This window comes from Bubalus kerabau, chromosome 8, assembly GCF_029407905.1.
Source record: "Bubalus kerabau isolate K-KA32 ecotype Philippines breed swamp buffalo chromosome 8, PCC_UOA_SB_1v2, whole genome shotgun sequence".
In the NCBI taxonomy this organism is placed as follows: Eukaryota; Metazoa; Chordata; class Mammalia; order Artiodactyla; family Bovidae; genus Bubalus; species Bubalus kerabau.
Window position 1 is genome coordinate 84,362,182 of NC_073631.1, and position 1,153,433 is coordinate 85,515,614.

General features: G+C 39.9%; 5 protein-coding genes, 2 long non-coding RNA genes, 2 other non-coding genes and 1 pseudogene across 16 annotated transcripts; 3 read left to right on the plus strand and 7 right to left on the minus strand.

Moving 5' to 3' along the window:
* Positions 1-44,103: 44,103 nt before the first annotated feature.
* LOC129658604 (proteasome subunit alpha type-7-like) lies at positions 44,104-45,621 on the minus strand (annotated as a pseudogene).
* An 8,389-nt stretch (positions 45,622-54,010) lies between these two features.
* RALA (RAS like proto-oncogene A) lies at positions 54,011-115,718 on the minus strand. Of its 3 annotated transcripts, XM_055590759.1 has the most exons (6): positions 115,579-115,718; positions 100,132-100,233; positions 65,460-65,612; positions 63,109-63,317; positions 59,258-59,432; positions 54,011-55,985 (listed from the first exon to the last, which is right to left on the minus strand). In XM_055590759.1, exons 3-6 carry the CDS (start codon positions 65,571-65,573, stop codon positions 55,863-55,865), a joined length of 621 nt encoding a protein of 206 aa, XP_055446734.1. In that variant the 5' UTR covers positions 65,574-65,612; positions 100,132-100,233; positions 115,579-115,718; the 3' UTR covers positions 54,011-55,862. The 3 variants fall into 3 exon arrangements, with proteins under 3 accessions (XP_055446734.1, XP_055446735.1, XP_055446736.1); XM_055590760.1 differs by lacking the exon at positions 100,132-100,233 and having other exon boundaries at positions 115,579-115,717; XM_055590761.1 differs by lacking the exons at positions 100,132-100,233; positions 115,579-115,718 and adding an exon at positions 81,401-81,520.
* On the plus strand, positions 78,557-78,917 carry LOC129659423 (cytochrome c oxidase subunit 7C, mitochondrial-like). Its single transcript, XM_055590762.1, has one exon. It carries the CDS (start codon positions 78,648-78,650, stop codon positions 78,837-78,839), a length of 192 nt encoding a protein of 63 aa, XP_055446737.1. The 5' UTR covers positions 78,557-78,647; the 3' UTR covers positions 78,840-78,917.
* Positions 115,719-151,402: 35,684 nt separating the features above from the next.
* On the minus strand, positions 151,403-155,638 carry YAE1 (YAE1 maturation factor of ABCE1). The gene is made up of 3 exons (XM_055590758.1): positions 155,435-155,638; positions 153,882-154,003; positions 151,403-152,005 (listed from the first exon to the last, which is right to left on the minus strand). Exons 1-3 carry the CDS (start codon positions 155,561-155,563, stop codon positions 151,576-151,578), a joined length of 681 nt encoding a protein of 226 aa, XP_055446733.1. The 5' UTR covers positions 155,564-155,638; the 3' UTR covers positions 151,403-151,575.
* Positions 155,639-199,291: 43,653 nt separating this feature from the next.
* On the minus strand, positions 199,292-199,398 carry LOC129659768 (U6 spliceosomal RNA). The gene has a single exon (XR_008718237.1). It is a non-coding gene; the product is annotated as a U6 spliceosomal RNA (small nuclear RNA).
* Positions 199,399-233,573: 34,175 nt separating this feature from the next.
* On the minus strand, positions 233,574-734,950 carry POU6F2 (POU class 6 homeobox 2). The gene is made up of 10 exons (XM_055590763.1): positions 734,846-734,950; positions 618,504-618,675; positions 499,251-499,339; positions 495,984-496,212; positions 354,714-355,072; positions 286,030-286,176; positions 256,740-256,946; positions 247,164-247,332; positions 237,621-237,789; positions 233,574-234,116 (listed from the first exon to the last, which is right to left on the minus strand). Exons 1-10 carry the CDS (start codon positions 734,948-734,950, stop codon positions 233,612-233,614), a joined length of 2,151 nt encoding a protein of 716 aa, XP_055446738.1. The 3' UTR covers positions 233,574-233,611.
* A 6,713-nt stretch (positions 734,951-741,663) lies between these two features.
* LOC129658605 (uncharacterized) lies at positions 741,664-763,185 on the minus strand. Of its 2 annotated transcripts, none has more exons than XR_008717441.1 (3): positions 762,365-763,185; positions 750,253-750,506; positions 741,664-744,012 (listed from the first exon to the last, which is right to left on the minus strand). It is a non-coding gene; the product is annotated as an uncharacterized LOC129658605 (long non-coding RNA). The 2 variants fall into 2 exon arrangements; XR_008717440.1 differs by lacking the exon at positions 762,365-763,185 and adding an exon at positions 761,328-761,527.
* A 46,561-nt stretch (positions 763,186-809,746) lies between these two features.
* LOC129659739 (small nucleolar RNA SNORA44) lies at positions 809,747-809,877 on the plus strand. Its single transcript, XR_008718214.1, has one exon. It is a non-coding gene; the product is annotated as a small nucleolar RNA SNORA44 (small nucleolar RNA).
* Positions 809,878-831,757: 21,880 nt separating this feature from the next.
* VPS41 (VPS41 subunit of HOPS complex) lies at positions 831,758-1,043,361 on the plus strand. 5 transcript variants are annotated; one of them, XM_055590765.1, is made up of 29 exons: positions 831,758-831,980; positions 843,788-843,826; positions 873,953-874,060; positions 883,299-883,376; positions 924,727-924,801; positions 944,063-944,125; positions 947,474-947,539; positions 968,973-969,092; positions 970,319-970,465; positions 978,760-978,826; positions 994,407-994,504; positions 998,148-998,277; positions 999,929-1,000,044; positions 1,001,609-1,001,665; positions 1,003,978-1,004,039; positions 1,004,876-1,004,957; positions 1,007,369-1,007,461; positions 1,013,606-1,013,733; positions 1,016,410-1,016,554; positions 1,018,669-1,018,710; positions 1,018,849-1,018,899; positions 1,023,723-1,023,860; positions 1,029,930-1,029,984; positions 1,030,626-1,030,766; positions 1,032,002-1,032,138; positions 1,038,999-1,039,098; positions 1,039,487-1,039,531; positions 1,041,923-1,042,002; positions 1,042,597-1,043,361. In XM_055590765.1, exons 1-29 carry the CDS (start codon positions 831,960-831,962, stop codon positions 1,042,675-1,042,677), a joined length of 2,565 nt encoding a protein of 854 aa, XP_055446740.1. In that variant the 5' UTR covers positions 831,758-831,959; the 3' UTR covers positions 1,042,678-1,043,361. The 5 variants fall into 5 exon arrangements, with proteins under 5 accessions (XP_055446740.1, XP_055446742.1, XP_055446739.1 ...); XM_055590767.1 differs by lacking the exon at positions 831,758-831,980 and adding an exon at positions 832,402-832,424; XM_055590764.1 differs by lacking the exon at positions 831,758-831,980 and adding an exon at positions 841,723-841,809.
* On the minus strand, positions 1,038,361-1,042,722 carry LOC129659426 (uncharacterized). Its single transcript, XR_008718067.1, has 5 exons — positions 1,042,584-1,042,722; positions 1,041,121-1,041,209; positions 1,040,407-1,040,468; positions 1,039,368-1,039,540; positions 1,038,361-1,038,498 (listed from the first exon to the last, which is right to left on the minus strand). It is a non-coding gene; the product is annotated as an uncharacterized LOC129659426 (long non-coding RNA).
* Positions 1,043,362-1,153,433: the final 110,072 nt, after the last annotated feature.

Below are 1,153,433 nucleotides of genomic sequence, written 5' to 3' on the forward strand. Positions count from 1 at the left end.
CCACACCTACCCTGGAGATCAGTATACTGCTACTGCTAAGTCACTTCAGTCGTGTACAACTCTGTGTGACCCATAGACAGCAGCCCACCAGGCTCCCCCGTCCCTGGGATTCTCCAGGCAAGAACACTGGAGTGGGTTGCCATTTCGTTCTCCAATGCATGAAAGTGAAAAGTGAAAGTGAAGTCCCTCAGTCGTGTCCGACTCTTAGCGACCCCATGAACTGCAGCCTACCAGGCTCCTCCATCCATAGGATTTTCCAGGCAAGAGTACTGGAGTGGGGTGCCATTGCCTTTTCCGGGAGATCAGTATGGTAGATCATATTACACTGTAATTTATGCTATTTCATATAATTATGGCATATTCACAAGCCACTGAGACTTAAAAAATATATATTGACATATATGTTTGGAACATAATAATTGTGTAATTAAGACCCTAAAAAATTAGCTTCATTTCCCAATCTCATCAAACCACTGGTGACTGTCAGGAATTTAACTTACTTTTGATTAAGATAATAACCCACTTCTTGGCAGAGGGTATAGGTGGTTCCAAAGAGAAGCAAAGGACCCAACCAGGAGCCCAGACCAGAGGCTGGCAGCAGGGAAAATTTTCATTTTTTCATTTTACACAATGTAAATATTAAAGACAGGAGATTGCCTGAGCAGGGTATTTTTTTCCCCTTCTGCTTGACAGCCAGAGAAAGAATGGTGGGGCTTCCCCAGTAAAAGTAGGCTGTACCCCATTGCAACAATTTAGTTAAACTGGAACTGCTGCTGTTGCATGGATGTTCAGTCATGTCTGATTCTTCCGGACTCCAGTCTCCTCTGTCCATGGGATTTCCCAGCAAGAATACAGGAGCAGGTTGGCATTTGCTCCTCTAGGGGATCTTCCCAACCCAGGGATTGAACCTGCATTTCCTGCATTGGCAGACAGATTCTTTACCACCAAGGCACCTGGAAACTATACTTCTCCAAATTCCCTTCCCTGCACAGTTCCAGGTTGGCATGGGCCACTAGAGACATCTGGGATGGAATCTGGAGGGCAGATAGGGAACAATAACAATATTTGCCCCATCACTTACCAGCTGGGGTACTTAAGCAAGTTACTTAAATACTCTTCGTCTCAGTTAACTCACATGTAAAATGGAGATGATAATATTGTGCATAACTCACATGTTGCTGGGAGGTTTACATGAGTTATCATATATAAAGCACCTAGAATAATCCTTTGGCATATAGTAAGCACTATCTTACTTTATTCTCTATTTATAAGAGATATTCATATTCACAGGTAAGGCTGGTTTTCCAGTGTGTTCCTCAGAGCAATTTTCCACATGTTCCTCTGTCTTCCTTTCCCCTGCCATTTGCTCCAGAAATTCCCCTTGTCTCCCTTGCAAGCATTTTCCTTCTCATCCGCCTCACTGAAAACCCCACCATCAGCCCTTACGGAGGAAGTCTTTGAGCAGCCTACCAACCCTTCCCGGGGCTTCTCTGCCCCGATCTCACCTTGTGTGTGCTGTCACTTCCATCGTGTCCGACTCTGCGACTCCTCTGTCCATGGGATTCTTCAGGCAAGAATACTGGAGTGGGTTGCCTTGCCCTCTTGCAGGGGATCTTCCTGACCCAGGGATCCAACCAGCATCTCTATGTATCCTGTTTTGGCAGACAGGTTCTTTACCACTAGCGTCACATGGGAAGCCCTGCCAGAAACCAAATATCAGCATCAAAAATCCAAGGCGCAAATGGCCCGGTGAGGTCTGAGTGGGCATGGTGGGGAATGTCGGGGAGGCAGCAATGAGAGGCTCTTGCTGCCTTCATCACTAACTTATTGAGCATCTGCTGTATACCATGTGGTCCACCAGGCCCTTCATCTACAATTCTTCAGTCTTCCCATCTGCGTTTGGGGCGATACTATCTTTGTTTCACAGTAGCTTGATGCCAAGAGAGGTCAGGTAATTACCAAAATCACATGGCCAAAGAGTCATGGGATCAGGATAGAAAATCAGGTGCCTGTGGGCTGCCAGGCCCAGCACTTCCCACTAAAAATCCTGCCCTTCGGCTCCTGAGTCACTGCTGGGAAATCTAGAATGACGCTGTTTTAGGGACGGAAGAGAAGGGAAGATGAGGTGAGGCTTCATTCTGGGGGGCTAAGAGAAGAGGAGAGAAACAGGGATGTGTGGGCAGACTCCAGAGGAGTGTGCCCATAATCACTGCTTCCAAGGCTTCCTCTTCCCTCGTCGCCTGTTTTGGCCTTGGGCAGAAACCACCACGCTCAGATAGTACAAAATTAATAGTCCAGGGCAACAAGAAGGGCAGGCAGTTCATCCCAACTCCTTATGAGGTGGCTACTTTTATTATCTCCATTTTCACATCTGTGTGAACTGAAGCAAAGAAAGATTAGTTAAATCCTGACTGTGCCTTCCTGTTGCTTAATAGGGTGTCCTGCTCTGGCTTTCGCTTTCAGAACTTTCAGCTGAGGAGGAGGAACCACAGAAACCACAAAGAAATACTCTTGAATATTTTGTAGCACCCAGCTCTCCCAGAGTGCTATCCAGCATGAGACATAACTAGTCTCATGCTGGATACAAAGGAGCAAACTTAATTCATTACATGCACAAGCCTCTGGGTAGGAAGACTTGTTTCTTTCAGGAAAAGGGCGGTTTACCTTTTGTTACATACAGGAAAATGGAAAGAATAGTACAATGTACACTATAACAGAAAGTGAAGAGGAGCTAAAAAGGCTCTTGATGAAAGTGAAAGAGGAGAGTGAAAAAGTTGGCTTAAAGCTCAACATTCAGAAAACTAAGACCATGGCATCTGGTCCCATCACTTCATGGGAAATAGATGGGGAAACAGTGGAAACAGTGTCAGACTTTATTTTGGGGGGCCCTAAAATCACTGCAGATGGTGATTGCAGCCATGAAATTAAAAGACGCTTACTCCTTGGAAGGAAAGTTATGACCAACCTAGATAACATATTAAAAAGCAGAGACATTACTTTGTCAACAAAGATCCGTCTAGTCAAGGCTATGGTTTTTCCAGTAGTCATGTATGGATGTGAGAGTTGGACTGTGAAGAAAGCTGAGTGCTGAAGAATTGATGCTTTTGAACTGTGGTGTTGGAGAAGACTCTTGAGAGTCCCTTGGACTTCAAGGTGATCCAACCAGTCCATCCTAAAAGAGACCAGTCTTTAGTGTTCATTGGAGGGACTGATGCTAAAGCTGAAACTCCAGTACTTTGGCCACCTCATGCAAAGAGTTGACTCATTGGAAAAGACTCTGATGCTGGGAGGGATTGGGGGCAGGAGGAGAAGGGGAAGACAGAGGATGAGATGACTGGATGCCATCAACAACTTGATGGATGTGAGTTTGAGTAAACTCCAGGAGTTGGTGATGGACAGGGAGGTCTGGTGTGCTGTGATTCATGGGGTCGCAAAGAGTTGGACATGACTGAGCGACTGAACTAAACTGACTGAACCCTAAATAATTCATATCTAATGGAGAACTAAAGTCCTAGATTTTGTGGGATTTGTAATACCTTACAAGGCTGACATAGTAATTTTGTATCTTTGTGTATAGAGAAAGCCACGTATCAGTGTATTATATTTAATATGCATATTTTATGCTATATTTTCTACATAGATTTAGCTTAGAATTTTACAATACATTTTATCTTTTCTCAGGATTTATACATTTTTGTTTCCTTTAAGTAATTTTTTTTCCTTTACTCTAGCTGTTCTCTGGCTAAACTATGTAAGTTGTTCAGTCTATCCTGTGGCAAATTCTTTGTCCTTGTAACTTTTAATTTTTTTAATAGTAAAACATATATAACATAAAGTATATCACCTTAACCATTTTTAGGTGTATAGTTCAGTGTCATTAATTTTGTTGACTCTGTCGTGCTACCATTAATGCCATCCATGCTTAGAACTCTTTATCATGCAAAACTGAAACTTGTGTCTATTAATCAATAACTCCCCATTCTTCTCTCCCCACTGGTCCCTGGAAACTACTACTTTACTTTCTGTATTCCACTTTCTGTTAATTTCACTACACTAGAAATCTTATGTAAATGGAACCACAAAGTATTTGTCCTTTTGTGATTGGCTTATTTCACTTAGCATAATGTTCTCAAAGTTCATCCATGTTGTAGCATGTGTCAGAATTTCCTTTCCTTTTAAGGCTGAATGATATAATAATAATAATATAATATGTAATATAATATATTATATAATAATATATAATATAATGTATAATATAATAATAATATACTATAATAATTTTAAGGTTGAATAATAATAAAATGTGCCTGTATATGCCACATTTTCTTTATCCATTCATCCATCGATGGATATCTGGGTCACTTTCACCTTTTTACTATTGCAAATAATGCTTCTATGAGTATAAATATCTCTTTGAGATCCTGGTTTTAATTATTTTGGGTATATATTGGACTGTATGGTAATTTTATGCTTAAGCTTAATTTTTCGAGGAATTGCCATATTATTTTCCATAGTGGCTGCATCATTTTACATTCTCACCAAATGTACAGAAGAATTCCAATTTCTCCACATGCTCACTAACACTTATTATCATCAGTTTTTTTTAATAATAGCATTCTAATAGATGTGAGGTGATATTGAGGTTTTATGTGCATTTCACTATTTATTAGCAATGTTCAGCATATTTTCATATACCTGTTGGCCACTTGTATGTCTTCTTTGGATAAATATCTATTCAAGTCCTTTATTCATTTTCAAATCAGTTTGGTTTTGTTGTTGTCGTTGAATTGGCCCTGTAATTTTTTTTTTTCTGGCTGCACCACACAGCATGTAGGCCCCCAGTTCCCTGACCAGGGATCAAACCTGCATCCCCTGCATTGGAAGAGTGGCGTCTTAACCAATGGACTGCCAGGGAAGTTCCCATCCATGTAATTCTTTATGGTTCTATTTCTTTATGTAACTTTTGTCCATGTCCTCCACTTCTTTCTTTCAGCAAAGCATGTAGCCTCTTAGAACTCTGGTGTGTCATCTCAGTGTTCATTTAGAAATGAAAATGAACAAGTGGGGGGAAAAGAATGAAAAAAAGCAAAAGAAACATAGTAACTTCTGGAACCTGGTGAATGATACATTTCGCAAGAAATCTTTTGAAGAGGAATCATTTGACTCATGCAAGCTGAAATGTACAGAGGCAGAGCAGACCAGCTAGTTTACATCTTAACATAGGGCTCAATAAAATCACCTGGATCCACCTCACACTGCTGCTTCTGGGTCTATTCCATTCTGAGACAGCCTTTCCCAGTGTGGTTTTAAGGTGGCTGCCAACAGTAATTTTCTTCTTTTTCCTCCTCTGTTGCCACTTCCTCCTCCCTCTCCTGCACTTGCTCGAGTAAACTTTGTTTTGACATAATTACAGATTTACAGAAGTTCCGAGAATAGCAAGACTTATTTCTGTGTCTGCTCTGTAAAGGAAAACTCACTTCCTCTGTGTGTCCTTCACTCCCCTACTCATGCACTCCACTCCACTTCTGACACCAAGTGTGTGATGGGTTTTTCCCAGACATTAAGCAATTCTGCTACACAAGCTGGGTGTCCTACAGTTTAACTCGATTCTGACACTAACTACTCAAAGATAGTGTCAGATCCCACAACTGAAGGGCTCAGTCCTATGAGATTGCATCTGCCTTTTCAGATGCCAACAGAAATTCCAGATGCTTCTGACCAACTGGCTGTAAACTGGAGATTCTCATAACCCTGTTTTTAAGTTCAGTTGCCTTGCTAGAATGACTCACAGAGTTCAAAAATATTTATTTCCAGATGAACAGTCAGATGAAGAGTTACATGGGCAAGGTCTGGAAGGGTCCTGGGGAGAAGAGTTTCTGTTCCCATGGAACTGGGGTGCACCACCTCCTTATGTGTGGAAGCTTTCACCAACTAGGAAGCTGATCAAATCTTGTTGAAGAGCTTTTGTAGAGCTTATTGCCAGCCTCCTCACCTTCCCAGAGGTCGGTAGGTGTGGCTGAAATTTCCAGCCTACTCATCCCTTTGCCTTTCTGGTGACCGGCTCCATCCAGGGGTTATCTTGGGACCCAACCTCAGTCAACTCATTAGAATGTACTTAGGTGTGCACAAAGGGGGCTCCTTATGAATGACAAGACATTTCTATCATTCAGGAAATGCCAAGGGTTAAAAGTAGTGCGGTGGTAAAAGATCTACCTGTTAATGCAGGACATGCAAGAATCATGGGTTCCATCCCTGGGTCAGGAACCACTGGAGGAGGAAATGGCAACCCATTCCAGTGTTCTTGCCTGGGAAAGCCCAAGGACAGAGGAGACTGGTGGCCTACAGTCCATGGGGTTACAAGGAGTTGCACACAATTGAGCACGCACGTACACACACATACACAAAACCCTCCTAAAGGAGCTCAGAGTCAGGAACTATGACAAGAACTAAATATATGTCTTGCTGTACCACACCCCTTAATCAGGTTCCCCAGTTACTTCTTCTCCCATTTTCTTTTTCATTCTTTTCCTGTCCCCTACTTTATACATTTACAATCTGCATGTGTATGTGTATAATGGCTTTTTTTTTCAACCATGGGCAATGAGTCATAGATGTAATAACTTTTGATCTCTAAACACATCAATGTGCATTATCTAAAAACAAGAATACCAACCACAATATAGTTATCAAAAAACAATGATTAAAAACAAGATATTAGTTCAGTTCGGTTCAGTCGCTCAGTCATGTCCAACTCTTAGCGACCCCATGAATCACAGCACGCCAGGCCTCCCTGTCCATCACCAACTGCCGGAGTTTACTCAGACTCACATCCATCGAGTCAGCGATGCCATCCAGTCATCTCATCCTCTGTCATCCCCTTCTCCTCCTGCCCTCAATCCCTCCCAGCATCAGAGTCTCTTCCAATGAGTCAACTCTTTGCATGAGGTGGCCAAAGTACTGGAGTTTCAGCTTTAGCATCATTCCTTCCAAAGATCACCCAGGACCGATCTCCTTCAGAATGGACTGGTTGGATCTCCTTGCAGTCCAAGGGACTCTCAAGAGTCTTCTCCAACACCACAGTTCAAAAGCATCAATTCTTCAGCGCTCAGCTTTCTTCACAGTCCAACTCTCACATCTATACATGACTACTGGAGAAACCATAGCCTTGACTAGATGGACCTTTGTTGGCAAAGTAATGTCTCTGCTTTTGAATATGCTATCTAGGTTGGTCATAACTTTCCTTCCAAGGAGTAAGTGTCTTAATTTCATGGCTGCGATCACCTGAAGATATTAAACTTGATATAAAAACTCAAGTTTTCTTGATTTCGCTATATATTTCACTAAAAAAGCTATAGATTTCACTAAAGGTCCCAATAACACCTTTTATAGGGGAAAAAAATCATGGGTTATGAATTGCTTCTATTGTCAGTCTCTTTAGATATGGCTGAATTCCCCGTAAGCTTGTAACATTTTGCATTCTCTGCCAGGAACATATTATAGCAGTAGGTGTATTCTTACTCACACCCAAGGAGAAAAATTAGGTCCAGGTAACCCACCAATGGGCTCAATTTCTTGGTATTGAATCTTTTATGCCCTGATTGGTCTCATTTGATTCATGTGTTCTTCTCTGAATCAAGAACAGTTGTCAGGGGACATAGGTATGCTGTTCAACTTAGCCTGGATCACATACTTCTTTCCAGGAGCCATGGTGGATTCACCTGAAGCATGTGGGCTCAAAGTGTGGGAAAGGGGCAGTCCCCCAAAGCAAAATTCAGGGTACCATCACCACAGAGTAAAACTGTGTAAAAACAACAGCAACTACAATAAATATCCAATACATTCTCCCCTTAAAGGATGTCCAACATCTGTACCAAAACAACAAATGTTTACTGAACCCGGCAAAAGAAGAACAAATATATCAAAAGTCGAGTGTAGGTAGTTGTTGTTTAGTCCCTAAGTCATGTCTGGCTCTTTGCAACCCCATGGACTGTAGCCACCAGGCTCCTCTGTCCATTGGATTTCCCAGCAAGAATACTGGAGTGCATTGCCATTTCCTTCTCTAGGGGATCTTCTCAACCTAGGGATCGAACCCACATCTCCTGTGTCTCTGGCATTGGCAGGCAGATTCTTTACAGCTGAGCTGCTAGGAAAGCCCAGAGCTAGGTAGACTCCAACCTAATTTTTCATTTTCACATATTAAAATTTTAATTTTATTTATTTATTTAGGCCACACCATGGAGCATACAGGATCTTAGATCTCTGACCAGGGATCCAACCCATGCCTTCTGCATTCGGAGTGCAGATTCTTAACTACTGGACCATCAGGGAAATCCCTCATGCAGTAAATATTTTCATCTCTCTTCTTTTATTCATGTTGTTCAGTCACAAAGTTGTGTCCAACTCTTTGTGATTCATAGCACAGAGATATTTTGACCTAGCCACCGCCTCTGTTTTGTTTTATTTTGTTTGTCAATTTAATTGATTCTCACAACAGCTCTAGGTAGCACCAGGAAAGGTCCATGCCCCACCTGACCAGTTCTGCTTGCTTCACCTACACCATATTAACCTGACTGACCCTACATACTTGCCCCAGGCTCTAGCTAGTAATTTTTCTTTTCAAAGGATTGGTGGTTTCCTAGGTAACCCGTGAGCCCACAGACAATCTCCTCTTCCCCCAGGAGCAAGGCCTGCTGCTGTGTCCTGCCCGCTGTCGGCTGCACGCAGTGAAGACTCGCTACAGGTCCAGGACCCTGCTTCAGATGTGCAAGCTCTCTCATCCATTAAACCACTGACATCTTTGTCACTGAGTTGAGACTCTTTCTTTCTCTTTAAAAATTATTTTCTCCATGCTGTGTGGCATGTGAGATCTTTAGTTCCCCGACCAGGAATTGAACCTGAACCCCATCATTGGAAGCTCAGGGTCCCAACCACTGTACCCTGAGAGGCAATTTCCCTCTTTCTTCTGTCTTAAACCTGGCAAGTGCAGTCCCTGCAGGCCCATGGGGTGCAGCCCAACACATATTCTTTCTACTTTTGAAAAGTATGTCTTAGGAAAATAAAAGTATGCGCTTAAAATCACTTTACTAAGTCTTACGCAAGTAAATAAACTTAAACCAGGTTTTTTGTTTGTTTTGCTGTTGGTGCAAGCCACAGCTCTTCAAAGATTGTGACCTTTTTAAAGTAGCTTCGATGCTATTTTCATCCCTGTTTCTCACAAACAGAAAATCTTAAGAATTTTCATCATTAGAATGTTTATTTTTTTCTGCCTTTTCAAATGACAGAGAGTTTTCATCTTTCACAGAAACTGGAGGGCTCACTGTGTAGCATGGTGATCTGTTGCTGTTCCATATTTCTTCTCAAGCTCATTTTTCTTCTGATTGTACAGCTTCTAAATGGTCAGTTGCTGTCACAGCAGGTCTTCACATTCTTGTTGTCCTGCTCTCAGCCCCGTCTTCTGGGCAGTTTCTTTAAGGTCAGAAACATTAACCCTCCCAGACATGTCACACAAGGACAAGGTGAATTCTTGTTTTAGATCGAAAGATTATTTGGCAAAGTGTTTTCTGAACCTAAATGCTTAGTGTAGTTTGGAAGTGCACACATCTTATTCTCCTAGTCACTAAACCTCAAAAAATATCCTACCATTCCTTAACATAGGAATGAACTCCTTTTTATTTTGTATAATTAACTTCTAACTTTCTGCCTAACAGAGACCAGAAATACCATTAAAAAAAAAAAAAAGTCGCATTTAAATGCCTCTCTCCATTCTTAGCCAACAACCAGGCTAATAATAACCAGGGGAAATTCAGTGGTGGCCTGCCTGCCTCTTCTTGTATTTGAAGAGAGAAAATGCAGGGGTTCCCTGGTAGTCCTGTGGCTAAGACTTTGAGCTTCCAATGCAAGGAGTGTGGGTTTGATCCCTCGTCAGGAGACTAAGATCCCACATGGTGCACAGTGTGGCATAAATAAATAATAATTAATTATGTATTTTTGTATGAATAAATGTGATCACCCCAAGGAGACAAGGTGAACCCAACAATCAGGTATCAAGCTGGTGACTACTACCTAGTGTCTCTCTTCTCTTCCTTTGGCTTGTTACCTGGTGAATGAACTATTTGTGGGTATGACTGGCACTTGTTACAGGAGGAGAGAGAAAAGAATAGAGAAAATCAGAGCTATCACATGATAGATGGAAACTATTATCTTGTGAGACTCTTGCTTCATTTTTACACAGATATGCCAGCGGCTCTGTCGCCTGCTGGCGAGCATGCGTTCTGAGCATTACAGGCTGGCTGGCCTGTGTGCTTCTTTGACCTGTTTCTGTCTGCTGGGGCACTAACACCCTGAGCTGTGCTAGTTTGTGCTGCATTTGCTGAGTCCTCCCAAGCCTCCTTCACACTTGTTTGTTGAAAGTTTTGATCATTGATGTTTAGGGCCTGGAGAATGGCTTTAAGACCCCCTTTCAGGTTAGCCGTGGGTCAGATGTCTCATAGCTTTTGCTAGATGTGACCATGCTGGAGGAGGTCACCCCTCTCCAGACCCCTGTGGCTACTTGGGATCCATACAGTGAATAGCAACGGAAGTTTGAATGGTTTACAGACAGCAATGCAGTCGGTACACAAGACGGAGCTTGCTGGAGAGTTGCTGCTTTTTTTCCCATCACAGAGTCATCCCTAACTAAGGATGGGCACAAGGATCAGCATAATTAGCTATACTTCAGGCAGTCATCTTAGCCCTGGCCCCAGCTGCACATGTTTACAGACATGTGAGTCATTCATTTCCAATGGTCAGCCATCTGGTCCAGCTGATGGCAGCAACAATTCCTGATACAAGGTTGCATCCTTATAGGTAAAAACTCTAGGAATCTGTACCTTCACTGACACATAAATATATAAACCAAGGTCACACATACCTCTGCACCTACAAAAGCCACAGTGTGAGGGTTCACCAGGATACTTCTTACCTCATTATTGCAGTTTCAACTATTATTTATAATGACCAATGCACACATTTCATTTTGCGAAATATACAACACTGAACTCAAACAGATATTCAACAGAACTCTCACCTCCTAAACCAATCTCAAGCTGCAGGCTTTGTAGAACACCATAATGGACTATTCATTACAGGTTCAAATTCAATTAAATGAAGCATGGCACATTTCAGTCACTGGTCCAATATCAGGAGTGAATTTTAGTAAGGAGTCTAACTCTGTCATTGCTATTTGACTGTTGACATCTTTCAACCTCTGTCCCTTACCCGGCCCTCTTGCCCTACAACTGAAGGCAATAACAAAGCGCAATGAGCTGCCTCCCTTTGTACCAACAAAAAGTTCAGGCCACAGACAATTTGGCCTAGCTCCACCCCCAACCACCAAAAAACTCCAAATCCGTCACCTCTCTCTGGTTTCGTAAGCTGTGTTTGGACCTTCCTCGAGAGCCTGCCCTGCTCTTCCCAGAAAGCTTCATTATGTGCAGTAATAGAATTCTTTATACCCTCTTGGTGTGTGTGGTGTGTCAAATTGTGAGCCAAATTTTTCTACATTAATGTATTTATTTTAATTGGAGGCTAATTACTTTACAAGACTGTAGTGTTTTTTGTCATACATTGACTTGAAGCAGCCATGGGTGTATGTGTGTGTCCCCCATCCTGAAGCCCCCTCCCACCACCCTCCCCATCCCATCCCTCAGGGTTGTCTCAGTGCACCAGCTTTGAGTGCCCCGCTTCATGCATCAAACTTGCACTGGTCATCTATTTCACATATGGTAATATACATGTTTCAGTGCTATTCTCTCAAATCATCCCACCCTCACCTTTTCCCACAGAGTCCAAAAGTCTGTTCTTTATATCTGTGTCTCTTTTGCTGTCTCACATATAGGGTCATTGTTACCATCTTTCTAAATTCCATATATATGCATTAATATACTGTATTGGTGTTTATCTTTCTGTTTTATTTCACTCTGTATAAAAGGCTCCAGTATCATCCACCTCATTAGAACTAACTCAAATGTGTTCTTTTTAATAGGTGAGCAATATCCCATTGTGTATATATACCACAGCTTTCTTATCCATTCATCTGTCAATGGACATCTAGGTTGCTTCCATGCCCTAGCTATTGTAAACAGTGCTATGATGAACATTGGGATACACATGTCTCAGTTCTGGTTTCCTCGATGTATATGCCCAGTAGTGGGATTGCTGGGACGTATGGAAGTTCTATTTCCAGTTTTTTAAGGAATCTCCACACTGTTCTCTATAGTGGCTGTACTAGTATGCATTCCCACCAACAGTGTAAAAGGATTCTCTTTTCTCCACACCCTCTCCAGCATTTATTGTTTGTAGACTTTTGGATAGCAGCCACTCTGACCAGCATGAGATGGTGCCTCATTGTGGTTTTAATTTGCATTTCTCTGATAATGAGTGATGTTAACAAACACTTTTCATGTGTTTGTTAGCCATCTGTATGTCTTCTTTGGAGAAATGTCTGTTTAGTTCTTTGCCCAATTTTTTGATTGGGTTTTTTATTTTTCTGGTATTGAGCTTCATGAGCTGCTTGTATATTTTTGAGATTAATTCTTTGTCAGTTGCTTCATTTGCTATGATTTTCTCCCACTCTGAAGGCTGTCTTTTCACCTTGCTTATAGTTTCCTTCATTGTGCAAAAGCTTTTAAGTTTAATTAGGTCCCATTTGTTTATTTTTGCTTTTATTTCCATTACTCTGGAGATGGGTCATAGAGGATCCTGCTGTGATTTATGTCAGAGAGTGTTTTGCCTATGTTTTCCTCTAGGAGTTTTATAGTTTCTGGTCTTACATTTAGATCTTTAATCCATTTTGAGTTAATTTCTGTGTATGGTGTTAGAAAGTGTTCTAGTTTCATTCTTTTACAGGTAGTTGACCAGTTTTCCCAGCACCACTTGTTAAAGAGGTTGTCTTTTCTCCCTTGTATATTCTTGCCTCCTTTGTCAAAGATAAGGTGTCTATAAGTGCATGTAGTTATCTCTGGGGTTTCTATTTTGTTCCATTGACCTATATTTCTGTCTTTGTGCCAGTACCATACTGTCTTGATAACTGTGGCTTTGTAGTTTAGTCTGAAGTCAGGCAGGTTGATTCCTCCAGTTCCATTTTTCTTTCTCAAGATTGCTTTAGCTATTTGAGATCTTTTTGTATTTCCATGCAAATTGTGAAATCATTTTTTCTAGTTCTGTGAAAAATACTGTTGGTAGCTTGGTAGTGACTGCATTGAATCTATAGATTGCTTTGGGTAGTATACTCATTTTCACTATATTGATTCTTTCAATCCATGAACGTGGTATATTTCTCCATCTATTTGTGTCATCTTTGACTTCTTTCATCAGTGTTTTTTAGTTTTCTTTATATATGGGTCTTTTGTTTCTTTAGGTAGATTTATTCCTAAGTATTTTATTCTTTTCATCTCAATGGTGAATGGAATTGTTTCCTTAATTTCTCTTTCTGTTTTCTCATTGATAGTGTATAGGGATGAAAGGGATTTGTGTGTATTAATTTTATATCCTGCAACCTTACTATTTTCATTGATTAGCTCTTGTAATTTTCTAGTGGTGTTTTTAGCATTTTCTATGTAGAGGATCATGTCATCTGCAAACAGTGAGAGTTTTACTTCTTCTTTTCCAATCTGGATTCCTTTTATTTCTTTTTCTTCTCGGATTGGTATGGCTAAAACTTCCAAAACTATGTTGAATAGTAGTGGTGAGAGTGGGCACCCTTGTCTTGTCCCTGACTTTAGGGGAAATGCTTTCAGTTTTTCACCATTGAGGATAATGTTTGCTGTGCATTTATCATATATGGCTTTTATTATGTTGAGGTATGTTCCTTCTAGGCCTGCTTTCTATGCCTGCTTTTTTTTAAAATCATAAATGGATGTTGAATTTTGTCAAAAGCCTTCTCTGCATCTATTGAGATAATCATATGGTTTTTATCTTTCAGTTTGTTAATGTGGTGTATCACATTGATTGCTTTGCAAATATTGAAGAATCCTAGCATCCCTGGGATAAATCCCACTTGGTCATGATGTATAATCTTTCTAATATGTTGTTGGATTCTGTTTGCTAGAATTTTGTTGAGGATTTTTGCATCTATGTTCATCAGTAATATTGGCCTATAGTTTTCTTTTTTTGTGGCATCTTTGTCTGGTTTTGGTATTAGGGTGATGGTGGCCTCATAGAATGAGTTTGGCATTTTACCTTCCTCTGCAATTTCCTGGAAGAGTTTGAGTAGGATAGGTATTAGTTAGCTCATATCTAAATTTTGTGAGCCAAAATTTAAGCGTGGGGTCCATGTACTTCCATGGGAAAGGCCAGAACAATACCAATAATAAACCCATTTCATGTTAGGTAAAACAGTAACACATTTTTTAAAAAATAGAAAATAAACATCTTCAAAATAGAAAAGCATTTAGTGAGAAGAATGGATTTTTAAAATTAAAAATGTTTTAAGGCCTAATAGAAGATAGTTGATCTTAATAGAAGATATTTGATTCTCATCTGATTCTTTATTCAGTTCAGTTCAGTTCAGTCACTCCATCATTTCCGACTCTTTGCAGCCCCATGGACTGCAGCATGCAAGGCTTCTGTGTCCATCACCAACACCCAGGGTTTACTCAAGCTCATGTCCATTAAGTCAGTGATGCCATCCAACCATCTTATCCTCTGTCATCCCCTTCTCCTTCTGCCTTCAATCTTTCCCAGTATCAGGGTCTTTTCAAATGAGTCAGTTCTTTGCATCAGATGGCCAAAGTATTGAAGTTTCAGTTTCAGAATCAGTCCTTCCAATGAATATTGAGGACTGATTTCCTTTAGGATTAACTGGTTTGATCTCCTTGCAGTCCAAGGGACTCTCAAGAGTCTTCTCCAGCATCACAGTTCTTTATTAGTCTGTTGCTATTTGTTGCTCTGATTAAAACGTTTGAAGAAAATTCATCCTTACTGTTATGCAGTTTGAAAGGGGAATATATTTTGTTTTAAGGTGATTTTTATATAATTGTGGCTGTTGTTTCATACTACCCCAACACTACACAAGTGGTAGTTTCCCAAATTGTAATGTGTAATCCAAAACTGTATCAATGAACTTTTCATATTCTGCTACATTAAAACCCATTTTGTACTTCAAATAGATCTTTTTACCCATGTGTGGTTTCTTAACATCATGGATTGAAAATGCGGAAAACACTGATTTACTGAGTTCTTCAAATCTCACAAAATTTGACACATTTCATTATGTAATATAAAAAAATCACCTTTGTTAATACGGCTATAGATCTTATCAGAAAAGTTTTTATATGTTGGGAAAACTGTCAAGTGCATGGTGGTAGGCACAAGTGTCCCAGACTTCTGATTGTTATTTGAAGGATCAGATTTTATCATTGGCAACAAAAGCTGTCAGTTGTCTTCATTTATTCATTTTTGTGGAAATACCTGCTAAATACTCAAATGTGAATAATTCTAGTTTGGCAGGTGTTCTTTTTAAGTAAAAACAATGTTCCATGGAAACGCAATTCAGTTTGCAATTCAAACAATAGCTCAACTGCTCTTTGTGGACAATCACTATACTTCAGTATGCCATAAAAGTGCTTTATACATGTTTATTTCATACACAGGATATTAAGAAGATGTGTAGGCAAGTATCAAGACTTGATAACATTTATGACTTTATGCTGCTTTATGACTTTATTGGCTTTTTTAAAAAGTGTATGGAAGACTTCCTGGCTGTCCATCTGTAACCTGTGAACATAACCTTGTTTGGAAATAGGGACTTCGCAAATGTAATCAAATTAAGATGAGATCCTGCCAGATTGGGGTAGGGCTTCTGATAAGGAGAGAGACATTTGGAGACAGAGACACAGATACAGAGAGAGAAAGGTTATGAAGCTGTGGGGGCAGAGACTGGGGTCATGAAGCTTCAAGCTGAGGAATCTGAAGGATAGCCAGTAGCCCAGAAGCTAGAAGAAGCAAGGAGAGGTTCTCCCCTACAGGTTTCAGAGGAAGCCTGGCCCTACCAACACCTTGATTTCAGACTTCCGGGCTCCAGAACTGAGAGGAAATAGCTACTCTAAGCCACCTCACTTATGGTACTTGGTTACAGCAGCACTAGGAAATTAATGCAACATCTTAGAAAGCAGCCATTTGAGAAAAGTGAGGGTCACTAATTCTGAATAGTTCTTAGACATCTCTAGGTCTGAAATTTAGGTGGAAACATGGCCTTGTGCATGTGACCTTTACAGATATGAGTTTTTTTTTTTCTTTTATTGGCTGCACAACGCAGCATGTGGGATCATAGTTCCCCAAACAGGGATCAAACACCCCTAACAGTGAAAGCGTGGAGTCTTAACCACTGAGCCACGAGGGAAGGCCTAAGATACGAGATTTTAAAGATAACAGTGAAAACTCATTGAATTGCCATGTTGTTTAAGTCAAGAGGCCTTATGGATATAACCTGTGTTTTTCTGACATTGGCCACTAGCTCCAACTCCCTGGAAAGACCTATTTTTCCTCCACACATTTTTAGGAGTCTCTAAGGCAGGGCCTTGGCTTCTCTGGTGGCTCAGATGGTGAAGAATCCTCCTGCAATGCAGGAGACCTGGATTTGATCCCTGGGTTGGGAAGATCCCCTGGAGGAGGGTAAGGCAACCGACTCCAGTATTCTTGCCTGGAGCATCCCCATGGATAAAGGAGCCTGGTAGGCTACAGTCCATGGGGTTGCAAAGAGTCGGACACAGCTGAGCAACTAAGCGCACAGCACAGTGCAGGGCCTGGACTGGGGTGAGACAAGGGGGACAGGGCAAGTGCTTCCCGAAGTGCTATGCCCCAGGGCTTGCTCTTACTCTACTTCCAGCCCTGCCCCAGAGTGCTCACAAGTGTGCATGAACAAAAAGACATACGTCCAAGGGTGTCCAAAGACACCCTGGACGAGACTTTCTGGGTGAGAAGTTAGAATCTGCATTTTCTTGACATTTTCTGGGTAACTCGGAGGCTGACTCAGATTGGGGAGTGGGTCACAGCCAGGCCCAGAAATATGATTTAAAATGTTTCTTTTTGCTTTAAGCTGCTACATTTATATGGGTTTACAGCATAAATTTTCCAAGGAAAGATAACACAGTGTCATGTTTGTAGCAAGGAAGCCTGGGGGACCTACGGAAGAGGAGAGGCTGGAAATAAAGAACAAATGAAATCAAGACTGAATAATAAGGAAAGTACAAAGAATTAATGAGATTCCATTTGTATGAAATATCCAGAATATGCAAATCCATAGAGACAAAAAGTAGATGAGCATTTGCCATGGGCTGGGAAGACCAGGACTTGCAGAGTAAGTGTTTAATGAGTACAAAATTTCCTTTTGGGGAGATGAAAAAGTTCTGGTGAATGGATAAATTATGGTATATCAGACGAAATATAATTCAGCACTGTTAAGCAATGATCTATGAAGCTGTGCAAAGAAATGGAGGAAACTTAAATGCATATTACTAAGTGAAAGAAACCAACCTGACAAGTCTACATACTGTATGATTCCAAGTACAGGACATTCTTATGGAGATGGTAGAAGATCAGTGGTTGCCAGGGGTTAGTGAGTAAGGAGAGATGACTGTGTGGAGCACAGAGGGTTTGGAGGGCAGTGAAAACATTCCAGATGATACTGGAATGTCTTTGCGACCCCGTGGACTGTAGCCCACCAGTCCATGGGATTTCCCAGGCAAGAATACTGGAGTGGGTTCCCATTTCCTTTTCCTGACATAGGGATCAAACTGGAATCTATTGCATCTCCTCCATTGGCAGGCAGAGTCTTTACCACCGTGCCACCTGGGAAGCCCGCTTTGGTTTGGTACTGCCCAATTCAAACTGATGTTTGCTGAAATAAACTTTTCAATGGTGTCATGTGCATTAGCTTATCTTTTAACAATCTTGGTGTGCTCAGTGTGCACAGAGATGGGAAGAAATCACTAGGACACCCTCCAGCTCCAGGATGCTGTGATAAAAGTGATCAGACAACCAACAAGACTCAGAGGAAATCTCAAGTTGTTATTCAGGTTTTCTGAATCCACAGATACTTTCTCCACTAGCTTACTGAGATGCAGCACTTTTTTTTTTTTTTTTTGCACCTTGGTTATTTCACTCTACAGTTTATTTCAAAGGTATTTTCACATCAGCACATTCTTAATTATGCATTGCAGTCAGATCTGCTGTAAAAGGCACAAATTTGTGCACACAATTTATATATTAGGGAACAATCTGAGCATAATGGGAATTTTGCATTTGCTTATGTGTGATTTCTTCTGTAGGAAATGCTAAATGCACACAGAAAACAGCACACTGCTGGACTGAAGCCATGGAAGGGAACTGCACACGGGTACCCACCACAAACATCCTTCAGGACTGCAGCTTTCTGCTGCGCTTTGAGTCACACCCTGGCAGATGCAGTGCTTCTGAAGAAAGGACTCCACTCAAGGGAGAAGCGATCCACCCAACCTGCATTTCACTTTTACCAAAGAAATGCCTGAACCTATTTTTCTGGAGAGTTCATTCCAAAACACCGGAAAGGCAAAATCACAAGTAGCTGAGACATTTAAAGAGACACTCAAACTTCTTAAATGCAAGAGAATCTCATTCCCTTCTGACATTAAAAAGATTCTGAACACAAATGTGGGAGGATGAGATTAACACCACTGGAGAAAAAAAGTGACAAAACTATGTGGCCAGGAGGTGGCGCTTGGCGTGCATGTGGCTAGGACTCTGCCAACCCAGAAGCTGCTTTCTGGAAAAGTGAGGCTGGTAAGTCATGACCTTCCAGAGAACTGAGGTTTCTCCAGCACTGCTGGTGGTAAGGAGACTAAACCGAGAGCTTAGTGGCCCAACAGCAAAACACAACAATTAAGAATGACTTGTTTTTTCATCTTCCACTCACTCCTCAGCATAAGTTGGTGGTTCTCAAACTCCTTGGGGTACCCAAGACTCACCCAAGATGTATTAAAATGTATAAAAATGCTGTATTAGAGACACTGATGCTGGGAAAGATTGAGGGCAAGGAGGAGAAGAGAGTGACAGAGGATGAGATGCTTGGATGGCTCAAACTCAATGGATATGAGTGAGGGACAGGGAAGACTGGTGTGTTGCAAACCATGGGATTGCAAAGAGTTGGACATGACTGAGCAACTGAACAACAACCCAAGGTTCAGAACTACTGAAGTCTGCATTAAAAGAAGCATCCCAGGGAGTCCTGATGTAGGTGAGGTTCTTAGGTCACAGCCATGATAATTTTAGGAAAAATAAACACATTTTACAATGTTAAGTTTGGGCATGATAACTGACATTGAGTCTCACCTCTCGGTTTACACATCACAGGTATTTTTTTTGACCCAGAATGATCCTTGTCTCTCTGTTGTTGTTTTTTTTTTTTGGCCTCATACCATGTGGCTTGTGGGATTTTTGTTCCCTGACCAGGGATTGAACCTGGATGGACCTTTGGCAGTGAGAATAAAGTCCTGACCTCTGGACTCCCAGGGAATTTCCCCAGATGACCTTTTTATTGTGATAGAAAATGAGGAGTCACTCAAGTCAGCCCACAAGCACAGTTCCAGCTTCCGAATTCCCCATCCTTCCTCAGCTGCAAGGCCCCTGTCAAAGAGAGGCCAGACCTGGGTCACTTCAGTTCTCAAAATATGAGAACCAAGATAGGCAATACGCTCCAAGGATATATTGCACAATACAGGAAATATAGCCAATATTTTCTGATAACTATAAATGGAATATAACCTTTAAAAATTGTGAATCAGGACTTCCCTGGTGGTGCTGTAGATAAGAATCTGCCTGCCAATGCAGGGGACACAGGTTCAATCCTTGGTCTGGGAAGATTCCACATACCATGGAGCAACTGAGCCCCTGTGCCCCAATTACTGAAGTCCAAGCTTCTAGAGCCTGTGCTCTGCAATAAGAGAAGCCATTGCAATGAGAAACCTGGGCACAGAAACAAAGAGTAGCCCCTGCTTGCCGCAATTAGAGAATGCCTACATGCACCAATGAAGATCCAGCCTAACTAAAAATAAATAAATACATTTAAAAAAACTGTGAATCATTAGAGCTCCCCGATGGAACAGACTGGTTCCAAATAGGAAAAGGAGTATGTCAAGGCTGTATATTGTCACCCTGCTTATTTAACTTATATGCAGAGTACATCATGAGAAATGCCGGGCTGGAGGAAACACAAGCTGGAATCAAGATTTCCAGGAGAAATATCAATAACCTCAGATATGCAGATGACACCACCCTTATGGCAGAAAGTGAAGAGGAACTAAAAAGCCTCTTGACGAAGATGAAAGAAAAGAGTGAAAAAGTTGGCTTAAAGCTCAACATTCAGAAAACGAAGATCATGGCATCTGGTCTCATCACTTCATGACAAATAGATGGGGAAACAGTGTCAGACTTTATTTTTCTGGGCTCCAAAATCACTGCAGAATCACTGCAGATAGTGACTGCAGCCATGAAATTAAAAGACACTTACTCCTTGGAAGGAAAGTTATGACTAACCTAGACAGCATATTAAAAAGCAGAGACATTACTTTGCCAACAAAGGTCCATCTAGTCAAGGCTATGATTTTTCCAGTAGTCATGTATGGATGTGAGAGTTGGACCATAAAGAAGCTGAGTGCTGAAGAATTGATGCTTTTGAACTGTGGTGTTGGAGAAGACTTTTGAGAGTCCCTTGGACTGCAAGGAGATCCAACCAGTCCATCCTAGAGGAGATCAATCCTGAGTGTTCATTGGAAGGACTGATGCTGAAGCTGAAATTCCAATATTTTGGCCCCCTGATGTGAAGAACTGACTCATTTGAAAAGACCCTCATGCGGGGAAAGATTGAGGGCAGGAGGAGAAGGGGACGACAGAGGATTAGATGGTTGGATGGCATCACTGACTCAATGGACATGAGTTTGGGTAAACTCCAGGAGTTGGTGATGGACAAGGAGGCCTGGTATGCTGCAGTCCATGGGGTCACAAAGAGTCAGACACAACTGAACAATTGAATTGAACTGAACTGAACTGATGGTTCATTGGTTAGGACTTTTGGTTTCCACTGCAGGGGGCACAGATTCCATCCCACACATTGCATGTGCTGGGTTCAGTCATGTCCGACTCTTTGAGCTGCATGGTGAGAGCAAAAAAAAAAATTGTGAATCACTATGTTGTACACCTGAAATTTTTATAATATCATGCAGCTAGACCTCAATTAAAAACAAACCAAAACAAACAAATAAACAAACAAACCAACCCTGAAAACTGGATCACCTGGGAACTTGTATACAGTTGAGTTTTGGGGGCTCTACCCCAGACCCATAGACCTCGGAGGGGTGCCTCAGTAATCTGTGTTTAACAGGGCTCCTCAGGTGATGCTGAGGCTTGAAAGCCCCACTTGGTTACCTTATCCAGACCCTAAAACTTACCAGCATCCTCAGTGTGTAGATCTCACCACACTGCTGAGCACAACCAGCGGTGGGAGACATTGTGGAGGGTGGAGCGGGTGGGACGGGTAGACCGGGGCCAGCCTGCTTGTTGCTCAACCTTGCTCCCTAGTCAAGCATGAACCAGTGCCTTGGAGCCTGCCTATCTTTTCTGCTTCTTGGAAAGGCCACACTCCAGTCCATATTTTCCACACTTTTCCCCAGGAAGTGTATCTGATAGCAGATCAGTTTTTTCAGAGCCTGCCTGATTTGCAGCCCCACCCTTCTCTCCCTCAGGCCATCTGGATGCCCAGACATACAGACCTAGCCCCAACTTAGGGCCTAGTACAAGCTGTCCCTAAGAAGGTTTGGAAGGAGGACCAGCCCCACCCTCCATGGACTAAGTCATCTGTGTTCTCATCTGCCTGCCTGGGTCCTACTGCTCACACAGACTTTTTTTTTCAATTGGAGTATAGTTTCTTTACAATGTTGTATTGGTTTCTGCTGTAGAGCAAAGTGAATCATCTATCAGATCAGATCAGTCGCTCAGTCGTGTCCGACTCTTTGCGACCCCATGAATCGCAGCACGCCAGGCCTCCCTGTCCATCACCAACTCCCAGAGTTCACCCAGACCCACGTCCATTGAGTCAGTGATGCCATCCAGCCATCTCATCCTCTGTCATCCCCTTCTCCTCCTGCCCCCAATCCCTCCCAGCATCAGAGTCTTTTCCAATGAGTCAACTCTTCGCATGAGGTGGCCAAAGTACTGGAGTTTCAGCTTTAGCATCATTTCTTCCAAAGAAATCCCAGGGCTGATCTCCTTCAGAATGGACTGGTTGGATCTCCTTGCAGTCCAAAGGACTCTCAAGACTCTTCTCCAACACCACAGTTCAAAAGCATCAGTTCTTTGGTGCTCAGCCTTCTTCACAGTCCAACTCTCACATCCATACGTGACCACAGGATAAACCATAGCCTTGACTAGATGGACCTTTGTTGGCAAAGTAATGTCTCTGCTTTTGGATATGCTATCTAGGTTGGTCATAACTTTCCTTCCAAGGAGTAAGCGTCTTTTAATTTCATGGCTGCAGTCACCATCTGTAGTGATTTTGGAGCCCAGAAAAATAAAGTCTGACACTGTTTCCACTGTTTCCCCATCTATTTCCCATGAAGTGGTGGGACCGGATGCCATGATCTTCGTTTTCTGAATGTTGAGCTTTAAGCCAACTTTTTCACTCTCCACTTTCACTTTCATCAAGAGGCTTTTTAGTTCCTCTTCACTTTCTGCCATAAGGGTGGTGTCGTCTGCATATCTGAGGTTATTGATATTTCTCCCGGCAATCTTGATTTCAGCTTGTCTTTCTTCCAGTCCAGCATTTCTCATGATGTACTCGCATATAAGTTAAATAAACAGGGTGATATATAGGTATATATTATTTTTATTCAGTGGCTTAGTCATGTCCGACTCTTTGTGACCCCATGGCATGCGGCATGCCAGGCTTGCCTGTCCTTCACCACCTCCTGGAGCTTGCTCAAACTCACATCCATCGAGTCAGTGATGCTATCCAACCATCTTATCCTCTGTCGTCCCCTTCTCTGCCTACCTTCCATCTTTCCCAGCATCGGGGTCTTTTCAAATGAGTCAGTTCTTCGCATCATGTGGCCAAAGTATTGGAACTTCAGCTTCAGCATCAGTCCTTCCAATGAATATTGAGGACTGATTTCCTTTAGGATTGACTGGTTGGATCTCCTTGCAGTCCTAGGCACTCTCAAGAGTCTTCTCCAGCACCCCAGTTCAAAAGCATCAATTATTGTGGGCTCAGCCTTCTTTATGTATACATATACCTATATATATTCCCTCTTTTTTAGATTTCCTTCCCATATAGATCACCACAGAGTATGGAGCAGAGTTCCTTGTGCTATACAGTAGGTTCTCATTAGTTATCTATTTTATAATAGCGTATATATGTCATTTCCAATCTCCAAATTCATCCCACCCTCTCCCTCCTTGGTATCCATACATTTGTTCTCTACATCTGCTCACACAGACTTCTGATCCTGGTTGTTTGGCTCTTCAAAGCTGAGAGTCCTCTGTCCCTTACAAGGAGATCTGTGATACCTTGTCTTGCCTGCAGAGCCCAACTCCAGCAATGCCTTTGTGACAACTTTCCAGGTACCCATCTCAACCCCTTCCCAGGAAAAGTGAGCCAGCTTGCTCTTCCTCTGGGCTTCTGGAACACCTTGGGCTTAATTCAGGGCATTTACCTCACTGTATTATGCCATCCCCTCTCCTGAAATCCTTTTCTGATTCCCAGTATCTGTCTACTCCTGGCCCAAAGGAGAATATCAGTAAATGTTCCTTAGATGAGATGAATGTCTGATTCCCTTTGATTGGTATACGGTGCTTTATGTATCTGGAGTGCTAGTACTCAGGGTAACAGAGCTGGCACTCAAACAAGGATGCCTGGGGCAGGGAGGTGAGCCAGAGCATTACCATTCCTTCTGCGTCCATCTTATGTTAGGCCGAACAGTTTGGACCCTCCGCTGCTCTCCATTCCTTTTACCTTTTGGGAACCAGTCCAGTATCCCTGGATCCCTGCTCTTCCAGACCTTAGGCTTCCGTGTCTTGCTAACCATTGAGACCCTAGTTGGGTTTGTCAACTCAAAATATTTTCACAACCTAAAAGTTGAGAGTTCTGCTTCATTGAAAGTGAGAAAGAAAGTGAAGTTGCTCAGTCATGTCTGACTCTTTGCGACCCCATAGACTGTAGCCTACCAGGCTCCTCTGTCCATGGGATTTTCCAGACAATAGTACTGGAGTGGATTGCCATTTCCTTCTCCAGGGGATCTTCCCAACCCAGGGCTTGAACCCAGGTCTCCCGCATTGTAGACAGATACTTTACCGTCTGAGCCACCAGGGAAGTCTTCATTTGGCTGGAATTTTTAGGACTTCAAACCAGGAAGTCAGCATCTCAAGTAACCCTGAGAGAACTGCTCCATGGAGGTGAGTGGGGAGCTAGGATGTATAGCAGTTTTGCGACAAAGGACAGGTAGTCTCAACATCAAAAGATGATTATAAATTTAAAAAACCTAGATATCCCAAATTAAGGAATTTCACACTTTTCTGTGTATGGGAAAGATGCAAGAGTCTGGACTCACTGACATTATTCCTTTGCTATGAAAGTGAATCTGTTAGTTGCTAAGTTGTGTCCCAGTCTTTGCGATCCCTTGGACTGCAGCACACCAGTCTTCCCTGTCCTTCACTATCTCCTGTCCTTCACTATGTCCTTGCTCAAATTATGTCTAATACATTTCCATTACTGGAAACTATATCATGTTTTCTTTTTTCAACATATTTTAAATATAATTTTTATTGCAGTATAGTTGCTATACCACATCATATTAGTTTCTGCTGTAGTACAAAATTTTGGCTGTGGACAGACCAGCTTAGGAAAAAAATTGAGTTTTACAGGTCTTCTTTGCCTTCCAGCTGCCTCAGTCATCTCCTCAGTTTTGGCATTTCCTCCACTTTCTTGGTCGGTTACCTGTTTCCCCAGATGCTCAGGGGCCCCAGAAAGACCCTCAACCTGATTATAACCCCCAGCCTGTCTTGCTCTGCAGTTAGAAAGCATTTCCCCATGCTTTATCTCTTTGGCATCACACAATAACTTTCTGGGAGGGGAGTACTTGGAATGCCTGGGTGTCTGTCAGAGAAACACAGGACACCACAGAGTGTGAATCAGAGGAATTCTATGTGTACAAAAATACCCTCTCCCTCACTGGGCTGCCTCCTCCAAGACAGAGCCATTTACTTGCTTACTGAAACTATGTAACTCAGATTGGGACTTGAACCCACAGTCTTTTAACTGAGATCACACACCTGATCTCAAGACTTCAAGAAGCTCAGGTTCTTGATGTCTCATGGCAGAAAGAATTCAGTGAGAGATAAGTGAGAGGTAAGAAGTGGATTTATTTATAGAGAAACATAGACAGTATGGTCATCTCAGGCAAGAGTGGCACCAGGGTACAGAGTTGTCAGTTTTTACAGGGCTGGGTAATTTCATAGGCTAACGAAGGAGAGTACTCCAGCTGTTTTAGGGAAGGAGTGGGAATTTCCAGGAACTGGGCCATTGCCCACCTTTTGACCCTTTATGATTGGCTTCAGATCTCTCATGACACAGGGGGTTGGGCAGTCATTTAGTGTGCTGCTGTGTTACAGTAGTTTTATACTGAGGCTCAAGGTCTAGTGGAAGTCAACTCGTCTACCATCTTGGCCCTATTTGGTTCTAATCAGTTTATGTTGTGTCCTCTGGCTATGTCATTCTTTCAAAGGTTGTGCTCCACATCCTTCCCTCCTGTTTCATTGAAAAAAAGTGAAAGTCAAAGTGCTCAGTCATGTCCAACTCTTTGTGACCCCATGGACTATACAACCTTTGGAATTCTCCAGGCCAGAGTACTGGAGTGGGTAGCCTTTCCTTCTCCAGGGGATCTTCCCAACCCAGGGATCAAACCCAGGTCTCCCACATTGCAGGAGGATTCTTTACCAACTGAGTCACAAGGGAAGCCCATGAACACTGGAATGGCTAGCCTATCCCTTCTCCAGCAGGTCTTCCTGACCCAGGGATTGAACCGGGGTCTCCTGCATTGCAGGCAGATTGTTTACCAACTGAGCTATCAGGGAAGCCTCATTACTGCATCAAATTGGAGGGTGATGTCACTCCCATGACAAAAGGCTTGCCCATATTTCTAAAAGGTCCTTTGAAGAAGCTGCTTCTCATGTACTCACTTACAGGTGGTTAAATGCTTAACAGGGAGAGGAACCAAAAGCTGCACTGTTCCAATTTGCTGCTTATTGTAAATGTAATTTAAGAATAAGATAGGACTTCTCTGGTGGCTCAGTGGTAAGAACCCACTGGCCAAAGCAGGAGACATGGGTTTGATCCCTAATCTGGGCTTCCCTGGTGGCTCAGATGGTAAAGAATTTGCCTGCAATGTGGGAGACCTGGGTTCCATACCTGGCTCGGGAAGATCCCCTGGAGAAGGGAATGGCAATTCTCCTTCTCTTGCCTGGAGAATTCCATAGACAGAGGAGCCTGGTGGGCTACAGTCCATATATGTATATGTATATATACATAAATATGTATATTCTTTTCCATTATGGCTTATCCCAGAACATTGAATATAGTTCCCTGGTCTATACAGTAGGACCTTGTTGTCTATCCATTCTATATGTAATTTATCACCAGTAATATTTTTTATGGAATCAAATAGGAAGCTACAATGCCAGATGTCCTGTTCAATATGGAGCCCAGGGAGAATTCAGCCACTGGGCTGAACTGCCAGTGCAGGAGAAGTAAGAGATGGGGGGGGGGGCGGGGGGGGTGCGGTGATCCTTGGGTTGGAAAGATCCCCTGGAGGAGGATCCACTCCAGTATTCTTGCCTGGAGAATCCCATGGACAGAGGAGCCTGGCGGGCTATATAGCCCAGAGTTGGACAGGAATGAAGCGACTTATCAGGCAAGCACACCTCATTCCCACAGCTAGAAGGAGGCAGCCCTGGAGCTAAAGACTCAGTATCTCTGGATCCACACCACCTTTCAGCCAGGGCCGCCAGCTTGCCAGTCCCCAGCTTGTTGCATTCATTTGGGTCTCTTCCAATCAGCTAGAGTGGGAAGAGCATTGTGTCAGCAGATAATCCTGCTTACGCGTCCCCATTCATGACTTGTCTCTGGACACACCCTTCTCTCACTACAGCCAGCAGCATTCTTTTCCCTTCTCTGAATGTGCCTCCCACCTCAGGGCCTTTCCCTTTGTGGGTATCCTGCTGGCAATTTCTTGCCGTTACCTGGCTTACTCTTTCTCCATAGGAAACTGAAAGTTCTATAGGTGTCCAATAGGATCAGCTATCTCTCTTCTTCACACTTAGTAATACCTGACACATAAAAAGTACCTGCAAAAGCACCCAGGCTTTAGGTGTTCTTCCCCATCAACGTGAGTGGAAAACTACAGCGACTCCTGAGATGGGAAAGCTTCCAACACCACCATGCAATTTTAGAGTTCTTCAGAATTCTATGTTGTGTTTGTACCACCAGGAATAAAAAGCCAAGGGGACATGTTGCTAAGCAACTAAATGGTTGTTCTAAGTGGTCATTTACAAACAAAGGAGACAAGTAGAATTCCTCTCATTTCTTTTTCTTTTTTTGGTCACTCAGCATGTGGGATTTTAGTTCCCTGACCAGGGATTGAACTTGTGACCCCCGGCACTGGAAGCACAAAATCACGACGACTGGACTGCCAGGGAAGTCCCGAGGTGGGTAGAATTTCTGTAAGATACTGAATTTCTGAACAGTATTCATTTACTTCTTTTGTACAATGTCATTGAAAGACCTCCCTGGAGGAAGCTTTCATTCACAAAAGTGATGAAAGGTATAAACTACCAAGGAATAAATTTTATTTATAAAAATAAGTGTGTAAAAGTGACATGAAGAAAACTATAAAGCTTTATTAAGAAACATGGATTTTAATAAACACAGGGGAATTCTGAAAATTAAGATATTAAATTAACCTGTGCGTCCTGCACTATCCAAATCAAAATGCTAACATTCATTTCCCTAAGATTTTTAGCACATGATACTAAAGTACATCTCTATGAAAATAACATGCAAAGATACACCAAGAATTGGGAAAATGGGAGAAAGTTCCCCTTTCTGGAAAGAAATGACTGATAGAAAGCACAAAGTTTGCTTCTGGTATGATGGCTTCACATGAGAATTCATTTGCAAAAATTCACTATTAGCATGAAAAAAACACATCAGTGAAAAGTTACTGCTGTACTTGACCTCATAAGCTCACAAAGATCATACTGAGTGAGAGAAATCAGACACAAATGTATGTACACTGAATGAAAACGTTTACATAATGTTAAGAGTCAAAATCAATCTGTGATGTTAAACTTTAGAAGAGTGGTTACGTCTGGAAAGGTGAGAGCAAGGAAGGTTGAGAGGAAGCCTGAAAGGGGTTGGGGGTTCATAGTTTTCTGTTTGTTGTTCTGGGTGATATTTACACAGGTGTGCTCCTTTGTGACGCTCGGTCAAGCTGTCCACCTATGATTTGTGAGCTTTGTGTATACATGACATGTGCATGTACATGGTAACTCGCTTTAGTCGTGTCCGACTCTTTGCGACCCTATGGACTGTAGCCCACCAGGCTCCTCTGTCCTTGGGATTCTCCAGGTAAGAACACCAGAGTGGGTTACCATGCCCTTCTCCAGGGGGTCTTCCCCACCCAGGGATTGAACCCGTGTCTTTTATGTCTCCTGCATTGGCAGATGGGTTCAAGTATGGCGCTAAAAGTTTGTTTTTGGGGAATTCCCTGAAAGTCCAGTGTTTGAGACTGTGCACTTCCAATTCAGGGTACAAGGGTACCCTGATTCCTAGTTGGGGAACTAAGATCCCCCATGTCACACAGTACAGCCAAAAAATTGAAAAAATTTAAGTTTGTTTTTGGAGCCTTTCTGTTTGCCTCCTTGCATTCGAGAAAGCAAAACAGGTCACCAGCAGCTCTACTGGAGCCATCTAAGAAAATTCAGCCAAGGTTCTTGCTCTTGCTGCCTCTGCTCAAACCAGCACAGTCTGATCCATCAGTACATGAAGGATATTGGGTTCATTATGGATACTGGACTAAGTGAACATCCTCGAATGGTCATCCAGAACATCCTCATGGCCAAAACAACATAGAATAAAAATTTTTTAAATCTTTCAAAAATAAAATCAAAAGTTTGTTTTCCAAGAAAGTTCTGTGCATTCCCTTTGACTTTGCAATTTCCAGAAATTTTTCCCCCTAAGAAAGCTATAATAAAAGCACCCAAATATGTACAAAGATATTCATTGAACACCATTTGTAATAAATAAAAATTAGAAACCATATAGATGTCTAATGATAGGGAAACTAGATGAATAATTTAGGAGACATGTGTATACTGAGATACCACCCAGCCAACTGTAGATGATATAAATCTGTATTTATTGACCTAGAAAAATAACCTCACTATAAAGGCCCCCATGACAAAAACAGGGAAACATTAATATTTTCAAATATTAATACAACCCCAAAATGTTTTCTGTGGTAACTTGGATGGTCATGGCAAATGATTATTTTTCCAATTGCTCCTATGTATTTTCTGACTTTTCTAGAAAACCTTATCTTTAAAAAGACATTTAGTCATTTTATTCAAGGAGGGCATGGTAACCCACTCCGGTATTCTTTCTGGAGAATCCCATGGACCGAGGAGCCTAGCAAGCTACAGTCTATAGGCTTGCAAAGAGTCAGACATCACTGAAGCAATGTAGCATGCATGCATTTTATTCAACCTTAGACAGCCTCATTGTCTTGGGTAAACAGATGACTTGCCTCCCCTGAGAACTCAGGGTCTATGGACAGATCTGGAATGATGTTCCGGCCCCAACCGTGTGTTAGCCATGCTACTTTGGAGGTGTTACCTCAGTATAAGAGCTTCCTTTTACAGACAAATAAAAAATGAGATACTTTTTAAGGGTTAAGAATTAAGAGGATTTTAAATGATTCACATATGTAAAGCCTATATCCTTGAGCAACACACACAAAAAGACACCAATAATTGTCACTGCCCTGCTTTTGCTAGGTTCCAGGAACTTAATTTCAGAATTTGGATTTCAGGTACAAGAAATCATTTCAAAAGATGCCTACTTTTTCACGGGATTAGAAAATAGTCTACAGTCTCTCTTGCTCTGATCAAGTTTGTTTTTACCCTGTGTCAGTAGCTTTTAATCAGAATTGTTGACAGTTCTCGGGCCGTTTTTCTTCATGAGAGAAATGGGATTGCCCTTGGAGGGCGGAGTATTCTAGTTTAATTCTGTCAGCAAGTGGAGTGGCCACGCTTGTGTTCCACATTTCATACCTGAAGAGTCAATACCACAAGGGGCGGAGGAGGTGCTCTGGTAATACCTCAGACCCGATTTGTGTAGGTCAACATCCCTGGAGAGCAGCAGGTGGGTGCCTTCACCATTGTATCTCTCTATGGGACAGGTAACCTAGTGACCTCACACAGACAGGACCTGCCATTCCCCACTGACCTGGCCCCAAAATTTCAGCCTCTTTAGTGTCTTTTTTCCAATAAGCTAAATAAGAAGGCCAGGCTGAAGATATAAGCACAACATTTGGTTGGTAGAGAGAAACCTGGGTTCCTTCCAAACCCACTCCATGGATCCAGCATGTTGAGTTGCACTCCCCAACACAGCAAGACTTTGTATAAACCCCAATGCCTTGCTGATGTTCCAAAGAGGAAAATGCAGTGATCAGAAGCTTGCCAGAACAGGAAGCATGTTAGGACATGAAAATTACATGATTTATGAAGCTGAAGTTCATTTGCACTAAGTACAACATTACAATTTTTTTTATTATGATAGGAACTAAAAACAATGTAAACTGTGAACCTCTTCATATGAGGAGATTGGCCAGGGAAGAAATATGTGTAAAAAATCTTATTTTATCCACTGAAACACTGTCCTATTTCCTCACTGTTCCAAACCACAGTAGCAGTGAAGACTTATATACCCCTTAGTAACATTTCATATACATTAAATTGTTTATTCTATGTAACTACTAACAAGGCAGGTAGTATTTATTCCATTATAATTTAGTACAGGATATTGAATATAGTTCCCTGTGCTATACAGTAGGACTTGTTGTTTACACTTTGTTTATATATAATCATTTGCATCTGCTAATCCTAAACTCCCAATCCGTCCCTCCCCCACCCCTCCTTTGGCAACCACAAATCTGTTATCTATATCTGTGATTCTATTTCTGTTTTGTGATTAAGTTCATTTGTGTCATATTTTAGATTCCATGTATAAGTGATATCATATATTTTTCTCGGACTTACTTTGCTTAGTATTGATATCATAATCTTTGGGTCCATCCACATTGCTGCAAAGGGCATTATATCATTCTATTTTATGGCTGAGTAATATTCCACTGTATATATTTATACCATTTCTTCATCCTTTCATCTGTTGGTGGACATTTAGGTTATTTCCGTGTCTTGGTTATCGTAAATAGTGCTGGTCTGAACATTGGGGTACATGTATCTTTTTGAATTACAGCTAGGGTTAGAGTTGTATGTATGCCTAGGAATGGGATTGTTGGAACATATGGCAATTCAATTTTTAGTTTTTTGAGGAACCTCCATACTGTTTTCCATAGTGGCTGCACCAATTTACATTCCCACCAAGAGTGGAGGAAGGTTATCTTTTCTCCACACCTTCTCCAATATTTATTATTTGTAGACTTTTTGATGATGGCCATTCTGATCATTGTGAGGTCATTGTAGTTTTGATTTACATTTCTCTAATAATTAGTAATGTTGAACATATTTTCACATGCCTATTGTTCTTCTTTGGAGAAATATCTATTCATATCTTCTGCCCACTTTTTGATTGGGTTACTTGTTTTTCTGTTATTGTGTGAGCTGTTTGCCTATTTTAGAAATTAAGCTCTTGTTGGTTGTGTCATTTGTCAATATTTTCTCCCTGTCCAAGGTTGTCTTTTCACTTTGTTTATGGTTTCCCTTGCTATGCAAAAGCTTATAAGTTAAGTTAGGTCCAATTTGTTTGTTTTTGCTTTTATTTCTATTGCCCTGGTAGGCTAACAAAAGTAGACATTGGTACAATTTATGTCAGAGAATGTTTTGCCTATATTCTCTTCTAAGAGTTTTATGGTGTTAGGTCTTACATTTAAGTTTTAAAGCATTTTGATATTGTTTTTGTGTATCATGTGAGGCTGTGTTTTAACTTCACTGATTTGCTTGTGACTGTCCAACTTTCCCAGTACCACTTGCTGAAGAGACTGTCTTTCCTCCATTGTATTAATATATTCTTGCTTCCTTTGTCAAAAACTAATTGACATAGATGTGTGGATTTTATTTCTTGGTGCTCTATCCTATTCCATTGGGCCATATGTCTGTTCTTGTTCCAATACCATGCTGTTTTGATTACTGTAGCTTTGCAGTATTGTCTGAAGTCTGAAAGGGTTATAAGAGAGGTAGTATTTTTGTTTGTTTGTTTCACTGGGTCTTCATTGATACACAAGGGCTTTCTCAAGTTGTAGTAAGTAGGGGCTACTCTTTCTTTGTGGTGTACGAGCTTCTCATTGAGGTGGCTTCTTTTGTTGTGGAACACAGGCCCTAGGAGCACAGGCTTCAGTAGTTGTAGTTTGCAGGCCCTAGAGTGTGCACGCTTTAGTAGTTGTGATGCACAGGCTCAGTAGTTGTGACTTGCAGGCTCTCGAGCTCTGGCTCAGTGGCTGTGGTGCATGGGCTTAATTGCTCCTTGGCTTGCAGAATCTTCCCAGACCAGAGATTGAATCCATGTCTCCTGCATTAGTAGGCGGGTTCTTATCCACTGTACCATCAGAGAAGTCGTGGGTAGTATTTTTATCAACATTTTAAAGCTGAAGAAACTGACATTGACATTTGCACAAACCTGGGCAGCACAAGCCTCCTTATTCTGCTTTGTCCTTATTCAGCTCTTGCAGCTGCTTTTGTAGTCTGACTGAAGATCAGTCTCCCTTTCTAGGCCTCTTGGTGATGAGACCAGAGCTGGTTTTCTGCCACCAGTTGAGGTTGGTGATCCTAGGTTACCTGTAGTTGTCTAGAACTGTTATTGCAGAGATTGCTGGCACTGCTCACTGCCAGTCAAATTGCCAGTACCAGTAATGTGTCACCCAAATGAAAACCCACTCCATTGTTCCACCAGGGCTGTTATCACAAGTCTGCCAGGAGGGAACACTGATGATGCTCTACTTCAATCTGACAGGGATTCTCATCTTTAGCTGTACATTGGAATCACCTGAGTAACTTTCAAGAATCTGTTGCCCAGGCCATGCCCTAGACCAACTGCATAGAATTTCTGGGGATGAGTATTTTTTAAGACTCCCAGGTGAGCTACAGTTGAGAATGACTGTTGGTTGTCACTGGAATAGGGGAGGCCAGATCTCTATGGAAACAGTCTTCAAACTGAACTGTTGGCAAACCCAACACAGGGCTGTGATCTGGCCTCCCTTTTTTTCTAATTTGTCTATAAAAAGTACAAAACTTTGAAAATGGGCTGGATTCCCATTTTCTTGTTACAGAGAACATAAAGATAAACATTCTGTAATAAACATATGGTATGCATTATTCCTTCAAACTAGGAGGGACAAAATAAAAGATAACACTGTCTACTGGATAGTCATTATCAGAAAGAACAGTCACAGATTGACCATTTAATTGTTTTAATTTTTTTTCCTGCACTGCATGGCTTGCAGGATTTTAGTTCCCCAACCAGGGATCAAATCCAGGTTCATAGCAGTGAAAGCGCTGAGTCCTAACCACTGAACTACTAGGGAGTTCCTCATTTACAAAAAACTATTATTTATTTGGCTGGACCAGGTCTTAGTTGCAGCTCTCAGGATCTTTGATCTTCGTTGTGGCATGTTAACTCTTAGTTGAATGATGCGGGATCTAGTTTCCTGAGCAGGACTGAACCCAGACCCCCTGCATTGGGAGCGAGGAGTCTTAGCTACTCGATCACCAGGGAAGTCCCCTCCACCATTTTTTAAATTTAACAAGTATTTATAGAGCATCTATTCTATGCCAGGTATTATGCTTGATACTGGGGAAGACAGATAAGCAGTTAGTTCAGGAAGCCTTCCTAGAGGAAGTGATGTCTAAGCTGAGATCAGAAGGTTGGAGAACAGCAAATAGCCTGGTGAAAATGTAGGTGGCACAGCTGGAACAAGGAGCAGGGTAGAGTCTAGGCAGAGGGAAGAGCTTATACAAAAACTTCAAGGTACATTTTGAGGAGAAAGAGATCCATGAGAGATGTGATGATGTAAACTGTGGCCCTTTCATGAAAGGTTTTGTGAGCTTTGGGTTCCAGAAGCCATAAATTAACTAGAAGAGTGAGGAAGGTGAACACAGCACAAGGAAAGATTTCTCTGTTCCACATGGACCCCTCTTGGACCAAGGCTTCATTGCTCTGGGGTCTACTTTCAGTTGATGCTGAAGCTCCAATACTTTAGCTACCTGATATGAAGAGCTGACACATTGGAAAAGACTCTGATGCTGGGAAATATTGAAAGGAAAATGGGAAGGAGGCAGCAGAGGATGAGATGGTTAGCTAGCACCACTGACTCAATGGACATGATTCTGAGAAAACTCTGGGAGAGAGTGAAGGACAGGGGAGCCTGTTGTGCTTCAGTCCATGGGGTGGCTAGGAGTTGGACACAGCTTAGCAACTGAATAAAAACAACTGAGGTGGGAAACAGAGTCCAGTGGTTCTCAAAGCATCATCAGAATCAACAAAATGTGTATTTTAGGGGACTTGGATCTCTTACATAGCATCCTTATTCCTGTTGGCAGAGGTAGATTGGTTCTTGCCTAGTTCATCCCTCTCCAGGCTGCTAGATCAGAAATGGGCACTGGACTTTCACTGGCTTATTCCTTGCAAGACCTACCCAGAGAAGTGGAGAGAGACACATGTTCTTGAGTGAAAGAATGAAGACATTACACAGTACACAGTTGAGGCCACAGGTCAGGAGAGATCTGAGCTGGCTACAGAGATTCAGGAATGACCTGTAGAGATGGCATTTGAGCTGAGAAGTGAGCCTAGGCCAGTACCAAGTGGGATGCCTGGCAGAGGAGTCATGTTTCATCTTGGTATCATTTTCCTGAGCTTTGTAATTGTCCTGATTCCTTTTTTTCTTGTCCCCAACTGTATTCCTATAGTAAATGTTGTTTAGTCGCTAAATCATGTCTCTTTTATGACCGAATGGACTGTAGCCCACCATGTTCCTCTGTCCATGGGATTTCCCAAGTAAGAATACTGGAGTTGTCATTTCCTTCCCCAGGGGATCTTCCCAACCCAGGTATGGAACTCAGGTCTCCTGCATTGCAGGCAGATTCTTTGGCACTGAGCCAGTGGGAAGCCATTTATAGTATTTATAAATGTAAATTTATAGTATTTATTTTATAGTATTTATAAATACTATAAAAGCCATTTATAGTATTTATAGTAAATACTACAAAATCCCTAATATAGTAAAGTTGTGTGGCCTTGCTTTGAGCATAGTGAAGACAAGAAGAGAGATAGGGTTTAGGGACTTCCCTAGCTGTCCAGTGGTTAAGATTCCATACTGCCAATGCAGGAGGTACAGTTTCCATCTCTGGAAAGGAACTAAGATCCCATACGCCTTGCTGTGTGACCAAATGATTAAAAAAAATAAAATAAGATATAGGGTTTTATTCAGCTCTACAGCAGGCTGGAGTAAAGATCTCAAGGAGGGGGCTGTGAAGTGACCCAGATGAGAGAGAAATAAGCTGAGTCCCTAGGAATTATAGAAATGGGGGAGGGGTGGGGGAGAAGAACTGGAGAAGCCAGACTAGACAAAGGGAAAAAATAATTAACAGAATAAGCTTAGGGACACAACACTGAATACACTTAATAAGAATATATTTTCTTTATTAAAAATTAAATACACTTTAGTGATTTTTTTTTATTAAGTGCCGTGTACTTGGCACTTACTCTACACGTTTTTTCCTAATTATAGGGACACACCATGGAAGAGGGGTTCACAGTCCTCAGTCTGAGTCTGAGTGACCTTTCAGAGCCTCAGTTTCCTCATTTGTAGACTGAAAGGTCACTCAGTGTCTTGCTCATTAGAAGCACTGGAAATGACCTAGGTTCTGATTCAGTTTCTTCCTAAGCAAGTGACTGGAGGCTGGTCCCTTCATCTGAAACCCTCAAAGACAACTGGCCATTGAAAGAGATCCCAGGCTTTGAAGACAGGCTGGAAGGGGCTCTAATGACCCTCCACCCCTTCTCCCATGTTCCAAGTCTCAACACTCATATTTTACAGATGAAGAAACTGAGGTAGGATACAAGGCCAGGTCAGGAATCCAGGCTCCTGGATGAACCGCTCATTCTCTGATTCTGAAGCCGAAACTGCTTCTGGATCATCTCCGACAATATCTTCTCTCTGATTTGAGGAGAGACTAATCCAAGGCCACGATGCGAAAAACAAAGCTAGTGGCCACAGACTCGAGCGCCGATGGAGGCTGAGTGCCTCCTTTCTGCGCTGGTGCTGCGGATGCACTAGGGAGCAGGGTGGATCCGGTTTCCGGTTTTCAGGCACGACAGATGGAGCAGTCTCTGCCCAAGGAGATCCCATCTCCTAGAGAGGGCTGGGGGAGGCCCACGTGGGCGCCTCGGGTGCAGCCAGCTTACAGTCACCAGGGAAACAGCCTTCGAGATCTCAAGGAACCACGGCTCTCCCTTCTTCCCACGCACGGGCAGAGGAATATCGACCAATAAGATAGCGGGAATCCCGAGACGTCGATGGTATCTAGGCAGGTGTGGAAGAGTAGGCCGCGAGCAGAGGCAGACGCCGGAGCCGCTAGTCAGGAGTTTGGAAAAATAGTACCTGGCAAGGAGTAAGTCTGAGATGCGCAGCTTCCTCTCCTCCTAGATGTTCCACAGGCACCTCCTCTCATGCGGTCCCCAATTTCACTTCTCCCCTCCTCTCTGATAATCCTCTTGAATTCAGTTCTCAACGCTGCCCGTCCGTTTACCCTAGGAGCGGTGGCCATGGTACCGGAGGGTGGAATCCATCGCTGTGTTTTGATTCTGCCTGGAAAAGCTGAGTGGGGTTCAGATGGCCATGGGAGAGGGGCCCTTTTCATGAATGTGGATGTCAGAGGAGGGTAGTACCATCCTGGGAAACAACAGACTAAAGTGTACCTGAGGGGAAGGAAGGGCTAGTTAGAGCCAAGTTGTAGGGAGAGGAATGCCAGCTGTATCCACTTTGTCCTGCTAGACATGGCCAGCACACAGTGGAAAATGTGGGTATGTAGCCACAAGAGGCCAGGCTGGACATTCCTACATGGCATGCATCTACTATTTGTGTGTCTGTGGGATAGAGATGGGGGAGTGGTATCTTTTGGACCCAAAAGGCCAACGTACTATTTCTCAAATGACTACAGAACCTGGTTCAGCCTAATCTGGGGAGGGTTCCTGAAAGGAGGTAAGTCCTCTTCCTTTCCTTTGTTCAGTGTGTATTAAGGGTCATCTTTGCGCCAGGCTTTGTTCCAAGGACTGGGGATACAGTAACGAATAAGTCAAGGTTCTAGTCCTCAAGGAGTTTGGATTACCAGAGGCATTAGGAACTGCAATTCTAGACTTTATAGCTCAGCTGCTGCTTTGATATAGCTTCAAAGTCAGAAATCTAGATCAGATTTTTTGTGTCACTTTTGTGTCTTTTGTACTTTTCTGTCACTGTACAACTCGGCCCCACCCCCATTCTCTGGGACTATGAGCCCAGAACGTTGTAGCTGGGACCCGAAGAGGGAAAGGATCACAAGGGACCGGGGATGTCCAGGAATGAAGACATGTTCACTAATTTATCGGCTATAACCGACCCATCTATGTCAGTATTCACCTAGATGGTGTGCCCGAAAATGCCAGCACTAGAAGTCTTAAAGAATTTCCCCCAAAAGAAAAGTTCTAAGTTCAAAAAGTGTGAGAAACAGAACTTTTTTTTTTTTTGAGTACAGTTAATTTTCAATGTATTAGTTTCAACTGGATAGTAAAATGATCCACCTAAATATACATATATATTCTTTTTAAGTGGAGTAGGAAATGGCAACCCACTCAAGTATTCTTTTTAAGATTTTCTCATTATAGGTCATTACAAGATAATGAGTATAGTTCCCTGTGCTATACAGTAGGTCCTTGTTTATTTTATAAAAAGTATGTGTTAATCTCTTAATTTATTTCCCCCTCCTCTTTCCTCTTTGGTAATCAAAAGTTTGTTTTCTGTGTCTGTGAGTCTGTTTCTGTCCTGTAAATAAGCTCATTTGTATCATTTTTTTAGATTCCACATATTAGTGATATCACGAGTATTTGCCTTTTTCTGTTTGACTTACTTCACTTGGTATGATAATCTCTAGGTCCACCCTTGTTGCTGCAAGTGGTTCTATTTCTTTTTTTGTAGCTGAGCAGTATTCCATTGCGTGTGTATATACCACATCTTTATCCATTCATTGTTGGACATTTAGGTTGCTTTCATGTCTTGGCGATTGTACTGAATAAATAGTGCTGCTATGAACATTGGGGTGCAGGTATCTTTTCACATTAGAGTTTTCATCTTTTCTGGATATGTGCCTAGGAGTAGGCTTGCTGGATCATACGTCCACTCTATTTTTAGTTTTTTAGGCAACCTCATACTGTTTTTCATAGTGGCTGCACCAATTTACATTCCCACCAACAGTGTAGAAGGGTTTCCTTTTCTCCTCAGCCTTTCCAGCATCTGTTTGTAGATTTTTTTGATGATGGCCATTCTGATCAGTGTGAGGTGATACCTCATTGTAGTTTTGATTTCATTAATGATTAGTAATGTTGAGCATCTTTTTATGTGCTTTTTGGCCACCTGTATGTCTTCTTTGGAAAAATGTCTATATCTTCTGCCCATTTTTTTATTGGGTGGTTAGGGTTTTTTTTAATATTGAGCTTCATGAGCTTTTTGTATATCTTGGAGACTAATCTCTTGTGGGTTGCTTCATTTGCAAATATTTTCTCCCATTCTGAGGGTTGTCTTTTCGTTTTGTTTATGGTTTCCTTCACTGTGCAAAAGCTTTTAAGTTTAATTAGGTCTCATTTGTTAGTTTTTCTTTTTATTTTCATTACTCTAGGAGGTGGATCAAAAAAGATCTTGCTGCGATTTATGTTGAAGAGTGTTCTGCCTGTGTTTTCCTCTAAGAGTTTTATAATGTCCAATCTTACATTTAGCTCTTGAATCCATTTTGAGTTTATTTTTGTGTATGGTATTAGGCAGTGTTCAAATTTTATTCTTTTATATGTAGCTGTCCAGTACCGCTTATTGATGGCCGTTCTGACTGGTGTGAGGTGGTACTTCATTTTAGTTTTGATTTGTATTTCTCTAATAATTAGTGATACTGAGCATCTTTTCATGTGCCTTTGGGCCATTAATCCCTTCTTGGTCATATCATCTGCAAATACTTTTCCCTATTCTGTGGGAGATCTTTTCATTTTGTTTTGTTTGTGGTTTCCTTTGCTCTGAAAAAGCTTTTGTTTGATTAAGTCCAATTTGTTTATTTTGGTTTTCATTCTCTTTACTCTAGGAGACAGATCAAAAAAAATATTGCTGTGAACACTCAGAAATTTTAATATGCACTATGCAGTAGATAGGGTGCAGCATATCCAAATGTTTCTTTCTCCCCAGAAGCTTTTACAAGCACATTAAATCCCACAAGGGTCTGTGTCTTCTAAAATGCATCTCTACATGAGTATATGTGTGTGTTATGGCAGAGAGTGTTTGGGAGGAAAAATAAGCTGATACAAATGGTGGCCTCAGGACTTTCCTGGCAATCCAGTGGTTAAGACTCCATGCTTCCACTGCCATGGGTTCAATCCCTGGTTGGAATGAAGATCCCATATGCGATGCAGCAAAACAAAAACAAAAACAAAAACAAAAAAAAACAACAACAAAAAAACAAAAACCAAATGGTGGCCTTTGGGGAGCTGGGTGGGAATTAGGCTTTGTTTACACTGAACAGCTTTCAGTGCTTTTGGCTTATGTTTACTATGTGGCTCAGATGGTTAAGAATCCACCTGCAATGCAGGAGACCCATGTTCAATCCCTGGGTGGGGAAGATCCCCTGGAGAAGGAAATGGCAACCACTCAAGTATTCTTGCCTGAAGAATTCCATGGGTGAAGTCCTGACAGGCTTCATGGGGTCACAAAGAGTCGAACATAATTGAGCAACTAACACTTACGTTAAAATAGATACAATAAATTTGTGGAAGCTTAGATGAGTCTCCAAGCTAGATGTCTGGTTGACATCATATTTAACTGAATCCTCCTTAGGAATGACCCTCCTCTGAGAACCAGCGTAAGAAATATGCCTCAGAAACTCATCATCCAGCCTGATGTAAGAATGACATTGAGGATGCTATAAAATAGAAAAGCAGAAGTGAAAAAGAACACTCCAAACTGATTTAACTATAATGGCACCCCACTCCAGTACTCTTGCCTGGAAAATCCCATGGGCAGAGGAGCCTGATAGGCTGCAGTCCATGGGGTCACTAAGAGTCGGACACGACTGAGCGACTTCACTTTCACTTTTCACTTTCATGCATTAGAGAAGGAAATGGCAACCCACTCCAGTGTTCTTGGCCTGGAGAATCCCAGGGACAGGGAGCCTGGTGGGCTGCCATCTATGGGGTCGCACAGAGTCGGACACGACTGAAGTGACTTAGCATGTAGTATAAAACTGGATCTGCCATATTTCTAAAAGCTCTGATGTGCTGCCAGAGTTGAGACCCACAGGGACTGGGAGTGATATGTAAGACATGCTCATCTGCTAGCCATTCCCTTGTGTTGGGTGAAGCCCTGGGCATGGGGAATTCTAGAGGGAGTGAGATTCAGTCTCTATCTTCAAATGGCTCCTAGAGCAGGAAGTTGCTTTTTATCTTAGGAAAAGATTTTCCAGACAGAACCTCAGCTTCACTGGAGCTGGGTTTGCCCAGAGAGAACTGAGTTTGTCAAGTCAGCCTTGGGAGATAAAGAGCTTTGGGTCACCTGGAACCAGAGGGTAGCCTGGCCCATCCAGGCATTTCTGAGAGCCTCCATGTCCCAGACCTCATTCTCAGGCCTAAAACTGTAAGTAGGGACAGGGCTGGCTTGTGTAACAGCTGGATCTGGAATTTGCCGTGGAAAAAAGTCTTTTCAATTGCCAGCCCTCTACAATTTTTAGTATCCCAGATACAGATTCACCTAACCTTTAAAAAATTTATTTATTTTTATCTTATTTTTTACTGAAGCATAGTTGATTTACAATGCTGTGTTAGTTGCTAATGTTCAGCAAATAATATATTTGTTTCCATTATGGTTTATCATAGGATATTGAATATAGTTTCCTGTGCTCTACAGTGAGACCTTGTTGGTTATCTCTTTTATATGTAGGGTAGTCTGTATCTGTGAATCCTAATTTATCCCTTCCCCACCCTCCAAAGAGGGGAAACACGTTTGTAACTTTAAGTTTGCTTTCTATGTCTGTGAGTCTGTTTTTTTTTATAAATAAGTTCGTGCATGTATGTATGCTCAGTCGCTTCAGTCGTGTCTGATTCCTTGTGGTGCCATGGACTTCAGGCTGCCAGGCTCCTTTGTCAATGGGATTCTCCAGGCAAGAATACTGGAGTGGGTTGCCATGCCCTCCTCCAGGGGATCTTCCTAACCCAGGTCTCCTGCATTGCAGGCAGATTCTTAACCCACTGAGCCACCTGGAAATCCTGATAAATAAGTTCATTTGTAACTTATTTAAGTTACAAATAATAAGTTCATTTCAATCTAACATTTTAGATTCCACATAAAAGTGATATCATACGGTATTTGTTTTTGTCTGACTTCACATCCTATGATAGTCTCCATGTCTTGGCTACTGTGAATAGTGCTGCTATGAACATTAGGGTGCGTGTATCTTTTTGAATTTAGAGTTTTATCTGGATACATGCCTAGGAGTGGGATTGATGGATCATATGGCAACTCTATTTTTAGTTTCTTAAGGAACCTCCATACTGTTTTCCACAGTGGCTGCACCAGTTTACATTCTTATCAATACTGTAGGAAGTTTCCTTGATATCCACAGCCTCTCCAGTGTTTATTATTATTATTATTTAAATTTTTTTATTGGAGTATAGTTGGTTTACCATGCTGTTTCAAATGTATATATACATATGTACATATATATGTGTACATGCATGCTAAGTCACAACCCCATGGACTGTAGCCCACCATGCTCCTCTGTCCATGGGATTCTTCAGGCAAGATCACTGGAATGTGTTAGCTGGGCCCTCCTCCAAGGGATCTTCCTGACCCAGGGATCAAACTCATGTCTCTTATGTCTCCTGCATCCTCAGGCAGGTTCTTTACCGCTAGTGCCATCTGGGAAGCCCGCATGTACATATATCCACTTTTTTTAAGATTCTTTTCCCATTTAGGCCATTACAGAGTATTGTGTGGAGTTCCCTATGCTATTCTAGCATTTATTATTTGTAGAATTTTAATGATACCAAGGCTTTTAAAAAACTCTGGCAACAGATAAATCATTCCATGGGAGAAAGTGTTCCAATTTTGGACAACTGTAATTCTATCTTAAGTTTTTATCCTGAAATAGTTATAGGCTTGTAGAAAACTGTAAAACTAATCCAACAAGCTTCCTATACCTCTCACCTATTTCCCCCAGGTAGTGACATCATATGGGTGTAGTACAGTGTCAAAGCCAGGAAATTGGTACATTACTGTTCTAGACTACAGGCCTTATTCAGTTTTAACCACTTGGAAAAAAAAAAAAAGAAACACTGTATTCATTTGTGTGTATATATATCCACGCAGCTTGATCGCCTCTGGAAATTTCTGTCATCACCACCACAATCAAGATACAGAACTGCTCCATTGCTGAGAAAGAACTCCCTCCTGCTGCCTTTTTGTATTTATACCCACCCCTCCCCCTCCTCTTCCTGGAAACCACTAATCAGTTCTCCATCTCTAGATGGAGAATGTTATATAAATGGAATCATACAGTATGCAATCTTTATTTGAAAGATATCAGCTTTATTGACATATAATTCCCATACCATGCGTTTCATCCATTTAAAGTGTTCGGTTCGATAGTTTTTTTCACATATTAACATTTGCACAACGATCACCACAGTCAATTTAGAACCTTTTCATCACCCTCCAAAGAAACCTTATCAGTCACTCCCTGTTTTTCCCAAACCCCCAGTCCTAGGCATGCGCTCATCTACTTTCTACCTCTATAGATTCACTTATTTTGGACATTTCATATAAATAGAATCATATAATATGTGTTTTTTTGGTGACTGACTTCTTTTACTTAGCACAAAGTTTTCAAGTTTCATCCACGTTGTTGCAACTGTAGGAAGAGCTGAAACAAGTCGTACTCTGTCAATAATAAGATACTGAGCTGTTTTTCAAAGACAACAGAGCAAAACCATAAATTATGCACAGAAGAGAAAGTTTTGACCTTTAATAACACTCGGAACTAAAGTTCCCCCCAACTCCCTTGTGTTGGGTGAGGCCCTAGGCATGGGAAATTATAAAGACAGTGTGATGCCCCCCAAACCCCGGAACTAAACTATGGAGACATGACTGGAACTTGAATGCTAGAACCCTTTCAGAACCCAGAAGATCCACTGCCGAAGCCTCCTCCCATATCTTCCCATAAATGCCAAGTTCCAAAGCCCTCCTTTTGAAACCTGTCCCACCAGCATATCTGCATACTAATCCATTCTCCCCCAACTCATAAAAGTTTGCCTGAATCCCAGATTTGGGAAACAGATTTGAGCTAGGCCTCCTGTCTCCTTACAGGTTCATGTTGCAATAAAGCTTGTTCTTTCCTCAAAAGCCAGTGCCGCAGTATTGGTTTCTATGCACATGGGGCAGCAAGCCTTTGGCTCAGTATCACTATAGCATGTACTTCATTCCTTTTTATTGCCAGGAATATTCCCTGTGTGGATAAACCACTTTGTTTATCTAGCCATCAATTGATGAACATTGAGTCATTTCCACTTTTTGGCTGTGATGAATAATGCTGCTGTGAACATTTATGTACAAGTTTTTGCATGGACATATGTTTCCAATACTCTTAGGTATACCTGAATGAAATTATTGAATCATATGATCACTCTGTTTAATCTTCTCAAGAATAGCCAAACTGTTTTACAAAGCAGTTATACTATTTTACATTCTCACCAGCAGTGTATGAAGATTCTGATATCTCCACAACATCACCAATACTATCTTTTTGATTACAGCCATTCTTTTCTAGTGAAGGTGAAGTAGGATCTCATTGTGGTTTTGATTTGAATTTCCCTAATGTGTAAAGACATTGAACATCTTTTTGTTTCACTTTAAAAAAAAAATAGGCAAATTTATTGTAGGACACTTGGACAGTGAAGATAAATGGAATGGAAATACCTATGTATCATTTTGGAAATCAGCCATGATTTGAATTTTAAAATTGTTACAAGCAAAATTTAATCTCATCATGATGCTTTCTTTTGTTTCTTCTTTTCATTTTCTTCTTTTTTTTTTTCCCAATCTCAGCAATGTACTTCTCAATTTCTTCAGGATTTAAAATCTTGAGGGGTTGATCTCGCCTCACAACAGCAAGCTCTATGTTTTTGCCACCTGACTGAACCATTTCCAGAAGGACCCTGATAGCCAGCTTAATAGTCAGTTCGTTTCAATGGCTTCCTCAGTATAATTCTTCTCTAGGAATTCACGCACTGACTTGGCAACCCGGCCTATGGCATTGGCTTTCCAGGCATGGTATGTGCCAGGAGGTCAGTCTGATAGAGTCAGGGGGTGCCATGAAAGTCAAAACCCACAAGGAGGGCAGAGATGCGAAACCCCCGGCACCCCTTGCTCTGTGTGTAGCGCTGCTTCAGACTGGCGATATAACGGGTAATGTACTCCATGGTGACTAGGTCCTCCACAGTCAGCCGGTGGCTCTGGCATTCCACCCGGGCCCTGTTGGTGACTATCCTTGCGTTAGCAGTGAGCCGGCAAATGCCATGCAGACATTATCATCCGGAGCACAGACCTTCCGCACTGTCCTTTCATCCTGCAGTTTGGCCACTGACTTCTTCTCCACACCAGGAACAACAATGTCTTTTCCTCGAACACTGATCATGGTCCAGCCCTTCTTCATGGCCTCCTGCAAGTACTCCACTTGGAAGAGGTGGCCGTTGGGAGAGAAGACGGTGATGGAGTGGTTATAGCTCATGTCTGTGGAACGTCGCTGTTGGGCTGAGAAAAGCACCCACTCACTGCCACGGAGCCAGCGATTCACAACGTTGCTGCGCCAGCCCGCCCCCCCCGCCTTTGTTTTGCTTTTATCAAGACTTTATTTCCATCAGTAGTGTATCAGACTTCTAGTTTCCATATAACTTTGCCAAGCCTGCATAGTATATATGTGTATATATTATATATCCAGTATAGTTGATTTACAATGTGTTATTTTTTGGTGTACAGCAAAGTGATCCAGATATATATATATATATACACACACATATATATATATATATATACACACATATATATTCTCATATTTGCTTTCATTATGGTTTATTACAGGATACTGAATATAGTGCCCTGTGCTATATAATAGGACTTTGTTATTCATTCATACTATATAATCCTGAATGCCCAATCCTTCCTTTCCTTTGCCCTTGGCAACCACAAGTCTGTTCTCTAGGTCTGTGAGTCTGCTTCTGTTTCATAGATAAATTCATTTGTGTCATATTTTAGATTCCACATATAAGTGATATCATATGGTATTTGTCTTTCTCTTTCTGACTTCACTTAGTATGATAAGCTCTAGATCCAAACATGTTGCTGCAAATGACATTATTTCATTCTTTCTTATGGCCGAGTAGTATTCCATTTATATATTCATACCTACACACACACACACACACACACACACACACACACACATTACATATTCTTTATCCATCATCTATCAAGGGACATTTATGTTGTTTCCATGTCTTGACTATTGTAAATAGTACTGCAATGAACATTGGGGTACATTTTGTTATTTCAAGAGAATTCTCTTGATTTTTAAAAATTTATTTTTGACTGTGCTGGGTATTTGTCGCTGCCCATGGGCTTTCTCTAGTTGCAGAGAGCTGGGGCTCCTCTCTAGTTGTGGTGCAAGGGCTTCTCATTGTGGTGGTTTCTCTCGTTGTGGAGCATGGGCTCTAGAGAGCACAGGCTTCAGTAACTGTGGCTCCCAGACACTAGGGCCACAGGCTCAATAGTTGTGGCACATGGGCTCAGTTGTTCTGCAGCATGTGGGATCTTCCTGGATCAGCCTGCATTGGCAGGTGGATTCTTTACCATCAGGAAGCCCTTCTTTTTATTTTTTTAAGGTTTTTTTTTTTTTTTTTTTTGGTGTGGATTATTTTAAAAGTCTTTATTGAATTTGTACAATATTACTTCTGTTTTATGTTTTAGTTTTTTGGCTGCAAAGCACATGGGATCTTATTTCCCTGACCAGGGATCAAACAAACCTATAACCCCTACATTGAAAGGTGAAGTCCTAACCTCTGGACCACCAGGCAAGTCCCAACAATGAGATTTCAGTGGCCGTGTCAAGCCCACTGTGAGCCAAGAGCAAGGCTCCAGCCCCTTCCAGCTGTCTCCGTGCAGCCCATCCCAGTCTTCTCCCCGTGTTTGTCTGCTGAAGCCAGAGTTTCAGCATCCAGCATCCAGTGTCCACATGCACTAGCCGATGTGCGTCTCAGTCTGGAGAGTGCAGGGAGGTGGCACAGACCACCTATGCAGGTCTTGCTCTGTTCTGTGTGCTGCGAACTGCCTGTTTCACTGAGCCTCTGAAACTCCTTTTCTGTCCTGACTGATCACCCCACTGGTGAAAGGCCTTCCCTGGCTGCGGGAACCTTTCGCCTTTCACAGCCCCCTCCCAGGGGCATAGGTTCTGTCCTGATTCCTTTCTCTCCCCTCCTTTCATCCTACCTGGTTATATGGAGATCTTTCTTGCAGTGTTGGGTGTCTGAGTTAGGCCAGCATTGAGTAGGTATTAGATGTATTTTGATGCATTTGTGGGAGGAAGTGACTTCCACATCCTATTGCACCATCTTGATTCTACCTCTGAGCATCTTTTCATGTGCTTATTGGCGATTTGCGTATTTTCTTGGGGGAAAAAATGTTTACTTGGAACTTTTGTGCATTTTTAAATTGGGTTGTATTTTAATTGTTGAGTTGTAGGTTTATTAATAGTCTAGATGCAAATTCCTTATCAGATATAAGATTTGCAAATATTTTATTTTGGGGGTTGTCTTTATGCTTTCTTGATGGCATTCTGTGAAGCAAAAAAGTTTTAAATTTTGATGAAGTTCAATTAATTTTTTTGTTCTTTGTGTGTTATAGCTTAGTAGGCTTTGTTGAATCTAAGGTTAGAAAGATTTACTTCTCTTTTCTTCTAAGAGTTTTGTAGTTTTGTCCTCATATTTTAGGTCAGGGATCCATTTTGAGTTAATTTTGTATATGGTATGAAGAAAGAATACAATTTCATTCTTTTGTTTGTGGATATCCAGTCTCAGCACGATTTTGTTGAAAAACTACTCTTTTTCATTGAACTGTCTTGGCACCTTGGTCCAAAACAGATTGACTCTAAATGTGAAGATTTGTTTTGGGACTCTAAATTCTGTTCCATTGATCTATTTGTCTATTCTTATGCCAATACCACAGTTTTTTTTTTTTTTTTTTTTTTTTAACAGTTACTAAGACCTGCAGGAGGTCTTAGTTGCAGTCCGTGGGCTTACTTGCTTTGAACCACGTGAGATCTTAGTTCTCCCACCAGGGATGGAACCCATGTCCCCTGCATTGCAAGGAGGATTCTTAAACAATGGATCACAAGAGAAGTACCAAAACTTTATTTATAGTTTTGGAAGAAACCACCAAGCTGTCTTCCAAAGGGTCTATACCATTTTGCATTCCCACCAGCAATGAATGAGAATATGTACTGCTCCACTTCCTCACCAGCACGTGGCGTTGTGATTCCAATAGGTGTGTGGTACTATCTCCTTCTTGCTTTAGTTTGCATCTCCTTGATGACCCATGATGTGGAATGTTTTTTCATGTACTTGTTTGTTTTCTGAATATCTTCTTTGGTGCGGTGTCTCTTAGGGTCTTTGGCCTATTTAAAAAAAAATTGGGTTATTTTCTTAATGTTAAGATTGAAGAATTCATTGCATATTTTGTACCACAGTCCTTTAACAGATGTGTCTTTTGAAAATATTTTCTCTCAGTCTGTGACTTGTCATCTAACTCTTTTGACAGTGTCTTAAATTTGCATTTCCCTAATGGCTAATGATGACGAACATCTTTTCATGTTTATTTGCCACTTAGTGAAATGTTTCTTTTGTCCATTTTCTAATTGCTTTTTCTTTAATGTTGAGTTTTGAGCGTTCTCTATATATTCTAGGTATGAGGACTTTGGCTACATGTAATCATATATTTAAGAAAATTAATTTCAATTATGTGGGTAATGCATGAATGCATCCTTCATTTAAAAATGACAGGATAGGACTTCCCTGGTGGCTCAGTGGTAAAGAATCTACCTGCCAATGCAGGAAACACAGGTGTGATCCCTGATCTGAGAAGATCTCACATGCTGAGGAGCAACCAAGCCCGTGCACCACAGCTATTGAGCCTGTGCCCTGAGCCCGGGAACCGCAACTGCTGAAGCCTGCACGCTCTAGAGCCTGTGCTCCACAACAAGAGAAGCCTGTGCGCCACGACTAGAGAGTAGCTCCTGCTCACTGCAATTAGAGAAAAGTCCATGTAGCACAAAGACCCAGCACAGCCAAAAATAAATAATTTTTTTAAAAAAGCAGTCAACCTGACAATCCCCCAGGTTGACTTAAAATTTTTTTTTTTAAGGATAAAGTTTAAACCCTCAAATCTGTTCCCTTTTCATCATTCTCTCATGAGTAACCATAAATTATGTGTTTCAGGTATATTCCTCTAGATTAAAAAAAAATAGCTTTCTCAAGATAAACAAACTCGTACAATGTGTATGGTGTTGTTTGTATATGGGTTTTACAAAAAAGTTATAATGTTTGTACCATGGTCAAAGATGTATTTTTTAATTTAAAAATTAAGAAAGCTTTTGGCAGCATTGTGTGACATATGGGATCTTAGTTTCCTGACTAGGGATTGAACTCATGCCCCCTGCATTGGAAGCACAGAGTCTTAACCACTGGACTGCCAGGGAAGTCCCAAAGATGCATTTTTAACCCAAGAATATTGTAAAGACTTCTCTATACTGATAAATCTCTCTAGTCTGTTCCTTCAAACTGTTGTATAGTATGGATTGTCTATGTTTCTTCAGCCATTCCTGAGTTTCTAGACATTTAGGTAGTTCTCAGTGTTCTTCTAGTAAGCAGTGCTACAGTGAACCACCGTGGGCATGACTCTGGGCACATGTGCAGTTATTTCTTTAGAGAGATATAGAAAAAGGGAATTTTATGAATGTTAAGGTATGTGGTTTTCATATTTGAAGACTCTGCCATACTGCCCCCTCCCCTACCTGGATGTGTTTACCCACATCTTGGACAACAATCACTTATCTTTTGACTACAAAGTCCACCCACTATTTTATATCCCAACTATCTACTAAGTGCTGCACTCAATATGCCAGCAAATTTGGAAAACTCAGCAGTGGCCACAGGACTGGAAATGGTCAGTTTTCATTCCAATCCCAAAGAAAGGCAATGCCAAAGAATGCTCAAACTACCGCACAATTGCACTCATCTCACATGCTAGTAAAGTAATGCTCAAAATTCTCCAAGCCAGGCTTCAGCAATACGTGAACCGTGAACTTCCAGATGTTCAAGCTGGTTTTAGAAAAGGCAGAGGAACCAGAGATCAAATTGCCAACATCTGTTGGATCACTGAAAAAGCAAAAGAGTTCCAGAAAAACCTCTATTTCTGCTTTATTGACTAAGCCAAAGACTTTGACTGTGTGGATCACAATAAACTGTGGAAAATTCTGAAAGAGATGGGAATACCAGACCACCTGACCTGCCTCTTGAGAAACCTATATGCAAGTCAGGAAGCAACAGTTAGAACTGGACATGGAACAACAGACTGGTTCCAAATAGGAAAAGGAGTATGTCAAGGCTGCATACTGTCACCCTGCTTATTTAAATTATATGCAGAGTACATCATGAGAAACGCTGGGCTGGAAGAAGCACGAGCTGGAATCAAGATTGCTGGAGAAATATCAATAACCTCAGATATGCAGATGACACCACCCTTATGGCAGAAAGTGAAGAGGAACTAAAAAGCCTCTTGATGAAAGTGAAGGAGGAGTGAAAAAGTTGGCTTAAAGCTCAACATTCAGAAAACTAAGATCATGGCATCTGGTCCCATCACTTCATAGGAAATTGATGGGGAAACAGTGGAAAAGTGCAAACAGTGGAAAAGTGGAAACAGTGTCAGACTTTATTTTTCTGGGCTCCAAAATCACTGCAGATGGTGATTGCAGCCATGAAATTAAAAGATGCTTACTCCTTGGAAGGAAAGTTATGACCAACCTAGATAGTTATATTGAAAAGCAGAGAGAAATTACTTTGCCAACAAAGGTCCATCTAGTCAAGGCTATGGTTTTTCCTGTGGTCACGTATGGATGTGAAAGTTGGACTGTGAAGAAAGCTGAGTGCCGAATAATTGATGCTTTTGAACTATGGTGTTGGAGAAGACTCTTGAGAGTCCCTTGGACTGCAAGGAGATCCAACCAGTCCATCCTAAAGGAGATCCATCCTGGGTGTTCATTGGAAGGAATGATGCTGAAGCTGAAACTCCAATACTTTGGCCACCTCATGCGAAGAGTTGACTCATTGGAAAAGACCCTGATGCTGGGAGGGATTGGGGGCAGGAGGAGAAGGGGACGACAGAGGATGAGATGGCTGGATGGCATCACTGACTCGATGGACTTGAGTTTGGGTAAACTCTGGGAGTTGGTGATGGACAGGGAGGCCTGGTGTGCTGCGATTCATGGGGTTGCAGAGTCGGACATGACTGAGCAACTGAACTGAACTGAACCAGAGACTAAGGAGACCTGAAGACTAAGTTCAAAGTGAATTCCAAGCTCCTTCTAAGCCAACTTCCAGGTGTCCAGGAAAATCATCCAAATACCTTTTCACCAAATTGGCACCTTTTGCAAAGATCAGTCTGTAAACAAGAGTTGGTATCAGTTCAGTTCAGTCGCTCAGTTGTGTCCGACTCTGTGACCCCATGTACTGCAGCATGCCAGGCTTCCCTGTCCATCACCGGCTCCCAGAACTTAACCAAACTCATGTCCATTGAGTTGGTGATGCCATCCAACCATCTCCTCCTCTGTCATCCCCTTCTCCTACTGCCTTCAACTTTTCCAATGAGTCAGTTTTTTGCATCAGGTGGCCAAAGTATTGGAATTTCAGCTTCAGCATCAGTCCTTCCAATGAATATTCAGGACTGATTTTCTTTAGGGTGGACTGGTTGGATCTCCTTGCTGTCCAAGGGACTCTCAGGAGTCTTTTCCACCACCACAGTTCAAAAGCATCAATTATTCGGCACTCAGCTTTCTTCACAATCCAACTCTCACATCCATACAGGACTACTGGAAAAACTATAGCTTTGACTAGATGGACCTTTGTTGGCAAAGTAATGCCTCTGCTTTTTAATATGCTGTCTAGGTTGGTCATAAACAATAGAGTGGCATGTAATGGTGCGATGCTGAGGGCGCCAGCATACAATTCCTCGGCAAAGGCCCAGAAGTTAGCTCTTATACCTGCTCCTTTCCCTTCTAATTCAGCAAGTCTTGACTCTTCCTTTTGGGTTGTTTCACTTTGCCCTTAGGAGAACTTTCTAGCTGCTAGGAGCTTGGAAGCAGCTGTTTTCGAGAAACTTCAGCTGTTCTCTTTCCTTAGGGCTTTTGATAAAAGTGATCTTGTTCTTCTATCAGATTAGCTGTGTAAGTTATCACAGTTCTCACGGCTTTTTTTTTTTTTTTTCCCCTTGGCTGCACTGCATGGTTTGGAGGATCTTAGTTCCTTGACTGAGGACTGAACTTGGCCCCAGCAGTGAAAGCTCCGAGTCCTAACCGCTGGACCGTCATGGCCTTTCTTAAACAGATGTTAAATGCTCTCTGGGCCCCTCACTCTCCCCAGAAATGGTGCTTCTGTAAGGACTGAGAGTACTCAGATGGCTGAACGTCCCTCCCCACCTACCTTCATGCGTCTCCAGGCAGCTGTCCACAACAGCTGCAGGCAGTGCTGCTGGAGCAAATGACTAGGAAATTTTTTGCAGTTAAAGAAATGTAGGATACAGGCTTCTTGCCTGCCAAAGAATGCTGCCTCTAGACTGATGTTATGGAAAAAGCACTGTAAGGCTGACTCCACAGCTGAGCTCTGCACAAGGTTTCCCCTCCACACTTGATTTCTCTCTTAGCAACCAGGCTGCATGCCCAGGAGGCCTCTTGGTTCACAGCAACCTCTGCAAGCTCTCTGAAGGAAATCAGCCTGGGGAAAATCCTGGCTGTTTCCCCCTGTAGTACAGGCCCCTGTATCATTAACTCTATCCTCTACTCCTTCACTGTGCAGGGATTCAGAGCACGGACTCGGGACCGGACTACTTTGTTTCCTATCTGCTAATAATTTTGCCATTTTTTTGGCTCTGGGCAAGTTATTCAACTTAGTTTTTCCATCTGGAAGATAAGGGCTAATGATAGCAAGTACCTCAAAGAGTTAATATTAAAAAACTACAGTATCTTGCATATAGAATGCAGTGTTTGCTATTACTGTATGAGTTTACAATCATAAGAAACAGGGTGTCTGGCCCAGGATAAGGAGACCTAGACTTAACCTCTATTTAAAACTTGCTTTCCGTGTAACACAGAGGTACTTTCCTGTGTGAATCTCTATACTTGTCCTGAACGCATCATGCCTGTCCTTCCACCTGTTATATTCGCAGCAGTGCCCACAGTAGAAGGTCCACAAAAACCTATCACAAACTAAGGGCATGAATGAAGGCCTCCATTGGTCTGTCCACTCTTGACTTTCAAAGCAATTTGCTAAAGGGGACTTCTAATGATGGATTTTTTTTTAAAAGGATTAGTTTGAAAACTGTTCAATTCTGGTAAATGCTTTAATAGTTTTAAATTTTACGTTCCGTTATAAAATTTTGAAAATGACATTCTGATTCACTTTGAGACAACTTAGTCTAACCTTTGTTTAGTATATAATGTTCAACATCATGCCCCCGATTGGTGTTAAGAATGGGTCCATACAGCGAGATTAAAATTATGCCAATTATAAATGTGCTCACTGCTTAGGAATTAAGAAATTAAAGTGAACTGGATCTTGAAGGGTTGTGTTCAATGTTGGGGCAAGATCATTTCCAGCCCAGGGGCTGTGTGACAGCTAGTAGCCCACTGTTTTCCAGACATCAAATGTGAGTGAATGCCTGAAGTATGATGAGACGGCAGGGGGTGGGGGGATTCCTCCTGCTACAGTTTGGAAATGGAATTGTCTCTGGGGATCAGTCTAATTTACAAAACGAAGATAAAGCTACCACCTGCCCACTCAGGAGTCGAGTAGTATTCGAAAAGTAACGTACAAGGGAGGACTCTCGTGACAGCAGAAGAGTGCCTTCCGTGCAACTGCGCATGTCGGGGCTCTGCCATTTCTGAGCCTTGTTTAAACCTGAGTAATGATGGCCCTGTGACCGAGGACATCTGGCTCAGGACTCTTCTCACACAGAAGTCCCTAAACTGATAGCTCAAAAGACTGAGGTGTTTTCAAGTCTCTGGTAAGGATGCCCAGGTTGAATTTTACATGTTCTATTGTAAACATCAAGTAACACCACAAACATTTAAAAAAAGAAAGTTTATTGGTCTTTAAATGGCTCAAATTGCAAATAAACCAGTCGGGTAGTGGCATCAGCCTAAGACATGTGATGCATCTTTGTCATTTGGCTTCATAGCACCTCAGTACCCAGGAGAGGAAAGGTCTCAAAGCAAAGTCACGACATTAGTGGTCAGGACCCCTGGTTAAATGAGACTGCAACAAGTACACGTGGAGACTGCTGGGCCCGTGGGGCGGCGCTTATATGGGGAACTTTAATTCTGCACACGGCACAGCCTATGAAAAATAGGAAATGAAAGATGTACATCTCAAACCCTTTAGGGACAAATATTTAACATGACAAGCTGGATGTAGTATCTAAAGAGTTCAGTTCCTAAATAGCCTATTTGTGTTAACTTTACGTACACATCTGTTATCTGGAATGCCTGAACACATCTTTGACTTGCTGAGATTAAGACTGAGCATAAAGAAAGCAAAACTTTATTGAAACAACTGCCCTAGTCCCATTCCAAAGAAAAGAAAAATCTGATAGTGGTATTTTTCCCATTGAAATTATGTCCCTTCAGTGGGCACGCCGTACAACAGGGACAGAGCCTACTGTTTGGTGGCAAACATGTTTTCTGCACTATCCTCAGGTTTGGCTGTTCGATGTTAACTTTAGGAAAATGTAACTACAGTGTTCTTCATTATGAACACAGACTACAAACACTCCTAGTAACTCCCGCACAGCCAAACTGCAACCTCAGGAATACAAATTTAGAAGTTAACAGATGGCAAGCACAACTATTTTCCCGAAGTGGTCTAGTGCAAAATGCATTAGCACCGTGGACACTTTTCCTATGCCCTGCTCCAAAGAGATCAAAATCTTAACACATATTCACCACTTGCATAAAAGGATTTCCAGGGATCAGCATCTTAAAGAATAAGGGTTCACTGAGACATACTGAATCCTCATAGTCTAAAATTATCTTACAAGTATATGCTGGTCCTTCATTTTTAAACTACCTTACAGTTAATTAAAAGCAATCAAGGAGCTCTGGAACTTCATTTTCAAGAACCAGAGTATGGCACACATTTTACATTTGGACAGACTCTAGCAGTTATTTCTTGAGCATCTTCTATACAAAAGTTGTCCCCCATCCTGACATATATTCTCTCACCAGGACACGTGGGCAGTGGGCCCACCGCACCATGAGGATGCCAGATACAACCCAGAATGATGTAACCAGGTATCTTTCAGTTTCTAAATTAAGGCATATTAAAAAATTTCCATGTACAAGTTTACACCACTTTTCTAAGTTAATCACCAGGTAATTAATGCAGGTTCACAGATGAATTACTCTCAATTGAACTATATGCAACAATCATGCCAGTCACTTTTTCTTCTATATTTTGCATAACAATGGTTAAAAAAAAGTGGTACAGTTTAACTATCATGTTCACAATTGTCATTTCTTTTTCAAGGCAGTAGAAGACCAAGACATTTTAAAATGATTATAAAATTTAAGCTTTATAATAAACCAGAGGAAGTAGCCTTTCCTCCCATTGTCCACCCCCATTCTCACCTCTCGAACAGTTCAAGAAAGACTGCCGGCAAAACACAAGCGCCCACGCTACATTCAGGACCGTGATAAATGTAGGCAATTATGAAATAAGTTGAACTTTGCTTCTTGGTGAAGCCACATTAATTTCTTTTTAAGTGAATTTGACTTTCAGTGCAGTTCCAATTCATGCTTTTAGAGATACATAACAATTTCCAAAATGTTAAAGTAATTTCAGTCAATTGAGCCTTCAATGGCAAAGCTTATAAATTATATTTATTAGTATGGTCAAGATAAGAAAGGAGTTTGGGCTCTGATTATAAAATGCAGCATCTTTCTCTGATTCTCTTGGCTAAACTTTTCCTCTTCTTTTTTCCATTCTTTTCTTTGCTGTCTTCCATCTTTCTGGCCCGAATTTCCCTCATTAAATCAAAAAATACCTACAAAAAAAACAGAATAAAGCAAGTGGATAATTTGTGCCTGGTACATCTCTGAATCACAGCAGTAAACATTGGGAGTACTATATGAATATTAAAGAGCTCTTATTTGGGGAGTACAGGGACAGGAAAGTATAGAACTAAAGTCTGCTTCTTCCAAGTATGTTAAAAAAATGGGAAAACAGGAAGATTTTCTGAATTACACTTTCGGGTAAAATCTGCTTACATAATATAACCTAATCTTTCATCTGAATTTTCAAGATAAAAATAAACATGCACTGCAAGTGATAGCTCCAAAGATGTAACCCAATGGATTACATTTGAGTAATTAATAATTAGCAAATATATTTTATCAATTACAATTTTAAACTAATTTAATAAAATTTTCACTTATTAACCTTTCTTCAGCCCCACTTTTAAAAACAGCTGTGGAAAATGACTGCTTCCTTTATTATTTTGATACCAGGCACTAGAAAACAATTGCTTGTTGCACAGTATTTTAGGATTTATCAATTTTTGTCTGTCTAGAAATTGGCAAGTAATGGGAGATATTAGCATAATAATTTAAAAGCTATTAGTGTAATAATTAAAAAGTTCAATATCACTAACAAGTGTCTGTGCATGCATGCATGCTAAGCTGCTTCAGTTGTGTCCGACTCTGTGCAACCCTATGGACTGTAGCCCACCAGGCTCCTCTGTCCATGGGATTCTCCAGGCAAGTGTCTGAGTGCACACTGAGTAGGGCCTGAAGGATGTGGACTCATGCTGTGGCTGAAGAGTTGCTGCACGTTACTTTTCTGCAGCCACTGAGGTGCTTGTGAAAAATGCATCTACCTGGTGGCAGTCACAGGCACTAGATTCTTGCATATCCCCGATACACACAGATGTGTGCTTGTGTGCATGATGTGTTTCAAACACAGATGGCAGCAAACTACAGTTACTGCTACTGTTCTGTATTTCATTTCCTAATGCTGAAGATCAGCACATTTAGCTCTACCTTCATTTTTAAAAAAATACTTATTTTTGGCCTCCTGGGTCTTCACTGCTGCTCGAAGTTTTCTCTAGTTGTGGTGAGTGGGGACTACTCTTGGTTGCGGTGCACAGGCTTTTCTCACTGCAGTGCGTTCTCTTGTTGGCGAGCACAGGCTCCAGGTGCGCGGGCTTCAGTAGCTGCAGCTCCCAGGCTCAGCAGTGGCAGCACACGGGCTTACTTGCTCCGCGGCACTGTGAGACCTTCATGGACCAGGGTCGGCCTGTGTCCCCTGCACTGGGAGGCAGTTTTTTATCAACTGTGCCACCAGGGAAGTTCTCTTCATTTCTTTTTAATGGTTGTACAGTATTTCATTATATGGATGCACCAGCCTTTAAAATAGTCTCTTATTGGACACTTTGATATTTCCAGTCTTTTGTTTCTACAGATAATGCTTCAGTGACTACTGCTACATGGATGTATGACTTTATATAAATTTTAGAACTTGAATTGATGGGGTCATAATTTTGATAATTACCAAACTGCCCTTCTACGAACTATGAGAGTTCCTTTCCCCTCCTCCCCATACTCCTGTCAACAGTATTATTATCAGTCTTGTTGCTTTATTCCCCAATGTAACAGGTAAGAAAAAAGTCCTATTTTTAAATTGTGCTTCCTATTATAAGTTAGACTAAGCCGCTTTTAAACTTTAAAAGCAATTTGTACTTCTCTTCTATGACAAGGGTGTCTATATTTTTTGACTGTTTTCCCATTGGGTTGCTGGTCTTTTTCTCACTGTCCTGTGATAACTCTGACAATGTGCATGACCGTACTTCCCCCGGGCCTCTGATGCCAGCAGGTGACACCACAGGACTGCTGCAAGCCTCAGAGCCGGACAGTTACTGTTCACCTCTCCTCCCCACTCCCCTTAGTTCAAATAGGTTTTAGTGTGTGTTCTACCATCTGCTCCAGATATTAAACAGGAGGAAACAAAGTATATATATGCTATGATACTGTTCTGTGGTGCCTTTCAAAACCCCATACACACTGAATCTTAAACTATATTTCATTAGTATTTTGAAAAACATTTGCTGTAACTAGCGGAAACTGGTTTACTGAGTAGAACTCTTGTAGCATGTTGTAAAGATATCCTGGACTTAAAGGAATCTGACTGTGTGACTGGAAAAAAAAAAGTGAGCTTAAAATGACAATGTCTTTAAACCTACAGTAAACAGGCAGAAAGAACCTCTAAACTTTTAACATCATGATTTCTGGACCAGGGTTATGGATCTACAGACACAGCAGACTAGTTCACAAATGCCGGCAGACACCTAGGGCAGCGTTACTTCAAGTGCGGCCCACCACCCCACCTGCACACCCAGGAGCTAACGAGATCTACAAATTCTTAGGACTGACCCCAGAGCAAATGAATCCAAGTCTCTGGAGAAGACCCAGGAACCTGTGTTTATCAGGCTTTATAGGCAATCCTTCTGCATGTTAGTTTTTCTGAGGCACCTGTAGGGCCGAGATAGTCGGGGACTGAAAAGGTCTCCCTGGAAGGGCTCCCACCCAGAGCTGCTCCAGCCCCACCAGCGGGCTTCCTGAACGCTGACAGTGGTGTCGGCGGGGCAGATGAATGGCACCTGGGAAGGCTCCAAGGTGTTCCTCCCCTGGTCTCCAGGAAGGGCCAATCCGCACAAAGTGCAAAGATGAGGGAAGAGGGCAGAGGAGTTCTCTTCCCCCTGGGTGGAGAGCGGGGTGAGGGGGTGGAGAAGAGAAGTGGAGGGTGGGGAGTGCAGCTGTGGTGACCGAGATTTCAAAACCCTCTCCCTCCGGGCTCCTTCATCTTGGGAGCCACCTTCCCTTGGGAGAACTTGAGTGGGGATGGGCAGGTGTCAGCGCAGAGATCCTCCAGCCAATCAGGAAAAGAAAAGCAAAGAAAAAAGAAAAGAAAAGATTCTCCAGCCAATCAGGAAAAGAAAAGGAAAGAAAAAAAAAAAAATATTCTCCAGCCACAGGAAAAGGAAAGGAAAAAAAAAAGAAAAAAGAGGAGGGATTCAAGTCAGGAATCTGGCCAGTGCTTTGCTGTGGCTGTCTCATGTTTTTGCACCCTTTGGGAACCTAAGGACAAGGTGAAGTCAAGAAAGTCCTAACAGCGTCCTTGAGCCTTCAGGGCTGATAAACATCAACGTGTATTAAATTTCTCTCTGAAAGTCTCAACAGAATCTCTAGACACAGATGGAGCAGAGTTAAGCAAATCAACCTGTTTTAACATGATGTTGTGGTGAGAAGGGTCCCCTTTTACCTTGTCAACATTGGCCCGCGTCTTGGCAGATGTTTCCACATAGTTAACGTTCCACTGATCGGCTCTGGTTTTCGCCTCTTCTACGGAAACCTGCCTTTTATCTTCCAAATCTGATTTGTTTCCAACGAGCAAAAATGGAACATTCTCATCTTCTTTTACTCTTAAAATCTGCTCCCTGGATAAGAGGAAATGAGCAGGAAATATCTCTATGTGTTAAAATAACCAATAACGCATGCAGGCATTTATTTATGCTTCTTAGCAATGAACTCATTTATTACACGGGAGGAAACAAGCAGCACGTCTTCCTTTAGCTACCCTCAATCATTTGAGCTTCACATTCACTTCATTAATGGAGGAAAAATACACCAAGGAAGAGTACAAATATGGCAGTAGAGGCATGAAGTGAAAGTATCAAATGCAACTTCATTCTAAATGCCTTGTTTTTAAAACCTTTTTTACGTTTTGAGAATCTCAGTTGGGATCTTAGTTCCCCAATCAGGGGCTGAACCCGCACCCCCTGCAGTGGAAGTACTGAGTCTTAACCACTGGACTGTCAGGGAAGTCCCTCTAAAGGCTTTTTCAAAACAAACTCTTTACATTAGAATGATTTCAGATTTACAGAGAAGGTGTGAAGAGAGGACAGAGTTCCTGCATGTCCCCACGCCCAGTTTCTCCATTGTCAACACACTTTATCATCATTTATGAAGTACTACTGATACAAATATATCTTGTTATACTGCAGTTACTTTACTGTGCTTTGCAGATACTGCTTTCTCTCTCTTTTTTTTTTTAACAGACTGAAGGTCTGTAGTCGCCCTGTGTCAAGCTAGTCTATCGGTGCCACTTTCCCAACAGCATTTGTTCACTTTGGGTCTCTCTGTCACATTTTGGTAATTCTCACAATATTTTAAACTTTCCCATTATCATTAAATTTGTTAGGGTGATCAGTGACCTTTGTGATGACTGTAATCATTACTGGCATTTTTGCTTAAAGTGATGCTCCCTTTGGAGTTTGAGAGACAATTATAGAATTTTAGAATAGAAAAGCACCTTTACAAACTGGTCAAGCTTCATTTTTATCTTGAGGAAAGTGAGAACCACAAAAAGCAACAGGGTTTTCTAACATTTCTATCGAAACCTTATAAACACTATAAGTTATATGCTAGCAACTGTGCCAAATGTGGGTATCAGGGATACTGAAATGGGTAAGAAATGGGTTCTGCTCTCAAGTGTTTTTACCTTGTCAGGAAAAACACACAGCATACAGAAATCAATCTCAGTGTCAGAGTGTGGTGAGTGTGCTACTGGGGCTGTGCAGAGTACATCACAAACACTGATGAGGAAACAGTGGATTCTGCCTTCGTGACAGGAGGCCCAGGAAGGCTATATTTAGGAGCTGACAATTATTAGAGAAATGCAAATCAAAACTATACTGATGTACCACCTCACACCAGTCAGAATGGCCATTATTAAAAAGTCTACAAATAGCAAATGCTGGAGAGGGCATGGAGAAACAGGAGTCCTCCTCCACTGCTGGTGGGAATGTAAATTTGTGCAGTCATTGTGGAAAACAGTATGGAAGGTCCTCAGAAAACTAAGAATTACCATATGATCCAGCAACCCCACTCCCAGACATACATCCAGACAAAACTCTAATTCAAAAAGATACATGTGCCCCAGTGTTCTTAGCAGCACTAGTCGCAATAGCAAAGACAAAGAAACGGCCTAAGTGTCCATCAACAGATGAGTGAATGCATAAAGAAGATATGGTACCTATAAAATGGAATACTACTCAGCCATAAGAAAGGATGAAATGATGCCATTTGCAGCAACGTGGATGCAACTAGAGATGATCATACTACGTGAAGCAAGTCAGAAAGAGAAATCCCATATGAAAGCACTTATGTATGGAATCTAAAATATGACATAAATGAACTTATCTATGAAAAAAGACTCACAGACATAGAAGAGAGGCTTAGGATTGCCAAGAAGGAATGGGTTGGGGGAGTTTGGGATAAGCAGATGTAAACTATTACATGTAAAATGGATACACAACAAGGTCCCACTGGATAGCACAGAGAACTACACTCAAAGCCTATGATAAACCATAATGGAAAAGAATATAAAAAAATAATTAGGTATGTAAAACTGAATCACTTTGCTATATAGCTGAAATTAACATGTCATTGTAAATCAACCATACGTCAATAAAAATTTTTTTAAAATCAACTACAATAAAAAAAATTAAAAAGAGGAGCTGACATTGTGCTACACTTTGCAGGTCAGATCATGTGGAGTGCCTACTATTCTATTACCATTCAAACCACCTTAAAAATGGCTTTCCTACTGCTGGTCAGTTACCAGGAACATTTTTTATTTATGGGAAGGGCAACACATTGGAGGTAGGACAGAATGAATGATTCACTTATTTTCTGTAATAGCAACAGCCCAAGACTTTTTCTCTTGGCATAAAAATACCTCATTCCCTTGAGAAACCACTTTGGCTTTGGTGACTATGGTGACAAAATATATTCTATTACTTAGAACAGAATCTGCTACAGAATAAGCACTCAAATATTTTTTGAAAGAATGAATAAGCACTGACACGAAACTTTCAATATGTCTCCCAGGGTTACAAGTTACCAGAATCTGCCACTCTTTGCACTTTATCACGTACAAAAAAACTTTTCCTTACAGAAACCAACAAACTTAATTTTACAAATAAATTTACATTTCCTAGGTTTCTCAGTGACATGCTCTTTTGCAAAGAAGGTTCTCTTACAATCTTTTGAGTTCTTGGGACTTTCATGTATACATGAAGAGGAATGCTTTGTGTAAGCCCTGGTTCAGTTTCCTGCCCAAACGCTAGGGATGACGTCTTTCGTCATCTTTGGAAATCCTTGTTGTCCTTCAAGGTTATCTAGCTCTTGAAGGCCTCCACCTCTCCTCTCTTGGATCCCCTGTAACAATTGCTGTCCATATCTTCTTTATCACTAACTGACACTGGGTTTCATGCCTTATTCAACTCGGCTGTGTGAACGTTGAAAACAGAGGATATATTATATGCTTCTTTCGTGCCTGCCCCCCCACACCAAAGCAGACCACGTGTACGTGGTAATAATAATAAAAATTATTTTATCTTTATGTGGTAATAAAATAAAAATACATAAAGAATATTTGTTTTTATTCATGCTGTATTTATGACACTACTCAAGAACTTATTTATGCTATATTTGTCTTATGTATAGAGAGAACATCTCTCCCCTTTTTCACTTTCCCAATCCCCTGCCCCAAATCAAGTGGAGGACAGATTTCGATTAAACAAACAGTAAATAAGATATTAAAAAGATTGTATAACAAGACAGTGTGTCAATCTATGGTGGTATTATTTCCACTAAAAGTTCAGTGTGTGTTATCAAAGTGTCTACACTGTGAGGAGGATGGCGACGTGCCTGCTGGGCACGACACAGGTTCCGAGACACCCGTGACTAACACAGAAAGACTCAAAATCTGGGTCAGAGATCGTTATGTGATCCAGGCATCTGCTTTTACGGCAGCAGCAGTACTGTACTGCAAAGGGAAACGCTTCAGTACACATAAGGAGACTGCGGATGTAGGCTGTCACACACTCAGGCTGCGCTGCAGCTGGCACTGGTAGAGCTGGCTGTGAGGTTAGGTACGGTGCACTGAATATGTGAGTACAAGCGCACGGAGGACAGAGTCATACTGATGTCAGAGAGGGACTAAACACAGTTAGAGGGAAAGACAACCAGGTTAAGAGCCTCTAGCTGTCCACTCGTTGCTGAGGAGGCAGTTGTTCTGCAGTGTCATGACACGACTCCCTGACATACCTGAAGTCGGCTGTGGCTGCAAAGGATTCCATTTCTGTAATGGAGAAGACACAGAGGAAGCCCTCGCCGCTGCGGAAGTAGTTATCTCTAATGGCAGCATAGTCTTCTTGCCCAGCTGTATCCAGGATGTCAATCTGCACTTCCTCCCCGTCCAGCACCACCTTCTTCCGATAGCTGTCGGCTTTGGTCGGCTCGTAGTCCTCCACAAACTGGGAATGAGGAAAAGCACTTCCATTTCTAAATCATCTTTACTTTTCAAAGGTTCTTATTTTGAAATACAGATTCACATGAAGGTGCCAAAATAGTACTGAGAAGCCACATGTAACCTTCATTAAGTTTTCCCTAGTGGTAAATGCTACATTCGTTTAAATTTCCTTTGTAGACAATTCAGAGGTCTTTTCTTTTACAAAAAGTGGAGGTTGAACAGCTCTAGGTCATTGACAGGTTGAAAACTGTGACTCTTCCTTAAAACGCTATACCTGCAAACACTATTACATAAGTATTTTATCAGATGTTTAAGAATCCTTTTTTGTGACTCCAAATATAAATTTTCATGTCAGAATTGTAGAAAATGACTTCAAAGTAAGTCAATATTTAGGTAAGGATTGAAAGTATGGCTAAATCTTTTCCTTCTCCAAAATGAACCAAGTCAAAAAAGTGCCTTATAACCACTCTGTAGAATGTCAAATCTTGAACTTTGAGATTTTCCCCCAGTCTTCCCATTTTTAAAAATAGCACAATTAAACAACTTTACAATTGTACTTCTAACTTTTACTCTCTAAATCTCACCTTGATATTTTTCATCAGTGTATCACTGTTGGTGTGTGTGTATATAGATTACACACATACTTTTGTGGGCTTTTAATTAGTTCCTATAAATATTTATCTGATATCTTATTTATTTGCTCAATGTCTAAATCCCCATACTAGAATTTAAGCCCTGTGGGCAGGGACCTTGACCAGTCTATTCATCAATGTCTCCTCAAAGCCTAGAAGAGTGTCTGGTACATGGAGACACTCAACAAATATTTACTGAAAAATCAAACACAGTGTATTTGTAACTGTAAAAGATATAGAACATTCTACCATAATTACATGCTATTATTTCACAGATATAAAATATTTATAAACATTTATGAATATTTAATGGATACATTCAGTTATTGTATCTGATAATATTATGACTATTAAATGAAAGCTTTACCATTTATCAAACATTAGACATATGAACATTCTTACTTTTGACTGCCTTACTGTCAAGAAGGGTACTGACTTAAGGATTAATTTAAAGAAAAGCAGCTATTCAGGTGACTAGTATGAAGAACAGAACTGAACAGATATTAGCAATTCCATTTAAAATACCATTTCAATTTTCCCCCTCCAAATTGTTTAAGCAGGACAACTGGAGGATTTAAGTGTTCTGTGTGAGAAGAAATTAATACAATATTGTAAATCAACAATAAAATTTTTTTTAAATTTCTGTGTGTATGAAAGAAATGCTGATGAGCAGGCAATGAAAAGAGACATTGGGTGATAAAAAATCTGCAGGATATTTTTCTCAGAAGACTAGGTTTAACACTGAGTTACTCATCAGAGGTCACTCTACATGGGCAGGTTGGGTAACTTCTGTTTTCTCATCTGTAAAATGAGGATACCACTACCTACCACACAAGACTGCTGTGAGGACCAGGTAAGAAAGAGTAACCATAAATCCTTACTTCTATTTGGGAGGCAGAAGAATTGAGGATAAATGCTAAAACTTAATTAGCATCTCAAATCATTTAGCCTTAATAACAAGGCTCTATGGAAAAAATACATTGCTGTATATAGACTGAGACCTTAACTTTGGGGCCATAAAGTCTAATACAAATACATGCACACAAATCTATAACCTGTTAAGTAATTTTATTTCAGAGACACAGCCTTCACCTGCTGAGTGGTGAGTGTAGTACCAGGCCAAATATACAATAAATTACTGATTTTTTTTCATTGAGTTATTAAAGGATACCTTATATATGTTGACCTCAAGTCTCAACTAGGTACTATATCTACCAGTTCTATTAATTCAAGGTGGGTCTCACTATTAAGACACTAAAAATTAAAAAAAGTCACATATTGCTCAGAGAAAGGTACTGTTTTCACTTTTGTTCTGTTTTTTAAAAGCATACGTTTTTAAGGACCTTGAATTCTCAACTTGGTAAATCAAGCTGCATACAAATGTTGGCTCTGAATTTAAAACCAGGAAAAAAATGATCAGTAGCTTTCAAAGACTCAAATACAACCAAAGCTAAGCTAGAGAAACACTCTCTGAAAGCCCAAACTTTGACATCCATGATACAATCAGCACTTACCTCATCATACATGAACTGCAGAGTCAGAGCAGACTTGCCCACACCACCGCTGCCCACCATGATGACTTTGTGTAAGGCCAAAGAATTCTGACCCTTGGGCTTATTTGCAGCCATCTTGTGTCACAGAGTTTTCACCAAAGGATTAAGAAGAATCTAAAAAGAATGAAAGAACAAGTAATGCTCAATACATTCTTTGTCAGAATTCCAGTGTATGAAAGAGATATGAAGTCCTTAGGCTTCAAGTTACTAGTTTCCATTCTGCTAGGATTTTAAACAGATGGCAAATGAAGTATGCTCATTTGTGGGAAGAACCACTTATCAGAAAACACCATGGCAATAAGACAAGTATATGACTCAAGGGCATTTCTTATAATAGTTTTCAGTCATGAGTTTGCTGACAGAAAGCAAAAACTTCCCAGGACGACCACATGCTGACAGTAATGGAGTATTAGCTGTACAAGAATATGGTCACGCAGAGTACAAAGCAGGCTGAACGATCACTTTGTTTCCACATTAATCTCTGTTGGCAATAATTATAGAGACGTTTCTCCTAACTTCAGAAAAGAAACCTCATCCTGACAACTTGGAAGTTGAAGTATAAGTAGAATCTAACACTGTGCACCCAATTCCCAAGGATCGTGTTGCTGGAACACCTGCACATACTGTGATGGGATGGGTAACCTAACTTAAATACATGAATCAGCGTGCCCTCACTTTCCTTAGAACATGCATTTGTTTACCACATTTATGTGCTCAGTGCAGAAAGACCAGGTTCCCCCAGAAGCTGGAGTGGTGATGCACACCAATGGTACCCAGTTACCTTTGGTCATGGTTACCAGTCCTTAGAAAAAAGAGGCGGTGAGGTCAGAGCAAACACTGAGTCTGTGTGGAGGCCCATGCAAAGAGACTTTTTGTTTTTAGAGGTTGGAGGGGGGTTCCTTCTTTAGAGGTACCTTCTCAGCATCTCTGACTTGTTTCAGTCACAGCACACCTTTCACAAGCTGCAACTCACAGGACCACCCCTCACGCTGCCCACTTCTCCATCTCATGCTCATTCATCTCGCCCAGGCTGGCTGCATCAGACCCACACTGGTCTCCCTTGATTCTTCATGTGCTCTTCTCTGCCTCCTGACCTTTATCATGCCATTTCCTACATTTGGCATATTCTTGGCTAACTCCTCTCAGTTTTGAGGTTTCGGCTTACCTGAAACTCTCAACCTAAACTAGGCTCTCCCCTGCTCTGTGCTCACATGATACATGATACCTTTCCTTCATGACCATTATCACGAGCTGGAACTGCTCAAGTGTGCTCTTCCTAATAGAGGTCTTCTTCCAAAAATACTGGAAGCAACTTGAGTATGGGCGCTATGTCTGCTGGTTTACTTGGCAACATCAGTACATGTGTGTCAAATGAACAAACAAATGTCGGAGTCTGACTTAACCTGGGGAGTGCTTTGGATGGTACTGGTATAAAGCAGTTACTGCTACTAGAGATTCCATCACAAGTTCAGGCGAGGACAGTCTGCTCTGGGTTTGTGCTTCACACACTGGTTGTGCAGGGCACCCAAGAGCTGGGTGCTGCTCAGGCCGCCCCAGAAATCATGCCCATATTCCTATCTGCCCAATATAGAAAAGTCTTAAGGAAAAAAAAACAACAACCCAAATCTTGTTATCCATATAACAACAGGAATAAGTTGAGACATATTTGAGAGAGTCACAGCATACCTTTCACAAGCTGCAACCTGTAAGCATAACTGAGATCACACTATATATGCAATTTTTGATCCTATTATTCTTATGTCATAAACATTTTTTAGTAGAGGCAACCTGAACTGTGACAGGTATGATAAGGAATCCACATTTGGAGGCTAATAGTTCAATTTAACTCAATAAACAAGGATCGAGTCCCTCTTTTTCCTGGACATCAAGGACAAAATCATTGGATTCTAAATGATTACCACTGCTCAGAAACAGTGAAAATTAATAGTGTACTTCAGATAAGTAGAAGTCTAAAAGACACCTCATCTAAGAAAGCGTATGGAGCATGCTGTTGCTGGCATTCCTAATGAAGGCAGGAAATGACTTCTCACTCTTATGATCTTCACTTGCTGGCAGCTGTAATCACTTCATGGCTACGTAACTACCATTTTATTTTTAAAACAGTTATACCACAAGAGCTGAGGGTGTTACTGTATCAATTAATATTCTAAGAGTTGAGTATGTATGCTTTTAAAGCAAAAAATTAGTTAGCAGTTAGACCAACTGGGTTAAAACACTTTCCCTTTCAGAAAAATTTACAATTCAGTCTGTGACTTAAAAAATGCAGAGATTCCCAAAGACATTTTCTCAAAGTGCAAACATTCCTCAGTAACTATGAGGTGCAGATCCCTTACTTTTAAAAGGCTATCCAGGAAAAGATCCCACCAAGGAGACACTCCTCAGCCCCAATGAAAAACACCTGGCTTTCCACAACTCAGGTCCCAATCCCTGGTCTAGATGTTGGAACCTAAGACAACACACACAGAAACAGACTCTTCCACTGGTGGTAAGTGCAACGGAGAACACAGGGGCACTGGGATAGACAGTGGGGACGGGCTACTTTAACCAGGATGCCCAAGGGTGACTCCTGTGATGAGGCAGCATTTGAGCTGAGATCTGAATTTTATAAAGACACCAGCCAGCTCTGAGGGAAGAGCACTCTAGACACAGGAAAAGAGGTCCAAGACAGGAGAGGGTGTGCCACATTCTCGGGGCCAGAAGAAGGCCAGAGTAGATGGAGTCCATGAGTATCAGGGAGCATAAACAGGAGGTGAGACAGAGAGGGAGCAGAGACTAAATCATAAAAAGCCTTGAAGGCCATGGAAAAGTGTTTTGAGTTTGATTATAACTGTAATGGGAAGCCTCTGGAGAGGGTGTAAGCAAGACTGTGACATAATTTCATCCATTTTTAAAAATTACCATGGCTGGTGTGTGGAGAATGAATGGAAGAGGTGCAAGGGCTGAAAGCACAGGAATCTCTCCCACAGGCCATGACTAAGTTTGGCAGATGGAGGCTGCCAGTGACCTTGGGAAAAGTCATTTCATCAATGAGATAGAAACCACAGCTGAATGGGTTGGGTTGAGGAGAAAGCAGAAGGTGCAGAAACAAACTCGGAAGACAAATGGAGAAACTGGGCCATAGATGAACACAGATTTTAGTGTAGGTTGCTTCTTAAATATTCTTAAGGGATATGACAACCATTTAGAACAGGCAGAAATTAATGATGAAGAAGAGACAGTGCCTCTAGGAGCAAAGTGACCATTAGTTGCAGACCAGAGGAGTAGGGGCCCAGGGCACACAAGAGCAGGGACACTGCTTCCTTCGTACCAGGTGTGGTGGTAAAGCAAGACGTACAGGCTGCAGGTAGATCTGGCTATTTATTTAACTGCATCTGTATTTCCTCAATTAAATAGGACTCACAGAGCAATTTAGTGAGGGAGTTGGAATTCAAAAGTAAGCCTGTCTAGATAAGATCAATGGAACATTGATCAGGATATACAGAAATAGATCCAAGTACAGACTATAGTTTAGTGTGTAATAAAGATGGCGTTTCGAGTGGGGGAAGGAAGCATGAAGGATAATTCACATGGTAATGGGACAACTGGTGAGCTCTGGGAAAAAAAAAAAAACTGTTAAGTGTATCAGAGGTTTAAATGACACAATGAAATCACGAAAGCACCAGAAAAAAAAAAATCCCACAAAATTTCCGTTTTATAATCTTAGAATGGGAAAGGCATAAAGTACTATCTAAAACCCAAGTCATAAAATAACTTTGATAAGTTTTACTACTTAGAACAATTTATATGTGGCAAAAACGTCTATAAGCAGAATAAAAAGATAAACAGAGGCAAATATTTTGTGATCCATTTCAAACAGGTAATTTCTCGACATTAAAAAGTTACTACAAATAAAATCAACAATAAGACACAAATGGCTCTAGTAGGTTCAACCTTGCTTATAAAAGAAATACAAATAATAATCTTAATAATAATCTAATCAATGGAGACTCAATTGTTTTACCCATCAGATTGCTATTAATATGTTTGCAAGGACCAGTAAACTATCGCCTCCTTGGTCTACTTTTTATATGGTCTGTGGCTAAGAATGGCTTTACATTTTTAAAGGGTTGTAAACAAAAGAAAACTAAGAAGAATATGCAACAGAGAACGTGGACAGCAAGTCTAAATAATCTTTTCTTTCCTCTCATCTACAGAAAAACCTTGTTCCTTCCTGGCAGACAAACAGGCACATTCCTTCTCTGCAGTGGAAGGATAAACCGGAAACACGAACTAATTAGTAACCACAGGAAAAGTTTGTGTTGCTGTTGTTTAGTTGCTAAGTCATGTCCAACTCTTCTGCGACCCCGTGGACTGCAGCTTGCCAGCTCCTCTGTCCATGGGATTTCCCAGGCAAGAGTACTGCAGTGGGCTGCCATTTCTTCCTCCAGGGGAACTTTCTGACCCAGGGATTGAACCTGTGTCTCCTGCATTGGCAGGCAAGCTGTTTACCGCTGAGTCACCAGGGAAGCCCACACAGAAAAACAGATGCTCTTTACCCACTGATATGGAGGGAGCCAAAATATACTGGTAAAGGGAAAAAATATAAGATGCAGAACAATACACCTTGTAAGCTATGAACTGCATAAAAAGATGAGAAAAAGGGGATTTAGAAGTTCACTTGTTTATCTACCTGAAAGAATATAAAAAATGGTAACCCAGGGTTGCCTGTGAGAATGGAAACTAAGTCACTGGTGAACAGACCTGGGATAACGGCATTTGGCTAACCACCATTTTGATTTTTGTATAATGTGAATGTACAACTTGTTTTTAAAATCAAAATTAGTCATACAATAAACTAATAACGTAAATCTGCTTATTTCCCACGTGCACTTGGTAAAAATATTATTAACTACTTTCCTGGCACATTAAACAAACTAGGAATTAGAGAACTGAACCTGAATTTTAACTTCTTGGAGAAGTTAGACTTCTCATGGAGAAATACGACTTCTCCATGTATGTGTATGCATTTGTGCTTTCCCTCTGCAAGTAAAGAGTTAGGGATCCCTGAACTTCAAATTGCTTGATTTGGTTCCTCAATTACTTTCTACCTCTTACTGTTTAAAAAAAATTATTTTTTAATTACACAACTGCCTCCTCCCTGTCACCTTTGGGGTAACATTTCATCCCCATGACTTACTTTTTTCCTGCAAGTGTGTACCTGTTAATCCCTTCACTGTTTGTTCCCTCACCCCCATCCTGGCAACCACCAGTCTGTTCTCTGTATCTATAAGCTTCATTTTGTTTTTTTCTAGATTCCACATGTAAGTGAAATCCTATAGTATTTATCTTTCTCTGACTTATTAGCATAATGCCCTCAGGGTCCATCCATGTCACAAATGGCAAGATTTCACTTTTTTTTAATGGCTGAGTAATAGATTACATTGTACATATATGCCACATTTTCTTCAACCATTAATACACTGATAAACGCTAAGGTTGCTTCCACGTCTTGGCTACTGTCAGTAATGCTGCAATGAACGAGGGGGTGCATATATCTTTTAAGTATTTTCATTTCGTTTGGAGAAATACCCAGAAGTGGAATTGCTGGATCATATGGCAGTTTGAGTTGGTCAGATGGCATCACCAGCTTGATTGACATGAGTTTGAGCAAGCTCTGGGAGCTGGTGATGGACAGGGAAGCCTGGCGTGCTGCAGTCCATGGGGTCACAAAGAGTCAGACACTACTGAACAACTGAACTGACAGCAGTTCTATTTTTAAAAAGTGATGTCCCAGATCAACACTGTAAAATCTATGGTTATGGGTGGCCTTCAAGTTTTCAACCTTACTGCATATCTCTGCTTCACCCAGAAGCTAGATACCTACACCATGCTCACAATGTTGATTTAAATGATAAATTACATGATTTTTTTCCTCCCTGTCTTCCTCCCATCCTCCATTAACAAATACACTCAGTGCTTGCCTTATTAAAATACATAAGGCACAGTTCTAGGGTCTGAGGATGTGAAGCTGAATTCCACAGGCCTAGGTCCCTGCCCTCCTGTGTTTAGTTAACAGGTACCCATATTGTCTTAAGGGACTTCCCAGGTAGCGTGGTGGTGAAGAATCCACCTGCCATTGAAGGAGACACAAGAGATGTGGGTTTGATCCCTGGGCCGGGAAGATCCCCTGGAGTAGGAGATGGCTACTAACTCTAGTATTCTTGCCTGGGAAATTCCATGGACAGAGGAGCCTGGTGGGCTACAGTCCATGGGGTTGCAAAGAGTTGGAAAGGATTGAGCAATTGAGCGCACACACATTTACCAAATTAAGTTTCCTGTCACTGTAACAAATACCACAAATTTGTAGGGGTTTTTTGGGGGGCTCCAAAACCACTGCAGATGATGACTACAGCCATGAAATTAAGACGCTTGCTCCTTGGAAGACAAGTTATGACCAACCGAGACAGCATATTAAAAAGCAGAGACATTACTTTGCCAACAAAGGTCTGTCTAGTCAGGGCTATGGTTTTTCCAGTAGTCATATGGATGTGAGAGTTGGACTATAAAGAAAGCTGAGCACCAAAGAATTGATGCTTTTGAACTGTGGTGCTGGAGAAGACTCTTGAGAATCCCTCGGAGAGCAAGGAGACCCAACCAATCCATTCTAAAGGAAACTGGTCCTGAATATTCCTTGGGAGGACTGATGCTGAAGCTGAAACTCCAATACTTTGGCCACCTGATGTGAAGAACCGACTCACTGGAAGACCCTGATGCTGGGAAAGATTGAAGGCAGGAGGTGAAGGGGATGACAGAGGAAGAGATAGTTGGATGGCATCACCGACTCAATGGACATGAGTTTGAGTAAGCCCCAGGAGTTGGTGATGGACAGGGAAGCCTGGCACACTGCAGTCCAAGGGACTGCAAAGAGTCAGACATGACTAAACAACTGAACTGAAAACAACACAAAATATATCGTCTTAAGAGCTCCTGTTGTCAGAAGTCCGAAATGAAATTTCAGAGGCTAAATTCAAGGTGTCAGTAGGGCAGGTTCCTTCTGGAGCCTCCAGAGGCAAATCTGTTCCCTACCGCTTCCACTTCTAGGGACTGGCTTTCCTTGGCTCCTGGCTGTACCACCACCACCTCTGCTTCTGTGGTCATGCAGCCTTCTCCTTCACTGCACTCAAACCTTCCTCTGCCTCCCTCTTACAGGCAGACTCATGATGAGGAGACTTGTGATTACATTTAAGGCCCACAAGGATAATCCAGAAAATCATCCCCAGATCCTTAACTTCATTACACCTGTACCCTTTGCCACAGGAGTTAATAGTCAAAGGTTATGGGAACCATGGATATCTTGTAGTTGGGTCATGATTCACCTTGCCACACCAGTAGGAAGTTGGTCACAGTGCTTTAGACCATAGATCTCCAACCGAAACTCGAAGGTCTCTATTTTAAACTTTATGAAAATTTCTAAGTGATCAACCTAGTTCTCCAATAAGGAATACTCTACCAAGTAAAGTCTCAAACAATACTCCTTGTCCACTAAAAACAATAAACTCAATGATCTTTTTATTTCCAGAGTTCATTACTACCTTTTTTAGACTTTCAAAATAGAGACACTTATCATTAGACTTTAGTTTAATAAAACCATTAGCTGGTAGAAATTCTTACTGAGAGATTCCTTGTTAAAAAGAGATTAAATGAGAAAGAAGAATGGAACTGGAGGAATCAACCTACCTGACTTCAGGCTCTACTACAAAGCCACAGTTATCAAGACAGTATGGTACTGGCACAAAGACAGAAATATAGATCAATGGAACAAAATAGAAAGCCCAGAGATAAATCCACGCACATATGGACACCTTATCTTCGACAAAGGAGGCAAGAATATACAATGGATTAAAGACAATCTCTTTAACAAGTGGTGCTGGGAACTCTGGTCAACCACTTGTAAAAGAATGAAACTAGAACACTTTCTACCACCATACACAAAAATAACCTCAAAATGGATTAAAGATCTAAACGTAAGACCAGAAACTATAAAACTCCTAGAGGAGAACATAGGCAAAACACTCTCTGACATACATCACAGCAGGATCCTCTATGACCCACCTCCCAGAATATTGGAAATAAAGGCAAAAATAAACAAATGGGACCTAATTAACCTTAAAAGCTTCTGCACATCAAAGGAAACTATTAGCAAGGTGAAAAGACAGACTTCAGAATGGGAGAAGATAATAGCAAATGAAGCAACTGACAAACAACTAATCTCGAGAATATACAAGCAACTCCTACAGCTCAACTCCAGAAAAATAAATGACCCAATCAAAAAATGGGCCAAAGAACTAAATAGACATTTCTCCAAAGAAGACATACAGATGGCTAACAAACACATGAAAAGATGCTCAACATCACTCATTATCAGAGAAATGCAAATCAAAACCACTATGAGGTACCATTTCACACCAGTCAGAATGGCTGCGATCCAAAAGTCTACAAGTAATAAATGCTGGAGAGGGTGTGAAGAAAAGGGAACCCTCTTCCACTGTTGGTGGGAATGCAAACTAGTACAGCCACTATGGAGAACAGTGTGGAGATTCCTTAAAAAACTGGAAATAGACATGCCTTATGATCCAGCAATCCCACTGCTGGGCATACACACTGAGAAAACCAGAAGGGAAAGAGACACAAGTACCCCAATGTTCATCGCAGCACTGTTTATAATAGCCAGGACATGGAAGCAACCTAGATGTCCATCAGCAGATGAATGGATAAGAAAGCTGTGGTACATATACACAATGGAGTATTATTCAGCCATTAAAAAGAATACATTTGAATCAGTTCTAATGAGGTGGATGAAACTGGAGCCTATTATACAGAGTGAAGTAAGCCAGAAAGAAAAACACCAATACAGTATACTAACGCATATATATGGAATTTAGAAAGATGGTAACAATAATCCTGTGTACGAGACAGCAAAAGAGACACTGATGTATAGAACAGTCTTATGGACTCTGTGGGAGAGGGAGAGGGTGGGAAGATTTGGGAGAATGGCATTGAAACATGTAAAATATCATGTATGAAATGAGGAAAAAAAAAAAAAAAAAGAGATTAAATGAAACATCTCTTTCCCCTCCAATCTGAACAGCCCATGAAAGGCTACGATCATGGAAGTTCAGTTCCGAGCGAATCATTACAAACCATTACTAAGCACCAGTAGGTAGAGGCCAAATTAGTGACTCATTCTCCAAGTGAAAACTGGTTCATACAGACAACTCCCAAATGACAATCCCTATCTGCATTAAGAATACCTGCTCAATAAAGAAATTTAGTAGAAAATAAACAATTGAGTTAAAATATACTTGATCAAGAAAGCAAGATACACAATTCTAATTTGAAAGGGATTTGAATCTATTCAGGTTTATTACCAGGCTCAGATACAGACAGTATCACTGGTGTATTTTTCCAACCATTTAAAGAACATGTCTTATTAATACAATTTAATATTTCTCAGCATACAGAAAGCCTCCAAATTCTTTTTTGAGAGCTAGTTAAACATTGATGTAAAGTTCCTAATAAAGAGAGACTAAAGGAAAAGCAGACTGGTGATCTATAATGTAAATATGATGCAAAAGTTCTAAATAAAAAATGTTAGAATTCAGCACATTAAAAGAATAAAAGTAACCAGGTGGGATTCAACCGGATTCAACCAGATACACAGGATATCTTTACATTTTAGAAAATCAATCTAATTCTTTACATTAATAGAAAAGTCACAGATTATACGATCTGGAATGATATCTGATAAAATTCAAAGTCCACTGCTTATACCAATGATGCTTTCACAGTGAGGCCAAAAGAATCAACTGAAAAATTACTACAAATGAGAGATTTCAAAGGTAAATGGTTATATAATCAAAACATTATGTGAAAAATAAATTTCTTTTCAAATAAGCAGTTAGAATATAAATGGAAGGCTCAATTTACAACAAGACTCACAAAAGAACACATAACTAAGAATAAAATGGACAGTAAGATATTCATGAAGACAATTTAATAACAATACTTAGGTAACAGAAAGGGGGACTAAATGAAAGTAGATCCTGTTCTTGGGATAAGATTGTATATTGGTAAAGGGATAAAACTCTAATAGGAAAGATGATTAATTTCTAATATATAAAAATTACTTCACAATGAAAAAAAATTTTGACCATTGAGTCGAGACACAAAGGACCTGACTTAGGAGTCATCTGAACTATTTCCTAGCTTTCTTCACCCTTAAATTTGTGAAGATAATTTCTGATGTTAAAAGCCAACTTTAACATTTTCTTTTAAGGCAAGCTGATTACATACAATAATATTGCCCTTTTTCTGAGCTTTGATAAATGTATACAGTCATGTACCACCACCACAATCTAAGCCACACAACAGTTCTATCACCCCAGAAGGTTTTCTCTTGCCTCTCTGCAGTCAGTTTCCTACGACCACTCCATCCCATGGCAGCCACTGTGGCAGCTACTGACCTTAGTTCCTATTTTCCAGAATGTTATATATAAATGGACCATATTGTGCATAGCCTTTTGTGCCTGTTTCTTTCACCCAGCTAAGGCTTTTGAGATATTCATATTGTTACACGTATCAGTAGGATGTGCCCTATTTTTTTTTTTTTTTAAACTGTTGGACAGTATTCCATTGTCTGGAAGTAGCATAATTTATCTATTCACATTTATTCAGGGCGTTTCCATTTTAAAAATTTTATGAATAAAGAAGCTATAAACAGAGGTGTACAGGTCTTTGTATACCTATCTGCTTTCATTTCTCTCGGAGTACCTTGGAGTGGGAATGCTGAACTGCATGGTACGTAAATGAATGAGACTTCCAGTTGCTCCCCGTCCTGGTACAGTCACAGCCTCAGGCTTTTCATGTTAGGTGGTCTATTGGATGTGTAGTCGTAATTATATTGTGGTTTTTAATTTGCATTTTCCTAATGACTAATCATGTTCGGCATCTTTTAATGTGGTTACTTGCCATTTTATGTTCTTGGAATTAAAATCTTTGGCCCATTTTTTAAAATTGGTCTTTTTTTTTTTTTAAGTGATTCATAAGAGTTCGTTGGATATTCTGGAATCGAATCTTTTACCAGAAACATTATCTTGAAAGTATTTCTCCCAGCCTGTGGCTTATCTTTACATTTTCTTAATATGTTTTCTGGAGAGTAAGAAGCTTTTAATTTTGATGAAGTCCAATTTATCAATTTTCTGTGTTTCATATTTTGGGAGTCCTAATCTTTGATAATTTTTAAATGGCAAAGAAGCTACTATAATTTGAATATTTATAAACAAAATCTTATTACTTAGTTATTATTAAAAAGAGAAAATGGAAGCACATCCAAGTGAAACATAATATAAGTAGTAACTGACACCCTGAACTCTTAGAAGGTCCTTCTTTATTTTAAGGTATTTGATCAGCTCAAAAGAAGCAACAAAGTCAGCAAGTCCCTGAGGTGTAATAACTTAATATTTTCCAATAATCCAAACTGCAATGAATAAGGAGAACACAAAATTATAACAAAGACTGAACTAAAAAAAAAATTACATTCTGTTTTAAGGGTTAAGATGACTTAACAATTTGCCTTGTCTGCACAATAAAACTTATTTATCTGACTTGCCAGACATGTTGTCAGACATCAAAGCACAGACTCAAATTCAGGGAAGGCTCAAAATTACTTTATTTCCTTCGATCTCAGTTTGTTTGTAAAACTAAGGTTAAGATGAATGGCACCTGTAAGATGTCTAAATACACATCATTTAAGTATGGGTAATGTAAACATTCAGGCATCTTTTTAGAAGGCCCTACCTTTATATGCCAGGTATATTCAGTCCCCATCAGTATTAAGTTACTACCAGCAGCACAAAGGCAAAGCCCTCACCACAGTTAAGACTAACAAAAAATGTCTAGAGCTCAGGAGACAGTCACGACTAAGTTGACATTTGAAAGACAAAGCATCAGCAGATGAGGTGAACTTTGGGGATGGTGGTGAGAGATGAAGCTGTAAGTAAAACTGACTAAAAACAGAAGTTTACATGCCAGGAATTTCGGTTTTTTCCTCAGTGATAAAGAATCTGCCTGCAATCCAGGGTTTGATCCCTGGATCGGGAAGATCCCCTGGAGAAGGAAATGGCAACCCACTCCAGTATTCTTGCCTGGAGAATCCCACAGACAGAGAAGCCTGGTGGGCTACAGTCCATATGGTCACAAAGAGTCCGACACGACTGAAGCGACTGAGCACGAACGCACTCAAAGAGAACCACCAGGAGTTTTTAAGTCTAAGAGTACGACTCAGAAGGCAGGAAGAACAGCTGCAAGGCTACAGGGCAACGGTGACTTGAGTGTGGACTAGGGAGAAGATGGTGATGGATTTAAGATGTTAAGATAAAAAACATCAATCAAATCTGGGGACAGATTAAATGCGAGGGGTGAAGGGACAATTCAATTCAGAGTACCCAACTTCCCTTTTAAGGCTAGAGTTGATCGGGGTAAGGAAAGGAAGAGAAACAAGCGGCCTTTTTAGGGGAGTGGGGGTGTGTGAAAAGAGTTGGTGCTAGGAAATGATGGAAATCGATACTGATCTTTTACTAGATCAAAATATTTTAAAAGAAGAATATAAGTATAGTATAGTATAGTATAAGCAGTTTAGTCTTATACTAAGTATAGTCTAAGTATAAGCAGTTTTCTCACTCCAGTCCCAGAGGTTTCGCTACCACGCTATGACTTGATTTCAGCAACGCTGAGAAATAAATAACAGGGTGGAACCTGAAAGGTGGAAGAGAAACACTGACCAACTATTATTTACAGCTATTTTAACATTTGTCTTTGAACCCCTAAATGTGTTTTAAAAATAGGATTATGTAGAAACATTTAATAATTATTAATTATAAGAATATATGTTTTGCTTCTGCATTCCTATGCTAACTATGGCAAGATACATAACAATAATCTTGAGTTCTGAACCAGGTGAGTATTTTACCTATTTGAAAATTCAATACAGAGTTAGAGGAGCAAGGTCGTGAGGCAAGGAGCGGTAGGTTTGCAGCCACCATTTCTTCCGCCTCCGGTCTCTGGATCTTTTGTAGAGCGTCCAACAGCGCTATGTTGGGACAGAGCATCCAGAGGTTCACAACCTCAGTGGTTCGTCGGAGCCACTGTGAGGAGGGTCCAGGGAAGAACCTACCATTTTCAGTGGAAAACAAGTGGAGATTACTAGCTATGATGACTTTGTTCTTTGGGTCTGGATTTGCTGCACCTTTCTTTATAGTAAGACACCAACTGCTTAAAAAGTAATCCATGAGACAGATAGGAAGAGGAGCATATTAAGAGGTGTAGTCTCTTAAAAGGATCAATCCCTTGAATTCAGCATCCTAGATATGTTTGTGAATAAACTTATAGCATAAATCCTTAAAAAAAAATTCAATACATATTATTTACTGAACTTAACAACTACAAAATTAGATGAATAGTCAAAGCCTAAATAGAATAAAAAACTATGATTTATGTAATTTATACCTGCTTTATATTCTATTGCATCTGAGCTATAAATTGGGTGTATAACTACTGCTATTTTGAATTTCTCTGATATATTTATAAACCTGATATTGGCTATGAAAACTGATTAAAAAAGTGGAACCAGATAAAAATAACAGAATTATCCATGTCTTAAGGATCCAACTTAAAAACAGGGCATTTGATTAACTGAATGACATTAAAGTGTAAGTTGCTCAGTCATGTCCGACTCTTTGCAACCCCATGGATGTAGTCTGCCAGGCTGTTGTGTCCATGGAATTCTTCAGACTCGAATGCTGGAGTGGGTAGACATTCCCTTCTCCAGGGGATCTTTCCAACCCAGGGATCGAACCGAGGTCTCCTACATTGCAGGCAGATTCTTTACTGTCTGAGCCCCATATCAAACTACATACTAGAAGAAATACTGACAAAAAGTTTTAAATGTAAACAGCTGTTAGCAAACGAAATACTTTAGAAGAATCTAAGCATGGCCTCTGGTTTACATGAAGACATCTGTCAGTGCCCACTTTGCAATTCATGTTTCATTAAGTTATTAGCTCTCTCTTTGTATAGTGGCTTCCCTGATCTTTTGGTTTGCTTTTGGATTTTCTTTCTGTTTCTTCTTCTTATGCCCATTTTCTGAGTCAACATATATTTATTAAGGACCAGATACTGTGCTAGGCATTGGGAGGGGCTGGTGGGTGCGTATACAGATGAGCAAGTCAGAATCCCTGACTTCAAGATCTTACAATAAGTGACAGATGTGGGGGGAGGATGTTATTAAGTTGCAACACATTAAGTTTGCCCTCTGCATCCCTTTCCACCTGCTTTTTCTATGTTCTTTTGGTTAACTTTATAGCTGCCATTTTTATTTTTGAATTTAATTTAATCCCATCATCCTATAGATATAGCAAGTCTACTTAAAAACTCTTATATAAGACATTATGGCTGTTTGAGTTCTTCTAAATGGATAACCATCTATTTCTACATTTAAAATACTTTCCATGAGGCATATTTTAAGGAACTGTAATGAGTTAATGGATTGTTTAAGGTTTATTAGATATACTGGCCAATGCTTTTCAAAAGTGCTATACAGTCATTCACAACACTCCTATTAGGAATGAAGATTCTTTTAAAAAAATCTGCTAATTATATAATGGGGGAATGATCTCACTGTTTCTAATTACACCTTTGATTACATGATGAGGGTGATCATTTTTTCCATGTTCTTATGAATTCTGTGAATCATATCCTTTACTCATCAGGCAATAGTATCTCATATTACACTTCTTATTCTTTCACGTCTCCCCTAGCTAGGCTTTCTTTCCTCTTGTTTCCCAGTTCACTGTAGCAGGTTTCTTCTGTAGCTGGGTAGATCTGCTACCATGACAGATCAGCAGAGGTAACAGACTCTATTACCACTGGCATTTTAGTGGAAATGCCTTACTTCAGGGTTCATGGGCAAGGAACAGGTTGACAGGTAGGATCATTTTCCAGATATCAAAATAAGGAGGGTATTATCTGGGGCACTAGCTCGTGCATCAGAACTCCTAGTCCTCCTTAGGCTGAGAGTTTAAAAATAAGGTTTTTTGAAAGCAGATTTCCAAAATCAGCGTGGTAACCAATGTTGCACAATCTTTGCATGGATTGGATGAGTGGGCAGCATATCCAATTAGCTCTTAATATATCCTCTTTTACTTACTACCATGTCCTAGCATCTCTTCCACTCTCTGCTGCTACAGACTCAAGCTGGAAGTCTCTTCAGGAGTCTGTGGGGAAAGAGAGACTGCATTGGCAGCTTCCCTCATGGCTATGCTTCACTGGGGCTTTCTCCACTCTGGTTCATCCACCAGTACCATCTGTCTTCTGGAACCTGGAAAGTGTCTGCTTTGCTGATGGTCACTCCATCTGTTCCCACTCTCAGTTATGGATTTACAAATTTCTGCCTGTAAATTTTTCCCCTCTGTCATTTCACAGGGAGTTGGGGCTACAGAGGAGTAGCACACATTAGTTTAGTCTGTTGGCCTTCCCTGTAAATGACTTAAAACTCAGAGTTGACTTGACTTGGAATCCTCAAATATTCCAAATTTTAAAACTATGAAAAGCTGTATTAAAGACATCTAATTATAAGAATTATAAGAATGTTCATACTACCTTACAATTACGCTCATTTCACATACTAGCAAGCTGATGCTCAAGGTACTTCAAGCTAGGCTTCAAAAGTACATGAACCAAGAACTTTTAGATGTACTAGCTGGGTTTAGGAAAGGCAGAGGAATCAGAGATAAAATCGTCAATATCTGTTGGATCATAGAAAAAGGGAATTCCAGAAAAATACCTACTTTTGCTTCACTGACTTTGCTACAGCCTTTGCCTGTGTGTAGTCGTCACTCAGTCATGTCCAACTCTTTGCGACACCACAGACTGCAGCCCACCAGGCTCCTCTGTCCATGGGGATTCTCCTGCAAGAGTAATGGAGTGGGTTGCCATGCCCTCCTCCAGGGGATCTTCCCAACCCAGGGATTGAACCTGCATCTCCAGCCCTGTAGGTGGATTCTTTACTGACTGAACCACCAGGGAAACCCCAAAGATACAGGCTGCAGATTGGTGGTGGTGGTTTAGTCACTAAGTTGTGTCTGCCTCTTTTACCCCATGGACTGTAGCCTGCCAGGCACCTCTGTGCATGGGATTCTACAGGCAAGACTACTGGAGTGGGTTGCCATTTCCTTCTCCAGGGGAATCTTCCTGACCCAGGAATCGAACCCAGGTCTCCTGCACTGGAGGCAGATTCTTGACTATGTAGATCACAACAAACTATGGAAAATTCTTAAAGAGATGGGAATACCATGCCACCTTATCTGTCTCCTGAGAAACCTGTATGTAGGACAAGAAGTAACAGTTAAATCAGACATGGAACAACAGACTGGTTCAAAATTGGAAATGGAGTACATCAAAGCTCCACTATATTGTCACCCTGCTTATTTAACTTATATGCAGAGTACATAATGAGAAATGCCAGGCTGGATGACTCACAAGCTGGAATCAAGATTTCTGGGAGAAACAACAACCTCAGATATGCAGATGATACCACTCTAATGGCAGAAAGAAAAACTAAGATCATGGCATCTGGTCCCATCACTTCATGGCAAACAGAAGGGGAAAAAGTTGAAAGCGGCAGACCTTATTTCCTTGAGCTCCGAAATCACCGTGGATGGTAACTGTAGCCAGGAAGTTAAAAGATGCTTGATTCTCAGAAGAAAAGCTATAACAAACCTAGGCAGTGTATAAAAAAGCAGAGACATCACTTTGCTAACAAAAGTCCATATAGTCAAAACTATGATTTTTCCACTAGTCATGTATGGATGTGAGAGTTGGACCATAAAGAGATTGAGTGCCAAAGAACAGATGCTTTTGAGCTGTGGTGCTAGAAAAGATTCCTGAGAGTCCCCTGGACAGCAAGGAGATCAAACCAGTCACTAAAATGTTCACTGGAACTGTTGCTGAAGCTGAAGCTCCAATACTCTGGCCACCTAATGCGAAGAACCCACTCACTGGAAAAAACCCTGATGCTTGGAAAGATTGAGGGCAGGAGAAAAAGGGGGTGACAGACGATGAGATGGCTGGATGGCATCAATGGACAGGAGTTTGAATAAACTCCAGGTGATAGTGAAGGACAGGGAAGTCTGGCGTGCTGCAGTTCAGGGGTTGCAAAGAGTTGGACATGACTTAGCTACTGAAAAACAACAACAGCTCTTTCAGAGACCACATGCTGAGTTTCTGTTTTTGTGGAATTGGGGCATCAGTCGGACACAACTGAAGCTACTTAGCAGCAGCAGCAGCTAATTCTTTCAAAGGAATAACACGGAGCTGCTGAAAAAACAGAAAGAAAGAAAGAAAGTATAAACTACTAACCTTTGAAATTCTGACCTGCTACGCATGGTACCACCCACCTCTCCAGACAGGTTAACATCTTGGTATGTTCTGTAAGATGCTCACTGTTAAGTATGGCCTAACAAATATACAGGAAATATCACTTTTTCAAATAAAAACCTCCTTTGACAATGAATATATTATCTGAACTCATTTAATGACAACCTGAATATTAAACTTGTTTACCACAGGTTCACTTCCAAGGGCTATCTATCCTGAATGCTGTTGAATACTCATCTTACCCTTAGTGTTGATCACCTTGCCACGCATGTATGAAGTACACAGGCATGGACGAATAGACTTAAGCTGCCTCATCAAGTTTTCACGATCATAAAAATAACATGTGGTCATCATATATAATGTGGAGAGAAAAGAGAAGAGGGGAAAGGTCACTTGTGTGCTCCTGTCATCCAGGGTTAGTATTTCTCAATTTTTATCTTACAGGTCTATCTTACAAAAAGCATTCAACCAGTCAAGAAACTAGGAGGAATATTCTAAGAACAGAAAAGAAGAAAAAAAAGGAGATTAAAAGACTCATAATACCTGGAAATGGTACAATAAACACTGGAGGAGAATGAATAGTTTCACTTAGTGAGACACTTTTTCAATTACCTGATTATCTCATGGAACTCTCAAAAGGCTTTATGATCTTTATTTCTGTGAGAAAATTCACAGAGTTTCAAACTAACCACACACACAGAGTTTCAAATTAACAAACCCCAAATCTCATTGCTGATATGGAGCCAGGATTTTTTAAAAAATCCAGATCCTAAGTGTTTACCATCTAAAGTTTACTACCACTATGGAAGAAAATGTAAGAATGATCTTTGTACAAGGTTTGGGGCACAGACAGGTTAAGATGCAATTTCTTTTAAACATAAAAAGATAATTTTCATGGGTGGCACAGAAAAGGTAGCCAAATCATTTTATTTGGGTAATAATAGTGGTAACAAAAGAGCAGTAACTGTACCCAAAAAAGCCATATCACAATATCACAATTGCATTTATGAACACAGAAATTTTATAAAACATGAACACCTGAATTTTACCTCTTAATAAAAGAGTAATTCAGTTGAGTCAAATGTGTTTTATCCTAGGAATACAATAATAGCTTGATACTAAGAAAGCTATAAAATAACAGTCACATGATTAGGCCCAATGAGAAAAGCCATATAATTACCCAAAAAAAAAAAAAAGAAAAGAAAAAGGCATCAGAAAAATTCAGCAGGACTTGTTGATAAAATATTCATGAGTTCAACACCAGAGGTTACCCACTGTTGGTGCACATATGTATTTCTAATGAAATGCTTCATACACAGCTTTAAGAGCCATTTTTATACAGAATTCATTTTTATACAATATACTTCTCTTTTTTTTTTTTAATATATAAAGTGTATTTGCCACTAGAGCAAGCTCATTTCATGTGCAGAGAACATGATACGGGGAGGTAGAAAAATGACTCGCAATTCTCTTTTCTGGGTTTTAATATGCTTGTCTACAGCCACCAAGGAACAAAGTAAAAAATTTTGTTCATCATTTTGGACTTACCTAGAGCCCACTTACCCAGATTTCAAAACGCTGGTCAATCATAAGAGTATAACACACAAATTACCATCCGTGAACAAAGACAGATACTTTCAAATGAAGCTGCTTCCCTTTTTGCTTGGTTACATTAAAATTATGAATCATGTAGGTATGCTACACTGTGAGTCACGTGAGTCAGGATAAGTTACTACTCAATTGTAGCCTGCTTAGTGCTGTTCATGCTCTTTTTCATGAAAAGGCAAAAGTGCATTTGAAAAGTACAAAATTCTAAGTTATATGAAAGATAATGTGGTGCTACAAACTAGGAGGAAAAAAAGATTTTGGAATTCCCTGAAAATCATGAAAATGTCTTGTAGTGCTTAGATTTTTCTTCCCAAGATTAAGTATTGATAAATCTTAACCTGAGGTTTGATCATATCTCAAAGTAAAAAAATGACCATAATTTGTAGAGCCATAAAATTAAAGTTTCAGTTAATGATCAGACAACTGACTATATAAAAAACATACAGGTCTGTATTAAAAAGAAACTTCTACATTAAAAGAAAACTCACCTGAAGGAAACATTCTCTCATAGGTGGTTTTAAGATGGAATATGAATTAGAATCATCTGGGGAGCTTCATAAAAATGTTATTTACCCAGGACCCATGCATGAAGCTTCTCATTCACTGGTCTAAGACGGGGACAGTGTATACATATTTTATAAAAAGCTGCCTAGGTTAATTCCAGTTGCATCCTAGTGATGGCTAAGAATCATTGCTCTCTATGTCTATCCATAAAGTTGAACTGCATGACACTGCCAACATAAGGTTTCCCTTTTTACATACAAAAATAGCAATTTCATATGATTCATCTGATAGAAAGTGGTCAAGTGGCCAAGGATTAAAAACAGCCAACACTGTATGACTTTGTACCAGGCACTAAGTTCTTTATCCTTGTTGCTGAAAGGTTGGTAACACCAGGCAACAGATGAGCAAAAATAAACCCAAACTTCACATGACAAGGTAAGAGGGACAGAGGGGCAGCTGAGAAAGAAGATGAACTGAGTTAGAGATGAGGCCACAGGGCAAATTACTGTTATGATTGGGATAAACAACACTGGGGTGGGAGTTCCCTGGTGGTCCAGTGGTTAGGCTCCTCTGTCCATGGGATTCCCTAGGCAAGAAAAGGCTTCAACTAACACAGAGGACAATGATCCAAGAGATAACATTTGGAAGGTCCACGCTCCAGAGAAAGTGAGATTTTTCCTGGAGATCTCATTCAATACAATATCTTTTGGTATAGTAATCTACTTTTTCCAATTTTACATGTGATATGATTTTTTTTTTTAATTTTATTTTTAAACTTTACATAATTGTATTAGTTTTGCCAAATATCAAAATGAATCCGCCACAGGTATACCTGTGTTCCCCATCCTGAACCCTCCTCCCTCCTCCCTCCCCATTCCATCCCTCTGGGTTGTCCCAGTGCACCAGCCCCAAGCATCCAGTATCGTGCATCGAACCTGGACTGGCAACTCGTTTCATACATGATATTTTACATGTTTCAATGCCATTCTCCCAATTTTAACAAGTTACTTTCATTTTTACCTAAAAGTTTTACCACAAGATATTTTTTAAAGTCAGGTAAATAAAATGTAACTGAACCACAGATGAATTCTTAAAATAATCCCCTCATTTTTACATATGAGGAAACAGGGCTTGCGAAGAGTAAAGTCACTTGCAAGAAACTCAGCAGAAACTTGTGACAGAGTTAAAAATGGCACTCACCCAGGATGGCATGATCCAGCAGATTCTATGTATCTGTGCCAGTGTAGTTAGATCAGATGTGAAATCACTGTGTTCTCCCAAATGACATTTGAAGCAAATATCCCTTATCCACTCTGATTCTTTTACTCTATCCCCAAATCTGGGGTTCAGTTCAGGGTGTGAGTTGAGCATGTTTGTTCCACTGAGTAACTGGTACCCACTTACAGGTCTCCACGTTCACCAATCCACCAAACTGGAGGGTTGAGTTAAAACTAATGGAGAAATTTAACTCACCTGAGGGACTGGCTTCAAAGTAATATAGTGGTTTTATGCTATGCCAGGTGTTCAAAAACATGGTCTTGGTTACACAGTGACAGGTGTTGAATGATGACAAAGAGACTTACTACAATAGACTCTGTAACAACAAAGCATTCTGGTTGCCAAAGTGGCTGCTGCTCATAAATTACCTTTTTTCCTTTTTGGGTTCTTGCTGTAGTTAAGAATCAGTAGTGGCCTCACAGAGAACCATAACTAACCAAATTACTGAACCTAACTCTAAAGGTTTGAAAGGAGAAACATTTTAAGGCTCTTACATGTTATTTTATAAGATTTCATATTGGGAACCAGCCAGCATGAACAGATGAGACCTGCATTTGTTCCAGTTCTAGCAGACTAAATTCTTAGGCCTAAATATAGTTGTCATTCTCATAAAATCAAGAAGTAGTCAGAAGCGAGAAAATTCAAATAGTTCTGAACTTTGAATTGCTAGTTATATTTCAGTTGACGGGCTACGACTGTAACGTACAAAGCACGGGAACAATTTATTTAAGATATAAGAATAGGGTGATCCTGTCACCCCCAAAAGCTATATACATACTAAAATACCAAATGGACTGACACAAATACTCTTATTATTAATACTGTCTGCCTTTTATGTAAGCACCACCTACCACAATAAAAAGTAAAATTAGTTTGACATGGCTTACTTAAAATTCTCCAGATCCATGCTGCTTCTGGGTTAAAATTTAAATTTCTTAATACTGTTTTACCTATATTATCTGTCCCTTTTATACTCTTCTCCACTAAACCTCATATACCTGAATCCTGATGCATTTTTCAATTTCTACGAATGAAATATGTATGGACAATTTGGGGAAGTTTGAATTAAGTGATAACGAGTGAAGTGGATTTGTAGGTAGTTGAACAACATGGTACCGAGGAAGGTTAACAGATCCTACGGGGACTGGCATGACATGTTACTGTCTTGAATAAAGAAATACAACGCATGGTTGAAGTGAGTTTACAATCATCATAACATTTTCTGGATGTTATGTTCAGACTCACACATCTGTTTTTTAAACAGCAGTAATAATCTGGAGTTCCAGTATGAAGAAACGATTGAGGAATGGGGGTAGAAAAATTGTGGCTATCAAAACTTTATCCAACTACTGTGTTAGCCTGTATCATTTTAAGAAGTTTATTTTTAACAGCTTTGAGGTATAACATAATAAACTGTACATATTCAAAAATTTGCCTTATTATAATTCCCTCCTTCCCACTCCCCCACCAATACATCAATCTGCTTTCTGTAACTATAAATAAGTTAGCATTTTCTAGAATTTCTAGAATTATGTAATATGTACTTAATCTGGCTTCTTTCGCTCAGCGTAATTTTGAGACGCATCCCTGTTGTTGCTGTATCAATAACTCATTTATGCACAGTATGCCACCAGTATGGGTACACCACAATTTATTTATCCACTCACCTGTTGATTTACATATGAATTTAGTTTTTGACACCCCCTGACAAAGGTGAAAAAGGAAGTGTGGTTTAAAAAAAAATAAAAAGCATCAACAATGATAACCACAGAACAAATTAGATATCCATATACCAAAACAAGGACTTAGATCCATATCTTCCACCACACACAGAAATCAAGTCAAAATGTACCCATTCCCATATATAAAACCTAAAACTAACTACAACACTTCAAGAAGAAAGCATAGGGTTAAATAGGTATGTGGTCTTGAGTTAGGCAAATTTCTTACATATAATACCAAAAGTAAAACCCACAGAAGAACTAGTACTAACTATATCAAGTATGAGGTTCTGGTTTTTTCTCTGACTGGGTCATCTGTATCACTACTAGCTTTTGCTCTGTTATTTAAATTATTTTTCTTGTGTTTAGAAGCAAGGCATACTTGTAATGACTGTAACAGACTAATTTGGATTCCTGAAGCTGATTCCGCTCTTGAGAATAGTGGTGTTTTTTCTCCTTTTCTTTTACTTTTGAGAGGAGGGAGGATTTCTGTTATCAGTCCTTTTATTAAAAAATAAAACAAAATACTGAACAATCTTTAACAGGAAGGCAGATTGATACTGTATTCCAATTCCTGGATCTAGTTTAGAAAATGCGTTCCCCACCTGGTGCTCCTGGGAAGGAGTGCAGGAGACACGGTATGTAACTCTGTCCTTTGTGAAGCTGCCTCTTTCCCCCACCCCCGAGTGTGTCCAGTATTTGATGAATTTCATGAAAGTAGGTGAAACTTGACTTGCCTCTTTTCTAGGATGCGCTATATATGTGACTTTCAAGGAAATTTGTTTGCCACTGGACAATCTTTTTAAAATTTCTAACTTCTTTCATTGATAAGTGAAGGACAGTACTGCACCTTCTGAAATATATTAAATGGATTAAGCTAATAAAAAAAAATTTTCCTGTCCAACAACAACAATAAAAAAGGGAAGGTAAGCCACAGACCAGGAGAAAATTTTTAGAATTTAAAACTAAAATTACTGGGTAAAGAGAAAGGCAGACTTTGGCTTACTGGCAGGAACTCAAAAATGAACTGAATTGTATGTAAGCTACCATCAAAGAATTCAAGCAGAGAAAGAAAGGGAAATAGAGGAGACTGAGCTGATTAAATTTAAATTCTTTCTTACTCTATAAATATACATTTTAGCTATTTATAAGATGACCAACTTAATGCATATTTGATATCATATTAAATCAATGATAAAAGAAGTTCTTGATCCATAAAACCTGATAAAAATGTTTTCAGTTAGAACATTTTTTGCCTAATAGGGTGATGTAAATAAATGTGTAAGTAAAGATTCTTTACCATCTGAGCCACCAGGGAATCCCTTAGAGGTTCTATCTAAACAGAACCTCTTAGTGAAGCATTCCTGGCCTTCTCTTCAGGCCTAGGTGGGTAACTCCTCACTGCTCAGTAGTCCAGAGCATTTTGGACAAAACTTCTTCCAGTGCTTCCCACCACATTAATTATTGGGAGTTTTTCGATAGCAAAGAGCTCCCCACCTCCAATTGTGTAATCTCAAATTTAGCACAGTATCTAGCAAATAACTAGTATATACATATACAGTTGAAAAAAAAATTAAATTCTTGAAAATGACCTTGGAGAATAGGTAATCAGTACTGGTAAAATTCTGAGACATTCATTCCCCTTGGAAGGCTGGCGCTAGTTAAGAACTGACTGAGGTGATGGAGAAACCAGCCACAGAGAAAGGCAGACTGCTCCCATATCTGATAACGCCTTGTTGTATTACCTGGAATTACAATGCATTATGCAGTATGGACAAACTGAACACTGGTCTCAGAGGCTAAGTTAGCTTTTATGAGACTAATGTTGAAAAAGAAACCCTGAAAAAAAGAAAATGGAACTGTCAGATAATTCTGCTGAGATGAGCTGATCTGTCATGCAGTTTTCTTAATAAATACAACCATGTCAATGTTATATAACATTTAATTACAAAGAAATTCAGTCTTCTGATGACAGTCATTTACTAAAATCACTATAGCAAATTGCAAATCTCTACAAAACTTTTGCGCTTCTTACCTTATATACATATTGCAAGGTTAGATGGATTAGACCCATGTTCTGTTCCTAAATCCAATCCAATAGTTTTACTTATGTAAGCTATGTTTACAGTAACTGAATTATTTTCACAAGTTAACTTGACATGTGAATATCCTATTCCCCTTTGAGAACTCAATAAAGTTCATGGAACCTCAACACAGAAGACCCACCATGGTTCTAGTTAAAAATTAATCTAAATGCTATAAAGCTTATACCTAGTTACTGCTTTTGCTGAATTTTTAGTGGATTATCAGCAATAACTGCTTTAAAGAAATATGGCTGGCATAGAGAATTGATAATGAGGATATTTACTGTAACATTATGTGTAACAAAAAATGAAGAATAGCTGTAAAATAGAATTATAAAACAATTATTAAAAAGTGACACTGAAAAATGTTCACAAAATATGTGAAAGTAGCTTACAAATAGGATCTATGTATAAACTTTTAAAACAGGTATGTACTAGTACAGACAGGAAAAACATTAGATAGCAAAATGAAAATCTGGTATGAGTAATCTGAGGGCTTCCCCAGTGGATCAGCAGCGAAGAATCCGCCTGCAATGCAATCAAGATGAGGGTTCGATCCCTCAGTTGGGAACATCCCTTGCAGGAGGAAATGGCAACTCGCTCCAGTTTTCTTGCCAGGAAAATTCCATGGACAGAGGAGCCTGGCGGATTACAGTCCAAGGGATTGCAAAGAGTCAGACATGACTGAGTGACTGAACAAGCACGCAAGAATAATCTAAACAGGGGAACATGAAAATTGTTTAATTTCCAGAGCTTTTCATTTATTTCTCTGCTAGTTTTTTTTTTTTTAATACCATGAATACTGCTTTTACAACCAGGAATAAAAAAGCTTATTAAAAAAACAGAAAAAATATTTAAAACAGTGTCTGTGATTGGGCTTTAAGAGACTCAAACCATCACAGGCTGCTTTGGGCAACTGTGAGGAGAGGGACACACACAGCAAAGCTGCAAGTACACAACACACTGAACTCTGTAGACAGTCAAGCCCATCTGCGGTAGGCAGCCTCCAGGAGGAGTCCCAACAACTCCCGCTTCCCGGCATTCACACCCTCATGTAGTCTCTTCCTATACCATACCAGCCTTGATCTGTGTGATCAATGTAGTACAGCAGAAATGAAGGCACGTCACTTTCTAGAACTGGTAATAAAAGACTGGAAGCCTCCATCCTGGACTCTCTTGTAATTCTCTGCATGGGAAACTATGCTGTGAGCAGTCATATGTGAGAAGCCCAAGTGGCAAGGAACGGAGGTCTCCTGCCAACAACCCTGTGAGCAGGATAGGAAGCCGACCCTCTGGACTTAGACAAGCCTAGGTGCTCGCAGTCCTGGCTGCCACTTTGATTACAGCCTCCTACGAGCCTGAGTCAGAACTATACAGCTAAAGCTACTTCCGATTCTTCCCCCACAGAAACTGTGAGATAGTTAAGAGTTTGTTGTTTTAAGCTGATAAGATTGCAGTCATTTGTAATGCAGGAAGAGCTGACTATATACAGTTAGCTTACAGCTTTGGAGACTATAGAGTCCTAAGAACTCATCTCAGGAAAAAAGCACCTAGGCTATAGCTCATTTTGCTCAAATTCATGGTTCTGATTTTTCTCTTGGTCTGACCCAAATCAGAAAAGATATTTGAATACCTTTGCAAAAGGTTCAGCTCCTTCGATTTGACTTCTACTGCCTTCCTTCCCCCACTCCTATTTCATCCCATCTTCTCCTTTAGTTACTATAAATCTAGGGTCACCAGACTCCTGTAAAGAGCCAGATAGCAAATATTTTAGGCTTCTCTGGAGCAACAACTCAAGCCTGCTGCTGTAGTTGGAAAGTAACCATGGACAATATCTAAATAATTGGGCATGGCCTTGTTCCAATAAAACTTAAAAGCAGGCAGTAGATGGAATTTGGCTGCAGAATTGTGGCTTGCCAACCCTTGCTATAAATGAAACTGATCAAGATCCTATGAGACGAATGCTTCTGCTCATGCAGCACATCCCATTTCCTCTGTTGATTCAACAGACACTGTTCCAGAAATCCCCCACCCTCCCAATTTGCCCCTCTGTACTGGATGCAAACATGTTATTCTCCTATCTTAAAAAATTCTCAACCCTACTTCCATTTCTTAAACTCACTGTATCAAATTCTGCTACTTTCCTCTCCCTAAGCCTGCTTTTACCCAAGCTTTTGTTAAGATCATCAATGATCTTCAAATCACCAAGTGAAAAGGTCAAAGTGTTACTCAGTCATGTCTTGACTCTGTGACCACATGGACTATAGCCCACCAGGCTTCTCCTGTCCACGAATTGTTCAGGCAAGAACACTAGAGTGGATACCATTCCCTTCTCCAGGGGTTCTTCCCAACCCAGGGACTGAACCCAGGTATCCCACATTGCAGGCAGATTCTTCACTGTCTGAGACACCAGGGAAGCCCAAACCCAGCCAGAAATTCTCAGTCTTCAACACACGTTGCTTAGCAGCAGCCAACGAGATAATCACTCTCTTTCTTAAAATACTTTTTTTCTTTGCCTTACAAGATACCTTAATCACATTGTTTTTTTTCCCCCTTGAATCTCTTTGGCTATTGCTCTTCCATTACCATCATTTTAAATTCTGGTGTTATCTTAGGGTTCATTTTGGATCCCTTTTGGCTAGCTATAGTCTTTCCTTTCATGCTCTCACTCAGAGTACTTTTTTACATGGAAAGACACACAAATTTATATCTTCAGATTTCATTTCTCCCCTGAACACCTGGCTCATATTCAACTACCAATTCAACATCTTCAACTGGTTGTCTTAACAGGTAGTCCAAACTCAACTGCCCGAACTCCAAACTGTCCAGACTCTGCTGCTGCTGCTGCTAAGTCACTTCAGTCGTGTCTGACTCTGTGTGACCCCACAGACATCAGCCCACGAGGCTCCCCCGTCCCTGGGATTCTCCTATCTAATTTACTTACCCCAAACTGCCTCTCTTAGTTTTCTCTTTATCAGTAAATGGCAATTCATTCTTTGAGTTTCTCAGACCAAAACTACTGGAATCATTTTTGACTCCTCTTTCATAGGCCATACCTGATCTGCTGGCAAATTTAAAGGCTCCATCCTGAGAATATATCCACTCCTCAGAAGACCTCCCATGATACTCAGAATAAAATTCTTACTATGGTTCTAACTTTTCTTGCCATTCCTTCTACTAGAAGATAAACATACGGCCCACTTCCTCATATCCTTCAGGATTCTGGTCTGTAGAATGTAAGATCCATGAGCGCAGGGAGTTTTTGTTTATTGTTGCATCTCCATTACCTCAGCAGTACCTGACACATACTAAGTCCTTAAGAAATATTTGTTGAATGAGTTAACTGTGAAGAGACTCCCTCCCTACCAAAAAAAATCCCCCAAACCAAAACCCAGATCACTTACAAAGTTGATGGAAAACTTATTAGCAAAATAAATTGTGTATATTAACTTTGTCCTCAATTTACATTCTCACAGTGTTTGTAAAACATAACCAGAGCCCCTGATAACTTATAGCAAAAAGGATGGAATATGAGTCAACACACTGAGATTTTGCCACACACTAGCCTGCAAAGACTAGTTTTTCTGACACTTACCTAACTTCTGATGACCATGGTTTTCAGATCTGTAAAATGAAGACTAACCCAGGAGCCTTAGACTCCTTTAAAATCTACAAACTTCCAAAAGTTGACATATAACTTCAGGGTTGTGTGATGACAGATGCTTCCAAACCCACAGGGAGCAGACCACAGCTTCTATAAAGGTGTATTGATAGGGAAGTACAATTCTGACTTCCTGGAAAAAATGACATGCTATGTAGAAGAAGTATCATACCAGCTGATATAACCTGGTGACACAGAAGTGAAACAAGTTTCACTTTTACAAGATGAAAAGAGCAGTGGGGATGTATGGTGGTGATGGTTGTACAACAATGAGAATATACTTAATACTTACTTAAGGGCTTAAAATGTCCAAGGTGTTAGGTTAGATATGGAAAAAACTGTCTTCTGGTTTCCAACAATAACAATGGCAAGTTGGTAGAAATTTTCATTTTTACAAATTTCAAATTGTAAATGAGTCCCTAAAGTTATGTAAGATGTGCGAGGTCACACAGCTAATAAATGGCTGTGCAAGAATTCAAATATAGGCCTATGAAACCCCAAATCTACACTATTTCCAATGTACTATATACCATAAGATTAAGTTCAAGGACACAGTATATCTGAGATAGTTGCACACACTGATGGAATTCTGATTAGACACACAATTAGTTGGATTCTACCTCTAGTATATTTACAAAAATCATTTTTATAGCTGAGTTATAGGTTATTATGAAGATATTTCCAAAATTCATGGGTAAGTCCCATAAGAGCAGAGGCTATGCAGATTTAGTACCAAAAACAACCTGCTTATAAGCTAATAGGAATATACTCAGTTATATTTCTGAATATAAACTAATAGCTTATATTAGTTTAAATAATAGAACCTTAAATAAGTTCCTGCTTATTTTTAAAGGAAAAGATGCTAAAATTTGTGGATGAATGCTTACAATATTCTAACATTTTATGATATTTATCAAAATGATTCTATAAGGTACGCATCAAACAGATGAATAAAAAACAAGACAAGACTGTACAAGGGATTATGCATCTTCAATATTAATTAATGGAGAACTGAAGAGAGTCCATCTGATGCTTCCAACTGCTACTGCTTATAATGACATGGATATTCAGAGAACTCAAGCTGAAAATGATTAAAATAGCCTGTTCTTTCTCCTCTGTTCCTCATTTCAGTGAATGACATCATCACCCACTTGGGCTCAAGAATAACTAACTTCATGGCTATTAGGATGCTGCTACTACAAACAAAACAAAACAAACACAAAACAGAAAATAACAAGTGCTGGTGAGGATGTGGAAAGGCTGGAACCCTTCTGCACTCTTATTGGGAACACAAAATGGTACAGCTACTGTGGAAAACCGTATGGTGGTTCCTCAAAAAGTTAAAAACAGAATTACCATATGATACAGCAATTCTACTTCTTAAGTATATATACCCAAAAGAATTGAAACCTCCATAAGAAAAGAGAAGAAAGAAAGAAAAACAAGGTAGGGTCTCAAAAAGATATCTGTACACTCATTCACACAGCATTCGTCATAACAGCTAAAGTATGGAAGAAACTCAAGTTCAATGGATGAAGAGATAAGCAAAATGTGGTATAAACATACAATGGAATAATACTCAACATGAAAAGCAAAGAAATTCTGCAGTCTGCTACAACATGGATGAATCTTGGGACACTGGGCTAAGTGAAATGAGCTAATCACAAAAAAGACAAATAGTGTATGATGACATTTAGCATAGTCAAAATCATAGACAAAAGGTAGAATAGTGGCTACCATGGGCTATAGGGAGGGAAGACTGGAGAGTTATTGTTTAATGAATACAGAGTTTTCAGTTTTACAATGAAAAGAGTTATGGGGATAAATGGTGGTGATGGCTGTAGAACAATGTGACTGTATTAATACCATGAAACTGTACACTTAAAAATAGTTAAGATGCTAAATGTTATGTTACTGTATTTTACTACAAAAAAGGTAGAAACAAAAAAATAATTACACAGAATTTAAAAATTAAAAAACAAGTACATTACTAGTTATTGCTCCATAATAAATTAATCTAAAACTTAGTGGCTTAAAATAACAAACACCTATTATCTTAGAGTTTGAGCAGCTTAGGTAGGTGGTGTTTGTAGTTCAGGGAGTCTCATGAGGTTGCAGTCAGGATGCTGGCAGACTGCAGTCATCCGAAGGCTTAAACAGAGCTGGACATGCTGCTTCCAAGACGGCTCACTCACATGGCTGTTGGCGAGAGACCTCAGAGTTCCTCACCATCTGGGCCTCTTCACTGGGCTGCTTGAATGTCCTCATAACATAATAGCTGGCTTCCTTCAGGTAAGTGATCCAAGACAGCAAGGCTGAAGCTGAAATGTCTTTTTTTTCCCTTTTTCTTTTTTTTTAGTTTTATTTATTCATTTTTTTACTTTACAATATTGTATTCGTTTTGCCATATATTGACATGAATCTGCCATGGTGAAATGTCTTTTATGATCTAGTCTTGGAAGTCATACAATATCATTCAGTCAATCTTACTCCCTTATTCAATGTTAAAGAGAATCACTTACAAAAGGGTATGTATGAATACCAAGAGGCAAAAATCTCTGGTGGGCATATTTAGATGGTCTTTACAGTTTCTTAGCAGTGTTTTATAGTTTTCTGTATAAAGTTTTTTGTAATTTAGAGGATAGCAACAACAAAAAACTATACAGAAAACTATAAAACACTGCTAAGAAAATGTAAAGACCATCTAAATACTGCTCTAAGTCATGTTTATGGACTGGAACTCAAATTATTGCAAAAGTATCAATCCTCCCCAAATTTATCTACAGACTCAACTCGATCTCAATAAAAATCCTGCCAGGATTTTTCTTTTTGGTGGAAACCAACAAACTGATTTTAAAATTTGTATGGAAACAGAAACATCAAGAATATCCAAAACAGCATCAAAGTATGTAGAAGGTTGTCAAACTAGACTGTCCTGCCAATAAATCTATTTTACTTTTAATGATATATACATTTAAGATGTCAAAATAATCTCAAATTTATAGAAAATTGCAAGTATAACCCAAAACGACTTTTTCCCTGTGCTATTTGATAGTAAGTTGCTCACTCTGTATCACTTGAACACCTCTGCATTTATTTCCAACAAATGAGGACAAGCATCTACAAATCATAATGCAGCCACCATCACTGGGAAATCAGCATGAACACATTTCTACCAGAGACTCCTCAGACCTTATCCAAGATTCTGCACTGGATTAGAATCATGCACTGCATTTAACAGTCATATCTCTTTGGTCACCTTCAGTTTAGAAGAATTCCTAATATTTTCTCTGACTTCCATGAAGTTGGGAATTTTAAAGATTACTGACCAATTTTTTCACAGAATGTCCCTTAAGTGAATTATATGATGATCAGATTCAGGTTATGCATCTCTGGCAGGAAGAACAAAAAAGTGATGCTGTTTTTTTTCTGCCTTCATTTCTTTTTAATAGGTTTCATTTTTTTAGAACAGTTCAGGTTCACAGCAAAATGCTTCTTTGTATATAAACATGTACTGGGACACAGTAGTTCCAAATTATTTATGTATTATCTAGGGCTGCCTTCTATTTACAGTGGCTAAGGTGTGTACTATAACGGACCATTTGGCCTGCAAAGCCTACAACATTTAACACTTGGCCCCTTATGAAAATATTGCTGACTCTTATTATATTGACTAAGAAGACTTATTAGAAAGCTATAAAGACAGTGTGGTATTAGTGAATGGATACAGGAAGAATTGATAAGCTTGTACCCTTATAAATGTAATATGCCCACTTTACATCTCACCTGAATACCAATTTGAAAATTCCTAACCTGTTTAAATCTACAGTTTCACTGGATTTTGAATACACTGATTAAACACACACACACACACACACACACACACACACACACACACACAAAGGGAAGACATTCTGATGAGTTTGTAAGAACTGACTGACATCAGGGGAAAAGAAAATGAGCAAGACAAACTTCATTAAAAATCTGTCATTAACTGCTGGATGAAACTGAAAACTGAGGCCCATTACCAAGGAAACCCATCCAACAACACAGTTCTCCCATTCTAATCTATATACTTTATAAAGCATTGATTTCAACTATGACAGCCATTACAACAAATACAAAACAAACTCAACCCTAAAACCAGGCCTTTGAATCACGAAGTGTTAATAACCTCCACTAGAAAGAAGACCCCATGTGTGTAGGGGTTCTTGTATATATTATGGTCTGGCATCATCTGGAAGAGAGCTGAGACAATTTATTTCTTACATAATTTTTCCAGCTTTATTGAAATATAATTGACAGTAGAATTATATACAAAGTATACAATATGATCATTTAATACACTGATTACTTTTATGAATGAACCAAGTCTTTTAAAAGCTGTAATGAAGTATTCAATTATACTGCTCTCACTAAACAATATTTTAGTGCAAAGTATTTTTTTTAACTACAAAGAATAAAACATTTTCATTTAAAAGTTAATAAAATCTGTTATTTTTTAATTTGTATTTACAGTTTATGGCACACATCATATAACTGCACAGTAGCACATGTACATGATTTGAAAGTAAATATACACATGAGAGTTTCCAGAACTCTGTACCGATGGAGGTACATGATCAAAAAGAGATTACTCCTCTGTAGGAGAGGTACTCAAAGCATAACTAGTTCAAGAATAGGAAAGAACCAATTTTAGAGTATACATTTAGAAACTCAAAGAGGAACTTGACAGTAATTTTATGTTTGTTCAACTTAATTTTTAAAATGGGCTTGTTTTCTGTCTTCTTAAATTTTCATTTTTCTAGTATTTTATTTTTTACTATATTTTACAAAAGTATCAGTCTGCTGTATACAGAAAACTTAAAAAATAGACCTTTATCAGAGATCATTTCAGAAGCGCTGCTGCAGAGAACACTCAAAAGGCAAACTTGATCATGATGCTTCCTAAATTTTTCCAATGGCTCCCCAGAGGCCTGAAATGAGGGGCTTTAAGATCTGCCTGCAACTCTCCCAGTCCTCTCTCCCCTGGGCCCTTTCTGGAATACCCCTCAGGAATACACCACATTCCCTCTAAAGTGCACAGCATGCATTTTATTCCCTAGTTCTGAACACTCAATGTCCAACTCAATGTGATTCATCTCCTTTATCAAAGTCCTGTTCATCCTCCTGTGGTCACTTCTGGGGAGTGCTCCCTGTCGCTTCAGTGGAGGTTAAGTGCCTTCCCTCATGTGTGTCTAGCACAGTGCCTGGCACACAACAGTGCTTTTCACTCAATAAATATTTTATTAAACAAAACTTAGGTTCAATATTCAATATACCTGTCTCCCCCAAAATGTTCTATACTTCTATTCAAAACTTTACACTGTAGTGAGAATAAATGGATGTCTATGAGCTTAAATATTAAAAAAAAAAAAACAACTATAATTTCTAAAGAAAAAAACCTCTCAATTACTGTCTTTCTTCTCTTTTTCACTTCATTTATGAGACCGTTTTTGCCATCATGTCCCAGTTTTGGAATGAAGAAAACACACATTAGAAACAAATTTCATCTCAAAATTACTTTCATATGACTGCCTTAAAAGGGAATGTTTCTTTTTGAACCCATCTGCTCAATTGTGACACTGTGACACAGATTTCAAACAGAGGTTTATTGACTAATATAACAAAAATAACCTACAAAAAGGAAATTTGCTTCTATTTATCCTTGGCCCAACAAAAATAACCTACAAAAAGGAAATTTGCTTCTATTTATCCTTGGCCCAAGAGCTTTATTGTAATTGATAATACTTTATACTGACATTAAGTTGAAAACAAATTCTGACCCAAATGATGTTACAATTATAATCAAAAAAGCACTTCATCTTTTTAAGATTTAAGGAAACCTGGTCATATCATACTTCTTGATTTATCAATAAAGAAACAGCAAAAGGCAATCCATAAGCAGAAACAGTTTCCTACATTTTGCACAAATCTGTCAGATAATGACATACATTCTACACTGCACAACAACACTGGTCTTAAGAAGTTACTAAATTTCACTAAGAACACAGATAAGCTTACTATCTTACAGTTCTCTACGGCAGTAATGCTCTGATAAGGATTACTCCTGAGTTTTAAACAACCAAAAAAGGACCCTATAAATATTCTGGACTGTACATTTTAACTAGTCTTTTTTGATTGAAGAACACATTGTCAATATTTGTATCAAAGCTTTAAAGATGCAATAAAATTAGGCACAGTTTAAACTCATAAGAATAACAAAGAGTAGTTATTTCACTACTTACATTGAAAGGACAACCAAATGGACAGCTGGGATTTGGAGGAAAATGAGATGAAGGCTGAAACTAAAGTATTTCTGGAGTAATACAATCTTCTTCCTTTACTTCCTAATTTAAGAAAAAAGCAAGCAACTGTTAACTAGATAATCTTAAAAGTATTCACATATATTTTTATTTAAAACTTTAAATTATGTTTCACTTAGTCTAGTAACAGCATTCTCTAAATACTTAGTAACTGACAGCACAAGACGTGGACCAGTCAACTTGTGATAAACCTAAACACATCCACAATGGGAAAACCCTGGGAATTCAATCAAAGCTATAAACGGTAAAGTTCAGCTCCCCAAATCACCAAAGAGCGATATCTCCTGTTTATCAAGTATACTTAACACTCAATATACACACACCTGGTGCAGTGGTAAAGAACCTGTCTGCCAATGCAGGCGATGCGAGAGACATGGGTTTAGTCCCTGGGCTGGCAAGATCCCCTGGAGTAGGAAAAATGGCAACCCACTGCAGTATTCTTGCCTGGAAAATCCCATGGAGAGAGGAGCCTGGTGGGCTACAGTCCACAGGGTTGCAAAGAGTCGGACACACATATGTATATGCACATCAAAAAAAATAGTAATAACCATGAGAATTTCTCAACAAGCCAGTAATAAAAATAAGCAACTTAGGCATCAGAAGCAGTATTTAGATAGGATAATATTTTAATTTCTGAGTTGTATTTGACAAAAATTGAGTTCAGAATTTCATGTCAAACAAATTCTTCCACTTAACTGAACAGTTAAAAATTTTTTTCTTGATAACCCAGAATCATAATGATCAACTATTACCCTGTTCTCAGAGGTGACTATGAATTTAGGGCAGTTTTCCCTAGATTCAATAGCTCTAGAAGATGGAAATCTAAATTCTAATGTTACGCTATAGTCTTTCTGCCTCATCCTTACACAGTTGTCCCTCACTGATCACTAACTGCCTACGTGCCTTCAGAGCACCCCTCCATCCCCCAACACTGTCTGGAAGCAAATTACCAGGCCTATTGCATTAGATATAAAATAAGAGTAAGTAGGTTCTGAAAGACTTATTACTATTCTCTTGAGCACCGGACACATAATGCCTTTAGCGTTAGGAGCTTACCTTTCTATTTTGGATGTTCAAAGGTATCTCCACCCCCGACCCCACATGTTTTGAAACCTTACTTTCTAATTCTCAGTGGGGAGCATCTTCTACCTCATAGGGTTGTGTTTGGAAGATTAAATGGAAATAATGAATCTGAAGTGTTTGGGTGAGGGCCTGGCCATGGAAGGAAAACTACAAATTCCAGTCATTTCCTTCTCCCTCTCTAAGTACATTTCATATTTCAAGTTGTAAAGTTTGACCCCAGATAAGTGAATGTTGCTGTATTATTTTTAGAAGCGTGTGACCAAGATGGTTAGGGAACTAACTAAATACATGAAGGATGTGTCTGAACAGGCAGACGCTTGGGAAGCTGGCAAGGGAGTTGCATGGCTGCCATCTTCAATTATTTGAAGACAAGTACATGTGAAAATGACTATTCTTGATTCTGTCAACAGATGCACTGTTTAACAGGGGCTCAAAAACTTATTTGTGCGCTAAGTGCTTCTCCAGAGAAAACAGGAATAAAGAGAAGCCACAAGGTAATAGACTACAGTTCAAAACAAGGATGGATTTTTAAATTAAGACATCCAGAAATAACACATATTTCCACAATACCACTACAAGTGGTTAAGCAATGGCTAGTGGCCGAATTTTTGAGGAGATTTTTGTAAACAGTGGAAGAATGTATTAGCTGCCCTTTGAAGACCTGTTCTAACTCTGTAAGAGATGATACATTTTATACACAGTCCAAAATCAGAAGCTCTTGTTTCTGCATTTATTTTCACACTAAAAATAACTCCTAAAGAATACTGGAAAAGTATAGACGCAACACAAGAGCCACAGTATCCAAAATTATTTATTTGACTTCATGATAGTACTTACATATCAGTTGTATGACTACTCAAGAATTTAGATTAGAAATGCTCCGAGTGATGAAAAGTATTTTCTTTTTTGAGCAGGGAAATCACAACTGCATCAACAGCATCGTCACCATCACCATACACTCAATGTCATGAAAAGGAACTGGGAACAAGCCTTACTTTAGGGAAAAAAAACCGCTTTGAAGATGAATCATGTAACATATGGACACAGACAGAGCTTGAGAATCCAAGTAAATGAAAGAAGAGAGGAAGGCAACTAATTATAAAAATGCGTTTCAGCAATCTGTAGGAATGCAGGAACTCCAAGAGAGTTGGCTATAACCCCCACTCAGAGAGCTAAAGAAAACTACATAAAAAAACACGCAAGAGAAGTACAGAAAAATAAGCCACAATTATCAAGTTATCACTGTTAATGTAGGTCCTCCCCTCATTTCCATGCGAGAGATACCTGGAATGTTTTAGCTTAAACCAAATATCACCTGTGTTTGGTTAGGTAAGAAAAAGTGCTACTAGTAAAGGCTACTTTAATCAGCTAACTAATGTGATTTCCCCCTTAAACTTCAGATATTAATATCCTATTCATTACTTTTGGTTTCATTTCATAAAAGTGAGCAAAAAATGACCCTTTGCCCCTAAAGAGGCATTAAACACGGTTTGTCTGCCAGCACGCCCTCTTCTTGTGGGAACCATTCTCTCCTATTACAATTACAATGGGACTATATATACGGGCAGGACTACAAAGCAGGACAAGAGACACAGGCCGGCCAGAGTACTCTACTCCTTAAACGAGTGAGAGAGACAGGCTCTTTGATGAATCTGGAGATGAATGTGGCCACCACACAGTCTGCCAGTACAAAAAAAGAAAGAAGCAGAGCGGGGGAAGGAGACAAAGCCTGCACACTTCTGTTGTGCTTAAGGTAGCCTAAACCGGATTTCTGACTCTGACAACTGAAAGAATGCTAACGGTTTATAGGGTCTCTAATTGCTTCTTACAGCTTAGAAGAGTTTCTCACTGCTTAATGGCAGAATGAAGATAAAGGGGTCTACGCTGTCTTTGATTAGTCTTTAATTAATCTAGTACTTCAGTACTAGACATGTGGAAGGATTATAAACAGAAGATTTAGCTTTTATTCCAACTCTCCAAAAAGCCCCATGACAAATTAGAAAAATTAAGCAAGGCTTGTGGTTAACTTCATTACACTCTAGGAGAAAATCTTTGAAAATCACAGATCTTAAGGACCTGTATCCAGGACTCACAAAGAACTCTTAAGACACAAGGAGAAAAATAATCCAATTTTTAAAAACTGGGCAAAAGATTTCAGTAGACACTTCACTAAAGAAAACAGGTGGAAGACTAATAGTAAGCACATGCAAAGATACACTATCATTCACTAAAGAAATGCAAATTAAATTCTCAACAAGATACTTATTTATACCCAACAGAATGGCAATACATTTTTTAAAACATGATTAACAATTGTTCACGAAGATGCAGAGAAACAAGAATTCTCAAATATTGCTGGTGGGAATGCAAAATGATGTATTAAACATCAGGCTACCACACAACCTAGAGATTTCACTCTACATTACCAATGAGAAATGAAAACGTATGTCCATTAAAGACTTCTACATGAATGTTCATAGCAGGATTATTCACAATAACCAAAAAGGGTAAACAATCCAAATGTCCATCAACCAGTAAAAGGATAAGCAAAATGTAGTATATTCATAGAATGGGAATTAACTACAAAGGGGTATAAGAGATTTTATACTAAAGAGATGAAAATGTTTTAAAACTGGATATGGTGATGATTTATACAACTCAGTAAAGTTACTAAAAATCACTGTAAATCTAAAATGGGTGAATTTATGGTATGTAAACTATGTCTCAAAAGTTACTTAGAAAAAGTGAAAAGAGGCTAGAGAAGTCAAAATAAGCAAGCAGAAATTATGAACCTTGACTGGGTCCTGGTTCAGAAGGAGAAAAACAGCCATTTAAGATGATAGGAGACAATTAATGAAATCTGAACTTGGACTAGATATTAGATGATGTAATGAAATTATTGCTAATTTTCTTAAATATTACAACAGTAGTATGGTAATACAGGAGAATGTCGTCATCTTCAGAAGATGTAAACTCAAGTACACAGAGGTGAAATTTCATGTCTCCAACCTTCTTTCAAACAACTCAGAAAAATAAAACCATCTACACTTAAAAAGGTAAAGCAAATGTAGCAAAACAATAACTGGTGAAAATAAAGTGATTAGTAACTACTGGCTTTCAACATTGTACTCTTATTAACTTTTTTGTAAACTTTTCAAGGCAGCAAAGACCTACCGTATAGCCCAGGGAGCTACAGTCATTGTCCTGGGATAAACCATAATGGAAAGAATATAAAAAAAGAATGTGTCTGTGTGTATATATATATATGAATTATTTTACTGTACAGCAGAAATTAACACAACATTGTAAATCAACTACACTTCAATTAAAAAAAAAAATCTTTCAAAGCACAAAGTTGGGGGAAAAGATTACTCATTTTATATTCTCTCTTTAAACATGGTTTTTATTGAGGTAATATTGGCTTACAACATTATATAAATTTCATCTGTACAACATATGTTTCTACTTCTATATCCTACAATGTGCTCATCAAGAATTTACTTTTCATCTGTCACCATACAGCTTATCCCCTTTATCTATTTTGCCCTCACCCCTGCCCCTTCCCTTCTGATAACTAGTACTCTGTTTTCTGAATTTGCTTTAGTTTGGTTTCTTCACTTTTTTTTTCTTTTTATATTCTACAAGAGTAAAATGAAAAGGTGTTTATCTTTCTCTGACTTTAATGTTGTTACAGATGGCAAGATTTCATCTTTTTCATGGGTGAGTAGTATCCTGTGGTGTGTGTGTGTGTGACTGCATGTGTGTGTGTCTGTGTACACCATATCTTCTTTACCCATTCATCTGCTGATGGGCACTGAAGCTGTTTCTAAATCTTGACGATCATAAATAAGGCTGTGATGAACCTAGCAGTGCATACATGTTTTTGAATTCGTGTTTTCACATTCTTTGGATAAATACCCAGAAGTGGAACACCTAGATTATATGGTAGCTCTCTTCTAGACTTTTTGAGGACTGTCCATACTATTTTTGATAGTGGCTGCACCAAAAGACTGGAGAAGGCAATGGCACCCCACTCCAGTGCTCTTTTTTTTTTTTTGAAAATTTTATTTTATTTTTAAACTTTACAATATTGTATTAGTTTTGCCAAATATCGAAATGAATCCGCCACAGGTATACCTGTGTTCCCCATCCTGAACCCTCCTCCCTCCTCCCTCCCCATACCCTCCCTCTGGGTCGTCCCAGTGCACCAGCCCCAAGCATCCAGTATCGTGTATTGAACCTGGACTGGCGACTCGTTTCATACATGATATTTTACATGTTTCAATGCCATTCTCCCAAATCTCCCCACCCTCTCTCTCTCCCACAGAGTCCATAAGACTGATCTATACATCAGTGTCTCTTTTGCTGTCTCGTACACAGGGTTATTGTTACCATCTTTCTAAATTCCATATATATGTGTTAGTATACTGTATTGGTGTTTTTCTTTCTGGCTTACTTCACTCTGTATAATAGGTTCTAGTTTCATCCATCTCATTAGAACTGATTCAAATGTATTCTTTTTAATGGCTGAGTAATACTCCATTGTGTATATGTACCACAGCTTTCTTATCCATTCATCTGCTGATGGGCATCTAGGTTGCTTCCATGTCCTGGCTATTATAAACAGTGCTGCGATGAACATTGGGGTACACGTGTCTCTTTCCCTTCTGGTTTCCTCAGTGTGTATGCCCAGCAGTGGGATTGCTGGATCATAAGGTAATTCTATTTCCAGTTTTTTAAGGAATCTCCAGTACTCTTACCTGGAAAATCCCATGGACGGAGGAGCCTGGTAGGCTGCGGTCCATGAGGTTGCTAAGAGTCGGATACGACTGAGCGACTTCACTTTGACTTCTCACTTTCATGCACTGGAGAAGGAAATGGCAACCCACTCCCGTATTCTTGCCTGGAGAATCCCAGGGACAGAGGAGCCTAGTGGGCTGCCGTCTATAGGGTCGCACAGAGTTGGACCTGACTGAAGCGACTTAGCAGCAGCAGTAGCAGCACCAAAAGACACTTGTTCTTTGGAAGAAAAGCTATGACAAACCTAGAGAGCATATTAAAAAACAGAGAAATCTGTTGCCAACAAACCTTTGCTAACAAAGGTCCATATAGTCAAAGCTATGGTTTTTCCAGTAGTCAAGTATGGATGTAAGAGTTGGATCATAAAGAAGGCTGAGAGCCAAAGAACTGATGCTTTCGAGCTGTGGTGCTGGAAAAGACTCTTGAGGGTCCCTTGGACAGCAAGGAGGTCAAACCAGTCAATCCTAAAGGAAATCAACCTTGAATACTCATTGGAAAGACTGATACTACAGCTCCAATACTTTGGCCACCTCATACAAAGGGTCAACTCATTGGAAAAGACCTTGATGCTGGTGAAGATTGAAAGCAAGAAGGGGATGAAAGAGGATGAGATGGTTGGATGGCCTTACTGACTTGATGAACATGAAGTTTGGCAAACTCTGGGAGATGCTGAAGGACAGAGAAGCCTGGAGTGCTGCAGTCCACAGGTTGCAAAGAGTCAGACTCGACTTAGTGACTAAACAACAACCAACAATGTGTAAGGATCCCCTTTTTTCCCCGCATCCTTGCCAACACTTGTGGTTTCTTGCCTTTTTGATAAAAGTCATTCTAGCAGGTGTGATGGAGAAGGCAATGGCACCCCACTCCAGTACTCCTGCCTGGAGAATCCCATGGACGGAGGAGCCTGGTAGGCTGCAGTCCATGGGGTCGCGAAGAGTCGGACACGACTGAGTGACTTAACTTTCACGCATTGGAGAAGGCAATGGCAACCCACTCCAGTGTTCTTGCTTGGACAATCCCAGGGATGGCGGAGCCTGGTGGGCTGCCGTCTCTGGGGTTGCACAGAGTTGGACACGACTGAAGCGACTTAGCAGCAGGTGTGAGGTGATATCTCACTGCGTTTTGATCTGCATGTCCCTAGTAACTGGTGACACTGAACATCTTTTCATGGGGCACTCGCATTTTAAAATGCAAATGTAATAGGACTCACCGATATAGTTCACTGTGCATTTCAGAAAGAGGCAGAGATGAGGTATACTGTCATCTCTTTGGCTGATACAAAGATCAAATGAAATCACATACACAAAAGTGCTAAGTGTCAATTAAAAAAAATTTAGTCACTTACACTTTGTACCTTCCTAGAACAGAAACACAGAATTAAATCTAGCATCGTATTTGATCACTCCTGTCTACAACTGGAGTTCCTCAATTTTGTAGTCAACACTGTACAAACAATTCTACAAAGCACTGTCAGTGTTCAATATGAATAGTTCCCTTTCACCACTCTAATTTGGGTATTTTGTCTTTCTACTTACTATACCACAATCTGTTAACAGTGTACTTTTAAACAATTTAGAGTTTTAATGGCTTAAATTCAGACACAGTAATGTAAGACAGGAATCCTGTTATGAATCAAAAGGACTGTTCACCTGGGAAGTTCAAACAAAAAGCACTGAATTAAACACTTTAAAAGTAAATTTATTGGTATGTGAATTATACCACATAAAATTGACAAATTCATAATTAAAAAAAAAAACAAAACAGCCTCCCCATCCCCACCCCAATAAGCAAAGGACATAAAAAGACAGTTGACAGGATTAAAAAAAAAAAAACAAAACAATGACTAATGAATGTGCAAAAAGTTCAAACAGTCGTAACCAAATATATGTATATATTTAAATTTTAACAAAACATAAAAACAAGGGTGGGTTTAATGATCTGGGCCAAAGCAAAGGACAAGAAAAGATAGAGCAAATGGTCAAGTTTTATTTTATTCTGAGGGATCAAGAAAGCTCAGTAAATAAGAATAAATGAAGTAAGAGACATAGAGAATTATTTTAGTTGCAGTGTAGACACATGAAATAGGGAGAGCTTAGAGACTGACAGGGTAGTAGTAAAGTTACCACTAGTCCAAGCACTAAGAGACTAGGGCTGGTGTCCCAGAAACTTAGGATCTCAGAGGACAGGCTGTTTCTGTCACAGGGAAGTGTTTTAGGCAGAAAGATGAAGGAAGACAAAATGTCCTCAGACTAAAAAGATGGGGGCAGGGGAAATAAGGCAAAAACAGAGAACAGAAAAGATCAGCCAACTATAAGCCCAGATATCAGGGTAGCAGCATGTAGCAGAGGATGAGACCTGAGGATCTTCGGGGCAGGAGAGCCCCCAACCACCACCTGCCCAAGGTAGAACTGTGGACTAGGAGGCAACAAGACCCACAGAGAAAAAGGCAACATAGATCCCAGGAAAAAGTGGAGACAGACGACTGGCCACAGACCAAGAGTATTCAGCTGGGGGGCGAGAGCTCCTCAACCTAAAGACCTACCAGCGTTTCTGGGACAATGAAGATGGACTTACAGGCCACAGACTGGGATTTGAGGGGACTTCTAGGGAAGCACAAGGGACAAGAAATTAATAAATATCCCATCACCCTGCACTCCTGGGAAAGGAAATGGAATGACTGAAACAGAAAATGAGATGTGGACTGCAAGTTCACAAAATGGACCTAGACAATCTTGAGATTATAAGAATCTACAGAAAATATGCTACTTGAACTTTCTGGGTGAAGTAGATAGCAGTGAAATGAACATGTTCTCCAGAACATGGGAGACTGAGGATTGGTGTGTGTCCATAATTGCCATGTGAATGGAATGTGCCCAGGATGCCAGCATCTGATTTCACACCAACATACACCTCCAGCCAGAGGCCTAGATCATTTACAAATGAATTCTGGAGGCCAAATGGGCCCAGGCCCTACAAACTTGCCTACAATTACCCCATGTCTGTGTACCATGGGCCACCCCATGGATAAACTCATCTAATTACAAGTCTGACTTGCCTTATTGACTAAGGACTTAAGCCATAATCACATCAATGCAAGGTGAGCCTAATTCATCTGCTAGGCACAGAAACCACTTAAAGACCATGAAAGCCTAGAAGGAAATTCTTAGATTTTCATAGACCTATGGCTGCTTTTAACCTGTGGCACCCATGACTCGCTGAGTGAAGATTACAATGAGGTTCAGAAGAATTATATGGAGGGGCAGGAACAGAACTCAGGAATGGTTGTATGAACTGGGAAACCAAGGATCAGTACCTCACCTCGACTATCATTACACTTTGCTGCTGCCCACTAGGTAAGTCAAGATTCCTGCCTCTTATATCTATCGACATTAGTATCGCAGAAATAGTGAAGGACTGTAGTCATAGCAAGGAATTTCCATAGTTAAATTAATATCTAGTGTAATGTTTATCTTTGTACATGCACAGAAAGATAATACAATAAACAATCAGCATCTCTATCAAAGACACTCTTAACACCACTATTTAACATTGTTCTGGAGATAGTAATCAATGCAATTAGATATGACAAACAGAAATATAAACACTGGAAAAGAAAAGGATAAAACCTTTATTTACAGGTGGTATAACTATATATCGCAAAGAGTTGGACACAACTGAGTTACTGAACAACAAGTAACTGTATATCTGGGCCAAAGAGAAGCAATGATAAAATACAATGGATAAGAAAATTCTGTTTATAATAGTAACAAAAGACAAAATACAAAATACGTAGGAATAAACATGAAATGTTCAAAACTTATGCAAAGTAAATATAAATCATTCTGCAGAGACAAAATAGTGGATTTAAGAAAGTGAAAAGATTTCACTTATTTAAGATTAAGGTGTTCCAACATCATCAACAGATCAGTTCTAAGTTAAATAGTAAGTTTAATGAAATCTCAATAAAAATAGTGAGCTTTTCAATGGACTTAGACAAACTGATGCTCTAGAGTTCAAATAAAAAAAATATGACATGCAAGACTAGTAAAGAACACTGAAGGAGGAGCAATAATGGGGAACTAGCCCTACCAGATACTGAATCATATACAAAGCCTTTATGATTAAAACAGTGTAGTACTTACTGGTACAGGAATAGTCAGACATACAAAAGAATGAAACACACCCAATTACATATGGAAATCTAGAACATGATAAAGGGGGCAATGTTTTTTCTTAAAAGTAGTATTAGAACAACTAGAAAGTCATGTGGAAAAGATAAAATTAGATCCATTCCTTACATCAAAACAGAAATATACTCCAAATGGATCACAGAACTGAATGTTCTCTATATTATAAATAAAACTGTATTAGTACTGAAAAAAGCATGGCTAAATTCCTCTCTAACCTGTGGGTAGCAAAAGGCTCTCTATGACTAAAAATCCAGATGCAATAAATTTAATATATTTTATTACACAGAAACAAATTTTTGCAAGTCAAAAGAAAAAAAACAAACAAACACACGTACCACTAGCAATACCAAAAGATAACTGGGTAAAGTATTTGCAATATGTGGCAAAGCTAAATGACTAATATTCTTAAATATAAAGAAGTTTTAAACTCTGAGGAGAAAAGACCAAAATTTATTTAGAAAGTGAGCAAATAACGTGTACAATTTTAAACATACAAAAAAATGGCCCTTAAACATATGAAAAAATGTTCAATTCACTTGTAATACGAGAAATACAAATTAAAACTACACTGAGATACCATTTCTCATCTTTCAGATTAGCAGAAGCTGCAGTACTCATATACCACAGGTAGGAATTCAAAATACTACAATCCTACAGAAGAAAAATTTGGCAAATCTAACAAATCTTACATATGTATTTACCCTGAAGACATGCTTTCAACAATACAAAGAAACAAAGATTAGCATTATAACATCATCTGTAATTGAAAGATACTAGATATTACTTGGGGCTTCCCTGGTGGCTCAGAGGTTAAAGCATCTGCCTCCAATGCAGGAGACTTGGGTTCGATCCCTGGGTTGGGAAGATCCCCTGGAGAAGGAAATGGCACCCCACTCCAGTATTCTTGCCTAGAGAATCCCATGGACGGAGGAGCCTGGCAGGCCACAGTCCACAGGGTCGCAGAGCTGGACACGACTGAGCGACTTGACTTCACTTCAAATATTACTTGTAGTGTAGTGTGTTAGTCACTCAGTCCTGTCCACATCTTTGTAACCCAATGGACTGTAGCCCCTCAGGCTCCTCTGTCCTCGGAATTCTCCAGGCAAGAATACTGGAGTGGGTTGCCATTCCCTTCTCTGGGGGATCTTCCCAACCCCAGGATCAAGCCCTGGTCTCCTGCATTGCAGGTAGATTCTTTACCACCTGAGCCACCAGGAATAAAAATGTCATTAAGAACTGAGAGTTTGGGAACTTCTGACGAAGTCCTGTGTAGGCTTTTAAGAATGCATGGGTACCTGTAGTTATGAAGTTACCATAGACTGTGGTCAACAAAATTTATACTAGGCCAATGAAGGTACTGTCCATAGTAGTATAAGGTATATTTTATGGCAGATCACAAGGGGAGTAACTAGCCCAGTCTTGAAAGTTGTTTTTTTGTGTGTTGTTGTTTTGAGGGATGGAGTTGAGAGAAAAAAAATCGAATCAAGATACAATTTTTGGAGAGGTATAAGTTAAACTTATATATGAAATTAAGGATAAAAGGAATTTGGATTTTTTAATTAGCAAGAAGGAGGTGTGAAAGGGTTTTAAGCATGGGAATATCAAGAATGCTCTAACCCCCAAACTGTGGAGAAAAGACTGGGCGGGGAGACCCCAATCAGAGGCTGAAAGGCTGCTACAAGAATCCAGAATAGATCCAGATGGGGCAGCAGAACTAAAGCATCTGCAACCACTCAGTAGTGGGGCAGCCTCATTTTCAATGGATTACTATGCTAGCTTCTCAACTGCACAAGAAAGCAGAGAGCCTGTGGTTTTAAGACTACAATCATGATCTATTTAGAAACTGGGGATCTTTGCCCCACCTTCACAGTGTATTTGGGGGTAGAAGTCATTTCATAATCTTGCTGTGTTTTATTCTCCAAGATGACACTGACAAATCCTGATATTTAGTTTCAATAAGTGAATTCTGCAATGAAACTGGATCCCAGACTTCAAAGAGATTATGTGTCAAGCATTATGTCCGTCTACTCAATCTGATACAGGACCCTAGCTGTGGTGTATTTAAGAATACTCATGTATTTTATAGAAGCCTGCTTTTTGGGTCAGAGAGAATACCCTCTGATGTTGAGAAATTAAGTTTTCACCTGCAGATGTAATAAGTCAAAGATGCAAATTCTTTTCTATAATTTATTCAAACATCTTTAAGAACTCAGAGCTTTAATTTTGTTTTTTCTATACTGTAACCAAATCCTTATGAGTGCAATAAAGTAGTAAGAAAGATGTTTTAGAGCTAAAGAAAACAAAACGAATAATTGTCACTAATGGGGGCTGGAGGATAAGTTCCCATATCTCCTTCGGTCCAAGAAAGAGCTAAAAAACAAGACTTCAGGAAAGGTCACCACAAACAAGCCTCCAATAGTCTTCTCAAATAGGGACTATTCAGCTACTTGAAAGGTAAAAAGTAAACATCAAACACCAAAGTTGAGTTCCTAATAGTTTACTCTCCCAGGACACTTACATGAACAACGTCCAACCATTTTTTCATCATGGCACATGCAGAAGGGGATGACATATGAAAGGTCATAAACAGAAGACTGGCTGCTGTCTGAAGCCACCTGGCCAGGGTCAGTGGTTACCCCAGGCCCCATCTGATGGGCAAGAATACTGAAGAGATCAGTATCTTTGCTTTCTTAAAGCTCAGCTAAATCAAAAATTTAATTTTTTTTTCTCAGTCTTTTAGGATTAATTGCAATAGCCAATGCTCTCAGCAATCATTACTTCAAAATCCAGATGATGTTATTCACTAGTGGCCCAGCTTCCAGCAATTAACTTCACTTAGCCTTAGTAAACTATGGAAAAGTTATCTCCTGTAGTGTGGAGATTAAAAATAATACAAGTAAAGTTCTTATCGCAGTGCTTGGCAGGCAATCAATGTAGGAGGACTGCTAGGGTTGTTAAAATAAGGGAAATCTGACCTCTGTATAGTGGTTATGTCACTGAGATAAGAAACTGCAGGCTTCGGTCTCCTTAGTGTCTAAAATGAAAAATTTCATAAAACAATGAAAACCATGAACCGTCTCCCTACTTCTTCAAAATCACAATCTTTTCCCCATGAATACTCACAGCCTCTTAATCCAATATTTTAAAAGTAACTGTCTTTGCAATCCATGTACATGTGCATATTACACTGGTACACACAGATACAAGAAGTGATACTGATATATTTATTTCTGTTCTGCAGAAGCTAAGCTTGGAAAACCAGTGCAGGACCAGACATGGAGAGAAAAGAAGGTATCAGCGCTTTTTTATCTGAACCTCACTACAGTGAAAATAATCCAACCATCCACAGGCAAAAATTATCTCCCTGCACAAATGGTAGACAATATTCTTTCCTATAATTAGCCCCTTTTCCCTGAAAGCCCCGCAAAGAAAGTGTTGTATGAAGAATTACTTCAAAATAACTGATACAGATGACTGCACACTCAGCAGACACACTGGAGAACAGCATCTGGATCGCTGAAAAATCGTGTGAAAGTGGTTAATTGGTAAGTCATGTCAAGGTCATAACAAGAGAACTTGTTATGTCAGACTTCATGCACCCATGGGGGGAAAAAAATGAGCCATTATAAGCAATTTTGCAATGTACCACACTATCCCACAGTGGTAACTCCCAATTCTCTCTGTTTGATTAAGATAGGGTATGGTTACAAACTCCAAACACAATTTACTATCACCAGGAAATCCTGATAATTCTGGGCAAAAAAAGCTCAAGTGTAAACATTTCCCACTGAATACAAGTTATTATAATGCTCAATCACAGCACCCCAAATATAATTTTAATCTTTCATGGTAGGATAGTTTTGGAAGGATGGCAAAGGATTCTTCTTGATTTGTCCTTTGACCATGCTAAAGAACGGAAAGACAAAGCAAAATCTGCATGTGCCCCAAAACTGGAAAAAAAAAAACACACAAAAAACACCTTAGCCCCCCAAAATAAATGACTACTAGAAGGCAACTGTGAGATCACCTATACATTCATTCACTCGGTGAAGAATTGTGTGAATAACTTCTATATTCTGGGCACATGCCATGTAAGCACAGGGATGAGAAAGATATGACTCTGACCCTGAAGAGATTCAAAAACTAAAAATAATGTTTTAAGAATCACAAGTCATTTTATAATATTGCATTAATAGAGACAAAAACGTAAGCTAATAAGACACACTGAAATACACTAATAAACATAAGCTAAGAGGAATACCTTTCCTTTAGTGGAAATGAGTTTACTAATGAAATGTGTTATTCAATATGTGGAGCATGATTAAAGTCGGAATTTATTTCCAGGACAAGAATTAACTCATGACACATATTTTATAACGATCCTCCCCCCCGCCTCCCCGCTCCCGACACAATTCGTAAATTAGGTGCTTTTTAGCTCGACAGGTAGGGCGTGGTCCTGGAGTTCTCAAACAACGTCAATGACACTTGGATGAGCTCTCACAAGTCTGGACATTCAGGTTCCCAAGAAAAGGCCAGTCAACTCCCTGATTCTCCCTAAACCTTGAAACAACACTGCCACCTCTCTGCGCCCTCACCTCCGCCCACTTACACACAGATCCCAGCCTGGAGCACACACATCACATCTTTCACTTTTGAAAAACCTTTAGAACGAACCACGGAGGAAACAACCCCTTGCTCAAAACACCCTTATCGCGTCCTCGTTTCAGAGGCTTGATTCCTGACTATTGGCTAAACCTGTGCAAGAGCCCTGGACCGGCTATTTAGTTCAGTGCGGACCATCTAATGACTTCAACCTGTAAAACCCGTTCCTTTAACTGGCACAAAACCCTAACAGAGATGTTTAAAAAGCAACTGCCCGCAAACAGACAAGGAGTGGAAGAAAGGGGAGGGGAGAGGGGCGGAGTGAGGCGCGGGGACTGCGGCGACGGGTCCCCCAGGTCGCGGGCACCGCCCAGGCGGGGACCTCGGCGCGGCGGGCCAGAGATGCAGGGTGACCTTCCGACGAGGCCAACTCAACGGGGTGCCGAGCTCGGGGGACCCCGCCGCAACCGCCCGCTCTCGGGAGGTGCACTAGTCCGCACAGCGGCGAACACGGCGCCCCGGATTCCAGCTCGGGCTTGTCCCGCAGCTGGTTCCCGGGCGGAACGCGGGAGGTGCAATCTCGGCGTCCGGGCCCTGCGCCTGGGCCTCGGATCGCCGCCGCCCAGACACACCCCCGCCGCCCGGGCGGGCGGCCCCAACCCCTCCCAGGTCGGCCCGGGTGGGCACCGCTCACCTGCACCGCAAGCCGGTCAGCCGCCCCGTGGGCTCCGGAAGCCGCGGCTGAGCTGGCTCCAGCCGGACAGTGCTCCGCTCTTGTACTCTAGGAGGCTCCGCGCCGGGAGCGGCAAAAGGAATAGTCCGACAGGCGGCTGTGGAGCCTGGGCGGCAGGAGGAGGTGGAGGAGGACTCCGGGCGCTTCGCTCTCGGGAGATCCACCCTCCTCCTGGCCGCTCTGCAGCAGCTGCCGCCGATCACTTCCGGGGCGCTGGGGAGTGGGGCGGAGCCGGCTGAGAAGCAACTTCCTGTCTGAGAGTTGAGAGGAGGGTGGGGGGCCGGGGCTGGAAAACAATGGCCGGAGGGCGCGGGCTCTCCTGTGTCCACTCTGAATGTTGAGGGCGGGCTTCACGGCCTTTAGGGCGGCTCCACCCCCGGCTCTCTGCGCCGGCGAGGTGAAGTCACCTCCCGGGGGCCCGGGAGTGGCCGCGGGCCTCGCTGAGTTTCCCGGATCTCGACGCCACGACGTCCTTGTCTCTCTTCTGGGGACCAGGAGGGGGTTTTTGGAAGGAGGGGGAGAGCGGAGGCCGCCATCTTGCTTCTAGAGGGCAGCCCCTTCTCCCGGGGCGTCCTAGGGTGGAGGCAACTCTAATGTGATCGGGGTTTCCCGAATGGAGCCGGCGACGTGGCTCGTCGCGGGCCGAATCCCGGGAGATGAGTCAGTCGCCTGCTCTGCCTGGAAGGTCTGGTGGCCGCCCTGGACCTCCTATTCTCCTGATCCCTAGAGAACTCGCATCGGCGGATAGTCAGGGATCCTTTCCTGAGGATTCCTGAGCCTCCTACGACACTGCGGCTCTGATGTCTGGTGTGGCATTGAGATCAACCTGTAGCCTCGTCGTGTAATTTGGGAACCTAAATTGGAAGTAGTTCCACTAAATCGTTTATTTAATCCATCCACAGGTTCGAAATAAGATCGTTAGACTAACATCCGTTAGCAGCTACAGTCCTGTCTCTTAATACTTAACTCCCTTCTCCTCCAGCCTCCCCACCCTCCAACTGAGTATCAACTCTGCGCTTGACACAGTCCATTCAAAGGATGCCCAGTCTAATGAAAACTAATTATGGTTGGAAGTGTAGTATATCAAGATATAGAGAGAAAAGAATGGGTGAGTTTACTGAAACTGCTTTAAGCTTTTAATGTGGGGATTTTACAGCACCAAAAGGGGTGGAGTGGCAAATCCAGATCCTGACAAGGACGTGCAGCAAAGGAACAAATAGTATTGAAAAGTCTAAGAAGTAATTACATTTCAAGCCTGGGCTGCTGAAAAAGATGAATCTGAAGTAGTAGACAGGAGCCAAACATGAACCGTCTTATGCTGTGCTGAGGCAATGCATAGAGGAATGACCTTGGACAGATTGATAATACAATTAAAGTTGGTGGATAGATTAGCTGAGGGGAGGAGCAGGGCAAGCAGAGAGCTTGTAGACCAGGGACCATTACAGAAATCAAGAGAAAAGAACCATAATGTGAGTGGCAGTGAACATCCAAAGATGAATTCCTAAAGTACAGGATGCCAAGTGAACTGGTTATGATAATTGATTCATGGGGGGCAGGTGCTTGCTGGGTAAAAGAATAGAAATGACTAGAAGTATGCCTTGTCCTGCTTTTGGGGGGAGGATAAAGGTGTATTTTACAAATAGGGAAGGATTGGGATGGGGTAGGGTGCAGAAAATAAGTGCCATTTTGGACCTGGTGGATTTTAAGCATGGATGGTGCTGTCTAATGGCAGTTGCTATATATATCTAGAGCTCTGGGTAGGATGTGGTATGAAGTAACAAACACCACAGGCTTGTATTACCACATTCAAGCCAACTATGCAGTCTCACTTCATTGAGCACAGATTTAAAACCACTTCTTTCTCCCTACTTTTTCTTGGGAAAAATGGTGAAATATTATATTTAAAAAATCCCCATGTGGTGATATATGCTTAATGGCCTTCTAAGGACAATAAAAGTTAGGCTTGTGCCAGTTGCTAAGTTGCTTCAGTCATGTCTGACTCTGTGATCCCACGGACTGTAGTCCACCAGGCTCCTCTGTCCATGGGAGTCTCCAGGCAAGACTACTGAAGTGGGTTGACATTTCCTTCTCCAGGGGATCTTTCTGACCCGGGATCGAACCCACATCTCCTGTGTCACTGCATTGCAGGCAGATTCTTTACCACTGAGCTATCTGGGAAGCCTATAAAAGTTAGGTTTGCAAAAGCTGAATATGACAATTATAACTAGGATAGCATAGTATTTTTAAGAGTCTTTGATTTTTATTAAAAGCAGATGAGTATTTATTTATTTGGCCCCATGGTACACCATGGGGGATCATAGTGCCCTGACCAGGGATCAAACCTATGTCCTCTGCTTTAGGAGTGCAGAGTCTTAACCACTGAACTGCCAGGGAAATCCGTATCTTACTTTAATTAAAATTTAAAAATTTAATAATTGACAAGGCATTAGTTAAACTGGCCATAGATGGAGGATTGAGGATGGTAGACTGCACAGATACCTGTTGAATGGAGAACTAGAAGGAGGATGACTTTCAGAAGAGTGAGCAATGGAAGCACAATGAAAGACAACTTCAAGTTAGTCAGCCTGTCTCAGCTGCTGCTTGGTTGTTTACAGCTATGCTAACTTAGCTCAAAACAGTCAGAAATAGAATGGATCATTTTTGAGCAGAGGCTTCAGAAAGCCACAAATAGCAAAAGCCCTATAAATAATAGCTACAGCAACAAACCAAAGACTAATTATTAGTTATTCTATATTCCTGTATAACAGCATTTTTTAAATACACAAAAAAATAAACTCTCACCTTTAGTTCTTAGATTATTCAAATACATTATTCTCAATTTTCCTGGAATAGAATTACATTTAGGTGTAGTAAACAACCATGTAATGGATAATATACTGAACTCTAAATGAGAACAATGATCTTGAGGTCCAAAGTTCTTTTCACCATATGACCCCAGCAAAGTCATTTAACCTCTCAGTGCCCTAGCTTCTTTGACTATAAAATAGAGTTAATAATAACTTTCTACCAGTCTGCCTCTCAGAGCTATTACAAGAAATAACATATATATTGCTTTAAAAGCTCTTTGAGGTACTTGGATGAAAGGTCATAATGGTAAGTATATGTTATTAATAATAAGCACTAATATCCAGTAGAATGCATGAGCATTTCAAAATTTGCTGCCTGAACAACTCAAAGAACATGAAGGATTCTGTTTTAAAATATACTTGGATTTCTTCTTGACTTGTTCATTTAATTTTTATTGTTTATAAACCTACCTTATTTATGAGGAAAAAAGGTAAGTTTTAGTAACTATAATTCTTACATTTGCATGTAGCTAATTATGCTTTTGGGAGAAGTATAAGGTATGTATGCTTTTGTCAGAATCACATTTTAGAATTAATGATCAGTTTACTGCAGTCATTTAACTGGAATTTTCTATTAAAGCATTACTCACATCCCCATAGAATAGTAATTTACATGTAGTTACATGTTTGAAGTATGAAGGTAAGTGCATAAATCTGTCATTTTCATCATTGTTTAATCAGAAGGTCTTGTCCAGCATCTATTTCCAAAGTAGATGAAATTTTGCCTCTTAGATTGCTGCCCTCAGTATTTCTCTTTTGAAAGGTGTATGTGTATATAAACATGCATTTAAATATATTCATGGCTATATAATGTGCATATTTCTTTTTATATACCTGCTTATATATCAATTTATAAAAAATATATTAATGTACAATAGATATAGATATAGTAAATGACAAAAGCCACCTAGATGTATTGGGAGTAAGGTGAGAAAGTAGTTCGTTACTAGCAGTTTATCCCTATTGGTGGAAAAAGAACTCAAAATACATGTTTTATTATTAGTAGAGTTGTAAATATTATCTGTAATACCCGTGGTATATTAACATTTGTATTTCATTTTGTTTTCATAACAACTTTGTAAGACATGCATTGTTAAAAAAAAACAGGCTCAAAGGGTTTGAAGATTTGCCTAAGAGCTGAAAGACTCGCTACAAATTGTCATGTAGCCAAGTCAAACTCAATCTCTTATCCTGAGACTCTCAAACTAGCCTTCTTTCTAGGACTTCATAGATTGCTACCAGCTTGATATGGCAGTTATTTGCATTTCTGGCTTATGATTGATTGCTTGTTAGAATCTCAGAAATCCAGCCAAACTTAAATTTTTAAAACTTAAACTGCTATTCTTATGTTTATAGAGATGCCTTTACCACCTTGAAGACAGACATTTTGTTTTATTCATCTTCACGGTGTCAGGCGTAAGTAATAAAAATATTTTAGGGATAAAAATAAAAAGTATATTGTGATGATTAGTTGAATATGAAAAATACGTGATCACCTTAGAAACTTTTAGGTGTGTGTGTCCATTTTTAGCACATTTAGGTAAAATTTTGATTTGTTTTTTGGCTTATGTTTATGAGACTCATAAGTTTATGAGACTCTGTTTCCTGCTTCACTTTTGCTGACATTAGGCCTAAAGGGGTAGGTTTACATAGGTACCATGACAGTTACTTGTATAATGTTTCTGCCCTAATGTTGTGGCCACTCTAGTGAGAATGCATGAAGAATGGAGGTCTGACATTTAGACTTTATAATCCTGCCCTTCATTTCCACTTTTGTGGACCACATATTTCCATACTTGTTCTGTTGGGATTAAAGGCTAAGACCACTAGATCAACGGTCCCCAAGTGTGACTGCTAACCTTCAGAACCACCTGTACAGACAGTCCCTGATTTTATGATGGTGTGGAAGCAATACATGTTCAGTGGAAACCATATTTGAAGTTTCGAAGTTTGAGCTTTTCCTGGGCTAGCCATATGGGTACAATACTGTCTGTCATGAAGCAGCTTCCAGTCAGCTGCATGAACACAAGGGTAAATAACTGCTTTATCTCCAACCATCCTGTGCCCAGACAACCATTCAGTTTTTCATCTTAACTACAGTGGTCAATAAATTACATGAAATTTATAAAATAGATTTATTATAAAATAGGTATTCATGTTAGCTGATTTTTCCCAACTGTAGGCTAATGTAAGTGTTCTGAGCATATTTAAAGTGGACTAAGCTCAGTTATGATGTTCAATAGGTTAGATTTTTGACTTATGTTATTTTCAATTTATGATGGATTTATTGAGATATAACCCCATCATAAGTTGAGGAAGATATGTTTAGCTTTAAAGCAAATTCAGATTCTTGAGTCCCATTCTAAACAAAGTAAGTCTTGGGTAAAACCTTATATGTATATTTATATAAATTTAAATATATAACAAATATAAATAGTTCTGTTTATAGCTATAACACCCTCCTTCAAATTCTAATCAGTTAGGGTTGGGAAGTTCTGGTTTACTAACTTACCCAGTGTCACCCAGAACTCTAAATAGAGCTAGAAATGGACTCAAATTTTATGAATCTGAGTTAAGCACTTTTCACTGGACTTTTTCTGTCCTTTCACTGACTATGTATGATGGGGTGGAATGGAGAAGTGAAGGAAAAAATAGCAATTTCAGTTTAAAATTTTTTTCTACGATATTCTGTTCCATGGTTTTTGGATTAAATGAGTTAATATCTGTAGAGTACTTAGAACAGTATCTGGCACATGTCTAGTACATGTAGGTGAAATGTTAAATGAGTAGGTGAAATGTTAAATGAGTAGGTTAAATGTTAAATGAATGCTGTTGTCTAATTAGAGCATTTACTTTGCTCAGGGTTAATAAGGTAAAATTGAATTAGATATAAATATTTTCTATGTAGAAAAAAAATGTGTATAAATAACAGTGGCATCCTCCACTTTTGTGTATGTGTGTTTTGGAAATCCTGAATTTGTATAGCTGAAAATATCTCTATGCTGCTTCTTTTCATCTTTTCTGACACATTAAGAGAAATGTTAGTAATTATTAAATGAACTTTGGGATTTGCAGCTGTGTAGTATTTTTATATTCTTTTATTTAAGATGTAATTACAGTTAAAGTGCATTGGATGATGTATTTTGGGCTTCCCTGGTGGCTCAGACGGTAAAGATTCTACCTGCAATGCGGGAGACCTGGGTTGGAAAGATCCCCTGGAGCAGGGCATGGCAACCCACTTTAGTATTCTTGCCTGGAGAATCCTCAAGGCCAGAGGAGCCTGGTGGGATACAGTCCATGGGGTTACAAAGACTCAGACACAACTAAGTGACTAAGCACAGCACAGCAGAGCATGATGTATTTTATACTGTCCTTCTATCACTGAATTAGCTCTAAAATTGATTTTTACTATTGTGAAATCAAGTATTCATTTTTTACAAGCCATTGTCTGCTTGGATTGATCTTGCAAATGAAATATTTCCCTTGAATTAGGGAATAGATATGCTTGGTTCTATTTAATGTCTGTCCTTCTCTTCAGGTTTCTTTCATAATCCTTCAACCTTGAATAAGTTTTTATACTTTTTAACTATAAATAAAATTGTGCATTTTTCTCACCAGTAAATGAAGAATCTATTTTGATATTTTAAAGAGCTCTTGATTACATTTTGACAAAGTCTGTGAAAATATACCTCTGGTCAGAATCTATCATTGTGAAAATAAATACCCACTTTAGTTTTGTTCAGTTTTATAAGTTGTATTATTTTTCAGAAGAATCACTGCATACCTAGCATCAATATCTAGTGAAAGTGAAAGTGTGAGTTGCTCAGTTGTGTCCAACTCTGTGACCCCATGAACTGTAGCCCGCCAGGCTCCTCTGTCCATGGAATTCTCCAGGCAAGAATACCGGGATGGGTTGCCATTCCCTTGTCTAGGGGGTCTTCCTGACCTAGGGATCAAACCCGGGTCTCCTGCATTGTAGGCAGATTCTTCATCATCTGAGCCACAATTCTTGGGCTTCAATGGCTTCTATTAATATATTCTTGTGTGTCTGTGTTTGGGTGTGCGGGTGAGTGTGTGGGTATACAAATACACAGAATACTTTCATATCTTCCTGTAGAACACAAATCTAGTCTTTAATATACTTCATTAAAATGAATTATTGTATCATAAACAAATTGATTTGTCCTGGAAAAGGGTAAAGGTGGGGATAGACTAGAACAAAAAGGTATTTATAAAATCCGGAGGAATCTGGTAGGTAGCAGGGATTACACCAGAAGATACAGATCTAAGAAACCAAAAGAAAGAATTAGATGCCATCCATTGGGAAGCAATTGACTATCTGAGTCCAGAGTCAGCCAAGGAAAGGGAATTAGATTACCATTTATTGAATATTTACCATATTTGAAACACTGTACCAGGCACCTTACAAAAGAAGGGATGTCTGGCTACGTCCCATGAATCTGGATGGTTTGAGTCTTGGGGAATCAGAGAAAGAGGCATAAATCTCTTTCCTGGTTTTCCACTGAGAAAGAATTACACTATACAAGTCAGTCCTCCTGTAAAGGTTAGTGGGGTACATATTATGGTCAAGACACAAATCGCCTGAGTGTTCTTATTTTTGCCACATTCTCCTTTCTTTGTTTTCTTTCTCTTTTTCTCCATTTAAAAAATCACCCATTAAACTTCCTCTACTTCCCATTCCATCTATTCTTCACTTCCTGTCTCTCCATCTTTACCTCTTCTCTCAAGTCATTTGCTCAAGAACTTTGCTACATGTATCAGCCCAATTTTTAACTTACCTAGACTACTGTGCTGGATATTTTATAGACATTCAAGAGATTATTGGCTATGGAAATATTTTATAAGTATAAGCAAATGGCATTTCACTTATATCCTGGGATCTTACTCAAGTGAAAAACTGCATATCTTTATACTCTTAAAACAATAGGCATTTTTGTTGACTTCAGGATTATTCCATAGTTTCATTAATTTTCTGACAGACAAATCAAGGGAGGATGAATAGATACTATGATCTTTGGGTTTGGCATGAAGGTTATTAAGGATTTCAATGAAAATGGAATCCATGCAGAGGAAAGGCCTAAAACAAAACAGATGAATTAGTTTTCTAATGCTGCTGTGACAAGTTATCATAAACTTAGTGGCTTAAAACAAAACGCACTTATAATCTTACAGTTCTGCAGATCAGAAATCCTACCCAGTGTTCAGTTCAGCTCAGTCGCTCAGTCGTATCCGACTCTTTGCGACCCCATGAAACGCAGCACGCCAAGCCTCCCTGTCCATCACCAGCTCCCAGAGTTCACTCAGACTCACGTCCATTGAGTCGGTGATGCCATCCAGCCATCTCATCCTCTGTCTTCCCCTTCTCCTCCTGCCTCCAATCCCTTCCAGCATCAGAGTCTTTTCCAATGAGTCAACTCTTCACATGAGGTGGCCAAAGTATTGGAGTTTCAGCTTTAGCATCATTCCTTTCAAAGAAATCCCAGGGCTGATCTCCTTCAGAATGGACTGGTTGGATCTCCTTGCAGTCCAAGGGACTCTCAAGAGTCTTCTCCAACACCACAGATCAAAAGCATCAATTCTTTGGCGCTCAGCCTTCTTCACAGTCCAACTGTCACATCCATACATGACCACAGGAAAAACCATAGCCTTGACTAGATGGACCTTTGTTGGCAAAGTAATGTCTCTGCTTTTGAATATGCTATCTAGGTTGGTCATCACTTTTCTTCCAAGGAGTAAGCGTCTTTTAATTTCATGGCTGCAGTCACCCTCTGCAGTCATTTTGGAGCCCCCCAAAATAAAGTCTGACACTGTTTCCACTGTTTCCCTATCTATTTCCCATGAAGTGATGGGACCGGATGCCATGATCTTCGTTTTCTGAATGTTGAGTTTTAAGCCAACTTTTTCACTCTCCACTTTCACTTTCATCAAAAGGCTTTTTAGTTCCTCTTCACTTTCTGCCATAAGGATGGTGTCATCTGCATATCTGAGGTTATTGATATTTCTCCCGGCAGTCTTGATTCCAGCTTGTGTTTCTTCCAGCCCAGCGTTTCTCATGATGTACTCTGCATAGAAGTTAAATAAGCAGGGTGACAATATACAGCCTTGACATACTCCTTTTCCTATTTGGAACCAGTCTGTTGTTCCATGTCCAGTTCTAACTGTTGCTTCCTGACCTGCAAACAGATTTCTCAAGAGGCAGGTCAGGTGATTTGGTATTCCCATCTCTTTCAGAATTTTCCACAGTTTATTGTGATCCACACAGTAAAATGCTTTGTCATAGTCAATAAAGCAGAAATAGATGTTTTTCTGGAACTCTCTTGCTTTTTCGATGATCCAGTGGATGTTGGCAATTTGATCTCTGGTTCCTCTGCCTTTTCTAAAACCAGCTTGAACATCTGGAAGTTCACGGTTCACGTATTTCTGAAGCCTGGCTTGGAGAATTTTGAGCATTACTTTACTAGCGTGTGAGATGAGTACAATTGTGCAGTAGTTTGAGCATTCTTTGGCATTGCCTTTCTTTGGGATTGGAATGAAAAGTGACCTTTTCCAGTCCTGTGGCCACTGCTGAGTTTTCCAAATTTGCTGGCATATTGAGTGTAGCACTTTCACAGCATCATCTTTCAGGATTTGAAATAGCTCCACTGGAATTCCATCACCTCCACTAGCTTTGTTCGTAGTGATGCTTTCTAAGGCCCACTTGACTTCACATTCCAGGATGTCTGGCTCTAGGTGAGTGATCACACCATCATGATTATCTGGGTCGTGAAGATCTTTTTTGTACAGTTCTTCTGTGTATTCTTGCCACCTCTTAATATATTCTGCTTCTGTTAGGTCCATACCATTTGTGTCCTTTATTGAGCCCATCTTTGCATGAAATGTTCCCTTGGTATCTCTAATTTTCTTGAAAAGATCTCTAGTCTTTCCCATTCTGTTGTTTTCCTCTATTTCTTTGCATTGATCTCTGAGGAAGGCTTTCTTATCTCTTCTTGCTGTTCTTTGGAATTCTGCATTCAGATGCTTATATCTTTCCTTTTCTCCTTTGCTTTTCGCTTCTCTTCTTTTCACAGCTATTTGTAAGGCCTCCCCAGACAGCCAATTTGCTTTTATCCCTGTCTCCTGTACAATGTCACGAACCTCCGTCCATAGTTCATCAGGCACTCTGTCTATCAGATCTAGGCCCTTAAATCTATTTCTCACTTCCACTTCCACCCAGTGTTCACTGGACTACAATCCAGCTGTTGGCCAGGTACATTCTAGAGTCTGCTTGTTTCCTTGTCTCATGGCTTCCTTCACCCTCAAGGCCAGGAGCATCATGGGCCTGCCATCTCTCTGCTTCTCACAATTCTTTTTTCTGCTTCTAAGGACTCTGGTGATTACATTGAGCCCATCTGGATAATCAAGGATAGCTTCCTTACCTTAAAATCAGCTGATTAATTCCATCTGGGACCTTAATGTCCCTTTGCTATGGAACCTAACCTAATCAGAGATTCCAGGGATTAGAATATAGACATCTTTGGGGAAATGGGTATTATTGTTTTTTATGTATTTACTTATTTTGGTGCCTCGGGCAATAAAGAATCTGCCTACAATGCAGGAAACCCAGGTTTGATCCTTGGGAAGGGAAGATGCCCTAGAGAAGGAAATGGTGACCCACTCCAGTATTCTTGCCTGGAGAAATCCATGGACAGAACCTGGCAGGCTACCTTCCATGGGGGTCCCAAAGAGTCAGACAAGACTGAGCAACTAACACTTTCACAGTTGAGTTAGAGAGAGGGGTGTTATTCCACCTACAACAAAGGAGAGGATCCAGGCAGTCCTTAAAAAAGGGACAAATTATGGCTTTAAGTAAACATCATACTTTGGAGGAATAGATGGCAACAAAGAAGTGCTAAAGACAGGACAGTTCATGACACTGGAAATAACATTTTCATAGATTGGAGGAAAGAACTTGGATATGTCATGTAATCGTTACAGAAAATAACACCAAAGTCAATTTGTACTGGCATAAAATATTAAAATTTCAGGAAAGAATTCAAAGTGTACCACTTATCTCTTGAAAGACTCAAAAATAATGACCTTGGGCAACTATATGCAAGTCACTCAAACAAGAAAGCCTGTTTCTCTGAAGTTTAATAAAAATTACAAAAAGGATTTTACTCCACAATTACACAATTTGATGAATTTTGTATTGTAAATTGCTAAACAATTTTATACTCTTCTTGTAACTCCTAGATAATGTACTCTTGGAGCTTAATATTTTAGTTCTATTTTGATATTATGTCTGGGATCTTCTAGTTTGCTTCTAAACCTAGAGAGAAAATCCTGGGCATGTCTTTGTGTATGCACAAACACAGCAACTGGGGTGTTCTTGTTCCCACCGTTTACCCCATTCTACCTCCATGCTCAGAAAAAGCCGTGAGGGTGGAGTAGATTTATGTAGCACAGAATAACAGTTTCACTTTTTCCTCTCATTCTTGCTGGGCCACAAAATTATCATTATCAGACAGAGTGAGATGAAAAGTATCTGTTCCTTTAGAATTTGCCTGAGGTTTTCTAATGCGAAAAACCTAACTACAGGTGGAATGTAATACACTAGCCTTCTTTTAGTTGCTGCCGCTGCTGCTGCTAAGTCGAGTCAGTCGTGTCCGACTCTGTGCTACCCCATAGACGGCAGCCCAATAGGCTCCTCTGTCCCTGGGATTCTCCAGGCAAGAATACTGGAGTGGGTTGCCATTTCCTTCTCCAATGCATGAAAGTGAAAAGTGAAAGTGAAGTCAGTCGTGCCTGACTCTTCACGACCCCATGGATTGCTGCCTACCAGGCTCCTCTGTCCATGGGAGTTTCCAGGCAAGAGTACTGGAGTGGGTTGCCATTGCCTTCTCTGAGGGTTTTTTTGTTACTTGCAGCCAAAGTCATCTTAATTTACAAATTCTGTCCCTGAACACTTCAAAAACTGAGTTAACCGTTGACTCATAGTTGGTGGGAAATCCAATATCCTCCCAGTTTCTCTTTGAATTTCTTCAGGCTGACATTCTCCAAGTCCAATGTTTTGATTCTATTGAATGCTTGCTGTCTCATCTCATCTCTTTTTATGTCCTTTGGTAAAGTGTTTTCTTATGCAGCCATGAAACATGACTTTTCTTCAATATTAAAATAAAATCCACTTGCATAAGACACATAAAGTTGTGTGTATGTGTGTGTGCGTGCGTGTTCCAAACATTACTGAAGGTTCAGGGTAATGGAATAGGGTTTACATTATTCCAGTAAAACATCTTAACGTGGATTATTAGACATGCTTGTTTTAAACATTCTCAGCAATTCTATCGGAATATTTCACTGGTTGCCTTCCATAGTCACTGGTCTCTGGTTTCATTCTTCAGGCTAATCTCTTCAGGAGGAAACACTTCATCAAAATTCTCAGAGCTTGTTTTCCGATCAGTTTAGTTTTCCACCTACTTAGGGACTCCAGTTTACTTTTGCATATCAAAACTCAGCACAGTTCAGTACAGTTCAGTCGCTCAGTCGTGTCTGACTCTTTGCGACCCCATGAATCGCAGCACACCAGGCCTCCTGTCCATCACCAACTCCCGGAGTTCACTCAGACTCATGTCCATCGAGTCAATGATGCCATCCAGCGATCTCATCCTCTGTCGTCCCCTTCTCCTCTTGCCCCCAATCCCTCCCAGGATCAGAGTCTTTTCCAATGAGTCAACTCTTCGCATGAGGTGGCCAAAGTACTGAAGTTTCAGCTTTAGCATCATTCCTTTCAAAGAAATCCCAGGGCTGATCTCCTTCAGAATGGACTGGTTGGATCTCCTTGCAGTCCAAGGGACTCTCAAGAGTCTTCTCCAACACCACAGTTCAAAAGCGTCAATTCTTTTGTGCTCAGCTTTCTTCACAGTCCAACTCTCACATCCATACATGACCACAGGAAAAACCATAGCCTTGACTAGATGGACCTTTGTTGGCAAAGTAATGTCTCTGCTTTTGAATATGCTATCTAGGTTGGTCATCACTTTTCTTCCAAGGAGTAAGCGTCTTTTAATTTCATGGCTGCAGTCACCCTCTGCAGTCATTTTGGAGCCCCCCAAAATAAAGTCTGACACTGTTTCCACTGTTTCCCCATCTATTTCCCATCAAGTGATGGGACCAGATGCCATGATCTTCGTTTTCTGAATGTTGAGCTTTAAGCCAACTTTTTCACTCTCCTCTTTCACCTTCATCAAGAGGCTTTTAGTTCTTCACTTTCTGCCATAACGGTGGTGTCATCTGCATATCTGAGGTTATTGATATTTCTCCCAGCAATCTTGATTCCAGCTTGTGCCTCCTCCAGCCCAGCATTTCTCATGATGTACTCTGCATATGTTAAATAAGCAGGGTGACAATATACAGCCTTGACGTACTCCTTTTCCTATTTGGAACCAGTCTGTTGTTCCATGTCCAGTTCTAACTGTTGCTTCCTGACCTGCATAGAAATTTCTCAAGAGGCAGGTCAGGTGGTCTGGTATTCCCATGTCTTTCAGAATTTTCCACAGCTTATTGTGATCCACACAGTCAAAGGCTTTGGCATAGTCAATAAAGCAGAAATAGATATTTTTCTGGAACTCTCTTGCTTTTTTGATGATCCAGCGGATGTTGACAATTTGGTCTCTGGTTCCTCTGCCTTTTCTTAAACCAGCTTAAACAACTGGAAGTTCACGGTTCACGTATTTCTGAAGCCTGGCTTGGAGAATTTTGAGCATTACTTTACTAGCGTGTGAAATGAATGCAATTTTGCAGTAGTTTGAGCATTCTTTGGCATTGCCTTTCTTTGGGATTGGAATGAAAACTGACCATTTCCAGTCCTGTGGCCACTGCTGAGTTTTCCAAATTTGCTGACATAGTGAGTGTGGCACTTTCACAGCATCATCTTTTAGGATTTGAAATAGCTCTACTGGAATTCCATCACCTCCACTAGCTTTGTTTGTAGTGATGCTTCCTAAGGCCCACTTGATTTCACATTCCAGAATGTCTAGCTCTAGGTGAGTGATCACACCATTGTGATTATTTGGGTCATGAAGATCCTTTTTGTACAGTTCTTCTGTGTATTCTTGCCACCTCTTCTTAATATCTTCTACTTCTGTTAGGTCAATACCATTTCTGCGGCGAGCAGTGGCTGTGGCAAGTGGCGGCTGCATGCCCGGTGCTGGAGCAGCTTAGAGGTGATACCCCACATCCAAGGTCACTAGTGGTGGCTGTGAGGAGATACTCCACATCCAAGGTAAGAGAAACCCCAGTAAGACAGTAGGCACTGAGAGAGGGCATCAGAGGGCATACAGAGTGAAACCACAATCACAGAAAACTAACCAATCTAATCACATGGACCACAGCCTTGTCTAACTCAATGAAACTAAGCCATGACGTGTAGGGCCACCCAAGATGGAGGGGCATGGGTGGAGAGTTCTGACAAAATGTGGTCTACTGGAGAAGGGAATGGCAAACCACTTCAGTATTCTTGCTCTGAGAACCCCATGAACAGTATGAAAAGGCAAAAAGATAGGACAATGAAAGATGAACTCCCCAGGTCGGTAGGTCCCCAATATGCTACTGGAGATCAGTGGAGAAATAACTCCAGATAGAATGAAGAGATGGAGCCAAAGCAAAAACAACAGTTGTGGATGTGACTGGTGATAGAAGCAAGGTCTGATGCTGTAAACAGCAATATTGCATAGGAACCTGGAATGTTAGGTCCATGAATCAAGGCAAATTGGAAGTGGTCAAACAGGAGACAGCAAGAGTGAATGTTGACATTTTAGGAATCAGTGAACTAAAAATGGACTGGAATGGGTGAATTTAACTCAGATGACCATTATATCTACTACTGTGGGCAAGAATCCCTTAGAAGAAATGGAGTATCCATCATAGTCAACAAAAGAGTCCAAAATGCAGTACTTGGATGCAATCTCAAAAATGACCCAATGATCTCTGTTCATTTCCAAGGCAAACCATTCAATATCATGGTAATCCAAGTCTATGCCCCGACTAGAAGCTGAAGTTGAATGGTTCTATGAAGACCTACAAGACCTTTTATAACTAACACCCAAGAAAGATGTCCTTTTTATCATAGGGGACTGGAATGCAAAAGTAGGAAGTCAAGAAACACCTGGAGTAACAGGCAAATTTGGCTTTGGAGTACAGAATGAAGCAGGGTAAAGGCTAATAGAGTTTTGCCAAGAGAACACACTGGTCATAGCAAACAGCCTCTTCCAACAACACAAGAGAAGACTCTACACATGGACATCACCAGATGGACAACACCAAAATCAGATTGATTATATTCTTTGCAGCCAAAGATGGAGAAGCTCTATACAGTCAGCAAAAACAAGACCAGAAGCTGACTGTGGCTCAGATCATCAAATTCAGACTTAAATTGAAGAAAGTAGGGAAAACCACTAGACCATTCAGGTATGACCTAAATGATTATACAGTGGAAGTGAGAAATAGATTTAAGGGACTAGATCTGATAGAGTGCCTGATGAACTATGTCCGGAGGTTCATGACATTGTACAGGAGACAGGGCATCAAGACCATCAAGGGATCAAGACCATCCCCAAGAAAAAGAAATGCAAAAAAGCAAAATGGCTGTCTGAGGAGGCCTTACAAATAGCTGTGAAAAGAAGGGAAGCGAAAAACAAAGGAGAAAAGGAAAGATATACCCATTTGAATGCAGAGTTCCAAAGAATAGCAAGGAGAGATAAGAGCCTTCCTCAGTGATCAGTGCAAAGAAACAGGAAAACAATAGAATGGGAAAGACTAAAGATCTCTTCAAGAAAATATATTAGTAGTTACTGTAATATTATACCAGTTATTTGGGAACTAGTTATTTATTCAGATATTATTCATTCTTAAAATTTTATAGTTTGGTATATAAATTGTATCTTAATAAAGCTGTTAAAGAAAAGACATTTATAGTGTATTCCAATGTCTTTTCCCCCCAGAGACCAGCAGAGTTTGGCACATAAATGTTTCTTGCATTGAGTTCAGCGTGTGGCCTGACTCTGCCCCTTTGCAGTGTCCTTCGTCTCCTCTGGAACATGTCCCAGGGTGACATGTTCCTCCTTTCCTGGTTATACCATTAGATGTGAACTTAAATCTCCTTTATTCAGAAATTTCCTGTGCAACCCTCCAGAAACATTCCATATAAATATCCTTGTCAATAAAAAGAGAACAGTTGAATGGAATGCTTGGAAATGTTCCAAGGTACTTCCTCAACCTCAGGAAAAAAATCCCCAGTCTATAATGTTTCTACTCACGAACCCAAAGAAACAGAATTGGAAGGGTAAGTCAAGACAAATATAAAAGTCCTACTGGTAGGGAGGTCTGGAGAAAAGTAGTGTGGCAGCTTCTTTTCAACAGAGAATTGAGACAGGAACACCAGAAGAGGATAAAGGAGGCAGTCCTTTTTCTAAAAAGGTTTATCTCTAAAAGGTAAAAAAAAATTTAAAGCATGTTTTGATAGGGAATAATAGGGTTGGTATAAATAAATACAATACAGATGTCTAGATATGGAGCAGATTTTTCTTGAGTAAAGAAAAATGAGGTTCTACTTCTGTTAATGGTGAGTAGCTTGTATCACATCAACCATTCCATAGGTAACATTTAATAAAGTCTGGACAAAATAGAAGAAAGCAACTACATGAAGGCACTGAAAAGTGACCAAAGCAGGCAGAAATTGGAGGGGAGTCAACAATTGGAAGAAAGGAAGGACATTGGGTGAATTCTCCCCTTTTCATAACTCTTTACCTCAGGGCAGGCTCCAGGCAGCATCATACAGAAAGCTAAGGCTCAGAAACTTGTAATCTGGAGTATTCAAAGTTAATGCTTGGAGCAACCACAGCTGAAATGTTATGGAGAATATTCCAGAAAGGAGAGAGCCACAGCAAGGTCCCCACTTAGGAGTACAAACTCTGGCTGAAAACCTGGCTCAACTCTGAGCAGGACAGAATCCAAGCAGCTTATACAAGGCTAAAAGAACTGACAGTTTTCAGCTGCTGCCCAACATGGAGAGGTAAAGTTTAGAGTTTGAGTTCTGTGAAGCGGTCAGCTAAAACAAAAATCAATATTCTTGAGAAGAACATAACAGTTTACAGTCTCTGCAATGTATTATTCACCATGTCTTGGATACAATCCAAAATTACTACACAAAAGAAGAAACAGGAAAATATGACCAGTGCTCAAAGGAAAAGACAATCAAGAGATCAATCCCAGGATGCTTCACATGTTGTAGTTAGCTAACAAGGATTTTAAGAAAATTATTATGACTGCACTTAAGGATGTAAAAGAAAATTTAATTTTAATGGGCAAATATATAGGAAATCTCAGCAGAAATAGAAAGTAAAAAGAAATAACCAAATGAAAATTCTGGAATTACATGTTAAAATATCTGATATAAAAAATTGTCTGAATGGGTTTAACTGCAGATGGTGATAGCAGAAGAAAGAATTAGTACCCTTAAATACAGGTCAATAGAGATTATCCAATCTGAAAAAAACAGTAGAAAGCTTGGGAAAAAAATGTGTAGAGCCCCAGTGAGTTTTTGAACAACATCAAGCAGACTCTGTATAACTGGAGTGTTGTAAGGCAAGAGAGAGAGAGAAAGAATAATTGATCAAAAATTTGAATAATCAATGGCCAAAGTAAAATTTTGAAATTTCAAAATTTCAAAAAAGTGAATTTCCAAATTTGGTGAAATATCCAAGATTCTTGGCAAACACCAACCAGGGGAATGAGGGCACATCATACTGAAACTACTGAAATTAAAAATGAGACAACATATTTAAAGCAACCAGAGAGTCAGTACATTGTGAACAAGGCAACAATGATATGTAATGCTGCTGCTAAGTCGCTTCAATCGTGTCCAACTCTGTGCGACCCCATAGACCGCAGCCCACGAGGCTTCCCTGTCCTTGGGATTCTCCAGGCAAGAACACTGGAGTGGGTTGCCATTTCCTTCTCCAATGCATGAAAGTGAAAAGTGAAAGGGAAGACGCTCAGTCGTATCCGACTCTTAGCAACTCCGTGGACTGCAGCCTACCAGGCTCCTCTGTCCATGGGATTTTCCAGGCAAGAGTACTGGAGTGGGGTGCCATTGCCTTCTCCAATCACAGCTGACTTTTAATCAGAAGTCAGAAGGTAACTGAATGGTATATTTAAAGTGCCAAAAGAAAGAAAACACTAGAACTCTATACCTATTTTATACCTAGTAGAAGTATCTAGAATTTTACACCTAGAAAAAATACTCTTTAAGAATGAAAGTGAAATAAAGACATTTTAATATGAATGAAAACTAAGAGAATTAATGGCCAGTAAGCTAGCACTACCAAGAATGCTAAAGAAATATTTAATACTACATACCAAACAGAAACCTTCATATTTTAAGTAGTAGTTTGTGTTTGCCAAGAAGTCAAACCTGGAACAAAGTTTCAATTGAAGTAGTTTATTGGGTAATATTATGTGCTGAATTATGTGCCATATCTCCCGCCCCCTGCCAGATTTATATGTTGAAGTCCTAATTCCCAACACCTCAGAATGTAACCTATTTAGAGGTAAGGGCTTTATAGTGTTGATTAAGTAAAAATTAGGTCTTCAGGGTAGGCTCTAATCCAAAATGATGGATGTCCTTATAAAATGAGGACATCTGGGCATGTGGAAAGACAGCAGGAATGTGTGTGCACAGGAGTGACCGCATGAGGACACATAAAGAAGCAGGCCATCTACAAGCCAAGGAGAGAGGCCTTAGAAGGAACTAAACCTGCTGACACTTTCATCTCAGGTTTCTAGTCTCCAGAACCATGAAAAATACATTTATGTGGTTTAAGCCATCCAGATGGTTGTATTATATTTTATTATGGCAACTTTAGCAAACTAACATATTAGGGGATACTAGGAAACATGGTAGAGAAGTGGGGATGGAAGAGAAAGGCAGCCAGTAAAAGGTATATTATTAAGCTCTGTGGGTACTCCTTTGTTAAGGTCTGAGGGAATGGTGCTAAAGATCAAAGTAATTAAGGGGACAAGCTTTTGGAGTCTGGCAGATATAGATTCAATCTCACTTCTTTATTTATCTGTAAAATAAGGATATCACCACTTAATGAGAATAACACAGTCCACTTAAAACCCTTAGCCAGTATTTGACATATTTTATGTGCTCAATTAGTATCATTATTTTATCATTTGATTCCATGACAACACTGTGAGATTAGTATATGTGATGACTTATTTACAGTAATTAAAAATCATTAAAATTTATGTTGGGAATCTGAACAGTATTGTGAGTGATTTATAGTGTTTGGTACAGTGTCTTAGTAAATATTCAGCATATTAAATACTTTATTACATTCAATAATAATTCATTTATATATGCATGATTGTCATGTCAGTGTAACTGAGCCATACTGAAATTATATTTCTCTGTGTTCTGAGTTTCCTGCTGCTACAATCATATTCTGTAAAGTATAATAGATACATATTGTATTAGTGATGCTTGTCAGGTCTTTCTTCCTCTAAGTGCCAAGGTTTGGAAGGGGACTTTTGGTGAGTCATCATCTTGGTGTCTTGTGGTGACAGGTGACCTTATTGTCTGCCTACTGCCTCCAAGCATGGCTTCCTAAAATAAGGCTACAGTTCCCTAAATGCTGACTGGTTGCAGTGGTTTTGTTATTGCTGTAGACGCTGCCACATTCCTGGAATTACCCTTGATAGACCTCCTGGCAAACAGGAAAATATTTTATAACAGATGTCAGGTACTCAAGTAAATTACCTTTAATTATGAAAAACACATAGACTCAGAATTAGTGATCAAAATAGGTTAATTTTTTATTAGCAGTAAAGAGGTATACAATTTTAAGTACAGAAATTTTATCTTCACATTAAAAATATTCAGATCATATAACTGAGACTGAAAAACCCAATTTACTTCAAAATTTTATTAGGGCCTGTTGAGAGCACATTTTTTAATAGTTTTATTTTTATTAAAGATGATTTTATTGATTTCAACAAAAGATAAAATCAATTTATGTATCTAACTTGTAGTAGGAATAGGAAGATTAAAAAAGGAAGGATTGGAGGGACTTCCCTGGCAGTCCAATGGTTAAGACTCTGAGCTTCCACTGTAGGAGGCACAGGTTCAATGGGGAACTAAGATCACATGCCATGGCACGGCCGAAAAAAAAGAAAAGAATTTGATTTTATGTTCATTCATTCACTGAACAGATATTTATTAAACAGTAAATACTACCAAGCACTACTCTAAGTATTATAATCACAACTAAAAAACACTAAAACAGAAAGAAAAAATTACCACCCTTACATTTGAAAGAAATGTCAATAAACAACACATTCAGAAAAAATTATGAAAGAGTAATGACCAAGAAACAATTCCTTATGTTAGCAAATGTCAAAGAAACAATCAGTTAAACCCTCAATGATGAGTCAGTGATAGCTTAATTATTTTCAACTTGGAAAATGATTTACCAAAAAACAAAAAAAATAAAAAGAGAAACAACCACATTACAAATCCTAAGAAAACCACTAAGGCACTATTCACAGAATAGTGAAAGAATGGTGTCTATTTAAAAACTTTTAAACCACATGCCAACAAGCAATCCCAATTTATTATCTATCTGTTCCAATAAGATAAGATTCCAGGAATAGAACCAAATAAAAGTTAAGAGAAAAATGTAACTGTTACTGAATATTCTCATATGTCCGGTGGGTTCCCTTGGATACTTGTTATACCCCTACTGTGTGTTCAGGAATTCTATTTCTTCATTCAGTCAGAGGAATCAGGCTCTGACAAATCGAGTCATATAAATTCAAGAGATATAAACAAGCCAGACTGATTGCGTCACTTTATTTGTTAATATCTTTACAGAGGACAAAATCCCCCTAGACATTCAAGACACCCTTCCCAGAAAAAAAGGTACTTCAATGAATTTAAGGAAGTCTCCTTAAGACTGTGGGAAAATGAAAAGAATTATCCTGTGGAATGTTGTTACATGTCTATTGAGATTGGAGGGCATCATGGACTTAATGGACATGAGTTTGAGTAAACTCTGGGAGTTGGTGATGGACAGGGAGGCCTGGCGTACTGCAGTCCATGTGGTTGCAAACAGTCCGACATGACTGAGCGACTGAACTGAACTGATTGAGCATTTACTCAATGTGTGTCCAGCACTTTACTAAATGCTGAGGAGCCAGATTTTGGTAATATCTATTCAGCCCTTCAAAGAGCTCACAAGCTAATGAGGCAACACTGAGGTGTACCTGTAACAAGCTCTGTGGTGGGTAAGAGGTACCAGGGAAACACCAAGTTATTATCTCAGCCTTGGGAGAATGAGTAATGGTTTTGCTAGTGATGATACTTTAGTTGAATTTAAAGGAGGAGACAGTAGAAAACATTCATTCCATCAACAGCAACAAATTTACAAGCACATGGAGCTTTAGGGAACAGCATTTGTTATTATCACTGATGTGTGAGGTCACCTGACAGATGATGACATTGGAAATGAAGGCTGGGACCAGTTGTTTCAGTCATGAGGAGACATGCAAGAGAACAGTAAGATCAAACTTGTGTTTTAGAAAGATCTTTCTGGCAATGCTGAGTGTTCAGCTGAAGGAAACTTCCCTGCCCTCCCCAGGACAGTGTTGGCTACACACCAACAAATACATCTGCACTGATTCTTTTTCTCAAAGCCATCCAAACAATAAGCAGACAATTAACTCCACATGTTTGTCTCTTATTAGACACTAGATCTCTGTCTCTTCATGGAGTTCAGGAGAAAATCTAAATAAACCAATGACAAGATTTTAAGAGAGTACACAGTAATAATACTAATACTACCTATTATGTATTTAGGTCTAACAATCGCCTTACTAGATAAGTATGAAACCGACCTTTCGTGACAACAGGATTCCTCAGGAGTTTGGGGGTCATGAGGATTATTCTGGAGGTGGGGGTGGAGTAGGGGGTATGAGATGGGTGGGGGATTTGAACCAACGTGGTTAAACAGAGAAGAAAATAGGATTTCTTATACAGCTAAAAACTGGGTTTGAGCTGTATATGCTGAAGAATGTGAGGGATTTTTTTTTTTTACTAACACCCAATAGGATTTGGGGTCCCCAATTATGTAAAAGAAGATCATTTATCTTTAAGTATTTTTAAAGGTTAGGACACTGCGTATTCTAATTAAGCAACCCAGGTACTGCAAAACTGACACCCCAGCTGAAGAACACATTTTAGATTTGGAACACCAACAGTTCTCTATAAACCATTAAATCAACAACTGACAGTTTCAATTTTGGATTTCAGAGTCTAAACTACATGTGCTCTTGAGGTCATTAAACTAGCTATACAGAAAACTATGTAGAAAATTTTTGGTGAAAAATAGATTTTATGTTGTCAAATATAGTCATACACTTCTTTTCTCAGCAAAGCTTTTGACTTACATGGGAACTTTTATCTATAGCTATCACTTTTCAACATTCATCAGTTTATAAGGTAAATTAGTTTCCATTTCTTCTAAGATTACAAGTGGCTTATTTTTTATTATAAAATTCCTTTAATTTATTTTTGGCCACACCTCGTGGCATGTGGAATCCCAGTTTCCTGACCAGGGATTGAACCCATGCCCCCTGTATTGGAAGGGCAGTCTTAACTACTGGACAACCAGGGAAATCCTTGTTGTGTTGTTGTTCAGTCACCATGTCATGTCCTAATCTTTTCGACCCCATGGACTGCAGTACGCCAGGCCTTCCTGTCTCTCACTATCTCCCAGAGTTTGCCCAAATTCATGTTCATTGCATGGGTGATGCCATCCAGCCATCTCATCCTCTGATACCCTTTTCTCCTTCAGCCCTCAATCTTTCCCAGCATCAGGGACTTTTCCAATGAGTCATCTTTTCTCATCAGATGACCAAAATACTGGAGCTTCAGCTTCAGCATCAGTCCCTTCCTATGAATATTCAGAGTTGATCTCCCTTAAGATTGACTGGTTTGATCTCCTTGCTGTCCAAGGGACTTTCAAATCCTTAAAAAGCCTTTTATTTTAAACTAAAACTAAAATTGTATAATGTTTAAATTTCTAAAGTAAATTCTAAAAAAGGAATGTGCCAGCAAGGGAATAAATAGGAAGCTTTGTTTAATCTGTTAATAACACCAAGTAAGTGGATATAATCAGTGAACAAATTCTACCCAAATAGCCACATACTTAATAAAAGTGGGAAAGCCTTCTCCTTTGAGAGGAGACTATTATTATTAGAAAAGAAACACTGTGGAGATTTCTGCCGCTGCTGTGCAATAGGTGGGGTAGCTATAATTTTTCCTACTTCCAAGCTTTGTCAAGCTTACAGGCTCCTTACATGTACAAAGGACTAATAACACTAACTTTTCAAAACCAAGCAGTCCAAAGTAACATAGTAATTAAATCTAGGCTGGAATAAAAGAAAGATTGGAGAAATTTTAACACCTCTAAAAGACAAGTATAGTGATTAGGAGCATTTAAAAAGTCCTGGAAATCAGCAGTGAAGTGTTAGTCGCTGAGTCGTGTCTAACTCTCTGCTACCCCATGAACTGCAGCTCCTCTGTCCATGGGATTCTCCAGGCAGAAACCAAGATAAATTGGAACCACTTAGCCAAGAAAACAAACAAACAAAAAAAACCCTGAAAGTAAATAGTGATTTTAAAAAGTGAGTAAGATACAGACAGAAGTTTGTGCTTTTAGAATATTTTATTCTAAGTTGTTATCCTTAAAGTAGTGGTTTTTAGACACAACAGCCTTTTCCTATTCATCTATTTAAAAAATTATGATAGGGCCCTAATTATAACCTAAAGGAGAAATGAAAGGAAGAATATCATCATCAAAAGAATCTGTACTTCTACACGTAATGCTTGGGCACAACTCCATTACGGCATAACAGAGGAGTCTGATGGAGACAAGGGGGCAGTCTGGCAGGTGAGTTGCACTGGTGACTTGATAACCAGGAGCAGTGTAGTTATCAGTTCCAAACACAACATAGTACAACATTCTCTATTAATGCAGTAGTCACAGCCCCCGAAAATTCAGTGTGTATTAAACTACTCCCACTCAAATAAAAATATCTCATGATTTTAAAGAAACCATGTACAAGGAAGGTTAAAAAAAAAAGGATTGTAGAAAAAAGATAGAACAAAAAGTTAGGACACCTGACTTCAAGTCCTGAATTTTCCCCTCCATAGTGGACATCAGGACTTTTGGGTACCCAGCATCTGAGTGTCCTTTCTTGATTTGGGGGTCCTCTGCAGGGTGAGGCTTGTTGGGAGACAGGACTTTTCCTCCTAGTGTGACGTACCAGATATCCCCTCTCTGGCAGAACAAGTAATTGGACAATCTTGCCTGGGACTTAGAATTGGAAGAGGTTCAACAAAATCTTGGAGTCACAGTGGCAGTGGTGTTGCTCAGAGTCCAAGTGGCTAGAAGTGTCTGGGGGAACCACTGCCCCCTCCTTTAACTTTCTGGGCTTGGTTCTCCCTTGGTTCCCGAAATCCTGCAAGAAGTTACTCTTTTGGCTTCTGCTGTCGAGAGCCAATTTGATGATCCCATCTAAGGGTCACAACAGGTTCTGTTTTCTCGGGGTCTCAGTTTCCTGACATACACAGTAATTAGAAGCCCTGGCTTATTAAGGTTCCTTCTAGGCTTGATGTTTATCAGTCAGTAAATCTCTGAAGGCTGCAGTCAGGGGTACATCCTTTATATGTAGCTTAAGCTTCAGAGTTTCCAAAGGCTTTCAAGCCTATCATCTCATTTGGCTTGGAGAGATGGGGGCACTTTAACACACTGTAAGCAAAGTATTTGCCCTCAGTGCCTGGAGATTATAAAGCCTTTAATAAATTATGGTTATCATTACTGACAGATACATTTTTAAGTGAAAAAATAAAGCTGCTTTTTGTATATTTGGTATGATCTCATTTCAGTAGGGATTTGTTTTGCATGCCAATGAAACCTCTCTGAATATAGTAGGTACTCAATAAAGATCTGATGAAAACAATGAATTTCTAGAAAATAAAACGGTGCCATTTGCTAACATGTGTACAGAAAGATTCTGGAAGAATCTGGAAGGGTGTTTTATTAGTTTGCTATGCTATGCTATGCTAAGTCACTTCAGTCGTGTCCGACTCTGTGTGACCCCACAGACGGCAGCCCACCGGGTTCCCCTGTCCCTGGGATTCTCCAGGCAAAAACACTGGAGTGGGTTGCCATTTCCTTCTCCAACGCATGAAAGTGAAAAGAGAAAATGAAGTCGCTCAGCTGTGTCCGACTCTTAGCGACCCCATGGACTGCAGCCCACCAGGCTCCTCCGTCCATGGGATTTTCCAGGCAAGAGTACTGAAGTGGGGTGCCATTGCTTTCTCCATTATTAGTTTGCCAGGGCTGCCATAATAAGACACCACAGACTGGACGATGAACAGCAGAAATTTATTTTCTCGTAATTATGGAGACTAGGTATCTGATGGCAACAGGTGTGGTTCCTTCTGAGGCCTCACCCCTCAGTGAGGGATGGAGTGCAGATGGCTGCCTTTTTGCTGTGTATTCACATGGTCTTTCCTCTGTGCACTCATATGTCTGATGTCTTTTTGTGTGTCAAAATTTCTTCTTAGAAGGGTACAGGTCAGATTGGATTAGGGCCCATCCTCATAGACTCATTTTAACTTCATCATCTCTTTTTTTAATTTAAATTAATTTATTTTTAATTGGAGGATAATTGGTTTATAATACTGTGTTTGTTTCTGGCACATATCAACATAACTTCATCATCTCTTCAAAGGCCCTCTCTCCACATATAATCACATTCTGAGGTTCTTGGGGCTAAGGTTTTGACATGAATTTTGGGGGAACACGATTCAGTCCGTAACTGGTAGCAATATGGAAGATTTACTTTTCCCAATATATTTTTTTACAATGTTTCTGTACAAGGAACCTAATTATTTTATAACTTCAAAAAGCAATGTTAGAATAAAGCAAAAATACTTTGTGTTCATAATTAAAATATAGCTGTATTCTAGGCTTAGATAATTACAAACTGCATCTTCATTTACATGAATGTCTCCAGGGCTGTGTGAAATTCGAGGGCTGTTGGACAATTCTTTGTTGCAGGACCAACCTGGCAGGGCACGATGCACAGCATCCCCTTCCCACAAGTACTGCCAAAGAGCATCCTTCCACCATCACTTTGGCAACCAAAAACTTCACTGATCATCATCACTTTAAGTAATTTTATACTAACATTTGCAAATGTTTGGAAGTGTTTTCTTCTTTCTCTCCATCTCCCCCTTTCTTTTAAGATAACATAGGGAGAAATCACACTAATTACCTTTAGCTATGTCAGTGGGAAGCTTGGCTGTGTCCCAGTCATGGCAGAGTACCATGATAGCTAAAGTTATCCAAAGACAGTTAAATCTCTTGCTGCATTTTATCCAAATTATAGGCATGATGCTCAGGAGCAAATATAATAATAGCTAATGTGTCGTGCTGAAGCTGCTGCTGCGAAGAGCCAATTCGCTGGAAAGGACCCCGATGCTGGGAAAGATTAAGGAGAAGGGGGCAACAGAGGATGAGATGGTTGGATGGTATCACTGACTCAATGGACGTAAGTTTGAACAAACTCAGGGAGATACTGAAGGACAGGGAAGCTTGGCATGATGCAGTTCACGGGGTCACAGAGAGTCGGACACAACTTGGCAACTAAACAACAACGTGTTGTGAGCACTGAATATGTGCCAGACACGGTCTTTAATGCTTTATATATAAAATTCATTTTTTAACAATAAAACTATGATAGGCACTAATATTTGAAAGATGAAGGAAGAGGCACAATAAGGTGCTGCTGCTGCTGCTGCTAAGTTGCTTCAGTCGTGTCCGACTCTGTGCGACCCCATAGATGGCAGCCCACCAGGCTCCCCTGCCCTGGGATTCTCCAGGCAAGAACACTGGAGTGGGCTGCCATTTCCTTCTCCAGTGCATGAAAGTGAAAAGTGACAGTGAAGTCGCTCAGTTGCGTCCAACTCTTAGCGACCCCATGGACTGCAGCCCACCAGGCTCCTCCGTCCATGGGATTTTCCAGGCAAGAGTACTGGAGTGGGCTGCAGTAAGGTGCAGTGCCTTGCAAATGATGGTGCTGTGCTTTGAAACAGACAATCTGGCTTCAGGGCTGCCACGCTGAGCCACCACAGGGTACGTGCCCTCCCTTACTGAGTGCTCACTGGGTGCCTGACACCTAGTAAGCACTGTTCTTACGTATTTCATAGCATGTGATCTTCACAGAAACAATGAGATTGCTATCATCATCTCCATTTTAAAGGTTTGGAAACTAAGAGGCTCAAACCTCTTTGGTGAAGTAGACAGCTTATACACAAACAATTCATTAACATATACAAAATAATGGCAAACTTAACCAAAATTATTACCGCAAGCAAATCAATATCGAGAACCAAATAAATTATGTAAATATGTATTCTCTTTCAAATCTATTTAAGTTAGCAGTCAGTCACTTCTCATTGAGCTTTCTGAGGTTTGAAGTGTCTTATTATTGGATATTATATATTGTGTAGAATTGATTTACATGTGTGATATCAGTTTCCCCCAAGAATGAGTGCAAAATAACTCAGCTGGCTAATAGTAGTCTCAATTTTATGAACTGATTGATCTTTCTCTTTTAACACAGAAGCAATATAGTAACAGATTCAATAAAGACTTCATTTTATCTGTTTTATTTTGTTAAGAGAGTAGCAGCCCCACAGATTTTTAAGAAAGCTTGTTTGCTCATGCTACCAAGAATGTACCCACATTCTCGGGGTACCACCTCAGTTACAGTTTGGTGTAATTGTTAGCATCAGCTGAAGTAAAACCTTACAGTGACTCTCAAAAAATGTACTAAGGGCAAATAGGAATGGCTTTTCTTTTTTACATAGTTGGAAAAAAATATAATCAAAATCTTCTGATTTCTTGTATTCCCCCTCCTTACCAGGTAGTTGTCTGGGGATCTTCTTCTGATCTACTGTTTTGAATTAAGTGTATCTACCTTTTTCCCAGATTTTGATTTTCATGATAAAGTACATATTGTTCTTTTTCTTAAAAACCAATGCCTCTACAAATATTTTTCTTTTCTTATTGTAAAACAGCACAGTGACATTAAAGTAAGTTCTGAAAAAGAAAAAAAAAGCCCTCTAATCCTACCATATTAGTACCTTAGTATATTTGAGACTCATATTCTAGTTTTTATCTGCAAAAACATTTTTTACATAATTTGTACACATACATAAGAAACATTTTACAGTGACTTTTACTTTTAAAATACCATAATTATTTTCCGTTTCTATAGATGTCAGTGATCATCTGTAATGAGTGCATTCACATTTCTGAGTGGATATATCAAAATACCCTTAGCAATTCTTTTACTGTTGGTCATTTAGGTTGTTTTTAATCATTATCTACTTTGCATAGGCAATAAATATCTTTTTGCTGAAGTTTCTTCTACGTGTTTAATTACTTTCTTAGATCAAATTCCTAGATATGGGTGTTTCTGATTTGATTCATACTCTGCTTATATCAAACCAGAAGCTATACTGATCTTCAGCACCCATGTCTGTCTCTCTGCTCATTCTTCCCACTAATTGAACAGGATCTGTCAGGAGTCACTCAGTTGGTTAGCGGCCTGACTTTCTCAAGTTGTCCCTTGGTTACTTCCTTGGTGACAGCAGTATCCTGTGATGAGGTCAGGAGCCTCATGTTTACTAAAGAGGTGGGGCCTGTGAGCAGCTGAGTGAACCTGGCCCACACCCCTGACCCAGCTCTGCTGCTGCCTTCATGAAGGCAGTCCTTTGTTCTAACACACAGACAGAAAGAAAAACAGTCTCTGAGCTGGGGTCACAATACTATGCCATATTCTAGACATCCAATGAACCTCATACAGGCTTATAAGGTTAAAATACAGACTAATCATATGTTATGTGGCATCTTGAATAGCAAAACAAAGTGACTTCAAAAGAAAGTAGTTTAACTGGCTCCCACCTTGGATTTAAATGTCTAAATGCATTAAATGAGTTTTGGATCATAATCAACTCTATGGCAATGATTTCTAGGATGTGTGTGTTCAGTCACTCAGTTACATCCGACTCTGCGAACCCATGGGCTGAGGCCCGCCAGGCTCCTCTGTCCATGAGTTTTCCCCAGCAAGAATATAGGAGTAGGTTGCCATTTCCTCCTCCAGGGGATCTTCCCCAGCCAGGGACTGAACCCATGTCTTCTGTGTCTCCTGCATTGGCAGGTGGATTCTTTACCACTGTGCCATCTGGGAAGGCCCTGATTTTTAATATAGCAGATAGATTAAAAATTTGTGGTTAGTTTATACAAAGTAAAGACTTCATCATTGAAGGTTCTCAAGTATGATTTGATGTTTCACTATAGTTTATCATCATAAATTAGAATCTCTGAATATTGTAGGATCTGATATTTGAAGGAAGGTGTTTTATAGTATAGTTTCCAAATAAGAAAAAGAAAGATTTTATTCTCAGGTTATTTATGTTATATCCTCATTCCAGTCCAGCTTTACTTTATTGGCAAGGGCTGTCAGTATGATTACTGTCAAATCATTCATATTATTATTACAAGGGACTTGACAAATCACTTTAGCTTTGTTAAAAATCCTTTGTAAAACCTTACACTTATTTTATAAATAACAAAGCGTATGATATTATGGTGACTCTGCAATCCATAAGGAAATAGACTTAAATATTAGCTGGAATGAGTTGTGTTTAATGTGAGGAAAATGTACCTAGTTGTGTATTTGTTGACTTAAAAAAGGAGGGTTGTGACCTATTTGATAGGCTAAAAAAGTAAGTTGCTGTCTCTACCTTCCTATCCCTAAATCCTGAGTTGTTTGTATCTGTGTATGTAAGAGAGATTAATGTTTGAAACAGTTTAGGCACAGTCCTGACAAAGTAGAAATGCTTCATGCATGTAAAATTGTAATCTTACATCACTTCTGATTGAAGGTTATATGCTTTGAGTTCTAGGCATTTATTTTTAGGTCTCAGGGATTTGGAGAATAAATGGTGCTTTTTTCCTGCCACCAGGTTTTCTTATGATTGGTTATTTTGATTGAGAAAAATTCTCAGCCTGAAGTGTGAGTTGCTTAGTCGTGTCTGACTCTTTGTAACCCCATGGACTGTAGCCCACCAGGCTCCTCTCTGTCCATTGGATTCTCCAGGAAAGAATACTGGAGTGGAGTATCCAGAACTAGGGTCTCCCTTTTTTAAAAAAAGCGGGGGGAGTGCACCTTACCTTTCTGAGTTTTTTTTTAACATACTCCAGAAACCTCTCCCTATCCTTCCAGTCTTACAAAAGACTTAATTTGTTTGGCACAGATAGCTTCAGGAATAATCACTGGCTTCCTGTCTTGTGAGCACAATAGGTAACAGGATGCACCAGCACCACCCAGTGGCCTTGAACTAATTCAACAGCTCTTGGAAATAAACCAGATCCAGAAGTTCAGGGTCAGCCTCTCAATTGTGAACTGTCTACAAAACAAACAGGATTCAACTTCTGCAGATCTGAATTCGTTGTGCGTAGTTCTAATTATACTTTAATCTTCATGAAAGAGCAGAATATAGGGCAAGAAAACGGAGTTCGGTGTATGGTAAGGACTCTAGGCTCTTTTTGGCAGATCTGTAGCAATACATATTCTTGCCAGTGGTGAACTCACACTCTGTATTTGAAAGTTAAGTAGGAAATTTATGAAAGCGAAAGAAACATTATGGCAACAAGTGACACAAATTATCCTCTCCACGAGGACTCTAGAAAGTCTCAATCCATGGAGACTTTAGTTTCTGTATATGCAGAACACACCTTTCATTAACACTTTCTAGATTATATTCTCCCAATAGCAAATGGCATTTAATTTCTTGTTTTAGATGCATAGCAAACAAATTTTTCTCTTCTTGTAAATGCTGATTACTATACATGTTATAGAAATACTTGCTGACTAGGTAAGACTGGAAAAATGCAGAAACATAGAAATTAACAGCAAGGGGGAAATACAGTTCATAGTCCCTTCACTAAACACAGTCACTGCTGCCATGTTATTATTTCATACACATTTACCCAGAGCACCAACTCTGCAGGTACAACTGCTTTGCTTTCAATCTCAACTGGCCTGTTTAATATCTGTGATTGGATAAGCCAGTCTTCTTGGGCTCTGGTTTCTTCATCTTTAGGATGAGGATAATGAATAGTCTTGATGCTTAGGGATATTATGAGGATTAAACAATACAGGTGAAATTTTCAGGACACTGCCTGTATATCCTGTATACCATGTTAGCTCTTAACTTTCCACTCCTCTATTTCCTCCAACTCCTTATTGTTGTTAGACACCATGTACCAGGCAGTCTGCCAGAAACTATTTATATATCCTTCTAGTTTTTTCTTTTGTAGTATCTTTCTGTCCTTAATAACTAAAACTGCTCAAATAAAATTTTTATCACTAAAAATTATACTGTAGTATTCATTTAGCAATTGGTAAATAATATTGTCTTAGTGCCACTATTTAGCTTAGTACAAGATAAAGACAGAATTTGTGTATGTGGATTCTTATTAACATGCAAAATGAAAAGGAAAAAAAAATTTAAAAGGCAAACATAAAGGTTTGTTTTCTCGTCTAAAAATAAAATATGTGACGCATTTTGGAATTCTAAATTTCTGATTACATTTTCATTGTGGCTAGTAGATATAGTTATTTTTTCCTCTCATCAAGCAGCACATATGCATCTATATACAGGGTGCGATGGTTAAGTGCTGGGGATATAATGATGAATAAGGTACTTCCCTGTAAATTTGAAGTCAGAGGTACTCAAATTGATACAGAGGGAACACTGGGAAGGGCAACAACCTCTGCCTAAGATAGGTAAAATTTGAGTTAGGATTGACAGATAAATAGGAATTTGTTGGGAGAGAATGATGTGGAAGGAATGTTGGGAAGGAATGATGGTCTTCTACTCTTCCAGGTAGAAGAGTCAAGAGTGAGTAAATTTAGAAGTTGGGAATGTCCACATAGAACTGCAGTATATAAAGAAGTGCCGAGTGTCTGTGTGCATAGTGGAGCAGGATGCAGGATGAGAAAGACAGTGCTGCTTGGGTCTGGAAATGAAATTCAAGTTTATAATTTACCCAGTAGAAGCTAGTAGTAATGAGCAGGACAAAGAGGAAAAGTGCTGCTGCAGAAGGCAGGTAGGGGGAATGTAAAGGTAGATGCCAGTGATGGAGGAGACCAGTGAGAAGACTAGAAACCAGTCAGTCAGGGCAGCTGTATGATTTAGCAGCCACCAGAGACCTCGGCAAAAAGATGAGGAATGGATGAGGAAAAAATAATTTGAGACAGTGACAGCAGACTCTTCTTCCAGGTTTGTTGAGAAAAGGCAGTAAATGAGGGCAAAAGAAAGAAAAGTAATTATGGCGGTGAAGTACTGATATATTAATGACAGAGACTTGAGAATTTCTATAGAGCAAGAAATCTGAATGGTAGTTTATTAACATGACATATGATATTTGCTTCATCTACTGGTCGGAAATTAAGAATCTCTCTCTAAAATACAAGTGAAAACTCATAGTGGTCAGAAGGACCATCATTAAAAAGTCTACAGATAACAAATGCGGGAGAGAGTATGGAGAAAAGGGAGTCCTCCCAAACTGTTGGTGGGAATGTAAATTAGTGCAGCCACTATGGAGAACAGTATGGAGGTTCCTAAAAATGGAGCTATCGTATGATCCAGCAATCCAGTAAATGCCCTACTCCCGGGCATATATGTACACAGAACTATAATTAAAAAAGATACATGCACCCCTACGTTCATAGCAGCACTGTTCACAATAGACAAAACATGGAAACAACTAAATGTCCCTGGACAGATGAATGGATAAAGAAGATGTGGTACAAATATACAATGGAATACTACTCAGCCATTTAAAAAATGAAATAATGCCACTTGCAGCAACATAGATGGAACTAGAGGTTATCAGACTAAGTGAAGTCACAAGGAGAAAGAGAAACATCATATGACATTACTTACATGTGGCATCTAAAATATGACAAAAGGAACTTATCTACAAAACAGAAACAGACTCACAGACATAAGAGAACGGACCTGTGGTTGCCGAGGGAGGGGATGCCAGGGAGGGATGGATACGAAGTTTGGGATTAGCAGATGCAAACTATTACATACAGAATGGATAAATAACAAGGTCCTTCTATAGCACAGGGAGCTATACTCAATATCCTGAAATAAACCACAATGGAAAAGAATTTGAAAAAAGAATCTCTCTCTATATTTATTTCTCTTTATCTTAGACTGGAACACAAAGCTTTAATTAATTTGAAGATAGGTGAAAATCACAGCTTGGACTTGGTTCAAGGCTTTTATTTTGGTGTACCACAAAAGCAGTTAATGAGCAGTGCTAAGGATATAAATGAGGTAAGGATGAGGTAGGTGAATTCAGCTGCCCACTGTCCACTTGTCTGTGTAGCACAAAGATTTTGGTGGATTCAACAGCTCTGTCAGAGAAGAATAGTATTATGGGCTTTAAAAAACCCAACAACAAAAAAACTCCAGGTATGTCAGTATCTAGAAATTACTTATTTAAGGTGAAAATTCTGTTTTTAAGGAAACCACATCACCCAAGCCTAATGTCTGGATCCTGGGTCTTGACTCTTGGCTGTTATCTGCTCTGGGGCAATCTTGCTTTACATTTATGTTTATCTAGGGTCTTTTCATGGCGAGAATTGGTAAGCCTACAATATACAAGGCAGGGTAAAAGACACAAGGCAAGGTTTCTTGCTGGTTTTAGTACAGAGGCTCAGGAAACACAGGTATAAAATGAGCATTCCATTACTTTTTCTCTGCATTTCAGGAACTTCTGTTTTTCAAAAGGCAATGTAAACTTAAATAGATGTTTTCAATCAAACAGCCTCATTTAACTCACCTAATTCTCTTGGCTCCCTTTTCTGTGAACATCTACACAAAACACCCTATTTTCAATGGCGCCAAAGGTTGTTATTCTCAGGGAATGTCAGAGTGAACCCAGATAAAATCTCTAAATTTGCTGCACTCATGAAATTTTTATTTAGGGTGACTTTCTTGAGATATATTATTAGAGATGGGTATATTTCATATCTAAGAGGCTGCTTATAGTATTCCAGGTGGATTTGAGATTTTTGCTGCATTCATACATATGGTAGTAGTATCTGTATAACAAGGCAAATTACTAAATCTCTGAAATAATAATATTTACATCTAGAGAGATGTGATCAAAACCAGATGTGATCTGGTTTTTAAAAACCAGCTATCAAATGTCACTTATCTTCAGTATGTTTTAGTAAATTCTAAACACTTTATGGTTTTCTAATTTCAAATTTGTTGCCTCAATTTCATAATGTTTGGTGAACTTTAAGGAAGTTCAAGATTGTAGTAGTACATTTTCTTGATCTCCTGAAATACCTCTTTTATCAGATAAGACTGTCTTTTAGAGTAGATGATAGATATAAGTTAAGGCTATCAATGAGGGGCAATTATTCAGGTGTCTCTGAAGTTGGATTTGTTACATAAATTTGTGTTTCCGGCAAAAAAGTGATGGAAAACTTTTTCCTGATCTTATATGCTTAGGTCCTAGAGCAAAAATTTGAATCTAATTTTGTCTATGCTAGACTAAGAATATTGCTACAAGGTAATAAAGAAGTCAGTGGCTTCAATGTTTTATTACTAAATAAATAAAAGGAAAACTGCAGTTTAGGAGTAATCTGGCACACTGTCAAGCAATACTACTAACTGGTTAAAACTTGGAAAAGCTAGGTAAGTACTTGAGCATGAAATGTAGTTTCTGTATTTTCTTGGAATTGTGTCCTTACTTCTAATCATCACAAAACTGAAACAAACTTTAACAAATATCATGATATCACTTATATGTGGAATCTAAAAAAATTATACAAATAGATACAGACTCACAGACATAGAAAACAAACTTAGTTACTAAAAAGAGAAAGGAGGTGGGGATAAATTGGGAGTTTCGAATTAACATGTACACACTACTATATATAAAATAGATAAAAAGAATCTACTGTATAGCACACAAAACTATATTCAATATTTTGTAATACCCTATAATGGAAAAAAATATATAACTGAATCACTTTGCTGTGCACCTGAAACATTATAAAAAAATTACACTTCAACAAAAAATCAGTAATACTTAAATAAAAAAACTAAAGCAAACTTTAGAATTGTTTTTAATTATCAGTATAAACATGTCTTCAGTTTTATACTTATTAGCCTCTTAATTTCAAATTACTACATCTATATATATATATCTATCTATCTGTATGTGTCTATTTACAACTTTAGCCATTAGGTTATTTTTTGTAACTTTGGTCTGATTAGTTGATGAGGTCCTAATCACAAGACAATGTGACAGGAGCAGAAAGTAGGGCTAAGTCCTTACAAAATAACAGCTGATGCTTGAACACATGGGTTTGAACCCTGAGGGTCCACTTCCACTTGGACCTTTTTCAACAGTACATATTATAGTACTATATGATCTGAGGCTGGTTGAATCTGAGACTCATAACTGCAGATATGGAGGGCCAGCTATAAGTAGTATGCAGATTTTTTTACTGCATGGTGGATGGGTACCTTTAAAACCTGTGTTGTTCAAGGGTCAACTGTAGTCTGATTCTTGTTAATTTCTGATAGTAATGAGTCCCTAGAAATTTGAAAATGAAGACAACTGGAATTTTTGAGCATATCTTAAACCACATAAAAATTACCAGTGACAAAGAAAGAAGGATTATATTACCTTTAATAGTATTAATTTTGAAGATGTTTCAACATTACATGAAGGGATACCCTTACAAGTGAAGTGTAGAAACCAGTGCAAATTTTGGTTAGCTTGTTCAGAAACAAAATGTTCTAAGAATGTTCTGAACATTGCTTCCATTATTAAAGTGAAGGTAATTTTTACAGTTGTTTGAGGTGTTGTAATATGTCTACTGATACTCCCAGCTGTTTTACCAAACTGGCTGTCTGTTCTAAAATCCAAGTGAGGCTTGGGTTTTCAGGGCATGCATGCTCCTGGGCTCTACAACATTCTAAAGATGAACAATCTACCTGACTAAGATTCTTACTACAGTTTTTGTTAAACTCAGCATTATTTTCACAGAATCTTTCATCTTTAGCTTCATCAATCTTTTCCTCAGCTGGAGCTACATGACAAAGGTCCATATCCTGAAGGGAGTCCAATAAATCTACAACATGTGGCTGTGAAGTGATTGATTTCAGATGTCTGAGCACATACTCTTCACACTGGCCAACTGCATCCAGAAGATTATTTATTTTACTGATCAAAGCCGAACTATTATCATGAAGGTGACACCAGGAGAGCAAAGCACTGAACGAAAATATAAATAAGAGTTAAAGAAGAAAAAATTAAACAATCAAAGGCTTTTAGAATTTTTGAAGCTAAGGCTTACATGTTTCTCTTCTAGATAAAATCATGCAAAAACTATTAATAATACCAATGTAAGTCATGATGTGAAAATGTGAAAGTAATGATGGTAAAATAAGATTATAAATATAAGGACATTATCTTTCAACAGAAATTAAACAACTGGAGTTAATCATATAAACTGTTTATAATTCATAACCCCTCCTTCACAGGTCCTCATCTATTTTTCCTGATTTTATTTTCCCCTTATAGCTTCTGTTGAAGATGGATACAACTCAAGAGAAAGAAAAAACCTGAAAAATTAGTTTTTCTTTTAAAGGCAGCAGCCAGCTTCTAAACTAGTGATTCTCAATCTTGGATGCACATCAGAATTACCTGCAAAACTTTTAAACTTTATTAAGGTCCAGGTCACACCCAAGACCAATTAAATCAGAATCTCTGAGGGTGTTATTTTTTAAAAGCTTCCCAGCTGATAACAAGGTGTAACCAAGGTTAAAAATCACTGTTATAAGCGTATAGCTGCTTGACATCAAAACTGAAGATGAGGGGAAAAAAAGTTTTGAGACAACTCACTTTTCCAACTTTGTTAGAGTAGACACTTTACTAACAATTTTATTGAAGAAGGTTAGAATTCTTCCAGTCCTAATAATTATTTTTCTTTACTTTTTTTTTTAGTATAGATAGTACTTTTACTTTCCTACATTCATATTATTCATGTCACGAAATAATGGTTGTTGTGAAAAGTAATAATGTTAGCAAGAATTTTTTTTTTTTTTTTGGCCATGTCACACAGCTTGTGGTAACTTAGTTCCCAGACCAGGGACTGAACACAGACCGTGAAAATGAAAACATGAGGTCCAAACCCACTGCATTGCCAGCAGATACCCTGCAATAAGCTTTCTAAGCTTATAAAAAATTAATTTAACTTGATGTGAAGATGAACACATGATCATTTTCTTACTATAGTATACTATAAATGCTGATTCCTGACAGCTGAATTTTATAAAACCTCAAATGTAACTTTTGTGTTGATAACTTTTTTCTAATTTTATTTTTAATTTTTATTTTTTTCTTGGCTGTGCCACCTTATGGCATGTGGGATCTTCATCTCCTGACAAGAGATCAAACTTGCATCCCCTGCATTGGAAGTGCAGACAGAGTCTTAACTACTAGACTGCCAGAGAAGTCTCTGTCCTGTTTTGATAACGTTTATTTCATACCTTGTAAAAATCAGTGATTCTTTGAAGCGTTTATGTTTTTCTCTATAGAGGACTGTTTAAAAGGTACAAAGCATCAAAGAGGACAAGCCTGCCGTACTCCTAGCTCCATGTGCCTTTGGACCACTTGGTTCTAATACATGCCATTATTCCTATGAAATCCTGACAGGTGTTCAAAGTTCAGGAATAAAGTAAATGGAATAATTTTTCTGTTACTGGCTATACTCTTCATCAGGTACTTCTAGTCTACACATCTGTTTTATTGTGTTCTGTCACATATGCAAGAATAAAAACGTTACCCCAAACCTGAAGATTTTTTCAATTACTTTGAGATATAGATTGGTGGTAGTTCAGGTAGCAAAAAAGAAGACACCTTTGTATCATTTCTTTGCAATAAAAGACAACATCTGGCTTACATATTAAAGCGGATAACTGCTGACTTTTTGAAGGCAATTTTAGTCTATGCTCTGCAGTACCCTTTTGTGGATTTAACACTACGGGAAACACTTCAGCTTACACTTTACTTTTACATATTACTTTCATCAAAACCCTCCACTAGTACAAAGGTTAAAATAATTCAGCATTTAAGTTTTAAAAATTACCTCAATGTTCCTCTAAGTTGTCCATAGTTTATGATGACTTCTGCACCTTCCTTATAACCTTGATTGAAGCCTTGTTGAAGAGTAACTGCTTTGCCAGCATCTATTCCATCTCTGTAGCCTTCCTAAAAATAAGTAATGAAGAATTACAGCTGTAACTTAACACCAAGTAAACCAGTGTAGGTTTTTCTAGAAAGTCACAGAACCAATTTAGAAAGTGATGAAACAGGCCTCTATTGTGTTATTTAACACCATGGAGAACCATGATGGCATATTAAACATATGGCATAATCACACAACCAAAGTAGACTATGCTTCTCATAAAAGTTTATTGTTGGTTTATCCCATTTTTGTAGTCTAGATTTATTGGACACATTTTAAAATACTGATTCTACATATTAAAAAAATAAAATCCGTGGTAGCAATAGCTCCACAGAAAGGAAACATGGAGAATTAGGTGTCTGGTCCTTTAGAAACTGGTTTGGTGTGGGTGGGTAAGGCAGGGCAGGGTTACCAAGGTCTTGGAACTGGAGTTGGGAAAGAGGAAATTGGTATAGTAAAAGGAAGATGAGAGGTCTGGTTTTAGAAATTTTGCTTGATTTAGAAATTTACCTTAATTTAAGTAAACTGAAAATCCTCTGTGCGCAAGGATTTTGTCCTGCCACAACACTCAAAAGGTGCTCAATATTTACTGGTTTAGCCTCAGCTTCACGTAAGGCATTTCTGAAGTTGACAACATTGTTGTTGTGCTAAGCAAATATTATTTTACTGAGACATTAAACAAGGGCAGATTTAATGGCAATTTAATGGTTGGCAAGGACACTAGCAGGCACAGATCTCACCATTTGGTCCTCACCCTGAACTAAGCTCTGAAAGCTCCACCTGGAGACTGGGTGTGTGGTATTAAGCTGAGACTCAATGAATAGTAAGACAAATTAGAGATGGATAATCCACACCCAACAAATAAAAAAAACACATTAATACTCCCTTACCTAGCCACCACCATTCCTTATTTTGTTCAGTCGCTCAGCCTTGTCTGACTCTGTGACTCCATTCCTTATTAGCTTTCTCTTACTGCCCTCTGACAACATTCTTAAGTTCATTTTTTCCATCTGTCCTGATTAACACTACTCCTAACTTTAGGCTCCCCACTCATTCAAGCAACCCATGTCAACCGCCTACATGTCCTTGGACAGACATAATTAGAACAGTGTAAATGTTTCTCGTCCGCCCCTTTCCCTTTGATGCCCATCAAACTGAAATCTCTTCAAAGTCTTTGACAAAGGTTATTTTGTTCGGTCCCCGGTGTCCATCCAACACACTCCACGGGCGCTCGAGGAAAGCATCCTGTGGTGTCGCACGGTTTCAAGTAACCCACTGGGAAACCCTAGCAGGACATGGGCCAGACTGAATGGTAAGGGAGAGGGAGGGCAGCGCCAGGCCAGGCCGCGACCACTCCAGCCTTCATCCGGGGACCCCACCTTCTCACAACTCCCAGCTCCAGTGCTAACAATCCGGTACAGCAATGGACCCCCGCCCCCTCCACGCAGATTTACTTTGACTCGTCTCTGCATGTGGCTCCGCCATTCCCGCTGCACCAGGAGCGACTCATCAGCTTCCTCGTCAAACACGTCCCTCTCCTCTTCAGGACCTTGGACCAAAGAAGCAGCTTGAACCCACGACATCACTGAGGCAACCACAGGGCCGCCGGACGCCGGAAGGGCCGGCAACTCCTTCCGGTCCGAGGGGCGGGACGAAGACAGACAGCCGGGCTCGCGGCACTGCTGCGCGTGCGCGTAGATGTGTGCGGTGTCTGAATATCGTGACGGGTTCACAGGGTGGTCGCGGGTCCCAGGAAGGTCCTGGTTTCCCCCTGAGGCTTTTGCTCCCTGATATTTGGAAGTACCCATTACTAAGTTGGAAATGTCACCGTGCATTTGTGGGCGAGGCGGATTCCTCCCACGTGGAACCACTCTGACCTTGACTGCGGAAGGCAGCGCCAGCGTTCAGTGAAACACTGCACTTCTACCGTGGTGTCTGCTGGGGTCTGGGTTTTGAAGACGCGTGCACTGGCAAAACCTTTCGAGGTAGTTCTTTTGAGACACTCCGTCATTTTAGAATCCCTTTCAGTGCATTTAAAGGTTTGGACTGCCCGGCTGTTTCAATTGTTAAGAGCGTGGAACAAAGGACATTAAAGAAGTTAAGATATTGCAGCCCTTTTGATATCAGTAAATATAGAGAGCGTTTATAAAATGAAATGTATTTCTCATTGATTCACAGCATCCTTCTCTGACTCCTGTTCCTTCTGAAATGCCAGAAAAGACTGGTGAGGATGGAGACTTGTCTTTATATAAGAACTCAGCACCAGCACTGTTCCAAACTGTAGTAGGTGTTGAAACAAAAGTTAATGAATGAATGGATACCGTCAGTATTCCTGTTTGGCCCTTTGCATGCTCATGTGGTAGTGTGTGTTCATAGCTCAGTCCTGTGTGACTCTGCAACCCCACAGACTGTAGCTCTACAGGCTCCTTCCTCTGTGCATCGAATTCTCCAGGGAAGAATTCTGGAGTGGGTAGCCATTCCCTCTTCCAAGGGATCTGCCCTACCTAGGGATGGAACCAGGGTCTCCTGCATTGCAGGCGGATTCTTGACAGTTTGAGCCACCAGGGAAGGCCATGTGGTAATGATGATTTACTTAGCTAACAAATTTTCTTGAACATTTGCATCGTCCCAGGCACCGTTATATGCGTTTGAGATACATCAGCGAACAACACACGGAAGTCCCAGCTCTGACATTCATGAGGAAATATAAGTAAATTATACCGTTTGTTACAAGATTATGATACATGCTATGAAAAAATGTTTAAAAACAAGCAAAGTAAAGAGAGCTATGGGTATGTGTGTGAGTGAGGGCAGTTGGGTAGTATATGTTATCATTTTAAATGTTCAGAGAAAATTTTTTGTATATATTTAATATATGAAAAATATATGCAATACTTGGTAGGTCCATGGAATATGTATACAATCATTGTATACTTTGTAACAAAAAACCTTAGTAAACTAATCATAATCCAATATAATTGATAATTAATAAGTTACTCCAATAATTTTAATTATAATTTAAATATAATATTGGACATAAGCATCTTCCTAAATAACATTTGAATCAAAAAGTAAATAAAAATTAAAACAGTAAACAATAAAAATCAGAATAATTCGTACCAAAAAAACTTGAGAACAAATGAAAGCTGTCTTATTAGGCAATTCTGGAGGCTTTAATATTTTTATTATTAAAGAAGAAAGAAAAACAAGACAGAATTACTATGTATCTTAGTTAGAAACAAACTGATAGTAAGGGAAGTGGTAAAGAAAACAATTGAAATTAATAAAATACGAACACCCAAACTTGCATAAGTAATTCCAAAAACTGGTTGTTTGAAACACCAATAAAACAGACAATCCTTTTCTGACCCTGATTAAAAAAAAAATTATACAAGATAAAAATAAGAAGGAAGGTAATGATATGGAAAAAAATCAAATATTATAAATTACTAACTAAAACTTGTGACACATTTGAAAACAGGTGATATGAATGACTTCCAAATAAAATTTATCAAGCAAGTGAAGAAACTAATTATCATAGAAAAATTGGAGATTAACTATCTACTATAAAAATAGCATAGAGATGAGAATTTTACAGTTAAATGCTTTAAATCCTTTTTAATCTTTAAAGAATGATGGATAAATAAATATCATTTTTTCACTCTTGTAGGGCACAGAAAAAGAAACTCCCTAAATCATTTCACAAAACCAGCTTTACTCTCATCTGCTAAAGTTAATATGAAAGAACTCCAAAGTTCAAGTTGGCTTATGAATATGTATTTAAAAGAGAATCCAGTATCTTATCAAAATAATAATTCAAGAGGTTTTATTTCATGAAAGCAAATTGTTGCAATATTAGGAAACCTATATTTCACTGCATCAACAATTTAAAAGAGAAACCATGTATTGTACTAATAAAAGCAAAAAAGTCAGTTGGGCTTCCCAGGTGGCTCAGTGGTAAAAAATTCTCCTGCCAATGCAGGAGACTCAAGAGACACTGGTTCAGTCCTTGGGTTGGGGAGATCCCCTGAAGTAGGAAATGGCAACCCACCCCAGTATTCTTGCCTGGAAAATTCCATGGACAGAGGAGCCTGTTGGGCTACAGTCCATGGGGCCGAAAAGAGTCGGACATGACTGAGTGCGCGCACACACACACACACACACAAACACACACTTAAAATTTTAAAAAAAGAATCATTCTTAACAAAATAATATAGAAAACACAAACTGATAAGGATTTTATAAGAAAGTCCAACAGCAAGTACTATCCTAAACATTCAGATGTTAAGCTATTTCCCTTAAAGTAGGGAAAAGAGAGAACATTTGGTGACCACCATGATTATTCAGCATTCATTTGGAGATTAGTGAATGCAAAAGAGAAATAAACAAAGTAATCTGTATAAATGTTGGATAATAAATGAAGTTATTTTTATTTTTTGCTGTTTATGTGATAGCATGGCTAAGTGAAGTGAGTGAAAGTTGCTCAGTCATGTCTGACTCTTTGAGATCCTGTGGACTCTACAGTCCATGGGATTCTCTAGGCCAGAATACTGGAGTGGGCACTTGTTCCCTTCTCCAGGGGATCTTCCCAACCCAAGGATCAAACCAAGGTATCCCGCATTGCAGGAATGCAGGTCTCCTGGATTCTTCTCCATCTGAGCCACAAGGGAAGCCCAAGAATACTGGAGTGGGGAGCCTATCCCTTCTCCAGTGGATCTTCCTTGACCCAGGAATCAAACCAGGATCTCATGCATTTCAGGCAGATTCTTTACCAACTGAGCTATTAAGGAAGCCCAAGACTAAGACTTCAGTTAAAAACAAAATGAATAAAGGAATTTGAGAAGTTCTCTGGATATAGGAAAAACAAATTGATCAATAATAGCCTCTTTAATTTTTAGCAATAACCATCTAAAAGCATAGATTAGATAAATATTCCAGTTGCAATACCAATGAATATTATTAGATATAGTGTTTATATATTCAGTATTTGGTGTTTATTAGTATAGTATTTATAAACACTGGGAATACATTTTAAAAAGTCAATTTTATTATAGTATAATTTACATGCAGTACTATGCATAGGGTCATGGAAGAGAGTTCTGACAGAATGTGGTCCACTGGAGAAGGGAATGGCAAACCAGTATTCTTGCCTTGAGAACACCATGAACAGTATGAAAAGGCAAAAAGATAGGACACTGAAAGATGAACTCCCCAGGTCGGTAGGTGCCCAATATGCTACTGGAGATCAGTGGAGAAATAACTCCAGAAAGAAGAAAGAGACGGAGCCAAAGCAAAAGCAACACCCAGTTGTGGATGTGAGTGGTGATGGAAGCAAGGTCCGATGCTGTAAAGAGCAATATTGCATAGGAACCTGGAATGTTAGGTCCATGAATCAAGGCAAATTGGAAGTGGTCAAACAGGAGACAGCAAGAGTGAACATCAACATTTTAGGAATCAGTGAACTAAAATGGACTGGAATGGGTGAATTTAACTCAGATGACCATTATATCTATTACTATGGGCAAGAACGCCTTAGAAGAAATAAAGTAGCCATCATAGTAAACAAAAGAGTCCAAAATACAGTACTTGGATGCAATCTCAAAAATGATAGAATGATCTCTGTTCATTTCCAAGGGAAACCATTCAATGTCACGGTAATCCAAGTCTGTGCCCAGATCAGTAATGCTGAAGAAGCTGAAGTTGAATGGTTCTATGAAGACCTACAAGAGCTTATAGAACTAACACCCCAAAAAGATGTCCTTTTCATTGTAGGGGACTGGAATGCAAAAGTAGGAAGTCAAGAAACATCTGGAGTAACAGGCAAATTTGTCCTTGGAGTACAGAATGAAGCAGGGCAAAGGCTAATGCCAAGAGAATACACTTGTCATAGCAAACACCCTCTTCCAACAACACAAGAGAAGACTCTACAAATGGACATCACCAGATGGTCAACACTGAAATCAGTTTGATTACACTCTTTGCAGCCAAAGGTGGAGAAGCTCTATATAGTCCGTGAAAACAAGACTAGGAGCTCACTTTGGCTCAGATCATGAACTCCTTATTGCCAAATTCAGACTTAACTTGAAGAAAGTAGGGAAAACTACTAAACCATTCAGTTCAATTCAGTTGCTCAGTCATGTTTGACTCTCTGTGACCCAATGATCCTCAGCATGCCAGGCCTCCCTATCCATCACCAACTTCTGGAGTCTACCCAAACCCATGTCCATTGAGTCTGTGATGCCATTGAATCATCTCATCATCTGTCGTCCCCTTCTCCTTCTGCCCTCAATCTTTCCTAGCATCAGGGTCTTTTCAAATGAGCCAGCTCTTCACATCAGGTGGCCAAAGTATTGAAGTTTCAGCTTCAACAACAGTCCTTCCAATGAATATTCAGGACTGATTTCCTTTAGGATGGACTGGTTGGACTCCTTGCCAGCCAAGGGACTCTCAAGAGTCTTCTCCAACACCACAGTTCAAAAGCATGAATTCTGCAGCTCTCAGCTTTCTTTATAGTCTAACTCTCACATCCATACATGACCACTGGAAAAACAATAGCCTTGACTAGATGGACCTTTGTTGACAAAGTAATGTCTCTGCTTTTCAAAATGCTGTCTAGGTTGGTCATAATTTTCCTTCAAAGGAGTAAGCGTCTTTTAATTTCATGGCTGCAGTCACCATCTGCAGTGAGTTTGGAGCCCAGAAAAATAAAGTCAGTCACTGTTTCCACTGTTTCACCATCTATCTGCCATGAAATAATGGAACTGGATGCCATGATCTTAGTTTTCTGAATGTTGAGCTTTAAGCCAACTTTTTCACTCTCCTCTTTCACTTTCATCAAGAGGCTCTTTAGTTCTTCTTCACTTTCTGCCATAAGGGTGGTGTCATCTGCATATCCGAGGTTATTTATATTTCTTCCGACCATTCCGGTATGACCTAAATCCCTTATGATTATACAGTGGAAGTGAGAAAGAGATTTAAGGACTAGATCTGATAGACAGAGTACCTGAAGAACTATGGACGAAGGTTTGTGACTTTGTACAGGTGACAGGGATCAAGACCATCCCCAAGAAAAAGAAATGCAAAAAAGCAAAGTGGCTGTATGAGGAGGCCTTACAAATAGCTGTGAAAAGAAGAGAAGCAAAAGAGAAAAAGAAAAACATAACCATTTGAATGCAGAGTTCCAAAGAATAGCAAGGAGAGATAAGAAAACCTTCCTCAGTGATCAGTGCAAAGAAATAGAGGAAAACAATAGAATGTGAAAGACTAGAGATCTCTTCAAGAAAATTAGCAATACAAAGGGAGCATTTCATGCAAAAATGGGCACAATAAAGGACAGAAATGGTATGGACCTAACAGAAGCAGAAGATACTAAGAAGACGTGGCAAGAATACACAGGAGTACTGTACAAAAAAGATCTTCACGACACAGATAATCATGATGGTGTGATCACTCACCTAGAGCCAATCATCCTGGAATGTGAAGTCAAGTGGGCCTTAGGGAGCATCACTATGAACAAAGCTAGTGGAGATGATGAAATGGCTCCAGTGGAGCTATTTCAAATCCTAAAAAGTGATGCTGTGAAAGTGCTGCACTCAATATGCCAGCAAATTTGGAAAACTCAACAGTGGCCACAGGACTGGAAAAGATCAGTTTTCATTCCAATCCCAAAGAAAGGCAATATCAAACAATGCTCAAACTACCACACAGTTGCACTCATTTCATATGCTAGTAAGGTAATGCTCAAAATTCTCCAAGCCAGGCTTCAGCAATACATGAACCGTGAACTTCCAGGTGTTCAAGCTGGATTTAGAAAAAGCAGAGGAACCAGAGGTCAAATTGCCATCATTTGGCAAATTGCCAAATTGCTGTTGGATCATTGAAAAAGCAAGAGATCAAATTGCCAAACTGCCATTGGATCATTGAAAAAGCAAGAGAGTTCTGGGAAAACATCTATTTCTGCTTTATTGACTATGCCAAAGCCTTTGACAGTGTGGATCACCACAAACTCGAAAATTCTGAAAGAAATGGGAATACCAGACCACCTGGCCTGCCTCTTGAGAAATCTGTATGCAGGTCAGGAAGCAACAGTTAGAACTGGACATGGAACAACAAACTGGTTCCAAATAGGAAAAGGAGTATGTCAAGGCTGTATATTGTCACCCTGCTTATTTAACATACGAAGAGTACATCATGAGAAATTCTGGGCTGGATGAAGCACAAGCTGGAATCAAGATTGCCAGGAGAAGCATCAGTAACCTCAGGTATTCAGATGAAACCACCCTTATGGTAGAAAGTGAAGAAGAACTAAAGAGCTTCTTGATGGAAGTGAAAGCGGAGAGTGAAAAAGTTGGCTTAAAGCTCAACATTCAGAAAACTAAGATAATGGCATCCAGTTCCATCACTTCATGGCCAATAAATAGGGAAACAATGGAAACAGTGTCAGACTATTTTTTGGGGCTCCAAAATCACTGCAGATGGTGACTGCAGCCATGAAATTAAAAGACGCTTACTCCTTGGAAGGAAAGTCATGACCAACCTAGACAGCATATTGAAAAGCAGAGACATTACTTTGCCAACAAAGGTCTGTCTAGTCAAAGCTATGGTTTTTCCAATAGTCATGTATGGATGTGAGAGTTGGACTATAAAGAAAGCTGAGCACCAAAGAAATGATGCTTTTGAACTGTGGTGTTGGAGAAGACTCTTGAGAGTCCCTTGGACTGCAAGGAGATCCAACCAGTCTATCCTAAAGGAAATCAGTCCTGAATATTCATTGGAAGGAGTGATGTTGAACCTGAGACTCTAATACTTTGGCCACCTGATGTGAAGAACTGACTAATTTGAAAGGCCCTTGATGTTAGGAAAGATTGAGGGCAGGAGAAGGGGACGACAGATGATGAGATGGTTGGATCATCACATCATCACCAACTCAATGGACTTGAGTTTGAGTAAACTCCAGGAGTTGGGGATGGACAGGGAGGCCTGGCGTGCTGTAGTTCATGGGGTTGCAGAGAGTCAAACACGACTGAGTGACTGAACTGAGTTTAATTAACTATGCATACATTTTGAGGGTGCAGTTTGATGAGTTTTGACAAATACATATATATCTGTGTAACCATCACTGAGTCAAGATATAGAAATTTCCAGGCTTCCTCGGTGGCTCAATGGTAAAGTATCAGACTGCCAATGCAGGTTCAATCCTTGATCTGAGAAGATCCCACACTTCGTGGAGCAGCTAAGTCTGTGTGCCACAAGCACTGAGCCTGTGCTCTAGAGCCCTGGAGCCGCAGCTACTGAAGCCCACGTGCCCTAGAGCTGGTGCTCAGAAACAAGGGAAGCCACTGCAATGTGAAGACCAAGTACAGCAACTAGAGAGTAGCCCCTGCTCTCTGAAACTAGGGAGAAGCCTGCTAAGCAGCAAAGACCCAGCACAGCCAAAAACAAAAATAAAATTATGATATAGAAATTTCCATCATCCTAGAAAATTCCCTCATACTTCTTTGCAGTCAATCACTAATGCCTCACAGAGGCAACTCCAATCTAATTTATATTACTCAAGAATAGTTTTGCCAGTTTTAAAACTTCACAAAAATGGAATCACATATGACATTTTATGTATTTTGATTTTTTGACTCAATATAATGTTTTTGAGATTCCTTTATTTGGTTGTATGTACCAGTGTGCACACTAAGTCGCTTCAGTCATGTCTGACTCTGTGTGACCCCATGGACTGTAGCCCGCCAGGCTCTTCTGTCAATGGGATTCTCCAGGCAAGAATACTGAAGTGGGTTGCCATTCCCTTCTCCACCTACCCAGGGATCGAACCCAGGTCTCATGTCTTCTGCATTGGCAGGCAAGTTCTTTATCACTGGCCCCACTGGGGAGCCCTGCACGCACCAGTAGGTTGTTCTTTGTTATTGCCAAGTACTCTCTTCATTGTATGGATATAGCATGGTTTGTCCATTTGTTGGACATTTGGATTGTTTGCAGGTTTTGGCTATTGTGAATAAAACTGCTATGGACATTCTTGTAGAGGTTTTTCTTTTATATACATGTTTTCTATGGGGTAAATATCCAGAAGTGGAATTGTTGAGTCATATGGAAAGTATACGTTTAACTTTATAAGAAACTGCCAAACTGTTTTCCAAAGTGATTGTACCCCTTTATGTTCCCACCAGCATTGTATGCAAGTGTCAGTCGCTCCACATCCTGTTCCTCACATGGAATTGTCAGACTTTTAAAAACATCTTTTAAAAATTAACTTTAAAAACCTTAAAATTATTTTTAATTGAAGAATTGTTGATTTACAATGTTGTATTACTGCTAGGTGTAAAGCAAATAATTCAGTTATACATATGTATATAATCTATTCATTTTTAGATTCTTTTCCATTATAGTTTACTATAAAATACTGAGTAGAGTTCCTAGTGCTATACAGCAGGTACTTGTTCACCTATATTATATATTTGCTGTGGTTGTTTAGTTTGAGTCATGTCTGAGTCTTTGCGACCCCATTGGCTGTAGCCTGCTAGGTTCCTCTGTCCATGGGATTTCCCAGGCAAGAACACTGGAGTGAGTTGCCCTTTCCTTCTCCAGGGGACCTTCCTGACCCAAGGATTGAAGCCACATCTCCTGCTTGGCAGGCAGGTTCTTTACCATTAAACCACCTAGGAAGCCCATTTTATATATAGTAGAGTGTATACATATATGTTTTAATCCCAAACTCCCAACTTTTCCCTTTCCCTGCTTTCTCTTTTGGTAACCATAGGCTTGTTTTCTATGTCTGTGGGTCTATTCTGTTTTGTATATAAATTTTTTCATATCATTTTTAAAATTTCACTTATAAGTGATGTTGTATGATGCTTGTCTTTCCTTGTCTGACTTACTTCATTTAGTATAATAATCTCTAGTCCATCATGTTGCTGCAGATCACATTATTTCATTCTTTTTTATGCCTGAGTAATATTCCATTATTAAAAAGACCACTTCAGTCTTTTTAATATTGACTCTTCTGATACGTGTGTAGTGATCTTACTGTGGTTTTAATGTTCATTTTCCAGATGATTTATGATGTTGAAAATCTTTTCATGTGCCTATATGTCATTCACATATTGTAAAAATGAAGTCTTTGGCCATTTAAAAAAAATTGGTTGTCTTATTATTGTATTTTAAAGTTTTTTTATATATCCTGGGTGTAGGTCTTTTGTTAGATACATGAATTGTAAATATGTTCTTTGCATTAGTTGTATCGATCAGATGGTTATAAAGATAGAGTTAGGAGTTCATGAAGTTCAGGAGTTCATGGGGAGAGGAAGCGTAATGCCTGTGAAAGATAAGAAAAGGAGGAAGTCTGATTAGGCAGGAAAAGCCTATGTAAAGGAGTACCTACCTGTTCCCTATGATGGGATAGGAAGGGGGGAGGAAGAGGGATTGGGCAGAAAGAACTTCGGATTGTATGTAGATCTGGCAAAGTCTTAGCCAACATGATGGGGCGCTAGAGCAAAGGGCACAGAGGAGTCCTGCACTAGGCACACACAGCCAGGCCTTGGTACTCCTGCCATGCTCGGAACTGGCTGGGGAGTGCCCTGGAAGAGTATGACCTTGGCTTGAAATCTGAGGGGCATCCTGTAGGTGCTAAGAGCTGAAGGCTGACAGCTGTACTTTTTGTCAAGAAACTGATGATCTTTCGGGTCTTTTTAAGTGTGTGCTTCTATTTTTTTCCAAAAGAGTGCTCCCCCCTTTTTAAATGAGCTTGTAAATAACAGTGACATCTCCTGCATAAATTTTGGTGTCACAGTATGAACTTACTGAAAGTATTTAGTAAACTTATCTTGCAGCTCAATATCTCTTCCATAAATACTCTATGATGAGGTCAGCCTTTGGGATTCACTCGGTTCTTTTCCTGTTCTTCTGCTTATCGTTCATCCTTGTCTTTTCTTTCAGAGCTTTCAACAATTCTTTTTTATGTCATATTTCCTATCTCCCGCTAAGTTTCATTCTTTATCTCAGTCTTCCACACTTTAGTCTCACCTTTTGCAAACTGCTATTTTGTAGTTGCTATAATAAACTCTAAGAGGGCACAGACCTTTTCTCAATTCCACTTCAAAATTTCTAACATACTGGCTTTAATCATTAAGTCTCTGGAAACCAGCCAGGAAAACTCCAGATTTCTGTATGCCAAGGGAGATAGTTGTCCATTTTTCCTTGTCCCTTCAAAACTTTCATATGGTCTATGAACCTCTATGGTATCCAGTGACTAAGTCTTTGAGTGCTATCTTTTAATTGCTTATACCAGGCCGTAAAATGTGTCTTTGAATAATAAAATTGTTGCTTGTGGTGATAATGACAGGAAAGCTTTGAAAATATGGCTTCTAAAGAAAGGAGCTTAGAATAAAGACTGTTTATAATAACAAGATCCTGGACAGTGTTGCCTCTTTTATTTTTAAGTGTTGTGTCTGTTGAAGACCCTAGTTATAATATAGCTGTCAAAGCTAAGAGAAAGATTGTTAGTCTGATATAGAATATTGTTGACTATTAGAAAGGATGAGGTAGACATTTCAGACAGGAAGCCGGATTGATCTTTCTAATGGCCTGCCAATGGATGGCTATGTCTAATAGCATTTCAGCATGTTCAAATCTGTCGAATGTTTAAAAAAAAAAAAAGTCCTACCTCAATCCCAACCTCTCCTCTAGCTATTGCTCTCTGCTTCTCTTTTCCTTTATAACTGAAATTCTGGAAAAAGTCAGTGTCTCCACTTCTGCACCTCTCACTTTTCAATCCACTGCAATCTGGCTTCCAATCCCACTATTCCATTTGAAATTAGACTGAAGGAGGAGGGGCAAGTACTACAGTATTTTTGCTGATGGCTCTCAAATCTCCTTCCAGCCCAAGTCTTCTCTGCACATCAGACTCATGTATCTTACTGTCTATAGGGTGTCTCCTAATAAACTGTCTGTAAATCCAGATTAAATTAAGTAAGAATTGATTAACATTAGGATGTAACAGGGGAAGGTAAGATAGGTGAGGCAAGACACAGAAAGCTATAATAAATAATCACATTTCATGGATTTTAAAAAACTTTTCAACTTTGTAACTGTGTTTCAATAGTAATTTATCCTAAGGTATAAATATTTAATTGATCTCAGCCTGCACCAGGGTCCCTGGTGGCTCAGGCGGTAAAGAGCCTGCCTGCCATGTGGGAGACCTGGGTTTGATCCCTGGTTTGCAAAGATCCCCTGGAGAAGGAAATGGAAACCCACTCCAGTATTCTTGCCTGGAAAATCCCATGGACAGAGGAGCCTGGAGGGTTACAGTCCATGGGGTTGCAAAGAGGCAGGCACAACTGAGCCACGGACACAAACAGTAGGCATAGTGAATCTTATGCTTCTTAGTCTTTCCCATTTTCCATCCTCTTTGATATTAGTGGAAACGAGAATAGTAATGAGAGTTGAAGACTACTGCCCATTGGAAGTGTGGTAGACATTGCTGGCACTCACCATTACCTGGTTTCTCCCATTTCTAGTTACCTACAATACTATGTTTCCAAACCTGTTAGCACTTGGGTCCAAACATGACTTATTTTGGCTAGGGGGTAGTAAACAGCAATGATACTCTTCATTTCCCAGCTTAGGCTCTTAACGGCTCCTGCCTTTGCTCCAGCTCTCTCTTAGCACTCCCCAGCAATCATAGTGGTCATGAATTAGGATGGTGAGGTCACAAGATGGAGCCAGCCTGGATCTCTGAGTTATCACTCAGAGGGAATGTCTCTGGAGAACCAAAGTGTAAGGTAGAAATGAACTCCTAAGGACTTCCCTGGTGGTCCAGTGTTTAAGACTTCATCTTTCAATGCAGGAGTTGTGGGTTTGAACCCTGGTTGGGGAGCTAAGATCTCAAAACACCAAAACATAAAGCAGAGTTAATGTTATAACAGATTCAATAAAGACTTTAAAAACGGTACACAGCAAAAAATTAAAAAATTTTTTTTGTTAAACTAGTAGGAATAAATAATTTACCTAGCTGCTGCTGCTGCTGCTGCTAAGTCGCTTCAGTCGTGTCTGACTTTGTGCGACCCCATAGATGGCAGCCCACTAGGCTACCCCGTCCCTGGGATTCTCCAGGAAAGAACACTGGAGTGGGTTGCCATTTCCTTCTCCAATGCATGAAAGTGAAAAGTGAAAGTGAAGTTGCTCAGTCGTGTCCAACTCTTCGCGACCCCATGGACTGCAGCCTACCAGGCTCCTCCGTCCGTGGGATTTTCCAGGCAAGAGTACTGGAGTGGGGTGTCATTGCCTTCTCCGAAATTGCCTAGCAGAGCCCTACAAATGTAAGTACTAAATGTGCTCTCTCTGATCTTTCTGGGTGTTTTCTTACACTCCCATGGTTTCAAATAGCACTCAGTTAATTCAATGCTCTCTCTCCGCATGGATATCTTCACACCAGAAATTGCCTCCGCTTTAGACTTGCATGCTGCTACTGCTGCTAAGTCGCTTCAGTCATGTTCGACTCTGTGCGACCCCACAGACGGAAGCCCACCAGGCTCCCCTGTCCCTGGGATTCTCCAGGCAAGAACACTGGAGTGGGTTGCCATTTCCTTCTCCAATGCATGAAAGTGAAAAGTGAAAGGGAAGTTGCTCAGTTGTGTCCGACTCTTCGCGACCCCATGGACTGCAGCCTACCAGGCTCCTCCATCCGTGGGATTTTCCAGGCAAGAGTACTGGAGTGGGGTGCCATTGCCTTCTCCGCATATTTAACTATAAACTGGACATCTGCAGAGAGGTACCTCATACTTAATGTGTCTAAAACTGAACTCATTGACTTTCTGTCCCAAACCTGGTCTTCTTCCTGTATTCTCAATTTCAGATGGTAGAATGACTGTGCCCTCCGTGTTTTGACAGGAACTGTAGCAGAGAAGTTGAGTATGGGCGATGAATTGATAAACAAAATAGATTATATACATCTATATGATGGAATATCTTTCAGCCATAAAAAGAATGAAGTACTTGTACATGCTATTACATGGGTAAACCTTGAAAACATCATGCTAAATAAAAGAGGCCAGTCACAAAAGGCTACATACTGTGATACTATTATGTGAAAAGTCCAGAATAAGCAAATCCACGGAGTAGAAAATCAATTGTTTGTAAAGGGTCAGGAGGAGGGTGAAGGGAAGAGTGACTACTATTGGGTATGAGGTTTTATTTTGTGGGATAATGAAAATATTCTGGAATTAGATAATGTTGATAGTCATGCAACTTTGTGAATATAATAAAAACTATTGAATCATATACTTTAAAATATGGATTTTTATGGCATGAGAATTATAGCTCAACTTTTAAGAATTGCCAGCAGAGAAAAATGAAATTTTAAAAAATTAATAGCTTATACTTTTAGAAAACTGAAGGCTAGTTTTGAAGATAGTCTGTTATTTTATTGCACAGACTTCATGGAAAGACCACAATGCACAATGCACAATGCTTCAGTGTTTGAAAACCATGGTGTCTCTAATAATGATATAACATCCATTTTACAGTTTTTTTTTTTTTTTTTTTGCATTTGAACATTGATTTTAACAAATATTTTTTGAATGTCACTGTTCTAGGCGTCAGTGATACAGCTCTTCAGAAAGCCAAGGTCCAAGCCTCCTGGAGTTTATATTCTAGTGAGACAGACAGAAAATTCAAATAAGTGTTAATAGATAGATGTATACCTCCAAGGAGTAATGAATGCTCACAAGCACTCACTCATGTAAAGCCAACTCAATGGTACAGTTTATACCAGACAATATTACTTCAACATGGTGAGAGAGTCAATTCCTAGATAGGTTGATAAGAAGTTCAGGGTTCCCGAGGGGAGAAAGGGGTCTGGAGCCCTTGAGAAGGAGAAAGGGGTCTGGGGCTCTCAAGGAGAAAAGGACAAATGTTCTTTTCTACATTGCTTTGTCTTAGTCAATATAACAATGTATCTTGCTCGAGGACATGTTTCTCCTTAACAAGAACTTTCTGACTAATCCTGTCATCTTAAAATGTATACTGTGGGAATGGGTCTGGTAAGATCTTTCTATTGTTCATTCTAATCTTGTTAATTTAAGATGTATGTTGTGGGAGTGGGTCTGGAAAAAGTATATAAGGCCTTGATAAGGCTAGCTAGGGGGGCACTCTCTGTCCCCCTTCTGATGTCTATGTCAGAAGCTTTCTCTGTCTCTTTTTCACTTTAATAAAATTCTGCTACACAAAAGCTCTTGAGTGATCAAGCCTGGTCCCTGGTCCCGAAGCTGAATCTTCAGAGATCAGGAATCCGACATCGTTCACCATAAGCTATCAATGGCTAGCAGAATGAAAATGGAGAAAGAGGAAACAGTGTTAAAAATGTGTTAAGTTGAAACATATGCAAGTGTAAGGTTAAAAACTATGTGATACACATTGGGAAATAAAAAATATTTTGTAGAATGTCAAAGTTATACTCATTTGTATAGTTATTATAGTTGTAAAGTTATCTTGGGCTTCCCTGGTGGCTCAGATGGTAAAGAATCTGTCTGCAATGTATAAGAAGACCCTGGGTTCGATCCCTGGGTTGGTATGATTCCCTGGAGAAGGAAATGGCAACCCACTCCAGTATTCTTGCCTGGAAAATTCCATGGACAGAGGATCCTGGCCAACTACCATCCATAAAGCCATAAAGAGTCAGACATGACTGAGCCATGAATATGCACATAGTTATCTAGTTGGTCAAAAGCAAAACATAAAAAGTATGAGCTCTAGTGTTAGACTGCCTGGGTTCAGTCAAAATTTAGCCCTCCTGGGATTTCCTTGTCGGTCCAGTGGTTAAGACTATGTGCAGGGGGTTCAGGTTTCATCCCTGGTCAGGGAACTAAGATCCTGCATGCTGTGTGACCCCCAAAAATTCAATATAGAAAAGTAAATAAAATTGCCCTCCCACTTTCTAGCTATGTGGGGCATAACTTCCCTATACTTCAGTTTTCTCATCTATAAAATGAAGATCACACCATAAATTGTAAGATGTACCATTATATTCTGTAATCTGTGTGTGTGTGTGCTCAGTCGTGTCTGATTCTTTGCAACCCTATGGAAGGTAGCCCACAAAGCTCCTCTGTCTATGGAATTTTCCAGGCAAGAACATTGGAGTGGGTTGCCATTTTCTATGCCAGGGGATCTTCTCAACTCAGGGATCAAACCTGCATCTCTTGCACTTCCTGCATTGGCAGGCAGTTTCTTTACCACGGCGCTATCTGGGAAGCATTACATCATTAATATGTACCACTAAAAGCAAATGCTGCAATCAGTAGGTATACCTACTAGATGGCTTTAATTGAAAAATAACTGAGAGACTGATTTTTGGACTGGCACATAGGAATTCAGAAGTTGCCACCCTATCCTAATAAGAATTAAAACACTGAACGAATGGAAAAATCAACAATTCTTCCCAAATCCATTAGAAAAGTGAGGTTACAGGGCAAACTGCTATCTCCCAATTGGGAGAGACAGAAAATGGTTGCAGAGAATAACAACTTACTAGAGCACAAACCCCAAAGCAGAAGCCTCCGTGGACACCAGTGCCAGGGTAGGAAAACCTGAACTGCAACCAACAAATTCCTGGAGGCGCACGGGGACCCAGTAATAAGAGGACCCTCACTTGGAAACAACCAAGATGTCCTGAAGTAGGTGAAATGTTAAACTGTGGTTCATCCAAACAATGAAATATTTCTTAGCAATAAAAAGAAATGGATTATCAGTCCTTGAAAGGCCATGGAGGGAATTTAAATGCATATTAAGTGAAGAAGTCAGTCTGAAAATGCTACATTACTCTAGTTATATGACATTCTAGGAAAGGCAAAATGATAGAGACAGTAAGGATGAATAATTGAAGCACAGAGGCAGTGAAACCATCCTGTATGATATTTTCAATATCATGGTGGATACACACCATGATAAATTTGTCCAAACCACAGAATGGCTCAGTGGTAAAGAATCTACCTGCAATGCAGGAGATGCAGGTTAGATCCCTGGGCTGGGAAGATCCCCTGGAGAAAGAAATGGCAACCCACTCCAGTATTCTTGCCTGTGAAATATCATGAACAGAGGAGCCTGGTGGGTTACAGTCCATGGGGTCACAGGAATCAGACACAACTAAGGGACTAAAACCTCTACCACCAAACCACAGAATGCACAATGCCAAGAGTGAACCCTAAAGTAAACTATGGACTCTGATAATGATGTATCCATGTAGGTTCATCAGTAGTAAGAAACGTGCTACTGTAGTTCATGGAGGCCAGGGGAGGGGCAGGAGTTACATAGTAAATATCTACCTTCTATTCAACTTTGGTGCGAATCTAAGTCTGCTCTAAAAAGTAAACTATTATTTAAAAAATACTGAAAAACTTCTTGCAGAAAGTTCGAATTTTGTAAGAATGGGAAGAGAGGTTGTAGGGAGAAAAAAGAGGTAAAAAGTTTTTCTCCTGATATGACCCTGTACCTCAACTTTTGAGGCTCTTATAAAAACATGCAGTGCAGAAGGTTAGAACAGACATTTCATCAAAGAAGATATACAGGTGAAAAGAAATTCAACATCATTAGTCCTTAGGGAAATGCAAATCAAAACCACAAGAAAGCAACACTACACACCTATTAGGAAGTAGGAAATGGCAATCCACTCCAGTATTCATGCCTGGAAAATCCCACAGACAGAGGACCCTGGCGGACTACAGGGGTTGCAAAGAGCCAGACATGATTGAGTGATTGAGCATGCACTCACACACCTATTAGAATGGCCTGTATTAAAAACACTGACCATACTAATTTCTGGTGAGGATATGAAGGAACTGGAACTCTCAAGTACTCTCCTCATGATATTACATGCTAAAAAGGTTACATGTCATATTATTTTAGGACATGATACTACTAGTAAAACGGTCTGGCAGTTTCTTTCTTTCTTCTTTTTGGGTGTGCTGTGTGGCATGTGGGATCTTAGTTCCCCAACCAGGAATTGAACCTGTGCACCTTGCATTACTGGCATGAAGTCTTAACCACTGGACCACTAGGGAAGTCCTGAAAAGTACCCTTTTAATCACATCCTACTGGGGATAAATGACATCCACCTGACATACTGCAAATGTTAACCATCATCACTTGGTTAACTTCCAGGTTTCACAATAGTAAAGGTATTATTTATTACCTGTCTTCACTATTGGAATAGAAGATCTCTGACACTAGAGATGCTATATGTTTTGTTTAATCCTATGTTCTCAGTGTCTAGAACAGTGCATGACCTATAGGCACTCAATTTGTCCGACTTTTTGTGATCCCATGGACTATACAGTCCATGGAATTTCCAGGCTGGAATACTGGAGTGGGCATCCATTGCCTTTTCCAGGGGATCTACTCAACCCAAGGATCAAACCCAAGTCTCCCACATTGCAGGCAGGTTCTTTACTGTCTGAGCCACCAGGGAAGCCCAAGAATACTGGAGTGAGTAGCCTATCCCTTCTCCAGCAGATTTTCCCGAACCAGGAATCGAACTGGGGTCTCCTGCTTTGCAGGCAGATATTTTTACCAAGTGAGTGACCAGGGAAGATCCAATAAATATTTGTTGAATGAATAAATGAACAAATGGAAGGATGAATTAGATAACCCTTAGCTTCCCACTCAACTCTTTAAAAAAATTCTTCTAACCATACCTGTGATTATGAACAGCAGTTATATGAGAGCATATAGTCTATATGCATGAATACATGTGGGCATTGGTACAAAAGCCAGGGCAAGATTATCTAGGCCACTTTGATCCAAGTTGGCAGTTAGCATACAGCATTTGAAGAAGGTAGGTTTTCTTAAGACCTAGATTTTCAATTCTCATTTCTGCCACTTCTGAGCATTGTGTTCCTGGGCAAGTGTTTTAGCCTGTTTGACTGCTTCCTCTCTGATATGGCGGTAGTTGTTCTTTCCTTGTAGATTGATATTAGGATTTAGTGAAATCGCATAGCGAGTGCCTACTCAGTGTCTGGCATTTCACTCAATAAATTCTGGTTTTTACTTCACTTTCCACAATCTTCAGAAGCATGTGGTTGAATTAATTCTTCTATTCTGTGACAATCATTTTCTAAAAAACAGCATCTTTTATCTGGAAGATCAGTGTAGACAATTCCATTTCACTAAAAAGCTGGTGATTTAATAATTTACTTAGAAACGGGTCATGGCTTCCATTATAAAACTTATCTGGCATAAGTGCAAAGAACCGCTATTATTTTTCCGACAGGCAAGAAAGCTGGTGGAATAGAAATACTTTACAAATGTGCACAGAACCGCTTACCCTCCTGCAGTGTCGGCGCCTGAAGAAATATCATATGGTGCCCTGCAGTGGATACGGCTCAACATAAAATTTGTCACTTCCCAAGCACTTGAAATATTGCCCCATTTCTTATACCCCTGCACTGCGCGTGCTTATTCGGTAATGCTGACTTGCCTCCTTATTTCAATAGCTGAAGTGACATAGCAATGTTTTATAATTTGCCAAGTGATTGAAGGAGTCAGGCGGATCTGTATTGCCCCAGTAATGTCACTGATTCCTACTTCTTAAGGAAGAAGAAAAGACAGCGAGCATTTAGCTTGAGGGCGATGTGTTCTGTGGGAATGTATATCCTCTGCAAGTGGCTTATGATTTTTTTTCTTCTGTACAGCCAGAGGAGTGGAGGGACATATTTCAAATCCCCATTGGCAAGGCTCCTGGTTCTTTTATAAAGATTTGTAAAATCCCATCCCTTTGAATCTTGTCAGTGGTCTGTGGACATCCTCCAGGCTTTCGTTTCATAAAGCTTTCAACACGTAGCGCCGGGTGGGCTGGCCAAGGGACGTGTACGTGAGAGTGTGTGCTTGCACACTGTGTGTGTGTGTCTGTATGAAGCTACCTTGATTGAAATGCTAATATGCTGTCACGTTTTGGTCAGAATTTATGATAGCAATAAAACGGAAGTGTCCCCCTGCATTGTGAAGTGTAGCAGTTGAGTCTCACTGTTTATTTAGTTGAGTCAGCTTAATGTAGATCAGTATTCTAGTCTTCCTTTTGCTTCTTTTCTTGTTTCTCTTCTCTAGGGTTTCTCACCAGCCATTGAGTTCAGGGGAAAATAATTTTCCCAGAGTTGTTCAGCAGTTCTTCATGTGGAGAGAGGCAGGGATTGTGTTCAATCTTTGGGGATGACAGGTGTGAGTGGAATTTGCCAAGTTTCATGGTTTGAAAATGTCTACATTTTCTGTTTTCAACCCCTCTTAGAAAGTATAAATCACCAAATATTGGCAAAGTTTTCACGTCTTCCCAAATCATTGGATAATGGATAATGGAGATTGCCTAGCCACAGAAGTTGGTTTGTGGTCTACGGGTTTGAGAAAGCACTTTAAAACTGCTCTCAAAAGCTTTGCAGGTTTGGGAGCAAAAGGCTAAAGCAATAATCATCTTATTAGGAGGAAAACTTGAGCTGTTTCTTTTATTCTTTGTGGGTTGATTCTGATTCAAAAGTTTCTAAACCAGGATTCTAGGCAAAAAATAAACTGAGTGGTCAGTTCAGTTCAGTCGCTCAGTCGTGGCCAACTCTTTGTGACCCCATGAATTGCAGCATGCCAGGCCTCCCTGTCCATCACCAACTCCCAGAGTTCACTCAGACTCATGTCCATCGAGTCGGTGATGCCATCCAGCCATCTCATCCTCTGTCGTCTCCTTTTCCTCCTGCCCCCAATCCCTCCCAGCATCAGAGTCTTTTCCAATGAGTCAACTCTTGGCATGAGGTGGCCAAAGTACTGGAGTTTCAGCTTTAGCATCATTCCTTCCAAAGAAATACCAGGGCTGATCTTCAGGATGGACTGGTTGGATCTCCTTGCAGTCCAAGGAACTCTCAAGAGTCTTCTCCAACACCACAGTTCAAAAGCATCAGTTCTTCGGCGCTCAGTCTTCTTCACAGTCCAGCTCTCACATCCATACATGACCCCAGGAAAAACCATAGCCTTGACTAGACGGACATTTGTTGGCAAAGTAACGTCTCTGTTTTTGAATATGCTATCTAGCTTGGTCATAACTTTCCTTCCAAGGTATCTTAACACTGCCAAATAGATTTGATATCCCCACGAACCCTGTGATGGTTAACTTTTTGTGTCAACTTGATTAGGCTTAAGGGATGTCCAGATAATTGGTGAAACATTATTTTGGGTGTGTCTGTGAGGGTATCTCAGGAGAAGACCAGCATTTCAATCAAGGGACTGAGTAAAGAAGTTTACCTTCCTCAATGCAGGTGGGCATCCTTCAATCTGTTGAGGGCCAGAATAGAACAAATTGGTAGAGGAATTTGCTCTCTCTGCCTAAGCTGGGCCCTTCATCTTCTCCTGTCCCTGGACATTGGTGCTCCTGGTTCTTGGTCTTTCTGATGTAGATTGGAACTTATCCCATCAGCCTCCTGGTTCTCAGGCCTTCTGACTGGGGCTGAATTACCCCTGCAACTTTCCTAATTTTCTAGCTTCCAGACAGCAGACTGTGGGACTTGTTAACCTCCATAATCACATAAACCAGGTCCTAGAACAAATCTCCTCATACCTCTCTCTATGTATGTATCCTTCTGGTTCTGTTTCTCTGGAGATCCCTGACTAATGCAAGCCCCATGTGTAGAAAGGAATACACCTTCTACTCCACTTAGCAATCTTCACATGTTCACTTCAGGTATTAATTGCTCTCTTTAGTCTGGTGGGTTTCACTATAGTGAGATTGACCGATTTTCATTCATGTCTTCATTCTGTGAATACTAAGCGCCAAACACCATACCAGGTTGTGAATACAAAGATAATTCAAAGATGGATCACAATATATCTCTGACTTGAGTGTGAGCTTACCCTTTCATAAAAGGGGTAAGCTCCTTGCCAGCAAAGAGCTTATTATCTAGCCAGGAAAATAAGTTATGGACTTCAGAAAACCATAATATAAGATAGAAAGTGAGATGCCATTAAAGCATACAGATAAAGAGAGGGAAAGAGTCCCCCAGTTGTATCCAACTCTTTGGGACCCTGTGGACTTCAGCATGCCAGGCTTCCCTGTCCATCACCAACTCCCGGAGCTTACTCAAATTCAACATCCATTGAGTCGGTGATGCCATCCAACCATCTCATCCTCTGTCACCCCCTTCTCCTCCTGCCTTCAATCTTTCCCAGCATCAGGGTCTTTTCAAATGAGTCAGTTGTTTGCATCAGGTGGCCAAAGTATTGGAGTTTCAGCTTCAACATCAGTCCTTCCAGTGAATATTCAGGACTGATTTCCTTTAGGATGGACTGGTTGGATCTCCTTGCCGTCCAAGGGACTCCCAAGAGTCTCCTCCAACACCACAGTTCAAAAGCATCAATTCTTTGGTGTTCAGCTTTCTTTATAGTCCAACTCTCACATCCATACATGACCACTGGAAAAACAATAGCCTTGACTAGATGGATCTTTGCTGGCAAAGTAATGTCTCTGCTTTTTAATATGCTGTCTAGGTTGGTCAAAACTTTTCTTCCAAGGAGCAAGTGTCTTTTTAATTTCATGGCTGCAGTCACCATCTGCAGTGATTTTGGAGTCCCCCCAAATAAAGTCTTTCACTGTTTCCATTGTTTCCCCATCTATTTGCCATGAAGTGATGGGACCGGATGCCATGATCTTAGTCTTCTGAATGTTGAGTCTTAAGCCAACTTTTTCACTCTCCGCTTTCACTTCCATCAAGAGGCTCTTTAGTTCTTCTTCACTTTCTGCCATAAGGGTGGTTTCATCTGAATACCTGAGGTTACTGATGCTTCTCCTGGCAATCTTGATTCCAGCTTGTGCTTCATCCAGCCCTGCATTTCTCATGATGTACTCTGCATAGAAGTTAAATAAGCAGGGTGACAATATACAGCCTTGACGTACTCCTTTCCTAATTTGGAACCAGTGTGTTATTCCATGTCTGGTTCTTTTTTTTTTTAATTTTATTTTATTTTTAAACTTTACATAATTGTATTAGTTTTGCCAAATATCAAAATGAATCCACCACAGGTATACATGTGTTCCCCATCCTGAACCCTCCTCCCTCCTCCCTCCCCATTCCATCCCTCTGGGTCGTCCCAGTGCACCAGCCCCATGTCTGGTTCTAACTGTTGCTTGACTTGCATACAGATTTCTCAGGAGTCAGGTAAGGTGTTCTGATATTCCCAAATCTTTCAGAATTTTCCACAGTTTGTTGTGATGCACACAAGGAACATTCTTAAAGAGATGGAAATACCAGACCACCTTACTGCTCAACTCTCAAAACTTAGTACAGTGAGAATTTATGCACCAGGCAACTGTTTCCACATGTAGCACAGTAAGATAAAAGGTATAACAAGTGGGATGAATGCAATTAAAGACACATATGGTAAGATAGATTAGGTGTTTCATAAAATCATTTTGGGGGAAGTTGAGTTCATGAGGTTGTGAAAATGAATCACAGTGAGAACAGGGTCCCTCTGGCAGAGGATCACTCCCTGCAGAGTTATTCCACTGTTGTTGTGGGGCTCTGTGACAATAGAATGTGGATTGATGATGATCCCTTCTTTATTGAGATTTTAGGCTCCCATCTCATTTCTGCTTATGCCAGCCAGATGGGAAGAGCCTTTATTTGTCATTTCATTTCTCAGTCGTTTCTTGATCTCTGAGGCTCTAGTGCATAGATGCTGAAGTAAGTACGCCTGGGAACTGCATCAGTAAACACTAAGAGAGAAGACAGTGAGCAGGAGCTTATGCCACAGGATAATGGAGATGATGTTAAGAAAAGGCAAGATGGATGTTCAATGTCAGGAAAAACACCCTGGCTGTTCAACTTTAAGAATAACTTCCGAAGGGAAGCTCTGAAAATCCCACCACCTGAGGCTTTTGAGAATAGATTGGGTGATATACGGGAGATTATCCTATAGGGAGTCAAATGGACTCTGGTCCAGGGAGTGAACTAAAATAGCTACAAAACCCACAAAATGGTCTTTTGTGGTTAAGAGTTGGGAGTCCAGTCAGGTCTTGCTTTATTGAATCCTTTGCTACAACTAGTATGAGTTTCCTCAGGCTGAATTGAAGAACTGAAGCATTTTAGAATTTGAGCCTTGGTGGGCATGCATGTCCATGGCTTGTCCAGTTAAGACTGTTCTGTGTGGCATTTGTCTTATGTGTTGCACTGATTGGTTGTGCAGTCCCTACCTCCTTTCCTCCCTTCCTTTCCTTCTCAGTTGATTAGAATGTGCAGCAATTTTTCCCACATAGTAGACTCTGGCCATTTATGATTGTAACACTGAAGTTTAAGTCACTTGAGTGTGATCTGGAAGTCCATTCTATATGGCTAAGTGCAAAATATTGCTGAGGCATGAATCTGAGTTACCAAACTGCAGGGTAGTGTGGCTCAGAGCCAGTTACTTCAACAGCCAGTCAACAAGCTGACAGCCAGTCAACAAGCTGACTGGACTCAGCTTGTTGCCCAGTCTCTACTTCTTATAGCAGCCCTTCCTGTCCTTTCTATGTTGTTGTGTGTGAGAAAGCTTGGAGACACATCCTTGATGAATGCTGTGATCTTTAAATGCCTTGTGACTATAAGCCATCACCCAATCTGGCCCAGCCCAACCTTCCTAAACTTTCACCAGCACAAGAAGACCCAAGGAGCTGTCAGTTGAACAAATTTGAACCTATTAAACTCTATTCATTAATCTTTTATTGCGGGCCAGGCCCTGTGTTAGGTATCATAAGAATTATAATGATAAATATGACCCAGGTTTTACCCTCAAAAAAAATACAACCAATAGGAGGGAAAAACCAGCACAAATGACTATAATCCAGGGCAGTGCCAAATAACCACTCCGGGGTGTTTTTCACACCGTCAATTCTCTGATTCTTCAGACACTAGCTTGGTGTTCAATGATTCAATTCAATTCTGATACTACTTGGAGTGAGTGCAGACCCCCTAATTCAAGGACTCTGTCCCATAAGTCTGTGCCCTGCTTTAGATGCCAGTCACAAATCCTGGGCCTCCCATACTCCTGACCTACTAGCTCTAAACTGGGAGTTCCTACAGCCTCCTCCTTAGGTTTGGTAATTTGCTAGGATGGCTCACAGAACTCAGGAACACACTTATATTTACCAGTTTATTATAAAGGATATTATGAAGGATACAAATGAATACCAGGTGAAGAGGTACGCATGATGAGGGTTGGAAGGGTCTTGAGCATGGGAGCTTCTGTTCTGTGGGGTTGGGGTATATCACCCTCCCAGCACGTGGATATATTCACCAACCCGGAAGAGCTCTGAACCCCATTGTTCAGGGATTTCATCACACATGAATGGTTAATCATTGGCCTTTGGTGACTGGACTCAGTCTCCAGCCCCTATTCTCTCTCTGGAGGTTGAAAGGTGGGGCTGATAGTTCCAAGCTTCTAATCCAGGCCTGGTTTTTCTAGAGTCCAGCCCCCATCCAGAAGCTAGCTAGAACCCCTTCTTTCATTGCAACAGCCTACAAAAGATATTCTTATCACTCTGAGGATTTCAAGGGTTTTAGGAGCACAGAAACTGGGGACAAAGACCAAATATTTATTTTTTATTACATAAAAACTGCCATAAGGAAATTACAAGTAAAGTGTTACATGGCTTCAAAGAAAAGAAAGATATGATCTATTTTTTTAAGACCGCATATTGTGGTATCAGGATATCATGAAATGTGAAAGCACTTTGATTCTGGAGTCTGCCAACCCTGGTTTTGACTTCGGGGGCAGATCTTATAGCCTCTCTTTTACCCTTTCATCACAAAGCTGAATAATGCCAATTCCCCTGGAAAGAGTGTGAGTTACCTCAGATCTCTTACAGAACAGGGACTTCTTGCCTGCAGTGTTATCTTGTTTGCTTGTCTGTTCAGCTCTCTATAGAACTGTGTTGCCTTTTTTTCCCTTCTTCACAGTCAGATGAGGGAGATTACTGCTTGAAACTTGCAATCCCATTATCTGTCAGCCTATGAAAGATAAAAAGTGCCACTAGTATATCCAGAAAGTCATTTTTCAGTAGCCATGGGTGACAAGAATTACATTTCTTTACCAGGACATCTTGATGTGGCATATCATAAATATTCAGTTTTTGTAGACTTCTAAAAAAGATATTCTCTTTTTTGTGTGTGTAACACAACTTCAAGGTCAGAATCAGGATGACTCAAAAATAGGAACTAGGAATTCTTATATAGGAGAAAAAGGGAGTAGTAGGGGAGTAGGCTGAAGGAGATTGAGGAAGTAGAAACTGAAAAGTGAAGTAGAACCTGAAAAGTGAAGTAGAGCTTGGTGTGTGGGTTTAGAAATTATAGGGACAAGTGTATTATTCTTAGGCCTAGGGAGATGGGCCTCTGATCTGGTCCCATGCTTACAAGGGCCAGGTCTGGCCCTCTTTGAGCTGTACCTTCGCCCTAGGATGAGAAGTCCTGGAAGCCAAGGGAGGTGCCCACATGGAGCCCATGCCACCCTGTTTCTACCAGGGACACTGAATTCCTTGCCTAAGAACCAAGAGTTGCATGAGTTTCTTCTGCAGGTCTGTCCTTTTGAGGGTTAATGGTACTTGCTACCTAAGTACCCAAAGAGTGGCCAAGGAGTGGCTGTTTGGCAGGGGTGGTGGGATATAGAGATTGACTGAGTGAGCTGGGATATCCATATGCACATGGAAAAGGTCTTTCATGATCTGGGCAGAATCAAAGGAGGAACCAGAGAAAGGAGTGAGCTGTGGGCCAAGTGCTTCCATTCGTATTGTTACCCTAGGTCTGCAAATGTTAGGGGCAGACCTGCACTGGAGTCCAGTTATGTTATAAACAACTTTCCAAGCAAAAACACTGAACTCACAAATAGTTCCTGGTAGAATTAAACTGGCTGACCCCTCTGTCCTAGATTCAGCCATAACTGTTTTTATCTCTGTCTGCCATGTCACTAATTGGGCAAATAGTTCATGGTAATAGCATTAGGAGGGAGAGTCCTGTGGACAGAGGAGCCTGGAGGACTGCAGCCCATGGCGTTGCAAAGAGTCGGACATCATTTAGCAACTAAACAACAACAGCAACCCATAGTTTTGGTCCTTGAGATATTGGATAACTTAAAAAGGAAAAGAATGTATGGCCTAGAATTTAAGAGAATGTCATGATGTTCATTCTCTATGAGAGGAGGGAGACAGTGTTCTTTCTGGCTTGACACAGAGAGGGAAATTTCCATACAGAGTTTGGAATCAAATGCAGACCTGTCCTGAGACCTGGGCAAACAGGGTCCCTGGACCAGCGCTGCCCCTCGGGGGTGTCTGGTCTTTGAAGTTCCTACCTTGAACTTTTCTCATTTCTCACTTGATACTGGAGAGTCAGAGTTGGCAGTGCCATCCAAATGGGACTCCTTGACCCTGTACCAGGCAGGACCCATGGTGCTCATTCCTCCCTTTAGGGCATCTTCCCATCCTCTACTGTTCTTTGGGGTTGACCAGATGCCCCAGGAGACCTGAGCCTCATGTTTGTGATGTCCTCCTGGAACCAGGGACCTTTTGGGGGTGGGCTGCTTGGAGAGAGGATAGCTCTTGTTGATTGGTGTTTCTTTCACTGGATCACAAGGAACTGAGCCACCAGCTGTGCTAATATACAAGTTTTGGTGACTCAAATTGTTTATACAGACAGAGGCCCTGTAAAAAAATATTTGCCTGGACCCCACAAACCTTAGGAACAATCTGACTTAAGTGCTTATGTAAATGTCAATCTAGTCCTCTAGTTTTTCTCCTAATTCTGCTGTCTCCTAAATCCCATAAAAAGATTCAAATTCTATAAAGAGCAGAAACAAAGAGGAGGAGGGGAGGGGAGTCCTGAGTGTTTAATGCCTCTATCTTCCTTGACTTGGACGGCAAGACTTCTTGCCTTCCTAGCTGCATGTAATCTTGCCTTCAGTTTCCATGTGGATGCTGGCCTGGGTGAATCCTATAGATGGGGGCAGATGGAGGGGGGAGGCAGCAATGGCATTAGATGGCAGCTGGTAAGGGCTTTAAGGGATTGTGTCAGAACCCTGGCAGTGGGTAGGGGAGGAGTGACTTGGAAAGGTTTTCTGTCAATAAAATGGAGTTCCTAGTACCTCCTGCAAGGTCCATAATGAGTCCCGTCACCACCCAAAACCTCTGTTGTGTCAGCCCTAAGAAAGGACACATGGGAAAAAGAGGATAAACACCCATCTGAAGGATGGGGCCACGGCTGCTGCTAATGATGTTGAGAGTAGCAACTCATGTTCACAGATCACATTATATCCAGTATCTGGTTTAATTGTCATAACAAAGTTTGAGATGGGTACTGTTATTATTTGCATCTCATAAACAAGGAGTTAGAGGCCAGAGCAGTGAAATAATTTGCTAGAGATCATAGAGCTAGTTCGTGGTGAAGGTAGGATTGGAACTCAGGTCTGTCTGACTGCTTGGGGCCTGTTTGTGACCTGAAGGCCTTGCTGCTATTGTGGAGTGAGGAAGAGCTATCTTGTACAAGAAAATCTGGGGCATCACTGGGCTCCTTTCAGTGTTTTGAAAAAAGCCCTCATTTACTTTCAGTGACCAATTCCTCATTCAGAGTCAGCAGTTTTGGAGCACAACGAATTTCAGCTGCTCTTAAAAGGTAACTGAAAAGTAGGTGTGAGGTATTGACATTCAAGGGAAAAAGAGAGAGAGAGAGAGAGATGTATTATGGTTCTTTTCACCCAAGCACTTCCAAACCTTTCTAAAACACCTCGTGGGAAACCCTGTTATCATGTGTTGTACAGTAACAACTGACCAGACTCATTCAGGAAACCTGTGGCAGGTCAAGTCTGATTTGGAGAATGCAGCCAGGCTTAGGCCCCTCTCACAGCCCAAACCTAGATCAATCCTGCATCAATGTCATCACCATTGAGCCACCATGGTCCTAGGGGATTTGGAATTTATACTGTCTGCATATTTAAAAATTAGTTGGTTTATGTATTTTTTTAAGGAGTGTTTTTAAAAAACAGATTCACAGAGACTTCAAAGGATACTTAAAATATGACTGGATAGCATAGGGGTATAGGAAGGAAGTGAAACCAGAGCAGGGAACAAAAGGAGTCTGCAGTGAGGCAAACGCAACACTGCCTTCCTTCACGGAGCTCTGCGCTCAGGCAATCTCTATGTGTAGCACCCCTGTCCCGCCTCCTCCCACACAGATTTCTCAGTTCCATACTCACAACCAGGCAGATTGAGTTCCCGTCTGGTTCGGAGCTAACTGGGTGCCTTCGGACAAATGATCTAACATTCCTGAGCCTCTATTTCCTTATCTTCAAAAGAGGATAATAAATCTACCTCCTTAAATTGTTTTTAGAAATAAATGAGAGGACTAATGTAGAACTCAGTGCAGCGGACCGGATGTTCATGCTCCCCCGCATTTCAGAGGTTGAATCCCCAAGCCCCAAGGTGACGGCATTGGGGTTAGGTCTCCAGGGTGGAGGCTGGAGCTCTTACTAATGGGATTAGTTCTCTTATGAAAGGGACCCCCAGAGAGATCCCTCACCCCTTCCCAGCTTCCAGAACTGGGAGAAATAAATTTTTGTTATTTAGAAGCCACCCAGTTTGGGATATTTCTGTTATAGCAGCTTGAATGAATTTAGACCCTTAGCATAGCATGGGCACCTTGCAGCCTCTTAGTGAGGGTTATGTATTTCCCTCCCTCCCTCCCTTCTTCTGTTTCTCCTCCCATCTTTCTTTCCTCAAGTTTTGTTTTAAAAAGTGAGGTAATCAATTAGAATTGGTCAAATCTTAAACTGCTTTCTTGGAATATATAGGATTAAAAAACAAAACAAAACTTACCTGTGGCGGATTCATTTTGATGTTTGGCAAAACTAATACAATTATGTAAAGTTTTAAAAATAAAATAAAATTAAAACAAAACAAAACAAAACTTTTTTTGTACTTTTATTAGGATTTCAAGGCACAGGGCTCAGTTCCCAAGGAAGAGAAAGCCCCAGGAAGACCACTACAGGGCAAAGCACAGGCCACAGATACTAAAAGAGATGAGCTGGGGGGTGCCTAATGGAGAGGTATGAGTGTATGTGTGTGTGTGTGTGTGTGTGTATTTGTGTAAATGGGCACTGGTTGTGGGTGTATGTGTGTGAGTGTGCAGGTGTGGCTGTGCATACATGATGTTTATGCCTGAGTGCGTGAGAGTGTTTGTGTATATGTATGTGCATATGACCGTGTGTGTGTGTGTGTGTGTGCCATCAGAGAAAGAGGTCTGTCTATAGCACAAAACTTGCTATTCACTCTGGAGGTTAAGAAACTAATTAAAAAGAGTCCTTAAACTTTTGGAGTTCATTGAAGACTGCAGGCTTTTTCCCTCTCAGAAATCCCTTTTGGGAAATGAGACTATAAAAGAAAAAATGTAAAGGCTTCTTTGAGAAAGGCCCTCTTTCTTCCTTGTGAAGGGGCTCCTGGGGAGTCCCGGCAGGAACTCGAGGATGCTTCTCGCCCCTCCTTCCCTTGGTCCTTCTCCTCTCTTTACTTCAGTCGCTTGATCTCGGTTCTCCAGCCTCTCTCTCTCCCCTGCCCCCATTCAAATTCCTTCCCAGCATATCCCTTCTCTGGTTTCTTTTTCCTTTCAGCAGCCTTCTCCTTTCTCTCCTTCCCTCTCAGTTTTCTTCTTTGCTTTTGATCCAGAATAAGGGATGCTTGGGAGAATGCACCTTTATTTTTCTTTTACTCATATTCCTGCTCAATACCCCTGTGAGCTCTGAGAAACGTCTGTTTCTTGGTCTCCTTTTTCCGGAAACCATTATTTACTTATTTTCTATGGCTTAATGAAGTTCCTATTCTTCTGTGAATATTCCCACTGACATAGTTCAGAGCCTGCTGTTTAAAAGCACTGCTGTTTCCTTTTCTTCCATCACCAAACAATTGACAGCTTCCTTCACGTTAGCAAAAATGAAGTAAAGTGAAAGTTGCTCAGTTGTGTCTGACTCTTTATGACCCCATGGTCTGTAGCAAAGCTCCTCTGTCCATGGAAATCTCCAGGCTGGAATACTGGAGTGGGTTGCTGTTCCCTTCTCCAGGGATCTTCCCAACCCAGGGATCAAACCCAAGTCTCTTCCATTGCAGGTGAATTCTTTACAGTCTGAGCCAATGGAGAAGAAAGAAACACCAACACAGCAAAACCAACACCAAACCCACAGCCCCATTGTGCTACCAGCAACTCAGTTCTTTCCCAGGAAGCATGCTGGGTCAGCTGTACACAGGCTGCTAGAGGGTTATTCTGTTTCTTTTGATGGAAGTGAGTTCATATCCAGCTTTGCAATTAACTAGCAAAGTCATGTAACCTCTCTCAACAGGGAGTTTCCTCTTCTCTAAATCACTGAAAGAATACACTGCTGTTGCTAAGTCACTTCAGTTGTGTCCGACTCACTTACAGGAAAAGTTCTGAGGAAAAACTGAGACATCATACATAAGAAATGATACAAAAGAACTTGTTTACAAAACAGAAACAGACTCACAGACACAGAAAACAGTTTTATGGTCACCAAAGGGCAAAGTGGGGGTGGTTAAATTGGGAGTTTGGGATTAACGGATACACACCTACTGCATATAAAATAGATAAACACAGGTCCTACTGTTTCACACAGGGAAATATATTCATCATCTTGTAATACCTGTAGTGGAAAAGAATCTGAAAAAAGTATATTTATATATCTTAATAATCACTTTGCTGTACACCTGAAACTAACACAACATTGTAAGTTAACTATATTTCCACTAAAAAAAGAAAGAAGAAAGAAAAAAAATTAAGTGTGGAGCTCAGTGCTGGCACCTAGAAAATGTTTAATGAAGAGCAGCTATGCAATAAATGGAATGAATTTGAACCACAACTGACATCCAGCCCTGGGCTGTGATAATATGAGTTAAGGCAAGTATTCCTAAGATGGTAGTCTTTTATCTTCCTTGAAAAATGAGAGAAGTTTCCCTGAGATTCATGCCCAGTGGCTGAAGACTCTCGGAGTGGCACTGAAGGTAGATGGATCAACAGCCGGTGAATACAGCCAGACTGAAACTACAGAGCAGGGTGACTAAATGCACAGTCAGTGAGATCTGTGTGGACTCCGCTTTTCCTCTTGGTCTTTCATCTCCTGCGTTAGGTCATTCAGCAAGTTCTGCCTCTTTCTTCTTTCAAACATCGCTTGTGTTTTCTTTTTTGACATTGTTCTTGCTCTGGTACAAGCTCTGTTTCTCATTTATTATTAAAGCTTTTCCCTACTTTGACCTATTTTTCATTTATAAAGCAAATCAAAAGTAACAATTGCTTTTTATTATAGAAACAAAGAGATTCAGTGTAGAAAAGTAGGAACATAATAAGTTAAAAGGAGAAAAATACAAATAGTTTCTCCACCTAGAGATAGCAGTATCTATGATTTGTTTTCTACTTATGCCTTGATATATTCTAAGCAAAAAAGGAATCAGAGTGTGCATAATGTTTAGCCACTTGCTATACTTACTAGAGAATACATCTATTGCTATATAATAAGTTATCCCAAAATTTAGCAGCTTAGGGCAACAGACATTTATCATCTCACAGGTCTGAAGGTCAGGAGACCACAGGAATGGCTTAGCTGGTTGGTCTGGTTCAGGGCATTTCTGAGGTTACAGTCAAGATGGGGCCAGGGTCTTCCTTGGTGGTCCAGTGATTAAGACTCCACAGTTCCAGTGCTGGGGATGGGGACTGGGAGGTGTGAGGGGATTGGGGTAGGTCTTATCCCTGGTCAGGGAACTAAGATTCCCACATGCAGTATGGTGCTGCCACATGTTTTTTCTTTCTTTCTTTCTTTTTTTTTTTTTTAAAGCAAAACTTGTAGCCAAATTGTGGCTTCCTCCTACAGTTGCTGTGTGATCTTGGAAAGATTGCTTAATTCTTGGTGCCTCAGTTTCTTCAGCTGTGAAATGGGAATGATGATGGTATATGTTTCTGCCTTAATCTCACTTATCATCTACTCATTCCTGAAAGAAAAAAATGTGTTCTGAAAAATCATGTACTAAAAGTCACCTGGGAAAAGTAGGGTTGGGGCAGACAAAATATAACCTATGAAACTGTCATCACAGCTCTAACAAAAATAATAACAATCCTAATAAAATACTAGTGTCGTTCTCTACAGGGATTGGCACCTAGAATTACAGTCAGCCAATACTTTGCAACCTTGACATTCCTCCTTCCAGTTGTGGGTCCTTCAGACCATAGGTTATGCATCCCAGAGGGCATTGTTTCTGTCAGTAATGCACAGTTTTAATAAGGAAGATATATTTCATGGCTTTTTCATTAGCACCTGAAGCTTCACCAATTGCATTAACACAATGGAAAGCTAGTGTTTTGTTTTTTTTTTTTTAAATTGGAGTATAGTTGCTTTCCAGCACCAGGGATGCTGGGAAAGACTGAGGGCAGAAGGAGAAGAGGGTGTCAGTGGATGAGATGGCTGGATGGCATCACTGAAGCAATGAATATGAATTTGGGCAAACTTCAGGGGATGATGAGGGACAGGGAGGCCTGGTGTGCTGCAGTCCATGGGGTCACAGAGAGTTGGACATGACTGGGCGACTGAACAACAACAGCATAGTTGCTTTACAATGTGTTAGTTTCTGCTGTACAGCAAAGTGAATCAGCTATACATATGCATATATCCCCTCATCCTTTGCGACCTTCCCATTTAGGTTACCATAGAGCACTAAGTGGAGTTCCTTGAGCTTTACAGGAGGTTCTCATTAGTTATCGATTTTATACATAGATATGTATGTCAGTCCCCATCTCCCAATCAATCCCACCCAACTAGTGGTTTTTGAAAACTCTAAATCAGCCTCCATTTGAATGTATGTTTTCTTTTTTCTTGAAGTCTTTATTTATTGCCAAGCCTCCTCTTTCATTGTGAGAAAGCTTGTTTCTGGTCACTTAAAAACCCTAATATGCTGGGAAAAATCAGGTATGAAACAGCATAATGTGTTATACGCATCACCCCCATTCACCAATTGTGTGTGAGCTTATCAGTGACAAGGAATCAGAAGAATCAGGTGTGTAACAGCCTCATGAAGTGCTTGTGAAGATGAAATGAGATGATACATGTTAAACACTAAGAACAGTGCTGGCCAGATAGTATTAATAAATGGTTCAAAGTTCATTATATTGCTTTTGTTTAATAAACTCCCTCTTAGTCTCCACACTCTGTTTGGAACAATACATCAGGGACAAACTTATTTTTCAAATGACATTATGCTTATCATCCTATAGCTCAGAGTTGTCACTAATTTCTTTCAGACCTTGAGCCGTAGGGACAGGTTATATGTGAGAATTTGCAAATATATATTCATTTATAAAGTGCGTTCCTGTGTAGCAGAGTCTGGTTTAATTAATAGAGATGTTTGTGGCATTCAATTTTGGGAAAAAGTATAACAATGAAACATATACATTGGCTTTTGATGTATGCGTATACAACACCTTGAGTACTGAATAGTTTTGCCTTTTGTAGAAACAGTTTTATTTTCAGAATGGTAATTTCAAGGTCCCTGAGATAATTCTGAAATCATCACAGCTTCCATTATTTCTTGCATTTTCCTTTCTCATGGAGAGATGGGCACAAACATTGTATTTATGGGATTATCCTAAAATATAAAAATAAAAAGGAAACATAACTCTTTGTTAATGGAAAGCTTGCTTTTTATTAAACATTTTAATTACTTGAGTTATTATCTTCTTAACAATGCACACTATACTCATTAGATTTTCTATTAAATATTACTTGTGCCTTATCAAGTGCAGTTCATTGATAATTTGAAAAAGTTACCATATCTTAGACACATTCTCTTAAATCCCCTTCTTTGGAGTTCCGTCGGCAACAACAATGATTACACACACAAAAAATCATGCCCTGTGATTCACTGAACGGACGGCCATACTAATGTTGCAATTCAGTCCAAATTTTACCTTCTTCTGTGAGCTTAACAGACTTTTATGTAGTTGGGACTTGAAATACATAATATAAAGGCATTTTTCATTTTATTTGCTAAATGAGTGATTAGAATAGTTAGCACCAGGTGGCGCTAAAGGACTAAACTTGGAAATGGACCATTTGGTGCTCTAACCTGTGGACTGGGACAAGCATAACGATGATGCTCATTCTTTAGTGGGTGGGTTACAGGGAAGAAGGCCAAACATTGTCCTTGCTATGCCCTGTAACCCGTCGATGCTAAGGATAGCTGATGTTGAAATGTCTAGATCCCTTCTCTGGAGAGGTGACACTCTCCAGGTATGGATTACACTGTAGCTTTCCTGAGGTCTCAAGTGGTCAAAAAGTACAGTTTTTCTAAAGGAAAAAGAATCTCATGTGAAGTTGCTTTTTGGAGTGGACAGTCTTGGTCGCACCATTGTAGGTAGCTAGGAATGTAGACCTGGGAAGCCCCAGTGGCTCAAGAGGTAAAGAATCACCCTGCAGTGCAGGAGATGTGGTTCGATTCCTAGGTCAAGAAGATTCCCTGGAGAAGGAAACGGCAACCCATTCTAGTGTTCTTGCTTGGAGAAATCCATGGATAGAGGAGCCTGGCGGAGCTAGAGTCCATGAGTCAGACACGACTGAGCACGTACATGCAACAACAAGAAATGTAGACTGGATGAGGGGAGCAGGAGAAGAAAATAACACACTCTGAAATTCCATCTCCAGGAGTAGTTGTGCAAAAACAGCTTTCATCACTCCAGGCTCAAACACCATAGGGTGATGGGGCCACAGTTCCCGCCAGTTCAGCTTTTATTGTTTAACCCCAACCCCTACCCCTCCCAGAAGTCTCCAGTGTGCTCAGAATTGTTTTTCTCTAGGGTCAGGAGAAATCACATCTCAAAACTAGAGATGGTAGATTTAAAAATTAAAGGAAATGCCTTCCACTGGGCCTCCAAGAGGACAGAAAGGGGAGGAGCAGAGGTGACGTGAAAAGATCTGTTACTGAAATGGAGCAGGACCCTGCTGTCCTTTCCCCACCATGTCTTCAGCCTGCCTTTTGTCTGAGAATAAGATTAATCAGAGAAGTGAGAAATTCAGAAACACAGGAAAACAGTCAAAGAGACCAAATAATAATAGTGCTCATTAAGCATAGTCAAGTCCTTCTCAAGGGCTGTAGATAGTATTCTGAGCCATATCCCGTGAGCTGTCTTATAGATATAGAAACCCAGGTGAGGAAGTTAACTACATGATGACCAGACTGTACCCATGACATAAGCTGCCATAATTCCAAGAGTCGGCCTTAAAGAAATGGAAACAAACCGACCCAGGAACTGAAGATTAACCATACCTAAAACAACCAAGATGATGCTGGTCAGACCACCAATGACCAATCTGAATATGACTGCCAGAGATGACCATGCTATTTCTGCATGTAACCCCCTCCCTCTGTCTATAAAAGCTCTTACCCTCTGCTTATCAGGGCTTCCCTGGTAGCTCAGCTGATAAAGAATCCGCCTGCAATGTGGGAGACCTGGGTTCAATCCCTGGGTTGGGAAGATCCTTTAGAGGAGGCTGTCAACCCACTCCAGTATTCTTGCCTGGCAAATCCCCATGGACAAAGGAGCCTAGCGAGCTACAGACCATGGGGTTGTAAAGAGCTGGACATGACTGAGAGACTAAACACAGCACGGCACACCCTCTGCTTGTTGGTGGGGGTGGAGGGAGAGTCAACCTGTGGGCAGATGTCCGCATTTGCCCCCACAGATTATTTGCCTGAAATAATCTTTATTTCAGATTTATTCGGCATCTGAAATAAAGCAGACTTTCCTTTCCACCAACTTGGCCTGTTCATTGGCTTTTAAGCAGCAAGCAGCCAGACTCTACCTTTTGGTAATACTACAACGACCCTGGAAAACAGAGGCTACCAAGTTAGAGAATGATAAATATTCCTGCAGGGAGTCAATCACTTGGAAGGAGCTTCCTTAGACAAAGGTCTTGGAACACTGAGAGAGAGGGTCTATGGGAAGTTGCTTTTGGGAGTGGGATGAGCAAAGAGGGATAGTTTTAAAATGTCTGAAACTGCCACTGTCAGCTTTTTCTTTTTCTGCAGTCAAGTTCACTAAAAAAGCAGGCTCAGAGTTAGGCATCTTGCAGATTGCTTGATTTACATGCAATTTTTGTGGACTGGTTGTGGGCTCCTCTTTTAGAGGAATAGGAAGCATCATCCTCACACTTGGGGACAAATTTTGAACCAAGTAAATCACTCTGAGTGGATACTTCACCATCTTGTCTAGCCTGATCTGACCCTGGCATCCACACAAAGTGTGTTCTCGTTGTTATTTGTATTATTTTCCTCCTGTCAGAGGGAGGTTGAGAGTGGAGCCTCCTGAGTGGGGTCACACCCCCAAAAACAGTAGCACCAGGAACTGAGTTGCTGACTTAAACTGAAAAGAGCTAATCCTCTATCCTCTCTCCAACTCCTTCCTGTTTCAAGGTCATCCCTGAGACAAGGGAGGGCAGGACAGGAGGGTTAACTGTCCCGGTGTCCTTAGCTTGGTTCTAACCTTTTTGCTCAGTGTAACCTGAACAGTCATAGCGGACAACCTGTTCTTGGCTAATAGGGGACAACCTTTTCTCCTGGGCTTCTGTGTTTGCTTCATTTATTCCAACTTTCTCTTTTTGAACTGGTATTTAGACACTTAGCTGCTAATTGACACTCATTCAGCCCATGAGAGCAGTGAAACCAAAGAAGGGATATTATGAGCTTCTTCAGGAACTGAGTCTAAGGTTAGAATGTGACTAAGGTAATCTCTTCCCACAGATAGCCAATGATTCTACAAGAAAATATTCATTACTCCACACTTCTGCAATGTCTTTCTTAAAGCCCCTAAAGTGTTCTAGAAAGATGTGTTCATGTTGTCTGAGGCATAAGATAGGATTCCCCTACTAGGTTTATTGAGATATAATTGACAGATAACATTGTATAAGCTTAAGGCATACAACATAAATATTTGATATATATATATATATATATATATATATATATATATATATGCTTGTGTTGCAAATGATGACTGCAATAAGTTTCCTTCATGATGGGTTTAAGATGGGAAGATCATATTGAAAAAATAAACACAGTGTTTGTGGACTAAAGTGTGTCTTGGCATTATCAATAACTTTCTGTGCTACAAATCAAATTCTCTCTCTCTTTTTTTTTTTTTTTGGCTTGTGGAATGTTAGTTCCCCAACCAGGGACTGAAACTGTGGTCCCTACCATGAAAGCACAGAGTCCTAAGAACTGACACCAGGGAAGTCCCAACTGTGGTGCAAACTCTTTAGGTGTCAACTTCTCATCTGAAAAATGCATGTAATTCAAGAGAGGTGATCCCCTACCCTAGTCAGTACCAGGAATGAAGGATGACTCCCTTCTTACTGACAGCTCCTATTTCCCTGTCCTCCATCCAGCTTCAATCCAGGACAGGGAGATGTTCTATTTACTGTCTGGGGTGTGTTACCCCAACTCACTGGTGCTGGTATTGTCAAATTATCCTGCTCCTGATAGTAGACTCCCTGTTTCTCCAACAAGAGTGCCTGGGGCTCTCCACACCCTACAGAGAGGAGCTGGAGGGTCTCCTTTCTGGGTAAATTTCCAAGGACAAACAGTGATTCTCTGCACTGGCAGGGGCTGAACCTATAGGGCCATCCTTCCCTGACTATTGTGATAATAGGCAAAACCACTTCTCTCATAGTGGCCCTCAGGTTGTTCTTTTTAGCAGAGTTAGTCTTTTCATGCTTTTGCACCGTGGTTTCTGTTGATGCAACTTAATATTCAGTGATTTCAAAGGAACACTATTCCACTAGGGGGCAGGGCAGAAAAAGCCCTGAGGGTGTGTTATCTGGAGGTGGTCACAATCAGCTAACTTCTCTTAGTGTACCAACTTAGTGTACCAAGGTGTGAGGCACAGGCATACCATGCTGTCACCAGGAAAGGCGACTTGATTCCGACTTGTGTGGTGACTGGGTGAAGCCACTGCAGACAGTCTCAAAGGGAATGTCTTTCATTCTTTCAAACGCAACTTTCTTCATATCAGTAAACTCTGACAGAAACTTGATGTTTTTGGAGACTTCTCTGTGGGTAGATTTTGGTAAAGGTAGGACCTGCCATATGAATTAGTATTGTACCACAACACCGCTTTAAAAAAATAACTTGGTTTTCTTTTTAATTTTATTTTATGAGGGATCTTAGTTCCCTGACAGGGATCAAAACCTGTGCCTCCTGCAGTGGAAACACAGAATCTTAACTACTGGACTGCCAGGGAAATCCTTACAAATCCACTTCTACCCAGAAGGAGATTTGATGCTGGAAAATGGGCAGGGACAAAACAAAGACCTCCAAGAACATAGGCCTCCCTTTTGTCCACTTAGAGTCCAGTGGAGCAGAAGCCCCACTGTCCACTGTGGACAGCGCCAGGCAGCACTGTGCAGTTAGGATTAGAAGTACTTAGGAGGGTTCAGGATGGGGAACACATGTATACCTGTGGCGGATTCATTTTGATATTTGGCAAAACTAATACAATTATGTAAAGTTTAAAAATAAAATAAAATTAAAAAAAAAAGAAACATCTAAAGACATTGAAGGGATCGTTACAATTTAAAGCAGCACTTTGGTAGTTTGTATGTACTATCCAGGTCTATTAATAACTCTGAAGTCTTAAACATAATGTGATATTAAAAAATTTCCACATTTAAGCTACTCTGTGTATGTGTGTGTGTGTGTGTGTGTGTGTGTGTGCTTAATGCCCACTTATTATCAAGCTGCTTGTAGTTTAATGAATGTATTTGTAATGGCAGGGGGGTATATTACAGTTGCATTTTCCCTTCAGTCACAGGAAGCTTTTAAAGCGTCAGAAAATTTGAACTAATAGAGATAATGTTTTATGTATTCCCTTAGTGCATCTGTTTAACATGTAGTCAAAGGAGTTCATTGAAATAAATGCTGCAGTTGAATTTTTAACACTGGTGGCATAAATACATGGCCGTCTATAACCTTTATGCCCATGGGGGCCAGGAAAATGAGCTGTGTAATTAACCCCTTGATTGATCTGGTCTTTCAGCTGCCAGGGAAAGTCTGATTTCTGACGTAGAGTGGAATGTCCCCGTGAGGCTCAAGGTAGCACAATGCTTTTGTGGGGAAAAGCTTCTTTTCAAAGACTAAGCAAGCATCCATTCAGCAGAATCCTAAAATTATATCATCCCCTTAAATGTCTCGATTTATGCTGGAGAGTGGGGAGGTATGGGGAAACAGTCTGGGATTTCAGATTATTTACTCTGATTCAACAGGTGTGGAGGCAGATTGTTTACTCTGATTCAACAGGTATGGTGGGTAGAATCCTGAGATGGTTCCCAAGATGCCCACTCCCTTGCAGCATTTCCTGCCCTTGAGTGTGGGCAGGGACTGTGGATATGATGCTATATCATTCCCTTGACTAGTTTTTGTTGCATGACAAAGGTGATGAGATAATCAGCGCGTTACATTGTGTTATTATGCTGGCCAAAAAATCCAATCAGTTTCTGCTGTAAGATGGTACAGAAAAACCTGAGTGAACCTTTTGGCCAAATTCCCTGGTGGCTCAGACAGTAAATCGTCTGCCCGCAATGTGGGAGACACAGGTTCAATCCCTGGGTCGGGAACATCCCCTGGAGAAGGAAATGGCAACCCACTCCAGTACTCTTGCCTGGAAAATCCCATGGACAGAGGAGCCTGGTGGGCTACAGCTCATAGAGTCACAAAGAGTCGGACAGGACTGAGCGACTTCACTTTCACTTTTAAACATTACAATGTTTTCTATGTCTTCGTCTTAGCAGCCGGAGAGATTCAAAGCAAGAGCTATCCTGCTGGGCCCAAAGAAGCAAGCTGTCACAGTGTGGAGAAGACTATGTGGGCAGTCTCTAGGAGCTGGAAGGGCCCCCTGCTGACAGCCAGCATGAAAGCAACTGCAGTTCTTCAACTCTAAAGAACTGAATTTTTCCAACAGCTGGTGAACTTGGAAGAAGACTCCAAGCTTCACACAGCCCTGAAAAACACCTTGATTTTCAGCCTAGTGGTGTCCTGAGCAGAGGACCCTACCAACTTGTTCTTGACTCCTGATCCATGAAGACTGTGAGATAAATACATGTGTGTTGTTTTGAGCTGCTGAATTTGTGCTAACTTGTTAGGTAAAACTAGAAAAATTTAAACAGTAGTGCTGAGAGAGTGGGAGGCAGCTGAGAATTTGCATTTACAGGGAAGCCCGGTGTGCTACAGTTCGTGGGGTTGCAGAGAGTTGGACATGACTTAGCGACTGAACAACAACAATGAGTTCTCAGGTGATACCCAGTAGCTCCAGGGGCCATTGTTGAAAACCACTGTTATTCAGTTTCCAATGGCAGTTGATTTGATTAATGATGTCATGAATGAACACTCATGTGTACACTTCTGGACTATAACAAAGGTGAGCCAAAAGGGATTTAACAGTGTATTTTAAGGCACAAGTAAATATGAGAATTATGGATTAAGCCTTTAAAAATAATCTAAATATGGTCAACAATAATAGATACGAGACACAATATTAGAAAAGCAATTAGGTGTGGTCCAGTGACGAAGATTCCAAGTTTCCAATGCAGGAGGCCCAGGGTTCAATCCCTGGTCAGGGAACTGGGTCCCACAAGCCTCAATTAAAGATTCCTGCATGCTACAGATAACACATGGCACAGCCAACTAAATAAAATAAATAAATAATTTAAAAAAAGAAAAGCAATTAGAATTAGGGCTTAGGAAATGAAGTGGAAAAAAACATGTAAAGTGAGTTGTGAAGTTGGCATGCACACTGCATACATCACTTTTAGTTCACACTTATGTGGCAAGAGAGACTTAACTATTAATTCCTGTTTCTTTTTTCAAGAATCAAACCCCATGTATATCGATTATGAATAAACTTCATGTTATGACTCTTATAAACATTGAGTGGAGGTTTTTAACATCTCATAAGCTTTCCAGTTTTCACCACGATACAGAGGAGTATGAAAGATGGAGCACCTTTTTTTAATTATCAAAAATATTGGTAAATTCACCTGCACGGCACAATATGTGTGGTTAATAAGAGCGCCTCCTTAGTGGGTTGAAAAATAGATTCAGTGTCTCTAAGTCTGCATGTTACTATCTTCAATTGCTTTCCAACTCTTTCCCAACCAAATTCTACCCTCTTCCCGTCTCTCTCCTCATCTTCAATTTTTTTTTTTTGTTGTTGAGTAATTTTTGAAGTTAAGAACTTTCAGCTCCACTGAGGTTTTCCTAGAAGAAAACAGCTAGAGCCTTGCTTAATCCTGAGGCATTTTATTTCTCTTTTAGTAATCTCAGTCCCCCCTGGTAGAATATAGGCTTACTGCTGTGACTCCATTAGCTGAACCATCTGTATTGTTGTTGTTGTTTTATTTAATACTGTACCTACCACCCAAATCTGAAGTCTCCACTCTCTCCAGACATTTCTGTATCATAAGGAGTTTTATAGTCGTGCTAAGGGATTCCAAAGAAAAAAAATATGAAACTTGGTTTTGAACTTATTTTGAATGCTGCTTGGTGTAATCACTGCCCTGCCCAGGTCTGGTGGAATAGGAAATAGGAGTATGAGTGTGTGTGAGAGTATGTGTGAGTGTGAGTGTGTGGCAGTTGGGGTGGAGGGTAATAGTAGTCCAGTAGGATTGATGGGATACTCAATGTGATGGGACAGAGGGCCTGAGTAGCACTGTGGAGTCATGTATACTTCCAGGAGATATATTGCATCCTTTTATTTAGATCCAAAGGCAGGATACCTAGATAGGATCTTTTGTTCAGCCCCCTTGAAATGGTAGTGTTATATATATATATACACATATATTTGTCTTTTTGGAGATAACACAGATTTTTTTTTTTTCCTGCAGCTCAGACACCAGCCAGAAAGTAAGAGTCTCCAAGCCTTCAACCCTGATGTGGCCTCATGGGCTGGATTCTGTTTCATTATGATATGAGGCTCTCTATGCTCCAGCTGCCTTGTTAGAGCCATGTGCCTTATTCTCTGTGTTAGGCTAGTAACTGAATATATATATATATATATATATATTTTTTTTTTTTCCTGGATAAGCTAGGAGATAGGGAAGAAATAAACCTTAAGTGTGTTTCTATTTTAACTTTCACTGTCTTCTTCCCCTTAGTAAAACTTTATAAATAAATAAAAATATGTTTGGGACAACTCCTGGGGGCTGGCAATCATATAGACTTGTCAAACGTGTATTATTTTTTAAAATCCGAAGTAGAGGACATATATATATATATATATATATATATATATATATAAGCATTCAGAATCCTTTCACCCTTCTTTAGGTAAAATAGTGGTCTAAATTGTGTATAATTCTTATGTGTAGACCCTGTAAGGTAACTGACACGCTTGTGATGCTCTCTGTTCTGTAGATTAGGAAATGAAGGGTTTGTCAGCTTCTCAAGTTAGTGATAGGACTCTGGTCCACACTGCTAGCCTGCAGATAGGCAGGAATACCAGTAAACATATAGGGTGACTTACTTAGCCTGATATTTATGGTTTAAGTAATCTCATACATGGGAAGCTAAATTATATTTTCATTCTAAAGCAATTATGGATTCTTAATAATCATGTTTTTTTTTTTTTTTTTGGCTGTGCTGCATGAAATGTGAGATCTTAGTTCCCTAACCAGGGATCGAACCCTCACCCCCTGCAGGGAAATATGATGTTTTAACCACTGAACTGCCAGGGAAGTCCCAATAATCATGCTCTTGGACAGTGAAATTTGTCTAAAAAATATATATATTCAAATTTAAAGATATTTATCATGTTCTAACAGGTTAACAATGGTGATTTGAAGGCAAGTAGTGTTAGAGCCATCAGCGGTGGTTAATAGAGATTATATTAATAAACTCTATTGAGAAGTTTTGGGTTCTTGTAAATCCATCTCATCTAGCAGATGTAATCTTTATAGGAGTAACTTCTCAGACAATGGCTCCTTGTCAGCATTGCTCCAGGTTTGTCAAACTGTTGCCACTGAAAATATATTATCAGCTGGCTAAGAAGGATAATGGGCTTTCCTGGTGGCTCAGATGGTAAAGAATCTGCTTGCAATTCAGGATACAGAAGAGATATGGGTTTGATCCCTGGATCAGGAAGATCCCCTAGAGGAGGGAATGGCTACTTACTCCAGTATTCTTTTTTTTTTTTTTTCATTTTAACAGTTTTTAATGAAAGCTGTAGACAAGATGACTTTATTCTAAAAATATGGAGCACTTCACGAATTTGTGTGTCATCCTTGCGCAGGGGCCATGCTAATCTTCTCTGTATAGTACCAATTTTAGTATATGCACTGCTGAAGCGAGCACATTACTCCAGTATTCTTGCCTGGAGATTTCCATGGACAGAGAAGCCTGGTGAGCTACAGTCCACGAGGTTGCAATGAGTCAGACACAACTGAGTGACCAAGCACACACACAAGAAAGGTAATAGGCTATTTAAAGTGTGAGCTGGCTTTGGGGGATGAATCTCAAGTTTGAATCTATTTGTTAATCAGTCTTACAAATGGTCCATTGATCCATCAGTTCAGTTCAGTCACTCAATTGAGTCTGACTCTTTACCACCCCATGGACTGCAGCATGCCAGGCCTCCCTGTCCATCACCAACTCCTGGAGCTTACTCAAACTCATGTCCATTGAGTTGGTGATGCCATCCAACCATCTTATCCTTTGTCATCCCCTTCTCCTCCTGCCTTCAATCTTTCCTAGCATCAGGGTCTTTTCAAATGAGTCAGTTCTTCACATCAGGTGGGCAAAGGATTGGAGTTTCAGCTTCAGCATCAGTCCTTTCAATGAGTATTCAGGACCAATTTCCTTTAGGATGGACAGGTTGGATCTCCTTGCAGTCCAAGGAACTCTCAAGAGTCTTCTCCGACACCACACAGTTTCAAAGCATCAGTTCTTCAGCACTCAGCTTTCTTTATAGTCCAACTCTCACATCCATACATGACTACTGGAAAAACCATAGCTTTGACTAGTTGGACCTTTGTTGGCAAAGTAATGTCTCTGCTTTTTAATATGCTGTCTAGGTTGGTCATAAATTTTCTTTCAAGGAGTAAATATCTTTTAATTTCATGGCTGCAGTCACCATCTGCAGTGATTTTGGAGCCCCAAAAAATAAAGTCTGACACTGTTTCCACTGTTTCCCCATCTATTTCCCATGAAGTGATGGGACCAGATGCCATGATCTTAGTTTTCTGAATGTTGAGCTTTAAGCCAACTTCTTCACTCTCCTCTTTCACTTTCATCAAGAGGCTCTTTAGTTCTTCACTTTCTGCATATCTGAGATTATTGATATTTCTCCTGGCAATCTTGATTCCAGCTTGTGCTTCATTCAGCCCAGCATTTCTCATGATGTACTTTGCACAGAAGTTGAATAAGCAGGGTGACAATATACAGCCTTGACATACTCCTTTCCCTATTTGGAACCAGTCTGTTGTTTCATGTCCAGTTCTAACTGTTGCTTTCTGACCTGCATACAGGTTTCTCAAGAGGCAGGTCAGGTGGTCTGGTATTCCCATCTCTTTCAGAATTTTCCACAGTTTGTTGTGAGTCACACAGTCAAAGGTTTTAGCATAGTCAATAAAGCAGAAATAGATGTTTTTCTGGAACTCTCTTGCTTTTTCGATGATCCAACAGATGTTGGCAATTTGATTTCTGGTTCCTCTGCCTTTTCTAAATCCAGCTTGAACACCTGGAAGTTAATGGTTCATGTAGTGTTGAAGTCTGGCTTGGAGAATTTTGAGCATTTCTTTACTAGCATGTGAGATGAGTGCAATTGTGCAATAGTTTGAGCATTCTTTGGCATTGCCTTTCTTTGGGATTGGAATGAAAACTGATCTTTTCCAGTCCTGTGGCTACTGCTGAGTTTTCCAAAAAGGTAAAAAGATAGGACACTGAAAGATGAACTCCCAGGTCGTTAGCTGCCCAATGTGCTACTGAAGATCAGTGGAGAAATAACTCCAGAAAGAATGAAGAGATGGAGCCAAAGCAAAAATAATACCCAGTTGTGGATGTGACTGGTGATGGAAGCAAGGTCCAATGCCGTGAAGAGCAATATTGCATAGGAACCTGGAATGTTAGGTCCATGAATCAAGGCAAATTGGAAGTGATCAAACAGGAGGTGGCAAGAGTGAACGTCATCATTTTAGGAATCAGTGAACTAAAATGGACTGGAATGGGTGAATTTAACTCAGATGACCATTATATCTACTTCTGTGGGCAAGAATCCCTTAGAAGAAATGGAGTAACTATCATAGTCAACAAAAGAGTCCAAAATACTGTACTTGGATGCAATCTCAAAAACGACAGAATGATCTCTGTTCGTTTCCAGGGCAAATCATTCAATATCACAGTAATTCAAGTCTATGCCCTGTCCAGTAATGCTGAAGAAGCTGAATTTGAATGATTCTATGAAGACCCATAAGAGCTTCTAGAACTAACACCCCCCAAAAGACGTCCTTTTCATTATAGGGGACTGGAATGCAAAAGTAGGAAGTCAAGAAACACTTTGAGTAAAAGGGAAATTTGGCTTTGGAGTACAGAATGAAGCAGGGCAAAGGCTAATGGAGTTTTGCTCAAAGAACACACTTGTCATAGCAAACACCCTCTTCCAACAATGCAAGAGAAGACTCTACACATGGACATCACCAGATGGTCAACACCGAAATCGGATTGATTATATTCTTTGCAACCAAAGATGAAGAAGCTCTATACAGTCAGCAAAAACAATCTGGGAGCTGACTGTGGCTCAGATCATGAACTCCTTATTGCCAGATTCAGATTTAAATTGAAGAAAGTAGGGAAAACCACTAGACCATTCAGGTATGACCTAAATCAAATCCCTTACGATTATACAGTAGAATTGACAAATAGATTCAAGGGATTAGATCTGATAGACAGAGTGCCTGAAGAACTATGGATGGAGATTTGTGACATTGTACAGGAGACAGGGATCAAGACCATCCCCAAGGAAAAGAAATGCAAAAAAGCAAAATGGCTGTCTGGGGAGGCCTTACAAATAGCTGTGAAAAGAAGATGAGTGAAAAGCAAAGGAGAAGAGGAAAGATACACCCATTTGAATGCAGAGATAAGAAAGCCATTCCAGCACTGCACAGCCCCACTGATAAAGTGAAGTTCCACAGTCGTGTCCAGCTCCTTGTGACTCTGTGGACTGTAGCCCACCAGGCTCCTCTGTCCATGGGATTTTCCAGGCAAGAGTACTGGAGTGGGTTGCCATTTCCTTCTCCAGGGGATCTTCTAGACCCAGGGATCAAACTCGGGTCTCCCGCATTGTAGGCAGACACTTTTATGTTCTGGGCCACCAGGGAAAATAGGCACACCTTATTCTTAACCTTAAGCCTTGTGTTAAGTCAACACGGAATATTTACCCAAGAATAGCTTTGAGAATTTTCCTTATGAAGAGACTTCCATCAGCTTGGGTGGAGTTCAGCCTGGAGGCATGCAGTATCTAGTACATGTGAACTCTTTTGGAATGAGTATTTGATGATGTGGAGTGAAACAGGGCAACTCAGTGCTTCTCTGGTGGAGAGGGATATGCTCCAGCCTGGGCCAATCAGCCAGAACTAAGAGGAGAGAGATATTAGTATCCAGGAAGATGACTGCCACTGGGGGCACATTTAACTTCATGAAACCAGCTTGTGATTTCAGCTCTTGGTGTGCAGTGGTGCTAATGGTGCTGATTAGAGTAAGGGGAGAAGACTGTGTGGGAGAACTAATATCTCATTTCAATCTCTCCAGGGCACCATTTCCTGAACTGTATTTTTGCCAAGTATTAGGATTTCTCAAGATGTCAACACATTGCTGAGACCAAGTAAGTTTGATAGACATTTTATATAATATTCCCATTATGAAATCCATAATGCATATGAGATTCCTGATGATTCTTGTCAAAATTCTGCAAAATGCAAACCTAATTATTTTGTCTAATTTACTACACTTATCTGGCCATAAAAATGCCTTTTATTCCTAGTTGATTGGTACAGCAAGAAGACCTACAGATGTTCAGCAAGTGACCCAGCCTCTCCTGGTTTATGTTTACAATCTCGTGTTTGTCCTCTGATTGTCTCTAGATAATTCTAGGAACCACAGGCATGAGGGATAATTTGCATAAAATCAGAGCCAAAATATCTAAACATACATTAACAGTGAAAGTCACTCTTTTCTCTTTACCCTTCCAATCTTGTTGCTGTTGTTCAGTTGCAAAGTCAAGTCCGACTGTGGCTTAAATTTTTTTGCAATCCCCTCAGGCTCCATTGATGAAGAAGAGCAGAAAATTTCAAAGTTCTAGAAACTGGGATCTTTGCTATCAAACGCTATTCTAAGATGCTAAACAAGAGCATTGGGAAGAGACTATAAAGACCATTGTATACATCAAGGAAGAGTGCTTTAGTTGGGGGAGAAAGCGGTTTCTCTAACCTGTTACATAAAATATAATCTAAATGTTACCTGTCTATTACAGGATTCTAATGCTCACTCAGATTCACTTCTCTTCTTTCTGGGCACCCATGTGGATATTTGAAGTTAGTTGGGTCTACAATTTCCCAGCCAAAGTTTTTAATTGCTGGTGGGAAAATTTGCAGGCTTCTTTCTTTTCTGCTCTTTTGAGGCTTTATGTTCCAGACTATGCCTGGGACAGAGTCTCTGTGTGGAGAACAGTGGCCATGGAGAGTCATCTGGAGCCACAGCTGACTGTGTGAACAGGAAACACACTGCTGTGTGACACCAGTGAGTTCTGCTGGTTTCTGTTACTGCCTATCCTGAGTTGCTGTGAAACTAAATGAGTAATCCAGGTGAACTTTTCCAAGATTTATTTTCCCCTTTGTAAAATGTGGCAAATATTTCCTAACACACAGGGTTGTGAGGATTAAATGTCAGACAGCATTTAGCACTATGTCTGTCCCTAAAAAGTCTCTGTAACTGCTAGGTGTAAAAATATTATCCATTGGCATATTTTCTAGATACAAGTCCTTTTGTAGATATTGAAAGTGAAAGTCACGAAGTTGTGACTGACTCTTTGAGACCCCATGGACTATACAGACCATGGAATTCTCCAGGCCAGAATACTGGAGTGGGTAGCTGTTCCCTTCTCCAGGGCATCTTCTCAACCCAGGGATCTAACTCAGGTCTCCCGCATTGCAGGTGGATTCTTTACCAGCTGAGCCACAAGGGAAGCCCTTTTTATGATTTGCAAATATTTTCTCTCAGTTTGTGGCTTGTCTTTTCATTCTCTTAACAGTGTCTTCCAAAGAGCGGAAGTTTCAAATTTTGATGAAATCCAGTTTAGTTATTCGTTTCTTATGTATTGTGTTTTTGGCTTTGTAATTTAAAAAGCTCTGCCTAACTGAATGTCATAGAGGATTTTCTCATATATTTTCTTTCCAGAGCTTTGTTTTAAAGCATGCATTTAAGTCTATGATCTATTTTGAATTAATCTTTAAATATAATGTGAGATGTGGATTCAGATTCATTTTTTCTTTTTCTCTTGGCATGCTGCTGCTGCTAAGTCGCTTCTGTCATGTCCGACTCTGTGCGACCCCATAGACCGCAGCCCACCAGGCTCCCCCGTCCCTGGGATTCTCCAGGCAAGAACACTGGAGTGGGTTGCCATTTCCTTTTCCAATGCATGAAAGTGAAAAGTGAAAGTGAAGTTGCTCAGTCGTGCCCGACTCTTAGCGACCCCATGGACTGCAGCCCACCAGGCTCCTCCATCCATGGGATTTTCCAGGCAAGAGTACTGGAGTGGGGTGCCATTGCCTTCTCTGTCTCTTGGCATAGGGATATCCAATTGTTTCAGGATATTTGTTGAAAAGCTATTGTTTCTCCACCAGTTACCTTTGCATGTTTGTAAAATACTCAGTTGTTCTTGTATGTTAGGGTCTATTTCTTTACTCTTTATTCTGATCTATTTATTGATCTTAATACCAATGCCATATTGTCTTTATTGCTATAGCTTTATGCTGTCTTCCTGGAGAATTCTGGACAGAGGAGCCTAGAGAGCTCCTGAGTGACTGAGTGACTAACACTTCACTTTTACAATGTCTTAAAATCAGGTAGTGTTAGTTTTCCAAACTATTGGTCTCTTTCATAGTTTGGTGATTCAAGATAATATTAATATTTTGTACTTCTCTACGAATGTCAGAATTAGTTTTTCTATTTCTAAAAAAAAAAAAAAAAAACTGTTGAAATTTTATTGGAAATGCATAGGATTATATATCTGGTTCTGGGAGGCCAGTTGGGCAACAACTTTTATCTAGAGTTGGAGTCATCTTAGGGTATTGCTCAAGGACTTTGTATCAGTTAGGCTGGGCAAAGTTATGCTGCAATAACAAATAACCCCTAAATGTGGATGTTAAAACAACAGAAGTTTACTTCTCGCTCATGTTGTTTTCATAGTGGGCTGGCTAAGGGCTTTGTTCTGTATCACTGCCTCGTTCTAGGACTCAATCTAATAGGGCAGTTGTTTTCTAGAATACCACTGGTGACCTAACAGAGGGGAAAGAGATGATGTGGGACATCAGGGGACACAATGATGTGCATTTGACTAGAAAGGCTTTTGCCTGGAAGTGATGCAAATCACACATCATTGGCTAAAATAAGTCAGGGGACCGCACCTGAGTTTAATGGGGGTGGAGTCCTTTAGGGTGCAGAGAACACTGACAAAGAGTAATAAGATCTACTACATCTGCTGCTTTGGGGACTCTACCTCAGATGCATTCAGGCTTCAGGACATTGCTATGAGGAGGTGAAATGAGGCAGTTCTACAGATTAGTTCCAGGCATTTCTCTCTTCCTCTGCTACAGTAGTATCATTATATTAAACTTATTTTATTTTTAAGCTTATTTAGGCATGCTGTTCTAGCTGTTCCATATTCCTAGAAAGCTTTTCTCTCGGATGTTTGCAAGAATGGCTTTCTCTTGTCATTGCTTTCTTTCTTTCTTTGACTGCTCCTGGTCTTAGTTGCAGCACACAGGATCTTTAGTTGTGGCATGTGAACTCAGTTGCAGAATGTGACATCTTTGGTTGTGGCATGTGAGATCTAGTTCTCTGACCAAGGATTGAACCTGGGAGCCCTGTATTGGGAGTGTGGAATCTTAGCCACTAGACCATCAGGGAAGTTTCTCTCTTATCATTTAGACGTCAGCTTTAAAGTCACTTCCTCAGAAATGTTTATCTTGTGACACTGCCCCACTTCCCCTATTAGCTCTCATAATTTTTTTTTAGCTTTACCATCTTCTACTTTCTTTGCAGTTAAGTACTGTGTCAGCCAGAAAACACACTTTATCTGATAATTTTGGTTTACTGCTTATTTATTTATTGTCTGTATTCCCTCACCAGAACACGAACTTCATATTTATTACCCTCTGCTGTTTCCATCAACCCAGTTCACAAGCTTTTATGATGGGGTAGAAGAGACTGGGCTAGTGGTAGAAGGAAAAGGAAAAAGAAAAGGGAACAAAGGCCAAAGTCTTCATGGCTGGGGGTGGGTGCCAAGGTAACCTGGGGCAGAGTAGAAAGAGGAGGTCTATAGAGTGAAGAAGGGCTATAGAGTGCTCATGTTCCTTGAGAGAGTCAAGAAAAGCTGAAAGTGCTCTTTTATTATCTTGATTGGTATAATGTGTGTATTTTGTCATGGTTTTGTATATAAAGAGTAGCCTGGATTTCACAGGAGAAGGCACTGGCCACCCATTCCAGTACTCTTGCCTGGGGAATCCTATGGTTGGAGAAGCCTGGTAGGCTGCAGTCCATGGGGTTACTAAAAGTTGGACACGACTGAACAATTTCACTTTCACTTTTCACTTTCATGCATTGGAGAAGGAAATGGCAACCCACTCCAGTATTCTTGCCTGGAGAATCCCAGGGACGGTGGAGCCTGGTGGGCTGCCGTCTATGGGGTCGCACAGAATCGGACACGACTGAAGTGACTTAGCAGCAGCAGCAGCTGGATTTCACAACCCAAGGGCTAGGCATTGTTAGAACATTGTCCTCTGCTGAAATTCTAATGTCTGTATCTCCATCCATAAAGATAGGCTCTAAAATAATTTCTGGGTTTCTATAACTGGGCCATGGTTCGAGGATTCTCGAACAACCCTGCAGTTATGCTGCCCATGGGGCTGGAGTAGTACTGAACGCTTTCACATGATGAACCCTTTCTTCAAATGTCAGCTCCTAGAGAAGCTGTGTGTGGAGCCAGGGAGGGAGAGGGCGAGGGTGGTATTGAGAGATGGTTGATGCTCACCTCTCTTCCTGTGATGAGAGAGAGAGAAAGGAACAGAGAGGAAGAGAGGGAGGGAGGGAGTGCGTGAGGGAGGGACAGACAGAGAGGGAGGGAGGGAGAGGGGCAGAAATCTATCTTATTTGAGTAATTTAAGTATTATCATTGAACTTATACTTTTGACAGAGGACATCGATTGAGAAGAGCACATTCTAGAAAGAATCTATTTGTTGAAATAGGGACAGAAGACTTGATAAACCTTTACCCTTCACCCTTTTAACTTGTAAAGTCATGGGTTAATATGCTGGCCCATGAATTGTGGGTCTACACTGGGCATTTCAGAAGTTAAGTGTTAAGTAAAATGTCTTGATGGCCCGCATGTGGGATATTTAAGAGAGGGCCTGACTGAGTAGATGGATCTCAGCCCAATAGCCTGCTGATGAGGGAGCACTTATTTTAGCAGATGGCCAGGTGAAAAGGGTTCCAAGTCTAAGTGGCCTTGATGACTGCTGCTGCTGCTGCTAAGTCGCTTCCGTCGTGTCTGACTCTGTGCGACCCCATAGACGGCAGCCCACCAGGCTCCCCAGTCCCTGGGATTCTCCAGGCAAGAACACAGGAGTGGGTTGCCATTTCCTTCTCCAATGCATGAAAGTGAAAAGTCCCAGCCCATCTTTCTGACTGGTCTTGACCAGGGGCAGCACCCACACACCATGTACAGACACCGGTAGACCACTTGTGAATAACGGAATCAGGCTAGAAGAGGACAAAGTCTGGTAGTTTTCATGACCAGATATGAAAATAACATGAAAATGAAAGTCACGTGCTGAAGAGTTGGAGGATAATTTTATTTTAAATTCTTTTTGATAATAGCACATCCTCAAGACATCCCTAGAATTAAGTATTTTAGTCAATTATTTAGTAAGTGCCTAATTTGCTCTTGCTAGAGAAGAAAATTACATGGCTATTCCTAAATTATTAAACAATATTTTGATGGCATTGACAGAGCAAGCAGCAAAGTATTGACTAGTCACCTCAGTATAGGAAAACTCTAGTGCAGCTCGCTTTTATCTTACCAGGTGAAATTGAAGAGAAAAAAAGTCATTAACTCCTGGGAACTACATCTGCAAACTAATGAAAAGTCATACGTAAAGTTCATTGTCCTTTATCAGACAGAGTAGAAAAGCCCACAAACGAATTCCTTTCAGAAATGTCTAAATGAACTTCAAAACTGAAACTTCTGCAGGGAGATTTAGTTTGGTGAATACCAGGGGACAAGAGGTGGGAGGCATAAGCTGGGAGACTGGAGTTGATGCATACACACTACTGTATATAAAATAGATAACTAGTAAGAACCTACTGTATATGGCACAGGGAACTTGGCTCAATATTCTGTAATAACCTAAATGGGAAAAGAATTTGAAAAAGAATTGGTACTTTTATGGGTATAACTGAATCACTTTGCTATACACCTGAAACTAACACAATATTGTAAATCAACTATCCTCCAATAAAAATTTCTAAAAAAGAATATACACAGGCACTGTTGTTTAGACTCTGTTGTTAGACTCTTTTGTTATTTAGTCAACAAACATTATTAGTCAATCAAGAATGTTGGCATTAAGTTGCCTTAGAGTTGATAGAATCAGAGAGAATCAGTGTTTGGGGCCATCATTTGTTAATACCATTGAAGACTGATCACATTTGGAGAACTAACAGATCTGATCTTCTTTCATATACCTCTTTATGCCTGTTCAAGTACCACATCTTCAATGCATTGTGTGTGGAAACACCTCTTTTTCAACGTGTCTGCAAAAGGGGATACCAGAAGTTCTGAGAACAGGATTTAAAAATCTTTCCAGTTATCTGCGGTTTAGAAAAGTTCTATACTTTGTAGAAGGCCCTAGAATTCTGGAACTAGTAGACTACTTGGCCAAAGAGTCCACATTTCTAGATTCCTTATTCAGGGTTCCAGTCCCTGTGTTATACTGTGGTAAGGTTGGATATACTTCTAGTGTTTGGAGGTGATGTTCTAAGGTAGAAATAAAAAAGACAGATTTTCAGTAACTGAGTCTGAATGTTTAAGATCCTTAAGCGAAGGTGGAAATATTTGGTGTAATCAATTATGATACCAACTTCTTCAATCTTCATCTACTAGGGGAAAGATTTCAGAAGTTATGGTCTTAATTTCAGTTGAAACTGTTCTTTCATGTCTAGTGGGGACTGGATAGTCACAGTTCTCTTTCCATTTGCTAAGAAATCTTATTTTCTGATGTCCTAGCATAGCTGCAACAACACAAAAGGAATAAGCAATGCAAAAAGGATTAGTGTGTGTTACTGGAACATGTGGATGTCTGATGTGCCTTTCTCTCCCCATTTGCAAATGAGGGTGAGGAAACGTCATATAACTTTGTTTAGTTACCTAGTTTTATTTAGTTTTACAATAATCCACACTTTTATTTTTTAAGGAGTGAAGATTCACATTATCATAATTGTGCCCTGGGGTCACTAATTTGGATGCTTAAGGGGCTAGGGGCTGCTCAAGGAAATTGAACTATGGGAATTAGATGCTTTATGTGGGACTGCAGGCTGGCGTGCTATCCATTGGGTGCTTTCGTCTGTTTTTTTCCCCTCTAAGGTCCTTTTTCTCTCTGAACGTTGGATATTGTCAACATGAGCCATAGTCCGGAGGGTGAGCTGTTAAGCTGGGATAACAAGGAGCTCTCAGAGCATTTGGAGCCTTGGCGCCTACATGCCAATTTTGAAGCTTTTCTTTTTTAAATGGGGTTTCAAGACAATCTCCTGCCATCTCCATTTACTCCTGAGTAAGAGGATTCTAATGAAGTCACCGTGGGTGAGGAGGCTCAGCCCCGCGGTCCTCTCCTGCAGGGACTGTTTCTGCTGCCTGGTTGTTAGCTGCGCAACTGCTGTCTTTATCTTTGGTATCTGCAGGGAAAGACGCTCAGAGAAGGAGGTGAGCCTCACCTTGGAGATTCGTCTCCCAGCGAAATGAATACAAACATCCAATGTTGTGACCCCCCCTTCCCGTTTTACACATTCAGCATGTTGGACGCTGTTAGCAGCCGTTGTGTGGGCCCAGAGACATCAGCAAGTAGATTAGAATGTTCTTTTGCACTGGGAGATGAGGCCTATGTCTTGGCGGGAAGGGGCAGGGGCAGGGGCAGGGGGCTTCCACAGAGACGGGGCAGGAGCATCCTTCAGGGTGTGTCTGTGGATGCATGGATAATTATTGACATATTCGGTAGGTTTTGTCTTCCTTTGGTTCTCCTCTCCTATTGCCACAAGCTAACCAGGAATGTGTGCGTCTTACTAAGCAGAACGGAAAGCTTGGTTATTTGAAAACAATCCCTTTTCCTTGCCTTGGTTTTGGCAATGATGAGCTTATCAAGGAGACTCAGGGAGGAGGAGGAGAGAGGTATGTATCTTTTAGGAAAGATGGTAGAAAGCAGAGAAATGAGGGAAGTCTGATTCTTGGCAGCAGAACAACAAGGTTGGCAAAGTTGTCTGTCCCTGACTGAAAAAGAACCACTTTCAATGGACTGTGTGGGCTTGGACTCTGAGGCTGTTGGTGGTGACCAAGAAGGACAGAAAGGTGTCTTTTTTTTTATTAAAGATTTTTTATGTGGACCATTTTTAAAGTTTTTATTGAATTCATTATAATATTGCTTCTGTTTTTTTATGTTCTGGTTTTTTGGCCTCGAGGCTTGTGAGATCTTAGTTCCTCTACCAGGGATCAAACCACACCCTCTGCATTGGAAGTTGAAGTCTTAACCACTGGACCACCAGGGAAGTCCCCCAGAATGATGTGTTTGAACATGTGGTCGGTCAAAACTCATGGGCCCTTGTCATCACTCTGGGGGATGGAGAAACAATCCTAATGATGACTGATGCACCTCAGAATCTGACTTCACTTGATAAAAGGAAATAAAGCCAGTGATATTTATGTGTCTGAGGGTCCATGGAATGAACTTTAGCTCTGTTGCGGATCTGACCACGCCAGTTGGGAAAGGTCCTGAAGACTGATGACATTAGCACATGTGAAGAGCTGGAACTTGCCTCTTGCAAAAGTTTTTAGTTGAAGAAACCTAAGAGACAGGAATGGGAGGAGTGTTACTTTATATATGACAAAGGCATTACATTGTCATTAATATTGCAGGTCATTGCTTTGGGGGCAAAATCCTTGTTTTATTTTAAGATTTTTAGTAGGGTTTATTCTGAGGCTTAGAAAACTCAGGAGAGTCAGGCCTTCCAGACAAATGCACTTGTCTTGACGAAACACATTTGCAATAGCTTTCCAACAATGGCCTGGAGACTACTCCCAATTCACATCGGACTTTAGTAGAATGTATTTTTTTTTATCCTGTTTTGAAAATGGACCAGGTTTGGGGCACTAGTTCACATAGCTACCACACCCGCTCTTTCTGCCCAGAGAGTGAGGAGAATGAATGGGTCAATCAGCTGACATATTTCCATCCAATTTCAAGGATAGAATGTGTTCATTTTCTGACTAATGGCATGTCATTTTGCAGAAGTCTTTGGTCGCGAATTAATCCTGGAATCAAAACAGATTTTCCGGGGAGCAATCTTCCATCAAGTATTGATTTTTTTACACTCATGGAGTCTGTACTCCCTAATTTAACCTGACAATGATTCTGCACAATGGCCTGGGAGCACCTTGGCAGCTCGCTGAAGGAACTTTTACTGTCTTTTCTTTCTGCAAAGTAGAAGGGAAAAAACTTGTACCAGCTCTCCCAGTCAGTCACTGGGGGGTATTTACAACTTGATACTTCACTTCTGGTGATTTGGAATGGGCAGAAGACTGCCTTCTAACTTTTAAAGCAGGGCTGGGAGAGACAGCTCTGACTTGGAGGAGACTTTTCAAAAGAACATTTTTTTTTTAAACTGCCAATATTAAACAATCTCTAATATATTGTTCAGTCCTGGCTGATGTCTTCAAATGATGCCATCTTGCTGTGCCCGCTAAACAGGAGCAAATGAGGAAGCATGAGATTTTGCTTTTGAATTTCAATAAACTTTGCTACTCTTTCCCCTCTTTGGTTTCCTCAAAGGTGCTTTTGGATTTCTGCCTTCTCTGGTCTCTGATTCTTGTGAATTTAGCAAGCATCCTTGAGCAATGCTAGATTTTAAAAGGGGTCTTAAAGAGCTGAGTATGTCATAGTCTCCTCCTTCAAGGAGCTTAGGGTTTGAAAAGTGTGGGTAAAACAAGCATATTCCATCTATAGCCGAGTATACAAAAACTATGGAAAATATGGACAGGGACCAGTTGAGGTGTTGGGAATTTGGAGCAAAGATGAGACCACTTTTATTTGGGGGAAGATTGGAGAAAACCTTGTGGAGGAAAAGGTATCTGAGTTGGGCCTTGAAGGATGGTGTGTCACAGACTGTTAGTAAATGTTTGCTTAGAGTCTATGTGCTTTCTGACACTTCCCCGCTTCCCTTACAAATGGGTTGGGACCATGTGACCATTTCTGACCAATGGACTAAAGTGAAAGAGACATGAGTCCTTTTTAGGGGCAGGCAGTGAATTCTCCTCCATCTGTTCTTGACTGGATGGAGGAGAACCTTGCTCACCAAAGCAAGGACTTGTGTGAGCCAAACCTAAAGTTTTATGCTACATTAAAACCACCAAGAAATCTGGGTTTGTTTGACATCACAGCACAGGTTAGCTGAAATAAAACAGATGGGTAGAATTACTTAATGAGAAGTGATGTCATAATTTAGAGAGATGTAATCAAGAAGGTTCATAGACCAAAATTTTGGTGGACCCAGAAACTCAGAGCTCATAAAAAGTGAGTGCTTTAGTAGCTCATAGAAACCAGCGAGAGGTTTTAAGTGAAGTTGAATTATCTATTTATTGAGATATTGTTTGGGAAGATAGAATGTACATTTATTACAGATGGGAAATAGAATCAATAAACTGGCTGAATAATGCATTAAGCAGTCTTAAGGAGAGTCCCTGAGTCACAGGTATCTTGATCGATTAGTGTGGTTTGGAAGTCATATCCTCTGCATTCAACATCTTTAACCTAAAGGAGAATAAAATTATCATGAGTGCATTAATTTAACAGGCACCTGGAGAGATGGGAGAAGTAGAATTCTGGCCCTTACAGTCTGGTTGGGTAACTTAGAGAACTGACAGTCTGGTTAGGTAAGCACCATTCCAAGTTCTGTAGAGTATGATGAAAGAAAGAATGAGGAGTGATCAGCAGATCAGAAAAGGCTTTCTAGAAGCTGAGAGTTGGGTCTAGGGGAAGTGATAGTTATAGATTGCTGAAGAGGAGGTGAGCAGATAGTCCCACTGGAGTGACTGAGGGATTGAATGACTGATGGAAAGAACTAATGGAGAGTTTGTGTGAAAGCAATCCCAATTGTCCTCATCAAAGGAGGAGGAGGGCATTTAAGTAAGGGCAAGTGAGGAACCCTCCCTCCCAATGTTTTCCCAGGATAAGTTGTTTCTCGCTGACCTGGAGATCTTATGAAATGTGACACACGGTTGGCCATGACCATGCTGCACTTTGCAGAGTGACTATCCTGCCATTTAGATTTGGCTTGCTTGCTTTCTCTCCATCAGCTCTGCATCAATGGTGACTACCTGTGACAGCCATAAAATTACTCCATTAGATCGACTACCTATTTTAAATAAACCAAAACCACGGCCTAACCAATATTTTGTGTTGTGTTGGTTGGTTGATTCCTGGTTGGTGCTGTGATACACATGAGCATTAGTTTCTTTATACATAAAGTGAGAATTAAATGAGATTATTTATGTAATGCATTTAGTATAGAATAGGCATATGGTAGAGTCTTAATTCGGAGAAGGCAATGGCACCCCCACTCAAGTACTCTTGCCTGGAAAATCCCATGGACGGAGGAGCCTGGTAGGCTGCAGTCCTTGGGGTCGCTAAGAGTCGGACATGACTGAGCAACTTCACTTTCACTTTTCACTTTCATGCATTGGAGAAGGAAATGGCAACCCACTCCAGTGTTCTTGCCTGGAGAATCCCAGGGACGGGGGAGCCTTGTGGGCTGCCATCTATGGGGTCGCACAGAGTCGGACACGACTGAAGCAACTTAGCAGCAGCAGCAGCAGAGTCTTAATTATTGGTAACATCATCACCAGTCTACTGTTTTCATCATTAAAGCAGAATGTATTTGTGACCACAGAGAAAGCTCTTTTGGTTGGTGGTAAAAAAATGAAAATGGATTTTGTCTTAAACTATTTTGGGATGTGTTTATTTGCCCTGTTTGAGATAACAAAGTTTCAAGCTGTTCAGGACAAAGCCACTACTAATATTTATGGCTTTTAACAATTTACTTTCTTTGCTTTTTCCTTTCTTCACTATCAAAGCAGGAAAATTGTTTCCATGTATTATGAAAATGAGAAATGAATTTCCTAATCCAGGTTTTTAATAACTTCTCAAAAATAATGAATTTTTAAAAATGAGCAAAATACATAAAGTACTATTTTGGAAATTCTCAGAGACTCCATCTTCCTATCTTAGTGTCTTCAAGATAGGAGATTGTCCAGCTCTTTTCACCCCTGCTTTGCTGTTAGGATAGGGGAAAGCTGTAATTATGCCTGATTCTCTTGTCTTTTTTTTTTTTGCTATGCCACAAGGCTTGTGGGATCTTAAGCTTCCTGACCAGGGTTTGAACCCAGGACCTCGGAAGTGAAAGTATGGAGTCCTAACCACTAGACCACCATGGAATTCCTTCTTTTTCCTTTTAAAATTTCACTTTAGTAATATATGTTATAATGAAAAATAGATCAAAAGTCCTTTGAACAAGTGAACAGTAGAGAATGAGGTTTGAGGAGGTTAAACTACAGGTTGTAACAAATCAGTTCAGTTCAGTTCAGTCGCTCAGTTGTGTCTGACTCTTTGCGACCCTATGAATCTCAGCATGCCAGGCCTCCTTGTCCATCACCAACTCCCGGAGTTCACTCAGACTCACGTCCATCGAGTCAGTGATGCCATCCAGCCAACTCATCCTCTGTCGTCCCCTTCTCCTCTTGCCCTCAATCCCTCCCAGCATCAGAGTCTTTTCAAATGAGTCAACTCTTTGCATGAGGTGGCCAAAGTACTGGAGTTTCAGCCTTAGCATCATTCCTTCCAAAGAAATCCCAGGCCTGATCTCCTTCAGAATGGACTGGTTGGATCTCCTTGCAGTCCAAGGGACTCTCAAGAGTCTTCTCCAACATCACAGTTCAAAAGCATCAATTCTTCAGCGCTCAGCTTTCTTCACAGTCCAACTCTTACATCCATACATGACCAAAGGAAAAACCATAGCCTTGACTAGACGGACCTTTGTTGGCAAAGTAATGTCTCTGCTTTTGCATATGCTATCTAGGTTGGTCATAACTTTTCTTCCAAGGAGTAAGCACCTTTTAATTTCATGGCTGCAGTCACCATTTGCAGTGATTTTGGAGCCCCTAAAAACAAGATCTGACACTGTTTCCCCATCTATTTCCCATGAAGTGATGGGACCAGATGCCATGATCTTCGTTTTCTGAATGTTGTTGAGCTTTAAGCCAACTTTTTCACTCTCCTCTTTCACTTTCATCAAGAGGCTTTTTAGTTCCTCTTCACTTTCTGCCATAAGGGTGGTGTCATCTGCATATCTGAGGTTATTGATATTTCTCCCAGCAATCTTGATTCCAGCTTGTACTTCTTCCAGCCCAGCGTTTCTCATGATGTACTCTGCATAGAAGTTAAATAAGCAGGGTGACAATATACAGCCTTGATGTACTCCTTTTCCTATTTGGAACCAGTCTGTTGTTCCATGTCCAGTTCTACCTGTTGCTTCCTGACCTGCATATAGGTTTCTCAAGAGGCAAGTGAGGTGGTCTGGTATTCCCATCTCTTTCAGAATTTCCACAGTTGATTGTGATCCACACAGTCAAAGGCTTTGGCATAGTCAATAAAGCAGAAATAGATGTTTTTCTGGAACTCTCTTGCTTTTTTGATGACCCAGTGGATGTTGGCAATTTGATTTCTGGTTCCTCTGCCTTTTCTAAAACCAGCTTGAACATCTGGAAGTTCACGGTTCACGTATTTCTGAAGCCTGGCTTGGAGAATTTTGAGCATTACTTTACTAGCATGTGAGATGAGTGCAATTGTGTGGTAGTTTGAGCATTCTTTGGCATTGCCTTTCTTTGGGATTGGAATGAAAACTGACCTTTTCCAGTCCTGTGGCCACTGCTGAGTTTTCCAAATTTGCTGGCATATTGAGTGCAGCACTTTCACAGCATCATCTTTCAGGATTTGAAATAGCTCAACTGGAATTCCATCACCTCCACCAGCTTTGTTTGTAGTGATGCTTTTTAAGGCCCACTTGACTTCACATTCCAGGATGTCTGGCTCTAGGTGAGTGATCACTCCATTGTGATTATCTTGGTTGTGAAGATCTTTTTTGTACAGTTCTTCTGTGTATTCTTGCCACCTCTTCTTAATATCTTCTGCTTCTGTTAGGTCCATACCATTTCTGTCCTTTATTGAGCCCATCTTTGCATGAAATGTTCCCTTGGTATCCCTAGTCTTTCCCATTCTGTTGTTTTCCTCTATTTCTTTGCATTGATCTGAGGAAGGCTTTCTTATCTCTCTTCGTACTATTCTTTGGAACTCTGCATTCAGATGCTTATATCTTTCCTTTTCTCCTTTGCTTTTCGCTTCTCTTCTTTTCACAGCTATTTGTAAGGCCTCCTCAGACAGCCATTTTGCTTTTTTGCATTTCTTTCCCATGGGGATGGTCTTGATCTCTGTCTCCTGTACAATGTCACGAGCCTCCGTCCATAGTTCATCAGGCACTCTATCAGATCTAGTCCCTTAAATCTATTTCTCACTTTCACTGGATAATCATAAGGGATTTGATTTAGGTTATACCTGAATGGTCTAGTGGTTTTCCCTACTTTCTTCAATTTAAGTCTGAATTTGGCAATATGGAGTTCATGGTCTGAGCCACAGTCAGCTCCTGGTCTTGTTTTTGTTGACTGTATAGAGCGTCTCCATCTTTGGCTACAAAGAATATAATCAATCTGATTTCGGTGTTGAGCATCTGGTGATGTCCGTGTGTAGAGTCTTCTCTTGTGTTGTTGGAAGAGGGTGTTTGCTATGACCAGTGCATTCTCTTGGCAAAACTCTGTTAGGCTTTGCCCTGCTTCATTCCATATTCCAAGGCCAAATTTGCCTGTTACCCCAGGTGTTTCTTGACTTCCTACTTTTGCGTTCCAGTCCCCTATAATGAAAAGGACATCTTTTTTTGTGTGTTAGTTCTAAAAGGTCTTATATGTCTTCATAGAACCATTCAACTTCAGCTTCTTCAGCATTACTGGTTGGGGCATAGACTTGGATTACTGTGCTATTGAATGGTTTGCCTTGGAAACGAACAGAGATCATTCTGTCATTTTTGAGATTGCATCCAAGTATTGCATTTCGGACTCTTGTTGACCATGATGGCTACTCCATTTCTTCTAAGGGATTCCTTCCCGCAGTAGTAGATATAATGGTCATCTGAGTTAAATTCACCCATTCCAGTCCATTTTGGTTCGCTGATTCCTAGAATGTCGACGTTCACTCTTGCCATCTCCTGTTTGACCACTTCCAATTTGTCTTGATTCATGGACCTGACAGTCCAGGTTCCTATGCAATATTGCTCTTTACAGCATCGGACCTTGCTTCTATCACCAGTCACATCCACAGCTGGGTATTGTTTTTGCTTTGGCTCCATCCCTTCATTCTTTGTGGAGTTATTTCTCCACTGATCTCCAGTAGCATATTGGGCACCTACTGACCTGGGGAGTTCCTCTTTCAGTATCCTATCATTTTGCCTTTTCATACTGTTCATGGGGTTCTCAAGGCAAGAATACTGAAGTGGTTTGCCATTCCCTTCTCTAGTGGACCACATTCTGTCAGACCTCTCCACCATGACCCGCCCGTCTTGGGTGGCCCCACAGGCATGGCTTAGTTTCATTGAGTTAGACCAGGCTGTGGTCCTAGTGTGATTAAATTGACTAGTTTTCTGTGAGTATGGTTTCAGTGTGTCTGCCCTCTGATGCCCTCTTGCAACACCTACTGTCTTACCTGGTTTCTCTTAGCTTAGACGTGGGGTATCTCTTCACGGCTGCTCCAGCAAAGCTCAACCGCTGCTCCTTACCTTGGACAAGGGGTATCTCCTCACTTATGCCCCTCATGACCTTGAACGTGGAATAGCTCCTCTAGGCCCTCCTGCACCTGTGCAGCCACGGCTCCTTGGACGTGGGGTTGCTCCTCCCGGCCACCGCCCCTGACCTCGGGCCTGGGGTAGCTCCTCTCTGCCGCGTTATGTGCACTGGTCGCAGCCATACAAAATCCTTTGAGCTTGAAACAGATAGTGCATCTTAACAGTGTCACACAGATGTTGTTTTAGAGAAGAACTCCCTTTTTCATTCCTACAAATTAAAGAAAACTTCTGCTCAGTTGTCACCTTTTTTGTTCCTTGAAAGTTTTTTTTTTTTTAAATCAAAGTGGATCTGTACATTAGCAAAGCACTTTAATGACCTTGTGCATGATTGCAAAGTGCTCTATCATATGCAAGTGCCATGGAGGGAAATAGCACTTTTCAAAACTGTAAATTTCCAACTTTTCCTTTTTAAAAACATATCAGTGATTTTTACTGCAATAAAGACCTTTAGATTTGCATGAAGCCACTTTCTGACTCTCAGAAGATGCTAAAATTTTATCATATTTTGTGGTTTGAGTTGTGTTTGGAACCAGGCTTTAAAGTAGCGAAAGGAACTAACTATTCCTCTGAGCCTACAAGAAACGTTGAAGAGATGTAGACACTGGTTGTTATTGTTTTATTTCTTTTCCCCTGACTCCCAGGTATGAGTGATTGTCAGAGAACATATGCGACGTGTCATCTCTAGTTCCATGTAGACCTCCATGCTGGGAAATTCTAGAAGTGCCTGAAAGCTCCAAAGTTGAAGTTTTGCTTTGGGTTTCCAGTAGAATGGAGACCTTATGTCAATGACTCTGGGGCTGGAGACCCATAGTCTTGAGTGAGAAGCACTTGAGAAATAAGGAAGGTAAAACAAATACAATATGGGCCTTTGGAGAAGAGATTCAGGGCGTCGACTATTAATCAGATAGGCATGGGATTAATTTCTACTTCAGGCATTTTCTTAGATAAGTTACTTAAACTTGGCAAGCTTTATTTTTCTCATGCTTATAATGGAGGTGGTAAGACTCCTTAATGGCATTGTTATGAAAATTAAATACACAGAGGTGCATGTATGTATGAGTTCACCCATGTGCATTGACATGGCAGCCTGAATGTGGTTGGAAAAGAATTTCCAGACACAGAATATTGCAGGAAGGAGTGAGTTTATTAAGAACAAAGAGCAGAGATAACGTGGGCATTCTGAAAGCAGGTGGCTGACACCTCCTGACAGGCTAGGGAGAGTTGACCAAATACTATAAGAACAGTGGGTGGGCTCAAGGGAAAGCCAGTGCTTTCATGGGTTAGTAGCCAGGTTTTATAGTCTCAAGGTAAACAAAATTCCTGCTGGAATGGTGGCATTAGGTGACTGGTTAGAGTGCCATAGGCGAGTACTGGCGTAGGCATTTTTTACTAATATGGGGTCAGGAAGCCTGCTGGTGATGATCAGGGGGCTTTTGGCAGTGATTACAGAGTGGCTCAATCAGTTTCAGAGGTGACCTTGGTTCTGGGCTCTGCTTCTGTAGCCTTGATGCAAGGCCTTGTCCCTGTGGCCTTTGGGGCAGGACTCCACATGTGTGTACACATGGATGGGCACACACAAACACACACACACACAATTTTTGGTGAAGCATTTAGTTCAGTTCCTGGAAGGAAGAGTTTAATAAGTAGCAGCTGTTATTCTTGTTACAGTTAAATAGCTTTGTCCACACTGCTATGGTGGCACACAGGAGCATGTGTTATACTCAGATAAAATACAAAAATCCAGAGGTCTAGTCCTCAGCTAAAGTGAAATGGAGAAAAACATTTTAGATTTTCTTGGCCAGGTAACTTCTGTGGGTATGATGGAGTGCATGCTGATTTGTCTTTCCTTTCTGAAAGTTAGGATGAGACAATTTGGGAATAATTTCTCCCCCTACTTCAATACCTGACTCTAGAATAGTTTTTAAAATATATATATATTTTTTCTTTCTTTCTGAACATTTATATTAAGTATTCATCATTGGTCATGACTTCATTGATCATAACCTCACCGGTCATTGCATTTAGATTGTTGAATAAAATCAAGTAGAAAAAAGTGACATTTTGTGTGAAAGCATGGGATCAATTAGTGTATGTGTTTCAGTGAGTAAAACAAAAGGTTTAAGTTTCAAGAACTTAAAAGCCATTCTAAAAAGTGCATTAACACATACAACTGATTTGCATGGTTTCAGTTCAGTTCAGTTCAGTTGCTCAGTCGTGTCCGACTCTTTGCGACCCCATGAATTGCAGCACGCTGGGCCTCCCTGTCCATCACCAACTCCCGGAGTTCACTCAGACTCACATCCATTGAGTCAGTGATGCCATCCAGCCATCTCATCCTCTGTCGTCCCCTTCTCCTCCTGCCTCCAATCCCTCCCAGCATCAGAGTCTTTTCCAATGAGTCAACTCTTCATATGAGGTGGCCAAAGTACTGGAGTTTCAGCCTTAGCATCATTCCTTCCAAAGAAATCCCAGGCCTGATCTCCTTCAGAATGGACTGGTTGGATCTCCTTGCAGTCCAAGGGACTCTCAAGAGTCTTCTTCAACACCACAGTTCAAAAGCATCAATTCTTCAGCGCTCAGCTTTCTTTACAGTCCAACTCTCACATCCATACATGACCACTGGAAAAACCATAGCCTTGACTAGATGGACCTTAGAAATGGGAAAAAAGGAAGAATAAAAGCCTTTTATTTGTTTCTCGATCTGGTTATTTCTATGGTTTGAAATGGGTTTCCCAAGTGGCTCAGTGGTAAAGAATCCTTCTGCCAATGCAGGAGATGCAATACACCTGGACTTGATCCCTGGGTTGGGAAGATCCCCTGGAGGAGGAAATGGCAACCCACTTCAGTATTCTTGCCAGGATAAGACAGAGGAGCCTGGAGGACTATAGTCCATGGGGTTGCAAAGAGTTGGATATGCTGGAGTGTGAGCATGCACGTGGACACACACACACACACACACACACACACACACACATACACACAGTCTGAAAGGAACTTTAAAATGTAGGTTAAAAATAGCCTAAGGGCCTATAATTTTGTTCACTGTTGCCTAAAAGATTCACCTGTGCTCACTGAGTATTAGATAATAATCATTTGAAATAATGAGATTTAAAACCTCACGTTAAAAATATGTAGCCACTCAACAGTAAAGAATATCCAAATTTTTTTGTGGAGGTTTATATTGGAATGGGAGCGGTGTGATCCCAGAAAATACATTTTCAGAAAACAAAAACCAGTAGATCTTGGTTGCAGCTTATCAATATGTACAAAGCTGTATAATAATTACATAATAAAACACCTTGCAGTTGTTATACCCTGAAGCCATTTGCTTTTTAACTTGAGAATTTTGGATCCTGTCTTATCAAATAAAATTTCCCTAACAAAATTTGGTGGACTTGAGCAAATTTCTGATGTGCAGTGGGAAAACAAGAATCTCAAACAGAAAGCAAATCATCTCTGTGGATTTAATTGCCATTGACAGAAAAAGGCCATTGGGCTGGAAAGATAATCATCTTTCAGCCAAAAGGCATTATATAGTTGGAAATCAAGGAAAAAATTCTATTAAGTTAAAACAGCTGGAAAATGAAATCAAATAGAGAAAATATTTAATTTAAATGATCTGCTTTATTTTTTATTTTATTTTTTTGATCAGTGAACATTTTTACTGCAAAAGTGAGACGTATGACTAAATAGCACATGTCTAGGCTAGGCATAAACTGATATTTATTGATAAATGTCAATCTTGAGAGAAAAAATAATGGACCTACTGCTTTTAAGTTTATTGCATTTCCATACCAAGCCAATTTTTTTTTTTTTTTTTTTTTGGCCAAAGCTGAAGAAGAACCCTGGTTATCTTACCTACAGGCACCTCCCCAAATGACCTCTGAGGTCATTTTGATCTAATAGTTCACTTGTAGAGGGATTTAGACAAGGTCATGGCAGGTGGAACAACCTCTGCCTTCCTGAGTTGGACTCTGCTCTGATGAAGGCTGTTCCTCCCAGACTGGTTTGGTTCTGAGTTTATGAAGCCTGCTGCTTCTGCTGTTGTCCCTGCTGCTTCTTTTCACTTCACTAGCTTTGTAAATGTCCTTTCAAAGTCACATCCACTGCCCTTTGCAGGCCACTCCCTCCCAGCCCTCAACCCTCTAAATGGAGGACCACGGGAGGTAAGGGTTTCTCAAGTGGGTCATGGAATTAAGGAATATTGTAAAGTACTGATATAAACATGGTCTGGATTTGAGTGAGTTTTTCCCACTTCCCTAGAATCTGAGCCTCTGTACTGAAGACAGGCAGCAGCTCCTGTTCCCATATTCATGCATCTAGTAAAGTCCCAGGGCCAATCGTATTTCAACTATTAAACCTCTCTTTATCAAATCTTTTTTCTAGGAGACATCAAGTCATCATAGTTAGGAGATTTATTCATTCATGTACTCATTCATTCAGTTCTTTATCTTGCTTTTTATTGGGTGCCAGTCACTTGTACTAACACTGAAAATACAAGGGTGATTAAGAAGGAAATATTTGTTTTTTGATTTTGGCTACACTGGGTCTTTGTTTTGGCATGTGGGCTTAGTTGTTCCATGGCACGTGGGATCTTAGTTCCCAGACCAGGGACGGAACCCGTGTCCCTTGCATTGGAAGGCAGATTCTTAACCACTGGACCACCAAGGAAGTCCCCTGATTAGTTCTTTACATTGAGTTGGCATTTAGAAAAACTTACTTACATTGACTTTTTTCTAACTTTATTTGGATCAGTGAAAGACTGTACACCATGAGTTAGTATTTGGGTAGTCTTTTTGTTTTTTTTAATTGGAGGGAAATTGCCTTACAATGTTGTGTTGTTTTATGCCATACAATGACACCAATCAGCCATAATTATACATAATATCACCTCCCTCATGAGCCTCCCTCTCCTCCCCCCATCCCATTCCTCTAGGTCATCGCAGAGCGCCAGGCTGGGCTCCCTGTGTTATATAGCAACTTCTCATCAGCTATCTATTTTACACATTGGGTAATCTTAATGGCTCTTCTAAGACTATGATTCTTTGAATTTCTCAAGGCTGGGGAGAGGCAACTTTGTATAGGATTTTCATTGGCACTGTAAACATTTTCCTTTTGATCCCTGAGCAAATCTTATTTGAAAGACCTCCAGTGCATGGCATAAAGTCTGCCTTTTAATGTGCATTAAAAAGAACCCTTGAATGGCAAGAAGCCCTTGGGACAAGAAACATCCACCTCTTAATGTGACTGTCATAGAGGTGCCCTGAGACCTTGGCAGTGTGTACATGTCTATAAATCTTAAAAATCAATCAACTGATCAATACACAGGGAGGACTGGTAGTGTGCCCACTTAGATGACTGAATGCCTGGTCCAGCTTGGTCTTTCTCAGAGTTGCAGAGCCACTGATAAAGTGGGTATATGCAAAGGATCATAAACATGACCCTTCAAAATCATACATTTTGAAGACAGCTGGGATCGAGGGAATTGAATATGCACATTTTGAAGGAAAGAAACTACTGATGCATCTATAAATACCGAGGAACAATAACGGAAGGAAAAGGGACAAGTTATTGACTGTGGTTAAAAGTGTAGCACAGAGTAATGGACCTCATCAGGATGAGGGAAACTTTTCAGCTATAAGGATTCAACTTTAACAATGGGGAATGGGCTGTTTGAAGACTGAGGCTCTTCTCTGGATGCTCAGAGCCAAGCAGATGAAAAACGAAAGGGTTTTAGCGCAGCGGACAGCACAGCTTTCCCCAGGGGCTTTATGTGGCCCTAGTGGTTTGTTTTTTCAGCCCTAAGATCTATAATTCTGCTTTTCTTTGTAGATTTTGTGTTGATTCATTTTGATTCCTCCATTTCTTCCCTCTCCTTGCCCTCTTGTGCCTGTGGTTGTCTCTTTTTAAAATTTTATCTTCTGAGTCTAGTTTGCTTACTTCTTTGCGCTGATCCTTTTGGTTTATTGAATGCATGCCTATATTATTCATTCTGATGTTGTTTCTTGCAACTTTGTCTTGCTGGCGTGGATGCTAGGCTACTTGAACACGATAACTCCCCTTTAAAGAAGTCTTTCTTTTCCTCACTTTCTTAGCCCAAGTTGCCTATTGCTGCTCTTTGCAAAGCTCATGCCTAAGACAGCTGGTTAGTCATATTGTCTTTGTGTACACAGGGTGGTATTTTATATGTGGGTACATTTATCCTGGGACTATGAGATGAAAAACTGATTCCTGGGATGTCCCTGGTGGTCCTGTGATTAAGAATCTGCCTTCCAATGCAGGAAACTCAGTCCCTGGTTGGGGAACAAAGATCCCGCACGCCAAGTGGCAACTGAGCCTGCATGCTCCAGAGCCCACGTGTCACAACAAAAGGTCCCGGAAGCTGCAACTAAGCTGCAACCTGATGTAGCCAAATAAATAAATGTAAATAAATGGATAAATAAGAGAGCAAGTATTTTTTAAAAAGAAAAAAAAAAAAACCCGATTCCTAAAGAAATACACCAGCATATAAAATAGATTTTACCTACAAAATATAAACAACAAAACCAAAAAATTATCCCTCATTATAGCTTCCTTATTTCAATGCTACTGACAAAGGTTGAACACCTTCTGGACCCCTCTTTCAAATTGCTCTTTGAGCCCATCTATGAATCACACCAGAAAAGTGACTTATTGCTTATGAATCACAGGCCTGCAATCTCAGATGAAGTGCAAGATATGGAGATACAGTAGAAATCTAAGAAGTGTCAGTCTCTTTTCTGCTTTCATCAGCATCTTAAAGCATCTGCAAAAGATCTCTGTGTTACAGTTCACCAAATATGTTGTCATTGCAGATGGGCCCCTTGCTTTTTGACTGCAGTCCACTTTTGGGAGCACCTCCAGTTCTGGATCTGTGTGATTATACTGGCCCTCCCACTATTGCATATGTACACATAGCCCAGCACGCTAGGAGCATCCCCACTTACAGAGATAATGCAGCAGTGACCTCAATAATAAAGCCCAGTAGCACACACCAGGGCTGCCATGCAGATACCAGACTTGAGTGGTACAAATATAGCCATGGGAAGAGTATGACTTGCTCCTAAGTGACAATCTCAGCAAGTCTGGTTAGCAGCACAGTTAAAATCTTAGAAGCGACATTAGAGTATTAAAGAAGGTTCTGGAGTAGACCCACGAGTCTAGGTCCTGGCCCAGCTTCCTGTTTCTACACTCATTGCATGTTCTTCACTTGCCTATACTTGTGTATGTGCTAAGTTGCTTCAATTGTGTCTAACTCTTTGTGACCCCATGGACTGTAGCCCACCCGGCTCCTCTGTCCATGGGGATTCTCTGGGGCAAGAATACTGGAGTGGGTTGCCATGCCCTTCTCCAGGGGATCTTCCTGACCCAAGAATAGAACCAAGGTCTCTTAGGTCTCCTGCATCAGTAGGTGGGTTCTTTACCACTAGCACCACCTGGGAAGCCCATCACTTGCTGATGGGGTTAGTCAAATAACCTGTAGGATTCACTGACTTTCTCCTTCACTTTTCTACTGGCTTCAACTCATTTGCCTTTGGAATGATTAGAACTCTCTGCATTCTTATCTGGAGCCCCTAATATGGAAGCACACAACGTGTATGCTGCTGCTGCTAAGTCGCTTCAGTCATGTCCGACTCAGTGCGACCCCACAGATGGCAGCCCACCAGGCTCCCCTGTCCCTGGGATTCTCCAGGCAAGAACACTGGAGTGCGTTGCCATTTCCTTCTCCAATGCACGAAAGTGAAAAGTGAAAGTGAAGTCAGTCGTGTCTGACTCATAGCGACCCCATGAACTGCAGCCTACCAGGCTCCTCCGTCCATGGGATTTTCCAGGCAAGAGTACTGGAGTGGGTTGCCATTGCTTTCTCCGACAACATGTATAGGCATTTCTAATTTTCCTTCGAATAGTGTTTACTATGTCTGCCAAGTACTCATCATTCAGACTATGTTCACCTAAATCACAGTGGACTTAGTAGTTAGATAATCGGAGTTTATCATCAACAGCAGTAATACTCTCCTGAAATGTATCATATATCACGTACTGTACTCTACACAGGGGATTCAAAGATGGGTAGTGGGTGTCAGACACCATTTCACCAGAGTTTAGTGTGTATTCATCTTGGCAAATACTTTAATTACTGGTGTATTCAAATGCCAGCTTTACTCTTGTGCTTTGGAGTATTGGTTAAGTTTATTGAATTTTTAGTCTATAAAATAGAAATCATCACTTCCAAGGGCTTATGTTAGGAGCAAATAAAAGAATGTACAAGAAAGACCTTTGAAAACATACAAATATGAGATTATTGTTACTCTTATTGGACAAGGAAGATCTGCTGCACACAAATGACAACTTGCTAGAAGAATATGTTTCCATACTACACTTATCTATAAGCCGAGTCTATAGGTCATATAGCAGTGTCTGGCAGTGATGTTGAAAAACATGAGTGATTACTGATAAACATGCAGACTCAGTAGTGCTGTGATGAAGGCAGCACAGGGCCTGACACATAGCACAAGTCCGATAACTATTTGTGGAACTAAACAGAATTGAGTTTTAAAGAATGAGTAGAAGTTGGATAAGTCAATGGTGTAAAGGATGATTTTCTGAGCAGAAGGAACAGCACCGAAAGTGCTTTGAGCATTGGAGAAATTTTAGAAAGTTTGGTGAGGCTAGAATGAACTGGGAATTGATGAGAGCTGAGGTTTTCGAAGTAAACAAGGGCCAGATCATAAAAGATACTCTATGTTAGGCTGGAGTTTGTTTTTCATTCTGAAGGCAATGGTAAACACTAGAAAGATTTTAAATAAAAGAGAGATATGGTCATATTGACCTTTTAGAATGATTTCTCCCGTGGCAAGTACTTGATGGACAGAGAGACTGGGAGGAAACTATCCTGATGGTCCAGGTGAGAGGTGGGTGGGTTTGAACTAAGTAGTGGCAGGGCAGCTGGGGGCCAGGGGGCTGTTGGAGGCCAGGAGACAAGTCAAAAGAAATTCATGAGACAGAATTCCCAGACTTCCAGAGAATTGGTGTGTGTGTGTGTGTGTGTGTGTACAGGGATCAGGATGACTGGCAGACTTTTGTTTTAGAGGGCTGACAGAACTATTAATAAGGACAAAGTAAACAGAAGGAGAAAGTCCATCAAGAAGAGGGTAACTTATGTCCATAATCTAACTTAAAGAAAACACATATGTTATATAGAGTTTCATCCAATATCCTGAAAACCTCCTTAGGTGCCATCTTGTTCTCCTAAGCATGGCTTTCTACATGGTTCAGTAGATCAGTCAAATGGGTCAGAAGAGTTATTTGCTTGGACGCCTTTCAAAGGGTGGAAGAGTGAGTGGATGAGGCGTCTGGACCTGTATGTGTTAGTAAAAGGCTGGTTTCAACTATTTTATGACAGATTGCTTCTAAATTCTTTCCAACCATGGATTTTTGACAAAATTTATCCACCCACTGGACTGACACTGAATAGATTATGTGTATATGGTTGGTTTAGTGAAAGATTCTTAGTGGAACAGCTTTTAAAATCACTTAAAACATGTACTGGTGATTGTCCTGTAAGTTGAGGCTATTTCTACCCATTGATTGGCTGTTTCAAAGGCAGCTTCAAAACTTTTTTTGTAATTTTAATTCTTAAATTTATTTTATTTGTAAAATATTGCAGTATAAAAAGCATTTGATGATTCTCATTAATGGAGAAATATTACTGTTTTTCACAGAATGAATGTGAGTTTCTTGAAGGCAAGGATTCTGTTTATTTCTCTTATGTGCTATAAGTCCTCAGCACATAGAAGTTTTTGGCACATATGAAGTGCTTAGCAGATATCTGTGGAACATGGAATGATAGAATTTAAATGATGGGTTTTTTTTTAAAGAAGACATTTCAGAATTTTCTAAGTCAAACATATTTCATGGTAATAGGTATAATCGTTGGCAGGACCTTAGCCTAGAATACTTTTTAGAGTATTTTAGATGGAAACAAAGCTTGAAAATGACTGTTTTGTCTTTCTCCACCCACAAGGGCAGAAGAATCAGCATTTTTTTTTTTTCCTGCTTGTCTTTAAAGTTAGCCTGGGAGTTTCCTGGCACTTTCCTTGTCCATTTGTAGTTTATGGGCACTTGGGAGTTTTAATTCTGTTGCTTTCCCCAAAGCACTTCTTATCAACCATAATGTAAAGTTGATACATGGAGCTCTATATAGCATAAGAAATGTTTGCTAAGCATTACTAAAAGTATAGTGATAGTGATTCTAATTTAAAAAAATTCCTGGTATTTTTAAGCAAGATTTTCCATTTTCCCTTTGAATTAGTAAATTACATAGCAACATTAACTCATCTCTCCTACCCACATAAAACTTAAAGCAAGAGCATCTTCTAAATGCCAACATTTTTCCAGAACATACAATTACAAGGCATTGCTAAAGAGCAGCAAAACTCCTTTCCAGTAGAATTCACTGTACTACCTGGCAGACAACTGGCTGTTAGTCATAGACTGTGATGTCTCTGGGGTTTGCCTGTCTTTTATGGTTTCTCATCTTCTGTCTTCTGATTCTGATCCTCTTTTACCCTTGTGGTCCTTCAGGGTTGTCATTACGCCCCATCCCCACTACCACAGACAGAAGTGAGCTGGGACCCTGAGTGGCTGATTCAAGTACATCATCCCCAAAACAGTGCCAGGTTTAGAGACAGATGTGTGACTCAACGTCTGGGTGCTCTCACCTGAGAAGGAAGTCTAGGAGGACTGGCTGATGATGTTCTCGGAGCCACTGTGTCCAGCTGTGCTTGATGTCCCTGACCAGACTTCCCAGGCTGTGTTTAAATAATGTTGAGTTGGATTTCTATAATTTGCAATCAAAGGAATCCTAACTCATATACTGTGAATTATTAATAGTATGTCATTTGAAAACTTTAAATAATCATGAAATGAACTAGTATGTCACAAAACCCCTCTATAACATTTGGGATTGTACCACATACTTATTTCCAGGATTGCAATTTAAATTACCTATCTTGAGTTCAAGACACATTTAGCCTAGAAGTTCATGTCAAACAATTCTTTATTTTTTTATGGTACAAATTAAAAGTGACAGATCTGAAGCTGTTAAGAAATACACAAAGTGCAGCTTAACTGACCATACAGATATTGCTCTAGATTAAGTACAGTTTTGTCAGTTTTTTTTTTTTTTTAAAACATTAAGCAACCTGTGCAGATAAATCAGCTTTGGTTTCAATGTCAGAGCAAGTAAGGAGCTTTTAAATATCCAGTTTGGCTTCTTGGTCACAAGTCCATCATGTCAATGTCTCGTCATGATGCTTTTTTCAAAACAACCCAGTCTGTTTTCCTGCCCTCCTTTCTGCTGCCTGCTCCAGGTGCAGAGAAAGCAGCTTTCTTTGCCATGTCTCATCAGTGACTCTGGTAACCAGTCTGGATCATAGCACGTAGGACAAAAAAAAAGAAATCACCTCCTTAACAACAAATAAACAAATTGTGCCTCACAGAATTTCAAGTTGAAGACAGGCAAATCACGTGACAAAAAGCCCATTACAAAATGTTATCCAAACAGATATTCCAGTCAAACCTTGAAATGAAAATCAATTTCCTTTTTCTCCATTTTTTTTTTAAACTTGATCATTAACTGGGTACAAGTAGAGTGCTGAGGTAAAACATTGATGAACAGTTTGTATTTCTTTTTTTTTTCTTAAAATAGGAACAGTTTAGTATTGCAAGATTGTCAGCAACGTTTAGCCATATCTATACAATGTGCATATACCTACAAATATTGAGCTTTGGTCCAGCGTAGAGAAGATGAGCAAAGGCATTTTACAATTCTTTTTGGTTATAGCTTGAGTTCTTTGATACACCTCTACTTGTTTTTTTTTTTTTTTTTTTCCCTAGCTCCTTTTGCTTTTTTGTTCTCTCTTTCTGTGGAGTGTGTGTGTGCGTGCATGTGTGTATGTGTGTGTGTATTGTGTGACTACAACATAAAGAAACCAAAAACCTTGCAATGCAATTAAAACTCTCAACTGTTCACAATGTTTTTTTTTTTTGATTGAAAAAAAAAACCCCACAAACAAGTGTCAAGTATAACATCAGTCATTTTTTCTTTTTCATTAAACAATGAAGAAAATGAAGATGACAGTCATTTTAAAATACATAAGAAAAATACTGAAGCTTGAAATACAATCACATATGCCTGAAGCGGCTTTTACTTTTGTTAGTGGCAATCTTAACCTTCGGTTCATGGAAACCTAAAAGACACTTAAATGCTACTGGCATATGAAGTTGCTCACAAGTGGAATAAGAAATGCAGTAATAAAATTAAGCAGTAGGTGTGGTCCCAAAGACTTACGAGTTACACAGTATAATTTATATTCCTAAGAATCTGTTCAGGCACCTTTTTATGCCTTGTAGCAAAAAAGTTATCTGTAAAAAATTAATATAAGAAGCATTACAACACCTTATAAATAATTTATAAAACAATACAAAATTATAAAACTATAAAAAAAATCACTGCACATGAATGGTTTTACGACTGTGGGATGAATGTATTTCTTTTTTATTCCACTCTGGAAGATTATTTTATTTTATATTTTCACTGTCCTAGTTATACCCTCCCAATTATAGATCTCCAAACTGAGCAGGCCTTATGTAAGTGCTGCTGGCATATGTTTAAACATTTAGCATCCATCATATGTTATCTTGTTAACGTCTCTTCTTGGGGAGCTTTTCTTGATGGAATTTGGAGCAGGTCCTAGGAGAATACAAAATCTGTTTAATCGATACATTTTTGGATTTCTGCGTTGTTAGTATTTGTGCAGTTTTTGAGGTGGCCAAATGGGTACCAGGATGTCACTGGCACTGAAGATCAAGTTAGCTGTGGTCCAATTAGCATCAGATCAGAGAAAGGGAAACAGCTGTACAAGCTTGTGTTTCATTGAGAGTTTTCTTGCTGGTGGTCCCCTGATTCCTGAATGAATTATCTAGGCAGGGGGGCATAGGGTGGGGACAGTTATACCATTGAATTGACTCCACCAACACAGAGGTCAAACGGTAGAAGAAACTCAAACACCTTACAGGGGAGGGGAGTATGTTAGGGGAAGATGGCATTTCTAATCAGTTGGGCAACTTGAGGTTTTTTACTTTCAGAATTTACTTCTAGATAGTATTAATTATTAATTAATAATTCGGGACTATTTACATCTCAACAGCAGGGAAACTGACACTCTTCTTTGCCCACATCTATAATGGAACACTTTTTGCCTCTCCCTGAGGAAAACATCAACTGCAGGTCCCAAGTGTTCATCTGCACTGCCATCCTCACATCTTACCTTTCCCCTCTGACTTATTAGGTTATTTTCTCCCACAGATCTTTGGAGTAGGTTATTTTGAAAAGTGGAATAATCCCCTACTTCTAAGTGTGAAGGCTATTCTGATGTACTCGATAACCCACTTCTATATTCTTCCTGTTAGTGGAGGCACTTCCTTGTTAAAACTTCCTATCCCCTCAAGAACCCAGCTGCAATTCCCACTGTTTAATTCATCTGCCAACTCTCTGCTGCCTTTTATATCCCCAAATAATTGCTCTTCCCCAACTCCTGGGAAAAAGTCTACCATCGCTATTGGAACGAAAGTGGTAGCAGAAAAGATGGAATTTACAGGATGCTCGATGGCCTTTAACAGTCCGGTCATTCTCTCTCTCTCTCTTTTTGGCCTGTTTTCTTTGTGTGTATATGGGTGTGTGCATGCTATGTGTGCATTTTGACTGAAATCTTGAGACATTTCTTTGGCTATCAGACTTCTGAGAGAAATTGCTTTGCACAGAAGCATAACATAGACGTAACTATTGAACCAAATGTGCAGCTTATGTTTATATTACAAAATTAGTTTTGGTCAGCTCTCCATGTACGTGGCCAACAGACTGAGAAAAATCCCAAGCTCTGGTGTGGACAGTGAGCACAATTACAGCTTATGCCAGTGTTGATAGTTCATTGAGCAAAGCCCTAGGTATTCTGGAGTCTCTCCTGCATTTCACGGGGGTCTGGGTGGAAAGACACCGTGCCCACTCTGTGGCCTTCTGGCAGACCCTGGTAGCCACATGTGGGAGAGATGGAGGAAAGTGAGAAATTTTCTTTTCTCAAACCCACAGGTCATAGTGAGAAGAAAGAAACGGATGCTTTGGCACACGATCCAGGATGCCCCCCCCCCCAAAAAAAAAACAAAGACAAAAACAAAACAAAACCCTCCCCCCAAATAAAAACCAGTAGTGAGCCTTACAGAATGGCTTCAACAATGGCACCCACCCACAGGTGGTGACAATAGATAAGAAAGATGGGAGAAATCAGGCTTTCTATTTTTCCGTTAAGTACAAATGTAAAATCTCAGAACACAACCTGACAGGCAGAGAAGAATAGACTCATGGTCGCGTTTGCAATGCAGTGTTTCTGACTTTGGTTAATAGGTTTCATAGTGAATCAGCACTTAGAACCTGAAAGAATGCCGTCCATAGTTCCTCCTCCAGGTGGCAGGCTTGTATTCGCTTTGAACAGAGAAAAGTTTTCATTTGTTTGTTGTTGGTGTTTTTTTTCTTTTTTGGTTTAATTGTTTTTCTTTTTCCTTAAAATGTGTTCACATTTTCATAATGTACAGAAAAAGAGTTTGTGGTTATTTGGTTTGCTTTAAATCCATTAAAAAACTGGCTTTGGGGAGACAGGTGGGGGAGGGACCTATCCTCCTCCCGACACCTGCAATGTGGTGTACTCCTTGTTTAAAAATTTTCAAAAAAATTCTTTTTTTCTTTTTTGGAAAATCCCATGGAGGTGTATAAACCATCCTGTCCACTTGGTAATTTTCTTAGTCTTTTACTTACAAGGGTGATGACTGGGGCTATCTTAAAATTTATTTTTAATGTAATTTTTTTTCTTTTTGTGGGGAGGGGTTGGTAATGGGATAAAGTCCCAAGGGTGGAGTTTAGTTTCCGTGGATTTTTTTTTCTGATTTTGAGAGGGTGTCTCTTTAGGAATTTTCTTCCAGCGAGTCTGTTAAGGGTTCCAAAGGGACCGCCGTGGTCGGCTCGTGCTGTTTTAAGCGTTTAATCGTGTTCTTCAGGGCTTGCCTCTTATTGCAGAACCAAACTCTAACTACTTCCCGGTCATAGTTCAGCTTCTCGGCAATTTCGGTCATTTCCTGCCCAGAGGGGTGTGTGTTCTTCTCAAAGTGGGCATTGAGGATCTCAAGGGCCTGGGGCGTGAAGGAGGTGCGCCTCTTGCGCTTTTTGGACGGTTCACTCCCGATAAACTCGGTCAGGTTCTGCATACCTGCTCGATGGCGGGCCTCAGCCTCAGCCATCCACCGCTCAAGCACCGGCTTGATCTTCTGGGCACTTTTAGGAGTGATGTCCAGCTTTTCAAACCTGGCAGGATACAAAAGGCCAGGGTTCAGTTTGGCTGTCAGACTGCTAGCTATAGTGTTCTCTTGGGCTTCCTGTGGTAGGAAAAAGTGGCTTCTCAGGATGGTGTGTCTGGGGGGAAAATTGAGAAAGAACAGTCTTACACTGAGTCCTCTGCCAGGGTGGGCCTTCTGCCTGCCTGCCTGCCTGACTGACTGGCAGAGCGAATTCACTCCAGATAAGCAGCCAGCTGCAAGGTAGCCCACCCCGCTCAAGCCAGCGCCCACTGCTTGCATGCTTCATGCCCCCCACATGCAGCCCGCACACCCACATGAGGACCAGGTGAGCACGGGTGGACACAGCACAACACAGCAGCCACCATGACAGAAACAAAAAACCACTCGTGGATCTTTTTCCTGCAAATGCTTGAGATCTGAGCTTTGCTTTGAATCCACCCAGCACCAATTCCCCCAAACTTCAGAATCCTTTAGGCAAAAATTAATGCCAGGAAGTGACATCAAAGACAAGAGCTGTCATGTTCTTTTGCTTAAAATGATTCTTTGTATGTTTTCCATTTGGTTTCCTTCAATCCCCGCCATTGACTTGGTGATAAAAAACGTTCTATCCATTCTAATCATCAGTGATGGCAACTGGGACACGTTTCTTTTATGATTCTCTTTTCATCTCTGTTTTGTGTCTCATTTTAATCTCTTTCTCTTCCCCCAAGCCTCCTCCCATCTCTGTCTCTCTCTGGTAACAAACAATTTTCACCAAATGTAAGTTAACAACATGCTCCCTTTAAAGGTAAAACATAACCCCTTGTTACTCTACTGTTGGACTCAAACAGCTGGACACATTGTAATTACTATGAACACCCCCACTCCCTGGAAGTGCTAGGGCCACCTCAGGCCTTTCAACACCGTCCAGTGTAATGCTGTACTTTTGCACCAGGGTATCAAGCTGTGTTTAATGTGCTATATCTGCAAACTGTACTTGAATGATATCATTTTCTGTAAATGAGGTCTTCTATATATCAATTGCCATCAGCAATTCTTTGCAACACTGACTTAAAAAAATATGAAGCATCTTGGACAAAATTATATACAGTGTTTTAAGAGGTCATTCTGGTATCAAATTCATACACACTCTCAATGAAATACAGTACCCATTCCTTTTATTTGTTTGTTTGTTTATTTTGATACTAAATGCACAGCCCTCCAGGATGACAACTTTGGATCCATAGCATTCTCCTCTATCTTTTCAAGTGCAATGCTGTTGAAAAACAACCTTCTGACTGCAGAGTGCATCTTATTACAATTGACTGTTTTCATAGAGTGAAAATGAACCTGCTCTTGTCACAGCATGTTTTAGGAGAATGCTTGCAAAAGGACACAAAAGGATAGGCTTCCTTTATGTGCCTTAATCTTATTTTTTGGCATCCCATTTTAGATATCTTATGTTGTGATAAGCAGCACCAATAGTATCAAATTTTAATGTGATTCCTGTAGCATTCCCTTTCACATAGAGATCAAGAAGTTGTTTATTTTAAAAAAACTCCCAAATTTTGGCTGGTCAAAGAGGAAAGAGCTTTTAGAGTGCTTCCACTATAAAATGAACTAATTATTTATTATCATTTAATGAGCCGCTCACTGTGGCAGGTTCTGTTAAAGTACTCATTGTTGCGTTCATTTGCCACATACCACACCTGACCATCATTTGCTGCAAAACTCCCAAAGATAAAGTCTTGATAGTATGACAACAGGCTTTATAGCACTGTGGGATGGGGGATAAAGGTTGTGATAAGGATGTCCGGTTTACTGATGGTGTGTTTTCCTCTGTGTCTCTGATGTGGGGGCATTTGTCAAAGCCTTAGGGAGTCCCTGCAGCTAATAAGGGGAGAGTGACACTAGAGCGTGTGCAGATGCAGAGTCCTCCCCACACTTTAAATTAACTGGAATTGTTCCATTGTCAGATCTTGGTCTCTTTCAAGACTTCCATTTTCCCCCCCCTTGGTAGTTAGCTCTAAAAACTACTCTGTTGAAACACTAAGAGCTAGAAAAGGGCCCCAAAGTCCCCATCTGCCATTTTCTATTAAACAGTGAATACCCGCCAAGTCACCTTTTCATTTCAGCCATAGTTTTTTTTGGCTTCCAAAAGATATTTTAGAAATCAACATATTTGATTGGCAATGCCCAAGAAATACTACATGTGTTAGTGAAAACCTTATACAGCACTTCAACCATGAGAAGAAAATTGCATTTTAGGACTAAAAATAAGCCAAAGAGGACTTTAGCAACAATAGTACATGGGCAACAGCTTCAAAACCTGTGGCAGCCTTTATCACCAGCCTGTCGAGATGAAACAAAATTAATGTTTCCCAACAGGGAGCAACAGTATTCATATCATTTGATGCTGCTTGTTAGTGTTGATGCTTTGGTACATGTTGTTTGGAATAACATATACAAGCCTGGAAACAAATTTCCCAGCAGTAGTAGCCTTGTATAGACTGAATAAAGGTTATTTTCTACAGGGAGGTATCTTATAAGAAAAAACAGTAGGGGAGACCATAGAAGTGAGAGGATCCTATGGTGCTTTTTGTATTTAACAACAATCAATGGGTTTTATGGAAAATCATTGAGCAAAATGTGAGCTGCAAGCTACTACCCCATACTGATGTTATTTATAACCTTAGTCTTAAACTGCAGGAAAAGTACACTTCCGTCCTTTGGGGAATACATTAAAAGTATAAAGAGCAGATAAAAAGACAGCATTTCATGGATCACCAAGAACAAAATCCACTTAAATGAGTTTAGAGTTGGTTTCTTGGCTTTTCCTGATGGAGGAGGACTCATAAGACATTGCCCAAGAGGAAAAAGCTCTTACTGAAGTGCCTTTGTTACCTCATGCATAAACATGGGATTAGTGCAACACACACATGCATGCGCGGGGTCCGCTTCTGGCGGCTTGACCCAGATCAACTCGAACACAACCAAGGCTGGCTTCTGTCATTTATGTATTTAATTTGGGGAGGGAGTGGGCTAGGTTAGGCCAAATTCGCACTATGCTTTTCTGAGCTATGTAAAGCAGCTGCTTCTTTTTTAAAATATGCTTTTAAAGTTGTGTCTGGTGAGATGAGTTAGAAAAATCCTTCATGATCACAAGATGGTTCTTCTTTTTTTTTTTTTAAAGGCGTGTTTTCTTAGAAAATCTAGAAAGCCATTCTGAAGCAGAAATGGTGAGAGTATTAACACCATCTGGGACCGGCAGCTTTAGAACATCAGTCCACAGACAGGAAACAGTGAATCTCAGCTATGTAGGGCTGTGGGTCCTGAAGGAAGCCTCTGGCCCCGGCGAGGGGCGTGGAGGGGTGGGGGCCGGCGATGGGAGATATATTTCCAATGAAACCACCTTGGAAGTTCTTTGTGAGTTGATGGGCATTATCAAGCCAGCCCCCCAAATTTGCTTTAGCAACTTCATTTCCATCAACATCACCAATCCCAACACATAGCTACCCGAAAGTTCGTTCCCACACTCTGCCCTTCCAGCTTTGCCCACCCGAAGAAGAAAAGCTGAGCCGAGAGGACAAACGAGGCCCGGGCCGGCTGGGAGAGGTGACAGCATGCGAGCACGGGTTACCTGCAGATGGCCGACTGGCTGTACGCGGGGCCCTCTGTGGCACTGAGGGCCTGGCCCACCTGAGTCTGGGTCAGGCCAAGGGACAGGCGCCGGATTTTAAAAGCTTTGGCAAATTCTCGGATCTCCTCCAGATTAACCCCATCCACCTCACCCGCAGCCGTTTGAGGATCTGTGGAGATGTTTTTAAAAACAGGATCAATACATCAACGCACATCCGAGTACTATGTGTTCATGACGGCTGATGAGAAAGTGGCTTGTTTTATAATAGCAGAGCGGTGGGGAAGCCACATGGCAGAATGTTCTTTGTCTCCCTGGAGTGGAGCTCAAGCCCCTATCCTCAACTCATTTCCACCGGCACCAATCATCCTTTGAGATAGCTCTGTCCCAGATGAAAACCACAGTGAACCCATCCAGCCACTTCTACAATACAAGAGTGAGTTCCTTAGAGCTTAGCAAATGCTACCAGTGCCAGGGGCAGAGGTGGTGGGGACGGCAGAGGGCAGGGGGTGGGGATGGGGTTTACGACACACCAGTTATGGGGGAGTGCAATTCCATTTTGCCCATAAATATGTTCAGATATCATGCAAAAATAGAAAGATGAAAAGATTTCTATTTGATATGTCTTAACTGGACTGTTCAGTGCTAAAAATTGCCCTTGGAGAAAAATAGTATTTTGTGTTTCTCTTTACCTGATCACCACTGCAGCCAGGCTAACAGATGCCTAATTTCTTGTGTTCACATTAGCTGCTAAGAAGAGCATACTTATGAAGCTGTGGGAATAACACTGTCCCTCACCCCTCCCCCGCCACCTCATAGCAATTTACTGACACAGATGTCTTTGTCCCCTGAAAGGGCACATAATAAAAAATGCCCACCGCAGGAAGGCTCCTTTGGTGCCAGATAACGCAGTCAATTTAGGACTTATCAAGGGAAATGACACAACAGCTGGAGAATGAAACTCTTCCCCCGACCCCCCCAGCCCCAGCTACTGATCCCTGGATAAATGAAAGCGTACACCAAGCTGGAGACAGCATGAATTGGGGATGGTGGAAGATTTCAAAGTGCAGCTCCATCCTTCCTGGAGTGAAGCCATTCTCCCTGCAAGCTGACTCTATTGTTCTTCACCTCTCCCCTGGACTTAGGTGAAAAGTTTTTCTTTTCCTTTTTCTGCACAATCACCCACCAGTTTCAGTCCATTCCAGGACTTGTCTAAGGAACTGGGGTGGACTGTATCAGTCTGGGTTTAGGGTTATAGAAACTACTATTATCAAGAAAAGAAACAAACATTTGTACCCCCAGTGTCAATTTTTCAAGAACCCTGAAATAAAGATGTTAACATCTGTGGGGGACTTGGAGCTTCCTGTATAGATTCTCACATTACAGGGCAAATGGAATCTGTCAGTAAAATCAGTCATGAATGTGTACACTGTACCCTATCTTCTCATTAAAAACAAAGTCCTGTAGAATTTTCACATGTCACTAAGCATAATTTCATGGAAGAAAGATGTGTGAAAAGTGGTATAATCACTGCCTTTAGTCTCTAAATATTTCTACTTCTTTCTTTATGTTTTGTTTGTTTGTTTTGATTTTGGGTGTGCAGCTTGCAAGATCTTAGTTCCCTGACCAGGGATTGAACCCTGGCCCACAGCAGTGAAAGTGTAGATAGAGTCCTAACCATTGAACTGCCAGGGAATTCCCTCTAAGTATTTTTTAAGTGACTCCTGGGAATCCTAATAAGCGGAGAGAAGGAGCAAGAGAAAGAGAATAGGCAGGTCCAGCCTCTATGGAGTTTGCTGTCTACAGGGGGTTGGGGCTCAACATTATGAATGAGAAATAGAGGAAAATACCAGGTTGCCTACAGTTAAGAACTAGTAGTGTGGCACCCATATTGAAATTTTAAGAGAAGGGAGAGGGGACAGGAGACAGGATTCATCTGGGTCTTACCCAGTGGGCAGTTTTCAGAGAATATTCTGGTCCATAGGAGCAGGGTACAGACAGGCATGGGTGTGAGGAAGAGCCGAGCACTGTGGGGGCCTGCAGGGAGCTTGGTAGCGGGAGGGAGAGCTTGTGTTGTGAGTGGTGAATATTTCAGTTTAGAATAAAGAAAATCTATGTCCATGGACAGGGCAGAAGATGACTATAAAACTGATTGGCTGTTGAGATTAATTATAATCCCGCTTTTTCTCTCCCAACTGACCCGGAAGCCTGGTATCACTTAGTCAATGAAGACTTTTTAGGCTGTGCCTGGTGAGGGCTGCCCTCTGGATCTTAATTCCCACCCGCAGTGCACCTGGAGCAGCTGGGAGGGTTTGCTAAGGATTCTGGGAAGTCCTGTCCATGCACATAGCAGTTTAGAACCTCTGCTGTTTCTTCCTTTACAAATTCCTAGAGCAGGAGTTGCAAATGAACATCTTGCAAAGAAAACTTAGCTTTTTGAGTGCGTACAATTTGGGGGGATTACTTGACAACATTAAACACTGGGAGATTTCGAACGAAAAAGTTAGATTTGTCATTTTTTTCTTTGAAATGTGAGAAGATTTGGTCCACGAGGTCCACACTTACACCTGGACACAATCAGTCAGCTGGCCCTGCTTCAGTTTGTCCGTTCAGCTCCTCTGCATCCTTACCTCCAGCCCTCCTCGGACCTTCTGCCTTGCTGAGCCTGTCTTGTGACCCTGCCTTTAGAGCATGCATTCCCAAGGGGGTGGAAGTTGGTTCTGAGGTGGCAGTGGGGAAGGTGGAAAAGTCTTAGGTAGCACGATTGTTGCACTCCCGCAAAGGGCTGAGGTACATGAACAGAGCCAGTGTGTGACACACTTGTGGTGTTAACATTTCACTGAGGAAGGGGGCCAGCTAGGACAGAAAAGTCTAAACGAGTTCCTTGTGGAGGGAGGAGGCAATAGTAAACCAATAGTCGAGAAGCTCTGGTGCAGAACAGAGAGGGACACCTGGTACAGAACAGCACAGGAGCACAGGGAGAGGGGACTTAGGCTCTCTCCAAGAGAAAAGGAAGAGGAACTGGTGGCTTTGCAAGTATGAGCAGTGGAGGTTCAAAACTGAGGATAAAGAAATGGAAGCTGAACACTTTCTTGTAACAACACGGCTTTAGGACAGTGGTTTTCTTTCTTTCTTTTTTAATTTATTTGGCTGGTCTGAGTCTTAGTTGTGGCATGTGGGATCTAGGTCCCTGACCAGGGATCAAATCCGGGGCCTCCTGCATTGGGAGTGCAGAGTCTTAGCCACTGGATCACTGGGGAAGACCCCAGGACAGTGGTTTTCTTAATTCAGTAGGTCCAGAAGTCACCTGTTAAGACCTGGGACATGCATTTTTAACAGGTACCATAGTCAACTCTGATGCAGAGGACATACTGACCCCAGGGTCAGAAGGTTTCTCTGTAGTTGTGGACAGTCCAAGTTTGGATGTGGCATCCACTGCATGGCTCCATTCGACGCTTAACCATCATTATTCACCAGGTTCCACTCCACAGAGATCTCTACCACCTTATAAGATGATGGGCCAGAGGGACTACTCAGTAGGCGCCCCATCCTTGCCTCCACTTCCGGCTCCACCATTCATAGCAAGTGACAAATGTCTGGGAGTCAGTGGGCTGGGTGGCCAGTGGAGTCTGGAGATGAGAAGAGAGTTTTTCTCTGAGCAAAGCTAGGTAGGGAAGTAAATTTGTTGCCTTACATTAGCCCCATCTCTAGACCAACGGGAAGCAAGAGAGTTATTCTGGAAGGATTTCTGGGGTCGACTCTAGTCCCAGGGTCCACTCTAGTCCCAGGGTCCACTCTAGTCCCAGGGTCCACCTGAGTTGGCAGTGCAGTACCAGGCAGGTTTATGATTTCAGATGCAATTTTGTGCAAGACGCTTCCAGCTTATGTCTTCCTTGCCTTTATTGTTTATCTCCTTACTAGTTACCTGAGACCAGCCATGAAATCCCTGTGTGTGACTGTGCAGGGTGCTCTTGATCATATCGCTGAGAATAATCAGGGTTGAAAAGAAAGCTATGACTTCTTAGTTGCTTGCACTGACCAGTTGTGCGTATTATCTAAAAAGCTCAGAGAGATGGGTGCCTGGCCCCCTGAATCCACAGACTTCTGTGAGACCCCAAACAAACATTCATCACATCTTCTTCCTCGTCTCACCCATTTCCCACTCTTGTCTTTTTCCTGGTTCTACTTAGAGAGCTGATAAGATAGGAATTATGGTGAAATTGAAACAGGTGATGGTCTATTGGACAAAGGCCCGGGGAGGGAAAATCAGTATTTCATTGTTTGTGCAATTTGTTGATTGCTGGAGGTGAGCTGCTTGGCTTTCTTTATATTATTGTTCTCATCCATAAAAATCAGATGGCAGATGTATTATGATGGTTTCATTCCATGGATCCCAAGACTTGTGCAAGACAGTGTTTGCATGGATGAATATTAGTTTTCTCTTATTGCAACATGTGGGACTTGTTTTCCCGCATTGGGAGAATGCATTAGATGGTATCCATAACATGTTTTGAATTAATAAAAAAACTAATGCAATTTTTTTTTTTTTGGTTCCAAAGTTTCTGTTTTAAGTGCTTGAGGTTTTCTCTCCATTGTTGGACTGTTGGACAGTTTCTCTTCATTAATGGTTATATGCTTTTCTGTTTGAAGAGAGGAAATGAAGGATGAATGGTGAATGGTAAATGGAAGCTTCCCTAGGGAAGGTCATTGTAGCTCTCAATCTGGCCCAGAGGTTGACAGTCCACCCTGGGATCAGGCAGTCTGGCTTCCCTTTCTCCATCGTGTCATTCCTTCTCCTGGCTCTGCGGAGGTTGGGTTAATTCTAAGGATGAGTCTCAGGCCTCCTTGATGGGGACTTCAGAGGGAACCCTCAGGTCCCCCTGGAAGTGAATCCAGAACCTTGAATCCAGCTCTAGGGAAACCCAACTTGGTATTTCTCTGCATTGGGAAGGAAGTGCAAATGCATCTCTTACAGAAGTTTGCTCCATATTAAGTCGGTGCAATACATTGGATTGGCCAGAAAGTTCAGGTTTTTTGTAACATCTTAATGAAAAAACCTGAACGAACTTTTTGGCCTACTCAGTGTTAAATAGAGTCAGAAAGCAAAGACTTCCAGGCTTCATCCTGAATGAGCCTTGCTAAAGGAGCCAGAAGATCAGCCTATGGAGGGATTGGCTCACCTGGCATTGACTGTTGGCAGCAACGCTTAAGTATAATGATGACATTTCCCAAGTCTGGAATGTATGGGCTGAACAATAAAAGATTTTCATGGGAGCTAAATGCAAAGTGTGTGAAAAAGAACCTGTTCTGTAGAATCGGATTGCTTGGTCACTGAGCGCATACTGAACTGAGTGCTCAGGATGGGCCAGGATGGTTATTTTGTTTAATTTTCAAAATTTAGCTCCTTTCAACTGTTCCCTTGGACATCAGTATAAGGGGTTACTAAAAGGGTCCAACAGTTTCATTCCACCCACACGCCCCTTCTACACTCTCTGCTTGTGGGATTGTTACAGAAGAAACACACATCTAATATAAAGAAGGTGCCAAGTCTGAATCCACTGCCTTTTAAATATCCATCTGCTTTTTAGTGCTACTCTCACAGCAAAAAATGGGCATATTTACCAAATATTTCTGAGACATAAGAAACCATTTGGGAATGTGCAATGTAATTTGGGAGAACAGCCTGCTTACAATGTGGTGACTTGATTGAGCTGTAGAAAATGGCGTGAAATTGATCAAATGAATCGCGGGTCCCACTGTGCCGTAGCTATCACCAGGCATCTTTTTTTTTTTTTTTTTTAAGTTTGTTAGTTGTTTGGGATCCTTAAACATGCAAACTTCAGAGAGTCCACAAAGGAACCAGGGCTGTTTTACGGCATCCAGTACTACCATATTGTAACTTCTGTGTAGCAAGAAAAGTTCATTTTCAAAGCAGATACAATTCAGTCTTCAGGTGTGAATGGTATGAATGACAGTCTTTTTTTGTGTTGTTGTTTTTAAAAAACTTCTTAGCACCAGGCATCTTTAGGTTCACTTTATAGTTTGGGTTTTTTTTTTTTTTTTTTAATATTAGCTCTCAGTCCTTTTGCTGAGAATTGAGTTTACAGGCCAAACCAAACCCAGAAAAGAATACAAAAGTTCCATGTCTACTTGTTTTTGAAAAGTACTGTGTAAATCTTAAGTTGGTTTGGGACTTTGTCATTTGTTTGACTCTTCTAGACTTTCCAATAGCTCTGCTTATGGAACCTGTAGTTACCCCTGGTGACGGTGGAGACTGAGCAAGGTTTGACACAGGGCAGGCTGTGCAGTGCTGTGAACACGAATGCCGATGTTTTAAGGAGTGTGCATCCCTAGGTTGGGAAGATCCTTTGGAGGAGGGCATGGCAACTCACTCCAGTATTCTTGTCTGGAGAATCCCATAGACAGAGGAGCGTGGTGGGCTACAGTTCGTAGATTTAGAGAGTTGGACATGACTGAAACGACTTTCTGTTCAACCTTATTCTGCAGATAATAGATGGGGGGTACGTGTTAAGTTGCTTCAGTCATGTCTAACTCTTTGCGACCCTACGGACTGTAGCCTGCCACACTCCTCTGTCCATAGGATTCTCCAGGCAAGAATACTGGAGTAGGTTGCCATGCTCTCCTCTGGGGCATCTTTCCAGCCCAGGGATCGAACCCAAGTCTCCTGTGTCTCCTGCATTGGCAGGTGGGTTCTTTACTACTAGGGCAACTTGGGAAGCCCAGCATGCATGCATGCTTGGTATTAACTCTGTATTTTTTTGCCTGGAGTAGGGCAGGTTATGGATGCCCCACCCACTCCCATTCATTTGAAGCAATGGCAGGTTGCCCAGCATCAGGCCACTTTGACCATGACTTAGGAATGTTCACTCACCAAGGTTTTGACCATAGGTTCAAATCCAGTTTGACCTGGTTCAAACTATGGCCTTGGCTTAGTGGAGGGATTTGTTGATCCATTAACCATCCAACTTAATTGAAGGATTATTTACTTCAGATGTCCTTCTGTTCTGTCTCAGTCTCCAAAACTGAGATCACTATCTACTGTACTGCCATAGACCTTATTCATATGTTGACCATAGCATTTATTTCCCTCTGTTGTAACTGTATTTCTTTGTTATCAATTCATGACCTTCCCCCCACAGCAGGGACCACATCTTGCTTATTTTTTCTTTCTCTGTTTCTATTCCTGTGCTCACATATATGTGGTGCTCAAAAAGTAAGTTGTTGTTGTTTTTTTTCCACATTTAAAATTTTTAAGTTGACATCCTCTGACTAAAACACGTTTCCCCTCCTATAATTTAACCTGTATATAACAATTACATCTGAAATATAGGGTTGGGTCTCCCTACATTAGCCTATCTGCAAAGTTGGCAAAGTTTAATCTTAGACAAAAGTAATTTTAAATGCATATTGCATGCTTGAATATGCATTTCAAAATATGAAAGTTGTCTAGGGTTTCTCTTCATATTGGCTCAGAGAAAAATCTTGTGCTTTAATTACAAGATATGGGTTCAGGCATTTAACAATTACTTGAAGACTATTTAGGTGATTTGATGTATTTTATCATTCAAATTGCACTGGATAAAATTTATGTGAAAGCGTCCTCTCTTTTTAAGGCGGCAGTGGCGTGTAGAATGTGTATGACCCATTGAATCTGACTGCCTGGGTTATCATCTTGGCTTTGTCTCCCAGGAGATTTGTCATAGAGTGTCAAGGTCCTCAACTAAGACTGAATCTGGCCTCTCTGACATAAGATAGGTTGTATTTTGCAGGATCTATTTGATGCCAGCATCAGTATCCGAAAATGATAATTTATATTACTTTTTGTGAGTATTCAAATAGGTAAAATATTGAAAGTGCTTTGAAAACTCCTTTACAAGTAAAGTCTTTTTTGTTATTGTTTTTGCCACACCACATAGCAAGTGGGGTCTTAGTTCCCTGACCAGGGGTTAAACCTGTACCCCTTGCAATGGAAGCATGGAATCTTAATCACTAGACTGCCAGGGAAGTCCACAAATGAAATCTTAAATGGAAGTTTGCTGGGGAATAATTAGTATCAGAAGAAGTTCCATGTATTATTTATTCTATATTGGGTTTATGCTCAAAATGCTCAACATGCTCAAAATTTGTAGCAGTCGTAAGCACAGCAACGGGTTTGTGTAAAGTCCAAACTCTGGTAGGTATAGTCCTGGACCTTCTCGTATCTCCCAGAGAAGGTACCTCATTCAGGCTCTGCATATGAGTTTGGAGTTTCTTGCCTCGAGAGTCTATGGTAAAGGAGTCTCTTTTCCCCAGTTTTTAATATTTCCTCTGAAGGACATGGACTATGGTTCACTCATTATACTCATAGAATGTCCCACTGGCCTCTGTGTAAATGAAATTTCATTTGGTCCATTAAGTAGCTCTGTAACTGATTTCTGAAAAAGGCTAATCCTTCTCTGCCCAGCTAGAGACAAACGGCAAGACAGAACCACGTGCCATCCATACATTTATGCATGCGTATGTATATATGTACATGTATATTTTTTGGGGGGCTTGCTTGTGTGTGTGAGGGAGACACGGCAACCCTCCATTTTGCCTTGCATCTCTAGACTCGGCCCATGATATGGAGAATCCCTACTATTCCTGTTATAACAGGTCACTCATGACACTTGACCAAACACAGATACTCACATATATCCTTGTTTTGTGCCACAGATGCCTCTGCAGTGCTGTAGCCCTTTAAACCTGTAGCTGTTGGGTTTTTGGTGCCTGGAGAATTATAATTCATGCACTATTCTGTGATTTTATATACAGGTAAAAATTGTACTAAAGGTGAACAACTAACATTAAATTAGGTCATTGTCACATTCATCTCAACATGTTTCTATTTGCATCTGATACATACGCTGTCTCCTCCTAGGGCCACTTACCATTTCTAAAATATGTCTACATGGTCTGCTCAGGGAGGCAGACCTGCAGGCTCACGTTATTTTATGAATGGTTGTTCAGAGGTTTCTCATCAGATTCCAGCCCATGCAGCTTCCCCCTCGCGCCACTGGGGGCAGCTCGCGGTGCACACACCACCCGCCCATAGGCACACACTCTTTTATTTCTTCTGACACCTACAAATAGAATGGCAGGAACTTCAAACACACAGAAAAGCAGCTTGACCTGCCGGCTGAGTGCCTGTTGTTGGTTATTTCAGTTCTGAGCTATGTGGCTCATGCCCTGAAAGCTGATCAGTTTCTTCCTTCTGAAGTGGCCAGACTGACTCAGCGCCATCAGAAGGCGTCTTGGGGTGGAAACAGCCCCTCCATGCATTCACTGATGGGGTGTGGAGGTGTCTGCTTCCCCAGTGAACCACTGGCCCTGGGCATGGACTTCATCCCAATATTGACCTACCAGTGCCAGGAAACTTCTCTTCTGTTTGAAAGATCAGAGGGAGAGAGAGGGAGGAAGGGATAGGAGGGATGAGAGAGAGAGAGGCATTGCAATTAGGCAACAAGAAGGTCACCATGATTTAACCGAGCCAGAAAGGATACTTACTGCTGACTAACTGGCCCACGCTCAAAGCTGAAGAAGAGGAGGATGAGGAGGAAGAGGAGGAAGCCTGCCGGACGGGGCTTTGAGACATGGATGCTTGGCTGTGAGCCAGGTGCAGAAGACTGCTTTGGGAGGCTGCTTGACCCACTGACGTCTGGGAGGGTTGGTGGAGCTATGCAGAGGGATGTAAAAAAATACACAAAGGCATGAAAAATTAGGAGGAAAATGCCAGGGAATAGAAATGTTATCAGGGCTGAATCATTTTATTTCTAAGAATATATACTTCTCTGGAATAATGCACACCCTGCACAACAGGCAGGGTTTTATTTTCTTTCTTTCTTTTTTTTGTATATATTATGTGGCTGCTTCCTTGACAGGCATTTTATTAGTATTTCTAAATATATTAATTCCCTACTTGGCTTGCTGAAGCATCTAGTTTTCTACATTTCTTGACCGCCACATGTGATTGGACTCTTTCTGCCTGTTCATGCAATTCCAGGGTGCTTGACAGGCTTCTCGAGTACATATAGATAAAATATAACACCTGCCATCAACTTAGACTGCAAGACTCAAGATCAAGGGTGGGTTGTGCCCAATCATTTTGTCTTATGTAACTGGTGTTTTTAGGAAAGTTCCAATTTAGGCTGAGTGTGTATGGGAACTTCCTGCTCTCTCAAACCAGAGTCTGGGTGTATTACTGTGGAGCTGGGAAAAATAATTCTAAGATCCTATTGAAATTAAGAGAGAAATGGGGGCAGTCAGGACAAATGTATCGATTGATATTTGTCCCTCTTGGTTGTCACTTTCTTACACTGTGCCAGCACTCTGTTTGGCATGGTCATGCCCTCGCATTTAAAACTTTCATATCAGCCTGTGGAGTGGGTGTTAGTCTGACCCCTCTTTTACCACCAGGGAAGCTGAGGCATAGAGACTGTAAAGGATTTGGTGTCTTCCTTTGGCAGGTGCAGAGGAGCTGGTCTCCAGACCTATGAAGTCTGATCCCTGGGCTTGAGCTCTTAGTCACAGCGCCACAAGTCAGAATTCACATTAAGTCTTGTGTGCAGTAAGGAAGGTGGTCATTGTATTCATGACTTCTTTCCAGGTTATCAAAGTGCTATGGTTCTGGGAGGTGAGAACCTCGACTGAAGGGAGGAAGGAGAGAGAAAAGGAGGACAGTCACAGCTTCCGGGTCCACCTGGACACCTGGGAGGGGTCTCTCTCCATCCACGTGTTGACCCTGGGAAGCTGGCGAATGACAGCCCTAGGCCTGGCACAAGGGCACCGGTAGCCTCAGCAGTGGCCACCTTTGTTGATTAGACGAGATTAGACAGAGTACTTTCCAGAGTGCTTTCATTTCCATCATCACAGCTCCCAGAGGTGTAGGAATGGTTTCAAAAAAGGTTTTTAATAAAAGGAAGTCAGTCTGGGAGTGGAATCAGGCCAGGCCCTGAACTTTGGTGAAAAGAGAGCCAACTACAAAACAGGCACTGATCTTTGACCACCTCCTCAGGATCTAAGAGTCAGCCTGGAGATTTCAACATCACATTTGTCTGTGCTTTCCCAGTGTGTGTATGTGTGTTCAGTTTTTTTAATTCAACTTTTTCAAGATATAATTTACACATAATAAAATACATACATTTTATGTATACAGTTTGATGAATTTTGTCAAATGTATACATCTGTGAAACCACCATATTATCAAGATATAGAACCTTCTTATCATTCTATAAAGTTCCCTAATTGCCTTTGTAATCAATTTTCCAACTCCTGGCCCCAGACAGGGACTGCGCTGTTTTCTGCCACATGTACTCATTTGGCATAATTCTAAAACTGGAGTTGTATGGTATGTACTTTTTTTGCATTTGACTTCTTTTGCTCAGATACTGTTTTTGAGATTTACCCAGTTTTGTTGGATATATCAGTAAATCATTTTTTTAATTGCTGAGAAATATGTATAGTATTGTTATATATCTGTATGCATATCTATGTCAAAGATTGTCCGTGCATTCATCTGTTGATGGACATTTGGGTTATTTCTGGTTTGGGGCTGTGATGAAGAAAGTTGTTATAAACATTTATGGGCAAATTTTTGTGTATCTCTGTGTTTTCATTTCTTATATGTAAATACCTATGAGTGGAACTGTGGAAATGACTGAGTCATACCTTAAGTGCACATTTACCTTTTAAAGAAACTACCAAACTGATTTCCAAAGTGGCTGGAGCCATTGATATGCTCACCAGCTATGTATAAGAATTCCAGTTGCTGTGCAGCATCACCAACACCTTTAGTCGACAGTCTTTTTAATTCCCTAAAGTGTTTTTAACCATCAATTAACATTCTACTTTCAAACAATTGTTAATCATGTGCTACTTTGGAAATGTGTTTAGGGACCTATTTCCCTTCCCATCCCACCCTCCCCCCCTACCCTGTGGTAATGCTTTTGCTCTCCAGATTCACAGGCTAGCTCTTAGATCAGATCAGTCGCTCAGTCGTGTCCGACTCTTTGTGACTCCATGAATCACAGCACGCCAGGCCTCCCTATCCATCACCAACTCCCGGAGTTCACTGAGACTCACGTCCATCGAGTCAGTGATGCCATCCAGCCATCTCATGCACCAGATATAGCTGGCCCAATTATGGGAAGTAAGTGACTCTCCCAAGCCCATGAGTCTGCCTTAGAATCTAGGCTCTCGCCCCATAGTTCAGGGCTCTTTCCAGGATGCCAGGCTGTCCGGTTCCACAATTTCCTGCAATTACATCTCAAGGGAAGATCCTCATTGTTACTCCACTGTGCTACTATTGTGAAGTAAGGTAGTTGTAATTGACATGGAACTCAAATTATATATGCAACAAGCATCTGCCTAAAGTAATTAGCCAATCTGCTGAGCACATAATCAACAATCAAATCCAGTAAATTTTATTCTGTAGGAACACACACTGAAGATTAAATCTATTTTTAATTTGCTTAATAAAATGTGATGGATATTTGCATGTCACTCTATCCCCTCTAACCTATTGAGTTGTCCTTCTAAATATTGTTACTTGACAAAAGCTTTGCACAGTTTTGAGTTACTGAGTCATGAGCTAGTCTTTGGTTTTACCATTTCATCAATATTTTATTGGCCCTGGGCGTGGCAAAGTACCATCAAGGAACTGGATAAGACAATAATCAATTTAAATTTCTTTTTCTCATACACAACTCAGTAAAGAAAAATAACTAGGCTTCAGTCTACACAAAAGAAGGAATTCTAGAGGAAAACAAAGTAGCTCTATTGAGAGTTTGTCCTATGTCTACACAGTCAAAGAAAGAGATGAATCTAAAATAACTAAGAATCTAGGAAAGATGTATTTTGTCCAAAGGAAATAACCACTTTTTTTAGAACACTGGGGTCCTGCTTACCTTCCAGCATTTAACCAAACAGTTCAGAATAACCCATAAAAATTCTAAAAAGTTCTTACTTGGAAAGAATCAAGATTTTAAGGTTATGGCATTTCTAGCAAATTAATACAGGCATAGAAAGTCCACCAAAAAGGAGGAAAAGGAAGGGGCGGTTCATGTTAGCCTAGAGCTCTGCTTCATCCAGGGAAGGAGAGAAGGATGTGAGGATGTTCATCCCGCACAGGGGATGAGAGACAGGCAGAAATAGGATTCAGAGTCCCTTAAGCTTTACGCTTCTTACTGCATCTCATAGGCTGGTTTTATTGGTTTGTTTGTGTTGATTGGCACTGCTGCTGTTTACTGTATTCAACAAAAATGGATATAGGCACACTTTGAAGGCTTTCTGGATTTTCTGTGCCAGTGCTCCTCATCTGTCTTCCTTGTGTAACACAGTATATCCTTAACAATATTATAGTTTCTGGAATAAAGCATCTTCTAATTAAATTCACAATTGATATAAAAATAAGTGAAGGCGACAAGCATCTTGGAAAATGGGATAAAACGAAGAACCAGAATGTGATAGATGAATTGGAAAAAGTTAATTTACATAAACAGTGAAATTCAAATGGGATTAAATACAGAGAAATTCATTTGGGTAGGGGGGAGAAGAAACTTTCCAAACAGGTAAAGGCAGAGTGGGTGCAGAAGAAATGAAATCAGTGGTTCTCAAGATTTAAGCACTTTCAGAATCACCTGGAGGGCTGGTAGAACACAGATCCCTGGACCCTACCCGCACAGTGTCTGGTGCCATAGGTCCAGGTGGGAGTCAATTATTTGCATTTCTAACAGGTTCCCAAGTGAGGCTAAGGCTGCTGGTTGAGGGACCGCTTCAGGTTTTGGAAGGATCTTGTCTTAGAAAAAGGGTAAAGAAAGTAGATTTATTGCGTCTAGACAAGAGAAGCCAGAGCCTAGATTTAGTAAGAACTTTTAATTAGGAGGACATAAAGAATACCTGAATGTTATCGAGGAGTTCATTCTACAGTGGACGTGGCCAACTGTGCAGGTGTTAAATTTGCTGGAAGGTTCAGGGTTGACCTTAGGACAACCTAACTTGAAAAATTTTGAGTACTAAAATTTTGAAAAATTCTGATAGTTAAAAACTCCCTTGGGTATCATATCTAGAACACGATAGAACTCTGCATCTTAGTGCAGAGGAAGGGGTTAACAGAGAAAGAAAGAGAATTAGGGAAGAGAGTGCTGTGTGGAAGTTCTCCCCAAGCTGCCGTCAGGTGCTGGTTTGGAACATACTGGAAAATGGCAAAAGACACAGAATCGGAAAGCCACGGAAGGGCCTGGGCTGGGCTCCTCAGGGAGCATGACTCTGGAATCTGGTGTCCCTGATAGGGAAACACTACCATTTGGCAGCAGTTAAACACGATGGATGGAGCACGCAGCGTAGGCTGGGTCCTGAGCAAGGCTGAATCAGTCTGGTCCCTGCCTTTCAGGTGTAGACAGTACAGACTGCTGACAGTGAATGGAGTGAGGGGAAAACCAAGGTGAGAGAATGATAAATGGGAGCTTCACAAAGGAGGGATCCTGGGCAGGGGGATGGTGGTGGGAGTTTGCCAGACACAAGAGGTGGGAAAGGCATTCCAGGCTAGGGTGGGCAGGGAGCACATGCTCTGTCAGCTGAGCTCGACTGGGAGTGACCAGGGGAGACCAGAGAGGTGAGATGCCCGGATGTGTGTCTGGAAGGTCAAAGGTCTGTTTTGTACTGGGGTCACTGACACACATTTCCTTTCTCTAGGAAACACTTATGACTATTTTAGATCCTGTATGGGTGGAAATACCTTATTTGTGTCTCATTCTGGATGGCTCCAAGAAAAAATTGGAAACTACTGATTTAGGTAACAGCTGGGAAAAAACTGGTGACTATATTTTTTTACTTGAAAAAAAAAACACAAAACCATGGATTTAGAGAATCATGTAGCATTTCAGGGGCTTCCCTGTGGTGCTAGTGGTAAATAACCCACCTGCCAGTGCAGGCGATGTAAGAGATGTGGGTTTGATCCCTGGGTCAAGACTATCCCCTGGAGGAGGGCATGGCAACCCACTCCAGTGTTCTTGCCTGGAGAATCCCACAGACAGAAGAGCCTGGCGGGCTATAGACCATAGGGTGGCAAAGAGTTGGTCACGACTGAAGCGACTTAGCATGCACGGCATTTTAGAGAGCTAGTTTAAATAAATCATTTTCCTTTGGCTTCCTATTAGCATCAAGATTACATTTTGAAGAACAGTTGAGTGCCTTCATGGATGGCAGTCTCCAAGTATTATAGCCATAGTATTTAATTTTTGAAAAATTTCAATTCTTTGATTTTACAAATCACATTTCCCCTTTCCCGTGTCTCTATTTTCTTAATGACATTAAAAATCTCCCATAAACTTGTTGGGATATAGTCAGAGGAAGAATAAACATACACAACATGATTTCTGTGCTGCTCATGAAGAAATCATGAATTCACAATCACAGAATAATAAGGGCAAACCCTGGCATGTGGGTCACTCTGACTTTTGGAGCTGCAGAATCTTATGGAGGAAAGGAAAGGTTACTTTCAAGCTCTACCAAATATTTTTGTATTAAGTTCTTTGTTCCATGCACAGAAAGATACTTCTCTCTCCCTCATATTTTTTTTTTTTTTTTGGTGCAGCATGTGAGATCTTACTTCCCTGACCAGGGATCAAACTCACATCCCTAGCACTGGGAGCAGAGAGTCTCAACCACTGGACCACCAGGGAAGTCCCCCTCTCTTTCTTATCTAGTCATTTTCTGACCTTTATCTCTTTGCATTGCTCACCAAGAATTCCTGATTCGATACTATGGAAGTGATATCTAGGACTATCAGATACTGGTATATGTTTTTTAAAAAAAATACTGTTTGTATTTCAGATGATAACTTTGCAGGTTCTCAATCTTTCATCATTGGAACAAAGCATCCTCAAGAGTAGTTGACTCTTCACTCTTCGATTTTATCCAGGTTCTTTTAACTAGTGGTAGGCATGTGTAAAAATTAAGATTTTTAAATTATTTTTATTAAATAAAAACGAATCACCCCAGGTCATCTAGCCCAAGAGGCCTGTACTTCACTCCATAAAAAGTGGACTTCCTTTTGAGTGCGAGTTAGGGATTTCTCTGCTCTTGTAATTTATGACATATTTTACTGTTGGAACTATGCTCTGGTGAGATCAAGCATTTGTCATAAATCACATGAAAAAATAAATTGAGAAACTTCTCTACTGTACAAGAGAAATCCTTTATTTTTTAGTGGTTGTCCATATTATATTTCTTCAATGTAAAGGGTAATATTTAAAGAAAAAATTGAAGACCACTATTCTTATATATATCTCTAGGTCTGAGCTTTTTACTTTTGGACTCTAGGCATTTTATGACCCTCTATCCTCAGAATCCCCCCTTTTATATCTGGGACTCAGATTTGAGCATTCCCTGTTGATTCACCCAACTTTTTAACTTTACTACACCTTCCAAGGTGTTTCAATCAGAGCTGATGCCAAGAAACAGTATGGCGCTCTTCTCCTGATATTTCTCACCAGGTCCGTCATCAGTTCCCTTGACCTTTCTAGGACTTGAGTAGACCACTGGCACAGGCCTTGAACAACGGGACAGGCCCACGGGTGCCTGCCGTGACTTGAGGATTCAGGAAGGTTTGAGTGTCACTCTTTTCAGCTGTGCACACATGTGCTCTCAGCATGCACTTTCATGAGAGATGCATGCACATATACTGGCAAGGCAAGTCCTGCTCTCTGCGATCGTTGTAAATGACATGAGTTGGATGGGCAAGGCACATCCCCTAGAGGCTGGCTGTTTCTTCCCAGTTGCTAGATCTCCAGTTCTACCAACAGGGTTGATGCAAGTGGTTAGACTAGCAGAGGACCAGACATTCCCACTGTGATAATGAGGTTTCATTCCAGGCGCCAACAGGTAGGGTGTGAGCAAGATTCTGAGGTGCATCTATGCTCACGAGAGAGACTGTGTAAATGGATTCACGCTGTTGATAGTGGGCGAGGGTTTGAGGAGGACCACCATACCTCCCTCTTACTTGCCGTTTCTTAGTTAGGTCCTTCTGGATCAAAACTGTTCTACCTCAAATATAGAGCTGTCATCTTGTACAATGGCAGTGGTCTATCACCCACACACCCTACTTAGAAATTCAAAGTGAGAGTGAGAGCTACTTGTATTAAATGTTGATGATCTCTAATTAATTCATCACCTTCTTGGCAATTTACAACTTGGGTTTGCTGACAGAAACAGTTTTTTAGCAGACTGTACAAAAAGATTAATTTTCTCATTTCTGCGCCCAGAGATAATTTTGAACATAGGTTTGAACAGATAGAACTAGAGATTAAAAAGCCAATGAAACATTTGGGGGAACTATTCATTTTTTTGGCCACACTGTGTGGCATGTGAAATCTTAGTTCCCTGAACAGGGATGGAACCTGTGCCTCTTGCAGTGGAAGCTCAGAGTCTTAACCACTGGACCAGCAGGGACCAGTCCAGTTCCCTTGGGGGAACTATTTAGAAGGTTAGAGAATACAGTGGAATCCGGTAAATAGTAAAAGAAAGAAAATAGCTGAGAGACAGGGGCAGAGGGAGGGGGTGGAAGTCTTCATGATACATTTGTCAGGGACTGTCCCACTGCCTGTGAGAAAGCTGGGGAAGAAGAGGGTGGTGGGAACCCTGGCTCACAGGCAGTGGTTTCGATTTAGAGGGAGAACCAGCAGGAGTAAGAGAGGCCCCCCAGCTGCTATGTGAGGGAGATACTGACATTTCCCCATTTTATAGATGAGAAAACTGAGGCACAAAGATGAGGAATGCCTCAAGATCACCCTGGGACAAAGCCACCCTTTTCAGTTTGAATATCAGGCCCCTTCCATGACTGTTCCTAGACTCACTCTGCGTTTCAGTCACATGAACCTTTTCCCTGTGTTTTAGCACTCCAGGCTTCTTTGTGTGTCCCTGCCTCTGTGCCTGCTATGCCCACTGCCTGGAATGTTGTTGACCCATCATTCACCTGGCTGACCCCCAACCCATCCATTAAGATTCACTTCCAAACCATGTGAGGACTCAACACTCTCTGGACAAAGTCAGTCACTTCCATCTTTGTGATGATACTAAACTTCGTACATACCTGTCCTGTTACAGAACATGCTGTCTTATTTATTTATTAAAATTTTTTTGGCCATGTCACTGGATCTTAGTTCCTTGCCTGCTCCATCCCACTTACCCTCCGTCCCCACCCCTCCCAGCAGTGGATGTGCTCATGTGGTTTGGAAGTGAGTCTTAATGGATGGGTTGGAGTTAGTCAGGTGAATGATGGGTCAACAACATTTGTAACCACTGGACCAGCAGGGAAGTCCCAGGACATTCTGTTTTATTGCATAATGGGGCTGTGCTCATACATCTGTGTCCTCTACAAGACTATGAGCTCCTTAAGACAAGAAATTGTCACTCTTTCAATGCTGCTTCTTATCCTTAAGCAGGGGCTCAGTGTATAGTGGGTTATCAAGAAAGGTTTATTGAAGAAAACAATTAACCAGAAACTCCATGAGGTCAGGGACCATGTTGTTCTTCTTCAGGGCTGTGTACCCAGCTTCTAGCATAACACACAGAATGTGCTTGATTGATATTTGAATGGATAAAACATACTGGATTCTCATGGTTTTAATAAAATTTTACCAATTAAAACCTCCTATTTTTCATTCCCTAATTTCTAGGAAGCACTTTCAGCAGCATCAATTTGGGATCTATTAATGTATAATACTTTATCCCCCCATTTACAGATAAGACGTTAACTGGTCTTAATTTCTTGTTGACCCCTTTTAAAATTGACTGAAAGTTAAGCTGTGATAAATAAGAACACAAATTTATTGAACTTTAGGCAATTGTCCCTGTTATAACTGAATATATTCTTGTTTATAGATTAGCAATTATTTAGTTGTCACTCATATTCACTAAGAATGAAAAATAAAGCTACTTGCTTTTTTTAAAAAAATAAGTATCGATATGTTAGGATTAGTGAGATTAAATATTTTCTAATTTAAAAATTACTTTTCATTGATTGAGCCCAAAGAGAAGAAGGACGGTAAGGAGAGGTGTCCAACTGTCTGGACAAGAGGCCTTTACCTGCTGGCCGGGCTTGATGGGGGATAGCGTGATGCCCTGCGTGTTGATCACAGGCAGGATCTGGTTCCCGATGACCGTGGCAATGATCTGGCCCTGGGCGTTCGTCAGGAGCTGGGGGGTAATCGGCTGCACTTGAAGGCCCTGAGTGCCACTTGCTGTTTGGCTTGAGGGCCCTGGATTCGGCATCAGAGGAATGGTCCCAATAATCTGCAAGAAACAGGCCTACAGGTGAGGCTCCAGGCTCTGCTCAGAGTTGGCACAGGCACCTGAACCTCTCTCATGCTCTGGTCTCTGTTGGAGGCTCCCTGAGAGCCAGTTCAGAATCCTCGGATGGATCTGGAGAAGAAAGAAAGTGGCAAAGAATGAGCATGTGAAGGAGAGAGAAACACACGTAGACTGAGTGCCTGGACGAAAAAGGAAAACATCTTATTTAAAACTAAAATAATGGATTAACAGATATACCCTACTATATACAAAATAGATAACCAACAAGGACCTACTGTATAGCAAAGGGAACTCTACTCCATACTCTGTAACAACCTATCTGTGAAAAGAATCTGAAAAAGAATATATATATATGTTTACGTATATCTGAGACACTTTGCTGGACATCTGAAACTAACACAACACCTAATACTATATTACACTACAACTATACTCCAATATAAAAAAAAAAAAAGGAAGGAAACTCAGGCATCAGTGAGGGCAGAAACATGTGACTTCTGCCAGGGCAGCAGACATACCTGCTCTGTTTCAGAAGCAGATGGAGCATCAGCGACTCATGCACTGAAGTCCCTCGTCTGGCTGGGGAGCCGTGCTCCTTCCCCACAGGGCTCCTCACACACAATGTGCTTCTTTATACGCTCTCCTCTGCTTGGGTCTCTCCTGCCCTCTCCAGCCCTCCTTCCCTTCCCCGCCTTCCTGTTCCTCTCTCAGGTCGGGGGTTAGCTCCTTGACATCCCAGCATGACTGGATGCCCCAGCAGCACCCTGGTGATCACGGTGGTGGAGAACCCGGATTCTGGAGTCAGGGACACAGAAGTCCATTCCCAGCTGTGCCGCCTCCTCTACAACATCGTCAAGGAGCCTATGCTTTCTGAGGGAGAACTGGAATCATTAACCGATATTTGAAACTCAAAATAGAGGTCAAATGACGACTGAGGATTGAACATTTTTCAAAGAGCATTTTGTTTTTAATTTTTTTTTTTGACGTGGGCCATTGTAAAAGTCTTCACTGAATTTGTTACAATATTGCTTCTGTTTTAGGTTTTGGTTTTGGCCACAAGGCATGTGGATCTTAGCTCCCTGACAAGGGATCAAAATGTCAGCCCCTGCACTGGAAGTCAAATTCCTAACCACTGGACTGCCAGGGAAGTCTCTGAAAGTGCATTTTAAAACATGGGTTTTAAACTGGGCCCTAGAGGTGAGAGGATCAAGGCTTCTGCGGCAGGTGGGGGAGGCTTTTCTCTGTATCTGGTAGCCTCTGATGTCAGTAAAGAGCTCATGCAGAGCATCACAAGAGGGCCTGGCTGGATTCAGTCACCGTGGTGGGAGAAAGGGAGCATGAACAGAGGTGTTTGTAAGATCTGGAACCACAGACACATTCATAAGTTGACAGGGACAAATCTATTTGGTGAGAAAAGAAAATACAACTCTGTTTTCCAATGTCATGGACTCTCCCAGGGAGAGTCATGGAACTCAGGTTGGATGCTGTCCTCTCCAGGTACCCCAGGATGGTTACGCAGCTCTGCTAGGCTGGTTGTCTTCCAGGGACACTTCCCAGACGTGAACAGTGGTAACCTGACCTGAGGGGGCCACCCCGACATATTAACAATACTATCTCAGGAAGTGCTTTCATGGGTCTGGTTTTCATTCATCCCATCTTCTCACAACAGCTCAGTCCTGCGGGCACTAGTCTCACCCCTTTTTAGCAGGTAAGATAGTGGAGGTTCAGGGAGGAGTTTGCAAGTGGCAGAGCTGGGGTCCAGGTCTGCAGGACCCCCAAATGCTCACTTTTCCATGTATCTCCTGGCTGCCACCACAGGGAGGACCCAGGAGGGAACCTGCTCTTAGGAAAAGCCCTGCATTCTGTTTGCAGTTTCCTACCAGACACTTAGCTGCTTATAGACTAAATTTATAAATGATTCCATTTTCTGTGCCCACAGTGCCCCAGGCAGGGCTTGGGACATAGTTTCTCTATAGCTATCTTGGGAAGGAATGGTTTCTGGGTTCAGCTGTCTCTTGGATTCCAGATACAGCTGGCACCGCAGAAGACCTGCAAGACCACAGGATTCAGTCCAAAGATCAGGGTTGAGAGACATCCCTCCTCACTCGGCAGCCCATGCTTCCACCACAGAAGCTCCTGTGGGATGGCGCTAATGGAGGAGCTGTGCAAATATCAGGTATCCATGGCAGTTGTCAATAGCAGACAATCAAGGCAAGTCGTTTCCGAGAGAGTGGTCAGTGGTCCTGCAGGGAGTTTGTAGCTCCACAGTCTCACTGAGCAAGACCTGCGCTGTCCCTCCAGCAGCACTGGCCATGAGCCTGTCCCATCAGTGCCAGCAAGCTCAGCAGGAGTCCACATCAACAGATCAGGGCGCATAAGTACTTTATTGATGACTGGTCTTGCGTTAACATCCAAAGGGTCCAAAGGCTTTGATTCCACAGGCAATGCGGGGAGCAAGTTCCTTGTCTGACTCTGACGCAGGCTACTCCCACTTTCCTCACCTGCACCATGAAATGTACAACACCCCTGTCCTCAATGCACTGGGAAAGTCCAGAGGCTCACCCATCCTGTCTGACTTCCCTGGGCCTGGGAAGCCCTACTCCTCCTGATTGGCCCCAGCTGAAAGCCTGCAGAAGCTGGATTCACTTAGGTGGCAGGGTTGTGGGTTCTATTTTAGGCAGGATGTCAGCGTGTTTAGCCCGGGAGAATGCTTCAGAGGAGGCAGGCACCTGACAGCTACAGAACACACTGGGATGTGGAGTGAGGCATTCTGTTTCCAAGAAGATTGACATGAGTCTGTGCTCGCCTGGCGGTAATGAGATGCTCTGCCTGCGTTCTGAGTGCAGAGAAGAAAAGGCAAACACAGCGTCTCACCAGCCTCTTCCCCAAGTGCAGTCTCGCTTGCCAACACCTCACGGCGACATTACTAAAACATGGCGTCACTTTTGTCCCCCTTCACTCCTCCTTCGCTCCTCTCTTCTTTCCTGGGCCTTCGCATCACTTACTGAGGTTAAGGCAGTGCTAGTGTCAGAGCCAGAGGGACCCACAATGGCCCTACGGAGGGAACCCTTTAATGGGAGGCTTTGTCTGAGAGGTGGAAGGGTGGGGTGGGGTGGTTCTAAAGTCAGGATGGCTTCTGTGAAGTTGAGCGTTTTTCATTTTTGTTCTCCTTTCAGCACAGTTGGGATCACCATCTCAGCTTGTCAAACCCTTGGCAGTACTCCATGGGGAATTTTTTAATATTCCCCAGTGCCTTACAACTCACTCATTTTCATTTGCTCCCATGCATCCAAGTGTGGAGACCGTCACATACTGTGTTGTTGAAAATTTGTCAGATGTGCCAATTTTGCTTACATAGATCTCACTCTAACTTCTCTTTAGACTCTAACTTCCAAAAGGTGGTCACAAGGACGTGCGAGGAGCCGAGGCAGCAAGGTGGGAGGTTCACTGACCTGGAATACTTGTGTTTTAAATGAAAAGCTTTTCAATATTCAAAGGAAGTATTTGCATTCACATATCCTTCAACTGAATCAGGAAATCACAGCTGAGGTTTGAAAAGGCAATAAGGGGGCTTCCCTGTGGCTCAGTGGATAGGAATCCGCCTGCCAACAGGGAACATGGATTCGATCCCTGGTCCAGGAAGATTCCACATGCTGGGGAGCAAGTAAGCCCATAAGCTGCAGCTGCTGAGCCCACATGCCACATCGACTGAAGCCCGCGTGCCTAAAGCCTCTGCCATAAGCCTATGCACTGCAACGAAGAGTAGCCCCTGCTCATTGCAACTGCAGAACCTCACAAAGCAACGAAGACCCAGCATAGCCAAAAAGAAATTTTAAAAAAGAAAAGGCAATAATGAAATTGATTTCAGGACAAAGATAGAAAGAAGCCCCTTTCAAAGCATTTGTAGTCCAGGGACTAGCTTTTGGAGTTTGATTTTCTGGTTCCTAGGGCTAAGGATTTACCACAAGGAGATGTCCTGATGGAAACACTTGTCACCGAGCAAGCGGCCATTGTGATTGGACTCTGGATCCAGGCATCAGACACACGAGATATTCTCGTATTCCAGCTCTCCTGAGATGCTGAGGACTCTGGCAGAACAGCCTTGTACCACCAGACCCTTCTCTGGTAACACAGTGTCATGTACCATGGAAGACACCAGGAAGACACCAGGGGGGCAGGGGAGTGGGTGATAAAAAAATAGGCTCGTTGCCTGCAAAGATTCTAACAACCTGATGGAAAAATGATATGTGTCAAGGTGGCAAGGACTCTCTGATAAAAATCTCTCTACTCATGTGGTCAGTGCTCAGAGGAATATTTGGAATGAATGAGTGGTTTCAGAGGAAGAAAGATGAGAATGATGGCTAGGAAGACTTCCCAGAAGAAACAGGGGCAGAAGAGCGTCTTGGAGGTTGGGTGGGATATGGCAAGTCAGAGAATCCATTTCAAATGGGCAGTGAGAAACGTGGCAGTGGTGAGTTACCTAGTTTCATGCAAAAGAGAGTGCAGACATTGGGCAGTGACAGGTTGGCCTGGAAGGGTCAAATTCCAGGGGAGAGTACTGAAATGGAGCTATTTCAGATGAGAACGTGACTGCATGGCGAGAATGGACTGGGGTGTCAACAGGTGATTGACCAGGAGATGAGTCACTGGGACATTATTGTAGTCCTCCAAGTGTGAAGCAAAAGGCTTCAATGAATCCTTGGCATAGGGGATGCTTGATTCGTTGCCTTCCACTTCAATTCAACAAGCATGGTCTACTTTATGCCTGGGTTGCAACATTAGAAATTTTTGAGTGAAGTTATTGGCCCATCAATCCCACAGTAAATAGCTCAGGCATCATTTGCAATGATCCCCTCTGTCTTTTCCCTGACTCCAACAGTAATGATTCATCTCTGATGAATGCTTTAACCAGGACGAGGCCCATACTGCTATTGCAATGATAATTTGTGACCTAAGAGTTCCAGATTCTCTGATAGGGACTTATTTGGTTGTTGCTGTTCATGTTCACTTGTCTCTTTGCTTAAAAGGGTTAAGAGCATAAACCACAAGGGAGAATAAAGTCCATGTTGTAAGAGTAACTAAAAAATATCACTGAAATGATTACTAGTGTTTATTAGCACATCTCCCTATTTCCATAAGAATGGGGATGACTTGCACATAAGTGTGCTATTATTATCCAATAGCCATTACGATTTAAGCCACCATAAAGATTATCTTGTGATTGTAACAAACCCCAGCAATTCAGTGCCATGTAATGCCTTGGGTTACCACGTTATCATTGCAATGCCCTTATGGACCTCGCTGTAGTTGAGGTGTTTAGCAGCAATGCATTATGACTGATGGAGGGGAATGGGTGCTGAATTTATTCACTGCCAGCATGTAGGTGTCATCAGCAGCAGTTGAGGGGGTATCACAGAAGCCTAGGGCATCCAGACAAGTCGTCTGATGGGCCACATGTCGTAATAGTCTATGACATGCTGTTAAACTCTGCCACAGAGAATGTGATTGCAGATGTCAATGTGACAAGTAATTCTGTTGCACATATCTTTAGGAAAAGGAAACCCATCAATGTTGGAAATGGGTGATTTTTCAGGGCTTTCAGTCCATCAGCAGAGACAATTCTTTGTCAAATATTTGTGTAATCTCAGCACTTTTTGGTGAAGAGGCTTTTGTTAACACCTGGCATCACTTTGTCCGTTCTTGAACATAGAACTCTAGCTTCTGAGAGCTGAGGAGCTGGTAGCTAGTGATCACCTGTCTCCTTCCCTTTCCCTTCTGGTCTGGCCACAGCCACTGTTCTCTCTTCTTCCAGGGAATTTTTGTCTTCTTTACATAATATGTTGACTTCAGTCTCAGGTCCTCTCAAGTTTAAGGTTAAACTTGGTTGTTTTGGCAGTTCCAATTAGGATGCTGATTTAGGAAGAATAGGGAAATATATCCATTTACCAAACAAAAGTTATTTTTGTGACATGAATCTAGTGCCTTCTTGTATATAGCTGTGTCCAAGGAGGGAAACATGAAAAGTATGAATATTTAGAGGTCTTCCTTTGGAGAATCTGAACCAGAGATAGTAAAGGCATGAAGATAAGCAGATCAATGAGTTTAATTAGAGGAAGACATGCAACTAAGGATAAATAGATTTAATCTTGTTGCAGGCGACATCAATCAATCAACCAATTGGCTATGGCTTCCTGGAGCTCTGAAGTTTCCAGTGTTCAGGAAGAAACAGTGCCACGATTGATTAACAATGTCTGGCAAGAGTATGGGCAAAGGGAATGGAGGTGTGTCTGAAGGAGGCATAACTAAAGCCCAGGACATAAGACAAATTATCTTAGGTCAAACTGCAAGAAATAGATGACACACAATTTCTTAATGAATGTGAGAAAGAGCTTTTTATAGCATACAGTTTAATGCTTACACTACGGGTATCAGTAAGTATTCCGCCTCTGGGAATATCTACCTACTCAGTGTTACTCACTGTCAGTTAGAATGAGGATCCTTGTTGCTGAGTGCTCTACTACTTGGCTTCAACTTTAGAAACACACTCACAGACAAGAGTAAAGAATTGGAAGTGTCATGATCTTTAAAATGTCACTTTGACTCACATTATGAGAAGGATAATTTGCATGAAAACTGATGCTGTAAACACAGCAATGACAACAATAAGAAATTCCTCTCCCCTTTAATGGCTTCTTAAAAGCCATTAGGGCTTCCCCTGTGGCTCAGCTGGTAAAGAATCCACCTGCAATTTGGGAGACCTGGGTTTGATCCCTGGGTTGGGAAGATCCCCTGGAGAAGGGAACAGCTACCCACTCCAGTATTCTGGCCTGGAGAATTCCATGGACTGTATAGTCTATGGGGTCCCAAAGAGTTGGACACGACTAAGTGACTTTCACACTCACTTAAAAGCCATTAAAGGTAATTTTTCTTAATAGTGTTCATGAGATAAATGTATTGAGAGAGGGAGAGGAAAAAAATTCCCCACTGATTGGGTACAAGTCTAGGTTTTGCCACTAACTAGTGGAAAATTGTTGGTGATTATTTCACCTTTATGGCACCCCACTCCAGTAGTCTTGCCTGGAAAATCCCATGGATGGAGGAGCCTGGTAGGCTGCAGTCCATGGGGTCATGAAGAGTCAGACACGACTGAGCGACTTGACTTTCACTTTTCACTTTCATGCATTGGAGAAGGAAATGGCAACCCACTCCAGTGTTCTTGCCTGGAGAATCCCAGGGATGGGGGAGCCTGGTGGGCTGCCGTCTATGGGGTCGCACAGAGTCGGACACGACTGAAGCGACTCAGCAGCAGCAGCAGCAGAACCTCAGTCTACTCATTCTAGAAAATGGGAATAATTGTGTGTACTTTATAAGATTATTGTGAAGACTCATTAAGTTAACATATGCAGAGCACCCAACAAGGTACTCTAACAACCAAAGAGGTGTTCCATAAATGTTTGTTCATAACTTCATTTTTCTTACACGTTTTTGTAATCCGTGGGCCTTTGCAATAAGTTGCAAAAGCTTTTTTGAAGTTTTCTGTGTGTTATCATTTCATTATGAAAAGACTTTACCCTGAAGAACAGAACATGGTATTTTCCCATGAAAAAATAATTAAATCTTCCTTGTCCTGTCACAATGCAAAGTTGGGAGTTTCGGTGGAGGCACCAAGGTTCAATAGATGTTGTGTTCCAAAGGAGGGGCTAGATGTTTATGCTTTTGCAAAAGAGGTTTGTGAAAACCAGTTAGATCACTCCAGAACTCAGGTGCTCATGATAAGGGTTGCCTCTGCTACTACTGCTAAGTCGCTTCAGTCATGTCCGACTCTGTGCGACCCCATAGATGGCAGCCCACTAGGCTCCCCTGTCCCTGGGATTCTCCAGGCAAGAACACTGGAGTGGGTTGCTATTTCCTTCTCCAATGCATGAAAGTGAAAAGTGAAAGTGAAGTTGCTCAGTTGTGTCTGACTCTTAGTGACCCCATGGACTGCAGCCCACCAGACTCCTCCATCCATGGGATTTTCCAGGCAAGAGTACTGGAGTGGGGTGCCATTGCCTAGATAAAGAGAATTCTTGAAATTCTGCATGTCTTCCTCACTCTAGGGATGGGGAAGGAAAGCTTTCTCTTCTCTTCAACATGAACAAACGTGGTTGAATAAATATTGTCCCCTCAACCTAGGGAATATACACCCAGAGAATCTAGAGGTCAGACAGTGTGACTGTAAGAGCTGAGTCAGGAAGAGAAAAAGGCTGAGAGAGGAAAAAGGTGAGGGAGAGAAAGAAAGAGCGAGAGCCCGGGCCGGCCCCCATGTGCCTGTGTCAGTGCGTTAACACCAGCAATGCTCCTACTGATAAGTGGAATGTGTGTGTTTCCTTGGACTCATTGTCATGGGTCTGAGCTATTTAAAATCCTTGCCCCATATATTAATTAACCTTAAAAATGCATTCCAATATACTTTAGTTGCAGATAAGCACTGTTTGACTCCACTTATACGAGGTATCTGGAAAAGTCAAATTCAGAGTCAGAAAGTATATTGGTAGAAGCTAGGTGCCAGGGGTTAGCGGGTGAGGTGGGGAGGGGGGATGGGGAATTAGTATTTATTGGGGACAGAACTTCAGTTTAGGAAGGCGAAAAATTTAGAAGATGGATCATGGTGAGAATTCCACAATGATGTGAATGTACTTAATGTCACTGAACAAATAGTATGTTTTATATTATGTGGCTTTACCACAATTTAAAAAAAATTTTTTAAAAATTAAAAAAAATTAAATCCTTGTCCCAGAGGAGCCCTGAGCTATGGGCATTGGGACAGCATCATCGAGAGAGGCTTGAGGAGTGGAAGAGAAAACCAAGCGCTGAGAGGGGAGTGAGGAGACGGAAGAAACCACTTTGCCATAGCAACGTCCCCTTGGAATATCCCAGCGGGGCCTGGGAAGACCTCAGGAAAGTGGCCCACCCCCAGAATAGCTTTTATACAGGGGGAGGGTCAGGCCTATGGCCACCTGGAGGATTGAAAGGGACCATGGGAGCCTTTGATGATGATCCTCTGAGTTTCAGTTCTGTCTTCTTCCTCCACTTATATGGCAAGGGGTTTGATAATTGTAAACTACTCCATAAAGAAATTTAAATTTGTAAATCTCTCCAAGTCTCCCACCACTCTGGGCTAACTCACCATTGTATGTGCCAGGGGATCAAAACCAACCTTTTCATATTTAAATTTAATTTTAGCATTTTCGGTCTATAAGTAGCTCATCTAAATTAAACATGACCTTATTCATGAATATTACTGAATATTTTCTAAGGCACTGCTATCTGTTAATTTTAAAAACAGGTAAAAATGGGGACTGTCTTGACTGCAGTGATGGAAGGTCCATCAATAACATGAAAAAAGGAGATTTTGTGGATCATACGGTCATGAGTTTGTTAACTAAGGATGCTTGAAAAATAGAGGAGAAAGGTAAATAAGAAGGGGACATGGAGGAAGGGAGGAGAAAAGTTAACAAGCTAGCAGAGGTAGAAAATTTAAAATTGTGAGCAGAATATACATTTCCCCCCATAAACTATGAATTTGGTTTATTTCTGAGAAGTAGGTGCTGCTGCTATTTATAACACTATTTATAAACTTGTTGAAGTTTCAGGACTTAAAAAATGGATACTATTCAAATGTCTTAGTTGCTGAAGTTCTTCTGAAGCTTTTGAAAACCTGAAAACTCTAAAAATAAAACAGTTTTCTCCACCAAAGGAGAAAACAGTAACAATATCTAGGAAAAGGGAAGGTCAGAAGGTTCAGGACCATTTAGACATGGTCATTTGACAATAATGTTAGCAAGATTATTCTCACTAGTAATCAGCAATATTTCTAAGGTATAGTAATGATGTGCTTTGATGGGTGTCTATTTCCTCTCTCATCTTTAATAAAAGCCAAGACTCACCCTATATTCCCAAACACACTGTAAATAGTCTTTTAATTGTTGAGAAAAAAGAAACCTAATGTGTATGCATTTGTTTCCCACTTACAAATGTTGAGGGGGGGTGGCAGTGAAAAGATTCTATTCTCAATGATGTAAGACAGGATGAATAATGTCAATTCCAAAGGTGTTTTACAGGAACGATTTGCTTATGGAGCACAAGCTGAACCCTAGTTATGCAGCCCATTAGCAGTAAACATTGTGGAAGGAAATCCACATCTCAGGAAGCTGACAGGTCTCCCAGGTAAGAGTCAACTCAATTGATACAATGATCATTCTTAGTGGACCTGAATCTTTCTTGAGTCCTTTGGCAAAATGAAGTTAGCAGCTGCAGCCCTGTTCTGAGCAGTTGGCAGTTCCTACTACAATAATTCTACAATTGAATCTGGCATACGCTACACTCTAGAGTTGTTGTTTTTTAAATTTATTTGCTTTGTTTACTTTAAAATTTTAAGATGCATTATATCTGTTCCTAAATAGTTTACTGTATTTGTGAGATTTGCTATTTTCTCTTTTATTTTGGTTCCCACTCAAGTGTTAATAAAAGCTTTGATCCAGAGTATAATCAAAAGATTAAATTTATATAAGATGGTATTACATGGACATGAGAATGAAGTGAGGAGGCATCATAACTGTCCTCATGGCTTATTCCTGGAGTCAGTGGTGGGCAGAGATCAGTGCCCAGGAAACAAACCCTTTTCTTGAACACAGTATAGGGACCCACCATCAACCCAAATTTCAAAAGTATATCTGAGTTGTATATGTATGGAAAAGCATATTGTCAAGCTCTGGATTATTTAGAGATTCTTGATTTCTCTAAGATGTTGTTTTTCCTTTACTACTCTACTTGCTTTTTACGCAATTAGAAGGTGGGATGAGGAAGACAGAAGAACGGAGAGTAAATTTTGCAAAATATTAGCTCAAGGTTTGATTGGGCATGATGTTGGAATCAGAAATTGACTGGCTTCATCTGTGATTGGGAAGAAATTCTCACTGATGCAAAGTAGATTCTCTCAGCAAAGGTCATATAAGCAAGATTTTCACCACTGACGCAATTTTCTCTGGGCAAAGGAAGTGGAATTTGGAGAGATTCTTTTGGAAAAGGACAGAGAGCTTGTCATTTTGTTCTATGCATGTCTTCTCCTTCAAAATGTATATAGCTAGCACACACCTAAAAGCTTAGAATATTTGAGTTTGGTTGTTTATACAAATATTAGTACTTTACACATTAAAAATATGCCTATGTGAATGAATAATACAAATATACTGGCAGAATTTTCAATGTCAAGAATGGAGGATTGACATAACTATGTAGATAATTGTAGAAGAAGGGGAAGAATAAAAAAGTACCTCCTACTTTGGAAAAGGTAGGCAATTATCTAAACATATCTGCTTTGTTCTGAATGGTTTAAAATTAAGAATGTTGGTTTATTTGTGCATTTACTCATACAAATTGATCACTCACATGCTCATTCACCCACCCACTCACTCAGCAACTTCCAGTGCCCAGCTGTGGGCCACACCACATTGCTCTCATTCCCACTGTAGAAGACTGGGGGTTATCCTGCTATCTGAATCCATGAAAGTCTTTGGGATTAACAGGAGCATTCTGTATATCTTGCCAACTATGGCACCAACAACCTGCCAATGGAAAAGAAAGCCTAGGTTCCCAGTAGTTAGGATGGTCAAGATTGCAGAAGTTTACACAAAACTAGAACTCCTGCTGTTGACAACGGTCTTGCTGGCTCTTCTCTCCTCCAGGGAAACTGCTGTAATTGTCAATGGCTTGAGGGGATCTCCCAAGTTCCTCCTTTCAAGGACTGACTGCCTACTTATTTGTGTCATTGGATGGCTGAATTCACTCATCATTAAAATAGGTTCTTATATTCTCCTGATAAGTGTTAGTTAAAAAAAAAATTTTTTTTTAAGAAGTCTCATATATTAAAGATAAAGATTGCCGGCAGAAATATCAATAACCTCAGATATGCAGATGACACCACCCTTATGGCAGAAAGTGAAGAGGAACTAAAAAGCCTCTTGATGAAAGTGAAAGAGGAGAGTGAAAAAGTTGGCTTAAAACTCAACATTCAGAAAATGAAGATCATGGCATCTGGTCCCATCACTTCATGGCAAATAGATGGGGAAACAGTGGAAACAGTGTCAGACTTCATTTTTTTGGGCTCCAAAATCACTGCAGATGGTGACTGCAGCCATGAAATTAAAGGACACTTACTCCTTGGAAGGAAAGTTATGACCAACCTAGATAGCATATTCAAAAGCAGAGACATTACTTTGCCAACAAAGGTTCGTCTAGTCAAGGCTATGGTTTTTCCTGTGGTCATGTATGGATGTAAGAGTTGGACTGTGAAGAAGGCTGAGCACCAAAGAATTGATGCTTTTGAACTGTGGTGTTGGAGAAGACTCTTGAGAGTCCCTTGGACTGCAAGGAGATCCAACCAGTCCATTCTGAAGGAGATCAGGCCTGGGATTTCTTTGGAGGGAATGATGCTAGAGCTGAAACTCCAGTACTTTGGCCACCTCATGCGAAGAGTTGACTCATTGGAAAAGACTCTGATGCTGGGAGGGATTGGGGGCAGGAGGAAAAGGGGACGACAGAGGATGAGATGGCTGGATGGCATCACTGACTCGATGGACGTGAGTCTGAGTGAACTCCGGGAGTTGGTGATGGACAGGGAGGCCTGGCATGCTGCGATTCATGGGGTTGTGAAGAGTCAGACACGACTGAGTGACTGAACTGAACTGAACTGAATATATTAAAATTTGATTTCTGCATTCTATTTACTAAGTGCCCATTATGTGCCAGGCACTGTTCTAGATTTGGGGAGTCTGAGAAATACCTCAGACTAGATTTTATTTGATCCTAGATTTTATTTTTAAATAACTTTGATCATGGAAAAGAAGATGGCTAAAGGGTCTGCCATTTTGAAGTCAGTTATCAGTAAGGGTTGAGTTATTCATGGTGGGTGTTGAGGGGTGGATGGGAAGTAGATCCCTTGGGACATCTGGTCCCCAAGAACATAATTGAAACTACCCATTTCCCATGGCAGAGTAGAAATGACAGGCACACAGTGGGGAATGCTCCTCAGTTTTCAGAGGACAATGTTTCTCCTCAGTGACCACACCACAGTCATAACCTCTGCCGTCTTGATTCCACCACAAGGATCCATGTGAATTCATTACATGGTTCTACCATGCTCTCAAGGATTTCCACTTCATCTGTGACTATGTTATGATTTTGCTATCTACTGAGTCCTAATTGGAATAAGAACAAAAGTATATTTCACCCCCCCAATATGCAATTATTTATAACAGGGACAAGTGTGACATTTCACGCAAAAGCAAATGCCTTCAACCCATCATGGCCTTGGTATCAAACTTGTAGCTTCTCACTTTCATTTTTAGATTTATTTATATTATTTATTTTTGGTTGCACTGGGTCTTGGCTGCTGTGTGCAGGCTTCTCATTGTGGTGGCTTCTTTTATTGTGGAGCACAGATTGGAGGTACATGGACTTCAGTAGTTGTGGCATGTGGGCTCAGCAGTTGTGGCTCCTAGGCTTCAGAGCACAGGCTCAATAGCTGTGGTGCATGGGCTTAGTTGCTCCGAGGCAAGCTGGATCTTCCTGGATCAGGGATTGAACCCTTGTCCTCTGCATTGGCAGGTGGATTCTTTACCACTGAGCCACCAGGGACGCCCACTCATGTTATTTTCAATGGAAGAAATGAAAATCTTTATAAATAATATCTAATGCTTCAATTTCCAATTCTCTTTAGAGATTTTAATTGTCACTATAATGTTCATTGTATTTGTCCAGTCAGATGTTCCATGTACCAGAAAACAAATTCTTAAACATGAACTGGAAACATTTGTTTTCATCATCCCTTTCATCTTTTCCCCAATGACTACAAATTTTTTTTTTCTTTACAGTTGCCAGCACTGTGGAATTGCTAAAACACCTTTTTTTTTTTCCCTGCAGAGAGAATCACAACTGTGGTGAAGCCATCATTTTGCAAGAAGATGAACTTCGTAAGCATTTACATGGCTTTGCCTAAGATTCTAAGTTTTGATGCCATCAAGAAAATACCTGGAATGTGAAGAAGTATTTCTGGTTTTGCCTGTTGATACCAGTTTAAGTGACTAAATCAGATTAAAGTTAGCTATTGCTTTTTAGTTGGACTCAGCCTTAGCCCAAAGAAGCTTTAGTAAACATTCCTAAATAAAGCCCTGCACCTACACACTGTTTATTATATACTTCCCTGGTGGCTCAGACGGTAAAGCGTCTGTCTACAATGTGGGAGACCTGGGTTTGATCCCTGGGTCGGGAAGATCCCCTGGAGAAGAAAATGGCAATATTTCTTCCCAAATGAGAGAAGAAAGAGCTACAGCAATGATAGCAAAAAACCTAAATCACGGACCAGTGATCTGCATTATCCCAAATTCTTTGGAGCAGTGGGAGTCAGTGAAGGCACTTGCTCAAGAGTATGCTCATGGAGTTTGGGTTTTTTGAGCACAAGCCACCAGTACTCCTTGCTTGGCCCTGTAACAAACTTTTTCTGCTCTAAAAAAAAAAAAAAAGAAAAAGAAAAAAAGAAAGTGCTGCATGCATTTATCATCACCTAGTACTGTGAGTGCATTCAAGCATTCAGGCTGTAAAGTTGAATTTAAATTAGTTTAACAAGCCTCTAAAAAAAGAAAAAAGAGGGGATGGGGTGGGGGAATGAAGCCATGCCAGGTGTCATTAAAGAGGCATCTGTTTACTACCACCCACTTTCATGAGTACAGGATGATTCATATGCTTTTTGTGAAGAGAATATCTATTGTTGTGGCAAAATTAAATGTATTTTGATACTTGCATGCAAAATTTATCTATCTGTTCAATCAGAAAAAAGTTGTCTTCATTACTTTACCATATTTTACTTTTTCGATTTCCTCTTAGTAATGTTTTTTCAATGTTCTTTAGAGTGAGATCACTGAATTTCTCATTTCTCACAACAAAGACTATAACCCATTAGAATTATGCTGATGAGTTTTTCTCATAAAATTGCATCCTCATTTTCATAGGTGACCAATTTTCACTCACTTACCCCTAACCATTGGGCAGGTTTTGATAACTGTAAGGACAGAGGGCCATTGCACTCTTCTAGCTGTTTCTCATAATTTTCTGGTTCCTATTTTACATGTCTCAAAGTATATACATATAATATATATACAATATAATATGTGTGTCAATAATATATATAAAATAAATATGTAGAGTATAATATATGATATGGGCTTCCCTTGTGGCTCAGATGGTAAAGAATCCACCTACAGTGTAGGAGACAAGAATTCAATCCCTTGGTTAGGAAGGTCTCCCGGAGAAGGAAATGGCTACACACTCTGGTATTCTTGCCTGGAGAATTCCATGGACAGAGGAGCCTGGTGAGCTAGAGTCCTTGGGGACGCAAAGAGTTGGACACAATTGAGTGACTAACACTTTCACTTCACTTTCAATATATGATATATATACAATATATACATCTGATACTTCAAATTTGGTCATGGGACAATGTTAATTTATTACTAAAAATAAACCAGGACTTCCCTGGCGGTCCAGTGGCTAAGACACCATGATCTCAATGCAGGGGGCCTGGGGTCAACCCCTGGTCAGGGAACTAGATCCCACATGCTGCAATGAAGATCAAAGACCCCATGTTCCACAACTAAGACCTGGTGTAGCCAAATTTAAAAAAAAATAAAATAAAGTGGCAAAAGATCTCACTAATATAATGATTTTCCAACTATCCTGTTCTAAGCTAAAGAAATCAAAATTTATGCCAATAATACAAATTTTGGAATTGTTAATTGTGAAGCTATAAGTACTGCCCTGTTAGGAATATGTTTCTCATCATGCCAGATGAATTCATTCATATATATATTGTGTAAGATTATTAAAAGTTGGCGTAGTGATACTTACATTGAAGAACAATGGAGATATTTAGTCACAAAACAATAAATTAATCTACTCAGAACTTAAAAATAACCTGTTTAACTTCTCTAAAAATTTGGGGGGCACTTCTAACAATGTATGTGGTACCAAGATTCGGTCTCTGAGAAGCACACTTTCTTAGTTCTTTCTGATTCCTCTAGATTAGGATGGCAGGAACAAGTTTAAATGTGTAAAACCATCGACATCATCTCCATTTCTACTATGTTTTCCCCATGTGAGCTGAGGGGGAGCAGAAACTCTTGCTAATATTTTAAAATGTATATACTTTTGTGATCTCAAAAATTCAGAATGAGTTCTTAGAATTCTGAGTAGCATGCCATCTCACTCCCTTCTGTGTTCATCTAAGCAATTTGTATACCACTTTTTTTTTTTTTTAGTAAGAGACTTTTATTTTATTTTTGGCTGTGTGCATGGTTTATGGGATATTATTTGCCCAGCCAGGGATTGAACTGGCACTCCTGGCAATGAAAGTGCGGGTTCCTCACCATTGGACTGACAGAGAATTCTCTGTGCATCACCTTTTAAACATAAATGATTTAAGTATCTTTCTGTTTAAGGATATCACCTTTTATATTACAAAACTTTCTTTTGTAACCAATGATACTGAGAAGATCCTCACATTAAAATCTGTTTCAACTTGCAATCAAATCCTCAAATTCTCTGAATTTGAAACAGATTCTTATTTTTCTAGCTGTACATACATATCACTACATCTCTTCCTTTTGGTGGTATGGGAGAGCTTGCTAATATCACCTGCAGATTTACTGAAGTTAGACAGAAATGTTTCTATTCTAGAGCATCATAAGGAATGAATAATAGTTTAATGAACCCTGCAGGTAAAACCCTTGTGACTCTGCTTTTTGATTAAACAAAGTACAACATTTTGTTATGAGGAAAAGTGGACGCTGTCCTGTCCTCAGCCACGTAGTCATGTTACAGAGGCAAGCTAGACATCACTTAGCCTTCTGTTGCTGATAACATGGAGAAAACAAGGTAGTCAGCTTACTTGGTTATTAATAGTGTGAGCAGTGGACTGAAAAATCATCAAACTGGCCCTCTCTGCATGCTGGGGTGACCATGGGTTTCAAAACCCTGGTGGTCAAGAGTCAGGGAGAGAGGCAGGGCTTGCTTGGTACTCGGTATGTACCTGGAGCTGTGCCAAGCATTTAATATCCTTTGTTGCATTTACTCCTGACAACAACCCTGAAATGTTAGTACAGTGGTTTAATAAATTGAAGAAAGTTAAGTAAAATAGACAAATGTTGTTTTCATCAGGTACGGTAATACTGGATGGCATTATGCTTAAAAGCATAAAAAAAAGCATTTCCGTATAAAGCTTCAATATACTAAATAGACCTTACTTTGGAGCAGTGGATAAAATATATAGAGGTGGGGAGAGCATGATATGTATGAAATGACAAATATATGGCAGGCTTGGTAGGAGGCACTTGGACATGTGATGCTGCAAGCAGCTTCCATCAGAGGACAGCAATGCCTTCCATTGCCAGGAAGAGAAAACTTAACTGAGTGAGATTAGGGGCCTTGCCTGGGGTTGCAGAGCTGCTTGGGGATGGAGTCTAATTTGGAAGCCTGTGCTCTTTATCACGGACTGCCTTCCAAATAAATACACAGATACTTGCACGTTTTATCTCTATCACTCTGCGACTGGACTATTGTGAATATCTATTGTCAAGTGTTAGATCAGGGGTGTGTAGTGTTTTTCTTTGTGTGCTGCTTGATTGATGCCATTTATTAGTAAGTATAAATTATATCACATCTTGACTTTACTGGCACATTCTTATGTCTGTACCTTATGACAACTTCTTGGCATCTAATGTGTATTGTTATTTTTACAAGGTGGAATGTGTCAGGTGGTGAGATGAATAGCAGTTTGGAGCAATGTTCTATGACTAATTAGAACTGGATATGGAACAACAGACTGGTTCCAAATAGGAAAAGGAGTACATCAAGGCTGTATATTGTCACCCTGCTTATTTAACTTACATGCAGAGTACATCATGAGGAATGCTGGGCTAGAGGAAGCACAAGCTGGAATCAAGATTGCCAGGAGAAATATCAATAACCTCAGATATGCAGATGACACCACCCTTATGGCAGAAAGAGAAGAGGAACTAAAAAGTCTCTTGATGAAAGTGAAAGAGGAGAGTGAAAAAGTTGGCTTAAAGCTCAACATTCAGAAAACAAAGATCATGGCATCTGGTCCCATCACTTCATGGCAAATAGATGGGGAAACAGTGTCAGACTTCATTTTCTTGGGCTCCAAAATCACTGCATATGGTGATGGCAGCCATGAAATTAAAGGACGCTTACTCCTTGGAAGGAAAGTTATGACCAACCTAGATAGCATATTCAAAAGCAGAGACATTACTTTACCAACAAAGGTCCATCTAGTCAAGGCTATGGTTTTTCCAGTAGTCATGTATGGATGTGAGAGTTGGACTGTGAAGAAAGCTGAGTGCCGAAGAATTGATGCTTTTGAACTGTGGTGTTGGAGAAGACTCTTGAGAGTCCCTTGGACTACAAGGAGATCCAGCCAGTCCATTCTAAAGGAGATCAGTCCTGGGTGTTCTTTGGAAGGACCGATGCTAAAGCTGAAACTCCAGTACTTTGGCCACCTCATGCGAAGAGTTGACTCATTGGAAAAGACTCTGATGCTGGGAGGGATTGCGGGCAGGAGGAGAAGGGGACGACAGAGGATGAGATGGCTGGATGGCATCACTGACTCGGTGGACGTGAGTTTGAGTGAACTCCGGGAATTGGTGATGGACAGGGAGGCCTGGCGTGCTGCAATTCATGGGGTCGCAAAGAGTCAGACACGACTGAGCGACTGAACTCTATGGCTAATGCATTGTATTCCATTGGATCATATGAAGGCTTACTTCTGTACAGTTGAACTTGAACCTTGCTCCTCTAACTGTTCTAAGTTGTGACTTTTCCATTGCTGGCTATCTCTCATTGATGATATGATGCTTACATCTCTAAGAAGAATGCATCATGCCAACAACTTGTGGGCCAACAAGAAAGTTGGGTGCATTATTGGGGCATATGGTGTAGTAAATGGTACAATGAACAAATTGGGAAATTGACTGAGTCTCCTATGTGAATTTGATATTTTCCCCTCTCTGAGAATGTTCTGCTTAACCATAAAAATTGCTTTCAGAAAAAGCCGATGTTGCTCTAGGGATGCTAAGTCAAAATTCAGTACTTCCTCCCTTTCGTTGCCCATGACCCAAAACAAGTTTATTTTTCACCCTTTATTTGGAAAAACTGAGACATAAATACCTTCTACTTTCATCTCTGACTTTTCACTAAAAATTACTAAAAGGAGAGCCATCATCAACAGCCCAGGGTATAGTCTTTCTGATGCTGGATTTGGTTGATGATTTACCAAATAAATAACATTTCCTCAATTACACAATCTCCATAATTTTTACATTTTTTAATATTTGTAAAATTAAGCTGCCCCTAACAACTGATACATTTGTTTAATTTTCTTCCATTACAAAAAAGCTGTTATTAAACTGAGGGTGTAACTTAAGATCAGTAGTTTCTCAGACTCACAGTACAGAATTACCTTTTAAATAAATGGTCCTTAATTTTGCATATGGGTTGGGAAGATCCCCTGGAGAAGGGAAAGGCTACCGACTCCAGTACTCTGGCCTGGAGAATTCCGTGGACTCTAAAGTCCACGGGGTCACAAAGAGTCTGACACAAGTGAGCAACTTTCACTTTCATTTAAGATTTGGGCTTCCCTGATGGCTCAGTAGTAAAGAATCTGCCTGCCAAGCAGAAGACACAGCTGCGATTTCTGGGTTGGGAAGATCCCCTGGAGAAGGAGATAGCAACTCATTCCAGTATTCTTGCCTGGAGAACTTGTTCGACAGAGGAGCCTGGCGTGCTCCAGTCCATGGGGTCGCAAAGAGACTAACATGATTGAGTGACTAAACAGCAGCAGCAGCATAGCTCTTAACAGTTTCCAGTGTGTGAGGGTTTGTGTATCATCAAGAGAAATTTCTGAGGTTGATAGGAAAAGAATTACAGTTCCCCTTTGTAGATGGGGCAATGCAGTTTCTGGATTTGTGACAAATCTATGGAGCATCCAGAAAATGAACCTGGGTCTTTGAACCCCAGAAGGTGAGGTAGAAGCTGCAGGATGGATACGGATTTGTGGCCCACATCTCAGATCTGCCACTTAACTAAAGGCATCATCCCAGGGAGCTGCCTGAACTCTCCCAAGAGTTTGCTCGTCTGCACGTGTGGGATCATCAAATCTGCGGTGAAGGGCTCCCGTGGGACCACATATAACACCTGCTCCACGGTGAAGCCGCAGTGCATGGGGAGCTAGAGTTCCCTTTTGCTTTTCTAGAAATCACTTAGCCTAAAGGAGCATTCAGCTAAAACCTAGCACCACTCTAAGACGTAAGATGGCTGAAGAGTTTTGCACACTGAAACGAATCCCATGAACATTAGTCCGTGATACTCTTTTGCCATTAAGTTTTCACTAACTGGAATGTAAACCATGTTCTTGAAACAAAGATTGGAAAAGTCAGACTAGCTCTGAGGGAACTTGGAGTCTTGTAACTTATTGCCTTTCTAGAATCACAGCTGTTATTTAGGTTGCTCCCTTAGTTAATTGGCTCCTTTCTTATTCTTTAGCCAGAAAGATTGCCCAACTGTCTTACTGTAGGAGTCTACACAAGAAAAGATTTCCCTATTTCCAGGAAAATGTCATACTCATGAAAGAAGAATTTCTTTTAAAAAATGTAGTGGCCAGAGTGGGGGAAAATAGTATCAGTGCTGTAATCCAAATCACTGCTTTAGATGAGACAGACCTTGGTTCTCTCAGGTTTAGTCTTCAGAAGGAAACCCCCAAACTGAACTCTTCCTCCTGTTTTTGTTTATCTGTCCATCCCTTTAGTTGTACAGGACACGCTGCCCTGCTGAGTTCTGCTCTGGGAGGAAGGTATACAGATTTCTGAGGGTGCTTCATTTTCCAGTTCTTTAACTTGGGCAGCTCTTTGGGAATGATGATACTATTCTAATGGGATTAACCCTTTCATTTCAGAAATGGGGGCGGAAAGGAGGGAGCCAGAGAGGGAGAGAGGAGCTGACCCTTGGCTAGGCAGCAAGGGCTGGCCTGAACAGTTCGCTGTCACAATGAGGGACAGATCGGAACTTCTGCTGGTGGCACTGACTTCCTCTGAGACCTGATTAGGTCCCATGTGTCAGCAGCTGAGCCACTGCAGAAGCAAGACCTTCATCAAATCCATCTCCCTGGATCACTGCGGGCCATAGGGGCTCGTTAGTGCCGTTTCCCATGAAGGGCACCTCCCTTCTCAGAATGGTGAGGAACCTTCATCCTACCCCTGCCCAGTCACAGCAGGTGCCAAAGCTCCAGCCAGCGCACCGCAGTGGGAGGCCTGGGGGCAAGCCACCTATTTGTCTGTCTGCCCACGGTGCTTGGATTGCAACCCCTGGGAGTTCTTCTCAGGGGCGTGGGCCTTCTATCTGCAAAAATGTGCAATGCAGGTGTGTGCACTCAAAACAGCAGCGCAGAAATCACCGCAAAGCCTCCCACTCCCAACCCCATGACAAAGCAGAACCTTCCTAGAAGTGGCTCCTTTTTGATCAAAGTCATTATTCAAAGGGCTTCCTAGGTGTCGCTCCTGGTAAAGAATCCGCCTGCCAATGCAGGAGACGCAAGAGACACCCGTTCAATCCCTGGGTTGGGAAGATCCTCTGGAGAAGGAAATGGCAACTTACTTCAGTATTGCCTAGAAAATTGCGTGGATAGAGGAGCCTGCCGGGTTACAGTACATGGGGCTACAAAGAGTCTGAGGCAACTGAGCACTATTATTCAAAAACGTGGATAGGGATGCAAGTAAGTTACTTCCTGCACCATTTTCCAAACTGTAAATTCGAAGGAGATGCCGAGTGGCAGGGAATTTGGGAAAGCAGGGTTAAAGAAATTAAAGGGATTTTTGGCTCATCTGCTGGGTGGGGCGGGTCCCTTGCCGGGCCTCATGTGTATTCATTGACTGCAGCACCTCCCACATTTCCTCAGAGAACCCCCTTTTGTGAGGAGTGTTGAGGGGCACACTTAAGGAAGCACTGCTTTAATGCAATGGCCTCTCCTGAAATGAGGAAATAGAGCTCTTAACTGGGCTCAAAGGGGAAATTTGATATGTTAGTGGAAAGATTGAGGTGGTTTATTGTGGTTATTGTTTTATCTTTATTACTCGGATGAAGCCAGGGTAAAATTCGTATAATGTTACTAACCCCATAAACATAGATTTCCCAGTCCCTAGAATGAGCTGTTATTCTATTAAACAATGCTATTTTATATGTATTTCACTGAATGTGATTGAATTTTTACACCTTAAAAAAACCTTCATATAATGATATTTGCAAATGAGAAGATAAAATCTTCTTTAAATTGATGTATAGTTGCTCACAATACTCTAAGTTCCAGGTGGATTATGTATGAGAAAATAAAATGTTTTTTTTTCACATCGTTTTGAGTTTTGATTTAGAAAACATGGCCAAACTCATTGGTTGAATGTATTACATGTGTCTATTGCTCTATTCATAATATTTGGGGGCAGGGGTATATACAGATGCTTACTTGGAATTTTTAGATACTGACTGAGTTTTTAAAAAATGTGTTTGATTCTTATTTGTGCAAAGTTTCTAAATAATATATTCTATTTGTTGTATTAAATGATATTCTGTAATGATTTTGTAGCTTTAAAAAATCAATATTTTGTAGTAAAAATGCAAAATTTGCATGAAAGGAATCACCATTTTTATCATAGTAATCACCAGGGGAAGGCAAGGAGAGGAATGGGAGGAGTTTTAAGGCCTTAGCTGTATCAGGAATGTTTTATTTCTTTTAAAAATAAGCAAAAGAACTTAAGCTTGTATGGAAAAAGGTTACTATTTGGGTGGCTTATCAAGAATGTCTTTTGTACTATTTTTTATGTAAAAAACTTTTATTTTTCTCTAGAGTTAACGTGTTTCATTATAAAAAATGAAATACAGAAGTTGATGTGAAATTCCTAAATTCCCACTCAACTGGTTTTAGCTGGATACATCGAACACATCTCACTGACTCTAGTCCCATTGTTAAAGTAGACTTACCATCGATTTGTTCCTTTGTGTAAAGTTTAAAATTAGTTTTACAACATGGGCAGCTGTGGCTTTGTTATTTGTCCTACACAGACAGAACTAATCAAACCCACAGAGGGCCTCAATAGACATGTATAAGTTCATTATATCTCAATCCTTTGGCTAAGATTTGCATTTATTATAACTTTATATTCATTCATATTGTAGTGATTCTAAAAGAGTCTCCTTTCTAATTAAATTATGTGTTGAATTACTTTATTTAATTTTATTTCTTTTTTTTTTTTTTGACTGTGTGGATTGAGGGATCTTAATTCCCAGACCAGGGATTGAACCCTGGCCCTGGCAGTGAAAGTGCTGAGTCCTAACCACTGGACCGCCAGGAAATTCCCATAGTATTGAATGATTTTAGCAACTTATAGTTCAGTGTCAATTGCTGCTTTTTCATCCTAAAAACAATAGCTACAGCGCTAACTTATGGATCAATGAATACGATTTATTAAATGCTTAAGACCTAGCAGGCACTGCGTTCAGCAGTTTCCCTGCTGTTATCATGTCTAACCCCACCACAAAAGGATGTGAGAAATCTTATCACTTCTACTTTGCAGATGAGGAAACAGAGGCCCAGGAAGGTTCTAGACCTTATCCAAGGCCACAGAGCTAGCAATGTGTTCCCATCAGACCTGTGTCCTTCAAAGTCAATGTTCTTAGCTACCCCTCTTGCCTTCTAGAGATTCTAGGGAGCTTTACTATTATTATAATTCAGAGGGCTATCCCAATGTCAGCATCGCGTTTCTTCACTCTAAGACATGTACTTCTCACCACTTTAGAAAGCTATGATATTGAAACGGCCTTCCAGTTGTTACCAGTGGTGGTCCTGCCTCTTCATCCACCCCTGTCCAGCCTAGGCTACTGTTAGGATCAGCAGACTGTTTTTGTTTAATTATGGCCTTGGGGTCACTTAGGAAGCACCCCCTACTACAGCACATACTTCCTTCTTGCCAAACCAGCTCTGCTCAGCCATCGTTTATTCACAGGATGCTGTGTGTATTCTTAGTTAACCTGAATGGGTAAGTCCTTTAAATTTTTCTTCTTTATATATATAAAAGAGTAATATTGTTTAGCTGATTTTTTTTTCCACTTGACTGGCTCTTTAAAGACTGAAGGGAGGGTTTTTGACTTGCCTTGCTGCCACTTAAGAAAATTTCACAGTGGTCGAGAACTAATTTCATCAGGAAACATTCTAAGCTTCAGTTAAAATGTAAAATGCTTTCTTTAGCCCCAGGATAAAATAAAATTTCATTTGCTTTTACTTTTCTGCAATAATGCCAATAAGGAGATATTGCCGGGGGCCTGAGGGAAACCAATTCTATAGCTGAACAAATCGATGGTAAATCTACTTGCCAAATCCTGAACAGACCCACTGAATAAGTGTTAGGAACACACACACACACACACACACACCCCTATTGAACTATCCAGGGTAGGGATGACATTTCCCTAAAGGAAATTAATGTCCTACTATTAAGATTTTCACATTCTCAAACTCCTCACACACTGCAGAATTATGAACCAGTGCACAGCTATAAACCAAAAACACAGCTCCTTGATTAATCCTAATAGGTTGAATTTATTAAATGATGGTATTATTGAATGATCATTATGTGCCTGACCCTGTTCTAAGAGCTTTAGTACTAGAAGCTGGTGCCATAATAATCCCCATTTTTCAGATGCAGAAACTGAGGCATAGAGAGGGTAAATCAATTGCCCAAGGTCTCACAGCTGGTGAACAGCAGTCTAGTTACAGAGCCTGTTCTCTTTGCCTGAGCACTGCACTGCCTCTGCTGCATATCTGAACCAAAGAAACATTCCAGAAAATGGTAGACAAACTCTAAATGATGATGAACATTATGATAATCATTTATTGAGTCTTTAATGTCATACTGAGGTGCTATAGTAGGTTTTTTTTTTCACACACATCTCATATAACTTCATAATCTAGGAGCTTAGTTTTGATTATTTTTATTTTAAAATAAAACTGAGGCCAGAGAGAGATCAATTTGCCTAGGGTCACAGAGCTAGTAATTGACTGACTTTGGGCTCAAATGAGCCTATAGCTAGCATTCTTTCTATTGCCTACCTTTCCCGCTTGCGTGGAAACAGAAGGAACCAAAATGTTCTTCTCAGCACTGTGACAGACATTGTCAATTTCATTACCACTCATTATCATCAAGACACTTGGTACCTTCCCACCTCACAATGAAGTTGTGTGTGATATAATTTAAAATAAGTTAACATCCCTGGGTAAGATATGTGCTTTGTGAATTTAGAATGTAGTAGTTTTTTTAGGGACCTCCCTGGTGTTCCAGTGGCTAAGACTCTGCATTCCCAATGCAGGGGGCCTGGGTTTGATCCCTGGTCAAAGTATTAGATCCCATATGCTGTAACTAAAAATACTCTGTGCCATAACTAAGAGCTGGAGCAGCCAAATGAATAAATGAATGAATTAATTAAAAAATGTAAAGAAAATAATGAAGTATTTTGTTAGTATTATTCACTCATTGGACCAGTGTCTGACTTCTGAATTAACTGCTAGTCTGAATGAATGGCAAGGTTAGAAGGGTATGAAATGTCTGAGGTTTTCCCTCCATATTTGCTTCAAAACTACTACTTGGAAAAAAAAAAACCTGTAAAAAATCCTTAACTATATTGAGATGTCCTTTAAATTTACTGAGATTTGGTAAATGGAAACAGTCAGATTCCAAGCCTGGGAAGCAAAACTGCAAGCCTCAGGTGGTAGAATGTCTTCCTGTTGAGTCTAAGCTTAGAGACTGAAGGAAGATCTGGGAAATGTCTCCCTGTGTGGGCATCTGCCCAGCCAAGGAGGCAGACCTAGGACTTCCTGCCCTCTGAGCTGGAGCCAGTGACCCAGGCTGCCTCATAGGAGTTGCATTAGAATTCACAGGATGAGGCTCCGGTTGAGGAAAGTTAAATCATTACCCTCACATCAAAAGACAAAAAAGAGGTGGAGCCTAAACCCACTGTCAGGCAAGTAGGTCTGAATTCAGCCAGGACTCTAAACTACTATGCAATCCCACATTGGCTTCCAGGGAACCAAGAGAATCTCAGCAGTGGGGATCAAGGATTAGAGCATTTCTGATAACACAAGGTCCCTGTGTGCCTCAACAGAACTACTGTAGCAAATTATCAGTGGAGTGAAACATGGTTTTCTAACTTAGTTTAGATTTCAATGTTATGACTTCCACGTGAACTCCCACATTTAAAAAATAGTTGATGTCAAGAACTCAAATGAAGGAATCTCTAAATATATTTAGAGTTTTCTCTATGTATCTTCTCTGCAAAAGCTCCATAGAGATTTTTAAGGAGCTGAAAATGGGCTTCATGCTATAATCCTAGTTAACATGGCAGTCTGAATATGGCAATTGTAATCACCCGATTCCAAAGTAGTCTTAACTTCTGTACTACAGTAACACAAGCCAAAGGAGTATACACACACACAACAAAAAATATTTGCCTTTTTGGGAGTATAATTTGACTTCTTCATAAAGCTCAACCAAATATCTTGATGCCAAGAGATGCAAGGCATGCACCTTTTTCTGGGAAGATGACAGTGTTTAAATTACAAAGATTAAAAAAGGTACAGTGCTGTATCAATGTGGCCAATTCCTCTACTTTGGAAATGAGAGCATCTTGGTCTTTTCTTGCACTGGGAGGAGGACATGACGACCCTGGGACATGTCTAAAACTCTCAGGCAAGACTTCACAAGTGGGCGTAATTGATTTCTCTGCAAATTGCTGTTGTTGTTTTTTACTTTAGAAGGTTTGTGTACCATGTCAAATCACCTATCCTAACACAATTTTTAAAATAAAAAAATTATGATTAAAATCAACTTTTATTCAATATATGCAGAGTGCCAATTAAGCTTCAACTTTGAATTCCATTTCCTTAGGAGTACTTATGGGTTGGGAGAGCCATTCCTGAGATGAGAGCTGGCAAAGCCTACAAAAAGCAAAAGTCATAACTCAAGTCCCTGAGAAGGAGGCAGGTTTGTAACTGGCAAAAAAGATCAGCCATTACATCATCAGAAGAATCAGCTCCTAATAATTCCTTCTAAACACTAGAGCATTTTCTCTAGCACAAATACTCAAGAGGTGGAGCATAGTAGTATATTTCACTTGGACATGGGGACAAGAGTACAAGTTAGTGGTTATGGTGTCTATCTTAGACTTTTAAAATTTACATTTCAAGAGTTAGTTGCCTTGCAGAAAGGAATCAAGGTGTTCTATTTTGGGCTCAATTGCAGGAAACAGCCTCCAGGATGGACTTGATCTGTGTATGAGTTACAGATATTATAACCAACTTTTCCTCCACACTAATACTCCATCCCTCCAGAAATCTTAATAGGCTTTCGAGAGCCTCCATTTAGAGCTGGCTGCATAAAATGATTCTTTGATGAAAAGGGATTGAAACAAGGGTTAAAGCCGACATTGAAAGGTGACTGTGGAGGGCACGGTGTTCATACATCCCTCCTTTAATATGTGTGGTGTGCACCTGTGATAAGATGATTCATTACCTGGGACTGCTCTTTGACAAGCTCCATCGTTCAGGCCTCGGGGTTCTGACGGGACAATCCTGCACCCGCCCAGGAAATATAACAAGGTCAGCTTCCCCCCACCCGGGATGTGGTTGGAGATGGTTTAGCTTATAATGCATCTCTGTTTACTCTTTATGTAAAATAAAGCAAGGTTCAAGACATCACAATTCCTGTTCCCCCAGAGCAGGCCAAGCAGAGAATAGTAACCTTGCTATTGGGAAAATAACCCTGGGAGAAGAAAATATTAGCAAGGATGCAAAGCTGCTTCTTTCTTGCATTTCATCATCAGACACAGGAATGTTTGAGAACCAGATGCCCTACGCAGCGAGCCCGGGCTCTGTGTCAGGCTTCTGAATGAGAGGGTACCCCTGACACCATCAGCTTCACCCTCTTCCGTTCTACATGAAGCTTTTAGGTTTATTGGGGTCTTGAAGAGGGACGACTTCCATCTGAAGTTCTGTCAGAGTCTTTGTGGCCACAATGCAGGCCCATGTGCAGTGGGAGGGAACAAACATGCCTGCTGGTGACATGAGGAAGGTTTACTGGCCCTGGCAGGTTTAGGCAAATCGACAAGCACACAAGAAAGCACTAGGCTCTTGGGAGAATCAGCAAGAGGCCGGGCACATGCGTTGACTGACAGCTTTATTCTAATTCACACCTTTTCTTTGTTTCCTTTACAGAACATCTTGAATTGTTTCCCATCACCTCCCCATACAGTCAGAAATTAACTTTCTTTTCTTTTTTAATTAAAAAGATTTTTATTTTATTTTTTGGCTGCACCATATGGGATCTTAGTTTCCCATCCAAGGATTGAACCCTTGCCCCCTGAAGTGGAAGCATGGAGTCTTAACCACTGGACCACCAGTGAGATTCCCCAGAAAATGGCTTTCTTAAGGCTAATTAGAAATCTTAGAGCAATTAGGGAAGGAAACTTACCAGTTTCCTCCAATACCCAAGTTTCCAAAAAATGAAAAAAATTAAAAACAAAACAGAAATCTTACTTGTAAAATGTAACTGATATTTTCTTAGCAAGAGTCTCCCAGTCCTGAAAAGTAATTTCTTTAATTAAGGTCATAACACAAGTCATTGTTCAGAAATAAAACCCACATAAAACTTAGTAGACATTCTAGGGGAAAGAAAAAAAAAAATCTTGTTTCTAAAATAGAGAAACACCTCCCAAGCCTTCTTTTCTTCTTGACATTGCTGGTCAACATTATTTATTTGACATAATGACTGTGGTTACATATCACTGTCATGCAAAAGAAATTCATTTCTTTTCCGAGTTCAAGCTGCCATACAAATTCACTCTTGTTTCCACTCCCACTCACCTGTCCTTGTGCATTAGTAACTAGTTGACCTGTGACCCCCTGCAGACTGGAGAGGGTATTGCCAAAGGCCTGTGAACTTGCTATGGAGCCCATGGCTGCTGCTGCTGCAGCCGCTGCAGCCTGACTTGCTAGTGGATTATTAACCAGCTGCAAAGAGAGAAAAGATCAGGGTGAAACCACCACACACAGGCACAGAACAATGGAAACAACATTCACATTGGGAGGGAGGTTCTCACTCCAAATGGCTCATGCAAAGGTCTGGGAACCCAGCAAGGGGGCGGGAACGTTCCCTCTGAAGCTGCAGAGTTTGGGAGAGGTTGGAAATGGGCTGGAAGGGAAATATTCTCCATCAACACTGGGCTGCTTAATGGAGCCTGAGTTTGGGAGGAGGCCCAGGAGGGAGAGAGGTGAGCCCCAGGAGGGAGAGAGGTGGGCCCCAGGGGTGAGGTAGGTCCTTAGGCTCTCCCCAGGTGGAGAAATAATTTTGGAGAAGTCCCTGGGTTTTGTTTGCTAGGCTAAATAAAACATTGAGAAAATGTCTACTTTGCTTGAGGCAACCAGACCAAAAGTGAGATTAAAATAGGATGGGAGTAGGGGTGGAGGAGGGGAATAGACTTTAGGGATTTCTGCAAAGGAATTTATCATTTTCATTTGTGACTTGCAAATTCACATCCAGTAAAGAAGATGCCTCACTCCACTTCTTTCTCCAAAGGAGAAGGAAACCAAAGTCCGGAGGTACTGACTCCTCTAGCCTCTGTGCTCTCTGAGAGTGAGTCTAGAGTTGGGGCTTTTGGGGGGCCTCACTCAAACCATGGGATTCAAGGTCAAGGAGGAAGATCCCTTGGTGAATGGTCAGGGTGACATTGGCTTGCTGTTTGAACTCATATATGGCCTTCCCTTGGCCTCTTTCCTGGCATAAGAGTGAGCTAGGGAGGAAAATTTGATGGGGCTGGTGGTGGGGGGAGCGGCCCAAGGAGGAGGTTATGGCTGCCAAATTTTGTTTTTCCATGGAGGCCAATGCAATATTCTTTATCCTGCCAATTTTCCACGTCACAGGTTTTCAGGCCTCCTGACCATGAGGAAGAAGCGTAGCTTGAACTAAAATCTGCATTTAGGTTAATGACTAGATATAAATGCAAGAAACATTTAAACTTTTTTCACAGTATTGGTTTTGATACATGAATTTCATTTGTATTTATTCTAGGGTGTTATTTTCCCATATAGTTCCTCTCAAGTACAACAATTGTTGTGTATAATAATGCATTTTCCATCACCAGTTCCTGCATCCATGAAATTCCTGCATTTAGCGGAAACCTGCCAAGACTAAGACTTGGTGGAAAAAAAATTAATGCCATACTTAATTCTAGTTTAGAAGCTCTTTTAAAGATGATTTTTTTTTAAAACTTTCTTCTTTACTTTCTCTTTTTCTCTTTCTTTTCCTTCCCCCCGCCTCCTTTCCCTCAAAACATATTTTATGACTTAATTCCTTTGGAAATTTGCCTAGCATTAACATCATCTGATGAGGATGGAAATACTAATTGTCAGAGGAAATGTCAAAAGGGAGAGGAATTTAATAATTCTTCCCCCTCCATTAATGTGATATCCTTATCTTATTGGTTTCCTTATTCTTTTATAACCAAATTTCACAGCACTAGTTCTACAGAAATTCCATTGACCCCGCAGGTTTGGTTAGAAATGAGAATCCATTTTCAGCTCATTACATTATGTGTCTTTCACCTTTATGTCTCTTCTCAAAGATGAAAATGATTTTCTTTTTAAGGAGAAAAAAAAATCTCATTCATCAGCCTAAAAAGAAACCCTGTCTTATCCCAGATTACCACCATGGGATTTAAGATTCAGATTGGCCTTGATCTTGGTTTTCTGAATATATTTGTATAGTGTATATGAGGCAAGTAATGGTATATGTTGAATGGAAATTTTTCTTGTTGGCTTGACTCCCTGAAGTCAAAGAGTTTATAGTGTGTTCTTTTTTTCACTTCCAAAGTGAAAAGACCCCTTGAGGAATACCTTCCCTAAATGACCAGGATGCACACTGTCCCGTGGCACACAATTCTCGGGTCATCTACCACTTGCTATGTTCACATTTATTTTCATGCAATACAAGTTGAAATCATAATGAAATTCCTGAATTTCAAGGAGGTCTCAAAATAAGCTTCTTAATCTTAAAGAAAGATTAAATTATGTACAATTTGGTTTTAATGCTGAATATGCAATTTTGTCCATGAATTTTGAGTGAAACATTTAAATCAGTACCTACAGAATGCTTTCTGAAAAAGATAGTGCTTCCCATTTAATGACGAGAACATATTTTTAAAAATTGTAAGACATTTTCCTAACATCTAGGTCAATCAAAAGTTCACATGAGAAAATTTGGAATCACTCTCTGGATATATTCAGTAGTGTATTGGGAATTCTCAGTGTTTGGGACACTAGTGTGTTATTCAGCTATATCCTTGTATTTGCAATAAATTCAGGCATCATATAAAGGGTGAACTGTTGTGAACAAAAAAGCACCTACTTAAAATCAGGCCCTGAACCTTTGTGCTATGGGGTCAGGAATGGGTACACCTCTGTTTTGGAAGATTTCTTCAGCAACCACAGATGTACGGATTTTGTTTGTTTTTTTATTTTCTCTATATCCTGGTCCTAGATTGAAATCCAATGTGTTCCTCTTTTTGCCGCTTTTCTCTCTTAATGAAGCAAATGGTGACTCGATGACTCTCTTACTTCCTATCCTGCATCCTTAAGTCTTTGTGAAGATGTAGGGGCTCTGGGGAGATGTCTTGCTGGCCCCTGGAAGCAGAGTTAGAAGTAAAGTGGGGAAGTGAGTGGTATATGCAGACAGTTGGGTACAAGTCAATCTGTAAGCTGACAGCATTTCTGGTGGACCATTGATGTTGTTGATGGATGCAGCTTCATAAATACCTTTTGGCTTTTCTGTCTGGGCCTGCCAAGGCAGGGATGTTAGTATGCATTAAGATATGTGGCAGCGATGGGGGAGGGGCTAGTCAGGAAACCATAAGTGTTCTCTTCATCACCTCCGGTCATGTCACTCTGTATTGTCCTCAGTCATGTCATATTAGCGGTATTCCTCTCAATACTTCTTCTTGATTGGGACTCGGGGGAGATTTGGACAGTGGGGAGCCTGGGCACAATAAATGCACATAATGAGCATGTTAACATTCTGGGACCAACTGGGCATTCTGAAGTCGCTGCCAAGTATATGCCTTCAGATCTCTCACTGCCAATGTACCCAACCAGCAAAGGATGGCCCCAATGAGGTCTGACTGTGTTACATACTCGTGTTTGCAACAGTCCAATTCAAAAGACAGGCTGCATTCTGGTGTATGCTTGATTATAAATGTGGAAGCTCTCAAAGTGAGAATCTGCAGAGAGACAGCATCCTCAAGTCACATTCACATGGATTCTGGGCCTTGAATATATCAAGCTATAGCTCTATACATCTCAGATAGCCTAAAAACCCAATAGGAACACAAATTTCTTAAGATAGCCCCCTCAGTTTTAGAGAACACAATACTAGAATAATAGGAAATAATTCTGTAAGCAAGGACTTCAGACCTCACAGAGCCTGCACATCAATTCATGCAGCTGAGGGCATCAACTCTGAAACCAGATTGCCTTGGGTTGTGACTTTCAGTCAACCAGGCCTCATGTTCTCTTAGGTTAAGTGGGTGTAAACAGGGCACCACTTCTCATAGAGTAAGGGTGAAAATTAAATGGATAACAGATGCAAAAACGTTTTAGAACAATACTTGGCATATATCAAGTTCTAAAAATAATGCTAGCTATTATCCTCAAAGTTCATGTCGTGCATCAGGATTTTAAACTAATTAATTGATCAGAATAGAACAGACCTCCACAAATACCCTTTTACTCTGGAAAGAATGTGAACACAAGTGACTGCATTCTCCATTTTTACATTTTTAACTATTTTCTATAACTTTATTTTGTTTATTTTAAATTTTATTTTTATTTATTTATTTTTTGGCCCTGATGCACAGCATGCAACAGCTTAGTTCCCAGACCAGCGGTCAAACTGGTGCCCTATGCAATGGTAGCAGATTCTTAACCACTGAACCACCAGAGAAGTCCCTATTTTGCTTGTTTGCAAAGAGTAGCCTGAAGAAAGCTATTAGCAAGTTATGTGACTGTTAGATGAGGTGAGTTGCATGATTTAAAAGATAATATGCTGTTTGAAAATATTTCAGACTGGAGAACATCAGGAAGAAATAGTTATAGCATGATGTCACCTGCTGCTCTTGAACTTATATTTGATCATGTACAGAGAAATTTTTAGAGAAAGCAGAGTTTTGATTCTGAGGACAGGCTAGGTAGGTGGCAGGCCAACAAGAGAAGACCTTTTTTGTCTGATCTGTTGTCTCACACTTGGTTTACAACATTTGTTAGGATTCCAGGACATCAATTTTGCAGTCTAATTCCTTCCTTATGTCAAAATATGGTGTCTATTTCATAGTTGCTGATTTGATAGTGAAGGCATGCAGGAAGTAGATTTATAAAAAACATTTCCCTTAGGATTTGCAGTGGTTGATTTCTACCTTCACATATCGATGAGGATATTGAGTTCTCATCTCATAAAGAGAATAAATCCATGTTCCCAAATCTCTAGTGCTCTATGCACATCCTTGTTATCTGTGGACCCTAAATGGTGATGGAAAGAAAAGCTTTAATACAGCTTCTTCAAGGAGGACTCTTAGATGACATCATATGTGTGACATCACATAAATGTCACCATAGATAATGTGGTGGGGTGTCCAAGTCTTGCCCCAGCTTCTCTTTCTCTGAAAGACTCACATTCTGCAGCCTGCTAAAGAATTCAGGTTTCTTGAATCTGAGCATTAGCAGCACTCTCTTTTTCATGAAAATTTGCTGACTGCATTATCCTAATAACGTAAATCTTATTTACAAAAATCTGGCAGCATGAGGCAGCAATTTGGCTATAGTGTTATATTCTATGTCTATGTCTTTATACCAAGAGGAAATAATTGGTGCAGCAGGCTCAACTTTGCTTTGGAGCATAAATGCCCGTGATCTATAGTTTTATCATTCTCCTCATGAGCTATGTGAATTTTATAGACTATGGATTTTGGAGCAGCTCTTTTTGCCGCTAAGTTTACAATTCAAAACACTGAAACTGTGGTGCCATTTGTTTTTAAATGAGAATGTTCATAAATACATTGATCACCATTCATTCCCCATTTAAAGCCAGAAATGACTAGCAGTGGCTGCCTAGAAATAGGGTAAATGTGGCTCTTCAAGTTCATTGCTATGCCTGAGGTCCTTGACTTTTCTTATGCTGGGAAACATGTTTCTTAATTCATTGGGACTCTTAACCAAATTCGTACTTCCACTTCTTACCCTCAAGTCTCCTCTTAAAGGTCAAAGAAATACCAATAGACAAATTCTGGAAGGGAAGCCATATTCACCTCAACAACCCACTTGTGTGTTTTGTCCAACTATACCTTTTGCTTTGGTCTCATGTTTATTAATGTGTTATGAGATCCTCATAACTGTTAGAAATCAGTTTTGTGAGTTTTAATATTGAGCCAAGCTTTGCTGCTTGGTCTCTGCTCATCTCCCTGGAGAGACAGTCCTAGAAGCTGACTATCCAATTCTCTGCCTACCAGAAGTTTTCGTCACCATGTCTGAGACCCCCCAGACTGGAGTGTCTGAGATTTTTCGTGATGACTCTAAGGCACTGCAACTTCCTAAAATACTTTTGAATCATCAAGGTAATTCAGTCTAGTTTCAGAACAAATTATATTTTATTTTCATTTTGTGGCTACACTTAGTACACTAACTTTCCATGAATGCGCTAGTCATTTTCCATCAACACCCAGGCATACTATCTCACAGACGAATTTTGAAAATGACCTGAAGTCTGAGGTTGAGTTTCCCAGAAACAGGGTGGAGCGGGAAGGGAAGGATCCCAATCTGGTAAGGGTGTGAGTTTCCACCCTGAGGCTTGGAAGCTTGGTGTCCACCCTCCACACCAGACAGCCCCAATTCACAGCCCTGAGATAAAGGAGAGGCTTGGGAATCAAATACCTGGGTGTTGTTGGGTCTTTGCTCTTGAGGCAAAGTGGAGTCTTTGGAAGAAGGGCTGCTGGTGCTGGTTTTTAAAAGCCCCCAAGGTAGGGGCGGGCTTCCCCTGTGGCTCAGTGGTAAAGAATCTGCCTGGCAATGCAGGAGATACAAAAAACAGGATTGGGAAGATCCCCTGGAGTAGGAAATGGGAACCCACTCCATTATTCTTCCCTGGAGAATCCCATGGACAGAGTAGCCTGGTGGGCTACAGTCTACAGCATTGCAAAGAGTCAGACACGACTGAAGTGACTGAGCATGCAGGCACAAGGCAGGGGCAACTTACAGAAAAGAATTCCAGGGATTTGGGTGGAACACAAACACATTGCTACAGGGCAACTGTCACTCTTTCTTATTCATTGAAGTCTTCACCCTGCATGCAGATGTAGAGAGCAGACTCTGGACACACGGGGTGGCGGGGGGTGGGGGAAGGAAAGGGTGGGATGAATTGAGAGAGTAGCATTGATTGTATATGCACTACCACGTGTAAAATAGAAAGCTAGTGGGAAGTTGCTGTATAGCGAGCGCAGGGAGCTCAGCTTGATGCTCTGTGATACCCTAGAGGGGTGGGATGGGGCTGGGGAGGGAGGCTCAGGAGGAAGGGGATATACGTACACATACGGTTGATTCTGCTGTACTTTGTTGTACAGCAGAAATTAACACAACATTGTAAAGCAATTATACTCAATAAAAAAAGTACTATTATGAACTCAAAGGGTTCAGTAGAATAAAAATGTCTTGACTCTAAAAAAATAATAAATAAATAGTCTTCACCCTGCAAACATTTAATCAGTACCCACTATGTTTTGGGCACAGTGTGAGGGAGACGATGTGAAAGATAGATTGACATGTTCCCTATCCTCTATGGGCTTATAGTCAAAGAGAGAATGAGATCTGGTGGGAAGAGATGGGAAGTAGGAAAAGATGAGCTGTCCAGGGAGCAGTATCCAGATCTGAGGGAGTGGCAGTCTGGGGCAGGGTCTGTGAGAGAGGAGGTGGTGGGTTCAGAGTCCTGGGAGGGCAGTTCTGAACCTGTCTACCTTGTCCTCGCTCAGAGTTGCACAGAATGTGACTGGTAATGAATGAGCCATTCTATATGAGAAGGGAAAGGGGAGCAGCACAGTGTAAGGATTGTGTGTGTGTGTGTGTTAGTCGCTCAGTTGTGTCTGACTCTTTGCGACTCCATGGACGGTAGCCCACCAGGGTCCTCTGTCCATGGGATTCTCTAGGCAAGAATACTGGAGTGGGTAGCCATTCCCTCCTCCAGGGGATCTTCCCAACTCACGGATCGAACCCAGGTCTGCCACATTGCAAGCAGATTCTTTACTGTCTGAACCACCAGGAAAGCTGAAGGATAAGGAGGCAGTGAATGAAGGCTTTTATTATTTTTATCCTTGGGCCATGTTGGGGGAGATGCAGTTAGGCTATGGGTCTACATCCCCAGCCCAACCTTGCGGACTAGAGTAAAGCTGCTGCAGATGGCATCAGGGGCAGGAGCAGAAGGGGCTGCTTCCCCCCACATAAGGATGGATCCATGTGTCCCTCAGAGTGTGACTTTGGTGAAGGAGGGGGACATACTCTCCCTTTGTGCAGCATCACTATGGTGGGACTTCAGGGGGTGTCGGCCACTTGGGCATTTAGATGGTTTATGGTTCCCGGAGGTCACTGGAGACAGGATCAAAACTGAGGTTCTACTCAGATAGCTTTGCAAACCCTGTGCATCACTGCCAGTAAACAGAAGGGAGTCTACACACACATGAATGCCCTAGAGTGCTCTAGAAGAACACTGGAGAAAGAGGTGGAGACTGCAGAGGGCTGGGTCCAGGTTCTGTAGGATGATTGATGCGTCTGTGCTGAGGTAACAGGGAACACTCAATGGAGGGGAAGGAAATAAACAAGTCTGGCCAGCACACTGTGATTCGGCGGAAAACTAGTAGAAAGCTCTCTGAAGGGATGCATTTAAGTTTTATTTTAAAATTTACTGATAAAATTTTCAGGCCCAGAGCTGAGGGGAAAAACTTTTTAACTTACCCCAGTACATTTGATTTGGAAGCAGAGAGGTTAGTATTAAGGAAACCCACCACTTCTAAATCAGATTTTATCCAAGTTACATGTAGACCAATACTGTATTACCACAAGCTTACACATCTCATTTCCTCTTCTGTCTAGTCCTCCATTTAATAACCTGAAAATCTATCTTTTTATTGAGTTTCATGCTATTTTCTGACTTACATACAATAGCGCTCTTCTTACCAATTGCCTATTGTCATGGCACATTAGTTAGGTGAATTTGTTGATATCTCAAAATTACTCTTTCTTATTTTTTTTATTCTATCATCCAGTTTAAACAAATGATTGGGAGCACTCCTGAGATGAAAGAAAAGAGGCTATTTTTTAAAAAAGAATAAATTGCTTCCCCGGTACAGCAGTTGGTATTTTTCTAGTTTCCAGCAATTGGAAAGCACAGCACACTCTTGCCACACCCATATTTAACTACTTAAATTACTCCCTAACACTGGTTGACTCCTTGCAGATAAAATAGGTCTACTGACGGCAGAAGAAAGACAAGAAAAGATGAGGTGCTCAAAGAAAGACAAGGCATGGTCTGCCTTATGGAGCCTCAGGACAATCCTGTTCATCAGATATTTTCCCATAACCCTGGAGCAGGTGATAAGTCAGGCCCCAGGTGAACAAGGTGAACCCAGAGGTGAACAAGGCAAGAGTCTCTGGTCTTGAGGTGCTTCCAGTCTAATGGGTGAGTTGCTGATTTCCACCCTGTGTAGCCAGTGCTACAAGAAAGGGGTGCCCGAGCCCAGATAAGGGGCCCTCAGTAGACCTCAGGCATGCAAACCTCTTAAGATCTTAGAATCAAAAAGGATGATTAGAAGTTGATTGGGGAGGAGTTGGGAAGGGGAGAGAGAAGGCTTCTCAACCACTAGGAATAGCATGGAGACCAGAGACACATTTCGTGGGTGTGGAATCACTGCATTAGTGCTGGGATATTTTGGGAAGATGAAGTGGGGGAGGGGAGTGGAAGATGATGGGGTGTGAGATTATAAATGGAGTACTTTGTATGACACTTTATGGGGCTTGTCCTTCATTCTGTGGGTGAGAGTGGAGGGACATGATCAGATCTCAGGTTTAGATTGGTCATTTTGGTGACTGAGTTGTTCTGGGGTGGGAGTCAGTCAGCTTGGAGGCAGAGAAGATCAGGAGGCTGTTGGAGCAAAGACTATAGGCTCCCCTTTAGTGGGAGAAGGGGTTTAGCTTGGGATAACTTTGTACGTGGAATATAGTCTAGCTTGTTCTCCACTGATTCAGCAAACACTGAGCACCAACTACATGTCTCTTCCCCAAAGAGCTTCCAGCGGGTGGGAAAGACAGATCTGTAGCCAGATAAATTAAGAGCCAATGGTGCAAATCCAGATCACAATGAGAGATACCTCATACCTGTTAGAATGGCTATTATCAAATAGACAAGAAATAGTAGGTATTGGTGAGGAGATGGAGAAAAGGGAACCCTCATGCACTGTTGGGCAGGGGGGATGTAAATTGGTGAAGCCACCACAGAAAACAGTACGGAGGGTCCTCAAAAGTCAAAAATAGAGCTACCCTATGATCCAGCAATTCTACTTCTGTGTATTTACTTGAAGAAAACAAAAATACTAACTTGAAAATATATCTGTAGCCCCTGTTCGCTGTAGCATCATTTACCATAGACAAGACAAGGAAGCAAGCAAGGATGAATGAATAAGAAAATGTGGTATATATGTATATTTATATATACACACACATACTCACATATACAATGGAATATTATTCAATCTTAAAAAAGAATAAAAATCTTGACATTTGCATAACATGGATGGACTTCAAGAGCACTATGCTAAGTGACATAAGTCAGAGAGAGAAAGGAAAATACTGTGTGATGTCACATATGTGAATGTCAGCAATAACAACTACTCAAGTTTTTAGATACAGACAGCAGATTGGTGGTCGCCAGAGGTGAGGATGGGCCAAATGGATGAAGGGTGTCAAAAGGTACAAACTTCCAGTAATAAAATAGATAAGTCATGGAGATATAACATGCAGCATGGGGACTCTAGTTAATAACACATGTTGTATAGTTGCAAGTTGCTAAAAGAGTAGATCTTAAAATTTCTCATCATAAGAAAAAATTTTCTAACGCTGTATGGTGATGGATGTTAATTAAACTTATTTTGGTAATCACTCCTCAGTACATACAAATGTCAAATCATTTGTTGTACACTTGATACTACTATAATGTTGTCTGTCAATCATACTTTAGTAAAATACAAAAGGAGCCACAAGTGGGGCAGCAGTGTGATAAGTGACCTGAGGGAACATTGTAGAACTTGCTAGCTCCCTAGAGGGAGAGATGGATGTGAGGGAAGCTTCAAGAATTAATCGACAGGACGAAGATGAATTAAGCAGACAGGAGAAGAAGGGAAGTTAGAGCCAAAGAGAGAATAAGTACAAAATTATAGGAACATCAGAATGCCTGGTGTGTTGTGAATGGCCAGAATTAGGGCAGGAGATGGGGCTAGGGAAATTCAGAGAAAGAAAAAATCCAAAGGCAGAGAAAGAAGGTAGAACAGTAGAAATTAGGAAGTAGATGTGTGAATGGCACGCATGTGTTCATATAAGGTATAGAGCATCTCCTGAGAGATTCCTTTGTAAGCTGTTGCTTCGAAAGCACCTAATGATTCCTCTCCTTTGCAGTATAATGGAGATAGCCCTGACAGCTTTGCAGTTCAGGAAGCAATACTAATTGACAGTCATTAAATCACAGAATACTTTCATTTATTTTATGTTTATACAGATGGGAATCTAAACTGATGACTGACCAACCTCCCCCCACTGCCCCAAAACAACTGAATTTTAAATCATAAAAGCAAGTCATCATCTTTTAAAATACAGGATGTTTTCTGTTATTAAAAAAAAATCACAAAGATGGATTATAAGTGATAAACTGTATCTCTGTTGTTGTTGTTCAGTCGCTATGTCGTGTCCAACTCTTTGTGACCCCATGGACTATAGCATGCCAGGCTTCCCTATCCTTCACTATTACCCAGAGTTTGCTCTCAAACTCTGTATCCAACCGTTGTATCCATGGCTGGGTACACAAGATTGAGCTGTGAGTTTGTAAATTTTAATTTTATAAATTTATTATAAGGGTTGTATTCATTTACAATAAAATTTCAGGTTTCTGAGAATCTACCCAAAGAAGATGGAAGACTTTTATTTACTCTGGGCCTATTTTACTCCTAAATATGTATATTTTCTATATATTAATTTTACCATTGAAACTCAAAAACTTCTTATAAGTCCAAACTAGTGCAATCTACTACTTATAACTGAGCTTCCCTGATAGCTCAGTTGATAAAGAATCCATCTGCAAAGCAGGAGACCCTGGTTTGATTCCTGGGTTGGGAAGATCCCCTGGAGGGGAAGGCTACCCACTTCAGTATTCTGGCCTGGAGAATTCCATGGATTGTATAGTCCATGGGGTCGCAAAGAGTCGGACACAACTGAGTAATTAAGCACATGTATATTCTCTATAGATATTAATTTTACCATTGAAACTCAACAACTTCTTATAAGTCCAAACTAGTTCAATCTATCATTTATAAAGAACAAAACATATACCTCATCCTTCTTCCATCTCAATAACTACATTGGTTATTAAAATATGCTTGTAACAAATGTTATACATAATAATCTTCATTTTATTCACCCATGGGAAGTGGAGAGCCTTGTCTAAACTGTTACTGAATTTTATTATTATGCATAATAGCTTGCTTGCCTCATAAAATTTATTCACTGAACAGCTGTTGTAGAAGAAGGCTAGTCAAAAGATATTCTTCTTCCCACAAAACAATACTACGTTTGGGTCATGCATTAATTTCTCCCAAGGACCAGCAGAAATCAACCTATTTATTGTTGGTGTGTAACCTTTCAAACTTCTATTTTCTTAAATTTATAGTGGGACCAGATTAACCATTTTTATTATAGGGAGAAGGTAATGAATTTCTGGTCATATCACATCCATCTTTAGATGATGTTCTTAAGCTTTTATGCTGGTTCCTTTACTGTCAAGAGTACAAGGGTACAGAATACAACTCCACAACCACATCAGATGTGCTGCAGCCTCAGTGCCCGAAAGAAAACTTTGCCATTAGGAAAAACAAATGGTCCAAATTATTAGAGAAAGTATGACTCTGTAGAAAGAGATAAGTACAAGAAAGAGAAAGAAAGAAAACAACAACAACAACAAAAAAAACATAACCAGAATGCTCAGAGGTAAATAAAATCCTCTGCGTTCACAAAATATATTGGTTATAGGTTGTTCTAAAAACATTAAGCTAACAGTAGAACCACTACCAGTAGGAGCCGTAAGCCATGAAAATATAAAAAGTTGTTGTAGAGATCGTTTGGGAAGTTTCCATTAATGAAACTGAACATAGGTTAAAAAACATGAAGCTTAATCTCACCAAGAGCAAAAGCAAGGCTGTGTTGGAATTTTCCACATTTCAGGAGAAAAGAGTAAGATATTACCGAGTGAAGAAACTAATCTACCCAATCAGCACAGAGTAAAATATGCTTAAAATGTTCTTGCAGTACAGATAGCAACTGAGAAAAGCCTGGCTGTGTCTTTATAGGCAGAAACTAGGTAAACTAGCAATGGAGGAGGGAATGTGAAACTGCTGGAATTCAGGGCAGCGAAATCTCTTCCTGAGTCAGCAGCCAACTGGGCGTGGCCACTTGGCCTGCCCTAGCTCCATTTCCACCTGGGGTCTCCCAGGTGGCCCCAGTGGTAAAGAACCCACCTGCCAATGCAAGAGACATAAGAGACACGGGTTCGACCCCTGGGTTGGGAAGATCCCCTGGAGAAGGAAATGGCAACCCACTCCAGTATTTGCTCTATTTCCTTGTCTGTAAAAGGAGAAGGTTGAACTGGGTTGTGCGTGTGCTAAGTCACTTCAGTCGTGTCTGACTCTGTGCGACCCTATGGACAGAAGCCTGACAGGCTCCTCTGTTCATGGGATTCTGCAGGCACAAGCACTAGAGTGGGTTGTCACGTGTCCTCCCCCAGGGTATCCTCCTGACCCAGGGATTGAACCCGCATCTCATGTCTCCTGCATTGGCAGGCAGGTTCTTTACCACTAGCGCCACCCTGGTGATTCCCCAAATATGGCCCCTTATGGGCAGATAAGCCTCAGTAGTTTCAGGGATGTGTGCTACGGAGTTAGCCCCTGATGAACACCCCTGATAAAAACTGAAGTCCACCAAGCCATCACCCCTGGTGCTGCTCCAAGACCTGGAGGAATCACAATTTCCTTCCTCCCCTCTCTGATAGCTCTGCAGGGTTTGGGTTGCAGGCTAGCTCCAGGTAAGTTCAGGATCCCTGGAGCAGGCTGGAAGAAAAGGCTTTTACCACAGGGTCCAGGGTCTAGCAACATCAGCATGATCAGGGAACTGAAAATGCAAATTTTCAGCCTTCACCCCAGACCTGCTGAATCACAAACTGGGGTGGCAGCGGCAATCTCGGTTTTAACAGCTGAATTGCAGGTGATGCTGATGCACACTCAAGCCTGAGAACCCCGAACCGGATGATCTCTAGAGCCCCTTCAAACAGTAAAATTCCATGATGATGCTCAAATGGGAGAAGAAAACTTAACAAGAGTGCTATAATTTTGTGAGTTCTATTCCTGTAAGAGTTACTAAATAAATATGTTAAATGAAAAATGTTTTCTAAATCTGCTCTAGCCAGTGGGGACATAAGGTTTTTGGGGCTTATAGCAAGTTTTTGAAATGATCGTGCTGTTCACTGACTTTGGGGCAGGCTCCCAACAGCCAGTGAGCTGAGACTGAACATCCTGGGCTGAGACTGGGGTTACATGGCTTTCTCGTCTGATCAGACCTGGCACACTCTTCCACCATAGGAAACAGCAATAGAATATGAAATCAATAAAATATTGAATAAGTAACTGCAAATCAAGCAGACAAAGGCTTTCAAGGACGAAAGCAAAGACTCAGAACTGGCATATCCCAGTTTGTCCAAATACTGAAAAAAAAGAGAAAAAAAAAGAAAAAAACCACTGTAGAAGGAATAAAAGGGGGCTAGTCATCACTATGAAACTTGGGCAGAGATACAGCTGCTGGGGGTTTGTACCCCTGTAACTTCAGAGAAGGCAATGGCACCCCACTCCAGTACTCTTGCCTGGAAAATCCCATGGACGGAGGATCCTGGTGGGCTGCAGTCCATGGGGTCGCTAAGAGTTGGACATGACTGAGCGACTTCACTTTCACTTTTTACTTTCATGCACTGGAGAAGGAAATGGCAACCCACTCCAGTTTTCTTGCCTGGAGAATCCCAGGGATGGGGGAGCCTGGTGGGCTGCTGTCTATAGGGTCGCACAGAGTCGGACACGACCGAAGCGACTTAGCAGCAGCAGCAGCAGCACCCGTGTAACTTCAGTATGGAACTCCAGAATCATTTGGGCTTTTTGAGGAGTGGCATATATTCTGGTGTCTGGATAGTAGAAAGTTTTATTCATGCTTTATTTGATTTTTCAGATACTCACGTACATTGATTACTATGCTCGGTATATCACTTAAAAAAATAAGAGCACATTTTAAAATTCTCTATGCTTTTTGCTTCTCTATTGCAGTAATATAAAGAAAAAAAAGGAAATTTATATAACTTTAGAGATGATTATCTAATCACTGTCTGGAAAACATAACTTAAAATAAAATATAGAAGTAGAAAATGAAAAAGAATTAAATAAGCAGGTTTACTTTTCCAAAATTTTGGTTTTAAGAACTTGGACACATGGACCAAGACAGTCATATGGAGTTTAAAGAAAAAGCCAGCAAATAACAAGTTGAAATGTAAATTTCTTAGAATTTATCAAAATATACTGGAAGTTTGGAATGTGTCTATAACAATGAATTTTGGGCTTGTGGCTCTACATGCTAGCAAACAATGATTTTCTGGTGGAACACTTGAAAATGACAGCAATTCTGAAGTGTGTTTAGTGGAATCCTGGTCCTTGATTGGCTCTGGAATAAAGGTGTGGGAAACTGCATGAAGCATCTACCTCTTGATGATTACAAAAGAAAGCCTGCTCAGCCTGCTTCACTCTCTGTTTCTCACTAATATTTGATCATGGTTCCCCCTTTGCATGTGATACTGTTCCCTGGAACTTGCATTGTATGCTATGCACTCGGAGAAAATCTGGATGATGTATTACTTTGTTATCCATAAATTTGACAAATAGGCCAATGGAATAAGCCTGTAATCCGCTTTGGCTATTCTCATCAACTATTTTTTTTAAGGTGGCTTTTTAGTGTTTTAAAGTCTTTATTGAATTTGTTACAACATTGCTTCTGTTTTATGTTTTGGCTTTTCAGCTGCAAGGCATGTAGGATCTTAGCTCCCTGACCAGGAATCAAACCCACAACCCCTGCACTGGAAGGCAAAGCCTTAGCCACTTTAGGGAAGTCCCTCTCATCAACTATTTTTACAGGACGGACTTTATAGTCAAAACCTAGATGCTCTACAAGCCATGTGGGTCTGAATAAAATTCCTTCTGGTGTTTTTGTTAATGTTCATGCAAATTGGCTAATATAAAATTTATTGATTACAAAAGACCCCTGGAGACTGCACAAACTTTGAGTGTTCACAAACACAGCTCCATTACCACTCTGAGCAGGATGACAATATTTTTGAGTGACTGTTGGATGAACTGTCAGCATTAAATGGGCACAAGGGTGTCTGAAGGTGTCCTCATTGCTACTACCTGACACAGTTCCTTATATATATCCCAGAAGGAGTTCAGATTGGAACGGAATCAGAAAGCAAACACGTGTGTTAAAATGAAAGCCTCAAGAGTGGAAACCTTGAAGATGCTTCCAGTACTGGTATGTGGGGATTTTTTTTGAAAGAGAGCCATGTTGTCTATTTTAAAGGCTATATGTTTTGAACTCAACCTGTGGCTGACATGCCTAAGTCTAGCCTGAGAATAATACTTATTGTTTTGGCCACCCTGCTTGGTGTGTGGGATCTTAGTTCTCAGACCAGGGATCCAACCTTCATCCTGGGAATTGGAAGGCAGAGTTCTAACCAACGGATAGCCAGGGATGTCCCAAGAATAATACTCTTTAATTTTCTATTGTATGTAGATAATTGCTAATCAGAGAGAAAAAAATGGCCACTAAGGTTTTCATTTTGTTTTTAAATCCTCAATGTTAACAAGACCAAAAAACACATATTTTCAAAGACACAAGATATTGCAGTTAAAAAATCTTTGTATTAAGAAGCAAATTTACCAAGTTACATTTGATTTTTCATTTTCCATAGTTTCTGCAACCATAGCATTTTTTGTTAACCTTAGAAATGTGCATGCATGCTCAGTCATGTCCAGCTCTTTGTGACCCCATGGACTGTAGCTTGCCAGGCTCCTCTGTACATGGAATTTTCCAGTCAAGAATACTGAAGTGGGTTGCCATTTCCTAGTCTAACCCCCAAGCTTAGAAATATTGCCAGCTGAATTTATTTGAGGGCTTCCCAGGTAGCTCAGTGGTAAACAATCTGCCTGCCAAGCAAGAGATGCGGCTTTGATCTCTGGGTCAGCAAGATCCCCTGGTGAAGGAAATGGCTACCCACTATTCTTGGGTAGTCTTGCCTGGGAAATCTCATGGACAGAAGAGCCTGGTGGGTACAGTCCATGGGGTGGCAAACAGTTGGACACAACTAGTGACTAAACAACTACAACAACAACAAATTTATTTGCACCTACAGATGGGTTGCTTTGCCTCCCACTTATGACGAAGGCAGGGTATGCAAAGATGTTGGTCTGGCACTATCCTATCCAAAGTTCCAAAAAGGGAGATCTAGGGGTATCATATGAACTTGGGCAATTTTAGGAGATGATGAGGGACAGGGAGGCCTGGTTTGCTGTGGTCCATGGGGTTGCAAAGAGTTGTACGTGACTGGGCGACTGAACAACAACAACCAGGGCCCAGAACACCTAGCCTCTACAAGCCTCAGTTTCCTTCAGTGTACAAGGGGAGTAAGAAGAGCATTCACCTGTGGCATCTGTTTAAAGTTCAATGCCCAGGCACACAGCAAATGCTAAAAAACCATATTGTGTGTGTGCTAAGTCACTTCAGTCATGTCTGGCTCTTTGCAACCTATGGACTGTAGCTTGCCAGGCTCATCTGTCCATAGGATTCCCCAAGCAAGATACTGGAGTTGGTTACCATTTCCTCCTCCAAGGGATCTTCCCAACCCAGGGATCGAAACTGAGCCTCTTATGTCTCCTGCATTAGCAGCCAGGTTCTTTACCACTTGTGCCACCTGAGAAGCTCCCCAAAACTACATTATTATATGCTTATCACTGGACTCTTAATATTCCAACCACTCTGAATAACTTGCTGCTTCTAGAACCTAATGTTCTCTCATCCTTCCCAGTCTCTGACTAGACTACTTTTCTCACTGGCGAGGTTCCTCCCAATGCAGAACCAACATGATCTGCCTTCTAAGGCTTACTCCTGGCCAGAATGAATTGCTCCCTCTCTGTTAATCTCATAGCGCCTTTGTATGTGATTCTAATATACTATTTTCAGAGTATAATTAATTGGAGCCATGTCTGATTTTCTCCTCTTCCTCCAGGACCATGAGCAACTCCAGAGCAGAGACACATTTTACTCTTGAGTGCCTTGTGAGGCAAGTGATGCGTGTTTGTTGAATGAATACAGGAAAGAGAGGAGAGGTCATTCGTGACATGGAGCTTCCTATTGCAAGGTTTTGAGATTTACAGAATCATTTTCTACATTTACCCAAAGGAGGTCCAGGGTTTTTTTTTTTTTTTAATGAGCAATTGTATTTCTTTTTGCAGTGCAGCATTTTGGATCTTAGTTCTTTGACCAGGGATCGAACCTGTGCCCTCTGAAATGGAAGCATGAAGTCCCAGTGAGCAATTGTAGAAGTGATATTGTGTGTGCTAAGTCGCTTCAGTCATGTCTGACTCTTTGCGGCCCTATGGGCCATGGCCCATAGGATGGCCCATAGGCTTCTGTGTCCATAGGATTTTCCAGGCAAGAATACTGCAGTGGTTTGCCGTGTCCTTCTCCAGGGTGAAATGATATTAGCCTAGACATTTGCTGTCTTACTTCCCTTTTACTCTGCACGGATTAGGTGTTTGTTTTATTGATTCTGCTTACAAGTATTATACGTTTTTAATCATAAGCCTCTCAGGCCATTTTGGGAGCTGGCAGATTGTGAATTAAATATATGCAAATAACATCTTCTAAAGTTTGGCCTTCAAAAACACTTAGGTATTACTATCTGAGCAGAATTGACCCTGCTACTTAGAAGGATTTATTTATAGAATGCAAAGCTTCCAACTGTATTCTGAATCACCTTAACCCAATATAGTTGGCTCCCATTCTGTGTTTACAGGGATATAGCTAAGATGTGGAAAAGAGCCTTCCTAGATGTGGTCCTTATAGCAGAAATACAGATGCTGGAACAAAGGGGAAAATAAGTGGGATCACTCATTCAGCATACATTTACCGAGTGTGTGTCACATACCTACTACTATTCTAGTTACCATCGGTACAGTAGGGAACAAGATTGACCTGGGGCACAGGGTGCCTGCAGTTTGGTGGGGGGAGACAGAAGTAAATGGGTAAGTGATAGACAAGATAATTTTAGGTAGCAGGAAGAACTAGGAAGAAATTAAAATAGGAACTGGTGGGGGAAGAGGAAGAAGATACTTTGGATAATGTGGTCAGGAGAAGAGTTCCCTGAGAAGGCAAGACATGAGGTGAGAATTTAGACAAGAGAAAGCCAGCGTGTAAATAACTGGACACAGGACTGGCCAGAGTGGGGAAAGCACGTGCAAAAGTCTCAAGGCAGAAATAAGCAAGGCTGTTCACAAGCCCAGGTTTAAAAACAATTTGTAATTATTTGAATATTGGTTATTTTAGTTTATACTCAACACACATGGCAGATTTTTTGGTAAATAAAAAAACAGCACAGGGAACTCTGCTCAATATTCTGTAATAACCTAAAGGGAAAAGAATTTGAAAACAAAAGACACGTGTATATGTATAACTGAATCACTTTGCTGTACACCTGAAACTAACACAGCATGGTTAATCAACTATGTTCCAATATAAAGTAAAAAAAAAAAATTAAAAAGAATCAGAAAATAAATGCAGACAGCAAGCAACCCTTCGGTGTTTAACTCCTTTGTTACCCTACATTTCTACCGACTACAGTCACAATCACCATTGTGAGCCCACTTTGAGTTGCAATGTATTTTGCTAAAACTTTAAAAACTTTACAAGGCTTTTAACATAATGATCTGTCACTGCTATTGCTAAAAGGAAACAGCCCAGCCATGGTGTCTGATCCAAGCCCTGGAGCATTTGATCTGAAAAAATTGCAAGTATTTTTAAGAATGGAGTATCTATTATTTTATGCTGCTGCTGTTGCTAAGTCGCTTCAGTTGTGTCCAGCTCTGTGCGACCCCATAGACAGCAGCCCACCAGGCTCTGCCATCCCTGGGATTCTCCAGGCAAGAACACTGGAGTGGGTTGTCCTTCTCCAATGCATGAAAGTGAAAGGTGAAAGTGAAGTCGCTCAGTCGTGTCCGACTCTTAGCGACCCCATGGACTGCAGCCTACCAGGCTCCTCCGTCCATAGGATTTTCCAGGCAAGAGTACTGGAGTGGGGTGCCATTATTTTATGAACCACAGCCAATAAAGTTCCTTTCTCCAGACATTCAGTGGAGCAAATGAGAACCACTGGGGCTAGTCTGGATTCATCCCGCACTCCCTGACCTCTCACTGGGCAGTGTTTTGGATTATTGAATCAGCCTTTGGATTAAAATTTCTCGAGTTCCTTATGTTTGAATGATTTATTTATCACATATATTAAGACCCTCATCTGGGGAGCATATTTGTTAGATTCAAATTTAGCGTTTTTGGAGAGGATGACAGAATATAACATTCTTCCTTTGAGGAAATGGATGAGAGAAAACAGCAAAGTTGAAGCTGTGTCTCCATGTGACCTCATGCAACAGGAAAGCAAGAAGAAACTGAAGCTCAAAGAAGTTGCCTGGATTCTTACAGGTGCAGAAACCCCTGACTTTTTAAAACACGTACAGCTTTCCCTGTTCTTAGATAATGGCTATGGTTTCATGTAAACTTTCTGGGATTTGATCAAAAGATAAACATCCCTGAGTGACTTCTATGGACTCTACTGTTTGATACCCCACTGGTAAAGAGAAAAGAGGTCAAAGACAGCTCATAATGCTGAAGTGTTTAACCATTAGAATAGTCTAATTAGGGCTCTCTGAGCTCCTGATCAAAGGAAATTTAACATTTTCCTATAATAGCAACCTAAAATATTGCAGGAGATAGTAGTATAGAAAATTTCTGTTAGCCGGTGGTTTAGACAGAGGTTCTCATTTCACAGGTAGAGGAAAATCTCAGGTGTGACTGGGGTCTGTTCCATTCACCTGCCTCACCCCATCTCCTCTCTCACTTTGGTTCCTCCTGCTTATCCAGACCTGGGGCTCTGAGTTGCTGTGCCCCCTTGGGTACCAGACCCTTGGCTTCACCCCACAGGGGCTTAGAGGCTGTGCTTTGTGACTTGCATGTTTCTGAACCCTCCCATCCTGATAGCAGGGACACTTTTCTCAGCTGTCTTCCAATTTGCTTCTAAAAGCTCCTCTTTCCCTTGTGACTTATTGCTTATAATCTGCTGTGGCTTTTATGATCTTTTTAACTCATTTTTTTGAATTAAAAAATTAAAAATAATAGCCAATCTGGTTGGGTTAAGTGAGGGCTCCAATGTTTTTTTATCTCCTCTAAATAATATGCATGGGTATTCTGACAAAGGTTTTTGCAATGTGTATATACTTATGGACGGAGGAGCCTGGTAGGCTGCAGTCCATGGGGTCGCTAAGAGTCGGACATGACTGAGCGACTTCACTTTCACTTTCACTTTTCACTTTCATGCACTGGAGAAAGAAATGGCAACCCACTCCAGTGTTCTTGCCTGGAGGATCCCAGGGACGGTGGAGCCTGGTGGCCTGCCATCTATGGGGTCCCACAGAGTTGGACACAACTGAAGCAACTTAACAGCAGCAGCAGCAGCATTATTATTAGTTTGGGCTTCCCAGGTAGCACTAGTAAAGAACCTGCCTGCCAATGCAGGAGACGTAAGAGATGCAGGTTCGATTCCTGGGTTGCGAAGATCCCCTGGAGAAGAGCATGGCAACCCACTCCAGTGTTCTTTTTTGTTGTTGTTGTTGTTGTTTATTTATTTATTTTTTTATTTTATTATTAAACTTTACATAATTGTATTAGTTTTGCCAAATATCAAAATGAATCCGCCACAGGTATACATGTGTTCCCCATCCTGAACCCTCCTCCCTCCTCCCTCCCTCCAGTATTCTTGCCTGGAGAATACCATGTACATAAGAGCCTGGTGGGCTAAAGACCATAGGATAGCAAAGAGTCGGATACGACTGAAGTGACTCAGCATGCTTGCACATTATTAGTTTATCTTTTGGTTCTCAACTGTTCTAAAGAGTCAAGTAGCTGGATAGAGGAGTTTCCCATAGGAGATTTATTATCCTGAACAAATCTGTTTTTCTTAGACTGAAATTACGAAGCTGTGAGTTCAGAGATTTCTTAAAAAGGTAAATAGGGTCTAGGTGAGTGTATATAATCTTCCTAAAGACATAAACTGGGTTAATAAAAGGAAATCAGGAATGTAATCAACTGATTATGAGAATCCATTTCATAATTGGGTCATATTTCTGTTTAAATTGGAACAGGGTCCTGGTCCCCTGCAATCATGCAAATATCCCGAGGAAGAGAAACACCTGAATATACAAAATCAGCCTTTTGTAGCCTATAATGAAGACCTTACTGGGGTTCTCTTGAAAGTAGCTTTGGATGGGCTGGTGAGAAGTGACTCAATGTGAAATGCCACTTGCTTAGTTAGGGAAGGCAAACAGAGAGTCCACCATGTTCGTAAAGATGGGAGAGATGGGAGCACAGTTTGCTGATCATGTTTTTCCTACGTTATTTACGTGCCATGGGCTCCCACATCTGAAGGGTGAGTAACTGGAAGACATATGACTGTCCCCCCTAAATATTGCACAAAGCTTCTACCAGAAACCCCTGGAGAGAGTAGTGGTCTGAAAATGAGTAGAATTTCTGATGGACCTGGCACCATGAAGCAGGATTTGGGGATCTGTTGTGAAATCCATCTTACTCAAGACATTTCTAAATATCTCAGTGAAGGGAGTCCAAGTAGGGAGACTTCTGGAAATCAAACAGTAAGAGTCAGGACTTCAGTAATGTCTAATTGTTTGCCTCTGCACAGACAGTTATCATAGAGGCAGATAAATGCAAAACTGATCATCAAAAATATTACATAAAAGAGGGTTCAATTTAGTAATAATGAAGCAATTTGTTTTTTAGTGCCAGCATCTAGCACTCTCACACTCACAATGTTCTTATTTTACTGTAATTTAAAAATCCCCTGCAATGTGCAATACAAGCAGTGCTGAGCTAAGAACAGAGGTGTGAAGCAGAGAGTACCCCTCATTAGATTAGCAGAATCGTGTACATCCACGATACCAGAGATGCAAAAAGATTCCTGCTGAAGATGACTTTACACCTCTGAGAATATTTCCCATATAACATAGTATATGCCAGATGTTTAACATCTCACTTAATCGCACAGCACACTGAAAAATAGATTCTATTATCCTTGAAGTTAAATAACTTGTCCAAGGGGTATGAAAGCAACTGCAATTAGAATCTGGGTCTCACTGACTCCAGGGATGATGCTGCCTTCTTTGAGTATAACAAATAAAAAAAAGAGAGTTTTGTAGACCAGGTTTATATAGCACAAATTAAATGGAGCTCTGAAAATATTCAGTGGGAGCATCAATGCTCCTCATGTGAATAATATGGCAATTTTTTTCTGAGTTATCTATATTTCTTCAATTGGGTTGGGATGAATAGATCATTTCTAAATAAAACAGGAGAGCATAAAAAAATGAAATGAATGGGCTCAATCCCAGTTGAAGCAAGAAGAGTGAAATACATTTCCCTGCTTGAAAGAAAACGATTCATCTATTTGAGGTTCTATAAATGCCCTCTTTTAGAAACTCATACAGCTCTGTCTAGAAGGGCATTTTCCCTCGAAATGATGGGGGCTTTCATTTTGTGAAGGAATATCCTTTCATGCACTGACCCAAGTGAATAGTTTGCTCTGCAAACCAGAGAAGTTGGTATTGGTGATACAAAGGGGAGGCAAGATGGTAGAATCAGGAGGAGAAACCAGCCTTGCATTTTTGTTGTTGTTTAAACATTTTTTTTCCCCCCAAACATAAAAGGAGAGTAATAGTAACCATTGTGGGAAATAGCAGAGATTGTAAGCTGTCTGGCTCCACTGCAGGATTAAAGTGACTGGGCAGAATTTTACCTGAAGAGCATTTAGTGATGGGTGATGCAAAATAAAGAAGATAATTTATGCATGTTCTTTGACAACTAGGTTAGGAGGGATGGAATTTAAGGAACGGAGCTGAAATGATACTGAAAGTAAGTAGGTGCAGAGTGATTAGGGATGGTTGTTTAAGGGGCAGAAGGAGAAAGTGGTGACATCGCTTTCAAAATGGGACACTGACTATAAAGCCAAGAGTATTATAAAGCCAAGAGGGGAGTGATTTTTGGAGGAAGAATAGGGGGTCAAAGGGCATGTTCACCCCAGGAGAGATTTTAGTGACTGTGATTCCATATGAAATATGGTTCTAGCTGCAACCATGGCCTGCCTCCAGAGAAATCCCAACAGGATATTGTGTATTTCCATGAAGTGATGCACAGCTTCAAAAACTCATCTTGTTCAAAACAAAACTCAGTTTCACCTTCTAGAGCCCCTCTTCCTCAGTCCCTGCATGATTCTTCTCTGACTTCTTGCCTTCATCACCTCTAAGGTTCAGTTCAGTTCAGTTCAGTTCAGTCACTCAGTCGTGTCTGACTCTTTGCGACCCCATGAATCGCAGCACGCCAGGCCTCCCTGTCCATCACCAACTCCCGGAGTTCACTCAGACTCACGTCCATCGAGTCGGTGATGCCATCCAGCCATCTCATTCTCTGTCGTCCCCTTCTTGTCTTGCCCCCAATCCCTCCCAGCATCAGAGTCTTTTCCAATGAGTCAACTCTTCACATGAGGTGGGCAAAGTACTGGAGTTTCAGCCTTAGCATAATTCCTTCCAAAGAAATCTCAGGGCTGATCTCCTTCAGAATGGACTGGTTGGATCTCCTTGCAGTCCAAGGGACTCTCAAGAGTCTTCTCCAACACCACAGTTCAAAAGCATCAATTCTTCGGTGCTCAGCTTTCTTCACAGTCCAACTCACATCCATACATGACTACTGGAAAAACCATAGCCTTGACTAGACAGACCTTTGTCGGCAAAGTAATGTCTCTGCTTTTCAATATGCTATCTAGGTTGGTCATAACTTTTCTTCCAAGGAGGAAGCATCTTTTAATTTCATGGCTGCAGTCACCATCCACAGTGATTTTGGAGCCCCCCAAAATAAAGTCTGACACTGTTTCCACTGTTTCCCCATATTCCCATGAAGTGATGGGACCGGATGCCATGATCTTCGTTTTCTGAATGTTGAGTTTTAAGCCAACTTTTTCACTCTTCTCTTTTACCTTCATCAAGAGGCTTTTTAGTTCCTCTTCACTTTCTGCCATAAGGGTGGTGTCATCTGCATATCTGAGTTTATTGATATTTCTCCTGGCAATCTTGATTCCAGCTTGTGCTTCTTTCAGACCAGCGTTTCTCATGATGTCCTCTGCATGTAAGTTAAATAAGCAGGGTGACAATATACAGCCTTGACATACTCCTTTTCCTATTTGGAACCAGTCTGTTGTTCTATGTCCAGTTCTAACTGTTGCTTCCTGACCTGCATACAGGTTTCTCAAGAGGCAGGTCAGGTGTCTGGTATTCCCATCTTTTTCAGAATTTTCCACAGTTTATTGTGATCCACACAGTCAAAGTTTTTGGCATAGTCAATAAAGCAGAGATAGATGCTAAGGTTCAATCTAAGATTCAATCAATGACTAAATCTTATCATCTAGACTCTGAAGACTGTCCACTTCTCCTCCTCCTTACCACTGCTGTGGTCTAGTTAAGGTCCCCAACTCTTCTCATTTGGATAATGGCATGATCACCCTCCTGGCTCTGTCTCTAGTACTTTCTATGTTTAATTATTCTTCCCCACCAGAGTAAACCTTGAATAACTACATAATTCAGTCACAGTGTGAACATCAGACATTCCTGTGATCACATGTCTTGTCAAGAATGATTTATTTAAGTCTTGATACTTTTGAACTGTCGTGTTGGAGAAGACTCTTGAGAGTCCCTTGGACTACAAGGAGAGCAAACCAGTCCATCCTAAAGGAAATCAGCCCTGAATATTCTTTGGAAGGACTGATGCTGAAGCTGAAACTCCAATACTTTGGCCACCTGATGTGAAGAATTGACTCATTTGAAAAGATCCTGATGCTGGGAAAGATTGAAGGCAGGAGAAGGGGACGACAGAGGATGAGATGGTTGGATGGCATCACCGAGTTAATGGACATGAGTTTGAGTAAACTCTGGGAGTTGGTGATGGACAGGGAAGCCTGGCATGTCACAGTCCATGGGATCGCAAAGAGTTGGACATGACTGAGCGACTGAACTGAATTATCAGAAATGATCTAATAAGGATCTCATACTGGTCCTCCTAGAATTTGAAGCATTCCTGCCACAATTTCTTTCTTTCTTTCTTTCTTTCTTTTTTTGGTCATATTGTACGGCACACAGGTTCTTAGTTCCCCAACCAGGGATTGAACCTGTGTTGTCTACACTGGAAGCACAAGTCTTAGCCATTGGACCACCAGGGAAGTCCTTCTGCCATTTTTTTAAGGACCCAAGTTGAAACAAGTATAACCCATATTCCATTGGAGAAGTGTCTTAAAGTCGGAGAAACGAGGGATCTTACATGCGAGCAATGGACAGGCTAATTTTTAAGAAATGGAAAGCGAAGTCCAGGGATGGCAACAGATTTTCAGGACAGATTGTTAAAGGCAGAGTCAAGATGTGCTTAAACTGAAGCAGGATCCTCCATGACCCACCTCCCAGAGTAATGGAAATAAAAGAAAAAATAAGCAAATGGGACCTAATTGAACTAAAAACTTTTGCACAATGAAGGAAACTATAAGCAAGGTGAAAAGACAGCCTTCAGAATGGGAGACAATAATAGCAAACAAAGCCACTGACAATTAATCTCAAAAATATACAAGCAGCTCCTGCAGCTCAATTCTGGAAAAATAAACGACCCAGTCAAAAAATGGGCCAAAGAGCCAAACAGATATTTCTCCAAAGAAGACACAGATGGCTAACAGACACATGGAAAGATGCTCAACATCACTCATTATCAGAGAAATGCAAATCAAAACCACAATGAGGTACTGTTTCACGCCAGTCAGAATGGCTGCTATCAAAAAGTCTACAAACAATAAATGCTGGAGAGTGTGCAGAGAAAAAGAAACCCTCTTACACTGTTGGTGGGAATGCAAACTAGTACAGCCAATATGGAGAACAGTGTAGAGATTCCTTAAAAAACTGGAAATAGAACTGCCATACGACCCAGCAATCCCACTGCTGGGCATACACACTGAGGAAACCAGAATGGAAAGAGACATGTGTACCCCGATGTTCATCGTAGCACTGTTTACAATAGCTAGGGCATGGAAGCAACCTAGATGTCCATCGATAGATGAATGGACAAGAAAGCTGTGGTACATATGCACAGTAGAATATTACTCAGCTATTAAAAAGAATGCATTTTAATCAGTCACCCTGCTTATTTAACTTATATGCAGAGTACATCATGAGAAATGCTGGGCTGGAAGAAGCACAAGCTGGAATCAAGATTGCCGGGAGAAATATCAATAACCTCAGATATGCAGATGACACCACCCTTATGGCAGAAAATGAAGAGGAACTAAAAAGCCTCTTGATGAAAGTGAAAGAGGTGAGTGAAAAAGTTGGCTTAAAGCTCAACATTCAGAAAACGAAGATCATGGCATCTGGTCCCATCATTTCATGGGAAATAGATGGGGAAACAGTGGAAACAGTGTCAGACTTTATTTTGGGGGGCTCCAAAATCACTGTGGATGGTGACTGCAGCCATGAAATTAACAGATGCTTACTCCTTGGAAGGAAAGTTATGACCAGCTTAGATAGCATATTTCAATATAGAGATATTACTTTGCCAACAAAGGTCCATCTAGTCAAGGCTATGGTTTTTCCAGTGGTCATGTATGGATGTGAGTTGGACTGTGAAGAAATCTGAGCACTGAAGAATTGATGCTTTTGAACTGTGGTGTTGGAGAAGACTCTTGAGAGTCCCTTGGACTGCAAGGAGATCCAACCAGTCCATTCTGAAGGAGATCAGTCTGGGTGTTCATTGGAAGGACTGATGCTGAAGCTGAAACTCCAATACTTTGGCCACCTCATGCAAAGAGTTGATTCATTGGAAAAGACCCTGATGCTGGGAGGGGTTGCGGGCAGGAGGAGAAGGGGACGACAGAGGATGAGATGGCTGGATGGCATCACCAACTCGATGGACATGAGTTTGAGTGAACTCCGGGAGTTGGTGATGGACAGGGAGGCCTGGCGTGCTGTGATTCATGGGGTCGCAAAGAGTTGGACACGACTGAGTGACTGAACTGAACTGACTGAATGAGGTGGATGAAACTGGAGCCCATTATACAGAGTGAAATAAGTCAGAAAGAAAAACACCAATACAGTATACTAATGCATATATATGGAATTTAGAAAGATGGTAACAATGACCCTATATGCAAGATAGCAAAAGAGACACAGATGTAAAGAACAGTCTTTTGGACTCTGTGGGAGAAGGTGAAGGTGGAATGATTTGAGAGGGTAGCATTGAAATGTGTATTTTATCATATATGAAGCAGATCGCCGGTCCAGGTTCAATGCATGAGACCGGTGCTCAGGGCTGGTGCACTGCGATAACCCTGGGGGACGGGATGGGGAGGGAGGTGGGAGGGGGGTTCTGGATGGAGAACACATGTGCACCTGTGGCTGATTCATGTCAGTGTTTGGCAAAAACCACTACAATAATTAATTTTTAAAAATGTGCTGTCTTCTGCCTCTCTGGGTTCATGCTCTTCCATGCCACACCATGGCACACCATATCACTTTACAGCATGTATGCCACACCATGGCACATCAGGCCATCAACAGAGCTGATCACTGCTCAAGTTTCAGGAAGGTTGTCTTGATCTGTAGACGGGCTGGGAGGTGCCTGGGGGAAGCACAGGGTCAGGGAGCCTGGGAAAAAGATCCAGAGCTCTTACAGAGAGTAGAAGTAACCGCTGAAACCTAGAGTGTGGTAGTAAGGAGAGAGAGAAGGGAATGAACTTGAGAAAGAGAACATGACTTTGTACCCATAATTCCCTGTTGTTGCTCAAAGATGTTTCTGGAACAGAGATTGTCTTGAAACACATTCTTATCATTATGAGAAGTGACTGTCTTCCAAGGTATAATGAGTAAGCCACTCATGAGGTGCCAGCAACCCTGGGTCAGAGGACTGACTCCACAAACTCACTTATATCATTGGACCAATGAGTGAAACAAAATATCTTGAGGGACTCAGATTGCTCCAGGAGTTGGTGATGGACAGGGAGGCCTGGCATGCTGCAATTCATGGGGTCGCAGAGAGTCGGACATGACTGAGTGACTGAACTGACTACATTTCATGTGGGCTTCTTCAGTGGCTCAGTGGTAAAGAATCTGCCTGCAATGCAGGAGATGCAGGTTCGATCCCTAGGTCTGGAAGATGCCGGGAAGGAAAGCATGGCAACCCATTCCAGTATTCTTGCCTGGAGAATCCCATGGACAGAGGAGCCTGGTGGATGACAGTCCATGGGGTCACAGAGAGTTAGACATTACTGAAGTAACTTAGCATGCATGGATGCACTACATCTCATATAAGGTTCAGGTACTAGGCGGACTAGAGAAAAAGAAAGTTTCAGTCCCAAACCATGTATCTCTTCATCTGCCAAACTAAGGCAGGCATCCAACAGCACCCCGTTCTACAGAACACACCACTGAATGGATTAATAATGGAGGGCTTCTATGATGTGTGTGTGTGTGTGTGTGTGTGTGTGTGTGTGTGTGTGTTAGTCGCTCAGTTGTGCCCGACTCTTTGCAATCCCATGGACTGCAGCCCACCAGGCTTCACTATCCAGGGGATTTTCTAGGCAAGGATACTGAAGTGGTTTGCTATTTCCCTCTCTAGGGGATCTTCCTGACCCAGGGATTGAACCTAGGTCTCCTGCACTGCAGGCAGACTCTTTACTGACTGAGCTACCAGGGAAGCCTGGCTTCTATGATACTATATAGCAAATACATCAATTTACAGTATATTTAATGAGAGAATCGAGTTAATAACACAAGCTACAGTTTAGTGAGGGCATACAGCAGGAACCATGCTAAGTGAGTTTTTTTTCCTCTTTCAAATGAAAAAGCCTTAAGAGAGAGGTATTATTATAGCTTCATTTTACAGATGAGGAAACTGAGGCTCAGAGAGTTTAAGTAGCCTGCTCCAAGGTCACACAACTAGTGAGTGGCAGAGTAGAATTTAAATTTAGAGTAGTCATGATGATGTCCTACTGCCGACCTGAAAAGGAGGTAGACAAAGAGTCTGAGGTCAGAGAAAAGTAGCTATGAAATAGTCCCCCTCCCCATAAATTACTCTCTCTGCCAAAAGGAGCTTTCCTACTCTGTTGGTGGGAATGTCATTTGGTGTAGCCACTATAGAAAACTGTATGGAGGGTCCTCAAAAACTATAAATAGAGTTACCATTTGAGCCAGCAATCCAAATCCTGGGCATATATTCTGACAAAGAGCCCATTTATCTCACCATCTTGGTAAAGCTCAAGGTGAGGACTAAGCAAGAGGCCAAGCAGAAGAAGCACCATTTGGCTAGCTCATGGGGGAGTCCCATTGGGAGGTCCCAGAGGCTGGAAGGGATGGGGCAGGGCTCCAAGGGCATCAAAGACTTGAGGGGCATGGCCTAAATGAAGGTTGAATTTCCTCACCCTCCTGCTCATCACCTGAGTAAGGGCTGGAGAGTAAATGAAAATAGCCATCTCTGGAGAAAAATATTTATTCATTTAGTGGCTAAAACAAAATGCCATCTCTGTTGTGATAACAAAAGATTTCAAGTGCCTTACTGTCGTTTCTCAATACACTCGTGGTCTGACTCCTGGGTCATAGGGTGCAACAGTCCATGTAATCCCCTGAATGGAAAAAAATTAGGCTCCAAGTACCAAATGGACACTCACAACATAATATCAGGTAAAACAAGCATATTCTTCCTTCCCCCCACCTTCCCAAACCTCCCCAAATGTTAGAGAAATAGGGAGAAATTCCAGTCATTTCTCATTACTGTGAAGGTCAGCCTGGCTGGGAAAATTGTTTCTGCTTTACAATTCCCCAAACTGTAGAAAGCAGTTAGACTTCTGGACAAAAACTAATGTTGCATTCAAAGGGAAAAGAGGCTGAGACGGCATTGCTGCAGTAATAAGAGAATTTTTTACTCTTTCCACTTCCCCGTGAACCTAATCAACTGTGACATGAGAAAATATACTGGACTCACCCAGCCAGAATCAGAGTGCCACCTGAAAATGTCCTCAATATTCCACTGTTTGGGACTTTACAATGATCCTTCCGACATCAATTTTGTGCATGTACATCAAAATGCCATTAGAAATGCCTACCCATTGCTCTGTTCACAGGCCTGACCTGGGCCTCCGATCCCAGTCTCCCAGTCAGGAAGCCCGGGATGGGCCAATGGTTTCTTTTACTCATCTGAAAGCATTTGCTTAGATGAAAAGTTGTGTTGGGGGGAACAGGAGCTCTAAAGATCTCTATGCTGACCTCTCCCTCGAAGCACTCTCGAGGTTCATTAGGTGGGGACCTGAATTTGAGGGGATTAAGAATCTGCCTTGAGACTTCCCTGGTGGTCCAGTGGTTAAGATTCTGAGATTCCAGTGCAGAGGGCACGGGTTTGATCCCTTGTCAGGGAACTCAGATGCTGCAAGCCTCTCAGCACAGCTGAAAGAAAGTCTGCAGCCACTGACACTAAAAAAAAAGAAAATGCCTTAAACTGTTAATGAGGATTTGTTGATTTATTGAGTTCCAAGGCTTTCTCCCAGACTTAGATCATTGGTCAGCATCCCCCAGGGGACTGGAGTTCAGAAAAAAGCGAACCTGAATGAGTGTATGCACAGAAGCCTTTGAATAATCCGAGCAGTTGATTAACCCTTAGCAGACTGTTCCTGAATAATCCTAGCAGCTGTCACTCACATGGCTGCTATAGAGCCCGTGGAGGTGGAGAGGCACACAGATCACTCTTCACTCTGCTTCCTGTCACATGTATGTGTGTGTTTTCTGGGTTCATCCACAGACACATCAACATACAAAAATGATGTGCAGCGGTTTTTGACAAGTGCCTGGCATGTGTAATGAAATTCTTGACGACACTTTTATTACTTTTCAGTTTTGTAAAGTTGAACAAATCTGATGTGACTCTTCACAAGTGGCATTATCATCTTTTCCCTTTGCCCTAATATTTACAGGAAATAATACAAGTGTTTGACATATAAATCCAGCATTTGACTGACTTTAATAACCATGTGATCAATAAGAAGTGATATTTTTATAGTCCAAGTTCAATATTTAAAGGGTCACGGGTGGTGAGTCTTCATCAAAGCAATAAGGCTAGATTTTTTTTTCAGAATCTCTTACTTCTTTTCTAAAAAAAACTCTTTCGAGTGAGTACAACTAAGAGTTAAGATTAAGAAGTTGGCCACATTACAAAGGATGTGGGCATTACAGGGGTACAGACACTTTTGCTTTCTCAACGATTTGATTTTTGGATACTAAGAAATTCAACATGATGAACATAGATAGAAACTAGATAGAAAATCAATGAATGTAAATCTGGGAGCTTATTCTTTATTCGATACGAACACCAATTCCCTGCCTCTTTGTAAAATTATTGCTTCTCCAGTAAACTCACAGTTAGCTTGGACTGGGTAGTCAGGTCTCTGTCTCCTGTGTGCTGGGTTCTAGAATAATTCCTGAAGGTAAGCACCAAAATTTCCCCCCATTGCCCCGTTCTCCCCCATTGCATACTCTTCCTAAGCTGATGGGTATTCAGAGTGCAATAAACACTAATAATCTTGATGGTTGGGCTACAACACGTGACAATGACTCTTGGTGCTTGGAGTACAAGAGCATGTTTGAGTTGTTGGTAAGACTGGTCAGTCTCAGAGGTCAGCACATCATATTTCTAGTAGCACTCTCAACCTGTAGAAACCACTCAGTCTCCTGGCATCAGAAGGATTTAGTTCCCATTTTCTTTGGGCTTCTCTCTACTTTCCTCTAATCTCATCAGCATCATACCAGCATCACATCTACTAATAATATAACACTCACCATATATATCAGACATTTTTCTAAGAGCTTTGCAGATACCAATTTAATTTCCATGGGAAACTTATGAGGTTTATACTTTTATTTGCATTTTAAAAGAAGTAAACTGAAGCACAAAGGGTTAAACAATAGGCCTACAATCATGCAGCTACTAAGTGAGGGAGTCAAAATTCCAACCCAGGCAGGCAGGCAGGCTTCAGTTTCCTCTCTCAACTGTATAATATACTGAATCTTATTATCTTTATTTAAGGGGATTACTATCATTATTATCATTAAAATATTATCCTATAGCCAGGTTTGGCAGACTATTTCTCATGGGCCAAATCTGGTCCACAGCTTGTTTTTTTTTTTTTTTTTTTTTACAGCCCACCAGCTAATACGGTTTTTACAGATGAATATTTGCACTTGCTTTGATGATGACAATGACTAATTTTGAATTTTAATAAAGTGAAACATTATCCTCCTTGATGGCTAATTTTATGTGTCAACTTGACTAGGCCAGATATTTGGTCAAACATTATTCTGGATATTTCCATAACAGGGAATTCTCTTGCCTGTAAATCTTTGAATTCAAATTGGATGGAAATCAGCTCTGCAGACTTTAGACTTCTCAGCCTCCATAACCACGTGAGTCAATTCCTTATAATAAATAATAAATCTCTCATTTTTCTCTTTGCGTTGGCCCTTGAACAACACAATGTGGAGGTTGGCAGTTGAAAATCCACTTATCAGTCCTCTGTATCCTTGGTTCTGTATCTGAGCATTCAGACAACCATGGATTGTGTAGTACTGTGTTTATGCATTCATGTATTTATTGAAAAAAATCTATGCCTCAGTGGGCCTGTGAAATTCAAACCTATGTTGTTCAAGGGTTAGCTGTACATATGTAATATATACATATATGTATATCTATGTATCTATCTAATCTCCACATGTGTATGTGCATTAAAACTACTGGTTCTGTTTCTCTCCAGAACCCGGACTAATACACTCTCCCTACCAAGAAAAGAATTCCATTCTCCTCATTAGTAACTGGTATAACAAAAATTTCTACTCAGTTACTATTAATATATTTCAAACTTCATCAATAAGGAATTCATGGAAATTTGTTCTCTCTTGTTATATAAGTATATAAAGAATATTCTAAATGTGGTCTCAACCCACAAAGCCCTAATTATTCATTATTTGACTCTTTACAAAAAATGTTTCCCAACTCCTGCACTATGGCGATGAGCCTGTGGTTGAATCTGAACTATCTAGTTTGATTGATTGTCCATCTTGATTGAGTGTTTGTCAGAATTATCAGTGGAATCACATGACAGAGTAACCATAGTGTATCCAACACAATTCTGCCTTGGCTGGTGTTGGGCAAGGTCAGAGCTGGCTCAAGAGGAAAATCTATAGGCGCTGTGAAAACCGGTGAACTGGCTCTGAGCAGAACAGTGAGGGCTTGTAATGCTCTGGGTTTCTCCCAGAATGAATTTTAAGAACCACTTCTTAGAGTCTGGCTTCTTTTGCCCTGATAAACTCAGGAACATCCTGGATCCTAAAGACTTCATGGGTAGGAAAAGTCTTTTTACCCCTGAACAGGTCCATACTCTGGAGAACTGTACCCCTTTGCCCTTTAGGAAATTCATGTAATTTATGAGAAAGAGACAGCATTGTTCAGGGCTCTTCTGAAAGGAAAAAACAAAAACAAAACTAGAACCAATAGGATAAGGAATTGATTTATGTGAATACAGAGGCTGCTAAGTCCAAAGTTTGCAGGGTGGGCTGGCAGGCTGGTGATCTAGGGTGGGCTTGAACAGCTGATGTGGAAGTTCAAGTCTGAAGGCAGTTTGCTGTAGAATTCTCTCTTGTTCAAGGAAGGTCAGCTTTTTGTTCCATTCGGACCTTCAGCTGATTGAATGTAGCCCACCTACATTATGGAGGGTAAACTGCTTTACTCAAAGTCCACTGATTTAAATGTAAATCTCATCCCAAAACATCCACATAGAAACATGCAGAACAATGTTTGAATACATCTGAGCATCATGGTGCAGTCTAACTGACACATAAAATCATCCATCTCAGGGAATAATTTAGATGGCAGGGGAAGCAGTGGGGAGTGGACAAAGGGTAATGGTATTCATTTGCAGCAAAACAGAAATCATCTAAGTGAATAACTTTTACTGATGTTCCAATACCCAAGCCACACACTTACTATGTCTTCCTCTGGATCTTCTTACCCTCATAGATTCTATTAGAACTTTAGAGCCCTGTTCAAGTTCTACCACCTCCAGGAAGTCTTCCTGGACATTCCAGTCCTCAGCTGGCTCCTCTTTGGGTCTCTGAGAGCACTTGCTGTCCGCCCACACAGTTGGATCCTTCATTGTGTTTTCTTATATTGCATGTAAGTCCTGCCTTCTGGGAACATCCTTATGATTGATACCAACATAATGACCCAAAGTCATCAGGAAGTTGCAATTATGTTCCCTTTCACATGCACTGGGCAATTCACACCCCTGTGACTGTCCAACTCAACCATCTGTCAAATCTTTGAGATACTTTACAAGGATCTTGGAGGATAATATGAGATAATCTATGTAAAAGTACTCTGTCAACCACAAAGTATGAAACAAATAGAAGAATTTTATTATGATGATATTCTGTTTAAGAAGGCAGGAGATGGGAGTAAAAGGTTTTTAAATGATTTACATTTTACAAATTTTATAGTTCTACTCTAAAAGCTTTAACCCTTCACTCTTCTGGGAAAATTCAGCTATCAAGAGGTACTTATTTCTTTGAGGGTCCAAAGGTTAACAATGGATAGCCAAGATTTCCCTGTCCTAGGGACTTCCCTGATGGCCCAGTGGCTAAGACTCCATGCTCCCTATGTAGGGGGCCTTGGCTGGCTCCTGGGTTCCTGGAAGGGAACTAGATCCCACATGCTGCAACCAAGACCTGCCACAGGCACATAAAAAAATAAATACTGAAAAAAGATTTTCCTGTGTTATCCCGATATTCTTCTATTCTGTGTTTTTGAAAGTACATGCTTTCTCAGATTTTAAAATTACATTTATTTGCATGGCATGGGTGGGTATCTATTAGATAAATAGCTTGCCAGCTTCATTATATATTCAAATATTTAAATTTAAAGATTCAAATTTCATTGTATCAGGATTTTCTAATTCATCAGCCTTATAAAATAAACTTCTATCAAATAAGAGTTTGGCATGAGTGAATAGAACCTGAAAGCCTCCTTGTGAGTCTCAAAATATTGCCCCTCTCCTAGTCTCCATTTCTATCTTTGGGGGTGAAGATGAGCCCTCAAACTTCTTAATTCTGGAAAAACCCCCACCTCTCTGCCCCTGGGTTTTCAAAGCTCCCACCATCATCTACTTTGGAAGTCACCAGGAGTAAGCCATCCTGCATCCTTATTTGTTTCAGTTACCCAGGAAACCCAAGAATCCCAGCTAGTCCTCATCATCTGGACAATCTCCTCATATGGCACTGCAGAGCCCATATCTCTCACCTTTTCTGTTTCTGAGACCCTTTCTTCCACTGTGGTCCTTCATCAGCCAAACTGTCTATCTCCTCAATGTCTTCTTGGAATGCTCTGTGAGGTTTTTTGCACTAGCAGACATCCAGCTTTCCCCTAAGGACACTGCTTCTCTGAAGACCTCGTATGTGGTGGCTGTTATCTTGCCACCTCTGGCCCTGGAGGTGGGTGGTGTCAGGCCACTCTGCCTCCCATCTCCTGGAAAACCCCAGCTTTGAAGCTCATGCCTTGACTGTCCCACTTGCTACTCTTTATTTTAATAATCTATAGATCTTTAAGTCACCCTACCTCATTCCTTAAAACTATTGTTCCTGGACCTTTATTACACTTTATGGAATTAAAACTCCATCTGTGTGTGTGTGTGTGTGTGTGTATAATCTTTATATCTTCTGATACCCTGGCCTCGTAGTGTTTGACTTACTCTCCTCTAATGAGCACGTTCTTTTTCTGAAGGTCATACTCTATGATTGTCAACAACAGCAACTTTTCCATCATCTTAATTACAAGCATCTCATTTCTAGCTTCTGTCTCATATGGGTCTAGTACTGCAAATTTTAATAGCTCTTTAATCTTCCCGGACTCTATAATCCATGAATCCTATCACTGTTCTACTACCCCTTACCTCCCCAATTTAAGTCCTTCCTTCTTCACGGAGCTTAGATTTCATAATCAAACTCTCTACCTACTCTGTGCTGGTGCCCATAGAGCTGAACCTGGTTGGAGAAAACCTCACAACTGTACTGACTGGCCTCACTTAAATACAAAACTATGAACCTCAAGTAGACAGACCCTAGGTACCACCTAGCGACCATATGGCATTTCCCCATCAGATCACTCTACCACTCCCTAAAAGGACTGCTTTCTACCTTCTTGTTTCTACTCAACCCTCCAGCACCTGCCTTCCCATTCTTATCCTCAGTTGTTGCTCTTGATCTTTTAGTTTAGTCAATTCCATTCAGTCGCTCAGGCGTGTCTGACTCTTTGTGACCCCATGGACTGCAGCACCCCAGGCTTCCCTATCTATCACTAACTCCCAGAACTTGCTCAAACTCATGTCCATCAAGTCGGTGATGACATCCAACCCTCTTATCCTCTGTTGCCCCCTTCTCCTCCTGCTTTCAATCTTTCCTAGCATCAGGGTCTTTTCCAATGAGTCAATTCTTCACATTAGGTGGCTAAAGTATTGGAGATTCAGATTCAGCATCAGTCCTTTCAATGAATATTCAGGACTGACTTCCTTTAGGATGGACTGATTAGATCTCCTTGCAGTCCAAGGGACTCTCAAGAGTCTTCTCCAACACCAGAGTTCAAAAGCATCAATTCTTTGGCTCTCAGCTTTCTTTATGGTCCAGCTCTCACATCCATCCATACATGACCACTGGAAAAACCATAGCTTTGACTAGATGCACCTCTGTCAGTAAAGTAATATCTCTGCTTTTTATTATGCTGTCTAGGTTGGTCATAGCTTTTCTTACTTCACTAGAAAAAAAGAATCAATCAGGGGAGAACTTGTACACCTTCTTCTTCCTGCATATACCCACCCAGAGTATCTATATCTGTGTTTTACCTACCTGTGTTTGTCTCTAAGAGGAGCATGCTAAGCTCCTTTCCAAAGACCCCACAAATGCTTCTGATTTTGCTCTTCTAAGCAGTCATGCCCAGAAAGGAGGGGCTTGCCAAAGGGGACCCTGGTAAATTTGTTCTTCGACCCATATATACATTGGAATCAAAGCTTTTGCTTCTTCTCCCCACTCCCCTTTTCCTCAGGAAGTTATTGGCTTTCAATAGAAAATAAAAGGGCATTGTCCAAGTGTATGCTGTCTAAATTTTGGTCTAGACTGGAAACTTCAAGATGTATTAGGTTGGCCAAAAAGTTCGTTTGTTTTTTTTCATACTATTTCATGGAAAAACCTGAACAAACTTTTCAGCTAACCCAATATTTTAGTGGAAGGTGTTTTTTGAGCAACTTAGAAGATTTCTTCCTGGAGAAGGAAATGGCAACCCATTCCAGTATTCTTGCCTGGTGAATCCATGGACAGAGGAGCCTGGCAGGCTACAGTTCATGGGGTCACAAAGAATCAGACAAAACTGAGTGACTAAGCACAAAGATAAGATTATAATTTTGTTTGGATTTACTTTAAATAGCAGCTCCATATTGCCAGACAAGGGCCAGCAAAAACTGCTGTAGATTTTTAGGCTGAGTGAACTGAGTTACACTCTCAGACCTCGTCACTAGGCATTGGCAACAAAAGGGAACATTGTCACTTGTCCTCTGTGGACAGGTGCTCTGCCACTGGCGCATGTGAAGGACATGCTGTCCCCAGGTGACACGTGTTGCGGGCTCTTCCTTATTGTCTGACCCACTTGGTCCTTTTTTTAAAAAAATTTATTGGAATGTTGATGTTTTACAAAGTTGTGTTAGTTTCTATCATATAGCAAAGTGAGTCAGCTATATGTATACATATATCTCCTCTTTTTCTGGATTTCCTTCCCATTAAGTCACCACAGAGCATTAAGTCAGAGTTCCTTGTGCTGTATAGCATGTTCTTATTAGTTGTCTATTTTATATATAGTAGTGTATATATTGGAGAAGGCAATGGCACCCCACTCCAGTACTCTTGCCTGGAAAATCCCAGGGATGGAGGAGCCTGGTAGGCTGCAGTCCATGGGGTCGCTAAGAGTCGGACACGACTGAGCGACTTCACTTTCAGTTTTCACTTTCATGCATTGGAGAAGGAAATGGCAACCCACTCCAGTGCTCTTGCCTGGAGAATCTCAGGGACGGGGGAGCCTGGTGGGCTGCCGTCTATGGGGTGGCACAGAGTCGGACACGACTGAAGCGACTTAGCAGCAGTGTATATATGGGCTTCCCAGGTGGCGCTAGTGGTAAAGAACCTGCCTGCCAACGCAGGAGACATAAGAGATGTGGCTTCAATCCCTGGGTCAGGAAGATCCCATGGAGGAGGGCATGACAGCTTACTCCAGTATTCTTGCCTGGAGAATCCCGTGGACAGAGGAGCCTGGCCAGCTACAGCCCATTGGGTTGTAAGGAGTTGGACACGACTGAAGCGACACAATATGCAATGTATATATGTCGATCCCAATCTCTCAATTCCTCCCACTCCCCTACCCTTGGTATCCATACATTTGTTCTCTATGTCTGTGTCTCTATTTCTGCTTTGTAAATAAGACTGTCTATATCATTTTTTTTTAAGATTCCAGATATATGCATGAATATACAACACTTGTTTTTCTCTTTCTGACTTATTTCTCTTTGTATGACAGTCTCTAGGTCCTTCCATGTCTCTACAAATGACCTAATTTTGTTTCTTTTTTATGGCCGAGTAATATTGCATTGTATTACATGTACCATATCTGCTTTATCCATTCCTCTGTTGATGGACATTTAGGCTGCTTCCATGTCCTGGCTATTGTAAATAGTGCTGCAATGAACACTGGGGTGTATACATCTTTTTGAATTATGATTTTCTCTTGGCATATGCCCAATAGTGGGCTCACTGGGTCACATGGTAGCACTATTTTTAGTTTTTAAAGGAACTTCCATACTGTTTTCCATAGTGGCTGTAACAATTTACATTCCCACCAACAGTGCAAGGAGGTTAGTGCAAATAACTTCAGGTCTTCCCTAACACCAGAGCTCAAACAACCGTGAGTGTTCTTTCTTCAGACCCCAGAACTTACAATTTCCCATGGCCTTTTCAAACCATGTGAGTGGGGTGAAAGTGGTAGAGAAACAAGTCTTTTCGTGCTGTTTCCTGGTTCCCAGAATAAGTTACATATAAAGGGAAAGAATAAACTTTATAATGTTTTTTGAACTGTCATTGGATGATGTTTTTCACCATCTTCAGAAAATAGGTACATGTTACCAGGTGGTTCAGAGGTTAAAGCGTCTGCTTCCAATGCGGGAGACCCAGGTTTGATCCCTGGGTTGGGAAGATCCCCTGGAGAAGGCAATGGCAACCCACTCCAGTGTTCTTGCCTGGAGAATCCCATGGATGGAGGAGCCTGGTAGGCTACAGTCCATGGGGTTGCGAAGAGTCGGACAAGACTGAGCAACTTCACTTTCACTACCACATTACGAAGAAAATAAGTCAAATAAAAAATTTCAGCAGTAAGCCTGGAGGCTATCATCTTGTCAACTCAGTAATCTGCTTCTGAAAAATCCCCAAATGCATTGTAGTAGGTCTGCAAGGTTTCAACTTTCTGGATCACATACCATACACAGTACACTCAAAAGAAACAGTCAAACTGACAGACTCTAATTTAGAAACTGAAAAGTGAATCTTCTATTGTTTTTGAAGGTAAAAAATGACAATCTTGCCTCTTCTCTTGAAAACTTACCTATAATTATGCTCTGTGAAAACAACCTACTTGCGGCACACAACATTTGAGTTTTGAAAACTACTGTTGATTAATTCATTCCTATTTTTCATCAGTAGGTCAAGGAGTCTGCTTTTCAGAGCTCACACCCACAGTTATGCAGCAAATTTTGCTTCATAGGACAAATCAGAGCTGAACATAGGGAAATCAGCACATACAAACAGTAAGTTTTACAGTGAGGGCTTCCTCAGGTTAAAATCTTTGGATTCTTTGTGGGATGTTTGTTCATATTGAATTTCTAAGTTCTCTCTGGTCAAGAGAAAAATCCAGACTCTCTCTACCCCTCAGACTCCTCTTACATTTCAGAAATACTGATGGGTCAGATTTGGTCAGGCTCTTGTGCTTACGTGGAATGCAGACTTGGATACCTTAGCAGAGTCTCCAAAGGCAATATTGTGGTCATGAGAATGGACCTGTGAGTGGCCACTGAACTCAACCAGCAGAGAGTGAGAAAGGAAAAGAACTGAGATGCACTGGTGACTTTTACCTCCTAGGTGCTGAAAGGTGCTTTATCTGTATTATTTAATCAAATAAGTCTCATATAAGACAAACGGGCACACCACGTAATATTTTATAGTTGGAAAAAGTCTCAGAATGTTTATATATGATTTCAGTTTCTTCTATTTTATGGAGGGACACTTTGAATTTTTATTTTATTTACTTATCTATTTTTTGGCCTCACCATGAAGGATCTTAGTTCCAGGATCAGGTATTGAACCTGTGCCCCTTGCAGTGGAAGGGTGGAATCTTAACCACTGGGCTGCCCAGGAAATCTCTTTTCTCTTTCTACTTTAAACCATATGCCTTAAATTTACAGAAATTGTTTACATTTGATGCTTCTTTTTTATTTGTTTTAATAACTGTGTGTGACTTGTACCTCTTTCTTTCTCTATAGGAATACATTCAGTATACAGGTACACTTTGTTTCATTGTGCATTGCTGATATTGTTTTTTTTTTTTTTTTTTTAACAAACTGAATGTTTGTGGCGACCCAGTGTCAAGCAAATCTATCTGTGCCAATTTTTCCCAGCAGCATCTACTCACTTTGCATCTGTGTATCACGTTTTGGTGATTTCCACAGTATTTGAAATTTTTCATTATTATTATATTTCTCATGGTGATCTCTGATCAGTCATGTTACTTCTATGACTCACTGACGGCTCAGACGATGGTTAGCATTTTTAGTAATATTTAATTAAGGTATGTACATTGACTTTTTAGACATATTCTATTACATACAAGAGACTATAGTATAGTGTAAATATAACTTTTATATGCACTGGGAAACCAAAAAAATTGTGTGACTTGCTTTATTGAGATATTTGCTTTCTGTGCTGGTCTAGAATCAAACCCACAATATCTCCAAGGTATGTCTGTATTCATTAGAAAATCTTTGCCTAATTCTATGGGATTAATATTAAGAAAATCTTAATTAATAGGTAACTACATTGTGTATGGTATATCAAAAGGGACATTTTCCCTTGGTTAATATTTCACATGTACTTTAACAGTAGGAAGATATTATCTGGAAATGCAATTTTGAGCAAGGATGTTAAGTAACCCCTTGAAAAGTACCTGAACACTTCACTGCAAACAAACGTTGCATGTAAAATATAAAAATCCTCTGTGTTGCATTTGGAATCTGATAAATATTTATTGTCAATGTTGTTTGCTTTTAATCTGTTCAGGATATCATTTCTCCAGCTTCTTAGTAGTTAAACAAAAATGCCATTTACATTACAATATTGCTTGCCAACAATCTCATTTTCTGGTTTAGTCAGCAACCTTCCATGCTTGATTAGTCTTTAATTATACAAATACCTACATATTAAAAAAAGTTTTCTTTTTTCCATACTTTGAGCATGTAATTATTTTCTCTTGCATGCAATAACCTTTAATTTTAGGATTAAGCAACTGATTCTTTTTAGTATGGATGGGCCTTTTCAAGTGTTAAAGCAAATTTAGTTATTGTGTTATGAGAAAAATTAACTTTGGGAAACCTCTCATCAGTGCATTTGACAGCACTCTGATCAGCTGTTACAGAAACTACCGGGAATATGGAAAAACAAAACAAGATTTCATTCCTGTCGTTTTTTTCCTACTTCTCTCTGTCTCTGGTCTAGGAAAGAGCTAATTTAAGCAACTGAAATCTACAATATGCCTATATTCCTATTTCCATACATTAGGGCTGAGAGCACATGTTATACATAAAAATATTTTAATATAGAAGCTTTTTAAAGTTTTAGTAGGGAAAACCACAAACTGTAAACTTTTATAATCCAGGATTTCTTTTTTTTTATAATAAATTCACTAATGTTTAAAAAATATGGGAAAATCTTGTTGGGTCAGATGCTGTTTCTCTCTACTTGCCATGCCTAGTACTTGGGGCCAATGAGAAGGTCAAACATCAATGAGACTTTCTAAAACCAAAGAGTATAGATGGGAAAAATCCTTTACATACTGAATGACACATTGCTGGGCCCTTATTCCATATTAGATTCCCTCTCTCTCCTTTCATACCAAACCCAGGAAAAAAATTATCTCTTTCCTCATGGGAGTCATCTCCAGGAACAAACCAGTCTGAGAAGTTCACAACATTCAAATGGCCATATTGTTATTGCATTTTTACTACTGGCATATAACTGCTTTATAATGTATTAGTTTCCTCTGTACAACAAAGTGAATCAGTTATATGCATACATTTATCCCCTCCCTCCTACTCCCTCCCCACATCCCACCTCTCTAGGTCAGCACAGAAGACTGAGTTGAGCTACCTGTGCTATGCAGCAGCTTCCCACTGGCTGTCTCAAATAGCCACATTAAATATGGTCCATTCTCTAGGTTCCATATTAGGTATGAAGGACACAGGCAAATAAGATGCACAGATGCATTAAACCAAGCCTCATGCAGTTAGACTTTCTCCTGTGTTTAAAGCACTGCCAAGAAGATAATTTAACTTTCCTCTGTCATCTATTCCAAAGCTTAAGTCAGCTGGTGATGAAAGCATATTCTTCTCATGCCCAGTTTTTATACAGAAGTACATTTCCTTTTTGCCTTTTTCTCAGTGTTGGCCACAAAAATCTCAGAGTTGACAGGACCATCAAGTTCACCTACCTAAATGCAATGGTATTCTGATTCCCTATTCTCTGTATTTAATATATAATTTTTTCTCTTTGGAAAATTTTTATAATGATGTGTTTGAAAAGGATTTTTTCCCCATGTATTAGGTTACGCATTAGGGCTTCCCTGGTAGCTCAACTGTTAAAGAATCTACCTGCAATGCAGAAAACCTGGGTTTGGTCCCTGGGTTGGGAAGATCCTCTGGGGGAGGGCATGGTAACCCACTCTTGCCTGGAGAATTCCATGGACAGAGGAGCCTGTTGGGCTACAGTCCATGGGGTCTCAAAGAGTCAGACAAGACTGAGAGATTAAAACAGGTTATGCCTTCAATGGGACTTTACATGAGGTGACATCCTTCAAATCTGAAAATTTTTCTTGAATTTTTTTGACATTTCATCTCTATTTTTATTTGTTCAGTTGGTTAGAATTTGGCTTTCCTATTCTCCCCCTGATATTCCCTCACTGTGTTTACTGATTTGTTCTTTCTTTCTTTTCCCCAATTCTCTGTCCTTTTGTTCTACATTCAGAGCGATTTTCTTGATTTTTGAAACTGTCTATTGAAATTAAAACTTACGCTTTAACTGTTTTAACTATTACCTACATGATTGTTTTCTAGATGTTACTTGGATGTAGCATCTATTATGTGTTTTGTATTGTAGACACATTGTCTTCTCTATGAATATTCTCTAGGATACTAATTTTGAAGTTTTTATAAAGTTTTCCTCCTTTCTGTGTTGTCTCTATTTCCCATGAACTTCTTTTCTCCCACTCTGTTTTGGTTTGGTTTCTGAGTTCAGGCAAAGGCATTTCTGAAATATTTAGTCATTTTGTACTGTCCTTTCATAAAGAAGAATATGGCAGATACCTAGCTGTATTTTTGGAGATATTTATAACCGAGTCTTTGCTCTCTGATTAGCCATGTAGTTTCTCCCAAGTAGAATTCACGAATTACCTGGGTGGGGTATGAAGTAGGGAGGTGGTGAGATACCTGCACATTTCAACACCTGTGTATAGATCCGAGTGGCCCAATAAGGCCAGGTCCCATCAGGGGACCAGGATGCAGACTTTCCCTCAGTGACCCACTCATCAGTAAGGGCTTCACTGCTACATACAATCATGTCTGTGTCTCCATGTCTGGACTGGCTCTCAGTCAGTTTCTCATGTATTAAGCTGCTCAAGAGATAGTTGCCTGCCTGCTTGAATTGGGGAAGGAGCTAAGGATCTCAAGGTCCATCATACAGTCATTAACCAATCCTCCTGTTTTTCCCAACATGCTCTTCCACCCTTATCTTTCATAGCCATTGGTGTCTCCAACCCCCAAGACTGTTGAGGGCTCCAGAGCTTTCTTGCTTCTCATCATATGTCTCTTTCAGGTCTTTGGTATTTAGATTTTTTCTGCTTAATTAACTCCTGCTGCTGCTTTTCCAAAAGTTTATTGACACTACTTGTCCACTGTTGTCTTTTCTCCACTTCTATTTGCCCTTTACAAACTGTTTTCCTTTGGTGTCATTTTAGTGGGAGAGTATGGAGATAAATGTAGTCAGTGTATTCAATCTGCCCCAATTGAAGAGGAGGTCCTCCCCGCCGCCCCCTTTTTTTCTTTGTGAGAATTGGAAAGACTTTTTCTATTTTTGGTTCTCTAGTACTTTTCCCAGTCTTTACAGTTCCTTAGATATTCACAACCATCTTCAGTTATTTATTTTTATTTATTTATTTATTTATTTATTTTTACACTGTATATATTTATTTCATTATTTTATTTTTTTAATTTTATTTTATTTTTAAACTTTACATAATTGTATTAGTTTTGCCAAATATCAAAATGAATCCGCCACAGGTATATATGTGTTCCCCATCCTGAACCCTCCTCCTTCCTCCCTCCCCATACCATCCCTCTGGGTCGTCCCAGTGCACCAGCCCCAAGCATCCAGTATCGTGCATCAAACCTGGACTGGCAACTCGTTTCATACATGATATTTTACATGTTTCAATGCCATTCTCCCAAATCTTCCCACCCTCTCCCTCTCTCTCAGAATCCATAAGACTGTTCTATACATCAGTGTCTCTTTTGCTGTCTCGTACACAGGGTTATTGTTACCATCTTTCTAAATTCCATATATATGCATTAGTATACTGTATTGGAGCCTATTATACAGAGTGAAGTAAGCCAGAAAGAAAAACAACAACAACATCTTCAGTTATTTAATCTTTCAGCTGAAAAATCTGTTTCTTAAGATACCGTGTCTTAACCCATCAGCCATTTTTAGTATACTGCCCCTGAGCCTTAACTAACCTATCTTGATCTAATAAATTCTTCATAATTCTATAAAGCAGGTGCTCTCAAACTTCATTGATCATTGGAGACTGAATTTGTAGTTCTTAGGTCAGGTGAATGTAGTCTATATTACCAAATGATCAAAGCTTTTTTCTTTAATTTTTTCTCATGCAAAAAATTAAACAATCTAAAAGAAGACACAATAGTATAACTCCCATGAACCCATCACCTGGCTTTAATAATTATCAACTCATGGTCAATCTTCTTCCATTTATACCTCACCCAACAACCCTCAGCCATATATTATTTTCCTTTCCATATCCTTTTAAAAAATGTTCCAGACATCCTATTATTTCACTTGTAAGTATTTCAGTATCTTCAAAAGACATTCTTAAAAATATAACTACACATCATCATCATACCTAAAAATATTAAAAGTAATTCCTTAACGTCATCAGATTTCCAAGTCAGTAGTCATATTTCCATCTGTGTCATAAATGTCATTCTTTTTGCTTTTTTGTAGCTTGCTTGGATCCTAATCTAAACAAAGTTCATGTAATGAAATCAGTTGCTATGTCTTTTGACCTACAGGTCCAATCCTCCAGGTCTTCCTCTCTGTCTCTTTTTCTTACAATTTACTTGTTGAAGGAATCTCTCCATGGAGTTTTGATGTGTGGCCGATCTTGGAATCAGGACTGCTCTGATGCACCCCTAGGGGCCACCCAGAGGGAGAAAGACTGAAGCAATAAGTGCTCTGGAGTCCTCACCTTTGTTTATGAAACTCTGTACTCTTTCTCCTCCATGTTACCTGCAAACCTTTTAATAACATTGCATTTTTGGCCATTGTTTACCTTGAGATTCTTTTTTTAAAACCCATTATTTCTACATTCATATATATGTGATTTCTTTTCCTCACCTTATAGTATATGTGTCTATCCTTTTTGAATATCATCTTTCTGGAGCTTGGGGAACCTCCCTGTCCTAAATTATAGTTCTGTAAGCATGGCAATGGGCATCTCAGCCAGGATCCAAGAACAATCCCATTAGGTTTTTCCAAATCATTTGGAGGAAGAATGTGTCTCCTATGGCTCTTCATCCACAGATTTTCTTGTCTCAGGTAAGATCACATTTTGAAAACTTTTTAGTTAAGTTGTTAGGTAGTAAGAAGACAATATATTTACAAGAACTACTCATTCCATCTTCTCAGTAAATTAAGAAGACATCCAAATGTTTTAACTTTCGTGGCATGTAGAGGAGTGAAATCAGGTGGAGGAAGTCTGGATAAAAGTTGGAAGTGGCATGACATGGGATGAGGTGCCCAGATAATTTAAATGTCCCAAACAGGACTGTTCTGAGAGCGGAATGGGTGCTACTGGTAACTACACCGGGCAGACAGACACAGAGACCGTTCTGGTTAAAATGGCTTGCGCGGTTGCCCAGGCTGGAGCCAGACAGACTCAAATCCCAGCTCCATCTGTGACAAGTTCCCAGCTTCTCTGAGTCCTGGTGTCTTTATTCCTGTAACTGATCACCAAGCAACGTCAGAATACATATACAAAACACCTAGCATGCCTTGAATGCTCACCAGTGTTTTTATTTTTTAACGCAGATCATCATTTTTCTACGAGAGATTCTGGATGTGTTTGTCCACTTTACTAGTGGGGCTTGGGGCAGCCAGAATGTGTTATGTGAGAGTCTCCAGTATCCACTTTTTGGGGTCGTGAGGTGAACCCATGGTGGGAGAACCACTTTCCTTATCTTTGGGTTTTTCTATCTGCTTTGTGATACTCTTATGTTTTGAAAAATAGAATTTAACTCACAGATCAATCAGACCTATAAAACACTAAGAAAGCCCACTCCTCTATTATATTCTAAATAACAAGACCCATCAGACATTGTTGAGACGGTGGGGCAAAAGAAACAAGAGATTAATTAGAAAATAGTGTTCCTTGCTTTGATTGTACATTTCGTCCCAAATGAAAGGAACTGATTTCAAGCAGTCTAAATGAAGACTGCATTTCCCAAAGCCCATTGATAAGACAGTGCAAAGAAAAATAGGGTGAAAAATATTTCAAAGGAATCATGGTCATAATAAACTCTATTTATTTATGGCCTTTACTCTATGTGCCAGGCATTTTCCTAAATATAAAAATAAATAGGCAATATTTCTTTCATTAGGAATTGTTATCTTCATCGAGTCATTTTGCAACTAAATTTAAAATAGGTCACAGGCACTTCCAGATTTGTGAAATGAATAGCTGTTAAATGAGAAATCATCACTCATCACAATTATTGACAGTGCTGGGATGTACAGAGGTGTGAGACTTAGTGTCTGTTCTTAAGGGGCTTATAATTCAAGCAACATAACAACTTTGTCCATTAAAAAAAAAAAAGGAAAAAAAACAAACCCGGAATGACTAAAATTGCATAGGTTAAGTGTTCATCATGTGAGTTCAGAGAACAGAGCAATTATTGAGCATTGGGCAAGTGTGGGTGCTATGTGGAAGGAGTAGGAGGTAACAGGAGCCAGGAGGGATCCGTGGTGAGAAGAGTGGGAGGTCTTGGCAATGGGTCTGGCACTCACAGAGTCAGGAAGGTGGCTGCAGGGCCCGGGGAGTGGGGGGTGGAGGGCAGTTAGGGCAGTGGAGGGAGGAGGGAGATGGGTGAAGAGTAGGCAGGTTATGAAAGTCAAAAAAGAACCTTGCGAATGAGGGCGAATGCAAACAGAGTGTTCTTTCAGGAAGTTTTGCTTGCCTGTCATTTGCAAAGCAGACAGAATCAGGGAGAAAACAGAATTACAAAAGACCAGAACAGGGAGGAGGAGAGCCAGACCAGGTGGGAGAACTGAGGAAAATTCTACACCCCTTGGATGTTTCAGCCAACGATTCCTCTGACCAGGCCCCAGGGACCTGGCTTCTGGCCTGCAACTCCTAGAAAGACTGTCCCATGATGAATCCTAACAAACCTAAAACAGTCAGTTCATCAGTGTGGGGCCCTATGCTTTCTCACAGCCATTTTCTCCCCCCTTTCTCATTCTCTTTTGAATCATCTCCTCATTTCTGGTGGGATAACTTAGCTTTTAATATATTATTTTGTTTCTCAATTAATTTGTTAAACTCTTAATTTTGTGTGAGTTTTCAGTTGCCTGGATAGTGGTATAATGTTGAATCTTGAATTTCCCTGCAGTTCAAATGTGTAGTGGCTGGAAGTGAGGGGTTTGCATTAATGTTTTGGTCTTTCAACCATTGGGGATGATGTTTAGCATTTAGGAGCTCATCAGCACATTCAGTTTGTTGAAAGTGAAAGTGTTAGTCGCTCAGTCACATCTGACTCTTTGTGACCCCATGGACTGTAGCCCACCAGGGTCCTCTGTCCATGGAATGCTCCAGGCAAGAATACTGAAGTGGGTAGTCATTCCCTTCTCTAAATCTGCTTCCTGAGTTGTTAAAGCATGAAAGTGAAAGTGAAGTCGCTTAGTCATGTCTGACTCTTTGTGACCCCATGGACTGTAGTCTACCAGGCTCCTCTGTCCATGGTATTCTCCAGGCAAGGATACTGGAATGGGTTGCCATTTTCTTCTCCAGGGGATCTTCCCGACCCAGGAATCAAACCCGGGTCTCCCATATTGCAGGCAGACGCTCTAGCCTCTGAGCCACCAGGGAAGCCCTGAGTTGTTATATGTCTAAGAATTCCCACTTCTGCCTGTTTAAGAGCTAGGTCTTTCAAAGAAGTGTTTTTCAAATTCTTCTGATCTTGCCTTATATGTAAGAAATACATCTTATAACTCAAACCAGTACATACATGCATACAGAAATATACATATACATGTGTGTGCTTAGTCACTCAGTTGTCTGACTCTTGCAACCCCATAGACTGTAGCCTGCCAGGCTCCTCTGTCCATGGATTCTCCAGGCAAGAATACTGGAGTGGGTTGCCATTTCCTTCTCCTGGGGATCTTCCCATATATATACATCAGATCAGATCAGATCAGATCAGTCGCTCAGTCGTGTCCGACTCTTTGCGACCCCATGAATTGCAGCACGCCAGGCCTCCCTGTCCATCACCAACTCCCAGAGTTCACTGAGACTCACGTCCATCGAGTCAGTGATGCCATCCAGCCATCTCATCCTCTGTCGTCCCCTTCTCCTCTTGCCCCCAGTCCCTCCCGGCATCAGAGTCTTTTCCAATGAGTCAACTCTTCGCATGAGGTGGCCAAAGTACTGGAGTTTCAGCTTTAGCATCATTCCTTCCAAAGAAATCCCAGGGCTGATCTCCTTCAGAACACACATGCATATAAATCTCTCTCTCTTCTCTCTGTATCTACATATCTATGCCTGTATGTAACTCTATATATCTACATGTATATAATTTAAACTGAAGCTTTTATTTTCTTTACAAAATTTTGGTTACAAATTACTAAACCGATAAGATAATCACTCAAAATGTGGTTATTTTAGCCTTCCCCAATCTGGGCATGTGGTCCCACCTGATTCTTCATCAGGCACCATAAAAAGGTCCAAAAAGTGTAGCCTGTTGAGTGCCAAGACCACCTGGTGTTCTATGACTGCCTATCTCTGTCATTTACCAGATTCATTCTCAATGGGATGGAGAAAGGATGGGCACCTTTTCAGACTGGAAGTAAAAGGGTATAAGCATCTGGTCCAGGGATGAATGAGTGGGATTTGGACAACCCATCACAGGGTCAGAGAGAAAGGTCTTATAACTACTGATTGGGGAGGAGCCCTCCTTCCCCTGTTCCTACTTGGTCCTACATTGCACTTAAAATCTAACCACGGAGTGTCTATACTAGGATGCGCTTTAAGGCCCCTTTCTCTGTATTGCTAATGGAGAGACAGGTTTTGTAAACACTGAATGAATCACAGCTCAGTGTCAGGGCTAGACACTGAAAAGAATCAGGACCCTGATTTGTTTTCTTTAATAAAGAAGTATATTCCACCTCCACCCCAAACACACAGCGTGGGGTAAAGTGGTGTTTATTTTAAAATTAGAATACCAGGACCATACCCTCAGGGGAACAATCAGCTTGTACTGGGTAGGTTTCTTCCTCCTCTGCTCTGACACTTTAGATTATTTCAATCCACACCAGAGTTGTAGAGACAGGTTGGCAAGGAGATTTTTCTAAAGGTTTTTCTTCTGCTGGCTTGGAGCCAGAGGTTTTGTCCTCTGACCTTTTGATTCTCGTTCTGCATCTAATCAATGTCAGGTCACCGCAAGGAAAACTAAAAGGAGGTTAAGTGGAAAAACCAAAAGCCTGAATCCCAACAGGCACAAAGGCCCAAGCCTGCGGGCCCAGTTTTAGAAGCTCACCATTCTTGAAAGAGTATGATCGCTGAGGTAAGAGAATATTTCTCGTTTACCTCCTCCCATCCCTGCATTTGTTTGGTGCCTGATTTGCTTCTAGTTGCTACATGGAGGTCAGAGCAAGCCAGGAAAATGAATGGAATCAGCCTCCTGCTGGGCCGCCTGGAGCGGGCGGGTGTTACGGATCAGCATAAAACCAGCTCCCTTTCCTGGGCCGGGGCCGATGTAACTCACTGGACTGGCAAATTACATCAGACCTACAGCTGTAACCCGACATTATGATTAATTTGATCAGTAATTTCTCCTGTTTTTCATTTTAATCGGTGTGACTATTCTGCTGTGGCAGGTCTTTCAGATCTAATTAAGATAAATTTCCGAGTAAAAGACTTGGCAGACTTTCCGAGTCAAATCCAGGCATCAAGTGTGAAGACCTGCCAGTCAATCACCTTTGGGGAGGGCTGTGCGGCACCCAGCCATCACCCATTCACACTTAAGCAAATTCATAATCTCCAGCACTGCTTAGTCATTCTCTCAAAACATCCTCAGCAGAAAAGGGAAGAAAATAAAGCTCCAGACAATGTCATTTCTCCCCGTGTGCTCACACTCCACTGATGTGCCCAGACTCCATGGATAACCTTGTAAGTATGTAAGTGGACACTTGACAGAATCCCTGAATTGGTGTTTATGAAAAAGATTGTAAATATACAAGTGCATACATATGTATCAAAGAAACACAGAGATGTTCACACACAAATATGGAACACACAGACATATAACTATGAAGATTTCAAGTCTATACACACACATAGAGCCTAACCTTTTAATGCAAGAGTCCAGCCAGCCTCTATGCATTGGATTTGCATTGGCAGGATTTAAGGGTGTACTTCTTCAATTTGTTTTCTTTTAGGTCAACCTGTGCATTCATATATGTTCCCTAAGGTTAGGGGCTGATATTTGTACAAGTCTGATAGGTGGTCTCTGCCTTCTTTTTTTAAATATTCATTATTTATTTATTGGACTGCACTGGGTCTTAGTTGTGGATCTAGTTCCCTGACCAGCAATTGAACTCAGGCCCCCTGCATTGGGAGTGCAGAGTCTTAGCCACTGGACCAACAGGAAAATCTCTAGTCTCTGTTCTTTGAAGATGATGTTAACAAGCAAGACCTGCCTGTCTGATCCGGTATAGACAGACATTGGACTGATGTCAAGGATGTGCCTGGGTTACTGTGTCTACATGGTTACTTACAGGAAGTACAAAACAACAGGTAAGAACTTCAAAAGAGCAGATGCTTTTGAAGACTTTTTTGCATTTTATGGAGCAGACAACACCTCACCATGATTGCACAGCTTTCAGTGATTATAAAGCAAATTCTCTATTCTGATAGGAATGGCCTCTTGGAAAACAAATGTGGCTGGAGTAGAGATGCTGCATTTGAACATCATTTTGTACACTGCTTCCACACCCCTGATTAAGAGGGTTGAGAAGTTTTATAAGCTGCACAATAGGATTTTTCACCATTCTGACTCTGTCTGAATGATTCTGTTACCTGTTTTGCATGTATGTGTTAGTCGTTCAGTCATATCTGACTCTTTGTGACCCCATGAACTGCAGCCCGCCAAGCTCCTCTGTCCATGGGACTCTCCAGGCAAGAATACTGGAATGGGTTGCCATTTCCTTCTCCAGAGGATCTTCCTGACCCAGGGATTGAACTCAGGTCTCCTGCACTGCAGGCAGATTCTCTACCATCTGAACCACCAGGAAAGCAGCTTGGCTTTTGCTCTTAAAAAAAGTGTATTGAGATGATGATGGAAGAGGACACTCCCTCACCCCCTACCAAAGGAGACAGTCTCAAGTGCACTTTCATACTGTGTGCAAGATGGTGGAAGGAAAGTAGGTTGGCGTGATCTTTGTACCTGGTTCTGTAGCCAGGCGATCTTGGGCCTAACGAGTGGAATGAGACTCTGCCTTCTCACAGAGAACCTGCTGGCTCTCTCAGCTCTAAGGTAGTCAGTGGCCACACACCACTTTCATCTCTTGAGTTTCAATTTGGTGGAAACAGTTTCAACAAAACTAGTGCATTTATTAAATAAAGAGAAGGTGTGGTTGAGACCTCAACCCCAACCTCAGAGTTACTGGTTCTCGAGCCATGATGAGATCAAGACTGAGATCAGGAAGAAAGACCAAGACAAGAAAGTAAGAGTCTTTCTGCCAGGAGAGCCTCTACCTCCATCTTCATCTGAAAGGAGACAAATCATTATGTGATTTAAGTAAGATCTCTTCTAAAAGATGGACATGCCACAGTGGAAAAAGACACAATGAGGCAGATTCGCCCAGTGGACAAGGTTTTAGGTCAGGTAGACTTCGGTTTGAACCTTGCCTCTCTTAAGTCTTTCCCCTTAACTTCCTCATCTGTGAAATGAAGCTAGTGGGGCGCTGAAGATTTATGGTGTAGAGTTTGCTACACTAGAGCAGCAGCCTCACTTGAGAGCTAGTTGGAAATGCAGACTCTGGTGTGCACTCTATACCTGAAAGCTGAGTCAGAGTCTACATTTGTCAAGGGCCTAGGGGGATTCATATGTAAACAAAAGCTTGGAAAGCCTTAGTACAGATTAGATGAGTCAATGTTTTATCAGCATTTGGAACATCTAACTAGTTCATTGAACTAGTTCATTGAAAACTAAACATCTAGTTTTCAATCAGTAGCAGTTGCTGTTTTTGGGGAGAAAAGGATTATGCATTTTGTCTGTTGTATTTTGAGTATCAGATGTGAATCATCAGGTTTGAGATTCTTCTGCAAATATTGGCTAATAGCTTCAGAATCAGGGAGACTATTTAGTGGATCAAAAAGTACAGATACAGTTCTTTTCATTCTGTGATGGTTGTGAATCTGGGAAGGGCGCAGGGTAGAAGTAACACGGGCTCATTCTTTTGAGAAATGTAGAGCTAGTTTTATTGTATCATAGAAGTAAAGTTAGTGCCAACTCATGCAACCAACACAGCCGGTAAAAAGCATTTTGTATAAACAAGAGGTAGGAATTTGCTCTTTTAGAAATGAACAATTGGGAGCCTATTTATAAGACAATAGGTAGTTGTCTGGAACTCTGGCCCCACATTGGAGTCTCCTGGGGAACTTAAAAAATGCTCATACCCATGTTTTGCACCACTCAGTTTCCATCAGAATCTCTGGGTGGGACCCAGGCATTGGTATTCTTAAAAAACTCCTCAGGTAATCCCAAAGTGTGTCCAATGCAAAGAATCACTGGCATTGACTTTGGAAATTTTCTTTTGGAAAAGAAAGTAAAGATTGAACAAAATATAGTGGGTGGTGTGGGTATGCTTCCAGCTGTTTGGAGATGGTGTGACTTCAGGAAGTCAAAAAGAGGAAGAAAGTTAAGCAAGGCAGTGAGATGATGGGCCCCTGGAGTGTAGAAAATATTCAGGGGTCTTTCTTTCTGGTATGAAGATCTCCACTTTGTCACTTAAGGATACTAACTGCTAATGAAAACCTGGTATGCAGGTTGTGCCTTGAAGATGCTTAAAATGAATCCACTGTGATTGTTACAGGAAGTTTGAAAAATACCCCATCTTTGCTTTGTGCCTTTAGTAACTCCCTGCTGCGTCCAGGTTGCTTCCAAGAACCATTTGGTTTTCATCCTCAATTGTTCAAACTTCTTTCATGGGGTGCAGAATACTCAAGGTAATAACTACTCTAAGGAATGTTACTTCTTAGAACCATAGACAAGAGCACTAGGTTATTTTCCCTCTGATTTAAAATATTAGATGTTTACAAGCCAGCCAGATGCAGGAGTGCTTTCCTTGGGGGAAGTGAGAGGGTTTCTCTGAAATCTTATCCTCTCTGAAGCCTTTCACATCACTCTGCTCTCTTTAAACACCACATGGTAACCTCCCAGTGCAAAGGACAAAGAGTTCAACTCTGGAAAGAGCAGCTAGCCTCTGGGAGGGTATGGAGTCCAGCTGAGAAAAAGAAGGAGATCCCTAACTTTAGTTCTTTTCAATGTCAGTTAAATATCTTCTGGTGTAGAAACCTAAGTGGTGGCGCCTGGTGGATCCCTGTCAAATGACAGTTCAGACAAAGTGTATCAGGCTGGAAAGGCTGCATTGACTGGAGCCCAACTGGGCCTTCAGACATTAGTTCCCAGAAGAGAGCCGTCAGCATACAAATTCACCACGGTGTTCACCTGTGGCCTTGCAGGCCTCCCCGCTGACAAGTGGCTGAAGAGACAGAATTGCCCTTTCCCGTGAACAGCCACTCTGAGGGGCATCTGAGGCTTTGACATGTGGGTTTCTCTTATGCATGAAAGAAGAGGCTCTGGAACTGGTCTTCTCAACATGATGCGTTTGAAGCCAGAATGCCCAATTTACTTCTCAACAGTGGGGGATAAAAGAGAAGGAAAACACCAGTGCCTTGGAGGGTTTTTTTTTTTTTTTTTTTTCCCTCTTTTAAATAGGAAACAGAAAAAGAGCCAGGACAAGAGCCTTATAACTGTAAGAATGCCCCCAGAGACACAGGGCCTAGTATTCTAGAGGACTTAACTGCTATAGATTTTAGGCTGACTTAACCTGTTATTTGGAATCCAACCCCTCTTAAAACACAGGGATGGAGATGGAGATTAAGGGTACTAGGGACTCTCTTGATCCCTAGAAATTCCTCAATCACAAGACAGGAGGGTAGAGGTGAGGGGAGGGGAGGGTGTCCCTTCTGGAGGTCCTGTTGGTTCCACGGACTTGCCAGGGGCTGTGGGGTCCAGTGGTCACTATGTGGCCCTGCTGTGGGAGGAACGACTCCAGTTGTAGTGTGTGAAGAGAAGAAATGATGGCAGTGAGGAAGAGGAGATGGAGGAAGGACCACCTGAAGGAGAAAGAATCCCTAAGACCTCAGTCCCAGGAGGGGGCACCCCAGTCAGACCTTTGTTTTTTTCACTTAGTGATTTTGCTTGTTGTCAACTGTGAAGGCCACCCTTGGTTTTGGCTTTCTCTGCTCTTGCTTTGGTTTTGAGTTTTTCTTTCTTTCCTTTCCCCATCTTTCTATACTTTCCTTTTCTCCATTGTCCATTGGATTAGATCTGTGGATTTTTCCATGAAGTTCTAGGTAAGCAGATGCAAGGTTATTTTAGTTGTGTGGATACTACAATAGAGAAGGAAGCCTTGAAGTACTGGTTCCTGAAAGATTTTCTATGGGATATTTAATAAGTGTTACATGAAAAAAAAAAAGGTTCAGTGATTATATATTTGGGAATTTCTTTCTAAATTATTTCTTAAATAATTTACACTAGACATCTTTACTACAGGATGTCTTTTAACTTTTAGTATTCTAATATTCATCAAGAAATATCAAGGAACAGCATACACTGTACAACAGTGGTATCTATCTGTCTGTCTGTCTGTCTATATATCTCCCTTCCTATCTATATGGCTTCCCAGGTGGCTCAGTGGTAAAGAATCCTCCTGCCAATGCAGCATATGCAAGTTTGATCCCTGGGTTGGGAAGATCCCCTGGAGTAGGAAATGGCAACCCATTCCAGTATTCTTGTCTGGAAAATCACATGGACAGAGGAGCATGACGGGCTACAGTCCATGGGGTTACAAAGAGTTGGACACAACTGAGCGACTAGGCACACACACAGAGAGACACACACACACATCTATTTACCTACTTACCTACCTACCACAGAATCCATTTTCAATAAACTCCCTTTGGATTAGAGTTTTGTGGAAGACACTTTGAGAAATGCTGCCTTACAAAAATGCTGGCAGCCAAATTAGGAAATAAAATTTTTTTGCCAACACTCTAATGAACATTGCAGAGACAGTAAAATACAAATTGAAGTGCCTTGAAGTCTGACAGTGATGCTGAGGAAGTTGCTTCAACTTTCTAATACTCTTGGATCTGAATAAAGATGACTTTTTGTCTTTTCCGGGTTGTTGTGAGGAGAAAATGAGAAGCTGAAGTCTTTAGAGAGTATAAGATACATTTGAACAATGATAATGATTATTCCAATCAGAACTGTGAACCTGTGAGGCTAAATGCATGAAATAATGTATATAAAAATGTACTTCAGGGCTTCCCTGGTGGCTCAGTGGTGAAGAATCTGCCTACCAATGCAGGAGACCTGGGTTCGATCCCTGATCTTGGAAGATCCCACATGCCGAGGAGCAACTAAGCCTGAGTGTCACAACGATCTAGCCTGTGCTCTAGAGCCTGGGAGCTGCAAGTACTGAAGTCGGTGAACCCCAGAGCCGGTGCTCTCCAACAAGAGAAGCCACGGCAGTGAGAAGCCCGAACACAGCAACTGGAGAGGAGCCCCCACTTGCCACAATTAGAGAAAAGCCTGCACAGCAACAAAGACCCAGCACAGCCAAAAATAAATAGATAAATTTTTAAAAATGTACTTTGTAAATTTCAAGACACATGGCAAATATTAGCCAAATACTATCAAGAGTATCTCTTGAGTCCTGCATGTGTGTTGTGGGTTATGGTGTTGTACATATATACTTCAAATCACTTTATTTGTGCTATTTCATAAACAGAATGTAAAGCTAGAATGAACTTAAAGGTCATCTAATGCAAACCTTTCATGTAGTAAGTGATACACTGAGTCCCATAGACTAGGTGGCTTACCCAAGGTCACAGAGCTAGTTAAGGGCAGAACCAGCATCACCAAGATGCTTCCTGTTTACTCATGAGTTAAAAACTACAACATTGGGAATATAGAAGGAAAGAAGAATTTTTACTTTTTAATAATATGGATGGTGAAACCAAGGTTATGGGGGTTGAAGTGAGAATTCTTTAAGATGACACAAGCACAAGGCTACTTCTCTCTCTCCCTGCCCTCCACACATCTCCCAGGTCCAGTCCTGGCCTGTGCTGTGTTCCACCCTCCCTCTGCGATGGTCCCCTTTTCAGATCCTCCTAGCCTCTTTCATGTATACAAAAACTACAAAACGCATGTATCATTATTAGCTGCATTCTAGCTTATATAGGGTTTCACGTAGTGTGCCATGCATCATTTTATGATGTACACATGCATTATAATTCCCGTGATTATTTTCTTTTTGTTCAGCTTCGAGTGGGTCTGTTGTCTCATAGTCCTCCTTGGATTATAATATCTATAGTCAAGGAAGCAAAAAGGCAGGCAGGATACTGATATTTTTTGAGAGCCAGCTATCAGGAATTGAATTAGATACTCTCATAAAAATAATCTCATTCAATCCTCACATCAACCATCCAACCAATGAGGAAGCTGAGGCTCAGAAGGATGGGCTGACCTCACATAACCACCCAGCAGAATCAGCATCTGAGCCCAGGTGTGTCCGCTTCTAAACACAACTGCTTGTCCTATGGCATCAAGCTGTTCTTCAAACATTCCTTAAGGGCACAGTGCATCCCATATGAGCTTAATAAATGCAGATAATGGTAAAAGTGCTTTCTTTATGATCTGGAGGATATTCACTTGCAAACCTGTACTTCGGGAGTCAACTAAAAACCTTGTAGACTTTTAAAAACTACAAGGAAATATCACCTCACACCAGTCAGAATGGCCATCAATAAATCTACAAACAATAAATGGTAGAGAGGGTCTGAAGAAAAGGGAACCCTCCTACACTGTTGGTAGGAAATTTGGTATAGTTACTGTGGAGAACAGTTCAGCAGTTCCTTGAAAAACTAAAAATAGAGCTACCATATGACCTGCAACCCTACTCCTGGGTATATATCCAGAGAAAAACATGATCCAAAAGGATACATTCACCCCAGTGTTCACTGTAGCATTGCTGACAATAGCCAGTACATGGAAGCAAACGAAGTGTCCATTGACAGAGGAATGGATAAAGAAGATGGGGTACACATATACAATGAAATATTGTGCCGTGCTTAGTCACTCAGTCACGTCTGACACTTTGCGACCCCAGGGACTTCAGCCCGCCAGGCTCCTCTGTCCATGGGACTCTCCAGGAAAGAATACTGAAGTGGGTTGTCATGCCTTCCTCACAATGGAATATCACTCAGCCATTAAAAAGAATGAAACAATGCCATTTGCAGCAACATGGATGGATCTGGAGATCATCATCTTAAGTTAAGTAAGTTAGACAGAGAAAGACAAATATCATATATCCTTTATATGTGGAATCTAAAAAAACTATACAAATGAATTTATTCACAAAACAGAAACAGACTCATGGACTTAGAGAAGGAACTACTGCTTTACCAGGCAGGAAGGGTGGGGAAGAGGGACAGATTGGGGAGTTTGGGATTGACATGTATACACTACTATATTTAAAACAGATATTTTAAATATAGTTTATTTTTAAAATTAAATTTTACTTAATTAAATTTTATTTAATTAAAATGAAAAATTAAAACCAACAAGAACCTACTGTACAACACAGGGAATGCTGCTCAATATTCTAGAATAACCTGAATAGGAAAAGGACTTGAAAAAGAATAGATACATGTAAAAAAAAAAAAAAAACAAACCACAAAAGACCTGTGGACGTTTACCACAATATTTACCTTAAACAAATTGAGCCTGAACTATGAGAAATAACACTTGATCATGTCTTGCTAATTCAGAGCAAAATACCAGCCAGCACATTTTGGGCTGCTCCCATTGCCACTCAAACCTGGAACTATGCACATGCAGGCGAAATTGTTTTAGATGCATTCTGAACTAGACTTTGGGGTCAGCCTATCAGTTACATCCAGCAGACAGTGATGGGACCTGGCGGGGTGTGTGGCTCCAGGGTTACTGCTGAACTCACTGTGGACAAGCCAGGAATCTACACCACTGTAGTGATCAGAGCAGTTTCCTTGAGAAGACAGAAGCTGCCAAGTTCAAATACTGCAGGAATCCTTCCATACTCCCCGCTTTGAGTCTGGCCTTCTCTCCATCTATTGCTACTTGACATAAGCTTCCACAGTCAGAGCTGTGAACACACCACCTGCTTTGTTAAGCTCCTTTCTACATGATTTGACTAATCTACAGAGCAGTACCTAGGAATGGTACATCTAAACAATGACAAAGAAGCACCCCAGTATATAAGTATATTCTTGCTAAACTAATTTTTTCCCCTGCTACTCTCAAAGCAATATAAACTTTGTTGTTCCTCCTGGATCTCAAATGCTTGTAATAAATTCTTTGAAATGTCAGTAATGTTGAACTGAGGGGTTTTTTTTAAAGGAGGTTTTCTTTCTTTCATAAAAGGAAAAATTGTACCTTGCAGAGAATGTAGCTAAACATGTTTTGTTTATTGTATTCAGGCCTGAATACAATTGGGTAAAGGGACTCCCGTTTCTTACCTGACCTCTTGCTGAATGAGGGAATCATGAATGAAGCCCTCAATTTACTGTATGGTCATATAAACAGAAATAAATTCATACTCTTTCATATCTGTAGTGTTATCAACATTTGCTTAACAAATGCATACCCTACAAAGCATTTTCATTAGTATATCATATTTAATCTTCCTGGAAACTCTCTGGGCTTGAATAGATTTTTCTTATCCATTATAATTAAATTTCTTTTGACTTTTTAGCCCAGGAGGAAACCTTACTCACTCCCTGTGGACAATTCCAGTTTTTAAAAGATTCTCATGGCCTGGATTGCTCTGGAAGAATGTTGTCTACATAATGATACTTTTGTCATTTTTACCAAACCTACTTAATCTCATAAAACTGTAAATTAGTTCAGTGATAAATATCAGCTAAAGAAGTTTTTTGATTGCCATAACACTTTTTTTCAGGAGTCATTAATTGTATTTGTATTGCTAAATTGTATTTCTATTGCTAAAGCAACAAAGAAATATATATTATATAATTCAAAGATTTTACTTTGAATTATATATTTTTTTACTTTGTGGAACTAAAGTAAAGAAAATATATATATATATTCTAAACTGCAAGAAATTTTACATGCAGCTCTTAGTAATAATATGCATTTTCTTTTTTTCTAAATAAAATATTATTAGCTCTAGTCACTATGATGTATATTACATCCGCATGACTTCTTTATTTTATAACTGAAAGTCTGTACCTTTTGGATTGTCATAACATTTCAATTCAATAAAAAATGATTGTTTATTAGACCTGTGCTATTTTACACAGGGAGGATGGGTTTCTACTCCACCTCTCCACCCCAATCCATTATCCAACATACACCTCTTTTTCCATTGTGCAAAAATTTGGTGCACTTTTCAAGTTCAACTAGAAAAAGACATCCAAGACCTAGCTGAAATTTCCAATAGACAGAATGCTATTGACTTTGGAGAGTATTTGCTAAGTAAATTATTTACATAGCTGGTAGCCAGTGTGAGACAAGAGAGGTACTCATGTCAGGCACAGAGTTTAAGGGTGTGTCCCAAATACACTAATCAGGATGAGTAACATCTAATGTGATATTTTTTTAAAAAATCCAAAATGAATGCAAAAAATTCATGACCAAGAAAATCGGTGTTGGTGATTTTTGCCTTTTGCCTCAGACTTCAAAATAGTTCATTATTGTTACTGATCTTATATTTTAAAATGTGATGTTTAGGACATCATGGATTTTGACATTCATTTTGATTTTTTATAAAATTGTATTAAAATATGATCTGTCTTGATGACTGTATTTTTGGGTGCACCTGAGATGAATTCTGCATCTGAGATGAATGTGTCATTTACCTTAGTCTAGGTGAAGGGAAGTTTATGCCTGATTCAGCCCTGTGTAAATAGAGTTCTACTAGAACTTACAATGGCCACAAGGGAGTTATATAACTATACCTACAAAAGGTAGCAGAATATGTCACCTCAAAACATGCCCACTTTGGCATGAGGATTATTTTGAGCTGAAGGCAATTAAGTATCAACAGATACAAGAAAAGCTCTCTGCCATCCTCCTATTGTGCCTAAAAGCAGGACATAAACTTGTAAAGGTGTTCCCCCAACTCCTCTTCTACCAGGAAGGACAGAATTTAAGGACTGGAGACAAATCTAGACCTGTATCAGTCCAGCGATGGCACCAGAAAAATGTGTATAACAAATCATGCTTATCTACTCTTAGTTTCCCCATATATCATCTTCCCACGATTTGCCACTCTTAGAAGCTTATAGTCCTTTTCCTCAGTCTTGTTATTCCTGGTGTTCTTTTATTAAGATGCTGGTTAAGCCCAAGTTCTAACCACCCCTTTGAGTTCCTCATCACTAAGTGCTCCTATGTGTATGCAGGAAGCACATGTTATAAAAAATTGTTTTTCTCTTCTTAATCTGTCTTTTCTTGTCTAATTTACAGATCCCCAGTTTGAGAACCCAGAATGAGTAGAGGGAAAAAGTGTTTTCCCCTGCACCTGCATAGGTCACCCAAGGTGAGTTTTAGAGGACCTAAAATTCCAAATAGAAGGGAAAGAGTTTCAGAAGTATTTAAGTTTACCCCCTCCACTGATAGATGAAAAAAACTTAGACCCACCAAGCTTTGACTAAAACTGTGTTAAATTAAGACAGGACATGGAAGCAACCTAGATGTCCACCAGCAGATGAATGGATAAGAAAGCTGTGGTACATATACACAAAGGAGTATTGCTGCTGCTGCTGCTGCTAAGTCGCTTCAGTTGTGTCCGACTCTGTGCAACCCATAGACGGCAGCCCACCAGGCTCCCCTGTCCCTGGGATTCTCCAGGCAAGAACAGGAGTGGGTTGCCATTTTCTTCTCCAGTGCATGAAGTGAAAGTGAAGTCACTCAGTCATGTCTGACTCTTCACAACCCCATGGACTGCAGCCTACCAGGCTCCTCCGTCCATGGGATTTTTCAGGCAAGAGTACTGGAGTGGGATGCCATTGCCTTCTCCGAATGGAGTATTACTCAGCCATTAAAAAGAATACATTTGAATCAGTTCTAATGAGGTGGATGAAACTGGAGCCTATTATACAGAGTGAAGTAAGCCAGAAAGAAAAACACCAATACAGTATACTAACGCATATATATGGAATTTAGAAAGATGGTAACGACAACCCTGTATGCAAGACAGCAAAAGAGACACAGATGTATAGGACAGTCTTTTGGACTCTGTGGGAGAGGGAGGGGGGATGATTTGGGAGAATGGCATTAAAACATGTATAATATCATATAAGAAACGAATCGCCAGTCCAGGTTCGAAGCAGGATACAGGAAGCTTGGGGCTGGTGCACTGGGATGACCCAGAGGGATGGTATGGGGAGAGAGGTGGGAGGGAGGTTCAGGATGGGGAACACGTGTACAGCCGTGGCGGATGCATGTTGATGTATGGCAAAACCAATACAGTATTGTAAAGTAAAAAAAAAAAAAAAAAAAAAAAGACTACTGGGGAGAGAGGGGGTTGGCCCCAAGCACTGGGTCTGTTTTATAGGAAGGAGACATGATTGGAGATTATTTGCTTTAAAAGGACGGAAATCATGTGGATCTAACTCCTTCTCAAGGGCTTGGGCTCTTTGTTTTAAAAAGTGATAATACATCATCCTCTCCCATCACTCTGGAAAGTAGTACTGAAACTTTGCTAGGGGGAAAACATCCTATACGAGAAGATCAAGAGGCTGGGCCTGCACTGTAGCACAGGTGGACTTTGAATGCAGGTTTACTGCCGATGCCTGAGTGGTACCTTTACATGAAGAAATGCACGTGGTAGAGGACAATTTTATGCTATCTCTCGAGCGACTTCACCTCTGAGAGGTGACTGTGCTCCTCATTCCTCCTACAAGCATAGATAGTTTTCTCTCCCCTAATTGCTTCCACTGATTTCTCTCTCTCTCTCTCTGTTTTCTCATTAAAATGTGCAATACAACAAGAGAAAAAGATGATCCTGCTTCCTGCCATGCAAGACAGTATGCAAAAGGCCAAGGTTAAAAGCACCATTTGGTTTCTTAAGCTTCTCTAATGCATAGGTGTGAAAAAGCAATCTGGGACCTAGAGTTTACGGCACTGACTCTCTAAGGATGAAAACTTGACTTTAACTTTGACTCTCAGGCTAAGATACAATCTGCTTCTGCTATCATTATCCCATTTAGGCTTGTCCTCACTCTCTTTCTACTCTGCCACCCAGCTGAGTGGGAAGAAATTCACCTGACCTTGAAGAATATTCAGAGAATCTTCAGGAACATTGGGTTTTCAGTATCCAGTAAAATTCTAGAGGCTTACCAACATTTGGATTATAGACTCAAAGACCCCAAAAGGATCTGACAAATGATATACACCACACAACTAACAAACAAAGGAAACAGAGCCCAAAGAACTTGTCCCAAGTTGTGAATTAGTTGGAAGCAGGGTCAGAATTAGAATAAGCTTCCTCTTCCCATGGCACCATGACTAGGCTCCAACCATGCCCAGATCATCTCCAGACCACTCATGTAGGAACACACTAGACTTTTACACAATGTTTGTATTTTCTTTAGTGAAAGTTAAAAACTCCCAAGTAACAGTCTCAAGAAAAGTCATCTCAAAGGTCACAGAAAGGAGGTATTTTGTCATTCTTAGGCTTATGGGGTTTTTATTCAGATAAATATCATACACTGAAATTAAAACTGTATATTGTTCTTTCTACCCAGGAATGATTAGACCCTATCTTTTCCCCCCAAAGATTGCTTCCATATATGTTTCTGATCTGTTTCCACTCAACACACACTACATTTCTAGTTTTAGATTCTGGTGCAGCCTGTGGCAGGTGGGTTAGGACAAAAATAAAGAGCATGGATTGTTATCTATCTGGAACCTAAGGGTTAAATTCAACTCACATTTGTTTGTCCCACCCACCGTTTCCAAAATTTTACTTGAATTTTATATTCAAGTCTGCTTTACTTGTTTATGCTGACTGCTTAGTCCCTAAATCTTTGCACTTAAAATCCTGTTCAGAACTTCTCCCTCCGGAGAATGAAGTTGTGGATGAGCAGACCTTAAATCCCATGAAGAGTTTAAAGATAGGCTTCCAGGGGCCAGCTTCTGATATCCATCTTTGTGGATATCGTCTGATATTTTTGTGACCCCACGGACTATACAGTCCATGGAATTCTCCAGGCCAGAATACTGGAGTGGGTAGGTAGCCTTTCCCTTCTCCAGAGGATCTTCCCAACCCAGGGATCAAACCCAGGTCTCCCACATTGCAGGGGGATTCTTTACCAACTGAGCCACAAGGGAAGCCCTTATAGTCAAGTCTGCTTTACTTATTTATACTGACTGCCTGGCCCCTAAATCTTTGCACTTATAATCCTGTTCAGAACTTCTCCCTCCCGAGAATGAAATTGGGTGAGCAGACCTTAAATTCCGTGAAGAGTTTAAACACAGGCTTCCAGGGGCCAGCTTCTGATATCCATGCTGGACCACCAGCCCTCCTATAACTCTAAGCCATCAAAATTAGTTCTCTGAGGTGACAATACTTTAGACTCTTATCTATCTTAAAATAACAACCTGGTTTTGGATATGCAATTCATTTCATGGAATTGAGTAAAAGAATGAAAAAAAATTTCAGCATTAGACAAAAACCTGACCAGAACTATTTGGAGAACTTTAGTCTAGAGTGTTACTACCTGTCAGCACTATTATTATTATTTTTTTCATCTCAAGGAAAAACCTCACCAAATATACCTACATAAGCTACTTTCATTTATTATTTTTTTCTGAAGATATGACAGTATCTGTACAGTTTTAGAAATGATTATTATCCTTTCTAACAACCTAGGTTGCATATTTTAAACTCATATCTCTCTGACAGATTTTGAACAATGTAAAAAGGCAAAGCCCACATGAAAATAGATAATTGTAAAATAGAATTTAGGCTGTCATATATGAACTTAGTTGATCATTATTCTCTTAATAACCTTCAAACAAAAATATTTTATTCTAGTTCATAAAGATCATTACCTTTGAGGGTTAAATATCTTTCATATCCTCTTAAATAGCTTTCTTTTTCAAAAGTTCAAACATTACATGTTCAACAAACTCAAAAGCCCTTCAGCTAATGTAGAAAAAAATATACTATTTCAGAACCACAGAATTCTTCATTTCCTTTACACATGCCTATAGAGAAAGGAAAAAATCCTTTTATTCCTACAGTTGTGCACTTTTCAAAATTAGTTCTCTACCTACTCAATAATATCTTAAAATTTCACCAAATCACTCCTTCAGTGGTCATTTATTAGATCTACATAAGAAGAGAATTATCAATGTATTTAGTAAGCTTTTAAGTTAAAACTTCAACAGTGAAAAATTAGAATAGTCTCTCAGGGTTATAAAGAAATAAATGTGATTGTGAGCCTTCATTTGTTTCAAAAACACAAAATGAAATACCTCCCAGATTTCCATGGGAAACCTTTAGGAGAATGTCTGGAAATTATCCTCACAGAATTAGTTTTCAGGAGGCTGAGTGGTCACCTCTTCTACAACCCTGTCAACAGCCATTCAAGTGGGTTGTCTACATTTGTTTTTTACTGGCTGATAGAGATCTATACAATGTTGACAGTGTTCTGAGAAGACTGATGTCCACAGAACTCAAAGCTTTCACTCAACTCTACAGAATACTGGATTAAGTTGAACAACAGTGGGCAGGGTTTAGTAATCTCATGCTTCAGAGCGGGACACATGGTTTCTTTGGTAATTCATCTACTTTGATGGTTTAGATCAAGGAAGTGTTTAATCACTTGGTGCTGAGGTATATCGAATTTAACTGCTCTTTAAAAATACATTAAACCCATTCTTTGGAATAAGCACTGTTCAAATGTTGAAAATACGCTCTAGTCACGCATCTGGTAAATCTGATTAGATGTACTTATATATCTATGACATCCCATAGATGTCAAGTGTACAATCAAGACTTTTTTAGCCTGTGTTCATTTCAATCTAACTTACGTCAAAGGTATTATGTTGTTTCATACTTGTAATATTTTAAAAATACACCTTCAAACTCAACTGGGGAAAAGGTTCAAATTGCCAGGTAGCCATGACACAAGTGCCAAGGAAGGCACAATTACTTATCTCACCCAAATGTTTCCATTTCCAAGAAAACTCTGAGCCATCACTGAGAAACCAAGCTCAAAGAAACAGGGCAACAAATTAAATCAGTTCTAAAATACTAAGTCTCTAATCTACTCGCCTTTCTGTCTGCGGGCCAACCTATTTTGATTCTGCGTGTTTAGCTACTTTGGACCTAAGGAAAACATCACTTTTGTGGTCCTCCTAAAGGGCTGGGCTAAACTGACTGACTGTGAGTCAAGGACCCTCGAGGAGGGAGGTGAGTTGGTGTTTGAAGTAAGTATAGGCTTTCCACTCTGTGGGAATTTGTCACTGCACTACAGATGTGCTAAACCACCCGAAATCTCATTCGGGGGAAAAAAAATCCTTATTTTTTTAAAGTCCCAAACTGAGCTTTTACTTTCTAGATCTGATGTGTTAGCATCAGAGTCGTTATCTTTTGAAGCTAGTTTATTTTAAAGGCCTCTAAGTTAAGAATGAGTTTCTGAACCACTAAAGTTATATATTCCTGAATGCTCCTGTTCATTGCTTCTCAATGATAGTAGATAGAGATGAGCTTTCATGATTAGCCTGAAATTCTATTTTGGATGCCCTCAGCTTCCCTGCAATAAAGTAAATATAGAGAAGCTTTATTATTTTATAAAGATGCATACTTGTTGAGGGTTTTGGTGTGAATTTAGAGCACTTGTTAGTTCATGGAGTAATGGTTGGAATCTGGGACATAAGACTGGGGCTAAATTTCTTTACCCTCCTAACCCCAGAGAATCTTTGGGAAAATAGAAACAAAAGAGCACTGAAGTACTTAAGGTAAGACACTACTGTATTCATAATATAGAGAAATAACCACCATGCCTCATGGACAGGAGATGTAGTTCTCCACGGGGCTACAAAACTCCGCTAGTAATAATTTTAATTGGATGCTATCTTTGCTGCCTTCAAAAAGTATCATAAAGTGGAGTTATTACAGGCTACAAGTGCACTTACCGTGCCGGCCTCTCACCGGAGGAAACAGATAACATTTATCCTTCGGAGGCAACATCAATGGGTTTCTATTTGTTTCGTTTACATGCATCCCCAGTTGCCTGCTATCTGCTCCCTCTTCCCTCCGTCTAAGAGATCAATTTGAATTAGACGCTGCCCAAGTGGATGCCAAGTCTGGCGGGCCCTCTGCCTCCAGGGAGGGCGCGCCACCCGGCGGCCGGGTCCCCTGTGCGTGGGCGGGACGGGGGTGGGGGGGTGGGCGTACCTGCAAAGGATTGGGTGGCGTGAGCGGCGACGGGAGGCCGTGTCCCGGAGACTGGCTGGCTTTCTGAGGGGGGCTGGCGCTCTGCTGAGTCGGAGACGGTTGGTTCTGGCTCTGGGGGTGAGGGTGGGCTGGAGGCTGCGGGGGCTGCGCGGGCGGAGCCGGCAGTGGCTGGGAGGCGGGCTGCGGCTGCTGGGACGGCGGGGCTGGTTGGGGCGGCTGCTGCTGGGGCTGCGGGGGCGCCTGTGGGGCGGGCTGCGGGTGCTGGCTGCCCGGCGGAGCCGGGGGCGGTGGCGGCTGCTGCTGCTGGAGTTGCTGAAGCTGCTGGAGCTGCTGGAGTTGGGAGTTCAGGGATGAGGTAGCTGCATGGAGAGAGAACGAACGTGGAGTTGAAACGCACACGTGGAGTTGGAGTTGAAACAAACACGTGAACCTGAAACATACACGTTGAGCTGAACATACACCACCACACCGCTGGCTGTGGATTTGACAACCGGTCCCCTGCGAGCTGAGAAGGCTCTCCTTTAGAGAGTGTTAACCCTCATGCCCTGCAACTCCTTGATGTCTTAGAGGGTTTGGGGGCACTGGGAGTACGAGAGTCAGTTCTTGGGGAAATTTTAAAATTTAGGGAGGACCAGAGTGTAACACACCAGGCATTACATTCTAAGGGATAGAGCAGGTGCAAAACCAAGGGGATGGACTAGGAACAGAGGTAATTTTTAAGTAATTTCTCCCTCTCTTCCTTTCCATCCTGCTTGGGAAATACACTTAGACTTTCAAGGTCTGATTTAGATTTTTAAAGGTCAACTCGTTTAAATCTTTTTGGCAAATGCTTGAATGGAGTTAAGCACAGAAAGCTAAAGTGTGTGCAATCTCCTTTTCATCATCAGTGCCAATCATGGTGTAATTTCTACTTGCATCAGACCTCTGCTAACTTGCTTAGATATGTGTTTTGTTTCTACAGTGTTTTGTTTTGTTTTTTAATTTATAGATAGTACATGCATCTCAGTTTTGCAGAATCAAAAGTCTCAGTCTGAACTTTTTGCCTGCTCGTTAAAAAGACGTGCATGTGTGTTTAGTCAGCAAGTCAGGTCTGACTTTTTGCAACCCCATGGACTGCAGCCTGCCAGGCCTCTCTGTCCATGGGATTTCCCAGGCAAGAATCCTAGAGTGGGTTGCCATTTCCTTCTCCAGGGGATCTTCCTGACCCAGGGATTGAAGTCACGTCTACTGTGTCTCCTGCATTGGCAGGCAGATTCTTTACCGTTGAGCCACCTTGGGAGTCCCACAGAGCCCCCCCCCCCCCCCCCCCATACCAGAAGGGGTATAGTCAGCTGTGAACTGTGGTGACTAGTCACATTGGGACCTCAAAGACAGGCCAGCAACTGAGAGAAGGAAATCATCTTTCCAGATTTTCTTATTCTGTGAAAAGTAAGAGTTGGTAAGATAAACTGTCTTAACATTGAGTTCACTAACTTTGTTTTCATATGCCCATCTAGCCTTGAACAATTTCTCCAGCAGGAAATCAGTTTGGCTGAAGAATGGTCTAGAGAAAATTTTTCCTACAAGTTCACTTTCTTCTTTGCCTGAATATCAGTCTAAAAGCTTGCCCATAAGCCTACAAATAAATATAAGGAAACCATAGGCCTTGGCTTCTATGCTATTCCATTCCTCCCCCACTTAGAATTCATCAAGATTCCCAAAGGTAGTAACTACTGTTTGCAACATTAAACTAGTTCCAATTTAAAAAAATACTTCTTAAAAAATATATAGTGGCTCTATAAAGTGACATCATATACCCACCTTCATATGACAATGATGGTCTTGAAAAATATATGTACATGGAACCCTACGTTGAGCACATCTGAAGAAATTTCTCTGTAAAGAAGTCAACTAGTGACTATTTTTGTAAAGTTAAGAATCGTTTTGTAAAATATAAACACCAACTAGGTACCAGTGCTGTTCTGATAATAGGTAGGATTTAACAAGGGGACATAGTCCTGCCTTTAGGCAGTTTATAGTGGATTTGTGGAGGTAAGAGGAACTTATAAGAAATGATCAGGCTTGGGATGCCTGTTATAATCTTGCTAATGGTAAGTGCTTGATATAAATCAATCGGTTGTCTAAATGGTCAACAGTGTGAAAATTGACCAAAAGGGCCAGGAGAATGAGGAGAGTGGTTCCTTTGTGGGCTAGAGAGGCTAAGGCAGTGTTCATGGGGGATGTGGAATGAGGGCAGAGAGGGGTCAAGAGAGTGAATTCTACACCTGGACGGGAGGATATTCCAGGCAGGAAGACACCCAGATGACAGCATGACTTAGGTGATGTTTCTGAAGGACAATGTGGAGAATGAACTGCCTGGAACAGAAGCTTTGATGATTTTAGACCTTAGAGGGGTGGAAGCCTGACTTTGAACGTGGTGGAAACATGGATCATTCCCAATTCACCTCTGGTATAAGTCAGATTTTAAATATAATCAGGTTTGTTTAAAACAAGGCATAGCTATACTGATGAAATGATAGTTTGCTGTTTCCCAGGGGCATCAAATACCTTTTTTTTTTTTTTTTTTGCTTTCAGGTACATGGAGAGCTTCCATGTTGGACTGGTGGGGATGACAAATGTCCCCCTGGGCCAGTGAGTTACTCTAGGTCTGTTCAAACACTCAGACCAGTGTCTGTCCTGCCTGTGCTGTAAATGCAGAGTACTCTGGGACTCTACCAGTAGAGACAACATGTGAGAAAGAGGGCTGGAAAATACCCAGTCAAGGGGAACTCTGAATTTTCTGCTCAATTTTGCTCTGAATCTAAAACTGCTCTAAAAACTAAAGTCCATATAAAAAAAAATACCCATTTATAAGAACTTTAAAAGAATGATCTGATTTTGCTGTTTCCCCCTCTCCTTGCTCCTATTGTACAAAGCCACGTTTTATTGAAGACCAGGGAGCCCAGCTCAGTTATGACTCCTGGGATCTTCTGTAATCCGGAGGGGGCTAGATCTCTCCTTTTGTGGAGTTAGAGACTTCGGAAACCTGATTGCATCTGGCCGCCTGCCAGATTCAAATCAAGCCTGTCCTGATTTCTTTCAGGGTAGGGGGCATATATGTCAGTGCTTATTTTCATGGTTGACTTAAATACCATACTGTTTCATTTTGGTTAGAAAATCATTTATCTAAATCAGTGTTTGAAAACAGGAAAGAATGGGAAATATTGGCAGATAGATATTGGCAGACAGGTAGGTGCAGCAGACCCTAACCTACTAATGAGACGTGGGTCCCAAATGTGTCTTTGCTTCTTGATGTTGGTGAGTTCACGTTGCTTGGCTATTTCTTCCCTGTAACCCGCACGCTCCCTGGAAAGGCATTAACCTAAACTAAACCTCTTTGAGTTACATCAACTAATTTGGCATCTGCTAGCCAGGAATGATGGACAGTAAACTATGTTCAGGTATGTACTGGACGCAAAGGAAAGTATGAGGGGGCTGTACAAGAATGTAATTCTGGTCTCAAAAATGCCGAAGGCACATACACAATGATATGAAAAAAAAGCAAAGAAATACTAAAATATGGAGCCTCTAAATGGCTCATTGTGTAAAGCACACAGGTACAAACATAAGTTAGGAAAATAAAGAGAATGTTTGCAGAAAAAATGATGAATTTTGGGTGATTCTATACTTTGGTTCTATGCATAGCAATTTAAAGATTTTACTTTCTTCCCTGATATTTATGTCCTTTAATGATTATTTCCTCTATGCGTGGTTACTATACATTCCATGGGCCAAAATTAAATGCAAGATTTAACTACAGTAACAGTAGATATGGAAGAACTTAAGGAGATGCACAAAAATTTATATTAGGATGTTTTAAATTTTGAAAACAAAACACAAAACAAAATTCCATCAAGAAATCCCCTGGTGGTCCAGTGGTTAGAACTCTGCCCTCTCACTGCTGAGGGTGTGGGTTCAATCCCTGGTTGAGGAACTAAGATCCTGAAAGCCTGGTGGTGCAGATTAAAAAAAAAAAATTCTATCAAATTTTGACTTTTCTAGAGAGAAAGCAGTAAGACAAGACCAGTGGGTCAGAACTTCCTAAATAAATAATTTAATAAGACAAAGAAGTCTAGAAGCTTGCACCTCTCCATTTGTTCAGTTACTATGTATCAACTGTAAATTAGAAAAAAAAAAGTCTTCTTTAGGATCTTTGATAAAAATGTTCTCAGGAAACCACGCACATAAAAAAGCTATTCCACAGAGGCAACAGAACTATCCTGGATGGGCTTTACATACAGTTACTTCTGAGGCAGGGAAATGGAAAGGAAATTCGGCCCATGAGCATGGCCATGAGTGATTTGGGAGAAATACAAATGTCTCTTGTACTTTGCAAGGTACTCAAACACCTTGGGATTCACTGAAAGTGGAATGGGACTCAAACGCTAAAGGTTGTGTGATTCTTAGCAACACGCTCACCTTTGTTAACACAAAGTGCAACTCAAGACTATTATAATCATTCTAGTTGGGGGCTCAGTGTCAGCATTTTCTGGGACTATCAAGTTAAGGGATCTTTGGGCATGGTTGGCAAACTGGAGGCTTGGGTTTGAGAATATGCTGGGAAGGATTACAAGCTCCCAGCCTGGCTGGGACCTGAGTCACCTCATAGCAATATGTTTTCAGAGGTGAGAGGACTGGTGCTAAGGAGGAAGGAAGCAGGGAGGATTTATCTCCTGCAAGAGACCAGGAATCCTGCAAAAGTGTGATGGTAATGGCTGTTCGAAAAAGCAAGAGAGTTCCAGAGAAACATCTATTTCTGCTTTATTGACTATGCCAAAGCCTTTGACTGTGTGGATCACAATAAACTGTGGAAAATTCTGAAAGAGATGGGAATACCAGACCACCTGATCTGCCTCTTGAGAAATCTGTATGCAGGTCAGAAAGCAACAGTTAGAACTGGACATGGAACAACAGACTGGTTCCAAATAGGAAAAGGAGTACGTCAAGGCTGTATATTGTCACCCTGCTAATTTAATTTATATACAGAGTACATCATGAGAAATGCTGGGCTGGAGGAAGCACAAGCTGGAATCAAGATTGCCGGGAGAAATATCAATAACCTCAGATATGCAGAGGACACTACCCTTATGGCAGAAAGTGAAGAAGGACTAAAGAGCCTCTTGATGAAAGTGAAAGAGGAGAGGGGAAAACTTGGCTTAAAGCTCAACATTCAGAAAATGAAGATCATGGCATCTGGTCCCATCACTTCATGGCAAATAGATGGGGAAACAGCGCAAACAGTGGCTGACTTTATTTTGTTGGGCTCCAAAATCACTGCAGATGGTGATTGCAGCCATGAAATTAAAAGACGCTTACTCCGTGGAAGGAGAGTTATGACCAACCTAGACAGCATATTAAAAAACAGAGACATTAATTTGTCAACAAAGGTCCATCTAGTCAAGGCTATGGTTTTTCCAGTGGTCATGTATGGATGTGAGAGTTGGACTCTAAAGAGGGCTGAGCGCTGAAGAATTGATGCTTTTGAACTGCGGTGTTGGAGAAGACTCTTGAGAGTCCCTTGGATTGCAAGGAGATCCAACCAGTCCATCCTAAGGGGAATCGGTTCTGGGTGTTCATTGGAATGACTGATGTTAAAGATGAAACTCCAATACTTTGGCCACCTGATGCGAAGAGCTGACTCATTTGAAAAGATCCTGATGTTGGGAGAGATTGAAGGCGGGAGGAGAAGGGGATGACAGAGGATGAGATGGTTAGATAGCATCACCAACTCAATGGACATGAGTTTGGATAAACTCCGGGAGTTGGTGATGGACAGGGAGGCCTGGCGTGCTGCGATTCATGGGGTTGCAAAGAGTCGGATACGACTGAGCGACTGAACTGAACTGAACTGAATGGCCGTTCAAGCCCATTCTGAGTACAGTCCCCACAGTACAGCCTAGTCCTGTGGAAAGAAAGAGCAAAGGGTAACCTTGAACTTGCTGAGGGCAAGAAGCCAGATGCCAAGGACCGTATACTCTATAGTTGCATTTATATGGAATGTGCAGAATAGGCAAATCCACAGAGCAGAAAGCAGATTAGTGGCTGCCAGGGGTGAGAAGGGGGAGGACTGGAGAGTAACTGCTTCTGGGGATGGGGTTCTGGCTGAGGGTGATGAAAAAGTTCTAGAATGAGATAGCACTGAGGGCTAGACAACATGGTGAATGTGTTTAATGCTACTGAATTGTACACTTTAAGATGGTTAAAGTGGCAAATTTTATGCTATGTTTATTCTACTACTACTACAACAATAACAAGAGTAATAATAAATAGCTGTTTCTCCATATATGTACCCTGGAGACCAAGCAAGGGGTTCCCAGATGTTGCTAGTGGTAAAGACCCCGCCTGCCAATGCAGGAGACACAAGAGATGCGGATTCAATCCCTGGGCTGGGAAGATCTCTGGGAGGAGTACATGGCAACCCGCTCCACTATTCTTGCCCCAGAGAATCCCCATGGACAGCGGAGCCTGGTAGGCTACAGTCCATGGGGCACAAAGACTTGTACACGACTGCAGTGACTTAGCACACGATCAAGCCACATTGCTCTGGGACCCCACAAGGGAGGAGAACAATCCTCTCCTCTGTGTGGCTGTGCAGTCCCTAGGGCTATGCCTGGCAGAGCAGAGGGAGAGATACGGGCAGGGCTGCAGGATGCCCTGCAGCTTTGGGAGGGAAGTGCTGAGTCCACTGAAGATGGAGAGGCACAGGCTGGCAGTGGGAAAAACGGATTGCTCTCAACATGGATGGTGAGTTCAGTCCTGGGTGCACCCAAGACACGCCTCTAGAAATGTCGAAGCTAGACTCTGAGCTGGCAGAGAACAGTGATGGCTATTTGGGTTCAAAATAAGACAGAGCTTCCTAGCTTGAAAAGCACTTTCATTTAATATGGATAAATTAACTTTTTAGGACAACCTTATGAATAGATGATATCACTGCCATGTTAAAACTGTGGAACCTGGGCTCAGAAAGTTTAAATGGCCTGCCTGAGTTCAGCTGACAGGTGCTATGGACGATTCAGTCTTAAGTCTGCCACTTCCCAAAGCCTCTTAACATAACAGCGTCAGGGGTAACCTACTGCCCCCTGAGGGCTGGAACAAAGATAACTATTCCCTCATCAAGGGATGCCCTCCATGGCACCACTCTTGAGAAGAGGTGGCTCTTTTGAGACTCATTTGAAGGCATTGGTTCAGGGATGAATCATTCAGCTCCTGGGGAAGTGTGTATAGTTGAACCTCTGTCAGGCAAAACATTTTTAAAATGTAAATGTGCATTTTGAAAATAAAAATGCTAATTTGAGTGTGAGCCATGAGTTATTATAAGAACAGGGACATGGAATAAAAGGAAAGGGGGTGAGGGGTGTATGTGGACAGGAGGTGGGGAAGGGCCACAGTACACTTGATTCATGTCGCAAGTTTGCTTTGATGGTGGAAGAATGTTTCCTCTACACTTAGACATGGGGCGGCAGCAGCACTGTGCGGAGCTTGGCGGCATTTTAAGGAAAGTAACTGACTAGGGCTTCATCTTATGTTGTCCATGGAACTCTGTGATGTGTTGTCTCTAGAGTATTGTCAGGTAGCAGCTACGAGTTCTCCAAATGGCTTTCTTCCTTAACTGGGGACAGTGACTCCCAGATTGGCTCCAGTCTTACAAATCAGTGGGCTCACGGGCCACTGGAAAGGAAATCTGTGCTCCCTGATGTATGGAGCCTTTGCTTCCCTAATTCTGCATTTGCTGTTCATTTTTCTTGCCTAGAAAAATCCCTAGAAGAAGAAAAAAAGTGAAATCTAGAACAACCCATCCAGAAGAATTTGAGTTGGTAAAATTGGACATCTTCCCTCCCAGCAACCCCCCAAGTATTAACATCTAAGGTAGCTGAAGCAAGGAGGCAGGTCAGGGACTCTTCCTGGTACTCTCATTAAGAGCATCCCCAGCCTGCACTGGCAGAAAGAAGTTTTTGCAAAGTAGATGGAAACAGTGTGTTGGTGACTTGGGATTTTGAAAAAGTGCAGAAGGTGAAGATGTTCTGGAAAATTTACCTTTATTTTTGGCAACTATGACCCAAACAAGCAAAATCAGTTCTGCCTCAAAGATTATGATGTGTAACTATTTCATATGTGGTCAGTGTCATCAGCTCTTAAATACTGCCATACCTATCTGTAACCTGCCATTTGCTTCTTTTGCATTTAAGGCAGCAATCTAAGTATCTCTTGAGATATCAGAGAGAAAATAGTGAGAAATTCTTCCAATGAAAATCTCCCCACTAATTTCCATGTATTGCCTGAACCACACAGCTTCTTCCTTAGGTCAGGTGTTTTCACCTAGCTATCTCAAATTATGGACCAGAACCACCTGGGGAGCTTGTTAGACAAGTGGATTCCAGGAGGTAGGATGAAGTCTGCATTTGAAAGCCCCCACTCAAGGGGATCAGGAGCCACTGGCCTTGGGGCTCCTGGCAGCCTATCCAGGAGGGGAAGTCTCTTTCTTTGGCTTTCAACCTGAGCAGCTTGTTTATCCATCTCCATTACTTTGAGAATATTGCTTTGTGAAAAATGAACTTGTTCTTTCTATTAGCAAAAAAATATGGAAACAGAAAACATTGGTTGGAAAGAAAACAGACACTGGGAATTTTCCAGTGTTCTTTAGCACCTTATTTAGACAGTAGAGCCATTCACCACTCATTACTGCCTTTGTTGATATTTTGGGGAGCACTCTTGCTGGGGTATCTTAAATGTGAGACATATTATTAGTTTTAGATGCCCCACTGAATAGGGAGGATAGAAAAAGTGAGGGAAAACTCTGACTATAAAGTGAAGGGGTGAAGTGGTGGCATGGGTCATCCTGAGGGAATTGTACCCATCCAACAATGTAGCAGGCAGGGAGGCTGAGGAGTTCCCTAAATCCCCAGAGGGGTTTGCCAAGGCCTTTTTGTGGACCAGCTGAGCTCTCAACGACTCTGCCTGTAGGACAGCCCCCAGTGAGGCTTAAACTTTCAGAAAAATAACAGAAAGGATCTCCTATTATGAAATAGAAAAAAGTGGGGAGGACTTAGGATTTCTAATGTGGATGTGACACCCAAGGTACACCCTTCTCTTCTCATTCACCTCGAAGAATCCAGAAAGTTCATAGTCTAACCCCAATACACAGAGCTCTTAATGGTTCTTCCAAGTCCTTAGGAAGTCCATCCGGGTTCCTAATGAGTGCCAAGCAAGGTGAAAGGAAAAACCCCCCATGATCCTGATACTTCCCCCATGGAGTTGCAGAACACTAAAGATAAAGATTTTTTTAAATCCTAAATACAATTTCAGAGGGAGAAATAAAAGGCCACGTACAAAGAGACATAACTCAGGGACTTCTCTGGTGGTTCAGTAGTTAAGAATTCTCCTGCAAATGCAGAGAATGTGGGTTTGATCCCTGGCTGAGGAATTAAGAACCCCCATGACTTGCTCATCCCACTTGAGCAACTAAGCCCACGTGTGCCACTAGAGAGAAGCCCACAGAGTGCATTGAAGAGCCTACGTGCTGCAACTAATACCTGATACAGCAAAAAATAAATAAATAAGTAAATATTAAAGAGACACAACTCAAATAGACCTCATACTTCTCATTGCACGCATGCTAAGTTGCTTCAGTCGTGTCCAACTCTGTGATGCTATGGACTGTAGCCTGCCAGTTTCCTCTGTCCATAGGATTTACCAGGCGAGAATACTGGAGTGGGTTGCCATTTCTTTCTCCAGGGGATCTTCCCAACCCAGGGATCGAACCTGCATCTCTTGTGACTCCTGCATTGACAGGCAGGTGCATTACCACTATCACCACCTAAAAATCTAAACTCAGTGGGGCAATACCTTCTAAGTTCTGAAAGAAAATGATCTCTAGCCAAGAATTCTATTGCTGGTTAAACTGTTATCAGCAAGAGTGGAAGAAGGCCCACGTCGGAACTTACAAGGATTTACCTTCCCTTGACTTACTTATTCTTAGGAAGTTGAATAGATACTTCAGTAAAATAAGGGGGTGAACCAAGAAAGAGGAAGATTTAGGATGCAGAGAGTGGTGTGTGTCCTCCCCTAAAAACAATACAAGGGAGCCCCACTATGATAGATGCCTGGAAGTTCTAATAATACCCAGTCGAGACTGCAGCATAAAGAAAGGGCTCTAGAGAGATATGTCTAGAAAAAAAAAAAGCACAGTTCCATAGAAGTGATACAATATTTAGAAGAATTTGAGAGTATGATATACAAGAGAAAGGAAACTATAAATTTCAAGCAAAACAAAAGCTGCTTGGGAAAGCCACAATCTCGAATGACCTTTCTGTTGCTAACTAGGACAACCTGGGGCCTAACAGGACGCTCCGTCAGTGGAAAAGCATCAGCGTTGGGGATTTTTAGCTCTGAGGAACCTGGTGTGGATGCTGTTTCTTCAAATGAGCATGTCACATGGGCCAAGAAAATGAAGCTCTGTCACTGGTAAACTTGTGGACATAAGATCTTCCTTCAGGAAAAAAAAAAAAAAAATTAAATAACCCCCTCCTGCCTGTTGCCATCAGATTTTCAAGTCTTCTTCAGGTAGTAATACCATATAAAATTAGAACTTGTAGGGTTTGAGTGTGCATTTTGAGTATAGATTCTGTTCTTTGATTTTGCTTGATTGATTTTTCCCTAACCTGCAGGGAATCACACTGTATATGGAAACATTCACTCTTGATATGAAATCAGGTTATTCAGCAGAGGAGACCAGATTTATTCATCAGAGAATCCCAACCCTCCCATAAGAACTGGTTTCCTTTTCTCATGGAGTTTGGCAGAGGCTTGTTTGAAACATTAGCGATCTGGTTGAAACATCAGAATCTCCTTGGATGTCAGTTCTCTCTGCTCTGCTCATTCTTCAATACATGGATAATCTATGGTTTTTTTTTTTTTTTTTTTAAGAGGTTTGAGATTAAGAGTGCATCACTGACTATGCCACCTTTCCTTCTTAATACCATATCTGTTTAATGCAATTGGGTGAAATAGAAGTGCCTGTGTAAAATTCAGTCCCATTATTTTTCCTCCTTAGATATGGAAAACAATTATTTACATCTTTGATAACTTCTTCTCAGACCTTTTAGCTGGAGGGCAAATGGTTTAAAATTACAGCTAACATTTACTGAGCATGGTTTTCCTGGGTATATTTAAAAATTATTAGGGTAGAAGTGAAGCCATACTTACTATAAATGAAGCCATGGATATGGGAGAAAGGAACACATGTGCTCATTTTATATTTCTAGGCTAATAAAATAATATAATTTTTTTAAACTTAGCAGAGCAAGTAAGATGTACCCTGCCTTTCAAAGCATTGACATTTGCCCTTCCCTTCAAATGGGCATTTGCAGGAGAAGATGTTACAGGCAGTTCAATGGATACTGCGCCTGGCTTAAACACAGGACTGTGTTCACTCAAATTTCTTTTAGGCTATAGACACATGGGCCAGTGCTTATTTTCATGGTTGATTTAATCCATCCCCTCTGCCGGTGTAGGGATTATTCCCTACAGTTATTCTTCAGTGGTCTGCCAGTTCAGATTAAAAAAAGTTAAGTGACAAAGATGCAGTGGCTGATTCCTTTAGAAGCCTATGCTGTACAGTAAGAGATTTCTTTTTAAGAATCTGACTATGTTCTCTACTTTTTAATTTCCCTCTGATCACCAAAAATCTTCCTTATCTAGGCTGAACTTTAAACTCCATAAACAGGCAATTCAGTTTTGTTCCTCTACGACAACTTCTGGTTTGCCAAAAGGCTTTATAGATCTTACCTTATTGGTTCTTGCTTATTTTTTGAAAAGAAGAAATAGCGTATGTCTCCCCTCACTTTACAGATGAAGAAATCTAAACTCAGACATGATTCTGGGACCATATGTATCTTAGCTTTGTGTGGCCTGCATAATACATGATAAAACTTTCAATAAGCTACATCTATTTTTGTATTTTGAGAAAGATATCAAAGATATCCCTTGTCAGATTTGCAATTCTAGTCTAGATTCATAGAAAAGAAACCAATAACAGCTGATTTTAATTGTGTACCAAAATGTTTACTATTTAAAAGTCCCTCATGATACATCACTGTTATTACTCTTCTCGTTCTTTTTTTAATATTTATTTTTATTTATTTACTTATTTGGCTGCCCTGGGTCTTGGTTGTGACAAGCAGGATCTTTTTAGTTGTGGCATGTGGGAACTAGTTCCCTGACCAGGGATTAAACCTGGGCCCCTTGCAAAGGGAGCTCGGAGTCTTAGCCACTGGACTACCAGGGATGCCCACTCTTCTCATTCTTGTTTTCTCTCTCTATCTCTACAAGTAGAATTCTTTAGCAGGATCATTAATATACTGCATGGGTAATTTGGTTATTTTGTATTGATATGCAAATCAGCCATTCAATTCATATTATTTTATGCTTTCATATGTAACAAACAAGAAGAAAACAAATAGTTTTAGTGAAATAATTAATTACATTAATGATAATCCTACTGGAAGGAAAGAGTCATCAAAAAAAGAATCCTGGGAAATTTCATAGAAAGCAATAGATGCTGGAATATCAATGGAATTAAAATGTAATGAGGTCATATCATCTACATAAGTATAAATGTTTTTGCAATTGCCTCATGGATTTTTACCAGGCTGGTTGATCTTGCTATGGGAAGTAAAGTGATATTCTTTTTACTTCATTAATGCAATGTGGACAAAAGAGGTGAACACAAATGTATCAGTCAGCACAGGTTAGTTATATTGTGGTAACAAGCAGCCCCTAAACTCATTGGCTAGCCCAACAAAGATTTTTTTTTTCTTTTAGTGCTATAATAAATTTTGTCAGGAGGGTCTTAGCTTAGTATAGTCACTTAGGTACCCAGCTGATAGGTCTGTCACTATCTAGAACACTGCCTATGATATGAAAAGGACAGAGAGTTTTTTAGGGTGGGAATTAAATGCTCTGATTCAGAAGTCATCCCATCACTTTCTCTCACAACTCATTGGCCAGCAGTAGTCACAAGTCTACTTGTGGCTAAATGCAAGGGGACCAGGAAGTGTCATACTATCAAGTCCTAGAGCGGAGGAGAGTCAGAAAAAATTGGTAAATAGCATTAACAATCTCCACAAAAGCATCACTCTGCCCTCCAGATAGTTTCTGTATATATTACTTTCTTCCCATTTTCATTTTTGTCTGAATCATTGAAAGAGCTTATTAACTGAACTCTTAAACTCTTACCTTTCCTGTTCCTTCTTTCTCTCATTCATTAATTCATTAAATGTTATCAGATCATGTGTCAAGTGCCCCTCTGCCACCAGAGTTAATTTTCTAAAATATAGATGGGATTATACCACTAATTAAAAAATTAAAAAGGATTATTATAGCTCCTACTCATCAGAGAATGAAATCATACAGCTCAGCCCATATTGGAGTATGACTTTGGCTCCAGCCCACCTTTCTAGACACATTATAACCCCTGTTGAGAAGCCTCACTTCTAGTTCAGAGGTAGAAGCTGTTGGTACATTGACATAAAGACCAGGATGCCCCATTCCCACATATACAAAAATAGAACTTTTAAAAAGTTTGAATTAGTTGACAAGATTAAAAAATAAGGAGAGTCAACATAAAATATGCATTGCCCACTATTCTTAAAAATAATCCAGAAAGTCTGGCCACATGACTCTCATTCCTGTATGGGAACCAGAGCTGAGTAGCAGATGCTCTGCCAGGCAGGGCTGGTGCTCACGGTGGCTAGGATGAATTGTTGTCCCCTGCACTCACATAAGGGGACATTCATGGGGTCTTCTGTACTACAATGAATAATGTGCACTCAGTTGGCTCTTTTACCAAATAGCTTCCAACAGAAGTGAACCAGGTTTTAGTCAGTTCCTTTCCCCTCCTTAATCTTCCTGCCTTCTCTCAGCAACCTGCATATAGTAGATGTTCACTAAATAGTTGAGAAATGACTCAAAATCACTAATTGCAAATCAAAACTATAATGAGGTATCACCTCACACTGGTCAGAATGACCATCATTAAAAAAAATCTACAAATGATAAATGCTGGAGAGGGTGTGGAGAAAAAACCATCCTATGTTGCTGTTGGAAATGTAAATTGGTGCATCCACCATGGAGAACAGTATGGAGTTCTTTAAAAAACTAAAAATAGAGTATCATATAAATCAGCAATTCCATTCCTAGGCATACATTTGGAGAAAACCACAATTTGAAAACACACATGCAATCCGGTGTTCACTGCAGCACTCTTTACAACAGCCAGGGTATGGAAGCAACCTCCATGCCCACCAGTATAGGGATGGATAAAGAAAATGTGGTACATATACATAATGGAATATTACTCAGCTATAAAGAGAAAGAAATAATGCTATTTACAGCAACATGGATGGACCTCGAGATTGTCATACCGAGTGAAGTAAATCAGAGAAAGACAAATATATGATATCACTTACATGTGGAATTTTTTTTTAAAGGGTACAAATGAACTTATCTACAAAACAGAAATAGAGTTACAGATGTAGAAAACCAACTTGTGGTTACCAGGGGGTAAGACAGGAGAGGGATAAATTGAGAGATTGGGATTGACATATACACACTACCATGTATAAAATAGATAACTAATAAGGACCTACGTTGTAGCACAGGGAATTCTACTCAATACTCTGTAATGGCCTCTATAGGAAAAGAATCTAAAAAAAAGTGGATACATGTATATGTGTAACTGATAGTCTTTGTTGTATACTTGAAACTAACACAACATTGTAAATTAAATATACTCCAATAAAAGTAATTGAGAAATGATAATTGCAAGGAACTGTAATTTGATTTGCCTCTTGCTAATTTTATCTTATTCTTTTTACCCTAACTGTGTCACATGGTTGCTATGAGTAGGCTCACAAAGGAAGATATATGTAATGGTAGGATTCTTGAGTTTTAAAAGATCCACTGCTTGGGTTTCTAGGTAACTACATGAGAGTTATGTGATTTCTGAGCATGTAAGGATCTTCAGTTAACTTTGAAGCAGGTTATATATTTATATAAAAAACTAAGGCAAATTTCTATAATTCCTATGTTCCTTTTTTTATAGTTATACAGACAGATAGCCATTCTGACACATCTGAAGCTATGTCCTAAAATTCTGTAGTATAACTTTGTTTATCAACTATTCATAATTTTGCTTATGAACTAGTTCACAAAGTCATAAGCAAAACATAAATTTGCTTATTCATAATTTTATTTATAAACTAGTTCACAAAGTTCATAAAGGAAGCAAATTAATATTTCAGGATTCAGAATTTGAAGGTGTGCTATAGAAATTCAACATGAAATACTTGTATATAAAATGTGGTCAAAGAGGAAATGACAGGCTTAGAGTGCCCTGAAAGGTTATCTGCAAAAACAGAAAAGAGCTTCAGGTGGGTGTGAGATGGGCAGATTAAATCGTAATCTTAGAAGAGTGAAAAATGTCATCAGAACCCAGGCTGACCCAAAATCTACCCAATTTGGGGAGAAACATCACAGAGCATATGGATTAAGAGGGTTTGAGTTGAAGGTCAGGATCTTAGGATGTCTGGGCTAGCAGGATGTGAAAGTCAGTCAGATATAAACAAGTGTTGCCTTGTTAGGGGAATGGGCAAAATCACGATGTAGATCCGGGGCCCCCTGGGTCCTTTTCTATCTCCTTGTTCCACAGCTATACTCTACTCCTAGTTATCAGTAAATGCATACTCTGTTCATCACAGAAACTGGGCAAAAGCTTAGGATAGATGAGCACAGATTCATTAACAGTATTGGTAAAACAACACATACAGGTCCTTTCTGCTTATACTGAGTCAAATCATTAAATACAAACCTTAAGCAGGTTATAGAAGAGCTGTTCAGAGGAAGATGAGAAGTCAAATTTTATGGCAACTAAGCATCTCATAAATATGTTACTCTCTCCCTTCTTGAATGCTCTCATTGCTTTTGGCCTGCAACAGCCTCGTGTTTTCTCTTCCAGTTCCTCTATTTGTAAAGACCAACTTCCCCTTCCTCCACCTGTCTTTCCTTCTCTCTTCCCTGCTCCCATATTCCTCCTGTCTTCTTCCCCTACTTTCCTCCCTCCATTCCTCTTTACCCATCTTCTCTCCTTTCTCTAAGAGGTTATTAAGCACCTACCACATGCCAGGGGATATTCAAGAAGTATAAACCTGAACTAAACTCTGACTCAGCTTTCCCAAAGTTCATTCATGTTCTATCTGGGAAAATAGACATGTAGGTGCCCAATCATGATGCAACGATTATGTTAATGCTTCTATTTAAAGCTTTTTACCAATTTCTTATGTCTCCAAATTAAGTCCTTAGCATTTATATTAGAGCCATTCACACCATGGCCTCATCCCCACTTTGTGTCTTGGGCTCCGCCATTTACCTACATGTACCCTCTGTGCCCATCACACAACCTGCATGTCATTTCCCCCGACATACTTGGCTTTCCTTTGTCCATGCTTTTGTTCATGGTTATTCTACTTCTTTAAATGGTCTTTCCCCCCATCCCTGTCTGTCATGATCCTTTACTTCTTTCAAAACTCAGCTCATCTTTCTGTGTAACCTCTTCTGCTTCCTCTTAGCACCTAGTGAAAGTGAAGTGAAAGTGAGGGTCACTCAGTCATGTCCCTCTTTGCAACCGCATGGACTATACAGTCCACGGAATTATCCAGGCCAGAATACTGGAGTGGGTAGCTGTTCCCTTCTCCAGGGGATTTTCCCAACCCAGAGATAGAACCCAGGTCTCTCACTTTGCAGGTGGATTCTTTACCAGCTGAGCTACTAGGGAAACCCAAGAATACTGGAGTGGGTAGCCTATCCCTTCTCCAGCAGATCTTCCTGACTCAGGAATTGAACCAGGGTCTCCTACATTGCAGGTGGATTCTTTACCAACTGAGCTACCAGGGAAGCCCCTAGTAGGTACAAAGAAATACCTGGTTATGCTACACGTGTGTCTCTTTTACACCTGTCAGGAATGCCATGTTATGACCATATAGAGATTTGAAGGTTGAGATGAGCTTTTTTTGTTTTGGATCTTGACCTCCTTGAGAATCTTATTAAAAAATACATCATTTCCCCAAGAGACATGTTTATATTTGTAAATTTAACATACTTTTTTGGGGGGTTTCTGGCCCCTCTGATGCCCATCCATAGTTTCTTACAAAGGCTAAGAACTTCTGCTGGGGAATCAGGCTGTGAAATACACGGTCTTTGATGGTATGCCTTGATGGAGAGAGGTAGGTCCTCAGAAAAGAGATCTAAAATTTGAAAGGTATGCCACAGGTGGTTGAAGGAACTCTGGCCCTTGGGTGGTTTTTATTCTCTGGGGTAAGATCTTGATGATTCCCAATTGGGCTTTGGATGTCCCAGTTGGGCAGAATAAAAGGCTCTCTGCCACATGGAGATTCATTCTGAGTGAGCTCAATTACTCTCTGAGCTTCTACTAAAGTCATGTTTAAACATTTTAGTGCCATCTCATTCTGTTATGGGGACTTAAAGGCATTCTATGGTGGCAGACGTCAGATACTGCAGTACATTGCTGGAGCAAAGTGCAGAGTTTTAACGAGATTTGAAAATTAAGTGGACACCTCTTAACTCTTCACCTATGTTACAAAGGCATACAATTTTATTTTTTTATTTGTTGCTGTTTTTATTTCTTTGGCTCACCACGAGGCCTGTGGGAACTTAGTTCCCTGACCAGGGATTGAACCAGCATCCCCTGCATTGGAAGTGTGGTCTTAACCTCTGGACCACCAGGGAAGTCCCAGACATAGGATTTTAAATCACATTTTTGGAAAGAGCTATTGGTGTTCTGTGAGTCCCACTCCCTCCAGGGAGTAGGGACTCTTTCTCCTTCACCTGACATCAAGAAGGAGGGGTTTCCAAGGAGGACAGCTTATTATGTCCTTGCGTTAGGGGACACACAGGACTTGTGTCAGGCTTTTGCTTGGAAAATGCAAAAGGAGAGACACAGCCTGGTTACCTGCTCCAATGTGGAAGCTAGTGAGAGATGGAGGCCCTGGTGACTAGTACTTCTGGTGTGAGTGAGAATTTCCTAGGGGCTGGATGACAGAATCCTGGTGTGGACATCTTAGACCCTACCTGAGGGCTCTCTGAGGAGGAATGGACAGATGTCAGCAAAGAGACTGTAGAGGCAGTTCATTGCTGCCTCCAAGGGATCTATATTTGAGTGGCCAGGACTGGAGGTTTCCCAAAAAACCACAAAATCACTCCCCTAAAAGTCTTAAAAGATATAAGTATTTCCCAGTCCTATGAGCATAAAGTCAGCTGGCAGAGTGCCCGTAGGACCGTGCCCACTTTCCTCACTTCTGAAGGGGTCAGAAACTGATGACAGAGGAGAACGAGCTGAAGCTTCAGGTGGAAACAAAGAAAACGTTTTTGACTCCGTTCCCCAAACACAGGCTTTCTGCTCACCATTTGGCTGAGATGTGGGAGATGAGAAAGATGGAAACTTCAAATCAAGCTGGAGTTTTAACTATTACCTTCATCTGTACTTCGTTTTTATAGAAGTGAAGTGTCCTTTTGTTTTTGCAGTGGATCTAGGAGGGGTGGGGCCTCCTTGAATTGTCAGTTGGGAGCAGCCCAATCAGGGAATTTAAAGTGACAATGGGGTCAAAATAAACTTGAACAAAGTCTCTTCCGTTCAATCTATGGTTCCACTGACCTTAGAGAAGCAGAGCCTGGATTTGCATTTTCCTTAGACTGCAGATAGGTTACTTTATAGCCTATACTTAATCACTACTGGTTTAAGTGCAAGATGTGTTGTTTTTTTTTTTTTTTTTCCGGTGCCTTTGCTCCTTGGTATTGCCCTCTGAGTCTAAGACCTTTGTTTGGGGAAAGGATAAGTTTCCCTTGATATGGAAATATTTATTCATCATTGAAAACATATTTATGGGCGGTATACTGCAGAGATTGTCAAACTTCAGGGTGCAGAGGAATCCCCATGGATGCTTGTTGAAATGCTGATTTCAAGGCTCCACATTCAGAGATTTTGATAACATAGATCTCCAGCAGGAGCTTTGGTGGGGGCAGGGGGTGGTGGTGAGAAACTGTCAACTTTTCAACAAGATCTTGATGCAGAGGGTGACTAGTCCATACTTAAGTAGCTCTGGTCTCTACTGGATTCTAGACACAGTGCTAGGGGCCTATGATGGCACAAACAACCAAGTATACATCTTATTCTCAAAAATTCAAAAGTCTGGTGGCATACAGAGATAGCCTTCAAATTACTGACATATTAATGAGCATACACTTATTTCTTTGGAGATATAGTCCAATCATGGGACAGCAATAGGATTAGTTTAAGAAAAGAGAAAGAGAAAACCCACTCTAAGTGCCAAAAAAGAGAGGCATTCATACTGGTATGAGAGTTAGGTTTACTGAGAAAGGGAAATCGAAGGGTGAAGTCTTTAAGGGGCCACCCACAGTGAAAGCATGACTTCTAATCTGCTAATTCTTCTGCCAAGATTCTGCCAAATGTATAAGAATCAGAGCTGGCAGGGTCCTTGGAACTCATCACACCCAACCTGACCCTTGAGAAATAAGAAAATGAGATCTGGAGACCTTCAGTGATTTGCTCAAGTGAACACAGAGGAAAAGTTAGGATTGCTTATCCATGTATTTGGATCTATCTTGAACCAATAACCATTTTACCAAAGGGAGTCTTTCATTGGCTTTGAATTCTAGAGGCAGTTCTAATCTAATAGTTAATTTTCTTGTAAATATGTGACTCAATGACTGAAATAATTAGGGATCCAAAACTTTGTTTTAAAAGAACTATTTATCTAGGATAGTACAAGTGAGTGGAAAAAAAATCCCTATGGTAATTTATCATCTCTTTGCTTTTGACCATAAATTATTAAACCTGAAAAATATCATTGGTACAAAAACTGAACTGTATATACATCTTTATTTGTTTAGGCCACACATATTGAGTGCCTGCTGTATTCCAGGCACTGCTGCTCCCAGGCAAGATTAGAATATTAAAGAAGGAGAGACTCACATTAGAAAAGACTGCAGCTTTCTCTGGGTGTGCTCTGGCTTTTTACAAACCATCACCAAGTGGCGGCCACATGGGCAGCCAGTTTCTAGATCCTGCCAATGGGTAGTCGCTTTTACATGCTACTGAACTGGGGGTGGGGGTGTCCTCCACGAATGATTGTCCCTCCAATGCATTCAAGGATAGGTAAAGCATTCTGGTGATATCTACTTCCTTCTAGCTTAAAGGATGGCTTAATGTAGAGGCATGCATTCATGCTTAGTTGCTCAGTCGTGTCCGACTCTGCAACTTCATGGACTGTAGCCCATCAGGCTCCTCTATCCATGGGATTCTCCCTCAGCCAGGGGATCTGCCTGACCCAGGGATTGAACTTGGGTCTCCTGCATTGCAGGTGGATTATTTACCATCAGGGATTCAAGAAAGAGAAATTCCTGCTCAAGAACAGAGCATCTTCCTTATCCCAAGAAAGAAGATGAGTTCCTAATCTTTCCTTTGGGAGTGTTTCAGAAGCATCCCACTAGGATTGAGACAATCTGAAGCCACCAAGAAGCGTTCATACTCTTGGCCGTGCTTAAAAGTGTACCCTCAAGGTTTGCTCCTCCCTTTTCAAGGGAAACAATTTAAACAGAGGACGGATATTTTAAAAGACTCAAAGCTACATTAGCTAAATTTTTTCTATTTGATTATTGGACCATTAATAAAATAAATTTCTACTCTAAAGGTCAATTGCAACAATACTTCATCTTCCTTCAGCTTCGGCAAAGATGAGCAGTAGGCTGGAGGAACCTGCTGCTGACTGTCTTAGAAATACGTACTTGGAAAATATGTGGATCCAAAGTTGGGAAGGTGATTAAGAAAGTGACAGTTTGGGGGCTTCCCTGGTGGCCCATTGGCTAAAACTCTGTGCTCCCAATTCAGGGGGGTCAGGGTTCAATCCCTGGTCAGGGAACTAGATCCCACAGGCTGCAATTAAGACTTGGCACAGCCAAATAAATAAATATTAAAAACAACAAAGGGAGAGTCTTTCAGATAGTACCTTACACAGGGCACTTGGTGCTAGACTGACTGACTTTCTCTAAAGTCCTAAGTCTTCCTGGAAAAGAACACAAAGAACTTTGCAAAGGTGGGGGCTGCTTGCTATCCCCTAACCCGCTTCCTACTTTCACCCCCTGATTCTCCCTACATCCTCATGGTATGACTTACATCACAATCAGCAGGTACTGGCCAGGAGCTCAAAGGAGCCTCGGGGCCGGCTATGTTCCAGGGTATTTCTCAGCCACAGAGATCATAACCTTTTTGTGTCAAATCTTCTTCTTTAAGACCCTGGATCCATGGGGATAAGTGTCAAATGCAGCCCCGAAAAAGATAACAGATGCTCTGTTAATGTCAGAGTTAAAAATGGAAAACAAAACACCGTGTTCCAACTAGTGTCCAAAAAGTCCCTGGAAACAAGATAAATCCAAATTCATTAACTCAGGGAACTTATTGGTACTGTTTGAACATCTAAAACATGAAAACTCAAGACACAAAGCTGAATATTGAACTCTTGTCAGTAGATCAAGAGACAGATTAGTAGTATTTCTACTACTATCATCACTACTGTTATTACCATCATTCCACTACTGCAAATACTATTCTCACTGCTGTTACTTGCAATGTTGCCACCATTATTACTGGAACACAGGGTTAAATAGAACTCGAATTCAAGGAATTCAAAGCTATGGTTTTTCCAGTAGTAATGTATGGATTACTAATTATATAGAACAATATTGCATAGGAACCTGGAATGTCAGGTCTATGAATCAAGGCAAATTGGAAGTGGTCAAACAGGAGATGGCAAGAGTGAATGTTGACATTCTAGGAATCAGCGAACCCAAATGGACTGGAATGGGTGAATTTAACTCAGATGACCATTATATCTACTACTGCGGGCAGGAATCCCTTAGAAGAAATGGAGTAGCCATCATGGTCAACAAAAGAGTCTGAAATGCAGTACTTGGATGCAATCTCAAAAATGACAGAATGATCTCTGTTCGTTTCCAAGGCAAACCATTCAATATCACAGTAATCCAAGTCTATGCCCCAACCAGTGATGCTGAAGAAGCTGAAGTTGAATGGTTCTATGAAGACCTATAAGACCTTTTAGAACTAACACCCCAAATAGATGTCCTTTTCATTATAGGGGACTGGAATGCAAAAGTAGGAAGTCAAGAAACACCTGGAGTAACAGGCAAATTTGGCCTTCGAATACGGAATGAAGCAGGGCAAAGACTCATAGAGTTTTGCCAAGAAAATGCACTGGTCATAGCAAACACCCTCTTCCAACAACACAAGAGAAGACTTTACACATGGACATCACCAGATGGTCAACACCGAAATCAGATTGATTATATTCTTTGCAGCCAAAGATGGAGAAGCTCTATACAGTCAAATAAACAAGACCAGGAGTTGACTGTGGCTCAGATCATGAATTCCTTATTGCCAAATTCAGTCTGAAATTGAAGAAAGTAGGGAAAACCACTAGACCATTCAGGTATGACCTAAATCAAATCCCTTATGATTATACACTGGAAGTGAGAAATAGATTTAAGGGACTAGATCTGATAGATAGAGTGCCTGATGAACTATGGACGGAGGTTCGTGACATTGTACAGGAGACAGAGATCAAGACCATCCCCATGGAAAAGAAATGAAAAACAGCAAAATGGCTGTCTGAGGAGGCCTTACAAATAGCTGTGAAAAGAAGAGAAGCCAAAGCAAAGGAGAAAAGGAAAGATACAAGCATCTGAATGCAGAGTTCTAAAGAATAGCAAGAAGAGATAAGAAAGCCTTCCTCAGCGATCAATGCAAAGAAATAGAGGAATACAACAGAATGGGAACGACTAGAGGTCTCTTCAAGAAAATTAGAGATACCAAGGGAACATTTCATGCAAAGATGGGCTCAATAAAGGACAGAAATGGTATGGACCTAACAGAAGCAGAAGATATTAAGAAGAGATGGCAAGAATATACAGAAGAACTGTACAAAAAAGATCTTCACAACCCAGATAATCACAATGGTGTGATCACTCACCTAGAGCCAGACATCCTGGAATGTGAAGTCAAGTGGGCCTTAGGAAGCATCACTATGAACAAAGGTAGTGGAGGTGATGGCATTCCAGTGGAGCTATTTCAAATCCTGAAAGATGCTGCTGTGAAAGTGCTGCACTCAATATGCCAGCAAATTTGGAAAACTCAGCAGTGGCCATCTGCTGGAATTGGATTGGAAAAGGTCGGTTTTCATTCCAATCCCAAAGAAAGGCAATGCCAAAGAATGCTCAAACTACCGCACAATTGCACTCATCTCACACGCTAGTAAAGTAATGCTCAAAATTCTCCAAGCCAGGCTTCAACAATACGTGAACTGTGAACTTCCAGATGTTCAAGCTGATTTTAGAAAAGGCAGAGGAACCAAGATCAAACTGCCAACATCTGCTGGATCATAGAAAAAGCAAGAGAGTTCCAGAAAAACATCTATTTCTGCTTTGTTGATTATACCAAAGCCTTTGACTGTGTGGATCACAATAAACTGTGGAAAATTCTGAAAGAGATGGGAATAGCAGACCACCTGACCTGCCTCTTGAGAAATTTGTGTGCAGGTCAGGCAACAGTTAGAACTGGACATGGAACAACAGACTGGTTCCAAATAGGAAAAGGAGTACATCAAGGCTGTATATTGTCACCCTGCTTGTTTAACTTCTATGCAGAGTACATCATGAGAAACACTGGGCTGGAAGAAACACAAGCTGGAATCAAGATTGCCGGGAGAAATATCAATAACCTCAGATATGCAGATGACACCACCCTTGTGGCAGAAAATGAAGAGGAACTAAAAAGCCTTTTGATGAAAGTGAAAGAGGAGAGTGAAAAAGTTGGCTTAAAGCTCAACATTCAGAAAACTAAGATCATGGCATCTGGTCCCATCTCTTCATGGCAAATAGATGGGGAAACAGTGGAAACAGTGTCAGATTTTATTTTGGGGGGGTTCCAAAATCACTGCAGATGGTGACTGCAGCCATGAAATTAAAAGACACTTACTCCTTGGAAGGAAAATTATGACCAACCTAGATAGCATATTCAAAAGTAGAGACATTACTTTGCCAACAAAGGTGCATCTAGTCAAGGCTATGGTTTTTCCAGTGGTCATGTATGGATGTGAGAGTTGGACTGTGAAGAAGGCTGAGCGCCGAAGAATGGATGCTTTTGAACTGTGGTGTTGGAGGAGACTCTTTAGAGTTTCTTGGAGTGCAAGGAGATCCAGCCAGTCCATTCTGAAGGAGATCAACCCTGGGATTTCTTTGGAAGGAATGATGCTAAGGCTGAAACTCCAGTACTTTGGCCACCTCATGTGAAGAGTTGACTCATTGGAAAAAACTATGATACTGGGACGGATTGGGGGCAGGAGGAGAAGGGGATGAAAGAGGATGAGATGGCTGGGTGGCATCACTGACTCGATGGACCTGAGTCTGAGTGAACTCCGGGAGTTGGTGATGGACAGGGAGGCCTGGCATGCTGTGATTCAAGGGGTCGCAAAGAGTTGGACACGACTGAGTGACAGAACTGAACTGAACTGTATGTATGGATGTGAGAGTTGGACTATGAAAAAAGCCGAGCGCCAAAGAATTGAGGCTTTGAACTGTGGTGGTGGAGAAGACTCTTCAGAGTCCCTTGTACGGCAAAGAGATCCAACTAGTCCATCTGAAAGGAAATCAGTCCTGAATATTCATTAGAAGGACTGATGCTGAAGCTGAAGCTCCAATACTTTGGCCACCTGATGTGAAGAGTTGACTCATTTGAAAAGACCTTTATGCTGGGAAAGATTGAGGGCTGGAGGAGAAGGGGATGACAGAGGATGAGATGGTTGGATGGCATCACTGACTCAATGGACATGAGTTTGAGTAAACTCTGGGAGTTGTTGATGAACAAGGAGACCTGGCATGCTGCAGTCCATGGTGTTGCAAAGAGTTGAACATGACTGAGTGACTGAACTGAACTGCTTCTCTCTTACTTAACTGGAAGGATTTCCTCATAGGACAAGTATAGGAAAAGGATGAAATAACTAATTTGGGTTAAATTGTTTAAGCAAATCTCAGGTCTATATGGAATACAAAAAAATGGTACAAGTGAACTTCTTCACAAAACAGAGAGTCACAGATGTAGGAAAAAAATCTATGGTAACCAGTGGGGAAGGCTTGTTGTTGTTACTTGTTGTTTAGTTGTTGTGTCCAACTCTTTGTGACCCCATGGACTGTAGCCCACCAGGCTCCTCTGTCCATGGGATTTTCCAGGCAGGATTACTGCAGCAGGTTGCCATTTCCTCCTCCAGGGGAGAGAGAGAGTGGGAGATTTGGATTGACAAATACACAGTACTATATATAAAGTAGATAACTAATAAGGACATACTATATAGCACAGGAAACCCTATTCAATATTCTGTAATGGCATATATGGGAAAAGAATCTTAAAAAGAGAAGATAGATGTATATGTAGAACTGATTCACTTTGCTGTATACCTGAAACTAACACAACATTGTAAATCAACTCTACTCCAATAAAAATTTTTTAAAAATAAAAATGAGAGACTCCACAAAGGTGTTAGAAAACTAAAATGATGTAGTGCATGTAAAGCTCCTAGCTTGGTGCCATCCATGCAGCAGGACCATCCAAAGCGTTCATTCTTTCCTTTTCTCCCTAACCCTCCACTCTTCCTGCTCTTGAGGCTTCAACCTGGATGGAAGCAAGAGGTACGTGGAGTGGGTAGAGGAGTTTGAAGGAGAAAGAGGAATAGAATATAAAGAGAAATAGAAGGAAGGTGTTCCTTAAGAAAGCAAGGCTGCACGGCTCCAGGAACTGTGATGCGAGGCCATTGGTTCAGGAAGGCTGCTGGCCAGAGCAGGGGAGGAGAACCATCAGTACAGAGTAATCGGTCTGAAAACACCAACTGACACAAACAAAAAGTTTACTGATCATTCACTGAGTGCTTACTATGTGCCATGCTCAACCTCCTATAACCCTTGTAAAAACCCTGATGGTTAACTGGCTCGAATGGCTTAAGGACCTTTGCCAATGGCCAGCCGTAAGTCACACCAGGAAAGTCCTTCTCACAGTGATCTGAGTCTGTATATACCTCTGGAAAAATTAACATTGTGTGTCATTATGGAAACATTACCAATGGAAAGAGGATTCTTTCAGACAGCCTCTCAGAACAGAACAGTCAGCCTCTCTCAATAGTCCTAACCTGTACACAGTTCTCCCCGACTCTGCAATGAATGGGAAACATGAAGCTTTCTTTCGGCGGCTGTAAAACAGGATGCTCAAGCTGACAGCATCATAAATCTTAATCACAAAAATGGTGGGAAACACAAGGAAGTATTGTACTTAAGATCACAGGGGTTTGGGGTTTTGTTACGTTTTAATTTTGATCACGCAAAGCTTCACCCAGACCATCTTTTCAAAGGTGATCACTGTCATGGTTCTTTGGTCAAAGAATCTTTTAAAAAGTTGCCTGCTCTAAAGCTCAGGAGGCTGACTGTTGGGACTTCACAGTGTATTTCTAAAGAACTATTGTGAATAATCTTTTTTTTTTTTTTTCAGAGCTTCAAGTCTTTCCAATGCCTTTGTTACAATTTGGTTCATATATCCTTAAAATAAGGTCACAATTAATTTAGCATCCAACTTTCCAGTTCAAATAAGTATTTTTTATATAGGAATGAGTTTTAAGTTTTGACTGTTGGGATGTATGTTAATGAAACAGCAGGACCCTATAGTCCTTGTCTCCCATGTCTTCTGCCTGCCTTTTGTCTGTGGAAAAACTTTAGCCAAAAACTAAGTTTAATCAGGGAAGGGAGAATATGCAGAAACAAAGAAAAACAAAGGAGACCAAATATTAATGTGGTCATTAAGCAGAGTCAATGAACTTTAGTCCCTTTTCGAGGGGTAAGGTAATATTCTGACCCATACCCTGTGAACTGGCTTATAGATACTGAAACCCCCACCAGGTGGAACAAGTTAACTACACGATGACCAGACTGTAGCCTTAACATCAGCCGCAATTCCAAGAACTGGCCTCAAGCAAAGGGGAACAAACCGACCTTGAAACTGCAGATTAACTATACCTAAAGCAATCAAGATGACGCTGGTCAGACTAGTCTCAATGACTGTCAGAACTGACTATGCTGTTTCTGTATGTTGCGTCCTCCTTCCCTCCATCTATAAAAGCTCTTGCCCCTGATTGTCGGAGGTGTAGGGGGAGTCTGCCCTCACCCTCAGTCGCCAGCATCCAAAATAAAGCAAACTTTCCTTTCCACCAATCTGGCCTCTTTATTGGATTTTGAGCAGCGAGCAGCCAGATCCTGCTTTCAGTTACATTAGTATGAATTCCATGTCTTGTCAACTGTATTCAGAAATAGCAGTAGCCACACAAAATATGACTCTTCGGAAGATGATAACAAAATTAGAATGCAAACTCACAGAACTTTTGTCTTGTGCTCTTCCTTCTAATGCCCCAACAAGAATGTGCCCTCTTCCCAATATGCCTGGAACTAACTCAACTCTCTAGAATCTTTCATTCCTTCTCGTAACGTCTTTTGTCTTTACTGCAGAGAAATGTAGAATCTTGCTTTAACCAAGGCCTATGTCTAGCTTGAAGAAACTGCCCAGAGATCGTATTAATGAAGTCATAATTTTTGAAAGAAATACGATGTGACCTCCTTACTCAATTACAGTAAACAGATTTCTCCTGTTGGCATTACCGCTGAACAATAAATCTCTTTGAGGAAAGCCAATCAACCTACTCTGCTGAGATCCTGCCTGTTGGCAGTGTTGTGATTCAAAGCACAGCCAGGAGGAGCTGGGGGAAATGGCCAAAGAGACCTGCAGTCAGGAGCAGAACTCCAAATCCCTGAGTGTAAATGTTTTCAAAACACAACCATGCAGCTTGGAGACATGGAAGCTGCCTGTAGGCTGGAGAGGAAATTCGGACATCTTTCAAAAGAGCTGGACTATGTTTCAATGCCATTCTCCCAAATCTTCCCACCCTCTCCCATATCATGTATGAAACGAGTTGCCAGTCCAGGTTCCATGCACGATACTGGATGCTTGGGGCTGGTGCACTGGGACGACCCAGAGGGATGGAATGGGGAGGGAGGAGGGAGGAGGGTTCAGGATGGGGAACACATGTATACCTGTGGCGGATTCATTTGGATATTTGGCAAAACTAATACAATTATGTAAAGTTTAAAAATAAAATAAAATTAAAAAAAAAAACAAAAAACAAAACAACAACAAAAAAAACAAAAGAGCTGGACTAAATTCCCTTATGTGGTGGGAATTTCGTCTGCAGGGTTCTGGCCAGAAAACACCCAATGTTTTCCAATCTCTACTGCCAGGGAATCTCCTCAGCACTCATCAGGAGGCCAGTTCTATCGTTAATGCTGACTGTCAGGTAATTTTCTTAGAAAACAGAAGAACTATCTCTCTGTAAGTGTCCAAATTCTATTTCTGTAGTAATGCCAAAGAAGCAATAAGAGATTTCTTTGATATTTAGGGTCCATTAATACATTTAGGCAGAGAAGGCGATGGTACCCTACTCCAGTACTCTTGCCTAGAAAATCCCATGGACGGAGGAGCCTGGTAGGCTGCAGTCCATGGGGTCGCGAAGAGTCGGACACGACTGAGCGACTTCCCTTTCACTTTTCACTTTCATGCATTGGAGAAGGAAATGGCAACCCACTCCAGTGTTCTTGTCTGGAGAATCCCAGGGACGGGGGAGCCGTCTATGGGGTCGCAGAGTCGGACCCGACTGAAGCGACGCAGCAGCAGCAGCAGCAGTAACACATTTAGGATCAATTAACAGAAAGGTTTCCCAGGTGGCATTAATGGTAAAGAACCCACCTGCCAATGCATACATAAGAGATATGGGTTGGATCTCTGGGTCAGGAAGATCCCCTGGAGGAGGGCATGGAAGCCCACTCCAGTATTCTTGCCTGGAGAATCCCATGGACAGAGGAGCCTGGTGGGCTACATTCCATGGGGTTGAAAAGAATTGGACAAAACTAAAGTGACTTAGCACGCATGCACACAAGTATTAGACTGTCCTGACAAAAAACCTTGCTCATCACCTTCTGGGTTCACTCTGAATCCAACATTTGAAGGGAATGGATGGGAAGAGATGGATTTGTACATCAAGGAATCGATTCATTCACTTAATGAATATCTAAATACCTCTATGTCCCAGGCACTTTCTGGGGATACAGAAATAGGCAAAACAGATAATGTGTCCTTAGGGAAATTTATATGCTAGTGGGGGGAAACAGATAAGAAACAAGAGATAAGAACAAAGTAGATAGAGTATGTTAGATGGTGATGTAATGAAACAGGGCCCTGTCAACAAGGCCCCGCCTGCGGTGGGGCAGGGGACTTCTGCCAGGGCCCTCTTTCTGCTGTTTACTCTTTTGGCTTTCTTTCAGCCAGTTCCATGTTTCTAGCTCTGGGTGATCATAAACCTGCCTTCCTCCTGGCGGGGAGAACAAAACTAGTGTGCTACACATAAGTTATTGGGTATTACCATTCAGCACCACCATGTATAAACTGAGTGGTGGTGTTCTCTTAATTTGGAAAAGAATCAGGCCTGTTTAATGGGACTGCACCTTCATTTTGAGAGGTAAGGCACTGATGACATTTTTCATCTGCACTTGAGGATTTGGATTTCTATCTCAAGACTGGTTGTGGGAATGAGGGTCTTTTATGAATAAGTTTGTGCTTATGGATGACAACTGCCTTTTTGCTCCTGAGTCTCATGTGTGCTAAGTTACTTCAGTTGTGTCCAGCTCTTTGGGACCCTATGGACTGTAGCTTGCGAGGCTCCACTGTCCATGGGATTCTCCAGGCAAGAATACTGGAGTGGGGTGCCATTTCCTTCTCTGGGGGATTTTCTCGACACAGGGATTGAACCCACATCTCTTATATCTCCTGCATTGGGAGGTGGGTTCTTTACCACTAGTGCCACCTGGGAAGCCCCATGAGATGAAAATATAGACATTTTCGTATCGACCAATAAGGACACATTCCTTGCATACCTTGTATTAATATACAAAGCTGTTATTTTCCTAAGCATGTGTAATGTGTTGAAACTTACCTCAAGCTACTTTTCAGTCTTGGAACTTACATTTCAAAAAAAAAGATTCAATGCATAGATCTGAAAGGCTTCCCATTTTTTGCAAGATTTTTTTTTTCTTTTTCTGCTCATTGTAAAACACTGTGAAGTATTACGCTGTGGGGCTATATACTCTGCTTTGCCCTAGATTCAGGGAATTCAGAGTTAAGGCTCCAATGGTAACCTTAACGTTACCTTCTCAAGGGGTTACAGCAGTCTTTTGTTATGTGATCACACCGTCCAAAAGAGCTAAATTCTCCAGCGCTTATCTGCTATTCCACCTGCAAACCCCTCTTTGAAGTCCTTGGGGCTCTGGGCATGGGGAGGGGGCAGACATACTACAGGAGAATTAAGCCCTGAGCATTCAAAACTACAAAATGACACATATGTGTGCATTTCTTATCTGTGAGGAAAGGTCTTAAAGGCCACCATTTAGCTACTTGATGGTGCCTTCTGGAGGAGCTATGGGCGAAAAAAGAGTGTGAGCTCTCCCGTTTATGTAAGTCACATTCTGTGTCATGTCACCAACTCGTATATAGTTGTTGGATAAAAGCCTCCATTGTACAGGAAAGGTAACCTTGTAAAAATGACAAGCGTAGGCTTTCTCGGCATTTTATGCAATTAAAATGTTAACCTTGACATTACACTAGCCCTTCGGTTTTCTTTAAACGTCCTTCAGTTTGTGAACCTGAGGGAAAAAGTTTTTTTAAAAAAACACTCTCTATAGTGAGGTAATCTCCTTCTTACCTGTGTTCTTTACGGACAGCCATGGAGACTGGTGTCTAGCCAGTGGCCATGGCCACTACTGGGGGTTTCCTTTAGCATCTCCATTTCTTCCATCTCACCCCACCCTGCCTCCCCTGTTATTCAGACACTAGAGGGATGCGGTAGGGGATGGAGATGATAGACAGCGAAGATTGTTCCATCCACCATTCCTCCATAGCATGGACACCATATTCTCACTCATGGAGGGTCCTGGCTACCTCCCTCCTGAGAGGAAACTTCTGGGAATCCCCTTCAAGTCTGATTTTCCAGAAATGGTAGTTGAGTCTGTTTCAATTCTCTCTCTATTTTGTGCCTCTCCCCTTCTTTGTTCTTATCTATAACCATTTCCTTCTCCAGAGGGTCTTCCCTGACCCAGAGATTGAACCCAGGGCTCCTGCACTGCACGGAGATTCTTTACTGACTGAGCCACCTGGGAAGCCCTGTCTATACCCAGGAGAGCTTTATTTTTTATCTACATAGGGAAAAAACAAACAGGATGTGGGTGACATGGAAGGGGCCTTTTCACGGCTGCCTGCAGGCAGCAAGGTCCTCTTTGAGAGACCTCACAAAGGTAGCATGTGTGTAGGTGAGTGTTTGAAGGGAGAAGCTGTAAGACAGCTTCCAAAACAGCTATCAATACCTAGGGCTGAAAATTTGCAGCAACATGGATGGACCTAAAGACGCTCATACTAAGTAAAGTAAGCCAGCCAGACAAAGACAAATACCATGTGATATCACTTACATACTGAGTCTAGAAAAATGATACAAATGAACTTTTTTATAAAACAGAAATAGACTCATAGACATGGAAGACAAACTTTGGTTACCAAAGAGGAAATGTGGGGGAAGGGAAAATTAGAAGTTTGGGATTAACAGATACACAGGTGCCTCAATGGTATAGCCTCTTCAAAACCACTGGAGGGAGCCTAACACTGAGTTCATCCGATGACATGCTTTACTTTACTGAGATACTTTAACAGCAGCTAGCTTGTCCGCTGAATTTTTCCATTTTCATACCCATCCCTCCCCCTTCACTTTCCCTCGGTCAGGTGGTGATTGGAGTGGTTGTGGGCATTTGTAGGGAAGTTGAGTTGGGACTGTATTTAGTATTGGTTTAGTGGGATGTCTTTCAGTTCAGTTCAGTCGCTCAGTCATGTCTGACTCTTTGCGACCCCATGAATTGCAGCACGCCTGGCCTCCCTGTCCATCACCAACTCCTGGAGTTCACTCAGACTCACGTCCATTGAGTCGGTGATGCCATCCAGCCATCTCATCCTCTGTCGTCCCCTTCTCCTCCTGCCCCCAATCCCTCCCAGCATCAGAGTCTTTTCCAATGAGTCAACTCTTTGCATGAGGTGGCCAAAGTACTGGAGTTTCAGCTTCAGCATCATTCCTTCCAATGAACACCCAGGACTGACCACCTTTAGGATGGATTGATTGGATCTCCTTGCAGTCCAAGGGACTCTCAAGAGTCTTCTCCAACACCACAGTTCAAAAGCATCAATTCTTCAGCACTCAGCTTTCTTCACAGTCCAACTCTCATATCCATACATGACCACAGGAAAAACCATAGCCTTGACTAGACGGACCTTCGTTGGCAAAGTAATGTCTCTGCTTTTGAATATGCTGTCTAGGTTAGTCATAACTTTCCTTCCAAGGAGTAAGCGTCTTTTAATTTCATGGCTGCAATCACCATCTGCAGTGATTTTGGAGCCCCCCAAAATAAAGTCTGACACTGTTTCCACTGTTTCCCCATCTATTTGCCATGAAGTGATGGGACCTGATGCCATGATCTTCATTTTCTGAATGTTGAGCTTTAAGCCAACTTTTTCACTCTCCTCTTTCACTTTCATCAAGAGGCTTTTGAGTTCCTCTTCATTTTCTGCCATAAGGGTGGTGTTATCTGCATATCTGAGGTTATTGATATTTCTCCCAGCAATCTTGATTCCAGCTTGTGCTTCTTCCAGCCCAGCGTTTCTCATGATATACTCTGCATAGAAGTTAAACAAGCAGGGTGACAATATACAGCCTTGATGTACTCCTTTTCCTATTTGGAACCAGTCTGTTGTTCCATGTCCAGTTCTAACTGTTGCTTCCTGACCTGCATATGTCTTTATGTGGTCTTAAATTACTCCTGTGAATAGTTACATTGTTGCTAGGTATCTTGACATAGGAAGAACTTTGAAGCAACATCCTTACCGCCTTGTAACATGGATATACATGGACATAGGAAGTTGTTCAATGGCACTCAGCACTTGGAGGTATGCGGATGGCAGAGGCAACAATTACAATGTACAAAGCTAGAAGCTAGTTTGTGAAAAATTCTTTTAAATCTCTTTAATAAAACTAACTCAGTAAAGGCTTTTCTCAAATTTGACAATAATTCTAAAATTTTACCCGTAACAAATGAAGCTCTAAGAAACTTTTCTAAAGTATCATTTAAAAAACAGAGATTATCCATGACAGAGGAAACACTGCAACATCATTCAATAGTTATAGAAACTGACCTTACAAAAGTGCCATGAGAAGAAGCAATAAAAAATATTAACGAAGAATGTCAGAGATATTAGAGAGTATGATATTTGGAAATTTGTGATATACATGGTTTTTCCCCAAGTTTTGTATTTGTAATACATTGTGACTTCTTTCCCCATTCTAAAAATATTAACTATAATATATAACTTTATATTCTTAATTTTATGTACTATTTCTTAAAGACAGCTTTAGGCTCTATAGCCTGAGACCTGCCCTTGAAGAGAGATTCTAATTTGTTAAATATTGACCTAATAAAAAGATATTTGCTTTTTAAAGACATGGCTACCTATCAATTATTTTAAATATGTAACAGTAACTGCAGAAATAGTCTTCTGAGAGCTTTGTAGAAAATCACCACCATTTGAACCATTAGTTAGTAGGTCTCTTGAACATCTGAACAGTCCAGTGACCTCAAACATCTCCTTCAAGACTGACTCCTTCTAAACCCCCCTAAATGATCTTCCAAAATTCTGAACCCAAATCAGAACTGAAGGTTTCTAATGTCAAAGCTGATTAAAAATAGGAGCAAAGAAGTCAAGGGACAATCTAAATCCAACTCTGATGGAAACACCCAATAAATAGGTCCCTCTGGCACAGAAAATAAAAACCATCAACTCCTATTTTGACAGAAGTCCCTGATATAAGAATTAACATAAAAAACAATCTTTCACACATGTTGAGAATATACCCAAATAGCATGCCTTTCTATTTGGAACGGAAACCCATAGGCTTTTGGTTCTGCAGAAAAATTTAAATTCCTGACCTGTTTTTCTGAATTTGGTTAAATATTCAGATTAGGTAGTAATCCCAAAGGTAATGCTGGAACTGAAAACCCCAAAGCAATGATTACAATGAATTCCAGAGTATTATTATACTCTGGAATTATAGTATTATATATAATACAATACAATGTCTGGAATTAATGTATTATTATAATACATTTTAGAAAGTGGAATCATACAGAAGAGCTCAACTGGTACCTCTGTAGTGATATAAGGGGAACATAGATATTGAAGCCCTGGGTTTAGGTCTCTAATACTTACTAACTGACCCCGATGATGTTACTTAACCTCTCTGAACCTCAGTTTCCTCATCTATAATGCTAGTTTAATAATACCCACTCACAAGGATGTGCAAGCAAAAACATATAGCTGCAGTGTCTGGTAGATACTCAATGGATAATAGGTATGATTTCCTTTGTGGGTTTAAGCCACTGCTTCTGTTTGAAGGTCAAAGTCTTAGTCTCAAATAATAGCTACTTTATAAACAAGTGTGACTATATTTTCAACAATGCTAATTTATTGACCACTGACAAGCTGGCAGTTCTGGTTGATTTAATGGATTGAGCTCTCTTAATTTGTGAACTTGGTTTCCATCTGTTAGAAGCCCAGAAATTTTCAATATTATTCATGTATCTAGGACTTCATGGACTGAATTTGCAAATGTAACCTTTCTCCCTACAGTTGAGTATTAATAACTGCAGATAATCAGGGTTATTCTTTTTTTAATTAAAAAAATAAAAATTTTTTAAAAAGTCACATCTGTCATATTTAAAAATGAACCACGAAAAAGGAAAAAGATAACTTGTAGAAAAACAAAAACCTTCATGATTTTGAAACATGGGGTTATATTCTCTCTGATGCTGGATTTTCAATTTGATAATAATTAGAAACTTTGGGAGAAGGCAATGGCACCCCACTCCAGTACTCTTGCCTGGAAAATCCCATGGACAGAGGAGCCTGGTAGGCTGCAGTCCATGGGGTTGCTAATAGTCCGACATGACTATGACTTCACTTTCACTTTTTGCTTTCATGCATTGGAGAAGGAAATGGCAACCCACTCCATTGTTCTTGCCTGGAGAATCCCAGGGATGAGGGAGCCTGCTGGGCTGCTGTCTATGGGGTCGCACAGAGTCGGATATGACTGAAGCGACTTAGCAGCAGCAGAAACTTTGGGAAGAATATTTATTCCTTTATTGTTGTTTTTTAGTCACTAAGTTTTGTCCGACTCTTTTCAACCCCATGACCCCATGGACTTGTGAGGCTTCCCTGTCCATGGGATTTCATACAGGCAAGAATACTGGAGTGGGTTGCTATGCCCTCCTCCAGGGGATGTTCCTTACCCAGGGATCAAACCTGCGAATGAGGTTTATTCTTAAAGGAAAGGAAATTGAGCCATCCTTTGGGGTGGTTAAAGAATTTACTATTTCATTCTAACAATGAAAACTATCTATTGAAGCTTTCTGGGAGTAAATTGAGCTCATTTCTTTTCTTTTACAAATATTCAGTGTGAATCATGTACCTGGCAATTCAGGTAGCACGCTTCAGGACATTCTTTGCTGAAGAACATCAGCAAGCCCCTGTTTACCATCTTACATTTTCTGAGATGTGTAATATTGCCAAATTAAGCCAGCCTTTCCCCTTCAGGTTACACTTGTATGTTCTCACTGGAATTGCACAGCAGGGAAAAATCTCTACAAGAGTCCCTACATGTAAAGATGATGCCTGAAAACCTTCTCAAAATTTCTACCTCAAGGACTTTAATTCCTAATAAAAACCACAAATGCTTCCCACATATCTGTATAAACATCTTGATTACAGCGTGAACACTTGTGACCAGTCTGTTTATACTGGTCCTGTGTTAATAAACCCGTAATAAAATCAGAGTGCTGTTCTGATTTTGTTACTTCTAAGAGTGATGGGGAAGGTACTTTAAGTTGAACCTGTTTTTAGTTGAATCCATTTTAGAAAACAACTGGATAGGCATTTGTCATTGATTATAGAGTAAGAAGTGCAAGATTAGTGATGTTATTATTAGTAAGTGTATGCCTTTGGGCAAGTTACTTGATTTCCTTAAGCATTAGATTTTTCAAGAGGAAAGGGGAAGAACAACATCTTAATAAAGTTACTGTGAAGATGAAATAAAGTATCTAAAGAGTTTATCTCAGCACTAAATGTTCAAGAATGATAATAATAATTATTATTTTGGCTTTTAAGACTCATATTGACTTTTGGAATCAAACATGCTTGTCCAACTCTTTGCAACCCCACCGACTACACAGTCCATGGAATTCTCCAAGCCAGAATACAAGAATACTGGAGTGGGTAGCCATTTCCTTCTCCAGGGGATCTTCCCAGCTCAGGGATTGAACCCAGGTCTCCTGCACTGCAGGTGGATTCTTTACCAGCTGAGCCACCAGGGAGAGACTTTCAATTAAATGATAGTCTATATGATTCTACTTTCTAGAATTTATTATCACATTCTGGCATTCATAGTATGAAAAAGCAAGAGAGTTCCATAAAAACACCTACTTCTGCTTTACTGGTTACAGCCTTTGACTGTGTAGATCAGAACAAACTGTGGAAAATTCTGAAAGAGATGGGAATACCAGATCACCTGACCTGCCTCCTGAGAAATCTGTATGCAACAGTTAGAACTGGACATGGAACAACAAACTGGTTCCAAGTTGGGAAAGGAGTATGTCAAGGCTGTATATTGTCACCCTGCTTATTTAACTTAATATGCAGAGTACATCATGCAAAATGCCAGGCTGGATGAAGTACAAGCTTCATCAAGCTTGCTGGGAGAAATATCAATAACCTCAGATATGCAGATGATGCCACCCTTATGGCAGAAAGTGAAGAGGAACAAAAGAGCCTCTTGATGAAAGTGAAAGAGGAGAGTGAAAAAGCTGGCTTAAAACTCAATCTTCAAAAAAACGAAGATCATGGCATCTGGTCCCATCACTTCATGGCAAATAGATGGGGAAACAATGGAAACAGTGACAGAATTTATTTTCTGGGGCTCCAAAATCACTGCAGATGTTGACTGCAGCCATGAAATTAAAAGACGCTTGCTCCTTGGAAGAGAAGCTATGACCAACCTAGACACCATATTAAAAAGCAGAGACATTACTTTGCTGACAAATGTCTGTCTAGTCAAAGTTTTGGCTTTTCCAGTAGTCATGTACGGATGTGAGGGTTGGACTATAAAGAAAGCTGAGCACCGAAGAATTGATGCTTTTGAACTGTGGTGTTGGAGAAGACTCTTTTAAGAGTCCCTTGGACTGCAAGGAGAGAAAACCAGTCAATCCTTAAGGAAATCAGTCCTGAATATTCATTGCAAGGACTGATGTTGAAGCTGAAACTCCAGTACTTTGCCCACCTGATACAAAGAACTGACTCATTGGAAAAGACCCTGATGCTGGGAAAGATTGAAGGCAGGAGGAATAAGGGATGACAGAGGATGAGATGGTTGGATGGCATTATCAACCTGATGGACATGAGTTTGAGTAAGCTCTGGGAGTTGGTGATGGACAGGGAAGCCTGGTGTGCTGCAGACCTTGGGGTTGCAGAGTCCAATATGACTGAGCAACTGAACTGAATTGGCAGTCATAGTAATCATTGAGGGATTTCAGCTCAAGGCTTACATTGGTGTGTGCGTGCATGTGTGCGTGCGTGTGTGTGTGCACGTGTGTGTGCGTGTGTGCATGTTAGTCGCTCAGTTATGTCCTACTCTTTGCAACCACATGGACTGTAGACCACCAGGCTCCTCTGTCAATGGGATTCTTCAGGCAAGAATACTGGAATGGGTTTCCATGCCCTTCTTCAGGGGAATCTTCTCGACCCAGGGATGGAACCCAGGTCTCCTGCATTGCAGGCAGATTCTTTACTGTCTGATCCACTAGGCATCACTCCGTAATCTAAGTGCGCTTCCCTGGTGGCGCTAGTGGTAAAGAAGCTGCCTGACAATGCAGGAGACATAAGAGATACAGCTTTGATCCCTGGGTCAGGAAGATCCCCTGGAGGAGGGCATGGCAACCCACTCTAGCACTCTGGAGTGGCTTAGTGAAAGGACTGGTTTAATGAAAGTATTGGATATCGTATTTGGGAGAGTTTGAAGTGGATTGAAGAGAAAAGAGGGGCAGTGTTGAGTGTAACATTCTTAGTAAGAAATAATAAAGTTTGATGTAAGTCTTTGCTGAGTTATATTTCCTAACTACTTTTTTCTCTAAGAGGAATTGATGAGATTACTTCTTAGGACTTATGTGCATTTTGTTCTCTCTCCCTCCTCTCCTTTTCTGTAAACATGGAGACCTTGTGGTCATTCCGAAGGCTATAGCTTTCTGGGACTTGGCTGTATAGGACAAGGTTGGTACCCACGTTTTGTTTCCATGTTTCCTGAAGGAAGGGAAGTCAGTCCCTGATACTTCCAGAGTATCACTCACCCCATCCAGGCTACAAGATCAATTCCTTTTGCATCTCTCAACAGTCACAGGAACGAGAATATTGTGAAAAGATACAGGATAAAGACCATTATAAGCTGAGAATGTGAGGTGTTCGTACAAATCCACATAAGATATCCAAGCAGAGGAATGAAACCATAAAGCCGGGTCAGTAGAAAGGGCAGTAACTCTTATAACAACTGTTGCCTTTGCAAGCACATTGGCAAGAGCATTGGTTCCCTCAGTGTGGTCCCTCATCAATCGAACAGCATCAGCATCACTTAGGAACTAATAAGAGAAGCAAATTCTCAGGCCACATCCTAGATCACCTGATAGAAAACTCCTAGCAATCGTTTTTTAACAAGCCCTACTCATTCAAGTTTGAGAACCACTGCACTAGATTAGCCCTCAGGTCTTGATCACCGACAGTCATGCATCACTCACCTAACATTGAATACCTACTATGAGTTCAGTTCTGCAAGCTCTTTATGCTCTGCCTATAACCATCTCTATGATGGATGCTCAAGTTACAAAGGAAGGAAAGATGCAGGCACACATGTCATGAAAAACATAGTTTGGATTTTACCCTAGTTTCTTGGCTGTTAACTGTTTCTTTCAAGTTCAGACAATGAGTATGTATTGAAATTCTGTGAGTCTTGGGCTGAGCTGGTCATAGTGGAGGCTCCTAAGGAAAGAACAGACACAATTCTGCCCTCAAGGAACTTGAATTTCATTGGGACCAACTGAATATGCAGGAAAGAGGCATGATCAAGATAAGATGTGGATTAAACACTCATTTCAAACTTGGAACAATTGAGTTTCTCCTTTCCCCTGTACTAATCTTCAAATGACGGTCTTTTCCAAGACATTGGCTTTGGAAAAAAAATCCACAAGAGGAAATAAATACCATCCATAAAAGCCCTATTTCTGGTATTGGGCCCATCTATTTTGATTTTTCTTCCTGGGGGGCAGATCTGCCCCTTTTGGTGAGTTCTTAGGTTTCAATAGTTCAAAGCTTATTTGACAAAACTTGCCTCACAACTTTTGAATTTGCATAGGAGAATGGAGTGTGAAATTGAGAAAATGTGGTAATTTTCAAAAGGGGAAAGAGGGTAGTTTTGGAAACTATCGATGGGAATAATTGATGTTATTCTCATGCAAAACTTACAGCTAACGTATTAAATAGGTGATTTGTAACTGCTTAAAAGGAGCTGTGTTGACAACTGAAAGCTAGCACATATTAACCACGAGCAAATTAAATGAAAGAATTCTTTGCCCCCCCCAACCCCTCCAACCCCTGAAAAACTTAGCTTTGTCAATTTGGAGGAAGCTGTATACAAAGTAATATTATTATTTGGATTTAGGCAGAATTAGTCAAAAAAGTCACTCATATGTCTGTGTGAATAAGTTGAAAAAATTTAGGCTACATGGTTATAATGTTTAGTTGAATCTAGTAGAAGTTAAACTTTACAAAATCAAATTTATTCATCTTTTTCCTAACAACCTTTTAGTGAAGCATGTTCTTCTTGACACTTGGTTTGAGAGTCTTGTTAGTGACTGAAGAGCATCAGTTTTGGGGGAATGTTCCAGGTCTTCCCTGTTTGACTGGCTTTTGGAGGGGTCCGAGGGCTTTGGCTCTCCAGTCTGAAGTCAGGGAGGCTGCTCTGGGACCGCCAGGAGAGGCAGGAAGGGTGCTAGGATGGAACCCTTGCCTACTGGCGGGGGAATGAAAGTGCAGTAGCTAACAGCAAAAAGCATGGCCTGAAGGAAGTTGCCTAGGGCAGATGCCTGCATGCTAAGGTAATCTAGTCCTGCTCCCCACATTTTCCCAGCCGTGAATTCTCCAGAGTCCTGCCTGGGGGACCTTAACATCTGCAAAGGCCCTTTGGCATTGAATGAAGACCTACATGCAGAAACAGCACAATGTCAGTGAGATGGGGAGCCTCTGAGCATGGTTTAGGTTTTAAGCAAATGCCCCTTAAATCCACTGTATGTAATTCTCACAATTTCTAGATTTCAACATTCAGTGATGAATGAAGCCTGGACCCAGTCTGAAAACAATTCCAGCTCCTCATTACCTATTTACTAGGAGTTTTCTGCTGGGAGGGTGCTCTTCATGGCCTGCTGTGAAATCGACACACTTCAGGCTGGTTTGGTTTTGTTTACTTTCCACGTCTTTCAGAAGTACCAGTGCTATGGGCACCATTCAGGGAATGGGTTTATTAATTATTTGGGCTCCCTCTCTAAGTGAACCCAAACAGATCTTTATGAGATAGATGAAATACACAGCAGGAGCCAAAAGGGTCGACAGATAAGATTGTCTGTTTATTCAAAAAAGATGAAAAGAAATATGTGAAGTAAGTGATGAAAAATAAAACTGCAAGTATCTGACAGGCCAGGCACAGAAAATAGGTACGGGGTAGTTTAATTTGACTGTTCTGGATGCCGGCCCACACTGCCACTGACATATCACAAACAGGACTGCTCCAGCCTTGCAGCTATTTTGTAGTAATATCTGCCAGGACACCTACTTTTCTTTAAGAGCAGAATTTAGAGGAAGGGTAATGTGTAATCAAAATGGTTTCACAAACAAATTCAGGCTGTGATCATATAAAGCAATGGGTTTTGGACCCCCAACTTTCTGGTTCTAAGAATAGATAAAAGATTGATCTGAGGCAGAACTATATACTTCATAAACTTTTCCTTTTAGTATAATAATGTGGCCCATGTCATCACTTGTTAAATGTGAGTTGCAAGTGACTTCTGTCTTACAGTGAAGATAAAAAGGACAGGAAACTGATGATGGATATGGTGTCATGGTACAAATTTCCAGACTTTCTACAGGCATGTTTCATTCATTCCAAGGAAAGAATGTGTGTGTATATGTGTGTGTATGTGAGGGAAAGTGTGAAAGTATGTGTGTGTGTGTGTGTGTGTGTGTGTGTGTGTAAAAACCCTTATTAAAATAATTAAGCACGGGGACTTCTCTGGCAGTCTAGTGGTTAAGACTCTGTGCTTTCAGTGCTAGACGTGTGGGTTCGATTCCTAGTCAGGGAACCAACTAAGATCCCACAGACCATGTGGTGTGGCCAAATAATAATTTTAATAATAACAATATGATTAACTTGAAATTTATTTTTAAAATAATTAAGCACAAATATTAAAGAATATAATTTAAAGAGAATTTTCATTAGAGATTTTACCTTAATCTTTAATTCTGCTTAATTTCTCTTTAATGTAGCTTATTTCTCGCCCAGGTAGAAAGAGATCTAGGCTCTTAAAATTATCTGAGTTAAAAACTCTCTAGGCTTTACATATTGTGATACCTTAGAGTTTCAGAGCATGTCACTGTTAAAAACTCTTGTATCTTTTCCTAAAATTATACTCATCTCTAATTATTAGAGAAATACAAACCAATGCATTTAATACATTTGGTACCACCTCACACGGGTCAGAATGGTTATCATTAAAAAGTCTGCAAATAGTAAATGCTGGAGAGGGTGTAGAAAAAAGGGAACCCTCCTCCACTGTTGGTAGTAATGTAAATTGGTGCAGCCACTATGGAAAGCAGTATGGAGGTTTCTCAAAAAACTAAAAATTGAGTTGCCTTATGATCCAGTATCCCACTCCTGGGCATACATCTGGGGAAAAGTATAATTCAAAAAGATACATGCACTCCAATGTTCATAGCAGCACTATTTACACTAGCCAAAACACAAGCAAGCTAAATGTCCATTGACCAATGAATAAATAAAGATGTGGTACATATATACAATGGAATGTTACTCAGCAACAAAAAAGAATGAAATAATACCATTTGCAGCAACATGGATGGATCTGAAGATGTTCATACTAAATGCAGTAAGTCAGACAGATAAAGACAGATCCCTTATGATATCACTCATGTGTGGAATCTAAAATGACACAATGAAACTACCCTATGAAATAAAAACCGACTCACAGACATAGAGAACATACTTGTGGCTGCCAAAGGGAAGGAGGGTGAGAGAGGGATAGATAGAGAGTTTGGGATGAGCAGATGCAAACCATTATACATAAAATAGATAAGCAATAAGGTCCTACTATTTAGCACAAGGAAGTATAGTCAATATTCTGTAATAAACCATACGGAAAATAAAAATACTCTGGTGTTTTTCAGTGACATTGGTTCAATGAAACTTTATGGAGCAGTAAAACTTACTCATTCATGAATTTGCCTATTCATTGCCAGACACTGGCCAGGTATGGGGAAATGAAAGTGGACCAAACCAGGCACAGAGCCTATTGTCACAGAGCTGTGTTACAGACTTTCAAGAGGACAAAACACATACGAGCTCCGTAACCACATATACAAATGCAAAATGACACCTTATTTTCTTCTGGAAGTGGTGCAGGCAGGAAGGCAAGCTGCCCTGAGATTGAGTCGGGTCAATGAGATGAGAAGGAAGGAACTTCCAGGTAGAGGGACAGCACATGCAGAGACTCTGAGCAGGAGGGAATGGGCATAGCTGAAGGTGAAACTGGAGAAGGAGGCATTGGGACTATGTTTAGGGATGGGATGGTCATTGCACCAGACCTATAAGGGTGCAATGTGCTCAGAACTGCATCTTAAAAAGATTATTTTAGGTAGGCTTCCCTGGTGGCTCAGATGGTAAAGAATCTGCCTGCACTGCAGGAAAACTGGGAGTGATCCCTGGGTTGGAAAGATTCCCTAGAGAAGGGAATGGAAACCCACTCTAGTATTTTTGCCTGGAGAATTCCATGGACAGAGGAGCCTGGCGGACTACAGTCCATCGGGTCACAAAGAGTCAGACATGACTGAGTGACTAACACTTTCACTCCTTTTTTCACTCTAGGTGTAAAGTACAGACTGGTTTTGGGAAGGAGAGAGGATGGTCACTTATTTAAGTGACGAGACATGGGATCTCGCTCACCAGGGAGCTTCATAGGGTAGGTAAAAATTAAGACTGAAGCTTAGTTATGGAAAATAAAGGGGAAAGTGATTAATTTTAGAGTTCTTATAATTAACAAGCCTCAACTAACTCTTCTACTTTCTTATGTTCTCACAGAAGTTCCCACAAAAATTCCTGAATAATTGACTTAGCCTGTTACTAGTTTTTACAGCTAATGGATTCTATTAGCAAACTCTCTCCTCATTTGAATACCAAAAATTGTTGGCTTATCTTTTTTCCTTCTTCCCTTTTACCTTTTAAATATTTTGCTCCATTCTTGTTTATCCCAAGCTGTACATCTCCATCGAGTCTTCCCTGATAATTTGGGCAATGATGATTCTATACCAGGGACAATACAATTCACCTCCACCTCATAGAATTATGACAAAAGGAATATTACCATACATTGGATTTAAAAGGGTACTGGACTTTAAAAAGAAACTGCAGAACTTATCTACAAAACAAATGGAGTTACAGATGTAGAAAACAAATTTATGGTTATCAGGGGGTAAGGGGAGAAGGGACAGATTGGAAGACTGGGATTGACATATATACATTATTATATATAAAATAGATAACTAAAAGGACCTACTGTTTAGCACAGGAAACTCTACTCAGTACTCTGTAATGGCCTATATGGGAAAATAATCTATAAAAGAGTGGATATACGTCTAACTGATTCACTTCGCTGAACATCTGAAACTAATACAACATTGTGAATCAACTATATGGCAATAAAAATTTTTTAAAAAGAAATTGCAACAAGTTTTTTCAGATAAAAACTTTAACTTAGGCTTAAGATGCCATCAATTGGATTCCACATTTAGATTTTACACAAAATTTGACCCAAGGACTGGGTCAATATAATTCTCCCTTGTCACCCTGGTTCACACACAGCGCAGGGAGCAGCCCATCCATCCCTATGAGGAAGGGAGACCATTTACCCCGGCTATGATGTCATCCAAAGTAATCATGATTTTCTGTGGATCAGAAAGGGAGGCCAAGGAAGAGCCGACCCACAGAACAGGAAGGAAGAAAGGACAGCAAATTCAAGGGGAGCAACGACGGGCCCCCAGTGGCCTTATTATGTGAATAGACTGCAGATGACTCCATCTCTCTACCACAGTGCTTCATAAATTCTGTCGTCTTGTTAAGACTGTCAGAGCACTGACCTCACTTCCTCCATTAACGAGCTCACCCTGTTTGGAGGGGGGATTCTTTATGAACATACAGCCCAGAAACCTCTCATAAACAGCTTGTCAGCCTTGCGATACTGGAAGGAATGAAGTCCAGGCCAAGGAGAGGGATGGTCACACTTCGGAGACCAGTTGACCAGCCAGATGGGGCTGCGGGATGTACCTGGCATGGTCATGGCCAGAGAAAGGTGGGCATAGGCCCAGGTTTGGGAAGAGGTTTAGGGCTAAGAGTGACGCCTATTTACTGAGAAAGATGTCAGCGACAGATTGGTGGCTTTTCACATCATATTTGGGCTTCTTTTTATTTTCCAGGATCCTTTTTCTCTTCAGTAAGATGCAAGGCAGTTGGAACCTATGCCTCAGGTTTGGAAATGTGCTATCCAAAGGGCCAATTTGTACACTACCCACTCCAATGTTTCGTTTCTGTTTTTGACAACTATTGCAAGTCTCCATCCATCTTCCCATACCCTCCAACATGGCTCTCTTATTTCAAGCCAGATGCAGAAAACAGCTCTGTGCTCCCAGTGATCCAGGATGGATTAAATGGTCAGAAATTGCATTCTGCTTCTAGGAGACTGTGCTTGTGCTGATAGTCTCCAGCACAGCTATGAAAAAGCATCTCGACTCTATAAAGGCAAGAAGTCCCTGCGGCCAACTTATGCACCGGGCAAGCTCCATAAAGTTGGCTTTTGCTGACGAGCCCGGGTTTGAGAGTCTCGGGACAAACTGCATCAAATTACGTAGAGAAACAAAGCACTTCCAATGCCAAAGAAGACCTTATCTCTTATTCCTAAGGTGTCTCCTCTTCCTCCCCAGTGAGATGTTCCTCACCCCTGCTGATTTACGCAAGGTGGACAGAGCACAGCGCTTAGTGCTTGCACTGGTGCTGTTAACACATCCTGAACACAGCTTGCAGCCTGGACCCGCCGCCCTTTCTCTCCTATGGTAGTGGCACTGAAACCCTGGCCAGCACACACTGTAATCAGAGCCTGTGGACAGGGAATGGATTCATCAAAATTCATTTGATGCCTTTGGGGGTGGGGTAGGTGGGAAGCAGAGGGGAGGCAGGCTTGGATCGCACCCCCAGTCTTCGGGGTTTCACATCTAGACTGGGTGGATGGGGTCATCCTTTATTTCCAGTTGCTATTTTGGTCAGTCACATAAAAAACATCCCTGACAATTCTGAATTGCATGTATAAACCATTTTATGACTGTTGGTCTGGTTGTTGCTCTCTTCTCTCTTTCTCAGTTTTTTTCCCCCTTCTAAGTATCCCATATTTCCTCCTCTCTGCTATAGACAACATAAACATTTATCTTCTTGGACCATGTATTCAAAAAAAAAGGTAAAGGGAATAGTAAAAATCCAGAGTCAAATGTGAGTGGCAGAGCTATAATTCTTTATGAAGTAGCAGGTAAGATTGATTGTCAAGGGTCAAAAGGCTAGGTCAAACTCCGCTCATTCGTCAGCTGAATGTCATTTTTGTTTTCCCTGTCACCAGATAGCTTTAAAAAAATTGCAACTCCTTCCTCATTATCTGGGACTTGGCTCCTTTTCTGCCATCCAGTATTAATGAAACTGTGCTTCAAGCGTGGCCCTCATCTTCTGAGGTTCTCCTGCTTCCTGTCCTTTCTCTAGCGCTCCAGAGAAAGCACTGTTTTAAAGGCCATTTTCTCCCACAGCCACCTGGGGAAATTGCCCCTGGAGTGAGAATAACTTGAAAACACACACGTGGTATCAGTGTTTGAAAATGTAATTAAATCTTGGCAGGTGGAAAGCTTGTGAGCCGATGTAATTGGAGGATGGCAAGATCTTTGCATCTCATAAAGAGAAAAACAAAATGGAATGTAATATCTGGAAGCCATCTAAAATGATGTGTCGTCTATAAGGGAAATTTTTTTTCTCCTTATAATTACAGCTGGTCACAACAACATAATGAGAAAGCTAACATAATACACCAATTTTGCTGGGAATCTCATATGCCATCCACAGTGGGTCAAATGTAGGTTAACACTATCAAATGATTCCACCTCCCAAAGACTCAATTAGCTCATGTTTAATTTTCCTAAAGTGAAAGAAAATGATGACTAGTTATATGGGGATTCATTTGTGAATTTTTAAAGCATCGATCTGCCAAATGCTATGTGTCATCAGCAAAGAGAGGTAATTCATGAACCACAAATTTATATCCAACACTACATAACAGTTTAAAGTTGAGCAATGATGATGATTTTCTCAATTTGTAACCCTTTGGTGTTTTGTTTTCCATTCTCTTTGCCTCTAAATATTGTTACAAAGACCCAGACCAAAGTAAATTGATAAAATCTAGGTTAGAATTTGCTTTATGGTAGTGACATTATTTAGACCAATCATCTAATGGTCTCTACAAGATTTGTAATTTCATTAGTCCAGCCCATTCCTATTGGTTGGCAACTGGATTGTGTGACTAAAGTCTTAATATGGTCTGGTGAATTTCACTTTGTTTCTATCTCATGCTCACAGATCTGCAGTCTCCATAGAAAGTTCTTCCAAGGATCTCAGGAGGTTGGAAAGAGAGAACAGGGATGGATCTGCATAAGATTAACACACAATCTCCTTCTTAGAAAGGAAAAATAATAACAGTAAATAAAAACCTTTAGTGAAATTCTAGGCTAATTTCTATTTGCCAGAAATTATGATTAACTTCTAATACAGCATATATTGATTTTGTAGCATGGTATGTTTGGTCCTTGAAAAAAATGGCACCTGCAAAGCCATTTGCCAGGTTCAGCTTGAGGATGCGGATTTAATGGAATATAGCACTGCTGTGTTTAGAACCTGGAATATAAGAACAAATAGCTCAAAGAAAAAAATATAGGTGGAGTGGCTTGGTGTAGAGACTTATCCAGGCAGCCTAAGGCTGTGAACCTGGCTCCAGGCAGATGCTCCAGGTAGAAGCTGAGTGGGCTGCAGCACAGGAATCCTGGAAGTGAAATCTGGATTCTGAAAGGAATTGGAGGGGGATGGGCAACCCTGGGGGTACTAGTCTTGAGGAACAATTTAGGCAGTTCTCCCATGAGGAAACAGACCAACATGAAAGAGGAAGCTGATAACCCAAACTGTGAAATGGATCCAAAAAACCCTGAAAATTCATACATATAAGAAGAGATCTAAAATAAACTTAACATGTTATGCAAAAAGTATATACATTTCCTTATGTTATAGTTTTTCCAACTTTGGATGCTATTTTACTTGATAATTTCTAGTAAAAAGAAATGGCTTTACATTTTTAATTATGAATGCTATTCTTTGTGAGTATTGTTGGGACTTTGTGGTGGTTGTTACAAAGGCCAAAGCCCATGTCATTGAGCTAAGATGCTTTATAAGGAACAATTTGTTACTGCTGATGGAGAATCTGAGGATGACATATCCAAAGGTGACATAATAAGCTCCCTGAAGATTATCCCAAACTACAAACAATAATGGAAATGCAATGTCTCTAATTGTAAATGACCCAGCTTCTTGCTTGCGAGTCTAGGGTATTTGTGCTAATCAGCTACTATCAAAAGCAGTAACAACTTTTTTCAACCATAAATTTAGATTATGGAGAAAACTGTTAAAAATTGACTATTTCCATTTTCCTTTGAAGGACCATTTTAATAATGTTGAATGATCAACAGTCATGCTAGAATTGCACACAGCCAGAAACCAGATCACTGATAGACATTACCAATGAAAAATGATAGCTAGTATTCTCCATAGTAGAATCAAAATGCTGGAAGACCTTGATCGACATTACAGTAGGCCTCAATAGAAAAAATATGAAGTCCTGCTTTTTTGGTTTAAAAAAAAAGATCTACAAATGTAAGACCAGAAGAACTTAGCTTTATAGTAGTGCATAGGAACCAACCAAAGGGTTTTAGTTGATTATAACCCAACTATTTGACATGGCTAGAAAATGATCATGTGGTGGGTGGTTTAACAGTTGGAGTGGTATCTAAATCAAGGGTACACCAGCCCTTCTGGGCTTGGTTGTCTAGTTCCCAGGGCTGGGTTAAATGGCCTGGAGAAGCATAGACTGTGTCAGGTGAGGCTAGAATGAGGGGGCCTGTCAACCAGAGCAGCCAGAGGGAGGCACTAAGGTGGAAGGGATTTGGGGGAGAAATGATGAGCAGAAAAGAGAAACATGAGTGCTGTCCTAATGTATGTTAAGATATTCCCCTGAGTAAAGAAATTATATTTGGGTACAGTACTCTTGCCTGGACGGAGGAGCCTGGTAGGCTGCAGTCCATGGGGTTGCTAAGAGTCAGGCACGACTTCACTTTCACTTTCACTTTTCACTTTCATGCACTGGAGAAGGAAATGGCAACCCACTCCTGTGTTCTTGCCTGGAGAATCCCAGGGACGGCGGAACCTGATGGGCTGCTGTCTATGGGGTCGCACAGAGTCGGACACAACTGAAGCGACTTAGCAGCAGTAGTAGCAGAAGCAGTATAGCTCTAGTTTAGGGCAAGATCAGAGTCACAGTTAGGAAGCTGGAGGAAAGTGAAGTTTGGGATCAAAATAAAACCTTGGGACTTGGGAGCTAAGATATTTATCCTGGATTTATGGCTTGTCTTCCTTATGATTTTCTTCAGACATTTGGAGAGCTGTAGGTGGACAGAAAGGTGGATTTATTTTATGTTTATTCGGATAAATATTTGCAAACACTGCTTGCTCGGCTATTAATCTTGAGAAAGGCTCTGTGGAAACAAGTGATGCTGGGATCACAGACTTGCCTTGTGCCCACTGCTCAGAGAGATTAACAGCATCCATTAGTCTAGTCAAGGCTCTGAGAAGTCCCTGAGCAAGTAGGATCTTTTGATATCTTTGAAGTTAGGATTTCATTCTTTTTTGACCACAACACTCTTTTCTCCCTTTAAAAAATAATACTTCTTCACATACCACGCAAGTCATATCCTCAGGACACTCTCTGGAAAATGCTGATGTCAATAGCTGAGTTAGGGCCAATGAATGAAAGGCGCAGGGAAGCCAATACCAGAGCAAAATAAATGCATGTAATTTCACATTTCTTTCCTCTATGGCTGATTAAGATAGATATATTTTTTCAAAATCTATGGGGAGGGAGGAGGGAGGAGGGTTCAGGGTGGGGAACACATGTATACCTGTGGCGGATTCATTTTGATATTTGGCAAAACTAATACAATTATGTAAAGTTTAAAAATAAAATAAAATAAAATAAATAATTCACATGATTAAAAGAACAGTTTTAGTTCTTTAACAGGGGAGTGTTTTAGTTTTACAAAATGTTAAGATCGATACACTTGACATTCAAATTTTTGGAAACACTGCATAGCAATTCAAGTCCTGCCCAAAGAGCATTTCTTAAAACAAGTTGGTAACTCTCCCTATAGTCCTAAGTTGGAATTCCTGAATCTTTGCTACTGGCATTGGAAACAAATCTCATAATTTAAAGGCCTTTTTGATAGTTTACAGGTAAGAAATCTATCACCCAAAGAACCACGGGTGACTAACACACAAGTACAATGGACATAGTAGCTGTGCACCCTAAGTTTCTGGGGCAGTCTTGAAAAAATGCTGTCTCATTGTCAATGCATCATACACATAACCAGTCATAGCATCAGAGATTTCAGAGGGATTTAGGCTATCTGAAGTGAGGGGGTGTATCATAGATGAGTTACGAACATTGCAGGAGGAAAAATCCAACGAATGTAGCTGTGACAAAGCAGGAAGAATTGTTGATTCAGGATCTGAGAGTAAAAGCCAGACTTTGACATGTTCTATATGACCATGGCAAACCACTAAAACAGTGGGCTTTCCTTGTCCGTAAGATGGGAGGTTATCTCCTGTGAGGGACCCCCACCAAACACTGTGGGCTCAAACGCTATGTGGAGGTACCCATGCTCTGTGGAGATACTTGATAGAGAGGAAGTGAAGCCTTCAGCCTTCATTTGAAAGGAGTCCCACAAGCCTGGCCAAGAAGCAACAGTTTCTAGGTCCATCCATGTCTCTGTAAATGGTACAGTTTTGTTCCTTTTTATGCCTGGGTAATATTCCATTGCATATATTTGCCACATCTTCATCCATTCCTCTGTTGATGGACATTCAGGTTGTTTCCATGCCCTGACTATTTTAAACAGTACTGCAATGAACATTGGGGTGTGTGTATCTTTTGAGACTGTCGTATAGTGTGAAGTAAGTCAGAAAAAGAAAAACAAATATTGTATATTCAGGCATATATGTGGAGTCTAGAAAAATGGTGCAGATGACCTATTTTCAAAGCAAAAAGAGAGAGACACAAATGTAGAGAACGAATGAATGGACACCAAGGAGGGAAAGGGGGAGTGGGATGAATTAGGACAATGGGATCGACATATATACACTTCGATGTGTAAAACAGATAACTAGTGAGAACCTACTGTATAGCACAGGGAACTCTACTCAATACTTCATGGTGACAAAGGGGATATATGTGGATACGTGCATACACATAGTTGACTCACTTTGCTATACAGCAGAAACTAACACAGTGTGCTTCTGTGCTAAGTTGCTTCAGTCGTGTCCAACTCTTTGCAACCCTGTGGACCATAGTCTGCTAGGCTCCTCTGTCCATAGGATTCTCCAGGCAAGAATACTGAAGTGGGTTGCCATGCCCTTCTCCAGGGGATCTTCCCGACCCAGGGATTGAATCCCTATCTCTTAGTCTCCTGCATTGGCAGGTGGGTTCTTTACTACTAGCGCCACCTGGGAAGCCCATTAACACAGCATTGTAAAGCAACTAAACTCTAAGAAAAAGAAGCAACACCTTCTGAGAAGTCCCCTAATTGAGGACCCGGGTCAGTGTTGAGAGCTACATATACCCAGGGATCTTATATGGTCAGAAGAGGAGGAGACAGCCCCTAAAATGACTTAATAGCATATTCTTACCAACTTTGACTGCATTTAACTTAGGGAGGAAAATCCATTTCTTATTCCTTGAGCGGCATGGAGAAAGTCAAACTAGCTATGATTTTAATGTTGAGCAATTCACAAACAAGCAAGTATTTGAAAGCTAGCTCACAAAAAAGAGATGTGTGTTTCTGCAAAGGATATAGTATCTTACTCCCACTCTGAATGCAGTCTCACTATTTTAAAGAACAAAGATCAAATTAAATGTTCAATGCCACTATGTGCTGTCGCCAAGTATGTCAGTATATTTATGAACAATTTATAATTTGAACTGTTTTCCAGACAGCTGGTCATATATACGTTAAAGTAGTCATAATAACCTGTCAGGAGAAATTTCCTACAGCACATTCATAGGAGAAAATACAGGAAAGCGTGGCAGCCCTTTAAAGCTCTACCAGATCCCTTTATCTTGTGAATAGCTGCCTCCACAGCTGCAAAACCCACGGAAAGCCCAGAGCTCACAAGGCTTGATTGTGTCCCTGCCTTGTAAGTTTGCTTCCCACTGTGAAAGCTTTGGGCTAAATATGCATTTATATATACAGAGCTGTACCAGTCCTGCATGAAACCAAAGAGATCTCCAACATCCACACTAAGGATTTATTTTAATCATGTGCTTGAAGGGAAAATTGATCTCAGTTACCAAGACTCTTTTACAAAGAAATTGTCTGGCTTCATGAGACCGTAAGATCTTTTTTTAAAATTACACTTATTTAATTATTTGGCTGTGTTGGGTCTTAGTTGCAGCATGTGGGATCATCAATCTTCGTTGCTGCATGTGGAATCTTTAGTTGTAACATACAACTTAGTTGTGGTATGTGGGATCTAGTTACTTGACCAGAGATTGAAGAGAGAACATGGAGTCTTCACCACTGGACTACCAGGGAAGTCCCCAAAGCTCTATGATCTTGATGAAATGGGTAGGGCTTGGATGGTGGTGTAGGGAAAAGGCTCAGACTAGAAGTTACATAGACAGATTTGCATCCTGGTTCCATCAGTTACTAGCAGATGTATGTGGGCAAGTCATTTAAGTCTAAACTTTTGTATCCTCATTTGCAATAATTGCAATAATAATGTATGTATCACCTTTTGAGAGGGTTAGGTACTAAACTTTTCAGAAGTCAGGTAGGAATATTATTAACTGTTAACTGTTAATATTATTAACTGTTAACTGAAACTGTTTTTTAGCTGAGCTATTCAGAAACTGTGTTCCTTTGCCATGATTAGTGGATAAAATCAGTGGGTTCTGGCAGTGAGTTAAAGTAAGCTTAAAAAGTCATGACTGGCAAAATTGCAATGAGATATCACCTCACATGGGTCAGAATGGCATCATTAAAAAGTCTACAAATAACAAATGCTGGAAAGAGTATGGAGAAAAGGGAATTCTCTCACACTGCTGATGGGAATGTAAGTTGGTGCAGTCATTATGGAGAACAGTATGAAAGCTCCTTAAAAACTAAAATAGAATACCATATGATCCAGCAGTCCCACTTTTGGGCATATGTCCAGTTAAAGCTATATTTCAAAAACATGCATGCACCTGTATGTGCATAGCAGCACTGTTTACAACAGCTAAGACATTGAAGCAACCTAAATGTTTATGGACAGGTGAATGGTTAAGAAATGATGTGAGATATATATATATATATATATATATATATATACACACACACACACATACATGCACAATGAAATATTACTAGCCATAAAAAGAATGAAATAATGCCACTTACAGCAACATGGATGGACCTAGAGATTATCATCCTAAGTGAAGTAAGTCAGAAAGAGAACGACAAATATCATATATCACTAATGTGTGGAATCTAAAATATGATACAAATGAACTTACTTATGAAACAGAAACAGACTCACAGACATAAAACAAACTTATGGTTAACAAATTTATCAGGGAGGGATAAATTAGGAGTTTGGGATTAGCAGATACAAACTACTAGATATGAAATATAGAAACAACAAGGTCCTTCTGTATAGCACAGGAGACTATAATCAACATCCTATAAAATAACAATGTAAAAGGATATTCATATAAATAATGCATATGAATATATATAGTATATTATAATATATATAACCAAATCATTGTCATATACCAGAAACGAACCCAATATTATAAATCAACTGTACTTCATTGAAAAAAAAGTCATGACTAGCACATGAGCCAAAAGGTAGAAACAAGTGTTCACTGATGAATAAGTGGATAAACAAAATGTAATAAAAACATTAATGGGATATTATTCAACCTTTTAAAAGGAAGGGAATTCTGACACATTATAATATAGATAGAACTTACAGACATTATGCTCAGTGAAATAAGCCAGATATAAAAGGACAAACTCTGTATTTATATGAGGTAACCAGAGTAATCAAATTCATACAGGACAAACTCATAGAGACAAAAGTAGGATGGTGGTTACTAGGTTGTAGGGGGAGGGGGAGATGGGAAGTTGGTGTTTAATGGGGACAGAGTTTCAGATTGGGAACGTGAAAAAGTTCTGGAGATGGATGGTGGTGCTGGTTGCATGCCAGTGTGAATGCACTTAGTGCCAATGAATTATATACTTAAAAATGGTTAAACTGGTAAAGTTTATGTTATGTACATGTTACCATGCTTAAAAGAAGAAACTAAAAAAATAATCCATGATTTGTAAGTGAATCTGTTTTCATACGTCTTGCCTTCTCTATTTCCATAGATTTTTTCCATTAGTAAATGTAACACTACAACTTTGAGAAGATGCATTTATCTTGCAAAACATCCTTTAGTGCAGCCCTAAGAGATTTTGTATCAGGCTGCTCTGGATTCTAGAAGGATCGTGGCTCTCTGGAACTTCACTGGTGTCTGCCAGCTTGTGAGGATCACCGCATGGCAGGGCCCTAAGATAGTATTTGATGATCATTAAGTACGCAGACAATGTCTTAACACCCAGATCTTTCCCAGCGCTTCACTTGTGAGATTCTAGCGAAATCTCAAAGCAATCAGCATGTTAACTTATATTTTCTCTTGGATGTATTATCTTATGCTCACTTATGTCATTTTCTTCCTCCATTACGTCGTTCAATTATCTAGTGTCTGCTTTCAGTGAAAGAACACACCTAGCCCACTTCACTGGCCCCTGAAATTACCTGTGAGAAATATAACAAATACATAATTTCAGTAAGTAGTCATAATTATTTCCATTACCAACACGTGGCAGTAATTGCCTTTTCAGCAATTTTCAGGAGCAATTGAAAGTAAAGTTCCAGAGATATGGTCCATGTGAATCTTCATCTTTGGGCTGGTATCATATCTAAGTGGCATAGTTTCTTTCTTTCTTTAAAATATTTATGTATTTATTTGGCTGCCTCAGGACCTGGTTGCAGCATGTGGGATCTTCGTTGCAGTGCAAGAGCTCACTAGCTGGGGCTGTCTGGCTTAGTTGCTCCATGGCATGTAGGATCTTAGTTTCCCAACCAGGGATCGAACCCCTGTCCCCAGCATTGCAAGGCTGATTCTTAAACACTGGGCCACCAGGGAAGTCCCAGTGGCATAGTTTCAGATTCTGGGGTCCCTAAAGGTCCACTGTAAATGCACACTCGGGACTGAGGGAGGGAAAGGCAGCAGCACCAATTGTCTTTTCTCTGTTGAAGGAGCACATTTAGTTGCCTGTTCTGGATCCAGGGATTTTCCCTGAGAGTGGAGGGAGTGAGACTTCTGAACACACTGTGGGAAAACACAGGCTTAGCACATACTCAAAACTTTGTATTATTTCTCATGGGCTGAATTAATTTCCCCTTAAAAAGACACGTTGAAATCCTAACCATCAGTACCTGAGAATGTGAACTTGGAAATAATGTCTTTACAGAAGTAAAGTCAAAATGAAGTCATGAAGGGACACTAATTCAACATGATTGGTGTCCTAATGGATGCAGTCCCTAAGGGCACATTTGGACACACACAGAGGGAAGATGTCCGGGTGAAGATGGAGCATTGCAGCGATGCATCTATAAGGAAGGAATGCCAAAGACTGCTGAAAGTTAGGAAGAGGCAAAGAAGGAAAAGGCAAGGAAAATCCTCCCTGCCAGCACCTTGTTTTTGGACTTCTAGACTCTAGAACTGCGAAACAATGAACTTCTGCTGTTTCAAGCTACCCGGTTTGTTCTTCAGGCCAGAAAGGAGTAGCACAATGTATTTAAAGTAATGAAAGGGAAAAACCTACAACCAAGAGTACTCTACCCAGCAAGGCTCTTATTCGGATTTGACAAATCAAAAGCTTTACAGAAAAGCAAAAGGTGAAAGACTTTGGCATCACCACACCAGCATTACAACAAATGCTAAAGGAACTTCTCTAGATGGGAAAGAAAAGGCCACAACTAGAAACAAGAAAATTACAAAATAGGAAAGTTCACTGGTAAAGGCAAACATACAGGGATGGTAGGAAATCATCCACACACAAATAAGATATTAAAACCAGTCATTGTGAGAGGACAAGAGTATAAATGCAGGATATTTGAAATGCATTTGAAATGAGGAGACCAGCAACATAAAGCAATCATGTGTATATAGAGACTGCTATATCAAGGTATCTGGTTTGTGGTACTTTGTTATGGCAGCCCTAGGAAACCAGCACATTATTTCATCTCAAGACATACAACTATGGAACAGATGTTATATTTTTCTCTCCTACTTTACAGATGTGGAAACTGAAGCTCAGAAACATAGGACTTGAACACAAGTCATATGAGTGTCAAGGGAACTTCTGGTGGCGGTGAGTGGGGGAGCTGCTTGGGGCGTCTGGGAGGTTTGGCTTGTGGCATCTGAGTTGGGTTTATTTTGGGTGATATCAAGAAAGAGGATGCTGGGGATGAAGAAAAGTGCTTGATGACTAGAATACAGGATGTGTGGCACAAAGATGAGACTAGACGGGGTGGTCGGAGCCCAACTCTGAATGGCTCTGTATGTCATGCCAGGTGGTTTAGAGAGACTAGAGTCAAAAGGGAGGAGCTGAGAGGTTGGGTGGTTCCTAATACCAGGTAGAAGCAATGAGGGTTTGGATTTAGGATATCAGAATGGAATTAGGGAGTAGGAAGTGAATTTAGAGATGGAATCCAGGATATGGGTATTCTTGGGTTGGAAGCAATTAATGATTAGGAAGAAGGAGGTTCAAGATCTAGCTTTCTGGCCTGAAGGACCCTGGATGGTGATGCCTTGACTGAGAAAGGGGACACTCAGGAAGCAGTGCACAAAAATGCTTCTCAGCTGAGTCCCATGCTTTACTTGGTGACAGGCACTTAGCACATTGTAAATGCCTGCAGAGCCGCCCCTGGATTCTGGTGTGAAGAAGGGGTACAGACATGGTGTCCTTCTGTGAAGAAGCTTTCCTATGTCAGTGGAGCTTTCCCTGATCAGTGATGGGAAAGAAGGGCCCTAAAGCAGTGATGGAGATTCTGCCACTTGGAACAGAGAGGACCAAGTGCAAGTTGGGAGCTCAGATTTAGCCACCAGCAACCTAGTCACCCTTATGAAGATGTGGGAACCAGTATCAGAATCCACTGAACAGCCTTGGTTCACTGCATCTCCCTATATATGGAAAGTTGCAAACAATCTCATCAGAGAATGTGGGCTCAGCCATTCTCCACTAACTTCTTTTCATGAAGGACAGAGCTGAAAAACACTGGAACCTGGGCCATGTAGACCCTGTCTGGCATCTATGGAGAATGAGTAAAACAGGATGAGCAAGCTTCCCTCACCCTCTAATACCACACAGGAGGTGGATGGAAGCAAGCTCAATGTCATTGGCTTGTGCTTCTTGTTGCTGTTCAGTCACTAAGTTGTGTCCAACTCTTTGTGACCCCATGGACTGCAGCACTCCAGGCTTCCCTGTCCTTCACCGTCTCGCAGAGTGTGCTGAAACTCATGTTCATTGATTTGGTGATGCCGGCCAACCATCTTATCCTCTGTTGCCTTCTTCTCCTCTTGCCCTCAATCTTTTACAGCATCAGGGTCTTTTCCAATGAGTCAGCTCTTTGCATCAGGCAGCCAAAGACTTGGAGCTTCAGCTTCAACATCAGTCCTTCCAATGAATGTTGTGCTTCCTGGACTTATATATATGGAGCTGATTTTCACTGTCTGACCACACTCTAATGCTGAAGTGTCCAGAGGTTCCTATTTCAGGTGCTTTTCTGAAACCTCCTTCTTTGCCATAGCCAAGAGTCCCTCTTGCATATGACCTAGAGGAACTGTTCCTTACCCATGGTTCCCCTGTCCTATACCATAAGGCAGCTTGATGTCAACAGCTTCCCTACAGAGATTTCACCCCGACCATATTGGTCCCCTTCCCTCCTCCTCACCCTCGAAATCTTATGAAAGGAAATCCAACCAGGGCATAAATATCATAAATATTTTCCTTTTTGCTGAGTCTGTCCTTCTCAACTGATGATGACAAAAATTCTGAGGTCTTAGACACTCCATACTTTTTCAGGCCTAAAGCAGAGCACCAGTGCCTGGAGACTCAATCCTATGTGTTTTTCTGATTGTGTTGATCTGTTAGTTAAGGGGTGTGAAAAACAGAGACTTTCCTATCTACCTTTGTTTACTTGAAATTGTACTGTTTGTTAAATCTTATTGTTTTTCCAATTGAAATACAGTTTATCCAGAAGTTCAAGGCTGCTAGCTATGTTTTGAAAGATAATTTCATAAAAATTAAGTGCCAGTGGGCAATAATAAATATATTGGTAGGTAGTTTGAAGGTGAAGTGAGGGGTTCATCCGATTCTTCTATACAGCTGCTATTTATGTTAAGCAAATTAAATTTGTTGGGAGTAAACATGCAGAACTGTTATACCCATATGCCTATTGTTCATATTATTCATTATTTTTCTTTTTACCCTTTGCATCTTATAAATGAATTTCCAAAAAGTGATTTAACTATATCATATTTTAGTCATTTACATTTTTTTCATTGTTTATCACTACAATTGTTGCCAACATAGACTTCTTTATTTTTTTGGTAAACATTGTTAAGAGAATTCTTCCCAACCAGTTAATTAACACATTCATCATCTTTCCTTTTTCTTGGTGAGATCATTTAAGTTCTACTTTCTTAGCAAATTTCAAATATAATATAGTGTCAGCAACTATAGTCACCTTGTTTCACATTAGATCTTTAAACATTTAAAAATTGGAATTTTCTTTAACTTTTCTGAAACAACAGAAGTGTTATATTGAGAAAGTAGTTGATAAGTTGTAATAGTTTGTATCTATTCTGACACTCCTTTTCCCCCCTTTTAAAGTAAACTCTAGGCTTTGTTTGGCTTTCACTAGTTTTTCCACTGACGGTGTCTTTCTTTCTCAGGATCCAATCCAGGGCACCATACTACATTCAGTTGTCATGTCTCCCCAGTCTCCTCTGGTCTGTGACAGTTCCTCATTTTTTCCACATTTTTTATAACCTTAAAGTTCCAAGAGGTTCTGACTAGGTATCCTGTAGACTGTCCCCCAGTATAGATCTGCCTAGTGTGTTTTTTTTTTTTTTTTAATTTTATTTTATTTTTAAACTTTACATAATTGTATTAGTTTTGCCATATATCAAAATGAATCCGCCACAGGTATACATGTGTTCCCCATCCTGAACCCTCCTCCCTCCTCCCTCCCCATTCCATCCCTCTGGGTCGTCCCAGTGCACCAGCCCCAAGCATCCAGTATCGTGCATCGAACCTGGACTGGCAACTCGTTTCATACATGATATTTTACATGTTTCAATGCCATTCTCCCAAATCTTCCCACCCTCTGCCTAGTGTTTTTATCTTGATTCAACAGGTATGGGTTTGGGGAGAAAATGCTGCATGGATGAAGAGCCCTTCTCACCACATCCTATCAGGAGATTCATGATATCTACAAGGCATTAATGGGGATGCTCGCCTTCAGCACTTGGTTAAGATAGGGCCTGCCAAAGTTGTTCACTGTAAACTTCTACTTTTCCCTTTTCATACTCTGTTCTATGGAAGCAAGTCATAAAATCCCTGGAGGGTAGGGTGGGGAAAAGGGCAGAATTAAGCTCCACCTCCAGGAAGGTGGGGGAATATGTGTAAGTTATTTTGAATTCTTCTTTAAGGAAGATTTAAGACTTCTTCTTGTCCTATTCTTACCTGTGACTTGCCTGGGTTAGTATTTAAGGATTCTTGGTTAATATCCTGCAAAGTATCATATTCTCTCACTTTCCCCCATCATCTCCCATTCTTTCAATCCCTAAAATGTTTATAATTTGCTTGAAGTCATCTTTCATCTTCATTATCAAGGAATTCCAGAAGGAAGTTAGTGGCTCTAATTTTCTCACTGCTTGCTCTTTAACTAGTGTTAATCGCTTGTTTAGTAAAGTGCTCACTAACTCCTCTGCTACTTATTTTAGAAAGGAATAATTTTGGGAAGGAGAACTATTCTGCCACTAAATAAATCACTTTAGGTAACACTGTCTTTTCTTCTTAAAAATAGATCTTTCTAAAAGCAAATAATTATAAATCCACAACAAATTGACTCTTTTTTTTTTTTTTTTTACTGAGGTGCATTGAACCTCAAACTGAGTTTAAGAAAGTCAGTTCTGAAATTTAAGTTTGAAAAAATGTTTTGTGCTGTAATACTTAGTTTCTTTGTCTTCAGAGAGATCCAAAATGCAACAAGAAGTTCCTCCTCTCCCCACCCTCTTGGTATGTGGCTGTGTTCAGTAAACATTTTATTTGTTAGGTTCTACTATGATTCTGGCCTGCATGGCAGTCCTTGGATTCACTGCAGAATAAAACTCTGGTTTCCAGGGGTTTCTAGGTTGGTAGAGAAGCAAGACCAATCAACAGAAATATTGAATGCAATCTGACAAGTGCTGGCCAGAGTGTGCTCCTTGTGCTATGGGAGCGCAAGAGAAGGTCCCCTGGCCCTGAACGAGGCTGGCTGGGAAGACTCTTGCAGCTGACTGCGATGAAAGTGAAGTAGGAGCCAGCCTGGACCCTGAACCTCTTTGTGGTTACTGAGAGGATTATGAATTGACAAGTTCTTAACAAATTTCTATTTGGAATTTATGGCTCATCTTTATCAATGCCACTACTTAATACGAAATAGATAACCAGCAAGGGCCTGCTGTATAGCACAGGGTATATCAAATATCTTGTAATAACCTAATGGAAAAGCATCTGAAAAAGAATAGATTTTTTATGTATGTGTAAAACTAAATCATTTTGCTGTATATACCTGAAAATAACACAACATAGTAAGTCAACTATAATTCAATTTTAAAAAGCATGGAATAGTTTCTTCCCTGTTACCCTGGGTTATCTCTGGACCTTCCCCAAATTGTCTGCATAGTCATCATAATATTTAAATTTATCTCCATCTCTACCACCTAAACTGTCTAGCTTTTTTGGAGTCTAGTCTAATAACCACCACCACCACCACAACCATCACCACACACACACACCACACACACGCACACACTCACAGTTACCAGTTCCTCATCCTCTTCATATGCTTATGGACTAAATCACGCCAGCCTCCTACCTGATCAGAAAAAAAAAATCATCAGATTATTTTCTTCCACAGCAAATTGGCTTTCCTGAAAACATTTCAATTTCCAGGATTCTTAGTTGTTGTTGTTGTTGTTTTTTTTAATAAAATAGAGTGAATGACTGGCTGAACTACTTTTGGATTTCTTACTCCCACATTACAGCAAATTATCCCTCCAGGCAGAGATAATGTTTGGAAATGAGTGTTTAGGCATGTTACTGATGGAAAGCTGTGGCACATCAAGCAGGCTTCCTCGACCACCAGAGGGGCACTTCGACAGGCTCCCACTGCTGAGATAATCTGCAAATCCCTGCCGCTCACACAGCCACCACGGCCACTTGTGTGGGCAGGCTGCCAGCACGGGGCTTTCTGTAATTTCTTGACTCTGGGGACTGCTCGCCGGTCATCAGGGTTATTTGTTTCACTGACTGAACATGGGACACAATCTGGATTTCCTTTGTGAAAGAAAAGCAGAACAAAGCTAAACCTGGAAACATTTTCTCTTGTTGCTCATTGAGATCCAAGGCTGGCAAACTTTTTTGGTTAAGTGCCTGATAGTAAAGGTTTTAGACTTTGTGGCTCTCTCTGTTGCGACCCTTCCGCTCTGTCGTCAGGTACAAAAGCAGCCAGACCTAATATGCAAACAAATGAGGAAGGCTGGCTTCTGATAAAGCCATTTAAGGATGCAAATCTGAATTTCATGTCATTCATGTGCCATGAAAAGGTGATTCACTTTTTTATTTCTTTTCAATAATTGTGTGTGTGTGTTAGTTGTTCAGTCATGTCACCTCTTTGCAACCTGCCAGGCTCCTCTGTCCGTGTAATTCTGCAGGCAAGAATACTGGAGCAGGTAGCCATTTCCTTCTCCAGGAGATCTTCTCCAGGGATCGAACCCAGGTCTCCTGAATTGCAGGCAGATTCTTTACCATCTCAGCCACTGGGGAAGCCCTTTTCAACCATTAAGAAATGTTAAATGTTAAGAAATGTTAAAAACATTCTTAGCTCAGGGGTGTAAAAAGCAGAGTTGGACTGTTCTTGGTGCAGGACTCTAAAAGAGCATCCTTGAACCCTCAAGGGGGAAGGGGTCTCAGAGATCATGGAAATAGAACAAGCTTATTTTACAGGTGAAGAAAGCAAGTCTCAGTGAAGGTTAAGTAGCTGACCTGAATGAAGCTGGGTGACTAATTGGGAACAGAACACTAGTGTGTTGACTTTCTGATCTAGAAATATTTTTATTTTCCCACATTTTAGCAGATGTAAGATAACTGATAGGAAAATGAAGTTTGAGTGGCACAGTGACCAAGTCTCTTAGTGGCCTGCATGGATAAATATTGCATCATAGCTTAGCTTGTTACCATGACAAGATTCAGGTCTGGGCAGTGTGGGCTGGGGAAGCAAAAGCCTGCAAAGGCTATGCCTCTCTGCTTCCCTCCACCACATAGGAGAAGGAAAGTGAAAGAAAAGGGCACACAGTAGTATAGCTACCACTCACTATGGGCTTCCCTGGTGGCTCAGATGGTAAAGAATCCACCTGCAATGCAGGAGACCAGAGTTCAATCTCTGGGTTGGGAAGATCCCCTGGAGAAGAGAATGGCTACCCATTCAGTATTCTTGCCTGGAGAATTCCATGGACAGAAGAGCCTGGTGAGTTACAGTCCATAGGGTCAACACCTTTCCTAGAGGCAACAGAGCATAGATGTTGAAAGCAGAATCTCCAAAGTCAAATTGCCTGGGTTCAAGTCCCCTCTCTATCACAAATTCCTACTGGACCTTGACCAGGTCTTTATTCTAATTGTGTGCCTGATGTTGTAGCTATAAGGTGCTTAAGATAGTACTTGGTACACTGTAGATGTTTACACTCTCTCATCATTCTCCGAATGACCCTTAAAGGTGGGTACTAATCATGTGTCACATATAAGGACACCAAGACTTGGGCAAATGACTTTCCCAAGGTCACCTCCATTGGAATTTGAAGCGAGGTCTACTCATTTTCTTCACTGTGATGCTGCTTTCTCTCCCCTGAAAGGAAAAACTGGGATAAATGAACAGGGGTTGCCAGGGAATATTCCAAGTACTCTGTGTTGGTTCCTCTCTTAATGATTATTGTTTCAACAATAGTGATAAGCCTATTTCCTACTTTTAAAAATACTTTGAGAGCTCGCCTGGACTTTGTCTTGACATTGAGAGTCCAGCTGATCCTGGAATGGGATGCTATGATGTCCTTTTATCTGCTTTCCTTTATCTTTGATGGACTTTACAATGGCAACAAAAACATCATCAGTATGGCCAGTGACTATACGACTCTCACCCTTTCTTGCCTCATTTTTCCATGTAAATAATACAGAAAAGAGAGCATCCCAAACAGTGAGTTTGCACCAAGAACTGAACACGGAGCTTTAGCCCTCACTGCTCTAACAGACTCAGGGCCTTCCCGAGATGTGCCAGGTGATAAAGGCCGGCCTCATTCTCTTGAAGATGAGACATCTTGCAGAGGCAGAGACTGTGGCTGGAGTTAAAAGGAGCTGAAGAAGAACCATGTCAATGGGGAGAGGATGCATGATGAATTAGAAAGGACAGCTTGACCCTGGATGACTGACTTGTCTTGCTCAGGCTGGGCCACAGAGGGCTGTGTCATGGGTTCTGGAGTGTCCTGGGAAGAACATAGGGAATGTCAAGGCCTCCCTCCTGATCCCTGAAGCACCTGAATTCACACAGTGGGAGGAGTCTTCCAGGGATAATCAATACCATACGAAAATGACATAACCGAGGTGCCCTGCAGCAGCCAGGACTATAGCTTTCACTGTGAAAGCTGCACACCATGAGCTTTATGCCTTCCTTTCCTTGCACTGGGCCATTGCATCAAACCCACACCTTCTTATTCATACAAATTATTTTTATAGCATGGGCCTTGGCACTATAACCTATCTATACACTACATTTCTTAAAAAAAAAAAATCAATATAAACTTTCAACTATACCAGAAAGGAAAAAGAAAAGAAGCTGATTTATAAGAAAAAAACCCATTTTTAAAAGATAAAGGGAAGCAGTCTGATTTTCGTACCAATAGGGAGAATCCCATGAAGATTACATTGTAAAGAGAGTGGTCCAGAAACATGAGATAAGCATCATAAATACCACCAGAAACATTTGAAACTCTTGGTGAGTTTGGTGGCAAAGCTGAACAAAACAAAGTTCAGTCCTCATTTGATGTCAGCACCAAGCAGATGCATTCCTGGAAAATTCAATGTGTATTTACTCTGTACCAAAATGTATCTGGATTCAGATGTCAAATGGATTTAAGTTTATCAGCTCAGATCACGATAAACACGACATTTCTCATGAATGTGAATGTCTGGCAGGACAGGTGAGAGCCATGCTGGGTCAGGGGACACTTCACAGTGCAAGGCTGGCCCCTGTGTTGTAAGACATCAGCTTCGCTGTCCCTCATCCATTACTCTATGGAATATGAAGCGACAGAGGAGCTCTTTTTAAACACAGTCGTTTTGAGTGCCCTGTAGACACTTTGGCTTGAGCAACTTAACAACAGTTCTATCCCTTTGCTTAAAAACATCCACTAAAAGTCATCACACACCTTTTGCCTCAGCGTTTTATGGACTTCCCTTCTGCGATCATCCCACAAGTACACTCATAAAGATACCATCAGGCAGATCTAAACTGGCACCAATTAGTGCCTCGGCACTGAAATTCCAGCTTGGGCGGGTGCAGAATGAGCCTGCGATTTTATTTTATCTACTTTCCATTATCTTTGATGGACTTTACAGCAGTCACAATACCACAGTCTGTCTGCCACGTGACTCTGTGACTTTCACAGTCTGTTGCCACATCTCCCTATGCAGACAATACATAAAAATGTGGCATATCAGCTCAGAGGCTGAAATGAAGAAAGTCACCAAGAGCTGATGCTTCTCTGGAATTCATATATTTTAAACAGAAGTCCAGCATTGCTGTAGGATGTACCTGAAGGATCAACCTCAGTAAACCCACCTATTCAAACTCTATTCACAAGCAGACTGTGTATTAGTTACCTTATTTAAAGACCTGGTGGATGGACAAATGGCTCGGGCAGAGTAAACCTCATCATATGAATAAATGAAGTATTGGAAAAAGTCTGACAAGAACTAGACTGACAGTTGACTAGCTCTTTATGGTTCATCGTATATGCTCAATGAAACTTTAATAATTTTATGAAAAGTCAAAGCCAGTACTAGTTAGGGATATTACAGAAGCATCTCTTTTCCAAATCATGCAAACTACAGAAAGTCACTGGGATTCTCCCCGTATCAAGCTGAAACAAACTATGTCTTCAGGATATGTGGTGACAGGCAACAGATGTGGGGTCCTTGCTGCCTTCCCAGGGCCTGGCTCATGGCTTGTTTGGAAGAAGCCTTTCAGTAAACATGTGTTGATGATAGAAATGAATTCATTCATGAACAGATCAAAGTAAGGGGTGGCTCAAAGATGTTAAGACTACAGAAAATCCCACTGTACACCTGAAAAACAGAGAACCCAGAGGCCCACCTCCTTTTATTTCTATAATATGATTTTTAAAATAGATTTTATTTTTCAGAATAGTTTTAGCTTCACAGCAGAAGGTATGGGAATTTCCCATAATCCCCTGCTTCCATGCATATATAACCACTCCAATTATCAACATCCCCCACCAGAGAGATACACTGGTTACAACCGATAAATCTATGTAGGTGCTTTATCATCACCCAAACCTCATGGTTTATGTTAGGGTTCACTCTTGACATTGTACATTCTACAGGTTTGGACAAATTTATAATAATATATATCCACCACTATAGTATTGTGGAGTATTTTCATTGCTTTAAAAATCCTCTGTGCTCTGCCTATTCATCCCTCCCTTCCCCTAACCCCTGATGACTACCTATCTTTTTTTACTGTTTTTATAGTTTTGCCTTGTTGTGTGTGTTGGAACCAGTGTGTAGCCTTTCAGACTGGCGTCTTCTTTCACTTGGTAACATGCATTCAAGTTCCCGCCATGTCTTTTTATGGCTTTATAGCTCATTTCTTTACAATACTGAATAATATTCCATTGTACAATGTACCACGCTTTATTTACCCATCAACCTACTGAAGGACGTCTTGTTTGCTTCCAAGCACAAGATAATTTTCATGTGTGTGTTCTCTTTCTTATTCCACATCCTCCTCAAGCACTGTTATTCACCTTTTACTTTCAACCTGCCTCTTTTTTCCTTTTCTATATTGCTGCCATTTCACTCTCTGGTTATGCTATTCAAACAAGCCTTCCAGCCCTGGCACCCACCAATATAATCCTTGGTCACGATAATAATGAAATACAGGAAGCTTGTGTTCAGAATATGCAATCTTCATCTCAAAATCAATTCACAGGGAAATGTAAAGGCCAAAGCCTAGATCTGGGTTGAGGGTGATTCATGAAGGCCTGAAATAGCGTGGATGAACAGGGCCTGAAGGATGCCCCTCTGTTATATCCTGGGGAAATCAGCTCGCCCAGGAATTCTCGGCTGACAACCTACTGTCCATATATCCTTGCCGTCTGTGCAAAATTATGTCTGATGACCTTGAACTCTTCTTCCTGGTCAGTGCAAGCTTCTCTCTGACCCTGCTCGCAAGGCTATCCCCCACCTCCAATTAAAGTTATCTTCGGACACTTTTTAACTGTAAAAACTTCATTAAAGTCTCCCGTGGCTCTTTGCCAAGGGAACTCAGCTGATGGGTCAAATACAAACCCAGCTGGATACCCGTCCATGAAAAGGCCTGGGGAATCAGAGTGTCTTCACGGGGATTCTTCTTTCCCAGTGGGGAGAGATACTTTGATGCATCTGAAAACCCACACTTGGAAAGAGAGGGCAGAGCATCCTTTCTCTCCCCATTATTACTTGATATTTTAACAATTAGAAGATGTACAGGCTTTGAACATGAAGCTTTAAGCAGACTTTAACTGATAAGAGAGCATTCTTCCTGGAAACTCCTTGGAGACACTTGTAATTAATTTGATCTTCTTCAGTCATTAACTCAGGCCCATAGCGAGTCGTCCACACACGGCTCTATTAATTCACTGGAGATCACTTCCTGGGATTCATTTAGTTAAGCAGCACTGTTGGATTACATTTTAAAACCCTTAAAACTGGTTGTAATTGATGTCTGTTTATAGAAGCTTATTTTAATGGAGTCAAAGTCAGATGGAAATCACGCCTGCCAGTCTTACCACATAAAACCCAGCTCTGGGAGGACCAACTTGAATAAAAACACTGCTGATGAAAAAAGTCATTATTAATATTTTAAACCCAATAACAGGTTCTAAACTGGGGAGTATTTCAATTGCAATATGGATAACTTGATTAAAACGGCATGTTCCTCTTAGAACACATATGTAAACATGTGTAAATGCATGGACTTCCCTTTCAAACAAACTAAACTACTAAACTTAAGTATTAATTACATGGGGTTAGATGTTACAAAGAAAAGCCTTGGGTCTGAGATTTGTGGAGTCCTGATTTTCTCCCTGAAGGAAGTCAGTGTAGAAGGGCAGTGACACCTCACAAAGCCGTCCCCAAAGTTACCCGGCTCTCAAGCACACTACAGGCCAGGCTGGCTCTGGGCAGACCTGGACTTCCTATGCCAAACCTTCCTATGCCAACCCTTCTCCAGAACCTGAGAAGGGTTTTCACTGGGCAGGGTGGGTGGGTGGCTTTATTTTTTCTATAAAACAGCAAATCAAGAACTACCTGAGGTCCCCATTCTGACATTTTCCATTTATTTCACCAGGCCAGCCTTTCTCTACCTAACCTAACTTCACCTTTCCTTGAAAGCTCACCTTGAGGCCTAGAAGCTTCTCTCATAATCCTTCTCTGGCCACACCTGCTGATAAGAGCAAATGCTTTTTTTTGGAAAGACATTTGCGGCTTATTCAATCAGATTTAGATTCCTTCTTTTATTCTTTAGAACAATTCTTTGTGGTATACATGGAATATGTGTGTGTGTATATATACACATATACACACGTATATGTGTTTATGTGTGAATATATACACATATATGTGTTTATGTACACACACGTACATGTTTATATACACACAAGTACACATATATATAAGCACTCTGAACATCTAGATTATTTATTGAATGTATTATTTATTGATCTATTCATCCATTGAATATTTATTTATTGAACTGCAAGCATCCAACAGGCCCCAAGATAGGTACCAAGGATACGGGTTTATACGGGAGCCAGATGGGTAAAGATAACTGATGACCTTATCCTTCGATCCCCCAGACATGACCATACTTGGCAGAGTCACAGAGATTAGCATAGTTTAGGCACAGGTGGGGCCCTCACCGCATTCAAAACAACACACTCAGGGAATAATCTTGTGTTCCACAAGCCCAGTCTTGGGATCAGAATGGTATTATTCCCAGATTTTTCATTATAACAGTGAGACTTAATTTTCTAACCAGGAAATTCACTCTCTTGGAAAAATGACCATTTCCCCATGTCCAGACCTCAATTCTCTACTTGTTACCTACCCTCTAGGGGACACACACGGCAGCATCCCTCTCTTGTTCAGTGACATTTTTCTGGAAGAGACAGGCTAAAGTGAGTGGAGGCTATGACAAAAGCTGGCTGTTTAAGTCCATTGGGAAAATGCACCTGCCTTCCTACTTCCCAGCTCTCTGATTTCCTTTAATAACAACTGACTCTAGTAGAGCATCTCCTATGTGCCAGGCCTTATTTTAAGAGTCTCATGGATATTAAATCATTGACTTCTCACAGCAATTGAGAGACTGAGGAACTGCTCACATCCACACAGGTAGGATGTGAGCAGAATGGAGTCAGGCTCAGAAGTCAGCTCCAGAGCCCATGTTCTGGATAGCACTTTGCATGACCTGAACTTCTTGCATAGAGACCGTGGGACTGTCCAGAAGTACTTCCCAAAGGCAGTCCTTCCTGCCAGTGAGCAGAAAATCAGCAAGCTGGCCCCAGATGGCCAGGGGTGGCATGAAGGACAAGAAATGGGCCTGTGCACATCTCTACCCCGTGAGCACTTGTTGAAGACCTACTATGTGCCAGACACTGTTCTAGGTACTGGAGATATCATGGTGAAGTAAACAAAGTTCCTGCCTTTGTAGAGGTTACATGTGGGTGTTGGAGGTGGTGATAGTGGTGGGAGGTACAGACAGTAACCAATGGGATGCAATGTCCTGTCCAGTTGTAATGAGGGCAATTAGGAATGTGCAGTGGGCAGGGGACAGTGCACGTGTGTGTAGGGGTCGGGGGGCTACCGTTTTATTTTATTTTGCCAAACAGTCTGTAATTTTTTAGTTTCACCTCTTTCCGAGGATTGAAGCTTAACCTGAGAAAAGTGAGGAGTGAGCCGTGGGAATATGCACAGGAAGAAACTTACAGGCAGAGGGGATAGCAAGTGCTAAAGCAGCGATCGACGCAAAGAAATAGAGGAAAACAACAGAATGGGAAAGACTAGAGATCTCTTCAAGAAAATCAGAGATACCAAAGGAACATTTCATGCAAAGATGAGCTTGATAAAGGACACAAATGGTATGGACCTAACAGAAGCAGAAGATATTAAGAAGAGATGGCAAAAATACACAGAAGAACTGTACAAAAAAGATCTTCACGACCCAGATAATCACGATGGTGTGATCACTGACCTAGAGCCAGACATCCTGGAATGTGAAGTCAAGTGGGCCTTAGAAAGCATCACTATGAACAAAGCTAGTGGAGGTGATAGAATTCTAGTTGAACTATTCCAAATCCTGAAAGATGATGCTGTGAAAGTGCTGCACTCAATATGCCAGCAAATTTGGAAAACTCAGCAGTGGCCACAGGACTGCAAAAGGTCAGTTTTCTTTCCAATCCCAAAGAAAGGCAATGCCAAAGAATGCTCAAACTACCGCACAATTGCACTCATCTCACATGCTAGTAAAGTAATGCTCAAAATTCTCCAAGCCAGGCTTCAGCAATATGTGAACTGTGAACTTCCTGATATTCAAGCTGGTTTTAGAAAAGGCAGAGGAACCAGAGATCAAATTGCCAACATCCGCTGGATCATGAAAAAAGCAAAAGAGTTCCAGAAAATCATCTATTTCTGCTTTATTGACTATGCCAAAGCCTTTGACTGTGTGGATCACAATAAGCTGTGGAAAATTCTGAAAGAGATGGGAATACATACCACCTGACCTGCCTCTTGAGAAATTTGTATGCAGGTCAGGAAGCAACAGTTAGAACTGGACATGGAACAACAGACTGGCTCCAAATAGGAAAAGGAGTACGTCAAGGCTGTATATTGTCATCCTGTTTATTTAACTTATATGCAGAGTACATCATGAGAAATGCTGGGCTGGAAGAAACACAAGCTGGAATCAAGATTGCTGGGAGAAATATCAATAACCTCAGATATGCAGATGACACCACCTTTATGGCAGAAAGTGAAGAGGAACTCAAAAGCCTCTTGATGAAAGTGAAAGTGGAGAGTGAAAAAGTTGGCTTAAAGCTCAACATTCAGAAAACGAAGATCATGGCATCTGGTCCCATCACTTCATGGGCAATAGATGGGGAAACAGTGGAAACAGTGTCAGACTTTATTTTTTTGGGTTCCAAAATCACTGCAGATGGTGACTGCAGCCATGAAATTAAAAGACGCTTACTCCTTGGAAGGAAAGTTATGACCAACCTAGATAGCATATTCAAAAGCAGAGACATTACTTTGCCAACAAAGGTTCGTCTAGTCAAGGCTATGGTTTTTCCTGTGGTCATGTATGGATGTGAGAGTTGGACTGTGAAGAAGGCTGAGCGCCAAAGAATTGATGCTTTTGAACTGTGGTGTTGGAGAAGACTCTTGAGAGTCCCTTGGACTGCAAGGAGATCCAGCCAGTCCATTCTGAAGGAGATCAGCCCTGGGATTTCTTTGGAGGGAATGATGCTAAAGCTGAAACTCCAGTACTTTGCCCACCTCATGCGAAGAGTTGACTTATTGGAAAAGACTCTGATGCTGGGAGGGATTGGGGGCAGGAGGAGAAGGGGACGACAGAGGATGAGATGGCTGGATGGCATCACTGACTCGATGGACGTGAGTCTGAGTGAACTCCGGGAATTGGTGATGGACAGGGAGGCTTGGCATGCTGCGATTCATGGGGTTGCAAAGAGTTGGACATGACTGAGCGACTGATCTGATCTGATCTGAACGCATCAGCACTCATGTGTTGTGTGTGTATGTGTGTGCAAGTGCATGTAATTCAAAGCATATTTAGTAGGTTTCATGAATCAAAGGCCAATATCAATTATATCAGAATCTCCACTTTTGACTCTATTTTTCTTAATTCATATATTGTATCCAAGAGATAGCCACATTCTATAACTGTGTGTACCTTAAGGAAACACATTAATCCCCAATCTACTCAGATTAACTTAAATTCAAAGCTGAAGGCACAGCTTGATGAATACATTCAAAACAGGATGCTAAATTAAAAACCCTGACTACTATAGAGAGTGTGCTTTAAATGTTTAAATATACAGACACAATCTATATGAGTAATTAAAACATAGATAGGAAGAAACACCAAAACATTACCAGTCGTTAACCGGAATTCTAAGATACCGAGTGATTTGAAAATGAATTTTTAGTTTTAATAATACTGAAAACAGAAACAGGGAAACACTTTTTTCCCTTAATCTCATGACGAATTAGAGGAGTATTGTAATTTTCTTTTTAATACTCTTCTGCAATTCTTTGAATTTTCAAGTTGTGCATGGTGCGTCTTTATAATAATGAAAAGCACACAAAAGAAGTCTCTAAAAATGTGATTGAATCTGGGGACAGCATGTGGTTTCCCAACAAGAGGAAACAAATTGCCACAATCATCTTTAACGTGATCTCATATCAGATGAGCTGAGCACCCTACCTTAGGAAGCCCATAGAAACTTGGCTGTTTTCAGTCAAATAAAAGTGAGAGGGAAGGGTGATTTTCTGAGCAATAGCACTCTTGTTGTCAGAAAAGAAGGGGAAGAGAGCGGGATACTATTCACAGAAAATGCACTAGGTAATTTTGTTAAGTATATGTTATAGGTTCCAATGCATTTTATATTTTAAAAAAGTCCGACTCTATTATTCATGTAGGTTGGAAAAAAAACTACAACTATGCTATAAATAAAATGCATACTATAAGACTTGAAATTAAGGATGCTTATGTTCTGATAGAATTCTACATATTTCTGGGCTGATAACTTGAAAGTTTTCCCAGTATGGTGTTGATCAGTATATTATTATGCTTTTCTTAAGTACTAAAACCTAGTTACTTATTTTTTTAAAAAGCACAAAATTTCTCTATGCAGTCGTATAGCAGCTGGGTTTGGCATGGATAGCATGAAACGAACAAGGATCCAATGTGAATTCCATCAGTGAAGTTTTACTAATATAGAGGCACAGGGGGAAAGAAGATGGGTCTGAAATCACAGCCAAAAAGCATCTGTTGAGACTTGAGTATATTGGAGTCTCTGGCCACTGTGACTATGCATGCAAGTCATTGGGACAGTTGATGGGTCACTCATTCCTATCCTGTTAGGCTGTCCTTTCCCCAAAGCTGACTGTTGGCAGTTGGGTCTCTTCCTCTTGATGGCTCTCTGAGGCCTAAATACAACCCTCTTTTCCAATCATGAGTGGGAATCTTCTGGGCCACTGTCTTAATCTTAGTTATGTAATGTATGAAGTTCATATTTAGCTATAAACTTATTGAAGGTGAAAGATTTTGAACCTTTAGAGGTGCCCCCAAACTGATACTGTTGAGTGATTTTCTTGTGTCCCAGACCCTCTTTCCAGTGTTACTCCATTTTTGTAAACTACTTCCAGCGACAGCCAACTCAGAAAACTCACTTTAAGCTCTTTCTCCCCTACTGATTCCCAGAAAGCCTAACATCAAGACGAGAGAAAAAACTGAATGTGTTTTAGATTTACTGGCTCATTTCTTTTCCATCTACTCTGACTTCTCAAAGACATAAATACTAGTGAATTTTCTGGTTAAGCCAATCTGCATAAATATGACAAAATAAAAACTCATTTACCTGAACAGCATAGCCTGAGACAGATTACAAGCTATAGAAATGAAGAGGACCTTTGGGGTAACTAGCTACATTTTGCAGTTGCTTAGATGAGAAGTGACAGCATAGTGTAATGTGGTCTGGGCCAATTTTAAATCCTGTCTCTGCCACTTACTTGCTGAGTGGTCTTGAACAAGTTAAACATGCTGTGCCACAGTTTTCTCATCTGTGAAACAGGGTTAATAACAATACCAACCTCAGGACTGGAGGGAAGATTCAGTGAGACACTTCAAGCAAATTGATGAGTATAACACCTTATAAAAGTCAGATCCAAAAAAGCTAAACCTTAAATGATATGGCTAGTAAGGGGTTAACATCCAAAATCTATACACACTTCTTGATGAAAGTGAAAGAACAGAGTGAAAAAGTTGGCTTAAAGCCCAACATTCAGAAAACTAAGATCATGGCAACCGGTCCCAACACTTCATGGAGGGTAGATGGGGAAACAGTGGCTGAGTTTTTTCATTTTTTGGGGGGGGGCTCCAAAATCACTGCAGATGGTGATTGCAGCCATTAAATTAAAAGACACTTACTCCTTGGAAGGAAAGTTATGACCAACCTAGACAGCGTATTAAAAAGCAGAGACATTACTTTGTTAACAAAGGTCTGTCTAGTCAAGGCTATGGTTTTCCAGTAGTCATGTGTGGATGTGGGAGTTGGACTATAAAGGAAGCTGAGCACTGAATAATTGATGCCTTTGAACTGTGGTGTTGGAGAAGACTCTTGAGAGTCCCTTGGACTGCAAGGAGATCCAGCCAGTCCATCCTAAAGGAAATCAGTCCAGGGTGTTCATTGGTAGGACTGATGTTGAAGCTGAAACTCCAATACTTTGGCCACCTGATGAAAAGAGCTGACTCATTTGAAAAGACCCTGATGCTGGGAAAGATTGAGGGCAGGAGGAGAAGGGGATGACAGAGGCTGAGATGGTTGGATGGCATCACCGACTCAATGGACATGAGTTTGGGTAAACTCCGGGAGTTGGTGATGGACAGGGAGGCCTGGCATGCTGTGGTTCATGGGGTCGCAAAGAGTTGGACACGACTGAGCAACTGAACTGAACTGATACACACTTCATACAACATATCAGAAAGAACCCAACCAGATTAAAAAAATGGGCAGAAGACCTGGCTATACCTTTTTTTTCCAAAGAAGATATACAGATGGCCAACAGGTACATGAAAAAATCTAAATATCATTCATCATCAGTGAAACACAAATCAAAACCATGATGAGGTATCACTTCACACCTGTCAAAATGGCTATCATCAAAAAGTCTACACATAACAAAGGTTGGTGAGGATGTGGAGGAAAGGGAACCCTAGTACACTGTTGGTGGGAATGTAAATTGGTGCAACCACTATGGAAAACAGCATGCAGGTTCCACAAGAAACTAAAAATACAACTACCATATGCTTCAGCAATTCCACTCCTGGGTATGGACCTGAAGAAAACAAAAACATTAATCTGGAAAGGTACATGCATCTTTATGTTCATAACAGTACTATTCATAGTTTCCAAGATGTGAAAGCAACCTAAGTGTCCATCAACAGATAAATGGATAAAGAAGATGTCACACACACACACACACACATGCACACATTAAAGTATTATTCAGTCATAAAAAAGAATAAAATCCTGCCATTTATAACATGGATTGATCTTGAGGGTATTATGTTTAGTGAAATGTCAGAAGAGAAAGGCAAATTCTGTATATTATCACTTATATGTGGAATCTAAAAAAAAAAAAAGAAATTAATGAATATAAGAGAACAGAAACAGACTCACAGATATAGAGAACAAACTAGTGGTTACCAGTGTGAGAGGGAAGTGGGGGTAAGTACAAGATAAGGGTAGAGGATTAAGAGGTACAGACTACTATGTATAAAATAAATAAGCTACAAGCATATATTGTATAGCACAGGGAAATATAGCCAACATTTTTCGGTAACCAAAAATGGAGTATAATCTCTAAAAATACTGAATCACTATGTTGTACAGTTGAAACCAACCAATATAATACTGTAATCAACAATTCTTCAACTAAAAAAACAGAAAAGCTAATTCTTCAAGACAGCCAGAAATTTGAAGTTGATTTCAAGCAAATTGAGAAATACATATCATGGCTTGGACAAGTGTTAAAAGGTAATCATTTGAAGTATGTACTTTAATAATAAAGTGACAGGAATCACCTGGTGGTCCAGTGGTTAGGACTCCTTGCTCTCATTGCCAAGGGCTTGGGTTCGATCCCTGGTCAGGGAACTAAGATCCCACAAGCCATTCTGGCATGGCCAAAAGAATAAAAGGTGACTAAGGCATTAGGGAGGAATTTGACATTTTGGAGACACCTGTCTGATGGGAGAAGAGCTGGCAGGGCAGGAAGTGTCCCATCATGACAGGATGCCTGTAGGACAGGCAACCTGGTTGGGTCTTAATTGGCTGTGGGACTAGTGGCTCAAGCTTTGTCCGGGATTGACTCAATGGCAGCTTTTATTGTTGGCTGAAGGAGGCAGGAGATAGACTGTGTATCTGTGTGTGTACTCTTGCATCTGGGCTCCCAGCCCCATTGGCACCCACAGGTCCTGAGGCTGCAGTTATGCTCATAAGTTGGGGAAGTCCAGTTGAGGGTGGGTAAATGGCTGAAAGGAACACTCCCCAAATTTCCCTGAGGATTAGGGGAAGCTGTTGAAGGATTAAAGGAGATACACAGAGCTATAATCTGGAGCAGCCTGGTGAGGGGCTTTGAGACAGAAATTTCCAGTGCATATACAAGTACACCCGTGGCAGGAAAAGGCCAGAAGGAATTGTCATTGGGGTGGAGGGATGGGAGGCAGTGGTTGAAGAGAAAGGTGTCATTCAAAGAAACAGCGGCATGGGTAGGAGCTGATTTAGTGCTTGAATGGGCTTCTATAGACCCACCTTCTGCTCTCGAGGCCTGGGAAACTTGGGACCACACAGTCAGACTACTTCTGTGGCCGTGGTCATTACTGGCAACAGAAGAGCTACACTGAACTTGGGAAGTCCTCAAGGAGGAGTCTGGTCCTAAGGGCTTGGACCTGGCTGCACACCCCTGGGCCCTCCCTGTCTGCAGTTGGGTTGCCCTCTAGCCTTTGACCTCACCACACCATTGGAACGACACTGTCAGCTCTCTGGGGGCCCCAAAGGCCATTCAGTTTTCTCTCTTCTCAAGGGTAAGTAGTGGTTTGTGCATACTTTAGATGGATGGTCTATTTTCAAGGTCTGGGAAGCCTTCAACCCCAAATCAAGCTAAAGCCCTCATCAAGGGTTACTTCTGATAAATTGTGAGTTGGCTTCAAAAGCTGTCCACTGTTGTGGAAACAAAACCAGCCACTCCGAAGTTCAGGGACTGTATTGTTAGGAAGCCAGAGCAGTTGGCTTGTTGGTTTTTATCAAGTTGTGTCTTTACACATCTCTGCTTAACATGGCTGCTAGTTTCATCGCCCAACTTTGGATGGTGTGATTACCAGGTAATGTTATCAAATAACAATCATGATTAAACAAGTTACATGAGCCCTCAGGCCCTGAAGCAATTTCTATGAAGAATGAGTTTGTCCTTCAAATGGCATAATAAGAAAAAAATTAGGTGCAATTCACCCAGAACAGTATGTTATACCAAGGAGAAGGGTAATACGTTTACCCATTCTTAGCAGTTCCGAATGCCCTACAATTCACTCGCTTTCTTTTCAGCGCCCTTCCTTTCCGTTTCTGTTTTACATTCTTTGTCATGTGGAAGGAACAAGGTGTTTTATAGCCACTGCTGTGATTTTCTGTCCACCTGGATCACTTGACAGGACAAATCCTGGCCTTTCCCCCACTTTTTTTTAACCATGTAGAGTAAAAATACACAAAGCATCAAGGAAAAAAAAACAAACCAATTGTGACTTGATTTTTATACTTCCAGATGTCAAAATGCTGTTAAACATGGTTTGAGCCCAGTAAGAAATTAGCAAGTGACAATTGTGTTACCGTATTCCAGTTGCTGCAAAATGAAATGATCAGGAAAAAGATGAGTTGATGAATTTATTGTATCTGAGGTTTAGGCATAAGATTGTTCAAATGTAAAGCTTGGGGCTCATGCCAGCTACTAATGAGGACAGAACATGAAGCGCCAGGTAAAACTGATATGTAAATCCGCTGGATGAAACCCAAAGCTTCAGAATAAAGATATGGTTCATATACCTTCCTATTTTTCTCACTGACACCCAGAGTTTTCAAAAAGTAAAAGGCAGATATGCTTCCTTCAAATCTCTCAGAGTACAGTCTAGTGCTCTTGCCTCTAAGTATTTTTTTTTCTATTTAATGAGACAAATCCATGAAAAATAAAACTATGGAACTCGTGTACATTACAATCATAACCAAGCCATCTATGCAGTATTATCTGAGAGTTAATTCCCTGACTCAAGGATACGACAGCTAAAAATATTTGATGTCCGTACCTGTGTTTAGTCTCAATTTACATTAAATTTCTTCTCCCCAGCAAATCCGACATTGGTATGAAACAAGGGGATGCACTGACAGACCTAATAATTTAGTTTCAAAATTGTGGATGTAAATAGTATTAAGTATCAGTATTTTCCTTCTAGAATTTTGTTGCCTTTGCATAAAAGCTATAGGTGTCTGAAAGCTTTTATGTGTGTGAAAGCATCTCTACAGAAAAGAATAAAAATAGAATAAGCAAGGGGTACAGAGCATGCATAAATCCTCCTTGTGCTGGCTCTGCTTCCAGGCACCAAAGGTTCAATGATGTGTCTTTTCCAAGTGAAATTTTTCATGCTATGTGTGATTTTTATTCAGATGTGTAAATATTATCTTTTTATTTTAGGTATTTGAGGCTTGGAGTTTCAGCTTTAGTCTCTATTTTAGGCCCATTTCCCTTGTCACCTTAGTTTTGACCTTTATTCCCTAGTAAGCGTCTTCTCAAAGCTTGATTCCTATGTACAGAGCCCAAGCTTGCTCATTTCACCCCTCCCACAGCTGGTTTGTAGGGGTATAGTCATGTGGAGACACTGTATAGATGGTTTATTTTTTAAATTCATTTATACTGGAGCAGAATTGATTTACAATGTTGTGTTAGCTTCTGCTGTATAGCAAAGTGAATCAGTTACACATATATTTACTCTTTTCCAAGATACTTTTCCCATATAGGCCATTACAGAGTACTGAGTAGAGTTTCCTCTGCTATATAGGTCCTTATTAGTTATCCGTTTTATATATAGCAGTGTGTTTATGTCAATCCCAATCTCTCAATTTATCCCTCCTTTCCCTCTTGGGAACCATAAGTTTGTTTTTGTGTAGATGTTTTAAAGAAGGCTGATTATCATTTTCATTACTGGATAATACATAATGATTTTCAGAGGGGCAGCAGAAGAAAAAAACACCCAATACAAATAGGAGTGTAAAATGCTACTGTTTTAGTAAGATTTTCAGAAGTTGAAAATTATATCCAAGCACTTAAATGATTTGAAATACTAAGTAGGCTTTACGATGTTAAGATTATCTGGGTCTTATAGAACTTAAAACTTACTTCTATCTCCAGGCACATATATTGAATATTTTTCCTAAAGTGTTAGGAAGTATGTCAGTCATCCTTGTATCATCTCGCATCATCACGATATAAGAAAGTAGAGAATCTCCATCTGTTTCTTCCCTACTGTTCTCCTTTGTTATCTAGGCTAAGCTCCCCAACTTGTAAATATATGTGGTTGATGAGCTTAGCTTTGCTTGTGGAAACAAACAGATGGGAAAACCTTCATCTGACAGGGTCTGATGGGTGTTCCACCTAAGAGAGCTGGTAAACTTGCAGGTGCACACGTGCCATTTCCTGATAGACTCCCATGGTATGTATTAGTTTTCTGTTTGCTGCTGTAACAATTTACCGCAAACTTAGCAATAGACACAATATGAACTTATCCTAAATTACTGGATTAAAATCAAGGTGCTGGCACAGTTGCATTCTTTATTCTGCCTTCTCTCCTTCGGGAGAGTCTGTTTTCTAGCCTTTTCCACTTTCTAGGACTACCACATTTCTTGGCTCATGGCCCTTTCTTCCATCCTCAAAACCAGTCTGCCTTTCTTACATCCTATCACTTTGACCTCTTTCTGTCATCACATCTCCTTCTTTAACTCTGACTCTTTCACCTCCCTCTTCTGCTTAAAGCTATTGATTGGCTGCATCCAATAATCCAGGATAATGTCCCTCTGTTATAGTCAGCAGATTAACAATACCTTAATTCCATCTGCAACCTTACTTGCTCTTTTCCATGTAACATAATATATTCACAGGTTCCAGAGATTAGGACACAGACATCTTTGGGCAGGCGTCATTCTGCCTACCACATGGAGAGTTTGATATGGAGTACATTCTATTCTGGTCTTCCTGACTCATCTCTTTCCCCCTAAAGAATAAGTAACCTCTACCACTGTATCTATTATTCCTGCCCTGGAAATAGTTTCATCTGCACCATTTTTCTAGATTCCACATATATGCATTAAGATATAATATTTGTTTTTTTCTTTCTGACTTACTTCACTCTGTATGACAGAATCTAGGTCCATCCACATCTCTACAAATGGCCCAATTTTGTCATTGCTGCTTTACAACATTGTAAAGCAAATATATTCCAACAAAAAATAAATAAATAAAAGTGGATATGGTGCCCTGAGAATGAAAAAACAAAAAGAATAAGTAACCCCTCTCTGTTTGCTCTTTGTCCTATGGCATTCTCTTTCACGGATTTCAATATCCAGGTTTTCCTTTGAGCACATTGTTCTTTTGCTCCTTCAGATTCCATCCTTCTTGTACTAAATAATTGTTGAGGGCTTACTATGTGCAAATTCATGTGCTTTATTAAATAGGAGTGCTGCTGCTGCTGCTATGTTGCTTCAGTCATGTCCAACTCTGTGCAACCCCATAGACAGCAGCCCACCAGGCTCCACCATCGCTGGGATTCTCCAAGCAAGAATACTGGAGTGGGTGGCCATTTCCTTCTCCAATGCATGCATGCATGCTAAGTCACTTCAGTCGTGTCTGACTCTGTGCAACCCCATGGACAGTGGCCCACCAGGCTCCTCTGTCCACGGGATTCTCCAGGCAAGAATACTGGAGTGGGTTGCTATTGCCTTCTCCAAAACAGGAGTATATAAATGCAAATCATATGCTCAGGGTGATGAAAGCAATGAAAAAGAAAATGACTGGGACCAGAAAAGCAGAGCACATCAGATGATCTTTATGTGGAATGACCCTGGGAAGGTTAGCAACCGTTCCTATAATTGTAGCTCTCACAAGTACATCAACGCACTGGGACCCTATTTCTAGCCTCCTAGTTGATTTTTAATTTTGTCTATGTATGGAAAAATGTATTCATTCAGCAAACAAGTACTAGGCACTGTCCAGAAGATGGAAAAGCAGAGAGATACAGTTGTTCCCCTGAAGGAACTCCTGGTCCCCAAACTGGGAGAGTTGAGTAGGGAAGCTGTTTTTAAGGGGGAAGAAGGGGACACATATACACACACCAACTTCCTCAAATGAAATCATCTAGAATCTCCCAGAGTGCCCTCAGCTATGGATGGACAGCCTGCCCAAAATATCTTTCCCTGCCCCAAACCATGACTGTCACTTCTGAAGTTAAGACAGGTTACAGGCTAACTATGATTTATCTGATGATTGCTTCACTCAAGCCAGGCATTTAGCTGGTTTAACTTTTAAGTAATAGGAACTAGAATCTTTTTACTTCCCAAAGTAGTTTACATTCTGCTCCATTTCCCAAAATATTAAGGCCATTTTCATTTATTTTTAATTCCCCAAACATTATTGGCACAAATAGGTGTCAGGTTCTGAGCTTGACACCAGACACACAAAGATGAAAAAAAGGCATGCTTCTTTGTCCTAAAATATAACATGGGAATAACATGTTTTCTTTCTGTTAGGCATACCTCATAATTTAGTGAAGTGCATTCTTATCTACTCTGTGAAGGTATACTGTTATAATTCAGTTTTTTATTTAAACCTTTTAAAGATTTTCTTCTAATCTAGCAGCTGTGACTTATTGATTCCCAAAATCTTATTCTCAGTGAAAATTTTGACAATAGTGAACATTTATCATTAAGTGAGAATGCCACTTGTACTTCAGTTTAAAAAATCCAAGTTGATTTTCAAAACTTTTCATGAAAACTAAAAGTTTTCATGTAAAATGAAAACTGAAGTTTCATTTTTAGGAGTATTTCAAACTATCTTTTATATTTATATACTCAACTATTAATCAACTGATACAGACTCTCAAAACTGTCTACATATTTTACAAATTTTCCATATTATTTATATCTTCTGCAGATTAATCTATGTAGCTATTCTTGGGCTGCTGAATGACCTGAATGGGTTGAGCAGAATTATAAAATTTTGCAACGTTCTGTGTCTAAACTTTATGCCCCTTCTGAGACCTTGAGCTGGGCCCACTTTCAGGAGGAAGCCTCCACAGTATTCTAGCCCACAATTAATTCTATCTACCTTAGAAGATGCGTGTGTTGTGACCCAAATAAATGATCAGAGCCAATTATACTTCTCTTTGAAATGTGATATTAGGGACTGAGAGAGCTGTAGTCGTGAGCACTGAAGCTGCATTTACAAAAAGAATCTGCAAAAGAATAGATATATGCATATGTATAACTGAATCACTTTGCTGTTCACCTAGAACTAACAAAACATTGTAAATCAATATACTCCAATATAAAATAAAAATTAAAAAAACCCAACCCCCATAAAATGTTAGCATGCGTGCTTAGTCGCTTCAGTCATGTCTGGCTCTTTGCGACCCTATGGACTGTAGTCTGCCAGGCTCTTCTGTCCATGGGATTCTCCAGGCAAGAATACACTTGAGGGGGTTGGCATTTCCTCCTCCAGGGTGTCTTCCTGACCCAGGGCTTGAACCCTTGTCTCTTGTGTCTCCTGAATTGGCAGACGGGTTCTTTATCACTAGTGTCACCTGGGGGAAGCTCTTAAAATGTTAGATTGAAAAATAAAAAGAGGATGGTCAAGATGACTGTAAGAAGCCAAACGTATAGAGAACTGTGAGTAATTAAAGTCCTCCAGTTTGTAGAGGGAGGGGAAGAGGCAGATCCATCGAGAGAAGCCGAGATGCTATGAAAAAAAGCCCCTGGGAGCATGACATGGGATCCCAATGGCCTCTCAAAGCTGGTTCCCTGAGATCCAATTGTTTGGCAGATTCTCAAGAGATCCTCATGAATACTTATAATATTATATTCATAATAGACTCCCTCTGACTTGAAGTAACTCCGTGTGTCTCTGCTTCTCACACTAAAGGAGCCAAACTAGCATGGAAACTTATTTTATAAACTGTGATTCTCCCATTTGATAGCTTCTGGTCATGCAAGAGCTGCACTCTTTTTTGAAGGAAGGGTGCACAGAAGATTATCGTTTGATGGGTGTACTAGGCTGTTGGAATGGAGAAGGCAATGGCACCCCACTCCAGTCCTCTTGCCTGGAGAATCCCATGGACAGAGGAGCCTGGTAGGCTGCAGTCTATGGGGTCGCTAAGAGCCAGACACGACTGAGCGACTTCACTTGCACTTTTCACTTTCATGCATTGGAGAAGGAAATGGCAACCCACTCCAGTGTTCTTGCCTGGAGAATCCCAGGGACGGGGGAGCCTGGTGGGCTGCCGTCTATGGGGTCGCACAGAGTCGGACACCACTGAAGTGACTTAGCAGCAGCAGCAGGCAGTTGGAATATTTTAGCAAAAAAGTATGAAGCAAATCTCTTTGTCATTGACTTTCAAATTATTTAGTCTTCCATCTTTTCTACAAATATTTGGGAAGGGGTCACAAATTCAGAGACAAAGTAGCCAGTGCCTGCCCTGGAGATTCTGGGAAGGGGACTACACAGTGAGAAAACTATGACACCAGGTAGCATATGCCATGATGTAAGAAGACATAGGCTGATGAACATCTCCTTTCACTAACTTTCTGATGACCTTAAAGTATGCCCTGGCTTTTTTTCTTTTATGCTAAATAGTTTTATTTCAAAGTTTGAAATATGTTGTGTTATCAGTTACTTACAAAAAATTATAATATTAACCACATTCAGAAGAAAACTAAAAACAAATCCTGTCACTGATGCTTTTACCAAAATGTGTTTGGGGAAGCTACTTCACCATTCAGTACCTCAGTCTCCTTCTATCTAAGATGTGGGTAACAACAAATGCTATGGCAGATCAATGTTGTTCCTGGTCAGGTATGTAACATTCTAGGCAAGATAAATTTTAGAAAAATCAATGGAGATGAAGGCATCCATAAAGAGGAAGAATTCTGATAATGAGTAAATTCTAAGGGAAAAAAGTAACAGTTTGGTTATCTTCATGCAAATCATAATAGGTACCAAATAGTTAAATAACTTCATTGTAAACTTACAAGAGAAAGGAAATAGAGGTTTCTTGGCAGTGCCCCATTCTCAGTGGTTGCTTTAGGCATCTCTGTGCCCCCTTTCCCATGCCTTCCTCTACCTCCTCCTCCACTTTGCATGACACTGAGGTCCCCAACTTCTCAATACCGTGACCTAAATTACCTGCTTCTCATTTAGGCAGCGGGTAGTAGTGATCGGCTGTTGTTCTGTGGTTGGTAGAGATTCTGTAATTTCATTCCCTCATTAGAAGGTGTGTGTTTATTTATTAAAGCTTCACTGTGCCCAAAGGCAATGTACACAACTATAGAAATACCAAAATTAAATAAAGGCTATTATTGCTGTTATTCTATAAAGCTTGTCTATCATAAGCCACTGTGTACCTTTATAGAATCCAAGCTCTGTTAACTAGGTGCTCCCCGGCACCTTGGTCAGCAAACTTTGCACCTACCCTGCTTCCTGCCTCTGTCAGCGCACAGGTCCCCTGTATCTGAGGTGAAGAAGGGGACAGACACATTTAGAATCCTGCATCTTTTAGGGAAGTCTCCAAACCAAGTGGGTACAAGGGTCCCTTCATGGAGTCTTCCTGTTTTGCTCAAACACTGGGGACTTTGTCCTGAGCAGCATCCTGGGATCAAAGGGACATCTCTGTTTCTAGATGAGGTCTCTCCTCTGTTGGATAGGGAGATGGAGAGAGTCATTTATGCTTGCTTCAGAGTAGGGATGTTGATGTGCCCATGGGGGCAGTGCCTCAGGGGCTTGGAGACCAGCAGAGAGTACACACATCTATTACCTTTTGGGGCTTACATTCCAAAAGGGAGGCAGAAAATGGACAAATACCCAGGAGAATGCATGGTTTGTCACTTGGTATTAAGAGCTGTGGCTAAAATAAAGGAGCAAGTGGGCTTAAAGTGTGCCAAAGGTGTAGGAGTTGGAGGGCACTATTTTTGTAGGGTGGTTCAAGAAGATCTGGCTAATAAGATGCCAAGAGCAGAGACTTGGAGGCAGTAAGTGAGCCATATGGACACTGGAGGGAAAAGCATTCCAAGGGAAGGGAACAGACATCATAAAGACTCCAAGCACATGTGTCTGTTTCTCCAAACACAAGTGTCCCACCTCTGTACACAGGAATAACCTAATGGAAGAACCATTTCCACGGCAGAGAAAGCTGTGCAAACACTGAAACATGTTTTGGGTTAATGCTTTTATTTCATACTGGCAATATTGCCTCTACTTCAAGCTGCTAGTCAGTAGATTTATTTTCCCACAATCTGAAATACTTACACTCCAACCAGGGGCAACTTAACCAACTGTGCCCCCAGCTCAGCCTGCGCAGACAAGCCTCTTCCTCCTCATTTTCTGTGCTAAGTTAATACCAATGTTTGTATCATGAGGCATCTGCTAGTGTAAAGAGGGCTTCTCTATGACACAGTGAAAAGAACATGAGTTTTGAAGTTAAAGAAACCAAAATGCAAACCCCGAGTACATCATTGGTCATTTAACAGCTGAGAGATCTTGCCAAGTCAATTCCTTCCTTCCTCCAAATCTGTTTTTCATAAAACTTAATTTTTAAATAGAGAATGCTAAAATGGCAACCCACTCCAGTATTCTTGCCTGGAAAATCCCATGGATGGAGGAACCTGGTAGGCTACAGCCCATGGGGTTGCAAAGAGTTGGACATGACTGAGCAACTTCACTTTCACTGACTCAGAAGGATGATTATAAAGATTAAATCATGCAGCCATTATAAATACCTAGCTCTCTGTCTGGCACTTAGTAAACAAGAGTCTCCTCCTGTCCTCCCGTTCAAACTTACTTTCTCTTTATCGCTTTTTCTTAACACACACACACACACACACACACACACATCACCATTACATCTGGCCAGATCTGGGATCAGAAGAGGCTGTTTGGTCAGTATCACATAGTTCTTATTCCTAAATACCCACTGGACCTAGGAAAGTGCTAGAAATCCTCAGAAGTATGTGTGTATCTCTGTATGTATCTGTCTGTTTCTGGTAACTGTGGACAGTCTATAAGACCTATGGATCTAAACTTCACAACTAATCTATGGATAATCCTAAGCTCCCCAGGGTCCTCTCAGTGGAACCAGGTTCACATTCGGACTGAGGACCAGAAGAAAGGGAAGCAAGATAGGTTATTTGCCACATGATGAAAAATCCCCCCAGAGCTCATGAGAAGACTCTTGCCATCAAGTCTTCTGGCCTCCTTTCCCATCATGAGATGGTCTCTCCACAGAGACTTAAGGAGAACGAGAGGAAGTATACAGACAGCACAGGTCTGGAAGAATGTAGAGCTGGCCACTACATTTCAGGCAGGCCACTGAATGGACAGGAATCATTTTTAGACAGGGGGTGGGTTTGAAGCAATGGGCATGGAAATGACCACTGCAAACTCTCTAGCAGCTCTTCCATGTCTCTGAATCTATTTTTTTCACTTGTTGTATAATCAAAATATGAGGGGACAATGGTGGGGGTGGGCATTTAAAGACAGATAAAACAAAGAAAAGAACAAAGAGAAGGAGCTCTCATCCTCTGCTAATGGTCAGGTAAGCAGATTCTAGTTTCTGGGTGCACCATCCTGGTTCATATCCCAGGCCCAGTGTCTCTGTGTAACATCTCCCAGGATCCCAGAGCTGAGAACGCATTTCCTAAAGTAAGGGAGGAGCTTCAGCAGTGGGTGCTCAGCTGAAATGAGGAGCCATCTTCTCATTTTTATGGCTTTTAATTTAACATGAAAACATCCCCCCCCTTTTTAAAAAATTATTGACATATAATTGCTTGACAATGTTGTGCTGGTTTCTACTATACAACAAAATGAATCACCTATATGTATTCATACATCCTTACTTTAACCCGTTGGTATTTGAGCCAATTTGAAGGGGAAGAGGCCATTCAATAAAGCATTACCAGGTGGAGTTTGCTCTATTTTCTCCACAAAATTTCTGTTTCCTGTAGGAACAAACAAACCAGGCCTTCCCCTCACACTCCAGCTCGGAGAACAAGCTTAGACTCACAAGTGTCATTTTGCTCATTCGCCTTGGCCAGAACTCATTTCAGAGAACACTGCTTGCTATAATAACTTTGGTTTTAAGTAGAAATATCTCCTGTGACGCCATCAACTGGAAATAAAAAGAATAATTTTCAAAGCTCTTTTCAAACAACGAGCAGCGTTGATGAAGCCGATCACAGAAAAAAAGCAGTCAGCCGCCTCCGGAAAGGGGAAATATTAAAAGAATTAAAAATGGTAGAGTCCATATCTCCCTATGAACCATGGGAAGAGTCCAGGTGAATGCAAACCTCTTCTGTTTAAAAATAAATCAGATCCTGTTTACACTCACCATAAGCTAATGCTGCCAATGTGTGAGGTTTATATCCTTCCTAAGACACTCCTAAGTTTGGAGTGGTTTCTACGTGGTTCAGCACCACTCTTCCTCCAGGTTACCAAGCTTCATGATGAATGCTGTCACTGTTATTCCTAATGGTTACCTAAAGAGAAAAACTGAATACATCTGCAATTATTCATTAGTGAAAGTTTTTGTCTGCACCATGATTTTTATTTAAAAGAAAATGGTACTTCCTTCGGGTTGATTCTGTTTGGCTAATGGGAATTTTTAGTTTTAGTAGATAATTTTCCATCCAGGCTAATTCAACTTAGTGATGAGAATTCTTCATGTTGGAATATAAATTAACTACATCAAATGGCCCAAGGGTGTGTGACAGGGCAGGGTAGCTGGATCTGAGTTATGTGAGCAAATATGCCACTTAGGATAAGACATGTGAGGGTAGGATTATATTTGCCCCTTGTTTCCACTAAAAAAAAAAAAAACAACTCCTAATAGAATGATTGTGCTCCACACTGAACATTTTAAATCGTAAAGATGTAAGATAAAGAACTATTAACGAATAAAGAGATTCCAACAGGGCCAAGGCAGGGTAAATAGAACATGACTATTAGGTAAAGCTGGTGTTTCTTGTCCCTGGGTATCAACGAACCACATCTTTAGATAAGGCTTTTTTTTTTCAGGCTGATCCCAGATCTTATCAAATGTCGTTATACACTGTTTATTCTCCAGGGCCGACACAAAAGAAATGCCATTAAGGATGGAATACAACCCAACAACATGGAGAAAACCAGAGGGAGGTGCAGGAAGCGAGGTTAGTCAGCATCCCAGTGACTCCCTTCATAAAGTCCAGTCTTACCTGGAGTGAGTGGAGATGGGTCAGATGCTTGTGAATGAGTGTGTGTGTGTGCATGTGTGTGTGTGTGTGTATGTGTGGCAGGGATTTTTAGAAAAGAAGATGTGAAAATACAGGAGGGAAGTAGAAAATACAATTGCACTCAGACTGCCAAGATGGAGATGATATTTGTTTTCTCTGGCCCTGCGCGCCGAGGCGGCACACTTCCCAACCCAGCTTTTGTCCTTCAGAACTGCAAGAGCCCACGCTTTAATGCCTGCAGGTTGACCATGCATTGTTATTATACAGGCTTCATGTTCACATCATGTGTCATCTGACCAAAGGAGAGTCTACAAAGTGAAAGGCTCATGCAAAATTTATGCTTATATGGCTGTTTCAGTCAGTGGAAAAATCAATACTGCGGGCTTGATGCACAGAAATGACTGAGTGCTCTCTGACTGACACTAAAAGCACGGGGAGATTGAGAGCCGCTTTTGCTGTTCAAGGAATCGAGTGTATTAGAGCTCTTATAATAGTCTGCTCACCTTATATTAGCCTTTCCTTGGGATTATTTTTTGATAACAATTATGATTGTGGGGTTTAAGGCAATTACACTATTACAAAGAAAAAGCTGCTTTTTATGTCCTGTAAAGCTGTCATATATTTCACACCGCAACTGCCTTCCAATTATTTTGCTACAATGCACTTTGGAAGCAAAATGTCCTAACTGATATATATTAGTCCTTTACGTTTTATAAATAAAAATCAAAGCCGTAATGTAATCCTTCAAAAGGAGCTTCTCAGTTTCCCCAGACGTGATTTTAGAAAGCTCAGAAATGGAGTGGGTGCCAGATGTTTTGAAAAAAGGCAGAGCACAGCATCTGTGGTTCTACAGGCAGACCATACACGCCCGGGGGTGATACGGAGGATGGAGAGGGAGACCGGGTCCCAGCCCTGGTTTAAAACGCTACTGGCATCTATCAAGTGGAAGCTCAGGAAGGCTTACAAGTTGGAATTTAATGATGAAGAAAAAACAACCCTTGAAATTAATTCAGTCAGAAAGGAAAGCAAAGACATGTTGTGCAGCAATTAGCAGTCAGCAACAACATGGAGAAGATTTTTCTCTTACTTTCAACCCTGTTGCAACAAAGATTTTACAGCTCCATGGGGGTCCAACGTCAGAAGGGTGGGTGGGTGGAATGCAGAGACTGGCATAGGGGACCAGGTAGAAAAGAGAAGTCATGAACCAAAATGAGTCATCCTAACAAGAATCTGGAGGTTAAACCGTGGCAGGAGAGCATGCCTTGTTGGTGAGCCATGAAAAACTGTGCTTATGTGGTCTTGCCCCGAGGGAAAGTGGGAAATGCTATTGTTTCCAACTCTGAAAAGCCTCCAGCGAGGTGGGCAGAACCCCCAGTGGGGATAGAAGAGCTCCTGTGTGGTAAGTGACAAAGCTAGCCTGTCCCTTTCACCATGTGACACACACCACACTGAAGCAGCCAAGGCAAGTGAGTTAAGCCTCTAAATTAATGGTGTAAAGGTGGCTTTATGTCTGCATATCAAAAACAAAACAACAGAGTACTGAACACTGCCAGGAGCACCACGGTTATTCCGATGATAAGGATTTAAAATGTAGATATGGCATGAACTCTGGACGTATTTCACAAAAATGACCCCCAAAGAATTTTATCCATGCATACATTTAGAAGGACCTTTGCAGCTTAAAACTCAATGCAAAAAGGATTTCCATGATCATGGGGCCAGCATGACGCAGCAGAGAGGTAGAGACATCTGGCAATCCTAGAAGCATCCTCATGCTGGAGTTCTGAGGATATTCTTTCATCCTCTGTGCCTTCCCAGGTGGCGCTGGTAAAAAGGAACCTGCCTGCTAATAATGCAGGAGGCATAAGAGACGCAGGTTTGATCCCTGGGTTAGGAAGATCCCCTGGAGGAGGAAATGGCAAACCACTCCAGTATCTTTGCCTGGAAAATCCCATGGACAGAGGAGCCTGGAGAGCTACAGTCCATAGGGTCGCAAAGAGTCAGACACTACTGAAGCGAATTAGCATGCATGCATGCCTTCCTGAACATGCTTAATCATTTTGAAATACCTTTCTGTTAGCTCCCTGGTAAGGATTCTTCCCTAAGTTTTGTTTTTAACTGGGAAGATACTTTTTCCCTTTGTTTATGCTTAGTTTGAAAGTGGGCTCATTGGCCAGGAATACTATTTTAATCCTGTATCCTGTTAAGCATCTTTCTGACACTTGAAGTGTCAAAAATACCTCTTAATAAGTCAATACACCCACTTTTCCCAGAGTGGTAGACAAGACAGAGCTTCTTGTCTCTGAAAAGAGAACATGGACTGTGAGGTCTATTAGAATCAACACACGCAATTCACCTTTAATAACGGGTATATGTACCTTATAATGTACCTTATGATCTCTTGGGAAAGGATTCGTCCTAGACTGCCAGGAAAGACCTAACTTCTATTCCAGAAATAGCAGTGGAAAATAAAAATATTCTAGAGTACTTAGAAAATAGCAGAGGATTTTCAGAATTTCACAGAATTAACTCCTACCAGATGCTTTGGGTTGCTGTATCAAAAATGACCATGGACTTGCAAGTCTGTAGCCTCTTGGTTTTGGCTGAAGCACAAACTAGCTTAGGAGAAGTGGGTGATTTCTGAAATTCCTTCTTGGATTCTTATGGGAATTAGATTGGTCATTAAATAGGTGTTGATAAGTACCTGGTACATCAATGATTAGACCGATGTCTCAGTGACTATCTTAGAGTAGAAAGGGCGTTGGACTTCAGTTTGGATAGCTTTGATCTCAGTCCTGCTCTGCTATTTATTAGCTGTATAACACTAAACAACCTTCTTGAGTCTATTTGAGCCTTCATTTCCTCATATGCACAGCAGAAATAATAATTCTAGACCAACAGTGGTTGTGAATAAATCATAGCAACTCTAAGAGAAAATACCTAACACAGAGCTTCATCTGCTAGGAGACAGTGAGATAATGTTAGTTCTTTGGCTTGTTCCCCAGTTAGAGTGATGACTGGCTGAAAAAAGCCATCCTGGATTTGAGGTGAGCTAGAATGTATCTCAAAACTGAGTAGAAAGATGACTTTTTTATCTCTCTTTTTGGTTAGAAATATCCACAGAACAAACTGTTAAGGAGAAACTGAGTGCAAGAGTGTCTTGATTTCAGGGGTCTCAGTTTACTACTATTATCACTGCTGGCAGCAACCACACCACTGATGATGGTGGTGGCAATGGTGATGATAACTGCTACTTATTAAACCATTTATGGGCTTCCCTGGTAGCCCAGCTGGTAAAGAATCTGCCTGCAATGCAGGAGACCCCAGTTCGATTTCTGGGTTGGGAAGATCTCTTGGAGGGTTAGGCTACCCACTCCAGTATTCTTGGACTTCCCTGGTGGCTCAGATGGTAATGAGCCTACAGTGTGGGAGACCCAGGGTTTTATCCCTGGGTTGGGAAGATCCCCTGGAGGAGGGTTTTCTTGCCTGTAGAATCCCCACAGACAGAGGGGCTTGGTGGGCTAGGGTCCATGGGGTCGCAAAGACTCAGACATGACTGAGAGACTAAGCACAGCACAAACCATTTATAGGAATTAGCTCATTCTCAGAGAACCATGCCATCTTTTTCATGATACAGGTTATTTTGTCATCCCAATTTTACATGACATAACCACAGTTCAGATTGGTTAAGTAAATTTTCCAAGGTCAAATAACTAGAGCTGGAATTGAGACCCAATACAGGCAGCCTGGCTTAGTCACTCCATCACACTGCCTTCCATGAATGTTCTTTAAATGACACTTTCAGGAGGGGGTCAACCTGAGCTGTTTCAATATAATTATATCCCCCTATTTTCTCTATCTGGACACAATGTTTTCCTTCTTCACATTATCGGTAAGTACTGCGCTGTCCAGTATTCTTACCTGGAAAATTCCATGGACGGAAGAGTCTGGTAGGCTACAGTCCATGGGGTTGCAAAGAGTCGGACACGATTGAACGACTTCACTTTCACATACTGTCTATGGTCTTACGTGGCTAAATGACTGTCCTCCCAGTAGAATGTTCCTTGGGAAATCAAGCTTTTTGGATCTCCTGTTATAGTCTTAGTGCCTATCTCAATGCCTGGGATGTCAGGAGGACTTAGTATATATTATACTTGCCGATCAAACAAAAACATGATTTCATTGATAGTGTTTCTAAATGTTGACCAACAATAATCCAATTAGACAATTTTAAAGGGTGGTAGGAGGTGGTAAAAAACCCTGGGTTCAGTTTTTATCACCTTAAAGTCTTCTTTCTTTCTTTCTCTTAGCAGTTCTCCCAAGACTTAGGGATAGGCAGGTTCCTGGAATTATCAGTGAAGGAGAAGGGAAGAAGGTGACTTATAGATAATATTTAAGTTCTTCTATAATCCTATTGCTTATCTTCAAATGCCATCTTTGTGCCCTTCACATGTTTGTAGGAAAGGGGCTGGAAGTGTTTAAGGCAGCAATAAAGGCCATCAGAACCAAGATACACTTGGTCAAATGGTTTGAGCTTCTGCTTTCTATTTGTTTGCTTTGTTTTTAATTTATTTTATTGGAGTACAGTTGCTTTACAATGCTGTTAGTTTCTACTGTACAGCAAAGTGAATCAGCTATAGTATACATATATACATATATCCTCTCTTTTTCTTCCCACTTAGGTCACCACAGAACACTGAGTAAGGTTCTCTGAGCTACATGCAGTAAGCTCTTATTATGTTATACATAGTATCAATAGTGTACATATGTCCGTTTCAATCTCCCATTCATCTCACCCTTCCCTTTCCCCCTCTGGTGTCCTTATGTTCATTCTCTGTATCTGTATCTATTTCTCTTTTGCAAATAAGATAATCTATACCATTTTTCTAGATTCCACATACATGCATTAATATACAATGTTTATTTTTGTCTTTCTGCCTTACTTCATTCTGTATGATAGTCTCTAGGTTCATCCATATCTCTATACATGACTCAATTTTGTTCCTTTTTATGGCAAAGCAATATTCCACTGCATATATATACAACATCTTTTTTATCCATTCCTCTGTTGATGGGCATTTAGGTTGCTTCCATGTCCTGGATATTGTAAATAGGGCTGAAAAGCAGAACACTGGGGTGCATGTGGCTTTTTGAATTATGGTGTTCTCTGAGTATATGCTCACCAGTGGGATTATTGGGTCATCTGGTTGCTTTTAAAGGATAATTTCTTCTCCCATCAGTGTCCTTCACTGAAAATCTAGGTGGAACTATATGCAATCCCTTATGCTATACTGGGGACAACAAAGGTTTTCACTGGGGATGGTAACATAATTTCCTGCAAAAACTAAGATGGGAAGAGACTAGCATTTGTGTTCAATCCTAATCCAACATGTAGAATTAAAAGACTCCCAAACACAGAAGGATAAATCAGGGACAGCTGTATTTTGCTAATAGGTTTAAGGGGAAGGTGAAAAATTCATCAGAAAGCAAATTTTAGGGAACAGTTTTCTTTCAAAGGAGTGGGTATTGTTATTGAGACAATATTTTGGCCTAATGCCTTGACTGATATTCCTAATGGATAAATAGAATGGACAGGCCCATTGACTTGTATAGAAGTGGATGGGTAAATCATTTTGGGCTTCCCTGGTGGTTCAGTGGTAAAGAACCTGCCTGCCAATGTAGGAGACACGGGTTCAATCCCTAGGTTGGGAAGATGCCCTGGGAAAGCAAATGGTAACCCACTCCAGTATTCTTTCCTGGAAAATCCCACTTGGAGCCTGGTGATCTATAGTCCATTGGTTGCAAAAGAGTCAGACACAACTTAGTGACTAAACAACAACAACACAAATAATCGTACATAATTTATACTTTATAGAATTCAGGGCAAAAGGAGAGCTGGGCAGTTCTCAAGAAAATGTGAGTCAAGTTTTAAGTGAATCAAGTTTTATGAAGCTGTCTGCTAGCTTTTAATAAATTAATTTTGACATTATCTTCAACTCAAGATCCTAAAAGAGGGCCAGATATTTTCTCTAAGCAAGTCTAACCTTTAAAGATATTTATTTCCATGATTTATAGAACCAAAGCAGACTTATCTTTGCTCAATAGTAATTCACTCAACAAAATTCTTAACTTTGGTGATTCATTATCAAAGCCCCACGTTATTTCTATGAAATACCTACAAGGTTATAGAATTTGGACGTCTTCAGGACACATTCCCCGCTCCCCACCATGGGCTTCTTTTAAGTTCAGAGATTCTTAATATTTCTTTGGCAATATTAAAGGTTATTTGGAGCATTTGTGGCTGCTACTGACTTCTGGCTCATTAAAAGATAAAATTTTTATAAATCAAATCTTTTTCAATGGAAGAATCACTTCTGGGCTAGGGGCAGCTATAAGGCAATGCTGAGGAAGAACAGCTTTAGGGACCTGAGATGGAGATGGTGATTCTGTTAATGGTAAGTGTAAATGGGAGCCATGACTGTAAACACTTGGCTTGGATTGGCAACTTTACGTGGTAGATTTTCTTAGACTAGGATCTCTCCTATATGAACATGATATGGCTTGTTTGAAAAGTGTGTGTGTGTGTGTGTGTGTGTAGGAATGAAAGAGTACATGAAATTCCTTGTGATATTATGATATAATTTTATAAAAAAGAAGCTATCAATGATTTAGCGACTATTCTGTTACAGGTATTTCACAGACATTAATGTACTTAATCCTCATGATAACCCTAGATATTAAATATTTGTATACCATGTATCGGAGAAGGCAATGGCACCCCACTCCAGTACTCTTGCCTGGAAAATTCCATGGACGGAGGAGCCTGGTAGGCTGCAGTCCATGGGGTTGCGAAGAGTCGGACACGACTGAACGACTTCACTTTCACTATTCACTTTCATGCATTGGAGAAGGAAATGGCAATCCACTCCAGTGTTCTTGCCTGGAGAATCCCAGGGATGGGGGAGCCTGGTGGGCTGCCATCTATGGGGTCGCACAGAGTTGGACACGACTGAAGTGACTCAGCAGCAGCAGCAGCATACCCTGTATATGGAATCTAGAAAAATGGTACTGATGAACCTATTTTTAGGGTAGGAATAGAGACACAGATAAAGAGAATGGACTTGTGGCCACAGTGGGGGAAGGAAAGGGTGGGATGAATTGAGAGAGGAGCATTGACACGTATACACTACCGTGTGTAAAACAGACAGCTAGGGGGAAGCTGCTGTTAACACAGGGAGCTTAGCCCAGCGCTCTGTGACAGCCTAGAGGAGTGGGATGGGGGCTGAGTGGGGGGCAAGCTCCAGAGGGAGGGGATATATATATATATTTATGGCTGATTTGTGTTGTATGGTAGAAACCAATACAACACTGTAAAACAATTATCCTCCAATTAAAAATAAAAATGAAGGTAAAAATAAAATAAAATTTGACAAAAAATAATAAATAGTTTTATGCCCACTTTATGGATGAGGAAATTTAGTCTCAGAGAAGGAAATTTGTCATGGCCACATAAGCAGTGAGTAGTCTAGTACTTGCCACTTCCCACAGTTAACCAAAAGGTGGAAGTCTGGGATTTTCTGCAATATTAACATGTACTGGGGGATAAAAATGTTGTTTTCTGTCTTTTTAGAAGCAATCTAAAATATAACTATGCCTCAGAAAGACACTACACAATCTGAAGTTAATGATAATAGTTGAGACTTACAATAATATCTCATAACAAAATTGATTTTTTAAAAAAATCTAATGTTTTAGGGGATTGCAATTTTTCAATCTGTAGTCTTGTTTTTTCTGGAAATATAGTAACCCAAACTTTCCTCACCGACACAACCTACTTCTGAACTCATAGTAGACATTACTGTGGAAAGACTAAGTCAATTAGTAAGAATTTATCAAATGCTGTTGCCTTTTTTATTAAAAATTTCCTTTAATCTCCTTTCTCAACAAGCATTTCATGTTATGATGTTGAAGACTGACGTTTTATCAATGGACTGAAAACTGTCTAGCACCAAAAATAGGCCCGATACTTCGCTATAACCTCCCATCCCATCATTGTCCATAGATGAACTTTACTAGAGCCTAGGGTCAAATAGCTGTTTCAAAGAAGGTTCCCAGTTAAAAAAAAAAAAAAGCGAATTCTCAATTTCCTGATTGACTGAGAAACGAACTAGATGGATCCTGGGGACTTCATATCTGGGGCTTAATGTTCTATCCTGACGAATCTGGGCTTTTTGCACTCTTGCAATATAAAATCTCTAAAAATGTATCTGTTTTGATCTAGTAGCACAATTTGCCATGGTGCCTAGACTAAATTATTGATAGTACAATTAGCACCTCTTATCTCTTCTTGGGGCACTCAATGAAATAACTCCTAGAGCTGAGCCATGAAATGAGAAAGGATTAAAAAGGCTTTCTGTTGTGCTTTTCTGCTTGTTTTCCCTCATCCTTCAAGCTCTGTAGAAGTGGTTTCAAAGGTGGGTGCTGCCATGCCCTTGAAGGGCATAAATGCTCCCCAAAAGTGATGCTGGTCTTCCACTAGAGCATGATGTGGAGAGGGCATGCATCTGGCCAAGTGAAGAAATGACTTGAATATGCACTGGCTAAGTGAGGTAGGGTGGCGGTGGGGGATAAAGTGGGGTGTCTCTCCTTTCCATCAGCAGGAGGACAGATTTGAGACAGAATCACAGAAAATGGATAAAGAACCTTATAGTGTCTGCTGTTTTGGGACTACCACTCTTGATTCAGGTGGCACTAGTGGTAAAGAACTTGTCTGCCAATGCAGAAGACATAAGAGAAGGGTTAAATCCCTGGGTCAGGAAGATCCCCTGGAGGAGGGCATGGCAACCCACTCCAATACTCTTGCCTGGAAAACCCCATGGACAGAGGAGCCTGGTGGGCTATATAGTCCACAGGGTCGCAAAGAGTCAGATACAACTGAAGCTACCTAATGCACACAGACTCTTGATCCAGTTGGATAAATAAAGAAGAATATTGTTATTATCATTGTTCAAACAATATAGTACATGTGCTGTATATCATTGAGACAAGTTTCATCTCATGTCTTTGTCAATCAGTTTTTATTCTAAATAGGTATGACTGGTGACTATTTACAGTTTATTTATGCACGCTAAGTCACTTCAGTCCTGTCTGACTCTGTGCAACCCTATGGACTGTGGCTGCCAGGTTCCTCTGTCCATTGGATTCTCCAGAATACTGGAGTGGATTGCCATGCTGTCCTCCAGAAGATCTTCTTGACCCAGGGATCAAACCATTGTCTCTTAAGTCTCCTGCATTGGCAGGCAGGTTCTTTATCGCTAGCACCACCTGGGAAGCCCTTAGTTTATTTATTCAGTTCATTCAACAAACATTAATGGAAGTGCTTCTCAGAGGGCAGTATCATGTGATGGGCACAGAGGCAGACAACCTGGGTTCAAATATCCTTACGGTCACTTAGTGGCTGTATGATGATCTTAAGTGATAAATTTTGCTCTTTGTATCTCAGTTTCCTCAGATGTAAAACAAGAGAGAGAAGCAGAATTCCATGGTGGTAGGAAGATGAAAGGGTTCACAGCTGTAAGGTGTATGAGTATGCCTGCACGTGTCTGGGCATTGTAAATGGCAGCGCAAAGTGTTTTCAATGTCTATCGGTGAGGGTTGCCCATTTATAGATACCACTAATACACTGGTTAGAGATACACTTGGAGAAGGCAATGGCACCCCACTCCAGTACTTTTGCCTGGAAAACCCCATGGACGGAGGAGGCTGGTAGGCTGCAGTCCATGGGGTCGCTAGAGTCAGACACGACTGAGCGACTTCACTTTCACTTTTCACTTTCATGCATTGGAGAAGGAAATGGCAACCCACTTCAGTGTTCTTGCCTGGAGAATCCCAGGGATGGGGCAGCCTGGTAGGCTGCCGTCTATGGGGTCACACAGAGTCGGACACGACTGAAGCGACTTAGCAGCAGCAGCAGCGGAGATACACTGTCCCATTCATCACCTCTGATTTGACTTAGTCAATAGAACCCATCCCATTTCTATATTACCAATAGCCTCCTTCCAAATTCAGATTCATCTTTCTAAAGTTTTGCTTTCACCATGTCATGATCCAAAAATAAATACTAATGAAACCTTTCCCATTAGACACTTAACTGAAGTTATATGGAAGGAAGAAATTATATGGAAGGAAAGTAAGCAGATGAAAAGATGTTCATCATTATTGTTACAGATGTTATTAGAGAAATGAAAATTAAAGCCACAATAAGATACCACTACACACCTGTCAGTAGAATAAATTAAAAAAACAGAAAGAAAAGAAAGGAAAAAAATTGTCAATTCAGGTGCTCACAAGGATGTGGAGTAAATAGAATATTCATATGTTGATGGTGGGATTGTAAAGTTGCAAAACAACTTTAAAAAACAATTTGGCAGTTTCTTATAAAGTTGAATGTACACTTACCATACAGTCCACCAACTCCACTCCTAAATATATTACCAAAGAGAAATGTAAATTTATATTCACAGAAATACCCATAAGCAAATATTTATAACTGCCCCCAAATTAGAAACCATTCAAATATCTCTCAATTGATGAATAAACTATAGTATATCCATACAATTAAACCCTAATCAAATGAAAAAGGAAACAATTATCGCTACACCCAGCATGCAGGAATCTTTGATGTCTGAATACTAAATGAAAGAGACTAGATTCAAAATGCCACAAACAACTTTTAGGAAAAGACGGAACTATTGAACAGACAACAGAGTGGTGGTTTCCAGGGGCTGGAGGTCAAGGAGAGGTTAATTACAAAGAGACATGTGGGAAAGTTTTCGTAACTATTCTGTCTTGATTGGGGAGGTAGTTATTACTGGCTGCATGTGTCTGTCAAAACTCCTAGAACTATACACTAAAAAGAGTGTATTTTATTTATGTAAAGTACAGCTCAATAAACCTGTCTGAGAAAGAAATCCTTGCCATTATCAACTGAATAAAATCTAGAGCCAATTAGCTGAGTGATAACATCTATCCTTCTAAATTGATCCTTAATTACTGTCCCCTACTGACCCTTCCTCTCTTCATTCAGTGTCCTCTTGGCTATTAATACATGCTAGACGTATTTCTGTGCCCACAAATGAAATGACTTCGCCCTGAGCCACACCAAACCATCCAAGTTCAGGCCATGAGCCTTTGTATCAGAGGCCCCTTCTTGCTCACACCAGTTTACAGCCATGTCTCCTAGCATTTAAGCTTTGGATCACTCATTTGGAATTTAAACATTTGGCTTTTTATCTTCACATAATTCACTTCTCCATTCATTCACTTACTCTTATTGTTGATCAGATATTTACTACACAAATATTTAATACTGGGGTGATCACTACTGGTTGACCACATTAATCTATTCCCATAGTTCCTTCTGTCTCAGAGAAGCTTAATTTTGTACAGGGTTCAACCATGTGCCCTAAATTATCTCAGACAGCATAAACATTGGCACTGTTGCCAGTGATAGATTAAGGGTGGATATCTGACCTGATTTTGGCCAATGACAAATGAGATGAAGTCTGCTGGGATATTCTGGAAAAGATGACACCTGGCAATGAAACAGCTATTTTGCAACCAGAGGCAAGGCAGTTGCAAGAAAACTAGCATGCCAAAGACAGTAGAGCCTAACATGTAAGAATCCTGGGTCTTTCATGACTTTCTTGAACCCCGAATATGCCAGTAAAACCCTGTTCACCTCTTGAATTTTTATTAAATGAGATAAAACTTTTTCCTTGTAAGTCATTCTGAGTTGTGGTTGTCTGTGTGCCTGAAAATATCCTACCATGATTTGCAAGAATCATGAAAATAATATAACCTTTACTAGTATTTATTTATCAAAGAAACTATTGTTGCCTTAACATCAGACTTATAACTAAAATAATCATTTATTTCAGCAATACATTTTGGGTACCTACTTTGTGCCAGGCAGTATTTCAGATACTGGGGTGCAACGGTAAACAAAGCAAAACCACTTATTTATTTATTTATTTTTGGCCATGCTGCATGGCTTGTGGGATCATAGTTCCCTGACTTGGGATTGAATTTGGGCCCTTAGCAGTGAAAGCCAAGAGTCCTAACCACTGGACTGCCAGGGAGTTCCCAAAAGGCATTTTTAAAGCCAGTTCTTTTATGAATTTTGTCATGTCTAGAGCCTCAGGTCATGTCCTGTGTAAGATTTTGAAATGATTGGGAAGAACTGGTTTCTAGTCTTCCAAAATTGACAATCAATTCATAGAATTGGGAGCAATGTTAGAAATTAACTTTAAATCTACAATATCCCTTCAATTTATAAATGAGGAAACCGAGGCACATCCAAGGTTGTCAAGCTAGTAGTGGCAGAAGCCAGGGCTGGAGTTTGGTATGTCTTTCCACAAAAGCAGGAGCATTTTCTCTGGACGAGTTCCAAGTGCTGAAAATCCTTCTGAAGAATCCATTACACAATTTGCTTCTTCAGTTAATTTTTCCTTCCCTTGTTCTAACTTGAGAGAATTTCCCAGCTCACTGCCACCTTAATCCCAGCAGAATCAGAGAGGTCAGGGACAGTGGAGTCCTTTCAGGGGAGTGCTTTCAAGGGACCCTGCTGGAATGCTATAAATGGTGTAGTTTTTAAACTCAGGTAGAATCAGCACTAGATAAAATCCCTCTCCTAGTCCTTCAGAGAAACCCTCATATCCTCTTGAAGGACACTTAGCAATTTCTGTTTTAGTGGAAGAAGTAGCCACTTGAAGATGTGGTAGAAAACAGCCTCTTTTAAGAGAGTTTCATTTGTGAAGTTCCACTGGTGATAATTCAGGGCTTTTCCCCTCCGTGAGTTTTTCACCTCTTTGCCATAAAGTTTGCTCAAGGGAAAGTTTATAGATTCTGGTCCTTAGAAATCAGGCTCATGATTGTTTTTTTCACAATTGGTGTCAACTGGCCCCAAGGAAAACAACATTCACAGGCTTTCTTAGAATGTGAACAGAGATCACAGTAAATAATAATATTAATATTTGTTGAGTGTTTGCATGAGATAGGCATTGATTTAAGGGCTCTTTAGGTGTTACTTTAGTTAATCAACCCCATGAGGCAGATACAAATCTACAATCTTTTATAAAACATGAAAATTTGGGGGGGGGCAAATATATTAGAATTTAGAATTTTTTATATTTTAGAAAGTTAATATGGAAAATATACACCATACATCACAGAACAATCTAGACAGCATTCCATAATCAAACACATTACTATTTCTATAGCAAAATCTATAGTGGTATTGATAAAAACATGAAATATCCCAGTACTGGTTAAGCTCAGTTTTGTTGCTAAATAAATTATGGACATACTTTTGCTTTTCAGAGATTCTGGATTTTGGAATTGTAGATAAGAAAATTTAGACCTATGCAACTATTTTGTCATTGAGGAAATTGATGTACTACAAAGACAGCGGCCTCAAACCCCAAAAGTAGTTGGTGATAGAATCAGAATTGAAACCAACAGTTCAAGTAGTTGGTGATGGAATCAGAATTGAAAACAACAGTTGAAAGCATTCTCTTTCTCTGTCTCTTTGTCTCTGTCTCCCTCTGCCTCTCTCTACTCTCATTTCATTTCGGATATAACATACCAAGTATGGAAAGTGTGCTGCTTTTAAACATACATCTTTTTTTAACATATGTATCTATAACCTTGAGTGGTGTGATCAAGGTACAGAATATCCAGCCGCTCAGCAGGCTTCCTTTGTACCCTTTCCCAGTGACCACCCTGTTTTCCACTACTCTGATTTAGCACCATGAATCAGTTTTGCAGATTCCAGAACTTCGTTAGATGTAGCCATATATGTGTGCTCATCTACACCCAGCTTCCTTTGTTGAATCCATGTTTCTTCTCACTGATGGGTCCTGTTTAATTGTACAAATGTACCATGATGTATCCATCCATTTTCCTAAAAGTTGAAGTGTAGTTGGTTTACAATGTTGTGTTAATTTCTACCGTTGTAGCAGAGTGATTCAGTTATAAATATAGATACATAGTTTAAAAAATTCTTTTCCATTGTGGTTTATTAAAGGATATTGTGCTATACAGTAGGACCTTGTTAATCCACTCTGTCTATAATGGTTTGCATCTGATAACTCCAAACTCTCAATCCATCTCTTCCCTAACCTCCCTTCCCCTTGGCAACCATAATTCTGTTCTCTGTATCTGTGAATCTGTTTCTGTTTTGTAGATAAATTCATTTGTGTCATATTTTAGATTGCACATATTGTGCTATCATATGGGGACTTCCCAGGTGGTACAGATTCTAGTGGTAAAGAATCTGCCTGCCATTGCAGGAGACATAAAAGACGTGGATTTGATCCTTGGGTCAGGAAGATCTCCTGGAGGAGGGCATGGCAACCCACTCCAGTATTTTTGCCTGCAGAATCCCATCGCCAGAGGAGCCTGGCAGATTCTGGTCCATAAGGTTGCAGAGAATCAGGCATGACAGAAGTGACTTAGCATGAAAGCACACACGCTATAATACGGTATTTGTCTTTCTGTTTCTTACTTACTTCACTTATGATAATCTCCAGTTCCATCCATGTTGCTGCAAATGGCATTATTCCATTCTTTTTTATGACTGAGTAGTATTCCATTGTATGCATGTACCACATCTTTATCCATTCATCTGTTAATGGACATTTAGGCTGTTTCTATGTTTTGATTATTGTGGTTAATGCTGCTATGAATAATGGCAAGCATGTATCTCTTTTCAGTTTTGTCTGGGTTCATCCATTTTCCTCTTGATGGACATTACAGTTGATTCCAGTTTGGCATTGGAGTCTTCACTCTCAGATCTTATTGCCACCGACTGTCATCATCTACCCCACATCTTACCTCCAAAGGGCAAAGTCATAATAAGGATAAACAGATTTCTCCAATCAAAATGAAGGGAACCAGCTGCAACTGACCTTGACTTTTATTAGTAGCTCTATAGCAGAGGTTGGAAGACTTTTTTGGTAAAGAACCTGATAGTTAAGTATCTTGGTTGTGAAAGCCACATAATCTTCACTCTGCCATTGTGGTACAAGAGCCATCACAGACAATGTAAACAAATGAATAGGATCGTGTCCCAACAACGTTTTATTTAGAAAAGCAGCATGTCTGCTCAGACTTGGCCCTGCACTGCTTCCCAGTGGACGACTGGTTCCCGTAACTTCATCAAAGAAAGAAAAGAAAACCAACACTGACTAAGCAGCTACACGTGTCTGGCAGAGTTTGTCCTCGTTCACTTATTGTTTTGTCTCATCTCCATGATAACCCACACAGACTTGTTTGTACTCTTTCTGTGCTCATTGTACAGATGCCCAAACTGAGTTCTGAGAGGCTGAATCACGTGCTTCAGTTAACAGCTAGTGATTTGAACCCAGCACTCTTTCTGCCACATTCAGGGATCCACGGTGAGCCTCAGAGCACTTGTACCCAATGACTGATAAGCAGACCTCTGTATGTCCCAGGGCATGTGCCTTTTTCTGTGGAGAAGATCCTCACTTTCATTGGCATCACATAGACTTTGTGATCCAAGGAGCAGGAAGAACCAAGGCCTAGAGTCTTATCAACATAAGAAATGGAGACAGTCAAATGGTTTGTGACCAATTATCTAGTTGAGGTGTTCGTTTGGTGGCAGAAGGGATATGACATTTAAATTCTGTGTCCTCATCCTAGGTTCCAAAAAGGGAAAGTCTTTATAAAACAATAAGTGAGTTTTAATTTGAAAGGCATCTGCCCTTTTGTAGGAGCATCTCCCGTAAGGCAGGCCCGCCTGGGCTGTGTTGACATGCAGGCAAGTGAGCTTGCTGCTGGAATATGCCATGGCCACCATTTTTGTTTCTTCTTTCTCTCTCTCACTTTTAATTTTATTGGAGTGCAGTTGATGTACATTGTTAAGTTAGTTTCAGGTGTACAGCAAAGTGATTCAGTTATACATACATACATCTTTTTTTTTCAGATTTCTTCCCCTTATACGTTATTACAAGATACTGAGTATAGATCCCTGTGCTCTACAGTAGGTCCTTGTTAGTTACCTATTTTATACATACTAGTGGGCGTATGTTAATCCCAAACTCCTGATTTATCCCTTCCCACCACTGTCCTTTCTGAAGGACAGCAGTCCTATATAAACAAGAACACCTAGGCCTTGACTTATATCTTTATGTGCCTATAACCCTTGCTTGTCCACATGGGTTCTATGCAGCTAAAGTACTTAGACTGTAAAGACTAGGGAGACAGCAACTGCATAATTGTTAGCTGTATTTCATGTGCACAATTCCTTTGAGAAAGGGCCTAATTAGTCTAAGCAGTGTTTAATGTAAATCAAGTTTCACTTTTAAAATTTCAAGGGCCCCATTCTGACAGTATGTAGATTTTTTTATGCTACACATAAAACATGGGTGCTACTAAAGGACTGTAATGACAGGCAGGGGAAGAGCAGAAATCAATACATGAAAAGTTACTGAAATTAAGTAGGTTTGACCTCCTGAAGCAGCCTTGGAAAATAACCCTCAAAAGAAAAAAGACTGTCTAGGGTAAATGCTTGGAGCTTTGTTTTTCTTGCTTTCATTTCACGGATGCCCATCTCCTCTCTTCAGCCTCATTCAAACTTCTCAAAATGTTGGTTCTGATGGATGGCAGTTTTTGCTTAAGGTAACAGAAGGAAATGTTGAAGGGCTTCCTCCAAGGAGAAGGGTGGCACCAGAGAACTGTTGAAACACTGCTGAAATTCCCAACACCCTGATTTATTTCACCATGTAATTCAATTATTGAAAACAGATGGCATTTTTATATCTCCCAATTCTCTTATGCACCAAATTGCCAAAGCCAGATCCTTTCTATTAGTGTTTGATAGTGTGTGGTTAGTAGGGTTATAAAAAAAATAAAAGATACTTCCAGATTTAGTATAAACTATGATTAATTTTTATTAAGAGGATACATTTATATATCATAAATGGGCAATTTATTTGAAGATCTTTGTGTGTGTGTGTGTGTGTGTGTGTGAGTCGGGTAGTTCCCCTTTGTGCAGAATGCAGAATTGTTTATGAGATATTTGAGTGTCTAAAACGATATATGATAAATGAAGTAGCATGCTACTTATACGCTTATCATGTTTCCTGACTAGCAACAGGTTCAGCAAAGGGCACAGCCAGTAAATGAAATTTTCCACCAGGACAATATATCATCACAAGAAATGGATGCGCTGGAAACTTACAAGCTTGCTCAAGATGCGGACAAGGTGTGAAATGGTAAAAAATGAAAAGCAGAAGCATCATATAGTAAATTTCAAATTCAACTGCATATTGGTTGGAGCTGATGCTTTAACTGTTTCGAACCACAAGGATGAGAAAAAAAAATGCAAGCACCTTCCAAAGGAAGGAATAAGTTTCCATGATTACTGAATGTCTAAATGGTTTTTATCATAGGCACCACTGAAGCAGAGAAAAATAAGGGGTGCAGGAATGTATAGAACTGCCATGATATTAATTTGAGGGAGAGAGAGACACTTTCATTATATACTTGAGGAGACTTCACCACATTTAACCTTGAGCAAATCCTTTAATATTTGTATACCTCAGTTTCTTTAGTTGCTAAGCAGAAGCTGGGGGACAAATAATTTCTAAATTCTCTTCCATTTAAAGAAAATTTTGTGATTTCCTGATTCTTATCTTTGAGTACTCAAAAGGAAATGGTCAGTGTCCTGTGTTTTTCAGTACATATTATGTTCATAGCTTTTTTTTCAGAGAAAATTGCAATTGCATTTTGCGACTAAACACCAGAATTATTAAAAAAAAAATCTACTAGAGGGAAATGCAGATGCACTCATCAAATATTTTAGTTCAATAATGATCATATCTTAGGGGCTAATCCTCCCTTATCGTTTTTGCCAATGTCATCAAATGATGCTCTTTTTGGGAAACAAGACATCTATGTTGTCCAGGAAGTACAGGCTCATATCTCCCCACATATGTTTGCATCAGGTAACAACAAGGCCTCAGTGGCTAGGCACCATGCATATGGTTTCTTTTGCTAGCTACTTCTGGTGACAGTGGAAAGCGAGTTTGCAAGGGTGAATTCCCTGCAGCGAAGTGTCAAAAGGTATAAATTACAATGGGCCCGGGTGACAGCTATTCTAAGGCAAGGATCCCTGGATGTTAAAACACTGTGGAGACGATGCAGAGGGAATAAAGGGATAAGTTGAAATCTGACTGAGGTTTTGTCAACACTAAGGACCTCAGAGAGGAGACAGGTTGGAACTTGGACTCCTGGGGGGAAGGCCCAAGGAACAGGAAGAAGAGCCAGTGAGGTGCAGTGGTTAAAGCAGAGAGGGCCCTAGGTTTTTTATCTGAGCATCATGACCACTAGCTGTGTGACCTTAAGCAAGTGCAGTGGAGATGATGCTAACAGCTTCACGAGATGATTATGTGTATAAGTGGGGCACTGGATGGTAGTTCTGAGTACAGTACTTGATACTTGGGAGCTCTTCCTATAATGATCTGTGCAGATACATATATTCTATTTCTTAGGTTGCTTCTTTCATAAAAATGAGTGGCTACCAATCTGGGTCAGAAGCTGCCAGGAGAAGCAAGCAGGAGAGCAACAGGTATTTATAAAGTGAGGGACAAAAAAAAAGATGGTGTTAATTACAATTAATTAAGGTAAAAGTGGCAATCATAGAATGTCCAAGGTGGAATCAGAATTGCCATCTTGGTGGTACAGAGTGTAGCCTCCAAAGGGCATCAGAGTAGGGTTCTAGAAGCATTAGGAATGCATGAATTAAAATTAGGAAGACAGATTTTGTGTTGAATTAGCATGGAAGAATTGGCTTCTGAACACAGTGAGAAAGCCAAGATCAGGGAGTTATGCACAAGACAGCTTTTATTCAGTTAGTAGTCTGGCAAAAAATAATAGTTATTTTGTTGGCTGCTGCCCTATCTGGATAGTTTTACTTCTAGAAAAATGTTATGTGTAATAGAAATAGATGGGAACAATGGCACTAATGATGCATGGAAAATTCAATGTGTTGGCAAGAAAATTGACATTAGCAGAGAACGAATTTAAGTCTCGATTAACTAGTAGTTTTGCTCATGTGAAAAAGGAGTAAGCGGTTTCATTGGAACAAAAGATGCTTTTGCCTCTGCTGAGAGGTTGCCCATGAGGCAGCCAATAGACAAGCAAAAACTATGAAGAGAAGTATTTCCAAAAGCATAACAGTGTGATCTTATTCCCTTACTGTCAACCTCCTTCCCAGAAATGAACACACAGTGACGTGGTTGCATTTTGTGTTCACCAGAAAATATCAGTAAATCCAATAACTGATCAAAATAAGCCTCTGCGCAAAATCCATAAAGACAAAGGCTCAAGAGTCCACAGGCTACATTGCATAATACCATGGGCACCATTTATGCTGTGTTTTCTTTGATGGGAGGCACTCACTAGAATATAGGTCAATGGGGCCACGTTGATAGCACCCATGCACTAATCAGAGGTCCATCAAGTATTTTTATTCAGACTCCTCAATAATCTAATTTCAATAGCAAGAAATCCTTAGAGTGTCATCCTGTTCAATATTTGAACAGGCCAATTTGTCACTAAACGGGAAACATGCATTTTATCTAACAGAGATGTGACAATACCCTTGAATTACTTTCTACAAGGGGAGGGGGGAATCTCATGGCGCTGTACGCTCTGCATATACTAAAGGATGTAGTCTCCATCAAATTTATACTAAAACAAGTGAGACAGGAAGCCCACATATTTATGGGGAGATGAACATTAAAGATTCAACACTGCCTTTCTCTGTGTCGAATGCCATTTAATGACAAATCTCAGAGGACGTATCCACATGCTCTGATTTCACAACTGGGAGCCTGGAAAGCACAAGTGGAGGACAACTAAGCAGATGGATTGATATAATTAAAGTTCTCGGGTTTTATGTTTTTTAAAGACATCTATGCAGGAGAAAATGAGTCACCAGGAGTAATGTCACCATGTTGTGTGCGGTGGCTCTCACTTACTCTCTTTCTTCTGGGGATGGCTGGCTGGTGTTTGCCTAACCCTGGCCATTGGAATGAGCAGTGCAGCCATGATGGAGAGCCTGGGAAAGGATGGTGGGACCCGGGTCCTCATCCTGGCTTTCCAGAACCCACTCATTGCTCAGCCGCTTGGACATGCTTCTTCCTCCAGGTAGTGAGGGACGGGGGGGAAGACCCTCCCTACAATCCCAGAGAACGAGAACAAAGAGCAGTGCAAGAAGCTTTGCAGTAACAGAGTTCTACAAATATTATTAATTATTGGCCATTGTTTTTGCTGTTTAGTTGCTAAGTCATATCTGACTCTTTCGTGACTCTGTGGACTATAGCCTGCCAGGCTCCTCTATCCATGAAATTTTCCAGGCAAGAATACTGGAGTTGGTTGTCACCAGGGGATCTTCCTGACCCAGAGATCGAACCTGCGTCTCGTGAATTGAAGGCAGTTTCCTTACCACTGAGCCACCACAGAACCCCTATAAAGGTATAATTAAACATACATCATAGTGTTCTGATGATTGTATGCTTATAAAGCATAAAGTAAATGCCTAACAAACCATAGGTGGACAAAAGGTGCTCCGTATTATCATTGCTATTTTCCAGGAACCCTTGTGGCTCAGCTGGTAAAGAATCCACCTGCAATGTGGGAGACCTGGGTTTGATCCCTGGGTTGGGAAGATCCCCTGGAAAAGGGAAAGGCCTCCCACTCCAGTATTCTGGCCTGAAGAATTCCATGGACTGTATAGTCCATGGGGGTGCAAAGAGTCGGACATGACTGAGCAACTTTCATTCACTTCACTTTCCAGGAATTCAGCTCTATCTCGATCGAAATTTCTTAGGAGGCTAATCCTGTTAAACTGTGAAAGACACTGAAATACTTTTTTCAATCAAACTCACAATACTGAGACTCATTTCTTATTGCAATCTCTAGCCAAAACACACTTGCCCTTTGAGATTATAAATTCAACCAGGTTTCTTTACCCTTTGTCATTTTTTCCCCTAATATTAATCCTTCAGTGTTTCTCAGTCTTAGTACAACTGATGTTTGGGCCCCAACAATTCGTGTGTGTGTGTGTGTGTGTGGAGAATGTGCTGTGCCTCATAGGGTGTTTAGCAGCATCCCTGGTCTCTAGCCTCTAGATGCTAGTAGCAACACCACCCTCAATTGTCACAGCTAAAGATGCTTCCAGGTATTGCCCAAAGTCCCTTGGTCTGGCATCTTCTCACACCATTAGCACATACACCAATTTGGGTGAGGTTTATACACTAAATCAAAAAATTTTTTTAAAGTTTTAAAATTTTAACTTTAAAATTTTTAGCAATTATATTCATTGGACACAAAAAGTTCACATTAAGTATATTAAGTGGTACTGATTGACATTTTTCCATCGCTTATTTATATTATTTTTCTTTTTTTTCTGTTCAGTAAGCATTGTAATTGTCCTACTATGACATACTACAAGGCTATTTTATTAGCATTATAAAATATCTTTCAAATGTGTGTTTCCTGAACCTCAGTTTACTTTGTGGTTCTTTTTTAGCTCAGAGAGAAAGAAAGTGATTTACATAAGTAACCACTGTAATATCTGATTTTTAAAATTTTTTCATGTGGTAATTTTATTTAAAAACATTTTTAAAAAATTGGAGTATAATTGCTTTACAATGTTGTTAGTTTCTTCTGTCCAGCAATGTGAATCAGCTATAAATATACATATATCTCCTCCCTCTTGAGTCTTCCTCCTACCCCCTCATTTCCATCCCACCCCTCTAGGTCACCACAGAGCATTGAGCTGAGCTCCCTGTGCTATCCAGCAGCTTCCCACTTGCTTTCTATCTTACACATGGTAGTGTATATATGTCAATGCTATTTATTTTTAAAATGACAGAAAATATTGGAATCAGTACTGATACTACTGTTGGGCCCCTCCTTGTCTATATTCATTTGCAAACTCTTCCACTGCTATGGGAAGAAGGAATGCTATTATATATTAAGAGGCATGAGGTGGTTCCAGTTAATTTCATCCATCATTTTATTGAGCATTCTACCATAATAGCAGAATTACCTAATCCAACTATGCTACCTTGGACTAGAGCTTATGGGAACCATTTACAATCTTCTAAACTAATGGCAGGTAACATAGACTCTCCAAATCACTTCAGCCTTATAGTGGAAGGAATAAAGGAGTCCCATCCAGAAAGCTCAAGTTCAAACTCAGACTCTGCTGCTTCCTAGTGGTATTGATACTATCTTGGGCAAAGCTCTGCATCACACCTGCGTCTCTTTTAACTACTGTGCATGGTGAGAAGGGTCATGCCAGGTTCAGAGTGTGGGTGAGTTTTGAGTGCTCAGCACATGCTCAGTAAATGTGAGCTCAATTTAAGTCAGAACACCACCATCAAGATCCTCAAATTGTTTGAGTTAATATCTCCCCTTCTCTCATGATGTCCAACACCACATGGGTTGTTCAGGGCAAAGATCACAAGGCATATGAGACACATATTGCTATTAAAAAATGCCCACCTGTTTCCCTAACATGTACACTTGGAGAATGTGGATGTGGATACACGTTTTGTGTGAATATATTTGGATCATTGCTGAGAAAACTTTGATCAGCCATGGCTTTTCATACATCATGCACACATCCGCTTATACAATGAGTAAATAAATCAATGACTCTATTAAGAATCGGCTTCTCCATAACTAATATCTCCTCAGTGAAATCAATCAGGCTCCAGGATGAGGTTATAATGTGGAAGGTTTTTTCCTCCCTTTCCAATAATTCCCAAATCCAGTTAACTGAGACCTGACTTATGCCTTTGTTTCCCTATAAATGTTTCTGGAAGCATTATTGGGAATTATACCTCAGAACACACAAGCTCATGAGAACCTTTTCTGAGACAAGTTTGGACCAGAAAAGGAAGCAGAGGGTCTTAGTGGCTTAGACAGTTGATGGCAAGTGAGGAGGGCAGAGAGTGAGCATCACTGAAGAGGGCAAAGGAAACTTGAGGGCTGGTAAACAAGCTTGGCCTTGTTCAGTTTTGCCTAAGCCTGATAGTTCAGACAAGAGTTTATCTTGAAGAGATAGTGAACTTGAAGCACAGCTAGCTGGAGGAGACACAAACAAAAACCATTATATACTCTCTCTTGGGTTCTTTATTAGAGTCCCAGGCAAATGTCAAGAGGGCTACTGTCTTCCCACCAGAGTTATCAATCCAGTGGAAGTAGCGTACATATAAGGCTCTCTTGGCTAAACAGGAACTTAAGGCTGAAATGGATCTCTTTGTCCTACTCCACCACCACCACTCAGCACTTTGTGGTCTGTGGATAGAGCTATCTGATCGCCAGGGATGTTCTTGTGGTTAGAAAAAGACAGGGGTCAGGAGGCTTCTGAGAGTCTGAACCTGGTCCCCTGAGTCTGTTTACCCCACTGACACTTTTTGCAGAGCCCAGAAGATATTCCCAGGACAGCAATTCTAAAATCACCCACATGCCCAGGGAGCAAGGGTGCAGGTTTAGCAGCTATTAATTAGGGTAATGATTCTCAGGGCTGCAATTACAAACCCAGAGATCCACTTAGCATCTCTTCTTGACTCTCTTATTTCTGTAATGGTGATGTCCCTAAAAGATTCATTTGCAACCACTTACTGATTACATTTACTGTAGTATATTGTTTCGGATGGACAGGACGGAAAGCCAATATGGAATATTGACCTCGGCGGCATCCTGTGATTACTCGGGCTGCCCTAGCTATCATTAACCACCCTGTTTTATTTTCTGAGTGCCGCAAACGCTGCTGGTGACAGATCCATGACCTTACCCCTAGAAACGCTATGAACCAAATGTGCAGCAGAAATGACAGGAGGTATGGATGTCAAATAGTGGTTTAAATGCTACGTCAGCACCCACAGCGACAGTCTTGGTTTCTGACATTCGGAGCTATGGTGGTAGGGGGCTCACTGCTTTCCACTTGAATGAAACAATGAAAAATCAAGCTTCAACAATGGAAGCAGTAGGCTTCCATCTGCCTATAAGAACAGACCCTTCTAGCTAGCTCTCAGGAGTCAGTTTCAAGGTTTTTACAATTTCATTTTAGGGTTAGGGAAATCAGAAGTTTCCATTTAAGTCATCAAAGAACAATAAGCTAACAGATCCAAAGTATCTTTTGAGTATACAGTTGAATATGCAAATTAAATAAGCAACACAGAACTCTCTTATATTCTGGTTTGCATACATTTGGGTTCCATGCTCAAATCCAAATATCATGGGCCAAATAATGATTTCTGGGATGCTAAAAATGGCACACAGGAGAAGGTGGAGTTGTGTCCCTTGAGAAAGCAGGAGTGAATCCAGTTCCACTTCCTCCAATTCTCCCCAACTCTTCGCCCACACCCAGCACAGAGTCACTCTACAGGGAGTATCCTATGGATGTTCCTATGGAACCATAGGCTCAGCTTTGGCTGCACATTAAACTCAACCAGGGAGTTTTAAAAATGTACCAGTGTCAGAAGGTACCCTGGATCCTTTGAATCAGAACTCTGAGATGGAGCCTGCTGCTGCTGCTAAGTCACTTCAGACCTGCCTAGGAGCTGATATTTTCTACAAAGTTCCCAGGTGATTCTAATGGGCAGCCCTGCTTGAAGACCCTGCTGTAGTTAAGGGGATAGAAAGTTATTATTCTGACTGAAATAAATATGATATGATTTTAACCTAAAAATAATGAGGTGTTTCCTTATTAGAGAAAATCATAAGAAAAGTGCAGTTGAGAAACTTGACAAATGAAAAATATTAATAGTTGATGAAAATAATTTAAAATAAAAGGATATACAAAACTGCCAATTGTAAAAGATTTCTCACATCTAGTTGATTTGTTTAAATATAGTACAAGAAGGAGCAAGTCAGCCAAAGACCTTAATCTTTAGAATTTTTTAGAATTTCTACCTATATTCAGCTGTGGATCACAGAGGCAGAGATTAAAGGAGAGAAAAGAAAAGACACAGAAAATGGATTTTGAAATTCTAAGGCCTATAATTTCATGGCTTATGCTTTAGCACAGGGTCAAAGTATTTAAATGGTACCAAATGTTTAAGGTACAGTAATTCAGACACTGCATACTTTTGAAAAATCATGACCATCTGCCAAGCAGAGTAAATGCACAAGGGAACAAGAAAAACATGGAATTAAATCCACTATGCTTTCTGCTTTGTAAAATTCACATCAGTTAATAAATGCTGAACTATGATGGACATTCCTGATCAAAGAGAAGAGTCTTCATCTTTCTTAAATCAAACATACTTCTCTGACCGCACAAACAATTGTGATTGCTTTTATAAAATAGGAATAAAAAGGGAGAAAATGGACAAATTTTGAAGGACTCATTTCTAGGAAGATATAAATCTCCATTATGCTAATATATTCTAGTTTTGGTGAGGTGTTAATCATACTTTTAAGACAAAAAAGGGAACAGGTTAAGGTAAAAGCTTTACATTCAGTGCACTTGACACTCTCGTGTACATTTTGAAGGTTCTTTCTTGGACATTACCTAAACAATGCAGAACTAGGAGAAGCTGCAGTGTTGCTTTTAAATGTGAGGTTAGATTGTATTTGTGAGCGTTTGATGTTCTTCTTTAATAACCTCAAGTAAAAGGCTGAATGCATTCAACAACAGTAGCTGAAAAAAGTGCAATGAGTCATATTATAGGAAAATGGAGAAAAGGATACAGGACTCTCCACTGAACACAATCCTATATTGTAGGCAATCTGAGATAACACCCTTTTCATTTCAGTTCAGTCCCATAAAATTACCACTAACATTACAACTCATGCAGAACACAGATAAATGTAAAAATGTCACAGAATTCTTCCAGATGGGACTTTTAGTTCCACTAGATCACCATCTACTTTTTTACTTGTCTAATATTTCATTACAACCTTCCATAAGTTAATTTTCTTTCCACTGACCATGTAAATCACAAATCAATTTTCATTTAAAATGCCTGACTCCAGATTGCTCCTGAAAGCTCAAGGCATATGCTTCAGTGAACTTCTCCCACATCCTTAATGTACATTAGAAAAATGTTGTGTTTTTAAAAACCTTTTTTTAAGGAATTAATTTTACATTAAAATCTGGCATGAGACCCAAGGCATCCTATTTCCCTCTAAAATGTAGATGTAGTTTTAAAGCATGCAATCACACATGGTCAAGCATGTGTCACAATAAAATTAACAAATATGGCAACATTTTATACCAGCAAAAACCAGAGCACATTTGCTAAAGAACACAGACAGGCACAAAAGCTATTCCATACACAGGCATGTGGGTATACTGTCTAGTTTCCAAAAATATAATGATGGATCAAGTATTAGATCAAGACTCTTTATACCCAACAGTTCTGTGAAGGTTTTAGATGTATAAATTTTGCCCTAATGGGAACACACTTTGGGAATGCAGGTTTCTCCTTGATGGAGAAGACAGAATTCAATCTCAGTACACTGAGAGCTTCTTAGAAATATCAGACCAAAAAGGTCATCTTTTGCTTTTGTTTTGAGAATGTAAAATACCGTGATTAAAACAAGAATATGGGAGAGAACTGGGAGATTATGGAACCCCAAATCATCATAAAATAGATCTCTTATTGAATTTTAGCTCCTTAATTAAAAGTTTATTATTTTAATGGTATTCTAAATTGAAAAGGTTTTTACATTGGATAATATTCCTAATGTATTCCAAGAGCCTGTGAAATTCAAAGTGGTTTAACTTTTTTTAAATTCATAAATGGTATTTTTATGTGAACATGATTGAAATATTTTAGGTGAGAAGTGCTTGGAGTTCTCAGTTTTAAAACAGCTGACAGATGATTGTAATTCCGTACATCACATGGTCACATAATATTCTGGAACATTTAGGAAGCAAGAAACAAGCATGGAAGCCTTTCCCAGGTTTCAAAGGGAAAACTGTGCTTATACTCTCAGTCACATTTACTGAGGGACTCCCAGAATTTCTGAGAAGCTGTGATGGTGACTGGGCATGTCCTTTTCCTGTACTCACTATGGGAGTGAATGTGTAATCATAGAGATTCTCAGGCCTGATCAATTGTTATTTGTTTTTTCAGTAGCAGTGATTTTTTTTTGTTTGCATTTCATAAGATTATCAATCTTATAACAGATAAATTATATTTTCAAGTTCTTAGTTGGAATTAAGCGGCTCTAAGATGTGTACTGGAGAACGGCCATGGGAACCCTGTGTACTCTTTAGCATCCTGCCCCAGGTGCCTCATCTTCATCCCCATGAAGCAGGGGGGTTAGCCTAAGACATAACTGAGCTGAAGACTGGATAGATTAGCCATTTCCATAGCTACTTTTCCTCTCTGCATTTTTTAAAGTGAAGAAAAGTGATAGCACTCGTGTTTTAAACTGCAAATATTCTCGGAGCAAAGCTTTTCCACTTGGAAAAGCACTACCTGGGAAACACAACTTTCTGCCTGGAATTCAGCCAAAAATTAATGCTATTTTATGACCCATTCATTAATCTCCTGAAAAAAGTGGGCAATATAGTTTTATGAGCACCAATAACTTTGTGGTTTTGAGGGGCTTTTGTACACTGACTCTTTCCTTTGAGGCAACCTGCCTACTTTATCCTGCATGCTGTTCTCTGCCAGAGTATAGAGCAAACTATATATTAAGAAAATGCAAAAAACAAAAATACTTTCGGGTAAAGTGTAGCTCTGCTACCTGCAGTCATCACTTGACTTAAACAATACCATCTATTACTTATGAAAATGCAACAGAAATGTCTAAAAAAAACCTATTAGGCATATAGGATTGGATAGAAAAGCTAAAGGAGAGAATGAACTTACTTTTTAAAATATACCTTGAAGTTTTGACTGATAAAAATTTAGACTAGAGTAAAACAAGAACTGGAGCATAGCATTTACTCAAAAAGTAAATACCACACTCTGATTGATTAGAAAATCGTCCTAATCAGACCAAACCACGAGTATTGTAGAAACATTCATGGCATAAAAAGTAGGAAATAAAGCAACACTCTAGCATGGAAGAAATTCTTATGACTCAGGAAGGAGTTTAGACAGCACTCAAAGGTGGGGAAGATTTTAAGACTAGAAAAACAGAGGGAGGCAAATGAGATCTGAGAGTGTTACAAAGTGTACTTTAACTGTATTTGTAATGTTTTTCTAATAAACAGTATACAGCAAGAGGACTTCCCCAATTGCTCAGCAGGTAAAGAATTTGCCTGCAATACAGGAGACACAGGAGATGCAGGTATGATCCCTGGGTCAGGAAGATTCCCCTGGGGTAGGAAATGACAACGCACTCCAGTATTCTTGCATGAAAAAGTCCATGGACAGAGGAGCCTGGTGGGCTATAGTCCATGGGACCACAAAGAGTCAGACACAACTGAGCATGCATGCACTATGCAGCAAGAAAGGAAAAATATTAGAATTTTCTAGAACTGTGTGGTAGGTACATAGGTGTTCTTTTGTTATTCACTGTACTTCTATGTAATGGTTTAAATATTTCAAAATAAAAATATTAAGAATTTTTTAAAATGGAGGATTAATTCAGAATTAAATTCCACATCTGTAGTAAACTAAAAATTTATTAAATTAATACATTAAAATTGATTTTAATTAAAATTTAATTTAATTAAAATTAATTTAATTTTAAAATTAAAAAATATCATGTATGTTTGGAATTCACAAATTCCTTAACCTATTTCTGATCCATGTTTGTTATTTATTTTCGAAACCAAAGGTTAGCTGAGTAGCTTTGGGCATCCACACAGAATTTGGTTTGTTGATTAAGAACCTAGGACACAACTTTTACCTAAAAGAATATCCTAGGGGATGGCACCCCACTCCAGTACTCTTGCCTGGAAAATCCCATGGACGGAGGAGCCTGGTAGGCTGCAGTCCATGGGGTCACTAAGAGTCGGACACGACTGAGCGACTTCACTTTCAGTTTTCATTTTCATGCATTGGAGAAGGAAATGGCAACCCACTCCAGTGTTCTTGCCTGGAGAATCCCAGGGACGGTGGAGCCTGGTGGGCTGCCATTTATGGGGTCGCACAGAGTTGGACACGACTGAAGCGACTTAGCAGCAGCAGCAGCAGCAGCAGTAGCAGCAGGGGGAATGTTAGAAAACAATACTGGATATATCTGTAATGGGTCTACTACTTTCTTATTGTGCTGGGAAAGGGCTAAACTCAATATGCCAGCAAATTTGGAAAACTCAGCAGTGGCCACAGGACTGGAAAAGGTCAGTTTTCATTCCAATCCCAAAGAAAGGCAATGCCAAAGAATGCTCAAACTATCACACAATTCCACTCATCTCACATGCTAGCAAAGTAATGCTCAAAATTCTCCAAGCCAAGTTTCAATAGTACATGAACAGTGAACTTACAGACGTTCAAGCTGGATTTAGAAAAGGGAGAGGAATCAGAGATCAAATTGACAACATTCATTGGATCATCGAAAAAGCACGAGAGTTCCAGAAAAACGTCTATTTCTGCTTTATTGACTATGCCAAAGCCTTTGACTGTATGGATCACAACAAACTGTGGAAAACTCTTAAAGAGATGGGAATACCACACCACCTGACCTGCCTCCTGAGAAATCTGTATGGAGGTCAGGAAGCAACAGTTAGAACTGGACATGAACAACAGACTGGTTCCAAATCAGGAAAAGAGTATGTCAAGACTGTATACCATCAACCTCCTTATTTAACTTATTTGCAGAGTATATCATGAGAAACACTGGGCTGGATGAAGCACAAGCTGGAATCAAGATTGCTGGGAGAAATATCTATAACCTCAGATATGCAGATGACACCACCCTTATGACAGAAAGTGAAGAAGAACTAAAGAGCCTATTGATGAAAGTGAAAGAGGAGAGTGAAAAAGTTGGCTTAAAGCTCAACATTCAGAAAACTAAGATCATGGCATCTGGTCCCAACACTTCATGGCAAATAGATGGGGAAACAATGGAAACAGTGACAGATTTTATTTTTTTGGGCTCCAAAATCACTGTAGATGGTGACTGCAGTCATGAAATTAACAGATGCTTGCTTCTTAGAAGAAAAGTTATGACCAACCTAGACAGCATATTATAAAGCAGAGACATTACTTTGCCAACAAAGTAGCCTAGTCAACAAAGTTTGTCTAGTCAAAGCTATGGTTTTTCGAATAGTCATGTATGGATGTGAGAGTTGGACTATAAAGAAAGCTGAGCACTGACAAACTGATGCTTTTGAACTGTGGTGTTGGAGAAGACTCTTGAGAGTCCTTTGGACTGCAAGGAGATCCAACCAGTCCATCCTAAAGGAAATCAGTCCTGAATATTCATTGGAAGGACTGATGCTGAAGGTGAAACTGCAATACTTTGGCCACCTCATGCGAAGAACTGATTCATTTGAAAAGACCTTGATGCTGGGAATGATTGAAGAAGGGAGGAGAAAGGGATGACAGAGGATGAGATGGTTGGATGGCATCACTGACTCAATGAATGAGTTTGAGTAAACTCCGGCAGTTGGTGATGGACAGGGAGGACTGGTGTGCTGCTGTCCATGGGGTTGCAAAGAGTTGGACATGACTGAGCAACTGAACTAACTAACTTTCTTACTAAAAATTTTCAGTTATTCCACAAGGGATATTTGTAAATTTTTGAAAATTCCAGAAAAAACTGATTTAAGTCACTACCAAATGCAATTGAATGCTTGAAATTTTTAGGAATTATCTATCTGCTAAGGATTAGTTATCCAGACTTGATCTACCTAGAGAAAAGGACAAAAGGAAAAAGAAGAGACTTTTCATGGCAAAATATTAGACTGACCCTACACAGACAAACCTCCTACTTCCAATATGTAGAAATTATGGATAAATATACAATGTATATTTAAATATACAAGCAGAAAAGGAAATTCTCAGGCATCAGAATTCAAGAACAGTGAGACCAGGTACAGGCCTGGCCAGCCTGGAGCTGATGATTGATCATGAACACAGGGAGGGGATCTGAGACCCTGGGCCCATGCAAAGAGACCCATTTGGACTGAGTCTCATAAAAATCCAGCATCCTGAAAGGACTACTCCAGCATTGAGAAGAGATGAGACAATCTCCATTCACTTGCCCAAGAAATTAACAAAGATGTTTATTTCTGTTAAAGGTTCTGTCAGTTCAGTTAAGTTCAGTCACTCAGTTGTGTTGACTCTTGGCAACCCCATGAACCAAGGCACAACAGGCCTCCCTGTCCATCACCAACTCCCAGAGTTTACCCAAACTCATGTCCATTGGGTTGGTGATGCCAACCAGCCATCTCATCCTCTGTCGTCCCCTTCTCCTCCTGCCTTCAATCATTCCTAGATCAGGGTCTTTTCAAATGGATCAGTTCTTCGCATCAGGTGGCCAAAGTATTGGAGTTTCAGCTTCAGCATCAGTCCTACCAATGAACACCCAGGAATGATCTCCTTTAGGATGGACTGGTTGGATCTCCTTGCAGTCCAAGGGACTCTCAAGAGTCTTCTCCAATACCACAGTTCAAAAGCATCAATCCTTCAGCACTCAGCTTTCTTTACAGTGCAACTCTCACATCCATACATGACTACAGGAAAAACCATAGCCTTGACTACGTGGACCTTTGTTGGCAAAGTAATGTCTCTGCTTTTTAATATGATGTCTCAGTTCAGTTCAGTCACGCAGTCATGTCTGACTCTTTGTGACCCCATGAACTGCTGCATGCCAGGCCTCCCTGTCCATCACCAACTCCCGGAGTCCACCCAAACTCATGTCCATCAAGTCACTGATGGCATCCAACCATCTCATCCTATGTCGTTCCCTTCTCCTCCTGCCCTCAATCTTTCCCAGCATCAGGGTCTTTTCAAATGAGTCAGTTTTTCACATTGGGTGGCCAAAGTATTGGAGTTTCAGCTTCAAAATCAGTCCTACCAATGAACACCCAGGACTGATCTCCTTTAGGATGGACTAAGTGGATCTCCTTGCAGTCCAAGGGACTCTCAAGAGTCTTCTCCAATACCACAGTTCAAAATCATCAATTCTTCAGCACTCAGGTTACTTTATGGTCCAACTCTCACATCCATACATGACCACTGGAAAAACCATAGCCTTGACTAGACGGACCTTTGTTGGCAAAGTAATGTCTCTGCTTTTCAATATGCTATCTAGGTTGGTCATAACTTTCCTTCCAAGGAGTAAGTCTTTTAATTTCATGGCTTCAATCACCATCTGCAGTGATTACAGAGCCCAGAAAAATAAAGTCAGCCACTGTTTCCACTGTTTCCCCATCTATTTGCCATGAAGTGATGGGACCAGATGCCATGATCTTAGTTTTCTGAATGTTGAGCTTTAAGCCAACTTTTTCACTCTCCTCTTTCATTTTCATCAAGAGGCTCTTTAGTTCTTCTTCACTTTCTGTCATAAGGGTGGTGTCATCTGCATATCTGAGGTTATTGATATTTCTCCCGGCAATCTTGATTCCAGCTTGTGCTTCATCCAGCCCAGCGTTTCTCATGATGTACTCTGCATATAAGTTAAATAAGCAGGGTGACCATATATGATCTTGACATACTCTTTTCCTGATTTGGAACCAGTCTGTTGTTCATGTCCAGTTCTAACTGTTGCTTCGTGACCTGCGTACAGATTTCTCAGGAGGCAGGTCAGGTGGTATGGTATTCCCATCTCTTTAAGAGTTTTCCACAGTTTGTTGTGATCCACACGGTCAAAGACTTTGGCATAGTCAATAAGGCAGAAATAGATGTTTTTCTGGAACTCTCTTGCTTTTTCGATGATCCAACAGATGTTGGCAATTTGATCTCTGGTTACTCTGCCTTTTCTAAAACCAGCTTGTACATCTGGAAGTTCACGGTTCACGATTTTGAGCATTATTTTACTAGCATGTGAGATGAGTGCAATTGTGTGGTAGCTTGAGCATTCTTTGGCATTGTCTTTCTTTGGGATTGGAATGAAAACTGACCTTTTCCAGTCTTGTGACTACAGCTGAGTTTTCCAAATTTGCTGGCATATTGAGTGCAGCACTTTCACAGCATCATCTTCTAGGATTTGAAATAGCTCAACTGGAATTCCATCACCTCCACTAGCTTTGTTCATAGTGATGCTTCCTAAGGCCCACTTGACTTCACATTCCAGGATGTCTGGCTCTAGGTGAGTGATCACACCATCGTGATTATCTGGATCATGATGATCTTTTTGTACAGTTCTTCTGGGTATTTTTGCCACCTCTTCTTAATATCTTCTGCTACTGTTAGGTCCATACTATTTCTGTCCTTTAGTGAGTCCATCTTTGCAGAAATGTTCCCTTGGTATCTCTAATTTTCTTGAAGAGATCTCCAGTCTTTCCCATTCTATTGTTTTCCTCTATTTCTTTGCACTGATCACTGAGGAAGGCTTTCTTATGTCTCCTTGCTGTTGTTTGGAACTCTGCATTCAAATGGGTATATCGTTCCTTTTCCCCTTTGCTTTTTGCTTCTCATCTTTTCACAGCCATTTGTAATGCCTCCTCAGACAGCCCTTTTGTTTTTTTTACATGGTAGGCGGCAATGTCTGTGAGAAATTGAAGCCCAGGTCTGATTTTTTCATAGTTTAGAGTCTAGATTTTACCATGTACATGGTGCAGATATTTCCTAGCAGGGAGATAATTTGTGAAATAGCTGGTCATTTTTCAGAAGCAAGTGCAAAGCCTCTTATTAGCAATGCTCATGCAACTCAAAGTTTAAAGGATTTCTTAGGTTAAAGGCCTTCTGTTTAAAGTGAGTTCATCAGTGTCTCTTTTGCTGTCTTGTACACAGGGTTATTGTTACCATCTTTCTAAATTCCATATATATGCATTAGTATACTGTATTGGTGTTTTTCTTTCTAGCTTACTTCACTCTGTATAATAGGCTCCAGAACAGTCTTATGGACTCTGCTGGAGAGGGAGAGGGTGGGAAGATTTGGGAGAATGGCATTGAAACATGTGTAATATCATGTATGAAGCAAGTTGCCAGTCCAGGTTTGATGCACGATATTGGATGCTTGGGGCTGGTGCACTGGGACGAACTAGAGGGATGGTGTGGGGAGGGAGGAGGGAGGAGGGTTCAGGATGGGGAGCACATGTATACCTGTGGTGGATTCGTTTTGATGTTTGGCAAAACTAATACAGTGTTTGAGGTTTAAAAATAAAATAAAATAAAAATAAAGTGAGTTCATAATTTTAAAAATTGCTTAAAACATAAGGATGCATTCTAGTATGAGGAAAAGAGAGACAGCCATAATTAATAGCTCCTCAGGCACTCAAGCTAAAAGGCAGTCTGAAGAAGATTATAGAATAAGCATACTTAAAGTGATTAAGGAGAATGAAAAAAAGGAAGACATAACGGAAAAAATACAACTTCTAGAGGTGAAAAATGTAGTCTTTAAAATGAAAATTTAAGGTTAAACATAAGATTAAACATACTGCAGAGAGAATTAGTGAACTGGATGACAGATCTGAGGAAATCATACAAGTGCAGTGCAAAATATAAAGAGACAGAAAATACGTGAAGGAATTTACGAGACATGGAAGACAGTGTTTATGTAATAGGAGTCCCTAGAGGAGAGAACTGAGAGAATCTGGGAGAATAAATAAGGACTCAAATGTGAGGAATCACAAGTCCCAAGGAGGATAAATGAAAATAAATCCATAGTAAGGTCTTTCAGAATAAAACTAGTGAATCCCAAAGACAGAAAAATCTTAACATCAAGCATTATTTACAAAGACATTTTCTCTATGAAAGAATGACAATTAAACTGACAGTATGTTTATTATCAGTGAAAAACAGAGCCCAGACAATAATTTCTTCATTTACTAAAAATAGTGAGCATTAACTTATAATGCTAAGTCCAACTAAACAATAAGACAAAAGAATCACTAGAAGAATATGAAAGCCTGTACAGAATGGAATACAAGACATGATGAAGAGTAAAAAAGAAAAAATCTAGCAAATGGAATGAAAGCTAAGTGAGCTTATAACAAAATAATATGAAGAATAATCCTGCTGGGTAATAATAAATAGAAGAAGAAAGGAGGTGATCAAAAGTTTGCAACTGTCATTTAGGAAGAAAGATGAAAATAATGATTTGTTTTTTTTTTTAAGGTAAATACATTTACAATATGTGGGTAACAACTAAAAAGATAAAAATAGATGTTTAACTTCTAATCCAGTAGATGGAAGAAAAACCCTATAACAATGGGAATGTAACATAGCACACAGAATTCAGCCAATAATATTACATCTTTGTATGATGACAGATGGTAGCTAGATAGAATACTGTGATTATTTTATAATGTATAAAAATATGAAATCACTGTGTTGTTTACCTGAAGCTAATATAACATTGTAAGTCAATTATACATCAATAAGAAAAATAGAAAATGTGACAAATCCGTTAGAATACAAGAAAGCAGGAAAATATGGTTTTAAAAAACCCATAAGACAAGATGATCAAAATAAGTTCTATTCCCTATCTATGGGTATAAACATGGATAAATCTCAAAGGCAAAATCTGAAAGAAAAAGGCAAGATAAAAAAATATATCTAGAATGTGCTAGCATTATGTAGAATTTCAATACTTTCAGAATAATATTATGTATTTCATGTATATATGTGTTTATACACATACACACATATATATATATAATGTATACTTATAGTAAATTTATACACAAATGCACCAGAAGGGTAGTGGTTACTTCTAAGAGGGAGAAAATGCCATGGAGTGACTGTGGAGATAGAAGAGATCTTAGCACTGTTTATAATGTTTCATTTTTTAAAATAAAAATCTTAAGAAAATGTGGCAAATGTTATCTGCTGTTAATCCTAGGTCATGTATATATGATATATATTTCTTCTTTATTTCAAAGTACAAAGTATAATAATTTTTAAAAGGAAAGAGAATTTTAGATTCTGATCAATAAAAGTTGCTCATAAAAATTGTATCATTTTTCTCTATATATTGATAAAATTCCAAGCAGTTCCTCAACTATAGCCAAGAATCTACAAAGTGTATTCTTTCTAATTTTTGATACTAAAGAGGATCCCATGTGATTTTCTGCCTGGGGTCCAAAGTTTGAATATATGCTTATTATTTCTATTTTGAACCAACATTTCTTTTAACACATGCCACTTGTGTAAGAGTTTAGAGCCTTCCAGGTTAGTCAATGCAATCCAAAAGGAATATAATTTGAGCCATAAATATGAGCTACACAAATCAATTTAAAATGTTCTAATATCCACATAAAAAAGTAAAAAGGAAAGGGTAAAATTAATTTTAATAATATATTATATTTGACATAATAAATCCAAAGTATCAGTTTCAACAGGTTATGAAGATAAAAATATTAATGAGATATTTGGCAACTGGGATGATTTTGCACCTACAGCATATATTAATTTGGACTAGGTACATTGGAAAGGCCCCATATTCACATGTGGCTCATGGCTACCATATAGGACTTTGTGGCTCTAAGTAATAAAAGGGGCTCTCATTCATTTGAGTTTCCCAAATAGTGGCTCAGAAGATAAAGAATCTGCCTGCAATTGAGGAGACCTGGATTTGAGACCTGAGTTAGAAAGATCCCCTGGAGAAGAGAATGGAACCCACTCCAGTATTCTTGCCTGGGAAATACCATGGACAGAGTAGCCTGGTTGGCTTCAGTACATGTGGTCATAAAGAGTCGAACATGAGTGAACAACTAACACTCATTCATTTTGCACTGAAGTGTCAGGCACTACACGAGGCATGTTCCAATAAGTATCACATTTATTCCTTTGGTAAAGAATCCATCTGCCAATTCAGGAAACGTGGGTTTCATCCTTGTGTTGGGAAGATCCCCTAGAGAAGAAGATGGCAACCCACTCCAGTATTCTTGCCTGGGAAATCCCATGGACAGAGAAGCCTGGCAGGCTGCAGTCCATGGGCTCGCAAAGAGTCAGACATGACTTAGTGACCAAACAACAACAATAAAGTATCAGTTCAGTTCAGTTCAGTTGCTCAGTCGTGTCTGACTCTTTGCGACCCCAGAATCGCAGCACGCCAGGCCTCCCTGTCCATCACCAACTCCCAGAGTTCACTGAGACTCACGTCCATCGAGTCAATGATGCCATCCAGCCATCTCATCCTCTGTCGTCCCCTTCTCCTCTTGCCCCAGTCCCTCCCAGCATCAGAGAGGTAAGCAAATAAAAGCTCAGAAGTCAGGTCACAGCTAACAAGTGGTAGAGGTGGAATTAAACCAAGCCAGCGTGACTCATGTTTCACTCTGTGAATTGTTGTGCTCAAGGGTCACCTACAAACAGAGCCTTTCTCCTAATGAATCCTCCCCTGACCATTTAGCTTCTAAATTCACCCAGCACCTCAACTCTGATGCTTGCCAGGCATTTGAATTTTCAGTTGGGTAAGCATCTGTTATCTGGACCCAGAGATGGTGCTAAGCGTACCCGTGTCTTTTGCTCATTTCCTGTCTAGGGGCTGGAAAGTGGAATCTGGTATTTGCCATGACTCAGAATCATTTTCAAATGAGGTAAAAATGCAGGACAATGGCAAACTTGGAGAAGAAAGGGAGCGGCTGCTGTCACTGAGCTCAGCACACTGCTGCCATGTGCTGTCTTTTTGTCTGCATTCATTGTTCAACTACTTGACAAACTTCTATTTCTAGCTCCTCTATAAAAGTCTCTCTAGTTGGAGAAGTCATGCACCTTTCATGGTTTCATAATAAACTGGAGGTGAGTACCAGTTCGGAATCAAAGGAAATAAAGCTCCACTTGTGGCAGCTGCCGGGGTTGCCTTCTGAACGTGGCTTATACAATATTTCATCTGTGCTGACACCTTTCACTCTCAATTATTTGGCTGCTGTCAAAACAAATCAATCAAATTATAGCACTGTGTCTTCGTGTTACCATTCCATTGTAAGTTAGTGACATTAGCTTTGAAATGTATGGAAGTATAAATTTTATCTCTATTATTTATTTAATGCAACTTTCTCCCCTGTGAGTTATTTTCCAAACACAGCAAACTCAAATTATCTTATGTCAAATGTTGAATATATAGATGTTTTGTTAAGGAAACCTAAAATAATGGCACACAGGGGAACAGAGATGCATAAGGGTGTGTTAATGAACCTGCATATTCATGCTAATCCTCATCTAGTGACAAATGGCAACCGTCCTCAGTTCTATTTTTTTTTTTCTTTTCTTTTTGAGTTTGGGCTATAAACTTGGTGAGCATAGTTGATTAATATTATTTGGGAGAAGATGACACTAAAACAAAGGAAAAGATGAATGTGGAACCAAAATGTTTTTGGAGGTTAATTTTGCTTACAATAAGACAATGTTTTCCAGGATAAATCATTTCCCAAAATTAATGCTATATTATTTAAACTACAGTTTTTCCCAAGCTCATATGTCCTCCAGGACTAAGCACAACCCGCTCTTTCTGCTGTCCAGTGTGGCGGCTACAGTAGGCATGACCCACAGTGCTTTAACAGGAAGAAAGGAGGGGGAAAAAAGGACTCCAACATTTCACTTTGAGATTTTAAGGTTATAGCTACATTTTTAAATAATTGATTTAAATCAATTGAGTAACTTTTTAGCAAAAGAGCAAACACTGTTGAAGCTTTTATGTACAAGCTCTTAAAATAGCTTATTTCTACATGGAAACTTGGCATGTCTTTAGAAGATAAAAAGCAAACTGACAGATACATTTTTTTTTTTGGCTCCTGTTTGTGCCACTCTGGCTGTATAAGGGGTAGGCAACAATCAGAAGTGCCAACATGAATGTGTAGAGTATGTCCAGTGAAAGAGAATCTGAACACAGAGTATTACAGGAGCCCCAGTCAAACCTGAAGCAGAACAATCATTCACGTTGGGCACTCTTCCTTCTTCCTCTTCTAGTGACTTGAATTGTGTTCCTTCTCTAATCTCTTTCCCCCCAGAAATTTCTTGCCTTCATGGCTTTAGTCACATATTGATGATTTCTTCATCATGACCTCTGGCACCAACCCCATTCTGAGTTTTAGATCCATGTATTTCCAACTGGCTACTTAATTACTTTAAATTCCAACTCCATTTAAATTTTCCACATGAAGCTCGAACCAGTCACATCAAACTCAACCAACCATCTCCCTCTTTCCTCTGATCCCTCCACATTTAATCTATCACCAACAGAACCCTCTTATACTACTGGTGGGAATGTAAATTGGTACAGCCACTATGGAGAACAGTACTGAGGTTCCTTAAAAGGCTAACAATAAAACGACCATATGCTCCAGCAATCTCACTCCTGGGTATGTATCTGGAGAAAATCATAATTCCAAAGGACACATGCACTCCAGTGTTCACTGCAGCACTCTTGATAATAGCCAGGACATGGAAGCAATCTAAATACCCATCAACAGAGGAATGGATAAAGAAGATGTAGTACATGTATACAATGGAATATTACTCATCCATAAAAAGAAATGAAATTGTGTCATTTGCAGAGATGTGGATTGACCTAGAGAATGTCATAAAGAGTGAAGACAGAAAGAGAAAAACAAATATTGTATATTAACGCATATATGTGAAACCTAGAAAAATAGAATTGTTGAACTTATTTGCAAAGCAGAAATAGAGACACAGACGTAGAGAACAAATGTATTGATACCAATGGGGAAGGTGGGATGAATTGGAAGACTGGGATTGACATATATACACTTCATATTGTTATTATTTAGTCACAAAGTCATGTCTGACTCTGCAACCCCATGGACTGTAGCCCGCCAGTCTCCTCTGTCCATGAGATTTCAAGAATACTGGAGTGGGCTGCCATTTTCTACCCCAGTGGGCTGCCATTTTCTACCCCTGACCCAAGGATCAAATTCGCATCTCCTACATTGGCAGGCTGATTCCTTACTGCTGAGTCACCAGGGAAGCCCATATACAGATAACTAATGAGAAAATACTGTATAGCACAGGGAACTCTACTCAATTCTCTGTGGTGACCTAGTGAAAGTGAAAGTGAAGTGAAGTCACTCAGTCGTGTCCGACTCTTTGCGACCCCATGGACTGTAGCCTATCAGACTCCTCCGTCCATGGGATTTTCCAGGCAAGAGTGCTGGAGTGGGTTGCCATTTCCTTCTCCAGGGGATCTTCCCAACCCAGGAATCAAACCCGGGTCCCCTGCATTGCAGGCAGATGCTTTACTGTCTGAGCCACCAGGGAAGCTGCCCTAAATGGGAAGGAAATCCAAAAAGAGGACCTATATGTACATGTGTAGCTGATTCACTTTGCTATACAGAAGAAACTAACACAACATTGTAAAGCAACTATCCTCCAATTAAAAAAAAATATTCCATCTTCAAGTCGAACCAAACCCATCTTGTCAATGTCGCCTAAATCAGTCCTCTGCTCTTCATCACTGCTACCAGGACCATTTTCTTCCAGATTACTGCCATAGCCTCCTTCCTAACTGCACTGGAGTGCTTGCCACAGTGCCTGGTAAATTAGTAAATCTTTGTGAAATTGATCAATCAATCTTTGTGCACAGTCATGGCAGAAAATGAGGTTTGGTTTTTCCCTACAGGGAGCTGATAAATAATAGTTATACCCTCTCACTAGGAATCTGTCCTGCAAGTTATTACACACATAAGAGAAGACAGGACTTTTTTGGAGAGCATTAGCTCTCCATTTGGAGAAGGCAATGGCACCCCAATCCAGTACTCTTGCCTGGAAAATCCCATGGATGGAGGAGCCTGGTGGGCTGCAGTCCATGGGGTCGCTAAGAGTTGGACACAACTGAGCAACTTCACTTTCACTTTTCACTTTCATGCATTGGAGAAGGAAATGGCAACCCACTCCAGCGTTCTTGCCTGGAGAATCCCAGGGATGGGAGAGCCTGGTGAGCTGCTGTCTATGGGGTCACACAGAGTCAGACACGACTGAAGCATCTCAGCAGCAACAGCAGCAGCAGCAGCAGCAGAAGCTCTCCATTATCTAAACAGGCAGAGGGAAACTGAAGACCACCTCCCATTTCCCTATTTTCAATACCTCCCCATTCCTTGCCCTCACACACTTTCCTCAGATACAGAAATCATCTTTATTTTAGTGCCAGAGGAAATTGGAATAAATAATCCCAATTCCCTGTCATCCTTGGTAGTGGAGGGAGATTGTGAAGCATTTCAAGCAGTCTTTTCCATTCTAGTCTCCGCCATCTTGGAAAAGTGCTCTGATCACCAGCTTGGAATCTAGTCCGTTTGCACACCTTAGTGTAGACACATGGATAGATGCCATCAAAAGCCCAGATGGATTTACAGCCTTATTATGTGCAAACTGGAGATCACATTACTTTCCTGCCTTTTGCTTTGAAAATAAATGCTTTGGCTTTGCTTTGACATTTATGTGGCAGGTGGAAACTATTATCCTTTGACAATGCTTTATTCCATTGACAGTATCTCTTAAATACACACTATACTAGTCATACTTCTCATTCATGTGCTTCCAGTTTAATCCATGCCCCACTGCCTCAGTGAAGCCTGCTTCAAGGATAATGTACTGTAGAACGAGCTCTTCAGGTATTTTAAATAAAAAGTCTGAAGCCTCTGAGATATGGAGCTTTGAAAAACTGCCAAAGTAAGACGTTGCAACAAGTTTTCATAACTTCTTTATGGCGGATTTGGTATTATTGTATAACATGTGTCGTGTGGGGCTCCTCTGAATAACACAGCAAATATGAATTTATGCTCTAGGTATTTTTAATATTGGACTTTGAGACAGCAAGCCACTTACCAGAGACTGACAAATCACAGCATACTAGAAGCTAGAGACTGCTCTTCTGTGTCTGTGGCAGGTACTGAGTTGCTCTTTCTGGGAGGGGTATTAGATTTCTGTTGTATGTACATCACGCTCCTAGGGATGCAACTTTCTTCTGAGTGTGGGCATCACTAGACCAGCACAAAATAACAGGGAAGCCAGTGCACACATGGTCATCTAATTGTTTTGTCCTTGGGAAGGATACTCCTCCCCATGCCCTACCCACATGTTTATTCTCCTTGGGCCAATAAAATCTAGTACATTTAAAGGCAACATTATAATGTTGCTCATACATAATAAATCCACAGAGTTGCTTTGTGGTTGTATTGTTTTTAGTTTGAGAATTAATTCACTTAGAGTTGAGTGATGCTTTTTAAAAAAGATAGTCAGAAAGTCAAGACCACAGACCCAGAGATTTAACCTTGTCAATGCTGGTAGTGCTTTTTGGATATGACCTTGTACCTTCATGGATTCAAAGCATTCTGATTTTGCAATAATATTTAACACAGAAACTTTAAGAAAGCAAGCAATCATCCATAATCTCACTATCTAGAGTAGCACTTTGTTGTATATAGTTTTTTTTCTTCTCCTCTCTCTGTGAGGAGTGTGTGTATGTTTGGGCTTTTAAATGATTTGGATCAAACTGTGTACATGTGAAATCTTTTTATTATTTTAGTGTTATTAGCTTCTGCATCTATGAAACGGAGCCACAAATGTTTTCTTTAATGGCAAAATGAGGGTCTTTTGTTCCCATGAAGCTTTATCTAGCTTTCATTCCATTAACACACACATTTTTTTGTACTCACCCACATTTTTAAATGTTTTAAAATAAATTGGTATTTTATTGGTGTTTCATAAGCATCCACTTCTTTTCTTTTTTGAAAAATGTTGAGGTTTATTTAACTTAAGTACAATTCACCCTTTCTAGTGTGCAGCTGTCCAAGTTTGACAAATGCATATAGTTCCCCAAATTCCCTGTACTCCTTTACTATCAACTTCCACCCCCCTATCTCCAGTTACCACTAATCTCCTTTCTGTTCCTATAATTTTGCCTTTCCCTGAAGGTTGCATCAATAGAGCTGTACTTTTACATGTGCTTATTTGCAATATTAAATAGTCCCCAATTGGTCCATACATTTATTATCCATTTTTATGTTTTTCATTTGAATGGTACTACTTTAACACATTGTTAATATGCTACGTTCTAATCTCTACCTGGATAGTCCATATTTCCTAATGAGTTTACCTAATATAGAATCTCAGTGTTTGGAAGGATCCTTAAGGTCACCTAAGTCAAATACTCATGCTGTGTATCTTTAAGGAAATGACCTCTGAACACCACAGCTCCTTGTAATGTGGTTTCCATTATGTGCTCTGCCTTCCACACCTTAGAAGCATCTTCATTCCATTGGCAGCAGGTTGACCAGGTGACACTCTGGCTCACAGGATGTGAGTAGAAGTGATGTGCACTGCTTCTGAGTCAAAGCTTTATGAGCCATTGTGGTTCTGCTAGTCTGTCTTCCCATTCTGAGAAGAAAGCCCTGTTCTAGAGAGAGGCTGTCCTTTCAGCCTGTATCTAAAAACAAAGATGTGCTACAGAACTACTGCTCACCTGCAGCCCACATGTGTGATGAAATAAACAGAAAAAAATTAACTTTCCTTGTCCCTACTGAGATTTGTGCCTGTTTTCCCTTCAAGCACAATTTTGGGAAAGTTAAAAGATAATGTCTTGTCCATCAGGTTGTTTGATATTTCTTCCCTGAGAATATGTATCATTAACTTTTCTAAGCACCAGGGATTTACTCTGGGACATGCTTCTTCCAGATATTGTAAAGCTTGGTCCCCCATGTCCTTTAGGGCTCTGTCTAGTGGGGAGACCGACACTAGTGATCTTGTATAAATACATCACATTCCTGTTCCTGTGACTCTTCATCCTTCCATCTCTTTACTCCCCCACAAGCATAGAAGTGCCTTTAGGGACTCTCTTTGGTTTGTTTACTGGTATATTGCAGGTCAAGATCACAGCCTAGAACATGATGAAAAGTTCAATATGTATTTGTTGAGTAAATTAATAAACTTAGTAAAAAAGAAAAACAAAAATAAATAAGCCCATTTCTTGTTAAGCTGGTATGATTCTTTTTGAGGATGAGATGGTTGGATGGCATCACTGACATGATGGACATGAGTTTGAGCAAGGAGTTGCTCAAAGGACAGGAGTTGCTAATGGACGGGGAAACCTGGCGTTCTGCAGTCCATGGGGTTGCAAAGAGTTGGACACAACTGAGTGACTGAACTGAACTGATTCTTTTTACTGTCAGATAATTAAAACTACATCATATGATGTGTCTCCCCTTTGACTTATCCTCTAGTTCTAAATCTCTGTCTAAGTTTCTTTTTCTAATAAACAGCTTTTATCATTCATGCTTCTTACAAGATGCTTTGAATCCTTAGAATCACACAAGCACAACCAAGTACACACAAACCTACATGCATGCAAATATCATAGCATAATTGCATTGCTTTAGGTATGTTTGTCTTTAACACATCAGACCTCAGAGCAAAATGTTCTTAAAGACAATGCTACTATGTACTCATTGTGCACAAGAAAGGCATATAAGATTCCCCCAATGTCACCCCTTCCTTCCCCTCCAGTCAGATTTCTTGTCATCTCAGACTCCTTATCTTCACTTCAACAACAGCCAGTACCAACCAGAGAACTCTGTAGAATCCATATTCCTCATTCCTCTTCTCTACATTGGATGTTCTCTTTATTATTCTTCACTCAGTTAACTCCTACTACTTTTTTTTTTATTTAAGTATAGTTGATTTACAGTATTATGCTGGTTTCAGGTATGCAGCATAGTGTTTCAGTTTGCAGATTACACTCCATTATAGGCTAAGAGAGTGGCTATAATCCCCTGTGCTATACAGTATATATTTATTACTTATCTATTTTATATATAGCAGTTTGTGTCTGTTAATCCCATACCCTTGCTTCCTCTCCCCTTTGATAACCACAAGTTTGTTTTTAATATCTGTGAATTTGTTTCTGCATGTGAATTTGTTTCTATCCTGCATATAAGTGATATCATATGATATTTATCTTTCTCTGTCTTATTTCACTAGGTACAATATTTCATTTTTTATGGCTCAGTAATATTCCATTTTGTGTGTGTGTGTGTGTGTGTGTGTACGTGTGTGTGTGTGTATCACAACTTCTTCATTCAATCATCTGTTTATTGGGTTGCTTCCATGTCTTGGCTATTGCAAATAATGATGCTGTAAACACTGGAGTGCATGTATCTTCACTAATATATCCGTCTATCATTTATTATTGTTTACCTAATAAGCCAGCACTGTTCTAGTTCTTGGACCACAACTAACCAAACAAAGATGCCTATCACAGGGCTTACATTCCATGACAGAGCCAAGCACAGACAATACATATTGTAAATACTTTATATGCAAATAATACCCTCTAGAGCATGAGGGCCAAGCATCACAATGCTGCCTCCACTGCTCCACATGCTAGAGTAGGCGTGATCCAAAGTGCTTAAAAAGGAAGGAAAAACAAGAATCAACCATTTTTTGAGGTTTTTAAGGTTATGTAGAAGGCAATGGCACCCCACTCCAGTACTCTTGCCCGGAAACTCCCATAGAGGGAGGAGCCTGGTAGGCTGCAGTCCATGGGGTTGCGAAAGTCGGACATGACTGAGCGACTTCACTTTCACTTTTCACTTTTATGCATTGGAGAAGAAAATGGCAACCCACTCCAGTGTTCTTGCCTGGAGAATCCCAGGGACAGGGAGCCTGGTGGGCAGCTGTCTATGGGGTCACACAGAGTCAGACACGACTGAAGCGACTTAGCAGCAGCAGCAGAAAGTAATAAGTGTTATGGACAAAGGACCTAAGGGAAAGCAGATGAGGGGGAAAGGAATATTGGGGTGGGGACAAGGAGGTAGGTAGGCTTGATGCTTTCTAAGGATACAGTTTCTGGAGAACAGCCTGTGCAAAGATCCCTGGGTAGGAGTATGTTTAAAGAACACCAAGGATATCAGAGACCCACACAGAGACTGACTGAATTGGAAGAGAAGCATGTGGGGCTGAGAAAGCAAAATAAATTAGACTGAAGATGTATGTCTCAGAAAAAACTCTGGTACATGGAACTGACTGGTAGCAAAAAGGTCAGAAGTATTCTCAGTTTCATAGGGAACTTGATTCCCAAAGAAGCTACAAATCTTTAATAGTTGGAAACTTCAAACAATCTTCAACCCTCAAAGAAAGGTATATTTCTCAACTTTCTCTTCAAATATAGCCAAGGACCAAGGTGAACAGTGACTAAGGGTGCTTTTTGAGAAATTCCCATTGGAGGAACCTCTTCTCCAACCCCTCAAGGGAGGAGACCATCTTGATGCTGCCTCCTGGGTTGTGGGAATGGCTATGGATAAACAAAATGTGGTGCATTCTCACAATGGAACACTCCTGGAAAATGAAAAGAAACTATCGACATATACAACAACATGTATAAATCTCAAAAACAGACTTGCTGAGATTATGCTGAGCAAGAAAAGCCAGACAACAAAGAATACACTCTCTGTGAATCCATTTATATACAGTTCTAGAACACACAAAACTAATGGATAATGACAGAAAGAAGATAGGGAGTTCTCTTCCTCCTTTGGGAGGAAGAAGACTGCAAAGAGACATAAGGGAATATTTGGGGATAATGAACTGTTTTCTGTATTGATTGTGGTGGGTGGGGGTTGCACAGATATCAATAATTATCAACTCATTGGATTGTGCACTTAAGATCCATGCATTTTGCTACATGTAAATGATACCTCAATGAAATCAACAATAACAGCACAAACAAAAAAGGCAATGTAAGCCACTTGCACATAAAATTCCTAATCCCCAAAATTCTTCCCATATATTTTAGCCTCTATAGACTTTAATTTGTAGAGTTGGAGAAAATCAGGCCAGATGTCCTACCACTGCTAAGGGCAGGAAAACCATCCTTGGCCTTGATTTTCCAACTTGCCTTGAACCTAATTGCTTTTCCATGTTCAGGGAAAGCAGCACTCTTTAATGTATTCTTAGTCATTAATTTAAATGTTATGCTTGACTTAACTGGAATGTTCACACTTTGATATAAATCTTCTACATAGCACATTTATATTCTCCATTTACATTGCCCACAGTGATGAGTGGGTTATCTTGGCCTGTGTGATGGGAACAAGTCACTAACTTGAATCTTCAACACAACTGCTGCTCCATTAAACCCTCTGCTGTTTTCATCCCTTGTGTGGAGGTTGTTTTTATTTTATTTATTTATTTATTTTTCTTTTTTTTTTAAATTTTATTTTTAAACTTTACATAATTGTATTAGTTTTGCCAAACATCAAAATGAATCCGCCACAGGTATACATGTGTTCCCAATCCTGAACCCTCCTCCCTCCTCCCTCCCCATACCATCCCTCTGGGTCGTCCCAGTGCACCAACCCCAAGCATCCAGTATCGTGCATCGAACCTGGACTGGCAACTCGTTTCATACATGATATTTTACATGTTTCAATGCCATTCTCCCAAATCTTCCCACCCTCTCCCTTTCTGCCTACATCTAAAAAAGCCAAAAATCCAACACATTTGCATGAGTTCCCTAATGGGGACTTTGTCACATAATAATAATCCATTTGTCAATAATAATTATTTGGCATATTTTGTTAAATAATAATCTCATTCCCACATGAGGGCAGCTGCAAATTATATTTTTGGTATAGCTATTTGTGTTTCCAAATAATAAGAAAGATGGAAGACTCTGACTTAAAGGAGTTTATAAAGTATGTCATGGAGAAACCTTAGGCATTTTCTTTCCTTGAGGTTTATGATCACGATTAATCTTATTTCACAGGTTGTGTTTGCTGACAGGTGCTTGAAACCAAAGTCCTATGAACACACAACAGACAATGTTCACAGGAATGGAGGGACCCAGAATAACAATGGTGGGAGGTACCTGGAAGGGGAAAAGGTGTATAAAGGTAAGAGAAAAGAGAATGCAAAACTACACCTACTTCATGTAAGGACACATGATGTCGAGGAGTAGGTTATTTCCTGGTCTTATCTGAGTATAGAGAATTTCTGGGCTTGCATCCCAGCCAGGACATTCAAAGACTTTCCTTAAAATGTTCAGAACCTAGACCTCAGCTTTTGCATCTCCCAATTCAGAACATAGGAGGTCCCAGTGGTTTCTTAAATAAGTTGCCCGTGTTTGATACCATGTCATCCTGGCTTCCCTCCTATCCCCACATTACAGCTGATTGGAAAGGAGAGGACACTTCCACCTGGGTAGTCAAGCTCCAGGGTGGCCAGGTAGGCAGTCTAGAATGCAAAGGGTCAGACTGACAGAAATATGAGTTTCAGGGAGCTTGAATTTTAGATAGAAGTGGAGACATGGATAAAGATAGAGGTGATGGAAGGAGAGATATCAGTGGAGAGTTCCTGAGAGGTACATGAGCTGGGAAGTTGCACGGACTCCAAGAAGACAGAATTGAATATGAATGAACCAAAATTATGGGTTAGCTAAAAGTCAGCCAGCATGGTAGGGAAGAGTCACAAGGAGGAACAGGGGAAGAGAGCAGACAGGTCTCATTCCATCATTGATGAGACAGGAGTGTATCTCTTTCTCACTTGGAAGCATCTGAAGACAAAGAGAAAATGATCCCTAAGCCAAGCAGATGGGTTTTCTGCAGGGCAATATGGTCTCTTTTTCAGGATGCAAAGCTTTTGCTGGATAAAATCTCAGAGCAAAGGCTTCCATATGTTTTAATTATGCAAGAGAATGCCTCTTGGTCTTGGGGATATGACTGTCTTATGGAAACAAAAATGTTCTCAAATAAGTTATTCCTTTTGGTCATTATCCTCATTTAGAGGCCTGGCATGGTGAGAGAGAGCAGTAGAATTAATGAAGGTGCTTATCATAGTTACATGGCTTCTGGTGATCTTAAAATACTCAGAGTCCTGAAGAGGTTGCTGGAGAGAGCAGAGGAGGGGCCAAATGAGTTTTGAAAATTCTCCTTGAACCAGGCTTTCTTAAACTTGTGTGTGTGTGTGTGTGTGTGTGTGCACACGCACGTTATTTGCTCAGTTGTCTGACTCTTTGCAAACCCATGGACTGTAGCTCACCAGGCTCTCTGTCCATGGGATTCTCCTGGCAAGAATACTGGAGTGGCTTGCCATTCCTTTCTCCAGGGGATCCTCCCAACCCAGGGATCAAACCCAGGTCTGCATTGCAGGCAGATTCTTCACCATCTGAGACACCAGGAAAGCCCTTAGTGTACATTGGGATCCCCTTTTAAGAATGTAGATTCTGTTCAAGGTGTCTGGGATACAGCCTTGATAAGATGCTGAAGCTGCTGGTCTGGAGACCACACATAGAGAAAGACAAAAAGACGGTGATAGGACCCCTGCTGCCTGAGCAGAGAGAAGCCACTCTCATGTAATGTATCATTAGTACTCATTAAAATACATGCAGGAATCAGGCCTCTGAGGCTCTGAGAGCTATTTCACATCACTTGATAGGGAACTTAAATGAACCAGCTCTTGATCCTTTAGTAAAGAGGAAGATACTTGAAAATTTATCCCTGGGATTCCAAACCATTAAGAAATGGATGTCAGTATTTTTTTTTCTCTTAGCAAACTTATAGCTTTTGAACTAGAAGAACAGACAGGCTGAAGGACTAGGCAGGAGAGCTGGAGAATAATCAGAGATAATTCCAGCTGGCAGACTCACTTGATGAATAAGATCTTAAGCATTAAGGAGGAAAAGGGGAATCATCCAGAACTAAGTGCCTCCTATGGAAACAGGCCCTACTTCAGACCAGGGGTTGAACACTTGAGCCCCTCCCCCTCAGAGTAATGAATCAAATCTGTCTTGTAAAATTATGGGAGAAAGTGGGCTAGCTATTATAGGTGGGCAGACTTACTGGTTGTTTTAAAAGACTCTTAAAAAGTCCTGGGCTGAAGTTCCATTTTCATTGTCTAGAAGCAGGCCATAGGGAGGAGGCAGAGCATTCTATTCTGTTGGCTATATAAACACGTGTAAGCACTCCTTCTCTAATACTGTCTCCCACTTACAAGACCATTACCCTTGAAAAAGGATGAAACTTGAGGACTTCTAGGACTGGCTCAGTCTCAGAGTCAACCAGGACCACTGCAGATGACTTTCTGGCTGCCAGCCATTCACCCACCATCCTGAGTCCCATAACCTTCCGTGACATAAACTGGGGAGCTATACAAGTCACAGACACAGCCAAGGGATTGGCTGTAAGGACCACAGTAGGTTTCCTTAAGGTGGTGAGATCATCCTCAGCTTGGCTGCTGGGCAACAAAGTGACCGACTGGCATTGTCCTTCAGGTGGTGGACACTGATCTTGGATACCTTGCAAAAATGAGACTTTCCCCGACTCCTGTCCATATTATCCTTGGATGTTTTGTAGGATGACCATCTCTTTTTGGTTTGTCTGGGACAGCAAGAAGATCAAACCAGTCAATCCTAAAGGAAATCAGTCCTGAATATTAATTGGAACGACTGATGCTGAAGCTGAAGCTCCAATACTTTGGCCACCTGATGTGAAGAATTGACTCAGTGGAAAAGACCCTGATGCTGGGAAAGATTGAAGGCAGGAGAAGAAGTGGACGACAGAGGATGAGATGGTTGGATGGCATCACTGACTCAATAGGCATGAGTTTGAGCAAGCTCCAGGAATTGGTGATGGACAGGGAAGGCTGGCGTGCTGCAGTCCATGGGGTCACAAAGAGTCTACACGACTGAGCAACTGAACTGACTTGCTGGTTTCAACAGTGAAAGTCCTATGTCCAAGAAAATTCCCCAGTGCCCTGCACACAGGGATGGTTGTTTTTTTCTCAGGCTAGTGAATTCTGGGTGGTGAAGAACTTATGTAGGAAGATGTGACAGGAACAAAAAGCCCAAGGAAACTGGGAGAGAACTTTCCCAGACTCTAACAGTGACTTAGAGTTGGGATTCATTCATAATGATATACAAGAGAAAGGTGTTTGGAGGAAGAGATTGAGTGTTAAGAATATATAGGAAACTTCCTATAACTGGCTGACTTACAACTGGAAGGTGTTTACTAATGACCTCCTGGTCATTAACATGGAGACAAAGGGACAAATGTCCCCTTAGAGAAGAACTTGACCATCAATTTTAATACTCTTCTGAAGAGGAGCCAATATGGAAATTGTGTGAGAAGCACCAAGGGATAAGAAGAGCCAGCACGGTTATGGAAACTACTTAAATAGGATACAAATCTTAGGATTCATTTTCTGAAACCAAAGGTGCCAAATTCCAAAGAACCAAATTCCAAACTAAAAGCTAATACTAAATTGAATAATTAAAAAGAGAGACAGGGGGAAATCTTGATGGGAGTCCACACTGGACCAGTCACTCATACTGAACCCTTAAAAATAATCAGGCACTAAAATCCTAAGAACACCAAGTCATAATAAGGATACAAAAAGGCTGGCCTTTTTAGACTCTGTCTTTGGCATCCACTTTAACCAAACAAGATTAATTCATGACCTAGGAACTCCGTGAGCTTATGTTTATTTATAATATTCAATATTCCCATAAGCGCAAATGTTCCAAATGGAAGATTGCATTTTGATAATGCCCGTTTCTTCATTAAGTTTTCATCATCCACCTACATTAAAAAGCCTCTCCCTACACTTTGTTGCTTTAGCTTTCACCTTGTTTATTCCTGCCTTATTTGCTTAATCTTGAGATCCTGGCTTCCCAGGCACTCTCAAATTTGAAACAAGCAAAGTTTGTGCATTAGCGTGTCCTGAACATGCATGATTTATGAATGGCAGGTTTCTTGGCACAATTTAATGGTATAAGAGAGACTTTGTTTTAAACATTAAAGTGAAAGTCAAAAAGTGGCCACAATGGGTGGGACACTAAAACATAGAGTGTGTAAAGAAGTTTGGGTCAAGAGTTAACCAGGTCTTACTTGGTCTGTTCCTTAATCTATGGACTGACACTCTGACTAATTTAATAGGTTTTAAGGGGCCCTGACTTTTGAGCTACAAAAAGTACTTTAAATTTGTTATTCTGATAACTTGCTCAACCAAACTCTCACTCCATAAAAAATTCAATTGCTAACATTTATACCAATGGAGAAAACAGAAGCCCTGACTTTTGACCAACTAAAAAAGTATTTTACGTCATTATTCTGATAACTTGCCCAACCAAAGTCTCACTCTGAAAAAAAAAAAAATTGCCAACATTTATATCAGTGGAGAACGCAACCTTCTTTGACCAGTCCAAAATAAATTTGTTTTCTCCTTTTTAGGCATCCTCATCATATTCAAGCTATTTTTCATCATAACAGTTCTTCCTCTGACAGTCTTTTGTAAATCAGTCTATCAGTCAGTGTTACCAAATCTTCTAATGAAAAATAAAAACTTTCATGCTATCAAGAGAACTACTCATCCTGAGTAAAGTTGGAGTTCAATTCTTATTTATGCTCATGATTATATAAGAGTTCTCTATATGTCTGTTTTCCCTATTATAAAATATGATCTCAAATAACATAATTTTTATTTAATAATTATAACTTAAATATATTAAGAAAAATAAGTTAATTATTCCAAATGATATCTTTTATTTGAGATGTTCTAAATACTTCACACACAAACAAGTAATGTCTAACCTTTCTTTGCAGGTGGCTAAATTGAAGAACTCATGAGATTATATTTCAAGTCCTCAAATAATGACACAATCATCTGACATCTAAGTTTTTGATATGTCATTCAATGATTGCTCATAAATGCTTCCAGAAGCCCTGAAAGACTCAAATCAATATTAAAACATAAAGACTGATACAGCCCATGACTTGAGCAAACTCAGGATTCACAGACACCCTGAAACTTTGCTTCCTACATAAACCTTCCATTGCCTTTATGGTGAAAGCAACTTTAAACCACATTCAACATTCAGAGCACTTGTCCACTATAGAGAACAGGGGTCAGTGGATAACACCCTATAGGACACAGAGACACAGTGGGTTACCTTGTAGATTTTGCAATGGCAGAGTCATAATGCCTCCGGCTGCAGCAGCTGCTACCAGCCCTTGGATGTTGGTGAGATTCGCAGTAGGCAGTGTGAGGACCAATCCTTGCTGCCCCCCTAGCTGTCCGGCCATGTTGAAGGGGATGAGGATAGGCTGGTTGAGGGCCGGCGTGCCTCCGGGCATCACACCAGCAACTGCAGAGGCTAACTGCTGTGCTGTCAGAAGTGGCTGCAAGGGAACAGACAATCCCAGCTCATTTTCCAGTGGAACTAAGATATGGGCTTTTAGAGCATTTTTCTTCCACTTAAGCTCCATCAGAAAGTTCCTGAACAAGTAGCAAAGAAACAAGTCCTATTCCAGAGAAAATGAGTGACTTATATAAAAAAAAATCAAAATTGTATTTCATTAATTTTTTGGAAACTTTTATTTGGTTTGGAAAGCACAAATATATTTCAAAGTAATACTCTACATTTATATATTATTCTTTAAATGGATTTTCACTTACATATTTTCTTCCAATGAACCCTGCTCTTATATATCTGAAACTCTCTGTTAACTTATTCTGCTGTTTCAAAAAGAACTCATTAGAATCAGTGGAATTTGTTGATTCAAAAAGAGCAATGAAATACTATTTTCATTTATTACATTAGCAAAAAATGCAAAAGATTTACCCAAAGCTGGTAAATCTATAGTGACATCACTGTTTGGATTTAGGACATGTGGACTGGCATAAGCCTTTTGGAAAGCAAAAGTTTGAAAATCTGTATCAAGAGCTACAAAAATATTCATCCTCTTTTGACTCAGAAAATATTCCTGGGATATATTTCTGAAGATATAATTTTTTAAAAAAGATAAATGAAAATATGCATTACATTTAAAAATACATAAATGTTGAAAAAGTTTGTTACAGTACTAAACATGTTAAGATATTACATAGTCTTTAAAATGGGTCATTCTGACATCTCTAGAAAAATAGAAAATATTTATGAGAATATATAAAATAAATGGATAATAATTAAGTAAATGATTAAGAAATCACTACTAAAATGGTAAAATTACACATTACACATGTATAATGACAAGATCTAAAAAGGAATATAGGAAAACAAAGACATTTGATGAGGATAAATTTTAAAAGCTTTAAAAAATTTCTTTGGCTATTATGCTAATATTCTTTGTCCAGTTAAAACAACACTAAAAACACATATTTATATCCACTACTTATCCAACAGCCATTGTTTGACATGGCAAGGCAGCCGCACAGGTGTGGAATTCTCAGCACCAGATTTATCTGAGCTCAGGTGTGAGCACAGGTGCGGCTCTTCAGGATGACTGACGAGTAGGAAAGACTCCTTGAGCAACCAGACCAGATAACCAGAGGGTGATATATGGGACTTTCATTGCACCCCTGAAGGAGCAATGGACCTAATTCCATGCTCATTTTTCTTCTAGAGGAACCAATAAAAAATTCTCATTGGGGAGTTTCAACTTTTTTGTTTTTAACGCAGTATGATTCTATAAAGTAAAAGGTAAGCATAGTACAAAGCCCAATGCATAATAGCCAGACATGATTCTAACATATATTAACTCTGATGTCCTACCAATGACATATGAGAGTTAGTAACATGCTCAAAGTTACATACTCAGAGAAGTGGGGTCGGGGGTTTCAGATCCAGCCAGGATATTCCAGAGCCCATACCTTACTCCCCTCTCCATACACAGAACAGATTTGGAGAAGTGGGGTGGCTTTATCTCAAGCATGGTGGGGAGAGCTGGGCCCACTTTCTGGTTATTCCCTAAAGTCACCCCTCAAGAGCCCTTCCAGAGAGCCCTCTGAAGAAGCACTGGAACCCCATGTACCCTGGTTTTAGAACCACTCCTCTGAACTCCACGGGACTAGTACCTAATACATCTGCTAGACTTCGCTAAATTCTCACAAAGTAACTGTGCCTCTCTTTAAAAGTTACACTAAAAGACAAAATAAACATTTTTTTAGGAATAAGTACAAAACGATAAGCTGATCTTCAGACTGCTGATGTCATATTGCTGCCAATAGTAATACCAGGATGAGAGGGTAGGCAAACAGGCAGTATCAGACCGTGTACAGGCCACAGATGTGGTTGATGCAGCCTGTAGCATTTTTAAAAATTGAGTTCATGGGATTACAGCAGGGCATGTACTCTTAGCTTGTCCCAGTGTCTCTCGCTTCTCACTGGGTGTGTTGTGCTCTGTTTCTAACCTGAGGCCTTAGAGTTGTTACACTTGGTATGGCCACACACACACACACACACAATGTCACAAGCATGAAATTAGAAAGGGCATGACCAAAAGAAGTTAGTTTCTGAGACGCCCAGTAAAATTCCCTCTGGGCTCCATCAGAGTTCAGGCATCTCCCCAGGATTTCTGTCTGGAGCACAGAGGCATCCATGCTCTGAGATGGATATTGGAATCTGAGGCCACAGGGAGATGTGATGGCAGCTGGAATAAGAAAGTCAAGACCAACTTAAGCTCTAAACATGGGTTTTCAAGCTTTGCTTGGACTGATGAGCCCCAAAATGCTGAAAGTGACTCATTTTCAGGAAAAACTATCACAGCCAAAGAGGGAGAAAGGCTCAAGGATCAGCTTCTTTTTCCATAAAAGTGGGTGAACTCTAAGAGCTTCACACTAAAGGACAGAGATTTTTTTAAAAAAAATGCCCAGCCTTTTATAATTGCGTTCTACATCTTCATATAACCACACCAGGCGGCAAAAAACAAATATTGGACTTTAAAAAATAATGAATGTATTTCTTTATTAATGCAGGAGCTATATGTGATGTACAATATTGTCAAACCCAATAAGCTGAACTTGCATTAAAATTGCATTAACTTTTTTATATTAAATCATGTCTTGTATTTCAAAAAACAGCTATGGTAAGGTTGAAATAACTTAATTTTCTTCACACTCCAGTCATTAAAGTTTTACTTTCCAGAAAACTGGATGGTAACCAACAGCACAACTGTAGTGGGTTTTAAGAAAAAAAAGTTTCCAAATGATTAAAATCAACATCCCCTTGAAAAAGAAAAGAGTTCTGCTAACACATTCTTTTTTCTTGATGGTATTTCATAAATAATGTAGTCATACAGCTTCCCATACAAAAATTTATCACCATCTTTGCTCTGTTGGAGTTAATTGGTTTTAATTCATTCTTATTTTATTTGTTTGGTTACTTATACGGTTAAACCATCGGAAATGCAGCCAAATGCAGCAGTTGAAAGATACTGACCTGTGGTCCAACTGGGAAAGGGGGGTGGGTCTGACTGGCCTGGTGTTCAGGAGTGCCTGGGTCTGACAGTGCTGGATTTCCTCTGGCCCCTGGAATTCAAAAGAGAAGTGCGCCCTTAATATAAAATCCACCCTGGGAACTTCACATGACCCCATTTTCCTGTGATGTCACATAACATTAAGGCACAGATGATATGCCAGAGTGCTTTATCAATAGCTCCAGAGCTCAAATCACTTGTCAACTGCATACATTATGCTAACAGACATTCGGGATGGACAAAGTCATTCCAGGAGGGACAAGGCCGTGACAGCAGAGAAAATGACACCATCATCCGTCGTGCTAATAGGCTTGCATTATACATCAGCTTGCAGGGGGTGTGCCAACGCGGCCCCTGTGTGCGAAACTGCATCCTTTATGCACAGGCGGGCAACACCTAATCTAATTTCCCAAAGCCAGGGAAAGTCTGATCTCAGACATGACCAAGCACATCTATATTATCCCTTAACATGGCTTCATACGCTTAAGCTCTTTCTCCATAATACTTCAGACACTGAATCTCATGGATACATTTTCCAGAAAACAAGACCTTTTCCTTTTTTAAATTGAATTATAGTTGATGCACAATATTGTATTAATTTCAGGTGTACAGAACAGTGATTCAGTTATATTTATATATATATATATATATATATATATATATATGTACATGTGTATATATGTTCTTTTTCCTTATAGGTTATTACAAGATACTGAGTACAGTTCCCTATGCTGTACAGAAGGTTCTTGTGGTGGCACTTAGGTCCTAAAAAGTACATGTGTCTCCTTAAGCAAATTTCCTCTGTGCTAACTGACCATCACCCTACCCTCAAGGAGCCCCATTGTGGTGAGCCTAGAACGTAACATATTTGTTTTGCTAGAATCCTGTTGGATGCTAAAGCATGGGAAACAAAATTCAATCAAAATAGCAGATCTTTCAAATCTTCTTAAGTCTTCTCTGAGTATGCTTATATGCTCTGTTTCAGGACCAACCAAAGAATGTGATATAGTGGCTACAATAATAAATACAGGAATAAATGTACAAGCAAACAAATAAATAAAGCTAGCAGCCATTTTTTAGGGTTCTTAGTTGGAAGCTTTTGTTTTCTTGGTGGTTGAAATCCAGTTCCAAGCCATCCTTAACAAGATCCTCTTTTCTGTTTGTCCTGTGAATAGCAAGTGGAAGACAATTCAAGCCCTGTTTACTGGCAGGCCATGGATGACCAAGAAGAGAAGATACGATTCTGTCACACTTATAAATTTTAAAGAAGGTATTATTGGCTCATTTAAAACGAATTCTTCTATATATTCTCCAAAGGGACAGACTTATAAATAATGGAAATGGGGAAAAAAATACTTCAGCGCATTAAGCTACAAATAAAATTGACTGCTACATATTATTCAATTGACTTCTATCTCCACAGCCATGTGTCAATCATAACAGCATTTTATAATAGGATTAAGCAATAAATGTGCAAAGCCATTATGCAGAAATCTGAAAATCTGATTAATTTGTAATATTTTTTTTGTGTGTGCAGAAAGTCAGGAATGGACATTGCTTGGGGAATACTTACAAGCATTCTATTGAAATTTCTAAATTGATTTGGAACAAACTAATAAAAACACAGACTTGCTGACATTTTATAAAGTGAATTCTGTCAAAATATGTTTGGCATTTTAATGATTGCTGTCATTTAATAACAAGGGTAAGATGACCCATCATAAGATGCCCACAATTTTCCCATAATGTGCAGGAGACCTTTCTTCTAAATTTTTTATATGTGATTTATTTATTATGCTTGAGTAGCAGGGCACTTTAAACTGGGAGGTGCATTATGCAGTGTAAATCTCACAACTTCAGTTCTTATACACTTAAGTCCTATTTTGCCTTCAAATTTTCAGTAGAGCTTTATCTTCTTTTATAGAGCTAACCAGATACCTAGTGATGATCAATTAGGTAAATTCTCAAATGGTTAAAAACCTCCTTTGATGCTTTTTATGAAGATGCTTTTAAAAATTGGTTTGTTCTTTATATTTTCCTGACATGGAGTTTTACATCTGACTGTAAGAAGGAAGTTTAAAATGCACAGAAAAAGAGAAAAATCTTTTTACACAATTTAAACATACATATCTTGAGTAGGGAGGGAACAAACCTCAGCCCTTGATTCACTCTCCTGTTGGAATGCTTGAACTATCTCATTTTCAGAAAGGAACAATGATTGCCGGCAGGACTTTTGGATGAAAATAGGAATGATCGCTGATGTTGATCATGTTGATGCTGATCGTATTATGATCATGATGTAAGTATGTTTCTTTCTTTATATCTTTAGCTCAAATTATCTGCAAACACATGCCTCGTTTTTATTTTGCAGTAATGACCTCAACATATCTTTATGCTTTTACATTAAACTCTCTTAAACCACATTCCCCAAAATACATATATCTTAATTAAAATTTTTTTTCTATACTGTGCCAGGCCCTTCTGTCTCATACTTCTTTCATCAGTTTGGGACCACTTTTTGATTCTGTTTCTAATGCACATCATGTAATGTTTGAGATCTGTCCCATTCAGGCACAGTGTCACAAGATGGTGTCTTTGTTACCCGTAACTTGACACAGATTACATTTGCTTACATTTTATTCTCTGTTGCTGGAGGCTCTCACCAGCGCACAGCAGCTTGTTTTGAGGCTGGTTATTCTCAAAAACCATGTTCAGTGCGGTCCAGGGCAATTCCACACAATTTCATGTGTAAAATGAAGTCTTTCACAGGCTCTAGAGAAGATTATGTATGCTCTTCTGCCTGGATCAAAAAATAATGTTTCTCCTTAATGCGCATCTTCATTTCCCCCAAACGTATGTATCACGCACAACCTTGCAGGACCATAAACTAATCAGTCTGGGTCATAAGGCAGCTCCCAAGTCAGGGGCCTTCTCAGAAGTCGGAGAGGGGATACAGCAGTCAGATTGAATAAATGACATTGGCTAAGGGTTTCAGAGAGATTTGAAGCAGGGCTCAGCTGTAAGTTAGCAGAGAATTTGAGGTTAGATATGGGCACAGATATGAAAACGTGAACTTAAATGGGTCGGGCAGGTTACTCCTGATCAGTCCCAGGAAATATGCTACCTCTCTGGAGATCAAAGAAGCACAGAAAGCTCTCTGTGGCCTGTTCTGAATTTAATAGTCTAGACTTTTCAGGCAGCAACTGTGAGATCCAGAAGGGCAAGGAGTGTGTTTGCTGGTTTAATGCTTTATGTCCAGCTCTTAATGTAGGTATCATTCACATTGATTGAATACTCACTCAATGGAAACAGAGGTTTGGCTTTTAATTGGGAACTGGTATAATTCCTTTAAAATAGGTATGGGCATCCACTTCTCTAGTTACTCTTGTTTAGCATCAATTTTGGAAATATCTCTAAATTATTAGCTTCTTGGTAAATTCAATCACAATTTCAATTTTTGTTTTGTTTTTTGCTTGTTTAATTTTATTGGAGTATAGAGTGTTGAGTAGAGTTCCCTGTGCTATACAGTACTTCCTTATCAGTTATATATTCTAGTTTAGATATTAAAAGCAGTTTGGTGGACAGGTTAAAAGCAAGGACTCTTAAATTTGAAACTCTATGGAGAAGGAAATGGCAACCCACTCCAGTACTCTTGCCTGGAAAATCCCGTGGATGGAGGAGCCTGGTGGACTGCAGTCCATGGGGTCGCAAAGAGTCAGAACTTAGTCTTGTTCAAAGACTAAGATCACTGTAACTACAGAATGGTGACGTTCCTAAGTGAAAGGGAGGAGTTGGAAAGGGAGCAGGGGGCTTGTGAAGGGCATATGAAATAAAAACCTGATTTCTTGTTTTCAAAAAAAAAAAAAAAATTTGAAACTCTACTTGGGTTGAGATTTAGCCTGGCCAGTTAACTATCTGTGTGAACTTGGCTGATTTTCCAGTTTCTTTGTGTGTATGCACCAATTTCTTCTTGCAAAAACCTGGGGAAATAATTCTATGTCTTTCATAGGGTTGCTATGGTGAGAATTAAATGAGCACATATATTTGTAAATATCTTAGAAAAGTGCATGTTTGTCACAAAATTGCTATTTCTCTTGACTGGTTATAAGATTTAATTTATATTCAATACAATATTTAATGTTATTTAATTTGCCCATCATATCTTCTTGCCCCAAGTCAACTCAATACATACTCCCATACCTACGTGTGCTGTCCCCATTAACTCACACCCCACCCTACCTGTGTGCTCTGTACCACTTGATAAATGTTTGGATCTGAACTAAACGGTCAGGTCTGCAAGAGCCTACGAAGAGAGATGTTCATCGATAATGCTTCCTTTGGTCCACGGTAACATGACCAGGTAATAGGGCACAAAGATATTGGCAATTTGCTCCCAAATTCTCACCAAGACCATAGCTTAGATCAAAAGTTCTTACCCAGGCCTGTGAATCAGAATTCTGTGTGGAGATTCCTGAATACATCCTTCATAAGGCTACTGACAGACTGTCTAAGAGGTGGCCAATGTGTACATTTTTATAAAACTATGCTGGTGATAGAAGACCACGGGAACACACAGTGGCTCAGATGCTGTCCAGGCAAGTCTGAATCTCTCTGTGCTGAGGATGTCATGTACAATCAGTTTTACAACTGCAGATGGGTCATCAGCCAGCATTACCCCCTTGGCCCTCCAAGTTCCTTTAGCTGAAGCATTCCTCCATTGCAACCCTGGTGGCATTCTAGCTTAGCAAGGGGACAATCCATGTCAGATGCACCTATTTTATAATGTTCATAGGTACCTCAAGGATTTTAAAACCTGATTTTAAAAGGGATCATAACATAAAATTTAAAATAGCTATATTCTATTTCTTATTTCTTTTGTAGCTTTATCAGATGCAATTAATGAATGTTGTTGACTGAAAAGCAAATGAATTAGTCTCCTATAACATTTACAGTTTGGGGTCTTCATTCAGTTTTTTTTTCCCATTGTCAAAATATATTAATGGGCTTTAATTTTTGAGTACCTAAAGTTAAAAATAATAAGATGATCAGGAAATAAAATAAAATAGCTATATAATAGGAGTCACTTCTCTAAATACAGGGATCCCTGATAGAAGTCTGCTAAGGAAAGGATAAGTCATAAATGTTGGAGACACTGAAAGACTGATCAGGAGTTTGGCTGAAATACCACAATAAAACTTAATTTTAATCTTTAGGATGCCTGCGTATCAGAGCACTGGTTCATTCAACACTACCTTTCCAGTGTTGGTCTTGTATCTAATATCTGCAAAGCTGCTGGCTGCTCTTTCTGCTCTAGAGGGCCTGGCCATCCACAGAACTGGGGAGGGGGGTGGTGATACCTCTTTAGTACCTTCTGGATTGAAGGAGTCTCAAAAATTGCATGCCTGCCCGCCCCCAAGTCAAGGTCAGAGTTCCTGAATGACCATCACTGCATTCCTTACAGCAAGTTAGCTTTGCTTTTGCAAATTAAAAAAAAAAAAGATTGTTTTGTATAATGATTTTTATTAACTGAGGCAAACAAGACTTAGTAAGTCTTAGCAATTCTAAGAGTAAAACAGATGTGCGCTCCAGAATAGAGGAGCAGATGGAGGAGAAAACAGAGTTGCATGTTTGAGTGGCTCATCAGAATACACCAGTTCCACTTTCTCCTCGGCCATCCCTTGAACATTCAGTTTATGAGATTCCCTGGCTAATGACCAATGCATTTTTTTTTTTTTTAATGAATCGGGTTCTTCAGAGGGAGAGTTTGGGTTTCTGTCTGTGATGCATTAGCACAAACATAATCACACGAAGGTCACAGGGATCCCTCAGCTTTTTCTGGCATTTATACCTTTCCTGCCCATTGTCTGCTGTTTTCACCAGGGAGTAAGGTGATGCAGAGGTTGCTTGTTATAAGACGGGTGGTTGAATGCATTATTATTTCATGTTGGGCATGTGAACTCAGCTAAGCAGGGCAGAAGCCCCCTCAAAATTAAACTTCCCTTTCTTTCAATTTCTTCAAGATTCCTAAATGCCAAGAGGGAGCGGAGGTTGTCTATAAACACCTTTCCAGAGCCATTGTTACTGTCTGCAATTTTTTTTATTGCCTGTCAAGTTTTCTTTAGGATACTGGTCACACATGTATTTATGTCCAGAACACTATACAGATCCCCAGTGGACATGGAGACTCTAAAGTAATAAGCCGCACTTGAAAAATCTAACATTTATTAATTCACACAGGGTTTGCACATTTTTGCAAGTTCTGTTGTCAAGTACTTGTAACTTCACCCACTGAGGGAGGCAAGGAGAACAGTAAATGTCCATGACATTAATGGGAAGAATGGATCCCTTTAGTCTGTTAGCAGGTGACTTATCTGGCCTTTGGTGGTAGGAAATCCAGTTATCTTTGAGTGAGGGATCTAGATTCTTCATGGTTTTAAAAGCTATATTTATGTAAAGGCTGTACAAAAGCATGAAAAGTTAAACAGAGATTCAAGATATCCAGTTAAAGGAGAACAAGAAACCCTACAAATCCCTTTTTTGGACTTGACTATCTGAAGATGCTTTTGTAATATCTATCAAAATTATTCAATAATTGCTTCAGTCCTCCATGTAGACTTACTCCATGTGTGCTCTGGAAACCTTTACAGACATTTTTTTCCCTCTCAAAATTTCCTAAATCTCCCTTCAGTCTTCGTTCAACAATTTTTTACCATTTATTTTCACATCCATCTCATAAAAGCAGAGCTGAACTCCTGTGATATCCAGGCCAATAAAGTTCTCAATTTCTGCAAATGCTTCCTCTCAGAAAAAAGATGAAAAAAGAGACAGTCATCAAATATACTTAAGCAAAATTCCACAACACACTGTTGGCACGTGGAGAGCCTTGGGGTACGGATTATCCCTTGAGCACTGCTGTCTCTACAAGAGTATAGATTCTTTCAGGGCAAAGACTCTTTCTCACTCCCCTTTGTATCTGCTGCAGGCCAGCTCTGGGCTTGGAATGTATGTATGCTCCTATGTATGTATGTATATAGGTATGTTGGTGTTTAGGTGTGTGGTTCCTAAAGTGAAGAAGATGTGTATCAACATGTGCTGGAACAATTTAAAAACAGATTTTAAGACACCTGAAAATGATCTGTCTCATTTTAAAAATGTCTTTCCTGATCTAAGAAGCTTTACTAACTTCAACACCTTTTTGCCAATAAGTGGCCACTTCCTCTGGAAAGGTCACTCCTAAGGGGTCATGCTCAACACGGCACTGGACTCAGGGATGATGTCCTTGCTCTCAACCTACTGAGGGGGTCCTGGCACAGCCCCTCGGACACGAAGGTTGTGTCCATCCTGTGTTTCAGCATCCATCTAGGGAGTTGGTTTCCGTGCTTAGGAGGGCTGCCTACATAATTTACGGTGTTCAATGCCAAATGCAAAGGCAAGTCCCTAGCCTGGGGCTGAGAAGTCAATCTCCCCCTTCCTTAATCCATGGCAGATGGGTAAACCCAAGGGATTGCAATCTCCACTGGGATGCATTGGACACCTGGTTTGTGGTGGGTTGCATGTTGATTGTATGACTCTCCCCACACCTGAGCCCAGATCTCCAAAAAGGGCAGAAGTGTGAGGGCGACAGTTACACTCCAGCTTTCAGGGTTCCCAGGGCACCAGGCCAGAGAGCAGGTGGCTGAGAACTGCTGTGTGCTGGGGAGGTGGGGCATAGTGGCTGGACCCCCAGAGCTCCAAGCTTCCCGGCGTCCCACCCATGTTCTTGTTGTCCCGTTGGACCTGACTCACAAAACACAATTTCAAAGATAAATTATTAAGAATTTCAAGATGGTGACCTCAGAGCATTAAGTTCCAAACATGGGGCCCTGCTGGGTGCTGAGATGCATGTGCCTGCGATGGCTGATGGCCCATGAAGCAGGCCCTGCCCAAGGGACCTTCTTGTCAAAGGTCTTTAAATTTTGAAAATTGCATGTAAACTTACAACTGCTTTGAGGGCCATTTTCCAAATCAGCACAAATTCTGATAAGAGTGTTTGCGTCCCCAGAGGAACTTAGACATGGCTTTTTTCTCCCCCCAAAAAGACTGAATTCACAAATCAGCATGTTATTATCAATGACCATGTAAATATACCATTTGGTGGAAAATTAAGATAAAATTTTGCTTAGTTTTCTATCAGTTCTCAGTAACTATCCCTAAAACGGGGAGACAGGGCATGAATTCCTTAAAGGAGAAATCATAGAGAAGATGTATTTTCTCAGTTGCAGACCCATCTTACTAACAGTGTTATACTTTCACTAACAAAAGACAGATTTTTTCCCTTCCTGCCCAGTTGTCAAGTTTGATGACAAGGAAATGAGATCAAGACACTCTGAGGTGGAATCACTGGCCTAGTTTTAAAGGTCGCCTGGGTTACCTACCCATGGTAAAATATGCATGAATTACTGAGAACTAACCTTAAATATGCTTGAACTGGTCCAAGCTGATAATTTGCTTTAAAATTTTGGTGCAAGCTTACATGAAGAGTGTGTGTATGTGTGTGTGTGTGTGTGTGCACACACGTGTGCATGTGTGCACGCATGTGCTAGGGTGGAGATGAGGCAGAAGGGTGGGAAACTAGTCCATTTTTCTTGCCATCGTCACAGTACAAGTGGTACGGTCAGAAGTCGCTATGGTTCTTTTTGCAATAGCCCTGCCTCCAGCCCTTACAGCAACTCTTGGGTTTGTTTCTAATATCTGCAAGGCTTTCCTTGCAGCTACCCTGACCTACAGACCTGCCCCATCAAAAGTCTCAATGAGTTTTTAAACTGTTTTCAGTATATTAAGGTTCTTAGGTGAGGAGCCCCCAAGATGGGCAGACCTTAGGAACACTGTGGATCCAGTTCCAGACCACCATAACAAAGCAAATAATGCAATAAAGCAATTCACACAATTTTCGGGGGTTTCCCAGTGCATATAAAAGTTATTCTGACACTATACTGTAGCCCATTAAGTATGAGATAGTATTAAGTCTAAGAAATGTATACATTGTAATTTTAAAATACTTATAAAAATGCTGACCATCATCTGATAACACAGGGTAGCCACAGATCTTCAATTTGTAAAGAAATGCAATGACTGTGAAGCATATTAAAGCACCATAAAACAAGGTGTGCCTGTAGATACTTGGACCCCAAGTCTGAGAAGGAGATGAGGGTGAAATAGAGGGAGCTATGTTGTGGTTACACGAGTTCAAACTCCTGGCTCAGACAGAAGTCAGGTGGAAACCACAATGATGTATGGGTTCCCTCTTCTCCAGACCTACATGCCTTCCAGAGGTCTGAACTCTGCACAACCTTTCAGCAGCAAGAAGGCTGCTGAACTGACATTCAGAATATGATTTAACCATGAGCCACGATGGAAGAAATCATTTTTTCAATTGGAAATGATGGCCTCTGGGTGCAGTCGCTTCTGATAACACATGATGTACAAGATCTCAGAGACCCTCAGTACAGTAAGCGCGTGGCCCTAGATCCACAGTGACTGCGAAGAGCAGGTGATCAGATCATCACAGACTGTTCACTTTCCCAGACTGAGGTTTAACGGGGCAGTCCAATTAAAGCATCCAATTAATGATTGTGAGAATAGAAAGATCTCAACATTTCATTTTGCCAAGTACAAATATTTTTTAAATTGCTACTTACTCTCATGATCTGACAATACACACATTTTAAAGCCTTTTTCCCACCCCCAAAGGGTGTATTCTCCGATTAAAGGAAAATCCTTTAAATTGAAGCAATTCAGATTAATGAAAAACTCATTGTATTGGACATTTTGTCCCATTCTCCCTTTGTCCTGTGTCTGCTTTGTTGCAGAGGGACACTGGTCTGTCCGAAAGCATTCAGGAGCTTCTGGGTGACCTGGTAGGATTTGAGGAGTCATAGCAGCTCTCTCTTTTCACTCCTCCAGGCATAAGAAATGTCTGACCAACTCCCAAAATGTTTCTTCTTTTCAATAAATAATTCTTTTGCCTTGATCATTTTATAGAGATATTGGTATAATTTGCTTGACATATAAAGTTCTATGTGCCAAGTAATACATTATTTACACACATATATATGTATAATTAACCCTTGGGTTTCCCTGGTGGCTCAGATGGTAAAGAATCTACCTGCAATGTGGGAGACCCGGGTTTGATTCCTGGGTCGGGAAGATCCCCTGGAGGAGGGAATGGCAACCTTGTCCAGTATTCTTCCCTGGAGAATCCCATGGACAGAGGAACCTGGCAGGTTATAGTCCATCAGGTCACAAAGAGTCCAACACGACTGAGCGAATAAGCAGCAGCATTAACCCTTATGTGTGCATGTGTGTGTGCTCATTCACTTCAGTCGTGTCCGACTCTTTGTGACTCTATGGACTGTACCCCGCCAGGCTCCTTTGTCCTCTGGATTCTCTAGGCAAGAATACTGGAGTGGGTTGCCATGCCCTCCTGCAGGGGATTTTCCCCACCCAGGGATCAAACCCACACCTCCTGTATTTCCTGCATTGAAGGCGGATTCTTTACCCACTGGGCCACCTGGGAAACCCATTAACCCTTATAATAACCCTATAGGGTGCTTATGATTATTATGTCCATTTGTACAGGATACTAAGGTTTATAGAGGGTAACTCACTGCTATGTACATACCTAATTAGTGACAGTTGTTGTTGTTCAGTTACTAAGTCATGTCCAACTCTTTTGCAAGCCCATGGACTGTAGCCCACCAGGTTCCTCTGTCCATGGGATTTCCCAGGCAAGAATACTGGAGTGGGATGCCATTTCTTTCTCCAGGGGATCTTCCTGGGCCAGGGATTGAATTCTTGCCTCTTGCATCATTAGGTGGATTCTTTACCTCTGAGCCACCTCAGAAGCCAGTTAGTGACACAGACGTGACTATATCCCAGGCTATCTGATTGATGGAAAGCCCACATCTGTATCAGCTAGACTACTCCACTGGTCAAATATTTTATAATAGCTAGAATCCATGGAGTACTTACTTTAGGCCAGACACTTTGTTTAGTATTTTGTATACATTTTCTCATTAAATCTCCAAAGAAGACCTGTGTTACAGGATTATCATTCCCCTTTCACAGATCTGGAAACTGAGGTTTAGACAGTTAAGCAACTCACCTCTGGCCACAGTTAGTGAATTTGAAATCGGGATTTGAACCCAATTCCATATGACTCCAAGACTTACACTACCCTATAAATCACATGAAATGTCTCAGAGAGACAGAACACAATAAATCCCAACGTCGTGATAGAAACCGTATTCGGGGGATATTTTCTTCTGTACCTAGTGGACCCCGGCTCCAGAGACCTCTAGGTACCCGGTCTGGGAGGTGGGTGATGGAAAAAAGAAAATGGAACAGAGTGAGGGAGAGCGACTTCCACCAGAGAAGTCCAGTGACTTCCATAGGTCTTTCCTGTGTCCCATTTGTTCCTAGATATATCCTGACAAGTTCCTAAGAAGCATCCCAATCTACTTTAAAATAATGTTCATAATCAGCAAAAAGACAGCTGCATTTAGTTTAGGATCTCCGTATTCAAGATGTGATCGCTGGACCAGCAGCATCAGTATCTCCTGGGACCTTGCTAAGAAACCGGACCTGCAGGTCTCAGTCCATCCAGGGTCTCAGACTCCCTGAATCAGAACCTGCCTTGAAAGAAAATCCCCAGGTGATTCATACTCACAAGAAAGTGTGAGAAGCACTGGTTTTGAGTTTATAACTCCTTTCCTGCCTTCTTCCTCCCCTCCCTCCCTCCTACTTTCCTCCCTTCCTTCCTCCCCAACTTCCTTCCTTCATTCCCTTGGGTGGCATTTGAAGTGTAACTGCACGTAAAACGCCCACCTTTTAGCAGACATTGGCAGTGGACTGTTACATCCTCTCTCACGGAAGCTGGGCGGGGACAGGTGAGAACGCAGGGAAAGCAAACATTCCAGAGACACACTCTCTCACAGTAATAACCCCGGAGCACATCTCACCCTCTGCAACCCGGTGGGAGGACTCCCAGTGAAGAGGTTCACAGCGGGAAGAGTTGCTCCTACATTCTTAAAGGGAAGCATATTTGTCCTTTTTAAAACACAACAAAACTGATGCCAGATGTAGCCCAATATCCTCGCTCTGTGATTTATGGCAATTTTCCTGACACTTTCTCTTTCCATATCCATATCTTTGCTTTTCCATTTGTGAGGTTCCGTGAAGATAAGAGTCTGCCTCTCCATTTCAGTTATTTACTCTCAGAACAGCACATTCTTTGCAAAAGTAGCCAGAGCACTGCTTTTAAAAAGGGGGAATAAAAATTTTAAACCCCTTAAAGCTGAAATAAAACTGCATTTCCACACAGATACTCCAAAAGGGTAGCATTTGCGATCATTCTTGCGTGCAACTAAAGACTGGTGAAAGTGGGGTCATTTAGAACCCAGCAAAGGACAGGAAGGAAATACCCTGGAGGAATTACATTGCATGAAATTGTAGCATCACACCTAGTTAGCAAGCCCTTACAGTAATGGAGCTTCTATGACAGCATGACAACACAAGATTGGGCAGGAAGAAAAGGAGGTTGCACAACTCACTGTACAGATTGCTAAGTGCTGCCAAAGCTTTGGCATGGGCCAACAAAACACTGCCCCTGTAATAATATGAAGTAGATCCAGAATATGGAGACTCAAATTAATGACCCATCAATAGATTGTTGGTTAGATTTCTGCCCCTTGAGAATTGGTTATAAAAAACCGAACAGTCAAACAACTAGTCCAATTCATGTGTCTCTGACCATTTTTCTCTCACTTAGCCTATTTATTTCTTAGCATTACTGTAATTGAAAAAGTATCTATTGCTAAAAGATGCTATTAACTTGAGTGCATTCATAGAGTGTTCTATCACTAATAGATTTAGGTCATATTCTTTCATCCTTTTAGCAAAGCATTATTTTGTTGTCCTCTTGTTCTGAAGATTTTGCTCCACTTAAAGTCAAATAGAACAAAAGCTTCACAGAACTTGTTCAGATTGTTTTTTAGCATTATTTTAACTCCATTACATGACAGGATCAAATGTGTAGCGATTTCCATTTGCTATATTAACTTATTTTTGGATCTATGTCAGAGCTCATATTATACAAATATGTCTACGAAACATGACTTGGACTCAGATGATAATAGCAAGGTTTTAAGTCCAAATACTTTAAAAACTCAACTTCTCGAGCTTACATTTGGCTTTACAATGGTAGTTAGTCTTTGAATTGAAGTAGAAAACAGAGCCAACCATTAACTACAATGGTGAAAAGGTGAAAGAGTGGAAGAAGAGCTGTCCAGTCATTTAAAAATATATACCACATTTCATCAAATCTAGGATGCTACTGATATAAAATTCATGAATATTATATGTTCCACCAAGAACAAAAAAAAAAGCTGCCAGTTAAACCAAGACATGACACTGATTATAAGACACATCCCAATTTTTATCCTAAAATCTTCCCTTTAAGATGTCACATTAAAATATGAGGGAGAATGCTGTGTATCTCAGAATGAATAAAATGCATTAGTATTCATTGGCCTTAATATATCTATAAATTATGGCATAGAGAATCAGTTCAGTTCAGTTCATTTCAGTCACTCAGTTCTATCCAACTCTTTGTGACCCCATGGACTGCAGCATGCCAGGCTTCCCTGTCCATCACCAACTCCCAGAGTTTATTCAAACTTATGTCCATTGAGTCAGTGATGCCATCCAACCATCTCATCCTCTGTCGTCCCCTTCTCCTCCTGACTTCAATCATTCCCAGCATCAGGGTCTTTTCAAATGAGTCAGTTCTTCACATCAGATGGCCAAAATATTGGAGTTTCAGCTTCAGCATCAGTCCTTCCAATGAATGTTCAGGACTGATTTCATTTAGGATGGGCTAGTTGGATCTCCTTGCAGTCCAAGGGACTCTCAGGAGTCTTCTCTAACACCACAGTTCAAAAGCATCAATTCTTTGGCGCTCAGCTTTCTTTATAGTCCACTCACATCCATACATAACTACTGGAAAAACCAAAGCTTTGACTAGATGGACCTTTGCTGGCAAAGTAATGTCTGCTTTTTCATATGCTGTCTAGGTTGGTCATAACTTTTCTTTCAGTGAGCAAGTATCTTTTAATTTCATGGCTGAAGTCACCATCTGCAGTGATTTTGGAGCCTAAAAATATAATGTCCATCACTGTTTTCACTGTCTCCCCATCTATTTGCCATGAAGTGATGGGTCCGGATGCCATGATCTTAGTTTTCTGAATGTTGAGCCTCAAGCCAACTTTTTCACTCTCCTCTTTCACTTTCATCAAGAGGCTCTTTAGTTCTTCTTCGCTTTCTGCCATAAGGGTGGTGTCATCTGCATATCTGAGGTTATTGATATTTCTCCCGGCAAGCTTGATTCCAGCTTGTGCTTCATTCAGCCCAGCGCGTCTCATGTTGTACACTGCATATAAGTTAAATAAGCAGGGTGACAATATGCAGCCTTGACATACTCCTTTTCCTATTTGGAACCAGTCTGCTGTTCCATGTCCAGTTCTAACTATTGCTTCCTGACCTGCATACAGATTTCTCAGGAGGCAGGTCAGGCGGTCTGGTATTCCCATCTTTTGAAGAATTTTCCACAGTTTGTTGTGATCCACACAGTCAAAGGCTTTGGCATAGTCAATAAAGCAGAAGTAGTTGTTTTTCTGGAACTCTCTCAGCACAGAGAATAAGTAATAGCATAAACTAGAAATTTTACATTAATCTCTAAATATCCTCAAGATTTGGTGAATCAGACTTCATGACTAGAATATGATAGTTGGATAAAATGCCTTATTTAGAAGAAAAGATTCAATCAAGAAAGGATCAGTGAAAGAAACTAACATTTCTAGAGCATCAGTCTGGCAATAGACTAGAATATTCTACATATGCCACCTCATTTAATCTTCATACCAACCCCACCCCCCAATCATGATATGAGAATTCATGTTCAGAAAATTTCAGCAACACACATACATCCACAGCTTATTTTTTTTAAAGGAGGAGGAGAAAGAGGAGATGGATTCAAACCCACATTTGGTCAAGTCTGGGGCTTCAAGCCACACTGTAAGCAAATCTATGAGATGCATGCAGATCTAAGAATATGTATGATGAGGTGTGTTTAGAAATGTCAACATGCTTCAGCCAAAGACTACCATGTAGTTGAACTTGATTTACAGACTCATTGACAGAAGGGAGACTGCAAGGGGGCATCACAGTAAGAAAAGATGACATCCATCTGGGCTTGGGTTGAATGATTTTTAGAGAGGGTTTGAGGAAGTGAGGCTTTGCTCTGGACTGGATGCTATCTGGAAGTCAGAGCAATCTTATGATTGAATATTTTAATAATTCTTGTATAGAAGATAGGAAAGAAGGAGGGATTAAAGCTATAATTGGAAAAAGAAAATATTCACTGATTATTAGCCAGGATGGGTGACTAGTTGGTCATTTTGTGGTCTTGACCATGTTCTTGTTTTTGTCTGTCTTTGGACATGATTATGAGGTGATCTTGGTTTTGTCCCAGTCCATCCTGGTCAGAGTGACCTTGTCTGATGTTATTCTGTGAAACTGTGTTCAGGAAGAGGACACCGAGGCCTCCTCTGAGTGCCCAGCCATTGTATTCTGACAATACAGCCTGGAGTTAGAAAGAACTGTGTCTTCATCTTTGCTTCACCTGTGATGTCTGTGTGGCTCTGGATAAGTTACTCAACCTCTCTAATCTTGAGTTTCCTCAACTGTAAAATGGAGGTAGTCATGGCACCTGTATTATAGTTGTGATAGGGAAACAGATTACAGAGTGAAAAGAGCCCAGTGCTGTGCTTGGCAAAAAATAAACTCTCAACAAAGTTCGCTTCACTATCAGTTATTAGTGGAGCATTATTACAAATGATTATCCACTTACAGGTGATCTTGATGAAGAAGCAATGAGGAAAGCACAAGACCACAGAGAACACCCTTGAGAGGAACCTGTAAAATCAGACATATGCAACCAATATCCAAGAATGAATTCAGGTGTAGGAAAAAATGCAGGAAGACTGGAGAATGAGGATGATGCCTGAATCTAAATTGCCATATCTAAAAACTCCTCCAAAGTATTGCCCAGTGATCTGAACAGCACATTTCCCTCAAGTCTAAAGCAAACAAACAAACTCATCATCTCCCCTCTCAAAAGCTCCAGTTCTTCCCAAATGCACAATTCCCATTCGTGTTCACCCTTCTCATCACACATGCTCCAAAAGCAAATCTCTAAATTCTCTTTGCCTGTTCTTTCTGCTTTTCCCCTTCTCCCCCAGAGATAGCCAACCAGCGTATCCCCAAATTTTGTGCTCCAGTCTTGCATGCCACTCCCCCTTTTCTGTTTCAGCTGCCCTCTTCGTCACTCAGACCATGGGCACAGTCATCCTGCCTCTGACCTGTCCTGTTTCTCATCCATCCTACACACGGGTGCTGGTGAGCCCTATAAATACTGGGGATACCCCATCCTTTGGCTTCTACCTCTCGGATCTGCAGATGGGGGTGATGAGGACTTGGGGTAAGCATGGTGACACTTGTCAGGAGACCTGTCACTGGTAAAGGCCAGCTCCAGGGAGAGACGTAAAGGGAGCAGGAGTGCCTCATGGTGGGGAGCACAGGCTCTGAAGCCGGATTGCTCACTGTCTCTATCATGTACCAGAGATGGGAGCTCAAGTGACTTAATCTTCCTCTGCTCAGTTTCATCATCTGTAAAATTAAAATAAGAATACTACCTCCCTCATAAAGCGAGGATTATGTACACTAATCCACATAATTAAAGTTTCTGGTACACAGTGAACAGTCAAGTTGAGCTTTCTTATCATTGTTGTTGCTGTTCTTATCATTACTATTACACTTCAAGGGAGACAGAGCCCTATGCCGCAGTCCATGTATCTGAGTGCATCGTCCAGAAGGGTTGTTGTACACAGAGTGGGCAGCGCTCTAGACAGCAGGCCTGGGAACTGTGGCCACAGCTGTTTGATCTGACAAAGATGCTCAACATTAGCTTCAAACATTGTCATTGCCTCAAGGGCAGGGTAGAGCTTGCAGGTGAGTCAGGAGAGAAGCACAGAGACAAGATGGAGCAGGATCCGACAGCAACCTCCCCTAGAGGTTTGCAAGGGCTCTGAGGCAGAGGGAAGACAGGCACTGCTCCCAGCTTTGACCCGGGGGAGAGAGAACTCAGGACAGAAGGACACACAGGCAAGTGTGAGCTAGGGTACAAAAGTAAAAAAGAAATGTACACTTCAAGTGGAAGGTACAATTTTCAGGGCAATGTCTGGCAGAGATGGCTTTGGCCACAATGGTGCAATTGATGCCTAGGAATCTATACATGGGCTTGGTGGCGTACAAACATGAATCCAGAAAAGAACTTGGCTCCTAAGTGGATTCTAAGCACAGACGTATATATAAGCGGACTCAAAATCTGAATAGACACAGCCACAAAGGAGGTAGCGACTGCCCTCACGAGTGAGTAAACAGCAAGTGACTGCTCAGGGCACAGCCTGGATTCTGCTTGTATTTTATTTTACTTTATTGTGGTAAGGACACTTAACATGAGCTCTACCCTCAACAAAATTTTAAGTACACAATACGTATTGTTAACGATAGGCACAATGCAGTACCTATATAGAACTTTTTCATTTTGAATAACTGAAATGTTAAACCCACTGAGGAGCAAACACCCTTCCCCATCCCATCTCCTGGCAACCACCGTTCAACTCTCTGTTTCTATCAGTTTGAAAATTTAAGATACTTCACATAAGTGGAATCATGAAGTGTTTGTCCTTCTGCGTCTAGCTTATTTCACTTAGCATAATGTACTCCAGGTCTGTTCATGTGGAATATAGAGGATTCTTTCTCTTTGAATAGTATTCTATTGTATGTCTACATTACATTTTCTTCATCCATCCCTGGATGAACATTTAGGTTGTTTCCATATCTTGGCTATTGTGGACAAAGAGCTATCATCTCACACATGTTAGAATAGCTCAAAAAAAAAAAAAAAAGACAACACACGTTGGCAAAGATGTAGAGAACATGGAAACCTCATGTACTGATGATGGGAATGTAAAATGGTGCAGCTGTCATGGAAAACAGTATGGAGATCCCTCAAAATAAAAACAGAACTACCATGCAATCCAGGAATCTCATTTTAGGGTATATACTCTAAGGAAATGAAGTGAATTCTACACTCCCATGTTCATTGAAGCATTAGTCACAGTAGCCAAGATATGTTTGCATTTTCTTATAGCCGCCATTTATCTGCACTTGCATCAGGAGCAATCAGGTTCTTGATCTGTAGGGGAGTTATTCTTGTGGGATTCTGAGTCCTAAAATCGGGGTCTGGTTTCTGAATCCAAAACCAAATGTGAGCTCTAGCCACCTCATTTGAAAGTTGGGATCCTTAACCCTACTCTTTGATCATGCACTCGTCATGACATTAAGTTCTTGCTAAGCAGCAGGTTGGAGAAGGCAATGGCACCCCACTCCAGTACTCTTGCCTGGAAAATCCCATGGACGGAGGAGCCTGGTAGGCTGCAGTCCATGGGGTTGCTAAGAGTCGGACACGACTGGGCGACTTCACTTTCACTTTTCACTTTCATGCATTGGAGAAGGAAATGGCAACCCACTTCAGTGTTCTTGCCTGGAGAATCCCAGGGATGGGGGAGCCTGGTGGGCTGCCATCTCTGGGGTCGCACAGAGTCGGACACGACTGAAGCGACTTAGCAGCAGCAGCAGCAAGCAGCAGGTATTTTACAAGATGCTAGGGACTCATAAAATAGTATTGCATTGTCCTACTTCTCCTGCTCACTCATTCCCAACAAATATTGACTGAATAATGACCAGATATGGTTCCTGGGCTTCTGAGGCTTACAGCCTAGCAGGGAAACTATGCATTAAACTAATAGTTAAATAAAGACTTGTTTCAGGAGATCCCTTGTACAAGACTTCCTGGACATCAGTTGCCCCCCAAGAGAAGATGTTTGGGAGTTCTTGACCCTATCCATTAAAACTTCCTTTGAAATATATCCTTCATTTTTTTTCCCTAAACCAAGATTTGTAATAGAATCTTAATGGCTTGTATAACAAAATATAAAGGAAAGTTTTAAGGCCTTGATCCTTGAACCCAGCTGTCTCCATTGACAGCTTTCCTGCGCTGGCAGGAAGGAGGAGACTCTATCTGGATCTGATGAACCAGGATTATTTACTATATATTTTAGCTGTGCTGAGACTCTTGTCCTTATTTCCCTCTTGTTCCTTGCCCCCTCCTTTCTTTTCCCCAAGCCTATCGCGATGCTGTTCTAATGACCGCACAGAGGTATGTGCATAGCCCTCACCACTTCCCTAGGCAACAATGGATAAACATCAGCTTGAGAAATCCCAGCTCTATATTATTTATGAAGCTGCAATTCTCCTGTAAATAACCCAGTTGTTAAAATGATATGTATCTATGTAATTGAGTCTTCTGTATACAAATAAATAAGACTTTATTGCAATGTCAGAAGTTAACAGACCAGTCAATAAAATCAATAACTCACTTTTTCTTGCTTATATATCTAACTTTTCTCCACCTTTCCTATGTCCTCTGTTTGTTCTGGTTACATATTACCACTCACACGAAAACACAGCTCTTGTGCTTCTGTTGCTGAAATGGTAGGTGAGAGGCGAGATGGCAAACAAAAGGGAAGAAGAAAACTGAGAAACCTTCCACCCAGGTAATGTTTCAGATTTCACGTGTATTTATTTAATCAAACTAAAGAGGAGGGAAAAATGAATGCAGATATTTTTAATCTGAGTGCCCCACCAAAGTGAAAGTCACTCAGTTGTGTCCGGATCTTTGTGACCCCATGGACTATACAGTTCATGAAATTCTCTGGGCCAGAATACTGGAGTGGGTAGCTTTTCCCTTCTCCAGGGGATCTTCCCAACCCAGGGATCAAACCCAGGTCTCCCACATTGCAGACAGATTCTTTACCACAAGGGAAGCTCTTAGTGCCCCACCAAAGGCACAAACAGATCAGGTCACAGCATGGGAAGCATCTCCAGGCCAGTGTTGCCTTGTTCCTAACCTCTGTCAAAACAGCCCTGCTGGATTAGAGCTGCACTCTTTCACCACCATGGCTGAGATCATGTCAGCATTTCCCTTTCAAATCCCCTGCATTGAGAAATGGGTAATTCAACTGGAAAATTTTTCTCTGCATAAACCTTGCCATACACTATCTCTGAAGTAAGGAAGAGGTTTATTTGGAATTGGTAGGTATTTTTGAAAGCAATTTGCTTAATTGATTTGGCTGAGTTCACTATAAGAGCTTAAAAGAACAGCTTGATATTTTTGGTGCTTATTTAAAAAATCCAGTTAAACAAATTGGCATTGACCCAAAGTTCCTGCACCTGAGGGGGGAAAGACAACTGAAATTGAGAAAAAGAAAAATTAATAGATTGAGTGACTCTAATCTTCATGATGGTTCTATTGCTGTGCAAATAAGTCTGTGATTTAATGGTCCATCCACATGGACCAGTTTGTCCTTTCTCGTGGACTAAACTGTCCCTCTTTATTGTCTATCGGAGAAGGACTGAGGCTCTTGGCATAGGAGGAGGCTGGCATTTATGACAACTGACGAGGAATGCGAGTGTCATCCTGGACTTTCTATCAGGTCAGTGGAATACTGGATTCTTAGAGGTTTGATGTTGAGAATATGGTAACTCCGGACTTCAGTTTGGAGTGTGTAATAATAATTGAGATTTGTATATCATCTTCTGCATTATAATAATAAGGAATTAAGAGTTTGGGATTAACACATACACACTACTGTACATAAAATAGACAACCAACAAGGACCTATAACACAGGGAACTACAGTCAATATTTTGCAATAATCTGCACACCTGACACTAACATAACATTATAAGTCAACAGTACTCCAATAAAAATAAGTTTTAGGAGGAGAAATTATATTCATCATAGTGGACCATGAATAGAAATCCCAACTTTTAAATTCATTCTTTGGCAAATGGAAGCAATAGGACAAGGCAGTCTACAAGAAGTCTCAGCATCATCAGGGCCAAGCAAACATGAGAATTATTGCTCTAAAGGACACTGTCAACTGCTCCTGACCCAGGTTACAAAACCCATGATTCTCCTCATCATATTTTTCCTGGAATAAAATGTTCAGGTTTGGATATAATGCATCCTACGTGCCTCTGGGACTCCAGTGGAGAGGTTGACACTGCCAGATGCTCAAGGAGGAGGATGTAGGGTGGAGACATAGGCTTGGGAACCATCAACGAACAGGCAGTATATAAAACTATAGAGTGGATGGACTCCCAGGAAAAGTGTATTGAAGAGCAATGACTGAAGGTCAGAATTCTGGGGATCAGCAACAGTTTACAGCTGTGGCAGAAAAGAAGAGGCCAGGAATGAACCAAGAATAAAACACTCAATGAATGAGATAAGAACTCAGAGTTCAAGACCATCCAGTGGCCAAGAAAGGAGAGATTTTGCAGGAGGACAGTACAACTGGTCATCCCAAATGCTTTGGAAGGAGTCAAGTAAGAGAAGAAGAGAAAAATGTCCACTAGACTTGTTAATATGTTAACATATACCAGCTAATTAAAATATTGGAAGAAGAAATGTTAGTATGAGCAGTTTTATTGGAATAATGGACATTGAGGCTGCATTTCAGTGTGGAAGAATATATAACAAGTGAAGAACTGTATACTATGTGTTTAAACAGGCAGGTTGGGTTAGATCAGTGATTTTCAAATTGTGGGCTGTAGTCTATTAGTGGGATGTGAAATAAGTTTAGTGAGTTGCAATCAGCATTTGAGAAAAACAGAATGTGATAGAAGACAGTAGAATAAGATTGCAATAGAATGCTTAGTGGCTTCCCTGGTGGCTCAGCTGGTAAAGGATCCATCAATGCAGGAGACACAGGCTCGATCCTTGGGTCAGGAAGAACCCCATGGAGAAGGAAATGGAAACCCACTCCAGTATTGTTGCCTGGAAAATTCCATGGACAGAGGAGCCTGGAGGGCCACAGTCCATGGGGTCACAAAGTGTTGGACACAACTGAGTGTGCGCACACACACACACACACACACACACATACAGAATGCTTGGCACACATTATTATTTCAAGAAATAATAGGGCAATTATTATTTCAAGAAATCTTAGTTTCAGTTACATATTATATTTAAGTGTATTCTAAGTCCCAATATGAAACATCTCTTGTACTGGAATTTAAGGTCAAAAAAGTTTGAAGTCCTCTGGAATGGAGTATTACTCAGCCATTAAAAAGAATACATTTGAATCAGTTCTAATGAGGTGGATGAAACTGGAGCCTATTATACAGAGTGAAGTAAGCCAGAAAGAAAAACACCAATACAGTATACTAACGCATATATATGGAATTTAGAAAGATGGTAACAATAACCCTGTGTACGAGACAGCAAAAGACACAGTGATGTATAGAACAGTCTTATGGACTCTGTGGGAGAGGGAGAGGGTGGGAAGATTTGGGAGAATGGCATTGAAACATGTAAAATATCATGTATGAAACGAGTTGCTAGTCCAGGTTCGATGCACGATACTGGATGCTTGGGGCCGGTGCACTGGGACGACCCAGAGGGATGGTATGGGGAGGGAGGAGGGAGGAGGGTTCAAGGTGGGGAACACATGTATACCTGTGGCGGATTCATTTTGATATTTGACAAAACTAATACAATTATGTAAAGTTTAAAAATAAAATAAAATTAAAAAAAAAAAAAAAGAAAGCAAAAAAGATTATATGGCAGCCAGGATGGGAGGAGAATTTGGGGGAGAAAGGATACATGTATATGTATGGCTGAATCCCTTTGCTGTCCACCTGAAATGATTACAACATTATTAATCAGGTGTATTCTAATATGTAATACAAAGTTTTAATAAAAAGATAATATGGAGTAAGGTTTTTACCTTTCCTTTTATGCTCTTTTGCTCTGTTTTTTGAATTTAACATGTCATCAGTTCCCTGGGATGGAACCCTGACTGATTCGCTGTGGCTCTCAAACAGGTCCACACACAGTGGACTTAGCTGCTTCCATCTTTGTGCTGTTTGCTCCATTAGCAGTTACCTCCATCTAGCCCAAGCTCAGAATTTACTTTTCTGGGGAGCTCTCCATCACCAACCAGCCCCTCCTTCTGCTGCTATTGATCCCTTTACAACTGGTAGCACTTTTAATTTTTCAAAGAGCTTTTCACATACATTTTCTCATTTGACCCTTACAACAATCCTGTGAAGTAGCTAAAGCAAGGATTATTATCCCCATTTGGAAGATGGGGAAAATGAAATACAGTGCACTGAAGTGGCAGGCCCTAAGGGACAGGACACACAGCTGGTCAATGGCAGGCGCAGGGCCAGAACTGAATCCTCCCCAGGCCCCACCAACTCTGGAACTTTCCAGGACACAAGGAGTGATTCTAATTGGGGTTATGTTAATTCCTCTCTCAGTAATAATTTCTGGTGCCTAACAGAAATAAACATGGTGCTTCGTATGCTCTAGACCCCTAGTGCTGAAAGTATGGTCTATAGGTCAGCAGCAACCACAGAATCTCAGATCACCCTGGTCCCTCTGGATCCCAATCTATGGTTTAAGATACTCAGGTGGTTTCTATGTGTATCAAAAATTGAGAATTACTGCTATTGGTTGTGTGTGTGTGGTCCCTCTGAGTCCCACAGTTAATAACAATAGCAAGGACTCACACTGGATTTTCTAGGCACTTTGACTCTTCTACACTCGTGACACTAACTCCATTGATCCCCATGACAACACTAGCTAGGGTAGGGGAAAGTTTCGCTCTGATCTACATTTTGCAAAGAGCCAAAGCAGTGCCCAATCTTGTAAAAGTGGCAGCACTGAGGTTTGAACCCAAGGAGTGTGGCACCACCATGCATATTCTCAATGCATTTTCCCATTCCATTTCACTGATGGAATAAGAGCATCGTTGCTGGTCTTTTGGGATCACTCCACACCATCTAGGACAGTCTTGATAAAGTAGCAGCGACTGAGGTTTTCTTCATTGATCAGTAATGCTATAATAATGTGGAATATAGTTATATTATCATAATGCCATTGTAATTCCAGCTATTTGGCAGCAGAACCCTAGAAACTCAGGCTTCCAGAAGACCTTCAGAGCAGACCCTATAGCTCTTTAATTATGAAAAGACAGCCTTGATTCCCCCTAATAAAACTCAACTGAGAAGGCCATGCCCCAGAAACTTTGACCAGACACTTGGTCAAAGTGCCTTGGATACATAAAGAAATGCTCTTATTGAATAAAAATATCTGGAAAAGGGCCTTTTTCTACCACAGCCATGAAAAGAAGTGAAATGAGCCATAGACGGAGGATACCAATGTGTGTGCTCTGCCCAGAAGGGCCTTTGTTGATGTCAGGCCTCTAGAAAGGTGGGCAGGCTCTCCCTGCCAAGCAGTCCCATTGGTGAGGTCACCACAATGAACTTGAGCTGGCTCAAACTCCAGATGGAACAGAACTTTTTATCTACTGCCCACGCCATGTCTCTACAGTTGCCCCATTCAATATGGTAGCCACTAGCTCCCTGTAACTGTTGAACTCTTGAAATGTAGCTAGACTGAACAGAGGTGTGCTGTAAGTATAAAGTACACAGCAGCTGTCTAACAGTTAATATAAAAAATATAAAATATCCCCTTCAATTTTTTTATATTGACTGAAGTGAAAATATGAAAATATTTGGAGTAGACTGGATTAAGTATATTATTTAAAAGAATTTCCTGTTTCTTTTTATATTTTTAATGTGGCTACTGAAAATTTCAAATTATATCTGTGCCTTGCATTTGAGGCTCATATCATATCTCCATGAATTATGAAGCCTTTGCTAATTCTTATGTTCAATTTTCTGGAACATGGAGGAGAGTTCTGCAGCAACGGATCCTCAGATATTATTTTAACTATGCATCATTGGCTCAAATATCTTAAAAATAATAATACCTAGTTAAGAATCATGTTCAGTGTATCAAGTTTTATAGAATAATCCAGTACATTCTATGGAGTAAGCTACTTATGGCTATGTGAGCAAGGAATTAAACTGGTGTAGAAGTTCAGATCTAACACAATATTTCATGAACAACTGGTAATGGTTTGAATGTCCAGCAGTAGAGATGCTTACGTAAATTATAGACTATATCTGAGACTGAATGTTAAGTAAAATATTAAAAATGATGCTTCTACAAAGATTACAGTAATACAGAAAAATGTTTTTGATCTTGATCTAATGTCAATTGCCAGTATTATCTGAAATATGTGAACACCAAAATGTTAACAATTCCTCCTCTCTTGGAGGAAGTGAGGCTTGGGACCTTTTTTTTGAAAAAGAGACAATCTCTTTTTATCTTTCTGATTTACTGATTATTCTAAAAAAAGCAAACATTTCTTTTGTAAAAATGCAACTTCTGTGAAGTCAACCACCGTTTCTTTTCCAGATTCCTTCTGCTCCCCTTCTCCACTCCCAATAAAAACAAATAGGCAAAAAAAAAAAAAAAAAAAAAAAAGGCAAACATAAAACTTGTTTGATGGTCCTACTCTTTAACAAACCGTTGAGCAGGAAGGAAGGAAGGTAAATTCGTCTGACTTTGAAAGTTTCTAACAGTTGAACATGTTAAAAGGCTGAAGTGATTTTCAAAGAGAAGACTGGGTATATGGGTCTGCTGCCTAAGACAGAGCCAAGGACAGGGCACATCCTTTCTAACACTACATGAAAAGAAACAATAATAGATATCCTAGGGCTAAATACTCTGAAATTTGGATTTCTTGCTGGAGTCTATTACTGCCATTAACCAATTGAAGGATTATTTTTGTTTTATAGTTGAATTTTAAAAACCTTCTTTTTTTATTTGATTTTTGGGGAGAACAAAAATAATTGTTCAAAGATAGATGCTTGCTAAAATGTCTAAGAAAAATCTAAATCTAACTGATAGAAATTTTATAATTTGCAGGCTCTTTCCCAAATTAAAATGTGCTCTGATATTTAAAACTCAAATGTTCTGTCTTTAAATATAACTACGAAAATATCTAAGGAAAATTGTTTAATTTGAAGTTAATAATTTAATAGAATTCACAGCAATATTTTATAGTAGAACTTATAGGATAAAATATATTATAAAAACATCTAAGATACATGTGAACTCCATTTCAATTCTGATTTTTGTTCCATAATTGCTGAAAAGTCATTTAAAATAGCTAATCATTTTATAGGAGTATGTAGGTTCTTGGATTAGGTAAATGAAGATGAGGAAGGTCTTAATATATCTTCTGTCTCTATGGTTCTTAGTTTATGATTAAATACATATAAAGATATTGCAATATTGAAATTGCATGGCCATGCTGTTCAAAGACAGGATATTAGAAAATTTTAGTTCTCCTGGCCATATCAATTTGTCCATGATACATAGACCTAATTGTTTTAACAAAATTTTTATTACAGTCTTCTGTTGTTGCTGTTATTCAGTCACAAAGTCATGTCTAACTCTTTGCGACCCCATGGACTGCAGCATGCCATTACAGTCTATATCCAGGCTATATTTTGCAAAAGATTTTGGGTATCTTTTAGGTTTAATTTCATTTTTTCCTTTGCAGAAAATAGACCAAATATAAGAATATGCATTTTTTACCAATCCAACTCTCTAACATGCAAAATTAAAAGTATAGTAAGTGGGGCATCCTTGGTGGCTCAGTGGTAAAGAATCCCCCAGCCAATGCAGGAGTCATGGGTTTGATCGCTGGTCCGGGAAGATCCCACGCACTGCAGAGCAGCTAATCTCATGAGCCGTTACTACTGAGCCTGTGCCCTAGAGCCCATGCTCCAGAAAAAGAGAACCCACAGAAGTAAGAAGCCTGTGTACCACAACTAGAGAATAGCTCCCCCAGTTGCCACAACTAGAGAAAAGCTTTCATAGCAACGAAGACTCAGCACAGCCAAAATCAAATAAATAAACAATTTTTTTAAAGTATAGTGAGAGGCAGAAATATGCAGAACCTGGGCAAAAAAAAATTTGTAACAACCAACAGGATATTTTATCTTTTAACTCAATTTTACATTCACAACATGTTACATAACATTTTATAAAAAATAGTTTCATGGCAAAACAAATACATATTTTGTTCTGAGCATTCACTTTTATTTCATGAATTTATCCAGTCATTTAACAAATAATTGTTGTACCCTGCTGGACACTGTTCTCTGTGCTATTACAGGTCAGATATCGAGTGTGTGGGGTAGAAGGTCTAGGTGTATTTAGTTACAATCTGACTGTATGTCTAGAACAGGTGCACGACAAACACGTGATAAAAAGTTCTAAATGTGGTATGATTTGATGGTACTTTATTCATCAGAGTGGATATGTATTGATACCTATGATATGTCAACTCTTTTCTGTTCAGAAAAGTTTTTGTTGCTCTGTTTTTGTTGTTGTTTGTTCATTTGGTGTGGGGGGGATGACAATTTTTGACCATGTCTGAGCTCATGCTTATGCTTCATAGACCTAACAATTCTCCCCTCAAAGCATTCTCAAAGCAGCATGTCCTTTTAAAATTAAGCTTAAAAAAGAGAGAAATTAAAGAGGATTTCAGTTCATCTCAGAATTTTCTCTGGGAATAAAAATCACTGGTCATTAAACTAATAGTGTGAAAATTAGATGCCGGATATAATCAGATCTCGGAGAAGGCAATGGCACCCCACTCCAGTACTCCTGCCTGGAAAATCCCATGGATGGAGGAGCCTGGAAGCAGTCCATGGGGTCACTGAGGGTCAGACATGACTGAGAGACTTCACTTTCACTTTTCACTTTCATGCACTGGAGAAGGAAATGGCAACCCACTCCAGTGTTCTTGCCTGGAGAATCCCAGGGATGGGGGAGCCTGGTGGGCTGCCGTCTATGGGGTCACACAGAGTCGGACACGACTGAAGTGACTTAGCGGCAGCAGCAGCATAATCAGATCTACAGAATAATTGATCTGAAAGAACATTGGACCAAAAGAGAACTCTGTCCTACCATTTAAACTTTTTCTCCCCTAATTTGCATTCTTTTCATAGTTCAGACTTTCTTTGGGGACACTACTGAAAGCTACATCTCAGTTAATTTCATGATATAAGAGTGTTAAACAAAAAATAATGTACTGAGATAGAGCATCATACCATCCATCCCAACAGACAACTCAGAAAACAGAAAAGCACTGCATTTTCAGAGTAAAATGCAATATAATGACCATTGCTTTGAAATGGATCAATCTGGCCACACTGGCGCAGCTGCACGGCATTCAAAGCAGCAATCACTGCTGGCTCTGGTGTGGTAGTTTTCTTCCCAATGTCATCTCATTTTATCCCCTCGGAAAATGACAGTGGGGACAAAAAAAGATGCAGGAGAGACACATCAGGTTTTCCTTCAGAGTCCTTTCTATTGTGTTAACAACTCTCAATTGTGCGAGCAATTTTCCACTGTCTTGTATTAGGAATTACACTGGCACAATTTGCACCTCTCCAGTTAAGCCTGCACCCTGCACCCAACCCAGTCTCATTTCTAGCAGGTTGGTAACTCAGTCACAACCATTTATGTCAGGCCAGACATGGGAAGAAAGGGCTAGTGACCAAGCGTTTTAACAAATCTACATTGCTTAACTTCTTTCACTTTTATTATAGTCCAGACATTCTGCCTTGGATTTTTTTTTTTTCTAATGCAGAGTAATGCCTAGTGCACAGGTTGTAATTGTTATAATAGTAGAAAGAGTACTGGGAAGTAAAGGGAGCTGGTTTCTAGTATCAATAAAACCATGAATTATCTTGGAGACTTTAGATAAGTCATTCATTTAAAACAAATAATAGCATCTGCTCTATTTCCCTTAAAAGGCTGTAATGATGCTAATAAAGAGAAGACAGACACAAAAATGTTTGGAAAATTTTAAGGCACTACTCAGACATGAAGCATTTTGTCATGTTATAACTCTGGGGAAAATAGACTTAGTTTATAATTGGTGCTTGGGCTTCCCAGGTGGCACAGTGATAAAGAATCCACCTGCCAATGCAGGAGATATGGGTTCTGTCCCTGGGTCAGGTAGATCCCCTGGAGAAAGGAACAGCTACCTACTCCAGTATTCTTGCCTGGAAAATTCCATGGACAGAGGAGCCTGACAGGCTACATACAGTCCATGGGGTCACAAAGAGTCGGACATAACTTAGCAACTGAGCACACAGACATAATTGATGCTTGGCCAAAATATCTAATTTTATTATTACTAAGATTTTAACAAGTCTTTTATAAAATGTAATTAATAGTTTTACAATTGTAAATATGTTTTCTGTGGTATTCTTCTCAATATGAAAATTCCTACCATAAGCCATCCACAATATAAATTACAAACAGATTAAATAACTTTTAATAAAACATATTAAGATGGAAAAAGTCCTGTATGAAAATATGAGTATGGTTTTATAGGTCTGAGTTAGAAAAAAGCTTTACTGTCATCACACAAAATCTAAAAGCCAAGAGAAAAAGGGTAACATATGTGGTTACATACAAATATATAATTTCTCTGAGGCACAAATACATTTTGAAGACAATGAAGAATTGGTTTAAAATATATCTACCAATGTAATAGACCATTAACATCCATAAACTATAACACTGCCTATGACTCAACAACAAGAGAAATAATTTAATAAAACAAGTAAAAATATGAATAAACAATTCATAAAAGGAATACAAATAACTAGCAACAAAGGAAAAGAAGTGCTTAGCATCACTAATAATTGGAGAAGTATGTACCATGGTACAGGATTTTGAAGGGAAAATTTGTAGTGTCTATTAAAGTGGAAGATATTCATACATAAGACAGCAATTCCATTTCTAGATGTCCTTCCTATTGTAAGAGTCACACTAATACAAAGATGTTCAAGCTACTCATGGAGATATCAACGTTGTAAGTAAATATTTTACAAATGACCCAAAGATAAATCGATCAGAAAGAGACTGTTTAAATAAATTATGGGTCATCAGAAAATCTCCTGGAGTAGGAAATGGCAACCCACTCCAATATTGACTGAAAAATTCCATGAACAGAGAAGCCTGGTGGGCTACAGTCCATGGGGTCACAAAGAGCTGTACATGACCAAGCATGCATGCACACATGCGCATGTAAAGAGATACTAGGATACTATGCAGATGTTAAAAAGCAAGCCTTGCACAGAAAGATGTTTATGGCTTTTGTGGGGTTATGATATTCACAGGATGAGACTATCAGGTAACAAAACAACTGTATTGATATACTATACATTATCTATTTCTTTATCGTCATATGTATCAAGTTTGTTTGAATATGTAGAAAGGATTGAAGAATTTAAACTAACCTATTCAAAAGATTTACTGAGGAATGGATGAGGCAGTGAATAAAGATACTATATGATCTGAATATGTTACTAAGCGCATCTCTTATTCATATGTCAACAACAAAGCCACAGTGATTTCCCAACATGGTAAGTTTCTTTCTATCTATAAAACTTACTGTGGGTTTCCCAGGTGGCCCTAGTGGTAAAGAACCCACCTGCCAATGCAGGAGATATAGAGATGCAGGTTTGATTCCTGGGTGGGGAAGATCCCCTGGAGGAGGGCATGGCAACCCACTCCAGTATTCTTGCCAGGAGAATCCCCTAGACAGAGGAACCTGGCAAGCTACATTCATAGGGTGGCAAAGAGTCAGACACGACTGAAGCAACTTGGCACATGCACACACTTAAAACTTGCTGAGCTAATATTAGTCTGTAGGGAAATCCCACTCATGGTTGGGACACCAGTGGTCACAGAAATGTCTCCTTTATCCTCTAGAAAGTAAACCTACTTGCAAAAAAGGCTTTTGTCTTCCTAGGATGAGTCCAGCGTTCCAATTGTATATTCCACTATTGGGTTTTCCAGTTCACAGTTACAAACAAGGATCAGTTAGAGTAAACAAGGATCATGTAAGGAAAAAGCTCCAGAGAGCCCAGCAATGGGAGTAGGTAGGGACAAGGTCCTGGTTCCCTTGGGTATGATTTTTCTAATCACTGTGAAACTTGGACGACCCAAGTTTCACAGATAATAAGCTGATGGTGGGTTTTGCCAAAAATGAAGCTCACTATACCTCTTGCCAAGCACATTCAACTTCTCTGAAGGCCTGTTTCCCAACCAGTGTCTTACAGAATCTGAATTGCCTGGGAACAATTATTTAGGGGGAAAATAAAGTTTCCATGACCAAATAAGTTTGGGAAATTCTATGTCAATCCAAGTTTAACTTAGTGAGAATGTCTAACTACCTTTAATATGTAAAATGTACTGCAAATATTTCTAAGCGGTTATAGTATAGAGCATCTTTAAAGTCCTTTTTAGTTGTGAGAACAACCAAGTTTTCCACACTGTCTGCAGAATACCAGTTTAGAAAATAGGACCTAAATGATAAAATGTCTTAGGTCTTGGCAGCAAGGCTCATCTATTCTTTTATTTAATCCAACAGCTTTTGATTAAATACCTTGTGTTTGACAATTTGCTGGGTACTGAAAAAAATCAAGAGATATTACAGACTCCTGGATAAGATAGAGACAAGCACGTATTTGTACTGGTGGGTGTGAGGTGCAGTGATGAGGACAGAGACACAGCAGGAGAGCAGAGGGGGCACATAAGGCATCCTGAAGCGAGGGAAGAAATGAATGGGAAGAGGGTCTCTGGAGGATACAACAGTTCATCACAAACCAAGAGTTGTCACCCAGGACCTGCGACATTTTACATGGATTTGGTGAGTTGGAATTGAAAAACTGTCAGGACAGCCTACTAAGTCCAAGAGCCAATGTAAATATCAGGAAGAAACCATTGCATTTGGCAACAGGGGGTCATCTCATTTCAACCCAATATAGTAAGTATTAGCAAAGATTGGTGAGTGTGGGCTTTGGAGCAAGAGGCATCCTTGCTGGGATCTCAGCTCTGTCAGCTGAGTAAACTTGAGCAAGCTACAAAACCTCATTGAACCTGATAATCCTCGTGTGAAAGTTCTGCATTTATATCTGACTTTCAAGATAATCTGTGGAATGAATAAACCAATGTATGTAAAGTTTTTATTACAGTATATGTGAAACCGTGTTTATAAATCAGACTCTCAATATATGTCAGGTTTCTCTCTCAAAACTGAATCCCAGGACTTCCTTAGCAGTCCAGTGGTTAAGACTTCATGCTTCCATTACAGGGGATGCAGGTTCGAATGCTGGTCGGGGAAGTAAGGCCCCACAAGCCCTGAGGCATGGTGCACAGGCACAGAAAAAATACAAACCAGAATCCCTACCAACACCAACGTTTGAAACCTTGAAGCCAGTTTCAAATCATTCCCTTCATCTCATATGTGTAATTAATCATTCAGTTTTTTAAAAATGAAGTAGTTGATTTAAAGTGTTTGAGCTGTACAACAAAATGATTCAGTTATATGTGTGCATGTATATATATATACATATGTATTCCTTTTCAGATTCTTTTCCATTATAGGTTATTATAAGATTTTGAATATAGTTCCCTGTGCTAACAGTAGGTCTTTATTGTTTATCTGTTTTATATACAGAAGTATAATCATCCACTTTTGTGTGATCTAACAACTTATCTCACATCCTGTTCCCACAGTCACCAGCTACTCCAGATTCTCACTGCCTTGTGCCTGAAGGAGTGTAGTAGGTTCCTATCTGCCCTTTCTGCTGACTTTACTCTTCCCTCGCTTCTCTGTCTCCTACCCACTGTCCTCTCACTGATGCCCATCAAGCATCATTGTCATTAAGCTTTTCCTGGGCTCAGAGCTCTTCAGAGCTCCTCACACCCTCAGGATAAAGTATACACATTCTGGGTTGTTTCTGAATCCCCTACAGGCTGGCTCTGGATCCATATTTCAAGGCAATCCTGTCCTCCCAGGACCTCTTAAGATGCAGAGTAAAGTTAACCACAGCCTATCCAGCCTCTTTTTACTGAGTCACCTGTACAGGTTATCTGTGGCTTTGTGCCTTCATTCCTCCCATCTCTAGACCTGAAATGGCCTCTTTCCATTTGTTACCATCTCTCCTACAATTGGAGGGCCCCTCTGAAATACATGAATTTTTTTCTCTTAACAACTATGGGAAGCTTTAATATCTATGATGATTATTTGTGCACTCAGTCTATTAAATGGTTTCAAGGGAATAGATTTTATTTCATGCTGACTATAAGCTCCTTGAGGGCTTCCCCATGTGTTCTACTTTGCTCCCTTCCATAATGCTTAGAATAATCCTAGACACATTTCAAGTGCTTGATAAATACTTATTGAAATGAAATAGACCTCTGAAATTGCCAAAAGCAATTTCATAATTGTATTATTGATGGCTAGTTCACAAATACTGTTACTAATAAATAAAAGGATTTTCAAAATTAATAGATAATGGAGGAGCATGTTTTTAGTGCTGGAGGTTCAAGAAGAAAAGAATTAATCTTTCTGATACAGGGGAGAAGTAAAACTAGTAAGGCATGTGGATTATATATAACACAAAGTACAGCACAAAAAAATGTACTGGAAAGACTGCTCAGCCAGGGTTCAGGAACTTGGCCTTTAATCTATAACCAGTTCTCACAGGTATGCTGTGGTCTCTGGGTGCCCTGCAAACCCATGTAGGGTTGGCTGCCAAACTTTGATAAATGTGTATCATTTACTTGTCCTGCAACTGAAGAGATATTTACTATGATGTCTATCAGACAGAATTTTGAACAGAGAAGTTTAGACATTTAAAGTAAAATGGGATAGCTGTGAGTAAGGGACAGCAAATAAAAGGCAAAACCAGGATTCCTGTCTAATAGCATGTTCAAGAATAATGCAGTCAGAAGAGAGAGCGCCGTTTGAGCACAGGGCAGCTCACGTGAGACACAACACAATTGGCTGGGGAATAGAGTGATCGCTGTAGGGCTTTCAAGGTAGCTCAGCAGTAAAGAATCCGCCTGCAATGCAGGAGATGCGGGTTTGGTCCCTGGGTCAGGAAGATCCTCTGGAGGAGGGCATGGCAACCCACTCCAGTATTCTTGCCTGGAGAATCCCCTTGGACAGAGGACCCCAGTGAGCTACAGTTCCTGGGCTTGCAAAGAGTTGGACATGACTGAAACGACTGAGCATGCACACAGAGTGATCACTGTAGGAGGACTGTTTTCTTTGCATTTTGGGTTTTTAGTTCTCTTTTACTTTTTTTTTTTTTAAAATAATTGTATTTGTTTTGGCTGTTCTGGGTCTTCAGAGTTGCATGGGCTTTTCTCTAGCAGTGGAGAGTGGGGGCTACTCTGCAGTTGTGGTCTGCAGGCTTCTCATGGTGGTGGCTTTCCTTGCTGCAAGTTTCAGTAGTTGTAGCACATGGGCCCAGTATTTGTGGCTCCCAGGCTCTAGAGCACAGGCTCAATGGTCGTGGCACATAGGCTTAGTTGCTCTGTGGCATGTGGGGTCCTCCCGGATCAGGGATTGAACCCATGTCTCCTGCACTGGCAGGCAGATTCTTCACCACTGAACCACCATGGAAGCCCCCTCTTATTTTTTAATGGGAATGATGTTTTTCAAATTGGTGAGCCACCAAAAACTCTAGTATACTAAAAGGTGGCAAGAACAGAAAAAACAGAAAGGCTAAGTATGATGGCTACTGGCAATAGCATGTGCTCAGAGTGGTGGTGGGTAGTGCGGTAGGGGAGGAATATGCTCTGAGCCAGAGGGGTGCAGGCCAGTCCAGCCAGTCATAACTGACAGTGCAGACTTACAAACTTGGACAATTTAGCTCTGCGGCTCTCAAGGTTCTCATTTGCAAAATACAGGTACTAGTTCCATCCTGGTCGTGCACAGAACCCTGGAGAAGGAAATGGCAACCCACTCCAGTATTCTTGCCTGGAGAATCCCATGGTCAGAGGAGCCTGGAGGGCTACAGTCCATGGGGTTGCAAAGAGTCGGACATGACTGAGGTGATGGAACACAGCACAGCACAGTGCACAGAAATTAAACACCATAATAGATACAGTGCCTAGACTGTGCTTGGCATGTTGCAAAGGCTTGTAAATGTTTGCATTATCTTTGTTCTCACCTCTAAAGCCACTTCTCTCCATTTTCTCACACGAAATGGGATGGACTCAGATAGATCACATGATCTCTAAGATCCCCTTGGGCCCTCAAATTCAATGAGTTTTCAGCCCATCAGACACAACCAACACATACCCAAGGCCTGGCTGGAAAGGGTTAACCTATGAAGGAGGGGTTAATCATATATGGGGGCTCACTTTCTGAAGGGCTGGGGGCAGTGTGGCTGCCTTTTCATCACATACATTAGGTTACAGTTGGGCTGGAAAAGTACTGAGTGTGCTGCCCGTCAGAGTGGGCTATAATCCCCGGGGGAGCACAACATAATGATTGATCCCAGTGAAGTTGCACTCTTAGGAAAGACAACTCCTTGCATAATTTAAATAAATAGGCCAAGGATGACTTAAAGAAATAGAAATAAAGGATGGCACTGTGGTTGGTTAATATTAATGAGAAAGAAGGGGGGGCCTGTAACTAAGGCAGAGTTGGAAACTGAGCTCACCGAGGGTGGAGAGCCTCACCTGGCTCACAGTGGGACCAGCATCATTTGTAACTGGCAGACACAAAAACCTTGCTAGAAACCCACCTTTAACTTCAGTAGACTCAAGCTTTTCCTTCTCATCCTTGTTTGCCTCTGTTATAAGACTAATATGCACTGTTCCTCCCTTCCCTGACATAGAACTACATTTCCACATAAGATTATTTGTGAGCTCTGGGCCCACGTCCATGTAAACCTGGCGACTGGCAGCAGCTTCGGACAGTGAGTGCCTCCAAAGTGTTCCTCCCACCTGACACTGCACTCAGCCCTCGTCAGGACTTAGCTGGCACAAAGCCTGAGGGATGATACAGGCCTTAGGGAGAAAGCATGCTCCTATCCTGGCCCACAGAGTCCTAGTGGAGGTTCCAAGGGGTGCCCTTGGGAAGTGATAGGGCAGGAGAATAGTGGAACTCTAGGTCTCACTACAGTTTTAGCACATATGCTTTTTTATTCATTTTATAGAAATGAATTCATTTGAAAAAGCTTGGAGGTGATAAGGAAAAGATGGTGAGAAAAAACATCAACGGTTTAACCATCATATGTTAAAGAGACAAGTGAGGCCAAGTGAGGTTTTAAGGGACTTGTTCATGGTTACTGGGTAAGTAAGGGGTCAAAGCAGGGACTAGATCCTGCATCTGCATCTAGAACTCTTCTCATCACAGACAGGGTTTCATGTGTGATGGCTTGTTCTCTTTGCTCTTGCTTCCAACACCAACTAGAAGTGTCCCTAGAAACTTCTCTGTGACTGCAATTGGCTTCAACAGGCAGCTTCCTACTCCACTCAAACAGGGGAATTAGTGAAGCTCCTTTAAGTCAATACTGATGGCTTTTAGTGGAAACAGTGTCAGACTTTATTTTTCTGGGCTCCAAAATCACTGCAGATGGTGACTGCAGCCATGAAATTAAAAGACGCTTACTCCTTGGAAGGAAAGTTATGACCAACCTAGATAGCATATTCAAAAGCAGAGACATTACTTTACCAACAAAGGTCCGTCTAGTCAAGGCTATGGTTTTTCCAGTGGTCATGTATGGATGTGAGAGTTGGGCTGTGAAGAAGGCTGAGCACTGAAGAATTGATGCTTTTGAACTGTGGTGTTGGAGAAGACTCTTGAGAGTCCCTTGGACTGCAAGGAGATCCAACCAGTCCATTCTGAAGGAGATCAGCCCTGGGATTTCTTTGGAGGGAATGATGCTAAAGCTGAAACTCCAGTACTTTGGCCACCTCATGCGAAGGGACTCATTGGAAAAGACTCTGATGCTGGGAGGGATTGGGGGCAGGAGGAGAAGGGGACGACAGAGGGTGAGATGGCTGGATGGCATCACTGACTCGATGGACGTGGGTCTGGGTGAACTCCGGGAGTTGGTGATGGACAGGGAGGCCTGGTGTGCTGTGATTCATGGGGTCGCGAAGAGTCGGACACGACTGAGCGACTGAACTGAACTGAACTGAACTGATGGCTTTTAGACCCGAGTCTCAGCAGCCTTTCAGAAATCATCTAATTACTTGCCCGGACAATTTCATCAGGCTTGGTACTCACTTCATCTCACTCAGATTCTAGATGGTGACACTTTCTCTGACACCATGAATTTTCAATTGTCTCTAATGAGAAAATAAAAGTTAAACTCATACTGGCAAAAAGTCATAAGCCAGCTGTCTAAAGGCTAAGGAAGGGGTTGGCTCAGTGGTGTATGGATCCTCCAGAGTGAGTGGGCAGCAGTAAAGATACACAATTACTAGGCTCTACTCTGTTCCTGACCCAATCTTCCTTGTAGTGATATGATGAAATGATGTTCCAGATGCCTGGGAAACCCAGGCTTTATAACAGCATTTACCCAGTGTCTTAGTTTTTCAAGACATCTTCATGTATGTCCTAGGGAAAAGTATTTTATTTATGAAAAAGTCTGGGAAATACTGAATACTCTCCCCGCCCACTTAGAAATTTACCAGCAGAAAGGCATAAGGGCTCTGAGAATGTCAAGACTGTTTATCTTTGTTTACATGAAACTTACTTGACCCAGAACTATAGTTTTGTATTATACCACATCCTGCTGGAGTGGTACCTCACGAGACACACTTTGGGAAACACAGTATCATAGGTGGGATAGTGGCTTGCATCATGGGGATTTATCTGACTTGCTAAATGGACACTATCTGATCTTGGACAAAATGAAGGGTACCAGGAATAAAACCACCAGGCCTGCTTAGTGAACATGTCTCATTTTTTAAAAGAGATTCTAGAAATCAAAATTGAAAAAAAAAAATCTAAGTACTTTAAATGCTCTCTACTAAATCTTATTTGCACACTTCTGATCATCTCCCTTTGTGAGCTTTCCATAAAGTGACACAGTTTTATTTACCAGGTTTCTCTATAGTGACATGCACTTAGTTTCTCCGTGTTTTATGGCCTCAAACTGCACTCCGAACCCCTAACCATGTGTTTTACAAAAATGCATCCTGGTCACCATGGAAACTTAATGCAAGGGAATAAAATGGATCAGCAGAAATGCATCCCCACAGATAGGAAAAAAACATCCAATGCCTGTATCATGATGAATGGTGGGTCAAGTGCCTTATTTTCTGATCCAAAGACAGCATGATTACACCATGAGGGTTAAATGAATGTTGAAGCTGACCAGTAGACCACAGAGGATGACGATTCATAAGACACCAAAATCCTGGGTCCTCAATATCACAGCAAAGTAGACTTAAGCAGGGGCAGGACAGTCTATCTCTTGTCACTCATGATCCATTTATTGTTTCCTATATTCTTCATCCATTTTTCTCCTGATAGTCCCTGATTTCCATAGTATTGCTTTTGTATCATGAAATTGTGGGGAGATAAGGTACCTGTCACCAACCACCGAGGCCATGAGCCAAGCAACACCCACATGGCTTTGCTCTCAGAACTGGAAAGATACCTCATCAGTCTACACAGGCCATTCTGGAGCTAGCTACCTTGAGCAAATCACTTGACCTCTCTGGGCTCCTATTTTCTCTTCTATAAAACTAATATGGATCTGTCTGGCAGGGTTAATACCCATACCAACATATCTGTCATACAACTGTCTTTGACAGATTGAAAACTGAGGAAATACTAAATTTTAGTACTACAATTCTACTGACCTTTGCATAAATGAGACCAACTTGGCACAAAGAAATATACTCAAGGCAGATCGAGATGACTCAAGTAGCATATCAGTTTCAATGAGATGCAGGTGATGTTCTTTTGAAAAGATAAAGTACTACATGAATTGTAAGGTATTAAACTATCTGCCCATCAAAAGATTTGTGAGAATACATGCCAATATAGGAAAGAAAAAAGATAAATGAGTCTAAGAGATTGAAGTTAGGAATAGATGATGACCAAAATAGGGGAGAAACTAGAACAGATAACTAAGATGTGGTGAATCTTTCCTCTAATATCCCTTAGTATTTGTTTCTCTCAAGATCTAGTAGTTTTGATAGTCTAATTCAGAATTTTCATCAGAGTGTTTCTACATTTTTGCACAAGGAGGGAAGATTTAAGGAATAATGAAATATATTAGTGATCACCATGAAGTCAACTCAACATCTGTTTAACGAGCAACTATTACATGAGAGATACTGTTTTAGGCATCAGAGGGGACATCAGAAAAGGTTATGTTCTTACTCAACAATTCTCTGACAAAAGTTATTCTCTGGTACTTACAATACTAAAGGGATTTAAATCTAGCAAGGAGAATTTTACAAGTTTATGGCAATCACCCAAGTTAGAATATTGTCAGTGCTAATAACACTGAGACAAGCAAGAGGAAGAAACCAATTGGGAAGAATTCATCAGCCACGTTTTCAATAATTATGCTGATTTCTAAATAGAGCTTAAGATAGAGGCAGGATTTTGACTAATGAAGATGAAGATGGGCTTGAGAAAAGAAAGACAGAAGGCCCAGTTTTAGATGGATATCAGGTGCATAAAGAAACAACATTCCATGAGGAAGAACACAGATTGGCCCTTTGGGCTCTTGTAGAATGCTGTTGTTTTTCAGTTGCTAAGTCGTGTCTGACGTTTTGCAACCCCATGGACTGCAGTATGCCAGGCTTCCCTGTCCTTCACTATCTCCTGGAGTTCTCTTCTAGATAGCTGAGAAATTTGCCATAGACTCATGGGAACATGGGAGTTGAGGAAGGTTTTGGAGCAAACCAAGAGACCAGATGGAGATTCTAAGGCATGGGATTCTAAAGAAATGGGAGGGTGTCAGAGACAGAAAAGTAAGGAATGCGCTTTCTTTTCTCTTATATTGAGTGATTTTCTCTTAGACTACTCTCATCGAAGCTCTGATAAGACTTCCACCACCAGCTTACTGAAATGATAAAATCTGCCTGCATTTTCTTAGTCTTCATCTAACTGGAAGCTCCAGTACAGAATTTATGAGTGATTTTAATAACTGGCATTTATTCAGTGCTTCCCATGTGCTAGGAGCCATGACACGTACTTTATTCCAGCCACACCCTCTTTCGGAAACTCTCCTTCTCAACTTTTGGGACATTGTCCTCTCGTGTCACCTGATCTTCTGACTCCTGCTTCCCACTGTCCCTTCCTGAGTCCACTTCTGCACACCCCATCAGAGACACTGAATCAGAAGGGCTGTTCTTTCGTGTTATCTCAGATTCTCAGGAGTAGGAGGGGTGGCTTACTTAAATTGCCCACATCATATAAAGATTCTGAGAAGGCACGTCTTTATGGTGGCCTCTCCTTTTGGACTAGTTTAAGTAAATTCTTGGCTATTCTCTTCCCTCCTCTCCCTGCCCCATCCCTTTCTTCTTTTTCTCCCCTCTTTCTCTCTCTTTTATTTTTACTAATTGCCAAACCCCCAGTTTCAATTATGTGCCTACAAACAGTACAATTTTGCCTTGTTTTCTTCTTCCTTCCTCCCCTCTCTCTCTTTCCTCTGTCTGTTTGTCTATCTGTCCATTTATCTATCTATCTCTTACCTCTTCCCCACTACAGCACCTAATATGACAACTATTTTAATATATCTTCTACATATTTATCTCTTGCTGGGTCATGCACTGAGTAGGTATGCAAAGAATTATCTAGGTTCATCTCAATATGTTTATGTGTTTACAAAATGGAAAGGCATGTACATTTCAACCCTCAAGAAAGACTCTAGATCAAATAAAGATGGCATCCAAGACTATAAAAGTATAAATCTGTGGACAAAAATTCTGAGTGGGTTAATTCTATTCAGGTGCTCTACAGTGCTTAGATTTTGAGGAGTTTTCTGTTCAATACCACTTCTTGGATAAGTTTTGAAGGATGAATTGGGGAAAAACAGAGAAGGAAAAAGTAATTGTTATATTATGGGATAATTAAAAAGTGTCAATGAAAGATACAAAGATGCCTACAAGAACACTATCCTATAAGAGCCCTGGAGGAGAGTATTTAAGCTCCCCGATATTTCTCAGTCAGGTCCAGAAATTTGGCAAAATCCGTGAAACTCAAGGACTGCTGTTTATCATTGCACCCTCAGTCTTGCCACGTGGTCTATTTAATAGTTACTTACTGAATGTGTGACTGAATGAAAAGCTCCTTTTTAAAAGTTAACTAACAATTATTGAACTGGATAACCAACATGGTACTTAATGTGTATTATTCCTTGAATCTTCATTACACCGTAGGAGAAATACATTCTTATTACTCCCATTTTATGGATGAAGATAACAAAACTCAGACCAGTTTTGCAACTTGCCCATGTTGGAAAAATGGAATCCAGACAGCGTGCTTCAATCCCCGCACCACCCCTCCCCCGAAGTAGGTGATAGCTGGCATGCTGAATTTTTATCTACTGCATTAAACATCTTCTTCCAAGGGGATATACTGCCTGCTAGTCATCTAGCACTCATTGTTACTGTTTTATTATACTCCCCAGAAGGAATAACAGGGATTCCTTTAGGGATACGTCAAACTGTTTAGGGATACTTCAAAACTCTGGCAGTTTATTGACGTCACCCTTCTAATAATTAGTTGTCTGTTGAAAAAATGTACATTTAATCCAACTTATTCTCAGGAGCTGTACATGATTCTGCTGTAGGACAAAATGAATTGTTGTCATCAAAACCATTCACTGAAGGCATGTATCGTAAACATGCATTAAGTGCAACAAAAGGGTAAAACCTTGAAAAGATTTTATTTGCCAAGTAAATGTAGCTGTAAATTAATTTCTAGTAATCACCGTCCATTAGTATTTAACATGTTTATATAAAGGATACCACTTCAAATTCCCTATACATTCAGCATTTAATAATGTAGAAACAGCTTATCTTCTTCAACTCACTGAGATGAGATTTGCAATAACTAGTAATGTTAAACGTATTTTTAAAAAATCAATAATAAATAAATGCATAAGCACTTCCCTCTAGAATGCTTCTGATGTTATTTACAAAATTAAAAAAAAGATGACAGATCCACAAGGGACTTTATAACCATTTCATTACCACCTCCCTAATTGTATATGGTGGAACTGCGTAATCTGTTTATTGAAATTGAAATCTTTGAAACGGATCCTCCCCACAGACATTAGCAATAAGCATCTTGTGCAATAACATCATACTTAATGTAATATTAACATTATATGCAGCAGGCCTTAACTGCTCCCTGGTTTCCCCACTGGAGTTTAACATTTTTAACACTCTGTGCTCTGCCACAATATTCAATTCTATATCTAATTTACAAGCTGTAAAACACAATATTCACAGATTACAATAAATACAAAGAAGTTCTAAAGATATATCTGGTGGTGACAAGGCTGAGAGAGACCACTTTTTCTAAAAGTAGAAACAAAAGAAAATATAAAACAACTTATGGTTACCAAATGGGAAAGGGCTAGGGGAGGGATAAATTAGGAGTTTGGGATTAAATGATACACAGTACTGTATATAAAATAAACAACAAGGACCAATTGTATGGCACAGGGAACTATACTCAATATTTTGTAATAACCTATAAGGGAAAATAATCTGAAAAAGAATGTATATTTATATATACATATATATGTGCATAAATGAATCACTTTGCTATAAGCCTGAAATCAACATAACATTGTAAATCAACTATAATTCAATAAAAGAAAATCTAGGATTAAGTCCTTCATATGCAATAACTAATTTGAAAAGCTCTTTCTGAGATTTTTTTCCCATTATCATTTGACTAACACCTCTGAAATTTCTGGCTCCTTTCTTAGGAACAAAGCAATTATAATGACGTTTGTCTCATGCTTTACAATTTCCTAAATCCTTTATATATATAATCCCAATTAATCTAAAGCACAGTCCTGGACATAAACTATGTGTCTGTGATGAAGACTAGAGACAAGGCTAAACGGGCAAAATCACATGAAACTGCAAAATAGCTACTGAATAATGGAAAAGCCTCAAAAGTCAATAAACACTAGCCAATTTCTTCATGATCATTCAGCTAACTAAATGGTCTGATGGTGGTGTGAGGTTAAGATGTCCTTTTGTAAAATGCATGTTTGGCTATCATATCATAACCCAGCAATCTTGGTCACATAAACGCTGCTCTTCCATGGATGCTACTGCCTGTACCAGGCAAGAAGTTCATAAATGGGATTTTACTTGATGGTTTAGAACAAGATATGGACATTTCTTTAGGTCATTGTGTCCCATCAGCCAAAATGCATACTTGATATGTAGTCCTGTTAAAAGTGTCTAATACCTATTTAATACTAATGATAATGTGACTTGCCAAATGCTGGATCGATTAGTGTTATAATTTGGAAGTAGGGAGAGGACTTTGTTTAAGGAGGAGTACTCAGAGGCTTCAACTACAAACAGTGTTCTATTGGTTAAGTGATAAAATAGTGTTTGCCATATTGTTATTTACACTTATTATTCTACATATATACATTAAATTTTCATGCTATAAATTAAATAATAGGTTCACCTTCCAAATGAGCTTCTGAAAGCTCAGGGGACAAAGATTAACACCACAGAATTAGAATGTGAACTATAAAATTGGATGTTTGTCCGTTATTTAGTTCACTCTCTGATACAAAGTGGGGTTACCTCAAATTTAAAATGTAACAGAAAACATTAAACCAGTTTAGACAAGCATAAGAGAATGCCAACAAAGTTTTTCAAAATTTTTTCAACTTTAGAGCTTACAAACTGCAAATTGAGGTTTTCTACATGGAAATTACAGTCTTTCAGAAAGACCTTCCAAAAGTCACCCTCTTAACCTCTTCCTTCTTTCTCACCATGTGAAAACCACTTTTTCACCATTTTCCACAGACCTTTGGAAGTAAGGCATCCTGAGTATAGTGAAAGAGATACTTAATGTTCTTTCCATCTCACCTCTTCACCCCCTTCCTCTCACAAAAAGTTGCTCTATCTTACAACTGAAAAAAAAAAAAAAAACTTTAATACTGAACTCCTCAAAAAAAATCAACACATGAAGAGAAATATTGGTTTGGAATGATCATTCCTTTCCAAAATTGCTCACTTCCTTTCAAACTTCAAATGCTTATCTTCAACCTGATCTTGCTGTCTTGCTTTGGGTATGAGATTGCTTGGTTACTCTCTGCACTGCCTTGGCCAACTAGGAGAATCACTGTTAAACTTTCTGACTTTCGAAGATCCTTCAAATAGGGTTTGTTGTTGTTTCGTGGGCCTATGTGCTGGAATCATTTTGCCCAGTGGATCCACCTGCTGGATAAAACTCCAGCTGTCCTACAACCTAGGAGCATGAGTTAGCATATTGGGTCAATTGGATGGGGCATGGTGAACTGTTTTCATGTTTCTATGCCCTGAAGTCACTATAGAAACAGAGCCAACTTGTTCACTGTTCTGTTTCTCCCTAGATTTGCAGCAAACAGATGGAATGGTTACCATGCCTTGAAGCAGGACACTCATCAGTGCATCCATTTCAATAGAAATACTCCCTTCCCCAGTGTCTTCATTTCAACTCAGCCTCACCCATAGAACCTCTACACAAAAGGACCCAAATTCATATTTCACTCAGAGTCCATCAACACTTGGAAACGGCTCTGCCTATGGTTGAAATTTCTTTTCTTAACCATTTTTATATTTTAAATTTATTTTTTATTGAAATTCGGTTGATTTTAAATGTGTCAGTTTCAGGTACGTAGAACAGTGATTCAGTTATATATATATATATATATATATATATATATATAAAACCGAATATAGATTGTAATGGCACCCCACTCCAGTACTCTTGCCTGGAAAATCCCATGGATGGAGGAGCCTGGTAGGCTGCAGTCCATGGGGTCACTACAAGTCAGACACGACTGAGCGACTCTTTCACTTTTCACTTTCACTTTTCACTTTCATGCACTGGAGAAGGAAATGGCAACCCACTCCAGTGTTCTTGCCTGGAGAATCCCAAGGACGGGAAGCCTGGTGGGCTGCCGTCTATGGGGTCACACAGAGTTGGACATGACTGAAGTGACTTAGCAATAGCAATAGCAATTAATATAATTATATATTATGCATAATACATGACAGTTATATAAACATTCTTTTTAGATTCATTTCCTTTATAGGTTACTACAAAATATTGAGTAGAGTTCCCTGCCATATAGTAGGTTCTTGGTTATCTCTTTTATACACTGCTACTGCTGCTGCTAAGTTGCTTCAGTCGTGTCCGACTCTGTGTGACCCCATAGACGGCAGCCCACCAGGGTCCCCCGTACCTGGGATTCTCCAGGCAAGAACACTGGAGTGGGTTGCCATTGCCTTCTCCAATGCATGAAAGTGAAAAGTGAAAGTGAAGTCACTCAGTCGTGTCCGACTCTTCGAGACCCCATGGACTGCAGCCTACCAGGCTGCTCCATCCATGGGATTTTCCAGGCAAGAGTACTGGAGTGGGGTGCCACTGCCTTCTCCCTTTTATACACAGTAGTGTATAAAATCCCAGCCTCCAAATGTATTCCTTTCTCTTTTTCCCCTTTGGTAATCATAAGTTTGTTCTCTGTGTCTGGGGTCTACTTCTGCAATTTCTAATACAATTAATTTCAATAAAACATGTAACAATTAGAAATATGCAAAGTTCTTTAGAGAAGACCTTGACATATGTAAGTCTTGCCCTTGTGTATCTTACATGTTAATGAACTTAGACATAATGATCAGACACATGAAGAGCACATAACAGCAATGTGTTGTTAGGTGAGCAGTTATTGCCCAAGTAACTAAGCAACAAGGTATATGTATCTCATTTAGTTCTACAAAAATTTTCAGAGCCAAGAGAGCTTACATAGCAAGGCCAGAAAGGACTGTAGAAGCAGGGAGCAAGCCCAGGATGCAAAACCCATGCTCTATCTAACCTCTGTATTACAAGCCTTACATGGCTATCATTCAGAAAATAGAGAAATGAGGAGTTTGGGATGAGTGGGAAACACATGCTTTGTTGTTTGATTTCAAACAACTTTACTGGGTTAATGTTTATACTTTGAAATCTTTGGTTAGAGCAGATACAAACAATGGGCTGTGTTCATTGTGTTCCCAAACATTATTTCTCAAGTCTAAATAATCAGTTTTCAGTTCTTAAAGCTAATTTTCAGCACAGAATAGCCAAGATTTCTAATGGATACTGCTCATGTTCATGTGTACTTACCACTTACTTGTGAACATTGTATGTGTCAGAGGATATTAAATTAGCTTTCACTTATCTTTCCCAGCAGAATAGCAAGGGTGCCAGTTTGGTCTCTTGCCGTCCCAACAACCTGGCTTTAATGTATTTGTCAAAGTGCAGCAGCCTCTTCGCCTTAGAGGCCAGTGGTGGCCCTGCAGTCTCTTGCCAGGATGTTCAGGCCCCCAGCTGAATGCTGTGTGTTCACTGGTCAGTAACACAAGCGCCATACAAAGATGAAGGGATAAAACTGAACAAATGACACCACAATTTTATTAAGGCTATTGAAATTTAAGACCTCTTTCTTGACTCACAGATATAAAGAACAAGCTAGTGATTACCAGTGGGGAGAGGAAAGGGGAAGGGCAATATAGGGGCAAGAGATTAAGAGGTACAAACCATTAAGTATAAAATAAGCTATAAGAATATATTGTACAACACGGAGAACATAGCCAATATTTTATAATAACTATAAGTGTAATACAACCTTTAAAAATTGTGAATGGTACCCTTGTAACTTACACAACATTGTCCAGCAACTATACTTCAATTCACAAAAAATGGAAAGGAACTTACTTCCCTAACAATCCAGTAGTTAAGACTCTATACTTCCAATGCAAAGGGTATGGGTTTGATTTCTGGCCAGAGACCTAAGATCCTACATGTTGCATGGCATACCCAAAAAATTTTTAATATTTTTAAAATTAAAAAAATGGAAAAATAAACACTCTGTTTAATCACTATACCTTTATTTAACTTTTTTAATAATTGTGAAACACGGTGGTGATATGAAGACCTACTGATTTCATTTCACTAATTTATCCTGATCTAGAAATGCATTAAAACCCTTTTGTTGAGACCCAGAATCCAGAATTTCATAAATTTAGAGATTTTGAAATGATTCTTATTTTTTTTCAGACTCTTAGCTCCCTTTTCCCTCAAGGATGGAAGCCACCATGTCTGTGAGCCTTGACTAGCGCCAGGACAGTGCTAAATATGTCACATGCATCTCAGCTGGGTCTCATGAGCAGATGTCATATCAGTTCAAGTACAAATAAATCTATTTGTCTATTTGTTAAATGAATAGAAACTGCCATCATTGGTGTTGAATGCTCAGGATAGCGCTTCAACTCTCTAACCTTAAATACATACAAATATATATATATATATATATATATATATATATAATCTTTTGTCCATCAACATTATACTGGCTTCTGGTTTTTGACACTAAGTCTCCCCAAACTACCTTTGTCCAAAGCATATCACTGCAGGGACCATTTCTTATTGTCTAAAAGCAGATAAACCTGCCAAAAGCCAGTGCTTATTTCTTTCCCAAGAGACCACACTTGAGTAAGCGTAAGTGAGCATAACTCTGTGTGTTTTCTTACCCGAAGTGACAGGCAGCCTGAGAACAGAAGATCTCCGTTTCTTAACTCCGCACGCTGGATTTGGATGATTTAACTATATATAAAGGCAGCACTAGGTTGATTTGAAAGATACATTTTATCAAGTTGTCAGCTTTCCAGGGCCAACTGTTTCAGAATCACTTATAAGTAAACTAGAAAATGATTTGGATGGTAGGAAATTTAAACATTCCTCTCCCAGAATGTTGCAGCAAATAGCTGAAAAATAGACATAGAATCAAACTCTGAAATTAAAGTGTCCTGAGTGTGTCTCACTGGCGGGAGAGGCGGCATGGTCTAATGGATGGAGAGCAGGATACAGAGGCGGAGGACCTAGGAACTGATTTCCCCTCTGGCAGCAAATCACTGAGTGACCTTGGGAACCTCAGCCAGCCTAGCCTCCGACAGACTGGAGTTTGGTGAGCGGGCTCACACCCCTCACGGCTTGCCTACCCATTCCTATTAGGGGACTGCACCAGCAGAAATGGGAAGCCTCTTATTTCAGAGACAAGGGAGACAAGGTTTGGACCAGGAAGAGAGCTGAAGCCAGGGACACTTTCCTCACATCTCTCCCCTGCGGCCAGGATGACAGGCCAGGAGGACCTTTGGGAAGAGAATGGTTGTCCTGCCCTTTCCAGGCCAGTGAAATAAACAATGGTCATGGTCAGGTCCTAACGATCAACTGGGGGCCACTTATCCACCCACAAGCCCAGAAGATAATATTGGCCCTTAGTTGATTTCCCAGGATTCACTGAGCAGGATTAATCAGGTACTGATTGTTTAGGAGTTTTTAAAAGGATGCTGAGCATCTCAATTACGGGAATAATTCCCGATGCTTTGGGGGCTTCCCTTGTAGATATAACTGTACCCCACTAAAGCTCATAGCTTGATGTGTTTTCTAACATTGCAAGCAGAAACATATATAGGTACACAGTGTGAACAATGTCCCTGAGCCTGTGAATCACTTCTTCCCCCATCACGGGCCCTCCTGGCTACAGAGGGAAGATAAGGCACCGTGAATGCTACTCTCATCCTGATAACCTCACCAGTCACAAGGCACAGGAGAAAAACCACTTCCAGGAATCTCTGTAGCCACATGACAGGCAGCACCCAGGCAGTGGGATCTTTGCTTCATCATTTGCAGCACTGCCCTGGAATTACACATGTCAGGACATGGTAGGAAGCCAGTTTCCTGTCTTTCAAAGGGGTTGTAATGGTCCCATCCTTTTTTAATTCCTGCCTCCAATCCTCTGCTGTCGTTTGGGAACCACCAGATTTGAAATCGTGTTTCTCCTAACCCCTCACATCATCTGTGTGTGAAGGCTGTGAGATTATCGACAAAAGCCCTTATTGTCATGACATTCTCTTTTCAAGAATCAAGTGAATTCAGCCATTTCAGAAGCCACAAATATGCCTTACTTGACAGTTAGATGAAAACAGAATGTACAAGGATAGGATCAGGCATTGTCTCCTTTTTTTTTTTTTAAAGGGGGATCATAGACATATATACACTGCTATGTAAAATAGATAACTAATGAAAACCTACTGTATAGCACAGGGAACTCAACTGTGGTGACCTAAATGGGAAGGAAATCCAAGAAAAAAGAGAGGATATGTGTATACACATAGCTGATTCACTTTGCTGTACAACAGAAACTAATACAACACTGTAAACCAAATATACTCCAATAATAGTTGATTTTAAAAAGGGGGGTCATAGATACTGTACTGCCACTGAGTGGTAGTTGATGCTTCACAAAAATCTCTGTACAACAAATTAGGTGAAGCTCAATTTATCTAGCTCTGAAGAGTCAAGAGCTCCATCAGTTCAACAGAGATTTGAACTTGTGGTCCCAAGAACTTCTGGTCTAAGGAGGCTGATGGCAAGATGACTGAGTCATCACCACCAACTAGTGGGCCTCCAGAAAGGATCCATGTGATCAGAATGATTTATTGATTAATGCTGACCTCTAAAACTACTTTAGGACAGGCACTGGAAACATAAAACCACTTTTACTGTGTAGTGGTTCAGGCCATCTTTACTTCAGCTTTGTAAATTGCCACATGGGGCTGGATCAATCATGGCTAGACCTTGCAGCTTGCTGACTTCTTCTCAGTGAAGGAACCTTCTAGAAGAGGCCCAAAAAAGTCCATGTTTAATAGCAAAGAAAACAATGCCACTTAAGCATGTATTTGAAATCATAAGATCTCAGAGGGTAGAGTGCCACTTCCCATAGGACAGAAGATTTCTGGGAACATAAAAGGAGTGGGAAGAGTCAATTTCACATAGTCCCCCCAAAGAATAAGCTGTATTATCAGGAAAAACTCTTTTTTCCTGAATGATCTTCCCTTTCCTTCCTTTCCTTCTTCTATAAATGACCTCCTGTATTATTTCAAAGGTATTCTGATGAGATTCGGCCATAAAATTCCCTGTAGTTAAGGAGATGGCTGGATATGGATGCAAATTTTAATGCGCTAATTAATGGACATCGCACCATCATTAATATATGACAAGCACAAGTGATGACTTGCCAGAGAGACTGAAACAGTGATGGATGCATCAAAGCAAATATATCACGACATACAGAACACCCACTCAAGAATGCCTCCCTGAGAGTCTGAATCCTCCTAGACTCCTTTTCTCCTGCTTTCTCACAGTCTCCCTTCATCAGCAATCCCCCCTCTCTCCTGGATCCTCAACTTTTTCTCAACTAGTGCTTTCTCCTCCATAAATAAATATACTGAAAGTTCTATTATCAAAAATCAAGCCCTCTGGGACTTTCCTTGTGGTCCAGTGGCTAAGACTTCATGCTCCCAATACAGAGTGCCAGATTCGATTCCTGGTCAGGGAACTAGATTTCACATGCCACAGCTGAGAGCTTGCATGCTGCAATTAAAGAACCCACATGCCACAACCAAAATCTGCTACAGTCAAATAAATAAATGCTTTTTTTAAAAAACAACAACAAGTCTTCCATCCTTCCCAAGGAATCCCTCCCACTCCTTCAACTCTTTACTACCAGAAGCCCTGGATGTTATCACTCACAGCATCCTCGTCAACCCCATCACTGATCAACCCCACCATTTAGGATTACCAATAACCCTGATAAAGGAGGATTTTTTGGAGTCAGAGGCAGGATTGAAAGCTGAAGCCATATTTCACTAGATATGTCAGTGTAAGAAAGTTACTTAACCTCTTCATCTGTGATTCTTCTGTATGTGAATGGGACGACAATAGTATTCCCTTACAGAGTTCATGCTTTGCCCACAGAACGCTCTCAAGAAGATAATTATCATCATCATCATAGTTAACATTATTCTTGGGGAGGGTATCCAAGACCAGGAGTGACTGAAGGAACAGAAGCTGACAAGCAAGTGGTCATGCCAGAGATTGAGATGAAAAATATGAAACTCTGAACCCGATGAGAAGGGAGCAACATGCAGCCGGGTATAAGAACACAGTCAGGAGGTGAGCCAGCTCCTGAATCTACATGCCCCTTGTCTCATCCTCTCAATTCTTAAGGGATCCAAGCTGAACTTGGAGCCACCTGTCCAGAGGGCAGTGCCCGTGGCAAAGAGACAGACAATACTCTAGTCAAGATGAAGACTCCTTTCTTTTCTGTTGATGGCTGAGGGACCCATCCCAGTTGTAAAAGTTTCTTTATGTCCCCGGGAGAGCTCCTGCCAAGCTCACGGTATGGTGAAACCAATTAAAAAGCATATGGTTGGAGGTGGTACCTGGGGTGGAAAGGAGCAATATCCCCTTTGGAAAATGTGAAGTATTTAAAAACTGCTTTTGAAGATTTGATGAGTGTGTGTGTGTGTGAGTGTGTGTGATTTACTGTATAAAGTGACAGCAGGGGTGGATTTCTACCTTTTCTAGGGACCTCCTGTGGTAAGGGGGTCTTCCTGAAATAAAGTACAGTTCAGTAACTGTACACAAGCTATAGCCTCAAGTTGTCTGTGTTCTGGAATGAGAGAAGTTTATTTCCCACTATAATTTCCAGAGCATCCCAAGTTCCCCCAGTAATCCAGCCCTTCTCACCAATATAAGTTACTCTGTGAAGAATGGAGAGGAAAATAGAAAGGCAAATACCCTGGAGCATTTTTCAATGGGAAGAGAAGAAAGAGAAAGAGGGATTGGAGAGAACGAAATGGTGTGGAGACACGGAGAGGCCAACCTGGTGGCTCTTTCCCCTTCACTTCAAGTATGTTTCATAAAAATCAATCTTTACAAATGAAAACTTGTTTCCTTGTTCGGTTTCCTTTATTAGTTTACAAGCAACTTCAGCTCACCCATAGGTTAAACTTGTATTTTTCCAGAATGTTCGTGTTCTATAAACTTAGGTCCAAACGGCTAGCGCCTTCTCTCCTACAATTAAATATATATACATGTGGGCTGTGGTTTAAGTAGGATATACTTGATTATGCTTTGTTTAGTTTCCTTGAAAATTTTATCAGAGAGGATAATATTTACAACCTAAATTATTTTTAATAATTTAAAAATCAATGCATTCTTATTGTAGAAAATTCAGAAAATATAAATAAATATGTATAAAGGAGTTAATAAAACCTGTCCAGTGATCCAAACCCTCAGATAAAATAATGTTTTAATATACATTCTTCCATTCGTTTCTCCATGTGTATGTGCAAATACACTTAAAATATATATGGAAATATATTTACATAGTTAAACGCTCATTTGTATTCAGTATTTTGCAGCTTATTTTTTCCACATAATGTTACCTAGTTTTACAATATTTAAGCTACTGAATTCTTTATACAAGTACTTTAAATGATGTGAACCAATAATTAGGGGCTGCCTGGTGGAAAGTCCCCTTGCCTGGGAGGGATAATTTGAAAGTGAAAGTCACTCAGTTGTATCCGACTCTTTGTGACCCCATGGACTGTAGCCTGCTAGGCTCCTCTGTCCATGGAATTCTCCAGGCAAGAATACTGGAAAGCGTAGCTGTTCCCTTCTCCAGGGGATTTTCCCAACCTGGGCTAGAACCCACATCCCCTACATTGCTGGTGGATTCTTCACTGTCTGAGCCACCAGGGAAGCCCAAGAATACTGGAGTGGGTAGCCTATCCCTTCTCGAGGAGATCTTCCTGACCCAGGAATCAAACCAGGGTCTCCTGCATTGCAGGAAGATTCTTTACCAGCTGAGCTACCTTTATTCTGCCACTAACATACTGTGTGACCTCGGAAAAGTCACTGTACTTCTCTGTATATCAGTTTCCTGTGCTTTGATTGAGAAGAGTTAGGGATAAACTAATTTCAACCAACCCATCACAGCCACTTCCATGGAGAAAGCTCAGGCTTTGAACTTCTAGCTTTCCACGTCTCTTGGGGAGTGCTGGGGGAAGCTTCCTCCCCCTGACACTGCTGTATCTCCCCCTGCTCTCCGCTAGGAACAATCTTCTTTTGCTCCCTCTAAGTTGTGATCCCAGATATCAAATTATGAAACCTTAAAATTTAGATTTGGTGCATTCATTGTACCCTGACATCCTTTTATCTCTCTTGCATTCACTGTAAAAACAAATCTAGCACATCACTCTCTGGATAATACCCACCAATAGTGCAAGATTGCTCTTAAAAAAACTTTTGCTTGTGCTGACCCCCAGTGACCATCCCCATGCTTATTTATTTAGCCTCTGAGGAATGCTGATAATATCCACCCTCCCTCCCTTGAGTTAATAAGAACATAATATCTTGTGCTCCAATCCTGTAACATTTATCATGCGTGTGTTTGTACTTTAGACTAGAAGCTCCATGCAAGCAGCACTGTTTTGTTTATCAGTTGTATTCTGAGCACTATTGTAAGCATTTACTACATGTCTGTCTAAAAAATGAATAAATTCCTCTTTGTCAATTTCCTCCTCCCAATAGTTTAAATTGCATTTTGCCTAGAGTGGTCTATGTTTAGTATGCTTTCTCACGTCCGTTCTGATATCAGGCACAGAAAAGTACATAAATAAAATCATATGCAGGATGAATTATGTTATTCTTTCTCTCTATACAGAAAACATAAAAAATAAAATAAGAATAATTCACAATCCCACTCCTTTAATAATATACACAGCAGCTCTTGAGGAAGGGGTGGGGAGCAGGGATAATGGCCCTACCATGGGAATTCTTCCTCCTCTGACTCTCCTAAAATTGACCAGTGAGATGAAAATCCCCCAAACCCAACTGCTTAACCTGCAGCAATGAGTATGAATCTCCCAGGGCTAATGAAACACTTGACAAGACATTTTCCAAGATGGTCCATTTTAGTCAGGACCTCTTAAAACCATCGCCAGATAGAAGCAGGAAGGCTGAAATGTCCCCTCTATACATTTGCAAATAAGCCCCCCAAATATGCCAAAGACTGATTTTTCTCTGTTGAGGCAAGTTTTACTTGACTGCTTAGAATAAATGACCTATGCCAGTCAAAACTATCTCTCTCTCTCATATACATCATATACCCACCAATTCCAAGTACAGTCTAAAATGACAATATAACTGCTTTCAGAGTATATTTTTATATAAGTTTAATTTCTTGTCTCATTGCAGATTTCTCAAAGAACATACTGATCCATCAATTTGCAGAGGGAATAAAGCATTTGTTTGATATTTCATAAAATTTTAGAAAAATATTATAGAGTAGCAACAATGGGCTCACTTCCTATTTCTTTTATCCTGAAACATCATATGTAAGTGAAGAGAGAACTCAGAAGAAGGTACAGGTGGCAGACTGTCTGGGAATATCCACTGTAAGTTGTCTAACATGTTGCAATGTGCATTAAGCCTTCATGACAGAAGCCCATCGACATCTTGCCTGTGAGTAAACAATAAAAAACCCTGAGAAAGGAGGCCACGACAGCCAGAGAAGCCTCTGGAAGGAGGAGCCAGGAACACTCCAAATCTTCAAAGTTGTGTCCCCTGCAATGTGTCTCACACCCCAGATGAGGAATACAACCTTCAGTCAGTTCAGTTCAGTCGCTCAGTCGTGTTCGACTCTTTGCGACCCCATGAATTGCAGCACGCCAGGCCTCCCTGTCCATCACCAAATCCCAGAGTTCACTGAGACTCACATCCATCGAGTCGGTTATGCCATCCAGCCATCTCATCCTCTGTCGTCCCCTTCTCCTCTTGCCCCCAATCCCTCCCAGCATCAGAGTCTTTTCCAATGAGTCAACTCTTTGCACGAGGTGGCCAAAGTACTGGAGTTTCAGCTTTAGCATCATTTCTTCCAAAGAAATCCCAGGGCTGATCTCCTTTAGAATGGACTGGCTGGATCTCCTTGCAGTCCAAGGGATTTTCAAGAGTCTTCTCCAACACCACAGTTCAAAAGCATCAATTCTTCAGCGCTCAGCTTTCTTCACAGTCCAACTCTCACATCCATACATGACCACTGGAAAAACCATAGCCTTGACTAGACAGACCTTTGTTGGCAAAGTAATGTCTCTGCTTTTCAATATACTATCTAGGTTGGTCATAACTTTCCTTCCAAGGAGGAAGCGTCTTTTAATTTCATAGCTGCAATCACCATCTGCAGTGATTTTGGAGCCCCCAAAAATAAAGTCTGACACTGTTTCCACTTGTTTCCCTATTTCCCATGAAGTGATCTCTAATTCTAAAAGAATTTGTCATCACAATTATACCAAATGAGAGTTTTGCCTGAGATCTCCTAAATAAAAAGGAAGCATTTAGAAAGATAGTTGGTAATTTCCATGGGATAGAGAAACAGAGATCATCCAAACCCTGACAGAAATTCACAGAGATGCTGGCTGACCATACAGAAATTACATGGCAATTACTCACACTCTAAAGGCCACTTCATGTTACAAACAATAATGCTCCAAATAAGCTAGCTATTTACTTAGTGACAAAAGGGGATGGATAGAGGATGAAATGGTAATAGAATAAACCTAAAAGAAACTGAAGCCATAGCTGCCCCCAATGCCTTCAACAATTAAAGTAGAACTCTGAAGAATTTATAATACAAATCAAAGGAAATATACTTTATTTCAAAGTATACTTTATTCTGAATGATTAGATTTGCCCATAGTTTTCTCAGAAATAATCCATGATGTAATATGAGAAACTTATAAAAAGAGCATACTTTCCTGCCCAATAGTTTTATTTCCCATCTACAATGATAAGATCTGGGCACTCCTTACTGAAAATGAGTTTTTCATATATTTATCCTACAACTTCATTCAGAAATGGAGAGTATAGTGGTGGCTTTGTTAAGAAGGCAAATTCTTCAAAGGCAGAGGCCAAGTTGTGCTCAATTTCTTGTTCTCAGTGCCTAGCACTTAGGAGCAACTTAATAAATGTTTGAACCCACTCCAGTACTCTTGCCTGGAGAATGTCATGGGCAGAAGAGCTGGGCAGGCTACAGTCCATGGGATCGCAAAGAGTTGGACACGACTGTGCAACTAACTTTCTTTCTTTCTTACAAATGTTTGAAGATGGGAAGGAGGGATAGAGGGAGCCAGAGAAATGAGACGAAAGAACTATTTTGATGTTATGAGCTGTTGGGCTTGTGGTGGTAACCCTCATTATTTAGACTTCTTAAACATGCCCACTGGAGAAGGGAATGGCAATCCACTCCAGTGTTCTTGCCTGGAGAATCCCATGGATAGAAAAGCTTGGCGGGCTACAGTCCATGGGGACACAAAGAGTCAGACACGACTGAGCGACTAACACAACGCAACGCAAAACATGTCCATATCTTTTGGCCTGCTTGTCCAAAGCCCTCAATTCAACCTTTTTGAAGATTTCTCAGGATCTCAGCTTCTTCCATCAGTGAATCTTTAAAAAGTGGTAACTGTAGTAGATCAATAAACCTTACACATAGAATGAATTAATTCAAGTTTCAACTCTTCAGCCTAGCAGTCCTCCCTTCCCCGATCTCCTCTTCCTGTCTCTATTGCAACAATTCTCAGCCCTTCATCTACTCTTATCCCCTAAATGCCCACCTCTGCTCAGCCGAGGCAACTTGCTTACATAAAGCAGATACAGTTTGGGTAAACTTTGTTATTTTTTTTGAAAGAGCATATAACACTCTTTCTTTTTACTACTTTTTAAAATTTTCATCTTCTTCAAAGTTTATAACAGTTTTTTAATTAAAATTTTTTATTAAGGTATAGTTAATTTACAATGGTGTGCTAGTTTCAAGTGGGTCAGCAAAGTGATTCAGTTATATGTATATATATGTATATATACATATATATATATACACACATTCTTTTTCAGATTTTTTTCCATTATAGGTTATTACAAGGTATTGGGTATTGCTCCCTGGACTATATCATAGGTCCTTTTTGTTTACCTGTTTTATATACAGTAGCATGTATATGTTAATCCCAAACTCCTAATTTATCTCCCCCACTCCAGCTATTCCCTTCCTTCTCTGATGAATCAAATCTGACTTCAGTCAACCTTTTCTGCAGTTCCTTCAGTAGTTCTCAGGAAGCTGTATATAAGCATTTCACCTCCTCAGTTAGACCAAATCCTTTGCAGGTGAGCTAAGGTCAGTTTTCATTCCAATCCCAAAGAAAGGCAATGCCAAAGAATGCTCAAACTACCGCACAATTGCACTCATCTCACACACTAGTAAAGTAATGCTCAAAATTCTCCAAGCCAGGCTTCAGCAATATGTGAACTGTGAACTTCCTGATGTTCAAGCTGGTTTTAGAAAAGGCAGAGGAACCAGAGATCAAATTGCCAACATCCGCTGGATCATGGAAAAAGCAAGAGAGTTCCAGAAAAACATCTATTTCTGCTTTATTGACTATGCCAAAGCCTTTGACTGTGTGGATCACAATAAACTGGAAAATTCTGAAAGAGATGGGAATACCAGACCACTTGATCTGCCTCTTGAGAAATCTGTATGCAGGTCAGGAAGCAACAGTTAGAACTGGACATGGAACAACAGACTGGTTCCAAATAGGAAAAGGAGTTCGTCAAGGCTGTATATTCTCACCCTGTTTATTTAACTTATATACAGAGTACATCATGAGAAATGCTGGACTGGAAGAAACACAAGCTGGAATCAAGATTGCCGGGAGAAATATCAATAACCTCAGATATGCAGATGACACCACCCTTATGGCAGAAAGTGAAGAGGAACTCAAAAGCCTCTTGATGAAAGTGAAAGTGGAGAGTGAAAAAGTTGGCTTAAAGCTCAACATTCAGAAAACGAACATCATGGCATCCGGTCCCATCACTTCATGGGAAATAGATGGAAAAACAGTGGAAACAGTGTCAGACTTTATTTTTCTGGACTCCAAAATCACTGCTGATGGTGACTGCAGCCATGAAATTAAAAGACGCTTCCTCCTTGGAAGGAAAGTTATGACCAACCTAGATAGCGTATTCGAAAGCAGAGACATTACTTTGCCAACAAAGGTTCATCTAGTCAAGGCTATGTTTTTTCCTGTGGTCATGTATGGATGTGAGAGTTGGACTGTGAAGAAGGCTGTGCGCCGAAGAATTGATGCTTTTGAACTGTGGTGTTGGAGAAGACTCTTGAGAGTCCCTTGGACTGCAAGGAGATCCAGCCAGTCCATTCTGAAGGAGATGAGCCCTGGGATTTCTTTGGAAGGACTGATGCTAAAGCTGAAACTCCAGTACTTTGGCCACCTCATGCAAAGAGTTGACTCATTGGAATAGACTCTGATGCTGAGAGGGATTGGGGGCAGGAGGAGAAGGGGATGACAGAGGATAAGATGGCTGGATGGCATCACCGACTCGATGGACATGAGTTTGAGTGAACTCCGGGAGTTGGTGATGGACAGGCAGGCCTGTGTGCTGCAATTCATGGGGTCGCAAAGAGTTGGACACAACTGAGCAACTGAACTAACTGAACTGAAGAATAAGGTGGACTTTGCCCATAGAGGGAGGGAAAATCCATTCCCCCAATCAACCAAATCCATTTCCCCAAACAACTAAATCCATTCCCCCAAACTCCCACCCCCACTGCTTCCTGACCCCAGAAATCCCAACCGGGTAGCTTCATGAAGATCTGTTGCTCGTTAAATTAGAAATGTTTCTGAGAAAGGTGCGATTAGGCAGTAAGGGTCAGTTCAGCTTGTGTGTGCTCTCAATCCCTTTCCTGGTGAAACAAAGAACATGTGAGTAGCTGAACCCTTTGGAAGGGAATCAGGTTTAGAAAGCAGTCCATGCCATCAAAAGCAGAGGCAACATACTTTCAGCAAAGCATACAAATAAGACAAAAAAGACAGCAGTTAGCTTTCACGGCCAAAGAGTACTGGTCAATCTTACAAATAACTCAGGTAGCGGACAGGACAAGTGGAACAAGAGAAGCTCTAGATGTAGATTCCTGGAATGAGCAGCAAAATGTCAGTACATCAGCATGGAGTAAAAGTGAAAGTTGCTCAGTTGTGCACTGACTCTTTGCGACCCCTTGGACAGTCCCTGGAATTCTCCAGGCCAGAATACTGGAGTGAATAGCCTTTCCCTTCTCCAGGGGATCTTCCTAATCCAGGGATCGAACTGAGGCCTCCCACATTGAAGGATTCTTTACCAGCTGAGCCACAAGGGAAGCCCAAGAATACTGGAGTGGGTACCCTATCCCTTCTCCAGAGGATCTTCCTGACCAGGAATTGAACCAGGGTCTCCTTCATTGCAGGCAAATTCTTTACTGACTGAGCTATCAGGGAAGCCCCTATCAGCATGGAAGTGATCCCCTAAGACCAGTCTCCCAAGATGCTGCCTCTTTTGGTTAAAGGCTACTTCTCATATTATATATAAAGGAAGTTAGACAAATCATATATCCTTAAAGCCTCAATATTCTAGGAAATGTGACAGTCCATTGGTGAGCATAACCTTTCAGTGACCACTGTGGGGATCAGTAAGATGGGTGTGTGTTCATCGCTTGGTAGTGTTCGACTCTTTGCAACCCCAAAGCCTGTAGCCCACCAGGCTCCTCTGTCCATGGAACTCTCCATACAAGAATATTGGAATGGGTTGCCATGCCCTTCTCCAAGGGATCTTCCCAACCCAGGGACTGAAACCTGGTCTCCTAAATTGCAGGCAGATTTTTTACCATCTGAGCTACCAGGGAAGCCCATTGTAGATGGCAAAGCCTACTGAATGGGGCTACCTACAAAATTTGCAGAGCCTGGTGCAAAATGAAAACATGGGGCCTCTTGTTCAAATTATTACAGATTTCAAGATGGTACCAGTGTTAAACACAGGCTCCTGACCATGAAGCTGATCCCTGCAATGAATGATAGCTCCCCCTCCAGACGGGGGGATAAGTTACAGTTTATTGGATTGAAGCACAAGATGGGGGACAGGGAGATTCTCAAACCCTGACTTTACACAGTCAAAGAGAAAGATGCAGGACATTCCAGTCAGACAATTGAAAACATATGAATTCTCCTGACGATGTATTTGCTACATAAAAGATTCATTGCAGGGCCAGGCATTTTGCCCATAAACATGCATCATCTTATTTTTCACCTCCACCTACCAGTAAATAATATTGTTCTCCAAATTTTATAAATGAAGAAACTGATGTTCAGGAAGGTTAATATTTCCAAAGCTAAAATGTCTTGTTTGTAATTACTACATTACCCTCTTTCCTTACATTCAACAAGTATCTAGAAAGTGCCAACCACCTAAATCAATAGCACAATATTTCAGATTCCCAATTCCTATAATACACATAAAGATATCCATTTGCTAAGACAGCCAAAACTCTGCACTCCTGTTCCTTGGTCTCTGTGTTAGTTATATGGTTACATGACCACAGGCTGTGGACACCTCTGGGTTTTGGACTATTCCCATAGGAAATCTTTAGTTAAGTTGGGCAACCCAGAGGAGCTTAGAATTAAATGGAGGCAGTCAACTAAAATGGAAGGGGTGCAGACATTTAACTCACCCAGGACTGTTATATATAGGATTATAAAGAGATATGTGGAGTTTTAAGAATTCAGGAGAGGGAAGATTAATTGCAATTAGGAAATCTGAAGAATTTGCAGAGAATGTAATAGTTGAGCTGGGCATGAAATGACATAAGGATATTTTATGTTTATGTTGTGTTTATTAGTATTTATTTTATGACAGCTGTAAATCTTGAAAAATTAAAATTTTTATAACTATTAAGAAATCTATAAACTAAACATGTCAAGAGTAATCATTGTTAATAATATATTTTAGGATATCCTGCATGTATACATATTGAATAAAGTTGGGATTGTAGAGTGAGTATAGTTTGAACCTTTTTTTCACTTCATGTATTGAAAATATACATTTGAATCACATTTACTAATAGTTTCAAAATATTCCAATTTATGGGCATTCCATAAATTTATTTAACATTTATTTAACATAATTTATTTAACATTTTCCTTGTTGTTAGTCATTTATTTTGAGTTTCAATATTATTATTAACAATGTTTCAAGGAATCATTTTTATACTTAATATGCACCTTTCTTTTTCACTTCTGGGATTCTATGAGGAAAAATCATTGAGTCAAGACCTTATTCTTGTATTTAAGATTGAATATTTTATAAGAATATGAAAATTACTTTCATAAAAAGTTTGTTTCAATGTGTACTAAACTTACTTGCACCCTAGCCACATTAGACTTCAGTTCTTCAATTTGGCAACCCCCTTCTACCCCAGGACCTTGGAACATGCTGTTCCAGTCACACTGCCATAACATTCACATATCCTAGGGTCTGTCTCGGAGGTACGCTCTTCTTTGAGTGGACCTTTAATTCTCAGGACGGTACCTTGCTATTTCAGCATTTATACCATTATAATGCACTTCAGTATCTAGTAGGGCAAGTTCTCCTCTACTCTCTCCATCATTTACTTTTTTAAAAAAATGTTTGTATTTCATAATTTTTAATTTTTTATACTTAGGTTTGGTCAAATTAGCTGAATAATCTCATACAGATTTTGATTGGCATTATATGAAAACTGTTAATTAGAGAGGGAAGGAAGATCATTTTATTTTATGGTATTTCCATCCAAGAATGCATCTGCACTTCCATGTATTTAAATCTGCTTTTATATTGCTCAATAAAATGTTGTAGTTTTCTTCATATAGGTGTCACACATCCCTAGATAATTCATAGTTCTTGTTGCCACTATATCTTCTAACATGTTTATTGCTGTTATATAGAACTGTCACTGATGCTTCTATATTTATCTTGCAGCCATCTACTGTTGATGAACTTGCTTATTAATTCAAAACATTATTTAGTTGTTGCCCTGGATTTCCTAGATGTGTCTAATCATGCTGCCATCATATAACCATAATTTTATTTCTCTTTTCTATAGCTATTCTTCTTATTTTCATGGTTTATTGTATTTGCCTGTACTTTCAGACAACACTAAATAACCATGGTGACAGTAAGAATTCATCTCTTGTCTCCGGTTAACATGGAAATTCCTCCACTGTCTCAACATGAAGTATGATGTCTTCGCTTCAGATACCCTTTATCAGGTTGAGGGAATATTCTCCTTTCTTAGTGTTCCAAGTGATTTTTATTGGGAATAGACAGTTCATTTCACTGAATACCTTTCTAGCCTCTACTGAGATCAACATTCTTAAAACTAGTGGATTTAGGGATTTGATGCTTTATGTTAATGTACTCGCTATTATTAAAATATCATTAAAATCCTGGAATGAGTATAAATGAGTACTCTTTTAATGGGCTGTTGAACTTTTAGTGTGCTGGTCTTTTACTTAAATTTATTCATCTTTATTTATATATGTAATTGGTCTATTTCCCTCTATGTATGGGCTATTGGAGTTTGACATTTGGGTTCATAAAAAGCAAACTTCACAAGGGCTGGGACTTTTATCCCTCTGCCTATGACAGTGCCTGATACAAAGTACTTGATAAATATTTGTTGAGCTAATAGAATACGTTTGGTATTTTTTAAAGTTATTGAGCCATGTTTATAATTGCTTTCTCATAAAGTTGCCTGTCATCCATTTTTCAAATTTCTTGGGGTATATTTATTAATGTATTAATATTTATCAGAGGCTTGAGTATCTTAGTTTCTTCAAGATCTATTTTATTTTTGGCTGCATCATGCAGCTTGTGAGATCTTAGTTCCCCCACTAGGGATCGAAGCCAAGTCCCCTGCATTGGAAGGCGGATTCTTAACTACTGGACCACCAGGGAAGTTCCTTGTATTTGTTTTTAAGTTTTCTAATTTACTGAATTCTCTTGCCTTTATTTTTATGTCCGTCTATATTTTTTCTTTTATTGCTCTTGATATAATTTATTTCCTTTTTATTAATTTTTTAGTATGAAAGGTGATAAAATTACAAACTGGCCTTTGACGACAACCTTGCTCACACCTTATAAGTTGATAGTTTAGGGCAACTGTGCATCAGGATTATCTGTGAATTTTTCTCAAAAGTCAGGTCTCAACTGGGAGCTATGAATCAGAATCTCTGGAACAGGGATTCAGGCATCTCTGTTCTGGGAGAGCTCCATGGATGGTTTTGATACACAGCCAGAGATGAGATTTATAGTTCTATTGTGCCCAGAGCTCACTCACAGGATTTGGGTTGCAGTGGAGGAGAAAGGCTGATGACTCGCAGTGACAGCAGCTGACCTTCAGCACTGTGGGAAAGCACTTGGACTTTGTGCTCTAGATACAAGGAGCCATCAGAAGTTGATAGCAGGGTTAAAACTTAGATTTGATTGGTTCTTCAGGATAATAGCGCTGAAATTCCAATGTGAAAGGTAGAATGGAGGTGAAAGAGGAATCGTCATTGGTATCATCTCTCATTCCCTTTAGCACCCTCATAATCTGTGGGTCTCTTAGCAGTGGTTCTGGACCAGCATTAGCTCCACCTGGGAATGTGGTAAAATGCCACTTTTTGTGCCCCACCTCAGATCTGCTAAATCAGGGGCCATGGGAGTGAGGCTCACCAATTTGTGCTTGAGAAAAATTCCCTAATGATTCACATGCATGCTAAAGAACCACTGCTGGATAGTGATCCATTATTTAGCAATAAAGAAATTGGTATTTTCATGCTGGTCAGAATGGCCATCATTAAAAAGTCCACAAATAACAAATGCTGGGGAGCCTGTGGGGAAAAGGGAACCCTCCTACACTGTTGATGGGAATGTAAGTTGGTGCAGCCACTGTGGAAAGCAATATGGAAGTTCCTCAAAAAACTAAAAATGGTTACCATATGATCCAGTCTTGCGTGGGTTTTCCAGGTGGTGCAGTGGTAAAGAATCTGGCTGCCAATGCAAGAGATTGAGGAGACACAGGTTTGATTCCTGGGTCAGGAAGATCTCCTGGAGTAGGAAATGGCAATCCACTCCAATATTCTTGCCTGGAAAATGCCATGGACAGAGGGGCCTGGAGAGCTACAGTCCATGGGGTCACAAAGAGTTGGACATAACTGAGCACACACACAAACAGTCCTGGGCATAAATCTAGACAAGACTATAATTCAAAAAGGCACATGCAACCCAGTGTTCATAGCAACACTGCTCACAATAGCCAAGACATGGAAACAACTTAAATGTCCATCAACAGATGAATGGAAAAAGAAGATATGGTACATATATACAATAGAATACTACTTGGCCATAAAAAAGAACAAAATAATATCAGTTGCAGCAACATGGATGGAGCTAGAGATTATCATACTAAGTGAAGTAAGCCAGAAAGAAAAGACAAATACCATATGATATCACATATGTGGAATCTCATATATGATACAAATGAACCTATCTATGAAACAGAAACAGAATCAGGGACATAGAGAATAGATTGGTGCTTGCCAAGGGGAGGGGTGTAGGAAAGGGTTTGACTGGGCATTCAGGATGAGCAGATGCAAATGGTATATGTAGAATGGATAAAGAACATGGTCCTCCTGTATAGTACAGGGAACTGTATTCAATATCTTGTGATAAACCATAATGGAAAAGAATATGAAAAATAATGTATTTATATGCATAACTGAGTCACTTTGCTGTACAGCAGTAATTAACACAACATTGTCATTTAACTACACTGCAATTAAAAAATTAGCTAGTTAAATAAAAGAAAGTGGTATTTTATAGGTCCACATTAACATAAGAAAAAAATTCATTCATTTGTTTCAAAGAGATTGTCTCCTGTGTTCTGGTTTGTCAGGGCTACCATGTAGAGCTTATCCAGGTTGCACATTGTAGCCGATGTTAACAGCCCCCACTCCAGAGTTAAGCAGTGTTCAGCACAATCTACCAAACAACAGGCTGTTACTCTGACCATGGTTTTGCACTAAGGTGATATTACAGAGAACAAGATAGACAATGTTATCGTATTCATGGAGTCTACCTTCTTTGGGGGAAGACAGTAAACTGCTAAAAAAAAATGCATAATTGTAGACTGTGAGAGTACTTTGAAGAAACTTAAGTGGGCTACATAAAGGAGAAAAAGATTTCATATTCAAATCCTTGAGTATATTCACCAATGCACCTGCAGTCATTATGAAACTCAGTAAGGAGACAGATCCTTCCTCTTAAACATATTGCATCTCTTGACTTTATTCATGGCAGAGACAAGGCATTGACATAGCCCTGCTTCCCCTTTCAAAATACCCCTGGAAACAGCAATTGATGTGGCTACTCTGACTCAAACCACAGACACAGGCTACATGCAGCAGCTGACTTGCTCCGACTGGGATAGTCTCTTATCAGTCTTACGTGTGCCTGTGGCAGATGGAGCCCAGAAACAGCTGACTCCAGTGCTCAGAGGGACCATGAGGAATGATATGGCCTGGCTTTCCTGGCTGCAACTTTTTGCAATATGATTTGATTTCATGTAAAGGATGGAAAACCCTCTTAGAATTTGTATTTGAAAAGAAGATTCCTTTTCCTAGGCAGTGATATGGAATAGGGTAGAATGTGATCTTTTAGGAATTAGGTTGATTTGTTTCATTGTCCACACGAATCTCTAGGACTTCTGTCCAAGAGGTAGTCTCACATACCACCAAGAAGATAGATATTCCTTGAGCAAAACATCAAATCTGAACTTTAAATGAGCTACCTCTAATTCCCCCTTCCATGTCACCAATGGAAAAAACTGAGACGCTCAATGTGTATTCCATTGTGAAGTATGGTGGCTAGAGAAAACAAAATCATGGTTTAAGCAGATGGCGCTAAATCATTCTCTTTTCTCTTGGCCCTTCCCCATAAACACAGAGTTGAAAGGCTTCAGGCTACTTTTACCCTGAACTCCATTTTTGTCAGATCAATGACAAGTCACGTTAACAGCAGTGTTTAATTCTATCAATATGTGACCAATTGTGTTAGATTGTTTGGGCATTGATTTCACTTAGTGCTACAGTTGAGTCTGAAAGGAACTGCTTTTCCTTGCAATGCCTCATGCGGTGACAAATGCTGAGTGCTGACTCTCTGTCTGGCTTGTACACACCACCAATCCCACTTTCAGGATAGTCAGCTCACATCTCAAAGCCCAGCCTGCGTGATACAAATATCTCTGAAATCATAAAGTTAGCCCTTACACCCTTGATGAGCCTTGAAAGAGACCATCGCCTAAAATGAACAGCAAAGAGATAAGAAGTCAAGAGGTAGAAGAATAAGGCAACTGAAAAAAAAAAAAAATCCAATATCCCATTTGGCCACAAAATACAGGTTTTTGAACAACACTAAATTCAGATGGTTAGACTTTGGTGCTCTTCTATGACTAGTCCTACAAAGAGTTTTCCAAAATGGCCAGACCAATTATTTTCAATCTAGAAATATGGTTATTATTGACTTTTAAGCATTCTTCCTGTCACATACTAACATGCACTCATAGATAGATTTAGTAGTACATCTTTTACTTCTGAAATGACCCCACTTGTAAGAGAGGGAAGCGTACCATTTCTTAGCCACCTAAAAAAGCCTCTCCATGCTTTGGTGAAACATCAGAAGATAAAGCAAAATCAAGCTAATATTTTCCTAAATACCAACCCACAATCTCCTGAGCTAGTCTATTTCTCACAATGGGCTGATAGCACTTAAAATATCCATTCCACCGCCAGGATATGGACAATGAGGGTAGTCCTTTAGGAAAGAAGAGCTCCCAGTCATTCAAGGTGACCTTAGATTTAGCGCCCTTGTTCCTCTGACCCAACTGAGTCACGGTCAAGGGCTCTTGTTAAAAGCCGGCATCAGAGGTGGATTTAGGTGGTCAGAAGGCATACTTCCTCCCCTGGATGCTCCCAGGCCCCAGCGGCAGCATGTAACCCCCCGTTCCCAGCCCTCGTGCGCCGTTACAGCACTCAGCTTATCAATTTACTTGCAAATGGCTCCCTGAAGTATTAACCCAGGTTAATTATTCGTCAAATATGATTATGCAATGGTAATGTAAAAAATCGGAAATGCGGGATGGAATTTTTCACTCCAGCGGTTTGGCAATTGTGGCAGCTGGTGGAGGAGCTGGAGTAATTACCAGGCCATTCCAGCCCGTGGATCAGCCCTCTGCTTCAGGAGGGGAAGGGGAAGAAAAAGCAATAAAGAACTAGAGGAGCGGGAATATGAGCCGTGCCAATCGACGTGGGGAAAATTTCACAGCTGCCGGTGGTGATAAATGAGAAACGGTGGCCCTACTTCTAATCAATACATGTAAATGCTACTCATTACAGCCTTTATACACACTTCTCAATTAGCCTTTCCTCCCACTGGTAACAGGGAATGTCATGCTTTCTGGACTGTGAAAGTGGTTCTGTACCAGCTTCACCTGCATCTGCGAGCCCCGGTGACAGCGCCGGCGGCGCGCCAGGCAGCAGGTGGGAGGGTTGACGGCCCGGATGCCTCCCAAATGCCCGGAAAGGATATCCCAAGTGTGCGCTTTTAATTAAACAGCACCTTTTAAGATACCACTTGTTCATTCAGGGTGACGGACAATCCCACCCAAACCCGACTTAGCATCTTAAAATTTCAGACGCATTTGAGGACACTGGTCCAGAAGAGATTGTTTTTTACGAACAAATCATTTTCTTCCTATTTGAAAAACACGTATTTTCTGCTGTTCTTCTGAGTAATAAACTTCACTGTGCCCTTTCTATATATATTTGGCAAACTGTTTTCTAAAAGACAATCTAGGAAGGATTCCCTCCTTAGTCACATGTATTGAGAGTTTCATTTTACTTTTGTGTAGGGAGAGAAGGAAACACTTTCAGTCGGAAAATTCCAAGCCCTGGCACACTCAGCTCAGTGTGTTGGCTGTACCTACGTGACTTCTCCCAAGTGAATTTTTTTACAGCTCTGATGCAGTTTCATACATTGTCAACCAAGTCAAACAGGATAGTCTTTGTGGGTCTAAGTTGGGCATCCTATTTTTAAAGAGTAAAATTCTTAAGGAAAAATGCAAGTCACCTGTTATAGAGGTAGTATTGCTTTGCCTTCCAAGAGTGGGAAGTTACTTGAATTTGATGACCTTCATTCGTTTTTTTCTTATAACAAAATGTACTTTCCCCAGTTAATAAAACAGATCCTACAGAAAGAAAAAGACATTAAAATGCACACACACTTTTCTTTAGTTTTTTTTTTTAATGATATTCTGTTAGTCTATGCTGTGAAAAAATTTTTATAATAATTATAATAATGCTAAAGTTTGAATTGTTATCTGATGGGGAAAAAATTCTCAAATTATGTTAAAAATAATGAGTAAGGGGCCAGAAGTTTGACTCTATTAAACAACTATCTATCAGGCATCTGGACACATGAAACACATTTTGTTAGTAGTTTGAGAATAACATTCCAATGGAAAAACAGCCATTATGATCAAATGCCAAAGAACATCCATTACTTGAAAACCAAATTACATAAGTCCATTGTCAGTTAAACTGAAGATGGGGGTATGGGGGAGGGGAATCAGTTGTAGTTCTAAAGGTTTTCTTAAAGAATATTTTATACTTAAGTCCATTCAGGTCAAATTTTATGTCACTGATATTTCTAGAGCATCTATTGTAGATTAAGTGCCCTTGTAGACAATAAGAATGCAATGCTGAACAGGATAAGCACAATTTCTGCTCTCATGGAGCTTGGGATTCTAACTGACTTCTTTGGTGTTACTGAATCTTGAGATTCTCAACAAGAGAGCTATTCTCCCAAGAAAGCACTGTTATAATGACCAAGCACAACTTAAAAACAATTTTTCTGACCACACTAAGAAATAACCAATTACCAAGATAAAGACTCTCCCGTTTGAATCCTTCGCCAGCCTTTTTTATTCAGTCTGAACTCCTGAGGGGCATTCATGTCTTTTCAGATATGTTTATTTTCACCATGATATTCTAAAAGCAATATCCACTCTTACCTTGATCCTGGATTTCATCCTAACTGCATTTAGAGAGTCTTTTACTAAATAAGGATGCTGGCAAGAGATTTGTTCTTAGAGTCCAATATACTTCCACAGAATTTCAGTTGAATTCCTTTTCAGAGGTAAATGTACTTTTTTTCACTCTGCAGAAAACTTAAATCAGGGAGCAGGAATAACTTGTGATTCTAATAGGAGATAAGAAATGGCTTATATCCGGCTGCGAGGCTGCTTGAGAACACATGGCAATCATAGATTCAAGCAACTGGATACCTTTGGTTTTCTTTCTTATTTCCTAGTGATACACACTTTGAATAAGATGAAAATACTACCAATACCATCCTGTGCACATTCATCACTGTTGATAATCAGAATTTTGTGTAAAGACTACAGTAGACTAGAATTCTACATGCACACACCAAGAAGCCCAAACATGCAGTCCTTATGCAAGTATATTTCCCATTGCTAATCATCAAAATACAATACACATCTATTACAACCCATTTATATGCAGTAATCTGCACATCCCATTTTTGCTTATATTCAGACTAACTGCTTGATCTCTGCCCTAACGTGCAATTTATGTCCAGGATTCAGTTCCTCTCTACTGGGGAGGCAGATCTCATCGTTAATTCCTTGATGAACAATAGTATTGTTTGACTAGAATTTAGAAATGTCATTTTGCTCCATACTGAATTTAACCTTCAAGTGATGATATGCTTAAAAGTAGATCAACACAAAGAAATACAAATATAAATGCATACACACATAAATATTACTCAGATATTTAAGCAGAATGCTAAACTGTCTCTTCATGGAAAATCCAGATAGATCTTGTTATATCTTGGCTCAGAACTTTCAATTAAAGCCAGAGTTCTTACAGTAGCCTACAGGAGAATATGAAACTTATTCTTCTGCCTCAGGGCCTTTGCAGTTGCTCCCTGAAGCAGTCTTTCCTCAGAGATCCACAGGACTCAGTGTCTCCCTTCATTTGAGGTCTCTGCTCAAATGTCCCCTTACCAGACACCTTTGTCACCCCATTCAATCCAGCATGGCAACCCCATCACTCTCTAGTTCTCTCCCCTGTTTTATTTTGTCCATCTGATGGGTTACTCAATTATTTGTCTATCTCTCTCTTCCTGTACCCCTCACTGTAATGTCAGCTTTATGACAGAAGAGACCTTTTTTGTCTTTTTTGTCTTCTTATCAGTTCAATTCAGTTCAGTCGCTCAGTCGTGTCCAACTCCTTGTGACCCCGTGAATCGCAGCACGCCAGGCCTCCCTGTCCATCACCAACTCCCGGAGTTCACCCAAACTCATGTTCATAGAGTCAGTGTCTTCTTATACACTACCCCTAACCCTACAAGACAGTCCCTTGCATTCCTTACATGCCCAGTACATAACAGGCCCTGGATACTGGTTGAATGAACTACTGATTGAATGCTAGTTGCTTAAACCAAGATACTATCAAGAGACCTGCTATGGTCTTAATGTTTGTTTCCCTCTGAATGTCATATATTGACATCCTAAAGCCCAATATGATGGTATTAAGAGGTAGGGAATTTGGGAGGTACTTAGATCATGGTGTGGGGTCCACATTAATGAGATGAATGTTCTCATAAAAAAAAGACCCCACAAGATCTCTCACCCCTTGTACCAGGCCAGGACATACTTGAGAGTTTGTGCAACTCAGAAGAGGGTTTGAATGAGAACCTAATCAGGCTAGCACCCTGATCTGGGACTACTAAGCACTGTGAGAAACAATATTTCTGAGTGGATAATTTTTTTTTAATTTGCTTAAATTTTACGTGATTTTTAAAGGTTACACTCCATTTACAGTTATTACAAAATATTGGCTATATTTCCCTTGTTTTATATGTTGTACAACCTTGAGCCTGTCTTACACCCAATGGTTTGTACCTCCCATTTGCCCACCCCAGCCCTGCCCTCTCCTCCCTGGTAACCACTAGTTTGTTCTCTACATCTGTGAGTCTGCTCCTACTTCTTTTTTTTTATGAACAATGGACATTATATATATATATATATATATATATATATATATATATATATATACTTCTGTAGACTGAAAGTCCAAGATTGGTTTATCAGCATGGTCAGGTCTGGTGAAAAATCTCTTCCTGGCTTTCAGGATGCTACTTTTTTTTGTTGTATTCACTATTTTGTTGTACATTGGTGCAGCCACTGTGGAAAGCAGTACGGAGGTTTCTTTAAAAACAGAATTACCATGTGACCCAGCAATTCCATTCCTGGGTATATATCCGAAAAAAACAAAAACACTAATTCAAAAAGATATATGCACCCCAGTGTTCATAGCAGCACTATTTACAATAGCCAAGACATGAAAGCAATCTAAATGTCCATTGACCAATGAATATATAAAGAAGGTGTGGTATATACATACGATGGGATACTACTCAGCCATAAAAAAAGGATGAAATTTTGCCATTTGCAGCAACACGGATGGCTTTGGAAGGCATTATGCTAAGTGAAATAAGTCAGACAGAGAAAGACAAATACTACATGATATCACTTATATGTGGAATCTGTACGATTTTTTAAAGCCACTAGTTTGTTATGATACTTTGTTATAGCAGCCAGAACAGACTAAAATAATTCCTCTTCATTATTTTTCAACTGGCCACATTTTGGTAAAGGAATAATAACTTCTCAAGAGTCACTATGTCTGTCTAAAGCTCTGCAGCAGTCACAAGCCACATGTGGATATTTGAGCACTTAAAATCTGCCAAGTCTGGTTGCAATGTGCTGTGAAGTGTAAATGACATATAGGATTTGAAGGACTATAAATACAAACAAGAAGGATATAAAATATCCCAATAATTTTAACTTTAACCCATATACAGTTTTAATGTGCATGTTGAAATGGTAACATTTTATATATATTAGATTAAATAAATTTTTAAAAACTTATTTCACCTGTTTCTTTTTACTTCTTAAATGTGCTTACTAGAAAATTTAAAATTACATATGGGGTTTCCCAGGTAGCTTAGAATCCATTTGCAATGCAGGAGATGTGGGTTTGATCCCTGGGTAGGGAAAATCTCCTGGAGAAGGACATGACAACCCACTCCAGTATTCTTGCCTGGAAGATCCCATGGACAGAGGAGCCTGGAGGGCTACAGTGCATAGGGTTGCAAAAGAGTCAGACATGACTGAAGTGACTGAGCATGTGGCTCACATTTAATTTCTACTGAACAGTGGTTGGAAAGTATATCTAAAACATATTTCAAGTACTTTTCAATCTTTTACTTATTTCTCTAGCCCACTGAGCAAACTCACTCTCTACACTCAACACCAATAAACATCTTGCAGGTAAGTATACCTTTGTATAGATTATAAATATCTGTGTGTACATATCTCTGTGTAAATTTAAGAAAGATTATACACACAAAGGGTTTCAGCTTTCTCATATGCAGCATTAGAGAGGGTCAGTCTTCAAATGAAGGGGAATAGATTACTAAAATACTGAGAATCTGGACTCTGAATTGTTGGCTGTGGCCTGCTTAGGAGAAGCTAAGGCCAGATTTGATAACTTCAATTTTTAAAGAAAGACTGAACTTGGCAGAAATCCATGAACCATGCCATAGTTCAGGAAGACATTCCTAGAAGAAAAAGAAACTCAGGATACATACTTAACTGGCACAGGCTGATCCAATATCTGACAATGACTGCATGGTCATGGCTGAGTGTAACAGTCAAGAGTAGACAACAGAAAGCTAAGGAGCCTTACATCCTTTTCCAGATCTACATCTTAAATTTGCCTTCACCATGTCATAGCTGGACCTTCCTCAGAAGTTTTATTGCCCTTTAAGTGGTGGATTTGAACCAAACTGAAGCTTTCCAGTTTGTGAGTCCTGAAGAATCCATGCCTTGCCTCCACATTCCTTTTCTTTGGCTATGACATGGTTTGCACACAGGCCCACATGACTTTATACCGCATACCTCAGCCAAGCCAAATTCAGTTTTCATAGCGATGAGGGTTAATTCCAATGTGCAGATAAAGATGTATATCCTGGCTGTCTGGTATAAGAGCTGATAATGAGCCAGCCTGAAATGGAAGCTGTCACTTTGCATCTCATCAGAGCGACCTGAACAATGTAAAGAAATTAAAAGCTCCCGGTGGCAATGGATCCTATTTCAGTCATTAGCTGCGTGGGAGGGACAGGCACCATTCAGGAGACTGGGACCAGTGGGAATCTTGGGTCCTCAGGGAATTTACCACTAATGCTGCTTTCTGCCCCACTTCTTTTTAATGCACACCAAATACAAATGAATTGCTATTCTTTGTTTTTATTATTATTTAGGTCTAGCTACTGTGGATAGAGAGGGGAAAAAAGCAAGACAAGGGAAATAAGAAAGACCCAATGCATTAATCTAGCAATCAAGAGAGAAAAAAAAAAGAGTAAAAATGTGTATGCAGAAGTATATCTGTGTGCTCATGTGAGAGATATTATAACATAATGAATATAAAAGTGTGACATCTCTATACTTTTTCTCTCTACTCCCCCTCTTTTTGTCTCTCTCTTTTTTTAAGCCAGCCTGCTGAAAATGAATGAGACAAGCAAACCCAGTACTGACTCTCATTTCAGGCTCAGAAATATGAAAAAAATGTAATATATTTTTAACAGAAAGTCTCAGAATATATGCTTCAATCTTGGAATTTCAAAAGAGGCAGCGAATCAGGCAGAAGGACAGAAGGTTACAGATTAGTACTGGTCATTGCTCAAAGAGTACGGGTTATAAATAATAAAGGAGGAAAGGGTGAAGGACACTAAAATATAACTGGGGACCCACAATGGAATAATCAAAGCAGAGAATCTAATTTCAGCTTTTAAAATACCATCTAATGTTGAATTCCAACTGTATAGGAATCTTTCTGCTAACACACTGCCACAGATACAGAAATGCTTACCTCACATGGACATGCTGCCTAAGTTTTAAAGTAGGGACTTGATTTCAAGTCTAAAGGCATGGTTTTTTCCATTTTTGAAGTGAATAATGGTATTCTTCTATGGAAGTTAAAGTGCAAATAAAAAGAAAGATTGAAAAAATAAAGGGGATTCTGATAAGAATCTTCACAGAAGGGCTCACGATCTATAATGCTATGTAAATTATGATATATAATGTTATTAGATTATATAAGACATTGACATTTTAATAGACATTTAACATTAGTGGCTTCATACACACTTGGATTATTTTGGTAAATCTGTCAGTGTTTTCACAGGCAACCTCAACACTGCTTTCTTCTATGAACATTCACACACACAAAGAAAATATAAAGAAGGGACAACAAGTAAAAGCCTGACCAGAAACCTAAGGATGTATCTGTACCTCCACCAACTGTCTCAACCAAAATGTAGGTAAATTCTACTGCTGAAGATATACTTGGTTTTACAGAGAGAGACAGGAAAATTTATCAGAAGAACCTTGGCCACTAGCGAGTTATTCTATGGAAGTCATGTGATGCATATCCACTGAATGTTTGCTGTGGTGTTGCTATAAGACTCAGTTGTAACCAATGGGCTTTTGGGTTTTGTGGTGGTTACCAGTTTAATTTGCTTCTATGAAATGAGCCCTTAGTACTGTGCAGGAGAACATTTGAGAATTACACTCTCCAATATGTCTCGGAAGCTACTATTGCCACCAGAATGATGACAGTAAGAGTCCTCCCATTCTCTGGGAAGTTATTTATTCCAAGGATGGGCATTTCATTAAAAAGTATGATTGTTGACCATCAAACACTACATTTTCATGGTGCATTTTCATTTCTGAAAATGTGCAAAGATAAATAAAATTTCCGTGTTGGTGAAAATGTACTAGCAAACTAAATTTACTGGGAAACCAGCCAGGAGTGTTTTTTCCCACTGCCCTTGTTTCCCTAAGCATTCAACTATAATGTTACATAGACATTGACTCATTAATCTGTACCAGATCTGCACAAGCATAAGTCAGGAAAAGCCTACTCTATAGACAAGGAAATGAAGGTAGGGTAAGGTTATGTAGGCTTGGAGACCATTTTTGGTTTCCTAGTCATGTATAGTCACGTGGGTGTGCATAGATGCAATGTAATCTATACCATAGGTGTGTGTACAAATACTTTTAAAAATTAATCTACAGATTCTAAAGTAAGTTATTTGGTTTTTTCTTCTTGACATGTTGAAGTCATTGAAATGTTAGTATACACACTGTAAATTTTAAAAAAGAATAAAAAATAGAATAAAGATTAAGGAGTGCTAAAACTCCTTCTCCAAGAAACTGAGGAGTCATTGCTATGAGGCAGTACAACCAAACTAGATGCTTTAAAAATAACCAAGACATTTTGAAAATGAGTGAGAGATCATAGAAATGTTATTGTATTTCAAATCCTGGTCAAGCCAAAAAGGATAATAAGGAAAATCCACAAATTTTTGAAAATGCCCTCAAATTCAAAAGCAATTGATTTTGTAATATATGAGAAATTGTGCTTAACTACAAGGAATTGCAGTTTAGAAGTAGATGTTTTAATTTAGGTCCAAAGAAAAGAAAGTTGAAGAATTTTTTTTCCTCCTGCAAGTATCTAATCAAACAAGTGTTCTGCTGCTACTGCTGCTAAATCGTTTCAGTTGTGTCTGACTCTCTGCGACCCCAAGGACTGCAGCCTACCAGGCTTCTCCGTCCATGGGATTCTCCAGGCAACAGTACTGGAGTGGGGTGCCATTTCCTTCTCCAATGCATGAAAGTGGAAAGTGAAAGTGAAGTTGCTCAGTCGTCTCCGACTTTTAGTGACTCCATGGACCGCAGCCTACCAGGCTACTCCATCCATGGGATTTTCCAGGCAACAGTACTGGAGTGGGGTGCCATTGTTCTATTTCCTACCAACTCTCTGAACACTTGATTCCTTGGTTATTAACTTACATCTGTGTGTGGGGCTTTCCTATTTCTCTGATGAAGGAACCAATCATCCAGTTGTTGTCCCCAGGGGCTGGGGAATATGTATTCTTGTCACAGGAAAGTAAGCTGACAAAGAAAGAGAAAGTGCATATGACATACAGCAAAACCAAATGGTGGCTTCTATTGTTTAGATTATCCATTTGCAACATTTTAGCACTTATTGAGGACCTACTATTAATACTTTTGTCTGTTTCCATGACAGTTGATTTATGCATGTCAGCTCTCATTGGCACAATAACTGAAAGTGGTTCTGTATTTGAAAAAGCGAAAGAAAGTTACAGAGTCATGTCCAACTCTTTGCGATCCCATGGACTGTAGCCTGTCAGTCTCCTCTGTCCATGGAATTCTCCAGGCAAGGATACTGGAGTGGGTTGCCATTTCCTCCTCCAAGGGGTCTTCCCCACCCAGGGATCAAACCCAGGTCTCCTAGATTGCAGGCAGATTCTTTACCAGCTGAGCCAGAGGAAACTTAGAGACATTAAGTCTATTACTTGCTCATAACTGGTGGAACATTGAGAGGCATCTGTATCCGTGACCTCCCCAGTTTAGGTTTCCAGCTGAACCCCAATCAGCAAGCAAGTTGAGACAGAAGTGGTCAGTTTAAAATAAAGAAAAAAGAAAAGAGCATCAGGGAAAGGCAATATTCCTGCTTCCTCAGACTCCTTCCCCTCTCCCAGGTATATGTACACCTCAAATTCTTTTGTTAAAGGTACTTATCCTGCTTATTCTGTAGAGGCCCTGTGCTAAATACTTTGTAAACTTTATTTCTCACAGTGGACTATAAACTTGCCATTCAACTGCCAGAGAAATGGAGTCTCTTTAGAGGTTAGCTTGCACCAGGACCCGCTGTAACAGGTGGAGCTTTTGAGTGGAGGTCTGCTCATTCCAAGAGTGTGTGCTTTTCCCACTAGGTCCTGTCGCTCCTCATGCTGTGCCCAAATCCCAGTGCATCAAATTCTGTTGATGGTATAAATTAGCCATATTCTAAACACACAAGGAAAATTCACGACTAAAGGTAGGTTGCAGCACAAATTTCAGGAAGTGCAAACTCTTTCTGCAAAGTATATATACTATACACATTTCATAAAACAGATATTTGCCAAAATCACATTTCAAATGATGGGCTTAAGATTTCATTGCAAATTAGGTAGGAAAATGGAAATGGAATCAGATCACTTACTCTCAGCTTATCACCAATGCTACCTAAATCTAATTATTAAATACTTATCCATATGGCATCAAATAAGCTAAGCTAATGCACATTAAAATTTTCCTTTTTGGTGGACATAAAAATTTTTGAACAAAGATACACTGGCAAAATCACATAAATAAGGAAACAGCAGAAATATTAGCAAGTAATGAATGAAGAAGAATGAGAAGCACAAGCTTGACAAATACTGACCCATCTTTCCCAACCAGCTGGGGTTCACTAAGCATGCACGCTTAGGTGTGTCCAACTCTTCTTGACTCCATCAACTGTAGGCCACCAGGCTCCTTTGTCCATGGGATTTCCCAGGCAAGAAGACTGGAGCAGGTTGCCATTTCTTCCACCAGGGGATCTTCCCAACTTAGGGATCCAACCCAAGTTTCCTGCATTGACAGGCATTTTTTTTTTTTACCACTAGTACCACCTGAGAAGTTGGGGAAGTCATTTATAAATTGCCAGGCTTAACTAGGCCACTTGGCAAAAAAATTCTGGTGAGAGACGTGTCCAGGTGAGAGAAAACCTTTGACAATGAAAGCTAGCCTCTACTGAGGGTTTTCTCTCTGCCAAGAACTGGGGAAAGTGTAACAGGTATCATCACATTTAATCTTGTAAAGAATCATATGAGGAAGATATTCTTATTAGCAAATGAGGAAATTGAGGTTCTCAAAGGATAAGTAACTTGCCCTAGTTATTGATTGATCTATCTATCTATCTATCCATCCAGGGGTTGCCAACCCTGGGCCATGGACTGGCACTGGTCCTTGGCCTGCACAACAGGAGGTGATAATCCCCATCTCTCACATCACCACAAACTCTCTCCTGTGAGATCAGTGGTGGCATTAGATTCTCAAACTAGATTCTCATATATCACAAGGTAATAATAATACAAATAAAGTGCACAATGAATGTAATGTGCTTGAATATCTTAAAACCAATCCTCCATCTGTGGTAAATTATATTCCACAAAACAATTTCTGGTGCTAAAAGGTTGGGGACTCCTGTACCTATCACTGAAATAAAATTTTACAGAACAATGATTGCCCTCACTGAGATTCTTTGCATCAGTTCAGTTCAGTTCAGTCACTCAGTCGTGTCCGACTCTGCAACCCCATGAATCGCAGCCCGCCAGGCCTCCCTATCCATCACCATCTCCCGGAGCTCACTCAAACTCACGTCCATCAAGTCCGTGATGCCATCCAGCCATCTCATCCTCTGTCGTTCCCTTTTCCTCCTGCCCCTAATCCCTCCCAGCATCAGAGTCTTTTCCAATGAGTCAACTCTTCGCATGAGGTGGCCAAAGTACTGGTGTTTCAGCTTTAAGCATCATTCCTTCCAAAGAACACCCAGGGCTGATCTCCTTTAGAATGGACTGGTTGGATCTCCTTGCAGTACAAGGGACTCTCAAGAGTCTACTCCAACACCACAGTTCAAAAGCATCAATTCTTCAGCACTCAGCCTTCTTCACAGTCCAACTCTTGCATCCTTACATGACCACTGGATAAACCATAGCCTTGACTAGATGGACCTTTGTTGGCAAAGTAATATCTCTGCTTTTCAATATGCTATCTAGGTTGGTCATAACTTTCCTTCCAAGGAGTAAGCGTCTTTTAATTTCATGGCTGCAGTCACCATCTGCAGTGATTTTGGAGCCCAAAAAAATATAGTCGGACACTGTTTCCACTGTTTCCCCATCTATTTCCCATGAAGTGATGGGACCAGATGCCATGATCTTTGTTTTCTGAATGTTGAGCTTTAAGTCAACTTTTTCACTCTCCTCTTTCACTTTCATCAAAGGGCTTTTTAGCTCCTCTTCACTTTCTGCCATAAGGGTGGTGTCATCTGCATATCTGAGGTTATTGATATTTCTCCCGGCAATCTTGATTCCAGCTTGTGCTTCTTCCAGCCCACTGTTTCTCATGATGTAGTCCGCATACAAGTTAAATAAGCAGGGTGACAATATACAGCCTTGACATACTCCTTTTCCTATTTGGAACCAGTCTATTGTTCCATGTCCAGTTCCAACTGTTGCTTCCTGACCTGCATATAGGTTTCTCAAGAGGCAGGTCAGGTGGTCTGGTATTCCCATCTCTTTCAGAATTTTCCATAGTTTATTGTGATCCACATGAAAGGTTGTTGTTGATTCACACGAAGACACCGGGATTCTTGGCCCCCGGAGGAGAAGAATTCAATCCGGGGCCAGAGACGAGGCTTGATCACTCAGAGCTTTTGTGTAATAAAGTTTTATTAAAGTATAAAGGAGATAGAGAAAGCTTCTGACATAGGCATCAGAAGGGGGCAGAAAGGGTACCCGCTTGCTAGTGTTAACAATGAAGTTATATAATCCAAAGAATGTCTGGAGGTTGTAAAGACCTCATCAGACCTACTCCCATAATTTACATTTTAAGATAACAGAATTAGCCAGAAGGTTTGATCTAGAGACTGTCCTTAGGCAGGATACATTATTGTTATATAATCCTAAGGAATGTAGAGAAAGAAAAAAAGTTTGTCCTTTCTTCCTCCTTGAGAATTCCAGACCCCTCTCTCCTTGGGGACCCCTAGACTCCTTATCAACCTTCCTAGGAAATGACTCCCTCACACACAGTCAAAGGCTTTGGCATAGTCAATAAAACAGAAATAGATGTTTTTCTGGAACTCTCTTGCTTTTTCCATGATCCAGCAGATGTTGGCAATTTGATCTCTGATTCCTCTGCCTTTTCTAAAACCAGCTTGAACATCAGGTAGTTCATGGTTCACGTATTGCTGAAGCCTGGCTTGGAGAATTTTGAGCATTACTTTACTAGTGTGTGAGATGAGTGCCATTGTGCGGTAGTTTGAGCATTCTTTGGCATTGCCTTTCTTTGGGGTTGGAATGAAAACTGACCTTTTCCAATCCTGTGGCCACTGCTGAGTTTTCCAAATTTGCTGGCAAATTGAGTGCAGCACTTTCACAGCATCATCTTTCAGGATTTGAAATAGCTCAACTGGAATTCCATCACCTCCACTAGCTTTGTTCATAGTGATGCTTTCTAAGGCCCACTTGACTTCACATTCCAGGATGTCTGGCTCTAGGTCAGTGATCACACCATTGTGATTATCTGGGTCGTGAAGATCTTTTTTGTACAGTTCTTCTGTATATTCTTGCCACCTCTTCTTAATATCTTCCACTTCTGTTAGGTCCATACCATTTCTGTCCTTTATCGAGCCCATCTTTGCATGAAATATTCCCTTGGTATCTCTAATCTTCTTGAAGAGATCTCTACTGTTTTCCTCTATTTCTTTGATTTGATCACTGAGGAAGGCTTTCTTATCTCTTCTTGCTATTCTTTGGAACTCTGCATTCAGATGCTTATATCTTTCCTTTTCTCCTTTGCTTTTCACTTCTCTTCTTTTCACAGATATTTGTAAGGCCTCCTCAGACAGCCATTTTACTTTTTTGCATTTCTTTTCCATGGGGATGGTCTTGATCCCTGTCTACTGTACAATGTCATGAACCTCAGTCCATAGTTCATCAGGTGCTCTATCTATCAGATCTAGGCCTTTAAATCTATTTCTCACTTCCACTGTATAATCATAAGGGATTTGATTTAGGTTATATCTGAATGGTCTAGTGGTTTTCCCTACTTTCTTCAATTTATTCTTTGCATAGCAATGTTTTTTTTCACTATGTATCATGGTTAAAAAAACATTTTCATTAAGGAATTGAAAAATAGCTGAGTAGCCTAGAAGACTTTTGCAAATTGGTTAAAAATTCTGTTGAGAACCAATACTGCTGGTTTGCCAAATTTCTCTGGTTGATATAATTCTCACTATTCTTGGCACTTCTCTAGCAGATTCTAATGAAAAATATAGTAAAAGGGATAGGGTTTCTATTAAGGAAGCAATATGGAATTGTGTGGTATAAGGAAGCAATATGAAATTGAGTGTTTTTTTTCAAATTATATCACAAATATTCCTTTCCATAATGTTCTGCAACATTCTATTTTATTCTATTTTTTTAAAAATAAATGCTACCATTATTTCACTTTGATTGATTTCATGACTCTGGAAAGAAATTAACATTTAAAAAATGAAATATAAAAGAATGGGATAGAAAAATTTTTGATATAAATGTCACCTTGCTGAGCTGAGCCAATAAATTTGAAAATTCGGGTTTCTCTTCATCTATACCTCTCATGGGATAGCTACAAAAAAGAAGCATACTTTATTGATCAACAAATGAACATAATATTCAGAAATATATTATGTACAATGTATTGCTTCTTATTGAAACTATGAATTTTCAGGAAAGATGGAGGTCTGTTTCATTGGTTGGGGTCTTATCCTGGTGTTATAGGTAATTAAGTACACAGGGCATTATAGAGTCAGATGTATGAAGTTTCATATAGTACTGAATTTGTTTCATAAATATTATCATTTATAAGGAATTAATGGGCTTCTGCTCAGTAAATGGTATAATGCTTGTCAAGCTCTGGTAAAGAAGTATTAGCATAAAATTCCTCCCCTCCATACAGCACCTTAAGTTTTATAACACACCATTTCAAACAGCATCATATAAGGGCCTTGTGTGCCCCTTCTCTAAGACCTTCCTTTTTTATGAATTGCAAACTCTTGGTTTTATCAAACATTACCTTGTATTTGAACCATTTATAGCATTTATTTTTACCAACCTGGAGATATGATAGAGCTTCTAAGGTGGTGCTAGTGGTAAAGAGCCTATCTGTCAATTCAGGGGACTGGTGGCTCAGAGGTTAAAGAGTCTGCCTGGAATGTGGGAGACTGGAGTTCAATCCCTGGGTTGGGAAGATCCCCTGGAGTACTGGTAACCCACTCCAGTACTCTTGCATGGAGAATCCCATGGAGGGAAGGAGCCTGGTAGGCTACAGTCGCAAAGAGTCAGACACGACTGAGCGACTTCACTTTCACTTTTAAGAGAGAGATTCAGTTTCAATTTCTGGGTCAGAAAGATCCCGTGGAGGAGGATATGGCAACCCACTTCAGTATTCTTGCCTGGAGAATTCTATGGACAGAGGAGCCTGGTGGGCTACGGTCCATAAGCTAGCAAAGAGTCGGACACAGCTGAAGGGACTTAGCACTCAATCATGGAGATATGATATGATAATGAACCAAAGCCACTATTAATTTATTTGAGGTCTGAAATAAAATTACTTTTTCCATAAATCAGATTTTCAGGCTTGTAAACTCACTTTTAATTTTTACTGAAGCAACACACCAGCAGATTTTAAGTCAAGTAGTACAAAGCTTATAGGAGAAACTGCTTACTCTGCCCCTTTTCTTTACTCCTTAGTTCCCCTCCATACTCATATTTCTAAATAAGGTGCTCACCATTCTCTTTCTTGATTTTCCTATTTTAGCCATTATTTATAGCTTTCTCATTTGGAAGATGAGAACTCAGTTCTCTATCTCATTTTCTCTCTCCCTTGCTCCATTCTTCTTTTGGCTCCCTCCCCAAATAATGACATTATTGCTTTTGAATAAGTCTGTCTTTGATGTTTACATTATTATTGTTATGTACTTGTTCCCAACTGATACAGTGAGCAATTATTTACTTATTTCTTAAAAATTTTGGTAATTAATAATTACCTTGTCTATTTATTTAGTAATTCTCTATCCACGAATCATTATTTCTTCTCCCAAACTCTGTAAAACACCCTCAATGTTGTTGAACACATCAGGCATCTGACAGTGCCCTTTCAAACTTTTGAGACAGCCCTGAGCGCCCCAACATTCTCCAGTTTCAAATGGAAATGCCTGTTCTCCAGGCCTTGTTTACCATCCTCCTGGTAATTCACTCCCTCCCTCTGGATCGCAGCTCCCATGGCTCTCAGTCCACCTTTCTTGGTTTATCCTCTCATTTTGGTGGAGGACATCCTTCAGGAACTCCCCAAGAAGCAGTTTATGGGAGATACATTTTTTGAAAGCTGAAAATTATCTCTTACCTTGTAGAACTCTAAACATTGCTCTATTGTCGTCTAAGCTCTTGAGTTACATCAAGAAAATGAACACCATCTCAATTCTTGATATGTGCCCCTTTTGTTGTTTCTGAAAATGTTCAGAATGCTCTAAAATGTCATAATGCCACAATATTTTGTCATCCATTATATCCAAGGTATGTAGCAGACTTTTTGATCTTTTGATCTGGAAGCTCATGTCCTTCATTTATGGGCAACTGGTTTGTGCTACTTCTTTGATAGTTTCTTCCCTTCCTTTTTCTGCATTCTTCTTCTACTATTCCTGTTAATTAGATGGTGAATTTCCTGGTTCTACCCTCTGATTTCCAAGTATTCTATCTTATGCTCAATCTCTATTTTTCTGAAAATGAACCACAGATTTCAATTATCTCTTCCAAACCTTCAACTGAATTTTTATTTAAACTCTCATATACATATTTTATATATATATATATATATATAATTTCAAAGAGCTTTCTCTTGATCTCTGAATATCCCTTTCCTGTAGCACTCTTTTCTTGTTTCATAATTGCAGTATCTTAGGCTGCTGAGGGGATTATTACTTTCTTCAAATTTTATCTTAGTCTATTTTTAGTTCCATTTTTCAGAACTCTTCCCCCAAAGCTGTTTCTTTATCATCTTCCTTTCATATTGAAGGTTTTCCTCTAATATTAGGTAATCCATAGCTGTCAGTAGTTATATAAAAGTACAGAAATAAAACACTGATTGAGCCCACTATACGTTGGTAGATTTTATCAGCTTACAATTTATTAGGTAGAGAACCAGGCATTTTGCTGGGGTACACTCAATGTCATCCCTGTAGGTTTTTTCCACTGGACTACCACCATTTCTCCAGAGAAGATTCCTCTAATCTTCTGTTTAAGGGAGAATGTGGTGGTGGTGGCGATATGAGGGAGGAAGACTAACTACTGGTGTTCTAGAGGCTGAACAGGGAATGAGAATCGAGAGTCCAACTTCTGTAGGTCCGGTTCTCTCTCAGTGTCTTTGTTTTCGGAACTTTGGGTTCCCCCTTATTAGTCTGGTTGTTCCTGGATGTCTGAGTTGGTCTGAATCTCTTTGTTTCAGTTTCCCTAGAGAATGAGGTTGCTGTCTCCACTGGGTTGGGGAGAAACCACTCACTTTCTAAGAGGGGATGAAAAAAAAGTCTTGGAGCTCCAATTGCCTTTTATAAAATTTCAACCAATCCTCTTGTTTCCCTAACATAAACTGTGCAGAGGGATTAGGCATCTTCAAGTTCCAGAGAAGGCTGGGAGCTCTGGCATGTGAATTGGCTGCAGTAAGGGCTCACACTGTCTTTTCTCAGTTACGTCAGTTATTACTCATCCATTTCCCCTCTTCTAAAAGCTTGTTGACAGACCCTATTCAGGACCATCTTCTCTTTCCTCCTCTTTGTCCTTAGAGTTTTATACCTTTAAAAATTCCTTTGTGGTTATTATTATTTTTTTTTTAATATTTATTTTTATTTATTTGGCTGCATAGAATCTTAGTTGTGGCATGTGGGAACTAGTTCCCTGACCAGGGATCGAACACAGCCCCCCTGTATCGGGAGCACAGAGTCTTAGCCACTGGACCACCAGGGAATTCCCCCTTTGTGGTTATTATTGTGTTTTGGTAGCAAGTAGAGAGAAACGCATGTGTTTTCAATCTCTCATATTTAACCAAAAGTCTTCTGTCCTGCTTTCATTTGGTTTTGTTTGTTTTATCTCTTGCCTGGGGCTATCAATCTGGGACTTGGTTTTCTGGGGAGGATAATTTGGTAACTCAAGTTTTGTCCTTCCTTGTGAGTCATTTCTGTTTACTTCTCTGCTGCTCCACATCCCCAAGCTCAGGCTTTCAGCAACTACACAGATTTATTATCATAGAAATTTATTATACAACAAGTGAAGCAATAATTTATTTGCTATTAAGTAATTTTCTGGGTACACACTGCTGAATTCTCTTGAAATAAGCCTATCTTTCAAAAAGCACAAAATTGATAAGTGACTCTTGGCTGTAATTCACTTTGAAAAGGGAGTTTTCTCAAGTTCCACATACAAATAAGAAGGTAACCACAACATTAAGTCATTTCAGAGAAATCAGAATAGATGCTTAATTCACCCTTGAAACCCTAAAATTTCTTCCTAAAATTCTTTTTTTTTTTTTTTTTTTGTCTAAGACTTTTTCTCCTTGATGTGCAAATACTCTTAGAAGGTGTTATATAAAAATCTGAGTGTAAATGAAAAATCTGAAGATTTTTTATTTGGAGAGACATTATCAAGGTACCTAACACCAGAGGGAAGAGGGAAAGATGTTCTGGGAAAAGAGAAGGGCATAGGTCTGCAGAGAGTGAAAGCACCAAATATCCTGTTAAAGTGGTTGAAAGTGTTAGCTGCTCAGTCATGTCTGACTCTTTGCGACCCCATGAACTGTAGACTGCCAGACTCCTCTGTCCATGGAATTCTCCAGGCAAGAATACTGGAGTGGGTAACCATTCCCTTCTCCAGGATATCTTTCCTACCCAGGGATCTAACTTGCGTCTCCAACATTGCAGGCAGATTCTTTACTGTCTGAGCCACCATGGCAGGGACATTAGGGAGCTTAGATCAAAAATTGAGAAGAAAGGAGAAGGGCTTTGGGGATTGGAAAGACCTGGCTTCAAATCCTACTTTCCTCATTGTTTGTTGTTGTTGTTGCTGTGTTTTTGGTTTTTTTTAAGTTATACTCAGATTTTTATTTTAAAAATCTGATCTGCTAACTTAGTGTTTTCCACCAACTCAAGAAGCAGAAACCTTCACAGTCTTCACAATCTTTTGCTTAGTTGCTGCCTTTGTGGGAACCTTTGCAGCAGCCATTCCTGTCCTTTGAGATGCTTGCATAGACTTTTTTGCTTCCTTAGCAGCCCTGATAGTTTGTTCTCATTGAACCTTTCTAACTTGGGTTTCTGATTCCTCTTGGCCATTATATCAGCAAGAGATGCTCCAGTTATGGCACTCTGGAATTCAATTGCACAGCAGGTTCTTTTCTCATTTATGGATTGTGTAATATTAAACAGTTAACCTATTTCTTCATTTTCTCATCTGCAAAACATAGATGATATCCATGTCAAGGTGTTGTGGGATTAAATGAGATTATATATGTAAAGTGCTTAGTAAAGTGCCTGGCATCACATAAATGCTCAATAAATGATAGTGATAATGATAACAACTGCCTTGCCAAATTGAACTAGAGATGGCTCTGAATGTCTCAGTGCCAAAGATAAAACCCAGATACAGATCTGCTGAGTAGATGTACCCTACTTTACTGTAAGAAAATGAATGAGCTAGTTAACTAAGAACAATCTCTTACTTTCTCATCTGTAAATTCTGAACAAGTGCTCAGAGTTGAATTTGGCCTATAACCAATAAATTCTTCCATAATTCAGGTAAAAATAGCCACTGCCAGAGCCACAAACCTACATTATAGAAAGAGAAGATGGCTTTTTAAAAAGGAGATCTTTCTTCATTTTATTTTTTCCACATCCTCTCATTCTTCCCCCTATTAAAAAACAGTCGTATCTGAAGGTGTGGTACATGTATACAGTGGAATATTACTCAGCCATAAAAAGAATGAAATAATGCCATTTGCATCAATATGTATGGACCTAGAGATTGTCATACTAAGTGAGGTAAGCCAGACAGAAAAGACAAATATGCGATATCACATATATGTGGAATCTAAAAATATGGTACAAAAGGAATTTTTTACAAAACAGAAATAGACTCACAGACATAGAAAACAAACTTATGGATACTAAAGGGGAAAGGGGGAGGGATAAATTAGGAGCTTGAGATTAACATAAACACACTGCTATATGTAAAAAAGATAACCAACAAAGACCTATTGTATCGCACAAGGACCTATACTCAATATTTGTAATAAATTATGTATACTATACCCCTGAAACTATAACAACATTCTAAATCAACTAGACCTCAATTTTTGAAAAATGATGGCATGTGGGAAACAAATAAACCTGATACCTGAGTTCAGGGAGCTTCAACTTGATCAACAACCACCTTTCCTCAAAACACAACTTGGCTTTTGTCTCAGTAAATACAGAAAAGTTTTCTGCTCTCACTTCTAAAGAGTTCCAGGCAATCAAAGACACCTCTGTGGATTAGGTAAGCCCTGGTCTGGCTGTTACAGATGTGAAATCTCAGTGGGAGGTAGAAGAGCAGCCTCCAGAGAGGTATAAGGAGGGACTTCTAACTGGAGTTGCCACTTTGGAGCTCCAAATATTGGAAAACAAGAACAGAGGAGGAATGAAAAGAAACATAAATCGAAGGCATAGTGGAAAAGCTTTGAAGGTTTTGAGGAAAGCTGAGATTTAATAAAGATGAAAAGAAGCTGAAGTTTTCCAAGGAAAAAGACAGGGTGCTCATCACACCTCCTGACACCTCACCAAGTAATAACGGAGAGATTAGTTATTAGTATTAAAAGTGAGAGCTGAAGAATGTTGGACATAAAGTCAGGAGACCTCGGTTGGGTCTGGCTTCCCCTCAATGGCTGCAGGGTCATGGGATCCAATCCGGTCTCATAGTTCTCGTTTGCGAATGAAGAGTAAGGCCAATAATCCTAAAGGCTTGCTTTCTATGTTAACCTAAGAATGGGGGTATCTCTTCTCTCTTCACAACAGGGAACATAAATTGTTAATTACATGTATTTTAGCTGCTATTATGTATTTTTGCTGCCTAAATCACTATAATTTACACCTGCGTAAATCAAAGGAATACAGGCATGTAACACAAGCACAAACCTGTATCTACTACCTAGCTATCTACATATGAACTCATATAAGTATTTAAGTAATTTGTTATGCATCTTCTATAAAATTTAAAATTCCTCTTTGGCTAAGATACCTTGGGATTTCCTCTAATTAGCAGCACAGTGCTCACAACACAAAAAATTATTATTAAACATTTGAATGTCCTTTAGGACAATCATCTTCTTTTGCCGTAAGTTAATAACTTCATTTTAATAGCATAAAACTATAATTCTGCATCTTGCCAACAACAGTTTTTTAAAATGAAATTCCTTGCCTTTAATACAATCAAAAATCAGTTTCATCTTTTTTTTCCCAGAAAAATCATGTTTTTATTAACTTGAAGTGATGATTTCCATGTGAATGATACTGTTTATCTGCACTTTCCCCACATTTGACCTCATTTCTTCTAAGAAATATGGAATATTGCTCTGGGCCTTTGAAAGGCAAGGGGATGGAGGAAGTTTCTATAGAATAATCACCACCTAAAGAGGTTTAAGACTCACCTACCCATTGACCCATGAAGGGTACATGCTAAATTCCTACAGTCAAATATTCATTTTAACCCTTAAAAATAAATGAATGAGCTTACCTCTTATTTAAATTACTCTAAGATGGATAAGATTTTTACTATCAGCTGAAAGGTGATAATTATGACCACCATCACCATCACTTGGCTGTTCATGATGACAAAAATGACAAAGAAATATGGCTTTATCCAATCACTTCCTCTGTAGTGTTTGTGTGCATGTGTGTGAGACAGATCTAAGTACTTTTGTATGCAATTCCATGTCCATATTCAATATACGCTTACCTATATACAAAAGCATTCATGCATTGTTGTAAACTTTATAGTCTAGCACCTGGTGGACCTCAGATTAGGGTTTTATTAAACTACTTCTTAGGAGGTACAACTCTGACCACCCCATATATCATAAGTATGATGTGAGGGGAGTTTTCCTGGAATTTTTTTCCTGGTAAGTGGTACTTATGCACTCTTCACTTGATCACCTTCAGTCAGCCTCTAACCACGCGATGCACCATGTTGGAAGCAAATGTAGTTTGGTGAATCTCCATTATAAGCTTGGTTCACAGATTATTTTGATCTAGGGTAGATTTATTGAACTGAGGCACTTCCCTAGGTTATAGTAAGGAAAGATGAACTGTTTCTGAGGCTTAGTCCCTGAAAAACCAATTTGCAATGAAAATAAACAAATCTAGGATGAGAGATGCAATAATATCACAGCCAATTTGCCCTCAATTTCTACCTCATTTGTGAGTTGACTGGGGAGGTAGCCAGGTCATCAGGAGTCATGATCTTCCTTTGACTCACTTAAGCTCTTATTTCCTTTCTTTAACTTAAAAAAAAATCTTCTACTCCCTCAACTCTTCCCTTCTTGAATAATCTTTTTATACTGATTGAGAAGAAAAGATGAGGTATGTTTTCCCTTAATGGGCTGCCTCAAGGAGTAGCCTGGGCTGATGCAGCCAGGAACCTCTGAGACATCAACTCTTACCCCAGGAAAAGATTGTTTGGTGGTATTGTTTTAAAAGTCTACCAAATGTTGCACATTCATTTTACTAATGTTTTTCTTTCCTATTTCTGATACTTAAAAAATTAGTATCACAGTAATCCAAGTCTATGCCCTGACCAGTAATGCTAAAGAAGCTGAAATTGAGCAGTTCTGTGAAGACCTACAAGACCTAGAACTAACACCCAAAAAAGATGGCCTTTTCATTATAGGGGACTGGAATGCAAAGGTGGGAAGTCAAGAGATACCTGGAGCAACAGACAAATTCAGCCTTGGAATACAAAATGAAGCAGGTCAAAGGCTAACAAAGTTTTGCCAAGAGAATGCATTGGTCATAGCAAACACTCTCTTCCAACAAAACAAGAGAAGACTCTACACATGGACATCACCAAATGGTCAATATCAAAATCAGATTGATTATATTCTTTGCAGCTAAAGATGGAGAAGCTCTATACAGTCAGCAAAAACAAGACCGGGAGCTGACTGTGGCTCGGAATATGGACTCCTTATTGCCAAATTCAGATTTAAATTGAAGAAAGTAGGGAAAACCACTAGACCATTCAGGTATGACCTAAATCAAATCCCTTATGATTATACATTGGAAGTGACAAATAGATACAAGGGATTAGCTCTGATAGACAGAGTGCCTGAAGACCTATGGACAGAAGTTCGTGACATTGTACAGGAGGCAGTGATCAAGACCATCTCCAAGAAAAGGAAATGCAAAAAGGCAAGATGGTTGTCTGAGGAGGCCTTACAAATACCTGTGAAAAGAAGAGAAGTGAAAGGCAAAGGAGAAAAGGAAAAAAAATACCCATTTGAATGCAGAGTTCCAAAGAATAGCAAGGAAAGATAAGAAAGCCTTTCTCAGCAATCAATCCAAAGAAGAAGAGGAAAATAATAGAATGGGAAAGACTAGAGATCTCTTCAAGAAAATTAGAGATACCAAGAGAACATTTCATGCAAAGATGGGCTCAATAAAGGACAGAAATGGTAGGGACCTAAAAGAAGCAGATGACATTAAGAAGAGGTGGCAAGAATACACAGAAGAACTATACAAAAAAGATTTTCACAACCAAGATAACCACAATGGTGTGATAACTCACCCAGAGCCAAACATCCTGGAATGTGAAGTCAAGTGGGCCTTAGAAAGCATCACTACGAACAAAGCCAGTGGAGGTGATGGAATTCCAGTTGAGCTATTTCAAATCCTGAAAGATGATGCTGTGAAAGTGCTGCACTCAATATGCCAGCAAATTTGGAAAACTCAGCAGTGGCCACAGGACTGCAAAAGGTCAGTTTTCATTCCAATCCCAAAGAAATGCGATGCCAAAGAATGATCAAACTGCCACACAATTGCACTCATTTCACATGCTAGCAAAGTAATGCTCAAAATTCTCCAAGCCAGGCTTCTTCAATAGTACGTGAACTGTGAATTTCCAGATGTTCAAGCTGGATTTAGAAAAGGCAAAGGAACCAAAGTTCAAATTGCCAACATCTGTTGGATCATCGAAGAAGCGAAGTTAAAGAAGATCCAACCAGTCCATGGACCACAAGAAGATCCAACCAGCCCATCCTAAAGGAAATCAATCCTGAATATTCATTGAAAGGACTGATGCTGAACCTGAAACTCCAATACTTTGGCCACCTGATGCGAAGAACTGACTCACTTGAAAAGACACGCCGATGCTGGGAAAGATTGAAGGCGAGAAGAGGAGGGGACGACAGAGGATGAGATGGTTGGATGGCATCTCCAACGTGATGGACATGAGTTTGAGTAGGCTCAGGAGTTGGTGATGGACAGGGAAGCCTGGCATGCTGAAGTCCATGGGGTCTCAAAGAGGTGGACATGACTGAGCAACTGAATTGACTAAACCAAGGACACTGTCTCTCTACTTTCATTGCTTTGCAAACAATGGTCATACAGTTTCATAAAATGGTTAGCAAGAGACACTCGAGTTTAAATTCAAGACAATGATATATTTCAAATTTTTTCCTTATGTTTCTCTTTATTTCTTTGTTTCTTTGTAATTTATATCCCAAACTGGCTCAAGAATAAAACTAGGATATTCGTGTGAGTTTTCTGATCCCTGGAAATAATTGTTTCCCTGTCTATGAATGAAATTAAAACTTAAACATTGTGACTGTCTTGTAAAAATCAAGAATAGTTAATTAGGGCATTAAAAATATAAACATCTAATCCACAATAGCTTAAGATGGCAGTTATCTTTTCTCTAGGGAAGAGAAACTTGAGAATTCTGATTAGCATTGCTAATCAACACAGATCCTTTCAATACCTAGTTATCATATAGCTACATGCCAAATATAATTAATATTCCAGAGTGCAAGTCAAGATTCATTTCTGTTCATTTGATCTATGAACTTTTTCAAGCAAAACACTGATTTGTGGGGATAATTGGCCCCTGGAGGGTATAATGTATTTTTAAAGTAAAACAAAAAATACCCCACTCAATTCTCATGGCCCATGCAATTGTGGATCCTTATTGAAATAGCTTACCAGTGGCAACTCAGTTTAAACACTATTTTTGAATGTTTCTTCTCTTCCCTGCCCACTTTTTTAGCTGTAAAATAAGTGTATTGAGAAATGAGTGGGCAAAGACGGAATTCGTGATCAAGCATAGCACATCCTAGAAGCATACAATATGTCATCTACTATTAATAGATAACAGGGCTCGCATGCTATATGCTATATCCAATATACAGAAACATTTTTGTTATAGAGAATACTTCTTTGTAGAGGGATTTGTTTCAATGTGATTTTACTAGAATTCCCTTATTTAAAGGTAGTATATGATCATGTGTGTATTTCACCTGTTCACATCCGAAAGATTAATTTCAACTTTTAACTTTTTGAACTGACAAGGTCAGCCAGCTTTCAAATAAGCCAGCACAGGTACAAGGGCTGGCTCCTGCTTTGGGTTTAATATACAATGAGCAGTCAAGTAATGCACAAAATTATAGAATTGGAAGCATGACCACAAAGATCATCTGAATTCCGTCTATAACAATCCTCAGCTCTGCTTGAGGACTTTTAATGACAAAAAAAAAAAAAAAAAATCACCTCTTAGGAGGTACATTTTAATTTTGGATAGTTCTAGTTATTAGATAATTCTCCTTACATTGTGCCAAATTCACCTCCCTACAAATCCACTGGGATTTGTTAAACCTTCTGAAACCACCCAGAATAAGGCGTCTTTCTCCAACATTTTTTAAAAACCTTCCATATGTACAGATCTCTCCCATGGTGACATAAGAGATGCAGGCTTCGATCCCTGACTTGGAAAGATCCCCTGGAGAAGGGCATGGCAACCCACTCCATGATCAGGCAGAGCCTGGCGGGCTACAGTCCATAGGGGTTGCAAACAGTCAGACATAACTGAAGCGACTTAGCACCCATGGGCTTCTAAGTTTTCATTACTGCAGGTTGACTGCTCTGTTTCATGATTCAGTCCTTTGTAACATGACGGTGAATCCTTTTCTCTTTCAGGGCATTCTCATCAGAACATGCTGTCAACCTTCACTTTCTAAACAGGTGGCATCTAAAACTTCACTTTCAAGAACATATCATAAATGTTCCTCACTTTTAAGAGCATATAATGTCATTTTGGTCTATCTACATATATCTATATAACTATATTTAAATCTGTACCCTTATCTAATGTAAGTATATATATATATATATATATATATATATGTAACTATAGTTCAGCTAGGGAATATAATAGGTAACATCCATGATTGTAATATTTCTTAAATTCCTTATTCAGAGAAACACTAACCAAAAACACTAAATGATTAGGCAGAAAAGCTATGTTTATCTATATTTGCTACAATTTCACTTTAATTTTACTATCCATAAAAAGCTAAATAGTATGAATAATTCATAAACAGCTTCTTCTGTTAAGAAAAAATAAATAAATAAGTTGGCACTAGAGCCAAAATACTACCATGGTAATCCTTTCTAAAAGTCTTCATGATGGTTTTCAGATAAAATCATTCTTTGTAAAACTTCTTAATCTCTTTGTGGGCCCCCACAACCCTAAAGCTATGTTGAGACCAAGATGCAGAGTTTCTCAGACTTGTTTTTAGACCAAATAGCATCCAATAAACTGTGTGCTGATAACAGCTTAATGGCCAGCTCTCAGGGGTAAAAGAGTATGCATATATACATTTGTTATACATACATATATTTGTTATAAACAGATATAAAGAACTGTAACCTGGTTTACAAATAATAACAAAATAGGCAATACCCCTTATTTAAAATTATGTAAAGCTATAACTATGATTTACTATTTCTTACAAAATCTACCATAAGGTTTTTTTTCCTTTTATTTATTTGTCGTACCACACAGCTTGTGGGATCTAAGTTGCCCAACTGGGGATTAATCCCGGGCTCTCAGCAGTAAGTGGGCAGAGTCTTAACCACTGGGCCACCAGGGAATTACCTATTGTGAGTTTCTATTATCAACAGTGGTGTTACAAAATCAGATGACTGATAGATACTTGATTACTCTCTGATTCATCAAAAAGTCACTCATGCCATTGACAAACATCCTGACTAAATGTTGGTTGATATTTTCATGTATGTTAACAAGTAAGATGAAAGTGAAAATAATAAAAAGATATGCCAAACTTCACTTGTTTGTCAATGGCATAGTGATTTCCCTGTAGACTCATATATTTTTTGAATACAGGAAGAGTATTTCTTCATGTCTTTGCACTAATCACAATATACACCCATAAAGATAACATAGTTATAAGTTTAATCTACATTAACTTTAAAATCACTTTCTGAAGTCTGGACAATCAACAAGACAATAAATAAAATCCTGATTTTTAGCATTTCCTGCTTCCATGGTATAAATACTTTCTCCAGGGCCAGCTTCAACATCATGTTACTGAATGCAGAATTGGGAAAAGATACACAATACTGTTCTATAGTACTTCCATCATGGAGATGGATCTAAATAACTCCAAGAGCATAGATTTAAAAGTATAGTAAAATATTTAGAAAGTAATGGGTTTTGAATATATGTTAATTTTATTCTTTAATATAATTTATATAAATATAATTTATATTATTTAGTTCTTAACAGTGACTACATTTAACAACTGACTCACAATGGTGAAAATATAATGGTTGTTGATCACAGGCCAGCAGAAGCTGGCTCCAACACACCACTAGTGACAGATCTAGACAGATATTCAATTTTTTAAAATCTTCCTTGATCTACTGACTCCACTCTGAGTTCTGAAATCACTGGACTCAAACTGGAAACATTACTCACATTTTAAAGCCAAAATAACTTAATCTAATGCCACTCATGTGATTTACATTTCCTACTGCATAATAGATGTACCAGAACTATATGTCTAATATTCATTCTAATTCATTAGAATACAATATAAATTACTCTACAAAACTTAACAATTCTTTTTACCAATCAATCCTCTAAAAATACTGGAAGCTCATTTAGAAAAATTAAAATTGCTTCTCAGCAGATGGAGAGAATGTCTGATTATATCCATGGTCACATTTTGTTACTAGTCATCAGAAAGAATTTATTCCCTTCTAATACCAACTCAGGTCAGCTATCAATGCCTTGGTTTAAAACAAATAAACACAAATGTGGCAATTTTATACTTCTTACTGAGTATTAAAATGGTAGTAACTGTATGTAAAATTATTGTTACTTTATTTAGAAAGTAATAAGAAATAATAAAATTAGGAAACCAAATACATAAAAACTAAAAGCTCCCAGGAAAATAAATAATTTTTGTGTATAATTGTATTCTTGAAATTTTCCTCTAGTTTTGATTGGGAAGTTCTTCTACTAATGTTTTAAAAGAAAACACACTTTTGTTGCAAATTACTGCCTAGGAAATCTGAAGAGTATATATATAACTGGATGTGTTCATGCATATTCAATATACAAAATTCTCCACGTATAGATTTTGTTGGGTTGATGATTTTGTTTTATTTTTATCTAGAAAACAACATTGAAACAAAAGTCTGTGGACAGCTGCTAAAGGCTCATCTCATATGGTTATTTTTTTAACTTTTTATTTTGTATGGAATATAGCTGATTAACAATGCTGTGATAGTTTCAGGTACACAACAAAGCAACTCAGCTATGCATTTGCATGCATCCATTCTCCCCCAATGAATATTCAATCAGTAATGAATATTCATTGGAAGGACTGATGCTGAAGCTGAAGCTCCAATACTTTGGCTACCTGATGTGAAAAACTGACTCACTGGAAAAGACCCTGATGCTGGGAAAGACTGAAGGCAAGACAAAGGGACAGCAGAGGACGAGATGGTTGGATAGCGTCACCGACTCGATAGATATGAGTTTGAGCAAGTTCCGGGTGTTGGTGATGGACAGGGAAGCCTGGCATGCTGAAGTCCATGGGGTCGCAAAGTGTCAGACAGGACTGAGTGACTGAACTGAACTGATTCTCCTCCAAACTCCTCTCCCATCCAGGTTGCCATATAACACTGATCAGAGTTCCCTGTGCTATCAGACAGGTCCTTGTTGGTTATCCATTTTAAATACAGCAGTGTGTACATTCATATGGCTATTGTGAGAATAAGAGAAAAATTCCCTTTGGGGATATATTTATTTTATTTCATAATCTCTCTGAACAAGTGAAAGCATCTCTAGGAAATATTTTCTCAGAGTATATGCCACAGTTGGATAGTGGCTAGGCTGGAAGAATATGATAAAATATCTGGGGACATGGCATGACATACCCAGAGCCCCCCCTGCATCAGTGGTCAAAGGATCAATAGGGTGATATGCACCTCTGTTTGGATAGCACATTGCACATTGCCATGAACCATCTAATTGAGGGCTGATGAAAGGAATAGGGTTGGTCCCTGATAATTTACACTCCAGATGCCCAGCCAAATCTCAACCAGCAACCAGGCTAGGATAGAAGTGGGGATTATTAAAGGAGAGGGACAAAGGGAAAGATAAAGGAAACATCAACACAAGGAAACAGCTTCCTTAGACCCTCAACTGCCTCTACACTATATACACTATATGCCAAGACTCTACCAAATGCTTTATCTTCAACTATCACAACCATCTGAGGTGGGCACTATGGTTATCCTCATGTTATAGATGAGGATCACCGATGTTAAAGAACAGTTAAGTGGCAAAACTGGGGGAGTGAGCCTTCTTGAGACCAATTTCAGAATCATAGTTCTACCCCACTGTGCGAAAACAATTTGTTCCTACAGAGTATACTCTACTCTTTTCCATTTTGCTCGGTGCCCTGAGGGGCTGACCTATACACACTATGTCAAAACCTTTCTTTCCCTCTGGCTTCCAGTTGGGCATTGTCAATGGAAGGAGGGAAGAGAATAAAACTGGGACATTCAGTACCTTGCCGTCCTTCCTGTAGGGTCTTGGGATGGCTGCATACCTCAAGAGAGGTGGTCCTTTCCAAATAACACTCTTTCTCGGTTTTTGTATCTGTCCCTTCCTTCACCATTTCGAGGTAACTTTATCCTTTCAGGAAAGGGAGGGAGTATTGGTCCAAGGGTGATGAGCTCCAAGGGTCCAAGAGTGATCAGGGCATTGCGTTACTTATCTTAGAGAGGGGAGAGACCATTTCTATTATCCCTTGTACTTCCTTACATTCTATCCAAACATTTATAAATAGTACTATTATTATACTTTTCCTAATTTACCTAATCTGACTGTGCCATCTCTTTCCTGCCAGGATCCTGATGAAAACGGCTACTATAATATTTCGCTATGTATAAAACAATTGTTGGCCTTTAGATAAGTAGATGATTCAAAAGAAAACATTTCCCATCACACTTTTGTTAACATGTCTTTTTTGCTCTACTTAGCAATGTCTGTGAAAGTTTATAAATAAGGGAAATTTAATACTGATGTTTTTCTATATAAAGGGCTCACAAAAAGCAATAAGAAAAAAGATGGATTTCCCAGGAGTAGTCAAGAAGAAGCAATTCTCCAGAGGAATTACCAATAAACAAAAATCATAAAAAGATTTAATCTGGATTAGTAATCAGAGAAATGTAAAGTATAAGAGATATCATATCTTACCTTTCAAATTATCTAAGACTTAAAGATAAAAATCAAGCTGGCATAAGGAATCAGAAAATGGACAGTCTCAAGTATTGTTTATGATGTAAAAATTTGCATATCCTTTCTAGAGAGCATTAAAATATGCATACTGATTAATAATTCAACTTAATAAATTAATTAATTACACTAATTAATTCTAAGGACATGATTAAAGATCTAAACAAATTTTTATCTACAAAAAGGTTCAATTTAAAAAATTGGAAAATATCTAACAGTCCTGTAATGGATGATACACACCCATATGACAAAATATCTCATAGCCATTTAAGCTGTTGCCACAAAAATGTTTTTGCCCAGGAAAATATTTACCATATAGAGCTCCAATACAAAAGCTAAATAAGGAAAAAGCAAACTACAAAAGCATTTTATTTCAGCATTGCTATAGATTACTTGCAGGTCAACAGGGGGTGTATATTCTGGAACATGGGAGCCATGTTCTGGTAGTTTGAAATTTATTCTGAGTTCAATAGGAAGCCACCGTAAGGCTTCAGGTAGTGGAGAAAAACAATACTCATAATCCAATAAACTCTATATTACTTGAAATCTGATAACCAAATCCTGATAAACACGTACCTAGAATTTCTGCAAGAAGAAATACTTTGAAGAAGCTAGTCTATACAGCTATCATCATCATCATCATTGTCGTCATTGTCATCGTTAAAGAAAGTCTGGAAGTAGTAGAGATTTAGCGTGTAGACACACCTGGAAATCTACTTTGTCATTACATTTGTTTTACTGGATTTAAAGGAAGTGTTTTTTGTAAGGAGTTCTGTAGACTGGCATCTCCTACTGCATTTTTGTGCCACATGCCCTAACCTATAGAGAATGGTTAGGAGCCCAAGCTCCTTTTCCCACAGTTCCCTACTCCCCATTCCCACCCAGGGACCTCATTGACAGTCCCGTGTGTGAAGGTTGGTGACCAGCAGAGTTCTAGCTTGGCTTCTCATGTATTTCCTGGGGGGGAACAAGGCCTGGAAGTTACTGATCCAAGGAAAACAGGATTCTGGGTTGTAACTCTTTTAATACTGAAAAGAATTCAGCTCACGACTTTTCAGTCACTGAAAGCCTCTTGGTCAGGCCACCATCTGAACAACAAATAGGAGTCCAGGACATTTTAATTTCCTGAGTCCATACTTAAAATAACCACAGCTAATTCTGAGTTTCCATATTGTTTCTTGCTCCCTCACTTTTCTCAACAGAACCAGAAAAAACCTTCTACTTCATTTATCTATCTAAACCACAGAATACTCATTCTTGCTTCTGGTGACCCTTTTTATAGAAATTATCAGACATTAGAAAGTGTGGAATCAATTTTTTATACAAATTCAAGATACATAAAAAATTTTTAAAGTTAAAAAATAGATATATGAAGAGGATGTATCCTTCATATAACCAGAAAAATTTTGAGGTAAAACTCCTCAAATGTAGAATGTATTTAATACTTAAATGTTTTTTAAAAACTGTAATCAGATGATTTTCTTATAAATGACAATAGTTATATGAAATGCCTTTGAACATACCAACTTTAGAATGTCTGATGGCAGACATAAAAGCTCAGAAATGGTTTATTATAACTGAAATTTCTGTGTGTTATTACCAAAGAGAAATGTATTGGAATTAATATGTTAGGTTTGGGAAATCTATTTTCATTTGCTATAACCAATGGTCTTTCATAGTGTGGACATAGTGGTCTTCCAGATTCTAGCTTCCATCTGCCTCTGACACTCTAAAATAAGACTTCTTTTATTTATTCATCTTTATAGAGTTAAGACTCAGTTTCCAAAATCTAAAGTAAACCTCTTCATCTCTGTGAGAAAAATGAAATTGATAAAAGTAAGGTAAACTTCAGTAGGATAAACATAGAAATATTTAGAAGATATTCAGCTATAACTCATTAAATGATGTAGAAGTTACCCCCATATAGCCTTGCCTCAAACAAGATCTGATTATTCATTTAGAATGTCTGTTCACTAAATAAGAGGACATTGCCTCCAAAATGCATTTACTTATGTTAATTTATCAGAGAGAAAAGAAATAGATGTGCAGAAGTAATATATTTCCATAGTGATGGCTTTATAACAAGTGGTAGAAGTGATGCTGCTGATTTCCAATGACAGGTTAGAAAACTCTCATTTAAGAAAGTCATATTCCACCTGGTGTCACTATCTATTATTTATCTATCTATTTTGCTTTCTCTCTCTCTTTCACTCTCTCTCTCTCGCATTGCTTGCCCTGGAATTCAACCACCATATTATGAGGAATTCAACCACCATATTATGAGGAAGCCCAGGTCACATGAAGGAACACACAGGTATTCCAGTCAACAACCCTAGATAAAGTCCCAGACAATAGTCAGGACCAAACACCAGGCATGTGAAAAAACATGCCATCATATGATTCCAATTCCTAGCCTTTGAACTGCTTCAGTTGAAACCATGTGGAAGAGAAATGGCCTCTACCAATCACTTACCAAACTGAAGATTTGGGAGCAAAATACATTTTGTCATTGTTTAAGCCACCAGGTTTTGATGTAGGTTGTAATGCAGCAATAGATAATGAGACTAAGCAATCATATCATTGTAACTAGAGTATTTGCACTTTAAAAATCAAGTGGTACTTTAAATCCAAATTTAGTAGAAGATCCTTAGGACTGGTGATGGACACTCTGGCTGGATCTCAGGCTAGACAGGAGGAATGAAGGGAAGCAGCTATACAATTTTAGTCTATGTAGTTTCCCTCAAGATCTCCAGCTTTGCTAATTCCAAAGGCAGATATCAGTATTTATAATGAACACTCACCTGGCCCTACCACTTTTCTACTAAGACCTAATTCTTTACTCTCATCCTATAAAGTTATAACTGAACACAACTCTCTCCCTCTGTTCCTTTGCCCATGCTGTTTGCTCAACTTGGAATGCCTTCTCTGTTCTAACTTTGAGAAATCAACCTTAGAAAAATACAGCTCTGGAGATAATAAGCATAGCAGTGTAAGAATTCTTTAGTTTTAGGTAACATGAATTTTTTCCCTCCCCTCTTTGCTCTTTGGTAACCATGAGTTTGTTTTCTATGTCTCTGAGTCTACTTCTGTTTTGTAAATATGCTCACTTATGTCATTTTTTTGAGTCCACATATAAGTGACATCATACATTTGTCTTTCTCTGTCTTACTTCACTTAGTATGATCATCTCTAGGTCCTCACTTAAACAAAAAGAGAAAGGAAGAGAAAAGCCCTTGTCATAAGGGATTGGGGTACTCACCAATTTCACTCACAGAGTGAAATGAAAAAGCTAATGATCTAGACCTCAGAATAGGTGATAACAAAGATTCTTCCAGGAATCAAGGTGGTGAAAACTAGTGACAGTCTCTGGGGTCACTACCATCTAGAGGTACTCTAGCTGCTTTTCAGACCTGGGGTCACTCAGTTCAAGAGTGATATTCCCAGGAGAGAGCACCTGACCATCTACTTTGAGCACCTGACCATCACATACAACTCCTTCGTCCAGGAGAAGATAGGACATCTTGTTTGATAGTTCCACCAGGACTGTATCCAACTGGAGAGGAGTAATTTGTAGCAACTACATATTGTCCACTCAATGTCCACCATCACATATGAACCTTCAAACTAAGTCACAATCTCTTATTATTAATTCCTATAGGATTCCCACTTCTCTCACAAAGCATTTCTTACAATGGTAAATTACTAAATTTCTAGACAATCATCACTTCATATTTGAGTTCCCTATCATCTGTAAACTCCATGAAAAAAAATTCAATTCTAATTTGTCACTGTATTTTCAGCACCTAGGACAATACTAAGCACAAAGGTACTCAATAAATATTTGTTGATTATGTGAACAAACACTTCTTTATCTTTATTTTTGTTTGTTTTGGCCATGTGGCAGGGCTTATGGGATCTTAGTTCCCAGATTAGGGATTGAACCCATGGCACCTGCAATGGAAGAGCAGAGTTCTTACCACTGGACTGCCAGAGAAGTCTCTTTACCTTTGCTTTGTCATTCATTTTTGTTAATACACACACACACACACACACACACACACATTCTTACTTTAGCTGAATAGTAGACTCCTGTGGGTAGAGTCTATTTCCCCTTAATATTCAGTAAGTATTTACCAAGTGTGGATGATGTCCAGAAACATCCAATTCAGAAGCAGTTCGATTCAAAAAACATTTATCTGACACTTAAAATATGCAGGATCTATTATCTGTCCTCTGGAGGCTTGCTACTCAACAAGGGAGGCAGACAAATGCACAAGTCATTGTATTACGAGGCAAGCACTGGAAATGGCTGTAAAAGAGGTTAAAAAATGAGAGAACAGTTGGAAAGCAAGGGAAGGAAAGATTCCATTGTAATCTGGGAAAGCAGGAAACTTGGTCCAAAGATTTTTGGCCACAAAAAAGGGTGGGCAGCAGACTGGGACACAATAAAGGATTTTGAATAAATTAACCTCTCAATGAGTTCATAATGAACAACTTAGAGATCACATCAAGATAGTAAATGGTTATTCGCACCTCACCCCTTTAACCTACTTGAAATGATGTGATATTAGCTAACACGTGCTGCAAAATAGAGTCTATAGATTTTTCTCTAAAAGGCTGATATCTGATAGGAAAAAAAGTGCATCTCTGAAGGATAAGAAGACCAAGAACCAAGATGTCCTTTCAAAGGGTAGCATAAAAGCATCGGCCTGATTGCCTTCAAGAAAGCCTAATAGTTAGCACATCTATTTCAATGCTTAAATAAGAAGATAAACTACGAATGCTTAGGGGTGTTTAAGACTGTTAGAGTCTTGAGGATTTTGAGAAAGATTTTTAAGCACTATGGAACACAAAAGCAGAAAAATCAGTTAAGCAAACAAACAAACAAATCTTACCTGGAAGAAGCAATTCTTCTTCTAAGCACTGACTTTTAGTTAGGACAAATTAAGAGTGCAGCTTAACTTTTATGAAAAAAATCAAAAATTGGAATATTCAGCTATAGGGGGCAGTACTTGATGAAAGTATCTTCTGGGTGGTAGCCAGAAGGGAAAGGCATGAGAGAAGCACATCAGAGCTGGCTGACAGGCTCAGTAAATATCTCTGTACCCAACTCCTGGCATGGCCTGAAGAGGTGGGTTTTCTTCCCTCTGTACAATATAAACCCTGAAATAGACCCAATCTTGTATTAGTTTTCCCAGTAGCATCTTTTCCATGCTGCCTTTACCCAGTGGCACAGCAAAGTGGAGACAGACCTCTTTGTTTACCCAGTAAGAAATTCACTGAGGAAACAGTAACAAAAGCTAGGACATGCAAAGGGAAAAGTAATCTATACATTCAGAGAAGAAAGCCAAAACTGTCAAATATACACATTATATATGAAGGGGATGGTTACTGCCACTGGCTTCAAGAAGAGTTTGTCTCTTCTGCTTAATATGAACACAACCATGTACATTAATTCAATCTGAAAGCATGATTTAATATTTTTCAATATCACTGCTTATTTATTGACATGAATTGACACATTAATATGTGGTTTAAGAAATGCCAATAATTTCTGATAAATGTGCATAATGCATGAATAAATATATAATTAAAAATTCTGTGAGGTTACCATGGTAACAACAACAACAGAAAGATTCTCCCTCGGTGATTCTGACCACTTTGGTATCTATAAAAGGAAGTAAGTTTTATTAATCTCAGCCAAAAGTCTCTAAATATCCTTAATAAAGGTAATAACACATTTTCCACAAATATGGCTTCAAATGTAAATTTAACCTATTCAAATATTCACAGCATGTTCAATTCTTAGTGGTATTGCACTGAAAGAGTTTTGAGATTGATATCTTAGTTTTGGTTTATTCTTTAAAAAAAAAAATACGAAGAGTTCATTCTTGAATATTAGAAAGTCCTAATTAAACATTGGCTATAAAAATCTCCAAAGGTATGAAGACACCATGGACTATTATTTGCAGCCAAGTATCCAATACCTCATCAACACACAACTAACATTAGGAGAGAAGTGCTTGACTTTGGAGGCAAAAAGAGCTCCCCAGAGGGGTGGAAAAGACACATAACCTAACTGAATCCACTTTATTTCTAGAGCAGAGATTACAGTCCTCATTTTCAGCTGAAGTTTGGCTTTTGTGGATAAAGTTAAATTCAAACACCAGATCTGATCATTCAAAACCCCTGCCTCATCTGATCATTAATATCTGATCCAGAATCTCTACAGGGTCACTTCTAAATATCAGAAAGATACATTTGGTCTAAGAGGTAAGGAAAGTAACTCCTGTTTATTAAACACTCCCATGAGTGGGCACCTAACTTGTTTTCCTCTATGTAATCTTTAACAGCCTGAGTGTGTGCTAAGTCACTTCAGTCATGTCCAACTCTTTGCGACCCTTGGGCTGTAGCCCACCAGGCTCCTCTGTCTATGGGATTTTCCAGGCAAAAATACTGGAGTGGGTTGCCATGCCCTCCTCCAGAGGATCTTCCTGACCCAGGGATCGAATCCACATCTATTATGTCTCCTGCATTGGCAAAAGGGTTCTTTACCTCTAGTGCCACCTGAGAAGTCCCTTAAACACCCTATCTGATTGTCATTCACGCTTTTGTGTTACAGAAGAGGAAACAGAGACAAAAGAGGCATAGCTCTGAGCATAGGCCAAGAGCGGTGATTTGAACCCTGGTTACAATCTTTCTGCTGTATCTTCTTCCCCTAGTTTTATGTGACTTCAGTGGGATGTTTAACTCTCTCTGAAACTTTGCATAGTTCACCTTGATAAGGTCATATAGGCATCTTCTAAAACTCTCTTGAGCATTTAACTGGAGGCCAATGCTACGTTCCTCATTTGGCAACAATGTGGTCAGGGTGGAAAGAAAGAACTGCTTGGCCTGAGAGTGGCGAGTTCCATCAGAGATAAAACTGTCCACCTCAGAGGAATACCACGCATAGTCCACCACCAGGCTATCCAGTTGATCTACAAGTTAGAGAAGCATTTGCTGTCGCCCACAGACATATGGTTTCATATCACTTCCCACTGCCAAAATTATTTTTTAAATTTCTATGATTTGAAAGAATCACATACTCCAACTTTTAAAATTTAGAAAAAAGGAAGATATGGAACTGTCCCTCCACCCTTGCTAACCACTTGGCCCGCATGCTCTTCAACATGAAGATCATCAAGTACTGTCCCTTCTAGAAACTGCTCATAATCTATTGTAAGTCTGAATCCTTTCCTGAACAGACTTTGGGAGAAAGCAGTGACTCACATTCCTAAAGAAGGAAGGGTATTTTCATCAGAAGGAAAGATGCACAGAATCTTTCTTTGACCAAGAAAATGTGGGGGGCTGGAAGAAGTACAAGCTGGAATCAAGATTGCTGGGAGAAATATCAATAACCTCAGATATGCAGATGACACCACCCTTATGGCAGAAAGTGAAGAGGAACTGAAGAGCCTCTTGATGAAAGTGAAAGATGAAAGTGAAAAAGTTGGCTTAAAGCTCAACATTCAGAAAATGAAGATCATGGCATCTCGTTCCATCACTTCATGGGAAATAGATGGGGAAACAATGGAAACAGTGTCAGACTTTACTTTTTTGGGCCCCAAAATCACTGCAGATGGTGATTGTAGCCATGAAATTAAAAGACGCTTCCTCCTTGGAAGGAAAGTTATGACCAACCTAGATAGCATATTCAAAAGCAGAGACATTACTTTGCCAACGAAGATCCATCTAGTCAAAGCTATGGTTTTTCCAGTGGTCATGTATGGATGTGAGAGTTGGACTGTGAAGAAAGCTGAGCGCCGAAGAATTGATGCTTTTGAACTGTGGTGTTGGAGAAGACTCTTGAGGGTCCCTTGGACTGCAAGGAGATCCAACCAGTCCATCCTAAGGGAGATCAGTCCTGGGTATTCTTTGGAAGGACTGATGCTAAAGCTTAAACTCCAGTACTTTGGCCACCTCATGCGAAGAGTTGACTCATTGGAAAAGACTCTGATGCTGGGAGGGATTGGGGGCAGGAGGAGAAGGGGATGACAGAGGATGAGATGGCTGGATGGTATCACTGACTCAATGGACATGAGTTTGGGTGAACTCTGGGAGTTGGTGATGGACAGGGAGGCCTGGCGTGCTGCGATTCATGAGGTCGCAAAGAGATGGACAGGACGAGTGACTGAACTGAACTGAACTGAACTGATGCTTCCCAGAAGCATGGCTCATTCCAAAGTCCTCATAATTTTGGCTGTTGGTTTTCGGATATCTGTTGCTAAAAATTAATCAAGTTCTTTCTGAAAACGGCAAGTTCATTTTCAACTCTTAATAAAGTGTGGTAGGCTGGTGTTTGTTGGCTGCACTATAGGCACTCAGTAGGGCTCTACACATGTCATCTCATGTTAACCTCAAGACTTTCCTATAAAGTAAGTACCATCAGTAACTCATTTAGAGATGGGGAAGCCGAGGCTTCCCTGGTAGCTCAGACAGTAAAGAATCTTCCTGCAATGCAGGAGAACCAGGTTTGATCCCTGGGTCGGGAAGATCCCCTGGAGAAGGGAACGGTGACCCACTCCAGTATTCTTGCCTGGAAAGTTCCATGGAAGAAGAGCCTGGTGGGCTACAGTCCATGGGGTTGCAGAGTCCAGCACCCCTGAGCGACACACAGCTGAGGCTTAAACATTTTAATGTACTGACAGGTAGCAGAGCCGGACTCAAATCCAACCAGCTCACTCCAGAGCCTTGCCCATTATATTACATTGTACAATAAACAAACAAGAATCTTGGAAGGATTGTAAAAGCAGGAGAGGAAAAGATAAACCAACTTCTTGTATCCTTCGGATATGACTAAGGGACAATTGCTAAAGAATCACATTTGTTTTAAATCATAAGCACCAAACTAATGGAAACACTATGAACATCTTCTGGCCTGAATTACTTCATAATCCTCTCTTCTTTCTCACTTTTTGGAGGTCATATTTTTTTCTAAATTCTTAGGTTATGACCAATAAATAATTTCTGGAATGCACAACACTGAAGATTAACATTTCCTGAAGAGTCTCATGACATGAAGAAGTAAATACAGAATGTCAGTGTATAATGTTGGTTGTGGGCTGTTTACCGGTGGGGCCACCCTGTCTTGTTCATTTTTGCATCCTCAGCATCCTGGTAGTGGGAGAACTGGACTAGGTGATTGATTCTCTCTGATGATTCTCCACTGAGTCCTCAGAACACAGCTCCTTTCCACAAAGGACACTCACAAATATTTGTTGAACTGATGAATTGACTGTTGACTTTGTTAAAGGCATAAACTGTAGAGTAAAGACAAGACTCATATAATAAGGAGGACAGATTATGGGTTTAATTCTATGACACCATGCCATAATTACGTTGTATATATGCACACCTACTTTGTTTTGAGATGTGAAAGTAGCACAAGGTAAGAAGGTCAGTTTCAAAACACTTACTGCAAAGAAGAAAAACGTAAGAAATGAAGACACATAGAGTTGATGAAAATTCTTAGGAAAAGTAATTTTGAAGATTTAATATAGAAATGATCCCAGGATATCATGGTTTTCTTTTCATCAACTGTTTTATTTTGAGGAAAAACTGGTTCCTCTAACTCCTATAGACTTGCCCCTGCCCCACCACCAAGAATAAAAATAGAATGCTTCTTTGTATGGCTTTGTGAGTGTCAAAGAGCAAAGGAGGAAATGTGATGAATTTTGACAGAGAATAATAATAATAACTTTAAAATTCCTTTATTTATTCTTTAGTACCCTCTTCAGAAAAGGGTATATATACTAAGAATGGCATAAAATGACAAATATAATAGCATTGTAATTTCAAAGAGTACAAAATGTTAAAAATTTGATAACCGTTATAAACTAAACTCATAATTACATTTATATTGAAAATGTCATCTTTTATCTTATATTAAATATATGAAATCAATTTTTGAAGTATTTAAAAACAATTTCACATATATACTTCTCTCCTCTGATAGGCACAATTGTGCTATTTTTTGCTTTTACATTGCATGAAGTATTTCATTATATAAGCTAATTTCAAATATTGTTGTACTAAAAGCATTAAATCATTTTTACGTTCACTTGTTAAATGTTCAAACATGGTTACATTAAAGGAGACAATTTTAGCTTTCAGCCATCTATTTGCAATTTTTAAGTCATCTTTTTTTTTTCCTAGGCTGCAAAAGTGTATTACCAAATAAACTGACAAAATATCTCAGAAACTAACATAAACGTGCAATTTTAATGCCTTCTAATCACACAAATCAATATGAGATTTTTGTGCTTGTGCATGACCTTTTTCAAATTATCCCCCCATTTTGGCTGAATGAGAACGAGTGTGGGCTATTTGATAAAAAACCCTAAGTGTGTGAAATAAGAGCCCTCGCCTCTTCTGCCAGACTCCTCTTGACAGAAAGATGATAGAAGCATCACATCCCTGAGAGAGTAAATGCAAACTGACAAGAGATGAGCCTTTAGATGTTGAATATAATCTTGAATTGTGCTTGAAGTGTCTTATTATCTTGTCTTTTGATGTCTGAAGGGGTGGCTCATTGTTAGAAAAAGGAAAACCCTCACGCATCTTTGCCATCTTTAAAAATTGTTTGGCCTTTAACAACTGCTCTTCCAGAGAATGTCCATTTCTCCTGACAATAAATATGGCAGGTCGTCGGCAAGTGACAAACAATTTACTTTACATGCCACACTTTTATGGGTTTTGAGAGCTCGTGTGGAAGTGTATTTTAAAAAGCCCAGAGAAATTAGCAGTATTACCAATGTTAAGAAGATTGATATCTGTGGGCATAAACTGATGTGAAGTTACTTGTCCTGGTTATTTCCTGCTGCTTCTGGTTTTATATTTCATGGGTGCCAGATTCAAAATTCAAGTTCTTTATTTATCATTGACTAAAAATAGTCAGGAAAAATAAAAAAGCAATCATGAAGTCCGATAGATCCCAGGAAGGAAATGTACTCATACCGATTTCCAGGGCACATGGCACTACTCAGAACAGTATATGAACAAAAATCCTTTTTCTAAGTAGAATACTCAGATCAACATTGAGCTTGCTGAATTTTGCCTTTTATCTCAGACCCTTCAGCACTTTTTAATTTCTGCCGTCCTTCTGGGTACGCTTTGCCCTTCATATCTACCATTTGTCTTGTGATTTTTGTTTTAACTTAAAAGTTTAATGATGTTCCCAGTCAATAGGATTCCTTAGCAGCTAAATCACAGTCATGCTAGCTTTCTGTCACCTAGCCAGATTTTGTGAAAGCTTTCAAGATCTTTTCTCAGACCTCCGTCACTCTAAGAATCCATAAGAATTCTCAAAAGGACCATAAACTGTTACAGGGTTCAGGTTATTGTATCATTATAAAAACATATTGATACACTACAGCCGACAAGACAGGTACCTACTATCCTAGGCTAATACAACCATGTCAATGCCATCAGCAATCTCCAATCTGACCAGTTTTTTTTGTTTTGTTTTGTTTTGTTTTCAAAGCAGGCAGCTGTAGACATTAATTCCTTTTAAAGTAATGCTTAATTTCAACACTTTTCTGATTGCCTGCAGATTTCTATTAAATTGTTGCAGAATTACTATGAGCATGAAATATAATTGGAGAAGTAAAGATTCAAGACTAAAGTGAAGAAATAGGCTTGTATAGCTGAAAATTTGAGCAATTCCTTAGGTAGCTTATAAAATCTGCCTTAATTTTAGAAGTCAGAATAAGATGAGCTAATCTACATCTAAAACAATGGTGCATGTTGCTTTCCAAAACTGTATGAAAGTTTTCCCACAAAAAATCAAATAATCCCTATCTTGAATATTTACCCCTGCATACATAACAGTGAAGTACATAAATATAATTAAACAGAGCCATTAAAGTGTTAGCTTTATTTGATATTCTTTTCATGGTTCTCATTTTGAAAACTGGATATTTCCTTTTGGACACATTTCTATTCTGCAATATTTTACTAAATGAAATTAGGTATGCTAAAGGAAAAAAAAATTCAAGTTTGGAAGAGGGCATTTCACCCTACAAACCACTTCTGCATCTGTATAGTTTTTAGTATGGGAAAAAATGTGTTTTCCTATTTAATTTTTTATTCTCTTCTACCCTTGGTTGGTTTTGCAAGAATTCATTGTACAATAATAATTTTTCATGCTTTTTAAACAGCTTCAAATGCTTGCATTTTTAAACCAAATTAATCCTCAGTCCCTCTTCTACTTTAACTATAATGATTCTCTCATGCAATAAGTAACCCCAAACCATTAATTTATAAAAATAGATCTTGCCATATTGATATGAAAAGACAAATCACCACATATATGGCCATCAAGAACTGCAAAAGGAGATTAATTACACCACACTATTTTAAAAGCAAATGTTTAAGATGTGATTTCTTTTCATGCATCAACCACCTATTATATCTTGCTATGTGTATATGTAAATATATGTTTAGGCACATGTAATTCTTACAGAAATGTGTAACCAAAATTGTGCTTACTGCCTATTGCACAAATGCCTTTTACTTTAAAAAAGAAAAAGATAAATATTACATTGTAGCATATGTATATCCCACAAGTAGACAAATATTTAAGTTCCCAATATTTAGAGTCTTCTTTAGCATGGGCAAGTTTTGTATGTTTTTAAAATCTGTTCCATATAAATCAAACTGTATAGAAACCCCCAAATCTGTTTACTGAATTGAATTGCACAAATTCTGAGAAATTCTGTTGTCTCCTCTGCTTAGTGAATAGCAGCTTCAAAGAAGACATTGGAACTTGGATTAGAGCCCAACTGTGCCTGAAGCAATGCTATAATATCACTAGTTTATATAACTATAATATAACTATTGGCAAGCTATTAATTTTATCTGGAAACAATTTTTTAAAATATACATAGGTATGGGAGAAGGACATTTAAGTGATGTGTGGATACCATTCTTAATTTTATGATAGAGAAAATACATGCATATTACAAATTTAGCAAGACAATTTGAAGTATCACACAAACACAGGAGAAAGACCAGAGAAGAACACACAGTAGACACTCACAGATGCTTTACATGGTAGTGTTACATTCATTCACTGTGCATTCATTGTGCCTTAGAAAGAAAATGCAGGAAAACAAAGATAAAATATAGAAGTGATAAGAGAATGGAAAATGTGCATTGTTAATTTAAAATACTGTATTAATACTGATCTTTAAATATGGATTTCTTGACTTTCACAAACTTTTATCTCACCTGAGTTTTTTTTTTCCCTCATTAATAGGATGAAATTAAAATAACACAATATATTTGAAAAGTACATCAATCTGGAAAATACTATTATTTCATAGAAAAAGATAAAGCACTCAGAACACATTCATTAAATTGTTTTATTGTTTCATGTCTGGTGTCATTGGTCCATGATAAATGTCCTAAAAATATCTTAATATTTTACCTCATTTTCAGGCTAGCAGGTTTTAAATTATTCACCATCTTAAGGAATGCAGGTTTCATTATAGAATCCCATTTTCAAATGATCTTCATTTTTTTTAAATTTTATTTTATTTTTAAACTTTACATAATTGTATTAGTTTTGCCAAATATCAAAATGAATCCGCCACAGGTATACAACAAAATTCTTATGTAATGTATTTAATTATGTAATGATGTTACTTAGTTTCTTTAATTGTAATATGATCATTTTTTCTATTTTCAAATAGTTTTGATAGCAGTACAGTCCTCTAATAAAAGTGATTCATACTATATTAACTATGTTGTTCCAGGTATGTTGTTGTTTCATTTTAATGAAAATAAAAACCAGTATGTTCTTGCCACTTAAAGACCTTAAAAGCACTTTAAAAGAAAGAACAAGAGAAGTTTGAGCTTAGACTCCCTTTTAAACTCAAATGAAAAAACCTAACATCTAGGTTTTTTTTAAGTATCAGTTAACGATTAAAAAGAGGAATTATGTGCCTTGTCTAGGGTGGTTTTTACAAATGATCTTTGAGCACTTACTCAAAAAGTTAATTTTCACTTCTCTGAGAATGGCAAATTTCTTCAACAAAAAGTGATTCAGTGCTACTTTTCCTGACCTCTGCATTCACATTAAAAAGGATTGGTCCATTTTTGATAGCTCACAATAGTGTCTCAACATAAAGTAAGAGATGTAACCAAACTAGTGTGCCCTTGTTTCATATTTGTAGGCAATCTGATTTTTTTTTAAGGTGGACTATCTTTTCCTTACATCATTTTTTATAGAAGTATAGTTAATTTAAAATGCTGTGTTTGTTTCAAGTGTACAGAAAAGTGATTCAGTTACAAAAGTTATATGTACTCATCTATATTTTCTTTTTCAGATTATTTTCCATTATAGATTATTACAAGATATTGAGCAGAGTTCCCTGTGTTATACAGTAGGTCTTCATTGCTTATCTGTTTATAAACAATAGTGTGTATATGTTAATCCCAAACTCCTAATTTATCTCCCTCTCACCTCCTGCTATTCCCTTTTGTAACCATAAATTTGTTTTCTATTTATGTGAGTCTATTTTTGTTTTGTAAATAAGTTCACTTGTATCATTTTTTTTTTAAGATACATTTTCTTTTGATTTTGAGAAGCAGAACCTGGGAGTTTACATTTCAAACACTGAGTCAGGTCAACAGGTTTAATGAACACACCTCATCAGAAGCGCCCAGAATGCCAAAGCCCAAGTAGTTCTTTATGAATGAATTTTAATATAACCATTACTTGAAGCTATTTTGAAACAAAAGCCCAGTGTTGACAGATTTAGAACCTCATTCAGGCTCATCGCATAGGGTATATGTGCAACGGTAAAATACCATTTCAAAACAAACTACGCTCACTTATTTCCTTCTCAAAGAAAAGACATTGGAAATTAAAATGGGAAAAACATTTAAAAAGTAAGATTGAAATGGCTTTCATAAAAGGACAGCTGAACAAAAACACCAGCGAAGTACAGAAGCTAGGAAGGCAATAAACAAGAAAATTTCAGAGCCACTTTGGCCGTCCACCCACCCAGTGGAGGATGGCAACTGTCACTATGAGCTTTCTCTAGCTACCTCTGCCTTTGGATATTTTTAAAAAATTTATTAACCTGACAGCTGGAAACTTTACACAGATTGCCCCCTGACAGGGTGCCAGTTTGGTATAAACACTTTGCTATATTTTTCTTTAGCATAAGAAAATCAAGAAACATGAGAAGTGGAGCCAGGTGCAAATTTGGGCAAATGCGCTGGCTCCTCCGATGGCCCCCATTCCCAGGGAGGCCCCGGATAAACAGGAGCAGCCCAATAGCAGAGCAGCATCCTTCATCCTTCCTCCTTCACATCTACTTTCTTTTTAATGTGTGAATGTCTGATGTATTATTAATCCCCAAACATAAAGCAGCAAGGTCGCCAATCAAAGAAAATACCTGCTCTCTCACAAATTATCTGTTTACTGTCTAATAACCAGTAAAGTCCACTGCCAAAAGTCACTTATATCTCATTTTTGAAGTGGGAGAAATATTTATTTGGTCTTCATGGAAAGAATAATACTCTGACATTAAATTAGGTAATTAGAAAAGAAAACAATCTACTAAAGGGCTGAGCCTTGGGAGCCTGAATCCAGAGTGCCCCCTCTATTTATTAATTATGACATAAACCAAGCTGTATGAACTACAAAAATACTATAATGTCATGTAGCCTTTAAATCAAAACCTCCCAGCCATTAAAAATACTAAAAAGGGATCATTTGAAGGGGTGATGGTACAGAGTAATACAAATTCTAATACTTCATCTTCTTTCCAATTGTTTACAGGACTACTTAACCACAAGGACAACAAACTATAAGCATCCTAGCAATCAAAATGAAAGAAAGAGTGTAAATTTGTATCTGCATTTCGATTCATTAATGTATTACGAAGCAGCAGCATCCTCAGATACTGCAATATAGAACTTTAGTCTTTATACAGAGGTCTGACCTCTGTACCCCAGGCATGGCAAAGAGATGGAAAAAGAAAACACTGAGAAAGTTCCCACTGAATCTATGTCGTATATGGTGCACTTTCGCCCATCACAGTGACCCATAGAAATGAACATAGTTCAGCGTAACATAGTGAGAACATGCTGAGAAGTCTGAACAGCAGAGACATTTCATAGGAATTTATTTTTATTTCCAAGCTTACACATTAGCGCTATTCAAAGTGGATTTATTTATCAGCGCAGTATATTAATACTTTTTGGTGGGGGGAGGGACACTAAACTTAATTTGTCTAAACACACACAAGGGATTTTATAAAGAAATACCTTGGTGCAGTAGACTTTCTTAAATGTTAAGAAATGCCCCTAAAGGCACACTCCCCACTCAGTAATCAGAGAACAACACCGCATGGGCTTGTTTGACTATGAAACCAGAATTGATTTTTGACAAATACCTTATCATGCACCTCACTTACTTATGCAAATTGAGGTTTCTACTGGTTTCTTTTAAATCACTGGTTAACTCTAATCTCTGACTCAGATTAGTTGACTTTAAAAGATGTTATTTTAAGGTTTCTCTAGCAAAACACACTTTCCTCAGTGAAAAACTCGTATTTATTTTCAATAGCCATAATTTCGAAACTTTTAAAGATCCAAAGCATGGTACATATTTTCAATACATCTATTTCTCTAGGGAATTTTCCTTATCAACTCCCAGCTAAATCCCTCTTGGGCTTAAGCCCCATTACTGATTCCTTGGCCCCAGCCTATTTTATCAGAATATTATAAATATCAAGACATTGAAAGATGTTTAAATAAAGTAACAGAGTGATGCCATAATGAAGGCCTTCACTAATGCACAGGCGAGAGGCAGCTTTACCACAAAGTGCAGTTCTTATAAGACCCCACCAATGACCTCCACGCTGACCTGCAGAGACCACTGTCTCAAGGGGTGACAGACAATTTAGTTCTTTATCCTTTTGTCATTGGAAACGACTCCACTGCCATAAATTCTAATCAAGTCAAACTGGATGGCAATTTAAAAAAAAAATCTCCTAATGCATGTTTCTATGAGAAAGATAACAGAAAGGAAAGGAAACGAAAAACCCCATAGAGAGTGCATTTTCTAGGCTAAGAATCACTGACCCAACTTTCAATCTTTTCACAATTGTTCATAAATAAATGACATTGAAAATACCCACCCTTATTAAGTATCATTGGGTGCAAGTATCATTGCTTTTAACCTAAAAACACACACTATCATAAGAGAAAACCAACCACCAATTTTTATTTCAGGTACAATGTTTGTAAATGTTTTTGTTTGTTTGCTAAATGTCTCAGCTCAAGGCTTTAGAGCTGTGTGCCCAGTTCCCGTGCAGTGGGTATAAGTAAGCAACTAACCCAGCCACCCAAGGTAGTTGGGACTGCAAGAAAAGCAATCATAAGATTTAACTTGAAACAATAAAAATATTCCCAGGAGGAAGGCTGTTAATAAATCATCTTTCGAATTTCAAATATATATGAAAGAAAATATTTAGGGCATGTTTTATATGATCTCACTTCTGCTGCTGTGACTGCATGGGAAAACTTTAGTACAGATTTTTTTCTAGGGATATATATTATTTTTATCCTTTCTGGGGCCATTTTCCTCACCAAGTTGTTGATGCTACCATTTGAATTTTAGCATCCAACTTGACTGAATGTGGAACATTGAATTCTTGATGGGCATAACTAAAAACGAAGCACCACATTGACACAAGTGCTATAAATGTCACTAGAGAAACACAGCAACCTCTTCCCTTTGAGATTGTTTGCCAAAGGCCAGTTTTGAGAGTGGTTTCGAATATGGACATCACTCATCACATATTAAATGACTGGCCCTGTGTGGCATCACTCATCTGATCACAAGGCTGAAACACAGGGAGACACAGAACCAGATTCTCTGATAATACTTCCTGAAGTGCAGGTCTACTCTTCCTCCATACTGCTTCCTACAGCTCAGAGCTTAGCATAACAAAGTCAGAAACTGAAAAGGGAAGACTTCTTCCACAGTCTTTACAAGAACAAATCATGCACTACTTAATGATATCACAGAGAAGGAGCTAGGCACATGTTCCTCAATGAAATGTGAATTCATCTCTCCTAAGTGTACTTTAGTTTCCATGGCTGTTCAAGTTAAGCAAAACATTACCTCTGATGTAATTACTTTATAAAACACAAGGGTCCTTTTCTGAACTTTCTCCTTAGGCTGGCATATGGCTGCTGGTTTCTCCTTCTGGTATGCTGAGCCGCTCAGAGCACTGAAACAGTCTGCACAGTATGTTTCCCTTTGGATGCTGTTAAGTGCAGAGGTGCAATTTAAGGAGAGGCATAAAAGGCCCAATGGTTCCTGGAATTTCCTTTGTTTATCCGTAGAGGGCATCTGTATTAGCCTTTCTCTGTACTTTTGGGCTGAAGGTGTCATACTGTGAAAGAAACAGACTTGTCCTCTGGACTGCTAATTTAACAAGACACAAAATGAGGATGGAGCTCCAAAGAACTCTATTTATACTGAAATTCTGGTTAGAATCAAAAATGGAATTTTGTCTCCTGTCAGTAAATGTCTCTCCACAAAAATAAACAGATCATACACAAAAAAATTGTCTTAATCTTCTCCTCTCATTCCAGAAGCTTGATTTTCAAAAATACAAGGAACATGCTATAAGAAGCATGGTTTGAGAGAATATGTTAGAAAATCATTGTTTAGAGATAAACCTGGATGCTCTCAGTTATTTAGGATGAATGCAATTCTCCATTACCAAGAGAAAAGTATAATCATAACCATTTATTAAAAATGAAAAACTTGAACATACTCAGGTCAAATAATCATCCATTTGATTAGTATCAGTTAAGTGTTGCCAAAGTTGCGAAAAATTCTGAGAGTTATACTAAAAAGTTTTAGCCAGTTACATAAACTAGAATTCCTAATGCTAAGTCCCAATAATATTTATTAAGGTGAGAGCAGAACAGATCTAGTAGCTAAGGAAACCTGCAAGAACATTGAGATAATAAATGGAAAGATTATTGTTAAATGAAATGGACAGGATAAATATTCAATTTAATTTTCCATCTATCAGAAGTTCACAGTAAAATCAGTTTAGAAAAAAAGGCATCCCTCTAGGGTGCTTTCTAGTCTGTCTATCTCATATTTTCTTCAGTTTTTTTCTTAAGTTTTCAAAACTGCTCATCTGCTGGTTTCTACTTTATCTAATAGAAACTGGAAAATATTCACATTGTGTTCAAAAAGCACTCTAGAGATCAAATAAAATTAAGTAAATAAACAAGATATATTAGATATAAGATGTAGATTTTGCAGGTTTCTCAGCCACAGACTTAGAAGGTGAGCATTCCAAAAAGTAAAGACAAGTATCATCTAAAATCTACTAAGATTTCTAAACTTCACTATGGTTCTTCAGTTTACTCCATAAAGATTCCACTTTAAAAATATATTTTCAAAGAAATTTTCATTCAAATTTCTTTGATCCCCCTCCCACCTTGGATTTTTTTTTTAAAGCTTATTTCTCTACACACCACGCCAATCAGTAAAAGGTGACATAACAAATCTAGGACAATTTTCAACACTGGAAAATCTAAACAAATGTTGAGAAGTCAAAGTAACTGCTTTACTTGGAAAAAAAAACAATTTGGGGTTTCAAGTCAAAGTCTACAAAGAGCATTTACTTTTAAAAACCGCACGCAAAGTTTAAGAACACATAATTCATTTTCTGCAGTTATGTTGAATTCATAATTGATTATATTTTAAAAGTCAAAGTGCTTGGTATTAGTATATTCAACATCAAAGAGCCTGGAGCGCGACTTTGGCCTTCCTGTAATTTACAATTTTATCTGCCTTCTCTCACTAACCCTTTGAAATGAAATGAGTATTTTAGGACATAACTCTTCCTACACAGCTAAAAACTTAGACTACAACAAAATATTTCTTGAGAGTGCAAATGCTAAAACCTTAATACCTAGGTTTGGAAAATTTATGTTAGAGATGAAACTGCTGCTTTTCCAAGAAAGGGTCATAGGACCAAATTTCTTGTAACTGGCATCTATTATACTCTTAAGTATAAAACAGCATTTTACCAACAGAAAATTTGATACCTGAAAGTTTCTCTGCAACACTCCTCTAATGTTGGATTGAGTGAGTATTTAAAATCAGATGAAAGCTCCTCTGCTGAAGCTGGCCTGAAGCTGCCAAACTATCTATGGTGCTTTCTTTCTATAGTTTTGCATTTTTCAGCTTATCTTTTTAATTGAATTAATAACTTTCTTAAAAAAGAAGTCTATACTATGATGCTGTTTCTTTAAAATTTAGGCACTTGACTGTTTTTAACTTGTTCTCTTGTTCTCTTCCTGTATGTGTGTGTATATATATATACACACACACACACACATATCTCAGGTTAGTATATATAGGTGTGAACAGGTTAGTATGTGTTATATATGTGTATATATAATATATATTTAGTGTCATAAGTATATAAACACTTGGAAATAATTAAAAGCAAGCGTTTCAGGAACAACTGTTCTGAAAACCTAATGTCACTCTATCCCATAAAGTGCTTCTCCAGCAGAGACATCTATCACCATCCATCACTCAGTCACACGCCTCAACACAGCCTGGTCCCCTTTCTGATTAGAGATCACAGTTGCTTGAGTTGGCTTACAGAGTCTCATCTGTTTGAATGACACATGTCTTTGCTGGAGTGGCACTCTACTTGTTCTTGTTTTGTTTACGAAACAAAGATTTCTAAAAAGGATCTGGGCTGCCTCCACATTTAGGATAAGGCTGTAAACATCTTTTAAAAGGGAATGGCTGAGGGGAGGGATGCCAAGGACCTATTTTCTTCCCTCATCATGCTTGTAAAAGAAGAGACGTTCATTCTAATTGTGATTACAAAATGTTATGCCTTTGAGCCATACCAGGAGCCACCTTTGTTTACCTGCAGAGAATGACCAGTATTGATATTTTTTCAGTTCCCCTCTTTGGTCTTTTGACTACAGATAATAACTCTTTACTCTCCTTCCCCTTAACAAAAGGCGGCGAAGCAACCCGAAACTGAGTCGATATTTATTCAATAAACGTTAACCAATTCTCACAATGGAACTGATTTCCTGATGATGATTTTCATCTTCTTTTTTTTTTTTTCCCCAGTGATTTCTAGCCTGGGGACGCTAGCAATATCTGACCAGTCCAAAGGGGCAGGAGGAAGTTCCTGGTCGGAAAAAGTTTGGAGGACGCCCTCCCAGCCAGCCTGGCATCAGCTGGGGTGGCTCAGCCCCCTCCAAGATGCCAAGATCCTCTTTGGTACTTAGAAGAAAATTGAATGAACAACGAGGGGGGGGGGGGGCAGAAAAGAGGAGGGGTGGGGGTGTGGATGGCTCTTCCGGACACCATGGTAGGAGTGAAATGAAATACCTAGACAGACTTACCGAAGAGCTTGCTGGGAGTGTCCTCGCTGTCATTTGATTCCACGGGAGCAAGCAGGGGCTCATTCAGCTCGCTGTCTGAAGTAGCAGCCTTGTCCTCACCTCTCAACTCCGCATTCATTTCACTCCGCACTGACAGCAAGGGCTTACTGACTTGTCCAGCTATCATTGGATCCTAGGATGGGGGAAAAGAGTGAAGGGGAGGAAAAAAAGTGGCCGCTTGAGTGTGTGCGTGTCCTTGTCTCCCTCTCCTCTTCTCTCTCTCTTCCACACACACACACACTCCCTCTCTCCCCTCTCTCTTATCTCTGACTGCTCCCGCTGTTATTGCTGGCTGCAGTCAAGTGAAGAGCTATTACAGATCCGAGTTCTCCATTCCTCCCCACCCTATTAAAGCTCAACTAGCATGAGAGAGATGCAGGAGGCTTCCGAGAGGGAAAAAAAAAAAAGGAAAGAAAAAACTTCTTTGAAAGCAACCTAACCAACACAGCTTTAATTGTGGGATGTGCTTTTGTGCGAATGTTTTTACACCTTGTGCTGTCTTGAATGCAGGAAGGGGTGGGGGGAAAGTGCGGGGTTTGTACTTCAGCAACAGACTCAAAGGAAGGAGCACCCTAGGGAGGACCCATGGGCTATTTTAGGAAGCCCTCTCCCTGGGGGAGAAGCAATTAAACCCTATCCCGAGAGCAGAAAAAAAGAGACAGGGAGAAAAGAGTCCTCCAAAGGCTTTCAATGGAATGAAAGAGATTTCTTATGTAAATTCTAGCAGTACCTTTAGAAGTTGACTTTGCTGGTCCCAGATTTGGGACTGCAGCTGACCCCAAATCAAATGAACATTTGAAAGCAAACAACAAAAGAGATGAAAATTGGTTTACAGTTTTTGAAAGGAATTGGAAAAAAAAAATACTTACAAACTCTGTTCAACAATTCGGATACCTAGAGCACCCTACGCCCAGAGCATTAAAGAAAAAGAAAACAAAAATCACCTCCGAAAAGGCAAACTTTACCCCCCAGTATTTTAAATCTGCTTTATCTTCAGCTCATTAGGAGGGCATTTTAGGTTCAGCAATATTTTCCAAGGGAAGCCTTTTATTCCACTTGCTAACCAAGACGCATGATACTGTGGTCGCACCGATATCGGATGCAGAAAAGCCAAAAGTGCCCCTTTTGCGTTATCTGGGAGCTATTTATTGCCAAGTTCATGCCTAAATGGTTCCTGAGCAGGAAACAGGTGACCAGTGCCAGAGCAGGTGGGGCCACACGCTCCCTGTCCCATCATTACATTGGTTGCGGTTTGCCTGTGGTTATTTTTTTTTAATGTATTCATGCCTGAAAAGTGAATTTGATATGACACATGATAATCTATGAAAATGTTAATCAATACAAATAGTTTAAGCTGTCATCAAATGCACTTCTTTAGTCAATACTCATACCACAGAAAACAATGTCACTGTCACCAGGGCTTAATTTGCACAGCACTTAAATATTGGACTCTGTGCATCAATGCACTTCTTCTTCAAATACTGTAGGTAAACACATTTTCTCCCTATTTAAGGCTGAAGCACTCAGCACGCATTTAGCTGAGCTGAATCCTCCCTTTTGAATACCTTGATAGGTCCACTGGAGGGCAAAATTAATACTTAATTGAATCTCACAGTCATCAAAATAATCAATACTTTTTTATTATTTATTCTTTACAGTCTGTTGACTGTTTCAAACCTCTGAGGGAATGGTGGAAAGGATTCATGGCTTTGAAACACTGTCATTTAACAAGGTAATTTTCAGTGGGGCATTAGGGGTTGTGAAACATATAATAAAACAAAAATGGTGGCTTATAATAGGAAGAAAGAAAAGAATTATATTTCTGCCATCTAACAAAACAGGATAAATAAAAAAGCAAGTGCAGAGAGAGGGAGAAAGGAGGGGGACAAGGGAAGCGAGGAAGACTGGCTTTTGAAGGGTTTTATCATATCAAGAGCAGAGCCGAGCTTTCATAATGCTGACATTTCTCATCCTGACAATCCTAAACAAGTGGAAAGGATGAGATCGCAGATATCATCTTTCATCACATTCCCCAGCTTAAGAACCAACATGACAGCTTCTCTCCCCTTTACACTGTTAATTACTAAATAAAATACTACTCTCTGTCAGCATCAGATTATTGCAGATAGCAACCACAAACATTCCTCCATTGTCTTCCCCCTCGAAAATGGTGAGACCTACCTTGAACTCTTTAGAGAATAAATTAGGCTTGTCTCACTGTATTGTAAATATTTGAAATGTAATCAATGTCATCAATGCGGTCGATGCACAGTATTGTCAGCCTAAATTTGCTGGTGATAGATTAGCATTTCATTTACTGTGTTTGGAGGCAGAGGTTTGGAGCACTTGAAAATTGGTGGTGGGGGCGGAGGGAATGGGACAGGCAGAGGGGAAAGGAGACACAATTTTCTCCAAATTTCCCCCAATTTCTTTCCTGTGTAGCTAAGAAAGAACACGTGTTTGGATTCTTCTGATTTGGTGAGTAGGGAAGGGTAAGGCAGGAAAAGGAATATTACCCTACCTCGTAGCTCCACATGGAGATTGCCCAGGTTTTAATTCTAGGACATTCATTTTACTTTATGAAACACTGAATCCTCAGTCTCTCTGATCCAAAGAAGGGGGTGTGACTCATTTGAGACATTCAGTCTCTGGCCACACTGCTCATTTGAGCATTTTTGAAGATGGTGTTAAAAGAAAACTTGTGTTGAGAATGACGTTCACTACCCTCGTGATAAGCCAAACATGGTTATTTATGTATCTGGGCAGACTTCAGAATCTGGGCAGACTTCAGAAAAGAACATTCTATTCCTGCTTTATTTGTGAATGGTCAAACTGAATCCTGAATGCCATAGAGGAGCTGAAATGCAGCTGCTAAGTTCAAGTGCACTTAAATCTTTAAGATGTTTCAGTCTAGCTGATGTGTGCAAAACATGTACTGGCAGATGGTGTATATTCCTGACCATTAGCTCTTCTTCTTTAAATTACGTTTATGTACCTCATCCATGGCTAGGTTTCCAACTAGTGTCTCAGTGACTTGAGCTTTGAAAATTCAGGAGTTTGTCATTCATATACTCATTTGATTTTTCATGTTACAAAATCCTCTACCTTTTCCATGATGCAGCTGTAGTCCACATATATATGTGCTTGACATGGTTAAACAGCAAACCCCCAGCGAGGTAGAGAGCAAACAGCTTTTAATCACAGCTGCAGCCACTGGGGGGTCCATTTGAAAATGTGTCACAAGCAGTAACCACAGAGTACAGTCTTATAAGGGATGGGGGGGTGGTGCGGTGTGGTGTGGTTACCTCTTTCAAGTAGCACTTGACTTGGAAGTTGTTTTTTCCCTGCCCAAAGAGATGGCAGTGTGTAAAATACTTTCTGCCAAAGTAAGGAAAGGATTTCCAACATGCACCGACCTGGGTACGTGTACAACTTCCGCATATACAAGGATCTCTGAAGCAGCAGATAGGAAGAGAAAGAACTTCTGCAAGCCAAAAACACAGTGGATGAAGATTTCTTACTTGAAAATTTGAAACTGTCACAACTGGAGTTGTAGAAGTTGGGATTTCTCTGCAGTTCATTCATCGGCCCCAATTAAAGAAAGGGACTGGTCCAAGATGGATCTCATACTTCTCAAGTATGAGCAAGAACAGGACATGCATGTGCCAATATAGGGCACTCACAAGGGTCATAAGAGACCCAAGAGCCACACAGTAAAAAAAAGAAGAAATGAGAGATTCCATTTCCATAAACAAAATGTCAACAAAAATTTTCACGTCCTACAATAAAGGAACGGCAGTCAACAACAGAACCACAAATAATTATTTAAATCTCCTTTGGGTATTGTTAAATAAATAAAAATAGACCACATATATTGACTGCCTTTACCAAATAGGCAGCTCAGCTCTATTTAATGTCACTCAGAGCATGCAAGGCATTTACCTCGTTTCAGGGATGAAGGACTGAGACGCAGAGAAGTTAGGTGACTTATCCCAAAGCCACACAGCTAGTAAGGCAAACCTGTATTTTGAACCCTAGGAAATTCATTTCCAAAAATCAGCATTTTTTATACAGCACCCTCTACTGGGTGAAAAAAAACGAGGCTCATGGATTAGGTAATCCACAATGTTTCCCAGAACATCAATTATGGACCAGGAAAGGCTTTAAATCCTGGATAACTGATTCCCACAGCATGTTGTGTATACTGTCTTATATGCTTCAGTCTCTAGAAACAAAACACCTCTCTGCCTGATGCTGCCTGAATACAATCCGTGGGGTGACAGGTTGTGGTATGAGGGACGTCAGACGGCGTCACACCCAACATAAACTCAGCAATCACTGAACTACTTCGCCCTCGGCTTTCTCATCTGGAAAATGAAGGTGTTGAAATAAAACAGTATTTTCCAAAGTGTATTCCACAGAACACTTGTCCTAAAAAAGACTCTACAATAAAGGAGTTTTGCAATCATACACACGTGGAAAATACACCAGAAAAGTCTATCAGGAAAGAAACCAATTCAACTCTGATTAAGCTAGCGTTTCCCCAAATTATCTGACCGTGGAAGACCTCTTCCTTATAATCTGCATTATATTATCTAACGGACCTAGTGCTTCTTGAAACATTTTAGAATGTGCCTGCTTAGATTACAGCTAACGTAAATTATAGTTCTAATTTTTAACCATCCTATAATAATAAGCTAGAAGGCTTCAGCAAGTACATAATTGTTCCAGTGCTTCTCATACTCTTTTACCCAGTTAATATTCCTTACAGTTGATTCACATACAATTATCCACAGCTTAGTATATACTAACTGTAAATACTCTCTTCATATGCTAATTTCTGATGCCCTTCAATTTTTAAATAAGGATGTCCCCATGTATTTCTGTCATAAAACCTTTATGTGAAGAGCAGATATAGGGCACTGTGAAAAGGGAAGATTGAACTTGGACTTTCACCAGGCTGTTAAAAACAATACCAAATAAACAAAGATATAATTCAGCTAAGGCTTCAATAACTTAACCAACAGAGTTTTTGTAAGCATAATCATTCTCATTTTATAGTCAGAGAAAACTAAAGATAGCGAGATTATTAACTCAGCAAAGCATCCGTGTCTGGTGGCAGCCACGCGTTGGAAATACCCTCGCCCCTCTAAACTGAGCTTGAACTCAGTCCAGCATATTTTTATGTACACACAAACCAACTATGAAGCAGGCAATCAGAACAGCTTTGAGGAAAATGTAAATTAGATAGGCAGGCAGGCTTTAAAAATCCAAGGAAACAATTCATTTGGTCACAAAGTGCTAGAGTAGGGCAAAGTTATACTCAACAGAGCTATTTCTAGAACTCAATAGAAAAATTACATCCATTATAAAGAAAAAGAACTATATTGGATTTCTCTTCCCCCACCCCTTAAAATGCCATGTTTCAATTTAGGAAACAGTAGAAACAAATTACCTACAGCCAATTTAAGATGCAAAGACAGCATCATATTTTGTATTTAATTTCCCCTACTGCGAAGAAGTAAAAATCAAAATCACAAATGCATGAAGAGGAAGAAAGCAGACCTTAGTGGGTTTGGGGAGAAGGAAACTTCAAGTGTGGATTTTGTTACCTTAGTCATGAAAAGAATTTTGTTTTTCTCTTTCTTTAACCAATTACCAAGTATTAATAAGGTTAATGAAGTTAGTTCTCAATATGAAATTTAATGTACTAAAGAATGATTCCCCCCAAATTTACAGAGTTTCTAATTTAATATTTTACCATTCTTCTTCCTTCTAGCAATACACTTTAAGAAGACATTCTATTTGACTTTTGAATATAAGACCATAGTTCATTTTTATGTTTTTCCTTTATATATGTATCTATATATCCATATCTATATACCTATATCTAACATACATACAGTTGAAAATTCTGAAAATTGATGAAGTCCACAAGACAATAAAAATACCATAAATTTACTCACCACTGATTATTTTATTTTAAATATCACTTCCTAGACTTCGAACAAAAACTATTTTTGAGAAAAGCAGGAAATCCCACATTTTCAGCAAATACTCAAAAACAGACAAAATTTGCATTACAGTAAATTTGATTATAAAGCTCAAACATGTATACACCCTCAGCAAAATCACCCCACAGTAGATTTTCACAGCCACACATCAATCCCAACCCAGGTTGCCTTCTTCAACCTGATACTCCCAACTGTTATTTCTTGCCTGTCTCTCCACTTTTAGTTAATCCTACCCCATAATAAAGAAGATGAATGTTTTATGAAAATTAAGCAGAGCATTCAAAACATAAAACGAATGCTGGACTTTGGGAGGAAAGTACTCAGGAAACTTCAGGACACTTCATGGATGTTCCCTGATTCAGCATCTGCATGACTGGCATGGATCACGGTCTCTTCCATCTCGGATTCTGGGCCTACATGGCTTTATTTATCTCAAGGAAAAAATATGAGAGCTGAGCAAGGTCCTCTATAGATAGTGGCATAGGAATAAGTTTTGAAAGGTAGAAAGTGGTACACAGAAAGACCATTTTTCACCACACCTCTTCCCTCGTTAAGGCATCCAGTGAACTGTGGGTTACTTTTCTCTCCATACCTTCAATTGGACCAGGAAGGTAAGCTGTAGTGGATGCTGTGATGTGCTACACAGATCCTTGTTTCAGGACCAAGGCACTCATTTCCCAGCTGCCAGAGATGCTGGCCAAGGATGTCCTTCCCAGGAGCCACCTTGCCTAAATGGAGCTTCTTCCAAGGTCATGTCCCTTCTTTAGGGGCAGCCTAGATTCTGCCTTATGGCCTTCAAAGGCCACACTTATTCTCTGCCCCTGTAACAGAAAAGGTTTTCATACCCCTGAGGTCAACTCTGAGTTTGGTCAGTTGTCTTAATCGATATTTATGATCCAGAGCTGGTATTTAATCAGAAAGTCCCCACTCCAGGCATGGCCACCACAATCTCACAGCTATATCAATTCTCTGTCCACCACTCCCTCAATCTACATTTTTCTAATTAGTACAAAGCTAGTGGAGGTGATGGAATTCCAGCTGAGCCATTTGAAATCCTAAATGATGATGCTGTTAAAGTGCTGTACTCAATATGCCAGCAAATTTGGAAAACTCAGCAGTGGCCACAGGACTGGAAAAGGTCAGTTTTCATTCCAATCCCAAAGAAAGGCAATGCCAAAGAATGTTCAAACTACCACACAATTGCACTTTTCTCACACACTAGCAAAATAATGCTCAAAATTCTCCAAGCTAGGCTTCAACAGTACGTGAACTGAGAACTTCCAGATGTTCAAGCTGGATTTAGAAAAAGCAGAGGAACCAGAAATCAAATTGCCAACATCCATTGGATCGCAGAAAAAGCAAAAGAATTCCAGAAAAATATATACTTCTGCTTCATTGATTACACTAAAGCCTTTGACTGTGTGGATCACAACAAACTGTGGAAAATTCTGAAAGAGATGGGAATACCAGACCACCTAACCTGCCTCCTGAGAAATCTGTATGCAGGTCAAGAAGCAACAGTTAGAACCGGACATGGAACAAGGGACTGGTTCCAAATTGGGAAAGGAGTACATCAAGGCTGTATATTGTCACCCTGCTTATTTCACTTATAATCAGAGAAAATCAAGTGGAATGCCAGGCTGGATGGAGCACAAGCTGGAATCAAAAATTCTGGGAAAAATATAAGTAAGCACAGATATGCAGATGACACCATACTTATAGCAGAAATCAAAGAGGAACTAAAGAGCCACTTGATGAAGGAGAAAGAGGAGAGTGAAAAAGCTGGCTTAAAATTCAACATTCAAAAAACTAAGATCATGGCATCCGGTCCCATCACTTCATGGCAAATAGATGGGGAAACAGTGACAGACTTTATATTTTGGGGCTCCAAAATCACTGCAGATGGTGACTGCAGCCATGAAATTAAAAGATACTTGCTCCTTGGAAGAAAAGCTATGACAAACTTAGACAGCATATCAAAAAGCAGAGACATTACTTTACCAAGAAATGTCTGTCTAGTCAAAGCTATGGTTTTTCCAGTAGTCATGTATGGATGTGAGAGTTGGACTATAAAGAAAGCTGAGCACCAAAGAATTGATGCTTTTGAACGGTGGTGTTGGAGAAGACCCTTGAGAGTCCCTTGGACTGCAAGGAGATCCAACCAGTCCATCCTAAAGGAAATCAGTCCTTAATATTTATTGGAAGGACTGATGTTGAAGCTGAAGCTCCAATATTTTGGCCACCTAATCCAAAGAACTGACTCATTGGAAAAGACACTGATGGTGGGAAAGATTGAAGGCAGGAGGATAAGGGGATGACAGAGGATGAGATGGTTGGATGGCATCACTGACTCGATAGACATGAGTTTGAGTAGGCTCTGGGGAGTTGGTGATGGACAGGGAAGCCTGGCTTGCTGCAGTCCATGGGGTCTCAGAGAGTCGGACATGACTGAGCAACTAACTGAACTGATAGTAATTTTGAGTGAAATTGTTTATCAACATGAATGGAGTTTAGAATGGGGTTTCCATTTGGTTAAATTAGTCATATTTGAGATATATGTTTTGGCTAAAATATTTTGGAGACATTTCCCATCCTTGCAGGGAACCAGAGAATATTAAGAATCCAGAAAGTCCTGTCACCTATACTCTTGGGGCTAGTGGCCTAAGGTTTGATACTCAAACTGTCCCATGTCCAGTCTTTGGGTCAGAGAGTTCTAGTTGCCTAATGCTGACCATGAGGGAAACTCATCCTGCTTCTAGAATCTTGCCATATCTGCTTTAATGAACTTTCCATACCAGGTGTACACTGTTCACCTAAAATGACAAAGAGCTATGACTTTATCAAGCTTACAGACAGGTTGAACAAACTATTTGGGGATGATTAATAATTTGGGGGCTAATAATAATAATGGGTGATATTTAATAAATATATTATGTATGGCAACTTTGGACTCAGAACTTGTTTTCATTGTAACCAGGTAACAATGCTTTGGAGATGAAGCAAGTTCTCTCCTATATCAAATCATTACTGACTGCAATCATCCACCAAAAAGAGCCCACTAATCATGCAAATGAAATCTGTCTTAGGCCATTGTAACATAACCCATTACATTGGGTGATGACCCACAGTGTCTTAGAGGGCAAGTAAGGTCATTTACAGAGTGATAAACAGTCCAGAACTCATTTTCAAAATATGGCCCAGGAAACTTACACTGTTTGTTGCCTCCACCAATCCCCAGTATTTTATCTAGGGGATAGTTAGTTAGGATGAATGTCCAGAATCATTTGGAAGGATAAAATAAAATTGCAAAATATCTGATTTGCTGTGGTGTCAGAGGATGATATTTTATTTCATACATACAGGCAGAGTTTAAGAATCTTGTCTTTTTGTTGAGGTTTGTGGAGCTTCAGCTAGGTGTTCAATCTTCTCCTTCCCTCTCACTTGCTATCAGAATTTCTATCTTTCTCCATGTTCAACCATGAGTGCCACATCCTCTTAACTATGCTAATTTTCTAGAGACAACTCCAGTTAAAAATCAGAGCATCAGACACAACTGTATTTAAACACAAACAAGCAAAACAGCCCATCAATGTAGGATGAAATAACAACATCACAATCAGTTGTCTGCTAGTTCTGGACTTCTGCAAAGCATCTAGAATGCAGATAGACATAGTTCATCTAGCTCATCACCTTGAACCTCCATAGTTCCTTTGCTTCCAAGAGGTTAAAATGACTGTATGGGTGATGCTTCATGTATACTTATCTAGGAAGAAAGGGAGACACTGATATTGACAACCTAATAGCACCATCAATTCAATTTCCTGCTGCCTTTGTGAAAAAGCATCAATAAGAGTTCAATCCAGGCTCATCTCGATCTGGTCTTTTGGTAATGGGGTTATATAGCAGTATCGACATTGCATACACATACCCTATATTCATACATTCTTTATAATCTGATGGCTTCAACTAGGTATCAGAATTTAATCAGAAAACAACACAGATTAAAAAGGACTTGCATTTAGAGATTTGAATGTACAGGAGTTACAAAGAAAAAACATGTTATCTCTATGCCACAAAACTTACTTTCTAGCATCTTAAAAATTTTAAGAAGTACTTTATATATTTACAGCAACTTTTTGCCAAATGTGGATGATATAGTTGATTCACGGAATGGAAAGACTTGGTTTCCATTTTCAGAGTTTCAGAGTTCTCAAACTGACCATTGATCTCAGAAACCCTGAAGTTTTTAGGGAGGTACCTCTAGGACCTCAAAGGAGGCAGGGGAGGACCAGAGTGACTGCTCCCAGTTTTTAACACCATTTTGGCTTCTCTCATCTATTCCGTATGGAATCTTCAGCATACTTGAAGAAAGGGTTTCACAAGTTTGCCCATGTTACATATTTGCAATGCATCACAGATGCAATAAAATCATGACAGTTTTTCGGTTGGTTGGTCACTTACTTTTCCTAAAGACTTAGGCGATAGACTACAGCTGAGATGTTTGAATCCTTTGCAGACAGATCTGTCTCAGAATCCCCAGTACCATGTCTAATGCAAAAAAAAGCCTCTCAAAAAAATACTAACGCATATATATGGAATTTAGAAAGATGGTAACAATAACCCTGTGTACGAGACAGCAAAAGAGACACTGATGTATAGAACAGTCTTATGGACTCTGTGGGAGAGGGAGAGGGTGGGAAGATTTGGGAGAATGGCATTGAAACATGTAAAATATCATGTATGAAATGAGTTGCCAGTCCAGGTTCGATGCACGATACTGGATGCTTGGGGCTGGTGCACTGGGATGACCCAGAGGGAGGGTATGGGGAGGGAGGAGGGAGGAGGGTTCAGGATGGGGAACACAGGTATACCTGTGGCGGATTCATTTTGATATTTGGCAAAACTAATACAATTATGTAAAGTTTAAAAATAAAATAAAATTAAAAAAAAAACAGAAAAAAAAATGTATTGTGATTGATTGATTGATTGTGAGGATGGAGGAAGGAAAGAAGGAAAGAAGGGAGGGAGGAAGGGAGGAAGTAAAGTTAAGAATTGTTCTGGGTTGATATTTTTAATATTTTAAACATACATCTAATCATGTCTGAAGTTACACAATATGGAACTAAGGCCTCACTTTGCCAGCAAAGGTCTGTCTAGTCAAAACTATGGTTTTTTCCAGTAGTCATATATGGATGTGAGATTTGGACCATAAAGAAGGGTGAGTGCTGAAGAATTGATGCTTTTGAACTGTGGTGTTGGAGAAGACTCTTGAGAGTCCCTTGGACTGCAAGGAGATCCAACCAGTCCATCCTAAAGGAAATCAATTCTGAATATCCATTAGAAGGACTGATGCTAATGCTGAAGCTGAAGCTCCAATACTTTGGTCACCTGATGCGAAGAGCTGACTCATTAAAAAAGACCCTGATGCTGGAAAAGATTGAAGGCAGAAGGAGAAGGGGACAACAGAGGATGAGACGGTTGGATGGCATCACCAACTCAATGGACATGAGTTTGAGCAAGCTCTGGGAGATGGTAAAGGACAGGGAAGCCTGGTGTGCTGCAATCGATGGGTTCACAAAGAGTCAGACACAACTGAGTGAATGAGCAATGACAAAGGTCTCACTTGACTATCTTACTCATCTGGCATTGAACACATGTACACACTGACCCATATTCTACCTCCAGAAATATGAGTTTGGTTTTATGTGATTCTATTCATTTGTTTACCATAAGACAAGAATGGAGGAATTTAATCGTAATGCTTGAAGAAGAAAAGGAAAGTTCTTTTTTTTTCCTTAGGACTGAGGCTGACTGGAAGCAAAGCTACCTCTAGTCCAGGGGATAAGCTTGACCAAGCAAAGGCATCAACGCTGGACTCAGGTGGTCCCAGATGAGGGCCTGGCTGGCCTCCCATGGGCCTCAGCCTCATAGCTCTGTCCATGCCTCTCATTAAGCCTAGAAGATTCTCCCTCTGACGCTGCTCCTACACAATTCCCTCTCGTTCCCAGTTACCCCATGGTCGTTCAGGAGCAGTATCATCAAACACACAGCACATTAGAAATATTTTATTACAAATGGTCTAACTCTATCATTTTTATCAGAAGCAAACATTCCAAGAAATGAATGAAATGAATAATCCATTAAATATGTGGACACATCTAATTCTGTCCTTCCATTCTGAGTAGCCAAAGACGGACAGTGGAGGAGAAAAACTTTTTATTCAGAAAGTATCGAGTTCCTTATAGTTTGAAATTTCCATAAATAAATAGAAAAATCCATTCTGCCCCCTGCTGTCAGACTAACATTCCTAAAAATCCAGTTTAAAACTTGAAGTTTTAGCAGTACCTTCTAAATTGGGCCCAAATCTTACTTAACATACCAGACCCTCCCTCTCTGACCGGGTCTAGCTTTTCTCTGGCTGAGTACAGCTAGGCAGTGTATGGCCATAGAAAGTGCTGTTCACATTTTTGTAAAGATTTGTAAACATACTAAGATGATTTTCTGGCAGGTGTCAGTAAAGTATCCAGGACTGTCTGGTCTAAGTTTTTTAAAATATTTATCTATTTAATTATTTGTTTGGCTACATCAGGTCTGAGTTGTGGCATGTGGGATATCTTTTTACTAGGGATGGATTCTGCGTCCCCTGCACTGGGAGCACATCGTAGCCACTGTACCACCAGGGAAGTCCCTGTCTGGTCTAATTTGCACAGAGATGCCTTCCCTTTGGTCTATGTAGGCCTCCTGTAGCCAGCCTCACCAGGATCTTGTACATCCCCACGCTTCAGTGCTAGGATGAGAACTTGGGCACTGGAGGCAGAGAGACTGTGCTAGAGTCTGGGGCAAGGACCTTCTACCCTCTCTGAGCCTCAGTTTCCCTGAGAGGAAATGGGAGTAATAACAGTATATGCCTCATGGGAGAGCTTTCCAGGTTAAATAAATAATTCAGAAAGAATGCTTACAACAGGTGAAGTGCATACGAATCACAAGATATATATATATATATATATATATATTGCTCAAGGTCTATGACTCTCCTAATAAAGTATGAATATGTGAGCATTTTATCTTGGAAAAGTTCCTTAACCTTCATCTCATTTTCAAAAGGATTCATGGTTTACCTCCTCATCTCCTCTGCCCCTCCCCCTACCAAAAAAAGCAGTAAGTAATCATTGCTGAGGGGTAAGGGCCTGTCATTGCATCTTCCTACTCCAAATGTTAAGATGGTGTCTGACATTTCATAAGCCCTCACCAAATATCCATTGATTTTATTTGAAAAACAAAAACAAGAATCGACATCTATAGATAATGGGAGAAACACCACAACTTTGTTTGATTTTTAAAAACCAAGTTACTTTGATGTCTTTTTGAGAAGGAATTTGCTTTATAAATCCTCAGATCTTATTATTTTAAGAATGGTCAGGGGGTTGTAAGTTCTGCAGAACTGTATCCCTGAATTGTAACAGTATCTGGTTTTTAATTTTCCAGGATTCATGTAGTCAGGTTCTCTTGAAGGAGCCATTCTCTCTCTGTTCAAAAGGCCGTTGTCTAATTGATTTCACTAATAGGTGTTTTCCTTTCTTCTCCTCTCAGAATGCAATAACCTGGGCAGGACTAATAACATGGTTTTGCTACCTTGCTACTTCTGTCCTTCCTAGCAATTCAGGCAGCTTTTTCTGAGGCACTCTAGCTCCTGCGGAGTTTGCCTCTCCTTTTCTGCCTTGGGTCGGTACAAGGCTGCGCCTCACCCCAGCTGCTCCCCTTCCCTCTCTCTCCTGTAATCCACTCTCCTTTAATATTCCAAGGGTGACCCTTGACTGTCCTTTGAATGCCGCTCCAATTCAAAAGGCTTCTGAGCTTTTAAGACTAGCAGAGATAACATAATTCCAAGGAGAGGGGGGTGGGGAGGGGGGGAGAATGTGATTGGAAAGATTAGCTAAATCTTCTCATTCCTAGGGATTTGGGCTCTCACAAATACATGAGCTGGGAGTTTTTTTTTTTTTTTTTATGGATTCTCCCCACCCCCTCAGCTATCTTATTAACCTCTATTAAAAATATTTTGTTTCCAACCCAACCATAAAAAGAGACTTAACTGAATATTTCTTTAAATCTCTAGCCTTTGAAATTGAGGGCAATTTTATAGCAAGGCTGGCTTGTATTAATATTTATTTATGTCCTCTTTGGTTTGCATGATTGGGGATGGCTCTGAATCAGGGTCTCCTTAAGGCAAAACTGATGCAATTCAACAAATACTTATTGACAGTTCATCATGTACGAGGTGTTGTGTTAGGGACGATGGGGAATGAAAGGCTCGAGAAACATTTGCTACCATCAAAAATTTCACCATCTATAGATATCAGTAAAAGAATGGTTTCAGCATCCTCTCTGAGCCATGTATACTTTCTTTCTCATATACAACATTTTCTTGGCATCCTTTATCTCCCTTTTCTGTAAAGTGTCGGTGCAAACTAAGCATTTGGACCATGCCTGCATACACACACGTAACACCATTTCTTTGAAGCATTGTTTTAACATCATTACAGATGCTAATGAAATAAGTATGTTGCTTCACTCAGGGCATTTTAACTAGACTTTTCTAACCTTAACCTGCATCTGATGACCAGCTATCTTTTGATTCAGACACTAAAAAAAGTAGCAACACAGCTATCCACAGGATTACTGGCAATCAAGGGCTGTACTACCAAGTGGAGCAGATGAAGGATCTGAGTTATGAATTAAAGAATTGCTTCCCTCATATCCTCAAGCACCTACAGTAGCAAAAAAGGGTAATGGGTTGTCAAGAGGAAAACAGACCTGTTTTAACAAATCAGTAAGGCACACTCATAAAAACAGAGAAAAATAGATGTGCTGAAGTCCTAATACAGAACTGGCTCTATCAGTGGGCTTAGAAGCCTTCATTCCCATTCTCACCCCTCAATGAATTTGCTTAGAAGACTGTTTCATAGATTAAAAATGCACAATTTCAACTCAAGGCCAGCTGACTTATCCTGAATCTATGTAAGTAGGTCCATCCCAATGACATTAAGGTACAGTGGCCCCAAGAAGGTTCAATCATCATCCACAGCTAGAATGCAGACTCATTATACAATCCTCTTTTATTCTACTCCACTGAGCTTCTGCACAATTTCTCCCCTTGCACATGCATTGTGCCTGAAAAGTTTTCCTGTTTCCCACACAAAATGAATGAGAATTGGACTATTGCTGAGTTCTCCTTTCTTGCTACTTAGACTACAAGGGCTCATGTCTCTTCTTTTCGCAGTGCCCACTAACAGATGGGTCCTGCTGGGCAGCTCTGCGGGAGTCACACTCTGCCTGCAAGGCTCACCCTTGGCTTCTGTATCTTGAGGGGGCCACCTGTGGACAGTCATTTCCTTAGCATGTCAAGCAAAACTCTAATCAAACCTGTAGAGTACTCAGGTAAAAAAAATCAGGAGGAAATCATTTTTTGATTGAAAACAAGCAGAAAAGTAAAATCAAATTAGCACTGAAATCAACTAGGAAACACATTCCTGAGCTTTTGATATAAAAATAGAGGCAATGGTAATAGATTTTTAAAAATCAAGCTTTTTAAATCCAGTGGAAAATAGTTTGATTTGTCATTGAAGAGTTGGACAAAAAGAAAGCTGAGTGCTGAAGAATTGATGCTTTTGAACTGTGGTGCTGGAGAAGACTCTTGAGAGTCCCTTGGACTGCAAGGAGATCCAACCAGTCCATCCTAAAGAAAACCAGTCCTGAATATTCATTGGAAGGACTGATGCTGAAGCTGAAACTCCAATACTTTGGCCACCTGATGTGAAGAACTGACTCATTTGAAAAGACGCTGATGCTAGGAAAGATTGAGGGTGGGAGGAGAAGGGGACGACAGAGGATGAGATGGTTGGATGGCATCACTGACTCCATGGACTTGAGTTTGAGTAAACTCTGGGAGTGGGTGATGGACAGGGAGGCCTGGCGTGCTGCAGTCCCTGGGGTCACAAAGAGTTGGACACGACTGAGCGACTGAACTGAACTGAACTGAACTGAAGGATTATCAGAGATTCTTTACTCTTCATTTAGCTTGGATATTGGGAGTGGCTTTTTAATGCTATTTATTTATTCAACAAATATGTATTGAGTGAGTACTGTGTGCCATGCCATCACTCTTCATGGTTTTGGGAACACATCATTGAGCAAGACAGGTCAAGTGCAGGCCACCCTGCAATTGCAATAGCTTGGGGAGACCGACAGTAGCAAATTTAATAAATAAGGAACCATCATGATACTGGGTGGTGATGAGTGCTATGAATAGAAACCATAATCCAAAAAGTGATATGAATAAAAATCATAATTCACATGCACCCCAATGTTCATTGCAGCACTATTTATAGTAGCTGGGACATGGAAGCAACCTGAATGTCCACTGACAGATGAATGGATAAAGATGTGGAATCTGTATCTATATACACAGTGGAATATTACTCAGCCATAAAAAGGGAAAATGGGACATTTGTAGAGATGTGGATGGATGTAGAAACTGTCATACAGAGTGAACTAAGTCAGAAAGAGAAAAACATATATTAACACATAAATATAGAATCTAGAAAAATGGCACAGATGAACCAATTTGCAGGGCAGGAATAGAGATGTAGATGTAGAGAATGGATGTGTGGACACAGGGTGGGGTTGGGGAGGGGTGGGCTGAATTGGGAGAATGGGATTGACATACGTACACTACAATGTGTAAAACAGATAGCTAGTAGGAACCTGTGGTATAGCACAGGAAGCTCAGCTCAGTGCTCTATGATGACCTAGATGGGTGGGATGCAGGGAGGGGATGGGAAGGAGGTCCAAGAAGGAGGGGATGTATGTATATACATGGCTGATTCACTTCATTGTACCGCAGAAACTAATACAACATTCCAAAGCAACTATTCCCCAATTAAAAGAAAAAGAAACAAACGTAGAGAGAGAAAACAAAGGGAAGTGTGGGGAAAGCGTGGGTGTGTAACCTATAAGATGATCAGAGAGGTGGCACAAATAAGGGACCCTTGAGCAAAGGCCACCATGACAAGGGGAAGGCCATGTGAGCATCCTAAGGGGACTCTGAGAAAGAGTCTGGCCTGGGAGCCTTTATGGAGTCTTCAAAGACCAGGAGGCTGAGGTGGCTGAGAGGGAATGAGTGGATGGTGCATGGGAGGCCAGAAAATTGGGTACCAGAGAAATGGGCATGGCCAATGGGCATGATCAATGGGCATAATTGAGTGGGGTCTTCTGGGCTATTGGGGGATTGGGGATTTAATTCCAAGTATGAGTAGAAACCATTTTGAGCAAGATGCAATAGGATCTCCCTTGTCTTTCAAAAGATCGCTTTGTGGGAGGCAGAGTGAAGCCCAGAAAGAAATGCTTTATAGTTTGGGTACTAGAGTAAAAACATTTTTAACAGCTTTATTGAGCTGTGACTGACACACAAAAACTATATATTTAATGTATACAATTTGGTGAGTTTGGACACATGCAAACACGTGCAAAACCATCACGAGAACATATTCCATGACCTCTAAAAGTTTCCTCCTTTTATGATAAAATTTTATTAAAATAAAAGTTTACAAAATGTCTATTGTACCACCTAAAAGGTATTATTTCTACACAACCAGAAAACATTTCAGTAACTTGAATCTTATAAAACCCCAAATTCTAGCCACATTTTTTTCTTGCTATCTTATTCCCAATAGCCTTCGCATCAACTTAACTTCTTTTAAGAAATTAATTAAATGAATGATCTCTCAGCCTTACTTGCTTTTCCAGAAGCTGCCCTGACTGCTTCCTTCTTGTTTTTGAGGATTGATTAAATTATTATTCAAGTCCAGTTGGGCGCATGCAGCCAGGTATGGAAGGAAGGGGGTCCCTAACATCACTGAGGTTCATTCTTATTGACATTTGACTAGCTGGTTTCCCTGATAGCTCAGCTGGTAAAGAATTGGCCCACAATGTGGGAGACATGGGTTTAATCCCTGGCTTGGGAAGATCCCCTGGAGAAGGGAAAGGCTATCCACTCCAGTATTCTGGCCTGGAGAATTCCATGGACTGTATAGTCCATGGGGTGACAAAGAGTTGGACACGACTGAGCCACTTTCACTTTTCACTTTCAATCAGTTTTAAAGAAGTCTCTTTAAATTCATTCGAAGTCTCCTTCACCTATACCTTCTGTTGGATTCAGGGCAAATGCTTGGTCCTGCTCTACAACTAACTGTGATTCTCACATTCCATGGATTAGAACCATTTGAGGGTGATGGGGTGAGGGGTTCAGTACAGATTCCTGGTTCTTTCCTCAAACCTGCCAAATCAGAATCTCAGAGGGCATGGCTCAGAAATATATATTCAGAACAAGTTCCTCAGAAAATTCTTATGAACACTAAAGTAGGGGAAGCCCTACCTTAAAGGTATGTTCTGAGGAATACGAAAGGTTACCAGATTTTCTCAACATTTCAGAAGAAAGCATGCCACAGCAATGCACAGATTCATAACTTTTAAGTGAGAGAACACTTTATAACTCCCTCCTATTCTGTCCTCTGAGTTGTAAAGTTTGGGGTATTGAACCATTTATTGCATATTCTCTATATTTCCAACTTTTATCTTCTATCCTTTCAATATCGTCATTCATTTTGAGTTATATTATATTTTAAACTCCATTTTTTTCATGTCTACATTGAACTTAGGAAATATGAATCTCATTGTAGAGATCTTTGAAAGCTGTATATCTATATGTGTGCATGCATCTATATATATACACACATACATATAGCATGTCTATATACAATCTTTGTTACCTTTATTAATGTTTATAGATCCATGCTGCATATACAAGTTAGTATCCTGAGCTTTTTGATGGCTATCATTATTTGGCAATAAAGTATTTTTTTCTGCCAAGCATTTTTAAAAATTGAAGTATAGTTGATATACAATGTTGTGTTAGTTACATGTGTCAGCACAGTGATTCAGTGTTTATATATATATATTCATTTTCATACTATTTTCCCTTATAGCTTGTTACAGAATATTGAGTAGAGTCCATGTGCTACAAAGTAGGTCCTTGTTGGTTATTGATTTTATATGTAGAAGTGTGTATATGTTAATCCCCACCTCATAATTTATCTCTCCTGCTAGGATCCTGCTTTTATAATTCATTTTTCATTCAATAAATATTTGTTAGAGCTCTAACAATCTCTATCAACTACCACGTGTTAAGCCAGCTGAGCACTATATCTGCCATCACAGATATTATTATAGTATAGTGTAACTATGTTCTGCAAATGAATTACTATCCAAAATTGTGATTTCAAACAACTAAATAATATTTACATGAATAGATGTGCCATGGCTTATTGAAATCTTTCCTAATTACAGAACAGTCTGGGCAGTGATCTTTGAAATGGTGTACATGAACACAAGAAATGAGGTACATGTAATGCATTGAGGTTCAGGAAGAAAGTATTAGGATTTTTATTTTTATTCCAGTTTTTTCAGCTCTATTTTGTGGATGATTTTTAGCAGTAAAAATGGATAATATCAAAAAAGCACTAAATAAATTTACATATATTAATAGTACATGGTAAAAATTACTTTCATTGACAAAGCTGAGTTATCACAAAACCCTGCAGTTCTTTGATTTATGATATATTCAATTATTCACACAAAAATAAAATTTTGACAGTTTTAAACACATTCTCAGGAGTGAAATTACAAGTAAAAGAGGATGGATCATTGCCAAATTGCCTTCTAGGTCAGTTGGTGGAAAATTTATGCTCCCAGTGTCTGAGAAAGCTTCTCTTTCATATTATATTTAAAGTTGTTCTTATTTATTACACAGAAATTGGCATTTTATTAATGTTTTAATTTGCATCTCATTAGCAAGACAAAAATTTTTACGCTTAATAAGTAAGTTTCTTCTTTCATAAATTACTCACATCTTTTGTCTGTCTTTCTATTGAGGTCTAAGTTATTTTTATATGGAACTTCATATAGATATATAAAAATAGCACTAATCATAAAAAACAATGGCTGACACATTGTGTTGAACACCGACTATGCTGTAAATAGACTAGACTTTGTTTCTAGTCCTTTAAAAAACCAAGCATATTATTATCCCATTTCATTGACTATGAAATTGAGATGACTGTAGTTAAATAACATGTAACGGGGCAAGAGTCTCCCTGATTCCAAACTGCAAGAGTTTCTTTTTTTTTTCTTTAGAATTTGTTATCCCTTTGATTGTTATTAATGTTGGTTAATAAATATATCTTAAAAGTTCTACCCAGTCATATTTATCAATCTTTTCCTTTATGTCTTATTCTATTGCTTTTATTATGAGAAATCATCTGTGAAAGCACAAAGTCACCAATTTTTTTCTGATTTTACTTTTAATGTAATTCTAGAATCCATGTAGAATTTATGTAAGTATATGGCATTAACTGGAGAAGGAAATGGCACCCTACTCCAGCACTCTTGCCTGGAGAATCCCACGGACAGAGGAGCCTGGTAGGCTGCAGTCCATGGGGTTGCACAGAGTCGGACACGACTGAAGTGACTAGCAGTAGTAGCAGTTGAACTCAATGAATGTATTATGAACCCAATGATATACTATGCTTTTTTTTTTTTACTCAAAACCTCATTTCTCATATAACACAGCAAATATCTTTTTTATATTCTGCTGCTGCTGCTAAGTCGCTTCAGTCGTGTCCGACTCTGTGCGACCCCAGAGACGGCAGCCCATCAGGCTCCACCGTCCCTGGGATTCTCCAGGCAAGAAACTGGAGCGGGTTGCCATTTCCTTCTCCAATGCATGAAAGTGAAAAGTGAAAGTGAAGTCGCTCAGCCGTGTCCAACTCTTAGCGACCCCATGGACTGCAGCCTACCAGGCTCCTCCGTCCATGGGATTTTCCAGGCAAGAGTACTGGAGTGGGGTGCCATTGCCTTCTCCGTTTTATATTCTATTTCTCTTAAAAAAATTTTTTTTTACATATTTTCTGCTGTTTTACCAGAAGAACTTTAGAATCATTTTGTCTAATTTCAAAATTAAACAGATTAAAGTCTTTAAAATATTTCCATGTCAACATCAGGAAACTTGGTCCTTTTCTTCATTTATTTAAATTTTCTCGTATTGTTATCAGTGACATGAGGTTATTTTTTATGTCTATTGCAGACGTTTTGCTTTAAAATTTCCATTTGTTTTGGTTTGTTCCTATTGTAAATAAAATCAATTTCCCTTTCTAGGATCAAGTGCTATATGGTTATTGTTCTTATTTAGAAAAGCTATTCAGTTTCTAGTTGATTTTATTAGGACTGTACATATATATGCATATTTTTCACAAATAAAAATAGATGTCTCCTCCTTTGTATTTATGGTTATTTCATGTTTTACAACACTATAAGAAAAATAGTTCATAACAATAGTGCTTTGAGATCTCAATGTTTCTGGTGTATTTGCAGGATTTTTGGTGTTGGTTTAAAGACCAGCTTTGTCATGGAGGAAACTCGAAAGTCATTTCTGATTTTTTTAATCAGAGTGGTTGCTTCTATAGAATAGAAGCTCTTTTAAAGAACTAAAAATAGAGTAACCATATTATCCAGCAATTCTACTCCTGGGCATATATCCAGAGAAGATGAAAACCAAATTTTAAAAGATACATGTACCCCAATGTTCACAGTTGCACTATTTATAATAGCCAAGACATGGAAACAACCCAAATATCTGTCAGCTGATGAATGGATAAAAGATGTGGTACATATACACAATAGAATATCACTCAGCAATAAAAAAGAATGAAATAATGCCATTTTCAGCAACATACATGCACCTGGAAATTAAAGTGAAGTAAGTCAGACAGACAAAGGCAAATGTCATATGATATTGTTTATATGCAGAATCTTAAAAAATGATACAAATGAACTTATTTACAAAGTAGAAACAGATTCACGGACTTAACAAACTTATGGTTACAGAGGGGACAGGTGTTGGGGGGTAGTCTGGGAGGTTGGTATTGACATATACAAACTGCTATATTTAAAGCAGATTTCCAACAATGACCTACTGTACACAGGAAACTCTGTTCTATACTCTGTCATAACCTAAATGGGAAAAGAACTTGAAAAGGAATAGATAAAGGTATATTGGAATCACTGCTGCACACTTGAAACTAATACAGCACTGTTAAAGAAATTTTTTAATGAATTGTACCTGAATTTCACATCTTACAAAAGACAACAAAGATACCAATCACACAAATGGAAGAACACCGAACTGTCACAAGTTGTTCTAGTGGCTGACCACATGGAGTCCCAAACAAACACTTCCCCAACACAAACAGTCCTCAACATCAGACACATGTAAAACAGCTGGCAAAAATGCCCAAATAGCACTTCATGCTCAAAAGAGAAGGTTGCCCAGGTGCACATGGGTGGACTCAGTCTTGGAATTCATCAGCTGTCCAGGTTTTCCTTACACCAAGGAAAAGCGAACGCTGGCAGTCAGTGTGAAGCAGGGGAGAATCAGGGAGGGTTCCACAAATAAATGGTTTTGGCTGCACCTAGGAATGTCTCCCAGGATCTTCCACTTGGGGCCACCTAGCCACAAGCAGCTGGCTGACCGCAACCATCTTGGCTCGGTACTGCAGCCATTTGTTGCCATGGCTCTACTCAGAAAACGGCAGGGAGCCAGATGTCGTGAGAACACACACTCACACTGGGTGCCGAAGAGCTGTTACTGAAAGTGGGGAGTCTGGCTGCTTGCTGCTCAAAGCCAATAAAGAGGCAAGGTTGTAGAAAGGAACGTTTGCTTTATTTCCAAGACCAGCAACTGGGAGGTGGGGCAGGAGAGGGCTGACTCTTGTTCAGAGGCTGACTCCCTGCACTGACAATCAAGGGGCAAAAGTATTTATAGACGGAAGGAGAGGGCTACATACAGAAACAGCAAAGTCAGCTCTGATCTTGAAATTAGGTGTGCATTGCTCTGATAAGCGTCATCTCGACTGTTTTCAACACAGTTAGTCTTTAGTTCCAGCCTCTGCTTGAGGTCTGATGTAGCTCAGGGGTAGAGCGCATGCTTTGTATGTATGAGACCTCTGGTTCGATCCTGGAACATCTCCAAGATGAGAGGTTGTGTTTATTTGGGCTTCCCAGGTAAATAACCTGCCTGCCAATGCAGAAAACAAGAGGTGCAGGTTCAATCCCTGAGTCCAGAAGATCCCCTGGAGGAGGGCATGGCAATCCACTCTAGTATTCTTGCCTGGAGAATCCCATGGACAGAGGAGCCTGGTGGGCTATAGTCCATGGGGTCGCAGAGACTCAGACACAACTGAAATGACTTTGCATGCATGCACATATCTTGGCTACAATCTGATCATCAGGTAATTAACTTCTTCCACCTGGTGGGGATTTCAGTCTGTACAAGGCAGTTCAAAGGTATGGCTCAGAATATTGTCTATAGCCTTTGAGGAGGAACTAATACTCCTTGACTTTGGTTAATGATTTTTATTATTATTTGCTCTTGTTTGAATGTTTTCCTTTGTTTCTGCATTTTCTCACTTCTCTGATTAAACTTAGTCTTTGGCTAAAGTTTTTCTATTGACAAAAGGCAGGCTAAGGGCAAGAACCATGGAGTCCTGCTCCATTTCAAACCCACAGTGAGGTATCACTTCACAGTGGTCAGAATGTCCATCATCAAAAAGTCTACAAATAATAAATGTTGAAGAGAATGTGGAAAAAAGGATGTACTTAACAACTAAAAGTTGTTTAGTTATATCAGACTCTTTGCAACCCATGGACTATTGCCCTCCAGGTTCCTCTGTCCACAGAATTTTCCAGGCAAGAATACTGGAGTGGGTTGCCATTTCCTACTCCAGGGAATTTTTCTGATCCAGGGTCCAAACCAGGGTCTCCTGCTTGGCAGGCAGATTCTTTATCACTGTGCCACCTGGGAAGCCCTGGAGAAAAGGGTACCTTCCTACATTGTTGGTAGGAATATAAACTGGTACAACCACGGTGGATAACTATATGGAGGTTCCTTCAAAAACTAAAAATAGAGCTACCATATGCCCCAGCAATCCCACTCCTTCACAAAGACACATACACCCCACTGTTCACTGCAGCACTATTTATAATAGCCCAGACAAGGAAGCAACTTAAATGTCCATTGACTGATGAATGGATAAATAAGATGTGGTATACATACACAATGGAATGTTAGCCATAAAAATAATGAAATAATGTGAAGAAAGCCAGACAGGTGTACTATAGTATAACCCTACTTATTACTTAGTCAATTTGGATAATTAATATTTATTAAGATTTTGAAGTATATTTGAATAGAATTGTACATGATATCCTTTTATCATTTTTTTTCTGTAGTAAATTTCTATTTTGTTGTTGAGATACAGTTGATTTAAAACATTATATAAATTTTCAGTGTACAACATAATGATTCACAGTTTCTAAAGCTCATACTCCATTTACGGCTACTAGATGGCAAGAATACACAGAAGAACTGTACAAAAAAGATCTTCGTGACCCAGATAATCACGGTGGGGTGATCACTGACCTAGAGCCAGACATCCTGGAATGTGAAGTCAAGTGGGCCTTAGAAAGCATCACTACGAACAAAGCTAGTGGAGGTGATACAATTCCAGTTGAGCTATTCCAAATCCTGAAAGATGATGCTGTGAAAGTGCTGCACTCAATATGCCAGCAAATTTGGAAAACTCAGCAGTGGCCACAGGACTGGAAAAGGTCAGTTTTCATTCCAATCCCAAAGAAAGGCAATGCCAAAGAATGCTCAAACTACCGCACAATTGCACTCATCTCACATGCTAGTAAAGTAATGCTCAAAATTCTCCAAGCCAGGCTTCAGCAATATATGAACCGTGAACTTCCTGATGGTTTTAGAAAAGGCAGAGGAACCAGAGATCAAATTGCCAACATCTGCTGGATCATGGAAAAAGCAAGAGAGTTCCAGAAAAACATCTATTACTGCTTTATCGACTATGCCAAAGCCTTTAACGGCGTGGATCACAATAAAGTGTGGAAAATTCTGAAAGAGATGGGAATACCAGACCACTTGATCTGCCTCTTGAGAAATTTGTATGCAGGTCAGGAAGCAACAGTTAGAACTGGACATGGAACAACAGACTGGTTCCAAATAGGAAAAGGAGTTCGTCAAGGCTGTATATTGTCACCCTGTTTATTTAACTTATATGCAGAGTACATCATGAGAAACGCTGGACTGGAAGAAACACAAGCTGGAATCAAGATTGCCCGGAGAAATATCAATAACCTCAGATATGCAGATGACACCACCCTTATGGCAGAAAGTGAAGAGGAACTCAAAAGCCTCTTGATGAAAGTGAAAGTGGAGAGTGAAAAAGTTGGCTTAAAGCTCAACATTCAGAAAACAAAGATCATGGCATCCGGCCCCATCACTTCATGGGAAATAGATGGGGAAACAGTGGAAACAGTGTCAGATTTTATTTTTCTGGGCTCCAAAATCACTACAGATGGTGATTGCATCCATGAAATTAAAAGACGCTTACTCCTTGGAAGGAAAGTTATGACCAACCTAGATAGCATATTCAAAAGCAGAGACATTACTTTGCCAACAAAGGTTCATCTAGTCAAGGCTATGGTTTTTCCTGTGGTAATGTATGGATGTGAGAGTTGGACTATGAAGAAGGCTGAGCGCCGAAGAATTGATGCTTTTGAACTGTGGTGTTGGAGAAGACTCTTGAGAATCCCTTGGACTGCAAGGAGATCCAACCAGTCCATTCTGAAGGAGATCAGCCCTGGGATTTCTTGTTAGGAATGATGCTAAAGCTTAAACTCCAGTACTTTGGCCACCTCATGCGAAGAGTTGACTCATTGGAAAAGACTCTGATGCTGGGAGGGATTGGGGGCAGGAGGAGAAGGGGACGACAGAGGATGAGATGGCTGGATGGCATCACTGACTCGATGGACGTGAGTCTGAGTGAACTCCGGGAGTTGGTGATGGACAGGGAGGCCTGGCGTGCTGCGATTCATGGGATCGCAAAGAGTCGGACACGACTGAGTGACTGATCTGATCTGATAAAATACTGGCTATATTCCTTGTGCTGTACACTATATCCTTATTCAATTATTGTAACTCTTAGTCCCTCCCCTCAGCTTGCCCTCCCTTCTTCCCTCTCCACATCGGTTCAGTTTCGGTTCAGTCGCTCAGTCCTGTCCAACTCCTTGCCACCCCATGAATCACAGCACGCCAGGCCTCCCTGTCCATCACCAACTCCCGGAGTTCACTCAGACTCACGTCCATCGAGTCAGTGATGCCATCCAGCCATCTCATCCTCTGTCATCCCCTTCTCCTCCTGCCCCCAATCCCTCTCAGCATCAGAGTCTTTTCCAATGAGTCAACTCTTCTCTTTACAGCATTCAATCTTGCTTCTATCCCAGTCACATCCACAACTGGGTATTGTTTTTGCTTTGGCTCCATCCCTTCATTCTTTCTGGAGTTATTTCCCCACTGATCTCCAGTAGCATATTGGGCTCCACATAGGTAACCACTAATTTGTTTTCTATATCTGTGATCTGTTTATTTTTTGTCATAATCAGTAGTTTTACTTTTTAAATTCTACATATAAGTGAAAACACACAATATTTGTTTTTCTGTCTTATTTCACTAAGAATAATACCTTCCAAGCCCATTCATATTGTTACAAATGGCAAAATTTCATTCTTTTTAATGAGTGTGTAGTATAACATTGTGTGTGTGTGTACACACGTATATATCTCACATATTCTTTATCCATTCATCTGTTGCTGAACGTTTAGGTTGCTTCCATATCTTGACAATTGGAAATAATGCTGCTGTGAACACTGGAGTGCATGTTTCTTTTCAAATTTGTGGGATACTTTTTAAATATAAATCCAGGAGTGGAATTACTGGATCATATGGTTCTAGTTTTAGTTTTTCTAGGAATCTCCTTGATATCCATTTTATAATGTCATTTCATTAATGATGTATTTTTCCTATTTTATGTTGTTTAGATTTATCAAATCTTTTTTACTATTAACACATTTCTTCAAAAAATTCTTATACTTGTCAACTTTTTAAAAAATTATTTGATCTTTAGTATATCTTTCTGCCCCATATGCTTCTGTTTCTTAATTTTCACATTTAGTTAATTCATGTATCCTTTTAAAAAATAATAAGAGAATTGAATGTTATGAGTTTGATAAATCTATGAATCCTTGTATTTATCCTTTATATTTTCGTTAATTCATAAGTAGCTCATCTTGTGCTTTTGTTTTGTTTTCGACCCAACAATTATTTTGGAGGAGTTTTAAATACAGTAAAGGTTTAAAAAATTAGATCTTTATCACTAATTTTAAATTTTAATTTTCTATGGCAGAGAACTTGATTTTTGAGTTTTTTTTGGGAGAATTTTATGTGTGTGGTCTAGTTTCTGATCAGCTTTTTAAAATGTTCTATAGATACATAAAAACAAAGTATTTTCTCTGTTTGCATGAGAACCTTGAGATTAAACACTTGAAATTAAAATAGAAATTTGTGTCATTATTTACTTTATGAATCCTTGGTCTAGCTAAAGTTTATTGACTCATATTGATATTTCTCAGAATTATGTTTTGTAATCAATTTTGCTTTGAATTTCTAAGAGTTTCTGCTTTATGTATATTTAATTTGATATTTGATGTGTAATGTCTCAATTAATTGTCAACTGCATTTTCCATCATTCTAAATGAACTATTTTTCATTTAGCCTTTTTAACTTGAATTCTACTTTGGGTTTTCATTTGTTTGAATTTTACCAATAAACAATTGCTTCTTCTTTTATAATATTTTATTTTAGGTTATGTCTCTCATTACTAAGACATCTTGATTTTTTTTCAGGCAAACTGGCAGATTGTATTTTATGGAAAAATTTAAAATATTTATGTTCATTTCCATAATCAGTATATTTTATCTTATTTTGATTACCTAGTTGTTGACTTGGAATTTTATACCAAATTTACTATTTGATATACTTAATATTCTGAAAACTTTTATATCAATATTGTATTATATTTGTATTCTGTTAACTAAATATACTGTAATTATTTAGTCCACTTTGTATTTAATTGGCTTCAAAGTTCAACAGCAGTCCATTTACTTGTGATGTCCCTTTTCCTTGGTTCTTAATTTTGATTTATCTCTCATTTGTCTTTTAGCAATTTTTAAAAGATTATGTAAGTAGTGTATTGTCTCAGTACTTGTTTATCTGATAATGGCCTTCTATTCCTTTTACATATTAAAGTTATCTTGACTAAGTACTTTTCTTATAGTGCTACTTTGAGCTCAAAACTCTACAGAGGTTATTCAAATGTCTACTAGAACTTGTTTCTGAATGGGAGTGTTTTTAGACTAACCTGATTTTTGTTCCTCTATAAGTAACATTTTCCCCCCTACTTAATGCTTGTAATTATTCTGTTTCTCTTTGCTATTAAAAAAAAAAAAAATGTCTAGGGCTTCCCTGGTGGCTCTGTGGTAAAGAATCTGCCTGCCAAGGCAGGAAACACAGTTTCCATCCCTGGTCCAAGAAGATCTCACAGGCTGCAGAGCAACTAAACCCTTGAGCCACAGCTATTGAGCCTGTGGAAGAGCCCAGGAGCCACAACTAGCAGAGCCCATGTGCTTTAGACCCCAGGCTCCACAACAAGAGAAGCCGCTGCAGTGAGAAACCCTTGCACTGCAACAAAGCGTAGACCCCACTCGCCACAACTAGAGAAAAAAGCCCATGCAGCAAAGAAGACCCAGCACAGCCAAAATAAATGAATTATTTTAAAAATTATTTAAAAAAATGTCTAACGTATCTCTGGGGTGGTTCTATTCCATTGGTTTTCTTAAAACTGAAAGAATCCTCTCAATCTTCATTTCTCACTTTTTTCCCCCTCCCACTCAGTTTCCATTGTTTTTAATTGTGGCCTTGATCACTGCTTTACTTTAAATTTTTTCAGCTAGTCTTCAGGAAGTCTTAGATTGCTCTCCATTCTCTTTCCTCTATATCCACTCTATCCCTCATCATTTTAAGCTCCTCTGAGTCAATGTTCTGCAAGAGTTTTGCAAGGTGGCTCAGACGGTAAAGAATCTGCCTGCAATGCGAGAGACCTGGGTTTGATCCCTGGGTTGGGAAGATCCCCTGGAGAAGGAAAAGGCTACCCACTCCAGTATCCTGGAGAATTCCATGGACTATACAGTCCATGGGGTTGCAAAGAGTCGGACACAACTGAGTGACTTTGACTCTGACTTCAGACAGTAAAGCATCTGCCTGCAATGTGGGAGACCCGGGTTTGATCCCTGGGTTGGGAAGATCCCCTGGAGAAGGAAATGGCAACCCACTCTAGTAACTCTTGCCTGGAAAATTCCAGGGAGAGAAGAGCCTGGTAGGCTACAGTCCAAGGGGTCGCAAAGAGTCGGACATGACTGAGCAACTTCACTTTCTTTCTCTACACACAGATTTAATCTGCCAGTGGAAAACCTCAGTTTCAATTCTCCAATGTTAAATTTTGATTTTGTCATTGGAATGCTTTCTCACTGCCAGAGCTCCACTCTGCATCTTATTCAGCTTTTTTCTTTGCTCCTGTGTGTCTCTCATTTTTTTTGGATACACTGCGTTGCATGCAGCACCATGGTTGCCTGACCAGGGATGGAACCTGTGTCCCCAGAAGTGGAACTGCAGTTTTAACCACCAGACTGCCAGGGAAGTCATGCTCCTTTTTCTCTTATGATTTTCTGATCCTATGGCAGGAATCCAAAAGATTTTATATACTTTTAATTACCATAAATCATATTTAGAAGCATGCTGTTATATTGTTCCTGAGATGCTTTCATTTTCCTTGTTCTGTAGCATCTTTATATAGGTCTACTACTCTCCTTTCTTTTAATCTACCCACAAAAGAAAGCTATCTAGGCTACTATTTACGGAGCTAAAAAGTGACTTTGGCCCCAATTTCAGAAGCCCCCTTAAATGAATCACCAAATCTCTTTCTTAGATCTACACTGACCAGGAGTTGTCTTTACATGTAACTCCTGGTCTCATTTGCAGAGTCTTATAACTTTTCTTTTGTCCTAGCTATGATTGCTTCCTTCCAATGACTGCTGCTGCTGCTGCTAAGTCACTTCAGTCGTGTCCGACTCTGTGCGACCCCAAAGACGGCAGCCCACCAGGCTTCCCATCCCTGGGATTCTCCAGGCAAGAACACTGGAGTGGGTTGCCATTTCCTTCTCCAATGCATGAAAGTGAAAAGTGAAAGTGAAGTCGCTCAGTCGTGTCTGACTCTAGCAACCCCATGGACTGCAGCCTACCAGGCTCCTCCGTCCATGGGATTTTCCAGGCAAAAGTACTGGAGTGGGGTGACATTGCCTTCTCTGCCTTCCAATGACTACTGCCACATTAAAGATTCAGTTCAGTCACTCAGTCGTGTCTGACTCTTTATGACCCCATGGACTGCAGCACCCTAGGCCTCCTAGTCCATCACCAACTCCCGGAGTTTACTCAAACTCATGTCCATTGAGTTGGTGATGCCATCCAACCATCTAATCCTCTGTCATCCCCTTCTCCTCCTGTCTTCAATCTTTCCCAGCATCAGGGTCTTTTCAAATGAGTCAGTTCTTCCCATCAGATGGCCAAAGTATTGGAGTTTCAGCATCAGTCCTTCCAATGAATATTCAGGACTGATTTCCTTTAGGATGGACTGGTTGGATCTCCTTGTTGTCCAAGGGACATTAAAGATTATGTATCTATTAAAGTTTTATCCAGTATGACTTTGTTGGAAACTGAAGTTGAACCTTCTTCTACCCCCTCTGCCTGACTTTCTGAGACTGAGGTTGTACATGAGAAAGTACAACCTCTAGTAGCAATTCTCATGCTCCACTTGTATCTCTGCTCCCACCCCTCATGCTAACATGAACAAAATTTCTATCTTGAGATGAAATGGGCAATTGCCTCTACTCTCTAGTTTCTATGTCATTGCTTTTGGAAATAATAAAGTCAGACTGTACATAAAAGGTCAAGACAAGTGGTGGAAAGTTCACAATTAGATCTGGGTTCAAACTGCTTCAGTATATGATACTCCATGAGAAAAGGGGGCCTTATAAGTGATCTTACTCCATAGTTCTCAAAGCATGATTGGAAAATCCCTGAGACCCTTTAAGGGAGACTGCAGGGTCAAAATTATTTTCACAGTAATGCTATAATATTATAATGTAAAGTGTTTTGTGGTAATATCTCAACATTAGTTGCCTTTTCACTGCATTGACATTAACACTTATGATGTGAAAGCAATGGTGGGTAAAATTACTAGTGTCTTGGTATAAATCATAATAATGGCACCAAATGAACTGAGTATCCATGAACTCAGACTAAAATTTTTTAAAAAGTAGAAAACAGTTTCACTTTAAAATGTCCTTGATGAAGCGACAAAAATGATCAAATTATCAATTATATTAAACTGGAGTCCTTGAGTATATTTTTAAAATAATAATCTGTGTGATGAACTGAGAAGTACACACAAAGAGCTTTGTCTGCATACCAAAATACCATGATTTTTTTTTTCAAGAAAAAGTACTGGTTTGATTGTTTAAGTGGCATACTTGAAAAACCAATGGAAGACAAACTATGAATTTTTTTTTTTTTTTTTTTTTTTTTTTTTTTTTTTTTTTGCGGGGGAGATGCAGACATTTTGAAGGGAAATGAATGAAATGAGTGTCACTTTAAAGAAAATACCTGAAAGTATTTGTTGCTAATAATAAAGTTCAAATTCTAAAGAGAAAATTAGGATTTTGGAAAACTTATATCTTCCACCAAGAGTTTGAGAACTTCCCAAAACTTAAAGACCTTTCTGCTGCAATTAGTGGTGATATTAACAAAGAGTATTATTTTAATATTGTGCAGTGAAATGTGTCAACATTTGAAGGAGCTGCATGACACAATGAATCAGTATTTTTCAAATGACCAAAGCATGATATGGTAAAATTATGCACTGGTAAAAGATTAATTCAAAGTGCAAGGCCCATCAAAGGACTGTGTAAGTGAGTACAAAAAAAAAAGTGTTAATATGCTCTTTGGTTCTACATTGCAATAAAGCTTTATGAAACTACCACTTGTCAGACTGTGGTGTAATGTCAAAGAATAATCATAACTACTTGTGATTGTGTTAAAACAACTTAAATACCCCTTCTTGTAACATTCCTGCTGGACAGTCAATGTCTTTGTAAACTTCGACCAAAGGAACATGTCACAACAGAATGCATGCTGAAATAGATGTTAGACTCAGCTATCTTCTATGAAATTTTTATTAAAGAAATTTGTCAAAATGTAAAACAATATGGCTCTCATAAATAATTTTATTTCTAACAAAAAATTTGTTATCATTATCTTAAAAAGCTTTAGTATATAATAATTCAAGTTTTCCTCAATTTGTATTTCTAATGTGATAATATCAATAGCTATTACCCACCTAAATGAAGCTTTTTGCAGTTCTCAACAATTTTTAAGATTGCAATGAAGTTTGGAGTTCAAATGTTTGAGAACTACCACTTCATTTTGTGCAGATAGAAAGGGACAAATTTCTACTTTCTGTTTCTGGTTTAAAAGCATTGTTGGACCACCAACTGCATTTTTTATTCAAACTTCTTCCATCTTGAAGTTAGTAAAGATTCCTTTCAGATTTGGAAAATAAATAGGTGAAGTGACTTAGCAGCAGCAGCAGCAGCAGCAGTTCTACTTGTGTGAGTGCATGTGTTTAGTGGTTCAGCCGTGTCTGACTCTTGGCAAGTCCATGGACTGTAGCCTGCCAGGCTCCTCTGTCCACAGGATTTTTCATACAGGAAATTTGGAGTGTGTTGCCATGTCCTTCTCCAGGGGATCTTCCCAATCCAGGGATCAAACCCATGTCTCCTGTGCCTCCTGCATTGCAGGCAGGTTCTTTACCCACTGAGCCATCAGGGAAGCCCCAGTTCTACTTGGGAATTTTGTACATTTTCATGTTATCCATTTCTTCATCTATTTCAGTGGAAAATTGAGAAATTTTCCTTTTTTTAAAATTTGAGATATAATTCACATACCAAAAATTCACCATTCTAAAAGTATACGATTCAGTGATTCTTGGTATAGTCACAGAGTTGTGATATCACCACAGTAAATTTTGGAACATTTCAATAATTCAAAAACAAAAAAGAAAACTCCTTTAGCTCTGCCTCCCTATCTCCTCACTCACCCAGTCCTAAGAAACCACTAACATTCATTCCATCTCTATAGATGTATGAATGGAGTCATATAACATGTGACTTTTGTGACTGGCTTCTCTCACGGAGCACACTGTTTTGCAAGGTTTACCCATATTCTAGCATGTACCAGTATTTCATTCTTTCTTATGGCTGAATAACATTCCAATATATACATATATCAATTGATAAGTACCTGGGTGGTTCTTACTTTTTCAGCTATTATGAATGATGCTATTATAGACATTTGTGTGCAAGTTTTTAAAATATACATCCATTTTTAAATTCTAGGAAATGTACTCAGGAGTATAATTACCAGATCATATGGTAATGCCATGTTTAAATTTTTAAACAGCTTCCACTATTTTTCATAGCAACTGCACCTGTTTATATTCCCACCAGCAATGTATAAGGCTTCCAACTTCACATCTTTTCTGTTGTGGTTGTTGTTTAGTTGCTAAGTCATGTCTGACTCTTTTGCGATCCCATGGACTGTAACCGGTCAGCTTCCTATGTCCATGGGATTCCCAGGTAAGAATGCTGGAGTGGGTTGCTATTTCTTCTTTCAGGGGATCTTCCTGACCCAAGGATCAAACCCTCATCTCCTGCAAGTCTCCTGCATTGGCAGGCAGATTCTTTACCACCGAGCCACTAAAGGAGTCCCACATCTTCTCTAACACCTGTTATTTTCCACTTATTTTTTATTATTATAGCTATTTTAGTGGGTGTAAAAAGTTTCCTTAGTGTGATTTCCAAAAACTGAGTATGTTTTAAATATTATATTTATGAATGAGGTCTGCTCACTCATTTAAAACATTATATGTGAATTTCTGAATATTTTTAATAATCATTTCCCCTGCTTCTTTGTTCTTGCTTGAATCTCTTAGAAGTACATATGCATTTATCTAAGAATTTAACCAAAAGATCTCAACAATGCTTTCCTTTCCTAATTAAAATCTTTATATTATCTATAAATATAATATTCTAAAATTCTTCTTGAAGCTCATTACTGAGCCCCTATATGAACACTTAAGGATGATGTGACATTTTCTGAGAAATCATTATCGAAATAACTATGCTGTTTCACTATTTCCATGCTGTTTTGTTAGCTTACCTAAAGGTACTATTTAAAATCATTCTGGGACTTCCCTGGTGGTCTGGTGGTTAAGACTCTGTGCTTCTAATGCAGAAGGTGCAGATTTGATCCCTAATCAGGGATCTAAAATCACACATGCTTTGGAGCAACTAAGCTGGAGCATCAAAACTACTGAGCCCATGCGCCACAATTAAGAAGCCCGCACTGCAACTGAGACCCAACACAGCCATAAATAAATAAATTTAAAAAAAAAGAGTTCTTATATATGACTCCAAAAACACAGTCTATTTGTAAATAAAACATATTGTTCAAATAATAACTCTGACACTTCAAATTACACCCTTAAAAAATAAAAAGACAAACCATAAACTGGGAAAAAAATATTTGCAAGCTATATTTCTATCCAAGTACTTGGTAAAGTAATGTTCAAAATGTCTCCAAGCCAGGCTTCAGCAATATGTGAACCGTGAATTTCTAGATGTTCAAGCTGGTTTTAGAAAAGGCAGAGGAACCAGAGATCAAATTGCCAACATCCACTGGATCATTGAAAAAGCAATAGAATTCCTGAAAAATATTTATTTCTGCTTTATTGACTATGCCAAAGCCTTTAACGGTGTGGATCACAATAATCTGTCGAAAATTTTGAAAGAGATGGGAATACCAGACCACCTGACCTGCCTCTTGAGAAACCTGTATGCAGGTCAGGAAACAACAGTTAGAACTAGACATGGAACAACAGACTGGTTGCAAATAGGAAAAGGAGTACATCAAGGCTGTATATTGTCACCCTGCTTATTTAACTTCTATGCAGAGTACATCATGAGAAATGCTGGACTGGAAGAAACACAAGCTAGAATCAAGATTGCTGGGAGAAATATCGATAACCTTAGATATGCAGATGATACCACCCTTATGGCAGAAAGTGAAGAACTAAAAAGCCTCTTGATGAAAGTGAAAGAAGAGAGTGAAAAAGTTGGCTTAAAGCTCAACATTCAGAAAACTAAGATCATGGCATCCAGTCCCATCACTTCATGGCAAATAGATGGGGAACAGTGGAAACAGTGGCTGACTTTATTTTTCTGGGCTCCAAAATCACTGCAGATGGTGGTTGCAGCCATGAAATTAAAAGATGCTTACTCCTTGGAAGAAAAGCTATGACCAACCTAGACAGCATATTAAAAAGCAGAGACATCACTTTGTCAACAAAGGTCCATCTACTCAAGGCTATGGTTTTTCCAGTGATCATGTATGGATGTGAAAGTTGGACTATAAAGAGGGCTGAGCACCAAAGAATTGATGCTTTTGAACTCTCAAGACTTTTGAGAGTCCCTTGGACTGCTAGGAGATCCAACCAGTCCATCCTAAGGGAAATCGGTCCTGGGTGTTCATTGGAAGGACTGATGTTAAAGCTGAAACTCCAGTACTTTGGCCACCTGATGTGAAGAGTTGACTTATTTGAAAAGACCCTGATGTTGGGAAGGATTGAAGGCAGGAGGAAAAGGGGATGACAGGATAAAATGGTTAGACGGCATCACCGACTCAATGGACATGAGTTTGGGTAAACTCCAGGAGTTGGTGATGGACAGGGAAGCCTGACATGCTGCAGTTCGTGGGGTCACAAAGAGTCAGACACAACTGAGCAACTGAACTGAACTGAACTGAACTTGTATCTACACATAATCAACTCTTCATTTCAATAATATGACAAACAACACGATATTAAAGTGGGTAAAAGATTTAAATACACAAAAGGTGAATTCCTACTTGTGATTATCCCAGAGACACGGCTTGCCTTGTTCTGAGTTCTCATCAAATGCAAATCTTATCTCATCTACTTCATTACACCTGTATAAAAGCAGGGGATCGAAGGCCTCTGTTAGTGATTTCTCTGTGGACACATGCACCCCATCCCTTGCAATGACTTTTCTTGAAAAGATGTCCAACTTATTAATCATTAGGCAAGTTCACAGGACACCACTATGCATCTACTAAATGGTTATAATGAAAAATACAGACAAGATCCATTTTCGGCAAGAATTTAGAAAAACTGGACCCTTCACACATTGCTGATGGCAACATGCAGTGGAACAGCCATTTTGGGAAACTATTTTGCAGTTTCTTTAAAAATGAAACATAGTGATATTAATGATCCAGAAATTCCAGTCCTAGGAATCTACCTAAGAAAAGTGAAAACATATGTCCACACAAAAACTTGTATGTGAATGGTCATAGAAACCTTACTCATAATATCAAAAAAGACTAGAAACAATCAAACAACTATGAATGAATAAATAAAATATGATAGCAATTAAAATTTGTAAAGATAAAATATCTGGAAAAGGCAAATTTGTAGTGACAGAAAGCAGATAGGGGTTGTCTGAGGTTAGGGGAAGGAGTGGAGATCAGCTGCAAAAGAACATGAGGAAACATTTTGGAATGATGGAAGTGTTCTCAGACTAGTATATGGTGATGGTTACACAATGCTGTAAATTTTCAGAAATTATCAAAGTGCACATTTACAATGAGTGAACGTACAGAAGGTAAGTTATGCCTCAGTAAAGATTTTTCTAAATTGAACCTAGTCATACCTCCAAAGAGCCTAATCCCAATATGAGAACACAGAAAATAATGAAAGAGAAGTCTGAAGAGAGTGAGGTTTAAGGCAAATAAACAAATATCAGGAAATGTCATAAAATCTGCAAATTGTGATCTTGGCAAAGAGAGTATCAAGAGCTATAACCTTTCCTGGAAACTCCTTCTTTCACCTCCTGGGTAAAATAAGAGCTAGGGTTGCCATTGGTGTATATTTAGGCAGCCCTAATGTTCATTTTAAGGTGACAGCGGGAATTCTAGGCCCCCCCTCTGGCTTCCACCCACTGGCTCTGAAGTTGACCAAAGTGCTGACGATTTCTCAAATCTGGATGTGACTTCATGATGCTACCTGTGAGGAACTGAAACCAATACAGTGATGTGCCCACATCATAACTCTAAGATTGTCAACCTTCAAAAGTTTCAAGAAAAGTCATTGCAAGGGGTGGGGGTGCATGTGTCTGCAGAGAAGTCACTAACAGAAGGCCTTAGATCCCCTGTACTAGCCTAATTTTACAGAGGTGTTATAAAGTAGATCTCATAAGATTTGTATTTGATGAGAGCACAGAAAGGGGAAAACCCATACTCTTGGGATGAACACAAATAGGAATTCACCTTATATGCCTTCAGAGAGGGCTAATGATAATTCCTGGCTGATGTTTCCCAGCTAAACCAGTCACAATTGCAAAACTATCACAGTCTTCTTATAAAACATCATACGAGAAGATATCCTTTCTTCTTTTGAATGTTAACTTGAGCACATTTTTTTCCCTGCAGAAAAATGCTCATATTTATCAACTTATTCATAGTCTCGGTCAGCAATTTTTAGCCTGTGAGAAATGACATCCCTTGTTTAACCACAACAACTTGTAAGAACAGAAATGGCTTTCTAATTTAATCACATCACAGTAGTGGTCAGTCTCAGGAAACATTTATTATTTCACAACTGAGGTGGCAATATTTTTAGAATCACTTTATAAACTTGGTTCAGGTTCAGAAAAACTAACATGTTTTAATTTCAAATAAAAATGCTACAGTCTGCTTCTTCACTTGATACAATTTTCTCAAAATATCTTGAAGCATTTCATTGTCAAGAATAGCACAGGTGAACTCCAAGCAAGGTCTTTACATAAAATATATGCTAATTCTTATATAAGTATAAATATATGGGCATATATTATTATGCACAACAAATCTTTGAATGTGACATGTCTCAAAGCAATATGAAAATTATTTGTAAAGCTGATATAAACTTGGATTTCTAGATTTCTCTGAATAAAGATATGACACAAATGTAAAACAAAATGAAAACAAAACCCATATACTCTTTAAAAATTTCATATGAGTCACAGTTGATGTATGTATTTCCTCACTGACAGGTTGCCTCTGAAACAGTGCCTAGCAACCCAGTGATTTGATACAAGTAGTCTGAGAATCATCCACTAAGCGATAGATACCACTTCAGATTCCCGTGCTCTGTTTAAAGGGAGCAGTATTTCCCAAAACTTTTGTATAGAAGCTGAGATATGAAAAAGTTCACAATGGAGAATGCTGGTTAGAAGTTTATGAATATCTGGACAACTGGAGACCAAAAGGACAGAACGGCTCTGGACTAAACCAAGGAAGCAACTTGAAAACACTTTCTTTTACATGGTTCAAATACATATTCTAAAACCAAACCCAAGCCACAGAACATCTGTGCCTTCCATGAGCATTCAAGCAGGACAATTGCTAATAATAATTCTCTGATTACTGAACAACCCTAAATGCAAGGCAGCCTGAGGAATCTGTGTGGGCATAACCATGCTCTTTTCTGGCCATAAAATCCAGTTGGTGTGCAATTACTCCAATGTGACACCTTATATAAGCTAGAAATCATGTCTTCACACTCAGCATTGTAAATCAACAACATTATATTGTCACCATTGACAACACATACAATTTTGCCTGTTTGATGCCCCATTACTGCATCTGCACTTGCCTAGGTTTGGAAAGGAGTCCTCTTCCCTAAGGGAGTATTACAGAAGTGTCCCCCTCCTTGGTCTTCTTGCATCTAGGACATACTTATAGGCAGCAGAATAATGTCATACAAATTGGTCTCACAAATACTCTTTCCTATTTTGCACTCCTGATGTCCATTCCAAGGCCAGACAGTGAAAAAATTTCCCACTGTATTTTCTTGCTATTTTTATACTTAAAGGCAATAAAGTTGGCAACTGCATTCCTGAATTAAATGTGTCATGTGTAAACATGGGAATGTGAAAAATATAAGTTGTTAAAATTTTGTTTCTGTGGTATAAATATAAATTATCACAAGAATAAAATTAAGGAGAATGCTTTCTATGGAATATTAGGAAATCTAACATGCTCCATTACCCACTCTGGAGTTCAACCTACAGAGAACACGTTCACACTCTAGAACCACTTGCCCAGTGCAGAATAAAATGCCAGTTTATTCATGTCCTGGTAGGTGTCCCCAATCCCTGAAAGGGCTTCTGATAGGAAGATGCAGCAGGAGAGAGTCTGAGATGAAAAGATTTCTATTTCCTCTGCCCCAATTAAAAACAGGTCAGGGTACCTTGACAGCATAACTTAGCCATCCATATGGAAGCAAAAAGCTGAAACAAAGAAAGAGCAGGCATCTACCCTACAGAGACTCTGGGTCTCCAGTAGGCGCTGATAAGATTTGTTTACCACTTGGAGACAGGAGATGCAAAGCAAGCCTTACTAAAGAGGCTGATTATAAAGGGAATGAGTTAAAGGGTAGGGCCTACAATATTGTTGATGAATATGACAATCAGTATAGGCTAGGTTAGGCTGTAGTAACTAACCACTTCAAAATCTCAGGAACTTTAACATTTTTTACCTGCTCATGCAATATTGTCAAACAGGTTGTCAATGGGGCTCTGCTCATCATAGTCACTCAGAGTCCCTGCTGACAGAGTGGCCTTCTCAACACACTGTGCTTCCATGACCACTGCAACCAAGGATCTCAAGGCCTCAACTGAATGTTCTGGCGGTAACACACATCACTTCTCTCCACAATCTACTGGCTTAACTTCAAAGAGACAGCAAACTACAGTTTTCTCCCATGGACCAGAAAATTATAAACACTAGGGATATATACTACAATGGGGAGTAGCATTTTAAAATCTGCATTCATTTTACTTTCTATGTATCTCACAACTTGACCACTCACATTTTAATTGCCCATTTTCTTCTGCTTCCTAAAATGTCTTAGTTTCATCATCTAGACAAGTATTAAAACGGCACATCTATAAAAATATATACAAGAAAACCAACTGTTCTCTCATTCATCCCACATCCTCTTCTGCCCTCTCTCTCTCCAAACTTTAACATATATCTTCAAGAAGCCAAAGGCTGTGCCATAGGAAACTTTGACTTTTAACACTCAGGCCACACATTTGAAAATTTGACCCAATAAATGCTCATAGTTCTTACCAATCAAATTAGCAATTACTCCTCTCATGGGGACAAGTAAAGAAGAGAACAGGTCATTTCAACATTCTTTGGGTTGAAGTTGATGGACATCACCTAATAATTTCATAGCCTTAGATTAGAGAACAATTTATAATTCTTAAATGAAACCTCAGATCAGATCAGATCAGATCAGCCGCTCAGTCATGTCCAACTCTTTGCGACCCCATGAATCGCAGCACGCCAGGCCTCCCTGTCCATCACCAACTCCCGGAGTTCACTCAGACTCACATCCATCGAGTCAGTGATGCCATCCAGCCATCTCATCCTCTGTCATCCCCTTCTCCTCTTGCCCCCAATCCCTCCCAGCATCAGAGTCTTTTCCAATGAGTCAACTCTTCGCATGACGTGGCCAAAGTACTGGAGTTTCAGCTTGAGCATCATTCCTTCCAAAGAAATCCCAGGGCTGATCTCCTTCAGAATGGACTGGTTGGATCTCCTTGCAGTCCAAGGGACTCTCAAGAGTCTTCTCCAACACCACAGTTCAAAAGCATCAATTCTTCAGCACTCAGCCTTCTTCACAGTCCAACTCTCACATCCATATATGACCACAGGAAAAACCATAGCCTTGACTAGACGAACCTTTGTTGGCAAAGTAATGTCTCTGCTTTTGAATATGCTATCTAGGTTGGTCATAACTTTCCTTCCAAGGAGGAAGCGTCTTAATTTCATGGCTGCAGTCACCATCTGCAGTGATTTTGGAGCCCAGAAAAATAAAGTCTGACACTGTTTCCACTGTTTCCCAATCTATTTCCCGTGAAATGATGGGGCCGGATGCCATGATCTTCATTTTCTGAATGTTGAGCTTTAAGCCAACTTTTTCACTCTCCACTTTCACTTTCATCAAGAGGCTTTTGAGTTCCTCTTCACTTTCTGCCATAAGGGTGGTGTTATCTGCATATCTGAGGTTATTGATATTTCTCCTGGCAATCTTGACTCCAGCTTGTGCTTCTTCCAGTCCAGCGTTTCTCATGAGGTACTCTGCATATAAGTTAAATAAACAGGGTGACAATATACAGCCTTGATGAACTCCTTTTCCTATTTGGAACCAGTCTGTTGTTCCATGTCCAGTTCTAACTGTTGCTCCCTGACCTGCACACAAATTTCTCAAGAGGCAGATGAGGTGGTCTGGTATTCCCATCTCTTTCAGAATTTTCCACAGTTTATTGTGATCCACACAGTCAAAGGCTTTGGCATAGTCAATAAAACAGAAATAGATGCTTTTCTGGAACTCTCTTGCTTTTCCCATGATCCAACGGATGTTGGCAATTTGATCTCTGGTTCCTCTGCCTTTTCTGAAACCAGCTTGAACATCAGGAAGTTCACGGTTCACATTGCTGAAGCCTGGCTTGGAGAATTTTGAGCATTACTTTACTAGCGTGTGAGATGAGTGCAATTGTGTGGTAGTTTGAGCATTCTTTGGCATTGCCTTTCTTTGAGATTGGAATGAAAACTTAAAGCAAGATTTTAACTCCCAGAAGGCAAAATAAGCCTTAAATAAGAAAAGAAAATATATTGGAAGAAACTATTTACTACACATATAACAAAAAGAACTCTTAATATGTAAAGAGCATGTATAAACCAATAACAAAAGACTAAAAAGAAATATATATGGACAATAAACTTATAAAAATCAGATTAGCTTTACAGATAATTAAACAAAGTACCAATTATTTTGTCTATAAAATTTAAAAAGTTTAAAAGATTGGCTGGTGGTCCAATGGTTAAGACTCCATGATTCCAATGCAGGAGGTACAGGTTTGATCTCTGGTTGGGGAACTAAGATCCCACATGTCACGGGGTACAGCCAAAAAAATGTTTTTAATTAAAAGATTAGAGGATTGATCATGTCAAGTAGTGACTAAAGATAAAGAATTGGTTGATGTGCAAATTAGAATAATGATTTTGGACAGCAATTTGCTGTGGTAGTAGTCAAACTTTAAATTTGTATTATATGACCAAAAAAACCCTACTTCTTGGACTCTGTCCTACAGAATGACTAGCACAAGTACATCAAGAGATATAAGCATGATATTTCTTTTGCAATATTAAAAAAATTTTAAAGCATAAAAGTTTATCAACAGAAAGATCATGACATCATTGCAACAGAAGATCACACAACCATAAAAGAATTAGATAAGACTTATAAATAAGTCCTGATATGGAACATGATCTGCATTGCTAAACAAAAAGGAAATTACAGAATGAAATACATAGTATGGGTCCATGGTGTGCTGGGAAACCAGCTCTCATTTTTAAAGGAAGCTTTGATTTTTGGTTGCTGATTTCCATGAGGTAAACTCACTTGCCATAGTTACATTCAAACTACCAAAAGTTTAAAAATCTGCTTACAAAATTCCACAGATCAGTATATGGGAAAATTTTCAGTTTTTAAAGACATATGTATGTAATTATGCAAGCATGTATTTGTGTGTGATGGTAGAGGCACAGACAAAATATCAGAAAAGGTAATCAGAAAGTGGAGCAGAGCCCCAGTGGGATAAAAGGAAAAGTGGGACCTCGTACTTCTCATACTTTGGTATTATTGTTTGGATGTGTTCCATTGAACATGTGTTGCTTTATTAGTTTCCTTAAATTAAGATTTAAGTATTTTCTTATGAAAGTAATACATCATTACTGTAGAAAAACTGCAAAATACAAAAGAGGATAAAGGAGAAAATATAAATTACTCCTAATTCTTCTACTTCAGGAAAACCACAAAGTTTGGTGTATTTTCTTCCAGTTGTTTTTCCTAGAAAAACCTAGGTTTGGGATTTTTCAAGCAAGTTTACATTTTGTGAGCAACTGTTTGCTGTATATAAATTTTAAGTCCATTTCTGATTATTTCTTTAAGAAATAAAGTTTATTATTTAAAAGCAGCATTCATTAATGATTAAAGGTAAAACTACAAAATAGATACTAAAGATAGAATGACTAGATTTTATTACATGCAATTCATGCTAATACCAAATCACCAAATTTTATTTTAAAATGTCCTAAAAACATAGATATGTTTTTATGATAGTAGAGATAAAAAATGCTATTGATTTGTTATATACATATATACATTGATAAACACATGTACACACACACATATATATATACTTGTATACATGTTGTGAAAGTGAAAGTGTTAGTTGCTGAGCTGTGTCCGTCTCTTTGCAACCCCATAGACTGTAGCCTGCCAGGTTCCTCTGTCTATGAATTCTCCAGACAAGAGTACTAGAGTGGGTTGCCATGCCCACCTCCAGAGGATCTTCCCGGCCCAGGGATCAAAACCAGATCCCCTGCACTGCAGGCAGATGCTTTACTGTCTGAGCCACCAGGGGAGGTATTAGAGCAGCATACATGTTATATATATACAGTTACATATATATAGCACTTCATATACACTACTTTATAAGAAGAAAATGGTTATGCTTGCCGCACAAACAGAAAACAGTGGAAGATGACTGGGTTAATTCCAGATAATGGAGTTCAAAGGGAAGAAGGATTTCACAGATATGTCAAGAGGGAAAGAATTATTTGAGAGCAACTAAGACCATTAATAAATGGGAAGGATGATGACATTGGTAGTGACTCACATGGTAGCGACATCTATACATATATATTCATATCAAACTTTAACAAGAAAAATAAAGCAAACCAGTGCAGACGTTTAGGAAGTAATGAAAATCCTGTCAATACAGCTACTGATAAAAAGCAGGTAATGGAATTCAGTACAACAGGCTGAAGCCCAGGATCCCAGACATGTGTATTCACCATGGATTTGAAGTCATCGAATTGAGCTCTGTACTTAATCTGGTACCTCACCAAGTACATCTCCAATCAAACTTCTGGTTTTACAGCCTCATTTCTAAATTCACCCTTCACCTTATCTTTGCTCATTGTTCAAAAACTAGAAATGCAAATATTTAAGCATGTCAGATGCTTAAAGATGAGAGTCTCAAGTCTCAAGATGAGAGTCTGGGACATTATCTGCGCTTCAAGCCATTTGTTTTACTTGGGACTACTGACCCATAGGCTGATGGTTCTTTACCAGCATACCCCTACTCCCTAAGTTATTTAAGTAATTGATAGAGCTCAAATATCCATTGAGCTAATTAGGATTACTTGGGATGGCTATTGTACCTTTCTTTTCTTTTTTCAATTATGGAGAATGTCTACCATGAGTGAGTGAGAAAAAAAAAATAGTCTCTTCTTTTTTACTTTAAGTGAAGCAATTAGTTGATGCATCCATAAAAGGGCTCATCTATACTTCACAAAATTAAAGATGTAGACATCCAAGGACAGAGATGACCAAAAAAAAAGTCAGATTTCAATGGAAATTAACTAACAGGCTTTCTTAACTATCGATTCTTCTTCTAATAAATTACTGAGAACAAAGTGAATGTCCCAGAATCGAGAAAATGAAATGTGGTGCCAATGTTCCATACAAGAGTAACCTCTTGTATCCGCCGTTCCCAAACAGAACTTTTGACCACAGTAAAACAGCAAGGGAAATGTTGAGGAAATCGGATAGAGAGTAATGGAATCGCAGAACCAATAAACTGCAAATCAGTAGAGAAACAGACACCCCAGAGGCCCTAACCTGGACTTGAGTCAATATTGTGATACAATTGTCCAACAAAAGTTATGTGAATTCAAACTGTCTGGAATCTATGCCCTTAATCCATGTATTTATATATTACTTCCTCCCAAGGACCCAGAAGCATTTTATAAGTGCTTCTGTCTACCATCCTTATTAAGCACCCACATTTTCCCCTCTGATGTCTCCGTAGCAACATAATATTCTCTGTCCACAGAAGGTGAGACTGTGGTAAGAAAAATTCTCTCATTTGATCAAGACAAATCAGGAAGGTTTAACTAAAGTCAGCCCAAGAAGTGTTATAATATTAATATAATTATAATAATATTAATAATATTAATAGCTTAATTTTCCCCTAAAATGAATGCAAATTTTGCAGTGTCCAGAGGGACCAGATGATCTAAAAGAAGGAAAAGGACAGTATAAGGAGGAGGTGAACATGGCAAAAAAAGAAAAATGTGAACTGTATGTACATCTTAGTGAAATGGAGTAAGACCGGCACACAGTTCTTACAAGTGTGGAAAGGAATAATCATGTTACAAAAGAGACGGGTTCCAGAATTGATGTAGATGGGTGAAATTTGCCACGTCAAAAGGTATCTTTGGCATATGAATTATTTCAAACTGAAAACAATCAAGGCCCCAAAGACTCAGGAAGAATATTTGATCTTCCCCTAACTGCCTCAAAAATTTAGATTCAGGACTTGTTCCAGGAAGGAAGCTATCACCATGAAGAACAGGGTCTATAGACAGAGAAGAACCTAGAAAGGCTATTTGTTAAAATTCCTCTCTGTGTCCCATTGTCTGTGCATGGTCCAGCAAACATTTATTTACCAAACATCTGCTTTTCCATCTCCACACCAATTGCCTTCCTCCCATTTGAGGTTCCAAACCACTACCCCTAATATCTTCTTTTGTCTTTAGCTGAAGATGGTATATTTCAGCCATTTTGAAGAGTTGCTCAGTTTTCTTGGGTGTCTCCCTTGTAGGGACATGTTATTAAACCTCTGTTTGATTTTCTCCTGTTAATCTGTCTTGTGTCAATTTAACTCTTAGACCATCCTGAAGAACCTTGAAGGGTAAAGGAAAATTTCTTCCTCCCCAACATTGCTAAGCCACTCTCTTCCTTAATTTTTGATTTCTCAATCAGCTACAGTTTCTATCGTCACAGGTCTGTGGACCACACACTTTCAGATCCCTTCAATGGATTACCCAGCAGAGCAAACAATTCCAACAAGGGCCTGCCTTTTAAGATCATTGACATAAACCTACTATATATTTGAATTATGGGAGATTTATGGGGAATGGTTTACTATACTTTCCTCTTTGCCAAACCTAATTTGGGGGAGATAATGAGTGGAGAGGGATTTTATTTACTCTTGGCCTCCAGAAAACTAGAAAGATATCCTAACCTCTTCGGCTAGAACTTCTAATCAGGGTGATGGGGAAAAGTATCTCTCCAGAGACCACCATCAGTCAAAACCTTTCCCCAGAACTAGACTCAAAAACTAGATTTTTCGAAAGATCAATAAACATGGCCTGCTGGACTGCAATACTGGAAACAGGAAAAGAGGTGCCACCAAGTAAAAAAAGAAAAAGAATTCAAGTAAGTGCAGGATAAGAGCCTGTACCTCTTTACTCACCTGATCTATTGCTGGAGATCCACAAGTATAAAGCGAACCTAACAGGAAAGTGGGATTTTTCCCAGAAATAGCCACAATAAATGTCTTTTCAAAAAAAATTAAGACAAAAAAGAAGGCAGCCTTTGTCTCTGAAATAAAGCAAAACAAAACAAAAAGGCCTATTTGGCTGTAAGACATTGAAAAAAATTCCTCCTGAGCAGTTCATCTGGGTGAAAATATGACCTCTGTGATGTTGTCAAGGTCTCTGTAACCCGGGGTTCTGTTGAGTTAATGCTGGTTGCATAAGTTAGGGCAGCTAGAGGGACACTTTAATTTATATGCTCAATTTTTCTGAGATCTCAAAAAAGAGAAAAAATGAAGGTGGGGGAAAGGGATGAATGAGGTTAATTTTCAGGGTGGCACATTCAGGGATGCTTTTGAGATTAAGGATTTTTCTATTATTCCAGTATCCTCATCTGAAGGGAAGTGATTTTGTTGGAAGAAGCATCTCAGTGGCAGTCTTAATTCACCCTCCCCTAAAGGGTTCAGGATCTACAGGATCTTTAAGCAGTGACTGAGTCACTCAAATCCATTTTTCAAAGAAGGACTATTCAAGAAAGATTTAAAAATCATAATCCATGAGGGGTATGCTTTAATTTTCCCATGGACTCTATAAGTTAAAATACTAGGACTCTATGAGTTAAATGGAACAATATATATATATATAATAAATATAAAAATAAAATAATATATAATATATGGAAAAATATAAAATGACATATGTTCCAAGTTCATATGAAAAGTACATTTCCTTTTTTCTATTTCTCAAGTTTTCCTGGAATGTAAAGCCTATGATATTTTAAAAATCTATGGCAGAGAAAGGGACTTCCCTGGCAGCCCAGTGGTTAGGACTCTGACTTTTCAATGCCAGGGATGTGGGTTCAATGCCAGGGATGTGGGTTCAATCCTTGGCCAGGAAACTAGGATCCCACACGCTACACATCACGGACCAAAAAATAAAATGAAATAAACCTATGGCAGAGAAAGTTTAAGCAGCTTATTATTTTCACAAATAAACATATTCTGGAAAATATGAATCACCACTACAAATCTCAGAGTTCCCCCTCCCTCTCACTTTTAAAGGGCCTCTGTCTTATAGAATCACTAGTAAAACAAAGGGGAAAAAATCACAAGTTAAATTTTGTGTTTAATATTATGTAGACTAAATGTTGATGACTCACTTCAGAAAATAACTTAGTGACTAGACGAACAGTGCAGCATCATTCATGACAATTGATAATGATTAAACCATTCTTTTCCTATCTTTCAAGTATTTTATAAAGTGCATATTACAAATTCTTAAGATTTAAGGTTCTACTCCATTGAAAACATACTCAAAAATGTTATTATCAGTAGTATATTTCTGAGTTGTTCTGAGATTATGACAATTAAACACACACACTCAAAATGGTTTGGCTAAGAACTCTAATCATTCTTTTGGCCTCAAATTCTAGAGATTATTAAAAGAAGATTTTTTTTTGAGGGATAAGGATACTAATGCAAACCAAACTACTCCGACTGGACCCTACACATAAAGACCCATAACTGCAGGCATAATGACACCCTGCCCCAATCACAGAAGCCCAGCAACAAGATCCTACAGGCAAAACTCTTCACTTGTTATCTGCACACCTCCCCTCCCCTTTTTCTCATCACCTGTTATTCCCTGAGAACATTTTTCCAGTTTCAGCAAATAAATTTAGGCCTCTTTGTACTTGGCCCATACTCTTACAAGTATACAAGTATTACAAGTCAACTGTGTGTGTTCAGTTGTGTCCGACTCTCTGTGACTCCATGGACTGTAGCCTGCGAGGCTCTCTGCTGCCCCATGGACTATCATCCACCAGGCTCCTCTGTCCATGGAATTCTCCAGGGAAGAACACTGGAGTAGGTTGCCATTTCCTACTCCAGGGGACCTTCTGAACCCAGGGATGGAGCCTGCATCTCTTGTATTGGCAGGTGGATTTTTTACCACTAGCGCCATTTGGGAAGCAGCCCTTATAGGCTCTTTGCGGTGGGGGCTGGGGAGGTGGGAAGGGGGGAAATATTTATTTGAATGTGAAAGGGAGCCAGGGCCTGTGTGAGAGAGTGTGAACTTGGTTTTCTGCCTCAGGTCAACAGAGGTATCAACTATTTCCTCTCTCGCCTTCTTTTACTAAATTAAAACCCTGGAAGTTTCAAGTAAATTAAGTTTAAATTAAAAGCCAGGCAGCAATGTTGTCTTTTGGAGTGGAAGAAAAACATCAAGTGGCCATTCAGTGGCAAAGGTGCTTCAGCGTGACAGAAGGTTAATTTTCCTTAATTCTTCCAGCTTCCTGGCCCTTCAGTAACTGGGAGACTGGCATTTCTCTCAGTGGATTAGAGTCCTGACTCACAGCAAGATGCAAAGTTTTGCCCTAAGTAACATGCAGGATCTGTCAGTTACGTTTGTCTCAGTCACTGTAGTTCTCCTATGCAATAGAGCAAAACTGGTGTCCTTCATAAACTTACTCAGAATATTTTTATAAATCCCAGTCTTTTCTCATATGGCTTCTCCCCCAAATAGAAAGGATAGTGCCGTCCCCCTGTAATCTGTTTCCCTAAATGACATACAGTGTATCTCAGTGGCAGTGTGACATGATGAAGAGAAACCCATAAAAGATCCTTCAGTGGCTCCAGAACTTTCATTTTGGTGGGAAAACTGCGTTTATATTTTGTCCTTTGAAACAGGAAACCACTTGCCCCCACAGAGAATCGGAGAACTTAAAGAACTAATGCAAAATCAGAAGTCTATCTAGATTTTCAGAAAATCAAATTCTTCCATTCACATCTGGCAGTTTCTGACAAACTTTCAGAAAATTTACTTTAGAAATGGTAGCAATGAAAATACATGAGAGAATTCTTGTAAATACTATCCAATCAGCAAACATTATGAATGGTAGTGATAGATCATGATGATGGAAAGATTATGGATATGGCACCCCACTCCAGTACTCTTGCCTGGAAAACCCCATGGACAGATGAGCCTGTTGGGCTGTAGTCCATGGGGTCACGAAGAGTCGGACACGACTGAGCGACTTCACTTTCACTTTTCACTTTCATGCATTGGAGAAGGAAATGGCAACCCACTCCATTGTTCTTGCCTGGAGAATCCCAGGGACGGGGGAGCCTGGTGGGCTGCCGTCTATGGGGTCACACAGAGTCGGACACGACTGAAGCGACTTAGCAGCAGCAGCAGCAGCAATAGATGGGTGGGTGGGTGGATAGAATGCAGAAAAGATTTAGAAATAGTTTGATTTTATTAACAATTCTTTTTTTTTTTCATTTTTATACGATTCCCTTAATTCTTGACTCATTAAAAAAAATCACAAAATAAACAGAGAACAAGGTATCTCCTAGCAATCAAGTGGCTACTAGTTCGGCTGTGCAAAGAACAAGGGCGCCAAACTTGAAAGCGATGTTTGCAGACTGCCTCTCCAGTCCTGCAGTCGGTATCTCATCTCAATCATGATAATAAACCACCTATTTGCATTGCCATCTACTCATAATCTAAAAAAAGCTGAGCCAAACCACATCTGAAGCTTGAGGCTCACACCCAGCAGTGTCCACTTTAAACAGAAAAATCGCATCGATTGCATGAAACTCAGGGCTCATTTTGGTCCATTGATTCCCCTAGTGACCTTCTGCAGCATCAAAGCCCAGAGCGAACCCAGTCTGACCCCGACTTTATGTGCATTATTATATCAAGAGACAGGCGCTACTTATAATCCATGCCATTGTCTCCAAAGATATATAATAAAGTATTCTAGAACCGCGCCTGCTGAGAACAGTTCAGGTGCACGTCATTTTCTTCTCTCTTTCTCTCCCAATCTCTCTTCTACTTACAGGCAAACACATCCACACTAGCCTCCCCACTGGTATGAATATTCTTCATTTACTGAGTCTTTCTTACCTCCCAATGCAGAACAACTCAAAAAAGCAACTTCAGACTTTAACTGATACACACATAATTCCCAGGAAACAACATCCTTCACCCAAATCCATAACTAATAATAATGCTCTTTATTAAGCTCTTCTGTGAAGCAGTATGTCTGATACAAAGCTCCCCACCATGCTGTTTTAATTATAATAAATCATCTTCATTATGATGCATACTTCAATATACCATGCAGGCTGCCTCACTACCACGGCTGATCCCATAATGAGGGCCAAGCAGATGTGTATGTCACTAAGAAAGGTATTTACACACACACTGAGAAATTCTACAGCATCCCACGGCCTTGCAGCATGAATTTCAACAACTTTAATCTTACCTTACTGATCATCACATCACAGTTGAGAAGACAGTGAGAAAAAATAAAAAGCACCGCATCTGAAAAATGCTATTTACACAAATAACAGTACTCTGAATACATCCACGAGCATGGAAAAATAAGTCCTTGCAGTACAATCATTTCTCTATACATGTATGGAAGTATTTTACTGCCTGGCGCAACAAATCAGTGATGAGACTCTAGGCTGTGGTGTGTAAGTTTCAAGGGACCGCGTGTCAAAGTCAACTTCCCCGGCAGGTCCCCTGAGAACCACGCTGGGTACATTCTCATGAAAGGTGTGAAAATCTGATTTTCTAAAATGGATCAGTAATTCTCTATGAAGGGGGAAGGATCGATAAATCTTTGCTAAGTAGATTGTAAAGGAAAAATTATTCTTTCAGTGACAGTACATTAGGATCCTCCAAACAATCTCAATAAAGTAAAGACATAGCATCTCTCCACCAGCTCCTTTGACTTCTAATATATTTTTGTAATCTCAGATCACTCTGCAATGCACATACATTTATACGTGCTAAGCAATGTTCTGTGTCGATGTTGATTTACGGTTTGTGCCATTATAATGTTTGGCTGTGAGTAGAAAAAGAAAATTATAAGCTGCTTGTAACCTGATAGATGTGATGCAAGGAAATGTCATTACAGCCATACACACATCTATGTTTCTAACCACATCAGTTTTCTGGGGAGCCACAGGATATGCTTTCTGAATTCCTCAGCCAAATATGTCTGTGTGGTTTTTAGGTACCTGTTCACCAATAGAGAATGTGTATTCTCCCAATGCCTAAAAATAGCAGGGGTGTAATATGCTTCTAATCCTGGGATGCTACTCATTTTTTCAGGAATATCTCTTTCTCTCTCCAGGCAAAGACCAAGGAAACCTCAGACACTGATTTTAATACACATGTTCTATGACACTGACCTGATGTGGTTACAGCTCTCCCCACTTCCACATTCCCCATTTGTTTCATAAGTGGGTGTCCATGCTCCTTTCCACTCTGGGAGCCAAGAATCCTCACCAAAGAATTTAAACTGAAGATGTGTGTCATGAGAAAACAAGCCGAGGAGTGGATCGACGGCTCCCAGGAGTTTCTCTGCTTATAGCATCCTGAGCTGTGTGTGGCTGAGATTTCCCCTGTACTGTGTAAAAGTGGTTATTAAAAAAGATGGCCTGTGTGGTAGCAAGGTATTTCAGGGGCCTCAGAGCATGCTAAACATCCTGTGTCCTGTGACCAGGATAAAACAAAGCAAAATCTCAGCATGACAGGCTCAAACCTGAATTTCTCTGTTCCTCATGCAAGTATATGTCAGAATTAACATCAGGATAGCACCTTTGGGGGAAAAAAGGTTTTCTGTGGATGTGCTATGTTCACATACAACATCCTTGGATAAAGAAAGGAGAGAGAAAATTGGCATACAGGTATAATTAATGCATATGGATCTCATTGGATTGACTGTACACAATGTTATAGGAATTACATGTACTAGTATCTTTTCAGGGGTGGGGGCTGACCCAAAGTTTTTATTACATGGCTCTTTTCCTTATTTTTTTCTTCATTAACTAATGCTATATTGACACTCATTTGTGTACAACAGAGAGTGACTATAATTTCTTTTGGAAGAAGAAGGACTCATATGATTGTATTCCTTCCCACAATCTGGCCTTTGTAATGTTTTCTGAGAGAGGGGGTTTGAGTTTCAAGATGCCAGGTCAAAGTTTCTACATAAAGTCATCACCCAATACCCACTAGTTAACCATATATGTTATCTAGGGAAGTCTGTGGGGGTAGCAAGTGAAACAAAAGCTCTTGGTATCTCTAAACATTTAGGGGAAATGCTTCTCCTCTCAAGCATCCAAAATAGAACATGGATCTAGAAACAATGAGTAGCATCCTTTTTGATCCAAATTCAGTGGGATCAACTATTGAAATATAAAAACTCAAATTCCTCTAAGTCAGACTTCCCTGGTGGCTCAGCAGGTAAGAATCCACCTGCCAATGCAGAGGACACGGGTTCCATCCCTGGTCTGGGAAGATTTCACATGCTGTGGAGCAACTAAGCCTGTGCACCACACCCATTAAAGCCCACAAGCCTAGAGCCTATGCTCAGCAACAAGAGAAGCCACCACAATGAGAAGCCCGTGCACCTCTATGTAGAGTAGCCCCTGCTCACTGTACTACGCCCGAGTGAAGCAATGAAGACCCAGCACAAACATAAGTCAATAACTTTTAATATTTCTCTAAGTCCACACTTGTGATAGCAAGGAATCTGGAGTCTTTATCTATTAAATGCCAAGTGCCATTCTAAAGAACACTAAATGATAGGAGGGAGGAAATTCAGACCCTTTTCAAAGAAGAAAGAAGGGCAGCTTAGTAAATAAAATACTAATAGACAGATGTAGAGAGTAGGTGTTTTGTTACATGCTCCTATTCACAGGGGAACCTTAAAATGGAATGTTTCCTCTAATGTTTTTCCAATTTGCATTCTATATTGAAAAAGTATTATTAGTATCACAAGTTTATTTGCTGATCCTAGTAATCACCCTTTACTAAGCATCTAACAAAATGGCTTACGGATAATTTTCTAAAATCAATATAACTGGGGGTTCTGGCCAAAGGCATCACCTTTTGGGCAATATGATGAAATGACTGTGGCACAGACTGGCTGGTGCTCATCAGACAAGAGAAGGTGCCAATCATGTAAAAGGGACCACATTCTTGGTAAATTGAGGAGTTCTTCCTGACCACTTTGGTTTATGCTATGAAACTGTTTGGTCAAAGCAAACAAGCTCATTGACCCAAATTGGCTAAGCAAAATGGAAATCGTCCCATGGGTCTCTCTCAACTTACTCAAAGTTTGGGGAGAATCTACTCCTTTTGCTTTCTCAAGACAATTGAGAAGAATGAGAAAAGCATCAGCGTTCGAGAGCATCCCTTTGCCATTCAGGTACCAAGAGGGAAAAAGGGAGTGGGATGAATTGGGAGATTGGGATTGACATACATACATTATTGACACTATGTATAAAATAGATAACTAATGAGAACTTACTGTATAGCACAGGGAAGTCTACTCAGTGCTCTGTGGTGACCTAAATGGGAAGGAAATCCAAAGATGAGGGGATATAAGTATATGTACAGCTGATTCACTTTACTGAGCAACAGAAACTAACACAACATTGTAAGCAACTATACTCCAATAAAAATTAATTTAAAAAAAGAAAGTGTCCTTTTGCCCTCTAAATTGCCCTACATGAACTCCATAGCTCTTGGTAATATCAGTCTTTGGTTTTCCTGTTTCTCTTTTATCTCCAGGTCCTCCTCGTCTTTAGATAATATACACCGTTATAGGTATTAATAGTACATTTTTATAACACATAAGAATGCATACAGGGTAATATGGAAAGAAACAGTGCTCACTGAAGATAATTCTGAAAATATATATATGAATTAGAAAATGTATGCATTCCACAGTCACACTACTTGGCATATTTTTTAAAATACATCCACACATGAATTTGGTATTATGTTTACTATTCTATTTCATTCAGCTTAAGATTTTTCAGACTCAGTATTCCTCATCAGTTGTACCATAATGGCTCTGTAATATTTAAGGTAATCATTGTATTATGGCTGGATATTTAAGCTATTCACAAATTTTTAACATTTAAGGAGACTATGAGCATCTTTTTCAAAACATTTTTTTCAGATCACTGTTATAATCATATAACAGTTTCTAATATAAAAAATTACCTTGCTGAAAGTTATAATCTTAAGGGTTTAAGTTAAGTTGTTTTGACTAAAAAACATGATGTCAAATTGTTTTTCAAAATGGTCTAAGTATAATACCTTACATTTCAACGATCTTTTCCTTTAACATCTCTACATACTGTCAGTCATTTTTCATTTCTATAAATTTCCCCAATGAAGAATAGCATCTCGTAAGTTTAATTACTTCCTTCAATTTTTGTGTACCTAGATGCTCCTGCATGTATTTCTTATTTCATATGTTTATTATTTTTGTTGAATATTTTTTTATTCTGAAGTATCATTTCTCTCATCAAATTGTATGAATTTTTATAGGAATGATGCCAATCCTTTGTCATATTTACACAAAGTTTTAAGTGAGATCTGGTTGACATATAACATATTCATTTCAGATATACAACATAATGTCTCAATATTTGTATATATTATGAAATAATCACCATAGGCAAATTCCTTTGAGTTTTTCATTTCCTCTTGTATTTTATTTACAGTGTTTTTTGACCTATAGATGTTTCACATTTATATTTTGCTGAATCTCTTAGTTTGCCATTCTTGCATCTTCTTCCAGACTTGTTCATAATTAGGAAAATTTTTTTCAAAACCAGTAACAGATAGCTACTCCCATATTTTTCAATTTGACTTTCAAAAACTAATTTTCTCTTCTATTTAACTATTAAATCCATCTGAAACTTCTCTTGGTGTTCAGTGTAAGGTGAAGCTCTAACATTTTAAAAATAGATAATCTATTAAATAACAGGTCTTGGTGAGTGAGCCCTTTGGTCTACAGATTTGGGGTTTCTTTAGCACAGGACAGAGGAGCCTGATGGGCTGCTGTCCATGGGGTTGCACAGAGTCGGACATGACTGAAGCGACTTAGCAAGCATGCATGCATTGGAGAGGGAAATGGCAACCCACTCCAGTGTTCTTGCCTGGAGAATCCCAGGGACAGCAGAGCCTGGTGGGCTGCTGTCTATGGGGTTGCACAGAGTCAGACACGACTGAAGCAACTTAGCAGTAGCAGCAGCAGTAGCACAGGAAAGAGATTTTCTGTTAGAACAGAGATCGTGGATACCTGTCAACCTGGATGCTGCCCCTGACAGACTCTCCTACACCTCTGGCCACTCCTTCTCAATTTCCTTTTCTATTCCTGAACATTCTAGAACTTCCTTGAGGAATATCAATAATGTATAGATTGGATTCATAGCCTCTGCTTCATAGCTTCTAAGCTGGCATCATCTTCATACTTTGAGTGCTTAATCCATCCTCTGCCCATATTGATTATTGAAAGAGGACACGGTCAATACCATTTTTTATTTAATGAAGATTTTTAATTCTGCCACAGCAGCACTGGCATCTTCCCCTGCCCCAAAGGGCTTTTCAAGTCCCTCTCGTCTTATCTTGACCACTTGAAGTAGACAGCCTCAAACTGAACCCCAGAGTCTGGCTGTCATCTGCCTAGAAGGAAAGGAACACCATGTCCTTGGTCCTGGTGGACAGCAGCCCCAGGGCATTAAGTCACTGGGAGAATCTATGGGCTGGCCTCTGTCTGTTCCTAGAGAAACCCTGGGTCTCTGGGACAGCAGCATATGTGTGCGTGGAAAAACCATGTGTTCTTCTTGGCAGCTGTTTCCTATAAAGCAAAGTACAAGCTGCAGCCCAGCAATCAGATGAACAATGATGGCTAGCACTTGTTACTGGATGCTTCCACTGGCCAAGGCTTGATGTGTCTCTCTTCTCAGAAATTCATGAAGGGAGACCGGTTACAACACATTACTCTACTAAAGGTTACCAGGTCTGCCACACTTCTAAATCCAATAGTCAATTCTCAGTTCTCTATGCCTTGACCTTTTAGCAGCCTTTCACACAATCCATCACTCTCTTTTCCTTCAAACACTCCTGGCTTCCAGGAAATGATGCTTGCTTGTCACATGTCCCTTCTACCTCTCATGCCTCCATAGCCTTGGGGGTGCCTCTTCATTTCCCACCTCTGAGCCCTGAAGTGCCCTAGAGACTTGGTTCCCCTGGCTTTCTCTTCTCTACCTACCTTCTCTCCTTTGGACCCCTGAACCAGGCTCTTAGCTTTAAAGTCCAGCAACCAGCTGACATCCCCAAATATTTCATTCCTGCCTAATTCTTAGGTCTCAAACATCCAACCACTCCCTCCATGTATTTCCACTTGAATATCTCATAGCCTCTTAAACTTTCCTTGTCTGTATGTGAATGGCTGCTTTTAAAGCCCACAACAACCCCCACCAAAGCCTGTTCCTCCTCTAGGAGTCTGCATCTCTGTAAATGACAATTTCATTCTTCTAGTAGCACAGGTCCTTTGGGGGGTGTATTTGATTCTTGTTTTTTCCACATACCACACATAATTTGACAGTAAATCAAAATATATCTGGACTCAACCACTTCACACCAACTCCAGCCCTTCTGCCTCAGTCCAGGCCACTACCACTCACCAGGATTATTTCGATAGCTTCCTAACTGGTCTCTTTATTGTCACCCATGCCAGTGATAAAGTATTTGATTAACCTGGAAGCTAAAATATACTAAACTTACATGTACTTAGGCAATATAGCTTAAAAAATCTAGAGAGAAGTAATAAGATTACAGAGATATTTTAAAAATCCTCCGCCAGAGTGGGAGATTCTAACATATCTCAATTTTTGCTATGTAGTAAAAATATAGAAAATGTAAACAATAAAATTATTAAACATGAGCTATTGGCCTTTATAGAATTCTGCACCTAGTAATAATAAAGTAAATATTCTTTTTAAAAACTGGAACAGTTATGCAAACTACCTAGGTCATAAAGTAAATCTCAGAAAACTTCAAAGAATCAAATTAAAGCATGTCACATCATCTCACTAAAATGTGATTAATTTAGAAATCAATATCAACATACATATTTTTAAATCTCCATAAATTTGGCAATGTTAACAAAATCTAACAACTTAAGAAATAATAATTGAAATTTAAAATACTTAAACCTGAATTATAATGAATATTTAGCTAACTATTAAAATATGATTCCCGATTCCTGGCCCAGGAAGATCCGCTGGAGAAGGGATAGGCTACCCACTCCAATATTCTTGGGCTTCCCTTTTGGCCTAGCTGGTAAAGAATCCACCTGCAATGCGGGAGACCTGGGTTTGATCCCTGGATTGGGAAGATCCCCTGGAGAAGGGGAAGGCTACCCACTCTCCAGTATTCTGGCCTGGGAAATTCCTTTGGACTGTATAGTCCATGGGGTCACAAAGAGTCAGACACAACTGAGCGACTTTCACTTCACTAAACAGAAAGAAAGTGAAAGTGAAGTCGCTCAGTCGTGCCCGACTCTTTGCGACCCCATGGATAGTAGCCTGCATCAAGCTCCTCCATCCATGGGATTTTCAAGGCAAGAGTACTGGAGTGGGCTGCAATTTCCTTCTCTAGGGAATCTTCCCAACCCAGGGACTGAACCCAGGTCTCTCACATTGTAGACAGACGCTTTACCATCTGAGCCACCAGGGAAGTCCTAAACAGAGAAGAACAGCAAAAATTATTTCTTTGAAAACGCTTATAAATAATCAGATCTCAATCAAGAATGATTGAGGCCAAAAAAAAGAATGCACTAGTAAACCATGTTAGGAATAAAAACGGAAACATAACTACAAATGAAACAGATATCAGAAAGATAATAGAGAATTCAGTGAAGACTATATCAATGAGTATAAATTCCTAGTCAAAAATGGACAATTTTCTAGAAAATTTCCTAAAAGATTTAGGAAGAGATAAAAAAGCATGAATATCTTCCATCATTTTAAAATAAATTGAATCCATAATTTTACTTTACATACACACATGCACACATATATTGTTTCAGATAATTTTAAAGATGAAAGTATTAAAAAGTCAATCTGATATTTTTAAATTTTATTTTATTTTTAAACTTTACAATATTGTATTAGTTTTGTCAAATATCGAAATGAATCCGCCACAGGTATACCTGTGTTCCCCATCCTGAACCCTCTTCCCTCCTCCCTCCCCATACCCTCCCTCTGGGTCGTCCCAGTGCACCAGCCCCAAGCATTCAGTATCGTGCATCAAACCTGGACTGGCGACTCGTTTCATACATGATATTATACAAGTTTCAATGCCATTCTCCCAAATCTCCCCACCCTCTCCCTCTCCAATCTGATTTTTTAAAAACTCTTTCAAAGGAGAAAAAAGGAAGGACTACTCTGCAACCTATGAGGCAATAAATTAATACCAAAACTAGACTAGAGTATAGGAAAAAAATATTTACAGGGTGATCTCATTCATGCAAAGTATATAAAATATCAACAAACAAAATATAGTGGTGTAGATAAATAATACATCATGATGAAGTCACATTTATCCAAGAGATGCAAGGACTATCTAACATTTTGAAATCTATAAAGGACACTCAATATATTAAATGATTAAAGTGAACAATTATATGATTGTCTTTTAATGTATTGAGAAGAAGCATATCATTAAAATTTCACTATAGATGTAAAATATATGAAAATTTTTAGAAAACTAGGAACAGAAGAACATGTCATTATTTTAAAGGACATCTATAACAAACTTATGGGAAACATTATCTTGATCATGAAAAATGTCAAATACTCTTTAAAATGCAGAGCAAGTCAACATTCTCACCATCACTATTTTTATTAAATACTGGAGTCAAAGAACTTGGCCAGTGTTAATAGGAGATAAAGCCAAAGGTATAAGAGATAAAAAAGTAGTACACAAATTTTTGATTATATAATTGTCTTCATAGAAACCCAAAAGAATATAACAAAATATTGTAAATGGAGTCCAAGAAAATAAAATCTATAACTGTTTCCACTTTTCCCCCATCTATTTGTCATGAAATGATGGGACCGGATGTTGTGATCTTAGTTTTTTGAATGTTAAGATTTAAACCAACTTTTTCACTCTCCTCTTTCACCTCCAGCAAGAGGCTCTTTAGTTCCTCTTCGCTTTCTGCCATTAGAGTGGTAGAGTGGTGTCTTCTGCGTATCTGAGGCTGTTGATATTTCTTGTAGCAATCTTGATTTTAGCTAGGATTGATCCAGCCCAGCATTTTGCATGATGTACTCTGCATAGAAGTTAAATAAGCAGGGTGACAATATACAACCTTGGCATACTCCCTTCCCAATTTTTAATCAGTCCATTGTTCCATGTCCATTTTTAACTGTTGCTTCATGACTTGCATACAGGTTTCTCAGGAGGCAGGTAAGGTAGTCTGGTATTCTTATCTCTTTCAAAATTTTCCACAGCTTGTTAGGATCCACACAGTCAAAGGCTTTAGCATAGTCAATAAAGCAGAAGTTTTGGAGAATTCCCTTGTTTTTTCTATGATCAAAATGGATGTTGGCAATTTGATCTCTGGTTCCTCTGCCTTTTCTAAATCCAGCTTGTACATCTGGAATTTCTCGGTTCATATCCTTATAAACCTACTTTGAAGGATTTTCAGCCTTACCTTGCTAGCATGTGAAACGAGCACAACTGTACAATAGTTTGAACATTGTTTGGCATTGGTTTTCTTTGTAATTGGAATGAAAACTGACATTTTCCAGTCCTGTGGCCACTGCTGAGTTTTCCAAATTTACTGCTATACTGAGTGCAGCACTTCAACAGCATCATCTTTTAGGATTTGACAGAGCTCATCTGTAATTCTATCACCTCCATTAGTTTTGTTTGCAATAATGCTTGCTAAGGCCCATTTGACTTCACATTCCAGGATATCTGGCTCTAGGTGAGGGATCACACCATAGTGATTATCCAAGTCATTAAGATGTTTTTTGTATAGTTCTTCTGTGTAATCTTGCCACCTCTTTTTAATCTCTTCTGTTTATGTTAGGTCTTTGCCATTTCTGTCCTTTATAATGCCTATCTTTGTATGAAATGCTCCCTTGATATAACCAATTTTCTTGAAGAGATTTCTATTCTTTCCCATTGTATTGTTTTCCTCTATTTCTTTGCATTGTTCACATAAGACTTTCTTATCTCTCCTTGCTATTCTCTGGAACTCTGCATTCAGTTGGGTATATCTTTCCTTTTCTCTTTCCCTTCCTTTCCCTTTTGCTTCTCTTCTCAGCTATTTGTAAGGCCACATCAGATAACCACTTTGCCTTCTTGCATTTCTTTTTCTTGGTGATGGTTTTGGTCACCACCTCTTACACAATATTCTAAACCTCCACCCATAGTTCTTCAGGCAGTCTGTCTACCAGATCTAATCCCTTGAATCTATTTGTTACTTCTACTGTATAATCATAAGGGATTTGGGTTAGGTCATACCTGAATGGCCTAGTGGTTTTCCCTAATTTCTTCAATTTAAGCCTGAATTTTGCAATCAGGAGCTCATGATCGGAGCCACAGTCAGCTCCAGGCCTTGTTTTTGCTGACTGTATTGAGCTTCTCCATCTTCAGCTGCAAAGAATATAATTAATCTGATTTTGGTATTGAACATCTGGTGATGCCTATGCATGCAGCCTTGAAATTAAAAGACACTTGCTCCTTGGAAGGAAAGCTATGACAAATCTAGACAGCATGTTAAAAAAGCAGAGATATCACTTTGCAGACAAAGTTCTGTATAGTCAAAGCTATGGTTTTTCCAGTAATGATGTATGACGTGAGAGTTGGGCCATAAAGAAAGCTAAGCACCAAGGGATTGATGCTTTCAAACTGTGGTGCTAGAGAAGATTCTTGAGAGTCCCTTGAACAGCAAAGAGATCAAAGCAGTCAACCTAAAGGAAATCAACACTGAATATTCATTGGAAGGACTGATGAATGAATATTCAGCTAAAAAGCTCCAATACTTTGGTCACCTGATGCAAAGAGACCCTTCACTGGAAAAGACCCTGATGCTGGAAAAGACTAAGGGCAGCAGGAGGAGGGGGTGACAGAGGATGAGATGGTTGGATGGCATCATCAACCCAATGAACATGAGTCTGTGCAAACTCTGGGAAATAGTGAAGGACAGGGAAGCCTGGCATCCTGCAGTCCATGGGGTCACAAAAAGTCAGACACAACTTAATCAGACACAACTTATAATTGTTGTTGAAAAACAACAATTATAAGTGCAGGTAAAAGGGTTAATTTATAACAAGATGACTGTTTCATGATTTTCACATTAGCAACTATAGTTAGAAAATCTAAATGTAAAAGTTTTGCAAATAGTTAGCAAAGTCAAGTTAAAAACAAAAGCAACAAAACTACAAGGTAGTTAATAAAAAATCTAAAAGGATATTTAAGACCTGCACAAAGAGAACTTTACAAATTTTCTAAATATATGTATAAAGTATTATAGAAAGAAAACCTATATCAATGAGGAGACATACCATGATCATTGATTGGAAACTCTATGGCATAGAAATGTTAATTCTCCCCAATTTTCTTTTCATGAAAGACATGCAAGTGAAAACTCTTAACAACGTTTTAGGTTTTATGAGGGAAGGGAAGGAGATGTGATTAGCAACGTAGGAAAGAGGCAACTCATGGTTCGCCATTTCTGTAGTGTTACCAGTTTGTACTTTGTCCTGTAGATCAAAATTTTCCACACACCTTAATCACAAAACCCCTTGAAATCAAACTTCCAAAATATGAAAAGTCACAATAGTAGAGCTGCTCTAACTGAATTTGGAGCGATTGGGTCCAAGGGCGGGGGAGGAGAGGGACACAGCCCCTCCTTGCTCTCCTTGGTGGTCCCTGTGGATATACCATAATATTCCTAAGTCTTGGGCACAGGGGGGATAATAAGCCCTGTGGGCAATGGTGCTTTGAGCTCTGTAGTGCCAGTCTTAATTTACATGACAGAAGCAACCAAGAAACTCAGTGCACTTGGAGGGTGGCAGAAAGCCTAAGTAAGGATTGTTTTAAGAGAATACCTGCTCAATACACAGTAATGGGTAGGATTTCTGGAAAGATATCTAGTACAATATCAAAGGTATCCAATGTGCTTGAAAGGAGCTTCAAAGGTCTCAAGCATATAAATGTATTTCCCATTACTCATTCAAATTGCTCAAAGCACTCTGGAAATACACTATAATCTTCATAAGTACTTTACGTACATTGTTTTCTGTGCTGTCAGGAGAAATTGCTCATGTCTTTTCTTAGATCCTAAGCAAAGCCTGCTCAATACTACTTTCAATCATCAGAAAGTTGGACAGTCAAACGGAAAACAAAACAGGAGGAGCAGTCAATTGCCAAAATCATTCCAGGGTATCAGATGAGGTACTTGGTTGGCCTCAGTTTCTTAGTTTTGGCAGTCTCTAAAATGGAAATAAAATTATCTATATCATTGCTGCCCTACCTTTCAACCTGAAATACTGTATCATCACAGCACAATACAGCACATCTATTTTTGAATATCAGCACTATTTTAATAGGCTTCCCAGGTGCCTCAGTGGTAAAGAATCTGCCTGCAGTGCAGGAGACTAAGTTCGATCCCTGGGTCAGGAAGATCCTCCGGGGTAGGAAATTGCAACCCACTCTAATATTCTTGCTGGGAGAATCCCATGGATAGAGGAGCCTGGCAGGCTGCGGTCCATAGGCTCATCAAGAGTCAGATACGACTGAAGTGACTAAGCACCACAAAGTAAAACAAGCAACTTAAGTGCACATTTGTTTTATATGAAAATAAACACAAAAGAATGTTTAGAGTCTTAGAGTCAACTCTCACACTATCTAAACAGAAATCTTGGCTCTTTGACTACTGGGCCTTTTTCCTTTCTGGTTTCAGATTCTCCATCTGTAAAGTGGGAAGAACACCTACCTGTCATACTTCAGTGAGATAATACATACAGTACATAGAATGGAGCCTGCATCATAGTAAGTACTCAGTATGTGGTAGCCATAGTAAGATACAGGAGAATGTTCAGTTCAGTTGCTCAGTTGTGTCTGACTCTTTGAGACCCCATGAATCACAGCACACCAGGCCTCCCTGTCTATCACCAACTCCCAGAGTTCACTCAAACTCACATCCATCGAGTCAGTGATGCCATCCAGCCATCTCATCCTCTGTCATCCCCTTCTCCTCCTGCCCCCAATCCCTCCCAGCATCACAGTCTTTTCCAATGAGTCAACTCTTCACATGAGGTGGCCAAAGTACTGGAGTTTCAGCTTCAGCATCAGTCCTTCCAATGAACACCCAGGACTGATCTCCTTTAGGATGGACTGGTTGGATCTCCTTGCAGTCCAAGGGACTCTCAAGAGTCTTCTCCATTCAAAAGCATCAATTCTTCGGTGCTCAGCTTTCTTCACAGTCCAACTCTCACATCCATACATGACCACTGGAAAAACCATAGCCTTGACTAGATGGACCTTTGTTGGCAAAGTAATATCTCTGCTTTTCAATATACTATCTAGGTTGGTCACAACTTTCCTTCCAAGGAGTAAGCATCCTTTAATTTCATGGCTGCAATCACCATCTGCAGTGATTTTGGAGCCCAAAAAGACAAAGTCTGACACTGTTTCCACTGTTTCCCCATATATTTGCCATGAAGTGATGGGACCAGATGCCATGATCTTAGTTTTCTGAATGTTGAGCTTTAAGTCAACATTTTCACTCTCCTCTTTCACTTTCATCAAGAGGCTTTTAATGGCTGAGTAATACTCCATTGTGTACCACAGCTCATCAAGAAATTTCCTCTTCAATTTCTGCCATAAGGGTGGTGTCATCTGCATATCTGAGGTTATTGATATTTCTCCTGGCAATCTTGATTCCAGCTTGTGTTTCTTCCAGCCCAGTGTTTCTCATGATGTACTCTGCATAGAAGTTAAATAAGCAGGGTGACCACCTCCCAGAATATTGGAAATAAAAGCAAAAATAAAGAAATGAGACCTAACTAAAAATCTTCTGCACAACAAAGGAAACTACAAGCAAGGTGAAAAGACAGCCTTCAGAATGGGAGAAAATAATAGCAAATGAAGCAACTGACAAACAACTAATCTCAAAAATATACAAGCAACTCCTACAGCTCAATTCCAGAAAAATAAATGACCCAAAACTAATACAGTTATGTAAAGTTTAAAAATAAAATAAAATTAAAAAAAATAAAATAAATCAACAGTACATCAATAAAAAAATTTTTAAACAAAACATAAAAAAAATGGGCCAAAGAACTAAATAGACATTTCTCCAAAGAAGACATACAGATGGCTAACAAACACATGAAAAGATGCTCAACATCACTCATTATCAGAGAAATGCAAATCAAAACCACAGTGAGGTACCATTTCACACCAGTTAGAATGGATGCTATCCAAAAGTCTACAAGCAATAAATGCTGGAAAGGATATGGAGAAAAGGGAACCCTCTTACACTGTTGGTGGGAATGCAAACTAGTACAGCCACTATGGAGACAGTGTGGAGATTCCTTAAAAAACTGGAAATAGAACTGCCATATGACCTAGCAATCCCACTGCTGGGCATACACACTGAGGAAACCAGAAGGGAAAGAGACACGTGTACCCCAATGTTCATCACAGCACTGTTTATAATAGCCAGGACATGGAAGCAACCTAGATGTCCATCAGCAGATGAATGGATAAGAAAGCAGTGGTACATATACACAATGGAGTATTACTCAGCCATTAAAAAGAACACATTTGAATCAGTTCTAATGAGGTGGATGAAACTGGAGCCTATTATAAAGAGTGAAGTAGGCCAGAAAGAAAAACACCAATACAGTATACTAATGCATATATATGGAATTTAGAAAGATGGTAACGATAACCTGTATGTGAGACAGCAAAAGAGACACAGATGTATAGAACAGTCTTTCGGAATCTGTGGGAGAGGGAGGTGGGGGATGATTTGGGAGAAGGGCATTAAAACATGTAAAATATTATGTATGAAATGAGTCGCCAGTCCAGGTTCGATGCACAATACTGGATGCTTGGGGCTGTTGCACTGGGATGACCCAGAGGGATGGTACGGGGAGGGAGGTGGGAGGGGGGTTCAGGATGGGGAGCACGTGTACATGCGTGGCGGATTCATTTTGATGTATGGCAAAACCAATACAATATTGTAAAGTAATTAACCTCCAATTAAAATAAATAAATTTAAATTAAAAAAAAAAATAAGCAGGGTGACAATATACAGCCTTGACGTACTCCTTTTCCTATTTGGAACCAGTCTGTTGTTCCATGTCCAGTTCTAACTGTTGCTTCCTGACCTGCATACAGGTTTCTCAAGAGGCCAGTCAGGTGGTCTGGTATTCCCATCTCTTTCAGAATTTTCCAGTTTATTGTGATCCACACAGTCAAAGGCTTTGGCACAGTCAATAAAGCAGAAATACAGGAGAATGTAAGACCTTATAAATTTATAAATTAGATAGGAAAACCTTCCTAGTAAAACTCTCCAGTAAGAAAACAGAAAAAGTCATTGGGAGTTTGTGTGTCCCTTTAAACAGGAGTTCTCAGCCTTGACACTTGACCTTGATATTTGGGGCTGAATATCTGTGCTGTTAGAGGGCTGTCCTGTACATTGTAGGAGGCTTAGCAGTATCTTTGGTCTCTAAGCACTAGATGCTAGCAACCCCTCACCCACCCAAATTGTGACAGACAGGAATGGCTCCAGATATTGAAGAAGTTGCTAATGTCCACTAGGGACAAAGAATCTTAGACAAGATACAAAAAAGCACCAGCCTACAAAGAAAAATGTGCCAAGTTGGACTTCATCAAATTTTAAATATATGTTCTAAAAAGTCTTTGTTTAGAAATAAAAGAGCAAGCTAGAGGCTGAAAAAAATCACAGTATAAGGATCCAGTAAAGGCTAGCATATATCATACATTTTAAAACCCCTTCAAAACAATTTATTTTTTAAAAAAACTAATCTTAGAAACTAAGCAAAAGACTTGAACAAGTACTTCTCAAAAGCAGGTATACAAATGATCAATAGGCATATGAAAAGATGCCCAACACATACTTACCCTAAGAGTTAGCAATTCTACTCCTAAGTATTTACCCAAAAGAAATGAAAACATACGTCTGAGCAAAGATTTGTACAAAAATGTTCATAGCAGCTCATTCATGGTTGCTCAGACCTGGAAACAACCCAAATGTCTAAAAGATGTACTGATGAACCTATTTGCAGGGCAGGAATACAGACGCAGATATAGAGAACCGACCTGTGGACCCAGGATTGGGGGAGGAGAGGGTGAGACAAACTGAGAGAGTAGCACTGACATATGTACACGGCCATGTGTGTAAAAGATAGCTCGTGGGAAGCTGCTATACAGCACAGGGAGCTCAGCTCAGTGCTCTGTGATGACCTGGAAGGGTGGGATGAGGGGGTGGGAGGGAGGCTCAAGAGGGAGGGGATGGATATATACATACAGCTGAGTCACACTGTTGTACAGCAAAAACTAACACAACCTCATAAGGCAGTTATACTCCATTCTTAAAAAATAAAAAAAATGAATTGATGAACAGGTTGGTTTATCATCAGTGGAATACTCCTTCAAGGAAAAAAAGAAAGGGAGGAGGGATAGGGGAGGAAAGAAGTGAAAGAAAGAGTGGGAGAGAGGGATAGAGGAAGGGAGAAAGGAAGGCAGAAAGAAGGAAAGAAAGACTGATACATTCACAAATGTGAATGAATCTCGTAGACATTATGAGGGAAAGAAAAGACATAAAAGGGTACACACTGTTTGATTCTATTTATAAGAAGATCTCAGTTCAGTTCAGTTCAGTCGCTCAGTCATATCCGACTCTTTGCCACCCCATGGACTGAAGCATGCCAGTCCTCCCTGTCCATCACTAACTCCTGGAGTTTACTCAAACTCATGTCCATTGAGTCAGTAATGCCATCCAATCATCTCATCTTCTGTTGTCCCCTTCTCCTCCCGCCTTCAATCTTTCCCAGCATCAGGATCTTTTCAAATGAGTCACTTCTTTGCATCAGGTGGCCAAAGTATTGGAGTTTCAGCTTCAGCAACAATCCTTCCAATGAATATTCAGGACTGATTTCCTTTAGGATGGACTGGTTGGATCTCTTTGCAGTCCAAGGGACTCTCAAGAGTCTTCTCCAACACCACAGTTCAAAAGCATCAATTCTTCAGTGCTCAGGTTTCTTTATAGTCCAACTCTCACATTCATACAGGTCTACTGGAAAAAAGCATAGCTTTGACTAGATGGACCTTTGTTGGCAAAGTAATGTCTCTGCTTTTTAATATGCTGTCTAAGTTGGTCATAATTTTTCTTCCAAGGAGCAAGCGTCTTTTCATTTCATAGCTGTAGTCACCATCTGCAGTGATTTTGGAGCCCCCCAAAATAAAGTCTCTCACTGTTTCCATTGTTTCCCCATCTATTTGCCATGAAGTGATGGGACCAGATGCCATGATCTTAGTTTTCTGAATGTTGAGTTTAAAGCCAGCTTTTTCATTCTCCTCTTTCACTTTCATCAAGTGGCTCTTTAATTCTTGTAGAAGAGGCAAAAATATATGATGATGGGAAAATCAAAATAGTGACTGCCTCTGGGGAGCTAGGGAGCTTTCCATGTCCATGACAGTACTCTATGTCTTGGCTGTGTTATGGTTACACGTTTATACACATGTATCAAAACTGATTGAAAGTACATCTGAGTGTTTTATTTTATTTATTGTAAAAAATAATGAGGATTGAGGAGGTAACCAGATGAGCAATCAAAATAATAACACAGAAAAAATAAAACCACAAAAAGGTGAAGTGAAGTTGCTCAGTCGTGTCCGACTCTTTGCGATCCCATGGACTATATCCTACCAGGCTCCTCCATCCATGAAATTTTCCAGGCAAGAGTACTGGAGTGGGTTGCCATTTCCTTCTCCAGGGGATCTTCCCAACCAGGGATTGAACCCAGATCTTCCACATTGCAGGGAGACACTTTACCGTCTGAGCTACCAGAGAAGCCCACAAAAAAGAGTGAATGCTAAATAGACATATATATTCAAGTCATTTCAGTGAATTTGAGAAAATATCTTATCCAGAAAAAAGAGCAACCAAGCATGAAAAATGAGCAAATGACAAATGAGAAAAAAAAGACTTTTAGTAAACTGGAAAGCCAGAGAAAAGAACACAGAAAAGAAGCAAATAGAGCATATCACAAATGAAAAGAGAAAATTGATCAGAAATATAATCAAAGAAATTTTCCCCCAAGTTGAAGAAAGTCACAAGTCTTATATCCAATGGTTTCCTTGAAAGCAAGGCAAATGGAAACAAAAAGAAAGCAGGTGGCAATATTACTATTGAAGCATAGCTCAAGCAAAATGCATTAAATTATACATATAAAAGGTATATTCTGCCAAACAGATATGTCAAGAAATTTTATACATTGAAAAAAACCTCAAAATACATCAGATGAAGAACTTTTAGAAATACAATAAGAAATTGGCAAAAATTGCAATCTTAAAGGAGATAATATACAGATAGTTCTTTCAGAAAATGACAGAACAAGTAACTAAAAAACAGAGAAAGTCCTTGAATAACACAATTAAGGAGTTTTATTTATTGAGGAGAAAGTGTAAAAGAGGAACACTGCATCTTACAGATATAAAATACATACTCTTTTCAAATTTTCATGGGACAGTAATGAAAAGGAGTCATAGATGAGACTACCAAGACCATCTCAACAAATTCCTCAAAGCAGAAATTGCAGTTAGTCTGCACTTTATCCTCAATGCCATAATTGTGAAAATTAAGACATCAGCACAGACACTGGAAAGGAAATAAACTACATCAAGAGTAGACTAAGAAAATAATATGGCTATGCTGCTGCTGCTAAGTCACTTCAGTCGTGTTCGACTCTGTGTGACCCCAGAGACGGCAGCCCACCAGGCTCCCCCGTCCCTGGGATTCTCCAGGCAAGAACACTGGAGTGGGTTGCCATTTCCTTCTCCAATGCATGAAAGTGAAAAGTGAAAGCGAAGCCACTCAGTCGTGTCCAACTCACAGCGACCTCAGTGACTGCAGCCTAAGGGGCTCCTCTGTCCATCGGATTTTCCAGGCAAGAGTACTGGAATGGGTTGCCATTGCCTTCTCCAATATGGCTATATCTTATGGTTATATAATAATAATCTAAGTAGAAAATTGAGTATCTTGACTAGATTAAAATATTTTATCCCTTTCTCTTACCTTTCTAAATATTTCATCTCACAGCCTTATTAAAAAGACATAATTTTGTTTAACCAGGGCCTGAATGAGGAAGTCCCCTCTGATCCTTGTCAACACTTTTCAAAATGGAGGCATTGGCTTCTGGAATGAGAGACAGGACCTCAGAGTAGAATCCAGCATTCACTTTGTTCACCTGCTCCTAGTTCCACTTGTCACACAGCAAAGTCTGACAGAGATAAACTACAAGGGAAAGTTGCAGAGCAACAGGTTATCATTATCTTATTCCTTTATTCATAAATACAAATGGACAATCAGTTATTGTCAGATGCATGAGATATATCACAGCAAATAATCAAAAAAAGCTTAAAAAGAACAATCTACTGATACTGGATGAAAAAAAATAATTCAAGGAAGAAGAGGGAATCTTAATTTAATTGGTTTTATGAAAGAGATTGGACAAATTATTTTATCCGTAAAACAAGAAGAGGTTGCAATGATAAAAGAAATAAGGGTTTGTGAAAATTCAGAATGCAATTGTTGACATTTGAAAGCTTGATAGAATACCAGATGAGACAGTCAAGGGAACTTTCTAGAATCTAGAAAGAATTGACAAATAGAAAATGTAAAATATTTCAACACAATCAATCTATGAAGACAAACATCTGTCATTGTTCCAGAAAGAGGCATCTTAAAAAAGGGACATGATCAATTTACCAAAGGCATAAAAAAATAAATAAATAAACTACCTAAGGCTTAAACAAACCAACAAAAATAATATAACTTCATTTCAAAATATTCCATCTGGTGCTGAGCAGAAAGAATGGTGGGGGAAAAGTCTAAGGACAATATACAGTAAAATTTCAGAACGCCAAGATTCTAAAGATCCTAAAAGATTCCAAAGAGATTGTAACATTTATCTTCACAGGAAGAAGGACCAAATTGGTTTCAGACTAATCTTAAGCAATGCTGGATGCCAAAAAACATCCAAGTAATGCCTTCAAAGGTTCTGAGTGAAAATTATTTTGAACCTAGAATTCTAGCTATCAATCAAAAGTAAAGACAAAATAGTCATTTTCAGACATGCAAGAACTCACAAATTTTACCATCTACAGATTCAAAAATGTATTCCAGAAATAACTACAACAAAACATGGAATCCAAGAGTGAAGAAAATAAGAGGTTTAAGAAACTACAGACCTAATAAGGCAGCAAAAGAAAGGGAAATTTCCAAGATGGACATGCAGTGGATCTGGAAATCCAGGCTGCAATAGAACTTGAAGTCGTTGTACTCTGAAAGGAGTGATTCCAAGAAGCAAATGAATTCTAAGTAATAAATTTCTTGGTGGAGGCAGTGAATCTTCTCAATGAAAAGACAAAGGCGTAATTAAACATTTATAAGTAAAAATATCCTGCTCCATTTCCCCTCCAACTTCCAACTTTTATTAATTGTGTTCCATCACTTCATGGCAAATAGTTGGGGAAACAGTGGAAACAGTGGCTGACTTTATTTTTCTGGGCTCCAAAATCACTGCAGATGGTGACTGCAGCCATGAAATTAAAAGACGCTTACTCCTTGGAAGGAAAGTTATGACCAACCTAGACAGCAGAGACATTACTTTGTCAATTAAGGTCTGTCTTGGAGAAGGAAATGGCAACCCACTCCAGTGTTCTTGCCTGGAAAATCCCTGGGACGGTGGAGCCTGGTGGGCTGCCGTCTATGGGGTCGCACAGAGTCAGACACGACTAAAATGACTTAGCAGCAGCATCAGTCAAAGCTATGGTTTTTCCAGTGGTCATGTATAGATGTGAGAGTTGGACTGAGCACCAAAGAATTGATGCTTTTGAACTATGGTGTTGGAGAAAACTCTTGAGAGTCTCTTGGACTGCAAGGAGATCCAACCAGTCCATCCTAAAGGAGATCAGTTCTGGGTGTTCATTGGAAGGACTGATACTGAAGTTGAAACTCCAATACTTTGGCCACCTGATGCGAAGAGCTGACTCATTTGAAAAGACCCTGATGTTGGGAAAGATTGAGGGCAGGAGGAGAAGGGGACGACAGAGGATGGTTGATGACATCACCGACTCAATGGACATGGGTTTAGGTGGATTCCGGGAGTTGGTGATGAACAGGGAGGCCTGGCGTGCTGCGGTTCGTGGGGTCACAAAGAGTCGGACACAACTGAGCGACTGAACTGACTGACTGATTTCCTCTTTTAGTGATACTGCTTTCAAATCATCAGAGAAGGAAATGGCAACCCACTCCAGTATTCTTGCCTTGAGAATCCCAGGGACAGAGGAGGCTGGTGGGCTGCCATCTATGGGGTCGCACAGAGTCGGAACATGACTGAAGCAACTTAGCAGCAGCAGCAGCTTTCAAAACATAATTCTATATATTTTAACCTAGGAGACACTCTATTTCATTTCATAATGCATATTTCAAATACTGGAATTATTCCCCATTTTAAGATTCAACTTACAGATAAATACAGAAAAGTTAATTATACTGGGTCATATTCACTGTATGATTTCACTGGAACAAGATAAAAATCAGAACTCAGAATTTTAGAGATTTTATAAGGATGATACAATACTTAAGACTATATATTAAGTAACACTCCTAGCACATTCCAGAACATCACACATTTATGCAGGGGAAATATCTGACATGTCAGTTCAGATCAGATTTTGTAATCAAGAGAATTCAGACCATTGCCTTAAGCAAGGGTGCTAGTGGTAAAGAATTCGCCTGCCAATGCAGAAGACATAAGAGACTCAGGTTTGAACCCTGGGTCAGGAAGATCCTCTGGAGGAGGGCATAGCAACCCACTCCAGTATTCTTGACTGGAGAATCCCATGGACAGGAGAGCCTGGCAGGCTACTGTCCATGGGGTCAGAAAGAGTCAGATATAACTGAAGCTACTTAGCATACACATGTAAACACACATATGCACACACATGGTTAACCCTGCCATCTCACACAGAAGTTTAACAGAAAGGTGGGCCTGTAACCTCAGAAAGACCCAGCAGAAGCATTCCATATCTCCTACTACAGAGAGAAAGTATTTCTAATTATTCAGCTCAGTTCAGTCACTCAGTCATGTCCAACTCTCTGCGACTCCATGGACTGCAGCACTCTAGACTTCCCTGTCCATCACCAATTCCCAGAGCTTGCTCAAACTCAAGTCCATCGAGTCGGTGATGCCATCCAACCATCTCATCCCCTGTCGTCCCCTTCTCCTCCTGCCTTCAATCTTTCCCAGAAACAGGGTCTTTTCCAATGAGTCAGTTCTTCTCTTCAGGTGGCCAAAGTATAAACTGATACAAAAGAAAATAATGATGAGAGATAGAGACAGAAATGTAGTCCTGATAAAATTATTTGAACTTCAAAAGTCTGCCTCTGCCTGAAGACAGTCCTATCCCTGGGCTCCTCAATGAGTTAGGTGAGCCAGCTTGCTTACCAGCTTGATTTGAGTTTCTGTCATTTGCAACTGAAAGAGTTCAGACTGGTTTTATATTTATACAAATCACAAAGACTTGGAGCAGGCAGGACCAAACAAAGATGCCTGCTTTTACCAAGAGTTTCTTATGTTAACATGCAAATAATAGACAATGCAGCAAGATATGAAAAAGAAACAAGAGGTTTAACTATCATAAAAAGAATATAAATTAACACAATTTATAATAATATAAAAACCCAGGATAATTATTTAATAAATTAAGAGAATAATTCTTAAAAAAAAAATCCATTCAACTCTCTCACACACAATATGTAGGAATAAGCTTAATGTAACTTTTGAATGTGTTATAACAAGAAGGAGCCATGCAGCTATTTGGGGGCAGGTCATGCAGAACAGGAAGTTCTCTGAGCTGAGAGCATACTTGGCGTTGGGAACTCCAAGAATGCCTAGTGTGGCTACACTGGGGATGATGAGGGCCATGTGGCAGGAGATGTGGTCTATTGGACTACGAGAAGAGAACCTATTCATCATATCCCAATTCCTAGGACTGTGCTTGTCTCGCAGTAGGGATTCAATAAGAATTTGTTAGCTGGATGGATGAAAGCAATTATCATTACCTTATGATTATTTGCTGACTTTTTTTTTTTTACAATAAGCCATAAACTCCTTGAGAGCAGAAATCATGTATATTTGTACTTTATCTTCAGCATTCAACAAAATGCACACCATTTACTAAAGCCAAACACATATCTCGCATTTGATTGGTGAATAATGAGATGAATAAATAAAATGAATGCATAAATGAATAAGCAAATAAATCTTTTTCCTAAAACCAACTTCCAAATCTGAAAGACATCTCTTTCCACTTTATGTCATGAGAAAAGAGATGTAATCAGACCTACAGGTATGATTATGAGTCATCATAATTTTTTTTTAAAGGAGGAAATAGATTTGAAGAACAAAATTTAGATTAGGTATCTAAATATCTTTAAAATTCTGTTTGTTGACAAAATAGAATATTGTGACCCCATTACTAATAAGATTTTTTAAATCAGTGTGGTTTTTTTATCCCGAGGTAAATAGTTAAATATTCTCAGTGGTCACTTGAATGGAAACGATGAGGAGGAAAACAATAATTTATTCTCATATACCATCCTTTTGCCAAAAGGCTTTTGAACCTCACTAACAGCAAAGAAGTCAATAGCACTAGAAAGGAAAAAGCAACATCTTTGTGGAAATAATTCAGCATTTGCCAAAAGGAAACTAAGAACTGGGAAAGGCCTGTCATTTATTAAACCAGGGATATATTTTTATTGCCTACCGTGAAAAAGATCTTTGCAACGTTTGTGAGAGAATGTTGCACATGACCCTCGAAGTTCAGAGAAGACCAGGAAAAGAACCAAAAAAATAAATAAATAAACAGAAACCTGCAGTTTCCTTTCCAGGACTAAGCACTAGTGACAAGTAGAAGGTTACAACAGAATAAAAACAAATTGGTAAAGTACAGATACTCTATAGTTCAATTTTGTCTGAACCCATAAGACTGAACACGATATTTTAATGGGACTCATAAAGGGAATCCCTTGGTTGGAAAGATCCCCTGGAGAAGGAAATGGCAACCCACTCCAGTAATCTTACATGAGAAATCACATGGGCAGAGGACTGGCAGGCTACAGTCCATGTCCTAAAAGATGTCACAAACGAGTCAACATAACTTAGCAACTAAACACACACACACATTTCCCCCAGAGAATGGATACATGCATATGCATCGCTCAGTCGCTCTGCTGGGCACCTGAAACTATCACAACATTGTTAATCGGCTATACTCAAATAGAAAATAAAATGCAGTCTTTAAAAAATTTCCCTAAAATTAATGAATAATGTTGCTTTCACATTACCTAAGGCAAAGAAAGGGGAAAGTTCAGCCTTGGAGTACAAAATGAAGCAGAGCAAACGCTAACAGAGTTGCACCAAAGGAACATCTGGTCATAGCAAATGCCATCTTCCAACAACACAAGAGACAGCTCTACACATGGACATCACTAGATGCTCAATTCCAAAATCAGACTGATTATATTCTTGCAGCCAAAGATGGAGACGCTGTATAGAGTCATAAAAACAAGACCTGGAGCTGACTGTGGCTCTGATCATCATAACTCCTTATTGCAAAATTCAGGCTTAATTTGAAGAAACTGGGGAAAACCACAAAGCCATTCAAATATGACCTAAATCAAATCCCTTATGATTATACAATGGAAGTGATGAATAGATTCAAGGGACTAGATCTGGTAGACACAGTACCTAAAGAACTATGGACAGAGGTTCACAACATTGTACAAACTGTCCCAAGAAAAAGAAAAGCAAGAAGGCAAAGTGGTTGTCTGAGGAGGCCTTACAAATAGCTGAGAAAAGATGAGACATGAAAGGCAAAGGAGAAAGGGAAAGATATATCCAAATGAATGCAGAGTTCTGGAGAATAGCAAGGAAAGATAAGAAAGCCTTCCTAAGTGAACAATGGAAACAAATAAAGGAAAACAATGGAATGAGAAAGACTAGAGATCTCAAGAATATTGGAGATACCAAGGGAACATTTCATGCAAAGATGGGTACAAGAAAGGACAGAAACAGCAAGGACCTAACAGAAGCAGAGGAGATTAAGAAGAGGTGGCAAGAATACACAGAATTGTACAAAAAAGGTTTTAATGACCTGGATTACGATGATGGTGTGATCACTCACCTACAGCCAGATATCCTGGAGTGTGAAGTCAAGTGGACCTTAGGAAGCATTACCATGAACAAAGCTAGTGGAGATGATGGAATTCCAGCTGAGCTGTTTAGACGACTACAGGATGATGCTGTTAAAGTACTGCACTCAATATGTCAGCAAATTTGAAAAAACTCAGCAGTGGCCACAGGACTGGAAAAGATCAGTTTTCATTCCAATCCCAAAGAAGGACGATTCCAAAGAATGTTTAAACAACCATATCATTGTGCTCATTTCCATGCTAGCAAGGTAATACTCAAAATCCTTCAGCTAGGCTTCAGCTGTATGTGAACTAAGAACTTCCAGATGTACAAGCTGGATTTAGAAAAGGCAAAGGAACAAGGGATCAAATTGCCAATATTCACTGGATCACAAAGAAAGCAAGGGAATTCCAGAAAAACATCAAGCCTTTGACTTCGTGGATCACGACAAACTGTGAGAAATTCTTAAAGAGATGGGAATACCAGACCACCTCACCTGTCTTCTGAGAAACCTGTATTCAGGACAAGAAGCCACAGAACCAGACATGGGAAAATGGGCTGGTTCAAAATTGGAAAGGGAGTATAACAGGCTGTATATTGTCACCCTGCTGATTTAACTTATATGCAAAGTACATCATGTGAAATGCTGGTCTAGATGACTACTCACAAGCTAAAGTCAAGATTGTTGAGAAACACATCAATAACCTCAGATATGCAGATGATGCCACTTTAATGGCATAAAGTGAAGAGGAGCTAAAGAAACCTTGATGAAGGTGAATGAGGAGAGTGAAAAAGCTGGCTTAAAACTGAACATCCAAAAAAGTAAGATCATGGCATCTGGTCTCATCACTTCATGGCAAATAGATGGGGAAATAGTGGAAACAGTTACAGATTTTCTTTTCTTGGGCTCCAAAAATCACTGCAGATGGTGACTACAGCCATGAAATTAAAAGATGCTTGCTCCTTGGAAGAAAAGCTATGGCAAACCTAGACAGTGTGTTAAAAAGCAGAGATATCACTTTGCAGACAAAGGTCCTTTTAGTCAAAGCTATGGTTTTTCCAGTAGTCATGTACGGATGTGAGAGTTGGACCATAAAGAAGGCTGAGCACCGAAGAACTGATGCTTTCAAACTGTGGTACTAAAGAAGACTCTTAAGAGTCTCTTGGACAGCAAAGAGATCAAAGCAGTCAATCCTAAAGGAAATCAACACTGAATATTCATTGGAAGGACTGATCCTGAAGCTGAAACTCCAACACTTTGGCCACCTGATGTGACGAGCCTACTCATTGGAAAAGACCCTGATGCAACGTAAGATTGAAGGCAGGAATAGGGGCGACAGAGAATGAGATGGTTGGATAGCATCACCGACTCAATGGACATGAGTTTGAGTAAACTTCGGGAGATAGTGAAGAACAGGCAAGCTCTGTGTGCTGCAGTCCATGGGGTCGCAAAGAGTCAGACAGGACTTACCTACTGAACAACAACAAAAAGAGGAAAGATTTCCTAACATTAAAAGTTGCAAAACAATGTCTACAATTTTATGATTTCCTTAAAACAATTTTTTTTTCATTTTTTCTGTACATTCACCTTCATTTTTATATTGGGTTGGCCAAAAAGTTCGCTTGGGTTTTTCTATAAGATGTTATCAAAAATAGTTCGATAGATATAGAATCTACTCTCATGAAAACATGCTTTTCCAATTAGCTAAAAGAGAACTCCATGTCACCTGCCACTTCCACAAGCCCATCTGAAATAATCTCCTGTGGGGAAATGTTCATTTAAAGCAGCTTTACCAAACTGCCAGCACTGGGTTTTGCTTCTCTGAAAGTTCTCCTGATAAACATTGGCTTTCAAATAATCACTTAAAGACACCCTCAAGAGATACCCTGTTAACAGTACCCTAATGAGTCACTTCTCTGGCAAGAGAAGATATTTCTGCCACATCCATATTTGATTTTCTGGAAAATCTATATAGTCTGAGCTCCATGCATGAGCCAGTATAAGCTTATTATAAGCCTATAGTTTTTCTTTCTGCAACTCATGTAGACTCTCCCCATGCTCTGGGGTTGGTGGGGGGGAATTCTAGAAACACAGTAACTTAGCAAGCTGAGCACATAAATTAAGTGCATAAATTCTTTACAAATAGGGCTCTTGATAGTACATTGAAAGCACAAATAGTAGTTCTACAGCACACCCACAGAGTGTATTTTTAAAATGAATGGAATGATGCTGGAATGATGACATTTTAGAATTATTTCCCCACTTGTTGACTTGCAGCAGCTCCACTACCTCCATGTTTTCAAACAAATGCTACTATTAGCAAGAAAAGGGGCATGGTTTTACATAAATACTCCCTTTTTAAAGTTTTGTAACACTGTGAAACGGAGAAGGCAATGGCACCCCACTCCAGTACTTCTGCCTGGAAAATCCCATGGACGGAGGAGCCTGGTCCATGGGGTCACTAGAGTCAGACACGACTGAGCGACTTCACTTTCACTTTTCACTTTCATGCATTGGAGAAGGAAATGGCAACCCACTCCAGTGTTCTTGCCTGGAGAATTCCAGGGACGGGGGAGCCTGGTGGGCTGCCATCTCTGGGGTCGCACAGAATCGGACACAACTGAAGCAACTTAGCAGCAGCAGCAGCAGCAACACTGTGAAAATCATTCTCACGGTTAAATCAGTTGAGTATATTATCCCCAAGCTTTTAAAACTCTATAGAACGAGACATTTGGAAGACTTGTCCCATTTTAGAGAAGTGAATATCTGATAGAGAAGAAAATTAGAAAGCTGGAGACAAATTCTGTTCCCAGATCCACTAGCACTGAACTAGGTTCCCCTTGGACACAAAGTCCTTGGAGCCTTCAAGAGGAAGGAAGTACATTCAGTTTGAAATGTCCTTCCCAACTTCTTCATAAGGAAGCCCTAAGTATCATTGACTTAATACCCTGGAAACACTTTGGGCTTCCCAGATAAACAGATTGATCAAAATACAAGAGTAAGGTAATACACCAAGACTCATAGTATCTTTCCTTCTAAAAGCCACATACTCCATATCTTATTTTTAATGATATATAAAAATAATAAAAATTCCGTAAGTGGTGATCCATAAGCAGTTTGTATTTGGAATATAAGCTCCATAGTTAAGTATGCAAAACAACATGTATTCAATGTAGATGTTCAGCAAAATAAACCATAAGACAGATACAGAACTAACCACAGGTGGGAAACAGGTACACTAAGTCCCCTACACACAAACCTTCAAGTTGCCAACTTTCAAAGATGCAAACACACATTCACATGTCCAATCATGTAAGTTAGTTCACATGTCTGAGACAGTACATTGTTCACGTGCGTGCGTCCTCTACAAGTGGCTGTGTTTGTCTGTACTTGACTGGATAGTGCTGTACAGAGTATGTAGTACAATACCTTTATTTCAAGCCCAGGATGTCCAGAAGCAAGCATAAAAGCAGTACATAGCCAACTGTGTTAGCTGAGTACTTAGGCTAATGTTATTGGACTTACGAACTAATTGGATTTACAAATATGCTCTCAGAATGGAACTCTTTTGAAGGTAGGGGACTTATTGTAAGGCATTATGGAAAACTTCTGACACAAAGTAAACCTAACTTTTGGTTAGCAACAGATCAGAGCACAGGGGTTCTAGTTCATTTGGCAATTCTTTCCCTTGGATTTCATACAACAAACTCACAGATTTTAGTTTTGTGGAAACTTTCCTATCAGTAGGCATTCTGAGAAATCAACAAAATAAGAAAATCAACAAAATGAGGAGCACTCATTTGCCACTTCCTCTTGGATCTTTGGGCTTCCCTGGTGGCTCAGATGGTAAAGAATCTGCCTGCAATTCAGGAGACTTGGGTTCGATCCCTGGATTGGGAAGATCCCTTGAAGAAGGTCATGGCAACCCACTCCAATATTCTTGCCTGGAGAATCCCCATGGACAGAGGAGCCTGGCGGGCTACAATCCATGGGGTCTCAAAGAGTCGGACATGACTGAGCGACTAAGCACACACACACGAACACTTGGATCTTTATAAGAACATTCTCTCAGCATCTTGACAGTAAACACCAAACAGGGTAACACAACCCCAGAGAGTCCATGCCTAGAAGAAAACCCCAACATTTGATTTAAATGATGGTGTTGCAAAGAAAACTCAGCTGAACTGACACAGTTTTTCTAGGACTTGGTAGATGAAATGCTACCCAACTGAGTTCTAATTCTGACTCAGCCATAGACCCCCCAAGGCACAATATGGAAAAAACAAAACGCCCTAATGTCAGTCCTCTGACTTCATTTCCAAATAAAGGAAAAGTCATGTTGAAGGTCTGGCTTGTAGACTGCTTTTGTTTTGATTTTATTAATAACCACCCTGGGCTCTACTATTAATAACCAGGATGAGGAGCCTAGAAATGTGATCAAGTATAATAAGTTTCCAAATGCCTTTGACCTCCATTTCTAAAAACAAGACCCACACCCCATATCATACCCCCACCACCACATAAATACTGGTGTAGCATTCCCTTCCAGTAGGGATTATTTTTCACGGGGAAATCTGTGACTGTACGTTCTACAGTTATAACGCATGTGTGCCTGCACATGCGTGTGCATATGTGCTCCGTCGTTCAGTCATGTCCGACTCTTTGCAACCCTATGGACAATACCCCACCACACTCCTCTGTCCATGGGGTTTTCCAGGCAAGAATACTGGAGTGGGTTGCCACTTCTTATTTCAGAGGAACTTCTCAACCCAGGGATCAAACACCTGGCTCCAGTGTCTCCTGCACTGCAGGCAGATTCTTTACCACTGAGCCACCTGGGACGCCCCCAAATTATAATATCTTTATATTAATAAATTTAGTAGATTATATTGTTGATTTAATTCATAAATACTGTCCTGGTGACAGAGGTTAAGTAACTATCAACTGGGGTGAGGATAGCTCCTTTCTACAATGCCTATTTTGCCACTTGATGCCATATGCAATGAAGGGTTCCAATGGCTTCTGAGTATAAATCTGCACTGGCAGCAATCTGATGTATCTTTTAGAAGAAGAGACACTCTTGGTATTATTATACAAGATTGGCCTTAGGAAAGAATGTCCCCAAACAAAGAAAATCTCAATATTCAAAACCAAACCAGAGGATTGCCCATTCTCTCTTCTCTCGACTTAATCAATGTTGGATCATATTCACTTCTGGAGTGAAACAAACAAAACCAGAAACCTACTGCTGTAGGTCAAGCTAGTATGCAACCATCAACCAAACTTGCACACATGTTCCTCCCTTTTTTCCAAAAATCCCTCATGGTAAATACCCACACAGACAAAAGCCTTGATTTCTGTCTTGCTTTTGTATGCAGTGGCAGGAAGCAGTTGTCAGCTGCGTCCGTGAAAAATAACAGCGGCAGACACTCAGACACATGCCACAATGTTCCCGTGGAAATCAAACTCTGAGAAATTTTTAAAATGTTTTCAACACATCAGCATGAAGCATCGACCTAGTTGGAATCACTTAGATCTAAAGCAAATGCACTGATTGTTTTCACAGCAGGCTTTTCTTCTTGGAGCTGAAACAGGCACACCGGCGGGGCTGGCAAGGAAAGGTTTTCAAGCCCCCTGCCTCTGTCGGCTATAGCCTGTGACACGATCAATACCGGGGTGAGCGGTGGAGGAAGCTCGGGGAAGATTATGAAGATGAGGTGAGTGACAGGATTACCTTACAGGATTTGTTCTTTCTCTCACCTTGAATGCCATCCGCTTCAGACAGAGATGGAACACCATCAGAACGCAGACCAAGATCCAGGGGTGGGCAGGGGATGAGGACTCTCAGACACCCTATGAACTGAGAGCCTGGTCATTGTGTCTTTGTACAGTTATAAGCATCAGTGAAGGCCAAGTCCCGGAGCGTACTGGGGCGGGCATCAGTGATGAAGGAGCAGAAACACGCCAGTAGCACTTGCAGGGCCTGGCACACTGCAGGGACACAATAATTGGCAGCCATAATTTTCAGCACCTTTTTATTACTATCTATACAGTTACTCCTCTTGTTTGGACCTTTTTTTTTTACCCCAGACAGTTACCCATTGTGTAACTATCATATATGAAGAATTTGCTTTCTGGTTAAAACTGTGGAGGGGGATATAGACAGGATCAAATGTGTGTTCGTTGTGCTCTGATCATTCATTTGTTTATTGAGAGTCTCTTCTGCACAGGGCATTGCAAATCTACAGACTTTCTTTCCCTGAGCCAGAGGTTCAGGGACCCCTAAGCAATTAGGTCGGTTCCTAGACCAGGTTTGTCGTGTAGCTTAAAGGGGACTCTGAGGTTAATACAGTCCATTCTTAGCCCATAAGTCCAATATGCAAGAAAATCTTTAGAAAGCCCTTCTGTTGCTTCTTAATCTGACTGAAGTCTCCTAATCAATTGACAAGAGTTGATAGTGTCTCTAATAATCATGTTAGCAATAACATGTCCAAACTTACACCCACTTAGACAATCCAATAATCCAATCCTAAAACTTGGTATTTCTTTGCATTTCTCTAGACTTTAGACAGTCTATACGACATGTCCAAGAAATTCAAGGATATCATTTGCTATTGTTTACTTCAGCTACTGAAGGGATGAACATTTTCTAAGCCTAATTATTTTCACCCAAACATCTAAATAAATTCTTGTCTGTCATCTTGTTCTGATCTTTTTAATTATAATAATGTTTATGTATCTCATTTTAAAGGGAATGCCCATTCATCAAAAAATTAAGAAACATGATTCCTCAGTAGAAATTACTACTGACAAAACTTCGGTTATTTATTTATGGTCTTTTTTCCTTACATACATAATTAGTATCTTACTACATAAACTAAGTTTTTTCACTTAACGTTACGCACTATATGGTAGTGTTACTCACTTGTGTTACTCAACTTCTTTGAAAACACAACTTTAATGTCACATGATCTATGGATTTAACTTCATATATTCAGCCACTCCCCTCTTTTTTGACATCAGATCTTTCCTTTACACATGTGAGAGCTAATATAAGTGACAAAAGGGACACAATTTGTTCACCCAGATCTCTGGTTATTTTCTAAATTACTAGAATTACCAGGTCAAAAGCTAAGACAAACTATTGTTTTATTTGTGGTTTATTTCAAAGTATACCTTTCACTGATGAAATTTTAGAACTTAGGGAAGAAAAAAACATAATATTTTCTCAAAATATCCCACTAGTAAGAGACAGATGTCTTAATATATCTTTGATGGCTTTTATAGGTATATGTAACAGTGTCAGACTTTATTTTTGGGGGCCCCAAAATCACTACAGATGGTGACTCCAGCCATGAAATTAAAAGACGCTTACTCCTTGGAAGGAAAGTTATGACCAACCTAGATAGCATATTCAAAAGCAGAGACATTACTTTGCCAACAAAGGTTTGTCTAGTCAAGGCTATGGTTTTTCCTGTGGTCATGTATGGATGTGAGAGTTGGACTCTGAAGAAGGCTGAGCGCCGAAGAATTGATGCTTTTGAACTGTGGCGTTGGAGTAGACTCTTGAGAGTCCCTTGGACTGCAAGGAGATCCATCCAGTCCATTCTGAAGGAGATCAGCCCTGGGATTTCTTTGGAAGGAATGATGCTAAAGCTGAAACTCCAGTACTTTGGCCACCTCATGCGAAGAGTTGACTCATTGGAAAAGACTCTGATGCTGGGAGGGATTGGGGGCAGGAGGAGAATGGACAACAGGGGATGAGATGGCTGGATGGCATCACTGACTCGATGGACATGAGTCTGAGTGAACTCCGGGAGTTTGTGCTGGACAGGGAGGCCTGGCGTGCTGCGATTCATGGGGTCGCAAAGAGTCCGACACGACTGAGTGACTGAAGTGAACTGATACATATTTACATATGCATTTCATATTTTTCTATTATTTATAAAATTGAAGCATGTAGTACATAATGTATTATAACTTGTTTTTTCTGGTTTACAAAATAACTGAGATTCTATGCCATTAAATCTTTCAAATTCAAAAACAAAAAAGTAACCAAATTGTGTTTTCCACATGTGTTTCTCCATAGATAATGAACAACACGCTCTATAATGAATAGCAACTCAGAAACTTTGAAAACACTATCTCTGTTCATTGCTTAACATTAATACCTGATCCTTAATGATATCCTTATATTTCTATGCTGGGCAGGAGATAAGAGATTACTTTGGCAGGTGAGAGAGAAAAAGGAAGGAAAAAGAATGGCATGAATGGAGGACATAACCATCGGAAAATATTTAGAAACTCCTCCTGAAGAGAAAAACAAGCTTAGGGGGTTGAAGAAATTGATCAAATCAATAAATTACCAAAACAGCAGGTTAGTAATCAGTTTATTGCTCTTAAATGTTATTTTTCTCCTTGATACCTGTAAATCATTGACCTCAAGGCAAAACCAGTACTATATTAAAAAACTGGTTTCAAAACTCCTGAATTTTGCCTAAAGAAGAATAAAATAATAGCAGTCAAGTTTGTTTTTTCCTAGAATTCATGATCTACAAAAGGAACCACATAAACTATAGAAGTATAGTTTACTTCCTTGGTACTAAATGTACTTTTAAGGGTAAATTCTTCACAGATAGGATTAAACAAGTTATTTAACATTATCCTAATTATTTCCAGATCTCCTTAGATAAAATATCAAGGACTAACATTTGATGTAGCTGTTATTTTTACCAGAGAGTTGTTTTAAATCTCATTGTGCTTAATGATCACCATCATCATCACCACCACCACCTTCTGCATCACCAGCTATACCATCACCATCATCATCTCTCCCATCCCATCACCAGCCCCATTCTCCACAAGCTGACCATTCAACCTTCAAGACTTAGCTTAAACATGGCCTTCTCCTGTATCCTCCATCGGAAGTAGGTTTGCAACCCTCAATCACAATTCACCATCTTAGCAATATTTTTTATGTCTTTCCTGCTGCTGCTGCTGCTAAGTCGCTTCAGTCGTGTCTGACTCTGTGTGACCCCATAGACGGCAGCCCACCAGGCTCCCCCGTCCCTGGGATTCTCCAGGCAAGAACACTGGAGTGGGTTGCCATTTCCTTCTCCAATGCATGAAAGTGAAAAGTGAAAGTGAAGTCGCTCAGTCATTTCCAACTCTTCATGACCCCATGGACTGCAGCCCACCAGGCTCTTCCATCCATGGGATTTTCCAGGCAAGAGTACTGGAGTGGGGTGCCATTGCCTTCTCCTGTTGCTGCTGCTAAGGCACTTCAGTCGTGTCTGACTCTGTGCGACCCCATAGACGGCAGCCCACCAGGCTCCCCCATCCCTGGGATTCTCCAGGCAAGAACACTGGAGTGGGTTTCCATTTCCTTCTCCATGCCTTCTCCTAGTACTTATCAAAAATTAGTATTTTTCCTTGTATTATTTTTTACTTATTTCTCATCTTTTTCCTTATCCATCCTGCAATCTAGATTTAGACAATTGCCACAATTTTCTTGGTCACCATTCTAGCCTCATGATATTATACAGTGCCTGGCCTATGGCAGGCACTCAGTACAAAGCATATGATTTAAATAATCAATTATAAACAACTGTCCTTAACTCTAACCTAACACACATACACAAATTGACTGTGATGCAACATGACCTTTCTAGTTATTTTGTCTCAGTATGGTGGTGGTGGTTTAGTTGCTAAGTTGTGTCTGAATCTTGCAACCCCATGGACTATAGCCTGCCAGGCTCCTCTGTCCATGGGATTCTCTAGACATGAATACTGGAGTAGGTTGCCATTTCCTTCTGCAGGGGATCTTCCTGATCCAGGAATCAAACTTAAGTCTTCTGCATTGCAGGCAGACTCTTTACCGACTAAGCTATAAGGGAAGCCCATCACTAGGGACTTTAGTGCTATTATACCATAATAAGTCATTGAGAGGCTGAGTAAGTGATCCACTTAGAAATATCTCTCTCACCTGCCCAATGAGAAGTCCTCCAAATTATATTAATCCTTGTTAAAGGTTAATATCCTGTAATGCCAAGAAACTCCTTTGAAAATATGAATACTACACAGTACTTCACATATTTACACTTAGGTATGAAATCATTTATCGGATTGTTTGAACAAAGAACACTCAACAGGTGGCTTTTGACTTTCCAAGGACAGGGAAAGGTGTTGGAAGATTTAGCGAAAAAAGAGGTTACATTTTGATTAAGATGGACCAGACACTGGGCCAGGTGTCCCCGTGCTCAGAGGCCAAGAAGACACCAAGAGAAGAGTGGGTAAAATGCCTTATTTAACTCCAGGCTTTTCCAGATATTCTATAAGTAAATTTTTTTATTCCCTTTCAACAAATGTGTTTGAGTGAACCCACTTATGAAGGAGAAACAAAGATCTTAAATATGTTCAGTCTTGAGGCCAGGGGTCCAAATGTAAAAGATATAGAATCTACTGTTGTAAGTTGAGGAGGGAAGGGTGTGTGTGTGTGTGTGTGTGTGTGTGTTGTATGTGTGTGTGCCTGTGTGTGTAGAGAGAGAATGGAAAGGTGAGAGATTAAACGGGATTAAAAGAACATTTAGCAGAAGAAATACAGTGAAGAGGAATCTGAGGCTAGTTACCAAAGTGTGATAAATGTTGGAGAAACATCACCCTTGCTTCACTAATGGTTTAAGTGATCACTAGAAAGGTAAAATCTTTATAAGTAAACAAGTCTTAACAATAAGATGCTCTCAATTTAGAAAGACACAGATAGGCTCTGGTTTTCCCTGAGACAGTACAATACACAGATCTCTAAGCTTCGAGTAACACAAACAGAAATATCTGCTGGCTAAGGGCCAATTGGCTTAAACAGTATGGCCCAGGATCCTCCCAAATGAGCTACTGGGACCTGGGGAAGAGAGCACTGTACTCCACTGGACTTTCCCCAACTGCCTTCTCACAGGAGCACTGCCCCCTTTCCTTTCCTTTCTATCCACAGGTGAATTACAAGAAGAACTAAAATAAGGCTTAGTTATTCCTCCAAGCTTCAAGCAAGACTTCTTTTTTTTTATTTTTATTTTTTAATTTTACAATATTGTATTAGTTTTGCCAAATATCGAAATGAATCCACCACAGGTATACCTGTGTTCCCCATCCTGAACCCTCCTCCCTCCTCCCTCCCCATACCCTCCCTCTGGGTCATCCCAGTGCACCAGCCCCAAGCATCCAGTATCGTGCATCAAACCTGGACTGGCGACTCGTTTCATACATGATATTATACATGTTTCAATGCCATTCTCCCAAATCTCCCCACCCTCTCCCTCTCCCACAGAGTCCATAAGACTGATCTATACATCAGTGTCTCTTTTGCTGTCTCGTACAAAGGGTTATTGTTACCATCTTTCTAAATTCCATATATATGCGTTAGTATATTGTATTGGTGTTTTTCTTTCTGGCTTACTTCACTCTGTATAATAGGTTCCAGTTTCATCCACCTCATTAGAACTGATTCAAATGTATTCTTTTTAATGGCTGAGTAATACTCCATTGTGTATATGTACCATAGCTTTCTTATCCATTCATCTGCTGATGCTCATTATCAGAGAAATGCAAATCAAAACCACTATGAGGTACCATTTCAGGCCAGTCAGAATGGCTGCGATCCAAATGTCTACAAGCAATAAATGCTGGAGAGGGTGTGGAGAAAAGGGAACCCTCTTACACTGTTGGTGGGAATGCAAACTAGTACAGCCACTATGGAGAACAGTGTGGAGATTCCTTAAAAAACTGGAAATAGAACTGCCTTACGATCCAGCAATCCCACTGCTGGGCATACACACTGAGGAAACCAGAAGGGAAAGACTTCTTATAAATCAGTACATGTGCCTCAGTTCAGTTCAGTTCAGTTCAGTCGCTCAGTCGTGTCCGACTCTTTGTGACCCCATGAATCACAGCATGCCAGACCTCCCTGTCCATCACCAACTCCCAGAGTTGACTCAGACTCATGTCCATTGAGTCAGTGATGCCATCCAGCCATCTCATCCTCTGTTGTCCCCTTCTCCTCTGCCCCCAATCCCTCCCAGCATCAGAGTCTTTTGCAATGCGTCAACTCTTCACATGAGGTGGCCAAAGTACTGGAGTTTAGCTTTAACATCATTCCTTCCAAAGAACACCCAGGATTGATCTCCTTCAGAATGGAATGGTTGGATCTCCTTGCAGTCCAAGGGACTCTCAAGAGTCTTCTCCAACACCACAGTTCAAAAGCATCAATTCTTCAGCACTCACCTTTCTTCACAGTCCAACTCTCACATCCATACATGACTACTGGAAAAACCATAGCCTTGACTAGATGGACCTTTGTTGGCAAAGTAATGTCTCTATCATATTAAATGAGACTATCATAATAAATGAAGTATATCAGACAGTTCAATACTTGGGCCACCTGATGTGAAGAGGTGATTCATTGGAAAAGACCCTGATGCTGGGAAAGATTGAAGGCAGGAGAAGAAGAGGAGGACAGAGGACGAGATGGTTGGATGGCATCATTGACTCAGTGGACATGATTTTGAGCAAACTCTAGGAGATGGTGAAGGACAGGGAAGCCTGGCATGCTGCAGTCCATGGGGGTCACAAAGAGTCAGACACAAATGAGCAAATGAACAACAACAAATGTCAAATAGAGAAAGACAAATATCATGTGATATCACTTACACGTGGAAACTAAAATAGAAAGATGCAGATGAACTTATTTACAAAGCAGAAATAAACCCACAGACACAGAAAACAAACTATGGTTACCAAAGTGGATGGGGGAGGTAAATTAGGAATTTTGGATTAACATATACACACTACTATATATACTATATATAAAATAGGTAAACAACAAGGACCTACTGTATAACTCAGGGAACTATATTCAGTATCTTGTAATAGCCTACAATGAAAACAATCTGAAAAGTATCAGATCAGATCAGATCAGATCAGCCGCTCAGTCACGTCTGACTCTTTGTGACCCCATGAATCGCAGCACGCCAGGCCTCCCTGTCCACCACCAACTCCCCGAGTTCACTGAGACTCACGTCCATCGAGTCAGTGATGCCATCCAGCCATCTCATCCTCTGTCGTCCCCTTCTCCTCTTGCCCCCAATCCCTCCCAGCATCAGAGTCTTTTCCAATGAGTCAACTCTTCGCATGAGGTGGCCAAAGTACTGGAGTTTCAGCTTTAGCATCATTCCTTCCAAAGAAATCCCAGGGCTGATCTCCTTCAGAATGGACTGGATGGATCTCCTTGCAGTCCAAGGGACTCTCAAGAGTCTTCTCCAACACCACAGTTCAAAAGCATCAATTCTTCAGCATTCAGCCTTCTTCACAGTCCAACTTTCATATCCATACATGACCACAGGAAAAACCATAGCCTTGACTAGACGGACCTTTGTTGGCAAAGTAATGTCTCTGCTTTTGAATATGCTATCTAGGTTGGTCATAACTTTCCTTCCAAGGAGGAAGCGTCTTCTAATTTCATGGCTGCAGTCACCATCTGCAGTGATTTTGGAGCCCAGAAAAATAAAGTCTGACACTGTTTCCCCATCTATTTCCCCATCTATTTTTCCATGGTGGGACCGGATGCCATGATCTTCGTTTTCTGAATGTTGAGCTTTAAGCCAACTTTTTCACTCTCCACTTTCACTTTCATAGAGGCTTTTGAGTTCCTCTTCACTTTCTGCCATAAGGGTGGTGTCATCTGCATATCTGAGGTTATTGATATTTCTCCTGGCAATCTTGATTCCAGCTTGTGTTTCTTTCAGTCCAGCATTTCTCATGATGTACTCTGTATATATACATATACATATATATATATACACATATGTATATAATACATATGTGTGTAACTGAATCATTTTGCTGTACATCTGAAATTAACAGAATATTGTAAATTAACTACTTCAATTTTTGAAAATCTGTAATTATGAGCAAAATAGTAAAACTCACAGGATCTAATTTAGGAAAAAAGTCATTACATTTCCTCTTGGGCTCTAGGAGGAAGGATGAGGAATGTGTGTGTTCTATGTCATTGTCTCTAGGAAAATCTCAAACAGCCAGACGAACTCTTGAAACAATCCCCTTTTTCGAAGTATAGCTATAATATAAAGTACCTCTGATAATACAATAGCAATTATAAAAGTGGCCTTTGGAAATATTAATGTTATGATGTTAACTATCAAAAAGACTATTGAATACAGAATTGTTTTTATAATCAGCAATTAAGCTTATGACTAGATGTGTCTGCCAAATTGGGGATGAGGAGGAGGGATGCAGGCAGGAGACAGATCAGATCAGTTGCTCAGTCGTGTTCGACTCTTTGCGACCCCATGAATCGCAGCACGCCAGGCCTTCCTGTCCATCACCAACTCCCGGAGTTCACTAAGACTCACATCCATTGAGTCAGTGATGCCATCCAGCTATCTCATCCTCTGTCGTCCCCTTCTCCTCTTGCCCCCAATCCCTCCCAGCATCAGAGTCTTTTCCAATGCAGGAGACAGTCATACAGCAAATGTTACCTCTGTGTAGACTAGCATGGCTAGCAAGAGCTTATTTTAGACAGAAACAAGCCTGTGGTTCCCTACACAACTGTAACTTAACCAGTTACATATATAGTATATTATGACATGAAAGTTGACACCACATACAGAAATATTAAATACTATATATGCTCGAGGGGTACAAGTTATTGTTGCTATGGGAGCAGTAAGTTCTGAATGGCAATAAAAATGGAGTATGAACCTCCTGAACAGCTTTGTAACCACATACATACTGAAGCCCTATGCATTCATACACTTGACAAATCCTTATTGAGAGCCTACTATGTGTAAAGCATTTTGTTAGAGGCTGTGGAGAAATATGGCCCCTGTCTCAAGTAGCTGATGAGGAGATACGGAAACTGAGACCTTATGGTTCTACAAGGAATGGGGAATTCCTTCCTCTGTGGCCAAAAGGCAGAAACTTTCCATAATACTCCTCAAATGACATGAAGAGGAGTCTATACAAAGTAGGGATGTTATTAGAATCTACCCCCAATCCTGGACCTCAGTCAGTCAGTTCAGTCACTCGGTCATGTCCGACTCTTTGCAACCCCATGAATCACAGCACACCAGGCCTCCCTGTCCATCACCAACTCCTGGAGTTCACTCAAACTCATGTCCATCGAGTCAGTGATGCCATCCAGCCATCTCATCCTCTGTCGTCCCCTTCTCCTCCTGCCCTCAATCCCTCCCAGCATCAGACTCTTTTCCAATGAGTCAACTCTTCGCATGAGGTGGCCAAAGTACTGGAGTTTCAGCTTCAGCCTCAGTCCTTCCAATGAACATGCAGGACTGATCTCCTTTAGGATGGACTGGTTGGATCTCCTTGCAGTCCAAGGGACTCTCAAGAGCCTTCTCCAACACCACAGTTCAAAAGCATCAATTCTTAGGCGCTCAGCTTTCTTCACAGTCCAACTCTCACATCCATACATGACCACAGGAAAAACCATAGCCCTGACTAGATGGACCTTTGTTGGCAAAGTAATGTCTCTGCTTTTGAGTATGCTGTCTAGGTTGGTCATAACTTTCCTTCCAAGGAGGAAGCGTCTTTTAATTTCATGGCTGTAATCACCATCTGCAGTGATTTTGGAGCTCAGAAAAATAAAGTCTGACACTGTTTCCACTGTTTCCCCATCTATTTGCCATGAAGTGATGGGACCAGATGCCATGATCTTAGTTTTCTGAATGTTGAGCTTTAAGCCAACTTTTTCACTCTCCACTTTCACTTTCATCAAGAGGCTTTTGAGTTCCTCTTCACTTTCTGCCATAAGGGTGGTGTCATCTGCATATCTGAGGTTATTGATATTTCTCCCAGCAATCTTGATTCCAGCTTGTGTTTCTTCCAGTCCAGCGTTTCTCATGATGTACTCTGCATAGAAGTTAAATAAGCAGGGTGACAATATACAGCCTTGACGTACTCCTTTTCCTATTTGGAACCAGTCTGTTGTCCCATGTCCAGTTCTAACTGTTGCTTCCTGACCTGCATACAGGTTTCTCAAGAGGTAGGTCAGGTGGTCTGGTATTCCCGTCTCTTTCAGAATTTTCCACAGTTGATTGTGATCCACAAAGTCAAAGGCTTTGGAATAGTCAATAAAGCAGAAATAGATGTTTTTCTGGAACTCTCTTGCTTTTTTGATGATCCAGCGGATGTTGACAATTTGATCTCTGGTTCCTCTGCCTTTTCTAAGACCAGCTTGAACATCTGGAAGTTCACGGTTCACGTAGTTAAACTTAAAAGCTTCTGCACAGCAAAGGAAGCCATAAGCAGCCAGGTGATAATGCTGAGTCACAAGTAGCGGGTACAGCCATCACCACAGCCTCTCTCTCCCCAAACACCAGCATCAGCATCAAACGCCTGACGCACTGAACTACAGAGCAGGACCCCACCCAGGGTTCTCCTTTGAGTGACTGATGTGCCAACTACAAAGTAGGACCCCATCCAGAGTGCCCCTTTAAGTGCCTGACATGCCAATCCACAGAGTAGGACCCAGCCAGGGGAGCCCCTCTATGTGCCTGATGCACTCAACAAAGAGAATGACCCCAGGCAAGGGAGCCCTCTAAGTGCCTGAATGGGCAGACCTACGGAGAAAGACTGGCCAAAGAGGCCTTCTAATCACCAGCTACAAGAGGCTCAAAAAAAGACTCTGACAGGGTCATATTCCTGCAGTAGAGGCAGTCCGTGTCCTGCACACTTGGTGCTGCGAGAGTCCCCACAAGCCAAGCAGCTGTGCCACTTTCATGCTCAACTCTCACGGGGACAGAGATGGCACAGGCAAAAAAAGTCTTGCATCTATGCGCACAGGGTTGCTTTGGTAGTGTCCAACTCTTTGCGACCCTGTAGACTGTGGCCTTCCAGGCTTCTCTGTCAGGGAGGGGGGTTCTCCAGGCAAGAATACTGGAGCATATTGGCCAATATTGGTTGCCATACCCTTTTAGAGCACTATATTTCCTGCTGCCCTAGCCACCAACTCCCCTGATACCTGGTGCTGCCAGAACACCTGCGACCCAAGCAGCTGCACCACCTCCACACCTGGCCCTCACATGGGCAAACCCAAGCCCTCCAGGGCAGCCTCAGGAGCAAACCCCAGTGGATGACACACATGTAGAGGTGGAAATAAAACTACAATTGAAACCCAGGGGCAGTGTGGCTAAGGAAGAAGACCGAAAACCTTCCCTCCAGCTGTACAAGCTGCAGATTAAATCCAAACAATCAACTAGGCAGACTCTGTGTCTATGGAATATATAAAAGATCATTGAGAGCTCCCTCAAAAGAAAACACACTAGTTCTGACAGCTGTGGACATTGGAGGCAAGAATACACAGGAGTAGGACCAGAACAGAATCTGAGCTGTGCCCACAGTAGGTCCAGAGATCAGCACGGTGTTGGAGGGCATCCTAGGGAGGTGAGGTGTACTGTGACTCCCAGGAGGGAAAGGACTCTGACAGCAGTGATTCAAGGAAAACATTAATTATTCTTATGTTTTGACTTGTTTTGTAGATTATTTAGTGTTTTTTTTTTCTTTTTTCCTTTTTTCCCCGCCTCTGTTGAAGTTGTCAATTTTATTGGCACCATGAAATCCAATTAAGCTTTTGATCTTTTTTTTTCCTCCATCACATTTTTTATTGTTGTTATAAACCTCTGCCTCTACGTTGAGCTTTGTAGTTCTGTGGTGTTTTCTTTTTCTCTCTCTCTCTTTTTTTAATTTTTAATTTTTTAAACCCATTATTCAGAGAAGGCAATGGCACCCCACTCCAGTACTCTTGCCTGGAAAATCCCATGGATGGAGGAGTCTAGTAGGCTGCAGTCCATGGGGTTGCTAAGGGTCGAACGCGACTGAGCAACTTGACTTTCACTTTTCACTTTCATGCATTGGATAAAGAAATGGCAACCCACTCCAGTGTTCTTGCCTGGAGAATCCTAGGGATGGGGGAGCCTGGTGGGCTGCTGTCTCTGGGGTCGCACAGAGTCGGACATGACTGAAGTGACTTAGCAGCAGCAGCAAACCTATTATTATTTTTTCTACATTTACTCATTTGTTTGCTTTTCCTACTGTTCTTTTCCCCTTGCAGTTAATCTTTAATGTATATAAATCTTCTTTATCTACCTTGATTTAACTTGGCATATCTATTCTTTCTTTCTTTTCTTTCCTCTCAACATATTTGTTAGTTTTGTTTTCATTGCTTTATTTCCCAATTGACAACTTGCTTTACTTTTGTTTTCCAGTTTGTGCTTTAGTTAGTTTTCTTCTTAACTGGTAAATATAATTTTTTATTTTCTTTGCTTGCTGGGCCAATCTACAGTACCTTATTTTTGTTGAACTACTCTGACTTTGCTAATGGGTGTATACATATATGTGTATATTCCAGTATTTTAATTATTATTTGCCTGACCTTGTAACTGCCATTTGTATAGGGTTCATCTTTGATTTCTCGTTTTTGGATATTTGTTTTAATCTCACTTAATGCCATAACAAACCACTTGTGAAATCTTCGTTCCTGACCAGAGATCAAGCCCTGAACCTTTGAAGTGGGACCACTGACTCCAAGACCCTAAACTAGCAGAGATTAAGCCTAGGGAGTATCAAAGAGTGAGAACTCACACAAATGAAACCACTTGAATACAAGACCCCGCATCACCCAACCACCAGTAGCACCCTGTGCAGGATGCATCATCTAAACAAAAAAACAAAAGAAAAATACAAACCAAATCATCAGCAGATAGGATTACCACCTAACTCAGCCTTGCCCATCAGAGGAAAAATAAACAAACAAACGAACAAAAACTCAGTATAAATCTCTCTATGCAAAGGTTACACAAACCACTGGACCAACCTTGCTCGTGTCTGACTCTGTAAGACCCCAAAGATGGCAGCCCACAAGGCTCCCCCATCCCTGGGATTCTCCAGGCAAGAACACTGGAGTGGGTTGCCATTTCCTTCTCCAATGCATGGAAGTGAAAAGTGAAAGTGAAGTTGCTCAGTCATGCCTGACTCTTAGCAACCCCATGGACTGCAGCCCACCAGGTTCCTCCATCCATGGGATTTTCCAGGCAAGAGTACTGAAGTTCGGTGCCATTGCCTTCTTTGGGACCAACCTTAGGAGGGCAAAAACAAAAAGGAAGAAAGAATTCAACCTTCTTCAAGGAAAAAATTCAACTTTTCTTGAAGCCTAGGAAAAGGAGACCTCAACCACAATAAGTTAAAAAAAAAAATGAAAAGGCAGAGAAATACTACACAAGTGAAAGAACAAACTACAAACACAGAAGTCCAAATAAATGAAGAGGAAATAGGCAAACTACCTGAAAAAGAATTCAGAACAATGATAGTAAAGATGGTCAAAAACCTTGAAAACAAAATGGAGAAAATGAAAAAACAATTAACAAAGACCTAGAAGAATTAAAGAATAAACATACAAACAATACAATTACTGAAATTAAAAATATTCTAGAAGGAATCAATAGCAGAATATTTGAAGCAGAAGAATGAATTAGTGAACTGGAAGATAAAATAACTTCTGAAGAGCAGAATAAAGTAAAAAGAATGAAAAGAACTGAGGATAGTCAGAGACCTCTAGGACAATATCAAATGCACCAACACTCGAATTATAGGGGTCCCAGAAGAAGAATAGAAAAAGAAAGGGTATGAGAAATTTTTTTGAAGAGATTATAGTTGCAGAAAAAACCTTTGACAAAATTCAGCACCCATTTATGGTCAAACCTCTTCAAAAAATGGGCATAGAAGGAACCTACCTCAACATAGTAAAGGCCATATATGATAAGGCTACAGCAAACATTATTCTCAATGGTGAAAACTGAAAGCATTCCCCCTAAGATCAGGAACAAGACAAGGGTGTCCACCTTCACCATTATTATTCAACATAGTTCTGGAAGTTCTAGCTATAGCAATCAGAGAAGAAAAAAAGTAAAAGGAATCCAGACCAGAAAAGAAGTAAAGTTCTCACTGTTTGCAGATGATGTGATACTGTACATAGAAAACCCTAAAGATAGTATCAGAAAATTTCCAGAGCTAATCAGTGAATTTAGCAAAGTTGCAGGATACAAAATCAATACACAGAAATCACTTGCATTTCTACATACTAATAATGAAAATCAGAAAGAGAAGTTAAGGAATCAATCCCATTCACCATTGCAACAAAAATAATTAAATATCTAGGAATAACTTAACCTAAGTAGACAAAAGAACTGTACACAGAAAATTATAAGACACTAATGAAAGAAATCAAAGATGACATAAACAGATGGAGAGATATTCCATGTACCTGGGTAGGAAGAATCAATATTGTGAAAATGACTTTACTACCAAATGCAATCTACAGGTTCAATGTGATCCATATCAAATTACAAATGGCATTTTTCACAGAATTAGAACAAAAAATTTCACAGTTCATATGGAAACACAAAAGATCCCGAATAGCCAAAGCAGTCTTGAGAAAGAAGAATGGAGCTGGAGGAATCAACCTTCCTGACTTCAGATTATACTACAAAGCTACAGTCATCAAGGCATCATGGTACTGGCACAAAAACAGAAATATAGACCAATGGAACAAGCTAGAAAGCCCAGAAATAAACATGGATACCTTATTTTTTACAAAGGAGGCAAGAATATACAATGGGGCAAAGACAGCCTCTTCAATAAATGGTGGTGGGGAAAATGGACAGCTACATGTAAAAGAATGAAATTAGAACACTTCCTAACACCATACACAAAGATAAACTCAAAATGGATAAAAGACCTAAATGTAAGACCAGAAACTATAAAACTCTTAGAGGAAAACATGAGCATAACACTCAAAGAAATAAATCAAAGCAAGATCCTCTATGACCCACCTCCCAGAGTAACGGAAATAAAAACAAAAGTAAACAATTGGGACCTGATTAAACTTAAAAGCTTTTGCAAAGCAAAGGAAACTATAAGCAATGTGAAAAAAGACAGCCCTCAGAATGGGAGAAAATAATAGCAAAGGAAACAATGGACAAATGGTCAATTTCCAAAATACACAAGCAGCTCATATAACTCAGTACCAGAAAAACAAACAATCCAATCAAAAAATGGGAAAAAGACCTAAACAGACATTTCTCCAAAGAAGACATACAGATGGCTAATAAACACACGAAAAGATGTCCAACATTGCTCATTTTTAGAGAAATACAAATCAAAACTACAATGAGATATCACCTCACACAGGTCAGAATGGCCATATCATCAAAAAGTCTACAAATAATAAATCCTGGAGATGATGGAGAAAAGAGAATGTTCTTGCAATGTTGGTGGGAATGTAAATTGATACAGCCACTATGGAAGATGGTACGGAGATTCCTTTAAAAAGTAGGAATAAAACCACCATATGATCCAGAAATCCCACTTCTAGGCATATACCCTGAGGAAACCAAAATTGAAAGAGACACGTGTATCCCACTGTTCACTGCATCAATATTTACAATAGCTAGAACATAGAAGCAACCTCGATGTCCATCAACAGATGAATTGATAAAGAAGTTGTGGTACATATACAGAACAGCGTATGACTCAGCCATAAAAAGGAATGCATTTGAGTCAGTTCTAATAAGGTCGATGAACCTAGAACCTATTATACAGAGTGAAGTGAGTCAGAAAGAGAAGATAAATATCATATTCTAATGCATATATACAGAATCTAGAAATATGGTATTGAAGAATTTATTTACAGGGCAACAATGGAGAAACAGATATAGAGAATAGATTTATGGACATGGGGAGATGGGAGGAGAGGGTGAGATGTATGGAAAAAGTAACATGGAAACTTACATTACCACATGCAAACTAGATAGCCAATGGGAACTTGCTGTATGTCTCAGGAAACTCAAACAGGAGCTCTGTATCAACCTAGAGGGGTGGGATGGGGAGGGAGATGGGAGGGAGGTTCAAAAGGGGAGGGATATATGTATACCTATGGCTGATTCATGTTGAGGTTTAACAGCAAACAACAAAATTCTGTAAAGCAATTATCCTTCAATAATAAATAAACAATGAAATAAAAAAAATACAATGAGATATCACCTTACACTACTCAGAATGGCCATCATCAAAAGTGTACAAACAATAATTGCTGGAGATGATGCGGAGCAAAGGGACCCCTACTACAGTTGGTAGGAATGTAAATGGATAGAGCCATTATGGAGAACACTATGGAGGTTCCTCAAAAATTTAAAAATAGAACTGCCATGTGCTCCAGCAATTCCACTCCTGGGCATATACACGGGGAAAACCATAATTTGTAAAGATACATGTATCCCAATGTTCACTTCAGCACTATTTACAATAGCCAAGACATGGAAACAGTATAAATGCCCATCAACAGATGAATGTATAAAGACGTGGTATCTATATACAGTGGAATATAACTCAGTCTTTAAAAAAAATGAAATAAAGGCAATATGTTGCAGCATGGCTGGACCTAAGGACTATCATACTAGGTGCAATAAGTCAGAGAAAGACAAATACTGTATGATATCACTCATAGGTGGAATCTAATTTTTTTAAAATAATACAAATAAATGTTTACAGAACAGAAACAGAGTTACAGACATTGAAAGCAAACTTATGATTACTAAAGCAGAAACGTGCCCTAGCAATAAAGCACCTGCCTGCAGTGCAGGACACTCTGATTCAATCCCTGGGTCAGGAAGAACCCCTGGAGAAGGAAATGGCAACCCACTCCAGTATTCTTGCTTGGGAAATCCTATGGACAGTGGAGCCTGGTAGGCTACATACAGTCCATGGAGTCTCAAAAGAATTGGACATGACTTAGCATCTAAACAACAACAAACCAACAAGGACCTACTCTATAGCACAGAGAACTCTACTCAATAGTCTATGAGAAAAGAATCAGAAATAGAATTAATATGTGTGTGTGTGTGTGTGTGTGTGTGTGTGTGTGAATCACTTTGCTATACATCTGAAATACAACATTGTAAATCAACTCTAATCCAAGAAAATAAAATTTTTAAAAAAATCAACCCCAATTCGCACTACTTCAATTCTACCATCTGTCTCTTAAAAGTGAAGTCGCTCAGTCGTGTCCAGCTCTTTGTGACCCCATGGACAGTAGCCTACCAGGCTTCTCATTCCATGGGGTTTTCCAGGCAAGAGTACTGGAGTGGGTTGCCATTTCCTTCTCCAGGGGATCTTCCTGACCCAGGGATCGAACCTGGGTCTCCTGCATTGTAGGCAGACGCTTTACCCTCTGAGCCTAAAGTGAAAGTGAAGTCACTCAGTCGTGTCCGACTCTTTGCGACCCCTTGGACTGTAGCCCACCAGGCTCCTCCGTCCATGGGATTCTCCAGGCAAGAATACTGGAGTGGGTTGCCATTTCCTTCTCCATCTGTCTCTTAAACTAACTCCCTAATGTCCATCTGTTTGACTTTCCACTGTTGAGTCTTTAAGCTTAACACAGTGATCCACCCTTTCTTCTCTTGCCTCCTTCCAATTCACCCTTAAAACAACAATGAACACCAAACAATATTCACTGCTTAAATTTTCCTAACATTCCTCTTGCATTAAAAATATTTTTATAGCACCTTCTTCTACTTACCTACAAATGTTAAGATTTCCTAATGGCTTTCTAGGTATCCCATGAAATCTCAATAAATATTAAAATATACCTAAGTCTAGATATAGGTATGCTATTTAAACATGAGACATATTGTAAACTGTGTAAACTTCCTCTCTCATTGGGAGCTGGCTGCAAATCCCTCTTCCTGAGTTGTTAAAATTCACTCTAGTACACCTTAATCACCTAAGACAGCTTAAGCCAGAGTGTGGCTGATAAAGAATATGAGAGAAGATTCCTTTCCTCCACTTCTGACCTCAGAAAGTTTCAGGATCTAGAGCAAAGTTAAAGGTAACTTATTAACTGGAATGAGTAGTAAAGTGATGCATTACTACTGCATACATTGTTCATGTGATCATTGTTGGGGCTGGGAGAGGGGTGAGGGGGGCAGAGTGCTGGTAGGAGTTGGGAGGGAGAGGGAACAAGGGAAAGAGAAAAGAATTATTATAAAACTGGTCAGAGAAAATAGAGTAGAAAGATAATTTTGCAAAGATCAGTCTTGGGATTTCTCTGGTGATCCAGTGGCTAAGACTTTACCCTTCCACTTCAGGGACCACAGGTTTGATGCCTCATTAGGGATGCCTCGTAAGTCTGGAGGAAGCACAAGCTGGAATCAAGACTGCTGGGAAAAAATATCAATAACCTCAGATATGCAGAGGACATCACCCTTATGGCAGAAGGTGAAGAACTAAAGAGCTTCTTGATGAAAGTGAAAGAGGAGAGTGAAAAAGTTGGCTTGAAGCTCAACATTCAGAAAATGAAGATCATGGCATTCGGTCCCATCCCTTCATGGGAAATAGATGGGGAAACAGTGGCTGACTTTATTTTTCTGGGCTCCAAGATCACTGCAGATGGTGATTGCAGCCATGAAATTAAAAGACACTTGCTCCTTGGAAGGAGAGTTATGACCAACCTAGACAGCATATTAAAAAGCAGAGACATTACTTTGTCAACAAAGGTCCGTCTAGTCAAGGCTATGGTTTTTCCAGTGGTCATGTATGGATGTGAGATTTGGACCATAAAGAAAGCTGAGTGCCGAAGATTTGATGCTTTTGAACTGTGGTATTGGAGAAGAAACTTAAGAGTCCCTTGGACTGCAAGGAGATCCAACCAGTCCATCCTAAAGGAGATCAGTCCAGGATGTTCATTGGAAGGACTGATGTTGAAGCTGAAACTCCAATACTTTGGCCACCTGATGCGAAGAGCTGACTCATTTGAAAAGACCCTGATGCTGGGAAAGATTGAGGGCAGGAGGAGAAGGGGACGACAGAGGATGAGATGGTTGGATGGCATCACCGACTCAACTGACATGGATTTGGGTGGATTCCAGGAGTTGGTGATGGACAGGGAGGCCTGGTATGCTGCAGTTCATGGGGTTGCAAAGAGTCGGACATGACTGAGCGACTGAGCTGAACTAGGGAACTAAGATACCCTATGCTGCACAGAATAACCAAATAAATAAAACAAAATATCGTTAAAAAAAAAAAAAAAGAATGGTCTCTGTTTGGCACATTTTTCTGAGCCAACAAGATAGCTGCTTAGGGACAAATCAGAGGTGGTCCAAGAGTGATGACATAATACCCAGAGTGGAGTTTCTCTCACCGAGGTCTGTCCACTGACTTTAGTCTAACCATTTCACTTTTTTGAATAAAACAAGGGACTTGGGTCATTTAGGCTTGATGATCTCTTTTCTCTAAAACATCTATACTGTCTGCTCACATGTATCCATACCTGCTGGTGGTGTCATAACAACTGGGACCTTGTATTCCCAGGGCAAAGAAATTTGCCCCCAAAATGCCCCAGAACCACTGCTGAAGGAAGGAATTATTGTATCCCTTCACACACTTTCAGATTCTACATTAAGATGTGTTAAAAATAAGGATTCACTGTGTCTTCTGGAGCATCTCTCCTACCTCTTATTCCCAGTGGTCATTGAGAGGAGGTGGGGAAGAGGTGGCAAGCCAAGACAGAAGATGTACTATACTACAGTGGGTTGCACGCTCCAAGCAAAAACACTGTCTTTACCAAGTGTTATGTTCACCTCTAGAGATCTCTTCAAGAAAATCAGAGATACCAAAGGAACATTTCATGCAAACATGGGCTCGATAAAGGACAGAAATGGTATGGACCTAACAGAGGCAGAAGATATTAAGAAGAGATGGCAAGAATACACAGAAGAACTGTACAAAAAATACCTTCACGACCCAGATAATCACGATGGTGTGATCACTGACCTAGAGCCAGACATCCTGGAATGTGAGGTCAAGTGGGCCTTAGAAATCATCATTATGAACAAAGCTAATGGAGGTGATAGAATTCCAGTGGAGCTATTCCAAATCCTGAAAGATGATGCTGTGAAAGTGCTGCACTCAATATGCCAGCAAATTTGGAAAACTCAGCAGTGGCCACAGGACTGGAAAAGGTCAGTTTTCATTCCAATCCCAAAGAAAGGCAATGCCAAAGAATCCTCAAACTACCACACAATTGCACTCATCTCACACGCTAGTAAAGTAATGCTCAAAATTCTCCAAGCCAGGCTTCAGCAATATGTGAACCATGAACTTCCTGATGTTCAAGCTGGTCTTAGAAAAGGCAGAGGAACCAGAGATCAAATTGCCAACATCCGCTGGATCATCAAAAAAGCAAGAGAGTTCCAGAAAAACATCTATTTCTGCTTTATTGACTATGCCAAAGCCTTTGACTGTGTGGATCACAATCAACTGTGGAAAATTCTGAAAGAGATGGGAATACCAGACCCCCTGACCTGCCTCTTGAGAAATTTGTATGCAGGTCAGGAAGCAACAGTTAGAACTAGACATGGAACAACAGACTGGTTCCAAATAGGAAAAGGAGTTCTTCAAGGCTGTATATTGTCACCCTGTTTATTTAACTTCTATGCAGAGTACATCATGAGAAATGCTGGACTGGAAGAAACACAAGCTGGAATCAAGATTGCTGGGAGAAATATCAATAACCTCAGATATGCAGATGACACCACCCTTATGGCAGAAAGTGAAGAGGAACTGAAGAGCCTCTTGATGAAAGTGAAAGAGGAGAGTGAAAAAGTTTGCTTAAAGCTCAACATTCAGAAAACTAAGATCATGGCATCTGATCCCATCACTTCATGGGAAATAGATGGGGAAACAGTGGAAACAGTGTCAGACTTTATTTTTCTGTGCTCCAAAATCACTGCAGATGGTGACTGCAGCCATGAAATTAAAGGACGCTTACTCCTTGGAAGGAAAGTTTTGACCAACCTAGACAGCATATTCAAAAGCAGAGACATTGCTTTGCCAACAAAGGTCCGTCTAGTCAAGGCTATGGTTTTTCCAGTGGTCATGTATGGATATGAGAGTTGGACTGTGAAGAAAGCTGAGCGCCGAAGAATTGATGCTTTTGAACTGTGGTGTTGGAGAAGACTCTTGAGAGTCCCTTGGACTGCAAGGAGTTCCAACAAGTCCACCCTAAAGGAGACCAGTCCTGGGTGTTCGTTGGAAGGACTGATGCTGAGGCTGAAACTCCAGTACTTTGGCCACCTCATGCGAAGAGTTGACTCATTGGAAAAGACTCTGATGCTGGGAGGGATTGGGGGCAAGAGGAGAAGGGGACGGCAGAGGATGAGATGGCTGGATGGCATCACCGACTCGATGGACATAAGTCTGAGTGAACTCAGGGAGTTGGTGATGGACAGGGAGGCCTGGTGTGCTGCGATTCATGGGGTCGCAGAGTCGGACACGACTGAGCGAGTGATCTGATCTGATCTGATGTTCACCTCTGATGTTCCAAAGCAGTAAGTACTTTGTGGAAGATCATGGTGATTCATTTTTCTAAATCATATTGTTTGCTAACCACCTATGAGTTCTGACATAACTGAATTATGTGTAAAAGTTAAAGGAGATATTTAAGAGTAAACTCTACTTGGTTCTATACCCATAACACACAAATGTAAACAAAATGGATGTTTTGTAAAAATTTCAAATTACTATCTAGGGAGAGATTTCTCTTTTTCAGTCCTACCAAGGCCTACCAAGATCTACCAATTATTTCTGCAATAAAATATGCCTTCATCAAGAGATAATGCTAAAGGGATTGCCCTGGCAGGCCAATGGTTAAGACTTCGCCTTCCAATGCGGGAGATGCAAGTCTGATCCCTGGTTGGGAAGCTAAGATCTCACATGCCTCATGGCTAAAAAACCAAAACATAAAACAGAAGCAACATTGTAACAAACTCAATAGACTTTTTAAAAATAGTCCACATTAAAAAAATCTTTAAATAAAAAGAGAGATGATATGAAGAATCATTACTTCCCACAGGTAATGTTTAGTGCCATGGTTCAACTCTTGATTTTTGTGCATGATTAAAGATCTATACCTTGGCATCCAACTTCATTAGGTCAAATTCCAGCTTTACCACTTACTGTCCATACGAACTTGTGCCACCTCTTCTGTCACCTACTTAATGAAATGGGGACAGTAACAGTAACAACCTCACAGAGCTACTGCAAGGATCAAACAATGTCTATAAATTTCCTGGCACCAAGGAAGCACTCACTAATTGGTAGGTTATTAGTAGTGACGTAACTTTTGAAATGACTGACTAGCTCTTTTCTGGATGAAAAGTGTTATCAAACATTTTCTTGGCTATTCAATAAACTTACAAGCTTTCCACTGAAGCACACACACACACACAAATGAACACCAAACTAAATTCCCTCCTTTCTTCTCCTATGCATTTATGATTGTGTGTGTATGTGTGTGGGGTGGGGGTAGGGTGGGTCAACACTTTAATCTTCATTATCTCATTTTATTTAAAAAAAACATTCATACAACTTAAGAGGCACTGTGATACAGTGCATTTGAATCACTGTAGCATGTAGCGTGTGTAGTGTGTGTGTGCTCAGACGTGTCCAACTCTTTGCAACCCTTTACACTGTAGGCAGCCTGGCTCCTCTGTCCATGGGATTCTCCAGGCAGGAACACTGGAGTGGGTTGCCATGCCCTCCTCCAGAGGATCTTTGTAACCCATGGATCGAACCCTTGTCTCCTGTGTTTCCTGCAATGCGGGGAAAATTTTACTGCTGAGAAAGCCCAGAATCACTGTAAAGCTTCTTATAAATTCTCAATATTCAGGCCCTACCCAGGTAAAGTGAATCAGAATTTCTAGGGATTGGTTCTGTGTATCAGTAGATTTTTCCCCAGTTTCCCAGGGTGATTCTAAAAGGCAGCCACAGTTAAGAACTGGTGTAGGAAAAACAGTGAAACCTTAAAAAGAATATCTGGGTCCAAACCTCCCTTCTAAGCACAGCAATATGGCTATAAATAAGACCTATAACCTCTTTGAGCACTTTTCACTTCCATAAAATGGGAATGACGACTTGGACCTACTTCTCAGAGTTGTGGGTTTCAAATGAAAGTATTAATTTCAGAGAGTTCCTCTGCAGTTTGTTCTTAAAAATCTGCTTTGAACTTCACATGAGGGAGTCAGCTACTTTTAAGGCTATAAATGAAGCGTGATCATTTCTTATCCAGGTTACTTGTCCCAGCATCTGAGAGAAGAACAGAGAAGGAGGAAGCATATACCCACCCAACTGGGAGCTCCCTAGGATCAGTTCAGAGAACCTTGACTGTTCTTGTCACAATCAGCCTACACTTCCATCTCTTACACAAATACGATTTCCTGACTTCCACTTCTCATCTTAGTATATGTGAAATGATGTGATTAAAATGAATGAGAGATATATCCTAAAAAGAAAACATAAAACATAACTCTTAACTACGAAATATTTAAGTAGCACATATTTTGTCTACTTTATCAAAACCCTAAATTAGTTGATTTCAGGCACTATGTCTGGTTAATTTTGATTCAGCTCTCCTCCTGACTGTATTATTTAACCTACAAATCACAGTTGAAGGATTGGTCTGGTAATGTGAAATATAGAAAACAGGAATTTAACTGACATTAATTACCATGAATATCTTCTGGTCTCCTTTTCACTAATCTAGGTATACTAACTGAATCAGGCATTGGACGCATAGATCTCTGTCAATTAGCTTAATAAATAGCACTAAGGCCCATGAAAGAAAATAAGTTACACATTTTGTTCAGCTTGGAACAAACAAGAGATTTTTTTAGGTCATATCTTAATGAGAACAGTTTCTTTATGTTATTATCTCCTATTTTCCCTTCTTTGTCACTAAATACAATACTGTGATCTTTAGTGTTAATTTTAACTGGTGTGAGTATTCAATATATAAGTGATAAATATCTATTCTTGTGGCATAAGCTATCCTTCACTTTTAATATTACACCTCACCTTCTTTTAGGAGTCACTATTTAAAGTTCTTTTGATACAGCAAAACCCCTTTTGGAATATTCTAGAATTTTTTATGCTAAGAGAAATGAAACATCTCTGCTAGCTAGTCTCGTTACAGAGAAGTTATATTTGAAAAACCAGGTGCTCATCAAGAGATAACTGGTTACTTATTGTGGTGATCATGTCACAATGTGTACAAATATTGAATCCTTATGTTATACCCTGAAAGTAATGTTAAATGTCAATTATAGATCAATATTTTTTAAAAAGACAACAGATTAAAATTAGGAGGTTTAGATTAAAATACACACACTACTATATATAAAATAGATAACCAACAAGGACTTGCTGTATAGCACAGGGAACTATATTCAATATCTTGTAATAACGTATAATGAAGGAGAATGTAAAAAAAAAAGTGTGTATGTACACACACACACACACACACACACACACATATATAAATGTGTGTATATACTCTTCTCTATAGAGAAGAGTGCAGATTCCCTGGTAGCAATATGGTACATTAAAAATACAATTTTAAAACGCAAAAGTAATTTGCAAAACTCTGTACAATATGGATCTACTTAGCTTATATAAAGATTTTCTATGCTTATACATGAAGAGAAAATTTCTGGAAGAAGATATAAGAAATTACTGATGATGATTATTTCTGAGGAGTTAAATGATGGGGTACTTTACGTTTCACTCTATACTTTCCTGTGCTGAAATTATTTGTCATAAGCATGCATGACTTTTATAATTTGTTCAATAAAATTTTTTTAAAAGACTTGTAGGCTTCCATTATATAACTTGCCTCAATAATATGCATATAAGAATTGTGTTCATGGAATTCAGGTTTCTTTTGAGCATAAGCCACCTGTTTTGCTTGCTTAGTTCTGCAATAAACCTTTATCTAGTCCCCAAAAAAAGAATTTCTCTGCAGGAGTTACTCAGATGCTTCACTCTCTGCCTGAACTAGTTGCTTAATTTCTATATGATGAATCATGGTAGAAAGAGAGAAAACAATTCCAGTTGATATATTTTAGTACTTGTAGAAAGCTGATATAAAATAGAACTACACTGCCCAACAAAGAACCCCGTTTGGGGAAGGAAATAATTTCAATAATCATCCTTCTGCAGCATATTGATCAACTATGTATTCAGATTTCTAAGATGATCTTGATCTCTATAAGTTGCAAAATATTTATCTATTGTCTTGAACAATTTAGTTGAGAGGAGGAGTATTTTAAGTAAACATGATGGTCCATAATTTTTTCATGTATTAAAACTGAAAACATAGAGTTAACATATTTTTAGATTTGTTGTTATTTAGTTGCTAAATTATAGCCAACTCTTTTCTAATCCTATGGACTGTAGCCCACCAGGTTCCTCAGACCATGGGATTTCCCAGGTAATACTAGACTGAGTTGCCATTTCCTTCTCCAGGGAATCTTCCTGACCAGGGATCAAACCTGCATCTCCTGCATTGGCAGGCAGATTCTTTACAACTGAGCCACCTGGAAAGCCCATTTTTAGATTATTAGAGGTTAAATCATCAGGTACCCCTATAATGATTAAGAGGTATGTGAATGTGTTTTCAATAATTAGATTGCCTCATTTTCCGTTTTATTCTAAATCCCTTTCAGTGAGTGAAAGTCACTCAGTCATGTCCGACTCTTTCGACCCCATGGACTATATAGTCCATGGAATTTTCCAGGCCAGAATACTGGAGTGGATAGCCATTCCCTTCTCCAGGGGTTCTTCCCAACCCAGGAATCGAACCCAGGTCTCCTGCACTGCAGGCAGATTCTTTACCATCTGAGCCACCAGGGACACCCCTAAATCCTTAGTCTCTGGAAATACATACATAGTTTTGTTTTAGGGTTCCCTGGTGGTTCAGTCCATAAAGAAGGCACATGCAATGCAGGAGACCACCTGCAATGCAGGTTGATCCCTGGGTTGGGAAGATCCCTTGGAGAAGGAAATGGCAACCCACTCCAGTATTCTTGCCTGAGAAGTCCCATGGACAGAGGAGCCTGGTGGGCTACAGTCCATGAGGTCACAAGAGTTGGACACGACTTACTAACTAAACCACCACCACCACCACCAAATGTTTACAAATGGAGAAAGTTTTCTAAAAAGAAACTTTAGTTCCTGAACTAAGTATTAACCTTTTGCCAGGAACAAAGTATGACTGTCTTAGATTTGAGCCATAATGTTATTCATTGTTCCCAGAAACCTTTTGACTGTTACTACAAACACCTTTTATATTAGCAACATTAGAAATACACTATGAAATGCACCTAAGAATGTGTAAAAACTCCCTCTGTTAAAGAAAGACTTGAAGCAGAGAAAATTAATACAGCAGTGATCTACTTTTCAGATCCTTGAACACCATCTGCTAATATGAGTACTGAGAAAATTTCAAATGGGGGGGTTCTTGTATCATAGCCAAATTTCCACAAAATACCTTATTTTCCCAAATTCTGACCTGGGGCATTTCATCCCACAATCATCACTTCTGCCTCCCATTCAACCAGCATCTTGTCAAATCTGGCTGCAAGATTAAGTTTCCTGATTCAGAATTCAATATCGGAACCCTAAGGATATAAGATCCAAGCTGGAACATTCTGTTTAAAAAAAAAAAAAAAGGGATAAAATTGTTTCAACCCAGAGACCACAGTTTGCCCTGACCATCACGATGAATCATCAGGGCTGACAGAGTGAAATGAGCCTGATGTTCTTGGCTTTATTCGCGCACACTAAGCAGCATTTTACATTTGTCCCAACTCTCAACCTTTTCTCCAAAAGGTTGAAAGAGCCTTGTTTTCAAGTGTTATTTAAGGCTTATAGAATTAACTAGGTCTGTCTGAAGCAAGTTTGCCCTGCCATAGCCTAATAGTAGGTGCCTGGCTTCATTCTCGTCCGTGCTGCTCTTCAATTTTGGAGGAATATAAATGGAGATCTAAGAAATATCTACCTTTCTTGACACATATCTTCAATATCCATTAGGGCTTCTGGTACCCATGCCTCTGCATTGGTGCAATATTTGCCTCTCACTCTTAACAATGAAGTCTTTCATTAAAAAACAATAATAATCTGTGTACAAATTCTGCACTGAAAACAAAGTTTTCTCTAAAGATGCAGTTTGTTCTTTTAAAGACAGTCTACTGGAATTCTTCTGATCAAGGCTAAAAGCACCATTAATAGATATTTAATTTTTTTTAAAGTATATATGTTTAAGTTTTTAGGTGTTAGAAATAGATGTTTTCTTCTTAAAATAGCTTCTGATTAATCATGAAAAGTCAAAGTTGTAAAATATGCAGAGTTCACATCATATAAACCACCAGAAACTGTTGTATACTGTTAATAAGGTTGCTATTTCACAGCACCCAGGCAGTCATAAAAAAAATCTTGTAAAAAGCTCCAGAAAAAAGTGTTTCTTAATTTTAAAATTCTTTTTCCAGTACTGTGAAGCTAATTCTTTTCCTTTCAGTTTTGTTTTTAAATTTTACAGGTCTTGTTCTAAAATACTGCTTTACTGTGTATTTACATGATCTTCTGTTGCTAGATGAAATGAAGGAAGCTCATGAAATACCTCACCAAAAAATTAAATACAGAAGCAAGTGTGTTGGTGAGTTTTCTGCTAGCATTCTGCTTTGTTTTGCTTCAGGTCTTGTCTCTCTTTCCAGTGCCCTTTGCTGCCTGGACAGCCCACAAGGATTCACTTTTCACTTATTACTCATCTGACTGACTCTGGGTTATAGTGGAAAAGAGAAGAAAAGCTGATGGAAAAATGACACTGAAGGAAGAGAGAAAAATAACAGAGCAATGCATTTAAGTAACTATGTCCTTTTCATTCAAGATGTCCAGGCATTGATTTGCATCTCTGACCTTTAGGAGGCAGGAGCTAGAAATTGTAGGAGTATCTCTTCCCACTGGAATAATCCACCCCTTGCAGGTGTACTGAAATTAGGTGAAATTCAGAATATTCTGTTGATCCTCAGTTTTCTTTCTTATTCTCTAGTTTAAAAAAATGCTGGCAAGGGAATAAGGTTACAATTTATCTAGAATCAGTACCAAGTATCAACAGCTAACCTCTCTCTTTGGAAGAAAGAGTCCTTCGTATCATGGGGGTTTTAAAGCTAGTGATAAGACAAAAAGCTGTTTTCCAAAACCAGCCATCTTGAAAGTGCTTTTAAAAATTTAGAGAGTTGTCTTTAATATAAGTAATCAGAAATGTTTTCAATCATTTTTCTGCTACTTACATATAATGGTTTTATATTTAAAAGAAGTGGAAACCTTGAAATAACAATAATATGGCCATTTACAGATGTGCTAAAGAAAATAATACAAGCATAGGGTAAACCAGGAAAGAATTTATCAAATAATAGTCAGTTTCCACCATAATCGGCTCACATTGTATAACTAGGAAGAACAAGAAAATAATAGCTAGAAAGGAAAATGAATCTTACCAAAATGTAATGACAATTTCTCACAACCTCGTCTATAAATTTGATTACAATTTTGGACCAGCTCAAGATATGATGGATCAACATAATAAATGACATGTGATCCCAGAACCAAGCTTCACCTAGTAATTTACTTTATTAGAAACACACTTCACCTACCAAAAAAAAAAAAAAAAAAAAGGAAGGAAGGGAATAAAGAAGAATATAAAAGCAAGCTTGAAAATATATTTAGAGCAACTGTTATTTCCCAAGTAAAACTTTGGTTACAAAATACAAATTTATTTAAAAGTTTTATAAGCTGGATTTTCTTTCAGTGTTCAAATTCAGATCATTACTCACCTTTTTGCACACTGTTTCTTCAGGTCTGATCCTTTTATATTTGCATTTTATTTCCCAACTTAATTTTCTACTCAATCAAGCATTTAAAAAAGTAACAGTTTATATGAAATCATAATGCAACTGAAAAGTGGAGTTTTTCAATATTTATAAACATGTTAGTTAACCTGTAATTTTAGTAAACAATGAAGGTGAAAAAAGAAAGATGCTTCAACTGTTGGACTAAATGCTGTTTACATAGCAAAAATGGTCAAGGAAAGAATACCTTCTTTCAATGACCTACAGAACAAGTACTATAGATTTTATACACAGGAAATATATTGCATTCAAATTTTCTTTCATAATCATTCATATTTGACATGTCTCAACAACCTCTCTCCATATTCTCGAGATATGAATCCAAAAGCTTTCAATTCTTAAGCACTAAAATAAATAAATAATACCTGAATAGTATATAGAGAAAGTTTCACTAAATCTTCTTAAAAATAGAAAAGAAAATTTAGTTTCAAAACCAGATTTCATGTGTTTCTTGTTCAGTATTATTGTGAACATTATTGTATAGTATTATTACTATACTGACAAGTTTTACTTTAAGGGACAAAATTGGCTTTGCGATTTAAACTACTGCTCAAGCAACACAGTGAACTTCAATTTTAAAATATTTTAAATATAATAAAAATTGAGTTCATCTGATAAAATATATAAAGCTAACATCAACTTTAGTCTAAGTGGAATATTGCATGAAGCATTTAAGGCTAGTTGGAAATACACAGTACAAATTCAGTTTTGTTGAGCTCCCCACTTATAAAAAGCATCCAGCACCACTCTGTAATCAGAAAGAACAATCCTTAATTAATTTGCATTTTTTCTAATAGACTATTTTCGTGGAGGAGGAAATGGCAACCCACTTCAGCATTCTTGCCGGGAGAATCCCATGGACAGAGGAGCCTGGCGAGCTACAGTCCACAGGGTTGCAAAGAGTTGACACGACTGAAGCAACTTAGTGACAGACTATTACCTATAACAGTACTCTGAAAAAGTATTATTAATTAAATCCAAATGATAATAATTACATATCTTCAAAATATGTAAATTTGTTTAAGTGAATATATCAGTTTCCCAAAAAATAGGCATTCATACCTACAAAAAAATGACTTTTTAAATGTATATGAGGGGTATGCTTGGCACCCATAAGACAGGGTTAGGTTAGCCTCAAAGTTTAATTTTTATAGAAGGGGCATGGAAAGCAGGCTCCATGGACTAAGAACAATCTGCAAGCATGTTATTTACAGGGTCCTCTCTCCCTAGGTCACCTCCATTTCATATTAGCTTGAGTATGTTCTAGGTAAGCATACTGTTCTTTAAGCATCATTAACATACTTCTGGGAACAAGGGAGGGTATAAACAAACCCACTACAAAATTGTTTTGATAGTATAATATCAAAATATTTGTGTGTCTGGAAACTTCATAAGAAAAAAACACACACCGAAATACCATTAAGCCAAAAGCACCCAGTTAGCCACACTCACTCCCCTTCTAAGCTCTTAGCACACTCACAGGCCGTGGTCTCAGACAACTGCATTCACTTTCTAACGTGCCACTTCCAAACACTTTAAGTTGTCCAAATCTATCTTGGGGAAAAAAAGACCCATTTTACTGGTAAGGAAAACTACAAAAGCTTTTGATATGCTGTTAAATACGGCTTTCCCACTCTTCGCGTACTTTATCCATGTCCACTGGGAGTGCACACAGGAGCCCCTTCATCCTGCTGTCTCTGCTTCCCAGCAAACTCTTAGATCTGCCTGATACATATTTTTATCTAATTCGCCTCATCTGTTGTTTTTATTAACAACAAATTTAATAGCCTCAGTCCTGTAATATTTGCAGAAGTCAGTCTATACAAACACAGCCAAGCCTGGACCTTCAGGCCTACACATCAAGATGGCAAGCTAGCCAAGGGTCCTCTGGGGACAGCGGTGCCAGAAGTGGGTTGGACACCATGACCCGTCTGCATGAGATGAGGAAAAAAAAGAAAGAAAAAAAACCAAGAGGTGTGTAATACTGATAAACTAATCTGTCACTCAGAAGCTCAGGTCTGCAAAAAAGATGCAGTAAACACTGAATGGCCACGAGAGGTAGGAATGTGTCTTCATTTTTAAATGCTATTTAAACTCATGGTTCAGAACCTGCTTAACTGTTTAGTCTGAATTGATTTGAAAATCGTCTAAAGGTAAAATCCATCCTATACTTCCAAGGTTTAGTAAGCTTGCTAGAGATAACTATCAAAAATCCCACTTGATTTCCCCAAAACTTCATGAATGAACCAAGTTTCTTGATCTCGAGATACTAGGCAAAGAGTTTGTTCTTAAGTACTAGACTGCTTAATTGCTGGCTTGGGAAGGTAAGGCCTTGGGGGGAAGGCACGTAGGAACAATATCTCTTCCAGGTAGCCCTTGGCACTCCCCAGAGCTGGATCTTGACCAGCAACACAGAGAAGTCTCCTCGTCCCCTCCAGTGGAAGCATCTAGAAATGTGATTCCAGAGATGAATGAAAAAACCTGAAGAACTGTTTCATGGAATCTTTCTGAAAGGAAAATATCATTGAAAACGAGTGATTTGCTTTTCCAACTCAAAGCCATGTAGGAACAGAACTCAGACCAGAAGGAAAAATAAAAGGACAAAAATAATTATTATTTCAGTATGTATTTGAGAAGGAACACTCACAAACATTTGTATCATCAACTGAAACTGCTTCACACCTGGTGAATAGGGAAAAGATGATATTGAAATCAAAAGCAGAAAAATAAACCATCTCTTTCTGATTATGAGTCACTGAAAAGCAAGGAAAATTGTTTTCACATTCTTGTCCTTATTGTTAGAAGTAGTGGTTTGAGTCAGTATTATTATCTGTGCTATAACAATTAAAAGGAAATAATTTCAAATCTGGATATCATCTTTCTTTTTATAGCTATAGATATCAGTTCAATTAGGTTTTCTGATTTTTGTGATATGCATATGGGACAGGATGCTATCTTTCTTTTCTTTTGAATATTACTGTTTCAGTTTCCAAAAAATAGTGTTTCAGTTTCTGAACTAAAAATGTACAAACCATTTTTAGTACAGAAAATTTTACAACCTTCAGAATAATTGCTTTTATAATTTACTAGTTGGACATAAGTATCTGAGTTTTTATAAAATAATTTATGAGAAATGAAATCCTCAGAAAAAAATTGGCTATTTTGATGCAACTGTTTAGTAGGTATCCATAACAAATAATTAACGTATATAGTTTCTGGACACACGTAAAAGCCTTTAAAAATCATTTGAAGTACATACAAAATCCAGAGTGCTGTAGTAAGAACAACCAATATGAAATTCTGACAAATTAGAAGTTTAAGTCTGATATCTGTAAAGTATATGCCATTTCCTATTTTTCAGTATGTTCTTGAAACTTTTAAAAATATACACATCAGCAATTAATTCCGATAAACAATATCAAATAACAAATTAGAAGTATCTCTTCTGTTTGTTTTAACCAAGCTTTCTTTTCCCAACTAAGGGAAATATATACAAAAGGAAATGTTTCATATTGGGTACTGAAACACAGTAATTTTGCACAGTATTAAGATCATACTATGATCTACAGAAGTGAGAACATGCTTGCCAATCAACAAGTTTTATTTAGCAGGACAAGACAGTTATCTATTTTAACAAGTATGTATTTATTTCCACATGGCACCATTACTTTAGGTATATTTCACACACCTGCTTGCTCATCAGTGACCACTGAAATGGGTATTAACAGTATATAAAATCAGTCTTTACATATTTTTTTCTGACAAATATATGCCCAGAGACGTCACTCTATTTATGTCTGTATAACAAAAACCAACTGGAAAGTTTTAAAAAATACTGTTCTGTTCAAGCAGTTATCTACCGCTTTTAAAATAGTGTGAACCTGTGGAAACATGGTATTATATATCTGACATTTTCCTTGTAAAATGCATTATGAAGCATGCTGGTATTAATAAACCATGTGCCTTCAGACCTCTAAAGTGCTTTGCTATAATTCTGTTGAAAATACAGTAAGATGGTATATTTCCTTCCATGCTATTAACATACAGCAAACAAATTTTAGGTCATCACCTCACCAGCCTGTCTTGATTGGAAAGTGTGCAAAAATATGAAAAGGAAAAAAGAAAAAAACTTTTAGGAGTTCATAAATATTCGTAACCATATTCTGATTTATGAGTTAACAGCTCATAAGTAAGCAGAGATGAAACTCGGAAAAATTTTGGTCAAAAATACATTACAAAAAAACCCAGAAAGCAACCACATATATTCCCTTTTTCCTCACCCCACCCCCATCACAGTCAGAAAAATCACCCTTCTTTTGCAGCAGGGCACTCTCATCCCTCTCGTCCCTTCCGTTATTGGAAGGCAAATGAAAATACAACGACCCTTTCCTCTTCTGATTTACCTCAGGACGCAAACATTTACACACAAACAGAAACTACCGATTTCACAGAAAGCACCAAAACAGAAAAGAGCAAGACTCACTGACCCATTTGGAAGACAAAGACGACAGAACGGGAAAGCTCTAAAAATCAGCTTGTGAGGCCTCTGAGAGATATTCTTCTGGCATTTCATCACAGCAGCCCCAGACCAGTTCACCTCCCTGGATACAGGGAGGAGGCACTAAATAGAGCTGTTTATTAAAGCTGTTGTGTGGATTGCATTAGGAGGCGCGGGCAGACCACCTGGACCTTTCAGACTGTGGCAGTGTTTAATTTGCAGCTTGCCCCTCTGCAGCGGCCAAGACCACTACATACATCTCCCAGGCTCGATCACACACTATCTGGGTTGGGAGTAAAGGCACGTGCATTTATGTATTTATATTTTCCATACAGCAAGGGAGAGAGAGCGAGAAAGAGCGACAGAAGACAGTCCAAATCAAGATATTTAACAGAAAATTGTTAACTACTACCGAGAAAACATACTACTTTATTCTCTTCTCACTTTCTTTCAGAGATTACTATCTCTCAACAGAAAATAAATTCTAAAATATATATATTTTTAAACATTCAGGCCAAAGGATAAATTCAATTTGTTCTCTGCTTTTTTTTTTTTTTGGTGGTTGTATTAGTTTGGGTTTGTAAGCATTGCATTGAAGTTTGAAGCTGAGCTCTCCTGGCTAGATTTTAATGGGTGCCTTTTCCCTTTCGCACTTTCAGCGCTACGCTGGCAGGTAGCTGAAGATACAGATAGAAAGATGGTACTGTAAATATGAATTATGTGAATCATATGGTGAGATCCTTGTGGAAAAAAGGGGAGTTGAGAAATGGCTGACTCCATACCTGACCAATTACAGCTTGCATGGTCCCCGTGTCCTGCTGGGCTGAGAGATCGCAATCCATCATATGTTGTCTTTGAAAAGGAGAATGGGGGTTTCTGGCATGCATCTGTCAATCAACTTCTGTACTCACAACCATCACCAAAAGCAAAGGGGTGGGGGGGAGTCAAGCTGCTTCACCAAATAGGATGAAAATGTCATGTGACCTCCGGCAGACACACACACACACACACACACACACACACACACACATACACACATTCACTACCTCCATAGAGCGTAAGAATTTTCTGTAGATATGAAATGACATTGACAAATATCCAATACCAAGTAAATAAAGTGAGACAAACAGCTATTCACCAAACACAAAACATTGGCTGTAATCTTCTATTAAAGATTTAACAAACCTAAGAGGATTTTTTTAATGCTCTGGAAACCTATGTTTTAAAACAAAAACAAAATTAACTATTTCATGTGCTAATTGAGACTTTGTTATCTATACTACCATATGATTTTTTTTTCAATAATTCCTTACCCTATATCTCTTAACTTATCCCTAATGATTTTATCTTCAGATTCTCAAAGCGGTCTTTTGATACTATTCAGTAATCTCTACAGTTTTATATAATGTCACCTTTATGGAAAAGGGTGGGTTGTTAACCATCGAATAACACAGATACCTTGCTATTTGTTGACTGAAAATGTATATACACTATCACCAGTGTAAACTGTGATGACCATGCCTATAAAATATTCCAAGTGTGTAGAAAGTAGCTGTTCATCCTTAAAAGGTTAGGAAATTATTTACTTGCAAGTCATCTAAACTGGTAAAACATACAAGTAGTGATAAATATTTTAAGTAGTGACAAAAAATTAAATGAAAACTCATTTTCATTTAATTTAAGCTATTTGATTCCACACACCCTAGGATAAGATTATTGATGTATTATGAGTCAGCTGTTGTAAGAGCGACCTAGAAGTTATTTAACCCTTTCAGGATTAAGATCAGAACCTGATTTTCAAGACAATCTGACAGATACTGCAAAATTGCTCTTTGAATATCCAAAAGCATAAATAGTATCCATTGATTTGGTGGCTTTGTGGAGTTAACATTTGCATTTGGCTACTTTTTAAACTTAAGTTCATTAGTTGGTGTACTCTAACTTTTCAAAAAATTTTACAGAAATACTTTGTATTATTAAAATGGGTATATATTTTCAAGGTTCAAATCTAACGTTAAGCTTGAAAGGTAGAGGAGTATTGAGAAATGCTTAACAACAGAATACATATTATTATGTATATTATAACATTGTATTGTATCGTTGCTTGAAAATTAAATAAAATGAACTTCAAGTAAGGAAAGAGAAAAAAAAAAACAACTTGCGACATATTTAAAGAAAGCTTTAGGAGGGAAGAACTAAGGATTGAAATCTCATGGACTTCTAATTAAGAGTTGCCCCACAATATAAAGATTTACACACACACACACACACACACCCTTAAATGTGCATCCCCAAAGGAAAAAGAAATTGCACCAACTGGGTAGCCCTCCTAGGAACTGACGACAAGGAAGGTTCTCCTAGACAAGATTAAAATGCACAGACCGCCGCTGACACCCTTCTCTGCCCGCGGAGACACGGACACACCCGGGTATTTGTGCAGTCACCCCAGATCAGACGCCGCTCGCGCGCGGGTCGCCACCTCCGGCTGCGCAGGGGAGGCGGGGACAGCGCCCCCCACCCCCGCGCCCGGAAATCAGGGCGGGGGGCGCCGTGAGACCCGCGAAGGCTGCGCCAAACTTGCCCAAAGCCTGCGGGCTCGCAGAAGCCAGGTGGGGTGCGGCCGCTCCTGGCGTCGCCTTCATGGGACAGGAGAACAGAGACACACCGACAGGCAAACAGGGAGCGTGGCGGGCCTGGAAAGTTGCAGAGAACCGTCTGAGCCAAGTGGGGGATGGGCTGCCGCCCCCACCTCTGCAACGCAGCCGGTGTCCTCTCGTTGCCACCTCCCTGCAGGCTCAACCTTCCCCTAGGATGGAAACTTCCTGGACAGTTTGGCTGGACTTGGGGTGGGGGACAGGCTACTGAGGCCAAAGACTCCCTTTGAAGCTCTGGGTTGGCGTAGAGACAATTGTTTGCTTAACGCTCCGGACCTTCTGACCTGTGTTAATTACCGTAATTACTCTCCATCGCGGAGGGAGCTCTGAGCCAGGCAGACACTTGACATTGTGTTCACTAAGGCCACAACAACTCAGTGAGGCAGGGACAGTCATTCCCATTTTACAGATGAGCACAAAAAGACATAGCTCCTCAAGATTAACAGCGACGTGATTTAAACCTGCGCTAAATCCAAAGATGGAGCTTTTCATATGAAATCAGAGGGTGGGGTTACCTTCAAAATGAGGGTTACCATATGTACAGTACAGACTCATTCAACAAATATTTATGGAACCTGTGCTATCTGTCACGTGCTGTGTTTAGTGCTGGAGATATGGCAAAACGTAGTTCCTCAGGGGTCTTACATTCTAGTGTTAGTACAGAAACTTGTCAGATAATCACAGGAATTTTAAATTATTCTGAGAGTGATGGAAGACAGCAAAACCGTATTAGCAAAACCTGTATCAAAAACATTGACCTAGTCGTGGGTGTATAGGTTGAGCAAAGGGGAATTAAGCAATTAACTTGAAATAAAGTAAAATTGAAAAAAATTTCAGGGAAAGGGAGAAAGGGCATGATGGAGTAAACATTCTCTGTAGAAGAAATGTGCAAAAGGTGTTGGAGGATTGTGGCTTATTGGAGGAGATTTAAGCAGACTTTCTACCTTGATTGGATCGCAGACTGGAAGGGAAAGGAAAACTGGAAGCAAAGAACAGAAGCACTTAGGGTCTCTTAGGTATGGAAGATTCTTTACCCAAGCCAGGAGCACTGTGAAGGCACTGAGACTATTTTAGCAATGTCTCACACTTTAATTTTGAAAGATGTCTCTGGCAATAGTGTGGAAAGTTAGGGCTGGGGCTGGCATAATAAAAGTGGATTTGGTGAGACTAGTTAGATGTAGGGCGGCGGTGCTGGTGTTGCAGGGAACTACATGATTTCAAGATGAGAGGTGAAATTCACAGAACTTGATGACTGACTGATGGTGGAACTTGAAGGAACAAGAGATGTCTTTCTGGATTGCACAAATGTACAGTGGGTGATGCCATTTGCTGAGCTAGGGAATCAGAAGGAAAAGCAGGTTGGAGAAGGACGGTAAGGATTATACTTCTAGTTTTAAGTTGTTTTTTTTGTTTTGTTTTGTTTTTTCTGGCTTTGCCATGAAGCATGTGGGTCTTAGTTCTCGGAGTAGGGGTTGAACCTGTGCCCCCTGCGTTGGGAGCGTGGAGTCCTAACCATTTGACCACAAGGGAAGGTCCCTGAATCATAATTTTAGTTTGAGATTTATTTTCACTGCAATCTTCAGGTTAAGAATGATTATCCCCTTTTTCTGATGATAAGTTTAGGAATTTGAGAGATGACACTACTTGACCATGGTCAGGCAGCAGAAGGGAAGGTTCATCTGGGGGAAATCCAGGTTCTTGACATCTGCATTAGACTGCTTTGGAATGAGTTGGTGGGTCTGGGTTGCCCAGCAGATTAAAATTTTCCTACCAGGAAACCAAGGTAAAATTGATAACTAGAACTGTTCTTAAGAGTTCCCACAAGGACAAGTCTCCAGATGACACGAAAGGCATCTTTGGTATAAAAGATTGGTTGAGATGCTAGACCTTGCTCAAATAAAAACTGGAGGACAGAGCTTCAGGCCTAGCATGGCAAGGAAAGAAGAATGTAAAAATAAAAAAGCCAGTTTTGAGTTATTCAATTAAAAGCTTCTGTTAATGTTTAGTCACCAAGTCCTGTCGAACTCTTTTTCAACCCCATGGACTGTAGTTGGCCAGGCTCCTCTGTACATGGGATATCCCAGGGAAAAATACTAGAGTGGGTTTTCATTTCCTTCTCCAAGGACCCTCCTAACCCAGGAATCAAACCTGTGTCCCCTGCATTGCAGGCAGATTCTTTGCCACTGAGCCACCTGGGAAGCCCCAACAGCTTCTATTTAGCATCACCAGTAAGATTTCCTGTTAGGTCCTTGAAAAGGTCAGTTTTCATTCCAATCCCTAAGAAAGGTAATACCAAGAATGTTCAAACTACTGCACAATTGCACTCATCTCACACACTAACAAAGTAATGCTCAAAATTCTCCAAGCTAGGCTTCAACATTATATGAACCAAGAACTTCCAGATATTCAAGCTGGATTTAGAAAAGGTGGAGGAACCAGAGATCAAATTGTCAACATCCACTGGATCATAGAAAAAGCAAGATAATTCCAGAAAAACATCCACTTCTGCTTCATTGACTACGCTAAAGCCTTTGACTGTGTGGATCACAGCAAACTGGAAAATTCTTAAAGAGATGAGAATACCAGACCAGCTTACCTGTCTCCTGAGAAATCTGTGTGCAGGTCAAGAAGTAACGGTTAGAACCGGACATGGAACAACAGACTGGTTCTGTTGGGAAAGGAGTACATTAAGGCTATATATTGTCACCCTGCTTATTTAACTTATATGCAGAGTGTGAAATGCCAGCCTGGATGAAGCACAAGCTAGAATCAAGACTGCTGGGAGAAATATCAATAACTTCAGATAGGGCTTCCCTCATAGCTCAGTAGGTAAAGAATCTACCTGTAATGCAGGAGATCTGGGTTCGATTCCTGGGTTGGGAAGATCCCCTGGAGAAGGAAATGGCAACCCACTCCAGTATTCTTGCCTGGAGAATCCCATGGACAAGAGGGCCTGGCAGGCTACAGTCCACAGGGTCGCAATAGTCAGACATGACTTAGCGACTAAACCACCACCACCACCACATGCAGGTGACACCACCCTTATGGCAGAAAGCAAAAAGAAACTGGGGAAACTCTTGATGAAAGTGAAAGAGGAGAGTGAAAAAGCTGGCTTAAAACTCAACATTCAGAAAACTAAGATCATGGCATCCGGTCCTATCACTTTATGGCAAATAGATGGGGAAACAATGGAAACAGTGACAGACTTTATTTTCTTGGGCTCCAAAATCACTACAAATGGTGACTGCAGCCATGAAATTATAAGACGCTTGCTCCTTGGAAGAAAAGCCATGACCAACCTAAGCAACATATTAAAAAGCACAGACATTACTTTGCCAACAAAGGTCCGAATAGTCATAGCTATGGTTTTTCCAGTAGTCATGTATGGATGTGAGGGCTGGACCATAAAGAAGGCTGAGTGCCAAAGAATTGATGCTTTTGAACTGTGGTGTTGGAGAAGACTCTTGAGAGTCCCTTGACTGCAAGGAGATCAAACCAGTCAATCTTACAGGAAATCAGTCCTGAATATTCATTGGAAGGACTCATGCTGAAGCTGAAGCTCCAATACTTTGGCTATCTGATGCAAAGAACTGACTCCTTAGAAAAGACCCTGATGCTGGGAAAGACTGAAGGCAGGAGGATAAGGGGATGTCAGAGGATGAGATAATTGGATGGCATCACTGACTCGAAGGACATGAGTTTGAACAAGCTCTAGGAATTGGTGATGGACAGGGAAGCCTGGCGTCCTGCAGTCCACAGAGTCACAAAGAGTCAGACATGACTAAGCTACTGAAGTGAACTGAACTGAACTGGGAGGTACTCTGGGTAATACAGAGACTTGAATAACATCTGCTTCTTGACATTCAAAGATTCTTAATTTAGCAGGTAACACACACATATGTAAATGACTTAAATACAGCACAAATTGCTGTTTAAAAAATAAACTAAATGCATAAGGAAGTTTATCTCTGGGGGTTGTTTGATTCTATTTGGTGGAAGATTCTTACAGTTTTAGCTGCCATAACATAAAGGTTTGGGTCAGAATCTCCTCCAGCCATTACCTCTGACTGGTCTTCAGAAAGTGGCCACTCCTCTGTGTTTTGAGTTTCTCATCTCGTAACTCCTTAAGGTCACTGTAAAAATGTGGGGAGATAATGTCCTGTGAGAGCTTATTGAGTTATATTCTGTAGGTACCCAGCCAATGTTAGTGATTTTCCCATATGGAAGGAATATAGGAAGGCAGGAAAGATGAATTCTTCACCACCATGAAGATGGTGGAAGGATTTTGATTATGATATAAACAGAGGGTATCTTCTATTTGGGGCAAAGGGAAGAGCATGAGAAAAACCATCTGTTCCTGTCAGTGTGGGTGTCAGATGCTTTTAAGGTTAAAACAATGGAAAACAAATGGAGAGGGGCAGAAAGTATTTCAGTTAATTTTTACTCCCAGGTTCACAAACAAATTTAGGAAAGAAAATTCCTGAAGTGAAATGTTCATCATTACCATCACCTCTTCTGCTTTCCCCTCTCCCCACCAAATTTTCATAAAATGATACTTTTCCAATCCTGTAAGACCCCTTCTTGCATCACAGATCATCTAGACATGACAATTTCCCAATAGCCCCAACATCTGATACCATCTGGTATATAAGACAACAACAGGTCACCAAAAATCAGACTCAATCTCCAACTTCTCAGGAAATGAAATAGAGATGTCCAAATTTCTTTTTTTTTAATTGAAGTATAGTTGATGTACAATATTATATACCTTCCAGGTGTACAATATAGTGATTCACAATTTTTAAGGTTATGGATAGTTATTATCAAATATTTATAGTTATTATAAAATATTGTTTATATTTCCCAATATGTCCTAAATTTCTTAATGACTAAAATCCTATGGATACTGAGAGATAAATACCATATAGGGAATCAACATAAAATAGAGGTTTTGGTTATCTGTTTTTCAGTAAATCTTCTGCAGTGTTTAAAGGGAGAAGAGATAATGTAGCTGAGGTCTGCAAGAATCAAGAGAAGAAAACATTCAAAAAGTCACCAGGAAGAATCCACTCCTGCTCAGTCTATTTCCACTGATGCCATCACAACATGCTGGTTTACTTCATTTCTGTACTACCTTCCTTTTCTCTCTGTTAAGACTTGTTCTTTCTCTTGCTAATTGTTTCTTCATTTGTTACAGTTTTAATTTTGTTTGTTTGTTTGTTTGTTTCTCTCCTACTCTTTGCTTTTTATTCTTCCGCTTTCTGGCCTAAATGTTTCTCCACTATTAATAGTTTATTTTTTTTCACCAGATCTCCCAACTCTTGTTCTTGTTACATGTCCACGTGACTTCAATCTTCTTCCTAGAGTATGAATCATGACAGAGCATCCTCTAGAGTATGCCTCACCATGTGGCTGTTTCAGGATTTTCAGGGCTGATGTAGGAACCAGGATAACAGTTAGACAAGAGATAGTATGGTGGAGTTATATATACATAGTCAAGGCATCTCATGGACCTTCTTTGTAGTCTTTAGTTCACTCTTTTGATTCATCTTGTACCTCTTTTTCAAGGTTAGGTTTTCCTGAAAATTTCATTTGGCACCATCAGCCTTTGAAATGAGCCATTCCCTTCTCTCTTTGCACTTTTCTCCCTAATATCACATTTTTGCCTCCACTTTTAAGTTTTGTAGATCATTTCTCTGGAATAGTGTTTTCAATCATTTTCCCTAAGCATTCTCAACATTAGATGAATTTTACTTCCACAGTTCCTTGAGCAGTATAGCGACTCTGTATACCCTGGGATCTTTTGTTGTTATTTTCATATTTCTGAGGAAATTGAAGACAGGAAAAATACCAAAAGCAGAATGAGTATTTTTAAAAGAGAACAGGGGGAAGAGGAAAACCTACACAACAAGACCTAGAGAGTATAGGATCCAGAGTGGTTTGGCTTGCTGAGCCAAACACCATCAGTCATGAGGACCTGTGATTTTTTTTTTTTTTTTTCACAACATAGCTTGGAATCATTATTTTTCCCTGAGAGACAATGACAAGATTTTGCCTTTAAACTGAGTAGCTAAGAAGTTCAACACCTTGTTGTCTGGGCAAGAATGGCCCGTGAATATACTGATGTACAATCAGAACTTCAGCCTTGTTACCTTTTCTACCAAGTGACCATCCTCAATAAAAACAGAAAAATCCAGGCAAGGGAGCCAAGATCCTTTAGTTTCCATTTTCCCCTTTCATGAAATGCTTTGGTTACAGTTATGCATTTTGGTCTTCCAGAATATATTTCTTCTGCCTGAACCTCCTTGGAAAAAGAGCATTAGAATGCGCTTGGATTTCACTGTACTATCTGCAGTTTTGCTGTCTGAGCCCAATGCTAACACAAAGTTTCTCATGAAAATTTTCCATGGTGGTGCAAACACACACTTTGTTTCCTTATAGAAGGCAATGGCACCCCACTCCAGTACACTTGCCTGGAGAATCCCAGGAACGGGGGAGCCTGGTGGGCTGCCGTCTGTGGGGTCTCACAGAGTCAGACACAACTGGAGTGACTTAGCAGCAGCAGCAGCAGCAACAATGCACTAAGGGGACTTTTTCCTCTTTACTTCATGGCTATAGCTCCACATGTATGTCAAAGCTAAATACAACTGTCCATTTATTCTGAATATCAGTAGGTTCACAGAATTTCTTCACCTGACTTCTATTGATTGATTGATTTTACTTTTCAGCAACACTACACAGTATGTGAGATTTTAGTTCCCTGACCAGGGATGAAAGCCACGCCCCCTGCAGTAGACACGTAGAAGAATCTTAACTGCTGGAGCTCCAGGGAAGTCCTGGTTCACAGCATTTTAACCCAAACCTGGTTCCACTTTTTCAAAGACAAGCACTTTTTAAATGATATCTGCAAAGAACTAGTTTTATTAAAAGAACTTCACATACAGCTCTAACTTTTCTATCCTGGCTTTCTCCATCATCATCAATAACCATAACCATAGTAAAAATAGAAAACATGGAGAGGGAGTCTCAAGCTATAATTCAGTCTGAGGACTCTAGAGGGTCCCTGAGACCCTTCTTGGGGGTCCGCAAGGTCAAAACTTTTTCACATAATAATAAACTGAGATTTGCCTTTTTCACTCTCGTTTTCTGAAGAGAGCACGTGGAATTTTTCCAAGGCTTCTTGATGTGTGATTTATAGCAGGTTGGATGCAGAAGCAGGTATGGTTCCAAGTCTCTTATAGAAAGCCAGATGTGTCCCAGGTGAACAAAAATGTAAAGTAATGCCACTCTTCTCACTAATTTTGGGGGGAAAATGAAGTTATTTTCTCATTTAAAAATTATATTATCATGTAATTATTTTAAATGACCTCATAAATAAACCTTTTTAAGGTTTCTTGGCTTTAATTTCTAATGTAGTAAATATTGATAAATATAACCCATAAACACAAAAGCTGAGGTGGGGGGATAGGTGCTAAACAATTTTATAATAGTGTCAAGAGGTCCTAAGATTAAAAAGTTTGTGAATGGCAGACATAATACAGTGTTTAATATATGCCATGTACTTCCCTAAAGCACTTTATATGCATTAACACATTTAATCCTCACATTGACCCTAGAAGGTAAATATTTTTATCTTGACTTTACAAATAAGGACACTGATTGCAATATTTTATTGGCTATTATATCTTCTTTGGGAAAATGTCTATTCAGGTCCTTTGTCTATTTTTAAATTGATTCAGTTTTTTGTCAAAATTCTTTATGTATTCTGGATATCAATCTGTTATTAGATCTATCACTTGCAAATATTTTTCTCATTCTGCAGGCTGTCTTTTGAGAATCTTTGCATTTATACTAGTCAATTAAATTCTGCAACTCAATAGCAAAAAAAAAAAAAAAAATCCAATTTAAAATGAGCAAAGGACCTGAATAGACATTTTTTCCCCCAAAGAATATATATGAATGGCCGACAAGTACATGATAAGGTGCTCGGGATCACTAATCATAAGGGAAATGCAAATGAAAACCACAATAAGATATCACGTCAGGTCCATTAGAATGGTTTTCATTAAAAAGACAAGAGGTAAATGCTGGTGAGGATGAGGAGAAAAGGGAAACTTTGTGCTCTGTTGGTGCAGCCACTGGAAAACAGTATGGAGAGTCATCAAAAATTAAAAATAGAACAACCACATGATGGAGCAATTCTACTTCTGGGAATGTATCTGCAGGAAATTAAATCATGATATTGAAGAAATATTTGTATCCCCATGTTCATTATTTACAGTAACCAAGATATTAAAGCAATCTAAGTGTCTATCAGTGGATGAACAAATATCTGGGTTTTACTCTAGAATACTCTAGCCAAGAAAGCAGAAAGGATTTAACAAAACAAGTCTGGTAGGGAGGATGTTTGTTGAAATTGGATGGTAACTTACTCAGAAGTTACTTGTTTTCTTTGATTTTGTATATTTCTGCAATTTTTCCTAATAAAAAGTAACAAAAGCAAAGTCTCTTAGCAAAGCACTAAATTTAAATAAAGACTAAAACTTTTCAAATAGACATATGAAAATGGTCACCTACAAAAGAGTTTTATTCTGAAATTTTAAATGGCAAGAAATCATGGGGAAATAAATGTCTATAATGTTGAAGAAAATCTAATGCAACTTACCCAGTAGAGAGATAAAAGCCAATAAAATATAATCCATTTAATAGGAAACAGGAAAGAAATAAAATATGAAAGAAACACAATGTAAGTATAAAGCAAAATATTCAAGTGTGAAATAAACTTGTATATTGAAAAGTTTAAAACACAAACCAGGCAACGTGGGAGGAAATTGGAACTATTTGCATTATGATGAGAATATAATTTGGAGAAAATTAATACTTTGTCAAATTGAAGAACTAAAGATGTGTATTGACCTTCAAATTGACCCTCTTGTAGAAGTCTACTCTGGAGAAAATCTCACATCCATATGTGCTTAAGGAAACATATAAACAGATATTTATTCCATAACCACTTACAATTGTGGAAGACATAGAAAATCTTCAGTAGGAGAATAGACAAACTGAGGTATATGTATACTATAGAATGCTATACAACAGTTTAATTGACCAAAATAGATCATCATGGAAAAACTTTTTAAAAGGTAGTATTTGGTTGAAAAAGAAAAAAAAAAAAGCTGCAATTTTAATGCATGTAACAGAAGCCGGGAGGACCCCATGCCCGAAGGGCGGCGGCCAAGAGGAGTTACCCCACATCCGAGGTCAGGGGCAGCGGCCAAGAGTACCAGACTGCAACGGCGCAGGAACGGCCGAGAGGAGCTACCCCGCGTCCGAGGTCAGGGGTGGCAGACGGGAGGAGATACCCCATGCCCCTAAGCCCGAGGCCAGGGGCGATGGGCGGGAGGAGCTACCCAATGCCCCCATGCCTGAGGCCAGGGGCAGTGGCCAGGAGGAGCAACCCCATGCCCAAGGCCAGGGGCGGTGGCCGGGAAGACCAACCCCACGTCCAAGGAGCCGTGGCTGCGTGGGTGCAGGAGGGCCTAGAGGAGCTATCCCACATTGAAGGTCAGGAAGGGTGGCAGTGAGGAGATACCCCTCGTCCAAGGTAAGAAGCAATGGCTGTGCTTTGCTGGAGCAGCCGTGAAGAGATACCCCACGCCCAAGGTAAGAGAAACCCAAGTAAGACAGTAGGTGTTGCAAGAGGGCATCAGAGGGCAGACACACTGAAACCATACTCACAGAAAACTAGTCAATCTAATCACACTAGGACCACAGCTTTGTCTAACTCAATGAAACTAAGCCATGCCCGTGAGGCAACCCAAGACGGGCAGGTCATGGTGGAGAGATTTGACAGAATGTGGTCCACTGGAGAAGGGAATGGCAAGTCACTTCAGTATTCTTGCCTTGAGAACCCCATGAACAGTATGAAAAGGCAAAATGATAGGATACTGAAAGAGGAACTCCCCAGGTCAGTAGGTGCCCAATATGCTACTGGAGATCAGTGGACAAATAACTCCAGAAAGAATGAAGGGATGGAGCCAAAACAAAAACAATACCCAGCTGTGGATGTGACTGGTGATAGAAGCAAGGTCCGATGCTGTAAAGAGCAATATTGCATAGGAACCTGGAATGTCAGGTCCATGAATCAAGGCAAATTGGAAGTGGTCAAACAAGAGATGGCAAGAGTGAATGTCGACATTCTAGGAATCAGCAAACTGAAATGGACTGGAATGGGTGAATTTAACTCAGATGACCAATATATCTACTACTGTGGGCAGGAATCCCTCAGAAGAAATGGAGTGGCCATCATGGTCAACAAAAGAGCCTGAAATGCAGTACTTGGATGCAGTCTCAAAAATGACAGAATGATCTCTGTTAGTTTCCAAGGCAAGCCATTCAATATAACAGTAATCCAAGTCGATGCCCCAACCAGTAACGCTGAAGAAACTGAAGTTGAACGGTTCTATGAAGACTTACAAGACCTTTTAGAACTAACACCCAAAAAGGATGTCCTTTTCATTATAGGGGACTGGAATGCAAAAGTAGGAAGTCAAGAAACACCTGGAGTAACAGGCAAATTTGGCCTTGGAATACAGAATGAAGCAGGGCAAAGACTGGTAGAGTTTTTCCAAGAAAATACACTGGTCATAACAAACACCCTCTTCCAACAACACAAGAGAAGACTCTACACATGGACATCACCAGATGGTCAACACTGAAATCAGATTGATTATATTCTTTGCAGCCAAAGATGGAGAAGCTCTATACAGTCAGCAAAAACAAGACCAGGAGCTGACTGTGGCTCAGACCATGAACTCCTTAATGCCAAATTCAGACTTAAATTGAAGAAAGTAGGGAAAACCACTAGACCATTCAGGTATGACCTAAATCAAATCCCTTATGATTATAGAGTGGAAGTGAGAAATAGATTTAAGGGCCTAGATCTGATAGATAGAGTGCCTGATGAACTATGGAATGAGGTTCGTGACATTGTACAGGAGACAGGGATCAAGACCATTCCCATAGAAAAGAAATGCAAAAAAGCAAAATGGCTGTCTGGGGAGGCCTTACAAATAGCTGTGAAAAGAAGAGAAGCGAAAAGCAAAGGAGAAAAGGAAAGATATAAACATCTGAATGCAGAGTTCCAAAGAATAGCAAGAAGAGATAAGAAAGCCTTCTTCAGCGATCAATGCAGAGAAATAGAGGAAAACAACAGAATGGGAAAGACTGGGGATCTCTTCAAGAAAATCAGAGATACCAAAGGAACATTTCATGCAAAGATGAGCTCGATAAAGGACAGAAATGGTATGGACCTAAGGGAAGCAGAAGATATTAAGAAGAGATGGCAAGAATACACAGAAGAACTGTACAAAAAAGATTTTCACGACCCAGATAATCACGATGGTGTGATCACTGACCTAGAGCCAGACATCCTGGAATGTGAAGTCAAGTGGGTGTTAGAAAGAATCACTATGAACAAAGCTAGTGGAGGTGATGGAATTCCAGTTGAGCTATTCCAAATCCTGAAAGATGATGCTGTGAACGTGCTGCACTCAATATGCCAGCAAATTTGGAAAACTCAGCAGTGGCCACAGGACTGGAAAAGGTCAGTTTTCATTCCAATCCCAAAGAAAGGCAATGCCAAAGAATGCTCAAACTACCGCACAATTGCACTCATCTCACACGCTAGTAAAGTAATGCTCAAAATTCTCCAAGCCAGGCTTCGGCAATATGTGAACCGTGAACTTCCTGATGTTCAAGCTGGTTTTAGAAAAGGCAGAGGAACCAGAGATCATATTGCCAATATCCGATGGATCATAGAAAAACCAAGAGAGTTCCAGAAAAACATCTATTTCTGCTTTATTGACTATTCCAAAGACTTTGACTGTGTGGATCACAATAAACTGTGGAAAATTCTGAAAGAGATGGGAATACCAGACCACCTGATCTGCCTCTTGAGAAATTTGTATGCAGGTCAGGAAGCAACAGTTAGAACTGGACATGGAACAACAGACTGGTTCCAAATAGGAAAAGGAGTACGTCAAGGCTGTATATTGTCACCCTGTTTATTTAACTTCTATGCAGAGTACATCATGAGAAACGCTGGACTGGAAGAAACACAAGCTGGAATCAAGATTGCTGGGAGAAATATCAATAACCTCAGATATACAGATGACAGCACCCTTATGGCAGAAAGTGAAGAGGAACTAAAAAACCTCTTGATGAAAGTGAAAGAGGAGAGTGAAAAAGTTGGCTTAAAGCTCAACATTCAGAAAATGAAGATCATGGCATCGGGTCCCACCACTTCATGGGAAATAAATGGGGAAACAGTGGAAACAGTGTCAGACTTTGTTTTTCTGGACTCCAAAATCACTGCAGATGGTGACTGCAGCCATGAAATTAAAAGACGCTTACTCCTTGGAAGGAAAGTTATGACCAACCTAGATAGCATATTCAAAAGCAGAGACATTACATTGCCAACAAAGGTTTGTCTAGTCAAGGCTATGGTTTTTCCTGTGGTCGTGTATGGATGTGAGAGTTGGACTGTGAAGAAGGCTCAGTGTTGAAGAATTGATGCTTTTGAACTGTGGTGTTGGAGAAGACTCTTGAGAGTCCCTTGGACTGCAAGGAGATCCAGCCAGTGCATTCTGAAGGAGATCAGCCCTGGGATTTCTTTGGAAGGAATGACGCTAAAGCTGAAACTCCAGTACTTTGGCCACCTCATGCGAAGAGTTGACTCATTGGAAAAGACTCTGATGCTGGGAGGGATTGGGGGCAGGAGGAGAAGGGGACGACAGAGGATGAGATGGCTGGATGGCATCACTGACTCAATAGACGTGAGTCTGAGTGAACTCCGGGAGTTGGTGATGGACAGGGAGGCCTGGCGTGCTGTGATTCATGGGGTCGCAAAGAGTCGGACACGACTGAACGACTGATCTGATCTGATCTGAACATCATCTAGACCATGTGAATTTTAAAAGCATAAAATAATATTATTAATACTTATTAATAATCACATTCATTGTAGTAAAGGTATAAAATCATGCATAGAAATGAAACACACCAAATTAAAGAATGTGATTATGTTAGGAAACAGGATTAGAAAGGGATGAGGGTGGCTTTAGCTGTTTTTACAATTCTTTTACTGTAAGATATGGCATCACCAACTCAATGGATATGGGTTTGGGTGGACTCCAGGAGTTGGTGATGGACAGGGAGGCCTGGTATGCTGCGGTTCATGGGGTCGCAAAGAGTTGGACACAACTGAGCGACTGAACTGAACTGAACTGAAGATATGTTTGAAAGAACAACCAAAAATGCAATTGTTTGTCTCTTCAATTTTTCATAGCTCTACTGGTTTCATTTTATTTCTTACTCTTTTGTCAAATACTCTTTGATGCTTTCATAGCATTCATGTTCCTTGAAATTTCCTTAAGATACTAGTACTATCAAAAATTATCTTTTCTTATTCTTCCAAAGAAGTACTTTTAATTGGTGGTTAACAGTCTACAGTCTCAAAATTCATTATTGCATACCTTTGTAGGATGATTGCATGGCTTCCACAAGGATTTATATCATTTTTGGTTTGTTCATGTTGAAATGGGGCCATTTCCATCCACAAACTTTCCATTTTCTTTATCTCCAGCTTTTCATCAAATAATTGAAAATAAAAATAGTGTGTTGGGACTTCCCTGGCCATCCAGCAGTTAAGGTTTCCTTCCCAATATTGTGGCCAGGGAAGAGGGGAGCTCAGGTTCCATTGCTGGTTGGGGAACTAAGATCCCACTTGCTGTGAGGCAAAAAAAAAAAAGAAAAAAATAGTGTGTAAACTCTCAATATCTCCCTACCGTCATATAGAAAATTATCTCCAGGCTGGATGTTTCCTAGTCTTCCCCTTGTTAATTTTTTATAACATGTGGCTTGTTCTGAGTCTTTTTTAAACCTTAAAAAACTTCTGTGTAATTCTAATACATTTCTTTCCAATCAGTTTGCTTTATTTTCTTCTGGAGGATAATTGTTAACTCCTTGATTAATATTTCACATTTGATTTCTCTCTCAGTTTTCCATTTTTATATTATTAGTTTTGGGATGTTCAGAAGTATTTTTCCTGGTTTTCTTTTTTTAACTTTTTAAATTGGAATATAGTCAATTGACAATGTTGTGATAGTTTCAGATTATCTGGAAGCATTTAAAATTCAAATTATCATCAGATTTTTATGCAAAATGAAGGAACGGTGTTAAGGTAATAGCTACAGTATTTATACCTTTGGCCAGTGTATTGTCCAAATTCTATGGGAACAACAGAGAGATATTTTCAGATGTACAGTTTCTGAATATATTTCACTACTAAACTCTTGATCAATACTCACTTGTAAAATGGGGATAATAATATCTACCTCATAGAGTTGTGAGAGCATTTAGTGGACACAGTATATATAATGTCCAAGTATATATTAGAGCTAGGTGCCAGTTAATAATATTCATTACTAATAAGAATTTACTGTATAGCACAGGGAACTCTACTCAATATTCCATAATGGCCTATATGTGAAAAGAGGTTTAAAAAGAGTGGATATATGTATATAAATAGGTGTGTGTAACTGATTCACTTTGCTGTACAGAAGAAGCTAACACAACATTGTAAGTCAACTATACTCCAATAAAAATAAATTTAAAATAATAATGGGAGGAGAACAAGATGGCGGAAGAGTAGGTGGATGTGGGGTACATCTCTCTCCAAGGATACATCACAAATACACCTTCAGACACAGAAATGCATGCAGAACACCAGCTGAGAGAAGACAGGGGAAAAGAATATACAGAACCACGCAAAACTTGGTAGGATGAAGGAACTAGGTGGGGAAACAGGAGTATTAGTAGGACTGGACCTGCCTTTGGTGGGTAGGGGAACTGAAGCAGGGGTCCGATCCCCACAGTGGGGCAATTGTCTGAGTCAGAGAAGAAACATTTAAGGCTGAGAGTGAAAGAGCTGATCTGTGGCAGCCTAAATGGAATGAGAATCAGACAGTCCTTGTAACAGCCATACTTAACCCAGACAGGGACCAGGATACCCTGAAAGGTGGAGTGGCTGGGAGCTGGAGTTTAGGGATTGTGGAGCGATCCCAGGGCGAGGGCTGTTGTTGATTGCAGAGAGACAGATCAAGGGGAGGTGAGGGAGGAGATTGTGATGGGAAATTCGTGTGCAGGAAAGCCGGGCAGCCATGGAAGCAAGGCGATACTGCTGAGTCACAAGTAAGGGATGGAGCCATCACCATAGCCTCTCTCTCCCCACACCCATCAGCAGCTGAATAATAGAGCAGGTGGCCCATCAAACGACGCACTAAACTACAGAGTACGACCCTACCCCAGGTGCTCCTTTAAGTAACTGATGTGCCGACTACAGAGTAGGACCCAGCCAGGGGAGCCCCTCTATGTGCCTGATGCACTTGACAATAGAGAATGACCCCAGGCAAGGGAGCCCTGTAAGTGCCTGAACAGGCGGAGCTACAGAGAAAGACTGGCCAAAGAGGCCTTATGATCGCCATCTACAAGAGGCTCCAAAAAAGACTCTGATAGGGCCATATTCCTGCAGCAGAGGCAGTCCGTGTCCCTGCACACTTGGCGCTGCTAGGGTCCCCACAAGCCAAGCAGCTGTGCCACTTTCACGCTCAACTCTCACGGGGACAGAGCTGGCACAGGCAAAAAAAGTCTTGTGTCTATGCACACAGGGTTGCTTCGGTAGTGTCCAACTCTTTGTGACCCTGTAGACTGTGGCCCACCAGGGTTCTCTGTCAGGGAGGAAGGTTCTCCAGGCAAGAATACTGGAGTATATATTGGTGAATACTGGTTACCACATACCCTTTTAGAGCACTATATTTCCTGCTGCCCTGGCTGCCAACTCCCCTGAGTACCTGATGCTGCAAGAATACCTGTGACCCAAACAGCTGCACCATCTCCACACCCGGTCCTCACAGGGGCAAACCCAAGTTCTCCAGGGCAGCCTCAGGAGCAAACCCCAGAGGATGACCCACATGCAAGAGAATGAAACCACAATTGAAACCCATGGGCAGTGTGGCTAAGGAAGAAGACCCAAAACCTTCCCACCAGCAGTACCAGCTGCGGATTAAATCCACACAATCAACTAGGCACTCTGTGTCTATGGAATATAAAAGGTCATTGAGAGCTCCCACAAAAGAAGAAAAGGCACTAGTTCTGACAGCTGTGGACATTGGAAGCAAGAACACGTAGGAGTAGGGCCAGATTAGAATCTGAGCTGCCCCCACAGCAGGTCCAGAGATCATCAGCACAGCGTTGGAGGGCATCCTAGGGAGGTGAGGTGGACTGTGACTCCCAGCGAGGGAAAGGACTCTGACAGCAGTGACTCAAGAAAAACATTTATTATTCTTATGTTTCGACTTGTTCTGTAGATTCTTTTGGATTTTTTTCTTTTTTCTTTTCCCTCTCTGCGACCCCCACCCCCACCCCCTGTTGTAGTTGTCGATTTTATTGGCACTATGAAATCTAATTAAGCTTTTGAGAGCTATTTCCCCCCTCAGTCACATTTTTTATCACTGTTAGAAACCTCTGCCTCTACATTGGGCTTTTGCAGTTCTGTGGAGTTTTCCTTTTTTCTTTCTTCTCTGGTTTTTTTTTTTTTTTTCTCTTTTTTATAATTTTATCTTTAATTTTTATTTTATTTTTTTATTGTGTTTTTTTAATTTTTAAAAAATCTATTATATTTTTTCTACATTTATTCCTTTGTTTGCCTTTCCTACTGTTCTTTTCCCCTTGCAGTTAGTCTTTAATGTATATAAATCTTTATCTACCTCTAACTTCCATATTTATTTTTTCTTTCTTTTCTTTCTTTCCTTTCCTTTCAACATATTTGTTAGTTTTGTTTTCATTGCTTTATTCCCCACTTGGCATTTTGCTTGAGTTTTGTTTTCTAGTTTGTACTTTAGTTCGTTTTTTTCTTAACTGGTAAATATAATTTTTGATTTCCTTTGTTTGCTGGATCAATCTACTGTAGTTTACTTTTGTTGGACTGTTTTCACTTTGCTCATGGGTGTATATGTATATGTGTATATTCCAGTATTTTAATTATTATTTGCCTGGTTTTGTAACTGCCATTTGTCTGGGGTTCATCTTTGGTTTCTCGTTTTTGGATATTTGTTTTACTCTCACTTAATGCCATAACAAACCACTTGTGAAATCTTTGTTCCTGACCAGAGATCAAGCCCTGAGCCTGTGGATTGGGAGCACTGACTCCAAGACCCTAGACTACCAGAGAATAACCCTAGGGAGTATCAAATAGTGAGAACTCATACAGAGGAAACCACTTGAATACAAGACCCCGCATCACCCAACAACCAGTAGGACCCTGTGTGGGATGCATCATCTAAACAACAAACAAAACAAAAATATAAACCCAATCATCAGCAGACAGGATTACCACCTCACTCAGCCTTGCCATCAGAGGAAAAATAAACAAACAAACGAACAAAAACTCAGCACAAATCTCACTCTATACAAAGGTTACACAAACTACTGGACCAACCTTAGGAGGGGGAAAAATCAGAAGGAAGAAAGATTTCAACCTTGAAGTCTGGGTAAAGGAGACCTCAAACCCAATAAGTTAAAAAAATAATAATAATGAAAAGGCAGAGAAGTACTACACAAATGAAGGAACAAACTGCAAACACAGAAGTCCAAACAAATGAAGAGGAAATAGGCAAACTACCTGAAAAAGAATTCAGAACAATAGTAGTAAAGATGATCAAAAACCTTGAAAATAAAGTGGAGAAAATGCAAGAATCAATTTAACAAAGACCAGGAAGAATTAAAGAGTAAACATACAGAAACAAACAACACAATTACTGAAATTAGAAATACTCTAGAAGTAATCAATACCAGAATATCTGGAGCAGAAGGACGAATCAGTGAACCGGAAGATAAAATGGTGGAAATAACTTCTAAAGAGCAGAATAAAGTAAAAAAAAATAAAAAGAACTGAGGACAGTCTCAAAGAGCTCTGGGACAATATCAAGTACACCAACATTCGAATTATAGGGGTCCCAGAAGAAGAGAAAAAGAAAGGGTATGAGAAATTTTTTGAAGAGATTATAGTTGAAAATTTTGCCAACATGGAAAAGGAAACAGTCAATCAAGTCCAAGAGACACAAAGAGTCCCATACAGGATAAACCCAAAGAGAAACATGCCAAGACACATACTAATCAAATGAACAAAGACTAAACACAAAGAAAGAATATTAAAAACAGCAAGGCAGAAGCAACAAGTAAAATACAAGGGAAACCCCATATGCTTAACAGCTGATCTTTCAGCAGAAACTCTACAGGCCAGAAGGGAATGGCAGGATATATCTAAAGTATTGAAAGGAAAAAATCTATAATCAAGATTACAGTACTGAGCAAGGATCTCATTCAATATTGATGGAGAAATAAAAAGCTTTTCAGGTAAGCAAAAGTTAAGAGAATTCAGTACCACCAAACCAACTGTACAACAAATGTTAAAGGGACTTATATAGTCAAGAAATACAGGAGAAGAAAAAGATCTACAAAATCAACCCCAAACAATTAAGAAAATGGCAATGGGAACATATATATCAATAATTACTTTAGATGTAAATGGATTAAATGCACCAACCAAAAGACACAGACTGGCTGAATGGATACAAAAATGAGACCCATATATATGCTGTCTACAAAAAAACCCACTTCAGACCATAAGACACATATAGACTGAAAGTGAGAGGATGGAAAAATATATTCCATGCAAATGGGAAGCAAAAGAAAGCTGGAGTAGCAATCCTGATATCAGACAAAATAGGCCTTAAAATAAACAAGATTACAAGGCATAAGGAAGGACATTACATAATGATCAAGGGATCAATTCAAGAGGAAGACATAACAATTATAAATATCTATGCACCCAACATAAGGAGCACCTCAATACATAAGACAAACACTAACAGACATAAAAGGAGAAACTGACAGTAACACAATAATAGTAGGAGTCTTTAACACAGCACTCACACCAATGGACAGATCATCAAAACAGAAAATTAATAAGGAACACAAGTCTTAAATTATATGTTAGATGAGATGGATCTCATTGATATCTTCAGGACATTCCATCCAAATGCAGAAGAATCCACCTTCTTCTCAAGTGCACATGGAACATTCTCCAAGATAAACCACATCTTGGATCACAAATTAAACCTCAGTAAATTTAAGAAAATTGAAATAATATCAAGCATCTTCTCTGACCACAATGCTATGAGGAGAGATATTAATTACAAGAAAAAAACTATAAGAAACACAAACACATAGACATTAAACAACACGTTTCTAAATAACCAACAGGTTACTGAAGAAATCAAGAGAAATCAAAAAATTTCTAGAAACAAATGACAATGAAAACAGGACAACTCAAAACCTAGTGGAGGCAGCAAAAGCAGTTCTAAGAGGGACGTTTATGGCAATACAATTCTACCTCAAGTAACAAGAAAAACATAGAATAGACAACCTAACTTTACACCTAAAACAACTGTAAAAAGTAGAACAAAAAAAAACCCCAAAATTAGTAGAAGGAAAGAAATCATAAAAATAATGGCAGAAATAAATGAAAAAGAAATTAAAGAAACAATAGTAAAGATTAGTAAAACTAAAAGCTTTGAGAAGATAAACAAAATTGACAAGCCTATAGCCAGACTCATCAAGAAAAAAAGAGAGAAGAATCAAATAAAAAAAATTCAGAAATGAAAAAGGAAAGGTTACAACAGACAATGCAGAAATAAAAAGGATTATGAGACTATTATGAACAACTATATGGCAATAAAATAGATAACCTGGAAGAAATGGACAGATTCTTAGGAAAAGTTCAATCTTCCAAGACTGAACCAGTAAGAAATAGAAATTATGAATTACAATTACATATGAATTACATATGAACCCAATTACAAGGACTGAAACTGAACCTGTGATCAAACATCTCCCAAAAGACAAAAAAGCCCAGGACCAGATGGCTTCACAGGAGAATTTGATCAAACATTTAGAGAAGAGCTAATGCCTATCTTTCTAAAACTCTTTCAAAAAATTACAGAAAAAGAACACTTCCAAACTCATTCTATGAGGCCACCATTACCCTGATACCAAAACCAGACAAAGACAGCACAAAAAAGAAAAGAATTACAGGCCAATATCACTGATGAACATAGATGCAATAATCCTCAACAAAATGTTAGCAGACAAAATTCAGCAACACATCAAAAAGCTCATACACCATGATCAAGTTGTGTTTATTCCAGGAATGCAAGGATTCTTCAATATATGTAAATCAATGTGATACACTATATTAACAAATTGAAAGGTAAAAACCATACGATCATCTCAATAGATGCAGAGAAAACCTTTGACAAAATTCAGCACCCATTTACAATCAAACCTCTTCAAAAAATGGGCATAGAAGGAACCTACCTCAACATAGTAAAGGCCATATATGGTAAGGCTACAACAAACATTATTCTCAATGGTGAAAACTGAAAGCATTCCCTCTAAGATCAGGAACAAGACAAGGGTGTCCACTTTCACCTTTATTATTCAACATAGTTCTGGAAGTCTTAACTATAGCAATCAGAGAAGAAAAAGAAATAAAAGGAATCTAGATCAGAAAAGAAGAAGTAAAGTTCTCGCTGTTTGCAAAGCCATGATACTGTATGTAGAAAACCCTAAAGATAGTATCAGAAAATGGCTAGAGCTAATCAGTTAATTTACCAAAGTTGCAGAATACAAAATCAATACACAGAAATCACTTGCATATCTATATACTAACAATGAAAATACAGAAAGAAATTAAGGAATCAATCTCATAATCCATTGCAACAAAAATAATTAAATATTTAGGAATAACTTACCTAAGGATACAAAAGAACTGTACACAGAAAATTATAAGACACAAATGAAATCAAAAGATGACATAAACAGTTGGAGAGATATTCCATGTTCCTGGGTAGGAAGAATCAATATTGTGAAAATGACTATATTACCAAATGCAATCTACAGATTCAATGTGTGATCCTTATCAAATTACAAATGGCATTTTTCACAGAACTAGAACAAAACATTTCACAATTCATATGGAACTATGGACCCTGAATAGCCAAAGCAGTCTTGAGAAAGAAGAATGGAGCTGGAAGAATCAACCTTCCTGACTTCAGATTATACTACAAAGCTACAGTCATCAAGACAGCATGGTACCAGCACAAAAACAGAAATATAGACCAGTGGAACAAGATAGAAAGCCCAGAAATAAACTCATACACCTATTGGTACCTTATTTTTGACAAAGGAAGCAAGAATATACAGTGGGGCAAAGACAGCCTCTTCAATAAACAGTGCTGGGAAAACTGGACAGCTATATGTAAAAGAATGAAATTAAAACACTTCCTAACACCATACACAAAGATAAACTCGAAATGGATAAAATACCTAAATGTAAGACCAGAAAATATAAAACTCTTAGAAGAAAACATAGGCAGAACACTCGATGGCATAAATCAAAGCAAGATCCTCTATGATCCATCTCCTAGAATAACAGAAATAAAAACAAAAGTAAACAAGTGGGACCTAATTAAAAGCTTTTGCACAGCAAAGGAAACTATAAGCAAGATGGAAAAAAAAAAAAACCCCTCAGAATGGGAGAAAATAATAATAAATGAAACAAGTGACAAAGGATTAATTTCCCAAATATACAAGCAGCTCATACAACTCAATGCCAGAAAAATCAAACAACCCAATCAAAAAGTGGGAAAAAGACCTAAACAGATATTTCCTCAAAGAAGACATAGAGATGGCTAATAAACACATCCATAGATGCTCAACATCGCTATTCAGTTCAGTCACTCAGTCATGTCCAACTCTTTGTGACCCCATGGACTGCAGCATGCGAGGCTTCCCTGTCCATCACCAACTCCTGGAGCTTACTCAAACTCATATCCATCAAGTTGGTGATGCCATCCAGCCGTCTCATCCTCTGACATGCCCTTCTCCTCCTGTCTTCAATCTTTCCCAGCTCAAGGTCTGTTCCAGTGAGTCAGTTCTTCACATCAGGTGGCCAGAGTACTGCTGTTTCAGCTTCAGCATCAGTCCTTCCAATGAATATTTGGGACTGATCTCCTTTAGGATGGACTGGTTGAATCTCCTTGCAGTCCAAGGGATTTTGAAGAGTCTTCTCCAATACCACAGTTCAAAAGCATCAATTCTCTGGCGCTCAGCTTTCTTTATAGTCCAACTCGCACATCCATACATGACTACTGGAAAAATTATAGTTTCGACTAGATGGACCTTTGTTGGCAAAGTAACGTCTTTGCTTTTTAATGTGCTGTCTAGGTTGGTCATAGCTTTTCTTCCAAGGAGCAAGCGTCTTTTAATTTCATGGCTGCAGTCACCATCTGCAGTGGTTTTGGAGCCCAAAACAATAAAGTCTGACACTGTTTCCACTGTTTCCCCATCTATTTCCCATGAAGTGATGGGACCAGATGCCATGATCTTCGTCTTCTGAATGTTGAGCTTTAAGCCAACTTTTTCACTCTCCTCTTTCACTTTCATCAAGAGGCTTTTTAGCTCCTCTTCACTTTCTGCCATAAGGGTGGTGTCATCTGCATATCTGAGCTTCCAGATGTTCAAGCTGGTTTTAGAAAAGGCAGAGATACCAGAGATCAAATTGCCAACATCCGCTGGATCATCGAAAAAGAAAGAGAGTTCCAGAAAAACATCTACTTTATTGACTATGCCAAAGCCTTTGACTGTGTGGATCACAATCAACTGTGGAAAATTCTGAAAGAGACGGGAATACCAGACCACCTGACCTGCCTGTTGAGAAACCTATATGCAGGTCAGGAAGCAACAGTTAGAACTGGACATGGAACAACAGACCGGTTCCAAATAGGAAAAGGAGTACGTCAAGGCTGTATACTGTCACCCTGCTTATTTAACTTCTATGCAGAGTACATCATGAGAAACGCTGGGCTGGAAGAAGCACAAGCTGGAATCAAGATTGCCAGGAGAGATATCAATAACCTCAGATATGCAGATGACACCACCCTTATGGCAGAAAGTGAAGAGGAACTAAGCGCAGGCGGCTGCGACGGTGCACAAGCACGGCGGAGAGGAACTACCCCACGTCTGAGGTCAGGGGCAGAGGCCGAGAGTGCCAGGCTGCGACAGCGCAGGAGCAGCCGAGAGGACCTATGTCCGTGGTCAGGGGTGCCGGCCGAGAGGAGCTACCGGGCAGACAAGGTCAGGGGCGGCGGCCGAGAGGAGCAACCCCACGTCCAGGGAGCGGTGGCTGCATGGTCGCAGGAGGGCATAGAGGAGCTACTCCACATTCAAGGTCATGAGGGGCAGCAGTGAGGAGGTACCCCTCATCCAAGGTAAGGAGCAGGGGCTGCGCTTTGCTGGAGCAGCCGTGAAGAGATACCCCACGCCCAAGGTAAGAGAAACCCAAGTAAGACGGTAGGTGTTGCAAGAGGGCATCAGAGGGCAGACACACTGAAACCATACTTACAGAAAACTAGTCAATCTAATCACAGCCTTGTCTAACTCAGTGAAACTAAGCCATGCCCTGTGGGGCCACCCAAGATGGGAGGGTCATGGTGGAGAGGTCTGACAGAATGTGGTCCACTGGAGAAGGGAATGGCAAACCACTTCAGTATTCTTGCCTTGAGAACCCCATGAACAGTAAGAAAAGGCAAAATGATAGGATACTGAAAGAGGAACTCCCCAGGTCAGTAGGTGCCCAATATGCTACTGGAGATCAGTGGAGAAATAACTCCAGAAAGAATGAAGGGATGGCGCCAAAGCAAAAAAAAAACTTACATTACCATATGTAAAATGGATAGCCAATGGGAATTTGCTGTATGACTCAGGAAACTCAAACAGGGGCTCAGTATCAATCTAGAGGAATAGGATGGGACAGAAGTTGGGAGGGAGGTTCAAAAAGGAGAGGATATGTGTATACCTATGGCTGATTCATGTTGAAGTTTGACAGGAAACAACAAAATTCTGTAAAGCAATTATCCTTCAGTAAAAAATAAATTAAAAAATAATAATGAATAATAATAATGTTTATTAGTGGGAGTTTGAAAATAGGGGACAGAAGATGAATGATGAGAGGACAGGAGAGAGAGAGGAGAGGACAGGTGCATTACTTGATGCATCTGGGTAAGAGGTGCTTCTCTGTTGGGTCAGTGGTAAAGAATCAGCCTGTCATGCAGGAGATATGAGTTTGATTCCTGGGTCATGAAGATCCCCTGGGAAAAGGAAACGGTAACCCACTCCAGTATTCTTGCCTGGGAAGTCCCATGGACAAAGTAGCCTGGTGGGTTACAGTCCATGAGGTCACAAAAGAGTCGGACATGACAGCCACTAAACAACAACAACAAGATTAGTAAGACACTGGCATTGAATTGAAAAAATTGAGGCATCGTAAGAAGGTACATTCAGCCTTATGCTTTCCATTTTTTACTATGTGAGGCTGAAATGAACTCATTACTACCCCCACCTTCCTGCACAGCTTTTCCCTTTTACATACCCAAAACTTCAGGAAACAAGCACATACTCCTCATTTGCTGAATAGCATTTTGAAGGATGGAAGAGTTAAGGAGAAGACTGTCTGTTTTAAGAACTCAGAGTCATAGGTAACATGTGTGTGTGTTAGTCACTCTGCCATGTCCAACTCAAGTGACCTGATGGACTGTAGCCCACCAGCCTCTTCTGTCCATGGAATCTTCTGTCCAAGTAAGAATACTGAAGTGGGTAGCCATTCCCTTCTTCAGGGAATCTTCCCTACCCAGGGATCAAACCTGGGTCCTCTGCATTGCAGGCAGATTCTCTCCTACCTGAAACACCATAGGTAACTTGGATGAATGCAAAGTTCTGAAAAGTTTTACAGATCTTAGTAAAACCATACAGTGTCCACACACCAGTCTGATGAGACCTTGTAATAGGAAAGAAACTTATATTCTATTACAAAATGATCACTAAAGGAATGTTGCCTATCAACTTAAGTGTGTAACGACCCACCCCTGGGAACCCTGCCTCCCAAGTGATGAGCATTAAGCTAAAATACTTTTATTTAACTCACAGGAATCATCCTGACTGGGCCATGTGAATGACTCATGGCTGGGAGAATTAACACATCCCCTCTGAAGGCCGACCTGAACCCAGAAGTGTTTGACTTTTCTCCCTCGTCTTTTAGTATAAAGGAAGCCTGAATTCTAACTCGAGGAAGATGGTTCCTTAGGGCATTAGTCTGCCATTTTCTTGGTCTGCCAGCATCCCAATACAGTCACTATTTTTTCATCCAAGGTCATGTGGTGAGTAGTATGAATCAGTAACAAATTTTGGTGAAGTCAGCGAGGAGGCTTGCTACTCATGGCTAGTTGGCCCCCAATTGGGGGATTTTCAGGTAGAAGCTGCCAGGAACACTTGTTCTGAGTATCTTCCCTTCAAAATTCCCCAAAGCTTAAATTATTCATAATAGCCCACATCTGAGTACCCTGCCTCCCAATGAGCTTTAAGGTGAAATACATTTATGTAGCCTACGGGAAACATTCTGAGCAGACCCACCTGTGAAACGCTGTAGGAATGAAGAAATTAACATATTCCCTCTGGAGTCTGAACAGAACCATGACTTCACTCCTTCTGCTTTTAGTATAAAAGAAGTTTAAATTCTGACTTGGAAGATGGCTCTTTAGGGCACTAGTCCACCATCTTCTTGATCTGCTGGCTTTTTAAATAAAGTGGCCCAACGACTTGTCTCTCAATTTATTGGCCTGTCATGTGGCCAGCTGTATGAGTTTGGACAACAATCCTAACAAGATCTTAAGGGACTGTGTTAGCTCTACTGACATCTAGTTTTGCAACTTGCTTTTAGCTTTTAATACAGATGACAAAAACAACTACTTAAGAGAGATGGTACATAAGAAATAAGTATAATATGGATCTAAAAGCTTTTACTATTCCAGCAAAAACTGAAGACTTTGAATAAGAGAAATAAAATCATGCTAAAGATACCCTACACAGTCAACAGGTGCAATCTCATGGTTCATGTTAATAGAAAAATACAAGTTTACTCCTACAAGACATTAGACTGCTCCACTATCTTAATGATATCTTACCAAAAGGGTCTAGAGACCTAGAAGGATCAGGAACCCTAGATGCCTGATGACCCACAGGGGTGCCTGATACAGTCATACAACTAACACCTTGAAGACAGGCTAAACCAGAAATTATGGTTTGCCATGACTTTAAGAAAAAAGAAATGCTGGCTATATAGAAAAAGGGAAAACTAAGAGCTTGAAACCTGTTGCTTTTGAAGAGTAAGATGGAAAGGGACAGTTTTCATTATAAGCCTTTATTACTATTTGACTTTTTAACTATGAGCCCATACATATTGTGATGAAAACAAAAATTAATTTGAAAAGTAATTGTTTTTATAGTATATTAACAAAATTAAAAATTAATCTCATCTTTGTAAAACATTCAATAGAAAAATTTTGAGAGCAGAAATTAAAATCTCTTTTTAAAATCTTTTTCATTTTATGCAGTCTCTCTAGACATATGACAAACACATCATTGGGTAATTCTTGCTTTGCATGCCATTTGTTTCTTCACAGATTTCAGACAAGAGGGTGTTCGCTAAATTATATTTATGATTCTGTAAAACACAAGTGCAGCCTCTGTTGAAACCTAGGTAGTATGCTCAATGTGGATGATGGATTCATTGCTGCTATTTAGAGGGACAACATTGTTTAGGACTTAAAAACATTTGGTACTTTATTGCTTATTTAGGTTTTGCAAAAAGTGTGGAATTGCTATGGGCTCCCCAGGTTGCACTAGTGGAAAAGAACCAGCCTTGCCAATGCAGGAGACATAAGAGACATGGGTTCTATCCCTGGGTCGTGAAGATGCCCTGGAGGAGGGCATGGCAATCTACTCCAGCATTCTTGCCTGGAGAATCCCATAGGCAGAGGAGCCTGGTGGGCTATAGTTAATAGGGTGGCAAAGCGTTGGACACAACTAAAGCATCTTAGCACTTTTGTAACAAAAACTAATAGTTTGGCAGGTTTCTTAAAAAGTTAAAAATCTATCCTTTCTATAGCACAATCTCTATACTCAATGTTAGCATCATTACCACTACCAGTCAGCTGACTGATGGGCAGCTAATGACCTACTTTGCAATAAGTACATGCTCAGACGAGTCTGACTCTTGTGACCCCATGGGCTGTAGCCTACCAGGCTACTCTGTCCACAGCATTTCCCAGGCAAGAATACTGGAGTGGGTAGCCATTTCCTTCTCCAGGTGATCTTCCCCACCCAGGGATCAAACCTGTGTCTCCTGCAATGGTAGGCAGATTCTTTACCACTGAGCCAACTGGGAAGCCCACTTTCCAACATCAGTCAGTTCAGTTCAGTTCAGTCACTCAGTTGTGTCCAACTCTTTGCGACCCCATGAATCGCAGCACGCCAGGCCTCTCTGTCCATCACCAACTCCCGGAGTTCACTGAGACTCATGTCCATCGAGTCAGTGATGCCATCCAGCCATCTCATCCTCTGTCGTCCTCTTCTCCTCCTGCCCCCAATCCCTCCCAGCATCAGAGTCTTTTCCAATGAATCAATTCTTCACTTGAGGTGGCCAAAGTATTGAAGTTTCATCTTCAGCATCAGTCCTTCCAAAGAACACCCAGGACTGATCTCCTTTAGAATGGACTGGTCGGATCTCCTTGTAGTCCAAGGGACTCTCAAGAGTCTTCTCCAACACCACAGTTCAAAAGCATCAATTCTTCAACACTGAGCCTTCTTCACAGTCCAACTCTCACATCCATACACGACTACTGGAAAAACCGTAGCCTTGATTAGACGGACCTTTGTTGGCAACGTAATGTCTCTGCTTTTGAATATGCTATCTAGGTTGGTCATAACTTTCCTTCCAAGGAGTAAGCGTCTTTTAATTTCATGGCTGCAGTCACCATCTGCAGTGATTTTGGAGCCCCAAAAAATAAAGTCTGACACTGTTTCCACTGTTTCCCCATCTATTTCCCATGAAGTGATGGGACCAGATGCCATGATCTTCGTTTTCTGAATGTTGAGCTTTAAGCCAACTTTTTCACTGTCCTCTTTCACTTTCATCAAGAGGCTTTTTAGTTCCTCTTCACTTTCTGCCATAAGGGTGGTGTCATCTGCATATCTGAGGTTATTGTTATTTCTCCTGGCAATCTTGATTCCAACATACCAATGCTTAACTCCCTGTTTAGATGAAGAGTTCTTGCTAGGGTTCAGAAACTTCTTGATGAGGTGTGTTGCTTTTTCATTACAATAGTACAGAGCTTTTAAATACCTTTAAGAGCTTTGTGACCATCCTGTTTTCAGTCTGGTGATGTCTCAGCCACTTGGTGATATGACCTTTCAGATATGCTTTATAAAGATGTGAACTCTCGGGTAAGGTAAATTACCTCTTATCAACCTTAAAAACAAAATAGCCAGTTACTTGACTAGCAAAATCAGTCTACTAGGGACTAGAAGAGGAATGGTAATTTGGGATATGCAAACCATGGCATATCACAGGCAAATCCGGAGTACAAAGAAGAATGTTGTCTTATAAAGGAAAGGAGGAAGTTGGGAGGAGCTATTTTGAATGAGAATTCATTAGAGAGTGGGAGTTCAGAGTAGCAGCTTCTCATACATGAAGGTGAAGTGAAAGTCACCCAGTCTTGTCTGACTCTTTGCGACCCCATGGACTATACAGTCCATGGACCTCTCTAGGTCAAAATACTAGAGTGGGTACCCTTTCCTTCTCCAGGGGATCTTCCCAACCCAGGGATCAAACCCAGGTTTCCTGCATTGCAGGCAGATTCTTTACCAGCTGAACTACAAGGAAAGCCCAGAGGCTTCTCATAGGGCTTAGCTAAGAGAAAATCTTTCTTCATGCTGGGGTGTGAAAAGCAAGCTTCTTCCTGTTGTGGAATACAAGTGGAATGTGGCAGGGCTTAAGATTGCCCCCTGCGGGACTTCCCAACTCCATTTAAATGAGGCCTCCTTCTTTTCACACCATAAAAAATATATGTGTGTGTGTATATATATGTAATGTATGTATTGTGTGCATATATATATATACACACACATTTTATATATATATACACACTTTTTTAAAAGAAAAAGGATAGACTTTTCTTGGAGTTAGGGGAAAAGCAAGAACAAAATATCTCTCAATGTGAAGAGTCAGGTTTTATATATATATATAATGTATGTAGTGTGTGTGTGTGTGTATATATATATATATATATATATAGGTATACATGTGTATATATATATATATATATATATATATATATAAGCATTACTTTGCCAACAAAGGTCCGTCTAGTCAAGGCTATGGTTTTTCCAGTGGTCATATATGGATGTTAGAGTTGGACTGTGAAGAAAGCTGAGCGCCGAAGAATTGATGCTTTTGAACTGTGGTGTTGGAGAAGACTCTTGAGAGTCCCTTAGACTGCAAGGAGATCCAACCAGTCCATTTTGAAGGAGATCAGCCCTGGGATTTCTTTGGAAGGAATGATGCTAAAGCTGAAACTCCAGTACTTTGGCCACCTCATGCGAAGAGTTGACTCATTGGAAAAGACTCTGATGCTGGGAGGGATTGGGGGCAGGAGGAGAAGGGGATGACAGAGGATGAGATAGCTGAATGGCATCACCGACTCAATGAACGTGAGTCTGAGTGAACTTCGGGAGTTGGTGATGGACAGGGAGGCCTGGTGTGCTGTGATTCATGGGGTTGCAAAGAGTCGGACACGACTGAGCGACTGAACTGAACTGAACTGAATGTAGTATATATACATTTATATAAATGTATATATTTTATACAAATGTAGTATATATACATTTATACAAATGTATATATACATTTGTATTTATACAAATGTAGTATATACATTTATATATATATATATATATATATATATAATGTAGTATATATGTATAATGTAGTATCTTTTAAAAAGAAAAGGAATAGGAGCCTTTCCATAGAGTCAGGGGAAAAGCAAGAACAAAATCTCTCAATGTGAAGGGTCAGGTTGCCCTGTACAGAAGCTTAAGTTGTACACTGTACAACTCCAGACTATAATGAGATTAGTGTTCCCAGAGATTTACAATGCATGTTCCTGCAATGTCAAGTAAAGACAATAAACCCACAGATTACCAATGATATGCTTTCACTTAACATACAAAGGTATTTTCAATAGTAAAAACCACATAAAGTTTTTATAACTTTTTTGATTAAAAATGTGTATTGGCTGCTTTTATAAATTTAGTTTAATATCTCCAGAAAAGTACAATGAAAGGAATAGAAATCATCAGAAATATATCACTAACTAATCATAGTCTAATACTGTCTATTAGAACTATATGTATAACTATGTGTTAGTTGCTCAGCTGTCCGACTCTTTGCAACCCCATGGACTGTAGCCCACCAGGCTCCTCTGTCCATGGGTTTCTCAAGGCAAGAATACTGGAGTGCATGGCCATTCCCCTTTCCAGGGGATCTTCCTGACCCAGGAATCAAACCTGGATCTCCAACATTGTAGGCAGATTCTTTACCATCTGAGCGACCAGGGAAGCCAAATAATTCACAACTTTACTATGTTTAGTCACGCATCTAAGATTCTCACTTTTCCACTTTTTTAAAGTTTCAATAAAATGTTGATATTTTCTTATAACTTCACAATTTCTGCTAAGGTTCTTACTGAATAGGTTTTGGTTTTGGTTTTTATCATGAGTAGAATTTTTTTTAGAGGTATGTAAATCTTTACCTTCTGGCTACATTGTGCTCTTCTTCCAAATCTATTTTTCTGAATTTTGAAAAACTAAGCTGTTTACCTTTTCTTAACTTCATCCTTTGATTCTCTACTCCTGAACCCTGAATATCTATTGCTTCTCAGTAACTAGCAGAGAAACCATATGTCAAAATAAAATCTTTGATATTTTGTTATTTCTTGTATTTCAGCCAGAGCAAATGATTAACATTGTGTTTGAAGTTGCTGATGCTATTCTGAAAAACTCTGATCCAAGACATCTCTCACTATCTATTTTACTTGATTACTGATATAAAAAGTCATACTTCATGATAAATGGCAAGTCATTATCATGTCCTTCCAAATGAGACATCTAACTTGTTAAGAGATCCTGTAACAAATTTCTCACTGAGTTTTTCAGTTTGAATAATGTAATTCCATTCAACTTGAGTTACTTTAAGTGTATCCTGCTATGAGTGTTTCCAACATATCTTCCTCTACGGGCATAATTATGTCTTACTGAACAACAGTCTGGGAGAATACATCAAAGAGAACTATTTTAAGAGCCCAGTGCTCTGAATTGGATGTCAAGAAATCATAGTTTGCAAGAGCTAAACACAGATAATAGTTATTGTCTATAACTGTGTAGGGGTATCTGAAGGTTACTATTTCCAACATGAGAAAATATTTGCAATTTCAAGCATGCTGTAGTCTTAACGTTGAACAGGCTAAGCAGAGTAGATTATGAAGCAGGTAAGTCCTCTAATATTAAACTTGAAAGAAATCTGAAATTTGATAGACTGTCAAGCCCACCTATTCCAAAACAGTTTGGATAGATGTGATCCACGGATATCTTTTAAAGCAGGAGAGCAAACCAATACAGCAGACCAAATCCAGCCCACAGATGCTCACTAGATAATTAGACTGAGCTTCCCAAAAAACACCTGGTCCTGTGACTTTAGCAACTACTGAAAGCTTTGTGAAATATACTTTAAATAGACAGCTTAGGCCATGAGAGGTAAATGCCATAGAGGATGTCTTTTTCTTACCAATCTCACAGATGATCCAGGACAGAGGGAAATATTCTCATCTGGTTTGTATCTAGTGTATGAGGACTAGATAGCTACCTTTGGATTATTTACCAGTAGTTTTTCCAAACAATAACTCCCTAAAGTTTTGTTTGACACATACTTGAATGTTGGCATGATTACCAGAAGGTAATCAAAATCAAAATTAAATGTCTTAAAGTAAATCATAGTGTCAATCTCTGTATGAATTTGTTCAGTCAGTTCAGTTCGTCACTCAGTCGGGTCAGACTCTTTGCGACCCCATGAATTGCAGCACGCCAGGCCTCCCTGTCCATCACCAACTCCCAGAGTTCACTCAAACTCATGTCCATCAAGTCGGTGATGCCATCCAGCCATCTCATCCTCTGTCGTCCCCTTCTCCTCCTGCCCCCAATCCCTCCCAGCATCAGAGTCTTCTCCAATGAGTCAACTCTTTGCATGAGGTGGCCAAAGTACTGGAGTTTCAGCTTTAGCATCATTCCTTCCAAAGGACACCCAGGACTGATTCTCATTTGTTAGGACTGCCATAACCAAGTACACATGCTGGATGGCTTAAACAAGAGAAATTTATTTTCTCACAATTCTGGAGGCCAGAAGTCCAAAGTCAGTGTCAGCAGGGTTGATTTCTCCTGAGACCTTCTCCATTTGTAGAAGGCCACCTTCTCCTGGTCCTTTTTATGGTCTTCCCTGTGTGTGTGTGTCCTAATAAACTCTTCTTATAAGGACACCAGTCCTATTGGATTATGACCTCATTTTGCCTTCATTATCCTTTAAAAGCTCTATTTCCAAATATAATCACATTCTGAAGTGGAGGGGGTTAAGACTTCAAAATATGAATTGGAGTTCAAGGGGGCACAATTCTGTCCATAATACTTCTCCACTCAAACATTTCCTGTCTAGTTTTTAAAATTCCGCCCTGTGATTCTCCCTCTTGGTCACTAATCTCCAGTCCTTTTGGTCTCCTCTCAATTACTAAAAAATGTTGATATTTTCCACAAGAGCCCTTGGACTTCTCAGTCCCCCAGCGTTGCCTCCCTAACACTTTGCCAATGTCAAGGTCTCAGCTTAAATGTCTCTTCACCAGACAGTCAGAGATTAGGCTCTTCTCTTCTTTCCTAGTATACTGTACTTTTATTTCAGAGTGTGTGTCGTAGTTTGCACACATACATTTATTTGCATGGGCATTTAAGTCATTAAATTATATACTTAACAGGTGTCACGTAAAATAAAACAAATATGCTCCTTGCCTGAATCTTACAGAGATTAACAATAACAACCAAAAAAGTCTTCTTATTTTATTTACCCACATATTTACCATTTACCTCTTTATACCACTTTGGACTGTAGCCCACAAGGCTCTTCTGTCCATGGGATTTTTCAGGCAAGAATACTAGAGTGGGTTGCCATTTCCTTCTATGTGGGATCTTCCCAATCCAGGGATCAAACCCATGTTTCCTATGTATCCTGCATTGCAGGTGGATTCTTTATCATCTAAGCCACCAGGGAAGCCCTGTTTTCTTTTAAGTGGATCAAAATTTCTATCTGGTATCATTTTCCTTTTGCCTAAAAGCCTTCCTGTGGTAATTTTTTTTGTATACTTAATTTATGATGGTGTGTTAGTTTCAGGTATACAGCTAAGTGTTTAAGTTATATGTACACACACATATTACACAAAGTACACATATATATTCTTTTTTAGATTCTTTTCCATCCTCTAGCATTTCTTATGGTCCTGCTCTACTAGATTCTCTTAGCTTTCATATGTCTGCCAAAGTCTTTACTTTTTGAAAAGCATTTTTACTGGGGATAGAATTCTAATTTTATAGCATTTATTTTCAGTATTCTAAAGATATTCCTCCACTGTTCTCTATTTTGTATTGTTGTTTTCATTTAGAAATCTACTATTCATTCTCATCTTTGTTCTTCTGTGCGTAATCTGACCTTTTCCTCCAGCTGCTTTTAAGAATTTTTCCTTTCTAGTGTTCAATAGGTTGATTATGACATGCACTGGTATATTTTTCTTCACATTTCTTCTGCTTGAAGATAATTTCTTTAAAAATATATTTAAAAATATTTCCTTCTCTTGTTTCACCTTTTGGGACTTCAATTTCATGTGTGTCAGGGCACTATGTGGTCACACAGCTCACTAATGCACTGTTCATTTGTTTTTCTATTCTTGTTAATATATATGTTTTACTTTAGATATTTCTATTGGTATGTTTTCAAGTTCAATCTTTTTCAGAGTTTAACCTGTTGTTTATTCCATTTATTAGTTCCAAATTTCAGATATTATGCTTTTGCATCTCCCAAACTTTGGGTGTTTTTGCTTATCTTTAGTTTTCCTTTACCCTCTTGAACATGTAATGTTCAAAGTTGTCTTCAAATCCTTATCAATTGAATCTATTATCTGTGTTAATTATGAGAATGTTTCTATTAAATATGTATGTCTTATAGACATACAGCTATATTATATGCATATATTATATATATTTATCATATATATATTTAAGTTATAGAGTGTATTTCCTGTATCTTTGCTTTCCTGTCAATTTCTCATTGGTTACCAGACCTTGTGGATTTTACATTGTTGAGTGATTTTTTTTTTTATTTTAAAATCTTTATTAAATTTGTTACAATATGGTTTTGGATTTCTGGTGGCCAATCATGTAGGAACTTACCTCCCCAACCAGCAATCAAACCTGTACCGCCTGCATTGAAAGGCAAAGTCTTAACCACTGTACTACTAGGAAAGTCCCCTGTGAGTGATTTTTATTACTCTTCCTTTAAAAAATGTTGGCCCTTGTTCTGAAATGCAGTTAAGTTATTGAGAATCAGTTTGATCCTCATGAACATCATTTTTACATTTTGTGTGCAAAACAGCCTTTTGTTGTTGTTCAGTCACTGACTCTTTGCTATCCCATGGAATTGGGCACGCCAAGCTTCCCTGTCCTTCACTCGCTCTCTGAGTTTGCTCAAACTCATGTCTACTGAGTTGGTGATGCCATCCAACCATCTCACCCTCTGTTTCCCCCTCCTACTCCTGCCTTCAATCTTTCCCAGCATCAGGATCTTTTTCAATGAGTTGCTCTTCACATCAGATGGCCAAAGTATTGGAGCTTCAGCTTCAGCATCAGTCCTTCCAATGAATATTCAGGGTTGATTTCATTTAGGATTGACTGGTTTGCTCTACTTGCTGTCCAAGAGACTCTCAAGAGTCTTCTCTAGCACCACAATTTGAAAGCATCAATTCTTCCACTCAGTTTTCTTTATGGTCCAACTCACATCCATACGTGACTACTGGAAAAACAGAGATTTGACTTTACAGATTAGATCTAGTTTGGTCCCACCACAGACAAATACACTTTTGAGAACTTTAATTGATACCTTGTGTTAGGAGGTCTCCTCATTCTGGCTAATGAAAACAAACTCTCCCTGACTTTCTATGAGTTCTCAAGACTATTCTTCCTATTCCTTTTCAGGGATCCTTTCCCCAAGGTCAGTAGTTTCCTCAGACATGGTCACAGGTTGGTACGCACCCAAAAACTGCCTCCAAACATCTTTCTTTGTGTCCACAAATTTTTATTGCCTTTCTTCTCCAAACTGTTTCTTTAACTTAACAAGATTACTGGATTTTCTTGGATTACCCCCTTCCCATCTGTGACCTGCAAACTCCCCCTAAATGTGAGCTGGTGCATTCATAGGGCACAACTCATGTGTTTTCCTTCTCTTGGAAATAATTATTGTTTGCTCTCTATTGCCCTGTGTCTTTTTTTTTTTTTAACATTTTTATTGAAATACAGTTGATACATAATATTGTGTTAGTTTCAAGTATACAATAAAAGATTCATTTATGCATATATAAATATACATGCATACTTTTTTACATTCTCTTCCATTATATGCTATTACAAGACATTGATTATAGTTTCCTGTGCTATACAGGAGGTGCTCGTTGGTTATCTATTTTATCTATAGTGAAGTCGCTCAGTCATGTGTGACTCTTTGCTACCCCATGGACAGTAGCCTGCACCAGGCTCCTCCATCCGTGGGATTTTCTAGGCAAGAGTACTGGGGTGGGTTGCCATTTCCTTCTCCAGGGAATCTTCCCAACCAAGGGATCGAACCCAGGTCTCCCGCATTGTAGACAGACGCTTTACCATCTGAGCCACCAGGGAAGTCCATTTTATGTATAGTAGTATGTATATTTTAATCCCAGACTCCTAATTTATTCCTCCCCACTTTCCCCTTTGGGAGGGATTGGGGGCAGGAGGAGAAGAGGACGGGAGGATGAGATGGCTGGATGGCATCACCGACTCGATGGACGTGAGTTTGAGTGAACTCCGGGAGTTGGTGATGGACAGGGAGGCCTGGCGTGCTGCAATTCATGAGTTCACAAAGAGTCAGACAAGACTGAGCGACTGAACTGAACTGAACTGTAAGTTTGTTTTCTATATCTATGAGTCTATTTCTGTTTTATAGATTCATTTGTATCATTTTTTAATGTTCCATATATGAACAATATCATATGATATTTGTCTTTTTCCTTCTGGCTTCACTTAGTATGATAATCTCTAGGTCCATGATGTTGTTGCTCATGGCGGCATTTCGTTACTTTTTATGTCTGAGTAATATTCTATTGTGTATATATATATATATATATATATATATATATATATATATATATATCACATCTTTATCCATTCTTCTGTTGGTGACTTCCATGTCTAGGTTATTGTAAATAGTGCTGCCATGAACATTGGGGTGCATATATCTTTTCAAATTATGGTTTTCTCTGGATATATTCCCAGGAGTGGGATTGCAGGATCATATAGTAGCTCTATTGTTAGCTTTTTTAAAGGAACATCCATTCTGTTCTCCATAGGGGCTCTACCTATGTAAATTCCCACCAACAGTATAGAAGAATTTCCTTTATTTGTAGAATTTTTGATGATGGCCATTCTGACCACTGTGAGGTGATATCTCATTGTAGGTTTAATTTGCATTTCTCTAATAATTAGTGATGCTGAGTATTTTTTCATGTGGTTGTTGTATATCTATATGTCTTTTTTGGAAAAAATATCTATTTAGATCCTCTCTCCATTTTTTATTGGGTATTTTTAAATATTGAGTAGTATGAACTGTTTGTGTATTTTGAAGATTAATCCCTGATCTATTGCATTGTTTCCAAATATTTTCTCCCATTCTAAGGGTTGTTTTAAATTTTGCTTATGATTTTCTTTGCTGTGCAAAAGCTTTTAAGTTTAATTAGGTCCTGTTTGTTTATTTTTGTTTTTATTTCCATTATTATAGGAGATCGTCCAAAAAATAATGCTGTGATTTATGTCAAAAATTGTTCTGACTTGTTTTTCTCTAGTGGTTTTATAATGTCTGGTTTTACATTTAGATCTATGTTGAGTTTATTTTTGAGTGTGGTGTTAGAAAATGTTCTAATTTCTTTATTTTACATGTAGCTGTCTGGTTTTCCCAACACCAATTATTGAAGAGGCTTTCTTTTCTACACTGTATATCCTTGCCTTCTTTGTCATAGAGTAATTGACCATAGATGTGTGTGTTTATTTCTGGGTTTTACACGCTGTTCCATTACCTATATTTCTGTTTTTGTGACAGTTCTATACTGTTTTGATGACTGTAGCTTTGTTATATAGTCTGAAGACAGGACAGTTGATTCCTACAGCTCCATTTTTCTTTCTAAAAATTGCTTTGGCTTTTCTGGATTTATTTGTGTTTCCATACAAATTTTTTAAAGTTCTTCTAGTTCTGTGAAAAATACCATTAGTAATTTGATAGGAATTACATGAAATCTGTAGACTGTCTTGGATAATATAGGCATTTTGACAATATTGATTCTTCCAATCCAAGGACATTGTGTGTCTTTCCATCTGTTTATGTCATTTTTATTTCTTTCACCAGTGTCTTATAGTTTCCAGAACACAGGACTTTTGCCTTCTTAGACAGGCTTATTCCTAGGCATTTTATTTTTTTCAATGCAGTGGTAAATGGGATTGTTTCCTGAATTTCTCTTTCTGATCTTTCATTGTTAGTGTATAGATATGCAACAAATTTCTGTGTATTTTGTATCCTGCAACTTTACAAAATCCATTGAGTTCTAGCAGTTTTTTTGGTTTTACCTTTAGGATTTTCTATGCATAATATCATGTCATCTGCAAAAAGTAACAGTTTTATTCCTTTTCTGATGCAGATCCCTTTCATTTCATCTCTGATTGTTGTGGCTGCTGCTGCAGCTGCTGCTAAGTCACTTTAGTCGTGTCTGACTCTGTGCGACCCCATAGACGGCAGCCCGCTAAGCTCCTCTGTCCCTGGGATTCTCCAGGCAAGAGTACTGGAGTGGGTTGCCATTTCCTTCTCCAATGCATGAAAATGAAATGTGAAAGTGAAGTCACTCAGTCGTGCCTGACTCTTAGCGACCCCATGGACTGGAGCCTACCAGGCTCCTCCATCCATGGGATTTTCCAGGCAAGAGTACTGGAGTGGGGTGCCATTGCCTTCTCCAGATTGTTGCGGCTAGGACTTCCAAAACTATGTTGAAAAAAAGTACAACATTGGACATCCTTGTATTGTTTCTGATCTCAGGAAATGCTTTCAGCTTTTCACTGAGAATATGGTGTTAGCTATCAGTTCAGTTCAGTTGCTCAGTCATGTCTGACTCTTTGCAACCCCTAGGACTGCAGCATGCCAGGCTTCCCTGTCCATCACCAACTCCTGGACCTTGCTCAAATTCATGTCCATCAAGTCAGTGATGCCATCCAACCATTTCATGCTCTGTCATCCCCTTCTCCTCCTGTCTTCAACCTTTCCCAGCATCAGGGTCTTTTTCAATGAGTCAGTTCTTCACAGCAGGTGGCCAAAGTATTAGAGCTTCAGCTTCAGCATCAGTCCTTACAGTGTTAGGTATAGGTTTGACATATATGGCCTTCATTGCACTGAGGTAAGTTCCCTCTATGCATACTTTCTGGAGAGTTTTTATCATAACTGGGTGTTAGATTTTATCAAAGGCTTTTTCTGCATCTATTGAGATGATAGTATGGTTTTCATTCTTCAGTTTGTTAATGTGGTGTATTACAATGATTTGCAAATACTGAAAAAATCCTTACTTCTCTGGGATAAATCCCACTTGATCATGGTGTATGAACTTTTTAATGTATTGTTAGACTGGGTTTGTTGTCTATGCTGTCTAGGATTTTTGTGTCTATGTTCATCCATGATATTGACCTGGAATATCCTTTTTTGTGATATCTTTGTCTGGTTTTGATATCAGAGTGATGGTTGTCTCATAGAATAAGTTTGGGAATGTTCTTTCTTCTGCAATTTTTTGAAATTGCTTCAGAAGAATAGGTGTTATTTCTTCTCTAAATGTTTGATAGGATTTGCCTGTGAAGCCATCTTTTCTTTGTGGAGAGTTTTTTAATCACAGTTTCAATTTCAGTGCTTATGATTGGTCTGTTCATATCTTCCATTTCTTCCTGGTTCAATTTTGGGGGATGATACATTTCTAAGAATTTGTCTATTTCTTCTAGGTTCTCCTTTTCATTGGCATATATTTGCTGTGGTACTCTCTTAGAGCCTCCCCAGTGGCTCAGCAGTAAAGAATCTGTCTGCAATGAAAGAGACACAGGAGATGCAGATTGGATCCTTGGGTCAGGAAGATCCCCTGGAGGAGGAAATGGCAACCCACTCCAGTGTTCTTGCCTGGAAAATCCCATGGACAGAGAAACCTGATGGGCTACAGTCCATAGAATAGCAAAGAGTCAGATATGACTAAGCACATGATGATGAGTACTCTCTTAAGGCAGAATAGAGTATAAATAGATATTTTATTCTTGTTGATGCATTGGTAAATGGAATTGTTTCCTCAGATTCTCTTTCTGATCTCTCATTGTTAGTGCATAGATAAGCAACAGATTTCTGTGTATTAATTTTGTATCCTGCAACTTTACCAAATCAATTGAGCTATAATAATTTTCTGTAGTGTCCATTGTAACCTCTCCTTTTTCATTTTTATTTTTATTGATTTGAGCCCTTGCCCCCTATTTAAAATGGGTCTGGATAAGTTTTTAAATTTTATTTCTTTTCAAAGAACCAGCTTTTAGTTTCATTAAACTTTTATACTGTTATCTTCATCTGTATTTCATTTGTCTCTTCCTCTGATCTTTAATTTCTTCTTTCTGTTAACTTTGAATTTTATTTTTTGTCCTTGTTTCTCTAGTTGCCTTTGTCTAGGTGTAAGATTAGATTGGTTATTTGGAATTTTTCTTGTATCCTGAGGTAAGATTGTATTGCTATAAATTTTCCTCTTAGAACTGCTTTTGCTGCATTGCATAGGTTCTGGATCATCAGATTTTTGGCTTTCATTTGTCTCCAGGTATTTTTTATTTTCTCTTTTATTTCTTCAGTGAGCCATTTGTTGTTCAGTAGCATTTTGTTTAACCACCATGTGTTTATGTTTTTTACAGTCCCCCCCCCACCCCCGCTTTGGTTTATTTCTGACCATGAGACTATGAGAATAGACAAGATACTTGATATAATTTCAATTTTCTTAAATTAACTGAGGCTTGCTTTATGGCCCAGCATGTGATCTATCCTGGAAAATGTTCCATGTGCAATTGACAAATGTGTATTTTGCTGCTTTCAGATGGAATACTCTATAAAAATCAATTAAATTCATCTGGTCTAATGTGTAATTTAAGGCCTGTGTTTATTGATTTTCTGCCTGGATGCTCTGTCCATTGATGTAAGTGGGGTGTTAAAATCTCCTACTATGTTATGTTACTGTTTATTTCTCCTTTTATGGCTGTTAGCATTTGTCTTAAATATTGAGGTGCTCCTATATTGGGTGCATATATACTTACAATTGCTATATCTTCTTCTTGGATTGATCCTTTGATCATTATATAGTGTCCTTCTTTGTCTCTTATAACCATCTTATTTTAAAGTCCATTTTGTCTGATATGAGTATTCCTACTCCAGTTTTCTTTTGATTTCCATTTGCATGGAATATCTTTTTCCACCCCCTCACTTTCAGTCTGTATGTGTCCCTAGATTTGAACTGAATCTCTTGTAGACAGCATATGTTCAGATTTTATTTTTGTGTCCATTCAGCCAGTCTGTGTCTTTTGGTTGGAGTGTTTAATCCATTTACACTTAAGGTAATTTCTGATATGTACACACTCTTATTGCCATTTTGTTAATTGTATTGGGCTTGTTTTTATAGGCATTTTTGCTTCTTTTTCTCTTTTGTTCTCTTCTGTGATTTGAATGACTCTATCTTTATTATTGTGTTTGGATTGCATTTTCTTTTTCTGTGTGTGTATTTATTGTAGATTTTTGGTTTGTGGTTACTGTGAGGTTTTGCTATAGCAACCTCTATATATACAAGATTGTTTTCAGTTGCTGGTATCTTACTTTCAAATGCATTTCCAACACCCTGCATTTGTACTCTTCTCATGCTTTCTAGTTTTGACAAATTTGTATATGGATGATTTCCTACCTTTATGTTTGCCTTTACAGATGAGTGTTCTGATTCATAATTTTCTTGATTCTAGTTGTGGCATTTGCTTTTCTGCTTGAAGAAATTTCCTTTAGCATTTGTTGTAGAGCTGGTTTGGTGGTACTGAATTCTCCTAGCTTTTGCTTGTCTGTCAACCTTTTGACTTCTCCATTGAGTCTGAACGAGACTCTTTCTGGTAGAGTGTTCTTGGTTCTATTAATAGATTTTTCACTTTAATCACTATAGCATGCCAGTCCCTTCTGGCCTGCAGTTTCTGCTGAAAAAAACAGCTGATAACCATGTGGGGATTCCCTTGTATGTTATTTGTTGCTTTTCTCTTGTTGCTTTGAATATTTTCTCTTTGTCTTTAATTTTTGTCAATTTGATATGTGTCCTGGCGTGTTCTTCCTTGGCTTTATCCTGTATGGGACTCTCTGCACTTCCTGGACTTGGGTGACTATTTCCCATGTTAGAGAAGTTTTCAGATATTATTTCTTCAAATATTTTCTTAGGCCATATCTCTCTCTTCCCATTCTGGGATACCTATAATGCAAATGTTAGTGCATTTAATGTAAGCTCAGAAGTCTCCTAAACTGTCCTCATTCCTTTTCATTCTCTTTTCTTAATTCTGTTAGGCAGCAGTGATTTCTACCACTCTGTTTTCCAGCTTACTTGTACATTCTTTGCCTCATTGATTCTGCTATTGATGATTCTTTGTAGGGTACCTTTTCATTTTAATTATTTTACTGTTCAACTCTGTTATATCTTCTAGCTCTTTGTTAAACATTTCTTGTATCATCTCAATCTGTGCCTCCATTCTTGGATCATCTTTACTATCATTACTCTGAATTCATTTTCAGATAAATTGTCCATCTCTAGTTCATTTGGTGGTTGTTCTGGAGTTTTATCTGTTCCTTCATCTGGGAAATATTCTTCTGTTGTCTTGTTTTTGTCTAACCTTCTGTATTTGTGGTCTCTTTTCTGCAGGCTACAGGATCATGGTTCTTGCTTCTGGTGTTTGCTCCTCGGTGGGTGAGTTTGGTCCAGGGGCTTGTTCAGGCTTCTTGGTAGAAGAGTCTGGGCCTGCTCACTGTTGAGTGGAGCTGCATCTTGTCCCTCTATGGGTAGGACTGTGTCAAGGGAGATTTTCAAAGGCAACTGTGGACTCACAAAGACTTTAAACTGCCTGCCTGCTGATGGATGAGGCTGTGTTCCTGCCCTGTTGGTTTTTTGGCTTGAGGAGTCCCTGTATGGAGCCTTTGAGCTATTGAGGGGAGCCAGTTTGTGGTGTCAAAATGGTGGCCTCTAGGACAGCTCACAACAATGAGTACTCCCCACTATCTCAGCTACCAGTGTCCTTGTCCCATCAGTGAGTCACAGACTCTCCCCATCTCCTGGGAGATCCTTCAGGATCAGCAGTTAGGTCTGGCCCAGGCTCCTATGAAGTCCCTTTTTTCCCTCTAGTCCCAATGTCCACAAGACATTGTGTGTTCCCTCCAAGACTGGTGTTTGTTTCCCCCAATCCTGCAATCAAGCCTTGCTGGCCTTCAAAGCCAAATACTCTGAAGGCTCTTCCTTCTGATATCAGAGCCCCAGACTGGAGAGCCTGACATGGGGTTCAGACCTCTCATTCCTATGGGAAAACCTTGGCAAAATAATGATTTTCCAGTTTGTGAGTTACCCACTGGGTGGGAATGGGGTTTGACTGTACTGCAAATGTGCCCCTTCTACCATTTCCTTGTGGCTTCTTCTTTGTCTTTGAAAGTAGATGATCTTTTTTGGTAGGTTCCAGTCCTTTTTTGGCAAAGGCTATATGGAAGTCAGTTGTGACTTTGGTCTTTCTGTGAGAGGGGGTGAGCTTTCTATTCTGCCATCTTGTCATTCTAAGATTTTCTAATAAAACAAACAGCCTAATTTTTTTTAGACATGTTAAAACTCAAATAAGGTCAATGGAGAGTCCAAAATGATCATTTACCTACAGAACAATCATAACACCTTGTATAGTGGTGGGGAGTGATGCATAGAGATGGTTTGTTTATGAATTAACTTTAATCTCAAAGGCAAACTTGGCCTCCTCAGAATCAGAATCTGGCATTGGGTATTCCCTGAATATCCACAGCACAAAAAGTCTCAGATACATTTTTAGAAGAATGTATATTTAATTATCTCAAAGTCATCATATTAAGTTTTAAAAGGTTGCTTTGATTGAATAATCAGATTTCCTTAAGTTCAATAGCAGTATGACTTCTCTGGTGGTCTAGTGGTTATGGGTCCACCTTCCATTGCAGTGGATGTGGGTTCAATCCCTGGTTGGGGAAATAAGATTTCAAATGCCATGTGGCACAGCCAAAAAAAAAAAAAAAATCAGTAGTATTTATTTCTGCAGGAACCCGAAGACAGCAGTAACCATCATTTCCTCTGTGTATCTCAACCCTTAGTACCATGCCAAATCCCCAGTATTGGGCAGGGTGTAGCGGCATAACAGCTATGACTTATGTCACAGTCTTACTTTAAACACCAAGTCATTCTGGCTTTAAAAACATTTTAATGAAGGTATATTTTAATCACAAAGAATATTCCTTCCTTAAAAATTTTTCCAGTGTAGTAGAACAATTTATTTTCTCATTTAAGCAGGCAAAACTTCCTCGAATAAACTCCCTGCATTTGGGGACAGTCAATACTAGATGAAGTTTTTCTTATCATTCTAATGTAAGTTCAACCTGTTCAGTTATCAATGACAAAATGTAACAAACAGATCAAATAAATGTCAAGTGATATGTTCTAAACTTGAATATGCTTTTATTTAATATCAGCTTCTAGGTCTACTTGTCTTTCAGTCTCCGGGGCTATCTTTCCTTTAATATCTGAAGTAGGATGACACCAACTGATGCCATATATAGTAGGAAGTTCAAGCCTTCCCCCAAGATTTTAGAGTTCATGGTTACCTCCCACTCTAAATGTATGTGCTTTCTGAATTCTTAATTGGTCAACTGAGTTCAGAGAAAGACCTATATTCATTGGTCAATGAGTGGGCTGCTGTCCTCTCTCTGAACTCCTTTAATCCATACTGTACCCCATCTCCTGTCTTGCATTTCCTCAAAGGACTACTAACCACAGCCATTCTGTGTAGCAGACCTTTTATTGAAGGCTTAGACTAACAGAAGTGAATTACGTACAGACAGGTTAGAATTGGCAACCACATAAAATTGAGTATTAGACATCCCTGTGCTAAGATCCAGAGGTCATCTCTTCTGCGGATAATTTTTTGTGAGTCTTTCCTCCCATCCAGACTCCACTTGCTTCTATTCCCCTGGGTCCCTACTCTCAACTATATCACATCTTCTCCATCTCTCCCTCAGTGCCCCCAACTCCCTCTCAAGCTGGGAGCCTCCTAATTACTGCTTTTATCCAATGGGGAAAATTTCCCATTACTTTGTAACACCTCCACCTTAACTTTCCACTATGCCTTACAGATTTTTACTATCAAGGAAGCTATTTTATTCTAGAAAACAGAAGTTTTTACCCTAAGAGGAATTCTACCTTTCTCCAAGGCCTGCAAGCTTAAGCTGAAAAATAGATAAGTAAATAAACTTAAAATAGCATTTTTCCTATCTTAATAGAGTTGTAATTAAGGAGTATATTTAATATAGTTTCAGGGAAGGAGCCAAAATTTCATTCTTAACTTCTTCCTGGAAAAAAACTGTAATGATATTAAAACTGTGTACATCTTAAAACCCTGTGCTATAATGTCTATAATTTGCTTAAAAATACTTCAGCACAGACAGCATGCTGTAAATAGATGTGTGTTAATTTTAATACATACCCTAGGGGCTGTCACTTATCCTAAGCAAGAATTTATACTGGAAAGGGGTCAGCTAACATTTAATCAAAAAGGCCACAGCTATCCAGAGGCTATAGCTATCTTTATCTTCAGTCAAAAGTAGACAGTTTGCTAATTTACATACTGAGTATTGAAATGGATTTGTGTTGGTAAAATTACTGGACTTGATTATCAGGACAAAGAATGGTAGAAATGGTTAAACTAGTTGAACAAGTGACATTTGCAACTTATGGACTGGGTAAATTACTTTAGGTAGATGCTATCCTTGCATGAACTGGCAAGACTTCAAGGTGGCAGCTGGGTATGATTTCAGTGTCAATTTTAAAGGCTAATGGTTTTCTGTGGCCAATTATCAGGTCAACTAACACCTCTATTTGTACTGTGGCTACATTTGCTTCAAATGAACCTTCATTCAAGGTGTTCACTGATTACTTAAATAACAGAGCTAAGTGCCCACGGAACTTGCAGACTGAATTGCATGATGATTTATGTGTCTGCTTGCTAAAAATGTTTATCTAGTATTTGTACATATGGCAGAATTTGTTCTGAGCTGTTGCTTTCATTAAAACCAGACTGTGGATAATTAGTTAACTATCAGAGTTAGTTGATAGAGTTAATCAAATTTTAATTTTAGTGGCTACCAATATCTTCAAAAAGAACCTACAGTTGTGCATGACCAAACTGACTCAGATGGGTTCAAAACCCTCTGATAGATAGAGCTTCACTGTGTCAGGGTCAATGTGGACTTGGGCAGCACATTGCATAGAGCTGGACAAGCAGCTCATCCCTAATAAATGTTGAATGAATGAGTAGTGGATGCTGGGGAGATAAGAATAAAGAAGAAAATTGATTCTATTTGTTCACTTTGTCGCTTTGTGTCATGTGAAAATTTGAATATGGACAAGGTAGAGCTGAGATGAAACAAGCTAACTAGATTAGAATAGAATCTTTCAAGAAGTACTGAATTAGACAATCCTATTAGTGATAAAGCCCTGCACTGTTTGACAAAGAAAACTGTTTGGCAAAACCAAAGTGTTTGCAAACTTAGTTCTGACACCAGATCTACCAGTTTGTTGATTTATAATGAGAAAGAGAGGTCATATGGGCCAAAATTTGGCTCAACATGACCAAGGAAAGTCCTATAAAAGAACCTAAATGAGGAGATATGTAAAAATAAGAAAGTTATCTGATAAACATGGATATTAAGTAGACGAATCAGGAAATCAAATATTTAACACCCAGGTTATGTTGTTTCATCTGATCTGTTTCTATCTTGGGGAAAATATTGACAATGGAGCACAAAGTGGATAGCCAAGGCTTCTTCTCCATGGATAGGTTCTGACTGTCTTGCAATAATACCTTTCTCTAGAAAAGTTATACCTTAAACTTGGTCAACATTGAATCTTGCAAGTCTGGGTCCACATGTCACTTCAAAGAAGTTTTTGCATTACTGTTTATGTGGACCCTAGTGATATGCTTCAAGTTAGGATATATTTGGCATTTCTTAGCTTTGGTGGTAAATATCACCTTCATCAAGGAAGCAAAGCACATAAATACTAAAATACATTACAAGACCCTTCACAAATAACCTCTTACTTTGTCCACATGCTTATGATAAACATGGTGAGCTGAACCACAAAGCTCGGAAAAGATATCTAAAGGTAGTATGTTCTAAGCTATATTTTTCTCAGATATATACATCCAAGTTATGCTTTTGCTGCATTTTTTCAGTGCCTATTATCATGAAAATACTGAGCTTTATGTCTATTCAAAATAAACACAAAACTTGTATACTTTCTCATGAGAAATCTTCAGTTTAGTTGGGAAAACTTGACCTCTGTTTCTCATTATAAATCAGCAAACTGGTAGATCTGGTGTCAGAACTAAGTTTGCAAACACTTTGGTTTTGCAAAACACTAAGGTTGCAAACACAACCACAGGAGTGACCCAGAAATATTCAGCCTTAGATATAGGAGGAAGCCAGTGTCTTTGATAAATGTAGGCCTTTTCCAGCCACATTCGTCTTAAGTTGCTTGTTACTGAACTCAAGATTCATCCAATCGACTTCTGCGAAGACAGTGTAAAGGAGTTTTCATGTAGTTAACAGGCACTTAAAAAAATAGAGCTATACAAATCCTAAATTGTCCAGATTTGCTATACGCATAAGTACACCCGTGCAAGGAGGCCGGGCAATGCATCCACCAATACAAAGCAACTGGGGCAAACTCACACTTAGGTCATGAAAAGAGTGGTTACGATGGTTGGCATGTCTGTAATTCTACAGCTGTTTTAATGCCATTATCAGTCTTGGAACAGAAAAAGTTTGTGATTTTTATTTTGAGATGATACAAAATTGTTCCAATGATCTTAAAATTGACCTCAAAAGACATGAGACATTACATTTTATTCCTAACGCAACTGGTTGTAAATGTATAAATTATGATATACAAGAGCTTTCTAAAAGCTTTGAGTACATGTTATAGTCAAAAAGTTGTGTATTTCTGTGAGTAGAGTCATTGCTTTTATTGTCATGACTATAAAGTCCATTTTCAGTTCAGTTCAGTCACACAGTCGTGTCCGACTCCTTGCGACCCCATGAATCGCAGCACACCAGGCCTCCCTGTCCATCACCAACTCCCCGAGTTCACTCAGACTCACATCCATTGAGTCGGTGATGCCATCCAGCCATCTCATCCTCTGTTTTCCCATTCTCCTCTGCCCCCAATCCCTCCCAGCATCAGAGTCTTTTCCAATGAGTCAACTCTTCTCATGAGGTAGCCAAAGTACTGGAGTTTCAGCTTTAGCATCATTCCTTCCAAACAACACCCAGGGCTGATCTCCTTCAGAATGGACTGGTTGGATCTCCTTGCAGTTCAAGGGATTCTCAGGAGTCTTCTCCAACACCACTGTTCAAAAGCATCAATTCTTCGGTGCTCAGCTTTCTTCACAGTCCAACACTCACATCCATACATGACCACTGGAAAAACCATAGCCTTGACTAGACGGACCTTTGTTGGCAAAGTAATGTCTCTGCTTTTGAATATGCTATCTAGGTTGGTCATAACTTTTCTTCCAAGCATCTGATTAAACCTAATATTGTGCAGGACACTTGACAAAGAGAATTGCCTCTATTGGGGGACAATAACAGCAAAAATAATCCCTTGTGACCTCATCCAGGAGGAAAAAATGATCATTTTTTTAGTACCTCCAGACATTTTTCATATGGACAGGGTTTATATATAATTATAGTGTAAGACAAGAATTTATTGACTGACTCACATGTCTGCGATAAAGAAATGTGTTTTATAACACAGAGCTAGTCATCCTCAGCGTCAAGACTCTGACAGACAGTGAGGAGCTTCTGGCCTGTCATTGTTCTTGGCTACCACCCTGTACTTTGCTGTGACATCACACTCACTGACTGCAAAACCTTTGCACTCCCTCACTTCTTCACCTGAAATGCACTTCAGGGCCTTTCTCCTGCAGGTAGGGACAAAGTCTGCGCAATATTTAATGCTCATTCCCATTCCCAAGGCAGTTTCCCTAGATTCTCTTTAGCGTTGGACATTAACATGTTAAAAATCAGCCTTATTATTTGTCAAGCAAAATATGTCTTCTATTTTTACTTTACTCCAAAATTTCTTTGGATACAAAATATGTTGCATTTATTCATATATTTATTGGCAATTTCAGCTTCACTTTTGTAAACTATCTTTTCCCCCTTTCTCCTGGATATGGTTTGCTATGAATTTATGTGATCTTTATTTTTTTTAATTTTATTTTATTTTTAAACTTTACAAAATTGTATTAGTTTTGCCAAATATCAAAATGAATCCGCCACAGGTATACATGTGTTCCCCATCCTGAACCCTCCTCCCTCCTCCCTCCCCATACCATCCCTCTGGGTCATCCTTAAAGATGAACACTTTAACTAATAAGGACCTACTGAATAGCACAGGGAAAACTGTGTAAAAGAGTGGATATAAGTGTATGTATAACTGATTCACTGTGCGCTATAGCAGAAAGTAATACAATATTGTAAGTCAATATACTCCAATAAAATATGTGTGTATATGTGTGTGTGTATATATATAAAGATGAGCATCTTATGATGTTTCTTTTTAAAGGCTTTTAAAAAATATTTATTGCTCTCATTTTATTTTTTTATATTGCAGTATAGTTGATTTACAATGTTGTGTTAGTTTCAGAGGTACAGCAAAGTGATTCAGTTATACATATACATATATATATATTTTTTCACATTCTTGCCCCTTATAGGGTATTAGAGAATATTGAGTAGACGTCCCTGTGCTATACAGTAGGTCCTTGATGGTTATTTGTTTCATTTATAGTGGTGTATAACCTTTTAAAGGATTTTTGATGCACACAATTTCTATCAAAGTTTTCATTTCTCTTCATTTTTTCTTTGCATTAAAATCAGAAAGTCTTTCTCCATACTAAGCATAGTTATACATATTCACCTGTACTATATTTTGTATTTTCAAACATTTAAAGACTTAACTCCATTTACAGTTTATTTCAATGTGTCAGATATGAGGTAATGAGTCTTTCTTTTTTTTTTTCAAACATCTAACATTCTGAACACCATTTGTTGGATAATTAATCTTTCACCTTGCAGGTGTATTTTTGTTTCCTTTTTGTTTTGGGCAAATAGCAAGTAGAACTTATTTTAGGCTCTTTATTCCATTAATCTGTATTTGCATACTGTTTCAGTTATTGTAGCTTTGTTAAACATTGTAATATTTGTTAGGAGAATACTTCAACAGTGCTCCTCTATTCAAAATTCTTTTTGCTAGTATTGTCATTTTATTCCTCAAGAATAACTAGAAATATTTTTCAGATTCACAGGAAACTCTGCCTTGTATTTTGATTACCCTAAATCTATAAATTCTTTTGAGTAAAACTGATACATTTATAACAACAATGGGATATGATTCTTTGAAATATTATATTTGGAAAATGTTGCAGAATTAATGTAGCTACCTTTTATGGAACACTTGCTAAACCATAACTCTGCTGAATACTACATCAGTTCAGTTCAGTTCAGTCACTCAGTCATGTCCGACTCTTTGCAACCCCATGAATTGCAGCACGGCAGGCCTCCCTGTCCATCACCAACTCCCGGAGTTCACTCAAACTCACGCCCATTGAGTCGGTGATGCCATCCAGCCATCTTATCCTCTGTCGTCCCCTTCTCCTCCTGCCCCCAATCCCTTCCAGCATTAGAGTCTTTTCCAATGAGTCAATTCTCTGCATGAGGTGGCCAAAGTATTGGAGTTTCAGCTTTAGCATCATTCCTTCCAAAGAACACCCAGGGCTGATCTCCTTTAGAATGGACTGGTTGGATCTCCTTGCAGTCCAAGGGACTCTCAGGAGGCTTCTCCAAAACCACAGTTCAAAAGCATCAATTCTTCGGTGCTCAGCTTTCTTCACAGTCCAACTCTCACATCCATACATGACCACTGGAAAAACCAAAGCCTTGCCTAGACGGACCTTTGTTGGCAAAGTAATGTCTCTGCTTTTCAATATGCTATCTAGGTTGGTCATAACTTTCCTTCCAAGGAGGAAGCATCTTTTAATTTCATGGCTACAATCGCCATCTGCAGTGATTTTGGAACCCAGAAAAATAAAGTCTGACACTGTTTCCACTGTTTCCCCATCTATTTCCCATGAAGTGATGGGACAAGATGCCATGATCTTCGTTTTCTGAATATTGAGCTTTAAGCCAACTTTTTCACTCTTCTCTTTCACTTTCATTAAGAGGCTTTTTAGTTCCTCTTCACTTTCTGCCATAAGGGTGGTGTCATCTGCATATCTGAGGTTATTGATATTTCTCCCAGCAATCTTGATTCCAGCTTGTGCTTCTTCCAGCCCAGCGTTTCTCATGATGTATTCTGCATGTAAGTTAAATAAGCAGGGTGACAATGTACAGTCTTGATGTACTCCTTAATACTATATATAGATTATCTATTGTAATCCTCATGACTATTATGTTGGTAGTATCACTATCCCCACATTAAGGTGAGAAAGAAGAATATTATTTTTTAGGCAATTAAATAATTAAAATCCATTTCCAAAAGTCCATACTGTGTTTATCAGAACATAATTTATGAAAGAGAATGTACCCAACATTACTGGCCCCATTTACAAAGGACTATTATGACCGACCTAGATAGCATATTCAAAAGCAGAGACATTACTTTGCCAACAAAGGTCTGTCTAGTCAAGGCTATGGTTTTTCCAGTAGTCATGTATGGATGTGAGAGTTGTACTGTCAAGAAAGCTGAGCACCGAAGAATTGATGCTTTTGAACTGTGGTTTTGGAGAAGCCTCCTGAGAGTCCCTTGGACTGCAAGGAGATCCAACCAGTCCATTCTAAAGGAGATCAGTCCTGCGTGTTCTTTGGAAGGAATGATGCTAAAACTGAAACTCCAGTACTCTGGCCACCTCATGCGAAGAGTTGACTCATTGGAAAAGACTCTGATGCTGGGAGGGATTGGGGGCAGGAGGAAAAGGGGACGACAGAGGATGAGATGGCTGGATGGCATAACCGACTCGATGGACATGAGTTTGAGTGAACTCTGGGAGCTGGTGATGGGCAAGGAGGCCTGGCCTGCTGCGATTCATGGGGTTGCAAAGGGTCGGACACGACTGAGCAACTGAACTGAACTGAACTGAACTGAATGTACCCAATACATACTACTTTGAAAGATGGTTAAGATGGTTTATTTTATATTATACATATTTTGCCGCAATTTTAAAAATTTAATTTGGTACATGGAGAACAAATGAGGCAAAGACAATGGGAGGGACAGGGGAGTATTGCCTGACTTCTCTTACCAAAATCATCATAGCCTCTGTGTCTGCCAAGACACTAGCCATTCCTTGAGTCTATGCAATTGCAATGTTACTTCTTTTATTTTTTGGCTTGATCCTATGGGTACATCAATGGGCAAACATGGTGGAATGAATCAGTAGTGTTACCTAGCCATCATGTTAAGATCCTCCCCCTTTAAAAATATACATACAACATTTTACAAAAATACATCCAATACCATGTTGGACCACACAATGATGTCATGGAAAGAATGGGAAGGGATACACCTTTTTTAAAGCTAATGATATGCCAGGGAGTTTTTGATGCTATTTGTTTTCATCTTAGATCTTTGGATTGCAAACCTGGGTATCCACGTATTCCTCTTTCTAATTCTTTCCTCCTCATTTTAAAGTGCAAACCCTAGTTTAGAACAATAGCCCAGGGACAGGACTATAATTGAAGGCATTGTCCTAAGAAATTCTGCTTGGAGTAAACTTCTTCCTTCTCAGGAGCTCTGTATGGGTGCGTACGTGTACACAGGGTTTGTGTATGTTTTGATTTCCTCCTATTCACCTCACTGGTGAAGGAGGGATCCCCAATCTTAGGATTGGGAGGTTGGTTGAGCCCATGATACCAACACTGGACAGATGAGATCAGTTTGTTACATAAACTCACAATCAGACAACATCACACTCCACACAGGGTCACTTGGGATTTGTGCTCAGGGACGTGTGGACAACCTAGAAGGTGAACTAGGGCATGAACAGAGGCACACTGGGATAATTAGCAAATAAATCTCACTTTGTACTGAAAACAAAACAAAACAAAACAGCTGTGAAAGGCAATCTTAGTACTATCAAGAGGATGAGGTGCCCCTGCTTCCCATGGGAGCATGTGATTGGCTTGTTTGAATAATTCCGTGCACAGTCAGAGAAGTAAATCCCACCACCAAAGAATAAGCAGGAACAGAGCTTGTCCTTTGACACGGAGAGTTTTTTAGGAGGTTACTGTATCCATGGAAGCAGAGTGGGCTGGGGAACCTGTGGTGAAGCCATCTAAGGTGTTTCATGTGTACCAGGTGTCAAGGCAACACATAATATTAGCCTTAATTTCAGACCTTGAACCACTTGTTTGTGTCTGCGTGTGTGCACATGTGCACATGTTGGGGTGTGAAGGGGGTGGAGATGGTCAGCCATTGAGTGTTTGGTAGAACAAAGGGCAATGGAGGGTAGAAGGGGGCCGACAATATCAAAGGGAGGGCAAGTCCCATTTCCCTTCTCACACTCAGTCCAGTGCTCTCAAAGTGTGGTGTGCAGACCAGCGCTGGTCCCCAAACCACTGTCACCAGTCTGCAATGGGACAAGGACAGAAATCCAGAGTAAGCATCTAGATGCTTTTTTAGCAGTTTGACACAGATCTGATAGTACATGATTCTAGGCACATGGACAAAGCAAGCGCATCACCCTGAAAATGGCTTCAAAACCCAGGAACCTTCAGGCATTTTTACCAACCAACTTGGAAACTGGTGAATGTTGGTCGAGAGGAGTCTTATTTCATTAATGGTTAATTCTGCTCCTGCCCTCCTATCCCCATTCCAATTAAATATAAAATACACATTTCAGGATTTGATGCCAAACCATAAAGGCTAGAGACAAGCCGTGTCACCCAGCAGTAAATATTAAGGGAAAGATTTAATGTAAACGGCAGCATATGGCAGGGCTGATGATTTCTCATAAACTACATGGGCTAATTTAGAAAGAAAAAAAGGTAGAGAAGCCTTCAAGGAAGTAATAACCCAGAGGTAAGAAATATTGATTAGGGAAAAATATTATCTTAATCAAAATATGTCTTTTAGCTGGAAGTTGTTTGGGCTCCAGAAAGAGAAAACAAAGTACATTTCTAAGATGTACATTTTTACTTGTGGTTTTTGTTGAATAATGAACAAGGCCATCACTCTTTCTGAAGTCTTGGTAAATTAAAATAAAGCTTTACTAATTCTAAAGAAAACATTATTTACCAGTCTGATAAAAAGTCAGCAATAACAATTAAGTAAGTATCTCAGTAAGTCCCTGTGACTTTTGATATTTCTTGATGATATATCCTATAATTTTTAGAGGGCTTGTACTTATTTCTTCTAATGAGAACTGCTTACTTCTGACCTTCTCCATCTGTCTTCAGAGGCAAATGATTCTAAATAACTTGTTTCTCTCAGCATTTGTCTGGTGTTCAAGCAACTTCTTTGTAATCTGCTTCCAAGTTTAAGCTTGCTCATTGAAACATTCCAATCATACAGTAGTCGGATATGCCATGTGTATTTTTATTTTTAGGAATTTTTATACATTTAAAGTGAATCTGAATCTCAATAGATAAGAACTACTTCAAATCCTAACACTGCTCCAGTTTTTTTCTTTCCTTTTACAATGTACAGTTGCCCTCAAATTTTGTGTGCCAAAATGTCTTTATTTTCATATGCCATTCAGACACCAAGAAGTTTGTTCATATGAGAAACTATCTGTGGGAACCCACCATCCCTTTCTGCTATTCTTTACGAGGGAAGGCTAAGACCAAATGATGTGCTAGGAGCAATGGGGGAAAAGCAAAATTAGAACATGTTTTCTCACTACTCACTCTGTTTCAGTGAACACAAAGTAAGAAGATGATAAATTATCCCATAAATGTAGTCATTATAGCCAAGAAAATTCAAGTGTTATTGATCAATGACCCGAAATCCTTCAGGGACCCAAATCCTTTGGTATCTCGATCCCCACTTCATGTGTAAATACTGGCTCTCTTAATGCCCCTTCACTGATCAGTGATTTGTCTCACTTTGTTTCTGAAAATATTTGCAAAACCTTTGTGTGTGAGAACAGTAGTCTTTACTTTTGCACTGAAAGTATAAAAAAATAAAACTGAAGATCGTTTTGAATCAAATCTTTTTTACCTTCATCCACATATGCAGTGAGCACCCCCTGTCGGCTGCCCAAGCAGCGGGCAGTCATAAACACAGCCTTGTCAGTCCTCAGCACACAAAGAAGGGAACAGACCAGAAGGGCCGTCCATGGTCATTTGGCCTCTTGTATTAAAAGCAGGGTAGGGGAAATCAATATTTTCTTAATAGAAAAGAAAAACATGGATAGGGAAAGAAGTTTTATTCTCAAGCTTTTAATAGGCTGTTTCAACTCTAGGGAGTGGAACATTCTTTTCTTTTCTTTTTTTTTTTTTTTAGCTTAAAGCTATATTCACTTTCAATGTTAGATGGATAATATTTTCTAAAAAGAAGAGTGAACAGAAAACTTATCAAATACATTTGCTTTTTCCAAGGCCACATTTGACTTTTTTAGGTTGTGCCTTTATTCTATTCATGTCAAAGGCTAAGAAATCTGTAAATGCTAGAATCTGTCCTGTTCCCCAAAATATTTTCAAATAGGATGACCTGAGCTTTGAAGGGAAGAAATGGTTAGGAGAATAAGACATAACCACACACATATTACTTTCCTTCTGATATCCTAAGGATTGAGTCAATAAAAATAGATTTCCTTTCTATTTATTATAAATATGCTTCCATCACCGCTAAGCCTACCTGCTAAAATCTGGTTTTACTCACCTACAGGGAAGCATAGGTTTTACTTTAAAATTCTGATTTAGAAGTACAATCATGGGTTACTTTTAAAACGATAGCTATTTTGTCAATCCTACCAGTGAAGGAATAAGGTGAAAATTCCTCCAAGAACCTCTTCTCTTAGAAATCTTAAATATTTATTCTTTTATTTTCAGTTATACATCTACCTAACTCTAAATTTTAAATATAGGATTAGCAAGTGGCACAGAAAGAACACCAGAATAAGAGTCAAAGGACTTGGATTCTAATCCTGACTTTGCCACTTCTCCTCCTAGAACTCTGAAGGCCATTTAGTGTCCCTGAGTTTCAATTTCCTCATCTGAGAAGTGGAAATCATTAAATTTAATCATCAATTCAAGATATATGAGATGCTAATCACCAGAGGTGTTGCCAGCTCTGTGGCCATGTGGGTGGACTTATAATCAATGAGTTGTACTGAGCTTTCACTATGGCCCTTTCAGTGGAAGCATCAGTGACCAGACCCATGCAAACTCATAGGAGCTCAGCTCTGGAATCAGACTGGGTTCCCACCCCATCTCTACCATTTTCCATCCAGTTAATGCTTCTGAAACCCAGTTTCCTGCACAGAAACATTGAGTTGTTTCTCTGAGTCCCAAGGATGGAAAACAGCAGAAACAGGATTAGAACGCAATCATGCACTTGAAAAAGACTACAATCTGGAAGAGAACTGCCATGAATTGCATGGAGGTCCACTGGTTAGGACTGTGCATGTCCAGTGCAGGGGCATGGATTCTATCCCTGGATGGGGAACTAAGATCCTGCCTGCCATGCGGCTTGTGCTGTGTGCGTGCTCAGTTGTGTCTGACTCTTTGGGACCCCATGGACTGTATCCTGCCAGGCTTCTCTGTCCATGGAATTTTCTAGGTAAGAATACTGGAGTAGAATGCCATTTCCTACTCCACGGGATCGTCCAGACCCAGGGATTGGCCAAACCTAGAAGAGAATTGGCCACAAATGAAACATTGGAGGGCTGTTCAACTTTCTTTGTTTCTCATTCTACTTCTTGAAGGATGCCGAATGTCAAACTAAAGACTTTATCTTGTAGTTTAAGGGGAGTTACTAGAATATATTGAGTAGGGAAGAGGCATGAGCATGATTAACTGGCCAGTATGTTGAGAGAATTTAATAAGCAACTATATGTGAATGGAATACACTTGTGTGAATTATAATTCTATTTCTTATAGGTGACCAATTACAGGTGATAATGTAAGGAAAAGACCACACACTCTATCTTGCCTGATATCAGATTATGGTGTTCTAATATGATACCTTATGGAGATAAAGTAAGACCATGTCCTACTGTTCAGAGATATGTTTCCTCCAGAGGAGGAAAATTTCCTATGTGTCCATCATACTGGTAAAAATATTCCAGAACAAGAAATTAGAAACTGAGCCTTAGTCAGAGGTAAACCTTTCTTGTTGGAAGTCATCTAAAAAAAAAAAAAAAGTCGTAAACTACCTACATTAATGTGGAAAAATCCTCAGCCAAGGGATATAGCCAGGGTCTGGCAGCCAGTCCTTCCCATCTGAAATTTCTCTCTGTTGTCAACCTTGGAACATATCAAAGTGATGAAGTTCCTGCCGTATATGTGAAGAGCATGAATATAATTTTACTCTTATTATCTTAAGCACACATTGAGTGTTTCTATAAATTAATCAACAATGGCACTTCAGTTCAATATCTAATCCCTAATCCAGCAAGATAATCCTTGCCAAAATGTGGCAGGATTATGTTAAACTTTGGTCATAATTTTTAGTACATGTAGTTCCTGATTTGGGGTTTGTATTCTTTGGAGTTCATCTGGGGGCTGGGAGCCTAGAGGGGTGAGATGTGCTTATTATGAAATGTCAGCATGCAGTGATTACAGATTTTCTAAATCTGGGTTAGAGGTTCATAAAAGGTTTCTGATCCATCAAAATATCTTTTATAAGTCTCCAGAATGAAGGAAATGTAGAAAAAACACTGTTCAGGGAAGTGCTTTGCCTATTCTTAAGATGTGGTTAGTTCAGTTGTTGACTTATTCTGTACCACAGCCACCCCATTAGAACATTCTGCTTCAAGTGTGTGTCTCTGGAATGCCACATCTTTTCAAAAACATATGCCTACCCATTTCTGGAAAATTCTTCTCTCCTGGTTTATTTCCTTATCAGAGGCAGCCTCCTCTTCCATGAGAGCTGCTTGGCTTCATCTTAACTCTCCTGATGGATGGGGTGGGGGTGGGGGGGTGGCCTGGTTTTTAATTCCTTGAAACCTACAGATATACTCTCTACCCTGGAAGAGGCTCTTAGCTCAAAATGTATTTCTTTAGAAAGGCTCATGAGAAGAAGTAGTGGGGGCGGGGGGAACCCACCACAAAGCCAGGTACTTAAGCCGTCTCTTTCAAGCACCACTTAACAGCGTGGAGCTGACCTGCGGAGACCACGATCTGACATGGGATGAGGCCACTCAGTGGCCTCTTAATCAAGGGCTGCCCAAGGGTGCCAGGCTCTGGGTGAGCCTCAATTACCAAAGGGGTTTGGGGAGGAAGAGAGGAAATAGGAAGGGCAGGCTATTTCTATGAAAAGGAAAAAATTGATATAGCACTGGAGTGGAAATTGTACTGAAGAAGGCCATCCTGTTCTCAAGGTGGTGATTAGCAGCCAGACTCCGTGGAAAGCATGGGGATGGAAGTGGATGGAAAATGGCCCCCTCACTGCCATCAGAATTTATCAATACAAGTGCAGAAAGTGATCTAGCAGAGGTTCTTTTGTGCATCGTTTACTCTGGGTGTTTTAAACTGTAATTAATGCCAGATTTTACCCCTCAGGAAATATAGGGAAACTCCTTTGATGAATTACACAGGCTGAATGTTTGTGGCTAAACTGAAATGAAAATTGTGACAATGCCAGGTAATTTTTGACCAAAAAATTAATTGTCAAGTGAAAGACGGGAAGAGGTCTTGGGAGGCCACTCAGACATTCCATCAGTTCTTTGAATGGGATCAGACACATGCATTTCTGTACCCACCACTCCCTACACTATAAGCAACATCAGGGTTGGGATCATGTAGTAGTCAGCCCTGTGTTACCAATGCCTAGCACTGTTATCATCTGTTGAAAACCCATGAAAGAAAAATATATAAAATATTAACTGCAGATTGCTTGAATCCCTCTTCAACACTATATATATACACACACTATAGATTTAAGTGTGTGGTGGTCATGGTAATGATTTTAACATAAGTGTTATTTTATATTGAAGGATATATCAATTTACAATGTGTTAGTTTCAGTTGTTATTCAGTTATACATATATCCATTCCTTTTCATATTCTTTTCCTATATAGGTTATCACAGAATATTGTATTGAATTCTCTGTGCTATACAGTAGGTCCTCATTAACTATATAGTAGTGTATATATGTTACTCCCAAACTCCTAATTTATTCCTCTGCTTATTTTTCCCTTTTGGTAACCATAAGTTTGTTTTCTACATCTGTGAGTCTATTTCTGTTTTGTAAATAAGTTCAATTATATCATTTTTTTTTAGATTCCACATAGAAGTGATATTATGATATTCATCTTTCTCTGTCTTACTTAATATGATAATCTCTGGGTCCCTCCATGTTGCTGCAAATGGCATTATTTCATTATTTTTATGGCTGAGTAATATTTCCTTGGGTTTCCCTTGTGGCTCAGCTGGTAAAAAATCTGCCTGCAATGTGGGAGAGCTGGGTTTGATCCTTGGGTTGGGAAGATCCCCTGGAGAAGGGAAAGGCTACCCACTCCAGTATTCTGGCCTGGAGAATTCCATGGACTGTGTAGTCCATGAGGTCACAAAGAGTTGGACACGACTGAGTGATTTACACTCACACCCACAATATTCCCTTATATACATATGTACCACATCTTTATCCTTTCATCTGTTGATGGACATTTAGGTTGCTTCCATGTCCTAGCTATTGTAAATAGTACTGCAGTAGATATCGGGGGAGCATATATCTTTTCAAATTAGTTTTTTCTGGATAAATGAAAGAAATGGGATAGCTAGATCATATGGTATTTCTATTTTTTGTTTTTAGGAACCTCCTTATGATCAACCTAGATAGCATATTCAAAAGCAGAGACATTACTTGGCCAACAAAGGTCTGTCTAGGCAAGGCTATGGTTTTTCCAGTGGTCATGTATGGATGTGAGAGTTGGACTGTGAAGAAAGCTGAGTGCCGAAAAATTGATGCTTTTGAGCTGTGGTGTTAGAGAAGACTCTTGAGAGCCCCTTGGACTGCAAGGAGATCCAACCAGTCCATTCTAAAGATCAGCCCTGGTGTTCTTTGGAAGGAATGACGCTAAAGCTGAAACTCCAGTACTTTGGCCACCTCATGCGAAGAGTTGATTCATTGGAAAAGAGTCTGATGCTGGGAGGGATTGGGGGCAGGAGGAGAAGGGGACAACAGAGGATGAGATGGCTGGATGGCATCACCGACTCGATGGACATGAGTTTGAGTGAACTCCGGGAGTTGGTGATGAACAGGGAGGCCTGGCGTGCTGCAATTCATGGGGTCACAAAGAGTTGGACACGATTGAGTGACTGAACTGAACTGAACTACTGTTCTCTATAGTGGCTGTACCAAACTACTTTCCCACTAACAGTATAGGAGGGTTCCCTCTTCTCCACACCCCGTCTCCAGCATTGGTTACACTCTATATTTCTGATGATGACCATTCTGAACAGTGTGAGGTGATACATCATTGTAGTTTTGATCTACATTTCTCTAATAACTAGTGATGTTCAGCATCTTTTCATGTGCTTTTTGGTGATCTGGATTTGTTTTTATTACTGCCTAACTCTGGAGAGATTTCAGGCTAGCAGTAATTTGCTTCATCTAAGTTCAGATACAGTGAGTTTCTCTTTCTCCTCTGATAGCTCTCTATGCATCCAAGGCCCTCACACTCCACTTCAAGGGGGTTTTGTGTGTCTAGTTGGGGTTGCCTACCCATGATTAATGAGATGGATACATGGGAACCTAAAGAGACAGTCTTTCTATCAGATACTCAGCAGACCATGTGGTGATAGCAGGGGAAGGGAGATGCTCACAGAGCCTCTGTTTTGTTAGTCAAGAATGACTAACACAACTCCTCAGCACAGGGAACACATCATCCTCACCAAAATGGAGCCAGGAAGTCTCCCAGGTGAACCCTGCTTGTGGGACCAGATGCTGGAGCAGAACTGGGTGAATTTTCCTAGGGTCTCTCCCAAATTTCTCCCACTCATGCCCTCTTCATTTCTCATTACCCTCAGCCTGGGTATTCCTTACTGGTCTTACAGTTAGTAAGCTTTTTATCTTATTCATCACACCTCCTTCATGCTCTCCTGAAGCCTAGGAAATTGGAAATTAAAAGCTAAAACTTTGTATTTCTGCTGTGCCGTGCCTTTTCTGAGGAAATGAATAAGGAGAGCCAAGCTAACTGATTGGGAGAAAAGATAGGGGTAAAGAACTGGTGGCAGGAAAGGACATATGAATTAATACTTAAAATACTCTTAAAATAGATTATCCTGCCATAAAAGCCACTGAACAACCCATTTCTCCAAGGATGTAAGAAGGGAGGTAGAAAATAGCCTCTATTAATAGTTTCCATGTACACACAGCATGCACAAGATCTTTACACTCATACTACAAATATCAAGTCCTTTGTGCCCATCTGGTTTACCTTTTGTCAGAACTCTTCCACTTGATGGGTAAGAAAACTCAATCCAAAATAGCTTAAAGATAAAGAAAATTGTACTATCTTCTTCCTCGTGGCTCAGATGGTAAAGTGTCTGCCTGCAATATGGGAGACCCGGGTTTGATCCCTGGGTCAGGAAGATCCCCTGCAGAAGGAAATGGCAACCCACTCCAGTACTCTTGCATGGAATATTCCATGGACAGAGGAGCCTTGTAAACTACAGTCCATGGGGTTGCAAAGAGCCAGACACGACTGAGCCACTTCACTTCACTTCACCTATACCTGAGAAATACAAGATAAAACTAGAATTCCTTACATCTTGATCCAGGGGTTCAGACACTGCTCCCAGGACTATCTCTGCCTCTTGCCCTCTGTTGGTAGAGCTTGGCTTCATTATTCATTCAGGTTTTCTCCAGCAAGATGAAGAGTGCTGCCAACTGCCCACACCCGCATCCTTACAACTTGGCAAATCTAACAGAAAAGAGGACATTCTCTGCACTCATTCCAGCAGAAAAGTTTTGATCAGTGTGCCTTGGGTTAATCATCCTTGTTCACCTGGAGGGATTACTGTGCCCAGGAGGAAATGTATTATAATAGGCCCAACTTTAGTTGCTTACCTCGAAGGCTGGAAATGGTGAGGAAGCCAGTGGGATTGAACCCACCAGGATCACCTAGAAATCAAAGGAAAAAGGATGGGAAAATGTTCTAGAAAGTAAAAAACTAGAGTTAATCCAATCTTCTTGCCTTGTTTTCTTATTGCCAAAAACTATAATCCAGTGCTTTTCAAATTGCAGTGTTGTACTTCAAATACAGATAATGGAATCAACTTAATGGCAAATGACCAGAATATTGTAGAATAGCATAGCATAGGGCTGGACAGAAAGACAAATTTCATGATGTCAGTGTGAACCACATAAACTAAGGGTATTATTTCATGGAAGTTTTGAGTGTGTTTGTGGCGTGTATGTGTGTGTGGTCTATCTGCCTGTCTTCTATCAATCACCCATCTAACTAACCAGATCATAACATAGAATGCATTTCTTCCTGTGGAATGCAGTAGGTAGGAAACAAAACAAAACCCAAAACAAAAACCTTTAAGATACAGTGAGTTAACAGTGAGACTTTCAAGCATACTCTTAATTTTTTAGAAGATGAAAATTAATTCTACATAGCACTTGGAAAGATTAAATAGTCCTACTAAGAAATCAAATTTGCTTTCCACATTTAATGATTGTATACCAATATGTTTCTAAAGCCTTTGCTCATGAAAGCAAATAAATAAAAATATTTACAGCCCTAACAATAAGTGCCCATGATTTGAATATTCTTAATCAGGTACTGTAAACTCAGAGCCTCAGAGGCAGGCCACATAGCTGGCTGTGGAACAATACAAATAGCACATTTTATCAAATATATTAACCAAATTTATCTTATACGAGCTGGAGGGGAAGCAATAACAGAATTGAATGTCATTCAGAAAGCAGGACAACAATCTGCAAAGATTCAGAAAAACTAAGCTAAGATTCCAAGAGTCAAAGGTTTACTTGGAGGGCTAAGTTATTATATAACTTACTGGATGGAAGACATATAGTAATGTATTAAGTCATTTTTGTCATCAAATGATAGCCTGGAAGAGGGAGGAATGTTGTTATAGGCAATATTAGACAAAGCTGAATTTGAAGTAAATAGTCATCTATTTATGGAATAATACCCTAGTGACTTAGAAGAGCTCTGGTTTCCACGATCCCCAACTCACTTGCCTAGAATGGAAGAACCATTCTATGACTGCAAAGAAATGTTACATCTTTGTGATCACCAGGCATAGAAAATGGTATGTTGCACCTGCCTAAAATTCTAGGAAACTTTATATAAGTACAAATCAAGATATGTGTCCTTGAGAAAAGATTAATAGATATTTTTATTGCTATTGTGATAAGTGATGGTTCTGAAGCCTGAGACTTTAGCAATCAATATGGAGGTGGGTTAGAGGGACAGGGGACAGGAAGATTATTGTAGATAAATAGGTCAGCATGTGCAAATGCCCAGAAATTAGGAAGAGTGAGGCACATAAGGCACTTCAAGAGAGTCTATATGGCTGAAGAAGGAAGAGGTAGAGACTGGTGGCAGGTGAGCCTAGAGAGGTGATGCACATAAGCCCTCTAGATTTTATCCCAAGCACAAGAGAGAACTAATGAAGGGTATACAGCAGAGGAGTTTTGCAATCATGTATTACTTCTAAAATATCACTCTAGCTGCAATGTGAATAAAGAAGTTGAGAGAGACAGGAATGGAGGCACAGACCTTTCAGGAAGCTATTACAACGGACGGAGGAGCCTGGTAGGCTGCAGTCCATGGGGTTGCTAGGAGTAGGACACGACTGAGCAACTTCACTTTCCCTTTCACTTTCATGCATTGGAGAAGGAAATGGCAACCCACTCCAGTGTTCTTGCCTGAAGAATCCCAGGGACAGTGGAACCTGGTGGGCTGCCGTCCACGGGGTCACACAGAGTCGGACACGACTGAAGTGACTTAGCAGCAGCAGCAGCAGGGGAGGATTGGTGGTGAGCTGAACTAGGAAAGACATTTGGATGGACAGAGGAATAGAGAGAGAGATGTTAACAGGTTGAATTAGCAGAACTCGGTGACCTAGTGAGATCTAGAAGTATAAGTAAAAGAGATGAGTCAGGGATGACACCCAGCTTCCTTTTTATTTTTCAAACTGAAGTAAAATTATTTTACAACGTTGTGTTAGTTGCAGGTATATGGTACCTGTGTATATACACACACACACACACACACACACACACATACTTGGGTCTTCCCTGGTACCTCAGATGGTAAAGAATCTGCCTGCAATGCAGGAGACCCTGGTTTGATCCCTGTGTCAGGAAGATCCCCTGGAGAAGGGAATGGCTAACCACTTCAGTATTCTGGGATTTCCCTGGTGGCTCAGACAGCAAAGAATCCACCTGCAATGTAGGAGACCTGGGTTTGACCCCTGGGTTGGGAAGATCCCCTGGAAAAGTGACTGGAATACCCACTCCAATATTCTTGCCTGAAGAATTCCATGGGCATATGTATATGTATGTGTGTGTGTATTGGGGAAGGAAATGGCAACCCACTCCAGTATTCTTAACTGGAAAATTCCATGAACAGAGGAGCCTGGCAGGCCATAGTCCATGGAATCATAGAGTTGAACATGACTGAGTGAATAACACTTTCATTTTCATACACAAACATATATACATTTTTGTTTAGTTGCTAAGTCGTGTCTGACTTTGCAACTCCATGGACTGTATCCCACTAGGCTCCTCTCTCCATGGAATTTCCCAGGTAAGAATACTGGAGTGGGTTGCCATTTCCTTCTCCAATACATACACACATACATGTACATACATATATATGTATGCTTTTCAGATTCTTTTCCCTTATAAGTTATTACAAAACATTGAGTGTAGTTCCCTGTGCTATACAGTAGGTCTTTGTTGGTTATCCATTTTGTACATAGTACTGTGTATATGTTAATCCCAAACTTCTAAGTTATCCTTCTCCCCATAACTTCCCCTTTGGTAACCGTAATTTTGTTTTCCATGTCTATGGGTCTATTTCTGTTTTGTAAATAATTTCATTTGTATTTTTTTTTCAAATTCCACATATAAATGATATCATGTGGTATTTGTCTTTCTCTGTCTGACTTAACTTCACTTAGTATGATAATTGCTAGGTCTATCCATGTTGCTGCAAATGGCATTATTTCATCTTTCATGGTTGAGCCATATTCCATTGTGTGTGTGTGTGTGTGTGTGTGTGTGTATTCACACACCACATCTTTGTCCATTCATCTGTCGATGGACATTGAGGTTATTTCCAGCTTTCTTACTGGGGCAATTACATTATAAAGTGGCGTCAATCATAGGGAAAAGAAACTCAGGAGGAGGAGATTTTGGATGAGAGGCAATGCATTCAGTTTGGGATGTTTCTGAAAGGTTGTTTCTGAGCTATGAAAGACACCAGGATTCTTTGCCTCTGGAGGAGAGAAATTCAATCCTGGGCCAGTGATGAGGCTTGCTTGCTCAGAGCTTTTGTGTAATAAAGTTTAATTAGGGTATAAAAGAGATGGAGAAATCTTCTGACATAGACATCAGAAGGGGGCAGAAAGAATGCCCCCTTGCTAGTTTTTAGCAAGAAGCTATATACCTAATGGCAGGCTGCTGAAAGGAAATGTCTAAAAACCCAGAGAGTGGTACCAGGCCCCTCACCCACAACATGCATTTTGAGATAACATTGGCACAAGCTGAGTCATCCCAGGCCATAAAACCATTGACATGAATCTTGAAGAAAGGCAAATTTCCAACCAAATATGAGGTCTCATTAACATAGCTTAAGAGAACATTTCCACGAGTAAAACATACTGGGTTTTTGAGCCATTATTGGTTCTGAGTCTTAGGTGAACCAAAGACAGAGTCTAGGGTAAGTACATAGTTCATTAACATATCTTAAAAAAACATTTCCATAAGAAAAATGCATTAGTTAGCTCAAGGTTTGAGAAAAGTTAAATTCAGGTGGAACCTGAATTGTTTTTGGCAGGGCAACACAGAATTTTAAAAGAAACCTCCTTTTAATTTTGTATAGAGAATGGGGACAAAATCTGACACTTGTAGTTTGTTTCCTCCTGCTGCTTAAGAGAAAGATAAAAAAACATCTGACACTTGCAGCCTATTTCCTCTGTTTGGAGACCCCTAGCCTTCCTGCCTGTTACCCTCTCATTACCTCATAAAAGGGAGAAGAGAAGGAAAAGGCTTAGCAATATCTTATGACGGCAATGTATTTGAGTCTCTGTAAATTTAGTTGAATGTTCTCATATTCTGTGATATCTACCCTTAGGTAGAATTGTCCCTTAATCTTTGGGTTCATGTATCCACTCTTGCTACAAGCCAGTTGTTAAATGAATGAATGCTATCTGGGTAAAATAAGTAATAATAACAATGCCTTTTGAACAATATTCAAAACTAATTACATATGATATGTTGTTAATATTTCTGAGAGGGAACCAGGGATATTAGATACATTTCATGGATGAAAGAATCTAGTAAATGGCCCAAGAACAAACTCACGGAAACACTAGGACAAGCTGCTACCCCATGTAGTCCTCTGGATAGACTGAATAAAAATTCTCCCAGGGTCCTTCCTGCAGTAAACAGTGAAAGAAAGCGTTGAAGTACACTGTACTCTCACAATATTAATTACTTGTCACCAGGTTTCATGTATTATAAATACCAGTATCTCCTGCTTGGAGTTAAAGATAACTTCCTGACATTGTAAGTAGGGGTGGTGCCACATGAGGAGCCAAAAGCCCTTGACTTTGCAAGAACCCATATCTTGTTAAAGTTGGGAGAGAGCTTTCAGGTTGTAACTCACGTTACCCACAAGGTAGCACAGATCTTGTGTGGACAATGGACCTGGAGTCACTATGGCATGATATCTAAGAGTTTCAACTAGGCTATCCCAATTCATGGAATACGGGACGAGCAAATACAGAAAAGAGCCATTACTATAGCATGAAATGACTTTTGGGTTTGTAGATGCAGTCAAGGCATTGATCCTCCAGCGTTTCACAGCAACGTACCACTTGGAGCCTAGGAAATAACTGTTACCAGTGAATCCTTTCCCAGTTATGAAATTACACTGAAACTATACTAGGTCTGCAAACACTATCACTATTAAACTCTGACTATTTTCTTCAATCTTTCAGTATGCTTCTTCAAGCTTAGAAGAAGCCTGTTAGATAATATTTACAAATTGTAGACCAAAATGCAAACTTAGCAATACTTTACATCATTACAAAGAGAAAAACCTGTCATTCATTTCAGTCTGTTTGTGGAAGAGGAAAGACCTCCAGGAATTATGAGAATTAATTGTCCGTTTAGAGTTGACATTGCACTCATCTCACACACTAGTAAAGTAATGCTCAAAATTCTCCAAGCCAGGCTTCAGCAATACGTGAACCTTGAACTTCCAGATGTTCAAGCTGGTTTTAGAAAAGGCAGAGGAACCAGAGACCAAATTGCCAACATCCACTGGATCATTGAAAAAGTAAGAGAGTTCCAGAAAAACATCTATTTCTGCTTTATTGACTATGCCAAAGCCTTTAACTGTGTGGATCACAATAAACTGTGGGAAATTCTGAAAGAGATGGGAATACCAGACCACCTGACCTGCTTCTTGAGAAATCTGTATGCAGGTCAGGAAGCAACAGTTAGAACTGGACATGGAACAACAGACTGGTTCCAAATAGGAAAAGGAGTTCGTCAAGGCTGTATATTATCACCCTGCTTATTTAACTTATATGCAGAGTACATCACGAGAAACTCTGGGCTGCAAGAAGCACAAGCTGGAATCAAGATCGCCGGAAGAAATATCAATAACCTCAGATATGCAGATGACACCACCCTTATGGCAGAAAGTGAAGAGGAACTAAAAAGCCTCTTGATGAAAGTGAAAGTGGAGAGTGAAAAAGTTGGCTTAAAGCTCAATATTCAGAAGATGAAGATCATGGCATCTGGTCCCATCACTTCATGGGAAATAGATGGGGAAACTGTGGAAACAGCGTCAGACTATTTTTTTTGGCTCCAAAATCACTGCAGATGGTGACTGTAGCCATGAAATTAAAAGACGCTTCCTCCTTGGAAGGAAAGTTATGACCAACCTAGATAGCATATTGAAAAGCAGAGACATTACTTTGCCAACAAATGTCCATCTAGTCAAGGCTATGGTTTTTCCAGTGGTCATGTATGGATGTGAGAGTTGGACTGTGAAGAAAGCTGAGCACTGAAGAATTGATGCTTTAGAACTGTGGTGTTAGAGAAGACTCTTGAGAGTCCCTTGGACTGCAAGGAGATCCAACCAGTCCATTCTGAAGGAGATCAGCCCTGGGTGTTCTTTGGAAGGACTGATGCTAAAGCTGAAACTCCAGTACTTTGGCCACCTCATGCGAAGAGTTGACTCATTGGAAAAGACTCTGATGCTGGGAGGGATTGGGGACAAGAGAAGAAGGGAGTGACAGAGGATGAGATGGCTGGATGGCATCACTGACTCGATGGACATGAGTTTGAGTGAACTCCAGGAGTTGATGATGGACAGGGAGGCCTGGCGTGCTGCGATTCATGGGGTTGCAAAGAGTTGGACACGACTGAACAACTGACCTGAACTGTACCTTCTTAAGAAGGGTTGAATTGCAAAAAGTCATGTCTAAATCTTGGGTCTTCAGAGCTTTATTCCTTCTAACTATATGCCACTTAAATAAGGAATGTGTTTATCTGAACTCTAAGTATAGGTATTACAGTAGGAATGCTCAGATATGCTGTTGAGCAACTACAGGTAGGTTTTCAGCTGGCTGCCTGGTTGGAGTTAGGATTTTCTTGAACACTCTCTTCTTAACAGCCCTGTTACCTCCAGATCAATGAGGACTGGGAAACCAAGGCCAGCCCACTACTGATCTAGTACCGGAACCAGGTAATTGAACCAGTATCTTTGAGGGTGTTAGTATCATAGTTTCTCCTGAACTTGAAACTGCCTATCAAATGGCTTCTGACCCTGTATCTAGCTCATCTATAATGATTTATCTGAAATCTAGCAAAGAAAGCATGGTCAATTCAGTTTCTGGCTGAAATTCAGCTAATATCAGAAAGAAAGTGTTAGTCACTCAGTCTTGTCCAACTCTGTGACCCCATGGACTGTAGCCCATCAGGCTCCTCTGTTCATGGAATTTTTCCAGGCAAAAATACTGAAGTGGGTTGCTGTTCCTTTCTCCAGGGAATCTTCCCAACCCTGGGATCCAACCTGGTTATCCTGCATTGCACACAAATTCTTTACCCTCTGAGCTACCAGGGAAGCTCCAACATCAGAAGGATGGCAAAGTCCTGCAGGCAAAAGAGGAAACATATAAAGGAGAGGTGAGAGTGGTGACTGTATGCTCATCCAAAGAGCAAGGCATTGAGTCCTGTCTTTACTGAAGACATTTCCTTAATCCCCAAGGGCTGAGAATCAAGACCATTTCCCTGGTTACCAAAATCCATTTACTAGAGCCAAGGGCAGGGAGGATATGATATAAGATAGCTTAGAGGAGAAAGCCAACTGTGTATGCATGCATGATTGTGTGTGTATGTGTGTGTGTATTTGTGTGTATGTACGTATCAGTTAAAAGTTAGGACTTTTTTGACTGAAAGCATCAGAAAACTAATTTAAACTTATTTCAGCAACAAAAAATATTCCTGGATATCTCACTGAATCAACAAATCTTTTTATCTCTTTCAGTCTCATTTCCAAAAATACCAGGGAAAGATGAAGATCAATAAACTATTGATATATCCAGCAAGCAGAAGGGCTTTGTAGGTACCACTCAGTGGTAGGCCAGAAGCATGGAGTGGTAGGGAGGCAAACCCTGGGAAAGGGTGCTGGATGGACAATCTAATCAATGTCTACCACAATATTTCATAAAAACTTATTGCAGAGGAAGGTAAACTTCCAAACTCATTCTATGAGGCCACCATCACCCTAATACCAAAACCTGAGAAAGATGCCACACAAAAAAAATAAAACTACAGGCCAATATCACTGACGAACATAGATGCAAAAATCCTTAACAAAATTCTACCAATCAGAATCCAACAACACATTAAAAAGATCATACACCATGACCAAGTGGGCTTTATCCCAGGGATGCAAGAATTCTTCAATATCCACAAATCAATCAATGTAATACACCACATTAACAAATTGAAAAACAAAAACCATATGATTATCTCAATAGATGCAGAGAAAGCCTTTGACAAAATTCAACATCCATTTATGATAAAAACCCTCCAGAAAGCAGGAATAGAAGGAACATATCTCAACATAATACAAGCTATATATGACAAACCCACAGCAAACATTATCCTCAATGGTGAAAAATTGAAAGCATTTCCTCTAAAGTCAGGAACAAGACAAGGGTGCCCACTCTCACCATTACTATTCAACATAGTTTTGGAAGTTTTGGCCACAGCAATCAGAGCAGAAAAAGAGATAAAAGGAATCCAAATTGAAAAAAAGAAGTAAAACTCTCACTATTTGCAGATGACATGATCCTCTACATAGGAAACCCTAAAGACTCCACCAGAAAATTACTAGAGCTAATCAATGAATATAGTAAAGTTGCAGGATATAAAATCAACACACAGAAATCCCTTGCATTCCTATACACTAAAAATGAGAAAATAGAAAGAGAAATTAAGGAAAAAATTCCATTCACCATTGCAACTAAAAGAATAAAATACTTAGGAATATATCTACCTAAAGAAACTAAAGACCTATATATAGAAAACTATAAAGCACTGGTGAAAGAAATCAAAGAGGACACTAACAGATGGAGAAATATACCATGTTCATGGATTGGAAGAATCAATATAGTGAAAATGAGTATACTACCCAAAGCAATCTATAGATTCAATGCAATCCCTATCAAGCTACCAACGGTATTCTTCACAGAGCTAGAACAAATAATTTCACAATTTGTATGGAAATACAAAAAACCTCGAATAGCCGAAGCAATCTTGAGAAAGAAGAATGGAACTGGAAGAATCAACCTGCCTGACTTCAGGCTCTATTACAAAGCCACAGTTATCAAGACAGTATGGTACTGGCACAAAGACAGAAATATAGATCAATGGAACAAAATAGAAAGTCCAGAGATAAATCCACACACCTATGGACACCTTATCTCTGACAAAGGAGGCAAGAATATACAATGGATTAAAGACAATCTCTTTAACAAGTGGTGCTGGGAAAACTGGTCAACCACTTGTAAAAGAATGAAACTAGAACACTTTCTAACACCATACACAAAAATAAACTCAAAATGGATTAAAGATCTCAACGTAAGACCAGAAACTACAAAACTCCTAGAGGAAAACATAGGCAAAACACTCTCCGACATACACCACAGCAGGATCCCCTATGACCCACCTCCCAGAATATTGGAAATAAAAGCAAAAATAAACAAATGGGACCTAATTAAACTTAAAAGCTTCTGCACAACAAAGGAAACTATAAGCAAGGTGAAAAGACAGCCTTCAGAATGGGAGAAAATAATAGCAAATGAAGCAACTGACAAAACAACTAATCTCAAAAATATACAAGCAACTCCTACAGCTCAATTCCAGAAAAATAAATGACCCAATCAAAAAATGGGCCAAAGAACTAAATAGACATTTCTCCAAAGAAGACATACAGATGGCTAACAAACACATGAAAAGATGCTCAACATCACTCATTATCAGAGAAATACAAATCAAAACCACTATGAGGTACCATTTCACGCCAGTCAGAATGGCTGCAATCCAAAAGTCTACAAGCAATAAATGCTGGAGAGGGTGTGGAGAAAAGGGAACCCTCTTACACTGTTGTGGGAATGCAAACTAGCACAGCCACTATGGAGAACAGTGTGGAGATTCCTTAAAAAACTGGAAATAGAACTGCCTTATGATCCAGCAATCCCACTGCTGGGCATACACACTGAGGAAACCAGAAGGGAAAGAGACACGTGTACCCCAATGTTCATCGCAGCACTGTTTATAATAGCCAGGACATGGAAGCAACCTAGATGTCCATCAGCAGATGAATGGATAAGAAAGCTGTGGTGCATATACACAATGGAGTATTACTCAGCCGTTAAAAAGAATACATTTGAATCAGTTCTAATGAGGTGGATGAAACTGGAGCCTATTATAGAGTGAAGTAAGCCAGAAAGAAAAACACCAATACAGTATACTAATGCACATATATGGAATTTAGAAAGATGGTAACAATAACCCTGTATATGAGACAGCAAAAGAGACACTGATGTATAGAACAGTCTTTTGGACTCTGTGGGAGAGGGAGAGGGAGAGGGTGGGATGATTTGGGAGAATGGCATTGAAACATGTATAATATCATATATGAAATGAGTCGCCAGTCCAGGTTCGATGCACGATACAGGATGCTTGGGGCTGGTGCACTGGGATGACCCAGAGGGATGGTACGGGGAAGGAGGAGTGAGGAGGGTTCAGGATGGGGAACATGTGTATACCTGTGGCAGATTCATGTTGATATATGGCAAAACCAATACAATATTGTAAAGTTAAAAAAAAAACAAAAAACAAGCTTTCTGTACCATTGGGCCTTCTCAACTGCAGAGTCCAGGGATAGAAAAAATCAGGATCAGCCTTGATAGAGAAGCCCATAATTTATACCAACTTAAGGGCTTCCCTAGTAGCTTAGTTGTAAAGAACACACCTGCCAATGCAGGAGACATAAGAGACGTGGGTTTGATCTTTGGGTCAGGAAGATTCTCTGGAGGAGGGCATGGCAACCCACTTCAGTATTCTTGCCTGGAGAATCCCATGGTCAGAGGAGCCTGGTGGGCTACAATCCATGAGGTCACAAAGAGTTGGACACGATCAAAGTGACCTAGTGCATGTACTACATATAGGAAGACATGGTTTTCTTCTCCATGGCCAGTCCTATCATAAAGACCTTTCCATTCCAAGGGCTGTGGCTTGTTGTGGCCATGGGATCTCCCACTGCATGCAAGAAGAACTTGGAAAGACATTGACAGCACAGGTCAGCATAATACCTGCAGCTGCCACTCACCTTTCCTATAATATATTCCAAAAAAAAAAAAAAAATCTTTTCAACTCACTTGCACCAATGTCAGGCACTGAAACAGTAAAAACAAGGGGGGTGTGACTCTAGAATGAAATAAAGGAAAGGGGGTATGATCTGGCCTTTGGGAACAGCAAGTCTAGAACATCCCAGTTAGAAGTAGGATCAACAGGACCCTGGGCTTTTCTGGTGGTTCAGCTGGTAGAGAATCCACCTGCAGTGCGGGAGATATGGGTTTGATCCCTAGGTTAGGAAGATCCCCTGGAGAAGGGAAAGGCTACCCACTCCAGTATTCTGGCCTGGAGAATTCCATGGACTATACGGGTCATGGGGTCGCAAAGAGTCAGACATGACTGAGCGGCTTTCGCTTTCACTACAGGAACGAGAATGAGGAGCATTCTAAATGGCCTTGGGAAGTACTTGGTGTGCATTTAGGGCAGGGGAGTTTCCTTCAGAACTTTCTAGACATGTATACGTGAAAGGAGAAGTTGGGTTTTATTTTGTTGTTTTTTTGGCTGCACTCTGTGGCTTGCAGGATCTTAGTTCCCCATCCAGGGATTGAACCTATGCCCCAGGCAGTCAAAGCAGAGTCTTAACCACTGCACAGCCAGGGAAATCACAGGAGAAGTTAATGATACATCAGTTAGAGATGTCAGGCCTTGGGTTCTTGTGCTGCTACATGTGTATGGTGGATACAGAGTTAACAATTTTTCTCCAATAGCTGTCAAACCATCTAGAAATGTAACATGGGAATCTAACAAGGATTATCTAAAGATGCAGGTAAAGGCTTTGCTTTAGGATGCAATGTTATATTACATGTTCATTTTATGAACCTCTTTCTCATTTTCTCCTTGGTATGCTTTCTTTTTTAGGAGATAAATCTTCTCTAGTGATGGTTAAAGTAATTTCTCTCCTTAATGCTACAATCAAAAGGCTCTAAGCCCCATTTCTGGGCCAGGGAACTGTAATTAAAGTGGTACTGTCTTATGATAAAGTGAAAGTGAAGTCGCTTAGTTGTGTTCGAGTCTTTGCAACCCCATGGACTGTAGCCTATCAGGCTCCTCAGTTCATGGAATTTCCCAGGCAAGAGTACTGGAGAGGGTTGCCATTTCCTTCTCCACGGGATCTTCCCAACCCAGGGATTGAACCCAGGTCTCCCACATTGCAGGCAGACACTTTACTGTCTGAGCCACCATGATTCCTTAAATAATAGAGAAGCTCCATGATTGTCATATTCCAGTAAATTATTGAATCTTGGAGAAACACAATCAAGTCAAAAAAATAAAACCATGTGATGATAAGGTTTGGCTTTTTTCATTAACCAATATCCAATGTAAGCACAAAATAATTCAACCAACATCATAGTATTTTTATGTTATTTAATTATTGCAATAGTAATTTTCTATTTTTCATAACATGTACAGATTCCACAGTGTTATGGATTAAACAGTCTTCTGTCTAAAAAGCATTTATATTACTGTATATAAAAAAGAGTTACTAATAAGTTTAAACAATTAACATACTGGTTACATTAAATTTTGAAATACAACTGAGAATTGTCATTGCTTTTACCTAGTGAAGCGGACCCTTCCTCCTTATCATCTTTTCTCTTCTCTTCCTCTTCTTTTTTCAATTTGTTGTGTCTTTGGGTTTGAAGGCCTCCGATATATAGGAGAGAAAGTCTATTGCTCCACAAACATACCTTGAAATTGGATTCTTGCTGAAAAATGGACCTTGTTTTACAAATGATATTTGGATCCAATGGCAGGATGTGTTTAAGTATTTTGTTTCAAAATTTTGATTGAAAATGAAAGATTCTCTATAAAATAATACATTTTCTTGGCACAGCTAAACACCTGGATTCTGAACAGATTGAATCCATGCCTTAAGTTAAAAAAATTAGTTTTGTGCTTTTCTGTCAAAAATATGAAAGAAGTTCAGTAAGTGGATTGCACATAAGCAGTCTCTGTCTGGGGAAAACCCAAACAGATGGTATTTGAAGTATTTGTTAGTAAGACATACAATAGCAATCCAAAGATGAATAAAAGATTTCCTAAAATTATTCAAAACAACCACAATAGAGTATTCAAAAGATGGGTTTTTTAGACACTTTTTGTTATTTACAAAGAACTTTTATGACAACCTCAAAGGTCCTCTGACCAAGTCATTCAATTTCTGAATATTTTTCTAAGGATATATAAATTGTCAAGTATACAAAGTTACAATGTACCACACAACATGGTTTAATAGAAAAAATTGAAAAGCAGTTTAAATATTTAAAAGTAGAGGATTACTACATAAATTATAATAATTCAGTAGAAGCATAGACAATTACGTAGCTACATAGTAGAAATTATTAATGTGAAATCAACATTTTATATATTAATAAATGAAATTAAATTTTACTTATTAATAATTAAAATAAAAATGTGCCATAGAACTGTAGTGTATTATCCAAATTGTATTTGAAACTCACATATAAGGAGTCCCCTGTATATACACAAGTGGAAAAACACCTGGGAAAATAAACCCTGAAATAAATATAACAAAAAATATCCTTCTTGATCTCCTTTTCTCTTTTTTATTACTGAGTAATATTTGACAGGTCACTTACATATTACCTTTTTCTTTTTACAAAGAGATTGCATGCATGTGTGCTTTGTAGCTTTAGTTGTGTCCAACTGTTTGTGACCCCGTGGACTGTAGCCCACCAGGCTCCTCTGTCCATGTGATTCTCCAGGCAAGAATACTGGAATAGGTTGTCATGTCCTCCTCCAAGGAATCTGCCTGGCCCAGGGATTGAACCCACATTTCCTGCATTACAAGCAGATTTTTTTTACCACTGAATCACCGAATAAGCCCACAAAGAGATTAAACTTCACCATTCTTTTTACAAACCCACAGATATAAAGCATTAACATACATAAAGCAATGATCACTTACGGGAAAAGCATGACCAGTAGGATTTTCTACTCTCATTACTGGTAAGATACAACTGTGTACATTCTGTAATTAAACAGAAAATGTATATTTAAGAAATACACTATCTTTAAGAGCAGTTTTAAGTTCACAACAAAATAGGAGGAAGGTAGAGCTTTGTCATATGCCCACTGTCCTCACACGATAGCCTCCTGAAACGATCAATACCGATCACGAAGTGGTACATCTGTTATAGCTAATGAATCTGCATTGACACATCATAACCACCCAAAAGTCTGAGTGAACTCAGGGAGTTGGTGGTGGACAGGGAGGCCTGGCGTGCTGCGATTCATGGGGTCGCAAAGAGTCAGACACGACTGAGCGACTGAACTGAACTGAACTGAGCTGAACCACCCAAAGTCCATAGCTTACCTCAGAGTTAACTCTTGGTGGTGTATATTCTATGGGTTTGGACAAATGTATAATGACACATATTAATCATAGGGGGAAGTCGCTCAGTCGTGTCCGACTCTTTGCGACCCCATGGACTGTAGCAAAGGCTACAGGCTCCTCCATCCATGGGATTCTCCAGGCAAGAATATTGGAGTGGGTTGCCATTTCCTTCTCCAGGAGGATGTTCCCGACCCAGGGATCGAACCCGGGTCTCTCGCATTGTAGGCAGACGCTTTACCGTCTGAGCCACCAAAACCTCACTATTTACCATTAAAAATTATGACTCTCCTTGAATGGAATGATCAACACTTAAATCACTATGCTAAATGGTAAAGGTGAACACTCCTCTCTGAAATAAAAATCTTTTACAAAGCAATACCAAAAGCATATGACAACTTCCAGTTACTACCAAAGACTGAAAGAATAATTCACCACCTGATTAAAGTACACATGCTGAAGATACAAACACTAGTTGAAGTATAGTCTTAAATACACATGCAAAAACCTAACTAATTTGCATACAGTGTTGAAAAAGGGCTTTCTACATTCAGTTATGTCTGGTAAGTAATCCTTGTTTTAAGACATGGGTTTTGAAAATATGGTTATTATTGAGGTCTCCATCTCTTTGGGAAATAAAGGATCAACATATTTTTTAGAAAGACTATGTAAATCACAATCATAAAACTATAATATTATTCAGTTGTAACTATGGCTTCCTTGAACCTTTAAAACAAGTTTTCCTGAAAAAATTAATCCGAAACAAACTGAACTACATGTTTTCAACATATACTGATCTTTATCATGAATTAAATCCTTCCACTGTAACTGTACTTCTAAGACAGACATTTCAGGAATGGTATGAAGCAAATCCTATTAGAAATAAAGACGATATTCAATGAATAATAAGCCATTATCACTAAGATCTGATTAATTTTTCGTGCCTTTTTTATCCTGACACTTTTCACTGGGAGTTCAGTAGTTAATTCTAGAGCATACAGATGTTCATAAAGACTGAACTTGTTTGTTGATCTTGGCTAGCTACTCCATAAATTCCTACAGACTTTAAACATCATCAAATATTCTGCTGCGAGACATTGAGAGGTATCGTCCACCAGGCTGATACCTTCCTGATTCAGATTCAAGAGGGTCATCAGTGAATGTTTCTGCATTAAAATCCAAAGGTTCCGCATCCTGAAGAAGTGCAAAATATTTTCACTGACTTAAAAATCCTCTGTGTTCTGCCTGTTCATCCTACGTCCACTCCATCCCCAGCAAACTCTATTATTTTTTTTATCATCTCTGTAGCTTTACCCTTTCTAGAATGCCATATAGTTGGACTCAGATACAATACCATTATGCAAAGAGGTTCTAGAATATCATATAACTAGAATCAAACAGTATGTAGCCTTTTCAGATTGGCTTCTGGCACTTAGTAACAAGCATTTAAGCTTTCTATCTTATCAGATCAGATCAGATCGGATCAGTAGCTCAGTCGTGTCCGACTCTTTGCGACCCCATGAATCACAGCATGCCAGGCCTCCCTGTCCATCACCAACTCCCGGAGTTCACTCAGACTCACGTCCATTGAGTCAGTGACGCCATCCAGCCATCTCATCCTCTGTCGTCCCCTTCTCCTCTTGCCCCCAATCCCTCCCAGCATAGGAGTCTTTTCCAATGAGTCAACTCTTCGCTTGAGGTGGCCAAAGTACTGGAGTTTCAGCTTTAGTATCTTTCCTTCCAAAGAACACCCAGGGCTGATCTGCTTCAGATTGGACTGGTTGGATCTCCTTGCAGTCCAAGGGACTCTCAAGAGTCTTCTCCAACACCACAGTTCAAAAGCATTAATTCTTCGGTGCTCAGCCTTCTTCACAGTCCAACTCTCACATCCATACATGACCACAGGAAAAACCATAGCCTTGACTAGACGGACCGTAGTTGGCAAAGTAATGTCTTTTGAATATGCTATCTAGGTTGGTCATAACTTTCCTTCCAAGGATTAAGTGTCTTTTAATTTCATGCTGCAGTCACCATCTGTAGTGATTTTGGAGCCCAGAAAAATAAAGTCTGACACTGTTTCCACTGCTTCCCCATCTATTTCCCATGAAGTGATGGGACCGGATGCCATGATCTTCGTTTTCTGAATGTTAAGCTTTAAGCCAACTTTTTCACTCTCCACTTTCACTTTCATCAAGAGGCTTTTGAGTTCCTCTTCACTTTCTGCCATAAGGGTGCTGTCATCTGCATATCTGAGGTTGTTGATATTTCTCCCGGCAATCTTGATTCCAGCTTGTGTTTCTTCCAGTCCAGTGTTTCTCATGATGTACTCTGCATATAAGTTAAATAAGCAGGGTGACAATATACAGCCTTGACAAACTCCTTTTCCTATTTGGAACCAGTCTGTTGTTCCATGTCCAGTTCTAACTGTTGCTTCCTGACCTGCATATAGGTTTCTCAAGAAGCAGATCAGGTGGTCTGGTATTCACATCTCTTTCAGAATTTTCCACAGTTTATTGTGATCCACAGAGTCAAAAGCTTTGGCATAGTCAATAAAGCAGAAATAGATGCATTTCTGGAACTCTCTTGCTTTTTCCATGATCCAGTGGATGTTGGCAATTTGATCTCTGGTTCCTCTGCCTTTTCTAAAACCAGCTTGAACATCTGGAAGTTCACAGTTCACATATTGCTGAAGCCTGGCTTGGAGAATTTTGAGCATTACTTTACTAGCATGTGAGATGAGTGCAATTGTGCGGTAGTTTGAGCATTCTTTGGCATTGCCTGTCTTTGGGATTGGAATGAAAACTGACCTTTTCCAGTCCTGTGGCCACTGCTGAGTTTTCCAAATTTGCTGGCATATTGAGTGCAGCACGTTCACAGCATCATCTTTCAGGATTTGGAATAGCTCAACTGGAATTCTATCACCTCCACTAGCTTTGTTCATAGTGATGCTTTCTAAGGCCCACTTGACTTCACATTCCAGGATGTCTGGCTCTAGGTCAGTGATCACATCATCGTGATTATCTGGGTCGTGAAGATCTTTTTTGTACAGTTCTTCTGTGTATTCTTGCCATCTATCTTATCAATTGGGCTCATTTCCTTTCAGTGCTGAATGATATTCCATTGTATGTACCATGGTTTATTTATCCATTCACCTACTGAGGGACATCTTGGTTACTTCCAAACTTTGGCAATTGTGAATCAAGCTACATAAACACCCATATGCAGGTTTTTGTGTGAACCTGTTTTCATCTCCTTCGGGTAAATACCAAGGAGCAAGATTTCTGGATAGTATAAGAGTATGTTTAGTTTTGGGAAACCCTCAGACTGACTTTGAAAGTAGCTTTATCATTTTGCATTCCTACCAACAAAATATAAGTTCCTATTGATTCACATCCTTGTTAGCATTCAGTGTTGTTAATGTTCCACTTTTGGCCATTTTAATAGGTGTGTAGTGGTATCTCATTATTACTTTAATTTCACCTTATCCCTGGTGTTATATGATGCAGAACATATTTTTTCATATGCTGATGTGCCATCTATAGATCTTCTTTGGTGAGGGATTTGTTAAGGTCTTTGTCCTAGTTTTTAATCAGATTGCTGCTTTTTTGTGTGTCAAGTTTCCAGGGTTCTTTGTATATTTGGGTAAGTCCTTTATCAAATGTATTTTTTACAAACATTTTCTCCCAGAGTGTGGCCTGTCTTCTGATTCTCTTCACATGGTCTTTTATAGAGCTAAAGTTTTTAATATTAATGAAATCCAGATTAGTATTTATTTTGTAGATCATGTCTAACTCTGTTCCAGTGATCTATTTGTCTGACTTTTCCCCAGGACCACACTGTCTTGATAACTATGTGAAAGTCACTCAGTAGTTTCCAACTCTTTGCGACCTCATGGACTATACAGTCTGTGGAATTCACTAGGCCAGAATGCTGGAATGGGTAGCCTTTCCCTTCTCCAGGGGATCTTTGCAACCCAGGGATTGAACCCAGGTCTCCCGCATTGCATTGATAACTGTAGCATTATAATAAGTCTTGAAGTTTGGTAGTTTCAGTTCCCTCACTTTGTTCTTTTCCTTCAATATTGTGTTGGCTATTCTGGGTCTTTTGCCTCTCCTTTAGAATCAATTTGTCAATATTCATATAATAACTCACTAGGATTTTGATTGGAATTGCATGGAGTCTTCAACCTGAAGAACTGACTGCTTGATGATATTGAGTCTTCTATCCAAGAACATGGACTATCTTTCCACTTATTTAGTCATTCTTTGATTTTGTTCATCAGAGTTGTATAGTTTTCCTCAATAGATCATGTACATATTTTTTTGGAATTGTATCTAAGAATTTCACCTTTTTGAAATCCTCATATAAATGGTATTGTGGTTTTAATTTCAAATTCTTAACAATGATTAATTACTTAACTCATTGCTGTTATATAGAAATGCAGTTGGTGTTGTGTATTAACCTTGTATCTTACAACCATGCTTTAATCACTTATTTATTAGTTTCAGAAGTTCTTGGTGATTTTTCCCCCCAGATTTTCTAAATAGACAATCATGTAATAAGCAGCAGGGACAGTTTTATGTCTTTCTTCCCAATCTGCATACTTTTTATTTCCTCTTTGTTCCCCCTTATTGCATTAACAAGGGTTCTAGTACACTGTTTAAAAGGACTGATGAGAGGGAACATCCTTGCCTTGTACTTGAACTTAGTGAGAAAGCTTTGAATTTCTGACCATTAAGCATGACGTTAACTGTAGGTTTTTGTAGATGGGCTTTATCAAGTTGAGGATATTGCTCTCTGATTCTAGTGTACTGAGAATTTTTTTACCTTGAGTAACTATTATGCATCTGTTGGAATAATCATGTGATTTCCCCTTTTAATCTGTTGATTAGATACATCACTTAGAAGAAATGGAGTAGCCCTCATAGTCAACAGAAGAGTTCAAAATGCAATACTTGGATGCAATCTCAAAAATGACAGAATGATCTCTGTTCGTTTCCAAGGCAAATCATTCAATATCACAGTAATCTAAGTCTATGCCCCAACCAGTAATGCTGAAGAAGCTGAAGTTGAACAGTTCTATGAAGAGCTACAAGACCTTCTAGAACTAATTCCCCCCCAAAAATGTCCTTTTCATTATAGGGGACTGGAATGCAAAAGTAGGAAGTTAAAAGATACCTGGAGTAACAGACAAATTTGGCCATGGAGTACAAAACGAAGCAGGTTGAAAGTCTAACAGAGTTTTGCCAAGAGAATGTACTGGTCATAGCAAACACTCTTCCAACAACAGAAGAGAAAACTCTACACATGGACATCACCAGATGGTAAATACTGAAATCAGATTGATTATATTCTTTGCAGCCAAAGATGGAGAAGCTCTATACAGTCAGCAAAAACAAGACCGGGAGCTGAATGTGGCTCAGAGCATGAACTCTTTATTGCCAAATTCAGACTTAAATTGAAGAAAGCAGGGAAAACCACTAGACCATTCAGGTATGACCTAAATCAAATTGCTTACAATTATACAGTGGAAGTGACAAATAGATTCAATGGATTAGATCTGATAGACAAAGTGCCTGAAGAACTATGGATGGAGGTTCGTGACATTGTACAGGAGGCAGGGATCAAGACCATCCCCAAGAGAAAGAAATGCAAAAAGCCAAAATGGTTGTCTGAGGAGGCCTTACAAATTGCTGAGAAAAGAAGAGAAGCTAAAGGCAAAGGAGAAAAGGAAAGATATACTCATTTGAATGCAGAGTTCCAAAGAATAGCAAGGAGAGATAAGAAAGCCTTCCTCAGTAATCAATGCAAAGAAATAGAGGCAAACAATAGAATGGGAAAGACTAGAGATCTCTTCAAGAAAATTAGAGATACCAAAGGAACATTTCATTCAAAGATGGGCACATTAATGTACAGAAATTGTATGGACCTAACAAAAGCAGAAGATATTAAGAAGAGGTGACAATACACAGGAGAACTATACGAAAAAGATCTTCATGACACAGATAACCACAGTGGTGTGATTACTCACCTAGAGCGAGACATCCTGGAATGCAAAGTCAAGTGGGCCTTAGGAAGCATCACTATGAACAATGCTAGTGGAGGTGATGGAATTCCAGTTGAGCTATCTCAAATCCTAAAAGACGATGCTGTGAAAGCACTGCACTCAATATGCTGGCAAATTTGGAAAACTCGGCAGTGGTCACAGGACTGGAAAAGGTCAGTTTTCATTCCAATCCCAAAGAAAGGCAATGCCAAAGAATGCTCAAACTCCCACACAGTTGCACTCATCTCACATGCTAGCAAAGTAATACTCAAAATCCTCCAAGCCAGGCTTCCACAGAAGGTGAACTGTGAACTTCCAGATGTTCAAGCTGGATTTAGAAAAAGCAGAGGAACCAGAGGTCAAATTGCCAACATCTGTTGGATCATAGAAAAAGCAAGACAATTCCAGAAAAACATCTACTTCTGCTTTATTGACTATGCCAAAGCCTTTGACTGTGTGGATTACAGTAAACTGTGGAATATTCTGAAAGAGATGGGAATACCAGACCAGCTTACCTATCTCCTGAAAAAATCTGTATGCAGGTCAAGAAGCAACAGTTAAAACTGGGCATGGAACAACAAACTGGTTCCAAATTGGGAAAGGAGTACATCAAGGCTGCATATTGTCACCCTGCTTATTTAACTTATATGCAGAGTTCATCATGCGAAATGCTGGACTGGATGAAGCACAAGCTGGAATCAAGATGGCCGGGAGATATATCAATTATCTCAGATACGCAGAAGACACCACCCTTTTGGCGGAAAGCAAAGAGGAACTAAAGAGCCTCTTGATGAAAGTGAAAAAGTTGGCTTAAACTCAACATTCAGAAAACTAAGATCATGGCGTTTGGTCCCATCACTTCATGGCAAATAGATGGGGAAACAGTGGAAATAGTGAGAGACTATTTTTGGGGGCTGCAAAATCACTGCAGATGGTGACTGCAGCCATGAAATTAAAAGATGCTTGCTCCTTGGAAGATAAGCTATGACCAACCTAGACAACATATTAAAAAGCAGAGACATTACTTTGCCAACAAAGGTCCATCTAATCAAAGCTATGGTTTTTCCGGTAGTCTTGTATGGTTGTGAGGTTGGACTGTAAAGAAAGCTGAGCACTAGAGAATTTATGCTTTTGAACTGTGGTGTTGGAGACTCTTGAGAGTCCCTTGGACTGCAAGGAGATCCAACCAGTCCACCCTAAAGGAGATCAGTCCTGAGTGTTCTTTGGAATGACTGATGTTGAAGCTGAAACTCCAGTACTTTGGCCACCTGATGGGAAGAACTGACTCCTTGGAAAAGATCCTGATGCTGGGAAAAATCGGAGGCAAGAGGAGAAGGGGATGACAGAGGATGAGATGGTTGGATGGCATCACAGACATGATGGACATGAGTTTGAGTAAGCTCCGGGAGTTGGTGATGGACAGAAAAGCCTGGCGTGCATCAGTCTATGGGTCACAAAGAGTCAGACACGACTGAGTGATTTATTTGAACTAGATGCATTACTATTAATTGATTTTGAAATATCGAATGCCAGACATAAATCCCACTTGGTCGTGGTCTATAATTATTTTTTATACTTTCTGGGATTTGTTTTGATTATATTTTGTGTAGGATTTTTGAATCCTTGTTCGTGAGAGACAGTGGTCTATATTTTGTTTTTGTTTTTCTCAGGATATCTTTGGTTTTCATGTTAGGATAGTGCTGATCTCTTAAAATGAAATAGGAAGTATTCCTTCTGCTTCTGGATTCCTTGGTGGCTCAGCAGCAAAGAATCCACCTGAAAATGCAGTTTCAATCCCTGGCTTCAGAAGATGCCCTGGAGAAGGGAATGACAGCCCACTCCAGTGTTCTTGCCTGGGAAATCCCATGGACAGAGGAGTCTGGCAGGCTACAGTCCATAGGGTGACAAAGAGTTGGACACAACTTAGTGACTGAACAATAATAACAGAGTAAGGAGAAACCAGGGTGGCTCTTTCCCAAAGCCGTGTCAGCAAAATTGGGGAAGTTTTAAGCTAAGCGTACTCACATATTCATGCGTGAGCAGAGGAGTATTCAGCATAGACATGGGGCAAAGATCAACAGAGTTTAAGTCTTAGTTGATTGAAGCCTGGAGGGTCAACATCACCCTTCCATCCTCCACTTGGTTGGGAGTCTTAACTCCTACAGAACTCAAAGATCTATAATTATGTGTATCTCTTGAGGAGGAACCAGGACTATTGCTTTTCAGTATACTGTTGTTTGACTTTTCTTTGTTCCTGCATTCTTTCCTTCCCTTAAGATCATTAATTACAAGACTTGTTCAAGGGTGAGGTTTGTGGTTAGGTTTAGATTACAAAATGGCTCAGGTCAAAATGGGTTCTTGGAGCCTGGGAGGTTGCAGTCCATGGGATCGCAAAGAGTCGGACACGACTGAGTGACTTCACTTTCACTTTTCACTTTCATGCATTGGAAAAGGAAATGGCAACCCGCTCCAGTGTTCCCGCCTGGCAAATTCCAAGGACTGTGGAGCCTGATAGGCTGCTGTCTGTGGGGTCGCACAGAGTCAGACACGACTGAAGCAACTTAGCAGCAGCAGCAGCAGCAGCAGCATGTCAAGAAAGCCATTCCTGGTTCTCTTTCTCTGGGGACCCCTAAGCTATCTGCTTATGCTCTTATAAAGGAAATAGAAGTGAGAGGATATCAGGGAGGCAATTAGCAATCTCTGCCACAACTGCCTGTGAAACTATGCAAAATTATGCCTGGTGTTGACAGACTCTAGCATTGTCCTACCTAATATTATGTCTGACTCTTGTGATATATTTCACATCTTTATGTATCTTCTCATAATTGCTCTCTGATTGTGGGATATCGTTCCTTTCCTTTGCTTTCGACCATCATCAGTCTCTTACCCATTCTTTAAGGACCACTTGGTATGATGCTTCCTCCATGAAGTCTTGAGGCTTCCCACAGCTTCTGACTTAAACTTCCCAAACACCACTCTCATCAGGTCAGCTCTGCTTAAACCTTCAATGCCTCCTTATTCTCTCACAAAATAGATGGCCACAGGATGCCAAGAAAGTCTATCTCCTGGGAAAACATAATGAAATAGAGAGATGCTGCTGCTGCTGCTAAGTCACTTCAGTCGTGTCCGACTCTGTGCGACCTCATAGATGGCAGCCCACCAGGCTCCCCCATCCCTGGGATTCTCCAGGTAAGAACACTGGAGTGGGTTGCCATTTCCTTCTACAATGCATGAAAGTAAAAAGTGAAAGGGAAGTAGCTCAGTCGTGTCCAACTGTTAGCGACCTCATGGACTGCAGCCTACCAGGCTCCTCCGTCCATGGGATTTTACAGGCAAGAGTACTGGAGTGGGGTGCCATTGCCTTCTCCAGAAATAGAGATATATTCAATTATAATTGACTGATTGAATATAACTGATTAATTCATTAATTCAATCAGCAAACAATTATGGTGACTGCAGCCATGAAATTAAAAGATGCTTGCTCCTTGGAAGAAGAGCTATGATCAACTGAGATAGCATGTTAAAAAGCAGAGACTTTACTTCGCCGACAAAGGTCTGTCTAAGTGAAAGCTATGGTTTTCCAGTAGTCATATATGGATGTGTGAGCTGAACTATAAAGAAACCTGAGCCCCAGAGAATTGATACTTTTGAACTGTGGTGTTGGAGAAGACTCTTGAGAATCACTTGGACTGCAAGGAGATCCAACCAGTCAATCCCAAAGGAAATCAGTCCTGAATATTCATTGGAAGGACTGATGCTGAAACGCCAATACTTTGGCCACGTCACGTGAAGAATTGACTCATTTGAAAAGACCCTGATGCTGGGAAAGATTTAAGGCAGGAGAAGAAGGGGACGACAGAGGATGAGATGGCTGGATGGCATCACCGACTCAATGGACGTGAGCTTGAGCTAGCTCTGGGGGTTGGTGGTGGACAAGGAGGCCTGGCTTGCTGCAGTCCATGGGGTCGCAAAGAGTTGGAGAAAACTGAGCAACTGAACTGAACTGCATTATGTGGGACTGAGTAGGTGCTCAGGCACTGAGCTAGGTGCTGGGCACATGTTTATAGAAAAAGAGAGAGCTGTCACACAGACACAGAGAGCAGACTTGTGTTTGCCAAAGGGCAGGAGGGGTGAGGAAGAGAAGGATTGTGAGTTCAGGGTTAAGAAGATGCAAACTATTAAATACAGAATGGATAAATAACAAGGTCCTATTCTATAGCACAGGCAACTATATTCAATATCATATGATAGACAATGATGGAAAAGGACATTTTTAAAAAGGAATATTTATGTATAATTGAATCATTTTGCTGTATAGCAGAAATTAGCAAACATTGTAAATCAACTACATTTCAGTAAAAAATTAAAAACATAGGGAGCTGTTAAAACAAATATGATCGTTTCTTTCTGATTCTTTTGTTGGGATTAATTTACTATTTTTAGTGGCTTTTTTGGAGGGAGCTTAGTACTTGTTTATAGCTGCTGCTGCTACTGCTAAGTCACTTCAGTCGTGTCTGACTCTGTGAGACCCCATAGACGGCAGCCTACCAGGGTTCCCCATGCCCGGGATTCTCCAGGCAAGAACACTGGAGTGGGTTGCCATTTCCTTCTCCAATGCATGAAAGTGAAAAGTGAAAGTGAAGTCGCTCAGTCATGTCGGACTCTTTGCGACCCCATGGACTGCAGCCTACCAGGCTCCTCCACCCATGGGATTTTCCAGGCAAGAGTACTGGAGTGGGTTGCCATTGCCTTCTCCATGTTTATAGCTGAGTAATAGCAAAGTCAAAGATTCTAGGAAAACATGTAAGAGAAAAGTTTTAAATGGTGTATATTCTCCACTATTTAATTTTTTTCTTGTGAATTGGGAAAATTCTGTGACTATTTAATTTGAGCAGTGAAACCCCTTGATCCTCAAATCTGGGCACACTACTTTCACAGCCAGAAAACGACCACATTGAATCTAAACTACATCTTGTCAATGTCCTTCATATCTGCATATTCCCAAAGGTTCTATTTTAAGTTCTATTTTCCCTTGATTGCTTAGTCCCCCTGAACTTCAAATACCTATTTTATGCTGAAGATCTCAGACTATTTCTCCCTAGCATCGGAATTCTTAGTTTCAAAAACCAACTAAGCAACCATTTCCTTAAAGAGATGGGAATACCAAACCACTTTACCTGCCTCCTGAGAAATCTGTATGCAGGTCAAGAAGCAATAGTTAAAACTGGACATGGAACAACATACTGGCTCCGAATTTGGAAAGGAATACGTCAGGCTGTATATTGTCACCCTGCTTATTTAACTTATATGCAGAGTACATCATGCGAAACACTGGGTTGGATGAAGCACAAGCTGGAATCAAGATTGCTGGGAGAAATATCAATAACTTCAGATATGCAGATGACACCACCCTTATGGCAGAAAGTGAAGAGGAACTAAAGAGTCTCTTGATGAAAGTGAAAGAGGAGAATGAAAAAGCTGGCTTAAAACTCAACATTCAAAAAACAGAGATCATGACATCAGGTCCCATTACTTCATGGCAAATAGATTAGGAAACAATAGAAACAATTGAGAGACTTTATTTTCTTGGGCTCCAAAATCACTGCAGATTGTGACTGCGGCCATGAAATTAAAAGACGCTTGTTCCTTGGAAGAAAAACTATGACCAATCGAGACAGAATATTGAAAAGCAGAGATGATACTTTGCTGACAAAGGTCCATCTAGTCTAAGCTATAGTTTTTGCAATAGTCACGTATGCATGTGAGAGTTGGACTATAAAGAAAGCTGAGCACTGAAGAATTGATGCTTTTGAACTGTGGCGTTGTAGAAGACTCTTGAGAGTCCCTCGAATTGCAAGAAAAGTGAACTGGTCAATCCTAATGGAAATCAACCCTGAACATTCATTGGAAGGACTGATGCTGAAGCTGAAGCTTCAATATTTTGGCAACCTGATGCGAAGAACTAACTCATTGGCAAAGACCCTGATGCTGGGAAAGACTGAAGGCAGGAGTAGAAGGGACCACAGAGGATGAGATTGTTAGATAACATCACTGACTTGATGGACATGAGTTTTAGCAAGTTCTGCGAGGTGGCAATGGACAGGGAAGCCTAGCTTGCTGCAGTCCATGAGATCTCAGAGTCAGACAGGTCTGAGTGACTGAACTGAACTGAACCGGTTCCTGTATGTTATCATTTAAGTCAGTAAGAAAAAGATCTATTTGCCAATGGAAAATGAGTGAAGAACAAGAGCAGAAAACGCAGAAAACAAAAGAAAATACTGATTCATCAGAAATCAAAGAAATATAAGTTAAAACAAAAAGTGAAATACTGTTTTTCTTCCAACCCAGTTGATGATGTTTTTAAGAAAATGATAATCTTGAATGTTTGGTTGGAAAGTATAAAGATTTCATACATAGGTTTTATGAATATAATTATGAGAGATGGAATATACAAATAGTGTATGTGGCCAGACCATATATAAAAATAGAATTCTAACTGACAGCTTGCCCAGGAAATCAACCCCTTTTCTAGCAGTCTTGGAAGCCAGGCTGTTGTAAATCAGACTTGTAGGCAGTCAGATTGCCATCTCTAGGAATAGTCAGGAAGCTAAACAATAACTTCTGTAATAATTGGCCCAAGGTGTTCAAGACTTGATTAGTAACTAACAGCTTCCCTAAGTTTTGTCTTTACTTTCAACTTAGAACCTGAAATACTAAATACGCATCCCTAGCTGATTACACAGAATGCCCTACTTCTCATAGCCTGCTTATGGCTTCCCTTGCCATCAGCCTCTAATCAGGGTAGACCTGATGCCTTTGCTTTTTTACACCATAAAGCTTTCTTACACCTCTGCCCACCACTGAGTCTCTGCCAAAACACAGATGAGGGTGGCTGATGTCCATGCTGGAGAAGGTTCTTTGGTTGTCTCTATTTATGTCTATATTGATACCACCTTTTATTATAGCACCTACCAACATTATGCATAGGAATGTTAATTAGATATACACAAAATATGCAATAAAAAAGAGTTGATTAGGGAATTCTCTGGTGGTCCAGTGGTTAGGACTTGGGGCTTTCAGTGTCGGGGCCCAGCTTCAATCCCTGGTTCCCTGGTTAGGGAATTAAGATCCTGCAAGTCACACAGCAAGCCCCACCCCACCCTCCAAAAAAGAAGAGAGTTGATTATATAAACTATGGCATTTTCACAGAATATAATCTTAATGTGCAGCATTAAATCACATTTTAGACTAATAATTTATAATGTTATTGGAAAATGAACTTGAAGTTTGACTGAGGAAAGCAGATGACAAATCTTGATAGAATTTTTGTTTTATAGAGAAAGAAAGGAAGAGAAGGGGAGAGAGAGAGAATAAATATTTACAAGAAGGGAGAAATTGAGTGACTTCTGAATTTATTTAAAAATTTCTTTGGTATTTTCCCAACTATCTGTCATGATTATGCATTCTTTTTGTAATTAGAAACATGTTTCTTTAAAAAAAAATCTAGTGTGGGGTCTCAGGGAAAATTACAATAAGCTATATCTTAATATGACTTCTGAAATATTAGAAGGCAACAGGTTTCAGTGGGTACAGGTTTTGAAAAACTAAGCTGCAAAATAAGTGGAGGATTACCAATATTGATAAGAATAAAAATTACTTTATCTATTTGGGAGAGAAAGTTAAAGCAAGATTAATATCATAGCTCAGAAGTCAGTAGCATAAGGTGGTGCAACCTTGCTTGTCACTGCTTGTCAAGAAAGACCTTTATACTGAAAAAGGCAGCAATCTAAGAAGGAATGGAAGCTAATGTTTGCAAAAAGATTCTTTAAAGCATCATCTAATTAGAAAGGATAAAGGGGATGATTGTTTTTTTTTTTTTTTTTTGCTTTATCTTTCCACTTTGATTTTTTAAGTTTCTGAAATTTAAAAATACTATATTTTAGTTAATTTATTATTTATTTATTTGGCTGTGCTGGGTCTTGGGATCTTTTCAGCTGGAGCATTCAAAGTCTTAGTTGTGAGATATGGGATCTCGTTCCCTGACGAGGGATTGAATCTAGGCCCTCTGCAATTGGGAGCATGGGGTCTTAGCCAGTGGGCCACCAGGGAAGTCTATAGAAATACTATCTTATAATGGAAAATATTAAAGCCCCTCATAGTGTTTAACAATAAAATAGGTTATTACGAATCAAATGACTAAATTTATCAAGTTGGTCAACTCTTTCAGGCCTATACAACAAATATGTGAAACAGAGCCTTCAAGCCAGTGAACTATTTACAGTATGAGGTCCTATAAACTGAGAATGAGATGCTGAGGCTCATTCTTACCTCCATAACTTGAAGCTGGAGAGAGTGACCTTATGATGGGAAAGAAAAAGTCACTTCTCCACAAAATGAAAGACTGTTAGTCTGAACATTTCTCAGACTTTAATGTACATACCTATCACATGGGGCTATTACTAAAGTTCAGATTCTTGTTCAGTATGTCTTTTGAGGGGCCCTAAGCTCTTCATTTCTTTTCCTTTTTAAAAAAAAAATAATTGTAATATATAGTGAAGCATATGTAACTGTTCCATAATTTCCAAGTCTCCTGTAATTGTGTTACCTTACTTTCAAAATATTAAAAATAAAAAAGCAAAAGTTTAAATTTATGTATTTTGGGCTATGCTGGGTCTTTGTTGCTGTGTGCAGGTTTTCTCTAGTTGCAGGGAGCCAGAGTTGTTCTCTGTGGTGCACGGGCTTCTCATCACGGTGACTTCTCTTGTTGCATAGCATAGGCTCGAGCTATGCTGGCTTCGGTAGTTGCAGCACATGAGCTCAGTCGTTGTGGCTCACAGGCTTAGTGAAATCTTCTTGGGCTAGGGATTGAACCTGTGTCTCCTGCATTGACAGGTGGATTCCTATTCACTGCGCCACCAGGGAAGTCCCCAAGCTCTTCATTTCTAACAAGCTCCAAGCTCCAGTATGATATGGATACTGCTGGTCTGTGGACTACACTCTGAGTCTCAGGGGATAGAGAGCATTCTAGATAAGAGAAACCCCAAACTTTCATTTCACAGGAGAAAACTTGGGGCACAGAGGTCACATATGAATTTCATCTTGTTCACAGGCACAATGTGAAGCTGTCAGCCTGAAGGGGCTTTCTTCCTCTAATTCATCTTTCCATATCTTTGTCATTTCACTTTCCACTCTACTCCAAAGGAAACAGTATTATATATAATACTCATCATATTTTATCGTAGTTAAGCCAGTACACTGAATGGGGAATAGTCTTGGGGCAGCCATTGTCTCTGAGGTTGAATGAGCAGAGAATTCTGCTGTACATTTTGACTACATCTTCAATCAAGCACATAACACCCTTTTTGAGGAAGAGAAGGAGGCTGAACATTCCACATTCCAGAAAAGTAGAAAGACCAGGAAGGCGCAGAGCTGATGACCCGCCTCCAACTTTGCTTTCTTGGGCTGCCATTGGATGTTCTCTACCAAGAGGTTCCCCAGAGCAGAACCTGTGTGGCAGATGAGAGAAATGTGTCCCTTGGAGAGTTTGTGGAGAAGACTCATCCATCACACAGACCTAGGGATCTCCAGCCTTCAAGAAAAGAAAAGGCAGCATATACTCAGCAATGAAATCAAAGAGCAGCAGCCCTGGGCAAGGAGCTGATTGTGACTCTCAGAAGATCTTTTCAATAATGGCTTTCCACTGATCCCCACCTCTAATTCTACCATCAACGTGGGGCCAAGTGACAGGGATATGGGAGAAGACTCATAGTCTTGGCCTCAGAGGCCAAGAGGGGTTAGGAGGAAGACTGCCAGCCTGGAAGGAGAGAGAGAAGCTAGCACCTCCCCAGAATTTTGAGGGTGCACACACTGTTGGGAAAGAAAAACAATTTTTTTTTACTTCTTTTTCTCTTTTTAAATTAAAGTATAATTATTTACAATGATGTGTTAGCTTCAGATGTACGGAATAGTGATTCAGTTATTACATAATCATTCTTTTTCAGGTCCTTTCCCCTTACAGGTGGTTATTATAAGATATGAGTTTGTTCCCTGTGCTGTACAGTAGGTGCTTGTTATTTATCTATTTTATATATAGTAGTGTGTATATGTTAATCCCAAACTCCTAATTTAAAGAGAAAAACAACTTTAGGAGAACAAGACTTTGTTCTAAATTTCAGTGGCAGTTTTCTCACTTATCTCCAGTATTTAGCCTCTCTTTTTCTGGAAGTGTTACTTGACCTCTCACCACAATAAAACTGAACAATACAACAGGAACACCCTAGGGGCAAGATAGTGGTTATAATCTTCTATTTTCCTTCCTAATCCTGAGCCTATGTTTCATCAAAGCAGAAGAGTTCAAGTACATGTATGGCTGAGATGCTTTGCAGTGCACCTGACACTATGATAACACTGTTAATTGGAGATACTCCAATATATAATCGGAGAAGGCAATGGCACTCCACTCCAGTCCTCTTGCCTGCAAAATCCCATGGACGGAGGAGCCTGGTAGGCTGCAGTCCATGGGGTCGCTAAGAGTGCCACGACCGAGTGACTTCACTTTCACTTTTCACTTTCATGCATTGGAGAAGGAAATGGCAACCCACTCCAGTATTCTTGCCTGGAGAATCCCAGGGACAGAGGAGCCTAGTGGGTGCCATCTATGGGGTCTCACAGAGTCGGACATGACTGAAGTGACTTAGCAGCAGCAGCAGCCAATATATAATAAAAAGTTTTTTTTTTTTTTTTTTTTTTAAAGCAGAAGAGATTGCCAATTTGGAGAGGGTGTAGCCCTAGAAGTTTATGGGTGGGTCTATGTCCTAATGGAGAAGGAACAATTACAGTGTGTGAGGAAAGTCAGAATGGTAGTGGTCTAGGCTTATTTCTTTTTTCTGTGATGACTCTAATGGGGGCTTCCACAGCCTCTTCAGTTGGTATAAGGATCCTTGTGGGACTGAAAGTCCATCATGAGTAATGAATGTTTGGTCCTGGGAAGTTTTGTGAAAGATTTTAGAAACGTATCAAACTGGAAATGTTGATACTTAGGGTATGGAGTGCTTGGCTACATATACCTAGATACCATGGTGTTGGTGTGTTTTTATTCCCTGTGACTAAGTGATCAGCAAAATAGAAGAGGGACCCCCACAAAATTTGGAGGAAGAAAGTGGAACTAAGGCTCTTTTGGCACAGGGGAGAAGGTAAGTGTCTCAGATGATGTCAACCTGGGTGTTGAGGAATCATGGGTTGAGCAGGTTACAGGGAGAGATCTGGGAGGCAACCGAGTGCTGAGTCCATGACTTCCTACTAGGTCAGAGTTCATGCAGCACAAGAGTCAACAAGTACTGGGCACCCAGCAGGTGCTGTCATTTGTGATGCCCTCTAGTAGTTCCTACCTCCTGGAGATGAGAGGAAAGAAGGAAATGCCCATCTTTGGACAGGATACTGCAGATTTTGAGGATTAGGAAGGAGCCTTCATAATGTCCAGAAAAATGGAGAGGGGATCATTCATTCTAAAGGATGGAATTAATACAGTGGTTTTACAGATTTTACCAAGGACAGATTTATATTCTATCTTGAATATTTACCCAAGGAATATACTCAGTGAAAACTTAAATAATTAAACAATGGATATTGTTTAAAAGTTAGCATGTCCAGGTGCCAGAAGAGAACAACTTAAAAGTAGCAGCAAAGAGTAGGAGCTAAATATTTTTGGAGCATAAATTGTCTCTGGTTCTTTATTTCAAAAACTGCTTTGTATTCATATAATATACTTTTTTTTTTTTTTTTTTTTAAGCAAGGACACCTTTAGATGAAGCAGGATTTGGTAATCACAGAGTCTTTGGCATCAGACAAAGCCAAGTTCAAACCCTAGTTCTTTCCTTGACTGTGTGACCTTTGAGCCAAGGTGTTCCCCTCTATAAAATGGGGATAACAGTAAAGATTGCTGGGAGGATTAAATGAGACACTGCACGCAAAACTCTACGCTCAGGATCTGATATACAGCAAATATAAAATACTGTTGTAGGGTAAGGGAGTTAGAGAAGGCGAGGTTCAGAAAAATAAGGAGACCAGAACTTTACAGGAACAGATCACCTTTAATGACACGAGAAGGGGCAGCAGTCAGGTTAACGAGCTTCTGCACTAACCTAAGAAATGAGTAAGTATATATAGGCATGTATGCGGAAAGTTACTGTCTTAAAGGGGCCTGTTGTTCTGCAAGGTTGTTTGGAGTAGTTATCTCTTAAATGGCTGGGCAAGGAATTCTGGAGATCGTCAGAGACTGGACGGGCTGGGAGCTGGGCGTAATCAGCCTAATGTCCATTTTTTCTTCCGGTGATAATTTGCATAAAATGGTGGGGAGGACCTGGAGGGGAGTTTTAACTCCAGGCTACCTAAAGCCTTGCAACTTTTCTTCAACTATAGTAATGACGGAAACGATAAGATCAACGATGAAATAAATCGTAGCATTAACAATGGTTATGTCTGGATTGCCCAAAGCACAATTCCATTTAACCTGGAGACTCGGAAGCCGAAATGTAGTCCAGCAGGTTCATCAGCTAAAATAAATTTCTCGGCTCAGATGACGCTAAAACTACATTTCCCAGAATGCCCTGGGTTCCAGGGTCTTGTTTTCTCTCATTTCCGGGTGGGTCAGGTGACTCCCCGGCTGCGCCATGGCGGAAGCAGAGGAGCAGGTAAGGGCTGCAGTTCCTAGGCAGGGGAAGGGGAGGCGAGGGTGGGGCGATGGCGGCGTGAAGTGATGTTGCTGCGGAGGAGTGGGGCTGCTGCGGGGCCAGGCAGGCTCACGTGGGGCTGGGGTATGGCCAAAGTTCATTTCGGGGAGCGGAGAGGCAAGTGGGATGCAGTCTTTTGGACCTCAGGCGGAGACAGCGCCTCGACACACCCCCAGCATTTGTGGGGCGACCCTCCCTTTGGCTCTAGCCTTATGGCCTGTATTCTGAGAAATTTTGGCTTGAAGGCAGCTTAGGCTCTCTCAGGGACTGGCCGCTTCTGGGAACCATCACACCTGATTTGAGTTTTGAGGTCAGGTGACTGAGATTTAAGTTCCTTTCCACTCGAAGTAGGACTGAAAGAGCTGATTTGCAGGTGGGCTAGGAAGGCGAAGTAGATGCGCTTAGGTTTGTTTCAGATCTGTTTCATTTGGGTACCAGGCTAGGTCAGTGTTGCATCTGATGAGTTTTACTTCGGGTCAATTTCATTTGCCTACAGAGCTAAGTCAATGTTTTATCTGTTGAGTTTTATTTTGGATCAGTTTCATTTAGTTACAAATCCGTTTTATCTGGCAGTGGTTAAGTGCATCAGTCAGGGAGCAAACAAATCTCAGGCTCTAGTGCTTGTTCTTTTTCTTAAAATGTGACTTTGGGCTAGTTGTTTGTGGAGATGGAGATAATTATAGTACAGTCCTCAAAAGGGTGATTTAAGAAGGACTGGGTCTAACGCAAATTTAAAGTGCTTAGAAGAAGTTTGGCTCAGTAAAAGTTATGTGGGATAGTTGCTGATTATCAGCTGGCGGTGTTTAGCCTACAGCTAGCAGTGTGACACTGGAGTTTAGGGAAAGATTAGTAATGGCAGTAGTTATTTTCATATAGGCAATAGTGGTAGCCAGACATTAGATGAAATGACAAAGTAACATCGAGTACCTCTCATCCCCGACATCCCCCACCCCCCAAAGGCAGGTCGGAATTTGGGGAAATACCTTAAATTTCCATTTCCAGTGTTATTTTAGCTTGGCACTGTTTTTCCTTAGGAATTAACAGGGCCGTCAGTTTGCATAATTGCTTGTAAGCAGTGACTTGATGCGCTGTCTAGTATCATACAGGAAGTTTACTTTAAAAATTTACTTTGTACCATTTGCAACATACTTCAATTACATAATGAAAATTGTCCTGTGTAATTTTCGCACATGCCAATAAATAATAAATTCGCCACGGTAGAAATTAAGTTTTTGGGTCTTCATTATGTTAACAGATGAGTCTCCTCTGTACCCCTGGAGCCCCTTTTTCCATTTCAAGCAGTTTAGCAGAATATGCTCATTAAGCGCATGTAATTGCATGACTCACAGCTGGATTTGATGATTTTGACATTGGTTTTCACACTATTCATCTCTCCCGTTAAAAACAATTCTGTGGCTGCTCTAGGTCTTAACTGTGGTGCTCGGGATCTTTAATTGCAGCCTGTGAACTCTTAGTTTCGGTATGTGGGATCTAGTTCCCTGACCATGGCTCAAACCTGGGCTTCCTGCATTGGAAGCGCAGAGTCTTAGCCACTGGACCACCAGGGAAGTCCCTAAAATAAAAATTTTTGGTAGTTTCATTTAAAAGCGAAAAGCCAAGCTCCTACATTCTTAGATACAGTGTCACGACCAGGGAGAGTTGTTCTTAGTGTTTACAACCTAGTATTTACTAACTAGTGTCTGCTACGGTTTTGTGTAGGAGTTTAGCCAAGCTGTTTGATTAAGAAGACACTTAGAAAGTTCATAATATAGTAAGAATGATTTGCGTTTTTATAGGACCTTCCAGTTTAAAGAACCGTCTCATGTTTCATTTGGTCCTTACAAATGTTGGTAAATTTTACTCTGATACGTAAGTTAGATCAGTCACCTCCTATGTTCCAAACCTTCACGTGGCTACCTATGCACTCTGGAAAAAAAAAAAAAGAGTCCTTAGGATAGTCTAGTTGCCCTATAGCACCTTATCACAATTGCTCCCCATTCTTGTTCTCAGACCTCATTTTCCACTATTCTCTTCCCTTTCTGTCACTCTGCATCAGCTACCCTGGCTTTCTTACTCTGCCTTCAAAAAACTAGGCATGTACCTGCCTCAGGACCTTTGCTCATGCTGCTCACTTTTTTGGACCCCAGATATTAACAGGACTTTCTCTCACTTTGTTTTTATTTCTGGTGTTATTTTGTTTCTGGTGTTTGTTCTAGGTGTTATCTTTCTGTGTGAGACCTCCCCTGACCATTCTTAAAAACCACCTTTTGTGTAATTTTCTCCTTAGTGCTTATGACCATCTGACATACTGTGTTTTTAAATTTCCTTTCTCCCCTCCCTATATTCTATATATTTCTATATTCGTTTTTATATATACTTTCTATGGAATGTAAGCTCCATGATGCCAAGGATTTGTTCATTGCTGTATGCCTGACACTGGGAAAGTGCTTGGTTCTCAGTATGTGTTAAATGATTGAATTTTACAGATAAGCACATTGAAATTCATATGCCTTAAGTAACTTGCCCAGGCTTGTGTCTATAATAAATCTCCAGTATTCTGTCTCCAACGCTCATGATTTTTTTTTACCCAAATACTCTGCCTTTTAAAAAGTTACTTAAGGGGCTTCCCTGGCAGTTTAGTAGTTAAGACTCTGAGCTTCCAATGCATGGGGCTCAGGTGTGATCCTTGGTTGGAGAACTAAGAACCCACATGCTGCTTGGCCAAAAAACAGAAAATAGAACTTACTCTAAATCAACCTCTCCTCTTAACTTTTCTGAGTGTTGTATTTTTGGTGATGGCTCTTTTATCCCTCTTAATTTTAGGAAGAACCAAGAGAGTGATATATATACTGAGTTAATATAACACAGTTCACAGACTAGCAAACTCAAGATCTCTTTTTGGGGAATATCCTGGCGATCCAGTGGTTAGGATTCTGTGCTTCCAGTGGGAGGCAGGGGTTCTATCTCTGGTCTGGGAACTAAGATTTGCAAGCTGTGTCATGCAGCAAAAAAAAAAAAAAAAAAAAAAGATTAAAATCACTTTTTGGATATGAATGAACTTTTTTTAAAAAGTCATTGGGAAATCTTTGTTTATTCTGAGAATGGTTAAAGTGGTTAGTAAAAATAACTACATATATATTAGTTCACAGAAAGAGCTAATACCTTGCATTGTGCCTGGAAATCCTCTAACCAGCCATTTTACCTCTCGCCAAAATGATTTATAGTTGACCTTTGTAATCACAGATGCCTGACACTATTTGCCCATACTGTGCTTATGAGTGACATTCTGCCCGAAGTCTGGCTGTTTGTATGTTTGTGTATTTGTCTTAGCTCTACTGCAGATTGCTGAGTCCTCAAGAACGAGCACAGAGTTTACTCATGTCTGTATCTCTCACAGAGCCAGTGCCTTACACAGGTACTAGGTACTTAATAAAATGTTTACATGGATTTATTAGGGGGAGAATAGCCTTCTGAATTGAAAACATCAAATTGTTAAGCTAGGTTCAAAGAATCTGTGCTGTTGTTTTACCTGAAAGTTTTGAAAGCTTTTCAGTCACGTGGATTGTAGGTTACATTTCCTACGTTCCTTACTCTGTCAACTCCCTGGGTACTCTCTTTCTTCCCAACCAGCAGGGAACCTGGTCCATTAAAATACTTGGTCACTCAGATCATCTATTCTTTGACCAGATCAGAGAGCTTCTACACTGAGTTTCCTCTGCCTTTTAGAAATTAGGGACATTCTCTCTGTACTGTAGAGCATTTTAGGATTATGAGATAGTACACTGGTGAGCAGGTTTACCCTCATGTGATTGTGCCCTGTGTAAAAGTCAAAATCAAGGCGACAGATATTTGAGTGTCACAGGCTTCTTGCTTCAAGCCTGTAGCTTGGGGATTTTACTCCCCAGGATTCTTGTGAGTGTGAAATGAGATAAAGTATGTTACAGTACCAGATTGAAACAATTGGCTTGTAAATAGGACAATGATTTATAACCCAAACTTGGATTGGCTAAGGTGCAGACAATCTTCATATAGTTTGGTCAAGATAGATCTTTTAAAAGCAGCTTTACTAATAAGTGGGCTTCTCTGGTGGCTTAGACCATAAAGAATTTGCCTGCAATGCAGGAGGCCAGGGTTTTATCCCTGAGTTGGGAAGGTCCCTTGGAGAAGGGAATGGCTACCCACTCTAGTATTCTTGCCTGGAAACACCCATAGACAGGAGCCTGGCAGGCTACAGTCCATGGGGTTGCAAAGAGTTGGATACAACTGAGCAACTAACACTTTTCACTTTCACTTACTAATAAATAACTAAAGGAAAAGCAAAGCCCTGAACAAGAAGTTGCAAAAGCATAGGATCGGAGAAGTCGTTAGGAAACCCATTCTTTACCATTATGTAATAAGCAATGGCACCCCACTCCAGTACTCTTGCCTGGAAAATCCCATGGACGGAGGAGTCTGGTAGGCTGCAGTCCATGGGGTTGAGAAGAGTCGGACACGACTTGAGTGACTTCACTTCCACTTTTCACTTTCATGCATTGGAGAAGGAAATGGCAACCCGTTCCAGTGTTCTTGCCTGGAGAATCCCAGGGATGGGGGAGCCTGGTGGGCTGCCGTCTATGGGGTCGCACAGAGTCGGACACGACTGAAGTGATTTAGCATAGTCATGAATTAGCTCAGCCAAGGAGCTTGGTACCTTGTGAGTTTCTCCTCCCATCTTCCTCTGGCTTGGTTGGCTGGAGGCTGATGACATCAGCTGATCATTAGTAGCCTCCCTGGCTCCCAGGTTACCACCCTGTGGAGAGACCACTCATCAGATCCGGGTGGGCTTCTGTGTTTCATGCAGCTCCCTGCTCATGGCTACTCAGTCACAGTCGCCTTTGTTTCTTCTAGAAACTTGATCTTCCTTAGTGGGTTTTTTTTGTTTGTTTGCTTTATCAAATCCTTGTGAATCTGGACTCTGATTTATACCTACTGCATCAGAATCTGTGAAGATGGAGTGGATACTAAATGAAGTCAGTCAGAAAGAGACAAATACCATATGATACCACTTATATATGGAATCTGAAACATGACACAAGTGAACTTATCTATGAAACAGAAACAGACTCAAAGACATAGAGGACAGATTTGTGGTTGCCACGGGGGAAGAAGTAGGGGAGGGATGGATTGGGAGTTTGAGATTAACAGATGCAAACTATTATATAGAGAAAGGATAAACAACAATATCCTACTGTATATCACAGGGAACTATTTTCACTATCCATAATGGAAAAGAAAAATCTGTCAGTTCAGTTCAGTCACTCACTCGTGTCCAACTCCTTGTGACTCCATGAACTGCAGCATGCCAGGCCTCCTTGTCCATCAACTCCCGGAGCCTACTCAGACTCATGTCCATCACGTTGACGATGCCATCCAACCATCTCATCCTCTGTCGTCCCCTTCTCCCTCCTTCAGTCTTTCCCAACATCAGGGTCTTTTTCAATGAGTTGGTTCTTCGGATCAGGTGGCCAAAGTATTGGAGTTTTGGCTTTAGCATCAGTCCTTCCAATGAATATTCAGGACTGATTTCCTTTAGGATGGACTGGTTGGATCTCCTTGAAGTCCAAGGGACTCTCAAGAGTCTTCTCCAACACCACAGTTCAAAAAAAATCCATAACTATATTCAATAAACCATAATGGAAAAGAAAAAAACAAACCATGGAGTGGATTAGCAAATATTAGCCAGTTCCCCAAACTGAGTTTAGATGGCTCTGATGCAAAGTCTTTGGGATGGGGCCACTAAGCACCCGGCGGGGGCAGTCCTCGAGGCTTTCCTTCATTTGCAGAGTGAAATGAGTGCAGCCGCTGAGCCTGGTGGGTTGAACAAGGTTGGTAACCTGCGTCTTCCGCTTCTGTCAGCTCCCGGGGTACCCATTCATCTTACTCAGACAGCCTAGTCCTTGCGGGACCCAAAGCTTTCTGTAATGGAAGCTCTGTGCACAAGGATATCAAATACAATTCACACAAAATATTCCTCTTTCCGTGCCTTTGTCAGCTGTTGGAACCTGTCGCACTCCGTCGTCAGGCTCAGCCATGGCACACGGTGTGTTGGGACGGGAGGGAAGGTGGCAGAAAGTGTTGTGTGTTTCACGTCCATCTCCAGCCCCGTCTGGTTCTCTGGGGCCTGGTCTCTCCTCTGTTTCTTCATCCTGCAGAGTTTGGAGCTGGTCTTCCTCAGGCTCCAATCTCCCATTTCTCCCCCAAATTCTCTTCATGGTGCTTAGCAAACTATTCCCTCCAAATTGTGAGGATTTCACAACCTCGGAGGTCCTGGCTTATCTTTCTCTTCCTGGGCTGACCATCTTCTGAACCCCTCCTGGCCTCTGAGGCTGGCTGTGCTGTATCTTCTTCCGGGCTGCTGTCACGGGGCCCTGATGGTGGGGTCAGGGGTCGAGGTGCGTGGAAAGACCTTGTTGTGGGGCTCTTCCGAGCACCCAGTTAGCTCCTTCCCGGGGCTGCTGCTAGGTGGTTAACACTTGGTGTGAATCACTGTGTCCTTGTTTGTGCTCTCACCCCTCTGTCCCCCTTCTGTCGCTGTCCTGTAGCCATGAGCTAATGAGCTGGAGCAAATGCACTTACTCTTATTCACAAGTGGGAAAGGAATATACAGAGGAGGTACAGTGTTACTGCCTTGGATTAGCAGCTTATTTATTTTTTTTTTTTTAAGATTTATTTTATTGAAGTATAGTTGATTTACAGGCTTCCCAGGTGGCGCTAGTTGTAAAGAATCCACCTGCCAGTGCAGGAAATGCAAGAAACATGGGTTCAATCCCCGGGTCTGGAAGATACCCTGGAGGAGAAAATGGCAGCCCAGGACAGTATTCTTGCCTGGACAATTTCATGGACGGAGAAGTCTTGTGGTCCCTGGGGTTTCAAAAAATTGGACACCACTGAATGACTGAGCACCATAGTTGATTTACAGTATTTTACTTTCTGCTGTACAGCAAAGTGATTGAGTTATATATATATATATATATATTTATATATTTATATATATTCTTTTTCATATTCTTTAACATTATGGTTAAACATTTAACATTAAGATACTATAGTTCCCTGTGCTATATAGTAGAAACTTGTTGTTTATCTCTTCTATATATAACAGTTTGCATCTGCTAATCCCAAATTCCTAGTCCATTCTTCCTCACCCCACCCATACCCCAGCAACCACAAATCTGTTTTCTCTGTGATTCTGTTTTGTTGGTTAGTTCATTTGTGCCATATTTTAGATTCCACATGTAAGTGATTTCATATGGTATTTGTCTTTCTCTTTCTGACTCATTTCACTTAGTAAGATAATCTCTGGGTCCATCCATGTTGCTTCATTCTTTTCTATGGCAAAGTAGTATTCCATTGTATACTAGTAGCATAATAGTATTCCATCTTCTTTTATCCATTCATCTGTTGATGGACACTTAGGTTGCTTCCTGTTTCGTCTATGGTAAATGGTACTGCTATGAACACTGGGATGCATGTATCTTTTCAAATTAGGCTTTTCATCTTTTCTAGATATATGCCCAGAAGTGGGGTTGCTGGATCATATGGCAACTCTTAATTTTTGGGGGAACCTCCATACTGTTTTCCATAGTGGCTGCACCAATTTACATTCCCACCAGCAGTGTAAGAGGGTCCCCTATTCTCCACATTCTCTCTACAGCACCTTATTTCTTCTCATCGTGATCATCAGCAACCAGCTGTTAAATCGTATCCTTTGGGTAGGATAGTTGGAGACAGGCAAAAGCCTTTGGGTTTATCCACAGTGAATTTAAAGGGATAACTACTAGGATCAGACAGTTAATACCAGGAGAAACAGAGGCCATAGAAGGCCAGATCTAGACCCTGTGGCCTGGACTTGCTGGAGACAGTTCTGTGAGTGAGGTGAGGGCTAGGTTAGGCTGTGAGGAAAGTTTAGGATTTAGAAACAGCCAGTCAGTTTCTAACTTTTTTTTTAGCCTCGCATTGGCAACATGGAAATGGAAGACATACAGTCCAGGCTGTGTTGTTAAAGCAAGATTGAAGGCCCTCAGCCCGACTGTCCCTGCCTCCTGGAGGTGCTTCCTGAGAATTGTCCTGTGGAGCATGCTGAGAGTTGGAGGAGCACTAGGAAGTGTGCGGAGTTGGGCCAAGGGCCTTCTAAGCAAGGAAGTGCTTCAGGAGGCTCGGCACCGGCATCACGAGCTCAAGGCGGGCATGTGAAGTGGGCATGAATGGGACTGCCTGGTGTTGGGACTTTTGGGGTATTGGTGGTGAAGTGCATTCTGTCTCCAGGACCATAGCTGCTCAGCCCCAACCTATGTTCTGTGGAAATGTGGATTTCAGGTGTATCTGAGTTTATGAAGTCAGAAATACAGATTTTTATGTGAAGGTCTTAAAAACACTACCTAGACCAAACAAAACACCTACAGTTGACATCCAGACTGCAAGTCACTCTTGCTCCCAATGACGTAGGGACTTGAGCATGTGATCTCTGGGTGAGACGTCACCCAGTGTGCCTGGAGGGCCATGGGTCTGTACAGAGAGTGGGGAGTGAGGCTGGAAGTGTACTGGGGGCCAGATTGGGGTGGGCTTCAGTGATCTTGCTGGAGAGCAGTGACCAGTCTACTGTGTGTTTTGGGAAGATGATTCTGTCAGTGGTTGAGTAGATTCAAGAGGTCACCTGTCAAGGCAGTGAGATTTTTAGTTAATGCTGTTTGGACACATGATTAAGTTTAAGGGATTGATGTTCAAAAGAAAGGTAAAATGAAACAGTTGTTGGCTTAGTTAGATTTCAATCTGTTGCCCAGAACTTGTCCAACTATACATTTGTGTCACTAGATGCTTTCCAGCCCTTCATTTTGGCTTCAAGCAGAGCAGCACATTTTTTTTTTTATAATGATAAGATACATATAATATATACCATTTTAACCACTTTTAAGTGTAAGGAATCAGTGGCATTAAGTACATTCACCTTTGTGCAGTCATTACCACCATCTATTTCTAGAACTTTCTGTCATCACAAAACTGGAACTGTACCCATTAAACAATAACTCTCATTCCCCCGACATCAGCTCTGGGTAACCTCTGTTCAGCTTTCTGTCTCATAAGTGGAATACTGCAGTGTTTGTCTTGTGGTGTCTGACATATTTATCTTAGAAGCTAGCACAGTTTTATAACTTACACTTTGATGATTTGAAGGTTGTTTGTTTAGTCGTGTCCGATATTTTGTGACCCTACGGACAGTAGCCCACCAGGCTTCTCTGTCCATGGGATTTCCCAGGCAAGAATACTGGAGTGGGTTGTCATTTCCTTCATCGGGGATCTTCCCGACCCAGGGATCAAACCCACGTCTCCTTCACTGGCAGGCAGATTCTTTACCACTGAGCCACCAGGAGTATGTGAAGTTAAAAAAAAAAAATAAAAAGTTTGGAAGTCACTATTTCACTATGTTCAGCCTTCTTCTTCTGGGATCCCTCACTGGGTATATTCACTTTAGATCTTCCTCTAGCCTCTTTCTCTGGAGCATTGAGCAGTGGGGCTTGATGAATGAAGGATGCTAATAAGTAACAGACCAGGCCAGTTCCTGAAGGCACTTATGCAGGGCTTTGATAGCATCGTGGGTAGAAGTGTCATTTTTTGAGGCCACAGGTCCGTTTGGGAGGTTCATGCTGGTGCTGATGCTAAGTATCTCAGTGTCCTGAAATAAATGTTCTTTGTTGATACCAGCAGCCACAGGAGGGCTGGAAGACTCAGATGTCTGATATTTGCATGCCTTAAGGTACAGATTCTGCCTCTGCTTGCTTTCTGGTGGGAACAAATGTGTAATTTGATTTTGAGTTTTGGGATTGAAATCGCAGGTTGGGGATTTATGTTTTTGTTTTAATGACGCATGTAAGTGAGATGTTTGTCCTAATATGCCATGTGTATATTTGAATGGATCGCACATTAGGAAAAAATGTTTCCTTCGATTTAATGTCAGTTTTGGAAAAGAGTAGTCAAGTGTTCCCTGAAAGTTCTAGAGGTGGGAGATAGGAATCTTGCCGTGGCTTATTGGCACAGCTGTCAAAGCCTGGTTTCTCTCATGCTAATAACTTAATATGCAGGAACTGTCAGGGATGTTAGAAGTCATTTAAGTTCAAACTCTAAGCCTTTGCATTTTACTTCGGAGGGTGTTAGGAAATTTCAAGATACTACGTGTGAAACATTTAGCATCATGAGTGATATATTATAGATGTTGAGTAAAGACATTAGAACAGTGACTATTAATATTAAGTGGAGTGTGTCTGTGTCCAAAATAGAAGGATCAGGAGGGCAGGTACACTAACCAGGGGATGATTAGTGTAGGGGAGAAGTAATTTAGAAGAGTCAGCTTGATCTGTTTCATTAACTGTCTGGAGAACTGGCAAGCAATAGAATTAGATTTTTTATGTGTCATAGTTAGAGCTAAGAACAAAACATTGCTGTGGAAAGATCATAGCTCTAAGTTAATGAGGACTTTCTAATATTTAGATTATCTTGAAAACAAACAGGCTACATTAGGATATAGAGATGTTCACATTCATTATAGTTAATGTTGTAACTACAATCAGATTCTTAATTACAACTACTATTCATCCCCATTTTACAGATGAACTTGTGAGCAGGGACTGTTCTGTCCACAAGGCTCTTAATGATTTTAGACATGTGAAATTAAAATATTTCACACACCCGGTGTCTGTTTATCCTACAGTCCAATTTGCATTGAGTGAAACGTGCATCCACCTTTCTTTAAAATGTTCATTTGTTTGGTCTTGAAAAAAATTATTCTTTGTATCTAAAATGTCCTACCCCCTGTTTTTTTTTTTTTTTGTCTTGTGAATGTCCTTGGCCCCCCGCCCCACCCTTTTATGTCTCATGGATGGTTGAGAAATGCTTATGTTCACTGTCAGCATGTTAGTGATAACCTTTTATTGCTATTGATATCTATAAGCACGTTAAGTAAATCTTCGTTTTGCTGACCTCTTTGAAGACGCATGGCATCAGCAGATTCTCTCTTTCAGTGGACAGGTGAGAGATTAGCGGGACCAAGTCCATTTTTTCCCCCCTTCTGCTTTGTTTTCTCCAGAGCAGCAAGATTCATTGTTTAGCAAGAGGGAAACTGTGTTAAATGGCAGAATTTGTCTTCCGGTTAATGGTTTAAAGAGTGGATGTAAATTATACAGCTTGTTTGCGCAGTGCCTGATAAGGTACCACACTAGGGGAATTCTTTTGTAAAAGCTGTTTAAGCAAGACAGTCATTTTGACTCAGCCAGATTAATAGCATAATAATTAATAGAAAAAGAGCTTTGAGCTTTGCTGTATAAAAATTGGCTTATGGACAATTTGAAGTGGCAGTTGCCTCTTCCCTTCTGAGATCAGTAAAGACTGCTTTGCCAGACTGAGTTCCATCTTCAGTGAAGGAAGAACTTTCTGGGTCCTCCCATAAGAAGTTCCTGGAGTCATTTGTTAAGCTGCTGACCCGTTGAGGGAGGTCACTGGGAATGACAGATCCATGTGGACCCAGGATGACCATCTTAGCCCTGCAGGGCGTGGAGATGTTGTAGGAGTCTTGTGAAGAGTCAGACCATGTGGAGTTCTTCAAACTGGGGTTGAAGATTACTGCCAAAGAAGGGCAAATAGGTATTGGTGGTAGGGACGTGAGGACTCTTACTCCTCGAAAATATTTTTTCTTCTTTTGTCATGTGTTCTAACCATTTTCCCCACTCTATGATTTGTAGGAAACTGGATCTCTGGAAGAATCTACAGATGAGTCTGAGGTAAGGTGGTGATTCAAGAGCATGGAAATTTCTAGCTGAGCCAACATCTTGAGCTGGTCATGCCTTGCTAAATGGAACATTCCCCGGGTTTGGGAAGGTAAGGTAGGGTCATAGGTGATTAAACCTCAAAAAGGAGAGGGTGTGGAGAAAAGGGAACCCTCTTACACTGTTGGTGGGAATGCAAACTAGTACAGCCACTATGGAGAACAGTGTGGAGATTCCTTAAAAAACTGGAAATAGACCTGCCTTATGATCCAGCAATCCCACTGCTGGGCATACACACTGAGGAAACCAGAAGGGAAAGAGACACGAGTACCCCAATGTTCATCACAGCACTGTTTATAATAGCCAGGACATGGAAGCAACCTAGATGTCCATCAGCAGATGAATGGATAAGAAAGCTGTGGTACATATACACAATGGAGTATTATTCAGCCATTAAAAAGAATACATTTGAATCAGTTCTAATGAGGTGGATGAAACTGGAGCCTATTATACAGAGTGAAGTAAGCCAGAAAGAAAAACACCAATACAGTATACTAACGCATATATATGGAATTTAGAAAGATGGTAACAATAACCCTGTGTACGAGACAGCAAAAGAGACACTGATGTATAGAACAGTCTTATGGACTCTGTGGGAGAGGGAGAGGGTGGGGAGATTTGGGAGAATGGCATTGAAACATGTAAAATATCATGTATGAAATGAGTTGCCAGTCCAGGTTCGATGCACGATACTGGATGCTTGGGGCTGGTGCACTGGGACGACCCAGAGGGATGGAATGGGGAGGGAGGAGGGAGGAGGGTTCAGGGTGGGGAACACATGTATACCTGTGGCGGATTCATTTTGATATTTGGCAAAACTAATACAGTTATGTAAAGTTTAAAAATAAAATAAAATTAAAAAAAAATCAAAAAAAAAAAAGAACAAAAAAAAAAGGAATATGTTGGTCATCTTTTAAAATATTAGATAGATTCATTTAAAAAATAAACGAGAAAAGGAGCAAAAAGTGTTTTCCTTATTTTGAACAATATTTTAATCCTAAGCGTGTTGGCAGTGAGGAAATTCATGCCAAATTTTACAAAGTAATCTTGACAGTTAAAAACCTATTCTTAAAAATAACCATTGTAGGGTCTGCAGTATTTATTCTTTGTTCTTTTAATGAATATGATGTGCTTTTTAGTATAATTTCTGAATCATTGAAATGATATTTCATAAAAAGGGAAGTAGCTACTAAAAAACTGTTAGGGAGCTCAGTTGTAGTAAAGATTGTATTTTTTTTTCATTTATGTTTCTTTTTTTTTTAAATTTTATTTTTAAACTTTACAATATTGTATTAGTTTTGCCAAACATCGAAATGAATCCACCACAGGTATACCCGTGCTCCCGATCCTGAACCCTCCTCCCTCCTCCCTCCCCATACCCTCCCTCTGGGTCGTCCCAGTGCACCAGCCCCAAGCATCCAGTATCGTGCATCGAACCTGGACTGGCGACTCATTTCATACATGATATTTTACATGTTTCAATGCCATTCTCCCAAATCTCCCCACCCTCTCCCTCTCCCACAGAGTCCATAGGACTGATCTATACATCACTGTCTCTTTTGCTGTCTCGTACACAGGGTTATTGTTACCATCTTTCTAAATTCCATATATATGTGTTAGTATACTGTATTGGTGTTTTTCTTTCTGGCTTACTTCACTCTGTATAATAGGTTATATATAAGGAGAAAAAGTAATATATAAAGGAAGCCTTTAAAAAAATTTCTTCTCAAGGCTATGCATAAAAAATAAGTTTAAGCATAACACTGATCAATTAGCTTATTAGTTTTATGGATGACTAATAATAATAGTTAACATTTTTTTATTTTTATAGTATTTCCTTTGGCTCAGAGGACTATAAAAGTATCTGTGATAACTTTTTGGAAATCCACACCAACATGCTATTTAATATAATCTATTAAATTTGGACTGATATTACAGATAGTCTCCTTTATGCTTTGGGGAGAAAAGGTGGTCTTATACATATTCCTCTAGAGAACATCTTCCATATTATGCCATCATACATTTGTAGTTTTTCTATAGAGTTGTAGTTCCTAACATTTTCACTACTAAAGATCTGTGATGCTGTTTTAATCCTGGTAAAGTGTAACTGAAATTACTTATAGATAGGATATAATAATTGTTGATTTTCAATAATGCATTGAAAGCATTTCAGAGCACCGTTTTTACTTTCGGAGAACTCTACTTAACTGAGAACCTTGTGTTCTGAGGATCACTGGTTCAGAGTCCTACAGTGTTGGAGCCCTGTCCAGGAATTTCATTTCCAGGGTGAACAGGATGTTGGCAGCTGCATCCATCTAAATCTTTCCACCCGTCTTTCAGATAGGAAATGATCCAGAAAGAGAGCAAACAAAAGAATCCGTAAGCCATGCCTCCAGCATAATTAGGCAACAGGGAGCACTGTAAACTTCAAAATAAGTGGGGAAATAAATATTTGAAACCAACAGAACCAGCTTTGGATTGACTGGAGCCGAGGATCAGATGGATGGAAATGAGGGGAGTGTGGCCAAGCCCCAGTCAGTGGTGGCACAAAACAAGGGGAAGTCATGCCCAATCCCAAGTAGGGAAGTTGTGAGTACAGGTCTGAGCCTGGTGGATCTGAGAACTGATTGTTGAGAATTTAAAGGAAGGAGTTTGAAAATTTGTGAAATACCAAAAGTACAGTATTGGGATGGGGCCACTTCTGCAGATAAGGGGGAGGCATTCCCTGGAGGTCTGTTGGTACAGGGAAAAGGAAAAAGCAGCGATATCAAGGTGTCAGAAACAAACAATATTGTACAATCAGGAGATTTACCTCTTTCTCCACACCATCAGAAAAAGGATGCCACTTATTAAAGAAAATGTGGGACTTCCTTGGTGGACCAGTGGTTAAGACTCAGCACTTCGCATGCAGAGGGCACAAGTTTGATCCCTGCTCGAGGCACCGAGATCTCACATGCCCCACACATCATGGGCCATGCCCCAAATTTAACAACAAACAAAATGCCCTTCCTTACCAGTGTAACTAAGAAACCTAGTAAAACACCCAAACACCTCACCTCTCCCTGGGAGCACCTGTTTATGCTGTCCAGGAACATCTGATCAAACGATTAAAAACGATCTGAAATCATAGCATCCATACAAAACTGCTTACAGGATAAAAAAGTAGTGAGAATCAAAAATTTTTCAAGAGAACACCAACATAACACTCCATCATAAGCTGAATATCTTGAAACAAACAAGCACACACAAAAAACTATCTTAAACCAGAAATTTAAAAATCTCAAAATAGAAATGAACCAAAAACTAGGAAGTTAAGGAATAAAGTTAATGATATTTCAAGAATGAAATGGAAAGAAAAGGTATTTTAATGTTGAGAAAACTGAGGCCCAAAAAGTAACCTGACAGTCTGATGTCATAGCTGCTTTGTGGGAGAAATGGGTTCAGATTCTGGTCCCCAGACTCTGGGTTCTTTTGGTCATCTTGCCTTCCAGCCATGGTGCCTTCTCAGGATGGTACCTCGGGTTCATCTCTCAGCAGTGCTTCATACTTGCTGTGTTACTTTGGGCATTGCATCAATTCTTCCATTCTTCGGCTTCTTGATACGAAAAATGGGAGTGACTGCTAACCTCGTATGGTTATTGTGAGGATTAGAGAAGATTGATGTTTGCAAAGCATCATATTTGGCATTTAGCACATGGGAAGCACTCTGGGAATATTAGCGATCTCCAGCTTCTATTTTAGCTATGGTGCTGGTGGCTGACTTTACAGCCTGGTGCTTCAACCTGAGGGCTTGGAGAGTCTTCCCACACTGGCTCTAGGAAAGTGGTTACCATCCCAGATATTAGCGATTCTAGTGAGTTTATGCACCAGCAGAATAGTTAGGCTGGTGGTAGAGCTGAATGAAGTCATTGTAGCTATAGTGAGTTGGCTTGCAATCCAGTCTTTGGAGAAGATTTTCTTGGATTTCTCACTCAGTTTGAACCACTTTCCACTTTTAAGATTGATATTGGTATTGACATACCACATGATTCCCAGAGAATCCTTATTCTTCCTTTTCTGCCTCTGTCCCTTCTTCCCATTAGGGTTTTTTTTTTGTAAAGATGTTTTTTATGAGTCTTTATTGAATCTGTTACAATATTGCTTGTTTTATATTATTGTTTTTTCTGCCGGAAGGCATGTGGGATCTTAGCTTCCCTACCAGGGATCGAACCTGCATCCCCTGCATTGGAATGCAAAGTCTTAACCACTGGACCACCAGCGAAGTCCCCCCTATTTGGTTTTGTGACTACTAATTAAGCTTTCTCTTTTTGTACATATAGGCGTTTCCTTTATGAATAAGCATGTTTAAGTGCTCAGGTGATTTCCATTTTTGTGAACAATACTTATACTTAGTGTTTTCAACCATGTAGTGTAGTAATTTATTTTTCTACCACTTTATGAAATGCTGCATTTCATATAAACTGGACTTGCACATTATAGGAAAACTACAGTGTTAGGTTATTCTGAAGTTCTTTTATTAACTTTAAATTTTTAGTTGTAAAATATACATAAGACAAAATATACCATCTTAACCATTTTTAAGTATACAGTTCAGTATCATTAAGTTTATTCACATTGTTGGGCAACCTGTTTTTGGAACTTTTCTTCACCAACACATATTTTCCTTTTTGTTTTTGATAGTAGCTATCCTGACAGGTGTGAGGAGATATCTTATTGTTGTTTGATTTGCATTTCCCCAAAAATCAGTGATGTTAAGCATCTTTTCATATGCTTGTGGGCCATTTGTGTATCTTTGGAGATATATCCAGGTTCTTTGCCCATTTTCTGATAGAGTTGTTTGATTTTGTTTGTTGAGTTGAATTCCTTATATATTCTGAATATTAACCCTTTTCAGGTGTAGATATGGATATCAGATGGGGATATTAATGCCTTATTCAGTAGCTATAAATGTAACTCAACAACCTGTGGATAGGATGGATGGATAGATGGATAGCTAGCTAGGTAGGTTGGTATAGATTTGTGGAGTTATAAGTGATTTACCTGTATCTGTGTGTGTGTGTGTGTGTGTGTGTGTGTGCACGCGCACGCTCAGTCACACCTGACTCTCTGCAGCCCCATGGATGGTAGCCTTCCAGGTTCCTCTGTCCATGGGATTTTCCAGGCAAGAATATTGGAGTGGATTGCCATTTCATACTCCAGGTGATCTTCCCGACACAGGGATCGAACCTTGGTCTCTTGTGTCTCCTGCATTCTGTACCACAGCACCACCTGGAAAGCCCTACCTACATCCATCTCTCTGCATATAAAAGATATTGGTAATATATAAAGAATATATATTAATATGTGTATCCCTTTTTAATTATACAATATGCAGATATTTAAATATTTCCTCCCATTCCATAGGTTGGTTGCTGTTTCATTCTCTTGAGTCTATCTTTTGATATATAGGCATTTTTAATTTGGATGTAATCCAGTTATCCTTTTTTACTTTTGTTTCTTGTGCTCTTGGTGTCATATCTGAGAAATCTTTGCCAAATCCAATGTAATGCAGGTTTCTCTTGGGTTTTCTTCAAAGTTCTTATTTTAATGTGTTTGAGAAAATAACACTGAATACTCAGAACTATCAGTATATTTTTCACTAATCTTGAAAACTGCAGCCAAATGAAATGAATTTGAGGTGTGGAGTATAATTAAAATAATTGAAAGTGGTATATATGTCAAGATGTCAATCTTTAAGAATTTTAACTTGTTCTTTACACTTAAAGTAGAAATGCAAAGCCAGGTTACAACCAAGATAGGAAGTAATGTTTATTTAATAAGCTACATAGTTAGGGGTCTTGTGATCATGTTAATAATTAATGGAAAATTTGGAGGATAAATAAACTGATCCTCATATCTAGGATTTTTTTTGTTTTTAATATACAGTCATCTGTTTTTTCCACGTTGATATGATGAACCAGACTATTTTTTAGACAGTGTTTCTCTTGTAAAGTATAACAGAAAAGTATATTATCTTCAAAAAGATTTCATTCTCATCTTGAAGCTCAAAGACCTTTTCAGTTTTTAGGGATGGATGGCTACTGTCGTATAGGTATGATATTTTGGATGATGTTACAGATTTTGGTTTATTCAACTAGTGGGGTAAGATACTGATTTCAGAATCTTTGAACTTATTTTTTATTCTGGAGATGAGAGGATTGTCTAGCTAATGTATGTGTGACATTAATAATTTTGATAAAATTCCTGTTTTGTCATAAAATATAAATTATTTTAGAATAATAAACATATATAAAATAATGTTAATTATGAGTTACATCCCTTATATCAATTATATATCAAAGTATATCAAAAATTTAGCTTCAAGAATGTTCATTACAACTTTGAATTATGAAAATTTGGAAACAGGCTAAATATCTAGAAATAAGGAATTGTATTATCTTTATAATTTAGAAAAGCTTTTTACAAAAATACCATGTGGGATAGTTGGCAAGCTCTTTTGCTCATTGTTTAGATAGTAAATACTTAAAGCTTTGTAATCCAAGAGACAATATTGAAGATATTATGTAGGTATGTAACCATATAAAAATGTAAAAGCCCTTCTTAGTTTGTAGATTGTACAAAACCAGGCATCTGGCTGGATTTGGCCATGGACTGTAGTTTGCTGATTCCTGATTTAGAGTATAATCCAGTTTCTCTTCAACTTCCAAAGTGCAAGTATGATATTTGCTGGGTCATGTGACTCTCATTTACTATTTTAATCTGTCTTCATTTTTTAAAATTTTTTATAACAAATATGCATTACCTATGGGGCTTCCCTGATGGCTCAGATGGTAAAGAATCTGGCTGCAGTGCAGAAGACCTAGGTTTGATCCTTGGGTCAGGAAGATCCCTGGAGAAGGGAATGGCTATCCACTCCAGTATTCTTGCCTGGAGAATTTCATGGACAGAAGAGCCTGGCAAGCTACAGTCAGTCCATGGGGTTCTAAAGAGTCACACATGACTGAGCGACTAACACTTATGTGCTTATGCATTACTTTATGTACTTAACAAAACAATACAAGTATTCCTTTTTAACAAAACATGTTAATGTCTGTACATGTTAGAAAAGTCTATAGCAGTTGCTGTTATAGAACTTTTTGGTTGCAAAGGTATGGAACCTGACATAAAACTGTGTCCTTTCTTCCCTACCTCAAACTCAGACAGGGGAATTAGAGGAAAACTTTGGTTTATTTCTTGGCCTCTGTTATTTCAAGATTTTATGTAAGGCCAGAATAGTTTATACTCGAATAAACATTTTTTTTTTCCTGAGATTTTTTTTTTAAAGTGTTAAATTCTGAGATAATTGTAGATTCACTTGCCAAAATAAGAAGTGATACAGAGAGATTCTTTGTACCACCTACCTAGTTCCGAAATGCTAACATCTTGGGTAACTAATATTGCACAATCAGATGTGATATGCTATGAGACTGATATTGGTGCAGTCTTGCAAACCTTAATCAGATTTTACCAGTTTTTTGTACATTCATGTGTATAAGTGTATATTTGATTGTGTGCACTTTTATCACATGTGAAGATGCTGTCATGATATAGAACCATTCATCACAGGGAGAAAAACAAGTTCCCTTGTAAGTCACAGCCACTCCCTCCCCTGCCCCGATGCCTGGCAGCCACCGTTCTATTCTCCATCTCTGTATTTTTGTCATTTCAAGTGTATTATACGGATGGAACCATACAGTGTGTTTATCTTTTGAGATTGACTTTCTCCTACTCTGCCACTCTTGTCTTTTCCCTGGCATGGTGAGAACATTCACGTTGAAGGCAATTATTGACACATCAGGGCTTAAGATTGCCATTTTTTGTTTTCTGTTTGTTCCTGTTTTTCACTTCCTCTTGTTTCTCTTTTCTTCCCTGTCAGTGAGTTGCTTGAACATTTTCCTGAAATTCTGCATTGATTTATTTATAACAGTATTTTTGAGTACATTACTTTGTGTGATTTTCTTAATGGTTGCTCTTTGTGTTAAAATGTGCATATGTAACTGCTCACAGTCTGCTGGTGTCCTCAACATTGTAATATTTCTAGTCATATGTGGAAACCTTGCTTCCCATTTTTTTAAGTATGGTTGTCTTAAATATGTTTCATGTTCACTGAGCTTATCAGTTGGTATTAGACATTTTAATTCAAATATCAAATATGCTTTAAGAAGCTTATGAAAAGAGTGATAATCTACTATATTTACTCCTACTCTCACCCATTTTTATGTTTTCTTTTTAAAGTTTTAAACTTTTTTCTGTTAACTTCTATCTTCTATTCCTTCCTATTTAGAAAACTTTCTTTAGCCCATTCTTTAGGGATAGATTTGCATGACATAAATTCTTTTAGTCTTTCTTCATCTGAGAATGTCTTTAGTTCCCTTTCATTTTGGGGGGATATTTTCATCAGATATAGCATTTGTGGTTGATAGTTGTTTACTTTTAGAACTTGAGAAATTATGTGCCACTGCCTTCTGGCCTCTGTCATTTCAAATGAGAAATCTGTTGTTTGAATTGGTGCTCCCCCATACGTCATGTGTCATGTTTCCCGTGCTGCTTGCAAGATTTATTTTTTAACCTTAGTATTTAGAAATTTAATTAGGATGTCTCTTAGAGTGGATTTCTTTGACTGCTCTTCTTTGAAATTGGTTTAGCTAATTGAATCTGTAGGTTTATGTCCTTCACCGAATTTGGAAACAGTTCAGTCATTATTTCTTCAAATACTTTTTCAGTTTTATTCTCTTCTCCTTCTGGGCCTTTGGTAATATGAATGTTAGTCCTTTTGTTATTGTTCACAGAGCCCTGAGACCATTCATTTTCTTCAGTCTGTTTTCTCTGTTTTGTTCAGATTGGGTAAGTTCTGTTGATTGATCCCTAAGTTCATTAGTTTTATCCTGTCATCTTTGCTGTTGAACCCAAACATTGAGTTATTTCTTTTGGGTATTATATTTTCCAGTTCTAAAATTCTCATTTTTAAAAATAGGTTGTTTCTTTGCTCAAAGAGTCTGTCATTCCATTTGTTTCAAGAGAATTTGTAATTGCTTGTTGAAGCACTTTTATGGGAGAAGGCAATGGCACGCCACTCCAGTACTCTTGCCTGGAAAATCCCATGGACGGAGAAGCCTGGTAGGCTGCAGTCCATGGGGTTGCAAAGAGTGGGACACGACTGCACGACTTCACTTTCACTTTTCACTTTCATGCATTGGAGAAGGAAATGGCAATCCACTCCAGTGTTCTTGCCTGGAGAATCCCAGGGACGAGGGAGCCTGGTGGGCTGCCATCTCTGGGGTCACACAGAGTCGGACACGACTGAAGTGACTTAGCAGCAGCAGCAGCAGCAGCACTTTTATGATGGCTGCTTTAAAAATCTTTGCCAGATAATTCCAACACCTGATTCATTTTGTTCTTAGACATTTAAATGGAAGGCAGTATTTAAATCATGAAGAATCATCAGTCGCTTCCATTTTTTTTTCAAGTTCACTTGTGACTTCCATGTGTCGTGCTCCTTGATTTACATGGATTATTTAATATTGACTGCAGTCCTATATTAGGCAGGATGCTGCAGTAACAAACAGTTCCAAAATTATAGTGGCTTAACACACCATAGATTTATTTCTGGGTAGAATCAGTGGTGTAGGAAAAGGAAATTGAGGTATTAACAATACAGAAAAAAGGTCTTTCCTATTTGTGGACCAGGTATAATGTGCTGTGGAAAACTTTGTTTATAAAGCTGGAAACAAGCTGTTCTGCTTCATGGAGATACATATTTTTTAAACCCTGCTTTGAATAGGTTCTTGGTATATTGTTTTTTTGGAAGTTTATTCCACCTTTTTGTAGGAGTTTATTGGGTTGTACAAAAACCTTTGCAATAGAAGCATCAAATTGTTAGCCTAACCTTTCAAGATTAAACTTGCACAGCAAGAAGAGAATAACAAGAGGGAAAACATCAGGCTAAATGGGGATAGCAAGGAAAGAGAAGAGCACCAAATGGAAATTGAAGTGTAGTGAGGTCTGCTTTCTACTAAGTAAAGGGTTCCAGTGACCTTTTGTTATTCATGAATGCAACTGAATAGTGAAGCTAAGACTGATTCTGCCTATAGTGTGTTTCTTTAAATTGCCTGTAAATTACATGAGCTGTGCCTGGGTCATGGCATGTGATAACTAATTGTTAATTAGCGTCACTTCTGTCCTTATGATTTTGTTACCAGTGTTAGTAAACCTGCCTTCTAAGTGATGTCCATTTAGATCTGGCTCAGGTCTTCCAGATATCACAATTAGGAGGCCTTGAATGTGTTAGCTGAATTAATTTTAACAAACCAGAAAGACTGACAGATATCTGAGCCTATTTAAAATAAACCTATACATGGTTTATGTTGAATGAGGAATTAATTTTAAATGCACCTTCTGGGACATCTACCACAAGGAGAATTTTTTTTTCAGCTTTGTTGACATGAAAACCAGTCATTGGGAGAAATCAGCAGATAGGTTTTTTAAATCAAAATGCATCACACAAAAAGTATTTAACCTGGTGGGTAGAACATTGTGAATCATTTATTGAAACTTAAATTGGTTCTTTACATCTATTAATTTTAATAAACAAATTGTCGCAACTAGTAACTGAAATGGTAATGTACCTTGTTATGAGATTGATTGGTGTGAGAAATGGAGCATGGGATTATAATATATCCTTCCAAATAGCCCTTGGATTAAAATTTTGCTTTTTCATTTAATGAGCTATTAATATTAACAGGTTCTGCTGATTATTGCATCATTCAGGCAAGGATAAACATTCTTTGTGAAGCATATATTATAACAATTATACATTTGGAAACTTAGTAGAAACTTTCCAGATGCAAGATTTGTGAATCTGTATTTCTGACACTTGTTAGCGATTGAGAAGATGAACATGACTTTTTCTGGTATGATACATATTTGAACAGAATTTATAATTTTACTACCTAAGGAGAAGAAGTTATTTTAGACAGCCAAGATGGATTGATTATTTTCTTTATTCAATGAATGTTTGAGTAGTATTATGTTTTGGATGCTAGGATATACCAGCACTTGATAAAGAAGGCAGACAACAAAAACATATATATCAAGTAATAATAAATGTGGTGGATAAAAATTAAATAACATTGGGTAAGGGGGCTGTGAAGTGGCCTGAGGGCTGTTGTTTTATCCTGAGCAGTCGGGGAGGCCTCCCTGATAAGGTGGCATTTAAGTAAATATTCAAGGGAAAGGTCTCCTCGATAAAAGGAAGAACAAATACGGTACCTACAAGTTGGGTCATGATAGAGGTCTTAGAGGATATGAGCTGGGCTGAAGCAGGATGGTAGGAAGTCTTGACTGAGAAACTCATGACCAAGAGCTAGAGTCTGAAGTCAGCTTATGGACTTTGGTTTTTACTGTAAAATGGGAAACCATTGGAGGGTCATTGTTTTAGTAAGATCACTTTGGATGATGTTTGAAAAAAGTCAGGGAGTGGTGGCAAGTAGGAAGCAGCAAGACCAGTTAGGAGGTTTTGGCAAAACTCTTGCTAGAGGTGATGTAGATTAGGGTAGTTTTAAAAAACATTCAGTGGTTCTTTATTTTATTAATACTTATTTATTTAATTCTCTATTTGACTGTGCCAGGTCTTAGTTGTGGCATACAGGGTCTTTAGTTGTGGCACGTGAGATCTTCGGTTGTGGCATGCGAACTCTTGGGGCTTCTCTGGTGGTTCAGACGGTAAAGAATCTGCCTGTAGTGCAGGAGATCCAGGTTTGATCCCTGGGTCGGGCAGATCCCCTGGAGAAGGAAATGATTACCCACTTCAGTATTCTTGCCTGGAGAATTCCGTGGACAGAGGAGCCTGGTGGGCTACAGTCCATGGGGTCACAAAGAGTCAGACATGACTGGGCGACCGTCACTTTTACTTTCACGTGAACTCTTAGTTGCAGCAGGTGAGATCTAGTTCCCTGACCAAGGATCGAACCTGGGCCCCCTGTGTTAGGAGTGCAGGGTCTTAGCCACTGGACCACCAGGGAAGTCCCTCGTGTATTTTTTGAAGTAGAGCCAATGGATTTCTTAACCGGGACATGGAGGTGTAAGTGAGAGAGGAATGAGGATGAATAGCTAGAACGATGGAATTCTTGTTCATGGAGATGGGGCAGTCCCTAGATAGCACTGGTTTTGTTGCTCAGGGTGAGTTGGTGGTGATGGTGGTAGTTGGGCAGGGTGGGTAAATCAGAAATTCCATTTGAGGTATTTTAAGTTGGTGATATCAATTAGACATCCAAGTGCAAATGTCAAGTAGGCAGTTGGATAAAAAAAGACTAGTGCAGGTCTGGGTTGAAGATAAGAATCTTTGATTCAACATCTGGATGGTATTTGAAAGTGAAAGTGAAGTCGCTCAGTTGTGTCCGACTCTTTGTGACCCCATGGACTGTAGTCTGTCAGGTTCCTCCATCCATGGGATTTTCCAGGCAAGAGTACTGGAGTGGATTGCCATTTCCTTCTCCAGGGGATCTTCCCAACCCAGGAATTGAACCCGGGTCTCCTGCATTGCAGGCAGACGCTTTACCGTCTGAGCCACTAGGGCAACCTTGAAATTGAGTGAGATCTCTTAGGACATGAGGACAGATACATAAGAGACCTGATGTCTGGACCTAGGGGTACTCTAACTTTTTAGAGATCTGGTATATGAAGAGAAATCTTCAAAGGGGAGTGAGAAGGAGTAACCAGTGAAGTAGGAATAGAGCACTAGAAAGCAGTGTCCCAGAGGCCAAGGGAGGAATGCATCTCGGCAGAAAGAACGTGGTCAGTTATACCAGATACTGCTTGGAAGAGCAATAAGATGAGGTCTACGGCTTCACCCTTGGGTCTGTAAAGGTGAGCCCTTTGGTGTGATCCTTATAAGAGCAGTCATGGTGGCTCATAGTGGGGAGGTGGTGTTGGAACCTATCTGGAATGGGCCCAAGAGAGAGTAGTTGCAAAATGTCTCTTTTCAGAGAAATTCTTAGCTTATGTATTACAAAATGTTGATATTTAGAATGCTCATAAAGGACACATTTGTTTAGCGACTGTTTTTGCCTGTCATTAAAAGGTGTTCAGTAAGCATGCTGCTGCTGTTTTGTTATTTTTGTCCAGTTGTATACCAGCTACTTTCCAGAAAGCAGGGACCCTGTCACCAAGTTTTCACTAGCGAGGTGCTTGTAAATGAACAAATGAATTTATCTTCACAACAATTACATGAAACTGGCACTGTATCGTTATTTAGAAGATGGTAAAACTAGGGATTTGAGAAGTCCCTTTGCCAAAAACAAGTAGCAGTGACCACCTCTGACTTCCAGACTCAAGCTTAGATCTGTTTTATCCCACCCTATGTCTTCAAGAGGATTGTGATTTTAATTTAGGGGCACGTAACAAGGACTCTTTTAGTTTGGGGTTTGGCTTAGGGGATCCAGCACCATAGCCCATCATCATTTTTATTACCTCTGATCCTTTTATTATTCCCAGTAATAGGCAGAATAATGGTAGCTAGAATAATGAAAATCTTCATCCTAATTCCTGGAAGCTGTGAACATGTTACATATGGCAAAGGGAATTAGGTTGCTAATCAGCTGACTTTAGGATAGGGATATTATCCATGTGGGGATGAGTGTAGTCACAAGGTCCTTACAGGTGGAAGAGAGAGGTAGAGAAGGTCAGAGTAATGTTATGTTAGAAGGACTCAACCTACTCTTGCTGGCTTTGAAGGTGGAGGAGAGAGGAGGGAACCCACCGCCAAGGAATGCAGGTGGCCTCCAGAAGATGGGAAGACGAGGGACCAGACTCTTGCCTAGAGCCTCCAGAGAAAGGTTTCCTGCTATCATCTTGATGTTAGCCCCAACGGATCTGTATTGAGGTCTGTTTTGGGTTGTAAGACAACAAATTAGTGTTGTTTCAAGCCGCTGAGTTTATGGTAATTTGTTACAGTAGCAATGGCAAACTAACACAATAGATAATGTGATTGTATGATCCTATTCCCTTAGCACTTTTCATTAGTCTTTTTTTTTTTTTTTTTTTTTTTTTTTATCTTGTGCTTTTTTTTTTTTTTTTTTAATTTTATTTTATTTTTAAACTTTACATAACTGTATTAGATTTGCCAAATATCAAGTCTTTATTCTCAGAATTTGGGCAGTAAAATACATGCGGCAAGGGAGAACATACAGAAAACAGTTGTATTGAAATTGCTATTACTGTCGGAGCTGTATTTATAAAGACTTATCTTTTCTGATAATTGCTCGAGAATGTTGTTTAAATGATAATTCTACCTGACAGTTAGGGCCCAATATTACCCTGTCAAGGCTTTAAGGTATTCTTTGCTGTGCAGGCTCAAGAAATGCTATAACAAATCTAAGTAACATGTAGATTTCTTATCATCCGTGAGCTATTTCAGTTTGAGTAAAACCATTTTTAAATATAGTGATTTACAGACATCCATGTTGTCATATTTCTTTACTTTAGAAAATGACTTCCTTCTCCAAAGACCTCAGTGGAGAAAATAAATCTCTCGAAATAGTATCAGAAGGTTGGGAGTGAGGAAACCCTGTATAAAGCTTAAAATTTTAGTCTGTTGTCATCATTTCCATCAGTGGTTGGGCATTTTTGAAGTATTTGACCTGGGATGAGTTACTTTTGATCTTTATAAGCATCCAGGAGTGACTGTTGGCTTAATAAGGAGGGGACTGTAGCATTCCCTTTTACTTTCCTAATAACAGGATTCACACTTAGGTATGACTGAAAACATGTTTGAAATGATGTGACCAACTCAACAGTAATCAGATCAGATCAGATCAGATCAGTCGCTCAGTTGTGTCCGACTCTTTGCGACCCCAAGAATCACAGCACGCCAGGCCTCCCTGTCCCTCACCAACTCCCTGAGTTCACCGAGACTCAACGTCCATCGAGTCAGTGATGCCATCCAGCCATCTCATCCTCTGTCATCCCCTTCTCCTCCTGCCCCCAATCCTTCCCAGCATCAGACTCTTTTCCAAAGAGTCAACTCTTCACATTAGGTGGCCAAAGTACTGGACTTTGAGCTTTAGCATCATTCCTTCCAAAAAATCCCAGGGCTGATCTCCTTCAGAATGGACTGGTTGGATTTCCTTGCAGTCCAAGGGACTCTCAAGAGTCTTCTCCAACACCACAGTTCAAAAACATCAATTCTTTGGCGCTCAGCCTTCTTCACAGTCCAACTCGCACATCTATACATGACCACAGGAAAAACCATAGCCTTGACTAGACAAACCTTTGTTGGCATAGTAATGTCTCTGCTTTTGAATATGCTATCTAGGTTGGTCATAACTTTCCTTCCAAGGAGTAAGTGTCTTTTAATTTCATGGCTGCAGTCACCATCTGTAGTGATTTTGGAGCCCAGAAAAATAAAGTCTGACACTGTTTCCACTGTTTCCCCATCTATATTTCCCATGAAGTGGTGGGACCAGCTGCCATGATCTTCGTTTTCTGAATGTTGAGCTTTAAGCCAGCTTTTTTACTCTCCACTTTCACGTTCATCAAGAGGCTTTTTAATTCCTCTTCACTTTCTGCTATAAGGGTGGTGTCATCTGCATATCTGAGGTTACATCTTCATTTTTTGTAAATAGTGTAAAGCAAAGAGGTAAATTAGAAATTTTATGTCTATTCCATTTTATGTCTGGAAATAAACTCAAAAGGGAGGATATGAATTATACAGTTTAAATTTGGAAACTGTAATACAAATAATAACGTTTTTAGTAACTGACATTCACTGGATACATACCTGATACTGTGCTTTAACTCCATACACAAAAATGAGCTCAAAATGGGTTAAAGACCTATATGTGAGACCAGACACTATAAAACTCCTAAAGGAAAACATGGGCAGAACACTCTCTGACATAAATCTCTACAAAATTTTTTCAACCCATCTCCCTGAATAATTGAAATAAAAACAAAAATAAACAAATGGGACCTACTTAAAAGCTTTTGCACAGCAAAGGAAACAATGAAAAGACAGCCCACAGATTGGGAGAAAACACTTGCAAATGATGTGATTGATAAGGGATAAGTGTTCAAAATTTATAAACAGTTTCTGACTCGTAACAGTATCAAAACAAACAACCCACTCAAGAAATGGGCAGAAGACCTGAATAGACATCTCTTCAAAGAGGACATGCAGATGGCCAATAGGTACATGAAGAGATGTTCAGTACTGCTAGATATTAGAGAAATGCAAATCAAAACTACAATGAGATATAACCTCATGCCTGTCAGAATGACTGTCGTCAAAAATTCCACAAACAACAAATGCTGGAGAAGGGACTCTGTTGGTGGGAATATAAATTGGTACAGCCACTATGGAGAACAGTATGGAGGTTCCTGGAGAAGGCAATGGCACCCCACTCCAGTACTCTTGCCTGGAAAATCCCATGGACGGAGGAGCCTGGTAGGCTGTAGTCCATGGGGTCGCTAAGAGTTGGCACGACTGAGCAGCTTCATTTTCACTTTTCACTTTCATGCATTGGAGAAGGAAATGGCAACCCACTCCAGTGTTCTTGCCTGGAGAATCCCAGGGATGGCGGGGCCTAGTGGGCTGCCGTCTATGGGGTTGCAGAGTCGGACGCGACTGAAGCGACTTAGCAGCAGCAGCAGCAACATGGAGGTTCCTTAAAAAACTATAAATAGAGCTACCATATGACACTGCAATCCCATCCCTGGACATACACCTAGAGAAAAACATGATTCAAAAAGATACATGCACCACAGTGTTCACTGCAGCACTACTCACAATAGCCAAGACATGGAAAGAACCTGAATCGCCATCAACAAAGAAATGGTTAAAGAAGATGTGGTGTATATATATATATGTCTGTGTGTATGTGTGTGTGTGTGTATAAAATGGAAGTTTACTCAGCCATTAAAAAAGAATGAAATAATGCCATTTGCAGCAACATGGATGAACCTAGAGAGCGTTACATTGCCTAAAGTCAGACAGAGGAGGAGAAATATCATGTGACATTCTTTAAATGTGGAAAGAAATGATACAAATGTGGAATCTAAAAGAAATGATACAAATGAACTTATAAAAAAGAAAGAGACAGACTTAGAAAACAAAATAATGGTTGTCAGGGGGAAGGGGTAGTTAGGGACTTTGGCAAGGTCATGTACACACTGCTGTATTTAAAATTGATAACCAACAAGGATCTCTTGTATAGCACATAGAGCTCTGCTCAGTGGTATGTGCCAGCCTGGATGGGAGGGGGATTTGGGGAAGAATGGAGACATGTATATATGTGACTGAGTCCCTTCACCATTCATCTGCAACTGCCACTACATTGTTAATCAACTATACCCTAATACAAAATAAAAAGTTTAAAGTTAAAAAAAAAAAGACATGTTTGTTCAGTTTTATATCTGGAAATAAACTCAAAAGGGAGGATATGAATATATAGTTTAAATTTGGGGGCTATACTACAAACATTGGTAATATAACTGACATTCACTGGATACATACCTGATACTGTACTTTGCATACATTTAATACGTTTGATTCTTACAGCAATTCTATAAGGTACATATTCTCCTCCTCCTTTCATGAAAGATGAAGTAACTGAGGTTTTAACTAAGTTGCCCAGTACTCTAGGACTGTGCATGGTGGAATTGGCATAAGAAAACTTTATTTTGACTTATTTTGTGATTGGCCACTTGATTATGAAGTCCAGTAGGTTTTTAAATGATTTCTTTCCTTTCTACCCCTGTCCTTTGTTAACAAGTAACATTAGTGATGTATGGATGTGAGAGTTGGACTATAAAGAAAGCTGAGTGCCGAAGAATTGATGCTTTTGAACTGTGTGTTGGAGAAGACTCTTGAGAGTCCCTTGGACTGCAAGGAGATCCAACCAGTCCATCCTAAAGGAGATCAGTCCGGGGTGTTCATTGGAAGGACTGATATTGAAGCTGAAACTCCAATACTTTGGTCACCTGATGTGAAGAGCTGACTCATTTGAAAAGACCCTGATGCTGGGAAAGATTGAAGGCAGGAGGAGAAGAGACGACAGAGGATGAGATGGCCAGATGGCATCACCGACTCAGTGGACATGAGTTTGGGTGGACTCCAGGAGTTGGTGATGGACAGGGAGGCCTGGTGTGTTGTGGTTCATGGGGTCTCAAAGAGTCGGACATGACTGAGCTACTGAACTGAAACTGAACTGAACATTAGTGAACTTTACCAAGAGTTTTTTTTTTCCCCTTGGCTGCACTACAGAGCATGTGGGATCTTAGCTCCCTGATCAGGGATTGAACCCATACCCCCTGCATTGGAAATGCAGGATCTTACTAACTGGACCTCCAGGGAAATCTCTACCAAGATTTTTTTGATCATCCTTCTTTTTCATCTCTTACAGCATCTCCTAGATTTTTTGCTTTCTATTTGAATACCTCCTTGAAAAATATGTGTCGTAGTGGGAGTTTGTGCCATGAGTCTTCTGAGCCTTTGTAAAGTGCCCTTGAGGCATATCTACAGGCCAGGCCAGCTCTCTCTGTCTTGGCAAGACAGGGTTCTCTAAAGAAACAGAACCAATGGGCTATGTTTAGGACCAACAGGAACTGGGGAGGGTATGGGAGAAAAGAGGGAGAGATTTGAGAGAATTTAGGAGGATCTGAGAGAGACCAATAGGATCAGAAAGAGAGAGAGAGAAGGATTTATTGTAAGGAACTGACATGTGTGATTATGGATCTGGCAAGTCCTAAGACCTTCAGGGTGAGTCAGCAAGTGGGACACTCAGAAAGAGCCAATGTTTCAGTTCAAATTCTAAGACAAGAAAAAAGTCACTCACTTGGAAGGCAATTAGGAAGAATGTTTTTACTCAGTGGGAGGGTTTATTTATGCCTTCAACTGATTTGGTGAGGCCCACCCACCACCAAGTTTTCTATTAATATATAGAGAGTTTGTTTTAAGAAAAAAAATTGGAGTATAATTGCTTTACAATGTTGTGTTGGTTTCTGCTGTGCAGCAAAGTGAATCAGCCACACATATACATATATCCTTTTTCTTTAATTTCCTTCCCGTTTAGGTTACCACAGAGCATTGAATTGAGTTCCCTGTGTAGGTACATTAGGGTCTCATTAGTTATCTATTTTACAGGTAGAAGTATGTGTATTAATATGTCCACCCCAGTCTCCCAAGCCATCCCACTCCCGTCTCCCCCTTGCTATCAGTATGTTTGTTCTCTCTGTTTGTGTCTCTATTTCTGTTTTGCAAATAAGTTCATCTATACCATTTTTCTAGTTTGCACATATTTCCACTAATACACAGTATTTTTCTCTTTTTGACTTCACTCTGTATGACATTCTCTAGGTCCATCCAAATCTGTGTAAATGGTACAATTCTGTTCCTTTTTTAGGGCCAAGTAATAGTCCATTGTGTATATGTACCATATGCTCTCTATCCATTCCTCAGTTGATGGACATTTAGGTTGCTTCCATGGCTGGCTATTGTAAACAGTGCTGAAGTGAACATTGGGGTGTGTGTATCTTTCTGAATTATGGTTTTCTCCAGATGTAGGGACAGCTATGAGTTTGCTGGATCATATGATAGTTCTATACTTAGTATTTTAAGGAACCTTCATACTTTTCTCCATAGCGGTTGTATCAGTTTACATTCCCACCAACGGTGTGGCCGAGTTCCCTTTTCTCCATACATTTATTGTTTTTAGAATTTTTGATGATAGCCATTCTGATGGGTATGAGGTGGTACCTTATTGTAGTCTTCATTTGCATTTTTCTCTAATAATTAGCCATGCTGAACATCTTTTCATGTGTTTGTTGGCCATCTGTATGTCTTCTTTAGGTTACGTCTATTTTTTAATTGGGTTGTTTCCTTTTTTATATTGAGCTGCATGAGCTCTTTGTATTTTATGGAAATTAATCCCCTGTCAGTTGCTTCATTTGTAAATATTTCTCCCATTTTGAAGGTTGTCTTTTTGTTTTGTTTATGGTTTCCTTTGCTGTGCAAAAGCTTTAAAGTTTCATTAGGTCCCTTTTGTTTATTTTTGTTTTTATTTTCATAGGGTTTGCTTTATGATATTCTGCTTTAAATTTTTACATTTACATTCATGCCTCAGATAACTGAACTATTTTCTTTTTTTTCCCCTTCAAAACTTTTCTTCAAGAGTTTTGATATTACAGTTATGCTTCCCTGCTGGCTTAGCAATAAAGAATCCACCTGCAGTGCACGAGAGGTGGGTTTGATCCCTGAATCGGGAAGATCCCCTGGAGGAGGAAATGGCAACCCACTCTAGTATTCTTTTTTTTTTTTTTTTTTTTTCTTCTAGTATTCTTAACTGGGAAATCCCATGGACAGAGTTGCCTGGTGGGCTACAGACCACAGAGTCGCAGAGTCAGACATGACTTAGTGACTAAGCATGCACACGCAGACTTTGGACTTACTAATTTTTCAGTTTTCTGTTTTTTTAATGCATCTTTGCTTTTACCTTTATTTGTGTTCTCTGGTTGCCTGAAATTCTCACCTCCCTGCTACCAGTGTTTTTTTGGTCCTGTAGTGCTTAAAGCTGGGACTCTCAAACCGCCAGTAATGCACTGTTCAGGTGTCAGCGTCTTACAGTCTCTGCCTGTAGGAGGGAGGTGGAAATCGATGGTAGCCAGGGTTGAAGGTGCAGATGTGGAGAAACAGTGGGCAAAAACTGCAGTCACCGTCTAGAAAAAAACAGCCCCAAATGGGGGAGGCAGGTATGTGCTCTGTCGAGTGGGATAAGCTCTGAGTCACGAGCATGAAGCTTTGGTGGTGGTTGTTCAGTCACTCAGTCATCTCCAACTCTTTATGACCCCACGGACTGCAGCATGTCAGGCTTCCCTGTCCTTCACTATCTCCCAGAGTTGGCTCAAACTCATGTCCACTGAGCTTTGGTGGGAGAGCCTAAAGCATCTTTGTGCGTTTTGTTCAGGTGGGTTAAGTTTTCATGAAACAATCCAAGATGTGTCATTAGTTCAAATTCATACTCACCATATGTATCAGCTTTTCCTTAATTTTGGTAATGGCTTATCTTAATTTTTTATTGCTATTTGGGGAGTTTATCTGTATCTGTTTTTTCATGGAAATTTTTGAAAAGCTGTCAGAGGCTTGTGTGGGAGTAGCTAGCCAGGTGCTTCTTTGCACCTGGGATAAGGAAAGATGCTTGAGAGGTATTTAATCTCCTTGCCAACAAAAATAATCTCAAAACCTGTGGCACTTTTTAATGTAACAGTAAACCTGTAAATTATAAATCAATGTTAAGTTTTTCATGAAAATTGAATTTGTGGGACCTCTGTGGCTGCTGCTCCTATTTGCTACTGTTTCCCTCTCTTTCGTACCTTCCCCTGCCTACCCCCTCCCCCAGCTGTGTCTGTAAATATTTTACATAATATTGTACATAATTTAGGTAATCTCTCCTATTCCCTGCTGTGGTACGATTTGGATTTTCTTGTGTGGAAATCTAAATGAGAATGTCTCTGAAAAGCTTCTCACTAAACTGTCTGCTGTTACGATGTACTTGTGTTTTCACTGGTCTTTGTTAGGTACCCACAGTTTTGTTAGGTGAAGTTCAGAACAATGAATAGGCCTAAACCCTGCTTCTAAGGATCTTGTGATCACCAAGGGATATCGGGAAGAAAGAAAAAGAGGGTTATGTTGGATTTAGTGGCGGAAATTGTCCACCTGAATGGCATATCTTGAAGATTGGTCAGGTTATTCCATATGGCTGGAAGGAAATGAAAAGCTTATTTGCTTTTCTCATTCCTCGCCCCCCCCCCCCACCACTCTCTATATTCTTATCGCTTTCCCAATATAAAATAAATGATGGGAGTTGATCCTGTTTATCGTATGTGGCTTAGGGCATGGAAACCTTCACCTTATTTTTTTTTTTCCTCCTTGAATTGAACATGAAATTCTGATACTACAGGGCAAAGGAGAGACCAGGGTTTATGAAGACTGCATATCTTGTGAATCTTAAGTAGACCTCTTCAATTATTAGAGGCTCAACTTTTTCTCACTTCTGTAGGCAAAGTATTGACAGGGGAAGGAGATTGGTTTTGAGAGATAAGTCTTAGTTCAGTAGATGTAAAGTTTTTGAAAGAATGGTGAATAATGGCTTGAAAATGTATAAAATACAGTAATTCTATAATAAATGAAATTATTTGTTTTAGAAAATTTAAAAATATTGGCAGTAGCCATGGTAATTTTTTTTTTTTTAACTTTTTGGCTGCCCAGTGCAGTATGCTGGATCTTAATTCCCCAACCAGAGATCGAACTCACACTCCTTGCATTGAACGTGCAGAGTCTTAACTACTGGACTGCCAGGGAAGTCCCATCTCAGTAGTGATTTTTAATTGCCGCCTTCTATAATGGTCACAGCAACCCTGCGATGGAAGTCCTGTTATCACTCCCAGTCTGTATGTGAAGAAAAAGCTTAGGAGGGTGACCATGATGTTTGTTTTTCTCATTTACCTCCCACGTGTGTATATGCATTTCTTTAGTAACATTTGGATCGTGCAAAGCAGGTTTTTATGACCTACTTATTCACCTAGTAAGACATTTTGAGAACCTTCCCCTTTGTTATCAAATCATCTTTGAAAACAGATTTTAAGGTCGGTGTAATATTTAATCTTGTGAAATTTGTTTAACCTGGGGTTTCTTGACCTTGGCACTATTGGCATTTGGGGAGGGAAAATTTTTTGTTTTGGAAAATTGTCTCATCCATTATATAATGTTTAGCTTCGTCCCTGCCCTCTACCCACTAGATATCAATAGCATCTTCTCCGCCAACTCTGTTGTGACAACAAATATGTCCGCAGACATTGCTAAGTGAGTGAACCGGGGGAACACCATTACCTCCGGTTGAGAACCACTTATTTAACCATATGTATTTTAAGCTTTTAAATATAGTATATACCTATGAGTAGGCTCATTGAAATTTTCTATCTATATGAAAAAGTAGACCTACATCATCTAGAATACATTTATGAGCTCCTAATTTTAGCTACTTGTTTTTGATTAATGTTTTCAGTAATAGCAGTATTGCTTGAAAGTAAAAAACTTTAACAGCATTATTTGCATTCATATAAGAGTGTTATTGCTTGTCTGTCACCAGTCTGATGGAAAGGCATCGTGGGAGCTTTGACCATAGTTGTTTTATTGTGGATGAATTCCATTATCTCCATGTCACTTTCTTAAAAAGTTTGGTCATTGAGGCAGCTGTAATACCTTGTGTTATAAATGGAAACTAGAAGTTACTCTCTTGGCTTGTTTATGTAGTTTTCTTGATATGTTTTGACATTTTAGAAGGATATATGAAACCAGCTTTCCTACCAGACAGTCATCTTTTTGTGTAAATAAAATCATCCTTTTGTAATAGCGCTATAACCTATAATAGTTAATAGTTGCACTTGCCCTTTTAAGGAGGTGGCATTCATTTGGGAAGGGCACAAATACAAAATCAATAAAAGTTCTTATTTCTTGATAAGTTTTGAATCTTAGTTATTCTTTTTTTGTACAGTTTTTCTCATCATAAATCTCTTTTTGTAGAAAAGTTTAAGACGATATGACATAGGTGGAGATGTCCTTTATTGGTGACATTACAGTTTCAAATAAATATATATGCATGATAACATATATATTTCTTGACTCTATATTAATTGTTGGTAAAAAGTTGATACAACTTCTGTTGTAGTGCAGAGTTCTATTTCTTAAAAATTTGTTAGTTGTATTTTTTGAGACCTCAAATTATGTGTTTTGATTGACTTACAGTATAATTTCAATTATGGTGATTATAATTCTCGAGAAAATGTTCTAGAGGAGGAAAGCCTTTATACCTTCAGACCAATAGCTGATGATTGATTTGCTTTTTATTAACACTTGGTTTTTTCCTGTGGAAGTTCAAGCTGCTCTTTTTTTTTAGACAATGAGAATTTTGTTTTGTTTTTGAGGATGTTAGTGTTCCCTATTTTATCTAGCTTTAAAACATTGGATATTTATTAAAAGGAATTTGCCCCTGGTCAGATGTAGTCGATGACAAGAGATCAACGCACCCATTCATCTTATTAAAAATCCTAGAGGTTCAGCTGAGGTCTTTCTCATTGGTGAGTCTAGCTGAGATGAAGGGATGTCCATAGAGTGAGATTATAAATTGTCTAGGAGCACTCCACTGGTGATATTTGTCACTGGCTTAACTTGGATTTTGTAAACATAACATCTCACCCTTCTTGTATATATACTATTGTTTTGTGGGAAAAAAAAAAAAAAAAACCAAAACAAGACAAAACTGTATTTTAACAAAGAACTGATAATCAGAAATAAAATTTTGAGTTCTAGATTCATAAAAGCCATAGAAAATGTAATGATCTTTCTGTTAACCGCTGAATTCATATGACACATTTTTTTTTTTTAGTAAAATTTGGGTCTTCATTTAGACTGTCACATTGTACATAAAATATACTGATGTGTGAAAGATGTGGTTAGTGTTAAAACAGGATGAAAAATTGGTTATAAATGCCAATCAGTTTTTTCTTGTACAGAAAATTTAAATTATCACATGAAAAGTATGATGTTCTTGTTGATTATATAATTCTAAGTTAGGTGATGGGATTTTCTCTATGTACATGGACTCTGTGGTGTTAGTAACAAACTGTTAAATAGTTTTTGAGGCAGAAATCTGTAATTACCTTAGTCTGTTGTCCCAAAAGCGACTTTTTTCACTTTCGGTTCAAAACTCAGTAAAAATGACCATGATAAGAAATTTATTTTCAGATGTTTTAGAATCCTATAGGATGATCTAAAGGACTTGTCTTTAATTAAAAGTGTTATCCACTTAGTGAAAGTCCATGTTATTTGAGAATTGATTCTTTTTAAAGAAAAGCTTCAGATTTTCTTGTATGAGTAAATGTCACTCTGTTCATATCTTCGCTTAACTGCAAGTCAGGACTTGTATTGTGCCTCTGGGTTGTCATAGAAACGCAGTTAACTGTCATCTCAACTCAGACTGTTGATGGTTTTATTTGTAGGCTTGCAAGATTATTAAAATTTAACAAAAATTATTGATTTGATTTTTATTAACACTGGGTTGTTTTCTGTGGAAGTTCAAATTGCATGAAAGTCTTTTTTTTCTGTTTAATTTTTTTTTTTTACAGTGAAACTCTATATTAAATCTACCTGATTTTTAAAATGTTTTTTTATTTAAAATGTGATATAAAGTCTGCAGCAGTTGAATAACCTCTGCGAATTGTATTTTTGAATCACTTTCCATTTTCTTTGTTTACAGCAAGCAGAAAACACCTTAAAAAATTCACCTTTAGCCTGCTTTTAACTTAACATAAAAGATACCTGTCAGAAAAGCGTGAAATGCTACATCAAGTGCCTAATATTGGAGTTTTCATTTTATTTATGGTTTTTGAAGCCTAGCACAAATGCTTCAGTGAGCTGTGCTGTGAAAGTATTTATTTTTGTATACTTATGTGAGAGAAATTATTTAGTTTCCACTTATGAATAAGACAGGCAAACCTTATTTACAGTAACTTTATCTAATGGTCCGTGGTTGAGTGCTTTTATGCAAAATAGTCCAGAGGCTAGAATTAACTTTTCACATTGGATGCACATTTGATGTCCAGACTTGAACAACATGTGGCATCTTATTATAAAGACTAACATTCAGGATTCAATTTGTATTTAACACATTTACTTCAGAATGCACACATCATGCCTTGGCTACATTTAGTGTTAACTTTGTAATGATTTCTCTTTCTCGCTTGTATTAGATATGTAAGTAGAAGTGTTTATTAGTTGCTTTTTGTAATTTTCCTATTTCTAGATTTTTTTTAAGACTGGGTTAATTAGCTATTTGATATTTTAACAACAGATCCTTTTTGGACATGCAACAACTCATTGGGTTGAGGTGATTATTGTTAGTTCGTTTTTAAAGAAAGGTAGGGCTTTTAAGGAACCATGCACATACTACTTCCTTCTGTGGCTTTTAGTTCTTGGAGTTATTCTTAAAAAGTTAGTAGGTAGACCATCTCTGGTTTTACCACCCTTTTACTAAATAAACAACTATTAGTTTGTGTATACTTGGAGAAGAAAATTTAAGACAGTTCATCAGTAGACATGGAATATTGATTTTTTTATTAAACTAGGTTTATTGCTCTTAAAATTTTATTACTCCTCTTGTAGCTAGTCTGCATGATGCCCCCCGGTGATTCTCACCTCTTATTATTCCTGCCTTCATGTCCTCCCCTCCCATTGAATCATGGCTGGTCTGTATGATCAACATACAGGAATACTGTAGCAGCCACAGCATGTGACCTCTGAAGCTAGGTTGTATATAACCTTAGGGTTTCCACTGTGCATTCTCTTGCACCACTCACTCTGGGGGAAGTCTCCTTTGCCATATCCTAAGGTCATTGATGCAGCCCTTTGGAGAAGTCCAGAAGAATAGCGACTGAAGCCTCTTGTCAACACCCAGTGCCAGCTTGCCACCCATTTGAGTGAGCCATCTGGGAAATCATTACTCTAACCCCAGTCAGGTCTTCAGATGCCCAGCTCACACCTTGCCTTCAACCCCAGAAGAGATCTTGAATCTCAGGCACCCAGTGAAGCCACTTGTGTATTGTTTACCCACAGAAACTCCGTGGTAAACAGCACATATTTATTAAATGCACATATTTATTGTTGTTTTAGGGCTTCCCAAGTGGTTCAGTGGTAAAGAATCTACCTGCCAGTGCAGGAGACAGAGGTTTGATCCCTGGGTCAGGAAGATCCCCTGGAGAAGGAAATGGTGACCCACTCTAGTATTCTTACCCAGGAAAGCCCACAGACAGAGGAGCCTGGCAGACCTACAGTCTGTGGGGTCACAAAAGAGTCAGACCATGACTTAGTGACTAAACAACAGCAGTATTGTTGTATTAAGTCAGTAAATATTGGAATAATATACATCTATCTGTAACTAATGTACCTGCTAAATAAATACATTTTACACGTTTCCTGTTGATCACAGTTGTAGTTTTTTGTAGGCATAAAAATCTTGGAGGTGTCTATTGTGATTTGTAGTATAATTTTCCTAGGAGTTTGGGGTAGTATATTAAATGAGGCATTGATGTTACAGCATTCATAACTGAATTTAAATTTTAGCTTTGCTTTCTATCCACTGTGTATCTTAATGACATTACCTAAAATTTCTGATCATCAGTTTTTACTGAAATATCTGTAAAATGGGATAATGATATTTAACAAACCATAATCTTTTTTTTTTTTTAAGTCAAGATGAAATGAGATATCTAGTGTTAAGTCTATAGCATAATGGTTGACATATCTCATCCTTTCAGTTTATCCAGAAATGAACTCCTTTCCATGTGAAGTAGGTCTTTGCCCCAAGGATAAAGATTTCTGTAGGCATCTGAGTTCATAGTCTATGTGTGATTGTTGATCAGTATTATAATCTTTAAGAAGTCCAGTACTTAACAGTCTACAAGTCATTTTTCTTTTATGTAATTTTCTTTTTACTGTGATGTGCCTAGATGTGATTTTCTTCATACTTATGTTGCTTCAGTTTGCAAAGTTTCTTGATCTTGTGGGTTGATGTCTTATGAGTTTTGGAAAATTCTCAATTGTTACCTCTGTAAGTAGTCTTCCTATCCCTCCTCCTTCCCATTTTTCTATTTTCCTTATCCTTGTGGGACTATATTGAAAAATGTTAGACCCTTTTCACTCTGTCCCACATATTGCACATAATTTTTCTGTATTTTCCGTCCATTTTCCTTCCCTGAGCTTCCCTTTGGATATCTTTTGACCTGTTTTCCATTTTACTAATCCTGTCTTCTGCTTTGCTAATCTTCTGTTGAACTATAATATTGAGTTCTTAATTTCAGTTATATTTTTCAGTTCTAAAACTATCTTGATTTTTTTTTTTTTTTTTTTACAGATCGAAGTTTTGTGTTGAAATCTTTTTATGTATTTCATTCATCTTTTTAAAAAAACATACTTTATAATAATTAACATAATTACATTAAGGTCCTTTTCTTCTAAATCCAGTATCTAGGTCATCCAGGGGTCTGTGTTTTCGTTTTGTTTAACACAGTTTTTTTCTCCTTGATGTTTAATCATTTGGTCCTATCTTGTGGCACACCTGGTAGTTTTTTTTTAATTGAATTCTTAGTACTGTAGGTGAAGAATTGTAGAAGCCCAATAGTATTCTTTCTCTAAGGAGCCACCCTTTCCCTTACTGGACAGATAGGTTGGGGTTGTGGACCTTACTCCAGGCAGGGAGTGAGCTGAGGCAAAGCTAGACAGAAGTTTTGGGAAGCTCTTTGTGTTTGTGCCCTGGGGACCAGGAGTCCAGATGAGAGACTTTGGTGTTCACCAGGACCTCATCTAATTTTCTTCCTAATATGTCAAGGCAGCGAGTTTGCATTTTTAAGGCAAGCTTTTTTTGTCTCCTACCTTATGTAGTTTTGGAAATTAGCAGTTTTCTTTTGGGGAAAAGTGGCTGTGTAACACACTCCCTTCTTTGCTTCTCTCTTCCACCCATCAAACCTCCAGTCCCCACAAATTCCAGAAAGTGAAAGTGTTAGTCACTCAGTTTTATCAGACTCTTTACAACCCCATGGACTGCAGCCCGCCAGGCTCTTCTATCCATGAAATTCTGAAGGCAAGAATACTGGAGTGGGATCTTCCTGACCCAGGGCTTGAACCTAGGTCTCCTGCATTGCAGGCAGATTCTTTACTATCTGAGCCACCAAGAAAGCCCAGAAGGTTTGCTGTATTCCACACTTCCAAGCGTGGCCATCTATCCAGGCAGAGACTCTCAGCCTCCTGTTGATAAATGTCTCCAGGAAGAAAATGACTGTAGAATGCCAGCTGGCCTCTCCGTGGTTTCTCCACCACCTTGGAATCACACTTCTAGTTTAGACTGCCTCAGTAGCCCTTTAATTGATGCCTTAGACTGATATTGCTCTATATTTCATTAAACATTCCTAGGTATTCTGGGTGGGACCGTTGATGTACCTCAAACTACCCAAATGTTAGCTGGAAGGGGAGGACCACACAGTTATTTTTGAAGGAAATGATGAGTGATCTGTTTTTCTACTCTTTTGGCCAGTTTTATTCTACCACAGTTGTCACTGTATGCGTATTTCCTTCTCATTGTATATTGATGCAGTAAAATAAATATTTTTCTGAATCATTGTCATAATTTTTATAAGTAATCTTGATTTATTAATTCCTGGCCTTTATAGACAATCTAGATTCCGAACTTTGTAACTCTGAAGATTAAGCATGTCTTACGATGCTATATCAACAGTGAAATTGAACCTCTAAAGTTAGTAATAACATGTATAAAAGATTAAGAACATTTTAATGTATAAGGAGGTTTATTCAGATGAGAGTCAACAGTGCATATTGTAACATAAACTAAGTAATAATATCCACTCATGATTTCTCAGTTACTTAAAATTAATATTAAAATATTTTTATCTGAAGAGTAAGTATATACTTGGCTTTATATAAAATTTCTGATTTTCTTTCATTTTAATTTTTATAATTTTTCTAAGTAAAATGGGATATTCTCAAATCTGACAAAAATGCTTGCAATCTTGAAATACAGAATTCTAGTCTTTTGGAAGTTTATTGTATTCCTGTCTCATTGCTGTGTTTTATGTCCATGAGGGCACATTGACAAGTATTTTGTCTATGCACCTTTTATTGGCTTTTGTCCGAATAGTGGGACAGACAGTTTTGTATTTTTTTGATATGCTGAAGTTGATTACTGTCAACAGAAGGTACATGTAGTCCTCTTTCCAGCTTTCAGATTTATTCTGCCATTGAAGTTACAGCAGTTGATAGGCCAGTTGGAAAAATGAAAGATGAGAATCTTAACCCTTAACACTATAGTTGTGGTTGTTGACAGTCATTGAGGGAACCACCTCTGGTTCCACCTTACAGCGTGTGTTTTGAGTCTTTGACTCTTTCAAATATGTCCTTGAGGGCTGTCATCTCTGTTTTCCATGCAGGAAGAAGAGAGTGAAGAGGAGCCCAAACTGAAGTACGAAAGGCTCTCCAATGGCGTAACTGAAATCCTTCAGAAAGATGCTGCTAGCTGCATGACGGTCCATGACAAGGTAAGGTGGCCTGTAGAGGATGCTTCTGTAACTCGTTTGTGTTGTACGTTTGCTGATACTTTAAGGTCTGGTGCTTTGGTGGTGGTTTTTCACAGTAATTGTGTCTCCCTGCCACCCTTCCTCTCTTCTTTCTCACCAGGGAAAAACTGAAACAACAACCAGAGATATTATATCAATGTATTTGTACACACACACACCACCCATGGCCGCAGTGTATCAAATAGAAGAGGATGATGGTTGTGAAAGATCTGTAGCAAGTGATTCTCAGAAACTCTGGCACTTAATTCCTCAGATCTTACGTAGTAGAGTAGGAAATGTTAAATGAGAAATATTCTGGAGCTCATTGCTTTTGCAAGAGTAGAAGAGATTACATTGGAGGCCTTAGGAATCAATAGAAAGGCCCCAGATGATTTTTTTATGTATTTATGAATGAATAAATATATTCCACATCTCAGTTTTCATTATAGAAAAGCCCCCTACGAACTTTTTGAGTCCAGACTAAGTACTATACGCAGGACCCTTATCCCATTATAGACCAAAACAATCCAGGACATAATTGGAATATTAGAAGCAAGGCATTCTGATCATTGCTCCCTTTTCCCCATGAGCCGTATGAGTGAGCCTTGGTACCTCCACTGAAGGCAGGCACCGGGCTCTGATCCACCTCCTGGCTTTATCCCCTTCTTTCTGACAGTATTGCCTCATCTATCTCCTTGCTTCTACCCAGTTCCCCTTTATTACAGATTTCATTCTCTTGTAAATAGATTCCTGCTTTCAGCATGCCAACAGGACCTATGTTTTCTGTCTCATTTTTCCCGAACCCTCTCCTTCAGCCCTGTTTCATCTCTCTACCCTTAAGGCCACATTCTGGAGGCTTTATGTCCGTCCCTGGAACTTGAAGATATTTTGGGCAACACTCTTAGTCTTTTTATCCTTCAAGCTTTTGTGTTCATCTTCCCACTAACCCTGTTTTGTGACTTGATGGAGCCCTGATCTCTAATCCATTCTTCTTCTTTTCTGTCTCTGTCAAGTGGTCAGCCATTCTAACTTAAGTTTACCAGCAGATTCAATTCTCTAATGGCCCTGCTCTCAAGGACGCACCCCCTGCCACCCGCCTCAGCCCCACCACCCCAGCTAAGCTCTCAGCTTAAAGTCAGTGCTTTAAGAACAAGGCCACCCGCCATGTACTGGTACACCTTGCGTGCGAGGTGTACATGCCACTTAAAGGGCTGATATTTATTTGTCCCTCTTCAGCTCCTTCATCCCCAATCCGCCTTTTCGGCCACCATCCCTTTACTCTCAGACGGTGATGTCATTTCTATTTTTTTAAGAGAATGGAAGCTATCCAGCGTGATCAGCCTCAGTTTCTGGCTGTTTGCCCAGCTCATCCTTCCACTCCCGCTTATGGTCCTTTTTGGCCGCATCTGTCATTCACTTCATTTCATCCCTTCTCTCCTAGCAATCCATGCTGAATCATGGAACAGACATAACGCTAGCCCCACGTAACCACTGATCTACTTTCTGATTCTGTAAATGAGCCCATTTTTGATATTTTATGCTTTTGTTGTTGTCCAGTCACTAAGTCATGTATGGCTTTTTGCGACCCAATGGACTGTAGCACGCCAGGCTCCTCTGTCCTTTACTGTCTCCCAGAGTTTGCTCAAATTCAGGTCCATTGAGTCAGTGATGCTCTCTAACCATCTCATCCTCTGCCACCCCCTTTTCCTTTTGTCTTCAGTCTTTCCCAGCATCAGGATCTTTTTTCCAATGAGTGTGCTCTTCACATCAGATGGCCAAAGTATTGGAGCTTCAGGTTCAGCATCCCAGTTCTTCCAGTGAAGGACTTTCAGTGAAGAGTATTCACTATACAGTGAAGAATATTCAGGGTTTATTTCCTTTAGTATTGACTGGTTTGATCTCTTTGGTGTTCAAAAGACTCTCAAGAGTCTTCTTTAGCACCACAGTTCAAAAGCATCAATTCTTGGGAGCTGGTAGCTCAGTCAATAAAGAATCCACCTCGAGAAGATCCTGTGGAGAAGGAAATGGCAACCCACTCAAGTATTCTTGCCTGGAAAATTCCATGGACAGAGGAGCCTGGTGGGCTACAGTCCATTGATTTGCAAGGGTTGGACACGAATTAGTGATTAGGCCACGTCCTTCTTTATGGTCCAGCTCTCATATCCATACATGACTACTGGCAAAACCGTAACTTTGATTATACAGACCTTTTTCATCAAAGCGATGTCTTTGCTTTTTAATATGCTGTCTAGGTTTGTCATAACTTCCCTTCAAAAGAGCAAGTGTCTTTTAATTTCATGGCTGCAGTCACCGTCTGCAGTTACTTTGGGGCCTAGGAAAGTAAACTATGTCACCGCTTCCACTTTTTCCCCTTCTGTTTGCCATGAAGTGATGGGATTGGATGCTGTGATCTTAAATTTTTGAATGTTGACTTTTAAGCCTACTTTTCAATCTGGTCTTTTCACCCTCATCAAGAGGCTCCTTAGTTCCTCTTCACTTTCTGTCATTGGAGTGGTATCATATGCGTATCTGAGGTTACTGATATTTCTCCCAGCAATCTTGATTGCAGCTTGTGATTCATTCAGCCTGGCATTTCGCATGGTGTACCTTGCATATGAGTTAAATAAGCAGGGTGACAATATAGAACCTTGACATACTCCTTTCCGAGTTTGAACCAGTCCATTGTTCCATGTCCGATTCTAACTGTTGCTTCTTGACCCACATGCAGGTTTCTCAGGCAGGTGTGATGGTCTGGTATTCCCATCTCTTGAAGAATTTTCCACAGTTTGTTGTGATCCACACAAAGGCTGGGGGGCTCATCTTCCATTGTCATATCTTTTTGCTTTTTCACGCTGTTCATGGGGTTCTTGCAACAAGAATACTGGGTTGGGTTGCGATTTCCTCCTCCAGTGGACCACGCTTTGACAGAACTCTTTCCTATGACCCATCCATCTTCTGTGGCCCTGCACAATGTGGTTCATAGCTTCATTAAGTTACACAAGTCCCTTCACCATGATAAGGCTGTGATTGATGAACTGGGGATCAGTTCAGTTGAGTTCAGTCGCTCTGTCGTGTCTGATTCTTTGCGACCTCATGGACTGCAGCACACCAGGCTTCCCTGTCCATCAGAGCTCCCAGAGCTTGGTCAAACTCACCTTCATCGAGTCAGTGACACTATCCAACCATCTCATCCTCTGTCATCCCCTTCTCCTGCCTTCAGTCTTGCCCAGCATCAGGGTCTTTTCCAGTGAGTCAGCTCTTCACGTCAGGGGGCCAAAGTATTGGAGCTTCAGCTTCAACATCAATCCTTCCAGTGAATATTCAGGATTGATTTCCTTTAGGATTGACTGGTTGGATATCCTTTCAGTCCAAGGGACCCACAAGATTCTTCTCCAACACCACAGTTCAAAAGCATCAATTCTTTGGCGCTCAGCTTTCTTTATGGTCGAACTCTCACATCCGTACATGACTACTGGAAAAGTCATAGCTTTGACTAGATGGACCTTTGTCAGCAAAGTAATGTCTCTGCTTTTTAATACACTGTTGAGGTTTGTCATAGCTTTTCTTCCAGGAAGCCAGCGCCTTTTAATTTAATGGCTACAGTTACCATCTGCAGTGATTTTGGAGCCTAAGAAAATAAAGTCTATCACTGTTTCCATTGTTTCCCCATCTATTTGCCATGGACTGATGAGACAATATGCCATGATCTTCATATTTTGAATGCTGAGTTTCAAGCCAGCTTTTTCACTCTCCTCTTTCACTTTCATCAAGAGGCTCTTTAGTTCCTCTTCACTTTCTGCTATTAGGGTGGTATCATCTGCATATCTTAGCTTATTGATATTTCTCCCTGCAGTCTTGATTTCATCTTGTGTTTCATCCAGCCCAGCATTTCGCATGATGTACTCTGCGTATAAATTAAATAAACAAGGTGACAGTATACAGCCTTGACGAACTCCTTTTCCTATTTGGAACCAGTCCGTCGTTCCAAGTCTGGATTCTAACTGTTGTTTCTTAGTTCAGTTCAGTTGCTCAGTCACGTCCGACTCTTTGCGACCCCATGGATTGCAGCACTCCAGGCCTCCGTGTCCGTCACCAATTCCCACAGTTTACTCAAATTCATGTCCATTGAGTCAGTCATGCCATCCAACCATCTCATCCTCTGTCATCCCCTTCTCCTCTTGCCCCCAATCCCTCCCAGCATCAGGGTCTTTTCCAATGAGTCAGCTCTTTGCATCAGGTGGCCAAAGTATTGGAGTTTCAGCTTCAACATCAGTCCTTCCAATGAACATTCAGGACTGATCTCCTTTAGGATGGACTGGTTGGATCTCCTTGCAGTCCAAGGGACTCTCAAGGGTCTTCTCCAACACCACAGTTTAAAAGCATGAATTCTTCAGCGCTCAGCTTTCTTTATAGTCCAGCTCTCCCATGGCTGGACTGAAAAAACCATAGCTTTGACTAGACGGACCTTTGTTGGCACATAACGTCTTTGCTTTTTAATATGCTGTCTAGGTTGGTTGTATCTTTCCTTCCAAGAAACAAGTGTCTTTTAATTTCATGGCTGCAGTCATCATCTGCAGTGATTTTGGAGCCCCCCAAAATAAAGTCTGTCACTGTTTCCACTCCCAAGATTTGGTCCATTGGTCACTTGTTTTCTAAATATTTACTTTTCTTGGTTTAATTTCATGATATCTGTGGCCACTTCCACCCTGACCCTCCCTAGATTAGTGTGCTTGTTTATTTAATGGCCGCTTACACAGCTGTACCTTCGGTTCTATTTTTGCATGTAACTCACCATGTCCATAATGAACTCATTTTTTTTTTCTCTCTTCCTTCCCTTGCATTTGTTCTTTTAGTTTCTCTGCCCCATTTGGTGGCAGCACCTAAGGCAAAGCTGACTCTCCATTTCCACCCAGTCATTCTCTAAGTCCTGTTGGTTTTCTCACCACCCCTGCCCTTGCTGAGGTCTTCCACTTCTCCTCCCTATACTCGTGTACCTCTTATTTATTATTATTATTTTATTTGCTTTTAACTCTTTTGCCACCTAGTTGCCAGAATGCTCTGTGGAAAATATCAGTTCTGCAACTTAGGTCTGCTTTTCCTCATCTGCTAAGGTCTGAGCTCCTTCATGCGGTATTGATGGCCCTCTGAGATCTTGCCTCCTTGTGTAATTGGCCTGAAGTCTGAACACTTTCCTGCCACAAGTGTCGTGCTCTGGCAGCAACCACGGGCTCTTCATACAACATCTCTTCTGCCTGAATTCTAGTCCGAAGTCACCTGCTTGAATCCACGCCTGTACTGAGCCAAGGAGCTTTTAGTTCAGGCATTTGTCATTTCTCCCCTGAACTAATGAAAGTGCCATGAATCAATCTATTTTCCTTCAGATTTGATTTCATCCTAATCCATTTATAACATTTTCTACTGAAATAATCTTCCAGGAATTCAGATCTGATTGTCTACTCCTCCATCCTGGAATTCTGTATTGGCTTCCTCATGTCTTCATGATTTGTACACCCCTGCCTATCCACCCCCCCACAACTTTGCTACCTTTCATCCTTCCATAATTATTCAGAAGCCTTCTATTAACCAACCTTGTCAGTCTCATTAGCTGCCTCCTCCCCTGGATGCTTCTACCATATAAAGCTACTTGTAATTTTTTTACTTGGTCTTGCTTTTTCTGTGACCACATGCCTTTGTGCAAATTGTATCCTTGCTGCCTCAAATGGTCTTTACCACAGGCCTTCCCTCTCTGCCTTGGTGTCTGCTGTCTAGCTTCTCCTTCAGAGTTGACCCTTGAACAACATGGGTTTAGACTGGTTCAGGTCCACTTATACACAGATATTTTTTTCCAAATAGTAAATACTGAAGTACTACACAGTCCCTGGTTGGTTGAGTCTGAGGTTGTGGAACCCCTGATCTGAAGGAACCGTGGATATCCAGGACCGACTGTAAGTTATATGCAGATTCTCAACTGCAGGAAGGGTTGGTGCCCTGACACCTGCTCCCCTCTACCACTGTCTAAAGACAAACTATCTACTGTTGAAAAAAATCTGTGTATAAGTGGATCCTCCCCGTTCAAACCATATTGTTCAAGAGTCAGTTGTACTTGGATTTTAAGGATACTCTTTAATTTTAATTAATCAATTTTTTATGTCTGTTATTGAACCTTCATCATTTTAAGTCATACTTGCTTATTGTCTAAGCATATTGTAGGTGTTTTGTGTATGTGTGCTGAATAAACCACAAAATGGATGAAAAGGAGAACAGAGTTCCTCTCCAGAGATCATGATTCATTAACACTGTACTTAATCCAACTTGCCAAGGAGCCTGACAGTGGGAACTGTAATCAGACTAAGTGTGAGAATATGCACTCTATTTTTTTTTTTTTTTAATATGGACCATTCTTTAAAGTGTTTATGGAATTTGTTACAGTACTGCTTCTGTTTTACGTTTCGGTTTTTTGACCCCAAGGCATGTGCAATCTTAACTCCCTGACCAGGTATCAAACCCACACCTCCAGCATTGAAAGGTTCAGTCTTAACTACTGGACCACTAGGAAAGTCCTGAGTACATGCACTCTTGATCTGAGGCCCATGTCTCTATTTACCAGGTTTCTGATCCAGTTGAGGGTAATTCCTATTCTAGCCCTGCTGTTCATTGACTGTCTCTGGGGAAGTCACATCGACTCTCAGAACTTATTTCCTCGTGTGTAATTGTAGGGACTCCCTGCTCTAGTGCTCTGAATACCACGAAACACTAGGTGAAACATAAATATTATTATACAGCTGACCACACTTGAAACGTGCTGCTTCTTGTTTCTTTTGTAGTGTCCGAAAGACTGCTTATTACTTCTACTTGTTTACTTAACAAAAAGTCTAATTATTCAAAGTGAAAGCAGTTATGTTAGCGGATGCTTCAGAAGGATCGGATGCCCAAATGATAGTTTGAGTCAGGTTTCTGTGTTTAAATCTGAAAGGAGCTAATTAAGTTTATTCTTTGTCCATGATGGATTTTAAGTTCTCTTAGGTTAAAAGGAAAAAAAATTTTTCAATAGTTACAAAAGTGCAAAGCTTTTCATGTCTGGAAGGAGGATCATATTTAAAAGATTTATATTGTTTGTGATTTGTGGCCATTTATGCATTTTTTTAACCTGTATTTCAAATAGTCAAAATCACTAGCAAATGAAAGTATGACTCATTAATAGCTTTTAATGTTTAAATTTTTAAAGAACTATACAATTACCATATCAAATTCTATTGTTTTAAGAGCCCATAGTTATTTCTTTCTGAAAGAAAGCAACAGTAGTTTGTCTAATCCAAAGAATGAGATGTTTTTCTAAGCAAAAAGTAGCTTGTCATAAAAACTGGTCCATTTTTTTCCCCAGAGATCTGCTAAAGTAATTATAGTTTTAGGTTGAAACTGTAACATTAAAATAATTCTTTTATATTTCCTATCTTAAACATTAAACGAAAGAAATTAGTGATTTTGAAAAAAAGACGGGGGAAAGAATTCCTATTTGGATAAAGTACTCTGCATGGAACCTTTAAAATTTTGATAAAATATAATTGAAAGTTCAAGAATAGCCTTCAAAGAAGTATCAGAGAGTGACCCAGTATTAAAACATTTTAAGGATCCAAGCCCCTTAGTTTTTAGCAAACTATCAGTAAATACAGTATTTATGAAGATAGTCAGTACCATCAAGCACTTGGGTGTAGTGTGCTTTAAAACCCATTCTTGGACCATAGATGCCCCAGAATGAAGTATTGTTTGTTCGTAGCTAGTATTATGTGGTGTTTTTCTCTTCAGATATTGCTGTCGCTACAGAGAAAAAAATCACACTCCTCTGAGCCCTCTATTTCTGATTAGAATGTTCTTTTGCTTGGGAGGAAACAGCCCTGTTTGGTTTAAATATTCAGGCTCCTCTCCCCGCAGAGTTCCCTCTTTCCCCTTCTCTTTGCAGGGCCCCGGCGTCCTGTTTTCACCAGGCCCGCTGTCTGCCCTGGATGAGTAATCGGCCTGGCACCTGGTGCATTCAGGCAGGCCTGTGCAGCGGAATCGTCACACCTAGTTATGTCTGCACACCTGATGTTTTATTAACCAGTATTGATTTTTTACCCGAGGGACTTTTTTTTTTTCTCTTTCTGAAAAAAGGCAACCTTGCAGGAGTGAAAGGCATTGCAGGGGCTGAATTGCTAATGAACCCCTTCTTTTCCTTTTTGTGACTCTTTAATGTGGCTTCATATTTTAAGCACCTGATCTGAAATTTCATTTTCAGCAATTCCATTTCAAGAAATCCTTTTAAATCTTGACTTTCTGTAAGGTTATTTTTTCAAGATGGTGCTGCTTGACTGAAATGCTTAGTAGTGCCTGTAAATCTGAGCATTTTGTCCTAGGTTGCAATGAGGCAGGCTCACAGGCAATGAAATACAGAGAATTTGGAACTCTTTGAGGACTTCTTAGAGAAATAAAAGGCAAGAGAAGCCTCACGTCTTATTTCAGGCAGCTCCTAAAGTTTCTTCTCGTTTCTTTAGGGTTAGTTCAAAGAATTAAGTAGCCGTGGAGTTATGCTCTAGTGTTTTGTGTCATACTATGAATATGTAGCTCAGCAGTTATTTGTGTGACAGAAAAGGATTTTTTTCTTTTTTGCATTTGAAAATGAACATTGACAATATCTTACTTTGAGTGAGGTGTTCTAATGATGATAGTATAAGTACATCAGAGTTTTTGCGTCTCTCAATGTGGCATGGATTTTCCTTTCTACACAAGAATACTTTGTTGTGTGTGTGCATGTCTGTGTGTGTTTGTTGAACTTAAATGATAGCGCAGATTTACACATTTGCCATAAATGAAGGGGAGTTTCTTAATCATTCTCTTCAGACGCTGAGTTAACCACAGGTTGAGTGTGCTTTCACAAATACCTTTTAATTTGCTGCCTCAGTCCATCAGGCACTGTGTACAGACCGCATGCGCACCGTCAGTTGTCAGCAGACGGGGGTCCTCATGAGTCATTCTGACAGCTAGCTTGCACCATCACAATAAAGTAGGCCCTGTTCTGCGATTTCCCTGAAGCTGGAAACAAGCCTTCTCAAAGGAATGTGTATCTTCCACGGCATTGCAGATCACTTACTCATTAAGTGTCTTGACTTTGCAGATGGTTTAATTGCTAATTGTATGGATAGTCCATTAAGAAAATGACCCCTTTACCCCTCTGTTCTTCTTTCAGTTCTTGGCACTGGGCACACATTATGGCAAGGTTTATTTACTTGATGTCCAGGGGAACATCACTCAGAAGTTTGAAGTAGTAAGTATCCAGTATAAAATAATGTGTGAACTGAATTTCATGCTAAAATTTGTGCTTTGGAATATTTGTTTTAGCCATTTGTTTTAAGAGCATAAAGAAAGGGTCATTATCAGTTAAATCCAAGTGCTAAGAGTTCTACTCTAAACTTTATAGCCCATGCTAAAAATTTTAAAGGTGAACTAAAAAAGAGAGAGGTCTATTTATAGGTATATACATACACACATTATGTATTTTCATTGGTATCCTTTATATAAATCCTTTTAAAAATGTATTTTTTATGAATCTGTTTAATTGCAGATCTTTAGGTAATTGTAGCCATCTATTTGGCTTTAAATGGAGCATTTAAAATACCCCTATGTGTGTTCATTTTAAATTGTAACAATGTGGGATATCTAGGTGGATTGCTATTAAAAGAAAAAATATTACTTCTATTAGTGATACATGGTGCTGATTTACATAGCCAGGGGTGGGGTAGGGTGGGGGCGTTGTGGAATCCTTGCAGTGTGAAGCCTCTCATTTGATGACTAATGTCAGTTGTAAGAACATGCACCATCATCTTCTCCAGATGCCAAATGTAATTGAAAATTGATTGATCACCTTGATGATTCAGTTTATCTCTTCTAAATATATAAAGCTAATATTTTATGTGAATGTTTTGAGGGTTGAACTCTTAGGGAATTATATTGATTGAAAGAGAAGAGCCAGGCTTTTTATTTAACTATGATTTGGAATCACCAAGGATGAAAGCAGTGTTGAATTTGAAGCTTCATTTTGGTGTTTAAGATGGGCCTTGAAAGTATCAAGTATCCAAGGCTTTGAGAATGTGAACCTTTGGGATTAAAAAGGTGATCATTTTAGAGAGCAGATATTCCTTTTGTGGAGAAAGACTCAGCACTTGTTGAAAGATTCATCATGAGGAACTGGTATAGTTTAAGAAGGAGACCACAGTTTCTAAAGCTGACACATTGTATATGAAAGGTTTCCGGGTGCTTTGTTTTGCTTTAAGAGAACCGCAAATAATGAAGGAATCCTTGGAATTTTTGGAATAGTCCAGGGAGAGAAATTGGAGAAGGCAATGGCACCCCACTCCAGTACTCTTGCCTGGAAAATCCCATGGATGGAGGAGCCTGGAAGGCTGCAGTCCATGGGGTCGCTGAGAGTCGGACATGACTGAGCAACTTCACTTTCACTTTTCACTTTCATGCATTGGAGAAGGAAATGGCAACCCACTCCAGAGTTCTTGCCTGGAGAATCCCAGGGACAGGGGCGCCTGGTGGGCTGCTGTCTATGGGGTCGCACAGAGTCAGACACGACTGAAGTGACAGCAGTTAGGGAGAGAAATATGCACTCTAATCCCTGATCCCATCAGGTAAATGGTGGATTCTTGTTTTGCTTCAGTATCTCTTTCAGACAAGAGGAATATACCTTTATTTTTTTGTTTGGCCACACCACACAGCATTTGGGATCTTAGTTCTCCAACAAGGAATTGAACCTGTGCTCCCTGCATTGAAAGTGCAGTGTCTTAACCATTGGACCACCAGACAAGTCCAAGGGGGACATACTGTTGACCTATTCTCTTCTCCCTACTTGACACTGGATACCCATTTTGATTTAACAAGCATTTGGTCTTTCCATTGTTGTTGTTCAGTCGCCCACATATACCTATGTGGTATAGGACCTAGCCTCTTTGCTACCACATGGATTGCAGCATGTCAGGCCTCTGTGTCCCTCACCATCTCCTGAAGTTTGCAATGGACATTCATGTCCATTGCATCAGTGATGCCATCCAGCCATCTCATCCTCTGATGCCCTCTGATCTTTCTGCCCTCAATATTTCCCAGCATCAGGGACTTTTCCAGTGAGTCAGCTGTTCACATCAGATGACCAAAATACTAGAGTTTCAGCTTCAGCATCAGTTCTTCCAGTGAGTATTCAGGATTGATTTCCTTTCAGATTGATGTCCATGCTGTCCAAGGGACTCTCAGGAGTCTTCTCCAGCACCACAGTTCGAAGGCATCAATTTTTTGGTGCTTGGCCTTCTTCATGGTCCAGCTCTCAAAATCATATGTGACCACTGGGAACACCAGAGCCTTTACTATACAGACCTTTGTCAGCAGAGTAATGTCTCTGCTTTTCAACACACTGTCTAGGTTTGTCCTAGCTTTCCTGCCAAGAATCAAACGTCTTCTGATTTCATGGCTACAGTCACCATCTGCAGTGATTTTAAAGGCCAACAAGAGGAACTCTGCCTCTACTTCCATGAATTCCCCTTCTATTTGCCATGCAGTAATGGGGCCATATGCCATGATCTTAGGTTTTTTTAACATTTAGTCTTAAGCCAGCTCTTTCATTCTCCTCCTTCACCTTCATCCAGAGGCTGTTTAGTTTCTCTTCACTTTCTGCCATTAGAGTGGTACCATCTACATATCTGAGGTTGTTGATGTTTCTCCCGCATATTTTGATCCCAGCTTGTAACTCATCCAGCCTGGCATTTCTCATGATATGCTTAGCATATAGGTTAAACAAACTGGGTGACAGCAGATAGCCCTGTGGTACTCCTTTCTCAATCCGAAACCAATCAGTTGTTCCATACAGGGTTCTAACTGTTGCTTCTTGACCCACATACAGGTTTCTCATCCATTAAAACATGAGCTGGTGCTGGGCAGAGCTCTCTTCACTTTGAAGAAAAAGCTTGCTTGGGTGCTGTCTTAAATTTCCAGCTCCAGTTTAATGATTCTGTTAACACTCTGCTTCTAAGTCTTTTTAATATTGTATAGAAATGACTTGACTCCTAAGGTTCACAAGACAGACACTGCTGGTTTCATGGCCAAAAGAGAAACCAGGAGAGACGCTGTAGGAGTTTATTCATGTTTCCTTCCTTCCTTCCTTCCTTCGTGTAGGCCTCATGTCTGCTCCCTATAAGCCTTCAGCTTTATCTTCTCTGGTGTTAGTTTTATGTCAGGTATATTCTACATCCTTTTCCAGGTAATTCCTGGTTCTCTGTATTCAGTCCTGCCCATATGACATCTTTGAAATTTAAGTTCTTTATAGCTTGCACTTATTTTTTGGTAGGAGAGGAAGATGGTTTGGTGTTCTTGCTGTAGAGAAGTTTTTCATGAGCCCCTGAGTCTGCATGAACCATTACCGTATTAAGTATATGACTTTGAGGTGACAAATGTCAGAATGTCATATTTTGAAAGGAGCCTTAATCTTCACCTTCTCATCTCAGATGAGTTTTCTGCTTTGTTATTTTATTTTCCCATTTCTGATGATGTGGTTGCTTGGGGTGGGCGGGGCTCTGTATCAGTGCTGTTGAAAAAGCATTCAATTCTAAAAACACCATTATGGCTTTAATTTGTAGATTTTATTTGCAATAATTGCCATATTCAATCAAGAACTGTTTTCTTCATTTGAAATGCAGCAAGAGTGAAGCAAGTATTAAAAAAATTAGTGAATTACTTCTAGGTGAAACTAATTTAAACAAATTAAAATTAGATAAAATAATACCTTACACTTGCATAACACTTTTTTTATTTTCTCAAGAACTGTCTCTTTAACCCATTCATTGTATTTATAGTTTTTGATTGAAGTAATGAAGCAGTATTCACAATTCTCATTTGTTGATAGGGTTTTGTTTGGGAGAGGATGGGGACAGAAAAGAATCTTTATTTTTAGAAGATTTCCCCAATGATTCTGCTGTTTGTATTGGAATAGAGTCATTGCATTAGGTGCTGTATAACTTTACTTTAAATGTATATGATATAAAAGAAGAAATAACTAAACAAATCATTCTGCATGTTGAAAGTGATTTGCTTTCCCATTAATATTTCAGGAGAAATACTGATTAGCAGATTAACTCTACAAAAGCCAAGCAAATGGCTTACTAATGACTTAGCAGTTCCACTCCTAAGTACACATTCAAGAAAACTGAATCCAGTGCCTATGTCCCCCTAAATATATATGTGTAGAAGAATGTTAATAGGTTAATTTGTAATAACTCCAAACTAGAAACAACCCAAATGTTTGTCCATAGTAGAATGGATAAACCAATGATGGTATATTCTTAGTGCTTAAAAAGAAGAAACTATTGCAACATGCAGCAACATGAATGAATTTTACTGTCTTACTGTTCAACCAAAGAAGCCAGACACAAATGTGTACATGTTGCATGATTCCATTTATGATGATCAAGAGAAGGCAAAAATCACACTATGGTGATAGAAGTCAGATTATGATTTGACCTGGGAGAGAGCACAGGTAGAATCTTCTGAAGTATTAATAGTCGTCTCTATCTTGGTGGTTTCCCAGGTGCGTACATGTGTAAAAATCACTGAACCACATATCTGAGATTTGTGCACTTTATTCTGTGTGAGTTATACCTCAGTAACATGCACACGCACCGGAGGTACTCCACACATGTATGTCTCTCTGACCTTGAGCAGTGCTCAAATTATCCTTTGCCTGTTGAAGCAACCTTTTCCTCTGCTTGTTTCTAAATACCAGCACATTTCCAAGTTGGTATCTTGTTCAGAGATCTTTATATAAATGAATCACACCACTGAGATTTTTCTTACACTGTATATTCTTCTATCATTACATGAAAAGGTTGATAGAGAGGAGCCTGTGTTACCCACCCATCTGTGACTCTTTGTTGATCAAAAGTGAAAACCACCAGGGTGATGGTTTATTTTGCATGTTGATGTTGAGATTTCAATACCTCTGAAAGGATACTCATTAAAATGCTTTAGTCACACGTGTGTTTTTTAAAGATTTTTATCCCTAGGTATAACTTTATATTAATTCAGATTGAATTGATAAAGTTCACTTTTACTTAACTCACAGAATAAAAATTAAAATAGGCCTAGCTTCTCAGGTAAAGGGCTCAAGTTGCTTATAAAATTGCCTGCTTGAATATGGATCAGATCATATTCTCCTGAGTAAAGGCTGTCTTAATTGCTTACACAGTGTATGACATATGACTTCAAAATCCTTAGAGAATCTCAAATTCCTTTTAAGTTCCCACATGGTGTCCATACCCATATGATGTCATTAACCATAGTAGTTACTTTTCTCTTTATATTTTTTTCTTTCTTTACTTTCTCTTTAATAGCCTTCTTAACTGTATTAATTTGTTGTTGTTCAGTCTCTTGGTCATATCCAATTGTTTGCAACCCCATGGACTGCAGCACGCCAGGCTTTCCTGTCCTTCACTATCTACCAGAGTTTGCTGAAACTCATATCCATCGAGTCAGTGATGCCATCTAACCATCTTGTCCTTTTCTCCTGCCTTCAATCTTTCGCAGCATCAGAGTCTTTTCTAATGAGTCGACCCTTTGTGTCAGCTGGTCACAGTATTGGAGCTTCAGTTTCAGTATCAGTCCTTCTAATGAATATTCAGGGTTGATTTCCTTTATGATTGACTGGCTTGATCTCCTTGCTGTCCAGGTGACTCTCGAGAGTCTTCTCCAACACCACAGTTCAATTAGGAATACTATGAAACAGCGAGCAAATTATTAAGTAGGAATACTTACTTTGAAGCAATGAGCAAATTATTTTTGGAGCCTTATTTCACGCATTTTAAGTCTTTATTCTTCTAAGTGTGCCAGATGGAGAGCAAAGAACTCTACTGACCAAGCATATCTCTGCTTTTTAGGTGAAGGCTCTTTTCTTGGTTAAAAATAGAAAATGCAGAGGTTTGGCTCTCATGGCGCCATGGTAGGAGACATTAGTTAAGGACCTTTAAAGTGGATGGTTACAAAAAGAAAGGGATCGGAAAGCAAAGTAAAATTGAACAGCCTTACTGGGAAATTTATAAATATAAAGCTTATCTCTTGAAGAAATGGGCTCAGGGTTCTCCTTGAACTCCATGTAGCAGAGTCTATTGGTATTTCTATTCCTGTTTTTTGTTGTTGTTTTAAATTTTTTTTGAATAGAGTTGATTTACAATGTTGTTTTTCAGGCATATAGCAAAGCAACTCAGTTACACACACGCTCACATGTATATGTATATATATTTCTTTTTTACATTCTTTCCCATTATAGGATGTTACAAGATATTGAGTATAATTTCCAGAGCTATATAGCTATATAGTAGGTCCTTTTTTGTTATCTATTATATATATATACACACACATATATATATAGTAGTGTGTATATTTAAATCCCAAACTCCTAATTTATCACTCCTTGCCCCTTTGGTACCTGTGTTTCTTGTCTATGTCTGTGAGTCTATTTCTCTTTCTTAAGTAAGTTCATTTGTGTCTTTTTTTTTTTTTAGATTCCTACATACAAGTGGTATATGATTTGTTTTTCTCTGGTTTACATCAATTAGTATGATAATCTATAGGTCTATGTATGTTGCTGCAAATGGCATTATTCTATTCCTTACTGCTAATATTGGTACTTTCTTTTGATCACATGAAATTAAAAGCCTAGATTTCTGTGAAAACTAGCTCACACTGCAGTAACTTAACACCCCCCTAATCGAAAAAGCAAGAGAGTTCCAGAAAAACATTTATTTCTGCTATAGTGACTATGCCAAAGCCTTTGACTGTGTGGATCACAATAAACTGTGGAAAATTCTGAAAGAGATGGGAATACCAGATCACCTGACCTGCCTCTTGAGAAACCTATATGCAGGTCAGGAAGCAACAGTTAGAGCTGGACATGGAACAACAGACTGGTTCCAAATAGAAAAAGGAGTACGTTAAGGCTGTATATTGTCACCCTGCTTATTTAACTTCTATGCAGAGTACATCATGAGAAACACTGCGCTGGAAGAAGCACAAGCTGGAATCAAGATTGCAGGGAGAAATATCAGTAACCTCAGATATGCAGATGATACCACCCTTATGGCAGAAAGTGAAGAGGAACTAAAAAGCCTCTTGATGAAAGTGAAAGAGGAGAGTGAAAAAGTTGGCTTAAAGCTCAACATTCAGAAAACTAAGATCATGGCATCCAGTCTGATCACTTCATGGGAAATAGATGGGGACACAGTGTCAGACTTTAATTTTGGGGACTCCAAAATCACTGCAGATGGTGATTGCAGCCATGAAATTAAAAGACACTTACTCCTTGGAAGGAAAGTTATGACCAACCTAGATAGCATATTCAAAAGCAGAGATATTACTTTGCCAACAAAGGTCCATCTAGTCAAGGCTACGGTTTTTCCAGTGGTCATGTATGGATGTGAGAGTTGGGACTGTGAAGAAGGCTGAGCGCCGAAGAATTGATGCTTTTGAAATGTGGTGTTGGAGAAGACTCTTGAGAGTCCCTTGGACTGCAAGGAGATCCAACCAGTCCATCCTAAAGATCAGTCTTAGGTGTTTCATTGGAAGGACTGATGCTAAAGCTGAAACTCCAATACTTTGGCTATCTCACGTGAAGAGTTGACTCATTGGAAAAGACCCTGATGCTGGGAGGGATTGGGGGCAAGAGGAAAAGGGGACTACAGGGGATGAGATGGCTGGATGACATCACTGACTCGATGGACATGAGTTTGAGTGAACTCCAGGAGTTAGTGATAGACAGGGAGGCCTGGCGTGCTGTGATTCATGGGGTCTCAAAGAGTCAGATATGACTGAACGACTGAACTGAACTGAACCGAAGAGGTCTAAGCATCCAAGATCCTTGTCATATGGCCAGAACCTATGTTTCTAATATCAGTTTTAGTTTCTTTCCTCCCTAGTCATTGTGATCTACTCACTGTCTTCTGGGTATTGACTTGGATATGCTTGTTCTAACCTTTTAATCACATATTCCAAGGAAGTCCTTTTTCCATATTAAGTCCCATTCTTTCTGTGATGTGCGTGTCCTGAAGTGTCCTCTCCTTCGAACTCCTGAATTATTGCTGTTTCATTTGAAGTGTTAATACCTCATCGTGTCAATTCCAGCTTCATATTCACACTCAGGCTTCTGGAAGGCGGGGGCCTTATCTCCTGCAATATCTCTCCCCTCTTTCTTCCTCTCTCTCATCTCCGGGGATTTTTGGTACCCAGTAAACATGCTGGCTGATAGTATTGTCTTGAAACATACCCACGAAACTGGTCCTTTTTCTGTCATTACTTAGCCTCTCAGGAGGGCCTCTGAGTCAGATCTCCACTCGATTGTGTATTATTCAACCTTCACCTTCCCATTGGATTTGTAATTAGAAATTTTTACATTGGTATCAGAATGTTAACTTCTACTTATGGAAAGTAAGCCTGTCATTCAGTGATACTTGGCAAGTTTTTAAGATATATTCAGACTTTTCCTAGTTGCTATGGGAATTCATACAGTCAATAAAGTGTAGAAGCTGAGGAGACTTTGGAGATCATTCTAGATATAAAAGGTGCCAGGACCAGACGCTGGAGGGGAACTGGACTCGAGCTGCTTTGTTGCTCTGTTCACTGCCCATGTACTCTTCTGCTCTTCTCTTCTGATTCATTCTAGGCCTTCCTCACATATCTAAGACATTTTCCTCCCCTGAGGTTTAAAATGATATTTTTTGTTGACTGGATCCTGCCTGGGAGTGAGTGACCATGGTCTCATTTCTCTCTTAGGGCTTTGGGACTCAGTCATCTTTGGATTGCATTTCTGGCCTTTTGCTGCTCTCTTTGGTTTAGAGGAATTCATCTATACTATAAATCAGCTCCTGTTTTCCTTTTTTGGGTATTGGTATATAAATGTTGTTTGTAGGCTCACCCATCTTTATTTTTACATTTCAGCAAAAGAAATGATTATCTTCTTTCTTCTTGCTTTCTTGGCCAACATAATCCTGAAAATTGAGTGTTCCTTTAATCTTACCTTCTTAGATTGCATCTTTAATATTCAGAAATATGTCTTTTATTTTTTCCATGGTGTAATCATCTCCTTCTCTTCTAGAATATCCAGTACTTTTGTCAACATTTATTTGTGTCTCTGATGAGGTCTTTCCATCCAGGAAATGTGTTTCCTGAGGCAGTTTCTCTGATTTCTCTTTGCATCCTTCGTGCTCAGCATAAAAGCTGGTGATTGTGAGAAATTGATGAAACCTGGCTGCACCAGTAGTTCTGTGTAAAGTCCCATGTGTCTGGAGCTTATTCCAGATGATCAAGGTTTCACATCTTCCTGTTCCTGTTCTCCATCAAGGTAATTGTGGGGCTTCGCTGGTGGTCCAGAGGCTAGTAAGACTCTGTGCTTCCAATGCAGGGCATGTGAACTGGATACCTGGTCTCACTGAACTAGATCCTGCATGTTGCAACTAAGACCTGGAGTGGGCAAATAAGTAAGATATTAAGAAAGATAATTGTATGTACATTAAGGGGAATCATATGGGCATGACCATCTCTTTGAAAGTAAATACAAATCCCAGTCATTCATTATTATCCTGAAGAACCCAGCTCTTTGAGGCTCATTCATAGTGTATCCACGATAGTGTGGGGTGATGATTCATTAAAAGAACCCTGGGAGCAGATCTAAAAACATAAACCATCTATCCTTGAACAAAGATAACCCTGCTCTACTGTTGGCCATAGGGTACTTCTTTATCAGCCTGAAGCACATCCAGTCCATAGTGTGCAATTCCAGATGTGGCATCAGTATTTGGCAAAGTCAGAACAGTAAAAGGATCATGAACAGTGTGGAGACTTAGAGGAGGAGCGTTCAAGTTTGTATATGTGTGGAAGTGAAATTTGAGGTGAATCTTGAAGGATGAGCATTTCTTGATTGTTGGAGTGGATTAGAGTATTGCATGGTTCCTATGAAACAGGGTGTCACAGAGGGCAGGGAATGTTGGTCATAGACCTAATCTGCACATACATTTTGTTCTTCCTCCAATAGCTGGAATATGAAGGACTGGAGAGGAAAGAATCAATCGTGAGATGCAATGAGAGCAAATTAGGCAGGAGCTTTGCCAGAAGGATGGAAGGAAAAACAAAAGAAGTGTTTTCCTGAATGTATTCGTGGGTGTTGAGTTTGGAGCGTTGAGGGAAGTGAGTGAAACCCCAACAGTGATGGGAAACTGGGTGTCCTGAACCAGAAGACTTTATATATGGATACGAGAGTCTGTGTATACAGTTTAATAACAAATAATTTATACCTTTGAAGGCAAAAGGAGAAGAGGGTGGCAGAGGATGAAATGGTTAGATAGCATCACTGACTCAATGGGCATGAATTTGAGCAAGCTCTAGGAGATAGTGAAGGACAGGGAAGCCTGGCATGCTACAGTCCATGGGGTCGCAAAGAGTCAGACATGACTTAGCAACTGAACAAGAACAACAATAACAGCTTATACCTTGAGTTTTTTTTGTTCATAATAGACTTTTTGGTCTCTGGAAACCCTGACAAAGTATGTTTCAAAATAAGTGTGTATTACTTCTTCCTTAAGGTCTGTTTTTCTATCTGAATTGTTTTTTTTTTTTTTTTTTTTTAATGAGGTATAGTTCATTTACAATGTTGTTTTAGTTTCAGACGTACTGACTGCAAAGTGATTCAGTTACACACACACACACACACAAACATATATATATATATATGTTTACATTCTTTTTCATGTTCTTTTCCATTATGGTTTATCATAGAATATTGAATATAGTTCCCTGTGCTATACCATAGGAAATATATATAGTTGGTTATCTACTTTATATATAGTAGTGTGTATATGTTAATCCTTTGCTTTATGAGCCTTCTCTAAAAATTATTTCTTTGGCTATAATTGCCAAGTTTTTTGCAGTTGACAAAATCATGATGTGTATCATAAATGGAAACTTAAAGGATATTTTGTTCATCTAAGACATGAAATTCTTCTATAGTTTCCTTATCATTTAGTTGTTAGGTCCTTAGTTTGTATCTCTAGTAAGAAGAAATCCATTATTTGTACAGGCAGCAATTAGCTCTTTGCACTTTAGCTTTTTTTAGTTTAATTGCTAGAAATGATGCATACCACACTATACACTTCTTCAGTCCAGTTCAGGTGCTGTGTCGTGTCTGACTCGTTGCAACCCCATGGACTGCAGCACGCCAGGCCTCCCTGTCCATCACCAACTCCCGGAATCTACCCAAACTCATGTCCATTGAGTCAGTGATGCCATCCAGCCATCTCATCCTCTGTCGTCCCCTTCTCCTCCTGCCTTCAATCTTCCCAGCATCAAGGTCCTTTCAAATGAGTCAGCTCTTCACATCAGGTGGCCAAAGTATTGGAGTTTCAACTTCAACATCAGTCCTTCCAGTGAACACTCAGTATTGATCTCCTTTAGGATGGACTGGTTGGATCTCCTTCCAGTCCAGGGGTTTCTCAAGAGTCTTCTCCAATACCACAGTTCAAAAGCATTAATTCTTTAGCACTCAGCTTTCTTTATAGTCCAACTCTCACATCCATACATGACTACTGGAAAAACCATAGCCTTGACTAGACGGACCTTTGTTGACAAAGTAATGTCTGCTTCTTAATATGCTGTCTAGGTTAGTCATAACTTTCCTGCCAAGGATTAAGAGTCTTTTAATTTCATGGCTGCAGTCACCATCTGCAGTGATTTTGGAGCCCAGAAAAATAAAGTCAGCCACTGTTTCCCCATTTATTTGCCATGAAGTGATGGGACCGGATGCCATGATCTTCGTTTTCTGAATGTTGAGCTTTAAACCAACTTTTTCACTCTCCTCTTTCACTTTCATCAAGAGGCTCTTTAGTTACTCTTCACTTTTTGCCATAAGGGTGGTGTCATCTGCATATCTGAGGTTATTGATATTTCTCTCACTTCTTAGAGTGCTTAAAATTACACTTCAGGACTGACCATACCAAATCTTGGTGAGGGCATAGAGAAAGTGAAAGTCATCCACTACTGGTGAAAATGTCAAAAGGTGTAACCACTTTGCAAAACAGTGTGGTGGTTTTATGAAACATTAAGCATGCACTTAGTATATGATCCAGCTATTTCAGGAAATGAAAGCATATGCTAATCTGAAGACTTGTGCATGAATGTTCATATAATATTTTGTTTATAATAGCTCTAAAGTGGGTCTGTATGTCCATCTGTAGTGAACAGATAAACAGAATGTGATACATCCACATGATGGCATTCTGTTCATCCACAGAAAGGAATGAACATTTGAGACACACTACAACATGCATGGATCTCAAATCTATCGTGTTAAGTTAAAGATGCCATACTCAAAAGATTACATACCATATTGTTGTTTGTTGTTCAGTTGCTAAGTCATACCCAAGTCTTTGAAAACACATATTATATGGCTGTGTTTATATAAAATTCTAGAAAATACAAGCAAATCTATAGTGACAGAAAGCAGATCAGTGGTTGCCTGGAGATGGGCAGAGAAATGGTACTGTTGTGGGAGGGGGCACCCCTTCCAGGGCCTAAAAGGGGGCTCTTATCTAACACTTGGAATTGAATTGTCCAAGGAGACATGTGTGCTGAGAATGCAAGAGACTGCATTGGAAAGGGTGCCTGGGCAGAGGGCAGGAGGGTCAGGGAATCCAGGAGGACTACTCTGTCACGTGGCGCACAGTCTCTGGTTTTATGGTGAAGGGATTAGTTTCAGATTGTGGCCTGTCATTCTGATGCAGGGCCCTTCCTGGTGGGGCACTCGTTGCTCAGCCAGCATGGATGCCAAACAAGAAGAATTCTGGGAAGTGGTAGGACACATGGCGTCTCCTTTTGACCTTTCCCAAATTCTTCCAGTTGGTTGTGGCTTTTTAATTCCATGTTGCTTATCGGGACTTCCTGTCATAAAGTAACTCATGCAATGCTTACTATGGTTCCTGGCCAGGATGGGTGATTTCAGTCAGCATGTTTCCCCTAACAGTATGGTGGGATTATAAAAGTAATATAGAAACCTAAATGTCCATCAAAAGAGGAATGGATAGAGAAGATGTGGTACATATATACAATGGAATATTACTCAGCCATAAAAAGAACAACGGAATGCCACTTGCAGTGATGTGGATGGATCTAGAGATTATCATACTAAGTGAAGTAAGTTAGAGAAAGACAAACATCATATGATGTTGCTTATATGTGGAATCTAAAATAAGTGGCACAAATGAACTTACTTACAAAACAGGAATAAAGTCATGAATATAGAAAACAAACTTAGAGTTACCAGGGGAGGGGAAGGAGGCAGGGAGAGAGAAATTGGGAGACTGGGATTGACAAATATACTTGTTTAGCTGCTAAGTCGTGCCAGGCTCCTCTCTCCATGGGATTTCCTGGGCAGGAATACTGGAGTGTGTTGCCATTTCCCTCTCCAGGGGATCTTCATGACCCAGGGATTGAACCCATGTTTCCTGCTTTGGCATGTGGATTCTTTACCACTGAACCACCAGGAAAGCCTGAAAATCCACTATTATGTATAAAATAGATAACTAAGAAGGACCTACTGTATAGCACAGGGAACTATATGCAATAATCTGTAATGACCTATATGGGGAAAGAATCTACAAAAGAGTGAATATTTATATAACTGATATACTTTGCTTTACAACAGAAACAAATGCAACATTATAAATCAACTATGTTATGAAACTTTAAAAAATGTATAAAAATCTCAAAAGAAAAGTGACTTTAAGAAACTTTCAGGGCTGTACATTCATTATATTGATTGTGGCAAAGGTTTTGCTAGTATATATTTATGTCACAACTTTACCAAATTTAAATATATACAGTTTTCTGTATGTCAGTTACATCTCAGTAAACCTGTTTTTTAAAAATAAAAATGGCAAACTATAGAAAGAATAACATGTTCCCAGTGGTGTTATCTACACTTCAGGATGTTAGGTGCCTCTGTGTAGCTGTTGGGTATTCTTTAAGGTGCTTGATAGTATAAACAATACCATCCAGAATGGGATCTAAATTATCTAATTTTTGGCTTCTTTGGCCTTTCTTTAGGTTATGAGTCAAAGGGGAAAATTAAGAAAAAAAATATTTAACATTTTCCTTGTTTCTTTTTTTTAAGTTGAAGTAAGTTGATTTGTAATATTGTGTTAGTTTCAGGCGTATGGCATAGTGATTCAGTAGTATTTTCACAGATTATCTTCCATTATAGGTTATTACTAGACAATAGGTACAGTCCCCTGTGCTGTGTGGCATGTTCTTGTTGCTTATCTGTTTCATCTATAGTAATTTATATCTGTTCATCTCAAACCCCTAATTTGTCCCTTTCCTGCTCACGCTCCTTTTTTTCAACCATAACTTTGTTTTTTATATCCATGAGTCTGTTTCTGTTTTTCACATACATTCATTTGTATTGTTTTTTTAGATTTTGCATGAAAGTGATATCATATAGTATTTGTCTTTCTCTGTCTGACTTATTTCACTAAGCATAATATTCTCTTGGTTCATCAATGTTGTTTCAAATGGCAGTGTTTCGTTCTTTTTATGGCTGAGTGATATTCCATTGTGTGTGTGTGTGTGTATATATACCAACCACCTCTTCTTAATCAGATTTGCTGTTGATGGGCACTTGGGTTGTTTCCATGTCATGTCTATTGCATGTAGTGCTGATATGATCCTTGAGGTGCATCTGTCTTTTCAAATTAGTATTTTCTGTTTTTCTGGAAATATACCCAGGAGTGGAGTTGCTGGATCATATGGTAGTTCTGTTTTTATTTTTTTAAGTAACCACTGTTTTCCACAGTGGTTGCACCAAATTACATTCTCACCAACAGTGTAGGAGGGTTCCCTTTTCTCCATATACTTACCAACATGTGCAATTTTAGACTTTTTGATGATAGCCATTTTGATAGGTATGAAGTGATACCTTGTTGTTTTTATTTGCATTTCTCTAATATTTAGTGATGCTGAGCATCTTTTCACATGCCTGTTAGCCATCTGAATGTCTTCTTTGGAGGTCCAATGGCATCCTTCATTAGTGCGTGGTTACTTATACAGTATTTTCTTTGTTTCTGACCAATGAAATATGGTTGGGGAAAATACCAGAAGTTCAGCACACATGTGAAATGGAAGAATTTTCCCAGTATTGCCAATATCTTTTTTCTATTTTGGTTCTGTATTTGCACAAGTAATCCACTTTCTATATTGTAGATCCATTTTAGGGGGAGCTCTGCCTTTTATAGAAATGATACAGTAACTCAGAATGGGATAACTGAATAAGTTAGGATTTGTTTTAGGTTCCCCCATAGCACGGGTGCTCTATTTTAGACAGAAAAAATGGGTTTGTTTGAAATAATGAAATGAGCAAATTCTGTACTGAATATCTCGTTTGGGTACATCTGCCTTGCTAGCTGAGTGTCTTCCAGAATTTCATTCGATTTTCTGGAGGAATTGAGTTTCATCTCAGAGGGAGAGAATTAAATACTGTTAGGTAGTCTTAACATTTGACTGCATTTTACTATAGTGTATAAAAGTTAATATATTAGTCAGGGAATTTGGGTTGCTTAGTGACAGAAATCCATCTCAGCCAGGCTTAACCGTCTGTGGGATTTACTGGCTCTCTTGTGAGTCAGGTGGGGCTGAAGTGGGTCTTTGGGATCTGCATAGCATCTTAGAGCAATGTTCACTTCTGGGATAGGTTTTTTTTTTTTTTTTTTTTGTATGGTGGGTACCATGGTCAGGCCACAGTCCAAGACTGATGATGCCTCAGAACTATAATCCTCATAAACAAGGTAGGACTCCATCAGTGATTGTGGGTAAAACCTACCATGAAGGACTTTGATGAGTCTGGTTGGGTTGCATTCTTCTACCTGAATTAGTGGCTATTGGTTGTTTAGGCTAGGCCTGAGTTGAAAGCGGGAATAGGTAGTGGGGAAGGGGTGGCTGAATTGCATTCTAATCATACAGCATGTGTTTCTCAATTAAAAAAAAAAAAGAGCTGTAAAACTGCCTGGAGCCAACTTTTCTGTGTCCTATACACCTAAAGAATGATGCTAAATCTAGGAGAGATAGAGGGATAAACATTCTTAGGTGGGCTGGAGAATCTTGTGACTGATTCTTTCCTTTGAACAAATCCTTTGAGGTGAAATCACCAGCGCAGACCCTATGAACATCTTTTAAAAAGTAATTTTACTGAATTGTAGTTGAGTTTGGGGCTTTCTGTGTAACTCAGTGGTAAAGAATCTGCCTGCCACGCAGGAGATGCAGGTTTGATTGCTGGGTTGGGAAGATCCTCCAGTGAAGGAAATAGCAACCCACTCCAGTATTCTTGTCTGGGAAATCCCATGGACAGAGGAGCCTGTTGGGCTATAGTCCATGGGGTTGCAAAAGTTGGACATAGTGACTAGACAACAACAACAAATAGTTTATTTGCAGTGCTGTATTAGTTTCTGGTGTGCAGCAAAATGAATCAGTTTTACATCTACATATAGTCATTCTTCCAATCCAAAGGCAATGTCAGAGAATGCTCAAACTACCGCACAATTGCACTCATCTCACACGCTAGTAAAGTAATGCTCAAAATTCTCCAAGCCAGACTTCAGCAATACGTGAACCGTGAACTTCCAGATGTTCAAGCTGGTATTAGAAAAGGCAGAGGAACCAGAGATCAAATTGCCAACATCTGCTGGATCATGGAAAAAGCAAGAGAGTTCCAGAAAAACATATATTTCTACTTAATTAACTATGCCAAAGCCTTTGACTGTGTGGATCATAATAAACTGTGGAAAATTCTAAAAGAGATGGAAATACCAGACCACCTGACCTGCCTCTGGAGAAACCTATATGCAGGTCAGGAAGCAACAGTTAGAACTGGACATGGAACAACAGACTGGTTCCAAATAGGAAAAGGAGTTCGTCAAGGCTGTATATTGTCACCCTGCTTATTTAACCTCTATGCAGAGTACATCATGAGAAACGCTGGGCTGGAAGAAGCACAAGCTGGAATCAAGATTACCAGGAGAAATATCAATAACCTCAGATATGCAGATGACACCACCCTTATGGCAGAAAGTGAAGAGGAACTAAAAGCCTCTTGATGAAAGTGAAAGAGGAGAGTGAAAAAGTTGGTTTAAAGCTCAACATTCAGAAAACTAAGATCATGAAATCTGGCCCCATAACTTCATGGGAAATAGATGTGGAAACAGTGTCAGACTTTATTTTTGGGGGCTCCAAAATCACTGCAGATGGTGATTGCAGCCATAAAATTAAAAGACGCTTACTCCTTGGAAGGAAAGTTATGACCAACCTAGATAGCATATTCAGAAGCAGAGACATTACGTTGCCAACAAAGGTCCGTCTAGTCAAGGCTATGGTTTTTCCTGTGGTCATGTATGGATGTGAAAGTTGGACTGTGAAGAAAGCTGAGTGCCGAAGAATTGATGCTTTTGAACTGTGGTGTTGGAGAAGACTCTTGAGAGTCTCTTGGACTGCAAGGAGATCCAACCAATCCATCCTAAAGGAGATCAGTCCTGGGTGTTCTTTGGAAGGAATGATGCTAAAGCTGAAACTCCAGTACTTTGGCCACCTAATGCGAAGAGTTGACTCATTGGGAAAGACCCTGATGCTGGGATGGATTGGGGGCAGGAGGAGAAGGGGATGACAGAGGATGAGATGGTTGGATGGTATCACTGACTCGATGAACATGAGTTTGGGTGAACCCCGGATTTGGTGATGAACAGGGAGGCCTGGCGTGCTGCAGTTCATGGGGTTGCAAAGAGTCGGACACGACTGAGCGACTGAACTGAACTGAACTGATAGTCATTCTTTAGATTCTTTTCCCATGTAGGTCATTACAGAGTATTGAGTAAGAGCCTCTGTGCTATATATAGCTTGAACATTTTTAAGGTTTGTGGAATATTTCATTGCACTTAGGTTGTACCAAATTATATTCCCACCAGCACTGGGTGAGAATATGTCTGTATGTCTCATCAAGTTGCATTTACTGTCGTCATTCAAACTTTCTTTGCCACTTAAATTTCTAGAAAATGGGAATTAATTGATCTCAGGTATACTTTTTATTTTTGGTTACTAATGAGGCCATGTACTCGTGAGAATTGTTAGTTCCTAAGTGAAGAGGAACTCAAATGCCTCTTGATGAAAGTAAAAGTGGAGAGTGAAAAAGTTGGCTTAAAGCTCAACATTCAGAAAACGAAGATCATGGCATCTGGTCCCACCACTTCATGGGAAATAGATGGGGAAACAGTGGAAACAGTGTCAGACTTTATTTTTCTGGGCTCCAAAATCACTGCAGATGGTGACTGCAACCATGAAATTAAAAGACGCTTACTCCTTGGAAGGAAAGTTATGACCAACCTAGATAGCATATTCAAAAGCAGAGACATTACTTTGCCAACAAAGGTTTGTCTAGTCAAGGCTATGGTTTTTCCTGTGGTCATGTATGGATGAGAGAGTTGGACTGTGAAGAAGGCTGAGCGCCAAAGAATTGATGCTTTTGAACTGTGGTGTTGGAGAAGATTCTTGAGAGTCCCTTGGACTGCAAGGAGATCCAACCAGTCTATTCTGAAGGAGATCAGCCCTGGGATTTCTTTGGAAGGAATGATGCTAAAGCTGAAAGTCCAGTACTTTGGCCACCTCATGCGAAGAGTTGACTCATTGGAAAAGACTCTGATGCTGGGAGGGATTGGGGGCAGGAGGAGAAGGGGATGACAGAGGATGAGATGGCTGGATGGCGTCACTGACTCAATGGACGTGAGTCTCAGTGAACTCCAGGAGTTGGTGATGGACAGGGAGGCCTGGTGTGCTGCGATTCATGGGGTTGCAAAGAGTCGGACACGACCGAGCGACTGATCTGATCTGATATGATCTGATACTTTGTCAGTATGTATGTAAACTTCTAAATTGATTCATAATTTAAAAGTTCATTATTGTCAAGCAGAAATAACAGCATTGATCTGGGCAACTCATGTGATGTCTCAAAATCAGAAGTCACCAACAAGTCAAATTTAATAACTTGCAAATAAATCTTTCATTAGCTTGAGTGGGTTATTTTACCTTTCCTTCACTTTCTTTATAAAAGGTAGAGTATAGTCACTCCCCTGATTTATGTGACTATTTTAAAGATTCTTTGTAAAATAATGTATTGTAAAATATGTAGTGTGAGGATCAGTCACTGAGAGCCCTTAAGAGGAGTGGGGTCAAGTCAAGAGACTGATTGCATGACATTTAGGACACTTACTGAAGGAGAGCTGTTAATTTTGAATTCATTTGTATGGTTGGCTTTCACTCTGTTCTGTAGAACAGGCAAACATGCGAGAGAGGGAGGAAGCGAAGGAGTGGGGGAGGCACGAAGGAAAAAAAAAGAGAGAAGGGAAGACACTCTTGCTCTTATCCACTAATTTGCTTCTCGCTCTGTCAGATCCTTTTTTATTTGGGGAGCAGGCATCTTTTATCATTGGGCTCAAGTAGGCTTACTTCCTTGAAGTTTTAAGAACATATTTACTTATGTAACTTGGTTCTGCAAATGGATCCCAGTGCAGCTGTAGTGAGTTGACTTCAGGAGTTTCTTTTCAGTGTAAAGACATTGCAATGTGGTCTCGAAGATACTTCTTTCAAGAACTGTTGAGAGATGACAGTCTACTTGGGAGATGACTTAATGGAGATTTGATAAAGTAGTGATTGTACACCAGAGAGCATTAGAACAATAATTTCTGTGGTAAAAGTAGAGGTGAATTTGTGAAGTTTTAAATGGTCTTTCTTCATCTTATGCCTGAAAAGGAACTTGGGCATTTTCTATTTGGTTAATAACTTGGTCTCAGTCATTTAAACTATTTGTACTGCCCTTTTGGGATAAGTGATTTTTTTTTCCCCCAACCTGTGAAAACACAAAGGCTTTACTTTCTCAGAGATTGGTTTTAGATAAAGAGAATGCATTAGCATCCCTGTGCTATTATTAAGTCGCAAATAAAAGTGAGAAGAATAAGAACATTTGTACTCCTGACAGGCTTTTCCTTTATCATTGATGGTTTCATTGACTTGATATTGAGAAATTAAGTAAAGATACCTGGTGAGACAGATGTTCAGATAGCTCTGTAGTCATCATGAGTTTGCATTGTGTTCACCTTTCTTGAACAGGTTTTGTTAATTAAGTTTCTGCTCATAGGTGGACTAGCAGTGACATAGCAGACTCTTAGGACCTGGACAATCTTAAGGGTTAAGCCTTTCAGACTTAATTTTAAAGACTAGTGATATGCTTATTATTCCTTTTCTAGTTACAGGAAGTCCACTACACATGAATGAGTTCTGTTTCAAGAGTGCATTCGTAAGTCCAACAAAATTAGCTTAGGTTCCCAACTGACACAATTGTCTACATAGTGCTGGACTGTAATAAGTTTATAATACTTTTCACACAAATAATACATCGAAAACAAACACAAAAAACATTTTAACTCTTACAGCAGAGTACCTTGAAAAGTACAGTGGTACAGCACAACAGCAGGCATACAGAGGCACGTCCACATCTTTGAAAGTGCGCATCTTGAAGTTTTGTGTGTAGGGGGCTTACTGTATATGGACTTAGAGTTGACAGCCCCACTTTTGTTGCCTTAACTCTTACAGAAAAATGGTATTATATGCTCTGGGGCAGTGTACTCTGGGAAAAAATGGAATTTTGTATTTTGAAATCATAGTGTTGAACCCTGTAGGCTGGGTTTCCCAGAGGGGATCTTCCTGACCCAAGGATTGAACCCACGTCTTTTATGTTTCCTGCATTGGCAGGCAGGTTCTTTACCACTGGCACCACCTGGGAAGCCCTCTAGTGGGCCAGATAATGTTAAGTTTCTCTTTGAATCTAAATATTATTGCCGGGTTTCTCTGGTGGCTCAGACAGTAAAGAAACTACTTGCAGTGGAGGAGACCCGGGTTTGATCCTTGGGTTGGGAAGATCCCCTGGAGAAGGCAATGGCTACCCACTCCTGTATTTTTGCCTGGGGAATTCCATGGACAGAGGAGCCTGATGGGACCCATTCCATGGGGTTGCAGAGAGTTGGACATGACTAAGTGACTGAGGCACACATGGTTTCTGACACAAAGCCAGTTTTCAACTACCTTCAAAGACTGAGCTTTTGCTGGCCCCTGATGAAGAGCATCCCTTCAGAAGGCTTCATCTCTGCTCCTCTTCACTGTTTACTTCTGTCTCTGTGACATTTATCTTCCGTCATCTGCCTCCCATCTTTCCCCATATAGCCCCTGGATGCTGCTCATAGCTCGTACTCTTGCTGGTTCTTTGATTCACCACCACCCTTGTTTAAGTCTTCACTGAATCGCACTTGAGTAATTTACAGTGAAATTCCATTAATCTACTCTAGAAACCCCACGTCTCCCCTAATCCCTCCTTTGCACAGTGGCCCAAGTAATCGTCTCAGAGGAGAGCTGGGACTTTGTCATTCCCCTCCCTGAAAATACTCCTGTGGCTTGTCGATGCCTGGGAATAAAACAGAGCTCTCCCTGAGGCCGCCAGGCCTTCTGCTGACTGAGCTATGTTGTTCTCCCACATCATGGCCTGCACTGTATCCACACTGCCCTTTGGCTCTTGCTGGAATGTGCTTTCCTGTCTTTGTGGAAATGCTGTGTCCTTCCCTCTCTGTGATACCTTCCTGATGACCCACTCAGAAGAGTCCATCCTTCATATTCATTCAATGATGTGTTCTTATTCCTAGCCAGCATTCTGTAAGGATGTGCAAGGGGTATAAAGAATAATAAAACATAGACCGTGTTCTTGGGTTGAATCAGTTGTGGAACTAATTACATAAACAACCATCTGTAATCTAAGGTGTTAAATTGTGAATTAGAGGTGTGTGTGAAGCGCTGTGGTCCCAGACTTCGTACACAAACACCTTGAAGGCAAGCCTTGTTTGTCGTTTGACTCCTGTGTATTATGTGAAGGTTTTGCTGATACCAGTTGCTCTTTTGCGAAGTGCATTTATTAGTGAGTTGTTGTTTTGCATTTTACCCTTACACTAAACTGATGACTTTGCACTTCTTTCATGACTCTGCTTTCCTTTTTTCTTTTCTTTTTTTGGCTGTACAGTGCAGCTTGTGAGATGTCAGTTCCCCAACCAGAGATTGAACCTGGGACACAGCAGTGAAAGCCTGGAATCCTAACCATTAGGCTACCAGGGAATTCCCTCTGCTTTCCTTTCTTTTTAAATTTTTATTTTTTTGGCCACGTCACGTGACATGTGGGATCTTCCTTTCCCTGACCAGTATTGAAATTGCGCCCACTTCAATGGAAGCAGAGTCTTAACCATTGGACCACCAGAGAAGTCCCTGCTTTCCTTTTTCTATTACTCCTTCCTTTGTATCTTTATTGGGAACATATATAAACAAGAAAACTATTGACTAAGGTTAAGACACACTTCACACATTATATTTCACTATTTGAAAGCTATCAGTTGTATTTCTTTTCAGGTTATTTATATGCATAACAGATGTTAATTCCTTCAATAGTGGCTTTCCAGTAAAACAGATTGTTTTTATGGTGGCATCACAGCCCAGCATAGTGTCTGGTACAGATACCAGCAAAAGAAACTGCTGGTTCTTTTGGCTGTTGCTCAGACCGATTTACCTAGAAGTTTCTGCTAAAGTTTTCCTCCGTCACGTGTGACATTTAGTGTTGTAGACAGCCAGGCAAGTCATCACAGGAAGACTGCTCCAAGGTGTCTGCTCTCAAGTGTTAAGCACAGGGGCATCACACGCTCTGGGGAAGACAGGCTCGGGCTCCAATGTGCTACTCATCCCTCTCACTGTTGGGGTCCACTGCAGCTTTGTTGTGTCCCCAGAAGGTCCCCGTATAAACATGAACAGTGTTCCAGTGATTTGCCAGCTTCCTAAGGGCAAGGATCCCATTTAGCCTGTTCACGACATGCCCCTGACATCTAGGACAATCCCTTGCAGGTGAATTAAGGGAAATGTGGACCAAAAGGCTGTTTTTGCCTTTTATCGAAGTTATGTTTTAATTGGTGCCAAGATCATGACTCTCTGTCTTGGTTACATGTTGTGTGCAAGCCAGCCTCCTCCTACTCTTGTGGCAGGGAATGTGGCTGTCACGGGCAGAAGATGAAGTTTAACAAAAGGAAAGCAGCTCTAGGAATCAGCAGTGTGCCCGCTTCTTAGGAGGCAATCCCTTCCAAATCCTCCCTGTGCTTTTAAAGGTTGTTAGGATTTAGAAAACGAACATGTATCTAGTAAGTCTTCTGCAGTGGCAAGGCCATTGGTGCCCCCGCTGTGCTGAGGTTGTGCGTCCAGCAAGTAAACCCTGAGCCTGTCGGGAGCCAGCCACGTGCATCCGTCGCCACAAGGTGGGGACAGCGGTGGGCCTTGAGGTGTCAGAGGAGGTTGCAAATGGTCCTTGAAAATTGCCAGCATCCGAGGCACACCCAGTGTGCTCTTATGGGGGCAGTGGTTAAGAATTCTTGTTGGAGAATATTCTTCAAAGGTCAGAAAAAATATATTTAGGAATGTTTTGTGAACAGCAGGACTGACTTCTCAGCAGTCTTATAAATGCAGAGAAGTTAACCTTAAGTGTTCACGTAAAACAGTGATAACAGTGGATGGACAAAATTCTTTTCAAGCAAGGTAACTCTTGTTCAAAACTATTTCTCATTCCCAGATGATTTTTATTTCTTTTGGATGATGTTCAGGATAGCAGAGTTAAAATTAAAGAGTTCATTATCTAAAAGGATAATTTGGTTATTTGATCATTAGAATCGAAGTTACATTTAAGTGGAGAACTAGAGATAATATATATTTTTTCCTATCAAACAGTATTCTTCTCGTGGAGGTTATATCAGTAGAATATGAAGGCTATCCAGTGATAAGTGTAGACAGTGGACTCTCCATATGTTAATTATTTCTCATTATTTACATAAATTCTGTAGCATCAAGGGAAAGCTATGATAAACCCTAAAGTTACTTGAAGCACTATAGCAAGTTCAAAGTCACTGTGAGAGGGAAATCATCTGTAGTTCAATAAATGGTGATATTTGGGGACTCTTTGTGCTCTTGTATTAGAAGTATAGCAGACCTCACCTAACATAACAGACATGTAGTTGTTTCATATTATTAAAATACTGTATTGGTACTCTCAATATTGACTAAAATATAAGTTATTCAAGTAGTTTTCACTGCGAAATGCTTGTATGAATAGACTGTACTTTTTAAAAAAAGAAAATTGAGGTATAGTTGATTTACAGTGTTGTGTTTCAGGTATACAGCAAAGTGATTCAGTTTTACATATATATCTATCCTTTTCCAGATTTGTTTCCCGTATAGATTATTAGAAAAAATTGAGTATAATTCCCTGTGTTGTACAGTAGGATCTTGTGTGTGTGTGTGTGTGTGTGTGTGTGTGTGTGTGTGTTTTGCCTATTTTACACATGGTAGTATGTGTATGTTAATCCAAAACTCCTAATTTACCCTACCCTCCTTTCCCCTTTGGTGACCCTAAGTTTGTTTCATATGTCTGTAAGTCTATTTCTGTTTTCTGAATAAGTTCATTTGTATATGTGTATGCATCAGTCAGTTCAGTCGGTCAGTTGTGTCTGACTCTTTGTGACCCCATGGACTGCCGCACGCCAAGCTTCCCTGTCCATCACCAACTCCCGGAGCTTGCTCAAACTCAGGTCCATTGAGTCTGTGATGCCATCCAACCATCTCATCCTATATCATCCCCTTCTCCTCCTGCCTTCAGTCTTGCCCAGCATTAGGGTCTTTTCCAGTGAGTGAGTTCTTCGCATCAGGTGGCCAAAGCACTGGAGTTTCAGCTTCAGCATCAGTCCTTCCAATAAATATTTAGGACTGATTTCCTTTAGGATGGACTGGTTGGATCTCCTTGCAGTCCAAGGGACTCTCAAGAGTCTTCTTCAACACCACAGTTCAAAAGCATGAATTCTTCAGTGCTCAGCTTTCTTTATAGCCCAACTCTCACATCCATATATAACTACTAGAAGAACCATAGCTTTGATTAGACGGACCTTTGTTGTCTCTGCTTTTTAATATGGTGTCTAGGTTGGTCATAGCTTTTCTTCCAAGGAGTAAGCATCTTTTAGTTTCATGGCTACAGTCACCATCTGCAGTGATTTTGGAGCCCCCCCAAATAAAGTCTTTAATTGTTTCTGTTGTTTCTCTATCTATTTGCCATGAAGTGATGGGACCAGATGCCATGATCTTAGTTTTCTGAATGTTGATTTGTAAACCAACTTTTTCACTCTCCTCTTTCACTTTCATTAAGAGCCTCTTTAGTTCCTCTTCACTTTCTGCCATAAGGGTGGTGTCCTCTGCATATCTGAGGTTATTGATATTTCTCCCGGCAATGTTGATTCCAGCTTGTGCTTCATCCAGCCCAGCGTTTCTCATGATGTACTCTGCATGTAAGTTAAATAAGCAGGGTGACAATATATATCAATATATATGTTTTATTAATATATAATAATATAATATATAAATATATAAAATCTATGTGTATGTATATTAATATTTATATATATATTAATACATATATATTTAAAGCCCACATGTGATATCATATGATATAGCTTTACTTCATTTCTCTGCTTCATTGAGATATAATTGACTTAATACCTAAATTTAAAGTGTACCATGTTATGCTTTGATATATAACTTGATACCTATATATGTTGTTAAGTGTTAGCACAGTAAGATTAGTTAACACATCCTTCACCTCACTTCATTGCTGCTTTGTTGTCCTTGTCGTAATGAGAACATTAAAGCACTACTCTCACAGCAGTTTTCAAGTATATAATGCAATATTGTTACCTGCAGTCACCCTGCTGTACATGAGATCCCTGGAACTAACTTATCTTGTAACTAAAAGTTTATTCCCTTGACTAACATTTCCACATTTTCCTACCCACTGGCCTCTGCAACCACTGTTTTATTCTATTTCTATGAGTTCTTTGTTTTTAGATTCCATGTATGAGTTTTTATCTTTGTCTTTCTGACTTATTTCACTAAGCATAATAACCAGAAAATCCTTCCATGTTGCTGCAAATGGTTTTTTTTTTTATGGTTAAATCATATCATATATAGATACACATCACATTTTCTTCATTCATTTATTTGTTGGCAGTCATCTAGGTTGTTGCCATGTCTTGGCTGTTGTGAATAATGCTGAAATGAACGTGCAGGTGCAAAGATTTTTTCTCTTGGAGATCCTTATTTCATTTCCTTTGGATATATATAGAAGTGATATTGCTGAATTTTATGGTAGTTCTATTTTTAATTTTTTGAGGAATCTGCACAGTTTTCCTGACTGGATGTACAAATTTGCATTCCCACCAGCTGTGCATCAGGGTTCTCTTTGCTCCACATCCTCACTAACATTTGTTATTTGTGATCTTTTTGTTAATAGTCATTTTAACAGCTGTGAAGTGATACCTCATTGTGGCTTTTATTTGCATTTCCCTGATGACGAGAATTGTTGAGCACCTTTTCTAGTACTGTTAGTCATTTGTATGTCTTATTTGGAGAAATGTCTATTCAAGGCCTCTGCCCATGTTTGAATCAACTTTTTTTTCCCCCAGAGTTATTGTATGGGTTCTTTATATATTTTAGATATGAACTCCTTGTCAGATATTTAGTTTACAAATATTTTATTCCATTCTTTAGGCCATCTTTCATTTTGTTTATTTTCTCTTTTGCTGCACAGGAGCTTTTTAGTTTGATGTAGTCCCACTTGTTGACTTTTGACTTTGTTCTTGTGCCTTTGGTGTCTTATCCAAAAAAATCATTGCAAAGACCAATGTCAAGGAGCTTTTCTGGGTTATTTTCTTCTAAGAGTTTTACAGTTTCAGATATTATCCTTAAGTTCTTAATCCACTTTTGGGTTAATTTTTGTGAGTGGTATGTAGGAGTCCAGTTTCATTCTTTTACATGTGAATGTCCAGTTTTCCTACCATTTACTGAGGGTAGTGAGTGTCCTTTCCCCATTGAATATTTTTGGCTTCCTTATCAAATATTAGGTAACCTTATGGATGTGGATTTATTGCATCTTTTCCATTGGTCTATGTGTTTGTTTTTATGCCAGTAATTCTACTGTTCTGATTACTGTGGGTTTGTAATACAGTTTGAAGTGAGCTTCCCTGGTGGCTCAGCTGGTAAAGAATCCACCTGCAATGTGGGAGACCTGGGTGTGATCCCTGGGTTGAGAAGATTCCCCCAGAGAATGAAATGGTTACCCACTTCAGTATTCTTGCCTGGAGAATCCATGGACTGTATAGTCCATGGGGTCACAAAGAGTCGGACATGACTGAGCGACTTTCACTTTGAAGTCAGGAAGTGTGATGTCTCCATTTCTTTCTCCAGATTGTTTTGACTATTCAGGGTCTCTTGTGATTCCATTTGAATTTTAGGAATGTTTTTTCTATTTCTATGGAAAGGGATGTACTTTTGAAGGTATAAATTTATAAAAGATGATCAGTAGCTGTGGAATAAGGGGTATTCCAGCCATATTATTATGCAAAATTTTCAATGTAACTTATATACAGCTATGCTACAGTTCATCACCGTCCCTTCTGTTTATTCAGAGTAGAAAATAAATGACTTTCTCAAATTGGAATGAATTGCTACTGATAAATAAAGCATTGTCCCCCATCTGCAGAAAGAGCAGTTTCTATAAAGACTGAAATACCACTTCAAGAACTTCAAACTAATGTAGATATTAAATCTTAGAGAGGTAGGGCTATTGTTAAGACTTAAGAAGAAGACACAGTTCTTGTATAGTCATTTCAACTCTGAAATATAGTAGGTACCACGAGGAAGTGACTGCTATATGTAAGCCATCAGCTTCTCAAGTCTGATGTTGAATATTGAAAACCTCTTGAAAGAGCAGGGGTGCATTAGAACTTGACTTCCCGTTGAACTTTGAGGCTTTACCGTTCTTTAAAACTTCTCTTATCCTTAGGAAAATAACATTATAGCAAAATTGTTTTGAGTTTTTATCTGTCCTGCTACTTAATTAGTTTTCTTCTTACAGAGCATTTGTTTGTTTATTTAACCTGTTTTCTGGTTCAGAGCCTCATACTTGGAAAGACTGGGGTTCTTATTCTTTTGGCAGCATCATCAAGTTCTTCTGTGCCAGCTGCTGGGCTTAAAGTAGATTTCTGTGGGAATTCCCTGGCAGTCCAATGGTTAGGACTCTGTATGAGGTTCCAGGTTCAAATTCTGGTTGGGGAACTAAGATCCCACAAGCCATGTGCTGTGGCCAAAAGTAAATAAGTAAATTTCTGCTCTCTGGGAGCTCAAGTTAAGTGCTGGAGGCAGACAACAAAGTGAGTTATTGTTGTGAAGTAGGCATGCTCTGATTGAGAGAGGTAGAAGGAGAGGACTTAGTCATTTTCAGTTGCTCCTGTGGGGTGTGAGGGAGAAGGATTGGTCTTGGATGACCAGTAGGCTCAGGGTCATTTGGTGAAAGTGAGATACAGAAGGCGGCCATGGTTCTGCAGATGGTTGGTTGACATGAAGCTGAGTGTAGTTGTTGAGTTTGAGTCTATCACTCTAAAGGGATACTGGAGAGAGGTGAAGACAGACACTAAAGAAGAACTATAGCCAGGGAGCATGACTGAAAGTTGTGATCAGAAAGGCAAAACAGAAATGAGAAGTGGGTATATATGGAAGCCAATGGAGGTGAGTTGCAAATGCCAGAAAGTCATGAGGACCGAAGGACATCCACTGACTTTGAAAGCCGGGTCTGTGTTGGTGACCTTTCCATAAGCAGCTTTGGTGGCAGCTTTCAGGCAGAAAACCCTTTACTGTGTTAGTGAATGAATCAACTGAAGGAGTTGAAGGGAGTAGACAGTCACTTTTTTCATATACCTTACATGATTGGTTTCTTTTGAGGGTCTTCCTTTGCTCATCAGCTGGCATAAATGGCAGCCCAGCATGTGGTATTTCCCACATCCATGCCTGTGAGAAATGGAAAAGAGGTACAAATAAGGCAGTGAGCCAAGCTTTTTCATTGGTGAATGATTGTGATCAAATTTAAATATATAATTAAAAAAACAAAACAGTAACACTGTTACTCTTGTATTTTGTAGATAAGTTCTGGACTCTTCTTAGGTGGTTATCATAATTCAATTCTAAGTGTACTTATTGAACAATCTATATGCCTCCAACTTTAAATGTCTTTCCTTGCTTCCAAATGGAAACGGGACAGGAAGAGAAGTCACTGACAACACAGTGGTGACTCTCAGCTGTTCAGTGACAGGAGAGGAGAGTCACCTAAGGAACTAACGTGCACCTTTGAAGTATAGGCTGGTGAACTGGACCAGAGAGTGTGTAGGTGCCGTCCTGTTCATTATCTGCCCCTGGTGTGAAAAACGTTAAAGAACTCTACCATTTAAATGAAGGTCATCATCTAGCTTTCTGATAATTAATTTGATAATTTAAATTCCTGATGGTAACTGATTTCTCGTCTCCTAATTTTTATCTCTGTTATTTTAGTGTTTATTTTTGCATTATTTTGTTTCAGTCCTGAACCAGTGTTTTAGTATATGTTTAGTTATTATTGTTACCCTTTTGGTTTTGTTGTTAAAGATTTTTAAGGTCTTCATTTATTTCATTTAAATTTTATTACTTGGATACTAAGTCACTTCAGTTATGTCTGACTCTTAACAGCCCTTGCACTGTAGCCCACCAGGCTTCTCTGTCCATGGGATTCTCCAGGCAAGAATACTGGAGTGGTTTGCCATGCTCTCGTCCAGGGGATCTTCCTCACCCAGGGATCAAACCCATATCTCTTAAATCTCATGCATTGGCAGGCTTGTTCTTTGCCACTAGCATCACCTGGGAAGCACGTTTGTTACATATCCAGAATTTATTATTGCTTCAAAGTCAAACTTGGTCATTTTTTCTAGGATTTTTTTCAGTCTCTTGCCCTAGCCTTTGTCATACGTGTGCACTTAGGATTTAAAGTTTTTTGATGGTTTCTCTTCCTCCCTCATTTTCTTAATGGAAAACATACTATATTTGTATCTCCTAAACAACATACAGTGGGTTCATGATTATTTAGCCTTTTATTTTTGTAATGTGATAGGTAAGAATGATGTATTTTGTTTTTGTCCCAAGATTATAAGTAACATGGAAGTCCTTATCTTTTGGTTTGTTTATTGTGTTATTCAACAGTGCTTTATAGCCCATGGTGGTGGGTTGAACAATGGAGAGGGTGTGGTCCTCATGCTGAGGGAAGAGAAAGTTGGAAGGAAGCAGTGGGCAGCAGGGTCATTTGTCACAGAGTGATCAAGCAAAGTGAAGCTGAAAGGCCTCCAAGTGCTTCAACCCCAGGAAGTTCTTGGTGGCCTCAGGAGACCTCTTGGCAGTAATGATGGGCCGGGCCAGTTGCCATGGCATTTAGGAGTGACAGGGACATTGAGAGGATCTCCCAAGGAACGGGCTGGAGCCTTTAAGCCTTCTCTTTTGCTTTTACTGAAGCTGTATGCTGAGATTTTTGAGAAAGCTCCACACAGGTTCTCCAGCTTCAGTGTTGCCTCTCTTTGATTATTCCCCATCTTGATTGGAAGGATTTAAAGCGAACCTAGAGATGAAATCTAAGAGCAGCAAAGAAGATCTGAGAGTTTTTAGTTAAGGTTAGGCCCTTCTGCATTTGCAGCAACATGGATGAACCTAGAGAGATCATACTAACTGAAATAAGTCAGAAAGACAAAAAACAAATACCACACGATATGACTTATATTCCACAATGTAAAATATGACACAAGTGAATTTACCTATGAGAGAGAAGCATAGAGAATATGCTGGTGGTTACCAAGGGGAAGGAAGTGGGAGAGGGATGTATTGGGGAGTTTGGAATTAGCAGATGCAAGCTATTATATATAAAATGGATAAAAAAGATCCTGCTCTATAATATAGGGAGCTGTATATTCAATATCTTGTGATACAAACATAATGGAAAAGAACATGAAAAATATATGTACACACACATATATGAGTGTGTGTGTCTAACTGAATCACTTTGCTGTACAGCAGAAATTAACACAGCATTGTAAATCAACTATTCTTCAATAAATTTCTTTTTTAAGTTAGCCCATCTAGCCATAGAATAAGTCCACCAGAAAATAAATGTTTCTCTTGCTTCCTTTTGTTGTGTAGATGTATAGAAAACCCACAATTAGGTGTATTTTGCAGAGACTTCTTAAATCCAACTGGAGGTCTGGCTTATCTCAGGGTGTGTCCTCAGGGGAGAGGAAAATCAGCAGTAAACTGAGCTCTTCCCAAGTCTGAAAGGACACATGTGCTTTTCACACGTGTGATGGAGGGCAGATTGCTTGCTCATGGTGACTGAAGAGCATGGAGCTGCGTGGGCAACCCTGTGGATGTTGCCATTGCTGAATAGTGGGTCTCCGGGAGAACGTAAACGAAACCCCATCTTCTGTTTCTTATTCTTTCCAGTCGGTGTCCATGGGGATGCAGCATTTGTGAAGGAATCAATTATCCATTTGTTAGTCAGAGGAGCCTTACCAATTATACATTAGCAGATTGATTTCTGAGGTTCACGTTGGGGGACCAATAGCTTAAGGTGGGATGATGAGGAGCATCGGGGGAAAAGAAGTGGCCACAAAGAACACCATTAAAAGCAGCTTTTGAAACGACCGTGAATTTACTCCTAATTGAAGAGCTGACATAATCCATACTAAGTGTATTTATTTCAAGCCTCGTACATTAGGTAATTGATTATCACATGAGGCGGACATGCGGGTGATTTTGCCTTTTCTTTAAATTTAAGACCTTGGGACCACCTGTCGTGGACTTGGCTTTAGAAGGTATGTGCTGGTCCTGGGCCCCTCCTGTTTCCTCGGGCTTCTTTTTTTTTGTTCCATTAAGGAAACATTTTCATATGTTCTATGGTGTCAGCTTGACGTTATTGATTTTTGAACCAACTCACTTATATTGTCCAGAATTCCAAACATGTCTCCATTAGGAATAAAATTGTAGCTAATGGAAAATACAGCTGAGGCCATTTTTCTCTGGTCTGTTTTCCCTCTGGTTCTGTAACCTTGTCCACATCTATTCCAGTAGTCTATCTTTCTGCAGCATACTCCCTCCATTATATGTATAAAGCAGGCAGATGGAAAAAATGAGCATTGAAGGAAAGCTGAATCTTGCACTCCTGGTTTCCTCCCGTATCCTTTCTTATTCCTGTTGTGTTGTTGCTGCTTATTTCTAGTGTTTAGAAAAGACAGATATACATGAGGCATTTGTTCCTGAGTGGAATGATTATGTACCGTTGACAGCTGTACTATTGAAATCTGGTTGTTTATTCTTTATTAAATGTTATGAAACTGTTATAAAAACTAACATGCACAGTTTACTGCTCCAGATAAAAATATATGCTGCAGGTCCCCCAAAGGATGGCTTTAACAAGTAAGATTAATTGTGATTTCTTTTTGTTTTTAGATTCATGGATTTAGTATATAATAATTTAAAAATATTTATCTTTTAATTACAAACAAAATATATTTTTGTTGTACAAAATCAGCAGGGACTTCCTTGGTAGTCCAGTGGTTAAGACTCCGTGCTCCCAATGCAGGGGACACGGGTTTGATCTCTGGTTGAGGAACTGAAATCTTGCATGCTATGTAACACGGCTCCCCACTGCCACCCCACCCCCCAAATCAGCAAAACCTAGACAGGAACAGTTGTCATGGTAATAGTATGTCAGCATTCAGATAGAAGTAATGCTAATATTTTGGGAAATCTACTTCTAGACATATATATATATATACACACCTGTAAATATAGTAGTGATTTGATCCCTGGGTTAGGATCCCTTGGAGTAGGAAATGGCAACTCACTCCAATATTCTTGCCTGGGAAATTCCATGGAGAGAGGAGCCAGCGGGTTGCAAAGAGTTGACTACAACTGAGCATGCATGCATTTATAAACATTAGATCATATAGCTAAATTATAAGCTTTGAATGCATAGTCCTCTAGGCTCCCAAGTCTGCTGAAGACTTCTGAAACCAATTGCAAGTTCTGGGGGTTCCCAAATCCATCCTCATGTTTCATAATTAGTTAAAGGCCTCACAGAACTCACTGAACTCTCTTTATAGTGGGGGCTACTCTCTCTGAGTAGCCCCCACTATAAGACATAGCTGTTAGCTATGTAGGTGTGGCATAAATGACTTCCTAGAAGCCAAAGGGAAAGAACAGACCTCTCTTTGATCAAAGCCAATTTTTTTTTTTCTATGTAATATTTCTTTTTAGACCCTGATGCTGAGAAAGATTGAGGGCAGGAGGAGAAAGGAACAACAGAGGATGAGATGGTTGGATGGCATCACCAGCTCAATAGATATGAAAGTGAAAGAAAGTCAAAGTGAAAGTTGCTCCAACTCTTTGCAGCCCCATGGAATATGCAGTCCATGGAAGTCTCCAGGCCAGAATACTGGAGTGGGTAGCCTTTCCCTTCTCCAGGGGATCTTCCCAACCCAGGAATTGAACCGAGGTCTTCTGCATTGCAGGTGGATTCTTTACCGGCTGAGTCACCAGGGAAGCCCCACTGGACATGAGTTTGAGGAAACTCCAGGAGACGGTGAAGGACAGAGAAGCCTGGCTTCCTGTTCTGCAGTCTATGGAGTTGCAAAGAGTCGGAGACGACTTAGCGACTGAACAACGACAAACTTACTTAAAAAAAAAATGATCATTTAGACGTCTCACTTTTAGAACTATAGGTAATTTCCATTTCTCAGTGTCTTAAAAGAGAGATCTGCTATGGAAAGCATATTTTTGCAAAATAATCTTTGTTCTTCTTCTTGGTTGTAATAGGCAGTGCATATTTTAAAGAATATTGATACACATTGCTAAATGATCTTCCAGAGTTTCTCCAAATTTGAATTACTGCTTCCAGTGTAAGAGGAGTGTCTATTTTTGTGCTTCCTTTCTAAAACTAAATATTTGGAAAAAATCTTTGTTGATTCCCTGGTGGCTCAGAGGTTAAAGCGTCTGCCAGCAATGTGGGAGACCTGGGTTCGATCCCTGGGTCGGGAAGATTCCCCTGGAGAAGGAAATGGCAATCCACTCCAGTCTTCTTGCCTGGGGAATCCCATGAACAGAGGAGCCTGGTGGGCTACAGTTCACGGGGTCGCAAATAGTCGGACACGACTGAGCCACTTCACTTCACAGGTGAAATACTTCACTGCATTACTTTGCATCTGTTGATTTTTACTGAGGTTGCCTATTGTTCCTGTTTATTTATAGTTTTTCTGTTTCTTTTGTGAGTTGTATATTTACTTGGTTTGATTTATGTGAGGAAAAAGAATCCAGATTTCTTCAAAAACTATAGAGTATTTTAAAATGTACATAAGCTGCAGAATTGTTTGCAGTGTTCATGCTAAGGGATAAATGTCCCTAATCTATAATAACCTGTTGTGAATCAATTTTAAAATTATGGACACCCTGATAACAAAACAGTTTCTTCCTCTGGCTTCATACTTAGAGCATATAGTTTAAGACTGCAGTTTTTATGGATATGTTAACTGGCTTCTCTTTTCAATTCTATTTGAAATGACCTAAGAAATAGAAAATATTTGTACTCTTGTTTTAAAATAAGGAAGGAAGAAGGGAGTAAATAAACATGTGCTAAATACCTCATCTTCTAAATGAGTCCGTTAATACAGTTGCATTTATTTGAGGCAGGAGGAGGAGACATAATTCAGGTATTATAGTAATTTTGAAGATAATCACTAATAAGATGAAAATAGAGTAAACACATCTAAATTCTTTGATAGACCAAGAGAAATGAATTTGAGTAATATAACAAAAGAATAATGATAAAATAGAGAAACATAATTTTTAAAAATATAAAATAATGTAGCAACTGCTGCTGCTGCTGCTGTGCTAAGTCCCTTCAGTAGTGTCCAACTCTGTGCAACCCCATAGACGGCAGCTCACCAGGCTCCCCCGTCCCTGGGATTCTCCAGGCAAGAACACTGGAGTGGGTTGCCATTTCCTTCTCCAATGCAGGAAAGTGAAAAGTGAAAGTGAAGTCGCTCAGTCATGTCCAACTCTTAACTAAGACAGCACTAAATGGGCCAGGTATTCTATTAATAAAAGAAAAATAGGTTTATCTTTGAAGAACTAATATTCTATAAGCTGATGGAAGTAAAACATAAAAATGTGATCAAAAATATAAAAAGTCAAGCAAAAATTAAGCATCCTGGCAGTAAAAATGTGAGAAAAAACGAGTTTAAGGCAAAAGATCATTAACCAGCAGAAGGCATACTGTATTGATGGCATATACAAGTTAAAAGGAAAATATAACAATTACACTCTTATTTTGCCAAATTTTAGGTCATCTAATATCTAGACGAAGATGTATTTGCAAATCAAAGAGGAATGGACAAAAGTACAATTGTAGTGGGAAGTTTTTGAAACATTTCTGTCAGTCTTCTCTAGATCAAGGAGAAAAACGTAAATAAGAATGTATAGAAATTAAACAATATATGCAACATGATTGAAAATATATGTATTTTGAGCTCCAAGATAGAGGATATGAATTACTTCAAAATGATGATATCTTAGGTTTCAAAGAACAACCAATTAATTTAACAAAGAAATGCAAACTACATATCTGACCCCATAATTTTAGTCACAGCAGAGTTTTTTAAATAATTTGATAGTCACATAACACCATCACTATCTTTGGAAATGAAACAAAACAAAATACTTTTCTCAAAGGGGGTTATACTTATTATAATTGCACAGTATTTTCTGGTCTCTGATTTGTAGCCATTGGTATGCCCAAAGGCAAATGCAAAGCATTTGCTTATTTTATGATTAACTAATGAGCAGTTACAACTAATGGGCAATATATTAACTCCAGGAAATTAGAGTAAGGTCAACAAAATTGTTCTAAGGCATAAAGGGAAAATTAGTATGGAATAAGAGTAGAAATTCATAAAATAGAAAACATTAAAAAATAAGGCAAATTAATGGTAATATTGCTTATATTAAAAGATTAATACAACTGATATATACCTGATAAGGGAAATCAAAGAAAAAAGGAAATAAAATATTAATATGCATGATATATTATTGTCATATTTCAATATATGAATGAATATATTTTAATATATTGAATATATAATGAATATATTGAAATATATTGAATGAATATATTTCAACATATTCATATATTCAATATGACAAATACATATTGTCATATTTCCAAATAATAAAAAGAATAGTACCTACCTCATAGGTATGGAGTCATTTCTATGAAGATTAAATGATGTAATATTTAATAGAACTGTTAGACTAGAGACTGATGCATAAGAAGCAGATAGTAAATATTTACTTAGTAGTAGTGCTAGTTGCATTACTACTTACTAGAAGTAGTATTAATATCATTGGTATTATTAAAATATTATAAGAATACAAAATAAAAATATTTTATCATTAAGAATCTGAAATACACAGTTTTCTGGGAAAATATAAATGACCAGAATAGAATTAGTTCATTTGAGTAGCTTGACAGTTATGGGGGGAAAATGTAAACCAAGAAATAACCCATTAAAGGCATAGATCCCAGACATTTTCATGGGCAAATTCTTTTAAATTTTATTTAGAAATCTTTGATGTTTGCTTTTATTTTGAAATATAACTCTTTAAAGTACACTTTAAAATGCTCAGTAGAACAAATAGTAATAAAGCAAGCAATCGTATTACTACTGTTCTGTCAAGAATAGAATGTGTGATCCCTTCTCCCACTTCCATGCACAGTACTCTTGGAAGGAGCTGCTGTATTGACCTTTTTGGTAATAAATGCTTAGCTTTTCTTTTTTGTTTTATGTCCTCTGTGTACACTCCCTGGACACTATGGTGTTGTTGCTGCTGCTAAGTCGCTTCAGTCATGTCCGACTCTGTGTGACCCCATAGACGGCAGCCCACCAGGCTCCCCCGTCCCTGGGATTCTCCAGGCAAGAACACTGGAGTGAGTTGCCATTTCCTTCTCCAATGCATGAAAGTGAAAAGTGAAAGTGAAGTCGCTCAGTCGTGTCCAACTCTTAGCGACCCCATGGACTGCAGCCCACCAGGCTCCTCCGTCTGTGGGTTTTTCCAGGCAAGAGTACTGGAGTGGGGTGCCATTGCCTTCTCCGAGACACTGTGGTGTAGTTTTGCCTATTATTGTAGGTTATATAAATGGAGTCATATAGTACATACCAGGAATGAGAAAATCCTGCTGACTGTCATTGCTACTCCCAGAATAAAACAAAGCATGATGAGACCTCCAAGGGGAGACATAGGAAACTTTATTTAGAGACGTTAAAGAAGGCCTAATAAATGGAGAACCGCTCCATGTTTATGGATTAGAAGAGTCAATATTGTAAAGACAGCAAAAGGAGAGTGCTAAACATTTCACCTTAAGTGAAATTGAGGAAGTTTTATCCTAACATGCTAAGAATTTTTACCATGAATGAGTGTTGAGTTTTATCAAACACTTTTTGCATCATTGCAATGATCTTATAAATTTCTTCTTGAGATGATCTTATGATATTCCTCTTTTATTTTATCAATGCAAAAATATGTTAATTTTCATATGTTATATCATCCTGGTATTTCTGGAATAAAATTGTCTATTCTATATATGCTGCCTTTATTAATATTTTCTTCAGGATTTTTCCTTTTTTTTTCCATGAGTGAGATTTACTTGTATTTTTTTCTTTCTTCTAACATCTTAGAATGAATTAGAATCTTAGAATTTCTTCTAACATCTTCTAACATTTCTTTCTTTGTTGTTGTAAGGTTATGCTGTCCTGGTAAAATGAGTCAAGGAGGATTTTCTTTTTATTCTGTTCTCTGAAAGAACTTGTCTGTGATTGAAAGTTTGTATTCTTTGAACTAAGTAAAATACATAGTAAAATAGTGGTAAGTGCTAAGGAGAAAAAATACATATAACAGCGAAGGAGCTATGAAATGTTTGGGCAGAGTGTCGAAACTTCAGCTCCAGTGGCCAGAGAGTATCACCAACAAGATGATTACCAGTGAATAGTTGGCAGAAAGCATTGGCAAACAAATTCAGAGGTTCTAGGGCTGGCGAAACAGCAGGAAGATCATTGTGGCTGGAGGAGAGAGAACACGGCTGAGAGAGGATAAGGCTGGGCTCTAGCCATAACATTTCAGACTGTTGGGTCATAGTGAACACTTTGGACCTTATCCTGAGATGGGAGGCCATCAGAGAGTTTAGAACAAAGGAATCACATTGTCTGATCCACCTATTAACAGCATATACTCTGCTAGTTTGTTGCATTTCTAGGGGATTTCTAGGACAATTAGGGCAGAAGTGGGTCTATTAGCTAGGAGACCATTACAGTAATTCAAACAAGGATGATGGTAGCTTGGACCATGATGGCAGCTGTTGGGGTGGTGAAAGTGAGGAAATTTTGTTTGAAGAGGTAGGAATTGTTGACAGATAATGAGGTAAAGTCTGGAAGAAAAGAGTCAAGAATGGATCCAGTTTTTTGTCTTGAGCAACTAGAAGAATATATCAGTCATTACTACAGATTAGGAAGACATCAGGAAGAGCCCTTTCAGACAGAAAGCCCTTTCAGAAAGGAAGATCAGACTCATGATTTGGGATGTTTTAATTGTGAAGATCAGCTCACAAGTAAACGGTTGAGGCCTCGTTTTCCTTATCGTGAGATGGAAATAACCATTTTAGACTGACTGCTTTCCTCAAAAGTTGTGAGGATCAGCTAACATGTATGTCAGTTTTTTTTTTTTTTTTTTAAATAATACAGTACAATTCTGAGAATCTTAGCACAGGCTATGAGCACAGAGTACAGAAGAAGTGAAAGAAAACAATTTGACAGATACATGGGGAGAAAATATACTTCTGACTGTTAAGTTGTACAGAGAGCCTTGTGAAGAAGCACTGTGGCTCAGTCTTGTGGGCCTGGAATAATGCTGTCCATAGAACTCTCTGAAATGATGAAAACATTCCATGGTCTGTGTGCTTTCTCATACATTATCTGGTAGTCACATGTGGCTCAAGTGCTTGGCATGTGCAGGCACAAGTGGGGAAATGAATTTTTAACTGTGATTGACTTTAACTAATTAAACTTTCTGTATAGTCACATGTGGATAGCGTCCACCGCATTGGTCAGGACAGGAAAGCTTGGCAGTGATCATGTTCTGGGCACCTATTAAATTACAGTCTGAGGTAGATTATAATCAAATGTCAATTAAGTTACAGTCAGAGGTAGGTGGGGTTTATATTTGCCAAGAGTAAAATGGGTATTAAATTGTTTGATGAACAAAAGGTCAGAATCAGAAAATTAACAGGAGGTATTCAGTGAGGAAACAGCGTATTCAAAGGAGACTGTCAAAGCCCGTCATTCAGACTCATTGACCAGAAAGAAGTCTAGACATATCAGCCTCAATGCTTTCTCAGTTCAGCTTTTGTTTTGCATCTTTGCTGCCCATCACAAAGTTCTCTTCACTGCTCTCAAGGTCAAAACTCTGGCTCTGTTATTCTGTTGTGAATCTCTTCTGGGATTGGTTTATTCTCTTGTAAATGGATCAAAGATCTGTCTTCAAAGTCTTTTCCTCTTCTAACATTTTAGGAACTTTTAAGGAGATAGCTTAGCTTTCATGAGCTGCATTTCAGGAGTGATTTCGAGATCAAAGGGTTCTATAGCCAGCTGTCTCCACCTGTAATGTGGGAATTTCTCCTAGCATCATCAGTCCCTGAGTGGCCTTTCGAGGTCTGGGAATCTTGGTCTGCCCTGGCCATTACTTTCTAGCTCAGAGATATGTTCCAGTAAGCATGGAACAGTCAATTTGGTGTATTTCCATTTTATTTGTATGCACTAACCAGATTATTTTAAGGTTAGGTATTTTGGGAAACTAATTTGCAGGCTTATATTGTAATGATGAAGGCTTATTTCTCTTTTCATGGTTAATTTGTTCTGTCATGTTTTGTGAAAGGTGGTTGGGTACTGTCACCGTTTAAGAAGAAAAAGGACTTTTCTGGTGGTCCAGTGGTTAAGACTCTATGCTTCCAATGCAGGGGGCACAGGATTGATCTCTCGTCAGGGAACTAAGATCGCACATACCACTTGTTGCATTCAAAAAGAAAGAAATTGAAAAAAAAAAAGGAAAAGAAGTGCTTGACATTTTTTTTTTAACTGTTTTCATCATTTACTGATTTTGACTTCCAGTTGGAAAATCACCTTTGTGAATATTATAGTGAGTAAACAGCTGGCTACATAGAGAACTGGAAATCTGTGTAAAATATTAAATGTACAGTGTGTTTCCTCTTGGGAAAATACATCTAAAGTAGAATGCCTAATTCCTGTCTTCACAGATTTTTAAATTTGAGATTACTCCAAAGATTGGAGGATGACAGAGTTAGGATATGACAAACTTAATATCAGTTAGACCCTGTGGATTTCCCCCAGAAAGTAATAAGCATAAAGTATAAATAAAAAGTTGATTTTGTAATTTATAAGAGAAGAACAAATGAATTGGCTGGTAAGCCAGATTAAAACAACTGATTTTAGAGTTGCTAATTCAAAAAGACACCTGCATCCCAGCATTCATTGTAGCACCCTTTACAGTAGCCAAGACATGGAAGCAACCATGACATCTATCAACCAATGAATGCATACAGAATATGTGTATATACATACAAAAGAATGTTACTCAGACATAAAAAAGAATGGAGTAATGCCATTTGAAGCAACTTGGATGGACCTAGAGATTGTCATAACAAGTAAAGAAAGTCAGAAAGAGAAAGACCAATACCATATGATATCACTTATATATGGAATCTAAAATATGATACAACAGAAACAGACTCATGGACATAGAAAACAAACGTGTGGTTACCAAATGGGAATGGTAAATTAGGAGTTTGGGATTAGAAGCTACACACTATTATACATAAAATAGGTAAAGAACAAGGTCCTATTGTATAGCACAAAGAACTATGTTCAATATCATGTAATAAACCATAATGGAAAAGGATATGAAAAAGTGTGTGTGCATGTGTGTATAAAACTGAATCACTTTGCTATTCACCAGAAACAAGCTATACTTCAATTCTGTAAAAAGCTAACAGTTTTCATTACATCATGATTTTTATTTGGGATTTTTGTTCTTTGAATAAATTTGGCTAGGGAAGAATTATAGGACTCTGGAGTAAATAGAACAGAATAAATAAAAAGGCACATAGCAAGTAATAAAAATACCATTTTAGCTGGACTTCAGAATGTGAAATAGGTAATTTGGGGAAATCTGAGGTTTCTCCCCTTATATGTCTGGGAACAAAGCTATATTTTACCATTTTCATTTGCAAAAGCAAACTATGTCTTGGACTCAAACGTCTAAACTAATAGACAGCTTGTATCATTTACATTTTCCAAAGAGGTGAAACATTTGGCTTTTGATACATAAAAATGTTTTTCATGTTTGTTTGTTCTTTTTTTTTTAAATAGAGTCCTGTGAAGATAAATCAGGTTAGCCTGGATGAAAGTGGAGAACACATGGGCGTGTGTGCAGAGGATGGCAAGGTATGGGGATTGCCTGATCACATGGGAAGCGCTGCTTCAACCCCAGGGGCTGTGATGTAACCACTTCCAGGGTCTCAGAACAGCACTGCACTTACTGGGTATCTGCATTCGGAGAACCTTGATTATTCTTTTTGGGTATCAGACTTACTCCTGATCGCTCATAATTAAAGTAAAATATATTTTGCACTAATGTGCCTTAAGGAAAAGTAATTACAAGAATGTCAATAATGTAACTAGTATTAAGCTGATTAACAACTGTGGCAGGGGGACATGTCACCTTAATCATTACTGGCGTGCCACTTAGACTTCAGCGACTGGTCTGCAGTTCCTGCAAGACAGTGGTTTAATGCCTTTCTGCCATAAATCCACAAAATTGGATTTTGTGGGCATGATTTCTGTGGGCCAGTGGTTTTCATTTTCACACACCAGTTATGAATGTTTCTCTTGAATTATAGAATCTTTTGATAAGCAGTCATAGTTTATCAGAAGAATAAAGTGTCTTGGAATAGCTGCATTAAATAAATGTAAAATCAATATATGTACAGTTTTCTAAAAACCTGGCCCCCACTTCCTCAACCAAGGACATACATCATTTGTGCGGTGTATAACTAACAATTATCAGTGCTTCTTGCTGATGTTGAGCTGTGACATTTAGTGGTTGTGGTGATTGATTTTCCACTTACAAAAATGTCTTTTTTGTTTTTCAGTCAATGGAAGGCTTTTCTAATGTTGGTTTGCAATGATAAAATTCTAATGCACAGTGTATTTAAGCTACTCTTCTAAAATAACAGTTTGTAAGAAGAGAATGCGTTAAGAATCATTACAGAACCTTATATATTCTTGTCTGCATACAGCAGATTTCCTAATCTAATTTTATGTTTCTTTATGTGATCTAAATTCAATGGTCCATTAGGATGAGTAAATTAAAAACAATGTACTCAGTGTAAAAGATTTATACCCATTTAATCTGTTAACAGAAGAAAAATGAAGTCTTCTTGACATACATGACTGCATTTTGATGTATCTAAGCCTAATGTTGCCCTAAGAGTCTTTTGAAAGTCATTGGAACACTTGTGCTTTTCAAAAAGCACTATCAAATTTTACAGTACTTGCTGAAATTTTGAAATGAACCAGACTGTCAAAAGAGCGATAAGGGAAGAGTTGGTTTGTGCAGAAATTGAGAATTATCCAAACCGTTGAAACATTTTGTATTGATAATGAAAGATTATCTCCATTTTTGTTTTCTGAAAGGTAAGGGGGAATTCCTTCTGGGTTAATACCAATTTAATTGTTGAAGGAGAATATTGTTTTTGAATTGTAAGAGAACTTTTAGGAAGCTACTTCATCTAAGAATTTTCAGAGTTCTAAATTTTGAAGAATTATTATTTGATATGGTGAAGTGGGATATTTTAACTACTGTGTCTGGTGAATAATGAGATAACCCTCAGATATCTCCTGGTGCACTTCTTGGCAAACACCTCTGTTTTCCTATTTTAGTCAGATTTGTAACTGTCATATTTTGCTGTAGATCCATGGTGCATTTCTTTTTTTTTTAATAACTTTCTTTTTGGCTGGGCTGGGTCTTCGTTGCTGCATGGGCTTTTCTCTAGTTGTGGCCAGCGGGGGCTACTCTTTAGTTGCATGAAGCAGCCATTGTGGTGGCTTCTCTTGTGGTGTCAGGGCTCGGTAGTGCGTTTCCCAGGCTCTGGAGCACAGACTCAATAGCTGTGGTACACAGGCTTAGTTGCTCCATGGTGTGTGGGATCTTCCCAGATCAGGGATTGAACCCACATTGAACCCGATTGTCTCCTGCATTGGCAGGCAAATTCTTTACCATTGAGCCACCAGGGAAGCCCCCATGATGCATTTTAAAAAATAGTTTTTTCATATATTTTACCAGCATTGATAGACTTGAAAAGAAATATTTCAGTGCACATAGTTAATGAAACCTAGCCCTCACCATGGGTTAGTCAGTATTGTGAAAACTGAGGCGCTAATAATATAGCATGATCTGGTAAACTGGTTAGTAATGATAGCAATGTAAAGATTATTAAAAGAATCAACTCCAGATATCTAGATCTCGTGCATCTTTAAATGGTTGTTGTGGTTTTTCTTTCTTTAGTGTGTTAGGATTTCTAGAAAAATCATTACCTTCTATTTCAGAGATGACTCTTCATATCTGTATTCAGTTTTAAAGTCCTAATTCTAACAGTTCTTTAAAATTTACTCTGTTTATTCAGCTGGTGCTCATTTCTAATCTTTTACTTCAGGACTTTTTTTACCTTTGAGTTCCAAATTTTGAAGTACAGTCACACATAGAATATGTGTGTTACTGGTGTACATTTTTAGGTAACTTTCAGGATAAATACATACAAGGTTTATTTTTGATCTCTTGCCTGTGTTGTCTTCATATATAAACTAGAATTAATTTAATATAGAATTCTGGGTTGAACTATTTTCTCTCAAAGCTTTGGAGACCCTGCTGTCTTTTGTCTAACCTTTATTTTCATAGACATGTCAGAGACCAGCCTACTTTGTTCTTTCACAAAACCTTTTTAAATTTTTTTTGTCCTGCCTTGGAGCTCAGACTCATCATAATAACAACAACAATACCAACAACAAGGAACAGCCCTTGTAATTCAGTTTCCTAAGTTAATGTCTTGTTCAGGTCTATTTTCATTCATTTTGTCTGAAAGAGAGTTAGTCCTTTTGATCTATATACTGAAGTATTGTTTTCATTTCAGGAAAGTTGACTTCAGTCCTGATTTTGATTATTGCTGCAGTTCCACGTGTTTTCATTTCTTCAAAGAAACTCAATAATACTGAGGCTGGAGGCGGTATCGCACAGAGGCTAAGAGCTTCGCTTTGCACCGCACCTGCCCAGGCTCCATTCCCACTCTTGCTCTGTTAGGTCAGGGATGTTCCCTGACCCCCAGCCCCCTCCACAGACTCAGCTGGGCAGTGGGTGCAGTGTGAGGCCTGGATGGGGATGTGGCAGAGCCGATTTGAGGTGTGTGGAAAATTCTCAGATCTTTCTGCTTTATTTTGATAACCCTTTTCTTAAACATTGTAGTCTGGCCTCTTCTCCTCCCACGCTGGTGTGCATCACCTTTTCAAGGTACGAGAGTGAATGGATAAGTCCTAGTCACCCTTCTCTTTCAACAATATATTGTGGGAAACCTTGGCCATGTTTTGTCACACAGACACGCAGACACACACATGTGCTTTGCTTTCTCATGGTTTTTATTGTCTCATTTCTCCGAAGTCAGGGAGAATTTCTCTTCTTGTTTGGTCCCTTGGCTGATGTGCTTTGCTTCCAATGTCCATGTTGCTTTCTGGAGTAGGGTTTTATTCTGTTGGGCCTTTTTAATTTTCCTGAACTCTTTCGATCTCTCCCAGCTCTTTTCATGTCAGCCTGATCTATGTTTAATTTTCAAAACCAAAAGTGATGACTTCTTGTGTCATGAGAAGTCTTAGCTCTTAGCGTATTAGAGGTCTTAAGATCAAATGGCTGGGAGTGGAATTATCCTGTCACCCTTGAGCTGTGGTTGTCAGCTAAGTGATTCAGCCCTCTCTGGGCTTCAACCTGTTTTCCTCCTCTGTAAAAGGGGTTAGTAATGATTATTGCTGTGTTAATCATTAGGGGAAATTAGTTAGTTGATATGTGTCAGTAGTTTGGAATAGTATCTGAAATAAAATGCACAGGTGGTGATTGTCAGTAGTTATCATCATCACCATCCTTTTCTTCTGCTCCAGATTCATAGAGGTCTCTTGTTATTGAAGTCAACAGTCTTGTAGTTTTTGTTGTTGTTACTGTTAACACTAGCCCCCTCCCCACCCTATACCACTTGGCATATGGGATCTTAGTTCCCTGCCCAGGGATCGAACCCACATGCCCTGAGTAGAAGAACAGTGTCTTAACCAATGGACCACCAGGAAAGTCTCTATTAAAACATTTTTTTTAAAGCATGGTTTTTCTCCCTTGGAATCCTTGAAATTGTGTTCTGTCTCATTCTTTTTATAGATCCTGTGTATGTTTTTGTTACTCTTGTATCCATTCCAAAAGAAGGAGACAAGCTCTTTCTGAACCTCAGTTAGCAAACAGATTCAGTGTCCGCTTGCTCTGAGCCCTGCTTGTTATCCTTCTTGGTGTCATCCTGCTGGGTGTTGCAGAATCACACATCAGTTTCCACACAGGGTCCAGTTAACAAGCTCCATTTCCTGTGCCTGGAAGTATCCAGTGAAGGCAGCTCCCCCAGTGAACTGGGAGCCTTGCCTATCTTCTCTCCTGGGTCTCTAACACCCTCCATGGGTGGAGAAGACAAAAACCTGCCATCTCCCCTGTGAGGGTCCCTCCAGCCAGACAGAATTACAGCTTATGTGTTTACTCCTGTTTTAATGCTTGACCAGTTGCTATTGGGAAGCTTGGGTTGGGGGGCTGTTATAATGAAGTACCAGCTGAGAGTTTCCTGGCACTCCGGCCACCCTCCCCACAGTTTTTCTGTGTCAGATGGCCTGCCAGCCAGTGTTCTGGTTGGCAGATACAGAGAAGTCTGTGCTAGAGTGGAGACATAGACACCTTCCTGATTGTTTCATGAGGGTAGGGTTTCTGTGTTTCTGGTGGTAAATACATAGCACATACCTTTTGTGGTCCTCATATTGCTCTATGGGTTTGTAGTTAATGAGAAATACTCTAGGACTTGGCAGTAGATTGACTATAAGACAGATTGTTCTGAATTTTCTTTTTCTCATTAGGTATTTTTGTGACAAGTTGGGAGAAGTTGTCAGGGCTGCTTTAGGAAATACCCTTATCAAAAGGATCCTTTCAATTTTAACCTTTAAATAAGATTCTTTTCTCCGGCAAGATCTTCCTAAAAGCCAGATCTCCCCAGGCAATCATTCAGTGGATTTCTTTTCACAGTGTGATACTCACTGAGAAAATTAAAAAAAAGAGAGAGGAAATGAATGAGAATCATTTGGGGTTTTGTTAGCTTTAGTAGTATAAGTTGTGACTTACTAGTTTGGGTGTCACATTAGTGAAATTAACCAAAATAGCAAAGGTTTTACAATTCACCCTGCTTATACTGATATCAAGTTTATGAGATTTGTTTTGAGACATTTCAGTGTTTTCCATCCTGAAAGACAAAATAAGGACAGTTGAGGAAAATGTTTCTCAGTTAAGCATAGAAATAGAGACTAACCTAAGAGGGATTTCCTTGGTTGTCCAGTGGTTAAGACTTTGCCTTCCACTGCAAGGGGTGTGGTTTTGATCCTTGGTCAGGCAGCCAGGATCCCGCATGCCTCGTGGTCAAAAAAACAAAACATGGAAGTGAGGCAGTGTTATAACAGATTCAATAAAGACTTAAAATTGATCCACATAAAAAATCTTAAAAAAAAAAAAATAGACAGTGAGAAACACTAACCTAAGAGTTGTAGTCTTGCTCGCCGCCTTCAGCAAACACCCCTCCGGTCTCTGTAGTGGGTACAGTAGTGACATTTTGCTTCTGACTAGTTCTCAGGGGCCGTTCTGAGTGTCAGCCTGTTTGCTAAGAACTTGATGACTTGTTCTCTTATTTTACTTATTCCTTCTTCAGGCAGTCAGTCAATTCATTTGCTTAGTCGTGTCCAGCTCTTTGCGACCCCATGGACTGCAGCATGCCAGGTTCATCACCAGCTCCCGGAGTTTACCCAAACTCATGTCCATTGAGTTGGTGATGCCATCCAACCATCTCATCCCCTGAAGTCCCCTTCTCCTCCTGCCTTCTTACTCTACTATTCCTTCTTACTCGACTAGTATATCTTCATACGAATTCATGATTGTTTTGTTGTTGGATTCACAATTTTTACCCCTGGAAATTTGTATTTTAGTTTTCCCCATAAGGTTCACAATATTTCTAATATTTTCTCACTTACTGATACCTCAGTCTTTTTTCAGCAGTCCTATATTTGTTTGTTTACAGCTCGTGTACTTTTTCCCACAATAAAAATCACTTTTTTTCTTCAAATCTATCCCATTATAGGTAGAAGGAAGTTTGTCCATTTGAACTGAATAGTCTGCTGCATTTAATTTCAACTTCTGTGGTAGAGTTGTCTAATTCATAGCCTGATATTCCCTTTCACTTTATTTTGGCGAATATTTGAGGCATTTGAATTTTTTTCCAGTCTTGCTTTTCTTACACTTCATATGGAAAGATATCTTCTTTATTTACAAATTTTGGACTAGCTCCTATAATGATGGTATATAGAAGAATAGAGCTTGGAATAGTCTTCCTGATTTTTACGACTTTAGACGAGTTGTTTATTTTGGTGGCTCAGTGGTAAACAATCTGCCTGCCAATGCAGGAGACATGGCTTCATTCCCTGGAGGAGGAAGTGGGAACCTACTCCAATATTCTTGCCGGGAAAACCCCATGAACAGAGAGCGGAGCCTGGCAGTCTATTGTCCATGAGGTCACAAAAGAGTCAGACGTGACTCAGTGACTGAACGTCAACAAAGTTGTTTGCTTTCATCCCCAACAGTCTTGCTATAAGGGTCAAATGAAGGGGTGCAAGATTGTCAGTCCTAGTTACAGACCATGAATTATGAACCTTTAAAAATACAGTTTTAAAGCTATTTCTTCTCATTTTGAAGTCCATAAAGATAGTTTAATTCAGAATAAAATTTCTTAAAGAACCAGAATGATACTGACCATTTCAATAGAGACCTTTTTCAGAAGATTGTTTCCCTGCATAATTTGAGAAAACTGAGAAATGGCGTCAGTTCTTTGAAGAGATGTTATCAAAATACACTTTCCTATTGGAATCTTAGTCTCACACAGTTGTTACCAAGACTTCCCCATAGGTTAAAATTGAATCAAATTACAGCTAAAAAAAAATAATAGATTTAGAGCTCGGGAACATTTAGACATTTCTAGATAGAAATTGACCACTATGGAGGAGGAGCCAAGATGGCAGAGGAGTAGGACGGGGAGAACACTTTCTCCCCCACAAATTCATCAAAAGAGCATTTAAACGTCGAGTAAATTCCACAAAACAACTTCTGAATGCCGGCAGAGGACATCAGGCACCCAGAAAAGCAACCCAACTCTTCGAAAGGAGGTAGGAAAAAATATAAAAGACAAAAAAAGAGACAAAAGAGGGAGGGACGGAGTTCCGTCCAGGGAAGGGAGTCTTAAAAAGAGCGAAGTTTCCAAACACCAGGAAACCCTCTCATTGCCGAATCTGTGCCGAGCTTTGGAAGCGCAGAGGGCAACATAAAAAGGAGGGGAAAAAAATAAATAAACAATTAAAAATCGCAGATTGTGAGCCCTATGGTAACTCCCCCAGCGGAGAAGCAGCGCAGACACCTGCACACGGCATTAGCAAGTGGGGGCTGGGCAGGGAAGTGCGGCGCAGGCTGTGTCCCTTAGAGGAAGAATCGGGCCGAATGTCCTGAGCGCTATCTGAGCGAAATAATTTGGGCTAGCAAACCAGACTGTGGGATATCTACCACGCGAAAAGCCAGCCCTAACCTAAGACACCGCCAGGCCCGCGCACAGAACAAAGGAATGAACAGAGATAGCCGGCTGCAGACCTTCCCCCTCCGGTGACAGGCAGCCAGAGCCGGAAGGGGGCAATCGCAGCCCCAGAGAGACACTATCTATAAAACTGTAAGCAGGCTTCTTTGCTAACTAAAACTTCTTGGGGGTCTGGACGGTCAACAGCTGCCTGAGAAGGTGCGCCGGTTTTACACCCAGATAACCGAGTGGCGGGGAGGCGATAAGTCGCAGCATTGGCGCCCGCCAAACACCTCATCACCTGAGCTGCTCGGATCTGGGAAGAACACAAAACGCAGGCCCATCCGAGTCTGCGCCTTTGAGGACTACCCGAGTGCCTGAACCTGAGCGGCTTGGACCTGGGAGCTCAGCCCAGGGCCGGCCTCTGATTGTTCCCGGCGGAACAACCTAGAGCCCGAGCAGTGTGGGCAGGGAGGCTACACGCGCCGTGAGCGGGGGCAGACCCAGTGTGGCTGAGGCACTGCGAGCGCACGCCAGTGTTATCTGTTTGCAGCATCCCTCCCCACCTCCCCACAGCGCGGCTGAACAAGTGAGCCTAAATTTAAAAAAAAAAAAAAAAAAATAGTGTCCTCAACCATCCCCTTTGTGTCAGGGCAGGAACCAGACACTGAAGAGACCAGCAAACAGAAGAAGCTATAACAGAGGGAAACGCCTTGGAAGCTACAGGCCATAGATTAAAACCCTGTGGTTACTACGGATTACATAGGAAGGGGCCTGTAGATCTTGAGAAATATAAGTCGGACTAAGGAGCTGCCAAAAATGAACTGAACCCACAATACTCACAACAAAACCAGAGAAAGACCTAGATATATTTTTACTATTTTTACGATCAATCTTTCTTTCTTTTTTTTTTTAATTTAAAAAAAAAATTTTAAGTCCTCTATTGTCCTTTAATTTTCACTTTTATAACTATTACTTTGCAAAAAAAAAAAAAACCCCTATTTTTTTTTTCTTCTTCAGCAAACTTCATATATATATTTTATAATTTTTTGACTGTGTTTTTTTTTTTTTTTTCTTTTTTCTTTTTCTTCTTTTCTTTAACATTGTATTTTTGAAATTCCAAACTCTACTCTAGATTTTTAATTTTAGCCTTTTGGTATATGTTATCAACTTTGTACCTATAGTTTTTTTCATAATTTCTGTGACCTTTTTTTTTCCTCTGTTTCTTTCTCTTCTTCTTTTATTTAACATCGTATATCTGAAATTCCAAACTCTACTCAATATTTTTAATTTATGCTTTTTGGTATTTGATATCAATTTTGTACCTGTATTTTCTTTATAATTTTTGCGACATTGTTTTTGTTGGTTTGTTTGTTTTCTCTCTTTATTTTTCTTCTTCTTTTTTTTTTTTTTAACGTTGTATTTTTGAAATTCCAAACTCTACTCTAGATTTTTAATTTTTGCTTTTTGGTATTAGTTATCAATTTTGTACCTGTAGTTTCTTTATAATTTTCACAACCTTGTTTGTTTTTCTTTGTTCGTTTTTTCTCTCTTTCTTTTCCTTCTTCTTTTCATTAACATCGCATTTTTGAAATTCCAAACTCTACTCTAGATTTTTAATTTTTGCTTTTATGTATTTGTTACCAATTTTGTACCTTTAAGAACCCAATCTTCAGGACCCATTTTTCATTAGGGTACGAGATTACTGGCTTCACTGCTCTCTCTCCCTTTGGACTCTCCATTTTCTCCACCAGGTCACCTGTATCTCCTCCCTAACCCCTCTCTACTCTACCCAACTCTGTGAATTTCTGTGTGTTCCAGACAGTGGAGAACACTTAGGGAACTGATTACTGGCTGGATCTGTCTCCCTCCTTTTCATTTCCCCCTTTTATCCTTCTGGCCACCTCTGTCTCCTGCCTCCTTCTTCTCTTCTCTGTATAACTCCGTGAACATCTCTGAGCGGTCCAGTTGTGGAGTGCACATAAGGAAGTGACTACTGGCTAGCCCACTCTCTCCACTATTGATTCCACCCCATCTCATTTGGGTCACCTCTAACTCCCTCCTCCCTCTTCTCTTCTCCATGTAACGCTGTGAACCTCTCTGAGTGACCCTCACAGTAGAGAAACTTTTCATCTTTAACGTAGATGTTTTATCAGTGGTGCTGTATAGAAGGAGAAGTTTTGAAACTACTGTAAAAATAAGACCGATAACTGGAAGTAGGAGGCTTAAGTCCAAACCCTGACTCCAGGGAACTCCTGACTCCAAGGAACATTAATTGACAGGAGCTCATCAAATGCCTCCATACCGACACTGAAACCAAGCACCACACAAGGGCCAACAAGTTCCAGGGAAAGACATACCAAGCAAATTCTCCAGCAACAAAGGAACACAGCCCTGAGCTTCAAGATACAGGCTGCCCAAAGTCACCCCAAAACCATGGACATCTCATAACTCATTACTGGACATTTCATTACACTCCAGAGAGAAGAAATACAGCTCCATCCACCAGAACATCGACACAAGCTTCCCTAACCAGGAAACCGTGACAAGCCACCTGTACAAACCCACACACAGCGAGGAAACGCCACAATAAAGAGAACTCCACAAACTGCCAGAATACAGAAAGGACACCCCAAACTCAGCAATTTAAACAAGATGAAGAGACAGAGGAATACCCAGCAGATAAAGGAACAGGATAAATGCCCACCAAACCAAACAAAAGAGGAAGAGATAGGGAATCTACCTGATAAAGAATTCCGAATAATGATAGTCAAATTGATCCAAAATCTTGAAATGAAAATGGAATCACAGATAAATAGCCTGGAGGCAAGGATTGAGAAGATGCAAGAAGGGTTTAACAAGGACTTAGAAGAAATAAAAAAGAGTCAATATGTAATGAATAATGCAATAAGTGAAATTAAAAACACTCTGGAGGCAACAAATAGTAGAATAAGAGAGGCAGAAGATAGGATTAGTGAATTAGAAGATAGAATGATAGAAATAAATGAATCAGAGAGGACAAAAGGAAAACGAATTAAAAGAAATGAGGACAATCTCAGAGACCTCCAGGACAATATTAAACGCTACAACATTCGAATCATAGGGGTCCCAGAAGAAGAAGACAAAAAGAAAGACCATGAGAAAATACTTGAGGAGATAATAGTTGAAAACTTCCCTAAAATGGGGAAGGAAATAATCACCCAAGTCCAAGAAACCCAGAGAGTCCCAAACAGGATAAACCCAAGGCGAAACACCCCAAGACACATATTAATCAAATTAACAAAGATCAAACACAAAGAACAAATATTAAAAGCAGCAAGGGAAAAACAACAAATAACACACAAGGGAATACCCATAAGGATAACAGCTGATCTTTCAATAGAAACTCTTCAAGCCAGGAGGGAATGGCAAGACATACTTAAAATGATGAAAGAAAATAACCTACAGCCCAGATTATTGTACCCAGCAAGGATCTCATTCAAGTATGAAGGAGAAATCAAAAGCTTTTCAGACAAGCAAAAGCTGAGAGAATTCTGCACCACCAAACCAGCTCTCCAGCAAATACTAAAGGATATTCTCTAGACAGGAAACACAAAAATGGTGTATAAATTCAAACCCAAAACAATAAAGTAAATGGCAACGGGGTCATACTTATCAGTAATTACCTTAAACGTAAATGGGTTGAATGCCCCAACCAAAAGACAAAGACTGGCTGAATGGATACAAAAACAAGACCCCTACATATGTTGTCTACAAGAGACCCACCTCAAAACAGGGGACACATACAGACTGAAAGTGAAGGGCTGGAAAAAGATTTTCCATGCAAATAGGGACCAAAAGAAAGCAGGAGTAGCAATACTCATATCAGATAAAATAGACTTTAAAACAAAGACTGTGAAAAGAGACAAAGATGGTCACTACATAATGATCAAAGGATCAATCCAAGAAGGAGATATAACAATTATAAATATATATGCACCCAACACGGGAGCACCGCAGTATGTAAGACAAATGCTAACAAGTATGAAAGAAGAAATTAACAATAACACAATAATAGTGGGAGACTTTAATACCCCACTCACACCTATGGATAGATCAACTAAACAGAAAATTAACAAGGAAACACAAACTTTAAACGATACAATAGACCAGTTAGACCTAATTGATATCTATAGGACATTTCATCCCAAAACAATGAATTTCACCTTCTTCTCAAGCGCACATGGAACCTTCTCCAGGATAGATCACATCCTGGGCCATAAAGCTAGCCTTGGTAAATTCAAAAAAATAGAAATCATTCCAAGCATCTTTTCTGACCACAATGCAGTAAGATTAGATCTCAATTACAGGAGAAAAACTATTAAAAAATCCAACATATGGAGGCTGAACAACACGCTGCTGAATAACCAACAAATCACAGAAGAAATCAAAAAAGAAATCAAAATGTGCATAGAAACAAATGAAAATGAAAACACAACAACCCAAAACCTGTGGGACACGGTAAAAGCAGTCCTAAGGGGAAAGTTCATAGCAATACAGGCATACCTCAAGAAACAAGAAAAAAGTCAAATAAAAACCTAACTCTACACCTAAAGCAACTAGAAAAGGAAGAAATGAAGAACCCCAGGGTTAGTAGAAGGAAAGAAATCTTAAAAATTAGAGCAGAAATAAATGCAAAAGAAACAAAAGAGACCATAGCAAAAATCAACAAAACCAAAAGCTGGTTCTTTGAAAGGATAAATAAAATTGACAAACCATTAGCCAGACTCATCAAGAAACAAAGGGAGAAAAATCAAATCAATAAAATTAGAAATGAAAATGGAGAGATCACAACAGACAACACAGAAATACAAAGGATCATAAGAGACTACTATCAACAATTATATGCCAATAAAATGGACAACGAGGAAGAAATGGACAAATTCTTAGAAAAGTACAACTTTCCAAAACTCGACCAGGAAGAAATAGAAAATCTTAACAGACCCATCACAAGCACGGAAATTGAAACTGTAATCAAAAATCTTCCAGCAAACAAAAGCCCAGGTCCAGACGGCTTCACAGCTGAATTCTACCAAAAATTTAGAGAAGAGCTAACACCTATCCTGCTCAAACTCCTCCAGAAAATTGCAGAGGATGGTAAACTTCCAAACTCATTCTATGAGGCCACCATCACCCTAATACCAAAACCTGACAAAGATGCCACAAAAAAAGAAAACTACAGGCCAATATCACTGATGAACATAGATGCAAAAATCCTTAACAAAATTCTAGCAATCAGAATCCAACAACACATTAAAAAGATCATACACCATGACCAAGTGGGCTTTATCCCAGGGATGCAAGTATTCTTCAATATCCACAAATCAATCAATGTAATACACCACATTAACAAATTGAAAAATAAAAACCATATGATTATCTCAATAGATGCAGAGAAAGCCTTTGACAAAATTCAACATCCATTTATGATCAAAACTCTCCAGAAAGCAGGAATAGAAGGAACATACCTCAACATAATAAAAGCTATATATGACAAACCCACAGCAAACATTATCCTCAATGGTGAAAAATTGAAAGCATTTCCTCTAAAGTCAGGAACAAGACAAGGGTGCCCACTTTCACCATTACTATTCAACATAGTTTTGGAAGTTTTGGCCACAGCAATCAGAACAGAAAAAGAAATAAAAGGAATCCAAATTGGAAAAGAAGAAGTAAAGCTCTCACTGTTTGCAGATGACATGATCCTCTACATAGAAAACCCTAAAGACTCCACCAGAAAATTACTAGAACTAATCAATGACTATGGTAAAGTTGCAGGATATAAAATCAACACACAGAAATCCCTTGCATTCCTATACACTAATAATGAGAAAACAGAAAGAGAAATTAAGGAAACAATTCCATTCACCATTGCAATGGAAAGAATAAAATACTTAGGAATATATCTACCTAAAGAATTTAAAGACCTATATATAGAAAACTATAAAACGCCGGTGAAAGAAATCAAAGAGGACACTAACAGATGGAGAAATATACCATGTTCATGAATTGGAAGAATCAATATAGTGAAAATGAATATACTACCCAAAGCAATCTATAGATTCAATGCAATCCCTATCAAGCTACCAACAGCATTCTTCACAGAGCTAGAACAAATAATTTCACAATTTGTATGGAAAAACAAAAAACCTCGAATAGCCAAAGCGATCTTGAGAAAGAAGAATGGAACTGGAGGAATCAACCTACCTGACTTCAGGCTCTACTACAAAGCCACAGTTATCAAGACAGTATGGTACTGGCACAAAGACAGAAATATAGATCAATGGAACAAAATAGAAAGCCCAGAGATAAATCCACGCACATATGGACACCTTATCTTTGACAAAGGAGGCAAGAATATACAATGGATGAAAGACAATCTCTTTAACAAGTGGTGCTGGGAACTCTGGTCAACCACTTGTAAAAGAATGAAACTAGAACACTTTCTAACACCATACACAAAAATAAACTCAAAATGGATTAAAGATCTCAACGTAAGACCAGAAACTATAAAACTCCTAGAGGAGAACATAGGCAAAACACTCTCTGACATACATCACAGCAGGATCCTCTATGACCCACCTCCCAGAATATTGGAAATAAAAGCAAAAATAAACAAATGGGACCTAATTAACCTTAAAAGCTTCTGCACATCAAAGGAAACTATTAGCAAGGTGAAAAGACAGCCTTCAGAATGGGAGAAGATAATAGCAAATGAAGCAACTGACAAACAACTAATCTCGAGAATATACAAGCAACTCCTACAGCTCAACTCCAGAAAAATAAATGACCCAATCAAAAAATGGGCCAAAGAACTAAATAGACATTTCTCCAAAGAAGACATACAGATGGCTAACAAACACATGAAAAGATGCTCAACATCACTCATTACCAGAGAAATGCAAATCAAAACCACTATGAGGTACCATTTCACACCAGTCAGAATGGCTGCGATCCAAAAGTCTACAAGTAATAAATGCTGGAGAGGGTATGGAGAAAAGGGAACCCTCTTACACTGTTGGTGGGAATGCAAACTAGTACAGCCACTACGGAGAACAGTGTGGAGATTCCTTAAAAAACTGGAAATAGAACTGCCTTATGATCCAGCAATCCCACTGCTGGGCATACACACTGAGGAAACCAGAAGGGAAAGAGACACGTGTACCCCAATGTTCATCGCAGCACTGTTTATAATAGCCAGGACATGGAAGCAACCTAGATGTCCATCAGCAGATGAATGGATAAGAAAGCGGTGGTACATATACACAATGGAGTATTATTCAGCCATTAAAAAGAATACATTTGAATCAGTTCTAATGAGGTGGATGAAACTGGAGCCTATTATACAGAGTGAAGTAAGCCAGAAAGAAAAACACCAATACAGTATACTAACGCATATATATGGAATTTAGAAGGATGGTAACAATAACCCTGTGTACGAGACAGCAAAAGAGACACTGATGTATAGAACAGTCTTATGGACTCTGTGAGAGAGGGAGAGGGTGGGAAGATTTGGGAGAATGGCATTGAAACATGTAAAATATCATGTATGAAACGAGTTGCCAGTCCAGGTTCGATGCACGATACTGGATGCTTGGGGCTGGTGCACTGGGATGACCCAGAGGGATGGAATGGGGAGGGAAGAGGGAGGAGGGTTCAGGATGGGGAACACATGTATACCTGTGGCGGATTCATTTTGATATTTGGCAAAACTAATACAGTTATGTAAAGTTTAAAAATAAAATAAAATTAAAAAAAAAAAAAAAGAAATTGACCACTATGAGTGAAATAGATACGTTCACCTGAAAAAAATATATATATTTTATCCCACCAAAAAATTTAATTTGTCGAGGATGGGGTCTGGCTCTTAGTATTCGGGGATCTTAACTATGTAGTCCAATCAGAACCACTGAGGTAAGGTGTGTGGAAGCATTTTGAGGTCCAAGTTATTAGTTGGAGTATCAGATGTGACATAGGACCATGTTGTGATATAGTTGGAGTGAATAGAAGTAGCTTTATGTTAGAAGAATATAAACTTCCTGGAGTACCATGAATTTCTACTGATGTAATTTTAGTAAGTTGACCCCCTTGTTCATTTAGTCTATTAAGATCCAGGTGATATAGTACCTGTCTTACTTTGAGCCTGTTTTCTTGGATTCTTTGGGCTCATTCACATTCAGCTTCCTTGGGCAGAGTAAAACTTTGCATATAATGCTATTCTTTTGAGCGTCTCAACCACCATTTTATAAGAAGTTCAGTGTACCCTGTGCTTAACTGCTGAGTCACATGTGACTCTTCCCAACTTCATGGACTGTAGCCCGCCAGGGTGCTCTGCCATAGAATTTCCCAGGCAAGAATACTGGAGTGGTTGCCATGCCCTCCTCCAGGGGATCTTCCCGACCCAGGAATAGAGCCCATGTCTCTTGCATCTCCTGAGTTTCTAGCTGGATTCTTTAGCAGTGAGCCACCTGGGAAGCCACCTGGTTTTTGTACATTTATGTAAAACATGAGCCAGTGCCCTCTGAACAATGAGCAGCATGGTGGTAGTGGGGCCTGCATGTATTTGCTATGTCAAGAATACATTTTATCAGACTACCTCAGAGTAGATAATACCCCTTGACATTACATTCTACGATGTGCTATTCTTGGAACCCAAACAGCATTCTTGGCCTAAGAGTATAAACACAGGAGTCACAAAATGAGTGGGATATTCTAAAGATTTTATATTTTAGTGAAAGAACATATCTCCCCAGAATGATAATATGAGTACATTTTCCTCTTAGAACTTGCACAGATGAACCACTCAAAGCTTACTAAGATGAAAACAAGATATTGAAAGTCTGAAAGGTTTTATGTCTATTTAAAAAATGAATTTGTAATGAAATACTTTCTCATATAGAGCCAGTGGACCCAGATAGCTTCACTGGTGAATTCTTACAAAAGTTAAAAGAAAAAAATAACACCACTTTTTTCTAGAGACTAGAAAAAGAGTGAACACATCCCAAGTGTTGGGAAACAGTTCTGAGTGCCCCTAATAGCTGGTTCCAAGTGTTTGAGAGCTCCTGGAATTCTTACGCTTTGCTGGTGAGAGTGTAAATTGATCAGAACAACTTTGTGAAAATGTTCAGCTGTCTATTTGATGTCAACAAAGATATAAACTGTAGCTCAACAATCCCATTCTTCATAAATGGATATGTAAGTGGACCAAAAGATTTGGAAAGAGTGTTCATTATATCATTATTCATTCAGTTCAGTCGCTCAGTCGTGTCCAACTCTGCGACCCCATGGACTGCAGCACTCCAGGCCTCCCTGTCCATCACCAACTCTCGGAGTTTACTCAAACTCATATCCATTGAGTCGGTGATGCCATCTAACCATCTCATCCTCTGTCGTCCCCTTCTCCTCCTACCTTCAATCTGTCTGAGCATCAGGGTCTTTTCAAATGAGTCAGTTCTTCACATCAGGTGGCCAAAGTATTGGAATTTCAGCTTCAGCGTCAGTCCTTCCAGTGAATATTCAGCACTGCTCTCCTTGAGGATGGACTGGATGGATCTCCTTGCAATCCAAGGGACTCTCAGGAGTCTTCTCCAACACCAAAGTTCAAAAGCATCAATTCTTCAGCACTCAGCTTTTTTAATAGTCCAACTCTCGCATCCATAACATGACTACTGGAAAAACCATAGCCTTGACTAGATGGACTTTTGTTGGCAAAGTAAAGTCTCTGCTTTTTAATATGCTGTCTAGGTTGGTCATAACTTTTCGTGCAAGGAGTGAGCGTCTTTTAATTTCATGGCTGCAGTCACCATCTGCAGTAAATTTTGGAGCCCCCAAAAATAAAGTCTGCCACTGTTTCCCCATCTATTTGCCATGAAGTGATGGAACCGAATACCATGATCTTAGTTTTCTGAATGTTGAGCTTGAAGCCAACTTTTTCACTCTTCTCTTTCACTTTCATCAAGAGGCTTTTTAGTTCCTCTTCACTTTCTGCCCATAAGGGTGGTGTCATCTGCATATCTGAGGTTATTGATATTTCTCCCGGCAATCTTCATTCCAGCTTGTGCTTCCTCCAGCCCTGTGTTTCTCATCATGTACTCTGCATAGAAGTTAAATAAGCAGGGTGACAGTATACAGCCTTGACGGACTCCTTTTCCTATTTGGAACCAGTCTGTTGTTCCATGTTCAGTTCTAACTGTTGCTTTCTGACCTGCATACAGATTTCTCAAGAGGCAGGTCAGGTGGTCTGGTATTCCCACCTCTTTCAGAATTTTCCACAGTTTATTGTGATCCACACAGTTAAAGGCTTTGGCATAGTCAATAAAGCAGAAATAGATATTTTTCTGGAACTCTCTTGCTTTTTCGATGGCAATTTGATCTCTGGTTCCTCTGCCTTTTCTAAATCCAGCTTGAACATCTGAAAGTTCATGGTTCACGTATTGTTGAAGCCTGGCTTGAAGAATTTAAGCATTACTTTACTAGTGTGTGAGATGAGAGCAGTTGTGCGATAGTTGGAGCATTCTTTGGCATTGCCTTTCTTTGGCATTATTCATAATAGCCTCTATTTGGAAATAACCGAAGTAATCAATGGAAGGTGGATACACAAGTGGCAATGTACTCATACATTGAAATATTATACAGCAGTAACAAAGAACCAGCTCCTGCCGTATGTACATAGCAGTGTGGATAAATATCAGAAGGAAAATATCCATTGAAAGAAGCCAGTGAAATAGGTTATAATTCTATTTATATAAAATTCAAACATCAGCACAGCTTAACAAACGTGATGGATTTTGGAGGACCAGTTTGTGAGGGTGTAAATGAATGGAAAGGAACACAGGGGAGCTTCTTGGGTTTTGCTTCTTGACATGGGTGGTGGCTGCAGGGGTATGTTCATATCATAAACATTTGTCAAGCTCTGAATCAATGATCTGTACCCTTCATGTTAAAGAGTTAGTTGCTCAGTTGTGTCCGACTCTTTGTGACCCCATGGACTGTAGCCCACCAGACTCCTCTATCCGTGGGATTTCCCAGGCAAGGATACTGGAGTGGGTTGCCATTTCCTTCTCTAGGGGATCTTCATGTGCAAGGGATAGAACCTGGGTCTCCTGGATCACAGGCAGGTTCTTTACCATCTGAGCCACCAGGGAAGACCCTTTATGTACATTATACAATTGAATATTAAAGTCAGCCGCTCAGAGGAAAGATTAAGATGAAACAACTTTAAGGGAGACACTGATAAGTAGAAAATTAAATCTTACATGTATACGTTCTCAATAGATTCAAGATAAGATGGTAAAAGAAGTGCAGTTCTGATCTATTGCGACTTTGATCTGCTCGGGTGATTTATATATCTGTGACTCAAAGAAGAAGCTCCTTTTTCCTTCAAGGAAAGGAACAATAATTCCTTTAGAAGTAGCCTATGGAAAATTCATTAAAAAGTTTTAATAACCTATTCATCTCTTTCATTTTTTAAAGCTGACATCTATTTAACAAAATAAATTTGTAATGGGCAGAGGGAACTCTGTCCATGAGATACTGGTAAAAAAAACTTAATTGCAGTGGTATAGTCTCATCCTGATGGAATTGTTTTCATTGGATATTTAGTAGAGATTACAAAGACCTTAGATTACTAAGTACTTGACTTTTCGTTGATAGTACGTGTTGTCACTGGCTCAGCAGCTTTCTTTGTTACTGTCACGGTGAACTGACAGGATCCACTTACTTTTTAGGTGCAGGTGTTTGGACTGTATTCTGGAGAAGAATTTCATGAGACTTTTGACTGTCCCATTAAAGTAAGTATTCAGTAAGTTTTTACTTTTTCGGAGGATTTTTCTCAACAAAGGCAGTAAGAAAACTAATACTTTGAGCACTACCAATCTTGCATTAATTTTGTCAGTAAGCATCCATCAGTCAATGTACTGGATACTATTTGATGCCTTGGAGGTGCACAGAATGTGTATTATGTGACTGTGACCTCAGTGTATTCTCCAACTTTTGTTGTAGTGGGTGAGATGATAAACACACACTGTGTGATTAAAGACTCAAATCACACAATCTGTGATTAAAGACTCAGAGGTAAAAACAGTGTTGAGTCTAAAACTGAGAGGAGTTACTTCTAGCTGTTCTTGTTAGTGATGGCTTCCATAGATGGATTAATGTTTGACTGGGCTTTAATAAATGGACAGGACAGAGGGATAAAGCTGACTTCCCATGCAGAAGAACAGTGTAATATAAATGAAGAGGCTAGAAAGTTCAAATTGTGTTCAGGAAGTGGCAAATAGTCGAGTATAGATGGTACATAAAATACTGACTTGGCAGGAGAGCTGCATGGGCAGATTGAGGTGGCTTTATATTTAGGCTAAGGAATTTGTCTGGTAGATAAGGAGAAATTATGGAATGCTGAAGAGCAAAGAAGTGGCATAAAACTGAGCTAAGCTGAAAGCAAAGTAATACAGCAACTGTATTCAGCATAGGTGAGAAGGCTGACGGCCTGAGGCAGAAGAGCAGTTCTGGGTGACGGTTACTGTGGTTACATTGGCGGGTAGAGTTGTCAAGGAAGAGGTGCTTCCGTTTTTTCATGTGTTTATTCAAACGTTTATTGGTCAACAGGTAAGAGAGAGATGGGATCTGATAGAGGTTTTAGAAAGCCAGCCCTGTCAGAATGCAGGGCTATGCAAGCAAGAGAGTGGTTGGGGGCAGGAGATGATTTAGAAGGCTAAGCCGTATCCTAGACATGGTGTTACAGGAGCTCAATGAAAAGAAAGATAGTATTCAAGATGGAGTAGCAGTAATGAATTGGAAAAGCCTGGAGGAGGTAGGTTTAATAAGCTTTGGTGATGACCGCAGGTAATGAAAAATGGAAGAGCTGAGGATAAAGCCAGGTTCTTGCTTTGGTAATGGTGTGTGGGAAGGCTGTCAGTTGAAATAAGAGATGGTTTGAGGCAGGATGTTGCTAGTTTGGTCTGGAGTCTAGATAACAGTAGAGACATAGCATCCAGTAGAAATGTTATGGAGGTTTTGGAAGTATGAATGTAGAGCTCAGAATGGAGATTGGCCCTAAAAATCACAAACTGGGTGGGTAGCCAGCTGTACTTACAGCTGAGTAAGATGAAACCGTTTTGAAAGTTATCATCCAGTTAAAGATTAAGAAGAAAAAGACTGAAGGTCAAATTCGGAGCACTAACTTATTTTGTTTAAAAAATTTTTTTATTATTTCTTTTAGTATCACTGTGGTGGTTTATCTTATTTATTTATTTCTTTGGCCCCACAGCATGGGGGATCTTAGTTCCTCAACCAGGGATCAAACCCACACCTCCTGCATTGGAAGCATGGAGACTTAACCACTGGACCTCCAGGGAAAGTCCCCTGTAGCGCTAATATAAAGATTCAGGCAGTGGGAAGAAAAAATACCCAATGAGGGGTCTTAGAAGAATTAGGAGGATTGGAGGAGAAGCCAAAAGAGAGAGGGGTTCCAGAAGGAAGGAGCGAGCAGCACAGAAAAGGCAGTGTGGAGCTACCACGAGGTAGGGACAGAAGCAGGGCACTTTATTTGATAATTATGAGCTCCTGGCAACCTTAATGAGGAGGGTCTAGGAGGAGGAGGCTCACTATGTAAGAAGGAGTAAATTGGAGATAAAGAAATAGAAACAAGCAAGGTAGACTCTTCTTTCAAGAAACTTTGTGATGTAGAAGGGAGTTCATTTGGTAGATGAAGAAAGAATCAAAGTCCAGGAGGATTTCTGCCAGTCATGTTTTGGTTGTTGGTATTAAAAAAAAAAAACATATGGGGAAAGATCCAAAATAAGCAAAAGGGAATACTTAGTGGGGCAGCTGTAAGGGATGGGATCATCATGTAGGGATGAGGGAGGGAAACCTTGGATGTGAGTCCTACAGCCTCTGCTGGTGAGACCAAGCCAAGTGTCACTAAGTTGGGCAGTGAAGGCTCCGCAGTTGGGGCAGTGACGTGATGGCCTTGGTGTCTTCTTGGTGGGGAAGAATGAAGGTAAGGTTATGTGGTTGAGGGCACAGACATGACTACACTCGCAGCTGTGATCTAGGACTATGCATCATAAGAAAGCTAAGAGGACCCTCAAGAAAGATTTTAAGAAGGTGTAACGACAGAATGTGTAAATGATTCCACTGGTATCCAGGATGGATTAGACAAGTGTGGAAGGAAAGAAGGGCTAACCTGGAAGTGAGAAATGGTTAGAGAAATGAGGAGTCACATACTAATAAATGCCCTCAAAATGACAGGGTAGGAAATGAAATCTGTCCCGTTGGCAGATGGAGATGTATTCATTAATTAATAAGAATAGAAAATGTCTTTAGTTGAAGGTTTGTGGTATAGTTGTGTCAGTGTTTTTAATGTGTAGAAAGAATTCTGTATGTTGGGCTGGAAAACAACACAGTGTGTTAGTTGGTGATAACGTGGGCTTGGGGATAAGAAAGTGAGGAGGCAGGGTCTTTGCAGGCTGGCAGCCATGCAAGGGAGCCCCGAAGATGAGCTTATGCTGAGCGCAGCTATCAGACTCTGAGAAAGCCACTGACAAATGAAATAAATGATAATGATGGGGCAGCCTTGGGAGAAACCTTTGTGAGGGCTTGTAGGAGTTGTGGAGAGCAGGTGATAACCAGGGGCCCAGGAACTGACGGTGGAGGTAAAAGGGAACTCAGCTCAGTTCTGCAGCGCCGTTGTCTTTGCCACTGATGGAATCCCACTCCAGACTGTGAGGCTGCATTGCAGCCCTCGTTCCACTTGGGAGGCATCCTGACAAGGAAATAATCTAGATTTCTTCTATGAAATGTCTTCAGTTACAAACGTTTGTGACATCTCGCTCCTTGATTACCTTCATTGGCTGCCTCTAAAGAGGAGAGCCCACTCAGAGGGTCCCACTCAACCAGAGTGGGACAGCTGTTCACTCTCATTTTTTAGCTTTGACCTGACTTCATAGAAGAGACTCTCTTACACCAGAGCAAAACTCGCTCTCCCTTGGTGCAAAATGTTCCCTGAATAGATTACTTCCTACCTAGACACCAGGTTGATTTTTCGATCATGTTGCCTGTCATGTACAAGGGGCTTTCATTCTGCTCTGCAGCCGTGACTCCTAACCAGTGAAGTGTTGGCTCCCTCTTCCTTGCAGATCATTGCTGTGCACCCGCATTTCGTGAGATCCAGCTGCAAGCAGTTTGTGACGGGAGGGAAGAAGGTAAATGCTGCGTGTTGATGTCACAGGCAGTCTTTGAGGGGTTCTGTTTGCTCTTTAATTTATCTTTAATATTTTTTATGTCTGACTCTTCATTCGGAGAAAGTTTGAGAAAGCCCAGTGTAGTGAAATAGCAAGACCATTACCTCTTGGGGGAGGTGTGGCCTCGGTGCTTGTCAGTGACATCCCTTTGGAATAGGTGCGGGCAAAAACAGACCTTACTCAAACTGTTTGCTAGCCTGTTGAAATATAGCCCCTTCCACACACAAAAAAAGAGGTAGCATTTAAAAAGTAAGAGCAAGTAACTAGTGATTTTTTTCCACTTGTTGATTATCTCTTCCAAGTCTTGAGAAAGTTTTAGAACAATCATGGCTCTTTTTTAAATTTTATATTTTAATTTATTTTTGTTGGAATATAATGTGTTAGTTTCTGCTGTACAAGGAAATGAATCAGCTATTTTGTTGTTTAGTCACTAAGGCATGTCTGACTCTTTTGCAACTGCTTGGACTTTGTGTTTACATATATCCCCTCCCTCTCAAGCCTCCCTCTCCCCCACCCACATCCCACCCCTCTAAGTCAACACAGAGCACCGAGCTGAGCTTGCCATGGCTCTTTTTTAGTGACATGTTCCTAGCATATTTTATTATCTTAGTGCTATTTAAAACATGAGAAAGTAAAAGAATTGTTTTATACATTGACATGTTTGTGGATATAGCAGATTCTAAAATGAAAGAATCAAAGAGACACTGATGTATAGAACAATCTTATGGACTCTGTGAGAGAGGGAGAGGGTGGGAAGATTTGGGAGAATGGCTTTGAAACATGTAAAATATCATGTATGAAACGAGTTGCCAGTCCAGGTTCGATGCACGATACTGGATGCTTGGGGCTGGTGCACTGGGACGACCCAGAGGGATGGAATGGGGAGGGAGGAGGGAGGAGGGTTCAGGATGGAGAACACATGTATACCTGTGGCGGATTCATTTTGATATTTGGCAAAACTAATACAATTATGTAAAGTTTAAAAATAAAATAAAATTAAAAAAAAATAAATAAAATGAAAGAATCTTTCTGCTTATGCTGCTGCTGCTAAGTCGCTTCAGTCGTGTCCGACTCTATGCTACCCCAGAGACGGCAGCCCAACAGGCTCCCCCCCTGGGATTCTCCAGGCAAGAACACTGGAGTGGGTTGCCATTTCCTTCTCCAATGCATAAAAGTGAAAGGTGAAAGGGAAGTCTCTCAGTCGTGTCCGACTCTAGCGACCCCATGGACTGCAGCCTTCCAGGCTCCTCCATCCGTGGGATTTTCCAGGCAAAAGTACTGGAGTGGTATGCCATTGCCTTCTCCATCTTTCTGCTTATAGAATAAATTTTTTTTTCTATTTTTATTCACCAGTGATTTTTTTTTTTTTTTTTAATGATAAAATGTTCCCACTGTCCTAGAACTCTGAACATTGTTTCCTATCCAGTTTAGGGCTCAGTGGAGAGCAGGCTGTATGTGTTTATTTCTATAGCAAGGTATACTTATGGAATAGATACTTCGAGGCTTAGCTACCAAATGGTTTTGAGTGTTTTGTGGTAGTTATCTGTCCTTTTCACTTGGACTGTTGCTTCATAGAATGATAGGACTGCATACTAGTTGTTAGCATTTTTCAAGCCCTGGTTTTAGCTCCACGTAATGGTTAAGTAGCAGGTCCTTTAGATTCCAACAGCATCTCAAGGCACAAAGCCAAGATTGCATCAGCTCTGATTTCTGCTTGAGAACCAGCTCCTTTCGTCCCCTCCCCAGCACTTACTGTTATCCTTAGGCGCTAGCAGCACTAACCTCACACAGAAATGTCTATGGGATTATGCTCAGTTGCCCAGTCATGTCTGACACTTGGTGACCCCATGCATTGTAGTCCACCAGGCTCCTCTGTCCATGGAATTTTCCAGGCAAGAATACTGGAGCAGGTTGTAATTTCCAACTGGGGAATCTTCTCAACCCAGGGATCCAATCTCTGTCTCTTGTGTCTCCTGAATTGGCAAGTGGATTCTTGACCACTGTGCCACCTGGGAAGCATGTATGGAATTAATCAGTAGGAATTACAGATTGAAGCTAACATTTTCTGTTTTAGATCTGCAGCTGACTTACTGCTAGGAAAAAATAGCTACCTTACTTGTCTTTGTTGATTTCAGGAAAGAGTAGCTTCAAATTCTTCTTGATAAAGTATTGATATTTCTTTAGTAAACACTTTTCTAGTTAGAAAATTTTATGTGATACAGAGCATGAATTCACATAGCTATAATTTAAGCCCATGCATTTTTATTTAAAACTCATTAGGGATGAAAAATGCCAAGTCATTAGGTTTTTTGTTTGTTTTTTTAAGTGGCCTAAACCAACACACTTTCATTATCTCACAGGTCAGAAATCTAAGAGTGGCTTTCGTGTACAGTCTGTTTTAGGGCCTGTCATGAGATTTCTGTTTAGATTTTGGCCAGGGTTGCACTCATCTGAAGGCTTGACTGGGGTTGTAGATTCTGCTCTAAACTGTCTGCTGCCTTCTTAATAGCAATCCCTCATAAAACGTTGATAACTTAAAATATTGATAAATCATTTTGGTTTAAGTATTTTCCAAGTGAGGATGCAGTTTTGAGTTCTAACTTTCCAATTCCAGAAGTTAGAGACTTTAGAGTTGTCCCATATATTTTCAAGGTATTGGTATGAAAGAACATACTAGAGATAATATGAATGATGTCCACATGGACTCAAACTTTGATGGTGGGAGTTTCTGTATAGATTTGAGTTCTTAATAGTTACCTTGTTGGTATGGTTTAATAATTGGTTTTATACTGTGAAAGGTACCTATCATCTGATATAATTTGCCAGAGTAGTTTTTTCTACATAAATGTCTTGTCAACTTGCAAGATGCCTAAGTTAACTGTGTCAATAACGTGTTCATCCTTCTATGTAGCATTTGACATAGCTTACAGACATCTGTAGAAAGGACCAAGTGAATGTAACTCTTTGGGCTGAGACTTCTAGAATAGTTGTAACTCTTTGGGCCAAAACTTGTTGAGCAATTGTATGGATAACGAAGTAGTCCAGGATCCAAGTGCAGGCAAGGTCACATGGGAAAAAGTTGGAATTGATACCAAGATTACATTGTGATAAGTACTAAATAAGTAGAATTCACTGAATGCTGAACAGGCAAGAACATCAAAGATTTGGGTCATCTCTTTGGTTATCACTCTATGCTTGATAGGTTTTTCTGTGTTCAGTGTTCTAAGAGGAAGCTTTCTCTTTTCTCCTATTTTCCTGTTCATGTCTCCAAAAATGCATGTAGACATTTCTTCCCAAATACAAAAGATGCTTAATTATGTACAGATAAAATAAAAACAGTTCAAGTTATCTGGTGAAAAACTTGATATTGTTGAGTTAGAATTTCTGGCTTAAAATAGTTTAAAAGAAACACACACCAAAGGGTTAGTATATTGTATAAAGGACTTAGGTTATTGAGCTTGATGAAAGTATATATGTGATATTCTGACATGAAGAATCATAGGATTTCACATGTCAATGTAAGTGATATTGTCGTGTCTTTTTATTTTAATAGCTTTATTGATATATAATTTGCATATCATAAAGTTCACCAGTTTAAAGAGTACAATTCAAGGACTTTCCTGGCAGTCCAGTGGATAAGACTCTGTGCTTCCACTACAGGGGTTGCAGGTTCCATCCCTGGCTGGGGAACTAAGATCCTATATGCTGTGTGACACAGCCAAAAAAAAAAAAAAATGTACAATTCATTGGTTTTAATATGTTTACAGAATTGTGCAACCATCACCATAATCCAGTTTTAGAGCATTTTCATCATCCCAGTAATGAAACCTTGTCCCCATTAGCAGTCACTCCCTAACCCCTTTTCCCTGCTTCCTAGCCCCAAGGAACTGCTAACCTGTTTCAATTCTTTATAAATTTGCCTACTCTGGATGTTTCATGTAAATTCTGGATGGTTTCCCTGGAGGCTCATGTGGTAAAGAGTCTTCCTGCAATGCAATCGACCTGAGTTTGATCCCTGGATTGGGAAGATCCCCTGGAGAAGGAAATGGTGACCCACTCCAGTATTCTTGCCTGGAGGATTCCATGGACAGAGAGCCTGGCAGGATAGAGTCCATGGGGTCACAAATTCTGGATATTTCATGTAAATTCTGAATAGTTCATGTAAATGGAATCATGAGTACATGACCTTGTGTCTGATTTTTTTCATTAGTTTTCTAGGTACATCCATGGTGTAGCATGTATCAGTATTTCATTCCTTTTTATGGCCAAATTATCTTTCATCGTATGGTATATCATATTTTATTTAGCTGTTTATCAGTTGATGAACATTTGGGTTGTTTTTATGTTTTGACTGTTATGAGTAGTGGTACTGTGAACATTCAGGTAGGACTGTTTTATGGGGCCATGTATTTAAATGCCTCTTGGGTGTAGAATTGTTGGATCATATAGTAACTCTGTGTAGAACACTTTGAAGAACTGTCCAGTCATTTTCCAAAGTAATTGCACCATTTACATTCTCGTTAGCAATATGTAAGGATTTCACTTGCTCCACATTCTCACCCTCATTCATTTGTAGCTGTCTTTTTGATTATAGGCATCTGGTGTGTGGAAAGTGGTGATATCTCAGTGTTTTGATTTATATTTCCCTAATGATTACAGAGAAGGCAATGGCACCCCACTCCAGTACTCTTGCCTGGAAAATCCCATGGACGGAGGAGCCTGGTAGGCTGCAGTCCATGGGGTCGCGAAGAGTCAGACACGACTGAGTGACTTCACTTTCACTTTTAATTTCATGCATTGGAGAAGGAAATGGCAGCCCACTCCAGTGTTCTTGCCTGGAGAATCCCAGGGATGGGGGAGCCTGGTGGGCTGCCGTCTATGGGGTCGCACAGAGTCAGACACGACTGAAGCGACTTAGCAGCAGCAATGACTAAGTTTGTTGAGCATCTTTGAGTGCTTGTTGGCCATTTGTCTATCTTCTTTGCAGAAATGCCTATTCAGATTGTTTGTCCATTTTTCCATTGGGCTACTTGTCTTTTTTCTTTACACATTGTAAATTTTTTTTATATATATTCTGGATTCACTTCTCTTGCCAGTATGTGATTTGCAAATATTTGCAAATATTTTCTCCCAGCCTTTGAGTTGTCTTTTCACTTTATTGCTGGTGTCATTTGAGGTGCAAAAGCTTTTAATCTTGCTGAAGTGCCATTTATCTGTTTTTGTGTGGAATCTTTGTTGTGTGTGTGTGTGTGTGTGTGTGTTTTGATGCTTGTGCTTTTGGTATTGTATCTATGAAATCATTGCCAAATCTAAGGTTATTAAGATTTATGCTTGTGTTTTCTTCAAAGAGTTTTATAGTATTAACTTTTAAATTTAGCTCTAGAATCTACCTTGAGTTAATTTTTGTGTATGGTGTAAGGTAGGGGTCTGAATTCATTCTTTTGCATATGGATATCCAGTTGTCCCAGCCCTCTTTGTTGCAAAGACTGTTCCCTTGCCATTTGTCTTGGGCCCTCTGTCAAAAATCAGTTAGCCATAAATGTTAGAGTTTATGTGTGGACTTTCAATTCTGTTGATTTGTCTATCTATCCTTGTGCCAGTACCCTTTTTAGTTTTTAGAACCATTGATTACTTATGGGATGACAAATGAACTCCTTTTAAAACATTTTGATTTTGAGTTCTTTACCTTTAAAAGCCATTTTTATACCATCATTCAAAATTCTGAAAGTAACAAACGCTGGGGAGGCTGTGGGAAAAAGTTGAAGCCTCCTACACTAATGGTGGCAGTGTAAATTGGTGCCACTATGGAGATAACATGTCTGTTCCTTGAAAAACAAAACAGAGTTACCATATGATCCAAGCATCCACTCCTGGGCATATATCTGGAGAGAACTAGAATTTGAAAAGATATATGTACCCCAGTGTTCATTGCAGCACTATTTATTCTACAGTAGCCAAGATATGGAAGCAATCTAAATGTCCATCAACAGGTGAATGGATAAAGAAGATGTGGTGTACACACACACACACACACACACACACACACTGGAATATCATTCAGCCATAAAAATAATGAAATAATGCGTTTGTAGCAGCAAGGAGCTACCAGAGATTATCATACTAAGTGAAGTAAGCCAGACAAATATAATATTGCTTATATGTGGAATCTAAGAATATAATATGAATGAACTTATTTACAAAACATAAATAGACCCACATTTGTAGAAAACAAACTTATGATTACCAAAGGGGGAAAGGAGGGATAGATTAGGAGTTTGAGATTAACAGATACACACTACTATATATAAAATAAACAACAAGGACCTACCATATAGCACAGGGAATTCTACTCAACATTTTGTAATAACCTGTAAGGGAAAAGAATATGAAAAAGAATAGATAAATATGTGTGTATAACTGAATCACTTTGCTGTACATCTACTTCAATAAAAAATAATTATAGGGCATTACAATTTTTCCTATTTATGTTAGAGGTTTAAGAAACATTACTATGTAAATATGCCCTCTATTCGAGCTTTCCAAGTGGTGCTAGTGGTAAAAAACCCCCCTGCCAATGCAGGAGATATAAGAGAACCAGGTTCAATCCCTGGGTTGAGAAGATCTCCTGGAGAAGGGAATGGCAACCCATTCTAGTATTCTTGCCTGGAGAATCGCATGGACAGAGGAGCCTGGAGGGCTACAGTTCATAGGGTCCCAACGAGTCGGACATGACTGAAGGAACTTTGCACACACGTGCCCTCTATTCAGGAACTTGTAACATACAAGCTGTTGACTGATTTCTCTGGATTCATTAAAGTTTATTGTGTAAATATGTATTTAGTGAATAGTAAAAACTAGTGTTTATTTAGTAAGTTATAGTGACTTCTTTGTACAGAGTTAAATAACTAGAGATTGCCAAAACGTACAGAAGCTTGGTGTGCTTCGCAGAAATCTCTGGAAGGATTTCTTCCTTCTGTATGTGTATGGTGTGCACTTTGGAAGATCACCTGCACTACATGGTTTTGAAATTAATGTGTTTTGTCTGTTTTAAAATAGATTTATTTAGTTGTGATTATTTCAGGGAATATTTCTGATTTCGTTAAGGAATGCACCTTTGATTTTAAAAACTAAGAGAAAGGCTTTTGGAAGGTGACATTAATAAAGAGATAATATTGTGAAAAAATTTTCTTTTTAAGGTGTTAGCAAATTTTTAGGGGAAATTGATTTTTTTTCTTATAACTGAGTTATGGCATTTTACACCCCACTCCAGTACTCTTGCCTGGCAAATCCCATGGATGGAGGAGCCTGGAAGGCTGCAGTCCATGGGGTTGCTAAGAGTCGGACATGACTGAGCGACTTCACTTTCACTTTTCACTTTCATGCATTGGAGAAGGAAATGGCAACCCACTCCAGTGTTCTTGCCTGGAGAATCCCAGGGACGGGGAGCCTGGTGGGCTGCCGTGTATGGGGTCGCACAGAGTCGGACACGACTGAAGCGACTTAGCAGCAGCAGCAGCATGGCATTTTATACCTTTGTAATTGAGAAAAAAGTCAAAATCTTCATTGGCCCAATCACAACTCAGATAATTCCAGCCGCAGTTTGCAACCAGTGCCACAAACTAAACAGAACAAATTTGAAGAGTCCAGCATTTAGCAAATGGTGATAACCTTGCACTAGACCTCCCTGTTTAGAGTAGATGGCAGATCATATGACGGAAAAAGAGCAAAAACAAGTATCATGTAACTGAGAGGTTAATTTGATCTTTAAAAAACAGTGAAACAGTGACTAGCCAAATGAAGGTGTAATGTGGAATAAAGGCATTCTTAACCCTTAAGAATGCTGATCTTCTCTGGACTGACAGCTAATTGCATCTGGGAATTATATGTCAGCTTCTGTAAACAATGATGAAAGCTACACAACTATCACAGAAGCAAAATAGGAACGATGGATGTCCTACAGAGAGAGAGTCTTGATGTCATTTCATAAGAAAATTTGATGGAGATTTTTAATTGAAGATTTTAGTTGATTTGATGGGAAAACTTAGTTACTGGGCAAGGGGTAAACATTTTTTTAAAGTAATCAGAACATGCATTTCAGAATAGTTCCACAGGCTAGTCATGAAGGGAAAAAACCAAAAACCTGAAACTGCAGTTTGACACAGTTGTTGATATTTCCTTTTTAAGGTTCTAGCTTCTTAGGTCTTGGGAGATAGCTCCTTATCCACCTGGGACTGGAAAGAGGAGGCAATAGTTCTGTCTGGCATAAACTTTTATTTTAGATTTTCAAGGTAACTTCTTAGTAGTTGAATGCCATAGCTGGATTTATGGACTCCAGTGCTTGACACATGAGCATAAAAAGCTTATTCTAAATTCTGTTTTGTTTCCATGTTGAAAAAAGAAAAGAAAAAGCACATCTCGTAAGAGTGCCATTGGAGAGAACTTTCAAACATGTGAATCGATGCATTTTTTTTTAAGTGTAAACCTCCTTGTGTAGCAAGAATTCTAATGCATGAGCATAGAAATGAGGTATGTCTTCTAGAAATACGTCTGCCAAGCAGATCTTGTCTGGTTTGTTTGCTGTTTTTTTAATTGCTCAACTTTCTCTGTCAGCAGATAAACTTGAGCTCCCTATGACCTTTACCTTTGAACTCTGAAATACACTTCATAATAACTGATTCTCCTCCTTTGACAAATTATTAAATTGTCGCACTGCTGTTTGCAGCGGAGTTCATTTTTAGAAACGAGGTAGTCAGCTGTTTGGCATTGCGGTGAACTAGAATGAGGGGACCTGGCCGCAGGGACAGCTTGCTCTGTAAGCTGGAAAGTGTCAGTCAGCAAACAAGGCAAGGACCTGCATGCATGAAATGAGAAAAAGCGCTTCACTATTCAGGGCTAAAGGCTCCTGGCAGATTTTACCTGAAGGACAGAGGTAGAAGCATCAGCTAGCTTCTCAGTGTCCAAAATGATCAGCAAACAACAAATTGCATGTTGGATTCTTTTTGGAAGAAGATACAGTGGAGCAGTTTTTTGTAGTAATGCGAATCTTTTTAAAATTCCCATAGCCCAGTAAATTCCTATGACCATTAAATGTGAAATGTAGTGTTAGGTGTTAGTCGCTCAGTCATGTCTGACTCTTCACAACCGCTTGGACTGTAGCCCACCAGGCTCCTCTGTCCATGGACTTCTCCAGGCAAGAATACTGGAGTGGTTGCCATGCCCTTCTCTAGGGGATCTTCCCGACCCAGGAATTGAGCCCAGGTCTCCTGCATTGCAGATGGATTCTTTACCAGCTGAGCCACAAGGGAAGCCCAAGAACACTGAAGTGGGTAGCCTATCCCTTCTCCAGGGGATCTTCCTGACCCAGGGACTGAACCCAGGTCTCCCACATTGCAGGCAGATTCTTTACCATCTGAGCCACAAGGGAAGAGTCCTTCCTTATATATTTGCTTATCTCCTGGTCAGATGGAAGCTGGGGTTCTTGGGGTCATAAAAGATCTTTTTTAATTTCTAAAAAGTTTATTGAAGTATTGAAGTTGATTTGCAATGTAGTGTTAATTTCTGCTCTACAACAAAGTGATTCTGTTATATATATTCTTTTTCATTATGGTTTATCAACAGGATATTGAGTATAGTTTCCTGTACTGTACACTAAGACCTTGTTTATCCTGAAAAAGTCTTGGACGTCAGTTACACCACCCAGTCTGCTGACCAGTGGATCTAGAGAATGATACTTCTGCAGGCATTTTGATGCTTGATCTTAGGCAGTTTTCTACATGCAGACTTTTCTCACACATCACTTTTCAGGTAACCACCAAATTTATGTCCCAAGTGGTTGCACATAGAACCATTGTAAATAAACACCTTCATCTCTTCTAGGCATGGTGTTATAAATTGTGGTTCCATTCCTTGAATTCATCTCATGCTGTAAGCATACCAAAATTGATTAAAAACTACCGACTAATAGGAAGTAAAACACAGTGTAACCTTTACAAATATTTCTTAGGTATGTAAAACCCAAGTTGTAAATAGCTATATTGTAAAAGTATATTTTGGTGGGTTTTCCACTGTGTACTGAACTGGTTGAAGCTAAAGTTTTAAATCCAGGGCTTAAAAATAGAAATCACTTTCAATATCAGTGACAGATGTTTTTCCTTGCTTTCAAAATTAAGTTCATCCATCTCAAACATTAGTTGCTTTTTTGATGTCAGTATGTAGAGCTCCCAACATCCGGGAAGATGGATCCATGGCAACCGCATTTTCTTAGTCGTCCTCGTTTCATAGCCATCAAAAACCTGGTAAGAACAGAAGCCTTTTTTTCTTTAATGAGTTCAGCTAACTTTTCCGTATGTAATATTTCCGTATTGTTTGCAGCCCTTCCTGGATTCGGATGTTAAGCTTACCATCTGTCTTCTTAGAGTAATCAAACCATCCTTTGCTCCTTGCTCAAAATACCTTCCTTTGCATGTTGAATCCTGTGGTTGTTCTTTAGTATTTGGAGTAGTTATTGCCTGTGCAATATTACTGTTGGAGTAATTTTTCAGGCCTTTGTCATTAAGCTTTTGGGGATTCCCCCCCGCCATTATAAGTTAGTTTGTTTCCTGTTAGTTTTCTAATTCGTTTTCAGCCAGTATTCCTCTTTGATGTTTGTAACAGTGCAGATTTGAACCCATTCAAATTCTAATGGTAGTGTATGTGGTAGCGAATAGCCGTGTCAGTGCCGTGCAACCCTAGATCTCCAGGAACACACTTGCAGGGTGTGAGGAAGAGGGTGTGTTAGAAGGAAGGTGTTACAGGATTTGGGCCGTTGATGAGAGGCGGTGTGGCGAGGCTTTAAAGAAGTAGGACTTTGCGCTGGGTCAGGTGCTGTCCGGAAGCAAGAGTTTTTCCACCACTGGGTATCTTAATACATCATATCCAGAAGGAGGAAAGATAAAATCAAGGCTAAAGACATTGGCAAAGAAGCAGTCTTTCCTTTTAGCCAGGATAGGGAGGTGTTTGGTCATTTATGTGGCTTGGAAAATGTTGATATTTTGTCCATGCTCAGATGTGATTATGGAGTGGTCCTGTTTTCCTCCTCATCTTATGGTCACAGGGCCTTGTCTTATGTCGGCGTTCTGTGAAATTGTTTATATTTACCCGGAGAACACCAAGGCCCTGCTCTGAATGGCAGACCAGCTCCTGCATGCCAGCTTTTTTCTCTTTCTTCATTGTGACAAATGAAATGCCCAACATTTGCTAAATGGTTTATTGAGGTATTTTATGAAAATAATACATACTATTTGATTCCCCTTTCTGGTAGAAATATAAATGTATGATGTAGCAATTTCATGGAAAGCTGTATACCAGATTATTAACAATATTAATATTATTAACATGTTATTAATAATATCTGAGCAAGATTATTTGTGTTTTTTCTGGCCTTCATTGGCCTTTATTTTCTGCCTTTTTTTTTTTTGTAGAAAACATGCCTTTTATAATAATAAAAAGCAATAATAAAAGAATGTATAAAGTAATCTCAACTATTTTGGCTCTCTTTTCAACTTAGCATTCTAAATCATATGAAATTCCCTACATTATTGAAGTCTAATCTTAGCTCAGATGTTCTTTAATGATTATGTAATTTTCCATCCTGCAGGTCAATTTAATTTTCTTAATCGGTCTCATATTATTGGACCATTAGATTGTATCCCGTTTGGGGTTATCATAAATCATGCTGTATTGAAGTTAGAAATCTTTGGGTATGAACTTTTGTTTGTGCTTCTGAATGTTTTTCTAGCTCTCATTCTTAGGATTAGAATTACTGGGTCAAAGATTCCAAGTATCTTTTAGGCTCTTGATACATATTGCCAAGTAAAGGTACATTCTAGAAAACATACTGATTTATACCAGCTGTGTGTTTTAGAGGAGCCGTTTTACCATATCAACTTGCCAATTTGATATACGTAGAAAGAGACTCCATTGTTCTATTTTGTAACTTCCTTGAATGATTAGTGATTTTGAGCATTTTTATTTACTAGTCACTTATATCCCTTCCTTTGTGATTTCTCTGGTTGTATTCTTTGCTCGGGGCAGCTTTTAATATTACCATAGAAGCCAGGACAATGACGACTGTCCATTTGATATTTATTGTCAGTTTGAGCGCAAATTATTGCTGCTTACTGAATAGCCTGCAGCCTTTTGTCCAATTTTAGCTAAACCTGGAATAATTATTCTTGTTCTAGGGAGGCATTATATAGGGGTCATAATGAGACTTTTGAGTAGATGCTGAACTGTGTACAAAGAAGATGAGCATATTCTACTCCACAGATGTATCTGCCCCTAGATCGTCTGTCCTGCTGCTTCCTTGAAGGCTCTTAAAAACAAGCCACCGTGCCCAGTTAAAGGCAGGTTTATTTGATTTTGTTTCTTCTGTAGGCAGTGTTCTGATCTTTACTTTTTCCCCTTTTGCTTCATTTTTTTTTTTCCATTGAAGTATATGGTTGATTTGTTGTTTAGTTGCTAAGTTGTGTCAACGTTTTTGCCACCCCACGGACTGTAGCCCACCAGGCTCCTCTGTGCATGGGATTTCCAGGCAAGAATACTGGAGTGGGTTGCCATTTCCTTCTCCAGGGGATCTTCCCAGGAGGAGCCACAGGAGCTCAGGTTTGATCCCTGGGTCAGGAAGATCCCCTGGAGCAGGACATGGCAACCCACTCATGGCAACCCACTCCAGTATTCTTGCCTGGAGAATCTCATGGACAGAGGAGCCTGAGAGGCTACAGTCCATGGGGTCACAAAGAGTCAGATATTACTGAGCAGCTGAGCACACATAGCTTGCATAGTTGATTTACAGTATCATGTTAGTTTCAGATGTACAGCACAGTGATTCCATTAAATATCTATGTGTTTATATATGTGTGTTTGTGTGTGTGTGTGTGTGTATATATATATATATATATATATTCCATTTCAAGCTCTTTTCCATTATAGATTATTACAAAATATTGAGTATACTTTGCTGGACTATATGGTAGGTCCTTGTTGGTTCGTTTTTGCTTTAATTTGAATTGAGTGAAGCGCTTGTTCATATCCATAAACCTGTGTGTTCTTGTGACTCTTCCTGTTATTCAAGACTTAGAAGTTTTGTGTTTCTTTTTCATAATCTCACTGTGCAAAGATCTCCTCCTGAGTCATCTGTGATTGAGATTATGTGTAGTTAAAATTAGAGATATTTATTCATCACACAGAACGTTCATTCAAGTTGTATCACCCAGTGGATGTCTATTCTACTGGGGAAGGGGTCCAACCTTGAACCCAGTCCCAGGGAATAGATCCTCAGACAGCTGCAAACTGAAAAACAGACTCAAGATTTTTGATTTGAACAACCAGCTCTGTTAAGTCTTCAGGATCCACATGGAAGGCTGTTTGTTACTTTTTAAATGCCTCATTCTTTTCTGGAATCCTGTTTGCAGTTGTGAGTTGCTTGTGCAGAAATTGCAGGTTGCTAGTTGGAACAGGAATCTTCCTCACATGCTGGCTACAATTGATTGCTAAACCCATATTAGGTGGGCGGGTAGACATAGATCTATCTCTCTCTCATCGCTAGGTTTTTGCTCTTTTTTTTAATATAAAGGAAATGCTCCTAAGTGGCACCTCTTGTGTTTAACTTCTTTGGTTCACACTGAATTCATAGCTTGGATTTCTTGGCTACTAAATTGACTGTTACTTTATGTTGATATGATGTTTTTTTAAATTTCAAAGCATATTTCTGGTACAGAATTTACACAGGATTAACTAACTTCAAGAATTTGTCAAAAACCTGTGTTGCTTTTCAGTTGTGTATATTCAGATACTGCCTGGAAGCAAATGGCCTGTCACATGGGCTCTGGAAACCCACCTGTGTACAGAGACTTTCTCTGCTAGCAACATCTGGCCTGTGTTGAACTGCTTTTAATCAGGTTAACCCACTTTTCAGGAAAGGAGACGGATGGACTAGAACTTGTGCAGAAAATAACCACCGAATTTAAAGCAGTCATATATTTAGGAAATCCCCATTTTCTTCTTACATGATGTGAGTTTTTTCTCAATGATGGTCAGGAAGGCTGTGTGTTTTTAACTTCAGTACTGAGCCAAAGCAGGAAGCAATACAAAGGTGTTCTCTGCTCTGCAGGCTGATGCTTCTTGGTCATTTCTGTCTCCATCTAGATTCAAGACTCCTGTCTGCTGCCAGCCACCACCCCAGGTCTTCTCCATGCTCACCAATTTTTTTTTTCTCACTTGCCTTCTTGACTTCAGTTTGATCCCCAATCTCTTCCAATCTTGAATTTAAAAATCCTTCTGTACAAGCCCTTTTTACCAATTATTGGCCCTTTGTTTTTACTGGGACAGTAAAATATTTGGCATGTTCTAATTTGCTGGATTTCATTTTGCTCTCTTTATTTCTCTGTCATCTTGAGCTCCAGTATCTTCTCTGATTAAGCATTTATCTCTTAGTCTGTTTTCTCCAAGGCTCTCTGTCCTTTCTGGAGGAAACACCTTCATCTATGGGCTCAAACCCCAGCCTCAGCAAGCAGTGTTGCTGGTATTAGGGAGCCCAAATGACTCAAATGATTTATATACTTGGAAGAGCACAAGATGATTAAAAAAGGTCCAATCATACTCCTTTCCCTCCACCAGGGAAGAATGGGTGATGGGTAATGATGGGTGTTAGGCTACCAGAATCGGCAGCTTTATTACAGCCCCATAGGAATCCCAGCCTGTGTGTGGGAGATTCTGGGATGTGGTATAAGAAAGTACTAGATAGATTTATCAGCACAAAACATAGGAGAATAAAGTATATTGCTGAGGATGTGAGGGCTCCTATTGAAATATAAGTACCAAGAGTGCTGACTGCCAGAATGTGGATTTATGGGAGATAAAACCCTAAAATACTTTCTCTAACAAAAAAATAGACCTCTTGGAAACAGTTTTTCCTCTCTCTGTACTTAGCTCCCATTGAGCTTAAATTGCTCTCAGTATTGTGATAATGACAATTCAATATTACAGGATGTGGAAGATGAACCAAATAAATTAACCAGCTGCTTTTAAGGGTAGTTCCCTCAATGGCTTCCCCTCTAAAATGCTTTGTAGAAGATTCGTGCTCAGTAGGTCTCTAGGCAGTTTTATGGCTGGAAGAAAGAAATGGATTTTATTAAATGTCAGTGAAATACAAGCAGGTAGTTTTGTGGTAGTTAAATTAGCATAGAGTGTGTGTAAGAAAAGCAGCTTATCATGCCTTAAATCGCAGAAACAGAACTTTCCTTGGCCTTCCTGCCAGATGATGCATTTCTGCCTGAAATTCCCATAGATTAGGATGGAAAAATCCTAACCCCTCCTATCTGAAACTGCAAAATGTTATCCATCAAATGCTGCATGTAAAACATAATTTTATTTGGAGAGTTTCAAAGGAAAGTAATGGCAATAATTTTTTAATTTCTAGCTGACATTTAAGATTTTATACTATGTATGGACTAGAAGATAGGACTCATGAGTAAAGGGTTGAGTGAATTGGGAATTTGGGATTGACATGCACATACTGCTCTATTGATAGATAAATATATAACCAATAAAATAGATAACCAACCAGGACCTACTGTATAGCACAGGGAATGGTGCTCTCTATTCTGTAATAACCTAAATGGGAAAAGAATCTGAAAAAGAATAATAGATGCATATCTATAGTGGAATCACTTTGCTGAAACTAATGCAGCGTTGTTAATCAACTGTGCTTTAATATAAAATACAAGCTTTTTAAAAGAATTGAGTGGAGTGCAGAGGGAAGACAGAAAGAAACACTTCATGGGATCAAGCCAGTAACATAGAGGAGAAGGGCAGGCTGAGTGTGGGGAGGACAGGAGAAGTGGTACTGTGACGTTCCAGAGAGCTTTGTGCAAGCAGACAAATGCATTCCAGGGCATCACTGCTCAGACCAAAGGGGAGACCAGTGGACATCCCTGAAACCAAGGAGCCGCAGTAACCTAAACCAGAGAAGGTCTCGCCTTACAGTCCATAGTGTCTCAAAGAGTCAGACATGGCTGAAGCAACTGAGCACGGCACAGCACCTTCAAAGGACTTTTCAAATTTATGACAAGTTGTGCACAAGTTGTATCCTCTGACACTGAGCAAAAGGAAAGAGACCAACATTTTAGGAGTAGGACATGGCATCAGTGTACATGAGCCCTTTCTCAGAGTGTGCAGATGTATTCCTTGGATGAATCAGTCCCAGGGCCCTTTCGTTAGATGTGTGAATGAGGGCAGATGCCTCTGTGTCTGAGATAGGGGGCTGCTGCTGCTAAGTCGCTTCAGTCGTGTCCGACTCTGTGCGACCCCACAGACAGGAGCCCACCAGGCTCCGCTGTCCCTGGGATTCTCTAGGCAAGAACAGTGGAGTGGGTTGCCATTTCCTTCTCCAGTGCATGAAAGTGAAAAGTGAAAGTGAAGTCACTCAGTCGTGTCTGACTCTTCATGACCCCATGGACTGCAGCCTACCAGGCTCCTCCGTCCATGGGATTCTCCGGGGAAGAGACATTGCCAGCTAAAGACGGACCAAATGACGAGAGGATTTGGGAATTACACAGCTCCTCCCATAGCAAATACATTGTATTTTTGGACAAGGAAAGAAGGAATGACTTTTAGACCCAGGAAAAGCCTACTCAGTATCTAATATTTGTTATTCCTTGTGTGTCTAGCAAAGCATCTATAAGATTTGGTTTCTTTCCCCGATACATGTAGGGAGATGAGGAGTAAGCACATTGTTCTCAGTGAACTAGATCTAATGTGGCACCCAGGATCCCATGACTCAGAACCACTATTTGACTTAACGAAAGAATTCTCCAAAATAATGATCTTTTCTAACATATTTAAGGCTATTTGTTTAGAGATCTTCTCTTAATTTTCAAATATAAAGGTAAGGTGATGAAACTACCACTATTTGAAAGACATGAGAAAAATAATATGAATTGTGTCTAAAAGTGTAATGGAAATGAGTTAAAACAACTGGTTTACAGAAGCTAGGACAGTAGCTACCCACCCGCCCCCCTCTGCTATTTTTGAGCACCCATCAGTGAGTCAGTGACATCAGATAGGTACTCCTGATGCCGTATCATAAAAATAACATTAAGGGACCAGCCTCTTTGCTCCTGTGGTTCGTATCAGGGCAGGGTACACAAGGTTTGTTGTAATAAGACTCTGGAAATTCAGACTGAATTCAACATTCTCTCCTTTCCTTCCTGCCCTCTGCTGGAAGTTTTCCTTGGAGCCAGAGCAGGAGACAAAGGGAGGCCGGGGCCCAGCAGCCTCAGATTCCTCCCATTGCAGAAATCACACTGACCGCAGCAGAAAGGATAAAGTGGAGTGACCTTGGCTTGGGTGGGAATCGCAACAAGATTTTATTAAGAGTTTTCTAAAAGAAGTTAGTGTTTTATTTAAAAATTAGATACCATATATGTGAATTCTCACCCAAAGATAGGGGACCACAGATAGTCTTTTCACTCAGTTCCAGTGAATTTTTAATTTTGTTTTATTTCAGATTTTCCCCTAAATTATCTTGACTGTTAAAATTAGAGGATTGACTTTCATCCCCATTTCTATTAATGAAGAATAATTCATGTGTGGTATGTAGAATAATTATTAAAGAGGAATAATACAAAATCACTTGTCCTCTTTCTGGAGTGATCTCTTTGTCTTTCAGGTTTTATATATGGATACACATTCATATTTTATTTAAAAGTCATTGTATTTAATCTGTTTTGCAATCTGCTTAATATACTCTGAACATCTTTTCCTGTAAATAAGTGTCCATATTTAAAACACACACACACACACACCCATACCCCCATGTATACACAGACATGTCCCTACCCCCAATGTCTGACCTTATCATTTTGGTTCATCTTTGTCAATTTTTCTTTCCTTTTTCCTTCACCTGTCAGTTCTGAGACCACTGCTCTACTGTTGGGGGTGTTAAAAAGAAAAAGTTTTAGTATCTAGCAGGGCAGATCACCCCCCACCCCCAAATTGCTTAATTAAAAAAAAAATTTTTGTTGTTATCACGCATTTTCAAATGAGTCCATTGCATTTTAAAAGCTCTAGAAATAATTCCTTTGGGATTTTCTTGGGGTGTGCATGAAAACCGTAGGTTAACTTCGTAAGACTTAAGCTCTTCAGTGAGAATTCTGAGTCTTATCATCCAGGTAAACACTGTATCTTTCCATTTGTTTTGCTCTCCTCCTCTGTCCCTCAGTAAAGTATTTTTGTTTTCCGTGTAGCTCGTACACACGCATCTGTTTTCGTTCATTATTAACTTTGAGAGCTGTGGACTCACCCTTGTTTACAACTTTGATTGCATCCCCTAAAGTTTAGGTTTATACTGTCTGTATTTTCATTTTCCAAGTGCTCTGGCCGCAGTTTGATTTCCTCTTTTACCCAAGGATAGAGAGTATTTTATTTTTTTATTTCCATTTTTTTTCTCTTGTTTTGCTCTTATCTTTTGTTATTAATTTCTTGCTTTATTTTCTTGTCACCTGAGAATAAAAAGAATTATTCCCGAAGTTCTTTTCTGCTTTACGTTATGTCTCCTTCAGGTGGTGGTAGGAGTAGGAGATTTTTTCTTATTCCCTAGATAAGTTTTATTGTTTTCAAATCCTGAATTTTTCCATATTGCCAGTGTTTTCTTCTTGTGAGCTCATATTTACGAGACGTGGCTATGAAGTTGTCCATAGATTTTGTGAGAACTTGTCCAAATCTTTTACTCTGGACAGTGGTGGGAGAGCTTTTATGTTTTCCATTTTGCTGAATTGGAACATAATTGTCTGTTGGGAAAATGGATACAAAAGAATGCATTGGGTTGGCCAAAAAGTTCATTCGGGTTTCCTGTATGATGTCACAGAAAAATCCAAACGAACTTTTTTGACCAACCTAGTAATTACTGGTGCAGCAGAGAAGTGCTGCATTTTAAAAAATAAGAGAACAAAAACAAAACTTGTTCTCTGTACTTATTAAGGCAGGTACTGCCCACCTCAGTAACGAGCACAGTTGCCCTCAGGAGGCCCCCTCCAGTCCCAGCCTGCCTGCTTTTTCCTTCCAAGCTGTTTCTCTGAGCAGCGGCCAGCGTGGCAGTTCAGGTGTGCTGTTGCCAGTGCTGATCAAGGACCCTGTGTCCCTGCCTGAGATTTCCCCTGTGGCCGCCTCAGCCCCAGCCCCCACTGCACTGTGGCATCCTTCCGTATACCTGACCGAGGCGGGCTCTTGTAATGAGTCAGCTCACAGCCTTCACCAGGATCCTCCTCCTGTTATGTTTTACAGAACTTCTAATTTGAAATTGAGGGCTTATTTAATTTTCCTGACCCAGGTGCAGACTGTTGCCCTTTTAATATTCAATTGGCCATTTCTTGGTGGGTATTGGTGAGGGAGACACCTCGCCCTGCATCTCCATGCCTCTCCCACTGGCCCTCCAGCAGAGCCACCCTTCCAACAGGTGCTGGTGGAGCTCTCCCTGGCCCCGCCCACTTCTTTTTACAGTCCCTGTCACCTGACTGAGGCCACTGACGTGGGGACGACAGACCTTGTGGTCTTACCAGTTCCTCATGTTGAATACAATTGTCAGTAGCTACCTGTCTTTAGTGGAGTGTGACCTGATGTATGGTAGGAGCCATACTGTCAAGCTTTCACCTCTGATCCCCAGTTTCAGACCTGTTCCATCACAAAACCCCGCACACACTCAGTGACCGCCTTAGCGCTGTTCTCTGCGTCATGACCCAGGGGAGAGGCTGAGTCACAGCTGGAGGCCGTACCTAAGGGTCGCTAACTGGAAGCAGGCAGTCTTGGTGGTGGTGAGAATTTCTTAGAACCTGGGCCAGTCAAGATGGCTTTGAAGATCACTAAGCATGTAGAAGAGATCTATCCTGTGTGTATCCGATGGGAACACAGGACCACATGTCTTTAGTAAAAGTTCTGCCTCCAGTCTCCAGTAAGGATGTTGTAAGGCTGCCTGCACTTGCATGGATGACAGAGAACTTTAAACATTTCTGGTATTTTTATGAGACTATACTCAGCTTATTTATGATGATGGCCACTTATTTAATTATAACTCCCCCTCACCTTTTTTTTGTGTGTGTGTGTGCCCCTCTGGCTACTGAGAAAGATATATAAAAGTATTAATAATGTGAATTTACTTTCTGTTACCTTTTTTTCTTCCTTTTTTGGAAGTGGGGTATTATCATTGAAATTGACACTTATAATAGGAATTTTAAAAAGTCCATTAAGGAATGCTTTTAAAAGATAACTGTGTTTCAGAATTCTATGTCTAACTTACATATTTTAAGTTCTACATTGTATAAATTATATATGTTGTATGTATTGTTATATATTGTATAAAGGTCTTTTCTTACAGGATTTAAATTGGATATAGCAAGAAAAAAATTTTTGATTCCTTAATAATGTGTGATTTCTAAAAGAACTACATCTCTGTGTAGAGGGTTTGACCAGTTATTTTTGGTCATAAAATTTATTCAACATATTTTTTTGATAGGTAGCTACTCTGAAATTCCTGTAGAAGTTAAATTCTAAAGCACATTTCTCTTGTGACATGAATAATTACTCCTCAAGTCATAGTTATTTATTTTGAGTTAAATGAAAGACAGACCCTTTCTAATCATTGCAGCTGAACCTGTGGCTAATCTTATTTTCAGAGAAAAGTTCTAAAGTTTTGATTTCCCAAATTACTAAATAAATTAATTCTGGTCAATTACTTGAAGAACTTGCTGTGGTAAAAATCTTTTGGCTAAATACCGTACATGCATTCTTTTTTCTCTGACTTTTGGTATTTTGGTGCCATCTTGTGGCTGGACTGTGTAATAACTTCAATACTGAAACATTTTAAACCGTGTCCTCCTGGACAGGATTAGATAGACTGGGAATACTTTCCAAAATGCGAATCATGTACCACTATAAGTCTGTATTTAAAATATTGAGAGTAATTTGTTTGTTACTTGGATTTGTGGACACAGCGGGAGGAGAGGATGGGACGGATTGAGAAAGTGGTATCGACATACAGACACTATCATGTGTATAATAGATAGTTAGTGGGAGGTTGCTGTGTAACACAGGAATCTCAGCCTGGTGCTCTGTGATGAGCTAGAGGGGTGGGATCGGGGGTGGGCGATGGGAGGGGCATTCAAGAGAGAGGGAATATATGTATACGTATGGCTAATTCATGATGTACAGAAGAAAATAGTGCAGCATCGTAAAGCAATTATCCTCCAATTAATTATTTTTTAAATTTGTTTGTTACTTGTTGAATGTCCAGGCAAAAATAATAAGGAATTTACCATATGGCTCTTGGTTTTTAAAATTCTGTTTTTATGATATTTGCCCCTAGTTGCTGCTGTTTGAACGATCTTGGATGAGCAGATGGAAGTCTTCAGTTCTGCATGAAGGGGAAGGGAACATAAGGAGTGTGAAGTGGAGGGGCCATCTGATTGCCTGGGCCAATAATATGGTAAAAGTGCATTTCCGTCTCTCTAAGCCTTGTTCAGCGCCAGAAGGATGGCCAGACCCAGAGGGCTGTGACAAAGGGTGGGGATGCCACGCCTCCCACCACCATTTCTGAAAGGTGCTCGTGGCGATTGATATCATACCCGGAAGGGTGAAGAAATTAGATTGCTTTTGGCTTTCATCAGAGAGTAATTTCCAACATATCCTGGACTCTATTTTAGAGGAAGAAACCCGAGGCATGGAGAATAGCCAAGAAAATGAAAAGGCATCTTAATAATGGAAGGGCTGCAATGGGAACATGGTTTTGAAAATACCATTTGCCTATTAGCCAAGGGCAAGTGCCAGTCGATATGAAACAAGGGCAGGATATTGCTGATTTCTTTTACTCCCAGAATAATCACTGACCCAAAATAGGCCTGCCTTTGAAAAAGTGGGTCCTAATTTTTGATGCTTCGCTTACCTCAAGTTTAGTCGATATGAGTTAGGGCGAATACAAAGTTTAAAATTACCTTTAGGACATCTGGCATAACTATAGCTTTTGGAATTTTGACGTACAATTTAGCAAATCTGTGCTATTCCTTTTTTTATTTTGCCATGCTGCAACATCATATGAGCTCTGTTCCCTGACCAGGTATCGAACCCAAGCCCCTTGCATTTGGAAGTCCCCAGCTATTCCATTTTGCATGGTAGAAACTTCCCGGAAGCTGCTGTGCTAGTTGGGACTTTTCCTACGTCTTCTGGGTCACAGTCATGGTCAACAGATGTATGGCCTCTTGGTTTATTTTCATTTAGCTGCTTGCTCAATGTTTCTTGATTTCAGTACTTTAAAATGTCAGGTGTAGTTTTCTTTACCTAGTGGGTTTTCACACTCAAAGCTTTTCTGAAAAGCAAATCCCATCCTTGAGGTGTAACAATACATATGTGTTTCTTGTCTGTCATTTTGGAAATGTAGTTGCTGATTCTTGTACATTTACCATTTGTGTTGCTTGTGCCATCTGCTCATAAAATCTCCTTTGCCTGAAAAGAAGGATGGAGGTTTCCTTTTGTTCTGGGTTTTCACGGGATTCGTGTGGAGTCGGAACGTTTCTGTGGTTCCCAGTGGGACCCAATAAACACTGTCAATACTTCGCAGTGCTCGTTATCACTGGTGTATAGCAGTGGCCATTATTAAATTTCCTTTCACTTTCCTTCTCTCGAGTCCAGGATGCTTAATGCTACTTTATTTTTCAGGGCGTGAAGATTTTTGACATCACCTCAAAGCAGAGAATCACGAACGTGCCCCGGGATGATATAAGTCTTCGCCCAGATATGTATCCCTGTAGCCTCTGCTGGAAGGACAATGTGACGCTGATCATTGGCTGGGGGACGTCTGTCAAGGTATGTTTACTTGTCTTTCTCATCAGTCCATGTTGTTATAGAGCTACTGATGATGGTCCAAAGGAATGAGTTCCTGTGTGTGTGTGTGTATGTGTGTGTGTGTGGACTGTTTCTGAAGTCCTTATTAAATCTGTTATGGCATTGCCTGTGTTCTCTATTCTGGTCCCTTGGCCCCGAGGCATGTGGGATCTTAGTTCCCTGACCAGGGATCAGACCCGCACCCCTTGCATTGGAAGGCCAAGTCCCAACCACTGGACCTCCACGGAAGTCCAAGAATATGAGTTCTTGAATGGCTTCTCAGAGCCAAAATATTTTCACCTGCATATTATGGTCATGGCATAAGTGTGAGTTTTCAGATCTGTCCTTTCTCATGACCTTATCCATGTTCAGAATGGTGTAACCTTTCTGATTTTTTTTTAATTTCCTGTAACCCAGTAGGCCTTAACTGTTTATGGAATATGCATTGTGTTACTGGTTCACTTGGGTCCCTTTCTTTATTTTTCCTTCCATTTCCCTTAGCTTTGATCCTGAGCTTCTCTAGTAGAACTGACGGTGGGAAAAGAAGGTTGAAATGAAATCATCCTGCTTGCTCGCTAGTAGTTTGGTGGAGTAAAGGCCCAGGCTTATTATGGATGATATAACTTGGGGCTGTTTTGTCACATATATCACCTGCCTTTTATATGCCTGGGTAAATGAAGCTGTTCTGCAGAACGAGGCCCAAAGTCCATTCACCTTTATTTCGTACCTAGTAGCACTTGTCTCTTATTAGGTATTTCAGAGCAAAAGTTGTTTGTTTCCCTTTAAAAATATATACCTTCGTCTAAATAAAGTAAAACTTAGTTGAGATAAAGGTGTTGTAAGAAGATATCCCAGCAGTAGCCTAATGGAAGGGCTTGGGCTGTAGAGTCACACGGACCTGGAATCCATTCCAGTTTTCCCACTGACCTTCCTGTGTGACCCTCTCTAAGCCTCACTCTCCTCATCTGCAAGATGGGAGCGCTGATAGTTCTCACATCACATATTTTGGGGCAGTTTAATGAAGAACTTAGTATAGGATCTGGCATACCATGCATAGGAAATGTAAGCTGTCATAGTTATGTCAGAAAATTCCAGAAAGGTCATGAAAGAGACATGGCTATTGAAAATTCCTCTGTGAAAAAGCATAAAAATTATTAATGTGGCAATTGTTATCATCAAAATAAGCATTATTAGTTTAAGGTAGATCTAGTTATGATTCAGGTTCTTTTTCTTAGTAGACCATGTGGTAATTGTTTACATGTGTTAAATGAACACAACAGTCACATTTAAGGTAATAGGAAGGAGGTTGTACCTCAAAGTCAAGGACAAAAGAGGGCTTCTCAGTCTCCCTATCCCAGTACTGATCCAGTAAACTGATGTTCTTGATAGTTTTTAAGTATCTTAAATAGACCAAGTGGCTTTTTCCCTTGTTTTAAAGTTGGTATTTTCTTTTCTTTTATTTTTTGGTGAAAGAAAAGGGAAACTAGCCTATTGGGACATGAAAGAAGTTCATGCTACTGGATTGCTACTGGAAATGCTTCCTCCATTAGGTGAATTATGGTCCCCAAGATAGCAATCCTGATTCCCACCACCTATAAATGTTTCTTTATATGGTAAAAAGCCGAGCAAAAAGATACGACTAACTAAGCCTCTATAGATGGGGAGATTATCCCACATTGTCTGTTGTTGTTATTCAGTCACCAAGTTGTGTCTGACTTTTTGCCTCTGCATGAACTGCAGCACCCTAAGCTCCTCTGTCCTTCACTCTCTCCCGGAGTTTGCTGAAATCATGTCCACTGAGTCAGTGAAGCCATCCAACCATCTTATCCTCTGTCACTCCCTTCTCCTTTTGCCTTCAATCTTTCCTGGCATGAAAGATTTTTCCAATGTTTTTCCAATTTTTCCAAGATTTTTCAGCTCTTTGCATCAGATGGCCAAAGTATTGCAGTTTCACCTTCAGCATCAGTCCTTCCAATGAATATTCAGGACTGATTTCCTTTAGGAATGATTGGTTTGATCTCCTTGCAGTCCAAGGAACTCTCAAGAGTCTTCTCCAACACCAAAGTTCAAAAGCATCAGTTGTTCAGCACTCAGCTTTCTTTATGGTCCAACTCTCACATCCATACATGACTACTAAAAAAGCCAGAGCTTTGACTACACGGACCTTTGTGGCAAAGTAATGTCTCTGCTTTTTAATATGCTAAGTTGTTCATAGCTTTTCTTCCAAGGAGCAAGCATCTTTTAATTTCATGGCTGCAGTCACCATCTGCAGTGATTTTGGAGCCCAAGAAAATAAAGTCTGTCACTGTTTCCATTGTTTCCCCATCTGTTTGCCATGAAGTGATGGGACTGGATGCCATGGATCTTTGTTTAATGAATGATGAGTTTTAAGCCATCTTTTTCACTCTCCTCTTTCACTTTCATCAAGAGGCTCTTTAGTTCCTCTTCAATTTCTGCCATTAGAGTGGTACCATGTATATCTGAAGTTGTTGTTATATCTTCCGGCAGTCTTGATTCCAATTTGTGATTCATCCAGCCCAGCATTTTGCATGATGTGCTGTGCATATAAGTTAAATAAGCAAGGTGACAATATACAGCCTTAACCTATTCCTTTCCTAATTTTGAGCCAGTCTGTTGTTCCATGCCTGGTTCTAACTGTTGCTTCTTGACCTGCATTCAGGTTTTTTAGGAGACAGGTAAGGTGGTCTGATATTCCACAATTTATTGTGATCCACTCAGTGTATCACAAAAAGACTTTAGCATAGTCAATGAAGCAGAAGTAGATGTGTTTCTTTTTGGAGAGAGGGGAGTTCCGTTCGCTTTTTCTGTGATTTAGTGAATGTTGGCAAGTCGATCTCTTGTTCCTCTGCCTTTTCTAAATCCAGCTTGCGCATCTGAAAGTTCTTGGTTTATGTACTGTTGAAGCCTAGCATATGAATGAATGCAATTGGGTGGTAGTTTGAACATTTTTTGGCATTGCCCTTCTTTGGGATTCGGATGAAAACTAACCTTTTCCAGCCCTGTGGCCACTGCTAAGTTTCGCAAATTTGCTGACATATTGAGTGCGGCACTTTAATAGCATCATCTTTCAGGATTTGAAATAGCTCAGCTGAAGCCATCTTTGTTTATAGTAATGCTTCCTAAGGCCTGGTTGACTTCACATTCCAGGATATATGGTTTTAGTTGAGTGGCCACACCATTGTGGTTATCTGGGTCATTAAGACCTTTTTTGCATAGTTCTTCTGTATATTCTTGCCACCTGTTCTTAAAATCTTCTGCTTCTATTAGGTCCATACTGTTTCTGTCCTTTATTGTGCCCATCTTTGCATGAAACGGTCTCTTGGTATCTCTTATTTTCTTGAAGAGGTCTCTAGTCTTCCCTATTCTATTGTTTTCCTTTATTTCTTTGTATTGTTCACTTAAGAAGGCTTTCTTATCTCTCTCTGCTATTCTCTGGAACTCTGTATTCAGTTGGATATATCTTTGCCTTTTCTTCTTTTCTTTTCTCTTCTTTTCTTGGCTACATGTAAGGCCTCCTCAGACAACCACTTTGCCTTCTTACATTTCTTTTTCTTGGGGGTGGTTTTGTTTACCACCTCCTGTACAGTGTTACTAGCCTCCATCTGTAGTTCTTCAGGCACTCTGTCTACTAGATCTAATCCCTTGAATCTATTCATCACATCTGCTATATAATCATAAGGGGTTTGATTTAGGTCATACCTGGATGGTCTATTTTCTTCACTTTAAGCCTGAATTTTGCAGTAAGGAGTTCATGATCTGAACCAGTCAGATCCAGGTCTGGTTTTTTTTTTTTTACTGCAGAAATGTACATTGATCTATCAATTCTACCTCTAGGAATTTATCCTAATGAAACAGAAGTCCAAAAGTTTTATATAGAAGCATGTTGATTGCATTATTGCTGGCATCAGAAAGAGATAGGAGGCAAAAAACTACTGTCTAAAATAGGATTGATTAAATTACAGTTCATTCATGTAATGAAATACTATGAAGATATTGAAGAATCATGTAAGGATATTTAAATAGCACATTAAACTATTTGTAGTAATTTTAAGTTAAGAAAAGTAGCTTCTCCAAAAGTGTGAATTATTAATAGTGTTCAGTTTGTTATGGGAAAACGTATGATTGTTTTTTCCCTTTGGAGTTTCTGTATTTTAGAAATTTTCATGTTGTAGGTACACTCAGGGATACAGCTATAAAATAATGCAATAAATGTTGTCTAAAAGAAGTTTGTATAGGGTCAGTACTTATGACTCAGTCTTTTTTTTAAAATTAAACTGTAGTTGATTTACAGTGTTGTGTTAATTTCTGCTGTATAGCAAAGTGAGTCAGTTACACGTGTGTGTGTATATATATATATATACACACACACACACACACACACACACACACATTCTTTTTCATATTCTTTTCCATTATCATTTATCATAGGTTACTGAACATAGTTCCCTGTGCTATACAATAGGTCCTTGTTGTTTATTCATTCTACTAACCCCAAACTTTCTATCCTTCCCTCCACTAGTCCCCTCCCCTTTGGCAACAAGTATGATAATCTCTAGGTCCATCCATGTTGCAAGTGGCATTATTTCATTCTTTTTTAGAGATGAAGAATATTCTATTGTTTATATGTACCACATCTTCTGTATTCATTCATCTGTTGATAGACATTTGAGGCTCAGTCTTAAACTGGATGGCTGAACTATGTAAATTTTTCTCAGTTCTTATTACAAAATAGAGTACATTTCCTTCAGAAAACACAGCAAAAAAAAAATTTTATAAAATATCCATAGTCTTATTATCCTAAAACATCCACAGTTAACACACATATGTGTTATGGGCTGTGTGTGTGTATATATATATGTATATATATGTATATACACACATGTATGTATATATATATAAAATAAATATATAAAATTTCTGTTCAAACTGTATACATATAATTTAAAATATGAGTTGGAAAACTTTCTGTAAAAGGCTGGAGGTAAAGATTTTAAACTTTAAGTGAAGTAAGTGAAAGTTGCTCAGTTATGTCTGACTCTTTGCAACCCCAGAATTCTTCAGGCCAGAATACTGGAGTGGTTAGCCTTTCCCTTCTCCAGGGGATCTTCCTGACCCAGGGATTTAACCCAGGTCTCCCGCATTGCAGGCAGATTCTTTACCAGCTGAACTATAAGGGAAGTCCAAGAATACTAGAGTGGGTAGCCTATACCTTCTCCAGCGGATCTTCATGACCCAGGAATTGAACTGGGATCTCCTGCATTGCAGGTGGATTCTTTACCAACTGAGCTACCACGGAAGCCCTTTGCCTGCTACATATTGTTTCTGTCAAGCACTTTTCTTTTTATTTGTTTTTCCTTCCCAGTCTCCCTCCTCTCCTTTTCACTTTTTCAAACCTTCAAAAATCTAAAAATTATTTTCAGCTTCAGATCAGTCGCTCAGTTGTGTCTGACTCTTTGAGACCCCATGAACTGCAGCATGCCAGGCCTCCCTGTCCATCACCAACTCCCAGAGTCCACCCAAACCCATGTCCATCGCGTCAGTGATGCCATCCAACCATCTCATCCTCTGTCGTCCCCTTCTCCTCCCACCCTCAATCTTTACTGGCATCAGGGTCTTTTCAAATGAGTCAGATCTTTGCATCAGATGGCCAAAGTATTGGAGTTTCATCTTCAACATCAGTCCTTCCAATGAACACCCAGGACTGATCTCCTTTAGGATGAACTGGTTGGATCTCCTTGCAGTCCAATGGACTCTCAAGAGTCTTCTCCAGCACCACAGTTCAAAAGCATCAATTCTTCAGCACTCAGCCCTCTTTACAGTCCAACTCTCATATCCATACATGACCACTGGAAAAACCATAGCCTTGACTAGACGGACCTTTGTTGGCAAAGTAATGTCTCTGCTTTTTAATATGCTGTCTAGGTTGGTCATAACTTTCCTTCCAAGGAGTAAGCGTCTTTTAATTTCATGGCTGCAGTCACCATCTGCAGTGATTTTGGAGCCCAGAAAAATAAAGTCTGACACTGTTTCTACTGTTTCCCCATCTATCTGCCATGAAGTGATGGGACTGGATGCCATGATCTTAGTTTTCTGAATGTTGAGCTTTAAGCCAACTTTTTCACTCTCCTCTTTCACTTTCATCAGAGGCTCTTTAGTTCCTCTTCACTTTCTGCCGTAAGGGTGGTGTCATCTGCATATCTGAGGTTATTGATATTTCTCCCGGCAATCTTGATTCCAGCTTGTGCTTCTTCCATCCCAGCGTTTCTCATGACGTACCCTGCATATAAGTTAAATAAGCAGGATGACAATATACAGCCTTGACATACTCCTTTGCCTATTTGGAACCAGTCTGTTGTTCCATGTCCAGTTCTAACTGTTGCTTCCTGACCTGCATACAGGTTTCTAAAGAGGCAGTCAGGTGGTCTGATATTTCCATCTCTCAGAATTTTCCACAGTTGATTGTGATCCGCACAGTCAAAGGCTTTGGCATAGTCAATAAAGCAGAAATAGATGTTTTTCTGGAACTCTCTTGCTTTTTCTATGATCCAGTGGATGTTGGCAATTTGATCTCTGGTTCTTCTGCCTTTTCTAAAACCAGCTTGAACATCTGGAAGTTCATGGTTCATGTATTGCTGAAGCTTGGCTTGGAGAATTTTAAGCATTACTTTACTAGCGTGTGAGATGAGTGCAATTGTTTGGTAGTTTGAGCATTCTTTCGCATTGACTTTCTTTGGGATTGGAATGAAAACTGACCTTTTGCAGTCCTGTGGCCACTGCTGAGTTTTCCAAATTTGCTGGCATATTGAGTGCAGCACTTTCACAGCATCATCTTTCAGGATTTGGAATAGTTCAACTGGAATTCCAACACCTCCACTAGCTTTGTTTGTAGTGATGCTTCCTAAGGCCCACTTATCTTCATATTCCAGGATGTCTGGCTCTAGGTGAGTGATCACACCATCGTGATTATCTTGGTCGTGAAGATCATTTTTGTACATTTCTTCTGTGTATTCTTACCACCTCTTCTTAATATCTTTGCTTCTGTTAGATCCATACCATTTCTGTCCTTTATTGAGCCTATTTGCATGAAATGTTCCCTTGGGATCTCTAATTTTCTTAAGGAGATCTCTAGTCTTTCCCATTCTATTGTTTTCCTCTATTTCTTTGCATTGATCGCTGAGGAAGGCTTTCATATCTCTCCTTGCTGTTCTTTGGAACTCTGCATTCAAATGGGTATATCTTTCCTTTTCTCCTTTGCTTTTCACTTCTCTTCTTTTCACAGCTATTTGTAAGGCCTCCTCAGACAGCCATTTTGCTTTTTTGCATTTCTTTTTCTTAGGGATGGTCTTGATTCCTCTCTCCTATACAGTGTCACATGCCTCCATCCATAGTTCATCAGGCACTCTATCAGATCTAGTCCTTTAAATCTATTTCTCACTTCCACTGTATAGTCATTTTCAGCTTACAAGCCGTAAAAAAATAGACCAGAGGCTGGGCTGTCGTTACCATGCCTGATTTAAATTATGTAGTACATGTATTTTAATGAGCTTGAGAGAAGAAGAGCATGTGACACTTTTGGAAAGTATTATTTAGCAACAGTGAAATAAATTACTAAAATGTGATCAGAAACACTAGACTTATATGGGTGTTGCCCAGACTAGCCATTGGGCATTTGGGGCTCTGTGCTTTTGCTGGAGTTTTATTTGGATGATGGTTGAAGGAGTCTTGTCAATAGAGTTTCAGAAAATGGGTCATTGGAAACATGTTAAAACTATACCCACTTCCTTCTTTTCTGTCCCTGAATAAAACGTTATTGGAGAATAATATCTCTGGGACCTGGCACCATGAGAGTAGGGCTCCTCGGGTGGCTCAGTGGTAAAGAATCTGCCTGCCAATGCAGAAGACAAGAAATGTGGGTTCGATCCCTGGGCTGGGAAGATCCCCTGTAGTAGGAAATGGTAACCTGCTCCAGTATTCTTGCCTGGAGAATTCCATGGACGGTGGAGCCTGGGGCTACAGTCCATGAGGTCACAAAGAGTAGGATGTACCTAAGCAACTGAGCACACCATGTTGGAGGATATAAGTAAAGGTTGCTGTATGTCATTGAAATTAATTTCTATCACTTAAGTCATAGGGTAGGATGTGTGCATCCTGTCTTCAGTGCTACATGGCTAGTTTAGCAAAGTACCATATAGTGAATGAGATGTGATGAGTTTTCTATCACATGAATAAAAATGACCTTTGGCTTTCCTTTCTAGATATGCTCGGTGAAGGAACGGCACGCCAGTGAAATGAGGGACTTGCCAAGTCGATATGTTGAAATAGGTATGCCTTCTGTGGTGTAAACCTTCAAAAGAGAATCCATGTTATGAGGGGGGTACCTAAGGCCATGTTCTTCAGGGCTCACCATTAGCACCTTGATGAAATAAATCAAGAAGCTTTTGAGTTTCGAAACTTGGCTGTAGAGACCTTTTGTCCTAACTCTATTTCAAGTTCTTAACAATAATTTTGTAGTTGGCTTTGACGTTAAATAAACATGGGTTTGGGGTTCTGGTTCTATTATTTAAACTACCTACACTTTGGACAGATGTCCACATGCCTCAATATTCTCATCTATGAAATGCGGAAAAGAATATGCATCCCATAGGTTGCTTGTGAAAATTCTAAGAGTCCGTGCACAGCTCATAACACAGTACTCACACTTGGTCCTGATTCCTTATGCCTTCTAAATATTTACTTTCTTCATCACTGGTCTGGTCCAAGCTGCCATGGTCTTTTGTCTGGATCACTGCAGCAGACCCTTAACCGGTTCATCTCTTTCCACCATGAATTACTGTGCACTAGTCCCCCCCACTGCAGTCAAAGTACAGATCAGACAGTGTCACCACGCTTCAGTCCCTTCCCAGTGTTCTTAGGTAAAGGTGAGACTCCATAAGTTGACCGTGGGGATCTGCACTGGCACTCACCTGCCTTCCTAACTTCAGCTCACAACAAGCGTCTCTTTGGTCTCTGTGTTCCAGCCACACTGGCTTTCTTCTGCCCACCCATGCTGCTTCTGTGCTTCTTCCCATCTCTCTAGAATGTTCGTCTTGCCTCCTTTTGCTTATGGATCCCTTATCACCTTTAATTAAACCTCAGCTCAAATGTTGCTTTCCTGGGAAAGCCCACTGGCCATCCCTCAGCAGGTCACATCCCCCTGTGATGGACATGTAGCATTTCCCTTTTTGGATGTTGTTTGAGTTGCAGTGATCATGTGATTATTTGGTGCATTTCTGTCTCTTCCATCAGAGTGTAACCTCCTTGTTTTTGCTTAGTGTTTGTTTCTCAGGGACCTGGCACCATGCATGACACATGGTAGGTAGAAAGTAATACTAGGTTGAATAAATCAGACTCTGGGAAACAAGTATTCAGGAAAAGTATGCCAAGGAGGCTATGCCACTACTTTTATAACTTAAGTTTTATGACCTAGTGCCAAAGTTATTCATACAGAAAAAGTGAAAACTGACTGATATTTGTTAATTAAACAAATAGAATAAAAACTCTTTTTGTATTATTTAGTACCGAACAACAGAAGACAGAGTTTTGTGGCAAAAAAAGGTTTGCCATGTTATGTGTCAGGTAAATAGTTTGTTTACTCATTTGGATGGGAGAGGAGTAATATACATTTGATGGGTTGTCATAAACAGGGAGAAGCTGAGCTAAATCATTTGCAGAAGACTGTATTTCTACAAACAAAGATATTCCCACCTGGCTAATATGTAACATTTAAATATTTTATACTTAAAGTCATAGATTGGTGGTAGGGTTTTGATCATTGTAGTTGTTGTTTGCCTTAGAAGGATAAATGAATATATAAATTCACAGTTTGGATTGCTTGGGGTATGGACAGAATAGGCATATGCAGAATATAATGGTACTGAGAAAAACTGAGTAACCTGATAAAAAGGCAGAACTAGAAGATAAAGACAGTTATTTCAGTCTCTCTTCTGTCCTGTCTTTCCTGTGCCCACCAGTGAAAAACCTGAAAGTCTCAATGCTGTGTCCCGAGAGATAAGTATTAGAATATTTTAAATGCAGGTAGATAGAAAAGGGCAATAACTGTGGGAATTTGAGGATGTAAAAATTGCCTGGAAGGCATGAAAATGTAGCAGCGCCATCTTTTCTGCTTACTTGGGGTTACTGCTCAAGCACTGGCCGTGGGCTGTTGCGCTAGTGTACTGTCTGCCTTAGTCCACTGTACCCCGCAGCAGCCCTTTGGAGGGCAGGTGGCAGTCATCTTATTCTATAGATGAAAAAACTGAGGCTCATGGTGGTAAACAACTCATCAAGATCTTATTGCCGTGCCATTAAAATGGATAGACTCTAACCCCACAGAATGACCAAGCAAGGAGGCCAGGCAGTTTGCCGAATTCCTGTCTGATCTCGATAAGTACTTTAATATCCCTGAGCTAGACTTCCTTCGCTTGTAAATTGGAGATTAGGGACTTCCGTAGTGGCCCAGACTTCCACTGCAGGGGGCACAGGTTCTGTCCATGGTCTGGAAAATAGATCCCATGTGCCTCATGGTGTGGCCAAAAGAAATTTTTTTTTAGTAAAAAATAAAAAGAAATAAAATGGAGATGATGAGACCTACCATTCCAGATGGCTGGGAGAATTAGGTGTGATGTAAGGAAAGTCTGCAACACACTCCGTGGCATACAGTAGATGCTCACTGAACCACAGTGGTTATCATCACTGTGCAGACTTTCATCCCAGCTCCTCAACTGCTAATAGCTAGAGCCCTGGGATCACATTATTAAAGTGTAGTTCCTCTGTACTACAATTTCTGTGAAATAGACCGTCTGTGGGTACCAACAATATCACATTACAGACATTTTACTACTATGGTTAGTGTTTAAGTGCCATTTTTTTCCCCTCTTGAGAGCAAACCTTTAAGAATATAAACCATTTCCACAGCAGGAGGCAAAGTGGTTTGGATAAGACTCCTTGACTAGGATTAAGGAAAAGAGAAATATTAGCGGGTTTGGATTACAATTTGCTTTAGCCCTAGACATTATAAGCCACTGTTGTGTACTAAATGAGGTGAAAATGGCATCGAGATGAAAGAAATGTCTGTGGCTGTACATTTCTTAAAAGCCAGATGTTTATAGCTCTTCCTTACAAGGCAGAATCTCAAAAACAATGTAGAAGTTATTCCTCTCAATAAGATATTAATGTATTCTTGTAAGCAAAAGATAATATTGATAGTAAATATGAAGCTTACTGGCCAGTCTCGAACCCATGAAGATGTAAGATTACTTAAGACTTTTTAAATGTCATTTATTCTTCCATATTACATTGTTAAAAATAAAATATGTTGTGGTCCATGACTGCTTTACTTATTTTAACTTAACGTGGTTATCTTGTCATGGGACTCCCTAACCCTCTGGTACTTTTCATAATAAAATGTTTGGGGAAAATATTCAGTACAGAAGAATTAGTAGATTATAATCAAACTGAATTCTAACAGAGCAGAAAACCATACTGGGCTAGATCCTTAAGCACAAATACCCTGAACTGTCCAGATTCTCATTGAGATTTAGACACAGAGATGAAACTTTTCACCAAAGTCATCCTTGGTCCTAATGGAATGGTAATTGGGAGCTGATATTATGTTTTTGGGAAATGAATCCAATATTGACGTGTCATTTGGGGGGCATCTCCTGTCAGGGGCAGATAATTTACATGCAAGGAATTAACAATTAACTTCCTAGTCTTGATCTCGTGTGGAAATTTGTTTCAAAAAAATAATAAGGGAAAATCTATAAGGGAAGCTATGTAGAATGAGAGGAGCCAGGAAGATAGGGAGGAGAAAAGCAAGGGACATCTTTTTCACTTTAATTAAACAGAGTCCATATCTTTAGTTGACTATATGCTGTGGCTCTGTTTAGTATATTGTTCTGTTTGCAGCCTCTTGATTGGGAAAACGGTGATTTGGAAATTGAAGGGCTTTTTGCATGACATAAGAGAGCTGTGAAATTAATACCCTTCTTAGATCTAACTGTCTCTGTCTCCAGCCACCTGTTAGCGTTCTGACCCAGACACACAGGTTCCAGCAGTGGGACAGTTCTGTGCACGAGAGTAACAAGGGTTATCTCCATGTCACAGTCTCAGCAGGAATCAGGATAGTTCAGGGTGTTTTGCTTACGGGTTTAACTCTGTGTGGTTTTCTGTTCTCTTAGAATTTAGTTCGATTCTGTCTATTAATTCTTCTCTTCTGCCTTAATTTTTTCCCAACAGTTTATTATGACAATTATTAAACATACAAAAAAGAAAGAATTTCACTGTGGGTTCCTATTTACTCACCTCCTCGATTCTGCAATTAAGGTTTTATTGTGCTTGTTTTATTACATGTCTGTTCCTCTGTCCATTCCCCCTCTTCTTCTCACTCAGTGCTGGAGGCTCAAATGTTTGTTGCAAGTAGAATGAATAAATTTTCTTTGCAGTAAGGAGTGGTAAGAAATCTGAAGCACCTGAAGTAAGAAGTGTATTTTGTTCATTTTATAATCCCCACCACCAGGCACATGCTGCATGCATTACAAACAGAATTTCATTTAATCTTCATGATGATTCCAGTGGAAGGGGTTGTTACACCATTGTACAGGTGAAGAGGCTGAGGTTCAGAGGGATCAAGTAACCTGCTTAAGATGATGACTTCAAAAGCAGAGAAGGCAGCATCTGAACCCAGATAAGCCTTGTTTCAAAGCTGTTGCCTCTAACTACTGTGCCATGCTTTCTTCCCTGCATACCTTCCGCCTAACCCCTGCCCTCATTTGCAGCCAGAGTAACTGATGAAAAGCAGTTTGCTCTGGGCACTCAGATACAAACCATGGGGTAGAAATTCTATGAAGACTCTTTAAATATGCCAGTGAGGATGTCTGCTTACCTGTTCTTCAAATAGCCAGATAAAATGGAAATGCAGTACATTTGTTTTTGTTTTATTTGGCTTCAGTGAAGTGTCTCATTTAGAAAGCAGAAATGTTATTTCCCCTTATTGCATTCTGGGACTGACAGCCATTCATTATTTTCTCAGAGAACTCTAGAACCTAGCTGCCTTGCATGGCTGTCAAAATTGTTTCTGAGGAAAGGGAATCACATCCAGACTGGGATGTGATTCTTGCAGCCCTTTGAAAAAGAGGAAAAGCTCTTATGTGCGCTTTCCTAGTGTTCGACATAAGTTTAGTTTGGTGCATCAAGGTAGTTTTGGAAACTTTTGAGGGGGTGCAGGTGGTTAGGTCTCTGAATTTTTTTTATTTTGTTATGGTAAAAACACTTCACATGAGATCTACTGTCTTAAATTTTTTAAGGGTATGATGCATTGTCATTGCTGATGCATATAATGTTGTACAGCAGATTTCAAACTTAATTCATCTTGCTTAACTGAAACTTTATGTCTGTTGATCAGCAACTCCCCATTTCCCCTCCCTAGCCCTTGCAACCACCACTTTCCTCTTTGATTCTGTGATTTTGACTATTTTAGGTACGTCATACAAGTGGAATCATGTAATATTTGTCTTTCTGTGACTGGCTTATATCACTTAGCATAATATGCTCAGAGTTCATCCACATTGTTGCAAAATTTTCTCTTTTTTTTGAGGCTGAATGGTATTCCATCTTTAAGCATTGCTCTGTGGATAGACATTGGGTTGATTCCGTATCTTGACTATTGTAAATAGTGCTGCTATGATCATGGGAGTGCTAATGTCTCTTCAAGATCCTGATTTCAGTTCTTTTGGATTGATACCCAGAAGGATGTTGCTGGAACATATGGTGGTTCTATCTGAAACTTTTTTTGAGGAAACTCCATACTCTTTTTCATAATGGTTTTACACTTTGCATTTCAACCAACTTTCTCCACATCTGTACCAACACTTGTTTTTGTTTTTTTTTGAAAATAGCCCTTTTACAACTTAAAGTATAGCTATTTGGTTTGAACCTTTTGACCCAAGTTCTTCGAACATCCCCTTGTCTATGGTGTAAGTAGTGTGTGGTCAGCTTCTCATTAAATCACTCAGCATTGGTGTTTCTTTGTGAGTTCTGGAGTTTAGTATATGAGATAATCACATCTGCTTAGCTTTGATCACAGTGATCACAGTGTGTACTGAATATTGATTCGAAAATATGAAATTAAATTGAAGGCTAAACTTGTCTTAAATGGCTTTGACCTATGTGTTAATATTGGTTCCTGATTTGGATGTTTTAGTAATTTTGTCCTTTAGCCATTCCCTTCTGTTTCACTCCCCTATATTAGACCTTGTCCGTAACTTGCTGACATAAAGCATAGTAAAGTCACTTTTGCTTTAGTGCATCAGCTTCATATCAATCCTGAGGATATTGAAATGTGATTTCCAAATATATTTTCTTAGATCAGTGGTCACGTTGACAGAGTGTCCAAATTTCTCAGAGTCTGTGGACATTATATCCAGTTATGAAATACTAATACCTGGTGACTAAAGGGTCAGAGTCTCTTGGGAATAAGGAACTATCATAATGGGACCTTGATGCTTTTCATATGTAAATATAAGACAATGGAAGATAATTGTTCTTATTGATAAATTGCTTAAAATTTTCTTTCTTTTTTGAAGAATCATAGAAACCAAAATTTATAGAAAGGTATGTCCCTGGTGGTCCAGTGGTTAAGACTGCACCTTCCAATGCAGGGGCTGTGGGTTCAATCTCTGGTCAGGGAGCTAAGACCTCTCACATGCCTTGCGGCCAAAAAACCAAAGCGTAGAACAGAAGCAGTATTGTAACAAAGTCAATAAAGACTATAGAGTCCACATTAAAAAAAAAAAAAAGCTTTAAATAAAATTATAGGATATCACTTTATTTAGTTTCAGTGAAGATCCCGAATCCTTCTAGGTCACATCTAGCTAATGGGCATTTTGCACCAGCAAAGGGAAAACAAGAACCCAAAATAAAAGTCAGCACATGTTCTCTGTGCTTCAGTGCACGGAAAATGCCAAAGAAGGGCTCGGCACCCTTGCTGCATGCAGCAGAAGTGGCAGCAAGTTGTCAGACCCCTCACTTTTCCCGTTCCAGCTAACATAGTGCACTTTTGCCCTTAACACCTCTGTGGGCTTGTTTATGTTTTCTAGTGTGACTTATATCTGGGAAAAGTAAGAGTTCAAATTCCTGCCTTTACTGCCTTCTACTTAAGTGACCTTAGTCAAGTTACTTATCATCCCTGAGCTTCAAGTTGCTTTTAAGATAAGTATAAAGTTATCATGGTGAAAAAAGATCATGTTTGTAATATATTCAGCATCCTGCTTGTCAGCAATGTTCATTAAATGGAAGCTATTATTAATATGACTGTTCTATTTTGTTAGTGAGAGAGAACAACAGTAGTTTCTTTTAGTAGTCAGAAGACTAAAACATTCGTGTTTCATAAAGTCAGTTGAAAGAGAATGGGGGGAAAGATATAAATAAGGATTTACTAAATTATTCTGAAAAGGTTAATACATCTCATAAGACAGCTCATAGGTACACATAATAAGACTATTTATTATTCTTTAGGGTTGAAGACGATATTATTGAGATAAACTAGCTGTGAATTATTTGGAGGATGATCTTTTTATCCAGACCCAAATAAAATCTTGATTTTTATTTTTCACAATCTAATACACATTAGTTTTTAATATTTTTTTAAAAGTTTTTTTCATGAAAATTTTTGGAATGAACATTTAATGAAATGTTGTTCTCTCACATATAACCACCATTTCTGCCCTAAACAGGCATATATAGTCATGATAATTGCTATTGTTTCCATGCCCATCTCCTCCCCTCTGGGAATAAATTGTCCTGCTCTGTACTCTTTGTTGCTTTACACCTATTTCCATTCTTGCGTAGCACATGGAATTTTAATTATTTCTTCAGCTTCTAGACTCACAGTCTCTTTTAAGTCAGAGGCAAACTCATCTTCCTCATGTTTCTAGAAGAGTATCTTCTTGTGCTCAGTAATTCCTTATTGAATTAAGTTATTGATAACCCTCAGATATAAAACTCAAGATACAAGAAGTCTCTGTCTTATTCATTTTTATTTCAATCAGACGCAGTCATTCAGAAACTTCCAGCCTGTGCACTGTTGATGGCCCAATGATAGTATGTGTTTGTGACTGTAATCCTGGCCCTGGCTTATATCAAGTTGATATCTAACCCTGATACCTTAACATTTTGTGCTTGGAGGATTCTAGGAAGATGTAGTTATGGCTGCATAATTGTTCCATCCTCCTGAGTTCTCCCAGAAAAATGGAACAACTTGATCATACAACCAAAAACCCATAGACAATATTTAACATCAAGGTAGCCCTAGGAATGCCAACATGCATGCAAATGACAAAACCCACCAACAGCCACAGGAACCACTGCGGTTCCAGAATTGGTGTGAGATGGCAGAGGGAGCAAGGGGGCTTCTAATGAGAACTCCAAGAGAATGCTATAACAGCCAGTGGGTGTTTTCTAGAAGAGACCCCAGGCCATTCTGAGAGGTCTGGGTGAAGTCCTGCAGTTAGGCTGAAGAGTTCAGACAGCTGGGCAGCCCACAGAGTTCTCACAGTTGAGCGGCCAGTGCTTCCTGCCAGGGCTGGCTTTATGCAGGAGGATAAATCCCAAGCAATATGAGCAAGAAGAAATAAAAGAAAGAGAGGTTACGCCGTTGTGCTTAGTCATGTCTGACTCTTTTGACCCCATGGACTGTAGCCTGCCAGGCTCCTCTGTCCACGGAATTCTCCAGGCAAGAAAACAGGAGTGGGTTGACATTCCTCCTCCAGGGGATCTTCCCAATCCTGGGATCGAACCCTCATCTCTTGCATCTCCTGCATTGGCAGGCAGATTCTTTACCTTTGGGCCATCTGGGAAGCCCTAAAAGAAAGAGAAAGTCCAGATGAAAGCTGGGAGGGGACAAAGCCAGAAAGTAAGGAACCATTTTTAAAACTACATGAAAACTTTGAATGAGGGAACTCTTCAAGGTTAGAAGAGTTACCCCAGTTCCTGTCTTCTCCCAAGAGATCAGTGACTGATTTTATCTAAAAACAAGCACTGAAAAAGTACAACGCTCAAATCCTCTGCTAAGGTTTAAGAAAAAAATTAATAAAGAACAGAATAACATCCTTAGCAATGAAAGCATACCACACAGAAACACCCACAAAATAGATCACAACTGTAATTTACTGTTTCATAACAAGCTACAAGATAGTTGAAAGAAGTTACAGAAGACATGGAAGAACACCAGAAATCAGAATTAAATTTCAAATGAGGTGACAGAACTCAGAAAATACTTATAAATTAAAAAATTATTTCAGAAATAAAGGTTAAACTGGAAGGAACATGGGAGCAAATAGATGCAAAGATAGTACTGTAAGAGAAATGGAAGAGGAGAAAGATTTTAATGACAAATCAGGAGTGTGTATAAAATAACTAATGAGAACCTACTGTATAGTACAGGGAACTCTACTCAGTACTCTGTGGTGACTTAAGTGGGAAGGAAATCCAAAAAAGAGGGTGTGTGTGTATGTGTAGCTGACTCACCTGTACAGCAGAAACTGACACAACAGTGCAAAGCAACTGTTGTTCAGTTGCTCAGTTGTGTCTGACTCTTTGCGACCCTGTGGACTGCAGCACGCCAGGGTTTCCTGTCTTTCACTATCTCCCAGAATTTGCTCAGATTCACATCCACTGAGTTGGTGATGCCATCCAACCATCTCATCCTCTGCCATCCCCTTCTCCTCCTGCCTTCAATCTTTCCCAGCATCAGGGTCTTTTCCAGTGAATTGGCTCTTTGCATCAGGTGGCCAAAGTATTGGAGCTTCAGCTTCAGCATCAATCCTTCCAATGAATATTCAGGGTTGATTTCCTTTAGGATTGACTGGTTTGATCTTCTTGCAGTCCAAGGGACTCTCAAGAGTCTTCTCCAGCACGATAATGAGAAAGCATCAATTCTTGGGCGCTCAGCCTTCTTTATGGTCTAACTCTCACGTCGGTACATGACTACTGGAAAAACCATAGCTTTGACTATGCAGACCTTTGTTGGCAAAATGATGTCTCTGCTCCTTTAATGTGCTGTCTAGGTTTGTCATAGCTTTTTTTCCAAGGAGTATATTAATATTTAGGGCTTCCCTGGTGGCTCAGACAGTAAAGAATCTGCCTACAGTGTAGGGGACCCAAGTTCATGCCCTTGGTCGGAAAGATCCTTTGGGGAAGTAAATGGCAACCCACTCTAGTATTCTTGCCTGGAAAATCCCATGGGCAGAGGAGCCTGGCAGGCTACAGTGCATAGGGTCACAAAGAGTCAGAGACGACTGAGTGACTAACACAAGGACAGGGTCGTCATAGCTTTTATTCTAAGGAACAAGGATCTTTTAATTTCATGACTACAGTCACTGACTGCAGTGATTTTGAAGTCCAAGAAAATGAAGTCTCTCACTGTTTTCATTGTTTCCCTATTTGCCATGAAGTGATGGGACTGGATGCCATGATCTTAGTTTTTTAAATGTTGATTTTTAAGCCAGCTTTTTCACTCTCCTCTTTCACCTTCATCAAGAGGCTCTTTAGTTCCTCTCCACTTTCTGCTATTAGGGTAGTGTCATTTTCATATCTGAAGTTATTGATATTTCTCCTGGCAATCTTGATTCCAGCTTGTGCTTCATTCATTCCAGCATTTCGCATGATACACTCTGCATAAAAGTTAAATAATCAGAGTGACAATATACAGCCTTGATGTACTCCTTTCCCAGTTTTGAACCAGTCTCTTATTCCATGTCTGATTCTAACTGTTACTTCTTGACCTTCATACAAAACTATACTCCAATAAAAATTGAAGAATTAAAAGGAAAGGGAAAAAAAGATTTTTGATTAAATGATAAATACTGAAGATGGGCAAAGGTAGTTTAGCCTGCAAATAAGAGTCCTGGGAAACAAAACAAGGAAATGGAGTAAATACCAGAAACAGTAATTCAAGAGAAATTTCCTGAAACTAGTTTTAAAACAGATACAAAATAGATATAAAAACTAGAAACTGTAAATTAAAATAGTACAGTGTGTATATGAAAGTATAACCCAAATGCACATCATCAAGATATACCTGAGTAAAATTACTTGATTTTTAAAGACAAAAAATTATAGGGTATCTGGACCCTATAATTGGACCCTGTGCTGTCCAATAAGGTAATTACTTGCCACTTTTAACTATTCAGTGCTTGAAATGTGGCAGGTGTGGGCTGTGTCTAGGATTCCAAAGACTTGTGTGAAAATAAAAAGTAAATTATCTCAATATTTTTTTATGTTTTTGCTTGAAATAGTTGTATGTTGATATATTACATTAAATATTTTTTAAAATTTCATCTCTTTTTACTCTTAAATATGGCTACTAGAAAAACTTACATGCATAAGTTATGTTTTTGTCTTAAGTTAATACTCTGTTGAATAGCACCGATCAAGATCTGAAGCTTCTCTTCTAGATTGGGTCTGTATAGAATTGCCCTCTTTCTGGATCCAATTAACTCCTTGAATACAGTTTTTATGTAAGTAATCCTTCTGAATCTTTCTTTCTCCTTCTCTCTTATTCTGCTTAGAATCTCTTCTTTTCTTGAACTATTTCTTACAACACGTCTAGGAGTGCTTTATCCTCCTGAATAAAGTAGAGCACAGTGACTCTTTATCTCCATCGGGTGAAAGCTGCGCAGCAGCTGTAATGTTGTCTTTGCTGAAAGTGGAAGTCTTAGTCGCTCAGTCGTGTCTGATTCTTTGCGATCCCATGGACTGTAGCCCACCAGGCTCCTCTGTCCATGGGATTCTCCAGACAAGAATACTGAAGTAGGTTGCCATTTCCTTCTCCAGGGGGTCTTCCCAACTCAAGGATGGAACCCAGGTATCTTGGCTTACTTCCACCATAACTCAGGGACCCCAGAGCAGTTCCTGCAGGGCCCTAGAACCATCAACTCACTTTCTACACCTCCTTGATCTGCAGTATAGCTACTGTCTTTTGTGGCTTTCTCTAGAAATTCTGCATTTTTCTCTTCTTCGCCCTTGCTCCCCAGCTTTTGCTTTCTATTTTGTCTTAGTGCTTTCCAACAGAAGTTGTCTTTTTTTTCTGTATGATTTATCTTTTTCAGATAATGGAAAGATTCTGTGGTATGAGAACCATAAACCACCTATGTTCAAACTATTTTCCTTTAATGAGGTTTTTTTTTTTTTTTCATTAAAATTATGACAACTCTTGGAAAATATATTTCAGGGAAAATAAATTAACTGAAACTTTGATCAGTCTATAGAAATTTTGAAATAGGCAGTAATGACATGAAGACATTTTATAAATTTGGTTGATAAACATTACATAATTTACATATGTTCTTTAGAAGAATAAATGTTACCATCCAGTGTTTCTTTCTCTAACTCTCTTCATTGTTATCTGTTCATTTAGAATATTTCTTGTACTTCTCTATTCGTTCTGACACCACTGTCTCTAACCAGCCCTTCAAGGATTTAGCATTAGTATAAAGAATACACTGAATCATGATGGATCCTAAAACAGTCCTGTTCTGTTACCTTAGTAAGTAGTAAAAACAGAACCCCATGGTTCATCCTAAAAAGTCTTTTTTTTTTTTTGCTGTTTTTATTTTTGTTGGCCACATTGTGAGGCATGTGGAATCTTAGTTCACTGACCAGGGATCAAACTGGTCAATCCCCTGCATTGGAAGCACAAGAATCTTAACCTTTGACCTTCAGGAAAGTCCCTGAAGTGTCTTTTTTTAATGTAGAATAACTGTAGACCTTTCCCTAAACTAGGACCTCAAACTAGGAAGTGAATCCTTTTTATACATGATACCATTACTAATGAGTATTCATGGAGATGAATTTCTAAGTGGTAGAATATTCAAAGCTAAGAAAAGCAGCCACTATTTAAGAATTCTTAAATTATAACTCATAGTGGGTATGACTGTAATTGCAGTTTTGTTTTCCATAAGATTTCTGTTGATTTGAAATCATTTTAATAAAATGAAAAGAATTACTTGAATTACAACTTTTTCTGAATGGTGGTAACTTGCTTAACTGTGCCTCTGGAAATCTTAACAATGCTGTTTTTATATACCACATCTCTTCTTCATAAATAACATTTCTTTTTGTTTTTTGTTTCTCATTTAGACACTGCATGTCATTTCTACCTAAATTATTACTAATTTTCTGTTAGTAAGTGTAGACAGCTTTAGCTCTTAACAAATAAGCATTTGCGACAGTATCTGGAATTGAGAAGGAAATAGATATCTGCTTCTTCACATTATTGCCTTGTTTTGTTTAAGAACACATTAGATATTCTATTTTGTTCTTAATTAAATAATAGGAAACTTTACGCATTATTAACTCAATTCAGTATTAACTCAAGCTCTTGACAGAAATCAGGATGTAGAATTATTTTCTAACTTTTCTGTTCTATGTCTTATGAGTCATGCATATATATCAAGGCCTTGATGTGCATTTGGTTACCTTTAGGATGGATACTGTCTGATACTTCTTGGCAGTGAGGCTAACAGCCCATTTGGCATCTCAAGTGGGGAGAATACCTCATTCACCCACAATTTCTTAGATGATGCTCTCCCATGGGTTCCTGTTTCAGAGAGGCACCCCAAAGGCTCCATGTGAGTCCCATGAAGCAGTCTCTGTAGCACCTCTGACTGACTGATCTTCACCCAAGGTGCTGGTAAGGGAACTGGATATGGAGCATTTCAATAATGGAATGTGATTTAGTAAAGAAGAACACAAGTCCCTCTCTACTAAACAGAGTTTAAGCAACCTCAGGAGTACTGGCATCCACAACCTCCTGTTAATAGGCCTGTATGTCTTCAAGGATATGAAACTCGCACCTCTCTGGTCATTAGGTCATGTGTGGCCCCACACTGATCAGTAGCATCTCCACATTCCAACCCTACTCTGTCCCTGCTCACATGCTACATTCACACATAGCACTGGGGAAACTTCTTCACAACCTTCAGTGTCTGGCTACACAATGGACATGCTCATCTCCGAGCATGCTTCATGTGAATATTTATCACATTAGCACTTTAGCAAAACTATTTTTAAGTGGCTGGGTAAGAATATTCAGTTCCAGTTCAGAGATTGAAAAGAAAAAGTATTCATGGCAGAGCTGCACAATTTGGACTTACACCATCTGGTTCTGTTCAGGGCACCCTGACTACCTATGTGATCCAACCAAGGACACAGCTTAAAAATGTTATCCTTTTCATATTTATGTTAACTGTTTGTGTGCATGCTAAGTTGCTTCAGTTGTGTCCGACTCTTTGCGGCCCTGTGGACTGTATCCTGCCAGGTTCCTCTGTCCATGGGGTTATCCTGGCAAGAGTACTAGAGTGGGTTGCCATTTCCTTCTTCAGGGGATTGTCCCAACCCAGGGATCAAGCCTGCATCTCTTGCATCTCGTGCACTGGCAGGCAAGTTCTTTACCACTAGCGCCACCTGGAAAGAGACATTAACTATTTTTGTGTATTATCCTGTTTCATTTTGGTATGAAAATTAAATTTTGAAAACAGTCGTATAAGGAGTAGGCATTAAAGATAAGCAGAGACAAGTAACACTAAGTGATTTATGAGGAGAATGGAGAGGAGGAAGAAGAAAAATTCACTAACCCCTCATTTTATTTGTATTATGGGTTTATTTCTACTCTGATACCTTTATTTTATACATGAGAAAAGTTATCAGCAGAAATCAAAATGAATTGTCCATGTTTAATTTAACTGCAGTTACAACTCTGATTTCCTGACTCCATGTTCAATATTGTTTCCAGTATGCTACACTGAGTTCTCCTGGTTTGGAAAAGATGGCCATTTTATCATAAAAGTTAACTAAACTTGAAGCAGATACCACAGAACTGTGGATAAGAACTGAATCAAGAAATTCTTAGAAAATGTGATGTGTTCAAATGAGAGTTTACTCCCAAATAAATCTTATCAGTGCAATGTATAATTCATGGAAGAGTCTTTTCCTGGTACTAATACTGTATCAGTTAGCTTTGCTGTGTAACAAACCATCCCCCAAATTAGTTGCTTAAACAGTCATTTGTTATAAATAGTACAACAGCTAGTCATTAGAATCATACTGTAGCAGTATTTGTACTTCTACAATTGAGCTGTCTGTAAGATCTTTGCGGTTTATTGTAATTAAATCTATATTCTTAGGTGATGCAATAGAAGAAAGAGAACTAAGTTTTAATGACTGTTTTTTAAAAGAAAAGAGAAATTTCTTATTTTCTCTGACCTTTATTTAATACTGCAGAATTAGCATCAGTTTCATCATCATGTTATCTGTATCTACACTTTTTTATTTTAGAGTTTAGATAAAATGATTATTAAATGTTAGAGTATTAATAGTTTCACAATTACAAAGAGCTTTTCTCATGACCATAATGCCATGGTAATGCTAATTGCGAAAGATTTAAATTGGTGTTTAAATTATTTTAGAAGTATTTTTGTCATTAATAGTATTTTTTATTTAAAATATTTAATTTTTTACATTTAAAATTGTTATTGAATAATTTAGATTGGATTTTATGGATTTCAAAGTGTCTTCATGGGGCTTAACTCTGTCATTTTTAAACTAACAAGGTAATGTCACTTTTCACCATTCATGCTTACTACTGTTGTCGAGTTTGCTTATTGTTTGTAAAAGAATTTTTCAAGTGTAAGTTCCCAGATATCTTTTTCTGGTACTGATTATCATCAAGAAAGTATGTTTATCTGTGTCCCCTTTATGTTAAATTTCGAAAATGAGTCTATTCTGCATTCATAGTAGATGTGTTCTTTCCTTTTGTGCTGTTTTTTGCTGCTATTAATGGTGAATCTTCTCTCCCTTTTGTTTGCAGTGTCTCAGTTTGAAACTGAATTCTACATCAGTGGACTGGCACCTCTCTGTGATCAGCTTGTTGTACTTTCCTACGTAAAGGAGGTTTCTGAAAAAACGGTAATTATTTTCACCTAAAATACAATGGTTCATCTGTAGCATTTTCCCCCAGATCTTGTTGCCATGGAAGAACTCAGATCCAGCCTTAGCAGAACTTCCTGACCTGTAAAACAAGGGCAGAGAGATTACCCTGCAGACTTAATGTATTTACCTTTCAGAAGCTCCACTCCTTGGTTGCCTTTGTTCCTTTTGCCAAGCAAAAGGGAGTCTCTTTTTTTTCTTTTTAATTTTTCTTTATTTTTTTCCATCTCTCCTGGTATTTCAGTCGAAAGGAATGAAGGATTTCCTTTTGCTGAAAGGCGAAGAAACTAAGCTGACACTGTGCATTAACTGAAATGAAAGCGATGAAGTTGATCTGCAGCATCAGCAGAGGTCCCTGTGGTTAGAGTGAATTACCGAGAGGGCAGTCCATTATTTCCTGTGGTCCAGACATACTTGTTTACTTCCCAATGGCCTAGTGATTCTGAGTAGCTTGATTCTTGCTTGGAAATTAGATTCTTGCTAAGTCTGTTATCAGTGCAAATGATGGTATGAAATGCATAGCTAATAGGAAGCAGCAGAGAATCAGCATTTCATTATACATGACTTTGGAATGAAGCCTGTTATAGGGTCCAATGGAGGACCCTGCATACTGAGTCTTTCTTTGAAGCCTAGGTTGGCTGCATTCCTAGTTTGTCTTTATTGTCAGAGTCCAGAGGTCCTGCTAGGAAGGGGCTAGGGGTGGCTTCAGGGTATAAACAAGGAGAGTTTATTGTAAAGGATTTTCTTTTGGATGCTGTGTATAAAAGAAACACAATTGATCATCTAGCCCTCTACAGTGAGTGGGTTCCCCTTGTCTGTGTTCTCTCCCCTTTTTCAAACAGCAGAGAATAAAATGGGGAGAAAAACCCCGGGAGTCCCAGTTTTGAAGTGGTAGCTGCTCTCCAGCATTCCTCTGAGCGAGCTCTTGCATCAGAAGCCATCGCTATAGTAACCTGGAGCTCTGGGTGCCGATGTTGCTAGGCAATGGGATGCTGCAGACTTAAGTGAACACTCAAACCTGCTAAAATCAATAGGACTGGCTTCTAGCCCTGTGCAGGACATCAGTTTATTATTATTTTATTTATTTTTTTTTTTGAAAAGAAAGAAAAGCAGTGGCTCCTGAGGGAGTAAATACAGTGCTTTTTGATGAGGAGTGTGGGGAGGATTGAGAATGTGATTGAAAGACATAAGGAAAGAGGCAGTAAAATGAAAAAGGGAAAGCCTAATAAACCACTGACCAAAAAAAGAAGGAAAGGAAGGAAACCTTTGCTAATAAAAGAGAATATTGGAAAGGAGTAAAACCCAAGAAAGGCCAGCCTCAAAGAGCAAATTAGAAAATGGAATTTTTTTCAGAGGAAGAAGTGAACGTCTTAGAGATGTTTTAAAAATGTGTGTGTTGGTGTACATAACTCTTGGTATTCTGTACCACCAAAGGACACCTGAAATCCTTCAGCACAAAATGAACTGAAAAAATTAAGGCAGAAATAGTAAAGAAGCAAGCTTGGGGCCAACAATGCCCTCCCCACTTTTCATATCAAATAGACAGGTTAAATGCAACAGTAAACAAATTTTTTTCTACCAGGCTTAATGTTACTCCAGCATATTTTCCCATCACATCTTTGACCTTCATGCCTGTCCCCACATGGTTGTTGTGATAGTTACAAGCTCCTCCGTGTTGCTGTATTTTGGGGAGCATCATTCCATTCTCTGTGCATATGGCTGTGCAGTCTCCCATCATTATTTATGGTGCTTGTGACCTATTTCATCTCATTGATATAACCTAATCTATGAAGCTGCTCCCTTAATGTTTTTTTTTTTTTTTCATTCATTAATAAAGCGCATGTGTGTTAAGAATGATGCTGCACATGGAGTATCAAAGATCAGCCAGACCAGGGACTTGCCTGGCAGGCCAGTAATATTAAGACTTCACCTTCCAGTACAGGGGGTGTGGGTTTGATCCCTGGTCAGGGAAGTAAGATTCCACAGCCAAAAACCAAACATAAAACAAAAGTAGTGTTGTAACAAATGCAATAAAGACTTAAAAAAAAAAAAAAGTCAACAAGACCAAATTCCTGCTCCCTGGAAGTTCTCACATAAGCAGGGCTGTTTGACCAGTGAACAAAAGTTGTAAAATAGTGAGAATATGGATTTCTCATCCATCACTTTGCTGATGGATTTCTTACATATGAAGGAACTGTTTATATGGTCTAGCCAGGTGGTTTTCTTTTAACATTGTTTGGTTCAATCTTTTTTTCTGTTTTTGATTCTGATTTTGATTTTTTTTTTTTGTCATTGTTAACAGCTGTTAATGTTTTTAAAAATACTCAAATCTTTTTTTCCTTTTTTGTTGTTTTCAAATTAAGATATTTGTCATTTCTCCATAGATCTGGTCAATTATCCTGTATATTCACTGGGGTTTTTTCTTCCACCAGTTGACCTTTTGCAGTTGTTCTTTAAAGTTTTGAATGCTTTAAACATATGAGATGCAGTACTAACCTAATGGTTTCTCAGTTAACCTAACAAAATTGATCAAAGGGATCTGTGAGGCTTACTGCTTTATTGAGGGACCTTGGAGATTCAGGGGTCGTTCTGGACTTCTTTCACGCTGCTTCTTTCATCTGCATTCTCTGTACAGTGCCACACTGCATTAGCTCTTGTTGCTTTGGAAGATAGTCCAAGTACATGTTTCATGCCCCTGTGCTGAATACCCAGAGAGCATGAGCTTTACGGTAAAAAAAACTTGATTGCAAGTATAGTCCCAGTTTTTCCACAAATCCCAGTCTTACCGTTTACTTACATAACTTTAACCTCAGTAAATTTTTTGATCCTCAGTTCGTTCCTCTGCAAAAATCCCGAGGGTGATTTAAGAACTCAGGAGAGTAATCTGTAGATAGTCACCTACTAAGCTAGTGGAATTGTCATAGGCCCTCATTAAAGCATATTTTCCCCTTCTATCTTGGTCTAGAACTGCAGTGACCAGAATTGTAGTCACCAACCTCATGGGGTTATCTAAATTGAAATTAATGAAAATTAAATAAAATTCAAAGCTCAGTTTCTTGGTCATAGTTGTCACCTTTCAGGTGTTCAGTAGCCAGCCGTGACTGCTGACATGGTACAGTGCTATCTGTTCTGTGTATCTCATTACAATATAATACATACATACAATACATACAAAAGGTCAGAATAAACCACTGCTGAAGCTACCCACAGCTGCTGGTGAGACGAGCTCATATCTGCCAAATTTATCAAAGCAAGGCATTTAATTATGGCTATCTAGAATTAATTTCGGAGAAGGCAGTGGCACCCCATTCCAGTACTCTTGCCTGGAAAATCCCATGGATGGAGGACCCTGGTAGGCCGCAGTCCATGGTGTCACTAAGAGTCAGACACGACTGAGCAATTTCACTTTAACTTTTCACTTTCATGCATTGGAGAAGGAAATGGCAACCCACTCCAGTGTTCTTGCCTGGAGAATCCCAGGGACGGGGGAGCCTGGTGGGCTGCCGTCTATGGGGTCACACAGAGTCAGACACGACTGAAGCGACTTAGCAGCAGTAGCAGCAGAATTAATTTGTATCATTTATAGAAATGTAATTCCAGTGAGCCTTTCTTCCTTCCTCAGGAAAGAGAATACTGCGCCAGACCCAGATTGGATATCATCCAGCCACTTTTGGAGACTTGTGAAGAGATTTCTTCTGATGCTCTGACCGTGAGGGGTTTTCAGGAAAATGAATGTAGAGATTATCACTTAGGTGAGAGAGATCAAGGATCTGACTCATGTGATTTCTTATATTTGTTTTTTCCCCTTCACCTGAGTAGCACAACCAGAAGTTTAAATCAAGGTGTTGAAAGGCTCTTAGAGCTAATCTGGACGTGTTGAAAATTAAGACTCCAAGGCCCAGAGATGCTGGAGAACTTGCTTGAGTTCCCAGAGCAGAAGGGAGGGGTAGAGATGGGACCAAGACCAAGGTAAGGAAGCTTTGTGGTCTTCGTTCTTACATTTGGTCTCCTGTCCTAACTAATGTGACACCTGACTTACAAGTGATGTCAAGCAGCATGGTTCTGGGGTTGCCATATCACTCAGGTGTACTCTGGGTTGGCAGAGAAATTGTCCTTCTGTGGCTGAATGCTCAGAGCTTGAAAGAGTGTATGGTACATACTAGACTTTTGCTATTATTTGTCAAGTAGATGAATGAATACATTTAGTCACTGCTTGGAAATAAAAGGAGAACCATTACTCTGTAGTCATACCAGGGGCATCTGTATTTGCAGTTCAGTTCAGTTGCTCAGTAGTGTCTGACTCTTTGCGACCCCATAGACTGCAGCACACCAGGCTTCCCTGTCCATCACCAACTCCCAGAGCCTGCTCAAACTCATGTCTATTGAGTTGGTGATGCCATCCAACCATCTCATCCTCTATCTTCAGTCTTTCCCAGCATCAGGGTCTTTTGGTGTTACTCTTTTCTTGAAAAATACATTGATGAAAAAATAGAACAGCTCTGGCTGTTGAGACAATCTTTCCTTCTTTAAAAACAATTAACATATTTTGAGAGTTGTCAGTTATTTTGGTCAAGAGAAATGAAGAAATATCCTATATCTGAGTTTTCTTGTATGAACACCTTGATCAACCGGGAAATGGGAGTGTCTGTTCTGGACTTAGAAAAAAGCAAATATGACTCACAAGAGAATGCATCCAGTTGAGGTATTTCTCCTTAAAGCAAACTTGGCTGCACACTTAGAAACCCTTCCGAATAGATTTTATAATTGAATTCTGCGGGAAACCCTTACCATCGGCATTGTACACAACATGCTGCAGTGATAGATGATGTCCCCAGGCCTTGGGGCATCTGTCATTTATCCTTTAGATGGCCTTGACCTTGATGAGGAGGAAACATTTATCGCCAACTGTAGGGCGTAATTGTTCTGTAAAAATAGAACAGTGCTGTAATGCCCATCAATAAAGTTTATATACAGTAGATAAATTATATATAATAGACACCAAGAATTTTCAACACTTTCAACTGAGGTCAGAATGTTAATTATGAAACATAATTTTTAAGCCCTCCTTACTCTTTTAAAGATTTTTTGGTATTTCCTCCCACCCTCCTTCCTTCCTTCTCTTCTTTCCTTCCTCCCTTCTCTTCTTCCCTTCCTCCTTCTCTTCCTTCTTTTTTGTTTCAAATTGTTTTACATGTAAATATTTTTTAAAACACTGGAATAGATTCTGACATTCTCACCTCTAGTCTCCCACCATCTTCAAACACAGCCAAACACATGTATTTCAAAGGTAGGAGTTTTCCACTCAGTCTTAAAGTTGGGTAGTCTAACCAAGTCCTCCCAAACCACTGCCAAGGTTTCTCCTATTGAGTCACCCAAGTTGTTCCTCTCTTCTCTTATCTCTAGAGTACTCAGAAGGGGAGTCACTCTTTTACATCGTGAGTCCAAGGGATGTTGTTGTAGCGAAGGAACGAGACCAAGATGACCACATCGACTGGCTTCTTGAAAAGAAGAAATATGAAGTAGTTTTGCTTTTATTTTTTTCAAAGTATTGACAGATCAGTAACATAAAGAGGATAAAAGCATTTTTTGTAATAAATCTTTCATGCTGGTCAACTAGAGTGCTCTAAGCTAATAATATGTGGGAGGCTAATAACTTTGCACTATGGTTTTCAGAAATTAGAGGGAATAAAGATGGCAGGGAGGTTGACTGGCTTTACTGTTCAGTGGAGGAAGAGTTGGCAATGGAGGGAGGGGGTAGGTTAAATCCAGCCTACTGATGTGTTTATTTGGTGGTTTTTCAAGGAAAATAAAATTGAGCTAGTATTTCAGGATCAACTATTTGAATATTTTAGTGAAATAATTTATCTTGTGCTTAGTTCATTTATACTGTGCTTAGTTCATATGTAAAAGTAAAGCTATCAAATTATACTCATTTAGGATGGTTTGAACTGTCTTTTTAGATAAAATGATGTTGTCCACTTCATTGAGTATTGGGTCAGACTAGTTTGAGTATAATGTCCCATCATGACTTTTTTTAAAAAAAAGGAAAACATTTTAATTGCTGCAAAAGCACCGTTGTGGTGGTTTAGTTAGGGAAGCTCTCTGGAGAGGCTTATCTGCTAGTTAGCTAAAAAACAAAAAATAGTCCATTTATTTGGTGCTTTAAGTTTGTAACCACCTGACATGATTTGAAAATAAATGTTTTTATCGAATAATACATAAACTCTTTGGAATCCAAGTTTTTTTTTTTTATAGTTTTCTTTTTTAAAATTTTTTAAAATTTTATTTTATTTTTAAACTTTACATAATTGTATTAGTTTTGCCAAATATCAAAATGAATCCGCCCAGGTATACATGTGTTCCCCATCCTGAACCCTCCTCCCTCCTCCCTCCCCATACCATCCCTCTGGGTCGTCCCAGTGATACCAGTTGATAATATATAAACTCTTTGGAGTCCAAGTATTGATACTTTATTGTTATTGATATTTAAAGGTTTAAATATCAACCTTTATTACCTTGATAGCTTTGAATCCAGTGGCTTCTTAAAGAAATAAATTAGGGTTTCAAACAGTTGTGGTAAACTAATCATTGTAAACTTAATAAAATAAAAATAGAATCAGAGATTTTCAAAATCTTATTGTAGTTATACCTACATGTATGTATATAGGTTACATTTTATGTTTCATAAAGGAAAAGTGCCCCTCGGTTAAACATGTCAAACAGATTTAGAATGACAGGTGGATTTTTTTTGTTGTTCTTTGAACCTAGGAGATTTTGTTGTATTTTAATTTGTGTCTGAAATGTGATTCCAGTATCCTAATGTGGAAATGAATTCACATGGAAATAAGAGAAGTCTTCATTTTGGTTGACAGCTTTTGTTTCAGTTTGAATTCAGTGAGGTTCACTCAACCATAACATTAAAAATTCCTGTGCTTGAAGCAAAAGCCATGGGAAAGCGGGGCTTATTTATGTAGCCCATAACTTTAAAACATAATAAATATAGTGTTTATAACCTCAATATCTTTCTCCCCTACCCGCTCCCTTTTTTTCCCCTCCTCCTTTGTCATGCTTTTGTAAACACAGGAAGCTTTGATGGCAGCTGAAATTAGCCAAAAGAACATTAAAAGACATAAGATTCTGGTAAGTATATAATTTTACTATTTGAAATATAACTTTACCTTTCAATAAGTTATGAGACTGCAAGTAATTTGAGAACAGATTCTTCCTACTTTTTGAGAAGTTATTTCCCATGAATTCTCTAGCCTGTGAAGTCAAAATATTTCATTTTATTAGATCAGTTTCTGCTTGTAAACAAGAAACTTGAACACCTGCTAGGAGGCAGTCTTAGGTAATTTGGAAACTGGATTTATAAATACCCTTTAAATACAAAGCTTTCCAGTTATGTGTGGGGAAGTTTCTTTAAATTGTAGGTAAAATCACATTATCATGAAATTTATCAAGAGAGTAGTTTCATAAAGCTAGATTGCTTCCATGTCTCCATTAAGAACAGACCCAATTTATTTTGTTATGGTGACTAATCTAGGACATCAGATACATTTTTATTACATTTTGGACTCTGGAAAAATATTGTGAATAAAGGACCATTTCTTTGCTAACTGTGACAATGAATGTGCAGATGAAAAGCCAGAAAAGAAATGGTATTCTCTGAGTGTGAAAGATCTCTAGAGATCATCTAGCCCAGGACCCTGGCTGACAAATGCAGATTAGAAGATTAGTCTTTTGTGGCTATTTGGGTTCCAATGTAGATTCCTTTTCCCTGCACTTTCCCACCTTAAACTTCTCTTTAAAATTCTTCAAAATAGCCTAATTCTCAAAGAGTATACAAAGAAAATAACTCAGGAACTTATTCATTGACAATTGTAGAGAATAAGGAAGAATCTAGAAATGAAGTAGTCCTGCCAGTACAAGAATATAATTGAAGTAAGCAGGTCAAAAGTAAGACAAGCTTAGCTAGTCAGTTGTGCATTGGATTTGGTAACATGAAAGTGACAAGTACATTTTCCGTACATGTATTATTTATTCTTAACATGCTTTGCAGAGTGAAAGTGAATAGGAGATGATGAAGTCGAGTAGAATAGAGACTATTAGGCTTGCTGCAAAGTGGAAAAGATTCAAGACTGCAGGTGGGGACTATGACATCATGGGCAGGTTTTGGTAGTCCTGGGTATTTTGTAAAAGAGAGACATTTAACATGCTTATAAGGGGAAAGAGATAAAATCAGGTTAAAGTTAAAGGAACACAGGGAACAAAGGTTGGAGAAATTGACTCTGCAAAGGAGGCATCTCTTCTCTAAACCTGTTGATCTGTGATTTTCAGAGAAATAAAGTTAGTCACCCTTTCTTCATCCTGTAGTTCCAACAGATTTGGAATATGATTTCCTACATAGTCATCCTTAAAGTAAAATTGAATCAACTAAGAACTTTGGGTATTTCCTTTCACTCTTGAAATGGGCATGTCCTCTACATTGATCATGCCTGGATATTTCCTTCCTAGGACAAGGCAAGCAGAGAGAAATGGGCTTCTACCATTTCTGCCATCTAGGAAGAAGTTCCACAAAAGATTTTTTGTACGTAAAGTAGAACTTAAAAATCTAAGTATTTTTTTTTCTTTTTTTTTAGTATATATATTGAGTTAAGCTTCTAATGCAGATGCTTTTGCATGGAACTAATCTTTTATAAGAGTCAGTTCAGTTCAGTCACTCAGTTGTGTCTGACTCTTTGCGACCCCATGAACCACAGCACGCCAGACTTCCCTATCCATCACCAACTCCCAGAGTCCACCCAAACCCATGTCCATTGAGTCGGTGATGCCATCCAACCATCTCATCATCTGTCGTCCCCTTCTCCTCCTGCCCTGAAATCTTTCCCAGCATCAGGGTCTTTTCAAATGAGTCAGTTATTCGCGTCAGGTAGCCAAAGTGTTGGAGTTTCAACATCAGTCTTTCCAATGAACACCTAGGACTGATCTCCTTTAGGATGGACTGGTTGGATTTCCTTGCAGTCCAAGGGACTCTCAAGAGTCTTCTCCAACACCACAGTTCAAAAGCATCAATTCTTCGGCGCTCAGCTTTCTTTATAGTCCAACTGTCATATCCATACATGACCACTGGAAAAACCATAGCCTTGACTAGACGGACCTTTGTTGGCAACGTAATGTCTCTGCTTTTGAATATGCTGTCTAGGTTGGTCATAACTTTCCTTCCAAGGAGTAAGCGTCTTTTAATTTCATGGCTGCAATCACCATCTGCAGTGATTTTGGAGCCCAGAAAAATAAAGTCAGCCACTGTTTCTACTGTTCCGCATCTTTTTGCCATGAAGTGATGGGACTGGATGCCATGATCTTAGTTTTCTGAATGTTGAGCTTTAAGCCAACTTTTTCACTCTCCATGCATTCCAGTTAACTAGGAAATTCCTTCGTTTCATTTTTCCTAGGACATCGGCTTGGCGTATATAAACCACCTGGTGGCAAGAGGAGAGTATGATATAGCAGCACGGTAATCAAGATGTTTTCACAACTATTTGTTAATATAAATAGAATTGAGCCATATTAGCAATACAAAGAAGTCATTCTTTACAACTGACTTTTTTTTTTTCTTCACATTTTTCTAACGGGTAATTTTGAATAGTAGTAGTTTTAACCACAGAATGAATTGATATATGTTATTTACCCACATACTGTCTCATTTTTACCAAATGAAAAATATTTTTCTCAATGAAAGAGGTGTCAAAATACATGAACAGTCTGAGATTTTACCCATTTTATAAGGCAGCCTGGAAAAACAGTCTTCAGGCCTACATTTTTGTCCCCTGATTTAGGAAAATGTGTTTCTTTGATGTGTAAATCAAAGTTTTATTCATACATAAACATTTTTTTCTGTATTATGCACTGAGGTAGAATTCTAATGTTCTAAAGTCTGATTTTGTGGTCCATTATTTAAAGCCAGTGAAGAATTGGTTTAAATGGATACTTGTAGGTATGATGGTATTTTTTCAAGGCATAAAGGGTCCCCAAACTAGCAGCGTTCATCTGGTTAAGTAGGAAACGCAGAACAGGAAAATCATTGGGAAAACCCTTATCAAAGTCTTCTGAAAGGGATTCATCTTTATGTATAAGTATTTTGTATTTTCTTGATTTCCATCAACTCACATGCAGTCAAGTGAGTACCAGTAATAAATACCTTTATGTTCATTGGCACTTGAGATGGAAATTTGTCAAAACTCTGGGATAAGAGATTTATCTAAACCACTGGGGGAAATGACTGCTTATTCTGTCTCTGTTTATTTTCTTTATTTATACTTTCTTTCTCCCTGGGATGTTTTTTACAACCAGCAAATGCCAGAAAATTCTTGGAAAAAATGCAGCACTCTGGGAATACGAAGTTTATAAATTTAAAGAAATTGGACAGCTTAAGGTAAGCAAACTTTATTTTTAACTCTTAATTTTTCTATGTAGTATATTAATATTGAGGGCTTCCCAGACAGCTCAGCAGTAAAGAATCTACCTGCCAGTGCAGGAGACTGGGGTTCGATCTCTGGATTGGAAAGATTCCCTGCAGAAGGAAATGGCAACCCACTGCAGTATTCTTGCCTGGCAAATTCTGTGGACAGAGGAGATTGGCAGGCTACAGTCCATGGGGTCGCAAAAGAGTCAGACATGACTTAGTGACTAAACAATGACAACAATATTAATATTGAAATGGAAATAAAATTAAGACAGTAGTAATCAGCTCTTTATTGGGAAGCGAGTACCATTTCAACTAGAAAGAAAAACTTTTAGAAATTAGTTACAAAACAGGAGCCTGGTTCATATTTTATGTGCATAAAATATATACATATATATTACATGTACGATATGTTCACTTTTTTATGTCCCTCCAATTCCCTCAGTGTTTAGATGAAGTTTTAATGTTCTTTTTAATGAGTATGGAAAACAGGTATGGTCTCATCATAGTAGATTATAAACAGAAGGCTTTTTTCACATGTACTGATAATTAATGCATTTTCCAGTATTTTACTTACTGGAAGATAGACGAAACATTTTGACCAGGTAGCTCCAACAAATAATTTTGATATTTCATTTCTTTAATCTTTCAATTTAGTGTATAACATCCAAACTAATCAGTAAAGTGTTCCTGTGCCTGTAGGTATGTGTGAAACATTTTCACTTCTCAGTTTTTGTGGGCCTTTTTAGCGCTATCCTACAGTTATGAATATGCTTTTAAAAACTGCAGTTATTCAGCTGGCCAGCCCTGTGCCTCATCCTGTCCTTGCCCCATAAATATAAGTCTTCTCTGGGAGACCCTCCAGGACACTTATGGTCATGTTTATTGGGCCAATCCTAGAAGGTCTTCTCCAGTCCTGTGGCCATTTTTACCATGATGGCTCCATCACTCAGAACTCCGTATGAATTCCATATCTGTGTTGGAACTTTGTGGTGGCCATTTTTCCTTGTGTGTACATACTGCTGATAATGGTCACTCAAATTAATGTGAATCCATTCCCACCTAAGCATGGTCTTTCTCCTTTCAATCTGTGTGTATGACATCACAATATACCTATTACTCCATGTTTAATAGCCACTGTCCTGATGAGAACATGTAACTTACCTCCTCCTTCTGTTTAATTGCCAATCCTTGTCAGTTTCACATCATCAGTATTGATTGGGCCTTTTCTCCCCCTCCAGTACCACTGCCTTAACTCCCACCTGAGCTCTTACAAGGGCCTTCTGGTAGATCTGTGGACAACCCTAACCCAGAGTGAACATGTTAGTTGCTCAGTCATGTCCGACCCTTTGTGAGACCTCATGGTCTCACAAGCCTACAAGACTCCTCTGTCCAGGCAAGAATACTGGGGTGGGTAGCCATTTTCTTCTCCAAGGGAGCGACCCAGGGATCAAACCCAAGTCTTCTGCTTTGCAGGCATATTTTTCACCACTGAGCCATAGGGGAAGCCCAACCAGGAATTAGCTATTTGAAAAAATAAGCATGTTCTTCTCATCCCCACCTGCTGAAAGTATCAAATCCAGATTCCTTTCATGACCCCCCTCAGCTTTCTCTCAAGCCTTATCTCCAAACCATGTTGACCTCCCTGCATGCATAGTGGGTACGCACGGTTCCATGCCTTTACCCATGCTGTTCCCTCTGCAAGGGTGCCCTTGCCCTTCTCTCTCTACCTGACAGACCCCTGGCATCTGTCACTTCTGCTTCAGTTCATCACACATTTCTTGTGTGGTGAACTGAAGCAGCTTCCTGTTCATCCTTATTTCAAGACATTTAGCACACAATTGGCTGTTTAGATATCAGCATACTTCCCTCTGAGGCTGTGAGCTCCTGGGGACAGTGCCCCAAGCTCTGGGTTCCCAGGACAGAGCATGGTGATTGGTAAGGTAGTACACTGCGGAGCTATTTTCAAGTGTTTGGAAATTGGAAACTTTTAATACATCACTGAAAAAGCTAAAAACGCAAGATATATTTCCCCTTAATTTCAAAACATGAATAGATGTCATGTAACTTCTGTGACATTCTCTCTTATAACTTAGATTTTCATTAATTCATCAAGAAGAAGAGAGAAAGTTTACTTAACAGAGTGAATTTCTTTGATTCAAATTTATTCATACATGTAGACACCCCATATGTACTTCTAAAAATATATTGTATTATAAAACGAGCGTATTTGAATCTTTTATCTTCGTAATATTTTTCCAAAGTACTCTATTGCCTTAAAATTTAAAGTAAATATATACTTTTATATTTGCTGCCTATTGCAGTACAGTTTTACTTTGCTACTTTTTAAAGGTTTTTTTTCTTTTCTTTTCTTTTCTTAGGCAATTAGTCCTTACTTGCCAAGAGGGGATCCAGTTCTGAAACCACTCATCTATGAAATGATCTTACATGAATTTTTGGAAAGTGATTATGAGGTATGACATTCCAACATGGTCATCTTGTTCTCAGTGGAAAATGTTAAGAAATCTAGAAAAATAGCACAGTGGAGCAGCTGATTTAAAGGCAGCAGCTTTGCAGCTTCTGTGGTCGATGAAACTGGGGGTACATACACTCTGATGACAATTAAAAATATGTGCACCTTGTTAGAGAAAATGTCTAGTCTGTGGACATTCTGAAGATTTATTAAAGCTAGCTTCTTGATAGAGCTAAAGGAAAAGGATCAAGTACCATTTGGGGGTTTTAAGAGGTAGAATAGCATCCGCTAACCATGCTTCTAACAACCCTGAAGAATGTAGAACTTTCTGAAACACAGAACTTTGCCAAAGGAGGATCAGAGAAGTTGGGAGGCAGGAAGGAAATTGGAAGTGATCTGTTTGTGTATTGATTAAGGAGAAAACTACTACTTAAATTGCTTATCTACTATATACTCTGCACTTTTACTTGCCTGTTGTGATGTTATACTCCCAACAACACTATACTAGTAATATCCAATTTTACAGAGAACTAAAGATTAAAGAGAGGACTTGCCCATGGCCATATATAATAGGCATGCCTAGGTTTGAATTTAAATTTGGTGTTTGCATGCACCCAAAATGGATTTTTTTTTTTCCCGGCCATGCCATATGGCTTGCGAGATCTTAATTCCCCAACCAGGAATCAGGCCATCAGACCTGGGCCCTCAGCAGTAAAAGTGCAAAGTTGTAACCACTAGACCGTCAAAGAAGTCTCCCAAAATGGATTATAATTTTTAAAGTTGTTCCTTTAACACATATTTATTCGGAAAATCTGTTTCATGCCTGCTGTATTCCAGGAATGTGCTAGGCACTAGGCATGCAGGTGTGAATGAAATGATGTGCATTTAGCGATAGCCCACAGTCTTAGTCACACCCAAGCACGTAAACCAGCAGTTCTCAACAGGGGCAGACACCCCCTACCCCCTCACTGGCCCAGAAATATTTGGTGATAGAGACATTTTTAGTTGTCATGACTGGGAGATTGGTAACACTGTCATTTAGTAGGTAGAGGCCAGCAGGATGCTGCTAAACGTCCTTCAATGCACAGGACAGCTCCGTATGACAAAGAATTCTGTCCTTAAATGTCAGCAGGACTGAGGTTGACAAACCCCTAAGATAAACAGGTAAATTATTACATCATATGCTAGGTGCTCTCATAAGGCTATCCACGAAATGCTGTGGAAAGACTTAGCCTTCTTCTACTTCTGACCAGAGGGAAAGATGAGATTTCTGGTGGGCAGGTTCCAGGCAAGGCTGGTAAGTTCTGCTGCTGGGAGGATCCATACCCTGGTAGATTGCAGACCCTGGGCTCCTCTTCTCCAGCTTCTGTCCAACCTTCACAGTCTTTCATAAAAGTGGTACCATCTTCAACTCCTACTAATGTTCAGGAGCCTAACCCGGTGATCTGTTTTCATTTTTGGTACCTCATATCATGTTACAAGTTGTCCTTGCTTTCACACATTCTGATGTTATGTTTTGAAAAATAAGGAAGACTTTATTTACATCTTTCCTCCTTCCCACAAGAATGTGCAGTAATTTGCAGAAAGGTTAATAGAAATAGAAAGAGGCAATCAGAGAGGGCATGAGAAAAAGAACTGTGTTTTGAGTGCCTACTCGGGCACTTTTTTAACCAATAACTGAGTCCATTTAAAGAGAAGTAATAATGCAAATACTACATTCTCACTCTGAGATTATTTTTAGAGCTTAAGATCTAAAGGGACTTTTAAGATTGTAATCCTTTAATAACACAAAGACTTGGTCAGTTACTGTCAGCCAAGTGTTCCTGGATATGTTCAATTCAAGCATTCTGATGCCTGCATCACCAATGTAATTCTTTTTGTTTTTTTAATATATTTTATTTTATTTTTAACTTTACAATATTGTATTGGTTTTCCCATATATCAACATGAATCCGCCACAGGTATACATGTGTTCCCCATCCTGAACCCTCCTCCCTCCTCCCTCCCCGTAGCATCCCTCTGGGCTTTTACTTTTATAAGCCTGTATTTTTATCATAGGGAGGGATTAAGTGCTTTAGTATGAATTAAAACTGAACAAAATATTTCTTTATTAATTGTGCATACTAATGGAACAGAATTTATTCATGTTCTTTTCTTATTAGCATGTGTTCTAGTGTGATGATCCAATCTTCCCTCCCGGCCTGGATCTGTTCCTTTCTAGATCTGTACAGAAGAGTATATGGTAATGGTGTATGCCATTTATGCTAGGTTCTAACTCATGCAGTCTAGGAGCATGGTTTCTATTTATTTCCTATTCAGTTCAATTCAACACATCTTTAGAACCTACCATGGTCGAGGACTGGGCTGAGTACTCATTTGGATCCAAGAGGAAAACACAGTCCCAGCCTTTAGTGGATTTACAGACTGGTTGCTAAGTTGCTAAGTGACTTAGCAACTTCAGTCGTCTCTGACTCTGTGTGACCCCATAGACGGCAGCCCACCAGGCTCCCCCATCCCTGGGATTCTCCAGGCAAGAATGCTGGAGTGGGTCCCTAGTGGCTCAGATGGTAAAGCGTCTGCCTGCAACGCGGGAGACCCATGTTCGATTCCTGGGTTGGGAAGATCCCCTGGAACTGGGTCGGGAAGATCTCCTGGAGAAGGAAATGGCAATCCACTCCAGCACTCTTGCCTGGAAAATCCCATGGACAGAGGAGCCTGATAGGCTACAGTCCATGGGGTGGCAAAGAGTCAGAGACGAATGAGCGACTTCACTTTCTTTCTCCAATGCATGAAAGTGAAAAGTGAAAGGGAAGTCGCTCAGTCGTGTCCGACTCTTCGCGACCCCATCCATGAACTGCAGCCTACCAGGCTCCACCGCCCATGGGATTTTCCAGCAAGAGTACTGGAGTGGGGTGCCGTCGCCTTCTCCTACTGGGGACACCGTATAAATAAGCTTCAAGTAACTAGAAAATATGTAAAACAGGCAGAGTAATGTGTTATATAAAAAAATGAGAGATTATTATTGGCTGTAGTTATTGAAAAAGGTTTCTTCAGTGAAAAAAGACTTGTAATGGACTGTTCCTGTTTCTTTCCAGTATGTTCTGAGTACCTAGAATAATTATCATAAATATTCCATCTTTGTACACCTTCCCAAAAAATATGGAAAGAATATGAACTTTATTTCAAAATACCAAAGCTTAGTATACTTGTCCTCTTTTTAAAGTAATGTAATTTAACAATAAAAAAAATTTTTTATTATTTATGTGATTCTCTTACAATTCATTATTCAACCCTTATTTTTTTCCAGAAACTTTAAAATCCTATATCATTAAAGGTATCTTGTTGATTCATACCTGAAAAACTTTTGACTGTGAGTGGAAGAAATAAGCAAAACTTAAAGCTTATAGATTTTTTTTGCTGTGTTTTAGGGTGTCTTCCTAGTCATTATTATTAAAAAGTTTACGAGTAATTTGGTTTTGTTATAAGCTCTTGAAAGTAATTCATATTTTAGCTCCCATCATTCTCAGTTTCATGTTTAGTTTTGAATTAAACTGTCACCGAGTTGATCAGATAGCAGTGTTGTGTAGCAACACTTGATCACACATAATGTGGATGAAAATTCTGTGCCTCTAAATAGTACTAAAGGTCAAATTAAAAATATAAGAGGCTTCCCTGGTGGCTCAGTGGTAAAGAATCTGCCTGCCAGTGTAGCAGACACAGGTTCAATCCCTGGTTCAGGAAGATCCCACATGCCACGAGCATGAGCCACAACTATCGAGCCTGTGCTCTAAGCCCGGGAGCTGCAACTGCTGAAGCCCGAACACCCTAGAGCCCATGCTCTGCAACAAGAGAAGCCAGCGCAAGGAGAAGCCTGTGAACCGCCACTGGAGAGTAGCCCCTACTCTCTGCAACTGGTGAAAAGCCTGCAGCAAAGACCCAGCACAGCCAAAAATAAAATTATTTTCTAAACATTGATAAAAAATATAATAAAAAATATATGAAATTAAAAGTATTTTCTTGAAGGTACTGGTGTTTCATGATTTCTTTGTATGGAGTTTCTACTGAAATTTTTTAATTTTTAATTTACAGCCTACCAGAATTATTAAAATAGTTAAGCTTTGCTTCATAATATTAATAACAGATATATAAGCATGTTAAAAATGGGGTGATTTTTGTTGCATTTCGTTTAATGAATAGTCCTTAACCTTTTACTTCCTATGATGGGCACCAAGGGATTCTCTTACTTTGCCACTGGATCCTAATAGCTCCCTGATAACTGTGTTTTCTAATTATTAATAAAGGCTTCAGGGTAATTTCATCAGTATTTTTCATCATATTTAATCAGAGATACATAGAATCAGTTAAGCAGAGAATAGCCTAATGTGAAATGTGATTAGTGTTTATTTCAGTTTATGTTGGAGTCGTCTCATTTTTAATCACGCAGTGTGATCGGTTATTTTGTCTTATTTTCATTAGAAGTTGGGAGTGCTGCAAGGCTATTAACTGAATCAGGAAAATAAAAAAGGAGCCAAGCTTTCATCTTTCCCTGAATAGTATTATTCCTGGTCTCAGGGCTACTGAGAATTGCTAGTATTGGGGTGGAAATCTTGTCAGGACATTTTTCTTTTAATCTTATAAATTACAGAGTCTTAAGAAAACAGAAACTTGATCCTTTGTACTTGATCCAAAGTATCATTTTGATTCAGAGAATATTTTAATGTTGTGATTCAGTGGTTTTATAAAATATGTCCTCTTTACTGAGTGAATCTCCTTCCCAAATCTCACAGATCAAACTGTAGTCATGGTCACATGAAGGAAAGTTGCAGTTTGAATAGAAAATACACAGACTGTTGTTTTGATATCTTGCCATCCTTCCCAGGGGATACTTGAGTAGAAACTGGACTTGAAACTATTCCTGATTCTCTCATGATTTTTCTTCTTACCAAATCCTAGTACTTTACAGAAGCAAATTCCACCATGCTGTTTTCATTTCTAAGTATCATATAAACCAATTAAAAGTAGTTCATTAAGGCACTGAAGTAAAGTGATAGTCGCTCAGATGTGTCTGACTCTGTCCTGTCTGACTGTAGCCCACCAGGCTCCTCTGTCCATGGACTTCTCCAGCAAGAACACTGGAGTGGGTTGCCATTCCCTTCTCTAATGGATCTTCCTGATCCAGGGATTGAACCCTGATCTTCTGCACCGCAGGCAGATTTTTTTACCATCTGAGCCACCAGAGAAGGATCATTAAGGCATTCATTGAGTTATTTAATATTAATAATTTTTTCAATAATGTGAATATTTTTATTTCTTCTGCTATCTGTAGAAACATTTAAGGTTTTTGGTTTTGTTTTTTTTCCCCTAAAAGTTGCCAAAGATCAGTAAGTAAACTGCTCCCTAGTACTTTGAGTTACAAGGGCTAAAATTAGGGATCAGCACTGCAGAGACTGCCCAGGACACTGGCTCACAGCACTGGAAAGCTCTGGAGACAGGATCCACAGCACTGGAGACAGGATTCAATCAGGGGATCTGGAATTTTCTATGAGAACCACAAAATTTGAAATACAGAAAGAGTCAGGGTAAGATCAGGGGATAAGACTTGAACCAAGTCCCAAATCCCTAAACAAAACTAGAATTGGAGGCACCCAGTGGAAGGGAGACAGAGATGATAACTTGCTGAACGTGGGATGCTGGTTGATTCCACCATGGGAGCAAAGCCACCACCTGCACAGTGCTGGCTGAGCAGCTGACTTGGACAGTATCTGTAAGATGTCAGAGAATGCCTTCCAGGTGTTACAGTTAGTCCACGATGAGGAGAGAGCAAGTAGACCTAACTCTGTGCAGTGGTGCCTAATGGAAGGACCCCGGGGCCTTGCTTCCTCATGCATTTCATCCAATACGAAGAGCAGGGATAGTTCTGCCCACTTTACTTCTCAGGAATGGCCAATGGAAATGGATATGTGGTCATTCTCTGCCTCCCTTGCCACCACCAAACCCATAGTCTGAAAATGGATGATATGTTTATGGACCAATGTTTTCATCATAAATGGGTTTGTGTGTTTTCCATGAAACTTTCAGGCATTGTTTGAACTCTTGGGATTGCTTTCCTTTTTAAAGAGTGTTCTGTTTTTTCCCCCTCGGTTAGGGTTTTGCCACGTTGATCCGAGAATGGCCGGGAGATCTGTACAACAATTCAGTAATAGTTCAAGCGGTTCGGGATCACCTGAAGAAAGATAGTCAGAACAGGACCTTACTTAAAACCCTGGCAGAATTGTGAGTATATTTTAATGCCCTTTTTTTCCCCCAAATCAATCGTCATGAAAAGTTTTCGTATTTTAGATCTGGCAAACTGAATTGGGAGAATGCAAGTTTGTATGTACCATTTTCCCATATTCACTCTTAGTAGAAAAAACTTTTCGTAAGCCTCCAGTGTACAGCTAGAAGGTAAGGTAAGGGAAATGTGTGAGACAGTACAGTTGTAATTTATTTCCCAGAGGAGAGGAGCTTTGGTCAGCACCACTTGGTGGAGGCAGTGGTTTGGGGAGGGAAGGACGCCAGGTCTTAGACTGCTGCAGCAAGTCATTTTCCCAGTGAGGCTCTGGTTTCTGTCATTCTTGGGTCTGCAAGTTAGTAAACTTCTCAAACTGTAGACTCTTTTTTTTTTTTTTTTTAATATGTCTGGAATGCAGTAGTTTTTTTTTTTTTTTTAAACTTTACAAAATTGTATTAGTTTTGCCAAATATCAAAATGAATCCGCCACAGGTATACATGTGTTCCCCATCCTGAACCTTCCTCCCTCCTCCCTCCCCATACCATCCCTCTGGGTCGTCCCAGTGCACTAGCCCCAAGCATCCATTATCGTGCATTGAACCTGGACTGGCAACTCATTTCATACATGTTATTTTACATGTTTCAATGCCATTCTCCCAAATCTTCCCACCCTCTCCCTCTCCCACAGAGTCCATAAGACTGTTCTATACATCAGTGTCTCTTTTGCTGTCTTGTACACAGGGTTATTGTTACCATCGTTCTAAATTCCATATATATGCGTTAGTATACTGTATTGGTGTTTTTCTTTCTGGCTTACTTCACTCTGTATAATAGGCTCCAGTTTCATCCACCTCATTAGAACTGATTCACATGTATTCTTTTTAATGGCTGAGTAATACTCCATTGTGTATATGTACCACAGCTTTCTTATCCATTCATCTGATGGACATCTAGGTTGCTTCCATGTCCTGGCTATTATAAACAGTGCTGCGATGAACATTGGGGTACACGTGTCTCTTTCCCTTCTGGTTTCCTCAGTGTGTATGCCCAGCAGTGGGATTGCTGGATCATAAGGCAGTTCTATTTCCAGTTTTTTAAGGAATCTCCACACTGTTCTCCATAGTGGCTGTACTAGTTTGCATTCCCACCAACAGTGTAAGAGGGTTCCCTTTTCTCCACACCTTCTCCAGCATTTATTACATGTAGACTTTTGGATCACAGCCATTCTGACTGGTGTGAAATGGTACCTCATAGTGGTTTTGATTTGCATTTCTCTGATAATGAGTGATGTTGAGCATCTTTTCATGTGTTTGTTAGCCATCTGTATGTCTTCTTTGGAGAAATGTCTATTTAGTTCTTTGGTCCATTTTTTGATTGGGTCATTTATTTTTCTGAAGTTGAGCTGTAGGAGTTGCTTGTATATTTTTGAGATTAGTTGTTTGTCAGTTGCTTCATTTGCTATTATTTTCTCCCATTCTGAAGGCTGTCTTTTCACCTTGCTAATAGTTTCCTTTGATGTGCAGAAGCTTTTAAGTTTAATTAGGTCCCATTTGTTTATTTTTGTTTTTATTTCCAATATTCTGGGAGGTGGGTCATAGAGGATCCTGCTGTGATGTATGTCAGAGAGTGTTTTATCTATAAGATCACCGGGTGCAATTCCGTATGGGTTGGTTTTCATGAAATTTCTTAATCAAGAACTGAATGCAGTGCCTGGCACTGAGTCAGGTCTCAGAATATGGAAGCTTGGTCAATGCTTTTTGTATTTTGGGGCACTTTCAGTGACTCGGGCTTTGTGCTAAATGCCTGAGATGCAGACAGATAAGGTACCCCTGTGCTCTAGGACCTTTGATTAGTGAAACATGAAGCACGCTGTAGTTAATCTCAGGAAGACCACCTTGCTTATTCCCTCCTCACACTCCCACCATCTCAGACAAGCCCTTCTATCACTCTTACCTCTTTTGCCCGAGACCAGGAAAAGGAGACCCAATGGCCTAGCATCAGGGCTGTTAAGACTTTCCACCAAAGGAGTTTTGTTTGTGGCACTGAGTTGGAACACTAATCATTTTCTTCTGGAAACATTGTTCTAGTTTTCCTTGGATTCTTTAGTTACTAACACTAATAGTACTGATAATTCTGTAGTACTAATAATGGACCCAATGGGGCTTAGCATCAGTTGGCCTTTAGGAGCTGACTTGCCAAATTAAGCAATGTGAAAAACATTGTTTCAACACAAAAACACATTTGAATTTTATACAACCTCCTTACAGATAAGCTTTTGGAATATCACCCATCTGTCATCTGACTACTGTGTGTAAGAATTGTAACTTTCTATTACTAGAATAAGAATTTCCTTCATTTGGGGGTCATAATTTCTTTGTATATAGATTTCTCTAAAACATTTTGAGAGTTTTCTGTAGGAAATTAGTTTTTGTCAATATTGACAGACTATTGACAATAGAATATTTTCAATTTTCTAAAATTTTCTCAAGGTTCTGAGAAAGAAATACTTACTGGTCACATATAGTTCAATCCCAAGGAACACTTTTCTAAAAAAAGTTAATTTTTCTCTCTAAACAAGTGTTTCAGTTTTCATTAAAGTAAAACATGATTTATTGAATATATCTTCATGTTTTATTAGAAGTGTTGATGAACATTAATGTAGAACCTTTGTCTTACCAGGTACACCTACGACAAAAACTACGGCAATGCTTTGGAAATATACCTAACACTAAGACACAAGGACGTTTTCCAGTTGATCCACAAGCATAATCTTTTCAGTTCTATCAAGGATAAAATTGTTTTATTAATGGATTTTGATTCTGAGGTAATGTTTTTCTTTTTTTAAGATTTCTTTATTTTTTAAAAAATTTTATTGGAGTATAGTTGATTTATAGTATATGTTAGTTTCAAGTGTACAGCAAAGTGAATCAGTTATCATGTGTTTCTTATTTTACTACTGATAAATTATTTGTGCTGTCCCAAGTTTTTATAGACATTTGTCCACATGCTGGAGTAGTTAATCAATCACATAACTTGTTGTATGCTAACTGTTCAGAACACTCTGACCCTCACCAGATGTTCCTTTAGTAGTTGGCATTCAGGACTCCTTTAGCTGACGCAGTTTTTCTGTAAAAGCAATCATAACTTGATGTGGAACTTTTAAAGTTGTGTGTATGTGAAGTAATTTTTTTTTTGTAGTAAAACAGGTCATTGTAATTCATAGGAACAGAGAAACTAGCCGTATGCTTTAGCTCATTCAATCCTCTTAATTGTATGTCCCAGAATTCAAGCTGTAAGTAAACTGTTCTGGCCTGTTTGTGGCACTTTTATTCTTTGGCATTCACAGCTTTAGCATGTGGAGTTGCCATTGGTCTCAGATGACAAAAAGATTAAAAAGAAGATAATAAAGTGGATTTGAATAATGGGATGTTTGTCTAATGACTTCCCTGGTGGTAAAGACTTCAGATGGTAAAGAATCTGCCTGCAATGTTGGAGACTTGGCTTTGATTCCTTGATCAGGAAGATCCCCTGGAGAATGGAATGGACACCCACTCCAGTATTCTTACCTGGAGAATTCCATGGACAAAGGACCCTGGAGGGCTACAGTCCTTGGGGTCACAAAGAATCAGACACGACTAAGCAACTAACACTTTCACTTCTGTCTGATGAGGGCACCCAGCCTCCACATCTCACAGTGGGTCTTGTAAAGTGATAGAAATTGTATGTATTTTAAAAAAGAAAGTTAATGCCAAGTGCTAGTGATGAAAAGAAATAGTTTCATAAAATACAGTAGCTGTTACTCGAAAAGTTGAAATTTTAGATAAATCAAAGAGTAGAACACTTAAGGTTCCAAAAAGGTTACTTGGACTTTTTAAAATTTTATTTTACTGTATCTAGGGGTATTATGTGCTATATTATATATCTATTACGTGCTGTGTATTAGACTTCACACACTTAAACTTAATTTAAATAGAAGCTAAATCTACTTTTTCTGAAAGATGCTTTTAGCCCATTTTTCATTCTGAATGAGTCAAGTCCTTAGGGAGTACAGATTTAAAAATAGTGCAGTTCCTAGGAAGTTCAGGTGCAGAGATTCTGCTTCTCTGGCAGAAGATGATTAAGGGGATGAGCAACTTATATAGAAATTAATTTTCCCATAGCTGGTCTCCCCTTATGACTGACCCACCCTTCATGTATCTCAAGAGCTTATTTTGTATATGAAGCTGTAGACAAACGATGAATGAGTTCAAATTCATTGCTATTCAAGAGCATGAACTCAAGGAATCACGTAACTTTCTAATTAGAAAATAACTTAAGGGTAATCTCTTCCAACATCCTAATGTTTCAGAAAAAAAATGCAGCAGACAGGTAGGCAATGTAACAGAGTCAAGAACAAGACCCAGGGACTCTGTATGAGGCTTAGTCTGGTGGGTTGTCTTCCCACCGCCTCTTGTTACAAACGCTAACTTGTGTTTCCTGAATGATAAAGGTGGCTAAACTCAATTCTGTAAATCCATAAGCTTTATACTGTTATGAAGCTTCAGGTGTCTTTTTTTTTTTCCCCCTTCTGTGTCTTATCCTCTTCTCCACATAAGACCAGCTCCTTTTATCTGTGGAATCTGTAAAGGGACTCCATCAATATTCACGCAGCCAGAAAGAAAGCTCTTTTTTGTGATACTGGGAATATAAATGCTTTGTATTGTGAGTTGTAGCACAGCATCATTTTATGTTGTATGCAAAACACAGAGACCGCAGAGTGAAACAAATTTTAAAATACATTTAGAAATATCTCAAGAACCATTCTAAAGCTAAGAACCCTCTTATCCATGTAAAACAGGCCCTCTGCCTTTCATGGTGATACCATATATAACACATTATGTTCTGTGTTCTCTTTTTCTGTGGCAAATTTCAGTGACTGGGTATTTTTTCATATTGCAGAAAGCTGTTGACATGCTTCTGGACAATGAAGATAAAATTTCAGTGAGTGCCTTTATATGTATTGAAACAGATGAGTGTCTGAGACCACTATCACCATAAAGAAGAGAGATGTTCATCAGATAATTTCACAGCTGTATTTGTATCCTCATAACTCTACATTTAATTTTTTTTTCCCTATAGATTAAAAAAGTAGTGGAAGAATTAGAAGACAGACCGGAGTTGCAGCACGTGGTGAGCATGACAGTCCTTCTCTTTTGCCCTTTGATTGAATAGAGCAGCAAGTCACCTTCCAGTGTTGGTTTGAGAAGACTGGAGTGAACACAATATTCTGTAATTGTTATTATGCAGCAGATGATCAGAATCCAGACTAGGAATTAATAACAGATCAGGAACTTTAACTTTGACTCAAAATTGAATTGTGATTAAAAAAAAAAAAAGTTATCACATTTTTGTATTATCAAACTATGCCTAGGAGTAAACAACTTCCTTCTATCAATTGAAGAAAAAAAAAATACACACCCCGAAAGTTGAGAATTATGTGTTATTGAGCACATACAGAGAACTATAGCCTGGGAGAGCAGCCTCTTAGATAGCGCTAAGGGACTGTTCCAAACAGGTCAGGGGAGCCAGGATGTATAGCAGTTTTTGCTGGGGAAAAAAAAACAAAAATATAGTGAAATATCCCAAGAGTATTGCTAACCACAGACACAGACAACAAACATCTCAAGTTAATGATTTTAGTGCCTTCCTTTGTATAGGAAGATAGTAGACTCTGGACTCATTGAAATCATCCCTTAGATACGCATCTTAACTGTCCAGGGCCAGAGTGTGTTTTTCTCCAAGCTGACTTCCCCTCAGGGTGCTCTGTTGGGTTGGCTGCAGTGGCTTTATGGGCTTGATGGTGGGCAACATTCATTATTTACAAATGGCAGGTAGTGTTCTTTGTCCACACTTCTCTAGTTACCATTCAATATAATTATGGCATCAATTACAGCCAAGCCAGTTCCCTGACTCTACACCAAAGATACCACGTTTTCCTGCTAAGGAAACACCACACAGCTGTTCCATGTCCAGGACCGCACAGAACACTCACAGATCAGAGCCTCATTTTTTGACAGAGCCTGTGCCTTCTTCTCTTATGTGGTCGTGTGGTGGGGCCATTGGGCCCATTACTCTAGTTTCTTTTGTTGGGGGCTCCTTTGATCCTCTGCATTGCTGTCATCATGGGAGCAAAACAGGAAGAGACATTTTTCTATGTCCTTTCAAAATGATGCCAGAGAAGTCTTCAGTGAAAATAGGGGTTGTTCCAGTAGGCCTGTGAGCATCATATAAGACTGTTGTGTCTGTGCGCACCTCTTTGCACCCCGGGAGGAGCATTAGGAAACAGAGCATTTATAAGTCAGTTTCATGCACTGAAGCTTTTGAAGACTCCAGTATAGGAACGTGAAGTGACTTGGGGGGAAGTTGTCACTTTGTTTGCTCAGTGGTTTTCTGAATGCTTTTTGCTCTGCTGTTCATGACTGAAAATCGCCAGATTATCCGCTTACCCAAGCAAGGTACCTCTGTGTGGGTCATCATGGAATTTGTTTGCAAAGCAGTGGTTTCTGGCTGCCTTCAGCCGTGAGACAGGATCACAGGCGGCAGGTACCAAGTGACAGTGTCAGTAGGGCAGTGGTAGAACGCTGGCAGTGCTCACACGGAAGTGGCCCATCGTCTCTGTCAGGCAAAGTAACGTCTCTATACGTTTGCCCCAAAGATGTGAAAGAACCTTCTTAATCCATTTGCACCTCTGGGAATCCGCAGTGTGTCAGTTCTTACACTGACACCATGCCAGTGGAGTGGCCGGAGTCTTCATCAGAGCAGGGACTTCTCTCGGCCTCCCCCAGTTCTTGCCTGAGAGAGAGGGAGCGGTTAACCCAAGGAGGGGGTTCTCAGTGTGCTTGTGTCCTGGTTAGGCTTATTTAGTGACCATATACGACAGCAAGTGTCAGGCTCCAGCAGCTTCATTCCCCGTCACAACTTCAAGGCAGGCTCAAGCTCTGTGTTGAGGAATCAATCCAATCAAGGGGGCAGATGCACTGATGCACTTGGTGTGATGAAGTCTTCCCACCTCAGGTGGGTTCTAGGGTGTTTGTGTCCATTTAACATGAACTAAACATTGAAGAAAGTAGGGAAAACCACTAGACCATTCAGGTACGACCTAAATCAAATCCCTTATGATTATACAGTGGAAGTGAGAAATAGATTTAAGGGCCTAGATCTGATAGATAGCGTGCCTGATGAACTATGGAATGAGGTTCGTGACATTGTACAGGAGACAGGGATCAAGACCATTCCCATAGAAAAGAAATGCAAAAAAGCAAAATGGCTGTCTGGGGAGGCCTTACAAATACCTGTGAAAAGAAGAGAAGCGAAAAGCAAAGGAGAAAAGGAAAGATATAAGCATCTGAATGCAGAGTTCCAAAGAATAGCAAGAAGACATAAGAAAGTCTTCTTCAGTGATCAATGCAAAGAAATAGAGGAAAACAACAGAATGGGAAAGACTAGGGATCTCTTCAAGAAAATCAGAGATACCAAAGGAACATTTCATGCAAAGATGGGCTCGATAAAGGACAGAAATGGTATGGACCTAACAGAAGCAGAAGATATTAACAAGAGATGGCAAGAATACACAGAAGAACTGTACAAAAAAGATCTTCACGACCCAGATAATCACGATGGTGTGATCACTGACCTAGAGCCAGACATCCTGGAATGTGAGGTCAAGTGGGCCTTAGAAAGCATCACTATGAACAAAGCTAGTGGAGGTGATGGAATTCCAGTTGAACTATTCCAAATCCTGAAAGATGATGCTGTGAAAGTGCTGCACTCAATATGCCAGCAAATTTGGAAAACTCAGCAGTGGCCACAGGACTGCAAAAGGTCAGTATTCATTCCAATCCCAAAGAAAGGCAATGCCAAAGAATGCTCAAACTACCGCACAATTGCACTCCTCTCACACGCTAGTAAAGTAATGCTCAAAATTCTCCAAGCCAGGCTTCAGCAATATGTGAACCGTGAATTCCTGATGTTCAAGCTGGTTTTAGAAAAGGCAGAGGAACCAGAGATCAAATTGCCAACATCCGCTGGATCATGGAAAAAGCAAGAGAGTTGCAGAAAAACATCTATTTCTGCTTTATTGACTATGCCAAAGCCTTTGACTATGTGGATCACAATAAACTGTGGAAAATTCTGAAAGAGATGGGAATACCAGACCACCTGATCTGCCTCTTGAGAAATTTGTATGCAGGTCAGGAAGCAACAGTTAGAACTGGACATGGAACAACAGACTGGTTCCAAATAGGAAAAGGAGTTCGTCAAGGCTGTATGTTGTCACCCTGTTTATTTAATTTATATGCAGAGTACATCATGAGAAACGCTGGACTGGAAGAAACACAAGCTGGCATCAAGATTGCTGGGAGAAATATCAATAACCTCAGATATGCAGATGACAGCACCCTTATGGCAGAAAGTGAAGAGGAACTAAAAAGCCTCTTGATGAAAGTGAAAGTGGAGAGTGAAAAAGTTGGCTTAAAGCTCAACATTCAGAAAACGAAGATCATGGCATCCAGTCCCACCACTTCATGGGAAATAGATGGGGAAGCAGTGGAAACAGTGTCAGACTTTATTTTTCTGGGCTCCAAAATCACTGCAGATGGTGACTGCAGCCATGAAATTAAAAGACGCTTACTCCTTGGAAGGAAAGTTATGACCAACCTAGATAGCATATTCAAAAGCAGAGACATTACTTGGCCAACAAAGGTTCGTCTAGTGAAGGCTGTGGTTTTTCCTGTGGTCATGTATGGATGCGAGAGTTGGACTGTGAAGAAGGCCGAGCGCCGAAGAATTGATGCTTTTGAACTGTGGTGTTGGAGAAGACTCTTGAGAGTCCCTTGGACTGCAAGGAGATCCAACCAGTGCATTCTGAAGGAGATCAGCCCTGGGATTTCCTTGGAAGGAATGATGCTCAAGCTGAAACTCCAGTACTTTGGCCACCTCATGCGAAGAGTTGACTCATTGGAAAAGACTCTGATGCTGGGAGGGATTGGGGGCAGGAGGAGAAGGGAACGACAGAGGATGAGATGGCTGGATGGCATCACTGACTCGATGGACGTGAGTCTGAGTGAACTCCGGGAGTTGGTGATGGACAGGGAGGCCTGGCGTGCTGTGATTTATGGGGTTGCAAAGAGTCGGACACGACTGAGCAACTGATCTGATCTCTGAAACATTGAATATCGATTTCTGACTTCTGTGCAATATATTGATAACCTTGCTACTACTCCAAGTTGAAAGTGAATCACTCAATCCCTTGAAGGTTCATTAACTTTTTCAGACAGTCAGAAAAAGAAATCAGCTATGAAAATGGGTTCAAAACACCTGACTCTTCTTGATTTTTTTCACTTTTTGAGGTCCCCAGTGGAGGCAGTGTTTCATGGCAAACACAGATCTCAGTAAAACTTCAGGAGAGGAGATTTAGAAAATATGAGAATTAATTTAGCACTTTCTACTGGAGTTATTTTTGAGAACATGTTCTTGCTCCATGATTCTACCCCCTTTTATATAAAGGATGAGAATTTTTACAATCTAGAAACACTGATCAAGCTTTTTACTTCTGAGGTGAAGCAGATGATGGTGAGAATATTAACAGCTCCTGTCATTAACATTTCTGCAGTGCCTGTTACCAGCCAGGTATGGTTCTGAGTGATTTACAAATGGTAACTCATTCAGTCCTCACAACTGAAGATTTTTGCCAATAAAGAAACTCAGTCACAGAGGGGTTAGTGACCTGCCCAGGGCCACATGGTTGGTAAGAGGCAGAAACAGGTCACTCGGGGCCATCCTAGGAAGGACCAGCACCTCCTTACTCTTGCCAAGGTTGTCTCCTTTCCACTTCCCCTTCACGTAGAGATTTTTCCCAAAAACTGCTTTTCCACCAGCCTGTCTGTGGCTGAAAATAGCAATGTTAAACAGGTCCATATTTTAATATCCTTCATTTGTTCCTTTGATCTTTTTAGTATCTGCATAAGCTTTTCAAAAGAGACCACCATAAGGGACAGCGCTACCATGAGAAGCAGATCAGCCTTTATGCTGAATTCGACCGACCCAACTTGCTTCCATTTCTCCGAGACAGTATCCATTGCCCCCTTGAAAAGGTGAGTCCCAGATGCCCCAGCTCAAACGCTGCGAGGTGAGAGTTGTCATTGTTGATAAGCTCTGGGTTCTTCTAGTCTCCTGTCTCTGCTCGTCCATTCTCATTCAAGGGAAAGACTGGCTCTTTAGGCACGAGGTTTTGCTGGGCATTCTATCACAATGGGTGGTCCTATCAGATCAGATTTTGGTAAGGACCTCAAGTATCTCTATGCCAGGTTTAACTGGGATAAAAGTCTCATCTAGGGTCTAGGACTCTATCAACCATAAAACACTGTCCAGAGTCTGATGCATTTACCAGCAAAGTCAGCCTGGGAGGGCAACATGGACCACTCAAAGCCAGAGGCAACTGCCCCAGTCAGGACTCCAAGTTGATACATAACTTCAGTCCTGCACCCTGTGTGCTTTAAATACCCACATGATGTACTTTTCTATTTCTCTGTCACACTCAATTCCATTTTAGTTATAATGTAGTTAACTGTAGTTAAAGCTACAGTTTCTAGTCTCTCCCACCATCCTATAAGTTCTTCAAGGAAAAGGAGTTTGTTTCACTGATTCTCATAAACTCAGTAGCCGGCCACACATTAGACACTGAATGTTATTGCATGCCAGTCGAATGAATGAATAAATTGATATCTACGAGGTTCTAGTTAGGGCTGAATATGAACTAGTGTTATGAGCTTGCTGTTTCAAAATAAACTACAATACTCACCATGTGTGTACTAGAAACTGGGTGACTGAAGACCCTCAGTTTTGTTTCCATGGTTCTTCACACCATCTGCAATGCTCTCTACCATCTACACATATCTTCCTAAATTCAGATGGCCAGAGAGCAAGTACTTTCTACCATCAGCCATATGTAGCAACAAAAAAAAGTATTTGACCCGTAAGAGACACTTACTAAGAAGTTGACTTGACAACACGCAATTTTTGTGCAATCACAGCTTTTCTAGTTGCTTCTTCAGCCCATGATGATTAACTTCAAATGTGTTGAATTTACTGTGAACCAGTTTCAGCTCAATGAATTTTCTGAATCTACAATTAAAAAAAAAAATCTTGCCTGCATATTAGTTTATGAAAAACATTAACAGTTTATGTTTGGGCCCTAAGGCTTTTTCTCAAGAATAAATTTGGAAACACATCATCTTAGAAAAGCAAACGTTCCTCTCTTTTCTCACTTCTGAATCTATAATCTAGAAAAAGAGGGAGAATCTTAATCTTTGAACTGTGCCCCTGTGTTTGTGCCTCACTTTGAAGGAAACGTGTTTCCAGGCAGACCTGGCCTTGTCCTGTTGACTCCTCAGCCAGAGCCCCGCACACGAGGGTGATCAGCACCCACCCAGGCATCCTTCTTCCCCTTCACTGAACACTGTACAGAGGTTCCACGTGGATTCCAGTATGTCCGTGTCTGGAACATGCTTTCAGCCCATTTGGTTTACAGTTTTCCAGTCCAATAGTGTTCAATGGAAAGCATACTGCTCTGACCACAAAGGGAGCATCAGAAATTCTCATCTCCACACATGATATTTCTAATACAGAGAACTCACCTGGAGCATTGTGTGGGCCCTTTGGAATTTTTCTCTCTGAGCTACTGGGAAAAATCAATTGCATATAAGAGAATTTAACACAAACCTGAGAACAATTATGTTTGAAGTAGTTTTTTTTTTTTTTTTTTTTTTTTAAGATAACTTTCAGTGGAAAGAGAATTTGGAACAAAATGGATTTGAGATAGTAATGGTTGAAACATGTCACTATAATCAAGTCATTAGGCTTTCATGTTAAAGATCTTTGAGACATCTTTATTAGAGATTATCTCTGCTTGAGACTCCATTGGGGAAGTCTGTATATTTGCAAAAAATATACAGTCCTTGCTCAGGTACCTCAAGCCATCTTAAAGGAGATTTTCTTGACTTTAATTCATGTCGCATCTCATTCCTTTCTCCCTAGAAATAATAACTCTGTGCACACTGTGTTTCATCTTAGAAACAAATTCCTTTTATGTTTCCCTGTAACATAGAAAAACTACTGACTCATAAAAACCTAAGTAGATTTCCCCCCAGTCTAGAGCTATAAGACAGCATGCTGAGCCTTAGAACCTGAGTCTCTTCACTTTGGGTCCCATATATTTTCCACTGTGGTAAGGAATCACTTTTTTCAGGTTTAAAAAGTTAATTAAAATAACAGCAACAGCAATAGTAATAAAGATATTCCTCAATATTGCAAGAATTGTGAGAGACATCAGTTTTTAAACTGTTCATTCTTCTGTCATTTCCAGGTGTGGTCATCAGGTCCTAGTTTTCACGTTCGCAAATCTGATTGCTTGTGCCGAGAATAGTTAAAAGCAAAATATTAGCTTTATCATTAATACCTGAATTTATGGTCACTCTCATATCTAATTGCATTCACAAGGTGGCAGTATAGATGAATCTGGAGGAATAAAGTAGGAGATGCATAGTTTATTAATTTTCCTTAAAGAAAAATAAGAGTGTATAAAAGATGATGGGGTAAAGGCTATGTAGAAATCATTATAAAACTGATACAGTAGATAGGGCTGATAAAGTTTCCATTAGTTAACCCCTAAATTTTTAACTGTTACTTTACATTAAATAAGGAAAGGAAAATTTTGAATATTATTTTTACATCATTTTTTACTCAATTTTTGTTATTCTGTCTTGTCACTTGTTTTCTGTTATTCTCCTTTTTTGCACACGTGCACGTACGTATGTCCTGTTGGCTTTAAAAATCTTAGTTTAGCTACTTTTTCCTCTAGATGGAGCACTATTGCTCGGGAACATTCAAGAATCTAAAATAAGAAAACATGCTTTTATGCTTTGTGTATGTGCTCAGTTGTGTCCAACTCTTTGCGACTCCATGGACTGTAAGCTGCCAGGCTCTTCTGTCCATGGAATTTTCCAGGCAAGAATACTGGAGTGGGTTGCCATTTCCTACTGCAGAGGATCTTGACCCAGGAATCAAACCCAGGTCTCCTGCGTCTCCTGTATCATCCATGTTTCCAAGAGCAGTTTGGATGAAAGGATTAAAAATAAGAGAGCAGGGTGTTCTCAGACCCAGAAGCTGCCCTCCCACATTTCTGGTTCATCCCCATGGTGGATACTGGTCACATAGCACTCCTACCACCAGAGAGGCCTTGAGGTTTTCATTCTGGGCAGTCACTCAACCACCTATAATCTTACTACTATAAGAAATGGGCAACAGATACTAGGGAGCATCTCGCCACATCACTTTTTAAATTTTTGTTAGAGAATAGTTGCTTTACAATGTTGTGTCAATTTAAGCTATGCAGCAAAGTGAATCAGTTATACATATATCCCCTCTTTTTGGATTTCCTTCCCATTTAGGTCACCACAGAGTACTGAGTAGAGATCCCTGTGCTACAAAGTAGGTTCTCATTGGTTATCTATTTGATACATAGAGTAAGTTATATGGAAATGTCAATCCCAGTCTCCCAATTCATCCCACCCCCTTCCCCCATTGGTGTCCATACATTTGTTCTCTACCTCTGTGTGTCTATTTCTGCTTTGCAAATAAGTTCATGTGTATCATTTTTGAGATCCCACACATAAGTGTTAATAGGACATTTTTTCTTTTTGACTTCATTCTGTATGACACTCCCTAGGTCCGTCTATATCTCTGCAAATGGCACAGTGTCCTTCATTTTTATGACTGAGTAATATTTCATTGTATATATGTAATATCTTTATCCAGCCCTCTGTTGATGGACATTTAAGTTCTTTCTGTGTCCTGGCTGTTGTAAATAGCGGCAATGAACATTAGGGTGCATGTATCTTTCTGAGTTATGGTTTTCTCCAGGTATATGCCCAGGAGTGGGACTGGTGGGTCATATGGTAGCTCTATTTTTAGTTTTTGAGGAACCGCCGTACTGTTCTCCACAGTGATGGTATCAATTTACATTCCCACCAGCAGTGCAAGAGGGTTCCCTTTTCTCCACACACTTTCCAGCATTTATTGTTCGTAGATTTTTTGATGATGGCCATTTTGACCAATGTGAGATGATACTTCATTGTAGTTTGATTTGCATTCCTCTAATATTTAATGATGTTGAGCATCTTTCATGTGGTTGTTGGCCATCTGTATATCTTTTTTGGTGAAATGTCTGTTTCTAGCTCCCCCTCATTTTTTTGAATGGGTTGTTTTCTGATGTTGAGCTACATGAGCTGTTTGTATATTTTGGAGATTAATACCTTGTGGGTTGCTTCATTTGCAAATATTTTCTCCCATTCTGAGGGTTGTCTTTTTGTTTTGTTTATGGTTCCCTTTGCTGTGCAAAAATTTTTAAGTTTAATTAGGTCCTATTTGTTTTGTTTTAATTTTCATTATTACTGTTAGAGGTAGATCAGAAAAGATCTTGCTGCAATTTATGTCAAAGAGTATCCTATCTTTTCCTCTAAGAGTTTTATAGTGTCCAGCCTCACGTTTAGGTCTTTGATCCATTTTGAGTTTATTTTTGTGTATGGTATTGGGAAGTGTTTTAATTGCATTCTTTTACATGTAATAGTCCAGTTTCCCCAGCACCACGTATTGAAGAGACTGTCTTTTCTTCATTGTATATTCTTGCCTTCTTTGTGATAGATTAGGTGACCATAGGTACGTGGATTTGTCTCTGGGCTTTCTATCCTATTCCTCTGATCTATATTTCCATTTTTGTCTGCTACATAATTTTTAAAGGAATTGTGTGAGTAATCAAATTAGTGGTGTTTCTTGCTCATTGTGGCCTTCAGGTCTTCTCATTTTCTCATTTAAATGATTGTGTACCGGGTGGCTCAATGGGAAAGAATCCACGCCAGCAAGAGCCCCTGGAGAAGGGAATGGCAGCCCACTCCAGTATTCCTGCCTGGGAAATCCCATGGACAGAGGAGCCTGGTGGGCTACAGCCCATGGGGTCCCGAAAGAGTTGGACATGACTTAGTTACTAAACAACTCTAAAACATTGTCTTAGTTTCATTCCAATTCTAAAGTGTTATTTTTTTTTAATGGAGTATAATTACAGTGTTTCTGCTGTACAGTAATATGAGTCAGCTGTATGTATACCTACTCCCTCTCAAGCCTCCTTCCCACCCCATCATCACCATCCCACTCCAGGTCATCACAGAGCACCATGCTGAGGTCCCTGTGCTCTGCAGCAGCCTCCTGCTGGCTCGTTTACATGACTGTGTATATACGTCAGTGCTGCTGTCCCAGTTCGTCCCACCCTCCCCTTCCCTCCTCACCCCCATGTCCACCAGTCCATTCTCTACATCTGCATCTCTGTACGTGCCCTGCAAATAGGTTAGTGTGTACAGTTTTTCTAGATTCTATATATATATGCATTAATATGATACTTTTCTCTGACTTCACTCTGTATGACAGACTCTTGGTTCATCCAGATCACTACAAATAACCAGTTTCATTCCTTTTATGGCTGAGTAGTGTTCCATTGTATATACGTGCCACATCTTGCTTATCCATTCATCTGGTGATGGACATTCAGGTTGTTTCCATGTCTTCACTATTGTAAATGGTGCTGCATGGACATTAGGGTGCACATATCTTTTCAGTTTTCCTCCCACTTTTGACAGCTGCTTGAACAGAGTTTTCTTCTAGACCCGGTAAGCCAGCAATAGAAATATTCCCACCCCAGTGTTTAATTCTTTATGCAGCAAGTGTTTACTGCTCTTTACAGGGAACATACAGCTGTGAACAGTAGTCCTTTCCTGGAGCTTAGAATCCAGTGGAAGGAAACGGGGCTTAGACCAGTGCCATGAAGAAACCTCAAGTAGCAGAAAGAAAGAAAGCTTTGTGGGGAAGAACCTTTGTTTCAGCATCTTGCTTTCTGCCTTCACTCTGGAATGTTCTGCCTCAAATATGTTATCAGTTAAATTGTGTAGAGTCCAGCACCTCTCAGGGAAATCTGGACAGCTACAAACAAAACTTAAAGAGGCTTTGTTTTCAAAGGGAGGCATTGGAAAATTCTTTCAAACTTGTATGTTTAAGTGACTGTAGATATTTGTTTTTATATGATAACACATAACATTTTTACCTTGCTTTATTTGAAGGCTCTTGAGATCTGTCAACAGAGAAACTTTGTAGAAGAGACAGTTTATCTTCTCAGTAAGTAGCTTTGATTCATTTTGGTCCCCATAAACTAGAGTGGGGTGACAACGTGATATAAATTTTCCAAGAATGGACATAGGTTTCAGACCAAAGTAACAGAGGTTAAAGCCTGTTTTATATAAGAATTTAATATTTGGAGAAGGAGACTTCATAGCTCAATAAAGAAGGTAGCATTATTTAATAAATGCTACTGAGATAATAATTAGTATTGTGTAAATCAAAATAAATTGTGGATGGGTTGACAAATTTGTTCTTTTTTTCTTTTTCTGCTTTTCATCAGAAGGAAGTCAGAATCTGACAGACCTGGTTTCAGATTCCACATTTGCCATTTAGTAGCTGTATGATCTTAGCAAGTGATTAACATGTCTGTCCTTTTTTATAAAATTGAAATATTAATAGAACTACTTCCTCAGATTATAGTGATTACAGGAAGTAATTCATGTGAAGCACTTAAGTGAATACTCAGTACAAAGTAAATACCTAGTAATTAGGATTTATTTTACTAAGTTACAGTTGTCATATAAGGAAATACACTTTTTGTCATGGCTATCAAACTATGTAAACAAATAAAGTGAGATGTGGTTTCTCTTAAAACGTTTAATTAAATTATCCTAAATGTGTTTCTCACATTGTTCTAGGCCGAATGGGTAACAGCCGAAGTGCCCTGAAGATGATCATGGAGGAATTGCATGATGTTGATAAAGCGATTGAATTTGCCAAGGAGCAGGACGATGCAGAACTCTGGGAAGATCTGATTTTATATTCCATTGACAAACCACGTAAGTAGAAAACCCATCTGCCTTCATAACTTCTTTCTCTCCATTTAGCCAGTTGTGTCTAGAGTAAGAATCATCTCAAGATGCACTGAGTTAAAAATAATGGTGAAGTATGTATAATAAAAATAGGTCATGTACATAGTAAAGATTTCCCAAACTCTCCCTATACAGGGAAGTCTAGAGCCTTAATAATTCATGTTAGCTAGCTGAACTTGATGAAGAACAAGTGATTGACATGATATCAACTCTGCTCCCATGAAGCATAGTTTTACCTACTGCACCCAAACGAAATAAAAGATTCTGGTTTTGTTTGTACACAGTGGGCATTTATTTTGAAAGTGTATAGTCTAGCCCTTATCAGTTCTCTTTATGGAAACCCATAACCATTACTGGACACGGACTATATTTGGAGGTTTGCTACGTAGCATCGAGCCTCTCTCTCCTGCCTCGTTTTATCAGTGCAGCACCAGGAGTGTCTATTTGCTGCCTCTCCTTGACCAACTGCTTGGGTCTCCCATTTTGGAAGGAAACAAAAGTTAATGAAAGTCCTCTTTTAAAGATATAGATACGATTCAGAAACTAGCAGTCATGGTTTAAAATCTCTCCCTTCCCCCTTTTTATTTTTTGGTCAGAAGGCTTATCTGTTTCAAGATTTTCAAATTCTAGAAACCACTGTTACAATTTTTTTTTTTCTGAGATACAAGAGGGTGTTATTCAGGTTCATTACAGATTAAGATACTTTGAGAATCTAGTTTAGCTTAATAGAGTAGCAGTTCAAGGACCTTACAGGAAGTAGAGTGGTAATGAAGCACACTTTGAACCTGGGCCTACCCTGGCTTTGATTTGGAGTTCAAAAATTGCTAGTTGTGTGATCCTGGACGAATTCATTAACCACCCTATTTTTTCCTTTTCCATAAAATGGGAACAAAAAATATTGCCACCTTACAGAATATTGGAGAAAAGTATATGATAACTGCACCATAGTATATTCTCAATAAATATTAGTCACCTCTCTTCGACATCACAAACTGTGTTCTGAAGTAATCATTTGTTCTCCAATTCATTTTCTTTTTAAATCTCTTCTAATTTAGCTGCTTCTTTGAGAAAAGTAAAGAAGATTAGTTCTTGGAAAGAGTTAGAAGTTCAGATGGTTTTGACACTTACTAAAAGTAAATAACTTTTTGCCTAAAATTACATCCCTTCCATTGCTTATATGTTGTTTTCTGTGGTATCCATAGCATTTATCACCGGCTTGTTAAACAACATTGGCACGCATGTTGACCCGATTCTACTAATTCACCGTATTAAGGAAGGAATGGAGATTCCTAATTTGAGAGACTCCTTAGTTAAAATTCTACAAGACTACAATTTACAAGTAAGTATCCTTTCTTGAATAAGTGGACATTGCTGAGTAAATTGACTGACTACATTTCTAGGGTTTATTGTGGACATCCATTCAATTTGATAGTCACAGTGTACTTAGGCCCAGATATTTGGAATATTTTTCAAATAAAGAAGCTACAAATAGCACCCTTTAAGGAAGCATACATATTTTTTATCCATCCCCCGATTTTCTCTCCTTGTGAGCAGGCATTCTCACATTTATAGAGTAAACTTAGCATGGCCTTGGAGCATGTGGGGGAGTGTTAAAGTGGCTTTTAGATCAGACCACCTGAACCATTTTGAAGTAGAATGAGCATTGTGTCCACTTGGAGAAATGAAAAAAAAAAAACAAAAAAACAACTTTTTGTTTTCCTTGAAGCCACTCAGTATCGTATTGCCTGAAAGATTTTAAAATACAGAATTTTGTTTTACCTTTTGTCTGTTTTTCTAGAGTATTACAAGCTTAGTACCCTCAATAATTCAGAATTTGTGATAAGAGCCATAGAACTCATTATCTTTATATAAATAATTAACATGCCAATCACAGAGCATCCTGATCTTTTCCTTAAAATAGCCTCTAGGAGTGACTGTATTTTGGAATGCTAGTAGCGTCCAGAGAACTTGAAACTATTTAAAGCACATTTCTTGAAAAATTCAGACTGTTCTTTCTCTAGCTCGTTTGGAAATGAGTTTTTGGTTAAATGGGGATGAAATTGCTTTCCTGGAGACAGAGATTTTGCAGGTGGAGCCAAAAGACGGGGTTGTGGGGAGAGAAGTGGTCTCCAGGGTAGGAAAGGGGGAGCGTGTGATGAGGATTTGCGCAGCACCTGCTGAACTTGGAGTTCAGGTCAGAGACTGGGTGAAAAGCAGAAGAAAATGAGGAAGATCAGTGGTATCAAAAGAAAAATAAGAAATGCCAAGGACTGACAGAGCTGGAGGGCCAGGAACCTGTGGCCAGGGAGGAAGATATTGTTAAACATTTCCAAAGGAGTCTTTGTGACGTGTTCAGAAAGTACAGTGATGGGAGAGGTCATGGGAGTGGAATTAGTCAAGAAACTGTGGGGGTAGGAGTTGTCTTTTGGGCCCTGAGCTGTGAGCCAGGGCCCAACTTTCTCCTCAGACTAGGAGTTAACATCCAATTAAGCTGACTGGCCTTACTGGATAACTCAGCTTTAAGGAGAAGAGGTTTTCCTGAGGGCGGATGTGACAAAACTAGAAGCCTTGGCTTAGAAGGCTTGTGGGAAGTTGGCATCATGGGAGAGAAACGAGTACTTGGTTTAGGCAAGTAGGAAAACAATCTCTTCTGCGGAAACCTTCCAGAGAAATAAGCATTTGTTTCCAGTGGAATTTGGAGGCTTGTGGGTGACCCAGAGAAAGGTTGCTGGAGGAAGGAGAAAGGCCAGGAAGGAAAGGGAAATGTAGGAAGGGGTTACTAGGTGAGGACAGGTGACAAGGAGGGGTTTGTGCTTTGTGCAGCTCTCAAGGGATGCAGAAGAACCGTCCAGACCGGAAATGAGTCACTTCATCCTGAAGCATGAATTTGGCGTTAGGGAGAGCAGTTCCAGTGTCAGACCCTGTAAAGCCCTGGACGTGAGTGAGCTTGACAATGATCTGTAGCTCCTCAGCTCTCAACACCCCGGGTCTGCCTGGAAGCTGCAAATTCCAACTTGTCAAGAAGTCATTTAAGTGTCTCTACACCTCTGCCCCAAGAAAGGTGACCAAATAATTGCCCCTTTTGTCCTCTAGCTCTCCTGCATGAAGCCTAGCCTCTCAGTTGAAAATTATGCATTACTTTTTTCTCAGCCTCTACAGTACCTCCAAAAACACCTAATGGATCCCTCTTCCTAGGCTCTTTCCAGAGAACCAAGCTCAGGGGCACTGCTAGGTCTCACTGCTCATTAATGTTTTATGAATATATTTGCATAGTTCTGAATCAGCCAGGAATAAAAATTATTAGGTGCAAAGTGAATTCCGTCTAAAAAATTAGCCACTAATCAGCTGGTAAGTCAATATTTTATCCTTTTCATTTTTAAGTGAGAGCTTTTCCTTAAGATGTGTAAGTGTGCAGCCCCTGGTGTATTAAAGAGGCTGGGAGTTATTTTGCCCGGGGGTCCAAGGTAGCCTGTAATACCCCAACCATGGGGAGGGGCTTCTGGGACAGAATGGGAGGGACTCATGGAGAAAGGGGTGGGGTCTGTGGGAATGGCTGCATCTGTAGTCTTCTCTGGACCTCAGACATCTCCTTGGAGGATGCAGAGAGAAAATGCTCTACTGGGACAGGTTGTTCAGAGTTCCAGGAGGTACTTCCTGCGTATATATGAAAAGTTTAGAATTATTTTCTATGAAAAAGGCTTCTAAGTCACTTCAGTCGTGTCCGACTCTGTGTGACCCCATAGACTGCAGCCCACCAGGCTCCCCCATCCCTGGAATTCTCCAGGCAAGAACACTGGAGTGGGTTGCCATTTCCTTCTCCAATGAAAAAGGCTACTTCTTTTCATTAATGACTATTTATTTTCTTTCCCTGACAACCTACTGGGGATCACTATAAAAATAATTTGGATCTATTTATAGAGCAGTCTGGATTTTCTAGAAAGGTTTTGCATACTTTTAAAATTCTGTCTAGTCTTTTGTTGTTGTTGCATAAAACTATGGTTGATTTTTACATGTTTTAACAGGCTAAAAAATTTCAGCTCTGACAATGACATCCAAAAAATTCAGGGGAAATTTTGCAGGTCCATGAATCAGCAAGAATCTGGACCCTGTTATGCCTGGGGGCAGGGAGTTGGGGGGAATGACCTTGGGAGACATTAAGAACCATTCAGTAAAATGTAGGAAACTGTGGTCAAGTGTTAGACACAGGTTATCACAGGGCTTCTCAGCACCTTTTTTGCTGATTCGCATTGGTAATCTAAGGCTCAGATTTATAATTCAGTGGACAGAATTTTACAACTTACTTGGTACTGAAAGTGCTTTGGGGGAGGACTCCTCAAGTGAATTGCTGTTTGGAAAGAGAAAAGTTAGAAAGTTGGGGGGAAAAACTGAACATCACTTTTGGTTTTAAAATTTCATGTTTTCTAAGATGCAACAACTTTTCTCAGTATCATGTCTAATTCCATCTAAATGGAATTAGAAGCTGACAGCTAAGCTTCAACTGTCTATGACATCATTAGTGTTAAAGAAATAATTAACCACATTATCAATGTTTAACTTTTTTTTTTTTACACGTTTGTATACCTTGTTATATTGTTAGCATGACAGTTCAATAGAATTTCAAAGCTTCGTGAAGTAAGATAAAAGTAGCCTTTATCATACTTCATAAACTTAAATGTTTCTAGGTCTGATTTCAAAGACAAATAGCATTTGTTTTGATATAAGTTACTTACAAAACAATATATAATGATATTTCCATTTTTACAAAAAACCGCAATTTCCAAATTTTTATGCTGTGTTTTATATGTGTAAAAAATTTTATTTCTTGTATTTAGTGGGTTGGCCAAAAAGTTTGTTCAGTTCTTCTGTAAGATGTTATGGAAAAATCTTAACTTTTTTGGCAACCCAATATTTAGCATTTATATCCACTTCTCTTGCCCCCCTTTTTTTTTTAGAGCTTATTTAGAATTCTTAAGCATCCTAGCACCTTTGCTTTTAAACACTTGACAGTCATTTATCTTTACAATGGTCCTTAAGGAACTCTTATCTCTATTTTATATATAAGAAGACTTGCATTTCAGAAAGTTTTGACTTACCAGTCTGGGAAGGTGATGAACTGGATTTGAACCCAGACCTTCTGACTAAATCTTCTGTGCTCCTCACTGATTGTCCCATTGGTCCCTGGAGATTCAGTCATTATACGGGCAGGTTGCAACAGGAATATATAGGATTGGCCTAAAAGATGAACCGGTAGCCTATTGTCTTTAAAGAGCTGTGCACATGATGTTTGCAGACCCAGACTCTAGTCCCAGCTTTGCCATTAAGTCTGTTGACCTTTGGGAGGGGCCCGTAAACTTTCTGGATGTCAATTTTCCCATTAGGTTAAATCAACACTTGTTAAACCTGGCTGTACACCAGAATATTCTGAATTTTTTAAAGAAAATTACTTAGTTTCTGGTACCACCCCAGATCTGTGGGAGAGGAACAGGGAGCAGATCCTTAGACCACCCTGGTGTTTCTTAAACACTCAGCCTGGCACTGGGTTCTGCATTGACATTTAAGAGCCTCGAGATTAGATGGGCTCTAAAGAATTTCTATCAAATTCTCAAGAGGGTCCTTTCATAAACATGTCTTTCTATAGCAAATGCAGCTGCATAGCATTAATGTAACATTTCTGTGGAAATCATCCATAATACTTATTTTGGAGTCTGTAATAAAGTAGCTTAGATTTTTTTCCGTATAACTTTTTTACACTTGATCTTAGCCAAAATGCCAAGAAGCGATCAGTATATGTTTTTTAATGCTATATGTTTGATTGCTTATAGACATACTGATTTAAATATTTTGAGTGCCTACTGTGTTAGATCCCACCTGGATAGGTACTCACAGAGCCTCCACATATTATCTCATGGACCAGGAAGTGAGCAGAGTGCAGCCCTTTGCTCGAACAGCTCTTGAGCTGAATGAATATTCCTAGGAGAAGCAAAAAGCTTTAACACTTCCATTTAGTTAAATTTCACACATGTACACACACAATTAAATAAATAAATGACTCCAGACATCTGTTTATCCAAGTTCTTTCCCCATATTTACTTTTTCTATAATCTCCTGTAGAGGCCTCCCAGGTTGGTAAAGAATCCGCCTGCCAATACAGGAGACACAGGTATGATCCTGGGTCAGGAAGATCCCTTGGAGGAGGAAATGGCAACCCACTCCAGTATTCTTGCCTGGAAAATTCCATGGACTGATGGGCTACAGACCACGGGGTCACTGAGTCAAACACCACTGAGCACACATGTACACACAGTCCCCTTTGCCTTTATCATTTCCCCATAGGTCTCTACTTTGAAATCCAGAGACAAATGAAGAGGAAACAGTGGCTGCTTTCTTACCTTTTCTTGGTCTCACATGGGTTTCAACTCACAGTATATAAGCTCGTAATTTCTTCTAAGAGATAGTTTTTAATATTCTTGAAAATAAAACTTATATAAACATTTAAGATAAAATCTATTTTTTCCTTTAAAATTATTTGTTTGGTCTCATCACATAGGTGCTTATGACAACCAACTATAGCTTCTCTAATCACTTAGTTACATGCATACTTTGTATCATTTTTTTCAACTCCAACCTGAGAACTTAAGAGTCTTTGTATTTTATTTCTCTGCAATTCATCTTTGATAATAAACCTGACAAAAGGCAAAGCTTTTTTCAAATAGACTTTAAATCCCATTGCATTGTGATTTAAATGATGGGTTAGAAAGTGGGTAAAATGGTTTCCCAGTCTAGCTCTGGTATCATATCAGGGGTTTATGAAACCGGGTGACTATCTCATGTGCCATGCTGACGATAAGCACTACAGTACGAACAAGACAGTGTCAGCAAAAAGTTCAACATTCAAAGAATCTTTTAAAATAGAAATTTCAGAAACTTGGCAGCCTTGTATGACATTTTTTTCCCATGGCAGCTCTTTCTAATGAACCATAATAACTTCACTGATGTACACTCTTCATTCTACTGTATAAAAGGTGAGCCTGGTGCTTTGCTTTTGGTTGGGATCATTATCAATGATGATGAACTGCAGAGAAATAAGGAAAAATAGGGAGAATCTAAAGTTTTGTGTTAGTTTTCAACAGCTACTTCATAAATACATTCTTAATTAATCTTACAGTAGAACAAAGTATGCTTGTAACGATTCTAGAAACTGCAACTGACTTTGAAACATTTTACTTTTGATTGACACTATTTGTGTTAAGCTTTTATTTTAGTATTAGAGCAGCTAGATATGTTTGGTAATAAGTTTTTTTTTTAAAGTTTACCAACATCAGTATTTTTTAGATCTTTTCTACTGTATTTTTCTCTTCTTTCTGTATGCTTTCATGACATCTGTTAAAGTTTATTTTCTTAAATGAATCTGAAAAATTCAATTTCCAGCAGCATTTTGAAGAATAAAACTTCATAGGCAGTTTCTCAACGTAGAAACAGTAAAGTCATGTAGTTTCCTGTTCATCAACTCTCGAAATGGTGGCTGCAGAACTCTGGGCATGACTTCCGTTTCCATGGCTCTTTGCCGTCATATGATGAGGGGGGAAGTCCTCGGGCTGCATGCACCCAGCACCGGTGCTCCTTGGGATTGAGAGGAAGACGTGTTATCACAGCCGATCCGGGATGGAGGACCACAGTTGGCTGCTCCCAGTTTCCTTCCCTGATGGCACAAATTGAAACTGTGTAAAAGCAGAACAGCCACAGAGGTTTCAGAGTTGAGAGTGACTTTGATGTGAAGAAGGGCAGGATGCAGCTGTGTCGTGACCCAAAGCTGGGCAGCAGGGAGGCGGCAATGTCTCCATCGTGTGAATTTCCATGGAGCCCCACAGAACCATGTGCGCTCAGACCCATTGGGCCAGAAGAAGATGACGTGGATGCTGCACTAGAGCCTTCCAGAAGGCCTTGAATGTTTTCCTCTTTGAAAAGCAGCGAGTTCTAGTGAAAAACATCTGGCTTAAGCATACCTCACACAGCTTCTCCCAATTTCCAATACAATACCTACCCCCCAAACCCAAAATGGAAGCTCACAGTGTGGCCAGAGGAACTGGTTTAAAAGGGAAAGGAACCACCTCTCCCTGACCCCACTGAGAATAGTAAGAGGATTCTCCCCCATATATGAATCTTTTTAAGGTGGTTTTTCTTTTACATTGTGTGCATTAGATTCTGCTTCGTGAAGGCTGTAAGAAAATTCTCGTAGCCGACTCACTGTCCTTACTAAAGAAGATGCACCGAACTCAAATGAAAGGCATTCTGGTTGATGGTGAGTAAAATGGAAAGAATCATATTGGAACTGCATGCCTTGCTTTCAGACAGGACAAAGAGGAACACTGTATAATCCCAAGTGTAGAGTAAGTCCCCTACATATGTTCCAAGAGCACATTCATAAATCCAACAAAGTTAGCTTAGGTATCAACTAACATAATCGGCTATGTAGTACTGTACTGTAATAGGTTTATAATGCTTTTTCACACAAATCATACATAACCACCAAACCCAAAAGTAGACATTTTAAATCTTACAGTGCATTACCTTGAAAAGTACAGTAGTGCGGTACAACAGCTGGCATCCAGGGGCACCTTTGCATCTCTGAAAGTTCGAAACTTGAAGGTTCGTATGTAGGGGACTTAACTGTGTGCGTTCCCTTGCAGAGGAGAACATCTGTGAGTCCTGCCTTTCCCCTATTCTTCCATCAGGTAAGATGGCTGGGTGGAGGAAAAAAAATCCCAGTTATGTGTTAATGATGAGCAGAGTTAAAGTTTTGAAGTGAGCAAATTACATTTTATAAAACTTTTGGGGTAATTCAGCCTAGAGAAGAATTTCAGCCGTATCCCTACTCAGTTGCATGCTGGTGCTGCCAATTCCTTAGGGGTAAGGTTCCCACGTTTTAGAGTGAGTCTGCATCTGTGGGTAGGCTTGTTAAAACTGAGATTGCTGGTCCTACCCCCTGTAGGGGGTGATTCAATAGTTCAGGGTAGGACCCAAAAATCTGTATTTCTAACAAGTTCCCATGTGATGTGGATGCTACTGGTTCAGGGGCCAGTCTTTAAGAACCGCTGCCTTCGGATCAGACCAGTCGCTCAGTCGTGTCCAACTCAAATGAAAACTTACCATCTACTTGTTTAGATTCCAAGGTAGAAGAACCATATGTATACTTGGGGAAAAAAATTATAGGTAGCTTTCACTTTTCTTTAAACTTTTCATTGCTGTATGGCTTTAGGCACCCGAGTTATCTCATATGTATTTCAACGGAAATGGATACTCACCTTTTAATTGGAAACTGTGGTTCCTTAAAAGATGTGCACGTTTGTTTATTTGTATGTAGATATATATATCTATCACCAACTACAATCAAAGCATTTTAGGGACTTCACTGGTGGTCCAGTGGCTAAGACTGTGTGCTGCCAATGCAGGGGACCCAGGTTCAATCCCTGATATGCTAAAGCTAAGACCTGGCACAGCCAAATAAATATTAAAAAATTAAAAAATTATATATTATATATATATATATTAAAAAATTTTATATATTATAAAAAAATTAAAAAAAAAAAAGAAAAAGCATTTTACATACGGCTCATTTAGGATGTGTTGGGCTTCCCTGGTGGCTCAGATAGTAAGGAATCCGCAATCCGCCTGCAATGCAAGAAACCCAACTTTGATTCCTGGGTCAGGAAGATCCCGTGGAGAAGGAAATGGCAACCCACTCCAGTATTCTTGCCTTCCATGGACAGAGGAGCCTGACGGGCTACAAAATATGGAGTTCCAAAGAGTTGGACATGACTGAACAAGTAACACACAAGATGTGAAAAAGAGAGGTTTCCATATTTTGAAGTAGAAATTAAAGCAGTTTTTGAGATGCTAAGAAAATGCTTCATATGTGTAAATTCAACATGGAGAAGCACTACAAGACCTAGTTTGTGTAGCATTTACTTTGCTTTGAGGGATATTTAATAGGGCAGGAGCACAGGAAGTCATTCCACTTGTGGTCTTCTGTAGCAGTTTGGATTTTAAGTGCGTATGTTAAAAATTGCAGCGGGTTATACACATATCCAGGGCTTCCCAGGTGGGGCTAGTGGTAAAGAATCCACTTGCTGATGCAGGAAACATAATGAGATGTGGGTTTGATCCCAGGGTTGGGAAAATGCCCTGGACCAGGGCATGGCAGTCCACTCCAGTATTCTTGCCTGGAGAATCCATGGACAGAGGAGCCTGGCGGGCTACAGTCCATAGGGTCACACAGAGTCAGACACCACTGAAGCGACTTAGCACGCATGCATACACATACCCATTCTTCTTCCTGTTCTTTTCCATTATGGGTTACCCTAGGATATTGACTGTAGTTCCCTGTGCTACACAGTACGATCTTCTTGTTTGCTGTAGAGCAGAAATTAATACAACACTGTAAATCCACTGTAATAAAAAATAGAGAAAAAAAAAACTGCAGTGGGTGTAGGAAAAGCAGTGAGCTTTTGTAGTGTTTTAGTCCATGTTTTAACAGAAGGAAACCACATGCACCTGCACAGTGTAGTCAGATTTCTAATTTAATCTGTTAAAGGTTAAATCTTACCGGAACTCAGCTGGCTACACCGAGCAGGAGCAGATGAGGTGCAGTGCCCAAGCGGACTTAAAGCACAGGGCAAGGTCACACCAAGGATGTTAGCCCAGCTCTGCCCTGAAGTCAGTGAAGGGTCTTGGCAAACGCAGATGCTTTCAGGCAGAAAGCATCCGTACAAACCACAGAATCCACTTCAGTATGTGGTGTATCACGATTGTGTACACAGGGCTGGGGGAGGGAGAACCTTGTGCAGTCACATTCACATGCTGATTTTTTTTTTTTTTTTTTAACAACAAATGCTGTTGCCTTGCTATGAAATAATCCCCAGTGTGTAGCTGCAGTAACTGATTGGGAAGCCAGGCATCTAACCGGGGACCCCAGAGCAACAGGACTCATGCCTGCCCTGTGTTCAGCCACGCCGCCTGGCTGGGATGCGATTGTAAATTAGCAATCCTCCCAGGGCAGCTTCTGGCTGGAAAATGAAACTGCTGTTGCCCTGAGCTCTTCTCTCTTCCCTGCCCTCTCCCCCTAGATGCAGCAAAGCCCTTCAGCATGGTGGTCTTCCACTGCCGGCATATGTTCCACAAGGAGTGCCTGCCCGTGCCCAGCATGGTGAGTGGGTGGCTTGGCCACCACCAACTTGAAAGCAATTGGTGCAGCCAGAGGGATGTGCTCAAAATGATAACCATCCTCTTATGACATCCTCTGGTTCAAAGTTATAACCTTCATCTGTGTCTCACAGTTTGCCACATGATAAAAAGTGATGAGCCTGTTTCTCAAACGTAAAACTGCTTAGTACACAATACTAAACATTATAAAAGCATACTCATGTATGTAAATTTGTTCAGATAAAATCGATGACTGTTGGGCTCCAGAGATGTGAACTACAGGGAGAACCATATTTTACTGTGTCTGACTTTCTCACCCTGATGTCTGTATCACAACACTACTGTTTTTTCAGTGTCAAGGCGGGTTCCCCGGGGTGCCCCTGGGTAACATTAGGCTCGTCTTTCTGTGGGGCGTCCTTTGAGTCCCAGAACAACAGCTGGTCTAGACAGAATCCCGTGTGAACCAGCTCTACCCTCTGGGGAAAGGAGCGACATCGCATGGCCTACTCCCCATCCTCCACCAGTGCATCCCATCTGGATATGATAGTAGAAGGAGATGATCTTTTTAAAATTCTGCATTTTTACTTGCGTTTTTTAGACCTCTCCTGCGCAGTTCTGTAACATCTGCAGTGCGAAGCACCGGGGACCAGGAAGTGCCATTTTGGAGATGAAAAAATAGCTCGGTTCTGTTTGTCAGCCTCTTCCTCGCCGCTCTTTGAGGACTGCTTTTGCAGCAACAGAAGCTTTTGTTGACACCAGTGCTGTTAAGAGATTCGTACATGTTTAGATTATGCTTAAGAAGTGCTTCTGCATCTTCTACTAGAAGGTTCTCTTTGCAGTTGATAAAGAAGTTAGGGCTTTCCCCAGCCATACCTTGAAAGATGTGCGTTCACGGTCACTATTTTATCGTTTATTTGTTTGACTCATTATTTAGGAAGAGAAACTGAAGTCTTGGAGTTGGAAGTGACATTTCAGTAAAACTGTCCAGCCATAACATGGACTGCTGAGAGTTGTCCCAGATGGCTGAGTGCCGTACCACTGAGGCTGTCTAGCAGCACCTTGGACCTTGTTTTCATATCCTCTGCCAGCAGCCAGTCTCAGATTCTGGGTTTGGCTTTTTTTTTTTTTTTTTTTTTAAGTATGTCATCAACTGTGCTTACCTTCTTAATTGGCATTGAATGAAACATTGTGCGTGTTGTCACCGACTATGTGATGTCTGGGAATAACAAGAGCAGCCTGATGCCATGCAGTTTCATGTTGACTGATGACATGTTCTCTGTGTCCCAAGGACCAGCAGTGTCTGCCCCTGGCAGGCACTCAGCGTTTGTTGATTGAATAAATGTTAGCTCTTCCCACTGTGAAAGACTCACTTTTACTGGGTTGTACAACTTTAATCAAGCACTCTGGCACCCTCATAAGGAATGGAAGAGAGTTTCAACACCTAGAGTGTGAGGGAGTGTGGGTGGGTGTCGCTAGCAGGGAGGATAAGAGTGATGCTGTGGAATCTGAGAGAGATGCTCAGGAGAAAGGCAGCTGTTACTGGAGGATGGGCATGACAATGTTTCCTTTAGCCTCCTTTGCCCTTGTAGAACATAGCATAAAACAAAGGGAGAGAATTCAAACTTGTGCCTATGTCTCATAGTTACTGGTTTCGTTTCCTTGGGCTACATTGCCATCCTCTAACCAGTGAAAAACACGTATTCACTGTCCTTGCTCTCTTTGTCCCAAAAAAGGGAATAAATACAGCTTTCTGTGTCTGCCTTTTTGGGGAGAGGATGGGATGCTAATACCTACCAAGCACATACCAACTACTGAACTTGGTACAGTCGTTCCCATGAGCAGCATCTCATTTCATTCTTATAGGACTCCCCAGACTACCTCCTGACCCCAAGAAGAAGATATTATATCCCCAGGTTTACCAGCAGAGAATCAAAGTGCAGAGATGTTATCACAAAGGTGACTCTCTCACTTCAGAGCTGGGCTCTGCTTTAAGAAATCACATGGCCAAGTTCAGAGGAAATGCACAGTACATCTTTTTGCACTGGAATTAAAAAGAATATTAAGTAGAAGACAACAGACTTCACTGGTTAGTCGTAAATATTTAGAACTAGAAAGTGTTAGAGATTACTGTCAACCCTCTCAGTATTTCCGTATTCCAAGACTAGGGATATTTCTGCTACACTGCTAGGTTTTACTTTTAACCAGAGAAACTCTTTCTTCACAAAAAAAAAAAAAAAAAAAAAAAACACCTTACAAGTGATCCCAATTTGAAACATAGCTGAAAAGCAAAGCTACTCCACTTATATTTGAGAAGAATATAGTTGCTGACTTCAAATTTCATGTTCTTTCCTTAAAAGGTTTCCTTAGTGTGAAACCACTAAGTTCAAAGTTATTTTGTGGTAACAGTTTTATTTTGCTTTTGTTTTTAGCCAAAAAGACTTTATACTAGTTTAATTATGTCCATCTTTGAAAATTTTTGAGGTGTTCTCAATAAAAATATCATTGGTTGTTCTAGTGCTAAATGATCTGTATTTAATATTATGAAAACAAAAAATTGAGCAATCATGTTTATACTAGTTTAAGTATGTCTGTCTTTGAGAATTTCTGAAACAGTCTCAATAGCTTTTAATTTGGTGGTTCTATTGCTATAATACATATATTTAATATATGAAAACAAACATCGAGCATCCATATCGTATTAGCAACTGATACAAGCACTTTGCATGTATTATCATTCATATGAACCATATGAGATAGGCATTTATCATTATCATCATTTTACAAATGGGGAAGCTGGGCACATAAAGTTTAAACAATTTGTCTTAAGGTCAAGGAGCAGGCAGGGGGTAGAGCTGGAAGTCAAACCCATGAAACCCATGCAGTCACCCTTCAGAGCCCCATGATCTTCACCAGTACCTATTTGATCTTAAAAAAAAAAAAAAAGTATTTGACCTGTTTTAGTCAGTGTATAGAAAACAAAATCTGCTATAGGAGCAGAAACAGATTTATCATGAAATATGGAATAGCTTCCAGAACCACCGAGAAGCTGAAGCAACAGGAGGCAGACCTTCCAGGAATGCCTCACCCGGCCCCCCAGAACTGGCTACCAGGGCCCTCACACCCACTCCACCTCCGTAAGGGGATGAGCTGCACAGAGCAGTGCAGATCGTTCTTTTCAAGTAAACTTTCTATAAGTAAAAGTATACACATTTCTCAGTGTCTTTTCAAGTTCACTCTCAGTAGCACTAAATAAGGAATGTTATGTATGTACCTATTTGTGCAAAGAGACATTTCTGTGTGCTAAATATCACACCACTTGAGCCTGATTATCAGGACTTGGGCTTGATAAATTTTAATCAAGACTAATTTTGATACAAAACAGTAACTTTGACTTCACAAACACTCCTGGACATGGAGCTGAGTGTCCTTTTATAAAATCTAGAAAGAAATGCCCATCTCCTGCAATGCAGGTTTAGGGGTGATGAGAAGCAGTGTGATGTTAGTAGTGAAGGTAATGCAGGAGAGAGAAAGAAACACTCAACCTCCAGAAGCAGGAACCCCAGAGGGAGCCAGTCCCCAGGCCATTCTGTACATTCACCCAGAACAGTGGTGCTGAAATAAAAACATGGTCACGTCATTTCTCTAAAGCATCTAATGCCTCATCTGGGCCTTGGCTGACCTCTGTCCACACTGGCATTGGTGGAGATGCCATCATTCCCATAGCCTTCTATCACCTGCATCTGTTGCCAGCATCTCTTGTTATGTGTGCAGAGCCAGGTGGTCTCTGGTCCTTGGACCTCGAAAGCCAGCTGGTCCTCCTTGGTCCTGACCACCACAGCTCTCCCAGCCCCCAATACATCTGTCTACCTTGTGACTCTGGAAAACTCATTCAACTTACCCACTGAGGTAGTCTTTCTCTGTTGCTTCCGCACCACACCCAAGAGGGTGGATAGGTGGCAGGAGGGTGAGATGAGTGGGTGTTCAGTTTGCAAGACTCACTCCCTCTAAAAGAAAACAAAGTGAATAAATGCAAAAGAAACAAAAGAGACCATAGCAAAAATCAGCAAAGCCAAAAGCTGGTTCTTTGAGAGGATAAATAAAATTGACAAACCATTAACCAGATTCATCAGGAAACAAAGGGAGAAAACTCAAATCAATAAAATTAGAAATGAAAATGGAGAGATCACAACAGACAACACAGAAATACAAAGGATCATAAGAGACTACTGTCAGCAGCTATATGCCAATAAAATGGACAACTTGGAAGAAATGGACAAATTCTTAGAAAAGTACAACTTTCCAAAACTGAACCAGGAAGAAATAGAAAATCTTAACAGACCCATCACAAGCACAGAAATTGAAACTGTAACCAGAAATCTTCCAGCAGACAAAAGCCCAGGTCCAGACGGCTTCACAGCTGGAAGATTCTACCAAAAATTTAGAGAACAGCTAACACCTATCCTACTCAAACTCTTCCAAAAATTGCAAAGGAAGGTAAACTTCCAAACTCATTCCATGAGGCCACCATCACCCTAATACCAAAACCTGACAAAGATGCCACAAAAAAAGAAAACTACAGGCCAATATCACTGATGAACATAGATGCAAAAATCCTTAACAAAATTCTAGCCATCAGAATCCAACAACACAGTAAAAAGATCACACATCTTGACCAATTGGGCTTTATCCCAGGGATGCAAGCATTCTTCAATATCCACAAATCAATGTAGTATACCATGTTAACAAATTGAAAAATAAAAGTCATATGATTATCTCAATAGATGCAGAGAAAGCTTTTTGACAAAATTCAACATCCATTTATGATAAAAACCCTCCAGAAAGCAGGAATAGAAGGAACATACCTCAACATAATAAAAGCTATATATGACAAACCCACAGTAAACATTATCCTCAATGGTGAAAAATTGAAAGCATTTCCCCTAAAGTCAGGAACAAGACAAGGGTGCCCACTCTCACCACTACTATTCAACATAGTTTTGGAAGTTTTGGCCACAGCAATCAGAGTAGACAAAGAAATAAAAGGAATCCAAATTGGAAAAGAAGAAGTAAAACTCTCACTGTTTGCAGATGACATGATCCTCTACATAGAAAACCCTAAAGACTCCACCAGAAAATTACTAGAGCTAATCAATGAATATAGCAAATTGCAGGATATAACATCAACACACAGAAATCCCTTGCATTCGTATACACTAATAATGAGAAAATAGAAACAAATTAAGGAAACAATTCCATTCACCATTGCAATGAAAAGAATAAAATACTTAGGACTATATCTACCTAAAGAAACAAAAGACCTATATATAGAAAACTATAAAACACTGGTGAAAGAAATCAAAGAGGACACTAAGAGATGGAGAAATATACCATGTTCATGTATTGGAAGAATCAATATAGTGAAAATGAGTATGCTACCCAAAGCAATCTATAGATTCAATGCAATCCATATCAAGCTACCAATGGTATTTTTCACAGAGCTAGAACAAATAATTTCACAATTTGTATGGAAATTCAAAAAACCTTGCATAGCCAAAGCAATCTTGAGAAAGAAGAATGGAACTGGAGGAATCAATCTGCCTGACTTCAGGCTCTACTACAAAGCCACAGTCATCAAGACAGTAATGGTACTGGCACAAAGACAGAAACATAGAACAATGGAACAAAATAAAAAGCCCAGAGACAAATCCACACACCTATGGACACCTTATCTTTGACAAAGGAGGCAAAAATATACAATGGAGAAAAGACAATCTCTTTAACAAGTGGTGCTGGGAAAACTGGTCAACCACTTGTAAAAGAATGAAACTAGAACACTTTCTAACACCATACACAAAAATAAACTCAAAATGGATTAAAGATCTAAACGTAAGACCAGAAACTATAAAACTCCTAGAGGAGAACATAGGCAAAACACTCTCCGACATAAATCACAGCAGGATCCTCTATGACCCACCTCCCAGAATATTGGAAATAAAAGCAAAAATAAATGGGACCTAACTAAAATTAAAAGCTTCTGCACAACAAAGTGAAAAGACAGCCTTCAGAATGGGAGAAGATAATAGCAAATGAAGCAACTGACAAAGAATTAATCACAAAAATACACAAGCAACTACTGCAACTCAATTCCAGAAAAATAAATGACCCAATCAAAAAATGGGCCAAAGAACTAAACAGACATTTCTCCAAAGAAGACATACAGATGGCTAACAAACAGATAAAAAGATGCTCAACATCACTCATTATCAGAGAAATGCAAATCAAAACCACAATAAGGTATCATTTCACGCAGGTCAGAATGGCTGCTCTCCAAAAGTCTACAAGCAATAAATGCTGGAGAGGGTGTGGAGAAAAGGGAACCCTCTTACACTGTTGGTGGGAATGCAAACTAGTACAGCCACTATGGAGAACAGTGTGGAGATTCCTTAAAAAACTGGAAATAGAACTGCCATATGACCCAGCAATCCCACTGCTGGGCATACACACTGAGGAAACCAGAATTGAAAGAGACACTTGTACCCCAGTGTTCATCACAGCACTGTTTATAATAGCCAGGGCATGGAAGCAACCTAGATGTCCATCAGCAGACGAATGGATAAGAAAGCTGTGGTATATATACACAATGGATACTCAGCCATTAAAAAGAATATATTTGAATCAGTTCTAATGAGGTGGATGAAACGAGCCTATTATACAGAGTGAAGTAAGCCAGAAAGAAAGACACTAATACAGTATACTAACGCATATATATGGAATTTAGAAAGATGGTAAAGATAACCGTGTATGCGAGACAGCAAAAGAGACACAGATGTATAGAACAGTCTTTTGGACTCTGTGGGAGAGGGTGAGGGTGGGATGATTTGGGAGAATGGCATTGAAACGTACGTTATCATATGTGAAACGAATCGCTGGTCCAGGTTCGATGCATGATACAGGGTGCTCGGGACTGGTGCACTGGGATGGCCCAGAGGGATGGGATGGGGAGGGAGGTGGGAGGGGGGTTCAGGATGGGGAACACATGTACCCCCATGGCTGATTCATGTCAATGTATGGCAAAACCAATACAATATTGTAAAGTAAAAAAATATATATATTAAAAAAAAAAAAAGAAAACAGAAAGTGAGGTCCTTCTGGTCTCAGAGCTTCTGCCCTCTCTGCAGGGTCCATCTGTGTTGCATCCCCACCTAAGAACCCAGTCCTGAGACACAGAGCAAGGCACCTTTCTCAGCTCTCCTCTCCCTGAGCCTGTCTCCTCTTCCTGCTTTACCTCGGTTCAGCAGAATACTTCCTTACTAGGGCAGTGAAACTGCTTCTCACAAGATCAAGTCTGGTTTTTGCTGTAAAACTTTTGAGTTTGGGTACTCAAAAGGCTGAGGCTGCTACAAACTCTTGACTCTAAATTTTTAAGAATTTATTTTGGAACTCCTCCTACTTTGCAGTTTCAACTCTGCCTTTCTGTGAACACGGAAACAATATTAGAAGGCCCAAGGGGGAGAACAACCCATAGTGGTTCTTATATCAAAATATCATGCACCAATTCCACTTTGTGTCTGACCTGGAGTATGGACTATGAACTCAGTAAAGAAGAAGGAACGTATTGCCACATCTTTCCTGTGGCAGAGTGACACAAAAGAGGCACTTGAAAATGTGTGTTCAGTGAGTGAAAGTAAGCTTAGTCTTCCTCCCCTGTTCAAGATACATAGGGAGATATATATTTTATATATAGCATTCTATGACATGGGTGGCATGGCTTGTTAATGTGAACCTCTCCTGATGGATGTTCTCATTGTAGACATGCTGTCATCTCACCTTATATTCCTCCCTTGAGAGCCTTCCCACCAGCATAAAAAAAAAAAAAAAAGCTTTGCCTCCTTCTCAAAGTTCATGCCACCTGAAACCTCACCTTTGAGTATCCCTCCTCCTCTGTGTCCACATCCAGTCCACCATCTTTTTTCACCCTTGCACCATCTTTTGCATTCTCATTGCCACTCTTTTGCTCCCAGATCCTGACTAGCATCTGGATGAGTGATCCCCTCAAATAAATTGTTCCTGAAAGGAAATAAATCTCTTATAATCTCAAAAATCATGCTGCAGAAGGGACACTTACTATATGTCCCTTGATAGACTGAGCAAGATATCGTTCTCCCTCTGGGTGTGGAGTTCTTTCCTTAGGAAGGAGTACTGGAAATATGACAGAGAGTGGAGAGAGCCTTGCTAGCATGGGTAACTCCTGTGACTCATCTTTCTTGAAACTTGTTGGTGCCATGGATGCACCACTTTCTATAGTTCTCTATTCATACTATGGCTTTCTAAAAATGAACCTTCACTGATTAAAAAAAAAAAAAACCAGCTCATAAAACTCAGTAACAACAACAACAAAACTCAATTGAAAAATAGTCAGAAAACTTAAATCAATATTTTGCCAAAGAAGATATAGAGATGGCCATTAGGCACATAAGATGCTCAACATCACTAATAGAGAAACACAAGTCAAAACTATAATAGTTACTACCTCACTCCAGTAAGAATTGCCCTCATGAAAAACTACAAATAACAAATGCTGGAGAGGGTGTGGAGAAAAGAAAACCCTCCTACACTTTTGGTGAGACTATAAATTGGCACAGACACTATGGAAAACATAGGTGGGTTCCTCAGAAAGCTAAAAATACAATTACCATATGATCCAGTAATCTCACTTCTGGGGATCAGTCAGTCAGTCAGTCAGTGACTCAGTTGTGTCAGACTCTTCATAACCCCATGGAATGCAGCATGCCAGGCTTCCCTGTTCATCACCAACTCCCACAGCCTACTAAAACTCATGTCCATCATGTTGGTGATTCCATCCAACCATCTCATCTGTCGTCCCCTTCTCCTCCCACCTTCAATCTTTCCCAGCATCAGGGTCTTTTCAAATGAGTCCATTCTTTGCATCAGGTGGCCAAAGTATTGGAGTTTCAGCTTCAACATCAGTCCTTCCAATGAATATTCAGGAATGATTTCCTTTAGGATGGACTGGTTGGATCTCCTTGCAGTCCAAGGGACTCTCAAGAGTCTTCTCCAACACCACAGTTCAAAAGCATCAATTCTTCAGCTCTCAGCTTTCTTTATAGTCCAACTCTCACATCCATACATGACTACTGGAAAAACCATAGCTTTGACTAGAAGGACCTTTGTTAGTAAAGTAATGTCTCTGCTTTTTAATATGCTGTCTAGGTTGGTCATAGCTTTTCTTCCAAGGAGTAAGCGTCTTTTAATTTTATGGCTGCAGTCACCATCTGCAGTGATTTTGGAGTCCTCCAAAATAAAGTCTATCGCTGTTTCCATTATTTTCCCATCTATTTGCCATGAAGTGATGGGACCAGATGCCATGATCTTAGTTTTCTGAATGTTGAGTTTTAAGCAACATTTTCACTCTCCTCTTTCACTTTCATCAAGAGGCTCTTTAGTTCTTCTTCACTTTCTGCCATAAAGGTGGTTCATCTGCATATCTGAGGTTATTGATATTTCTCCCAGAAATCTTGATCCCAGCCTGTACTTCATCCAGCCTGGCATTTTGCATGATGTACTCTGCATATAAGTTAAATAAGCAGGTGACAATATATCCAGCAAAACTGTAATTTGAAAAGTAACATGCACCCCTATTTTCACAGCAGTGCTATACAGAATAACCAAGACATGGAAGCGATCTAAGTGTCCATTGACAAAATAATGCATAAAGATTTGATACACATATATAATGAAATACTACTCAGTCATAAAGAAAAATGAAAATACCGTTTGCAACAACATGGATACAACTAGAGATGACCATACTAGTTGAAGTAAATCAGAGAAAGACAAATACCATATGATATCACTTATAGTGAAGTGATAATGTGAAATCTAAAATATGACACAAATGAACTTATCTATGAAACAGATACAGACTCACAGACAGAGAACATACCTGTGCCTGCTAAGGGGGAGGGGGCTGGCAGAGGAATAGAGTAGGAGGTTGGAGTTAGCAGATGTTCAATGGCACCCCACTCCAGTACTCTTGCCTGGAAAATCCCATGGACGGAGGAGCCTGGTAGGCTGCAGTCCATGGGGTTGCTAAGAGTCGGACACGACTGAGCGACTTCACTTTCACTTTCAGCTTTCATGCATTGGACAAGGAAATGGCAACCCACTCCAGTGTTCTTGTCTGGAGAATCCCAGGGACAGGGGAGCCTGGTGGGCTGCCGTCTCTGGGGTCGCACAGAGTCAGACACGACTGAAGCGACTTAGCAGCAGCAGCAGCAGCTTTTTATATAGAGTGGATAAATAAAATCCTATGATATAGCACAATATCAATATTCAATATCCTATGATAAACTGTAATGGAAAATATTATAAAAAAAAGTATCAATATGTGTGTGTGTGTGTATTACTGAATCACTTTGCTGCACAGCAGAAATCAACATTGTAAATGAACTATACTTCAGTTTTTAAAAAAAGAAAGTAAAAAAGAAATTACATGTCCAAGTTCAGAGCAAATGCACAGGACGTCTCTTCCTACTGGAGTTTAAAAGAATAATGGGTAGCAGACAACAGAATTTCCGTTAGTATTTAAGACAAAGTAGCAGACAACAGAATTTCTGTTAGTATTAAAGACTTAAAACTAGAAAGTCTTTGTTATTACTGTCAGCCCTCTCAGTATTTCTCTCTTCCAAATCTAGGGATCTTTCTGCTATGCTGCTACATTTTGGTTTTTGTTTTAACCCGAGAAACTCCTACTTTGTACACACAGACATACACACAAACCGTACACATGGGCCCAATATGAAACATAGCTGAAAAGCAAAGGTATACCACTTGTATTGGAGAAGAGGAGCACCATTGTGGATTTCATATTTCCCTTCCCCTCCTTAAAGTCAGTTATTTTGTGATAGCGGTTTTATTTTGCTTTTGTTTTCAGCCAAAATAATCTTATACTAGTTTAAGTATGTCCATCTTGGAGAATTTGAGGTGTTCTCAATAAATCTTTAATTACTTCTGTGATTTCAGTGCTAACGTCTACATATTTAGTACTATGAAAACAAACACTGATCATTCACTGTGTCAGGCACTGTTGAAGCACTTTGCATGTATTATCATATCAACCATATGAGACAGGCATTATTATTATTATTATCATCAGCCTCATCATTTTACAAATGGAAAATCTGGGGCACTTAAAGTTTAAGCAATGTGTCTAAGGTCAAGGAGCAAGCAGGGAGTACAGCTGGAATTCAAACACATGCAGTCAGCCTTCAGAGCCCCGTGATTATAAGCAGTGCATATTTGATCCTTTAAAAAAAAAAAAAGCTCTTTTTGAACCTGTTTTTGGTCAGTGTATTGAAAACAAAATCCATTCTAGTAGCAGAAAGTGATTTATCATAAATATCAAAGAGCTTCCAGAATCACTGAGAAGGCTGAAGAAACAGGAGGCAAAACTTCCAGGAATGCCTCACCCAGGCCCCCAGAACTGGGCTGCCAGGACCCTCCACCCCAACTCCATCGGGACAGGCTGCACAGAGAAGTGTGAATCATTTTCAAGTAAACTTTATATAATGAAAGTATACATAGTTCCTCAATTTCTTTTCAAATTCATTCTCAGTAGCAATAAATATTCTATGTGTACATATTTGTGTAAGGAGACATTTCTGTGTGATAAATACCACACCAGTTGATCCCAGTTTCTCTTGTCAAGAGTAGGCTATTAAAATGGCACCAATTTTGATAAGAAACTCTAACTTTCATTCCCAAACACTTATTCCTAGATGTGAAACTGTCACTTTATAAAATCTAAAAAGAAATACCTTCTGCTTTTCTCCCACAATGCAGGTTTGGGTTTGATGAGAAGCAGTATGATGTTAGTAGTAAGGCAGGAGAAGAAGGAAAAAGCTTCCGGAAGCAGGAATCCAGGAGGGAGCCAACTCCCAGGCCTTTCTTAACATTCACCCAGAACAGCGGTTCTGGAATGAAAACACCATCACATCATTTCTCTAAGCTCTCAGGAACCCCTCGCCTTGCATGTGAAAGGACTTTTGGTTTTTGGCTTGATCTGTGCCACCCACTGCATTTCACTTTGCAGCCTCTCTGGCCATCATGACATTGACTTCAGGTGCCCCTCACTTTCTATCTATGTCCTTCATCCTACAACACTTTGCTCAGTATGACTCCTCGCTCACTCTGACCTCTGCAGATGGGGGGTAGGACACCTCTCACTCGTCCTCATGGAACACCTAGGGCTCCATCTTTGTCACACTACGCTTGTCTCTAGCAAGCAGCATCTTCATCCACAAACTCAAGTCTGAAAAATAAGAACCCTTAAGTCTTCTCTTGAGTCCATATTCGACCTGGTAGCATACATTTTATGTTAGTTCATTGTTAACTCAGATGAATCACGCTTTTCTGAATTTTTTCAGGGAGCTCTTCTCTGCTGGTTGTCTCTGAGTTTAGGGCTGGTGGTGGGGATGGTCTCCATCTGTCCAGTAGCAGTGAGGAGGCATCCAGGCATCACTGTCTTCTGTCCACACTGGCACTGGTGGAGATGCCGTCGTCCCCACAGCCTTCCATCCCCTGCATCTGCTGCCAGCATCTCTGCTGTCTGCAGAGCCAGCTCGTCTCTGGTCCTTGGTCCTCCATCCTGAGTCTCTTCTTCTGACCACTAAGCCTCTCCCAGCACCCCCACACCTTGTAGCTCTGGAAAATTCAGATTTGCCCAATGAAGTCATTCTCTGTGGCTTCCTCACCACATCCAAGAGGGTGATTAGTGGGGATGGGGAGAAGGGTTGGAGAAGGTGGGCATTTGGTTTGCAAGACTCACTATCTCTCAAAGGAAATAGAAAGTGAGGTCCTTCTGTTCTGAGTTTTAGGCCTGTCTCCAACGTCCCTCTGTGCCACACCCTGACCCAAGAACTTTCTCCCAGGGCACAGAGCAAGGCACCCCTTCCTTTTCAGCTCTCTTCTCCCAGAGCCTGTCTCACCCTCCTGCTTTATGTCAGTGCAGCGGAACACTGCCTTATTGGCGCAGTGAAACTAGCTCTTATATAATCACATCTTATTTTTACTGTAAACTTGGGTTTGGGTACTCAAAAGGCTGTTGTTTTTGTTCAGTTGCTCAGTAACGTCAGGCTCTGCAACCCCATGGACTCCAGCAGGCCAAGCTTCCCTGTCCTACACTATCTCCCGGAGTTTACTCAGACTCATGTTCATTAAATCAATGATGCCATCCAACCATCTCATCCTCTGTCGCCCCTTTCTCCTCTTGCCCTTAATCTTTCCCAGCATCAGGGTCTTTTCCAATGAGTTGGCTCATCACATCAAGTGGCCAAAGTATAGGAGCTTCAGCATCAGTCCTTCCAATGCATATTCATGGTTGACTTCCTTTAGGATTGACTGATTTGATCTCCCTGCAGTCCAAGGGACTCCCCAAGAGTCTTCTCCAACATCACAGTTCAAAAACATCAATTCTTTGGTGCTCAGACTTTTTTATGCTCCAACTCTCATATCCATATATGACTACAAGAAAAATCATAACTTTGACTCTACAGACCTCTGTGAGCCAAGTGATGTCTCTGCTTTTTAATATGCTGTCTAGGTTTGTCATAGCTTTTCTTCCAAGGAGTAATCATCTTTGCAAACTATTGATTCTGTAAAATTTTAAGAATCTCTTTTGGAACTTTTGCTTCTCTCCTATATCAGCCCTGCCTTTCTATGAACAAGGGAACAATAGCAGAAATTACAATGGGGAAAACAACCTACCATGGTTACTACATCAAAATATCATCCTGCCAGTTCCACTTATGTGTCTGTCCTGGAGTGTGGACTATAAATTCAGTAAAGAAGAAGGAACATCTCTTGTTCACCTTTCCCATGATAGAGTGTCACAAATGAGGCACTTCAAAATGCCTATTGGATGAATGAAAGGATTTCCAGTCTTCCTCTCTTGTTCAGACACACAGAGAGATACCCTTTTTATATATGACGTTCTGTGACATGAGTTGACATATCTTGTAAATGTGAACCTCTCCTGACGGATGTTCACATCACAGACAGGCTGTCATTTCACCTCCTTGTATTCCTCCCTTGAGAGTCTCCCCACCACCATGAAAAAAGCCTCTTTTGCCTCCTTTCTACCATCTCAAGTTCATCCTAGCTGTAACTTCATAAATGAATACCCTTCTTCCTCTGTGTCCCCATCCAGTCTGCCATCTTTTCTTGCCATCACTCTGTCTTTTGCATTCTCATTACCACAGTTTTGAACCCAGATTCCTAATATCTAGCATCTGGATGGGTTATAAGCAATTTCTTCCCAATTTTCATGCCTCCAATATCCACAGTTCTCTGATTCACTCTGGACCCAGCTACTACATTAATCTTTTTTCTAGTCTGATCCAATCATGTTCCCAGATAGTCTACTACTCACAATGCTTGAAATTTCTTCTGATACATCTTTATCCAAGTCTTCACATCCACTCTTCCACCTCATCAATTCCAGGTCCACCCAGCCTTCAAAATCCAACTTAATGTCTTATCTCCATTTCTTCTTCCCCAACATATTCTGACCCCAACCTAAAGCAGTTTTCACTCCAACCTCCAATACTGTGGCCCAAACATAACAAAGCTATTTATTGATACATTATCCTGTATATATGTCTTATCTCATCAAATAAATTGTTTCTCATAGGAAATTAATATCTTAGAACCTCCAAAGGTATATTACAGAAGGGACACTCACTAAATGTCCCTTGATAGACTAAGCAAGACCTCATTCTCCCTCTGGGTGTGAAGTTCTTTCCTTAGGAAGCAGTATTGGAAATATTATGACAGGGTGAGAGTATAGAGAGCCTTGGTAGCTTGGGTAGCTCCTGTGACTCATCTTTCTTGAAACCTGATAGCTCCATGGATGCGTCACTTTCTATAGTTCCCTGTTCATGCTGTGGCTTTCTAAAAACAAACCTCCTATTCACTGACTAAACCCAGATAGTTTGGATAAACAAACAACACATACAACTCAATAGTGAAAAAACAAATTGAAAAATGAGTAGAAGATCTAAATAGATATTTCTCCAAAGAAGACATACATATTGCCAACAGGTACATGAAAAGATGCTCAACAGCACTAATTACTAGGGAAACGCAAATCAGAACGAAAATGAGGTACCACCTCACAGCAGTCAGAATGGCCATCATCAAAAAGTCTGCAATAGTATTAAGGTCCCTCACAAAGTTAAAAATAGTTACATAATCCAGCAACCCCACTCCTGTGCATATATCCAAATATAACTATAGTTCACAAAAATACATACACCCCTATGTTCATAGCAGCATTATATACAGTAACCAAGACATGAAAAAACCCAAAATGTCCATTGATAGGTGAATGGATAAAGATTTGTTGTGTGTGATTTGGTGTGTACACACACATATATATATGAAGTGGAATATTACTCAGCCATAAAAAAGAATGAAATAATGCTATTTGCAGCTCCATGAATGGACCAGCGATTACCATAGTAAGTGAAGTCACAAAAAGACAAATACCAGGTAATATCACTTATATGTGGACTCTAAAATATGATACAGATGAACATATTTTGAAACAAACAGACTCACAGACATAGAGAACAGACTTGTCACCAAGATAGAGAGGGTGTGAGGGAAGGAAGGATTGGGAGTTTGGGATTATCAGTTGTAAACGTGTATATAGGATGAATAAACAACAAAAGTCCTACTGTATAGCACAGGGAACTACATTAGGTATCCTATGATAAACCATATGGAAAAGAATATGAAAATATATATATGTATAACTGAACCACTTTGATATAGAACAGAAATTAATACAACACTGTAAGTCAACCATACTTCAGGAAAATATTATTAAAAAAACACACTGGTAAGGTCTTTAGCTCCAGACCCTATAAATGCCTGACTAGGTCAGATCACCACAGGTTACTATATTCAAATGAATTAAAAGTAAAATAAAGGGACTTCCCTGGTGGTACTGTGGATAAGAATCTGTCTGCTAATGCAGGAACAAGGGTTCAATCCTTGGTCCAGGAAGATGCCACATACTGTGGGACAGCTAAGCCCGTGTGCCGCAACTACTGATCCCGTGTGCCACAGCTATTGAAACCTGTGCACGCTAGGGCCATGAACTGCAACTCCTGACACTAGAGCCTGCACTCTGCCACAAGAGAAGCCACCACAATGAGAAGCCTGCACAGCACAACAGAGTAGCCCCAGTCACTGCGGCTAGACAAAGCCCGTGCAAAGCAATGAAGACCCAGCCCAGCTGAAAATACATATAAATGAAATTTAAAACTTTTTTAAGTAAAATATACTTTTCTAAAATGAATCTAGCTTTTTGTCCCAATTGTTCTCAATAGCCTCTGTCTTCCCTTTTGCTTTGGTGTTGGCACATCAATGATACATTTTCAAGATTCTGTCAACTTCTCTTGAACTAGACTGTAGTCAGACAGTTTGTGCTTCACAACCAGAGAATTCTAAAATGAGATGGGCACTATTAGAAACGACTCCCAGCCAACAGGACTCTGCCTGGCGACCTCAGAATTATGTCATCTTCTCAATGACTCACAGTACTACTGGTTCAATCCTACATGTAACAGAGGATGAAAATAATGTTTAACTTAAAACTGACACTAGGTTCTGCCCCCCTAGGGAAACTGTGTAAGTCATATCAGTTTTAAAAAGAAATATTCTGCTCACTTCCATGTGTAAAGACTTAGGAGGTGATAGAAAGCTTCAACACCTCTTCCAATTCCTCGCCACAAAGCAGAGCAAATTATTGACTTGTTAGATAGTGAAATTAGCCCAGAGCTCTATTGAGGATGCATATCTGAGTGGTTCTGCTTTCTGAAGTGAATGCAGTTGAAAGGGGAGGGTTTTAGGGAACAAGGTGACCAAGCAACCTGGATGCTCAAAGGACTTTTAAACAAAGGAAACTTTAATATTCAATTTTAGGAAAATTGATACTAGATCATTTCATCTCCCTGAATATTTAGTAAAGTCTAGTACATAAACAATGTATCTGTGAACAGTGTTTAGGGAACAGAGAGGAGCTGTGTTCTACATCTAAGACTATGAAGAACAGAAGTAAACAGTGGCCAGAGGCAAGAGCTTGACTTACCTGGAACAGGAGTTCAGACCCGCAAGTGACAAGAATTTAAGAACGCTGAAATGTGCTGAAATGATGGCAGAAGACTGGCCTTCCTAAAGGAAATGGATAAAGACCTTGAGACAATTTATATAAATGTCACTGGACAGACTGGGTGACCACAGCTGTGTTGAGGTCCATATTCACATCTATATGGACAAAACTTGGCTATGGGGAAAAGGGAACCCCCCTACACTGTTGATGGAAATGTAAATTGGTGCAGTCACTTTGGAGAACAATATAGAGATTCCTTAAAAAACTAAAAATAGAACTAATAGATTCAGCATTCCCACTCCTGGGCATATGTCCAGAGAAAATCATAATTTGAAAAGATATATGCATTCCAATGTTCATAGCAGCACTAAATAGCCAAGCCATGGAAGCAACCTAAATATGCCCATTAACAGAGGAATCCATAAAGACGTTATAGATACATACATACACATATACACACAATGGAATATTAGTCATAAAAAAGAACAAAATACTGCCATTTTCAGTGATATGGGTTGACCTAGAGCTTATCATACTAAGTGAAGGAAGTCAGACAGAAAAAGACCATTACCATATGATATCACTCATATGTGGTATCTAACTTTTTAAAGTGATACAAATGAACTTATTTACAAAACAGAAATAGACTCACAGATTTCTAAGACAAATTTATGGCTACCAAAGGGTAGACATGGGTGTGGAGGCAGGTAAATTAGGAGTTTGAGATTAACAGATATTTATATTTAAGTGGATAACTATTCAATACTCTAATAACCTATAAGGGAAAAGAATCTGAAAAAGAATGATATATATGTGTAACTGAATCACCTTGCTGTACACCTGAAACTAACTCAACATTGTAAATCAACTATACTGCAGAACTTTTCTTTTAAAATTTGGCTATGGAGTAAGTACAACTTTAATAATCTGCTAATTTTATTTCAAAAACTATGTACATTTTGTCACTAGGCTTTTATTCTAATCCTGACAATGTATCATATTTTGTAGGCACATCTGTGCATTCTGATCTCTTCAAGATTGTTTTCCATCATGTTCTGTGTGCAAGGAAGAGGATTTGTAGATGGTGAAAGGAATTCACAAATGATAGAAGAAAGTTGCCTTGTAATATTTAAGAAGTATGCCAAAATGATGTAGACTGCAAAAATTTAAAATAAAAGAAGAAGTATGCCAAATTTTAATGGAAGTGAAATGCAAAGTTCTTCAGTTATGTGCAGAAAAGTCATTTGTACCAGGATATATCAGGAGAGACCTGGTTAGTCATCCAAATGAAAAGAAACCTCAAGTTAAAAACAGATGCATTTTGGTACTTCCCTGGCATCCTGGTGGTTGGAACTTCACTTTCCAATGCAGGGGGTACAGGTTCAATCCCTGGTAGAGGAGCTAAGATCCCACATACCTTGCAGCCAAAAAACAAAGACATGAAACAGAAACAGTATTATAACAAATTCAAAAAAAGACTTTTAAAATGATCCACATTAAAAAAAATCTTAAAAAAAAAAAAAAAAACAGGTATATTTTGCTCTAAAGTTAGACCTAGGTTTTAATCCATGGTCTGTTGCTAAGAAACAATTTGGTAAAGTTACTTAACATTTCTATGCCTCAGTTGCATCTACTTTGAAGGATGTCGAGAGCATTAAGTGAAGTGATGCATAATACAGTTTCAGCTAATACAAGCACAAGGAAAGCAACTAGTATGTTGCAAATGCTTCAGAAATGTTCGCCTCCAAGATGGCCCCTGTGATTCCCACCTTTGCCAGGACCGGCGTGTGTCCAACAGAATATGGCAGAGTTGATGGCACCTCACTCCAGGTTAGGTCATAAAAGACACTGGTTTGACACCACTTGCCTTGGGGAAGCCAGGTTTTGAATGGAGAGGCACACCTGGTGAGAAGCAAAAGCTCACAACCAGCAGCATGTGAGGGAGCATGGAAGTGATTCTTCAGCATCAGTCAGATCTTCAGAGTCTGCAGTTCCAGTCAACAACTTGATTGCAAACTCTTAAAAGACCCTGAGCTAGAACCAGCCACCTGACCCACTTCTGGATTCCTGATCTCAGAACTGTGTGAGATCATAAATGCTTCTTGTTGTACATTGCTAAATTTGGGGATAATTTGTTATGCAGCAGTACCAAACTTACACCTAGTCTGCTTGCTGTTGCTTTCCCACAGATAAGGACCATCAGTGACTGCTAAAAAGAAATATAATGTGATATTTTCATGGACTATTTGTTCTACTCACAGAAAGCAGCATTCTCTGTTCTCCATGTAAGAGTATTCTATTTAGGGACATTTAAAAAAATTAATTTATTTATTATAATTGAAGGCTAATTACTTTACAATATTGTGGTGGTTTTTGCCATACATGGACATGAATCAGCCACAGGTGTACGTGTGACCCACCGTCCCGAACCTCTCTCCCACCTCCCTCCCCATTCCATCCCTCTGGGTTGTCCCAGTGCACCAGCTTTGAGTGCCCTGTTTCATGCGTCGAACTTGGACTGGTCATCTGTCTCACATATGGTCATATACATGTTTCAATGCTATTCTCTCAAATCAGAACATTTTAAACAGATTTTGACAAAGTAGCAAGGAGTAGCTGGAAGTGTGATAGACTTTGAAGTCATATTATTTAAGGTACAAGTGAAGGAATTGTTCCAAAGATGTGAAAATTGAGGGGTGTGCTGATTTGCAAAATTCACAAGGATGTCACGTGCAAAGAAGATACATTCATGTTGCTTTAGAAGTCCAACTGCTGAAGTTAGTTGAGTGTAAGTTAATACTAGAGCAATGTAAACTCAACCTAAGAGAACAGTCCAATGCCCACAATGTACGAACAGATGCCTATGCCCCTCTCAGTGGGGTCCTGCTCTGGTAGAGAGGGGCTGGTTCTGACCAGGGCCGCAGTTGGCTGACTGCCATGCTGCCTGTTAGAAGAGTTTATCTATAAAGCCCCTTTCCAATCTAAGCATATATAAATCCCTCTAGAAACAGCAAATTTAATCAGTTTCTCTCACGCTCTGTTATTTTTATGCTCAGATCCCATGCCCATCTGTCGTGTGTCTAAATACCCACATCTATGGCTGGCTTATTAATTCAGTGTCATTACAGGGTCCTTACTCCCATCCTCCCTCTCAAAATTCACTTGTCTCTCCCATCTGACCATTTTGCTGCTTCCTTTTATTTTTTGCCAGTTTAATGTATACTCTTTGCTTATAATAATGTACAGGAGGCAATGAACAAAACCATCCCAAAGAAAAAGAAAAGCAAGAAGGCAAAGTGGTTATTTGTGGAGGCTTTACAAATAGCTAAGGAAAGAAGAAACGTGAAAAGCAAGGGAGAAAGGGAAAGGTATATCCAACTAAATGTAGAGTTCCAAAGAACAGCACAGAGAGACAAGAAGGCCTTCTTCAATGAACAGTGCATAAAACTAGAAGAAAACAACAGACGGGGAAAGACTAGAGACCTCTTCAGGAAAATTGAAGATATCAAGGGAACATTTCACCTGAAGAAGGGCACAATAAAGGAGAGAAATGGTAGAGACCTCGTAGATGCTAAAGAGATCAAGAAGAGATGGAAGAATACACAGAAGAACTGTATAAAAAAGATCTTAATGAACTGGATTACTATGAGTAATCCACTTATACAGCTGGACTGGATGAGTTACAAGCCTTTCTTGGAATCAAGAAAGGCGGGAGAAAAATCAACAACCTCAGATATGCGGATGATACCACTCTAATGGTTGTACTATGATGGTGTTGTCAGTCACCCAGAGCCAGATATTCCAGAGAGCAAAGTCAAGTGGGCCTTAGGAAGCACTACTGTTAATAAAGCTAGTGGATGTGATGGAATTCCAGTAGAACTATTTAAAATCCTAAAGGATAATGCCATCAAGGTGTTGCATTCAATATGTCAGCAAATCTGGAAGACCCAGCAGTGGCCAAAAGACTGGAAAAGGTCAATCCTCATCCCAATTCCCAAGAAAGATAGTACTAAAGAACGTGCTAACCATTGAACAATTGCATTCATCTCCCATGCTAGTAAGGGCATGCTTAAAATCTTGCATACTAGGCTTCAGCATTATGTGAACCAAGAACTTCCAAATGTCAAAGCTGGTTTAGAAAAGAAAGAGGAACCAGAGATCAAATTGCCAGCATTCATTGGATCATCAGTTCAGTTCAGTCACTCAGTCATGTCTGACTCTTTGCGACCCCATGAATCGCAGCACACCAGGCCTCCCTATCCAGCACCAACTCCCGGAGTTCACTCAGACTCATGTCCATCGAGTCAGTGATGCCATCCAGCCATCTAATCCTCTGTCGTCCCCTTCTCCTACTGCCCACAATCCCTCCCAGCATCAGGGTCTTTTCCAATGAGTCAATTCTTCGCATGAGGTGGCCAAAGTATTGGAGTTTCAGCTTTAGCATCATTCCCTCCAAAGAAATCCCAGGGCTGATTTCCTTCAGAATGGACTGGTTGGATCTCCTTGCAGTCCAAGGGACTCTCAAGAGTCTTCTCCAACACCACAGTTCAAAAGCATCAATTCTTTGGCACTCAGCCTTCTTCACAGTCCAACTCTCACATCTATACATGACCACAGGATAAACCATAGCCTTGACTAGATGGACCTTTGTTGGCCAATGTCTCTGCTTTTGAATATGCTATCTAGGTTGGTCATAACTTTCCTTCCAAGGAGTAAGTGTCTTTTAATTTCATGGCTGCAGTCACCATCTGCAGTGATTTAGGAGCCCAGAAAAATAAAGTCTGCCACTGTTTCCACTGCTTCCCCATCTATTTGCCATGAAGTGATGGGACCAGATGCCATGATCTTTGTTTTCTGAATGTTGAGCTTTAAGCCAACTTTTTCACTCTCCACTTTCACTTTCATCAAGAGGCTTTTGAGTTCCTCTTCACTTTCTGCCATAAGGGTGCTGTCATCTGCATATCTGAGGTTATTGAGATTTCTCCCAGCAATCTTGATTCCAGTTTGTGTTTCTTCCAGTCCAGCGTTTCTCATGATGTACTCTGCATATAAGTTAAATAAGTAGGGTGACAATATACAGCCTTGACGAACTCCTTTTCCTATTTGGAACCAGTCTGTTGTTCCATGTCCAGTTCTAACTGTTGCTTCCTGACCTGCATATAGGTTTCTCAAGAGGCAGGTCAGGTGGTCTGGTATTCCCATCTCTTTCAGAATTTTCCACAGTTTATTATGATCCACACAGTCAAAGGCTTTGGCATAGTCAATAAAGCAGAAATAGACGTTTTTCTGGAACTCTCTTGCTTTTTCCATGATCCAGTGGATGTTGGCAATTTGATCTCTGGTTCCTCTGCCTTTTCTAAAACCAGCTTGAACATCAGGAAGTTCACAGTTCACGTATTGCTGAAGCCTGGCTTGGAGAATTTTAAGCATTACTTTACTAGCATATGAGATGAGTGCAATTGTGCAGTAGTTTGAGCATTCTTTGGCATTGCCTTTCTTTGGGATTAGAATGAAAACTGACTTTTTGCAGTCCTGTGGCCACTGCTGGGTTTTCCAAATTTGCTGTCATATTGAGTGCAGCACTTTCACAGCACCATCTTTCAGGATTTGAAATAGCTCAACTGGAATTCCATCACCCCCACTAGCTTTGTTCATAGTGATGCTTTCTAAGGCCCACTTGACTTCACATTCCAGGATGTCTGGCTCTAGATGAGTGATCACATCATCGTGATTATATGGGTCATGAAGATCTTTTTTGTACGGTTCTTCTGTGTATTCTTGCCACCTCTTCTTAATATCTTATGTTTTTGTTAGGTCCATACCATTTCTGTCCTTTATCGAGCCTATCTTTGCATGAAATGTTCCCTTGGTATCTCTAATTTTCTTGAAGAGATCTCTAGTCTTTCCCATTCTGTTGTTTTCCTCTATTTCTTTACATTGATCAACTGAGGAAGGCTTTCTTATCTCTTTTTGCTATTCTTTGGAATCACTGGATCATAAAGTTAGGGAATTCCAGAAAACCATCTACCTCTGTTTCATTGACTATGCTAGCCCTTTGACTGTGTGGATCATAATAAACTGTGGAAAACTCTTAAAGAGATGGGAATACCAGACCATCTTACCTGTTCCCTGAGAAACCTGTATGTGGGTCAAAAAGCAACAGTTAGAACCCTGTAGGAAACAACTGATTGGTTCAAGATTGAGAAAGGAGTACAACAGGGCTGTCTGCCATCACCCTGTTTGTTTAACCTGTATGCTGAGCACATCATGAGAAATGCTGGACTGGATAAGTTACAAGCTGGAATCAAGAAAGGTGGGAGAAAAATCAACAACCTCAGATATGCAGATGATACCACTCTAATGGTTGAAACTGAAGAGGAACTAAAGAGCCTCTTGATGAGGATGAAGGAAGAGAATGAAAGAGATGGCTTAAAACTAAATATTAAAAAAAAAAAAACTAACATCATGGCATCCGGCCCCATTACTTCATGGAAAATAGAAGGGGAAAAGGTGGAAGTAGTGACATATATATTCTTCTTGGGCTCTAAAATCACCATGGATGGTGACTGAAGCCATGAAATCAGAAGATGATCAGAAGTAATGAAATTAGAAGATAGTTTCTTGACAGGAAAGCTACGACAAACCTAGACAGTGTGTTGAAAAGCAGAGACATTACTCTGCCGACAAAGGTCTGTATAGTCAATGCTATGGTCTTCCCAGTGGTCACTTATGGCTGTGAGAGCAGGACCATAAAGAAGGCAGAACGCCAACGAATTGTGCCTTCGAACTGTGGTGCTGGAGAGGACTCCTGAAAGTCCCCTGGACAGCAAGGAGATCAAACCTGTCAATCTTAAGGGAAATCAACCCTGAATACTCGGAATGACTGATGCTGAAGCTCCAGTATTTTGGTCATCTTATGCAAATGGCCAGCTCATTGGAAAAGTCCCTGATGCTGGGAAACATTGAAGGCAGAAGGCGAAGAAGTTGTCAGAGGATGAGACGGCTGGATGGCATCACCGATGCAATGGACATGAACTTGGGCAAACTTCGGGAGATGGTGAGGGAAGAGGCCTGGCGTGCTGCAGTCCATGGGATCTCAAAGAGTCGGACATGACTAGGTGACTGAACAACAAAGGCAAAGATTTATGTTCAAAATATGAACTGTCATCCATGTGAACATTCAGGAACATGACTGCCTTAGTCAAGTCTCTGGATTGCAAGTGGGGGAGGTGTGCCTGAGCCACTGTGACTCTGGTGAGGCCAGTGCTCTATGAGAAAAGGAAACCTCACACAGCCCGAGGAGACAAGGCTGACTTCCTGGAGCTGGTGGCACCCACAGTCCACTTCCCCAGTGCAATCCAGAGAAACACACTGGGGAGCTTAGGAGAACCCCTGAGTGCCTGGAACAGCTTTACCATGAGCATCGGCAAGTCCCAGTATTTGAGCTGGTGCTTTAAGCTACATTTTCACACATTGCTTCTCAGCTGTAAATAGTGTCAGCCAGAGTGGGGGGAGGTCACTCCCCTCAGTGAGTGATACTGGGGAGAAAGTGATGGCAGATAGGAATGGGGGTACCCCCCGAAGCCTCCTGGCTATTTCCTACCCATCCTTCTGCTTAAACATCACTTCCCCAGAGTTGCCTTCTCTGCCTTTCCAGGTAAGGCTGGCTTCCCTGATAAGTGACTCTGTAGCAACCTGGACCTTCCCAGAGACTTTTGAACTCCTGAAATTATTTAATTATTGATTTGATTCCCATTAGACTATTAATTCCTAGACACTAAGGAGTGTCATTAACTCAGTGTCTATCCCCAGTGCCTAGTTTAGTGCCTGAGATTTATATGAAAGACACTCAAATTCACTGACTAGTGGAACAACAGTAGAGTTAACTCTGCATCAGCTACAGTCTGTTCACCCCAGATCTAGCAGCTGCAGGTGGCCCTGCAGAACCTGATCTGGCACAATCTTCATTCAGTCTCTCCTTCTTTCTGTTCAAGTGGTCAAGTGTAGCACCATCCACAGTGCGATTTTGAGAGAGTTCAAAGGATCAGGCATGAAACTCTCTGAGCTGTAGGGAGGTTAAAGGAGGAGCAGGAGGTGGATGGTGTGGTCACTCACCTAGAGCAAGACATCCTGTAGTGTAGAGTCAAGTAGGCTGTAGGAAGTATTACAAGCTACTGGAGGTGATGGAATTGCATCTGAGCTATTTCAAATCCTAAAAGATGATGCTGTGAAAGTGCTGCACTCAGCATGTCAGCAAATTTGGAAAACTTGGCAATGGCCACAGGTCTGGAAAAGTCAGTTTTCATCTCAATTCCAAAGAAGGGTAGGGCTAAAGAATGTTCAAACTACCAGACAATTGCACTCACTTCCCATGCTAGTAAGGTTATGCTCAGAATTCTTCAAGCTAAGCTTCAGCATACTTGAATGGAGAACTTCCAGATATACAAGCTGGGTTTCGAAAAGGCAGAAGAATCAGAGATCAAATTGCCAACATTCGCTGGATCATAGAGAAAGCAAGTGAATTCCAGAAAAACATCTACTACTGTTTCATTGACTACGTGAAAGCCTTTGACTGTGTGGATCACAACAAACTGTGGAAAATTCTTAAAGAGATGGGAATACCAGACCATCTTACCTGTCTCCTGAGAAACCTGTATGTGGGTCAAGAAGCAATACTTAGAATGTTATAGGGAACAACTGACAAGTTCCAAATTGGGAAAGGAGTATGTCAGGGCTGTATATTGTCACCCTGTTTAACGTCTATGGAGAGTATATCATACAAAATGCCAGGCTGGATGAGTTACAAGCTGGGATCAAGATTGCTTGGTAGAAATATCAACAACCTCAGATATGCAGATGAAACCACTCTAAAGGCAGAAAGTGAAGGGGAATTCAAGAGCCTCTTGATGAGGGTGAAAGAGGAGAGTGGAAAAAGCTGGCTTAAAATTTAACATTAAAAAAACTAAGATCATGGCATCTGGTCCCATCACTTCATGGCAAATATAAGGGGGAAAAGTGGAAGTAGTGACAGATTTTCTCTTATTTGGCTCCAAAATCACTGCAGATGGTGGCTGCAGCCATGAAATTAGAAGACCCTTGCTTCTCAGAAGGAAGGCTATGATGAAGCTAGGCAGCATATTAAAAACCAGAGACATCACTTTGCTGGCAAGAGTCCAGTCAAAGCTGTGGTCTTTCCAGTAGTCATGTACTGATGTGAGAGTTGGACTATAAAGAAGGCTGAGCGCTGAAGAAGTGATGCTTTTAAACTGTGGTGTTGGAGAAGACTCTTGACAGTCCCTTGGACTGCAAGGAGAGCAAACCAGTCAATCCTAAAGGAAACAAACCCTGAATATTCATTGGACTGATGCCGAAGCTCCAATACTTTGCCCATCTGATGTGAAGAGCTGACTCATTGGAAAAGACCCTGATGCTGGGAAAAGATTGAAGGCAGGAGGAGAAGGGGACAACAGAAGATGAGATGGTTGGATAGCATCACTGCTTCAATGGACATAAACTTGGACAATCTCTGGGAGTTCGTGAAGGACAGGGAGGCCTGGTATGCTGCATCCATGGGGTTGCAAAGAGTCGGGCATGACTTGGTGACTGAACAACAGGAGGTAGAAGAGCCAGAAGAGGAGGAGGAAGTTTTGGCTTCCAAGCCAAAACTGTGATACACGTATGACTGTCCACCGGGAATGGACAAGAACTCTCTGAAGATGACAACAGTACCAAAGATATCTGGGTGTGTTCTGACTTTAGATGATCCTTTATTCAAGGCTGCCGCCTCAAAGCACAATTAGGGTGTTCTGCCACATTCACTTCTTTCTTCCAGGCACATATACTATCTCATGTAATCATCATCATAATTCCATGAGATAAGTGCTTTTACCCTCATTTTACAAAGATGTTGGCTGAGACCCAAAGGGCTCAGAATGACTTGCACAAGTCAGACAACATCAGCGTCAGAAGTCAGAAGCAAGCTCCCCATTTTCACACTGTACTTTTAATTTCTATTCACATGCCTCCCTGTCACAGGAATAAAATGAAGAATGAAAGATGAAGAATGTTCTGTGCGTCACTTCCAACAAAGGATTTTAAACACAGTGGTTCTCAATATATGTTTGGGTTTTTTTTTTTTTAATTCAAATATTCCAAAGGGAGCTGATACAGCTTTGCTAAGGGCTGTCACTATCTAGTCCTCTCGTCTTGCTAACAGATCGAGAAGCAGAGCCAGACAGAAGAATGATTTGACCTCATGGTCATCCAAAAAATATTCATGAAATGGGCACTTTCCCAAGGGGCACCATTTTGACTGAGGCACAGTATGGAAAACCCACAGAGGAACCAAACTGCTTGGATTTAGCTTGGTTTCAGCTTGGTTTCATCTCTGCACCTCTGTCCTGGCTGAAATATCTTTGATTTCATGCCATATAACCTTTAGATGACCCTGTTTTTAAGGCTACACCCTTAATACATTATTAGCATACTTTTTCAAGATTGCTGGAAACATATTGGATTACAGTTTTCTTCCCAAAGTACCTGAAGTCTCTTAAATTCATTTAATAGAGAAAAATGGCTTTAATAACTTTAGCAGCTGGTCACTGGCAGTAGCCACAGCTCAGATTTTATGAATATAATTTTTATCTGTGGCCTCAAAAATCATGGAAACTTCATTTTTCTCCAGTAGCAAATGGCAAAGTTTTGAATGGAAAAGACATATCAGCCTCAGGAGAACTGAGGTAAGGTTTTGCCAGAAAGTCTGTTAGAGTCCATTGGAGGCACAGCTAAGAGGAAAGAGAGACCCTCTTCCAACAGTTCCGGAAAACTCTTTGTATTGACTCTGATTGGCCCAAAGTGGTTCATAGGCACTCATATGGAGCCACCAGGTGGGAGTCAGTCCCATCCAAACCACACTGATAAAGAGTGGGGAGAAGTCTGGCTCAGGAGGAAGCATTAAAGTGAATACATTTAAGTAAACTGCATAACCCCCATTTATCAAAACAAAACAAACTCCAAGAATTTTCCACAATCTACATCTCACATTTATAAAACTACTGCTTCTGTGTGGCATATGAGGCAGTAGGGTTAAAAGAAAAGATGAATAAGACAGTCCCTGACCTTAAGAAACTATAACTAATCAGTATCTGAACCGATCAGGTGAAGACAAACCTCCATACAGTCCCTAAAGCAGAGGAAATCTAACATAGGGAAGTAGTGACAAAGATGATCTAAAGACTAAAACAAAAGAAAGAATGAGGGAGACTGGAGAGGCAAACAGGCAGCAGGGGAGAGACCCACAGAGGAGAAGCTCCTAAGGGCACAGCACTGCAGTCCCTGATGCAGGTGAGACGAGCTGGTTTGCAGTGAGAAAATTACAGTCAGTTCTGGGTGTGCTGAAGCAGTGCTGCACTGCCCACAGTGGGACTGCTGGCAGCGGCTGCTAGTCAGAAAGCACCCCAGCACTGCGCTCTATCACTATTAGCACTGGACTCTCCATCACCCTGTCTATATCTATAGCTAGGTCACTACAGCTGCTCTGCATATCACTGTATGTCTATAACCAGATCACTGTCTGTATCACACTGCACTACATCACTCGAGCAGCACTTGCAACCACAAGCAAAAGCAAGCTGTCGCCAGCACTCCCACACTGTTGGAGCCAGAAGTTGGACATTTTTTCTCTTACTCCTGCCTTCTGATCTCTTCATGATGTTTTCTACTGGCAGAACATATAAGAGTCTGGCCAACAGTAGGGCTGGGTGTGGCATCGCTTGGGTCCCCACGGCCCAGCCAGGTACATGCAGACACCAGCTCTTCCCCTTGGGGCTCTGACCTGCCAGGACTCCCTTGAGCTGTGCCCCGAGCCAGCTCTGGAAATCTCACCCGCCTTTGTGCCTTGATCCATCAGAATGCAGATGCTCACCATTATAAGACTTTCTGCAGGGCCCAGCCTGCCAGCACCTTTGACTGTTGCTTTGGCACCCTTACTATATTCTCAGCCCTGTTACCTCTGCTAAAGGAACTTGCCCAGCAACACCCGGTCCTTTCTTGGACTGTGGCCCAGACATATACTTTCTATTTTTTATTTTTCTAATTTTATTTTTTATTCTGTCGTTTTCCTGCTGTTTTCTGCTTATTGTCTGTTTGTCTTGTTTTTATTTTTAGGTTTCTTTCTTTTTTGCCATGCTGTGTGATTTGTGGGCTCTTGGTTCTCAGGCCAGGGGTCTAGCCTGAACCCCTGTGGTGGAGCACTGAGTCCAAGATGCTGGAATAATAGAGATCTTCAGGTCCCAAGGAATATTAATTGGTATGAGTGCCCCCAGAGGTCCTCATCTCAGCACCAAGACCTGGCTCTGCCCAACTGCCTGCAGACTCCAGGGCTAGATGCCTCAGGCTGAACAACCAGTAAGACAGGAACACAGCCCTACCCATCAGCAAAAATGAGATTACAAAGAAATATGTTTTAGATGAAGGAGCAAGGTAAAAACAAATAAAGATAAATAAATTAAGGGGAAATAGGCAAACTACCTGAAAAAGAATTCAGAGTACTGACAGTAAAGATGATTCAAAATCTCAAAAATAGAATGGAGACAAAGATCAAGGAAATGCAGGAAATGTTTAATAAGGACCTAGAAGAGCTATTGTTTAGCTCATCAACAACAAAAACCAGTGATGAACAACACAATAACTGAAATACACTAGAAGGAATCAATAGAATAACTGAGGCATAAGAACAAATATGTAAGTTGGAAGATAGAATGATGGAAATAACTGCTGAGGAGCAGAATAAAGAAAAGAGAATGGAAAGAAATGAGAACAGACTGAGAGACCTATGGGACAACATTAATGCACCAACATTCAAATTATGGTGTCCCAGAAGAAGAAAAAGAGAAAGGGTCTGAAAAACTATTTTAAAAGATTTTGGTTGAAAACTTCAATAACATGGCAAATGAAATAGCCACCCAAGTATAAGAAGCCCAGAGTTCCACACAAGATAAACCCAAGGAGAAACATGCTGAGACACATAGTACTCTAATGAAAATTAAATTCAAAGAAAAAATATTAAAAACAGCAAAGGAAAAGCAACAAAAAACACACATGGGAAATCCCATAAGGTTATCAGCTGATTTTTCAGCAGAAACTCTGTAGGCTAAAAGAGAGTAGCAGGATATATTTAAAGTGATGAAAGGGAAAAACCTACAACCAATTCTACCCAGCATGGATATTATTCAGATTCAACAGGGAAATCAAAAGCTTTACAGAGAAGCAAAAGCTAAAAGAATTCAGCACCACCAAACCAGCTTTACAACAAATACTAAAGGAACTTCCCTAGGCATGAAACATAGAGAAGAAAAAGACCTACAAAAACAAATGCAAAACAATTAAGAAAATGCCAATAGAAACATAATATTGATAATTACCCTACATGTTAATAGAGTAAATGCTCCAACCAAAAGAGACAGACTGGCTAAATGGATACAAAAACAAGACCTATATATGCTGTCTCTAAGAGCCACACTTCAAACCTAGGGACACATACAGACTGAAAGTGAGGGGGTGGCTAAAGGTATTCCATGCAAATGGAAACTGAAAGAGAGCCGGAGTAGCAATACTCATATCAGACAAAATAGACTTTAAAATAAAGACTGTTACAAGAGACAAGGACACTTCATAATAATCAAGAAATCAATCCAAGAAGAAGATAGAACAATTATATTTATGCACCGAACATAGGAGCACCTCAATACACAAGGCAAATGCTAACAGCCATAAAAAGGGAAATCAACAGTAACACAGTAATGGTGGGGGGCTTTAACACCCCACTTACACCAATGGACAGATCATCTAGACAGAAAAATTAATAAGGAAACACAAACTTTAAATGATACATTAGACTAGATAGACTTACGGGTCATTCCATCTGAAGGCAGTAGAATACACTTCTCAAGTGCACATGGAATAGTCTCCAGGATCGATTGTATCTTGAGTCATAGATCAAGCCTGGGTTAATCTCAGCAAATTGAAACTGTATCAAGCATCTTTTTCAACCACACTGCTATGATATTAGAAATCAATCACAGGGGGAAAAAAAACTATAAAAAACACAAACACACAGAGGCTGAAAAATATGCTACTAAATAAAAGACCACTGAAGATATCAAAGAGGACATCAAAAATATGTGGAAATAAATGAAAACAAAAACACAATGACCCAAAACCTATGGGATGCAGTAATGCAGTTCTAAAAGGGAAGTTTATAGCAATCCAATACTACCTAGAGAAATAAGAGAACTCTCAAATAAACAACCTTACCTTACACCTAGAGCAATGAGGGAAAGAAGAACAAACAGAACCCAAAGTTAGTAGAAGGAAAGAAATCATAAAAATCAGAGCAGAAAAAAATGAAATAGATATGAAGAAAATAGCAAAGATCAATAAAATCAAAAGCTTGTTCTTTGAAAACATAAACCAAAATTGATAACATTTAGCCAGACTCATCAAGGGAAAAGGGAAAAGACTCAAACTGATAAAATTAGAAACAAAAAAGGAGAAATTACAACTAACACCTCTGGAATAAGAAGGATCATAAGAGACTCTTACAAGAAACTATATGCCAATAAAATGGATACCCAGAAGAAATGGATGAATTCTAGAAAGGTACAACCTTCCAAATGAACCAGGAAGAAATAGAAAATATGAAGAGATCAATAACAAGTACTGAAATTGAAACTGTGATTAAAAATCTCCCAACAAATAAAAGTCCAGGACCATGTGGCTTCACAGTAAAATTCTACCTAACATTCAGAGACGAGCTAACACAATCTTAGCTAACACAAACCTTAGGAAGGAATACACCCAAGCTCATTCTACAAGGTCACTTCACCTTGACACCAAAACTAAAGGTATCACAAAAAAATGAATATTATAGACCAATATCACTGATGAACATACATGCAAAATTTTTCAATAAAATACTAGCGAACAAAATCCAACAACACATCAAAATGATCATATACCATGATCATGTGGGATTTATCCCAGGTATGGAAGAATTTTTCCATATATACAAATCAATCAATATAATACAATATATCAAGAAATGGAAGAAGAAAAACATTATGATCACCTCAATAGATGCAGAAAAAGCTTTTGACAAAACTCAATATCCAATTATGATTAAAAAAAAAAAAAAAACTTCTCCAGAAAGTGGGCATTGAGGGAAAGTGAAAGTGAAGTTGCTCAGTTGTGTCCAACTCTCTGTGACCCCATAGACTGTAGCCTACCAGGTTCCTTCGTCCATAGTATTTTCCAGGCAATAGTACTGGATTGGGTTGCCATTTCCTTCTCCAGGGGATTTTTCTGACCCAGGGATTGAACCCGGGTCTCCCACATTGTAGGCAGACACTTTTACCATTTGAGCCACCAGGGCAATATATGACAAATTCAAAGGAAACATCACTCTCAATAGTGAAAAACTGAAAGCATTTCCTCTAAGATCAGGAACAAGACAAGGATGTCCACTCTTACTACTATCACTCAACATGGTTTTGGAACTCCTAGCTACAAAAATAAGAGAAGAAAATGAATTAAGAGGAATCCAAATAGGAAAATAAGAAGCAAAACTGTCACTGTTTGCAGATGACATGATACTATACATAGAAAATCCTAAAGATGCCACCAGAAAACTACTAGACAATGAATTTGGTCAATTTGCAGGCTACAAGATTAATACACAGAAATCTTTTGCATTCCTATACCCTAGCAATGAAAGATCAGAAAGATAAATTAAGGAAACAATCCCATTTACCATTGCAACAAAAACAATAAAATACCTAAGAATAAACCTACCTAAGGAGGCAAAAGACCTATACTCAGAAAACTGTAACAGATATTGATGATGGAAATCAAAGATGACACAAATAGATGGAGAAATATACCATATTCTTGGAATGGAAGAATCAATCTTGTGGAAATGACTATTCTACCTAAAGTAATCTCCAGATTCAATGCAATGTCTATCAAATTTTTCACAGAATTAGAACAAAATATTTTACAATTTGTATGGAAACACAAAAGATCCTGAATAGCCAAATCAACCTTGAGAAAGAAAAATGGAGCTAGAAGAATCAACCTTCCTGACTTTAGACTACACCACAGCACTACAGTACTCAAGACAGTAATGGTATCAACCCAAAAACAGAAATATAGATCAATGGAACAGGATAGAAAGTCTAGACATAAACCCACACACCTCTGGTCACCTAATCTATGACAAAGGAAGAATATACAAGAGAGAAAAGACAGTCTTTTCAGTAGGTGGTGCTGGGGAAATTGGGTAGCTACATGTAAATGAATTAAATTGGAATACTTCCTAACACCATACACCAAAATAAGCTCAAAATGGATCAAAGACTTTAATGCCAGGCCAGAAACTATGAAACTCTTAGAGGAAAATATTGGCAGAAGACTCTTTGACATAATCTCAGCAAGATCTTTTTTGACCCACCTCCTAGAGGAATGAAAATTAAAAATAAACAATTGGGACCTAATTAAAGGTAAAAGCTTTTTCACAGCAAAGGAAACCATAAACAAGATGAAAGGACAACCCTCTGAATGGGAGGAAATATTTGCAAATGAAGCAACTGACAATTTGTATTAATTTTGGATTAATCTTCAAAATATACAAATAGCTCATGCAGCTCAATACTAAAAAAAAAAAAAAAGACAAGACCCAATCAAAAAAATGGACAGAAGACATAAACATTTCTCCAAAGAAAACATACAGATGGCCAACAGACACATAGAAAGAGGCTTGACCTCACTAATTATTAGAGAAATACAAATCAAAACTACGGTGAGGAGTCATCTCACACTGCTCAGAATGGTCATCATCAAAAAATCTACAAACAATAAATGATGGAGAGGGTGTGTAGAAAAGGGAACCCTCTACACTGTTGGTGAGAATGGAAATTGATACAGCCACTATGGAGAACCACATGGAGGTTCTTGAAAAATACTAAAAATGGAACTACCACCTGACCTTGCAATCCCACTCCTGGGCATATAGCTGGAGAAAACCATAATTTCAAAAGATACATGTTCACCAATGTTCATTGCAGCACTATTTATAATAGCCAGGAAGCAACCTAAATGTCCAACAACAGAGGAATGGATAAAGAAAATGTGGTGTGTGTGTGTGTGTGTGTATAATAGAATATATATATATATTATATATATATATATATATATATATAATAGAATATAACTCAGCCATTAAAAGTAATGAAATCATGCCATTTGCAGAGACATGGGTGGACCTAGAGACTATTAAACAGAGTGAAGTAAGACAGAAAGAGAAAAACAGTATCATATATTAAAGCATATATGTTGAATATAGAAAAATAGTACAAATGAACTTATTTGCAAAACAGAAAAATAGACACAGATGTAGAGAACAAACATATGGACACCAAGGGGTGAAGAGGGGAGTGGGGTAAATTGGGAAATTGGGATTGACATATATACACTGCTATGTATGAAAGAGATAACTAATGAGAACCTACTGTATAACATGGGGGGAGGTACAATTTATATAACATATAGTAAGTTAACCTTAAAAATGCATTATGATATACATTAGGTGCAGACAAATACTGTTTGACTCCACTTATATGAGGTACATAGAAGAATCAAATTCATAGAGTCAGAAAAACTTTGGTAGATACCAGGGAATGGAGTGTCATGATGGGCAATGGAGAGATAGCATTTAATGGGGTCAGAGTTTCAGTTTAGGAAGGTGAAAAATTTGGTGGATGGATGATGGTGAGAGTTGCACAATGTGAATGTATTCAGTGCCACTGAACCGTACAGTTGAGTATAGTTAAAATAGTATGCTTTATATTATGTGATTTTCACCATAATAAAAAATATTAAAAAAAGAAAAATCCTTAAAGAAAAAGAACCTGTCCAATAAGAGAGCTTAGGAAATGTAGATTGTAGACATCCAACCCAAAGTATATGAGCTTCCCAGGTGGTTCAGTGGCAAAGAATCCGCCTGATAATGCAGGAGCAGCAGGAGATGCATGTTCAATCCCTGGGTTAGGGAGACCCCATGAAGAGAAAATGGCAACCAACTCCAGTATTCTTGCCTGAAAAATGCCAGAGGAGTCTGGCAGACTACAGTTCATAGGGTCACAAAGAGTCGGACATGACTAAGCACATGTGCACACAACCCAAGGTATAGAGGGCAGGTGTGGGGCTGAGAGATAACACTGAGATCATTTAGGATGGATGATGGAACAGCATATACCCACAATATTGGTCTTCAAAGAACTATTGCTCACCTTTAAAAAGCTGACATTCTTCTTTGGATGGTAATCAGTTCAGTTGCTCAGTCGTGTCCAACCCCATGGACGGCAGCATGCCAGGTTTCCCTGTCCATCACAACCCCCAGAGCCTACTCAAACTCATGTCCATCGAGTCAGTGATGCCATCCAGCCATCTCATCTTCTGTCGTCCCCTTCTCCTCCCGCCTTCAATCTTTCCCAGCATCAGGGTCTTTTCAAATGAGTCAGTTCTTCGCATCAGGTGGCCAAAGTATTGGAGCTTCAGCATCAGTCCTTCCAATGAATATTCAGGACTGATTTCCTTTAGGATTGACTGGTTTGATCTCCTTGCAGTCCAAGGGACTCTCAAGAGTCTTCTCCAACACCACAGTTCAAAAGCTGTGGTAACTGGATGGTGATACAAACATTCATTAACAGTAACATCAACAAAACAAGAGAATGGAGAAGATGACCAGAACAACTCTACTACTAGGATTCCTGAACAAGACATGTTGATTTCACCCTAAAAGCATAAATCCTGTGGGCATGGTCTCTGCCCAGTCAGCGTGATCTTTGAGGTTGGAGAAGGAGATGAAGACAGAGATCCCAAGGCTCTGCCGAGGGGAATCAGTTTCAGTGTTAGCAGATCAATAGACTTGGCCAAGACAGAGAAATCATTTTTAAGCCCATCATATGCCCGTTTTTAAGATTTTTGAAACATATTGTCAAATTGCCCTCTGGAAAGACTGTCTTCAGCAGTGTTTGAGAATATGAATGTAATCTTTAGTGATTAGTGGAGCTGAGATAGAAAACTGATTGTTTTGGAAAAGCCAAGGGAAGCCTTTTGAATCTAGAGGTGTCAGAGTGGCAGGAAGGGAGTTCTGGGGAAGAGGGAAAGGCTGTCCTTGGGATTGGAGTCACATCACTTGCCTCTTAACCCAACAGCCATGTAACAACATGGTTTATTAAGGAGACTTTTAACAGTCAAACAGAGAACTTTGTAAGCTGAAGGAAGGTCAAGATTGTTGAAGAAATCCTCTGACACAGTCTGTTGTCCTGACAACTGAGAATTAAAGCCATTTCAGGCAGCTCCTGTCCATTCATCCAGGAGCCTTCCTGATGGTGAAAATCAGACTGCAAGCCTGTCCTTGGACACAGCTTTCTTTTTTCCCCTTGTTCCTGCTTCAATTTCTAATAAAACAAGATGTGCCAATTTCCTCATAAAAATGTGTTCTAATCTTTTTCATTTCCCGACCAGATTTTTCTACACAGAGCTGGTTGTTAGGATATCAACTTTTAGTCTAGTTAATGTTATGTTTATTTTTTGGTGTGACTTTGTCATGTTACATGAAGCTGTTAACCTAAAAGAGTCTTTAAATTTTATAAGCGCCACAAAAATAGTTGAGCACAGCAGTAGGTCCAAAGAATACAAAAAGGATTAGGAAATGAATCCTGCTTTCCAGAAGGTTAGACATTCCTCTAAATTTTTAGAGCATATAATCAACTAAGATCAAGTTTAAGAAAAAAAGAGTCAAACAACCCAAGTAAGAAACAGATTAAAAAATACAAAGAAGCAATTCACTGAAAAGCAAAGATAAATGGCAAAAAGTGAGATAGAAAAAGTACAACCTCACTAATGCTAAGGAAATGAATGAAGTATGCCAAGGCTGTTGGCAAGCAGACAGGGAACAGATACATTTTATAAACTGTAGGTTGGCGGTGTAAATTGATCACAGTTTTTTAGAAGGTAATTTAGCAATATTAATTAAAATTAAAAATACACACAACCTCATGCAGACATTCAACTTATAGATATCCATCCTAGAGAAATTCTCACACCTGTGAACCAAAAGCATGGTCAGTGATGCTCATTGTAAATTTCAATCAGTAAAGGCCTATATAAGCCCTGGTTTATGCCATGGAATTCCAGAGCACAGCCTAAAGGTTATGGTGGACCAATCTCTATGACATATTTTAAACTGTAAATGGGGAAGTTTCAAGACTGTACAAACAATATGGTTCCACTTACGTACAATCAAACAAAGCAATCATGTTCTTCAGGTACATATACTAGCAGGTAAATGCTGAGAAATAATGGCAGTTAAGTTACCTCTGGGGTGGGGAGAGGCCCTGGGGAAAGAACTAGAAAAGGGATTGTTTTTTGCCTGTCTGAGTTGTTTTCATAGGAATGTATATATTCATTACTTGGGTGACTAAAAAATAACATATACCAAATTTTAAAAGGATCAGCAGCAGGATATGATTCTTACAGTAATGAATTTCCTTCTATCAGTACGGAGGTTCTATTTCTTTGAACGTCTCCTTCTTGAAAGTAAATATTCCTATGGTTCTGCATCTTCTACTGCATAGTATGTCCCTCAGTGTCTTACTTGACTAAGAAAGAAAACACTCTTGCTAGTTCTTCCAACAAGAGTTCAATTCCAAGTTCACCCCGACCTGAAAAGACTCTGTTGAGTGCCACTGGTAAGTAAGTGTGTTTCTTAATGACTCCAAAGGAGAATATTTCTATCAGCTACCATTTTGAGGTGTTTAGGTACTTCTGTGACTTTGTAGTCTTGCTTAATAAGGTCAAGATGCTTTTGGAATGAATCTTCCAAGGCATTTTGTCAGAGCCAACTCAAGCTGTGGATTTGCTGTATCATCAGGCTTGTGGGTGATGTACTGTTTTTAAGAAGGCGGAAAAACTTGGCTTGCCTTCTTTTGAAAGGCGTGATTTTATTTTCTCAGTCTGTGTATTTTGTGACCAGTAGCTGGGAAAATTACTAGGATCAATGCTTTTATTTTTTTTTTATTTTTTATTTTTAAACTTTACATAATTGTATTAGTTTTGCCAGATATTAAAATGAATCCGCCACAGGTATACATGATCAATGCTTTTAAAAAATAGTTTAATTTTAAGCTAAACTAAGAAAGAAAATAAAATCATGTTTCTGTAGTCTTTTCAAGAAGATAACCTAGAAAATGTTACACAGGCAAGATCACAATATGAACAATGTGGTCTTTCCTGAAAAAATCTACAGAAGATCTACTAAGATGAAGTGGGAGGAGAGGATATCCATTCCAATAGGTTGATCTCAGATACGTATCTGTGATCGTTGGATGTAAAAGCATTTTGCAGTGGTTTTGGGGAAAATATTCATGGCGGCTCCTTTGATCTCAGTATCCGGGTATCTAAGGTCTTCTGTTTGCTCCAAACAAATTCTAAGTTACTTTGTCTGCTTGCTGTCTTTTACTCTTAGGTACCTATCACTTTCATTGACAACTATTTAAATAAATTACAGGAACACTGAAATACATGCAAAACAGGAAGGGCCACCAATGTTATACTTGGGACAATTTATGGTCTGGGAAAGTCCTTAATTCTCTGCCTTCTTCAAGCACTTCATGGATAAAGGGACTTAAAGAAAATAAAGAAAGAGAAAAGAATTATTAGCAAATATTATTAAGTGACTAGTACAGTATATCTTGCATACTTTTTTACAGTATGACCACCTGCGTCTCTAGGGTATAGCAGAGGTGATCAAGATTAGGTCATAAAAATGCCTTGCACTTACATGTTGTTCTTTTAAAACTTACCCAGGGTGCTGAGAAGGTCCTGACCACACACACAACAAAACACCTCTGCCTAAGGTGGCAGTCCAGACAGCAGCTCCACCTATGGTCCCAGCAGAGAGCCAGCATCAAGCACTATAAACATGAATGAGGAAGGCTTCAAGGTGACTTCAGCCCCAGCTACCATGTGAGTGCAATATCAAATGAGAATGACCTTGCTGAGCCCTGTCAAACCCAAGCACTTTATTGTAAAAAAAAAAAAAAAAAAAAAAAAAACAATAAAATGATTGCTATTGTTCTGAGCTACTAGGGTGTTTCTTTTAAGTAGTAATAATTACACTTAAGCAATTATTATGTGGCAGACACCGTTCTGCATTATACACACATTTGTCATTTAAACTTCACAACCATCCTATTATTAAAGGTGAGACCAGTGAGGCAGACAGGTAAAGGAATGCTGCCTAGGTCACCCAGCTGGCATGAATCTAGGTGAGTCTAGAGCCCGTCCCTCGAAAAGGTACAAGATGAGCCTGCAAGGACCTGGGAGGTTGTGTGGTCCCATCCCCTTGTTTCAGAGTGGGGAATGGCTTGTCCAGCCTGCAGGGCCAGCGCAGGGCACTTTGCCCTGTAGCAGCCCAGGGGAAAGGCACACTGGGAACAGAAGCCACGGTTCTAAATCTCTCTTCATCACTGAGGACTGATGGAGCCTCAAGTTATGGCTCATTGCTGGGCCCTGGCCCTGGTCAATAAAAAGAGCTTGCTCTAGTTCTCTTTTTGTGTAAGGGTGGTCAAATAGATACAACATCTCTAGATTGCAAAAGACTTTCCTGACCTTTCCAAACCAATCGATTTGACTTGGCACTGACTTCACAATAGCGAAGACGTGGAAACAACATAAATGTCCATCAACAAATGAGTGGACAAGGAAGATGTGGTCCATATATACAGTGAAATACTACTTAACCATAAAGAAAATGAAATAATGCCATCTGCAGCAACATGGATGGACCTAGAGATTATCATTACCTGGATAAGTCAGAGAAAGACAAATACCGTATGCTATCACTTGTATGTGGAATCCAAAATGTGACACAAGTGAATTTATCTATGAAACAGAAACAGAGTCACAGAGAGCAGACTTGTGGTTGCTAAGGGGGAGGGGAGGCGGGAGAGGGACAGAGTGGGAGTTTGGAATTAGCAAATGCAAACTTTTATATATAGAATGGATAAACAACAAGGTCCTTCTGTATAGCACAGGGATATTAAATATTCTGTGGTAAATCATAACAGAAAATATTTTTAAATAATGTATACATATGTACAACAATCAGTTTGCAGCAGGAATTAACACAGCACTGTAAATAAACTATAACAAAAAACTTTTTAATTAAAAAATAAAACACTGCCGGCAAGAGTACATTTTAACCCTTTTTAAAGTGTTCTATTCTGTGACATTAAGTATATTCTTATTGTTCTACAATCATCACCCACCACTCCTCCTCAGAAATTTTTCATCTTCCCATTTGAAACTCTGTACCCATTAAAACTAACTCCCTAGTTCCCCTTCCCACAGGCCCTGGCAACCACTATACTACTTTCTGTCTCTATGAATTTGACTCTTCTAGGGACCTCATATAAGTAAAATCATAGTTCTTGTCCTTCTGTGACTAGCTTGTTTCACTTGGCATAAAGTCCTCAAAGTTCATCCGTATTGCCAGAGTTTTACTCCTTTTTAAGAATGGATAATATTCCATTGTGTGATATACCACATTTTGTTTCCCCATTCATCTGTCAGTGGACGTGTGTGCTGTTTCCACCTTTTGGTTATTATGGGCTTCCCAGGTGATTCAAATGGTAAAGAATCTGCCTGCAATGTAGAAGACCCAAATTTGATCCCTGGGTCAGGAAGATCCCCTGGAAAAGGGCATGGCAACCCACTCCAGTATTCCTTGCCTGGAGAATTCCATGGACAGTCTGGCAGGTTACAGCTCATGGGACCGCACAGAGTCAGACACGACTGAGCAATGAACACTTCGGTTATTATGTGTGATGCTGCTATGAACACCAGCAAACAAATATCTAGTCAAGTCCCTACTTTAAACCTTTTAGGTATATATCTAGAAGTGGAATTTCTGGATCATAGTGAAGTCAATGTTTAGTGTTTTGAGGCACTGCCATAATATTATCCTCAGTGGCTGCACCATTTTACATTTCCACCAATGCCCAAGTGTTCCCATTTCTCCACATCCTTGACAACAGTTGTTGTTTCACATTTTTGTTTTCATAAAAGCCACCCTCATGAATGTGAAGTGGTATCTCATTGTAGTTTTGATTTGCATTTCCCTAATGAAAGCTGCCGGAGAAGGTGATGGCACCTCACTCCAGTACTCTTGCCTGGAAAATCCCATGGACAGAGGAGCCTGGTAGGCTGCAGTCCATGGGATCGTGAAGAGTTGGACACGACTGAGCGACTTCACTTTCACTTTTCACTTTCCTGCATTGGAGAAGGAAATGGCAACCCACTCCAGTGTTCTTGCCTGGAGAATCCCAGGGACGGGGGAGCCTGGTGGGCTGCCGTCTATGGGGTCGCACAGAGTTGGACACGACTGAAGTGACTTAGCAGCAGCAGCATCAATGAGAGCTGCTAACTTCTAGGATGATTAGTTACACAGAAATATATAATCAGAATATTAATTAATCACATTTATCTTGAGCACTCTCTAGGATAGACAGCCCTGCCTGTATAGAAATAAATTATGATTCTAATCATTCTAGAATAGTCTCTCATTTATTCTTCATATGTCTGTTGTTGTTGTTTAGTTGCTAAGTTGTGCCTGACTCTTTTGCAACCTCATAAGTCTATGATTGCAACCTATAAGTCTAGATTGCCAGGTTCCTCTGTGCAAGGAATTTCCTAGGCAAGAATACTGGATTGGGTTGCCATTTCCTTCTCCAGGGGATCTTCCCAACCCAGGGATCAAATCTGTGTCTCCTGCATTGGTTCAGCAGATGCTGAATGTTTTTGTCTCTATTTGCAAAAGAATGCTTGAATCCAGCCTACTTTCCAACCTACTATGGCTGTTGGATTTAGTGTTTCCATGCAGGAATTCCTCCTTAGTATTTTCTTTATGATTTTGCAAATCTTAAGAAAAATAAGGCATAAATTGGGAAAATGGAAAAAGTATTATAATCCTGTGATGGTTAAAGCTTAATAGTCAACACAAAGATGTATTGTTTCAAGAACTCCAGTGGCATCAAAGACAGGAAGCCTTGATCTGAGAATCAAAGGTTAAGGTCAGCATTTTCAGGAACCAGGATTGGAGACTGGAGGAAAGAATTTACCATCTGATGAGACAGTCTTACTTGTAGCTGTTGCCATATTTACAAACAAGTGTTTGTGGTCCTGTCTTCTGCTAATGAGTCATTCTTGCAAACAAATACTTATACATATGGTATACTCCATATAAATCCTATGAGTTGGATTCCAAGAAATAACAAATTTTACAAGCAAAATGAATTCTTAAATCGGCAGTTTTGACACATGATTCTGTCTAGCATGTTAATCTCTCTAGGAGATCCAAACATTTATTTGAATACTACCCAACCATATTCACTGTGTTCCAGTGAACATATAGCTTACAGTTCTCTGTAAATGCTTTAACAGAAGAAACACAAGGAGAAGAAGATATTAGTGTTACCAATGGGAAATTAGAAACATAGATATCTGAATCAGCAAAGCAACACAGATTATAAATTTTGATGCCAAAGCTGAAATCAAGACAAGTAGACAAAATTGTTTCATTGATAAAGGGGAATAAGTTCATGTGAAGCAGCAGCTACCCTAATGCCCAACCTCAGGATGCTTCTGGGTGCACTTACAGCAGTTCAGCCCAGTGTCAAGGGGAAAAGAAAGAATCTTTTCTATGTCTGGGATATCTGTCATGAAAGAAAGCTCAAAGCCATAGGATGGGGCAATGGTACTTTTTACTGATATTTTTAAAATTTTCATTTTAAGAATGAATAACTGTTAGAAATTAAATACGATGTTTCAAGTTGTGTAAGTGATTTCAGCTGGCATTTATTTTATATTAATAGCTCCATCTTATAATGTTTTTATTATCAGGTGTCTATATCAGGTGGGGATCATTTTTACATGTTTTGAAATATATCTTCTTGTCATAATAGATTAGTTGGCAGTGGGAAAAAATGGTTCATTTACTACCATATCTTTTTTTAGCATAAAAGGGAAACTTTATTTTTTTTTGGTCCAATTTTTTTTAATTTTATTTATTTTTTTAATTTAAATTTATTTATTTTAACTAGAGGCTAATTACTTTACAATATTGTATTGGTTTTGCCGTATACATCAACATGAATCTGCCACGTGTGTACACGTGTTCCCAATCCTGAACCCCCCTCCCACCTCCCTCCCCATATCATCCCTCTGGGTCATCCCAGTGCACCAGCCCCAAGCTTCCTGTATCCTGCATCGAACCTGGACTGGCAATTCGTTTCTTATATGATATATATGTTTCAATGCCATTCTCCCAAATCAACCCCCCCTCTAGTACAGCCACTATGGAGAACAGTGTGGAGATTCTTTAAACAACTGGAAATAGAACTGCCATATGACATAGCAATCCCACTGCTGGGCATACACACCAAGGAAACCAGAATTGAAAGAGACACGTGTACCCCAATATTCATCACAGCACTGTTTATAATAGCCAGGACATGGAAGCAACCTAGATGTCCATCAGCAGATGAATAGATAAGAAAGCTGTGGTGCATATACACAATGGAGTATTACTCAGCCATTAAAAAGAATACATTTGAATCAGTTCTAATGAGGTGGATGAAACTGGAGCCGATTATACAGAGTGAAGTAAGCCAGAAAGAAAAACACCAATACAGTATACTAATGCATATATATGGGATTTACAAAGATGGTAACGATAACCCTGTATGCGAGACAGCAAAAGAAACATAGATGTATAGAACAGTCTTTTGGGAAACTTTAAATATACAACCACATGACAAAAAAATGAGTTATCACTTATTATCATGGACACTCATTATTACTTTAAAACATAAATAGAATTTGGATGGATTTAGAGACTGTCATACAGAATGAAGTGAGTGAGAAAAACAATTGTATATATTAATGCATATATGTGGAATCTAGAAAAATGATATAATAATCTTATTTGAAAAACAAAAAGAGAGACACAGACATAGAGAACAAACATATGAATACCAAGGGGAGAAGGAGGGGTGAGGGGATGAACTGGGAGACTGGGACTGACATGTACACATTACTACGTATAAAATAGGTAACTATTGAGAACCTACTGTTTAGCACAGGGAACTCTACTCAATGTTCTGTGGTGACCTAAATGGGAAGGAAACCCAAAAAAGAGGGAATATATGTATATGTACAGCTGATTCACTTTGTTGTACAGTAGAAACTAAGAGAAGATTGTCAAACAACTATGAAAGTGAAAGTGAAAGTCGCTGTTGTGTCTGACTCTTCCCAGACTGTATAGTCCACGGAATTCTCCAGGCCAGAATACTGCAGTGGGTAGCTTTTCCCTTCTCCAAGGGATCTTCCCAACCCAGGGATCGAACCCAGGTCTCCTGCACTGCAGGAAGATTCTTTACGAGGTGAGCCACAAAGGAAGCCCCAAGAAACTATACACCAATAAAAATTAATTTAAAAATTAAAAAAATAGGGCTTTTTGGAAAATACGGAATAACTTATGATTTGGAGAATTCATGAAAATTTCCAGGAATTCCATCTTCTTGTTCACAAATGCCAGAGATTAACCTGTTGGGGATTTGGAAACACCACTTGGACTACAGCAACCCCTCTTAACTGATCTTGCCTTAATTTTTGCTGCATTTTTTCTGTTGCTGTTGTTTTTTAGTCACTCAGTCCTGTCTGACTCTCTGCGACCCCATGTAAGGTAGCCCATCAGGCTCCTCTGTCCATGGAATTTTCCAGGCAAAAAGACTGAAGTAGGTTGCTATTTCCTTCTCCAGGGGATCTTCTCCACCCACGGATTGAACTGTGTCTCCTGCTTGGCATGCAAATTCTTTATCGCTGAGCCAACTTTATCTGTGCACTTGCTATAATCAGAAAGGCCCATCAGAAATCCAGAGATATGTACATCCATTTCCTGCTTAGAATCCTCAGTAGCTTCCCACATTTTTGCTCACATATCCATATCTGCATAAAATTGTTTAGAACTCAGCCCAATATGGGCTTCCCTGGTAGGTCAGCTGGCAAAGAATCTTTTTACCACAACAAGAATACACAACAAATGTAAAAGGTAACTTTTTACATTCCACTAAAAGTGTACTCAGATGGTAATGAATCCCAGGTAGCTCAGACAGTAAAGAATCCGCCTGCGGGAGGCCTGGGTTCAATCCTTGGGTTGGGAAGATCCCCTGGAGAAGGGCATGGCACCCCACGCCAGTATTCTTACCTGGAGAAATCCATGGACAGAGGAGCCTGGTGGGCTACCATCCATGGGGTCAAAAAGAATTGGACACGACTGAGCATGCCACTCACTAAAGCATGCCCCGTTGCTATAAACTTTTCCAGCTGCATCCTGCACAAAGCAGTGAGCCTCTGGAAATCTGGGGCTATATTTCATTCACATTTGCAGCCCTGTTATCAGACATTAGGCCTGATATAAGAAAAAAAACTCAATAGTTTGAATATATTTCTAAGCAATTTAAAGAATAGTTTTGTGACTTTTAGTAGTTTATAGATTGACAAGGTTGTTAGGCAAATAAATCCTTATAAACAATCATAAGCTTTTTTCTGCTTAACTCTGTCTATATATACACAAAAAAACTGTCATCAAACAAAATACAAACTCTCCCAATCCTTCATATCATCTTTCTGCTCACCATTGAGAAGAAGTGATATGGTTAAACAGATTTTAGAATGTCCTGCCATGGTCTTATTATTTGCTTAGCTGCAAATTTTCCAAAGTTACACAACTTCTATGAACCAGTTTCTTCCTCTGTAGAACAGGGGTGTTGATAATATCTGCCTCTTAGACTTGTCATGAGGGTTATGAAGCATTTAGAGTGATCATGGGCATATAATTACTGCTCAGTATATGTTAATTCTTCTCATTTTTAGAAACTACTCCTGGCAGGAGTGGCTCTCAAGCTGCATAAAAGTTGTGGCACCTGAGTGGTTCCTCTACCTTGGAGCCCTTTCTGTCTCTAAACCCCATCTCTGAGCAATCACTTCCATTCTTATAGCTTCAATGATCATCTTTTGTTTGCCAGTTGCTCTAAATTCCATGGGGCTTCCCAGGTGGCTCAGTGGTAAAGAATCTGCCTGCAGTGCCGGAGATACGGGTTCAATCCCTGTTGGGAAGATCCTCTCAAGAAGGGAATGGCAACCCACCCCAGTATTCTTGCCTGGAAATCCTAGGAACAGAGGAGCCTTGGGCTACAGTCCATGGGGTTGCACAAGAGAAGGACATGACTTAGTGACTAAACAGCAACAACTAAATCCCATGGCTTAATTCATGCTTTCAGCAGCTAGCACTCTGAAACTTCAGACGCACATATTTGAATAGCTACTAGATAGATCTGCTTTGCCCAATCACTTCAAACTCACCATGTCTAAAACACAAAGAACTGAACAAGGACAGAAAAAAGTGATAACCAGAAGGAGACATGGACTGGAAAAAGAACTTGTTTCAGATGGGAAAGGCTAGAGAATTTTTTTTTAATTTAAATTTATTTATTTTAATTAGAGGCTAATTACTTTACAATATTGTATTGGTTTTGCCATACATCAACATGAATCCAGCACGGGTATACACGTGTTTGCAAAAAAGAGTCTAATTGAAGGAGTGGCTAGAGGGATTTTCCTGCTGGTCCAGTGGTTAAGATTCTACTTTCCAATGCAGGGGATATGCATTCGATTCCTGGTAGGGAAACTAAGAACCCATATGCTGTGCAACATGGCCAAAGGATAAAAAAAAATAGTAAAATTTTTTAAAAGAAGTGGCTAGAGACATAAGAGACAAACAGATGCAATGTGATGAAGGAGGAGGCATGAGTCAGTCTGGAGGACAAGCAGAGGAGGTGGCTGTGTGAGGAGAGGGGATATCAGTTCAGTTCACTCGCTCAGTCGTGTCCGACTCTTCGCAATCCCATGAATCGCAGCACGCCAGGCCTCCCTATCCATCACCAACCCCCGGAGTTCACTCAGACTCACGTCCATCGAGTCAGTGATGCCATCCAGCCATCTCATCCTCTGTCGTCCCCTTCTCCTCCTGCCCACAATCCCTCCCAGCATCAGAGTCTTTTCCAATGAGTCAACTCTTCACATGAGGTGGCCAAAGTACTGGAGTTTCAGCTTTAGCATCATTCCTTCCAAAGAAATCCCAGGGCTGATCTCCTTCAGAATGGACTGGTTGGATCTCCTTGCAGTCCAAGGGACTTCTCAAGAGTCTTCTCCAACACCACAGATCAAAAGCATCAATTCTTCGGCACTCAGCCGTCTTCACAGTCCAACTCTCACATCCATACATGACCACAGGAAAAACCATAGCCTTGACTAGACAGACCTTTGTTGGCAAATTAATGTCTCTGCTTTTTAATATGCTGTCTAGGTTGGTCATAATTTTCCTTCCAAGGAGCAAGCGTCTTTTAATTTCATGGCTGCAGCCACCATCTGCAGTGATTTTGGAGCCCAGAAAAATAAAGTCTGACACTGTTTCCCCATCTATTTCCCATGAAGTGATAGGTCTGGATGCCATGATCTTTGTTTTCTGAATGTTGAGCTTTAAGCCAACTTTTTCACTCTCCACTTTCACTTTCATCAAGAGGCTTTTGAGTTCCTCTTCACTTTCTGCCATAAGGGTGGTGTCATCTGCATATCTGAGGTTATTGATATTTCTCCCACCAATCTTGATTCCAGCTTGTCTTTCTTCCAGTCCAGTGTTTCTCATGATGTACTCTGCATATAAGTTAAATAAGCAGGGTGACAATATACAGCCCTGACGAACTCCTTTTCCTATTTTGAACCAGTCTGTTGTTCCATGTCCAGTTCTAACTGTTGCTTCCTGACCTGCATACAGATTTCTCAAGAGGCAGGTCAGGTGATCTGTATTCCCATCTCTTTCAGAATTTTCCACAGTTTATTGTGATCCACACAGTCAAAGGCTTTGGCATAGGCAATATAGCAGAAATAGATGTTTTTCTGGAACTCTCTTGCTTTTTCCATGATCCAGCGGATGTTGGCAATTTGATCTCTGGTTCCTCTGCCTTTTCTAAAACCAGCTTGAACATCAGGAAGTTCACTGTTCACGTATTGCTGAAGCCTGGCTTGGAGAATTTTGAGCATTACTTTCTAGCATGTGAGATGAGTGAAATTGTGCGGTAGTTTGAGCATTCTTTGGCATTGCCTTTCTTTGGGATTGGAATGAAAACTGACCTTTTCCAGTCCTGTGGCCACTGCTGAGTTTTCCAAATTTGCTGGCATATTGAGTGCAGCACTTTCACAGCATCAGCTTTCAGGATTTGGAATAGCTCAACTGGAATTCCATCACCTCTACTAGCTTTGTTCGTAGTGATGCTTTCTAAGGCCCACTTGACTTCACATTCCAGTATGTCTGGCTCTAGGTCAGTGATCACACCATCATGATTATCTGGGTCATGAAGATCTTTTTTGTACAGTTCTTCTGTGTATTCTTGCCATCTCTTCTTAATATCTTCTGCTTCTATTAGGTCCATACCATTTCTGTCCTTTATCGAGCCTATCTTTGCATGAAATGTTCCCTTAGTATCTCTAATTTTCTTTAAGAGATCTCTAGTCTTTCCCATTCTGTTGTTTTCCTCTATTTCTTTGCATTGATCACTGAGGAAGGCTTTCTTATCTCTTCTTGCTATTCTTTGGAACTCTGCATTCAGATGCCTATATCTTTCCTTTTCTCCTTTGCTTTTTGCTTCTCTTCTTTTCACAGCTATTTGTAAGGCCTCCCCAGACAGCCGTTTTGCTTTTTTGCACTTCTTTTCCATGGGGGTGGTCTTGATCCCTGTCTTCTGTACAATGTCACGAACCTCATTCCATAGTTCATCAGGCACTCTATCTATCAGATCTAGGCCCTTAAATCTATTTCTCACTTCCACTGTATAATCATAAGGGATTTGATTTAGGTCATACCTGAATGGTCTAGTGGTTTTTCCTAGTTTCTTAAATTTAAGTCTGAATTTGGTAATAAGGAGTTCATGATCTGAGCCACAGTCAGCTCCTGGTCTTGTTTTTGTTGACTGTATAGAGCTTCTCCATCTTTGGCTGGGGGATATAGATCAACCAATATAGGGAGATGCAGAAGGTGATTGAGTTGTGCCCAGAGACCACTAGTTTCTTTGGGAGGTGGGGACAAAAAGGACATTGTTTGCTATATACAGAGTAGGGGAAAGGAGAGCTTGGGGCTATATTCAAACTCTGAAGATTTTACATCACTGCCAAAGAATGGAAGACGAGCTGCCAGACAAGGCTGGGTGAGGATCCCCTTGAGGTCAGAGAACACAAGTCTCTACCTACTGCTCTGTGAGGCTGTGTGACTTTCTCTGTAGTCAGGCTGGAGATCAGGACAGTGAAATAGTGAGATGGGTCATTAACAGAAAGGTCCATCTCATCAAGGGTATGGTTTTTCCAATAGTCATGTATGGATGTGAGAGTTGGACTATAAAGAAAGCTGAGCACCGAAAAATTGAAGTTTTTGAACTGTGGTGTTGGAGAAGACTCTTGGGAGTCCCTTGGACTGCAAGGAGATCCAACCAGTCTATCCTAAAGGAAATCAATACTGAGTGTTCAGTGGAAGGACTGATGTTGAAGCTGAAACTCCAATACTTTGGCCACCTGATGCGAAGAGCTGACTTGTTGGAAAAGACCCTGGTGCTGGGAAAGATTGAAGGTTGGAGTAGAAGGGGATGACAGGATGAGATGGTTGGATGGCATCACCGACTCAATGGACATAAGTTTGAGTAAACTCCAGGAGTTGGTGATGGACAGGGAGGCCTGGCGTGCTGCAGTCCATGGGGTCACAAGGGTCAGACACGACTGAGCAACTGAACTGAATTGATAGGCTCTTGGAGCCAAAGTGAGGGATTAAGATAGTTTTGACTGGAGCATAGTTGACAATGGGGAAGACCAAACATATGGACACTGTGATGAAGACAATGAGAAGAGAAAGAAGAGTGCTGGGCTGGTAGGATAGGAGATTTTCACTGGAGAGTGGGGTGCTTGAGTCACAGTTTTCTGAGATGAGTAATTACAGGTAAATGCAAGTTTACACTGTGGCATTGGCAGCAGGTAGCTGAAGGGATGTCATTGGAGATGGGTATATGTGTTGTTGTAGCCATTCACCAGGATGTTGAGGAAAAATGAGTAGGCATCACTGGGGGTGTGATACAGACTCGTGGAATCTTCCTCCTGGTATGGAGGCTGAGGCAGCCATTTGCGTTGGAGAGAACCCCTAGGAACATGGATGGGGAGAGGATGGACCAGAATATGGAGGGAACGTGGAAGAACTGATTCTTGGGTGTAGAGGTGTGTATTTGTCAGGGAATTGGGGTGGTTAAAGAGTGCACAGAAGGAAGATTCAGGAGGGTAGAAGAGAAGGGTTAAAGAGAGAGAAGAATAAGGCAGGTTTGGGTTTCTATGAGGTTGATGGCCGTGGGAAGCAGGTTAAAGGGCTCCCCCATCCTTCTTGTGAAATATTTAGGTTGGTGTGCTTGTATGCATGCTTAAGATGATAAGAGTGTCATAGAGAGATGGTTCTATTGGTGAAAGTCAGTAGGAAGAACATATTTCCTAAGAATATAGAGAGTCAAAAAATCAGAACATTTTTGGCTGAAAAGAAAAGGCATTGTTTATCCAAGTAAAAGAAAGAGGCAGAAAAAGAAACAAAACCCTTAACAGTGAGTGGTGTGGCTCATGAGTGTGACTCACTGACTTAATATGTTTTCAGCTATCAACTGAACCACACAGAAAGACCAAAAACTGAAAAAAAAGTAGTAAAAAATTGTCTAGTGTATATTTGTCTGTGCATATTTGTAAGCACATATGTCCCTTTATGGGATTTACTCAGTGTAGGGGAGAAAGCCTATATTAAATTGCTATCATGGCAGCCTAATTTTTGAGTCACCATTAATAAACATTTCTACAGGATTTAAGGAGAGAGCACAAACAGTTTATTTCCCTGATCTTTTCTCACTGCTTAAAAACGATATGTCAAATCATTTATCCATCTCTTAACAGCACTTTCTCTGGAAACTTCATTATTCTGAAATGGATCTGTTGCTTAGATCAATGACCTAGCCATAATTTTTAAAACATTAGATATAGCTGTTTTTGTGATGGCTCAGTGGGTAAAGAATATGCCTGCAATGCAAGAGACGCAGGGGATGCAGGTCCAATCCCTGGGTTGGGAAGATCCCCCGGAGGAGGACAACCCACTCCAGTATTCTTCCCTGGAGAATCCCATGGACAGAGGAGCCTGGCGGGCTACAGTCCATAGGGTTGCAAAGAGCAGGACATGACTGAGCAACTAAACACACATGCATTCTTCTCTTATTACAAAATGTATACATGTTCATTTTAAAAAAAAATAATTAAAAAAATAAAATCACAAAAACTGCCCATAATTACAACACCTAGTGGTAACCATTATTAACAACTTGGAGTCAATTTTGCTAGTTCTCCCTGAATAGGTAATTGGTTTTCCAATTAGCTTTATTTAGTGATTCTGATGCCTGCAGTGCAGGAGACCTGGGTTCAATCCCTGGGTTGGGAAGGTCCCCTGGAGAAGGGAAAGGCTACCCACTCCAGTATTCTGGCCTGGAGAATTCCACAGACTGTATAGTCCATGGGGTCGCAAAGAGTCGGACACGACTGAGTGACTTTCACTTTCAGTGATTCTGGCTGCCCTTTGTTTTTTCTTTTTAAATTGGAGTATGAGAGAGATGGGAATACCAGACCACCTGACCTGCCTCTTGAGAAATTTGTATGCAGGTCAGGAAGCAACATTTAGAACTAGACATGGAACAACAGACTGGTTCCAAATAGGAAAAGGAGTACATCAAGGCTGTATATTGTCACCCTGTTTATTTAATTTATATGCAGAGTACATCATGAGAAACGCTGGACTGGAAGAAACACAAGCTGGAATCAAGATTGCCAGGAGAAATATCAATAACCTCAGATATGCAGATGACACCACCCTTATGGCAGAAAGTGAAGAGGAACTCAAAAGCCTCTTGATGAAAGTGAAAGTGGAGAGTGAAAAAGTTGGCTTAAAGCTCAACATTCAGAAAACAAAGATCATGGCATCCGGTCCCATCACTTCATGGGAAATAGATGGGGAAACAGTGTCAGACTTTATTTTTCTGGGCTCCAAAATCACTGCAGATGGTGACTGCAGCCATGAAATTAAAAGACGCTTACTCCTTGGAAGGAAAGTTATGACCAAGCTAGATAGCATACTCAAAAGCAGAGACATTACTTTGCCAACAAACGTCTGTCTAGTCAAGGCTATGGTTTTTCCTGTGGTCACGTATGGATGTGAGAGTTGGACTGTGAAGAAGGCTGAGCGCCGAAGAATTGATGCTTTTGAACTGTGGTGTTGGAGAAGACTCTTGAGAGTCCCCTGGACTGCAAGGAGATCCAACCAGTCCATTCTGAAGGAGATCAGCCCTGGGTGTTCTTTGGAAGGAATGATGCTAAAGCTGAAACTCCAGTACTTTGGCCACCTCAAGCGAAGAGTTGACTCATTGGAAAAGACTCTGATGCTGGGAGGGATTGGGGGCAAGAGGAAAAGGGGACGACAGAGGATGAGATGGCTGGATGGCATCACTGACTCGATGGACGTGAGTCTGAGTGAACTCCGGGAGTTGGTGATGGACAGGGAGGCCTGGCATGCTGCGATTCATGGGGTCACAAAGAGTCAGACATGACTGAGCTACTGATCTGATCTGATGATTGCTTTACAATGCTGTGTTAGTTTCTGTTGTACAACACTGTGAATCTACTATATGTATACATATGTCCCCTTCCTCTTGAGCCCCTGGCTGTCTGGTCTTATTTTGACACTATTGTAATAGCATTCTCCTATTTAACCTAGTATAATGAATCCAAGGCCTCAAACACGGGGCACTTAGGACTCTCTGGAAATCCAGGTGGCGGACAACTACTGTAGCCCCATGTACTGTGTCTCATGTCTCTATGATCTAATACCAAGAGTGGGCACAATACGTAGCTCTAAGTGGGCACTCCCTGCTTGTTCAGTAAATGAGTGAACTTTTCCTTTGCTTCGTGTTCTACTTTTCTTACCTAAGTTGACCTAGCATGTTGCAATACAGGATGAATGTTTCTGAATACAAAAAAGAGAGGATCATTATCACCTTCAGAACAAATGGAGAAGATTAGAATGAAGTCTTTAGTACTCTCAGCAGCCCCATTTCCCAAAAGTGTTTCATGGAACATCAAGCTCAGAGAACAAGGGCCTTTGTGGTTAGATAAGTTTGAGAAATATGTATGTACAAGCTCTCCCCCATTCCTTTGGTATTTTGAAAATCATATTAGTATATTAAAAGTCCATGAAAGTGAAAGTGTTAGTCACTCAGCTGTGTCCGACTCCTTGCAACCCCATGGACTGTAGCCCGCCAGGCTCCTCTGTCCATGGAATTCTCCAGGCAAGAATACTGGAGTGAGTTCCCATTTCCTTCTCCAGGATAACTTTCTGACCCAGGGATCGAACCCGGATCTCCTGCCTTATAGGCAGGTTCTTTACAACCATGGAGGCCCTTCAAAGTCCCTACAACTGAGCAAAAAAAAGACATCTGTGTCACATTTAAAAAAGAGAGAGAGAAAAGATTTTTTATGTGGGCCATTTTTTAAAGTCTTTATTGAATTTTTTTATAATATTGCTTCTACTTTATGTTTTGCTCTTTTGATCATGAGGCACATGGGATCTTAGTTCCCCAACCAGGGAAAGAACCTGAATCCCTTGCATTGGTAGGCTGTCTCAATCACTGGACCTCCAAGAAGCTCCAACTTTTCTTTAATAGTGGAGGCAAACAAGCTAGAAAAGAGTCTGATAGCCACACAACTGGGGACAGAAAAGCCATGGGGCTAATGAGCACCAGACACCTGCTAGGTTGTGTGCCCCTCTACTTGTGGGTCAGAGAAAGTTCCCTATAGCTCCTTCTTCCCACCCTAAGTGCTCTAGTACATTGTAAAGACTCAGAGGGAAAGGTCTAAAATTGGACCAGCCTGAGAAAGTTCATACAGTTCATATGCCATCTTAAGATCCCAGGCTTCTTGCCAGCTGGTTCTCATGCTGGTCGTTCCTTAACTGTGTTCCATGGAGAATGAAATTTTGTACAGGGAACAGCATCTGAGGTCAAATATAAAGGTCTTTCTATTTTCCATGGACATTTGTAAACGGTCACCTCCTCCCCCGCAATATTTGTGAGAGTCTTGGCTGCAATATAATTTATATAAAATGCCACAACTCATGAGGATTCATAGAACAATTGTGGAACATTCTATCATTTGTCACAGAAGTTATCCACACCCATGGATTTTTTAAATAAATTTAGATTTTCTCTAGAAAGTGCAAAAATTAAAAAAAAAAAAGTTTTCCACATTTAGTGAAAATCTTTCTATCCATGGTACATCTACTGGCCTTTTTAGTCAGAGTCACTAGACATCATTTAACTTTGTCATAATTATATATACTAGGACTGACTGGTGAAAGCCTCCAGCCACTGAGGTCCCCAAAAAGGAGAGACAGTCTGTCATGCTGGTGAGGAGCCCAGGTTTCAGAAGGGGACACCTGCATGTCATCCTAGTTCTGCCACACATAACCAGTGGGTCTTGGGATGGTCTACTTCACCTCTCAATGCCTCAGCTTGTTCCTCTATGCAGCAAGGATGGTAATGCCTACCTCCAAAGGTGGTGATAGGGCTTGAAGATACTGGCATGGAATAACCCTTCAACAGATGATAAGTACCATGGCCTGTGTGCTTCTGGATGTTTTTAAGATTTATTTTGTTTGCCTTCCTTTTTCTTTTAAGATCAGAAGCAGTCAGTTTTTGCTGCTTTCTGTCCCTGAGGCCTCCATCTGTAGCGGGATCTATCATTCACAAGGGTTCCAAATGACCTGAACATCCTCTCTACGTTTGGATAGTTCCCCACTATGGGAAAGGAAAGCCTGCCTTCCCAAGGTAGGCCCTTAAAAACGCTATAGTCTGCCAATCAGATGCATCCATAACATGGCCTGGTTAGGACCCAGGATGGGCCTGTCTGAAGCCCATGATCACCAAAGTCAACTAGGTACATAGGGAATAGGGAAGATGCTCAGTCCTTGACTTACAACAGGTGGCTTATTCCAGCCATGCAGAGTCTGCTAAGATGTGGATGCACTTCTGTACTCCAGTTTGTTTTCCTAGTTCCTACAATTAGATTTTAATAGTTCAATCTCCAGCAAACTTATTCATGCTAATCCCTCCAGGGTCACATATGGCCACCCATCACACTCAGCAGGGAAATCCCTCCAACCTCTCTCTTCCCAGGCCCTAGAGAAGCTCATTTTAACAGGTTCCCTACCACTCACGCCCTTGGTGTGAGCACAGGGCTTGAGCACAGTTTCTGACTCTAAGATTCAGCTCCACTAGATTCAGCCGGAAAGGAGAGGAATCCCTCCAGATTCAGAGAATTGGAGAGGCATGTGCTTGGCGATGGCAGAGTGGCTGATAGCTGGCCTGCTCAACAATAAAAGCTTGAAAACAACAATAAACCCATCAAAACGAAACAAACCTGTGTAAAGGTATCAGAGAGCAACTAAGGTAGTCAGGACCTTGGAGAGAGAAAGGCAACACTCAGAGGTCAGCTGGACCTCTTCCAGAGTTTTAATCTGCAGAGCATTTACTCATTCACAGTTCAGGGCAAAGAGATCCAACAGAGATCGAGGAGCTGACACCATCTCACCCGAATGCGGAGACCTAAATTGGAGCTCAGGTCAACCAAGGAAGCTAAGAATTGAGGAGCCAAGATCCTGGAGAAAAGGGAACTGCAGAGAAAAGGACTTCCATAACTGCATGGAAATCACCACTGAGGCATCTGATAACTCCTAAAGGTGTGCACTGCAAAGTGTGATACCAGGAAGACCAACACAGCCATTCTAGGAAACACAGTTCAGTTCAGTTCAGTCGCTCAGTTGTGTCTGACTCTTTGCGACCCCATGAATCGCAGCACACCAAGCCTCCCTGTCCATCACCAACTCCGGGAGTTCACCCAGGCTCACGTCCATCGAGTCAGTGATGCCATCCAGCCATCTCATCCTCTGTCGTCCCCTTCTCCTCCTGCCCCCAATCCCTCCCAGCATCAGAGTCTTTTCCAATGAGTCAACTCTTCGCATGAGGTGGCCAAAGTACTGGAGTTTCAGCTTTAGCATCATTTCTTCCAAAGAAATCCCAGAGCTGATCTCCTTCAGAATGGACTGGTTGGATCTCCTTGCATTCCAAGGGACTCTCAAGAGTCTTCTCCAACACCACAGTTCAAAACCATCAATTCTTTGCAGCTCAGCTTTCTTCACAGTCCAACTCTCACATCCACACGTGACCACAGGAAAAACCATAGCCTTGACTAGACGGACCTTTGTTGGCAAAGTAATGTCTCTGCTTTTGAATATGCTATCTAGGTTGGTCATAACTTTCCTTCCAAGGAGTAAGCATCTTTTAACTTCAGTTTAGTCTAATTAAATATACACACACCCAATGGTACAGCAACTGGTAACTAATGAATAACTAAAGGAACAACAAAAAAATACAAGTGAGCATGAAGCCTTTTGCAGACTGATGAGCATGATTAAACTCAAACTTCTGCAACTAAACTGTAAAGAAACAAACAAACTATAATAGGAACTTAAATTATAAGATATTTACCAAATGGAAAAAAGGAAATATAAAAGATCAGTATGAAGAAAACCAATGTACAGAGACATGAATAATTGAACAAATGGAGAGACAACTCTGATTTGTGAATGTGCTGTGGTTAGTCACTCAGTCATGTCCAACTTTTTGCAACCCCATGGACTTTAGCCTGCCAGGCTCTTCTGTCCATGGGGATTCTCCAGGCAAGAATACTGGAGTGGGTCGCCATGCTCTCCTCTAGGGGCTCTTCCAAACCCAGGAATCAAACCCAGGTCTCCTGCATTGCAGGTGGATTCTTTACCATCTGAGCCACCAGGGAAGTCCATGGGAAGGTTTAAAATGATAAAGATACCAATTCTTGGGTGGAGGGAGGAATCAAGATGGTAGAAGGGTAGAATGTGGAGCTCTCCTCCTACTACAAACATACCAAAAACACATCTACAAGTGGAATTAGTACCGAGTATCTACTGAACATTGTCAGAAGACTTCCAACTTCCATAAGGGCAAGAAAACGTCCATGTAACTGGACAGGGCAAAAGAAAAAAGCTTAAAAAAAGAGAGAGAAAAAAAATCAGGATGGCACCTGTGTCCCGGGAGGGGACTGTGAAGGAAGAAAGGTTCCCTAACCCTAAGATGTTCCCTAATTGGCAAGGAGATCAGCCTGGACAGAGGGAGAGCTTTGGAGTCTCAAAGAAGAGTTCAGAAACCAGTTTTTGGAAGACAAAATGGATATGACATGCACAGTCAGTACCACCACCCTGAGCTCCACAGCCTGAGAGTCACCTCCACCAGTGTCAGCAGGGCTGGGTATGAAGCTCAGGCTTCAGAGGTCACATCCAGGGAGAGGAGCAGTGTTGGCTGCATGGAGACAGCTTGAAGAAACTGGACTGTGGTTAACTGAGAGTGCACTTGGAGGAAGCCTGGGCCTGCCAGACAAGCACTGTTGCGGGGTGCAAGAGGAGAGGGGAAGGACTGCTCTAAGAGCTTTTTCCTCCCTGTGCATGCTCTCAGGCAACAGGACACCACCTACATGAGCTCTGGGAGTGGGTGTAAGCTTAATCCATCATCATGAGCTCCAGAAGTCAGCACTGGTCACTGCCAATGCTATGAGAAAGAAAGAAAGTGAAGTTGCTCAGCCATGTATGACTTGTTATGACCCCATACTTTAGCCTGCCAGGCTCCTCCATCCATGGGATTTTCTAGGCAAGAATACTGAAGTGGGTGGCCATTTCCCTCTCCAAGGGATCTTCCTGACCCAGGGATCAAACCCAAGTCTCCTGCATTGCAGACAGATTCTTTACCATCTGAGCCTGCAGAGAAGCCCTGCATCTAAAGCAAGTAGAGATCAAGAACAAACAAAACCTGGGTTAGCAGAAGGAAAGAAATCACAAAGATCAGAGCATAAATAGAGACAAAGAAAACAATAGAAAATATCAATGAATCTAAAAGCTGATTCTTTGAAAAAATAAATGAAATAGATAAACCTTTAGCTAGACTCAAGGAAAAAAAAAGATGGCTCAAATGAATAAAATTTGAAATTCAAAAGGCAAAGTTACAGTGGACACAACAAAAATACAAAGGATCATAAGAGACTACTACAAGCAACCATATGCAAATACAATGGATAACCTAGAAGAAATGGACAAATTCTTAGAAAGGTATAATCTTCAAAGACTAAACCAGGATAGAAATAGAAAACATGAACAGACCAATCAAAAGCAGTGAAATTGAAACTGTGGTTTAAAAACATTCAACAAACAAAAGCCCAGGAACAGATGGCGTCACAAGCAAATTCTATCAAACACTTAGAGGAGAGTTAACACCTATCCTTCTGAAAATTTCCCCAAAAATCTCAGAAGAAGAAACACTCCCAAACTCATTCCACATGGCCACCATCACCCTGATACCAAAACCAGACAAAGATATCACAAAAAAGAAAATTAGAGGCCAATATCACTGATGAACATACAGACATCCTCAACAAAGTACCAGCAGACTAAATTCAATAATACATGAAAAGGATCATACATTGTGATAAAGTAGGATTTATCTCAGTGCAAGGATTTTTCAATATCCACAAGTTAATCAGTGTGATTCACATTAACAAACTGAAGAATAGAAATCATATGATCATCTCAATAGATGCAGAACAAGTATTTAACAAAATTCAACACCTGTTTGTGATTAAAAACTCTTTAGGAAGTGGGCAAAAAGAATCTACCTCAACATAATAAAGGCCATATATGATTAAACCATGGATGATATCATTCTCAATGGTGAAAAACTTGAAGTATTCCTTTAAGATCAGGAATGTGACTAGGATGTCCACTCTCGCCACTTTTATTCAACATAGCTTTGGAAATCTTAGTCATGGCAATCAGAGAGGAAAAAGAAATGAAAAGAATCCAAATTGGAAATGAAGAAGTAAAATTGTCAATGTTTGCAGATGTTATATACTATACATAGAAAAGCCTAAAGATTTCACCAAAAAACTAGTGCTTCAGCAATGAATTCAGTAAATTTTCAGGATACAAAATTAATACATAGACGTCTCTTGCACTCCTATACACTAAAAATGGACTTGCATAAAGAGAAATTAAGGAGGCAATCTCATTTACCATCACATCAAAAATAATAAAATACCTAGGAATAAGCCCAACTAAGGAGGCAAAAGACATGTTCTCTGAAAACCATAAGTCACTGATGAAAGAAACTGAAGATGACACAAATAGAAATATATACTGTGTTCTTGGATTAGAAGAATCAATTTTATCAAAATGATTATACTACCCAAGGCAATCTACAAATTCAAAGCAATCCCTATCAAAATACCAATGCCATTTTCATAGAACTTGAACAAAACCTTTTTAATTTGTATGGAAACACAAAAGACCCTAAATAGCCAAAGCAATCATGGCGGGTGGTGGGGAATGAAGCTGGAGGAATCAGACTCCCTAATGTCAGACTATACTACAAAGCTACAGTCATCAAAACAGCATAGTACTGGACAAAAACAGAAATATAGGTCAGTTGAATTGGATAGAAATCCCAGAAACAAACCCATGCACCTATGGTCAAAGGGGGCAAGAGTATACAAGGGAAAAGACAGTCTCTTCAATAAGTGGTACTGAGAAAACTGGACAGCTACATATAAAAGAATTGCTGATTAAAGACATACATGTAATATCATATACTATAAAACCCTACAGGAAAACAGGCAGAACACTTTTTGACATAAATTGCAGCAATATCTTTTTGGAGCCAGCTCCTAGGATGATAAAAATAAAAGCAAAAATAAACAAATGGTACCTAATTAAATGCAAAAGTTTTTGCACAGCAAAGGAAACCATGAACAAAGCGAAAAGACAACCTCAGAATGGGAGAAAATATTTGCAAGTAAAGTCACCAACAAGGGCCTAATCTCCAAAATATACAAACAGCTCATGCAGCTCTATATTAAAAAAAAAAAAAACCCAGTCAAAAAATGAGAAGTTCTAAATAGACCTTTCTCCAAAGAAGACATACAGATGACCAAAAGCACATGAAGAGATGCTAAGCATCAATAATTATTAGAGAAATGCAAATCAAAACTACAATGAGGTACCACCTCACACCAATAAGAATGGTCATAATCAAAAGTCTACAAACAATGTTGGAGAAAAGGGAACGTCGGGAATGTCAGATGTTATATACTATACATAGAAAAGCCTAAAGATTTCACCAAAAAACTAGTGCTTCAGCAATGAATTCAGTAAATTTTCAGGATAAAAAATTAATACATAGACGTCTCTTGCAGTCAATTGGTACAACAACTATGCAGAATACTACGGAGATTCCTTAAAAAACTAAATAGAACTACCAGATGATCTGGCAATCTCACTCCTGGGCATACCCAGAGAAAATCATAATTCAAGAATATACTTGTACCTCAATGTTTATTGCAGCACTATTTATTAATAGCCAAGACATGGATGCAAGCTAAATGTCCATTGACAGATGAAGGGATATAGATGTGTTACATATACACAATGGAATATTACTCAGCCATAAAGAGAATGAAATGCCATTTGCGGCAACATAAAAGAACCTAGAGATTTATCATACTGAGTGAAGTAAGTCAGAGAAAGACAAATACCATGTGATATCACTTACATGTGGAATCTTAAAAAAAATGATACAAATGAACTTATTTACAGGACAGAAACATACTCACAGACTTAGAAAACAAATTTATGGTTACCAAAAGTGAAAGGAAATGGGGAGGGATAAATTAGGGGGTTGGGATTAACATATACACACTAGTATATATAAAACAGATAATCAACAAGGATCTTATAGCACAGGTTTCCCTGGTGGCTTGGTGGTAAAGAATATGCCTGCAATGCAGGAGATGTGGGTTCAATTCCTGGGTTGGGAAGATCCCCTAGACAAGGAAAAGGCAACCGACTACAGTACGCTTGCCTGGAAAATGCCATGGACAGAAGAGCCTAACAGGCTACTGTCCATGGAGGCAGCAAAAGAGTCAGACACGACTTCGTGACTAAGCAACAAACAACTGTAAAGCACAGGGAACTCTACTCAATATTTTATAATAAACTACATGGGAAAAGAATCTGAAAAAGAATGGATATATATGTATATATAACTGAATCACTTTGCTGTTCACCTGAAATTTACACAATACTGTAAATCAACTGTACTCCAATATAAAATAAAAAGTTAAAAATGATACCAGTTCTTTCCACAACAATCTGTATAACAATTCCAGCTGAAATCTTTAAAAAAGATTATAAATCTTGATAAGAAATAATTCTAAACTTAATATAGAAGAATAAATCTGTGAGAATATTTAGATAATGTTTGAAAAAGAAAGTAGTGAAGGTGAACTGTCCCTAGCAGATATTAAAATGCACAATAAAGCTATAATAACAGGAGTAGATAGTTATATCACTAGAACAGACTAGATGCCAAAAGGTTTAAAGATATAAGTGTAAACAAGACTTTAAACACAAACCCTAAAGGTAGTATAATGTAGGTCATTATTTACATATATTATGGTTTCATATTTTGTAACATAAATTTTGATCCATTTTTGGATTTTTGTGTGCTTTAAGGAGTGAGCTAGGAATTAAGCTTTACTTTCCCCAAGCAGTTAGCCATTGACTGTATATCCACACCAATTACTGATGATCCTTATCATATACCGATTTCCTGTGATTCATTCATTTCCTGGTCCTTTCCCTTTACTATTTTAACTGCTATAATGTCACACATTTTTATGTGCAAAGGTCAAACTCATCTCATTATTTTTTATTTTTATAATTTCTCCCATCTATTCTACCACTGTTCCTTTTTATGACCTTTTAAATTCTTTGATCAAGTCACAGTTTTTTGTTCACAACTACATTCATGATATATTTGAGAAGATGTGATCTCTCTACAATGTTGAATCTTTGCATCCAATTAGAAGATATACCTATTGTTTTCTTGAAGCAGATATATTCTCAAAATTAGGGACCAAATATATATTTATTAATTGTATTATTCAGCTATAATTTTTATCTGTATAAGCTGTTAATGTCAAGAAAATATTTAAGTCTTAGTTTCTATGATTATATTTATGTCACATTCTCTTACATTTTCAGCAGCTTTTGCCTTAAAGGTAATCTTTGACTTTTTACATTTGATTTTCATAAAAGTTGAACTTATATAAATTTTTAAATGACTGATTCCTCTCTATCAGCTCTGAGGTACTGAATTCAGACTTGCTTACATGAGGTGACCCAAAAGCTCTCTGAGTTATTTATTTCCCAGTGGTGGGACCTGTTGGTGCATCAATAGACCACTTTTAATATTGTTACTATTTTGTTGTACGAGGCTTGGTGTGCCTGCACAAATCTTAAAGTCCTCAAAGACAGGCCTGCTGCTCTCTTTCAATACCACTTCACCCTTTGTTAGTTCTTCTGAGTCATCATTTGCTGGGCTGAAGTAAGACTTTGTATTAATTGCATTTTGTCCTTATAATTTTATGAAAATAGCTGAAACATGGAAACATAAATGGATTGGTGCTAGTGATAAGAATAAATTAATTCTATTACAAATGTAGAAAACAAACTTATGGTTATGAAAAGGTATAGTAGGGGGGTTGATAAATTAGCAGTTTGGGATTATCAATACAAACTACTATATATAAAATAAACAACAAGGACCTACTATATAGCACAGGAAACTATATCAATATCTTATAAAAACCTATAATGGAAAAGAATATGAAAAAGAACAGATGCATGTATAACTGAATGACTGTGTTGTACACTTGAAATTAACACAACATTATAAATTAACTATACTTCAATTTTACATCATGGAGAGTTTTTATAAATAGGTGTAGCATCTCCATACTATATTATGAATACAATTATTCTATGTTTAAAAAATTTAATGTTTCCAGTCAGTCAGCTGGCTACATAATTTGTAGTGTACAATGCAAGTAAAAATGGAGGTTCTTTGTTCAAAATTATCAAGAATTTTAGGATGGCAACAGCAGAATATAAACCACATGTGGCTCTTTTAAGCATGAGGCTTGGTATATACATCTATACAAATCTTAAAGTCCTAAAAGACAGGCATGCCACTTTTTTAATACCACTTCATACCACATACACTTTTTTCATACCACTTCACCCTTTGTTAGTTCTCCTGATTTATCAATCGGTGGGCTGAATTAAGACTTTGCACCCAACCTGGGCAAAGTCCTGTGGACCCTCAGATTCCTTCCTCACTCTTCTACTTGCTCTGAGCTATTAGAGGAACTCTCTCCTGCAAGATATTTTTTCCAGGTTCTTGAGTCAGCTGGTTTTCAGCAAGGTTTTGCTAATGGCAGATAGAGAAAAAATTGGAAGGATGAAGGAAAGTAGAAGTAGATCTCTCTTTCTCTGTCCATTTCAACAGCATCCAAGGCACCAGCTCCCCAGGAGTCTCAGGGATACAGCAGTCCTCCCACATCTACACGGGGTACATTCTAATACCTCCAGTAGACATCTGAAATTGTGGATAGTGTGTGTGTACAGGCTCAGTCGTGTCCGACTCCTTGTGACCCCATATACGTGTAGCCTGCCCAGGCTCCTCTGTCCATAGGATTCTCTAGGCAAGAATACTGGAGTGGGTTGCCATTTCCTCCTCCAGGGCATCTTCCTGACCCAGGGATAGAATCTGCACCTCTTATGTCTCCTGCATTGGCTAAGCAGAGATTATTATAATCTCTGGATTATATAGTATATACTATATATATTATATAATATATATATATGTATATATATGTATATATATATATGTATACACACACACACACACACACACACTACGGAAAAGGCAATGGCACCTCACTCCAGTACTCTTGCCTGGAGAATCCCATGGATGGAGGAGCCTGGTAGGCTGCAGTCCATGGGGTCGCTGAGGGTCGGACACAACTGAGCGACTTCACTTTCACTTTTCACTTTCATGCATTGGAGAAGGAAATTGCAACCCACTCCAGTATTCTTGCCTGGAGAATCCCAGGGACGGGGAAGCCTGGTGGGCTGCCATCTATGGGGTTGCACAGAGTCGGACACAACTGAAGTGAAGTGACTTAGCACATATATATACTATATACATAATATATACTATATATATATTATATATATAGATGTACATACTATGGATGTATATACTATGTTTTTCCCTATATGTGTGATAAATTTTAATTTGCAAATTACACATAGTAAGAGACTAACAATAATGAATAATAAAGCAATTATAATAATATACTGTAATAAAAGTTGGACTTCCCAGGTGGTGCTAGTGGTAAAGAATCTGCCTGCCAACACTGGAGACATAAGAGATGCGGATTTGATTCCTGGGTCCTGAAGATTCCCTGGAGGAGAGCATAGCGACCTACTCCAGTATTCTTGCCTGGACAATTCCCATGGACAGAGGAACCTGGAGGGCTACAGTCCATAGGGTCACAAAGAGTGGGACACGACTGAAGCAACTTAGCACATACACATAGTAAATTATGTGAATGTTGTTTCTCTCTCTCAGAATATCTTATTGTACAAATCCAGTGCCTTTTCCAATTTAACTAAGCACTTACCATACACTGTCCATAACTTTTGAAGTTTGAGCTCTGATAGCAAAAATAGCACAGATTTCTTTCTCCTTCACAATTTCATGAATAGAAGATGCATCCTCAACATAGATCTTAGCAACCTCAGTGTACAATTTTTTTCTTTCCTTATTAAGTCAAGAACTTTCAACTATTCACTTAAAGGAAGCGCTTTAGGGCTTCTCTTTGGAATTTACCAATTGTCAGGATCCCTACTCTTGCTCTTTGGTGCCATTTTAAAGTAAAATAAGGGTCACATGAACACAAGCACTACCATACTGTGATAGTAGATCTGATAACCCAGACAACTACTAATAACTATCAGGCAGGATATCCTGCACAAAGAAATGTTTCAGGTCCTGTGTGGGACTGGGAAAAATGGTTTGAAATTTCATCATGCTACTCAGAACAGCGAGCAACTTAAAACTTAAGAACTGTTAATATACAAACAACTCATACGGTTCAATATATAAAAAATTCCAAGCAATCCACTCAAAAAATGGGCAGAAGTAGACATTTCTCCACAAAAGACATACAGATGGCCAACAGGCACATGAAAAGATGCTCAACATCACTAATTATTTGAGAAATGCAAATCAAAATGTCAACTAAAATTAGCACTTGCCATTTACCTCTATAAGGATTAAATCACGTGCTGCTGTAGCTGCTGATTTTCAACACCCCCTGAAAGAAGTGCAGGATAGAGAGCAGAAATGAGGCACTCTGTGCTCTGGAAAAAACTGGCAGGACAGGTCTTCAGAGAGTTAGATATTTTCAGGAGCAAATTTTATGAGCCAAATTCTTCTATCTCCTCATATCTAGAAAAGCACTAAAATCCTTCATGGTGACATCTGCTCCTCATGACTAGCAGTAACCTTCTGCAAAAGTATGTGCTTGATTGCATGTATTCCCCCTTCACCAAAGTCACATATATACTGACCTTCCCCCCACTACCTCTTTGGAGCAGTTTGTCAGAGCTGTCTGAAATGCTATCTCTCAAGCTATGGTCCTCATTTTGCCCCAAATAAAGCTTAACCGGCAACTCTGACAAGTGAATTTTTAAAAACTGACAAAACCTACAATGACACATCACCTCACACTGGTCAGAAGGACCATCACCAAAAGGTCTACAAATAATAAATTCTGGGGGGGTGGAGGGGAAAAGAGTGAAGATGGTGGCTAGGGCAGACTCAGAGTCCATGTCTCCCCTTGCCTAAGATACTCACCAAATACTGGTGGGGGACCTTCCATAGCCAGGCAGACAGAAGGGGTGACTAGGTACCAGGTAGGGAGGAGTTGGGGGAGGTTACGGGCAGGAGACTGCAACTGAAGGGCTGCTGGGTGGTGGGGGCAGATCTGGTGCCAGGAAAGACATATTTGCTTGGCAGGGAGGGGAAGGATCCTCAGCCATCAGAGGATCAATTAGAGGAAGCCTCTGAGGTTTCCCATACACCTGGCCCTGGGGAACCTCCTGGGGTGCCGGGCCTGGTCCTCCACCCTTGGGGGACCATCTGTCCTTCTGGCCAAGCTCTCTGCCCTCCTGGGCACCCTCTGTCTGGGTGGGTCCTATGGGCATGAGGAGGTGGGGGAAGGAGAAAAAGCCAGTCCAATGGGGAAGCCTCCTTTGGGGTTTGAAGGGTTGGGGAACCACCTGAGGTTCCCCCACCCACTCAGCCCCAAGGAGCCCCCTAAGACTCCTGACTGAGAGCCCTCCATCCTTCAAGACCCCTCTCCGCCCTCTGGGACCACCTCTGTCTTTCAGGACCCTCTCTGCATTCCAGGTTCCCCTGGTCCTCTAGGGCCCTCTCTCCAGCAGGGACCACTCAGCCAGGGTGGGTCCTCTAGATGTGAGAGGGAGGGAGGAGGAAGAAAAAGGCAGACCAGCTTGGGGAGGCTCCCATCGGATTCGAGGAGCAGGAAACTACCCTGTGTTCTCCTGCCCACCTGGCCCTGAGGAGCCTCCTGTGGCCCCAGGCCAAGCCCTCCACCCCCTGTGGCCCCGCCTCCCACCTAAGCCCCACCCTTCACATGCAAAGTTTTTCTTTTTTTTTTTCCTGCCTTTTCTTGTTGCTGTTGTTACTTTGTTTTTTAGGGGGATTTTGTTTTGTTTTTTTACTATTTTCCAGTGGAGTTCAGTTTTATCTTCCAGGGGTTGTTAAACACATAAGCTTATTTTCCCTACTATTTCTGTAAGTTTTCTAAACTTATTTTTTACTCTTCATTATTATTCTACTCCCTCTTATTTTTATTTTTTTATTATATATACATATATATATATATATTTTTTTTTTTTCCCTTCTCTCTCTTTGCTATTGGGGTCTGGGTTACCATCTAGGGGCTGTTTCAAATATACTCTTAATTTTTCTAATTTGGGGCTTCCCTCCTAGCTCAGTCGGTAAAGAATCTGCCTGCAATGCAGGAGACATGGGTTCGATTCCTGGATCAGGAAGATCCCCTGGAGAAGGAAATGGCAACCCACTCCAGTATTCTTGCCTGGAGAATCCCATGGACAGAGGAACCTTGCGGGCTACAGTCCATGGGGTCGCAAGAGTCAGACATGACTGAGTGACTTTCACTATTCTAGATTTACCATACTTTTAATATTTGTTATTTTCCTGTGCCTTTCTTTTCTTTTTACTTCTGGGCCCATGGCTTGTGGGATCATGGTTCATAGGCCAGAAATCAGCCTCTGTGGTATAAGCGCTGAGTCTAAACTGCTAGAGTAACAAAGAACATTCGGTCCCAGGGAGTATTAATCCATGTGGGGTATCCAGAGGTCCCCATCTCAACACCAAGACTGAGCTATACCCAACTGCCTACAAACTCCACTCCAAACCTGAGGCCAAACTAGTAAGACAGGAACACAGTGCCACACATCAAAAAAAAAAAAAAAAAAAAAAAAGATAAAAAATGTTACAGATGAAGGAGCAAGGTAAAAATCCACAAGACCAAATAAATGAAGAGGAAATAGGCAACCTATCTGAAAAAGAGTATAAAGTTATGAAAATAAAGACGTTTTCAAAATATTAAAAATAGAATGGAGAAAATGCAAGAAACATTTAACATATTTAACAAAGTCCCAGAAGAAATAAAGAATAACAAACAGCAAGGAACTACACCATTACTGAAAATAGTCTAGAAGGAATCAATAGCAACTACTATGAGCAACTACATGCCAATAAAATGGACACCTTGGAAGAAATGGAAAAATTCTTGGGAAAATACAACCTTCCAAAACTGAACCAGGAAGAATTAAAAATCATGAACAGACCAATCACAAGCACAGAAATAAAAACTGTGATTAAAAAAAAAAAAAACTTCAAATAAACAAAAGCCCAGGGGCAGATGGCTTCACAGGCAAATTCTATCAAACGTTTAGAGAAGAATTAATACCTATCCTTCTCAAACTCTTCCAAAAAATTGCAGAGGAAGGAATACACCCATGCACATTCTAAAAGGTCACCATCACCCTGATACCAAAATGAGACAATATTACATAAAAGAAACTTACAGACCAGTATCACTGATGAACATGGATGCAAAAACTTCAACTAGCAAACAGAATGCAATAATACATTAAACGAATCATACACCAAGACCAAGTGGGATAAATCCCTTGCAAGAATGCAAGGATTCTTCAATATATACACATCAATGTAATACATCACATAAACAAATTAAAAGACCAAAACCGTACAATAATCTCAATAGATACCGAAAAAGCCCTTGACAAAATTCAACACCCATTTATGATAAAAAAGAAACTCTCCAAAAAATGGGCACAGAAGGAACCTACTTCAAAATAATAAAGGCTATATGTGACAAACCCGCAGCAAACATTCTCAAAGGCAAAAAATGGAGAGCATTTCCTCTAAAATCAGGAACGAGGCAAGGGTGCTTACTCTTGCCACTATTATTCAATATCATTTGGGAAGCCCGAGCCACAGCAATCAGAGAAGAAAAAGAAATAAAAGGAATCCAGACTGGAAAAGAAGTAAAACTCTCACTGTTTGTAGATGACATGATACTATACATAGAAAACCATAAGGATTCCACCAGAAAATTAGAGCTCATCAATGAATTTAGTAAAGTTTCAGGATACAAAACTAATACACAGAAATCCCTTGCATTCCTACACACTTATAATGAAAAATCAGAAAGTGAAATTAAACAATTCCATTCACCATTGCAACTAAAAGAATAAAATACCTAGGAATAAACCTACATAAGAAGACAAAACGACTGTATACAGAAAACTATAAGACACTGATGAAGAAATCAAAGACAACACAAAAGATGGAGAGATATATTATGTTCCTGGACTGGAAGAATCAATGTTGTGAAAATGACTATAGTACCCAAAGCAATTCAGTGCAATCCCTATGAAATTACCAATAGCAGTTCTCACAGAACAAAAAATTTCTTAATTTGTATGGAAACATAGAAAACTCTAAAACAATCTTGAGAAGAAGAATGAAACTGGAGGAATCAACTTACTGACTTCAGACTGTACTATAAAGCAATAAAAATAAAGAGTATGGTAGTGGCACAAAATCAGAAATATAGACTGGTGGAACAAGATAGAAAGCCCAGAGATAAACCCACACACCTATGGGCGCCTTATCTTTGAGAAAGAGACAAGAATATACAATGGAAAAAGCACAGCCTCTTCAAGAAGTGGTGCTGGAAAACTGGATACCTACATGTAAAAGAATGAAATTATTTAGAACACTTCCTAATACCATACACAAAAATAAATTTGAAATGGATTAAAGACCTAAATATAAGGCCAGAAACTATAAAACTCTTAGAGGAAAACATAGGCAGAACACTCTGACATAAATCACAGCAATATCCTCTGTGACCTACATCTCAGAGTAATGGATATAAAAAATAAAAACAAACAGGTAGGACCTAATTAAACTGAAAAGCTTTTGCACAACAAAGGAAACTATAAACATGTCAAAAGACAACACTTGGAATGGGTGAAAATATTTGCAAATGAAGCTGACAAAGAATTAATCTCAAAATTATACAAGTAGCTCATGCTGCTCAATACCAGAAAAACAAACAACCCAATCAAAAAATGGGCAGAAGATCTAAGCAGACATTTCTTCAAAGAAGACACACAGATGGCTAACAAACACATGAAAAGATGCTCAACATCTCTCATTGTCAGAGAAACGTAAATCAAAACTACAGTGAAGAATCACCTTACATTGCTCATAACGGTCATCATCAAAAAATGTACAAACAATAAATACTGGAGAGGTGTAGAGAAAAGTAATCCTCTTGCACTGTTGGTGAGAATGTAAATTGATAGAGCCACTATGGAGAACAATATGAAAAAACTAAAAATAGAACTACCATCTGACCCAGCAATATCACTCTAGGGCATATACCCGGAAAACCATAATTCCAAAAAACACATGCACACCACTGTTCATTGCAGCACTATTTATAGTAGCCAGGCCAAGGAAGCAATCTAGATGTCCATCGATAGATGAATGGATAAAGAAGTTGTGGTACCTATATACAACGGCATATTCCTCAGCCCTAAAAGGAATGCATTTGAGTCAGTTCTAGTGAGGTGGATGAACCTACAGCCTGTTGTACAGAGTGAAATAAGTCAGAAAGAGAAAAATAAATATTGTATGTTTGTTTGAAAAACAATATTATAAACAAATTAATGCTTATGTATGGGATCTGGAAAAATGGTACTGATGAATCTATTTGCAGGGCAGAAACAGAGATGCAGACATAGAGAATGGACTTGTAGACACAATAGGGGGTGGAGGGGTGGAATGAATTGAGAGAGTGGCATTCAAACATATGCATTACCATGTGTAAAACAGAAGCTAACACAACTTTGGAAAGCAATTAAACTCCAGTGAAAAATAATAAATGAAAAAAAGCAGTCACTAAAATCACTAAAAAAATGAATCACCTGGAGAACAGATTTCTGGGCCCAACCTGCAGAAAACCGAAATCAAAGTGTCTCTGGTAGGGCTCTTGAATTTGATGTTCTCACAAGACCCCAGGGAATGCTGAAGCTGCCAGTCTACAGACTGCACTTGAGCAGCACTGTTCTGAGAGTTCAAAATTTCCTTCAAGAATTCCTATGCTTCCGTTCCCTTCATTGCCTGCCACATGCTCTTAACGAGTAGAGCTATATTTTGACTCCTCCTATAAGCAGATCTTTGCAGAAAACCACCCTTTGCAGGAAGCCCCTTTTCTTGTCACTTCTGCAAATCTATATTGTACCTAACTTTTAAACCAGGCACCGCTATGCTTTGCTCGTCTCTAGCCCAAGCACATCTTTCAAATCTTTTGATCACACAACGCTTTGCCTAACTTGTTGTTTCTCTCTGTAGATTCAAAGATGTAGAAATGAAAAATAAGTAATAGATGACCAGATCTCTTCCCTAGCTTCCCCTTCAATAATCTCATGAACAAAGTGTGTGATCAAATTGTATGAACAAGATCACAAGGACTTTCCCGGCAGTCCAGTGGTTGGGACTCTGTGTTTCCAACTACAGGGTGCGCAGTTTCAATCTCTGATCGGGAACTAAGATTACCGCATGCTGGTTGTGGCTTGGTGGAAAATTTTACAAAGTTACAATGCTATAGAGGAAGATCACAAGAAGTCAATGAGCCTTCAGTTACTGGGGGTCAGTGACAACTCTGACCCTGATCTTAATGACTGAGATTACTCCCATTGTTCCCTTTAAAACTTTCATGCCAAGCAGAATCTTCAGAGATGGTTTTAGGGTGGACACTGAGTCCACCATTTCCCCCAATTGCTGGCATTCTGATTAAAGGCAGCTTTCCTTTCTATCAACATTTCTGAGTTTTGATTTTGTAAGCAGTGAGCAGCAGGTCCCAATAACATTCCTTCAAAATGGTCAGAAATAAATGATCTATTAGCTATTAAAAAAAATTTTTTTTTTAAAATTTGGCTGATTCAAGTCTTAGTTACAGAATGTGAGAGCTACTTCCCTGACCAGGGATCAGACCCAGGCCCCCTGAAATGGGACTGCAGAGTCTTAGTCACTGGACCACCAGCAAAATCCTATTTATTAGCTATTTTTCATAATTTTGAGACATTTAGAGAAAACATGTGGTGTCTGAATAGACAAAGTTCTCTGGACAATGAGTTAAAAATTTTGTTCATTTATGTGGGTTATAAGGAAGTACTTTTCAAAATTTTCAGCAGCTTTTATTTCCTTGTTTAAAAACAGTTAAGTCATACTCACTGGAGAAAATTAGGAGAACACAGAAAACAGAGAAACAGGAAATAAAAAATGTCCATTATATAACCATCTGGAAATAACCAATCCTAACATTTTTGCCCACTTCCTTTCTATATTTTTCTATGTATTTTAACTTATTGAGAGAAAAACTATATAACTCAATTTTGACCTTACATTTTCCATAGAAAATTTTAAGTATATTTTCCAAGTCAAGTGGAGAGATCTGGCAGAAATATAACTATTTAAATGGCATGAACTAAAGTTTATTTGATTACACTTACTGTTCCAGTGTAATTATTAATGCTTCATTTTTTTAACACTCAAAAATGTTTTACTGGAAAGAAAGGGAAATAAAGTTGGAGGGAAGATTAGATATTAACGGGGAGGGGTATTATGGGAAGTTTAAATTTGATTGAAGCAATGAAAGTAAAGCTTTATATTACTTAAGGTTTTAGGATACTATAAGAAAAATTAAATGTAACTTAATTACAAAATTTTGGAGGGGATAAGGGAGAGGAGAGAGAAGTAGTAAAGTCAGTTAAATCCTTATGTTGGATGTTACTCCACATGGAACAATGGCATCAAATGAATAATGCCCAGCTATTCTCTAGGTCACTCACCTTGACATCCTGGACAGTGAAGTCACTAGTGGACGTGATGGAATTCCAGCTGAGCTATTTCAAATCCTAAAAGATGATGCTGTTTAAGTGTTGCGCTCAATATGCCAGCAAATTCAGAAAACTCAGCAGTGGCTACAAGACTAGAAAAGGTCCGTTTTCATTCCAATCCCAAAGAAGGGCAATGCCAAAGAATCTTCAAACTACCAGACAATTGTGCTCATTTCCCATTCTAGCAAGAGAGTGCTCAAAATCCTTCAAGCTAGGCTTCAGCAGTATATATACCAAGAACTTGCAGATGGGTTTATAAAAGGTACAATCACTGGAGATCAAATTGCCAACATTAATTGGATCATAGAGAAAGCAAGGGAATTCCAGAAAAACATCTACCTCTGCTTCATTGGCTTTGAGAAAGCTTTTGACTGTGTAGATCACAACAAACTGTGGAAAATTCTTAACAAGACAGGAATACCAGAATACCTTACCTGTTTCCTGAGAAACCTGTATGCAGATCAAGAAGCAACATTTAGAACCAGACATAGAACAACTGACTGGTTCAAAATTGGGAAAGGAGTATGACAAGGCTGTATATTGTCACCTAGTTTATTTAATTTATATGCAGAGTACATCATGTGAAATTCTGGGCTGGATGAGGCACAAACTAGACTCAACACTGATGGGAGAAATAGCAATAACCTCAGAAATGCAGATGATACCACTCTAATGGCAGAAAGCAAAGAGATGCTAAAGAGCTTCTTCAGGGTAAAAGAGGAGACTAAAAAGTAGGCTTAAAACTCATCATTCAAAAAACTAAGATCATGACATCCAGTCCCATCACTTCATGGCAAATAGATGGGGGAAAAGTAGAAGCAGTGACAGATTTTATTTTATTTTCTTGAGCTCCAAAATCACTACAGATGATTACTGCAGCCATGAAATTAGAAGACACTTTCTCCTTGAAAGGAAATCTATGACACACCTAGACAGTGTATTAAAAAGCAGAGACATTACTTTGCTGACAAAGATCTGTATAGTCAAAGCTATGGTTTCTCCAGTAGTCAGGTACGGATATAGGAGTTGGACCAAAAAAAAAAGGTTTAGTGCCGAAGAATTGATGCTTTTGAATTGTGTTGCTGGTAAAGGCTCTTCAGGGTCCCTTGTACAGCAAGGAGATCAAACCAGTCAATCCTAAAGGAAATCAGTCCTGAATATTCATTTAGTAATGCTGAAGCTCCAATAATTTGGCCACCTGATGCAAAGAGCTGACTCACTGGAAAAGACGCTGATGTTGGGAAAGACTGAGGGCAGGAGGAGAAGAAGGGGACAGGATGAGATGGTTGGATGGCATCACCAACTCAATGGACATGAGTTGGAGCAAACTCCAGGAGATAGTGAAGGACAGGGAAGCCTGGCATGCTGCAGTGCATGGGGTCACAAAGACTTGGACACGACTGAGTGACTGAACAACAATAATAAATTCTATAAAACTGTTTTTTCAAAAGCTCCATGGCAACCCCACCCTCTCACTGCTACTTTTGGACTATTGTCTAATCTGCTTCTAGACAATAGACTCTCTGCCACAGTTACTGCAGAATAATCAGCAGTTCTACCCACAAATTTGCCAGAAATTACCACCATCTCACATTGTGAATTTCTTTCTTCTCCGTTTTATACAAGTAGTATGTGTACTTGGTGAAAGCTAGGTTACACATTGGTCCCCCACAACAAGAGAGTCTGGAAAATGTAGGTTTGCTTTTATCAGTTTCTAGCTTCTATAATATGGGAAGGCAATAGAAGAGTTGATGTTGAGTGAGCCAATTTGCAGTTTGCCATAATCTACCTTCTTAAATAATACCCATTGACAGTATTTTTAAAAGATTTCTGTACTCTGATATTTCACCAAAGAGCCGAATAATAAACTCCCATCATTGAAATAGACAACCCCCACCCAAAGTACAAATAATGCATATATAAAAATAGAAAATTCATAGCATAGAAGGCATAAAAAAGGTAAATGCTGCTTATTACAGCTCTTTTCCATCCCTTCTTCCTGGATGAGTTATCTATTGCCAAGAAACAAATTTACCCCCACCCCCACCCCAAAACAGCAACTTAACAAAACACTTATTATCTCAGTTACTGCAGGTCAGAAATCCAGGTGCTGCTTAGCTGGTTGTCTCTGGTTCTAGATCTTTTGGGCTGTGGTCAAGCTGTTGACAGGACTTCAGTCTCATCTAAACACTCAGCTAGGGGGAGATCTTCCAACTCAGTCACATGGTTGCTGGCAGCATTTAGCCCCTTACAGGCAATGGACTGAGGGCCTCAGTTCTCATGGGCTGTTGGCTGCAGGCTGCCCTCAGTTGATTACCCTGTGGGCTATGCATAGGGCAGCCCACAACATGGCCACCAGCTTCCCTTCCGGTGAGCAAACAAGAGAAAGCAACAGAAAACAGCCAAGATGGAAGCCACTGTCTTTCTATAACTTCATTGGGGAAGTGATATCCATCACTTCTGCTGAATTGTACTTACCAGAGGTAAGCAAATTCATTCAGTCTACATTCAAGAGGAGGGGATAACAGGGGACTTCCCTGGTGGTCCAGTGGCTAAGACTTCACTTTCCAATGCAGGAGGTACGTATTCGATTCCTGGTTGGAGCTAAGATGCCTCTTGGCCAAAAAACCAAAATATAAAACAGAAGCAATATTGTTTAAAAAAAAATTCAATAAAGACTTAAAAAGAGATAGGAGGGGAATAACACAAGGGCTTGAATCCCAGGAGATAGCTTGTCTCAGAGGATGTCCATCACAGCTCATTTGCCCCTCACAAACTTCTCATCCAAAAAGTAATCACTGTTAATAGTTTCTTATGAGTCTTTACAGAGGAAAAAAATTGGATTTCAATCAATTTTCCAAAATTAATCTGGAAGTGTTCCAACAGTCACTGCTAAGATTTAAATGTCAACCATTCCTAAGTGGCACAGAAGTCATCCTCTTAGCCAAGGAGACCAGATGAGCATTGAAACGCGCAGCTTGTGTTCAAGCAAAAAAGATAAACAGTATGGTAATTGTAATATGGTCAAAGTGCCTGAACGTGTGTTTACGTTTTCACAAATGAAGAAAAAATTCAAGCGTAGAACATATGGACAATGCCTCAAAAGAAGGTTTTGAAAAATAAATTTGCTCAGAAAATGCCTCCAGCTCTGTGTCCATAGAGCTGACAGCGAAGTGGTGTGATGCTCCCATGATACAGGTTAACCTGACATACAAATGAACTGAATGTGTCTGCTCCCCAGTGGTACCCGCTCTGGCCTCACTCAGAACTTATGGCTAGCCCAGCAAAAGGGATGTTATTATCCCCTTAGAAATGAAGAAACTGTAGCTCTGAAATGTAAGTGACACACTGAAGTTCCAACCCAAGGGTCTCTGCTCTTCCCACTTCATTCCTGAGGTCTGTTTCAGCCTCTCCCCACCTTTACTGATGCCCACACTACTCCACAGCTTAACTAAGCAGACACAGCTACAGGCTGCCTAGGGGAGAGGTTCCTCCTACAAGAAGGACATCTTTCTGTTGCTGCCTACCAAACCTTTTCCTATGTAAAGAAGGATTCTGGAAATTAGAATTATATAATTCCCATCTGGTCCCAATCAACCTATATCAGTGATGCCTCACAAGGTCTCTTTTGCTTACAGAAGCCGGCAAATATTTAGAAATCATTCTCAAGCTGTGTACACTGCAGCAGGACACTGGATTCTGGCTTTTGTCCTATTTGAATTTAAATGAAGAGAGCAACTAAAAATAGATACATGTCTCAGCTATTTGGGGGAGAAAATTAGGCAAAAAATAACACTTGTAGACAATGTCTAAATATGATGAAAATGAATGTAATTATGTTGAGAGACTGCTGGGAATTAGAAAGTACTAGAAGCTCTGTGATCTAGAAATTTGAGGTAAAAGTACTAGTAAAATCTAAGGTCTTAATTTCAACTTCAGGATTAAGCATTCATCAAGCAATTATTTATTGAACACTGTACCAGGCACAGGAAATGCAAAAATAAATAATTATCTTTGGATTCTAGGAGTCTACAGAAGCAGAATGAGAAATGATAATATAAAATAATTATAGTACTGTTAGGGGTGTGTTGTTTAGTCGCTAAGTCATGGCTGACTCTTATGCGACCCCATGGACTGTAACCCACCAGGCTTCTCTGTCCATGGGATTTCCCAAGAAAGAATAGTGGAGTGGGTTGCCATTTCCTTCTCCAGGGGATCTTCCCAACCAAGGAATCAAACCTGGGTTTTCTAGACCGGCAGGCAGATTCTTTACCATTGAGCCACCAGGCAAGCCCACAGTACTGTAGAGGGGGCATTTATTCCCAAATTCGTACATTTTCATATGAAACTTCCATTACATATCATCAGGCCTTTCTCCACCTCTCTCCTTTTCCTTTCACTGGTACCCAGGCTAAGGGTGAATTATTTGATGGAGAATTTTGAAGAGGAAAATGGACTTGGCTTCTTTGTTTCTTTCTCTCTCTCCTCACCCTACTTCTACTCTTAAGCTCTCTGACACTCTGCTTAAAGGTAGGTCCCGCCCCAAATGAAACACTTTTACTCAAACAGTAAAGTACAGTCATAAGCCAATATGATCACACACTTAGTGTCGTCTTCTAAGATACAGTCTATCAGTGACAGCTTATAGTAAACAATGTTGGATTCGTGATCTCCGAGGATTTAGCTTCTGGACCAGGGACCAGGCTTGATCACTCAAGAGCTTTTGTGTAGAAGAGTTTTATTAAAGTAAGAAAAGGGGCAGAGAAAACTTCTGACACAGACATCAGAAGGGGGATGTAGAGTGCCCTCCTCACTAGATTATTACAATAAATCAAAAGAATGTCTCAAGTTTGTGAAAATTTTATCAGAACCATGCCCACAATTTACTTTTAGGATAACAGAATTAAAACTTAACAATAGAAAGATTCTACCAGACCCACTCCCATAATATACATTTTAAGATATTAGGATTAGTCAGAATGTTTTCAGGAAGGAAAAACTCTCAAGAAGGGTACAGATAAGATCAGATCAGATCAGTCACTCAGTCATGTCTGACTCTTTGTGACCCCATGAATCGCAGCACACCAGGCCTCCCTATCCAGCACCAACTCCAGGATTTCACCCAGACTCACATCCATCGAGTCAGTGATGCCATCCAGACATCTCATCCTCTGTCATCCCCTTCTCCTCCTGCCCACAATCCCTCCCAGCATCAGAGCCTTTTCCAATAAGTCAACTCTTCACATGAGGTGGCCAAAGTATTGGAATTTCAGCTTTAGCATCATTCCTTCCAAAGAAATTCCAGGGCTGATTTCCTTCAGAATGGATTGGTTGGATCTCCTTGCAGTCCAAGGGACTCTCAAGAGTCCTCTCCAACACCACAGATCAAAAGCACCAATTCTTCGGCACTCAGCCTTCTTCACAGTCCAACTCTCACATCCATACATGACCACTGGAAAAACCATAGCCTTGACTAGACGAACCTTTTTTGGCAAGGTAATGTCTCTGCTTTTGAATATGCTGTCTAGGTTGGTCATAACTTTCCTTCCAAGGAGTAAGCGTCTTTTAATTTCATGGCTGCAGTCACCATCTGCAGTGATTTTGGAGCCCAGAAAAATAAAGTCTGACACTGTTTCCACTGTTTCCCCATCTATTTCCCATGAAGTGATGGGTCTGGATGCCATGATCTTTGTTTTCTGAATGTTGAGCTTTAAGCCAACTTTTTCACTCTCCACTTTCACTTTCATCAAGAGGCTTTTGAGTTCCTCTTCACTTTCTGCCATAAGGGTGGTGTCATCTGCATATCTGAGGTTATTGATATTTCTCCCGGCAATCTTGATTCCAGTTTGTGTTTCTTCCAGTCCAGCATTTCTCATAATGTACTCTGCATATAAGTTAAATAAACAGCCATATATACACAGACAATATACAGCCTTGACGAACTCCTTTTCCTATTTGGAACCAATCTGTTGTTCCATGTCCAGTTCTAACTGTTGCTTCCTGACCTGCATACAGATTTCTCAAGAGGCAGATCAGGTGGTCTGGTATTCCCATCTCTTTCAGAATTTTCCACAGTTTATTGTGATCCACACAGTCAAAGGCTTTGGCATTGTCAATAAAGCAGAAATAGATGTTTTTCTGGAACTCTCTTGCTTTTTCCATGATCCAGCGGATCTTGGCAATTTGATCTCTGGTTCCTCTGCCTTTTCTAAAACCAGCTTGAACATCTGGAAGTTCACAGTTCACATATTGCTGAAGCCTGGCTTGGAGAATTTTGAGCATTACTTTACTAGCGTGTGAGATGAGTGCAATTGTGCGGTAGTTTGAGCATTCTTTGGCATTGCCTTTCTTTGGGATTGGAATGAAAACTGACCTTTTCCAGTCCTGTGGCCACTGTTGAGTTTTCCAAATTTGCTGGCATATTGAGTGCAGTACTTTCATAGCATCATCTTTCAGGATTTGGAATAGCTCAACTGGAATTCCATCACCTCCACTAGCTTTGTTCGTAGTGATGCTTTCTAAGGCCCACTTGACTTCACATTCCAGGATGTCTGGCTCTAGGTCAGTGATCACACCATCGTGATTATCTGGGTCATGAAGATCTGTTGTTATATAATCCCTCAGTTCAGTTCAGTCACTCAGTCGTGTCTGACTCTTTGCTACCCCATGAATCGCAGCACACCAGGCCTCCCTGTCCAGCACAAACTCCCGGAGTTCACTCAAACTCATGTCCATCAAGTCGGTGATGCAATCCGGCCATCTCATCCTCTGTCGTACCTTTCTCCTCCTGTCCCCAATCCCTCCCAGCATGAAGGTCTTTTCCAATGAGTCAACTCTTCACATGAGGTGGCCAAAGTATTGGAGTTTCAGCTTTAGCATCAGTCCTTCCAATGAACAACCAGGACTGGTCTCCTTTAGAATGGACTGGTTGGATCTCCTTGCAGTCCAATGGACTCTCAAGAGTCTTCTCCAGCACCACAGTTCAAAAGCATCAATTCTTTGGCACTCAGCCTTCTTCACAGTCCAACTATCACATCCATACATGACCATAGGAAAAACCATAGCCTTGACTAGATGGACCTTTGTTGGCCAAGTAATGTCTCTGCTTTTGAATATGCTATCTAGGTTGGTCATAACTTTCCTTCCAAGGAGTAAGCGTCTTTTAATTTCATGGCTGCAATCACCATCTGCAGTGATTTTGGAGCCCCCAAAATAAAGTCTGACACTGTTTCCACTGTTTCCCCTTCTATTTCCCATGAAGCGATGGGACCAGATGCCATGATCTTAGTTTTCTGAATGTTGAGCTTTAAGCCAACTTTTCACTCTCCTCTTTCACTTTCATCAAGAGGCTTTTTAGTTCCTCTTCATTTTCTGCCATAAGGATTGAAAGTGAGTTCAAAGTTAAACTGAGTTGTTTGTTGTGTAATCATCAGTTCTGGGTTTAAAGAAAAAAAACGTTTCATGTGATTAAGACTAAGGAATGTAGACGGGAAAAAAAAAAGCATTTTTCCTTTCATCCTCCTTGAGAATTCCAGACCCCCATCTCCTCCTAAAAGGAGATCAGTCCTGAGTGTTCATTGGAAGGACTGATGTTGAAGTTGAAACTCCAATACTTTGGCCACCTGATGTGAAGAGCTAACTCATTTGAAAAGACCCTGATGTTGGGAAAGATTGAAGGTGGGAGGAGAAGGGAATGGCAGAGGATGAGATGATTGGATGGCATCACTAACTCAATGGACATGAGTTTGGGTAAACTTCGGGAGTTGGTGATGGACAGGGAGGCCTGGCGTGCTGCACTCAATGGGGTCACAAAGAGTTGGACACAACTGAGTGACTGAACTGAACTGATCTTTTCCTCGGGAACCCCAGATCCCTTTCTCCCAAACAAGGACCCCAGACTTCTTATCAACCTGCCTAGGAATTGACTCATCAATAAATGGGGTTGAGATTATATATAATATATATTATATATATTTGTAAATTGGAAGTAGAGGGTCTTAACCACTGAACCACCAGGGAAGTCCCCCTTGCCTAGTTCTAAGAGAGACACATAGGAAATGAAGATCAAAGTATCAGCTCCATGATGGACATATCTATATCTATATTTTTTACAGTTTCATGAAATTTCATTATTGCATACCATCATGTAACAAGTCATGTAACATCACATTTCCATCATGGAACTGATATTTTGATCTTCATCTTATTTTCTATGTGTCTCTCTCAGAACTAGAAAAGGAAAAAAAAAAAAAAGAACTAGAAAAGGGGACTTCCATAGTGGACCAGTGGTTAAGACGCTGCACTTCCAATGCAGGCGCTCAGGTTCCAATCCTTGGTTGGGGAAATATGATCACACACACCATGTGATGCAGCCAAAAAAATAAACTAAAATTTAAAAAATAAAATTGAGATATTAAAGAATGCTCTGGACAGAGAGATGAAGAACTGAGGAAGAGAAATGTTACTGTAACACATCAAATTAAAAAAAAAAAAGGACATCTTGATATCATCTTGATATCTTGAGTTTAGATATCAGATATTATTCCCTATAGGCTTCCCTGATGTCTCAGCAGGTCAAGAATCTGCCTTAATGCAGGAGTATATGAGTTAGATTAGGAAGATACCCTGGAGAAAGAAATGGCCATCTATTCGTTCCCATTCATGCAACCCAGGATTCTTGCCTGAAAAATCCCATGGACAGAGGAGCCTGGTGGGCCACAGTTCAGTGGGTTATAAAGAGTCAGACATGACTAAGCAACTAAGCACAGCATGAATAAGTACACAGTAAGTATAATGGAGGGAGAAGGCAATGGCACCCCACTCCAGTACTGTTGCCCGGAAAATCCCATGGATGGAGGAGCCTGGTAGGCTGCAGTCCATGGGGTCGCTAGGAGTCGGACACAACTGAGTGACTTCACTTTCATTTTTCACTTCCATGCATTGGAGAAGGAAATGGCAACCACTCCAGTGTTCTTGCCTGGAGAATCCCATGGATGGAGAAGCCTGGTAGGCTGCAGTCCATGGGGTTGCACAGAGTCGGACATGACTGAAGCAACTTAGCAGCAGCAGCAGCAGCAAGTATAATGGAGAAGACTCTTGAGAGTCCCTTGGACTGCAAAGAGATCCAACCAGTCCATCCTAAAGGAGATCAGTCCTGGGTGTTCATTGGAAGGACTGATGCTGAAGCTGAAATTCCAATACTTTGGCCACCTCATGCAAAGAGTTGACTCATTGGAAAAGACCCTGATGCTGGGAGGGATTGGGGGCAGGAGGAGAAGGGGACGACAGAGGATGAGATAGCTGGATGGCATCACTGACTCGATGGACGTGAGTCTGAGTGAACTCCGGGAGTTGGTGATGGACAGGGAGGCCTGGCATGCTGTGATTCATGGGGTTGCAGAGTCAGACATGACTGAGCGACTGAAATGAACTGAAGTATAATAAGATCATGGCATCTGGTCCCATCACTTCATGGCAAATAGATGGGGAAACAGTGGAAACAGTGAGAGACTTTATTTTGGGGGGGCTTCAAAATCACTGCAGATGGTGACTGCAGCCATGAAATTAAAAGATGCTTGCTCCTTGGAAGATAAGTTATGACCAATCTAAACAGCATATTAAAAAGTAGAGACATTACTTTGCCAACAAAGGTCCCTCTAATCAAAGCTATGGTTTTTCCAGTAGTCATGTATGGATGTGAGAGTTGGACTGTGAAGAAAGCTGAGTGCTGAAGAATTGATGCTTTTGATCTGTGGTGTTGGAGAAGACTCTTGAGAGTCCCTTGGACTGCAAGGAGATCCAACCAGTCCATCCTAAAGGAAATCAGTCCTGAATATTCATTGGAGGGACTAATGCTGAAGCTGAAACTCCAATACTTTGGCCACCTGATACGAAGAACTCATTTGAAAAGATCCTGATGCTGGGAAAGATTGAAGGTGGGAGGAGAAGGGGACAACAGAGGGTGAGATGGTTGGATGGCATCACCAACTCAATGGACATGAGTTTGAGTAAACTCCAGAGTTGGTGATGGACAGGGATGCCTAGCATGCTACAGTCCATAGGGTCACAAAGAGTCGGACCGACTGAGTGACTGAACTGACTGATGAAGTATAATATGTGTGGTAGGACACTAAGATGACACTATCTCTTCCCATTGGATATCTAAGGACCTCACAGTGCAATCCTTGGGGCAAGATGTTTAAATAATGTGGACTTATTAAGGCAAGAAAAACAGGAACGAATATGCTAAAAAGATAAGTAAAATTACTCTGCATGGAAGTGTATGTCATAGTAAGAAAATGGAAAAGTCTCTGTGGCCTCAGGTTGTGAAGGGTTGTGAGGATGGGGAGAATGGAGTTGAGGTTGCACTACACAGATGCAGAGCTCTCTACAGATTTCTGTACCTACCCCAGGATGCAAGCCTTTGAGAGGGAGACCACTAATTGCTATGGTTTTTTGTTTGGTTGGTTTTTGGTTTGTTTGTTTTGGTGTCATGTAGCTTGCAGGATCTTTAATCCTCAACCGTGGATTCAACCTGGACCACGGCAGTGAAAGCCCCAAATCCTAACCAGTAGGCCACCAGATAACTCCCTATTTGCTGTTTAAAGAACTGCTTCAGATACCTTGCATGCACAGTCAGCTTCAGGAAGCACTGTCTTTCAAGCTAAGAAGTTTGAACTTCATCCTACTTATAAAAAAGACACTAGAGGATGCTGACTTCAAACATGTCTGGAAAGATAACTCTAGTGGGCAGTGTGGAGAGACAAAAGATGGGGTAGATTCTTGGTATATTTTGGAGGAAGGGGAGACAGAGCTGAGTGACTGGATATAAAAGTGAAAGTTGCTCAGTTGTGTCTGATTCTCTGTGACCCCATGGACTATACAGTCCATGGAATTCTTCAGGCCAGAATACTGAAGTGGGTAGTCTTTCCCTTCTCTAGGGGATCTTCCCAACCCAGGGATTGAACCCAGCTCTCCCACATTGCAGGCTGATTCTTTACCAGCTGAGCCATCATCAGGGAAGCCCAACTGGATATGAGGGTAAAAAATTTGCTTGCTGGAGAAGAAGAGGCATAAGTGACTGGAGGGCTCTAATTTGGCCAGTAGAGGTGGACGGGTGCCTGAAGCAAGTATTTTGTCCCATATTTCTTGTGTCTCTTTCCATCCCTGTACTCATTCATCCACATGAAAGGAAGAGTGGCTGATGTCATTGGTCAGAGTCTGATACTCTTCGAACCACGCTTCCTTCTTGGGTTAGGTCACTGCATGGAACAGTGCTGCATGTTCCCCTGTTCTCTCGGTTCCACCATGCCTGGGTGACGAAAGCAGACCCATTTCTCAGTGGGCTGTTTAGAGAAAAGAGCCTTTTAGATTCCAGAGAGAACAGTAGTTGGAAGAAGTCCTGCTTGATTTTCCTGGCCTAAGCCACAGTTTCCAATTAAATTTTAAGGATTTGACATGTGGAATCCATAGGGTAACTAATCCCCATTCATTTCAGAAAGACCAAAGTCATGTTATATCCTATCTGGTTTAGCCTTTGTCCGAAATATTTCTGTTTTAGAAGTAGCGGTAGTAACATTAAAGTAAGCTGGGATGAATTTGGTAGACTATCCTTTGTACATCTGTTGGCTACTGTGGTTTCATCTAGGAATGAGTGATTTACCTGAGCAGTGAGCATAGCTTTCAAATTAATGTTAACAGGGGAAAGCAAATCTGACTCCATATTGGATCTGTTTCTTCCCTGGTAGCTCAGCCACTAAAGAATCTGCCTGCAATTCAGGAGACCAGGTTTGATCCCGGGGTTGGGAAGATCCCCTGGAAAAGGGAATGTCTATCTCACACCAGTATCCTTGCCTGGAGAATTCCATGGACAGAGGAGCCTTGGGGCTACAGTCCATGGCATCACAAAGAGTCAGACACTATTGAGCAACTAACAAATTTTGTATTCTATTGCTTTTGCTACAAATTTATCACTAAAGGGATGTTGCCTATAGTTTAAAGTATACATAATGGCCCATCTCTGATAACTCTGCCTCCCTTGTCTGAGTTTAAGCTAAAATACCTTTGTTTAGTTCACAGGAGACATTCTGACCAGGCCTACCTGTAAATGGCTGTAGAAATTAAAATAGCTCCTCCAGGGTCTGGCTGGAACCAGGAAACATGCACAATGACTTATCACCCTTATTCACTTAACCTCCTTACCTCCCTCCCTTTGCTCTATAAAAGAAATTAGCATTCAAACCCAGGCAAGATGATTCCTTGGAACACTAGTCCATCATCATCTCCATCTGCTAGCTTTCTGAATAAATCCATTATTTGCTGCCCCATCCACTTGTCTCTTGATCTATTGGCTTGTCATGTGATGAGCAGTATGAGTTTGGACTCAGTAACAATCACCTTGGAGAGACTGCAGGAGGAAGAGTTTTCCTTCCTGGTTCCAGTGTGGCTCTCTCACTCCTGGAAAGTGGACTTTATCCCCCTCACTTTCTTCATGCTAGATGCCTACGCCATGCTACTTTCTCTAGAGTGTATTTGCCATATGTTTTCTGACTCTCTAAACTCAAACATGGCAGTGTAGCCAAAGACATTGTAGACCAGTGTCCTAGCCAAGGTTGCAACCCCCGCCCCCTCCTCTCAGCTCCAACTATGGCCACACATGTGGTCCTAAGGAATTGGTCATCTAATGCGCAACTGCTTGATCTTTATCCTATCCATGGATAACCCCGGCCCAATATGGGTGCACTGGACTCCTGCAGAGGGTAGCTGCTTCAGTCATCTTCATAATCAGGGTCTTCTCCAATGAGTCAGCTCTTCCCATCAGATGGCCAAAGTAATGGAGCTTTGCTTCAGCATCAGTCCTTCCAATGAATATTCAGGATTGATTTCCTTTAAGATTGACTGGTTTGATCTTCTTGCTGTCCAGGGGACTCTTAAGCATCTTCTCTAGTTTCCTGAGCCTCCAAATAGAAGATGTGCACTCAATGCTAGCCTCTGTGTCTGCTTCTGGGGGAATCCAACTAAGAGATAATTTTTTTACTGGATTAATGTAAATACAACTCCTGTTTTTATGTAGACTGTTTTCAAAGTCTTTATTAAATTTGTTACAACACTGCTTGCTTTATGTTTTGGGTTTTTGACTGTAAGGCAGATGCAATCTTAGCTTCCTGACCAGGGTTAGAACCTGCATCTGCTGCAATGGAAGCATGGAGTCTTAACCACTGGACTGGCAAGGAAGTTCTGAATACAACTGTTGATGCAGCACAAAGTCATGGCAAAAAAGCAATGTTCTTACTAAATTAAGAAGCCTGTGCAGCACATAATTCACAGTTGCATTCAAACACCTTGCAATTAAAATAGCAGCTGTACCTGTCAAATTTTTAAAATACTTTATACACACACACACATATATATAATATGTAAATCTGAACTGCATTTTTTTGGTAGAAACTCAAAGTCAAAACTAAGAACACTGATGAAGGGCAATACAAATTTTGTCTCTACTGCTTATCATCAACTGAGTTTAGAGATGTTTGCTGCTGCTGTTGCTGCTGTTTAGTCGCTAAGTCTTGTCTGACTTATTGCAACCCCATGGACTACATACAGCCTGCCAGGCTCCTCTGTCCCTGGGATTGCCTAGGCAAGAATACTGGAGTGAGTTGCCATTCCCTTCTTCAGGGGATTTTCCTGACCGAGGGATCGAACCTGTGTCTCCTGCACTGGTGGGTGGATTTATTACCACAGAGCCACCTGAGTAGCCCAGAGATGTTTGAGTCATTGAGAAATTACTTTGCAAATCAAATTCAGTGTCCTGCAAATGGTATTAAACTTTTGTGTGAGTAATCTATAACTTGTTTGCATTGTATTCAAAATGTTAAACAACTGTAGTCTTTAAAATATCAATATTCAACTTCTTTTTTTCTAATTGCAGTTTGAAAACAATACTTGCAGACAGGAAGCTGTTGACATGCACACCTACTAAAGCTACAGAGGAACTGAAGAAATTGACAATGATGGGGCAAAGGGGATATAAGATTTAATTTTGAGGTTCTGCAAATATACTTTGGAATATCTTAGTTTGTAGATAGAATGTATTAATTTTGCAGCATCTAAATTTGATTATCACTGGAAAGAATCATAGATACAAATTAGTTTTTCCAGTGAAAATCAATTTTGATAGGTAGCAAAAGAAAAAAACAGATAAACTATACCAAAATTAAGAACTTCAGTCTATCAAAAGACACAACCAATAAAGTAAAAAGGCAACTCAAGGAATGGGAGGAAATATTTGTAAGTCATCTGACAAGAGGATAATATCTAGACTATATAAAACACTCCTACAATTCAACAACAATAGAAATAAACAAACCAATTTTAAAATGGGCAAAGGACTCAAACAGATAGCTCTTAAGAGAATATATAAAAATAGTCAAAAAGCACATGAAAAGCTGCTCGGTATAGACCTAAGCAGACATTTCTCCAAAGAAGACATACAGATGGCTAAGAGGCACATGAAAAGATGCTCAACATCACTAATTATTAGAGAAATTAAAATCAAAACTACAATGAGGTATCACCTCACGTCAGTCAGAACAGCCATCATCAAAAACTCCACAAACAGTAAGTGCTGGAGAAGGTGTGGAGAAAAGGGAACCCTCTTACACTGTTGGTGGGAGTGTAAAGTGATATAGCCATTAAGTCCCCATAGTGGAGGTTTGTTATAAAACTAAAAATAGATCTATCCTATGATGCAGCAATCCCACTCCTGGGCATATACTCAGAGAAAACCATAATTACAAATGATACATGCACTCCAAAGCTCATTGCAGCACTATTTACAAGAGCTAGGACAGGGAAGCAACCTAAAAGTTCATCAATAGAAAAATGGATAAAGAAGATGTGGCACACATAAACAATGGAATATTACTCAGTCATAAGAATGAATGAAATTGTGCCATTTGCAGAGGTCATGGATGGACCTAGAGACTGTCATATAGAGTAAAGTAAGTCAGAAAAAGAAAATCAAATATTGTATATTAACATGTGTATGTGGGATCTAGAAAACTGGTACAAATGCACTTATTTGCAAAGCAGAAATAGAGACACAGACAGAGAACAAACATATGAACAGCAAGTAGGGAAAGGGGGTGGGATGAACTGAGAGACTGGGATGGACATATATACACGACTATGTATAAAAGAGATAACTAATGAGAATCAACTGTATAACCCAGGAACTCTACTCAATGTTCTGCACTGACAAAGGGGATATATGTATACATGTGGTTGATTCAGCTTGCTGTACAAGCAGAAACTAATCCAACACTGTAAAGCAACTAAAAAAAAAAAGATGCTCAAAGTAACTAATCAACAGGGAAATGCAAACACAAATCACAGTGAGATACCACCCCATACCTATTAGGACAATTACTACCAAAAACAAAACAACAGGTGTTGGTGGGGATACCAGAAGATTGGAACACTTATGTACTGTTTGTGGCTGTATAAAATGCTACAGCCTCTATGGAAAACAAAGTGGCAGTTTCTCAAAAAATTGAAAATGGAACCACTATATAATCAGCAATTCCAGTTCAGGATAATACTTAAAGGAATTTAAAGTAGCGACTTCAAGACATATTTGCACTATGTTCATAGCAGTAATATTTACTATAATCAAAATGTGGAAGCAAACCAAGTATCCATTGGTGGATGAATGGGCAAACAAAACGTGGTATATATGGCAGGATAATAGTTCCATATATATATATAAATGGAATATTATATGTATAATATATATAAAACAGAATATTATCCTGCCCTAAAAGAGCAGAAAATTCTGATACATAGTACAACATAGATGAACCTTGCGGGCATTATGCTAAGTGAAATAAGCCAGTCATAAAAGGATAAATATTGTATGGTCCCACTTGTGTAACTTAACTAGAGTAGTCAAATTTAGAGCCAGAAAGTAGGATGGGGTTACCAAAGTCTGGAGGGATGGCAGAATGAGGAGCTATAATTTCATTGGTACAGAATTTCAGTTTTACAAGATGAAATGAGTTCTGCAAGGTAGATAGTGCTGATGGTTACACAACAATGTGAACGTACTTAATGCTACTGAACTCTACTCAAATAAAATTAAAGAGTATTTTTCTTTTTATTATAGCTTTAAATATATATTAAGCACAAACAATTATACATATATTTTAGTTTTAGCTAAAAGTAAATCTGGAAACATTTCAAATTTCAAATATAGCTTCTTCTAGCAGGCAAAATATAAAGGAAGTATATGTAATAAGTCTCTCCTGTATCCTAAAAGTCTGTGTTCTATCCTATTTTAAAAAATAAAAATACTTGTGGGTTGTGTTATCCTTTAAAGTACAAGAAAGAAAAAAAAGTTTGGTTATTCATTCAGTAACTTTTTGAATTCCTATAGATGCTAGGTTTAACACCTAAAAATCAACTACAGATAGTTTCTTCTTTGAAAGAACGCATTTATGCCCAGAAAAAGTTAACATACATTTTTTAAATGTCTATAAAAAATGGTTAAGATGGTAAATTTTATGTATGTTTACTCACAATTTAAAAATGTCCAAAAAACTCTTAAAGAAACTTTGAATGGAAGCAAGAGATAAAAATTCTGAGAATATTTGAGTTGAAATATTTACAAATATCAATATAAAGGAAATTAGAATTTAACATTTTCTCCATTGAGCAGAATTTCTTCTACATTTACTTGTATGTTATATATGTAAAAATAGTATTTTTAAAAATTAAAATATAGACAGCAGTATGTAGAGAAGAGCAAAGTGAAGGTGTGAGCAATTTTAAATTTACTAACCATAAAATGTACATTTGAAGATGATTACTGGCAAGTTTTTTGAAAAAAATATTTAAATCATTTAAAATAGTAAGTTTTTCTCACAGTCTTTTCAGCACGTGGTGCTGGGAAAGCTAGACAGCTGCATGTAAATCAATGAAGTTAGAACACTCCCTCACACTATATACAAAAATAAACTCAAAATGGTTTAAGCACTTAAATACAAGACATGAAACCATAAAACTCATAGAAGGGGAAAAAAAAAAAAAACAAACTCATAGAAGGGAACACAGGCAAAACATTCTCTGACATAAATCATGCTAGTGTTTCCTTAGGTCAATCTCCCAAGGCAACAGAAATGAAAACAAAAATCAAAATGGGACCTAACAAATTCACCAGCTTTTCCACAGCAAAAGACACCATAAATAAAATGAAAAAACAAGCAACAAAATGGGAAAAAACTTGCAAACTATGCAACCAAGTGCTTAATTTCCAAAATATACAAATAGTTCGCACAACTCATTATCAAAAAAAAAACACCCCAATTGAAAAATGGGCAGAAGACCTAAATAGACATTTCCCCAAAGAAGCCATACAGATGACAGGCACACGAAAAGATGTCCATCATCATTAATTCTTACAGAAATGCAAATAAAAACTGCCACCTCCCACTGCTCAGAATGGCCATTAAAAAGTCTGAAAATAGTAAATTCTGGGGATGGTGTAGAAAAAAGGGAACCCTCCTACACTGTTGGTAGGAATGTAAATTGGTACAGCCACTATGAAAAACAGTAAAAAAGCTAAAAAGAGAATTGTCATATGACCCAGCAATCCCACTCTTGGATATACAACTAGAGAAAATCATATTTCAAACAAATACATGCACCCTTAAGACTTCCCTGGTGGCTCAGATGGTAAAGCATCTGCCTACAATGCGGGAGACCAGGGTTCTATCCCTGGGTCAGGAAGATCCCCTGGAGAAGGATATGGCAACTCACTCCAGTACTCTTGCCTGGAAAATCCCGTGGATGGAGGAGAGTGGTAGGCTACAGTTCATGGGGTCGCAAAGATTTGGCCATGACTGAGCGACTTGACTTTTATGTTCATAGCAGCACTAATTACAATAACCAAGACAGAAACAACCAAAATGTCCTTCAACAAATGAATGGGCATAGTACATATAGAAGATGTAGTACATATATACAATGGAATATTACTCAGCCATTAAAAGAATGAAATAATGCCAGTTGCAGCAACATGGATGGTCCTAGAGACCATCATATTGTAACAGGGCCACGAGGCTAATACTGTTTGATGAATGATTTCTAAGCAAAACTGCTTTTCTCTTCTCCCTCAGTTGCTGGGAACTAAACTTAGCATTCTTTGTTACTGATTAATGTGGGCAGGCCTTCATGCTGTTTTGCTTGTTCCTCTTATCTTAACCCCAGTTGCAAGACTTTTCTTGTACACTTGCTTCTTCCAAGAATGGTTGATTTCAAGACGCTGGTTGGCTACCCACTTCAATTATTGGCAAATCAATAGATTTCTTTTTCCTTTACTCTCAATACTGTGTTCTCATTATTCTCATCAGCATCAGGGACAAGGACAGAATTTTCAGTAACAATGCTAAGTGAAGTAAGTCAGAAAGAGAAAGGAAAACACCATATGATATCACTTATATGTGGAATCTAAAATATGATACAAATGAACTTATCTATAAAACAGAACCAGACTCACAGACATACAGAACAGACTTGTGGTTGCCAAGGCAGAGGAGGGCGGGGAAGGAACAAATTGGGTGTTTGGGATTAGCAGATTCAAATTATTATATATAGAATGGATAAACAATAAGGTCCTACTGATAGCACAGGGAACTACATACAATATCCTGTGATTAAACCAAAATGAAAAAGAATGTATATATAACTGACTCACTGCTGCACAGCAGAAATTAACACAATATTGTAAATTAACTATACTTCAATAAACCAAATGTTTTTCTTAAAGTAAGTTTTTCTCTAAAAATTGAGTTATCATATCACCCAGAAATCCCACTCCTGGGCATATATCAAGAAAAGATGAAAATTCTAATTCAAAAAGATACATGTATCCCTAAGTTCACAGCAGCACTAATTATAATAGCCAAGACATGGGAGCAACCTAAGTGTCCACTGACAGGAATGGATAAAGATATGGTACATATATATAGTGGAAAAGTACTCAGCCATAAAAAATAATGAAATGAATGTATGAATGTATATATGTATGTATAACTGAATCACTTTGCTTTATACCTGAACTATATTTCAATTTTAAAAATTAAAAGTAAATAAAAAAGCCTTTCATAAAACTATCAGTGACAGAGAAGGAGATATGCCTGAGTAGCAGATTAAAGTAAGTAAATAGGTATTAAAAATAATTATTTTGCTTACATTATTTCAAATGCTTAATAAAGAAGGTGTTGTAAAATTTGCTTTAATGTACATGGAAATGTTACTATATTTTGTAGAGAAAATTTTACTTTTTCTTATTTTTTTAGTGATTTTTAAAAACTCTTTTTTAAAAAAAAAGAAAAAAGTATGTATTTTTTTGGCTGTGCTGGGTCTTAGTTGCTGTGTGGGCTTTTCTCTGGTTGTGGTAATTCGGGGCTACTCTCCAGTGTTGTACTTGGGCTTCTTACTGAGTGGCTTTTCTTGTTGCAGAGCACAGGTTCCAGATGCGTGGGCTTCAGTAATTGCAGCTCCCAGGCTCTAGAGACCAGACTCAGTTGCTATGGAACAGGGTCTTAACTGTTCCACAACATGTGGGATACTCCCCCATCGGGCATGAAACTCATGTCTTCTGCATTGGCAGGTGGATTCTTTACCACTGAGCCCATCAAGGAAGCTCAAGAATTTAAAAAAAAAAAATAGTTTTTATAGGACTATTTTAGAAGCTTATCAGCATCATGAAATCTGTTGAGGGCCAATAAATAAATATTTATTTCAAATTATATGATTCATTCCTAGTAGACTTTCTCAGTCTCAAAAATATTCAAGCTTAAATGATAAATGGTATACTTAGCTGTTGATAAAGGTAGTATTAATATTTGGTATTTCCCAGCAGTCTAGTGGTTGAGATTCCACATTTGCAAAGCAGGAGGTGGGGTAGGGGTTTCAATCCCTGGTTGGAGAACTAAGATCCTACAAAGCATGAAGCCAAAAACAAAGAAACGAACAGAAACAGAGAGCTCTGTACGTTTTCTGTAAGGGGAATGACCTCATTTGAAAGAGTGTGGCTGGGTTTACTTGATTATTTCAGAGATCCCATTTTACAGGGACATATTGCTTGAGTTACCTTTCGCTGCAAAATCTTAAATAAATAGAAAGATAGATAAACAAACTTGGTATTTCCCTATCTGGTTGTTAATCCTCAGTCCATCCACAGAAGTCACTGTAGAAAAGGAGGAGAAGCAGTGATCGTAACTGTGATGCATGGGTGCCCAGCCACATGAGGACACCAACAAATCAGTGTTCAGAGACCAGTGTTCTTTCTGGAAAGGCCACATCTCCTTGTGACTCTGTGCATGTCGATGGCTTGGCTGAGGCTAGCGTGCGATGATTGGGAATTCTTTCAGTTCCACTTATGGCTGACTTCAGAACAGTCGGAGCCTCCAACACTGGGGGGAGTGTTAGCTGCCTATCACTTGTAGGCAGCTGTGGGGAGAATGCTGTTTTGCTATCACAGCTTGTTTTCCCCTTTCATCTTTTTCTTAGCGAGGACAGCAAACAGGGACTGTAAACTGCAGAAAGCATCCACGTTCCACACATCCCTCGGGGGCCTCTGGTTCATGAGCTCCAGGCACAGGCAAGTGATTCTGGATCCATATTCTCAGACTGTGTATCCAGAGCCACAGAGGCAACCACGGTGTGACTAAATTCTTGGATTCATGCAGCTTGTGAAGTTCCTTGGGTTCCCTACCTCTCCCTCACCGTGTATCAGCTTCACTTTGGGTTGCTAATTATATACCTTTGATTCAGTTTCAGGATTTCATGACCCAAACTGTGGTTTCAACTATAGCAGGTAATAGAATTTATTTTACCAATAAATAAATAAAGATACCTGAGGACCTTATGCAAGACTGCATTATCTGAGTTAAGGCAGATTCTGATAGATTCTATTATTGTAGGCCAGATAGTCTAGCTTTCTTCCTTAGATGCTTCTGCAAGAGTGTTATACATTCTTACACAGGAGTGGCCATGTGACTCACACTGACCAATGAAATAAGGACAGAAGTAATGTGTATACATACTAAGCAGGAGCTTTAAGGGCCAGTATGTGGATTCTCTACGTCTCTTCTCTCTGCCACAGCAATTGCCAATATTTCAGGTAAAGGCTGCTCTGCTAGCCTGGGTCCAGAATGAAGATGACATAGAGCAAAAACCATAACAATGTGTCACAATAGATAGATAATGTGAGTGAAAAATAAATCTTTATCACTGTGAGTCACTAAGATTTGGAGTTGTTTGTTACTATTGCATAACTTAACCTATCCTGAGTCACACATAAATATTATAAAAATCAAAGGCTAGAAATAAATCTAGGTGCACATGGATATTTTGCTTATGGGAATCTCAAAGAAAAACAGGATGAAATATGGAATACAAGACAGGCAGAACCACAATAATGTAGTCCATTATTGGACTAATGTAGTCCACCTAACCCAGGCTTAGATAGGTTAAATGTTGGATTCATGACATTCTGGGTAAAACTGCCTCATTTAGATAGATAGGAGAGCAAAGCTGTGCATGATTTGTTTGGGAAATAGATGTTTAATAGACTCAGAACTTGGCACATTTAAATTTCTTATTGTAGAGAACCCCATAAGATAAATTATAGGTGACTGTGTTAGGAAAAGAAGTGTTTAAGCCCCAAAACAAAGAGAAAGGAATAAAAAGCACCCCAGTATGGTGCAGTTTTCAACCTACATGTGCTAGAGGGGAAACAGGACTACTGTACAAGCCAGTTAGATTTTACACTCTGCCCAGTTGGTTTGAAAAGGGTAGAAAACTGTTTAAGGAATAGGGGCTCTAGAGGTTTATTCCAATATTATAATAAAAGGAGCATCAGAAAGAAAGCTTTTTACTGCTACAGAAGGCACACAAGTTACTCTAAAACTAGAATTTAAAAATTTGATATAAACAGCTCATACAATTCAGTGTTACTAAACCAAACAACTCAATCAAAAATATATTTATATATGGGCAGGTGTCTCAGGCAAATGATTCAACATCACAGTAATCCAAGTCTATGCCTCAATAACTGACACTGAAGAAGCTGAACAGTTCTGTGAAGATCTATAACACCTTCTAGAATTAATACCGAATTGGAGTACAAAAGGAGGAAGTCAAGATATACTCGGGAGAACAGGCACATTTGGCCTCAGGGTACAAAATGAAGCAAGGCAGTGAACATTCTGGTCATAGTAAACACCCTTTTCCAACAATGCAAGTGATGACTCCACACAAGAACATCGCTACATAGTCAACGCCAAAATCAGACTCATTATGTTCTGTGCAACTCAAGATGGAGAAACTCTATACAGTCAGGAAAAACAAGACCTGGAGCTCTCTGTGGCTCAGATCATGAGCTCCTTATTGCAAAATCCAGGCTTAAATTGAAGAAAATAGGGAAAACCATTAGGCCATTCAGGTATGATCTATATAAAACCCTTATGATTACACAATGGAGGTGACGAATAGATTCAAAAATTAGATCTGGTAGACAGAGTGCCAGAAGAACTATGGATGGAAGTTCATAACATTATACAGGAGTCAGTGACAAAACCATCCCACAGAAAAAGAAATGGAAGAAGGCAAAGTGGTTCTCTGAAGAGATTTCACAAATGGCTAAGAAAAGAAGAGAAGCAAAAGGCAAGAGAGAAAGGGAAAGATGTACCTAACTGAATACAGAGTCCCAGAGAATAGCAAGGAGAGATAAGAAAACCTTCCTAAGTATAAAGAACAATGTAAAGAAATGGAGGAAAATAGTAGAATGGGAAAGATGAGAGATCTCTTCAAGAAAACTGGAGATATCAAGGGAACATTTCATGCAAGATGGGCACAATAAAGGACAGAAACAATAAAAACCCAACAGAAGCAGATGAGATTAAGAAGAAGCTGCAAGAATACACTGAAGAACTATTCAAAAAAGATCATAATGACCCGGATAACTCCAACAGTGTGGTCACTCACCTAGAGTCAGACGTCCTGGAGTGTGATGTCAAGTGGGCCTTATGAAGCATTACTACAAACAAAGCAAGTGGACGTGATGGAATTCCAGCTGAACTATTTCAAATCCTAAAAGATGACGCTGTGAAAGCACTGCATTCAATACACCAGCAAATTTGGAAAACTCAGCAGTGGCCACAGGACTGGAAAAGCCAGTTTTCATTCCAATCCCAAAGAAGGGCAATACCAAAGAATATTCAACCTACTGTAGAATGGCCTTCATTTCACATGCTATTAAGGTTATGTTCAAAATTCTTCAAGTTAGGTTTCAGCAGTATGTGAACTGAGAACTTCCAGATGTACAAGCTGGGTTTTAAAGAGGCAGAAGAACCAGAAATCAAATTGCCAACATTCCTTGGATCATGGAGAAAGCAAAGGAATTTCAGAAAAACATCTACTTCTGCTTCAATGATACACTAAACCCTTTGACCCTATTCAGTTCAGTTCAGTCACTCAGTCGTGTCCGACTCTTTGCAACCCCATGAGTCGCAGCATGCCAGACCTCCCTGTCTATCACCAACTCCCGGAGTTCACTCAGACTCAGTCCATCAAGTCAGTGATGCCATCCAGCTATCTCATCCTCTGTCGTCCCCTTCTCCTCCTGCCCCCAATCCCTCCCAGCATCAGAGTCTTTTCCAATGAGTCAACTCTTCCCATGACTCTATAGATCACAACAAATTGGAAAATTCTTCAAGAGATGGGAATACCAGACAACATCACCTGCCTCCTGAGAAACCTGTATGCGAGTCAAGAAGCAATAGTTAGAACCAGACATGGAGCAATGGACTGGTTCCAAATTGGGTAAGGAGAACGTCAAGGCTATATATTGTTACCCTGTTTATTTAACTTATATTCAGAGTACATCATGCAAAATGCTGAGCTGGATGAAGCACAAGATGGAATCAAGATTGCCAGGAGAAATATCAACAACCTCAGAAATGCAGATGATGATACTCTAATGGCAGGAACTAAAGAGCCTCTTGATGAGGGTGAAAAGAGGAGAGTGAAAAAGTTGGCTTGAAACTCAATATTAAAAAAACTAAGATTGTGGCAACTGGTCGTAACACTTCATGACAAATTGAAGAAAATGGAAGCAATGATAGATTTTATTTTCTTGGGCTCCAAAATCACTTCATATGGTGACTGCAGCCATGAAATTAAAAGACACTTGCTCTTTGGAAGGAAAGCTATGACAAACTTAGACAGCATATTAAAAAGCAGACACATCACTTTGGGCAATGAAGGTCTGTATAGTCAGAGCTATGGTTTTTCCAGTAGTCATGTATGGACGTAAGAGTTGGACCATAAAGAAGGCTGAGTGCCAAAGAATCGATGCTTTTGAACTGTGGTGTTGGAGAAGACTTTTGAGAGCCCCTTGGACTGCAAAGAGATCAAATCAGTCAATCCTAAAGGAAATCAACCCTGAATATTCACTGGACGGACTGATGCTGAAGCTGAAATTCCAATACTTTGGCCACCTGATGTGAAGAGCCAACTCACTGGAAAAAACCCTGATGCTGGGAAGGGTTGGGGGCAGGAGGAGAAGGGGATGACAGAGGATGAGATGGATGGATGGATGGCATCACCAACTCGATGGACATGAGTTTGGGTGAACTCCAGGAGTTGGTGATGGACAGGGAGGCCTGGTGTGCTGCGGTTCCTGGGGTCACAGAGAGTCACTACTGAGCGACTGAACTGAAGGGAATGATATTCAATATCATATTAATATTAACCTGTAATGAAAAAGAATATATGTGTATATATATAACTAAATCACTTCACCTGAAACGAACATTATTTTGTTTTGTTTTTACTGAAATATAGCTGGTTTTACAAAATGTTAATTACTACTGTATAGCAAAGTGATTCAGTCATACACATACATTCTTTTTCTGTATTATTTTCCATTATGGTTTTTCATAGAATATTAAATACAGTTTTCTGTGCTATACAGTAGGACCTAGTTGTTTATGCATTCTAGATATAAAAGCTTACATCTGCTAACCCAAACCTCCCACTCTATCCCTCCCCCAATCACCTCACCCTTGGCAACCACCAGTCTGTTCTTTGTGTCCAAGATTCTATTTCTATTTCATAGATAGGTTCATTTGTAACACAGTATTGTATATTGAGTATATTTAAATAACAATGTTGATGCCTTGCTTTGGTATTTCTGCAGTGATAACTCCTCCTGGAGCAACGGAGGGGGGGGGGGCATCTGGTGCCCTGACAAGGATCAGGGATGAGAGTACAGGGAGGCGGAGGAAACACCTTGTCTAATGCTTTGTAATACATCCCCTCCCACGTCTATCAGCACAGTGGCTCTTGTGTCATCCTGCTCTTCTACCTCGTGAGTACAGTTTCAGCATGTAGGGGGAGGAGGGGATGTGATTGTATGGCACATTTGGGGAATCCTGTGCCTGGTCATTTAACTCACAACATGCACAGAATTGAATGACTAGAGGGGTGAGCAGGAGTGACTGATATTTCTACAGGCAGTTTTCTAAGAAATAAGCACAGAACGAGGGAGACCCAGCGTGTGACCAGAAGGCATAGGGAGCTGGCAGGGGCCATCTGTAACAGGGAGAACAGGATGCATGGACAACAAAAGAAGAGGTCCAACAGCCTAAGGGGAAGGTGCCAGCCCCACCTAGATTCTGCCCAGCAGTCAGGGCTAAACTGGGCTGACACTGGATGCAGGAAGGGGTGACTGGATAGGCTTCAACAGGGCAACCCTCCTCCTTTAAGGTAAGATGTGAATAACTGATAATTTGAGACCAAACTAGTGAGTTCTCCTTCCTTTTCCCTCTGACTCATGCTTTCTTTCATACACACACATGTGCATACAGACACATGTGGACAAACACAGAGACACATAAAACCAAGGACTGATTGAAAAAATGACAGGAATGGCAGTCACCAAATGGCCACTTGTGAGATGAAAGAGTTGTGAGGGGAGTTATATAGACCCAAAGAACAGCCCACCCAGCTCTACTGGAGTAAAGATACAGGGCTGCTAGAGCTGGAAGAGAGGGGACAGGATCTGTGAGGCAGGGAGGAACACGTGTTGCCACCTGCCCTCTGTAGATAACCTAGAAGGAACTAAAGAAACTCTTCCCTGAAGTTTGAAAGTGATTCTAAATATAGATTTGGCAGCCATCATCTGAGCTCTGCACAGTCCCCCAGGATAGTTTTCTGCACCCTTCTCCCCTGCTTCCCTTTGCTTTTGCCTCCAGAGCTCTGTACCTGTGATTCTTCCAGACTTTCTCAGTTTCCTGAGACTTTGTCTGCAGGAGCACAGAGGTCCAGGTGTTCCCAGCCCTGTAGCTCTTAACCAATGATCAAGCATGCATGTGTGTGCACACATGTGTGTGTGTGTGTGTGTGTGTGTGTCTGTGTTGGGGGTGGGAAATGACTGCCTGGCCTCAACTGCTCAGGTCTAAACAGCTCTGAGGCTCATTTTATACTCCAGAATTCTAAGGAATCAGGGTGCGGCCACCCTCCCCTAAGAATCCATCTGAAAACTCACCCTCACTTGCCTTCTCTACCTTCTCCTCCTACCAACACCCCTGCTCCCTTTGTGGTCTTTTTCTGGAAGCAGTTCCTTAACAAATCATTTGCACCCAAATCCTTATCTCAGAGGCTTTTCCTGAGGAATCTTTTTTTTTTTTACTTTGAGGTATAATTGACATACAACATTATATTAGTTTCAGGTGTATAGCAGGTATATAATTTGTATATATGGAATGATCACTATAATCAGTCTAGTTTCCAGGGAATTTGACTCGACAATAGAGGACTAGTGTTTTTTTTGCTGAAGCTTGCTGAGAGGCAGAATCTACAGGTCATTCTTGCTGCTAAGATAAAGTGATCTCAAGGCTGTTGGGTGGACCAGGCACCAGAGTGTGGGAGGAAGCAGTTAGGTCTCTATAGGATAACCCAGTGACAGAGCTGCAGAAGACTCATCTAGCTACCTGAAGAGCATTGCCAACATTGGTTACATCTAGGATGATGGAGTGACAGCAGCCATCAGCTGGAGTTGGGCACAAGGGACAAGCAAATGTGATGAAAATAAAGACATACATGGCTCCCTCACATTCCCACCCAAGTATGTTACCCATGGAAACAGACAGATACTTCTTTCTTCTCCCTAATGCTGTCCAGAGATCAGAACACTAAAAGCCATGGAAAGTGAAAGAGAATCAATAGGAGATAAGAGGAAGAACTTAGGATGGGAAAGAGCTGGGAGAGGGAGCTATATATAAGCTTTGAAGTAATACTTTACTTCAGCTGAGCATTTAGCTGAATGAGACAAAGTATTAAAACAGGAGTGACTAGAAGGTTGTCCAAAGATGTCAGCTTTGTGGTAAATATCTTTGAAAAACATAACCTAAAATATCTCAAGTTTGGCAGCAGGAAAGAGTTTATCCCATCAAATGACCAAGATCTTGTTTGAGGATTACATTTAAAATGTATTTAACCTTGGCAGAGACAGGCCAAGACGGAAGAGTAGAAAGACCCTGAGCTCACCTCTTCTCATGAGCACGCCAAATTACAACTATCTGCAGAACAACCATCAATGAAAAATACCAGAACCTACCAGAAAAAAAAATATTCTACAACTAACGACATACAGGAACCACAGGGACTTCCCTGGTAGCCCAGTGGTTGGGACTCCATGTTTCCAATGCAGGGGGTGTGGGTTTGATCCCTGCTCAGGGGAACTAGCATCCTGCATGCTGTGTGGCACAGCCAAATAACTAAATAAAAGAAGGAACCACAATGAGAAGGATGGGAGGGGTAGACTCACGATATAATCAAGTCTCATATCCCTGGGTGGGCAACCCAGAAACTGGAGAATAATTGTATTATGTTGCAGAGGTTCTCCTACAGGAGCAAGAGTTCTGAGCTCCATGTCAGACCCAGGGGTCCTGCACCAGGAGCATAAGGCTTTGGGGTCAGTGGGGCTTAATTTTGGGAGCCAGCCCCACAGGACTGGGGAAAAGAGAGACTTCACTCTTAAATGGTGCTCACAAAATTTCATGTGCACTGGGACCCAGGGCAAAAGCAGTAACTTGACAGGAGCCTGGGCCAAAGCTACCTGCTGGCCTTGGGGAGTTTCCTGGAGAGGCAGGGGCAGCTGAGGCTCACTCTGTATATAGAGACTGGCAACAGCCACATTTGGGAACCTTCTACTGCATGAACACTGCTGCTGGTGGCCAACATCCCGCTTATTAATGCCAAGAACCAGCCCCACCTCATAGCCTGTAGGAACCAGTGTCAGGATGCCTCAGGTCACACAACTCACTGGTTGGAGACCCAGCCCCACCCACCAGCAGAAAGTGAAAGTGAAAGTTAAGTCACTCAGTTGTGTCCGACTCTTTGTGACCCACCAGGCTCCTCCATCCATGGGATTTTTCAGGCAAGAATACTGGAGTGGGTTGCCATTTCCTTCTCCAGGGGATCTTCCCGACCCAGGGATAGAACCCAGGTCTCCCGCATTGCAGGCAGACGCTTTAACCTCTGAGCCACCAGGGAAGCCCACCAGCAGACATCCTGTCTAAAGAAGTCCAAGCCCAAAGTCACTTCTAAACATGTTTCTAGACAGGGCCCTGCTCACCAGAGGGTCAAGACCCAGCTCCACCCACTAGTAGGAAGGATAACAGGCCCTGCCCTAAAGAAAACCTACATTAGCTTCTTTTTTTTTTTTTTTTATTTTATTTTATTTTATTTTAAATTTTATTTTATTTTTAAACTTAACATAACTGTATTAGATTTGCCAAATATCAAAATGAATCCGCCACAGGTATACATGTGTTCCCCATCCTGAACCCTCCTCCCTCCTCCCTCCCCATTCCATCCCTCTGGGTCGTCCCAGTGCACCAGCCCCAAGCATCCAGTATCGTGCATCGAACCTGGACTGGCAACTCATTTCATACATGATATTTTACATGTTTCAATGCCATTCTCCCAAATCTTCCCACCCTCTCCCTCTCCCACAGAGTCCATAAGACTGTTCTATACATCGGTGTCTCTTTTGCTGTCTTGTACACAGGGTTATTGTTACCATCTTTCTAAATTCCATATATATGTGTTAGTATACTGTATTGGTGTTTTTCTTTCTGGCTTACTTCACTCTGGATAATAGGCTCCAGTTTCATCCACCTCATTAGAACTGATTCAAATGTATTCTTTTTAATGGCTGAATAATACTCCATTGTGTATATGTACCACAGCTTTCTTATCCATTCATCTGCTGATGGACATCTAGGTTGCTTCCATGTCCTGGCTATTATAAACAGTGCTGCGATGAACATTGGGGTACTCGTGTCTCTTTCCCTTCTGGTTTTCTCAGTGTGTATGCCCAGCAGTGGGATTGCTGGATCATAAGGCATGTCTATTTCCAGTTTTTTAAGGAATCTCCACACTGTTCTCCATAGTGGCTGTATTAGTTTGCATTCCCACCAACAGTGTAAGAGGGTTCCCTTTTCTCCACACCCTCTCCAGCATTTATTACTTGTAGACTTTTGGATCGCAGCCATTCTGACTGGTGTGAAATGGTATCTCATAGTGGTTTTGATTTGCATTTCTCTGATAATGAGTGATGTTGAGCATCTTTTCATGTGTTTGTTAGCCATCTGTATGTCTTCTTTGGAGAAATGTCTATTTAGTTCTTTGGCCCATTTTTTGATTGGGTCATTTATTTTTCTGGAGTTGAGCTGGAGGAGTTGCTTGTATATTCTCGAGATTAGTTGTTTGTCAGTTGCTTCATTTGCTATTATCTTCTCCCATTCTGAAGGCTGTCTTTTCACCTTGCTAATAGTTTCCTTTGATGTGCAGAAGCTTTTAAGGTTAATTAGGTCCCATTTGTTTATTTTTGCTTTTATTTCCAATATTCTGGGAGGTGGGTCATAGAGGATCCTGCTGTGATGTATGTCAGAGAGTGTTTTGCCTATGTTCTCCTCTAGGAGTTTTATAGTTTCTGGTCTTACATTTAGATCTTTAATCCATTTTGAGTTTATTTTTGTGTATGGTGTTAGAAAGTGTTCTAGTTTCATTCTTTTACAAGTGGTTGACCAGAGTTCCCAGCACCACTTGTTAAAGAGATTGTCTTTTATCCATTGTATATTCTTGCCTCCTTTGTCGAAGATAAGGTGTCCATATGTGCGTGGATTTATCTCTGGGCTTTCTATTTTGTTCCATTGATCTATATTTCTGTCTTTGTGCCAGTACCATACTGTCTTGATAACTGTGGCTTTGTAGTAGAGCCTGAAGTCAGGTAGGTTGATTCCTCCATTAGCTTCTTAATCAGCCTCCACCAGGGAGCAGACATCAGATGCAAGAAAACTGCAATCTCAAAGCCCATGGATCCACCTTGCCCATAGGAGGCCAGATCCTACTCAGGGACCAGCTGGGACCTGGCCCTGCCAGCTAGCAGGCCAACACAAGTTTCAAAACACTCCAGATGACATACCCAGCTGTGTCAGGAACTGGTTCCCCCACAGTGATCTGACACCAGTTCTTGGACCCCTTGACTTTGCAACCAGACCCCAGGGCCTGGTTCTGCCTTCCAATAGTCTAGCACTAACCCCAGGATCTGGCTTCAGCCACCAGTGGGTGGGTGGATAATAGCCCTGGAGTCTTCTGGACCTGACTCTGATCACCAGTGAGCCAGCATCTGTCCGGGCCCCCAAAGATTCTTCAGCTAGCCGCCTCATGACCAGGCCCCACTAAACAGTAGCCAACAGCATGCACACAACGCAGAACCTGGTAACCAAGGGCTGTGGGCAACCAAGCTTACCAGACAGCCCACATAGCCCACTACGACAGAAGGACCTACAAAGCCCTCTTAGGGGGACCCCTAGAGCACATAACTTAAGTGATAGGAAGCAAATGTGCAGCTGAGACTCATAGGACATCTCCTATAGACAGCAACTTCTCCCAGGTTGAGAAATGTAACTAACCTACCACATGCTGCTGCTGCTAAGTTGCTTCAGTCGTGTCTGACTCTGTGCGACCCCATAGATGGCAGCTCACCAGGCTCCCCCGCCCCTGGGATTCTCCAGGCAAGAACACTGGAGTGGGTTGCCATTTCCTTCTCCAACGCATGAAAGTGAAAAGTGAAAATGAAGTCGCTCAGTCGTGTCCGACTCTTCACGACCCCATGGACTGCAGCCCACCAGGGTCCTACCCTCCGTCCATGGGATTTTCCAGGCAAGAGTACTGGAATGGGGTGTCATTGCCTTCTCCATATATAGAGACAAATAGCAACTTAGCCAAAATGAGGCAGCAGCGCAACATGTTCCAGATAAAGGAACAAGATAAAACCCCAGAAGACTCAAGGGAAGTGGAGATAGGCTATCAATCCAAGAGAGTGTTCAGAGGAATGATTGCAAAGATGAGCCAAGAGCCTGGAAGAAGAATGGGTGCACAGAGTGAGAAGTTAGAAGTTTTTAACAAAGGAGTAGTAAACATACAGAACAACCAAACTGAGAGGAACAATAAAATAAATGAAATGAAAAATACAGATGTAGTCAACTGTAAAGTAACTGATACAAAGAAATGGAGCAGTGAGCTGGAAGACAGTAGTGGAAATCACTGCTGCTGAACAGAAAAAAAAGGAGAAAACAATGGAAAATAAATGAGGATAGTTTAAGAGACTTCTGGGACAAGATTGAATGCACTAACAATCATATTATAGAGGTTCCAAAAGGAGAGGGAAAAAAAAGGGCCTGAGAAATTATTTGAAGAGATAACAGCTGAAGACTTCCCTAATGTGAGAAAGGAGACAGTCACCCGAGACCAGGAAGAGCAGAGCATCCCATATAGGATAAATCCAAAGAAACATATTGGAGACACACTGTGAGTAACATGACAAAACTTGAAGAGAGAATACTAAAAGTAACAAGGGAAAAACAATAAATAATATACAAGGGAAATATCACACAGCCCTCAGCAAATTATTCAGGAGAAACTCTGCAGGCCAGAGGGAAGTGGCATGATATATTTAAAGCTATGAAAAGGAAAAACCTACAACCAAGAATATGGCATCCACCAAGGCTCTCTTCCATAGATGAACGGGACAGGATAAAACCCCTAAAGGAAAACACAGGCAGAACACTCTGCATAAATCAGAACAATTTTTTTTGTTTTGTATCCATGTCCTGAAGTAAAAGAAATAAAAGAAAAAATAAACAAATGGGACCTAATTAAATTTTAAAACTTTTCACAGGAAAAGAAACCACTGACACCATGAAAAAATAACTTACTGAATGGGATAAAATATTTGAAAACGACATGACTGGTAAGGGGTTAGTTTCTAACATATATAAACAGCTCATACAATTGAACATCAAGAAACAATTTTAATAACGGGCAGAAGACCTGAATATTTTCCCAAAGGGGAAATGTAGATAACCAATAGGCACATGAAAAGATGCTCAATATCATTAATCATCAGGGAATTGCAAATCAAACCCACAATGAGATAACATCTCACACTTGTCAAAATGGCTATCACCAAAAAGACAACAAATAACAAATGTTGGCGAGGATGTGGAAAAATGCGAACTGTAGCACACCATTGATAGGAATGTAAATTGGTGCAGCCACCATATGAAATGGTATTGGATTTTCTCAAAAAACTAAAAATAGATATGAGCCAGCAATTCCAATCAAATGTATACCTGAAAAAAACAAAAGCACTAACTGGAAAAGACATATGCACCCCAACATAGCAGTGTTATTTACAATTGCGGAAGCAACCTAAGTGTCCATCAACAGATGAATGGATAAAGAAGACATGAGGTTATATAAACATGCAAACACACACACACAATAGAATACTGCTGCTGCTGCTGCTGCTAAGTCACTTCAGTCGTGTCCGACTCTGTGCGACCCCATAGACGGCAGTCCACTAGGCTCCCCCGTCCCTGGGATTCTCCAGGCAAGAACACTGGAGTGGGTTGCCATTTCCTTCTCCAATGCATGAAAATGGAAAGTGAAAGTGAAGTCGCTCAGTCGTGTCTGACTCTCAACGACCCCATGGACTTCAGCCCACCAGGCTCCTCCGTCCATGGGATTTTCCAGGCAAGAGTACTGGAGTGGGTTGCCATTGCCTCAGCCATTAAAAGAATGAAATTTTGCCATTTGCAGCAACACAGATGGACTTGGAGGGCATTATGTTCAGTGAAGTCAGTCAGAGAAAGTCAAATATTGTATAATATCACTTACATGTGGAATCTAAAAGATAGAAAATAGTGAATATAACAAAAAAGAAGCAGACTCAATGATAATGGATAACAAATTAGTGGTTACCAGTGGGGAGAAGAGAGGGAGGAGGGGCAGTATAGAGGGAGGAAAGGGAAGTAAGAGGTACAAGCAATTAGGTATAAAATACAAGGATATACTGTACAACACAGGGAATAGAGCCAATATTTTATAATAACTTTCAATGGAGTATAGCCTTTAAAAATAATGAATCACTATAGTGTACACCTGTAACTTATAGTGTAGAAAACAACTATACTTCAATAAAAAATTTTTTAAGTAAAACAGGAGTGACTAAAATAGCTGGGAAAGACAAGATCAAAAACCAGTTATGTACTGCTGAAAAACGCATATGGGAGCTCATAAATGGAAATAAGATCTGTTAGGAAAATAATGTCATCTTTGCACACATCCCCTTTGTCACATACCTGGCACCATTGTCACTCCCCATTTAAAGGTAGAAGATACTAAAGTTTCAATGGGCTTGCCTTCCTCAGCTCCTTTACAACTTTGGGAGAAACCCTTATGAGAGAAAAGCCATCCTATTAGGCAGGATAGCCTTATCTAAGAGCCATCCAAAACCACACTTAGGCCACTATTGATAAGTATATACAAAATAGATAAAAAACGAGGACTTACTGTTTAGCACAGGGAACTCTAGTCAATGTTCTGTGGTAACCTAAATGGGAAAGAAATCCAAAAAAAAGGAGATACACGTATAAAAGATTCATTTTGCTGTACATAGGAACTAACACAACATTGTAAAGCAATTACACTTTAGTAAAAAATTAAAAAACTAAACAACATTTATGATGGGTAAGTCTTCTCAGATCTCTTTCAGTTTTTTTCTTAATAAAAGACAGAACCACCTGGAGAAATTCCCTTTCAGCTGAGGTGTGTGTGTACAGAAGTGAGTACAGCTGCTGGGCCGGGGAGGGGCTCAGGACAGAGAGGTCACGCGGGGATGAATAGATCCTGCTCTGTGAACTTTCAGCCACAGGACGCCCCCTACTAGGCTGCAGGACCACCTTCCTAGATCACAAATATTGGGCCTAAAACCTTTGGGGCCAACTCTGAGTGAGTGCAAAGACTGTGAAGTTCTGAATTGTTCACCCACCTGGTCCATAGAGGCGGGGAGTGCAATTGCTGAGAATGTATCCTTTCATCTTCTCATTCTAGGCTGAGGGAGCTAAACTCATGACTGATCAGAGGAACTGCTTAGTCCAAATCAACCCTGAAATCTCTGCTTTTGTCCTTCAGTGCCAAAATATAAGCTCTCCTGGATGTCCACCTTTCTCTATAGAACATCCCCCAATGGTTCCAAGTGATTTTACTGTTAATCCATTTATGGCTTATGGAGATGGTTTCCTCTTGGCTCCCATGGCCATTTTCAAATAAGAGGACCGTCTCTCAAAATGAAACCAAACTTGGCTCCTTGGCAACTCACACCATTGGAGTTATCACACGTGACCTGTCAGGCACTCAGCAAACTCCTCATAGTCTCTCCTCTCATTTACTAAAGATGTTGAAATCTGGTTGATAATCTTTAGCTCCATGCAAAGTTCTGCATCCTGGATGACCTCAAAATCTGTTGGGAAAACTTATTTAATAAATCTATTCCTTAGATCTTTGATCACTTAATCTCCAATGACCATCTTTTCCATTCTTCTCCAGCTACCATCTCCCAAAGTCATGGTATTGGATTGAAGAGGGCAATCAATAGACCCACTCCTCGCTTCTAATTAAGTTCTATACCAACTAAAAGACAGAGGGGAATATGACAGATAGAAATGAATTTATCTTTACTGCAGATAATAAGAGAGATTTTGACTTAGCTATGTGGCCATTGTGGGACCTAGAATAGAAAAGATATACCCATTTGATGCAGACTGCCAAAGAATAGCAAGGAGAGATAAAAAAGCCTTCCTTAGTGATCAGTGCAAAGAAATAGAGGAAAATAGTGGAATGAGAAATACTGGAGATCGCTTCAAGAAAATGAGAGATATCAAGGGAACATTTCATGCAAAGATAGACACAATAAAGGAGAGAAATGGTATGGACCTAACAGAAGCAGAAGATATTAAGAAGAGGTGGCAAGAATACATGAAGAACTGAACAAAAAAGGTCTTCACGACCCAGATAATCACGATGGTGTGATCACTCACTTAGAGGAATGTGAAGTCAAGTGGGCCTTAGGAAGCATCACTATGAACAAAGCTAGTGGAGGTGATGGAATTCCAGTTGAGCTATTTCAAATCCTAAAAGATGATGCTGTGAAAGTGCTGCACTCAATATGCCAGCAAATTTGGAAAAATCAGCAGTGGCCAGAGGACTGGAAAAGGTCAGTTTCCATTCCAATCCCAAAGAAAGGCAATGCCAAAGAATGCTCAAACTACTGCACAATTGCAGTCATCTCACACACTAGCAAAGTAATGCTCAAAATTCTTCAAGCCAGGCTTCAACAGTATGTGAACTGTGAACTTCCAGATGTTCAAGCTGGTTTTAGAAAAGGCAGAGGAACCAGAGACCAAATTGCCAACATCCATTGGATCATCAAAAAAGCAAGAGAGCTCCAGAAAAACATCTATTTCTGCTTTATTGACTACGCCAAAGCCTTTGACTGTGTGGATCACAATAAACTGTGGAAAATTCTGAAAGGGATGGGAATACCAGACCACCTGACCTGCCTCTTGAGAAATCTGTATGCAAGTCAGGAAGCAACAGTTAGAACTGGACATGGAACAACAGACTGCTTCCAAATCGGGAAAGGAGTACATCAAGGCTGTACATTGTCACTCTACTTATTTAACTTATATGCAGAGTACATCATGAGAAACGCTGGGCTGGAGGAAGCACAAGCTGGAATCAAGATTGCCAGGTGAAATATCAATAACCTCAGATATGCAGATGACAGCACCCTTATGGCAGAAAATGAAGAAGAACTAAAGAGCCTCTTGATGAAAGTGAAAAAGTTGGCTTAAAGCTCAACATTCAGAATACTAAGATTATGGCATCTGGTCCCATCACTTCATGGCAAATAGATGGGAAAACAATGGAAACAGTGACAGACTTTATTGTTTGGACTCCAAAATTACTGCAGATGGTGACTGCAGCCATGAAATTAAGACACTTGCTCCTTGGAAGAAAAGTTATGACCAAACTAGACAGCATATTAAAATGCAGAGACATTACTTTGCTGACAAAGGTCCGTCTAGTCAAAGCTATGGTTTTTCCAGTCGTCAGGTATGGATGTGAGAGTCGGACCATAAAGAAAGCTGAGCAGTGAAGAATTGATGCTTTTGAACTGTGGTGTTGGAGAAGACTCTTGAGAGTCCCTTGGACTGCAAGGAGATCCAACCAGTCCACCCTAAAGGAAATCAGTCCTGAATATTCACTGGAAGAACGGATGCTGAAGCTGAAGCTCCAATACATTGGCCAACTGATGGGAAGAACTGACTCATTTGGAAAGACCCTGATGCTGGGAAAGAATGAAGACAGCAGGAGAAGGGGATGATAAGAGGATGAAATGGTTGGATGGCGTCAGCAACTCAATAGACAGAGTTTGAGAAGACTCTGGGAGCTGGTGATGGAGAGGGAAGCCTGGTATGCTCCAGTCCATGGGGTCACAGAGAGTTGGACACGACTGAGTGAGTGAACTGAATTGAACTCAGCTGAGTGGGCACAAGTTCTTAATGAGGAAGTCAGAGAAGCAGATCAGGATGTACACCTACTGAGCAGCAAAGGAGATAGGGAGAAGGAGTTGGGTACTTATGTTTAATTTCTACTTCCCAGCTCCTCCAGAGTTGAAAGAAAGCCCAAGAGAGATCTACTTTATATGAAAGGAAATGACAAATGTGGAGGGTAAGTATCCTTCCCACCTGCAGCTTGCACCACATCATCATCCAAAATTGCTTCATCCCCCAAATCAATAATTTGAACCTCCTACTCCCTATCCAACTACAGTGTACCCTCTTTGGAACTTACAGTGTTATGACGTTCTTGTTCATTTTCCTTCTATTACAATGTAGATTTCTTTCTAAGCTCTTACTAATATTCCCTGCTACCTTGCCCCTCTGTATTTTCTTCATATGTCTAGCAAAAGTTTAACCCTGTAAGATTCTGGGTTGTTTTGCACCTATATTCAAATTGCCAAATCCTCCTGGAGAAAAGCAACACAGAACTTGATATCATTTAAAAATGGCAACTCACTCCAGTATTCTTGCCTGGAAAATTCCATTGTCAGAGGAGCCTGGAGGGTGGCAGTCCATGGGGCTGCAAAGAGTCAGACACAACTGAGCACACATGCCCAAAATACATGGCCATCAGTCTCAAGACTCATATGTCCTCAAGACTGACCGGCAGTACTGACACTTTTCTCAGGTCAAATCATTCCCCTGCTCTCAACATGCCTATTTAACTCACTATTGACCCGGGGACTTCTACAGAAACTAACCCCTATGGCCAGGGATTTTTATTTTGGTCAGCCAAAAACTGTTATTTCATTATCATTTTGCAGCTTATTACATTCAATAGTTACATGCAACACACCCATAAAGTCTTCTCTGGCACTGTGAGTTTCATTTCCATTTTCTGTATCAGAATTAATCACTAAGGTTTTGTGTCTTTTTTTTTTTTTGGTCTAATAGTTACATCATCTGAATCAGAACTATATTCTGAAGAACTATCATCTTCTGAAACACTCGTGTATTTGTCGCTTGGACAATCAGAAAAATATCTGCATAAAATTCACCACGAAATTCTTCACTCAAAATTTCATGAGGCGGCATTTTAAAAAATTTTATGGTAATAAACTTGCATTTATAATACACATAATTTTGGGAAAAAACCTAACGGAGCAAAATGTGAATGATAACGACAATCATAAGTTGTATAATGAATCCTTTGTCAATTTTAAGCTCTGACAGCTTTGCATGGTGATGTT

Coding starts and splice junctions, on each gene's coding strand:
- YAE1 (XM_055590758.1), bottom strand. CDS start 155,563: ATGTCGTGGGTTCAAGCTGCTTCTTTGGTCCAAGGTCCTGAAGAGGAG. Junction 154,004..155,434: donor ACATGCAGAGACGAGTCAAA/GTAAATCTGCGT, acceptor ACTTATTTTTAG/GAAGGCTACAGAGATGGAAT. Junction 152,006..153,881: donor CAACTTAGAGGAACATTGAG/GTAATTTTTAAA, acceptor ATTTTCGTTCAG/TGCTTTGCTCTCCTGGTGTC.
- RALA (XM_055590759.1), bottom strand. CDS start 65,573: ATGGCTGCAAATAAGCCCAAGGGTCAGAATTCTTTGGCCTTACACAAA. Junction 59,433..63,108: donor GCAGCCACAGCCGACTTCAG/GTATGTCAGGGA, acceptor CCTCTTATCCAG/GGAGCAGATTTTAAGAGTAA. Junction 55,986..59,257: donor CGCGGGCCAATGTTGACAAG/GTAAAAGGGGAC, acceptor TTTTTTTTGTAG/GTATTTTTTGATTTAATGAG.
- POU6F2 (XM_055590763.1), bottom strand. CDS start 734,950: ATGCATGCCAGAAACCCCCATTCTCCTTTTCAAAGACAACATATGATG. Junction 618,676..734,845: donor TGCAAGCTGTAATTGGTCAG/GTATGGAGTCAG, acceptor CCCCCATCCTAG/GATCCAATGATAGCTGGACA. Junction 499,340..618,503: donor CACTCCCAGCAAGCTCTTCG/GTAAGTCTGTCT, acceptor TTTGAATTCCAG/GGGCCAGAGGAAATCCAGCA.
- VPS41 (XM_055590764.1), top strand. CDS start 841,738: ATGTTCTTTGTTGATACCAGCAGCCACAGGAGGGCTGGAAGACTCAGA. Junction 998,278..999,928: donor ATGTAGAGATTATCACTTAG/GTGAGAGAGATC, acceptor TCTTATCTCTAG/AGTACTCAGAAGGGGAGTCA. Junction 1,023,861..1,029,929: donor TCCATTGCCCCCTTGAAAAG/GTGAGTCCCAGA, acceptor CTTTATTTGAAG/GCTCTTGAGATCTGTCAACA.
- LOC129659423 (XM_055590762.1), top strand. CDS start 78,648: ATGTTGGGACAGAGCATCCAGAGGTTCACAACCTCAGTGGTTCGTCGG.